The sequence below is a fragment of the Lissotriton helveticus genome, chromosome 7, assembly GCF_964261635.1.
Source record: "Lissotriton helveticus chromosome 7, aLisHel1.1, whole genome shotgun sequence".
NCBI classification, from domain to species: Eukaryota; Metazoa; Chordata; class Amphibia; order Caudata; family Salamandridae; genus Lissotriton; species Lissotriton helveticus.
Window position 1 is genome coordinate 104835590 of NC_136068.1, and position 1003922 is coordinate 105839511.

General features: G+C 44.4%; 1 protein-coding gene across 1 annotated transcript; it reads right to left on the minus strand.

Moving 5' to 3' along the window:
* Positions 1–57689: 57689 nt before the first annotated feature.
* Positions 57690–972013, minus strand: NTSR1 (neurotensin receptor 1). Its single transcript, XM_078650426.1, has 4 exons — positions 970004–972013; positions 274861–275062; positions 99748–99838; positions 57690–58045 (listed from the first exon to the last, which is right to left on the minus strand). The coding sequence occupies exons 1-4, from the start codon at positions 970691–970693 to the stop codon at positions 57793–57795; spliced, it is 1236 nt and encodes a 411-aa protein (XP_078506552.1). The 5' UTR covers positions 970694–972013; the 3' UTR covers positions 57690–57792.
* Positions 972014–1003922: the final 31909 nt, after the last annotated feature.

A 1003922-nucleotide genomic window follows, 5' to 3' on the forward strand; every position in this document is an offset into this window, starting at 1 on the left:
GTCAGGTCTGAATGTTCCATTACTCCACCAGGCGCATTCCGCAAACTACTGTCATGTAACTATGGAAAAGGCTGCTTTAATGAAACAGGAGCACATCAGACGAGCTATGTTTTGGCAAATGCTATACATCTTAAAATTCAAAGCCTCGATAACACCTATGGGCTTATTTACAAGGCTCCTTGGGGCTCATTTATGAGAAGTGATGCATCTCTGCGCTGCCGCCGGGATGCATCAAAATTGGTTACGAAGCGATGCGTAATTTAATTTCCGACATGGATGCGACAAATTCATGGTTGACGACCCATGTCGCAAGCGGCGAGTAAGGTTTCAGAAAAATGACGTTGACGCCGTCATTCTGATGCACAAAAGAGTAACACTAGTGCTGCAAAAGTGTCGTAAGTCAGAATCGCGTCACCCCACGCAAGCCAAAAAACCGTTGCACCATTTTCCTTTGTTTCAGTATGCTCCAAAATCAACGCAAATCAATAAAAAAACTAATTTGAAGCTATAGAAGACATCAATGGAGCAGGGAGAAGACACCTGCAGTCGGGAGAACAACCCCAACACCAGCCAGGATGTCCAGGCAGAAACCCAGAGGAAGAGGAAGAGGAACTTAAACTTCAGAGCAAAAGAGAATGAGATCCTAATTAATGAGTTGACAGACGACCAACACCAGCTGTTGGTCACCTCTAAGTTGTCATTAGCAAAAAAAGATGCCATTTTGCTGTCCATACTGGCAAATGTCAACTGTGTGGCTCAAGCAAAGAGGACAGTGCCTGATTTGCAAAAAAATGCTGGCATGACATTAAGCGCAGGACAAAGGAGAAAATGGCCAGCAATGCAAACCAGAGGAGGTAGTCCAGCACACCAGGAAGAGCTGGATGCTCTGGAGGAGCAGGTGTCAGCTGTCATCCCACAGGAGTTGGTGGCAGGACTTTCAGAACAGGACAGTGCTGAACATGAGGAACTGCAAGACCCACAGGGTAAGTCGCAAGAAGGGGCGATGTGGGTAAAAAGCCTATGTTGTGCAGTGACTATAGCTATGCACCAGTGCTCTGTAGTGCCATGGTAAGGTGTAAAGGATGTGTGATAAAGAGAAATACCTACATGTCTCCATTTTCTCCATGTAACGTGTGATGCATTCTGCAACACACATTGAAATATACAAACACCTCTTGGGAATCTATGTTGGGCATGACTATGTCCTTCCTGCATCAAAAACAATACCACATACAACACAAACACCCTTACTCTATGGTTCAAGGGTGCCTGCTTTGGCACTTGGAACTGGAGGACCATAGTGTGCCAGTGTAGGGGGAATGGACAGCAATGGGATCCATCACATACATAAGGCGCATTCATGATCTCTCCTCTTGACACAGGGCAGCACAGCAGGATCTCCTGGGGTGCAGCCCAGTGTCAAAGCTGTTCACATTAAGTGCTGTGCACTTTACGTGCAGGCTGAGCACATCCAACTACCAGTGTGTGTGGAAGTGGAGACATTGCATAGAAAGGATGTGAGAAGGCATATGTGTGCAACAAGGTAGCCACACACATATTCACTGTTGTGTCCAACGGCGTCACCCTTACATTGTACATGGTAAGCCATGACAGATGGGAGTCTATTGGGGCACATATGTTATGTGGGGCAAGTTGCAAATGGTGCATGTGGTAGGAGGGAGTCTGTAGGCTAATGGTTTCACCATGCCACATGTCAAAGTTGAATGTAGTGAAACAGGGTTCAGCAAGGTATAGGGAGAAATAATGAGCCATCACTAAGCCGTCGAGGAAGGGAGCATAGGAGGCTCAGTTAAACATCCCAAGTTGTGTGCTTAACTTGGCTAACTACATATCACAATATCAACACCCACACCATTGGGGTCCCACTTAACCCACATCCAACAAATATGGGCTGCCATATAAGTCCCTTGACTATGTGTATGCATATTATCGTAGTGCTAGGCACACGCCAATCAATGTAGGATCGGGCTGACATCATTGTACGCCAGTAAGTTGTGTCTCTGGTCATAACTGATAAGTGGCAGTGGAGACATGTACATGGCCAACTGGACCACAGTCAAACTATGGGGCTTATTTACAAGCCCCTTGTGCCGCCGGGGCATCACCTTTAACATGGAAAAAGTGACGTACATGCGGCGCAAGGGTCTTGAAAATAAAGCCCTATGTGTGAAACTATTAAGAAAAACTACTCCTCCAATGATGAAATCTGGTGTATGTTTGTGCTACCAAATGTCATTTGTTTGCTATTCCCATTCCCTCAGTGTCTACACTATGAACACTGCCCACCAACATGAAGTCTAATGTGTGCACTTAAATCACATCAGTATCCACCACTCAGAACACCACCCTAAGGACATGCCCTCGCACATTTTTCCAGTGTATCAGCATGTGAAGCAGAGTAGATGACATGTGAGGACCACAGACCCTCCTGGCTACATGAATGCTTAGTGTGCATGCAAGACACAAGAACAGTCCAAAGTGTTCTTGGGTGCTGTGACATAGGCAGACTGCAAGTACAAAACTAAAGAAATGAACAAGCCACATAATTTTCACAGTTGCAAGGGGCTGAGTAGTGTTCACAGGTAAAGCTGCCTCCCCGTGGATAATGGACCAATGTGCACAGTTGTGCTTTAAATCCCTCCAAATTGATTGTTGCCCAATCAAAATGCCAGTGCACCAATGGAGCTTCACACATGAAGATGCAGCATTTGTGCAATGGCATAATATATCTACAAGTCCACGTTAAATACACCCTTGGTGGCCTTCTAGACATGGATTGAGGCAACATTGTGCAAGTTGTTGTGTGCTCCCAGGTCACAGCCATGCCATTTCAGAAATTCCCAGATTCACAACAAGCTGTTTTGTTAGAAATGTGGCAATGTATGACGCATCCCAAGGGGAGGTGTAGGGGAGGTGTGACAAGGAGCTATCAGCTCGTAACTCTACAAATTGGCTACTACCTATCTATGCTGCATTCATCTGCACCAACAGAAAGCCCAAATACCCTCCATATCTTATTTATGGCCAGGAATGTAAAAATTCCTGCACCAAAACATCCTTCCCAACAACATATGCACTCTAGCACCATGGTGCAAGTGGGCCTGCTTTGGGCCAGGGCAGCTGTCTGTGGACCTGCGCCGTGGAAGAGAAGAGAAATGCACAATTTCTCATAAATATGGTGCAGTCATGCCCTTTATGCTTGATATAATGCTGTGTACCAGGATACTTGCTTTGCTGACCTACTCCATAAACTTGTAAAGGATGCCATTACCCTCAACCATGTTGTGAACACCGGTCAAACATGGACATCAACCTACATTGTTTCATATCTCAGAGGATGAAACACTTTCTCTTGAGCAGCTACCTGTCCTGGCTGTGGATCCTGCAGGGGATGACAGTGTGCCAAGCCTGGATCAAGACATCCTCCTGGAAATCTTTGAAACCATCTGAACCCCTTCTCCAGTCACAAGAAGGGCCAGCTGCATTGCAGAGTCTCAACATGATCTGTCTCACACACATAAACACCACCTCCCAGATTTCCACTAACACCGGACTCAGAGGACCAGCAAAGTGCAGCATCTGCTGGTAGATGAGGTGCAGACAGGGATGAAGACAATGGCAGCCAACCTAGAGGGAGTTTGTAGGTGCCTCAGCCCCAATAGGGGCAGTTCAGAGGCACCAACTCTCTGCTCCATGAACTACCAATTGTATGGACACATGTAGCTGTTGCCCAGGTAGCTGATACAAAATGCATATTAGACTGGAAACCTATGTGATGTTACAGGATCTTGGAGCTTGGGATAGTGTGTAAGTGGATGCCATCAATGTGCCACCAAACACATCCTAGATTTGTCACAATGTGTTAACAACATCACCAATATGGAACTTGCTGCAACACCTAAACACACACTGCAACATTACCATTATACTGCCTTGGGATGTGTGTCGATTCACAGCAAAAGTTTCCACTAACATCAACTTTAGACATTTGACTGTTTTTTAAGTAACTACATAGCAAACACAAACATTCTGGTCATCACTTAACAAGAGACAGACGCATAGCTGGGCAGCAGGCCTTCCTTCTGCAATGCCGTGCATCAAACTAAAAGAGCAGGAATGTTTGCATTATCTACCAGATACGGCACATTCTTCTCCTTCTCCCAATGCGCCGGTGCACAAACAGCTAGTGTGTGCTAACACAGACATCCTAGCACCATTGGGCAAGGGTGCCTGTGTTGCAGGGGGGATTTGTTTGTGCAGGAAAGGATACCTTCCTGCACAAAAAATATAATGATGGTGTTATTCACATACTATGGGGTCCATTATGATATGGGGCGGATTGCCTCTGCCGGGCTGGCGGTAGCCACCGCCAGCCTGGCGGAGGCAATCCGCCCCATATCATCACCAGATTTCCCCCCCGCCATATTAGGATGGCGGGAGGGACCACGGCGGATGGAAAGACCGTCTGCCGCTTTTCCGCCCCGGTCGCCTTGCGGCCGGGGCGGAAAAGGAATAATATGGTGGCGGTGTCTAACAGACACCGCCAGCCATATTATGATGTCTGGTTTGTAGTGCCTTTCCGCGGCCGCGATGCCGCCACGGAAAGGCATGCGGTCTTCACTCTGGGGGCCCGCAGGTGGGGGGTGCACATGGGGGGTGCCTGTGGTACCCCCCTTCATTGTCATTTACAAAGCGGCAGGCACCGCGCGGTGCCTGCTGCTTTGTAAATGACAATGTGAAAGTGCATTTACAGCATTGTGGCGGGCGGTGCAGAGAGCACCGCCCGCCACAATGCTGAAAATACAGGATGTGCCCGCCACTGTGGCGGGCACATCCTAATAGCACCCCCGGGACCCCCGCCCTTATGGCGGGCGGTCCCGATTTACGATGGGATGAGGGGCGGGCAAAGTCCGCCCGTCATCCTAATGAGGCCCTATGTGTGCTGTAGAATGCAGCACACATAGAAAAAAATAAATTGTGACTAAAAATAGGTATTTCACCTCTTTGGACCTCCCATACTCCTCCCCTGGGGAGGTGTGGGAATTTGACACATTCCCAAGTTTAAGGCACTTTGTAAATCTGAAAATGTGTCAGGTTCCATGGATGTAGTGTGGAAACAACCACAGCAACACCCACTTTCATACAGAGAAATGCATAAAAGGGGCCCACATTTACATGGCCATGCAAATGTATGCAAGGTGCTTTTACGTGGCCTTGTCAATATGGGCAGCCATACATTGTCTCCAGTGCATCAGAAAATGTTTCCCACTGCTGGCACCGCGGGGCTTGTAAATGAGGTCCTCTTACTCCTTGGATGCTCCACCTACTGACACACATATGAAAAAAATATGAGCTTGAACACAGCATGTGATTAACAAAGCCTAGGAGGATGTCACATTGTGCAAGGTTTCTAAAGTAAACAGTTGTCAAAATGTAAAACTTGTTTATTTATAAAAAGCATTTTTAAAGAAAAGCCAATCAAATTAAACCTACACTATTACAACCTATCTTAACAATGCTTTCACGTTCCTAAACTAACTGAGCTACACTATCCGAACTTATACCTAAACTATTCTACCTAACCTTACCTTAACCTACTCTACACATGTATCACAACAAACAGCATAATCATCAACCGACCCTCCCTTATGACACAATTAAACATGAGACTCACATCAACTAGAGCTAAACACAAAGGGCCCGATTCACAGAATGAACTTAAGACTCAATCCTAAATTTACTCTTATTTTGGTATTCACAGAATGCACTTACTACTTTTGGCATTCACAGAGTGAATTTACTACTTTTGGTATTCACAGAAGTTAGGATTTTGTCTTAAGTTTGTCTTAAGACAAACTTAAGACAGACTTAAGACAGATCCGCCCTAACCTTAGTACTGAGACGGCATTGCTGGAGGTGTCTGAAGCCATCAAGGAGACACTGGACTCGGGCGGTAAAGTCATGCTGGTTATGCTTGACTTGTCGGCGGCCTTTGACACCGTCCCCCACGAGGGTTTGCTCGCCAGACTTCTTGAGATCGGTCTGAGGGGGACGGTGCTCAGCTGGTTTAGATCGTTTTTGGCTGGCCAACGGTCTGGGCCTCATCCAGTTCGGCTGAGATGCCGCCTTTGGGAGTCGGAGTCCCGCAGGGCTCGGTGCTGAGCCCGACTCTTTTTAACATCTTTATGACCCCTCTGGCGGCATTGGCTGAGTCTTTCGGGGCCCAGATCGTATCCTACGTCGATGATACCCAGCTCCTTTTTACTTGCCGGAAAGGAGAGGTTTTGGATGGAGAGAGTATCCGTGAGTGCCTTGGGGCTGTCTTTAATTGGTTCCAGCTGAACAGCCTCAGGTGCAACTCAGATAAATCTGAGGTACTTTTCTTCGGTTGCCAATCCGATCCAGACTGGCAGGGATGGTGGCCCGCCGATATGTCGCCTCCAGCTCGATCGTCTCAGTCAGCTAGGAATCTGGGGATTAAGGTAGACAGCGGCCTGACTTTTAGACCTCAGATCCTTGCGCTTACTGGCACCTGTTTCGCCCTCCTGAGGATGCTTCGGAAGTTTCTTCCTTTGCTCTTCGAGGATCATAGGAGGACCACGGTGCAGGCCTTAATTGGTTCACGATTGGATTACTCCAACGTCCTGTACCTTGGCCTGCCGGAGTATCTCTTGCAACGGCTGCAGGTTGTCCAGAATACGGCCGCCCGAGCCATTTTCGGCCTTCATAGGCGAGCCAGAGTCTCCGGCCTTTTACAGACTCTCCATTGGCTCCCTATCCGGAAGCGGATAGTGTTTAAGGCCTTGACTCTGACTCATAAGGCTCTTCACACCTCAGGGGCTAAATATCTGCAAAGGAGGCTTGCCTTTTACCAACCGGCACGAGCGCTAAGATCAGAATCGATGTTCCTTGCCACGGTCCCTCGCGTGAAGAAGGCCCGCATTGGAGGTCGTTCCTTTAGGCTGCGGGCCCCACAGCAGTGGAACACCTTGCCTTTGGCATTGCGTAGTACCTCGAACCTGCTGGCCCTCAGGAAGGGCCTTAAAACTTGGTTGTTTGCCCTGTAGTTCCCCCCTTTTCTTAGCTGACTCCGCTCTTGTTTTATCTATGTGTTGTGTTTGTCTTTCTCAGGATGTCAATAAAGCGCCGGGACACTCTTTTGAGTAGCCGTGCGCTATAAAAGACATAATTAACATAACATAACATTTAAGACAAAATCCTAACTTCTGTGAATACCAAAAGTAGTAAGTTCATTCTGTGAATGCCAAAAGTAGTAAGTTTAGGATGGAGTCTTAAGTTCATTCTGTGAATCGGGCCCAGTCTACCTAAACATATATATATATATATTTGTGTTTTTAAATGTATCAACAAATCCTTAAAAACATCAACCTCCCACCCACTTAAAATATACCTATGTAACTTATGACTATACGAAGAACTAACCTAACCTAACCTTTTACACTAAACTATGATACAAGCATCAAAACAATTGGGGATGCCAGGGATGACCAAGGCAGGGACTACCTGTGTTGTTCAATGCTGGCCACAGTCTGCTGTAAGCTGGCCACCATTTGCAGCAGGGTTGTCAGCTGCAATTGAACACCTGATACCTTCAGGCTCAATTCTTGCTGGCCTTTTTGCAATTTCTCCACCATGTCCACCAGTTGGGGCAGTTGGATTGCAGAGGGCGTGGTAGATGAGGGTACAAGCAGTAGGGCAGTGGAAGGTCCAGAGGGTGTTGAAGATGAAGGTCCAGGTTGTGGGTAGTGGAGGGTCCAGGGGGCGGTGCAGAGGAGGGTCAAGGTTGAGTTGAAGAGGAGGGTTCAGCTTGCGGAGAAGGGACATTACCAGATCCACCTCCCGAAGGATGCCTTCCTCTTGCCGTTCTTTGTGCTAGTTGTGGTCGAGGCTGGGACATCCAGCTCCCTGCTGCCTTGGCTTTCTCATATTGCTTGTCCTTTTTACGAAATGCCATTGCCTAATGGCGATTGTGGTGGTATCTTTCCAGCTGGATCCTGTACATACGTTCCTCAGCTGGGGTCATGTTGGCTGTCATAGAGGAATGACAAATTAATCCGACAATGCTTATTTGTCACACTTGAACACATTAACATGCATCCATGAGTATTATCAGCACAAGAGGCATGGGATTCTCAACACCCTTACATCTATCTAACATTCAATTAACAAACATCATGAGAATAGGTCTTCCACAAAGATTACAAAGGTAAATCACTAAGGATGTGGCCGTGTGGGTACACGGACAGACAGTGACATGCCTTATAACCATGTATCCATGTGCATATGAGGCTCATAGTAGGGATATGCAGTAATGTACACATGGAATATTACACAGAGTTAATCTATTTACACTCTAGTGTATTAAATGACACATGGCAGAGGGTACAATCTATGTGCTGCTAACAGCCAATTGAAATGAGTGATAGGTAGCACATACATGTATTGTGAACAAGCAATGTATAATTTTCATGGCATACACACAGGCTATACACCATCGTTGAACTCAGTAGCAGGTACTTAGGGCCTCATGAATGAGAATTTGGTGCAGGGCAGTGTCACAAGGAATCTTACTGTGCTGCCCTGCGTCAATACAATAGAGAAGGAATGCACTGTATCTTAGAGATGCGATGCATTCCTGTCCTTCTCCCTTGCACCGGCACACATACAGCAGCCATGCGCCAATGCAGGCATCCTTGCCCAATGGTGCAAGGGTGGCTGTGTAGCAGGACTGATTGATATTGTGCAGGAAGGGACACCTTCATGCACCTTATCAATCAATTTAGGCAACTTCCTTCTTCTATGTGTGCTGCAGAATGCTGCACATATAGAAAAAAGGTAAATATAAAGGAGAAATGAAAAGATTTATCCTCATTGCACCTCCCTAACGCCACACCTGGGGTGGCGTTAGAATCTGACAGATTCCCTGGTTAACAATTCCTTGTAAATCTGGGAATGCTTCAGATTCCATGGGTGTTGGGTGGGAACACTCACAGCAACACCCATGGAACGCCCCTTTCACGCGGTGTTCTGTGAAAGAGGCACATATTTACAAGGCCAAGAAAAGCTACATAAAGTGGCTTTACGCGGCCTTGTAAATATACCAAGGCGCATTGCACCACCGGAAGCATTAAAAATATTGACGCTGCGACAGCGCAAAAGAGCTGCAATGTGTGGCATAAATGAGGCCCTTAATACATGCCCATATTGTGGCAATCTATCTCACATTCAATAAAACTGTTGTGAATTTTTCGTGTAGATTGACACATGGCCATACTACTACCACAAACACATAGGTTACCTACAGGATAATGGGCAGCAGGATGTGATCCATGGCATAGCAATGATTATGTTCCAAACTTCCTGTCCAGATTTGTACCAATAAGCACATCAACTCATACTAAGTCCATGTACCAAGTGTGTACATGCGTGCTGTTTTGTGGATATTGTTCATTGTCTAAAGCTGTATATGTCAGGTATCTGTCAACACTTGTGTGAATTACTGGGTGTCCAGTATTTGAAATGTGTATACCTATTGCAATTAGAGTCACATGTAAGGACCTGAATGCTGACAACACAGTGCATAAATGCCCATGGCACTTTACACATTGGACTTATGTCTCACCAAACACTACAAACTGATTGTGTCTAGTGAATTACAGGGCATTTAATTTGAGGTGCAGGAGTCAGTCATGTTACAGCCTTTCCATGTGTCTAAAGTTTATGCATCACACATACACTTATACCTATTAAGGGCCACTGGTAATTCAAGATATTGCAGTGCTACACTGCATGGCTTCATGCTGCGATGCACAACACCATAAAAATGTACACAGGTTGAGACCTGGCTGCAGCTTTTGCCACATAGCTCACTATATTTCCACAAGGCCATGAAAAGCCAAGCATGGTGCCTTCATGTGGCCTTGATATTATGACTCAGCAATGTGCATTATTGACACATCAATAAAAGTGATGTTCCAGCATTGCACAGATGCTTGCTCACGAGGCCCAAACTCTGCCCTGGTGTTGGGAGAATCACAGCCTTCTTCGACCTGTCACACCTGAGTATTACATTGATGAGTATGTGTACATGTTCAGTAGCAATGTGCCATAGCCAAGCAGAAACCTTTTCTTCCAAACATTGAATGTTTACTTTGAAGCACATCACTAGATCCTTAGTTGCACCACGCCATATTGCCTATCTCTCCTCTGTCATAACATCACAGACGTCAATGTTGTACAGTACTCTGAGTGATGCACTGGTAACTATTTTGCAGGATGACAGCTGTGACATCTTATGAGCAATGTAGTCTAAGGGGTGAACCCAACTGACTCAATGACAATGGACATAGGGTCTCAATGAAGCAAATGGGGGTGTGCGACTAGACCACTGTTAATGTCATCTGAAATACCACATGACTCCTATGCCACATAACTAATTCATATGGCACATTACACTAGGATGGAATTAAGTATTGTGACCTTGAACCTGCACACATGCTTAGTCAAGTCCATCGCAGTCCACACTTGAATATGTGCTGTACTACAGGTAAATGTCAGTAATGGCATGCAATATGCTTGTAAGTGGCATGGTTGTCTGACATGCTGCCAATCAGTTAAACTGTAGCAAATGGTATTAGATTAAAGTTACTGTAAGTCATGTGGTTGGTATGAAATGTATACACATTATAACAACACTTACATTTGCTGCATGGCCATTTAGTGCCTGTCAACATCTGATCTGCTTTAGTATGTTTGTATTTTGCTACGGGGTATGTGTGATACACCTAAATTGACATGTGTCCAGACAAACCAATGACTTGGGCCCGCATACTGTGTCAGGGAGGCAACAGCCTAGACCATCCAAGAAATGTCTTCCAAAGTTCATGTGACATGTTGGCAATGGTTGGCCAAAGTATGTGTGACAGACACTTTGTACATTTTGCCAACATTGTTAGCACAGCATCTCAAGAGTTATACATCATGTGTTCCTGCACACATTGCTAATCATTACGTATAGCAAAATTATGTGGATTTGGTCCTCCATGTACATGTGAGGTACAGCTGGACTTCCCATTCTGCTGATGCATCTTGCTCATCTCACAACAAAACGTTTCTGTTCAAACTTACAATCAGAACAGATAACAGTTACAATGAGGTGACACTCACTGGTGGCATTTGGATCTCTGAATGATTCCACCTCTCCCCGTGGTTGATGTCCACCTACAAGACAAAATAATGGTACACAGCTGTGAATGTAGAACATTTACACTGTTTACATATGAAACACAAGACACAGTGTTCACAAATGCGATGATAGTTTGTGTACGTAGTACTCATAGCACAATGTACAGTTGTAATGCAAACATAAGGGACAAATGAATGCCATCTTGCATTGAAATGAATGAGTTGAATCCATGCACATCAGATATGAGATGCACTGAGTGCAAAAAAGGTACTAGTTCAGCCAATATTGTAACATGGTGGTAGTCTGCATGACTTTGATGGCAATGTGAAAGGTACAATATAGGACCTCATATACAATATTAGCAAGCACGGCAGCACACCAAGCTGCTGTGGTACATCTACATAGAAGGGCAGGAATGTCCCATATTGCGAGATTTGCCTCAGTCCTGTACTTCACCCCTGAACCAGGGCACTAACAGCAGGCGTGCCCCATCAGACATCATTGTGCCATGGTACAAGGATGTCTGTGTTGCACAGGTGAATGTTTCTGTGCATGAAGGGGCACTTTCCTGCAGTCATTGATGGCATTTTCATCTTTCAATATGTGCTGTAGAATGCAGCACACATTGAGAGAGGAATATACAAGGTGATTAATATATATATCTCTTTGTTGGTCGACTCTTATTCCCTCCTGGGGAGGTGTAGAAATCAGACGCATGTTCCTGGTTTACAACACTTTGTAAAACTGGGACTGGTTCTGATTCCAAGGATGTTGCATAGGAACACCCACACCAACACCCATTGAAAGCCCCTGTCACGCAAAATAATGCACGAAGGTAGACCCATATCTGCAAGGCCATGATAAGTCAGGCAGGGTAACTTTACGTGGCCATATCAATATGTGCAAGCCCATTGCGATGCCGGAGCACCTACAGAATAATAGGGGTGGGCAGAATTTGCATGGTCGTGCTACGCAAAGCACCGCGAAACAGTAAAAAATCTCAGTGGGCACGCATAAGTTCAGCAAACACACGGAATTGCTTGTTCCGCCCTTTCGCGATGCTTTTTTCCAGTTCGCAAATGCTGCTTGCGTGCTCAAGGAGAAATATCTTGCCAACGTGCAATTTGAGCGCATGAACAAGCAAAAAATTCCACAAAGCCGCAGATCGCGAAGTTTTTGGCAATTCCGCGTTCTCTGCGGAACGCGAAATTACCCAAATTCCGCAAGTTCCACGAGCGGAACGGAATTTACCGCCCAGGCCTACAGAATAGACGCACTTGTGATGCAATGGCTTTATACATGAGACCCTTGATGATCACACTGCAGAGAATGACAGTTCCGGAGACTTCTTAGGTGCATACGTAGATTTTGCCACAGAAAACACTTCAGTCTATACCAATGCTTGTTTGTCTCCTTCACTTAGCTCCATACATGTGACTATTGCACTGTAAATTTAAAGTATGAAATCTTGATACATACAGGCTCGTTAATGTATGAGGATATAGTTATGTACCAGAGACATGTTTATGACAATTGGGGGGCACATACTTCCTGTGCAACCTCTGGCATGCGGATATGTAAGTGGGCTCCCCTGCATCAATTTGGGGAGGGAGGGGGGTTAGACAATTCATTTCAGGGTCACTTATGATATAGCAGGTAGTAAAACAGGACTCCCTGTATAGTGCCGGATGTGTCTGACCTCTTATATGTGGCCCTCGCCAGCACTGCATGGTTTGGATTTGATACATTATGATTCCCTTGGGGCAATGGCACCGGTGTCATGATCTGTGGTGAGTAGTGATTTATGATGCCATACTCAGCTATGTCCCTATCTGGCACCAAAAATGTTAAATATAACAACAGAATTTGCCAACAGGAACCAGTAAAAAGGTCATGTATATGCCAACTTACCAACATTTCCAGACCTTTCAAGGCCCAGATGGTCCAGGAGATCCTGCTGACAGTAGATGATGTCAGCCCACCGATGTTTGTACTGCCGGCACTTACTGTCCACACTGTATAAGCTGTTCATTTTGTACCACACCTTCTCCCACCGGTACAGCTTCTCCTGTGTTGGGTACTCCCGTAGTACCCTGCCTCCACTCCCAATCATGTTGGGCAGGTAGTGGACTATGAGCCACATGAGGTTCTTAAACTCCTTATATATATGAAATACTATCCCTTGCCCATAAAACTATTACAAAATGCCCCTATATAGACAAACACCCCTTAATAAACGACACACAAATTCACAAAATACAAAAACACATAAGAGTGATGTTGGACTTGGCCCATTTTCCAGAAATGTTTCGCTTTTCACCCCCCCCATTTTAGGATATCTCCCCCATTGTAGAGGAATGTGTAGGCCATGTGTGGTGTGAGATGCAGTGACACATGCTGTGCAAAGGCGTGCGCAGATTTATTTGAGCTGCTGTGGAGAAATGTCACTTTTAAAATGGATGCCATTGCTGTGTGCTGTGTGCCGCCTGCCTGCAGTGGGTTGGCGGTCTAGTGTTCTTTCACCATTGTAGAAATGCACCTTTGTAAAATGTCACTTTTAAAATGGACGCCATTTCTGTCTGCTTGTGCCGCCTGACTGAGGTGGGTTAGCGGTCTAGTGTTTGAAGTGACAAGGTTCTCTATACTCCCCACAGTGACAGTTGAGGCTGGAGCTGCCAGGGACCTTCTAGAAGCTTCCAGCCTTTCGGGTATTTGTAGAGCAGTAGCGATGGCTTGTGCTCAGTCAGAGCATGGGCTTGAGAGTGAGGGGACCTGCTGCCAGGGGGTGCCACCGCATGGGCCTTTTTTGCTGGCCCCTGAGCCCATCTGTACCCCTCCACAGTCCACAGGGCCAGTGAGAGCCCGATGCTGGAGTTCAGGCTGCTGTACCAAGAGGAGTGCCTTGTTACAGGGGATGATGGTTCCGAGGTGCTGCTGTCCTGTACTGATGAGTACCCACTGACCGCTGACCTGGCCTAGCACTGCCTGCCTGCTCTCCTGCCCTAGCGCCTCGTGAGCGTTATACTTGGGCCCTGATTGCTCCCTAGCGCCTGGAAAAGGAGAGCGCTTTGACTGACTGCCAAGGAGCACCTTTGACTGCGCCTAGAAGGAGGTGAGGAGCGCGACCTGTTGTCCCTGAGTCTGCTGGTGGGACCTAGCGCCTCGTGAGCCATCCATGTGGACTGCCTGTACTCTCTCCCTGCCTGCACTCCAGCACTGTACTGCTCAAGAGCTATATGCAGATGGCCAGAGAGGAGAGAGGAGCATGGGCCCCATGTCCTTAGGTGGAACCCTTAATCTGTGGCAGCTACCTAGTGCCTCGTGAGCGCTATATTCGCATTGCTGGTGAGGAGCGCTACCTGTTGTCCCTGAAGCCCCTGGTGGGACTGAGCACATCGTAAGCACTATATTCAGGGTGCCAAAGGAAGAGGAACTGAGGCCTGCAGCGCTGTGCTGTCAAAGCACTATATTTCAATTCGCCTGCATGTGTGCTGCATTGTGGTGCTGCCAGAGTGCCTTATTCGTATTGACTGTACTCTGCTTGGTACCAAGACGCTACAACTGTGCCCGAGGAGCAGACGTCTGCAGCGCCGGGATTCTAAAGCGCTACGAGGGGATACCGGCGTGTGGGATTCTCCCGTGCCTGCTTGGTTGACAGTGGGCAGCTTCAACATTGTGGGGCACTTTTAATTGCAGAGTCCAGAAGAGGGACTCCATTTTCCCAGGCGCAGTGGCTCCAGAGGTTACTCTGCAACTTTGGGGCCTTCGTGAGGTTAGAGACCCCTTTACGACTGCGTAGTGCGCCAAAAATTAATCTGCCGCATATGGTATTGAGGCCAGCTGACTGCAAGGATGTCTATGCTAATGGCTTATGCCCCCCCTACCAATGTGATTTAAGCTAACGCAGGATGCCCCCATGTTGAATGCGTTCAGGCTAATGAAAGTTTTAGGCATAGAGTTCTCCAGCTGCAGAGGTTGCGGATGTTACGCATGATAATACCTGATGCCTGTGCTAATGTGGTTAATAATGTATTCCATTTAGGCTTGTGTATATTGTGTTCATGGGCTGGCCTGACATCTTACGCGAGGCTCATGGTTAATGCCCTATACCCCGAGAAGTTATATGCCTAGGAGAGGCCAAATACCATACCTAATGTTCTTTTTGCAGGGGATGCTGATGCAATTCAAAATGTGATTTTACGCCTAATGTTCCTATCCTGAGGATAATGTCCCCGACTGGCGTATGCCCCATCTGGTCCTGCCTGATTCCAGACCTATGGTGAATGTCCTGCTAAGAGGTTTTATTGCAGATGTTACTGCCTAATGTTTGATGCCAAATGATAATGCTTTGTTTCTTTATTACAGCCTTGACACGGATGGACTTACCTTTCTCATTTATTCTTTATCCTTGCGTAATGGTTCTGGCAGTGGATCGGTTGGCCCTGCCCTGTAAATAATCCCCTTTGTATATATTGCCCTGGCGCCAGTTGGCGCAGTCTAGAGACTACTGTGGTTACCTACGTGGTTACTCTTGTATGTTTTATACAATACAAAAGTTATTCTTTTCATCTAATCTGGTGTGGTCTCTTTTTGTGGTGTGCCTTGTGTGTCGCCTGTGTGTACTGCGTGACTGATTTACACCTGTCCTCTGAAGTATGGCCCGCCCGCTCTGCACCATGCTACCCCATTTCTAACAAGTGACAATTTAGGGACAGGACACACAAAGCAAGGCCACCAAAGTAACTTTCAAACACCACCACAATCAGCAGCCACCAACCTTAACCTCCAACACCAAGCACAGACAAACAGACAGTAAAAGAGAAAATGAAAAGAACTTGCAACCTCCTGGTTTGGTGCATGGCAGGTCCATGACATCATCTTCTGTGTGGATGCGACACATTTTTGGCACATGCATCATTTGAATGACAATTTGTTGATGCATCGCTTTACTAAAGTTAAAAACGCATCTTACACATTGGGCATAGCATTGTTTTTCATGCAGGACCTCAGATGCGTGTTTTTCAGCGGCTACTATTTTGACTCAAGTGCCACATTTGGTCTGAAAGCACCATTTTCTTTGCAAAACTTTCACAATCAACATATTCTGAATGAATTCATTGTCACTGAGTCATTTTTAGTACACCAATGTCCCTGTTGCTAATGATGCATGACTTTTCATGGCATAATGTTGATGTTTTATGCACAAACGTCAACTTTCATTCCATTGAGTTGTTTTAAGTTCACCAATGCCCCTGTTGCTAATGATGCATGACTTTTCATGGCATAATTTTGACATTTCATACAAAAGCTCCAACTTTCATTCCATTGAGTTGTTTTAAGTTTACCACTGTTCTTGGTGCTAATGATGCATGACTTTTCATGTCATAATTTTGATGTTTCATGCACATCTATTTTAATTCCATTGGGTTGTTTAAGTTCATCAATTTCTCTGTTGCTAATGATGCATGACTTTTCATGCAAAAAGAACAATTGATGGACAGAATGCTGCACAATGTCAAACATTCACCCCAGTACAGAGAGCTGGCCCTAAATTCTCTGTTTTGTTGCTCCCCATGCCATTCCAGTTCAGACCCAGCCATAGGCAAATCAGTCTATACCCTTTGCCTCATGTGGAACAGTCCAGCCTGACCTGCCAGGCCAGGCCCTCCGTGCACAGGAATCAAGCATCCTGGGACCGGTTACCGAGCATCACCCCTCATCAGTCAGGCTAGCTTGACTCCAGTGACATGGAGAGCATGGAACCCACTTTGCATTCAAATAATTGATGTTTCTACTGTTTAGTCACCTTTTATACAATTCTGTCGCGTTTCAAACAATAGTGTGACTTTTCCTACTATGATGTCACCATCACATTTGTCCCATGTTTGTTTCATATTTATGTCATTTGTAAAGGCATAAGTGATTACAACACTTGACAATGCACTGTGCATAGTTTTCAGATGTTGGTGGCTTATGCCTGGCATCCTACATGAGTGTACATTTCTGAGGGCTACTCCTAGTTGACAGAATGTATGCAATTTAATATTTCCTGGTAAGATGAAATGGGCACAAAGGCAAGTAATGGTCTCTCCATTCATGTGGTATGATACACATTCATAAACATGTTTCAAAACAAAACAAATTGTACAATGTGTGCACGTCGGCGACTGCTTGCAGCTGTGTTTTGATTGTGTTGAGCTTGGGCATCCTCCTCATCCTCTTCAATCCGTTAAGGTAGTGGCATCTCACCATCCCAGGGGACCATTTGTTTTCACACATATGTTGTGCTGTATTGCACATACCAATATCATTTTGCAAACTATTTGGGGAGTACAGCAATCTTCCCCCTGAAATGTCAAGGCACCTGTACCTTGCCTTCAGCAGGCCAAAGGTCCATTCCACAACATTGTGTGTCCTGCACAGAGCCTGGTTATAGGACAGTTCCTCAGGTTGCACTGACAACAAACTAAAGACAGAACATTTTAAAATCTACTTTATTCGATTTCATCAGAAATCATAAAATCATACATTTTCTAAAAAAACAACATTAAACAGACTTTATGTGACTCTTAGTCATATAGGCCTCCACCCCACCTTCTTCACCAGCTCAAAAACTACATCCGAAGTATACAACACTCAGCGCTTAAATCATTCATGGAGTTAGGCGAAACTCACCCTGGTCTTTCTTGGGAACCGCCCCAATGGGCAATATAATCAAATTCTGCAAAGGTTGGCTTTAAAATGGTCATTCAATCATCCTTTCACTTACCTCTTTCATGAGCTTGGCCCATATGGCCGCTGCCATCACTTATTCTGACCACAGGTTCTCTGTTCACCTCCCTGTTTGCAGCCTCAGTAACCACGCCAATCAATGCGTGAAACCTTCCTCCAAAATAACTGAATCCCCTCTGTTTCCATGCCTCTGTATGCAAATATGCAAATGCTCTAGTTTAATTGGAGTATGCTTCTCTTCCCATTGGCCTGGGTGTATACATGGAGGTCCTCACAGCCCCTGCTCTCTGTGTGTAGGTGTGTCCTTGACCTCAGGTAACCCCTGTTGCACCACTGCTAGCATCCCAAAGTCTGTAAGTGGGGTTTTCCACTGCACTTTGAACATTAGTGCCTGAAGTGGCAATCCACCCTGCTGCAGTAACGCCTGTTGTATTCCTAACACACCCCGGGCACTTCCGCCTGACTGATTCAACCTGAACGCACACCTACCTTGGTCAACACCCCTAAAAGGGACGGTATACCACTGGAAACTGTACACTGTGAAAGTTATAGAATTTGGGTTTCTGGGTGACATAGTAACCTACCCATGCCAACACCCAAAAGCGATGCACCTCTCTGGGTACTTTTCACAATATACACTAGCGTAAATCAAAAATGCAGCTGCCCACTTCACTATTCATTTATTTTATTTATTTATTTGCAAAGTTTTATATAGCGTATTGTAGCCAGCACTTTCGGCTTTCAAACCAGGTCATATTACTCCTCTCTTGACCCTCATATTCCTCCTCTCTTGCCCTTACCTTCCTGTGCAGTAGTTTAAAACCCTCTATATATATTCTCATTTCTATATCCTTTCTCTCGTTGTGTAAAGCTCCAGGGGCTTTATTATTCTTATTTGTGGTAACCCTTGTGTTTTACCTCTTTACTTACTTTTTTCTCAACCTTTTCCAAGTATGTAACTTTATAGTTTCCTGTGCTTTTCCCATTTTTGTTGTCTTTGCTTATACTCACCTGCTTATCAGGTCCAACACCCTGTCCTTTCCATATTTTCCTTTGTCAAGTGTACTACCCTGCTGCAACCTGCCTCACCCCCACTCCCACTGAGGAAACCCTTTCTGTTGTTTCCCACAGCCTGTGCTCTGATCTGGCTGTTGGATCGGGGCTCACGCCGAATCCATCCGCCCAGCCATGGCACATCTCCCGTCGGTCTTAAGTTTAACTTAAGACCAAAACTTAAGTTTAACTGAGACAAAATCCTAACTTTAGAACTCCTAAATGGCTTCTGTGAATACCGAAAGTCTTACAGTTAGGATTTTGTCTCAGATCACTTTTGTGAATCGGGTCCTAGCTCTTTGGAATTAAAACTCAGAAATGATTGTAGCTTGAGACGTCTGGCTTTCCCCAGTTGCCTAAGTTTGTACCTACATCCTACAAACAAGAAGGGTAAAGTCAGAGACTGTGGATGTTTAGTCATGGGTTCTTGCTCCAAAAATGTATTGAGGGCTCTGATGTTCTCATTTATGTCGTATTTCCATTATGCAGTATTTGTGCAGTGGCTGAAAGCTATTGGCCAGATTCACAAAGGTTTACATTTGTGGTAGTACATTTGGTACTGTTTTGGTATTTACAAACTGTGAATATTATTTTACTACTAGTAATTTTACACTTTTGAGTATGTTTATATTTACTGTAGTAACTGTACTACTGTTTTGGTATTCACAAACTAGTAAAATTAGTAGCAAAATTACACTTGCAGTTTGTGAATACAAAAACAGTAGAAAGGTACTAGAGCAAGTGTAAACTTCCACAAAAGTGTACCATTAATGATACTAAAATTACACTTGTAGTTTGTGAATACCAAAGCAGTAGTAAAGTTACTACAGCAACTGTATAGTGTAAATTTACCTTTGTGAATCAGGCCCTATATTTCTTTAAGAAGTAAAAATCTGGCCTGTGAAAGTTATTTGTTTTGTACGGCAAACCTCTGTTTTGATGCGCCACACAAATGACATACATATAAAGACGAGATGCATGGAATTAAAACAGAAGTATCTATTATTTGTTATTGAGCCTTATCAAACATTTTTATTTCTATATACACAGGTTTAACCGTATACCCACTTTTAACTGTGCCCAATTTGGTGACTTAACACAAATATGTATTTTACAAAGTACAAACCACCGACAGACCAACTTACAATTTTCCACCCCACTGTACTTGTAATAATGCTTAGGGTAGAGAAAGTAAAAACATATAAAATATATTTTAAATATTAGCTAAATGATAAAAGGGGGCAGCTATCTCCATCTGCTCAGGACTATCTTGTAAATGCATGAACCCCGGGCCACTTAAAAAAAAAAAAACATTTTCGTATGAAAGGAGCATTAAATAAAAGAAAACATGCCTGTAGTAGGCAGTATTTTCTGTACCTTTGGTATTTAAAAATATACCCAATCAACCAAAGCCCATAAAATATGCACACTCATACATATATGTAGACAAGATGGATTATGTCAGATTCAAAGAAATCCAATGACAATGTTCAGCAAGTAATTTATAAAATGCTGTCTACAACCAAGCCTTTACTACCAAACAGGAAAAAAAGGATGGAATTAGGTTTAAAATAGAACAAAAAACAGAGGTCTTTCAATACATCCCATAGAGGTGTCAGAAAAAGTGACCAGCATAGCTCGGGAGTTAAATAAGCAGACACCATGAACAAATCAATGTTGACTTGCTTCCAAATCACAGAGAGGCAGGTAAGAGGATAGAATTTCAAAGGGAATTGTGATATGCCTCTATAAAGCGCCTTTCAGAAATAAATGCTGAAAAGCCATCACAGCTGTTGTACCTTAGAATGCCGATTAATCTCATATCGTAAAATAAGATGTCAGAATAGATGAGCTGAGAAGGAACAAAAATGATTTTCTACCAATAAGCAGAGAAAAAGCCTAATAAAAGGCCATATAATCGTAAAGCTTAAGACGATAGACTATCAGATGTAATATGCAGCTCCTGTCCACAAAAGCCTGTGTGGCCCTGGGAAAGCTGAATGTATTTGAACTGGAATCACCTTAGTTTTGAGGTATTGAGATTGGAGTTTCTGGATCTGAGGTCAGGTTCATATGTCCCATTTCTGGGTTACTTGCAATGTTTGGTTTGCTTTGCCGGCTTGGAGAGGGAATGATACTTGGGTTACTGATGTGTGTTCAAGGCTGAATGTCAGGGAACTGATAAAGCTGGCTGTTCATAAAGGCTATGTATCAACTAGTTATGTTGGTGACTTGGGGCCGGATTTTGCTGGGAAAGAAATGAAAATGTGTTCAGACCTGGTTCTGTAGTGTATGGGAACACCAACCAGAACAAGCATTGGCAATGCTCGAGCTATTAATTGGTTTTGTCAATGGGTATGTTTTTAGCCATGTTGTCTAGCAGCACATCTGCTGTTCAGCATGGCTGAAAGTTACTGAAAGCCCAGAATCACAGGATGTTGAGTAGACACGGAGTCTCTTTGCCCCCCCATGTTGAGTTTATTGTCCTGACTCTCCTAACTCTAAAAAACGATATGACGTGGCCTGTCCTGGCCGCACAAAAGCACTTTTTTCAGTGACTTTTAGCTGGACAGCAGATGTGCTGCTAGACAACCTGGCTATAAGACATTCACATTGTCAGGGCCAATAGCTTGGGAATTGCTGAGATCTATTGGCTTTGCCAATGCTTTTTCAATGTTGATGGGGTCTTGCTGAACAAATGTGGAAGTAATAGCGAGTAACAGTTGAGGAGCTTTGAAGTGAAGTGAGGATTTGGCATAATGGCCAGAGCTGGAACTGAGGAACCAGGGTGGAATCTCGAGGTCAGCTGAGCAATTTGTGATTCTGGGCAAATCACTTACGCTTCCCCTGCGTACAACAATGAATGTGTAATTGTGTAATGCAACTGGTAGGCACTGAAAGCTCTCCAATACCATTGGCTGGTGTTAGCACTATGGCAAGATGGAGGACGGAACAAGTGCTTCAATACCATCGGATTGTGAAAAAAAGCAGCTGTGGAGGCAGGCAGGCATTGGGTGGACGGGTCAAGCAGGGAAGCAGGAGGGGATGGAGAGTTGGGCAAGCAACAATGAAAAAAAATCCCTAATTGAAGAAGGATCAGTGATAAAATGAATGTATCATTGTGTAATGTAACTGGTGAGCACTTAATGCGCACCAGTACCATCAGCTTGTGTTCGCGCTATGGCAAAACATACGTCAGAGTGAGCACTTCAATACCATCGGATCGTGCAACAAAAAACAAAAAAACAAATGCTGTTCAGGTTTTACCAACTTTTTAAGAAATGTATTAGTTTATGTAAACGCACATGCATTTTAAGTGGTATGTGTGCAAGGGAGATGGCATGAAAACACATGTACTCCTATGTAGTGCTTGAAAGCAAAGAAATAAACTGCTCTGTAAACTGGAGCAGTGTAAGGAGACATGTACTTGGAACATGCACTGTGGAAGTGCCAAACACAAGAAGAGGGTATGACACCTATATGCCATGAAGAATGGCTTCAAAGAAAATGAGAGTGAAGCTGAAGTTTACCAATGGTAGGAGATAGGTGGCCTGTAAGCCCACAGATAGAACAGAACACATCTCTTCAAGACAGCTCATTCCCTGTCTATCCGAGACCTAAAAATGCTAGTTTACTTGTGGAAAGGCTTTGCAGCATGTATGTTTAGTGTCAATCGTCCTGACCTGTAAATGTTTTAAGTTAATAGCAAATCAGAAATTCCAAGACTGTGTTATTATCAGGCTGCACAATTTAAGTTTCTGTGCTGGTGTGGAGTTTAAAAGACTCTTAAACTTCCCATGATAGAAGTGAGCAGCCACTCCAGTCCTGTTTTCTCTGGATTCTAGGATTTGTAGTGAGGTATTTGTAATTGAGAAACATATTTTCTAGCAAAAAATGCAAAGAGTAATAATTGAATTTGGAACGGTGCCCATGCATGTGTGGTGTGCCCAGCATCACGTTGCATGGTTGCAGTTTCAAACACATAATTTAAATTGGATCAGTGAAAGAACAAGCCATAAATCAGCAGTGGTGTTGCTTAGAAAGGTAGGAGTCATTAAATTATCACATATGACATGAGCAAGACTTTTATGTGGTTAGTAATTTATGCTAGCACAAAAAGATGATAGAGGGCATGCAGAACATTGTCAAACATTCACCCCAAGTACTGAGATTTGGGCTTAAATCCATTATTTGTTCACCATGCCATTCCAGTTTGTATCCAGCCATATGCAAATCAGTCTTGACCCTGCTCCTGGTGTGAAAAGTCTAGCCCGAGGTGCCTGGTCAGGTCCTCCCAGGACTGCAAACAAGCATGCTGGGACCAGTTTTGGGGTATCAGCCTGGCTAACTTTAATCCAATGGCAACTAAATGTGTTGTTTTTCCTCCTTGTATGTCTTAACAATGATATTTATGTTTCATTTACAGTTCCTCTGAGGAAGGGATAAGGATATCCCGAAAGGCATTGGGAATCATTCACAAAAAATGTTTGTGTTGTTTTTTGTACAAAGATTGTATATTAGACATGTGTTAATATTTCATGTTATGTTTTGCACAAAATAACAGTATTATGATGGCGGCACAGAGATCCGCAATAAACAAGTCCTGATAATGTGAAAAAGAAATTGTTTGATAAGTCATGTATAAATGCCAGTACAATATTCTAAAGTAGTCCAATACATTTAGCAAAGTTTCTTTGCACTCCAGCAGTGCGAGTAGGGGCAAGTGATCGTTACACTTGCACTAGTAATAATAGTGAGCACGGGACCGCGTCTGGGCATACACTTCCCAGTTAGGGTGAATATAGCAACACAAAAAGATGATGGACGGAATGCAGAACATTGTCAAACATTCACCCCCAGTACAGCAATCCAGGCTTAAATGCATAATTTTTTTGCTCACCATGCCATTCCAGTTTTGACGCAGCCATATGCAAACCAGTCTTGACCCTGCTCCTCATGGGAGCAGTCCAGTCCGAACTGTCAGGCCAGGTCCTCCCTTGACCGGAAACAAGTATCCTGGGACCAGTTTTGAGGTATCATTCCTCATCAGCCAGGCTAGCTTGAATCCAATGGCATATTGAGCACAGGACCCACGTCTGGGCATGCACTTCCCACTTAGGGTGACTATAGCAACACAAAAAGATGATGGACAGAATGCTGAACATTTTCATACATTAACCCCCAGTAGAGATATCTGGTCCTCAACATGCCATTCCAGTTTTGCCCAGTGTAGACGTGAGCCCCATCCTCTTTATGGCACTGGATACAACCTGGCCTGTCTGAGAGGAGTGATACCTCAAAACTAGTCCCAGTATGCTTGTTTTCTGGTCCAGGGAGGACCTGGCCTGGCAATTTGGGCTGGACTGTTACCATGGGAACCATGGGGAGCAGGGTCAATACTGATTTGCCAATGGCGGGGTCAAACTCGGTTGGCATGGTGAGAAAAAAAATGATGGATTTAACCCAGATCTGTGACAGGGGATGCATGTTTGACAATGTTCAGCATTTCTTCCATCATCTTTTTGTGTTGTGTTAGTAATTTATGGCATGTTATGAGCACGTATATTCAATAACTTGCAGATGTAATCTGGAACTATCGTTTTGTAACTATTGGACTCGCAGTCACCTATTTATTTGAAGCACCTTCCTTCTTAGTTCAAACAATTAAATTATCAACTTAACTTTGAATCTTTGAATCTATTAACTTTAAAATGTGACTTCGCACTTAAATGATATAGCATATTGTTATAACTCCTCTGTATATTCTTGCGAAATGGTTTTGACGGCCACATACGGAGCATGTCAAGCCCCGCACAGTGCAGTCTATTACAGAACACATTTCTTATCCACAGTGGCCACACTGGTATGAACGTCTACTATTGTTTTTACCTCTGGCTTGGATTGTCTTGAGTGCTGGTCTGGTGTGGATTGTATCCACCATTTCTGTTTTGATTGGTCGCATTGGCTCCTGAACTTCCTCTAGCTCCATTTTTGTCATGGCTTTTTCCATGGTGACGGCTCGGGGATCAGCGAAGTCAAGTGACCTTCTCATGGTGAGGATTTCATTGAGGCTTCTGCACACTTTGTGAAGAATCCATCATCGCACGACTGCTGAGCGTCACCCTTGAATTATATGTGCTCAGACTTCCTTGTCGCCATCATCACTACACATGTACTTGCTAATTTTCCAAGGTGAGTGTAAAAACTGTTAATCCATTCTCCCATCTTTGGTTTTGCCTGCCTGAGGATGAAACGCTCATAGTCTGGGTTAAGTTGAGGGTTAAAGTGTTCTTCTAGCGCTCCCACTGCTGATTCATTGTTGTCCTCATCAACAGCGTTACTAAGTTGAGAAGGAGTTGATATATCTCATCCATGTCCTAGTGGGGTATGGGTAACCTTTTTTTCTATGGGTCCATGTCCCTCTTTGCAGTAAAGTAGTTTTGTAATCTGCCTGTCCATATAGCCCGCTTAGCAAAGGCTGTGGCTGGGACTGCCAGTTCTCTAAAGATGGAATATATTGCACATACATTCCCCCTGTGGATGGTCACCTGGGTGTGGCTCCTGCCTGTGGTGCAGCCTTTGCTGGGAATGTGGCAGAATTTCTGGTCCCTCTTCCATGAGTGGTCAGTGAATCATTATGCCACCACTGCTTGTGTTATGGCTGTTAAAGAGATAGACTTTCTTCTTCTCATATCTTCTTTTGATTGGATTTTGCTGTGCCTTACCCCTGTGCATTGCTCTGTTGATGTTTTTTTTCAATTGAATTGCAGTGCATGGCCATGCTAGAGCCTCTAGGGGGCACTACAGAGATATTGAGGTGTTTTATTTTTCTCTCTCTCTCACCCTTCTCCAATGCAGATTGAGTGACGAGCGACACTCTGCTCTCTGCATAGGCAGTCGGTGTGCTGCCGACCCCGCGGATCCACCTGTCCTCTTCAGGGGGGTGCTCACCTCCACAAGGTCAGAAGTCTGTCTTTCATTTGCTAGTGCTGTTCCCCACTCCAGGTAGAGTTGCAGCAGGCGTGCAACACCCATTGGACTCAAAGGGCTTCAGCCCCCGCGTTGTGTGTGGCAGCCCGGTATGAAACAGCTTCCCGGGCGCACACACAGCCGCACCGAGCACTTCACAGGTCTTTAAAGGACCATTTGCATGTTAATGAGGCCTTGCTGTTGTTTGACCCCTTCTAAGAGCCCCTGCAGTTCTACTCTGCATGTTGCCTAAAGATTCAGCCCCCCCAGAAAAAAATGTCTTAGCCCCCACGAAATGTGGCTCTAGTTACGCCTCTGAGGTGCAGTGTGCGAGTTTGCACATATAATCATGTGCAGAGCACAATGTATGATGAAGCAGGTGGTGTAGGTGTGCTTCTGCCTCAGAACCAGTATGCTGTGACTGGGTAGTCGTGCAAATAAAGGGACCATACACGGATACCACCATATGAGCACTGGCGCTCTTACGCACGAACCCCTTTTATTTACTCAGCGATGTTCTTCTTCGTCACTGTGTGCGTCTTTCATTCATGTTATGCTGCGTGGCATCCCACTGTTATAGCATTTTCGGAAATATGGAAAATGTGCCAATTATTATTTCCCATAATTTGGTTTTTTACAATACAAAGAGTTGTAACTGATGAACTAATGATATTGCACCTGAAATGAGTTACTTACATCATTTCAAAGGGTAGATAATGAGACAAATAGTTATGCCACATTTTTGAGCAAGACTCAATTATTGCTCAAATGGATGTAGTTTCTGATACATTTGTAAACCTGCCCCTGCTCATTCCCCCCTTTCCAATCATTATCCTGCTACAAAGCCATCTCTTCCATTGTCTGCACAGAGCACCAAGTGAATGACGTAAATGTAATAGGGATGTACAACATTATTAGAAAGTCTGTATCGTGAATGAAGCTTTCCCCATGTACCTGAAGTACAATTTTCAAGGACTTCCGCTGGGAATGTTGGTGTGAACGTGCTGATCCTGTGAGCCATTGTTAGAGGGATGCTTCACTTTGTGTTAATCATTTACAGAGGGTGGCTGCTGAGAGAGAAGATGGAAGATTCCTCTTACAGTTAGAAGTGGGTTAGTGTTAAAGCTTATTTAAAAATATGTGCATGTTTCTGATTTGTCAGTGTGACCCTAATCATGATCATGCTCTGTTGAATTTGCAGAATCTATTTTAGAAGGTGCGATTTGTGTATAAAAGTTCTTGGGCTTCAGCTTCAAGTTTAGTCTTGGCTTAGTCTGTGTTTGAGGTTTGGGGCTCTGTTGGATTCTACAGCTGTCATTAAGACCGGGGTTATTAGAGACTTTATTTTTGTATGTCCATTTGACTTGTATTCTTTATGGGATGTGTCTATACTCCTTATGAATTTGACACTTAATTATTTATTTGAATTCTGTTAACTAGGGATTAATGCGTTCTGTTATTTTGCATTTAATTTTCAATTCTGTATTTTTAGCCTTTATGGCATTTCATGTATATTTTCTCTGCACCCTATTTACATTTTTCTGTATTAAAATTCCACTTTTTGCTTTATTTGTGGACTAGAACTCAATTCTTTACGATCCCAATATGTATTTCTGTCTATCTCTGCTGAATTGTGTTATTCTGATGAGGAGTGCAGTCTTTAACAGCTAGATCAACTGGAGACAATGGAGACAAATTACTTAGGTAAAATCTCAGGGTGATCAAAAGTTGGGGTTCAGATGAGTATTGGAGTTCTGCTCCCACACCACAGAACTAAACACAGAATTAACGTATTAATTGGACTATTTAGCGAACACCTCTTGCTGTTAACTGGGTGTAAGGCTGATCAGCCTGTCCCAAGTGTCCTCTGGAGAGTCTCATTGTCCAATCTGGCTGATGGCCAAACTGTTTGTTCTCTGTACACAGATGCCACTTTTTTAAGATCTTAAAATACTAGTTTGTGGCCAGCAGTCGATTCTTCCTTGTGGTCTGATTCCATTTTATGGTTGATTTAAAGTTTACTCGCTCAGAATGGACCCAATTAAAGAGAACACAGACATCTCACATAAAGTAGACACTCAGCAGAGCTGCTTTTAGCTCCTTGGGCCAGATGAAGAGAATGCAGCCGGCCGCCGGCCAGCTACCGCGGCAACACCCATGAGATATCGGCCAGCGATGATGACAACAGAGAGTTACCGGCTTATTATGATGATAGCAACTATGTGGTACTGGCCAAGTACACTGACAACACCTATTAGGTATTGACCAGGTACATGGACAACACCTATGAGGTACTGGCCCGGCCCGGTACAGGTTAGCCATGACTAGGAGGACACTTATGAGGGATGAGCTAGGTACAATAGGGAGAGCACCTATGAAGTACAGATCAGCTACAATGAGAAGGGCCCCTTTGAGGTAGGAGCCTGCCAACTCAAATTAAATAGCCACCATGTTAGGAAGGACAGGCCGCAAAGGGGGCAAAGCCTTGTGCCGAGAAATACTTATAAGGCACTTTTGCCCCAGCTGCACCCCAAACCCAAACCTCTAAAAACAAAAATTCAAAACCTTGCTGGGGGTGGTGCCTCTGTCCTGGGGTGTTTTCACACCTCTTAATGGACGTTGGCAGTTCAAAGCCTATGAAAATGAGCTGAAAATTCACTGTTTACAGATGTTTTTAGTCCTTTTCCCTGTCACTGTGTGATATCAGCTCCTCAATGTGTGACCTTGTGAAGGGAGCCGATGTCATGTGTCACACTGTGGCTACATGGGAGTTGGCAGGACTGGGAAGGCACCTGTGAGGTATGTATCTGCTACAACAGAGTAGGACACCTATCAGGTACAGGCCAGCTATGATGGAAATGACACCTGAACGACATGGCCAGCTACAATGAGGACGGTACCTGTGAAGAATGGGCCATTTACGACAAGGAGGGCACCAATGTAAGGTGGGACAGCTATGATGGGGAGGCCACTGATGACAGTTCAACTGGCTACTTCGAGGATGGCACCTATGAGGCATAGTCCAGATACAATGTGGAGGGCTCCTATGAGGTACAGGCCAGCTATAATGAAAAAGGCTTCTATGTGGTCCGGCAACCTATGATCAGATGGGCAGCTAGGAGTTACAGGCCAGCTACAATGAAGATGGCACTTATGGGGTATAGCAAGCTATAAATAGAAGGGCACATATGAGGTGCAGGCCACTACAAGGAGGAGTGCACCTGTGAGGTACGGGCCAGTTACGATGAGGAGGGCATCAATGGGGTGCGGGTACAGTGGAGAAGAATGACCGCCTAGTGCAAGGAGGGCACTTATGCAGTGTGCTCAGTTACAACAAGGAGGGCATCTATGAGGCACAGACCAGCTATCATGAGGGAGGCATCAATGTGATCCAGCCACCTATTACAAGTTAGCAACCTATGAGGAATAGGAAAACTACAAAGACAAAACATATAAGGTACCAGCCAGCTATGATGAGAAGGACACCTGTGTGGTACTGACCTGTTGCTGTGATGAAGACACCTATAAGGAAGCTGCCAGCAACAATGAGGAAGACACTGATGAGATACCTGCCAGTCATGTTGAGGACAGCTGTGAGGTACTGACCAAATACCTTTAGGCGGACACTTGTCTTTTACTGGTCAGCTGCATTGAGGACATCTGTGAGGTACTGGCTAACTACAAAGAGGACAACATCTTTGAGGTCCTGATCAGCTAGCATGAGCAGGTCTCCTTTGAAGTACCAGCTTGCTGCAATAAGGAGAACACATATGAGATGTTGACCAGCCTTAATGATATGTCAAGAGTTCCGCCATTACAGGAGCTCGGTGCTCGACTACCTTGGTTTGTTCCTGTGGTGGCTGAACCCTAAGTGTCTGCATCCAGTGATGATCTGAAGACGTGCACCAGTTGTCCAGGTCACATTGTTCAGCCATTTTGGGCTTAGCATTTGTTCTGGAAACTGATTCTGCTCAGACTAATACATTTCTCCCTGCTTCATTCAACAATATTTCATGTTGTGATGATGACCTACTAACCATAAAGGGTCAACTATGAAGAGGCAGTGTAATTAATTAGCAAATAACTATTGTTCCATTGCCAACTGTAGCATACACACAGTATTATGTTTTGTGTGATCTAATGACCATCAATTACTTTATGAAGCTGTAAATATTCTTGCACTTCCCAAGTCTTTCATTTTTCTTCTGTATTGATTTATGTTTGACATATCAAAAGCATTGACTGTTGTTTACATTGACCTCTGTTCTATATGGATCTGTTGGCCCCTGGTTTCAGGTGGTCTTTGTTAAGGGCAGGTCTGTTTAACAGGCTGCAATGAGCACATCTATGAGGTACTGATCAGCCTCAATGACCTCTCCTTTGAGGTACTGACAAGTTATGATGTAAAACACGTGTGTGGTGCCATCAAGAAAACAACTATGCAGAATAGAAAGTGTAGGGGGCCTGGCGAGAGTACAGGGGATATGGTTGAAAGAGGGACAAGGAGACAGCCTCCATGAGGGGGAAAGGGAAGGCGATCAGGTAGAACACATGTGTATTTCAAATGATGCTGGGCAGTAAAAGCGGCACATTGGTATTGATGGAAAAGTTTAATCTGATATGTACCGAACCAAAGACTTGTGGAAGTATAACAAATGTCAACTCACTCTTTAATTTATAATGTGTGGAGCCTATGTTTTTCAATAAAAAGAGGTTTTTTTAAAAAATGAGGAAAAAAAACATTTGTAAAAAATTACGAAAACAACTATGAGGTAATGGTCAGCTCTAATGAGGAGGAATACCTTGCCCCAGCCTGCATTGATCATGCAGTGTCCATGCCCTTTGAAGATTGGAGGGAACCAGCCAAACTTAAAGGAGCAGCCCCTTGGACTAGTCAAGGCTGACTATTAATACTGGATCGCTTGGCCAATACTTAGCTCTAAAATATTTCCTCACTCAGTGAAGGAACTGAACACTAGTGTAGCTGAGAAGCACTGTGAACCAGAGATAAGTGCATGCACTTTGATGTATCCTTTAAATGCTAGGCCTAATTTGGGGCTAAGATCCTGCTGGTACCGTCCAATGAGAAGAGGGTCCTGCCCGCCTGGGGGCAAGATGCTGGACTGCCAAGAAAAAACAGAGCCCACTAGAGAGGACCTGCAGGACCCATCACTGGTGTACCCTGGCTCCATGGCATGTGGTAACTCTCAGCAAACTTTTTAGGGGTCCTTTGTCATCGTCTTTTGCAACTGCACATCACCTTTGGGTTCCAGGACAACACTTGTCATGTCACTTGTCTCAATTATTAAGATGGACCTGCTTAGCTGGAGGAAGTCTCCCATAGTCTGAAAACATTCATGCATCATTCTTCGCCAAGTGGTTCTGGAGATATTTATACTTAAACTTCAGGTCCCTACTCAAGTGTACATTATCGAAAGGTTTGGACCGTTGCATGATCATGGAATGGCCAATATACGAAGCCAGTGGCTACCCGCAAAAACATTCCAAAATATGGGAAGTTCGGAGTAACTACCGAGGGATTGACCTTGATCCAATGAATCCATGAACAACAGATCTGGACAACGGTTTGGGGTTATGGAGTACGGCCACCCAAGAGGAAGGGAGGAGGAGGCTATCCGTTATACTCACAATGAGATTGTTGAGCAGTCTGAAATAAGGTGGTGTCAGGGGGTGGATGGGCAGTTGAGCAGAAATGGGGCATGTTATGTTACTATACTAATTGTCTTGCTATACCGTGTTCATGTAGGAGCCAAAATCTCTAAGATGTGTTAGAAAAAATAGGGGCATTATCTTCAGCTTTGCTCTTGCTGTACTTCGTGGTTCAGTGGTTAATGCTGGTACCCCTGTACCTGTGGGCACAATCATCTTTTGCAAAATGTTAGTCTTTCATACCATCTAAAGTGAGTATTCTGGTGTAAGATCAGCAGAGCCAATCAGACTCTCAATGGACTAGTCTAGTAGCTAGTAGAACTCCAATGAACTGCCTCCCCCTCTCATAGCCACTGGACAGGTCTTGGGACTGGAATGTCTCCTGCATGGTGTAATTGAGATCCTCCACCATGGTATCTTGATTTGTTATTTTTGTCCCAAGCGACAGACTAATCTAGAGTGTCCACAGAAGTAAGACTTGTTCCTTGACTTGGGTATGGTCCTTGACTTATTGGGGTGCTCCAAGCATGCCCTCATTGACATACAGTGAACTACTGTCCCTGTTGTGGGTTTAGTACATAGAGCGATGGGTCAGCGTACTGTATTTTGTGCATCCATAGGTGAGACCGATGTACGTCGTTACATTACGACGCAACTTTTACAACGCAAGTCGTTACAACGACTTGCGTTGGGGGGCGCTGGATAGGGAATAGTTTAATTTACTATTCCAACTCCAGTCCCCGTGGATAGTAGGGAAGGTGTTGGATAGTAAATTAAAACTATTCCCTATCCTGGAGCGCCCCCTAGCGCAAGTCGTTGTAATGACTTGCGTTGTAATGGTTGCATCGTAAAGGTACTTCGTTGTAAAAGTTGCGTTGTAAACGCTGTTCCCGTGAGACCAGGCCTTCATTTATGTCAATGGACAGTAAGCCTTCTGTCCCACTACCCGATTCAGTGTTAACATCCTAAGTGTATGTTGTGTGTGTTTGTGTGTGTAGCTGCATGGAACATGTGTGATGTGAGTGTGTGAGCCAGACTAATAGAGGCTAGTGGCATTTATTTTGTTGGACAGTGGAAGAGTATTGCTGACATTTATGAAGCTGGAGAACAATAAATTAAGGGAAATGGGAATCCAACATGGCAACTTTAGAAATACAATTAGACCTGTTTTTTGGTAAGGAGCTTTCGATTTTGATTAGTCTACCTGCACACTGCCATTTGATAGATTGTTGGGGATAAAAGGAGGAACTTCAGTCTCTTGTGCAAGATGAGGAAGACCTTTATGTAAGGCTCAGCCTGTGATCTTTACCTAATTACACTCTTCGTTGGCTGATGGAAACCAAGTGACGAAACCTCACATCTCTTTGTGCCCTGGTTGCGGGTGCTCCAGGATGGACCCTGTCCTGCTGTGAGAAACAGCACTTAACAAAAAGTCTGTGTCTTGAGAGCAGCCTTGAAAGGAAACTTGAAAGGAGAACCACTCCAAAACAATCTCTGAAGGTGCATCTCTCTTCTGATTTTGCTGTATAAAAGTGGGTACTCACTGCTCTACTTGTTCCTGTTCCATGTCCTCCACGGCCAATAAAGGGAGTGCTCAGCACAGTACTTATAGGACCTCTGTGTAACCAGAGCGGGTGTCTACCAGACAGCCAGCTGCTCAAAGATGAGGGGACATCACTTGAGTCTGTCCTCTTGCTGGAAAAGGAACACACCTGTCCTGAAGCACCCTGAAACTCTCCTGCCTAATGAGAGAGGGAAGGAGCCTGCTAATCATGTGGGAGGATTGATTGTCCAGGTCCATATGTGGATCAGTGTGTAATTTCACCACTCACATAATAAGACATAGAATTACTGTGCCAAAGAGCACCACTGTGCTCCGTCTGGCCCGCAGTGTCACGTGGCAAGAAAAGGTGCGTTTGCTGTGTAGAGAAATCTACTTTTTAATAGTTTGCTTTATACGTTCACAGAGCAGGCTACTTGGTATATTAAAGTGGGGCATGCTATATTTAAGATAAAGTATATCTACACCATAAACAGTTACAAAAGCGTGATGCCATATTGTAGGTAAAATTATATTTGCACCGGCAGGCATGATATAAGCACATTCATTGTGTCTTGGCTTGGGAAACTTTCAAAGTCGACAATCACAGTTATTTTTTACTTTACCAGTAAATGTTGTTTATTGGAATCTTTTAGCAGAAAACGTTATACAAACTGTTATTTGTGCAGTTTAGAACTCGTTTGCCTCCTAGCCCCCTGCCCTGGAGACTGCCTACCTATTTCTAGCTGGCTGGTAATTATCCTCCTCATGGAAGAAAATGACTGCGCCTCTGGTGTCAGGAGGGCACCATTGCTGTTTACTGTGGATGGTTAGCGGGGGTTAGCTAGGAGCGGGAGACAAACAGCTGGCAACACAAAAGGCAACTTTCACAGCTCTTCCTTTGACCTGGAGATCACAAATTAGCTACAAGTCAGGCATTAAAACCATTTATCAGTACCACAGCAATAGGACCCTTGTTTGTTGGGGGAAGCAGGTGCAGAGAAGCTTGTCCCTCCTTTAACCCATTGCTTGCAGCAGTCTGACGTCACAGAGGGCGTGTGTGGAGGATGGTCGGGGATCGTCCGAACCACGCTCACTTCATAAATCACCCGCACCGAGACAGAATTCGCGCTGCGGTCAACGGGTTAATCTAAGACTGGAATTCTCAAAGGGAAGACTGAAATCATTGGAGTATCCCCATTTGGTATGTTACTGATTCCGCCCTTGGCATCAATGAGCAGGACAGTTTCCTGGTAACTTTTCCAATTTTTGTTTTGATTGAGTGGCCTCTGATGTCGATTTTTAGGTCGAACCTGGGCGGTACATGTGCTGCTCTGTGAGGCATGCTGTATTGGAGTATGGACTTGAGGCTCCGCCCACTCTCCGTCCATGTATGTCATTGACTTGTGGCTTTGTCCTTCATAAATGCTGCCTTCTGATTCGTTAATTAGCTTGTTAGTCCCTCCTTAATACCGCCTTGCCTTCATTTGTAACCTCCCATGAGGACTGGCCCTTTTACTTACATGGTACTCTTATTTAGTCTGTAAGCACTATTGTCTTTAATGAGTTTCTCCTAATGTAGGCATGACATGATTTCCTGTAACATTCAACGCACCACGTGTGCTTTCTGAGGGCGCTTTTACAAAAAAAAGCATTTGAAAACAAATGCTTTTTTTCGTAAAAACGCCCCATACCGTGCTTTCAATTTAATAGCGGCTGCTGACTTTTCTTTAGACACGGCTCGTCTAAAGAAAGGGGCATGGCCTCTATTAACTTGAATGTGCAGCATGGAGTGCTTGTAAACAACAAACATTTGCACGGCAATAGGTCTCACATTTTAGAAACTTTGACCTATTGGTTTTGTAAATGACAAAGCCTTTTATTATTGCAGGTTTTTTAAACACATAAATAAAAGGCATTGCAATTTACAATACCAATAGCTCAAAAACTCGAAGTTGCGAGACCTATTGCATTACAATGCTTCTTGGATAATGCACACAGACTAAAAGTGGCCTTTTGATTCTCAATTTTTCCATTGGCATTTTGTTTACCAGTTTATCCTAAAACTTTAAAATTCAATGTCTCCTCATCCCTTTTTTAGTTTTAACAGTTTTTGTGCCTTTTTGCTTATTCATTTACTAGCAGTTTTATTGTGTCGTATGGGTGAGTTGAAAAATATTTTGTTCTGCCTGAACCCAACACACATTCTTTGGGGAAATTGCCTGCTGTTTATAGTATTCTGCTACAGCAGATAGAGCAGAAATTCCCATAGAAATGTGGTGTGATTTAAACAGATTGTGTTTATTAAATTGGTACAGGTAACCTCCTGCCAAAATTTTAAAAAAAACTATTTCTGACACATTTCAGCACTCTCAATTGAAATACCAAGTGCTGCTGGGAAAAGAGAAAGATAAATTATACCATTTGAACAGGAGGGCAAGCAACTTAAAAAATTGGAGGGGTATGGTGCACCTTAAATCTCACCAAAATGTTGCCTTTCTCGTCTCCAGACGATGATGAGCAGGAAAGGCAAATCCAACCGATCCTGGAGCTGCTGTCATGCTGTTTTCAGCATGACAAATGCAAAAATAAGAGTTGATGGACATAATGTAGAACAATGTCATACATTCACCCCAGTACAGAGATCTGGGCCTAAATCCATAGTTTTTTTGCTCACCATGCCATTCCAATTTGAACCCAGCCATATGCAAATCAGTCTTGACCCTGTGCCCCAAGGTACCAGTCCAGCCCGAACTGCCAGGCCAGGTCCTCCCTGAACTGGAAACAAACATCCTAGGACCGGTTTCGGGCTTTTAACCCTCATCAGCCAAGATAGCTTGATTCCAGTGGCATGGAGAGGACGGGACTCACGTCTGAGCATACCTGTCCTACTCGGGGTGACAAATGCAAAAACAAGAGTTGATGGACAGAATGCCGAACAATGTCATACATTCACCCCAGTACAGAGATCTGGGCCTAAATTCATCGTTTATTTGCTCACCATGCCATTCCAGTTTGAACCCAGCCACATGCAAATCAGTCTTCACCCTGTGCCCCATGGGAACAGTCCAGCCCGAACTGCCAAGCCAGGAATGGCATGGTGAGCAAAAAAACTATGGATTTAGGCCCAGATCTCTGTACTGGGGTGAATGTATGACATTCTTCTGCATTCTGTCCATCAACTGTTGTTTTTGCAGCTTTCAGCATGACAGCAGCTCCAGGATTGGTTGGAGCAGGCTAATCCGGCGCTCATTTTGAGGCTGGAGGCCTGTGCCTGCAATCCCTCTGCTGTTTTTCAGCACTGGGATTGAGGGCTCTGAAGTGTGCATGACAGATTGGCTGGCTGTGTACAGCCGACCAATCTGACATGCGCACTGAGCACTTGAAGCAGTCATCCTGCAATATGCACAAATCTGTCTGCCTCCACCATTGTGGCTGCACACAGAATAATAACATGGTAATGACCATTTCATTATTCTGTTTCTACCTGCTGCTCTCGCAGCAGGTGGGCCGACGCTCCGCCGCCTTAACAGAGGAGCCGCTGCTGCCTTTGACGAGTAGCAATGTGAACTTGTCTTCTTTAAAATGTTGCTGCTATGAGTTGCTGTTTGTAGTTATGTGATCCTTTAGGTAGGATTTTTTTCAGAACTCCGAAGGTTCCAAAGACCCAAGTGATTTAGCTTAAAATCCATTTTTCATTGTAGGGGTGCATTATAATCACATGCGTATACTGCATCCGCATACAACCTTTTTTCCTGTTGACCTAAGTGTTAGGATATTGTAATGTAATACCATGAATATGAAATGCGTAGGCCAAAATATAGAAAACAAGAAGAATTCCGTAGAAAATGAAATGTAACAAGCAGAAAACACTAACAGGAAACACCTGTGTTGTGCAACTAACAATCATTTCAATTGAATGTGCTTATTAACCCCTTCGATGCTCATGACGGAACCGTTCCGTCATGAGCCCATAGGCTCATTAGAACCTTCTTGTTTTACCAAAAAGGGGTAACCCTGTGTCCCTCAGAACCTGGGTAAGTATGATTAAAGACAAAAATGGTTCTGTCGGGTGAAGGAATAAATTGCTTTTGAGTGAAGGCTAAGTTAGCTCATAACACAATATAACCAATAAAATTGATTAAACCTCTCTGACAACAGATATAGTTAAAATTTTTTATATAAGAAACAAAGTCACATTTAAAACACCGGAATTACTTAATTCCATTTCAATTTCAAACACATGTGAAAAGTGACTATTGGTGAGCAAAGTGAATGGTGCAACAAATTCAGTGACACTTATTTACAAATATATACAGTATTGTACACGGGAAAAAAGGAAGGGGAAAGATTTTTGGCGGTCAGAGTTCTAATTTAATGCTCCAAGGAGACAGATGGTTACTGTGCCCGTTCCCGGAGGTTTCTTGACCAATATTGTGCGTCGACGTTTCGATCCTAGTGTGCCCCGATTGGTGGTCACGGCGGATCTTTATCAAGACAGGGGGTGGGGGCAGGGGGGTCTGGATTCACAGGAGGCAAATGTCACACACTGTGGGGAGGCCAGTAAGTCGATCCCAAGTTGAAGGAATGCTTTCTCCAAATGAGCCGAGCACCGACTGTCATAGATTGCAGTTGCTCGAGCAACTCGGTGCTCGGCTCATTTGGAGAAAGCATTCCTTCAACTTGGGATCGACTTACTGGCCTCCCCACAGTGTGTGACATTTGCCTCCTGTGAATCCAGACCCCCCTGCCCCCACCCCCTGTCTTGATAAAGATCCGCCGTGACCACCAATCGGGGCACACTAGGATCGAAACGTCGACGCACAATATTGGTCAAGAAACCTCCGGGAACGGGCACAGTAACCATCTGTCTCCTTGGAGCATTAAATTAGAACTCTGACCATCAAAAATCTTTCCCCATCCTTTTTTCCCGTGTACAATACTGTATATATTTGTAAATAAGTGTCACTGAATTTGTTGCACCATTCACTTTGCTCACCAATAGTCACTTTTCACATGTGTTTGAAATTGAAATGGAATGAAGTAATTCCGGTGTTTTAAATGTGACTTTGTTTCTTATATAAAAATGTTGAACTATATCTGTTGTCAGAGAGGTTTAATCAATTTTATTGGTTATATTGTGTTATGAGCTAACTTAGCCTTCACCCAAAAGCAATTTATTCCTTCACCCGACAGAACCATTTTTGTCTTTAATCATTAGAACCTTTCAGCACAGCGCGAAAATTCGCGCCGCGCTGAATGGGTTAATCGTGTAATTTTATATGCAAATTAAAATATTAACTGTATATGTCTTCATTTCTATATAACTTTGCAAAGTCCATGTTCTTTTCTCTTATGTTAGCTGAATTTTGTAGACCTGAAATGCATTCTACCTGGAAGTTCTTGGATTAGAGATTAATAGCTGAAATCCATATGTATGTTATATTCTGTTCTTCTTATGTTCCAGGTGGGAGAAGCACCCTTGTTAGTTAGAATAATGTCTTTGTTTTAGGAGCTAGGCAAGGAGATAAGAGGATACATTCGGAGCTAATGCCAATAAGGAGAACTGTTATATTTTCTCACTGGAGAAGTTTAGAAGTAATCATCGCCCCATGGAAAATCATCTATGAGGTGTGGTCTGACTGGATGGCGTGACCTGAAAGGAATCATGGGAACACACCTGAGATATTTTGAGTATTATAAGTAGGGAAAGTGTGCCACTTCTTCACTGCCCTTTGGAGAGATCATCTTAGAACAAGCTCTGTCTCAGTAGCTTCATGCTGCTTGACCCAACTGAAGTGGAGAGACTTCTGAGGAAGACTCCACAAGCTGACACCTTAACTGATCCCGCCCTGCAGAATGCTTAATCAGAGATGTCATGTTAGTGCTAGTGTAGGGACAGATTAATGCTTTATTTCCATACACCTTCAATGCAGGGGGATCTGGACTCGTTCTTGAATCTTTTGCATCTTGATTCTTGAATTAATCATCTTGTGTATGCCTCAACCTCATTCGTAGATTTGGCTTTTGTATTAGTCCCAATGTATTTCTACACCTTCATCTTGAGATATCTGGATATCCAGCTGTTTTTGGCTTTGTAATACATTAGCTAACCTTATTTAGTAGTCTGTGATTCTTAATGACCCTAAAGAACTGCAACTGAATTGGCCGCCATTTTGGTCGGCACTCTAGCTGTAGCGGGACGCGCCTGACGCTTTGACGCTATGTAAAGCTGTCAATGTTAATGCGCAGCCCTTGCGCGCAGCGTGCGCGCCATAGGCGCGCCAGAGGCGAGCCCATCTGCGCCCATCCGCGACCAGCCGGGGCCTGGGGCCAGAACCCCTGGTCCCCGCCGGCCGTATACCAGAAGTGAGATGTTAGATGTAAATCAGGGTTGTTTGTATCTCAGCCAGACATGTATAGACATACTTAGTCAGGAGGGTCTATTGAAACGTCATGGCATCAATTCTGGTTCTAAATCAGACTGCTCTGCACAAGGTTTATGCTACGGTCTCTTAAACACGCGTTCTTTACAGAAGCACAATCTGGAAGTGTTCTCCCTACTACAGGACGGAGAGTTTGACTTCCTGGGTATCACGGAAACGTGGCTAGAGGACTCCTCAGTGCCAGATTTGATTGCCTCTATGCCGAGCAATTTTTCATCATTTTGCCTCAACAGAGCAGGCACTATGAGAGGGGGGGGGAGTGGCCACTTTATATAATACACGCCTGAGGGGCGAAAGACTTTTTGCTGAAAACTTGGGAGGGGCCGAGGTCTTGGGCATTAAGCTCGGGCTAGGGATGGACTGCTGGACTATTCTGCTAGTCTACCGACCCACCTGGGCGTTGCCGGTTTTCCCGAATCTGTTCCTGGAATTGGTCCAGGAAGTCCGATCTCGATATAACAACGTAATCATCATGGGCGACTTAAATTTCCATTGGGAAAAGTCCCCAAGGGAAGGCCAAGCTAATCAGATAGATGTGGCGCTCAGGTCCTTTGGTCTGGCTCAGAGGGTAATGGGCCCTACGCATGAGAAGGGCCATACTCTGGATCTTGTTTGGATTACAATCCCAGAACATGGCCGGGATCATGGCCTAGCAGAGGCACAGCCTTGCGCATGGTCAGACCATTACTTGGTGAAAGGTAGGATATTGGCTGGCGATCAGAGGGGGAAGCCCGGAGTAGGATGGAAGGTTGTGAGGAAATGGAAGCATATAGATGGGGATGACATGGTAGCTCACCTCCTAGCTCGTCCTCTGATCAATAAGACGGATCAGAACCCTGACATCATGTATAAAGATCTAACAGATAAACTAAATGGGGTAGTGGATCTTGTGGCTCCAGCTCGACGTATGAAGCTGATAGATAGAGGGGCAGGGGCCCCGTGGTATAATGAATCCCTTAGGGAGAAAAAGAGGGCACTACGAAAAGCTGAGAGAGCATGGCGGAAGGGCTATAGCCTGAATGCACGGAGTTTGTACGTGCAGGAGCTCGCCTCCTACAAACAGGCGATCTTGATAAGGAAAGCTGAGTTTTATGAGGACAGGATCTCTAGAGCCCCGGATCCACAGAAAGAAATTTTTAAGGTCCTTACCGAACTCAGAAAAAATAAGGAGCAGAGTCCTGAGTTTAAGCAAGAAGACTGCCAAAGATTCCAGGACTATTTCTCCAAAAAGATTGAAGATCTCTTATCGGAAATTGCTACCACTCCAATTTTGGACTGTCCTTTGCAGACGCTCCCGGTCATCCATTCTGTTGATGACCCCTTGATTACGAAGGACAGATTGACAAATCTTGTGGGGCGGGTTAAATCTGGCTCCCGGGCTGACCCCTGTCCCCCGGAGGTCTTCAAATTGGCCATGCCAGGAATCGAGGAAGATGTCCTAACTCTCCTTAACAGTTCCCTACAATCAGGTCAGGTCCCCCCCTCCTTCAAGGAGGCACGGTTGATCCCCCTGCTGAAAAAGCTGGGGGCAGACGTAAAGTACTTAAAGAACTTTAGGCCGATTTCCCAGCTTCCATTCTTGTCCAAAGTTTTGGAGCCGCATGTTCTTACGTTTCTCGCTGACCATCTGGAGAAAAATGGCCTACTAGAGCAAAACCAGGCTGGGTTTCGTGCACATCACAGCACGGAGCTAGTGATGTTATCCACCTTAGATGAGTTACGGAACAGAGCTGACAAGAAACTTCCTGGGGCCCTAGTGCTATTAGACCTCTCTGCGGCTTTTGACACCGTGTGCCATAGTCAATTGAAGCTGCGGTTGAGGGACTTTGGTATCCAGGGTACAGCACTTGTCTGGCTATCCTCTTTCCTCCAAGGGAGAACTCAGAGAGTTCAATTGGCAGATTTATCTTCCACCACAGTGCCAATTACTTGTGGCGTTCCACAGGGCTCTGCCCTTTCCCCTCTTTTATTTAATGTTTATTTGCAACCCCTGATTTCGGCCCTTAACCAGATGGACTGTCAAGTCTATAACTATGCTGACGATACCCAAATCATCATACAAATGGAGGACTGTCCGGATGCACACGTAAGAATGCAGAACATCCTAAGATACACTACTAATTGGATGTCTCTGAATTCATTGAAAATCAATCCGGATAAGACAGAGGTGTTGCCAATTACAATCGCAGGCAACCCCTGGAATGATCGGTTCTGGCCAGAAGATCTTGGAACACCTCCAGAACCCGCAGTAGTAGTAAAAAGCTTGGGTATCTCCTTGGATGGTAGCTTGTCGATGCAAAAGCAAGTCTCTGGGGTGGTAGGCACTTGTGTAGATTTGCTTCGACAACTTAGAAACATTTCCTCACTCTTGTCCTTCACCACCCTAAGACGAGCCGTCTCTGCCATGATCCTAGGGAGGATGGATTATGGAAATTCGCTATATGCAGGGCTCCCTCAAAAACAGCTGAACCGCCTGCAGATTGTTATGAATGATGCGGCCAGGTTAATTTTTAAGAAACCTCAGAGATCGCATGCCTCCCCTCTACTGCGTGAACTCCACTGGCTACCGGTCAAACAAAGGGTCCTATTCAAAGGGCTTTGTATCACGCATAAAGCCCTGTATGGAAAAGCGCCAAGCTACATTAAAGCCCGTCTGGCCTCGTACAAACCTGGAAGACGGCTGCGCTCTACAGATGCTTCCCTGCTAGTCCAACCGTGCTACAAACTATCCACACTTGGTGGTCGCGCTTTTTCTAACATCTTCCCAGCTGTGTGGAATAACTTACCCACTGAATTGCGCAAAGAATCCAACTTGCTGCCGTTTCAAAAGAAATTAAAAACAGTGCTTTTTCAGCAAGCGTGGGGTGCGCTGTAAATTTTGATTATCAGCTATAGAACTTGGTTGGCATCTTACCTGGAAAAGCGCTTAGAGACCCCGGGGTGATTACGCGCTATATAAATTAAATAAATAAATTAAATAAATAAATAAAATTGATCAACATTGCTAACAATTTTTTTCTCCTCTATGCCATCATGCTGAGAAAAAGTACCATCAACTCGAGGTTCTAGAGCAGATCTAGAACATGTTTTCCAGTTCCTTCATAAGCATACCACCGAATTCAGACCAATGGTACATCATTGAGAAAACTCTCCCAAAGTGAAGTCATTTTATACTACTTATCATAAAAGCACTATGATAGTTTTTGGAGTCATAGCTCTGCAGAGGAAAGAGTTAGATACTTTTTTGTTGATGATTATTTTATGTACAATTTAATAATTGTGATGCATTAATGTACTTTTATTTTATAAAGTAAAACACTGTCTTGGCAATGAGTTATTAGGAGGTATTAAAGTGCCCTACTGCCTTGTGAGCATCTACTCTACTTCACTTTCTTCAATAGAGCCGTGGGTTGCTATGCCTCATTGGCAGTGGCAGAATAAAGGGCTAAAAGGGCGTAATTTGTTTGCCATTCCGTGAGGTCCAAAAGCACTGTGGCTCCAGAATACCAGTGGTAAATGTTGTCATTTTTTTGCAATTGGAGATGAATATTCTCTGACTGCCCCGGGTCCGCAGAATCAAGGTCTCACACTCCCAACTTTCTACAGTTTTCCTTTGCTTTGCATTTATAATCACAGTTTAAAAAACATACAAAGACCCTGTTACTATCAGCTCACATGATCTGATGCTAAGACACTTCTTTATTGCTATTTGATATTTCACCACGAGCTCCTTAATCTCATATAAATTCCAATTGCCAACTGCATCTTGCACACTTTGTCAAAATCGTTCTTGTTTACTACACAATGAAGCATTGCAACGCCAAAAACCATTTTGCTGCCCCAAGCTGCATCATTTTAAAAGCACAGGGGTGAGTCGTATTAACAACAATTGGTGTGCCTTCCACTGCACTGGCGCATAATTAGCTGCCATGAACCATTGTAGGCAACCTTGCATCATGTTGCAAGGGTACCTGCATTGTGGGGATGATTATTTTTATGAAGGAAGGGACACCTTCCTGTACAAAAACAGTAATTGATGGCATTTTCCTCATTATATGCCTGTTCCACTATACAGCACGCATAGAAAAAGAAAAAAACAGGAAAAATAAAACCATTCCTCCACGTTGCGCACTCCTACACCACCCCTGGGGATGCATTTCCAGGTTTACAACATTTTATAAATCTGGGAATGTTTTAGGCTCCATGGATGTTACATGGGAACACCCACACAACAGCCCTGTAACGCCCCTTTCATGCAGATTATTGTGTGAATGGGGCCATGAAAAGTCACGCAGGGTAACTTTAAATGGCCTTGTAAATATAGGCAGGGACACTGCACCATCGGTGCGTCCAAAAAAGTGATGCACCGGCAGAACAATGGGCTTGTAAATGAGACCTTTAATGTTTTGACACTCACTGTTTGTGTGGGTTGTGTTCCTAGTGCCTCTTTCCTGTGGAGCTTAACTGACAATTCATTGTAAGAACATCCTACATTTCCATGTTTTCTCTGTGAGGCATGGAACTTCAGCTTCTTGGTAAAGTTGTACTTCATATATAATGCGAAATACAGAAACAAAGAGAAATGCGTTTTAACCTTTGAAAAACAATCTTCAAGCAATTTTCTCATTTTGTTGCAGCTCCCCTCAGTGTTGAATTTATAATGTTGTTATTGTTTTTCATTTGTTTTAATACAATTTTATTGGGTTTAGTTTAGCAACGAAAAATCAAAAACACATTCTGGACATTCAAAAAGAGGTTAACAACTCAACCAAAGCCGCCATTGTCCAAATACATGAGCCCAAATGTTTTCTTGTAAACAACACACGTTTTTATAACCTGCATCAAAATCATCCGATATCATGCACAAGACCGCCAAAAGGCCAGAGCATTTCACTTATCTTCGCATAGACATCCCATTGAGCCTGATGGCCAATCATAGCAGTCATGGCACTCCATTTGTTGATGGTTGGGCAAAATATCGTCCCTAAAATATTGCTGACCAAAATATTTGTGAAGGTAAGTTTCTATGTGTAAGCAAGGTTTTCCTGCACGTATCTCCACATATATGCACCTTGACAAAATATATATCTTCAAGGTACATTGATGTAGAGTTAAGAATAGGAAATCTATACTTACCTATTTGCACTTACCCTCTTGATATTTTGCCCACACAACATTTTTTATATTGATATTCTATCAGTGAAACCCATTCGCCTGCTTCCAGTTCCCACATATTTTTCCAAATGTGTCTGCAGCCCAATGATTATTCAGAAAACACCAACCAATAACAACCATCATCAGTACAAAGCATAAAAAGTTGTTATTTGGAAAATCTGTGCTGAATGTGTGCCTTTTCCTCTTTCTTCAGTCCTTGCTCGTCCCTAACCTGAACACAGAGTCCTTCCTTCTTCAAACGAAAAGGCACCAGCAGTGCTTAATCAATCAATCAATCAATCATAACACTTGTATAGCGCGCTACTCACCCGGAAGGGTCTCAAGGCGCTTGGAGGAAGGGGGCCGCTACTGCTCGAACAGCCAGGTCTTGAGTTGTCTTCTGAAGGCGAGGTGGTCCTGGGTCCGCCGAAGGTGGATGGGGAGGGAGTTCCATGTCTTGGCCGTCAGGTAGGAGAAGGATCTGCCTCCAGCGGTGGCTCTTCGGATGCGTGGTACGGCGGCGAGGGGGAGGCTAGCGGATCGTAGCTGGCGGGTGGGCGTGTGGAAGGTCAGGCAGTCGTTGAGGTACTTGGGGCCCAGGTTGTGGAGAGACTTGTGTGCGTGGGTGAGGAGCCTGAACGTGATCCTCTTGTTGACGGGGAGCCAGTGCAGGTTCCTCAGGTGGCCGGAGATGTGGCTGCGTCGAGGGATGTCTAGGATGAGTCGGGCGGAGGCGTTCTGGATGCGTTGTAGTCTTTTCTGTAGCTTGGCTGTGGTTCCGGCGTAGAGGGTGTTTCCGTAGTCCAGCCGGCTGGTGACGAGGGCCTGGGTGACCGTCTTCCTGGTTTCGATCGGGATCCATCGGAAGATCTTGCGGAGCATGCGGAGGGTGTGAAAGCATGAAGAGGAGACGGCGTTGACTTGTCTGGTCATGGAGAGGGAGGAGTCCAGGATGAAGCCCAGGTTGCGTGCATGGTCTGTCGGCTTGGGGGCGGTGCCCAGGGCCGGGGGCCACCAGGAGTCGTTCCAGGCGGAGGGTGATGGTCCAAGGGTGAGGACTTCCGTTTTGTCTGAGTTCAGTTTCAAGCGGCTGTTCTTCATCCACTCGGCGACGTCTTTCATCCCTTCGTGGAGGCTGGTTCTGGCGGTGTCGGGGTCTCTGGTGAGGGAGAGGATCAGCTGGGTGTCGTCGGCGTAGTAGATGATATTGAGGTTGTGTCGGCGTGCGATGGCTGCGAGGGGTCTCATGTAGACGTTGAAGAGGGTGGGGCTGAGTGATGATCCTTGCGGGACGCCGCAGATGACCTCGGTGGCCTCGGAATGAAACGGGGAGAGGCGGACTCTCTGTGTTCTTCCAGCTAGGAATGAGATGATCCACTTCAGTGCCTTCTCTTGGATGCCGGTATTGCTGAGGCGCTGGACTAGGGTGCGGTGGCAAACAGTGTCGAACGCGGCGGAGAGGTCCAGGAGGATGAGTGCCGTTGTTTCCCCGTTGTCGAGAAGGGCACGGATGTCGTCGGTGGCTGCGATGAGGGCGGTCTCGGTGCTGTGGTTGGCTCTGAAACCGGACTGCGAGGGGTCGAGGGATCCATTTGTCTCGAGGAAGGCGGCCAGCTGTCTGTTGACGGTCTTCTCGATGACTTTGGCAGGAAAAGGGAGGAGCGAGATGGGGCGGAAGTTCTTGTGGTCGGTGGGGTCCGCTGTTGGTTTCTTCAGTAGGGCGCTGAGCTCGGCATGCTTCCAGCTCTCCGGGAAGGTGGCGGTATCGAAGGAGGTGTTGATGACGTCTCGGAGTTGGGGTGCGATGGTGGAGTCGGCCTTGTTGAAGATGTGGTGGGGGCAGGGGTCAGTCGGAGATCCGGAGTGGATGGTGTTCATCGGGCTGTGTCTTCGGTGGCCACTGCGGTCCAGGTGCGGAGGGTGGCAGTGGGGTGCATTGGTTCGACGGTTGGGTGCGAGGATGGTGTGCCGAAGCTGTTGTGGATGTCGGTAATCTTGCGGTGGAAGAACGAGGCGAGGGAGTCGCAGAGATCTTGTAAAGGGGTGATGTCGTTGTTGCCGGTTCTGGGGTTGGAAAACTCCTTGACGATGCTGAAGAGTTCCTTGCTGTCGTGGGCGTTGTTGTCCAGTCGATCCTTCAGTGATTTCTTCTTGGTGGTGCGGATGAGCTGGTGGTGCTTGCGGGTCGCGTGTTTGAGGGCGGTCATGTTGTCAGTGGTCCGGTCGAGGAGCCAGGCTTTCTCGAGGGTGCGGCAGGTCTTCTTGGAGTCCTTGAGTTCGTCGGTGAACCAGGGGGCCTTCTTGCTTCTGGGTTTGCTGTTGCTTAGTTGTAAAAGAATGAATGCCAGTACCTATAGCTCTGCTCAGAAGACAGCAACTGGCTTAATTAAATATTGGTACGTCGATTGCTGAGCCCAGCAGGCCACCATCCCTGGGAGGGCCTGTCATTCCCAATGGGCTCGCAAATTGCGAGAGGCTCATTAATATTCATGAGCCTCGCAATTTGCAACCCCATTGGGTATCGCAAACAGTGTTAAACACACTGTTGTACATGCAAAATAGCGCCTCACAAATTGCGAGTCGCAAAAGTGACACAATTTGCAAGTCACTATTTGGCAGGTCATACATCTGGCCCCAAGTGTAGTGGGTACTGATGTAACCTAGGAAAATGCTTCACTATCATTTGGCTTGATAGCAAAAAACTGTCATAATTGGGGTACAGTCGGTCTTTGCACACCTGAGATCCGGTGCCACTGCATCTTTTGTAGTAATGACTCAGGTGGAAGACTGATGTGTGCAAGCAAGCAATTAGGGTGTGAGAGTTTATTCCCACGAAGGGGCTAAGTAAGGAAGCGGAGACGATTTTGATGGTTACACCTTTCTAAGTTTGACATTGTCTGTCCGTGTTTCTCAGAGAGACATTAGAATCGATAATACAGTATATGCTTGGAATTACTCAAGTTTTTCCAATTACCCCAATGCTCATCTTCGGCTGCCATACTTCTGTCCATAATGGGACCCACATACTGCACTGCCAATGTTTCCCTAAAGTGATCCACCCTTAACAATACTGGAATCAACACAACCTTAACATGGGTTTTAATACGGGGTGTGCAATTCTTTCTTTCACAATATACGTAAAGCTCAATGGAAAACTTAAAAACTTCATACATATTGGGACAATTTTTGTTGAAAAAGATAAATAAAAGTGGAAAGTGTGGTAAGTAAACTGGAAGCTTGTTGAGGTATGAAAGGTTAGTTTATTATAGACAAATCATCCGAGTGGAAATGTGTGGCTCTTCCTCTGGCTGGTCAGCTGTCAACTGCCAGAGAGTAGAACAGTCAGCTAACAGGGAATGTAGAACGCACTAGGCACAGTGCTCTACAATCCATAGCTGACTTATTAGATTACAACATATCCTCTCTCTTTAATAAAACAAAGGCACAAAATTAATATACTAAGATAATGTTCAAGCAATGTAGAAGATACAAAAACACATACAATGAGATGAGTGAGAATTATAAAAGTCCATTCTAATATGAAAGAATAAAAGTAAATATTCAATAACTTATCAATGAACATGAGGTTGACTATAAATAAACATGTTCAGTTATTTACATATATAATCTCTTAAGTAACCAGGAGGATAACGATTCCTTTAAAGTCTTACCTCTTGGGTAGGTTGACTCACAACAATGGAATCTACAGAAGCAGAAGCAGGAGCATCACCTCCTCCCTGTATCACTCTTTGAGGAGGACAATACTCCCAGGAATTGTAAACAAGGCCACTATCAGACATAGACAAAAATGTATTGTCACCACCATTGTCACCACTCTTGTTCTCAATTAATACCTTAGAACTTATTAAACCTTCTGCATGTACATTACCCTTCTGGTATAAGGCCACCCGCCTGTAATTCCATCTTTCCCCACTTTCCAAAACTACACAATACGGTAAAGTGAGTTTAACTTTAAAAGGACCCAATTTTTTTTTCAACGAAACACCTGGTCTCCCAGAGCGTATTTTTATCCAATCTCCAGGACAAATTATTCTGTCTAAGTTCCCTTTGCAATTCAACTTGCCACATGTAGCAACTTGGGTCGGATTAGCAGAAAACATATCTTTACTTACAATCTCTTTTAACCATGTGGGAACCAATTTTGTATTGGGAAGCCTCCCACGCATCATCTCAAAGGGTGTTTTATTGGTTACACTGTGCACACTGGAGCGATAAGCCCAAACCATGTCTGACACCATAGAATCTACATCTTTACTACTAGAAATGACCATCTGGCTAACACCCTTAATAAGACGATTAGCTCTCTCAACAATTCCGTTCCCCTGTGAATTGTATAGGGAAGTATGGCTGTGCTTGATACCACAAGAGGACAAGAATGTTTTCATTTCTAAAGATGTTAATTGCGTACCGTTGTCCGTTATAAGTACAGAAGGTAATCCTTCATCTCTCCAAATCCCCTTTAAGACATTGATGGTAGTTGAAGTTGTAATGTCTTTAGAAAACTTTACCACCAACCATTTCGTGTGAACATCCATTACCACAATACCAAAACGTAAGTTTTCCTTCAGACTATTCATCGGACCAATGAAATCCATACACACAGTGTGCCAGGGTAAGCCTGGATCAGAAATATGACCTGAAGATGTCTGTAGACCAACTTTTAAGCATTTATCACTCTCCTTGCAAATTTGACAATTTGTAACATAAAGATTCACATCAGAATCCATGCCTGGCCACCACCAATTTGTCCTTAACCTCTGTTTCGTCCGAGTTTGTCCCAAGTGTCCTTCATGGGCCAATGTGATCAAATTCTGTCTAACAGAAGCTGGAGGAATGAATGTGTCTCCTCTCATGATCACCATATCTTCCCAAATTGACAATTCATCTAGAATTTTAACAAAGGGTCTATTGGTGATTAAACAGTACTCTCCCTTTTGCACCCTTTCTTTATCAAATTCTTAAGTTCTAGCATGGCATTGTCAGCAAGCATAGCATTGACCCACCCATCTCTATTTAAAGCCTGAGGTTCGCACAAGTTCAAAGCATCTTGAATAAAAGCGACTGCCCCTTCATTCTCTTTTTCCAAAACAGCAACTTTATCAACCAATTCCCAATCTAGTGACAATCTAGAAAGGCAATCGGCTTGTATATTTCTCCAACCCTGAATATGCTCAATATTATAGCAAAATTCCTGGACACGGGAGGCCAACTTAGCTAACCTAGCTGAGCACTTTGTATCTCCCCCTGGCAGTAGTACTCTTATAAGGGGTTTATGGTCCGTTTTGAGTATAAATTTGGTTCCCCATAGATAATTCCTAAAATATTCACAAGCCCAGGCAGCAGCTAGAGTTTCACGTTCTATGACTGAATAATTACTCTCTGAAGGAGTTAATGTTCTCGATGCAAATGCTACAGTTCTTTCTTTACCATTGTGAATCTGGGCTAACACCGCTCCTAGACCGGTAGCACTTGCATCTACAGTAAGAATAGAATGTAGTTTCGTATTAAAAGGCGTAAGAACCTCTGCACAACAGATATCTTTTTTAATGTTCTCAAAACAAGCCTGCTGAATCTTATCCCAAGAAAAGCTAACCCCCTTCTTCAAAAGAGATCTTAAGTCAGCTGTTTTAGTGGAAAAATCCTTAATGAACATGGAGTAATATTCGATTAACCCCAAAAAGGATCGCAATTTATCTTTGTCTGATGGAACGGGAGCCAATCGAATAGCATCCAAAAGATTCTGTTTGGGCTTAACTCCTTGTTCTGAGATTTCATATCCTAGATAATCCACTTTGTCTACCAGAAACTTAAACTTTTCCTGTCTAAGTGTCAGACCTGATTCCCTGATCTTAAACAATGCTTCACGAAGAGTATGATTGTGCTGATCTACTGTATCTCCAAATATCAAGATATCATCTTGGAAGAAAATGATATTCTTGATCCCCTTAAACAAAACATTCATCATTCTCTGGAATATGCTAGCAGCAGAGCACAACCCAAAAGGCATCCTAACACATTGGTAAATGCCCTCCGTGGTAATAAACGCTGTCAACGGTTTGGAGTCGTCATGCAATCTTATCTGGTGGTAGGCGTTTTTAAGATCCAATTTTGAAAAAAACTTTCCACCACTCAATGCCAAAATTAATTCGTTGATATTAGGAAGGGGAAATGTATCCACTATGATATTTTGATTGAGAGACCTGAGGACAATACAAAACCTAAATTTGCCATCGGATTTCTCAGTGATAACTACTGGCGAAACCCATGAAGAACTCTCAACTAGCTCAATTACACCTGAATCAAGCATATCTTGAAGAATTTTTTTCACTGCTTCCCTAGCTATCAAAGGTGTTCTGCGCGCTTTATGCTGCACTGGAATGGCATTAGGTTTTAAAATTATTTTATGTACATACCCCTTGAAGCAACCTAACTCTTCTCTGAATACATCTTTAGCTTCTTTCAAAATATCCTCTAATGAAGGATCCTCTATAACTAATACTTGAGTTGGGGCTCTGGGATCTATGATGATATATAAGTCAAATTGATGCATCCATCCTAAAATGGGTGGTCCATCTCTTCCCACATAGACTTTACCATCGGTTGTTCTACCCTTAAATTCAATAGTTGACTTCATGAAACCAATGAGATCAATAGTTTCCCCTTGGTACCCTCCAGGATTGATGTCCTTTGGATGTAATTCCTGGTTAGGCCAAAGTTTATCAAATATACATTTCGGAATTATAGTGTACATCGAACCACAGTCAACCATCAAATCTACATTTACTCCATTGACTCTAAATTCTGCTTTAGGTCGATTTTTCCTACCAATTTGATCATTAGGATCATCAACACACAAAATCTTATCTACTGGTACAGACGCATCATCAATATCAACAAGTGTAGTGTCACTATTACTATCAATAGTTGCAACCCTTTGTTTAAAGGATTTCCTGCACATGTTGGAAAAATGACCTTTTCGTCCGCACTTCAAACAATTTTTATCGATGGCTGGACATTTATAGTAGTCAGGATTATGAGCACCTCCACATCTATAACATGACCTAAACTGCTGTCTTCCTCTTTGAAAATTTGTTCTTTGAAAGTACTTTCCAGGTTTAGATATAGCTGCAACTTCTGATTCTCCACTTTGTACTGAAGAAGTATTGCCGTTAAAAACTTCCTCTTTTTTGCTCATCTCACGCATGCAGAATTGTGAGTGTTCAAGAACTTTTGCTATTTCAATGGCATCTTTCAAAGTTGGTTTTTTTGCCGCCCAAAGTCTTTCTTGTGTTTTCCTGCACTTGCACTGTACGATAAGTTGGTCACGTACCATTTCATCTGTCATGGCACCGAACTTACATTTTAGGGATAATTCTCTCAGTTTAGACACAAACTCATCTATTGATTGATTTTCTCCTTGCTTATGAGTGTAGAACTGATGACGATTCATCACTATGTTAATCTCTCTTGCAAATCTTATTTCCAAGCGTTTTTTTGTTTCATCAAACACATTCTCAATAGCATTGCCATTAGGCAAAGTTGCAAAAGGCAGATATTTAAAAATGCGTTGTCCTTCTTTTCCAAGATTATTCAATAATAAAGCTTTTTTCCTTTCAGCACTAAATTTCGATCCATCTATTGCATCAATGTAGTTCTCAAACATAGGCAACCAATCCTCCCACTCTATTGCAAGTGGTCCAGGAGAAGCTAAAAATATAGGTGGAGTAACAATAGTGCTTTGACTAGCCATGCTAAATGAATAAATGAATGAATTTGATTTCAAAAGAGAAAAAGAAAGAACAAAAAAAAAAAAGATGAACTGTCAGATTTAGACAATTTCTTGCAAGTAAAAGTCTCTAACTAGCAACAGTTAGATGGTTGCTATGGAAACGAAATTAGAATCGACAACAACAAGATGACTTTAAATCTTCTGAAATTCCAAGAACTGCTGGTACAGTATAGTTGAATAATGAATAAAAATTAAATGGTACCTCACAAAATTCGCTTAGCGTAAAGTTCCTCAATTAAAATTCTGATCTTTATTCAGATCGATAAATGTTCTTTCATCGGAGCCGACTTTCATAAACAAAATGGCCGTCCCGTAGTTTGTACGTGTTTTCTGAGGGAAATCGACCTTGTTGCTGTTGCGTATCGAGCGTGGTTTGCGTGCTGTCTTCACAGGAAACCGGGCGTAGATGGTACACCAGTGCGCAAGCTCGAGATTTCTCCTACGTCACTGTGACTTGCTCGAGCTTCACCTCAAACTCAACTGTCAGATTCCCCAATTATAGAAAATTGCTGATTTTGGTCAAAACAGCAGTACTCACAGTACGTGACTACGGCCCACAAAGCTCCTTCTCAGTTCCGAACAACGTTTAAATATTCTTCGTGTTCGCGCCGGAATTCAAATTCTGAACAGCGATGAATCAGTCTTCTTGTTCACGCTGGATTCTAGCCACTTCCACTGCGGAGACAACAGCCAGATTGTCCCAAATGTGGTAAGTAAACTGGAAGCTTCTTGAGGTATGAAAGCTTAGTTGATTATAGACAAATCATCCGAGTGGAAATGTGTGGCTCTCCCTCTGGCTGGTCAGCTGTCAACTGCCAGAGAGTAGAACAGTCAGCTAACAGGGAATGTAGAACGCACTAGGCACAGTGCTCTACAATCCACAGCTGACTTATTAGATTACAACAGAAAGGTTTTCCATTGTGCCTAGAAATAGCCTGAAGGAGCAAACTTGCAGACAAAAAAATATGCAAACAGGATTAGAGTGACAATTATCTCACAGTGTCATCAAAATTATCTCACAATGTGCAGAAAATCTTTGCACAGATGAAGGCAAATCTACTCCAAGGAACTTTTGAATCTGAGCAAACAGAAAAAAAAGCAGAAAGTTCACAAAACCTCATTAAAAACATTAAACAATAAATTTTAAAAACTTTTAAAAAACTGGCACACCCCTAATTGCAATCACGGCTTTCAGCAACGAACACCACCTGGTCTCTCAGTACTGTCTGAGAACCCTAGAGAACTTGAAAATTAGCAGAGACCAGTCCTTTCCAGTTTTAATGTTGTTTTTATATTTTATTTTAGACTTGAGTATTTCTGACGGACAACAGGTAAGACACAAAACAAGGTCCATGATTAACACTTGGGTTGACCCACATGATATCTGACCCCAGTGTGATGTGCAGACACAATGAAGGGACACGCCCAGAGCACAGTACGTGAGCCACTTCCACAGGCATTGGGTGGGAACTTTAGTGCCTCTTTGTGTGAGTGCCTGTGTCAAGAAGGCTGTTTCAGAATCACTTCACGGTGAATGACGTCATGTACATTTCCATGAAAACAAAGACTGCAAAAATATTTATAAAAACTAGACTCAAAAATAAAGACTGGCACCATCGTGAAAAAAATCCTGAACTACCATAAATATTTTCCCACAAAACAATTATGTTCTAACACAACTTCCACATATGGTAGGATTGGGTTAATTATTAGCTGTGTGCGAAATTTGCGAACTTTGCTGTCGGGCAGTTATGTGAAATTTACAGAAAATTATGTGACTTGAGATGTAATTAAAAGATTGCAAGTCCGTTGTTTGGTGTGCTAATTTACAGTGAAATATGGCTTTGCAAAAATATTGACACAAGGATGCATTTCGAAATAAAAAAAATTGCATGAGGAACACAAGTGGTGCGAGGTACTACAGTCAGGGCCGGACTGGCCGTAGCGGGCACCGAGCATTTCCCGGATGGGCCGGAGGGTGGGGCCTGTTTTGTAGACACCCCCCCACCCCCTCTCCAGGGCCAGTCGAACAGCAATCTGCCAGGGCTGGTTGCTGTTCCCAGTCCAGCACTGGCCACAGTGGTCTAGCCGTTCACGGTGCCCTCAAGCAACCGAAGTAAAAGTTTGCTGAGAACGGTGTTTAATGATATGACTTGGCACAATTTGGTAGTTTCGCCTTATAAGAGTTATACAAAATTCCGGAAACTACACCAATTACGCCGGTGTAACTATACATGCCTACCAGACCTATTAATCAGCTATTCCAATATCAGTCCTAGTGTATTTTGGGCCAAGCACTTAAATTCAGGTCAGAATTTATGTAGGTAGGCATTGATGTACGGTCGACATTTTGAAAGACTGTATTTCCTAGTGTATTTGGGATCACTTAGAGATTGGCTGGCCTGCTACAAAAGGCCAGGGAGGCAGATGCATTACTTTCAGCCACCCAGCCACAGCCCGCCTTCCATATTTAGACTTGTCTCCCACTTAAGTGAGAATGTTTGCTAAAACTGCTTTGCCAGCGAAAAGGGAGAACTGTAATCAAGGGGGTGTATGCCAGCCTGATCCTCGCATTGTTGGGTGTTTTTTCTATAGCTAAGAATCTCTGTGTATGTGTGCTACACAAATAAAAATATAATAACCATGTCATGGTGATCTGTTGGCCAAGCTGACACTTTTGTCCAGAAACAAATCCCTAATACAAGCACCGTCACTGTCTCCCTGTGAGTTGTGAGTTTCCTCCCGGCATATGGGGTTCACAATTGCTTTTTCTTATGCAGGACCACTGTGTTGTGAATGCTGGACTCTGGTCTCATCCTACATTGGGTGGCCCTTTGGATGCAATTGAATAGTCCCCCCACTTCTATTTGAACAAAGGAATCAAGAGTTGGTCATCTGCCAAATTTTGAAGATTACCCCTTGAAGCCCACCACTAACACACAACCTCTATGTTTTTACAAAAAATATTTTTGCAGTCTTTTTTCCCTTACTACCATCCTGTAACCTCCAATGAACTCTTCTCACGGAATGAAAGCAGCAGCACGATGAAGACTGGGGGATGTACAGGTGGGGCAGGGCACTGGTACGCTGGCATGCTGTGGTTGTACCCTTCATACATTGGGAGTTCAACACATCTTGGGAGTGGCCAAGAGCAGGAAGGGTATTTTCAACACTCTGGCATCAGAACTGGTTTCACAGTTTAAGGTGTCTAGGTGAGCAGAGGAAAAGCATTAAACACACAGTGGCAAACAACAGTTCTACTTCCAAACACTCAATGTACACAGGTTGCCTTAGACATGCTGGGGATGGACAGCAATGTGCAGGGACTGGGGATGCAACAGGCTTGTTTATGTTCTGACTCAAGATATTGCTGGGATGCCCTCCTGTCGCCCCTTTGTGCGAATGGCAATAGATAAAGAACTTCTTCCATCATTGCTGCTTGCAGGTGCTACCAAGACTACCTGCCAACCAATTTCTTCCCAATGTATACATTGACTGTGCTGTCCTCTCTTTGCTCTGTACCAGCTCCTTCATTGATGAAAGTTCCATTCTTTTAGGTTGTGGTGTTGCACAGAGGTTGACTATCCTACAGGGAAATGCTGGTGGCATTAGGGGATTTCCCTAATGCCACCAGCCCTACCAGTCCTGAGTGGAACCACAAAGCGGAGTTCTTAAAAGTTCTCTTCTCCACTTCTCTATGGTTTATGATGCGCCTAATTCTTGTTTCTTGAGACTCTGCCTTAAGACGTACTCATCAAGATGAGATGTAGCCACAATGACGTAAGTCGAGAGCTGTGGCTGGAAGTGTCCAATTTCTCTACCTCGTCTAGTATTGAATTAATGATTGATATAGCACAGTCAAGCCTTGTGAGGCATTATCAATGCTTAGCTTTCCCATGGCTAAGACATGCATGATGTCTGAATATGTGGTCTCTCTTGGTCCTAACTAAAGCCTTCAAGATAAAGATGGGTAAACATCTTTTGCTGAAGTAGTCACTGTGTAATTTGTGGAGATGAAGGTTTTCCTTGTGTGGGCTGGTTGGTCTACAACCTTTCAAGGACAACCATACAAATATTGAGCAGGACGAGGAAGATGCAGTTGACCTGTGATGAGATGGGACCTAAGTATTGTGAAGGTAGAAATTACTAAACTGAAATATGTTATCAAATAGTATGTCACTGCTCCACGTATCCAGGGTGATCACAAGGTTTGCTACCATGAGTGCTACCAAATGCTGCCTGAGCATTGTTTTAGTGGTCTTGTTACCACCTAAAAGACCTAAGAGCCTGAATCAAAGTAATATGAATGTGTGTCTTCAGAATTCACCCTCAAACATACCCAATCCCTGACCTGTTAAGTCTTTTCTTACACGCATAACCCTTTTGTGGAATCTTGACTTTAAATAAAACTATTTTAACCTTAGTACTAGATATTAGCTTATTACTTTTTGTATTTCACATTACTGTTCTTCAGATGATGAGATATGCCTACATGTCTGGGTGCAAGTAAATCAGAACAGGAATAGTTCTCTGCCTCTAATGTGGTAGAGGCGGGATGCAGGGTGCACGTGTCTGGGGCAGCCAGAGGTCTTTATTGTAAGGGTATGCCATACGCCCGCATTAAGGAAAAAACAGATCACATGTCCTACTACATGGGTAGCTGCTCATGTCCTTTCAATGAAGGGGTGCTTCATCAGTCATATAGGCTGTCCCCTCGGGTGCTCAAATACCTTGAGATGGCCTTGACTGGCTAATTTAGAAGAGGAGCTGATGTCTGAGCCAGAAAAACCACAGGCTTGAATAGAAGTACTGCTGAAAGAATCATATGGCTCGTGCAGAGTATAACAATAGTATGGTACCCCATATTTCTGTTTTCAAATATCTTGGTCAACGATTTAGGTCATTTGTTGATGCCAATCTCTTCATCAGAGGAGAGTGACCTCCTGTAGTCCAAAGAGACATAATTTATAGTCCCATGTATCATAAAGCATGCTCCTTTGCAAAGTCACATATATATACACAAGGCAGAGTCAATCTTCTAAAATGTCCCCCTCAATCCAGGCAAGGGAGCTGTTTTGGTGGGAGTTTTGGCTCTGCTGTCTCTCCAGTGGAAAGTCATGTAAAGGTGTGGCTGAGAAGAGTAGCAGACCACCGTCACGTTCACCCCAACCTGGGCGGCACAGCTTATTTCTCAGTATGGGGTCTCGCGAGTTATCTGACTGGAGAAGGTGTGATTGTAGCTGGATATGCTGTTGGACTTGCGGGTGAAGGTTGGGCGCTTCTTCTTCTTTCTCCAGGGCAGGCATAAAAAACTAAGCGTTGAGACAAAGATCTGCCGGAAGTTGGCCGAGACCAAGTTGTACAGGATGGGGTTGATGGTGGAGCTGACGTAGAACAGCACATTGGTCAACATGTAGAAGTAGTGGTAGAAGTCGTACAGGAAACTAGGGAAAAAGATAACAGACAGGAAGTATTAGTGCAGTGGACAGAATATCATAGGTCAAAGAGAGAACAACTTGGAACAGCAAGCATGTGGGCTGGACAATGGCTATCATTTTATTAGCACAAGCACATTTCAAACTCACTCCTTGGTGTAAGGAAGACTTGGCTGCAGAATTCCAAATACAGTTTTTGGGACTCCTGATTTGGAAGAAGTCATTAGAATTGACACAAACCAAGGGGGATTCCTACCCTGAAACCACTCAACACAGCTTGATATGGTACCGTGGACCATGCATACCCTTAGTAATGACATTTTAATAGTCTGACACAGACATTTCAATGGCTGGAAGCCCTTAAAGCCAATAGGAACCCCACCCCCTCTTTGCACAACCCTTAAACTCTATTTATTCCACTTATTTATCCAGCCCAGTCCAGTCATGTTCCCAGTGTCCACCCTGAAAACTCCACAAGCTCTATATCCAAGCACAGGATCTTCCCTATCTCAGTGTTTAGGGCTTTATTCATGCATCCCCAATATCTAGACCTAACTGTATCAATACCTCTGTATATAGGTCTGGCACCATTGTCCCCTCCATATCAAGAACTTAGATCCTCACTTCCACTTTACTGAGTCAGATCACATCACTTTCTTTATATAGTAAATCCAGCATAGATTCACCTTCTAAGACTGGGAAAATGGGGGTCTCCTCGATATGAGAAATGCATGTCCTTTTATAGGACACTAGACAAAAGATTTTAAACACTAGTACACAAATACACAGTTCTCAGGATATGCACCAATGAGTAACATTCAATAAGAAACTTTTTGCTACAGAATACATTCAAGGATTCTCTCCTAATACTAATACATTGAATTCAAAGTCTCCCAGAGTCGATTCAGGTGACAAGAATTATAACACTGTATACAGAGCAGTCTGCGACAGCGAGGTTGTCCTTGGTTTGGCACATCTTATTCTCAAAGGCTGGGAAAGCCAACAATTCATTATTAGAACAAAAGCAATAACAGCAGCAATGGTCTAATGGAGTAGCGAGGTGTCATATGAAAATGGAAATGGTAGACAGTACATTTTTTGGTATTGTTGGTGCAAGCACGCTTGTAAACACACTGGAAGCTTAGGAAAGATAAATCAATGTTCACAACCCCCTGATGGTTTCTAAATTATCCCAGCTACATTTTTATTATAACACAGAGTTGATCAGCTCGGAGCTCTCATTTTTAGATTCTCCCAAATCTGCCAAATTGTTGTATAGTTTCAAATCAAATTAAAGAACTTTATTCGGTTATACTACACGAAATAACCATCAAAGTACAATAATAAAATACAATGATCATTGCATTAATTGCATTAAATTGTTAGATAAAAACTATTGTATATATATATAATAAATTCATATCATAATTGATTTACAAGATTTAAAAATATTTCTTTTAAAAGCAATGACAGAGGCGATAGTAAATACATTATCTAAACTCTGTATTGCCAAAAAAGCAGGACGACACTGTCTTCAATGCAATCTTTTTAGCACGGGGACAATCCATCTTTTTCTGGGTATGGAATACAATTTACAAAAGAACATGATGTGTATGGACGACTGAGCTGAAATAACATCACATGGGCAGTTACAAAGTGTTATTGGCCAGTCATTTACCTCAGGAAAGCTTAAAATTCTGTGCAAGATGTTAAGAGGCGAGTTAACATAAATCTATCAAAATCCTTAGTAGATAACAAAATGTAAGGCTGTATGTTAACAGTAATCAAGGTAGGCCGATGTGCCGCCACCAATGGTTTGGTCATTTCACTTGTAATTCTAGACTCACTCAAATATGTCATATATATATTTTTAAGGTCCTTTCTTGATAGCCGACACATGGAAGATGGGTCATTAAAATATTTCTTGTGGCCTATTTGGGTAAGAAACTTCTCAACATAGTTTAGCCATCTTTTCTTTTTTGCCCCATCAATACTTAAAACATCCTTTAAAATGTGCTGGTTAAATACAAGCTCTTCAGTGGACCAAACCCTGTGCCACAATAGTACAGGCTGTATCTTGATCACATCTTCAGGATAAGGCAAACCCAGTTCAGTGTGGCAAATTAGTGTAAAAGTGCTTTCCGGTACTCCCAGGAGGGAGGTACCTGAGGAAAATGTTTTCAGCTATTTGAAGTGAATTAACATTGGCAAACCCCCAGATATCTGCCCCATAAGTGGCAATTGCTACACATTTTGCCCTGTAAATACTCCACAATTCCCCTGGTTGACGTCTACCCATTTTCCAGCTAAAATTAGTTAATGCCATTAGTGACTTACAAAATAGGAGTCTTCTCGCCTTAATTGCACTACACCAGGAGCCTGTCTGTTCAAATAAAATTCCTCAGTATGAGAATACGTTAGTATTGTCAATTGGCTTAGAACTAATAAGAATGGGTATTTTCTTCTTATTTGACCCTAACCCGCATCTCATAGAAAATGTTTTGGAGCAGTTAATAGTTAAACCCAGGTTTGTCATAAATTGTGTAAAGGAGGTTATGACCCTTTGCAAGGCAATGGGAGTACGGGCCATAAGGACTGCATCGTCTGAAGGAGTGCAGGGATAGGACGTGTGGCTGCTGTTGGCAAATCCCTGCACTCCTTGATTAAGGTACTTTCAAGTTCATTGATTTATAGCGTAAATAGGAATGGGGCGAGGACACCGCCCTGCCGCACACCTTTCATCACTGAAAAATTTCTAGTACAGTCCCCATCCTGTCCAAAACGGACCCTAGCTCTAGCCCCCGAATAAAGCTGCCTTAGAAATAAAACTATAGAGTCATCCACCCCCAGCCCTTCCAAAATCGCCCAGAGCTTTTCATGTAGAACACAATCGAATGCTGAAGTTAAATCAACACATGTTAAAAACAGCCTCTCCCTTTTTGCCGTTGTGTATTTTTCCAGAAGAATGTAAAGGTTTAGGCCCTGATCAATGGTACCTAGGCCCTTGCGCAAACCATATTGTACATCACTTATAATGGAATGCTCCTCCGCCCATATTTGAAGTTTATCTAAAATCACACACCCTATAATTTGTGCTGTAGAATCCAATAATGAGATAGGGCGATAACAGGCTGGATTTGCCCTATCGCCCTTCTTAAAAATGGGTACAATAAGGGATTCATACCAGGACGTTACAAAACCCCCTGGAGCAACAGGCGTTAAATAACTGTGTTAAGAGTGGTCCCCATAAAGCCTCATTGTTTTTATACAGGTCGACCGGGACACCACCTGGGCCCGGTGCCTTTCCACCCAAGCTAGATTGTATGGCCCTAGTCACCTCATTCAGAGTAAAATCCATACTAAATGTACACAGGGCGGGGGGAAACTCTGGATCAACCTCGATCCCCTCCCTTGTTTGCTCATCTACAGTTTGAGTGTTATAGAGTTTTGAATAATGTAATACCCACTCATCCTCAGTAATAGCAATTTCTATAGTTGCTTTGGATTTATCCGTAAAGAAAGGCGCATTAACCGCCTTCCAAAAAGCAGCAGGGTCACGATTTAATGATGCCTCGTGCAAGGCGTCCCAGGCTTCCTCTTTTAGCGCATTCTTCCTTACTGCTTGTGCCCTCTTATAGCCCCTTCTGGCATCCCTAATACGATCATAATCCTTAACTTTAGCTTTTAAAGCATGTTGCAGTCTATTATGGGCTTTAGTACAAGTGGAGTCAAACCCCCCCTCGCTATGTTTATTGCGTTTTTTGTTTTAATCCAGAGGGTTTCTTTAATGAAAGCTAAAATAACTTTAAAATGTTCTGCTATTAATGTGTGGAAGGAATTTTTGTCAAGATATACATGAAAACTCTGTTTGCACTTCTTTATTAATGTTGTGAGAAAATCCTCTGGATTCACCTTAATCCACTGCATTGCATACCCATTTTGCCTACTCAGCTCGATGTTATTTACAAGCTCCCCAGATTTACCTTTACTATTAAAATCTTGATTGGACACCAAAATATCGATGCTTAACGGAAAGTGGTCACTCAGAGAAATATCATGTGTGGTGAAATTCTTAACTCGAGAATGATGTCCACATGATATCAGGATATCATCAATTGTTGATAAAACCCCTCGACCATTAAAAGTTGCGGGAAACTAGTATCTTTACCATGGTTAATCCCACAAACCCCTTTATCCCCCTTGTGACATAAAAGACAATTGAAGTCACCACCCCACGTGATTAAAACATCCTTGGTGTTCGAGCTTTGCAATCTATTCATATCCCTACCTAAGTTTCCATGCAAATCCTCCATCATTCCAGAGGACACATTGTTATAGAAATTCACTATAATGACACATAAATTCTGGTCCACATGCATACTAACAATATGATAGTAGCTAATCCTAACCACAAACTCAATTTTCCTAGTTTTTAAGTAATTATAGATATAGGTACAAAGTCCCCCTTTTGCTCTGCCATGGGTCGATCTAATTGCTGGGGTATGAAACTTTTTATAGCCACACAAGTGAACTGCTTCCTCAACCCAGGTTTCCTGCACACAGAATATCTCATAATTGTTCGCAAAATCCACCCATAGTTTCTTGGTCACTTTTGTTTTCAATACTGCCTCATTCCAGAACATTATCTCACATTTATTATTATTCACATCACTACCTAGTATTCCACCAGTACCCTCATCAGTCCGGGAAGTGGAAATAAGTTCATTATTAGATGTGGGAATGTGGACAATGACCTCCGACTCATCCACAGATTTATAATCCATGCAAACTAATGTCTCATGGTCAGATTGTACTACCACGTTACAACCAGAACTAGATGGTGAAAAGCCCTTAAAACTAGGGTCATCCAATGAACCAGTTGTAACGGCTTGCATGTGGACCGCAGAACGTAGTCAGTCCCTTTGTTAAGGAGAGTTAGACTGTCAAACCGGTTTCGAAGGGGAATGTTAAACTGTCTCCTATTAAGTGGAGTAGGATTTTCCCAGTTTAACCTAAGCAGGTTCCCGCTTGAAGGCTGATAAAAATATCCTAAGTGAACTACGCTAATATATGAGTTTCCTAGGAAGCTGTCTCCCACTCTACTCAAGTACCTTTATAATGGACATAAGAGCTGTGGCCCAGCCCTGACCAGGCAAATAAACCTTTTGCCTGGCCCAGACCCTCCTATTTAATACATATAAGTTACCCCTACAGTAGGTCCTAAACAGCCCACAGTGCAGGATGCAATGCATTTAAGAAGTAGGGCATACAATTTTAAGTTTTACATGTCATGGTAGTGAAACACTCTTAAATTAATTTTTTAGGACTGCAAGGCAACATCTCCCATAGGATAGCATTGGAGAACCTTATCACATTTAATAAGCTGTAACTTCCAAATGAGAACAGGTAAACAGTTCATGTATTGTGTCTTTGGAACTGTAATAAGAAAATACTCCTTTTTGGTGAATTCAGATTTTTGATTACTGTTTAGAAAATGCCACTTTTCAAAAGTTGGCATTTTCCTGCCTTTGCCATTTAGGGCCTGCAGTCTGTCTCTGGATCAGTTTAAAACTGCACACACACGCTGCATTGACAGACCTGAGGCATGTTTAAAGGGCTACTTAAGTGGGTGGCACAAGAAGTACTGAAGGCTCACCAGCAGCATTTAATTTACAGGCCGGGGTACATGTAGTACACTTTATAAGTTACTTATAAGTATATCAAATATGCCAGTTGGGGATAACCCATTGTTATTAGGTTTTAAGGAGAGAGCTGTTGCACTTTAATACTGATTAGCAGTGGAAAAGTGCACAGAATCCTAAGGCTAGCAAAAATGAAATCAGCAAAAATGAGATGAGCAAAAATGAGAAGGAGGAAGGCAAAACGTTTGAGGGGAAGTCAACCCTAAGGATGAGAGGTCTAAGAAAATTATTTTGCAGACTTTTGTGAATAAGAGCACACATGCAGGATCATGACTCTCATAGCAATCGATTCCTTATTAATGACGATTAGGGCACCTTCTGTGTTAGTAATTAGTCTATCTATGAAAGTTGACAGCTTTCTAATCTGAACATTATTTAATGCCACCCCTACTGAGGGTTTTGATGCTCCAAAGATGTCGCTAAGTATCTGCTTGAAGCTGCACCCGCTACGCATTATATTAATTGTTCAAGCTGTGAGTCTATCACCTCAGTGTGATAAATTCTAGGGAAAACTAAAGTGCCATAGCAGCCATGCACCCAATTATGTAGCAGCTGAAAATAAGCTATTTCGCCACAGACATTATACATACCCTAAATGATTACCTATAATTCAGCAAAGATTCTCCCTTAAACTAAGTAATTATGCCCACACTCGCTCCATCCCAATACCACCACAGTTTTGTTCCCTTTGTGTCTCCTTATTATATATCAGGTTACTTTCTTGACAACATCAATGCTTAATCTCGGTGGAGGAATTTATAAATTCCCCTTTCTCGTTCCTTTGTCAGTTTCTAGTTTAAATTCCTTACTTTCCCTCTCTTTATCTTGCCTTACTCTTTCATTTAACCCACCTACAAAACTTATCCCATCCATACTGATCTTGCTGGTTAAATCATGCATCCTCTGGCTAGTAATGCCAAAGTTAGTTATAGAGGTAAATAATTACATTATATACTTACATTGGCCCCTTGTTTAAACTCCTTAGAGTAATGATAAGCATGTTCAGTAGACCACAAATAAATATTTTCATGTGTCACAATTAACATATTTTCCAACGGTTTTCCATAATCAGTATAAAACAGTTTAATAGAAAGCTGGTGATAGAATAGAATCAGAACGACGCTGCCGGAAAAAGAGTAGGACAGAGGTAAGTGAAAATATGCTCAACCCTCGGCTGAGGAAGCCGGAAGATAGGAACACACAAAGCAATTCTCTACCTGCAATAACCTGATATTTTCATGTAACATCTGAGAGTACACATTATAGCTATAGACACTTTTGGACTGGGCGGCATGGGAAAGTCTACAGTCATATGTGTGATTGCGAATTTGCTAAATGGAATGTATGAAGCAAAACTGGTGCAAAATAAGGAATCGCAAAATGTGCGATTCCTTATTTTGCAATTGTATTTAAGGAATTGCAAATTTTGCGATTCCTTAAATACTATGTATGTAGCAAAATTTTTTAGCAAAATGCCCTTAAGGAATTGCAAATTACCACCAACTTCTAGTTGGTGGTAAGTTGCGAATTCCTTGAAAAATGCACATTTTTGCATTTTTCAAAGTGCCATGTGACGCACATACATGCCCAGAGGGCATTGTGTGCGCCACATGTGCACCCATGCATATTTCAGGGGTGCAACAGGGTGTCCTTTGGACACCCCTGCACCCTTGAAATTATTCTCAATTTGCGATTAGCAAATTGCGAATCGCAAATTGAGAATAACTTTCCATTCATTCCTATAGGCCTCCTGGCCCATAGAAATGAATGGGAAAGTATTCCTTAATTGCGATTCGCAATTTGCTAATCGCAATTAAGGAATTCTAAGGAATCGCAAAAGAAATGCGATTTTGTACATACATACCCATTTGCGATTCTTAAATAGCAATTTCTTAAAAATCGCTATTTGATAATCGCAAATGGGTATCTTGATACATATGGCCCAAAGAAATGGCAACTGACAAATCTAAAAGCATAACTTTGCAGTGTTGCTGTGCCATGTTATCTTAAATCAGACCAAGCAAACTAGTGCTATTCCAGAAAAAGCTACTACTTCTTCTATCCCTACCTTACTGTCACTACCCTATCTTGAAAGCTACAGGGATTTTTATTCTGCATCAAATGGAGGCCTAAGGCTGTGCAAGTCCTCTAACCATCACATGAGCTCTCTATTTGTCCTTTTTGACTTTTGTCAGTGGTCTCTATGAGGTAAGTCCCTTTTGTTGTCAGATTCGAGCTCATAAAGGTTCATCAACATTGGTCAGCCAGTCATCGGATTCAATGCCAGTTCTGGCATCATTTGTCTAATCAGGACCTCTGTACTTGCTATTCCTTTCCTTTTTAGGTTGTATATATTCGGTAAGTTCTGAACTCTGGGGCATATTACCAAGGGTGGCGATAGGCAATTATCGCCGGTTTAGCGGTCGTTTTTGGCCGCTAAGCGGCGATAATTCTATCGCTCTATTAGTAAGCTGTCACTAACTGATGTTAGCGACAGCTTTTAGGCGATAGCGAGCAGTTTGGGGCCCACTTTGCATGTCAGCGATATTTATCGCTAATGACATGCAAAGTGGGCGTATCCAACCTGTTAGCGACTGAAAGCAGTCGCTAACGTCGCTATCGCCTATTAGCAAGGCAGGCGTAGCGATTGAAATATTCCCGCTATCGCCAAAAACTAACGCCTGCTCAGACCAGTTGTTAGCCATGTTATCCAATGGGAGGTGGATAACATGGCTAAGAGCATTTCATCGCTAATGCGTGAATATCGCTGTATTCTCAGTGATATTCACACATTTCGCCGCTATCGCTGGATACTTTAGCACAATGGAGAAAAACGTTGCTAATAGCATGTTTTGTCCGCTAACATATCCAGCGATAGACAGCGATAACAAAATCGTCGCTAAGCCTATTTAGCGATAATTATCGCTACTTGTTGGTAATATGCCCCTCTATCCCTGAAGGTCCTATTACTTTGGAAGTTCATTCTCCTCCAACTCACTAACCTCTCTTATGGATTCTGGTCATTTGGTCACTGTTAACAGGATCTTAAGGTTAGTCTTTGGCCATCCTTCTTTTGTTGATGCACAACCCTTGGAGATGCTTGTGATCTTTGGTTCGGATGAAGCTGATTTGCCTTCAGAGGTGGCTCTTTTTTGGCCAATTTTGTTTTCCTGATTTCTGTTAACCTGGTTTAGGCTGACTTGAATCAGCTCTCCCAGAGTTCTCACTGTCTCTGTGAAGGCCAGTCAGTCAAAATCAACTTTATTTGGCTGATTAGAGCCATAAAAGTGCAGCATAAGACAGCAAATCAGTATAAAACATCATATAAAGTGAATAGCAATTCATGTCTTAATGTGCTTAAAGCCCATTAAAATATTATACAACAAAAAAGGATAAAACCACATTTATGACTGTAATGTTACATTGAGTGGTAATAGACATACTACCAACTTATTCAGAGGGGTTAACTCTGCGTCATCCTATTCCTTTGTCTGATCGCCCCAATTAGGAAGTTTGCTACCCCGACACAGATTATAGGTGAGCCTAACATTTGTAAATAAACCAGGGCTGGCCTTACTTGCACAAAATGTTGGCCCCTTAAGGGAAGAATGTACTTTCTGCGCAGGGGGTCATAGTGAGTGCAAAAGAACAAAATATGTAAAGTGTCTTGCTCTGAGAAGTGTTGTCACATGTGCACAAATTTGCTGAGTCCGGTTTAAAATAGCCTTTAGGAAAGGCCAGTAACCAGGGAACCATGTTCAATCGAAATCTTGTTAAAACAAAAAGATGGTAAGCTTTGTTTATATATGTTAAATATGGTTGCATCTGCAGGCCCAGGCTCAATATGACATACTTTCTCACCGAGGGCTAAATTAGTTCTCTTTCCTCCCTTAAACATTGACATCTATCTAAAAACTTCAATTTAACTGCTCTAACGGCAGACTTAGTCAGGGGAGTAGGGAACAAAAACAAGTCGGGGTATCCAAAATTCTCAGTCTGGGTTTTAATGTATTTGAGCCATGAGATATTTAATGCCTTCTCCGAGGCAAAGCAATCCTGAATGATCAGTTGGTTTAAGTTTGGAGTTGGTTGAGCCTAAATTCTCAAACAGCGGAGAATTGGAGCAACCACGATCATGCCTGAAATATAGCCCGCTCCCAACTCCTCGTGTAAATTAAAAATTGGGGTGGATGCCGGGACGGAAAGAAGTTTGCGCATACATTTTTTTTTTGTTCCTTTTATTTCTTTCACATCCTTATAGCCCAGATATCGCTGCCATAAGTGGTCATGGGGATGCACTTAGCGTTATACACCTTTAAAATCGCAGGGAACGGTTTAGAGCCTATTCTTTTAGCGAAATCTAGGGTTGCCCCAGCTGCTCTAGCTAAGACATTCTTTTTAAGTGTGCGTTGTGCACACCACGAGTGCTGATCATCAAAGCGCACCCCTATGTATGGAAAGGTAGACACTTTGATTAGCTCAGCCCCCTTACAGTAGAATTGTGCATTTGCTGCCCTCCTAGAACCTATTGTCATAGCGTGTGATTTTTAATTGTTTTTAATTAAATCCAGGGAATCCATAAAATCTATAAAACAATTTAAAAGCAGTTGCAGCCCCCTGGCGGTTCTGGACACTAGAACTGCGTCGTCCGCAAACAGGAGTGCTGGAATCATTTTGGTATCGGCTCTTGGTATGTCTTTGCAGCAAGTTGTTAAGGAATCACCTAATTTATTAATATAGACGGTGAATAGCAGAGGGGCCTATATGCATTCCTGTCGCACCCCTCTTTTTACTGCCCAAGAGTCAGTCAGGCTGCCGTCTTTGTTGAAGCGTACTGCGGCTGTGGTGTTATCAGTGGCAGTAGCCAGGAAGGAGATCAGATCCGCATCCAGTACCATTTCCTGAAGAACCAGCCACAGCTGGGACCTGTTAACAAGATCAAAAGCTGAGAAGAGGTCAATGAAGGCCAAGTGGAGATCCCCCCCTGGCGATAGTATACTTGCTTATCACCTGGTGATGGTTAAGGCACATTTGCCCATGATAAGGGAAAACCAAACATACAGGCTGGGGGAACGGCCTTTACAACAAAACTTTTACAACGCACTACCATTACGACGCAACCATTACAACGCAAACCATTACAACGCATTGCGCTGGGGGGTGCTCTAGGATAGGGAATAGATTTAATTTACTATCCAACACCTTCCCTAGTGTCCACGGGGACTGGAGATGGAATAGTAAATTAAACTATTCACTATCCAGCACCCCAAAGCACTATGCGTTGTAATGGTATGAGTCGTAAAAACTGCGTTGTAACGGCATGCATGGTAAAAGCATGCATTGTAACGTCATACATCCTACAGGCTGCATTAAAAACATGTGTTAAAATAATGGCCCAAATTTTTGAATCTGCCTTATATAAGTCAGCCGGTACTCCATCGGGGCCGGGCGCTTCTACTCCTGAAGTTGTGATGATAGCTTTGAGAACCTCTTCTGTGTTAAAAACAAGCGGGGAACCTACTACTCCAGGAACGGTTTGTCCAGCGGAATTCCCAAGGTTATCATCACTGTAGATTTTGCCAAAGTGCTGCACCCATATCTCTGCGGGAACTAAACACTTTGTGCAGGAGTTGAGTGAATCATCAAAGAGGGGGCTATTAACAACAGACCAAAATTTGGAAGTGTTTGCCAGCACGCTGACTTGGCTGAGCTCCTCCCAGGCTATCTCCCTCAGTTGTTTTTTTCTAGTCAGTACTGCGAGTTTGTAAGCCTTTCTGCTTTTTTGGATTAAAGAGATCACCCTCGGTTTTTGCTTAAGAGCCTGCATGAGCTCCTTATGGGTAGTCATACAGGTGTCATTAAACCATCTTTTCAGCTTTGGACGCCGTGCTCTAGTCGTGGTAGATAAATTAGAGGCAACCCGTTTAGTGATTAACTCAAAGGCGTCCAAAATAGAACTGGCATGAGATTCCTGATCTAAACACACTTTAAACTCTGGGGCACAGGTATTATACAGATTATCCATAAAACGTTCGGGAGGGATCATGTCCCACCTTACTCTACGTGCTTTGTCTTTAGGTTTGATGTTAATATTGGTGAGTTGACTAGCAATCCTACCCTTAAAAGCGTCTCATAGATAGAGATCTAGTTGCAAGGGGTTATGATCACTAAATGGATTCTGGGTAACACTTAAGTTTCCTACAGCAGATATTAACGGGGAGGAGACTAGTATATGGTAAATTGCACTTTAACAGCCATGGCCAATATAGGTACCTACGGGTACAAGCCTGCATGATTGCTGTAGGCAGGTCAGGTTATGAACTGAAAGAATGCTTTTTAAGAAGGTGCTGAACAGGGAATATTCAAAATGGTTTTGCCCCTGCAAACCGACCTCCTCCTCCAACAATGCCAAACAATTAAGAGAGCAAGTAGGGGTGTTGAAATCTCCCAGAATTAATGTATTGTGGTAGGCTTCGGTGCTTTCCCCTGAAGCCACTAAAAAGCCCTCTAATGCCATTAGGTGCTCAGTCACATTGGTCCTGGTAAAGGAGTTGTAGAAATTGACCACAAGGAGTGTGGGTAAGTACTTCCCTGTCAGTTCTACAGCTAACACGTGGGGTGAGCAGACGTCGATCAGATTGGTGTTGTAGGAGAGTTTAAGACTAAGCAACAAAAGAAGACCCCTCTGGCTCTGCCCATGTTTGACTTTATAGCGGATTTCCAAAATGATATATAGCCATCCCAAAAAAAGTGGTCAGTGGGCTCCCATGTTTCTTGTAATGTTATGATATGGTGAGTGGTCACAAAACTTAGCCAAGCAGTATCAACCTTTTTTGATCTTAGCCCAGCTATGTTCCATGAAAGAACTCTCAACCTGACTTGATCAGTTATAGGGTCAATGGGACCGGGATTTTCTCGGTTAGCCCATATCGACTGTATTGGAGGGAAAAATGTAGTGGAATGACCAGTTTCAGTGCCGAGTATTTCCACTTCCGTTAAATGCGTATTCTTAACCTGATGGTTGGTGTCATAGTCGCCACCGGAATGACAGCACAGTTGCCTTGCACTTGTTTTTGATGATGGTTCGCATTGGGAGACTATGAGCTCTCGGACTGGTTGTACCCTTCTTCAGAATACACAGAAACTTCAAACCTGGGCAGACTCAAGGAATTAGTGTATGTTGGCTTCACTTCTTTCTCTTTTCATTTCACCCTCTTGGTGTGTGATGCATTGATCCAGTTTGGCGACCATCATACTTCACAGCAGTGTTGGTGACCAATATCACCTGGAATAGGCCTTTTTCCAAAGCTCTTCCTGGAATAATTTGTGGGCTTTCTTCTTCACATGAACCCAGTCTCCAGGTTTCAAGTCATGGCCATGGAGACTCTCACGGAGCTGGAGTAGCAGCATCAACCTGATGAAACATAGAATGCGCCACATCAGCCAATCCCTTGCAGTATTTGAGAACCAGATCATCTGTGATATCCACAAGAGTAGTTGCTGGAACAGAAGGAATTCACATGGCTCTAACCTTCAACGTCTCATGAGGAGACAATCCTGTCCGCCTTCAGGGAGTGTTTCAAATGCTCAATAATACAATTGGAAAGGCATTGGGTAATTTATGAGATGTACACGCACAGGCTTTGGCCAGTTTGGAGTTGAAAGTCCTGTTCAATCTTTCAATGATGCCTGAAGCTTCGGGTCTCTAACTGCAATGGAATCTCTGATCTATCCCTAAAGTTCTGCATAGCAACTGCATCCTCTCTTCCGTGAAGTAACTTGCTTGGTCTGAATCAAGTTGAACTGGCATCCCCAAATGCAGGTTTAATTCTCGCAATAGCAGTTTGGCAACTCTCAGACTGTCCCATCTCCTGTTGGGATATGCCTCTACCCAGTGGGAAAGTAAGGTTACAATCACAAAGATGTACTTTGCTGCTTACATCTGGGCATCTTCACAAAATCGATCTGGAGACAGTTGAAGGGACCATCAGATTTCCTATATGACTCATGGTCACTACAACCTTTTTGCCCACATTTTGTTTTTGACAGATTATACAGTGCTGGTATAAACTCTCAACCTTGGATCGAAGTGACTTTCATGTCAAAATTGCTTAAAGTTCACATCATTCTGTCCCTACCCGCGTGTTGGTCCATGCATGTGTCTTACCATAGTAGGTAACATAGAATCGGGGAGAACCGGCGTTCCATCACTAGACACCCAAATGTCACCAGTATCTTTTACTCATCATATCCTTTCCCACCTCACCTTTTCGATTTCTGGGGCAGCATTTTGTACCTCCCTTAGCTCATTGAAAGTCTGTATAGAGTTTCTCAATTTATTGGCCATAGTTTCCCTCTCAGCATTGAATGCCTCATCCATGTGAAAGGTACTGGACTCAAGAGCACAATGTCAGACAATCTCATCTGCATAGGGGTTGCTTCTGATGATAAATTGTTTTAGGTCCTTAGGTAAAGGAATTCACACGTTACTACCCTTATATATGATTCTCAGGATATGAACCAATGAGGAACAGGCAATAAGAAACATTTAACTAAGGAATACATTAGAAGATTCTCTCATATTACTATTGCCCCGAATTCAGAGGCTCCCAGAGTCTATTGAGCTGACAAGAGTTATAGCATTGCATACTGGGACAGCGAGGTTGCCCTTGGTTAGTTACATCTTATTTACAAAGGCTGGGAAAGCTCACAATTCCCTAACAGAGCAAATGAAATAACAGCAACAATTGTTACATGGTGTAGTGCGCCATCATTTCAAAACGGAAGACAGTGAATTTTTCAGTTATGTTAGTGCAAGCACCATTTTAACACGTTAGCTGCTTCGAACGTTCCGCACGAGTGCGGAAAGTTTGAAGAAACGGGCGGGGCTGCGACAACCAACGGTCGTTCGCAGCTCCAGCCAGGTAGTGCTCACGGCCGACGGGAGCACGGAACGGGTTAAACACACTGGAAACTTAAAGAGATAAAACAATGTTCACACATCCACTGTATTTTGGTATGATCGATTCACTTGCTCTGTATCTGGACCTGATCAAACCTCACTATATTTAAAAAGCTCTGGGACCCTGACTTCCTCTTTAAATAGGTTTGAGTCCTTTAGTTTCTCTGTATCTAGTCTATGCAAGCGCCATTCTATATAACTTGGCCTGGAGTGATGCCCCCACTCCTTACCTAGCCAATGATCTCTCCCTGCCTCCTCATATGTGGAAGCAGACCCCATTCATCGAGTATTGTTCGAAATAATAAAATAATAGGTTATCCTCATTGCAAAAACTCCACTACACAAAAGGGTATAACCTTGTAATGAGATTTCCGATAATTGATCAAATAAGAGTTATCGTTTATACTGTCACTGCATGTTGCATTGTACGTCTTAGCAAAGCATGAAGGTGTGTCGATAGCCGGCATGAGTTTGTATGCCGGAGCTTAATGGCCATTGCGTATTATGATGGTTTGCAACTTGTTTGTCTTTCTGTATTGAATTCACTGTAGTATCGTCATTTGGTTGTCATTGCATTTTGTATTACCAGTGTTTATAAAGCTGGAAGATGAGTGGGGATCTTGTTTGCTGTGGTCTTTCCTCCATATCCATGCCTGCTTAATGGGTGTGCATGAGTACAAAGAGTATGTTTCTATGAGTAGAAGTAGCCAGTGTTCCACAGCCTGGCTGTAGAGACTGAAAAAGCTGTGCCTCCCCAAATGACTTTCTTGGATAGTAAGGATTTGGAGAAGTGCAAAGCTAGAAGATACATCAAATTCTCTTGAGGACAGGCAATCCTTGTGGACAGGACAGTGTAGGCGAGAAAGTTTTTTTTTCTTCCTATCGAGAGTCTGGAAGCAGAATAGTGGGCAGATGTAAACGGTGAAGTACGTTCTACACCTAGAGTCAATCATAGATGCAAAGCTGGTGATCGTTCCCAGAGCTAAAAAGGCAAATTGGGGCGGAAGGAGCTTTGTCCAAAGAGCCACCAGTGCTTGGAACGACCTTCCTTTACATCTAAGGACTGCTACAGAGCTCCTATCGTTCAGGAAAAGTCTGAAGACTTGGTTGTTTGGTCTTAGTCTGTGCTCAGGGGGTGCGTTCTAATTAGACAGTGCTCAGCACCAGGACACCCTTGGGTAACAGCGCACTTTACAAGCCTATATAACATAACATAACATAACATAACATAGATTCTGCTAAAAATGTACCTGCGGCAACATGAGATAGGGGGTAAAGAAATGGAAGGACTGGGAGAAGGACTCATAAAAGGTGGAAGCAGGAACCAGTGACCAAGGCAGCTTTTGTTATAATCGACAACAAATGCCCCAGGTTTGGGTTGTATGGAGCACTGTGTTACCGGAACAATATTGTTCTTACTGCTTCACCTCTTACTTCAGTGGATGGAGAAGCAGCTACAGACCTCTCAGTGGCCATTACTTGCAGCAGGTCTGGCGGAGGTTGCGGGCGGTGGAACATAGCTGCAGCACCTGTGCGTTCCTGATCCGTGACTGACTGCTGCCCCTCTACTGACTACTGCCTCTTTTGCCTGTTTCACAACTCAGACTGACTCGGCCACAGGCTTAGAAGAATTTCGGAGGGCAGCACCCGTCTGACCAGAGATCTCCCGTTTTTGCTAAAAACTGTTTTGATCCATGGAGATCCTGTCTTATGCTTCCCTGTGGAAGACCCAACTAGTTTTCTTGTAAAAGACCTTCTTGCCTTCCTGTTCCTTGTAGAAATTATACGCTTTCCCACATGGTCCACTGTTGAATCCCCCAATTAGTTCCCTATGTAAGAACATTTGTGGACCCCATAGACATCCCATTGGTTCCCCCATAAAAGCTACTTATGGTGTCCCGGTGGAATTTTCCTTTGGGTATACGATAGAAACCCCCTTTGCTGCACGTCTCTATGAAAGTCTCCTTTGGTTCCCCTGTCGCAGCCTACTTTGGTTTGCCTGTGGAAGTCTCCTTCAGTGCCTTCTGACTTTTCCTGTCAAGTGCACATGTGATATCCCCTTGGAAGCCTCCTTTGGTTCACCTGTAGAAACCTCTTTTGCTGCCTTTCCCTGCTAAAGCATCTTTTGGTTCCTTTATGGAACTTTATTTGGTGCCTACGTGCATGCCCCATTTGGTGTTCCTGTAGAGCCTCTCCTTGGTTTCCCTGTAGAAGTCACCTTTGGTCCGCCTGAGGAATTCTCTTTTGGACCTCCGGTAGAAGCCCATTTGACTGCCTGTCCCTATGGAAGCCTCCTTAGCCTTCCCTGTGGAATCCCAGGTTGGTATCCCTGTAGAAGCCCCCTTTGGTGTCCCTGTAGAGCCTCCACTTGGAACCCCCTGTAGAAGACATGTTTGATCTCCATGTGTAATTTTCTATTGGTTCCCTGTAGAAGCTCCCCTGAAACCTGTAGCAGTTGAAGCCTCCTTTGGTTTCCCTGTATAGAATCACTTCAGTTTCCTTTTCACTCTCTGCCCCTTCCACTGTGGACCCCAGGCACCTTGAAGCGCTGGGAGGAAACCTAGGGGCATATTATCGAGGGCAATATTGCCACTTTTGTGGCACTTTTTGCCGAAAAAGTGGTGATATTTTAACCGCCCTATTAACAAGCCTGCGCTAACAGGCTTGTTAGCGCAGGATTACAGGTGTTAGCTGTTGTTTTTCTTCCACTTTGCATTACAGCGATATATATCGCTAATGCATGCAAAGTAGGCATTCCTGACTAACACGTCATGGAAACACTAGCAGACACAACTTTGCGAAGCGATAAAAAAAGCCCAGCTAACCGCGGTTATCGTCAGTAATTAACGTCAACAAAAATCTTGACTTGCCTATCTGTATCATGGGAGGTGGATTGTACGGCTAAGTCCACATCTCCCTATCATTAAGGATTCCCCTATCGCTGCAGGTTTATCGCTGGGAATAATCCCGCATTTCACCGCTATTGCCGGATTTTTAGTCACTATGGCGATATGCATTGATAATAACGTGATATCTTGGCGATTAAATCCAGCGATAGCCGGCGTTGGCCAAAATCGCGCAAAGTGAGAAATGCGATATTTATTGCGTTTCCTTGATAATATGCCGCTTACTGTCTCATGTCTTCCGTCCCATTTTGAGAGTCTGCTTCTTCTCCTTGGATCTGTTTACTTGGGGCTAGAAGGCCAGACCCAGAGGCGGAAACAGACTGCCTTAGGCGAGGCTGTTCTTCATTGGTGCAGACAGGTCTCCAGCCCGACAAGCCCTGCTCGGCTCTCGCATGTGTTGTGGGGCTCGAACGGCCCCGTCTGTCTCTTGAACACACATTTCATCCTACGGGATGCAGCAGTCCCTCTGTGTGCGTCAGAGAAAGAAAGATGGCGGCGGGAGCACAGCAGCCCATTTGCACCGTGGCTGCCTGCCAACAAGAAACCATTACTAGGACAGGGAAGTCAGGGACACTCATAAATAGATCAGTGATATAAACAATAAAAGTCTAAGTGATAAAGAGGCTGGGTGTTCAGAAGCACGGTGCACGAACAGGCCAGGTCCACGTGCAGTACAACTGAGCAGGGAGTAGAAGAAGGCATGTGCCATGGGTAGTGACAACAAAAGTGGGGGAGGGAATGGAAAGACCCTCACATACCCCCACAAGAATGCTGCCTTGTTGATCAGAGCACAGGTTTTTCTGCTCGTGAATTTGAGGGCACTTAATTGTTAGCCCGGGCCTGTGACAGTCTGCCACAAGGTGGTGCTGACTGGGTAATTTAGAGATGACCATAACAACAGTTAATTATTAACTCAATATACATAAAAAAAATATTACCTGCCACCCAAGCCATTCTTATAGCTTTGGGAGCTTGAAATAGTCTGAGCTGTCACAGTTGTAGGAGTGTGAATGTTAGTACTTGTGTTGTTACTATCATTGGAGGCGCTGGCAGGGGCAATGTGTGGTACCAGGTTTAGTAGCATCCCGATTAGAGCCCTGGTCCTTATTTTATTTTTGCAAACAAAGCATAGGGACTTAGGCATTATTGGACATAATTTCTGGCTTCCTCAGAGAATCTCCACCACTCCTGAGGATGCTTTGTGGAGAGAGGAGCTTATAGCGAACCAGGGCGAGGGTCCAAGATCGCTCTTGGTACAATTTGAGGGTTCCATCCAGAAGGGGAACTATGGGGCCCATTAGCATGGCAGGCAGATCGCCACTGCCCTACCGGCGGTGGCGATCTGCCCGCCAAAACACCCCGTCGGATGGCCTTTTACCCCCCCGGCCCCATTAGCGTGGTGGGGGTACCGCGGCAGACGGAAAGACCGCCCGCTGCTTTTCCGCTGATAGGCAATCATCACGATTTCCTACCGGGCGGAGAAGGCCTAAATATAGTGGCGGTGCATAGCAGGCACTGCCCCCCATAATATGATGTTGGTGGTTTAATGTCTTTCGATGGCGGAGACTCTGCCATGGAAAGGCATGCGGTGTTCAATTTGGGGGCCTGTTGTGGGCCCCCGCGGGTGTAAGGAGGTGGGGGATGCAATTGGGGGGCACCCGTGGTACCCCCCAACATTGGCACACACAGGTGGCAGGCACCCCATGGTTCCTGTCATGTTGTGCATACCATTGCACAACATGCATATATTGCATTGTGGCGGGTGCTGCTTACAGCACCGCCCGCCGCAATGCAATATAGGCGGGATGCCACCGCCACCGTGGCGGTGGCATCCTAATTGCCATAGCGGGACCGCCACACCTCCGCAGTCGGTCCCATGTACTGTTACTGTGGCGGGCGGACTTTGTCCATCGTAATAGACCCCTATGTGTCAGGAGAGAGGGAAAGAGGGAACAAGGAAGCAAGACAAGAGCAGAGGGAAGAAGGCAACACAATATGTCATGATGTCGTGTGTTACTTTATGTCACGTGTTATGCTAGTTGGAGATGGTTACTTGCTGGAAAACATTAACAGCTGGATTGTGTGTAATTAGCAAGAGGAAACCCTGAGGGCAGTGGGTCAGGGTGGAATGAGGGGGGCTGTTAAGGAATAAATCAATAAAGAAAGTACATTAAGAAAAAAACTGGATTTTGGTTAAAGAAGAGGAGGGCTCTGTTTAAACGACCAAAGTGAACCAAACAAAGTCAAAGTTAAGAAGCTTGGATTTCTGTGGTAACAGAAACACAAAGTACAGACATACATGCTCACTCACAGGACACATACACACACAGAGTAAACCAAGGGTGTAATACTGGCCCCTGCAGCACAGGGGGCCCCAACCTTAGGGGCGGCTCCCCCCGCTAAGGTGGAGGAGCATCGCCCCACTACTCTCAGAGCAGTAAAAAAAGAAAAAAATTAAAATTGTTAATAAGTTCGTTATTATCATTTTATTTTTTGGGCTACTGGGCTAGGTTAGGGCGGGGCTGGGATCACAGGGGGAGAAGAGGTGGTCACACTATAAGTGTGCATAACTGTTTGGCCAGCCGTCTTGGGCCAGCCAAACTGTCATGCACACTTTGCAAGTTCCCCACCAGCCTGTAATGCACAGCTTGGTGGGGAACATACACAGGCTCCCAGTCCCCGTCTGAGCACCAAACCATGGCGGTCTGACCAATCCCAACGATTCATTGCCCCTGTTCCCTGCCAGCCGCCACTGCTCAACCCTACTTGGGCTCCTAAACCCTTTAGAGGGGGCTCATGTTGCCCAAGGCCATCTGTGAGATACGAGAGACACATTTTGCAGGGGGTCACCATGAATTTACGTTATGACACTGGAGTAAAATCCCAATATCAATCCAGGAACACACAGATAAACACAAGAGTAGGGAGCCATGCACATAAGCCAACAGACATACAAACACACGTGCACATGCAGGGACCCATATGCACAAAGATAGCATGCAATGGCGTACAAATAAAGGCATATATGCAGTCACAGAAAGGACACTCACGCCCAAACATGCACACAACGGTGGAACGATTGATGAATGATTGTGGTCCAATAGGTGGATGGGATGGGTAGCTAGACAGATGATGGGAGATGGATTGATGCATTCATCCATGTGAATGGATGAATGTCAGGGTTGATGGATTTATAAGGAAATGCATTGATGTGGTGTAAGGACAGATGCATGCTCTAGGAGAGGAGTATATTTTTGTGACCATGTTCAGGATATTTACCCCTAGATTAAATTTTTTCAGAGCTTCGCATAGATATACCCAGTTAACTCTATCGAACGCTTTGGCGGCGTCGATGGTGATTATTGATAGAGGGATTTTCTCTATGGTGGCGAGATCTATAACTGCGAATAGTTCTTGCGTTAGATCTTGTAATTGTCTTCCGGGTATAAAGCCCTTCTGGTTGTTGTTTATTAGAAGTCCCGCTATTTTTCCGAGTCTCTTTGCCATAATCTGTGTGTAGATCTTGTAGTCACAATTCAAGATCGAGATTGGACGGTAGGATTCGCATTTTTTGGGGCTTTTCCCCTGTTTTAGAAGGATGGTAATTGTCGCTTCATTCCATGAGTCTGGAAGATCCTCTTTTCCTATAAATATTTTGTTCAATAGTGTGGTTAGGGGTAAAAGTAATGCTTCTTTTAGTTTTGTATAAAATTCGTTAGGTAGAGCATCTGGACCTGCCGCTTTGCCTTTCTTAAGGTTTTTTAATATCTCTTCTACTTCCTGGGACGAGATTTCTGCGTTTAGTTCTTCTCTCAACTCTATTGATAAGGTTGGAAGAATTAGGGGATCCAAAAAATGTTTTATTTCTTCCAATTTGGGATTACAGTCCTCGTTGTAAAGATCTGAGAAAAAAGTGTGGAATTCTTGTTTTATTACGGCTTCTTCAGACCCATTCTCCGCTGGGTTTTTGGGGTCGATACAAACAACCTTATTCTTAGCTTGCTCTGTCTTAGTTTTCCAGGCGAGCATCTTGCCACAACCTTCACCATATTCATAGTGGGCGAATTTGCTGGCTTCCCATTTCTCTCGCACTTTGTTTTCTAATATTTCTGTTAAACTATCTTTTTGACTCATCCGGTCCACCTCTAGTTGTTCTTTGTGGGAGGGAGAAGTTGCTGCGGCTATTTGTATATCTAGGATTTTGATTTTTTCTTCCAACGTTAATATTGACTGTTTCATGCTCTTTGATTTATGGGCTGCTAGGCTTAGGATGTGTCCCCTGATCACCGCTTTATAAGCGTCCCAGGTAGTCTGTATCGAAGTACCTTCTTTATTATCCTCAAAGAAAGACTCGGTCCTTACTTTTAGCTGGTCAATGATCTGGGGGTCTAGGAGGATTGTACGGTCCAAAGTCCATCTTGTACTTTCCTTAATAGAGTCTAGTTTCAAGGTGATCAAGACTGCAGAGTGATCCGAAAGGTGGGCAGAGATATGTTCTACTTTAACTGTTTTTTCAACTAGACCACGCTCCAGCAAAAAGAAGTCGATTCTTGATTGGGTTCCGAGTCTTTTGTTTTTGAAAGTGAAATTGTTCTGTTTTTCCCCCTTTAGTTTCCATATATCCACTAGGCCCAGATCTCTTTTGTATACCCCCAACCAATCTCTCATTTTTGGCAAAGTAATTTGTTTTCTAATGGGGAGGCGGTCTGTTTTTGGGTCGAGTATTATGTTGAAGTCTCCACCTAAAATTATTGGGGAAGAAGCCGAGAGTAAATGAGAGTACAAGGTCTGCAGCGGAACCGGGTCGTCCATGTTTGGACCATAGTAACCTACCACGGTTAACGGATTGTTCCGTATCCTTACTCTAGCCAGGGCCCATCTCCCCTTTGGGTCAATTTCTGAAAATTCCACTTTTACCCTCAGAGATTTTTTAAAGAGAATGGCAATGCCTTTAACAACGCACTCTTGATTAGTGCAGATATATGAGTCTACCCAATGCAATTTTTTCATGATGTCATCCCACTCTTTTTTTTGTAAGTGAGTTTCTTGGAGGATTATGATCTCGCTATCTATTGTTTTTAAATATTCTAATATTCTCCTTCTTCTACTCTTAATTCTTAAACCATTCACGTTCCAGGATATTATTTTGACATGAGTTGTAATTTTATTCATTTTTGAGATTAGTTCGTTCTGTTTTTACGGGGCTCCAAGTACTCCTTCTATTTCTGATTGTTGCTGAGGACGTTTTTTCCTTTTTTTTCCCTATTTTGCTCCCATTTCCCGTGTGTAATTTTTGTTTCATTTTATCTTTTCTATAGTGCAAAAATAAAGTAATACGTTAAAAAATTCCCCCCTTCCCTGGAGAAACCTCCCTTTTACCTTGGGCTTGTTATGGCCCTCTTTTGAGCTCTGTGCTTTATTAACATTTGGGCAAGGCATGTAAAGGTGCAATCTACTTTTTCGTCTGATCACGTAATTGTTCCAGAAAATTTTCGGCTTCTTTGGGGTCTTTTATATTGTGCATTTTATTTCTCCACATTATCCGGAGAGAAGCCGGAAACTTCATCTGAACAGTAGCGCCCAGCGCTTTCAATTCCGGCATCATCTGGCCCAACTCCCACTGCCTGTCTTGCGTAGCTTTTGAGATGTCTGAACGGATCCTGAATGACCAATCATCTTTATTGTATGATCCCGTTTTTATTGCTTCGCTTAGTAGTCTCTCTTTGATTGAGTATGTGCGAAAATTCACCAGGATCTCTAATATACAGATAAAGAGAGGAACGAGGCAGGGATGCCCCCTCTCCCCCCTGCTCTTCAACTTTTATATTGAGCCTATGGCGGAACATCTCAGAATTGATCCCTCTATATCTCCTTTTTCCTTCCAAAACTGGACTAAGAAGATTGCCCTATATGCAGACGACTTGATGATTTTCACAAGCAACCTCAGTGGATCAATAACAACAGTCGAAGAGGCCTTAACCAGCTTTGGAAGTATTTCTGGTTATCAAATCAACCAAGATAAAACGGAAACTTTGAGTTGGAATGATAGTTCAATTAGCCCTTATAATAAGGTTAAAATCAGATATCTTGGTATAGATTTAGTAAAAGACTTAGACAGGGTGACCCTCATTAACATACAAAGAATAGAAAAGGAAGTGAAAAAGTTACTGAAGGTATGGGAGGGACTCCCCTTGACCCTACTAGGTAAATCGAACTTAATAAAGATGTCAATTCTACCAAAATTTACTTTTGCTTTTGGTGCCATCCCGCTGGAATTCAAAAAAGAAGTAATAAAAAGAATCCAGAGCGAAATCGCAAGTTTTATTTGGTCTTCAAAAACCCCCAGAATTGCCTGGAGCAAACTAAGAAGGAAAAAAGTGCAGGGGGGGATCGCAAGCCCGGATCTCTTTGAGTACTGCAGAGCTTTTCAATTTAAGTCAACCAGAAAGCTCCTCAATACATTTGAAACTTATCCGTCGTACCTCCAAACAATGACTAACAAAACCAGCCACTTCCTATATAAATTTGGACATCCCAAATTTTTCAAAAAAATTAAACTTAAGACGCTGAAGTTTGCGGCCAAATCTTGGTTCGGTATAAGATGCACATTGAACATTCCTTACCACAGTGACTTGGCCCCCATATGGGACTCCCCTGGCACCCCAGAGTGTCTTAAAGACAAACTAGCACTCCCGATAAAATCAGCAGGAATAACCAAGTGGGGTCATCTAATGTCTGAAAACATCCTTCTGGACTGGAACACCTTGTATTCAAAAACTAATGGCCTATTAGCAAAATTTAAGTTTTATCAACTATCTAGCTGGGCTAAATCTCTTAAAGAAGTTAGAGCGGGCAATCTAACCTTGGAAAAAGAAATGCAGAAAAATGAGACTATAAAAAAAGAAATTTTGCTTTGGTACTGGGCCTTGATTCTGGCAGGGGAAGAAGAATTTCGGATTCCGGAGAGAGTATGGGGGAAAGATCTGCCGACGCTGGAGTTAAACAACCAATGGCAAGTATCTATGAATAAATGCTGGACAATTGTAACATCAGCTGCATTAAAGAGAAACCATCTGTTCACTTCTCATAGAGCCTACTGGACCCCGAAAAAACTGTCGAAATTTGCTGGGACAGTAGTGAAAGTCTGCCCAAAATGTGGATTGGAAAGGGCCAACGACTTACATATGTTTCGGCAGTGCCCCCTTCTCGACGGATTCTGGAGTGATGTGGGTAAGACACTTGAGGGGGTCCTAGGAAGACATCTAAATGTAAGTATTGACTTAATTATATTTGGGGTAAGGAACCCAAATGTCTTAGAAAAACTCTCTATAGCACAGGAAAATTTACTTTTCATGTTAATACTGCTGGCAAGGAGAGAAATCTGTGTGAATTGGGTAAACACAGTCCCTCCATCCCATAGTGATTGGTTAACATCGATTTTAAGAATATATAAATTTGATAAAAGAAAAGCCCCAAGTAAAAAGCTTAAATTTTGGGACATCTGGGAAAATTACCAGATAAGCCTAAGCTAATTTGTTTGATTAACTGTTCTTGTATTTGTTTTGATATTGCTTCTAAGGCTGATACGGCGCATAGAGACCAATACAAAAGTCCAATGATTATGTGTAAGCAATAGAAAATCAGGAAGAAGGCCTGTTTGAGTAGCCAAAATGGCTAGCTCTCCCCCCTACACTAAATCCTTCTACAAAGTAATGGAAATAAGGGAATCCTCCTCTCTTTCAAACGCTCCAGGGGAACTGTCTAGATACATACACTCGGATATATGACGGTGAAGGCTAAAATCAAAGAGAGTTTGGGGCCCCGACAACTCCTTACTAATAAAATTGCACTAATGAGGACTAAAAAAAAAAAAAAAAAAGGACAGATGCATGCATGAAAGCTGAGTGAATGAATGGATGCACAAGAATGAGCGCATTGATGGTGCCTCAATAGATGAATAATTGGGTGAGCTAGATGTTGTAGACATGAGACTGGGAGTGTCTGTCTATGCATTACCTGTGGGTAGAAAATCTATTTTGATTCAAAAAAACGATTTCTGACAAGGCTACCAAGCCTTATGAAGAGTGATTGCGTTCCAGACAAGAAACCATGGTGGCAAAAAAGTATTTTGCAGAGAAAACTTTTTTTTAAAAAAACTGCCTGCCTTGTATTTGCAAAATCATCCCACAAAAATGTTCTGAGGTAAATTCTTATGCACAAATATTTTTGCTAAAGTGTTCCTCTTTACACAAAATGTACAAAATCTTTGCAAGGTATGTGATCTCTAAACTTCACAAAACGTAGCTGTCTTCCTCTAAGGAGGACACAGGAACTGATCATGTCCCAGTGCATGCACCAAAGCCCTCCTACTATTGTTAGTAGCACTGAATTCCATTTTTCGGAAACAAAGCCCTAATGCGGGGGTTGTTTCTGATTAACAAAGTGACTTCTTATTAGGCCTGTGAGTAATTTTATTTACGCCGGTCTAATTGGAGTAATTTCGGTAATTCTATGTTACTCTTTGGCATGGAATTACAGCTAATAAAACGTTTACATTTACTCAGGTAATTAAGCGTAATTTAGGGGAAGAAATCCTACTACAAGAGCACATTTAGTAAGTGTGAGCCGCGTTGCTGTTTGTGTTCTGTTGCATCTAGATCTTTTTTCTTAGGGCAAAAGGCACCCTTCTGTCCATTTTGGGTGTGGGATGGCATTTTTGATAGTGCTGAGTACATAATTACTTGTCTCGCGTAATTCTGCATAATCTTGCAGAATGTTGAGCTAATTCTGCATGATTACACTACACGGAGTTATGAGAGTTACATACACCCCTAGCTTTTACCCTTCACTTGGGGTTCATTATGTGTTTTCCCTGCCAGGGTCCACCATGATTGAGAAAATTAAAATGGAACAGCTGTTTGTGAGTAGGACGGACCACCCAATGCATGAAAGACAGCCATCTTGTAGAGGTATGCCACTGCTTTTGTGTGACAACTGGCATCGGCTGTACCAGGGTGAATAAGCATTTCCCCCACCTTTAAATGTGGCAGGAGAACCACAGAATTATGGCTGTTCCCCTTCAGTCCATGCCCAAAATGACCCCAAGTTCTGAAAAAACATTTATAGTAAGGAGTCTATAAAATGCCTCAGCCAGCTCGGAATAAATAGAAAAAAAAATGCCAGCTGTTGAACTTCCAGAGTACCTCTTTTCCAGTTCCATACTCGCAGCAACCTGCTTGGTCTCTTTTCAAGGCATGGGCAAAGTGGGCTATTGCCCGGCGCCCCCCTGGAAAAAAGTAAAGTTGCTCTCTTCCTCACGTCTGTCTCTTTCTGTGACTCAACCCAGGGGCGGCTCTAGGCTCACGGCGGCCCTGGGCAGGGAGCGTAGGTAGGGGGGCTTCGGAAGAGGGGGTCCGGGTGGGGCGGAGCACGGGGGCCAGTGAAGAGGGGTGGTCAGGGTGTTTGGAAGTGGAAAAGAGCTGGAGGCCGCCAAATTCCTGCCAGCGAACGCCACACAAATATGTATCCATCCTCCGAGGATTATTATATTAAGGATATATATTGGTGTGGTGGCCCCTGGGGTTTGGTGGCCCTGTGCAGGTGCACAGCTTGCACATGCCTAAGGCGGCCCCTGCTCAACCTCTCTCCCACTCTACCTACCACTACCTCACTCGATGTATATATCTTTTCTTGCTTAGCAGTCTTTACCTTTCTTTCTACTACTCTTTGTCTCTTTATCTGTCTCTGTCTCTGTCCTATGTTTCCCTACTTGACCTAAGCCCTCTTTGCCGCTCTACTGTTCTCTCTAGTTTCTTCTACCTTACTCTTCATTTTATCTATCTATATACGATGCCACTGTCTCTACTTCTCACTCTTTTGAACTCCCCTCTCTCTTTCGCTAATTCTCTGCAGCATTGTACCTCAGCTCTCTCTACCCCATCATTCCCTAAAATCCCCTCTTCACTTTATCTCACTGCCCTATCTATCTACCCCACTCTCTGATAGCTTCCATGCCACCTGTCTCTATCACCCTCTACTTTTCTGTCCCTGTTTCACCTTTCTTCTCACCTGTATCTCATTTTACTTCACCTCGCATCTTCTGTCACATCTCTCTCTTGCTGAAAATCTCTACATCCCTATTTGTGTACTCTGTCTCACCTCTCAATATCTCCACTCTGTCTACCTCATCTTACTCTCTCAAATGCACCTCTTTCTATCCCACCTCTCTCTGCTTGCCTCCACATCTCCACCTCTCTGTCTCGTCGTCTACCTCACCTCTATATATGTGCATCACAGCTCACTTTCCATCTCACCTCCCTCCATCAGCTTCACCTTTCTCTCCGCCTCATCTGTTTATTCACTTCACCTCACCCCTCTATCTTCTTCCAGATCTCTGTACTTCACCTCCCTCTACCTTTTCCTCTCTCTCTATCCCACCTCTTGCTCTTTCGCTGTCCTCTTAATTTACTCTACCAGTCATTCCCTACCTCACCTCTCCACCTCCCATCATTTTCCACCTCTGTTCCCTCTACCACACATCTCTAACATACTCCTTTCTTGCTACCTTTCTTAGTCTAACTCAGGGGTCTCCAACCTTTCCTGTACTGGGAACTACTTACATTCAATGAAACACATAGAGAGCTACTAATATTAAAAGTTTTTTATAATTTCAATTTTTTATATGTATAATAATTCAACCAAGCAAAAGCTTTCTAATGTATTAAGCTGGCTACACACAGCTGAGCTACTCAGAAGTAGCTGGAGAGCTACAGTAACTCTCGAGCTAAGTATAACTCTACTGGTTTTTTCAGTTTCTCATTACCTCCTTACTCTCTCACTTCCTTCACACTTTGTCTCCTCAATGTCAACTCATCCTCTCTATCTCACGTATTTCTTTATACATCAATCAACCACACCTCTGTCTTTACCTTCCCACTCTTTTTTACTACACGCCCATTCAACCTCACCTTCCTTTCTCCACTTCACCCTTGTCTTTCTAATTCACCACCTACCTCCCTACAAATAACATCTCATTCTACCAGTGCTTAATTTGTAAAATAAGGAGTGCAAATGCCCAAAATGCTGCCCAGGGGTATCTAAATGTCAGCACATGGGATACCAGGGCTGCATAGTGCAGAATCCACCTTTGGCCTCTTTAATCCCCTACCAGACACCCCCTGCCCTTTAACGCACCTTTCCCAGTCCTTGCTTTTTCCCTTAGTGATATTTTTTTCTGTCTTTTTCTTCCTTCTTCTTTCCTCTTTGTGCCTTTTTATCTCTCTTGTGCTCAGGAAATGTCTAATGAGGAAAAATAAGTGCTGGTCCCCAAAAATGAGTGCCAGCAGCCACCGGCTCAAATTAAGCACTGCTTTCTACCCCATACCCCTCTTGCGTCTCTACTCTCTTTCCCTGATATGTCGTTCGACATCTCACTTCACAGTTTGCCCCTCTCTCAACCTCAAAACTTTCTCTCTAACTTGCACATCTTTATACTTTTCCTATTACCTCACCTCTCTACCAGTCTACAACCACTTCTCGCTGCATCTAGCATCTAAAGCACATCTCTTTCTACCGTAACACCATCTCTATCTTATCCACTCTGTAGTCCCCATACTCTCTTTCTCTCTACATTGCATCCTCCCATATGTCTAGCTCTGCCTTCCAACCTCACACTAAAAGCTTCCCTATCTCGATACCGCTCTTACCTACCACTTCCTTATGCTACCTCTCTGTATCTTTATTTCTTATTGTCTTCTTTCTCTCTGTTGTTTTCTTTACCTCACTATCCTTTTCCTGTACCGCGCCTCCTACTGTTTCTCATACTCAGCAAAGGTAGATTTCACAATGTAGCCTGAAATGCATTTACATAGAAAGAGGTAAGGATGAACAAGGTAAAGGGAGAGAATTAATGAGATAATGATCAGTTTTCACTTGATTGAGTGGTGAAAATCCTTCAGGCAGTGCTTTGATTTTCACTGTTGCATTTGAGAATGGCTACTGTCAAGGGGAATTTATTTGTGATTGCAAATATCTGACAACTAGAAGAGCTATGTGAGCTTATTGTAATTTAATATCATGCACTAGTCCATCAAACATCCCCCAAGTCATCCTTACCCTTACCATTTCTTTTCTTCAGTGGAAAGAACAGGCAGGTGGTACCTTGAATTCCACATAATATATTATTGTTGTAAGAAAATACGTTCAGATCCAACAGCAGAAGGAAATGGCTTTATCCATACTTGTTCAAGTTTTCTTTCCTACTGTTAGCTGTAAGGGCAGCTTGGGCTTGTGGCAGTTTTTGTGTACCACCATTTCTGAAAGTTTAACATAAAATTGAATATTTGTTTTAGCATCATGAAGTTTTGAATGAGCTAAAATTGGTAATAAATTAAAAGTTGTTCCCAAGAGGGTGCTCCAAAATATGTCTTGTCCAGAGCTCCAAAAAGCCTTAAGACGGTGAGGCTGCTCTAACTTCATCAGTCATACTGTGGAAAGTGGCTCATCCAAGCAGGTTTAGCAGTGAGAGCTTATCCAAGCAAAGTTAGGCACCTTCATGGAGAGCATTACCATGAGAAGAGTTTGCCATTTGTTGGGTCTGTCCCTCGTGGAACAGAGAAGGATTTCACCTTTCTCCAGGCCATACAGCTTTCTGTGCTATCTAAATTGCACTATGCGGTGCAAATCAGCCAAAAGGCAAGTCACAAAGGCAGCAGTGGACAGCAAGAAAGATCAGCTCAGTGCAAGATTCTGTGTCAATTTTGTTACACACCATAACTTAGCGGCAAAGCCTCAGGGACTGGAGACCTGCATGGAGGATGGGGCAGCTGCCGGGCTGGAAGCTGACCCTGCGACTAAAGAGGGAGAGGAGGCTAATACACTTACCAAGTGGTTCTTAACAATTTTGATATTTGTGCATCCCCACTGAATCACAAATCATAGCCGGTGACCCCTGTCCAAGAATACATCAAACTAATGCACTAATTATAAAATGTTTCTTTAATTCACAAACAAAAATATATAGAAAATCAAAATTGTAATAGGATGTATGGAGCTTTTCAGAATTTGATATGGAAGACTAGCATATCTAGCATATCATTTGGTCTTTTTGCTCCTATTGCAGGCTCGCCATGCTCATGACGGAACCACTCCATCACGAGCCACGGGCGTTCTGTGCTTGTGACAGAGTGGTTCCGTCACGGCCCCGCCCGCTCAAAAGAACGCTCAGCGCAGGTGCGGAATTGATGCTGCACAGGCGCGGCGGCAGGGCCATGATGGAACCACTTCGTCATTAGCACAGTGCGTCCGTGGCTGGTGACGGAGTGGTTCCGTCACCAGCTTGCAAAGGGTTAAACCTCGATGTTTTCATTATTTTCTTTGATGCTTCTCGTGGGAGAAGTCCCAAGGCCCCTCCGAAATTGTATTGTGATCTTATTCCTTTCCATGGAGGTCACTGAGCTAAAGCACTATTTTCCAAGAATTCCTATAGGAACCCCAAAAAACAAACCCACTGTAAAGATGCATTCAATCCACACTATTGTTACTGCTGGTCCTGAGTCCTCCATGACGTCACGCAGCAAGGCCTGTCTGTCTGTAATTCAGTAAAGATGGAAGCTTGCGTTGACCCTTAATAAAAGGTATTTCTTTCCCTTGTTTTATTCCTCTGTTACCTCTAAAAATGAGCAGGGTAGAAGGCTATGATCCAGCACCAGACATAAGAACCCCTCCCCCCAGGCACCTGCTACACAGAGCAGCAAAAGCAGGAACAGCTGATAGAAAACAGACTCAAAGGAAAATAAACCTCAGTGTGAATCTATCTGTAATGGTGATACAAAAATACGATGCAACACTTGACTGATGACAGAAGTACCTGCAGACTAATCTGCAGGATTACAGCGGGAGCCAAGGACATGTCAACAAGGACTGCACTGAAAAAACGACTGAATGAAGCGAAGAACAGACAGAAATGTACTAGAGTGAGTCACAGCAAGGAAACAGAGAGCAAGCGGGAACTCAGCAGAGGTGGGCTGGGTCGTGTGGGAAACTGAAAAGACCGTTGCAGGTTGGTGCCTCTGAGACTGGCCTTGCTTTTCTGGCTTCCAATTGGCCAGTTGCTCGTTATTTTTATTATCAGTCATTATGTTTGTGACCCGGAGGCATCAGAGCGCTTTAACCCCTTGCATGCTGGTGATGAAACCCAGCCGTCATGCTCCGCGGTGCTCGTGTGCGGATGACGGCTGGGGTTCGTCACGGCCCCGCCCTGTTCGTTTGTTTACCGCATAGCGGCGGAAACGGGCCAGCATCGAAGGGGTTAAAGGAGTACAGTTACCAAACAATGACAACAGGAATACAACAGACATACAATCTAGGAAGAATTAAGAACAGAGGGCCCGATTCACAGAATAAACTTAAGACTCAATCCTAAACTTACTACTATTTTGGTATTCACAGAATGCACTTACTACTTTTCGCATTCACAGAATGAACTTACTACTTTTGGTATTCACAGAAGTTAGGATTTTGTCTTAATTTTGTCTTAATACAAACTTAAGACAGACTTAAGACAGTCTTAAGACAAACTTAAGACAGACTTAAAACAGACTTAAGACCAAATCCTAACTTAAATCTGTCCTAAGTGTGTCTTAAGGACAAACTTAAGACAAAATCCTAACTTCTGTGAATACCAAAAGTAGTAAGTTCATTCTGTGAATATCAAAAGTAGTAAGTGCATTCTGTGAATACCAAAATAGTAGTAAGTTTAGGATTGAGTCTTAAATTCATTCTGTGAATCGAGCCCTCATAGTCGAGAAAAAGTGTGAGATAAACCATACATGAGTACAGTCCCCCCAACAATCAATGTAGGAGTATGTTTAAAATACAACATAAGAAAAATGTAAAGCAGACACTCGAGAGTGAGTGGGAGAAAAATTATGTACCCCAGGTGTCTTTCAAGGAGAAGAGTTTTGAGATCTTTTTTTAGGGTAGCATGGAGTGTGGTCATAGGGAGGGCCAGAGGGAGTGAGTTCTAAATACTTGTTGTGCTTCCTGAGAATGACTGATTAATTAATCGCTCTAGATGGAATGCGAGGTGGTCCAGGAGAAGAGAGTGAGTGTTTCTTGATTCACATCTTGTCCCTGAAATATTCAATTTTTCAGTTTGGTAGGTGGGTGATGGGGAGTGCAGTGCCTTATATGTGGTGTAGGTAGTTTCAAATTGGGCTCGCTCCTCACTTGAACAAATCCATGGTAAACAGGCCCAACTGAGTGCAAAAACCAGGTCCAATGCTCAGTACAAACAGTAGCACCGACATGGGGAATCTTGCACATAATTTGGTTAAATGCAACACAGGTGCATCAATATGGCAACCTTCCTAACATTACTAGGGGTGGGCGAAGAGTTCCGCTCCTCTGGCGGAGTTTGCAGAGTTTTGCCCACTCTGCGAGGAGTTCCGAAAAACTCAGTGAAGTGACGCGGAGCAGAGTTTTTTCTCTCAGGCAGCTTGCCAACGTTAAGTTGGCGAGCACTCATGAGAAAAAACCGTGCGCTAGACCTCCTCCCATCGAGATTTTTCAATGCAGGCTGAAGCAGGTTGCGACCGCTTGCATTGGGAAATCTGCAGCTTGTATTGAGGAAGGTGCATCTCGAGTAGATTTTCTACTTAAGTTAAGCGGCAGAAAGCAGCAGTGTCCTTTGGCGCGATGCGCAGTGCCGTTCACTCTGATTTTACAGCATGGGACAAACTCTCGGCGCTAACAAGCAGTGTGAGCGGCACAACTTAAACTTAAGAGAGTACTTTTTTTTTTACTTTTCAGATAGTGCAAACTTCGTTGAATAATTGCACCTAAACTAGACCAATCCGGTCCCAGGCAGTAGATCCCCGTACAGTACCTCCCATTAAGGGACACAATGGAAAGAAAAAGATGATCTACATTCATGTCAAATTCATCACACACATCTGACTCATTGTTTTACATTCTCTATACATTTGCCCTCATGATTCCGAGCATATTTGGCCGCAATCCATATTGTTTCGCTGTCACCCAAAACACATAGGGGTCTATTATGATGTCGGGCGGATCGCCACCGCCCGCATGGTGGTGGTGATCTGCCCAACATCATCCCCCGCCTGCCTCCCATTTCCCCCCGCCATATTACGATGGCGGGGGGTACCGCGGTGGACGGGCAGACCATCCGCCGCTTTTCCGCCCAGTCGACGAGCCGACCGGGCGGAAAAGGGTTTAATATGGTGGTGGTGTCTGCTAGACACCTCCATCCATATTACAATTGCAGCGGGATGCAGCCTTTCGCCGCCACGGAAAGGCATGCGGTTCCACAGTTGGGGGCCCGTATGCATTGGGACAGCTGCACACATAGCGGGCAGTCCCATTTCCTGGGGCGATGGCGGGCAGACAAAGTCCACCCGCCATCGTAATAGACCCCAAAGTGTTTACAAGTTTGACATTTTGGAATGGGGGGTAGACCTTCTGATACAGACCTCAGTAATGCATGGAACAGACCCTCCCACCTTGTAGGTAATTTGATATGTTCTTTTGGTCTGGACCAATATTTTTCTTTCCCCAGATTCTCTTTTAAGGATATCTGGTTGTTCCTCTTCTTATACTCACAGGCCCCTCATATATTCTTGAATACTCAGCCATCCGCTGTAGATTTAGCCCATCATTTTTTCACGTTCTTCATTCTCTCACCCCCATTTCGTCCCCTTCCATCCGCCTACATCCATTTTCATCTCTTCCTACTGGTATTGTTTTCATCATGGTCAGTTGGCAGAGTCTTCATCCACATTGTGGATGAAGACTGTGCCAACTAGACGGTAGAAAGCTATTCACAGCAGCCCCTGGACAGTGTGTGTCAGCCAGTGTGGTAACCAGGCCCATTTCTAGAGCTGGGGGGCAGGTGGGTCAGGCCCACCCAAGTGAGCCCAGTGGCCCTCCCAAGACCCAGTCAGAAGCCATGTGTGTTTCTTTTTAATGTTTGTCGTGGGCCTGCAGCCTGTGCTCTTTGACTGACGTCTCACTCACATTCAAGGCTTTCTTTTGTTGATCACAAGGCACTCTCAATGTCAGTGAGGGGCAGCTTTTCCCTGTCAAGACTAATTTGTAAACTGGCAATTGAAAGGATTGCTTCTTTTTTATGAGAAAAGTGAAGGCAATTTCTTCCCTTAAGGAGATTCTGGAAGGACCCTAAGCTGGTAAGCACATAATGTGTAAAATTATCCGCTTTCATTTTCAACCAAGCAATTCTTCCTTGTTTGGTTTAAAGATTACCTAGGAATAGTATAGCTTACTGTACAGAACATTGGAAGTGTTTTGCTCATATGTGTGCTGTTTTAATATTGTCATGAAATAGAAAAATACAGGCTTTTTTCATTTTCCCATTTGCTTTCCCAGCCTAGACATGAAAGTGCATCCTAGGCTGGTAAAATGCTAGCAAGGTGGCAAACTACCCATTGATGGTTAACCCCTCCCATGCTGGTGGCGGAACTGCTCCGTCACCTCGGTCGCGCTGTGCTGGTGATGGAGCGGTTCCGTCACGGCCCGCTCGGCGCGCGGCGCGGCGCTGATTTCGCGCCTGCGTGGCGCATTCTATTAAACGGGCTGGGGCCGTGACGGAACCGCTCCGTCACAAGCACAGCGCGCCCGAGGCTCGTGGCGGAGCGGTTCCGTCACGAGCATGGGAGTGCCGCGCCCTCCCCCCCTCCCCCTAGCGCTGCAGCGGAATTGCCGATGCAGCGAAGGGGTTAATGGTGAAACAGTTGTGTCTCTGAAAGGTTCATAGGGCTGATTCAGAGTCAATCACAGCCCAGAAAACTACTTAATCACATTGTTAGCTGATTTAGATCTTGGCGGACGGGTTACTCCCTCACAACGGTGACGGATATTTAGTCCGCTGAAATATAAACCCCATAGGAAATAATGGGATTTATATTTGGCGGACGGGAGAAACCCGTCAATCAAGATCTAAATGAGTCCTTTAGTCTGTCCCAGCCTTTGACCCCTTATAAAGACAGCAAACTGTTATCAACCCCACTTTTTCTAAGTGCATTTTCAAATCATTCTCTTTTGTGCTTTTTTACAAAACCCTACCATTCTCTGATCACTGCTATTGCTGCAAGTGCTTTACATGCACCACACCTTTTTTGTAAGTAATTATTCTAGAGAAACTGCAAGCTTTATTTGAAATTATGTTTGTTCCTATTGTTTAAAGCTGTGCTCCCGGTTTAGTATGCATTACAATGCAACATTCACTACTTTTCCCCAATAGATCTTAAGGATACCCTATCTCCCTCTTAACCATATACCATCTTGTGCTCTTGTCAATGTTATTTGCTCACATTGTTTTTAAAAACTTGGTAATTAGGCTTTGCCTGATACCACAAAAGCTGAGAAATTGATACATTTGATGAACAGATTTATGAATTCTAATATCAATTAAAATGATCAGATTCCTCTGAAAACTGATTCATCTCCCCACACAGTTCGAATCCTGGTCCTGGGGCTAGACTCCACAATGTGTGATTCTGGGCAAATCACATAATCTCACTGTGCCCAAGTGTGTGTAAAAAGTATTTTCATAATCACCACTTGATGTACACGTCTTTGTAAAAATTAGATTATTGTCTGGGGTGGGTCATTACCCATCTCAAGGAACAATCATATCAGCTCTTATCAGGGTGGACCCCCAATGTCACTAAATTAACCTGAGTTCGACCCCCTGGTCGTTATGGCTCTGAGCAGAGAGGCCTAGCATAGGGCTAAGTGTATAGTATTTATTCAGAACAAAAGCAGCAATAAAGTCAAAACAGGAAGCAATAAAAATCCCAAACCAAATTATACAAATAGAGTACATTTTAATAAATAAAATGACACCAAAAAAACATAAAGCACATAGGGGGAACTGGAGATATGAATTTTCAAACATTTAAGGCGAAATAGCATCATAAAGTGCATAGAGCCAATGGTAGTCAACAGTTGTGGTAGACCAGGACCTACACGCGATTTCAGGCTGACCACGATGGAGCCGGGGTCATATACACCAACCAGGTTCACTTGGTCTGAATTATTACGTTGGTACCTAGTCTTAAAAACAGAAGCCAAAATCCTTCAGCGCAGTAAGCTAGCTACATATATCCAGAGAAGTCATCATGAAGTCAGATAGGTGTTAGTTGATATCCTGATAAAGCCATTGGTTTTGGCGGAAAAAGCTCATAGGCAGAAAATTCTAAATTTATGCCCATAAAAGTCCTCTCACCGACTTGATACTTATGACACCTTTGCTCAGTCAGGATTTCTATCTTCAAACTTAGCTGCCTAATTACAAGCCCTGTGCGTCACTTTTTTGATGTTCTGGTGGGACAGAGTGCAGAGCTATATCTACGAGGCCACAAAAATCCACCCTGCGTGGCTTTTCATGGCTTCATAAATATGGTGTAAGGCAACCCAGCACAAGTTGCTGCATTGTCTTGCATTGCTTCGGGGAGGCGTACCATGGAGACATTGCGGTGGGTGTTCCCATTGATTGCCCATGGTATCTGACACATTCCCAGATTAACAACACAGCGTAAATATGGGAATACATCAAAACCGTGCGCCTCCCTAGGCGACATGTAACAATTGTTTTTGGGGAGGAGGGAAAAAACAATTGTGCCAACAACACAGATACTCTTGCAACATGGTGCACGGGTGCCTGCTTTGGTGCTAGGGACCAATTTGTGTGCAGGCAGAAAGACTTGCACCTCTACCCTACTCCAAATCTTTGTAAATAAGGCCCTTAGTCTCTTTTTTGGATTTCGGAATCCTCAAGCGGGGCAAGGTAGGACCCTGTATCTAACAGTGGACTCCATGAGACTGTATACCTTCTCACCAAGGGCCTGCTGGATTGGATTTGCTCCTGATGAGAGAAACTCTGAGTGGGAGAAACTTGACTTCTCAGCCTAGCAAGATTGCACCTTGGGTGGATAGGCTGGGGTGGTTAATCCTGGTTGCACAGACATCTTAAAGTCTAACATTGTTTTAAGTTCCAAATTTCAAGGGGTGGTAGGAGATGTCCAGGTAGCCACCCTTCTCCCTTTGTGCAGAGCCTGTGTTCCCCCAGAGGTGGGGCCAGGGTAATAAGTAGCCCTCTCCTTTATGGCCACTCTTAACCAGTTCTGGGGGCAAATCACACCCCACTGGGTTTTGTGCTTGCCTGACTGGGTTAACAAAGGCTGGGGCCTTTCTGACTGTCACCTAACATTTGCTTGTGATAGGGAGGCCCTTTGGAAGTACATTAAGTTTCTGTGCCCACATCAACCTGTCTTCCTGTCAGAGGAACAAAAACACCTCCCCACACCCAAGCCTTTATCTTCGCTCTGGGAGCAGTTTTCACAATTCATCAGGGCTAATCACTCAATGGGTTACTGCTGGGAAGCTAATTAAAATTAGTCTCCAGAAGAATCAAGCGCAGAAAAGGTAACTTTCAAAAAGTTACTTTTACTGAATATTAATTAAAATTCCAAATATATAATTGAATTGGGCATTTAATAACTAATAACAATGGTTGATGTTTCTAGCTAGTCTCTAACTGGAGATAGCAAAATTAATATATAATGCCACTTCCCAGTGTTTCCCTATGGGCCAGCCAGCCTTCCACCAGTGAAAATATATTTGGGTGCTAGTCACTGTTAGCACATGTTCTCTTTAAATCTCATGTTCTACTTTTATAAACCATGTACCCAGCCTTGTGAGCTAGAAGTCCTACAAAGGAGTGGCTTATTAATCTTTACAAGGACGGATTTCGCCTCTCAAAAAGTTTTATTTTGACAGGTCGCACTGCGGATTTTGCACTGCAGCAATCAATGTACATCGAGTAGGCCTGAATCCATGTTTGCACTGCAACTGTAGGGGATGATCAATAGATGGTGCAGTCCACGAGTAGCCTTTAACATCCAGGCCCTGGGCACACCTTGTATACCATATACTAGGGGCTTATAGACAAGTTAAATGTTCCAGTTAGGAATAAGCCAATGTAGCCATGTTTACAGGGGGAGGACAGGCACTTTACTAGTAATTAGCAGCAGTAGAGAGCATAGAGTTCTAAAGTCAGCAAATAAGATAGGTCAAATATCTGGGTGGACATCACACAAAATATGGTCATTTCCTACAATTACGTAGATCATCTCCCGACCCCTAATGTAATGTACTGTGCTCTGTTGCTTCCTGGCTAGGTTTGTGCTATTTACATATACATACATACATACATACATACATACATACATACATACATACATACATACAAACAAACATACATATGGTGCTGGTGGAACCGCAGCTAAGAAAAGTACGACAGTTGTGGAAAGTGGTTCTTGTAATGTTTCATCACAATAAGAAACCTTTTATTTACTTGGTTCCCCAGGAGACACAAGAAGAAAGGCGGGACCTAGAAGCCTGAGATGAAGGAGTTTGCTCAACTAGGCAGAGAAGCAGCACTGTTATGCCCAATAATAAAAGACAGAAATGGTAAACAGTAACTTTATAAATCAGACTTACAGATTAAATGGTTTAGATTAATTCAATTAAATATATATATATATATATATATATATCGCAATCTCCGCCTGATGAGACCGCCGCCTCACCACTACCAATTTCTTTATCAGCAGCTCAAAAAGGACGAAAAGAACAAACCCATTCGTATCGTGAACTCAGTGGTTTATTTTAAATAATAGACCCAGCAAGTCCGCATGACGCGTTTCGCCTCCAACACGAGGCTTGGTCACATGATAGCGTCGCGGAAATTACAGAGGATATTTAACCATTTCCGTTGAAGGGAAGAGGAGGAGTCAAATGACCTCCGCCCTGTACTTTTTTTAACCCTTAGAACTCCAAGGTTGTGCAGACAGGCAAATTGCAATCTCAATGTAATATATTATACATATATATATTATGTCCAAAAGGTTGCCCATGTAGGAATGCCACACAAGAGGGGGTTACCGCACTCGTGCCACCGGTAGCAGCCCCTCAGTCTGTCACACTTCTCTCCTGTGATGCCAGACGCGTTTCGCCTTTACAGCTTGTTCACTGACTTTCACGAACGAGAAACAAACGGCTTTAATTATATGCACATGCTTTTATTCAATTACTTGAGTCCTGCCCATGTGGGCGTGCGGCAAGGCATTATGGTCTTTGTAGTTGATCTTGCCCAACTCCATAGTGCAAAACCTCCGTGGGTGCCCTTGTTGCTGCGTTCAAATGTTCTCCCCAGTGGGTGGAAAAAAGGGTTTACAGCGCTGATGTTCTGCCGATACCTGCCAGTGGCTCAGGCCCCCCTCCTTCTTAACACCGCTCGAGTTTCATGAACGGTGAAGAGCCGCCAGAGGCAGCGGTGGGGCATTCCCGTGACTGAGGCCAGCCACATTAAATTATGTCCAAAAGGTTGCCCATGTAGGAATGCCACACAAGAGGGGGTTACCGCACTCGTGCCACCGGTAGCAGCCCCTCAGTCTGTCACACTTCTCTCCTGTGATGCCAGACGCGTGTCGCCTTTACAGCTTGTTCACTGACTTTCACAAACGAGAAACAAACGGCTTTAATTATATGCACATGCTTTTATTCAATTACTTGAGTCCTGCCCATGTGGGCATGCGGCAAGGCATTATGGTCTTTGTAGTTGATCTTGCCCAACTGCATAGTGCAAAACCTCCGTGGGTGCCCTTGTTGCTGCGTTCAAATGTTCTCCCCAGTGGGTGGAAAAAAGGGTTTACAGCGCTGATGTTCTGCCGATACCTGCCAGTGGCTCAGGCCCCCCTCCTTCTTAACACCGCTCGAGTTTCATGAACGGTGAAGAGCCGCCAGAGGCAGCGGCGGGGCATTCCCGTGACTGAGGCCAGCCACATTAAATTATGTCCAAAAGGTTGCCCATGTAGGAATGCCACACAAGAGGGGGTTACCGCACTCGTGCCACCGGTAGCAGCCCCTCAGTCTGTCACACTTCTCTCCTGTGATGCCAGACGCGTTTCGCCTTTACAGCTTGTTCACTGACTTTCACGAACGAGAAACAAACAGCTTTAATTATATGCACGTGCTTTTATTCAATTACTTGAGTCCTGCCCACATACACACACACATATATATATATATATATATATATATATATATATATATATATATATGTATTAAATATCTATGTTCTAAGAAGTAAATATTCACAGCTACAGTTTACAATTTTGGCAGTACCCAGCCTTACTAAAGCAGCTAAAATCAACCTCTGCAGTACATATCAAAAAGCAATATTCTTCAACTCAATGGTCTTCCATTTTCATCCTGACTGTAAATATGGCATCAGTACATTTCACAAAACCCCTTGTTAGTTGAGGGTCTTGCCCACCTAAGCAAGGCATTACTGTGTAAGCACAGTGTTGTATGCTCAATCAAGTGAAGTGACAGTGCTAAAAAAAATTCAGATGATGTACCATTCAAGGACGCCTGTTTAAACAATCGCAAATAATTTTGAAGTGAAAACCAGTGGAGTAGCAAGGGAAGTGTGGGAGGCGTTCAGCGGTTCCCCGCTCTTACGGCCGAGGGTTGGCTGCCGCATACATACGGCGTACATACGGCTGCAGGGTGGTCGCCACAGGGACTGCCACGGGTGGCAACTAGTCTAGCTACGGCACTGGTGAAACCCACGTTTCTGGTTTGTGCATTAACCTCAACATCAAATAATGACATTCGTCAGTAGTTTGATGGGTCTATGCGGGAGGCTGACCCCAGCCCATGTACCAGGTAAACCTTTATTGATTTTTGCCTTCTTTCCCTGTGCATTTGAGTGATGCCTCACCCATGTGTGTTCATGGTCCCACAGGTTGAGAATCCTGGTGCCAGGCCTAGTGGTAACTACTAGTGATGAACCCTGTTGTGCACACTTGTGTGGCTGGTACAGCAAGGAGGGCACCAGCCAGTACTGCATGCCTGGGATGTCACAGTGGAGTCTTGTAGTACTAAACAGTACCCAGAAATCCTATAATGTCAAGTGAATGTTAAGGTCTTGGTTGTATCATCATACGTGTGGGGTTCTTCGGACTTACACACACAGCATGCCTACCACCCACATCCTTTACGAGAAACACTGGAAATGAGAGCTCTACTCACTCGGTCCACTGGTCTTCAGGAACATAGCAGTACATAAGCCTTCGAATGTGGTACGGGAGCCAACAGACGACGAACGCGATGACCACAGCGCCTGGAATACAAAAAGTCAACACTTCAAGCACTGTATGACGGGTTCCCTGATACTCTCTTCTCAAATTTCTACGCAATGTTACTCCTATTCAGGCAAAACTGGTAGAAGCAGATGGATTAGGACAGAAAATAGGCCCAGGCACCAAATTATAGGTGGTCCCCATTAGGAAATAATATAGTTAAACAAGCATTGGCAAAGCCAATAGGTCTCGTCTGTGAAAGAGCTATTGGCTTTACCAATATGTTTTAGCCATGTGGCACATCAGCGTGGCTGTTATTCAGCATGGCTAAAATGTATTGGGGTAAAGGAGAGTGGAATACTGTGGAGTGTCATAAAGGGGAGTGTTATGGAGTGGCGTGGAGTAGTGTAGAGTGGTGTACAATAGAGTTAAGTGGCATGTAGTGGAGTGAGTGTCATGGAGAGTCATGGAGAGTTGTGGAGGGAGTAGAGTATCGTGGAGTCGAAGGGCATAGAGTAGAGTAGAGCTGAATAGCGTAGAGTGTCAGAGTGGAGTAGAGTGGTGCTGAGTGGCATAGAGTGTCATGGAGTGGTGTAGAGCAGACTGGAATGGTGTAGAGGTTGTTGCGTAGAGTGGAGTGTTGTAGAGTTGAGTAGTGTAGAGCAGAGAAGATTGCCGTAGAGTCGAGTGGCTTACAGTGGAGTAGTGTAGGAGAGTGGCATGGCATAGAGTGGAGTAGAGCCAAGTGTCGTAGAGTAGAGTGGAGTGGCATACAGTGAAGTATTGTGTCATAGATAAGAGTGGAGTGAAGTGGCATGGAGTGACATAAAGGGAGTTCTATAGAGCATCATAGAGTTGAGTAGTGTTGTAGAGTGGCATAGATTGGAGTAGAGTAGAGTAGAGTGGAGTAGATTTTAATGGAGTAGAGCATCTTAGAGAGGAGTATCGTAGAATGAAGTGTTGTAGCGTATAGTGTTGTAGGGTCAAGTTGAGTGGTCTAGACTAAAGTGGTGAGTTGTGGAGGTAGTAGAGTATCGTAGAGTGGAAGGGCATAGAGTGGAGTAGAGCTGAATGGCGTAGAGTGTCAGAGTGGAGTTGAGTGTTGCTGAGTGGCATAGAGTGTCAAGGAGTGGTGTAGAGCAGAGTGGAATAGTGTAGAGGGTGTTGGGCGGAGTGGAGTAGAGTGTTGTAGAGTTGAGTAATATAGAGTAGAGAAGATTACCATAGAGTCGAGCGGCTTAGAGTAGAGTAGTATAGGGGAGTGACATGTCACAAAGTGGAGTAGAGTGTTGTAGAGTCAAGTGTCGTAGAGTAGAGTGGAGTAGTATACAGTGGGGTGGCATACAGTGAAGTAGTGTGTCATAGAACAGAGTGGAGTGAAGTGGCATGGAGTGACATAGACGGAGTTGTATAGAGCATCACAGAGTTGAGTAGTGTTATAGAGTGGAGTAGAGTGTCATAGAGTGGAGTAGATTTTAATAAAATAGAGCATCATAGAGTGGAGTATTGTAGAGAATAGTGTTGTAGCGTATAGTGTTGTAGAGTGGAGTGTTGTAGAGTGGAGTTGAGTGGCCTAGAGCGAAGTGACGTTAAGTACAGTGGTGCAGAATAGATTGGCTTAGAGAGGATTTGTTTTGAGTAAATTGGTGTAGAGTGCATTGATATAGAGTGCAGTGGTGTAGAGTGGAGTGGTGTGGAGTGCAGTGGCACAGAGAGGATGGTGCAGAGTAGAATGTAGTGGCATAGAGTGCAGTGGCGTAGAGTACATTGTTTTAGAGTAGAATGAAGTGGCATAAAGTGGAGTGTTTCAGGGTGGAGTAGAGTGGTGCAGTGTAAAGTACAGATGTGTAGAGTAGAGAGGCATTGAGTGCAATGGTGTAGAGCTGCATGGTGGAACGATGCATAGTGTAGTAGAGTTGAGTGGTGCAAACTTGAGTGTAGTGGCATAGAGAGCAGTGCATAGAGTAGAGTGGTGCAGAAAGTTGTATAGAGTAGAATGAAGTGGAGAGTGCAGAGTGAGTGGTGTTGAGTTGAGAGGCAAAGAGGGCAGTCTTGCAGAGTAGAGTGGCACAGTGTACAGTGCGTAGGGAAAGGTGGCGCAGAGAGCAGTGGCATAGAGTACAGTGATGCAGAGTAGAAAATAGTGACTTAAGAGTTCAGTGACATAGAGCACAATGGTGTTGAGTAGTGTAGCTTGCAGTTGCAAAGCGTGTAGTGGCTCACAGTGGTGCAGTGTAGGCTGGTATTGAGGTCAGTGACCAAGGGGGCAGTCTTGCATAGTAGAGTGTCATAGAGCTCCGTGGTGTGGAGTAGAATGGTGTAGAGTGGCATAGAGTACAGTGGCATAGAGCAGAGTAGAGTGAAGCAGAGTGACATGGTACAGAGTAGAGTGGCACAGACTACAGTGGTTCAGAGTAGAATAGAGTGGCATAGTGTGGAGTGGTGTAGAGTGTCGCAGAGTAGAGTATAGTGGTGTAGACTGCTGTGGTGCAGTGAAGTTGGCGTAGAGTGCCTTAGTTTTGAATAAAGTGTGTTGAGTGCATTGGCGTAGAGTGTAGTGGTTTACAGAAGAGTGGCATATAGGGCAGTTGATTAGAGTGGAGTGATGCCGAGTAGAGTGGTGCAGCGTAGACTGGAGAGGCATAGAGTGCAGTGGTGTAGAGTGGTGAAGAGTGAAGTAGTGTGGCATAGAGTACAGTGGCATAGAGTGTAGTGGCGTAGACTAGATTGTTTCAGATTAGAGTGAAGCGGCATAAAGTGGAATGGTGCAGGGTAAAGTGGAGTAGTGCAGGATAGAATGCAATAGCATACAGTAGTGGCATACAGCACAGTGGTGTAGGGTTGTGTAGAGTAGAGTAGAGCGGCATAGAGTGCAGTGGCGCACAGTGGAGTTGAAAAAGGATTTGAGAGGGAGCCCACATACTGAGGGGACAGGGTACCACTCCACATTGGGTTCACATAATTCCCCCCAGGATCAAAATATGAAATACAAACAACACTCAACATTTACCAAACATGCATACGTCATTCAAAAACAATTATCATATGCTTGTTTTTGGTAGAAATAATAATTGTTTTTGAATGAAGTGTGCATATTTGGTAAAGGTTGAGTGTTGTATGTGTTTCATTTTCTGGTCCTGATTGGAATTGTGTGAATCCATTGTAGAGTAGGGTGGTCCAGAGGGGAGTAAAGTGGCATAGAGTGCAGTGGCTCAGAGTAGATTTTTCCAGAGTAGAGTGGAGTGGCATAGAGTTGAGTGGTGCAGTAGAGTGGAGTGGTGCAGGATAGATTGCAGTGGTATAGAGTAGTGGTGGAGAGTGCATTGGCATAGATGGCAGTGGGATAGAAGTCAGTGTTGTACGGTAGAGTGATATGGAGTGGAGTCGCACAGATTGGAGTGGTGGAGAGTAGAGTAGAGTGACCTAGAAAGAATGGTGTGGAGCGCAGTGGCGAAGAGTGCAGTGGTGCATAGTAGAGTGAGACAGAGTGCACAGGCATAGGGTAGAGTGGGGCAGAGTAGAGTAGGGAGTCATAGAATGAAGTGGCGTAGAGTTTCGCAGTGTCTCGTCTTGCAAACCACATGTGAAGTTTGTCGATTGATTGCTTCCACCACGACTGAGAGATGAAAGCGGGGGAAGCCGGTCATCGGATTAAAAAGCCACGATAAGACTATACCCCGTGGACTAAAAGGAGATATATACAGGTGCACGGTGAGAAAAACACAGCTTTAATCAGAAGAAATCCTCTAAGAAGCTTTACAGCAAATAGTTGGAAAATCCACAATTGCCGTGATTAACGTCAAGGGCATATTTTAAATATTGCTTATTTTTGCCACCAAGAGGAGACCAGTGAAGGGTATTTAAAGACGGCCTGAATTCCAAATTTGGGACGACATACCCCTCAATAGATTGGGAGTATTCTCACAGATGTGCGGTTGCACAGGTGAGACAAAAACCATTGTAAGGAGAAACAAATTACTTTAGTCCTGATTAAGGTGGTTTTATTGACAATATACCACTGAAACGCATCAACGCTCTACTTTTCTGTTAAATTTGGAAGGTTGAACAGTGTTTTGGTGACAGGGAATTAAGATCCATGCCCTCTGTTGTCTAAATAGGATCCAAATTAACACTTACAAGACAAAGTTTGTTGTCTATGTCTTTTCTCCTGGAGCACTGTTGTAGCCAGATGATATGATCTTCTTTTATTTATGTGTTGGTTTTCGAAATCATAATGAAATATTGTGTTATGATATTTGTTTTTAACTGGTAATAAATACAGTTTTTGTATAAAAAAATGTCTGTGTAAAAATTCTCTTCTTTATAAGTGCTTTAATAAGCTCGGAATGGTTTGAGAGGTGTGTTGGATGTGGATTGACTTCTGATGCACTATTGGCCTTCATATAGACTCAGACTAAACGAAAAACGTTTTCTTTTACTTCATGGTACCTGGGTGCTCCATTCCTTTGGTATAAAGAGCTCCCTCTCCTTGTTTCAATGCAGTTTTTAGGCTGCCCTTTCAACTTGCCAAAGTAAAAAAAATTCCAGGCCTAAATCTTCATTTTTAATACATATGTCACTGTAGGGTAGGCACTAAACAGCCAATAGGGCAGGGTGCAATGTATTTAAACAGTTAGGGCATGTAGGTTTAAGTTTTACATTTCCTCTTTGTGAAAAACTCTTACATTTGTTTTTTGCTACTGCAAGGCCTGCCTCTTTCACAGGATAATATTGGAGTTACTTTATTACATTTAATAAACTATACATCCAAAATGGGAGCAGTTAATCAGTTCATGTCTGATGTCTTTGGAATTGTAATGAAAATTCCTCTTTTATTGTAATGTCGGATTTTAAATTACAATTTTGAAAATGGCACTTTTAGAAAGAGCCATTTTTCTTGCTTAGCTATTTTAGTGCATGTAGCCTGTCCCTGGGTCAGATGACTTGGTGTAGCTGACAGTTGGGCTTTGAATATACCTCCTGAACAGTCAAACATAATAGAGAGCTTAAGTGTTCCTGGAGGTGCCCTTCCTGGCAGGATGTGAGGGTCGAGCAGGGCACAGCCATACTTACACTTGAATAGGCCGTGTCCTGCATCCATACAAAGGGCTGTATACCCCCTCTAGTTAGTCTGTGGCCACGATAGGTAAGGCAGGATGCCTGGCGACTTCAAAGGGAAACCTCTAGAAGCTTTTCTCCTTCCTTCTAAGGGAAGGATACCAGGTATAAATATTGGACCTCAGACACCAACTCTTTACTACACTTCTGGACCTGTGGATACTCTGCCAGTAAGAAGTACTACTGTGCTGCTGAAAGGACTGCCACTCTCTTGAACTGCTGATCTGAAAGAACTACTGCCCTGCTGTGCTGACCTGCTGCCCTCTTGGCTGGGTGAGAAGGACTGGCCATGCATCTGTCGAACCCAGGACCCCAAAGTGAATCCAAGGAAAGGTTTGCTGGCCTTCTGACTAGAGCTTCAGGTACAGAAGGCTACAACATCCTTGAACCGACCACCTAGATTCTGCCATCTGTTAGTCCTACTCTGCCATGTGGTACCACCCCACTCCTGGGCCCTTGGAAGTGGGCCTGAATGTGCTATGCAAGCCCATCTCTGGACTCAGCAGAACAAACACATCTTTTCTGGTTTGCGGCGCAAACCCGAGTTGAACTGATGCATCACCTGTGCTGCAAGGGTTCTCTTGAAGCAAAGTACCCAACCCCACAGCTGCATCGGAACCACTTCCTGTGACCGGCCTTCCCAACACAGGCCATGGCATCCTCATCAATGATGCCTCAATGACCACACAGGCTCTTGAATTGCAGCCTCAGAGCTCCTTGGAACCAACACAATACCTCAACTTCACAACGCATCCCCGACACTGGTCTTTACATCGCGAGCCCTCATCGACGGGATCCTCGATGATGAAGCAGGACCTCGCATCGCAGATTCACAGGAGTTTGGAACTGATTCATCACCTCAGCTACACGACACATCCTCACCATGTAACCTTGCAGCGCTCCACAACCAGGTACTTTATTCAGCAGGCCTAAATGGGTCCTGTAGCCAGCCTGCACTTCTTAGTGTTTGGCTTGAACATGTGACTTTGTTTCAGTCCAGCACAACCAGATAGCCACAGTTGGCGCTTTGTGCTTTTGGGAGCTATTTTCACGGAAATCTTTACTCCTGCAAATATCCAGTTTACTGATTGGAATTTTGTTGTATTGGTCTTGTTTTATTTATAAAAATCTACTCCATTTGTCTAAATAGGAGTGGGATCCTTTTGTGGTGTGTTTTCACTGTGTTTCTATTTAAAGTGTTGCACAAATACTTTACACATTGCCTATGAGTTAAGCCTGACTGCTCTGTGACAACGCTACCCAAGGGCTGAACACAGGTTAATTTAGGGTTTGCTTTGTGGCTGCACACTGACAAGGATTGTGATTTCTACTTGAATGGGTTTTCACCCCCTCAACCAGTAACCCAGTTTCTTATACTGTATTAAAAAAGTAGCTGATATAAAAGAACTGTAAAGCAAACATTCTGTGCAGTTTTGTGAAACATCTATTACCGCACATATTGAAATTAAACATTTTGCATTTTTTTTATTGCAACTGGTATCTGCTGTATGTGATAAAAATGCCATCCTTGCACAAAGTCCATCAGGTCAAACCTGCCAATATTTATTGAGGGAAAAATTCCCAGTAAATACAGAAGCATGCATATTTTAATGCGATAAGACCCCATCTTGTTGAAATTCACATGGCTCACCTTGCCAGTCTGTGCCATCTTCAGAACCAGCTGCATCATTTACAAAGCCATAATAACTTACACCCTGTCCATCTAACTGATAACCTCACCATCCCTAGTGACTCTCAGCATCAGACTGATGACTTAGAAGTATGAAAAAAAGAAAAGGCATGATAATCTGCCTTCTCTATCTGCTTATTGATCAGGACCTTCTCCACCAAATCCCGCTGCAGTTTAGGAAAGAGTTGAAGATGTACCTCTTCACACAGCACTATGTCATGATGCAGTAACAGTCACAGCTTAATTTGTAAATAAATAAGTGCCAGGGCTCTCGTCGGGAGACCACTGCAACTTGCACCACACATCGCCCCGGTCATGCTGACAGTGAGGGTAACAAAACAACTGCTAACCATCACACTCCTACAAGTGTAACAATTCAGACTATTCCAGGCCCCCAAAGCTATGAGAATAGCTTGGATGGCAGGTAATAATCATTTTTTATGTATATTGAATTAATAATTGACTGTTGTTGTGATCATTTGAGACAGCGTCACCTTGTGGCAGACTATCACAAGTTGACAATTAAGTGCTGGTGCCGAGCACCGGAAACCACCGGCTCAAATTAAGCACTGCTAACAGTCCACAAAAGAGGTACCTCTTAAATGACTTGTCCACTGTACAGTTGCCTTTGACCTTCTGTAGTGTTTTTTTGCTTTTGGCTAGGTTTAACTTATACAAACATCAAATACTTTTATTTTAATATATACATACATACAGACATGTTATGCCTCACTGTAGGGGCAAAACTCATAACAGGAGATAAGTACCTGCCATAATAAGTTCCGATACCTCGGTGTCGGGTTTTACCGTGTTCAGTAATTATCACACATAGTCATTTTTTATCATGTTCAATGATTATCGCACATAAACTTGGATCACTCATATTGAATGCATAAGCATCTTCCTCACACTCAGGTGTCTGGAAAGTAGTTAACGAAAAAACGAAGCAGTACATGTTCATCCCTTAGAAAGGTTAATTAAGGCTCAAGTTATATTTGTAATCAGTGTAAATGTGGCTGTCCTCCACATTAAAAAAATAATACAAAAACATATTTAAAACGTTTTAAATTAACAAAATTATAGTTTCAATCAGGGCTTCAAAAGGCATGCCAATAGTCTGGAAACTAACAGCTGTGAGTCTTTTGCAGGCTCATATATTTTAACGATTACCCCTTGAAACCACTAGAACCAGATATGGTTATTTACTTGCATACTCCATTAATCTGCCCTATATTAGGACACCAACAGATGCTTAACTGACTTCACTGCAACAGGAAGCTAATGGCCACAAAGGAATTCCCTAAACTTTGGAATATTTGTTAACTCAATATTCTTATACCGTTTCCCCGTACAGTCCCTGGGAGTTTTGGGCCAGATGTATCAAAGGGTTTTACCCATTCTGTGTCTATGGGAAAATGTGTTCGTACATATGGCCCTTGGTATGATACTTTGCTGGAGTTGGGATACAATTTAAGACGCGAGTAAGTGGGTCTAATGCATCCTTATCGCAGAGGCCCCCCCCAACGGGGGCTAGAGGGCCGGCGCCATAACCGACGCCGAGCCCCGGAATAAACTGGTTTTGGTGCGCGGAGGCGCCCAGAAGCGGTAGAAGCGCCCGTGCCCCCTGCGACAGCCGCTAGGAAGGCGCTGACCCCCCCGGCCAATGGGGAAGACAAGCAGGGTACAAACCCTCCAATGGGGGAATCTGCCAGCTAGGCGGGAAAGACGCGGGGGGATATACGCGCCGCTCCCCCAGGTAGGTCCTATCTTCGTGGAGCGGGGAAGCAAGAATGCATGCACACTGAGGGAGGACACCACGTGCTATGATGTCAGAGCCCTGAGACCTTATTACATTAAAGTTGCCAAGAGACTATCCAGTAATGCAGCCTGGGTGTCATAGGTCCTCATGCAAGCAAATGAAATAGGCGTTGCCCCCCAGGTCTATATTTAAATACAGACCTAATTGGGGTGGAATGAGCCCTTCATATATTAGGATCCTCACTCTACCTGTCTTTCCTTTACTCCTTCCAATCTCCACCTCTCTCTCCACTCACCTCCTACCTCTACCTCCTTTTCACTTTCCCCTCTCTGACTCACTTTACCCCTCTTCTGCCTCTCACTCTTCTTTATCTTCTTCCTCTCTTCTCGCCCTTACACAATTCTTTCTGTCCCCCTTTCTCTTCTTCCTCTTCCCCTCTTACTCATTTTTATCCACTTCTTCTTTTTCCATATCCCCTTCTCCTATTTTGTCATATTTACCCCTCCTCCTTTCTGTTTTATACTCTTTCCCTTTTTCTCTTTTCTCCTTTCCATTTTTCCCCTCCAACCTCACACTCCCCCGAAGGTTAAACACAGATCTGGCAAAGCAATTGTCGAGCGGCCTCTAAAATATCTCCTACCAGTGCAGGGCACAGTCCCCCTCCTTCATACCCCAGGGCCCTGGTGCCACTGCACCGGCTGCGCCATTCATATCTGTGTCCCGGAGACTATTCGTCCCTCAGCTCCAGCTACGAATCTTTCAGGGTCACCGACTTCTCAAGAAATCCCTGCAGTGGTTAATTTCTGAAAAAAATAAGTGTCTGGGCTATCGTCAGGAGGCAGCTTGCATTAACTAAAACAGAACCAACTGCTAACCATGAACGTGGGGAGAGAGAGAATGTGGCGCAATGGCCAGAACTGCTGACTTTGGAGCTGGGGAACCAGGTTCGAGTTTCCGCATTGGGTCAACATCCTGTGATTCTGGGCAAATCATTTAATCCCCCTCTGCCTACCATAAATGTCCTTAACTGGTGCTCATGAAAAGTGGCGGTTCTGAGCACCGGAAACCACAGCCTCAAAATAAGCACTGAATCCCTGACACTGCACCCACCTCATGTGGAACTACCTCGAAATCTATAACTTGGATAAAAGCTGGACTTGCTGGTGAAGGGCAGAATTTCGGCTCATGGTGAATGTAGTTAGGTGAAACTGTTTAGTAGTACATCTGAGTGCCCAACTAACATCTGGTTTGATCCTGGGCATACGCTTATCACCGTGGCAGGTTTCCGTCTGAAAGGGAATGGTGCTGCTGAGCCCCTTACTATATATGGGTGTTACTTGCTGTGCCAACAATTCATTGGTCGATATCCAAGTTGTGCCAATGGATGTCATTTAGGCGCCACCAGGGGTTGGAGCTGCAACACCTATCTTGCCCTTGAGACCACTGGCACTACCTCTGCGACGACTAGCTCCAGAGGTGACAAAATCAGTGCCAGGAACACAGGGCCAGCTTGTCCTTACGGACATAGGCTGGAGCTTCACCTTCATTGTTTTTGTCAAATTTTATTATTACATTAATAGTGAATATGGTTATATTAATTACTATTAATGTAATAAAAAATGCAGTACAAATAACAGATATATGACCCTCCCTGGCATCTTAGGTGAGTAAAACCTGCTTTTAAATGCATGTTGTGTGTGTTCATGGGTGACAGTGTGTTTATCTGAGAGAGAGTGTGTAGGTGTGAATTTGAGTGTTTGTGTATGAATGTTAAAATCAGAGCAAAGGTCAAATGACGGGTGTTGGGTTTCTGGTTGGCAGAGGTATGCACCCTGTCCAAGCAGGAACCACAATCCTAGTCAGAGAAAGTCAGACACATACCATACATTAACCTGTGCTCAACCTCTGGTAGCTTGGCACAGAGCAGGTAGGCTTAACTTATGAGGCAATGTGTAAAGTAAATGTGCAACACATCAAACAGTAACTCAGTGAAAACACCACAAACAGACTCCACATCAGTTTAGAAAAATAGATGATATTTTTATAAAGACAACAGGACCAAACCGACAAAATCCAATAAGTAGAAGTCAAGATATGAATTTTTAAAGATCAAAAGTTAAAAAAAAGAGCTTAGAAGAATTAAGCTCCTATGGGGTTATCTGGTCACGCTGGACTAGGACAAAGTCAAGAGTTCAGGCTGACTGTGATGGAGCTCAGGGTGGATACAGGAGCCATGCAAGTCTCTTGCACCAAAGTACCTTGATGCTAGTCGCTACAGCAAGATGCGGGTGCACCTGAGCAATGCGTCGGTGTTGATTCCGCAGTTCAGGTGATGCGTCTATTTTCTCCATGCTTCAATGCTGATGTGCATTCAAGAGCTATGCATTGGTTCTGAAGCCGATGCCCCTGGTTTCTCCACGCAGTCAAGGGGATGCATCGATTGTCTCTGGAGTGGCAGCGATGCAGTGGTCCTGATGCGTCGGTTCTGATGGGGATGCGTCGGTTCTAAATACGATCCACTGAATCTGTTCCCACAACAGCGGCTATGTATTGATTCTACTTACAAGCAGAGGATGCGTTTGTTTCACTGGAGCAAGAACCTGGATCCACTTCTAATGGACCAGGCACAAGAGCAGGGTGTTAGACTTTGATATCCCTGAGTCTAAAAACAGGCGATCACTCTGGGTTCAAGTAAGATTGTCCAGTCATTCATCAGTAGGGTAGAGGGTAGCATGTAGCAGGGCAGTACAGCAGAAAAGTGGTTCTTCGAGAACAGCAGTCCAGCAGAGTGGCAGTCCTTGTAGCAGCACAAGAGTCCTTCCTCCTGGCAGAGTTCTTCACAGGTCAAGTAGTGTATTGAAGTGGTAGGGTAAGAAGTCCAATTCTTATACCCAGTTGTGCTTTTGAAGTGGGAGCAACTTAAAAGAAGGGTATGTGAAGTGCACAGAGGTCCTTTCTTCTTGCCCCGGCTCCAGACTTACTACAGGGGTTATGCAGCTCTTTGTGTGAGGACAGGGGACAACAAATTCTGGTGTTAGTGTCAGTTCCTTCCTCCCATCCTGCTCAGGATGACCCATCAGGATGTGGATGGCCCGTCAGTTACGCTTAAGCTCCCTTTGTGTGTGGCTGTGTAGAGGGAATGCACAAAGTACAGCTGTCACCCACCCTAGCCGTGTATTCGAGACAGGCTACAGCCACAAGGGGCTAAGAGTAGAAAAATGCCACCTTTCAATTCACACATACCTTTTTCTAAAAGTGACATTTTTAAATGGATAATGGTAAATACTACTTTACAAGTAAAGAGGATTTATCATTACCATTCCAGTGATAAGAAACAGGACAGGTCCACTCCTTTTCCTGTAATCCACAATTACAGCTTATAAAGTGTAATATGGATTCCCATTGTTAACTTATGAGAGGGGTAGGCCTCTCAGTAGTGAAAAACAAATTTGGGTGTTTATCAAAACCAGGATGTGCAAAACCTGAAAGTAAATGTCCTACCTTTTGATTACACAGCACCCTCCCCTTCGGGTTATCTCAGGCCTAACTTAGGGGTGACTTGTATGTAATAAAAGGGAAGTTTAAGGCTTGACAAGAGATTTTAAATACCAAGACAACGTGGTAGTGTAAACTGCACATTTAGGCTCTGCAGTGGCAGACCTGAGTTCTGTTCAAAGGGCTACTTGAGTGGGTTGCACAGTCAGCATTACATTTACAGGCCCCAGTCACATATAGTGCACTCTAGTAGGGACATAAAGGTAAATCAAATATGCCAATTGTGGATAAGTAAATCAAGCCATGTTTAGGTGGAGAGCATGTGCATTTGAGCACAGGTTGGCAGTGGTAAAGTGCACCGAATCCTAAAAGCCAACAAACATAATTCTGCACAAAGGGGAAGAGGAAGGCAAAATGTTTGGGGGTGACGCTGCAGAAAGAATTATTTCCAACTGCAGGTGATGTCACTTACACTTCCCTAGGCATTCTGGTTAATTGATGTTCACGCTCTTGCCATCACCACGTCGGAAGTGTCTGTGCATGTGATGTTTTAGGGTTGTTTATCGCTGGGATAGGCTTGAAATGACACTGTGCAAAGAAGAGATGTTGCCTCTGTGATCATCTAAGGTGATCACTTATGGGGAACAGTCTGGCAGTGCAATCAGTGAGATTTAGAATTACTTTTATCTTCAGCTTTCTTTATTTCAAGGCAGAAACAGACGTGCCACCACATTTCCTGCACATGTTCACAGATTGACGGTGGGTGCTTCCAAGGACAGACTGTTACATACAGCTTTTTTAGACACCGTGCCAAGGTAACTTAAATCTTGGCTATGAATGGCATGCAGCCTGGTTGTGTGGAAAAGTCAGCCCATAACGCTCCTGATGCCCAGGCTGCTGGCGCAAGACGCCTCTTAGTTCCCATCTTGAATAATTACCAAATAAAGAGACGGGCGCTGGAAGTAGGAAAACAAGAATAGAGTTTTATTTCTCATGAGGAGAGCATGTCATTTGGGACACTCGCATAGTGTCTTCGGGAGGTGCTCTAACTAGCCTCTCTGAGGCCTGGTCTTTTATACACTGGTTTAAGACATGTGAACGCTCTTTATTACAATAAAGACATTGTGAAGTATGAAGATGACATCCCCGGCACCCCCCCAGTTCCGGCTCATTCCAACACGTGGCTACAGTAGAGGCCCTTACCCTCCATACAATAGGAGGGGGCTGTCACGCAGCTGAGTGTTCTGCTGATTCCTTTGGAATGTGTGCGCCTGATCGAATCCCAGGGGGTGGGAAGGTCATGATCAATAGTAGCTCCTTTGATGAGGGGCGAGTGCATACAGTAGTGGGCAATAAACTGTATCCTCGGGCTAAGGGATGACCAGCGGTCCGTGCAAACAATCGGGCTCAGAGGAAGGGGTCATCAAAGGAGAGATATTCATGAAAGGAAGGATCGGTGTGGACAATCGAGCGTAGAGGAAGGGTTTATCAAAAGAGGGGTATTCATGGAAGGAAAGGAGGTGTTGGTCAGGCGCGGGGTGTGATTCCCAGTGACAGCGTCATGCAGAAGGAGAAGGGTTCATGACTTGTGCATGTGAGAGTGGGGGCGGTCGGGGTGCATGGGGGAAGCTTGCAGAGTCAGGGAAGGGCGCTGATGATCGATCGCAAACAGAGAGACCATGGTACCTAAAATGGCTGTTGTATATATGTGTGCATGGGTCTATGCTGGCGGGATAACACAGTCAGTGTTTTGCAATACCCATTCTGTTTACGACAAGAGGTACAGTGAACACAAATGAACGCCGCTTATGTGTATATACATTGCCAATTTCAACAGTTGAAGTTTCTTTAATTCTGTCAGCATACTCTTCGTATCCCTCTGACTCATTCATAAGACATCCTAGCCTTCTTTTTAACTGTCCTGCACAAAATGGCACCCCTGTCTAAGAAGAAAGTCTTCCAATAATGCGTCACAAGTGGCCTTCTTCTGTGAGAGTTTCTCTGCACCCACCAGCCCCCAGTAGGGCACAGCCTTAGATAGTCCTGTGACTAATTTCCAATCTGAGCAGTGACAAAGCTGAGATGCTCTCACTGTCATCTTAAGGATTTTGGAGGCACTGGGCAAGATATATTTTGGCGGCCACAGTACAGAACAAATTAGAATTTTATTACCCATTTCCTGCTAATTCAAGTCCACAGGAAGCCAAACTAATACTAAATGAATTGTCAAACTTTTGCAGGATAACCCAAAATCAGCTGATATGTCTTGCACGGAATCCCAACCATCCTTCAGATGGTACTTGCCAGAGTGACCAATTAAGAGGTAGAGAGAGCCAGAGAGAACGCGAGGTTTAGCTGCAGATCAGAATACACAGAGGTGAAACAGACAGAAAGTTCTCTTTCCCAGGAGGCACTGTGATAGGTGGAGGGCCTGGACAATTGCTCACTTTGTCTGGGTGCTCTGGTTTTGAAAGAATGCCACAAAATCTTCAAACCCTGTTGGCTAAATCACACAGGATTAGAAAGAGTTCATATAATGATAACAGTAATAGCAATAATTGTATTACAAATACTGCACTTCTGCAACTTCTAAGCTGTGCAGGCTAAACACTACTATCCAGCAATAAGGTTGTGGGGCGTCTGTCTTCTGTGCTTATTAGTGGTCAACTAATTCAAGAAGGTCTTGCAGTGAAACATGTCAAAACAACCACCATATAAGCTACATTCACACAAGTACAGAGACATGCAGGAGACTGATTAATAGACTTAGTTGTGGATTTTGGCTGAAATGGAACTCGGTTCTCCTTTGAAGGTGTCTGGCTATTGTCCAATGACAGATGAACATGTTTTCATTGAAATAGACAGCACAGTTCTGCTGCACTGAGAAGTTGAAGAATATGTGTAGTAGTTTGATGCTGAAGGTTCCACATTTATCGTCAATGTGTAGTTATAGTTCAGTCAGAGTTTCCATAGGAATAGTGTTTTGCTAATAACTTTAGCGTTGTTTGATGAATCTTCCCAAAACATTCCAGAAAAAGTGAACCCCCCTCTGCACCTTCCTGGAAAGTTTCAGGGTAATCTGCCAAGCGGGCAGTCGAGAAAAGGGGGGATCCAAAATGCATTTTCCTCATGAAATTTCCCATAGGAATTTTAGACATTAAAAACACAACTGCTGAACAGAACAAAACCAAATTTAGCACAAAGCTAGATCTTTACTCAGAAAGAATGCTTTTTGTGATATGGTGATAATCCGTTCAGTGTTTTGGGAGAAATTAATAAAAAAAAAATGGGCATTCCCATTGACCAAGAAGGCCTTTTCTCATTTCAGCTGCTTTGGTCCTTTGGGATGGACTCTGTCCCGGCCGACTAAGTGATTTGATTGGCTGGCTGCAACATCAACAGTAACTTTGCAGCTGCAATTAGAGGACACCTGGTCCCTGTGTCCCGAAATTAATAAATTAAATAAGGTAAAAACATGTGGCCGTGCCCCAGAGATACACCATCATTGCCAAAATAAAATAAAAAAATGTATTGCACTCCCACAGTCTCAGAGAAACATTCCATAAGGGACCGCTGGACTCTTGCAGGACCCAGTGAGAACCACTTGTGGGTTCCCACTGAACTAAAGTGGGACCACCATTTTTTTTAAATAGGACAGAAATGGATAATAAGAATTCTGGTTACTTGGAGAGAGTTGGTCGACGGGGGTGTATGAAGCCAAGTCCATGCTGTGCATGGCCAATGGACAAAGACTGTGAGTGGTTGGTGAATGGCTGACTGTGGGGTGTTGAACCAGGTCCTGCTTCCAACCCCCTCCGGCACATGGTCATAAGGTATGCTTAGCGAGAGAGTTAGGTAAATATGATCCAAAAACCCCAGCAATTCACTGAAAAAACAATAGTTAAAGTGACGTTATAATTAGGTGAAGTTATAAGATCTTACTTTAAAAAACAAAATAATAAGTCACTGAAAAAAACAACGATTAAAGTGACATAATTAGGCTAAGTAATAATATCATACTTTGCATTAAAAATAACTCAGAAATTAACTAAAAAACCTAAAGTTAAAATGAAGTTATAGTTTGGTAAGTTACTAATATTTTAGCTTGCATTACAAAACCCTAGAAATTCCTGAAAAATAAACACAGGTTAAAGTGACATTATAGGTAAGCTTTATAACAATATAAAAACTATTGTTTTAAAACAAAAGAAAAACTGAAATCCACCTGTTACAGTTTACTGAGCTAACTATACCTTGCGCCCCTGCCATGCACTGCTTATGGCCTCACATATCTGATGATTCAGAAAAGGTGACATGGTCAATGACATCATTGATGACATCACTACACAAGTGGCTCAGTCATTCCTGGTTTCAGGCTTCCATGGGGCTGTTTTTCAAGCATGTGCGCTGGAGCAAAATCACAAAAAGTTATGCAAACTGAAGCAAAGTCTTGATAAACTATTTCCATTCCAGCAGAAAACATTCATTTATTTGTGCAGGAATATTGTCCAAAATGAAACTCAAACAGTGCTTTGCCCTGCTTGGTGTTCCTTTCATCAAAGGATGTCCCATGGGTGGTACACAAATGCTCTGATGATGTGACCAATGGTTTTTGATGCAAAGCACTGTCTCCTAAGAAAGGGCTTTGCACCAACAAATAATGCCTCCTTAAGGCAGGCGCTTACAAAGAGAACATTATTGATTCTCGTAACTTTTTTCACATTGTGTGTGTGCTGCACGGTGCAGCACATATGCAATGTGGAAAACATTTTAAAGTATGTTAAGCATGGTAATTTATATGAGAAGGGTATCCTTCAAGGACAAAACCTGGGCTGGACATCACACACATACTTTTGCACAATGATGCAAATGTGTGTGTGATGTGCTAGGCAGGATGAAAGAACACTAGCGCTAGGGAAAGAGCAAAAGCCTCGTGTCTTAGAAGATATGGCCTGCCCTTCCCTCTCCCTCTAGTGCAACGCAGTGTAGCTGGTACAAAATAGTACATCTCCACCTGTATCTGCTATAATTTTATTTAAATCATACTCCCATGTGACTCAGGAAGCAGATTAACCAACACCTTGCCTAGGTGCAAAGTCACAAAAAGTGATGCAAACCATTGCAAAGGGTTGATAAACTATTTACTTTTGAGCACAAAACTTTTCACACTTGAAAGTAGCCAGGAAAGCTGCAAAGTACTGCTTTGCATTACTTTGAATTACTTTGCGACAAGTGGGCATCCCATGGGTGCTTCACGGGCATTCCCATGCTCCCAGCCATGTTGTTTTACAAGATGCCCTATCTAATAATAGTGCACAGGCTTTGAGCCAAAACATAACATCACCTTGTGGAAGTAGCTAACAAGGGGAATGTTTTAATTTCTTCTAACTTTTCTAACATTGCATGTGTTCTGCACATGCCGAAAAAGTTTAAGCATACTATTTTGTACTAGAAGGGTCGCCATCCAGCACAAAACCTATGCCAGACATCACCCACATATATTTTGCACCAATGCAAAGTTGTTTGCATGGTGCAAGTTGGCTTGTTTGAATGCCAGAGCAAGGGGAGGTTCAAAAATACGCCACATATTTGTAGCTGCGGCTCTTTGCTGTGCTTTCCCCCTTGTGTAAAACAGCGCAGGCAGTGCAGGTGGTTATTGGTTATTTTAAAATCCCTCAGGATTAGCACAAGATGGCAGTGTGTCGCGCAAATGATCGCAAAGCTCTTAGTAAATAACTCCACTGAATCAGTTACATTTGGAGAGGAATGTGCTGAATCTGCTCACTATTTACAAAGCCACTGAAATTATGTGATTGTGTACCCACTGCGTTTTTTTTGCATTATTATTGAATTGCTGCATTTGCCACATAATCCACCATCTGCCTCACAATCTACAGATTTGTGCGTAAACAATGTTTTCTTTCTACCTCAAACGGTTCAAAAGTTACTAAAAACACAACGACATGTTTTGCCGTGCAGTGGAAGATCCTTTGCAAAGAATTTACTGGTCAGCATTCTGTTGCTTATTGCTAAATTTAAGTGTTAAACTGGGACCAATGAGGTGCAACCTATGCCAATATAGTTTTAAAATGCGTAAACGGGAAACAGCCACTACAACGCGGCCGTTTCCATGAAAACCTTTACCACGCATGCATTACAACGAATGCGTGGTAACAACGAGAGGATTTACCACGCATACCTTTACTACGAAATACGTCGTAAAGGTATGTGTGGTAAATGAAAAAAAAGGGGGTTTGGGGTCTCCCCCCCAAAACTAAAAAAGCGTGGGATTAAAAAAGGGGGGTTGGTGGGGCTCCCCCCTCCAAAAAAAACTAATCTGAAATGCCGAAGATCAAGCAATCAGCGTCGTTAAAGAGGCAAATGAATTAACCTTCCGCTTCCTCTATGACGTATGGCCGACGTAACCAAGAAGATCGAGAGGAGGCGAGTTAAAAAGGTAACGGGAAAAAATAAGGGTTAAGGGCAGGAGTATTTATAAGGAGTAGAGGCTGGGGACATGTAAGGGGAGAGGTGTAACCTTTAACAAGAATATGCCATCACCATGCATAAATTAACAACGAAAAACGTTGTTAATCTATGCGTGGTAAAGGAATATTAGTGGTAAAGGTTATGCGTAGAAAACGAATTCCGTTGTAATGCATGCATGGTAAAGGCATGCGTTGCAACGGAATTCATTGTCCATAAATCCGAGGTGCGCTCGCTCAGACACGGGGTGCCGCAGGGCTCAATTTTGAGCCCGACTTTGTTCAATCTTTATATGGCACCCCTGGCCAAGCTGGTTGTGACGTACGGGGTGGAGATAGTGTCATATGCTGATGACACCCAGCTAGTAGTGACACTGTGTCAACCCCCGGAAGAGGCCTCAGCCAATTTCTCGGCATGTCTGAGCGGAGTAGCCGGATGGATGAACGCCAATTGCCTACGCCTCAACGCGAATAAAACTGAGCTTTTGGTGTTGGGGAAATCTCCATCCATCTGGTCATCGGCATGGTGGCCTAAAGAACTTGGCACCATCCCGAAACCATTAGATCAGGTTAAAAATTTAGGGGTCAGATTGGACGAGACTCTATCCTTCAAACACCACACTAGAGGGATAGCAGGGAAATGCTATGGGATCCTCAAGGTCCTACGCAAGACCCTTGACTCGCTCCCTGCAAACAGCAGGAAAACGCTAATCCACACATTGGTGACGCCTCACCTTGACTATAGTAACGCCTTGTATTTAGGCTTGAGTAGGAAAGGTTTGCATAGGCTACAGTGTGTCCAAAACGCGGCAGCGAGACTAGCTCTCAACCTCTCAAGAAGATCTTCAGGGAAACAAGCTCTAGCCCAACTCCATTGGCTCCCTATACGGGAACGTATTATCTTCAAGAGCATGTGTATGACCCACCGCATCGCCTATGAGAGAGGGCCCGCTTATCTGAAAAAGCTACTTACCAAATATCAGCCCAATCGTCCTCTACGATCTCAGGGCCGTATGCTCTTTCAGGTACCCAGAATTCAACGGGCACGGATGGGGGGGTCGGTCTTTCAGATATTTGGCTAGCAAACAATGGAATGACCTCCCCATTGAGCTCCGGATGGAGCCATCAGAAGCTAGCTTTAGGCGTAGTCTGAAAACTCACCTCTTTCCCAAATCTTAATACTCTCCTGACCTCTCCCTAAGGGTTTTTTTTTTGTTTATGGGGTTTATTGCTGGTGAACAATTTCAAAGCGCGGGGACACACTGTTCCTAGTGTAACCAGGCGCTATACTAAAGGTGTTATTATTATTGTTATTATTGAACGACATATAACTGCGTAAACATGACAAAATAATACTATCACAAAATGTGATGCATTATGCCACATAATTTGGCTTTTCTTGCTACATAATTTAACTAACCTCCTGCATCGTTTGGCCCTCCTCTGCCGCATAACTCCCAAAAAGTGCACTAGGTCGTTGTAGTTTGGGGCAGATTTACATATAGACAATGTAGTGCTGTAACCAAGGTTGTGTGCTGTGTAGCTCTTGGGAAGATAGCAGCACAGGCACACACCCTGGAACTGTTTGTAAAGGTGTGTGTGTACTGTCTAGCAGTAGGATTTGCAGTAGAAGACTATCCTTCCAGTACAAAATCGCTTTGCTTACATTTTTTTGTAGTATTTCATTCATTGACTCTGTGCTGTACAGTGCAGCGCCAATGCAATGTGATATTTGGTGTAATTAAAACATTTCTTCAACATTACCCAAGCCTCAAGGGGGCGTAATTTTTGGTCACAAAGCCCGGTGCGGCAATGCTTGTAAATCTGGTTTTGCATGATTTGTGTTCAAACACCCAAGAAGCTGTCGGGCACATACATCAAAGGAAATTGCATTCGCAAGCGGTGCGAATCGCAAAATTCGGCCGTTTGCGAATGCAATTTCCATTTTTGGGATGCATTATCATTTTTGGTATTATCGCAATTTAAGAAATCGCAAAATTCCGATTTCTTAAATTGCGATTGCATTTAAGGAATCTCAATTTGAGATTCCTTAAATGCAATGCATCAAATTTTAAAAATCTGCGAATTCGCAAATAAGGGGTGCAAATTACCATGAAGTTGACCTTCATGGTAATTTGCGAAAACTTTGAAAAATGCAAAAAAGTGCATTTTTCAAAGTTTCATTTTACACACACACATGCCCTTGGGGCATGTGTGTGTTCAAAATGTACTTATGGGCAGATTTCAGGGGTGCAACATAATGTCCTTTGGACACCCCTGCACCCTTGAAATTGCATTCTTAATTTGCGAATTTCTAATGGTGAATCGCAAATTAAGAATGTCATTCCCATTCATTCCTATGGGCCTCTAGGCCCATAGGAATGAATGGGGTGGTATTCCTTAATTGCGATTCTCAATTAGAGAATCGCAATTAAGGAATTTTAGGGAATCGCTATTTTTTTGCGATTTTTTGATGCATTGCATTTTGCAATTCTTTAATTGTGATTCCTTATTTTTCGCAATTAAGGAATCGCAAAATGCAATATTGCTGCATGAGGCTGTGTATCTCCTGCAGGTAGAGCGGTGGGGCCGAGGTGAGGAGGGGCGGGGGGGGGGGTAGGGGAGGGTATTTATTTCAGCAGATGACAACGAGGTGAAATTAATTATTTATTTAATTTCCCCTTGTCATTTGAAGCAAAGTCGCCCAAGGAGCTATTGAGCTACAAAAAAAACACAGCTTTCCAGCATGAAACAAAAAAATAGAACAATTATGCTCTCCAAGATAAATTCGATATTAAAACTTTGCCCCGCTTTGTGTGACTTGGTGGCAGTGCAAACTGTCGATACATCTGATCCTTTTTATGCTGCAAAAAAAAGCATAATTGTGTTGCCTACATAATTGTAAACAGTTGTGTACAGAGTTTTAAAGATTTTAGCTGCAGTTTGCTCTTGTCTTCCAGGGCGCAGCGGCGGATATTTTCCAGGCGTGCACTTTGCTTGCCAGGGTGGTACTTAGAAGCCACAATTATTCACCTATTACCCACTCGCAATTGAGAGAGCGCAAACTGATTTAAATGTATGAGTACATCACACTTACCTGTAGTAAGCACAAATCATGAAGAGAAATGCCATGAGTGCTAATAGTATCTGTAAATATATCCTAAATGTATAGCTAATGTAGAGATTTAAGTAGAAGTGGAACTAATACAGAAATGTGTGACATTATATGACTTTATTAGACGTGATTATTTTTGAATTGCATGTCGTGAAGATGTTAAAATGTAAGATGGCAGGTGGTTAAACGCAGAACGTGGTAGGCCTCAGAGCCAGAGCTGGAGGGAAAGGGAAGGTGGTTCTTTTCACGACACAGATTGCATTAAGGTTTTTGGTCATTGCATTAAATAGGCCATGATTTATAGAAATGTTTACTTAATAATAGAATAAGAGTATTAACATGCTTTAATTAAATGAAGAAGTTGAATGCTATAATCATAATGAGAAATATTGTAGGCCTGAAATGTTTTAGCATTTATTTACACGTACATGTCTGGGCTGAGAAATGTTGCAGGCCTTTTTCTTTTTAGAAGTATATGAGAGTTGGGTTCTTGGCTACAGATATCTGTCTGCAACAGGAAAGGGGGGATCCAATTATAAATGAATGAATAGAGGTCTGTTCAGTGGACGGCCCAGACATGGAGGAGGGTTTTGGAATGTTTAAGGGGTATCAGCGGGCCGGAGAAGAGTCTGAGAAGCAAGGTCAACTCTAACTCATGAGGCCCAAGACAAAGCATCATGGAAAAAGCCAGAAGTTGCACCACGTGAGGGGCGTTCCGCAAGGGGCGTCTCAAATGTTGTTGACTGTTTTGTATTAGGGACAGCACCCCTGGGTGGAGTTAGAGCAGATACCTGAGGACCCTTTAGAGAGCGGATGGGTAGGCAGTGAGGGGTCATGACTGGAGAACTATAGGTTTTCACCAAGAGACTTAGAGTGAGTGACTTCCCTTGGGGGTCATTCACTGCTGACACCTTTGTTAGGTTGGGATTTGGTTAAGTAGGGATACCATCTAGAACAGGGTAGGGACGCCTAACCTGTGTTTGTTTTCCTCCAACCTAAATGAAGGAGAGATATGCGTCTATGCTGATAGCTTTATTATTCTTAGAACTTGTGTTAGTGATTTCTGTTGCTCGTCTGAGGGCTTTCCGAGAGCACATGTATGTAATTGGACCTGTGTATCTCGTGAATCTCATTCTGAGATGCCTGTATTTGCAGCTCATTATATCTTTACAATAAACTTTTGAAAACTAGAAGTTGTCCGTGATCTTTGGGAGCAGAGTCCTTTATTGGGTGAACTAGCTTGCAGATGGGTGTACTGTTTTCCTCCAAGACAGGCAACAAAGGTTCAGTCGACCAGATCGAGGTTTAGATCAATAGATATAAGGTATCGATCAAAATCTCGCCCTTTCAGTTGGTAGCAGAGGATGGTTGCCTTCTTGAGGACGGTGACCTAGGCCAGGTTAGCTTACCCCAAGGCCCCTAGAGATCGATGATCGGAAGAACAGCCCGCTGGAGAAGATCCGGATGACGTGAGACAGAAAAAGCAGCAGTATCGGTTGAGAGTGAGTATAAAGGGTTATGCGTGTTAGATTGCGGTGTTTTGTATTGTATCTATGTTGTAATGTCTGGCGGAGTTGAATGTCTGTAGAGTGACTGTGGAACAGGTTGTGAGCGCGCGCAACCGGTGGAAATCTTAAGTTCAAGGAGAGCTTAAGTGGTTCGGGTGTATCGGACACCCAGAGTAATTGTCAACTAGAGTGAAGGGGGTCATGAGGTACCATTGATCACCCGAGAGACCGAGATAGGGGGAACGTAAGAGTGAGTGCGTGAGTAACGGACGCTGGTCGGAAGTTACTGTGTGTGTAAGCAACCTATCAGAGAGACGATAGACATCTCGTCAGTTGTGTTGACAATTACAGATAGACTGTGGACGTACAGTCGAGAGAAGTGACCGCTTGGTCGGAAGTAGTCATTTTTCGGTGTATGAATGGGACGCATGCATAACCGGGAGACGAGTTGAGAAAGGAGGGGTGCTGCTGCGAAGCGGAGAAAAGAGACGTCAGGTGGTGTCGCGCAGTGATTGGCTGACCGGAGAAAGACCGCGCTGTGATAGGCCAGCTAGCGAACACGTCAGACAGGGTCGCGACGTGATTGGCCGACAGGAGAAAGACCGCGCTGTGATAGGCCAAGCTAGCAAAGCCGCGACAGGATTGGTGGATTGTCATCAGGAAGTAAACAGAGTAGCGAGGCTGGATTTTGTGCGCATAATTATGAAGTGTTTTAAGTGGCTGAAAGCGGTGTTTAAGAAAGAGAAGCGGGGATCGTATGAAGGGGAAGAAGCCCCGCCGGAGGGTACGCCAGCTCGTTATATGGCAGTAAATGTTGGGTTGCATACGATCCTTTGGATATCAGAGTGGAGTAAGATTACTGAAGGAAATGAGGAACTGACGTTCCCGAAGTACGGGACGTTCAGATTAGAGGTGTTACATCGATTAAAATCAGTCATGACCTCAATGAGACCCTTGCCTAGACCAACCCAGTTTGAAGCTCTTGATGCATGGCTTAGGGCAGCGCATGAAAAGAATATGAACAGACGACAAGAAAGGGTGAAACGATCGGTAAGGGCAGTGCAGGATGCCAGGTGGGATGCGGATGCTAAAAGATGGAGAGTGCATAACATGGAAGTAAATAAACTGTACCCAGTGTTAGAGGCGCCAGTTAATAAAAGCCCCCTAGAAGAAGATGAGGAGAGCGAAACAGAGGATAGCCTGATAAACAGATTATTGACAGACAGGCCACCCCCGTATAATAGAGCAGGGGGAGAGGTCGAGAATACTGAAGGAGAAAAGGGGGGCAATGCAGGAGAGCATAGACCGCTTCCCAGTTCAGAGTGGGATCCTGAGCCAAAGAAAGAGCTGTCCCAGCCTAGTCAGGTGCAACAGGTAGTCGGGAGGTTTGTGGTACAAAGAGCGCCGGAAACGGAAAGCGCCACATCCTACCCATTACCAGATGCACTACAGGTACCTGTTACCATAGGTCCTATAATATCGATATATGACCAAGAGAGAGCAAGAGGGGAAGAACGGGTACGGAAAGACAGAGAAAGAGCAGAGAAGGCAAGGAGGAACGATACGATTAATTCCCCAAGTCAGATGCCGATACCCAGAGAGTGGAGTACACCGATGCACACAGCAGGGGACCCAGGAGGAGATCCTGGGGGCCCTAGATGGCCAATGGATCTGAGGGGATCTGGACGAAAATCCTTTCAAGAGCTAAATGAGTACATGAAGCAGTGGGATGAGGCAGTGAAGGCTCAAAAGAGCATCAATGCTGCAGAAGCAGAAAGGGAAAGTCAGGACAGCAGAGCACGGACTCACTGCGGGGCTGGGGAGAGTAGCCCGGAGTGGGACTGTAGAGGGAGTAGGGGAGTCACCCATTGGGCCCGGAATGGAGGTAGAACAGACCTGGAAAACGGGGGCCCCGGGAGTGAAGGGGTGGCGCGCCCAATACTCAGTGAAGGGGAGAGGAGAGCACAAGAGTACAGAAACAGCTTTAAATGTCCACACTGTGTGCCCGGCACCAGAGAACTGAATGGGAGTTGTGAGAGGTCGCACCATAGACCCTGTGATGATGGAAATGAGCGCAGCCCAGGGAATATGGGGAACCAGGAAGGATCGTATCGGATACTGAGCGATACGAGGCAAAGGGAGTGTAGCGACCAGAGGGAAGATAACAGAGAGATGTGCGGTGAGAGGAGAGAAGAAGATGAGAGTGGGCAGAGCAAGAGTAGGGGTAACAGGCCCGTGTTCCATCACCTTCCAAGATCAGATGGCCGAGCATGGGACCTGGAGAGATGGGAGCAAGGGAGGCCACCCATTAACTCTCCCGAGCCCAAACGTAGAGCTCGGAGTTGGGATGGGAGGGAGACCAGTGAGCCCCCTTCGAAAGACATATTGCGAGCTGAGATAAAAGCCAAGAGACTCGATGTCTCCAGTTTAAGGTCAGACCTGGATGACATGGTAGATGGTACCCTGCCTTTAGAAAGAATGGAAATGTATGAGCAGGATGAAATACTGTATATGGCAAAGGACATCACTCGAAAGGCGAGAGCAGTCCATGAGAAGTTAGTCGAACTAGCAGGCAAATATATGGTGGATCTGTCAAGAACCAAAGCATTACAGGGTAACCACAGGCTGCATTACACAGATCGAGACCTAGATGAGAGGAGAACGATTGGGCTGAAAACGCACATAAGGGAACTGATCGCTGGAATAAGGACATGGAGGGCACTAGATAAGTGGGAAGAGAGGTGGTCCAAGAAAGGGACCGGCAGGAGAAGCATGATTGGTATGACACCAGGACAGCAGGGAATAGAAGCTTACCCTTTGCGTGAAGTTGCAAATGGGAACTATGTACATGTCCCTTGGAGTAGGGGAGATTTAGCTGCTTTTACCACCTCTTTCCCCAAATTACGAGAGAACCCAGTGGAGTGGTACAAGCAAGTGGAGAGATTTGTAAAAATCTCAAAGGTCCTTTGGATAGATCTGAACACGCTGTTTGACATTGTAGTACCAGGCGATCTGTGGACAGCATGCAAGGTTAGCGCTGAGTGGCCCACAACGGAGCCAGAGAGAGATGCCAAGACTAATGGGCCGTCCGAGATTGTGATGGCAAAATTCGAGAGAGTGATGACTTGGCTGAAAGAGAAGGTGCCAATGCAAGACATAGATTGGGTCAGAATAGACCGAACGAGACAGGAACCCAAAGAGACAGTTCACGAATATTACGAGAGATTGCTGAAGGCGTTTAAACAGTATAGCGGCTTGGATGTAATGGATCCAAAAGACATAGGGCAATTCGTGTCCAAGTTCGTCCTGGGACTGAGACCGGATATTAGTTTAATGATTCAGCAACACTCGATTTGTTGGCAAACTAAACCCCTAGATGAAATACTGAGATATGCCAGGTACTGCTGTGATGAGATAGATTCCAAGGCTAAGAAACTAAAAGAAAAGTTGATGGTGGTACAGATGCAGGCAGCAGGGAAGGGGGGACAACAGCAACAGCAGCAAGGAACAGGTACAGGAGGAAAGAAGCAGTACAGTCAGAACAAGGGCAATGAGGAGAGTTCCACCTTTAGACCCAGAATAGATATAGCTGCCTTGAAGAAAACGACTAGGTGCCACCAGTGCAACGAGGTGGGGCATTGGAAACGCGAGTGCCCCTACAATGTAGAGATTGGAGAGCAAGAGATAGAGGAGGAGGAGGTCCAGAGCGCACCTACAAGAGGGGTAACGCCATACCAAGGAAAGGTGCTCAAAGGGGGGGGGGCTCCTCCCCGAGCCCAGTTCCCGCAACCTCCTCGAGTAGGGAGTATGGGTAAGACCTATAGACAAATGCCCCTGTTTGTGGAAGGGGAAGAGTGCTATTATGTGGACCCATTAACCGGACAGAGAGTGGAAAGAGAAGACTGCACCCTCGGGGCAGCCTTGGAGGTAGATCAGAGGGGACCCTATGTGGAAGCAGAAGTAGCAGGGTGCCCTACGACATTTCTGGTGGACACAGGAGCCACTAGATCCACGATCAGATCAGCTGCAGTTCCAGACCTGCCCATGTCTGGAGAGACCATACAGGTGGTAGGGGTCGCAAACAGGAGAATAACCAGCCAATTGACAGAACCGGTGCAGGTGAAAATAGGGAAGTACAGTGATGAGCACCAGTTTGTGGTTTGCGATTCAAGTCCTGTGTGTCTGCTAGGAAGAGACCTGTTGTGTAAATTGAATTGTACTATATACTGTACACCTCAGGGAGTGGAGGTATTGACCAATGATGATGATGCAGACTTTAAAGTTGCAAACTCAAGAATATGCGTGGAGCTGTACCCTACTTTGACAGTAGATGAGCTCCCCTGGGACTTGAGAGAGACAGTGGCACCAGAAGTATGGGATTTCACTGGGGAAGAGATTGGATTGGTCAAAGGGGTGGACCCAGTGAAAATTGTAGTGAAACCGCATGCTGAGTTCCCAAGAACACCCCAATATAAATTGACTCCAGAAACGATTGCAGGCATAAAACCCGTGATCGAGTCCATGATTAAACAGGGAATACTGAAAGAAATCGTGGGTAGTCCATGTAACTCCCCGATTATGGGTCTGCAGAAACCAAATGGGAAATTTCGGATAGTGCAGGACCTTCGAAAGATTAATAACATAGTCGTTTCATGTTGTCCAGTGGTACCGAATCCATCAGTGATACTGTTTCAGATTCCATTCCAAGCTGAGTGGTTCACTGTGATCGATCTTTGTCAGGCTTTCTTTTCGATCCCTCTGGACGAAGATAGCCATTTTCTTTTCGCATTTAAGCTGGAAAATCGCGTCCTAACATGGTGTCGTATCCCTCAAGGGTATACAGAGAGTCCATCGATCTTTAACCAGCTTTTGAAGAAAAATCTTGAAAGTCTAGTGCTGCCCCAGAAGTCAGTTCTGGTCCAGTACATAGACGACCTCCTTGTGGCGTCAGAAACAGAAGAAGCTTGCAGGGAAGACTCCATTGCTTTGTTAAATCACCTAGCTGCCAATGGGCACAAGGTGTCCCCGGGAAAATTGCAGTACTGCCTGACAGAAGTGCAGTACCTAGGACACAGAATTGAGAAAGGCAAACGAAAGGTGTCACCAGACAGGATAGAGGCGATCATGAAAATGAATGCGCCTAAGACACAGAGAGAGGTCAGGATGTTTCTAGGGATGGTGGGTTATTGCCGACAGTGGATCGTGAACTTTTCACTGAAAGCAAAGCCCTTGCAAAAACTGACGCACAAAGAGGTGAGTGATCCGGTACCATGGGACAAAGACTGTTTGATGGCGTTCCTACAGCTGAGAGAGGACCTGTGTCGTGCTCCGGCATTGGGAATGCCTGATTACAATAAACAATTTTTTCTTTACTGTTGTGAGAGAGAAGGTTGCGCGTTGTCTGTGTTGGTCCAAATCCATGGGAATGCCCGTAGACCAGTTGCTTATTTCTCGGCTACTTTAGACCCAGTAGCCGCAGCGTTGCCCGGATGTCTCAAATCCGTTGCTGCAACGGGTGTCAGCATTGAAAGATGTGAAAATATCGTTATGGGGCACCCGTTAGAGGTGTGCGTGCCACATTCTGTTGAACTGTTGATGACCAGGACCAAAACACAGCATCTGACCAACAGCAGGCTCACGCGCTATGAGCAAGTTATTCTTGCTGCAGAGAACGTGACCCTCAAGAGATGCTCTGTTTTGAACCCTGCTACATTGATGCCACTTCCAAATGATATTGAGGAAGATGATGAATATACAGACCATGACTGTCTCGATGTGACTGAACTATGCACCAAACCCAGACCCGACATCGTAGATGAGCCACTGACCGACCCAGACGAAGTTTTCTTTGTCGATGGCTCATGTGTAAGAGACGAAGTTGGGCAGTTGAGAGCAGCTTATGCTGTTTGTACAATTGAAGGAGTTGTGGAAGCTGGGTGCCTGGAAGGAGTACACTCCGCTCAGGTAGCCGAGATTATTGCCCTGACACGTGCTTGCTTGGCAGGCAATCAAATTCGAGTTACCATATACACCGACAGCCAATATGGGTATGGGGTAGTTCATGATTACGGGCAGTTATGGTCTCAAAGAGGGTTCATGACCTCTTCAGGCTCTCCCATTCGCAATGGAGAGTTTGTGCGCCTGTTGTTAGAGGCATTGCAATGCCCAGCAAGTATCGCAGTTGTAAAGTGCACCGCACATACCAGAAATGAGGACTTTGTTTCGAAAGGCAATAGATATGCTGATGAAGTTGCGCGGTATTGCGCGGAACAAGGGTACTCTTTCACCGAGGTGGAAGTGGGTGGAATAAATGTAAGAACTGAATTAGCCATGATTCTGGAAACTGTTGATACTTGGGATGAACTGTCAACCATGCAAGAAAATGCTCCTGATTCTGAAAAAGAAACATGGGAAAAGGCAGGATGTGTAATGGGTGAGACCCATTTTTGGGTCTCAGCAGACGGCAGAGCAGTGTTGCCCAATGAGATGGTGAGTCCAATGGCTAGGCTCATACATGGTCCCGTACACTTAGGGAGAGATGCTATGCTGAGAGTGTTTAGACAGACTTGGTACAATCCTAAGTTTAGAATAGCAGCAGAAGCAGTGTGCCAGCGTTGTGTGACCTGCCAGCAGCTGAACGTAGGGAAAAGAACACCAGTTGCACTAAGTCACATAGGAAGGTCTGGAGGTCCATTCAATCGAATGCAGATAGATTTCATTGAAATGCCAAGGTGCAACCGCCTCCGCTATGTCCTGGTGGTTGTTTGTGTGTTCTCCAGATGGGTTGAGGCATACCCTACACGTAGGTGCGACACCCTCACAGTGGCCAAGTTACTGCTTAGAGAACTCATTCCTCGCTTCGGGGTGCCGGCCTTTTTGGAATCAGATAGGGGAACACATTTTAACAGCGAGCTTGTGAAGATGATCTGTGTAGCACTAAATATTGACCAAAAGCTGCATTGCAGTTACCGACCAGAAGCCTCAGGAATTGTGGAGCAGATCAATGGCACGATCAAGTCCAGAATAGCTAAAGTTTGTTCCTCAACGACCCTGAGTTGGCCTGATGCCCTGCCATTGGTCCTCATGAGCCTTCGTAGTACCCCAGACAGAAGAACAGGGTTGTCACCACATGAGGTGTTAATGGGGAGAGCAATGAGGCTGCCATCTATTCCAGCTACTGCACTGTTAAAGATCACAGATGATATGATCCTGGACTATTGTAAGGGGCTGTCTGACGCCATGCGTTCTGTGTCTCTTCAGGTACAGGCTGCCGAGGTTCCAGCGTGCCAGGGCCCTTGCCATGACCTGTATCCTGGGGACTGGGTCCTGGTGAAGAAACATGTGAGAAGAAGCTGCTTGGATATTCGTTGGCGTGGGCCCTTCCAGGTCATCCTGATCACAAACACAGCTGTAAAGGTGGGAGGCCTGCCCAATTGGATCCACGCGTCACATACGCGAAGGGTTCCAGCACCTCTGGAAACAGCTCCTCTCTCGGATAGACGTCCAGCAGAGGACCGAGAAGCCATAGAGGGGGCTAGCCAAGCTGTAGAGGTGCCAGCGGAAGCAGGGAACGAGTCTGACCAGGCTGAGGACGGTCAGTACAACAGCGAAACAGACGACGCTACAGAAGGAGAAAGCAGCTGGGAGTACGAGTCTGACCCTGACAGGTCTGAAAGAGAGCGAGAACAGACCAGAAGGAGAAGGAGTAGAAGGGCACGTGGAGAAGCTAATTGGCCGCAAAGACGGAGCTCTAGCCTGAGGTCAACTCCAGAAGCAACCCTTCCTCCGATATCAGAAGACTCAGACCCAGAAGAAGGTGCTCAGGGCGCTGAAGCACCGGACCGAAGAAGGTCAAGAAGAGTGCGTGTGCCTAACAGAAGATACTCCACACCTGAGTGGACATATCTGGCGACAAATGTCTGTGAAACCGGAGACAGGGAGGATCCGAGCGGTGGTGGTGTCCAGTTCTGAGCCCATTATCACCGTGGAAATACGACTGTTGGTACCCGGTGTCGAACAAGAAGGGTCACTAACATTCATGCTCCCCAGACCTCCCCGCCTCAGCAAGTTAAAACACATGTTTCTTACAGAATTGCAATTCCCCGACTTTGGTACAACGATAACAGCACATGAAGAGCACAATCTTCGTTTGGAAATACTGAACTATGCTATTGAAGCTGCAACCACAAATCTGATAGTAGACTGTTAAAGGACTTTGTAAATAAAGCAAGCAGAAAAAAGAAGATTACCTAGCGCCCAGGAAGCAGTGAATTTTAGGGAACTTCCCTTGAGTTGATGGAGAAGGGCTAGGGTTGTCTTTTTGAACTGTTAAAGGACTTTTGCGAAGAAGGTTGTCAGCCTCCAGTTGTGTGGATTCTAAAGACAAAAGGATTAAAAGAGACTGTAAAGGAACGAGAGGAAAAGAACTTTTTGCTAAGATAAGAGAGAGCCAGATTGTCTGACGAAATGGAGGCCGGCACCCCGAACCGCAGAGCTAAATGTATAATAGGTACACTAATAGTAGGAGTGATAATATTAATAGCTTTAGTGGTAACAATTTCTTATGTAAAGGGACATGAGGAAGAGGTAAAGGTAACTGATGTGAGTTCTGTAGTAACACTTACACCCACTGTTGCTGGTGAGAAAAGGGAAAACACTCAAGAGAAAGCGTTATTGGCTGCAGAAGCCCGCAGGTTACATATAGACGAGTCCCAAGGAGACTTTAGGTCGAATGCTTATGCTAAACTCTTGTATGAATACGTGGATGCCATGGAGGTTAAGGATTGTTATGTCTGCATGCAGTTGCCGGCATCTGTAGACGAGGGTATTAGATACCATCACCTCCCTCTGACATATGGCATTACATGTAGCTTATTGCTTAGTATATTTTATGAGAGAGATAGTTTTGAATACTATTTCTCTAATTATGATTCAGTGTTGCCAGAAGTCCCAAATTATAAGCAGATGAACAAATGGGACTACTGGAAGAGTGAAGACAGATTGGCCAAGTTCTTCATTCCTTGGATTACCTTAGATACTTCACATGCCCGTAGAAATAACCTGACATGCAAGGTGTCAGAAGTCGAGAAGAAGTTCATAGGGCAAGTGGATGATCGTTACAGGAGACAAAAGATTTTGAAAAAATCAGGACAAGGGAAAATAGATTGGACCGAGGAAGAGAAGTCACATAAGAGAAAGGGTAGTAGTGGTCCAATAGCTTTAGATAAAGCGCAGAGAGGAAAGTTATGTCTTCACCGAGCCAAAACGTATTATGAAAATGTATACGTGGGTGAAGTTGACTGTGAGCATGCTTTTAATTTAGAGTACTACACTAAGGATTTCCTAAAGGGAATGCAAGTGATTCCAAATGTGTATTTTGTATGTGGAAGAAATGCTTACGTGAGACTACCTGATAACTGGTATGGATCATGTTACTTGGCAATTGTCTTCCCCAAAATATATCATGCACGAGACTTAGTGATCATTGAGGGTCAGACATCATCGAGAGGAAGGAGAGATGTAGGTGATGCCGAAATGGTTGGAGATGTCTTTGGAGCTATGTTCCCTCTTTTGGGAATAATCCTTAATGATGTTAAAATTAGACGACTGGCAACAGTTGTCGACAGGTTGTCTGCCAGCACTGCTCAGTCCTTAATGCTGGTAGAAGGAGAGATGCAATCGATAAGGGCTATGGTTCTTCAAAATCGTCTTGCATTAGATGTCCTACTAGCAAAAGAGGGCGGAGTCTGTAAGGCTTTGAAGGTCCAGGAATGTTGCACTTACATTCCAGACAATTCGAAGCCCCTTGAGAAAGTTATTAAGAACATAACTAGTGTTCACAAGGAGATCGAAGACTTGAGTAGAGAAAATGTCTGGGAAAAGGTGGGCCACGGAATGAGTACAGTTGGAGGGTGGTTTTCCACCTTAGGCAAAAGCTTTGTATGGTATATTCTAAAGCCTATCATCATAATATTGATCTGTGGGATAATATTGTGGGGATTGGTGAGGGTATTCAAATGGTACAGAGCAAGAAGGTCAGAAAGGGTCCAAAGAGAGCAGCTGCAGAGATTGGCTGCCATACAAGATAATCAGTACAGGAGCCTGAGAGCTCTGGAAGCGCAGAGAATGCTACCCATAACTTCAGTTTAAATGTTAGTGATGACCCCGAGAGGTCATCAAAGGGGGGAACTGAGAGAGCGCAAACTGATTTAAATGTATGAGTACATCACACTTACCTGTAGTAAGCACAAATCATGAAGAGAAATGCCATGAGTGCTAATAGTATCTGTAAATATATCCTAAATGTATAGCTAATGTAGAGATTTAAGTAGAAGTGGAACTAATACAGAAATGTGTGACATTATATGACTTTATTAGACGTGATTATTTTTGAATTGCATGTCGTGAAGATGTTAAAATGTAAGATGGCAGGTGGTTAAACGCAGAACGTGGTAGGCCTCAGAGCCAGAGCTGGAGGGAAAGGGAAGGTGGTTCTTTTCACGACACAGATTGCATTAAGGTTTTTGGTCATTGCATTAAATAGGCCATGATTTATAGAAATGTTTACTTAATAATAGAATAAGAGTATTAACATGCTTTAATTAAATGAAGAAGTTGAATGCTATAATCATAATGAGAAATATTGTAGGCCTGAAATGTTTTAGCATTTATTTACACGTACATGTCTGGGCTGAGAAATGTTGCAGGCCTTTTTCTTTTTAGAAGTATATGAGAGTTGGGTTCTTGGCTACAGATATCTGTCTGCAACAGGAAAGGGGGGATCCAATTATAAATGAATGAATAGAGGTCTGTTCAGTGGACGGCCCAGACATGGAGGAGGGTTTTGGAATGTTTAAGGGGTATCAGCGGGCCGGAGAAGAGTCTGAGAAGCAAGGTCAACTCTAACTCATGAGGCCCAAGACAAAGCATCATGGAAAAAGCCAGAAGTTGCACCACGTGAGGGGCGTTCCGCAAGGGGCGTCTCAAATGTTGTTGACTGTTTTGTATTAGGGACAGCACCCCTGGGTGGAGTTAGAGCAGATACCTGAGGACCCTTTAGAGAGCGGATGGGTAGGCAGTGAGGGGTCATGACTGGAGAACTATAGGTTTTCACCAAGAGACTTAGAGTGAGTGACTTCCCTTGGGGGTCATTCACTGCTGACACCTTTGTTAGGTTGGGATTTGGTTAAGTAGGGATACCATCTAGAACAGGGTAGGGACGCCTAACCTGTGTTTGTTTTCCTCCAACCTAAATGAAGGAGAGATATGCGTCTATGCTGATAGCTTTATTATTCTTAGAACTTGTGTTAGTGATTTCTGTTGCTCGTCTGAGGGCTTTCCGAGAGCACATGTATGTAATTGGACCTGTGTATCTCGTGAATCTCATTCTGAGATGCCTGTATTTGCAGCTCATTATATCTTTACAATAAACTTTTGAAAACTAGAAGTTGTCCGTGATCTTTGGGAGCAGAGTCCTTTATTGGGTGAACTAGCTTGCAGATGGGTGTACTGTTTTCCTCCAAGACAGGCAACAAAGGTTCAGTCGACCAGATCGAGGTTTAGATCAATAGATATAAGGTATCGATCAAAATCTCGCCCTTTCACAATCAAGCCCCCCCGCGCGCGCACACTTGAGGAGTTTCTCTTCTGGCGCATTTTCTCAGCACGTCCTCAGTGGTTCTGTGTTTTGATTTTTCTACATGCTGTTTTCCAAGTTATTGTTCAAAAATGCTGGGTGCAAGTAAACAAATTCATTATCAGAATGAAAAGATCCCAGCATCCCTCACATTATTCCCGGAAGAGGAGTGAGGGAGGCGTGCCATTGGCTGACGTCGCTCCTTGGACCAGAGGTACATTTGCGCAGGATGGATTTTTTGGCTCGAATGAGTGCCAGCCTCGTGCCACCCGACGCGGGCCCAGAGCGCCAGGCTGATCCAAAGTTTATACCATCAGCCAAGGCTGACTTTGCAAGAAGCTGTCAGGCACGTGCTGCAGCCCCGGGACAGCCGGATTCAAGTGAGCGCGCGAGGGCATGGCCGCTCTCAATAATATCACGACATCGAAATGTAATGTTGTGATATTAGTCCTTCGCGGACTCACTTTGAGTGTCAAAATATAGCAATATTTTGCTTTTGGGTGATGTGAGAAACACCAGAGTCGGACTGACAGGTATTTTATTTTATCTTATTTAATGCGATTTTATATAGCGCGAACATTACCCGAAGGTGTCTGAGCGCTTTACAAAAGAACCAGTTGTGATACATAAGGATTTAGGATTACATGAGTTACATGAAAGATACAAACAGAAAAAAATTGCAAACGTACAAGTTGTAAAGTCACACAAGGAAGAGATGCAAATGGATAAACTCTAAGAATCACATAGGAATGGCAGTGAGTACAAGGGTCTACTACATATACTAGTGGTTAGAGTTATCTCTATATACATATATATATATTACCTACTGGCGGTCGCCAGTAGGTATATATAGTTAGGATTTTTTCTCTATGGGTTTTTTGAAAATTCTATGTCTAATAACTTTGGCGTTTGTGGACGGAATTGGCTGAAATTTTCAGGAAAATGGCACATTTTGTTTCTGGGATAATCAGAGGAGGGACGAGGAAAACGTGTCCATTTATTTCCCCAAACAATTTCAGAGTTAATCAAGTGAAAAAATGGACACTTGTAACAAGTCCAGACCATTGGTTGGAAAAACTATGGTACCCTCAAAAGACCCAATGTGAATAGGTATAGCGGTATATATCGTTCCTCCGCCCCTACATTGTGGTACGTTGGCAGTTATCATTGGGTACCATAGATAGTGTGGGTGCCTGCCTCAACCAGAGGCTCCTCTGGTCTGGTTTGCAGTGGCCAGAGAAAAAAGTTTTTTGTGCAAAAAAAGGTCAAAAAAAGGCTGTTAAAAATGAGATCAACACCTAGGGAAATTTTTAATGAAATGGTGAAGATCTTATAATAAAACCAATGGGTACTTGTCCTAGATCGGATTATGGGATCCAGAAGTATTCAATTACAAGGGTGTCGACATGTTTCAGCCCCCTCTGGCTCAAAGGAGTCTACGGGGCTTTCGTCAGGACGGAAAAGGACAGACAAACATAAATGTTCTACTCACACTTATTATGTGGAGTTCAATGGAAACAGCGAGGGTCAGTGTTTAAACCACTCGAGTTTTAAGAGCCTGCAAAAGAAATTACATACAGACATATTGTGCAAGGTAATGAAACATTTATACCATATTGCATGAATGAGAAAGGCACAGTAGTAAGCATTAGTCTTAACCACTACCACAGAGCCTAATTTAAGCTAAACACATTATATTTCATTTCTAAACAGTAGGAGCATTCCCTGGTAGAGTAGAGGAAAGAGGGATGAGTTGAGAGCGGTTGAGAAAGCTGTAAAGATGTTGATACAGCGCCATTAAATGCGTGCGTTATGCCAAAGTGTCCGTGATGGAATGTAGCCCATCATGCGTGCTGATTGTTAGAGAGTCTATCACCCCTATAAACTCGAGGGAGACAAATACAACGAGGATGTTTGCGTTGCTGGTGAAGGGTACGCCCTGCTTATGAGGAACGCGGAGTGCCTGACTATAATGCGGTAAAATAGTGAAGGCGCGCTCGAACAGACGTTCTAGATGTGGCACTTACCCCCTAATGCGGAGATAGTTGCTTTCATCGGGGAGGTTCAGAGCTGTAGGGAACAAGTATAAGTAGTTCAAAAATCTCTTACCTACTCCGAGAAGAATTTGAAATTACCGAGAGAGATGCGCGTTTCGCCATTACCCGCGTGTCTGCGATCCTACGCTGCTTGTGCTGACTCTGCCCCCGGACGTCCGGATAGCGTCTGGGGGAGGGTTTAAGACTACGTTTCTTTGAAGAAACTTTATTGAGTCGTTACACAGAAACCTAGATGTTAGGATCAGCAAATATGTGTATAACTCCTCAGAAAGAGTGTAATATTAGATTATAGTATTACATTATAATGCAGTAGAAAATGTGGTCTGTGTTGCGAGTGGGTTACATGACCGCAAATGGATGAGGGTAAATGCAGCGACCCCTCGGGGGAAGTTGTAAGGTTCCACACTAGACAGATTCAGTACTGAACTTGAGATTTCTTTAGATTTTTAAAAGATTTTTAAAACGGTGTACAGACCTCTAGTTGAAAAGATGTAAAGTGACTTCAAATTTCAGGGTGTCTTTAGTGAACCGCAAATTGGTGCCAGGGGACGTTATCATTCATCCCAGTGATATTGGTCTTCAAACGGTCCACCCACCGTTGCTCTTTTTCGTGCAGAATTCTTTCTGCATTATGGGTTTTATCGGTCAACATCTCTATGACTGTCCATCTTATGTCATCACAGGAATGTCCTTTCTCTAGAAAGTGGGCACACAATTTAGTAGTGTTTTTCTTCAGGCGAATGTTGCTGCGGTGTTCCCCTATTCTGATTTTGATTTTGCGGCACGTCATACCTATGTAGAGTTTTTTACATGGACAAATGACCAAGTAGATGACACAGGAAGAATTACAGTTCGTGTGCTGTTTTTGGGTCCAGTTTAGAGTCTCAGATAGTTGAAGTTGTTTTGAGTGGGTGGTGAATTGACAGGCTGTGCAGTTACCGCAGGGATAGTGGCCGCTGACCGGGGACATTGAGACGCTCCTGATGGTTTCTTGACTGTGTGTTTTACGTGGCCGGGTGTGGACCAATGTGTCTCGTAAGTTTTTGGATCTTCTATTTGCGAAACGTGGTTTTGGCCAGTCGAATTTCCCAGTGTTGAGGATTTTCCAATTCTTGTTGACCAGTTTTTGGACCTCATAGGTAGACGGGCAGAAAGTAGTTACACATGTCGTGAGATCTGGAATGGGGTCTTTAGGGTAAGTTTGTAGAAGACATTCCCTCGGTTGATGGTTGGCACGTTTCATGCATTTCTGAATGGTCCTCTGCGTGTAATCTCTCTGTTTTAATTTTATACACAGATCTTTCGCTTGGGCTTTATAGTCATTGTTCTTTGTACAGTTTCTTTTCAGTCGTAAAAATTGACTATAAGGTAAATTGTCCCTCAGTGGTTTGGGGTGATGGCTCTTATAGGATAGTAGACTGTTTTTAGCAGTAGGTTTGGTGAATGTTTTTGTTTTGAGTTGGTTGTCTTCTGCGAAAATAGTGAGGTCGAGGAAGTCGATGGATACATTGTTGGCCATGTGTGTGAATTTCAGCCAAGGGTCTTTTTCATTTAACCATCTCAGGAAAGGATCCAGGTCAAGTTTGATGTCCCAAATAAGGAAGATGTCGTCAATATATCTCTTCCAGTATAAAATACTGGAAGAGTATGGGTTTACCTCATTGAGCACGAATTGCTGTTCAAAGTTGCTGACGTACAATGGTCTGGACATTTTGTTTCTGAGCAGCCCTTGAAAATTTGGGGGGGGTTCGTCAAGGGGGGGCCGAGAAAAAAGGGGGGTCCCAAAACGTGTTTTTAACATTGAGTTTTCCATAGGGCGGTTGGCCTCACTTTTAGCCCGAACGGCTGAATGGATTTGCACGAAACTTGGCAAAATTGTAGGGACTGGTAGCCCGATGTGCCTTTTGTAGGTCTCAATATATGTGCTCCAGTGGATTTTGAGAAATTAACGTTTAAAAAAAGATATATATCTGTAACAGCGGACCGGGCAGCGCTCCAGGACGCGTACTTTTCGCGCAACGGAGCTTTGTGAAGCGAAGCTGATTGGTTCTCCGGCGTCTGTCAACATTCCAAACAGTCCGTAGCGGCCGCCATCTTGTCTCTCGGTAGGATCGAGAGACAAGAGGAGGCCAAAGCGAAGGGGCAAATGACCATAAGGGGGAATAGTAGATCCTCGCTGACCCCCTACGTTTGATGTGGAGGTTTTAAAAGGGCTCCGCGGGGCAAAAAAAAAAAAAAATAATAATAATCAAACGGCTGAATGGATTTGCACGAAACTTGGCAAAATATTAGGGACTGGTAGCCCGATGTGCCTTTGCTAGGTCTCAATATATGTGCTCCAGTGGATTTTGAGAAATTAACGTTCCAAAAAAGATATATATCTGTAACAGCGCTCCGCTTCGCGTACTTTTCGCGTTACGGAGCTTTGCGAAGCTGATTGGTTCTCCGGCGTCTGTCAACATTCCAAACAGTCCGTAGCGGCCGCCATCTTGTCTCTCGGTAGGATTGAGAGACAAGAGGAGGCCAAAGCGAAGGGGGAAATGACCATAAGGGGGCATAGTAGATCCTTCCTGACCTCTTAGGTTTGATGTACCATTTTGTCAAGTTTGGTGTAATTCCGTTCAGCCATTCAGGCTGTAGACGTATGTAAATGTCCTATGGAAAATTGCATGGGGAAAACACATTTGAAAGTGTTGAAATTTAGAACCAATTAAAATGTTACTTTGGTTTTGTATTTGTGTGTGATGAAAGTTAATTGGTTATGTATATATGTCAAATGAGAGGAAACCACAGCCATTTTGTGATACTACTGTCTGAGGTACATTTGTGAGGAATTTTTGGTGGTGAATTTCTGGTGTTTGATTTACACAGTACTAACACTTCTGCTACTTTTAAAAAGGTGAGTTGTTAATTTGTAAGGGGAACTATGTTGTACACTTGAAGATAATTTGAAAAATGTTTTCTGTTATTTATTTGCAGTCCTTCTGTTATACTAAATACTTGATAAAGTTAGTTTTATATTATGTATTACTAAAAACGATAAATGAAAGTGGTTATTTTTTTCTGCAATTTACAGCAAGCAATTTCAAAATAAAATGGCTCACAATGAAGAGACCGTGGCAATTTCTTTTGAATTGTCCACTACATTGATTGAAATTGAGAGCACCAATAATGAAATATTGTCACAAGGAGGACATGACTTGTATGATTCCATTAGATTGATTGAAATGGACAGCACCAAGAATGAAATATTGTCACAAGGAGATGACTTGAATGATTCCACTACATTGATTGAAATTGAGAGCACCAATAATGAAATATTGTCACAAGGAGGAGATGACTTGTATGATTCCATTAGATTGATTGAAATGGACAGCACCAATAATGAAATATTGTCACAAGGAGGAGATGACTTGAATGATTCCACTACATTGATTGAAATTGAGAGCACCAATAATGAAATATTGTCACGAGGAGATGACTTGAATGATTCCACTACATTGATTGAAATTGACAGCACCAATAATGAAATATTGTCACAAGGAGGAGATGACTTGAATGATTTTTTTGATCAATCTCTTGATGGCGAATTTATCGAGTGTTTGGAGACCATAGAGTTACAAGAATCATCATTGGAGACTTTTAATGAGGACATTGCTGATGAGGACATGTTACTAGTTCTTTCAAATTTAGAAAATTCTGAAGAATAAATTTATATTTAGAAATCAAAAATTGTTTGAGACATTATTCATTTTTATTTTTAATTTATGAGGTTGTAGCGAAGTGATTGTAGTATAAAATGAGACTTATAGTATAGAGTGCAACATTTTTATGTTACATGGTAAGTTTACTCATATTTACTTCCCTTCTGCCACTATATTATCTCCAATGTGTATTTGACATCTCTTCTTCATCTCCGGCCTCCTTTCTCTCACTGTGTGTCTCCGATGCATCTTATCGCTGCTATTTTGTGTAATTACAGAAGAGAGTAAAATAAAATAGTTCGGAACGTGAAAAGGGGGCAAAGTAGAGTACTCCTCACCCCCTAGGCCTTTTTAGGCGGTCCCAAAAGGATCAGTTTCTGCTTTCCTGAGAGATTATGGTATGAGTTCCATATACCACAATAACTTGCATTACAACATGCAAGATATCTATCTCCTATTACCAACTTTTGGAGATATTCGCGCTAAGCGCGAATATCTCCAAAAAGTAACACCTGCCCTGAGCAGTTCTTAGCCATGTTATCCAATGGGAGGTGGATAACATGGCTAAGAGCATTAGCTCGGTAATGCATGAATATCGCTGAGTTTTTAGCGATATTCATGCATTGCGGCCGTTTATTATCGCATTTGCGATAAACCTTGATAATAGCAAGGTTTATCTTCGATAATTTCTGACGATGCTTAGTGGTAAAAAATTGGTTGGTAAGCATCGTTAGCGATAAATATCGCTTAACTTTGGTAATATGCCCCAACGTCTGTTAACGTTCGATTCGAAGGAAATGAGGAAGTGTTGAAAAACATTGTCTGCGCCATCTTGCCTTTTTTGAAATGCCACACTTTTGTCGTGCACGGCAGCCATTTTAGATGTCTTGACCAGACCCACTCTCTGCACGCTGTCGATTCGTAGCATGGCTCCTCACCCACGCAAGCATCTTCCCTAGGCACTGGTCACCACCGCTCTCTGTCTTATGCATGGGCAATAAACCTCCCCCCATCTGCGCTGCTCTTCCCTGAGAATCACACTCTGTGCCCGCCCGACACCTCCCTTTCGCCCTATTCACTACCGCACCCTCTGACACTCCTCTTTCTCTGTGTCCGATTGTCCAGGCTATCAGCTAGCCCTGCAGATGTAGTTTATGGCCCCAGCTGTAAAGAATCACCCCTCTTCAAAGGAGTTATAGTAGATCAAGGCCCACACCCGATGAGATCCGTCACACCACACGTGTTCCTACTATCTGAAAACCATCCTGTATTGTGATTGGGGAGGGGACCAAGCCTGAAGCGGAAGATTCCAGGAATGACTCTTTGTACATCAAAGTTTTTACAATTATGTGTCACATTAAAAATATATAGCACTCCAACAAAGTAGTAGGAATATAAAACTTTAATAACATATAAATATATACAAGAAAACAAAAACAGTAAAAACATTTAAACAACGAAGAGACCGTGGCAATTTCTTTTGAATTATCCAATAGATTTATTGAAATTGACAGCACCAATAATGAAATATTCTTGTCAGTAGCGGTCTGTTGTGCGAATAGTTCCAAGGCAGCAGAACGCGCTGAAATCTAGATGGCACGAAAGTGATGTCTAGTAAGTTGCCGCCCAGCAAAAAACGGCGTGGGGCGCCGCGGGGGTGAGTGAGTCCAGTAGGCACCACAGCTATTCTTACCGGCATTGCAGAATTACTGCTGGGGACAATGCCTGTGCTGTAGCAGGGTCACAGCAGAAACAAAAAGGATTCTGTTGAAGATGTTGTTGGTTTTCAATTTGAAAACAGTTCTGGTGTCAACTGCTATGCTAATGTAGTGGTTAATGTTTTGTTTTCTCTAGAAAATGTAAAAGAGGGGGAGGCAGTCCAAAGTTCCGTTAAAAGGGCAAAGGAAAGGATCGGTGGTTTGAACTATCAGTCAAAAAGGGGAGGGGGTGCAATAATTTTTCCTACCGGGTCACACTGTGCTTTCACCGGAAGTGAGGTCTGCAGGATTCTAGTAATTCAAAGTGAGGCTGGCGCCAGCATGGGAGCGCCGACGTCCCGCGGATACAGTTTCGTCACTCCACGGGCGATCATGGCAGTCATTCCCCATCGGGGGTCGGAGACTCCCGCGGCTCCTCTAGAATCTTTAAGGTCGTGGAGGACTACGGTGGTGGAGTCAACCAGTGACCGGGCCATTTCTTTATGCTGGGCCCGCTCTTGCCAGGTCGACCGCCATTTTGAGAGTTCGGCAGCTACCGGCGATCGCGGGGTCACATGAGCGGACGGGCTCCACCCTGCCGGGCGAGACGTTGCAGCATGGCCACAGTGGAAGAACCCTTTTCCGGGCGCCTGGAGCGCTGAGGGTGCAGCTGGGAAGCCTCCACCTGGGGAGGCGGGAGAGGCCTGTTCGCACCGTCTCTCCCTCCCAGTGCACCCCACGGCGTCTCGCTTGAGATTTGTTATGGCCGGACCAGGCGATGAGGACGAGGGGGGGGGGGGGTCGGAGGCATGTGCAAGACATCCCCCCCCAGTGTTGTCGCAGCCATTATAAAAGAAAGAAGTGTCCCGTCCGTCTTCGGGCCGGGCTTCCGGTGGATGTCGGCCGGACGCCCCTGGCTCTGGCCCCATGAACGAGTTTCTTGGTTTATCGGCTGCAGCCGGATCCCGTCGGCCTCGGCCCCCCGACCGTTGGTGGCCGGACCGGAAGAGCATGTGGCGGGACTACCTGCAACTCTCAAGGGCCACCGCGGCCGGACTGGGAGAGAGAGGGGAGGGTTGAGGAGACATTCCCCCCCCCTGCAACTGTTCAGCGTTGTAAAGGCAATCCCCTGGTCGGGTCCCGCTGGCCTCGGCCTCTCCTCCGGCTACACCCTACGTTAGGATCTCCTGGCCGAGGCGTGGCAGCAGGACCTGCCTTATATGGGCTGCTCCCGGCTGGGCGTAGCCGGAACCCTGCCCCACCTTGGAAGATTCCAGAGTGGGGGCGGATGTTCTACTGACTTGCATTTTCCCTAGTCTATCGATTTTTTTGGCGTGGCAGGCGGTGGGACAGCGAGGGGTGATTTGGTTTCTCTTACTGTTTTTCTGGTCTCTCACCACTGGCATATTTTAAAGTTTTCTTGTTTCTAGGACATTAATAGGTTTTATCATTACGTTATGTTATCGTTTCTTTGTTCGTTGTTTAATAAAAGTTCATGTTCATCAGTGGCCTACTGATTTTCGTTTTCCTATTTTTTTCTTTCCAGGTTGTTTCATGGTAAAGTTTCTGTTAACAGGATACAGTGATCACTTCGTTATTATTGCATATGTCCTTTTCACTAGGGGTGCTCTCTGGTCGGGCCAGATGACGTATCTCTAGTAAATGGTCCGGGTGAAAAAGGTGCATCAATCAGTGGGGAGTAGATAGGCATGACAGATTACAACGGGGGAGAAAGGTCCGCATTACGTACCCTTTCACTACTTGCAAAGATTTTCCTACGTTTATTTGCAAACAGGGAATACCTCCAAAAAGAACTAATTCCCAAACAGTCAATGTTCGGACAATCAATCAATCAATGAGGAATGAAATAGGTACGACGTGTTAAAGGCTTGCGTTACCTACCCTTCACTATCTGCAAAGGGAGAGAGAATATTCCTATTCTTCCTCGTTTGCAGGTAGAGAAGATCCTTAAGAGAATTAACTTCGAACAATTCAATGCTCGATTGAAACAATCAACAAGGGGTACTGTGAACACAAATGAACGCCGCTTATGTACATACGCATTGCTATTTTCAACAGGTTGTTCCTAATGTTTCTATTTTAGCGAGGTCAAAAAGAGATCCCATTAGTGGCCTACTGATTTTGCTCGATTCCTTTTGTTTTTTTACACGATTTTTCGCTATCTGCAAAGACTAAACAGAGTATTGCGACTCTGTGCTTGTTTGTAAATAGAGAATGAACCAAAGAGAACAATCAATCAAATGGAGAGAGAAGCAGGCACGACGGATTACAAAGGGGGCAAAGGGCTGCGTTAACTACCCTTCACTATCTGCAAAGAGAGAGTACTCCTAATAGAAATGAGGGGTGGGGGGCAGCATTCAAAGCAGATCAGTGTGCATAAACACGAAAATGTTTTTACTTACCACGTACTTGACATTCGACAGCTTATGATATTTGCTATTAAAAAACCATTGAAATTCACTGAAAAAACCATAGGTTATAGACCATATATAGTTAGGAATTAGCATTTACAAAACCTTGAAAATTCACTGAAAAAACCATAGGTTATACACCATATATAGTTAGGAATTAGCATTTAAAAAACCTTATTTTACTCACACAAAACCATTGAAATTCCATATATAGTTAGTTGCACTAACTATATATCGGGCACCCGCAATCCACTGCTGATCATGTCACATATTACATCATTCATGACATGGTCAGTGACATCACTGATGACATCACTGATGACATCTCAAATGACATCACTGATGAGATCACTGATGACATCATCCAGTGACTGTGTGTTTCTGTAAAGTTTAAATATGTTTTACATATTGAAGAATGAGTAGATGTATAAGTGTCTGGACGAAGGATTTAGTAGGTGCATGACTGAATGTATGAGTGAGTGATTAAATGTGTCTCACTGAGTGCATGGGTTAGTGACTAAACTGTCTTAATTTGTGCATCATTATGTCTGTTGTTCTGTAAACTGCTGCATGTGTTGATCAGTAGCTATATGATTAACTATATGGGTTATTGATTGATTGTCCAAGTATTTGTATAGGAGACTGAGTGTGTGTGTGGCTGGCTGGGAGGTGTGTGACTCTGTGCAGATCAATGTGTACTTGTATCAATGATTGTATAAGAAAGTAAGTATGTGTTAGTATATGTTTGAAAATGTAAGGTGCTCTATGTTTAACTGTATAGACAAGAAAATGGAAGTGTGATTGATTCTTTACAGGACTGACTAGGTGTGTGAGTAACTCCATGGATGAGTGGCAGAGTGTAAGTGTCTGTATAGGTGTATGAGTGCATATGATAGTGTTGTAAAGATGAGTGATTGTATGTATGAATGATTGTATGGGTGAATGAGTGAATGTGTGTGTAGACGTAGGAATCAGTGAGTACGTATGTAGTAACTAGTATTGGTGTGTCAATGGTTTCAAAAATTATACTCTGTATTTAACACTGGGTGAAACAGAGGTTATATTAAAACGTGAGGAGATGCATTGTATTGTCACATGAATGATATCATCAGTGATGTGGTCATTGATGTCAAATGAGATGTCATCAGTGATGTCATCAGTGATGTCACTGACCATGTCATGAATGATGTAATATGTGACATGATCAGCAGTGGATTGCGGGTGCGCGATATATAGTTAGTGCAACTAACTATATATGGAATTTCAATGGTTTTGTGTGAGTAAAATAAGGTTTTTTAAATGCTAATTCCTAACTATATATGGTGTATAACCTATGGTTTTTTCAGTGAATTTTCAAGGTTTTGTAAATGCTAATTCCTAACTATATATGGTCTATAACCTATGGTTTTTTCAGTGAATATATATATATACAAATAGTAGATTTGCTCAGGATTACATTTTACTAGCGATTAGGCTGGACAAGTATATATCACATATTTACAGAGTTAACGGGGAAATGAAAAAAAAAATCAAAATCAAAAGGTGTAGAGAGCGGTACGTGGGAGAGAAGAGTCGCAGGCTGAGATTGGTGATAGGAGAGAGGGGGACCTGAGAGGGAGAAAGAGATAAGGCAGTCCAGCGTAAGTGAAATGTCTGAAGGTCAGTAGAATGGAATGCAAGGGACCAAAGGAAAGGACAAGAATCAACAAAATGGCGAACCCGGGTTGTGGGCATAGATGGAAACCATCTCAACATGGCAAGATGCTGGAGAAATGTGCCCTTAAGGTGGTATGGTTGGTGGAATTCCTGTCAGTGACAGGGTTCAAGAAGACCCTTCGTCAGTGATGTGGGCTACACTCAGGTCTCCTTCTGTGCCACCGCCAGCTGCTTCTCCAGTACGCTGCCGCTCAGGTCCCCACTGTCTCCTTCTGCACATGTGTGTAAATGTAAATGTATAGGCATTTATATAGCGCACTACTTACCCGTAGGGTCCCAAGGCGCTTCGACCGCTGCGAAACCCTTCCTGGCTTCCCTGAGAGATGGTCCCTTAATGGGTATCTCCAGGGTGAGACCAGGCATCCCCGGCGGTCTGGTGGGGCCAGTAGTGAAGATGAGGCAAGCTAATGCCCAGAGTTGCCGAGTGTGAACGCTGATCAGAGTGGGCACTGAGGCGAGAGAATTATCGAGTCCGCTGACCCTGGTCCAGAAACCTGCCGCGCCGGGAATCGAACCCTGGTCCCGGGCCGTCCTCTGCTCTCGGGTCTGCCGCCTCTAACCAGTGAGCCACACTACTTCACATGCGCACTGAGTTGACTTTACATGGCCCCTCCAGCCCACTGCAGCCTTTTCACCATCTGGCTGCATCTGTGGGTCCCGGCTCAGTGCCCTGCCTGGGGAATCGGTGTAGCTTCTGGCTGTCTCCCCTGATATCTCGCTTTCGGTTCATGTCTCCAGTGCTACAGAGTGTCTTGAGCTGTTCCTCATGTGCCTGATGCTTTTGCCTTGGCAACTCCCATATGGTCCCAAGACCTCGAACCGAATGTCTACTTTCTCCATTCCTTAGAGCTCCCCTGCTCTGCACATATTTCTGTAGCCTGGGCTTACACCTAAAAAGCACAACCATTGTACCCCAAGTCATCTCTGTCATGATCCCAGTGTCGTGAGGAAGGACACTTGTCCTGCTTGGATAAAAAACATCTTAAAACCATGATGATTACTTAGGAGATGACAGTAAACAGACAAACAAGCATTGGCAATGGCAATAGGTCAGGCTTATCAATGAAATTGACTAGTGTCCTTGGTGGATTTATTCACTCAGTGTGCCATCACTCTATCACTCGTCTTTGAACTCATGCATTCTTTCATCCATCCACTGGCTCATTCTTTAATTCAGTCTCTGACACAGCCACAATCAAACCCACATTAGCGCAACAACATATGCATGATAAATTAAACAATACAGGAGGAAAAAAAAGAAAAGTTTCCATCTAAAGACAATGGGCATATGTTTGCAGTAACAAAGCTAAATATGGCTGTGGGTGTCATTCTTGAAAAGGTATTCTAAATAGTCTATAGCTGTGTTTTAAAGTTCAGGGGTTCTGCCACATTAAGAATCAAAGTGTTGGCCATCTTGAAATGGCAAAAGACGATACACCCTGGACAACAGCATTCCAAAATGGTCTCCTGGTTTACAGGAAGTGGCTATGTGGGAAGAGGTGCACTGCACATGAAATGAGTGGTAAGCAAGCTACCCAGTAGCACCGCCTGGAGAGATTTAGTATCCTTTTAAGACAAATTAAAATAAAAAGAGGTGAAGCAAATAAATGAAACAGGAATTATACAGGGCTAAAATGAAAACTAAACGATTGGTCAACCAGCCCCGACACTGAAGCATACTAATTTTCTGGTGAATGTGCACATGTGATCATTCACAGGACAAGAGAGCCAATGATCGATGTGGACTCAACCACTACCTCCTTATCTGTCTTCCTCATCACAGTCCTTACTAATGAGGCTTCTGCCTCCAACGTAGACCATCCAAAGTGCAAAAAGAAACACATTAATCCCCCAACGGGGATAGACCTTCCCCTTTAATGGACTTGTAATAAAAGAAGGACTAACCCTTTCCCATATTCTGAAATTCAAGGCCAAAATTCAAGGAGGACCGCATAAGTAAAAACTGAGGAAGGGACCATAGGAGTGTGACGAGAAGACTACAACTCTGAGTAATGAAGATTACCGGTAAATAATCCAGGCATTAACCCATGAAGTACACTCTCACCAATGTAAGCAGAGTGTAAATGACAGACAGACCAATGACAGAAGATGGCTGACCCAAAGACCCTTTATGCATCTATATTGATATATATGTATATATGCAAGTATGTATTACTTATCAATTTTTTATTACACTCTCCTGGCAGACAGCTAAGCCAGTCAGGCCTTCTGAAGAGAATCTTGCAAGAATTATTATTTAGAACTATTCTGTTGAAGAATCTTTGCTTTGTGATCATTTCAAAGACATCTAGTTTGGCCCTGACACAGTGCTACAGATTAATCTTTTGGGGCTTAACAAAACACGTCAGTCCAAGCTTTTTTAAACATTTTGCAGAACAGTGCAGCTAAGACAGAAATGCAGGTAACGGAAGACTTTTACATCGAAGGAGTCCACACAAAACTTGGCAAGTGCCATCTTCTGTCCAAGAGGCAGCCAGAACCACCTCCGACCAAGAGGTGGTTGTGACTGCCCTTTAGTTTACATATTTGCAATAATGTCTTTAGTACAACTTTCAGTGGCAATATGGCCAAAGTGACCGCATAAGTCAGGGAAGAATTGCTATGGTGTCTTCAAAAATGGGCACATAGGATGGCAATTTTCTATTGGTGTTCAAGAAGTGATTATAGAATAAGATCCCACTTGGCAGAGGCAGAGATCTACAAATGCATGCCAATAGGAAGCATTTACTTGGATTTAGTCACACTAAAAACAGAACACATACAGAGAATAAAGGATATGACTGCACATTTGATTACAAGGTACATTAGATTCCATCTTTGCTTTTGACAGACCACTGAACTGTTGTTTGCTGCTAATTTATCATACCCGGCCTTGTCTGTCCTCCTCTCTCTGTGTCTTTGAAATGTAGCAATGATTTTCAAATGTGGAATAGGGTGGTTAATAATACCCCATAGCATTAAAGAATATAGAACCCAAGTATAGAATTACACAATAATATATATAATCTCCCTTCTTGTTCCATTGCACAAAATTGAGGCACTTAGATCTCAAATAGCTGTAAATCTAGTAGGGACCTGGGCTGCAAGGCATGGGATCAATTCAGAGCTACGATTAGAGAGATAGTCTGCGGATGTTGGTAGTGGCCACTTACTCTCAGCGGTCACCCTAGAGTGTCATCTGCAACGTCATCTGACAGACACTCACACTCATCGGTGGTACTTAGGTGGTCCTTCACCAGACATGCACAAATCCAGCGGTGAGACATTATAATCAGGGATTTGTTCTGACTAGACGTTTCTGAAAGACGCTGTGTAATTGCAGACCACCTCTCACTCTGTAAAGGTGTGATGGGAGCTGCTCAAAATAAGGCCATCTTGTGTCAAAGCTATTTTGAATGCTAAAAGCAAAAGCAAAAAAAACCCACCAGGCTTTCAGGTTCCTTTGAAAATGACTCAGGTTTTTTAGATTTCGCTACCGCCCGTGGTTCCCGCGCGTGTATTGAAGGGCTCGGAGAAAACATCTGAGCTTTTTCAAGGTACGATCAATTCACAGGAAGTCAAAAATGTCATTTCTGAATAATTACCCTTGAATGAAGTCTTTAGAGAAAAACTGTCTCCTCTGGATCAAAAACCTACGGGGGACTAAAAGGAGTGAATGAACGGCTAATGCCTGATAGGAAGCTTACGCGTACAACCCAGACAGTCTCCGCGGGATGTCTCGGCCTGGCGGGAAAAGTATCCAATCCGGAGTTTGACGCCAAATATCAATGAAATGGATAGAGTGCATTAACAGAACTCACCAAAATACAGACACATTTATGAGTTAGAGAAAACACAATATAAATGCATCTTATAAAGGTACTAATGTTGGTAGGTAAACAGCACAACCCCACCTAGGAGCAGAATTGTGCTATGCATAACACTGGGTGCTAGGGTCATGTACATCAGTGAAGTTTCTTGTTATTGTGGATGGAGGAAGTTACATTTAAGTGGTGGGGGAAGTGCTTCTTGAAGAGGCGGGTTTTGAACTCTCGTATGAAATGATGGAGTGTTGTTGGTAAAAAGAAGGGGCATAGCTGGAGAATCCATGCTTCATATTTTTCTTATTTGCACTGATTTGAGATTGGTTATGTCCTGGTACTAGTGTTGTATTGGACTCTTGGGATGATTAGTTCCTTTTATATTAAGCAGGGTGGTACCTGAGTAAAGGCTATGTTCCATGACCTTGATAGTAACCACAGTGGAGAGGTGTGGTGCAGCGGCCAGGGCAGCTGACTTCGGACCACAGGGTTCTGGGTTCGAACTCCGGCGGCAGCTCAGCTCAGCACCATGTGACTCTGGGCAATAGCGCCCTTAATTTCCAGGACAGCCCCCAGCGTCTTGAGACCCATAAGGGTGAGTAGTTCATGCTTTACAAATACAGATTTATATTTATTTACATTTTGCCACTGGTTGCTGCAATGCCTGTGCCTCATCCCTGGTGGTCCAGTAGGAGAGCACTCAGCCCTTCTGCTGTTCCACCTCTCGTGGCTCTTTTCTGTGTGTTTCTTTTTCTCTTTTTGCTCTCTCTGCTCTCTTTTTCCCTTTTTGCTCTTTTTGATGTGCCCTCTACTCTCTCTTTACTCCCTCGCCCTCCCTGCACCCGCAGCCTCCGCAGCCACTCCTCCTTCCAGCGTGTCCTTTTCCGCTCCAACCTCCCAGCTGACCGCCCTCCCCCGACCCCTACTTTTTGGCAGGCATGACAAGTAGAGCAAGACCACTGACCTGGTCAGTGTGACTGCTCTCCCCCGCACAGCTCCACCAGTAAGTGCTGCCCTCTGAGCCCCATGAGCTCTCCGTTTGCTGGTTGTTCAAGACCCTCCTCCACCTGCAGGCTCCTGCTTGCGCCTCATTCCTGGTGGTGTAGAAGGAGAGCACTCAGCTCTTCTGCTGTTCTGACTCTCTTGGCTCTTTTCTGTGGCCTCTTTTCCCTTTTTGCTCTCTCTGCTCACTATTCTCTCTTGCTCTCTTTTTCCCTTTTCACTCTTTTCTTTGTGCCCTTGTCTCTCTCTTTACTCCCTCGCGCTCACATCCGCTGCTGCTGCGGGCCTTCCTCCCTCAAGTGTGTCCTTTCCCACCACCGCCTCCCAGCTGACTGCCCTCTCCCCGACCCCTACTTAATGGCGGCCCTGCGTGCCGAAGGTGCACCACAGGCAAGCCCATCTGCACCTTTGCGGGACCCGACTGTGACCAGCGCCGGGGACCCTAGTTCACTGACCCACCTCCTCTATGACTCCAGCACCCTCCACGCTCTCAACCTCAGATGCTGCAACAACTGACAGCTTTCAATGCCAAGCAACACCCCACGGCCCGATCTCCTGTTGACTCTGCCGCTGCAACTCACCCACCGCTGGACCCCAGCAGCAGCCCCAGCCTACCAGACATTCCTGCTCACAAACCACACAACTGCATCCTCTTCAATATGCGCTCCCTACAAAAGCACGCCATGTAAATCTGGGACCTCCTCAACACCTACTCACATGACATCGCCTTCCTCGCAGAAACCTGGACCAGTACCAACTCCGCGCCTGAGAACGCCACCGCCATCCCAGGTGGGTCCAAGAACATGCAGAAGGATCGCCCCACCCACCCAGAAGGAGGCCTCACCATCATCCACAAAAGCACTCTTTGCATGATAACCACTGGTACGGACGACCCTATATCCCCCATGGAGCACCTCTACTTCTAGATCCTGACCAACCCTAACATGACTCTCGGCGGAACCCTCAACTACAAGCTGCCCAGCCCGCACCCCTTTCACTGATACCATCACTGATCTCATTTTACCCCACGGCCTCGCCTCTACAGACAACATCCTACTCGGAGACATAAAATTCCATCTGGACAATAAGGATGACCCCTACAGAGAGCAACAGGACGACACATCAAGAAAACAAGCTGGTTAACTCTTGCACTCCAAGAATACAAGCGCTCTTGCTGAAGTCTCAAAAAGACATTGAGGAACATCAAAACCCCTGAAACACGCACCGCCTACAGAGCAGCCACCACGACACACCACCGACACATCAAATCCACAAAGAAGAATTTCCTCCAAGAGAGAGTCGACACCAATGCCCACAACTCAAAAGAACTCCTCTCCAGCATCAAGGAATTTACCAAACCCAGCAGCGAAACAACAGAAATCCCACCCTTCCAAAACCTCTGCAACAGACCCAGCACCTTCTCTCACCTCAAGATTAAAATGATCTATGACAACTTCGACAACTAAGACCGCAGCCCCACCTCAGGTCCCCCCCCCCCAGCAACGTCACCCAACAGACCCCGCTCACTTGAACCCCACTCACGACCGAAGACACAATAAAGACCATGAAGAGCATCCACACAGGAGCATCCTCTGACCCCTCCCCACATCACATCTTCCACAGAGCTGCCACGACAATCGTCCTTGTACTACATTGGACAATCAACTGCTCCCTCGAAACCGCCATATTCCCTGACGACTGGATACACGCTAAACTCAACCCCCTTCTGAAGAAACCCGCTGTAGACCCGACGGACCTCAAGAACTTCAGGCCTGCTTCTTTTCGCAACCAAGGTCATAGAAAAGGCATCAACACCCAGCTAGCAAACTTCCTCAAAGCTAACAACATCGTGGACATCACCCAATCCAGATCCCGCAGCAGCCATAGCACAGAGACCGCCCTCCTCGTCGCCACCGATGACATCTGGTACCTCCTAGATCAGGGCCAAACGGCAGCCCTAATCCTCCTGGACCTCTCAGTTGCCTTCGACACCGTCTCCCACTGCACACTAGCCACCAGACTCCATGACGACATCCTCCATGGAAAGGCACTCAGCTGGATATGCTCATTCCTCACAGGCAGAACTCAGGTAGTCAGACTCCCGCCCTACCACCCGGAACCAACAGAGACCAGATGCTAAGTGCCTCATGGATCCATCCTGAGCCCCACCCTCTTCAACATCTACATGCCCCCCCTTGCAACCATCGTCAGAAACCACAGGCTCAACATCCTCTCCTACACTGATGACACCTAGCTCATCCTGTCCCTCACCAAAGAACCCAATATCACCAGGCACAACTTCCAAGTAGGGAAGGAAAGCTGTTGCCGCCTGGATGAAGAAGAGCTGCCTGAATCTCAACCCAGAGAAATCAGAAGTCCTCATCCTCAGCTCCACCCCTCCGCATGGGCCGACATCTGGTGATCCCCGCCAAAAGAAATCCCCACACCCCCACAGACTGTGCACAAAACCTCAGCATCATACTAGACTCTTCACTCACAATGAACCGCCAGATAAAAGCTGTGTCCTCGACCTGCTCCAACACCCTCCGCATACCCTGAAAGACCATCAGATGGATTCCATCTGAATCCAGAAAAATGGTCATGTACACCCTCATCAGTAGCAGACTTAACTACAGCAATGCTCTCTATTCCGGAATCAACAAGAAACTACTTCGGAAACTCCAGACATTCCAAAACGCTGCAGCCAGACTGATCCTGGACATCCCCCATCACAACTACATCACCCAACACCTCAGTGATCTCTACTGGCTCCCCATCGAAAGAAGAATAACCTTCAAGCTCCTCACTCACACATACAAGGCTCTCCACAACATTGGACTAGCATACCTAAACAAGCGCCTCTCCTTCCACACACGCAATAGACACTTCCGATCAGCTGACCTCTCTCTGGCCAACATCCCACACATCTACAAAACCAGAACATTCATGCATCTGGAGTCATACGGTGCTGTTTCAAATGAGGAAGAAATCAGCATTTGTAGGGTTCATTTTGAGGTAGGACCTTGACACAGTGAGTTGGATGGTGGCAACACAGTTTAGCTAATGTATGTCCGTAATAGAGGTGATGGATGCTCTGGGCTAGATTACGTGGCTGGTGGCCCGGTATCTCTGAGTAGGATAGAACTCGTTCCTATCACAAGAGGTCTGCTATTTTCACTTCAAGGCCTCTTGTGCCCGGTGCAACAACAACTAAAGAGTGACTGGTCAGTGCTGTGGTCAGAAATAGAAAACCAAGCCACCAGAAGAAGAGACTCACACCATCAGTAATGAGACGTTAACAAGAGTGAAACACATACAATAATGGAAGAGAGAAAAATAACTTATTTTTAAGAAGAACCCTCACTCACCCTAGTGGTGACATGCTTCATCATAGGGTTCCCACTAGAGGAACCGAATGTCCCTCCAGTGTGCTTCAACGCCTGAATTACAGCGGAGCTGGTTGTTGTGAAAAAAGTTATTTTCAGTTTGTGTTGTGTGAAAGTGACAGTGAGGTTAAAAAATACCAGCTGTACCAAAATCAACTTTATTCAGTGGTCAGCTAATATCATTATAAGCAGTGTGTTGGATATCTTAGAGGTAATATTATTAGCCCCTTTGTATCCTATCAAATTTAGGTCGACATGTTTCAGCTGTCCAGAGTTATTAATGCAGCTTTCTTCAGGACCAAAAAAAGTGAATATCCCCGGTGGTCCACGCTCGCTAAGGCGCGTCCATCCCAGGTGGATATAATGTGTGAAAAAAAATATTAAAAAATATTAAGAGCTACCGGAATTTTCCGTATCGGCACTCCTAGTATTTCCAGGGGCCAAAATAGCAAGTTCCTATGGTGCTATTGTCATGGGCCAAGCGGTGGGGGCATACTTCACGCTATGATTTTTCTCAAATAGCGACTCCCCGCCATGAACCTACTTCATTCACTGCCGCTTGTGCCCGGTACCTTCTTCTCACAGTAGGTTTTAAATGAGAGCTGATTTTTTACTGGAATTCTAAATCGATGTGGATTTGGGCTGCGTGATTCCATATTCATGTGTTATTAATTAATCCACGGATGAGAACTCAGAATAGGTGGATTTAGGCGTGTGGATACCAATAGTTGTTCCTGGCCACATGGGATCCGCACCTAAATTTGGTCCTCAGGTAATAGGGCCATAGAGTTGTAAATCATTGCTATGAAGCCACGGCCTGTGGAGGGAGTTCCGGTGGAGCAGAAAGGCGGGGCGGGGGAGGGGCAGGGCGGGGGGTGCTAAAAACCGGAATACATATAATTGGAGGTAAGTAAACAATTTAATCAATAAAACGAATTTGGTAGTGTGCCCTGCATCGCAAAATGCGATGCAGCTTGCGCTACGAAATTCGGGAAATTAATTAGGAAATAATTAGTTAACAATTAATTATTAATTGGTAATTATTTAATTTCTTTTAAACATGTAAGGTATGGAAAAGTAATTTTTATGTTATATTTTAAGTGCAGGATACTAGGTTTGTAAGGGTACAAGTGGCAAGTTGATTAATTAATAACTGAATAACAGTTATTTATTAACTCATGATTCATATTTTTATTGAATAGTGATTATATAAAGTCATTAATTGCTTTTAGTTTTAGTTTTATATAAAAGTGTAACATCTAAACCATCTATAACCTATAGACGTTGCCAATCCCTGAGCGATCACTTGACCAACAGACACTTCGAGGAAACCGCTAGGGCACTGAAATCTAAACCCAGCAGCGGTTTCTTTCCGTGTATGCAATGTAAAGAATGCAAATACAGCAAAAAGCGGACAAAATATGAGGGGAGAGAAAACGATTCACGACCCATGAAAGAGATTACAAAATTCCTGAATTGCAACTCGGAATTTGTGATCTATTGTCTGGTATGCCCGTGCTCCAAAAGATATGTCGGCAGCACAATCAATCCGGCCAAGAAACGTATTTTGGAGCACATGCGTGCCATCTCAAATAGAGATAAAAACTATCCGGTGGCATGCCACTTTGAGACCCACCACAAAAGTAATAGGGATCTATTATCTTTTTACCTGATTGACCAACTAGGTAAAAAAGATCGTGGAGGGGACAGAGTAAGATCATTAAGGGCGCTAGAATCCAGATATATAATTGATCTTCAAAGTATGCAGCCAAAGGGGCTGAATAATGACGAGGAACTCTGGGTCCATCTAGAGTAATTCAGCTCACCCCTCAAAGTGATATCAGGTACTAGAACAGAGTCCAGCAATGAGATTTTCTAGAACTCTTTCTTGTCAAAAGAACTGATCTGGGATTACTAATTCATGGTATATAGAATAGGCCCATACAGGGCGTTATATCTGATCTAACAGGGGACATAACATTAGCAAGCCAAGCCCATACAGGGCGAGACATAAGCATAGTATAGGAGTGCACAGAGATATACAATCTTTTAAAATTACTGCTATATCAACATATGATGCCTGTACGCCAAAAAAACACTCTATCGTAATGTTGGAGAGACCTTGTTTAAGAAATGAACCTTGTTATTTCATGTTTTTAATAATGCACAAGCACTTTATTGTCACCATTTTTCCCCATGAAAATTTTGCCTTATTGTGCATAGATGAAATTTACAAACTGCACACTAGAAGATGGCCGCCGATAAGACCTTGGCGAGCGTTTAGTCCTTTCTTGATGTTTGAGGAGGGAGGAGAATATAATGGTGTAATGTACGAAAAAATGGCTGACACTGACGAAGCCTAACGGGTGAAACGCGTATGTCAAAGGGGGAAGGGGGGTCTGGCAAATAAATCATTTTTGATTAAGATACTGACTTGGAGTGCCATCTATTCTTTACACCCGACGAATCTGGAGTGAGTGGCGACACCGGCGGCAGGTTAGCCCAGCACCATGTGACTCTGGGCAATAGCTTGCTTAATCTTCCCGATGGCCCCCAGCGCCTAGAGACCCTTACGGGTGATTGTGCGCTTTACAAATGTGGATTATTATTATTATTACATATATATATATATATATATATATATATATATATATATATATATATATATATATATATATATATATATATATATATATATATATATATATATATATATATAATGTTGATAAATCTTTTTGTATTAGGAGTTCAATATTTTTATACATTCATGGGGTTACTCATATATGTGATGTTTTTGAATTCAAGTATTTTCCATACTCTTGCTTAGCCTGCACTAGAAATAGTTAGATTAACCTCTTTGCAGTTCAACACTTTCCCAACTCTTGCGCGGTTCGGAGTGGGAAAAGTACATTTCACCCCTCCTAAATCCAACACTTTCCCTACTGTTGCATAGACTGGAGTGGGAATAGTAAATGTTACTCCTCCAACCTCCAAGACTATCCCTATTGCTGCGCTAACTGGAGTGGGGATAGTACATTTAACTCCCATCCAAAACCCAACACTTTCCCAACTATTACACAGACCGGGGAGGGGGAATAGCAAATTTTACCCCTCCAAAGTCTGACACTTTCCCTACTGTTGCGATGTTTGGAGTTGGACTAGTACATTTTACCTCTAAAATGCAATGCTTTCCCTTCTTTTTCCCTGATGGGAGTGAGAATAGTACATTCCACTCCCCCTCCCCCCCCCACAAATCCAACACTTTCTCTACTGTTACACTGACTGGAGTAGGACTGGTAAATGTTACCCCTTGGAAATACAATACTTTCCCTACTGTTGCCCTCTTTGGAGTGAGAATAGTAAATTTAACTTGTCTGAATTTCAACACTTTCCCTACTGTTGCACTGTTTGGAGTGGGAATAGTACATTTTACCCCTTCCTAATCCAGCGCTTTCCTTACTGTCCCATTGTTTGGAGAGGAAATAGTAAGTTTAAATCTTCCAAAGTCTAACACTTTCCCTACTGTTGTACAGACTTGAGTGGAAATAGTGAACTTCACCCCTCTGACGTCCAATGCTTTCCCTACTGTTGCACTGACTGGAGTAGGAATAGTAAATTTAACTCCTCCAAAGCTCAACACTTTCCCTATTATTGTGGTGACTAAAGCAGGAATTGTCCAAAGCTTACTAGATGTAACATAATGAGACATCAATAACCTATGCCGGTATATCACTACATCAGTACAAAATGCCCACCCTTAAAACATCTGACATTGATGTATTACAAACCCAATCATTTGTTTCCAGGCCGTGACACTGCTGTCCAATTGTATTGTATTGTGTATTCTAATGGGAAAATGATGTGAGAATGCTGACATTGACAAAGACCAGGGGGCTGAAACACGTCTATCAGTTTTTGCTTTTCTTTGTAGCACAGTCGGCGGACCGGACACTGCGAGTACAATGCAACCGCTTGGTGCGGTCACATACTTCCATGTTTTTTCCATGGGAGCTTGTGCTACAGCTGTAGCACAAACTCTCATTGACAAATCAGAGAAACTGTTCATCCCTGCATCGCATGGAAGACTCCTTAAGGTGCCTGCCACACTGTGCAAGGATTAACAGGGGGCATCATAGGTGCCCCCTCGGCCCCCAACCGGAGGCTGCAGGATGAAGAGGGCCCTGCTAGGGGCCACCAATGTTGCTTTCTGGTAGGCTTTCCATGTCGGAAAGCTCGACCTGGAAAGCCTGTCGGAAACCAACATCATAATCCCTACAGCGGAAACACCGTCCATAGGGATCTCATGCCCGTCTCCATCTCCTTGAGCCCATCCGAATCCAGCTGGGAATGACTGTCCGGTTTCAGTTTTGATCGCCTGCATTGTAATGCGGCAGTCAAAACTGAAACCGCCATGAAGCCCGGAAAGCCTCAGACCACAGGTCAGAGGCTTTCTGACCCTCATTGTATAGAGGGCCATAGTGTGACATAATTATTTATATTCATTTTATATTAATTACATTTTATTACTATTTTAAAACTGTTCATGTATTACTAGAATATATTTTCATATTTATGAATATAACATGTTAAAAAGAATTGTGTAATGTAAAATAAATATTGTATTTTATATATATATATATATATATATATATATATATATATATATATATATATATATATATATATATATATATATATATATGCATATTCATAATAATACATTATACATATTTAATAATAATCTAATGTAAAATAGTTTTTGTTAATTATGTCAAACTATATATATATATTCATAAATATATATTTACACACACTTGTATAATACAAGCATATATATATGATTGTGTGTTGTATAAGTATATATTTATATATAGTATTGAATATGAGTGTACCATCTTTCATTCATATCATATTAAATGTATACATTAAAGTATTTAACATATACTCTACTTTAAACTCTTTTTTTCTTTTTTTTAAATTCCATTTTAGTCTATATTAGTGCCAACTATATTGTTTTTACAATATTTTTGTACTTACCTTATAAGTATAGGAGCACAATAATGCGGTAAACAATATTTTTGACACAATATTTTGTCAGTGATCTCTCCGGTGTCGTTGATGTGTAATATTGCTGTGCGCATGTATAAGGGCCTACCACTTTCAGGGTTCATTTCAGGTCTTCCCAGATGTATGCCCAATGTTGCTTAAGTTTTTGGGATTCCCAGAGTTGGTGTACTATGTCACTGTCAGGCTGATTGCACCTGTCTGGTTGATTGCACTAAAGGATGAGCTCAGCCCAGCCATGTATAACTTTAATGAGAACCAGGGTCAGCGATTAAATATTTTATGTTTAAACATTTTAACTATTTTATTTCAGCTACACATACGATCATTTACATCCTCAAGGAGGGACAAGGATTACGCTTGTGATAAATGCAAAGAACCAATATGAGTGCATAGCCCGCCCCACATTTCCCTCTCCCGCTGGGCAACGTTTCCTCAAAAGTCCCATGTGTTCCTCATTTGTGCAATTAAGGGCCTCATTGCGATGTCGGTCAGAAAGCATTCTATCTGACTCTGTGTTGGAATCGGTTCCGACCGACTCTGGTTCGGCAAGTTCGACCGACCGATTACGATGTTTTCGAACACCGTCCATTCAGACTCCCATTGACTTCAATAGGAGCCGGTGTTCCTACCGCCAACACAGGCTCCCATTGAAAAATGGGGTGGTTACAGAAAACCTTGCACCCTGTCGCAGTCACCACATGGTGCCTGCCACACGGTGCATGGTTGTAAAGAGGGGTCCCATGGGTACCCCCACGGGCCCTAACGGGAGGAGCCCGGGGGAAGGGGGTTCTGCTACAGGCCCCCAAATTCAGTTTCTGACAGCCGTTTCGTGTCAGACAGACTGATACGGAAAGGCTGTCCGAATACTACATAGTAGTACGTCATTTGGAAACACGGTCCATAGACCTGTAAGATACGGTCCAATCAACTCAGAGTCTCCAAATGCTGGTTGGAACGAAGTCGGAAAGACCAAACGTTTACCTTCTATTGTAATCGGTCAGTCGGAAATGTTTCTGAGTCGGTCGGAAACACGGCTTCCGACACGGGTTAGGAAAATCCGAATGCTGTTCGGAGCTTTTCCGACCGATATTGTAATGAGGCCCTACGTGTCCGACAAGTCAACAAAAGTGTTGTATTCTGTTTCTTGGGGTATATTTGGAGTTCATTTTCCCAGTACGTAGAGCATAACGTTGAGATATTGCCGGCAAGTCAGTTCTCTGTATTTGTGGTATTTCTGTTTCGTACTTATCGAGTCTATCCAATATTTTAAAATATTCTAGTTTCAGTTTGATTTTATGCAATTCTTTGCTGTGGTTGAATAAAAGGTCGTTAACAGTCTTTATCTGTGTCTTCTGCTTGCAGTGGACGTGACCACCAAATGGTTCGGGGCTATTGGCTGTGGAACATTATAGCCTATGAGAGCAGGACACAAATCCTAAAAAAAGGAAATTGTTAGGCAGTATGCAAGTGACATCATGGCATGTGACATCACAGGCGGAATTACAGTGAGTGACATCCCAACCCATGACCTCATAGGAAGGTACTTCACAAGAAGTGACATCAGATCAGAAGAACTCACACATATGTTTAGTAGGTCCATCAAAAGTACATCTGTGTACATCAGAATATTTAACAAATGAGATTTTGCATTGGAGTTGTGCCAAAAAGGGATGCAACCCAGACGCAAAATCTGGGCCTCAACCTATATATTTATGTTTTTAAAATATGCCACAAAGAAATTAACAACAAGGAGGAATGTGGCAGTAAATCTGTTCTGCTTAATTGTTTGTCCGAATTTTAAAAAATCTATGGGATTAAGGCACTTGCTTTAATGATCCTTGTGTGTTCAGGACATTTTAGGAATAATAATAAAAGTAAGATAACTCTGGAGGATAATGCACTTGCTGGAGAGATCTGTGTTTTGTCTAGTCCCAGTTTTGAGTCAAAGTAGCATAGTGTGTTAACATGTCTTCAGCAAAGCACATCAAGCGACACGCAGACAACAGGTTTTTATTTTATGTAAATTGGTAAGTGGGTTACTGTTTTCAATACAGAGATCTTTTGTTACTTGTAGTTTATAAATTGTAATCCTTCTAATATAGCACAGAGAGCTATAAAGGACATGTGAATTCGGCACCTTGCAACCCTCACTGTCTTATGGAACACATCATGTTCATTGATTTACACACATATGATGTATAATTTGTAAATGTGATGTAAAGCACCCCAAGAACCTGGAATGGGATGAGTAGTGCTATAAAAGACATAAAACAAAATGGTGGCATTTAAATGTTATGTGTGTAAATACTGGGACAGACCAGAACGTCTGTCATTCTTACAGTGCTGCATATCTCTTATATACAGGGACGGAATAAAGTCAAAAAGATGCCTCTCTTAAGTACCTGTGAGTGAGAGACTATGTGCCTTTGTTTCCCCTCCATTGCACTTTCAGCTAGGTGTGAGGTTGCAGATAGCTCTCAGCCAGGATACTTGATCAAAAGAAGGCCTGATGCTGATGGCCCCTTAACGTTTGCCTTTGCTTTAGGCCCAGCTGCAAATTAAAATACGAATGCCCTCTCATCTGTGTGTTGCTGCCTGTAATGAAAGCAGACAGTGTGCAGACGCTACTGAATGTGTCTATGGGCCATATGTATCATACAAATTTGCATTCGCTGCGAATGCTAATTTGCTAAATGGGATATATGAATGAAAATCCGGTGCAAAATAAGGAATTGCAAAATTTGTGATTCCTTATTTTGCAATTGCATTTAAGGAATCGCAAATTTTGCGATTCCCTAAATGCAATGTATGAAGCTAAAAAAAATGGCCAATTGTCCCTAAGGAATCGCAAATTACCACCAACTTCAAGTTGGTGGTAATTTGCGAATTTCTTGAAAAATGCCCATTTTTGCATTTTTCAAAGTGCCATGTGACGCACATATATGCCCTTAGGGCATGTATGTGCACCACATGTGCACCGATGCTTATTTCAGGGGTGCAACAGGGTGTCCTTTGGACACCCCTGCACCCTTGAAATTATTCTCAATTTGCGATTAGCAAATTGCGAATCGCTAATTGAGAATACATTCCCATTTCTTCCTACGGGCCTCCCGGCCCATAGAAATGAATGGGAAAGTATTCCTTAATTGCGAATTCAAAATTTGCGAGTTCGCAATTAAGGAATATCAAGAAATCGCTAAAAAATTGCAATTTTCTTGATACATACCAATTAGCGATTCTGAAATAGCGATTTCTTAAAAATCGCTATTACAGAATCGCTAATTGGTACCTTGATACATATGGCCCTAAGTGTCTGAAAATTACACCAGAACAATCTCAGTATATTTCTGTGGGGGGCAACTACTTGGCAGGGTGGGCAGCATCCACACTGTGTAAAGAGAGTAGACACCATCTACCCGCATGTACCTTCCACTTGTGCCCTGGATAAGGGTCCCACAAAGTCTCAATGCCACCCCCCTTTCTGAACCTGTGTGTGTAAGTGCTTGAGAATGGGCGATTGAACTAGCTCTATGGGCTATGGGTTTAGCACGTTCTTTAAACAGTAAGTTGGTGGTGTTTCCATAATAGGGGAGCTGGGAATTAGGTCTGGGGTTAAATGTTCTATATGTTGTATGCATCTGTACTCCCAGGCCATCCACCTTACTTCGTAGTTGTCAATACAAATGCCACCATTGTGCCATATTGGTGCCCCCTCATGAATTCTGCTGCAAGTCAAAATGAATGATGGGGTTTGATCGTTCAGTTACTTTTGAGTCTTAAGTAGTTAAGAACTTGTTGCAACCAGCTGTGTGCAATTTAGCATTTTCTATGTGTACCTGGTTTGGCGTTTTGTGTGTGCAAGCAGCATATACTTAATTTGGGCTTTTTGATGTGCCAACCAGAACAGTTCCATGTACAGGAGACTCAGTACCCCATTTTCTGTAGATGCATATAGTCTTGAAGTCTTTCATCACAGTCTTGGGTCCCCCATTAAAATGACTTGTTTTGTTGCTTTAGTCTTGACCTTCAAGGTGAGTCTTCTTTCTAATTTTCTAATATCTTCAAAAAGGATAATAAGCAGGGCCACTGGAATTATGCGATTGTGCAGCGTTTTTTGCATGATTATCGATTTGCTGCATTTGCCACATAATCCATCATCTGGTGCATGATCTGCAGATTTTAACAACAAAAAATTGTTTCTAGCAGTTGCGGTTCAAACATTACTAATAACAAAGCAAGCAACACGTGTTGCCACACTGTGGAAAGCCCTTTGGAAAGGTTGACTGGTCAACTTTCTGTTGCTTATTGCTGTGTTTGAGTGTTAAACTGATAATAGTGAGGTGCAACCAATGCTCAGGCAGTGTTAACAAGTGTAGAAATGTCAAAATAACAAAGTAATACTATTACAAAATGTCCAGCATTATGCTTCATAATTTGCCTTTTCTTGCCGCATAAGTTACTCAACCATGCCACATAATTTGGCCTTCCCCTGCCACATGACTCCGGTAACCCTGCTAATAGGTAAATAATGAGAATATATTTCCCAGGGTCATGATGTGATTTAAGCAGAAGTGTCAAGATCTGTTCTATTTTGAGTTGCTAAGGAACATGCCTTGAGGTAGAGATGCCTTTATTAAATTGAGGAGAGATATTAGTGCTTTCCATAGGTTTATTACATGTAACTAACTAGAGTACCTTATTATGTGATGTTCAACATAATTGTATCTGTCCATTCTAAAAATTATGCATTTTCTTGTTCGTTCCTACAGCTCTTTACACAATGACTCAAACAGCAGGGCTAGTACTGTCCTGAACAACAGATCTATTGCAGTGGTTTATGTATTGGCCTCCATAAATACTCTAAAGAAGCAATTATTTTCATAACAAAACTGGCAAAGGTTCTGAAACAAAATGTATGAAAGTGTTAGGGCACTGTGTCTGCGTCTCCACATTTTGACTCAATCTCACTACTTAGCATCTGGCCTAAAATTGGACATATTTCTTCTACTGCAGAAGTCAGTACACAGTAAACATAGCAGCGATGCACACTGGAGTGTTCACAAAGGGAGGTGGCGTATGCATTTAGTTTTAGTACCCCTCATGCAGTCTGCCTTAATCCAAATCGCAGCCCCTTCTGATCCCAATTTGCCGATTCTAAATCAAGTGTGTGCCGTGTTCTTAGATGACAAATTCCTTTTATAACAGCTTGCAGCTCCCAATCTAAGATGGCGGGTTGCTGTCATCCACCAGGAATTCGCCTTGCAATACATGAGGTGCTACAGCTGCAGGCTTTTGGTGCTAGATTCCTGATAATTCTTTTGCACTTCCATGTGGTACAATAACGTGCAGAGTCTTTAATTTTATTTTTCACTATCCTCTGTTGAATTACAATCACTGATTCCCAAGATTTAACAATTTGACAGATAATGGTGACATATCTGGGAGATGCATTTATTAGCAGCTCCAGGTTACCAGTAACAAGTGGGGAAAGGTACATGGCAATGTAACTTGTATTCCTACCCCGATCCCCTGCCCTCTCAGCACTTGTCTCCATTGGTCTTGTCTGTCGCATCCCAGTAGTGCCTTGGTTCAGGCATTGGGAACCCAACTCTGAGCAAGAGCCGCATTTCCCAGAGAAGATAGTTTGTGCCTTTAGAGTTACTTGCCACTGCATGTGGTGGGGGTTTTGTCACACCTGGGGGTGCTCCTGAGCCTTAAAGTAAAAGCTTATTTGATTGCTGACTCAGTTTATACCGACCATGAGTCGAGTAGTCCTACACAGGCTAGCAGTCGAATAGTCTTACACCAGCTATCAGTCAAATAACCGTACAAAGGCTATCAGTTGACTAACCTAACACTGTCAACCAGTTGAATAACCTTACACCATCGACTAGTCGAATAACCATGCACTGGCTACCAGTCGAATAGTCTTATACCAGATACCAGTCAAATAACAGTACAAAAAGCTAACAGTTGACTAACCTAACACTGTCTACCAGTAGAATAACTTTATATCATCTACCAATGGAAAAGCCTTACAACGGCTACTAGTTGAATAACCTAACACCGTCTACCAGTAGAATAACCTCACACAGTCTATCAGCTGAATAACCTTACACTTGCTACCAGTTGAATAACCTTATACCGACTACCTGCTGAATAACCTGACACCGCCTACCATTTGAATACCTTACACCGGATACCAGATGGATAATCTTATACTGTCTACCAACTGAATAACCTAACACTGTCTACCCCTAGAATAACCTTACACCATCTAACATTTGAGTAACCTTACACTGATTTCCAGATGAATAACCGTACACTGTCTACCACCTGAATAACCTGACACAGTCGGTTAACCTTACACCTGATACCAGTTGTATTACCTTACCCCGACTACTAACTGAATAACCGAACACCGTCTACCATTTGAATAACCTTACACCGGCTACCAGCTAAGTAATGTTACACTGGACACCAGGTGATTAATCTTGCACAGTCTACCAGCTGAATAACCTAACACAACCTACCCCTTGAATAACCTTACTCCGTCTACCAGTTAAATAGCCTTACACCAGTTACCAGTCGAATAACAAATAACATTTGTAAAGGTTTGATGCACTGTTGTCTTGGCCTTTGCTGGGTAGCACCTGTAGCCCCCTTTCAAGGCAGGGAGGTGTACAAATGGCATTGCAGGCGGACCACTTAAATCACACCTGTTTCACAGGTAAATCCAACATTTAATTCTGCTCACATATATTGTGAGGTTTTTACGTTTCATACTTAATGCATCATGCATTAAAACAAGTGTTGGCAATGCTGATCGTTTTGTATTTTGTGTAGTGGAAAGAATTATACCAAGCTTCAAAACACAGCAACGGTAGAATATGGACATCAATATTACAATCTTCCCCAACACAAAGCAAAAAAGACAGGTAACAGCAGCAGGAGGAACAACACATGATTTTCTCACACATGCAGGTCAGGTGCAGTAGAAGTAACTATCATACAAAATAGGTGGTGAGAGAAGTTAGGGGCTGTTAAATGCTCTCTGTAAACAGACACACACATATACATGAAGTGGAATTCTACTGAAAGAAATAGCCAAACACCTTGTCATGTTAGGAGATAGATGTACTCACATAGGAGATGATCACCCCCGCCGGGCCGGCAATAGCCACCGCCGGCCCGGCAGGGGCGATCCGCCCGCCATCCTTGCTGCAAAGACCCCCTGCCATATTACCATGGCTGGGGGGTCCGCGGCGGACGGAAAGACCGTCCGCCGCTTTTCCGCCCGGTCGACAAGTCGACCGGGCGGAAAAGGGATCAATATGGTGGCGGTGTCCAGCCATATTAAGATGTGGGCGGGAACATGCCTTTCTGTGGCGGCATTGCCGCCATGGAAAGGCATGCAGGGATTTCTTGCGAGGGCCCGTTGCGGACCCCCAGGTACTCGGGGGGGGGGGTTTGGGGGGGTGCACATGAGGGGTACCTATGGTACCCACCTGCATTTCAATGTACAACATGGCAGGCACCGCACGGTGCCTGTCATGTTGTGCATTGAAAAGCACAACATGCATTTTTGGCATTGCGACGGGCGGTGCTATCAGCACCGCCCGCCGCAATGTTAAAAATGCGGGAAGCGCCCGCAAGTGTGGAGGGCGCATCCTAATGGGAAGTGCGGGACCGCCACACCCTTAGCGGGTGGTCCCATTTCCCACTGGTATGGCGGGCGGACTTTGTCCGCCCACCATACTAATGTGTCCCCTAGTGTGGAAAAATGGGTTCCACATCTAGCTCTAGGAAGCATCCAACTGTACTATTGATTACTAGTTGCAGTGTCTCCTAGTTATGTGTTCCCTAGTTTGGTGAGATGATGTCCCTTAAGTCACCATTTATTTTCTCCTTTTGTTAAACTGCCAGACCTATATAAAAATTGTGTGTGGGTGGGCTAAATTGGCTTTTACTGGTGTCTCCCCACTGCAAGAATAAAAACGACAATAGAGCAACAGACCATGCTTATCTTTTCCTCTGATATGTTTCAGCACTCGAATATTGCACCCAAGGAATCAGGAACATTCTTCAGAACTACAGGCCTCCACATTTCACATAAAATATTATGAAACAGACAATGGATTGTAGGACATTTTGTGTTAGTGCAATCAGTACTCCTTAAGCCTTTTCAATGAAAACACCACTTCTCCACACAACATGTATAACTTTGGCAGAAATAATATAAGATCCCTTCTTCAGGGGAAAATAAAGCTACAGCAGTAGCAATATAAGCTATTCCCATTGCAGGACACATACAAATCAGGCAACAGCAGTGAAGCTTTGCTTCCTCACATAATAGGTACAGCATTGCACTATCATTGCAAGATTCCCTTTCACACAGAAGGCAGCAAGCGTAATCTTCCATTCCCAGCACAACAGATCCAGCAGGGCAGACTAATACAAGCTTTCATTGCTCACATAACATGCTCAGTTAAGGCATGAATGACATGTAGGTTACAGGTAGATCTGCGGGGAAGCTGCTTATCCCACTGAGAGTAACGTATTGGTAAATGAGTGAGTGAATATGCAACTTCTGACACCATTCCACATCAGAATCCTGACGGTCTTGCTGCACTTTCCACATCGACATCCTGATAGTGTTTCTGCTGCCACACCAAGACATGCTGTTTGTTTTGATTCTTAGGTTTTCCACATATTGAGAAATAGCCATTGCCTAATACATCTTTAGTCTTTGGAGCAGTCTAGTCCCGTTCTAAGTAACTATCAGCCAGATTAATCAACGGAAAATCGGCTCGCAAAGGGCCAGATTCTCAGAATCTGTCCCTTTGCGAGCGCAATTTTTGCATTTGGGATTCATCATCCCAAATGCAAAAATCGCAAATTGCAAAATCGCTAAATTGCGAGGAATTGCATTTAAGGAATCTCTATTTGAGATTCCTCAAATGCAATTCATGAACCATTTTAGAATTGCAAAATCGCAATTTTTGGCCGCTATTTACCGCGAAGTCTGACTTCGTGGTAAATAGCGAAAACTTAGAAAAATGCACTTTAGTGCATTTTTCTAAGTTGTATGTTACGCACACACATGTCCAACATCAGTCTGCATTTTCATTTCAGGGGTGCTACAGGGTGTCCTTTGGACACCCCTGGCACCCTTGAAATTGCATCCTTATTTGCGATTAGCAAATTGCTAATCGCAAATAAGGAATGACTCCCCATTCATTCCTATGGGCCTGTAGGCCCATAGGAATGAATGGGGAGTCATTCCTTATTTGCGATTAGCAATTTGCTAATCACAAATAAGGAAGCTGTAGAAATCGCAAATAATATTGCGATTTCTACATGAATCCTTTTTTGCGAGTCTTTAATAGCGATTCCTTAATAATCGCTATTAAGGACTCGCAAAACAGGACAATGATGAATCTGGCTGTATGCTATAGACAGTCGCACAGGTACCAGCCACTTTAAAAAGAATACGCAAATGTGAGCACGAGGTGCTGTACAATCCCAGCTTTAGTGCTGCACCTGTTCAAAATGTAGAGGGTCACCAGTGCCCTGACACACAAAACCTCCTGTGGGTAAAGGTTCCTCTGAATGTGATATAGCCCCTGTCAATTGCACCCTGAATCGTGAAAATTATGTAACATCACATCTACTAAACCTCAGAACAGTAAAAGTCAAAGGCTAACAGTGTTGGACACCATTCCACCTTCTACACAAGCACAGACAAAGGATGAAAAATCTGTTATTCCAAGAATCCCTCGACTACATGGGTAATGAGTTAGAAAATGTCCGTGTGATAACCTGTTGAGTTTACCACGTGATGTTTATTCTTGCAATAGCGTCAAGTGTATTACACCCCCAAGTGTTCCCAAGCAGCATGTGTTGTAGTTTTAACATAAATTTACAATATCGAGGGCTACAGAGTCAGGCATCCTTGTATGAATTAATATTTTAACTAAGAGTGGTGTAAGGAAGGACAGACAGGGGGTCTGAAACTGCTGAGTTCACATGCACTTGGTTGGTGAAGAGCCATTGGATGGATGCCCTCTGGTATCCAGAAATAATTCCAACTGAATGATCACTAAAAAAGCTCCCAGGCACGGGGACATGACAGCATGTCCCTCCCCAAAAAAACTCCAATTTACTTCATTGAGGAATTCTCCCCTTCAAAAACTTCAGGTAAGTTTGAGCAATGCAGAACAACCACAAAGACACTTTTTAGAGGACAGATGAAATTCATTTGAGAAACTTAAGAAAGACTTTCGAACATCTGAGAATGACAGGCAGCAAAATGACCAAATAGGACACACGTATCCTTCATCAGGAACTGCCTGGCAATTCCACATCAGTATTTCTGGACCCCAAATTACCCATACCATGGCCATTGATCATTTACAAAAACACAGGATTCCAACTTTGCCAAAGAAGGCTCCCTGAGATAGAGGCAATTACAGTGGAAATCAGTAATACTGAATCAAATTCTCATGGTTATTTTTTGTTTTTTCGGCCCATTTGTTTGCCATTATTTTACAGGTTTTCAGCAGGCTTTTCTACCGCCCTGACGGACTTCCAAAGGAACCTCGAGACATGGCTCTTCCAGACGAAACAGGCATGATATCCTCCTCTTGCTCAGGCCTGCCCTACTCTGAGCCTGGATACCCTCACGGGTGATTAGCCGCGCTCTACAAATTCACATAAAATAAATGTGTACAAAGGAGACTCCTGGGACTGCTTTACTCCTACATTCCTTGCTATTCTCAACCGGGAGGAACAAGCAACAAGTGATTGGGACTAAACAATGCACTAAATAAACGGACAGCCAGCTACCAGAACCTTACATTAAAGTCACATCAGCTCCAAGAAGTTAGATCGAAGAATGTGTATCGATGGTTTGTTAGGTTATTGAATGTTGCAGTGTTTTAATAAAGCACAATGTCTGTTGTTTTCATAACCTCTTGGAATTGACTGCTGTTTTTGCCTCATTTGCAGAGTGGTAGCCTTGCCGGGGTGTCACCAGAGAACGAGTTGGGTCTTGCTTCCTTCATCAACACCTGCAGCAATCCAGTTGTGTCTATGACCTATGGTCAGCCAGCCTAGGTCTTTCTTTTCGAGCATCTTATGTTCCAGTTAGCAGAGTCTCCTTTCTCATTCAATAGTGGTTGTCCAGTAAGGATAAAGTTCTTGTCAACCAACGTTCGCACTCCATTCAATTTGGGTGTTGTTTTTTTTGTGCTTGGGACCCTTGACTCTGACAGCTCCTCTGTTTCTGGGCAGTGGTGCAACACAAAAAATAATGCCCCACCCGCAGAATGGGGGGCTCTCGAGTCTCCCATATCTCACAGATAGTCAATGGCCGTGGGCTGGATGAGGCCCCTCTTGAAGGGTTGTGGGCCCCCAGTTGGGTTTGGAGCTTCCTGTACAGCAGGGGCCTATTTTACACTCCTGTTTCTGGGCTTCTTTAAACCCTTTTGTGACTGGCTCTCGGTTTCAGCCCTGTTATGCTTTCCCTTTGACTCTCTGTTCTCCTGCTATCACCTCACCGGGCGTCATGCTCAAAACCCCAATGACCCAGTGGAGATCCCTTACACATTCGTCGCAGTCGTTATCCTTCCACCTTGAGGCAGTATTTTATGTTTTTAACATACTGAGTTGAATTTTGGGGATTGGTTTGGCCATTGTTTGCAATATTATGGAGGCCCGGTATCCGGATCAATTTCTTGATTGTTGGGGTAATGTGTGTCCATCAGGTAACACAATCATCTTACCAAAAAATTTATTTATTTTTATTTAAGAAGTTTTCTATAGCGCTGTCCAGACCCAAGGGTATCGGAGCGATTTACAGTAGGAGCATAGCAAATAATCATCAGATACATGACATAGGAGCGATGTGACCCTACAATTCGGACATACTCCTAAAGAGTAAAAGAAAGCCATACAAGTGAAATAATACAAGTGAAATAATTCTCAGTAGGATGGGTGAAAGGGAGAGAGAGTGAAATCTGAAAGTAAGGAGATAAAAAATTAGAACCAAAACATAGCAGAAGAGAAAAAGAGGTGCAGTGTAAGGAGAAAGGGGGATTTGGAGTTGGGAAAAGCGAAGGAAAGGTAAGAGAAGAATGCAAGTTCTGGCTGAAGTATTTTTTATTACAGTGCGCTGAAGGAAATTCTGACAAAATACTGTGAAATTTGCTTCCACCTTCCATGGAAGGGAAATAAAGACATGCAGGCTGATCACGGATGGCTGTCTATTCACCAAAAATCCAGAAGTATCAGAAAGACTACAGGTGTGAAAACTTGTCCTACTGTCAGCCCCTTTAAAAGTATGCTATTTGTTGCTAAGGAACCAAGCAGGTGGCAAAGGCACCTGGGAGTAACCAGGGGTTATAGAGTCCTGTTTACTTTCGGTTCTTGTTACTGCCTTCATATATCCTGATAAGTGTGTTATGAAGGCAATCCCATTGTACCAATGGACAAGTCAGGGATGGCAGCTGCTATGAATGGTGTTTCCAGTTTGATGTCCATTTTCACAAGTTTAAAGTGGTGAGCGGCACCAGCTGTGACGCGGCAGTAATAATGTAACATATATTGGCCATAATGTAACATATATTTGTCCTGTTAGGACCTCGGGAGTGAATAACAGGAGTTTCTTGTTTCTCAGCTCAATGGTACACGACGCTTAGGGCCTCATTTATGAAAAGTGACGCATCGCTGCGTGAAAACAGCGATGCGTCAATTTTCACTGCGCCCTCCTTGCGACACCAATGATGCGTCATATTTACAGTATGACGCATCATGGCGCACGGAGCCACAGATACGTCAGTATTTCTGACGTATCTGTATGGCGCAAAAGTGACGCATTGCTGGACTGTGTCACAAAAGTGACGCAACTACAGCAATGTGTCCTTTCACATGGGGCACGCCCCATGTTAAAGGGCCTGCGTCAGTCTTACGCCTGCTGTGAGGCAGGCGTAAGAAATTGACGCATTTGTGTCCTAGAAGTGGCGCAGTGAAATCTTATAGATTTCACTGCGTCACTTCTATGACCCTTTCTTGCGTCAGAACGCCCCCCTGCATACATTATACCTGGCGTAGGTATAATGTAGCGCAGGGGTTTACAAAGTGACACATCTACCTTGATGCGTCACTTTGTAAATATGGTGCAACAAGGCACATTTTTTACGCTGCTGGTGCGTCACGAAAAGTGACGCACCGGCGGCGTAAAAGTGACGCACGGCCTCATAAATGAGGCCCTTAGAATTTTAAATCCGCATCTCAGAGGACGGCCTGCTTGCAGGAAAACAGACAGTAAATAAGGAGGCGTGCAGAAAAGCACAAACTTCTGAGGGCAAATAAAGCTTATGACATATAAAAACGAGGACAGCGTGGATGTTTGTCGTTTATTAAAAAAAATCACACTTTTACAGAGTCCTCGAGAGGAGCATTTTCCTCAGCAGGTTACCGAGACCTCGAGTTAGGAAGAAAGCATGGAGGCTTGAAGAGATTCCAGCAGCCCAGGCGGCGGGCGCGCGTGCGCAACCATCTCGTGCACAAGACAGGCGAACGAAAGCGCGAGGCGTCTTCGAGAAGGCAGCAGAGTTCGCAATAGATTGCACTGACACTGGAAGGTAAAAGCAGCTCTGGAAAGTTTGTTTATTGCAAGTCAAACAAAAACACGAGTGCATCAGCCCAACTCAATTCAGAGAGTGCAGTGACCTACAGGGCCGGACTGGGAACGAAAACCAGCCCTGGCAAAGTGCTCGGCCGCCCCCTGGGGGGTGTGGCCGGGGTGGGGGGGTCGGTAGGGGGGAGAGTCCGTTGGGGGTGTGCCCGAGCTCTTTGCCGGGGCCGGTTTTCGGCCGATTTTGTTACAGGGCCGATTTAAAAACGGCCCTGTAACAAAAACGGTCCCCATGGGCCCAAAACCGGCCCCCATCCATGCGGCGCACCGGGAGATTGCCCGGTGCCCGCAACGGCCAGTCCGGCCCTGGTGACCTAGAAGTTAGTTAAAGGTCCTTCTAGTAGAAGCAGCATCGTCTTAAGGATTTTGAGACCCGTGGGCAAGAAATATTTGGGGGCGCCCGGGTTTAGAGCAACATTGAATTTTATTACCCATTTTTTCTACTACAAGCCCTATAATTATCAAAATATATATTAAAGGTAACGGTTAAGATACAAAAATACACAGAAGTGCATTAGAGAGAAAGTTTACTTTTCCAGAGGGGCCTTTGGAGAGTGGAGGACCTTGGCAATTGCCCACTTTGCCCATACCCTTAAATGCATCTGAGGAGAAGGTTGCCTACTTCCAAGAGCCAAATGTATGAAGCATGTTACTGGTCGCAAAGGGCCCATCAGACCGTTTACGACTAGCAAAATGCATTTTGCCATGTACAAAAGTCAAAATGTGACTCGGTAACTTGTTACTGAATCGCATTTTTCTTTTGCGAACGCTATTAGGAAGGGTCATGTTTAGGGGGTACCTTCCTAATACCGAATAGCACTGGTAGGTTTGAATCTTTTGCGACCGGGAATGTGGTCGGAAAACATTCGCAGTTACCACCAACTTCAAGTTGGTGGTAACCCATTTGCCAACAGGAAGGGGTCCCCAGGCGACCACTTCCCCTTTGTGAATGTGGGCGTCAACTTTTTTTAAGAGCAGGCGGTGGTCCCACGGACCACTGCCTACTCTTAAAAAAATCAAGCTAGCTTTTAATAAAAAATAAAAAAATACATCTTATTTTCCTTTAAGGAAAATGAGCTGCATTACAATAAAAATATTGCTTTATTTAAAAAGCAATCAAAGACATGGTGGTCTGCAGACCCCAGGAGGCCACCATCCCTTTGATTGTAGCCATTCTCAATGGGTCCCAAATTGCGACCTGCCTCATGAATATTGATGAGGCAGGTGCATTTGCGACCCACTACTAATCGCTAACAGTGTCAAGCACACTGTTGTACATCGCTGTTTGCGATTTCCTTATAGCAAATCACTCAAATTCGGTATTTGAAAATCGCAAACGCAATTTCGTACATCTGGCCCATGGTGAGGAAAGACATGTAGGGTGACCACAAAAACCGGGCTGCATTCAGATGTTGAAGTAGAATAACCTGCAACATCCACAATGGGCACAGAATGCCTACAACACAGCACTCATCAACACAGACGAAAGTCCACACTGCCACATCTGACAAACCTATAACAAGCATTCTATAAAAAGCATCTGTTTGACAAACAAATGCTTTTTTTTGTGAAAGCTCCCATGCCGCAGTTTGACTTTAGTAGCTTCCGTGCACCTTATGTTAGACACAGCTTTTTTAAAGAAAGGGGTGCAGCCTTCATGCATGTCAAAAAATATTTTCAATGCAATACGTCTCGCATTTGAGAGATTTAAACTATTGGCATTTACTATGCCAATAGGTCAAACTCTCCTGAATGCAAGACCTATTGCATTGAAAAGAAGCGGCCACAATTGTCCTGGTTGCTTCGAAAGTGAAATTGCGCATGGCGAGCTGAATGAAAGGAAGGCACGTCATGCCTGCAGTAGGGCAAAACCCATTAAAGAAAATAGTGCTTACAGACGAAATAAAACATACCGTGTAGCAACAGAAGTAAAAGGGCCAGACTTCATGGGAGGTTTCAAATGAAGACAAGCCGGTACTAAAGAGGGACTAACAAGGGGATTAAAAAATCAGAAGCCAGCATCTACAAAGGATAATGACACAAGCCAATGAAAAATATGGGCGGAGATTTGGTGAGAGCTTCAAATCCCTAACTGAATACAGCATGCCTCGCAGAGCAGCGCAGGCTCGACCTAAAAAGAAATATATATAAAACAAGCATTTGCAGTGCAATAGGTCTCGTATTTGCGAGGGTTTGTGCTATTGGCATTGTAAATGACAATGTCTTTGATTTATATGTTTTCAAAACCTGCAAGCAGTGCATAAACACATACTTTGTACTTACAGTAGTTGCTTATGAGAAGCAAGGCTGGCGGTAACTGCACCTCTTTTACTGCCATCCTTGCTTCTCATAAGCAAGGACTATAAGTACAAAGTGCATGTTTATGCACAATTGCAGGTATTCAAAACACATAAATAAAAGGCATTGTAATTTACAATGTCAATAGCTCAAACTCTCGCAAATGCGAGACCTATTTAATTGCAAATGCTTGTTGAGCCATAGGAAGGCAGGGCCCGTGACACCAGGCCCTGCATTTCAAAATCTGGAGGAAGGAAGAGGCAGCTGCTGCCAAAACAGACCTCAGTCTATGAATGTACAGCAAATGTGGTAAGATCAGAGCAAGATGTACAGCCCTGTTTACAACAGAACTCTGTAAACCACGAGCACTGGTCTCGATTGCTCCACCTTAAAGAAAGAAATAGTGCTCTCAAGCTCTGAGTAACAACACATGTAACACAGTCTGTCCTTGAAAATGGGCGAACTCTTAAAGCCCATATCTTGAATACAGCACATCTCACAGAGACCGCGCAAGCGCTGCCTAGGCAAGACCTAAAAAAAACAGCATTTCAAATTAAGAATGGACAGCTCAAGAAAGAGCAACGATTTCAAGTTGTCTAATATCACAAATGAAAAGCACAACCCACTTTGATTTGCATGCTGGAACTTGTGATCCTGTTTTGATAACGGTACAAGACTACAAGTACCAGAAGGACAAAAAAAAAGAAGAATTAAACAAAAGAAATGAATAAGATTTAATGTTTTTTCACTGGGGATAAAAAAAATTCTACATTTTTCTGAGCAAACCTCTGAAACCTAGATGAAAATGCTGCGTCTCTCATGCTGTGATGAGACCTGGGCATGCCTGGGCCTGGCTGATTGGCTCCTGTGAAACTAATGCGCCCCCTCTGTAAAAACCTGCTGTGCTGTGAGGAAGTACAGCAGGCACCTCTTTAAAGAATTCAGCTCATGCCCCTGGTGTTAGAAGAGGGCGAGTGAAAATGTGTGTATCCGCTAATTAAAGTGTGCTCTCATCCGACCTTTCTCGGAAACTGGGAAAAGTATTTTTTAAAACTAAAAGTGTCAAGACACTAGGACAGGCCCAGAAAAAAAGAAACTGTAGGGCAAATCTGGGGCATCTAGTCAACCCCAATTGCAGGGCTACAGTTTAGGGAGAGTCTGAGTTGCCCAAGCAGGTCCATACAGAGAAGGCTGACCTGAAAATCGGAGGCCTCATTTTGAGGTGCCCAGATTTTGCTGCAGTAACTCTGCCCTATATGCCCCGGGAGCACTGGTGTAACAAAACCTGAGGGCAACCCATGCAAGGTACGTGGAGAAGCCCCCTCTGGACTCAATCTTGAGCTCTCCGGCCAGAGTACTGTGCTGTGGGTACCCCCTGGGGCTTGGGGGCTCCCCCGCATTGGGGGGCTGTAGGGGCCTGTGTAACGCCACTGCCTGGGAGTTACCAAGAACAGGTTATCAGAAGCTTCAGGGGGGGCAGAGTTATCAGGGGATTATGAGGTGGACCTTGAGTTTCCCCTCAGAAATGACTTATAACTGGAAAAATTGGAAATTTGGCTTGTGGTTCCACATGTTATTTGCCACATGCCTTGGAGGTACACCCGAAGGCTGTGGATGCTTTCTGTATCTGCTGTCTCAGAGTGAAAAACAACCGATGCGCTGAGTTACCACTATTGTAATTCTGATAAAGCTGCTAGGCAGGTAATACTTGTTTATGGCCTTTTGGAATTACCAGGGACCTAGAAATGAAGCTGTTGGTCTCGGTCAAGAGAGGCTTGGAGATTTTCCTTTAGGAGAATATCAGAGTGCAACCTAGTGCCAGTTGAATCTCCAGAGGTGTGGGCAAATACCACCAGAAGGTGGGCATGTCACCAGGATCTTGGACCAGAGAGTGAAAAGCTAGACCTGCTCTAGCTCTCAACATTCATGTCATGGCAGAGACTTTTCACCAGTCTGGGTTTTTACTAACAGAATTTAGCATGCTATAACTTGATGGTCGATATGCATAAAGAGGGAATTTTAAACTACGATTGTATGACAGAGGTATGCATGGCTAAACCACACATTCCTATGCTACGCTGTCTAAACCATGAATGCACCTAAACAACGTATTCCTGTACCACACATGCCTTTACCACGCATGCCTTTACCACACATGCCTTTACCACGCATGCCTTTACCACGCATGTCTTTACCACACATGCCTTTACCACACATGCCTTTACCACGCATGCCTTTACCACGCATGCCTTTACCACGCATGCCTTTACCACGCATGCCTTTACCACACATGCCTTTACCACGCATGCCTTTACCACGCATGCCTTTACCACGCATGCCTTTACCACGCATGCCTTTACCACGCATGCCTTTACCACACATGCCTTTACCACGCATGCCTTTACCACGCATGCCTTTACCACGCATGCCTTTACCACGCATGCCTTTACCACACATGCCTTTACCACAAACGTTTGTGGTAAAGTTATGACTGGTATAGGGATGTGTGGTAAAGATCACACCCTATGGCACCTGCCCTTAGCCGTAGCAACTACCCGTCCCCCAAGCCCTACAAATGACCCCAATGCCACTCTGAGCACTTAAAACGAACTGGAACGCCCACCCCAGGAGCCCTAAAAAATTCTTCGATTTTCCCTGGTCCCTAACTTCCCCAGAGCCCTAAAAACTACCCGACCCCCCAAGCCCTAACAACTACTGCGACCCCTGAGCCCTAAAAAGTACCCCGACCCTACCCTCAGCCTTGAAAAGTACCTGAAACCCCGCGTTCTAAAAGCTGCCCTGACCCCCCAAACCCAAAAATGAACCTGACCCCCCCAAGCCCTAAAAACTACCCCGACCCCCCCATGAGCCCTAAAAGCATCCCTGACCCCCAAGCCCTAGAAACAACTCCACCCTCCAGCCCTAACCCTGAGCCCTAAAAACTACCCCAACCCTTAAAAACTACCCCCACCCCTCAAAACCTGGCCCCAGCCTCATTTGCCGCACCGCATCCTCTCCCGGACCTTCCTGCTCTCAGCATCTAGACTGCGCATTGCCTTAACCATGTATGTGTGCGGTTAAGGAATATGCGTGGTTAAGGCAAGAGTAGCTGCACTTGCATTGGAATGGCACGTGTGGCTCTGCCAGCGTTGTTCAGGCTGTTTCCCTTAAACTACATATCCCAGCATGCTTTTTGTTGAATGGTTAAAATCAGTACTTGCTGAGGTTTGCAATCATTTTACAGGGGCTGTTGACAGTTTCGGAATCCAGAAGGCTAGACTGACGTTTTCTACTTTCCCAGGACAGACTGAGAAAGTTTGTATTGCAGCTGATATGTTCAGTGGACACAAGAATTGTCTTTGAGTCTGGATGACTCCTCCTTGAGTAATAAACACCTGCTAAAGTTCACACAACAATGCCCCCTCGTTAGTCAGTCACAAAGATGATATCTGCAACTTGCCATCTTTTAAGTATTTGTTCTGTTTTGTCCCCCCTTTTAAAATAAATTCTGCTCAATGCATTTATGTGAAAATTCAAAGGTCCAAGATGGCGGATTGACACCGCCGGAGTGGAGGACGCTGAGTAGGTCCAGGCGGACAATGCTAATGGTTTGACACAGCTACGCCACACAATACAACACAGGAGCGGTGACGCTGAAAAACCCACACTGTTTCTCGAGTCATCTACCCCGTAAGGAAAGAACTGTGCAAAAGACTTACTTGGGCCACGAGGATAGAAGATCAAATTCTGAATGTGGCAGATACGGCTGATTGGGAGCCGTATCCGGAGTCTGCTACGCTCTGCTAGCACAAAGAAACCTGCAACTACATCACGTCATACTCAGAAACCCCTGAATTGCTTGCTGAGCTGGGTGAGACTGACGAGCTGGGCAAAAGCGGAATCGAGATCAACGGCAGTCAACTGGTTTGGTCTGCGTTCCCCCGTGACATCGGCAACAACACTGTCGGAGAAGACGAGCGGCAGCGGGATGGCACCGAAACCTCCTGCGCGGACAACCCGCACAACAACTGCTAGCGGGAGAGCAACGATCACACCGGCGTCTCTGTTGGCGTCAAATGAACAAACAACGGGCAAAAAATCTTTAAATGTTAACAACGCGATGGATGCTGCTATGGACACGGAACAACTGCATTCAGGTAAACTCGAGGGGAAAAATCTAACCCGTGTGAGAGGCAACGCGGCAGATAGCGCAGCTGGCAACACAACAAAAAATCCTCTGTTAGACGATGGGGCTAATTTGAGAATAGAGGAACCAGTGAATGTACTTCAGGGCGATACTGTAATAACAGAGAACGATGATCAAGATGATACTTTAAATGATGGAATTTTGGTATCTACATTAGATACTACGGAGCTTGCTGGTATAGAGGAAGGGGTTAATAATCTGTCAACAATTTCAGCCAAGGGAGATATTGAATCCTCAGAACTTTTGAATAAAGTGACCAATACTAATCCTAATACTGACACTAATGTGAGCGCCCCTCGCAGTGAAATAATTAATATGACTAGCATGCCTTCAGACAAAGGGATCGCCGAGGGCGCTGAAGATGGCGAGGGAGCTGAAAATACTGACAATACAGATATTGCAGAAACAGATGAAGAATATGTGGATCTTAATGATCAAGGAAATAACACGCCATGTAAGGTGCTCAAAGATAAAAATAAAGCCCCCATCACTAAGAAATCAAAGGGCAAAAACAAGAATAAGGCTATTAAAATTATAGGCAAGTCTAAACCAAATGTTTTGAAAGCTATTGCTGAGAACAGCCCAATCAGACAATGGGTACAGGCTAAAGGTGGTGTAAAATCAATGGCGATGAGACTGTCTGGTAACAGTCCCAATGAACAAGACACTGTTCCTAAAGATTCAAACCAGATTACTGCGCCAGTCAGCTCTACTCAGTCTATTACTTGTAATGGGGCGAAGGCAAAGGCAAAGGCGAAGACCGATACCCTTGGCAAATCTGGCCTGAATAAGGAACCTGTAAAGTCACCGGGGGAGAGCCTATTGGATCAACCAAATCTTTCTGCGCCCATTACGATTCTTACGGAAGATAATTCTGCTTCCCTGTCAACTAGCCGCAGTAACATCACTAATAACAGTAGCGGCAGCATAACTCAAGATTTGCCTAATACTTCAATAGTGTCTATAGGCGAGGCAGTAATTACCCCGAGAGAAGACATTATACAAGGGATGCAACCGGAGAATGTTGCTTCCTCTCTATCTTGCGTGCCAACAGAATGGATTCCACAAGGGGAGGTGTCTGCTTCTTTTCAGACAATCCTACATCTCTTAAATGAACAAAAACAAGAAGCTAAAAGTCACTACCAGCAAATGAGGGAAGACAATAGCAGAACTCAAACCTCTTTGCAAGAGATGTCACGCAAACTGGGGGCAGTGTCCCAAGATATAGAGGAACTGCAGCAAAGAGTGGTGGTGACAGAGGAGAGATCGCAGTGCTCTGAAATAGCAGTGAATAAACATGCCTCTCAATTACTCCAGATGCAAGCTAAACTGGAAGACATGGAAAATAGACAAAGGAGACAGAATCTCCGCGTTTTTGGCATTGCTGAAGGGGCGGAGGGGGCGGACCCGAGAGCATATATCACTCAACTATTCCAGAAGGCCTTCCCAGAGCTCTCAGACTGGGACTGGGACTCTCAGATCCAGCGGGCTCATCGGTTACCTCTAGTTCAAAAAGATAAGAGTGGTAAATTGCCACGACCAATCTTGATTTATATAGGTAATTACTTGCTTCGACAAGCTATTTCTTCAAAAGCACGGCCCAACACTCCAGTCACTATTGACTCAGTTATTTTTTTTGTGAGATCGGATCTAAGCAAACTTTCGCTAGAAAGACGATGGAAATTGAAGCAATTCATTGATCCGATTAAAGAACTTGGATATCAAGTTTACTTGCAGGAACCAGCAAAGCTTAAAGTGATTAAAAACGGCCGATCTTATTTCTTTTCGGAAGTAAATGAGGTCGAAAGTGCTATTGCTTCCTGGCGACTGGGGAAATTATTAAGTTAATGATTAATGATTAAGGTAGTGACCAATGTTCAGCGTACACGGCTTTGTGGATCCTTTAGCTCCCTTTCTTCTTTTTTTTTCTTTTTTTCCCCTCAGGTATAGTTTGCTAGCTTTAAGAAGTTTTCGGGGTATTCAAGCGACTGCTCCTAAGAACGAGCATTGGGTAGCATGGGTCTTTTTTTTCCTATTATGTTGCTATGATTGGTATTGAATGCTTGGATCCTACCGGCGCTCTATCCGCTCGCCGACTGCCAAGGGAACGGCAGTCAACCGAATGGGGGGACCAGAAGGTAGTTACTGGGTGGGAAATGGGGGAGGGGAAAATCTAAAAAAAAAAAAATGCATCATGAGTATAAATATATCTGTGTTTTACTGGCTAAGAAAAGCTTATATGGTTTGCAAAATGCTTTGTTTTGTTCTTTGGGTCGAAGTCATCTCAGACTACTCATTAATGTCAATTAAATGTTTCAATTAAAACTTTTAGTTTGGAATGTGGCTGGCTTAAACAGTCGGACTAAGAGGAGACTAGTATATGAAGAACTTAGGATGTATAATCCTCAGATAGCAGTTATAACTGAGACTCATATTGCATACAAGGACAGACGTCTATTGACCCAGTTAGGCTATGATCTTCTGGTTAGCACGGAGTTTAATGCTTCAATCCGTGGAGTGGCCATATTGAAGCATAAACAACTAAAAATAGTAGCTAACAGAAAAATGACGGATAAAGCGGGCAGGTGGGCCATGGTACAAGTGACTGCGGAAGGTCTCCAATACACAATCTGTGGGGTTTATGCTTCAAACCAGGACGAACCGAGAATAATTGATCAGGTCAATATGGAGTTACTTACGTGGGAAGGGGAGCGAATAGTGTTGGGGGATTTTAATTGTGTTATGGATTATAGTTTGGACACAACTAGAAAGGGTGCGCTTCAGAGGATGCGTAGGACGAGGGCTGCCATTATAGATCTAGCCAATATACACGCAATCAAAGATGCTTGGAGGTATTTATATCCTCAATCAGCAGGCTATACTTATTACTCAACTGCCCATAAACTCTGCTCACGCATTGATATGGTCTTTGCTTCTAACTCTATATTGTCAACCAGTACAATGTCAATATGCCCTAGAGTAAATTCGGACCATAACCCGCTATCATTCGTAATAGAAATTGATACAGACAGGCACCCACCTAGGCCCTTCTCCTTTCCTAGATATTTACTATCTGATACTGAGTTTGTAAGTTTGTTGAAAGGACATATAAAAGATTTTATCGACATCAATGGGTCTTCAACATCTTCCTTGATGGTGTGGGATGCATGTAAGGCCAGCATTCGGGGGTTCACACAACAGTTTGTCTGGCAGCAAAATAAAACCGGTAGGATTCAAAATAAAAAATTATTAGATGGTATATCTAATATCGAAGAGAGGCTATCTAAGATGTTAGATACTACTACTACTACTAATACTACTAATACTACAAGGAAAAAAGAAATCGAAGATTTAAACTTAAAACTGATGGAATCAAGATTAGCATTGAAAAATATCTTTAGGGAGAAAAGCATTTCTAAATTAGCTAAGTACAGGCTGAATCAATATGAAAGTGGGGAGAGGATAGGAAAAATTTTAGCATATAAAGTGGCAGAAGACCGAGCCCAAATGCTGATTAAGGAAATAAAAGATGACAACGGACAAGTACATCAAGATTCTAAAGCAATATTACTCCAGTTTGCCACATATTATCAAAAATTATACACGCCTGAAACAACCCCAACAGGAGATAACATAAAAGCTTATTTGACAGAAAATGCTGTACAGAATATAGAGGAGGAGCAAGCTGATTACCTAGAAGAAGATATAACAGCAGGAGAAATTCAGGCAGCTATTAACTCCCTAGCACTGGGAAAAGCTGCAGGCGAAGATTCAATTCCTCTAGAACTTTATAAAAAATGCATGGAAGAATTAATTCCTCTCCTGATAATGGTTATCAAAGCTATTGGCAAAGGAGAACAAGCTCCAAAATCCTGGAATCGCACTCAGATTATATTTTTTCTTAAAAAAGGGAAACCCCCACTAGAGAGAGGGTCTTATAGACCAATTTCACTAATTAATGCCGATGCAAAGATATTTGCAAAAATACTAGCAACAAGGCTTGCGATATTAATGCCACAGATGGTTTCACCATTTCAACATGGGTTTATCCCTAAAAGGGATACCACGGCTCATATTAATACCGCTACAGCTGCATTCGATGTTGCAAAGACGTGTCCCACCCCACTCGGTATGATCCTTTTAGATGCGGAAAAGGCATTTGACCGCGTGGGGTGGGACTTCCTCTGGGCAGCTCTGGCTGCATTCGGCATCAAAGGTCAATACTTGAAATGGGTTAAATCCCTATACGATCAACCAAGGGGTAAAGTATGCTACTTAGGACTATGCTCACCTTTCTTTCCAATTGAACGCGGTACACGACAAGGGTGCCCTCTCTCTCCTTTGTTATTTGCTTTAGCAATAGAACCCTTTTTGATTGCTTTGCATAAGCAAGAGATGATTGCACCGTTTAAAAATAACCTCAAAACACTAAAAATAACTGCCTACGCAGACGATGTAGCGGTTTTCTCCACAAATGTCCCTGATGCGATATCTGGTATAGGTATCGAAGCAGATAAATATGGTATGGTATCAGGGTATAGGTTAAATACCAGCAAAACGCAAATAATTATAAACTTCACTTTACTTACACCAATGGATGGAGTATGCAGTGTGGCAACATATCTCGTGGTAAAATTTTCTTCTAATCTTGATTCAATAATTACACTTAACTACGAACCCTTGTTAAAAGAAACTTCTCTTCTTCTTAAGAAATGGCATAAACTTCCAATGGGGATCCTGGGGCGAATCAACCTAATTAAAATGAAGATTTTGCCTAGATTTCTATATCTTTTCCGGTCTATACCCTTAAGAGTGTGTAATACTTATTTTAGCAGATTGGAGGGTATAATCAGCAGTTTCATATGGGGGTATAAGAAAGCACGGCGGGCGATATCTTTGCTTAAACTCCCCTATGACCAAGGCGGACTTGGGCTACCAGACTTTAAATTATACTATTGGGCTGCTTTTTTAACCCGTTTTCGCAGCCTACTTATCCCTGACAAATGTCTTTATTTTCATAAATTGATACTAGGGGGGGAGGCTATTATGTTCCTGTATAGACTCAATGACCCCAACTACTTTAAACGAGTTCGGTTCAAGACAATTCGAGACACGGTAAATATCTGGCGATCTATCCTTAATAGGAACAATATCTCTTTATTTCATGCTAAAACACCAATCTGGTATAATCCAGGGTTACCAGGTGTTTTTCACGACTCAGCTAGTATTATGTTTTCGGATAATGATATAAACTATTTTGGAGACCTATATGATCATACTGGATTTTCTACTTTTGAAAAGCTAAAGATGAGGCATAATCTACCAGAAAGGGCGTGGTTTAAATACAATCAGATCAAGGATCACATTACCCGTAGAACAGGCCTTGATGGGATATCTGAATCCGAAATCTGGAACTGTTTGTATAGGGATTCTGACAAGGCATTGATCAGCTGTGGTTATAAGACTTTTTCTATCTTACACAAGGACGATATCAGTAAAGTGGCAGAAAAGTGGAGTACAAAGATAGATGTGAATGTAACACCAGATATGATAACCTCCTCACTAAACAGCCTAAACAATGCAGTTCAATCATCAAGTCTGAAACTACAGCTGTTTAGAACTCTGTTCCAACTGTACTACTCTCCTGACAGGATTCTAAGATGGGCTTGTAATAACGAATCGAATGTATCGAATGATCGTACAAAATGCCCTAAATGTGCACTCAAGGGGGCAAATATTGTTCATATGTTTTTTTTATGCCCAGGGTTATCCATTTTCTGGAAGGATGTAGCTGGTGTTATCTCGACTAAAATAGCTAGGCCAATTGTACCTACACAACTGGATATTATGATTGGGGTTGCTGGGGTAAATAATAGACTTCGGGACTTGATGAACATACTTTTTACATGTGCCAGATTAACTATTGCCAGGGCTTGGATTCAAAGCCATCCCCCCACGGTCATGGAATGGTGGCTTTTGGTTAAAGACATCTATAATATGGAAAACTCTCTGGCGATAACTAAGGGACAGAGGCAAAAACAGAAGGTACAAGATATCTGGGGAGTAATTATGTCGTAATGTCCACACAGCAATATTGATTTATAGTACTGTTTTTTTTTTCTGTGATTGATGCCTCATCTTATATGACTTGTCTGATACTGTGTATATATGTATTTGATGTTACTCATGATGCTTGTAAAAAAAAAAAAAAAAAAAAAAAAAAAAAGAGTCTGGATGACTCCTCCTTGAGTAATAAACACCTTCTAAAGTTCACACAACAATGCCCCCTCGTTAGTCAGTCACAAAGGTGATATCTGCAACTTGCCATCTTTCAAGTATTTGTTCTGTTTTGTCCCCCCTTTTAAAATAAATTCTGCTCAATGCATTTATGTGAAAATTCTAAGTTTCTCTTCTTTCTAACTCAGATTATTATGTCTGACTTGACAGTGCAGCTGTCTTCAAGAAGTATTGTTATCATTTCTTTAAAATATACATAGAATGGGCTTTGGCTGCACCCAGAGGAGTATGACTGTCACCTCATCCTATTGGCTATTTGATGTATCGTTCCGCTTTTCAGAAAGTGCTTCCACTGGAAAGCAAGAGGGGTTATTTAACATCTGAAAAGTACTCTGAATCATCCTGCTGTGCATCAAATTAATTTTGTTAATCTTATATTCTTTTCATACACAGAACAATCCTTTTTGCTACTTTTTTTCCTAGAATTGGCAAAGCATATAGGGCCATGTGTTCTTCGCAGGAACTGGAGCGTGTCCTTGCATTTTAAAAATACTCTTTTAATAAACTGTTCTTGTTTTTTTTAGTCGAGCTAGAAACAATTGCAACCCAACAAGCACACAACTGACTGGTGTTTTGCTCGTATACACGTTTTTCCCTGCACCATCTTGGCCGTGCCAAGGCCCTGGCCTAAGGGAACACACCCTCTGTGAGCTATGTTGACACTGGTGCCAATGCTTTATGTTAATTTATAAAAGAAGTAGACAGGAGATGCTCCCTCTGTCCCAGGAAAAGTGGTGACAAGGCACCAGGCATGTCCAACGTAGGTCCAAGAGGACTTGATCCAAGTCAGATAGTACAGTTGCCTAGGGTCTATGTAAATTTACTACATGCACGCACATTTATTTCGTACAGCTCTCCTGCAAATCTGGCACACAGCTCCGTCCCCACAGAACCTATGTTGCCACTCTTATTTTACGGAGTTTTATATAGCGTGAACTTGACCCGAATCGGGTATCAGAGCGCTTTACATAGCACCAGTTGCGTTCCATGGGGACACATTCATTAAAAAAAAAATGTAGGCACGGGGAGATTACGTGATTTGCCCAGAATCACAGGATGTTCAGCGTCATTGCCGAGACTCGAACCCAGGTCCCCAGTTTCCTCTAGCTGTTAGCCCACTTGTACCACTGGGATGCTATAAGGTGTTTACACCCAAAATAACCCTCACTGATGGATTTCACCGGAGTATTAAAGCTCGTGGCTACATTTCGGGGTGAAATCCCTCGATCGATTTCTGCAGGGGTGACCAGTGGTGTTCACGCGGTTACAATAAATGCGCCTTTTTTAATGCAATGAATGTTTCTTCCTCCATTTTCCTTCCTCCCCCATTTCACCGATGTTTTTTTTTCAGCGATACAAATCAGAGGAGCCCCCATTCAACATCCAGCCTCCCCCAGGGGCCCTCGCGCGCCTCTGATCCAATCACGCTCCCTTGGCCTTTGGCACTGACCTTTCCCGCGCGCCGGCAGGCCGAGCAATATGTGCCATAAGCCGGGGAAACATTACAGAATTAAAGAGACACGTGTGGCCAGAGGTCAGACAAGCCTGGAGATGCCCGCAGTGGAAGTGTGCGCTCTGTGCACATCCGCGGCGCCTATGGAGGGAAGGCAGCTCTGTGTACTCTGAATGCACAACGAACGCCAGCACGAATAGGCTGAAGGATAGCTAAATCCGACAGTAACTAGTACTCTCAATTCTTATAAACTATTCACAATCACTAACGCCCAGTTTCATCATGCTCATGTTTTGCGAGTCCTTAATAGCGATTTTTAAGGAATCGCTATTAAAGACTCGCAAAACGGCATTCATGTAGAAATTACAATCAGCCTGATTCATCAAGCCGAAATCGGCTCGCAAAGGGCCAGATTCTGAGAATCTGGCCCTTTGCGAGCGCTATTTTTGCATTTGGGATTCATCATCCCAAATGCAAAAATCGGTAATAGCGATTTCGCTATTTTGTGAGGAATTACATTTAAGGAATCTCTATTTGAGATTCCTTAAATGCAATTCATCATCCATTTAAAAATTGCGAATTCGCAATTTCGGCCCGCTATTTACCGCGAGGTCAAACCTCGTGGTAAATAGCGAAAACTTAGAAAAATGCTTTTAAAAGCATTTTTCTAAGTTGCATGTTGCAACATGTGTGTGCGCAACACCTGTTTCAATTTGCATTTAAGGGGTGCTACGACACCCCTTGCACCCTTTAAATCGCTATCTTATTTGCGAGTAGCTAATTGCTAATCGCAAATAAGGAATACTCCCCATTCATTCCTATGGGCCTTTTGGCCCATAGGAATGAATGGGGAGTTATTCCTTATTTGCGATTAGCAATTTGCTACTCGCAAATAAGGAACATGTAGGAATCGCAATATTTATTGCAATTCCTACATGAATCCCGTTTTGCAAGTCCTTAATAGCGATTCGTTATGAATCGCTATTAGGGGCTCGCAAAACGGGAGGATGATGAATCAGGCTGAATATTTTTTGCGATTTATACTGCTTCCTTATTTGCGATTCGCTAATTGCGAATCGCAAATAAGGAATGGCTTTCTCATTCATTCCTATGGGCCTAAAGGCATATAGGAATGAATGGGGAATCATTCCTTATTTGCGATTCGCAATTAGCGAATCGCAAATAAGGAAGCGATTTCAAGGGTGCCAGGGTGTCCAAAGGACACCCTGTAGCACCCCTGAAATGCTAATGTATACTGGTGTTGCGCACACACATGTCCAAAGGACATGTGTGTGTGTAACATACAACTTAGAAAAATGCACTAAAGTGCATTTTTCTAAGTTTTCGCTATTTACAACGTAGTTAGACTTCGTGGTAAATAGCGGCCCCAGATTGCGAATTCGCAATTTAAAAATGGTTCATGAATTGCATTTAAGGAATCTTAAATTGAGATTCCTTAAATGCAATTATTCGCAATTTGGCTATTTCTAATAGTGCGATTTTTGCATTTGGGATGATGAATCGCAAATGCAAAAATAGCGCTCGAAAAGGGCTAGATTCTCAGAATCTGGCCCTTTGCGAGACGATTTTTCTTTCATGAATCTGGCTGTAAATGTTAATCTTCTAATGCTGTATACAAACCCACTGAGCCCAGTTAAACAGCTGTAAACTGTTTCTGGTGGATAAGGTAGTGACATATACATGTATGGACCCTGGGTTTTATTAAACCGGAAGAAAAAAAAATGCAGATGCCTTAGCCTCATCGGTTCCAAGAAATGGAAGCATTGAATTTTCCTTCGGAAGTTCAGCTTCAAGTTGCTATTCATAAACATTTCGCCCAGAAATGCAGATATTAAGCAGAGTTATTTTCTGTTTAGCTACATGATTCCAAACTGGAGGCTGGAGTTTGCCAAATGCTGATCCAGACGAAAGTAAATTTGTTGCAGAAATGAGCATTTCACTAAATGTGTGCTTTGCAGAAATGTGTTATTATGGAGTTTTACTTCTTTGAAGACAAGCTGTGCTGATGTAAGTAATATGAAAACACATCGGAATCATCTAAAACGTGTTTGTATTGCTTCTTTGAAGTGTGTATCTAGGGTTTGGATTTTAGTTAGGGAAAAAAACTGGTCCACTGTGTATTTGGTTGAAAACATATGGTATTTACCCGCATACTATGAAATTGTACTCATCCCCCTCTGCCATACAATATCTGACACAACATATGTGTCTATTATCACATTCTGAGTTAGACCAGGTGGGCGGGTGGGTCATGTGTGCTATGTAGGGTGAAACCTACTACTAGGCATTGTTTGGGCTTTATCTGATGAATGCAACTAACCAGCTGTTCTGGCATCGTGTCCTGGGGCCAGGCCATCTGCTGTGTATTTATTTGTGTTTATGAGTGTGTGCATCTGACTTGTTTCTTTAGGTATTACATCCTGGGGCCATATGTTATTTACTGCTGCAATCTTCCAGGTGTGTTTGAGGCTTGTTCCAGCTTTGGTGTTTCCATCACAGAAAGCACTAGGGGTGAACAGAGGACAGCTGTGTTATGTTGATCTGATAAAGGGTCACTCTGAAACCCTAACAAGTGTTTTATGGTGAATTTGGGAAGGGCAGGCAACAGTTGTTCTGTGTGGACTCCTAACAGCAGGACCTTTATATAAATTGATCTGATGCTAACATCATAAATGATAGAAAGACTGCTTTCTGTCTTAGAATCTGTCACACAGCGTGAAGCCTCAGAGAAGGAAATATCACCCTTCACTCTGCACACCCTCTCAGTGTCATTCTGAAATACTTTGGCTGAGAAAACAGATTAAAGTGTGCTGCTAAGGGGAGGGGTGACCATCTGGGGACCCTAGCATGCTGCCAGCACACATCATCATTCAGATTTTACCAGAAGGTGTTAGACATAAGAGTGAGGCAGCAACCCAACTTGACTGAGAGACCTATTAGCAGAAAAATCAACCTTTCCATGTGTTGTATCATCTACGGGAGAGTAAAGCGGCACAGAAGGTTATTAAAATATTTTTGTTCAAAATTTCAATCTAAGGGCACCCTTACGGGTTAGGCGAGTGGTGTCTACAGTCAGCACCTAAGCATGAGAGCCTTAAAATGCTATAATGTACTCAGCACTAATGAATGACAAGTGATTAGCAGTGCTGGGCTAAATATTTCACCAATGAGCAAAACTAGTACAATCCTCCGAATTTTTAAATCACAACAAATCAAAATCCATTTTGAAAAACTTTCACAATTCAGCCTGCAGACAGACTTGATAAAAGGGTAGATTTCAGACTTGCTGTGTTTAGGCTGCAAAACGTGTCTTGGGAGGCAGTGGCTACCCACAGAGATTCTGATTAGTGGTTAGTAGCCAATGAGAGCAGTACTAACAAAGGTGTCTATTCTGATTGATTAGAAGGGTGGCTGATCAGAGTGCTATTTTTTCAACAACCTAACTGCCCATTCTTTCAGCCAGTCGGAATAGGGCCCTACACAGCGGCGGCTTGCTCAGGTAAACATGGTGGGCGGGCAGGGTGGGAAGGGCGGAAGTCGACAGATGATGGAATAGGTATAATTAAATAAATAAATAATACCTATTCCGTCAAACGTCGGCTTATCCCCCTGCTGCACCCTGCCCCAGTGCGCCTACCTGAGCCGGCCGCCGCTGGCCCTACATTAGGTCCATTCAGATTGGTTGTTAAACACAATGACCCTTGAATGAAGCGCTGTGACTTGATGCAGGCCAGTAATCACTATACGGTCTAATAACCACTGAGGCATTACGGTGACCTGACATCTTGGATTTCTGGGGGTGCTTTAGGTTTTTCAGCATCTGAACCAGGGTCCGGACAGTTTTGATTAAAATAAATACATGTCCTGGTTTTTGACAAAAGAATCGGGTGTGTCCATAAGTAAATATTTCCATGAATGCTAATGATTACAGTGGTCTTTTTTGTACATCACACTTTGCACAAATAGTAATTGCTTTAAATACTCAACTGCTGTGATCAAGAAGCACAGAAGGATTTGGGGTGAATCAGAATTATAAAGGCTCACGTGGGCATGATCCATTTTTACAAAAATTCCTCTGAACTTTATTACTGTCTTGGAAGGGACAATATGAGAGGTTATTTAATAAAATATTATTTTGAAGTATCTTCCTAAGACCATTTTAACAGAAATGTAAATATTAATACTTTATAATGTTTTAAAAATATGCTCTGAGTATTTTGTTCTTTGTTCTATGTGTAGTGGATGCAAATAATGTATTTTGTGACTCCCACTCCCCAGTCAGTGTCAATTAAAAGTCCTAATTCCGTGTCTATGACCTGTCCCAGTTTTTTCATTTTGTGTATCTGGCCGCCCTATGTGGGATGCTGCTTATATGTATTCTGTTTATGTTTTTTAGCCCATGGTAGGCAGAAGGGTATCCCTGAGAAGGTGGATTTGCCTCGAGATTCTCTTCTGTTTTCTGCAGCCTAAAAAACCAGATAATTCACTTACCCTTGTTTTAAGTCCCGCCGCGGCCATCTTGTAATCGATGAAAGCTCTGATACATCAGTCTAATGAGCACTGGCATTTTTCAATAGTTGAATCCACCACACTAATTCAGCAGGATAGGTGGCAGAGAGTACTTTGCTGCATCCGCCCTCATAGACACAAGGGAGTAAGTAATGACTTATTTCAGTAATACTGAGGCTAAAGCTCATGGAATTAAAGTTTTCTATTAATCTGATGATGGGCGTATAAAACAAATGCTGTCATACATGACATCAATAAAGCCATTTCTAAAATCATGAGTGGCGGCTTGTCCTTGTGGGCTTTAGGGCTACTTCCACCTTATTTTCTGGTCTAATTTCATTAGACCAACAGTGAATAATAATGTATTATTCTAGGTTAGAATAAGAAAATGCCATTCCTGGGGTTCAGCACACTTTCTGACGGCTGGCACAGGAGCATGGCACATGCACCAGCAGTCAGAGAGATCTTCCAGTGTTGTTAAATCCCTAGCCCTGGAGTCAGGGGGATGGGGATGTATGACGATACAACGAGGGCCATTTCAATGGGGTCAGTTAGATCGCGGTTTTCACAACGCAAGTCGTTACATCGACTTGCGCTGCAGGGGTGCTGGATTTAAGAATATTGTAATTACTATTCCAACTCCAGTCTACATACAGCAGGGAAGGTGTTGGACACAGTAATTTACACTATTACTTAGTCTACAGCGCCCTCCAGTGCAAGTCGATGTAACGACTTGCGTAGTGAAAACCATTATGTAATAGTACCACGTTGAAATGATGCGTGGTAAACGATGTCTCCCTGAGGGATGGCATGCCTCAGTTCCTCCTCATCTGTGACATGCTGATGTGTCACAGTTAAAGGTAGCCCCAGGTGCTGCAGGTTTAAACCCTGTGGTGCCAATCAGCCAGTCACATCTCATCACAGAGTTGGGAAAGGGTAGGGTGGAAAAGAGGAGACTGTGTTACTGCGCCGGTTTGAGGATTCGGTTTCATGCTGCAGTGCTGGTTGAAGTGGGAGCAACACTTTGCGGCTGCCTGAGGGTAAATGAAGCAACATGAGCCCTAGCGGGACCTACACAGGCATTAGGGCAGATAAACAAAATGCTTTTAAATGTCGTGTGCATGTGGGTGAGAGTATGAGTGTGAGAGAGATAGCGTGTGTATGTGCGTGGGTGACTATGCAGGTGAGAGTGAAAGCGAGAGTGTGAATAGGTGATACGGTAATAGCGAGTGCAAGTGATTGAGAGGGAGTGAGAATGAATGGGGATAAGTAAGATTGAGTACATCTCAGAGTGAGTGAGAATGAGTAAGTGAGGTTAAGAGTGAGTGCAATGAGTGACAGCAAGAATGAATGAGTAAGTGTGAAATAAAGTGCCTGCAAGTGAAAGGGAGTAAGTAAGAGTCTGTAGGAGTGAGTGCAAGTGAGTAAGAATTAGTAAGAGTAAGTACAAATGAATAAGAGAGTGTGGAGAATGGGTGAGTGTGAGTTAAAATGAATGTAAGTGAATGACAGTGAGTGTAACTGTGCGTGAGAATAAGTGAGCAATAGAGAGTGTGAATAGGTGAGATTGAGTGGGCCAGAGATAGAATAGGTGAGATTGAGTGAGAATGAGTGTGTAAGAGAGAGGGTGTATGAGTAAGAATGTAGGACTGAGATTAAAGGTGAACATAAGTGTGAATGAGAGTAAGTGCATGTGAGTGAAGGAGTCTGTGAATGAGTGAGTGAGAGTAAACTGAGTACAAGTGAGTGCGAATGTGAGTGAGAGCGAGTGAGTGTGAGTGTAATAGAGTGAGTGAGAGTAAGAGTGAGTGCAAGATATTGTTTAAATATGAGTGAATGGGAGTAAGTCAGTGTAAGTAAGTGAGGGTGAATGAGTGAGAGGTATAAAAGTGAATGAGAATGAGTGATGATGTGTGTGAATTAGGGAACATAAGTGATTTTGAGTGAGTGTGAGTGAGTGAATGTTAGTGTGAATGGATGAGTGAGAACATGGTGTAGTGCCTTAAAGTCTAAGTTTTCCCCTCACATATTGAAGTGACTGACTTATAGAGAACCTCATTGATAAAGGCTGGCGCTGGCATAGTTGAAGAAATTATTGGCATAAGAGTACATGTGAAAACTACTGCATACAAGAGGTAATAGTTTGCACTGGTATGCTAGATGTAATTCTTGGTATTGGCACATAGCAGGTAATACTTGGTTCTGGTGTACTAGATGTGATGCCTGGCATAGGGGACACCAATGGCAACATACTGACACTGGCACACAGAAGGTGACTCTTGGCATAGCAAGCACCTGTGGGAAAACACTGACACTGGCATAGTAGGGGTAGTTATCGACATACTGAGCACCCATAAAAAATGTTGGCATTGTCATACTGGAGACAATTCCTGGTATATAGGACAGCAGTGGCATCATACTGGTGTTGTCACATTTTAGGTAGTTCTTGGCATATGGGAGGGCAAGCATTACATTTGGAAGGAAACAATACAAAGTACTGACTCTGCCACACCAGGGATACTCTTTGACATAAGTGTTGTCCATGGTGTATGGATGCAAAACATGACAACATTTTGGCACTGAAATATTATACACAATTTTTGGCATAAGTGGACACCTCTGGGATGTGCGTGCACCCTCGGCTAAATGCTGTCCCTGGCACAATGGAGGATATTTCTGACATATTTGCCCATAGTATGCCTTGGTTTGGCACACCATGAACGTACTTTGATATTTAATGACTGTTTTTTCAAAGATTATGACATTGAGCAATTTTGTGAGACAATTGTGCTTTAAAATGCACGATTTGAACCCATTATGTACATACTTTTGTCCTGGGGCGAACCCCCGCCCCCTAACCCTCAAAGAAGAAATCACACATTCTCAATTGAACTCCAAGTATTAGCTGTAGCACTTTCACATGTCACATGTTAACTTCACGAGCTACCACTAGTTATCACATGTGAAGGTGTGAGGAATGGATTAGCCTTTTATTGCCACGAGCCTTTTATTTGCTTTAATGCCTGTGTAACTATTGGATTCCCTGTCACTGAACACCAACATCTGTCTGGGTATCTGTCACTGACTTTAAAAACAAGGTTCTCCCATTCAACATCAGGGCTAGGGGGAAGAGGTACAATTATGAGGCAATCCTGTGATAGATACAAATAATTTCATAATAACTTGTAAATCATAGTAGCGTATGACACATCTGTAATGGCTCCAGGAAGCTCAGATTCATATAAAGAATAAAGCCTTGGATGCAGCTGGCCGCGGTCCATGCTCTAGACTTTGTTTTAAGCATAAATCAGGGCCCTTGTTAAACACGGGGAGAGCTGTTCTACTTCTCACTTGCTCACAAGGAGATAGTAAATCCAGCATATTTACGGAAAGGACAGCACGGCCGTCCGCTGTGCCGTTTTAGAAAACTGGAAGCAATCACACAGTGGACATATAACCCCACTCCCACAGTCACATCTGGCCCTAGCAGCCCTTCTGTGCTCAGATACGAGGTACTGTACGTTTCATCCATTCTTATTTTCTCAGGGTCTTCTTCACCTCACCGATGGCTGGAAGTATCAATTAAGGGGAGGCAAGGACTGGATCATTGATGAGTCAGTGAGTGGTCAGCCCTCCTGTGTGAAAAAAACATCGGTGCGTCACTTTTTCTGACGCACCAGCAGCGTTAATAATGTGCCTTGTTTCACCATATTTACAAAGTGACGCATCTAGGTAGATGCGTCACTTTGTAAACCCCTGCGCCACATTATACCTACGCAAGGTATAATGTATGCAAGGGGGGCGTATTGACGCAAGGAAGGGTCGCAGAAGTGACGCAGTGAAATGTATGAGATTTCACTGCGTCACTTTTATGATGCTGTTGCGTCAATATCTTGCGCGTGCCTAACAGCAGACGAAAGACTGATGCAGGCCCTTTCACACTGGGCTTGCCCCATGTGAAAGGGAGCATTGCTGGAGTTGCGTCACTTTTGTGACTCACTCCAGCAATGCGTCACTTTTGCGCTTACAGATACGTCAGAAATTCGGACGTATCTGTAACTCCTTGTGACATGATGCGTCATACATTAAATATGACGCATCATTGGTGTTGCAAGGAGTGCGCAGTGAAAAGTGAAGCATCGCTGTTTTCACGCAGCGATGCGTCACTTTTCATAAATGAGGCCCCAGGTGCAGCTGGGATGCCTGACTGGAAGGTATGCCTTAATAGTGGGTCTGTACAAAATTGTAAACTTTATTTTTGCACTTTTTTGTGAAAATTCCATCCAATAACATGTCCTTTTTTAAAAACAAAATGTTACTGTCTGAGAGTGAACATTTTACTTAAAGGTACATATGTATACCTCGTAACGGACTCCAGTGGAGCCAAAGTGCATAAAATTTTGCAGCTGAAGAATTTGCAGAAATGCGGATTTTGCGAGCCGTACAAACATTCCGCAGAAGAATTCTTAATGATGCCTTAAGTTTGAAGACATACAATGATTAGAAAAAAGAAGCGGTGTCCCATCCAGACCTCAACTCTCCATTAGAATTCTTAGTAATGAGAGGCATGCCATGCTTCTCTCACGGCCTCTCCAGAATCCTGAAGATCTAGGTTACCAAAGCCTCTGATTCGCGTCCGGCTTGTACACCGCTCTACTGAAATGGATCAGGGAGCACTCTGGTAAATCTGCCCAGTGGAATAGACCTCTTCTCTCACCATTTTCCCCTTAGAAGGCTCTCGACTCCCAAAACATATGCACTTCGCTCAATCAATCAATCAATCTATCAATATGCATTTATAAAGCGCACAGCTACCTCAGCCGGGGTGTCCTGGCACTAAAGCAAACTGACAAAAAAAGATCGGCCCAGAAGACTACACCTGAGAAAAGAGCCATACTTTTGAGGCCTTCCTAAACTCCTGTTCGGTCTTGATCAGGTGCAGGTGAGCAGGCAGAGAGTTCCAGAGTTTAGCTGTCCTTACCGAAAAGGACCTTCCTCCTTGTCGTGCTTTGAAATATCACGGAACACAAAGAAGTCGCAAGTGATTGGATCTCAGGGTTCATTCCTGATTATGAAGGCTGAGCCTCTGCTTAGGGTAGCATGGACCAAAGGGTCTTGTGGCTCTAAAGGCCAAAGTCAGAGCCTTAAATTCTATCATCTGGCCACCAGGAGCCAGTGTAACTGCCTCAAGTGAGGGGAAATGTTGTTGCCGAAACGGTACCCTGAGGATCAACCTCGCCGCCGCATTCTGTATTATCTGTAATCAGTTAATCAAGCAGGCTGGAAGCCCTAGGTAGAGGTTGTTAGCATGATCCAACTCACACAGGTACGTGCCTCCATGCAGGTAAGCACGCAGAAACCTACATCAGCCCATGCTTATTGCCGGCATTCTAGTGCCCCAGATGATCTACTGGGCCATCAAATGACTACAGCAACACACAAATAACAGCACTTTCAAATAATTTTCACTTTCAGTTACATGTATTTTTCTTAAAATATTACTAAAGGAATCAAATTCCTTCCATTGATTATAAAGCTGCGCCACCTTGCTCAGGGGCCTATTACGATGTCGGTCCACCACCGAAACGGAATGCCTGACCGTCCGCAAGGGGTTACCTGACATTATGATGCCACCTCGGAGGTGGCAAACCCTATTCCCAACATTGTGGCGGACCTGGCACCTTTTGCATGCAAATGCAGGGGGGTACCATGGTACCCCCATGTGCACCCCACCCCCAACCTACTGGGGTCCTGCTACAGGCCCCCCCAGGCAAATACCACATCTCCAGAGGCATTGTAATATGGATGGCAGTGTCTTGCAGACACCACCACCATATTATCCTTGTTTTTTATTATCCGGAAAAGCAGCGGATGGTCTTTCCGTCTGCCGCGGACCCCCCCAGCCATCATAATATGGCGGGGCTCTTTGTTGTGTTGATTGCAGGCAGATCGCCCCCGCAGGGCCGGCTGTCACTACTGCCAGCTCCTGCGGGGGCGATCCTCCCACCATATTAATGGGCCCCTTATTTTTAATTTTTTTTGTCCAACCATATCTTCTTCCACCAGTGGGAAAAATCGGGGTCCAATAGAGGTGGCTATATAATTTTGCAGATATTCCCTTAACGCCCGCCCCAGAGGTCATCCAAACAATAAGAAAGTGGCTACTGGGCTATCACACCAGGACTGGCGATGGGTGGCAGATTCTTTCCTGTCTATGCGAGGAAGGAGTGTTCTCACCCTCTCCTGTAACATCTGTGCCGACCCCATAACTAAACTCTTTAGTTTCTCCTCGCAGTGTGAGTGCAATGTGCTCTGTGTGTGAAATGTCACATGTATGTTAAATATGTGTAAAATGTTATGTGTATTCAGTATATCTAACATCTTACGTGTACGTTGAATACAAATAACATGTTACAGGTATGAATATCTGAAACTTGTTACATGTATGTTGTCAGCCATGGAAAGCAAGCGCATTGTGTTCCTGTAGTTGCCCAAAAACAAATAATCGTTTCCTTCGGGTTGTCGTTGTTTACCTTTTGGGTGTGACAGCAATGATGTCACACCCAAAAGGTAAACAACGACAACCCGAAGGAAACATGACGTTCTCCCTAGCACGGGAGCGTGCTAAATGATCACGGCACACACGGAGCTTGTAACCAACGTCTTTATTCGTCTGTGTACAACATTCAAACTGAAACTTCTCATTATCTCATAATCGTTAATGACCACACCTTAACACCTCAAAAATGGTTACATAATTCTTTCATTAAGTCCACCCAGAACCAAGGTGTCCCAGCACTCATAGTCTTAAAATACTACAACATCAACCAACATGTCAGAACAGCCAACCTGTAAACATCTGCAATGTCCCAACTCTCTGAACACCAAGGAAAAGAATCGAAAGTCGACCATAAATCATACTCTTCAAAGAAAGAGGTACTGGCTCATCAAACTAATCTTGTCTTCTGCTCTTGAAACTAACCATGTGCAGACTACAATTAATGCACAATGTTACAGACTATGAATTGCCTGCTCTCTCAGACACACTTCACATTGATTAAAAATAGGCTTCATGTAATCCAGACCGATGATGTTTCTGCTTTCACTCACAGCCCTGGCTTAACAGCTAGAGCGGCCGACTTTGAAGCTGAGGAACCAGTTTAGAATTTGGTGGGAGACTCAAGCATTCTTTGATGCTGATCAAATCACTTAATCTCCCTGTGACTAAAAATTAATGTGTCCATCTGTAATTCAACTGGTGCCCATGTAGAGCACTAAGATACCCTCAAGTCGAGTTTGTGCTACATAAATCTGCAACAAAAAAAAAGTGAGCCTGTCACGACACCGCTTTATACAAAATGCCTGACCTTTTAATGGAGTTAATGTAGCCAAGTACCGCTAACCCAAACGCCTTTCTGCTCACAAGTGCCTAGAAGCAATTGAGTTTTGCTGTGAGTGCCTTGGAAACTAAAGAACGTGCGTCATGCCTGGGTCCTAACCTAGGGATTCAGTATATGCCTGGTGGGTATGAGGAAAATATATCCACAGTCTTCCAGCCAGAACCTCTTCAATTCAACAGTACCCAACCAAAGCTTCTTAGGACCCTGACTGATGGGCTGAAAGTTGTCTAGCAACCATGATACCTTGACTGAGAGTCTCTGGATTTGGTTAGGTCCACACAATATTACCAGCTTTCCTCTGCTGTTGTGCCTAGCTACACACCATCAGAGCGGTGCATAGGAGAGAACTCTCCAACACAAGCAAGCAGCTTGGGGACGGAGCCCACCTGAAGGACAGGCAAGGAGGAAGGAAGGCACAAGGCTGTGCAAAGAGGAGGGGTGTTGTTGATAGGATTTGGGGTGGGGTTTTGAGGTGAGGCATGGCTGTTTAGGGTGACAAGGCATGAGAGCCCAGAACATAGGAAAAGTGGGGTGCAATTTATGGAGTTTCAGAGCATGCAAATTTATATTGTCATAGAATGTTGCTTGAAAGAACATGTGATGCCTTCCCGCTGTATTTCTCCCCGCAGGGAATCACAACCCGGTCGTTACAACGACCGCGTTGTGATTCCGCATACCATTACTCTGCAAGTCGGAACAATGACTTGCGGAGGGGGGCGCTGGATGTTGGAATAGTATAATTTACTATTCCAACTCCAGTCAGTGCGGACAATAGGGAAGGTGTTGGATTTTAAATCCAAAACCTCCCCCCCCTTCCGCAAGTCGTTGTTCCGACTTGCGGAGTAATGGTATGCGGAATCACAACGTGGTCGTTGTAACGACCGCGTTGTGATTCCCTGTGGGGAGAAAGATTCGTGGTAAACGTAGTTTACCTGCTTGCTTAAAAAGATGAGTTTCCAACTCTTTCCAGGATGGAATGGCCTTACAGATAAGAAATAGGCAGACGTTCCATTCCCTGCTTGGATGTATACCTTGAGAAGCCTTGGCGTCTCACATTTCTGTTTTGTATTTCCTTATTTCTAGTCCAGTAATGTTACTCCTGTGTTTTGGGTATGTTTCTCTAGAAGTCTTGGTCATGGATATGGTGGGGTGTTGGGGATGATTACGACAAGTATTAATTGTGATCCATGCGAGTAAGCGGAAGCCCGTGGAGTATTTGCACCGACTGATGCATGTAGCACAGTCCACGATAGAGTTGATTGTGTTTGTGGGACACCGGACAGAAGGACATTTTCACTACTAAGATAAACCCGGTGTTCTTGATGGTCGTTCTCATCTGAAATTCGGTGAGGATAAGCTTATCTGGTGAAGAAGGGACGGAAGTTTCCAGTCTGTCTCTTTTTCTGTGTGAATTCAATCTTGAAAATGAGGTTGGTGTCACCTTGGAAACCCAGTAATGTTATGCTGTTGGTGAGTCGCACATTGAAACATCCAGATTCCTCTTTGAAAGACATTCTTGCACCTCTATGATTGATAGCAAATTGCTACTTAACAATCTAAAAGCTAAATGTCAATTTTCAAAATCTAATTGTCAGATTGGCTAAGGCAGAAGGCTTGTGCAAAAACCTGAAGTAATTACTAGCAGCAATGTTGAAGGCCCTACAAATTCATAATTAATCTCCTGTTTACACAGGATGTATATTTAAATCCTTAGCTATATCCATTGTGATCATTTGTTCTCCAGAAATATCATATGTCGACCTTTATCCTTCATCTTATTAGTTTTGTTTGTGTCCGCTTTACAATAAGCCTTATAGCCAGTCGTAGCAGGCTCCACCGACCAGAGAGCGGGCCTTTGATGTCCAGTAGAGCCCGCTACAGGAGACTCTAATGCTATTAGAACATTCCGCCCCTAGAGGGCAGACTGTTCTAATTTGTAAAACAAAGGCCTCACAAAGCCCAAGTGGACTGAAATCCCATTGTGCTCAGTGAGGCCTTTGTACACAGAAAGAGATCTAAACAATCATTGGATTGTTGATGCCCCAGGCATCTACTGGACATTAGAAGCCCAGAGCACTGCATTGTCTTCAATGGAGCGCTAAACATTCCAATTGTCTAATACAAAGTGGAGCACTCACAGGCCCTGAGAATTATTTCAAAACTGAAAGTAAAAGAGATTTTTCAGAAACTCCTTCTTGATCTAAAGTCTTATCCCTGAAGGAAAAACTCCCATTGGGTCTCATTTAGAGTAGAGTGATATTTGAAAATCGATCTGATTTCAAATGGAAGTGATTGATCGGGAGGAATATCCACTGATGGAAAGTCCTCCACTATACGGATACGAGGTGTAAGGGATGCCACCAGTATTTTGTTTTTGGATTGAGCTCTTCCTCCAGAAATTAAGGATCTTCAGATACCTCCTGATTTTCTATTAAATACTGAAAACCAGGGCCCATAATATTTCCATTATCAATGTAAAGAATGATGCAGTTGACTCTTGATCAGAGTGCATTTACTTGCTTTTGACCAAGCAGAACATAAAGAGATTCTCTTCTCTTTTTTATATGAGCGAAAAATCAATCCACAAAGGAGAAGAAAATTGTGTGCATGACCCTGTGTCAGGCAAGAAATGAGAAATGCTTTGATAGTTTATTGCATTGACTATTTATATGGCTCATGGTACACAGCAGACCTATTCCAAACGGCTGCTCATAACGTTTATCTTACTTACTTTGAATGAAAGACCTTATGCAGTAAAGGGGTATGACAAAGGCCAAAACAGAGATGATGTGATCAGTTCAAGCACCAAATGAATAATGCTGAACTGCAAACCATAGACAAGATCAGGCAGCTATGAAATAGAATGGGTAGCAATACTTTTTGTGCTGAAGCACAAATGTAATGAAATTTGGGAGGTAATAACTCTACAGGGTCATAAACTGAACCCACATTTTAATTGTTTTAATTGATGGATGCTTTATTAACCGCATGCGCACTAGCGGTTTTCCCGCTGCGCGCTGCGTTTTTAAAAAAAACGCGTTACATGACGAGCTCAGCTCGTCATGAGCGTACGAGCGTCGTCACTCATGACGTGCTGAGCTCGTCATGAGCGCGGAAGGGGTTAAAGAAGGGTTCATTTAAAATGTGTTAAGTTGCTATGTGTTATTTTAAAAGTTTCTTTTTTATCTACGTAGCTCAGTATTTTTACGATAAAATTAAAACTATTTATGGGTCTTTCAATAAGTTGTCAGACAGTAATCAGATGTCTGTCCACAGCATTCGTCCTAAATCATCCTAGACAAACTCTATACTGACTGGATTTCTTGTAAAAGAGATAAAGTAGGTAGCCAGGGAGGAAATATCTGGTTCTCCATTAGATCCCTTTCATAGGGGTTATATATATCATCTGGGAAAGATAAAATAGCCCCTGTGATAACAGAAATATTCAATATGTCTGTTAGTGCTGTGGTCCTGGGAAGACTGGTAAAAGGCAATTATTATGCCCTTACTGAACAAAACAGATCCTGGCTACAGACTACTCAAGAAAATAATATAGGGGTGGCTCTCTTCTTCCTGGATCGATTCTCAGTCATTGACACCATATCACATTTTTTTATACTAATTTCCTAGTTAAATGAGATAGACATACCAAATACAGCTTTGAGAAGGTTCTTTTCCTTTGTTAGAAATGGGGTTTCTAGTTTACACCCTGTCCAAGTAGGGACCTGCACTCTAGTCAGGGTAAGAGTAGTACACGCTAAGGGACATTTACAAGGAGCTTGCACCGCCGCTGCATAATTGTTTTTGAGCTGCTGCACTGTCATTGCTCCATATTTACAAGGCTGATGTGTCACTTTTCGTCAGCCTGCACAGTTTTTCTTTCTGCGGAATCTGCTGCGTCATGTTAGGTTTAGTATATGCAAGGTAGGGGTTCCGACCTAAAATCCCACGTAAAACGAACACAGTGGTATTTATGACTTTTGCCCTAAGTGACACATCTTCAGGAGGTAGGCCACTGAGTTGAAGTTGAAGTTGAAGTTTGGGGGATTTATAAAGCGCACGTTTACCAAAAAGGTTTCATGGCGCTAAACGGTTCAGCACAGAAAAGACATCAGTTAGATCTCAAACGCTCTGGTGATGAGTCAAAATTCCCCCGCCTCTAAATTCCAGGCTTAGGAATGACGCGACCAGCTGAATAAACTTGAAACAGTGTAATCTGCAATTAAGTCACATCTCGTCAACAGGTAAGTGCACACAAAGGTAGGTAACACAGTAAATCACACATTACACACCATTAATAACTCATGTCACATATACGTAGGCATAGTGGTACACATAAGTACACAATGCCCACTTGTATGCGTGACATCCAAGACCAATGTAATAGAGTGCAAGGTGAGTTCTTAACCTTTTGTCACTGCATTACATTGGTCCCCATACAGAAAGCTACTTGTGTCAGTCAAAACTGATGTATCACCTCTGTTTTATGATGCTTTGCTGTAGTTGAGTACGTTTTTTAGGACCAACTACACCAATGTGCCACATGTGGGCCAAATATCTTGCGGCATCCTTCCCACGGATACGTCAAAATTCCTGACGCATCCTTGGGACCTGCGCCATGGAGCCCCATCTTGTAAATACGGCATCCTTGTCATCATTAGGATTTTTCAAGTAGGCATAATAAATTTTGACCCATCGCTGCCTTGGCACAACAATGCTTCATTTCCCCAAAGTTTACCTGTGCTCATCCTTGGGTAGCTTGGCACAGAGCAGGCAGGCTAAACCAAAGAGGCAATGTGTAAAGTATTTGTGCACACAGTAACACAGTGAAAACACCACAAAAGTACTGCACACACGTTTAAAAAAATAGCTAATATTTATCTGAGTAAAACAAGACCAGGATGATAAAAGTCCAACATACACAAGTCACTGTATTAATCCTTCAATATTAAATGCAGTTATAGCGTTTACAAAGCAATAGCTCCAACTGAGGCTATTTGTTCGCACTTGACTGAGACAAATCCTCAAGTTCAGTCTGACCGTGATGGAGCACGGACCAGCTACCGTATTTGTACGTGCCGCAGGACGTACCTTGTACGCATCATAAAGTCAAAGACGGTGCGCTTCGCAGAGGAGAGGAGACGTTGCAAAGGCAGGTGGTGCATTGGTTCCTTACTGCTCTGCAGGTCGTTGGTATGTTGGTGCTCGAGGAAGATGCGTTGCGCAAAGGAGGTGAGGTGTCACTGTAGCAAAGTGATGCTTCGGTTACTGGAGGCGGTGCTGGGTTGTTAAGCCCCTAACACCCAAGAACGATGTGGGGCACAAGGGAGGTGAGGTGTTGGTTACAGGTATGAGGCATCGGGTCCTGAAGGCAATGCCGTGTCGAAGATGCGTCGATGTCAAAGCGCAGTGCATTGATTCCACAGCATCAATTCAAACCACCTGGCCACAGGCGCTGTGTTAGAGTCAGAGCGGTGTGTCACGGACTTCAGTGAAGCTGTGCTCGAGAGTCACCCAGTGACAGTACTTTGGAGGCAGTGCAGCACTGTCAGGGCGTGCGTTGATGTTGTAGTCATTGCGCTCTCAGCTAGTGGGGACCACGGGGTCCGTGCAAGCAGCGGTGATGTGTCGATTTCACATGAATGGGCTAGTTCTGAAGTGACACATGGAGTCGATGCACTGATTTCATGGCTGCAGCACCAGAATCAAATCCATGGGTCCAGAACTGGGTTTGGCATCTATTGGCAGGTCAGGACTCACATCAGAGGAGCATGGGTGCTGGTAGCCAGTTGCAGGTGAAGTCTTTGATAGCCCTGAGACTTCCAACAAGAGGCAAGCTCTTCTCAAGCCCTTGGGGAAAGTTTAGAAAGCAGGATGCAGAGAGCAAAGAACAGTCCTCTTAGTCCCAGGCAAAAAGAAGAAGCCAGCAGCCCCTCTTGGAAGACCAACAGCTCTTCTTGCCAGAATGTCCTCGGTCCAAAAGTGTTTAAACTGTTATTGGGTTAGAGGTCCAGTACGTATACCTATTTTGGCCTTGGAAGTGGGGAGACTTCAAAGAAAGGTCTTTATATGCACGATCTTGCCCTTTCTGGTCCTGGTTGCAGGCACACTATAGGGGGTATTCATTTATTATTATTATTTTTATTATTATTATTATTATATTTAATTTTATACAGCGCACAGCTACCCGGAGGTTTCCCGGCGCTAAACGAAAAGAGAGAGAACGGGGTAGTGCAAAGGACGGGCTTTAAAGAACAAAGGGTCTATAGATTAAATAACCAGGTCTTGAGGTCTCTGCGGAACCTTAGATAGCAGGATTCAGTGCGTAAGGAAAGAGGTAGGGTATTCCACAAGGAAGGAGCCAGATAAGCGAATGAGCGGCCGCCCATTCTGGCTCTCCTAATACGAGGCACCTGATATCTATGTTGGGTAGACGAACGAAGAGTGCGGGGGGGACAATAGTGTTGAACAAGAGTGCTTAAATAAAGAGGGGCATTACCTGACTTGATACGGTGCATGACGCAGAGGTCCTTAAATTTAGAGCGGTTTTCGATTCGGAGCCAGTGTAGGCTACGCAAAGAAGCAGAAGTGCAAGAGGTTCTGGGGAGATTGCAGAGTAATCGAACAGCCATATTTTGAACCGTCTGAAGTTTGCGAGTCACCTCCTTGCATGCACCCAGAAAAAGAACATTCCCATAGTCCAGCCGAGATGTAATTAACGATTGGACTACGGTTCTCTGGGTGTCATGGGGAAGCATCCATATGATCTTTCTCAGCCACTTGATGATGGTAATACAGGTGGCCGAGACCTTGATCACATGTTGCCTCATCGACAGCTGATCATCAAATATGATGCCCAGGTTGCGAGCTGTTTTAGAGGGAACAGGTAGGGGACCCATTTGCTGTGGCCAATGGTGGGGACCCCAAAGCGTGGTATTGTGGCCAAACAAGAGAAGCTCGGTCTTATCCCCATTTAATTTTAACTTATTGTTGTGCATCCAACTGGCTATGTTATTGAGACCAGAGAGAAGGGATGATGTAGTAGAATTTTGACCTGTGGAAAGTGAATAGATGATCTGGGTATCATCGGCGTAAGAATAGATGATAAGTCCGGCTTGTTCCGCAATGGTAGCAAGGGATCTAACATATAAGTTGAAGAATAGTGGACTCAGAATAGAGCCCTGAGGGACGCCATGAGTGGAATGATAGATTTTTGAAGCTGAGGAAGGGGAGAAAACTTGGAACGTGCGGTCAGAAAGATAGCTGGCTACCCAACCGAGAGCTGAGCCACTGATGCGATGGACTTAATGGCAGTGAGAAGGATGGAATGGGAAACAGTGTCGAAAGCGGCACTCAAATCCAGTAGGATGAGTGCCACAGTTTCCCCTCTGTCTACCTGGCATCGAATGGTCTCAGAGACCCCAAGAAGAGTAGACTCGGTAGAGAAGCCAGCCCTAAAACCAGACTGAGACTGATGGAGAAAGTTGCCTGCTTCAATGTAGATGGTAAGCTGTTTGTTAATGTGCTTTTCCAGGATTTTGGAGCAGACCGGAAGGAGTGAGATGGGACGAAATTCAGCTGGATTGTTGGGATCAGCATTGGCTTTCTTTAGTAGGGGCACAATCATCGCGTGCTTCCACGTACTCGGGACCTTGGCTTCTCTGAGTGAGGCATTAAGGAGTTCTAAAATTAAAGTGAGTACATGAGAATCAAGAGTTAAAAGGATTTGTGGGGGCATGGGATCCAAAGGGGAACCAGATTTAATGCAACCCAGAATATTCTGCAGAGAAGTGATAGTAGGAGGGTCCCATGCAGTCAGCTGAAGTGAGGAGGGCGGACACATTTGCGTATTTGTTTTTAATTCATGCAGGGGTGCAGACATGACCGGCTCAGGAGAGGAAGCAATGTGAGTAGGAACTTCAAAGTTAGTATAGATGGTTTCGATTTTGGCAGTGAAGAATTCTGCCAAGGAGTTACATTGCGTTTGATCCAGGCAGGGAGTTTTGGGCAGGCAGGACATGCCCGAAAGTTCCTGCACAGCTTTAAATAAGGCTTTAGGTCGGCTCTGAGCATTTAGAATAGTTTGATTAACATGTTCCGCCTTGGCTATGTTACAAAGGGAATAGTATTTGGTAAGAGCATCTCTGTAAGTTTGTTTGGCCCCGGGATCGTAATACGCGCGCCATTTCCGTTCCAACTTTTTACATATAGATTTCTCATTTTTTAATTGCTCAGTGAACCAAGGAGCAGGGGGATGATGCAGGTTGTGTTTATATTTGCGTAGGGGAACACATGTATTGACCGTGGAGGTAAGCAAATTTTGTAAAGCAGCCTCCTCCTCAATAGTGGCCATGTTAATGGAAGGTCTAGTATTCTTACGACAGGAATTCAGTTTTTTGGAATCTAGATTCTTCCAATTTCTACCAGCTCTAGGAAGCGTGGAATTTCCAGGGATATTCGGTGCACAGTCAATTTTTATAGAGAAGCTAATTATGTAGTGATCTGACCAAGGAATGGGCCTGGGGGTTTACATTTTATGGTGTCTAAATTAGAAAAGATGGGATCCTTTAGATTTCCTGCCTTGTGAGTGGGGCCAGAGTTATGCAGAGAAATATTAAGTGCTGCTAAATCTTGTATACGGTGTGAACTGGTGGGGCAAGATACGTCGTTAAAATGTAAGTTAAGGTCTCCGAGGACCAGGACATTAGTTGAGTGCAAGAGTAATGGAGCAATATAATCAGGAAATGAGGAGGCCCAGATACTGGCTGTGCCAGGTGGACGGTAGATGAGAGTGCCCGAAAGAGTGTAGTTAGGGGAGAGCAGAAGTTTAAACAGGCCAGCTTCACAATTAGGAATAGCTAAGTCTTCCCACTTACAAGAATAAATTCTTTTAAAAATTATTGCTATACCGCCTCCCTCCTTTCCCACTCTATTTTTACCTATACAAGTGTAGTCATCGGGGAGGGCAGAGGCTATGTCAGGGCCAGAGCTGTTATTCAGCCAGGTCTCCGTGAGAAACATAGCAGCTGGTTGAGTGGAAGTGATAAGGTCGAAGATATCGTTCCTGTGCTTCGGTAAGGACCTACAATTTAGGCTGATAAAAGTGAGGTCAGCAGGGGAGTTAAGGGGTTTGTGCCGTGATGAAGTTTGCAAAAAATCAGAAGAGGTCATATCACGCAAAGAGGGAAGGGTTGATAAGGATAAATTGCACTCCGGGCAGCTTAAAGGGGCAAGGTGACAGGACAGAGGGGAGTGACGCGAGTATTGTAAAGGCTTGAAACTCATCAGGGTCTCACTGGAGTACGAAAATGTAGCTTTTGGAGAGGCAAGGGGAGTGGGCCCTGGTCCCGTCTGGTCGCGGACGGGCGCAGACGGGCAAGACTCTGGCACGACTCCGGCGTGCCACCGTCGCGCCCGCTGCGCGCGTCCGCTGCGCGTCGGCCTGCACATCAGTTATGTAGGGAGGAGGTGGCAGGAAGACTAGACCGCTCCCCCCGCTTCCGCCGGAAGTGAGTGCGAAAGAGAAAGCAAGACCTCCCTCCACACCACGAGCTCGGCTCGGGGAGGAACGGGGAGTGGGAATACACAAAAAATACAGTGACAGTGGCACAAAATTTAAGAACGCATAAGGATTTTAAAATATAAACGCAGTGCAGGCGCCTGGTCAAGTGCCCCCCTGCCCTCTCACAGCATCGTGCACCCCAGGAGCTAGCAATGCTCAGGAAACAGTTTAAAAATCAATAGGTCGCAGTGCGAGCACCACAATCGTGCCCCCTGCCTGAAAAGCGACAAGATTTAAAAACGAATATAGCGCAGAGTGACACCTAAATCGTGCCCCTGCAAATGAATGATTGGGATTTTCGAATCTGGTAGAGTGCAGCAACACACGTACCCTCTCTCAGTAGGTCTGGTGCCAGACTCTCTCCTGCGTTATGTAGGGAGGAGGCGGCAGGAAGACTAGACCGCTCCCCCCGCTTCCGCCGGAAGTGAGTGCAAAAGAGAAAGCAAGACCTCCCTCCACACCACGAGCTCGGCTCGGGGAGGAACGGGGAGTGGGAATACACAAAAAATACAGTGACAGTGGCACAAAATTTAAGAACACATAAGGATTTTAAAATATACACGCAGTGCAGGCGCCTGGTGAAGTGCCCCCCTGCCCTATCACAGCAGCGTGCACCACAGGAGCTAGCAATGCTCAGGAAACAGTAAAAATCAATAGGTCGCAGTGCGAGCACCACAATCGTGCCCCCTGCCTGAAAAGCAACAAGATTTAAAAATGAATATAGCGCAGAGTGACACCTAAATCGTGCCCCTGCAAATTAATAATTGGGATTTTCGAATCTGGTAGAGTGCAGCAACACACGTACCCTCTCTCTCTCTTATTTGTGTGGGAACAGGCACAGCCCTACTTAGGTGCAAGTGTCAACTCCTCCCACCACTCTAACTCAAGAAGACCAATCAGCCTGGTGATGGGCCATCGGGATATGTAGGGAACACCTCAACTCCCTTTGTGTGTGACTGTTTAGAGTTAATTTACAAAGCAGAACTGTCATCCAACCCAGACGTGTACTGTAGGGAGAGGCCTTGAATGGTAAAGTAAGAACATGCCAACTTCCTAAAAGTAACATTTTCAGACCTGCAATTTAAAACTCAATTTCACTAAAAGATGTGTTTTTAAATTGCGAGTCCAGATTGCAATACCAGCTCCCCATTGGAAGATGCCTGTGCAAAATGCTACAGGCCACTCCAAGGCTAACCTAGGGGAGAGGCAGGCCTTGCTGTGATGAAAAGGGAATTTTCACTACCAGGACATCTAAAACTCAAAATCACATGTCCTGTCTTTTAGATACACAGCACGCTGTTCCTGAGGCTACATAGGGCCTACCTTAGGGGTGCATTACATGTAGTAAAAGGGATCGTTAAGGCCTAACAAGTAGGTGTACCTGCCAGGCCGACATGGCAGTTAAAAAATGTGCACACAGGGTCTGCAGTCACAGGCCTGAAACACCTTTGGATAGGCTACTTATGTAGGTGGCACAATCAGTGCTACAGGCCCACTAGTCGCATTTGGTTTACAAGCCCTGGGCACATGCAGTGCACTGTACAAGGGACCTAGTAGTCAATCAAATATTCCCATCATGAGAAACCAAATGCCATTACATGTTAGGTACAGAGCACATGCACTTTAGCACTGGTCAGCAGTCATAAAGTGCTCAGAGTCCAAATACCAGCAAATAAGAAATACAGGAGGCCAGAAGCAAATTGACGGGGAAAAAGATGTCATGTCTAACATCCTTCCTAAAGAATCATCATCAGTCAGCTATGCTAATATCCTATGCTAATATTCTCATTAGAAATCACATTCTCGGTACCAGTCATTGTTTCCATTGTCTGGTTCTCATCCCCTTTGTGATTTCTAATGAGAATATTTCACTAATAAACTAGTGGAATACGAGCCCTGAAGAAGTTGACTGCTTTATTTAGCAAGACGAAACACGTGTTGGCTGTTATTCATGCGTTGGATTTTGGAACTGAATCATCAAATAAATGAAGACGGATTAAGTGGACACTTGTTTAAAGACTTTTTGGTGTGCTCGGAGGGATTCTTATGTTTCAATTTCCACCAAGTGGATTTATGTGGCTGTGATAACCGGCCACGATTATCCTCCTGGAGCACCATATTGTACTGTTACGTCCAAATTTACATTACCAAGACTAGCAGAGTGCCCTTATCCTTTACTGGTTACCATTGTATGATCTAAAGTTAAAGGTGTTCCCTTTGCCGTCCCTTCCTGGAAAGGAATGTAGTTCTACATTAGGCATGAATAAATCATCTGACTCATTCAGCACGCGAAGGGTTCAAAGGTAAATTTGTAACACCCCCGTGCCGCACGGCCCTCCAGCTGTGTGTCTGTGCCCCTGGCCCCCGCCGACGCCAGACCACACGACGGACCTACGACGCCGCCACCCTCAACGCACTCAACGCCGTCCGGAACCCCGCCTGCTACCAAGCCACACCGAAACGCACCCACGGACCCTTCGCCTGCCAAGCCTGCCGATTCACCTGCCTCCGGACCTGCACCGCACCCGCCAAGCCGATCACCAGCAGCAACAACCTCAAGTGCATCCTGCTCAACACCCTCTCCATCCACAGACACGCCGTGGAACTCTGGAACCTGCTCGACACAACATCACCAGACGTCGCCTTCCTCACGGAAACCTGGATGAACGCCTCCTCAGCGCCAGACATTGTCATAGCCATCCCGGACGGATACAAGATCATCCGGAAGGACCGCGTCAACCAGGCTGGAGGAGGCATCGCCATCGTACACAAGAATACCATCCGCATCACGACCATCTCCGACGACACCCTCACCGCCGCCGAACACCTCCACTTCCAGATACACACCGACCCCAAGACGACCCTCAGAGGCACCCTGATCTACAGACCCGCGGGACCACGCACACAATTCAGCGAAGACATCGCAGACTTCATCAGCCCGCACGCCCTCCCCTCCGCTGACTACATCCTCCTTGGAGACCTCAACTTCCACCTGGAGAACAACAATGACAGCAACACCACCTCCCTGCTGGACAACCTCACCAACCTCGGACTCAAGCAACTGGTGAACACCCCCACCCACTATGCCGGCCACACGCTTGACCCAGTCTTCTCCTCCAGCAAATACATCTCCTTCAGCCACTCCACCGGACTTCATTGGACTGACCACAGCTGCGTCCACTTCAGCTTCAGAAGGACCACGGCCCACCACCACCCGCAACAGGTTCCTCGCAGGAGCTGGAACAAGATCACCGCCGACCAGCTCACCACCTCCCTCAGCCAGAACCCCCCCGCCAGCACGACGGACCCCAATGAAGCAGCCAGCAACCTCACACAGTGGATCACCAACTGCGCAGACGACCTCGCACCACTGAAGACCCCTCCCAGCAGACCCGGCAGCAAGAAAACCTCTTGGTTCACCGACGAACTTAAGAACTCCAGGAAGAACTGCTGCACCCTCGAGAAAGCCTGGCGCAACGGCCAGACCACAGACAACATGACTGCCCTCAAGCACACCACCCGCAAACACCACCAGCTGATCTGCACCACCAAGAAGACAGCATTCAAAGAACGACTGGACAACAACGCCCAGAACAGCAAGGAACTCTTTAGCATCGTCAAAGAGCTCTCCAACCCCAGCGCCGGAAACAACGACATCACTCCCTCGATGACCTCTACGACTCACTCGCCTCATTCTTCCACAGCAAGATCGCCGACATACCCAACAGCTTCGGCGCACAGTTCACGCACCCAACCTCCAGACCAACGCCCCCCACCACCACCCTCCGCGCCTGGACCCCGGTCAGCACCGAAGACACCACCCGCACTATGAACACCATCCACTCCGGATCACCAACCAACCCCTGCCCCCACCACGTCTTCAACAAAGCCGATTCCATCATCGCACCCCAACTCCGGGACATCATCAACACCTCCTTCAACACCGCCACCTTCCCAGAGAGCTGGAAGCACGCCGAGCTCAGCGCCCTCCTGAAGAAACCAACAGCGGACCCCACCGACCTCAAGAACTTCCACCCCATCTCGCTCCTCCCTTTTCCCGCCAAAGTCATCGAGAAGACCGTCAACAGACAGCTTGCCGCCTTCCATCGAGACGAACGGATCCCTCGACCACTCGCAGTCCGGTTTCCGAGCCAACCACAGCACCGAGACCGCCCTCATCGCAGCCACAGACGACATCAGATCCCTGCTCGACAACGGGGAAACAGCGGCCCTCATTCTCCTGGACCTCTCCGCAGCGTTCGACACTGTCTGTCACCGCACCCTAACGCAGCGCCTCAGCAACATCGGAATCCAAGTCAGGGCACTGGAGTGGATCATCTCGTTCCTCACCGGAAGAACCCGGAGAGTCCGCCTCCCCCCATTCAGATCCGAGGCCACCGAAGTCATCTGCGACATACCACAAGGATCATCACTCAGCCCCACCCTCTTCAACATCTACATGAGCCCCCTCGCAGCCATCGCACGCCAACACAACCTCAACATCATCTCCTACTCCGACGACACCCAGCTGATCCTCTCCCTCACCAACGACCCCGCCACCGCCAGAACCAGCCTACACGACGGGATGAAAGACGCCGCCGAGTGGATGAAGAACAGCCGTCTGAAACTGAACTCAGACAAGACGGAAGTCCTCATCCTGGGATCATCGCCCTCCGCCTGGGACGACTCCTGGTGGCCCCCTGCCCTGGGCACCACTTCCAAACCAACGGACCACACACGCAACCTGGGCTTCATCCTGGACTCCTCGCTCTCGATGACCAGACAAGTCAACGCCGTCTCATCATCATGCTTCAAAACCCTGCGCATGCTCCGAAAGATCTTCCGGTGGATCCCCACCGAAACCAAGAAGACAGTCACCCAGGCACTCGTCACCAGCCGACTGGACTACGGAAACACCCTCTACGCCGGAACCACAGCCAAACTTCAGAAAAGACTCCAACGCATCCAGAACGCCTCCGCACGTCTCATCCGGGACATCCCCCGTCACAGCCACATCTCCGGCCACCTGAGAGACCTGCACTGGCTCCCCGTCAGCAAGAGGATCACGTTCAGACTCCTCACCCAAGCACACAAGGCCCTCCACGACCTGGGCCCCAAGTACCTCAACAACCGCCTGACCTTCTACACTCCCACACGCCAGCTACGATCAACCAGCCTCGCCCTCGCCGCCGTTCCACGCATCCGCAGAGCCACCACCGGAGGAAGATCCTTCTCCTACCTGGCAGCCAAAACATGGAACTCCCTCCCCATCCCCCTCCGGCTAACCCAGGACCATCTCTCCTTCACGAAGCAACTCAAGACCTGGCTTTTCGAGCAGTAACGTTCCCCTCTCCCCCAGCGCCTTGAGACCCCTCCGGGTGAGTAGCGCGCTATACAAATGTTATGATTGATTGATTGATTGAATGTTCACAAATGCATACATTTGTGTCCTGCATGAACTCACAGGGCTTTCAAACCCTGCTGCAGGACCTACTCTCTGCTCACTTCCTGCTCCTGCTAGTAAGTTTAAGCACACAACCAAGATATTGTTTAATTCCATTTAGGAGTGTGAAGCCAAGCTTTTGAATTAAAAGCATGTATTTTGCACTCGTTAGTAAGGATACTTGTACTTTTAAGTTCAAATAGCTTTGACAACCAGAGTCACTGGCACCTATTCACAAAGGTATATTTATATGTGAAAATGCACTCATGTGTAAATCTACTCCTGCACCTGGGTGTAAATCTACACTTTGGTGCTATTTTACAGTGTGGATTTATACCCAAGTATAGACTTACATGTTTCCACCTCTGACATTGGCTTGGAGAGTGGAACATCTATGACCGAATGTTCTATTACAATCTTTACACTCATGGGTGAGAGATCTCCTTCAGTGGGGTGGAGTTCTCCCTACAGAAAAGAAAAATTTAGTGTATCAATTAAAAAAATACACATATTTTAATGTTAAATTGTAAATGTAAAATTATTACAAATAATTATTTCTAACCTAGAGTTATTACAAATGTTAAAGCACACTAAAATGAATGTTTATTAAATTAATTAAATGTTTTATATATATATATATATATATATATATATATATATATATATATATATATATATATATATATATAAAATGTACATTATTATTGTGAAATTTAGGGTTGTTGTAACTTTTGAAGTGTAGTTTGTAAATAGCAATTGTCTTACGTGTGTGTTTGATTGCATTCGAATTTCCCTCTCTGAACCTCTCTTGATATTTCCCTAAACCCTTCTCATTTTTGAATAATTTTCCTACCACTCTGCCTGTCCTTCCCACTTTTACACATAGAATGTATACTTACCAGGCCCGGGTTAATTTTTTGTACCCCTTCATAATCTTGTGTAACTTCCAACATTTTAATAAATGCATGTTTTTCAAAATTACACCATTATTCCTGTCTCATAATGAAAGACCATTTGGGTAAAAATTATATGGTAGGCGCATGGGAACAAGCCATACATCCAGAACGTTAGCACCTGTTGTTCGCAGCACTTCCTGACCTCACATTCAAAATGTGTCTGTATTTTTGCGATAGCATTTTGTAGTACTTCATGTACCCAAAATTGCAGTTTGTAAATATGCTCCATAAAGTTTGGGCTATCATACATACTATAATAAACTTTATTTACTTTGCATGACATCCTGTAGGCCACCGTAAAATCAAAAGATTCAGAGAAGAGTAAAGGGCAAAACACCACACATCTTCCTCGCCAACAAAAACAAAACAAGCATTAGAAATGCAATGGGTGTCGCATTTATTTTGAGTTAGAGCTATTGGCAGAGCTCAACAGCTACCGGACAGAAATTGCCACTTTGCAGGTGCTGAACTGAGCATTGCTCAGAGAAACGGTCTGCAAGCCTAAAACAGTGTTGAAAGCCTACAAAATAACATGGCAGATCAGGATGACCAGGAGGAACCATGGACTTATTGGGATGGCCAACGCAAACAAACAATGAGTGAAATCACCTGGGTGTGACCCTAGCACGCAAAGATCGGAGAATCAGACACAATGCACCATTAAAAACCCCGTATTTCTAAATGACACAACAATGAACAAATGGCAATTCATCGGCATGCCTAAAGCCAATAGAGGAGATAACAAAAGGTCTTGCAGGCAGTGCGTGTGCGCTGCGTAGGCTTGACCTAAAAATGTTAATTCTTTCAACATGCTCACTTAGTAATTAGTATAAGAAATACAAGATAAGAATCAAAAAGCAATTGAAACAGCAATTAGACATATTTTTTCAATAAAGAGATTCTTGCACACACCAGGCACTGATTTATTATGAACTCTAAGGACCTGATTATGAGTTTGGCGGTTGGAATATTCCATCACAAACGTGATGGCTATTCCATCTGCCAAATTACAAGTTTTATAGGACATAATGGAATTGTAAATTAGCCGACTGTGATAGAGTAACCCTGTCCGCCAAACTGGTAATCAGGCCCTAAGTTAAGTGTACATTTGTCAAATGTGTCTAGGTTTTATGTCACAAAATGCCACCTGTCTGAAGTTAATTTTCTTTTCAATTAAATTCTCAGACTATAAAAACAATTTATAAGGAGGGATATGTGTTGTTGTTAATTGGGTAAAATTACATAAGCCATTTGCTTGCATCATTCTTGCACTTGCTTTTACAGCTCAAGTTGATTTAGAAGTATAGAAATAGTGTGCCATTTTTTAGGACTCGGCTACAAGCAGCTTTAGCTTTTTATTGGCTAGATCTAATGATTCCAATATACATAGGGCTAGCTCCTTGCTCTTGAATGTATTGTATAAGTCACCTTTCTGCTCCTCATTCAATGTTTTTCTTCTCTATTCTTGTGATTGTCCATCCTAAGAGCATTTCTGTCTCACAGTGTTCCTATTTGTTGACTTGTATCCTTCCACTGCTGCTGCTGCGGTCCAATGATGAATTCATTCCAGATCTGTGACTGGGGGGTGAGTGTCTGAAAAGTTTTCAGCGCTCCGTCCATCATCTCCTTGTGTTTGCTTTGTTTGCCCTAAGTTGGCAGGGTATGCCCAGACGTGGGTCCCTTGCTCACTTAGCCACTGGATTCAAGCTAGCCTGGCTGATGAAGGGTGTTACCCAGAAACAGGTCCCACGATGCTTGTTTCCTTTCAGGAAAGACCTGGCCTGGCAGTTCTGTCTGGACTGTTCCCATGAGGCACAGAGTCAAGAATGATTTGCATATAGCTGGGTCTGAACTGAGGTGGCAAACTAAGCTAAAGAATGATGATGGATTCATCCCAGATCTGTGAATGGGGGTGATGTCTGAAAAGTTTCAGCGCTCCGTTCATCATCTCCTTGTGTTTGGTAAGAGTGTTGGGGCCAGGTGTGGGGGAACAATTAATTTCCCCCCAGCTCCCTATCTTGAAATCCCCCTAACCACCTCACCTCTCTTACCTGCACGGGCCGCGGCTGCACTGCTGACACTGCTTACGTTTAGGGAACTACTTTTTACTTTGACTTCAAGCACTCTATGGGACGATATACATTTGTTTTCTCTCTCCATCATGTACAGCTTTCTACTTCACCTACCCCCATGTACCTCTATACTACTCTCTTCGGTTGTTTCCTGTGTCCCTCCTGCTCGGTAGGGGGTGAGCTTCCCTTCCTTCTCAGTGACTGGCTGTCATTCATCTTTGCTGTTACAGTGCAAAAGAATACTCCCAGCCTCATTATCTCAAACTCTATTTGCAGCTAGATGCACTGATCTTTTAACATTGCTTTACTCCCACATCTTTCTCTCTTGTCATATTCCTTATTACAGTTTTTTGTATCAGTATTTCTCAGTAAGGCTCTAAAATAATGTCCCACCCCCTCACATTTCTGTTTTGCTTGTTTCGTTCTCTGATCTGAGCTATTGATTACTCGCAGTGGCCTAAACCTGTTGTTAGCCTTCAGTGATTATTGCAGCTTCCAGGGGTTCTGTGAAGAGAATGGCTGCAGGAAGGCAAGTGATGGACAATCCTGAAGCATGGTAAGGGAGTCTTACCACTGAGCAGCATTGAACCAGCACTTGGACAATGGGGCAAGAGTGAAACAAGACTCCTAGGGACCTAACATGAAGGTATGTGCATGCACATGAGGGAAGCTGGGCAGTCTCTAGCTGCTTGTGATGCTGCTGCTCCTTTTTAGGTATTGCCATCAGACAGCTTTACCTGTCTAGTGAAAGCTCATGTCTTCACACAACATGCAACATATAACACACAAACTAGGCTTGCACAAACATGCAAATACATAAAAGGGCTTTGAACAGTCTCTTTAAGCTACTGGGTAGCTTTGCCATTGCTAGTTTAGTATAGAGCATAACACATTACAGCTAGTTATTAGTTAAAACATGTGTGTTCCCACAATAATGCTGTTAGAGTTTTCTCATGAAATGCTTCAGAAAATGATCAGAACACCCGGTGTTGCCTGCTAAAGCTCAATATTATATATATCAACAAACCAAATCTGTAATCTCAGAGATAAATGGCATTGTATTAAGCAGGAAAACTGCAAAAAATAAAAAATAAAAACAATAAAAATAAATTATAGTTATTCAAACAGTGATTTAAGAATGAAAATTAACCAGTGAAGAATAACATATTTCGAGACTTGAAACATTCATGTGACTCAGTAGTTGTAGAAGAACGCAGTCACACCAACACCTGCCTTTGGCCATGTACAGGAACAAACGTCTTAAAAATAGATTTAAACAAAGCCACCATGGCTGCCTCAGTCTATCCTGTGGGATCTCTCTGCCCTGATTTGCTGGACTGGTGCTTCTTCATCTTGGAATGCTGCACCAATAGGATTGCAGCAAAGCAGCCTGGGAAGAGGATGGATGACCTCAGTGCTAACTCTGATGGACACCAAACCTTCATCCCAGTTCTTGATGCTTCTGCTGCAGTTGATCCTTGAAGGACATTTATTCCATTGAGTCAAAGCATTTCAGTTGGCTACATTTCCCTCATGGTGTGAAGATTGTGGTAATATTCATACAGAACTAACTCGGGCACACAATGTTGGTGAGGGGCAGTGACAGAAATTGGTTTGTAGTGAGCACAATGTGAAACAGTTAATGGTTGTGTGAAAATAAGAGTTCTTCATCCCTTCCTTTCTGTCCAACTTCACTAAACATACAGAAATGCAATCAGCCATGATATCCTTGTACCTGAAAAGAGCTTCTGTAACACGACAAGTTCCAATACAGAGATAATAATTTGCCTTACATCTCAAATGTACTTGAAAGTTAATACCCAGTTAACTTACTTCTTGGAAAGTAACAATTTATTGGACGCGACACAAACAGGCTTTAGAATCAGAAAGAGTAAGGAGTCCACCTTGTTGGCAGTGCTGGATAGCATTAGATCTGAAGCTGAGCAGGGGAAGGCTGTGGTTTTGATCCTGTTGGATTTGTCTGCAGCCCTCAACTCGGTTTCTCACAGTCTGCTATTAAAGAGATTATCTGAGCCTGGTCTGTACGCAAAAGCGTTGCAATGCATTGGGTCTATTTTAATGAAATGGCCACTTTTATATCCACTCCTTATGCTTCTAAATGTGGGGTTTCGCTGGGATCCTCTCTCAGTCCCATGCTATTTAATGTATATGTCTCCTCTTTGGCTGGTATCGTTAAAGCTTGGGGTTTGCGATCTGCTCCTATGCTGATGATACTCAGCTCATTATTTAAATAGAGGAGAGACATAGGGAGACTCGGAAGAACATCACTGGTTGTCTGTCAGAAGTAGCTACCAGGATGCAAGTGCATTGTTTGAAGCTTAATGTGGGAAAGAAGGAGATCTTACTTTTTGGCGGAGCTCGTAGCGTATGGGACGATTCATGGTGGGCGATGTGCCTGGGCACTGTACGAGAACCAAAGAGAGCAGCAAACAATCTAGGTTTCTTGATAGATGATTCCCTCTCCATGCCACCTGTGGCAAATGCTTTGGCCTGCTCAGACTTTTGTGTATGGTCTTCCACTGGATTCCGGGAGAATGATGAAGGACAGTAGTCCAGGCACTGAAAATGAGCAGGCTGGATTACGGTAATGCCCTATATTTGGGAATGGCTGATTTTTTATTTAATCGTCTTCAGTACATTCAAAATGCCGCAGCCAGTCTCATTCGTAACTGTGCCCGAAATAGTTCAGGTTCTCGCTGTTTAAATTCACGTCATTGGTTGCCAGTTCATAAGAGAGCTAAATTCAAGCTATTATGCCAAGTCTACAATGCACCATATGACACTGGACCAGCTATTCTGTGCAGCTGAATGGCTTTTAATAAGCCTTTACGAACACTTCACTTGGCTAACTTAGCGTTGGTTAACCCTAAACATATGGAAAAAGAACTGAATTGCCAGCTGATCCTTCTCCCATTTGGCAGAGCCATGCCATGTTCTGGAAGAGTTTGAAGTCTTGGCTATTTCCTCTATAATTGAGCGTGGGGTAGGTGGCAAGGTAGCAGCCATTCTAGTGCCTTGATATCCCATTGGGAAGAATGTTTCGCTCAATAATTAATTTTATAAATACATTTAATAAAATAGTGCAGAGAGAGATAAAAACACTGCATGTCAATTGACCTTCTGATCTTGAGACAAACCCACATACTTCACAGAAAGTGAAGAATGTGATATTTACCCTTAAAATTTCAATCGACCATTAAATCAAGGCTGTGGGTAAGGATGGATGTGGGTGTTAGCACACAGCTCTTGTTTCTCAAGAAAAATCTTGAAACATATTGCCTGCTCACCGCACAAAACACCTGTGACATCATGAACTCCATCCACTCAGAAGCACCCGCAGAACCCTGTTCTCACCACCTGTTCAACGTAGGAAGCAAGTTGATCAGCAAGCAACTCACCACCATCTTCATAGCGTCCATCACCACGGCCACCTTCCCGAAGCATGGAAACATGCAGAAGTCAAACTCTTTCTCAAGAAACCATCTGCAAAACCTAGCGGACTTAAGAACTACCGTCCCATCTCTTTGCTCCCCTTTCCCACCAGAGGCTTCGAAAAAGTCATCAACTGCCATCTCACAGAAAACCTGAAGAACAACAACCTTCTGGACTACCCCCAGTCAGAATTCTGTACCAGCCATAGGACCAAAACCACCCTAAACGCTGCCACCGATGACAGAGCCCTCCTTGACCGAGGAAAAATGGGCGCCCTGTTCCTCCTCGATCTCTCAGGAGCCTTTGACACTGTATTCCACCACAACCTTATCAAGAGGCTTCACCACATTTGTATTCAAGGAAACACCCTAAAATGGAGCACCTCCTTCCTCACTGAAGAACCCAGAGAATCTGCCTTAACCCTTCACCTCCGAACAAAAGAGCATCATCTGTGGTGTTCCTCAAGGCTCATCCCTCAGCCCCACTCTATTTAACACCTATATGACCCCCCTGGTCAACCTAATCAGAGACCATGAACTAAACATGATATCCTACGCCAATGCCATCCAGCTCATCCCTTCACTATCAGAAAACCCCTCCACTATAGGGGCCAACTTTCGCATGTGCATGACGAGTGTCCTTGACTGGATGAAAGACAACAGTCTGAAACTCAGCACAGACAAAACTTGAAGTTTTGATCTTCAGGAACAACACATCCTTGTGGAACAACTGCTGGAGGCCTTCTAAACTAGGACCCCCACCACACCCTCAACCTCAGCAGCATCCTTGACACCAAACTCACCATGAAAATCCAGATCAAAGCAGTCTCCTCTTTCTGCTTCCTCACTCTTGGAATGCTCCACAAGATCCTCAAATGGCTCCCCATCAGCACCAGACGATCCATCACCCAAGCCCTAGTCACCAGCTGCCTGGACTACGGCAACGCACTCTACGCAGGAATCACCTCTCACCACCTGAATAGACTACAGGCAGAACAGAATTCAGCATCCAGCCTCATTCTTGATCTCCCCAAGCAGACCCACATCACCCTCAATCTCCAAAATTTTCACTGGCTCCTCATTCAGAAGAGATTTCACTTCAAGATGCCGATCCACACCTACAAAGCCCTGCACAGCCAAGGACCAGCGTAGATCAACTAAGCTGACATACACCTATGCTCCACCTCCCTTTCCCTCGCCCATACCCCTCGTATTCGTAGAAGCAACAGCAGAGAACGTTCCTTCTCCTACCCCATGGCCAAGTCCTGGAACAACCTCCCACTTCAACTTGGAACCTCCTCCTCTCTGCTGGAATTGAGGAAAGGACTCAAGACCTGGCTGTTCAGCTGAGCCCTACTTCTGCAGCAGGACTCCCAGTGCCTGGATAATCACGGGTGAATAGCCGCTCTATGCAAGTCTTCATTGATTGATTGATGGATAGTAACTGTGAAGTGAACCAAGCAGCCTTCTCCTGCCCAGGGCGGTTGAAATACACCCTCCTGGGGACAACTTTGAGCAAATGAAGACAAAGCAGTGCATTTTTCAGCCCTATTTCCATAAAAATTGGCTTATGCATTAGAAATATTACAGGTAGTTAAACAAAAACTTTTACAAATGCCTACCATTTTTCAAAATGTAAATTAAAATTCACTGTTGTGCACGTCCGAAAGCCTTTGTTTTTATTGATTGCCTGGGGCCCACCATTAAAACAGTCTTTGGGACACCCAGGACAGTATTTTAAACCTCACTCAGAGCCCACTCACAGCACCCTCACGAACCAAAAAACCTGCTCCGCAGTAATCTGGCGTCGAAGCACACCTGAGGTACATTCGGTACCTCGGGTGGGGCCCGATGATGAAGCATGCCACCAACTAGGTTGGTGGGTAAGGGACTTCATAAAACCTAATGGTTTTCCTCCACCCGCAGACATACACACAATTTAAACCAGAGCTAGTTCTCATTGATAGCTAACATATAAACTGGGGACACGGACTAGCCTCTCTAGTTCTCCTCTCTCTTTTTGATTACAACACAATTAAAATTCACTTACATTTTCCATCATGCTACATACAAGTCGATTCTTAGCCACCAGCCAGAAACTCTCATTGAAATATCACAGCAACAATGGCTCAAGGAGCACTTTGAAGACTGTCATGTGTATTAGGCCCTATGTGAAAAAAAGGTGGGTGGGCCACTGAAAGTTCTAGCCAGAAGCCAGGCTCTGACTTAGCGCGAGATCCTCTTGGAACCTCGATGCTAAAACGAGCTGACCTTTGATGGGAGGCAATTTGGCCTTGTGGCTACCACTGCCAGCCATGCGACATGTACTTTCGCCCCACCAGCTGCCGCTGGTAGCCTCACATACATGTAGGGCACCAGGATACCTTAATGGATGAAAATCCCAACAAATTTCTGTGTGCTAAAAAAGAAGGTCTAGAGTAATGTAATGTAATGTAATGTAATGTAAGTGTGCACTTATATAGCGCGGCTGTCACTCCAGGGAGCATCTTGGCGCTTGTAGCCCGTAGCCTAGATGGAAGGCCGGAAAAGTCAGCTCGCACATCCATCTCGTCAATACTGAACACACTATATCTAAACCAAAGTCATACAGACCGTATCTGAGAGGTTGATAATCCAAGTTTTCAGAGCCTTGCGGAAGTTTTTCTCAACGGAGATCAGGCGCAGATTGGGTGGGAGTTTGTTCCAGGCTTTTGCGCCCAATGTTGCGAGAGATTTACCTCCTCTTGTTGAAAGTCTGAATTTGGGGATCTGTAACAGATTCTTGTTGGCTGATCTGAGGGAGCGTGTAGGTGCGTACAGTTTAAACCAAGGGAGAAAGTATTTGGGTCCTTGTTGGTGATATGCTCTAAAGGTAATCACTAGGATTTTGAACAATATGCGTTTGTGGATGGGTAGCCAGTGTAGGGCCTTCAGAGCAGCCGAGGCAGATGACCTCCTCGGCCATTTTAAGACCAGACGGGCCGCGGCGTTTTGGACAACTTGCAGCCTATGCAGGACAGATCGATTTAATCCTGCATATAAGCTGTTGCAGTAGTCCAAACGCGATGTTACAAGTGCCACTGTCACCGTCTTCCTGGCTGTCAGAGGTAGAAAGTCAAAGAACTTTCTAAGTCCTCTGATGATGTTAAAACAGGACCCTGCCACTGCCCCAGCCTGCTGTTTGAAAGATAGGGCACTGTCGAACCTGATCCCTAGGTTCCGGGCCGTAGCAATGGTATCTGGAGGAGACTCCACATCCAATGGCCACCATAGACTGGGGGAAAAGGGGTTTAGGGGGCCGAAGGGAATAATTTTGGTCTTCCCGGTGTTACATTTTAGATGGTTCTCACGCATCCAAATAAAGGTTGCGGTGAGGCAGTCTTTTAGATTTTCCTCTGCCTTCCCATTTTCCCTGTCTAGTACCAGAATGAGCTGAGTGTCGTCAGCGTATGATATGGTACTGATGTTAAAAGACGAAATCAGCTCAATCAAGGGGGTCATATATAGGTTGAACAGTACCGGGCTCAGAGTGGAGCCCTGAGGTACCCCTGTTAGTGTGATTTTTTCCTCGGAGCAGTATTCTCCCAGCACCGTGACCTGTCTACGATGGTCAAGGAAGTTCTTCAACCAATCCAACACGGTGCCCGCTATCCCCGCTGCTACCAGACGACTGATCAGTATTGAGTGGGACACCGTATCGAAGGCCGCCGATAGATCAAGTGAGATAAGGACGGCCTTCTTCCCTTGATCCATGGCGGTCTTCAATGTCTCCACAGTGTACAAAAGGGCAGACTCGGTGGAGTGTGAGGCTCGAAACCCAGATTGATTAGGGTGCAGGATGTCCTCATCCTCCAGGAATTTGGTCAGCTGTTTGTTCACCACAGATTCAGTCATTTTAAAAAGCAGCGGCAGCAAAGAAATTGGGCGGAGGTTGGAGAGTGTTGAGGGGTCTGGCAAAGATTTTTTTTGCAGTGGTTTTACTGCCGCCAGTTTCCATTCTGATGGAATCATGGCAGAGGACAGAGATGCATTTATAATGCTATTTATGGTCGGGTTAACTGTGTCTACCAAGGCATGTATCAGCATGGGGGGGCAGGGATCAAAGGGTGAGCCAGATTTAGTAGACAGAATCAATTGACGTGAGTCTTCTGAACTAATGGGTAGGAAATCACAGAATTGTGCTGCTCCAGGGGGAGTTTCTAGGTCCTCTACTGCCTTGGCAGTAGGTAGTTCAGAAAAGTCTTTGGTGAGGTTTAATATTTTCTGTTCAAAAAAATCTGCTATCGAGTTGCATAAAATGAGGGAGGGAGGGATCTCCGATAGAAGGAACCTTGGTTTCATAAAATCATTGACTATTTTAAAAATCTCTTTGTTTGTTATTCGAGGAAACAATTGCTTTTAAATAATATTCCTTTTTGGCCGTTTTAATCTGTGCATGGTATTGCCTCCTAGATTCTTTATAGTGGCCGAGATCTTCTTCCTTGTATAAACGGCGCCATTTTCTCTCCAGTCTCCTAACCTCTACATGTTTCTCTTTCAAGGAAAGTGAGAACCAGGGTGCCGATTTTTTGTTGTAATGAGGTTTATTGGAGTTTATGGCCTTGGGGGGACCACAGATTTCCTTAATCCAATGATTAAAGTTTTTATTATCCACCTCCGTGACACCCGTAGGAATAGGTTTAAGTGCCATAGCTCTTTGTTGCAGGTCTGGGTCATTGCTCATTTTTTTCCAATCATGTTTCATACTGGCGTCAGCCATAGGGACACCCTTTCTGAACCCCTTCCCCTCTACTGAGAGGTCAAATGGGATGAACATGTGATCGGTCCAAGTTAGAGGGCAGGGCGATTTTACCGTTAAGGATGCTAGATTTGTACATACGCAATCCAATATATGTCCTGCCTTATGAGTGGGATCCCGTGTCAGAAGGGTCAGCCCCAATACGTCTATTAGCTCTTTGAAACAAGCCGCATTGGAATCTGAGTCTGAATCCAGGTGAAGATTTAAATCGCCTAAGACTGTAAAATTAGCGAATTTGAGGGCGAGGTTGCTGATCACCTCAGCTAGACTATCTAAGAAGTTTTTCTGTTGACCCGGTGGCCGGTATATCAATACTCCAGACAGAGTAAAAGTGGTGGTCTTGTGCATATGGAGATTGAAACCCAGGCTTTCCACCCCCCTGATGTCTGGGAGTTCAAACGAGGTGCATTTGATCGAATCGCGGTGGATAATAGCGAGCCCCCCCCGCGTTGTTCCGGCCTATCCAATCGCTGGATGTGATACCCTTGCGGCAAAGCGAAAACAACATCAGGGGTACACCAGGCTTTAAGCCACGTCTCTGTAACGAACAGACAATCCAGGTCGTTATCCGCAATTAGATCATGTACATGCGCTCCATTTTTACACATTGACCTGACATTGATTAGACCCCCTCGGAAAATAGTAAGGCCATATGGCGTTATGGTTTGAATCTCCGGGATTAGCTCAACCTTGCAGTTTTTACAGCATGTTGGTCCCCGCCAGGTGTCAGCTTGCAGTGTGTTATAGCAGCAACTATCCTGGGTCTGCAACGAATATATCATCTCTCTAGGGATATGTATATCGTGGCTAGGATGGGTAAGGGGGGTGGCCCTAGGCCCAGCCGCGGCACGGACGGGCACAGACAGGCTTACCTCTGGCGCACCTCCGGCGCGCCATTGGTGCGCCCGCTGCGCGCGTCCGCTGCGCGTCAGCCCCATGTGAGCTTTAAATAGGAGGCTCCTGATGGTCCTAGTGCAACCACTAGACCGTCACCTCTCTAAGATGGCCCCCGGAAATGAGGGTGATGTACTCCCTCTGTACCGAGCTAGTCCACTCCCTCCACAACAAACAGCACAAGCTGCGGTGGAACGGGGAGATAAGCGGTGTCCTACACACAGAGGTACAATTTTACTAAGTGCCAAACAAATTAAAATTTATACTGTGCAAATCGTACTCATTTACAAACAGTACATACGACGATTTTAAAAACTGTGTTTGTGCAGCTAAGATCGCTAGCGTGCTCAGGTAGTTCAGCAGCGCGTCAGCGTGTCAAGGTTTCAAAATGCGAGTGAGTGCTTTTAGCGCGGCCAAGATTGCTCGCCCTAAATAGGAGGCTCCTGATGGTCCTAGTGCAACCACTAGACCGTCACCTCTCTAAGATGGCCCCCGGAAATGAGGGTGATGTACTCCCTCTGTACCGCGCTAGTCCACTCCCTCCACAACAAACAGCACAAGCTGCGGTGGAACGGGGAGATAAGCGGTGTCCCACACACAGAGGTACAATTTTACTAAGTGCCAAACAAATTAAAATTTATACTGTGCAAATCGTACTCATTTACAAACAGTACATACGACGATTTTAAAAACTGTGTTTGTGCAGCTAAGATCGCTAGCGTGCTCAGGTAGTTCAGCAGCGCATCAGCGTGTCAAGGTTTCAAAATGCGAGTGCGGGGAGATAAGCGGTGTCCTACACACAGAGGTACAATTTTACTAAGTGCCAAACAAATTAAAATTTATACTGTGCAAATCGTACTCATTTACAAACAGTACATACGACGATTTTAAAAACTGTGTTTGTGCAGCTAAGATCTCTAGCGTGCTCAGGTAGTTCAGCAGCGCGTCAGCGTGTCAAGGTTTCAAAATGCGAGTGAGTAGGGTATCCCTGTTAGGGAGTGCATTTATGCCCTTCATAGGCAAAGTTGACGATGTATAAAAGTACCAGAAATAACGTGTGGATTCTTTCTGTTACATAAGCTCCAAACTCATCTTCCAAGAATTAAGGAAAAAACACTCATCTTTGATGTCGGAAAGATACTCATCTAGTGGCTGAATTGCACAGTGTAAACCTGGAAAACCTGGAATGAATCCCAGCTTCAGCGCATGACCAAATTGTGTACTCTTAGACAACTACTTGATTTCACAGAGCCTCCTTTTTGTTCATTACCACATATGAGAGGCACCTTCAAGGATGTGGCCTAATGGCTAGAGCGGTCGACCTCGAAGCTGGGGATCCGAGTTCGAGTCTCAGCAAGGACGCTTAACATCCTGTGATTCTGGGCAAATCACTTAATATCCCCATGCCCAACAAAATGAATGTGTCCGTCTGTAATGCAACTGGTGCTCATGTAAAGGACTCTGATACCTTTTGGTCAAGTTCACACTATATAAAACTCTGAAAAAAGAATATGCAAGTTCAAGATGTGTACTGTACAAAAACTTCAAGTGTTTGACTTACTAACTTATAATGCTGCTCCAGCTATATAAGAATCTAGGGTACATAGGTGCACATGGAAACTGACTTTACTCTTAGTTCACAAAGAGCATTGTCATCAGGGCGACATGTGGTTAAAAACTCTCACTTATATTATATACGTCTCAATTTAGAGACATAATCTGATGTACTGTGGTCAAATGCTTCTACATGTTACAGAAATACATATTTTTAAACTTTGAAGGCACCTTTTTACACTCTAGCATTATTTTTGTAGTATGATTTATGTGCTGTCAGAGCCAGAATTGTCATTGGGGTAGGCTCTCACTGTTAATTTATTTAAGAGTGTTTTATTTGTAAAGTGCATAATTAATGAAAACAATTACACAGATAATAAAATGAGAAACATTAATTGACAATAAAATACAGCACTTTCTAAACAGTTAAGAAGCCTTTAGGTACTAGTAAAATGCTCATAAATTGGTACATTTTACTGTGCAATTGTGAAAATCCGCCATGTTCCACTTTTTTTCAAAACAGTCTTGCCATTATGTTAATTTATTGGTTGGTCCACCTCTAATGTAAAAGTAGCACTACATTATGAAGTTTGGGAGGTATTTTGCAAGGCCCTATTGCCACCGAAGTGTACCTTTTTGTGATACTTCGGGGCATAGCGACATTTCCCATATTTACAAGGTGGTGCTAAGAAACTTGACGTGGCTTAACGCCACCTTGTAACTATGCCCCTTTCCACAGAAGTCCTCAGTGGCAAAGGGGTGTGCAATGGGTGTTGCAGTGGGTGTTCCACTGCAACATCCATTGCTTTTTGACGCTGCCCCAGAATTACAAGGCTGGGGCAGCGCCAAAAACTAACACCAGGGAATATCTGGTTTTAGGATGGCGATACGAGGAGAAAATATTAATTTCTCCTAGATTTTTGCTCTTTCCATGTGTGCTGCATTCTCCAACACACATAGGAAGAGCAAATCGCCATTATTGATTGTTTATGTTTATTGTTTATTGTTATTGTTGTTTATAGCTATATAACTCTTTCCGTGCTGATGACGGAACCGCTCCGTCATCAGCCGCGGTGGTGCTGTGCTGATGACGGAGCGGTTCCGTCATGGCCCGCCCGACGCGCCTGCGCGGCGCTGATTTCGCGCCAGCGCGGCGCGTTCTATTAAGATGGCGGGGCCATGACGGAACCGCTCCGTCATGAGCACAGCTCAACCGCGGCTGGTGACGGAGCGGTTCCGTCACCAGCATGGGCCCGCCGCACGGCCCCCCTGCCCCCCTAGCACTGCGGCGGAATAGCCGCCGCAGCGATGTGGTTAAACAATAAATCCTGCAACATGCCGGCAGGGTACCTGAACTGGCATTAGGCGGCTTTTTTGCGCCAGCCCTAGGGGACACATTCTTGTGAATACGGCGCATTCCTGCATTTTAAAAATGTCAGAGCGCAGTATCCCCAAATTTGGAGTAGCACCACGCTCCGACATTTTTTTGTCAATACGTCCCTGGATTTTGTCCGTATTGCAGGCTTCTCTTCCCCGTTTGTCCAACTGTTTTGGGCAAAGTTCTCCGGCCTTCTGCGTGCAGAAGGCGTTAACTGCTGATCACAGCTTTAATTGGAATGAAGGTTGGAAAGGCAAATAAAGGCACAGGAAAGAATCATTCAAAAGCACAAAAATTAAATCGCCTGAAACACAAGTATATTTCCCTTGCTAATGTGTTGCTATTCCTTCAAGGGTATGGTGACTGTCTGGGGTGTCGTTTCCAGTTAGTAAAACACTCTTTGCAGTATTAGCGCAGCTCATGGATGACCCCTTGAACTGTTGAATCTCTTTGCACCAGCAGTGCAGCCCAGGGTGTCTTTTCAGGTTCGTAAAACACTCTTACACTGGCAGTACAGCCCGGAGATAACTTTTTGAGTAGTTGAAACTCATTAACACAACAATGCAGCACTTATGAACTGTTGCAACTCTTTGGACACAAAATGTCGCCCTAGGGTTAACTTTTCGAGTCGGTACGGCACTCTTTACAGTAGCAGTACAGCTTGGGAATGCCTGTTTGGGTTGTCGAAGCTTTTTGCACTGGCAGTGTAGCCTTGGAGTGTTTATTCTAGCTGGCAAATACTCTTTACACATGCACTGCCGCCCGGGAAGTCCATTCAATTTAGTTAAAACCCTTTGCACCTACAGTCTAGCACTATGGTATCTTCTTGGGTTGGATTTTTTCTTTTGATTGGCTAAAGCACTCTTTGTACGAGCAGTTCATCACTGGGTTAACTTTGCGAGTTGGTAAAACACTCTTTGCATGAGTAGTGCATGACTGGGTTAACTTGGCGAGTTAGTAAAACACTCCTGGCACGAACAGTGCATTACTGGGTTAACTTTGCGAGTTGGTGAAACACTTCTTGCACGAGCAGTGCATGACAGGGTTAACTGTGCGAGTTGGTGAAACACTCCTGGCATGAGCAGTGCATGACTGGGTTCACTTTGCGAGTTGGTGAAACACTCCTGGCACGAGCAGTGCATGACTGGGTTAACTTTGCGAGTTGGTGAAACACTCCTGGCATGAGCTGTGCATGACTGGGTTCACTTTGCGAGTTGGTGAAACTCTCCTGGCATGAGCAGTGCATGACTGGGTTAACTGTGCGAGTTGGTGAAACACTCCTGGCATGAGCAGTGCATGACTGGGTTCACTTTGCGAGTTGGTGAAACACTCCTGGCATGAGCAGTGCATGACTGGGTTAACTTTGTGAGTTGGTGAAACACTCCTGGCATGAGCTGTGCATGACTGGGTTCACTTTGCGAGTTGGTGAAACACTCCTGGCACGAGCAGTGCATGACTGGGTTAACTTTGCGAGTTGGTGAAACACTTCTTGCACGAGCAGTGCATGACAGGGTTAACTGTGTGAGTTGGTGAAACACTCCTGGCATGAGCAGTGCATGACTGGGTTCACTTTGCGAGTTGGTGAAACACTCCTGGCACGAGCAGTGCATGACTGGGTTAACTTTGCGAGTTGGTGAAACACTCCTGGCATCAGCAGTGCATGACTGGGTTAACTTTGCGAGTTGGTGAAACACTCCTGGCATGAGCAGTGCATGACTGGGTTACCTTTGCGAGTTGGTGAAACACTTCTTGCACGAGCAGTGCATGACTGGGTTAACTTTGCGAGTTGGTGAAACACTTCTTGCACGAGCAGTGCATGACTGGGTTAACTTTGCGAGTTGGTGAAACACTTCTTGCACGAGCAGTGCATGACTGGGTTAACTTTGCGAGTTTGTGAAACACTCCTTGCACGAGCAGTGCTGACTGGGTTAACTTTGCGAGTTGGTAAAACACTCTTTGCAAGAGCTGTGCATCACTGGGTTAACTTTCCGAGTTGGTAAAACACTCTCTGCAAGAGCTGTGCATCACTGGGTTAACTTTCCTAGTTGGTAAAACACTCTTTGCAAGAGCTGTGCATCATTGGGTTAACTTTTTGCGAGTTGGTAAAACACTCCTTGCACGAGCAGTGCATCACTAGGTTAACTTTGTGAGTTGGTAAAACAGTCTTTGCACGAGCAGTGCATGACTGGGTTAACTTTGCGAGTTTGTAAAGCACTCTTTGCACGAGCAGTGCATCACTAGGTTAACTTTGTGAGTTTGTAAAGCACTCTTTGCACGAGCTGTGCATCACTGGGTTAACTTTCCAAGTTGGTAAAACACTCTCTGCAAGAGCTGTGCATCACTGGGTTAAGTTTCCTAGTTGGTAAAACACTCTTTGCAAGAGCTGTCCATCATTGGGTTAACTTTGCGAGTTGGTAAAACACTCCTTGCACGAGCTGTGCATCACTAGGTTAGCTTTGTGAGTTGGTAAAACAGTCTTTGCAGAGCAGTGCATGACTGGGTTAACTTTGCGAGTTTGTAAAGCACTCTTTGCACTAGGAGAGCATCACTGGGTTAACTTTGGAAGCTGGTAAAACACTCTGCACGAGCTGTGCATCACTGGGTTAACTTTTCGAGTTGGTAAAACACTCTGCACTAGGATAGCAGTTAACTTTGCGAGTTCGTAAAACAAGCTTTGCAGTAGCAGTGCTCCCTTGACTCCGTTGAGTTGTTAAAGCTCTCTGCCTCAGCAGTGTAACCCTTCAGTGGCTTTTAGAACAGCTAAAGCAAATGCAAATTGTATGAGGGCATTTCAATTGTGAAAGGATGTTTTTAAAAGGCTTCACGTGAAATTACTTTTTTAATGTTAGGTGGATATTATATTTCTTTAGTGTAAAAGTCATGTCTAGTAGCTTCGTGGACTATTGCACCTGCTCAACGAATCTGTGAATCCTGCCTTATCCACTCAGCCTCTCATCTTTCAAGGGTCGATTATCCTTGAAGAAGGTAACAAAAAAAATGTTCATGTCGCTCACAAATAATATAATCTGTGGATGTATCAGCACTGACAAATAGAGAGAAATGTTTCGATCTTCTTGCTGAAAGAAAGGGGAGAAGGGTCAGTGCCGAGGTGGTAGGAGGAAGATAAGTCTGCTTGGAAAGGACACACATTTTCGGAATTTGTGAGAATCTTTATTTAACAAACAAGCCCAAAATCGAAAAGAAATGTGGGCCCGGTAAATACGGGCCCCATTTTATTCTTCTTTCTGGCTGGAAACACTCATAATAGCATGGAGCACTGAGGGAATTACTGAGTACGTAATTAGTGATTTACACCAGAATATTATCGAATAATAACCCCCCTGCAATATGCTACTCACAAGCGAGGCCTTAGTTGGGAAAATCCCCCTCTTTTTACAAAACCCCATTTTTTTTTTTTTTTATTTGTTACAATTTTTATACTTTCCTAGCATCGACGTCTCGCGCCACCAACCCGGGTCCTCGGATAGCCCTGTCCTCGAGGCGCACCGCCATTATAAAAGGAGAGACGGGCGTGCGAGGAGCAGCGAGGCCAGCAATAACAGAAGCGAAGGCGAGATGCGGAGCTCTATTACCGCACCCTAGACTCTCTCCCGGGGGTCCCCTCCACTGCCTGGAGGCGGGGGCCGCGAGGTCAGGTCACGCGCGGGTGCGCGTTATCACCTAATGAAGACATCCCGGCTCTGCGCGCACGAGGCTGGCAGCTCAGCGCCTCGCGCGCTCGGCGTCCCGAAGCCGCGCTGCCTCACATCACCGACGCCGCCGTCACGTGACAGATAAGGCCTTGTGTAGCTCTCCTAGGAGAAGGTCCGTTTGATTCGAAGATCACAGCTCTTGTGTAGGGAATAACCACCAGGAGCAACAAAGGTATGATAAAAAAAAGTGCATAGGAATTAAATTAAATTATGCCCGGTATGGTGGCGCAGTGGACTAATGCATCCACTGTAGGTATGGTGGCGCAGTGGACTAATGCATCCACTGTAGGGGCCTGTGTTCGACCTCATGGTCACAGGTTCTGATCCCGGTGGGTCCACTCAGCCTTTCATCCATCTAAGGTCGATAAAATGAGTACCACAGCGCCTTGCGTGATACGTGAAGAATGAGTTCCAGAATGCCCAGCAACCAACATCCTCACAATCAGGGCTTTAAGTGGGCCAGGTCTTGCCGGTGCTCAGCATTGGCAGTTCTAATAAGCATGTGCAGGGATGGGTCCCTATAAGACTCTCTGTTTTTGGCCTGGGATGAATAAAAATCTTAACTCTGCAGCAGTGCCGCCCTTCACTGCCTTTGATGTAATTTCAAAGAGAATCGTTATAGTTCTTTCACAGTCCCATCATTTCAGAATGGAAGCATTTTCAATATTATATACAACAAAGCCATAGTTGTTGCTTATTTATCGTTTGCAACTAACAACCATTGGAAAGCCAATAGCCCTGACTTGTTATACGTGTTGTTACTTGTTCTATTATATATCTGGTTGCAATGACAAAAAGTAAAATACTAGTCGAGCGGCACATTATGCTAACCATAGATTTTAAGCTTGCGTATTTTTAAGCCACGCCCTCAATTACATCGGCAACGCCCCTTGAGAGCCCCTAGTTTTTTCCTTCCACTTAAAGCCCTGTTCATAATGACATAATACATGCTAAAGAGCACGTAACATCCTCTCTAACCCCGCCCCCACTGGCTGTGTGTCGCCATCCTCTGCTGTGCTAAGACAAGTAAGGGGTCCCTCGAAAGCAGCAGTTCTTAACATGTGGTCCTGGGACCCCTGGGGGTCGACGACACCGACTGAGGGGGTCTAATAACTGCTTAGAAAGCTGAACAATTCCAACAGATCGATACAGTGTATATCGGGCACACAACAGCCATTGGACTCAAAGGGCTTCAGCTCCCCCCCCCCCATCGTGTGTGTCAGCCCGGGTAGAGACAGCTTCCCGGGCTGGCGACCATCTTATTGCAGCCGCACCCGAGTACTTCACGGGTCTAAAAAAGATAATTTACATGTTAACGATGCTTTGTTGTGTTTTCACCCCTTCTTAGAGCCACTGCATCACCACTCTGCCTATTGCTGGACGAATTAGCCTCTCCCCCACCACCACCCCGAAATTTAGCTCTAGTTGCGCCTCTAGTGTATATTGATAAAGAAGCGAAATGTTAAACTACTGCATTTTATGAAGTGTTTTTTTAAATGTGACTGTATTTAAGGGATCGCTCAAGAGAACTTAGTTGCTCTGTGAACCTACTGTCTCTCTCCCTATGAAACAAACATTTCTGCCCCTTTCACTCCTTTGGCATTTGGAATAATTTTTTTTCCTGACTGTTGGACTACAGTATTGCTCATTAATATTTTTATTTATGTTTTTTTCCCTCCATTTTTTCTTTTCAATCTTCACAAAGGTCTGTGGGGAATGACACAGTTCGGTGAACTTTATTAAATGTTTTGCTTCACCACATTTGTGTGAAAATTGTGACTTGAGCTACCATTTACCTACTTTGACTAAAGCTGTTTGGTCACCCCCATCTAACTCGGGATTACCACACAGAAAAATTGCCTTAGAGTAAATCTATCACTATTTGTTGCCACACCTAGTGAATTGCCCCAGGGGCAATTATACCATTTCAGAGCTCTTAGGTTTGTAGGTTGAGGGAGAGTAGGGCTTAATAGGTCCTTTTCTGCATTACACACAATGCAAGGTGGGCACCCCGTTATAGCCACAGAAACAGTATGTGCACATGTTTATTGGTCCACCCAGCCTTCTGTCTATCTCCTGATCAGTCGCATAACGAAATTTGGAAGGGGTCCCCCTGCAAGATGCATGGAGGGGCTCCAGCTCCGAATTTTATCAGGAACTCTCAGGCGAAAGTACTGTGCTGATGGGGCCCCCTGCAGGTCGTGCCCCCCCCGCACCGCGGGGGATGCGGGAGCCTGTGTTATGCCTCTGCTCATGATGAAATGGCACAATGTTATGATATCTTTTATGCCTTCCTCTGGTTTGGGAACATGCTAACCACAGCAAAGACATGATCTAAAGTGAGATATCTTTTAGGTATTGGGGTTGAGTGTCATTTAGGCCTGGGTTGAATTTTAATTATGCTGGCGATTTGTACAACATTTCAAAATTTTGTATTCTGCAAAATTTGTGAAATTTCTCAAAATTTTAGCCGAATATTTTGCACACAGGAGACTGGTTTACTTAGAAATTATTTCAGTGAGAAAAATGTTATGCTCAAGTCCATCTCTTGGTACTGTTTGATGAGACATTTTTACCCATAGTGCACGCTCAGGTGAAAATTGTCACTCAAGGTACCCGGAAACTACATTATTCTCCAAAAACTTAAATTCTCGAAATTTTAATGAAGTGATTTAGAACCTAGGTCATGGACGCCCCACTATCACTTAATCTCATTAATTTTTTTTCAGTTTCAAGGAGAACAAAACGTACTCAAATAATGCAGGTTGGGTGAGTGATTTGTCATTGGCATGAAGAGTCTAAGCATTTTGATCAGGAACTGTTGTCTTAAAGTTACCTCTGTATCTCTGTCCTTTTAACAGCAATCATCTCTAGTCTTCATTCCACCCCATACCTCTTTCTTCCACCACCATACACTTCCTGGCTGTAAGAAATTGGGTTGTTTGCTGGTGTGTGAGCCCTGGTCAAGCAGCAACCACAATCGTTGTCCAGGTGAGGCACGAGCCAAACCCAAATTAACCTGTGCTCCACCCTCTGTTGGCATGGCACAGAGCAGTCAAACTTAACTTCAACCAATAATAAAGTGAGAATACCTCACAGCAAGGATCGCACACCAAGTGTGAAAAATAGAACGTTATTTAATAAATAAAACAAGTAAAAATGACCAAACCCAATCAGTAGACTGGAGATATGCAACTTTAAAAGATTGTAGTGAAAATATTGCCAAATAGCACAAAGTGCCAACTGTGGATATCTTGTCGCACGCTCAGGCTGACCACAATAGAGCATGGGTTGGCTACAGGAACCCAGTTAGGCTTGCTGAGAAAACTACCCTAAATACTAGTTTGCCGAGCGTTGCAACGATCAATGTCAAAGATGCGTTGTGCAGCTGAAGCAATGCATCTGTTCTAAGATGCGTTGAGGCTGTGGTGCAAGGTCCTGTGTCGTCGTCAAGAATACTGTCGACGGGACTTGCGATGTGAAGTCCAGCATCAGGGTGTGGGGCGCAGTCTAGGCGATGCATCGGTTCAGAGGAGCTGAAAGGCTGTGTTGAGGAGTCCGGCATCACTATTGAGGCTCCCGTCGACAGATGATGTGAGGGCCTGCACCGAGGATGCATCACACAGAGGCATTTCCAATGTGCTGCAATTAGATGCATGTCTTAGCGATGGAACCAATCGATGCAACAGTGGCGAAATATCAATTCTGCTCGGGTTTGCGCCATGCAGCAAAGGAGATGCATCAGTTGTGCTGGATCCACAGAGGCTGACAGAGAATCAAAAGCCCAATTCCAAGGGTCAAGGACTGGGGTAACGTCACATGGCAGGGTAGACTTACAGATGATGAATCCAGCTGAGTGAGCTGGTAAATAAGGTTTCTCATGGGGCAATGAAGTGACTCCCCTGATTGTTACCCTGATAAGTAACAAACTACTTAGTCATGCATCATTCTGGTTTACCAGCACACTCAGCTGGAATCATGATGTGATACTTAACTGAAAGACTACACCCTTTTGCAAGAGATTAAGCCCTGATGAAGTTCCATTTGTATTTGGAATGAAACGCCTTGGCTAAACCATGTATGTGAAACAAGAAAAGATGATGGAATAATACAGAATTTGCTACAATATACATAAATGGACTTCTGTATCTGGTGCACCTCCACATGCTTTGATGATCAAGAATCTGGTTTATAGTGGCACTAAACAATGGCAGGTGCTGGAGGTTTTTTGCACAGGACTTCTGGTTTTTCTAAACTAAGAGTGAGGTGCAGGCTTGAAAAGTCCACCATTGGGTTCTTTCTTTTGTGACATAGACTTATAGACTTACAGATGGCAGAGTCCAGGTGCAAGGTTTGTGAAGCCTGTTGTGTCCCTGAGGCTTCTGATCAGGTGGCCAGCCAGCTAACCCTTAGAGTCACTTTGGGATCCAGTCCTTTCACACCCAGATAAGAGGGTAGCAGGCAGAAGGTCAGCACAGCAGGGCAGCAGTCCTTTAGAGCTGCAGTGCAGCAGAGGGGCAGTCCTTTCAGCAGCGCAGTAGTCCGTCTTCCTGGTAGAGCATCCACAGGTCCAGAAGTAGACTGAATAGTTGGTGTCTGAGGTCCAGTATTTATACCCAGAAGGCATGCAGCACTTTGTGTGGCGGCAGGACACAGCCTATTCAAGTGTAAGTGAAGCTCCTTCCTTCCATCCTGCCAGTGATATCCCACCGAGGTACACCTAAACTCCCTCTTGTGTGTGGCTGTCTAGGAGGAATACACAAAACCCAATTGTTAGGTACACCCAGTCATGCGACCCAGAGACAGGCTACAGGCACTAAATGGCTAAGGTAGGAAAATCCCAACTTTCTAAAAGTGGCTTTTTCAAAATTGTAATTTATAATCTGACTTGACCATAAATTAGGATTTTTCATTACAATTCCAGAGACACCAAAGATGAGCTGGTTAATTGTTCCCATTATGGAAATTACACCAATTAAATGTAATAAGGTAACCTCAATGTTGTAGGGAGATGTAGAGTTTTTCACTACCAGAGCATGTAAAACTTAATAGTACATGTTCTGCTTTTTAAATAAATTGCACCCTGCTCTCTGGGCACCCTATGGAGTGACTTATATATATATATAACAAGCATTGGAAAATGCATTAGGTTTCCCCTATGTGATTAATAATACGCGTTTTTTTGTTTTGCTGAGTAGTTGTACAATATAAGTTACAGAAAGTCTGTTAAAGTGTTATGACTTGTTGGGGCGTGGCTTGGCGCGCAAACGGAATGGCCGCTTGAGTGAGCGGCTCCCGTCTCCTACGCTACTGATCCTGTAGGAATCCTCGCTGTCTGGCGGACTCTCTGGCCCCGCAATAGCGGAAACGGTAACCACCAGCCTCATCCACACTCGGTCCGACTTTGGGCCCGCTGTGAGTCACCCTCGCTGATATATCCTTTCCGGAACTTTCACCGGTGCATTCCCGGATCCCGCCGGGGTGCGGGCATCGGCCTCCGACGCTCACGCGAGGCCGGGGCGGACCACGAGGTACAGGGCCCCAGGCAAGTGCCTGACCGCTGGAACCCGCTGCGCCCTGGTTAACAGTACTGGGCTATGCTGCACGGCCCCCGACTGCGGCGGACATCCTCGTAGAGCTGCTCACACCCTTCTGCTTGCGGACTGGCAGAGGGTGCTGGCTGCCATACCAGCGGCACCGCGACTGGCGGAGGAGAGCGACCACTTGCTAATGGCGGCGGCCGTGCGTGGGGCGTGGAGGAGACCTGCGCCGGCGGAGCTGCCCACATACTATTGGCGTCCGGACCCACGCAGTGAGTAACGGACCGCATCCTGGGCATCCTGGGCAGTGCTCAGCTGCGGCTGCTAGTATCTGGTGTGCTTGATTGCTGAATGTAGACGCCTCTTCAGTGGACGGCTTGACCTACCTCTGTTGCGGTTCGGCGGAGGCCGGCCGACGCTGCGGCCTAGTCTGCCCCTTCATCCTGCTCAGTTTGGCCGGCTGACTTTCTGCACTGCGTGTACACTCAACGAGGGGCCCTGGAGGTATATAGGCTGACCCGCGATTCTCCAGCCCGTGAGGGTCGTGTGGGCGCTGCGTGACTTGTGGTTCCCCTTCACCCCAACCATACCACACTGCCTGCTGCGGGGGCCACCGGGGACGACCCTCACTGCTCTCTCTGCCCAAGGGGTGGCCGGTGCTTGCCCTGTCGGACCCCACGCCGGTGGCTCACGAGCGGCGCAAGGGCACGATGGTGCGCCAGGAGCACCGACAAGCGAAGCTCAGCTTTGAGAGCGCCAAGAAGAACTCAAAGGCGACTGGAGGGGACCCTGGGCCTAGCGGCGCGGGCTCTGCCGCTGCGTCCTCTCCCACGAACGCGTCTGATCTCCAAGGCCTGTTCCAGGAAATGCGCCAAGGATTTGCCACTGTGGTGGAGAAGGTGGACGGTATCTCATCTAGGCTGGACGCACTAGTTCACAAGGTTGACCAGCATGAGGAGAGAATAGCTGCAACGGAGCAACGTATATCGGACACCGATGACCTCACTGCCGCTCACACCTCCCAACTTGCTCGAATGGATAGCCTGCTTAGGGTCATAGCGGCCAAGAATGAGGATTTGGAAGCCCGTAGCAGACGCAACAACATCCGCGTCACGGGCATTCCGGAATCCACGGCTACTGGAAGAATGGAACTTTACATCGAGTCCCTCCTCCGGGCGTCCATAGGGGAAGATGCCTTCTCCTCTCAGTTCATTGTGGAGAGGGCGCACAGATCCCTGGCTCCTGTGCCGCAGCCTGGACTCCCGCCCAGGCCTATCATAGCCCGACTGCTGAACTACCGTGACTCTCTCTCTATCCTGACTTTACCCCTATTGTGCAGGAGGAAAGACGGAAATTTTTGGCAGTCAAGAAAAAATTGAGAGAGGCTCAGATAGACTATGCTTTGCTATATCCGGCCAGGCTAAGGGTGACACACCAGGGTAAACAACGCTTCTTCACGGATCCACATAAGGCTGAAGACTTCCTGAAGCACCATCTCAGAACACAGAGGGAACGGCGAGAGGATCGTGAGGTACCCGAGGAGGACATGCCTCCGGCAGTTAATGAAGATTGACGGACTCCGCCATCCCCATAAGTATCTGTCTTCTACCTGCCTTTCTGTCATTGACTACTAACTGTTGCAGACTTTGGTGCAGATATAGGTCCAGAGGGCTGGAAGTGACCGAGACCCCAGACGGTTACAGATTTGTAGGAACTGCCCCCACAGTCCCAGCCTCTTCCATGGATGGTTTCGATTGTGAGGCGTTTGGGAATGGGGGCGGCTGTGTGCCTTTGCTGATGTTCCCCCTACGGGAGTACCCCGCTGTTCTATTCAAGTTGTGGGAATTTCTGGGGAGTGGGCGGTGGGAGGGCATGGATTGGAATGGCTACTGGCATGATTGGGATGCAGTGGTGGGTGGTGGGGTGGGGGCTGGTTCGGGGATGGTTGGTTTGTTGAGGGCGACATATGGGCGGCGGTTACCGGTGTTCTGTGCTCTTGTACATAGGATGTTGCAATTTGGGAGTCTGAGATGGCGCAGTGTTTTAGTTAGGCCCTGTCTGAATAATGGCTAACTCTGGGACTACTATACCTTTGCACTGCTTGTCATGGATCGTCCATGGGCTCAATGATGCTAAAAAATGTAGAAATGTAATTGCATATTTAGATCGCCAACAGGTACAGATTGCTATGTTACAGGAAACGCACTTAGCTCCACAGGGACGATCTACCTTTGGTTGTAAATGGGCTGCTGCTCGATCATTCTCGTCCTACTCCTCATATGCTAGAGGGGTTGTCATCCTGGTTAAACGTAATGTCCCCTTTCAGGTGTGTGGGGAATTGGCGGACAAGGAAGGCCGCTATGTAATACTCTGGGGGCGAATGGGCCGCGACACAGTCACGTTGGTTAACTGCTATGCCCCAAATGTTGATGAGCCTTGTTTCTTCACAATACTGTGGGGTAAGATCTTAGATGTTGGATCCCGCCACATCATGTGGGGAGGAGATTTCAATATAGCGCTGGCGCCACACTTAGATAGGGCTGATGGTGCGACAATTTACAAACCCAGATCACGAGAGGCATTGGAGGGGGTGCTCTCGGAGGGCAGTCTACTAGATGCCTGGCGACAGCTACACCCTGGCCGTAGGGAGGGCACACACTTCACATCACAGACTGGTACCTGGGCACGCCTTGATTACTTTTTTCTGACCTGTGTGACAATGCCTGGGGTGAACGCGGTGACCCACCTCCCACGCACTTATTCAGATCACAGCCCTGTGCTGCTGTCTGTTTTACTGCCGGGATGGGATTACCCTCGGATGCGTTGGCGACTGCAACCTACGGCCCTGCTGGATGAAGTTTTTCGAGTTGAACTGGGGGATGAGATCGCTGCCTTCTTCCCTCGAAACAAGGGCTCTGTTGCCTCCATCGAGACTATCTGGGAGGCGTTCAAGGTCACAATTAGGGGCCACTGCATGTCTAAGAGCTTTGGGGTGTTGCGTGACATACAGCGCACGATTCGGAAGCTTGAGGATGAGTTGAGGGCGTTGGAGGCGAGAATGGTGGAGGGCGATCACACTGCTGCACACGCTGAGTTCAGGGACAAGCTCACACACTATGAAGAAGAGGCGACCAGGGAGACCAGGTTCCGAAATAAACATTGGCAGGCGAGGAAATATTGTGAGGGCGATAGGCCCGGCAAGGCATTGGCTATGTTGACGGGCCCGTCGCGAGTAGGCAATACTGTCGTTGAAGTGGTCAATGGCCAAGGGCATACTGTCAGAGACTCGGACGACTTGCTAGATGCCTTTGTATCCCACTATCGCACCCTATATACCACAGTCACCACTCCTGAAGTCCAGTACGACGATTTTTTCCATGACATAGCCTTATGCTGGTTAAGCGACGTCGACAGGCAATTCCTTGCTGCCCCTTTTGAATTGGAGGAAATAAGGGATGCCATCATGTCACTGCGTAATGGGAAGGCACCTGGCCTGAACGGTCTTCCCGCAGAATTCTACAAAACTTATGTGGATATCATGGCTCCGGTCCTCCGAGAGGTTTTCACGGAGTCCTTTGAGGACGGTGTCCTCCCTGGGTCCATGCGCGAGGTTGTCATCACCTCGTTGTTGAAACCTGGTAAAGCTCCCACATCCTGTGACTCGTATCGCCCCTTGTCGCTTTTGAATTGCGACGTTAAAATCCTGGCAAAAGTCCTAGCCACTAGGTTATCTCTCCTTATGACTCGGATAATACTACCCGACCAGTCTGGCTTTGTCCCTGGCCGCTCCACTTCGCATAATCTTCGCACCCTTTTTTCCCTACTACATACGATTCATCCTGACCTCCCTGTCGCAGCGATTTTTTTGGACGCTTCAAAAGCGTTCGACTCCGTTGAGTGGCCTTATTTGTTTGCTGTTCTGACCCGCATGGGATTCCCCCCCATCTTTATCTCCTGGGTACGTTTATTATATACCCGGCCTACTGCCAGGGTGCTGATCAATGGTCATCTCTCCACGTCGCTCGATATCTCCAGGGGCACGCGGCAAGGATGCCCTTTATCCCCCTTATTATTTGCAATCGCTGTCGAACCCCTGGCTTGCCGGATCGGCCAGCTCCATGGTGAGGGAGCGTTTCGCTGCCTCCAACGCCAAATTGATGTCTCCTTGTATGCGGACGACATGACCTTGTTCGTTAAAGACCCAGTGCATAATCTGAACCCTCTACTCAGGGAATTCGTGGTTTTTGGACGTTTGTCGGGGGTTCAGATCAACTGGACGAAATCCCAATTTTTTCCGCTCACGGCTGCTGTACCAGACTTTCCCCTGGATTACCCCCTGGAGCGATGCAGTTCTGATATTAAATATCTGGGCGTACAGATATCGCGAGACAAGGATGAGATTCTTCGCTCTAATTATGGGGTGGCTGTGACAAAACTCACTACCCTGGTTGACCGCTGGATCACCCTACCCATCTCCATGGCAGGCAGAGCTTCCCTGATCAAAATGGTGGTGCTCCCACGCTTCCTCTATTTTTTTCTTAATATACCCTTTTACCCGGGAGCCTATTTTTTCAAGACACTACGATCGGAGCTGTGTCGCCTCTTCTGGGGTGGCAAGGGCCCGCGACTTAAATGGTCACTGTTGATCCTGCCGTACGATAAAGGGGGGTTTGACCTCCCTGACTTCGAGGCCTATTATCTTTGTGCACAGGCACATTATGCGTACCACTGGCTTCGCCCTACTCCCTTTCTGCCTCAGCTGGCGGTTGAGGACTGGATTGCCGCTCCCCTGCCATTGCAGGGTCTACTGCACTGTCAGCCCTCCGCCATTACGACGCCTCACACGTCGGTCACATGCACTGTTGATGCATGGCGACGACTGGCTAAGAGACTGCGTTGTGAACTTTTATACTCTCCCTTGCTGCCACTAACATATCATCCCGAACTCGCACTCCTGCAGGAGAAAGGCTTTCAGCGCCTTTGTGTGGCCCTGAAGGTCGTGTGCTGGGGGGACATGTTTACTGGGGGCCAATTTAAATCCGCTGATGCATTCTTCAAGCAACATGCACGCACCCCTCTTGAGGTGTTTTATTATTTGCGACTCCGCCAAGGCATGCGGGCAATACTCCCTGATTATCCTGCGGAGCCTGTTGTCTCGCCTCCACTTCATTTCCTGCTAACCTCGAGCGATGGTTCGCACTTGGTCTCGGGAATGTACCGCCATATCCGCGCGGATAGCCAGCAGCCTATGGCATCTGCGAGAACGCGATGGGCTGCAGAACTAGCAATCGACATTACTGAGGACCAATGGGTATACTGTTGTACCCTTACGGCTCGTATATCGGCGAGCAGTAGGCTCAAATTAATTCATTACAAATACTTACAGCGCTTGTACTATACCCCTGTAAAAAAATTTAAGTTTCACTTAGCTGACACGGATCGCTGTGACCGCTGCCACGCAGAACATGCAGACTTCTTGCACCTAGCTTGGGACTGCCCCCCCTTACAGACCTACTGGCAGCAAGTACATGCTGCTCTTGAATCCATGATTGGGTCATCCATACAACCTGACCCCCTGCTCATGCTGTTGGGGCACACACCACATATTCCCTCAATACACAGAAAATTTGCGGACACTGCGCTCCTTCTGGCGAAGAGGCGCGTAGCATGCAGATGGGGGCGTGGCAGGGCTCCCAAGTTCAAAGAATGGATTGCTGATATGACATACAGTCAGGAGCAGCACACGACATTTACTGACCTACTTCCAGTACCCAGTAGGCCGAGAGACATATGGCAGCCCCTGGTAACCTATCTTCTAGCCCGGAATGCTTGTGATGAAACACTACCGGGAGATCCCACTGGTGATGGTGCTGATAGCCTAGCGTAAGGTACCTCAGTCACTCGATCTTATGCCTTGCCTCAGCTATTGTGCCTACTGCATTGTCCATCGAATCTGTATGCTGTGATGCACTCCTACCACCTACATGCTGTAATGTTGCTATAACTATTATGTTTCTCCTAATGTTTTTTTTTTACCCCCTGACGTATTGTGTATAACCCCAGCGATTGTTCCCTGTGCTTGATTGCCACTGATCTACTCCTGTTTCTGATGTATAACCTGCATATTACTGCATTGTTGTTGCCCAAGCCGTTTAGGGGTAACTCACTGTGCTGAGGTTCCTGACCCCATTTTGATGTTGATTTGTAAACCACAGACTCCGGCCGCTGTAATGTCGCTCTGTATGTACTGTCTTGTTCTTACCTGTTTAAAAAACCTCCAATAAACAGAGTTTCAAAAAAAAAAAAAAAAAAAGTGTTATGACTTGTTTATGTACAAAAAGGCAATATATGTGCTGTTACTAGTGGTATAGTGCGGGTAAGTAATAGCAACATTTTGGAAAATTAAGTGAAAGAGGGAAATAATAGAATTAATTGATGTAAAGCCATATTATGTGTTCAGAGGAGTTCTAACAACTTTTCGGCACCTGTTGCACCATTCATTCATATCATGACCATATTGCCTATAAGGTAACTGCACCTATGACTTCCTGTTTAGTAGTAAAATATTGCAACATTTTGTGTAAAGGTGTTCATAGAGCTTTGGGCCCTGGTGTCACTGCACCTGCTGCACCATTGACATCACGACCCTAGTGCCTAGTGCCTACAAGGTAACTGCACTTGTGACTGCGTATTTAGTTGTTACATTTAGCAATATTTGGTATTTAGAGTAGTTCTGACAATTTTGGCCCTGGTGCCACTGCACCTGCAGTGCCATTGAAATCATGGCCCTAGTGCCTGCTAGATAACTGCACTTGTGACTGCCTGTTAGTAGTAAATCGTATCAATATTCTGAGTTTAGTGGGGTCCTTAGAGCTTTTCGCCATTGGTGCACTGCACCTTTTACAAAATTCAAATCAAGCTCCTTTTAACTGCAAGAGAACTTCAACTGTGTCTACCTATATAGTAGTAAAATATAGCAATATTAGGTGTTTCGAAGAGTTTGTAACAAGTTTTGGGCCCGGTGTCACTGCACCTGCTGTACCATTCAAATCATGACCTTGCTGTCTGCAAGGTAACTGCACTAGTGACTGCCTGTTTAGTAGTAAAATATTGCAATATCAGGTGTCTAGTGGGGAATCTAGAGCTGTTGGTCCTGGTACTAAGTGCACCTGCTGCACCATTCAAATCATGACCATATTGCCTGCTAGATAAATGCACTTGTGATGGTCTTGCTTAGCAGTAAAATGTATCAATAAACTGGGTTTAGTGGGGCCCCAGTGCCACTGCACCTGCTGCACCAATCAAATAAAGTCCCTTTTAAATGCAAGGTAACTACAATTGTGAGAGTCTGTTTAGTAGTCAAATATAGCAATAATATGTGTTTAGAGAAGTTCTGACAACTTTTGGGCCCGGTGCTATTTCACCTTCTTCACTATCCAAATCATGATCCTGTTGTCTGCAAGGTAACTGAACTTGTGGTTGGCTGTGTAGGAATAAAAGATAGCAATATTAGGTGTTTAGTAGGGTGCATGTAGCTTTTGGTCCCGTTGTCACTGCACCTGCTGCGTGATTGAAATCATGTCCCTGTGCTTGCTAGATAACTGCACTTATGACTGCCTCTTTAGTTGTAAAATATAGCAATATTAGTTGTTTAAAGAAGTTCAGACAACCTTTGGCCCCAGTTCCACTGCACCTGCTGCACTAGTCAAATAATGACCCCGTTGCCTGCAAGATAACTGCACTTGTGATTGCCTGTTAGGAGTAAAATAGAGCAATATTTTGTGTTTAGTGGAGTTATGACAACTTTTGGCCCCAGTGCCTCTGCACCTACTGCACCATTTATATCAAGCCCCTTTCAACTGCAAGGTAACTGCAATTTTGACTGCCTGTTTAGTTTTAAATTAATTTGATCAATAATCTGGGTTTAGTGGGGTCCCTAGAGCTTTTGGTCCTGGTGCCACTGGCCCTGTTGCACCATTCAAATCAAGTCCCTTTTAACTGCAAGGTAACTTCAATTGCGACTGGCTGTTTAGTAGTCAAATAGAGCAATATTTTGTGTTTAGAAGAGTTCTGACAACTTTTGGGCCTGGTGTTACTGCACCTGCTGCATCATTCAAATCGTGACCCTGTTGTCTGCAAGTTAATTGCACATGTGGCTGCCTGTTTAGTAGTAAAATGTAGCATTGCTCTTGTGTATTAACTTTATTTTTAATGTGCAATGTTTATTACAACATTTAGAATTTGATTATAATGACCAAATAGATTAGGTTGAAAAAAATCAGTCTGATAATGCCTACCAAGTCCAAAGAAACGTACTGAGACATGAATAGGAAATGCCACAAACGTTCTAAGGCTAAAGCATCTATTTTACACAACTAAGTAATAAAAAGCAAGCATTCCAGCATACTGATAGAAGCTAATTTCTGTAGGAAGAGATCTTATATTAAAGAGGTCTTATCTTGACAGTGAGTGGGGCTTAAACAGTATGAACAGCTTTAGTAGAAGTATCATAAATGCGTGCAGCCAGAGGAAGTTAACAAAAAAAAGTTCCATAGAAAAGCGAATGAGCACAGTAATTTGGTTGATGGGAATTGATAAGAGCCCCCTTTAAGATACAGAAAATACAATAGATTTTACAACCACAGCGTAAGCGCTGTAAAAGCAAAACCTAAAAAGGAGAATTTGGTCCTGAAAAAAGTTTTATTTTGCCATGGCAAAATAGCAGTTCAAGACTGCACACACAGGCTACAATGCCAGGCACGAGACATGTTTAAAGTGCTACTTAAGTGGGTGGCGCAACCAGTAGTCCAGACCCACTAGTAGCTATTCATTTACAGGCCGTGGGCAAAGGTAGTGCCACATTGGTAGGGGCTTACAAGTACATAAAAAATATGCCAATAAGTGGGAATAATTGGGAATAAGCCAATTTTACCATGTGTTAAGGAGCGAACACAAGCACGTTACCACTGGTTAGCAGTGGTAATCTGTGCAGAGTCCTAAAAGCCAACAAAAATGGGTTCAGAAAACAGGAGGGTGAATGCAAAAGTTTGGATATAACCCTGCAGAAAGGCCCAAGTCCAACACTGCCCATTTAGGTCACTTCTGCATATTCATTTCATTCTTGCTTTCTCCGACTGTCACTGTTTGCACATCTTTCTCACCATCCTTCTTTCCCCCTTTCCTGCATTTCTCTCTCTTACTCTGGGTCAAAGCCATTTGGTGAAAAAATAAGTTTGGATCAAGAAAAATGAGTGCTGGTGGGCCCCACCTGCAGCCACCAGATGAAATTAAATGGTGGTTAGGTAATCCTCTAAACACTCAGCCCCTCTTAAAGTTTTGTAATTAATGGGCAGAGCATTATTTATATTTTTTCAGCCTGTAAGTGTTTCACCCTTGATCCCAAGGCTGGTGACATGTTTCGTAAGTAATTTGTTGCAGCTGGCTCTCTGCTTCTCCTCCACTTGTATCCTCTCACAGCTGCTAACTCCGGAGAAGAAACACTTCAATATGAATGTTTAATATTCCTGCTATGTGTGCCGGATCCAAAACCAGCTTATGTACCATGGGCGATTTGTGCTGGGAGTTTGCATCCAGCGGTTAATGCACATCAGCAACATTGTAATGTGCTCAAGGCACAAAAGTGAGCTGTGCTCTCCGAATCACTTCCCTTCCCATGAGAAAATCAGATAGTACTGCATGACTGCGACCCCCCCCCCTAAAAAAAAACCAATTGGGTGGATTCTGCAAGAATGTGGAGCTGATTATATTTTATGATTACATTCAGGATTCCTTTAGATAACTGCAAGAATACAACCAATGCATCAGAACCACCAAAAGGACCTTCATCCAGGACAAAATCCTTGTCAACTCCAGCAACTCGAAGGAACTCTTCAGCATCATTCAGGAATTTACCCCCCCATTCCCCCAGCGAAGCCTCGGACGTCACACCTCCCAGGACCACTGCATCAAACTCGGGCCCGATTCACTGACTTAAGACAGACTTAAGACAGACTTAAGACAAACTTAAGACAGACTTAAGACAGACTTAAGACAGACTTAAGTTAGGATTTTGTGTCTTAAGTCTGTCTTAAGTCTTAAGACAAACTTAAGACAAAATCCTAACTTCTGTGAATACCAAAAGTAGTAAGTTTAGGATTTTGTCTTAAGTTAGTTCTGTGAATCGGCCACTCGGATCCTACTGTCATCTCAAGGTCAAGTCCCTCTATGACAACTTCAATGAACAGACACCAGACTCCGAAACCACACCCACCCCAAGCAAAACCAGCCAGCCTACCATCTCCGCCTGGATCCCAGCCACCACTGAAGACACCGCCATGACCATGAAGAGCATTCACTCAGGAACCCCCACAGACCCCTGCCCGCCACACATCTTCTACAGAGCCACCACTGCCATAGCCCCGAGTTACAATGCACCATCAACGCCACCTTCAAATCAGGCACATTACCATACGACTGGAAACACGCAGAACTCAAGGCCCTCCTCAAGAAGCCCTCTGCAGACCCTACTGACCTCAAATACTACAGACCAGTCTCTCTCCTCCCCTATGCAGCTAAAGTCACAGAGAAGATTGTCAACATTCAGCTCACGAACTTCATTGAAGCAAACTCCATCCTCGACTCTTCCCAATCCAGATTCCACAGCACCCACAGCACTGAGACCGCCCTCCTCGCTACCACAACCAACATCTGCACTGTCCTTGACCAGGGCCACAAGGTGGCCCTCATCTTACTAGACTTCTCTGCAGCCTTCGACACCATCTCCCACTGTACTCTCACTGCCAGACTCTACAACGCCGGCATACAGGAAACTGCCCTCAACTGGATCTGCTCTTTCCTCACCGGCCGAACGCAAAGAGTCAGACTTCCACCTTTCCTCTCCGAACCCACAGAGCTCAACTGCAGAGTACCCCATGGATCGTCACTCAGCCTCACGCTTTTCAACATCTACATGGCCCCCCTCACTGCCATCGTCAGGCACCATGGACTCAGCATAGTATCTCACGCCGACAATACCCAGCTCATCCTCTTCCCCACGTGGCAAGCAGACACCACCAGACTCAGCTTCCAGGAAGGAATGAAAGATGTCACACCCTGGATGAGCAGCAGCTGTCTGAAGCTCAACTCGGAGAAGACAGACGTCCTCGTCCTCGGACCCACCCCCTCAGACTGGGACAACACCTGGTGGCCCACTGCCCTCGGTAAACCCCCCAACCCCACGGACCACGCCCAGAACCTCTGCATCATACTCAACTCCTTCCTCACCATAACCTGACAGATCAACGCCGTCTCCTCCATGTGCTTCAACACCCTCCGCATTCTTAGCAAGACCTTCAAGTGGATCCCCCGAATCCAGAAAGAACGTCACCCATGCACTCAAACAAGCAGACTGGACTATGGAAACGCCCTCTATGCCGGAATCCACAAATCTCTGCTCCGGAAACTCCAGACTATCAAGAACACCGCTGCCAGGCTCATCCTTGGCATCCCACTACATGAACACATCACCCAGCACCTACGAGACCTCCACTGGCTTCCCGTCGAGAAGAAAGTAACCATCAAGCTATTCACACACACCTACAAATCCCTCCACAACACCGGACCCCAATAATTCAACGAAAAGTATCCTTCCATGCACCCAAGAGAAAACTCTGCTCCGCTGACCTCGCCCTCGCCGAAACCCCCACGCATCCGCAGAGCCAGAACGGGTGGAAGAGCCTACTCCTACATTGAGGCAAAAACCTGGAACGTACTCCCCCTGAACATCAGATGTTCCCTCACTCTACACACCTTCAGCAGGAGCCTCAAGACCTGGCTCTTTGGCTGATTCAGAGCTGCACACCCTCCCCCCGCCCCCGGTGCCTCGAGACCCTCACGGGTGAGTAGGTCACTTCACAAATCCCTGATTGATTGATAGATAGAAAAAGTCCAGTGGGAGCACTGAAATACGGTCCTTGGTGGAACCTTTAAGGCCAAGAGTGTGGAAGATACTCCCTTCCCACACAGTATTATGAAAATTAACTTTAATACAATCACTTGAAAACATCTTCTGAGAGAGGCCAATTCTGCGTGCCATGATGATTTCATTCAACAGAAACTGGGATAAAGGCTCAGGCGAATTAGCCCTGGACACCAACCAGCGGACTATTTTGTTCTTGAGTTATCCATAGTTTTCCTGAGTCTCCTTTCTTAAGGGGGTATCCACCATAATAAGAACATAAGGGGTCACAGGTAGAGGCAGCTGGATTACATCAGAACAAGAATACACTTCAGAAGCGGCCTTATGTGGCAAGAGCTGAGCTGCTGCCATGGGGTCATTCATAACACTGTGATTAAGCAGATGGGCAGAATGGAAAGACCACTGGTGAACTGGTTCATTTGAGTGTATAGGTGGTGCCATTGATCGTATAGAACACACAACCTCATTTGCAGGCGCTGGACCATTATTAGCTACCTGGAACATAGGAGACTCTGTGCAATGTAAAGGGCTCTTAATAAGGCCTTTTGCGGTATCAGCAACCGTGTGGGTACTAAACATAGGCCAAGAAGAACAGGGCAATTTTTCAAAATATGTTTGTATGGTGTTCACTGAGCCTTGTAGCCTTCCAACTGATGACTGCAGAGCCATAAGCTGAGTCCCAAAAGCATCAAGGCAGATAGAACCTTAAGTTCCAAATCATGAATCAGCTCTTAGAAATTGCTCTCCACCTTGTCAGTCCCAGGAGCGGTATGGTTGTCAATGTTATTGTCAATGTTATTATCAGTTGGGGGCTTTGAGTGATCCTTCTTTGAGTGGTTATCAGGCTTCCTGCTAGATTTTTTGGTGAGTGGCTGCCCTGGATTTTTGGTTCCGCGTCTAGCTCCTACCCTCTGAATGTCGTCAGATTCCTTATTAACACGGGGTTCCTGGATCTTAGGATGAGCCACTATAGATGTAGAGTTTGTGGGCGGATGTTGGCAAAGGTGGGACAAAGTGGGGTAGCTTGAGCGAGAGGTCAAAGGAGGCAGTACTAGAGGTGGCTTCCCCCTCATCTTGAGCATCTCTAGAAAGAATAATGGCTTGGTGGCTCTACCATTGCATGGTTGAGAAAGAACAATATAGATCTTCCGGCTCTGGGTCTTTTATCAGTCCCATTAATGGATTCCGCTTTTCTCTTCCCCATACTATAGACAGCTCATTTGCTACCAGATTTAAAATGATCAAAGGCCTAATATAAGGCAATCAAAGTCTACATAAGAGATCAGCAAAAGAGCCACAAAATGGGTGTATACAACACTCACCAGCCTTGGAGAAATTCGCTATAGAAGATGTTCGGAAGTGGCCTAGCTCAGCCTCTTCCGGGTGCCGGCCGGAACGGGATGGTCCCGCCCTGACGCGGCCCACAAGCTCCCCACACGGCGGGACCCCGACAATCATTTATGTGCCTCCAGGCACTGGGATAATGCGGCAGGCGTCAGCAAAGCAGCCTGGGGGCTGTAGTGCTCGCCCCACCTTCTACAGCCCTCTGCTGCGTTTGGCTTCCAGCGCTGAGGGGCCCCGGCAATAATTTATGTTCCTCCGGCTGCAGGAATGATGCAGCAGGTGGCAGTAAAGCCGCCTGGGGGTTGGAATCCCCGTCACTCCTTCCGCAGCCCTTTGCAGCATTTGAACCCATTTATTTTTTGATGGGCACAGGGAGATTAAGTGATTAGCCAAGAATCACAGAATATTGATTTGATGCCAAGACTCGAACCTGGTTCCCCAGCTCTGAAGTTGGCAGCTCTGGCCCCATGCCGCCACACCCCCTCCCCACTTGTAGGGTTTGTTGATTCTGTTATAGGCAGAGCTAACAGGGGAAATGGGCTGGTCAAAGCTGCCTCCTGATGAGAGCTGCAACACTTCTCTTTTTTACAATTTAAGCACTTGCTTCCCTCAGAAAGGGAAGCAAGATATTGGGCATTCTGAGGTCACCATGGTAACCAGGAGCAAATTGCTCAGCTATTTATTTGCACACCCTGCGCAATCAAAAATTTGAAAGGTGCTGCAATTTGCACCCTATTTTTGTAGCCCTACTTTGAGCGGACCTTAAAAGTGTATCTATTTGTCAACAAGAAGATCAAAAACGGTTTTAGATGTAACCCTAAAATCAGTGGTCACCAAATAAGCTTGAAGAAATGTCCTCGATAAAGGAGGCTCACAACCAAGAAAACACCCTGATCCATCTTTGGAATCTTTGGTAGGTGAGTTTTAAGCTATATTTAATTTAATGTTTATGATGATGGTTTTCGTTCTCAAATAACATCCATTATCACCTCCACTGCGGCGGCTATTCCGCCGCAGCGCTAAGGGGGCGGGGGGGCCGCGCGGCGCTCACACGCTGGTGACGGAACCACTGCAAAGTTATGAGGTTTGGAACAGAAGAATCATGGCCTTGTGTGGCGAGTTGAGTCGGTCCATAAGGCTTGCCAAATGCCATAAGTTTTGATTCTTAGACCTGATGGGCCCCAATATTCATACACATTGTTAAAAAAGCTCACTGGATTCTGCTGAGACAGGGAGCAGGTGTTCTTTCAGAACTAATTGGTCGAGATGACATGGTGAATTTAACCTCTGACCTTGGGATAAAGAGGATGTATCTTGCAGGTGCATGCAGCGAGTTAATGGAAATTTAACAGAAATAAGAATTGATCTCTGTGAAACATCAGCCGAAGGTGAATTAAAGGAACAGCGCTTATTCCAGGTCAGAATTATGTCTGCTAGAATGAGGGTGATAAAGTCAACCTTAAATCAGAGTAAATGGATGTGCTTGCTTTTTTTTGAGTGTTGGAATGTGTGGGTGCCCTTTTTGCTCCAGGCATTGGCCTCTTGGCCAGGCCTTCTTCTGTGGCTGGGTGCTGAATTGTAACTGGCCTTTCTGCTTGTGGTGAGGGGTGGCTGAAGGGTTGAATGAGTTAGGAAAGCCATCAGGTTGTTTGGGCGTGGGGCGTGGTCAGGTCCCCCTGTGCTGCGACACTCTCAGACCCATGTCGCTGCCTACTGCTTAAAACTGTCGCTCCTTGGAAGATTGGGGGTGGTGCAGGACCTGCAGAAGCAGCATGAAGTGTGAGGGAAACAGGAACAGCGGCACTATTGTGCTGCACTGAGCTCCTGCCCTCAGGGGCCCAGCGTAGTTTGCCATTGAAATGTCCAAATGTCCAGTATTTGTAAAGCGCAAACAATTACCCGAAGGTGTCAAGGCGCTTGGGGCCCTCGGGAAGTTTAAGCAAGCTAGTGCCCAGAGTCACATGGTGCTGGGCTGATCTGCCGCTGGCTCCGGGGATCGAACCGTGAGCCTGCGAGTTCCGGCGTCACTTGCCCTGGCCGCTGTGCCACACCTCTTCCAGTTGGGATCACGATTCCTGTTTCTTACCTCTGGGCCTGAGATGATGCTCTTGGAGGTATAGTGGCAGGCCGGACATCTTCTCTGCTCACAAGGGCAATACGTAGTGTCACACCGCACACTTTCAGGACAGGAGTCAGTCCAGGAGGCAGGACGGAGCCACCAATGATAGGATGGGAGAACCAAATGCAAGGTGGGGACCTACAGGGAGCAGCAAATGGGGAACGTGGCTCTTTTGGGCCCCTCCAGCACCTCCTGGAGGGGAAACCAGGAAATTAGCGGGCTGAGGTCCGTCAAGATGCTTTCAGGGAGGCCACAGGGAATGTCCTTCTCAGTGAGGCGAGTAGACACTGTCACAAGGCCTCGGACTGGCCTCTCTTCACTTTCAGAGTGTCGCTGCTGACTCATATTCTGGCCTCTTGACCCAGGTAGACCAGTGCCGGGTTACCAAGTAGGCAAAGTAGGCACCGGCCTATGGGCCCCACTCCTTATGGGGGCCCTGCTACAACGTATCAAAATAATATTGGTTTGATCTTGAATGAAAATTACAATCAAGCTTTCTTAAATTGTTTCCAAAAGACAGAAAAAAATTAACTAACTCAAAGAAATGAAAACTTTATGTTAAAGACTCTATAGAGAAAATGGTGTATTAATGTAATGTAGGGCCATATGTAGGTGGCCAAATACCGGTCGGTAACGGCCGATTTCGGCCGTTACCGACCGGTATTTTGATTTTCAGATGTAGGTGGCCAAAATATTACCGATTCTGTATATTTACCGAATCGGTAAATTTACCGAATCTGTAAATTACCGATTCGGTAAATGTACAGAATCGGTAATATGGGATGTAGGTGGCACTGGAAACAGTGCCACAGGCCCTTAGGAATTCGTTATTTACCATGAAATATGATGGCATGGTAAATAACGAATTCCTGTGTACATGCACATCTGTGCATGTACACCTGTGCCATGTGGCACACAGACATGCCCTTAGGGCATGTCTGTGTGTCACATGGCATACAAGCCAGAAACAGGGGTGCAACAGGGTGTCAAAGTGACACCCTGTCCCCCTTGTTAAATCGGTAATTTTACCGATTCGGTAATTACCGAATCGGTATTTGCTATTGAATCCTATGGGCTTCAAGGCCCATAGGAATCAATGGCAAATACCGATTCTGTAATAACCGAATCGGTAATTACCGATTCTTACCGATTCGGTAATTGTTACAGAATAATTACCTACATGGCATTTACCGATTTGTAAATACCGAATCGGTAAAATTCGGTATTTACGATTCGGTAAATGCCATTTACCTACATATGGCCCGTAGTGGTTTACTGAAATTGTTGGCTGGTAAAATTAAAAACGTATTAGAAGATAATTTGTGAGGGGGTGCACGAAATTTTGAGTTCCTCGGGGCCTCCACAGGGTTTAGAGACAGACTGAGCTATTTTTGAGGGATGAGGACCAGTAGGCTTACAGTAGGCTGGAGCAGGAAGTTATCCAGCCACACGGGCCAAGTAAGGAGCATCTCCTGGTTGGGCTCGGTGGCGATGCACAGTGAAAACAGTAGGCAGACATGTAAAGGTGGTAGCTGCCAGGGCAAAGAAACACCAGCTAATCTAACTGTGAAAGGAGATGGCTCTATGGCATGGCCACCCTCTGGAAGGTCGAACAAAAATGTAATCTAGGTCTGTGTCTTCAATTAAAGCATCAATCCCCAACGTGCATTAATCACAGCGAAATTAATGCATCTCATCCTTTAGTCAGTGGCCAAGCAATGTGGGTAGCAGAAAAACAAATTATTATATGGAAGGTCAATTTTTTAGAGGTGAGTTAGTGGACCTGAAAACAAAAGCCCCAGTGAAGTGGCAATCACTGATTCGCTGGCACCTGACATGTTCAAAATATAACTCACAAGCAATTCAAGCCCAGTTCTGACCTGCGTAAAATTCCTCAGTTGGTCTAGCTTGAGTCCTGTAGCACTGAGAGAATGAAAATGGCGACTGTAGTGCGGCCAGAGCGGCTGACCTTGGAGCTGGAGAACCAGTTTTGAGACTTGGCGGAAGGTTCAAGCATCCTGTGATTCTGGGCAAATCACTTACAGGCACATGTATCACTGTTGGCTTTTGCGATTTCTTAATTGCGATTTTTAAGGAATCGCAATTAAGAAATCGCAAAAGCCTATGCATTAAGAAATCGCTGAAAATGTTGCGATTTCTAAACATTCCTTAATTGCGACTCGCAAATTGCAAGTCGCAATTAAGGAATACCTCCCAATTCATTCCTATGGGCCTAGAGGCCCATAGGAATGAATGGGAAGACATTCTCAATTTGCGATTTTTAAAACTTTCATGCACTGCAATTTGAAAATTTGCAAATATTTGCGAATTCTCAAATTGCGAGGGCCTTCATCCCTTGATGCATCCCAAAAGCTGATTTTGCGATCGCAAACGGCCGATTTTTGCGATTCGCATCATTTGCGATCGCAAAAAGCTTTGATGCATGTGCCTGTTAACCTCCCCATGTCCTAAAAATGAATGTGTCTGTCTGTAATGCAACTGGTGCTCGTGTAAAGCACTCTAAATCCTTGGGGTCGAGTTTGCGCTGTATAAAACTGCAACAAAAAAAGACAAATCTGTGGCCTTCGCTTACCTCGGCCAGCACAGAGGTGTGATGCTCTGAAGTGCCTGACTGTGCATGCATTCAGAAGCAGCACAGGCTGCAGTGTGTACGGAATGCTGGCCAATTGGGGAGAGGCTTTGCATCTCGCTGAATGTGCTACCCATGACGCATTAGTTCAGTTAATGAAACTGCAGGTCCTATGAAGCCACCGGACCCTAATGGGCAGCCACGGCCGGCAGTGGGAGTACCTGCAGGGCGGTGATGTGGGGAGAGGGAGGGGCATGGTGGGAGGTAGTAATGTATGGATTACGGAGTTTTACAGGTAAGTAAACATTCAAATAAATAAAATGAATTTCGTTGCGCGCACTGCATCGCATTTGGGGATGCAGTGCACACAACGAAATTAGTTTTATTCATTTAAATGTTTACTTACCTGTTAAACTCTGTAATCCATACATTACTACCCCCCACCCTGCTCCTCCCCACGTCACCGCCCGGCCGGTACTCCCACTACCATCCGCGGCTGCTAATGGGATGTGCAAGCAGTGTCCGCCATTTTGAACTAACTGAGTAAACGTTCCTTGCGGTCCATAGCGCCCTTGCTAAGCAATTAATGTTCATAGCAGCTGCAGTCTGGACCTTGTTGCCAGAGTTAAGAGAAACCTGTAAGAATGTTGTCTGCTTTTGAAATCGACAAAAGTCTGCATTGAATACAGAAAAGTATTCTAAGAATCCATTCGCAGTCGAGGATTTAAAGTGCTTTTATAAGTGCTGTTTCAAGAGATATCCTTTGAGGATTAGGACCTTGCATTTGTACACATTATTATAATGTGTGGGAGAAGATGCATCTCCACCTCTTCACAGGCTTTGTTTGCATTTCTGACACTTGTACTGCATTAAGTTATCAATGTATTTTGGGAAAGAGATTGCTTGTTGTCAGGGGAACTGTATAATCCTAATGTGTTTATTATATTGCTGTTTATGAACCTGTCACTTTGAACATAATGCATTCGATTGTATGTCGGAGCAACGCATTGTGTTACTTCGCCTTCTTTACAACGAAATCGTCTTTACTACACATTTATTTACCACATAGATCATTACAACTACATCCCTTAAGGAAAGAGCTGGACTTTGGAGGGGCATAATTTATTATTCCAACTCCAGTCTGCACAACAGTAGCCTTGGACCTTAACCCCTCCGCTGCGCCGAACGTTCTGCGCTAGTGCGGAACGTTCTATTGCGCGAGCGGGGCCGGAACGTTCAGCGGACGTGCGCAGCACTACCGAGGTAGTGCACGCGACGTCCGCTGAACGTGCGCCGCACTTAAGGCGTTAAAGTCTAATATTATAGTGTATAATAGTTTAATAGTCTGTGGAGATGCAGGCTCAAACTAGGGTGACTACCGGAGTTCATGTCAACACGGATACTCATTCACTCATTCCAGTCCTGAGCTTTTCACCTACAAATCATTCTTATCCAATGAGTTCATGGAAGCAAAACAAGGCTGCAACACTCTGAATGCATTATCCTGGCACACAAAATCCAAAGACCAGAAATTGTGTTTGTGATAATGTGGAGTGAGGTGGTCACCCTAGCCCAGATAGATTAAGGCTAGATAAATGCTACATAAGTAAAATAAATAGAGGGGCAAGAGGCAGCAGAAAGAGAGGGAGTGCATGTCTCCGGCCACAATAGGAAACAATGCGTGCCATTACCTTGAATGTTTTACTCCGCAAAATCTTTTACAACGCAGGCCTTTACAATGCAATCCATTAATACCCATTGTCCATTACAACACAATATACTATTCTAACTCCACCGCGGTGTTGTAATGGGGAATGCATTGTAATGGTTTGCAGTGGAAAAAATATGGGGTAATGGATGTATGACGGTACAACGCGTGCTTTTACAACGCGTACTGTTACCACGCAGGTTTTACAACGCAAGTCGTTACAACAACTTGCGTTGGGGGGTGCTGGATAGTGAATAGTTTAATTTACTATTCCAACTCCAGTCCCCGTGGATAGTAGGGAAGGTGTTGGATAGTAAATTAAACTATTCCCTATCCTACAGCGCCCTCCAGCGCAAGTCGTTGTAACAACTTGTGTTGTAAAACCTGCGTGGTAATGGTACCGCGTTGTAAAAGTTTTGTCGTAAAGGATGTTTCCCCGGGGTAATGGCATGCGTTGCAACGCAGTCGTTGTAAAGGATGTTTACCCTATGGCCAGCACGTGAGAAGGTGTAAACGACAGCAACCTAACAGGGGTTGCGACAAAGGTTTGGTGCGGGGAAGTTATATAAGTTGTCCGTTTTTCTTTCAATAAATTAAAAAGGGACTTTTCCTAAGAAGAAGTAAATAGACAGAACGCAGAGCAATCTAACTATTGGTAATGTCGGGTGTGAAACATGTAGATGGAATAATAGATAGATTGACAGACATAGCTGGAAAACAGCAGATCAATAAACGCTGGAACTGGCTGACCATGCAGGGAACAGTCTCCAAGTACTCAATTGGTAAGTTGTGCCTGTCTGGAAAGCTTTGAGACATTCCTCTTGTGATTGTGATGCTGGTGGTTTTTAGCAGGAAATGGGTCTTTTGTAAACAGAACACCCCTGAAGAGTCTGAGGGAATTTCTCTAGAAACCAGGGGTTGAGACCAGCTGCCCAACTCCAATTTGTATTTTGTTGCATAATTTGTTAAGTGCCTTATATTCCTGTCGAGGCCTCAAATTATTTCTCATTGGACACGTAGAACTCTAAGCCATTATGTGTGAGTCTTTGGTGGAGTGTGGTACATGTGGGCACAGTTTTGATGTTGTCTGTGAGACCTGGAGGGGTGTGCACAGGTCATGTTGTGGCAATGTGCTTAAGCACTGAGTGAAGTGAAGCAAGCCACACTGTTGTGTTTGCTGATACAAACAGACCATCTTTGAGGGAGTGACTGATTCTTTCTGGGAGAGCCAGGGTCTGCAACTGGCTCAGCAGTTGATTAGGTAAAGGAGTTTTGTTAACCTTTCATACAACAGGAGAATGGAAGACCCCCGGTAAAGAGGGCGGCTTTCTCCAGTTACTCCAGGAGACAATGTGCCAGGTAAAGTCATCCATTTTGTTGCTCACTATGCACACCTCATTGAATCTTGTGGGACATATTGGGTGAAATTCCTGTGGCGAATGGAAGTGCCCGTAATATAAGAGCAGATACGTTGGGGCTAGAGGTAGCCGACACAACTCACAAGGGCCCGTGGGTAAAACCAGGACTGCCTGCTAGATCATGGCGTATCTAGACCTTTTGCCGCCTGCGGCGGTCCGTGCGTTTGCTGCCCTGCGGCGGGCCCATGTAAGGGGTAGGGTGTACTGGCGATTCCTGCGTTTTCCACCCAGCGATGGCTGTGGCGGTTGGGAGGCTGCCGCCCCCAAAACTCGTTCCACCCAGTTCAGGCATCCCCCCCTTGCTACGCCACTGCTGTTAGATCTACCAAACCTCAAAGCATAGGGAGAATACTATCCACGCACTTGTGCATTCCACAGGACGCAAGAAGAGGAAATGGGGACAAAAGGCCTGCGGGGCGATTGGGGGTGTATTACTGTATCAAACTAACTCCGTCCTATGAAGATAAATCTAAAACCCACTTGACCTAGTAAAAGAATAAAGCTGCTAAATTTGCTCTGCGGCAGTTTCTGGAAGGCACGCAAGCAAAGCGGGGCTCTGAAGAGAGCTTAAAAACGTCAGCACGCTATTGTTTGCACTCAATGGAACCAAGATGATGCAAAGTGCTTTCTGTGTCTCCAGAGGCTGAAGATGCGGCTTCTTTAATTAATGCGCTGAATGCTCATGCCGCCTTGTGGGGCTTAAATTAATACCCAAGAGAAAACTATACCCATTGTGCAAAGCCAAGCCTCAAAGCTCCTCTATTGAAATGAACATTGGTGCAGCTGATAACATTCAATTCAACTTTATTAGACTATGCCCTAGGCATTGTGACCTTATTCTCAAATCCCACATTCGCCTTTAGAAGCGTTAGAACAGAGAACATTGAACATCTGGTCCACTGAGGTGGCGTGTTTCTTGTTTATTTAGGGTGGTGCTGTAGCGTGTCCAGTCCAGGGGCCTCACTCTACCAGCATAAGTCAACTTAATCTTAGGTGGCTGTGAATTCAAAGGTTTCTCCAGGTACTCCCTGGAAGCAGGGGCGGCTCCTCCTAAAGAGCGGAGGAGCGTCGCCCCACCCGCTGCGAGTGCATCAGGCAAACACAAATAAAGAAACTGGCATGTCAATGTCATTTTATTTTACCACCAGTTGCACAGTGTACAGCGCGAGGGTGGGGGCGGGGCTGAATCCGGCAAATGCAGGATGACTTCACTGGTCTACAGTGCGCATGTCGGTTTTGCTGGCTGTCTACAGCTGTCCTATCCGAAATGCGCACTGTAGACCCAGCCATCCAAGTGCTGCAAACCAACCTGGGGATTGCTGGCACAGGCCCACAACCTCAAAATGAGCTCAGGGTTAGCCTTCTCAAACCAATCTTGGAGCCGCTCTCATGCTAAAAACAGCATGAGATCAGCTCCAGGATTGGTTGGATCCACATTCCACGAGCAGGAAGGAAGTTCTTCCCTTTTTCTGTACGTGGACGCCAGGATCCAACCTAGGGCAGAAATATGGAATGGGATGGAGGCCTGCAAGTGCAACATATATGGTGAGTTTTTGGGCATCATATTTTAATGTTGCAAGCCGCGATTGCGTGGAAGTTGAGAAAATGTGCCCTTTCAAAGTTTCATATCTCTCCCATACTACTACCTCTAGATTGGAGTCCCACGAGGCCTCCGGCTGCAGACTACTGTCACTCATTGCTGTTAGCTATTAGGTTTCCTCAGTCTCAATCAGGGCTAATAGCCCTGATTGAAAGTGAGGAAACACAATAGCCGCTAACTGGTGAGCCGCGTACTTTCTGTTTCCCGCTGCTGATACTCCTGCCCTGGGACTTCCATCTCCAGTATATATATGCAAGGTAAGCTGTGGCTAGTGAGCGAAAAACATGTCACCCTGAGCGGTAGCTAGACGCATTGCCATTGCGGCACAAGGTCTCTTTTTTGCCGAGGTGTTTTAACTTTGCAAGTTTTACAGTTCATGGAGCATGCATAGCTTAAAACGCTATAAAGTTGAGAAGCATGGAGCTTCACAAATTCGCAACCTCTACAAATACCAAAGTTATACAGAAAACCATGAAGGATGGCATGCAGTTCTTCCAATCTCAAAGAGCATAAGGCATCTTACTCAACTGTATAGATAACCCAAATAGCTCAGATGCATTGCACTGAGATTACTGGGGGCTGAATGCTCCAAGCAGTAAGCTGGAGTGTCACCAAAAGGGGAAACATCCAGCATGGTAGGGGCGATATTGTTCACCATCAATAACTATTACATTGTGAAGTTTTTTTTTTGAATCTTAGAATTTCATAAAGTTTACCAAATGTAAGAATAAGCGAGTGCAAACCACCGGGGCCAGAGAGGCTCGCGGGTGGCAGGCCGGGCGCCTGGGGCGGCGAGGGGGCGAGGGCTGCAATCTAAAAAACAAAATACACTTACTTTGCCGCTGGGTCCCACATCTCTGCTCCTGCTCTCCTGCGTCCGACTTCATGAACAAGAAGCGGGCAGGCAGACTCCCTCTCCTAAGCCAATCACAATGCTACAATGCAGCGGTGTGATTGGTCTGAGTGCTGTGTCCCAGCGCTCCGTCAGGGGCTGGAGGGGTGGGCATGTTCTCCATGCAGGATGTAATGCAGCCTGAATGGAGAACAGGGAAGTGCGCATGATTGTTTTGGGCAGCCTGAGAGGGCAGCCAAACAGTCATTAAGCACTTAGGAGTGAGCAGACTCCTCCTCCCCTGCTCTGCAGCACCGCCCGCCCCCTCATGCAAAGCTGCTGCAGCAGGAGAACAAAATTAAATGATTATAACATTACGTTATTTTCATTGTATTTTTTACTTTCTTAACTGCTGAAGAGTAGTGGGGTGATAAATCTATGAAACTCTGTATTTATTTTGTTTTGGTGTGAAAATAAAACAAAATGGATTTTCAGCAAGGTAATTTTACCTTAATTGAAGGTTATTGTCAGAAAGTTTTTCAACTGAATATTTTTTTGTTGGGGAATTATTCAGCAAAAAAACGTTTTCAGTGGCAGAACTTGGCCTTCAAGCAAAGTGCTAAAAATGTTACACTTTTTGTGAAATGCAGAAGTAGTGATTGCCATACATCGTTGGAGAAATGACCATTCTTCACATTTACAAGTACACATCCTCAGATTTTTCAACTGGTCTTTTGGCTACAGAAAGAAACAGGGGGGTCCTTGAGAGGAAGCTCACGTTTCTCATGATACAAGGCCTTGCTGATCCACCAGTAACTACTTTTAGGAGAATACTCTGACTGGATATTGATGGTGCAATAAATTCCACTGAACACTTACACACTAGCAACAAAGGGGTCTGTACGCATACGCAAACAGACCATGGTGCCAACCTTGCAACTCCTGCTGCACCGTGCATTCGATTCCAGAAGCCAATACAAGACCACACAGACTGTATAAATGCACTATTTAAGTGAAGGTAATAAACAATCACATAACACCAATAATGCTACAGCTTCTGATTGATGCTGTTTCTGCCACCAGACCTGAGTTGCATGGGCAGCAGACTCTACTGGAATTTGTGGCAAAGACAAAGAGAATATAGCACTACCTCAGTAATAGTGAGGAAAAAGAGATACATGGCACTGAGTGTCAGTGTTCAACACTTTTCAGTTTCCAATCAAATATGTTTTCCCCAAAATTTTCAAGATATGCCTACTCAAGATAATTAACACCTAGGCCATGTTCACAAACTGATTTTGTGTAGTAAAAAGTGTGGCTCAAATGGTTAGAGCGGCAGACCCTGATGCAGAGGTCTCGTCTGGGACCAGGTTTCAATACCCGCCTCGGTAGGTCTTGGGCTCAATTTCCTCGGACCTGCTAATTCTCGCCTCGGTGCCTATTCTAATCATGGGTCCCACTCTGCAACTCTGGGCAATAGCTTGCTTAATCGCCACAACGGCCCCAACAGCGCTGGGATGCCTGGATTCACCTTGGGGGTGCCCCAGAGTGGACATTTCACAGGGAAAAGCCAGGAAGCGTTCCTAAGCGGTATACGGACAGCGCCGGGACACTTCTGTTGAAGGTAGCTGTGCACTCTACAAATGCTGGCATTTACATTTTTAGTATGTAGAGAAGTAATACAATAGTACTACTCACATACTCCAAAATACTATTCACAAACGTAAGTATGGAAGGCTGCATGTCCACCTATCCTATCTTTCCTGTGCAAACAGCTAGGCCCGATTGCGGAGATCTCTGCATACATATGCCTACGTTTTTGTAGCAAATATGGGAGGGACAGGGGGAGTGGATGGAAAATGGACATACTTGGGAAATACTTATTACAACATTAGAGCTGCATCAGTCGTAAATTTACTCCAGACCAAACCTGGAGTGAATCAAGCATCGTACATGATACATGGCCAGTCACTGGTACTGTTTACTGCAACAGCCTATGATAGAAAATAATAGAGGCAGGAACTTGAAATAAGACCCCAATATAACATAATGTTAAAATAAATGCACTTTTTTTTTTTACTTTTTAGCTATATATATATATATATATATATATATATATATATATATATATATATATATATATAGTTCCACAATTGCCAAAGCTTTTAGGCTGCACTCTCCATCGGCAATATCAGGCAACAGCGCAGACTGCAACTCCCTGGTTAATTAACTTGCCTTACGCGTTTCAAACAGAAGTTGTTCTTGATCACAGGCAGAGCGACATCAAGATAAAAAGCAGAAACTGCTACTTTACATATCCCTTTATTGCCTTCAGGTGTGGCCTCGTGATCTCGCAGAGATATCTCACAGAAATGCATTATGGGAACAGCAGTTTTGCATCATCCTCGTAGTTCATAATAAATCACAAAGTGTCCACTCTAAATATATTTTCAAAATTAAGCCATTAGTGGGCTCAACAGGGAAAGCAGAAAAACGCTGTTCAAATGTTAAGGGTTTCTTCAGCAATGGCACAAAGAAAAGAATCATCAAACGTTTTTCACTTATTAAGCACAGCATGCCTAGCACATTTCAACAAATGGGCATTATGTTTATGCAGGTTCCTACCCCTAATCTGAGGGTCTGAAGCCTATTTTGTGCGGTAGTGTTACACTCAGAAATTATAAATAGACAAAAGTTGCAAAGGAACTGCAAATGACAAGAGTACATTTATGGGTGTAGATTGGCTCATTTGTAAATTTACCTTTGTGAATAGACCCCTCAGATACTTGAGATACATGCTAAACCTTTCCCTGCACAATTGTCATACTTGGCAGATTACGGTTGTAACTGAAGAAACTATGCCTAATTTCCCTGAATATTACTCTGGCCCTGCACAGAATATGATTCTAACTGCAGTCTTTTCAGAAAATTTACCCATACTATTCCTGCAATGGGCTGATCAATATTAAGCTGCAGTCCAAGATTACTTGTGCAAATGAGATTTTCATAGGTTGAATGCTTATTAGATGAGAAGTCTGACCTCTGCACCGCGCAAATCAAAACACCTGAATAGAGCCACTAGAGCGTTGATAATGATTCAGGCTTCTTGATGTGGGTGAGACCTGAGGAAACAAAGGCCAGCACACAAACCATGATTTAATAGGAAGAAATCAATCAGAGAGTAGGGTCTGCTTCACCAAACCTATTCAACCAATACAATCTAAAGAATATGTGTCAGAATGTAAGATTTGCAAATAATTCATTAACAGTGTCTCTCATCTTCTTGCTCTGACTGTAGCGGTCTCAGAAGTGCCGCTACACACTAGTGTCTCAATGGGAAGGTTCTTACAGCCAGATTCATGAAGCAAAAATCGGCTCGCAAAGGGCCAGATTCTGCGAATCTGGCCCTTTGCGAGCGCTTTTTTTGCATTTGGGATTCATCATCCCAAATGCAAAAATCGCAAAATTTGAAATCGCTAAATTGCGAGGAATTGCATTTAAGGAATCTCTATTTGAGATTCCTTAAATGCAATTCATGAACCATTTGAGAATTGCGAATTCGCAATTTTTGGCCGCTATTTACCGCGAAGTCTGACTTCGTGGTAAATAGCGAAAACTTTAAAAAAATGCACTTAACAAGTTGGATGTTACACACACACATGTCCTTTGGACATGTGTGTGCGCAACACCAGTGAAAATCACCATTTCAGGGGTGCTACAAGGTGTCCTTTGGACACCCTGGCACCCTTGAAATCGCTTCCTTATTTGCGATTCGCTATTTGCTAATCGCAAATAAGGATTGACTCCCCATTCATTCCTATGGGCCTTTGGCCCATAGGAATGAATGGGGAGTCATTCCTTATTTGCGATTAGCAATTAGCGAATTGCAAATAAGGAAGATGTAGAAATCGCTATAAATTTTGCAATTTCTACATGCATCCCGTTTTGCGAGTCCTTAATAGCGATTCCTTAATAATCGCTATTAAGGAGGAGCATGATGAATCTGGGGGTTGGCTCCTCCTTCTACAGCTATTTATTACTAGGAGGTGGTGTTTACATTCTCTGCCTGTCTAGTAGCATTATACCCCTAGGTGTGTTAGTGACCACAGATTTATAGGAATTACTCTAACAGCAGAAAAGAAAAAACAAAACCAGCAGAGTTATTTGCAAATGAGCAAGCAAAACATGCAGGAAAAAAGTACACAGACACTGTATTTAAAATAGGATGGGTCTGGATCAACAATCTAGTATGTAGAGGGTTTAGGTCACAGACTGAAAGTCAGTATCAGGACGGTGAATGTACTGCATGTGTATATTCCCATTAGCCCCTCCAGATGGCAGTGAGGTGGGATAGGCACACATTTCTCTAGTGATAGCCGGGTAACATGATGACTGCATGGGTGGGGCCTTGTTGCCCTGGTGACCAAAGCGGGTGCCTGACTGGCCAGGCAAATGAATGGGCGTGCCTGAAGTTAGCTTGGATCACAATATTCAGGAAAAGCTGAGATGAAAGAGAGTTGGAAAAAACTGCAAATAGGGACAAGCTTCTGAGGGGACTGTGCTACACACCCCACAAGAGTAGGCCAAAGTTTCACCTTATTCTTAGTTTCAAATCAGCTTTACAGAATTTGTAAATATATATCAATATCAAGAACTATCAGTTCCAACAATTGAGATATTTATTTTCCCATACCAAGTGGTCACATTTTTGCAAATCATTGAATTATCTACATGAATGCGACATAGTACACAATTAAAACAAAGATATCTATAGGCATTTAATAAGAGTCTCTTTCCTTCACCTCGCCTTGAAGCAGGCAGAGTCCACTTCCACACCAGGGCAGTTACCATTGTTATCAGGGCTGGTGCTAGGCATGGGCAGCGTGGGCAGCTGCCCAGGGCCCCGCGCCTGCTCGCAGCCGTGGGGCCTCACACCTTTACAGACTTTTGAGGCCCAGGGGGGCCCCTAAGAGTTTATATTTTTTCTTTGTTTGAACAATCTCCCCTGCAGGCCTGTCTCTGTGGGCCTAATGGCTGCATCTGCACATTGATGACAGCAATTAGACAGTTTATTGAAGAGTCCTTTTCTGTGAAGGTTGCCCTGCCCCTGTATCAATGAAAAGCAGAATATCCTGCTGGGCGCAGAACAAAAGATAGAACAGGCATCACAATGGAAACTGCTCACCTATGACAAGTTGAAAGAGAGCAGAGAGGGGGATTAAAGGGTTAAGACACACTGAATAGGGTGCAGGGGGCAGGTAGGTGTGCGTATGGCAGTGAGACAAGAGGTGCACGCAGAGGATCAGAATCAGCATGTAAAAGTGGATGCAGCAGGGTTTAAAGTCTGCTGGGTCACTCAAGTCTCAGACCCGGTAGTGAATTTAAATGGACATTCAAAAGGGGCCCTATATTCATGTCCTGAACTTTGTAGGCAAAAACATTGACCCAGTATCTGCACAATGAATGTAAGTTCTGAAAAGCAGGCGATGAGACGGTCCCGCTATCCATGTTTACCCTCACCCTCAGAGTGAAAAAACAAATCTCAACTCTGCAGCAGTGGCACCCTTCGCTACCTTCAATGAAACTTCAAAGAGACTTGTTATAGTGCTTTCACAGTCTGATCATGTCAGAAGTGCAGCATTTCCAATATTATATACAAGGAAGCCGTAGACATTGCCTATTCATCTTATGCAACGAATAACCACTAACAAAGGCAATAGTCCTGGCTTGTTGTAGGTGTAATTTTACTTGTTGCAATATTTATCTGGAGGCAATGACAGAGACATCAAAATACCAGTCGGGTGGCACACTATGCTAAGCACAGATTTATATAGCATATATGTTTTAAGCCACACCCTTAGTTACATCTGCAATGCCTCTTTGAAAGACACCCCCAGTTTTCATCCCACTTAAAGCCCTTATGTCAAGTGTATGTAGGCCGTTTTTTGGGCTAGTTGTTGACCTGCTTCATGGTCAGGTGAGCCATTTTTTTACTATTGATTTTTATGATATTAAAGCAAACAATGCCTGCACCAAACTCAAATCAGTGCAGTCTTTCCTACCTTACAAAAAACGTACGCAAACATGGGACACTTTTCTAGCTAACTAACTCACTAATGTGGCCCCCTTTTATTTTGGTACTGGGCCTATTTTCTGTCCCAGTCTGATGCTGCATGTTTGGCAGGGCAACTGGAATTATGTGATTGTGCTGCAGCGGCAACGTCTGCAGAATTATGCATTTGACGCATCTGCCACATAATCGATCATCTGCTGCATAATCTACAGATTTTAACAACAAAATGCTTTCTATCTCAAATGCTTCAAAAGTTACTAAAAATGCAGTGACAAATCTTGCTGCATGTGGGAAGGCCCTTTGAAAAGCTGGAATAGTGTTACATTGGTACTAACGGGGTGCAGCCAGTGCCCAATAGGGTGTTACCAAGTTTAAAAATGGCAAAAAAATTAAGTAATACTATTTCAAAATGTGCCCGATTATGCAGCATAATTTGCCTTTTCTTGCCACATAATTTACTCACCCTGCCACATAATTTTGCCCTCTCCTGCCGCATAATTCCAGTGGTCCTGACGTTAGGGTAATCCATTGCAGTGATTTTGTTCCTGTTTATATTTCACATGCTTTACTTAATCTTGCATTCCCCAAGAGTGCTAGCTATTTCCAGCATGTGTGTTTCTGTATTTCATTTCATAGCATATTACTCTTGGATGATGCACCCTTTGTACTGAGTCGCCTCCATGTGTTTATAACAGGCTACAAATGAGCACTTTGGAGTTGAGGATTCAGGCAGTACAACTTTCACACTGTGCATGTCTGTGGGTCAAAAAGGTGTTCAGATGATATTATCATGCAAAATATGTCCTCTCTGCAGAGCACAAAGAGCAATGGACCTGCATTACAGTTGTGATTCTATGCAAATGTGTGTGAAGGAGCTACTTATTGGTCAAAACAACAAGGTGAAAGGAAAATCATTTATTGTTGTTACACATTTAGCTTACACAGCTAATACCCATTGACAAAACCCAGTCGCGGCCAGCATGAGTCGCGGGTGTGGGGGTCGCGGGGATTGGTTTAATTTTAATTATAAAAAATAGAAAAAACTTCCTTCACAGGCCCTATCCGATCCCAAGTCGTCTCAGCCTAGGGGCCTCACATGTTCCTATTCTGCCCGGGCCCCACATATCCTAGGACCTCCCTTGACTGTTTTAGTTTTTTGTCCGGAAGCACAGAACTGCTCTGCACATTTTCCAAAACAATTTGTTATTTCCCGCCATTTTATATGTTGTCCATATCATACATAAACCATACTTAAGAACGTCCATAGTTTTCACAGTCACAATTGATATCAATGGGATTCTTCAGTACCCAATGAGATATAGAATTGGGTATTTGGCATCCAGGAATCAGAAGGATACCTTATTACAGATTTTTATTTCTGCTGGAAACTTAAAATGATAATAAGCTGAAAGGGCATTGCTGTCCCAGAACAACCTTTGGAATGAACATCAAGACAGCTTTGGCTAAGCTTGCACAAAAGACATAATCCACAAGTGGTCAGAAGCCAGTCTATCAGGCAACAATTAAGATTTTCTCCCAGGCGGCTGCCATTCAGTCCAAAGAACAAAGCCACCTCTTTTCACTTAGATCCTTTTTAGTCGCAAGTGAGGCTTACAATATAGTTCATCAAGATCAGGAAACACTGTTCATTAAATGAAGAAATGTAAGTTAAATTCTCCATTTCTTCACTTATTATCAAAGCGTCCTTTGAAGTTACAAGCCTTACGTTTTATGAAGAATATTTAGGTGAATTCTTTTTGGTATTTTATTTTGCTTGTGCAGTGAAGTAGTAACATTATTATAAAAAAGTGACTTCAATGTCTAACGAAAACCTCCTAAATGTTTCTATTATTACAGGCAGCCTGTGACATTAGATCTTTTTTGTGACACACAAATTAAAACTATTTTTCAACAGAGTCTTAGGCTAGTATTCACAATATTTCATGATATATCTCCTGGGAGGTTGCCAGTGGAGTCATTTGTAGAATTATAGATCCAGTTGCCCATCGCACAAAAACAAGACTTAATGGATAAAAAAGTGTATGTTGGGTTAGGGGAGGGTCAGGGATGTTTGAAGGGAACCAGGATCCACATTGCATAAATCAGGGTTCTCCAAAGTCGGCCCTGGAGGGCCGAATCCATGCAAGATTATTAAGATAACGACATTTATCTAAATGTGATAGGCTACAAATCTGTCATAAATGGCGAACGTCTGCAGTTTGCACATGGCAACAGCCTTGTGAGTCTGTGGATGCAGCCATCTTACTATGAAAAAAGACTAGACCGCTAACATAAATAATCATTCTGCTCATCCATGCATAATCCACAAGGAACCCAGAGAGCATTTTGTGGGCTATCCTTGGTTATGAGGATAGCTCCTCCATTACAATAATATATTGTGCTATTTGGATCTGATCCAACCTTGTTTATGTTGTGGTAAAACAGTCTTACGCAAAATGCAAACATGAACCTGCTCTTCTAACATCGTGTGAAATGTTCTTGTGGAAACTACTCTTTTGTAGTTGGCAGCTGTTCTTATCCGAAACGTGAGGAATTGTTTTATGTACGTTGCTGTGTGTGCTTACAGAAAGCAACTCTTTTTTTTATGGAAAGCTCTGTGATAGACAGCTTGTCTTGTTCATGCTACACAAAACCAGAAACATAAGTCAGTGCAGCTCACAATAACCATGACAGCTGTGATGAACGAAGTTAAATCAAGTTTCAGACCTGCTATGGGCTTAAACTATTATTAAGCAGCAGGGAGACCTGTAAGCAAATATGATCTAGTAGTTTTTAGTTTATTTCATCAGATTCTTAGCTCAGTTTCAGTGTTTTTGTGCTTCTCCTTGACCTTGTCATCACCAGTTTCCAAACGCAGAATAAACTTAGAGTTAGTACTCTGGACTTGTTTAGTTTATTTCTATAAGTGGAAGGCACCCATATGGTCCCAGTGCTGGTAGAAACATGGATATATTCATCTGAGGAACAAGGTAGAGTCAGTCCCCTTGTACTCAGAGCTGCCTTCAGCTTAACCTCTCGCTGATGTATATAAAGCAACCTTCACTTAGGTGCTAACATTAGAGATTTGGTCAGTGTTAAGGGTAGCACATTTTAAGAAGGACTTTGTAGCTCTTGAGCTAATTCTTCTGCGGCATGCCCAACAAATTGTTGTGTGGTTGTTCCAGCTGAGAACCAAGCCCTAGCCCGCAGACATGTATAGGAACCAATGCTTTTCTAATTGTTTTATTCGTATTGTGCTCTCAGTGTAAATCTCTCGGATACCCTTCGTGTTATAGAAAACTCTAAAAATAAAATAAAAATAAATAAAACAAGGCACCCTGGACTTCCTGTTTGGAAAAGCACTCTTGGGCCTTTGAGCCCTATCTTTGAGCACACTGTCATATATACTCCGGGATGATTGGGTTATGTTCAACTAGAAGTCAAGGTGGGAGCATGGAACAAGCAACCACCGGATGAATGTCTTGTCATGTGTGGGGACAGGTTGATGTGGAAAACATGACATATTCTTCTGTGTTATGACTTTGTCTGGTTTTGGAAGTCCTGGCTGTACTAGTTCTAAAAGCTAAAGGAGTGAGTTCAGTCAAAGCAGTTATGATTAGGCATTAGATTATAAGAACTCACGTGGAACCTGGCACTTTAGAACCAATTAACATGTGTACTATATAAATGCATTATCAGCTATCAAATCACAAAAGAAACAGCAACATCTTTGTTTTCTAAGACCTATAAACTCCTCCTGTAGTCCCTTGATCCATGGCATGTTATAGTATTTATTGTAACTTTTATTGCTAATATTTTGACAAATAGTAAGACAGAGTCACTTTCTTGACCTGTGTGCTCTTTTCATACGGTTAAGGGTTTTCATCGATGAATTGTGAAGGTTGTTTGATTGAGTTTGGTCAGTTGATATTTTTTAAATGGGTTGTATGCCAGAATATTAGGAGAACTACATTGTCGTACAAAAATATCACAGCCTAAGTACAACTACAAAAGCATTGTGAAGGTAATATGGTAAGTACATATTTGCTACTCCTAGTTCCACATCTAAGTCCTTTCTTTCAAAGGTAAGTATATCATCAAGGTGCATATACATGGAGGCAAGTATAGCAAGTTGCTACTCATCTGTACATTCTTACCTTCACAACATTTTTGTAGTTGATATTCAGGCCACAATGTTTTTGTCTAATGATAGTCTCTCTGTGGTTTAAATGTCTGGTTATATAAAGGTTTTAGTAGGCTAATGTGAAACTATAGTGAGCCTGATATAGGAAGTAAAGATATTTTTGAGTGGTATGTGCCATATTTTACTTGCGGGCGGTAGGTTGATCGGCATTGGGTAGCCTTTTTTGATTGTTCATCAGTTTTCATTATCCAGGTGAGTATCCCCCTGTCAATGAAGATTTGGGTGGGGAGGGCTGTGCAGTTCTTTATAGTGACCCACTATCTTTTTATTATAGCCATATATCTATTATGGGATACAAATTATACATTCAGGTCCATACTTTGCAATGAGGCACTTGCCTTACAAGAAGCCAAATGTGTCCCTCATTCCAAGTTAAGGGCTAAATTCCGGTCCATGTACAAAACAAGAGAGTGCATGGGGATCAAAATTATGAGTTGTGTGATAATGGTATTTACGAAGCCCAGCTTGTAATGAGAACCTTTTAGTACAATGATTTTTCATGAACTAATATGCAAATATAAATGGTATGGGTATGAAATATTTGTTAACCCAGTTCTGAGAAAATATAAACAAACCAAACAATAAGTTATAGTGCCATATTTGAGTGCTATGCTTTACTGTTACATATTTGAGTGCTATGCTTTATTGTTTTGCAAGCTTTACTGTTTGGTCTGAATTTACATTTTATAAATTGCATTTGTTAATTGATTGCAAGCATAATTTTAATGTTGTGTGTTTCAAATCACCGCAATAAACTAAACTCAATCAAATGAGGTCCATCATTTCTTAAATTTCCATTCGGGATTGTGACATAGATCTTTGGAACAATGGCCAAACACCAGAAAATTGCACAGCGTTAAAGTGAGATGGAAAGAGGCGTATACATCTACACCGATTGTGACGCAGCTCTCTGGCGAGCATGGTGCTTCAAAAAATATTGGGTTGGATATTAGCATTAAATAAAGCTGTATCAAACTTTTGTAATAGTGTGTGATGTAAGGTTACCAATCACAGACTGTTGGCAGGATACCAGTGAATACAAAAATAAAATACAAAAGTAGTGTTACTGGCATGTCTTCAGAGCACTCAGCCAAGTGACATGGATTAAAAAAAAAGTTATATGTATTGGGAAGATGTAAGAAGCATTTGTGTTACATGCGAATATTTCAGTGCACCAGTTCATGGACATTACATAACATGGGCCTCATTTATGAGAAATGACGCATCGCTGCGTGAAAGCAGCGATGCGTCACTTCTCAGTGCGCACTCCTTGGGACATGATTGATGCGTCATATTTACAGTATGATGCATCATGTCGCAAGGAGTTACAGATACGTCAGTATTTCTGACGTATCTGTAAGCGCAAAAGTCACGCATTGTTGGAGTGTGTCACAAAAGTGACGCAACTCCAGCAATGCATCCTTTAACATGGGGAAAGCCCCATGTGAAAGGGCTTGCGTCAGTCTTAAGCATGCTGTGAGGCAGGTGCAAGATTTTGACGCAACAGCGTCCTAAAAGTGATGCAGTGAAATCTCATAGATTTCACTGCGTCACTATTACGAGGCTTTTTGCGGGGGAACGCCCCCTCTGCATACATTATACCTGACGCAGCTATAATGTAGTGCAGGGGTTTACAAAGTGACGCATCTGCTTAGATGCGTCACTTTGTAACTGGTGCGCAACAGGAGGCATGTTTTACGCCGCTGATGCGTCACAAAAAGTGACGCATCGGAAGCGCAAAACTGACGCAAGGCCTCATAAATGAGGCCCCATGATCCGGGTTAGAGCCATAGAAATGTAAGATACAGAGGGCTCGAAAACATGGCGGCCTCAGATTTGTGGCACAGCGTGAATGAGTGCCACCTGCCCTCTCCACCTTGCTTATGAAGCAGTGCTTAAATTGTTCGGTTGGTTTCCGGTGCTCTGCACCGGCACTTAATTGTCAGCACCGGGTCTAGTGTCAGTCCATCAGCATGGTGGCGCTGTCTGATTAATTTTGAGATGAGCACAACAAACATGTTTATTAAGTCCATATACATTGGAAATTAATAATACCAGCCTCTCATGCCATTAATATAGCTTTGTGTGGCCTTAGATAGTCTGAATTGTCACACTTGCAGGAGTGTGATGATTTTGTGTTATGTTGGTACTGCCGCTGGAAGGGTATGCGTGGTTCGGGCTACAGTGGCCTTGCGAAGAGGGCCATGACACTTAATTTTTTACAAATTAAACAATGTTATAAAGTATAAGAAAGTGCACACATACGTAGGACGTGGACGCCATGCTTGAGGGACTGCACACGGCTGGGCTCCACGGACATGCTGAGAACGGTCTGCTGACCACCAATGGTGCACACCTGGCTCTCCTGATGCGCCTGCTTGAACATGACGATTAGCTGGTTTGCGATGATGGTGTTCAGGACGGAAATGACGACCATGGGGAACACAAAGGAGAGGAAGGCGTTTATCTGTGGAGAAGGAAAGGCCGGGTCAGTTGTGACGCTTGATAAGAATGAATGATGTTACAACACATACATTTACAATGCATGCCTCTACAATGCAGTTTTTACATCGCAACATCCTTAACAACGCATTCTTTTACATAGCATGCCATTACATCGCATTTTCAGAAATTACCTTTACAACGCATCCCACTACATTGCATTATACCTTTACAACGCATACCATTACAATGCATACCATTACATTGCATTTAAGGTAAGTGTTGGATATTATAGGGGTAGTAATTACTATTCTAGCTCCAGTGAGTGCAACAGTAGGGTTAGTGTTGGATAGTGTAGGGGTAAAAATTAATATTCTAACTCCAGTGAGTGCAACAGTAGGGTAAGTGTTGGATAGTGTAGGGGTAAAAATTTATATTCTAACTCCAGTGAGTGCAACAGTAGGGTTAGTGTCGGATAGTGTAAGGGAACTATACGTTGTAATGGTATGCGTTGTAATGACTTGCAATGTAACGCCTGCCTTGTAGTGACATGCATTGTAATGACATGCATTGTAGTGACATGCAATGTAATGGCTGCATTGTAATGGCATGCGATGTAAAGGATGCTGCGATGTAATGACTGCGTTGTAAAGGTTGTTTCCCGTTTTTATAATAATGTCTGTGCACAGCAATGGTCCCTAAGAGTTTAGCGACTGTTCGAGCTCAACTGCTGAGCATGAATAATTAAATCAAAACCACACCAGAAAAGTATCTTATTTGGAAAACTCAATATTTCTACACAGATAATAAAACTAGGGTGCATACGAAGCAACATCTGGTACTGAAGGTGCAGTTAATCACAGCTCTATTTTGAAGGTGTTCAAAATTATTGTCACAGTTGTTTCACACAAACAGTGTTAACAATGGAACAAACTAAGTTGTAAAGAACATATTCCCAGTATAATTGTATGATATTGGAAGCAAGGCCCACATTTCTTTTAGCTAATAGAGACAAAGTCAAGACGTCCAGTCTGTTGGGGTCTTATCGATGTTTTGACCCTGCAGCGTCTGTCCGATGGTCATCATCAGGGTTGTGGAAGTATAGAATAGCACTGCAACATGATTCACTTTTTATTTCCAGGCTAACTTGAGTATGGTGAAAATTGCAGAAAAAAATCTGTGAAAACCAGCAAAAATGGCAGTGGTACTCTGAAGGCAGCAAGCCACAGTCTTTGCATGGGAAGATGGGGAATTGTGGAAATATGTCTTGTAGAAACCAGATAAGAGTCAGTGTCATTGCATTAATAAGGCAACCAGGGCCGGCTTCAGAGCGGGTGGAGCCGGTGCGACAATAATTTTTGGCACCCCTTCACCCTTAGACCACCTCCTCAGATTCTCTCACTACCATCGGGAAAAGTGCCCCTCATCTCTTCAATCGTAAGTTATTGCTAAATGCAGCGTCCCCCCTTGAGGTCAGCGCCTCCTCCACAGGTTTGCGCCTAGTGCTACCACACCATTCACACTGCCCTAAAGCCGGCCCTGAAGGCAACCCACTCTATCGCATCACCCAAATAAATATTAAAAATAGTGGCAGTGGATTCACACATCCTTTGAACTCCCATTGCATCAGATCATTTATTCCTTGTCTCACACATTGCCGATCAGTAGCCCCTTATCTGCTTCTGAAAGGCTATGGAGAAGTGAGAACTATCAAAAGTTAAAATGCCTCTTAGTGTCCAGTTTCTCTCACTGCGTTAATGGCCCCTAAGACCTGGTATAGCAAGGGCTGTGCCAGGGGCACTGAATGTAAACCAGAAGCAGCAGCTGCTACATCTGGCTGTTCCTGGCCCCTGTTCTCTTATTCTACATTGCCAAAGGTGGGCCATCTTTTCCTGAACCTGTCAGGGGCATAGCTTGGTCAGTAAAATTGGGGGTAGGAGCTTCAGATTTCCCAACAATCATGCTGGCATATCTTGTTAACATACATTATCTGAGGAGCAGTACATCAGAGGATATTTAAGGGGCAGTGGAAAGGCAGATCAGTGAGGATTGTTAGCGGTACTTAATACAAAATATTTTGGGGAAAATCCCACCATTTTTTAAGAACTTCAAAACAGAGAGGAGAGAGAGTGTATGTGTGTGGGTTTGTGTGTTAGTCTGTGTGTGCATATAAAATCCTAAGTGAATCACACGGACACCTCACCATACCCGACTGAAAGCACCTGTTCCTAACTACTTACCACTGAATACATTTGTTAGGGGGGTGTAACGCCCTATACACCTCCCCTGAAACTATGCTCCTGGAACCTGTAGATCGCATCCCCATCTGCCCCTATGGGTGGATTATACAAACCTTTTCTCCATCAACCACAAAGTGATGGTGGCAGTCAGCCAGTACCTACTTTACTGATGAAGTAATGCTAATTATATACTTTCTTGAGAAAGGATGGGACCCACCTCTTGAAACCAAGGGGCAACAGAGGGAGTTATTTTACCAGGCTGACAGGGGCGGGTCCCCTGCCAGGGCCGGCCTAAGGCATGTGCAAGCTGTGCACCTGCACAGGGCCGCCAAACCCCAGGGGCTGCCACACCAATATATTATCCTTAGATACATATTTGCGTGGCGGCCCCTATCAGGGATTTGGCGGCCTTGGGCCCCCTACCTACACTCCCTGCTCAGGGCCTCCGTGAGCCTAGAGCCGGCCCTGCCCCTGCTATGGCGGAGGAGCGTCTCCCCTCTACCAGCACTTTTAAAAGTGTAAATAATTAAACGATAATAAAATGGGTTTATAACCCCGTTTTATTATCATTTTATTTTTCCTTGTGCCGAGGCTTGGGGGTTAGGCCAGGATGGTGACAGGCTGGGTGGCGAGTGCTGGGCACTGCCTTCACTGCGCATGTGGGTTTTGCCGGCTGTCTCAAGCCGGCCAAACCCACATGTGCAGTGACGCTTTCTCCATCCCCAGCTATATTGCTGGGGTTGGAGAGAGCAGGTACAGACTCCCAGCCTGTTATGGAGCACCAATTATCAGTGCTCAGGCCAGTCCTGAAGCATCTCTCATGATGAGAGCAGCTTCAGGATTGGCCACAGGGCAGGCAGGGAGCCTATGCCTGCCGGGCAGTGGAATGGAGAGGTCAGCAGAAGAGTGCAAGGTAATCATGGAGGGCCAAGTAAGTTCTTCTTTTCTTTTTTTTCCATTTGTCTCAATGGTCACCCATTGCCCCAGAGCTGCGCTCCCGCCCGCCTCTTTTTCTGACACGAGCCACTCCTGCAGCTGAATCTTTGGAAGGTCAAATGCAAGAGAAGCACACTATTAATCCACAATTTTCCTTTGCATTTTCACTTTTAAGGTTATAAAATAAATCTGTAGAAATGATCAGACAAACCTCAGCACCAACACCAGAAACAGCAGAGCAAGCTTTCGTCATTCACAGACAGAGCAACAACACAATCAAGACCAATTCATCCTCCCCAAAGAATAATCATGTACAAATTCATGTGTGGCATGCAGTGCTTAGCCAGTATAAACAGCCTTTGGTTTTTCAACACTTGTTTTGTCATTGCATTGGTGAACTTTATTTTTGAGAAGCTTCCAACCTTCAACAATATTAAAAATAAACCTCAGCTAACAGTAAAAATAGTTTTGTCCTCACCAAGCACATTTTGCAACAGTAGTCTCTGGAACTGAAGGGAATTACTTTGTGTGGGTGTGCTTTTTTGTGAACAAGCAGAATGCCACCATTCACAGTGAAGTTAACCAATGGCTGAGGTGGGCTGGCGCATTGCTCCATGGTGTGTACTCTAATGGGTGAAATGAAGGTGTGAATAACATAGCAAAAGATCATTGGTTGAGGAAGGCTAGCTGAAAGAACAACAAGTACATTATCTGTATAATTTTAATAACATCAAAAGGTCTTGGTTAACGTCAGTCCCAAAAATTAAGGGGCAGATTTACAAGCCCCTTGCGCTGCTTTTACGCCGCAGTTGCGTCACTTTTGTGACGCAGCAGCGTTGCAAAAGATTCGCCATGGTGCGGTTTATTTACAACATGACGCATCTCCCAGATGCGTCACATTGTAAAGCCCTGCGCCATCGCAGGGGGAGGCGTTCCGGCGCAGGAACGCCTCCCAACAGTGGCTGAGTGAAATCTACAAGATTTCACTCAGTCACTTTTGGGCCCAAGCTGCGTCAAAACCCTGCGCCTGCTTGAGGCAAGCGTAAGGATTGATGCAGCATTGTGCACATAGGTCCCCCCTGATCATTGCTGAAGCTGCGTCGCGCTTGTGACACAACACCAGCAAAGCGCCGCTTTTACGGCATAGATGCGTGACGCATCTGTGCTGTTTTTGCCCCATGGTGCGCCGCATATGCAGGGATGCGCCAGTAATTGTAAATCTGGCCCAAAGTGCATGGGCCCAAAGTTTATCCCTGGAGCGTGATGCCAGCATTGCCAAATACTGGGGTTGATCAATACCAAGGCTGCCAGATCTTGATTCCACATAATGCCACTTTCTTCCACCACCTACACTTCCTGTGTCTTTATGTCACTCTAGTAGGTTTTTTTCACCCCTCTGACTCAATTTCTCACAGCATTCCTAATTTCCTTCCTTTTTTCCCCCCTTTTTAGGTTGAAACCTACCAAACAGCGCAGCTATCTGGTTTGGTAAAAACGTTTTGGGGACAGTCGGAAAGCTTCTCTGGGTACGCGCTCCTCCCTTTGCTTACCTTTGGCTTTGTGTTTTGTAATTCATAGTTACTTGCTTTCTATTTTCTGGCTTTATTTGTTTGAGGCTGTCCAGCTTGAGTAAATCCCTTCGTGGAGCATAGCCTATTTATTTTATTCGCCCACATTTCTGGCCTTCTGTAAACAAGCCTCTAACTCTTGTTCTTAATCTTGTCACGTTTGCTCTGCATTCAAAGATTCAAAGCCAGAGGTCAAATACTGTTTCCCAAGGGAGCTTGGTGTTTACTTTTCTTTCTCTGACTTCATAGAGGGTTTTTTTGTGACAATCTTGCTGTGAAAGGAAATGCATTTGTCTTGAACAAAACAAAATGTAAATATTCCACTCCACTCTATGCCACTCCATTCTATACCCACACCAAACCACTCCACACCTCTCTCCTCTACGTCACTAACTTTTAGCCATGCTGAAGAGCCGCCATGCTGGTGTAGAACAAGGCTGAAACACAGTGGCAAAGCCAATTACTGTTGCATAGGTGAGAACTATTGGCTTTGTCAATGCTTGTTCCCGTTTCTGCCTTTCTCTTGCTTGCTCTTGGTCAAAAACTGATGATGAATAATAAGTCCTAAGCCACCAAAATAAGTGCCAGCAAGGACTGGCACAAATTAAGCCATGTATTGATGGCTGGTAACATTTCTGAAAGCTCTGGGCCTGCATTTTGTCTGGTTTGGTCACCTGTCTACAGAGTTAGAAACTGACTTAAGAGTTTCTGAAATACAATAAACTGTCTGAAGAAAGGGGACATTTCAGAAGTTGTCTAAATGTATCCATAAATTACGACTAGGAAATTATGTTTTCTGTTAGTGCATTCGACCGTTCCCAGCCTCGAGCAGATATCTCTTTTTGCATGAATGCACTGCCTTATCCTCTAAGTTTCGACAAGAAAATTGAACAGCCCTTTGGGAGTTTCAGCACATGTATCTGTAATTCTCAAGAAAAGAACAATTTAATACATCCTGGAATAATCTTATGCGCAGTTCGCCGCTTTTCGATTAGTTTGTCGTTTTGCTTTATTAGCTAAGAAAAGATGGAGCCATCTGTTTTTTCTTTCCTTTTTGCCTGCTGTGCGTCATCAGTTTACTTTGTCTGGCTACTTTTGTGCCAATCAGGCTTTTTTTTATTCTGGTGTCTATTGAATGGTCAGAGCGAGGGGCGGGGCTTCGACACGTTTTTACACTGGAGGGGATGGTTCTTATAAAATAATATGTCTGCAAGCTTTGGGATATATTAGTTATTTAGGGGCCAGATGTAGGTAATTCCGATTTACCTACTCTTAAATACCGAATCATACCCATTCGTTATTTAAGGGTAGGTAAATTGGAAGTAGGCAGATGTAGGTAATTTTTCTTTTACAATTACCGATTCTGTAAGATTCGGTATTTACCGATTCGGTAAATACCGAATCGATTTTTCCCATTGATTCCTATGGGCCTTGAAGCCCTTAGGAATCAATGGGAAATACCGAATCGGTAAATACCAAATCCTGGCAGGGGGAACGGGGTGTCACTTTGATACCCTGTAGCACCCCAATTGCAGGCTTGTGTGCCATGTGGCACATATACATGCCCTAAGGGCATGTCTGTGTGTCACATGGCATAGGTGTACATGCACAGATGTGCATGTACACTGGAATTCGATATTTTACCACTCAATAGGATTGGGTAGTAAATACCGACTCCTAAAGGGCCTGTGGCACTCTTTGAAGTGCCACCTACATATTGATTTGCAGAATCGGTATATTTACAGATTCGGTATTTTACCGATTCTGTAAATTTACCAAATCTGTAAATATACCGATTCTGTACATAAAATGCCCCCTACATCTCCATTTGCAAATACCTGTCGGTAACGGCTGAAATCGGCCATTACCGACCGGTATTTGCTGACCTACATCTGGCCCTTAGTGTCTGGGTAAGTACTGTACAGTAAGTACCTGGTTATCACTTTCACCAGACATCAGAGGGAGTGACGAACCAAGGGTGTCATGGACCAGCATGCAAGCAAAGAAAATGTCACCCCACCAGTCATAGTTTGTCAGCAGAAGATAGACATATCTGGGTTCCACTGGGTCCCTGACAACCGTGGACCCCAGTGGCACTGCACCAGCTGTCCTACTATTAGCCACAATCAGTGCTTAATTTGTAAAAAAAAGTAAGTTCCAGGGCCCTCGCCAGGAGACCACTGCAACTGCGCTACCCATTGCCCCTGCCCGCACTGCCAATGACAGTACAAATACATCACTTCTACAAATGTGAAAATTCTGACTATGCTGCGCCCCCAAAGTTATAAGAATGGCTTGGGGGGGATGATATGTCATTTTTAATGTACGTTGAAGTTTTAAAGATCTGTTGTTGTGTTCACCTCTAAATTTGATACACAGTGACACCATGTGGCAGACTTTCATAAGTGCCAGTGTTGACAATTAAGTGCTGGTGCTGAGCACCGGAAACCACTGGCTCAAATTAAGCACTGATCAGAAGCTTTTACATACTGTTCAGCTTTTGGAATTCTAATGAAGTTAGGACTAGGAAGATGTGGTTCAGTTATTATCTTCAGGGTATGAGAATAGCAGAGTGAAAATCACTTTTATTGGAAGTAGTCAGGTCTCAGGGAGGCTGGTGAATAGGGCATTTCTATGTTCAGCTCTCAATGTTCAGTTGACTTGAACTGAGCTCATCAGATCATATCTGGACAGAAATTGCATATGTTTCTGAGATGATAATGTTTCCTCTTCTTGGTATGTAAAGTATGCAGGGCAACAGAATGGAGAGCAGCTTTGAGGGTGGCAAAGCATGTTTTGGGAAGACCGGCGACCAGAGCACCGCCAGTGTCAATTTTAAAAATAACCAAAACCATGACAAACAATTTTAGGTCAACTTTGAGAAGAAAATGTCTATTCATCAAATCAATTTAAGTTGATACCATGCACTCTTGGCCATGGCTTTGATATGAGAATCTATGTGAAGTCTGTAATAAGGGGTAATACGTAGGGATTTAGGAGTGGTGACAATATTAGTGTCAGATTCTAGAGATCAGAATTCTTAAAGAGAGACAGAAAGAGTCTTGCTGCTGTGTTCAGGGGCGAGAAAGAGATATCTTTTTTTGTGTATTCCTTTTTTTGTGGATTGAGCTTTAGTTTCTCCTGTGCCTTTCCTTATTTGCATCCTAGCTTCATAGGTGTACAGGGGTAAAACATGTTTCTGCAGTTGATCCGCAGGTGTCACATCAGATTGACTGGTGGAGCACTTACATCCAGTGTTAAGGTACAACTCTGGCCAAGGTGAGTGAGTGTGACATGGAGGGGGTAGGACAGAGGAGGGGAGCTTATAGCTGGTGAAAGTTTAGTCAAATCACTTTATTTGTTTAATTAAAATCATAAAAGTACACATATAAATCACATTCAATAAATACAATATAAAACAGTGAGATAAACATAGAGAGTCCTTATATGATTGTTTAACAAATTTCATGTATATACAAGTGCGGAAACGTACAATAAAATTCATGGTTCGCTTACGCTCAGGCCACTTAGTTTCTTAAATCTTATGGCTGCTACAAGATAACTAGCAATATTAAAAATATTCCATGTATTGTTTAACAATTGCAAAAACATTAAAGCAGGTTTAACCTGATGGAACCTGGTGAAAGTTAACAGTGTTCAGGTATGAGGCAAGAGAAAGAAGGAAGCAGAAACTGAGTGGTCACATGCAAAAATGGGAAAACGACCTTTACAACGCGGGCAAAACGCTGCAATACATTTACATCGCTGTTTTTAAAAAGTAAGTTGTTACAACGACTTGAACTGGAGGGTGCTCTAGACTAAGGAATAGTGTAATTTACTATTCCAACACCTTCCCTACTATTCGTAGACTGGAGTTGGAATAGTAAATCACATTATTCCTAAGTCCAACGCCATCCAGCGCAAGTCATTGTAAACGACTTGCGTTGTAAAAACAGTGATGTAATGTACCGCGATCTAAATGATCGCGTTGTATCATCATACATCCGCAAAAATGGGGTGGAGAAGGAGGATGGCATGAGCGCTGATGTTCATAGGGACATTCGGGGTAGCAGCTCCTACATCTAGCTTGCCCTTTGGTATCCCTGACATTGCCCTTAGTGTGCCATATCTCGATGGTGATGAGGGCACTGCTGGATGGAAGAGAAAGAAGACAGGTCTCTTAGAGTCCTGCTACTTTGTGTAGATTGCACATATGGTTTTCCCTTGCCACTCAGATGCAAATAGAATGCAGTGGAAGATAGGAAGCATGGGTGGTGGTAGTGGTGGTTTATAAAGGTGCAAAAAGAGAGGGTTAGGAAGAGGGACAACAGGTGGATGAAAGAAAGTCAATAGGCGTCTACTTATGTCATGTGCAATCTTGACATTAAGGTCAGAGGTGTCCTTTTCAGAAGTGTTGGGACCATGCAGCCACAGAGCTCATTGTAAGTCATCTCCCATCCAACCTACTTAGATCCGTGGTGATGTGGTCGTGAGGCAGGGACCCTTCAGTTACAGGATGTGTCTAGACTTCTAGGGCCCTTTTATGGGTTCTTAGGCTAGAAGCAGATGTTAGGTGACGAGTGGGGGTACTCTGGTGCACATTTAACAGGAAAGACAAGATCTGACTCACTAGTTAGCAAATGGTGGTTTCTTAATCCTGCAGAAGTTTACCAAGCAGAGGTGAAGCGGGAGTTGCTGTGCGTGGTGAGTGAGATGTTGCTAGCAACAGAATGTGGTTCTAAGGGACCTGTTATACACTGTGTGCCCCCGGACTTGATCTTATAGGGTAAGCAGATCTTGTAAGTTAGCACTTCTTCTGTGTGTGTGGAGGCTGGGGAGAAGGCTTCTGCCATAGTCCTGCGGTCCAGGTCTAGAACCTTCATTGAGCATTTAGGAGAAATCAGCTGCAGTTCAAGTCTATAGAAGTAAGGTGCCTTAGAGCCAGAGAGATGGCAAGATAGTGATACAAAGCAATAATTCAGGTCAAAGTTTACCTGAAATAACCTCTATGCACTGCGAGTGTGTTCAATATACACAATTTGTATTAACTCGTCAAAAAAATACTGACAATAAACATCGCAGTTTGTTTTAAATGACAATACTTTTTTTTTCTTAGGTTGTCACATCACCTTCAGATATCTTTTATATTCAAAAACAGACATACTTCACATATAACCTCTTCAATGCGTCGGACGGCCCCAGGCGTCACAGTGGGCGTGTGCAAACCGCACACACGTCATTTTCTTCAGCACAGCTGCGACGAAAAGGCTGCCACACCTTGCATGGTTGGAAAGAGGGGACCCATGGGTACCCTGATGGGCCCCAATTGGGCTACAGGCCCCCAAAGTGAGTTTCTGACAGCCGATCCACGTCGGAGAAACCGAGTTGGAAAGGCTTTCCGAATCCAACATTGTTCTGAGTCTGTCAGAAATGCGGTCCTTAGATCTGTACGAGTCATCTCTGACCGACCTGGTTTCTCCGAATGTCGATCAGAACCAAGTAGGAAAGACAGAATGGTTACCTAACATCGTATTCGGTTGTTCGGAAATATTTCTGAATCGGTTGGAAACATGGGTTCTGATATCGATTCGGACAAACTGAATGCCGTTTAGAGCCTTTCTGACCAACATCTCAATGAGGCCCTAGGTGGACGTTACAGATGAAAAATAAGTAAGGAAAATACAAAAAGATGATGTTATGTCATATCACAATGTGATGTTTTGTTGATATGTGAAGTTTGTCTGTTTTTGAATACAAAAATATCTGAAGGTGATGTGACAATCTAAGAAATGTATTACTGCGGTTTAAAACAAACTGTGATGTCTATTGTCAGTATTTGTTTTTGGATAAATGAATACAAATTGTGTATGTTAAACACACTGGCAGTGCATACAGGTAATTTCAGGTAATCACACATCAGGGAGACAGGCAGTTCCCTGGCCCTGCATAGCATGCCATAACTAGAGAAAAGCAAGAATTGTTAGGTTTAAAAACTTAGATTACACAACAGTGTGTGCTGCTCACTGCATTTTTTGTAGAAAGAAAGTGATATACGCCACTCTGGCTTTTCTGCTAATTATTTATTCATGCATTCATTTGAGTATTTTAATGCACCAACATTATGCCTTGCGGCCTCTTTGGAGCACATGCATAATGAGATGGATGCATATTACTTATGAGGGTAGTAGCCTTTACTATTGAAATTGACGTATGTTTGCCTAATCTTCAGGATATGGTGTTCAGTGTTGGGTTGTTGAGGGGGGACAGGTGTCAATTGTAGAAGCAGTTTTTGTTTGTCATATGCAGCATAATTCTGGATATTTGGTTATACTTTGGGTTTGTAGTTGCAAGAGGTGTGCAAAGTTATGAAATTTAGCCCTACCCACACTTGCATTTTCTTTACCTTTATTAACTTCTCATTTTGTGAAGCTGTAACGTTTAAATAACAAGCATTGGCAAAGCCAACACATCTGTTTTGCACTGTGTGACCGGCTCTACAGAGAATTAAATGGGGTTAGGTGCCCTCAGCAGGAACAGCTGGGTGAGTACAGTTAATGGGGTTGAATTCCTATAGTGTGATGCCGTGTCAGGACTGGAGCAGCTACACTGCCTTAATGTGCAGTAATAAACTACTCTGCCACATCATCAAAGCCATAATGTAAAGTCAATAGCAAAGAGAAAACATTCTGCCAAAATGCCATGTCCTGTTTTGATCACAAGTGTTCTCTACAGATAACTAGGGGTTGTCTGTAGCCAGTTACAACAAGCATTGGCAAAGCTAAAAGGTCTCGCTCATGCAAGAGCTATTGTTTTTGCCTATGCATTTTTAGCCATTTTGTACACCAACGTGGCTACTGTTCAGTATGCCTAAAAGTTAGTGGCGTAGAGAAGAGTGGCATGGAGTGGAGCGATGTAGAGTATTGTGGAGTGGGGTGGAGTGACTTGGCGTGGAGTGGTGTAGAGCGGAGTGTCATAGAGTGGAGTGTCGTGTAATGTTGTAGATCGGATTGTCGCAGAGTGCAGAGAAGAGGAGTGTCGTTGAGTGGAATGTTGTGGAATGCTATAGAGTGTGTAGAGTGGAGTGGTGTAGAATGAAGTGAGATATAGTCGCATAGATTGGAGAGGCATAGAGTGCAGCGGCGTAGAGTGGCGAGACGTGGAGTAGATTGTTGTAGAGTGTTGTGGGTTAGAGTGGTATTGAATGTTGAAGAGTGGAGTGGAATGTTGTAGTGGAGGGGGAATAGAGTAGAGGGGCATCGAGTGGAGAAGAAGGTTGTACAGTGGAGTTGTGCATAGTGGAGTAGAGTGGAGCGGTGTAGATTGGTGTAGAGTGGTGTAGAGTTGTGTATAGTTGAGTAGAGTGAAGTGTCATAGAGTGTCATAGAGCGGAATGCCACAGTGTGGCATGGTATAGAGTGGAATACCGTTAAGGGTTGTAAAGTACAGTGTCATAGAGTGGGGAGTAGTTGAGTAGTGTAGAGTGGAGTTGAGTAGAGTGAAGTGGAATAGAGTTGAATGTTGTAGAGTGGAGTGAAGTAGAGTGTTGTACCATAGAGTGCCGTGTCGTAGATTAAACTGTCATAAAGTGGAGTACAGTATTTTAGAGTGTCCTAGAGTGTCATAGTGTGGAGTAGAGTGAAGCAGCGTAGAGTGGAGTGGCATAGAGTAGAGTAGAGTAGCGTATTGTGGAGTAGAATAGCGTAGAGTGGAGTGGTGTAGAGTGTAACATAGTGGAGTGGCATAGAGTGGCATGGAGTGGCATAGAGTGGAGTTATGTAGCGTAGCGGGGAGAAGAGTGTTGTAAAATGTCGTGGAGTAGAGGGTGTGATAGTGCACTGCCATTGCAAACAACTTATTTTCAATTGAAAGGACCACTGCATTTACACAGACATGCAGTTTTACTAATAAAACTATACAGCATGCACCCGATAATGTGTGGAAATGGCATGTATTGATTTGTTTTGACCGTACTTAATATTTGTTTACAGGACCGTTCAGAATTACAAAGAAATGTGCTTTATTAGTGCTTTCCAAATTCTGATATATTCTGAAATGCATACACAGTTTATTTAGAGATCTTTAAACGCTGCTGTTTGCTAGAAAAAAGATAACGTTGCACTGCCTTCCTCTAGCACACCCCCAGTACCCAGCATGATTTTCAAATAAATCTTCTCACTTTAAAGTCAGAGAAAGAAAAGTAAACACCATGCTACCTCAGAAGACAGAGCCCAACATTTGACCACAGCAAATGTGACAAGATAAGAACAAAATTTAAAGGCCTGTTTACAGAAAGCTAGCACTCGTAAAAGAATACAGCAAACAGGCTATGCTCCATAGGAGTGACAAAGACATACTGGACAGACTAAAATAAATAAAGCCAGTACATACAAAGCAAGCAACTGAGTTACAAAACGCGAAGTCAATGGAAAGCAATGGGCGGAATGCACTCCCAGGGAATGTCCCTAAGAAATCTTGGCAAACCAGGGGCCTGCATGACTGTGAAGTTCCTGCTGTCTCTCTGAGCCTCTGTATGCTTCTTGGCACAATGTCTGTTTGTTCACGAACTGGGTTTGTCACATTCAATCTTGCTTAAAGTTGCAGGGGGAAAGGGGATATTTCCTGACTTCCCTCAATTTTGCCTAGTTATAAATGTGCATACCACTGTAGCAGGTGGGTTTTCAGTGCTTCCTGAAAGTAAGATAATCTTATTCCTTCCTCATGTCTGTAGATAGAGCATTTGGTCTTGCTGGGCTTTTTTCCTTCCAGCTCAGACTTTGTACTTCATGTTAAGGTTTCTATTTCCTTTCTCCGTCCCTGAAGCTCGCTTTGTCAAGCTTCAGAGTCAGCCGGGCGGCTATCACAGGCCCCTACCCGCCTTACCTCGGAACACAAAGTAGCACTCCCAAAGACGGGAAACAGTCGGAACAATGCGGGCTCAGACATGCGTGTTTTGCCAACGCCAGCACTATCACGCTTGCCTTAAGCACACATATGTCTTAAGCACGCATATGGGTGGTTAAGGCAGTTCACGGTCTAGCTGCTGCAGGACGGAAGCAGGAAGGATCTGGAAGCCAGCGGACATAGCGAGGTAAGGGAGCTGGGGCTGAGGGTATACAACGTTTACAACGCAATTTTTAGAACGCACTACCATTACAACGAAACTTTTACAACGCAAAATCTATTACAACGCATGCATTTACAACGCAGTCATTACAACGCATGACACTACAACGCACACCACTACAACGCATACCATTACAACGCAGTCATTACAACGCACACCATTACACCGCATAACTTACCATCCAACACTTACTCTACTGTTGCACCCCCTGGAGTTAGAATAGTAATTGTAACCCCTACACTATCCAACACTTACCCTACTGTTGCACCCCCTGGAGTTAGAATAGTAATTTTAACCCCTACACTATCCAACACTTACCTTATATGCAATGTAGTGTAATGCGTTGTAATGGTATGCGTTGTAAATGTACTATGCGTTGTAGTGGAATGCGTTGTAAAGGTAGTTTTAAAGTATTCGTTGTAATGGTATGCGTTGTAATGGTGTGCGTTGTAATGGATGTTGCGTTGTACAAAATGCGTTGTAAAGGTAGGCGTTGTAAAAGTATGCGTTGTAACGTCATACATCCAGGGTTAGTTTTCAGGGCTGGGGGGTCAGGGTAGTTTTCAGGGCTGGGGGGTCGGGTAGTTTTCACAGCTGGTGGGGTTGGAGTAGTTTTCAGGGCTGGGAGGCTCCCGGTAGTTTTCAGAGCTGTCGGGGTAATTTACAGTACTGGGGTGAAATCTGGATGTTTTTAGGGCTCAGGGGGGTCGGGGTAGCTTTTAGGGCTTAGGGGAGGGCGGGGTAGTATTTAGGACTTATGGGGCAGGGACGTTTTATGGGCTGGAGTGGAGGAGGTTGGTTTTTAGGAGGGAGGGGTAGTTTTAGGTGTCAGTGCGGGGGCTTGGAGGGCCATTTTAGGTCTCAGGGCGGGGGCAGGGATCAGGTAGTTTTTAGGACTATGGGGAGGGCGGAGTAGTTTTTAGGACAGGCAGGGACGCTTTTAGGGCTCGGAGGAGAGGGGGTTGGTTTTCAGGAGGAAGGGGGTAGTTTTAGGACTCAGGGCGGGTGCAGGGGTTGGTGAGGGTAAGACTTACCTGGCCAGTCTAAACCAGGGATATGTCTTTGCCACACATGCCTTAACATCGCTTATTTCGTTGTAAAGGCATGCATGGTAAAGGCATACGTGTGGTTAAGACTTACCTGGTCGAGACCGCGTGGGACCGGCATGCGTGTAAGCGCATGCGTGGTTCCATCACACAACCCCTAAAGTCAAGCATAAACCACAGATTAACCGCTCAATAAAAAAGAAGCGGAGGTCACAGTTTGAACATTAAGTCCTTTTTGAGATCTGTTTAAAATAAAATTCATTTGTAAGGTATTCATTTTTTTTTTTAATTTGAATATTTGGCAACATTCGTGACGTGTGTGCGGCAGATATGATACAACCCTCTGAGAAGAAAGAATGGGGATTTTGGGGCGCCTTCCTGGATACTTTTAAGACCGAACAGAGGTGCGCCCAATGGTCTTCGTAGGAAAGATAGAAAGCGAGCACGCGCCAATGAATGGGAGGCTGAAAGGTAGCGGAATACAGGATGAGAGAAACCAGTACTAATTTTCTGGAGAAAAAAACAAACTGAAAAAACTACATAGCAATATACTGGGAACAATCCCAGGAAGCATGATGCAGATTACTATTCATCAAGACAAACGTAAACAAGAAAAGACGTATTAATATCCATCAGGTGATTTGCATAATTCGTGGGGAGAGTTGCTACATTCAGCTCTTTGCAAAGGTGCACTCTTATCTCCTCTCGACAACTAAGAAGGGTGATTTTTGTAGCGAACGTAGCCAGCCAGGTTCCTTTTCAGATGCACTGCACTATCATATTGTTCAGAGTACATAGATACACCCTGGGTTGGATTGGTAACGCGGGCACTCGGGAAATGGCCGAAGGGCCTGTAGCCGAGTTCTAGCTGTGGGCTGCTTTTTTGGGAAGTCTGGGGGCTGTATGTGCTGTTAGGATGCCGCCAGCGGCCCAGTGAGTGCCTGAGTGGCCTTTCTAGAGGCAGATGTGCGGGGGTCTCACTCCCTCTCTCTCGCTGGGCCGGCCCATTAATGTATGCTGATTGAGCGGGGGGCAGGGTAGTAACACAGGTCCCCTCAGTCCCCGGGAAGCCCCCAAGTTCCAGGGGGTCCTATCAGCACAGCACTTCAGCCGGAGAGCTCCTGCTAGAGGCAGGAGGGGGGCCCTCCACGTACCTTACAGGGGGGCCCCCCTCAATTTTCATTACACCACGGGCAGGGGGCGTGAGCAGAATTAGTCTCACTTGCATTCATGTGTGGCTCAGCAGTGTGACCTAATGTGCACATTTAAAAAAAAATCTAAGTGAAGTTAATAAAACATGCCCCCCACCCCCTTTATTTTCATAAAACCTTGCTGAAACAGTGTTTTGCTGAAAGGCAATACGCAAATGTGACACAAAAAAACAAAAGTTCCCTTCTCCTGTTGATGTAATTAGGAAGAGATTATCTCCTCCTGGGCCTCTCTTTTCTCAATGTGAGAAAAAGGGACTAAGTGTGCCATAGAGTCTTATCCAGGTTACCAAATTTACAATAAAGTAATTCAATGCTTTGTGATTACACAGTCAAACAAACCAACTAAACAGATGCAAAGGAATAAGATGTTTAACTATTTTATTAACCAGTACATTCTTCATTATTCATCCATATCAGTTAAAAAGACTTTTCTGTGGTATTTATTAAAATAACATATACAAAACATAATAAAAAAACAAAGATATTTTGAAAAAAGACTCTCGAAGCGGCGTTTCGGTGTTCTAAAATATCGTCACCTTCTTCAGGACTACAATTTCCAATTTTAAAAACATCTGAATTTGGTACTGTTTTGAAGCCTCAATTAATCAGCAATGGGTATTATTACAATCCTTCAGTGCTTTCAGATAAAAGATAGAATGGTGCTTTTAGTTGCCTCTTATTCATAAGTTTCTCTGTATCCTCACTCTGTATTTTCACCATGTATGGCTATCTTCTAATATTAATGGATTCTGTGTAGCTCGTTGCGTAGAGTGCGTTTTGTATATCGCTATCTCAATTTACTTCAAGCTTCTTGTTTCTGACATCATTCAAGGATGTTTGTTATCTTATTTATTTCTGAGGGATATATGCAGAACGGACTCTACTGGGTTAGGTTCCTCTCTTTTGCTCTTCCTGAGGAAGGTTTTTGCCTTTTCCTCTTTGCCACCCTTTTTTCCTTAAAATTGGGGTGTCTCATCCTGAGTCTTGTCAGATCATAAGTTGAGAAAGGGAACAGGATTTCCTGTAGAAGTATACGCAAATGTGAGCCACTTTTTTTTGGTGTGCCCGGGCCAATTTTTTTTATCCCAATCCAACCCCGCACTCTCTTAGCCGTAAGATAAGATGTGAATTTGTAAAGAACATGTTCACCACTCGGAACAGCTTGGTACTGAAGAACAGATGTTTATTTTGACCGAAATCAACGATACTCATATTATCGGCCTCGGAAGGATGAAAGGCTGAATGGCCCTACCGAAGCACGCAACAGTGCCAATAATGTCAAACACAGGGCCCTCAGGTGGAAGCGTTGTGCAAACAGGCTCTTCTCAATGGAGATCACCAGTTTCCTCTGATGTGTGTGAGGTCACGAGCTATTCCTTGCACCCATCATTAGACAAAGGCAATAAAACACAAACCTTTTCAGTGAGAGTTGTTAATCCCTGTATTACACTTCATAATCAACATTACTAACACAGAGCCATTAGATTGTAGAGAAGCAGTGTTTGAAAGCCCCCAGGGAGAACTGTGCTAATCCTTCTATAATTATAATCTTTGGCCACACATAGCCTGCTGCATATAAAAGGGGATGACTAGTTCACAATTAGCATTTCACCTTCCATTTGTTCAGTCTGTTATGCAGCACACATTGGCGGCTGTGGAAAGGGTGAAATCCCTGAAGTGAAACCTCCTGCTGCAGTATGGTGCCCTCAATTACTTCTTTCCCAGTAGCCTGATACTAATTCGATTTCTCTCCTCAGTTCCCATGCAGGTGCTTCACTTGAATAGTACAAAAATTAAAATACCCAGTTCAGTTTATAACTTTATTCGAATGTTTAAAAAACATCATAAAAGTATACAGTTAAAAAACATTACATATACATGATTCATAAAAAAATATACAGGGAAAACCTTGTCACAAGGTGTGCGGGTTGCTGCACATAAATTTACACGAAAACCATACTAAGTCTAGCTCTAATAGATTTCAAAATAAAAGTGGCAGTAAAAAAACATATATCAGGGCTTGAGAGTGAGAAGAGAAGCCTCATGGCGTTACCTGTAGTATACATGGAATATTTAAGAAACATAGGCTTGAGGTAGCAAATGCGCTGCGCTTTATACAAAGGACATTGTAGTAAAAAGTGCGATGTGCTTTGTTTGGTAAAACCGTCACATGGACAAGGAGTAACTGGATGAGATTTCATTGTCGGGAAGGCAACCAGATTATGAACTATACCTAGTCTCAATCTTGAGAGGACAAACTGGTGAGACTGTCTGTGAATAACATTGAGGTACATAGGAATACCACAACTATCATCTTTCAATGAGAAATGAAAAATATGTGTGGAATATTCTCTGGTAGCATACCTTCGCACATCCGATTTCGCCCTAAGATAGACATTTTTTAGTTCCTGTTTACTAACTGAGTTCAGACAGGTGGGGTCATTACATAAGTCCATGTCAAACAAGTCCTTGACAGTCGCAACTACATATTTTAACCATGGTATACTTAAAACTTTATCCAAGAGTAAGCAGTCCTTGATGATGTCTTTGGTAAAGGCAGTTTCCGTCTTGGTAAAAATGGATTTCCATACCAGCAATGGCCTTAGTCCGGTAAGATCCGACAGGTAATCCAAATCTAGTTCCAAATGAGTTAAAACAGTAGATGCCGAGGAGGGAAGACAAAGCAACCGTTTGATGAACTTGTTTTCTTCAGTTTGCAGGGCCCTGGCATTGCAGTGTCCCCACACCCCCGAACCATACAATGCTATCGAGGTACATCTGTGGTTAAATATAGTCAGCATATCAGCAATACGGCGGCTTCCTACTTTAGAGGCAAAGCGGAAGACGCCTAAGGAGGCTTTCCCCATTCTGGCTTTGACATTAATCTCCTCTGGGGCCCACGATCCTCTGTCATTAAAAGTAACACCCAAATAACAAAAATTGGTAACAATTTCAATATGGTTTTCCTTAAAACAGAAGGGTTTAAAAAGTTTCAGCTTTTTCCCACACACCATGACAAACGTTTTGGAAATATTGATTTTAAGTTTCCTTCTCTGTATAAAATCATAGAACCCGTCCATCAGTTTTTGGAGGCCTATAGGTGTCCTGGACAATAGAACCGTATCGTCGGCATAGAGTAGTACCGGTATAGGGGTGCCTCCTGCTTGTGGGGCATCGGCATGGATTTGCTTTAATTCTTGCTCAACCGAGTTAATGAAGAGCGAAAAAAGCAACGGGGCCAATACACATCCCTGCCGGATGCCAGATCTTACACTAATCTTTCGGGTGCACTCCCCCTCTGGACCATAGCGGATTTGGGCAGATAAGTTTGAGTAAAGTGTTGCTAAAAAATGAATAATATCAGGGGGGGCTCCCATACCCAATAAAGTTGTCCATAACAGGGCATGATCGACCAGATCGAAGGCGCTTGAAAGATCTGCGAAACACAAAAATAGTGATCCCGGCTTGGCCTTGGTATACTTCCCAATTAAAAGGTTCAAGTTGATACATTGTTCAATCGTACCAAGGCCCTTTCTGAAGCCATATTGGGATGGGGCAAGAATATGGTTGTCTAAGGCCCAATCTTCCAAACGTGCTAACAGGACCCTACTCAAGATTTTTAGTGAGGAATCCAGAAGGGAGATAGGGCGGTAGTTTTTGGCCTCTCCTCTATCCCCCTTCTTATAGATTGGGATAATAATGGATTCACCCCAAGTAGAGGGAGTCCTGTTATCCATAGCAGCATTAAAAGCTATGGTCAATAATGGGCTCCAGAGAGCTGGATCAAATTTGTATAGGTCGATTGGTACCCCATCTGGGCCTGGAGCCTTTCCCCCTTTACTATTCATTATTGCCATATCCACCTCATGGATCGTAATTCTCGGAGTTTGAACTGGGGTAATACAGATAGAATAAAAAATGTCATTGGGCTCTCCAGTAGGATCAAAGATCCCTGAGAAGTGGGACACCCAACCATCTTCGCTAACTTGGGCAGTGAGGACAGGGAATTCCTCTTTTTGCAGGAAGGGGCTGTTGATGGTACTCCAGAATAGTTTGCTGTCCCGGAGAGCTGCAGCTTTGCTCAGGTCTTCCCAGGCTATTTCTCTTAGTTCTTGTTTCCTGATTTTGAGCTCATTTTTATAATTAGCCCTCAGAGTTGTAACCGCTTCCCTGTCTCTCGGAGTTGTGGAGAGGGCAAGTTTAAGGGCTTTTAGTGCCCTTGTACATGCTTGGTTAAACCAACCCTGTGTATCCCGTCTAGTTTTAGCCTTCCTTGTAGTGAGGGTTTGCTTAATTATGGCACCCAACTTCTCAAAGTTATTTACAGATTGGTCTGGGGAGGCTTCCGTATCAAGGCAGCCAAGTATCGTATTTAGACCAGCTTTCACCACCCTACAATGTAGATTCTCTGCTTTTTCCCCACACCACTTGATGCGGGTCCCATTTGGTCTGCAAGGGATAATGTCGTCAACAACCCTGCCGGAAAATACATCCCTATGGTGCTCACAGTATAAGATCATAGTGAGAGCATTATGGTCACTCAGACCGAGGTCTAAGATCTGTGGGACCGAACAATGGGGAGCTACCCGGTTGGAGATGATCAAAAAATCAATAATAGAGGTTGTGTTTCTCCCCGTGAAGGTTGGCGGCAGGTTACCCTCATTGTCAGAGGCATGTTGGTGGATGATTACATCAAGTTTTAACATCAGGTTGTTAAGGGAGGTGCCATATGGAGAGTGTAAAAAGTGTAGTAAATTCTCCCCATTTTCACCATCGTAACCACATGTAGTTGAATATGAGAGGGGGCAAGTTCTGATGTTAAAATCTCCCCCCCAAACAATGTCATACGATACCGCCGAATTGCAGAGAATAGGGTCCAGAACAGATTCGAGTTCGTCTACTACAGTGGTACTAGAAGGGTCAAAGGTGTTATTGTAATGATTAATCAGCAATAGATTTCTGTCCCTGCCTACTAATAATTCCAGAATTTGCGAATGGGACCCCACTATGTGACTTTTCCTTACATGTATGGGGAGGTGTACAGACAATAAAATCAGTAATCCCCCTTTGGCCCTCCCCATTGCAGATTCTACCGCATTACAGTTGTATGAAACAAAACCATCATAAACAATATCTTCCACTGACCACGTTTCTTGCAGACATAAAATGTCAAAATCCACAATATGTTCCCTCCAACCCAAGGCTGAAACTTTTTGCCGCCACCCAGCAATGTTCCAGCTCGCCAATAAAAATCCCTTTAGCCTTTGGTCCTGTACTGTATTAAAGTGGGTAGTTGGGATAAAAGGTGTAGTATGAGTCGTATCTGGTGGGATCAGGTCCGGTTCAGTGGGGGTAACTGGGGTAGGAGTGGTGGGAATGGTTACCGAGCATTGTATAGTAGGGATTGTAACAGGTGGAATCTGGGCCAGTTTGGTGGGGATAGCTGGGATAGGGGTTGGTAAATGAACCGTATGTAAGACATCAAAATTAACTAGGACAATTAAAATACCCAAAAATTGCCTTTATATGAGAAGAGGGTGTGAAATGATCATTGTCTTCTGCCAGGAATCTCTGTGGAAAAATGTGATTTCAATAGAAGGATTTTTTATGACATTTAGGTTTATTTTTATACAGGCCTTCCTCATCCTGGCAATTTATAATTTAACATTTTACACGAATTCCTCCGTCACAGCATGCATCATTAGTTCAGTTCTTACTAATGAGCCTTTTGCCTAAGGTGTAAACCGTGTTAACTCCCTAAAAACTTAGGGCCTCATTTATGGAAAGTGACGCATCGCTGCGTGAAAACAGCGATGCGTCACTTTTCACTGCGCTCTCCCTGCGACATGATTGATGCGTCATATTTATAATATGATGCATCATGTCGCAAGGAGTTACAGATACGTCAGTATTTCTGACGTATCTGTAAGCGCAAAAGTCACGCATTGCTAGAATGTGTCACAAAAGTGACGCAACTCCAGCAATGCGTCCTTTCACATGGGGAAAGCCCCATGTGAAAGGTCTTGCATCAGTCTTACGCCTGCTGTGAGGCAGGCGCAAGATTTTGACGCAACAGCGTCCTAAAAGTGACGCAGTGAAATCTCATAGATTTCACTGCGTCACTATTACAAGGCTTTTTGCGGGGGAACGCCCCCTCTGCATACATTATACCTGACGCAGGCATAATGTAGCGCAGAGGTTTACAAAGTGACGTGTCTGCTTAGATGCGTCACTTTGTAAATAGTGCGCAACAGGAGGCATGTTTTACGCCGCCGATGCTTCACAAAAAGTGACGCATCAGAAGCGCAAAACTGACGCAAGGCCTCATAAATGAGGCCCCTAAAGAATAGTGCCTCGTTCACAAAGGTAAATTTCACTTTTGTGTAAGTTTACTTTTGTTTTGGTATTTACAACCACATAGTTACTAGTAAGTTAATGACTGCGGACACTCCGCCGTTGGGGCGGAGAACTTCGCAAATAAAAAGTAGGCTATGCATATCTATTCGCATTCGAAAACATACTATTAACGTACTATTAACTAACTAAGTTTACCTTTGAGAATTATTCCCATAGACTTTAGTTCTACAGTACCCAGCCCCCCCAGCACATTGATACGAATGAGGGAATAACCCTCCGCTAACTCTTGTTTTCTTTTGTCTCCAAGGAGATCTGTGATCTCGAGTGGTACGTTTATATCCATATCTATAACTTATATTCACTGAAAAAAACACAAAGGTTAAAGTAACATTATAATTAGGTGAATAAGTCAGCAACAACATTAATGTTTTGAACTCCAACAACCACCGAAATTCACCAGTCATAGTTAGCAGAGCTAACCATAACCTGCGACCCACCTTACACTGCTTATTATCTCACATATTACATCACTCATGGCATTTTTATAACATCATTTATGACATCATTGATAACATCTTAAATGACATCATTGATGTGATTTGAGATGTCATCTATGGGTGGGAGCAATATCTTGACCTGTTTCCCTGTCCTCATCGGCGCACTCATGTCAAGTCTGCTCCCTGCATACGGGGACATTTGTAAAGCTCCCTCCCACTGCGAGCAGACTTTGTGTTTGCTCCTGTTTGGTGGGAGTTTAGAAAATGGTCCTGCCAGATGGGAGCAAACATATGTTTCCCTGCCCATGCCAATGCAGGCAGGGAAACTACTGCGTCCTGGGGACTGGGGGTGGGCTCCCAGTCGCACAGTATGAGGCCAACCCTAGAGGATGCGGTATACAGGGCCTTTTATAGTCTAGGGGCGGTTGAGGGGCCCCTATCCCATTACCAATACTGTGGGGCCGAGGAATGTGGGCCCCAATGCTGAATATGGGCCGAATGCGGCTCGGGAAAGGTGCCAAAATGCCCCTTCCCCATATTAATGAAGATGGCCCTGGGGGATGGAGTCTCTGGGCCGAATAGAGCTTGGGGATGGTAGCTGCATGCCCCCACTCCATATTTATGAAATTTGGGCACCAGTGGATGGGGTCCCTGGGGCTGAATTCGGCTCCGGAGAAGGGTGGCATGCCTCCCTCCGCATATTAATGAATCGGGCCCCGGGGATGGGATCTCTAGGGCCGAAAGTGGTGCTGAGAGTGGGGTGGCGCATTCACTGCTCTTAATTTAACAATGCAGTCCCGGGCTGCCATTTTCTTTTATTACAATCAGCTGTAATCCCGCATGATTGCGGCAAAAATACCGCAAATTTTTAAAAAATGTTGGTCCAAGGAGAGTTTTTGTTATTTACAAGTTCAAGACAGGGGGCTAAGTCCCCGAGTCCTGTACTGGATGCCAGAAGTATTTTTCTCATGTTGCTGGCAGCCAGTCAGAGCGCTTGCTCCTGCTGCAATCCGACTCCCAGGGCAGCGAGATGGCCCAAGTGAAAAAAAAGCTCCCTGAACCAATCAGAACCCTCTATTTTTTTTGGGGTCCATTGTACTCTTGCAAGAGTCCCCCTAAACTAACCATCCTGATATACAATTATTTTTCAACCATAATTTCTCAAAAACTACTGAAAGGATTTACACCAAATCACTAAAGGCATAATCTGTTCACCAAGATCTAGCTTCCTGCCAAACTTGGTGTAATTCTGTACAGCAGCATTTGCTGTAGCCCTGCCTAGAGAAATCTATGGAAATTGCATGGGGCTTTTGCGTTTTGAGAACTCCTTTTTTCTCGGCCAATGCTTGAGGGATCACCGCAAAACTTTCCAATATTGCGAAGCAACTGGCTGATAGTTTGATAGCCTATATTTCCATGAAAATGGATTTATCCAGCCAAACCCCCAGACCTTTTAGTGCCATTTTGGGGGCAGGAGGGGGAGACATGCAGGCCAACCCAAATCCTGTTGCAAACAGGGATTGTTCCAGAGTATCATAAGCTCGGTCTTATCTCAGTGTATAATACCCCAACAAAACTACAGGTTTACCATGATTTGAGGAAACATGGTAACTTTATTTAGTCTTTTGGAAGGCATAGCACAGCACAAATCATAAATAAGGGAAGACTGTCAAGGCCTAGCAAACAACAGTAGATTATCATGAGGCTATTAGCAGCATGGTGGAAAACAGACAGTGGTAGGGCATCTGGAATCAGCTGTATCTGGTGGGCAAGTAGAAAATATGAATCATTGGTGCACCAATCCTTTGTTCCAGATAAGAGTGGTTTTGGGGTTGATATGAATGGCAGAAAGGAGTTGAGACCTCTGGCTGTTGGGATGGAGTAAATGGGTTGGAAAAATAGCAGCAATAAAGATGCTATGCAAGGAGAACAGGAAGCTGAATGGGTGAATGTTCCACGGGGACAAGGAGGAACTAAAAGCAATGAAGGTAAATGAGGCACAATCTGAGGCCTTGGGGGAGGGGGCCAGATATTGTCGGGCTGCCTATCCAGGGAATCAACGTAGAGTAAGGAAGAGGTGGTGAGGACAGAGATACTCAGTCACCAGGGTGAGAACAAAGGTAGGAGGAAATAGACTGGAGTATTAGAAAGGGTGGAAGCATGAGATGATGAAAAGGAGTAGGAGGCATTCATGGAGATAAAAGGAGAAAGAAGAGATGAGATGCATAAATGTGGGACAAGGTAAAAACATGGAATAAAAAGTGGTTTGGTGAATAGCACAGACGATGATGATGATGCTTATGTGAAAGCAATGTTGGTGCTACGAAGGACACAGAGAAAAAGAACAGAGAACCAGGAAATGTTCAGGGAACATTTCCTGGTTACAAGGAGCTGGAGTAGCAGCTCAGATTTCAGCAGTGAGTGGGAAGGCAATAGAAAGAAATTTTCAAGGAGAGAGACACAAAGGATAGTGTTAGAGGATGTACGTTGTTACAACGCATGCTTTTACTACACATGCCTTTACAACGCAGGTTTTTCAACGCAAGTCGTAACAACGACTTGCGTTGGGGGGTGCTGGATAGTGAATAGTTTAATTTACTATTCCAACTCCTGTCCCTGTGGATAGTAGGGAAGGTTTTGGATAGTAAATTAAACTATTACCTATCCTAGAGCGCCTCCCAGCGCAATTCTTTGTAATGACTTGCGTTGAAAAACCTGCGTTGTAAAGGCACTGCGTGGTAAAAGTTGCGTCGGAAAGGATGTTTCCCGTGTTAGACAAACAATTCAATGGTACAAGTATAGTTAGCTAGGAAAAATGACAGAAAGGGAAGGGTTATCTAACAAGTCAACTGATGCACTTGGATAATGAACAAACAGAACAGGTCAAAGTCAATCTAGAATGTAAGAAAAAAGGTGCAGGTGGTATCTCAGAACCTGGGAGAGGTGCAGTGTGGGATTTGAATCCTCCACATAGATAAACATGGAGGCCACAATTGCTGCAGCCGAATTAAGATGACATGTATATTTCAGATAATATTTCAGAAAAACTAAGAGGAAAAGGACTCACACTGTGATACTTCAACATGTCCATGTTGTTGCCCAGTGAAGGGAGAGAGAAGTGCACATCACATTTTGGGGATATCTGGTTGGGCTAAGAGCCAAAGACATTGACAATGTGTTTACGGAGATATTACAAACCTGACAACACTTCTTTTCTGTTTTTGCCAAATATAAACTCCCAAAATAGGCGTCTGTCCACAGGAAGAAAAAAAACAGTTGTCCACCACACACTTGTATTTTTCTTTCAGTTGGGGGGGTATGTGTGTGCTTTCCCCACCTTTACTACCATGATCTACATGGCAGTTGAGGACATGTAAATAAAAAAACGCCGGTCGACAGAGCATCATAGGATTTGTCTTATATAGAGTGGCCCATTCCTCACCATTCTAGCCAATCGCAAGGGCTGTGCTGTTGTGAAATCCACCATAGATTCACTATAAATGAGGTGCAAAAGAGGTGGAAAGGGCGAGTGCCATTTTTGGAAGGCTGGCCCATTACTGACCATCTCTAATTGAGCTCGCATTTACCTACCAAAAAATAATAAGATAACTTCTGCTACTTAAAGAACATTAGTTGTTGAAACAAATACACACCGCTAGACAACAAGAAAAAAAATTCTCAGGAGCCACTGGAATCAACTGATTGTTTTCCCCCTTGTAGACCAAGAAATGTCCAAAAACCTACATGGCAGCAACTGGAACCAGGACAAAACTATTTCTAGCTTGTCAACTAGAATTTTGTTCTCCAGTGCTGTCTTGTGATTTTAGGAGGAACTATGGGAGTCAATTCACCAAAATGCCAGGGGTAGAACTGACTCCACATGCCCTTTGACCTTCACTTTCACTCACACGTACACATGCACACGTATTCACACATGCACACACACTCACACATACACACGCATCCGAAGAGTGACCACCGGCGGCAGATCGTTCTCCCACCTCGCCACTAAGACCTGGAACTACCTCCCCATACTCCTATGGCAGACCCAGGACCTACTAACCTTCAGGTGGCTCCTCCAGACCTGGCTATTTGAGCAGTAGCAGCACCCCCACCACCCCCCCCAGCACCATGAGACCCTCACAGGTGAGTAGTACGCTCTACAAATGTCTTGATTTATTGATTGATTGATTACTCTCTCTTACATGAACACACTCAAAACTGCAGGCACGCAAACAACATACGTACATTTAAAAGCATTATTTTTACTTACCTCAGCTGCAAGGGAAATTCATGGATCTGCTATTTGTACTCAATTTTTAATAAACTAATAGTGAATAATGTAATTTATTCACTATTGGTATTATAACAAATGGACAAAAAACAAGGAAAGTGAAGCCCCAACCAACGTCCATAAGGACGAGCTGCTTCTGTTCCTAGCACTGATTTTGCCACAGTTGACTCTAGGGGTCGTGAAGACAGTGCCTGGGTGTCACAAGGGGCATGTCATGGGGCTCAACAGCAACCCCTGGTGACCCCTAAATGACATACATGGAAGGAGCCATTGCAAACAGTGGCTGAATGTGGTGTGCACCTCTCGAAAATGTTAGTAGCTACTTTCACGGGCGGCGCCTCAACTAGGGAGGAGGAGTACTGCCCCGCAGTGCGAGAAGCAGAAACATAAAATGGTAATAACTACTAAGAAAGCAGAACAAAAGGGTTTGGTTGCGGGCAGGCGGGTGGGCGGGGCTGCTCGCTGAGCGGGGGAGGAATGGTGTGCCCACTTCTGAGGATACTTTCAAAATCTGTAGAATTTAGGGTAATGTAAAAAGTCTTCTATCCAAGGGATACTAATCTGTTTCTAAAATTCAAGTGCTTTTAAGGTTTTTATACTAGCAAAATGTGCAGCATTTTAATTTACTGCGCAAAATATCAGTAACACTATCGGTTCTCTTGGTATATATATATATATATATATATATAAATAAATTCAAGTCATGAATTTTAAGGCACACTCCAGTTTGCCCATATTTGTGCCTGTGGACTATTTGTTGGAAATGTCTATTTGTACATTCAATGTTTTTTCTTTTCATTCCATGTATCGAAAATGTGTGTCCAGATCAAGAAAACATTATCCTCCCCCCACAGAGGAGATGGAGAGGCGGAAATGACACCGTAGCTCCTGAAGCCCCCTATCGGCGCCCCTGTAAGGCTATATGTAAAGTGACACCTCCTGGGCTACACTTCCGCAGAAACATGCTGAGATTATCATGTATTTTTAATTTCACTTACAAAATCTGGTAGCTTACCCTCCATGACACGCAAAACCTTTCAGATGACAAGGCTAGCAAATGAGACATGTTTTATGCATGAGCCAGTCAGAGGCCCAGAGGGCCAGAGAGGATGTTTAAAGTGAGACACGTCGCCAGAAATATACATGATTTTAATCTGAATTAACAGCTCCTCAGGCTTGAGTATATAGAATGGGATTCAGAGCACAAGATAGCAAGGCAAGGCCAAAAGGTGCCTGCTTAGCTGAAATTGGTTTTCTGTCCTTGAATTGACATTTTCAGAAAAACTTGAGCAAACTTTTAAATTTAGCCATCCCTTTTCTTGATACCAGAGCATAAAACTTCCCTACTTGATGGAGTATTTTAAGAGTTTGAACCTGCAATCTGATGGTAACTTGCACGTGAGCCCTTGCAGCGATGATTCAGTTCTTCAGCCTTCCAGGGCCGATAAATTCAGAACCATTTAAAAAAAAAAAAAACAAGATAAAAGTAACACTTATTATTGACAGCACGGCAAAATTGCAGGAGCAAGTGCTTTTAAGCATGACAGATGAATAAATCATAAATTTTAGAGCGTGTAAAGGTTTTTATACTAGCAAAATGTGCAGCATTTTAATTTACTGCGCAAAATATCAGTAACACTATCGGTTCTCTTGGTATCACATTTCTCATGATTACATGCATATTGATTTGACCCCACCTTCTTACGTAGGTCTTGACTCACAAAAATATGAAATCCACATATGATAAGATTACCTAATCCATTTGTGTAGAGTCACAAAAAAATCCTCATGATTATTTCTGTAAATAAATTCAAGTCATGAATTTTAAGGCACACTCCAGTTTGCCCATATTTGTGCCTGTGGACTATTTGTTGGAAATGTCTATTTGTACATTCAATGTTTTTTCTTTTCATTCCATGTATCGAAAATGTGTGTCCAGATCAAGAAAACATTATCCTCCCCCCACTGAAAAATATGGGCCGAACTCACAAACGTAAATTACACTTTTGAGTAACTTTACTACTTTTGGCTATTTACAAAATAAGTTACAACTAAAAGAACAAGCATTTACAATGCAACGGTTTCGCCTTTGCAAAAGTTAGAGCTATTGGCATTGTAAATGACAACATTTTTATTTATGTGTTGGTTTTGAAAACAGATAAATAAATGGCATTGTCATTTACAATGTCAATAGCTTAATCTCTCGCAAATGCCACACACACACCCACAGAGAGCTCCCCCACACAGAGCCCCCCCACACACACAGAGCCCCCCCCACACACACCCACACAGAGCCCCCCCACACACCCACAGAACCCCCCACACACCCACACAGAGCCCCCCACACATCCACACAGAGCCCCCCCACACACCCACACAGAGCCCCCCCACACACTGCGAGCCCCCCCACACACCCACACAGAGCCCCCCCCACACACTGCGAGCCCTCCCACACACTGCGAGCCCCCCCACACACTGCGAGCCCCCCCCACACACTGCGAGTACCCTACCTTTTTTAGTCTCCTGTTTATTTTTTGAAACGTTCTATTGAGTAACACGTTTCTCATGTAAAGTAACTGCTCCTATAGTACAGCGCTCTGACACCTTTGGGTAATGTCTGCGCTATATAAAAATGCACTAAATAAAAAAACTCTGTGCTTAGTTTCTTCCGGAGTCAGCACCTCCCTGTTCAGGTGTGTATATATATATAGTGTGCTCTGGTGTATGGTCCGGATTATGGATTCTAGCGTTTACTCCATGGTCTGGATTCCAGCGTATCCCCTGTGTCCTCCTGGTGTGTAACCTTCCATGCCGGTGTGTTCTGGAGTTTATTGCACTTAACAGCCTCTGTCCCTCTGTGGCCCTACGCCTCAGCGTCTGTCCCACACTTTACTGGTGTCTGCTGGTGTTCTCGTGTCCCGAAACAAAAACAGGGGTTATGCCCACATTACCTCCCATACCTGGACAAGGAGCATCAAAAGATGAAAAAGTAGAACAAACTAGTATTGAGGGATAAATTCAATTTATAATTTTGGAACATGAAAAGATTAGTTCTCGTGTCCGTCAGTCCGTCCGCTCTGTGAGTTTCAGTCAGGAGCGGTGCACTGGTGTCGGTCTCCTGAGCTCTGTCCTCTCCTTTCTGCCCCCTCACTTACCGTCAGTTGTAGGCTGCGGAGCTCCGGAGCTCCCTGCCACGGACCCCAGTCCCCAGAGCAGGAGGGTGCGGATCCCGGGAGACGCCACCATCCTGGCAGCTGGAAAGCACCGCATCTGTCCCCGCGCTGGGTCACTTCCTCGTGGATCACGAGTGACGCCTCCTCTGCTCCTCTCTGCATCCGCCCTCTGCCGTCCACTCCTCCCATCCTCTGCTTTCACTTCCAGATCCCTCTTCCCTCCTCCCTCTCTTTCTCAGCGGTCGAAGTGTGAAACCAGATCCATTGGCAAAGCCAGCAGTAGTTTGGGACTTTCCTTGAGAATGCAGAAATGTACCTCTCAGTTGGCGCGAGGAAACAGGATGTGGAGTAGTGTAAAGGCGATTCAACATAGTGAAAGGTAACTCTGAGCAGGACGTGCTTCTTGAATTTGGTAATTTATGAACCAGTAACGGTTTTTATAGTAGAGCACGCGGTTGAAAATAGAAAACTGCCGTTTTGGTGGTAAAACGTGTGCTTCCATGCTTGCACATGTGGCGCAGTGGCCTGCGGGGGACACGTGGCTTTGGGCGAGGTTGGAATTGAGAACGAGTGGGGTTTGGCACTGGGTATTGTGTTATGTTTGATCAATTAAAGTGGAGCAAATACAACACAATATGTAGGGTCAGGTGTATACAAATAATATAACGATAGGCATGTGTGTGTTCACAGCGCGCCCTGTAGGGATTCGGGGGCGTGTTTTTCGTGCTCTCCCCTTCCCATTGGCTGGAAGGTAAAATTCCAGCCAATGGGAAAAGGAGAGGGCGGGACTTAAAAAAAGACACGGTAACGCCCCCGAATCGCGTTGTGACGGGGGAAAGAGTGATTGACAACCATCTCTTCCAATGGCTAGCCTCCATTTATGGAGCTAGCCAATGGAAGAGAAGGCGGGACAAAGCTCCACACTGTAGGATCATAAAATTTCGACCTGCGCGAATGCTGCTGCGCAGCAGATCGCCAGGCGAAACCTAAAAACGGTAGTAAGTTCAGCACCACATATGGATGACCACTGTTACTGTAATGCCTGCCTATAGAAATTACAGATGCCGGAATAAAATACAACCTAATAGGAAACAAAAGTTACATTATTTAAAATATTAAAAAATATAAATAAATATAAATTAATGTTAAAATATATAAAATAGTGTATTTATTATTTAAACCTAAAGCATGTTAATTACCTATTTTGAATTTGAAAATTAATGTAAAATATGTTTTTATTAAAACTGATGAAATTCATTTTTATTCATTTTATACATCACTTCTGATAATTGTTATTTTGTACTCAGCAAAATATTGTTTTGCTTTATTTGGGTTTGCTTTTTTAAATCAAGCTTTAGAAAATTAATTTGAACTAATTTTATAATATTTCCATTTATTAAATATTTAGGGCCTCGTTAAGGTGTCGGTGGGACCGACACCGATGGCACGTCGGTGTCGGTCTCACCAACATCTGAAGCCTATGAGACATCTGAAGAATATGAGCAACCACCTTTTCTTTCTTGGAATGCTTGTGAATGCCGAATTCCTAATGCTGCCCTTTTTCCGCTCTCTTGGACAGCAGCCCTGTCCCTAACCCTACATATACAAATGCAGAAAATCAACCTTACAGTCAGGAGTTCGGCAGTAGTAAGCAAACTTTGCAATTTCAGACAACCCTGACTCTGTGATTCAGAATTTGGGAATTCCAGGGGCAAATGTAACTTTTTTTTGCTGTCATGCAACCTCAAAATGTTTTCTGGATTTGGCCTTTAGTAAAAATAGAAATGTTAATTCTTGTATTTTATGTGCTGTACAATACCTGGTTCGAAGAGTTCGGAGTATTCTTAGTATGTGTTGAATGATTGTGTATGATATGCAATTCTAAGGGACTGATTACGAGTTTGGCGGTCTAACCCGTGGCGGTGGTCCACAAATCGCCAGACTGGTGGTCCTCCCGCGGTATTCTGAGTTTGCTGGTTGGACCCACTGAACTGATGCGGCAGCCGGGGATCCTGAATCCTGCGGCAGTGGCGCTGTAGTCAGGCTAAGTAATATGCTAGTGGTGCCGCTGCAACACCGCCGAGCATATTATGAGTTGCCTCACCGTCAGTCTTCCCACAGCAGTGAGCCCGCCATGGAAAGGCTGGCGCTGAGGCAACGAAGGGCTCCCTTGTGCCTCTGGGCCTGGGAGTGCATGCAGGCATGTGCCCCCCTGTAGATCTTCACCCCAGTTCCTGCAATCAAGCAGCATGTACCACATTGTGCATGCTGCACCATGCAGGAACATGCTGCAGCTGTGTCACACGGTGCCTGTCTGAGGCTCACCTATGGGGCTTCAGACAGACACTGCTGTGACACCACCTCTGCACCGCCCGCCCGCCAAAGATTACAATCTCAATCCGGCGGGTGGTGGCAGTACGGCTTTGGCGCTGGTGAGTCAGCCTGCGAGAGGACTGCCAAAGTTGTAATCAGGCCCTAAGAGTATTCATATCTTTTTCATAGATTTATGAGCATTTTGTAGAGCAGAATGTGATTTTTGAGTGGTTTCGGTGCAGTGCTTCATCATGGCCCATGTAGGCAGCTGCCTTACGATGGCACCAGAAATGGCCACCAGAGGGTGCCCTATTGCAACAAATGGCCTCCAAAAATGCTCTGTTGCTACCTGACAGGAAAAAGCGGTCCTCAGACTCTAAAAATCTACATGCTGCTGCACAAAGGAACCTGGAAGCTGCTGTTAGGCTCAAATATAAATAAAAAATACAGTGGGATATGGCGCATTTTGGAATTTATTTCAGGGATATAGAAAATTGTGCCCATGGTGATGACAGCATACACAATTACCAAATATATTTATTTGATAATTGTAGGATGTCTTTGATGCAAATCTCCGAATTGCTGGACTTGATTCAAAGTATGGTGAAACTTGAGCTGTACATTCAGTGTTTTTGAGTTTACATAAATGACCTGAAAGACAAGAGAGAGGAATAAAATTTGGGATGCCAGTTACAAAAAAGAAGAATAGAAAAAACAATAAATACAAGAAGGTGGTGAGTCCCAAAATGTTGGCCCTCCACAGAAATTATAAGAGGCAACAGGTGTGGTGTGAAGTAAGAGGGGAGAGACCATAAGGTGTCCATCACAACCGGTGAAGATGCAGTAGGTGGGAGGAAAAAGGATATAGGCGAACAAAGAAATATGGAATAGGCACTGACCATGGGAGTGACCAGAAGAAATCTAGCAGAGCTACAGCGAGCGAGAGAGGGTAAGCGGGCATGCAGAGAAATCCATTAATAGGCACAGGTTGAGAGAGAACGTGAGGGTCTGCCAAAGATTCCTATAAGAGCAACGGGGTGCGAGAGATGGCATGAGGGTGACTAGAAGAAACCTAAAAGAGGCACAGGTTAAGAGAGGGCATGAGGACATGTGGAAGAATATAGAATAGGCACAGGGGAAAGCATGAGGGAAAGCAGAGAAATCCTACAAGGGGCATGAAGTGGACGACAGGCCATAGGGTATCTAGAGGAACATTGAAAGAGGTGAAAGGTGTGAGAGAGTGTATGTAGTGAATCCTGTAAAAGACACATGAAAGGGAAGGGAGCTTGAGGTTATATATAGGAATCCTAGGTGAGGCACATGGTATGTGGAAGGGCATTAGAGTGTCCAGAGGGATTGTATAAGAAGCACAAGTTGGGTGAGAGGCCATTAGGATTTTTATTTGGTAGGATGCCCAGGAAATCTAAGAGCTAATGGATGTGTGAGTGAGCAAGAGGGTATCCATAGGAATTCGATAACGGGCGCAGAGGACCATGGAGGTATGATGGTGTCCTATAAGAGGCACCAGAATGGGTATCAGGGTGCCTAGAGTAATTCTGCAAGAGGCATATGCTGTGAGAGAGGGCATGGGGGTGACCAAAGGAATTCATTTGGAGGCACAGGTCATGGGGGGAGATGTAAGAACGCCTGGAAGTAACCAGGAGAGGTTTAATGTGTCACAGGGGTTATGAGAGTGTCAAGAGAAATCCTTTGAGGCACATGATTTGTGAGAGGACATGTGGGTATCTATAGGAATCCTCTAAGAGGTGCATGGTGGGGAAGGGGCACATGAGGGTCCTAGAGAAAGTCCTTAAGAAGACTACAGGGTGGGAGGGGTCATGGGGATGTTCTGTAAGAGGTACAGGGTGGACTATAGTGCAGGAGGATGTCTAGAAGAAACTGGGAAGTGCTCCAATGTGTGTGAGTGGTTATGGTGGTATCCAGAGGAATCCCATAAGAAGCACAAAGTGGGTGAGAGGGTATGAGGGTGTCTAGAAGTAACGGGGAAGCAGTTCAGGCTGTGGAAGAGGGTATGATGGTATCCAGAGAAATATTATAAGAAGCACAGGATAGGGTGTCTAGAGGAATCTCCTAAGATGCAATGGTATGAGGGAGAGGGCTTTTGAGAAATTTTGTGAGAGACTGAAGGTGTGGGAGAAGCCATTAGGGTCTCCAGAAGAAATCCAGGAGAGGTATTACAAGAAGAAGATGTAAGAGGAAAGCAAGAGGACTCATTTTCATCATCGATTTACACAGAAAGTGGCACCATTGAATTTTTCATCATCCATTTGCACAGAAAGTGACATCAATCAATCAATCAAGCATTTGTAGAGGGCACTACTCACCCACAAGGGTCTCAATGAGATAAGGGCAGGGGGGAGTGGGGGAACTGCTACTGTTCGACCAGCCAGGTCTTGAGAAGTCTCCTGAAGGTCGGCAGGTCCTGGGTCTGTTGCAGGTGGATGGGGAGGGTGTCCCATGTCTTGGCGGCGAGGTGAGAGAAAAATCTGCAGCCGGAGGTTGTTCGGTGGATGCGTGGAACAGTGGCGAGGTCAGAGGAGCTAAGCCGGCGGTTGGAGCGTAGCAGGTGAGTCATTTGTTGAGGTATGTTGGTCCGGCATCGTGGAGTGCTTTGTGAGCGTGGGTGAGGAGCTTGAAGGTGATCCTCTTGTTGACGGGGAGCCAGTGCAGGTCTCTCAAGTGGGCAGTGATGTGGCTGTGGCGGGGGATGTCGAGGATGAGGCGTTCATAGGTGTTCTGTATGCGTTGGAGTATTTTCTGGAGTTTGGCCGTGGTTTCCGTGTAGAGGGTGTTGCCATAGTCCATCCTGCTGGTGATGAGGGCCTGGGTGACCGTCCTTCTGGTTCCGGTGGGGATCCATCTGTAGATCTTGCTCATCTCACTGGATTTCCTATCATCCATCTGCCCAGGAAGTGACATCACCCCTCCCCCTCCCATGACCTACTTAATAGTAGCCAAAGTGAAAATGCACTTCAGCGCATCAAAGGCATGTTCATCTGTTCCTGTTCAAAAATTGACCACACACAGCATCAGGAACCCTGGTCCTCCCCCATCTGCTGCTACCCCACAAACTCCATGCCCTCAACCCAGATGCCTCTACACGTTGTTGCTTTGCCCCATCACACCACATCAAGGAAGTGTTCTCCTGAGCTTCCTGCAAGTTTTCATGCACTTACCCCAACCCAAATGCCTCCTCACTTGCACCAACAACATGCAATGCCCCACACACTCACAGAGTCCTGCAACCAACCACATAACACTCCGCTCTCACATGCATGCTCCTGAACATCCGCAATACCCGCTAACTCACCAAACACGCCGCAGAAATCTGGGACAGGCTGCAGACAACGCCCCATAATTCCTTTTTCTCACAGAAATCTGACTGAACCCCCCATCAACATCTTACATCACCAAAGTCATCAAGATCGCCAGGCAAGACAGACTTCACAAGCCCTGAGGCAGAATCACCATTATCTACAAGAAAGTCATCAGCTGCACCACCTCTACGGACACATCATCTTCTAACATGAAACACTTGTCATTCGTGCTCAATGTCACAACATTACTAAGTGGCACCCTCATCTACAAACCACTGGGACCACGCATCAAATTCACAGACACCATCATGGACTTTGTCTCATTACTCGCTACGATGTTAGTGATAATATCTTACTTGGAGAACTGAACTTCCACCTAAAAGACCACATCGAACCCAAATCAAAAACATTCACTGAAGACGTTTGAAGCTTTGGCCTCACCCAATGAATAAAGGGACCTACCCCCATCAATGGACTCCTCCTTGACCCTAATTTTTCCACCTTTGACAACATCCGGGTAGAAGAGCCCACATCAGTTTCCTTGACAGACCACACCCTTGCAGCTATGTCCTGGAACAACACACATGCTCCACCACCAGACACACCACCACCAGACCGGCCAGACGACACTGGAACAGCATCACTGACAAGGAAGGTAACACTGCTTTTAACACTCCCTGGCACAAACACACCAACAGCCTCCCCACAGTCATCAAGAAATTCAACAATTGGATCTCCTCCTGCGTCGACTCTTGGCCCCACTCAAACACAGCAAAGCAGCAAGATATAGGCCCCAGCCCAGTTGGTACACAGAGGAACTGAGACTGATAAAATTCCCCTGCAAACAACTGGAGCCCAAATGGAGCATGAACCAGGACAATGTAGAGAGGAGCGTGTTCAGATCCTCTCTGAGACCCTACTGCCAAATGTTTCGGATAATTAAATGTGCCGCTCTGGTGGACCTCATCAATGCCAGCACCTACAAAACAAAGACATCTTCACCATTGTGAAAGATTTCACCTAACTAGCGGTCACCTCCAACGCAGGACCTCTACAACAGTTTCTCTTAATTCTTCAGCAACCAAATCAGCAACACTTCCAGCAACTTTAACTAGAAACTGGACCTCATCAAATGTCTCTTGATCTCATCCAAGAACCAAAGCAAACTACATGGCTCATCCTCACGCCTTAAGAAATTGCCACCACCACGAAGTTTATCCACTCAGGAACGTCATCAGACCACTGTCCCCTCCATGTCTATGCCAGAGGACTGTCACCCTCAGCACCATGCCCACATACATTCTGAACACCTCCACTTCTTCTGTGACCATCCCAGATGCTTGAAAACAGGCAGCTGTCCTTCCATTGATGAAGAAACCATCAATAGATCCCTTACAATCTCGTTAACTACAGACTGATCTCCCTGGAAAAATTCCCGGCTGAGGTCTTAGGGAAATCATCAACCATTAACTTCTCAATCCCCCTCGGTTTGAGGCCCATCCACAGCACAGAAACTGTCCTCACCATCGCCATGGATGACATTTGCATGACTCTGGGTAGAGGAGACATGACGGCCCACATCCTTCTAGATTTATTCATAGAGTTTGACATGGTCTCTCACCCTGTCCTCATCCAGCACTTACAAGACATCAGGATCCAAGGAAACGCACTCCGATTGACATGCTCCTTCTTGAATGGTAGGACCCAGTCAGACAGCGGACACTTGTGACTTTATCTTCAGAGCTCAGCAAGAATCTTTCCTGAACCTGACCTTCTTCAATGCATACATAATAGCCCTAGCCAGCATCATCTGTTCTCACAACCTCACTGTCCACTGCTAAGCTAATGACACAACACATTATCTCCCTCATGGACAAGATGCCCAGTACCCGGATCAGGTTCAATGCCTGCATGGCTGAAATTGCCCACTTGATGAAGACCAGCTGCCTGAAGCTGAACACGAACAAGACCAAAATTGGGATTTTCAGGATAAGCACTTTACAGTGGAACTCTACCTTGTTGCCAAGAAAGCTAGGACCGACGCCCACCCCCACCATCCACTCCAAGAACCTCTGGACCATCAGTGACAGCAAACTCAACATGACCACCTTAGTCAATGTCATCACCACCTCATGCTTCCATTCCCTGAAGATGCTGAGGAATATTTTCAAATGGCTCCCGCAAAAAAGTCGGGCACGCCCTCATCACAAGCATGCAGGACTACGAGAACACCCTCTATGCTGGGATAAGATGAAAACTCACCAGAAGACAGCCGATCATTCAGAACATGGTGGCCAGAAATGTTATCAACCTTCCACACTGCAATCACACCACACCACACCTGAAGGAGCTCTTCTGGCTCCCCATGCACAAAAGAGCACAATTCAACCTTCTTACCCATACTTTCAAGGCACTACATAACACTGGCCCTGCATACCCCAAAAATCACATCCGCTTTCACAAACCTTCAAGACATCTCTGCTCATCCAGACTCCTACATGCACACAACCTTCTCATATGGAAAACCAGAGCCAGTGGTTGAGCCTTCTCCTAAATTGCTCCTAAAGTGTGGACCTAAGAGACTCCTCCTCCCTTCTTGAATTCCATAAGAAGCTGGATACCTGGGTTTTTGAATTGCGCCATTTAGGCCCTACGTTTGCTAGACTCACACCTGTTCAGTGGCAGGATACCCTACCGGGTGATAGCGCACTCTACAAATCTGCACAACATAACATAACATTGGCAGGAGAGAAGGCAATTGCCAACCTACTGTCATTTTGGCCACAGAGACCCCACATGGAGCTTACACCATTGTCTAATGGCCACATTCCAAGTGACAGTATACTCCTCAGAGTTTGGAGCTCACCCTCATCTAAATATGTTCCTAGTCGCATGAAGTTCACCCATACATAGATCATGGATATTTATTACTCTTCCTGGAGGTTCAGGGATCATGTAGAGACACCAGCGAGAGAGAGAAAATCATGAGCTGATGCAGGATGCTTACTCTTCTCAAAGTGACTATCGGAATGACACATTGTTTTGACATTTCTGGGAACTTCGAGTGTCTCAGGGTGCTCTGAAGCATCTGTAAAGCCACATGCTGGAGCTATATACAACTCGTAAATTATCTGTATATATTCCCGTGAAATCTTACAAAAAATAAAAGAGTAAAAAAGGTAATCAGATAAATAAATAACAGTCAGCTCCAAGATGCCCAAAGCAAGAACAGCACGCAAACACCAGCGTGAGGCTGTAAGCCTTCATTCAGGTGCGCAGAGTGTCCCGTCTGCCAAATACTATTGACAGTGATTCCGTCATGTTTGACCTGACACATTTCAAAGGGTAATCCCTCCTTCCTCAGAGGCTGTAGATGGAAAGGTTTGCGTGCTTGCTGCCGGTTTCCATTCTACCTTAATTATGTTTTATTCCACCCCCCTTGATTGGACTCCTTATTAAAGCCTTGGGGCATTATGGGGAATGTAGTCCCGAAAACCACTTTTGCCACATATCGCTGCACTCATTTTTCTGCCGGATCCAAAGATTTTCAAGCCCTGGATGGGCCTCAGCACACAGGCCTAGCCTTAATTCTATGCTGGTACTCCACAATGTTGCTCGGTTGGATACCGGGCTTTATGGCCCCCATTAGGTCCACGGGGGTGGTGCTCGTTCGATGGCTGGACTACCACCTATAAATGTCAGCTCCGAAAATGCCCAAAGCAAGAACAGCACTCAAACACCAGCATGAGGCTGTCAACCTTTATTCAGGAACGCAGTGTTCCGTCTGCCAAATCCTATTGTCCCAATATTTATGCTAGCAAATCCTTTGTCCTCTGAAGGCAGAGGGTCCTGTACCCAGTTCAAACCAGTTCTGTGCAGTCCTGGAGCACTTTGTTGACAGTGTGGGCCAGGGACATCAGACGCACCACAGGAGGTGGAGCCAGCATTGTAGAAGGAAGGCACAGCCCTACCTAGGTCGTAGTGCACTCCTCCCACCCATGTACATGCAGATAGCTCTATTCAGACCTGTGCTGACTCACCCTGTCTCCTGGAATCCCCCAGCCCCTATCACTCAAACTCCAGACAAGGAATACACAACCTAGCAGAGGCAGGCTTGGACAATTAGGCAAAAAAAATACCTACTTTCTAAAAGTGATATTTTTAAACACAGAATGTTAAAACCAACTTTACTAAAATATGTATTTTTTCATTCTGAGTTCAAGCATACTAAACTCGAAGTTCGACCTAGTTCCCTGAGTGAGTTAGTTTTATAAGATGTAATAATCAAACTGTCCATGCTGGCCTATGGGGAACCGGTAGCCTTGCAATAGTGAAAAACAAAAATGGCTAAAATTCACTATTAGGACATGCCACACACACCAGGGCATGTCCTACCATTAAACCTACAATGCACCCGGCACTTGAACCTCCATAGAGGTGACTAATATGCAGAAAAGGGAAGGTTTAGGGACTGGCAAGTGGGTGCCCATGTACCGTCAACATGGCTGTACCAGACTGCCCCCAGGCTCTGCAACGGCAGACCTGAGACACACTTTTACAGGCTGCTTCTCTGGGTTGCACAAACAAGGCTGAAACCCATCAGCACCATTTGGTTTACAAGCCCTGGGCACACTCAGTGCACTGTACTGGGTTTTGACAAGTAAACCAAACCAGGCAGAGCATATGTACTTTAGCACTGATCAGTAGTGATAAAGTGCCCAGAGTCATAAAACAGCCAACAGCAGGTCAGAAAAAATACAGGAAGAAGGCAAAAAGTTCAGGGATGACCCTGCAAAAAAGGCCAAGTCCTACATGTTCCATTTTGTAAAAAATATAGGAAGACTAGACTAGAAGTCATCCAGAGCCAGGATAACATATAGAATTATAGATAGGTAACAGTGAATGACAGGGATGTTTTTCTCCTAGGGTTTTGATGTGACATCATATAGACAACAGGAGTAAAACTCAAGTTAGCTAAGGTGCCACTCCGAACCTCGACAAATGTCCTCTGTATCATAGTAGTGAACAGCCAGATTTAGAATATGGCGCACCCATTAGTGAGACACATACCTAGCATTGTTTAAATTTCCAAATGATAAGAAATAGTCTTTTCATTTCTTAAGCACAGGACATAATGATGAAAGAATGGGCACGTTAATTTGGGATCCTAAATTGTGTAATTAATATAAGATGACCAGTCTGAAACTCCACTACAGCGGGAATGAAATTGTTTTAATTTTCTAATCATAGAAAATATTTATAAAACATTGATAAAATAAAGTGTTATGTTGTATTGTTTGTTATTTGTAACGCACCATCACGAAACAAGGGGTAAGCTTTTAGTTTTAAAGTCAATATGTCTTATATTTTGTAATTTGTATAGGATGACTAAACTAGAACATTCTCACAATGACAACGTTTTAATGTCCTAATCACAGGAAACACTGATGACGGATGGATGAGATAAAATGGCATTTATAGAGTGTAACCGAAGGCTTAAAAGCAGGCCTATGGCTTGGAGCCTATTTATACTGCAATTAAGAGATTTTTATAGTACTCAAAGACAGTAGTTGTCAAGATTTGTAAAATGATTTACACAGGTGTTGGAGCCACAAATGAAAAAGATCAACCACTTACATGCAGGAGGAAATTCATTCCTACCACTGCTCGACTGCAGACACCAAAGCACAATCCAAGCATTTGAGCAGTGAGAACCCCAACAGAGAAGAAATACTCCTGCTCTCCCCAGTGTGATCAACATCCCTCATGCTGTGGACCTTGTTGCATTTAGATGACTACTTACCCAGATCTCAGCAAAAGAAGCAAAAACAACTTATAGAATAGGATGAAAAGAGTTCCCGCAGCTGCAGGAAGGTCTAGGCCATTGCCAATCTCCCAGAGAGGCCACCCTGATGTAATTTACTCGAGAAATCAGCAGGTGTGGGGGAGGGGTTACCACCATGGAACGCCATGCTGACTCATCATATTTGTAACTTCCCACTTGTGTTATTAGGTCGGCTACTTCATCTTCTCAATTTCTATCTACAGATCATCTGTACTTCTATGTGGGCTTCCTTTAACCACATGCGCGCGGTGGGTTTTCCCGCTGCGCGCTGAAGTTTTTAAAACCCCGCGGTTCATGACGAGCTCAGCTCGTCATGAGCGCACGACAGGTCAACCTCATGACGAGCTGAGCTCGTCATCGGCGCAGAAGGGGTTAATGAGTGATCGTATCCCAGAACACCCCTTTGATAACATTGATCAAGTGGGAATTTATTGTCTTTCTTTCTTGACTGAGAATTTGATTTGATATTGAAACTATTACGGTACTAGTAGCCCAGGAGAGCCCAGGGCAGGTTTGACTGTCTTGCGCCAAGCTGATGCTGTCTCCAATCACCCACTTTTACCCCAAGTTCTCTCCTTACTGATGGACCCACTTCCTGTGTTCCTGATGTGGCCAGCAGGCTGAAGACTCTACAGCCAGGGTCACACTCTTAACTTCAGTCCATTCGGCGACTGGCGGCAAACACCAGGATGCGTATAACAGTACTCTCAGATGTGCAGCCTGCAAATATTTTGCACACATTTGTGCACACGTGTTCATATGTAACTTGCCCAGGGCCTCTTAGCCTATGGCCTTATCTTAAAATGCTGACACTGGTTTATAGTCAATGCATTAATTTTATAATTGTTTCCTTTTCCTCCCCTATTATTTTTTCAATGAATATATGCAATTTCGTTACCTTTTGTAATTCATTTGATGTTTTTATATCTCTGAATTGTGATTAGGTATTTTCACTCAATAATATTTCTTCTGTATAGGTTTTTGTTTTTTGTTCAATATGAAAACTCAATAAAATATTTTGAACTAAAAAAAACAACAACAAATGCAGACACTGGTGGTAAACATGCTCAGTCAAATTGAATGAATTTACTGTGAGTGACATTCTAGTTGTGAGACTAACCCACAGTAAAGGCACAAACACCAGATAGTCTAAAGCAAAAAATCCTGGTGAACTAAATGGGTGGAACTCATTTGATACTTTCGCTAGTCACCGATGGACAGTGGCGGCTGGTACAGATCAGAGGTAGGGGGGCAGCGGTGGGAGGGGGAAGACGCAGAAGGTAGGGGGATGGGGGCAAGGGCAGGAATGGGGGAGGACATGGGGGAAGCGGGAATAAAATATTATATAAAACAACGTACCTTCTCGCCGCTTCCTCACCTCTGTAGTCCTCCCTCGCTCGGCCTTACCGGAAGCAAACCCAGGTGATCAGTCAGCCAATCACAACGCTACCTTAGCAGCGCTGTGATTGTTATGAGCGCCATGTTTCGGCACTCAGAAGCTGACTGGGGCTCAGGGCATGTTCTTCAAGTTGTTTGTAATGCAGCCTGCACCGAGAACATGCGAAGTGCGCAAGACTATTCTGGGCGGCTTGGGAAGCCCGGCTGAGCAGTCACTGTGCACTTTAGGAGGGTGTTATTACTCCTCCCCTGCCCCCTAACGCAAAGTGGGTGGAAGTAGGAGAAAATAAAATGATAATAACACAAATTATTCTCATTTTATTTTCCCTTTGTGTCACGGCAAAAAAAACGTGGGGGGATGCTCCTCTGCCTTAGTGGAGGAGCCGCCACTGCTGACGGCCCCACTTTCCGTGTCCCTGATGTGACCATCCTGCTTAAGGCGGTACAGCCACGGTATCACTATTATTTCTGGGATGTTCCCCTCTCCTCGGTTATGGTCTACGTCCCACTTCGCTCATTTTCTGCCACACCCTTTTTTTGCTTTTGCTGTCAATACCATGTGGTGTTAGTCATTTGTTTTAGTTTTTCTGCCCACATCCCCTTCCTCCCCTCATCTGCCCTAGTGCACCCTACATTTTCTACATTATCTTTACCTATTTCTTCTTGCAACTGGGGTGGGTCAATGTTCACACGTAGTGCCTGTGTTCATAGGTTGGGTTTTTTCTGTGCCCATTATTCTCCTTCCTTTCGACATCTGCCCCGCAACACCCTTTCCTTGCCTGTCCTTGCACACTTCTGCTACTTAGTTGCGTCAGCAGCCATATTGTGCGTTTTCATGGTGCACCTTGTTTCCCATTTATCTTCCTATGACCTCCAGGGTTGAGACTTTTGTTGTAAGCAAAATCTTTTAGTGTGTAAGCCCCGCCCACATAAAAGTGACTAAAGCCCTTTACAACATCCACTTTTTTTTTTTAACAAAATGCATGTGCACACACTATTACAAAGCATTGCGTATTTGTGTTCAATATTTTAAATATTTGTTTGATTTTGACAGTTTGGAATATACAGAACTTTAACTATTCAGACATCATTGTGTGGCCAAGGCTATATCTATACTAATATAATAAAGAGAGAGCCCAAACCTTTGAGGCAGGTAATCTCAGGAACCACAGCACCAATCACAACACCCAATACAGCGTTGGAAAGGGCAGTTGCAGCAGAAGGACATAGGCTATGCAGACGCCCACCATATACATATAAAAGGTAAAAGAACCGTGCCAGCAAAGTAGTCCCTTGTGGGCGTGTCTGCGTTGTGCTGTGGGGGTGTGATGGGGGCGTGACAAACGCTGGGGGTGTGTGGTACATTCCGCCCTTCATGCCATGTCTCATATCGTGTGCTGTGGGCGTGTGCTGGGGGCGTGGGCGTGTGCGGGGTGCGGGATTACGGGGAAAAAAGCGAGCGTTGTGCCCAATATTTCATTGTCTTTTCTTCCCAGGTTCTGTACATTCCAACTCCGGGTGTCCACCCTGCTCCCTTTAAATACCCCTGCACCCCATAATCATAACCCACCCGTACTCCTTAAAATACCCCAACACCCTTAAACACTAACCCATCTTAACCCTATAAATATACCCTGTACCCAAAACCCAAACCTATCCCTAAACCCATGTACCTCAAAACCCAAACCTACCCCTGAACCCTAAATATACCCCTGTACCCCAAAACCCAAACCTAGCCCTGAACCCTAAAAATATCCCTGTACCCAAAAACCCAAACCTACCCCTGAACCCCAAAATACCCCTGTACCCCAAAACCCAAACCTAGCCCTGAATCCTTAAAATACCCCTGTACCCCAAAACCCAAACCTACCCCTGAACCCTAAAAATACCCTTGTACCCCAAAACCCAAACCTAGCCCTGAACCATAAAAATAACCCTGTACCCCAAAACCCAAACCTACCCCTGAACCCTAAATTAACCCTGTACCCCAAACCCCAAACCTAGCCCTGAACCCTAAAATACCCCTGTACCCCAAAACCCAAACCTAGCCCTAAACCCTTAAAATATCCCTGTACCCCAAAACCCAAACCTACCCCTGAACCCTAAAAATACCCCTATACCCCAAAACCCAAACCGAGCCCTGAACCCTAAAAATACCCCTGTACCCCAAAACCCATACCTATCCCTAAACCCTAAAACTACCCCTGTACCCCATAACCCAAAATTATATCTGAACCCTTAAAATACCCAAACACCCCAAAACATATACCTCAACACCCCAAAACATATACCTCAGTGCCCCAAAACATATATACCTATACCCATACTTACCTTATCCAAACATTTAAAAAAAACATGATTTTACCATTCATGCATTTACAACGAATTTCGTTGTAAATGTATGCGTGGTAAAAGCATATAAAATCTAATGCCATGCGTTATAATGGCATTGCGGAGTCATGGTACTTTCGTAATGAAAATATGCAGAGTGATGGTATGCAGAAAGAAAGTTGCGGAATAATGGGTGTTTACCCTCCCCCGGTAAGTACATTGGTGGCACGGCGGCCCACATCTCCAGCAACATACTCATATTTTTCATCACTGATTTGAAAAATGCACAGGTCTCTCTCATTGATGGCCAGCACCGACATACACTTTTAGACACACCTCCTGCCACAAGTTCTAGAATTGCGAACTTTAGAGCTGGGGAGCTACGTTCGAATCTCGGCATCAGCTCAACATCCTGTGATTCCAGGCAAATCGCTTTGTCTCCCTGTGCCTACCACAAATGAATGTGTTCTTCTGTAATGTAAATCGTGCTCATGCCATGTTGTCGAGTTCGCGTTATATAATATTGCAAGGAAAAATAAAGTAGGGAAACTCGAGTTCACACACTACTGAACGCGCACTCTTAAGTGCATCAGCAGTGCACTGTGAATCGGAGCGTTTCACAGGCCTGTCACAGATAAGAAATGCTATCAAAACGAAATCCTACAAAACAATATACTACTGGCCGGCAGCAATTCATACCCGGACAACGTCGGGACGGGCTGCTAGTCTTCTTTAAAGTATTTATTCCAATGAAGAACATTGAACTGGGTGAAACAAATGCAGGTCAGCACTGGTCTTCGAAGTGGTCACCATCGCTGTACTGGTAAAACAATCCAACAAATCCACTCATTCGTACAGATATGCCTCTCAGTCCTGTTGAGGGGAGCACCACCCTCTGGCCATCTCAGCTGACATCACCTGTCTGTACCTGGGTAGCTATCAGTGCATCCTGACCCTCTAAGGCTTTCCCAGTCTAGGTTTAACAGCCTGTGGCGTTTAGTTCTGCATATGGTAAAGGCGTGTAGTGCCTGCATGGGCTACTGCATCCTTTCTCAGGTATAAGTCCTGGCAGTTACTGCTCTGGGGCAGGGCCGGACAGGCCTTTTATTCCACTGGTTATTACCCCAGTGGGTTGAAGCCCTTGGAGGCTTCTCTTGGTGCCTCTGTCACTTTCCTATGAACCCCTCAGCAGGCACAGGGAGTAGCCAAGAAAGAGAAAATAGAGGGAGGCAAGGGGAGGTAGAGAGAAAGCGATCAGAAAGGGAGAAGAGAGAGAGAGGAGAGAAGAGAAGGAGAGAAAAAGAATGGATGGATGGATGGATGGAAAGAGAGAGATTGCGCTAGGCAGCAAAGGGAGATTGACTGGTTTGATCATTTTTGCCAGGCTGTTTTTGGTCCCCCACTCCGGCCCTGATAAGGGGGGCTCTCTGCACTGTTCTCTGCTAGAGCAAACAAAATATTATGTCCCAGAGAGCTGCTATTGAGCTCCATGTCTGGTGTCTGCATAGTGCAAAAATAACTGTGCTCGCAGCTTCTGCTTTCCCCAGAAATACCTGCTTTCATATGTAAACCTATGAGGCATGTTGGGACTTCCAGGGCAATGTTCCCGATCACATGCACCTTTTACGATACGCTGTCCCTGCCTTTTTTTGCACATCACAGGTGGCATCCTCAATTACAAAACAAAAGAGGAGCGAGCAAACTACAGTGCGCCATCGGAGTGCCACATCTTTAGACAATCCAGTGGCGCAGGCCTCTAATTATATCTATGAGGTGACGCAAAGCCACCCTGCATGGTTGTGCATGGCCTGTTAGATATACAGCCTTATTCATCAACGGGCCGTTTTGCGAGCCCCTAATAGCGATTCATAGCGAACCGCTATTAAGGACTCGCAAAACTGTATTCATGTAGGAATTGCTAAAAAAATAGCGATTCCTACACATTCCTTATTTGCGAGTAGCAAATTGCTAATCGCAAATAAGGAATAACTCCCCATTCATTCCTATGGGCCAAAAGGCCCATAGGAATGAATGGGGAGTATTCCTTATTTGCGATTAGCAATTTGCTACTCGCAAATAAGATAGCGATTGAAAGGGTGCCAGGGGTGTCCAAAGGACACCCTGTAGCACTCCTGAAATACAAATTGAAACAGGTGTTGCGCACACACATGTCCAAGGGACATGTGTGTGTGCAACATACAACTTAGAAAAATGCTTTTAAAAGCATTTTTCTAAGTTTTTGCTATTTACCGAGAGGTCTGACCTCTCGGTAAATAGCGGACCAAAATGGCATTTTCGCAATTTTTAAATGCTTCATGAATTGCATTTAAGGAATCTCAAATAGAGATTCCTTAAATGTAATTCCTCGCAATTTAGCGAATTAGCAATTACCGATTTTTGCATTTGGGATGATGAATCCCAAATGCAAAAATTGCGCTCGCAAAGGGCAAGATTCTGAGAATCTGGCCCTTTGCGAGCGCTATTACGCTTGATGAATCAGGCTGATAGAGTCAAGGAGGCGTTCCATGCGCATTGTGATGGGTGTACCCAAGCGCAACACCCATGGATTTTGATGCTTCTCCAGATTTCCAAAATCTCGTAAACGTGGGGCAGGGCCAACACCTTATGCCGTCACCAGAGGAGGCGTAACAGGAGAAATGTTTTCATTTCGCCTCGTTTCTTTCTCTTTCCGTGTGTGCTGCATTCTGCAGCACATATAGAATGAGGAAAATAGTTCTCTGGATTGTTTTTGTGCAAAACAGTGCCCTTTCCTGCATAAAAACAATCCTGCCAGCAACGCAGACACCCTTGCAGCATGGCAGAAGGGTGTCTGCGTCGGCGCTAGGCACCAAATTTGGCACCGGCGCCGGTTGAAAGAACATGAATGCACCATATATCTATACTAATATAATAAAGAGAGAGCCCAAACCTTTGAGGTGGGTAATCTCAGGAACCACAGCACCAATCACAACACCCAATACAGCGTTGGAAAGAGCAGTTGCAGCAGAAGAACATAGGCGATGCAGACGCCCACCATATACATTTAAAAGGTAAAAGAACCGTGCCAGCAAAGTAGTCCCTTGTGGGCGTGTCTGCGTTGTGCTGTGGGCGTGACAAACGCTGGGGGCGTGGGAGTGTGCGGGGCGTGGGATTACGGAAAAAAAAGCGAGCGTTGTGCCCAATATTTCATTGTTTTTTCTTCCCAGGTTCTGTACATTCCAGCTCCGGGTGTCCACCCTGCTCCCTTTAATACCCCTGCACCCCATAATCATAACCCACCCTTACTCCTTAAAATACCCCAACACCCTTAAACCCTAACCCATCTTAACCCTATAAATATACCCTGTACCCCAAAACCCAAACCTATCCCTAAGCCCTAAAAATACCCCTGTACCCCAAAACCCAAACCTAGCCCTGAACCCTATAAATACCACTGTACCTCAAAACCCAAACCTACCCCTGAACCCTAAAAATACCCCTGTACCCCAAAACCCAAACCTTACCCTGAACCTCAAAATACCCCTGTACCCCAAAACCCAAACCTAGCCCTGAACCCTTAAAATACCCCTGTACCCCAAAACCCAAACCTACCCCTGAACCCTAAAAATACCCCTGTACCCCAAAACCCAAACCTACCCCTGAACCCTAAAAATACCCCTGTACCCTAAAACCCAAACCTAGCCCTGAACCCTTAAAATACCCCTGTACCCCAAAACCCAAACCTACCCCTGGACCCTTAAAATACCCCTGTACCCCAAAACCCAAACCTTACCCTGAACCTCAAAATACCCCTGTACCCCAAAACCCAAACCTAGCCCTGAACCTTTAAAATACCCCTGTACCCCAAAACCCAAACCTACCCCTGAACCCTAAAAATACCCCTGTACCCTAAAACCCAAACCTAGCCCTGAACCCTTAAAATACCCCTGTACCCCAAAACCCAAACCTACCCCTGAACCCTAAAATACCCCTGTACCCCAAAACCCAAACCTACCCCTGAACACTAAAAATACCCCTATACCCCAAAACCCAAACCTAGCCCTGAACCCTAAAAATACCCCTGTACCCCAAAACCCATACCTATCCCTAAACCCTAAACCTACCCCTGTACCCCATAACCCAAAACTATATCTGAACCCTTAAAATACCCAAACACGCCAAAACATATACCTCAGTACCCCAAAACATATACCCCTATACCCATATTTACCTCATCCAAACATTAAAAATAAAACATGCTTTTACCATTCATGCAATTACAACGAATTTCGTTGTAAATGTTTGCGTGGTAAAAGCATATAAAATGTAATGCCATGCGTTATAATGGCATTGGGGAGTCATGGTACTTTCGTAATGAAAGTATGCGGAGTGATGGTATGCGGAAAGAAAGTTGCGGAATAATGAGTGTTTACCCTCCCCCTGTAAGTAAATTGGTGGCACGGCGGCCCACATCTCCAGCAACATACTCATATTTTTTCACCACCGATTTGAAAAATGCACAGGTCTCTCTCATTGATAGCCAGCACCGGCATACACTTTTAGATGCACCTCAAGTTCTAGAATTGCGAACTTTAGAGCTGGGGAGCTACGTTCGAATCTTGGCATCAGATCAACATCCCGTGATTCCAGGCCAATCGCTTTGTCTCCCCGTGCCTACCACAAATGAATGTGTTCTTCTGTAATGTAAATTGTGCTCATGCCATGCTGTCGACTTCACGCTATATAATATTGCAAGGAAAAATAAAGTAGGGAAACTCGAGTTCACACACTACTGAACGCGCACTCTTAAGTGCATCAGCAGTGCACTGTGAATCGGAGCGTTTCACAGGCCTGTCACAGATAAGAAATGCTATCAAAACGAAATCCTACAAAACAACATACTACTGGCCGGCAGCAATTCATACCCAGACAACGTCGGGATGGGCTGCTTGTCATGAATATAGTGCACTCCTGCTCTTTCAAATGTGTGCCCCAAGTTCCTAAAAGATGTCCCAAACACAATGTGGAAAACAACACCTTTAGTGTGTGGGTTATCTCTAAGGAACTTGATCGCTTGGTCGCTCCTCTTTTGTTTTGTGATATTGATGTGGGTAGGTGAGCGAGCTCTCACCTCTCACTCTACTCTTCCTCCCTCCCTTTCACCCTTTCTGGCATCCTCAGTCAGCCACTGCAGGTATTGTTTTCTTTGGTGGATTGTTCTAATTTTTCACCTCATTTCCCAAGTCTCAGCATCCATAACTGCCTTATCTGCTGTCCTCTGGCTGCCTTTGTGCTGTCTGTCTGCCTGCCTTGCTGCTGACTTCTTATGGGTCTTTAAGCTGGTAACTGACAGACTAATGGGCTCCTTCACTCTGGCAGATTCCCACAGGCGTCTGGATGCAGTGACATGAGGAGGGTGATTCTTCTCCTCTTTTCCACCCTATCTCTTCCTCCTCCTACATTCAACAAATCATAGATTTCCCCACTATACTCCTTGCAGTTCCTTTTTAATCTATCCCTTGTGTACACCTGGTGTCTCTTTTTATTCATTCCACTCTTTGTATCTGTACACAGGGGTCATCACCACAGAAGCAGGGCAGCAGCAGAAGATGTGGTTCTGGGCATTTTCTCATCAATCAGGTTTCTTATATAGCGCAGCTACTCACCTGTAAGGGTCTCAATGCTCTGGGGGGAGGGGGGGTCTGCAGTTCAGTCAAAGAGTCAGGTCTTGAGTTATCTCCTGAATTGAGGCAATGACAGTGATCATAAGAAACCTTACTTTTTCCATTGATGACTTGTTGCAGAAGAATTTTTTGGTAATCCTTCCCTTGGCCCCTCAGCTGCTTGGTACTTTCCACTGTACAGGTGCACTCAGGGTCCCCCCCCCCTCATAGCCTGGAGGGAATCTATATTTTAGGAATGAGACATACACAGTAAGTGAGCTGGTACTGTGAGGTTTGGAATCCCATCCAAAAGAGTGGCACTCTGCCCAAAATGACTTAGTCTATGGACTAGGGCATATGATTCACGCCCAATGAGTGAGACTCCAATATATAAGATGTATGCTCAGCTAATGAGATTTTGCTCCAAAACCTGAAGCTCACTCCACTAAGGGGACATTCCTGCAAAGCTTGACATTCGTACCTAAATGAGAAAGGCCATGCAACAAACGATGAGACTTATTCACACTAACAGAGACTGTACACTAAGGTGTAGGAAACAAATCTTTGATCCAATGAAAGAAAGTGCTCCAAGAAGTGATACTTACGAGCCACAACATAGATTCTACTCCAAGACATGAGTCTCGCACCAAGTGCAAGAAGCTTTCTAACTATGGGACTTGCACTCAACGAGAAAGGTTGTGCACCAAAGTGAAAGATCTTGGCCGAAGTAGGGAAGCTGTACTCCAAGATGTAAGACCCACAACAAATAAGTGAGACTGTGTTTCAAGGCTCAAGGCTCACACTCAAATTAGAGAGACTGTCATTGGGTGCCTCTGCTGACCATGTCCAGCTTTAGCACTGGTGTCGCCCAGTACGACAGACACTTTTGGCAGCCCCCATGTCCCATGACTACCTCCTCATATTCTCTCTCTACCACCTGCAAAAGTGCCCCTCATCTCTCCTATCATAAGATATTGCTAAACACAGTGCCCCCGGAGGTCAAAGCGCCCCCCTTCACAGGTCAGCGCCCAGTGCAATCGCACCAGTAGCACTGCCCTAAAGCCGACCCTGCTGCTGACTCTCAATTCCTTGTGACCTCCTGCTCTCTATTACATATTCTCATTTTGTTCAAGCTTTTTAGGTCCTGCCTAGAGATTAACCCTGGGCAAAGCACTACGCTACGCTCGCGTAGTTTGCGAAGTTTGCGCTACTTCGCACTACGCGAACTGCACGTAGCACAGTTCAAACACACGTAGCATACCGTAGTGCAGTGGTCATTTTTTGCTTGCTCACTGTCCTTAACGTCAAGTTGGCGACTGCGAGCAAGAAAAATGACATCCTGGCGAGATTTTTTCCTCGTTCATGATCAGCAACATCAAGTTGCCGATCGCGAGTGTGGAAAATAAACCTCCCGGTGAGATTCTCAACGCGGGGAGGTCAGGTTTCTCATTGCGAGTGGTCGCGTATGCTCGAGACCGCTCGCAGCGAGAAACTATCAGTCCACATTGAGAAAGCTGCCGCTCGAGTAAACATCTACTCGAGCGGCAGAAGACTACAACTCACTCTGTGCAAAATGCCGTTTTCAATGATTGCACAGTGCCGGATGCTTGTCCGCACTGTGCAATCATTGAAAACGGCATCTTGCACAGTGCAAGCAGGGAACTACGCAGTTCACGTAGTGCTACGCTTAGCTCGCGTAGTGCGAAGTGCACTTTGCGTAGATTCGCGTAGCGCGACTTCGCAAACTACGCCCAGCCCTAGTAGAGATAGCTTTTGCTGTTTAGCTAGTCCTGTGTAATTAAAACATGCATAAATACCCCCAAAAAACATAGTCACATATACAAATAGGTGCTTTTTATCAGCCCTTTTAATCTATTAGTCTTTTACACTTTGTTATTCACAATTTTCTTCCACTGAGCACATCATGCAGCATGTTTCAAAGGGTTACTCCATTTCAACAATTTCCTCATTTGTACTATGAATTATGGCATTTTCCTGATCACATCAGCACACAAGCCTAAAAAGAATAGTACTTCAGTACTGAGCTGGTAGCCAAATACTTTTCTTTGTCAATGTCTTTTTCATTCCATTTTTAATCCTTTGCTTTTTTGTCAGCCTTGTTCTCAATTTAAAGCCTTTTCTTTGCACCAGAATGAATTATATTTTCCTTTGATGTTCACTAAAACTAAAAATAGTTTCTTTAACCATTCTTAGACCACCTGCCTGCTAGGCACTGTTCCAGTGCATTGGGCCTACTCTCTTACAATTTGTCCTCCAAAGGACTGTTTCTTTTCCAACTGAGAGGTGATGGCAGTTAACATTACATCAATTACATTTCAATGAACAGCGCAATCCATTGGGCTACACAATATGGACCAGGAATCAGTGACTGTATCTAAGTAGGTTTATTACAAGTTAGAAGTCAAGTTAAGTACACAAATCTCAGCACCATGCGGTAAATGTACAGGACAACAACAGGGAAGCCCATCCTCCAGAAGACAAAATTGAGCCAGACTAGTACTAATCAAACAAGCAATTCAGTCACAGCAATACAAAATATCAGTAGTAAGAACTGGTGCTCAGAGAAAGGTTTCTGGGTCTCTCTTCTATACATGAGTAAAGTCTAACATTGTCTAAGTTAAAGTCCAAACTAAATGGATGGCTGTATTCTAAAAGAATCTGAAAAACTAGGGAAATTCAATAAAGGGGAAAAATAGAACGGGTCAGAAAAAATAAAATAAAAAATAGGAAGAAAGGGAAGGTGTCAGCATTTCAGAAATTTCGTCAAGAATCTTCTTGGGTCAGGGAAAAGTGTTTGCCGAATCCACATTCAGTAGAGAATCAAGGGCAAACATAGGGGTCTAAACCTCTCAGATCCTTGGGATAGTGGCCGTAACATCAGACAGTGTATACTCCAGTTATTTACACCAGACTGTCCCAGGTAACACCCCTCTGTCCATTGTCCTTCTCCATTCTTATGTTGTAAACTGAAACATTTTTTATATATCCCACACTGAACATGGGAATGATGTCGTCCTTGCTCACTCAAGCCATGTAAAAAAAGATGCTGAATAGAGTCTTCAGTTAGAATTCTGGTTCCATGTTCTTCTGCCGAGGTCTTCTTCCCAGGCTCTCTCTCTATCACTAATACAGTATTGTATCTATTCTCAAGCTAACAATCCTTTGGAAATCACCAGCAAGGAAAAGCCATGTAAGCAGAAAATGAAAACAAGTATTTCAGGTAGCATGGAAATGTACTCCTACAAATGTCTACTTAAAGTATTAAATCAATGGTACACATTTAATATGTGTGTGCACTTTCTAAAACAAATAAATGTAAAATGTCAGTACATTAGATTCACATTACATGTGGCGTACAGTAAAATCCTAAATGAGAGTGTGTGAATATGGCTATGAACTACATTTAAATTAAATATATTAAACAACAGTTCCCACAATCAGTGAGGATGGTTTATTCATCAAGTCGCCAAAGAATATATAATTTAATATGGTTAAGACACACAGTAAATGTAATTTTCCTACTTTTACAGTGACTGCACTTTTAATACTGGTTTCAAGTGCCACACTTACATTAATGTCATTAGATCACACAAGAAACCTGTGCGAAGTGTATGTTTACATCATGTATTTATGACGTGTTCTGGTAGGACTAAACTGTACGCTGCACCAATCATTCTGTTCTTTTACAACTATATGTGATGATTAAGTTATTTTTATCTAAAATGTTAAAAGCATATGGTAGCTGCATGTTTTCTTTTTTTCTTCTTTTTTGTATTTTTGTAGATATGCTTGCAACAAAAAATACAAAATATTAACCGTCACAGTTGCTTACCAAGGCCGGACCTATTAGCTTTCACAAGGAGATGATGGACGGGGCGCTGAAACTTGTTGGACACTCACTCCCAGTCACAGATCTGGGTTAAATCCATCATTGTTCTTTAGCTCACTCTGCCACCCCAGTTAAAACCCTGCCCTGTGCAAATCAGTCTTGACCCTGTTCCTCATGTGAACAGTCCAGGATGAACTGCCAAGCCAGGTCTTCCCTGGAACAGAAACAAGCATCTTGGGACCATTTTCGGGGTAACACCCCTCATCAGCCAGGCTTGCTTATCCAGTGGCAAAATAAAGCAAGGAACCCACATCTGGGCATACCCTGCCAATACATATTTACTGTGTGTTCACTGGTATTCATGCTCTACTTCATTAAATCCTATTCCGCTAATGCTGCTTTTATTAAAATAAAAACAAATCTGTAACTGTATTATTTACAGAAATGGTAAAACTACATTTTTATTTAAGGAGAAAAGATTTTGCCAGAATAAATAATTGTACTGAAGAACATTAATGATCTGCAAGCATACTTCTTGAAAAGTGCGCTTCATTTTCAAAAGCTTCTGAAGGATGAAAAGCATTTTAATCTCTGAGACAGTAAGGGGATTACTTCTTCAACTACAGCTCTTTCATTTTGAAAATCATATTTTCAATAGAGGATACAACTGTATATTCTCAGGACATAAGTAGACTTTTTGCGTTCTTTTTCCTAGCAGAATCTTATGTAAATAAGTAATTTTTTTGCATACAAATTATTTTTATGTTTTAGAAGGTGGCTGTAAACAATTAGAGAGAGGACTGGCTAATGGTTTTTGTGCTTTGGTCATACCCCTGCGAAGGTTTAACCCCTGTAAAAGTTCTTTTTTATGTGTAAAGTTTTGGGTGACAAATTATGTGTCTAAGGGGCATATTAGCAAGAGCCTCGTTAAAATTATCGCCATTTTGCGATAATGGGCTTGCTAATATGCGTTATAGAATTCCAATAGAAGCCCAGGTTATATGTCCTGCACATCTAACCTGGGCTTCTATTGGAATTCTATAACGCATATTAGCAAGTCCATTATCACCATTTTAGGGGCAGTTTCCTGCCGCTAAAATCGCGATAATTTTAACGAGGTTCTTGCTAATATGCACCCAAATTCTTAACTTCATGTTGTATGTAGCCGTAAAAGGTGAACTGATGATATTGCACTTTTAACGACAAAGACATTTCATCAAGAACTATATTAACCCCTCCCATGCTCGTGACGGAACCGTTCCGTCACGAGCCTCGGGTGGGCTGTGCTGGTGACGGAACATTTCCGTCACGGCCCGCTCGCCACGCCTGCGCGGCGCGAATTCCGCGCCTGCGCTGACGTTCTAATGGGCGGGCGGGTCCGTGACGGAACCGTTCCGTCACAAGCACAGCTCACCTTAGGGCCGTGACGGAGCGGTTCCGTCACGAGCACGGGACCGCCGCGCTGCCCCGCCTCCCCCTTAGCGCTGCGGCGCAATAGCTACCGCAGCGAAGGGGTTAAACTGTAATTTAGTTGTCATATTTTCGAGTGAGTCACCATTTTATTAGAAATGGAGGATATTGCTTTCAGATTTTTCTGTTCACCCTGCTCATTCCCCCTCCCAATCAGAGGCCCTCTGCAAACCTTCTCTCCTCACAGTTTCCACAGACGATAGGGAGTGTGACATAAATGATGCACGGTTAGAAAAAGTCTATTGTGAATTAAGCTTTCTTTGTGTTTTGTATGAATCATTTTGAAGGGCTTACGATGGAAGTTCCAATGTGGGCCTGATAAAGGAGTGATTTGTAACGAGTTTGCCTTGAAAATGTTTCAAATTGTACTACTGCATCTCCGGACAACCGTTGCTGAGGGAGTGAAGGGAGATTTACCTTACCTTAGGAAGTGGTTTAGTATTATATGAATGTTGCTATGCTGTTTATTCTGATTTGCCCAAAGTGATATAACTCTGATCATACCATGCTGAATCTGCAGTTTTGCTAATCGGTATGCATAATTTTATAAATATAACACCCTTACAAGGTGAAAGGCAATTTCCTTTCCATGTTTATAAAAAGAATTGCCTCCCTAAAGAAAAACATAAATATCTGTGTATTGAAAAGCTAAGTTTTAATAGACCACTACACTGCTACTGCTAAAATTGAAGAAATGACAACCCCTTCCTCAGGACGTGTTCTAAAATATTTGGCCTTCTGACACGTAACTAATTAAGGTTAGCAACACGGTTCCTTTGCTTTTGTGCTTCTGTGTTCTAATTTTGCATTTACATTAAAGGCAGTTTTCTGGTACACTGGGTATGCTTGCATCGATTTGCATACATAGTCTTAGGGCCTGATTTACAAACTGCACTTTGTTATATGTTCTGTAATATTACAGTAGTATTACAAAACGTACTACAAAGTGTTATTCACAAACTGCACTTTTCATGTGACTTACACTTTTGAGAAAGTGTATTACTTTTCAGTATTCACAAACAGCACGTTTGTAGAAATGTACACTTTTGTAATTAAACTTTAGTAGTAAGTTCCTACCCTCATTATTTCCTATGAGAAGTTCCTATGAGACTTACCACATACATATAGGGGCAGATCTACAAGGAACTAATGTAGTGTGGTGCTGCAAGTCATTTTGCTGTGCTGCCCTGCGTTAGTTTCGAAGCACAGGAATGCGACATATTTACAACAGTATGTAGCATCTCTGTGCTTCCCCCTGCGCTGACGCACAAACTGCTGCCATGTACCGGCACAGGAACCCTTTCATCATGGTGCAAGGATGCCTGCGTCGTGGGAGGAGTGTTTTTGTGCAGGAAGGGGCACCTTCCTATACAAAAACAATCAATTGAGGTGATTTCCTCTTCCAAAGTGTCCTATAGAATGCAGCATGCATTGAAAGAGGAAACAAATGAGGAGAAATGTAAACATTTCTCCTCGTTGCACCTCGCTACACCACCCCTAGGGTGGCATAGCATTCTGACGCATTTCCAGAGTGATGATTTTTCGTCAATCTGAAAATGCATCAGCGGACATGGGTGTTGCATGGGAACACCCACCACAACACCCATGGTACGCCCCTAACACCCAAAGTCTTGCATGAACAGAGGCGATATCTACAAGCACAGGTTAAGTCACGCAGTGTGACTTTACCTGTTCTTGTAAATGTCACTTAGCAGGCTGCACCACCGGTGCCTCTCGCAATGAGATGTAGCGGCTGTGCAAGGGGCTTGTAAATCTGCCCCACAATTTACTACAAAAGTGCAGTTTGTGAATACCAAAAAGTAGAAAACTTACTAAAAAGTGTAAGTGACCTTTGTGAATCAGACCTAGGGGCCGATTATGATGGCGGACGGACCTGAGTCCGTCCCCCACCATAGAGTAGGAGGGAACCTCCGCATTGCCTGCGGAGTTCCCTCCTGTGCAATTAGGATGTGACCGCCACCCTGGCGGTCACATCCTCAATCTTTAACATTGCAGCGGGTGCAGCTTCAAGCTGCACCTGCCGCAATGTTAAAAATGCATGCACGGCATTTGCGTGCACAAAGCAGCAGGCACCACGCGGTGCCTGTCGCTTTGTCCACGCAAATGCAGGGGGGTACCATAGGTACCCCCCATGTGCACCCCCCACCCCCTCTTCACCCAGGAGGCCCGCAACGGGCCCCCGAAGTGAAGCTCCGTATGATTTTCCACGGCGGAAAAGCTGCCGTGGAAAAGCATGCTTTGTACTCCATCCTAATATGGATGGCGGTGTCTGATAGGCACCGCCAGCCATGTTAATGCTTTTCTGCTGCGGTCGGAAGGCGACCGCGGCGGAAAAGCGGAGGACAGATTGTAAGACCCACCGGCCATCCTAATTTGGCGGTGGGTCTTTCAAGGCTCCGCGGCGGATTTCCCGCACCTCCGGGCCGGCGGTGGCTTCCGCCGGCCCGGAGGATGCGGGAAATCCGCCATCGCAATAGGCCCCCTAGTGTCCAAGTTATACCAATGTGCCCCACGGCTGATGCGCAACAATGGAATTAGCCTTTTTGAAAAGCTAGGCAAAGTAAATATTCTTGTAACTTCCTGCCATATGACTCCATTTTATAATGCTGTGTTAGTAATTTCCTCCTAGTGTACAAAACCGCTGCAGCCCAAAAACTAATAACAAGCATTTCAAAGCCAATAGGTCTCAGCAAAGTCAGAGCTATTGTCCTTGTCAATGTGAATGTCTTTTAGCCATGTTGTCTAGCAGCATATCTGCTGTTCAGCATGACTGATAGTTACTGAAAACCCAGAATCACAGGATGTTGAGACAATGCTGAGTCTCTTCGCCCCCCCATGTTGAGTTGATTGTCCGGCCTCTCCTAGCACAAAAAAGGGCAATGACGTGACCCGTGCTGGCCATATCATTGCACTTTTGTCAGTGACTTTCAGCCATGCTGAACAGCAGATGTGCTGCTAGACAACATGACTAAAAGACATTTACATTGACAAAGCCAATAGCTCTGGCATTGCCGAGATATATTTATTTTACCAATGCTTGTTCGGTGTTGACTGGTTCTTGCTGAACAAATATGGAAGTGAGAGTGAGAAACAGTTGAGGAGCTTTGAAGTGAAGTGAAGATTTGGCACACTGGCCAGCGCTGCCGACAGGAGAACTAAGGAACCAGGTTCAAATCTCTGGGTCAGATGAAGAATTCGTGATTCTGGACAAATAACTTTCGGGCCCCCTGCTACGATAATGAATGTGTCATTATGTAATGTAACTGGTGAGCATTGAAAGCACTACAATACCATCAACTGGTGCTAGCACTATGGAAAGGTGGAAGATGGAAAAAGCTCTCCAATACCATCGGATCGTGCACAAAAAAGAGGCAGCGATGAGGGAGGCACTGGGGGGACAGTCAAACAGGAAAGCATGAGGAAAAGGGGGGATGGGCAAGCAATGACGGGAAATAAGTTATTTGAAGCAGGATCAACACAAAAATAAATGTGCCATTGTGTAATGTAACTGGTGAGCACTTAAAGCGCTCCAATACCATTGGCTTGTGTTCGCGCTATGGCAAGACGGACGACAGAGTGAGCGCTCCCATACAATCAGATCGTGCAAAGAAATAATCAAGTGATCTTCGTGTTTTTACAACTTATTAAGAAATGCATTAATTTATGTACATACACACGCATTTTAGTGGTATGTGTACAAGGGAGATGGCCTGAAAATACAAGAACTCCTATGGAGTACTTGAAAACAAAGAAAAGAATAGCTCCTCAAATCTGCAACAGTGTAAGGAGACATGTACTTGATCCATGTGCTATAGGAGGGCCAAAAACACAGAGAGGGCATGATGCCTGCATGTCATGACGAATGGCATCAAAGAAAGTGAGAATAACTCTGAAGTTTACCAATGGTAGGAGATGGGTGGCCTGTAAGCCCACAGATATAGAACACAATACGTCTCTTCGAGAGAGCGTATGTGCTGTCTAGCCGAGACCTCAAAACGAGTGGCATTCTGTGCGTCGTTGAACGGTGTTAAGCATGGATGTTGCCACTGCGCTATCTTCACAACAGGATCAACAGATGTACTACAATATTTTAACTATCAGGCAACGAGGAAAATAACATTTTGCCTCATGCTGTTTTCTGCATGTTCAATGTCTGCAGGGCCTACTGTGGCTAATCTGTACTGTGTCATAGCATTCCTGGAGTGCTGCAGAAGTTTAATGGCTTTCTGTGTGGGTAGAATGTGCTAGTGTTTTGAAACTTACAGTGGAAAATATCTATCCCTCAAGCAGAGAGCTATCATCTGGTGTACAACAGAGTAATTGTAGAATACAATCGCTAATGTATACTGTGCAAATGACTGCAACTGCAGATTCGTTGCATTTATAAACAACCTGGGACTGTCGACCTATAAAACAAAATCCTTCTCTATGGTATGTGGTTGACCTTTAATCAGCTCCCTTCATTCCGGCAGCACCAAATTACACTGTGTCTCTACCTTACATAACTGGGGACCCCGTTGGATAATATGAGTTAATGAAAACATCTGTTGAGGCTGAGATCTGCACAACTTGAAGAGACAATTGCATCTTTGTTCAAGTTTACCTCCAAACTGGGGTCCTTACCACTGGAAGCTGTAATTAAAATCTATGGGCCCGATTCACAAAAGTAATCTGAGACAAAATCTGAGCTTTGTGACTTTCGGTATTCACAAAGGGCATTTAGGAGTAGTAAAGCTAGGAACCCTAACTTTACTACTCCTAAATCTCCTTTGTGAATACCGAAAGTCATATAGTTAGGATTTTATCTCAGTTAAGCTTAAATTTTGGTTAACTTAAGACCAAAATTTAAGTTTAAGTGAGACAAAATCCCAACTTTACGACTTTCGGTGTTTACAGAAGGCATTTCGGAGTAGTAAAGTTAGGATTACTAACTTTACTACTCCTAACTGCCGTTTGTGAATACCGAAAGCCATAAAGTTAGGATTTTGTCTCAGATTACTTTTGTGAATCGGGCCCTACAAGGCTAGATGTATTTCAATTGCCTCCTACTGTGCAGTTATCTGGGAGTATAGTGACTGCACAGATGCAGATTAGTGAAAATAACTTTTTGCGCAGACTGCTCTAATTACCAAAAAGTGTCCCGACTCTAATATGTCGGGAAGAACTGGGTCTACACTATCTAGTAGACCTCCTAAAGACAACACCACCTTTTCTTTTTTTGTGATTTATATAAAGACTTGAGGAAGGACATATTAATGGCTCTATTAAGGAGTCTTAACATCAGGGTGTGAAAAGCAGCCCCGTATTATCTTCAGCTGCTGCAATCTGACTTGGTTTGCTATACAGTCAACAAATTCATTGCAGCCGCAGTTAAGTGGCGTAGATTGGTTGGCGGGCAAAGATAATTTGGAGCTTGTACTGTATATAGGAAGTTCCAAACGTGCAGAGGGGTGTAGACATGTTTCTAGAAATATTTGCTCTGGATATGCTTCTAGAACTATTTGTTTCTCCTTAAATTTTATATATGGTATTATTGATGAATTATGTTATTATTGCAAATTAATGCGCTTAGTCACCTCTGGTTTAGCGATGTTCAGAAGTCAATGAAAGGGCTTGCACCTGATTTTAAGTATGATAACTCTATTCTTGTGATTTTAACATATGACTTTAAATGCAATTTATATGTATTCTTTTATGGTTTTTCTTAACCGAATAAAGATTTATTTGACTTGTCTTGAATGCAACTGGGAAGAAATCAAGAGTTGAGTATCCTTGTAGTAACATAATAGCATTAAAATTCCAATTAGTTAATTTCTCAGTTTTATATAGAATAAAAAAAATATGCAAACCATAGAGCCGAAAATGTAAAACAAAAAAAAGACAAGAAGCTGTTCAAACCAGCGTAATAGTAGATGAGACTGTTTCGAATGCCGGTGCATAGAAGACAAAAAAAACCTGCAATTCAAATATTTGCACAGATTTCAAAACAGAAGCCTAGCATCAATGCTTGCAAGTCACAGGGGAACAATATATTTTAAAGTAAACACAAAATTTGAATTCCTAAAAAAAGCTATTTTGCAGATCCTCTTTACCATCTTCCCCGAGGCTATGCTTGAGAAAGTAATGTTCAAATGTCTTGAACACGTGATCATCCGTGCCAGCACTTCAGCTACATTTTATTAGTTTTTGAATATTTTTAAAGCTGGGAAAGCAAAAACGAGCCAGAAAGAAAATTACTTCTGTGGCAATCTCTGAAGGTATTTGACTTTGTGACTCATTTTTGGTTTTACATATTCTATCTTTGAAATCCCAAATAGGGTATGACTGAGAAAAAACAAATCAATGAAGGGTGGAAAACATGAATTAATCTCACTCATTAGCAGGATTACTGGAATTATACAGCAGGGGAGGGCCAAATTATGTGGCAGGGTTGAGTAAATTAGGCGGCAAGAAAAAAAACGAATTATGCTTCATAATGTGCACATTTTGTAATACTATTTTTTAATTTTTACACTTGTTAATCACTGCCTGGGCATTGGTTGCACCTCATTAGTACCAATTTAATATTCAAATGCAGCAATAAGCAACAGAAAGGTAACCAGTGAACTTTTGCAAAGGGCCTTCTGCTGCAGTTGTCACCGTGATTTACATAACTTTTTAACTATTTGAGCTAGAAACAATTTTTTTGCTAAAATCGGAAGATTATGCAGCAGATGACAGATTATGTGGCAAATACGGCAAAGCTATATAATGTGAACATCACTGTGGCCACACAACTCCAGTGGCCCTGCTCATAAGTAATTACTCTACCACACATTACAGTCTATCGTTTAGCTCGTCTGTGCCCCTAGAGACAGCAATCAACCACATGCAAATCAGCCTTGTTGCAGCATCAATAGGAACAGACTAGGGGGCATATTACCGACAAGTAGCGATATTTATCGCTAAATAGGCTTAGCGACGATTTTTTTATCGCTGCCTATCGCTGGATATGTTAGCGGAGAAAACATGCTATTAGCAACGTTTTTCTCCATTGTGCTAAAATATCCAGCGATAGCGGCGAAATGCTATTCACGCATTAGCGATGAAATGCTCTTAGCCATGTTATCCACCTCCCATTGGATAACATGGATAAGAACTGGTCCGAGCAGGCGTTGGTTTTTTGGCGATAGTGGGAATATTTCCATCGCTACGCCTGCCTTGCTAATAGGCGATAGAGACGTTAGCGACTGCTTTCAGTCGCTTACAGGTTGGGTACGTCCACTTTGCATGTCATTAGCGATAAATATCGCTGACATGCAAAGCGGGCCCCAAACCGCTCGCTATCGCCTAAAAGCTGTTGCTAACATCAGTTAGCGACAGCTTGATAATAGATCGATAGAATTATCGCCGCTTAGCAGCCGAAAACACCCGCTAAACCGGTGATAATTGCCTATCACCACCCTTGGTAATATGCCCCTAGCTTTTTTTGGGATGCGTTACAATCTAAAGTTTATTTCCTGTGCCACTATTTTACGGCTGTTCTTGAGACGTTGGGCCTCATTGTGAGTTGCCCAATAAATTCTGATAAGTTTAGTAACCCCTGCTACCACTTGTATAGGAATGTTGAGTATTCTGCAACAAATCACATTCCCCAGGTTACATTTATCGAGGAAAAAATGTACTATAAATACCGAGGCATGTGAATTTTGGTACTGTAGGCAGCAGAATCGTCCTGTTATTTCCCCTTTTTTTGCAGTTTTATATAGAGCAAACTCGACTTGACGGTATTGGAGCACTTTATATGAGCACCAGCTGCATGAAAGAAATACACATTCATTTTTTTTATTTTCATCACACAGGAAAATTACGCGATTTACTCAGAATCACAGGATGTCGAGCCAATGCCAAGATTTGAACCTGGGTCCCCACTTCCACAGTCTGCAGCTCTGGTCGTTACACCACATTCTCAGTGAAAAACTCATAATTAGGAAGTAATTGTCGCTACTGAAAAATTAAAACCCAGCAGATTCAGATTTTATTGGGTGCAATATATGCCAAATTACTTATCGGCCAACTCATAATAATAACGAGGGCCGTAGAGCTTTCCATAATGATGGCCCTTTTTTTCCTGCGAGTACATTTTTGGTACTCGGGGTCCGCCTCTCCTATCTGCCAAACAGAAAGCATTTAGAAATGCTATTGTTTAGACAAGCTAGCTAGCATAGAAGATGGACCCTTTCACATACAAACCACTGCTCTTAGGACCTTTGTTATGCAAAGGCCACACAGGCATGGTTACTGACCAGAGAGCCTCCCCACTGAAAATGGCTAATGCTATATAGACTCTTCGGTTCACTTACCTCTAATTTCAAGCATCTTCCATAAGATTCTGGTCTTACTGTACCAATATGTCCCCATAAGGCTAAAGGTAGAACTTTATTTTTTTTTACAGCATATTATTACAAGATATAATGTATCTAATAAAGCATAACATACTATGTGCAAAGAATGGTTGAACGCCATATTAATCCAGACAAAAAAACACCAAACTTGATTTTGTGACCGCCTCTTGTGGTATTCAAAAATAGCTTTTCGGCTCTAGAAGATATCATGGGTGCATACCAATTCGTATCCATGTAACAAATGTGTATTGGTCATCACCCTTGGACTTTGATGTGCATCTTATTTTGTATTTTGTATTTGATTTATATTTCTTTCACTCATTATTCATTATTTATTGTGTATTTATTACTTATCTGCATTGTGTCTATTTTTTGTACCAATGTATGTATGCCTTTTCTTCCTTAGTGCCTTATTTGTTTTCTCAATAAAAATGATTTGAAATAAAAAAAAAAATAGTTTTTCAATATCTGGCTTAGATGAATTGAAAATATTTTTTACTCAAGCAGAAACAGTGTTGGCATTTATTCCCATAAAACCTACGATATATGGAATTAACATGTCTGTGCCAGACATGCATCACCTCAGAGGCTGTCTGGTTTAAAACTCATGAATTCTCATCACAGCCTAGAAGGTAAAACTGGGTATAAATTGGTCTTGGGGGCAAGAGAAAGAAGGCATTGCAATTCCCCTGCAGGGCCGGCCCTAGGCATGTGCAAACTGTGCACCTGCACAGGGCCGCCAAACCCCAGGGGCCGCCACGACGACCGACGGACGAGCCGAGGATCGGATCGGAACTTGGATCACTGGCGGCCCCCTGGCAGGATTTGGCGGCCTCCGGGCAATGGGAGGGACGCGTGTGAGCGTTGTTGATGTTTAAATTGGTTTCACTTGCCCAGGCAGCCAGCCAGCATACAGTTGGGTCCCAGGGCCGTCAATCTTAGCCCTACGACGACGTGACGGCCCTGGGACAGCCCCCGCGCGCGGTGCGCAATTTAGCCGCTCAGCAGTGACGCGTCACGGTGCTGTGGACACGGTGCATCAGTGAGCGGTGCGTCACTCATCGTCGTTTTTGAGACTGAGAATCAAAGAACAAATAACGTCGTCCTGTCGCCGGCCACCCGATCATCGACGATAGACCGAGAACACCTGTCCACTAGTCCGGCACTACTATCTCGACTCTTTCCCGAGTCCGACTCCGACCCCAAATAACGCCGGTGAGAGTCTGACTCTGTCTCTGAGACGAGACTGCTCTGTGCTCACAAATATATTTATTTATAATGTAATAATTATAATCGCCTGCCTGTCTTTTTCAGTTGAGCTGCAGTAATGAATATGACGAGTGAGTGTTAATAACAACACATGTGTCTCAAGGAGCTTTGATTCACTCAGAATCCTTCAGCACAGGGAGCGCGGGAACCCTCTGGTAAGCAGACCTGCAGAGGGTGCATGCTTTCGGGGGCCTCGGGGGCTCCAGCCAGGCTCCGGATTCTACTCCCTGTATAACCCCCTTCCCCATAAAGTACAGGCCCAGTCACATTGGAAAAAGCCTGCTCCGGAATTAATGCATGCACGTCCTGCCGCCAGCGCACAGTGTGATTGTAGGAAGGTGGCTACCTGACTATGGTTACCCCGGATTTTTTGCCTGTGTTTAGCTGGTTTTTTGACTTAGTTGACCTGGTTCCCTGCTAATCAGGGCCCCAGGCCATCTGCTCTCTCTGTAAAATGGATTCCATGTACCCTAGGTACATACCACAATTGGAAATGGACTCCTTGTCAGCCCCTGTATAATGCACTATAGATGCCCAGGGCATAGGGGCCACCAAGGCCTACCAGGGGCTGCAGCATATCTTTTGCCACCCCTGGCTGGTTCTTAAATTGACACAACTGGCTGATCACTCAGCTGGGGTAAGGTGGTGTAAACACCCCTTGCTTAGATATAGTATACCTATATCTAAACCTATATCTGGACACATGTAAACCTGTGAGCCACTCCTATGGAAGGCCTCATCAATCCTGGAGGCAGAGTGCGTGGTTTTATGTGAGATGGAGCTCTAGCATGAGCTGAGCCTGTCTGCAGCTGTCGGGAACAACTCCCTAAGCTGTTTCAGGATAATGCCATACCATATACTCTTAAGTGCCTTATAATCCTCGCGGTTAAATAGCAACTTTGGTTTGGCTTTATCAAAACATGTCGTGTAAGGTGTCATACGATTTGGAATACTATCCCCTCGCCAGTTCTGGCGACGGGGATAGCATTCCACCCCTCTAGAGGGGTAGGACATGTTGCTTTACTTAAATGCGGTTAATTTCTCCAAAGACCTTAGATCCACAAAATGGATGCCTCTGCCACAGACAAATGTCTGGACCCCTGCAGCTGACCGAAACTCGGCCAAATGGGTCCTGGACAAAGGGTTTCCTGTCACAGGAGGGTGTCACCGCCCTCCAGACAGGAGATAGTGGATTGTAGCAGGGAGGTTTGAAAGAAACCAGACACTGCTTGGGGCGCACAAGGCTGCCCCTTGCATAATCCGGCCAAACCGGTTCTGGGGCACTCCAGCCCTCGTGCCAGGGCGGCCTGGATCAAAGGAAGGGGGTGTATCCACCCACTTCCTGGGTCCCACCCATAGGGGGGGACCTAGCAGGTAATCACGCCCCCCAGATTCGAATAAGAGTGGGAGCAGTGCCAATGCACATCAGATTTCCTGGAAGAAACATTAGAAACGAAACTCTGGACCCTTGGACCTCCATCTCAACGTGGAAGCCCGAAGAATCTCCCTTGTGGTCAAGGAGTGACCACCCTGCAGAAGCAGGCACCATCCAGCCCTCGACGTCTACTTAGTTGCAGTTCCCGCCGGAACTCGAGCGACTGAGATCAACGAGATCAAGCTTGCCTGCCTTCCAACAGCCCGATCCACAGTCCCTGCAGAGCTGAGACCCGTGGAGGCGACCGGAAGCGTGGGGCACGCCATCTTGAATTGACCACGAGACGCTGACCGTGCAGCCCACGAGTGACCCTCGAAGCTGTGCACCGGGGTTTGAGAAGCCCCCATCCTGAGCTACTCTTGAGCCGAAGTTCAGCCCTCCACACTCGACGAGTGCTGCGTGGGGCCCTTCTGCTCCATTTGGCTCAACGCGTTGGCCCGGTCACTTGCCAGCCGGCTAGTGGTCCCTGTGCCGACGAAACTACAAAGAAGACTCGTGAATCTGGTTGCTCCAGATCCACACCAGCTCCCCTGAAAAGGAGCCCCCACTCTGACCTTCCTGGTTCGAGTGAGAAGCAATCTCCCGGTTCCGCGTGGATTGCTCTTGCCAAGTGTTGTTTGCTCCAAACTTGAAGCCGACAGCGCCGACGGTGAGAGCCTGCGTGGGACAGATCGTGACCTGCTCCTGGACGTCGCAGATGCCCCAGAGCCCACGTGACAGCGGAGAGAAGCTCCTCGACGACCACCTGATTGCGCCCGACATTGTCTGGTTCCGTCCTGGTTCCACCCTGGTCACTGCTGAGTGACCCAGACTCTGTCCCCTCTGCTTTCAGGTACCCTTCGACTTGAGTCCACCCTTGGACTCCACCGGACACTTCATCTTTAACCCGCCTGCAGCCCTTTCAGCTTCAAGCACCAAGAGCCTGCGTGTCAAAACCCGACGCCTCTTCGACCCTGTGCACCCACTTCCTGTGGGTGAGGTAGCTTTGCTCCGCCGGTGTTCCCACACTGGTGCACATCTCTAGGGTCTGTGTGTTAAGTTTTGTTCCTCTAGGTTCAGCGGAAGTGTCCTTAAACTTTAACTTTACAACTTTTACGCGCCATTGGTTAACATTGGTGCATGCGTGCGCTTTCCGCACATCTCCCGAATCCCGAGGGCCATTCCCGACTTCAGCATTGCTTGTCCTGACTGCTCCCAGCGATTCCCTAGGCCCTAGGCCTAACCACTGCTCGAGTGGCATCTCTTATACCACTTGTTTAGTATATGGTTTGAGTGGCCCCCTGCCCTCATCCATAATTGTGCAACTTTGTATGTTTAAACAGTGCTTTTGATTTAACGCTTGTGCCCCTTTATTCATAAAGAATACTGGGGATTGTTTTTAGTAATAAATACATATATTTTTATAATATATACTTGTGTGGTGTCCTTTCATTTGGTACTACAGGATTGTATGTGGTAAAACAGCTCGCTTAACACGACCTCTTAAGTTAAGCCTTTAGGCTGCTGAGTCCATGCTACCCCTAGGATAGCTTGTCTAATAAGGTTGACTTACAACCAGACACCATAAGGGATTGTTTGGTCTGATAACAGGTGGTTCCAGAATTGGAAACATCACCTATCAGGCCAACTTCTCACATTGGTGAGCAGCGGTGCGGATTTGAGCTTGCTGTTGTTTTACCATTGCAATCTTTGTATCAAATTGAAAGATCACATCAAGTACCTCTAGGTACATATAAATCAAAAGCTTAGCATATTAAGTTCTACTGAACTTAGTAGTTGTAGATTAAAGAGATTAGCACACCCTGACTACAACTCACTAGCAAGGTACAGTAGGAAAACACTTAGTGTAGGTAAGTGCACCACTTACACCTCACTAGCAGTCATGTCTGACACAGGAAAAGCCTCAGGGTCTACTCCTGTGACAGTTGACCTTACCCAGGCAACTTTCAGCTATGACAAACTAACCCGAAAGGACTTGGTTGCCTTGTGCAAATCAAGAGGGTTAAAAAGGGGCAGAAGTCCCACCTGCCAAATCCTGGTAGGCATCCTAGAGCAGGATGACTTAGAAAGGGCGAAGGAAGCTTCCCTAGAGACAGGAAATGGAGGGAACCCCCCTGTAACTGATCCCCCTCAGGAGGAGGACGAGGAAGAAGAAGAGGAGGAGGAGGACTCAGAAGTTGAGGACCCAGAAGATCAGGATCAGAGGGGTAGCCAGGTCCCAGTTGCCAGGCTTAGCCAGGCCAACTTAGACCTACTGGGGAATGGAGAGGGCCAGCACCTCCCCAGATCCCACCATGTTATTCTCCCAGGCAGCAGAAGAGTGAGATCTCCCTCAGGGGACTCTCATATTTCTAGTGCCTCCAGAGAATCACAGAGAGGCATGACTGCTTCTCAAAAGCTAGAGCATAGGGCCAGAATGAGGGCTGTCAAACTCCAGATAGAGAGGGAGGAGGTAGCCTTGGCTCAAGCTAGACTTGCCTTGGCAAGAGAGCAAAAATTGTGTGGCTTAGATGCCACTGGTGGCAGCAATATTCCTAAAGAGAAACCCAGGTCCTATGATAGTAGAAACCTGACAAAGATTGTGCCCCCCTACAAGGAAGGGGATGACATCCACAAATGGATAACTGCTCTTGAGAGAGCCTGCATGGTACAGCAGGTTCCTGAGCAACAGTGGGCAGCAATCTTATGGTACTCCTTTTCAGAGAAAGGGAGAGATAAGCTCCTCACTGTTAGACATGAGGATGCAAACAATTACAAAGTCCTGAAGAGTGTTCTGATAGATGGGTTTGGCTTAACCACTGAACAGTACAGGTTGAAGTTCAGAGACACCCAGAAGACACAGACTCAGGACTGGACTGATTTTGTTGATTGTGCAACTAAGGCTCTGGAGGGTTGGCTACATGGCAGCAAAGTACATGACTTTACAGGATTGTATAATTTGATTATGAGGGAGCAGATCCTAAGTAATTGTCAGAACCAGCTCTTACACCAGCACCTGGTGGACTCTGATCTGACCTCTCCCCAAGAATTGGCAAAGAAGGCAGACAAATGGGTCAGAACCAGGATTAGGCCTAAGAATCAGGACAGTAACCAGAAGAAGGAGTCTACCAAGCCTCAAGATAAGGGTGGGGATAAAAATAAAGAAAAGACTTCCCCAGGGCCCCAAAACTCCAAGGATGGGGGTGGGTCCCAAGACACTTCTTCAACTGAGAAAAAGCCTTATTGTTATGCCTGTAAACAGGTTGGGCATTACAAAACAGACAACTGTTGTCCCAAGAATAACAATAAAGAAAATATACCTCCAAAGCCAGCCCCAACACCTCCTGTTACTGTCAGCAGTAATCCCCCAGGAAGTGGGAGCACACCCAGGAATCTGGGTGGGTTTACTTTTGGAGCCCAGGAGGACCCTGGCCTATCCAGGTCCCCCTCCCCAAATGATCTTGTTTATGAGACTGGCAGGGGGTTTGCCAACTTCTCTGATTGCCCAAATACTTTGAGCAAGTATAGACAAGAACCCATCATCAATGGTTTGAAAGTTGAAGCTTTTAGAGACACAGGGGCTAGCATCACCATGGTGGCTGACTGTATAGTCCCCTCTAAACAACTTTTACCTGGTGCCACATACCAGGTGACAAACATTGATGGCATCAAAACAAATCATCCCATGGCAGTAGTAAGTCTCAGCTGGGGAGGTGTCATTGGCCCAAAGAGAGTGGCAGTGTCATCAAACTTGCCTGTAGACTGCCTACTTGGTAATGATTTGGAAATCTCAGCCTGGGCTGAGGTTGAACAGGAAATCCATTCTAGAATGGTAAATTCCAATGGAAAGGTTAGTGGGGCTGTAATGGCTACAGCCCCAATCCAAGATGTCCTTCCTGAAAAGGTTGGTAGGGCTGAGAAACTCTCTGCCCCATCTTTAGCAAAAGCTCTTCCTGAACAGAATAGCCAAGCTGTTATGATAACAGCAGAAACCCAAACTGAGTCTCCTCCTGAAAAGGTTGGTGGGGCTGTGATGGCCACAGCCCAAACTCAAACTGATATGTGTGTTGTGAAGCCTGAAATGATGGATAACTCCACACAAACTGAGAGTATGGAGGAGGAAGAGAAATCTCCCCCTCACCAGACTTTAGGACAGGATCAGCCTCCTCAGGGAACTGATCTTACCCCTGATGACGGAGCTGCCCCAGAGGTGGTTGGGCCTAGCCTGACAGAACCTCTGATGTCAGTGGACCCTTCTCAGGTGGGACCCAGTCTGGAGCAGGTAACCTGCCCCTCTCTACCTTGCCTTAGCCAGCCCAGGGCTGCAGAGGACAAGAAGGACAGTGAGACCCAGAGGGCCCCCTGTCAAATAAAGCACCCCCATCAACAGATTAGGGGCACCAAAACTAGTAGCCCTAGTGAGGTGAAAACTTTAAAAACTCCTGAGGGAGCCCCCTTAAAAACAGTTAGGGACCTCCCACAGATGGATTCTGTTGGGCACAGCCAAACCTGGGACCAAAAGGGCCCAAACCTGAACTGTCCCTCCAGCAAGCCAAACAGAGGGACCCAGCCTCCAGCTTTAGGTAGCCAGAGGTTGACCCTGAGAGCACAGTGCAACTCAGTTAAAGAAAGAAAGGCACACATGGTGGAAGATAATTGGAGGAAGCTAAGCCCTAAATTAGTAGAGCCTCACTTCAATACTCCATATCCAAACCAGCCTTTAACTTTGCATAAACACACCCAAGGTAGTGATTCCCTATGGTGGAGACCCTCTAATACCCCAAGGGTGAGGGACTGCTTAGTGGACCATGAGACAGGGGGTACCCATGCTAGTGCAGGTACTTCCTTATATGGCCACTCAGGCAATATAGGCTTACCTGGCCAAGGATAGCCTTATCTCCTTTCGTTTGGGGGGGGGGTTATGTAGGAAGGTGGCTACCTGACTATGGTTACCCCGGATTTTTTGCCTGTGTTTAGCTGGTTTTTTGACTTAGTTGACCTGGTTCCCTGCTAATCAGGGCCCCAGGCCATCTGCTCTCTCTGTAAAATGGATTCCATGTACCCTAGGTACATACCACAATTGGAAATGGACTCCTTGTCAGCCCCTGTATAATGCACTATAGGTGCCCAGGGCATAGGGGCCACCAAGGCCTACCAGGGGCTGCAGCATATCTTTTGCCACCCCTGGCTGGTTCTTAAATTGACACAACTGGCTGATCACTCAGCTGGGGTAAGGTGGTGTAAACACCCCTTGCTTAGATATAGTATACCTATATCTAAACCTATATCTGGACACATGTAAACCTGTGAGCCACTCCTATGGAAGGCCTCATCAATCCTGGAGGCAGAGTGCGTGGTTTTATGTGAGATGGAGCTCTAGCATGAGCTGAGCCTGTCTGCAGCTGTCGGGAACAACTCCCTAAGCTGTTTCAGGATAATGCCATACCATATACTCTTAAGTGCCTTATAATCCTCGCGGTTAAATAGCAACTTTGGTTTGGCTTTATCAAAACATGTCGTGTAAGGTGTCATACGATTTGGAATACTATCCCCTCGCCAGTTCTGGCGACGGGGATAGCATTCCACCCCTCTAGAGGGGTAGGACATGTTGCTTTACTTAAATGCGGTTAATTTCTCCAAAGACCTTAGATCCACAAAATGGATGCCTCTGCCACAGACAAATGTCTGGACCCCTGCAGCTGACCGAAACTCGGCCAAATGGGTCCTGGACAAAGGGTTTCCTGTCACAGGAGGGTGTCACCGCCCTCCAGACAGGAGATAGTGGATTGTAGCAGGGAGGTTTGAAAGAAACCAGACACTGCTTGGGGCGCACAAGGCTGCCCCTTGCATAATCCGGCCAAACCGGTTCTGGGGCACTCCAGCCCTCGTGCCAGGGCGGCCTGGATCAAAGGAAGGGGGTGTATCCACCCACTTCCTGGGTCCCACCCATAGGGGGGGACCTAGCAGGTAATCACGCCCCCCAGATTCGAATAAGAGTGGGAGCAGTGCCAATGCACATCAGATTTCCTGGAAGAAACATTAGAAACGAAACTCTGGACCCTTGGACCTCCATCTCAACGTGGAAGCCCGAAGAATCACCCTTGTGGTCAAGGAGTGACCACCCTGCAGCAGCAGGCACCATCCAGCCCTCGACGTCTACTTAGTTGCAGTTCCCGCCGGAACTCGAGCGACTGAGATCGACGAGATCAAGCTTGCCTGCCTTCCAACAGCCCGATCCACAGTCCCTGCAGAGCTGAGACCCGTGGAGGCGACCGGAAGCGTGGGGCACGCCATCTTGAATTGACCACGAGACGCTGACCGTGCAGCCCACGAGTGACCCTCGAAGCTGTGCACCGAGGTTTGAGAAGCCCCCATCCTGAGCTACTCTTGAGCCGAAGTTCAGCCCTCCACACTCGACGAGTGCTGCGTGGGGCCCTTCTGCTCCATTTGGCTCAACGCGTTGGCCCGGTCACTTGCCAGCCGGCTAGTGGTCCCTGTGCCGACTAAACTACAAAGAAGACTCGTGAATCTGGTTGCTCCAGATCCACACCAGCTCCCCTGAAAAGGAGCCCCCACTCTGACCTTCCTGGTTCGAGTGAGAAGCAATCTCCCGGTTCCGCGTGGATTGCTCTTGCCAAGTGTTGTTTGCTCCAAACTTGAAGCCGACAGCGCCGACGGTGAGAGCCTGCGTGGGACAGATCGTGACCTGCTCCTGGACGTCGCAGATGCCCCAGAGCCCACGTGACAGCGGAGAGAAGCTCCTCGACGACCACCTGATTGCGCCCGACATTGTCTGGTTCCGTCCTGGTTCCACCCTGGTCACTGCTGAGTGACCCAGACTCTGTCCCCTCTGCTTTCAGGTACCCTTCGACTTGAGTCCACCCTTGGACTCCACCGGACACTTCATCTTTAACCCGCCTGCAGCCCTTTCAGCTTCAAGCACCAAGAGCCTGCGTGTCAAAACCCGACGCCTCTTCGACCCTGTGCACCCACTTCCTGTGGGTGAGGTAACTTTGCTCCGCCGGTGTTCCCACACTGGTGCACATCTCTAGGGTCTGTGTGTTAAGTTTTGTTCCTCTAGGTTCAGCGGAAGTGTCCTTAAACTTTAACTTTACAACTTTTACGCACCATTGGTTAACATTGGTGCATGCGTGCGCTTTCCGCACATCTCCCGAATCCCGAGGGCCATTCCCGACTTCAGCATTGCTTGTCCTGACTGCTCCCAGCGATTCCCTAGGCCCTAGGCCTAACCACTGCTCGAGTGGCATCTCTTATACCACTTGTTTAGTATATGGTTTGAGTGGCCCCCTGCCCTCATCCATAATTGTGCAACTTTGTATGTTTAAACAGTGCTTTTGATTTAACGCTTGTGCCCCTTTATTCATAAAGAATACTGGGGATTGTTTTTAGTAATAAATACATATATTTTTATAATATATACTTGTGTGGTGTCCTTTCATTTGGTACTACAGGATTGTATGTGGTAAAACAGCTCGCTTAACACGACCTCTTAAGTTAAGCCTTTAGGCTGCTGAGTCCATGCTACCCCTAGGATAGCTTGTCTAATAAGGTTGACTTACAACCAGACACCATAAGGGATTGTTTGGTCTGATAACAGGTGGTTCCAGAATTGGAAACATCACCTATCAGGCCAACTTCTCACATTGGTGAGCAGCGGTGCGGATTTGAGCTTGCTGTTGTTTTACCATTGCAATCTTTGTATCAAATTGAAAGATCACATCAAGTACCTCTAGGTACATATAAATCAAAAGCTCAGCATATTAAGTTCTACTGAACTTAGTAGTTGTAGATTAAAGAGATTAGCACACCCTGACTACAACTCACTAGCAAGGTACAGTAGGAAAACACTTAGTGTAGGTAAGTGCACCACTTACACCTCACTAGCAGTCATGTCTGACACAGGAAAAGCCTCAGGGTCTACTCCTGTGACAGTTGACCTTACCCAGGCAACTTTCAGCTATGACAAACTAACCCGAAAGGACTTGGTTGCCTTGTGCAAATCAAGAGGGTTAAAAAGGGGCAGAAGTCCCACCTGCCAAATCCTGGTAGGCATCCTAGAGCAGGATGACTTAGAAAGGGCGAAGGAAGCTTCCCTAGAGACAGGAAATGGAGGGAACCCCCCTGTAACTGATCCCCCTCAGGAGGAGGACGAGGAAGAAGAAGAGGAGGAGGAGGACTCAGAAGTTGAGGACCCAGAAGATCAGGATCAGAGGGGTAGCCAGGTCCCAGTTGCCAGGCTTAGCCAGGCCAACTTAGACCTACTGGGGAATGGAGAGGGCCAGCACCTCCCCAGATCCCACCATGTTATTCTCCCAGGCAGCAGAAGAGTGAGATCTCCCTCAGGGGACTCTCATATTTCTAGTGCCTCCAGAGAATCACAGAGAGGCATGACTGCTTCTCAAAAGCTAGAGCATAGGGCCAGAATGAGGGCTGTCAAACTCCAGATAGAGAGGGAGGAGGTAGCCTTGGCTCAAGCTAGACTTGCCTTGGCAAGAGAGCAAAAATTGTGTGGCTTAGATGCCACTGGTGGCAGCAATATTCCTAAAGAGAAACCCAGGTCCTATGATAGTAGAAACCTGACAAAGATTGTGCCCCCCTACAAGGAAGGGGATGACATCCACAAATGGATAACTGCTCTTGAGAGAGCCTGCATGGTACAGCAGGTTCCTGAGCAACAGTGGGCAGCAATCTTATGGTACTCCTTTTCAGAGAAAGGGAGAGATAAGCTCCTCACTGTTAGACATGAGGATGCAAACAATTACAAAGTCCTGAAGAGTGTTCTGATAGATGGGTTTGGCTTAACCACTGAACAGTACAGGTTGAAGTTCAGAGACACCCAGAAGACACAGACTCAGGACTGGACTGATTTTGTTGATTGTGCAACTAAGGCTCTGGAGGGTTGGCTACATGGCAGCAAAGTACATGACTTTACAGGATTGTATAATTTGATTATGAGGGAGCAGATCCTAAGTAATTGTCAGAACCATCTCTTACACCAGCACCTGGTGGACTCTGATCTGACCTCTCCCCAAGAATTGGCAAAGAAGGCAGACAAATGGGTCAGAACCAGGATTAGGCCTAAGAATCAGGACAGTAACCAGAAGAAGGAGTCTACCAAGCCTCAAGATAAGGGTGGGGATAAAAATAAAGAAAAGACTTCCCCAGGGACCCAAAACTCCAAGGATGGGGGTGGGTCCCAAGACACTTCTTCAACTGAGAAAAAGCCTTATTGTTATGCCTGTAAACAGGTTGGGCATTACAAAACAGACAACTGTTGTCCCAAGAATAACAATAAAGAAAATATACCTCCAAAGCCAGCCCCAACACCTCCTGTTACTGTCAGCAGTAATCCCCCAGGAAGTGGGAGCACACCCAGGAATCTGGGTGGGTTTACTTTTGGAGCCCAGGAGGACCCTGGCCTATCCAGGTCCCCCTCCCCAAATGATCTTGTTTATGAGACTGGCAGGGGGTTTGCCAACTTCTCTGATTGCCCAAATACTTTGAGCAAGTATAGACAAGAACCCATCATCAATGGTTTGAAAGTTGAAGCTTTTAGAGACACAGGGGCTAGCATCACCATGGTGGCTGACTGTATAGTCTCCTCTAAACAACTTTTACCTGGTGCCACATACCAGGTGACAAACATTGATGGCATCAAAACAAATCATCCCATGGCAGTAGTAAGTCTCAGCTGGGGAGGTGTCATTGGCCCAAAGAGAGTGGCAGTGTCATCAAACTTGCCTGTAGACTGCCTACTTGGTAATGATTTGGAAATCTCAGCCTGGGCTGAGGTTGAACAGGAAATCCATTCTAGAATGGTAAATTCCAATGGAAAGGTTAGTGGGGCTGTAATGGCTACAGCCCCAATCCAAGATGTCCTTCCTGAAAAGGTTGGTAGGGCTGAGAAACTCTCTGCCCCATCTTTAGCAAAAGCTCTTCCTGAACAGAATAGCCAAGCTGTTATGATAACAGCAGAAACCCAAACTGAGTCTCCTCCTGAAAAGGTTGGTGGGGCTGTGATGGCCACAGCCCAAACTCAAACTGATATGTGTGTTGTGAAGCCTGAAATGATGGATAACTCCACACAAACTGAGAGCATGGAGGAGGAAGAGAAATCTCCCCCTCACCAGACTTTAGGACAGGATCAGCCTCCTCAGGGAACTGATCTTACCCCTGATGAAGGAGCTGCCCCAGAGGTGGTTGGGCCTAGCCTGACAGAACCTCTGATGTCAGTGGACCCTTCTCAGGTGGGACCCAGTCTGGAGCAGGTAACCTGCCCCTCTCTACCTTGCCTTAGCCAGCCCAGGGCTGCAGAGGACAAGAAGGACAGTGAGACCCAGAGGGCCCCCTGTCAAATAAAGCACCCCCATCAACAGATTAGGGGCACCAAAACTAGTAGCCCTAGTGAGGTGAAAACTTTAAAAACTCCTGAGGGAGCCCCCTTAAAAACAGTTAGGGACCTCCCACAGATGGATTCTGTTGGGCACAGCCAAACCTGGGACCAAAAGGGCCCAAACCTGAACTGTCCCTCCAGCAAGCCAAACAGAGGGACCCAGCCTCCAGCTTTAGGTAGCCAGAGGTTGACCCTGAGAGCACAGTGCAACTCAGTTAAAGAAAGAAAGGCACACATGGTGGAAGATAATTGGAGGAAGCTAAGCCCTAAATTAGTAGAGCCTCACTTCAATACTCCATATCCAAACCAGCCTTTAACTTTGCATAAACACACCCAAGGTAGTGATTCCCTATGGTGGAGACCCTCTAATACCCCAAGGGTGAGGACTGCTTAGTGGACCATGAGACAGGGGGTACCCATGCTAGTGCAGGTACTTCCTTATATGGCCACTCAGGCAATATAGGCTTACCTGGCCAAGGATAGCCTTATCTCCTTTCGTTTGGGGGGGGGTTATGTAGGAAGGTGGCTACCTGACTATGGTTACCCCGGATTTTTTGCCTGTGTTTAGCTGTTTTTTTGACTTAGTTGACCTGGTTCCCTGCTAATCAGGGCCCCAGGCCATCTGCTCTCTCTGTAAAATGGATTCCATGTACCCTAGGTACATACCACAATTGGAAATGGACTCCTTGTCAGCCCCTGTATAATGCACTATAGGTGCCCAGGGCATAGGGGCCACCAAGGCCTACCAGGGGCTGCAGCATATCTTTTGCCACCCCTGGCTGGTTCTTAAATTGACACAACTGGCTGATCACTCAGCTGGGGTAAGGTGGTGTAAACACCCCTTGCTTAGATATAGTATACCTATATCTAAACCTATATCTGGACACATGTAAACCTGTGAGCCACTCCTATGGAAGGCCTCATCAATCCTGGAGGCAGAGTGCGTGGTTTTATGTGAGATGGAGCTCTAGCATGAGCTGAGCCTGTCTGCAGCTGTCGGGAACAACTCCCTAAGCTGTTTCAGGATAATGCCATACCATATACTCTTAAGTGCCTTATAATCCTCGCGGTTAAATAGCAACTTTGGTTTGGCTTTATCAAAACATGTCGTGTAAGGTGTCATACGATTTGGAATACTATCCCCTCGCCAGTTCTGGCGACGGGGATAGCATTCCACCCCTCTAGAGGGGTAGGACATGTTGCTTTACTTAAATGCGGTTAATTTCTCCAAAGACCTTAGATCCACAAAATGGATGCCTCTGCCACAGACAAATGTCTGGACCCCTGCAGCTGACCGAAACTCGGCCAAATGGGTCCTGGACAAAGGGTTTCCTGTCACAGGAGGGTGTCACCGCCCTCCAGACAGGAGATAGTGGATTGTAGCAGGGAGGTTTGAAAGAAACCAGACACTGCTTGGGGCGCACAAGGCTGCCCCTTGCATAATCCGGCCAAACCGGTTCTGGGGCACTCCAGCCCTCGTGCCAGGGCGGCCTGGATCAAAGGAAGGGGGTGTATCCACCCACTTCCTGGGTCCCACCCATAGGGGGGGACCTAGCAGGTAATCACGCCCCCCAGATTCGAATAAGAGTGGGAGCAGTGCCAATGCACATCAGATTTCCTGGAAGAAACATTAGAAACGAAACTCTGGACCCTTGGACCTCCATCTCAACGTGGAAGCCCGAAGAATCTCCCTTGTGGTCAAGGAGTGACCACCCTGCAGCAGCAGGCACCATCCAGCCCTCGACGTCTACTTAGTTGCAGTTCCCGCCGGAACTCGAGCGACTGAGATCGACGAGATCAAGCTTGCCTGCCTTCCAACAGCCCGATCCACAGTCCCTGCAGAGCTGAGACCCGTGGAGGCGACCGGAAGCGTGGGGCACGCCATCTTGAATTGACCACGAGACGCTGACCGTGCAGCCCACGAGTGACCCTCGAAGCTGTGCACCGAGGTTTGAGAAGCCCCCATCCTGAGCTACTCTTGAGCCGAAGTTCAGCCCTCCACACTCGACGAGTGCTGCGTGGGGCCCTTCTGCTCCATTTGGCTCAACGCATTGGCCCGGTCACTTGCCAGCCGGCTAGTGGTCCCTGTGCCGACGAAACTACAAAGAAGACTCGTGAATCTGGTTGCTCCAGATCCACACCAGCTCCCCTGAAAAGGAGCCCCCACTCTGACCTTCCTGGTTTGAGTGAGAAGCAATCTCCCGGTTCCGCGTGGATTGCTCTTGCCAAGTGTTGTTTGCTCCAAACTTGAAGCCGACAGCGCCGACGGTGAGAGCCTGCGTGGGACAGATCGTGACCTGCTCCTGGACGTCGCAGATGCCCCAGAGCCCACGTGACAGCGGAGAGAAGCTCCTCGACGACCACCTGATTGCGCCCGACATTGTCTGGTTCCGTCCTGGTTCCACCCTGGTCACTGCTGAGTGACCCAGACTCTGTCCCCTCTGCTTTCAGGTACCCTTCGACTTGAGTCCACCCTTGGACTCCACCGGACACTTCATCTTTAACCCGCCTGCAGCCCTTTCAGCTTCAAGCACCAAGAGCCTGCGTGTCAAAACCCGACGCCTCTTCGACCCTGTGCACCCACTTCCTGTGGGTGAGGTAACTTTGCTCCGCCGGTGTTCCCACACTGGTGCACATCTCTAGGGTCTGTGTGTTAAGTTTTGTTCCTCTAGGTTCAGCGGAAGTGTCCTTAAACTTTAACTTTACAACTTTTACGCACCATTGGTTAACATTGGTGCATGCGTGCGCTTTCCGCACATCTCCCGAATCCCGAGGGCCATTCCCGACTTCAGCATTGCTTGTCCTGACTGCTCCCAGCGATTCCCTAGGCCCTAGGCCTAACCACTGCTCGAGTGGCATCTCTTATACCACTTGTTTAGTATATGGTTTGAGTGGCCCCCTGCCCTCATCCATAATTGTGCAACTTTGTATGTTTAAACAGTGCTTTTGATTTAACGCTTGTGCCCCTTTATTCATAAAGAATACTGGGGATTGTTTTTAGTAATAAATACATATATTTTTATAATATATACTTGTGTGGTGTCCTTTCATTTGGTACTACAGGATTGTATGTGGTAAAACAGCTCGCTTAACACGACCTCTTAAGTTAAGCCTTTAGGCTGCTGAGTCCATGCTACCCCTAGGATAGCTTGTCTAATAAGGTTGACTTACAACCAGACACCATAAGGGATTGTTTGGTCTGATAACAGGTGGTTCCAGAATTGGAAACATCACCTATCAGGCCAACTTCTCACATTGGTGAGCAGCGGTGCGGATTTGAGCTTGCTGTTGTTTTACCATTGCAATCTTTGTATCAAATTGAAAGATCACATCAAGTACCTCTAGGTACATATAAATCAAAAGCTCAGCATATTAAGTTCTACTGAACTTAGTAGTTGTAGATTAAAGAGATTAGCACACCCTGACTACAACTCACTAGCAAGGTACAGTAGGAAAACACTTAGTGTAGGTAAGTGCACCACTTACACCTCACTAGCAGTCATGTCTGACACAGGAAAAGCCTCAGGGTCTACTCCTGTGACAGTTGACCTTACCCAGGCAACTTTCAGCTATGACAAACTAACCCGAAAGGACTTGGTTGCCTTGTGCAAATCAAGAGGGTTAAAAAGGGGCAGAAGTCCCACCTGCCAAATCCTGGTAGGCATCCTAGAGCAGGATGACTTAGAAAGGGCGAAGGAAGCTTCCCTAGAGACAGGAAATGGAGGGAACCCCCCTGTAACTGATCCCCCTCAGGAGGAGGACGAGGAAGAAGAAGAGGAGGAGGAGGACTCAGAAGTTGAGGACCCAGAAGATCAGGATCAGAGGGGTAGCCAGGTCCCAGTTGCCAGGCTTAGCCAGGCCAACTTAGACCTACTGGGGAATGGAGAGGGCCAGCACCTCCCCAGATCCCACCATGTTATTCTCCCAGGCAGCAGAAGAGTGAGATCTCCCTCAGGGGACTCTCATATTTCTAGTGCCTCCAGAGAATCACAGAGAGGCATGACTGCTTCTCAAAAGCTAGAGCATAGGGCCAGAATGAGGGCTGTCAAACTCCAGATAGAGAGGGAGGAGGTAGCCTTGGCTCAAGCTAGACTTGCCTTGGCAAGAGAGCAAAAATTGTGTGGCTTAGATGCCACTGGTGGCAGCAATATTCCTAAAGAGAAACCCAGGTCCTATGATAGTAGAAACCTGACAAAGATTGTGCCCCCCTACAAGGAAGGGGATGACATCCACAAATGGATAACTGCTCTTGAGAGAGCCTGCATGGTACAGCAGGTTCCTGAGCAACAGTGGGCAGCAATCTTATGGTACTCCTTTTCAGAGAAAGGGAGAGATAAGCTCCTCACTGTTAGACATGAGGATGCAAACAATTACAAAGTCCTGAAGAGTTTTCTGATAGATGGGTTTGGCTTAACCACTGAACAGTACAGGTTGAAGTTCAGAGACACCCAGAAGACACAGACTCAGGACTGGACTGATTTTGTTGATTGTGCAACTAAGGCTCTGGAGGGTTGGCTACATGGCAGCAAAGTACATGACTTTACAGGATTGTATAATTTGATTATGAGGGAGCAGATCCTAAGTAATTGTCAGAACCAGCTCTTACACCAGCACCTGGTGGACTCTGATCTGACCTCTCCCTAAGAATTGGCAAAGAAGGCAGACAAATGGGTCAGAACCAGGATTAGGCCTAAGAATCAGGACAGTAACCAGAAGAAGGAGTCTACCAAGCCTCAAGATAAGGGTGGGGATAAAAATAAAGAAAAGACTTCCCAGGGCCCCAAAACTCCAAGGATGGGGGTGGGTCCCAAGACACTTCTTCAACTGAGAAAAAGCCTTATTGTTATGCCTGTAAACAGGTTGGGCATTACAAAACAGACAACTGTTGTCCCAAGAATAACAATAAAGAAAATATACCTCCAAAGCCAGCCCCAACACCTCCTGTTACTGTCAGCAGTAATCCCCCAGGAAGTGGGAGCACACCCAGGAATCTGGGTGGGTTTACTTTTGGAGCCCAGGAGGACCCTGGCCTATCCAGGTCCCCCTCCCCAAATGATCTTGTTTATGAGACTGGCAGGGGGTTTGCCAACTTCTCTGATTGCCCAAATACTTTGAGCAAGTATAGACAAGAACCCATCATCAATGGTTTGAAAGTTGAAGCTTTTAGAGACACAGGGGCTAGCATCACCATGGTGGCTGACTGTATAGTCCCCTCTAAACAACTTTTACCTGGTGCCACATACCAGGTGACAAACATTGATGGCATCAAAACAAATCATCCCATGGCAGTAGTAAGTCTCAGCTGGGGAGGTGTCATTGGCCCAAAGAGAGTGGCAGTGTCATCAAACTTGCCTGTAGACTGCCTACTTGGTAATGATTTGGAAATCTCAGCCTGGGCTGAGGTTGAACAGGAAATCCATTCTAGAATGGTAAATTCCAATGGAAAGGTTAGTGGGGCTGTAATGGCTACAGCCCCAATCCAAGATGTCCTTCCTGAAAAGGTTGGTAGGGCTGAGAAACTCTCTGCCCCATCTTTAGCAAAAGCTCTTCCTGAACAGAATAGCCAAGCTGTTATGATAACAGCAGAAACCCAAACTGAGTCTCCTCCTGAAAAGGTTGGTGGGGCTGTGATGGCCACAGCCCAAACTCAAACTGATATGTGTGTTGTGAAGCCTGAAATGATGGATAACTCCACACAAACTGAGAGCATGGAGGAGGAAGAGAAATCTCCCCCTCACCAGACTTTAGGACAGGATCAGCCTCCTCAGGGAACTGATCTTACCCCTGATGAAGGAGCTGCCCCAGAGGTGGTTGGGCCTAGCCTGACAGAACCTCTGATGTCAGTGGACCCTTCTCAGGTGGGACCCAGTCTGGAGCAGGTAACCTGCCCCTCTCTACCTTGCCTTAGCCAGCCCAGGGCTGCAGAGGACAAGAAGGACAGTGAGACCCAGAGGGCCCCCTGTCAAATAAAGCACCCCCATCAACAGATTAGGGGCACCAAAACTAGTAGCCCTAGTGAGGTGAAAACTTTAAAAACTCCTGAGGGAGCCCCCTTAAAAACAGTTAGGGACCTCCCACAGATGGATTCTGTTGGGCACAGCTAAACCTGGGACCAAAAGGGCCCAAACCTGAACTGTCCCTCCAGCAAGCCAAACAGAGGGACCCAGCCTCCAGCTTTAGGTAGCCAGAGGTTGACCCTGAGAGCACAGTGCAACTCAGTTAAAGAAAGAAAGGCACACATGGTGGAAGATAATTGGAGGAAGCTAAGCCCTAAATTAGTAGAGCCTCACTTCAATACTCCATATCCAAACCAGCCTTTAACTTTGCATAAACACACCCAAGGTAGTGATTCCCTATGGTGGAGACCCTCTAATACCCCAAGGGTGAGGGACTGCTTAGTGGACCATGAGACAGGGGGTACCCATGCTAGTGCAGGTACTTCCTTATATGGCCACTCAGGCAATATAGGCTTACCTGGCCAAGGATAGCCTTATCTCCTTTCGTTTGGGGGGGGGGGTTATGTAGGAAGGTGGCTACCTGACTATGGTTACCCCGGATTTTTTGCCTGTGTTTAGCTGGTTTTTTGACTTAGTTGACCTGGTTCCCTGCTAATCAGGGCCCCAGGCCATCTGCTCTCTCTGTAAAATGGATTCCATGTACCCTAGGTACATACCACAATTGGAAATGGACTCCTTGTCAGCCCCTGTATAATGCACTATAGGTGCCCAGGGCATAGGGGCCACCAAGGCCTACCAGGGGCTGCAGCATATCTTTTGCCACCCCTGGCTGGTTCTTAAATTGACACAACTGGCTGATCACTCAGCTGGGGTAAGGTGGTGTAAACACCCCTTGCTTAGATATAGTATACCTATATCTAAACCTATATCTGGACACATGTAAACCTGTGAGCCACTCCTATGGAAGGCCTCATCAATCCTGGAGGCAGAGTGCGTGGTTTTATGTGAGATGGAGCTCTAGCATGAGCTGAGCCTGTCTGCAGCTGTCGGGAACAACTCCCTAAGCTGTTTCAGGATAATGCCATACCATATACTCTTAAGTGCCTTATAATCCTCGCGGTTAAATAGCAACTTTGGTTTGGCTTTATCAAAACATGTCGTGTAAGGTGTCATACGATTTGGAATACTATCCCCTCGCCAGTTCTGGCGACGGGGATAGCATTCCACCCCTCTAGAGGGGTAGGACATGTTGCTTTACTTAAATGCGGTTAATTTCTCCAAAGACCTTAGATCCACAAAATGGATGCCTCTGCCACAGACAAATGTCTGGACCCCTGCAGCTGACCGAAACTCGGCCAAATGGGTCCTGGACAAAGGGTTTCCTGTCACAGGAGGGTGTCACCGCCCTCCAGACAGGAGATAGTGGATTGTAGCAGGGAGGTTTGAAAGAAACCAGACACTGCTTGGGGCGCACAAGGCTGCCCCTTGCATAATCCAGCCAAACCGGTTCTGGGGCACTCCAGCCCTCGTGCCAGGGCGGCCTGGATCAAAGGAAGGGGGTGTATCCACCCACTTCCTGGGTCCCACCCATAGGGGGGGACCTAGCAGGTAATCACGCCCCCCAGATTCGAATAAGAGTGGGAGCAGTGCCAATGCACATCAGATTTCCTGGAAGAAACATTAGAAACGAAACTCTGGACCCTTGGACCTCCATCTCAACGTGGAAGCCCGAAGAATCTCCCTTGTGGTCAAGGAGTGACCACCCTGCAGCAGCAGGCACCATCCAGCCCTCGACGTCTACTTAGTTGCAGTTCCCGCCGGAACTCGAGCGACTGAGATCGACGAGATCAAGCTTGCCTGCCTTCCAACAGCCCGATCCACAGTCCCTGCAGAGCTGAGACCCGTGGAGGCGACCGGAAGCGTGGGGCACGCCATCTTGAATTGACCACGAGACGCTGACCGTGCAGCCCACGAGTGACCCTCGAAGCTGTGCACTGAGGTTTGAGAAGCCCCCATCCTGAGCTACTCTTGAGCCGAAGTTCAGCCCTCCACACTCGACGAGTGCTGCGTGGGGCCCTTCTGCTCCATTTGGCTCAACGCGTTGGCCCGGTCACTTGCCAGCCGGCTAGTGGTCCCTGTGCCGACGAAACTACAAAGAAGACTCGTGAATCTGGTTGCTCCAGATCCACACCAGCTCCCCTGAAAAGGAGCCCCCACTCTGACCTTCCTGGTTTGAGTGAGAAGCAATCTCCCGGTTCCGCGTGGATTGCTCTTGCCAAGTGTTGTTTGCTCCAAACTTGAAGCCGACAGCGCCGACGGTGAGAGCCTGCGTGGGACAGATCGTGACCTGCTCCTGGACGTCGCAGATGCCCCAGAGCCCACGTGACAGCGGAGAGAAGCTCCTCGACGACCACCTGATTGCGCCCGACATTGTCTGGTTCCGTCCTGGTTCCACCCTGGTCACTGCTGAGTGACCCAGACTCTGTCCCCTCTGCTTTCAGGTACCCTTCGACTTGAGTCCACCCTTGGACTCCACCGGACACTTCATCTTTAACCCGCCTGCAGCCCTTTCAGCTTCAAGCACCAAGAGCCTGCGTGTCAAAACCCGACGCCTCTTCGACCCTGTGCACCCACTTCCTGTGGGTGAGGTAACTTTGCTCCGCCGGTGTTCCCACACTGGTGCACATCTCTAGGGTCTGTGTGTTAAGTTTTGTTCCTCTAGGTTCAGCGGAAGTGTCCTTAAACTTTAACTTTACAACTTTTACGCACCATTGGTTAACATTGGTGCATGCGTGCGCTTTCCGCACATCTCCCGAATCCCGAGGGCCATTCCCGACTTCAGCATTGCTTGTCCTGACTGCTCCCAGCGATTCCCTAGGCCCTAGGCCTAACCACTGCTCGAGTGGCATCTCTTATACCACTTGTTTAGTATATGGTTTGAGTGGCCCCCTGCCCTCATCCATAATTGTGCAACTTTGTATGTTTAAACAGTGCTTTTGATTTAACGCTTGTGCCCCTTTATTCATAAAGAATACTGGGGATTGTTTTTAGTAATAAATACATATATTTTTATAATATATACTTGTGTGGTGTCCTTTCATTTGGTACTACAGGATTGTATGTGGTAAAACAGCTCGCTTAACACGACCTCTTAAGTTAAGCCTTTAGGCTGCTGAGTCCATGCTACCCCTAGGATAGCTTGTCTAATAAGGTTGACTTACAACCAGACACCATAAGGGATTGTTTGGTCTGATAACAGGTGGTTCCAGAATTGGAAACATCACCTATCAGGCCAACTTCTCACATTGGTGAGCAGCGGTGCGGATTTGAGCTTGCTGTTGTTTTACCATTGCAATCTTTGTATCAAATTGAAAGATCACATCAAGTACCTCTAGGTACATATAAATCAAAAGCTCAGCATATTAAGTTCTACTGAACTTAGTAGTTGTAGATTAAAGAGATTAGCACACCCTGACTACAACTCACTAGCAAGGTACAGTAGGAAAACACTTAGTGTAGGTAAGTGCACCACTTACACCTCACTAGCAGTCATGTCTGACACAGGAAAAGCCTCAGGGTCTACTCCTGTGACAGTTGACCTTACCCAGGCAACTTTCAGCTATGACAAACTAACCCGAAAGGACTTGGTTGCCTTGTGCAAATCAAGAGGGTTAAAAAGGGGCAGAAGTCCCACCTGCCAAATCCTGGTAGGCATCCTAGAGCAGGATGACTTAGAAAGGGCGAAGGAAGCTTCCCTAGAGACAGGAAATGGAGGGAACCCCCCTGTAACTGATCCCCCTCAGGAGGAGGACGAGGAAGAAGAAGAGGAGGAGGAGGACTCAGAAGTTGAGGACCCAGAAGATCAGGATCAGAGGGGTAGCCAGGTCCCAGTTGCCAGGCTTAGCCAGGCCAACTTAGACCTACTGGGGAATGGAGAGGGCCAGCACCTCCCCAGATCCCACCATGTTATTCTCCCAGGCAGCAGAAGAGTGAGATCTCCCTCAGGGGACTCTCATATTTCTAGTGCCTCCAGAGAATCACAGAGAGGCATGACTGCTTCTCAAAAGCTAGAGCATAGGGCCAGAATGAGGGCTGTCAAACTCCAGATAGAGAGGGAGGAGGTAGCCTTGGCTCAAGCTAGACTTGCCTTGGCAAGAGAGCAAAAATTGTGTGGCTTAGATGCCACTGGTGGCAGCAATATTCCTAAAGAGAAACCCAGGTCCTATGATAGTAGAAACCTGACAAAGATTGTGCCCCCCTACAAGGAAGGGGATGACATCCACAAATGGATAACTGCTCTTGAGAGAGCCTGCATGGTACAGCAGGTTCCTGAGCAACAGTGGGCAGCAATCTTATGGTACTCCTTTTCAGAGAAAGGGAGAGATAAGCTCCTCACTGTTAGACATGAGGATGCAAACAATTACAAAGTCCTGAAGAGTTTTCTGATAGATGGGTTTGGCTTAACCACTGAACAGTACAGGTTGAAGTTCAGAGACACCCAGAAGACACAGACTCAGGACTGGACTGATTTTGTTGATTGTGCAACTAAGGCTCTGGAGGGTTGGCTACATGGCAGCAAAGTACATGACTTTACAGGATTGTATAATTTGATTATGAGGGAGCAGATCCTAAGTAATTGTCAGAACCAGCTCTTACACCAGCACCTGGTGGACTCTGATCTGACCTCTCCCCAAGAATTGGCAAAGAAGGCAGACAAATGGGTCAGAACCAGGATTAGGCCTAAGAATCAGGACAGTAACCAGAAGAAGGAGTCTACCAAGCCTCAAGATAAGGGTGGGGATAAAAATAAAGAAAAGACTTCCCCAGGGCCCCAAAACTCCAAGGATGGGGGTGGGTCCCAAGACACTTCTTCAACTGAGAAAAAGCCTTATTGTTATGCCTGTAAACAGGTTGGGCATTACAAAACAGACAACTGTTGTCCCAAGAATAACAATAAAGAAAATATACCTCCAAAGCCAGCCCCAACACCTCCTGTTACTGTCAGCAGTAATCCCCCAGGAAGTGGGAGCACACCCAGGAATCTGGGTGGGTTTACTTTTGGAGCCCAGGAGGACCCTGGCCTATCCAGGTCCCCCTCCCCAAATGATCTTGTTTATGAGACTGGCAGGGGGTTTGCCAACTTCTCTGATTGCCCAAATACTTTGAGCAAGTATAGACAAGAACCCATCATCAATGGTTTGAAAGTTGAAGCTTTTAGAGACACAGGGGCTAGCATCACCATGGTGGCTGACTGTATAGTCCCCTCTAAACAACTTTTACCTGGTGCCACATACCAGGTGACAAACATTGATGGCATCAAAACAAATCATCCCATGGCAGTAGTAAGTCTCAGCTGGGGAGGTGTCATTGGCCCAAAGAGAGTGGCAGTGTCATCAAACTTGCCTGTAGACTGCCTACTTGGTAATGATTTGGAAATCTCAGCCTGGGCTGAGGTTGAACAGGAAATCCATTCTAGAATGGTAAATTCCAATGGAAAGGTTAGTGGGGCTGTAATGGCTACAGCCCCAATCCAAGATGTCCTTCCTGAAAAGGTTGGTAGGGCTGAGAAACTCTCTGCCCCATCTTTAGCAAAAGCTCTTCCTGAACAGAATAGCCAAGCTGTTATGATAACAGCAGAAACCCAAACTGAGTCTCCTCCTGAAAAGGTTGGTGGGGCTGTGATGGCCACAGCCCAAACTCAAACTGATATGTGTGTTGTGAAGCCTGAAATGATGGATAACTCCACACAAACTGAGAGCATGGAGGAGGAAGAGAAATCTCCCCCTCACCAGACTTTAGGACAGGATCAGCCTCCTCAGGGAACTGATCTTACCCCTGATGAAGGAGCTGCCCCAGAGGTGGTTGGGCCTAGCCTGACAGAACCTCTGATGTCAGTGGACCCTTCTCAGGTGGGACCCAGTCTGGAGCAGGTAACCTGCCCCTCTCTACCTTGCCTTAGCCAGCCCAGGGCTGCAGAGGACAAGAAGGACAGTGAGACCCAGAGGGCCCCCTGTCAAATAAAGCACCCCCATCAACAGATTAGGGGCACCAAAACTAGTAGCCCTAGTGAGGTGAAAACTTTAAAAACTCCTGAGGGAGCCCCCTTAAAAACAGTTAGGGACCTCCCACAGATGGATTCTGTTGGGCACAGCTAAACCTGGGACCAAAAGGGCCCAAACCTGAACTGTCCCTCCAGCAAGCCAAACAGAGGGACCCAGCCTCCAGCTTTAGGTAGCCAGAGGTTGACCCTGAGAGCACAGTGCAACTCAGTTAAAGAAAGAAAGGCACACATGGTGGAAGATAATTGGAGGAAGCTAAGCCCTAAATTAGTAGAGCCTCACTTCAATACTCCATATCCAAACCAGCCTTTAACTTTGCATAAACACACCCAAGGTAGTGATTCCCTATGGTGGAGACCCTCTAATACCCCAAGGGTGAGGGACTGCTTAGTGGACCATGAGACAGGGGGTACCCATGCTAGTGCAGGTACTTCCTTATATGGCCACTCAGGCAATATAGGCTTACCTGGCCAAGGATAGCCTTATCTCCTTTCGTTTGGGGGGGGGGTTATGTAGGAAGGTGGCTACCTGACTATGGTTACCCCGGATTTTTTGCCTGTGTTTAGCTGGTTTTTTGACTTAGTTGACCTGGTTCCCTGCTAATCAGGGCCCCAGGCCATCTGCTCTCTCTGTAAAATGGATTCCATGTACCCTAGGTACATACCACAATTGGAAATGGACTCCTTGTCAGCCCCTGTATAATGCACTATAGGTGCCCAGGGCATAGGGGCCACCAAGGCCTACCAGGGGCTGCAGCATATCTTTTGCCACCCCTGGCTGGTTCTTAAATTGACACAACTGGCTGATCACTCAGCTGGGGTAAGGTGGTGTAAACACCCCTTGCTTAGATATAGTATACCTATATCTAAACCTATATCTGGACACATGTAAACCTGTGAGCCACTCCTATGGAAGGCCTCATCAATCCTGGAGGCAGAGTGCGTGGTTTTATGTGAGATGGAGCTCTAGCATGAGCTGAGCCTGTCTGCAGCTGTCGGGAACAACTCCCTAAGCTGTTTCAGGATAATGCCATACCATATACTCTTAAGTGCCTTATAATCCTCGCGGTTAAATAGCAACTTTGGTTTGGCTTTATCAAAACATGTCGTGTAAGGTGTCATACGATTTGGAATACTATCCCCTCGCCAGTTCTGGCGACGGGGATAGCATTCCACCCCTCTAGAGGGGTAGGACATGTTGCTTTACTTAAATGCGGTTAATTTCTCCAAAGACCTTAGATCCACAAAATGGATGCCTCTGCCACAGACAAATGTCTGGACCCCTGCAGCTGACCGAAACTCGGCCAAATGGGTCCTGGACAAAGGGTTTCCTGTCACAGGAGGGTGTCACCGCCCTCCAGACAGGAGATAGTGGATTGTAGCAGGGAGGTTTGAAAGAAACCAGACACTGCTTGGGGCGCACAAGGCTGCCCCTTGCATAATCCGGCCAAACCGGTTCTGGGGCACTCCAGCCCTCGTGCCAGGGCGGCCTGGATCAAAGGAAGGGGGTGTATCCACCCACTTCCTGGGTCCCACCCATAGGGGGGACCTAGCAGGTAATCACGCCCCCCAGATTCGAATAAGAGTGGGAGCAGTGCCAATGCACATCAGATTTCCTGGAAGAAACATTACAAACGAAACTCTGGACCCTTGGACCTCCATCTCAACGTGGAAGCCCGAAGAATCTCCCTTGTGGTCAAGGAGTGACCACCCTGCAGCAGCAGGCACCATCCAGCCCTCGACGTCTACTTAGTTGCAGTTCCCGCCGGAACTCGAGCGACTGAGATCAACGAGATCAAGCTTGCCTGCCTTCCAACAGCCCGATCCACAGTCCCTGCAGAGCTGAGACCCGTGGAGGCGACCGGAAGCGTGGGGCACGCCATCTTGAATTGACCACGAGACGCTGACCGTGCAGCCCACGAGTGACCCTCGAAGCTGTGCACTGAGGTTTGAGAAGCCCCCATCCTGAGCTACTCTTGAGCCGAAGTTCAGCCCTCCACACTCGACGAGTGCTGCGTGGGGCCCTTCTGCTCCATTTGGCTCAACGCGTTGGCCCGGTCACTTGCCAGCCGGCTAGTGGTCCCTGTGCCGACGAAACTACAAAGAAGACTCGTGAATCTGGTTGCTCCAGATCCACACCAGCTCCCCTGAAAAGGAGCCCCCACTCTGACCTTCCTGGTTTGAGTGAGAAGCAATCTCCCGGTTCCGCGTGGATTGCTCTTGCCAAGTGTTGTTTGCTCCAAACTTGAAGCCGACAGCGCCGACGGTGAGAGCCTGCGTGGGACAGATCGTGACCTGCTCCTGGACGTCGCAGATGCCCCAGAGCCCACGTGACAGCGGAGAGAAGCTCCTCGACGACCACCTGATTGCGCCCGACATTGTCTGGTTCCGTCCTGGTTCCACCCTGGTCACTGCTGAGTGACCCAGACTCTGTCCCCTCTGCTTTCAGGTACCCTTCGACTTGAGTCCACCCTTGGACTCCACAGGACACTTCATCTTTAACCCGCCTGCAGCCCTTTCAGCTTCAAGCACCAAGAGCCTGCGTGTCAAAACCCGACGCCTCTTCGACCCTGTGCACCCACTTCCTGTGGGTGAGGTAACTTTGCTCCGCCGGTGTTCCCACACTGGTGCACATCTCTAGGGTCTGTGTGTTAAGTTTTGTTCCTCTAGGTTCAGCGGAAGTGTCCTTAAACTTTAACTTTACAACTTTTACGCACCATTGGTTAACATTGGTGCATGCGTGCGCTTTCCGCACATCTCCCGAATCCCGAGGGCCATTCCCGACTTCAGCATTGCTTGTCCTGACTGCTCCCAGCGATTCCCTAGGCCCTAGGCCTAACCACTGCTCGAGTGGCATCTCTTATACCACTTGTTTAGTATATGGTTTGAGTGGCCCCCTGCCCTCATCCATAATTGTGCAACTTTGTATGTTTAAACAGTGCTTTTGATTTAACGCTTGTGCCCCTTTATTCATAAAGAATACTGGGGATTGTTTTTAGTAATAAATACATATATTTTTATAATATATACTTGTGTGGTGTCCTTTCATTTGGTACTACAGGATTGTATGTGGTAAAACAGCTCGCTTAACACGACCTCTTAAGTTAAGCCTTTAGGCTGCTGAGTCCATGCTACCCCTAGGATAGCTTGTCTAATAAGGTTGACTTACAACCAGACACCATAAGGGATTGTTTGGTCTGATAACAGGTGGTTCCAGAATTGGAAACATCACCTATCAGGCCAACTTCTCACATTGGTGAGCAGCGGTGCGGATTTGAGCTTGCTGTTGTTTTACCATTGCAATCTTTGTATCAAATTGAAAGATCACATCAAGTACCTCTAGGTACATATAAATCAAAAGCTCAGCATATTAAGTTCTACTGAACTTAGTAGTTGTAGATTAAAGAGATTAGCACACCCTGACTACAACTCACTAGCAAGGTACAGTAGGAAAACACTTAGTGTAGGTAAGTGCACCACTTACACCTCACTAGCAGTCATGTCTGACACAGGAAAAGCCTCAGGGTCTACTCCTGTGACAGTTGACCTTACCCAGGCAACTTTCAGCTATGACAAACTAACCCGAAAGGACTTGGTTGCCTTGTGCAAATCAAGAGGGTTAAAAAGGGGCAGAAGTCCCACCTGCCAAATCCTGGTAGGCATCCTAGAGCAGGATGACTTAGAAAGGGCGAAGGAAGCTTCCCTAGAGACAGGAAATGGAGGGAACCCCCCTGTAACTGATCCCCCTCAGGAGGAGGACGAGGAAGAAGAAGAGGAGGAGGAGGACTCAGAAGTTGAGGACCCAGAAGATCAGGATCAGAGGGGTAGCCAGGTCCCAGTTGCCAGGCTTAGCCAGGCCAACTTAGACCTACTGGGGAATGGAGAGGGCCAGCACCTCCCCAGATCCCACCATGTTATTCTCCCAGGCAGCAGAAGAGTGAGATCTCCCTCAGGGGACTCTCATATTTCTAGTGCCTCCAGAGAATCACAGAGAGGCATGACTGCTTCTCAAAAGCTAGAGCATAGGGCCAGAATGAGGGCTGTCAAACTCCAGATAGAGAGGGAGGAGGTAGCCTTGGCTCAAGCTAGACTTGCCTTGGCAAGAGAGCAAAAATTGTGTGGCTTAGATGCCACTGGTGGCAGCAATATTCCTAAAGAGAAACCCAGGTCCTATGATAGTAGAAACCTGACAAAGATTGTGCCCCCCTACAAGGAAGGGGATGACATCCACAAATGGATAACTGCTCTTGAGAGAGCCTGCATGGTACAGCAGGTTCCTGAGCAACAGTGGGCAGCAATCTTATGGTACTCCTTTTCAGAGAAAGGGAGAGATAAGCTCCTCACTGTTAGACATGAGGATGCAAACAATTACAAAGTCCTGAAGAGTTTTCTGATAGATGGGTTTGGCTTAACCACTGAACAGTACAGGTTGAAGTTCAGAGACACCCAGAAGACACAGACTCAGGACTGGACTGATTTTGTTGATTGTGCAACTAAGGCTCTGGAGGGTTGGCTACATGGCAGCAAAGTACATGACTTTACAGGATTGTATAATTTGATTATGAGGGAGCAGATCCTAAGTAATTGTCAGAACCAGCTCTTACACCAGCACCTGGTGGACTCTGATCTGACCTCTCCCCAAGAATTGGCAAAGAAGGCAGACAAATGGGTCAGAACCAGGATTAGGCCTAAGAATCAGGACAGTAACCAGAAGAAGGAGTCTACCAAGCCTCAAGATAAGGGTGGGGATAAAAATAAAGAAAAGACTTCCCCAGGGCCCCAAAACTCCAAGGATGGGGGTGGGTCCCAAGACACTTCTTCAACTGAGAAAAAGCCTTATTGTTATGCCTGTAAACAGGTTGGGCATTACAAAACAGACAACTGTTGTCCCAAGAATAACAATAAAGAAAATATACCTCCAAAGCCAGCCCCAACACCTCCTGTTACTGTCAGCAGTAATCCCCCAGGAAGTGGGAGCACACCCAGGAATCTGGGTGGGTTTACTTTTGGAGCCCAGGAGGACCCTGGCCTATCCAGGTCCCCCTCCCCAAATGATCTTGTTTATGAGACTGGCAGGGGGTTTGCCAACTTCTCTGATTGCCCAAATACTTTGAGCAAGTATAGACAAGAACCCATCATCAATGGTTTGAAAGTTGAAGCTTTTAGAGACACAGGGGCTAGCATCACCATGGTGGCTGACTGTATAGTCCCCTCTAAACAACTTTTACCTGGTGCCACATACCAGGTGACAAACATTGATGGCATCAAAACAAATCATCCCATGGCAGTAGTAAGTCTCAGCTGGGGAGGTGTCATTGGCCCAAAGAGAGTGGCAGTGTCATCAAACTTGCCTGTAGACTGCCTACTTGGTAATGATTTGGAAATCTCAGCCTGGGCTGAGGTTGAACAGGAAATCCATTCTAGAATGGTAAATTCCAATGGAAAGGTTAGTGGGGCTGTAATGGCTACAGCCCCAATCCAAGATGTCCTTCCTGAAAAGGTTGGTAGGGCTGAGAAACTCTCTGCCCCATCTTTAGCAAAAGCTCTTCCTGAACAGAATAGCCAAGCTGTTATGATAACAGCAGAAACCCAAACTGAGTCTCCTCCTGAAAAGGTTGGTGGGGCTGTGATGGCCACAGCCCAAACTCAAACTGATATGTGTGTTGTGAAGCCTGAAATGATGGATAACTCCACACAAACTGAGAGCATGGAGGAGGAAGAGAAATCTCCCCCTCACCAGACTTTAGGACAGGATCAGCCTCCTCAGGGAACTGATCTTACCCCTGATGAAGGAGCTGCCCCAGAGGTGGTTGGGCCTAGCCTGACAGAACCTCTGATGTCAGTGGACCCTTCTCAGGTGGGACCCAGTCTGGAGCAGGTAACCTGCCCCTCTCTACCTTGCCTTAGCCAGCCCAGGGCTGCAGAGGACAAGAAGGACAGTGAGACCCAGAGGGCCCCCTGTCAAATAAAGCACCCCCATCAACAGATTAGGGGCACCAAAACTAGTAGCCCTAGTGAGGTGAAAACTTTAAAAACTCCTGAGGGAGCCCCCTTAAAAACAGTTAGGGACCTCCCACAGATGGATTCTGTTGGGCACAGCTAAACCTGGGACCAAAAGGGCCCAAACCTGAACTGTCCCTCCAGCAAGCCAAACAGAGGGACCCAGCCTCCAGCTTTAGGTAGCCAGAGGTTGACCCTGAGAGCACAGTGCAACTCAGTTAAAGAAAGAAAGGCACACATGGTGGAAGATAATTGGAGGAAGCTAAGCCCTAAATTAGTAGAGCCTCACTTCAATACTCCATATCCAAACCAGCCTTTAACTTTGCATAAACACACCCAAGGTAGTGATTCCCTATGGTGGAGACCCTCTAATACCCCAAGGGTGAGGGACTGCTTAGTGGACCATGAGACAGGGGGTACCCATGCTAGTGCAGGTACTTCCTTATATGGCCACTCAGGCAATATAGGCTTACCTGGCCAAGGATAGCCTTATCTCCTTTCGTTTGGGGGGGGGGTTATGTAGGAAGGTGGCTACCTGACTATGGTTACCCCGGATTTTTTGCCTGTGTTTAGCTGGTTTTTTGACTTAGTTGACCTGGTTCCCTGCTAATCAGGGCCCCAGGCCATCTGCTCTCTCTGTAAAATGGATTCCATGTACCCTAGGTACATACCACAATTGGAAATGGACTCCTTGTCAGCCCCTGTATAATGCACTATAGGTGCCCAGGGCATAGGGGCCACCAAGGCCTACCAGGGGCTGCAGCATATCTTTTGCCACCCCTGGCTGGTTCTTAAATTGACACAACTGGCTGATCACTCAGCTGGGGTAAGGTGGTGTAAACACCCCTTGCTTAGATATAGTATACCTATATCTAAACCTATATCTGGACACATGTAAACCTGTGAGCCACTCCTATGGAAGGCCTCATCAATCCTGGAGGCAGAGTGCGTGGTTTTATGTGAGATGGAGCTCTAGCATGAGCTGAGCCTGTCTGCAGCTGTCGGGAACAACTCCCTAAGCTGTTTCAGGATAATGCCATACCATATACTCTTAAGTGCCTTATAATCCTCGCGGTTAAATAGCAACTTTGGTTTGGCTTTATCAAAACATGTCGTGTAAGGTGTCATACGATTTGGAATACTATCCCCTCGCCAGTTCTGGCGACGGGGATAGCATTCCACCCCTCTAGAGGGGTAGGACATGTTGCTTTACTTAAATGCGGTTAATTTCTCCAAAGACCTTAGATCCACAAAATGGATGCCTCTGCCACAGACAAATGTCTGGACCCCTGCAGCTGACCGAAACTCGGCCAAATGGGTCCTGGACAAAGGGTTTCCTGTCACAGGAGGGTGTCACCGCCCTCCAGACAGGAGATAGTGGATTGTAGCAGGGAGGTTTGAAAGAAACCAGACACTGCTTGGGGCGCACAAGGCTGCCCCTTGCATAATCCGGCCAAACCGGTTCTGGGGCACTCCAGCCCTCGTGCCAGGGCGGCCTGGATCAAAGGAAGGGGGTGTATCCACCCACTTCCTGGGTCCCACCCATAGGGGGGACCTAGCAGGTAATCACGCCCCCCAGATTCGAATAAGAGTGGGAGCAGTGCCAATGCACATCAGATTTCCTGGAAGAAACATTACAAACGAAACTCTGGACCCTTGGACCTCCATCTCAACGTGGAAGCCCGAAGAATCTCCCTTGTGGTCAAGGAGTGACCACCCTGCAGCAGCAGGCACCATCCAGCCCTCGACGTCTACTTAGTTGCAGTTCCCGCCGGAACTCGAGCGACTGAGATCAACGAGATCAAGCTTGCCTGCCTTCCAACAGCCCGATCCACAGTCCCTGCAGAGCTGAGACCCGTGGAGGCGACCGGAAGCGTGGGGCACGCCATCTTGAATTGACCACGAGACGCTGACCGTGCAGCCCACGAGTGACCCTTGAAGCTGTGCACCGGGGTTTGAGAAGCCCCCACCCTGAGCTACTCTTGAGCCGAAGTTCAGCCCTCCACACTCGACGAGTGCTGCGTGGGGCCCTTCTGCTCCATTTGGCTCAATGCGTTGGCCCGGTCACTTGCCAGCCGGCTAGTGGTCCCTGTGCCGACGAAACTACAAAGAAGACTCGTGAATCTGGTTGCTCCAGATCCACACCAGCTCCCCTGAAAAGGAGCCCCCACTCTGACCTTCCTGGTTCGAGTGAGAAGCAATCTCCCGGTTCCGCGTGGATTGCTCTTGCCAAGTGTTGTTTGCTCCAAACTTGAAGCCGACAGCGCCAACGGTGAGAACTTGCGTGGGACAGATCATGACCTGCTCCTGGACGTCGCAGATGCCCCAGAGCCCACGTGACAGCGGAGAGAAGCTCCTCGACGACCACCTGATTGCGCCCGACATTGCCTGGTTCCGTCCTGGTTCCACCCTGGTCACTGCTGAGTGACCCAGACTCTGTCCCCTCTGCTTTCAGGTACCCTTCGACTTGAGTCCACCCTTGGACTCCACCGGACACTTCATCTTTAACCCGCCTGCAGCCCTTTCAGCTTCAAGCACCAAGAGCCTGCGCGTCAAAACCCGACGCCTCTTCGACCCTGTGCACCCACTTCCTGTGGATGAGGTAACTTTGCTCCGCCGGTGTTCCCACACTGGTGCACATCTCTAGGGTCTGTGTGTTAAGTTTTGTTCCTCTAGGTTCAGCGGAAGTGTCCTTAAACTTTAACTTTACAACTTTTACGCACCATTGGTTAACATTGGTGCATGCATGCGCTTTCCGCACATCTCCCGAATCCCGAGGGCCATTCCCGACTTCAGCATTGCTTGTCCTGACTGCTCCCAGCGATTCCCTAGGCCCTAGGCCTAACCACTGCTCGAGTGGCATCTCTTATACCACTTGTTTAGTATATGGTTTGAGTGGCCCCCTGCCCTCATCCATAATTGTGCAACTTTGTATGTTTAAACAGTGCTTTTGATTTAACGCTTGTGCCCCTTTATTCATAAAGAATACTGGGGATTGTTTTTAGTAATAAATACATATATTTTTATAATATATACTTGTGTGGTGTCCTTTCATTTGGTACTACAGGATTGTATGTGGTAAAACAGCTCGCTTAACACGACCTCTTAAGTTAAGCCTTTAGGCTGCTTAGTCCATGCTACCCCTAGGATAGCTTGTCTAATAAGGTTGACTTACAACCAGACACCATAAGGGATTGTTTGGTCTGATAACAGGTGGTTCCAGAATTGGAAACATCACCTATCAGGCCAACTTCTCACAGTGATCTTATGAATGTCACTGTGTTACCCCATCCACGGCAACTGCTTTTCAAACTGTGGTTAAAAGTAGTAAACACCACAGAAAGGAAACGACGACTCTCTTCCGTGGTTAGTTACAAAAATTTTGCAATCGAAAGTCAGGCTGAAAGAAGGCGGACACATTAGGCAAAAACATAATGGGTGTGCAAAGTTACAAAGTTTGTTTTGTTATTTTTGGCAACCGTTCTGAAGTTATGCTTCAAAGTTTTTCATAGCGCCACTTACTAGCGTCGAAGCCGTAACCTTTGCAATAATGTAATTGCCGCACGTATTCTGTTAAAAAAAAAACTGTCCAAGAGGTAAACTTGCAAATACATATTCTGCATAGACTTTCTTTCTAGGGTGACTAGTTTGATTAGATGAGAGAGAAAGATGTCTTGCAGTCTGGTGAAACTTTTCTCATAATGTGGAAATGGGGGGTGTTGGGCGGTGCCGGAAATGGAAAACATTTACTCCGGGTCTGGGAAGCCATAAATTGGGGTTCAAGGTCTGGCGGTGGAAAGGGAGCGGGGTCACGAGAACAGAGTCTGACAGTCAATTTATAATTTAAAAAAAATAACTCTACAGCAAAGAAATAGTTGACAATAAGTACAAATGTGACTGCACACCTGTTCTCTGTGAATAACAAAGAGGCCATGTTTAGAAAAATACTTTATGGGTTGGGGCACCTGAGCCTGCAGAGATCTTGTGTGCCCAGCGATTTTCCAGGGCTAATAACGGTAAAATAACTCTGGTGGTTAATGCACTTGCTGAAGAGATATGTGATGTGTCTCGTGCAGTTCTGAGTCATAGTAGCTTATACGTTTAACATGCCTACTGCAAATTAGGTTGTGAAGCCTGCAGATCATGTACTTGTATTTTATATTTCTAGGGAAGTGTGTAACTACTTTTGACACTGAGATGCTTTTGTACTTGGAGTTCATAAATTCCAATCCTTTGAATATTGCAGTGATCTATGAAGCTCCATCAAGGAGTTGCATGTAACCTGCAAGACAAGGGTTTAGAACCTTAATGTGTTTTTTCTCAATCTGTCATTACTCTAAGGTTGCTAAAAGGGTTCCTTTGGGTAGCAATAACGTCTTATTAGCATAGATACCCCCAACCACTCTGGTGCGTTCTAAATCCTGGAGGGGTGTATGCAGATGAATAGCAGGTTTCACCATAAGCTAGCATGGAGGGATTATGTGTCTGCTCCCCAGCACAGTGTATAACACGCAGGTGATAGATTTGAATGTTTTTGACCACCGTGTTGCTGCTGTTGTTGCAATAGGTCCTTCAGTTACCTGTTGGTCACAAAAATGAGGGTTCCTGCCATATAATGGTGAGATTAGTGAGTTATGTGCCAGCACCATAGAGCAGCATGTAAACTGCCAGGCATACGCTGGGAAACTCCATCTCAATATGCATGTTCACGTGTGTATGTGTGAGGTGCCTGAATTGCTTTTGAGAAGAGAGTAAGACTGTTCCTTGTGTCACCCCAACTAATGGTTCTGTATTAAGATAGACATTAAAAAGGCCAAACTGCAAACTGGAGGAAAATAAAAATGTGTTTTTATTAAAAGGTTTTAGACAAGAAAAATAGACATCATTCTTGTCCAGACTTCACCAGCTTGAAGAAACAGAAGTACCACTAAGGTCACTGCAGTCTAGCAATCACATCAAACTATATTTAATAGCAGCCCGTCCCAACGTTGTCCGGGTATGAGTTGCTGCCGGCCAGTAGTATATTGTTTTGTAAGATTTCGTTTTGATAGCATTTCTTATCTGTGACAGGCCTGTGAAACGCTCCGATTCCCAGTGCACTGCTGATGCACTTAAGAGTGCGCGTCCAGTAGTGTGTGAACTCGAGTTTCCCTACTTTATTTTTCCTTGCAAATATGAGAGTCGCATGTCTCCATTTTTTGTAATAACACAAGCGAACAGTGAGGGTCCAATCTGTGGCCTATTGGAGTGTACAGGACTTTAGAGCAGCTCTTTCTTCGGTTCAGAAATTTCCTTCCATAAACATTTTTTGTGCGCCCAGTCCCTCAGGTCGTGTGTCACAATGCCCTCCTCCTCCTAAATTGTATCGTTCTGAGACGAATTCGGAAGGGTAGGAGCAGCCGCACAGGTACTGGTCAATCATCTAACGACTTTTCTGGACGTATTATTAGTAAAACACCTTCCTGAGCTCTGCCCCGTCCGGACCCCCTCTTCCGGGGCCCCCACCTACGCTCCCTGCACAGGGCCACCATGAGCCTAGAGCCGGCCCTGTCCCCTGCAAGCTAATTACACAGGCTATTTTATTTTACACATAGCCAGGAGTCGGTCCATTGTGGTGTCTAAATGAGACTCTTTCAGAGATTCATAAACAGACGGCTGCAGTAGTTGAAAGTCTGTAAACTGCAAAATATATACTGGGAACAAGCAGATAATGATGTGCTTTTATTTTTAATGTATTTCTTTTGACAAAAATGTATATGATTTATATGCCAGCTCCTGATTAAATCAAAGATGTGCGCTGTTCCCAAATAGAACATTTTTGCATTTTATTGTGATTATATAAAAGGGAAAAGAAAAACAAGCATTGGAAATGCAATAGGTCTCGTATTTTTTTTTTTTAAGTTAGAGCTATTGGCATTGTAAATGGCAATGTATTTTACCTACTAAGGGAGGAGAGAGGGAGAAGTGGGGGTGGATTGCCGAAATGGTCTCTTAGACAGTGATTGGCCAAAAGTTAACCAAAGAAGCAGAGAGTATTTGCAAAATAAATAAGTCAGTATTCGTTGGGGGTTTATCTATTAATTGTAATGTGACTGCGAAAGGGCATATTGATAGGATCGGTCCTGTGCTGTTCCTGGGCACTATTACAATATGTTACACATGGGACCATGTATGCTGGATGAAGGGACTGATGGAGGCAGAGCGCTAATAAAGGAGGGCACAACATCGGTGCCTCTGCAACACTGTGGCCTGCGATGCCTAGAAACCTCGGACTGAACTACGGCAGCCCCAAACCACCAATTCCATATGCAGCACCTTCACAGTGATGCTTGTATCCGTTAACGTAGGGCAGAGTAGGAGATTGTCTTGATGACACCACTGGCGTAACGAAAAGTGAGGGGGCCTCCCTGCACTGTACTTAGGGGGGTCCCCTCCGGGCTCAATCAGGAGCTCTCCCGGCCAGAGTTCAGTGCCGAGGGAGCCCCTTGGAGCTAGGGGCCCCCCGCACCGCGTGGGCCTGTGTTACGCCCCTGGTTGACACAGGCAGGGGAGGGCCAAAAAATGCGGCAGGGTTGAGGAAATTAGGCGGCAAGAAAAAAAATCAAGCTTTATAATGTGGCACATTTTGTAATAGTATTTTGTCATTTTTACATGTATTAATCACTGCCTGGGCATTGGTTGCACCTCATTAGTATTTAGTACCAATTTAAATAGCAGATTATCTTGTTGACAAAGGCCATACATTAATCAAACAGACATCCAGGTAAACACACACACAGACACATGTGAACAGAAACAGAGAAGCATGCAGATGCATAAAAAGACATAAACACAAGCCTACAGACTGTCAACCGGATGCAGGACATCTTGCAGCAGCCTAATTAAGACTGCAGAGGAGGCCATAATGGAACGGGAACTGACTAATATACATGCATATAGTGAAAAAAGATAATGTTTATGAAAAACAGGCATGCGGTCTCACTTCAGTGAACTATAGCTACTTCCGGGTATACCTTGAAAGAGGACGTTCATGCAGGCACTCAAGTGGTGTTGCTGCAGAAACAGATCTTGAACGTGAACTTCACTCATGCTGACCAGTGACGTAATGAAACTTGAGTGGGCCCCCTGCAAAGTGCATCGAGGGGCCCCATTCTGGATATACTCAGAAGCTATCTGGCCAGTGTACTGCGCTGAGGAGGACCCCTGGAGCTCGAGACAGTTGCGTAAGAAGGTGGAGCGGTGGGTGGGGTCGCCCCGGGTGTCATCACTGAGGGGGTGACAAAATGACATCTAAATGTTTTTTAAACACATATTTTTGCCATTTTGTCAAGCCGGGGGTAACAAGAAAAGTTCTGCACCGGGTACCACCTGACCTTGCTACGCCACTGGCTCACGGCCCCCGCACTGCGGGTCTGCTGGGGCTTTTGTTACTCCACTTGTACGGGCAGAATATGTGAAAACAAGAGGTATCGAGTAATGATGCCGTGTGACAAAAGACACGGCTGAGTTATTGAACTTCGGTTACAGTGCTCTGGAGGTTTGGGATGTTTAGCCACTGAAGTGATAGCATTAAAGGACATAAGATTACAGCGAACTCCTCCCCTCCGCTGCTCACGTCTCCAAGTGTTCACACAATACTCCAAAAGAGGCAACATTCAAAATTGACTTTTTTTGGCAGTTGTATACAGCACTAACTCGCCCTGAAGGTATTTGAGTGCTTTACATGATCACTATTTACATTACACAAAGAGACACAAGGAAAGCTGGAAAATTTAAAATATTACAAAAGATTTTAACAAGTACAAGTGTGTTGCTACCAAGGATATTAACTCACCTTTACTATTTCAGAGCTGCAGTGCCTGGCCCTGCTCTGCTCCACTGGGTACACCACAGAGATCTGCGCAAACGTGAATGATAACAGCCCACCTCGATCTAGGCAGCCTCTGCTACTTCTTCCCATGCTTAGGAGAAGTAGAGGGGAGACATTTTAGAACAGGGCAACCCCAGGCAGTGAGAGTTAGCGGGAATCAGAAGACATGGCAGCCAACATATACCGCGTCGGAGGTATGTGGGGGACGATGAAAGAGAGCAGAAAGCGACTGTCACGCCCCACTGACAGCAGCAGTGATAGGAGCAGACGTGCAGCAGGAGGCTGCCATTTTGAAAAGTGGGCAAAATGAAGCCAAAACACAATGCAAATCATAAACTTTGTGTGGAGAGCCACACTGTGCAAAACAAGAAAATGGTGCAGTCTCCATACTTCAAGATAAAGCGCGGCATGCCACGCTGGAAGTGCATCTTGTCAGACTAAAATAAAGCGCACCATGACATGTTAGAAGTGCTCCATGTCAAAGTAAGGGAGTGAGCTCTCGAGCAAACAAACAAGAAAATAGTGCAAACAAACAAGAAAATAGTGCCACGAATGAACATAAATAAAAAAAATGAAGAACACATGTAACAGGGGTAGTCTGCTGGGAGGGTCCGAAACAGCAAAAAAGCGGGAGAAATTAACCATATTCACCAATCATACACAGCCATTTACAAAGGGCATTGAGAGAGCGCAAACTGACCTAAATGTATGAGTGCATCACACTTACCTGTAGTAAGCACAAATCATGAGGAGAAATGCCATGAGTGCTAGTAGTATCTGCAATTATATTCTGAATGTATAGCTAATGTAGAGATTTAAGTAGAAGTGGAACTAATACAGAAATGTGTGACACTATATGATTTTATTAGATGTGATTATTCCTGAATCCATGTCGTGTAGCTGCTAAAATGTAAGATGGCATGTGGTTAAACGCAGAATGTAGTAGGCCTCAGGGCCAGAGCTAGAAGGTGTTTCTTTTCACGACATAGATTGAACTAATGTTTTGGTCATTGCATTAATGGGCCATGATTTATAGATGTGTTTACTGAATAATAGAATAAGAGTATTAACATGCTTTAATTAATGAAGAAGTTGAATGCTATAATCATTATGAGAAATGTTGTAGGCCTGAAATGTTTTAACATTGATTTACACGTACATGTCTGGGCCGAGAAATGTTGCGAACCTTTTTGGAAGTCTATGAGAGTTGGGTTCTTGGCTGCAGATGTCTGTCTGCAAGAGAAAGGGAGGATCCGATTATAAATAATATGAATAGAGGTCTGTTCAGTAGACGGCCCAGACATGGAGGAGGGTTCTGGAATGTTTTAAGGGGTATCAGCGGGCCGGAGAAGAGTCTGAGAAGCAAGGTCAACTCCAACGTATGAGGCCCAATACAAGCAGCATGGAAAAAGCCAGAAGCTACACCACGTGAGGGGCGTCTCATGAGGGGCGTCTCAAATGTTGTTGACTGTTTTGTATTAGGGACAGCACCCCTGGGTGGAGTTAGAGCAGATGCCTGAGGACCCTTTAGAGAGCGGATGGGTAGGCAGAGAGGGGTCATGACTGGAGAACTATAGGTTTTCACCAAGAGACTAAGAGTGAGTGACTTCCCTTGGGGGTCATTCACTGCTGATACCTTTGTTAGGTTGAGACTTGGTTAAGTAGGGATACCATCTAGAGCAGGGTAGGGACAGCCTAACCTGTGTGTTTTCCTCTAACTTAAATGAAGGAGAGATATGCGTCAATGCTGATAGCTTTATTATTCTTAGAACTTGTGCTGGTAATTTCCGTTGCTCGTCTGAGGGCTTTCAGAGAGCACATGTATGTAGTTGGACCTGTGTATCTCGTGAATCTCATTCTGAGATGCCTGTATTTGCAGCTTATCCTATCCTTACAATAAACTTTTGAAAGCTAGAAGTTGTTTGTGATCTTTTGGAGCGGGGTCCTTTATTGGGTGAACTAACTTGGTAGCAGAGGCACTTTCTTCCTTCAATGACAGGCAACAAAGGTTCAGTCGACCAGATCGGGGTTTAGATCAATAGTGATAAGGTATCGATCAAAATCTCGCCCTTCCAGTTGGTAGCTATAGAGGATGGTTGCCTTCTTGAGGACGGTGACCTAGGCCAGGTTAGCTTACCCCAAGGCCCCTAGAAATCGATGATCGGAAGAACCGCCCGCTGAAGAAGATCCGGATGACGTGAGACAGAAAAAGCAGCAGTATCGGTCGAGAGTGAGTATAAAGGGTCATGCGTGTTAGATTGCGGTGTTTTTGTATTGTATCTATGTTGTAATGTCTGGCGGAGTTGAATGTCTGTAGAGTGACTGTGGAACAGGTTGTGAGCGCGCGCAACCGGTGGAAATCTTAAGTTCAAGGAGAGCTTAAGTGGTTCGGGTGTATCGGACACCCAGAGTAATTGTCAAATAGTGTGAAGGGGGTCATGAGGTACCATTGATCACCCGAAAGACCGAGATAGGGGGAACGTAAGAGTGAGTGCGTGAGTAACGGACGCTGGTCGGAGGTTACTGTGTGTGTAAGCAACCTATCAGAGAGACGATAGACATTTCGTCAGTTGTGTTGACAATTACATATAGACTGTGGACGTACAGTCGAGGGAAGTGACCGCTTGGTCGGAAGTAGTCATTTTTCGGTGTATGAATGGGACGCATGCATGACCGGGAGACGAGTTGAGAAAGGAGGGGTGCTGCTGCGAAGCGGAGAAAAGTGACGTCAGGAAGTGTCGCGCAGTGATTGGCTGACCGGAGAAAGACCGCGCTGTGATAGGCCAGCTAGCAAAAACGTCAGAAAGTGTCGCTCTGTGATTGGCCGACCGGAGAAAGACCGCGCTGCGATAGGCCAAGTTAGCAAAGCCGCGACAGGATTGGTGGATTGTCATCAGGAAGTAAACAGAGTAGCGAGGCTGGATATTGTGCGCATAATTATGAAGTGTTTTAAATGGTTGAGAGCGGCGTTTAAAAAAGAGAAGCGGGGATCGGATGAAGGGGAAGAAGCCCCGCCGGAGGGTACGCCGGCTCGTTACATGGCAGTGAATGTTGGGCTGCATACGATCCTTTGGATATCAGAGTGGAGTAAGATTACGGAAGGAAATGAGGAACTGACGTTCCCGAAGTACGGGACGTTCAGATTAGAGGTGTTACATCGATTAAAATCAGTCATGACCTCAATGAGACCCTTGCCTAGACCGACCCAGTTTGAAGCCCTTGATGCATGGATTAGGGCAGCGCATGAAAAAAATATGAACAGACGACAAGAAAGGGTGAAACGATCGGTAAGGGCAGTGCAGGATGCCAGGTGGGATGCGGATGCTAAAAGATGGAGAGTGCATAACATGGAAGTAAATAAACTGTACCCAGTGTTAGAGGTGCCCGGAAATAAAAGCCCCCTAGAAGAAGATGATGAGAGCGAAACAGAGGACAGCCTGATAAACAGATTATTGACAGACAGGCCACCCCCGTATAATAGAGCAGGGGGAGAGGTCGAGCATAGTGAAAGAGAAAAGGGGGGCAATGCAGGAGAGCATGGACCGCTTCCCAGTTCAGAGTGGGATCCTGAGGCAAAGAAAGAGCTGTCCCAGCCTAGTCAGGTGCAACAGGTAGTCGGGAGGTTTGTGGTACAAAGAGCGCCGGAAACGGAGTGCGCCACATCCTACGGATTACCAGCTGCACTACAGGTACCTGTTACCATAGGTCCTATAGTATCGATATATGACCCAGAGAGAGCAAGAGGGGAAGAACGGGTACGGAAGGACGGAGAAAGAGCAGAGACGGCAAGGAGGAACGATACGATCAATTCCCCAAGTCAGATGCCGATACCCAGAGAGTGGAGCACCCCGATGCACACAGCAGGGGATCCAGGAGGGGACCCTGGGGGCCCTAGATGGCCAGTGGATCTGAGGGGATCTGGACGAAAATCCTTTCAAGAGCTAAATGAGTACATGAAGAAGTGGGATGAGGCAGTGGAGGCTCACAAGAGCATCATAGCTGCAGAAGCTGAAAGGGAAAGTCAGGACAGCAGAGCTCGGACTCACTGCGGGGCTGGGGAGAGCAGCCCGGAGTGGGACTGGAGAGAGAGAGATAGTAGGGGAGTCACCCATTGGGCCCGGAGTGGGGATAGAACAGACCTGGAAAACGGGGGCCCCGGGAGTGGAGGGGTGGCGTGCCCAATACTCAGTGAAGGGGAGAGGAGAGCGCAAGAGTACAGAAACAGCTTTAAGTGTCCACACTGTGTGCCCGGCACCAGAGAACAGAATGGGAGTTGTGAGAGGTCGCACCATAGTCCCTGTGATGACGGAAATGAGCGCAGCCCAGGGAATATGGGGAACCAGGAAGGATCGTATCGGATACTGAGCGATACTAGGCAAAGGGAGAGTAGCGACCAGAGGGAAAATAACAGAGAGGCGTACGGCGAAAGGAGGGAAGCAGGAGAGAGTGGGCAGAGCAAGAGTGGGGGTAACAGGCCCGTGTTCCATCACCTTCCAAGATCGGATGGCCGAGCATGGGACCTGGAGAGATGGGAGCAAGGGAGAGCACTCATTAACTCTCCCGAGCCCAAACGTAGAGCTCGGAGTTGGGATGGTAGGGAGACCAGTGAGCCCCCTTCGAAAGACATATTGCGAGCTGAGATAAAAGCTAAGAGACTCGATGTCGCCAGCTTAAGGTCAGACCTGGATGACATGGTAGATGGTACCCTGCCTTTAGAAAGAATGGAGATGTATGAGCAGGATGAAATACTGTATATGGCAAAGGACATCACCCGAAAAGCGAGAGCAATCCATGAGAAGTTAGTCGAACTAGCAGGCAAATATATGGTGGACCTGTCAAGAACCAAAGCATTACAGGGTAACCACAGGCTACATTATACAGATCGAGACCTAGATGAGAGGAGAACGATCGGGCTGAAAACGCACATAAGGGAACTGATCACTGGAATAAGGACATGGAGGGCACTAGATAAGTGGGAAGAGAGGTGGTCCAAGAAAGGGACCGTCAGGAGAAGCACGCTTGGTACGACACCAGGAGGGCTGCAGGGAATAGAAGCATACCCTTTGCGTGAAGTCGCAAATGGGAATTATGTACATGTCCCTTGGAGTAGGGGAGATTTAGCTGCTTTTACCACCTCCTTCCCCAAATTGCGGGAAAGCCCAGTGGAGTGGTACAAGCAAGTTGAGAGATTTGTAAAAATCTCAAAGGTCCTATGGATAGATCTGAACACGCTGTTTGACATTGTAGTACCAGGAGATCTGTGGACAGCATGCAAGGTTAGCGCTGAGTGGCCCACAACGGAGCCAGAGAGAGATGCTAAGACTAATGGGCCGTCCGAGATTGTGATGGCAAAATTCGAGAGAGTGATGACTTGGCTGAAAGAGAAAGTGCCAATGCAAGACATAGATTGGGTCAAAATAGACCGAACCAGACAGGAACCCAAAGAGACAGTCCACGAATATTATGAGAGATTGCTGAAGGCGTTTAAACAGTATAGCGGCTTGGATGTAATGGATCCAAAAGACATAGGGCAATTTGTGTCCAAGTTCGTCCTGGGACTGAGACCGGATATTAGTTTAATGATTCAGCAACACTTGATTTGTTGGCAAAATAGACCCCTAGACGAAATACTGAGATATGCCAGGTACTGCTGTGATGAGATAGACTCCAAGGCTAAGAAACTAAAAGAAAAATTGATGGTGGTACAGATGCAGGCAGCAGGGAAGGGGGGACAGCAGCAACAGCAGCAAGGAACAGGTACAGGAGGAAAGAAGCAGTACAGTCAGAACAGGGGCAATGAGGAGAGTTCCACCTTTAGACCCAGAATAGATATAGCTGCCTTGAAGAAAACGACTAGGTGCCACCAGTGTAACGAGGTGGGGCATTGGAAACGCGAGTGTCCCTACAATGTAGAGATAGGAGAACAAGAGGAAGAGGAGGAAGAGGTCCAGAGAGCGCCTACGAGAGGGGTGACGCCATACCAGGGAAAGGTGCTCAAAGGGGGGGGGGCCCCTCCCCGAGCCCAGTTCCCGCAACCTCCCCGAGTAGGGAATATGGGTAAGACCTATAGACAGATGCCCCTGTTTGTAGAAGGAGAAGAGTGCTATTATGTGGACCCATTAACCGGACAGAGAGTGGAAAGAGAAGACTGCACCCTCGGGGCAGCCTTGGAGGTGGACCAGAGGGGACCCTATGTCGAAGCAGAAGTAGCAGGGTGCCCCACGACATTTCTGGTGGACACAGGAGCCACTAGATCCACGATCAGATCAGCTGCAGTTCCAGACCTGCCCATGTCTGGAGAGACCATACAAGTGGTGGGGGTCGCAAACAGGAGAATAACCAGCCAATTGACAGAACCGGTACAGGTGAAAATAGGGAAGTACAGCGATGAGCACCAGTTTGTGGTTTGCGATTCAAGTCCTGTGTGTCTGCTAGGCAGAGACCTGTTGTGTAAATTGAATTGTACAATATACTGTACACCTCAGGGAGTGGAGGTATTGACCAATGATGATGACGCAGACTTCAAAGTTGCAAACTCAAGAATATGCGTGGAGCTGTACCCTACTTTGACAGTAGATGAGCTCCCCTGGGACTTGAGAGAGACAGTGGCACCAGAAGTATGGGACTTCACTGGGGAAGAGATTGGATTGGTCAAAGGGGTGGACCCAGTGAAAATTGTAGTGAAACCGCATGCTGAGTTCCCAAGAACACCCCAATATAAATTGACTCCAGAAACGATTGCAGGCATAAAGCCCGTGATCGAGTCCATGATTAAACAGGGAATACTGAAAGAAATCGTGGGTAGTCCATGCAACTCCCCGATTATGGGTCTGCAGAAACCAAATGGGAAATTTCGGATAGTGCAGGACCTTCGAAAGATTAATAACATAGTCGTTTCGTGTTGTCCAGTGGTACCGAATCCATCAGTGATACTGTTTCAGATTCCATTCCAAGCTGAGTGGTTCACTGTGATTGATCTTTGTCAGGCTTTCTTTTCGATCCCTCTGGACGAAGAAAGCCATTTTCTTTTCGCATTTAAGCTGGAAGGTCGCGTCCTAACATGGTGTCGTATTCCTCAGGGGTATACAGAGAGCCCATCGATCTTTAACCAGCTTTTGAAGAAAAATCTTGAAAGTCTAGTGCTGCCCCAGAAGTCAGTTCTGGTCCAGTACATAGACGACCTCCTCGTGGCGTCAGAAACAGAAGAAGCTTGCAGGGAGGACTCCATTGCTTTGTTAAATCACCTAGCTGCCAATGGGCACAAGGTGTCCCCGGGAAAGTTGCAGTACTGCCTGACAGAAGTGCAGTACTTGGGACACAGAATAGAGAAAGGCAAACGAAAGGTGTCACCAGACAGGATAGAGGCGATCATGAAAATGAATGCGCCTAAGACACAGAGAGAGGTCAGGATGTTCCTAGGGATGGTGGGTTATTGCCGACAGTGGATCGCGAACTTTTCACTGAAAGCAAAGCCCTTGCAAAAACTGACGCATAAGGAGGTGAGCGATCCGGTACCATGGGACAAAGACTGTTTGATGGCATTCCTACAGCTGCGAGAGGACCTGTGTCGTGCTCCGGCATTGGGAATGCCTGATTACAATAAACCATTTTTGCTTTACTGTTGTGAGAGAGAAGGTTGCGCGTTGTCTGTGTTAGTCCAAATCCATGGGAATGCCCGTAGACCAGTTGCTTATTTCTCGGCTACTTTAGACCCAGTAGCCGCAGCGTTGCCCGGATGTCTCAAATCCGTTGCTGCAACGGGTGTCAGCATTGAGAGATGTGAAAATATCGTCATGGGGCACCCGTTAGAGGTGTGCGTGCCCCATTCTGTTGAACTGTTGATGACCAGGACCAAAACACAGCATCTGACCAACAGCAGGCTCACGCGCTATGAGCAAGTTATTCTTGCTGCAGAGAATGTGACCCTCAAGAGATGCTCTGTTTTGAACCCTGCCACCTTGATGCCACTCCCAAATGATATCGAGGATGATGATGAATGTACAGACCATGACTGCCTCGATGTGACTGAACTATGCACCAAACCCAGACCCGACATCGTAGATGAGCCACTGACCGACCCAGACGAAATTTTCTTTGTCGATGGCTCATGTGTAAGAGACGAAGTTGGGCAGTTGAGAGCAGCTTACGCTGTTTGTACAATTACTGGAGTTGTAGAAGCTGGGTGCCTGGAAGGAGTACACTCCGCTCAGGTAGCCGAGATTATTGCCTTGACACGTGCTTGCTTGGCAAGCAATCAAATTCGAGTCACCATATACACCGACAGCCAATATGGTTATGGGGTGGTTCATGATTACGGGCAGTTATGGTCTCAAAGAGGGTTCATGACCTCTTCAGGCTCTCCCATTCGCAATGGAGAGTTTGTGCGCCTGTTGTTAGAGGCGTTGCAATGTCCAGCAGGTATCGCAGTTGTAAAGTGCACCGCACATACCAGAAATGAGGACTTCGTCTCGAAAGGCAATAGATATGCCGACGAAGTCGCGCGGTATTGCGCAGAACAAGGGTACTCTTTCACAGAGGTGGAAGTGGGTGGAATAAATGTAAGGACTGAATTAGCCATGATATTGGAAACTGTTGATACTTGGGACGAACTGGCAAACATGCAAGAAAATGCTCCTGATTTTGAAAAAGAAACATGGGAAAAGGCAGGATGTGTAGTGGGTGAGTCCCATTTTTGGGTCTCAGCAGATGGCAGAGCAGTGTTGCCCAATGAGATGGTGAGCCCAATGGCCAGACACATACATGGTCCCGTACACCTAGGGAGAGACGCTATGCTGAGAGTGTTTAGACAGACTTGGTACAATCCTAAGTTTAGAATAGCAGCAGAAGCAGTGTGCCAGCGTTGTGTGACCTGTCAGCAGCTGAACGTAGGGAAAAGAACACCAGTTGCACTGAGTCACATAGGAAGGTCTGGAGGTCCATTCAATCGAATGCAGATAGATTTCATTGAAATGCCGAGGTGCAACCGCCTCCGCTATGTCCTGGTGGTTGTTTGTGTATTCTCCAGATGGGTTGAGGCATACCCTACACGTAGGTGCGACACCCTCACAGTGGCTAAGTTACTGCTTAGGGAACTCATTCCGCGCTTCGGGGTGCCGGCCTCTTTGGAATCAGATAGGGGAACGCATTTCAACAGCGAGCTTGTGAAGATGATTTGTGCGGCTCTGAACATAGATCAGAAATTGCATTGCAGTTACCGACCAGAAGCCTCAGGAATTGTGGAGCAGATCAATGGCACGATCAAAGCCCGAATTGCAAAAGTGTGCTCCTCAACGACCCTGAGTTGGCCTGACGCCCTGCCATTGGTCCTCATGAGCCTTCGTAGTACCCCAGACAGAAGAACGGGGTTGTCACCACATGAGGTGTTAATGGGGAGAGCAATGAGGCTGCCATCTGTCCCAACGACTGCACTGTTAAATATCACAGATGATATGATCCTGGACTATTGTAAGGGGCTGTCTGACGCCATTCATTCTGTGTCCCTTCAGGTGCAGGCTGCCGAGGTTCCATCGTGCCAGGGCCCGTGCCATGACCTGTATCCTGGGGACTGGGTCCTGGTGAAGAAACATGTGAGAAGAAGCTGCTTGGATGTTCGTTGGCGTGGGCCCTTCCAGATCATCCTGATCGCGAATACGGCTGTGAAGGTGGGAGGCCTGCCCAATTGGATCCACGCATCACATACGCGAAGGGTTCCAGCACCTCGGGAAGAAACAGCTCCTCTCTCGGATAGACGTCCAGCAGAGGACCAAGAAGCCATAGAGGGGGCTAGCCAAGCTGAAGAGGTGCCAGCGGAAGCAGGGAACGAGTCTGACCAAGCTGAGGACGGTCAGTACAACAGCGAAACAGACGACGCTACAGAAGGAGAAAGTAGCTGGGAGTACGAGTCAGACACTGACAGGTCTGACAGAGAGCGAGAACAGACAAGAAGGAGAAGGAGTAGAAGGGCACGTGGAGAAGCTAATTGGCCGCAAAGAAGGAGCTCTAGCCTGAGGTCAACTCCAGAGATAACCCTTCCTCCGATATCAGAAGACTCAGACCCGGAAGAAGGTGCTCAGGGCGCGGAAGCACCGGACCGAAGAAGGTCAAGAAGAGTGCGTGTGCCTAGCAGAAGATACTCCACCCCTGAGTGGACATATCTGGCGACAAATGTCTTTGAAACAGGAGACAGGGAGGATTCGAGCGGTGGTGGTGTCCAGTTCTGAGCCCATCGTCACCGTGGAAATACGACTGTTGGTACCCGGAGTCGAACAAGAAGGGTCACTAACATTCATGCTCCCCAGACCTCCCCGCCTCAGCAAGTTAAAACACATGTTTCTTTCAGAATTGCAATTCCCCGACTTTGGTACAACGATAACAGCCCATGAAGAGCACAATCTTCGTTTGGAAATACTGAACTTTGCTATCGAAGCTGCAGGTACAAACCTGATAGTAGATGCTTAAAGGACTTTGTAAATAAAGCGAGCAGAAACAAAGAAGATTCCCTAGCGCCCAGGAAGCAGAGAATATTAGGGAACTTCCCTTGAGTTGATGGAGAAGGGCTAGGGTTGTCTTTATTGAACTGTTAAAGGACTTTTGCGAAAAAGGTTGTCAGCTTCCAGTTGTGTGATTCTAAAAGACAAAAGGAGTAAAAAGAGACTGTAAAGGAACGAGAAGAAAGGAACTTTGTGCCAAGATAAGAGAGAGCCATATTGTCTGACGAAATGGAAGCCGGCACCCAGAACCGCAGAGCTAAATGTATAATAGGTACACTAATAGTAGGAGTGATAATATTAATAGCTTTAGTGGTAACAATTTCTTATGTACAGGGACATGAGGAAGAGGCGAAGGTAACTGATGTGAAATCTGTAGAAACGCTTACACCCACTGTTGCTGGTGAGAAAAGGGAAAACACTCCAGAGAAAGCGTTATTAGCTGCAGAAGCCCGCAGATTACACGTAGATGAGTCCCAAGGAGACTTTAGGTCAAATGCTTATGCTAAACTCTTATATGAATACGTGGATGCCATGGAGGTTAAGGACTGTTACGTCTGCATGCAGTTGCCGGCGTCTGTAGATGAAGGCATTAGATATCATCACCTCCCGCTGACATATGGCATTACATGTAGCTTATTGCTTAGTATATTTTATGAGAGAGATAGTTTTGAATACTATTTCTCCAACTATGATTCAGTGTTGCCAGAAGTCCCAAATTATAAGCAGATGAACAAATGGGACTACTGGAAGAGTGAAGACAGATTGGCTAAGTTCTTCATTCCTTGGATTACCTTAGATACTTCACATGCCCGTAGAAATAACCTGACATGCAAAGTGTCAGAAGTCGAGAAGAAGTTCATAGGGCAGGTGGATGATCGTTACAGGAGACAAAAGATTTTGAAAAAATCAGGACAATGGAAAACAGATTGGACCGAGGAAGAGAAGGCACACAAGAGAAAGGGTAGTAGTGGTCCAATAGCTTTAGATAAGACGCAGAAAGGAAAGCTATGTCTTCACCGAGCCAAAACGTATTATGAAAATGTATACGTGGGAGAAGTCAGTTGTGAACATGCTTTCAATATAGAGTACTATACTAAGGATTTCCTGAAGGGAATGCAAGTGATTCCAAATGTGTATTTTGTATGTGGAAGAAATGCCTACGTGAGACTACCTGACAATTGGTATGGATCATGTTACCTAGCAATTGTCTTCCCCAAAATATATCATGCACAAGACTTAGTGATCATCGAGGGCAAGACATCATCGAGGGGAAGGAGAGATATAGGAGATGCAGAAATGGTTGGAGATGTCTTTGGAGCTATGTTCCCTCTTTTGGGACTAATCCTTAATGATGTTAAAATTAGACGACTGGCAACAGTCGTCGACAGGTTGTCTGCCAGCACTGCTCAGTCCTTAATGCTGGTAGAAGGAGAGATGCAATCGATAAGGGCTATGGTTCTTCAGAACCGTCTTGCGTTAGATGTCCTACTAGCAAAAGAGGGCGGAGTCTGTAAGGCTTTGAAGGTCCAGGAATGTTGTACTTACATTCCAGACAATTCGAAGCCCCTTGAGAAAGTTATTAGGAACATAACTAATATTCACAAGGAGATCGAAGACTTGAGTAGAGAAAATGTCTGGGAAAAGGTGGGCCACGGAATGAGTGAAGTTGGAGGGTGGATTTCCACCTTAGGCAAAAGCTTTGTGTGGTATATACTAAAACCTATCATCATAATATTGATCTGTGGGATTATATTGTGGGGATTGGTGAGGGTATTCAAATGGTACAGAGCAAGAAGGTCAGAAAGGGCCCAAAGAGAGCAGCTGCAGAGATTGGCTGCCATACAAGATAATCAGTACAGGAGTCTGAGGGCTCTGGAAGCGCAGAGACAAGTTATGCTAGCAATAACTGCAGTTTAAATGTTAGTGATGACCCCGAGAGGTCATCAAAGGGGGGAACTGAGAGAGCGCAAACTGACCTAAATGTATGAGTGCATCACACTTACCTGTAGTAAGCACAAATCATGAGGAGAAATGCCATGAGTGCTAGTAGTATCTGCAATTATATTCTGAATGTATAGCTAATGTAGAGATTTAAGTAGAAGTGGAACTAATACAGAAATGTGTGACACTATATGATTTTATTAGATGTGATTATTCCTGAATCCATGTCGTGTAGCTGCTAAAATGTAAGATGGCATGTGGTTAAACGCAGAATGTAGTAGGCCTCAGGGCCAGAGCTAGAAGGTGTTTCTTTTCACGACATAGATTGAACTAATGTTTTGGTCATTGCATTAATGGGCCATGATTTATAGATGTGTTTACTGAATAATAGAATAAGAGTATTAACATGCTTTAATTAATGAAGAAGTTGAATGCTATAATCATTATGAGAAATGTTGTAGGCCTGAAATGTTTTAACATTGATTTACACGTACATGTCTGGGCCGAGAAATGTTGCGAACCTTTTTGGAAGTCTATGAGAGTTGGGTTCTTGGCTGCAGATGTCTGTCTGCAAGAGAAAGGGAGGATCCGATTATAAATAATATGAATAGAGGTCTGTTCAGTAGACGGCCCAGACATGGAGGAGGGTTCTGGAATGTTTTAAGGGGTATCAGCGGGCCGGAGAAGAGTCTGAGAAGCAAGGTCAACTCCAACGTATGAGGCCCAATACAAGCAGCATGGAAAAAGCCAGAAGCTACACCACGTGAGGGGCGTCTCATGAGGGGCGTCTCAAATGTTGTTGACTGTTTTGTATTAGGGACAGCACCCCTGGGTGGAGTTAGAGCAGATGCCTGAGGACCCTTTAGAGAGCGGATGGGTAGGCAGAGAGGGGTCATGACTGGAGAACTATAGGTTTTCACCAAGAGACTAAGAGTGAGTGACTTCCCTTGGGGGTCATTCACTGCTGATACCTTTGTTAGGTTGAGACTTGGTTAAGTAGGGATACCATCTAGAGCAGGGTAGGGACAGCCTAACCTGTGTGTTTTCCTCTAACTTAAATGAAGGAGAGATATGCGTCAATGCTGATAGCTTTATTATTCTTAGAACTTGTGCTGGTAATTTCCGTTGCTCGTCTGAGGGCTTTCAGAGAGCACATGTATGTAGTTGGACCTGTGTATCTCGTGAATCTCATTCTGAGATGCCTGTATTTGCAGCTTATCCTATCCTTACAATAAACTTTTGAAAGCTAGAAGTTGTTTGTGATCTTTTGGAGCGGGGTCCTTTATTGGGTGAACTAACTTGGTAGCAGAGGCACTTTCTTCCTTCAATGACAGGCAACAAAGGTTCCGTCGACCAGATCGGGGTTTAGATCAATAGTGATAAGGTATCGATCAAAATCTCGCCCTTCCAGCATTAACAGGAGCCAATAGAAAACAAGGGAGATACTTCAAGCCAATGTTCTAGATAAAGCATTTCTCGCAGAGACAGCGCAGGTGTGCCTAGGCAAGACCTAATTACTATAAAAGCTGACGGGTAATGCTGCACAGGGGAATATCTTTTAACAGATGGGCTTCTTTTCATCACTATAACCTTAGACAACCCCCTTTCCAGTTGTTATTTCTAGACTTGGTTGGGCACTAAGTAGTCGTGAGTTTGTATCTAATGTGTCTAGCATTTTGGAGCTGTCAAAATGTTTATTTGTACCAAGGACCTGACATCATCAGTACCAGACAATAAATATGACTTGCCCATGGACAATGCCACCGCAATTGAGCACGTTTGTGGCTGTGGTGTTGTCTGCATTATTATGTATTTGCCACATTTGCCACATAATCCATCCTCTGCTTATTAATTTGCAGATTTTAATTAAAAAAATTGTTTCTAGCTCATACGGATCAAAAGTTACTAAAGACATGGTGGCATGTGTTGCAGCGCAGTGGAAGGCCATTTTCAAAGATTTACTCTTCGCCTTTCAGTTGCTTATTGTTGTATTTGGGGGTTAAATTGGTACTAATGGGATGAAATTGTTTCCCAGGCAGTGTTAACCTCAGTAAAAATGATAAAATAAGGGTGCAACACTATCAAAAAATGTCCTCCATCACACAGTATAATTTGTCTTTTCTTACTCTGTAATTTAGTAAACCTTGCCGCATAATTCGGCCCTCACCTGCCTCATAATTCCAGTGGCCCTACTCATGGACTAAAACATTACGGGGCATATTTACGTCTTCTGGCGCATCCCTGCAAATCAGCAGGGATGCGCCAGAACAGATGCGTCACGTAATCCCGCCCCTTGCGCCACCACAGATGCGTCACATTTACAATGCAGCGCACCATGGTGCAAGGAGGGGCAGATGCGTGACGCATCTTGAGGCGCACGGGCGGCGCATTGATGGAGTCGCGTTGCAAGAGCGACGCAACTCCTGCAATGCACAGGGGCTGCCCATACTCAACATGGTGCATCAATCCTTTGATGCAGCAGCGTCGTAAAACTGACTCAGTGAAATCTTGTAGATTTCACTGAGTCAGTTTTTTGGGGCTTTCCTGCAAGGGAATGCCCACCCTGTGACAGAACGCCCACATGAAACCTGAGGCAGGTTTCATGTGGCGTAGGGCTTTACAATGTGACGGATCTGCCTAGATGCGTCACGTTGTAAATAAGTCACAATGTGGCGCATGGTTTACGCTGCCGCTGTGTCACAAAAGTGACGCAACGGCGGCGTAAAAGTGTCGCAAGGGGCTTGTAAATCTGCCCCACCTGCTGATGAAAGGTACATGGTCCATGGTCATCACGGTACATCATAGGTCTAAGCACTGGTATCCGGCTTGTGTACTCCACCTTATATTCTGAAATTGGAGTCCTCTACAGGGTGTGTAGGTTACAATAGCTTACAGTGATCTTTTTTGTGCAGTGGAGTGAATCTGCAGTTAGTGGGTGTCTGGGAGCCATCTGGGTTTTCTGTGGCAATGCCAGTGGTGATGTGGCCAGACCCTGCATTAACATTTTTACATGGTGGGAGTCGGGACAGTAAAGTTACATTCCTGTTTTTTTTTTTGCTTGACGTCACTGATGTGGTTGTCAATCAAAACACTGCTAGGTTCACATTTCCCTGTTGTTTCTTAAGCCCGTATTGACAAGCACTTGCGTTTTCAAGTCCTATAGCCTTTGGCAAAGAGGTAGCCTATTGGTGTTTCTATTTTGTATCAGGTGATGTGGCCCTTATGTTTTATTTTTTTTTGTCATGTAATTTCTGGCGTTTCTCACAACTTACCGTCCTTACCCTGAATGAGGTGTACAACATGTGTTTATTTGCATTTGTAAGTCCTCGTATGTCTACTCTTCCATTTTGCGGAATTGCTACAGAGTAATCTGGGCTGCACATTACATAACACTACACAACACAACACAGTACAACAGAACACAACACAGCACAACACAGCCCAGCACGACACAACCCAACACAACACAGAATAACACAACACCACACTACAAACAGCACAACACAGCCCAGCACGACACAACCCAACACAACACAGAATAACACAACACCACACTACAAACAGCACAACACAGCCCAGCACGACACAACCCAACACAACACAGAATAACACAACACCACACTACAAACAGCACAACACAGCCCAGCACGACACAACCCAACACAACACAGAATAACACAACACCACACTACAAACAGCACAACACAGCCCAGCACGACACAACCCAACACAACACAGAATAACACAACACCACACTACAAACAGCACAACACAGCACAGCACTAGATAACATTTTATAAAGTAGTATTATATAACATAGGGTAACATATTATAATGTCATATTAGGTAATGAAGCAAAACCCAATATATTTCATTCCAAAACATTCATTTTATCAAGGGAATACCTCTGCCCAGCACCTTGGACATAGCAGGCTTGTGTTTTGAAGCACCTGTTCTGCTGCTGTGACAGCCTTCATGCTAGAAGTCCTGTTTCAAAAGGAGTAGCCAGGGAAAATAAATCCTCGCATAGGATCTCTCTGCTCCAGTGATTAATGGAGTGAAAATATCACTTAATTAATGCAGAAAGAAACAGCAATTTAAAGACCATCTGTGGAGCCTCGGATTAGCACGCAGCTCTCCACTTAAAATGGCTGCGCAAGGGAAGGACCCATTAGGAATTCAGCTTTTTTTCTATTAATGTAGACAGAGAGAGTCTTACTTCTTAATGCCGCAAATGTACAAAAAAGACCTTTTTACTACCCTTAATATATCAAATGCTGTTTTCCTATTCAAAAAGATTAAAAAGGAGCTGGAATTGCATCATTCATTTCCTGCTCCCCAAAACTAGGGGGAGAAGTCTCCACACCCACTCTATACATATGTAAATGTCACCAAACCATAAATGTGTACATGGAACTTGATGGCTACAGATACCTGATCCTGCCTAGTAACTGCCCGGGACACTGTTATTGTGGTTTGTGACCTCACGATTCTCAGCCATTGAAGGACCAATCCACAGTCATTTGATGGCGTAATTTTTATTTCCACCAGCAGATAGCATTTTGGGCCAGATGTACGACAAGCAAAATAGTGCATCGCAAATTGAGAGTCATTTGCGACTCGCAATTTGCGAGATGCTATTTTGCATGTACAACAGTGTGTTTCACACTGTTTGCGATTCCCAATAGGGTCGCAAATTGCGAGGCTCATGAATATTAATGAGCCTCTCGCAATTTGGTAGCCCATTGGGAATGCCACGGAATTTCCAGGGATGGTGGCCTGCTGGGCTCAGCAGACCACCATGTCTGGAACTGCTGTTTTAATAAAGCAGTTTTTTTTTTAATGTAGCCTGTTTTCCTTAAAGGAAAACGGGATGCATTTAAAAAATAAAAATGAATCTTTTCAGTTTAATTTTTTTAAGGGCAGACGGTGGTCTCTGGGACCACTGCCTGCTCCTAAAAAATATTTCCCAACATACTCAAATAGAGGAATGGGTCCCCTGGGGCCCTCTTCCTCTTTGCGAGTGGTTTACGACCTACTTGAAGTAGGTGGTTAACTGCGAGTGTTTCGTGGCTGAAAATGCGATCGCAAAACATTAGTACTAAGGGCCACATGCATCACTGTAGGATTTTGCATTTCCTAAATTGCGAAAATTAAGGAATCACAATTTAGGAATTGCAAAATCCTATGCATCAAGAAATCCTAAAAGTTTTTAGGATTTCTTAATTTTGGTATTTGGGATTCCTTAATTGCGAATCGCAATTAAGGAATGGCATTACATTGATTCCTATGGGCCTCTAGGCTTTGCACTTTTTTATTTTGAGAATTCCATTTGTTTGATGCATTGCAAGGGTGCAGGGGGGGGCCCAAAGGACCCCCCCTGCACCCCTGAAATGTATTTTAAAGTGCATGTTTCACACACACATGTCCTAAGGACATGTGTGTCTGTAACATGAAAGTTTAAAAAATGCATTTTTGAGCATTTTCATAACGTTTCGCAAATTATCACGAGGTTCAACCTCGTGGTAATTTGCACCCCCTAATTGCTAATTCGCAATTTGTAAAACAATCACGCATTGCTTTTAAGGAATCGCAAATTTGCGATTCCTTAAAAGCATTCGCATTTTTGGAAATCACTAAAAATAGCGAATTTCCCAAAAATGTATGATGCTTCCCAAAAACTTATTTAGGAATCGCAAACGGGCGAATTTACCGATTCGCACCGTTTGCACTTCCTAAATAGGTTGATGCATGTGGCCCATAGCATGTTGACTCGCTATTAGGAAGGGATGCCACTTCCTAATAGCAAAAGTCGAAAATGCTATTTTGCGAGTCAGTGACTCGCAAAATAGCATTTGTACAAGCTATTACCCTTTTTTGCGCCTGTAAACGGGAGTTTCTCCCATTTGCGGCCGCAAAAAAGGGCTGTGCATCTGGCCCTTAGTTCTCAGTGCCCTGTTATTTATTTGATATACATAATTTGGATTTACACTAGTAATAATATTTACTTCCACATATTATTTTGGTGTAGGTATTTTTTACCCCGGGGCAGAGAATAAGTCATGCAGAGTGGGAATGACCTGGAAAAATTGTGAAAACCTGCAAATTTACACTTTTCTGGGTTTTCACAAGCTTTTCCATCGCCCATTCGCTTTCTGGAAATGAGTGGAGATTTACTCCTGTCTATATAGCAGGAGTAAATTCATTTTCAGGGTAGAGATGTGGAATGAACACCCCAGGAACTGACTAGTGCGTGGGATTATTGGTTTTCCACAGCGAGAAAAAATAACCAATGTTTCATTGTCCAATCTCACTCATGTGAAGACATTTCTACTTATATAAACGTACACCAAGGGTATTTCTGGATGTAAAAATTCTCCATTGACATAAAGACCATTTTGGTAACGTTTTCCTGGTGAACTCCAACAAGCCTGCAAATGGTGCAGCAATCCAGGAGGAAGCCTGGAAAACTTTGTGAATGCACAAATAAATCTAAAATTAGACCATATATAAGCAAAAAACCTGCAGACGTAATTTTTTTAATTTCAATAGGGTCCAGAACATGTTACATTTCACCGAAACATATTTGCTATCTATAGCTTTGCAGATATAAAATGAAATTAACAATGAAATCCCAAAAAAGTAAGACCAGTGGAATTGGGTTTATCAGTGGCTCTCAGCCAGCATCTAAAGATCAATGCACAAGGTTAAAAAGCTGGAGAATCTCTTCCAAATTATTCATTGACAAAGGGGACAGATTTGATCTTGGGATTTAGCAATAACATCTCTGAGGCTCCATTCTAAGTGATAAGATAATCCTACAGCATGAATCTCGCATCGCAAATTAGCAAAAAACCTTGTGTAATGGAAATTGTAGGGTGCAAGCATCTCACCCTGATTGCTCTGTCAGAAATAGAATTGCTGCATCAGTCAGTCTTCCCATACCCAGTTTCTTGTGTGAGGCACCATTGGCGCGTTGTGTCCCACTTCGAGTTTTGATAAGTTTTACTTTCATTAAATGTCTGGGAGGATAAACCAGGTATGCGAAGTTTTGATCCGGTTCCTCATTAATGGTTGGATCAGGACTATCTCTTCGTTCAGAATGATACTCAGTATGCCGAACACAATAGTTCCTTGCAACAGATCCACCCATGTGGCGCCACTACACCCACATGAACTGACTGAATAGATGCATAGACCTAGTCCCTCAACTTATATTCATCCAGAAGAGGTGCTTAAGGAGGACAGGCTTACCTAGCTGAAAGTGGTGCTCCGTGTAGAGACAGCATCTACAATCTGTGTGCAGGGCCATTCCTCTGTGTACAAAAAGATGCTAAGAGCAGTGGCTCGCTCAGGTTTACATCACTTCTTTATATTAATTCAGTACAAGATTAGTTCATAAATACCGAATTTTACCGATTCGGTATTTATGAATCGGTAAATAAGATGTAGGTAAAAATTCGGTAATCTTTACCGAATCGGTAGGATTCGGTATTTACCGATTCGGTAATTACCGAATCGGTATTTGCCATTGATTCCTATTGACCTTTTAGCCCATAGGAATCAATAGCAAATACCGACTCTGTAATTACCGAATCGGTAAAAATACCGAATTGCCAAGGGGGACAGGGTGTCACTTTGACACCCTGTTACACCCCTGTTTCTGGCTTGTGTGCCATGTGACACACATACATGCCCTAAGGGCATGTATGTGTGTCACATGGCACAGGTGTGCATGCACAGATGTGCATGTACACAGGAATTCGTTATTTACCACCCAATGGTATTAGGTGGTAAATAACGAATTCTAAAGGCCCTGTAGCACTGTTTAAAGTTCTACCTACATAAGAAATTACAGATTCGGTAATTTTACCGATCGGTAATTTTACAGAATCTGTAAAATTACCGATTCGGTAAAATTACCGAATCTGTATGATTTTGCAACCCCTACATGCCAATGTCCAAATACCGGTCGAAAACGGCCGAAAATCGGTATTTTCGTCCGTTTCTGACCGATATTTGGACACCTACATCTGGCCCTAGGAGTTTTAAAGTGCACTGCCGTGACAAAAGAAAAACATCAATGACTTACCCTTGGTTCTCTCTCTACTATGCAGGAACTTTTCACCATGCTATTTGCCCTCTGAAAATTACGGTCCAACCCTCTACAATACTATGGGCCTGATTCACAACATGAATCAGGCCATAGGTTTAAACCTGACATCTAGCTTTAGACCTGAAGTCTGAATTTAGATGCCATGTCTATATTTAGACTTTAGGTCAAACCTAAGTCTTCAGGTCTAAAGTTAGATTTTAGGTCTAAACTTAGACTTCAGGTGTAAAGTTAGACTTTCAGTCTAAAGTAAGACTTCAGGTGTAAAGTTAAACTTTAGGTGTAAAGTTAGACTTTAGGTCTAGAGTTACACATCAGTTGTAAAGTTAGACTTCAGATGTAAAGTTAGACTTTAGGTCTAAACTTAGACTTAAGCTTTAAACTTATACTTCAGGTCTAAATCACCTTCGTGGATCAGGCCCATTATCTGATACTCTCACATCACCACATTATGGAAGCTTGATGTCCATCCCTTCTTATATAGTTCTCTAGGAAGAGGCTTCTGCATAATTAGATGGTATAGTTAGCTTTCATTTCATGGCCTGCCAACTCCATGCATTTTGAGGACCAAAAATGCGTGATGATTAACTTAGTAGGCATCTCTGATAGCTCAGTCCCAAACCTTTATGGCAGTGCCAGCAGGTGAACTTTTAAAGTAATTGGGCATAAAGGCCTTCTTCAAATTTGAAAAAACAAGCAAGCACAGCGGTGAGACTGACTTGATTATGTTGGAAATAAGAGACCAAATGGTGCATTATGCCTTTCATAAGTGAGGTAGGAATCAAATGATCCAGAAACAGCACTAATAAATGATTTTAGTAACTTTGTGGAATGCCAGGCCAGCCTTGCCTTCCCCAGGGGTGTAGGGGCTCAATGTCCCAAGAAAATATTCAAAAAGGTCGCAAAAAATAGATTTTCCAATATGAAGTATCTTTAAAGTTTGCTAAAGCTGTATTACAAGTAGGTAAGGAAATTTAATTATTCTGTGTCATGTGGCCATTGTCTTTAAAAATGTTTTTAGCAAATTTTTACACTTCATTTTTCCATCCATTACCTTCTAGTAGATTCCATTTCTATTGCATAAAGAACTCTGTATGAAAGGGCAGGATGAAAACATTTAAACACACAATTTTCACAATCAACTCTGAATAGAAATCTTACAAACTCATGCTACTAGACTTCTGCTCTATTACAACAAGATGACAGGATTAGACAGCAGTCAGATTACATCACTCTTACGTGCTCAGGCCTCAGACAAAAGTAATGACAATATCACACATCCTTATCAATATTTGGAAGGGAAAGCACAAGCACTTTTCCATTGATGAGAAGGAGTAAAGTGAGCAGAGTTCTAATGCCAACAAAAACCAAAATATGGTCATTTTCAACAATCATCTCCATTAGTTTGGGATTTTTCCTGTGTCATGTTTTCATTTGTGTACTGTTTGAGTACTGCATAAATACTTTCCATATTGCCTCTAAGTTAAGACTGACTGCTTTTGTGCCCAGCTACGAGAGGGTTAAGCACGTTATTTAGTGACTTTTGTGGTTCACCATGACAAGGATTGTGTTTATTACTTAAGTGGAGATTTCACCCTTTTCAGCTAATAACCCAATGTCTTACTATGATGAATGCCTCCATGCAAGTCATCAAATAGAGACCATAAAAGATATTGCAGTATACAGCCAAGGAAGCAAAAATAGCTCTCAAACTAACCTGAATTTGATTTATTATTGCACTAATGTTAGCTAGAAACATATTTAACAAATGCTGTCATTTGTCTAAGACATCATCTTGCCAATGTATTACAAAAACCAGACATGTCATCATAAAACTGAAAGAAATCTGGATTAAAAAAAAAATCACATAAGAGAAGCTAGCCATTTTCCAAACTAACTCTGTCATTTTATCCAGAAATATATTTTACATTTCAATAAAATATACATTTGCCTCCAAACATCAGCTTTTTATATTCACAAAACACTCACATATATCATTTTCACACATTGACCGTTTCTGCCTTTCATGTTACCTTAAATTCATCAGCTACCTCGGATACATGCCACATGGCAATTATTTTAACCTCCATTATGTCAGGATAGTCAGAATTATGGAAATTATAGCAATTATTTTAGCAATAGCTAGAAATTTGCCGATCCCATACAATGCGTTATGGATGGGCCACTGTCAAGTAGAGATAGCAGCAAGTCAACAAGAATGCCCCATTTATGTCACTGATTGGGCACCAACATGTTAGGTGTTATCAGTGTGCCATCTGGAATTCTCACAAGTTTGTCACTGATGGCCCAATGAGAATGGAAGAGCCTTTCTATACCCATTCAACATGGTGCAACACACATACACACCTACTGACCTGGGCAGTTGGGTGATAGCAGAGTTTCTGCAAAGTTCTCCAGTGTCTACAGAAGATCTGCTAGATGTCATATGGAGTGTAGATCATCACATACAAGAGCCCCACTGAGCTTCTGAATCAAATGTCTCCAGGTCAAATATGTGTCAGAAGGCTATCTGCTTAGTCATTATAGGAGCTCAGTGCTATCGCTGCAGTGAATGCGCTAGGCTTCTGTAGGCACTCAATTGAGTATTGGCAGGATCTCAATGGAGCGTGCTTGAGGGAACTCAATGGGTTCCTACATGAGCTCTCTGGTGCGCCTACACACGCTCAGTGGAGTCCTTGCAGGTGCTCCACTTAGTGTGTCTATGAGCACTGCTGAGCGCCTGCTTGAACGCAGATAGATGCCTGCATGGGCTCAGCTGGGTGACTTCATGGACACAGCTGGGTGTCTGCATGGACACAGCTGGGTGCCTGCATGGAATCAGCTGGGTGACTTCATGGACACAGCTGGGTGTATGCATGGACACAGCTGGATGACTTCATGTGCACACTTGGGTGTCTGCATAGACACAGCTGGGTCACTTCATGGACAGAGCTGGTGGACTGCTGGGACACAGCTGGCTGCCTGAATGAACACAGCTGAGGCCCTGCATTAACACAGCTGGGTGACTTCATAGACACAGAAGGGTGCCTGCATGGACACAGCTGTGTGCCTGCATGGAAACAGCTCGGTGCCTGCATGGACACAGCTGGGCGCCAGCATGGACACAGCTGGGTCACTTCATGGACAGAGCTGGTGGCCTGCTGGGACACAGCTGGCTGCCTGAATGAACACAGCTGAGGCCCTGCATGGACACAGCTGGGTGACTTCATAGACACAGAAGGGTGCCTGCATGGACACAGCTGTGTGCCTGCATGGAAACAGCTCGGTGCCTGCATGGACACAGCTGGTCACTTCATGGACAGAGCTGGTGGCCTGCTGGGACACAGCTGGCTGCCTGAATGAACACAGCTGAGGCCCTGCATTAACACAGCTGGGTGACTTCATAGACACAGAAGGGTGCCTGCATGGACACAGCTGTGTGCCTGCATGGAAACAGCTCGGTGCCTGCATGGACACAGCTGGGCGCCAGCATGGACACAGCTGGGTCACTTCATGGACAGAGCTGGTGGCCTGCTGGGACACAGCTGGCTGCCTGAATGAAGACAGCTGAGGCCCTGCATGGACACAGCTGGGTGACTTCATAGACACAGATGGGTGCCTGCATGGACACAGCTGTGTGCCTGCATGGAAACAGCTCGGTGTCTGCATGGACACAGCTGGGCTCCAGCATGGACACAGCTGGGTCACTTCATGGACAGAGCTGGTGGCCTGCTGGGACACAGCTGGCTGCCTGAATGAACACAGCTGAGGCCCTGCATGGACACAGCTGGGTGACTTCATAGACACAGAAGGGTGCCTGCATGGACACAGCTGTGTGCCTGCATGGAAACAGCTCGGTGCCTGCATGGACACAGCTGGTCACTTCATGGACAGAGCTGGTGGCCTGCTGGGACACAGCTGGCTGCCTGAATGAACACAGCTGAGGCCCTGCATGGACACAGCTGGGTGACTTCATAGACACAGAAGGGTGCCTGCATTGACACAGCTGTGTACCTGCAGCTTTATGACATAAAAGAAAACAAATCATTACACCAGCACTGCTTATTGTACACAGTGTCTGAGAAAACTGTTAGAAAGAGAAATGGTAGTTTTTTTTAATAATGGAAACCAAACTGTAACTGTCACAAATGTCACTGGTCCATTTTCCTTTGGTTCCAATTGTTCACTAGGGACACTAAGCACTAATGTTTGTGTATATCTGAAATTTGTTTGAATATTTGTTATAAACCATAAATACGCAATCACATTGTACTTGGCTTCCTTTTTGTCTGAAATCTATATGACCCACTGTCCTTGCCATTATGCATTATAAATATCATTATAGTCTACTATTGCCACCACAAGAACCTTTGTTTCTTGATATACAGTACTTACTCTGGTTCTTTCTGAGTAGGGTTTCCCTTGTGTTTGTTCAATTCTCATAGATATGGAGCATTCCGGCCATTTTCTTTTGCCGTAGTGAATTACAGCTGGAAGGCGTGCGGCGCTGCCCTACACCAAAACATTGTAAATGAGGCACTGCATTTTTAGGTAAACCAGTCATGTCTCAGTTGCTGATGGCAAACACTGTAGTGCGCTAGTCTCAAAGTCCTGCTACACCAACTCTTACATTTCTGTACCATGAAAACCATGTGGATTATGTATACGGATTTAGAACACTTTCAACACAAACCCCTACCACTGTCCACATTAACCTGAAAAGTTTTCAATGCAGAAAGAGTTGTCTTACCTTCAAGAGCCCTTTTCCCAATTACTTATAATCAACCGCTATACACAGCCATTCTTCCATCTACTTTAATTCGAATGACGCATCGGTGTTGCTGGGTTACAAATGAAAGACTGCAGATTTATCCTGCAGTGTTATGGTAAGTGGGATAAGTTCAGAGCCCTTGATGCCTGGGGCTATCATGTGCATCTTGAATGCAGTTCACTGGTTCGGACCTTAGTAAGGCTATCTTGGCCTTTCGCCTGTCTTTGAACCATCCCCTACGTATCTTTATGATGAGATTCAGACCTGCCAACTTGCAAAAAATGAATGTGTTGTTATGCCGCACTCTTTTTGTCCACAGGTAATCACAGCGTGGTCGTTACAACAACCGCGTTGTGATTCCGCATACCATTACTCCGCAACTCGTAACAACGACTTGTGGAGGGGGGGGCGCTGGATGTTGGAATAGTATAATTTACTACTCCAACTCCAGTCTGTGCGGACAGTAGGGAAGGTGTTGGATTTTAAATCCAACACCCTCGTCCCCTCCGCAAGTCGTTGTTCCGACTTGCGGAGTAATGGTATGTGATTTCCTGGGGGCAAAAAGTTCAGTGGTAAAAGTTGTTTACCGCAAAATAATGTGCGCGGTGTGAGTAGTAGGTGGGACCTAGTATGGGCGGGGCATTGAGATGTGCACAACCTAAGGCAGTTTCACATAATGCCTCTCCTGCTCTCACCCGTCATTTGCTGTTGTGCAATTACACAAAATTACATGAGATTCTGTTTAACTACAAGTGTGAAGTGGAATTACGCACAAATCGTAACCTGCCATTTAGCGCCATCCTCTTAAGCAAAATGCACTGTTGCATGCAAAATGGACCAGAGAATGCATTTTGCACCAAGACAGTAGCGCTAAATGCAGCAGAACACAATCAACAACAGAGAGCAGCGTCTGGTGCTCACTAAGTTTGTAGCTCTAATGCTCTAGTTGTAGGAATGTTGTGCCAATTTGCTCATAATTACGTGAATAGGTGTAATCGCATAACTTTTGGTAATTTTGTGTCAAAAGAGTAACATGTAAAATGCTCAGATCACTCCGGCAAAATAAAAATTTTGCCCAGGCCTATTTCATCCCAGCTGTGCAGAGCCTCCAACAAATTAACTCAGTGGATTTCCAGTTGGTTGTGTGCACAGGTTTTGATACTATGTGAAGAGAGCTGATATCGTGTGCAAGGTGGCACCATGTGAAATTAAAGGCCTGTGAATATACAAGAGATCTCAATCAGGGACATACATGCACTCTATAAATAGTTATTTATTAATATTATCACCTGAAGGAGAAGATGAGAAGTGTATAATTTTGGCTGGCTGAAAACTCTTCCTAGGGTCATCAAAGAGAGATAAGTTAAATATAAGATGAAGAATAGTTGAAGAAGTTAACCCCTTCGCAGCGGGGGTAATTCCCCCGCTGTGCTGGGGGGTGCGCACAGCGCCCCCGTGCTCATGACGAGCTGAGTTTGTCACGGCCACACCTGTTTCCATGGAACGCTCAGCACAGCAGGGTAATTATCCCCGCGTGTGAGCGTTCCACGGCTCATGACAAGCTCAGCTCGTCATGAGCACACGAGCACCGTGCCTCATGACGAGCTCAGCTCGTCATGAGCACGGAACGAGTTAAATAAAGTCAAAGTTGAATAAAGAAAAGTAAATAGCTTAGTTCTTTCGAAGGGGCAAGTGAGATCCAAGGCTGGGCTGGACATTTATTCCATCAGGCATTTTACTGTAAGAATTGTTCTGCTGTGTCAGCTGCTGTTGAACCTCTGTCAACAGGGAGCTTCAACAATGAGGGTCATGCAGGCCAGTGCTGTGTATGCAAGCTGTGTGACCTCATCTGTGTGGCTTCAGTGCTGTTGTGTACTTTTGTTGCTGTATTGTGTGAACTTGATGCAGAACTCTCCTGCCCTGAGTCACAAAGTAATTTGGGCTTGTAAGTTTGGTTAACGCAGACCAGCAGCCATGCTTGAAATGGACAGACATTTTTAATAGGACGGCACCGGTACTCTCCCAGCAGAAAGATCCTTTTCATGTTATATTTACTCACAGCACGGTTTTCTTACCAGTGATTGGGAAGTGGCTGTTGAAGCAGTGCTTAATTTGAGCTGGTGGTTTCCGGTGCTCAGCACTCACACGTAACACCTTGGGAGCTTGTAAATAGACCTCCCCAGTGCTGCGCTGTCCATTATCCAGTGCTGAACTGGACGTCCAGCGGTCGCACGCAGCACTGGGGAGGTAGTGCCCGTGACGACCGTTGGCCGACGGCAGCACTTAAAGGGTTAATCATCAACACTGTCACTTGTCATGTGCACCAGTTAAGAACACATTCATTTACAGGGAGAGTAAGTGATTTGCCCAGAATCACAGGATGTTGAGCCGATGTCAAGAATTGAACCTGGTTCCGCAGTTCAGAAGTCGGCAGCTCTGACCATTACGCCACATCCTCTCCCCACTTATATGGATAGTAGTTGGTTCTGTTGTAGGCGGCGCTAACAGGAGGTGCAAGCTGCTTCCTGATGAGAGCCGCAGCACTTATTTATTTTTTTACAAATTAACCACTGTGTTAAAGGTTGGGAATGCTCTGCGAGTTTGTGGGCACCCACAAATTCACTCATATGTAGGCATTCACAAGCTTGTCTTCAGCACACTTCCACCCTGGGAAAAAGACGGAGATTTACTCCTTTCTGGAAGAAGAGTAAATCTATTTCCTGGATGGAGGATGGAATAAACCCCACAATTAGTGGGTGGCAGAGGAGGAGGTTCTCCAAGGGGAAAGTCCAGTCGGTTAGCAAGTGCATTTGCCGATTTTCCCATGCAAAGATTTTCCAGGAGTATGCTTGTGACTGTTGTAGGTTTCCATGCTTACTTTTAGAAACTTTAGTGAACTTCAGCGAGCCGCATATCTGCACCCCGGAGTATTTGTAACCCTGCGGGTGCATATTTACAGCTTTCTTTCAGAATTGACCTCAGAAGCTTTAGGGCCAGATGTAGGAAGGCCATTACCGGTCGGTAACGGCCGAAATCGGCCGTTACCGACCGGTAATAGGCTTTTCCTATGTAGATGGCAAATTTACCGATTCGGTAAATACCAAATCGGTATTTACCGATTCAGTATTTGCCGAATCAACATTTACCGATTCGGTATTTACCGAATCGGTAAATGAAATGCAGGAAGTACTTTGAAGAGTGCTTCTGTGCTTGCAGGATTTGTTATTTACCACCAACTATTAGTTAGTGGTAAATAACGAATACTTGTGTAAATGCACATCTGTGCATTTACACCTGTGCCATGTGACAGATATACATGCCCTTAGGGCATGTATGTGTGCCACATGTGCACACAAGCACTATTCAGGGGTGCAACAGGGTGTCAAATTGCCACCCTGCCACCCTTGACTCTTTCATTATTTTACCGAATCGGTAATTACCAATTCGGTAATTGACATTCATTCCTATGGGTCTCCAGGCCCATAGGAATGAATGGCAATTACCGAATCAGTAATTACCGATTTGGTAATTACCGAATCTTAACGATTCGGTAATTTTTACCGATTTTTTATCTACATAGCATTTACCGATTCGAAAATACGAAATCGGTAAAATTCGATATTTTAGAATCTGTAAATTTAAATTACCTACATCTAGCCCTTAGTGCTTTAATCTCTGTTTTGCATTGGATTGTGTATGCCTTTGTACTTTTACTACTTGTGCTTAGTTCTGCACTGTATGTGAGTACAGCTTGGTGTGATAGATACAGTGTGTGTTGATTTGTCTAATGTTTTTTCTGGAAGATGTGTGTTCTGCACGGATTCATTATTGATTCTTTTAGAGCTGTGTTCTGTGTGCCTTGTTCTACATAGTGCCTGCTTGACTTTGTGCTGCGTGCTTTCTATTGCTGCTTTGATGGTGTGTTGTATGGCATGCTTTGTGAAGTACTGTGTATTTCTCATTGCAATCTATCCTCTGTGCTGTACTGTGTGTTTAGACATGCCCCATTGCCTTTAGCAAGGGCTGTTAGCCCAAATCCTGTGTTAGGGGTTTAGGGCCATATGTATCATCAAACTATTTTGCATTTCCTAAATAGCGAATTTTAAGGAATCGCTATTTAGGAAATGCAAAACGGTATGTATGTACAAAATCGCTTTTCAATAGCGATTCCTTAGCATTCCTAATTTGCGATTAGCAAATTGCTAATCGCAAATTACCCATTCATTTCCATGGGCCAGGAGGCCCATAGGAATGAGAGTGCAATTTGCGATTAGCAATTTGCTAATCGCAAATTAGGAATTTTTTCAAGGGTGCAGGGGTGTCTCAAGAACACCCTGCTGCACCCCTGAAAAAGACATTTGGGGGCATATGGCACACATACATACCCTAAGGGCATGTATGGGCGTCATATGGCACCTGTGTTTTTTTGTAAAAAAGCTTTTTGAAAAGAATTCGCAACTTACCACCAACTAGAAGTTGGTGGTAATTTGTGAATCCTTAATGGCATTTTTTGAATATTTTTTGTTTGATACATTGCATTTAAGGAATCGCAAAATTTGCGATTCCTTAAGTGCAATCACAAAATAAGGAATTGCAAATTTTGCTATTCCTTATTTTGCATCAAACATGGTTGATACATACCATTTGTCAAATTAGCATTCCCAAAGGCCGAAATTCGCCTTTGCGAATGCTAATTAGCTTGATACATATGGCCCTTAGTGATGTGCTGCCTGTATTCTCTGTGATTCTCAGTGTATGCTGGGAGGTATGTAGTTGTGCGTCCTGCTGTATTCTGTGTTTGATGCTATACTGTAATTTTGGTACTCTATGATTAGGGCTTCCGGTATTATGGTATCTATATTTTTTGTTGTTTCCGTCTGTATTTATCCATATTTATTTTTTGCTAATTTTACATGTATTTATCCATATTTATTTTAGGTTTTGTGAAAAAATTAAGCTGAAATCTGTTTATTTCTACATTTATTTAACCTTTTAATGTGCACAGGTTTCAATGATATATAAACAGTCAGATGGTAAAATATGCACTTGTAAGAAAATATGTACCTTTAAAGTATCAAGGTTTTGCAAATCTACTGCTATTTAAGACTCTTTACTAAAGTCCCTATTTGTTTTGATCCCCTTGCTTGTCAATCCGCGCTGCTATTGGCCTGGCAGTCATGATTGCAGCATTTAGAATCACTAAAAAAAAACATATTTCCGTTTTTTATCCACATTTAAAAATAAATACAGGCAGGAAAATAAATGGTTTTCTGTCTGTATTTATCTGTAAAAATCAGTAAAAACGGAAAACAGGGAGCCTTATCCATGATGTATTTGTTTGGTGCCACACTGTGTATGAGTTTCGGCATTTAGTACAGTACTGTGTGTATAAGTGTGGTAACATGTGCATTTAAGGGTGTGTACAAATGTGGTCAAGTGTTGTGAGAGCTACATGGTGTGTGCTTGTTGCCCTATTGTGTTATAGTGGTTTTCTATATTTTCTGCTGTATTGTGTGCATTGTGTTCTTTGTTAGTGTTGTGTAACCTGTGAATGTTGTACTGTGTAATTAGTGGTATGCTGTATATTTAGGCCTTGATTATGACCTGAAGAGTAAACCCTGATCCCAAGCCAACATTTAAGGCCAGGGATAAAGCAAAATATGTTGAGTTCGGCTCAGTTAAACACTGAATATCAGCTATTTACAGCACCTGTGAAACACCTCTTCACAGGGCCAGGGTATTGAGCAGGTGCAGTGAGTTAATCCACCTTGTAATCAGGACCTTAGTTTTGTAATGTGGCACTGGGGCATTGTTCAGTTATGCACTATGTGTTTGCTGATTGTCAGGGGGCATGACTTACCGCTTGGGCTTGGCAAGCTGGGAGCTCAATTCTGCTAATTTGCACACGTGGAGTCGATTGCAGAGTGAGGAAAGCTGGCTCATTCACTTAGCATCAGCTCTGCTGCGTGTGAAGAATGCACTGTGCGACTACACTCTGATGAGAAACTGAGGGCCAGATTTACTAACATATTGCGCCATGGTTGCGCCACTTTGGTGGCACATCCATGATGCATAATGCTAGTGTATATTTTCAAAGCCACGCAAGGGGGATTTGCACGTCCTTGCTGGGCTTTGTAAACAAAATTGTGACGCAATGTAGCATAAGCCGTTGCATTGTATTACATTTCATTCTGGGAGGCCTTCTATGGGTGGAACATGGGTGTTCCCATGCATTTACACATGTATTTCATGCAATCCCAGATTTACACAGTTTTGTAAACCTGAGTTTGCTTGAAATCCCTAAGCCTCGCAGAGGATGGCATAACGAGGAGAAAAATAATTGTTTTGATCCTCATTATTTCAACTTTCTATGTGTGCTGCAACCTGCAGCACACATAGAAAGAGGAAAATGTCCTTGAGAAATTGTTTTTGTGCAGGAAGGGACACCTTCCTGCACAAAAACAATTCTCCTTGTAACACAGGCACACTTGCACCATGGTTCAAGGGTGCCTGCATTGGTGCTAGATGTCTTGAAATGCAAACAGCGCAAGGAAAGGACAAGAATGTGCTGTATGATGCTAATTATGGCGCATTCCTGCCCTTTCACGCAGTGCATCGAGGTGGCTTGCTGTGTTGCACTGAGTTGCACTGAGTAAAAGTATGTTAAATATGCCCCATAACGTTATCAACAGTCCTTGAACTCTTGTGCTGTTTGGATACGCTGGCAGCCATCTTGGATAATTTTTGTATAACTTTCTTTGAGTTACATGGTGTCTTCCTAAGCAATCATGCTACAGCGTTGCTGCAGCTGACACCTTGTTGCTTTGGATCCTTGTGATTTTGGGCTTAATTTCACAAGGAAAGGCATCTTTCTTGAGAGTTTGTTGGAGGATATTGTGAATGCAGAGAAGTATTTTGAAAATTTTATCATTTTGAGAAACAAACTTTGAACTATTTTGAACATTTGACTTTGAACATTGGTAAAGCCTTAGAAATTGTTGCATTTAAACTGGCCAGGATCACTGGTGAGGTGCACATTCTAAAGTTTTATGAATATATAGTGCCTCACCATCAGACCAGCAGCACTGACATTTATATTCAAGGTTAGTTGAAAGACATTATTGTCAGCGAGTATCCTGGAAAAGATGACGATGGTTGGCTGCACAGATGTGGGAAGGGTAACCTGAGACAAAAGGGGGATATTTCCACCAGAGTTTTGAAAAAACATGGAAGGATTTTTGCCATACAAATGCTCAATCTGTCATGTGGTCCATGTGCTACGTGAAAAAACAAGGACCCCCTGATATGGATCAAGCTCCTGGGTCAGGGTAAACAATATATGTAAAATAACACACCCAGGCACACAAGCTAACTACTGGCACAATTCAGAAGGCAAAACAAACCATGATTAATAATGGTATACAACTGCTTTAGAGTATAAAGTACATTTTAATTCCATACAATCAAAACATCATTTGATAAAATCATTGGCTCATTAATAAGATTTGACAAAACATCATTGCATTATTGCATATGTATACATAGATAAAAAAAAGGAGGGGATATAATATAAATAATGGATGGTTTCCTGTCATGTGGTCCATGTGGCCATTGTCGTTTTTCCTATGTTCGCATGATCCTGAGGCAGACTGTCTTCTGCTTTGCACTTGTTATTATACCAGCATATTGCACTGCAACTTTCACACAGAACATGCTGTTGTTTTTGCATTTTGTTCTTTCCTGGGGTTTAGTCTGAACACTGCAGACAAGGTCTAATAACAATGCCCCTTATTATTCAGGTCTGGTCAGCCTTAGCACCTAGACAAAACATGCAGATTCAGCTGTTGTTTGGGAAATTGTACTTTGGTCATATAGGTATACATGGGTGGGTAAAACACATTTTGGAGAGGGATTTTTCCAGAGAAGGGAGCTTGACAGTACCTTTGATGTAGATTTTTCATAAATAGACTGAGGTGCAGGGTCTGCTGCTAAACTCCCAGAGATGATCTAATATATAATCATCTTGCTTCTGTAGAAGGGGAGGGGGATTTAAGCCCCACTATTGTATACAATGACAGCACCTTTTATGATTCATGGACTACTTGCTATGCTAACCGTATTTGTGTTAGGCATTTTTCTACTTGTTGTGGGACGTATACTCCATAATAATAATTTTAAACTTTTCTAGTATCTCTGTCAAATCTTATTGTGGACTGGTAGGAGAGTGAGAGCAAAAGGGTGTGTCCTGCAATGGCAATTCCTGAGAGGGTCGGGAGTGTTGTGTTCTGGGGTGTCTCTTCACTTATTCCTCTGTGAGTGATTAGGAGGGCAAGTGAAACACTATAGCTAGTCGGTCCCCGGGCTCATGGGTAATCAGGTGGTAGGATCACTTAGTCCCTGCCACCTAAGGTTCCATGATCTCAAGCATAGTTTAGTGACACCGCAGAATCCCTGCAACAAATCTTTGTAGAACAGACAATTCTTTGCCTACAGTTATTTGCTGACCTTTTGTGGGGAGCCGAGCTTTAGTGGGGTGCAAGTGTGGGTCAGGCCTTGGCAAATTAGTGTAATTGCTAAATTAAAAAAGAAAAAGATATTGCAGGCTTATTCCACAAAAAGAAAAAAAAAAGAAATATACTGCCGCCTAAAGGTAGTGGCATATATATGATTGCAAGAACAATTGTTAATTAAAAAAATAATGATTGTATCTTTTATCCGAATTGATTCACTTCACAAGAGAATAAGAGTCTTCTTGATGTTCAGAAAAATTACTATAGACTTTGAATTCCTGCAATCTTGAGACATAGTTTTAAGACTCAATGATGACTACAAAAATATAAAAAAGCATAAAGAATGGAAAGAAACAATTCAAAGTTTAAGAAATGGCCTTCCATTCCAAGCACTGAAGAGCACTTCTTTTTTGGTGGATGTACCCATGTGATCTGGAAAATAAAATACTGTCAATCACATTGCAAAGGAACCAATGGTTTATGTGGGCTGACCCATTGACCCATGCTGTATGATAGGGCAGGCTTTAGCACAGGTGGTGCCCCCTGCAACAATGTTTGCTAGTTCCCCCCTATCCATTGTGGAGGTGGTGAACTCCACCAGCACAGATTCCCTCACAACCACCTTTTAAAAGTGCCCCTCAAGTCTTTATAACCACTTTCTTTCTGATGCATTTAAATATTTATATAGCAACACTCATACCAGTTTAGGGTGTCAAAGCACTTTGTATCACACACACATTACACTGAGACAATAAATCATATGTGTGTAAGTCAGTGTACAGGAAATGTTACCTAAGCCAAAGGACTACAAGGTATAGGAGTGGCATGTCATCCATACTTGTAGGCAGTATAGTTTGAGTCCTTGGTCTGGAGAAGCACAAACTCAAAAATTGAAAACTTAACACCATAGTTGGGGGATCTCTTCAATAATAAGAATGGATTTCTACTCAAATGAACACTTTTTACAGCATTAATCTATGTGTTCTATGCAGTTCTTTGATGACAGTTAATGATTAACTGTTCTATATTAAGATTGTAACTTATAAATTGCAAGTAACAAAATGATGTCTCTTAAAAAACCAGTAACCCACTGACCTAATTACATTATATTCACTTTGTGATATGCATGGTACATGTTATTTGCTGCAGGCCTATTAATCCTCTGGTCTATGATAAGTTAAAATCTCAACTAGGCAGAACTTAGATCTGTCTCCAGGGAGAATATTAATTACCAGAGGTATCTTGACATTTTTATTATAGCCTGGAAATGGCTGAGGCAAGGAACGTTGCAGCAGGTGCTTTTAAAACCATAATAAACGTGCAAACACGGCACTATGGCAGCTGTTGCATCGCCCTAGAACCAGCCCTGCTGTATGATATGTTAGGCAGAAGCAAAATGTGAATGACAGGTGAACGGACAAATAGATGGAGAGGGCTGAAACAAACATTCCCCCTCTCAACTCCTCTCCCCCTTATCTTTTTTTAGTGCATGAAGCTGTTATAAGACTAAAGGGGCCACTTGGCTGGAACTAAAGAGTGGGCTTCTGTATAAATACCTATAGATTAGATATTCTGATTAGGTGTGCTTGGTTAAGATTCATGAAAGGTAGTCTGAGGGAAAAAAAACAACAATATAAATGCAAATGTTTTCTGGGTAAAGCTGTCAATGTTGCAGATGACTCATTAACATATAATAATGAAACAAAGTTGCATGCTCAACCAAAGTGTAGGAGATTTCAACTTTAAACTTTCTGCTGGTTTGGACCTGACATTTGCTAAATGTGTAATAAATGTGGGTTTGGAGTCTTTATTTTTCCTCCTAGGAGTCTTGACTAGGGACAGACCTCACTGTTTTATGTCTGTAACATTTGCTTTTACAACTAGGGTTGCCACGTTTACCAGAGAAAAATGCAGACCATCTGTTCACGTTTTAAGATTCTTAAAAGGCCAGACCTGATTCCTAAGAAGAACATTGTATGATATTATCTGTATTGATTTTTAATATGCCCTTTTGTCTTGTTCACTTTAATAATCAGTCAGGGGTCATTAGGGTATCTCTTGAATATATTTTAAAGTGTTTTATCCTAACATTTACTGTTTAATGTATTTACTAAAAATGGGTAAGAATTGGCTTTAGATGGTTATTCTAATTCTATACCAGTAGGGACATTAAACAACCACCATTCTGTTCAGGTGGCAATGTGGCCAGGGGCATAGCTTTGGAGGTGGGGTGTATGGGGAGGGGCACTGTCCTACTATTTACCTAGTCGCTCTCGGCCTGACTGCAAACACAACAATGATGGACAGAATGTGGATCAATGTCACACATTCACCCCAGTCCAAAGATCTGGGCCCAAATCCATCGTTTTTCCACTCCACACCACCCTGGGTTAGACAATGGCGATATGCAAATCAGCGCTGACCCTGTGCCCCATGGGAACAGTCCAGTCCGAACTACAAAAGCCATGTCCTTCCCAGAACGGAAACAAGCATCCGAGGACCGGCCCGGTTTCGAGGTAACACCTCTCTTCAGCCCGGCTAGCTTGATTCCAGTGGTGTGGAGTGCCTGGGACTCACGTCTGAGCATCCCCAGTACACTTAGAGCGGTAACTGGGGCACAGGGTCAGCGCTGATTTGCATATCGCCATTGTCTAACCCAGGGTGGTGTGGAGTGGAAAAACGATGGATTTGGGCCCAGATCTTTGGACTGGGGTGAATGTGTGACATTGATCCACATTCTGTCCATCATTGTTGTGTTTGCAGTTACCGCTCTAAGTGTACTGGGGATGCTCAGACGTGAGTCCCAGGCACTCCACACCACTGGAATCAAGCTAGCCGGGCTGAAGAGAGGTGTTACCTCGAAACCGGGCCGGTCCTCGGATGCTTGTTTCCGTTCTGGGAAGGACATGGCTTTTGTAGTTCGGACTGGACTGTTCCCATGGGGCACAGGGTCAGCGCTGATTTGCATATCGCCATTGTCTAACCCAGGGTGGTGTGGAGTGGAAAAACGATGGATTTGGGCCCAGATCTTTGGACTGGGGTGAATGTGTGACATTGATCCACATTCTGTCCATCATTGTTGTGTTTGCAGTTACCGCTCTCGGCCTGACAGCATCAGTCAGATGGACTATCCATAGCAACATTGAAATTAAGTCATTTTCTGCTGCAGACTGAGGTAGAGGTGGGTGGGGCAACAAACTAAGTGGGGATGCTGAGCCAGAACTGAGCAATGGATAGGACCTGGCAATAAAAACCTATTCAACGATGCATGAAAATCCTTGTCATGTAAATTATGCAGCAAATATCATGTAAAAATATTATTATGTTGCATTAATAAAGTGTATTTCTTTACATGAGGATGAATTCAACTCAGTGCTTCAGGTTATATCAGGGCATTAAAAGACAATTAAAATCAATAGTTTTAAAACATAAACTTAGAAATACCCATGCCTCCCACCACCCTGACAACAATGCCACTACAGAAATCAGAGGCAAGTCAGGTGTCATGTGTACCATATGTGACCTAGGGATCACTGACAGAATATCGAAATCAAAAAAATCGACATACAAAAATATCGAGTCAAAAATATCGAAGTACAAAATATCGACAGCCTATCTTCAAACAGGTAAGTACCAAAATATCGACTTACAAAAATATAGACTGTAAAAATATCGATTTTTTTAAATGTCTTAAAATTAAGTTAAAAATAATATATATAAATATATTTAATATAAACTTAGAAATAATTATTAAATAAATGTAATATTAATAAACAATTAATATAAATAAAAAATTATATCACCAAAAATAATACATATATATATATATATATATATATATATAAAACATATTATTAAATAAACATATTAATATAATATAATTTAATTTAATTTAATTTCATTAAATTAATTTAATTTAATTTAAATTTAATTTTACTTTATTTTTACACTGTACCCCTGTACGCCAAAAACCCAAAACTGACCCTGAACCCTAAAAATGCCCCTTTACCCAAAAACAAAAAACTGACCCTGAACCCTAAAAATACCCCTTTATCCAAAAACTAAAAACTGACCCTGAACCCTAAAAATACCCCTTTACCCAAAAACTAAAAACTGACCCTGAACGCTAAAAATACCCCTTTACCCAAAAACTAAAAACTGACCCTGAACCCTAAAAATACCCCTTTACCCAAAAACTAAAAACTGACCCTGAACCCTAAAAATACCCCTTTACCCAAAAACTAAAAACTGACCCTGAACTCTAAAAATACCCCTTTACCCAAAAACCAAAAACTGACCCTGAACCCTAAAAATACCCCTTTACCCAAAAACTAAAAACTGACCCTGAACTCTAAAAATACCCCTTTACCCAAAAACTAAAAACTGACCCTGAACCCTAAAAATACCCCTTTACCCAAAAACCCAAAACTGACCCTGAACCCTAAAAATACCCCTTTACCCAAAAACCCAAAACTGACCCTGAACCCTAAAAATACCCCTTTACCCAAAAACCCAAAACTTAAATTTAATTTCCAAAACCAATTACTTTTATTTACGAAGTAAATTTTATTTAATGGTCAATTATTAATTAATTAACAAATTTAATTAATTAACATATTTAATTAGTTATTATTAAATTACTCCCCACCCTATCCCCCTATAAACTCACAACCCACTGCAGAAATTAATTTACGAATTATTATTTATTTATTCTTTAAATATTTATAATTACCAATTATATTTTAATTATTTACCAAATAATAATTAATTATCAATTATTATTAATTTACATATTTAATTAATTAAATTTAAATTACTTCCCACCCTATTCCCCTATAAACCCACAACCCGCTAAAAAAAAATATATAGTAAAAAGTTATGATTTATCAATTATTCAATTATTGTTAATTACCAATTATAATTTAATTAATTAACAATTATTAATTAATTAACAATTACTATTATATTACATATTTATATAATTATATTTAAATTACTTCCCACCCTATTCCCCTATAAACCCACAACCCGCTACAGATTTATATTACACAATTATTATAAATTATAAAACACCTAATTTGACATATTTTTGTTGTCTATATTCTATCTACTCGATATTATGTCTAGTCTATATTTTTGATTCAATATTTTTGCTATTAATATCGATAGTAATCGATATTTTTGTAGTCGATATTATGTCTGGTCGATATTTTGTCTAGTCTATATTTTTGACTCGATATTTGTGTATGTCGATATTTTTGGAGTCGAAATTATGTCTGTGTACCGTGACCTAGATCCCTATAATAGATGGAGCAGCATTATAGTATGTTGAACATAAGAGGTTTTTAAGGCCCTTTTCCTGATCTTATAGTTAATACTTGGCAACTTAGGTTAGAACGTGGAGTAGGCAGCTGCCACATTATTTCAGCTGGTTTTGGGCAGGACGACCCCCAAAGGACTCTGAGATGAGCAAGAGCTAGGTGTCTTGCTTGAGATTTCAGTAGCTCACCCACCTCTAAGACTGGGCTCGGGATTGCATACTGACCTACAAAGATGGCCTTCCTAAATTCTAGATAGCCTCAACAGCTATCTAGAATTTAGGAAGGCCATTAAAACCCACCTTTTTCCTGCACCATTGTCACTTCTTCTGGCCCATCCGTCATGTCAGTTGCTTTGCTGTCAGCGCCAGGACGCCCTTTGCTGGGGTAGCTGTTTACAAGTAATGTTAACATAAGATAACATAACATATTATGTGAGTGATGTGCTGGCAGGGCTCAGGACATAGATCTGATTGGCCCCTGCCTCACTCAACATCAGTGTTCGCCAGCACAGCATTGAGTGGGTCGGGTACTGTGAGGACGCAGATAAAGAAGTAAACCCAAACCTCAAATGGGTTCTTCTAAGGTCCTAAGTTCATGCCTCTTTGAGGCAAAAACAATTCTCAAATTCCAAACAACAGTGCCGTTGAGCGGAGGGCGGGTCAGGCAGAGCCAGGCCACTTCCTGCATCGAGCGGTCAGCGCTCTAGTTGATGCGCGCTGAGGAGTACTTAGGCAGCGAGGAGCAGGCGGGAATCGCGGTAAGGAGGACGGTGGCAGTGTCTCCCAAGCCGCTGACGCCTAAGCTGCGAGCAAATGTCTGATGCATATGAATTGTAAAACTTTATTGGATTTAATCTGGTAATTGACTGATTTTAAAAGCGCCGGATTTTAACATTTTAACATTGTTTCCTGCTCAGTGTTATTTGCTGTGTGTTATAGCGCTGCTATAGCGCCGCTAATAGAGACAACATCCCTCAGGGCAAAACTCTAAAGCAACCTAGCCTGGGCTCGATCACCTGTCCTGCCCGCCCCGGTCCGACTCGGCAACCAGTGCCGTTGAGCGGAGGGCGGGTCAGGCAGAGCCAGGCCACTTCCTGCATCGAGCGGTCAGCGCTCTAGTTGATGCGCGCTGAGGAGTACTTAGCCCCCTCGTCACAGAAAGCACGCAGCGGTCGCGCGCAGCGAAGCGCCTGAGACGCGCCAGAGAGAAGCCCGTCTGCGCCCGTCCGCGACAGGACGGGACCAGGGGCCATGGCAGACCTTGCTAGTACACATAAGGTAAATAGATTAAGTTATACCTCACGGGCTTTAACAACTGTGCGTGATAACCTATGTGTCTCGATCTGTCCTAATCTCCATCGCTGTAGTCCTGAAGGACCTTTTACATGTAGACATTGCCACCATCAGTTTACGCTATACATAGATACTTCCTCCATACAACATATCACTAAACACCATCCTGTTGTACTCCAAGGAGGAAATAACTTATTATGTAATGTACGGTCTTTGGCCAAGCACTACATTGAAGTCTGGGATCTTATCTCTACTTATAGGCCAGACATGTGTTTTTTAACGGAGACATGGCTCAAACCCCACTCTACTCCGGCTATTACGCTTGGTATACCGGATGGCTATAAAATAGCAAGATTAGATAGACCCTTAAAAACCGGTGGGGGTATAGCAATTGTATTTAAGGACAGTATTTTAGTATCTGTTCTTGATGAAATTTGTAATATAGATTTTGAAATGCTGATTTTTAGGTTCGGCTCATTGGCCAAACACTGTAGGAAAGGTGCTCTGGTCTATCGCCCTCCTGGCCCCATGAAGAACATATCTAAACAGTTAATGGAAGCACTAGCTCCCCATGTATGTTCAGATAAAGATTTTCTGCTGGTTGGAGACTTAAATATTCATAGCGAAGATACCGACAACAGTGAGGTACAATCCTTTTTGGCCGATTTATCCATAATGGGATTAAAACAGTGTAATTCTGGACCGACTCACCAAGCAGGACACACTTTAGACATGATTATATCTAACTTTTCTGGAATCGAATGTCAGCCTCCCTTGCCATGCCTATGGACAGACCATTATTTGCTCGAATTCTTTATGCCTGTGAGGGCTATTTGTTCCATTCCCACGGTGCAGATTCCATCTAAACGGAGGCAATGGCATAACATTTCTAATACCAATTTTCAAAGGGAATATTGCCCCCCTGTTATTCAGCCCACAGATGATATAGATTCTGCTCTCACACAGTGGAACTCAGCCATTAAAACCACAGTACACCTAATAGCCCCGTTAAAAACCTTTAAACAACGTTTAGCGAGGAAACAAGAGGTCTGGTTCTCGGAAGAACTACGTAACCTCAAACAGAGGGCTCGAAAGATAGAAAAAACATGGAGGAAGTCCCATCTGGACATTGATAAAATTAATTATCAACAGGCTCTGAGGGCATATCACAAAGCTATAAGATCTGCACGCAAGAATCATGTGACCACCCAGTTAGAGGCAGCTGGTAACGACCCCAAAGTTTTATATCAGATTGTTAATACTTTCTTAAAACCTTCAGCATGTGAGAGCACAGATATGGCGTCCCAACATCTTTGTGACAGTATATCACACTTTTTCACTGAAAAAATTGACGCCATTTATGATAAAATAAAGGCACACACTCTCGTTAGGACTGATCCAGGAAATACAGCCTCGGTGCCTATTACGCCTACCAGATTGCATTCATTTATGGATTTCCCTGAAATTACTCTACAAGAGGTCCTGAAACTCTCCACGGACATCAAAAGTGGGAGTCCGGTAGATCTTCTTCCAGCTAGGCTCATGGGCTTCTGGGGACAACCCTCGGTTCTGATATCCAGAAACTTGTAAATCTCTCACTTAACACTGCTTAAGTCCCCCAGGAATGGAAAATGGCCTTGGTTAGACCGATCCGGAAAAATACATCACTTCCTTGGACCAATATGTCCAATCTGAGACCAATTTCCTTGTTACCTTTTTTGGGGAAAATTATTGAGAAACATACAAACAAACATCTCTCAACTTATTTGGAACATTCCAACAGCCTCGATCCATCACAGTCAGGTTTCAGGCCAAAATACAGCACTGAAACGGCCTTGCTGTCGATAACGGACGATCTACGTATGTACCAGGACAATGGTTTTTCAGTTGTCCTGGTGCTACTTGATTTATCGGCAGCGTTCGATACTATATCTCATAACATCTTGATCGAACGCCTGTCTGAGACTGGAATTGGTGGTAAGGCACTGGACTGGATCAAAAGCTTCCTCTTGAACCGCACCCAACGTGTCACCATGGGTGATTTTAGATCTGAGGAGGTTAAAATCACCAAGGGGGTTCCACAAGGATCATGCCTAAGTCCGACCCTAATCAACACCTACGTGGCCCCCTTGGCAGAAATAACTAGAGCTTTTGGTTTCAGTCCAGTGTCATATGCTGATGATACGCAGCTACTTTTCCCTTTTAAACATCTTACCCCTGAGATCATACACTCTTTCTCAGATGGAATGAAGGCAGTAGCACGTTGGATGTCCTGTAATTTTCTACAATGTAATGTTGGGAAAACAGAGGTGATGCTCTTTGGGAAAGCCAAAATCCTATGGTCACCTGATTGGTGGCCTCTGGACCTAGGCCCAGTCCCTGAACCCAAATCTATAATTAAGAATTTGGGAGTACGGCTGGAACCTGAGCTGACTATGAAACAGAATGTTAATGTAACAGTGGGATCATGTTTCCACATGATAGGTCTCCTCCGTAGGATATTTCCTTTTCTGCCTGATTCTTATAGAAGAACCTTAGTCCAGGCTCTGGTGATCAGTCGTCTAGATTACTGCAACGGTCTTTTAGCAGGAGCTAATGAAGAGTTTCTTGACCGTTTGCAGGTAATACAGAATACTGCAGCCAGATTGGTGCTTAAAGCACCCCCAAGATCCCCATCTAAGCCTTTATTATGCAAACTCCATTGGCTGCCCATACGTCTGCGAGTCAAGTTTAAGACTTGTTGTATCATTCATAAAAGTCTCCATGATTTAGGACCTGAATATCTGTCTACCAAATTTGCTCCATATAACCCCATTCGCACCCTCAGATCCAGCCAACAGCTGTTGCTAAAAGTACCTAAAATCAACAAGACCAGACTGGGCGGCAGGGCTATGTCGGTAGTGGGTCCTACATACTGGAACATGCTCCCACTATCATTAAGGCAATGTTCTGACCATCTGAATTTCAGAAAAAATCTGAAAACTTTCCTGTTTAGTTTAATTAGCTAATTTAGCTTATTGTTCTCTAGATCCACAGTTTTAATTCTACTGCTATTGCTATTGCTCCATCAGATTTGACGTCAGAAGCGCGGAGATACTCCTCCGGGAGTCGATTCATAGCGCTATACAAACCTGCAATAAATAAAATAAAACTGTTGACAGTCTTAAGGTAAATCTTAACAGCAATACAGTCACAGTATACATTACAGTTTAACTTAATTTTGCATTCTCTAAGTGTATTTGTTTTTTCCATATGTTGTGTTTCTGTGGTTTTTTTCCTGCAACATTTCACTATTGTACGTGAACGAGTTACTTCCAGGTGCCTGGGTGAGTTCTGGTTGTAGGCGAGTCCTCATGGCAGGGCGTTAGTGAGAGCTCTGGAGAAGAGTCTAATGGTAGAGAGCATTTCTCACACTGCCTGTAAGTGTGTCTTTAACCCCTTTGACGCTCAGAAGTACACCTCTTGTACACTCATGACGAGCTGAGCTCGTCATGAACCGCGTTTTTTTTTTAATTTACCAGCGCACAGCGGGAAAATGCACCGCATCGATGGTGTTAAGGTTTTCAGACTTCATGCATATGGAATGTGGGCTACTAAAATAAGGTCGGCACTCGCTGCACATTCTACGTTTAGTTTGCTGGGCCTCTCTTTCTAGGACGTATGCTAACCTGCTCTCCTTGGCCTTTCTGCCCTACAACTGGACAAGAGTGGAGATCACAGTCTGACTGTCCTACAGGCGCTGTTCACTGGCTAGCCTCACTATTCCAAGTAACTACAAACTAATGCCCTAACTCTGTCGATTACCACCAACCAGTGGTGCCAGCCCACCCAATCCTTTCTTAGTTGGGTACACCTCTTTGCTTGTTGGGAAACCTCAGTTTCATACACACCTAATATAATTGCCTGAGCAAAACCCCTGCCAGTGCAGAATGAAGCTCTAATACAGTTTAAGCCACGTGCTCTGAGAAGGCAGCCATTTTCACATGCCGGCTGCCGCCGTCTGGAACACCGTGCTTGGGCTGACATTTACAAGTCTTCGTTGATGGGTTCGCGACAGGTGACTTCGACCAGCCTCCATTATCTGGATTCCTTCCTCTGACATTTTCAGAGAGCGTACCTGTCTCTTTTTCTCATTTTCCGTCAACGGGCTCTGAAAGCCTTTTCAAAGCTCTGGCCTACGTTCTTCGACTCCGCAGCTCAGGCACGGCTTCAAATTTCCATTTTCCCGGGGATCAGGGAGAAGGCAAGTAATTGAGCACAGTTGGCAATCTCTTTCAAGGAGAGGATAAGATCATGGGCAGCTCACACCTACTGGATTTCCTTGCCTCTGACGGGCATGATAAGGCTTCTCGCAAAAACCGCGAAAGCTGATTTCCTTTTCAAATAGACCCGGGTCTTTGCTAGCGGATCTGCACCCCATCTCTGAGGCAAATTCCATTTGCGTCAGAATCCTAGTGCGTGAACAGTTTACAGAAACAAGCTTCATTGTAATGAAGCCAGTGATGAGGGGTGTCTCAGAGGGCAACATCCAAAGAGACCCTGCAGCTAGGATCCATTTATCCTTCCCAAAGGATCTCATTAGAGCTTCTAGGGGTGACAGGGTCGTTAACATTTAAAGAGAACCTGCAAAGTTTTGCAACTTTTCAAGTTCTGCACTTCATGACGTTTGCAAAGTTTTGTGGACTCTGCAAAACTTCACTTCAAAGTGATAATTCTCATGAAAATTACTTTGTTTGCAAATTCATTTATTTAGAAAACATTTTCTTGCAAGACAACAACTGCATGATTGGAGAATCCTTCAGGATAAGTTTTCAACTTAACATGATTAAATCGTGAATGTCGCTTTTAGTTTGTACAGACGAGCAATGTGCACTTCATTCTGTATGTTATTCTCACCACAAATGCATATTTCATGAACCAAAAATTGATCACTTATAAAAAAACATAGCGATCATACACAATAACATTTGGGAACAGGTCAGGGAGATTTTAAAAACATCAATGAGAAATGTGTACTTAATGTTATAAGCATTTTTTAGTTTCGTAAACAACCCAATATATAGTTTGCAACTTCAAAAAATGTTTTTTTCTAAATATATGATTATCATTTTTGGAGACTTTAAACGTTTACAGTCTCTTTAAATGGGATTACATCCCCAAACCGATTTCGTATTTGGAAGGAGTCTGTTGTAGGTGTCCCAGTCAAATACCAAGTCGACATGACATGTATCTTTGTTGTACAATTTAAATCTGGGTGCAAAACATTGAGAATTGACTGACTCCCAAGGTGGGGTGGCAAGCCATTCACTGAAGGGAAAGGGTCCCATGTGAAACGCCTGCCAACACCCAAACAAACGCAAAAAAAATTAAAAATCCTTTTTTAAAACTCAGTATGGGTCACGTTTCAAGAAAAAGCAGGCTGCATTTGAAAAAAAAGTACTTTTTTTAAAGAGGACCACACACATTAGCAAGCCATCATCCCTGTGTTGGTCACCAATTGGAATTTTGTGAACCAACTTATTAGTGCTTAGTCTCGGGTCGTAAAGTTCTATACTGGTCAGAAATTGGGATTAATATTTAGTACATCTGGTTTAAAATGTCCCCATTGGCTATAAGAGTATAAGAAGATGACAGTGTCAACTCAGCTCCCTTTCCCTTGCACGTTTACAGATCACTTTTCACTATATCATGTCCATCGTCCTTTAACTGGGGGGATACTTTCCCTAATATCCAATACTCGATCATCAATACATGATCTTTTCATCTTCATTAAGCAGCTGATAGGGAAGTGAAAAGCTGAAAGATTCTTCCTCTTCAAATCTCAATAAGTAAACTTTATAGGGGTTTTGTAAGAAATGGTATGATTATTTGGGGTGGGTGACTAACTGCCCCAGATAATAATCACATCCCTTGTCTGGGTAATCTCTCAGAACCACTAAATTAACATGACCCCAACCTCCTGTTAGCTATGGCTCAGAGCAGGTTTAGGGCAATGTGTAAAAATATGTATGAAGTACCAAAACAGTAATAAAGTCAGAATGTCATAAAAGAAAAATCCCAAACTGATTTAGAAAAATAGAGTAACATGTAATAAACAAATAACACCAAACAGAAAGAACATCCAATTACGGGAATCAGAGATATGAGTTTTTAAAATGTTACAGCAAAATATAGCCAAAAAGCAAAAAGCTGCAATGATAGTCTATGGTCACAGTAGACTAGGATCTAGAAGAAATTTAAGACTGCTTGTGATAGACAGTGGATTGGATACACCAACCAGGTTTGTCCTGGTCAAAGATTTTTACCTTCTCAATTAGTATTTCAAGTTCCAATCAATTACAGTAGCACTCTTATAAAGTCCTCAGAACCTCAGGGAAACACTTAGAGACTCACAGTGTGTTAGGCAGAGGCCAGCAGCAGGCTCCATTCCAAGTCCACTTGCCACTGGTCAGCTGGGTTCTTCCAGGAACAGGTCTCTTGCTGCTTGTCTCCCTATGGCCACACAGGTGGTCCGACAACTGATCCTTGGGGTCCATCATGGCTAAACTGGCTACCATGGATTCAATGGACTGGAAGGGTGAAGGCTGGTTTCACTGATGTGGGGCCTATGTGGGGCCTGTTATGTTGCTGAGGACTTGCTGGACACAGTCCTACTTGCAGCGCTTCTAAATAAACAATGCAAAACAAATATTTTTAAAGAGCGTTTAAAGCCTACTTTAAAATCATTAGTTTTAGAACTGTTTATTTAGAAGTGCTGCAAGTAGGAACATGGCAGTCAGGTCCCGGCCACAAAACTGGCGCAGTGAAACTGGCCTCTACCCTGCCAGTCCATGGAAATGCCCATTAGCCAGTCCAACCCAGGCATTCACTTCATTATCCTGGGTACAAGAGGGATCAGGTCCAGTCCTTCAGGGCTCCTCTCATGTCACACACAGCAGGTCCAGCCCTCTTCTGATCATCTGCAGGTGTAGAAAGTGTTCTAAAGAGGGTGTCTGGAGGTGCCATATTTATGCCAACTGGAAATAGCTAGTGGGTGGGGTGGTTCCTGGCCCCTCCCTAACCAATGAAGCAAATGTTTCCAGGCCGTGAACTATCAACCTTTGCAATTAGTTCCTGTTTGCCTCATTGCAAACAGGCCCAAAATGCAAGGGGTCAGGGTATTTCCAAAATGGCACAAGTTTTGGCCACACTAAATTTGATCTCTGAGGGTTATGTATGTATGTGGCGAGTCTACTATGATAATCCTAATGTCCTTCCACATCTAACACTAAAATCCAGTTTGAGACTGGCACTGTACCCACAACAAACCCAGAGACAATTCTGAAAACAAAAGGAGGATCCTTGTCTATGTGAGGTCCAAGACCTGTCCTGTGACCTGGAGGGAAGCACCAAGCATGCCCGCATAGTGGACAGAGGACTAGTGCCCCTGTACAGGGCTTAGCACATTGAAACAGTGGTGTTATCACAGGTTTTGTGAATACTTATTATGACCAAACCTTTATTTCTGTTAGTGACAGTGTAGCTTACTGACTTCTCTCATGTAAATTTCCACTGTTATGTAAAACCCAGAACCTTACCTGTGTGTTAGTCAAATATGTGTGTGTGTGTGTGTGTTAGTATGCATGTAGTACATGCATCATAGGACTGTGTGATGTTTAAGTCAGTCAGCCTGTAGGATCCATTTTGGAAGTCCCTTGTTTAGCATGCAACAAGATGGAAGATGAACACAGATTCTCTAGACAGTGAAAGTCCATTGCCAGGATTCCTGTGGTTGGAAGGTAGAGAACCAGAAAATGGAGAGTGGGCTACTATTATAAATTCCATGAAGACTTTGTTAGGCAGCTGATTAGTTCTTCCTGAGCATGGCCATTTGGTTGATGGTAAGACTGAAGGATGGGGCTGCAGTTTCTGTTGTTCAATTTGATGAAATCTTTTAGTCAGGCCTGTCTTTTTATCTGTCCCTAATGACTTATAAAGAGAGGCTGATGGCAGCCAGGTGCTGAAACCTCACACTCAACTGTACCCATGTTGTGGGTGCTCACGTTAGGAGACAAACCCAGTGCTACCTACCTCTATCTAGTAAATGTGAATAAAAGCTAACCCCAAACAATCCCACCTGGTTCCAATTCCAAGTTCTTCATGACTATATAAAGGAGTGCTCCGCAGAATACTTGAAAGATGTTTGAGTGACCAAGACGGGTGTCTGTTTGGCAGCCAGTCTCCCATAGGTACGGGGATATCACTTGAAGTCTGCAAGTTCACTTGAATGAGCTGAGGGTCTTCCTAGTGCCCAGAATCCTGCCTATCTGCTGATAGAGGAAAATGTCTGCCTTGATGACAAGGAGGAGAGAGTGTCACAGGGGGAGGCCCAACATGTTCCTGGCCTGAGGAAAACCCAGAGAAAGAGAATTCTTGGAAGAGTGAAGTCAGGAGTGAACATTGCTGAATAGTGTCTTCCGGTCTTTCTCTGCAGTTCCTGGCGTGAACCGCAAAAGACTATGGGGCTTATTTATGGGCCCTTGCATCCCTTTTGTGCCACAGGTGCGTCACTTTTTGTGACGCACCAGCGGCGTATAAAATGTGCCATGTTGTGCCATATTTACAATGTGACGCATCTAGGTAGATGCGTCACTTTGTAAACCCCTGCGCCACATTAAACTTGCGCCATGTGTAATGTATGCAGGGGGGGCGTAAGAAAGAGTCATAGAAGTGATGCAGTGAAAGCTATAAGATTTCACTGCGCCACATCTAGGACGCAAATGCCCAATATCTTATGCCTGCCTGGCGCAGGCACATTTAACATGGGACTCGCCCATGTGTTATGATCCATTTCTGGAGTTGCGTCACTTTTGTGACACACTCCAGCAATGCGTTATTTTTGCGCCTACAGATACGTCAGAAATATTGATGTATCTGGAACTCGTTGCGACATGATGCGCCATACTCTAAATATATTTACAACAAGGGGTGGTGATGGACAGAGTCTCTGAATTAAGCAGAATACTCTCACCCAGTCAAGAGATCAGGGCTAGATCCAACACCGTTTTTTAGCTCATTGCACCATCCCAGTTTCAGAACCTGGCTGTATGCAAATTAGTCTGTCCCTGGCCCAGTGCATCATGGGAACAGGGCAGACCAGACTACAAAAGCCAATTCTTTCAGCCGTCTTCGGCCCGGCTTGCTTGTTTCCTGATTGTGCAATGAGCAAGGGACTCACATCTGAGTATACCCTTCCACGCTTAGGGTGGACAAAAATATTTACAACAAGGGGTGGTGATGGACAGAGTCTCTCGGCCCTGTTCCCATGATGCACTGGGCCAGGGACAGACTAATTTGCATATAGCCAGGTTCTGAACTGGGATGGTGCAGTGAGCTAAAAAACCGGTGATGGATCAAGCCCTGATCTGCTGACTGGGTAGGAGTGTCCTGATTAACTCAGATACTCTGTCCATCACCACCCCCTTTTTGAAATTATTTTGGCCACCATAAGTGTGGAAGGGTATGCTCAGACATGAGTCCCTTGCTCACTGCACCATCAGGATTCAAGCAAGCCGGGCCGAAGACGGCTGTAATGCCAGAAACCGGTCCCCGGAAGCTTGTTTCCTTTCCAGTGAAGAATTGGCTTGGTAGTTTGGTCTGCCCTGTTCCCATGATGCACTGGGCCAGGGACAGACTAATTTGCATATAGCCAGGTTCTGAACTGGGATGGTGCAGTGAGCTAAAAAAACGGTGATGGATCAAGCCCTGATCTGCTGACTGGGTAGGAGTGTCCTGATTAACTCAGATACTCTGTCCATCACCACCCCCTTTTTGAAATTATTTTGGCCAACATAAGTGTGGAAGGGTATGCTCAGACATGAGTCCCTTGCTCACTGCACCATCAGGATTCAAGCAAGCCGGGCCGAAGACGACTGTAATGCCAGAAACCGGTCCCCGGAAGCTTGTTTCCTTTCCAGGGAAGAATTGGCTTGGTAGTTTGGTCTGCCCTGTTCCCATTATGCACTGGGCCAGGGACAGACTAATTTGCATATAGCCAGGTTCTGAACTGGGATGGTGCAGTGAGCTAAAAAACCGGTGATGGATCAAGCCCTGATCTGCTGACTGGGTAGGAGTGTCCTGATTAACTCAGATACTCTGTCCATCACCACCCCCTTTTTGAAATTATTTTGGCCACCATAAGTGTGGAAGGGTATGCTCAGACATGAGTCCCTTGCTCACTGCACCATCAGGATTCAAGCAAGCCGGGCCGAAGACGGCTGTAATGCCAGAAACCGGTCCCCGGAAGCTTGTTTCCTTTCCAGTGAAGAATTGGCTTGGTAGTTTGGTCTGCCCTGTTCCCATGATGCACTGGGCCAGGGACAGACTAATTTGCATATAGCCAGGTTCTGAACTGGGATGGTGCAGTGAGCTAAAAAACCGGTGATGGATCAAGCCCTGATCTGCTGACTGGGTAGGAGTGTCCTGATTTACTCAGATACTCTGTCCATCACCACCCCCTTTTTGAAATTATACTCTAAATATGACGCATCATTGGTGTCGCAAGGAGGGCGCAATAAAAAGTGATGCATCGCTGATTTCTCGCAGCGATTCTTCACTTTTCATAAATGAGACCCTATGTACATCATGATATCAGCTTGAGGTTGGCAGTATCTACCTTGCTCTGTGTTTCATATAAATTGGCTACAACTGCCATATGGTGCCGATCGACTTGGTATGGACTGCAGCTACCTTGCGGGGAATCTAGGTCGGCCCATAGGTGGATTTCGACTGCTAAGGGCATTTACACAGCTGTACCAAAGACCATCAAGAAGCATCTAACAGGTCAGGGTGAAGAGGATAGCTCCACCTGACCTTTCCTCAGGCCGGTCGTTAGGACACGTAGCTACCATGGGCCCCAATCTGCAGTCATACTGAGGACTAATGACTCCATTACTTACCGGTAACCTTCATTCCCCCGAATATGGTCCCCCTAATCCCTGTCAGAGCCCCTCCCTCCCTCCCTGTTGAGGGGTTCTGCCCCTCCTTTCTCTGGTGTCATGTTACTAACAGAACGGCATTGGGGGAGGAGCCTTAAGTCTATGTAGATCATGGACATTAAGGGGCTCATTATGATCGCGGACGGACTTGAGTCCGTCCGCGACCATAGAGGAGGAGGGAACCTCCGCATGGCCTGCGGAGTTCCCTCCTGTCCAATTAGGATGTGACCGCCACCCTGGCGGTCACATCCTCTATTTTTAACATTGCGGCGGGTGCAGCTTCAAGCTGCACCCGCCGCAATGTTAAAAATGCATACATTGCATTTGTATGCAGAAAGCGGCAGGCACCGTGCGGTGCCCGCCGATTACTGCATACAAATGCAGGGGGGTACCATAGGTACCCCCCATGTGCACCCCCCACCCCCCCTTCACCTAGGGGGCCCGCAACGGGCCCCCGCAGTGAAGATGCACATGCTTTTCCACAGCGGAAAAGCCGCCATGGAAAAGCATCTCTTTTACGCCATCCTAATATGGCTGGCGGTGTCTGATAGACACCACCAGCCATGTTACAGCTTTTCCGCCGCGGTTGTAAGTCAACCGCGGCGGAAAAGCGGCGGACCGAAAGCAAGACCCACCAGCCATCCTAATGTGGCGGTGGGTCTTTGGTGGGTCCGCAGAGGATTTTCCGCATCCTCCGCGCCGGCGGTGGCTTCCGCCGGCCCGGAGGATGCGGAAAATCCTCCATCATAATGAGCCGGAATTTGTTTTTGAAGCCTGGTAAAGGTCCTATGGTGGGCGGGGCTGCCTCACGTTGACACGACTGGGACTAGGGGGATCAATGGGGGGGTAATGCCAATTTTTTTGCCCACTACAACAATGGGGGTATGAACAAGAGTGAACAGTAAACTGATTGTGCATATGACTTATGAGAAAGTATAATCACAACCTGGGCCTTATTCATGCTTCTATCAAAGCTTGGAGACAATCTAAGATAGAGTCATCTGGATGTTTGAAAACAATGACAGGAGGAAGGGGGTGTAGTGCTTAGAAGGGAATTGTGATCTGGGGTAGCACCTATATGTACCATGGAATTGTGTAGTATTGAGTACTACAGTGTAATTAAAATAGTTTCTTTTTCAAAAAGACAAGTTATTGTGTCTGTTGGTTGATATTGAGTTCTGAAATCCTGGTCCCTCACACTATCTCCCTGAGAAGCCTTTGACTGCTCACCTTCCCTACCCTGAAAATCAAGTGGAAAAAAGGTTAGTACTATTCTCAATTTGCAGACTCATAGTCGCCTGGACCTGAGGACATCAATGCAAATGGCATCAGTCACCATGGTCGGTGCTCAGAAGCCTCTGTCTGTCCTGAAGGCGGTCTGACATTTCTTGGTTCTCCTTTCTCAATCATATATTTTAATACAGTGAGTTTTCATTCACATAAGGTTTCTTTTGTGCTTGTGCTAGTAGGTTCATGACTAAATGCTCTTTTCACCGATAATGTGGCTCTTTTGCTGTGCTCATTTCATTCCTTTTGAATTTACATAAAACTTTCCTCGCTGACACATGTTTCGCTGTATACAAGTTCTCAAGGCTGAAAACAAATCCATATGTTTCTTTATAATTAAAATCGCGCCCGCTGAAGGGCATACAGCATCCGAGTAAAGAATAAACCAGCCTATTATCTGGATTGTGATGCATTTCATCATTCGCATAACAGGCTGGGTACAGTAGGAGTTTGTGTTCAGCCTTGAGAAAACTTCCATTAGGCAAATCACATTTTAGCTGGGTAAGATTTATTTAACTTCAAAAGAAGTGGAATAAACATAATGGAATCGGACACATAGTGAGAGAAATACATTTATTCATGAAAGCAGATAGTAGAAATTCAAAGGAAAGCTTATCTGAAGCAAAACACACATTGTTAAAATATTTGTTTGTCTTCTGTTAAGGACAGGGATAAACGCATTAACACATTTTCTGGGTTGATCTGGTGAGTGAAGGCCCCCCCCCCCAAAAAAAGTTGAGTGGAGCATAAAGGAAAGTTCTTCTCCATGCAGGAAAGAAGAACAGCTTGCAATTGTGTTATATTCTTAACTGCATGAATAATTCTGCAAGATTTTACCGCTTGAAATGTGCAACAGAGAATCCAGGATTATTTCCGGAAGGTTTTGTGAAATACACTGGAAGCGCGAGTGTATGGTCACAGGGTAAATTTCCGTCTTTTTTTCCAGGAACATTTGTGAACCTGGCCTAAAGTACCATTTTACTTGGAATTTAGCATGGCCGGAACATAGTTTCATTGCTGAATCCAGTCGCCCAGATTTTGCCTCTTTGGTCAAGCTTCAGTTTGTCATTTCACCACTAAAAAGTTCAGGGCCTCATTTATGAAAAGTGACGCATCGCTGCGTGAAAATAGCGATGCGTCACTTTTCATTGTGCCCTCCTTGCGACACCAATGATGCGTCATATTTACAGTATGACATCAATGCGCAAGGAGTTACAGATACGTCAGTATTTTTGATGTATCTGTATGGCGCAAAAGTGATGCATTGCTGGGGTGTGTCACAAAATTGACGCAATTCCAGAAATGTGTCCTTTCACATGGGGCAAGCCTCATGTGAAACGGCCTGCGTCAGTCTTAAGCCTGCTGTGAGGCAGGCGTAAGAAATTGATGCATTTGCATCCTAGAAGTGGAGCAGTGAAATCTTATAGATTTCACTGCCTCACTTCTATGACCTTTTCTTGCATCAATAAGCCCCACTTGCATACATTATACCTGCCGCAGGTATAATGTGGCGCAGGGGTTTACAAAGTGACACATCTACCTAGATGCATCACTTTGTAAATATGGTCCAACAAGGCGCATTTTTTACCCTGCTGGTGCGTCACAAAAAGTGACGCACCAGCGGTGTAAAAGTGACGCACGTACTCATAAATGAGGCCCCCAGTGATTAGTGCTGATAAAAGAAATCAGGGCTGCAGCCCAGTCCAACTTGAAGGAAAATCGGGAATACATTCTGTGATGTGTTGGCCACAGAAATAGTTACCCGCACCATTAAATGTCTTCACACCTACTCAACAGGCTGTCAGAGGGGATTCCAAGAAACAAAAATTGGCTAGGAGCTGGACCAATAAGAAAGGATGCTTATGTGTTTTTTTACTGTCTTAAAAAGCTGATTTAAAAAAAAAAATGTATGTGATGAATCCAGAAGGAGAAGAGACAGGTGCCATTAACTGCTGCAAGCTTTGTAGTATCTTATTTTGAATCTAGGCATGCAAGGTAACTTTCACATTCAATGTATCTAATATGTTATGTTCTGCACTATATGTCTGCGCATCTCATAATGAATTATACCGATCACGGCCATTCGTATAGCGCAACATGCATTCAGAATTGTTTTTGCTGGATAATCATAGGTGTAAATTTAACCTAACTGAACGGTGCTAATGTGATTGACCTTGGAAGAATGTTTTTTTACTACTGACCTGCAGGTTTCACAAAAAGTTTCCTTAACCCCTTCCATGCTGCCGTCGGCCATTGGCCGACGGCAACGCTACCTCGCTGGTGCTGCCGTCGGCCAATGGCTGTTTTGTGGAAGTGCCACACTTCTGCAAAATCGCGGGCGCAGTAGAGGGGTTAAAAACACTGGAACCAAGCACTACGATTCACAGATGTGAGCTTCGAGCGGCAGGTTATATGCACTGCCCTTCGGTGGACAAGTTATACCTCCAAGAAATGCTATTAAAATTAACAACTATGACCAACTGATTTCACACACACATATCTCTGCAGCAAGAGCATTAACCACATCAGCTACAGCCTTATATCATGAGACTTTCTGAATATACATATGCAATGGAGCAAATGATTTCAACCTTCTAACACATTTTTATAGCAGATAGATTACATTAGCAAATGTAGTTGATACATTACCTCAGTGCAAATATACCTAGTATACTAACCTGAGGGCAACATAAGTCACAGGTTCATATCTTGTTGTGACCGGCTCAGCCGTTCATTGGTGTAAGCTGAATTAAATAGGCTCACCTTGGTTCAGAAATGATAACAACCATTACACCTTATAACCGAAATTTGGATAGAATTCTTATAGTCAGTAATGCTTGTATTTTACTTTGACTATGCCTTGGATCCTATGCTCACCTACTCATTGGGAAGTATGTTAATTGTGTTTCTCACTCAGGGCCTCATTTATGAGGTTTTGCCATGAGGCAGTGCCGCAGGCATTCCCGATTCATTTCCCTATGGCAAAAGAAAAGGGCCGGAATTTGCCATATCTATGAGATACGGTGCATTCCTGTACTTTTCCTCTGTGCCTGCGCATATTAGGCTGCCGTGTGCCAAAACAGGCACCTCTGCACCATGGTGCAAGGATGTGTGCGTTGAAGGGATGATTGTTTTGTGCAGGAAGGGAAACCTTTTTGCACAAAAACAAACACAATGAGGCTTTTTCCTCTAGAAAGAGGAAAAACAAGGATAAATAAAGATATTTCTCCTCATTGTGCCTCCCTTACGCCTCCCCTCAGGAGGCGTACCTTTTTTGTGCTGCCTCAGATTTACGACTTCTCGTAAATCTGGGGTACTGTTATAATGCCCTGGATGTCGCTGGGAATGCCCCCAGCAACACCCATTGCACGCCCCTTTAATGCAGAAAACTGCATTAAAGGGGACGATATTTACGGGGCAGCATTAGTCCAAAAAAAGTGGCTTAGCGCTGCCTCGTAGATATGGAGCAGGCTCCTGCGCCACAGAATGTTACAAAAAGTGATGTTCCTGCTGCGCAAGGGGCCTCATACATTAGGCCCTAAACGTTTACTGCTCTCACATACAAATAACAGTTATCCATCACCCTCTTGTACCCTTCCCAATACATTACAACTCTGGAGAAGGTGATAGAGCCTGTACAAGTTCCTAATGATGTCTTACAAGTCACCAGACCTTAGAGAAGGTGGGACACGTAGTGATCTGTCCAAGGAGTATGTGTGCAACTAAAATAATACAACGGGAGTGAAATCAGGGAATTTGTTTCCTTGGTCCTGAAGAAAAGCCTTGGGGTACAGCGTGAAACATGTTCACTGTTTGAAAGGCAGGCACTTTATGACCTACACTTTATTGTTCCCCTTGTTTTTAATCATACCGACTAGAGGCCTGAATAAATAGGTAATTACCTACTAGGCAGGTATTTTTATTCTCACTTTCCACACAAGACCCGTCCCCACTCCCATTTTTCTAATCATTTTATATCATTTAATAATCAACTAAAAAGTGCTCCCACCTAACACATAGGTGGTAGCACGCCCTGTTCAGCGGCGGTACCGGATGGACCCGAGGATGAAGCATGCCACCATGGGGCAACACTGGTGGGCAAGAGTTATATAAGAAAACCTAGCATTTTCTTTTTCTTTTGGAGAGTTAGTCCATACAAACAGTAGGGCTCTCTTTGGTTCTGATACAATTGATAGGTAGACGAGCCCCTCTGATTCGGTCTCCTCTTTCTCCCCTTTGTTTTATGTTATATTTTTGGTGACTCCCATTCCTGAAAACTTAAGTATAATTCAATATTGTTGCTATCTTGCAGGCTTGTATCAGAAAAAATGGAGAAGTAAAGTCCAAAGTTGTTCAGAACTGGGTTCCTTAAAATATGTCTTGCTGGGGGCAAAAAATCCTACCAGCCAACTTCAATGTAATCAGAGGGAAATCAGGACGCTAGCAGGTTATGGCAGTGTGCCACACGCATGGCTCTTACATGTATCTATAATTTAGTGATATAAACATGCCAAAGTAAAACATAGAATTTTTATCCAACAGAAGAAAATGTTCTCTTTTTGTTGACTTCAATATTTTTTACAGTGAGGTACCAAAAGCATTCAGTGCTCAAACGTGCACCTTTTTATGCCAGACACATATTTACTTTTCATTGATTGGGGCAGCCCACATTTTAAATACAATATGTTTAATCGATGAACCTATTCATTTGCAGTCCCTTTCAGAATCATAAATATTGACTTGGGACTCTGCATTACGAGCTGAAAAAACACTTTTGAATTGTTTGCATTATCTATGTGCTAAAGCGTAGGCCTTTGATTTATTAGCAGCAGTAAAATCTTAACATGCAATATGTTCACCAGCAATGTTATAGAATTAAAAAATAAAGGGTATATCGATAATACTCGTGTAATATTGGGGTATAATATGTTTTAGAAACATCGATTCTAGTCATACTGTTGCTTGAAAGGTGCTGAGTAACACGTTAAGAAATCTGCTTAGCCCCAACAAAACAATGTATTTTTACGTTTTTTGGGTGGAAAAAAGACCAACAAAATACTTTGGGGCATATCATCAACACCCGCGATAATTATCGCTAAGCGCACTTAGCGCTAGGATAATTATTGCCGGCTACCGCTGGTTTCTATCGCGGAGATAGCGGATTCTATCGCGGAGATAGCAGAGATAGCGATAATCGCACAGGGAACGGCGATATCTTGATGATAGGGCATGCCATACTTAGCCATAATATCCACCTTCCATTGGATAGTATGGCTAAGTCAACCTGAGAGCAGGCGTAAGGAAAGTAGTGATAACCAAGGGTAGTGCTACTTTTCTTATCGCTATGCTCTTTAGCGTGCAGCTTGTAAATAGGAGAAATGTCGCTTAGCGACATTTCTCACTGTATTTTGGGACGGAACGCCCACTTTGCATCTCATTAGAGATGCAATGCTGGGCGTTCAGGGACAGGGCGCTAAGGCAAGGATTCACACGATAGCGCGACCTTGCTAATAGGGCGATACAATTATCGCCGCTTTCCGGCTGAAAACGACCGCTTTAACGGCCCCTTTAACTTTTCCCTGAAACAATGAAATTTGTGCTCCATGCTATCCGCGCATCTAATGATTTATATACTCACTACATTGTAATGCTTATGAGATGTGTGCCTGATTCAGTACTTAATTTGTGGTGATCGTTGAAGGCAGAGGGCTCCCACACTCACCTTTGGGGAACAGCAAGGACTTATTTTTCATCGTCAGACATTGACAATGCAAAAGAACAAGGCGGAAAAGTGAGATACAAGGAGGAAGAGAACAAATGGAAAACAAAAACCAAAAGAGAAAGCAGGGTTGAGAAGTAACCTAGATGAGTGAGATAAAGAGGCAGGAAGAGCAGGGAGGTGCAAGAAAGAGCCATGAGATGGGATCAAGACTAGGCAGCCATCATATCTGGCAAACCCAGTGATGAAGGGCACAGTTGGCGACCTCCTAGGAACAACTTTGGGCCCGTGTCTACAGGACATCTAGGGGGAAGGAAGGAGCACAAGTCTCTCCAATCCCCTTGCCCGAAAACTAGGAAGCAGTGAAGAAGACAGAGGCCGAGCTATGAGGAAGCTTATGGTCTGAGCTGTCAACCGTACACATTTCCGAGGCAATACAAAACAGTTTAGTACTCTGTTGTGCATCTCAAAAGACACTATGGCATGGAGATTAGAGAACCTTCTTTGGGAGAAAAAAATTTTACTTGTCAAGATTACCCGAGTATGAAAAGATCTTTACTACTTAGCCTTGAGATATAAGTCTTGTCCGCCTTTAGTTTATGAAAAGAGTATCTTGGGGGTTATTGCAAGCCCCTTGCGCCACTTTTGCGTCATTTTTAACATGGGAAAAGTGACATACGGTGGTGCAAGGAGCTTGCAAATAAGCCCCCTTGTGTTTTGTAACCATCCATCCGAGGGTTGTGTTGACGGGTAGGGCAGAGCCCCGAGATCAGTAGCATGACCATGCACAATGTGTTTCGAGGCACCATGACACTGGTTTTGGAGCACTGGAGTCAATTCAGACGGAATTACGGAACAGAGCATCGGCTGCCTCAAGGGGAAGGAGTGGATCATTTCACTTACACCGTGGGGGGATTTATGGGAACTCTGGGGCATAGTAACAACAGAATGGAGAAGAATGGTATTAAGCAAACTTTGCTAACGCCACGCTTCTCCATTCTTCAAACAGGGATGTGCCGTATTCACAAGAATGAGGGGCACCCCGGCGTTTCCCCCTGCGCTGGGACTGAGAATAGCTGCCTAGTGCCAACGAAAGCACACTTGCAACATTGTGAAAGGGTGTCTGCATTGGGGGGAAGATTGTTTATGTGCAGGAAGGTTCCGCCTTCCTCCACATAAACAGTCTTTAAATGTTTTCTTTTTCAATTATTTGTTGTGTGCAGGGAGGGGGACCTTCCTTCACATAAACAATCATAGGCAATTTGCTATTTCTATGTGTGCTGCACAAGGCAGCACACATTGAAACAGCAAAAACGAGGAGAAATAAAGCATTCCTCCTCCTTTCGCATGTTTAAGACTAGATTTTCCCTGGTCTTAATTTTGGCGCTGTCTCCTATTTACGCTGCCCTTGCAAATAGGGGGCAGCGTCAAAATCAATGGGTGTTGTGGTGGATCGCCCACCACACAGGGGGGTAACACAGGCTCTCACAGCCCCTGCGGTGCAGGGGCCCCCTCAGCAAAGCACTCTGGCCGGAGAGCACCTGATTGAGCCTGGAGGGGGCTCCTCCATGTACCCTGCAGGAAGGCCCCCTCGAGGTTCGTTATGCCAGTGCCACCACAACGGGGAACATCCTTTACAACGCAACTGTTACAACAAAGTACCTTTACGACGCAACCATTACAACGCAACTTTTACAACGACTTGCGCTGGGGGGCGCTCTAGGATAGGGAATAGTTTCCAACACCTTCCCTACTATCCACGGGGACTAGAGTTGGAATAGTAAATTAAAACAATTCACTATCCAGCGACTTCCAACGCAAGTCGTTGTAACGACTTGCGTTGTAAAACTTGCATCGTAAAGGCATGTGTTGTAACGTCATACATCCCACCACAACACCCATTGCCCTCCTCTTTCACACTAAATGCAGTGTAAAACAGTGCCTTATTTACAAGGCAGCATTAAGCCATGTTAAGTGGCTTATGCTGCCTTGAGAATATGGCGAGGCCCCTATCGCCACTAAAAGTGACGTTGTGATGGCGAAAGGGTGCTTGCAAATATGCCCCTTTGTCTCTTGCCCTCAGCCTGGTGACCTCCCATCTCCCTCTGGTACTCTTGGTATAAGTGCCTTAGGGGAGAGAACACACAGTAGCTGCAGGGTTTGGATCAATTAAGCGGCTGGGTGTGAACAATTAAGACTTAATTGTAACATTTCAGCTATTAAAAAGTGTAAGGGGGTTCCAGTAATTGGATAATTAATTTGCTCATTTTATGCATGTAAAGGGACTTTTTAAGGCCCACATCAACGCAGATATGGCAGAGTATGGTGTGAATCTGAAACAGCTGAGCAAGGCCTGGAAAGCGTCGAGTCATACCATATTTACAGCAGTTCCTACATTCTTGTAATGTGAATTTACAGCATTAAAAAAATGCGGCATATGTGTTTTTTCCAGGATGCCTTCCCTAATAACATTATCACCACCATCCCCTGGCTTTGAAAGGCTGGGATTGCAGGCATGCAAAGTAGTTTTCCAAAAACCAGGACCACTTTGGAAGTGTTAACACGTCATCAGTGGGAGTGAAACCATGTTTGCTAGCAATGCCCTCCTATCCTTCACCACCTGAGTTGTTTTCAAAGCTTACTACTGACTTCTGGAATTAACAGGCATTGCTGTAGGCTTCAGTAAGGGGTGGGCATCTTTAGATATGCAGATAAAATGAAGTGAACAAGGCTTCTTTGCTGAAACGCGTTGTGTATTAAACTGCTTTCCTGATATTTGGGATCCCCTGTTGCCTTTTTGCCTGAGAGCGCAAGACATTCATTTTGTGGATTCTTTGGATATATATATATACATGTATGCATATGTATATATATATAATTCACTGGTGAAAACAAAGGTTACAGTGATATTACAGTTAGCAAATGTGCAATTATAATAATATCTAACTTTACATTTAAAAAACCTTGGAAATTCACTGGAAAAAAATTAATTTAAATGGATGTTATCATTCGGTGGAAGTGCCATGTGCAACATACCATTTGAAACTAACAAAACCACTGAAATTCACCAATTATAGTTATTTCAAGTAACTATAACTCTTATCGTAAAGTAACTAGAACTCTCGCCCTCGCGTTGCAGAGCAGTACCAACAATGGTGCCATTTCAGATGTGATTAGTGATGTTATAAATGCAGTCAATGAATATGTCATGAGAGATTTAATATTGTAGGGTTAAAGCAGTTCATGGAGAAGGCGCAAGTCATAGTTACTTTAGGGTACGAATATACCGTTTGAGAATCATGTTTTCAACTTCAGGAGGAGTAGACAGGGGGCCACTGCCAGCTCACACTGAAGTCTTCCAAAAAGGAAAACTTTTTTTTAAGCAGTGCCATTTCCTTTAAGATACTTCTATTGTGAAAAACAAAATCCAGTTTGAAATACTGCTATCTCTTGTAGGCCACCACCCCTGTTACAGTAGCCAATTGGAGGGAGTCACAATTTGTGAGCTGCCTAATGAATATTAATATGTTGGTCGGTTCGCCAAATAAATTACTGGCCGCAAAATGTTGGTACACAATTGCACAACAGATCATCTGGCCCTAATTTTAGTGAGCATCATGCTCTAGTGAGGGCCATAACGTACCTTGTGCCGTAGAATCTTTTCATGATACTAGCCCCACCAAGACTTCTTGAGTTTGACTTGGAAGCACACCTGGTTGCAAGACCTATTGTAACCGATCTAAAATATACATAGAATGGGCTTTGTCTTTCCCTAGAGGTGTGTTTTTTTCTCTCCCGTCATACTATTGGCTGTTTGGTGTATCATTCCTGATACTTTAGAGTGCTTGCATTGAAATACGTATGTGACTAGTTTACATTTCAAAAGTACACTAAATCATCACACATTAAATCATTTATTTCATAGATGACTGAAAGTAATTATTCTTAATTATCTTTTTTTCACTGCAGCAGTCTTTTTTTATTTAATTATCTTTTTAAAATGCAAGCTTGGCCTATTGTATCTATCAGTGCCAGTTTTTAATTCTCATCATGATCACCTCTTAAAGAGCACTACATCAAAATGTATAACCATCCATAACTCATCTTCCTCTCCTATTACTCACTGACTTTAAGGTTGCCTTAGACCATGTACAGTGCTCTGCTGTCTAATGGCTAGGTTCACGCTTTAGAAATACCATATACATATATACATGTGCTTCTGATTCCTTAGCTGCTCGCTGACAGATCTTATATCCTTGAACTGGCTCGCATATGAAGCTCGTATACACCTAAAAATCGCAGCATGGCACCTAAAGCCATTCACTTCAATATCCTTATGTACCTCGCTCAAAAACTGGAGCTCTCAGGTGGATCAAGAGCCTCTAGAAGTGCCAGTACTCTACTGCTCAAACCACAAAAATTCAAGAAAAGTAAGGATTTGGTCTGACTGAATCCTTCTACTGTCATTTTCAAAAAGGAAGTCAAAGTGTTATTGATGAAGACATTTCTGCCTTAGTATGGGTGCTTCCAAGGAGACTGGGGATGCCATTGCAAGTTTGAGTCTCAGCTGCCAAAGCTCCCGTTGGCACCCAGCTCTAAAAGACTGTTAACTTGGTTCTTTGTGCGTTCTGTTTTCTACCTCTTGTATCCTTCCTAATGTATTTAACTGTAAAGCGCTCTAATACCCTCGGTGGTCATGTTTGCGCTATAGGAAACTTTCTAAATAAATAAAATAAAAATACATACTTAGAGAGCTAAGAAGGCCTTTCGGCCTCACTACTTTAAAAAAGCAGGTTTTGGTCACACCACAAGGTGGTGACAAGTATCCATAAGCAGGAATTTGGGGAGAGAGAGGGGTCGGGCAAGTAGAAATTTTTCCCTATCCATCTCCTTTTACACACCCTGAGTATAAGACCTACTTTTAATGAGGCTACTCTTTAAACACATTCTGGGGCATATTTACTTACAATTCACGCAACACAAAAAGACTTGCTGCACTGCACTGCATGACAGGGAGAGAGTAGGAATGGGCCATACCTACTGAGATACGACACATTTCTAATCTCTCTCCCTGTGCTGGCGCACTGAGTGCAGCCTAAAGCTAATGCAAGCAACCTTATGGCATGGTGCATTTTGCTGTTCACCCTATGTGGGAAGGGTATGCCCAGACGTGGGTCCCTTGCTCACTAAGCCACTGGAGTCAAGCTATCCTGGCTGAAGACGGCTGATAGCCAGAAACCGTCCTAGGATGCTTGATTCCGGTCCAGGGAAGACATGGCTTGGCAGTTCGGTCTGGACTGTTCCCATGAGACACAGCGTCAAGGCTGATTTGCATATGGCCATGTCTGAACTGGGGTGGCGTGGTGAGCAAAATAACGATGGATTAAACCCAGATCTGTGACTGGGGGTGAATGTTTAGCCATTGTGCACCATTCCGTCCATCATCTTGTGTGTTTTGCAAGGGTGCCTGCGCCACAGACAGGATTGTTTTTGTGCAGGAAGGGACATCTTCCTGCACAAAAACAATCCTCTGTGGCGTTTTCGTCTTTCTACACATTTCTGCACATGTAGAAAGATGAAAGACAAGGAGAAATAAAGATATTTCTCCTTGTTACTACTCACTTGGGAAGGCATGGCATTTTGATGCATTCCTAAGTTTACTGTTGCTAGTAAATCTGGGAATGTGCCAAACACCATGGGTGGGTGTGTGGGAACACACACACACTCCACCGTTGAGACGCCTTACCTGGGGAAAGTAATGCAAGGCAGCATCACTCCAGATTTACCAAGCCACACAGAGCCATGCAAGGGCCAGGCAGAGCCATGCAAGGGCCAGGCAGAGTCATGCAAGGGCCACGCAGAGCCATGCAAGGGCCATGCAGAGCCATGCATGGGCCAGGCATAGCCATGCACAGCCGCCTTACACGACACAATGGCAACTCTAGAGCTTTGTAAATTTGTGCCTCAATATCCCTGTACGGTGCCACATAGAAGGGCCGGAGATGCTTCCCGCCGAGGTCCACAAATGACCCCACCTTCTCTCCAGTATATCTTTTGCCACGTTTGACTGTTAGAAAAAAAGAGGACAGGAAAACTGCATTGAAAAGAAGTGACGCTAAATCAGAGCGACATCCAATCTCAGTTGCCAATGTCTGCCTGGCCATTGTCCTGACAGCTTCCGCCTTCCTGAACTCTTCCCCTGCCCCACTTTGAATTTCAATGGCATTGTGAGCCGCTTCACCTGCCGCAAGGTCATTCGCTGTAAGTGACATTGGCGCAAGCCTTGCCCTCCCTCTGCCGATGGCCAACTCTCTAAAGTCTTAGTGGCAGCCCGTCTCCTCCAATCACACATCCATAGGGCCGGAACATCCTGATCGTGGTCTCGCTTTCGCATCGACTCGACACCACCTTAGTCATCGCTCTCATTCCGCCGAAGCCCGCTTTGTGTCAAACACCCCTCAAAGCCAACAAATGCTGTCGACAAGTTTAAAGATACTGTCACCAAGTTAAGTAACTGACTGACAATGTTGTGTCCTTAAGGAAAGACGTATAAAGGAACTGAGAATAGCTCTCTTTCAAAGGCATTTAATATCAGAGCAAGCACCTGCTGACATTTGAAATTAGAGAGTGAGGTTTTCCAATAAGGGCCAGTTTCCAAATGCATCAGGAATCCAGGATAAAAGACAAAGAAAATGTATTGCCACACTTAAGATCACTAGCAGTGCACAAATGTCTCCCTTTTTCCTGCACCAATTTTGACAGGTTAAACCTAGTGACATTTGTGCTAAGAAAGACTGAACATTCAGATTTTTGCTTCTCAGAATGGGGAAATTGTGCAGCAATACAGCATTATCCTTGCATTTCCACCTGCAGGTCTGGTACTGGAACTATAATCCCACATTGGACAAATACTGCACCATGCTGTTTGACGGCACTCCGTCACCCAAATACCAGGACACAGGGATCAAGGCCATGATCTCACGTTGCTCCTAGCCCCCATATCCCACTCCCCGGTGAAACCAGAAGCCTAAAGTCAATTTACTGTCTTCTGGCTTCCATGGATGACGCCACCCGGACATCAACCTATGCTCAGCCGCGGTCGGTAGGGGGATGACCTGCAGGGCGGTGACGTGGGGAGGGGGAGGGGCAGGGTGGGGGGTAATAATGTATGGATTACGGAGTTTTACAGGTAAGTAAACACATAAACAAATAAAACAAATTTCGTTGCGTGCACTGCATCACCAAATGCGATGCAGTGCACGCAACGAAATTTGTTTTATTTATTTATATGTTTACTTACCTGTTAAAATCCGTAATCCATACATTATTACCCCCCACCCTGCCCCTCCCCACGTCACCACCCGGCTGCTACTCCCATCATCGACCGCGGCTGCCTATGCTCTTTTTAGTTACAATTTTTTAAGTTCAAAACTGATCGAGTAAGAAAAAAATGGGACCTGGGAGATGGGGTCCCTGAGGCCTTGAAAAGGGTCTAGGAGGGGGTTGTATGCCACCACCTTATTAATCAAAAAGAGCCCCCCCCTAAGGGATGCGGTCCCAGGGACCTTGAACATTCTTGCGGAGGGGGGTGGCCCATCTCACCCCTAAAATATATGCACTTTCCCAAATGTTTGTGAGGCTGGAGTGCGATTAGAAAATGCCACCCCTTCTATTTATCCACTTTCCCCATTTTTAGTTGGATTGGAGTTAGACTACTCATGTTCACTTCCTTGATTTATGTCGCTAGATTGTAATTAGAATAGTAAATATCTTCCCTCTGATTTATGCTGGTGCTCTGCTTTCGAATTTAGGCCAACCTTACAAGGAAAATACTGTACATTCATCAGGTAAACAACATGCACATCAGAAGTGCACCATGAAAACATTAGGCGTGCAAATACACACCGCTGTTTTAGACTATTGCCTACCAAGAACAATTCATTGTGTTACCATGGCAACACTGATCCAATTAAGGGTGCGCAAATCAATAATAATGCTCAGATGTGAAGACGGAATTCCTAAAGAGTTCAGATCGTTGAAAAATACTGGGTGACCAGCAGAGCCGGACAGGCCTTTTATTGCACCGGGCATTTCCCCAGTGGGCTGGAACTATGGGAGGCCAGATTGAAAGCTTAGGGCAACTACTGGTACTTTTATTACTTTCCCCAGCTCTTAAAAGATTAATTGCAGCAGGCATGGGGAGGCTTCAAGAGTGAACTGAATGGAGGAAGAAAGTAGAGAGAAAGTGATCAGGGAGGGAGAAGAAGGAAGTAGGGAATGGATGGATGGAAAGCGAGAAATTGCGTGAGAAAATGGCCGGATCAGGCTGGTTTGAACGTTTTTGGCTGGGCTGGTTGTGGTTCCCCCCTCTAGTCCTGGTGAGCACCTGTCCAAAATGTGCTGAAGTCGTCGATGAATGCAAGGAAAGGATACTTTGGTAGGATTCAACCCAATTATCACAGTGTTGGCAGGATAATCCTCTCATTAGGAGATCTTTTTGCTGTGAGACACTTCTAGCCTCTTTGTTTTGGTACATTTTCTCAGCTTTTCTGAGCTGGTAATCTTTTGCATTGTCGGATATCACTTTTGCAATTATGTACACCTACATTTAAATTAGCGTAATTATTGCTTTTCAAATACATGCTCAAAAAGGTTTTACAAAGCACTAACACAATTAAATCAACTTCACCAAGCTGCGGATGACTCGTGTAGGGCCAGACTCACAAGTCTTAATGTATCTTTGCAGACATTTGGGGCCAGATGTATCAAAGGGTTTTACCCATTCTGTGTCTATGGGAAAATGTGTTCACACATATGGTCCAAAATCTTACATTTTAGAGCTCGTCTTATTCTCATGTTGGACAGGTGTTTATTCCAGCTCTTGACATGAATAAATCTCTAACATTTCCTGTTGGGAATGGGCATGGACATCATTTAGGGGTCACCAGGGGTCCTTGGTGCGACCTCTGACTTGCCCCTTGTGACCCCTGGTGCTGCCTTTGAGACCCCTAAAAACACACAAGGGTCTTGGCTCTTGGCTGAGCCAAACTAAACTAGAAAACAGCACAAGCGCCTATGCTGAGAACAATTATTAACAGACATGAATGAATCTGACCGGTGTTTAGAATAAAGCATAAACTACCTGCATGTTCATTTAGCAGCTGAGAATTTATTCCTCAATTCAACAATTATTTCAATTCAACAATTACACAATATTTATAGTGCATGGAACGAGCAACAATTTTGTAAATCTGTATGTACCGTGAATAATATTTACATGTGAACGAATTATTTACACACTCTCAACATTCGTGGCCTTCCAATCATACATGCCCTGCAGCCTTGATTCACTCTGCAGCTAGACTCTGAGGACAAAGGACTCGCTGTTTCACCCGTGAAACTGAGACGGAAACCAAACCCGCTCCGCGCAGCATGGATCAAACGCGCCCAAACAGCTTCTGAAGGCAGTGCAGCCCCTGAATGCGCACCTTGGTGAAAACCTTTGAATTTCCGACTTTTCATTGCAAACTTGGTTCAATTGCTAAAGAACCAATAAAGGTCCTGAGGAGAACCCCACTATTCATACGGGTTCGAAACGCGTCGACCACCTTCCCACGTATCTGGTCTACATTTCTTGCGTTACGAATCAGCAGTTGCATCAACTTCTTTAAAAAGAATATTTCCACTCAGAAATTCAGTTAAAAAGCCCTTTAAAAATTCACTATAAAAGCTCTAGGGATTCATCCTATTAATTCATGACTAATACGTGGTTTCATGTATTTTTTGCATTTGTGTTTTGAATTGTCTTTTGTTTTGTATTGTTCCACTGACTTCTGTGTTTGCAAGTATTTTGTATGATTGGAAGGCCACGAATGTTGAGAGTGTGTAAATAATTCGTTCACATGTAAATATTATTCACGGTACATACAGATTTACAAAATTGTTGCTCGTTCCATGCACTATAAATATTGTGTAATTGTTGAATTGAAATAATTGTTGAATTGAGGAATAAATTCTCAGCTGCTAAATGAACATGCAGGTAGTTTATGCTTTATTCTAAACACCGGTCAGATTCATTCATGTCTGTTAATAATTGTTCTCAGCATAGGCGCTTGTGCTGTTTTCTAGCCTTTGAGACCCCTAGCAGCAGCAGTGGCAAAGTCAGTGCCAGGAACAGAAGCAGCTCATCCTTATGGACATCGGTGGGGGCATCGCTCACCTCGTTTTTTCAATTTTATATTACACTAATAGTGAATAATATTACATTATTTGTTATGAGTTTAATAAAAAATGGAGTATGACTTTCCCTGGCAGCTGTGGTAAGTTTAAAAAATGTTTTTAAATGTATGTATTTTGTGTGCGTGCTTGCAGTTTTGAATGTGTTTATGTAAAATTGATTGTGTGTATGTGTGAGTGTATGCATATGTAGGCAGCGTGTCTATGGGTACGTGTGAATGTGTGAATGTGAGTGCATGTCTAGGCAGAGTGTGCGTATGGGTGAGTGTGTGTGAATGCATGTGTACATATAGGCATATGTATGTGTGAGTGAAAGGGAAGGTCAAAGGGCATATGAAGTCACTTCCACTACCCCTGGCATTTTGGTGAATTGATATCCATAGGAGTGGGTCGAGAATAAATATAACTAGCAATAAACAAGCACATTTGTGGGTATTCACAAACCATGAGACATTCGTAACTCTTAATAGCTAAGAATAAACAGGTACGTTTGTAGGTATTCACAAATTATGGGACATTGCATCTTTTGACTCGCATTTTGTAAATAGCACAACTGACTTTACACGCGTAAAAAAGTTTATTTGCACACGTAACCAGAACTTCAAAGCAATGAAAAATGCTTTATAATTGGCCCCATTCTAGGCATTGCTGTGGTGCATAAGTGCTTATGTGACACTTACAAGGGTGCAATGTATGTCACGTGATCACATATATGCACAGGTATAGTTTGACTAAGGTAAGGGAACTTGGCATACTTAAGGAAGTGTTAGAAGAGTTGCTGGAGAAATAAATCGCAAATTGGGTTACAAATCAAAAAGTAGTAAGTTTTGGGGATTCCCATAGCTCAAGGAGTGAACCTGACAACATGTACACATTCATGAATCAGGCATTCATTAATCAAACAATCGAGAAAGCGTGGAAACACATCATCCAGCCCAGTGCTCCCACTTTTTGTGCAGGGTTGGGTGCCAGCCCTTTCATAAAAGAATTTTAATTTCAGGGAGATTATTTTCCTAACCAGAAATTCTACGGGCTATAGAATTTGTACATTTTTGAGATGTAGGTTTATGGAAGTATGAGTGCATGTGACTATCACACTGGTACACAATTCCCTTACATCATGCACGCTTGATGTATGCAGCTATAGGCATATCTTTATTAATTTACTAGCAGCCCGTCCCGACGTTGTCCGGGTATGAATTGCTGCCGGCCAGTAGTATATTGTTTTGTAGGATTTCGTTTTGATAGCATTTCTTATCTGTGACAGGCCTGTGAAACGCTCCGATTCACAGTGCACTGCTGATGCACTTAGGAGTGCGCGTTCAGTAGTGTGTGAACTCGAGTTTCCCTACTTTATTTTTCCTTGCAATATTATATAGCGCAAACTCGACAACATGGCATGAGCACAATTTACATTACAGAAGAACACATCCATTTGTGGTAGGCACGGGGATACAAAGCGATTTGCCTGGAATCACAGGATGTTGAGCTGATGCCGAGATTCGAACGTAGCTCTAAAGTTCACAATTCTGGAACTTGTGGCAGGAGGTGTGTCTAAAAGTGTATGTCGTGCTAGCCATCAAGGAGAGAGACCTGTGCATTTTTCAAATCGGTGGTGGAAAAATATGAGTATGTTGCTGGAGATGTGGGCCGCCGTGCCACCAATGTACTTACCGGGGGAGGGTAAACACCCATTATTCCGCAACTTTCTTTCCGCATACCCTCACTCCACATACTTTCATTACGAAAGTACCATGACTCCGCAATGCCATTATAACGCATGGCATTACATTTTATATGCTTTTACCACGCATACATTTACAACGAAATTCGTTGTAAATGCATGAATGGTAAAAGCATGATTTTAAAAAAATGTTTGGATAAGGTAAGTATGGGTACAGGGGTATATGTTTTGGGGTACTGAGGTATATGTTTTGGAGTGTTTGGGTATTTTAAGGGTTCAGATATAGTTTTGGGTTATGGGGTACAGGGGTAGTTTTAGGGTTTAGGGATAGGTATGGGTTTTGGGGTACAGCGGTATTTTTAGACTTCAGGGCTAGGTTTGGGTATAGGGGTATTTTTAGGGTTCAGGGCTAGGTTTGGGGTTTGGGTTTCAGGGGTATTTTAGGGTTCAGGGGTGGGTTTGGGTTTTGGGGTACAGGGCTATTTTTATGGTTCAGGGCTAGGTTTGGGTTTTGGGGTACAGGGGTATTTTTATGGTTCAGGGGTAGGTTTGGGTTTTGGGGTACAGGGGTATTTTAAGGGTTCAGGGCTAGGTTTGGGTTTTGGGGTACAGGGGTATTTTAGGGTTTAGGGATATGTTTGGGTTTTGGGGTACAGGGGTATTTTTAGGGTTCAGGGGTAGGTGTGGGTTTTGAGGTACAGGGGTATTTATAGGGTTCAGGGCTAGGTTTGAGTTTTGGGGTACAGGGGTATTTTTAGGGTTTAGGGATAGGTTTGGGTTTTGGGGTACAGGGTATATTTATAGGGTTAAGATGGGTTAGTGTTTAAGGGTGTTGGGGTATTTTAAGGAGTAAGGGTGGGTTATGATTATGGGGTGCAGGGGTATTTAAAGGGAGCAGGGTGGACACCGGAGGTGGAATGTACAGAACCTGGGAAGAAAAAAGAATGAAATATTGGGCACAACGCTCGCTTTTTTTTCCCGTAATCCCGCGCCCCGCACACGCCCACGTCCCCAGCACACGCCCACAGCACACGATATGAGACATGGCATGAAGGGCGGAACGTACCACATGCCCCCAGCGTTTGTCACGCCCCCAGCACACGCCCACAGCACAACGCAGACACGCCAACAAGGGACTACTTTGCGGCACGGTTCTTTTACCTTTTAAATGTATATGGTGAGCGTCTGCATAGCCTATGTCCTTCTGCTGCAACTGCCCTTTCCAACGCTGTATTGGGTGTTGTGATTGGTGCTGTGGTTCCTGAGATTACCCACCTCAAAGGTTTGGGCTCTCTCTTTATTATATTAGTCTGGACAGGAAATAATAAAATATGCCCTTGTTTCTTTATCTGGCAACAGACTAGACACTCCTGAGTAAGCTCCTCGGGTTAAAGCCCCTGGAAGCCTCTCTGATGGACGCTGGCATGCACCATGAACCTTTCTTCAGTTGATCCAAATCGACATGCTGCTGACAGAGCACTTATGCAGGTTGGACGCCTCCTGCAGCACTTCATTGATTAACAATCACCACGCGGTACAACTCTCAACCATCCATCCCCTCTCTCAGCTATTCTGTTGGCACCCAGCACTCCACACGGATCTGAGAATGCCTGCTCCACCACCCGGGGCTCAGCTGATAGTAAATGACTTTGTACTTCCCCTGGAAGAAGGAAAGTAAAGGCTGTGTCTGCTCTTGACTCTTTCTAAAACTGCAATCCCCCAGTCTCTGCCTTGCTCAAGTGCAGCTGCAGGTCGGTTTAACCCCTTGTGCGCTCGTGACGGAACCATTCCGTCACAAGCCACGGTGGGGCTGTGCTGGTAACGGAATGGTTCCGTCACGGCCCGGCCGCCGCGCCTGCGCGGCGCTGATTTCGCACCTGCGTGGTGCGTTCTATTAAGCGGGCGGGCCGTGATGGAACCATTGCGTCACAAGCACTGCGCCACCGTGGCTCTTGACGTAGTGGTTCCGTCACGAGCATGGTGGCGCCGCGCGGTCCCCCCCTAGAGCCGCGGTGGAATTAACGCCGCGACCAAGGGGTTAAAGAAGCTGACCTCATCCTTCCATGAGTGACTACTAACAATAACCTGTGTAAATGTAAATAACATATGTTATCATTACTCAATTTATTGATAATCAGCTGAGGGACTCATTTAACCGTAGCGCAGCGCAGCAGGCCTTGCTGCTGCGCTGCCCTTTGGCAAAAGAAAAGGGCAGGAATGCGCTGTATCTATCAGATACGGCGCATTCCAGTCCATTTCCCCTGTGCCAGCACACAATGGGCTGCCGTGCACCAACGCAGGCAGCTTTGCACCATGGTGCAAGGGAGCCTGCATTGCGGAAATTATTATTTTTGTGCACGAAGGGCACCCTTACTGCACAAAACATCACAAGAGGCTTTTTCCTCTTTCTATGCGTACTGCAGAATGGCCTACGTTTTTGGCGCGGCTTCAGAGTTGTGATTTTTCGTAAATCTTGGGCAGTGTCAAAAGTCATGAATGTTGCTGAGAACACCCCCAACCATACCCATGGAATGCCTCTTTCATGGAGTTTTCAGCATGAAAGGGGCACATATTTATCAGGCCAAGAAAAGCCACCTAACGTGGCTTTACGTGGTCTTATGAGTATGTCTGTGGCACATTGCGCCACCCGACGTAAAATAAGTGATGTTCCAATGAAACAATACTGCCAGTAGGAGGCCCTTAGTACCAGAGAGGATAGAAGGTTAAGTTGGCCATGCCAGGGGTCAAACTTGTGGAACACAGGGTTCTTCATTTCTCAGCAGGGAGCATTGAACTCATTGAGCAATCCTGAGGGCAATCCGTAGATTCCTGCGTCATGATCTTGTATGTTTTCTCTACAATCTTCAGAGTGCCAGTTCTATTCCATGCTGCACACTTTCCCAAGGTTGTGTTTCCGATTGCTCTAATATTTGTATTACTATCATGAGATTTTTGTTTTTTATATTGTTTGAGAACCAATGCATATTTTGCAAAGAGGTTTACTTATGGCTTCTTCTGCCAAGCTAATGGTACAATAAAATCCTGTGCATATGCTTTATGTGGCAATCTATGAAACTATCCTGGTGCAAGGTTCAGTGCATTCCTTGTCAGTGAAAAGGCAATTTTGCATCCTATTTCGCAAATTCCCAGGATATTATTATTTAGCTATTATACGAAGTATGGTTAGATTTTCATACAATACTTGGTGTACACACTGAATATTGAAGATGGAATATTGAGGTATAAGACTGTTGAATCCAAAATATTGAAAGATAAGTATAGATTTGCGATACCAAACCCCATATACATACTTTGATAATATATATGTGATCAAGGCAGGGATCTGCCGAAACGCATTGTGATGACGGCTGGTGGTGTTTCTAAATAAATTAAACTGGCACTGAATCTGGGTCTACGCTCGTTTATTCACTGATCGAGGAATTGTGCGAGGAGCGAGCTTCACCGCATATATACATATATATATATATTGCGATTCTTTGGGCTAGACCATGTTCCATGCAACTCACGGGGAGGTGACAGACTTAGGAGGCTACGACGCCTTGAATCAAGGTACATCATCGATCTGTCCACCAAGTACCCGAAGGGTATGAATAGTGGGGAGGAAATGGCAGTACACCTTGGAAAATAATGAATAACATCTACAATAATCTTCGTGTACTGTATTGGGCACTTTGGCTATATCATCTTGCCCAACTTTGCCTATTTGTCCGAGGGAGTCTATCATGAAAATAACCGTATACATTTTTGCTCCCGACTATACTGTGACTATTGCTTTGCAATAATTCTTGTTATGTTATGTTATGTTAAAAATTTTATACCGCGCACGTACACCGAAACGGTTTCTTGGCGCTCATAACAGACATAGCAAGCCGGGGCAAGGGTATCATACTGAAGCCGCTTTGAAAAGAAAAGTTTTCAGGGTTTTTCTAAAGGACTCATAGGTAGGGCAGTGACGAAAAGAAGAGGGGAGGGAATTCCAAAAGAAGGGGCCAAGAGAAGAAAAACGCAGGCCGCCATGTTTTTTTCGGCGGTTGGATGGGATGCAGAGAAGATTATCAGCAGACGATCTAAGATTGCGGGTGGGAAGGTATCTTTTTAGTTTGGAGGAAACAAATTCAGGGGCGCGATTGTGGAGAGATTTGAACACAGTGCATTGGCGTTCAACCACATTCTATCTAATCAGCAGTCTATGAGGGGCTGTTTATGCTACAGGCCCCCCGGAAATAAGACCCCGTTTTTATCTGCGTTAGGCAATATTCTAGAGGAGGCAGTCTGCGCCAAGTCCTTTACGTTCTTAGGGGATTTTAATTTTCACCTAGAGAATAGGCTTGATCCGGATACCCTTGAACTCCTCGAGATGATGGAGGGGATCGATTTGAAACAACTGGTGGTAGGACCTACGTATAAAGCGGGGCACACTCTGGATGGTATTTTTTCTAACCATCCGGGCCTAGTAATCTCCTCAATTTGTCCAGTGACCTGGTCGGACCACGCCGCAGTCTGCTTCAATGTCCCCATCTTTAAATCACTTTCACGCAGGCTGGTCAGTACACATCCTAAGACCACGGTACACGCAAATTGCACCAGCACTCTCAGGAACGTAGGTTGCCCAGATTTTTATTGGGATTACATGATGCACAACTAAACGCGTTTCGGCTGCCGCCTTTGCTAATATAATACATGTATTTATTTATATATATTTTTATATATATATACACACACACACATATATAAGTTTTTAAGGTATGTAGACGTGGGGTTAGGTATAATAGGACCAGGATGCCTGGAGGGGATCGATTTGAAACAGCCGGTGGTAGGACCTACGCATAAAGCGGGGCACACTCTGGATGGTATTTTTTCTAACCATCCGGGCCTAGTAATCTCCTCAATTTGTCCAGTGACCTGGTCGGACCACGCCGCAGTCTGCTTCAATGTCCCCATCTTGAAATCACTTTCACGCAGGCTGGTCAGTACACATCCTAAGACCACCAGGGCGTGGAATAAGCTAGATGCAGTGTGCTTTGAAGACCTTTTGGTCTCTTCTAGGGCGTCAATGCCCTCAGATGTGAATCAAGCGGCAGCCACCTATTCCAACTGGGTGGACAACGCCTGCAAGATTCTAGCACCACTTAAGCACCACCATTCCACTCGGTCAACCCCCTCGGCCCCATGGTTCTCAGAGGAGATCAGAGAACAGAAGTGCATCTGCAAGAAAATGGAAAGGGTATGGTGCAAAAATTACCTTGAGGTAGACAAAGGAAGACTTAAAGCGGGACTGGTGCTATACAAAAATCTGATAGGGAAAGCCAAAACGGCCTATTTCTCGGATCGCATCAATGGCGCCAAGAACTCCCCGAAGGAGCTCTTTCGGGTGGTCACGAGCCTGTCAGCCCCCAAGCCAGAATCCGCACCACCGAGCCAGGAATTGTGTGATGGCCTTGCCAAGTTCTTCCTAAATAAGGTAGAGAGGATTTTTAACACCTTAGATGAGCAAGCAATGGCCAATTGGCCAGGGGATGGAATTGAGATGTCACCGGCCAATGGACAAGAAGGAAGGCTCACTAGTTTCTCCCTGATAAGCAAGGATGAGGTAACGAAACAGCTGTTGAGTACCAAATCTGGCTCCCCCAGAGACCCCTGCCCAGCGACTGCAGCAAAATTAGCGGCGGCACCTATTGCCACCTTTCTAGCTGAGCTATTCAACAACATGCTGGAAGCGGGCGAATTTCCCTTTTGTTGGAAACAGGCCTCAATCTTGCCGTTGTTAAAAAAAATCTAACTTGGATATTTCAGATCTTAACAACTACCGTCCCATCGCTAGGCTTCCGCTTCCGGCCTAACTATTTGAGGGAATCTTGAACAGTCAACTTAGTACATTCCTGAGGGCCACACAAGCTCTGGACCCATCTCAACATGGATTCAGAGCCTGTCATAGCACAGAAACGGCCTTAATCAAATCCTCTGAGGTGGAGAAGCGTGGCTCAGTGGTTAGAGGCGGCAGACCTGGAAGCTGAGATCGGCCGTGGACCAGGGTTCGATTCCCCGCCTCGGCGGGTCTCGGGCTCAAAAATTCCACGGACTCGACAATTCTCGCTCCGGTGCCTACTTGACTCACGGGGTCACACTCTGCGACTCTGGGCAATAGCTTGCTTAATCTCCACTACGGCCCCTCGCGGCGGGATGCCTGGCTTTCACCTTGTGGATACCCTGCCGGGGTATCTCACAGGGGAATACCAGGACGGGTTCCCTAAGCAAGCGCCTTGATGCCTTCGGGTGATACGTGCGCTATATAAGTCGCAATACGCAATACATATCAGGAAAGTACTAGACGTGGTGGCAAGACAGCCTTGATCCTGCTGGATTTATCTGCGGCCTTTGATACGGTCCACCATACGATCTTGGTGGACCGTCTGAGGGCCTGCGGAATCCAGGGGAAAGCGCATAAGATCCTTTAAGCCTTCCTTACCAACAGGAGCCAGGTAGTGGCCTTGGGTGAGTTCGAATCAAGACCTTTCGAGCTACCCTGTGGAGTTCCCCAGGGTTCTTCCCTGAGCCCTACCCCATTTAATATTTATGTATCCACTCTGGCCCCAGTTATTCGATCGTATGGATTCGATTTAACATCTTTTACGCAGATGATACGCAGATCGTGGTATCTCTGCAGCCGGGAAGGGAGGTGGGCACAGCCTTGAGGTTCAAAGACTGCATGCTGGCAGTCAGTAAATGGATGGCTAGGAATTGTTTAAAATTAAATTCAACCAAGACCGAAGTTTTACTCTTTGGCGCCAGAGAGAACTTCTGGACCCTGGCATGGTGGCCCGAGGAGTTAGATGACCCACCGTCCCCAGTCACTAAGGTCAAGAACTTAGGGGTGCTGATGGATGACAAACTTACCTTCAGGCCCCAAGTCAATGCATTGTCATCAGCTGTTCATTACACGCTGAGGACAATATGCAAGATCTTGCCCTTTCTTCCAGAGGAGTACAGAAAAACAGTGGTGACAGCCCTGGTCCTGTCCCGCCTTGATTACTGTAACGGATTACTGCTTAACGCCCAAGAGGGGCTTCCCAACAAATTGCAAGCCTTGCAAAATGCTGCAGCCCGTCTGATCACTGGCACAACGAAGTTCGCCTCCGTGTCTCAAGACCTGGTGAAGTTGCACTGGCTCCCAGTACGAAAGTGAATCGCTTTCAAGGCATTATGCACAGTGTTTAAGGCTCTGAGGGGGCTGGGCCCGCCCTGCCTTGCTCACTATTTCCAGCTATACAAACCGGGCAGGCAGCTGAGATCAGCGGATCAGGGGCTGGTTGTAATCCCACAAATCAGGAAAGCCCGATGGGGCGGCAGAAACTTCTCTGCGGGGGCAGCGAGGGCCTGGAATGCCCTCCCTTTTTCACTGAGACAGGCTACAGAGATATTGCCATTTAGAAAACTTCTGAAAACTTGGCTGTTCATTCACTAGCTTTAGGCCTGGCCCAGGGAGCGTTCATTCAGCGCCAGGACACCATCTGGTAACAGTGCACTTTATAAATGTCACAAATAAATGTCACAAATAAATAATAAATCTATACTTTCTCTATGTGCACTTACCTTTCGATATTTTGGTCTCTTGAATTCTAAATATTTAAAGGTAAGTATAGATTTTCGATATCAAACCCATATACATACTTAGATTTTATATATATGCTCAGGACATTATTATTTAGTTATTATACGAAATATGGTTAGATTTCCATACAATGCTTGGTGTACACCCTGAATATTGAATATTGAAGATGGAATATTGAGGTATAAGACTATTGAATACAAAATATTGAAAGGTAAGTATAGATTTACGATACCAAACCCCCTATACATATTTTGATTATATTTGTATATGTATATTTTATATATATACATATACACACACACACATATATATATATATATATATTTTTAAGGCATGTAGACGTGGGGTTAGGAATAATAAATCTATACTTTCTCTATATGCACTTACCTTCGATATTTTGGTCTTTGGTTTTTCAGTTTTAATATTCTTGTACCACGAGATTCACATCCTCAATTTTCAAGAGCACAATCACAAAAAATGTATCCTGACAGTGGCGGATCCGCTGCTAAGGTGGAGGAGTGCCGCCCAACTGCTATCAGAGCAGTGCAACAAAGAAAAATAAAATGATAATAACACAATGTTATTATCATTTTATTTTTCCATACTGGCTTAAATGCAGGAATGGGGTGGGCTGGGCTTTTTCAGAGCAGCCAGGGCGAGGAGTGATGGGTACTCTCTAAGAGCACATGATGGTTTGGCCGGCCATCTTGGGCTGGCCAAACAGTTTTGCGTACTTAGGGCATGATTACGATGTCAGTCTGGAAGTCAGTAGCCGACAGTCGGCGTCTCCCAGACTTTGTGAGGACCCATCTGCCTGGCTCAGTCGGAAACATTTCCGACCAACCGATTACAATGGTCGCTGTCGGAAGGGGAATCGTTTGGTCATTCCGACTCCGTTCGGACCGACATTCGGAGAATCTGATTCGGTCAGAGCCGATTGGTACAGCTAAACAGACAGCGTTTCCGACCGACCGATTACGATGTCAGATTCCAACAGCCTTTCTGACTCGGTCGTTCTGACATGAGAAGTCAGAAGTATTTGAAGTAATTAGCCTCATAGCAGCATCAGTAGTGAAAGTGCAATATTTTAAAAATAATGGTTTTAAAAAAGCTAAACGAAAATTCTTGTACAAATCACAGATCAGGAGAAAGTGCAAGGTGCTTTGTTTGGTGCGGCCGTCACACGGACAGGGGGAGGCTCGATAATCTTTTATCCGTGGGAAAGCTACCAAATGATGAGCAAGCCCGAATCTCAGCCTAGTAAGAACATATCTGTGGGAGGTTCTGGTTACCTGGCTCAAATAAGTTTGGAAACCATCCGTATCTGAATAACGGAAGTAGAATTGGCAGGTTGATAAATGTTCAATGGTGTTATTCTTCTTTCTATTTCTATAGGACAAGAACAAGTTCTTAATTTCTAGTTTCGTCAATTCTAATGTAACAGTGGGGTCATCCAAAATATTTAAGTTGAATATGTCAGTAAAACTTTGTACAATATATTTCAGCCAGGGAATCTTAGACCAGTTATCCAGTCGGAGACAGTCTTGAATAACTAATCTGTTAAAAGCTGTCTCCCCCTTACACCACATTAATCTCCAGGTCAATAATGGCCTACGTGCTATTAGATCTGCCAAGTAGCTAATGCCAACTTTCCTGTGGATACGTTCTGTTGATGCCGAGGGCGGTAAACTAAGTAATTTTTTTTAAAACATGTTTTCCACGGTTTGCAGTTTATTATTACAACAGTGACCCCAGACCCCCGCACCGTATAGTGCAATGGAGGTACTTCTGGATAAATAAATGTGTAACATATCCCTAATTCGTCGGTCACCCAGTTTTGCTGCAAATCTAAAAACACCATGGGCACTTTTGCCCATTTTTGCCTGGACATTCAACGTTTCTTGTGTCCATGTACCGTTCCCAGCGAATGTTATACCTAAATAACAGAATTTATCCACAGTCTCGATTTTCTGTCCTTCTATAAAAAAAGTTTAGATTTTTTCCTATTTTGGCCACATACCATAGCATAGGTCTTACTCTTATTAATCACCATTTTCCTCCCTGCCATAAAATCAACAAATGCATCAAGAAGACGCTGGAGGCGGAGTGGGGTTCTAGATAAAATCACGGCATCATCCGCATATAGCAGCACCAGCACATCTATGCCATCCGCCTGTGGTGCATCCGATTTAACTCGCTTAAGAACTGTGTCGACCTTGTTTATAAAAAGTGTAAATAATAATGGGGCCAGGACACATCCCTGTTGGATGCCGCATCTTACTTTGAATTTGGGGGTACATACTCCTCCTTGACCAAACCGACCAGATGTTAACAGTCTTTCGTAGAGCCTTGCCAGAAAGAAAATTATGGGCTCTGGTGCACCAAGACCTAGTAAGGTTGGCCATAGGATGGAATGATCCACCAAATCAAAGGTGCTACTGAGGTCAGCAGAGCACGGATAAAGTAACCCCCGCTTGGCCCAAGTATATTTTCCGATTAATAGGTCTAAATTAATGCATTGTTTGAGGGTACCTCGCCCTTTTCTGAAACCGTATTGCGATTCTGCTAAAATCCGATTGTCCTCTGCCCATTCTTCTAATCTTAACAGCAAAATCCTACTCATTATTTTAATGGAGTAATCTAATAACGAAATCGGACGATAATTTTTCGGGTCCGATTTCGCCCCCTTTTTATAGATTGGGATGATGGTTAATTCACCCCATGTAGCGGGTGTTCCTTCCATAACAGCAGTGTTAAATACAATATTCAGGAGAGGGACCCATAGTGCAGGTAATGCTTTGTATACGTCAATAGGGACCCCATCCGGGCCCGGGGCCTTTCCTCCCTTGCTGCTTTTGATACCTTGTTCCACTTCCTCCACAGTTATATTTAGAGGTATAATTGGCCAGGTATCTAAATCGTTTGGATTATTGCCAGTTTCTGTTTTAAAGATACTCACTATTCACATTTGATGACAGTTCAGGCATTGCTTCATTTTTTAAATGGGGGAGTTCACTGTGGCCCAGAATAATTGGCAGTCGGAAGTATCCGCGGCCTGGTCAAGTTTATTCCAGGCCTCCTCTTGCAGTTCTCTCTTCCTCTGTTTAAGGAAATCTTTGTAATCTAATCTTAACTTCCTTACAAGCATCGTGTCTCTGGGCTTACTTGCCAATGCTTGTTTTAACAGGGTAAGTGAGTATGTACAGGCATGATTGAACCAACCCTTGCTCGATATAAATTCCTAATTCGATGCTATGGTCAGAATAGAGTTAATATTATTGTTAATTTTACAGAAATTCGTTATAATCAATGCAGGAGAGCTATTAACATCCAGATTCTCCATTATCTCTGCGTAGCTGTCACTAATTATATGTTTCATTGTTCTATCCGGGTTAACTCCTTTCCATTTGATTCTTACCCCATTGGGCCAACATGGTGCCATATGGTCAGCAATTACTGATGTTTTAACAGGCGTGAATTCCCAGATGTCTACTTTCATTATAATACAGTTATGATCGCTAAGCAGGATTCTTCTATCCAGGGAGTGGTACACTTGGGAATAATGCTGGCCGATACCAAAACATGATCAATAGTGGTATTAGCATTTCTTCCCGTAAAAGTGGGGACCGTGTTCACCAATCCATCCCTCGCACACTGTATAATATGTAAATCATGGTTAGCCATGAAAGTGTTAAGGGATTCCCTATATGTATTATGGGGGAAGTGAGTGCCATCATCTCCTGAATCATTTCTAACCCCACATATCCTAGTATTAGAAAGCGAGCAGGTGGCAATGTTAAAATCCCCCACCCAAATTATATCAAACATAGCATCCTTGCCCACACTAAGCTTGGCAATTACATTTTCCAGTTAGAGGACAGCTTTGGACCGAGAGTTATCAAACAGATTGTTGTAAAAATTGATTAGGAGAACGTCACGTACATGTTTTTGATGCAACCAGAGTACCTGGGAGTGACAACCAATATTAATATGCCTTTTTACTGCCATTCTCAAGTTAATTGACATTAAAATTAAAAGCCCCCCCTTGGCTCTTCCGGCCAATGACCTAAGAGCCGGAAATTCATAAGAAACAAATCCCTCAAAGCTAACAGATCCTATACACCAAGTCTCCTGTAAACAAATGATATCATGGTAGTTAAGAAAATCGGACCATCCTAACATTTCCCTCTTTTTGGACAGTCCAGCAATATTCCAGGTGGCTATTAAAACTCTTCTTTCTGGGTGGACTACTCCTATATCTACGCATTGGTTAACACGATCATCACTGGTCAGATTTTGTTCTTGACCCGCCTGACTTACATCTGCTATATACGCATTCCCATTAGAACTTATATGTCCCACGGTATCCAGCTCCGCAGGATAGTTCTTTCCAGGATTCTCTCTACCCCCACTATCCAGTCTGTACATATTATGGCTATCCGGGTTCAGTCAATCATTCTCCTCCAAATTACTGAGAGATTGAAAACGATTAAAAACAGGTAAATTAAAATTACAATGCGGCTGGGAGGATATTGTTCTATTAGTTCTTTGTGATTCCTGATTTGGCCCTCTAGGCAGTCCTTCCTTGCCTAAGATGGTTATAAAAGAAGGCAAGTGGTAATAAGGAAATACCATGATCATTGACTGGCACCGAAATCACTCTATCCACAGAGATTCTTGCAAAGTGCAGATTTTTAAAATTAATGATAACACAGTCTCCCTTTATAGACTTTTTTAAGGGGCCTATCCACTTAACTCTTCTCGTAGTGAGAATCTGATCTGCGTATTTCGTTGGGAAACCGCAATTTTGGTTAAGCCAATCTATTGTTTTATTCTTGAGTGAGGCATGTGACTCTGTATGTGTCAGGCTAAGTTGGGGGACGTTCGCTAATACTACTACATAGGGGGCACAATCGGGGGGCAAATTAACAGCATAAAAGCACCCACTCACTGTTAACCCTTTCTCAGCCCCGGTAGTGTCCTCAGGTATGTGTTCCGTACTTCCGCGATCACGGTTGACGGGATCCTGGGTCTGGTTACCCCCAACTAGGTGCTTGGTAGTAACACAGGATACAGCTACGTCTCCCGTGGTCGTAACCTTAGTCGTAGAGTCAGTAGGAAGTCCCATGGGTTTAGCTGTTCCTGGTTCACTTCCAGAGCGAGGGCATTCACTACGTTTATTAGTGGTGACTTTGGTTGTTTTAAGTAACTCCTTCTGGGTAGTCAAATCTCCCCTCATCCTAGTCACTTCTTCATAGATTGTATCTATTTTGTCATATAGGGGATTGAGATATGCTTCAATCTTTCTTGTCAGCACATTAATAATCTGGGTTACCAAGGTATCGTTTGTAGTCCCCATGCTAGCTGTTTGTTCACCCAAGGGAACAGTGGGGGTAGTTTTCCTAGCTTTTCTTATCGCCCCCTGATTAGACAGTGGTTTCCTACATCCCCATATTTTTCTTGGTGAAGGCACATCAGTAGTAGCCATCGAGTTCTGGGAGTCTTTGGGCTCTGGATTCTTGGTTTCTGGTTCGATGTCGACACGTTCTACAGTGTCAGTATTATCTATGCTAATAACGTCGCTGGACTCTACGGGGGGTCCAGAGAGACTAGCTGGGCTGGGCAAACTACTAGTGCCTAAGGAGATTCGTCGCTCCACCCTATCAATTTCGACATTGATGGCGCTAACCGCCTTCACCAGGATCGATTCTATGGTTGAGCCCACAGGAACAGGGTTATTTTTAGTACCTTTACGCCTTGACATAATTAAAGTAGCGTATGAGATACTTAAGTCAGTGGCAATTTGGCAAACTCAGATTGCAAGATATTTCATTAACATTAAAATATGAGCCTACGCTGCGGATCCTATAAACTCATATACTCTCCCATTTATTAGGTATATATAAAAGGCAGGAAATTAGCATTTCACATTAAAAAGAACCTATATATCTGACACTCATGACCAACGATCAAAAACTTATTGAGAAATCGAGCCTGCTAAATTACTGCAGTATTATTAAGAAAAGAGTAAAAAATTAAAACCAACAGCAGTCACAAACAGTTGCGACTAGCAAACATAATCACATCAGTCCATGGGCGAAGTCCATTTACTCACTAAGTTTACAGGATGTCCAGTGTTAATAACTTTGAGGTACAACTACCAAATAGGGTGGCCCAGCACAGCCTCGGTCTGCCTCGGACGGCCTCAGACGGCCCGCCCTTTGCCCGGGCTTAGCCCGGCACCACCCGCGCGCGTCCCGCGATGCGGGAGCTCTCAGGATCTTTTATTCGTCCCCGGGCGCGGAATGGGCGTGTGCGGCGTCCGGCCGCGAAGGCTCCTGGGCAATGTAGTCCCCTCCTCTCGGCGGCCGCGCAGTGATGTCAGAAGGCTGCGGCAGCGGGGGGAGACCGGCACCAGATACAGGGGGCCTGTGGCGGCAGCAAGAGTCCCGGTGAGTTTGTTCCCCAAATGCTGGAGAGAGCCCCACTCTGCCGGGGCTCTCAGGGTCTTTTATTCGTCCCCGGGCGCGGAATGGGCGTGTGCGGCGTCCGGCCCCGAAGGCTCCTGGGCAATGTAGGCCCCCCCTCTCGGCGGCCGCGCAGTGATGTCAGAAGGCAGCAGGGGGGAGACCGGCACCTGTGGCGGCAGTAAGAGTCCCGGTGAGTTTTTTCCCCAAATGCTGGGGAGAGTCACATATCATCTTTCTTAGCTCACTGTGCTATTATTCTCGCAATGCGCTCAAACGTACACATGATAGACCTGCTAAACATATTTGTGAGGGCTTTAGGTCTGATGTCACTTCTTGTGATGCCACTTGCTGTAAAGTCGTGATTTGTGATGCCACTTTCTATGATGTAAATTTCTGTGATGCCATGTGTGATGTTGTGCGCCGTGATGTCATGCCCCGTGATGTCCTGTGCTGTGATGTTGCACGCCGTGATGTCGTGCGCTGTGATGGCACTTGCATACGGCCAAACTAGGTCAGTCCTGCACTTCTTTTTTTAGGACTTGTCCCATGTATATATACAGCGTTGCACTTGACAGAACACAAACCTGCACGAGCACACTTTTTATGATAAAATATAAGTCTCTCTTATTCTCTACCTTCCAGCTAAGATTTAACACCTTTCTAAAATTAGAGTTTGAGGTTTGCATTTTCTAGAAGGGAAAACTGTATTGAAGAAGGGTGTTGTAATTTGCATATTTATTTTGTAACTGTCTCATGAAGTGGTACTTTAATATTCAAGACACCAGGCCTTAGAAAGACAGGAGAAGTGCTTGAATGATTTTAAATTCTAAGTGACCTCTTGAAATAATTGCTCCCTTGAAAACTGTTGTGATGTTAAACTAAATAGGCATCAGCTATTGGGCTAAACATTTTACTGCAAGGAATGAATAGATCCTTCTCCCTTGTTTGAATCTCATTTAAATATGTAGGTTTTCTTTCTCGCTTTAGAAAAACTACCACACACCAGTCTCCCAAAACCACCAGGTAATTAGGTGCATTTGGAATATTAACTCCTTCTGAGTGTAGAATGTTCAGATCATTAATGATTAAACTCAGATATTGAAAGATGGTATGTGACCAACTCCTGAAGTACTCTGAAACCTTTGATCTATCGTAGCTAGAAACATTTTTTCAAACATTGGGTTTATGCAGCAGATGATGGATTATGAGGAAGATGCGGCAAACTAACAGCTAATAGGAATTTACCACAGTTGTGGAATCTCAGAGTAGAAGTGGCTGTGATGAATGGTTACTCATACCTGGTTTATTCCTGTTTGGCTGACTAATGCATGCAGCTGGAATGGGTGTTAACCACCTTTCTGTTGCAGAACAACATAACAGCATAACCTGCAGCTGGCATCACAACTGGTGTGTGCTGCCGTGTGCAAACTGGAAAATCCCAATGCTGCTGCACTAGAAGAAGCATGACACACAGTACTCCTATAGTTGATGATGTTACTAATAATGGAATCTCTTTAAGCTTGTTTTTTTTAAACCTTACTTAATTGTTGTTAGACCTTCTTAGCTTAAACAATTAACACCGAGTCGTCTGATGACCTTTCAATTATTTTCATTCTGTGGGACTGTTGCCACCTTCTAGAAATTCTTAGAAATCAATTACAAATTGCTGTAAATTAGAACCGTCAGAAGTTTGATTAAGTACTGCAAAATATATTCACGCAAGCTTGATTATCGTATTGCAGAACATAATGATATCAACTCAATGAGCGCCATGTTAATTAGTGTATTCAATTTCGATTGACATGCATATGTAACTCATGGAGAGGAATATCAAGAATACAAAAGACATTTCTTCGTAAACCCATACCATACCATACCATACCATATCATACCTTACCATACCATACAATACCATACCATACCATACCATACCATACCACACCATACCATACCACACCACACTTTATCATATCGTACCATACCAAACCACAACACACCATACCATACCACACCATACCATACCATACCATACTGTACCATACCGTACCACACCATATCATACTGTACCACACCACACCACACCATACCATACCATACCATACCACCTCATACCATACCATACAATACCATACTATACGATACCATACCACACCATACCACACCACACCATATCATATCGTACCGTACCGTACCATACCATACCATACCATATCACACCATACCATACCACACCACACTTTATCATATCGTACCATACCAAACCATAACACACCATACCATACCACACCATACCATACCATACTGTACCATACCGTACTATACCGTACTATACCATATCATACTGTACCATACCATACCATACCATACCACCTCATACCATACCATACTATACCATACCATGCCACACCATACCACACCACACCATAACATATCGTACCGTACCATACCATACCATACCATACCATACCATACCACACCATACCATTCCGTTTCATACCGTACCTTTCCGTTTCATACCGTACAATACCGTACAATACCACACCATACCATACCACCCCATACCATACCGTACCATATGATATCATACCGTACCATACCACACCATACCGTACTGCACCATACTATACCACACGATACCGTACCATACCATACTACACCATACCATACCATACCATTCCATACCATACCACACTCCTCATCATACCATACCATACCATAATATTGCGAACCATATCATACCATACTACAGCACACATAACACCACTTCATACCATACTATACTATGTCATACCATACCATAACATACCCTACCATACCAGCAACTGGGAAACAAATAGCATGCATCTTTTGTTAATTGTATAGAAACAGGATTACATGGACTGTCTTCTACTGATTATTAACTGGGGATATCTGAGGTAATACATTTTTATTAAGGAGCAAGCATAAAACGTTAAATATCTAGAGGTCAATTATTAGCCTCAAAGCTAACAAGCAGCTTAATGAAATCAAAAGGTGTAAGATGCAAAAGTATTCATTTTATAGGACATACTAGCTGTCAGCTTACTGTAAGTTATCATATCGTTTTTAATCAATTTTTTTGTTTTCTCTCAGAACACATTTTAAGTTATCAATTGTTTCTTTCATTCAGTCTCTTTTGTTTTTGTCCATGTGTAATTTATTCCACATAACATTCTTCAGATTCTACCATCTCTTACTCCTCCCTTGTCTCCTCTCCACTTTAGTACACACACACACTTTCTCTAAGTTCAGATTTCTCATCTTTTGGGTTACTCCTGTTCTATCTTTCTTTGACACACGTTCTTTAAATATCTTTTTTTGCCATTTCTTCACCCCTCTCTTATGACTCTTTGTTTCAAATCCTTGTTTCTCATCTCCTTGCATAAAGCAGTGACTTTAATTCTCCTGAACATCAGGGATCTTTAAAGTGGCGCTCCTCGACATGCAGGCTGATCACACGTCTCACTTTTGACTCCTTTACACCCTCCTATTTCCAGCTGGAAGACTAAAGTACCTACTTTCTGATCCTTCTGCTGCCATCATCGCCTTGAAACCGGGAGTAGGCAAGGCAGTGCCTTCTAAAGAGTGGCATACCAGCAGCTGCCACATCTTACTGTTCCAATTTGACATCCACTGCTTCAGATATCTCTATATCGGTTGTATGACGTCACCCAGCATGCATTTACCCCGCGTGCCTTTACAACGCAGTCACTACCCGACTGCGACATTACCACTCGTTACTTTACCACGCAAATCAGGATAAAGGATGTTTCCCATGAATATCATATCTCAAAGATCCTCTTCAGTGTTCACTCTGTATGTTGGTGGTTCACATGCACCTACTTTGGCTATTCTTTCTGTTTCTGAGTTTTGGTGCCAAGAAGCCTTTCGATAATGACCACCTGTAAGCAAAATAACAACACTTTCTTCTGTCCATTGGTTGAATTTTGAGGCACACCTTTTTTCCAATTCATGCTGTGCTTAATGCTGTTGTTTGCCACATATCCATCTGCGTTGATATTTTGAGTATGGATTTGTAGTCAGTAGCAGCTCAGTATTAGATCCTCTACCAGCACATCACACAGTGAACCCCTTTTTCCTCCGTTTCAGTCACATTGAATGTTACGTTATATTATGTTAAACTACTAATATTTATATACTGCTTTTTCACAAACTTTTTCTTGTTTATTGATGTTGGAAATATTACTTTTGTCAAGGGTTTCTTTAGTGTGATTGAGTTTATTTATAGGACCATGAACTTCATCTGATTTTCTATGACAGTTGTCACTGTAAGATACATGGTCCAAGTCGTCCTCTTATCCTTTTAATATCCCGGTTGAGTTTTTTTTCACAGCTCTGCTCATTGGTCTGAGTTCTAGATAAGGACCAATCATTTAGGTTTGTTCCTTGTGCTGAAGCCAGTTTATCCTGTTAGACTGAAACTACCTGGCAGCGCAACCTGTATGGTTGCAAAAGATCTATTGTCACCTTACAAGGATCTTACAGTGGGCTTAAAGCCAACCCATTGTTTATGATTGGCTGTCTTTATTGACACTCTCGCTTGCTTCTTATTCAGTGACTTTCCTTGTCCATCTTGTGTTTGTCTCTCCCTTGGAGCATAGACTGCTTACTTTTGCCCTTCCACTGCTCACATTTAGTGCATATGTTTTTCAACCGTCTCACTCCATTTTACTTGTGCATCTGCTTTAATCCCTCATGCACTGCTCTCTCTCACTTCCTTTTGCTTAAGCACTCCTCAAATTTCGTGTCTTTCCACCTATTTCTCCTATGTGCCCCCACCCACTCTGTGTTGCTCTATCTTGTCCATTTGCTTCTCCCACCGAGCTACTCTCTTGACCATGTTCTTCCCCCACCCTGTGTTCCGCATTGTTCTTTCTGGCCCCTGTGCTTCTGTGGAATTCTCTCCCTCTTGAGGACTCCTTCACCCTTCCTTACTCCCACCCGCTCGTCAGTTATCGACACACACCCAAAGTCCATGGTCCTTTTTTTATTTGAGGTTCATGTAAAAAAACAAATATATATATATATTTATATGATATATGATAATATATATATATAATTTTGACTGGGAAACTGATCATGACCTGCTAATCAGTATGGATATGGAGGTAAGCAAAATATCCAGGAATGATTTCAAACCCAGATCTAAATTCAACCCGATTCCAAGAGACAGTGTTACATGATTTATTGGATCTATGGAAAAAAGACGGCAGCAACTTTGCAAGGAATGTAACCTCAGCACAAAGGAAAGGTTTGCAGTCTTTGAAACAGGCCACAAACTTCGTGATCAAACCCTCTGACAAAGGGGGAAATGTGGTCCTTTGGGATATAAATAAGTACAGAATGGAGGCCAAGCGACAACTTGAATTCTCAGGGTGAGATCAAGCCTGGGGAGGTACAATAAAACAGTACAGGAATATCATAAAATGCTGCATGACTGGCTAGAGAATGATATGCTCAGTCAAAACGAGTTCCTGTTTCTTTTGGTGCGCAAACCTGTCACCCCGGTCTTTTAAATGTTACCGAAGGTGCACAAACATCCCACAGACCCTCCAGTCAGGCCGATCATCTCAGCCAATCAAAGCCTCCTTGAAAACACTTCCGTCGATCTAGACTATTTTCTTTGTCCCTACGTCATCAACCTACCGTCCTATTGCAGAGACACCATGAACTTCCTGTCAAAGGTAAAGGAGATTCCATGGAAAGACACCTACATACTGGCAACAATAGATGTTGTTGTCCTATACACCTGTATTGAGCATGATCTGGACCTAGAGGCTTGTAAATATTACTTAAGAGACAGACCAATCACCATGTATGACCACACTATGCTTTGATACGCATGATACACTTCTGCCCACACAATAACTGTTTTTTGTTTGAGGATGACTGGTATGAACAGTACACTGGTACTGACATGGGAAGATGCTTCGCTCCTAGCTACGCCTGTTTGTTTATGGGGTGGTGGTAGGTGGAGCACCTGTGGCATGACGATAATATCTTTTACATGAACAATGTTGTCCTGTGGATCTGCTACATCAACAAACATTTTTCTGATTTGGGATGGCCCACAGCACACCTTGGATGGTTTTATTCAAAGATTCTCGGTGAATAATTTAAATCTTAAATTCACCAGTAAAACTGACCGTCACAGCATCGAGTTCCTAGACAACTTAGTGGAGGTTAAACTAGGGACACTACATACCAGCTTGTATAGGAAGCCAACATCAAGCAACAGTATTTTACATGCACATAGTCATCAACCGGCAGTCTGAAGAATAGCATTCCATATGGGGAGCTATTACGAGCGAAACAAAACTGTAGCTCAACTATTTCCTATGAGAAAGAAGCCAAGAACATGAGGGGTCACTTTAGAAGCAGGGGCTATTCAGCCAAAACCATCAGAGTAGCCACTGAAAAAGCAGACAGCAGAAACAGAAACAGTTTACTTGTCCCAAAGGAGAGTGAAGGTGGCAAACATGAAGTGAGCCTCATTACCACTTTTAACCATGCCTCACAAGAAATCCATTGCATAATACGCAAACATTGGCACATAGTCAGAAATGATGTAATCATTGGGAAACTGGTCATCCCATCACCACATGTAACATACAGAAAATGTCAGTCCTTAAAGGACATGCTGGTACATAGTCCCCTTTCCGTGAAAACTAAGACACGAGGGACCTGGTTGAGGGAACTCCCAGGATTCCACAAGTGTGGGCGGTGCAAAGCACGCAACAATAGCTTTCAACCTTCCAAATGGGAAAACAGGGAGGATTATTGATTTTATAAACTGCAATACTGATTTTGTTGTTTATGTTTTGATGTGCACTTGTGGTCTTCGCTATGTGGGGAGCATCATCTTCCCGGTGCAAAAACGTGTTCTAGACCATTTGCGCGCAATCAAAAACAGCGACATATCCTACGCCATTGCTAAGCATTGTGATTTGGTACACTCGGATGTCAAAGATATCAGCTCTAAAATCTCGTATTTTGGCATTGACAGGGTTCCTGCATCAGCAAGAGGGGGAGATCGGGACCGTCGTCTGTGACGCCTGGAATCTGAATATAAAGTGAAGCTGCAAAGTAAGACCCCGGGAGGCTTCAACCATGAAGAGGACCTCCATGTCCACCTAGGCTGAACTGAGAATAACTAGCGCCTCCTATTACTCCACAGTAATATGGTGGAGCCCCCACCTATCTCTCCCCTATCCTTGTCCCATCAGGGGGTTCTCCCCCTTCTCTGTACCAAGAATCATTCACAATGTGTCTAGCGGCATCACCCATCCTTGTCTCTCTCTCCCCTATTTGCTCCCCTGCCACTGGGCCACGCTTGTCTCTCTTGAACGGCCACCCAGCAGACTGTCTTGGTCTGCCTCGCCCAAAATCCCCCCCCCAAATTTTGTTAAAAACCTTCCCATTTCAATTAACCTCCATTGAAACTGATGCTAACCTTTGGTTTTTAGTGGTACCAGGAGTGGACTCAACCCAGTGTCTCATCCACTTGCACCTACTGTGGCATCAACAGGACATGTAATCACAGGCACTCCCTAATCACTGTACCAATTTTTCATTTATTAATTTATTAAGTGCCCCCAATATAAACCTTAAGTTACTGAATTGAAATGGGGCATGCAATATAACTGAGCACAGAAGGATAGAAGTGTTCACCACCACTTGGCGTTTTCAATTTCAGAACTTTTTGCTTTGCGCTTGGTCACCTATTGCCACAATGAATTTATTTCAAAACTGTCTCCTTGCATATATTATGAATTAACAGTTTTAATTTAAATATTTAAAATTATTTTCAAACTTTGTTCAAATCAGAGTAAGGCGAACAATATATGCAATGTATTTTCTTTGTTTATTAACTTGTAACAGGAAATGCCTTAAAAGACACTGCCACTTCCTGGTCTTTGTATGACTTATTGACGTAGACCGTGCTGTTGAAACGCGTTGAGTCATTAAATACACACTCCTGAGAAAACGAAAACCTGTGTGCGACTTTTTCTTGCGTCCTAACTGCGCGAGAAACACTTAAAAAAAAAAAATATATATATATAATTTTTCTCTCCAAATTATGTCTGCCATGTTAGATAATTAAATAAAAAATAATTAAAGCAAGTAGCATGCATTGTGCTGACTTGACCACCATCATGCCTTTTTAAATTTTTTCTAATTGATGCTTCATAGCGTTACAGTACTGCACAACACCACCAAAACGAAAGTGAGACCAATTCGCTTTACCATAGCTTTTTATGTTTAAACAGTTTTCATTGTCCTGCGTTTCACTGTGTTAATTGGCTAGAAAAGGAGGCATTTCCACATCCTTTTGCTTCTATTTTAGTACTATGGGGCATATTAGCAAGCGGCAGCGATAATTATCGCTGACCGCTGCTAGCGTGAGGAAATCTATCGCCCGCTATCGCTGGCGATAATCTCCATGGTAGCGTTGTATTAACAACGCTTAACGCCATGGAGATAAAAATCCCAGCGATAGCGGGGATTATCGCCGTTTTCAATGGAATATCGCTGGTTTTCCAGCGATATTCCATTGAAAATGGCGATAACCTTGCTGATAGGGCAGGACAATCTTAGCCATGTAATCCACCTCCCATTGGATTACATGGCTAAGAACAGGTCACAAGCAGGCGTTAGGAAAGTAGCGTTAACTGTGGTTAGCGCTACTTTTCCTAACGCTCTGCTTATTAGCGAGCAGCTTGTTAATAGGAGAAATGTCGCTTAGCGACATTTCTCCTATTACTTTGCCCTGGAACGCCCACTTTGCATCTCATTAGAGATGCAAAGCTGGGCGTTATTGACAAGAGCGCAAAATCAGCAAAACACGCGATAGCGTGTCTTTGCTGATAGGGCGAAGAATTTATCGCCGCTTTTCGGCCAAAAACAGCCGCAAAAACGGCGATAATTTCAAATCGCCTGCCTTGTTAATATGCCCCTATGTGTTTCTCATCGAGGAGACGTATGTCCCTTTAGTTGTGCCTATGGATATGGAAATAGCCGGACACTCAAGCTGTCAGCTCTGCTACAGCTCTCGACCCTCAGTAATGATTTATTAATTTACATCTCTATTTCTATAGCTCGCGTCCCATCGTTCAGTAGAGTCATGTGGCACATATATTATGCATATGTAAATAACAAATGTTATCATTAAGCAGTATAATGATAATCAATTTAGGGACTCATTTAACCGTAGATCAGCGCAGCAGGCCTTGCTGCTGAGCTGCCCTACAGCAAAAGAAAAGGATAGGAATGCACTGTATCTATTAGTTACGGCACATTACTGTCCTTTTCCCATGCGCCGGTGCACAATGGGCTACCATGCGCCAACGCGGGAACCTTTGCACCATGGTGCAAGAGTGCCTGCATTGCAAAGATGATTATTTTTGTGCAACAAGGGAAACCTTACTGCACAAAAACAATCACAAGGGGCCTTTTCCTCTTTCTATGTATGCTACAGAATGGCATCAGTTTTTGACGCTGCCTCAGAGTTACGATTTATCATAAATCTGGTGCAGTGTCAATAAGCTAAGGATGTTACTGAGAATGCCCCCAGCAACACCCATGGAATGCCTCTTTCATGCAGTTTTCTGGGTGAAAGGGGCACATATTTGTATGGCCATGTAAAGCCACATAACATGGCTTTACACAGCCTTATAAATATGCCTGTGGCACATTGCGCCACCCGAACATAAAAAAAGTGAAGTTACGTTAGCGCAATTGTGCCGGTAATACCTGAGAGGATGGAAGGTTGAGTTGGTCATGCCAGGGATTACCCATGTGGAACACAAGTCACATCATTTATCAGCAGGGAGCATTGAGCTCACTGGGCGATCCTGTGGGCAATCTGTAGATCAGTGTTTCATGATCTTGTATGTTTTCTATACAGTCTCCAGATTGCCAGGTCGATTCCATGCTGCACACTTTCCCAACGTTGTGTTTCCGATTTCTCTAATATTGGAATTAGTATCATGAGATTTGGTTTTAAAAAATGTTCGAGAACCAATGCATATTTTGCAAAGAGGTTTGCTTGTGGCTTCTTTCTGCCAAGCTAATGGTACAATAAAATCCTTTACAATTGCTTTATGTGGCGATCTATGAAAATATCATGTTGCAAGGTTCACTGCATTCCTTGTCAGTGAAAAGACAATTATGCATCATATTTTGCAAATGCTCAGGAAATTATTATTTAGCTATTATACGAAATATGGTTAGATTTTCATACAATGCTTGGTGTACACCCTGAATATTGAATATTGAAGATGGAATATTGAGGTATAAGACTATTGAATGCTAAATATTGAAAGGTAAGTATAGATTTTCGATACCAAACCCCTATACATACTTTGATTAAATTTACATATGTATATTTTATATATATACATATACACACACATATTTACTTATATATATTTAAGGCATGTAGACGTGGGGTTAGGAATAATAAATCTATACTTTCTCTATATGCACTTACCTTCGATATTTTGGTCTTTGGTGTTTCAGTTTCAATATTCTTGTGCCACGAGATTCACATCCTCAATATTCAAGAGCACAATCACAAAAAATTGATCCTGACAGTGGCGGATTCTCTGCTAAGGTGGAGGAGTGCCGCCCAACTGCTCTCAGAGCAGTGCAACAAGGAAAAATAAAATGATAATAACACAATGTTATTATCATTTTATTTTTCCATACTGGCTTAAGTGCAGGACGGGTGTGGGCTGGGCTTTTCAGCGCAGCCAGGGCGAGGAGTGATGGGAACTCTCTAAGTGCACATGATGATTTGGCTGGCCATCTCGGGCTGGCCAAACAGTCATGCGTACTTAGGGCCTGACTACGATGTCAGTCGGAAAGCCACTGGCCGACAGTCGGAGCCTCCCAGAACGTGTCAGAACCCATCCGCCCGGCTCAGTCGGAAACATTTCCGACCAACTGATTACAATGGTCGCTGTCGGAAGGGGTATCATTCGGTCATTCCGACTCGGTCCTGACCGGCATTAGGAGAATCTGATTCAGTCGGAGCCGATTGGTACAGCTAAACAGACATCGTTTCCAACCGACAGATTACGATGTCAGATTCCAACAGCCTTTCTGACTCGGTCTGTCTGACATGAGAAGGCTGTCGGAAACTGACTATGGGAGCCCGTAGCAGGCCCCACTTCATCCTGAGTCTTCAGTTTGGGGTCAAAGGGGTACCCAAGGGACCCCCCTGTAAAACCATGCACATGTGTGGCAGGTACCATGGGGTGCCCGCGATAGGGAGCAAGGTTTTCTGCAGACTCCCATTTTCCCCATAGGCGCCTGTGTTGTCAATGGTGTTCTGAAGCATCATAATCAGTCAGGCAGAACCCCCGACCGCGAGTTGGTCGGACCCGTGTCCGACAAGGAGTTGGGCGGTTTAGTTTCCGACCAAAATCAGGCCCCAAGCATATCCTTCACTGGCTGTAGTGTACAGCCTGGGTGGAGAATATGCACAGGCTCCCAAACCCTGACTGAGCACCGAACCATGGTGCTCAGACCAATCACAACGCTGCTGTCATACTGGTGACAGTAGCATTGTGATTGGCTAGGGGAGCACGGGAGTCTGTGTGCTTCCTGCTTTGTCTATCGGAAGATGAAGCACGGAGGAGCAGCAGCAGAATCCAGGTAACTGAACTTTGTTTTTCATTCCACCCCTAGTCCCGCCAGCCCCCGTTCGACAGCAGCCACCACAGGATCCTAATCTTTTAAAATATGTGCTCTCACCATGAATGCAAACAGTTGATATTTAGCAGATGCCACCAAAATATAACTCATCTGCAATTAATGATTTTGTCTTGTCTGGCAGTACAGTTAGACCATTATACACTACTCGCAAATTCCAAGAATTTTGGCCCCACTGAATAATGTGCTGAACTCGTCCCGGTGCAATTTCCAAACACCGGGACACTTTCAGCAGTGCCAGATTGTTGTCTGCTTTCCATCTGCAACGAGCAACAACGTGCAGGCTGGGACGGAGCTTTCTTATTTAAGACTCCTGCTGGGCCCATAACAAAGGGGCAATCTGAGGGGTCAGTAGGCCTCCTTTTGTTGAAGTCTCTTGTTTGGGAGCAGTCAGGAGACTCACACCTGATGCAAACGAAGCACATGAGAAACAAAGGCTCACACCTTGTCAGGACTTCACACATACTTAAGAGAGGCTGCTTTTCACTTTGGTCAGTCCCTGTTTAGGAGATATGCATGCACTGCAAGAATATCAGATGTGTTGGTCGTTCCCAGTATTTACACAAAGCAAATTGCATTTATACAGAGCTTACTTCCCCTGAGGAGGAGTTGAAATAATTTAAGTAGCACTATTTTTTCTTGTATAGCCCTACTCATTCCAATGCAGGGTGTCAGAGCGCTTTACATCAACACGTGCATATTGCATGTACAATAAATTATATAAGTTTGTAAATGAATGTACAGGATGTGTTACATAAAACGGGGATTGCAAGGTGTAGAAGTCACATATCATCTTTCTTAGCTCACTGTGCTATTATTCTCGCAAGGCGTTCAAACGTACACATGATAGACCTGCTAAACATATATGTGAGGATTTTAGTTCTGATGTCACCTCTTGTGATGCCACTTCCTGTAAAGTCGTGGCTTGTGATGCCACTTTCTATGATGTAAATTCCTGTGATGCTATGTGTGATGTTGTGCCTTGTGATGTCATGTGTCATGATGTTGCACGCGGTGATGTCGGGCGCCATGATGGCACTTGCATACTGCCAAACTAGGTCAGTCCCCGCACTTCTTTTTTTAGAATTGGTGCCTTGTATACATACAGCATTGCCATTGACAGAACACAAACCTGCTCGAGCACACTTTTTATGATTAAGTATAAGCCTCTCTTATTCTGTATCGTCCAGCCAAGATTTAACACCTTTCTAAACTTAGAGTTTGAGATTTTAATTTTCTAGAAGGGAGAACTGTATCGCAGAAGGGTGTTGTAATTTGCATATTTATTTTGTAACTGTCTCATGAAGTGGTACTTTAATATTCAAGACACCAGGCCTTAGAAAGACAGGAAAAGTGCTTGAATGCTTTTAAATTCTGAGTGCCCTCTTGAAATAATTGCTCCCTTGAAAACTGTTGTGATGTTAAACTAAATAGGCATCAGCTATTGGGCTAAACATTTTACTGCAAGGAATGAATAGATCCTTCTCCCTTGTTTGAATCTCACTTAAATATGTAGGTTTTCTTTCCCGCTTTAGAAAAAATACCACAGACCAGTCTCCCCAAAGCCACCAGGAGATGAAGTGCATTTGGAATATTAACTCCTTCTGAGTGTAGAATGTTCAGATCGTTAATGGTTAAACACAGTTACTGAAAGATGGTATGTGACCAACTCCCGGAGTACTCTGAAACGTTCGATCTATCGTAGCTAGAACCAGTTTTTAAACATTGGGTTTATGCAGCAGATGATGGATTATGAGGAAGGAATTTACCACAGGTGTGGAATCCCAGAGTTGCAGTGGCAGTGATGAATGGTTACTCATACCTGGTTGATTCCTGTTTGGCTGACTAATGCATGCAGCTGGAATGGGTGTTAACCACCTTTCTGTTGCAGAGCAGCATAACCTGCAGCTGCCATCACAACTGGTGTGTACTGCTGGGTGCAAACTGGAAAATCCCAATGCTGCTGCACTACAAGCAGCTGATACACAGTGCTCCTATAGTTGATGACGTTACAAATAATGTCATCTCTCTATGATTGTTTTTTTAAACCTTACTTAATTGTTGTTAGACACTCTTAGCATAAACAATTAACACCCAGTCGTCTGATGACCTTTCAATTATGTTCATTCTGTGGGACTGTTGCCACCTTCTAGAAATTCTTAGAAATCAATTACAAATTGCTGTAAATTGCAGCAGTCAGCAGTTAGATTAAATACTGCAAAATATATTCATGCAAGCTTGATTATCACATTGCAGAACATAATGATATCAACTCAATGAGCGCCATGTTAATTAGTGTATTCAATTTGGATTGAAATGCATATGTGACTCATGGAGAGGAATTCCAAGAGTACAAAAGACATATTATTCGTAGCACCATACCACAGCATACCATACCATACCACAGCATACCGTACCATACCACACCATACCATACTATACCACACAATACCATCCCATCCCATCCCATACTATACCACACCACACCATACCACTCCATACCATACCACACCACACCGTACCACACCATACCATACCACACCATACCATACCACACCATACCACACCATACCATACCATACCATACCATACCATACCATACCATACAACAACATACCATACCACACCATACCATACTGTACCATACCACACCATACCATACCACACCACACCACATCATACATTACCACATCATAATATACCACCATAGCATACCATACCATACAATACCATACCATATCATACCATACCACATCATACCACACCATACCACACAATACCATACCATCCCATACTATACTACACCACACTATACCACACCATACCATACCACACCACACCGTACCACACCTTACCATACCACACCATACCATACTACACCATACCATACCATTCTATACCATACCACACCATACCATACCACACCACACCATACCATACCATACCACACCATACCACACCACACCATACCACACCATACATTACCACACCATACCATAACATACCACACTCCACATCATACCATACCATACTATTCCGAACCATATCATACCATACTACACCACACACCACACCACATCATACCATACTATACCATTCGTACCATACCATAACATACCATACCAGCAACTGTGCAACAAATAGCATGCAGCTTTTGGTAATTGTATAGAAACATGATTACATGGACTGTCGTCTACTAATTATTAACTGTGGATATCTGAGGTAATACATCTTTATTAAGGAGCAAGCAGAAAACGTAAAATATTTAGAGGTCAATTATTAGCCTCAAAGCTAACATGCAGCTTCATGAAATCAAAAGGTGTCAAATGTCAAGTAGTCATTTTATGAGACATACTAGCTGTCAGCTCACTGTAAATTATCATATAGTTTTTAATCCATTTTTTTGTTTTCTCTCAGAAAAATGAATTTTCAAGTTATCAATTGTTTCTTTCATTCAGTCTCTTTTGTTTTTGTCCATGTGTAATTTATTCCACAAACCATTCTTCAGATTCTACCACCTCTCACCCCTTCCTTCTCTCCTCTCCACTTTAGTACACACACACTTTCTCTAGGTTCAGATTTCTCATCTTTTGAGTTACTCTTGTTCTCTCTTTCTTTCACATACGTTCTTTAAAGTTCTTTATTTCCCATTTCCTCTCCCCTCTCCTTTGACTCTTTGTTTCAAATCCTTGTTGTCTTCCCAATTTCTCATCTCCTTGCATAAAGCAGTGACTTTAATTCTCCTGAACATCAGGGATCTTTAAAGTGGCGCTCTTCAACATGGGATGCCATCATCAGGCTGATCACAAGTCTCACTTTTGACTCCTTTACACCCTCCTATTTCCAGCTGGAAGAGTAAAGTACCTACTTTCTGATCCTTCTGCTGCCATCATCGCCTTGAAACCGGGAGTAGGCAAGGCAGTGCCTTCTAAAGAGGGGCATACCAGCAGCTGCTACATCTTACTGTTCCAATTTGACATCCACTGCTTCAGATATCTCTATATCGGTTGTATGACGTCACCCAGCATGCATTTACCCCGCGTGCCTTTACAACGCAGTCACTACCCGACTGCGACATTACCCCGCGTTACTTTACCAAGCAAGTAAGGGTAAAGGATGTTTCCCCTCCACATCATATCTCAAAGATCCTCTTCAGTGTTCACTCTGTATGTTGGTGGTTCACATGCACCTACTTTGGCTATTCTTTCTGTTTCTGAGTTTTAGTGCCAAGAAGCCTTTCGATAATGACCACCTGTAAACAAAATAACAACACTTTCTTCTGTCCATTGGTTGAATTTTGAGGCACACCTTTTCTTCCAATTCATGCTGTGATTAGTGCTGTTGTTTGCCACATATCCATCTGCTTTGATATTTTGAGTATGGTTTTGTAGTCAGTAGCAGCTCAGTATTAGATCCTCTACCAGCACATCACACATTCAAACCCTTTTTCCTCCATTTCAGTCACTATGAATGTTACGTTATGTTATGTTAAACTACTAATATTTATATAGTGCTTTTTCACAATCTTTTTGTTGTTTGTTGGTGTTGGTAATATTACTTTAGTCAAGGGGTTCTTCATTGTGATTGAGTTTATTTATTGGTTCATGAACTTCGCCTGATTTTCTATGACAGCTGTGAGATACATGGTCCAAGTGGTCCTCCTATCCTTTTAATATCCCGGTAGAGTTTCTTTTTTACAGCTCTTCTCATTGGTCTGAGTTCTAGATAAGGACCAATCATTTAGGTCTGTTCCCTGTGCTGAAGCATGTTTATCCTTTTAGACTGAACCTACCTGGGAGCACAACCTGTATGGTTGCAAAAGATCTATTGTCACCTTACAAGGATCTTACAGTGGGCTTAAATCCAACCCATTGTTTATGATTGGTTGTCTTTATTGTCACTCTCATTTGCTTGCTTCTTATTCAGTGACTCTCCTTGTCCATCCTGTGTTTGTCCCTCTCTTAGAGCATAGACTGTTTACGTGCGCCCTTCCACTGCTCACATTTAGTGCATGTGTTTTTCAACTGTCTCACTCCATTTTGCTTTTTCTTGTGCATCTGCTTTAATCCCTCCTAAACTGCTCTCTCTCGTTTCCTTTTGCTTAAGCACTCCTCAAATGCGTGTCTTTTCACCTGTCTCTCCTTTGTGTCCCCACTCACTCTGTGTTGCTCTCTCTTGTCCATGTGCTTACCCCCCACAGTGAGCTCCGCATTGCTCTTTCTTGCCCATGTGCTTCTCTGGAATTCTCTCCCTCTTGGCTTCTCCCCCACCCTTGCTGTTCTGCCTCTCCCTTTCCTCCCACCCGCTCATCAGTTATCCACACACCTACAAAACTCATGGCCCTTTTTTTTATTTGAGTTTTGCGTAAAAAAAGAGAAATATATATCTATGTGTAGCAAATAAATCATCTTTTGAAAGTGAGCCCGAGCGTCCTGAAGCTTGTTCCAAATACTGGCAGGCGTATTAAGGATATATATATATATGTGTGTGTGTGTATATATATATATATATATATATATATATATATATATATATATATATATATATATATATATATATATATATACATATATATTTTCCTATCCAAGTTATGTCTGCCATTTTAGATTGGTGAATAAAAAATAATTAAAGCAAGTAGCATGCATTCTGGTGACTTGACCCCCATCATGCCTTTTTTACTTTTTTTATTGATGTTTCACAGCATCACAGAACTGCACAACACCACCAAAACGAAATTGAGACCTATTGGCTTTACCATTGCTTTTTATGTTTACGCAGTTTTCATTCTCCTACATTTCACTGTTTTAATTGGCTAGAAAAGGAGGCATTTCACATTGTTTTGCTTCTATTTTAGTATGATGTGTCTCTCATCGAGGAGACCTATGTCCCTTCAGTTGTGCCTATGGATATAGAAACAGCCTGAAACTCAAGCTGTCAGCTCTGCCACAGCTCTCAACCCGCAGTAATGATTTATTAATTTACATCTCTATTCCTATAGCTCGCTTCCCATCATTCAGTAGATCCATGATTCATGTGGCACATATAGTATGCATACACAATGTCTCTCGCTGCAGTGAGCTGGCGGAAGTTCAATGAATTCAGAGGGAACCCATGGCCAGTAATTTCCTGAGGGTAAAGGACTTAGATGGAACATTGGAAAGAAGTCAATTAGATATGTATTGCAGCAGGAGAGATGTATATCATGCCATTCTTGTACATCCATGAAGACCACCTAGGTTATTTTGTTGTAGATTTCATCAGAAGAGTCTTCCAATTGGTCTGTCTTGTTTCTACTGAGAATCAAAGGAATGGCATGATATACATCTTTCCTTCTAGGGTAGCATATCTAGGTTAAGTCTCTCCTTTTTAGGTCGAGCCTAAGCAGTTCTTGTGCTGTTAGGTGATCTGTTGTCTATACTTTGTGGGATCTGACTCCTCCAACGCTTTGGATTGGCTTTTGTGTGTGTCCTTTAAAAATTGTAGCCTGCAAATGGCTAATGGTGGGTGAATGTCCAACCATTTCTTGCAAGTTCACTCCCATGGACTAATGCTGCAGGAGCGAGCAGGGACACGCACACTGCTTGCGTGCCTTTATCTTCTTGTTTACTTTGTTAACCAAGTGCAGCTGTCAGTTTGTTAGCGTGACAATTAAATAGATCACTGCAACGCTAGGTAGCTGTGCCTAATGCACCGAACATAATACTTCATGTCCATAGCTCTTCAGTTACAGTACAGTTGAAATGCTGTCCTTATTTAACGTCTCCTCTGTAGTCCCGCCCAGCCAAGGAGCCCGGCGCTCTACCTAAGCACGAATGAACAAAAACAGCAGCACGGCAAGCTGAGGTACGATGATCTTTAGGAAGAAGCATTTGACGTTTTTTCCTTTTTGGATTCCAAGCCAGGGCATCCAGCTGACAACATGTTCCGAAAGCATTAAGCCAGCTGTTCATAAATATTCTGGAATTATGTGGTTCAGCAGCATTTTCCTAGTAATTATGGATTTTACTTTGATTGTGATGTCAACAGTAATTTGTTACACATGAGAAGCTATATAATTTCTTTTTTTGCTATTATAAATCATTTGTAACATACATTTTATCAACCAACTCAGATCGATAAATTCTCAAAAATAAAAGAAATCATTAAAAATGAAAGAAATCTCTCAACGCTGTCATCAGCCCCACAAAAAATGCAACTAAATTGAGATTGTAGCATTGGAAGGTGTATTCAAAATTTAGGAAAGTAGTTATTGATACAACATGACTACTTATAATAATGCTAATTATTTTTGCCTGTTCCTTGCTTATCGGATGCAAAGGGGAACTCTGGTCTGGCGCTAGTTGGTTGGCACTATAAAAAAGTGAAAAAAAATGTCTGCGCTCGAAATACGTGCACCCTGTGGAAGAGGGTGTGGCTTTATGGCCAGAGCTGCTGACTTTGGACCTGTGGAACTAGGTTCGAGCTTAGGCATTGGCTCAGCTTGATGTGATTCTGGACAAATCACTGAGGGACAGATGTAGGTGGCCAAATCGGAAGCGCTAATGCTGAAATTTGCTGAATTTCAGCACCTGTGATCGCTATTTGGCAGCGAGCAATGTAATTAAGTTGAAACCTACTAGCGAAATAAGGAATCGCAAAATTGCGATATCTTATTTTGCTCTTGCATTTAAAGAATCGCAAATTGCGATTCCTTAAATGCAATGTAAGTAGCACAAAAGAACGTGCACTTTAGCCTTAAGGAATCGCTAATTACCACCAACTTCAAGTTGGTGGTAATTAGCGATTTCCTTTAAAAAAAACACTTCTTTGTTTTTTTTTAAGTGCCATGTGGCACACACTTAAGTCCTTAGGGCATGTATGTGCGCCACATGTGCACACATACACATTTCAGGGGTGCAACAGGGTGTACTTTTGGAACCCTGGCACCTTTGAAATTGCTCCCGAAATTTGCGAGTGCCTCTTGGTGACTCACAAATTGCAGGAGCAATTCCTATTCATTACTATGGGCTAAGAGGCCTTAATTGCGTATCACAATTTGCGAAATCGCAAAAAATAATGCAATTCCTACCTACATGGCATTTTGCGATTCCTTAATAGCGATTCCCTAAAAATCGCTATTAAGGAATCAAAAAATTAAAATGTCCTTGTGTAACATAACTGGTGCTCATGTAAAGCGCTCCAATACCTTTGGGTCGAGTTCGAGCTATATAAATCTGTAAAAAATCAAATGAATAAACTGTGTGCCCAGGACAGCAAAAGCAGCAATCGCGTCCTTGTTCCAGCTGCTGCTTCAACTTAACATTTTGTACAATATGCCTGTGAATGCTCCTCTATGTAAAGGTGGACCTGAAGCCTTGGTTGCTATTATGGCATATACGAAAAACATGGGCTACTCTTCGCAACTTAGGGTGGCATCCAAAGATGTGTATGTATTAATAGCTGTCAAGTGGCCCCATGTCCCATGTAACCCCTTTGCCCTGCTGTGTATTTCCCCTCTCCACCGGCACTTTTCATCCTGGAGTTTTTAAGTTGTTACTATATGGAAAATATGATTACAACCCCAAGAATGAAATTGAGTTTTGCTAAAAAAATACATATCAATCAGGAGGAGAGGAGTTGACCTAAAGGCGGTCGACCTCGAATCTGGGGAATTGGGTTTGAGTCTTGGCAATGACGCTGAACATCCTGTGATTTTGGGCAAATCACTTAATCTCCCCGTGCCTAACAAAAAAATGAATGTGTCCTCATGTAATGCAACTGGCGCTATGTAAGGCGCTCTGATACCCGATTCGGATCAAGTTCGCGCTATATAAAACTCTGTAAAAAAAAAGGAGGAGCTGTACGTAGTGTGTGTGCATAGTTGTATGTCCATCCTGGGTCGCATGGGGACAAGTAGGCCATGGTTACCTCTAGCATCAGGGTAACAAACTAGCAGTTTTATCAATACAGTAAAATAATAAAATCGATTTGCACAGCTTTTCTTTGGAGGGCAGGTATGAGTTTGAGAACACCAACATCAACTCCACTCCCCTGCTGAATCCCGCTTCCACTCACAGTAAAGGTACATACGTGTGCTGTGTGTGCACTAGTACAGTGGGTATGCATCTCTCCATCAGTGGCTCACAATAATGCTTATTTAGTGGGGATTCAATGCATCTTAAGTGTCTTGGGGGGGGGCTGAATCAAGCAGACATGTAGCTTCACACCGACCCATCCATCGAGGGCACATAACTGGGCGATTGGCACAAACCTGTACAGGAGAAGATGCCAAATTTGCCTGAGACTGGATTTGTGTGTGAAGGGGCATATTGGTACTGTGTAAAATAACCAACCATTTAAATATATAAATATATGTAGTCTCCAGATGTTTTCAAATTTCAAGAGCTATCTTAAGATATTAAATATTACTCTCACTCCGCTGGCTTTGTGCTACACCTGAGTAACTTATAGATATCAGTAAGCCACAAAAGTCTCAGTGAGAGCACGAGCCATGCCCAGGGGCTGATAAACCCCAAAGATTGAGCCAGGTCATCTAAAATCCCATTATTTACTCCTCAGAATAGATTAAGGTGTGACAAGAATTGCTTGAAATAAAATAAAAACAAGTTATGTTTAGTTAAGGTTGATTTTATTTTGATTTTCTTTATTTACATACAACTTTTTCTGGTCCTTTTTTTGGTGTGGAGGGCTGGTGGTTCTGTGCTCCCACAGTTTGCAGTTAAGGATAATGGAAGAAAGTGATGTGAGGTTTGCCCAGATTGACACTATTTGATCTAGGGTAGAAGCCATAATTTTATCCCAGGTTTTTCGAGTCTGCAATTGAGTCACAGGCATTACGTCCACATGTCTCTATATTTACGGGAAAGTAAATACTTTGGGGATAGTTATTTTTTTAGAGCTAAATCAGTACACAGTACTCAACATTTCCAAAAAAGTTGACTGGCAAAGTCTACAACTCACATAGTAAACCCACTCGTCACTAAATAATCTTTCCAGAAACAAATTAATACAAAAGAAAGATTTAATCACAGGGTCATTTATGTGTAAGATGGGTGTAGATAGCTCTTTGGTGAGTGTTAACTTTGGGCTACACACTATTATTATGGTCAGAGTAAATATGAAACAAAAAGCAACTGGAAGTGAACCAACAAGGTGCCGCGCAAACAACTGCTACCTCCCAAACTAAGGGTCTGTTAGAGCAAATAATTTAAGTATGACCATGTGTGCACACAATGCAAACACCCTCTGCCCCAAAAGGTGCCAAACTAGATTCGGTAAAAGCAAAAACAAAGCAAGCCAAGGTGCACCACTTTGGCATGTGCAAATATGTATTTCAATATAGCCACAGTAATCCAGTGATAATTGAAAATCTTCTCTTTCTTGTTGCATATATTAAAAAGGAACAGCCAACGCATTTCGTCCACATACATGTGGTCTTCTTCAGGGGACAATATAGAAAACGAGTTCTAAAGTCCTCACAAAGAAGAGAAATTATTCAAGTCAATTCGTTGGAAATATAAAAGATCCTCTGGATGGAGTCCATCCATTAAGCTATGAGGCTTAAGACGAGAATAAAAATGTATTCGGAGTGCATAGTTAATGTAGAAAAATGAGCAAAGCACAATATAGCTGCGCTTCTCCTTCATGAATTCCGAAGGGGGAGTGGAAGGAATCTGAACCACGTCCAACACTGCGATGGGTGCAGAAAAAGTACTGATGTGATGGCCTCAATCAAGTTGCAAAATTGGCCTTATTACTGCCAGGGTCTGATATGGGCTGCTAGGTGAGTGCAGTGCTCCTTTCCTGGTTGAACAAATAGTTGGTCAATATTGTGTAATGACATCAGTGCTTTTTAGGTTCGCCTGCACAGCCCTTGCAAAATATCTTGTAAATAAAAATACATCTTAAAAAGAGTTAGAGCACACCCCTTACTTGCCACAGTTTACATTGGTTGGCTCTGATATCACTCTTATTTTCTTGCTTCTTATTGGTAAGAGCCTCCTCTCCTTCATTTCCTCCTGGAGTTTTGTGTGTGTCCCTGCCATGGAGCATTGACCATGTACCGCTTTGTGTGTCCAGTGTACTTCCACTGGCCGCAGACTCCTCCAGGTGGTCTTTTTTTTAAAATTAACCATTTACATACACTCTTGAAGCGCATGTCTCTGCTACCCCTTTTCTTGACCCTACTTCCTCCTCACATTGTTGCTGCTTCCTTTGTGTTTCTTTTCTCTGGTCCCTTGCTCACTTTGCCACTGGATTCAAGCTAGCCTGGCTGATGAGGGCTGTTAGCCCGAAACTGGTCCCAGGATGCTTGTTTCCGGTCCAGGGGAGACATGGCTTGGCAGTTCAGGCTGGACTGTTCCCATGAGGCACAGGGACAAGACTGATTTGCATAAAGGTGTGTCTGAACTGGGGTGGCACTGTGAGCTAAAGAACGATGATTGATTCAAGCGAGATCTGTGACTGGGAGTGAGTGTCTGAAAGGTTTCAGCGCTACGTCCATCATCTCCTTGTGTTTGCTTTGTCCATGTGCTTTCCAGCACACTGCAATTCACATATGTAATGTTTGGGAAGCTACCTAATTACTGTTTTTCACAAAGTACTCAATGTTAAAGGAAGCATCTAGAATAAAGAGATGCATTTATGTTTACTTTTTTATTGTAGCAAAGTGCTTTGTACACCAGTTGTGACTGGATGTAAGTTATTTTTTCAGCTTGCCTTTAACCACTTTGCATTCTGCAAGCGCTGCCAGCAGAGGCAATTCAGCCTGGTCCTAAATTCCTGCTGTGACTCCAAAAGGGCCGAAGATACTGAGGTGCTCGCTTTTTCTATCCAACAGCACTGCTATAAAAAAAAGTGCATTTGAATTGAATTCTAAAAGTATGGGAATACAAACATTTTGGACTTTGAAATCAAAGAAAATTTTTAAAACACACTGGGTGCTGGCCTTCAGTGTTGGTATTATTTATGTATTTTATTTATTTTTATTTGCAGAGTTTTATATGGCGCTGGCTAGACCCGGAGGTATCAGAGCGCTTTCCATGAGGATTAGCGAGTTACAAAATTACGTCAGTTACAGGCGCCTAGTAAAACATAGAGAAAAAACAGTGTTACATAGTAACAAGAGTTACTCGAGCATAGCTTAACATATAACCACATCCTATGGGGTATAGAAGGAAGAGGGGAAGAATAAAATGGGGGTTGGAATGAAGATCAGGACAGGAAAGACTGGCAAGGGGGAAAGTAATTCAGGAGAACCAAAAAGACAAGGTGAAAATCAAACAAGCTGCATGATTCGTCAGAAGGTGGGGGAGGAAGGAGACACGGAGAGAGAGACGAGGAGAGACGAAGGTAAGTCTGGCCAATGTCCGGCTGGGTAGGTGACGGACGAGTTGGTGATCCACAGCCAATCTCCTCAATAGCTACCTAGGTAGCTCCACCGGGCATCGGCCAAATTGCTAGGTCCCCGCGGTCTGTATGTAGGTTTGTATGTGGCAATCAGAAATATGCCCAGGTTGAGAAGATGGAAAATAATGGCCATTAAATAGAATGATGTGCTTGCATAAGATGTATCCTTCACCCCCATTCATACTTCCATTGTATAAAACATGCTCAGATCTTTCTATTCAGCAGCAAAGCAGAATGCCTACTGTAGCACTAGCACACATGCATGGTTTTTATAATTACAACGCTAATACTGGAAACTTACAGATGGGAATCCTTTGTATGTTTGTTAAATTCCCCTGAAAAAAAATATGTGCCTAGAAAAAAACCTGCCACTCTCTCCGAAATTTTAAATATGTATACATTTTTTACCTGCAGTAAAATCTAATAAGAAAAAACAAAAGCCAAATATACAAAATGTATATATTTTTACTGTTATAGTTAACCAATCTAACCACCCCATTTTTCCTACTATAATTTTTGAAAAAATAAGGACAATTTCGAATATTACACAGCATGAAACATGCTTTTCTACTCAAATCATACTTTATTTTGGATAATCCATCATATAGCCATAAACAACACATTCAATTTTTACATCATGCACCAAATCCTTTAAAACATGTAAAGTGAATGGCAGAGCCAATCGGTGTCATATATGCAACATCTATTGACTTTGTCAATGTTTCACAGCAACACGGGGTGGTGTGCAACATGGCTTAAATCTTTTTTTAAAGTGTTATGATGTGGCCAGTGTTGACTGCGCCATAATGGTTTTTCTTTCAGCCATGTTGTACAGTAGGTAGCATATCTAAAAAATGAATAAATTGACGAAGCCAATAGATGTTCCATATGCGAAATCTATTGGCTTTGTCAATGTTTATTTGGCTTGTATTTACTTTGGATGTCTGTCAAAAATGTGATCACCATTGTATGCACAGACCTCTGCATCGATCAGGGCCATTGATTTGACAAGGTCTATTACCTTGACCTGTGATGGCTGAGCTGCTTGTGATTGTTTTTGTTCTTTGTCAATTGGATACTCTGGGAAGATTTAGAGGCATATTTAAAAGAGCTTATTGCCACCAGAATGTCACTTAACATGGCTTAACGCCGCCTTGTGAATAAAACCTCCTTTCACGCAGCATTCAGCATGAAAGAGCAGGGTTATTGGTGTTGTGGTGGCCGTTCCTCCACAATATTGCTTTTTTACACTGCCCCAGATTAACAGGGGTGGTCTAAATATGGGGCAATGGCAAAAATAGGATCAGAGAAAACCTGGTCTTAACCTGGTGGAACTAGAGAAATGATTAATTTCTCCTTGTTTTTGCTATTTCTATGTGTACTGTATTTTACAGCAACATAGAAACAGCAAAATGCCATGAATGATTGTTTATGTGCAGGAAGGTGTCGCTTCCTGCACATGAACATTCATTAAAAAAATGACAATTTGCAACTTCTATGTGTGCTGCACAAGACATAGAAGTTACAAATCGCCATAGCTGATTGTTTATGTGCAGGAAAGAACACATTCCTGCACATGAACAATCATTCCCTGCAAAGCAGGCACCCTTACACTATGGTGCAAGGGTCCCAAAATTGGTGGTAGGCAGGTAAATTTAGTGCAAGCACTAGGTGAAATGCGCTGCATTCTTCTAAATGACGAAATAACGGTGCATCCCTGCGTTTGGAAACTGTCTGTTAGCAATCTTGCTTTAGCACCGTGCTCCAACAGCTTCCTTGTAAAAATGCCCTTTACTGTTCAATTTCCAGTTCTAGCAGTTTGGCCATGGAGTGATGTTGACATAATTACTATGGTTGACGTTATTGTTTGCCTCAGTAATGGGCAGTTAAAGTAACAGCAATCAAAGTAAGAGGGTACCCCATACTTAGGGTTCTATGTAAATTGATGGTAAATAAGTACCATCATGCTGATCTTGTGGCATGATGCTGCTGCAGCCAGACACACTTCAAAAAGTCTTCAGCTCTATCTTTGATTTTATTGTATTGATACACCTACTTGTGTATTTTATTTCTGTGTGAAACTTTTACTTTTTTGTCTAAATGTTCCTAGTGTCAATCTCATCATCCCCCCTTCCCTTACCCACCCTCTCTCCTTCCTTCCCTCCCTCTGGTTATCATCCACACATCATTCATCTCACATGGGCAATTGAGTCTGTACACATCATGATTGTTTTCACACACTGCAGAGATTCTAGACCTTGTTTGTAGACCTCAATGTTTATCACATTTCCCTCTCTTATTGGATTCCATTGAATCTATTATAGATTACAAGCGGTCCATTTCTGTTGGGTTTACATTCACTTCTGGGTCTCAGAAACCTCAATACTACCCACCCCAGCAGGCTGACCACTAAGGCTTGTGTCCATTTTACCTGAAGTAAAAGTCATGTGTAGGAGGAAGAAGAGGACCCCGCTGGGCACTGCAACCCTTAAACAAAAGTCCCCACAGACCTTCTCTTATGTTTATGGTGGGATGCGGGCATGGGCAACACACAGATATATAGTAAGAAATAAAGACTGTAGCTGCGAGAACATAGTTATCAGCCATCCTCGCCCTATTAGTGCCTTATACTAATCGAAGATTATTATGTCTGTGATGAGACTCCTGCTAGGCTTATAATATGTGTCTATAATTCCTACAGTGAAGAAACAAGGGGCCTCATTTATGAAAAGTGACGTATCGCTGCGTGAAAACAGCGATGCGTCACTTTTCACTGCGCACTCCTTGCGACACCAATGATACGTCATATTTAATGTATGACGCATCATGTCGCAAGGAGTTACAGACACGTCAGTATTTCTGACGTATCTATAAGGGCAAAAGTGACACATTGCTGGAGTGTGTCACAAAAGGGACGCATTGCTGGAGTGTGTCACAAAAGGGACGCAACTCCAGCAATATGCCCTTTCACATGAGGCAAGCCCCATGTGAAAGGGCCTGCGTCAGTCTTAGGCCTGCTGTGAGGCAGGCGCAAGATTTTGACGCAATGGCGTCCTAAAAGTGACGCAGTGAAATCTCATAGATTTCACTGCGTCACTTCTACGACCCTTCCTTGCGTTAATACGCCCCCCTTGCATACATTATACCTGGCGCAGGTATAATGTGGCGCAGGGGTTTACAAAGTGACGCATCTACCTAGATGCGTCACTTTGTAAATATGGTGCAACAAGGCACATTATTCACGCTGCTGGTGCGTCACAAAAAGTGACGCACCAGCGGCGTAAAAGTGACGCACGGCCTCATAAATGAGGCCCCAGGCACTTATAATAGCTGTCTTTTATCTTGTTCATCCCTATGCATAGATATAATAGGCAGAGTAAAATTTCTGTGAAGGTTATGGTATAGCGCTTCAGTGCCTTTTAGTAGCCTACCCTCTTCCACAGGGCAATAAACATTTTTTAACTCTCAGCAAACTTGATCTTTTGAAATTTGGAAATGTTTGACAAGTTTCCCTATCCCAAATCCTCAACATAGCATGACAACATAGCATGACATGTAACACTATCTCAATATTTTCTAGGGAAAACGAAAGCAGAGAGTAAAGAAAGCCTGAAGGTGTGTATTAAAATCTAACATAAAACCTTGAGACATCAAACAAACATTGCACGGTGTAATTAGGTAAAATGATGCAAATGAGCCAACATTGCCTTTGAAAAACAGGAAATCAGAGAAAATTAAATCATGTTTATTAAAATCTATTCAGTTGAAGCGCTCAAAGAATGCAAATATGGTTAGAGGAAATTAAACCAGACGAAAATGCAGTAAACATGAATTTGTTATGAGAATCTAAAATCCAAACAGCACATTTCTCAGACAGGGTTGCCATTTCAATATGCCTTCAATGCAAATGTCAGATTCTGCATTATGTCAAAAACTACCAAAGGATGTTGTATTTCGTTTTGTGGAATATTGTTGAGACATTTTGTGGAACCTTAGAAATCACAAGAGGATTTTAACTCTTGCTTCCTTTTAACAGCTCCACCTTTGAAAATCAAGTACAAAAAATGCAGGTTACTTTACATTTGCTCTTAGTATTAAGGTGGAGGTAAGTGAGTGAGGAAATTGGGATTTCCTGCAGCTTTTTCCTACAAACGTTTTTCTACTGGAACTGCGCGAAGCATATTATGCATAGCGGCGTAAAACAGTTCCACCTTTGATTCTAGAGACAGGTGTGCACAATATGGGGGATATTTAAAAAGATCTTGGGGCCACCAAAGCGTGAATTATTTGATGCTCTGGTGGCGCTCTATGAAAGCCCATATTTACAAGGCGGCACCAACCCACATTGCGTGGCTTAACATAGCCTTGTAAATATGGCCCCTGCAATGCAGTTTTCTGCGGCAAAGGGGCAAGCAGTGTATGTTGCTGTGGGCGTTCCAAGCAACACCTATGCCTTTTTGACACTGCTCCAGAATTACAAGGATCTGTAAATATGAGGCAGCACCAACAGCTAACGCCTTTCAAATGGAGGTGCTTATGTGGCGCATCAAGGAGAAATACTTTTATTTCTCCTTGTTTTTTGCTCTGTCTACGTGTTCATCCTTGGCTAAAACTCAGCATTATAATCAAAACAATAAGAGAGAAAGGGCAATCGTTCATAAGCCCCCAAGGTTAACTGTATCCCAAACAACTAAAGAAGATCCACTAACCCGAACTTCCACCTTCAAACCCACAATCAAACCCACAATCAAACTATCGAAAGTAGGAAAACAAGGGGAAGAGCAATAGTTAAAGAAATAAAAAAGATTGAAAAAATATAGCAAGAGAAGGAAGAATGAGTTCAAGATGGAAAAAATGAACCCTCATACACCAAACAAGTAGGTGTTGAATCTCATCATTGGGTTCTTTTTTTGTATATAGAAAAGGGAGTCAACCTATTAGGCCCAACAACCTGTAGTGCAGTTAAAAGGAATTATAACAATTCCCTGTACCAAATTTTATTGAAGGGATAGTTATATTCCATTAAAAACAAAGTGAAAAAAGCGTGCACCATAGGTAAGTGTCAATGCAAAACCAGGTGTGCTTAAAAAACTAATGCGGTCGACATGTTTCTGCTGTAACAAGTAACATTCCCTCAGCATTCATCAGGACCTATAAAAATTCACCACACTGGAGGACACATCCTAAAGTGTGTCCAACTAGTGGTGGATTAAGTACTTGGTTATTCCCCAACTCACGGAACTCCTGTGCTGTGTCTCCTTAGTGTAGTACCAAGGGGCTTGAATTTCTAGTTATGAGAATTCATGTGTCCTGGGTTCATGGCAGGGGCAACCTTCACACCAGACACAAAGGTAAAAGCGGGCGACTCCCCGCTGGTTACCTAGGTGGAAACACTTCCATGACCAGGAAAAAAACTCAGCATTCCCTGAGAGAGGGATCCCTGTGGAAATCAGAAGAACCCCCAGACTCCCCTGAACTAGTGACACTAGTCCCCTTCAAACTGCTGGTAAAAACACTTGCTGGATCTGAAGAATTACTGGCCATTGGGCCCTATGTGGGATCGCCCAAATCCAGGTGGTCCAGTGAACTGTGGTAGTTGTAGTCTCACCTGCCACGAAGTTCCAGCCTGCTACCACACTCCCTGGGACCCCGTGAAGTGGCAGTATCTTTTCTGTGTGCTTAACGCTGCAAAGTCCTGTTGGTCATCAATCCAGCAACTAACCTCCACACTCAATGCTGCATCTACAGGAAACACCATGCACCCTTCATCCGACATCAGCAGCTGTGTATCTGTTGTGTTTTTGCATTCTGTTTCTTGCAGGACTGTGTAAACGGTAAAATCAACCTCCGCACGGCTCCCTTTCAGCACAAGGGACAGCCGGGACAACTCTGCACCCGGACCCCATGGCTACGGAAATAGATCAGACTGTTGTGAATTGATCCAGGGTTCTGCATGACCTTTACCCTGTAAGAGTTCCACGTACATCGACCTTTAAGTGAACGATTGTCACTAGAGGATTTTGCCATTGACCGCAATGTTATATTTTCGAGGTATTATTTTGCACTGATTTAATATTGCTTCTAAAATCAATATCTCTAGTCATATGTATGCTATTCCATTCATTTTGGTGTCGAAATAAGAATTAAAATACACTTTAGTTTTATAAATTGGTGTCAGGTTTCTCTCAAGTTGTGTCATTTACTTATTGTCCATGTTGGTACTCTGAAATACTTAACAGCCTGACTGCTCTTTGCCCCACTACCAGGATTGAGCTAAAGAATTATTCATGTGAATCCAAGGACCATCTTTGGGGTATTATGATAGTATTACATGGTGAGGCCTAACCCCCACCACACATAATACTCCGCTTTCACACAGACCTTGCCCACCCAAGACCACAAGGAGGGTCCTTTCTCTCATTTGTTCCCTTGGTATATGGCTTGGAAGGCTGTGTTCTTGAGGACTAGTCCTTATTCCCATGGTCCTGGCAGTAATCAAGTTCCTATATCTTCCATTGCTACTCTGTGTTGGAGAAAATTGATACGACTATGTAGCGCCTAACTGGACCAGTGTGAAAGCCACTCTAGCTCCTGGCACCTAGAGAGCTGTCCTAATGTATTGTGAGTGTCTCTGGATGGTCACAAGTCTGAGATGCAATTATTACGGTGAACAGCCTTTACAACGAAACTTTTACAACGCACTACCTTTACAACGCAACTTTTACAACGCAAACCTGAAAGGCTCCTTCTCCAAGCTCGCTGTACTCCTAGAGAGGCCTGAATCATTTTCCATCAATGATACATGCAACATCCCACCACTTGAGAGAGGAACTTCAATTTCAGGGGATCCGAGACTACTTCACAGTTCTAATAATTTCCTCCTCATTACTAAACAATGTCACAAGATCTCAAAATTATTTTACTCATTCTTATATCAAACAACATCCCAATAATAATAAGATGAGATCCGTAGATATCCCACAAAACCCGAGTAAAAATGACTTACTCTTGACCCAGCTCTACCAACCTCTCTAACTGTATTCTGAAAGAAGTATGGCGATTTACGTCCACTCAGGCATTATAGTCCATTGCTGAACGCTTATACTGGATTGATATAGACCCTCTCCATGAGTTAAAGGCCAGAGCCACAGGGGAAAGCCAGTGCCAACAGAAAGGGCCTTCAATGACCAGGGTAGCCTAAGGGAGAAGGACTACAATGCAATTAGAACATTTCACTCACTGGGAGTAGAATGTACTGAATATAGAGAAACTAAGACAAGCATTGAAATGTTGGTACATGGGGTCTATGCCAGCAGTAATGGCCCTCTGCCGCATAATTGTCTTAAATGAAGCTCTAAACATTTTAATATCCCAACTAAGCAAACTTTTTCAAGATGAAGGGACTCCCAAGCAGATATTGACCAAGGGGAAGTCAGAGGGCCTGAAATATAGGCAAAGGACCTACTCCATCCAGGTCAATAACTACATTGGGATAACATTGCTTAGTATGCATAATATTTCTATTGTAAATCAGACCCTTAAATTTTAATTTGAAAATTACAAAATTGCTTGATAAATGATGTGATTTTCTAGGCACTTTCTATGAGGAAAGTTATCAAAATCAGACTTGTTGAATAATTTTTAGTGATAAGAATCTGGCATGTTTTTTCTATTGAAATGCACTTTAGTGAATGCCGAATTCTGAAGGTCTCAAAATGGAGCATATCAGTGAGACCTACGGTGATTTCACTTTTGAAAAGTGCTGATCCTCCACTAGGATTTCAGAAACCACCTTTTTAAGAAAACTGTTTTCGATCATGATTTTTTAATAACAGTTATTGTCCAAGAAGGTAGAATGAGGACACCCTTTCTAAGAATTCACAAAGTGACTCTTACATGATGAACAAAACAGACTGAAATCAAGTGTAGCTTGTCAGTTGATTCCCTGGTGTACTGCTGCAGCTTCAGGTCAGAGTTCTAATGAACAACTTGAGCCTAACATTATATGTGCATGCGGAATGCAATATGTCGCTGGACTAGGAGCAGGAGAAGGGAAAGCATTGGAAACATATGCGGGCACTGTGGTGTACGAATAAAAAGAGGGATATAATTTTGTGAGGAAAATTATGGTTAGTGATCCACAATTCAAAAATGAAGACACTTTTTAAATAAATTCTCAAATTTTCCCTATACATTCAAGAAGAAATATTTGGCATGCTGAGTGAAACATATTTACAAATGCAGCAGCAGTCTGTCAGCTGACTCCCAGCTGGTCTATTGTAATGTTGCTGCAAATTTCTAATGAACAACTGGAGCACTGACATTCTATATTCATGACAAATGTTAGGTACACCTTATCTCCATATTTCTAGAACAGGATCTTTTGGATGTTGAGCTTTCCTATGTTACAGACAGAAGTGAATGAGCATTGATGCTTTCATGCAGATATTAAACCAGTTGTTTCAAAACATGTGAGGGTATTTAAACGGTTGTTTTATGGCATAATATTTAATTTTAATAGCTAAAATATCTAGTGAGAGAGAGCTCTACCTAAGTCTAGAAACCCATTTCTACAAACGTTTGTTTCCTCTTCTCTGTTGCTCAATGCCATAAACAGTAAATCATTTTAAACTAACAACATTTTGTTAGACATAAAAGCTGTTTTTTCAATCTTCCATTTAAATGCATGAGGTTTGTAAGGGATCAGGATGCTCTTTATACCAGATCTTATCTTTAGAATGAATACATTTGTGGCCCTAAAGGTACTGATGGCATCAGAATGTGCTGCTGTTTGGGCATTTCATTTTTCTTTTTTCTTTATCTTCTTCCTAAGGCCAGTGTTTGCTTGAAAGGGCAATTTCACGTGTCCATTATAACAGTATTTTATGCTCTCCCAGTCCAGGACCAGCCCTGGATGGAGCAGGCGCGAACGTCTTATGCCTTCGGACAACTGAGTGCTCCAAGACATGTCTTTCAGCCCATAGTCACCTTTGAAGCTGCAAATTGGAGTACGTCAGGTGTTATTTGCTGACGAAAAGTGTCTCACACCTTCCTGTTGCAGATAGAATTTCGTTTCTCAGCAAAGCAGTAAATATATTAACCATGCATCAGCATGCAGAAAAAGGGTTAATAAATCATTGGAATATTTGTTTTTTAGTTTTTTTTTAACATGAACCAAACTAAGGGGCCCATTATGATGGCAGACGGACACCGTAACGGTAAACGGGACCGACCGCCAGAGGTGCAGTGGCCCCGCTATGCTAATCAGAATGTGCCCGCCACCCTGGCGTTCGTATACTGCATATAATACATTGTGGCGGGCGGTGCTTGCAGCACCCGCCGCAATGCACAATATGCATGTTGTCCGCAACGGACTCCCAAAGAGATCACTGCATGCCTTGCCATGGAAAGGCCTCTAAATATGCACATCCTAATATGGATGGCGGTGCCTGCAAGGCACCGCCACCATATTGGTGGCCTTTTCTGACCGGCCGGGAATCCGACCGGCAGAAAAGTGGCGGACAGTCTTTCCTTCTGCCTCGGTGGCCCTCGCCATTCTAATTTGGCGGAGGTGAAATGGGAGCATTTGGCAGGCGGATCGCCACCACGTTCCAGTGGTGGCGATCCACCCGATATGCTAATAGGCCCCTTAATATTAATGTCAGTTTAAGTTTCTCGCTGGCTTTCTGGAGGAGATTTAAATCCCGCCCCCCCAAAAAAACAGAAAGTTACAACTCACATGTGTAGTGATCGAAGAAAGTAGTGGGGCCAGTAGTTCCTGGGTTTGAGAGTCTTGGCTCTCGTGTGACACAAGTAACATTTAGAAAGATTTAACTCTGAACAGTATATATGATGTATGTTTGTATATGTATTTTAATAGCGCCAATCCAGCAGAAAGGCCCCAGAGCGCTGTACACGATCGAAGTCAGCCATACAATAAGAGAGTGATCTCGGTTGTGGTACTAGGTCCTGGGAGGGGGTGAAGTATTTAATGCGTCACGTACAGTGTTCTTTAGGAAGGTGTTTCTTTCCTGAAAGTAAAGATGCTTCGAAGTGGTCCTGATGATGCAGACATGTCCCAGATCCTGGATGCATGGAGGAGACTGGATATGCAGTAAGTGAGGGGGTGCAGTACCATTGTAATTGAGATGATTTACTGCACAGTCCTCTCAACCACACTGGGGCACTTTACCTTACAACCAAGTTCAGGTTCTATGCTCCTTCTAGAAGTCTGAGGTCTGCTAATAAATTATTAGCAGTGACTCCCATAATTCGACGAGCTAGAGCATGAGGAGAATGTCTCACCTACCTAGGCTCAGGAGCATGGAATCAATTACCCCTGGAGTTGCGCGCTGCGAGTAATGTTGCGATGCTAAAAAAAGCTCTAAACCTGGCGGACTAATGACAAAAGGTGTCACCTTTTCTCGATCAATGCAATGTGCTGGGGCACTCCTTGGATTAGCTGTGCACGATACACATTGCTTTCATCATCATCTTGTTTAGAAGTGGTCCTGATGATGTGAACATGTTCTCGGTCCTGGATGCATAGATGAGACTACTTATGCAGTAAGTTAGGGATGGAGAACCATTGTAATTTAAGATGTTTAGAAGTGGTCTTAATGAGGTGGACATGTTCCAGATCCTGGATGCACGGATGTGACTGGTTATGCAGTAAGTAACAGATGCAGTACCATCAGAATTGAAGATGTTTAGAAGTGGTCCTGATGATGTGGATATGTTCTAGATCGTGGATGCATGGATGAGACTACTTATGCAGTAAGTAAGGGATGGAGAACCATTGTAATTTAAGATGTTTAGAAGTGGTCTTAATGAGGTGGACATGTTCCAGATCCTGGATGCATGGATGTGACTGGTAATGCAGTAAGTAACAGATGCAGTACCATCAGAATTGAAGATGTTTAGAAGTGGTCCTGATGATCTGGACATGTCCCAGATCCTGGATGCTTAGATGAGACCAGTTATGCAGTACATAATGGGTGCAGAACCATTGTAATTGAAGATGTTTATAAGTTGTCCTGATGATGTGGATATTTTCCAGATCATGGATGCATAGATGAGACTACTTATGCAGTAAGTAAGGGATGGAGAACCATTGTAATTTAAGATGTTTAAAAGTGGTCTTGATGAGGTGGGCATGATCCAGATCCTGGATGCATGGATGTCACTGGTTATCCAGTAAGTAAGTTTTGCAGACCATTTGAAGGCTCACTTGTCAGTCCGAGGAACTGGAAGCGTGTGTCACTGACTTCTGTATGCGAGGAGGCACCATAGAGATACAGCCCTGTGAATGGCAGGCAGCAAAGGTATTAATCAGTGCATTTGCAGTGGGCTTAAGTAGTCCAACCCACGAGCTTGGTTTAGGTGTGCTGCGGGCAAGAGCACTCAGACCTCTTTCAGTGAATACACCTTTGTGCTGCGACTCTCAGATCAGTGAGCGCCGTACCCCATTGCCTCCCACGCAACTATGGTCCTATATCAAATTCCGGGGTCATGCATGCATGTGCGAGTGAGTTTAGGGTCCCCAAACCTTGTCTATTCTGCACAAATCATACTGGAGATGTGTGATGATTCTCCAAACACTGCAGGCCCTTACTCGCCACCCACACATTCATGAGCCTGGAGGAGGTTGGGTTTATACTAAGCACTGCGGTACCTCTGCAGGAACGTAACAATACACCATGGAAAACACATGAAAAGGACCAATGACCGGATAAAATATAATGTAATAAAGTTTGGGGTTAGATTATTAGGGCTAAAGGTGGATGAGAAGTGGAGTGAAGGGTATGAAAGATGTGGGCAGTTCACAGTATTACCATATGAAAGAGGTTTGAGAACTAACTCATTGAAGCCTAAATACTGTCCATTATTTGGTTAGTGATCTGTGCAACAATTTATTTTAGTTGGGCTTGTTTCTTACTAGCTCATGCACTGGGTATACAAGTTAGGGAAAGACACCCCATACCAAGATGTGGTGGAACAAAGAGAAGAGAGCCAACCTCAGTGATGCTCATGTTACGGAGGGGAAGACAAGGCACTCTCAGTGAGAGACTCAAAGCAGACCTCAGCGGAACACATCTGAGATGCAGTAACTGAAGGTAGTGGGCATGAGTCACTTATAAGACCACTAGTCAGGCTGGAATAAAAGGGTCAAGCTTAGTAAAGGTTATAGCACACAAAATGTATTTTTATCATGTTTCTAGTGGTCGTTTGGCATGGGACAATTGCTCCAGCAAGACCTGTTAGGAAGGTTAAAAAATAAGTTTAAAAAAAAGAATGTGCTGCTCCTTGTGATCAATTTCATCAAGTCTACTATGGCTAGGATGTACATCTAAGAACATTCAGTATAAAAACAAAACAGCCATAAAGACCACCTTGATACCCAGAATGACATAGTGCCAGAATGTCTAATGAAGCTTCATTGCCAGTGGTTGGAATGGCTTTGGTCTCCGAGTTTAACTAAATGCATCTTCCAACCAGCAAAGAATGTATACCTGAAACCAGAGGTGCACACTCAAGGCTGGATGTATGATGTTACAACGCTTTTTTTACAACGCAACATCTTTTACAATGCATTCCATTACAACGTATGCCATTACAACAAATTTTCTGAAAACTACCTTTACAACGCATTTCATTACAACGCATACTACCTTTACAACGCATCCCATTACAAACCATACCATTACATTGCATGTATGGTAAGTATTGGATAGTGTAGGGGTAAAAATTACTATTCTAACTCCAGGGGGTGCAACCTTAGGGTAAGTGTTGGATAGTGTAGGGGTAGAAATTACTATTCTAACTCCAGGGGGTGCAACAGTAGGGTAAGTGTTGGATAGTGTAAGGGTACTATGCGTTGTAATGGTATGCGTTGTAATGACTGTGTTGTAATGACATGAGTTGTAATTGTATGCGTTGTAGTGTCATGTGTGGTAATGGTTGCGTTGTAATGGCATGGGGTCATTTTGCTGTACTTTGTTCCTGTTGCCGCTGGGAGGTCATTTTTACTACTTGCGGAACCCGCTTCGCGGGTCCTGCTGCGCTGTTGCCGCCACCGGAGCCCAGGAGTCACAGGAGCCAGCTGGGCGTGAGAGCGAGAGACAGGGCTGCGAGCGAAGGAACCGGGACTCGCTTTCCCAGGAGTCCCGGCAATCCTCCGGCCTGTCACCTGGCCCGCTCTCCCTGACCGCCCCGCCCAGCTCACCTATTTAGAAATCTCCGCCCTCCATTGACATTGGGGTCGTTTTGCTGTACTTTGTTCCTGTTGCCGCTGGGAGGTCATTTTTACTACTTGCGGAACCCGCTTCGCGGGTCCCGCTGCGCTGTTGGCGCCACCGGAGCCCAGGAGTCACAGGAGCCAGCTGGGCGTGAGAGCGAGAGACAGGGCTGCGAGCGAAGGAACCGGGACTCGCTTTCCCAGGAGTCCCGGCAATCCTCCGGCCTGTCACCTGGCCCGCTCTCCCTGACCGCCCCGCCCAGCTTATTCCAGTCTTGGGCCCATATAATCCATCGAATCACGCTGCGCGGGAGCGCGCGGGGCGAAGCCCGGGCAAAGGGCGGGCCCTCTGAGGCCCTCAGAGGCTGAAGAAGGCTGTGCTGGGCCTATTCTCTAAAATTTACTTCGTGGGCTCGTGTTACAGGTTAGTTAATGGCTACCCTACCTGATGGGGGGTCACCTGGGAAGAAGGGCAAACTTCGCAATGGGTCACTAGACAATTACTTCCCCAAGGTACTGTCCGATGGGGAGAAGGAATTGATCATGGCCGAACGCAGGGCTGAGCGGCGGCGTTCAATCGAAAGTTTGAAAAACAGATCTTTTATTGACTCTGCGCCTGCTTCTTTGTTCGCTGAGGGGGACCTAATTGACCTTGGGAGGGAAACCGTTAGTCAAGAAGGTTTCCCACTTTTACTGCGTGACTGCACCTCTTCCCCTGGTATGCCCCTTGATTCTATCGTGATTGACCCCCCTTCCCAGATTCCATGCCACACTGCTGCTCCCCCGAAGCTTAAATCTATGAAATCTAAGCAACTAGTGGTTGCACAGATACATGGTCCACCACCAAATAAAAAAAGGAGGAAATCAAGGGTGGGACAAGGCAAAGTTAAAATTTCCCATCTAGACTTTGGCAAAGGCCCTAAATTATCCTCACCACATGTAAGGGCTACCATGGTAGTTGCAACTACAGTAACACCTGAGGCATCACCATTGGTGGCTACTCCACTCGTCGAGGTCCCCAATATAGCAGTATTAGATAACAGTCAGGGGCCCTTATCTACAAACACATCGACCCCTTCTCCATCTGTAGGGGATTTCGAACTTTTACTGAGGTCTCTGTTGCTACCCGTGATTGAGAGTCTTAGGAAAGTTGAAAATAGATTGACCTTAGTAGAGGCTGCCATAAATAGTATGGCCACGGTGACCAAGGCCCAGGGGAGTGGGGGAATACAACCAACACCTTGTACCGGGGTTTCGTCTAACCAGATTGTAAAATCCCCAGTAGCTACCCCCTCTGCTCCGCTCCAGATGTCTAAACAGTCGTCTCAGCATCAGGGAAATGTGGTGCCTGCTATTCATAAAGAAAACCCCACAAAGAACCCGAATATGTCTGTATCTGGGACAGAAGGTGGCCCTCATAGGCCAACGACAAAGGCTCCCCCAGTTAACAGAAGTGAGAGACAGGGGAAAGGGGGACGCACCAGAGGTCCCTTAACTAGGGTACCACAAGTGGAAATTCCACCTCAGGCGGTGCCCTATGTAGTAGTCATGACCGGGGTTCCCCCATTAGCAGACAACAAGAAGGAAGGTTACGTCCAATTGAAAAATAAAATAATTCATTGGTTGAGGACATTCAGGCCCATAGCCCCAAATGTGGATGGAGATATAGTACATGTCAGACGGATCCCTTGGTTGGGTAACACAAGGAAAGATATTGAAGGGGATCTAGTGGTGGTCAATTTTAGAGATCCTCGGGCAGTAGACTATATTTTAAATTGGCCATATGCAGGAGGAAGAAACTCTATTACACCTAGGCCCTTAACCTATTTTTATTTTACCCGAGGCCGGTTCCTTACCCCCCCAAATATTGGGAAGAGTCTTATGCCCCATGGCCCAAGCAGTTTGGCTACAATAGTACTTATCAGGTAATTGGCCAGCATCAGTTTCAGCCTAATGGTCAGTCTGGTTGGTCCACGATTCCACAGAGACATCACCTAAGTCACAATAGTGCAATGGAGCATCTTAGACCCTTCACCCCCTTAGATACCTTCAATAGGTTTTCGCAGCTTACTGGTATGGAGGACTGCGATTGATGTTTACAGCCTAAGGAGGAGGGATGCGGTCGACAAGGAGTGGATCCCCAGCAAGGAGGAATTATTTGTGACAATTCCCAGGAGGTAACCACAGATGTCTCTAATGTCATCCACCCGAATATGCCTCTTTTTGCTGCTCCGGGTATGTCTATTGCTGTTGATTGTTCTGAACCTGACAGGCAATCTTGTTGTGTGAGTAATAGCCACCAATTTAGATGTGTGGGATTGGAGCTAGGGGGGGTGACCACGGATGGGTCCTCCTTAGTGCACAAGGGTCCTAGGGTAATAAACCTGATTTCCTGGAATGTAGCTGGGCTAAAAAGGAAGTTAGACATTCCTGAATGGCATGCATTCATCGAGAAGTTCGATGTCTGCCTGTTTCAGGAAACTTGGTGCCTGTTACCAATTGATAAATCTGGCTATACTACCTTCTTTTCCCCAGCGATAAGTAAAGGGAAGGGTAGACCAGCAGGAGGTCTTTTAGTCTGGTTAAGAATTGACCTAGATTGGGACATGGTTTCCAATGACACTCAGTGTAATGACTTAATGCACCTTTCTTCTAGGGGTCACATCGAGGGGATTAGGCTTGAACTTTTTAATGTGTACGCTAGAGGGGCTGCGGGGGATAATACTTCAGCAACCATATCGAGCCTTGATTCTGCTCTAGCTAATTGCCCTCCCTCAGCCAGAATTATGGCGGGTGGCGATTTTAATTGTACGTTCGAACCCCTTCTTGGTGATGATCCACTAGGTACTGAGGAGGACGACTCCAGGTGGTCTATCCCCCCCTTGACGGTACCCCCCATTCGGAAATGGTCTGCTAGGGCAATCCAACTGAATGCCCTTACTAGGGAGCACAAATTAAGAGCCCTTAATGGCAGGACCCGGTCTGATATATCAGGCGCAATGACTTTTAACAGGTTAGCGGCCCCGTCCAGAATTGACTACATTTTAATGAGCGTTAGTATGTGGCTTGACCTCATTGATATGGAGGTGGTACCCACCCAGGATAGCGACCATAATCCGCTTTGTTGCAAGTTTAAATGGGGCAAAATTAAAGTGAAAGGGATGAGTGCGCCGTTGAAATTAACCAAAGAGGTCATCCCTTACGAAAACAATCGTAGATTGAAGTGGGATAAGGCTCAGTTAAATATAGACCAACTAGGGACCATTAAATCTACCATCGAAGACCTGTATAGGGACTTGGAGGCAATGGACCGGGTGGTTGCTAGCTCTCCGTGCCTTTCCTCAAAACTCGATTCTGCATACAAAGGCACGATAGACCAAGTGAGTCTTTATTTCACCTCTAAAGGGAAAACCCCTAGACTAAATAGGACCCCCCCCATTTCCAGCAATCCATGGTATTCAGCGGACTGCAAGGGGAAGAGGAAAAGTTTGTCAGTTGCCTTGCTCGCAAGGAATCCTACTCTGGTTAGAGCGGCCAGGAGGGAGTACTTGAGAGCAATTGCACTGGCAAAGCGCGATTGGGAGGAGGAGCACTGGAGGGAAATAACAGACGCCGTCAGCAGGAGGGATTCGACGTTATTTTGGGATTTAATCAATAGAGCTAGACAGGGTAAAACCCGGCCTTTAGCATCCCATATAACCAGCCTGCAATGGTTCAATCACTTCTCATCCCTGTATGGCGGTAGTGAAGATACAACTGGCCCCTTGGTTGCTTGTGGGGAGGGAAGGGATCCTGGCGGGGAGACTGAGTGCTTATTTACGGCCTCTGAAGTAGTGGCAGCAATTAAACATTTGACCCCTAAGAAGGCAGCTGGGCCGGATGGGATCCCTGGGGACCTCTTGATCGCTGAACCCCTTGCCTGGGCAAATCTAATAGCCACCATAATGAATTTGTTAGTAAAGGGACACCCCGTGCCAGATTCATGGAAGGGTGCCGAGGTGGTCACAGTGTACAAGAAGGGGGCAAGAGATGACCCTGCCAACTACAGACCGATCAGTCTGATAGACATAATCCAGAAAGTGGTTGGCAGGGTCATTATCGCCAGGGTGGGCGACTGGATGGAAGAGGAATGTATTCTCTCTCATCTGCAGGCCGGATTTCGCCAGAGGGTAGGCACGATGGACCAGGTCTTTCGGCTGTTTGGGATCTATTGGAAGGCAGTTACCATCAAGAAGGGCAGCCTATATATGGCCTTCATAGATCTCAAGACGGCCTTTGACCTGGTCCCCCGTACTAAACTGTGGGAGATTCTGAAAAGTATGGGCTTTCCTGGCTCACTCTTGAGATTAATTGTAAGACTCCATGAGGGGACATATGCTAGGATCAGATGGGGTACACAGGGCCAACTGACAGACAGGGTACCTGTGAGGAGTGGAGTCCGTCAAGGGTGTGTCATGGCTCCGTCTCTCTTCTCCTTGTTTGTGAATGGAGTGGTGGACCATCTGAGAGGAGAAGAGACGGATGCCCCAACCCTGGCGGGGGAAAAGATTCAGACTCTGCTCTTTGCGGACGATACCTTACTGATAGCTAAATCCCCGATAGGCCTGCAAAAACTTCTGCAGCGATTCACCTCCTTTTGTACAGAGAGAGGCCTAACCATCAATACCACCAAAACCAAACTGATGGCCTTTTCGCCCGCCAAAAATTTTAAAAATAATTTTCTGCTTAATGGGACTCCCCTGGAGTTGGTCGAGGCATTCGACTATTTAGGGGTCCGGATAAATAGCCGAATGACCTGGAAGGATCACTTGGCCAAAATGCTATTGGGCCACAAAAGAGTGTCGGGGGTGACCTTACGAGAGTACCGGGCATCAATTAGTAAACCAGTGTCCCCGGTAATGGCCATCTACGATGGCCAGATACTCCCGGCTGCATTGTACGGCTCCGAATTATGGGGGTTCGACAATGTTAATGAGCTAACCATAGCAGAAAATAAGTTTTTTAGAGATGTGGTGGCCCTCCCTGTTTCCACCCCGCTGATCCCCCTGCGGTTAGACCTTGGTAGACGTGCCTTAAAGGATATAGTGAGGCTGCGCCCACTGCTCTTTTGGGTCCGCCTGAGAAGGACTAAGGAGCTGGCCAAATACGCCGAAGGTCTGGACGAGCTAATTTTATTAGATTCTGGGTTCAAAATTGGCTGGCTGAAAAATCTGAGGCTATTAGTCTCCCAATTGGGTTTGAGAGATGTATGGGAGTCCCAAGCGCCCCCGCCCAAAATGGTGATCAAGAAACTATATTGGGATTGGGTTCAGGCCGAAGCATTACGCAGTATTTCAGGGGGTTCACTTACAGAGTATTTTCTTGAGTGTAAGTGGGTAAGGAAACTTGAACCCTTTCTTGACTTGATAACCAAGCCGCTAGACAGGGCCCTTTATTTAAAATTAAGGTACGGCACTCTCCCGGTACATGAATTTACTTCAAAATGGTCCAATCAGGATGGCCCCTCACGATCTTGCCCCGGCTGTGCGGCCCCTAAAGAGTCTGTGGCCCATCTTCTTTTTGCCTGCCCTGCGTATAAAGTGGCTCGGAAAAACTGGCTGAAACCAGTTTGTAAAGGACTGGGGATGAGGTGCCATCGCTCGGCCCTACGAGTGATTACAACGGATCTATCATCTACCTCATTGATATGCGGGGTGGCAAAGTTTTTAAGTAGTGCCTGGATTATTAGATCAAGATCCTTGGGAATGATTGCAAGGCCACTATCCACCCTCAGTGGAGCTATTTGAAGCCGCCTACTTTGAGTGCCTGGAGTATTTTTGCCCGTGGTCTTATTAATTGTGATAGTGTTCAGTCGTATTTTAATTATGGTCAACCTTTGTTGTTGCTAGTACATCTTGATGAAATGTATTTTAAAATGTATATGTTGTCTTTTATGGTGATCAATTTTACCGAATAAAGATTTAAAAAAAAAAAAAAAGGCATGCATTGTAAGGGATGTTGCGTTGTAATGACTGCGTTGTAATGGTAGTGCGTTGTAAAAGTTGCGTTGTAAAGGTTGTTTCCCTCAAGGCCAATAGTTAGTAGTGAGAGTGGTGAGCTCTGCAATTTGAGGAATGTGCTGACAAGATGAGGAGGTTGGCCATCCCTACCAGACCAAAACCTTCATCTTCAAACAGGTATTCACCAGTGCTTACTATGTAAAAAGAACATAAGTGTTAGGACCCTTGTCAGGAGGCCATCACAGCTTGCACCACCCATTGCCCCTGTCAGCACTACCAGTGACAGTACCAAATCTACTACTAACCATTACACTCCTACAAGGGTGACAATTCTGATGTTTAATATCCATTAGCTATTCTTATAGCTCTGGATGGCAGTGGAGAAGTGTGGCTCAATGGTTAGAGCGGCAGACTCTGATGCAGAGGTCTGGCCCAGACCAGGGTTCAATTCCCGCCTCGGCGGGGCTTGGGCTCAATTTCTCTGGACCTGATAATTCTCGCCTCAGTGCCTATTCTAAGCATGGGTGCAACTCTGGGCAATAATCTCCACAACGGCCCCAACAGCGCTAGGATGCCTGGCTTCACCTTGGGGGTGCCCAGGAGTGGGCACTTCACAGGGGAAGGCCAGGAAGGGTTCCACAGCGGTATGTGTACAGCACCTTGAGACCCCTTCGGGGGATGATACGTGCGCTATATAAGCACTACATTAATCATTTTTAATGTATTTTGAATTAATAAGGAACTATTGTGCTTGTCACAAAATTAGACAAACCAAATCACCATGCCATACGTCCTAAATGCCAAACACCGGAAATTACAGGCTCAAATTAAGTACTGGTCTTCACACAATTAAGTACAACTCTTCATCCATGACACAAACGGAGCCACACTCAGCTTGCTGTACTATACTAGAGGTACAAAACTGTTTAGCAATTGGGTCATTGATAGGCCCAGACAGAATAATTGTATCTTGAATAAAAAGTTCAAGAGGGACATCTGTGTCAGGGTATCAAGATCCACTAAGTAGCAATGAGCAACAGAGGAGGAAGAAAAGAACCAGGGTGGAGGCCTGCGGTAAATTGCTTTAAAGGCTCCAAGACCCAAATGCCGAATAAAGAGGAAAGTTGTGATCCCTGTTCAAAAACTTTTATGCACATAATGGTATTTGGGGTTGTGCTACAATTGTTGCACCCCACTTTTTTCCCATGAAAGATTTCGTCTGGTCAATCTTGCAAAAATGTGTCAGGGAAACATGCTTTAAAAAGAGGTAAAACATTCGGAATTCAGAGCATTTAATACCAATTACAAGTCATGCATTATTTCCAAGCACTCTGCAGTAGTCCTGACGTCAGTTGTAGGCAGGGCACAGGTCGTAAAAAAAGAAGTAAGCGGACGCTGGCGTCTCAACAGGAAGTGACGTCACTAAAGGTGGCTTGCACCATCAGACTCATTGCCTCCCCTCGCTCACCCCTTAGATGCGATTGCATCAGAGAAGCCAGCCCTTGAGCAGCGTTCTGAATGAGCTTTGATCTCGCCCCAGAGAGGCCAAAGAGTGAATGTGTGGCTCCATTTGCTCCAGTTATCGAGCTCCCGGTAAAATAAGTGGGGGGACGCCGCTCACCCGCATTGTACCCCGACTCGAGCCCTGGTTGTAGGTGCAGGAGTTTCTGCATCTTAGTCTAAAGCAGCAGATGAAAATTCTCAATGGCACGCTCTGCTCGCCATGCACTATCCAGCAGAGTGCTGGCGGCTGAGGTGGTCCATTACAGATTTGAGGGTGACTCAAGCCACACTACTCATAGCTTCTCCCAGGCTCCCACCCTGGTCCCACATTAAGTGTAACTGACAGTACCAGGCGAAAAAACTACTGCAAATTGTATGGCTCTTAACCACTTACTGAAGGGCCCTTTTTGCCCCACATGTGTGAGTAAATGTGCATTCATTGAGTGATTGTGTGTTTCTCTGTGCATGTTTGTGTATTATGTGAGTGAGTGTGTGCTAGACTCTGGTAAGATGTCTCCCATCCAAAAGCAAATCACCTGATGGAACCCTGCTAAGATACAGGGGCACCTCTTTAACGATGAGACCCACTGCTGTCATAAAGGTGGTCCTGGCATAATGGTACCCATCCTTGCCTTATAGTGGATATATATTCTTGTCATAAGTGTGGCTATCTCTATCATAAATATCATCCTGCCTTTGTGGTACCTAATCCTGCCTTGGTGTGGGAAATCATGACATAATTGTGGACATCAGTAGCATAATGATAGCCTTTTGTAAAAGTATTGTAGGCGTACTAGACTGACTGTGACTTTCTCTGGTATGACAGTGCCCTTGCATAATGGGGTCCCACACTGACACATTGAAGCAACGTTGACTTTTATTGTGGCCATCCATAATGTTGACCCTTGCATATTGAGCTCAATGTTTACATTTTGGTTGCACTTTTGACTTAATTGTGATTTTCCTGGAATGATGGGGGAGGATATTATGACTAAGCAAAGATTTCAGCTGCACCTATGAAGCCAGAAGTAGTTGGAAACCTCCGCTCTGTTGAAGATAGACATTATTTTCATAGAATGACCAACTTCGCTCAAAGTGTATGTAGAGTAACTCGTCCAAAAAGGCTGCCCTGGATCAGGGAAATGCTGAAATAGGAAATGCATCAGAAAGAGAAGGGAGCTACTGCAACCCTAACCATAAAGGTAGGAGCCATGAGGAGTGGTACCAGAATGCATGGGGACCCCAGACAGGGGCGTCCGGGTGGTGTTTGTGGGTGTGAGAGAATGGAGCTGCCAGGGTGTTGGTCCAACATATGACTAGGAACCCACGTGAGGTGGGTGAGAGAACACAGTACGGGGAAGTGGCATTAGTCTACTGTGCCTCCAGCATGGTCTTTTAGTGACCACTGAAGCTGCTCCCTATTTTCACCGACAACATAGTGAGCTTCACACCTTCGGAAGCTCGCAGAGTTTTTTTAAATTTTAAATGTGTGAGTTGTGAGTCACAAGACTTCACAGCTTTGCAGACCATGCCCTGCTAAAGGATGGTGGGCATCCCTGGTACTCAATGATGGGGGTATATTCGCACATAGGACTCTGGATGATGAAAAAGCAAACTAATGCTTGGGAACAAAAAATAATTGACTGAAAATGAAAGGCTAGCACCTTGGACAGATGCTTTTTTCATTAAAATGGCAAGTTTTGTTTGTGGAAAAGTGATCTTACTTGTCCAAGCTTTAGTGCCTGATTTACCAAGGTAACACACTTTTGAGTACTAAGGTGTTGAGAAATGGTGCATTTATATGGAGAACAGCCATATCAACGCGGGGATTACCCCGGACTGCCATTACAACGCGGGGATTACAACGAAAGTCGTTACAACGACTTTCGCTGGAGGGCGCTGTTGGATAGGGAATAGTTTAATTTTCTATCCAACACCTTCCCTACTGTCAACGTGGGCTGGAGTTGGAATAGAAAATTAAACTATTCCACTATCCAGCGCCCTCCAGCGAAAGTCGTTGTAACGACTTTCGTTGTAATCCCCGCGTTGTAATGGCATGCGGGGTAAAAGCCTGCGTTGTATTGGCATACAACCATTTATATGCACACTATCCCCAATGTATTTGTTATAGGTATTATTGGCAGTTCATAAAATCTAGGCATGTAATTTTACATGAACTTTATTTTTTTGATAATGTAGATGTAGCATCTTATTTGATTTTTATTCCATTTCCACCCATTTTCCCATCCTGCTCATCGAAACAATCAACAGTTACACAATTGCACACAATAAACAGCAGAGGCAGACACACCTTAAAGGCTCGTATATCAGTGGCATCTCTCAAATTGCATAGACTGAAAACAGGTTTATGGCATCTTATGTGTTCTAGCCAGAGACAACATTTGTGATAATATCATTGAAAAGATTTGCATATATATGGATAATGAAATGCCGCCACATGAGTCATAAAATAACATTCATAGCAGTGTACTTTGATAAAAAGTAATCACAAGAAAGCTTTGAAATATTTGAAAATACTACGTTTTTGCCCTCAACTTTCTTATATCTGAAAGTAAGAATCATTTTTATCTCAAATGCTAACATCTAGGGACTGATTCACAAATGTATCTTACCCTTTTGAGTAATTTAAGCTTTGGAATAAGTTTACTACGTTTTGTTTATTCACAAAATCAGAGCGTAAGTCACTACTAAGAAAACAAGCATTTGCAATGCAATAGGTTTCGCATTTGCGAGAGTTAAAGCTATTTGCATTGTAAATTACACTACCTTTTATTTATGTTTTAAAAGCCAACACCTAAATAAAAGGCATTGTCATTTAACAATGCCAATAGCTCAGAGTTTCGCATATGCGAGACCTATTGCATTGCAAATGCTTCTTGCGCTGAGAAGGAAAAACAATTAATTAACTAAATACAAGCGCAGGATCGGGTGGCCAAACGATGCAAAAGTCGGGAAAGTGAAAGCGCGCATGGCGCACTGAATGCAAACATCGTGAAAGTGCGCACTATATGTAAGGAAAGCACGTCTTGCTGCAGTAGGGTAAAACCCATTCAAGTAGATAGTACATACAGACTAAACAAGATGTACTGTGTAATATCAGAAGTAAAAGGCCGAGTCACCATGGGAGGTTTCAAATGAAGACAAGGCGGTACTAAGGAGGGAGTAACAAGGCGATGAAGGAATCACAAGCCAGCATTTAAGAAGTACAACGATACAAGCCAATTCAAAATATGGGCAGAGTGTGGGCGGAGCTTTACATCCCTAACTCGACACTACATGCCTCGCAGAGCAGCCAATGCGCACTGCTCAGGCCCGACCTAAAAATAGTAGTAGGCCCACGCTGCACATGGCCAACCACTGCTACTACAACAACGTCCCATAAAAAATAATAGATATAGGGAATTAAAATAAAACCCCATATGAAATAATATTAAATGATATAAAACATTTGAATATAATTCAGTTTTTCCATAATTGAAATTTTGGAATGTTGCTCTTCTAAAGCCTTTTCCAAATTGAAATAGGACTTTTGTTAATGAAAAAATGTCATTTTGCGATTGCAAACCCTGTGGTTTTGTAATCACAAAAATGTTTTACCACATCTAGCAGACATTTGTTTTTTGCACTTCTACCTAAACTGCTTTCACAAACACCTCTCCCCCCCTTAACTAGCCTTCCTTGGGCTACCCTGCCTGTGCCATATCATTATCAGAGGCCATCTCGCCCACCCATGTCATCTGTGCTCATTTCAAACAGACACAAAAGAAGAAAAGTAAGCGTAATTTCGTGTCAGTAAATAATTCAACAAGAAAGAGAAGATAAAAGGCAAAATTTGACAAAGGTGGAAAAGGTTGAGCTGATGGAGGCAGCCAGGCTTGGTTCTGCCATCTGCAGCGGCTAATGAGGCTCTGATAGTGGAAATGTCAGTTTCCATCAAGATGGTAGAGAAGGCCCGGCGGCGACAGCTGGACAGGCGCCACATTCATAGATGGGGGCTCCTCGACGCTCTGATGTGGTATTTAACAACCTTTCTTAATTACTCATGCATTTAGGTGCAAGTAACATAAAAAAGTTCTTTTTTTGTTTCCATGTTTCAGAACTTTTTTAAGAGGCCTAAGACTGACACCGTTTTTTTATGTTATCACTGTCAGGTGATTATATTGCTCCTTAATCAGTAAGTCTAGACCTTTATTATGTCACCAAAACAACAACGTGCCAATACTGATAGTCATTCACATCCTCAGTCAAACTAAATGATAACACCTCTCAATTGTTAAGATCATTACATTTTTCTTTGTTTACAGAGATTATTTTTTTTATTTTGAATTTGTTCTCTGATTAAGTTTTTTTCAAACATTTGTCTTTTTTCATACTTGTTTTTTAAAAAAAAATCAATATTTACAACAATTTACATAACACAGAGAAATAACACATATGAGTTACTACACATAAGACACTACCTCCAGACTCTATACATTACCTAAAACATAGGAAAAACGTCAAAATTCAAAACAGATCACAGCTCCTGGTTCTGCACACTTTAAACAGTTTGAAATTAAACCATGAATAGCCCTTTCTGTGAACAATTTTCTAATATGTACTTCTATTCTACAAGGGCAGTGACCAAACAGTGACCCTACTAGGCTCATCTGAAAATCCTTTTCAAATTAACAATTCCTTTTATAATGAGCCACAGTGGAAAAACATAGCAGATCACTAGTTTAGTAAATCATAGCAGTCAACGAGTTTCAAACCCTTCTCAACTAATTTGGGGGTTCTCCTCAGGACTTAGAACTCAAGGAGAGCTCTCTTCCTCTGAATGGCCTCTTTTTTCTCCTCTATCCAGCCTATTTCACACCAAATATTTTGTTGCAGGTATTCAATAAATAGCGGTGACCACAGTCTTCCTCTTGAAAACACAAGCAAGTCCAGTGCCAGAGACATGGTAGAAAGTGGCCAAAGTAGGAAAAATTGTGCAGATCGTTATTTATTGAAAACCTGCAACAAAAAAGGTGAAATGCTCAAAGTCCAATACTTTCCCCAATATGGCTATGTTTGGAGTGGGAATAGTAAACTTGACCCACTCAAAGCCTGCGACATTTCCCAATGTGATTAAGTGTGAATAGTAAATCGAAATGTCCCAAAGTCCAAAACCTTCCAGAATGTTGTTAAGTGTGGAGTGGGAATAGTACATCGAAGCCCCTCACCCCCGAAGTCAAACACTTTTCCCAATGTGGTTAAGTGTGGAATGAGAATAATAAATCCAACACCCTAATGTTCAATACTTTCCCAATGTGATAAGGTTTGTAGTGGGAATAATAAATCTGAAAATCCCCAAAGTCCAATAATTTCCCCAAAGTGGTTAAGAGTGTACTGGGAGTAAAAAAGTAGAATTCTACCATCCCAAATTATAACACTTTTTCTGAAGTGGATAAGGTTTATTGGGCATAGTAAATGTGATATCAATAAATTGCTAGCATCTGTATGTTTAATTTTGTACAATAAAAAGCTATACTTATGTATCATCTACATTTTTTATTTTCTTTTTAATGTAGTTTTTATCAAGTAATATCATTAACATTTTAATGATGTAAATATTTTTTAAAAATCTATTTCAATTTGTGCCATTGTTTTCCAAAAATTATTGTTCATGAATTACAACACATTGTTGGGACTTTTTATTTTAAAGAAAAAAACATTTTTTAAACTTTGAATATTTGTTTATACACATATGATACATTTTTAGTGTATATTCCCTTTTTCTATTTATAGTTATACAATTTTCTAATATATGTTGCACTGTAAGGTTTAATAAATATGTGCCTCTTGACATTGCTAACATTGGTGAAACATTACAATATACTAAAAAAATCAATGGAAACAATTGCTAGTATATTTTATCAGTATTTGTAATGTATATTTATAAATAAAAAAATGAGAGATTTTAATTTTTTTTGTATTGTTTATAAATCTATAGATGTTAATAAATAAAAATGTTAGCATTGATTTCTATTGTATGTAAGATTTTTTTTTAGTTTTCATTTCCGAAATTATTTCAGTTTGTTTAATTTTGCAGTCTTTGTCCATCATTTTGGGTTTCTCCTAGAGTTGCGGTTTCCTGTTGCTGGTCTCCTGTTCAGGTAAGACTATGTTTAACTTATTTTCTAAGAATTTGGTGTGAGGGGGAAGAGTTTAGACCTAGTTAGTCTAGTCTTTGTAAATGGATGCTCTTTTGGTGCATTTTTGTATTAGCGTAGCATGTGTTAGTTAGCTTATGGTATTTCGATTGGCCTTCTTGTAAAATGCAATGTTTGTTTGTTTTTTATAAGTGTGTTCTTTTTGTTTAACATTGATTTTAATGCTTTTTTTTTACTGTGCTTTGCTTTATACTAGGGTTGTAAGTGTTTTTGGAAGGCTTCATATGCTATTTTTATTTAGAGATGTTGATGTCTTTTTGTAACCTGGAGGCATTTTTTTGTTCTTTAAGGAGAAAGACTTAGCTATTTTTCAACCAAAATTAGTTTTTACTCTCTCCTTAGTTTCTAGGTTTACCTGGAACCTTCATTTTTTATTTTTTCATGAAAATATGTAATTTTTCTTCTGTTGTTGTTCTGTTCGCCTGGGATTTTTTTGCATTTTTAAGGCATTTTTTCAATCAATTTTGCTTTGGTATTTAATTTTTTGGATCTTCATTTCACGGACCATGATTTCAAGAACAAAATCATGAGTGTTAACTTATTTTTTAGTATCTATGTTATCGGTGCGCAATGGTATTTTTTTATCTTACGTTTATATAGTTATTGTGTGTATATATGATAGTTGATAGTGATAGAATAATTTTCTAGGTCATAAAAAAGTATTTCGTTAAAATAATGTTGTTTATTTTGCATTGTATTTTTATATATTTATAAATATTTATTATAGTAAATGTTAGTTATCAGTCTGAATGTATTTCTTTTGAATTTGTATCTTTAATATTTTTGATATTAGGATTGGCATTTTATATTTGTTTTTATAATATTTCACAATAAATATTAGCAAAATACTAGTGTTTGTGCTTAGAGCTGTTAAATGGTGTTATTTGTATTGTGTTTTTAAAGGAGGGTCCTTGCTACTGAGCCTGAATAGCACAAGATAAGGTAGGATAGGATAGGAAAGTATTGGTTAGGATAGGACTGGATAGGGCAGGCCTGGGTTGCTAATAAAGAGCCTTGCATTAAATACTAGTAGATCATAATTTGGTTTAGTTTGTTTGGAGATTTTTGGTTTGAGTTGAATTGTTCCATTCTTAACTCATAATAGCTTTTTCTTTTGGAAATATTTCTGGAATTGGTAAGGTGTATGGTGACTTCATCTAAATGTTCCTTGGAAGGAAATATGCTGCCGATGCACTGCATTACTTGACTATGCTTCTTGGGACATGGTGCTGTCAAATGTGAATGTGATACGTGGGTTAAAATCTGTGGCCCGATTGGCGCAGACGACCAACCCAAGTATCATCAAAATAATTCATTAGTGGACCAAGTTTTGTTCTATGTTGTTGGGGAAATGTAATTAACATATTGTAATGTTTAGTGACTTTTGTTACAGTGATGTGCAGGGAAGCTGTTAATATTTGTATTTCATATGCAGATTCTAGTTTCATTGCTCAGGGTGGAATTTTGTAAGTGTCTCCATACTCTCTAGTTAAAGTAGCATGCTTTGACTGATTTTAAGTATGGTTGAAATCATGGTCCATTAGTTGTTAGTTTGTTGTTTTATATGTGTTACTATTTAATTGTAAGTTTCACTTTGTTTGTTAGGTAACAATGCACATACTAATGAGATGTTTGTACTTTGATATTGATCAAGGGCCTAATTCTGAGTTTGGCAGTGTGGGAGTGGGGCAGCACACCATCGCCCCTGTTCCACATTACCAAACTCCACCGCCCACCAGATTATATTGTAATCCGGACGGGCGGTTCTGCAGTGGCGGGCCCACGGCACTGCCTTTCAAAGGCTCATCGGAGGGCCTTAGAAAGGCCGCTCCGTGGGACAGCTACAGCGCGTTCCAGAGCACATGGACTATAAAATCCATGCAGTGCTGTAACAGGGGAAGCATGCACACAGGGGGCACAACATGTCCCCCTCTGCATGCATCCCCAGGCCGTGAGGAAACATGGGGCCTTGTAGGACCCCATGAGATTCCTCACCGTCACAGTTTTCATGGTGGGCTCTCCGCCATCTTAACTGTGGCTGTGAGGGGATTCAGAACATGCTTGGTGGTGCCGCAGCAGCACCACCAGCATATTGCCGGGCCAGACTGTCACGCAACCACCATGGTATTGCGGATTCTGGCGGTCTCTTGGCGGTGGGACTGCCACATTCGTAATACGTGGGTCGGATCGCCACATTTGAAATGTGGGGGTGGGACATCCGTGCGGCGGGTCCTGCCACACCAGCTCGAGTATGGCGGTTCTATGGGATGCCATACTCGTAATCAGGCCTCAAGTGTATATTTTTGGCTGAATGGGGGTGAGCATGACTTAAAAGTGCTGTCTATAATACGTATGTGTTACATGGAGTTAAGGTTAGGAAATTCTTATTGGTTGCATAAATATTTATTTTTTACTGTTATTGAGGTTGTCACATAGTTAAAATGTGTCTTTTGTATGCAAGATTAGTAAATATTGGGGTATGTCTATAGCTTCATCTTTCTTAGGTGCTGCAGTTGTTTCCCTTGGCTATTCTATGTGCTCTGGCAATTAATCTTTTTTAGGGTTGGTATACCATAGAGTGAAACTGTTGCTTGTTAAGAAACATCTGGTATAATTTCTACTTACCCTTCCTGTTGGCTCTTCTTAGCTCATACTGGCCTCTTTTCGGTCCTGTAGAATATTTCAGACTTCTATTTCAGTAATAGTAGGATGATAGTTCTATTCCCGAATGCTTTAAACTATTTCATTTTTAGTGCTAGCACTGCCATGGCATATGTTTGAATTGTATTTAGTGTATTTCCAGTGTGTTTTATCACTGGTGTTGTTCTCCTTACTATAATCATATACTCTATATTTTAATACCAACTTCCTTTTTGTGAATTGATGTATTTTGCTGCTTTTGACATTTTATTCGTGGGTTTTAGCAGGTAAAAAATACACATTCATTAAAAAAACAATTTGTCATGTTAAATCTATTTCAACCTTTTTACATTGTAGGTGCATATTTTAATTTACATTTTAGATGTTGTTTTTACTTTATTTTAGTTGCAGCAATGTTGCTTTGGAAAGCTATTTGTACTATTCCCACATCCCACTCAGTAGCGTATTAGATAGCAACTGCCTATTCGGCTCCAAATATGGTAGACTTAAATGATTGATGGACGCCTTGAATGAGGGCGTCTTCAGTCTCTCGGATCCTCCCCCACAGATCATCACTGGATACACAGCCCATTAGCAGAGACCAAAGTCCTTTCCCACGCCTAGGGTTCCTCTTGGAACTCAGCGGTGCCAGTGGAAGGCATTTCTATTGAAAATGAGGTGTGATTGATCTACAAGTTCACACGTAGCTTATTAGGACACGCGTTGTAAAGATTCTCTTTGTTGCTTGGTCTTCATTAGCTCCTTTCGACAAAGTCTGACGGATTCTATGGGAGGTGTCCCAGAAGCCACAGCCTTTGATTTGCTATCTTGACCACAAGCGGCCATTGATCTGCTGTCGTCTCTTGAAAGACCAGCAGGACTCCATGGGCAAAAAGGCCAACAACTATGCACCGGCCTTTAAACCAGAGCAGGCCTGTGACTGTAACTTGGCCTAATTACCCCATCCAGTCAGCTGGAGATGGACTCAGTGCAGCTGAACAAGTGTGGACCCACAGTGATGAGCTACACAATTGGTATATTTAATAATTCAGATGCAGGGTCTTCCTTGTGAAAAATATTCAGATTTTCCAATTACAGATATGGAGTTTAAAGAACATGGAGTTTAAAGAACATGTTAGGGCTTCAGAAACGACGATCAGTTAGCAATTTAGAGGACATCAATGCAAACTTTACATTGGGGCATAAAACATAATTGTGTGCATTAATGTTGCACCATTCTATCTCCTAACAAATAAGCAATTGAACATTATGCTTTGATGGTAAGCAGCGTTGCCTAAAGCTATTGCACAAAACAAAAATAAGTCAACCTAATCAAAACAGTCTTGCTACAAATATCCATTTAATTTTGCAGAGACAATAGTACAAAAGGAGTTTGCTGTGCATTCATTTACAAAAGAGGAACACATTTTGGAACATGGCATGGACTAAGATTGTTGAAAAATGTGTTTGGTCCATTTCTTATTACACAATCTGCAAAAATGAAGTTGGTTCGTGCTTCACCCTAGTACAATCTGTATATAGTGTGTCCTATTAAATATCTTTTTTTCCATGGAATGATGAAAGAATCAATCATCCTGTTAGATTTTAATGTATGATGTGTAGTGCATAGAGACAATTAACTAATTAACTTGTGGAGAAGCGTGGCTCAGTGGTTAGAGGCGGCAGACCCGGAAGCTGAGATCGGCCGTGGACCAGGGTTCGATTCCCTGCTTCGGCGAGTCTCGGGCTCAAAAATTCCACGGACTCAATAATTCTCGTTCTGGTTCCTACTCGACTCATGAGGTCACACTCTGCGACTCTGGGCAATAGCTTGCTTAATCTCCACTACAGCCCCTCGCGGTGGGATGCCTGGCTTTCACCTTGTGGACACCATGCCGGGGTATCTCACAGAGGAATACCAGGACGGGTTCCCTAAGCAAGCACTTAGATACCGTGTTGGTGATTTGCGCTATATAAATACATGTACATATGTGGACTTTACTTTACTTTACATTTAACTAGCGACTATACACTATATAAAAGTTAAATATATTAATTGATTCACACATCTAGAAAAACAATCAAATTGGACTGAGGTATTAGCTATCGCATGAGACAATATGGGGAAGGTAAAAAAATGTAATGAGAAAATGAAAGGAACAATACGAAATGTCGGAACACAGTGGGAGAGGTGCACCCCAGGAATTTGGGTTAGGTTAGTCTATCCACATCACCGGTGAGGTCCTTTCTGGAGTGTAGTGTATCCAGTTCTGAAGACCTCATCAGGAGTATTATGCACATATATGGATATCTCAGTCAAAGTTTTGTGCTCATTTTAGGATTCCTCATTTCGAGAATTTTTGCCCATACTAAAAGCCTCATCCAAAGTATTGTGTCCGGAACTAGAGGCCTCATTTGGATTACTGTGCCTTGTTCAGGAGACCTCTTTTGGTATAGCGGGCCCAGTTTTAAATGTCTTATCAGAAGTATTGAGTCCACTTCTATAAGCCTTATCTGAATAATTCTGTCTTGTTGGGTGTTGTATTGTATTGTTGTCTTGTTGTTGTTCGGGAGGCCCACTTTTTTCTAGAGGACACCATGATGAGTGCAGATGGAAACTTTGGGAATTATTTTGAGAATTGTGTAGCTCTGGTGGACTCAGTATAAGCATTGTGCCAAGTACTTGAGGTCTCATTTAGATTATCATGTCCAGTTCTGGAGTGAGGTATTATGCCCAGTATTGGCTATCTAACCTAAAATGTTGTGTCTGGTTCTTGAGGCTTAATATAGAAACTAGATCTGAATATCTCATCTGCAATATTGTGGTCAAGGCTGGATGCCTCATTTGGAGTATTAGTTCTTGAACACCTATTATTCTGTCTAGTTTTGGAGGGCCCTCAATTATATTTTGTCTAAATTGGGAAGCCTCATTTGCATTATTGTGTCTAGTTCTGAAGACCATATTTCAAATATTGTGCCGGGTTCCAATAGCCTCATTTGGTTTGTTATATCTCTTTTCAAAGGCATCATCTAGAGTGTGGTCCCAGGCCAAAGAGGAATTTATAGCTCTCTGTTTAGTGGAAATCCATAACCTCTTCTTCTTCTCTTTCCCAAGAGCACACTGAACCACACAAAAGCAGAGCGTAAAAAGCCTTCGCCCATCAAAAGGACAATGTACATGCAGTGCTAGAAAATGCATTTGTCAGTAAGGAAGGGTGAATCTGACCTGACAGCGTCACATTAATCAAGAATGTTATTTCTTAGGATGCTGTTTATCAGTATAACATACAACCACACTTGATGTGCAGTTACAAACTGATTTGAGTTGAGCAGGGCCTGCCCGGTCTCAGACCCAGCAGCAATTGATGATTTTGAACTAAGGGGCAGATGTATCAACATCCAGATTTGCGAATCTCAAATTGCGATTTTTTAGAAATCGCTATTTGAGATTTGCAAATTGGTATGTATGTAGAAAATCACATTTTTTTTTTAATTTCTTAAAATTCCTTAATTGCGATTAGAAAATTGCTAATCGCAATTAAGGAATAATTTCCTATTCATTTCTATGGGCCAGGAGGCCCATAGGAATGAATGTGAAGTTATTCTCAATTTGCGATTCGCTATTTGAGAATCGCAAATTGAGAATAATTTCAAGGGTGCAAGGGTGTCATAAGGACACCCTGATGCACCCCTGAAATTCACATGTGTGCACATATGGCGCACATTCATGCCCTAAGGGCATGTATGTGCACCACATGGCACCTTCATAAATGCAAAAAAGTGCTTTTGTGAAAGAAATCGCAAATTAACACCAACTTCAAGTTGGTGGTAATTTGCGATTTCTTAATGAGAAATCGCTCGACTTGGGTGCTTCATACATTGCATTTAAGGAATCGCAAAATTTGTGTTTCCTTAAATGCAATCGCAAAATAAGGAATCGCAAATTTGCGATTCCTTATTTTGCACTCAAAATTGCTACATACATACCAGTTAGCGAAAATGAGTTTGCAAACGCCGAAATTCGCAGAATTGTGGCAATTGCAAACCCATTTGAGCTTCATACATATGGCCCTAAGTCCCTACCAGACCCTTCATCATGTCCTTCACATCACCGGCAAAAGCACTTTTCGATTTCTCAGCAATGACTATAAAATCCCTTAAGGTAATCCTTGTCATCAATGCAGAAAAAGTTGCCATTTCTGCAAGGTTCCCCCAAGAACTTTATGCACTTTACCTCTGCTAACTAGCAGTAAAGTGTCTTTGCTGCCCCTTTAACTTTGGTTAAATTAGAATATTCCTGATTGGCACATTCAACGTGCCTGTAAATCCATAGTGCATGGTGTAAAAAGTGCACCCAAGGCGTGGAAGGTAAATGTCACTAGTGGACTGCTGTACCAATTGTACCATCCACCATAGTGGCAGGGCAGATATGACTTCAGAGATAACCTTTGTAGCCAGATTGAAGCTGTGTAATCCTGCTGCGCGACCTATTAAAAGAACCATTTTTAAGATATAAAAACCTGTTTTTTTAACATTAGTCTGTCACACCTGTGCAGCCCTTGTAGATCAGAAGGCAGGGTGCATGATATTTAAAAGTGGGGCCATATAGAAAAGGAAAGTTACCATGTCCGACAGTGACAAGGTAATAAAAACTACATTTACTGTGGCAGCCTGGCTGTAATACTAATGCTGTGAAACTGAGAAAGGGAATAGCTAGAAAAATAATTAAGCAACTATTTTAAAAATATTAAAAATTAAGTGTTAGGAAGTTACTCTTTATCTGCCTGAACTGTCAGGAGTCATATTAATTACCTTAGCCTATGCTCAGCCTTGAGTAAATGTGAAAATGATGTGAAATGCCCCCCAGGAGCAAATAATAGACTGATATGAATGGGGAGAGATCACTCCTCTAAACTACCCAGAATATTCAGGGTGCGGACATAATTTTTGACCCTTCAGTTTGAAAACATGCATGAAAGGTCTGTGGGGCCACATGTAACACTTGGGGCGTATATGAAAGGGAGAGAACAGGATGCCAGTACAATTGTTGTGCATCCCCTGTCTAGTTGCTGGAGGACCCTGTTTTTGCCCTATCAGACATTTGTGTCTGGGTTTGTTGTGCGTACACGGCCTGCCTCAAACTGGATTTTAGTTTGAGATGTGAGAGTGCGCTTGGATTAACATACTACAATACACACACACACACACAAGTTCTTAGAGCTGAAGTTTAGTATGGCTTGACCATCTTGAAAATGTCCACATTGCATTTTGGATCCCACACAGGGTTTTGGGTAACAGGTAATTGGCGCTCAGGCAGGTAACCTAACAGGGAACTAGCTGAAATGGAGAACAAAAGCTTATGGTGCCGCCAGGACAGGGGAAGACCCGGAACCCCTGAGTGAGGGAGCTAAAAGCCCATCGCACATCAAATATGAACACAACCTGGGCACACGTATTACATGAAATAGTTGATACAATATTTCAATTATGATACAGTCGACACCGGTGGTTTTGCTAGGGATTGTTTATGTGAAGATGTTCATGGGAAAAACAACCCCAGCCGACACGTGTTTCGTCAACAGGTGAGTGCCTGTGACTCTTCAGGGCTCAGTTTGTGTTGAAGCTATCAAAGGTCCGGTGATAATTCCAACCCGGATTGCGGGTATCGGGTCAGCCGTGGTGTGACCGTCGAGTTTATTAGTAGAAAACGGGCGGGTATGTCCGTCACAAATGCAGAGCCTGGGAGTACAGGAACCAGCCGTTGCTCGTCTCGCCGAAGGAGTAAATCCCATGAATATCTTGGGCCTGTTTGCTGTAAGGCAAACAAGAACAACGGAAAAAGTGGGTTGCTGAGCCCCAGGAACTTTTTAACCCATTGGTTACAGCCTGCCAAAAAGTCATCCCACTACTCCTAGCTGTTTTTAGGCAGAATGTAGTACTTACAAGCACCCACTTCAGAACATTTTGTGGACCTACAGAAGATCAGGAAAGGATTGGACCACCTGTCTGTGATCTGCGAGAAGCTCTGAAGGACTAGACCTGCTCCCTCTTGTACTCAGGACACAGAAGTAGATGCCATGTTTCAGTTCACTGACCTCCTGTGTAGATACAGGGTGACACAAAGGTGCAAGAGGCCTTTTCCTGGAAGTACCCAGCTGACTAGTGGCAACTAGACCTGGATTAGACATAGATATTGGCCTCTAACTGACACTCTGTGGGCCTCTTAGTGCCTCTCCTGAGGTCCTGGGGACTTTAGAAGTGTATTAAAATTTGTTTTATTGGGACTTAGTAAGTCAGAAAATTAAATATTTGACAGGGACAAATCTGGCTGGTGTATCTGACCCGCATGCTATCACGTCAGTCTTTCAATTGCACCTAGATCCCAGCCTACCTCGACCATCATTGCAACTTTGTGCTTGTTGGTGGTATTTTCACTAAAACCTTTAAATACTCATATTTCCAGTTCCACTGATTGGATTTTTATCACTTTGATGTCATTTTGGTTATTCAAGTTTACTCTATTTTTCTAATTTGATTTGTGATTTTTATTGTTTGGCATTTTAAATGTAATACTATTTTGGTACTACATAAATACTTTGTGCATTGCCCTAAGTTAAGCCTGTCTGCTCTGTTCCATAGGTAACAGGGAGTTGACCTCAGGTTAGTATAGTTACTTGCAGGGCTCCCCCTGACATAGGTTGTGATAATTATTTGAGGTGGGCAGAGACCCATCCCAAATAATCCAATTTCTTACAGAGGGCCTCTATATATTTCACAAATTTCTATTCATCTTGCATTCTCTAAAAGTATTTGCTTTTTCCAGGCGTTGTGTTTCTTTGGTTTCTTTTTTATGCAGTGTATGACTCTTGCTTAAAGCATGCACAATCCAAGTTGCCTCCAGGTGTATGGGTGAGTTCAGGTTGTCAGTGAGTGATCATGACATGACACCATTTAAAGGAATGTACCTTGCTTTCCCGCAGTCTTTTTACCCGCAGGGAATCACAACGTGGTTGTTACGACGACCGCGTTGTGATTCCGCATACCATTACTCCGCAAGTCGGAATAACGACTTGCGGAGGGGGGGCGCTGGATGCTGGAATAGTATAATTTACTATTCCAACTCCAGTCTGTGTGGACAGTAGGGAAGGTGTTGGATTTTAAATCCAACACCTCCCCCCCACTGCAAGTCGTTGTTCCGACTTGCGGAGTAATGGTGTGCGGAATCACAACGCGGTCGTTGTAACAACCGTATTGTGATTCCCTGCGGGGAAAAAGATTTGTGGTAAACGTTGTTTACCGATTTAGAGCCCGCGAGCTCAGACTGAAGGCAGTGTGAGTTTTTTGCAGTGCCTACCATTGGGTTATAAAGGTGTTCACAATACATGAACAAGAAAATCAGGAGTGAGTGGGGTTAGGTGTTACAAAGTTCTTTTTATATATAGGTGGCTTACTCATACTCCTTTATATGTTCTGGCAAAGAAATTACATCGGCACTTTTAGAGGACAAACAGCTTTAAGTCCATTTGATTCGGTTTTAGCTTAATGCGTTGGCACAAATTTGGGAAACTGTAAAGATTTCAAAGTAATTCTGCACTTTTAGAAGAAAGCATCTTTAAGCCATTCGATTCTGCTTTAGCTTAAATGTGTTGGCACAAATTTGTGAAACAGTAAATATTTCAAAGTAATTCTGCAATGATTGAAGCTGGTGCTAAGGACATACTAAAGTATAATATGCACAAACTCGTATGGGGTAATTTTATTCATTCTAGCTTACTGTTTTTGTAAGATTTTGGGAAATTGAAATGATTTTAAGTAATCATGTGATAAATAATTTCAATAAAAAAAAAAATCAATGAACGTTCAGTCCTTGGTCTGTCTGCAGAAGGTGCAGAGCAATGACCACATATGTACAAAATGTTATTATATAGGTACAAACTGTTGCAATATTGATAGTGCCAAAGGAAATGAAAATGTAGTGCTTCCAGGTACACGGATGGGTTGTTTGTGGGTGGTGGGGGAGAGGGGTTGAAGTAGAGGAGGTAAAAGGAAGTAAGTGCAGAAAGGAGTGGAAAGGCGATGCTGTATGGACAGGAAAGAGATGATACAGAAGGAGTTCAGAAATCTTTAGGTAGACTAAGGGAGTACTCTCTAAGAGAGTGAAACACTGTAGAGGAACATGATAGGAAGTAGAGAACCAGCGCGGCTGGTGCAGGTAAGCGTGGTGGGCCGTGCGGGGAGTAGGGGAAGTCGACAGATGACATAATAGGTTTTATTTATTTACTTATTTTTACCTATTCCATCGTCTGTCGACTTTCCCCCGTGTCCGCCGCCGAAGAGAGTGGAAGTGAATAAGGCCCCCCAAAGACCAATCCCCCTTTCACAGAGCTTAGTAGTTCACAGTTTCATATTTTTATAATTAAAACTTTTCAATTGTAATTATTCAGAACAAAATCATTGCTGTTACTCCTTTATTTGATACTGCTAACATACATCGCCAATAGGCAAGAGTTCTCTTGGGTATGTTAAATATCTGGATTCCAAGAAAGCTTACAGAGAAGTGCTTAACCCCTGCGTGATCATGACGCCTCCACGCTGTCATGAGCCACGGGCGGCGTGTGCTCATTACGGCGTGGAGCCGTCATGCCGCCGCCGCTCCTCCCACGCGGCACTAATTCCCCACCCGTGTGGGCGTGGTTATGACGGAACCACGCCGTCATGAGCACACGCCGCCTGTGACCCATGACGGCTCACCCCCTGGCCAGCCCGCACCACGGCTGAATTCGCGGCGCAGGGAAGGGGTTAAATACCCTTCAGGTGGCAGCTGTGTGAAACAGAGGATTTTAGTTCATTTTAGTTCAAACCACACCCTCATCGTGTAGGCCACACTTCCTGGCAAAGACTCATAATTAAATTTCTATGACCATGCTCATTTTAGAGACCCCCCACACACACACGCTCTGTCCACTTTAAGCACGGGTTCCAAACATGGCATAGTTCTTCATATTTCTGGACAGTGGCGGCTCCTCCACCATGGCGGAGGAACATCACCCCACTGCTTTTGAGCAGTGTAAAAGAAAGGAAATATAAAATGATAAATAACTTTGAGTTATTATCATTTTATGTTTCCTATGCAGACGGGCAGTTGGTCAGGTTTGCTTTGCTCACGGAACAGTCAGGGGAGGAGTGGATTGCTCACTCCTGACTGTTTGGTCGGCCCTCTCGGGCCGCCCAAACCAGTCATGCGCACTTTCCCCTTTCTCCATGCAGGCTGCATTACAGCCTGCGTGGAGAACAACCCCAGGTTGAGCATCGAACTAGGACGTTCAAAGCTCCCCTCGCGCCCGCCACCGGCGAGTCATGCCAGCCGCCACTGTTTCTGGAATTACTTTTTATACATTTTCTAATCTCAGCTTTGGCAGAACTTTAACGCACATTTCCAGAAGCTGTGAATCTGTGCAAACCTTCGGTTGAAGAGTTCAGCCTGAATTGCTTGTCCGAGTCCTTGACTGTAGAATCTTCGAGACTGCCCCCTGGTGATGTCTGACCAGAAAGCAGCGAGGGTTTAATGCAAAATGCCAACGTCGCCCTGGGCATGAGAAGAACCCAGACAGTTTCTCCAACTTTCACACAGTTCTTATGCCTCGTCTGGCTGAGAAAACCTTTCACAGCTTGCAGAGAAACTCAGAGAAATTCAGTTAGCACTATTAAAAGTGTCATTTTTCTCAGGGCTTTCAACTCGTGAGTCAGCCTGTAAAAATAGACCGCTTCCAAAAATGGGTCTCAAAGACTCGAATTCGTAATGCCAGCAAATCCGGAATGAGGTGTTCCAGCTGCCTCTGTCTTTGGCACTTACTGTGAAGTGTATTATCAACAATAACTTTTTATATATATAATTTTACTGCAGGTTTTCCGGTGTACAGCGCTGCAAATAACAAGAGTTACCAGGGCAACAGGTAACCACAGGAGCTAACTTTATTTCAGAACAGAAATACAGGGAGCGTCGGCTAGACAGGAGTTATTCTCACATGCCCAGCTCGGGTCAGTAGCAAAAACACCACAATGCCACAAGGGGGCGCACTACTTTTGTTGCTACCTTGGAACTGTGCAGCAAAATACATTTCTTGTTTATGTGCAAATCTAGGTGGGATTAAAGTAGGCTTCACATTACAAAGCAAAGTTTTACAAGAAAACGATAGTTTCATTGACTAGGATAGCATTGACACAGTTAAAATCATATATATTGCTCTGGATTTGCTACTAACTCAATACTAAACATTTTCTCAGTATCCATGGAATATAAGGTCATAGGACGACCTGGAATAGGAGCCAATGGCCTCGAAGTGATCACGGAATCCGTGCAAGGGGCGCATTAACACACTTGAAATGAAATGAGGGCATTTGTAAAGCGCACAGCTACCTCACTCGAGGTGTCCCGGCGATGTCCGTATACCGCTTAGGAACCCTTCCTGGCTTTATCCTGGTGAAATGTCTACTCCTGGGCATCCCCAAGGTGAAGCCAGGCATCCCAGCGCTGTTGGGGCCATTGTGGAGATTAAGCAAGCTATTGCCCAGAGTTGCAGAGTGAGACCCTTGATTAGAATAGGCACCGAGGCGAGAATTATCAGGTCTGAGGAAATTGAGCCCGGGACCCGCCCAGGCGGGTATTGAACCCTGGTCCCGGGCCAGATCTCTGCATCAGGGTCTGCCACTCTAACCATTGAGCCACACTTCTCCACTTGAGTTTGTCCAAACCTGTGTGTACACTTCAGACAGGGCAGGCGGCATCTATCTGTCAATTTTTACCAGCCTACTCCACAGTATCCTGCAAAAAGAGTGGGCTGCATATCATTGGTCCACAATGTGCGTGCCTACAGCCGTGACGTCAGCGGTAATAAGTGGGCACTCTTTCATGGATTCATTGCAAGTCAGGAGGTGGAAGTCAGAGGATGGTAATCTCTGAAGGAATCAAGGGGCATATTATCAAGGGCCCTATCACTGCTCTAGTGGCACTTTGTCCCGCTAAAGCGGTGATAATTTCATCCCCCTATTAGCAAGCTGTTGCTAACAGTAGTTAGCGACAGTTTGTAGGCAATAGCGAGCGGTTTGGAGCCCGCTTTGCATGTCAGCGATATTTATCGCTATTGACATGCAAAGTGGGCATACCCAACCTATTAGCGACTGAAAGCAGTCGCTAACATCGCCATCGCCTATTATCAACGCAGGCACAGCGATAAAAAAAAAATTGCGCTAAGCGCGAATATCGCCAAAAACGAACGCCTGCTCAGACCACTTCTTGACCTGTATATCCAATGGGAGTTGGATGTTCAGGTTAAGACCCTATTGGCGTTAATGCCTGAATATCGCTGGATTTCCAGCGATATTCAAGCATTGAGCCGCTATCGCCGGATATTTTATTGCATTTGAGATAAACGTTGCTAATAGCACGTTATCTCTGCAATAAAATCTGGCGATGCGCGGCGATAAAAAAAATATCGCTAAGCTCATTTAGCGATAAATATAGCTAGTTGTTGATAATATGCCCACAAGAGATTTAAATGTAGGCCTGTGAGTCTACAAGGCTGGTAGGGCCGGGACAGTGTCAGTCACATGTCATGCGTCAGATAGGCCTTTGTAGCTGGGATGAGCTGATGCAGGCCATGCCCAAGCACTTCATATGCCCACCTGCATCAACAGTTCTACGTTGCCCATGGACCAGCTGTCCTTTGGATGAAGAGTACATAAAAGGAGGTAGAAGGACACAGAGAGGATGGAATAGAGCTGGTTCCGAAGTGTAAGCAGGGTGACGCGTTTGCAAACAGGTGCGCCCAAAGAGGTAAGAAACTTGCCCTATGTGCCTGTCGTCTGCAGTAGTCTTTGATCGACATAGGAAAACAAGCAGCTTTGTATCTACTTGCCAACCGCACACGGGTGACATTTGCACAAAGATGATATGTTCATTGACTTGGGCAATGGTTTCACCAGACCTGGGACTATGATCATCCTTGTGGCATATGCTTCTTCACCTCCCAGCTGTTGCCTGGCACACAAGATGTGCCAGGCTTGAGCCAACCCAAATGACAAGTCTGTCTTCCATATGCCGCGTTAGTCCAGGCCTTGCTCGATGGCACTGAGCCCAGGCGCATCCTGTTTGCTTATGGATTTCCAGATTCCGGTGCAAATTTTCAGGGACGCTGACCAGTAGCTTCTGTGCTGGTCTAGAGAGGGGGCCATCTTGAAAGGAGCAGATCTAGTGAAAGCTTATTGTAAATGGGTATCCATGGAAAACCATTCACAACTGCCTTTGGTGCTTAAATGTATTATCCAAATCGTTTGTGTGAGCATATTTTCGAACTGCCTATAATTGTGACCCTCTGGGTATTTTTGCACAAACATTTCATATGCCTTCCATTTCCATCTGATCCCATACTTTCTTCCAAGTCAGGCAGAGCCCATAATGAGTTCCAAATCAGGCATAAATGTTTATTGTGCTAGATTTTATACTCGCAGAGTTTCATTCCGTGGATTTCCATGGAGTTACAGAAAATCTCCTTGAGCTTCTTCGGAATTCCACCAACGGGCGGAAAATATGCAGCATGTGCTCCAATTTAGCACTGGTAGCTCGGGTAGCGCTGAAAAGTAGAGTAAATGGCACCATGTGTTGCGCAAAAGTGCTCTGTATTCGAGTTGATGTTTCTTGCTGCCATTCGAGTAGAAAATTTGCTCGAATGGCAGCACATTCACTCGAATGGCAGCCCTGTGACCGCAACTGCTTGCGATTGGCCGCATTCAAAAATCACGCTAGGGGATGCCAAATCTCGCTTGCTCTCTCCAGCTCGCGTATTCTGGAGCCTCACCGAAGTAAAATTCCTCCATGTGGCGATTGGCAGAATTCGGCCAGAACTCTGTGTTATAAAGAGTAACACAGAGTGGGCAAAATTCTGCCAATTCCGTGGGTGGAATTCCAACCCTAGTTTAAATCTGTTAAAATTGTTCCAGGTACATGTTCCTCCCTATTCTGACTTGTGAAACTCAAAATCTGGATATAAAACCTCCACCATGAAAAAATGAGTTGTTATAGCATATTGCCACAGAGCGGTTTACATCCTGATGATTCCACCAAGTCAAATGAGTGTTACAGTGATCACAGCCAACACTGATGGTTGATGCTAAGTTAATTGAAGATCTGCCATGCGGCGGAAAATGTACATCTCGGTGGGAAAATGTCAGTGGATAATATTTTCACACTGAAATGTCAATAGGATTTTAATCAAAACAGCGGAAGGAAGAGTGACATTATGTCTTCTAGGTGTTCTTGATAATGGATGCTCTTTTCAGAAATCTTAAATTGCACTTTTCATAATGGTGACATCACTAGAGGTACTGGATGTATGGGGAACAGAATGAATGCATCCTATTTTAAACTCTATAATGAACAAAAACTTCTTTCTATAGATACAGCATCTATTTTAGTACATTCTTGTTCCTCACTCCTCATACCAACAATAAATTGCATCAGCACACACCTTAAGAAATAGAGGGCCAGATTCACAAAGGGATATATATCTCGTAAAGTTACGAGTGTGGATTCTTCGCACTCGTGTGGCGTCTCTACACTTGTGGTGGAAACTCCACACTCTTGGGGGAATTTCGGCACTCGTGGCAGAAACACCGTATGGCGCACTGCAGAGAGTGTACCATTTGGAGAGTCTTCCATGAGCATAGAGACTCCACCCCGAGTGCTCAGACTCCGCCCCGGCCCCCGAGTGTGGAAACTCCGCATTCAGCACTTTATGAGTTATACGTCCAGGGCTCAAGTCGGGGTACCACGCGGTTGGACGGCGTCCCCCCACTTATTTTAACGGAAGCTCGATAACTGGAGCAAATGGAGCCACACGTTCACTCTTTGGCCTCTCTGGGGCGAGATCAGAGCTGATTCAAAACGCTGCTCACGCGCTGACTCCTCTGATACAATCGCATATAAGGGGTGGGCGAGGGGAGGCAATGAGTCTGATGGTGCAAGCCACCTTTCGTGATGTCACTTCCTGTCGCGACGTCAGCGCCCCCCACTTCTTTTTTTAGGACTTGCGCCCTGCATACGTCCCTTCATGATTTGGGCCAGCCCCACGAGAGAGGCTCATTGTGCAGGTATTATAAACAATGAACTGTAGGACCTGTCTGGTTTTGTAACATTACCTGTGCTTTTCTCCAGCAATCGCTGGTGGTTTCTCGACCTTCTCTTGTTTTTCTCAGTCTATCACTGACCCATCCATGGAATTCTAACTACTTTCTCTGTCTCTCGTTATAGATTTTCATGGCCTTCTCACTATTTTATCTGCCTCTTCTGGTATTTTCAGTGTCTTCTCATATTTTCCTCTGTCTGAAATTGCTCATTTGTTGGTTTTCTCATAATTGTTCTCCAACCTATTTAAACTTTTGCCTAAGACATCTAAAACCCCTATGCATTCCTAATGCTAATAGCACCTCTATGCATTGAATATGCTATCAGAGTGTCATGCAATTGTGAACATATTCTAATTTAAAATGTGGACATTCCTCAAAGACATAGATCGTTTCCCCGCATCCACCATTATGTACAGTACTCTGCTCATGTGCACTCCAACCAAGTGTGCAAATACTAGATACATCCAATAATATATTTCTTACAGGCAAGAATACTTGTTAACTATTCATGAAAACACAATTATATTCCATGAATTAATTTTTAAGTCAGTTTACTTTTACATTTTCTCTAATGCATTTAATATGGGGATTTTAATTTAACTTTCAGTCAATTCATGCTTCAAATATATAGCTCTAAGAAAAGGAGTGTATTAGGACATGATATTTGCAAATACACAAAATATTGTTATCTCGCAATTTCACACAAACATTTTAACTTTTGTTCTTCGGTATCTCAAACAGTTTTTTTTAGAAACACATGGCCTGATTACAAGTATGGTGGTCCATAAGACTGCCGTACTTGTGGAGGCGGACCAACCACCGCCAAAGTACAGGTATGCCCACAGTATTCAGAGTGTGGTGGTTGAACTGCCACGAGATCGCCGGCATGAATATGCTAGCAGGCCGCAGCCACCACTGCCGTGCATATTGCGAGTTTGCTCTTTCATCTCCCTTTTCATGGCTGTGAGCCCACCATGAAAAGGGTGGTGGAGAGGCAACTAAGACCGGATCTGGGCCTGGGAGTGCATGCGGGGTGGGGAGGGGCACATGTTCTGCCCCCCCCTGTAATTGGATTGAACTCTGAATCGGGCGGGCAGGCTCCCCATGGCTATGGTGGTCCTCCTGTGTTCGGAGCAATGGCAGTGCTGCAGAATGACCACCAAAGTCGTAACCAGGCCCACAATGTTTTAGCACCGGCATCTCATAATGGCCAGCACATATCCAATAAGGGCCAAGAGTAAACATGAGCCAATATTTTAGTTTGGCTGAGATTGACATATATTTTTCCTTTTTAGGTCTCGCCTAGGCAGCGCTTGCGCTGTCTCTTCGAGACATGCTGTATTGATGATTTGGGATTTAATTTCTGCCCATGTTTTTAACTGTCTCCTTTGACTGTCTTTTGTAAATGCTTTTTTTAAATGGTTAATTTCTTTTGTAGTCCCTCCTTTTCTACAATTGTAACCTCTCATAAGAACTAGCCCTTTTACATATGACCTTACTCAGGACGTTTTATTTACTGTTTCACAGCTACTATACTTCTCCAACCCCAAGAACCCAACATATTGTTCTTCTAATGGTTCTTGTAATTTTGGGTGCGCTTTGTTATGATTTCGGTTGTATTAGCATGCCCTGCTCAGTAAAAGTGCATGCAGGGCAACATTATATCTATTATTTTGCTGCGCGGCACACCACACTGGATGTCAAACAATGGCAGCCGCATGTCTCGTTGTGTGCGGGTCACACAACTCAGCGATTTTTTTCTTTACCAGTGCAGCACACCGTGCTACATCCTTACAAATTGGCGGTCGCGCTTCTTTTATTTTCGTGCTTGCGATTCACGCAACGAAACACTTGTGGGTTATTGCTAAACTTTTGAAGCGCCCTTTGTTGCCAGCCTTTTGTGTCCAGCACAGTAAACATGACTGCATATCTCCTGGCAAACCTGCCACCAATATTTAATTAAACTTGAGCATTACATATCCGGCGCAGACACACTGTTGCCGGTTGCTGTTCCATGACCAAAATACAAATCTGGCCCAACAAGAAGCAGGTATGAGGCAGCCAATAGCAGGGGCAGCGCCATTTGCACTATGCAGCCAGGTGATTTAATGCTCAGCATGTTAATCCCCATACTAGGTCTGATATGTAATCACACAATAGGAGAAGAAATTGTGCTGCAGGCACCAGTACTTCTGGAACCCCTGCATCATGCAACTTGTAACCATGGCCTAAAAAGGCTCTCTAATTTTTTTTGCCTATTCGTTAAAAATAAGAAGTTTTTTACCTCAGTGCATTATGTGTGTATAACTTCATCAAAGAGATTAAGTTCACCTTCACGGTGAACACATATGTATCCTGTTCCAGATCATACCATTCCACTCAACTTTACAATTATATTGTTGTCTTTGGGAGACTGCAAAACGCCTCCAAAGACCGTTCAAGATCCTTTTGAAAAGCAAGCATTTGCAATGCAATAGGTCTCACATTAATTAAAGTTTGAGCTACTGGCATTACAAATAACAATGCAACACCACTAGCTCATTTTTTCAGTAATGTAAGACCTATTGCATTGCAAATGCTTGTTTCCTTAAGTCTGCCACTCATTTATTTCATACCTACTTCCACCTTTGCCATTATGATTACATCATTCAGTTATAACAACATTGGCTTGTGTTTCCCGCCTTGCAGAGGCATCTTGTTGCAGTGAGATTTAATAGCAGGTGGATAACAGGACTTCCCACTACTGGTCTCAGTGGGAGCAATGGACCCAGCAATGAGGTCTGACTTGAGTCAGACAAGATTTTGCAGGGATACCAGCCCTCACGTTGGAGCTCTGTGGGCGTGATTTGTCCTCGCCTCAGAGCTCAAACTTTCTGTGGGGGCATTAGATGGTATGTAGACCTGTCAGCATGCTTAGAACTAGGGCTTCATTGTTCAAAGCCATTCTGCAGCACCAACCCCAGGAATTCATAAAATCACAGAGTTTGAAAGTTAAAAATTGCCTTTTGCTGTCTAGTAAACCCAATTTACAATTCAGGAAAGCTTCTTCCCCACAGTGCCCGGTGTGGAAACAGGTAGAAGGTGACACCGTGACGGGGATACCCCAAGTTCAGGAGGGGGGCTCAAGCCTTTGACAGCAGCAATCAGGCAAGAATATAACTAGCAAATGTGGATGTGGTTGGAAAGAGAAAGAAGGAAAACACCTCAGGAGAAGTAGTCTGCTGATGCTATAATGTAAAAAGTGTCCCATTTTGTTGAGACCTTGAGTACTTAAACTAAGGCTGACTCCAGGCTGAAACTTAGGCTAAACCCTGACCTGAGTGGAAGCCCTCAGATGAATGGTGCCCTGCCCCCACCCATCCCCCCCTCCACTAGGTCTGCTGAGATTTAGGTGTGCCCTTAATGACAAGAGGGGCAGAGAATCATGCAAAAAAAAAAAGAGATTGGAAAGATGGTGAAATATCACTGGATGGAAGACATTGGTGCCAAGACCGAATGTCTTCCAGTAAATGCCCAATATTATTATTTTTATTATTAATGTTGTTGTTGTGTTTATTATTTGTATTATTATTAATAGTATCATCAAATACAATGAACATTCCTACATGTGCAGAGGTTGCGAAATTGCAGCTTCCAATTTCCAGTCAACAAGATGGCTCAGCTCTCCTCCTTCTAACTGCTGGATACTGATTATTAATCCTATTTTTGGGTTCGGGTGATTATCGCGGATTGACAGGCAGTGGTACAATTATTTCTTTATATAGGATGTGCAAGATAACCGTCTAATTACCCTGCTATTTCGGCAATTACCTTTTCTGTTTGAATTCATAATTAAACCCCCTTTGGGAAAGGTCATAGGCGTCCAGTGATATTATTTTGTGTTTTTTGACAGCATTGTCATATTTTCCCTCCGTTTGAAGCAGATTAATGTTTTTCACCCTGTGCAGAATGACATTAATGACGGTAATTACAGTGAAATGCTTGCTCCATTTAGAACACTCACTCTGATTGTCATAATATTGTTGGAGAATCACAAACCCGTGGCACAAATGGGGGGCTAGGGGGGTAACTGGAGTGCACAGACACTGTTAGAGAATCAAGTTGTTAAGTTACCAACAGTCAAATATCACATCATTTTCAGCAGCCTCCTCTTCCTCTAACATTCAGAGGTGGACAACTAGGAATAATTTGCAGGAAACGGATGTGAAATGACAGACGATCAGAAGCATCAGTAACAAAATGGCAAACTTTGACCCCCCATGAAATGTCACTTATAGTTGTTCTATGATTAAACATAGGTGGCATTAGAGCCTACTTATATGAACCTGAGTTTCCCCTTACAACCTGTAAGCAAAACACAGTAAGACAAACAGATGCACATAAAAATGAGATAACATTAAAACAGCCATAAAAATATTAAACTGTGAACAAATATATTAAGATTCATCAGTCTTCTTCTTGTACATCCTTAATTTTTTGGCCTCTTGACTAATTCTCTACACATTAATTTCTTTCAACATCTGCGGCAGAAGGGGCCATCACTCTGAATATAAAAAAATGGTTCACACCAAAAGGGGGCACCACTCAAACCATGAACGTTCTCATACCTTACCTATCAAAGATGTATTTTTTTCCTTTGGTTGGAATGTCCTTCTCTACCATATTAGTCCCTCCACACTCATGGACAGATGTTTTTATTATACCTTGTCCTTCCTACCTCTTTGGCCTTTTTTCACCTATACCACATCTCTCAATGCAATTTCACTCCTTTACGCTCAATACTTATTATCGCAATCGGGCCTCCAACCTTCCCTTATCAGTCCGAATTCAGCTCTGCAAAAAATCCAAAATTGCAATCACTTTCCTTCATGAAATTATAATCACTTTTCAAATTCATGTAGCCCATGCACAAACTTTACACATCTCTTGACCACTAAAATCTAAAAATGTTCTAACGCCTGTGACATAAAGTGCTAAGTTCTATGAAAAATGCCTTACAGCGCCTATTCTAAAAGCACCATTTATGCTTTCTGCTAACCTATTAGTCTTTGGATGATATGTGGCATTTAGAGAATGGTTATCTTTCTAATCAGGCAAAAATTGTGACCTTTCAATTAATGTAAATTGATAACCAATGCCACTCAACAGACCATAATGCATTGAATAAGAATTTTACATATACGATAATGTCATAGTTTACAAGGTCTTGAATTTTGTGTTGATATATGCTTGACAAAGCATCTTGCTTTAAAACATTAGACAGCACAGTACAGTGGCGGGCGGTAAGTTTTGGGGGGAGGGGGGCGGACGGAACACACACTCACATACCCATAACACTCACAACCAGGCGCACACACACACACCCCCCCACATAAACACATTCATTCACAACACTCTTTCCCAAACATTCATACATGCACGCACGCACACACCAAACAATGTAAAAATAAAATTAATCACACTTACCTTCAGCCAGCTCTGCTCTGTCTCGGACGTTCCAGGAGGCTTCGGACTGCTGCCTTCCCTCATTGGCCGACCATCACAGAGTGGGATGGGGTCAGGGAGTCTACTGACCCTACCCCATTCTGTGATGAAGCGTCACTGATTGACACTCGACCCTGGGCGCTTCAGGGCTTAAATCTGAAGCGCCCAGGTGCTAGGCAATCAGTGACGCCATCCCTCGTCACTGAGGAGAGGGCCTCAGCAACCTTTGCTGAGCTGAGAAAGTCACGCCCAACGGAGCTGTGACTTTCTCAGCCCAGCAAAGTTCAGTTCAGGCAGCCAGGAGCCAGCGCTAAATGCGCATGTGTGTCTCCTGGCTGCTTAAACTGAAAGTGAGTAGTGTCTGTCAGGCTGACTTGTTCAGCCTGACAGACACTGTTCCTACGGGGAAAAAGGGGGCAGAGCGGGGCCCTTCCGCCCAAATGGACTAACCGCGCCTGGTACAGTATCCCCTAGAATAACAATTTGAATACAATTATCTGATAACAGCCTCAGTTTGAAGTATTTAACAAAAAGTACTTCAGCCCTCTTTGGGGAAAATTTGACCAACATATAGTGTATATATATGTATATATTATATATAATATATATTATATAACATATCATATATTCATGTTCAGGGCATGAACTAATATTGGAACTCAAGATGATTGCCTGGTTGATCCGGCTTGAAATAGAAACCCTCCAATAATTGGGATTGCTATGAATACAAATTGTCAACTTTTCTCTTGCTTTCAAAGTTGCGTGACTGTTGGAAATTACGTTTATGTTTTTTATATATGATTTTGCTTTGAAATGTCCATCACTAATTTTTTTGCAATTTGGAAACGCTGTTGAACTTTGCTCTTTAATTGCAATTATTCACTGCAGTGATGTCGAAACAGTGAGTAAGCAAATTGGTTGCCTACTGTTGTGATGTCACAAGAAAAGTGTGTGCTTACCTTTTGTTCTGCCACCATGGTCTCTAGAAATCCTAGTGCAGTGGAAGATCATGATTGACAGGCTCACCTGCCTTCTTCTGGATTCCTCGGGTCTCCACAGACCAGATGGAGGTGGGAGAAGGCGGGCACCACAGTGCCTGCAGTAACTGCATTATGCCCTGTCAGTGGAGGTCTCTGCAGTACTCTGATAACTGGTGCCAAAATGACCGGCGGTGACAAGCAGCTCTCACAGATCAACTATAAACTCAATGCCCGCTCTCTTCTTTCAATGTGAAAGTGAAAAGTATTTTTTTGGCAGGCAGTGAGCAGGATAGCACAAAGGGTGGTGAGGGTGCATGGCCTGATGTTTTAATTATATCTTGGGCTTTGGGCAGGGATGGGTAACTTTCAGAGGGTGGTGGGTGTGGGCTGCAAGAGGCCAGGTATTTATTTTTAAATTGTAGTGGAAGGGAGTATATACATCGAGGGTGGTAGGTGTTTTTGGAAGGTGGCCAGGTTTTTTTGTCATGTGTGATACCCCCATTACTCCTCAACTTTTGAGTATATGATGGAATTAGGGGCAGATTCTTAGGGGGGGGTCATATATAACTTTAAATTACACATGGCTAAAATGTGAATAACCAGTAGTTTTTTTTAATTTGATATCACTTGGAAATCCCTGTTATTCACAGTTATCCTTTGATATTATATTTTATTTTACCAGGTGATAATTAGATCAGAGAAAGTTAACAAATAATTAGCCTTTCTTGCTTTCTAAACACTGCATTGGATGCCTGAGGCTTGAGCCGGGCAGACACTTTTATTGCACTCTTAGCCTGTTATTTTAAATTACGTTTTCTGTGTTGCACTGCCCTTTGTGTCCTCTCCCCCCTGCACTAAGCGCGCTGATTTTCGCGACGCTGGCGTCTTTGCCGATTTTCGGGTAAAGACCCAATTTTTAATAACACTTCCTGACTGGTGTGCTCACCCCTTCTAGCGCTACCTCCCCTTGAGGGCCCGGCCGATTTTGGGGCTGTTTAGACCGGGGGCTCGGGCAGAGCTAGTGCGGCCGCCATCTTGCGCAGGGTTTCCTCCCTTGAAGCGAGAGGAGAAAAGTATAAAAATAGCAGAAGGACCACTTTCGTGAGAACACTGCATTGGATGCCTGAGGCTTGAGTCGGGCAGACACTTTTATTGCACTCTTAGCCTGTTATTTTAAATTACGTTTTCTGTGTTGCACTGCCCTTTGTGTCCTCTCCCCCCTGCACTAAGCGCGCTGATTTTCGCGACGCTGGCGTCTTTGCCGATTTTCGGGTAAAGACCCAATTTTTAATAACACTTCCTGACTGGTGTGCTCACCCCTTCTAGCGCTACCTCCCCTTGAGGGCCCGGCCGATTTTGGGGCTGTTTAGACCGGGGGCTCGGGCAGAGCTAGTGCGGCCGCCATCTTGGGCAGGGTTTCCTACCTTGAAGCGAGAGGAGAAAAGTATAAAAATAGCAGAAGGACCACTTTCGTGAGAACACTGCATTGGATGCCTGAGGCTTGAGCCGGGCAGACACTTTTATTGCACTCTTAGCCTGTTATTTTAAATTACGTTTTCTGTGTTGCACTGCCCTTTGTGTCCTCTCCCCCCTGCACTAAGCGCGCTGATTTTCGCGACGCTGGCGTCTTTGCCGATTTTCGGGTAAAGACCCAATTTTTAATAACACTTCCTGACTGGTGTGCTCACCCCTTCTAGCGCTACCTCCCCTTGAGGGCCCGGACGATTTTGGGGCTGTTTAGACCGGGGGCTCGGGCAGAGCTAGTGCGGCCGCCATCTTGGGCAGGGTTTCCTCCCTTGAAGCGAGAGGAGAAAAGTATTAAAATAAACAGCTATGACTCCGCGCCGGAGTCAAGCCAGAGTCCAGCCCGTCTGCGCCCGTCCGTGACAGACCGGGGCGCGGGGCGACTCCTCTAAGTCCTCTGATTCCACTTGATGTCCCGGAACCGGTAAGGCACCTTGCTCAATACACGAAACAGGAGCTTCTCGTGATACGGTCCAAATCTGCCACTGGCTGTGATCATAACTACCCAGCCAATAGTCTCCCTATCAAATGTGACTTTTGTAACCACACTTTTTCATCACCTAAAAGCGAGGGGGTTCCCTTAGCAAAATCCAACATGCTATTACTCAACTGTAGGTCGATGAAAAAACATAAATTAGAAATTTACGATCTAGTTACTAGCAGTAAGCCCGAAGTGCTATTTCTAACTGAGACGTGGTTGGATGAGGAGTCTGCCCCAGAAGTATTGGAAGCTATCCCCCCTGGCTACAGTCTACTACGTCTAGACAGACACAAACAAAGAGGGGGAGGGATCGCCCTCATTCATAAAACAGAGTTAGAATGCACTCTAATAAAAGCCGATATTTTACATAGCGAAAGCGGCTTATTTTCCATCAAATTTGGACCGAGAAATAATATTTTCGGCCTGTTGATATATCGTCCTCCTGGAGTAGCTGGACAATTCGAAAGTCATCTTCTTGATTACATCACGCAACCAGCCCTCCGTTATAAAAAGTTTATAATTTTAGGTGACTTAAACCTCCATTTTGAGGATAGGGAGTGCAAAGAGGCACAGGAGGTAGCCACGGCATTGGCGTCGCTGGGACTGAATCTTCAATCTACTGCCCCATCACACCAACATGGCCATCTCTTGGACCCCATCTTTGCCAACTGGGAAGGCATTACTACCTTCCCTTCGGTAAAAATAATCTGGTCTGACCACTTTATCATTCCGTTCCTGGTAGTTAATACACTCACAGAAAATATAATTCTTAAGCCCTCATCCCATAAACGTAGAAATTGGAAGAAGTTCGATCAAGTAGCTTTTAGACTTGCTCTCAAAAAAAATCCTCCGTTGCATTGTAACTCTCTTCAAGAAACTTACGAAAGTGGCTCTCTAATGCCCTGGATGATATAGCCCCATGGACATCTAAGCCCCCCGCTAGGCAGTCTAAAACCGCTCCATGGTTTTCTGAAAAATTAAAACTAGCCAAAGCCAGATGTAAAACTCTAGAGCGTAACTGGAGAAAACATTACAATCTCGAGGATAAAATGCTATATAAGACTGAACTCCATAAATATCATAAATTAGTGAGATCGGAAAAAAGATTCCATCTCAAAAATAGAATAGACTCAGCTGATAATCCTACCAAAGAACTGTTTTCAATCTATAGGGAACTCACCATTCCTACTAGATTAGAAGCCCAGGACACATATTCGAAAGAACTATGTGACTCCATTGCTGACTTTTTTGTTAATAAAATTGACAAAATCCATGACACCTTCACAAAAGATGAGTCCAGTTCTAACGAATCGGCTGAAGCCAATAACAGCAACACGGGGACCCCTGATCTCACGTGTTTCATCACTCCTGAGAAACAAGAGCTTCTCAGCATTGTAAACAGCATACAATCCGGCTCTCCGAGTGATGTATGCCCACCGACTCGCTGCAGAGGAGTCATGGAATCCACTGTTATTGACTACATCAGTCGTATCGTATCACTGTCCTTCGAGGAATGTAAGGTACTAGATGCCTGGAAAACAGCCCAAGTAATCCCCCTTAAAAAAAAGGCTAACATCCACATCTCCCAATTCCAGAATCTTCGCCCCATATCCCTCCTCCCTTTTTGTGCCAAGATTGTGGAAAAAGTAGTGAATAAGCAGCTCATGAGTCATCTAAAAGATCATTCACTCCTACACCCCACTCAATCAGGGTTTAGAGCTGGATACTCTACTGAGTCAGCCCTACTTTTTTCCACTGAGAGTCTTAGGCGCATAGTGGATGGAGGAGAGACAGCAGCGTTGGTACTATTAGATCTCAGTGCAGCCTTTGACACCGTGCTGCACTCAACGCTGCTGTCTCGGCTATCTGGAATGGGAGTCAAGGGGTCGGCCCTTGCGTGGCTGGAGTCTTTCTTGGCCAACAGAAACTTTCAGTTGCACTGCCCCCCCTTTAAGTCTTCTCCCAGAAAAGCAAGCCATGGGGTTCCTCAGGGCTCCAGTCTGAGCCCCACCTTGTTTAATATCTATATGGAACCCCTGGCTCGCATAGTGGAGACTTATGGGGTGGGCATTGTCAGCTACGCTGACGACACCCAATTGGTGTTCAAACTTACGCCCGACCACAGAGAAGACGCCACCAATTTCTCCAACTGCCTCTCCTCCGTGGCATCTTGGATGAATAACAACTGTCTTCGCCTTAATGGCGACAAAACTGAGTTATTGGTGGTAGGCAAATCTTCTTCCGCTTGGTCCCACATGTGGTGGCCTACGGAATTGGGCAGCCTGCCCTGCCCTGTGGCATCGGTGCGGAACCTGGGCATTACATTGGATTCTAAGTTGTCTTATAATCTTCATGTGAACAAGGTTGCAGCAAGATGCTTCAGCATATTGAGAGTCCTTCGAAAGGTACTAGACCTTCTCCCCTTGGACTCAAGAAAGACCATAGTCCATGCCCTAGTCACTCCCCATCTGGACTATGGGAACGCCTTGCTACTGGGGTTGAGTAAAAAGGGCACTTACCAACTCCAGTCCGCTCAAAATGCTGCAGCGCGCCTTGTGCTTAAGCTCCCTCGAAGAGCCTCAGGGAGACTGGCCTTGTCCAGACTCCATTGGCTCCCCATCAAGGAGCGAATTAAATTCAAGGCCCTATGCTTTGCCCATCGCATAGCCCACGGCACCGGCCCAGGATATCTGCAAGGTTTACTCACCATACATCGCCCTACCAGGAACCTTAGATCTGCTGGTACGATGGTGTTTAACATCCCTAAGATAACTAGAGCGAAGATGGGTGGCTCCTCTTTCAGATACTTTGCTGCCAAGGGCTGGAATGAACTCCCTCTTGAGATGCGGATGGAACCCTCTGAAATGGGATTTCGAGGAAAATTAAAAACCCTCCTCTTTCCTCGCATCTGATTTTTCCATTTCCCCTTCCTTTTCCGTTTCTTCTGTGTTCATTCCTCTTAGCTTCTTTGCGGTTTTCAGCGCGGGGACACTGTTCCTGAGTAACCAGGCGCTTTATAAATGGCTTCTATTCTATTCTATTCTATAAACATCTCCTATTTTGCAGCCCATTTTTAAATAGATGGAAGAATTTTATAATTGAGGTACTGATTTGTGCATATATTCCTAAATAAGACATGAGTATTGAGTGGATTTTTTTTTTTAAATAATAGACCTTAAAGATATATTTCCTTTCCTATGACATTCAACCCTGGTGCGTGATATGGCCTTTTTATGAACCATTTATGTTGTTTATTTATTGTACTGTAATATTTTCCTTTTTATTGCACTTTTATGGTCTATTTTTATAGATCGAATAAAGTTTACCTTGATGATGATGACTTTCAACTCTGAACAGACCCTCATCATTACTTAACACTTCTCTCCACTCTTCCTCTGATACTCAAGTATCACCACGCATAAAGTATGTATGCAGAAATAAATTCAGCCTTGCCTTCATGTTTTGTAATCAAATGGTAGACCGTTCTTGAGAAATATTTGAACAAAGTCACAAAACGCATTATTAACTTTGAATAATATCAACATTTACCCAACAATCAATTTGTCTCTATCTTTCATGACTTGGAAAGCCCTAATAAAAGACACTAAGATGAGTTTTAGAATCATGCTCTCTTCTGAAATAATATGGTCCAAGTACTCCGCCTAACAACTTAGGTATCAACACCTGTCCTGTCACAGAAGGATTCTTGAATAAAATCTTCCAAATACTGTGCAGCACAACAGAGTGATCAGTCTCACCTTCCCACCACCGAGAATTTGAAACAATGTCTACAACAACCAAGAAAAAACTGTAGAGCCAGAAAGGAGACAAACAACATGTCCAAGAAAGTAGAAGATGCCAGAGGAGGTTTGAATTATGCTATGGATTTCAAATCCTCTTGACATTCAGTTTCATGTATTTCACGTGTTGTTTAAAATCAAAGGTTGACACCCACCACCATGAAAATGGCTGCCATTTTGTGGATCCGTGGAGGGGTAATGGCAATATAAACTTATGTTGACATTTAGAATATCTAAATCAATGCATAACGTGATCTCCTCATTGTATTTCAGTGCTGCCATGACGAGAGATCTACCTTTAGCATGCTACAGATTCTGACATATAGTAGCAAGACTATTCACCAACATCTCCCCCAGTGGAATGTGAACTCTCAAAGATACTGAACCATGCTTCAAGTTAATGTAATATTGGATTCTGTTCATCTTTCCAATACCTGGGCTTCCTAAACTAACCTGTTTTTAAGAAAATCCTCAAAATCGTTCCCTGCAGAAAGAGGCATAGCTTGGGGGCAAACACAAAGATGAAGCATCATCCGTGGTGCCCTTTTATGCGTCTATTCATTACATGTTTTCTGCCTACTCCACATACCCTTCCATAGGATAGCCTACCATAGACTGCCATGCTCCTCCAGAAATGCCCTTCAATTATGTTTCTGTTGTTCTGTGGATATCAGTAACTTGCAATACAATTTTCCACTATGTAGCATATGATGGATGCAGTGGTTATCTACAGCCACGGCCGGCAGTGGAAGTACCTGCAGGGCGGTGACGTGGGGAGGGGGAGCGGGAGGGGCAGGGTGGGGGGTAGTAATGTATTGATTACGGAGTTTTACAGGTAAGTAAACATTTAAATACATAAATAAATAAAACGAATTTCGTTGAGCGCACTGCATCGCATTTGGGGATGCAGTGAACATTTGGGGATGCAGTGCACTCAACGAAATTTGTTTTATTTATTTAAATATTTACTTACCTGGGAAGCTTCGTAATCCATACATTACTACCACCCACCCTGCCCCTCCCCCTCCCCACGCCACCGCCCTGCAGGTACTCCCATTGCCGGCCGCGGCTGGATCCTAATTGAGTGATCATCACAGTGTTCTATTCAAAATTATAATGTTACACATTGGGGTTATTCACCCCTCAATTTCCACCGCCAACATTAGATTCTTCTCCAATTCCCATCTCCCCTCTACCACCCCAGTCTTATGTTTTAGACCCTACCTGCAGACTTTAGTAAAATGCTCAAATTTCCACAAACTAGCATTTTTGTTAACAGCTGGGCAGAATGTTTCACACACGCATTGTGATTAATAAAGTCAACACCCTAGTATGCTTTGCGCGCACATGTTACACTGGTATTTTTGTTTTCTTACCTTTTTTGTTCTTGTGGAATGATTGTTATTTCATGCATGTTGCATTTACTGTGCTTTCGCTAACATCTAACTAGTCAATACCCCTGCTGATTTAAAGAGTTCTCCATTCTCTCCACCATTTCAGTTTTCTGATATAGACAGGAAACCTGGCCCAACATTAATGGCTGAAACTGTGATATCATGGATGTACCTCCTGAATATGGAAACACAATATCGAAGGACACAATATCGAGGACAGAATATCGAAAATAAAATATCGACAGGTAAGTAAGTCTAGATGTTCTATTCCTAAGCCCACATATATGTATCTTTGTGGTCATATATATTCAAGTTACACAGACGTAGTGATATAAATAGTGAATCTATACTTTCTTGCACTTGCCTTTCAATATTTTGTCCTTCAATATTCTGTTCTTAATATTCTTGTACCACTGTATTGTTAGTGCCGATAGTCAGTAGTACAATCATATCAAGACTTCTCTTCAGGGGGGATTGCCAGTAATGGAACTTTTGAATAAAATACAATAATTTAGATTTTAATTAACATGTAGAAATTAACGTGAGCATAAACAGAAGAAAATGCTTAAGGAGAAAATGCACACAGCTGTCACACTTACACTTGCTAAGCCTCAAGCTGTTTTATTGAAATGTTAAAAGTCTTTCATTTAGAAACTTAAAGAAACAAATATTCTTTTGTGAAAAATGCATTAATGAAGATATAATAAAGATGGATACTTCTGACCCACCCTAAAATATGCTTTTTTATTAAAAGATTAACATTTTATAACATGATTCACATATTTTTTAGAAATGTTGCTGTGTTGTTAAAAGCTCATTGGTGGAATTTATTAGGATATAGCTTTAAAAACGAAACAGTGCAATCTTATATGAAGAATCAGCAGAAAATCCTGCACGCTGACCCCTTAAACTAACTCATTTTACTTTTCAGGTTATTTCATTGCAAAATGTTTATAGTTTTCCTAGAAGATGTTTAAATTTCTACATAACTTACTTTAGTTTGAAGGATAGTCTAAAAGAAGTATTTGTGGGAAAACTCAGCCAAAAGGGGAGCTGAACCACGTTCAATATTAGTTACAATAATTTTAGTTAATACAATTGTTAGTTAACTATTTCTTGAAGATATGAAGAGGAGAACTCCTGTTCCCAGGAAAACCTCAGATGGTGATTGGATAGAAGAAGACAGAAGGTGCAACAGTTGCTGATACTAACAAAATGTGTTGTTTATATAAGTGCGTGTTCCTAGATTAGTCTGAAGCTCTTCACTTCTCCTTACCTCCCTGTCCAACCTCATGCTGGCACACATATTGCAGACTTTAGCCCGAATCGTTTTGATAGAGACCCTTTCCTATTGCGTTGGATCCTGTGCTTTATTGCCTTGAGATTCTCCTGAGTTTCTTGAATTGCTCTTTATGGGCCGTTCTATTTTGCTCATCATAGTGAACTGAATTTATTGAAGCTTTATGCTTGATTTCACCCTCTCAATTTACAGCACTTTAAGGGCTCTAGCTGACTTTTTTCATTTATTCATTGAATAAGGATTCTCTCCTTTATGGAACATGCTTATTATTGATTTATGCATTGTATTGATACTAACCTGATTTGAATTATCAATCGATGAATAAACCTGATTTCATAAAAGTGTGCTACTAAAGATTTGAAATAATAAAACCTTTAACCATTTCTTTACACTCTCTTCATTGACTCACACCCAATATTGATTATTGATGATATTGGTAAACTGATTAGTGATTAGATAGTTCTTCTTGATTCCATGGCCAAGGTATATTGACGTGTCCAAGTGAGGGTTAGCCTGAATGATTTTTTGTAAGCCATTATACTTAATTTAACCTGACTCTTGCTCCAACACCATTTGCAACTAAGAATGTGTGGGCATGTATTTCTTTTTATTGATTCATGTGCATTAATTAAACCTTGCCAGGGACTGCAGCTGCTACCCTCAGTTTGCCATTTAGTGCCTCTAGCACTGCCCTTGCTTCCCCCGGTCTTAGCTATTGAGAAGGCAGTAGAAGCAACATAAGGCAAAAGAGGTTCTGAGAGCCCTCTTTCCTTTCTGTGTTTTCTAGTCTTTGTTTTTGCCCAAATCCCTTCTTATCTAGTAGGGTTGGAAGGCAGGACAAAGGGTTCATAATTGTGATGTCAATGATGGTTAAACCGGGCATGATATATTTCAGCTACTCCTTGAATTTTGCAGACTCCATCTCCATGCCGGTGGGTGATATTTAATTTGACTTTAGAATGGGTATTCTTTTGAATCAGAGCACTGATTGTTTTGCTTTGCTGGTTACATTTGTACTGAGGTTTGTCTGTGTGAACGCTATGTGTGCATTCACAAGGGGAACCATCTAGTGCCACTGCCAGCCAAAGATGCAGAGAATATATCATGTTGTTGTAGAATGTTAAGTCCGATGCTGACATCTGCATACACTGCAGTTTAATCACTTCTAAACAATCGTCATTTAATTGTGTCCTAGCTCAGAGTTATGTTTCTAGAAGTTTGAACATGGGATGGGGCTCTGGCTGCTGAATTATTGATCCAAACTGGAGCTTTAAGGTGAGAGTTTGACCTTTTATCACAGAACTCATGTGAACCATCAGGATCCCAATTTAAGTGACTTTAATAAAGCATTATAGGCAATTCCCGGGGGCTATTACAGTTGTTAATGGTCTTGACTCTGAGTTAGAGGTACGAGTCACAGGGGGAGGGCCTATTACGGTGATGAGTGCCTTTAACAACTGGTATATTATGTGGTAGAAGGGCTAAAATGCTATTTTAATACTCCACACACTGAGAGTTGACTGTTGAAAGTGAATGATAATCTTCAGAATGTTGGTGCAGAAGGTTTTTACCAGTGATTCTTGGCACTAGATCACTCCATTGTCTGCAATGGAGCTCTCCACATTCAATTGTTCTAATATAGCCTTCATGCCCACTGCCTAAAGTTAAACGGGTTGTTAAAAGCCCTGAACCTGAGTTATAGGCCCAAGCCACATGCAGGGCTTACAACTGGGGAGACAACCTTTAACAACTGGTACAGCCCAAGGCAGAAGGGTTATCAGTCTATTAGAACATTCCACCCACTGAGGGTAGTATGTTCTAAATTAAAAAAGGGAGAAACAGAAAGAGAAACATTGAAATGCTGGAGCAGAAGGGTTATAAGCCTGGAGCTACTCCGTTGTCTTCAATGGAGCTTTCAACATCCCAAAGTTCTAACAGAGGTTATTGTCCCACAATACTTATTAGCCAGCAGGTAAGACTAAATGTATGAGAGAATGAATTAATGGTGAATTTGTGACCCTCTAGAATGTTACCACCTAGTACAACAGAGTAGGAATACAATAAGTCTTAACCTGGTACAGGGAATGCAATACTGAAGGAAAAGCAAGTTGCATGAGTGTTGGGGGCATTCTACAAGGAGTAACTGTCTCCTATGTGCATTTTTGGAGAGTGACAAAGCAGTTCAGCTTATAGAATATTTATAGGATACAACATTCTGAAAAATAGTTGTTGTTAATGGAAGAAAGTAAGTAATGAATTGATTAATATTCTGGGAAAACCCCCAGACCAGATGCCTTACTGAAAAAATATTTGTAGAATGAGGAGGATGTATGAGTCAATATAAACTTATAAAGTAAGTATGTTCATGGTGCTGCTTACTTGTTTAACTCGGGCTTATGAATCTTATTATGTTGCTCCACATTATCTTAATTTCTAACAGTGAAAATATGATTACAAAAGGCTTGCGGCTTAGAAGTGACACAGTTCCCTGGAGCACCTGAGATCCCCATCTTCAGTTAACCTGGCATATCTGAACTATTATTTGCATCTCATTTTAAAAAGGTTATTTCCTCAGAGCAGAACAGTCAATATACACCTGTCAGTAATAGTTTGATATTAGCATGTATTCAGAGGAAATCCCTGATGGGGATGACAGTCGTTGATGTGTAAGTTCATACTCAACAGAAGATAAGGGTCCAGATTTATCGAGAAGTCATGTGATGCAGGACAGCAAGTAAGTTGCTGCATTGCCTGAGAAGAAGAGAGCTGGACAGCCCTATATCTACTAAGACGGGGTGCTGGTGTACTTAAGACAGCCACGCCCTAAGGCAGATTTCCATGTGCCAATGTTCAAGGGTGTCTGCATTGTCTGAAGCATAGGTTTTATACTGTAAGGGGTCTCTTCCAGTACAAACCTGTGGGTGTTCAATGCAGAACACATGCAAAGTAGGACAAACAAGAAGAAATGAAAACATTACTCCTCATTGCACCTGCCCAAAGGAGGCATAATATCTTGGCATAAATCCCTGTTTACTATTCTTTCTAGATAGGTATTTTCATCAGAGCCCATGGTTGGCTGCGTAGGATTGCCCATGCACCACCCATGGAAAGCACCGTTGATGAAAAGTAGTGCAAGCCAAGGAACTGAGCAGCTATGCGTGATTTGGCAACAACACTTCTCTGCTAGGTCAGCTTAAGCATCTCTCTCTAAACAACTGCATCTAAATGTACTGTTATTTTGCACAGGTACTCAAACAGTGTAAAGAAGCACAAAGAGCAGCATCGATAACATTTTGCATGCAGAATCTTTCTAATGCCAGCAGGGTGACTCAAGCACACCACAAAATGTCTTCGTGTTGCAAATTGCCAAACCACCGGGAATATGTACAATGAGGTGGGACAAGCATAAGCACTCCCAGCACTCCCTCAAACTTAGATCTACTAATTTAGCCTGACTGGGCTTTGCAGGAAATCCTAGTGCAAACTGAAAGCAGATGCCTACAATGTGCAAAAGGGAACTTGTGTGTTTCTACTGAGCGCAACATGTGTAATCACTGCAAAATTAAACATATTACATGATTCACACATGTGCAGTTGTCTGCATATAGACATTTTTTTGAAGGGTGTCCATAGATTTCAAATGTTATGCAAAACACTGGTCTATTGTGCAGTAGTTCCACAGCAAAATGCTTGGCTTTGCATAACACCAAGTTTTTGCACCAGTGCAACCAATGACATCATTGTCTTACAACTCTTTGTACATGTAGCACTAACAAAGTTCTACTCTCTGCTCAATGTAATTATCTAAGCAAGGGGTTTGCATGTACAGGTGGTCGCTGCCTCAAAAGTTAGCTGTATTGTTTTCCACCAGGTGAAGGGTAAAGTCTTACCAGCAATGATGAGGACTTTGTAGGTTAACCCCTTCGCTGCAGGGGTTATTCCCCCGCTGTGCTGGGGGGGAAGGGGGCACGCACAGCGCCCGCATGCTCATGACGAGTTCAGCTCGTCATGAGCTACTGCGCTCCGGTGCTCATGACGAGCTGAGCTCGTCACAGGTGCATTGGCTCCCGTGGAACGCTCAGCACAGCGGGGGAATTCTCCCCGCACCTGAGCGTTCCACGGCTCATGACGAGCTGAGCTCGTCATGAGCACCGGAGCGCCGTGGCTCATGACGAGCTCAGATCGTCATGAGCACCGAAGGTGTTAACATCTGGGGCCCACAGCAGAACCTCCTGTCAGCACTCAATCTCACAGCAGTTATCACTCTTAGAACTCACTCAGTGCTTCTTCCGAGATGTTCTATGTTGGAAAACAAATGACACCACCTCCACAGACGCAACACAAAACCTCCAAAAGGCTAGTGGGGCTAGCTCTGACATGTGTCTGACTGTACTACCCCAGATGCTTTTTAGAGGCATTGGTGCCAAGTCTGGAAATCTGGATTTACCATTAAACCCTCCACCTTATTTGTTCTCATTCATATTCAATAATCAGATTGTCTTCCAATGGCTGTGTATGTCACTTGTTCATATCTCTACCAAAGCCACTCACTGGTAGCATTTATTTTAAATGTAAAGTCATTATCCTGCCTTTCTCTGCCAATCTTTGCTTCTACTGATGCAGCCACTGACTGCAAACCCCGGTGCTGTCATACTCTGATAGATTTCCGCACCTACTATGAGTCCTGCTGGGAAGGTGGAAACTCCTACAACCATCATATCGTATGGCACTGCTCAGGGCCGGACAGGGAACCAACCCCAGCCTTGGCAAGAATGTACAAACCAGCCCACATCCTTCCTCCTCGCTCTCACCAGCAGCGGCTCCTCCGCAATGGTGGAGGAGCGTCGCCCTACTGGTTCAGAGCCAGTAGCTGAAAAATAAAACAATATTTTCTAAGTGCACATATCAGATTGAACACCCGTCTTAGGCCAGCTAAACTGACATGCGCACTTAGGTTTCTCCAACCCAGCTCTACTGCACAGCCGGGTTGAAGAAACAGCACAGGCTCCCTATGCCTGAACGCGTATTAATCTAGCCTGCCCTGGCCAATTCCCACGCTGCTCTTAAGGTTGAGAGGAGCACTGGGATAGGATGGGGAGTCTGTAATGCTGTTGCAGGGACTGTTGTGACCAGGAACTGGAAGCAGAGGAGCACGAGGCAGCTGGCATCACCAGGTAGGTCTTTTAATGTTTCTTTTTATTATTAAACACCCTGCCGCGCTCTCCTCCCCTCCGTGCACCCCACCCACCTCATCACTCTTTGGGCCAGATGTATCAAGACTTTTACGGGCCGCAAACGGGCCGATTAGCAGAATTGGCCTGTTTGCGAAAGGTAAAAAGTATTTTGGGATGTATCGTCCCAAAAGACATTTGCAAAATAGGTAATCGCAATTTTTGGGATTACCTATTTTGCAAATGCAGTTAGGGAATCACAAATTGCGATTCCCTAAATGCAATGCAAATTGCGAATGCCTTCCCTTTCATTCTTACGGGCATCTAGGCCCATAGGAATGAATGGGAAGGCTTTCCTTAATATCGAATCACAATTTGCGATTCACTATTAAGGAATATGTAGGAATCGCTATTTCTTCTGCAAAACATACTATTATTGCATTTTGCGATTCTATATTAGCGAATCGGTAAAACTCGCTATTATAGAATCGCAAAATGCAAGTCTCATGTCTTAATTTTCTACCTCTGTCCTCTCTTTCATTTCTGAAGCCCGCCCTGTGTATTCCATAATTACCCAGGGAAGGTGGAGAAAATGACAGAGGTGCCAGCAGCAGCCCAACCCCTAAAAACCAACCTGAAAAAGGTCCCAGGCCATGGTATTTTGAATAGCTGGAATCTTAGGTAAGTGTTATTTGAAGATGCCCAATGGACTCCTACGTAACGAAGGCTTTCACGTGGTTACGGAAAATTTACGGAGAATTTAATGAAATTACATCTAATTTTGTTTAATAGAAATCTGTTATTCATCACTATATCTTAGCACAGAATGCATACTCATGCCGGTTTTTGACATAAGGACACATTTTGTGCTAAAAATAGAACACATTTGCATTGAACAACAGCTGCTCGTGTTCTGGTTGTTTGAATTATTCCTGTGCTATAATTTTGCAGCAATCTGCAGCGTAAATATGTGGCTTGTTGCTGATTTTGGCAATTTCGCGTAACGGGTTAACACGAAATTTCCAAAATTATGCAAAACACACTGTCATAATTTACATTTTTCTGGGACCTGGGACCTACACACAAGTACACTAAACCTTGTTGCAACTTTTCACATTGTTAAGAGCCTCTTCTGAGCAGCGCAATGGGACTCAACATACCATAATGCACTTTAACGCCCACGAAGGAGGAGCGCTATGTATAAAGTGTTTTTCCTCTGTGTTCAGTGCTTTAAATGGGCAGGTATTGTCTGGTACTGAGTACCTGCACTTCTTTAATTTGAAAGGGAGAGTACCTGCACATCTAAGTACTGCTGTGCTACATTTAATGGGTGAGTACTTGCACTTCTCAGGAGCAAACTGGTACTTTAAATAAAGAGTGCCTGCACTTCTCAGCACTGCCGCAATGCTTTAATCGAAGAGTACTGGCACTTCTCAGTAGGAAACAGGTACTTTAAATAAAGAGTGCCTGCACTTCTCAGCACCGCCGCAATGCTTTAATGGAAAAGTACTGGCACTTCTCAGAAGCAAACAGGTACTTTAAATAAAGAGTGCCTGCACTTCTCAGCACCGCCGCAATGCTTTAATGGCCAAGTACTGGCACTTCTCAGGAGCAAACAGGTACTTTAAAGAGTGCCTGCACTGTCCATTACTGCTGCAATGATTTAATGGAAGAGTACTGGCACTTCTCAGGCGCAAACAGGTACTTTAAGTAAAGAGTACCTGCACTTCTATATTTGAATGTAATGCAATGTCTGCGTTCCAACACCTGAGGCCGATTTAGAGAATTGGACACTTGTTTATTTTGTGCATTTCTCCCGGATGAAGAGCATTTATCCTCTTCTGTGGTGGCTACATAATGAATGACTATAATTATAGAATATGTGTCCTCTTCCGTGGCTTCAGAATACATTACTCTGACACACCGGAAGGCAGCAGACGGCTCTTCATTCATAATGTGCTTTCCATGATAAGAATAAAGCCTGAGCTAGCTGGCAGGCTCCACCACCGGCTGCCTTCAGCTCCTCAATCACTGTAATCGCTGTGCCAGCATCTCCTGCCAAAGAGAAGCAGCCTTATGTACCAACCAGCCAAGGAACCAAGCTCTCAGAAGCAAATGCAGCCGCCGTGGGGGGTGAAGGCAGAACGTGGATGTGGCCTAACGGCCAGAGCAGTCGACCTCGAAGCTGGGGGAACCAGGGGGCATATTACCAAGCAATATTGGTTAGAGACAAAATTTTACCGCTGAGCTGCGGGGATTTTTATCGCAGATAAACCTTGGTATTACCAAGGTTTATCGCAAATGCGATAAAAAACGGCCACAATGCATGAATATCGCTGAAAAGTTTGCGATATTCATGCATTACCGAGCTAATGCTCTTAGCCATGTTATCCACCTCCCATTGGATAACATGGCTAAGAACTGCTCAGGGGCAGGTGTTAGCTTTTGGAGATATTCGCGCTTAGCGCGAATATCTCCAAAAGTTGGTAATAGGAGATAGCGATGTAAGCGACTGTTTCCAGTCCCTAACATCTTGGCACGCCCACTTTGCATATCATTAGTGATAAATATCACTGACATGCAAAGTGGGGCCCAAGATGGTCGCAATCTCCTACTAGCTGTCGCTAACTGGTGTTAGCGACAGCTAGGTAATGGGGAGATAATTTTATCTCCGCTCTCTTGGCTTTAAAGCCAAAAAAGCGGAGATAAACCCCCTTAATAATATGCCCCCAGGTTCGAGCCTCAGCAGGGACACTCACCATCCTGTGATTCTGGGCAAATCACTTCATCTCTCCGTGCCTAACAAAATTAATGTGTCCATGTGTAATGTAACTGGTGCTCATGTAAAGCGCTCTGATACCCTCGGGTCAAGTTCACGCTATATAAAACTAAAAAAAATATATAGGGGGCCGTTGGGTAGAGGTGAGTTGTAATTCGGGGGGAAGAGGGTTTAATTACCGGTCTGGGCAGGTTGAGGCCATTTTGTGGTAACAAATAAAACTGGCTTGATTCGACCACTTGAATGGGATGATGTATGCATGGCACAACCTGCAATGCAGTAGGCTGTGTGTGCCAGCACAGCCCATTCCCAACCTGCTCACCACCCTCTCTGAGTAGTGACATCCATTAGAAAGGTAAGTTGCTTTTGATGCTACAGTGGCAGCCATTAGAAAGGTAAGTTGCTTTTGATGCTGCAGTGGAAACCATTAGTGTTTTTGTAGTTTCTAGTTCAATAAAATTGTAAATAAAAAGACGAGTTTCAAGACAAAATCATTTTCTTTTTTCGCTTTCACACACAGTAATAATTTGTTTATAGTTGCAGGAAGAAAGACATTCCATCACGCTTGCTTTAAATGAATAAGATTTCATCATAAAGGCAAGGAAAGTTGGTCGGGATAATTCAAACTCTCCTGGGCATAGGTTATATCGGCTCAACCCTTCCTGCCAGAAATCTGACTCAATTTCCCCACCTCTGGCTATAAATACTGGACATTGCATAAATAATGGCCATTGTCATCCTCCAGTGGCAAGTGGTAAACACAGATATTTGGCCGGCAAACCAAAAGCTTGCGAGTATTTGTCAAAAGCAATAATTTCCTGTCTTTGTAAAGAAGTAAACAGGCTTCTATGTTTCACGATTAAGGTGTCGTTTTGATGGATTAGCGTGAATGCTACTGGGCTTCTACTGAGCGTTGGTTAAGTGCACTATGGTTCATGAGACGTGCAGAGGAAGTGTATTGTATTGTACGCATGAACATTTGTAGGGATTGTGCATCCTGAGATTGTGACGTCAACAGGCTGCGGTTCTTCACGTGCTGAAGCTAGGTCTGAGCTGCTCGCATTCCAGAACATTCTGAAAGGTGGGTGTATCCAATGCTAGGGCACGTGATCCTTAAGTATTCTATTGGTGGAGGAAGGAACTGTGCATACTGAGATTCAGTAGCAGCCGGTGGTGGGAGTGTTGCCAGGCACTGACGTGGGGAGGGGGAGGGGCAGGATGGAGGGTAGTAAATTTTGGATTACGGCCGATTAGAAGCAAGTAAACATATACATTTATAAAATGAATTTTGTTCAGCGCGCTGCATTGCCAAATGCGATGCAGCGCATTTGTCGATGCAGCAACCGCGAGGAAATTCGTTTTATGAATGTATACGTTTACTTGCCTCTAATTGACCATAATCCATAGTTTACTATCCCACACCATGCCCCTCCCCCTCCCCACTTCAGCGCCCCGCAGCACTCCCACCACGGGCCGCTACTGCGGAGATTGCGACGTAATCAGACAGCGGTTCTTCGCTTGCTGAAGCTAGGGAGGTCTGAGCTGCTCGCATGCCAGAACAGTTTGTAAGGTGGGCGTATCCAGCGTTAGGACACATCATCCTTGAGTAATCTATTGGTGGAGGAAATCTAGGCCCAGATTTATCAAGCCTTTGAATTGTCCGTGTGTTGCGCAAGGTGATGCAATGACAATGCAAAGGCTTCAGTAATATTTACAAAGCCAGGCAAGAGGTGATTTGCGCTGCATTGCACGGCTTTGTAAAGAAACTTCCTCTTGCTTTGGGTGCTGCATTCTCCATCACGCATGGAAAGAGGAAAATGTTTCTAAGTATTGTTTTTCTGCAGGACAGTATCCCTTCTTGCATAAGTGCCAATGCAAGGGAAGTTTCTGCTCTATATCTTCTATATCTTTGTGAATGTGAAGCATTTCTGCTCTCTTCCTTTCACGTAGCACTGCACAGCAACCTTGTTTTGCTGCCCTGTGTTGCAAGAAAGATTATTAAATATGCCCCCAATGTGTAGAACACAACTATGACCCAGGTAGTGATTTGTAACTCCCCTTAGATAGCAGGTTAGTAGGGACAATCATCATTTAGTGGGTCAGTCATCGTCCAGGAGGGGTGGACACGAGACTGGGACATGACTGAAACCACGGTCACTGATAGACGTGTGCATTGGAGACAGGAAGGAGTTGCGGGCTGGCAGGAGACTGAGCCACAGTCTTGAGGATTGGAAACTTGAGGTTCCGCTTATAGAAAAGATGGTCAGGATTGGACAGGAGAGGGGGATTTAGTGTTCGACTGGTTTTGTGTATTGTTTGACTGGGTCTTTGCATCAATCATTCCCCTACCCAGTGGCGGCTCTTCCGCAAAGGTGAAGGAACGTCACCCCACTGCTTTTTAGCAATGTAAATAAAGGAAAAATAAAATTATAATAACTCGACGTTACCATTCTTTTTGTTCCTGCTGCAGCAGCTTTGCTGGTGGTGTGGGGTTGCTCTGGTGACAGAGGAGCATGGAGAGGAGTGGTGGGCACTCTGAAAGTGTGCATGAATGTTTGTCCGGCTGTCTTAGGTCGGCCAAACATTCATGCTCACTTTGCATGTTCTCCCCCCAGGATGCATTACAGCCTGGGTGGAGAACATGCCCAGGCTCCCTTTCCCTGGCTGAGCACCGAACCACTGTGCTCAGACCAATCACAATGCTGCTTTGCAGCATTGTGATTGGCTCAGGGGAGCCTGGGTGCTTCCTGCTTCTGGAGCGGAGGGACAACGAGAAGAGACGCGTCAATCAGGTATGTTTATTTTTTTATTTTAATCCCCTTATCCCCCTACCCCCCCCCGATCTACGCCAGCCGCCACTGAGATCAAGGGTGCCAAAAGGAGGGGTTAGAGACCCAGAGACTGCTGTAATTAAGGTCACTTGTAAAACATTTGGGGCTCTGGAATTGTCTGTTTGGGGAAGTTTCTTTTATTATATCACACATAACAACTACTGTATAATGTGCTCTGCTATTTCGGAAATGCACTTGGGATATGCTCACTGCACACAGATCATATTGGCAAGGAGGGTAACCAGCTGAGCTGTTCTTAATGAGCTACGTCCCGAGGGTTAAAGGCACATGCCAGTCACAGGAACGCTGACCCGTTGAGCTGGTTTCCTGTGGCGAGAGGCATTAATTTGAGGACTACACACACACGCACACGCACTCGCATATACACACACACACACACACGCCTCAGCAGTTGGCACTCCAGCCCCTTGTGCTACCTTCCTGTGATTGGGATGGCATCCAAAACCATAACACCACTAAATTTTGTATTTGGAAGCAGTAGCGGTCGGTGATGGGAGTAGCAGCCGGGTGGTGACGTGGGGAGGGGCAGGGTGGGGGGTAGTAATCTATGGATTACGGAGGATTACAGGTAAGTAAACATATAAATATATAAAAAGAATTTTGTTGCATGCACTGCATCGCATTTGGGGATGCAGTGTGTGTGTAACAAAATTAGTTTTATTTATTTATATGTTTACTTACCTGTAATCCTCCGTAATCCATAGATTACTACCCCCTACCCTGCCCCTCCACACGTCACCACCCGGCAGCTACTCCCATCACTGACCGCTACTGCTTCCAAATACAAAACTTAGGGGCGTTATGGTTTTGGATCCCATCCCAATCACAGGAAGGTAGCACAAGGGGCTGGAGTGCCAACTGCTGAGGCGTGTGTGTGTGTGTCCCCACGTCATCGCCCGGCAGCTACTCCCACCACCGACCGCTACTGTTTGGAAGGTCGAAAACTCATTTTACTCGGTTGTACCCGGCCCATATAAGACAACTTTTTGGTCCTCCCATCAGGAACCTGGAGCCCAAAAGCTCTAACATGGACACAGCGAGGCACAGGGGATAACAAGTGGTCTCATGGTAAAGTTACCCGCTTTGGAACTGCTGTAATAACTGGTCGGCATGTGGGTTTAAATGGTATGATTGTGGCGAATCCCTTCATCTGCCCAACATGTCTAAATCACTAGTGTGATGGCACTTCAAATATCAGATCTGATTGTCTAATTCAAATCGGCAAGTCCTCGGTTTGATGAACATGGCCTTGCATATCCCCCACCCAGGGAACAGTGCTCTTTTTATATTAATAATACAGGTGCTCACACATATGTTTAGGGCTCCCGGTTTTATGGTATTTCTTTTTTTAACATTTCTGTCTGTATTTATCCATATTTCTTTTTGATCCATCTTATTGGTGTTTATCCATATTTATTTTGCATTTTCGCAATAAATGAAATCATAAAATCGCATATATACGCATTTATTCAACTATTTCATGTGCACTCATACGTGAATGCCTGTCGCATTTTAGGAAATTAAGCTGCCACATAAGACTATACAACGAAACACTATGCCCATAGGTGCATATTTGCATTATACTACAAATATATGTTAACTTGTGCCTGTATTTATGGAAATCAGCTTCTATTTTGTAACTCTCCATGCTATTTATCTGCTCTGCTTTTGCCTGGAATTCATGAAAGACAGCATGGAGAGTCTTACGCAAAAAGAACAAGTTTCAGTATTTTTCAGCTTTTAAGAATAAATACAGTCAGGAAACAAATTGTTTTCTTTTCTGGCTGTATTTAACTGTAAAAATCAGTAAAAACGGAAAGCCGGGAGACTTAAAACCTCGGCTGTGCCACCGATTTTGCGGAAGTGCGGCACTTCCGCAAAACGGGCGGGGCCGCGCCGGCCATTGGCCGACGGCAGCACCAGCGAGGTAGTGCTGCCGTCGGCCAATGGCTGACGGCAGCATGGAAGGGGTTAATTATGTTACATGCAGACAACAAGCCTGGATTTCTATTCGTGGATTTCCACACTTGACTAAAACGTGTGATCCAGGGAAAAGTACTTTATCTGTATGTGGCCAGTTCCATCTTCTCACACAGGTGCGAGGCCGGACACCAGTACTGAGTGCCAAGTACAAGTTCATGGGGCCTAATCTAGAATATCAATCAATCTAGAGAGCTGGTGACTTCTCTTCCGGTGACTCTCTGGCCTCGGTGCTGCACTGACTGGGTCCTCAGTGCACTGTATTGAAGGGTAGCACTTAAGTGGGGCGTCACTCCGTGTTATGGGGCCAACAACCAGTTTCCTGTATTTCATTCCTGGGGGTGTCAGCAGCACGCAGATTCGAGCGAGGGCGACAGGGGGTAGGGGGCTTTTATCCCTCCGCTATCCTTCTCACTCCAAATAATCTGACTAAATATGCACCACTGAAATGACTTCATATTTCACCATATTAATTCACCACTTATCCTTTATGGCCCTGCTGAATAGCGTGCGTCAACAAGCGCTATTTAAATACAAACCTTTTTCCTCCTCTATTCTTCTGCTATCACTCCAAATCCAAATAACTGACTAATCTATCCAACACTTAAAATGTACTTGCATGTTTTACTATACTAATTCAACACTAATCCTCAATGGGTCCTGGAGTAGCGTGCTACTCGCCGAAAAAGCGCTTCAACGCCTCGTCAGGTGTAGTAAGTGCTATATAAATGCAATTACAATACAATACAATACCCGCGCAACACGTGTGACCCTGGATAACCGGGACTCGCAGCATCTGCATCGAGATGCAGCCAGTCACACGGGGATACTGCGCCAAGCCCCACTGTGCACGAGCCAGCTCATCAAAGTGTTTGGCATATAATTCTTGCAACAGACATCTATGTTAAATATAATAAGGTACCTTCAAAATGCTAAAAAAAATTATTTCTATAAAATGGGAAGCGGTTTACCAGCCTACTTTAGACTGCATTACCGCATTACAGGCATTTATTAAATGGAAGTTTTTAAACATGAAGTTAAAAACATTAATACCCCACACATTTTAATGACAATGCCATTAGTGAACTTAGAGGTAGATGCATCAAGCATCTTTCCGAGCACAAACGGTGCGAATCGCAAAATTTGGCCGTTGCGCCCGCAAAAATTGCATTTGAGATGCATCAAGGGTTCATGCACTCGCAATTTAAGAATTCGCAAATAATTGCGAGTTCTCAAATTGCGATTGCATTTAAGGAATTGCCATTTGCGATTCCTTACATGCAATGCATGAACCATTCCAAGATTGCCAATTCGCAATCTGGGGTCGCTATTTACCGCGAATTCAAACATCGTGGTAAATAGCGAAAACTTAGAAATATGCACTTTAGTGCATTTTTCTAAGTTTTATATTACACACACACATGTCCTTGGGACATGTGTGTGCGCAACACCAGTGAGCATTACCATTTCAGGGGTGCAACAGGGTGTCCTTTGGACACCCTTGAAATTGCGGCACATTTGCGATTCGCTAATTGCTAATCGCAAATAAGGAATGAATGGGAAAGCCATTCCTTATTTGCGATTCGCAATTAGCGAATCGCAAATAAAGAATCAGTAGGAATCACAAATAACATTGCGATTCCTACATGCATCCCGTTTTGCGAGTCTTTAATAGCGATTCCTTAAAATTCGCTATTAAGGACTCGCAAAACATAACTTTGATGCATCTGGGGGTTAGAGGTGAGTCAGTTGTCAGGTGCCACATATAGATAGCCAAACACATTAGAGCTTTTTGCACAGTGACAATTCTGAACGTAAGTAAAACAAATTAATTTGTTTACACTGTATCAATACATAGAGGTGCACTTGATCAGAGCAGGCTACTGGAGACAGGCAGGCAGTTCATTCTTCAATGTCACTAATGGTCTAGGGACTCCACATGCAGAAAATAAATATTCTTCCCGGGTGTGACATTTTAGGCATTGTGATTGATGCGGTCACAGACAAAGGAAGGGATTTCAGATACTGCACCACTAATTTAGGATTTTCTCGTGTTATCAGTGCAAGCAACCAAGCCCATTCAACCAGAGATGAATATTTTAATTTCTCATGGGCCATTTGCATTTCGTCTAGTTGATTCGAAACATTAAGAATGAGCCAGCGCTTGGAATGGGATAGATTGGGAAAAAGTCAAGGTCAGGGAGAGCAAAAAACAACATGAGATATTCTTTCATTCTTACATGTTTTGAACTATTTCAAAAGTACACTTTCATAATTTCTTTATAATCTTTGTTTAATTCTCACAAACTTCTTTATAAAAAAAGACCTTCAAAACATGCAATTTGCTTTGCCTTTTTAAAAGTGCTTCTCTGGATGGGGGACATCCCCACCTATAAAACCTCCTCCCTTGAATCCCCTTATGCCTGGCGGGTTGGCTCACTTAGGCCCTCGTTCCCAGCTTTTACACCCTACCACTTTGAAATGTCACCAGCTGCCACAGCCTCTACAGAAGTAGAAAGGCTGGGAAGGTAAAGTATGGGATTGTCAACATTACATTGTAGCAGTGTAATCTGCTGACGGGGAATGAATGACCACTTTAGTCCAGAGAGAGGGAAGTGAGCACAAACAGGCCCCTGGATCTTGATGCATATGGAACTGGGTAATATCGGGGGACTTGAGACCCTGGATATAGGGAAACAACGTTTACAACGCAACTTTTACAACGCACTACCATTACAACAAAACTTTTACAACGCAACATCCATTACATAGCATGCCATTACAACGCAACCATTACAACGCATGAAACTACAACGCATACCATTACAACGCATGTCATTACAACGCAGTCATTACAGCGCATACCATTACAACGCATACCATTACCATCCAACACTTACCCTGCTGTTGCACCCCCTGGAGTTAGAATAGTAATTTTTACCCCTACACTATCCACCACTTACCCTACTGTTGCACCCCCTGGAGTTAGAATAGTAATATTTACCCCTACACTATCCAACACTTACCCTACTGTTGCACCCCCTGGAGTTAGAATAGTTATTTTTACCCCTACACTATCCAATACTTACCATACATGCAAAGTAATGTTATGCGTTGTAATGGTATGCGTTGTAAAGGTAGTATGCGTTGTAATGGAATGCGTTGTAAAGGTAGTTTTTAAAAATTCGTTGTAATGGCATGCTTTGTAATGGAATGCGTTGTAATGGATGTTGCGTTGTAAAAAATGAGTTGTAATGGTGTGCGTTGTAAAAGTATGCGTTGTAACATCATACAACCCTGGATAATAAGCATGATTGAGAGTGGGTTCTAGTGGATAGGTTGAGTTCCTGGTTCAGTGTGCAGTAGGGAATGGGTGGTGTTTGCGGGGATGAGTGCATTGGGTTAGGCACATTTATAAATGATTGGTCTTAGACGAGTTGTGTTTTCACCTCTGTTTGCTTTAGAGAATGGGTGGTACTGAATGGGCTGTGTTCCTAGCTCTGTATGCATAATGGAACGAGTGGTGCTAGAGGGGTTGAGTGCCTGGATCCAAACATGTTAGGGTCTAGGTATTTTGGAAGGATCCGTTTGGTTGAGATCCCAGATCCCAGGCCCATCTAGTTGCACCATCAGAGAACAGTGGCAAATCGCAAAGTTGACAAGGTTGAGCCATTCTTGCCCCTAAGGTGACTGTGGATGAGTCAGTTAACATATAAGAGAACACCCACATCACATCTGTCCTGTCTGCCTAACACCTTGCACCTTATCACAATTGGAAGATAAGACCAACAGAACACTGATCAGGACAACTGATTTGATTCAGGTGTTTATATAGCACAAGCGCATACCCGGACGCGTCTTGGCGCTAAAGTAATAAGGTAGAGAGAAAAGAGGGGGGTAATTAATTCCTAAAAAGCCATGTTTTTAGTGACTGCCAAAAACTCAAAAGGGAGGGAGAAGTGTTTATTTCCAGGGGAAGCATGTTCCAGTTCTGAGTAGGACAGACCACAAAGCTCCCGCCTCCCCAAGAAGAAAGTTTATAAGGAGGCAGCACCATATTTGTGGCTAAACTAGAATGAAGAGTTCTCTCTATATCATACCCTCTGAGTTTCTCTCTTAAACAGGGTGGGCCTGATCCCTGAAGCGCTTTGTAAGTGATACAGAGGAGCTTAAACACTATTCTCTTTTGAACTGGGAGCCAGTGTAAGCTCACCAGTTGTATATGTTGTATATAATGTATATATTTAGTGTATTATATATGAATGTGATTGAAATGAGATGTATAGTGATTTTTATGTTCTGTACATTTGAAGTGTATATACACAACTGTGTATTGTTTATTTGTGCCCTGCCCCGTCATTTGACAAGTATATGAGTTCGACCTTTGGAGATATAGTATATGCAAATAATAATTGGAAACATCAGGGTAATTAGTTGTACCTTGATTGAGAATAAATGTTGAATTGATCCCTCTGTACTCCTTTTTCTTGATTTACATCGTTGATGTTTTTTGCTCAGGTATAGGAGGGTAATTTGCGCATAACCCCTTAATGATTTGTACCAGAGGATGTATGACGTTTCAACGCATGCTTTTACAACGCATGCCATTACGACGCATGTTTTACAACGCAAGTCGTTACAACGACTTGCGTTGGGGGGCGCTGACTAGTGAATAGTTTAATTTACTATTCCAACTCCAGTCCCCGTGGATAGTAGGGAAGGTGTTGGATAGTAATTAAACTATTCCCTATCCTAGAGCGCCCCCCAGCGCAATGCGTTGTAATAACTTGCGTTGTAAAAGTTGCATCGTAATGGTAGTGCGTTGTAAAAGTTGCGTTGTAAAGGATGTTCCCCGTACCGGAGCTTGAGAGGCAGAATGAAATCTGTGGACATGCTTCTGTTTGCCAAAGGCCTGGCAGGCAGGTATAGCTCATCACTAGATGGTGACAGAGTTTGCACTTTTCAGTTCTGACACTGTGGTGGATATGCAGCCGACATATCAAAATGCTCTTATAGGTCCGACAAATCAGACAGGCAAAAGGGCAAGGGTGGTCTGAGAGAGGGACGCAAAGGTGGTACAACCTGGCGGCCCTGGCAGGAAAAGTGAAACACACAAGGCCAAGAATGGTCAAAAGCAAATCATGGAATAGGTGGGCAAAGCTAGAGAAAAACAGTGTCACAGGTGAACAGTGAGCAAAAATGAAAACATAACTTCACAAATGTGAGAAAGGGGATTGGGTGCGGTCAACTCCACAACCAACATTTAACCCCTTCGCTGTGGCGGCTATTCCGCTGCAGCGCTAAGGGGGAGGAGGGGCCACGCGGCGCTCCCGTACTCGTGACGGAACCGCTCCGTCACGGCCCTCAAGTGAGCTGTGCTTGTGACGGAACGGTTCCGTCACGGCCCCGCCTGCTCTTTAGAACGTCAGCGCAGGCGCGGCGAGCAGGCCGTGACGGAACGGTTCCGTCACCAGCACAGCCCACCCGAGGCTCGTGGCGGAAAGGTTCCATCACGAGCATGGGAGGGGTTAAAAATATTGGAAAACAACAGGGAGGCAGGAAGAAAAAGGTCTCCTCCTGGAAGCAACAAGACCCGAAGCGTGAAGGACCTGATGCTTCAAACAGGAGGGCCCTGCAGTGCACCCCTGGCTTCAATGAGTATGGTGTAAGTGCCTGACTAGCAGACACGCTGAGGGAATCTTTCAGTTTTATTGGTCTTCAATTAGCACACAGGGTGTACTTTTCACAAAGGTGTTTTCAATGTAAACATATGTTTATGGCTGAAAATACCTCCATATACCCTGTTTGGAATTCAGAAAACAATTCATGGTGGATGTAAATAAAGTTACAACAGTGGATTTGGCCTCCATTGGTGGGGAGAAATCTCTAGTTGTAAATCCACTTAAGGGGTCAGTCAGTAAGGGGTGCTCCAAAGCTTGGGAATGCCCACAGACATGTATGTTTTGGTACTTCTTAAACTTCGATCTGACTCTTTTTCTCCTTGGTAATTGTCGAAGATTTATTGTAGGGGTTTTCTAAATCCACGTAATTTGCTTTTCTGTAACTATCCAAACATTTTGCAAGATTGTGTGAAATACAAAACTGGCGTTTGGCTCTGTATTTAAGTATGAAATTTGTTCTTGCATCCACTTTGGACATGAGGATTCATTTTGTGTAAAAAAAAGTGCAAAAATAAAGGACAACGTCTGTTCACTTTCTTTCATTTGCTTTGTTCCCGTACGTTCCCACTATTTTTTTACACAGTAATTTGTTTTGCCATGAATGGCACGGTATTATGCAGTAAGGCTTGATAAAATTTCATGTAAAAAGACTAATGCAAAATTACTAAAATTATGCTAATTACACCATCATGGTACACAGACATAATATCGACTCCAAAATATCGTTTGGACATAATATCGACTCCAAAATATCGTTTGGAGAAAATATCGACAGGACAGAATATCGACAGCCAAAATATCGTTTTTGAGGTAAGTGAAGTAATATCGTTTTTAAAGTAAGTGAAGTAATATCGTTTTTATTTTTAGGGTTCAGGGTCAGTTTTGGGTTTTTGGGTAAAGGGGTATTTTTAGGGTTCAGGGTCAGTTTTGGGTTTTTGGGTAAAGGGGTATTTTTAGGGTTCAGGGTCAGTTTTGGGTTTTTGGGTAAAGGGGTATTTTTAGGGTTCAGGGTCAGTTTTCAGTTTTTGGGTAAAGGGGTAGTTTTAGGGTTCAGGGTAAGTTTTCAGTTTTTGGGTAAAGGGGTATTTTTAGGGTTCAGGGTCAGTTTTCAGTTTTTGGGTAAAGGGGTATTTTTAGGGTTCAGGGTTAGTTTTCAGTTTTTGGGTATTATTTTATTATATTTTATTACTATATATATATGTTTAATAAATATGAAATAAAAAAATATTTATTTAACTTTCATTAATTATTTAATTATTATAAGTTAATTTAAGTAATTTTAAGTATATTTTAGTAATTAATTATTAATATTAATTTAATTTAACACTGTTTTTAGTAAATACGATATTTTTTACAACTATATTTTTGCAAACGATATTTTGTACTCGATATTTTTGTACTTACCTGTTTGTACATACAAACTCGATATTTTTGCTGTAGATATTTTTTCCTCGATATTTTGGGTAGTCGATATTTTGGTAGTCGATATTCTTTCAGTGATCCCACCATCATCAATCAAATTTCACCCAGGGTCTAATTTATCCAGCAAAGAGCTGGAGAAACTCCCTCTCTAGGATGGTGAAGGGAATGGACCTCTTCCCACCAACCCCCTGCACATGTGGTGTGGATGCAGAAGAAAAGCTTTCTCCATGGAGATAAAATGTTTTGCCTACAGAGGAAAACATTGTCCATATACACCCTGCGCTCCATTCTCTGCTGTGCACAATTACGCACCGGTGGAACAAGACCCACATGAGAGTTGTCAACATGCCATTCCCAGGTGTAAGCAAGAAGGCAAAAACATTCAAAAACATACAACCGAGGCAACAGGCTGCCTGCACCACAGATTATGGTCTACTTAAGGAGAGCTAAAATGAAATGCACCTCTGAAAAAACCTGATTGCTGTATAGTTTTTTGAATGACACTTTAAAACTTTTGACAATTTTTGCCCAAGGCTTGTGATACCCTAAAAGGAATGGAAGGATTGCTCATCTGCACCTTATGCCTCAGTACTCTTTCAGATCTGGTGCCTTGAATTTTTCGACTCTTTCACATAGGCACTTTTTATTATCTTTATGAATTTTGAACCAGAAGTTACAATCGGCCATGAGCTTCCATTTGACAGCCCAATCATTATGCGCGAATCATCATTACCACCCTCTGATTGATTTGAAATCTTTGATTGGCTTGCGCTTGATTGGAGATATCAAGAAAACTGATGGGCAAACTACCTCCCAGTTGAAACGAGTAACAGGCGGAGGTGCTGGAAGCATTCTAGGCAGTGCTTAATTTGCAAACAAATATTGTGCCACAGCTCTCGTCAGGACGCAGCTTGCACCAGCCCATTTCTCCTGGTAGCGCCGCCTAATACAGAACCAACTAGTAACCATTAAAGTGGGGAAAGATGTGGCATAATTACCAGAGCTGCCAACTTCAGAGCTGGGTCAACAGGTTCAAGTCTCGGCTTCGGCTCAACATCCTGTGATTCTGGGCAAATCACTTAATCTCCCCGTAAATTAATGTGTCATTAACTGGTGCTCATGAAAAGTCCCTGTGCTGATGATTATATGCCAGTGTCGAGCACCGGAAAGCACAGGCTCAAATTAAGCACTGATTCTAGGGGGTTACTTCACTGAAGGCCAGATGTACGACCCTAAATTGCGGTTGCAAACAGGCAATTGGCCTGTTTGCGACCACAATTTAGGGCGTGGCCATGTACAAACCTCAGTTTGTGAATCAGTAAATTTTACTGATTCGCAAAATGAGGATTGCGACTCGCTATTAGGAAAGGGCGTGCCAAGGGCGTCCCTTCCTAATACAGACCCACATTTGTATGTATGAATATTCTGCAACCGCAATTGCAGTCGCAAAACACTCACAATTTACCACCTACTTCTAGTAGGTGGTAAACAATTCACAAACTGGAATGGGTCCCTAGGGGACCCCTTCCCCTTTGTGAATGGGTAAAAAAAATATTCTTCAAGGGCAGGCAGTGGTCCCAGGGACCACTGCCTGCCCGTACAAAATGAAACTGAACAGTTTAATTTTTCTTTTTTTTAAACACATCGCGTTTTCCTAAAAGTAAAACGGGCTGCATTTAAAAAAACATCTGCTTTATTTAAAAGCACTCACCTTCCCTGTGAGTGCCTGTCATACTCAATGGGGTCACAAATTGCGCCTGCCTCATTAATATAAATGAGGCATGCAATTTGTGACCCCATTAGGAATCGTAAACAGTGTCTGAGACACTGTTATACATCCCAATTTGCCATTCACAAACGTGATGCAATTTGCGAGTCGCAAATTGGTAGGTAATACAGTTAGTGGGAAACTCAGAGAAATTCCGTAGAAGTCTGCAGCATGGCAGAGTTACATCCGCATGCCCCCCACCCACCCTGCACCCCGTGCCACCAGCTCTCCCGCGTAGTAAGCCTGATCTTACCTATTGTGGACCTCCTCCTGTCCTTGATGGGTGGGTATTGCGGCACTAGTTTCCTTCCTGGTCTCTTCCTTTCTTCTCCCCTGCTACTGGCTGCACTCGTCTTCCACTGCTCCAGCTGGCTCTGAATTCAATTAACAGGAAGAACGCTATAATAGGATCAAGCATGCTTTCACGCATGCGCACTGCAGTTCTTCCTGTTAATTGAATTCTAGGAGCCAGCAGCAGGAGTAGGTAAGTCCTAAACTCCTGTCCTCCTGGCACCGGTAAACTCCGCTCAGCTGCTAGTGCGGAGTTGTAAAACTTTGCAAACTCTGCTGGCGGAGGGGAGTTAACCGTTCAGGCTTACTTAAAATCTCCAACTCTCTGAAAGTAAAATAGAAAACAGGGCACATTGCTTTCTATTTATACTGAATTTATATCTGTATTCCCTCATAATTCCCATTTTAGGTGTTCTGTGGCAAATTCACAAAGGCAGGAAGATCATATAAAATTACAACAAGAGGACAGGAAAATGCCTTCACATACTCCAAATTTCCTCTGTGAATAGGCCCCAATCTAACCCCAAGTGACATATTACTAAGGGCCTCATTACAAGTGGCTTCTTAATTCTGATGGGACCGGTGACAGTAGTTACTTGCCCCATCAGACTTATGATGGGAGCACCAGGCTAGATAGTTTGTGACCTGAACAAGTCGAGTTGATCATTTTCTTACAGTGATAGGACCTTGCCAAGGGACAAACTCTGTAATTAAAATTTTATAGGTGAACTGTGAAGATTCCTTCAGGTAGACCTGAAAACTGGAAGTATGTTGTTGACTGATTTTGTTCAAGAGCTTTGAAAGATAGGGAGTGCCTTCAAAGGTGTGAAGGCTTCTGCAGTCCCTTGGACCCTTGAGTAAAAGCTGAAACTCCTCTAGGAAGGGAAATTTCTCACAGTTTCGAAGTTGACCCTAGGATCAATATATTTGATTTTTTTTAAATAAGGTAATTAGAATGATCATCAATAGACAAAAGTATTTCTATTATTATTATTATTAATATTATTATTATTAGTATTTCTATATTTAGTCAAATGTATTTCTCTGAATACATGCGATTAGTGTCAGAACCCCTGCATCAGAAACTAGGTGGAGCTATCAGATTCTCCATGAACATTCCATGGTCTCAGTTTTGGGTTCACGGATTTTCAGAGCCTAGAAACGTGGCTGCCTCCATGTTTCAGTCTTTCGAAGGTGTGTGGGTTTATTGCGTGGATAGTTACTACCAATATGATGATACTAACTTACACATAATGGAATGTGCACTTTCTGATCTTTGCGGACACAGAAAGTGAATATGGACAAAAGCGTTTGGCGCCTTTAAAGTTCAGTCTGAGCTTGTTGACCACATTAATTCGACAAAATGTATAAAAAGCTAGGGCTCAGCTTAATAAATCAGAAAATATCAAATTCTAGATACCTTTACAGGTTATCGAAAAGTAATAGGCATGAAGAAAATACACGTATTGTGAATTTCTGTGGAGACTGAATATTTATTGGTCATTTGGAAGATATTGCTGTATTTTCCAGCAAGACAAAAAAACATATAAGAAGGCACTTCAAATGTAATTAATCAAAACACGTTGCATGCATATTTATCAACCTGTTTATTTGCATTTATTACATTATGTATTCAGTGTGAGAATGCAATAAGTCTACATTGCATCCTATATTATTTTATTATTAAAGGAACATTCTATAGTGTGACTGCTACCTTGCAATAACATTTTGCAAGCTATGAGTTACATTCTAACCAACATAGTCAATTCCTCTCTTTAATAGAGCCTATTTCCAGACGACAAAAAGTGGGTCAAGTCTCTCTTCTCATGTAAAAACAATCTCACGACCCAGGGAGAACATGAACAACTACCACCCAGTCTCCACACTTCCATTTTTAGGCAAAGTCATTGAAAGTTGTGTTGTTTCCCAGCTCACTTCACACATTTCTACAAATAACCTTGAAGTCTCTCTCAAATCAGGTTTCCTCCAGGACCACAGTACAAAATTGCGATCCTACAAAAAGTGAACGACTCCCTTAGAATCCTCGACTACGGGAACTCCTGCCTCCTGGTCCTCCTGGACTTGTCTGCTGCATTCTACGCTGTCAACCATCTGGGCCTTCTTCACACTCTTTAACAGCACATGGGCTGTGGAGGCACAGTCCTCAATTGGTTCTCCTCTTACCTAACCAACCGCTCCAAAATTGTGAAAATGGGCAGCTCATACTTGAGACTAGTCAATGTTCATCAAGGGATCCATCAAGGCTTGATCCTCTCCCCAACCCCCTTTAATTTGTACCTAGAACCACAATCTGTGATTCTCAGGAAAAAATGGGATTCTCATCCACCTCTACGCTGATGACACTCAAATATAGATGAAAATCTCTTCCACTGAAGACCTTGCCCTCCTTTCAATCATACTCCTAAAGATTCAAAACTGGATGTCTAACCATCATCAAAAACACAACCCAACTAAAATAGAATTTCTTTTGATCTGACCTCCGAAAGCAAAAACCCCAGTACAGGAATGGATGGCCAACTTTCCTGCCCTGGATGGCTGCCCTCCCATGGTTGCTTGCAATCACTCTTGACATTCATCAATACCTCCACTGCCACAATAACAGCCATGGACAAAAGCGCATGACACCAACTCAGGCAGCTGTGGGGCATCAGACAATTGATCCCAAAACAAGACCTCAAAACAGTGGTGTAGACTCTCGTCCTCTCCAGAATACATTACCGAATTGCCCTTCTCTCAGGCATTCCCAAAGTTCACTCAGGCCCATTGAGAGCAACACTACCGGCAGCAGCGTGTTTTGTGTTAGGTTTCTAGAAATATGACCACATTGCCCCGGCCCTGCTAACCCTCCAATGGCTTCTTTTTGAAGTACGGGCCCAAATCAAAACCGCCGGCATTACCCACAGAGCGCTCCACTCTTCACCATCTTATCAAAGTGGGAAACTGAAAATCTCTGGAGCAAATAGGGATTCCAGAAATGCCAAATCCCTGCTCCTGGAACCCCTCACCTTCAGTCGAGAATGGTACATGAGCCAGTCATTCTCTAGTAGTGCCACAAGAATCTGGGACTCCTTTGCCTAACAACCTGCATAACCACCTTCCAAAAGGTCCTAAAAAATGACACGTTAACAGTACTAGGTCCGTTATTTAGGGGCATTCAATGGAGAGTGACAGAAGGGATCAATGAAATAAAAATCTTCCCCACCCTTCCTTCTTGTTTTGTTGCTTCTTTAACCCCTTGGTAGCGGCGGTAATTCCGCTGTGGCGCTAGGGGGGACGCGCGGCGCCGCCATGCTCGTGACGGAACCACTCCGTCACGAGCCGCGGTGGCGCTGTGCTTGTGACGGAATGGTTCCGTTACGGTCCAGCCCGCGTAATAGAACGCTCAGCGCAGGCGCGAAATCAGCGCCGCACATGCGCGGTGGCCGGGCCATGACGGAACCATTCCGTCACCAGTACAGCACCACCGTGGCTCGTGACGGAACATGCAAGGGGTTAACCACCACCTGGCACTGAAGGGGTTAATGCAGACTTTCCTACATCACGAATAATGTAGCAATTACATGCACAGACTGAAGCTACAATCGTACAGTTCCTGTAATACACAGGCAGATAAGGATGCCCTACATTTATAGTACATTCAGTTTCCTGGAAAAGGAAGGTAGAGTAGTACGTGAAAGTTCACGCTATGGGAGATCTGCCTCTACCCCTCACTCCCCCTCCCCACCACACTTTGCTTGTCACAGGCCCCGCTGCCAGTCGCTTCATTCCAGCAGAGACAGCGTGCTCTTTTCTGCTCATCTCGCTGACAGGTTGGTTAGCATCCAGCCACCCCAGGGTGTGCTGCCCTTTCCCTGCAATTTCATTCCTCCTGTCCCGAGGCGGTGCTTGCCTTTTCACCAGTCTCTGCTCATTTTGTGTTAATTTCTATGCTTGGAGTTCTGCCATCACTACACCTGGGGTCTTATGCACTTACTGCACCAAGCTTGATGCCCACTGGCAGTGTCTACTTTGTTTTTTTATATAGTTGTTAATTTTTTTCCAGATCAACATGAACATCAAAACCCATTAAAAATTACAAACAGGTTAAAAAAGTTTAATAAAATGCTAAATGCCATCTTTACTTGCAGGTGCTTCAAGCGTAATTAATTTAAACAACCTACCATGCCTACGCCAAAACCTTACGCATCAAACGCCATAGCACAGCACTGAATAACATGATGATTACTTTCTTATAGTGCTTCACGAATCACTTCTGTCACTTCCAAGCACTCTAAATAAAAATAACGCTTGTCATTGCCTCACGAGTTCATGAGACTCAATTCACCAACCTTAGAAGGATGGAAAACTGGTCTGGTTGAGACTGAAACTCGCGCCTTCCAAATAACAGTTGTTTGACATAAACGGTTAACTCACTGAGCCATCTTTTCATGCTTATTCTGGTTAGCTTGAAACAAGTGGGTGCATTTCATAGCACTCTTCCACTTGAATCTTAGGGACAAACCTTTTAAGTGAACCTGAACCTAATCTAGACGCTGGATCACTGATTTCTGGAGAATTGTGAGTTTTACTTGAATTCAACAACGCTGCTCACACATTGGAACAGTTTTTCGCTACACTTCATTTCCCAAGCAACAGATTTATCAAATCATGCAGTCTTAGGGCCTATTAGGATGGCGGGTGGACTTTTGGCCACCAGCCAACCTTGCGGTGCTGGGACCGGCCGCCAGTGGTGCGGCAGTCCCGTACCAGCAATTAGGATGCCACCGCTACGGTGACGATGGCATCCCCCATCCACAACATTGTGGTGGGAGGTGCACACAGCACCGCCCGCCACAATGCTGTGGCTGCACTGTGTGCATTTGCAGGCACAACGTGGCAGGCACCGCGCGGTGCCTGCAACGTTGTGCATGCAAATGCTGTGGGTACCATAGGTACCCCCATGTGCACCCTCCACCCCCCAATACCCTGGGGGCACGCTACGGGTCCCCGCATGCAGAAAATCGCATGCCTTATCATGGTGACAAGGCCGCAATGGAAAGGCACATCACCGCATGTATAGTAATATGGACGGTGGTGTCTTGCAGACACCGCCACCATATACAGGCCCTTTTCCGCCCGGTTGACTGTCCGCCGGGGCCCCCACCATACTAATGTGGTGGGGGGAAAATGGAATGCGGGTGGATCGCCACCGCCTTGCGGGCGGTGGCGATCTGCCCGACGTTCCAATCGACCCCTTAGTTTGAACTCCCAGGAATTCTCTGCACCTCCAAAATGGGTATGTTTTCCCATACCTCCGAATGAATGAATCCTGCTGATTTTGCAAAGATTCAGCACATTTTGTTTTCATTTCAATTTTCCAAATGAGGGAGGTATCCTGAGTGGGAGCTCCAATGAACTGTTCTATGCCATTTTCGAATCCTTAGATGTACATTTTTTCTGCCAACATATAGGGCATTTTGGACTCCAGAAAGGCTGTATAAACATGGTCTCTTTTCTTTAGTTCCTTGTTGGCATTGCCAACACCCCTCAGGTGATTTAGAATATCTGTTATTCTACTGCAAACACATTACTTCTTTCTGGCAATCTATTTAAGTGACACTTGTAACATACAAACTTCACTATCACATACCATATTCTCCCTGGGTATACATGCAGCATCAGTCTCGTATACACTAAATTCTTTGTCATTTTGGGGCTCTTTCAATGGGTATCAAAATGATCCTTGCAAACTGGATAAATTATAACGACACATACCACACGTGATAGGCATGGGTATAATTTGTTGTTGAGTGCTGATAATTATATACACAACCGACTATTTAATAAAAGTCTTCTTGTCTCTTATGGTCCAAACTCAACCTATATTTGCAAAAGATTAACCCGCCCCAAAGTATTTCGAGAGACTTCTTGTACAAGTTTTATACAATCGCGATTGACAACACTCAGACCCCAGGCTCTTCTTTTCTTTCTTTATCCCCCCCTGCTCTTTTCCCCTCCTCTTGCACATGTACCATGTTATATGAGACATTCAGGATATACATATAGCCATACTCCTACAATCAATATAATGTTATAAATCTGACTGTTTTATTCTATTGTATGTTAACATCTTAGTACCTAGGATCTCATGTTGGATTTTGATCTTTGGAAAACAAAACGCAATAAAAAAGAATTGTAAATAAAAAAAAAGAAACTATTTCTACCAATTTAATGAAACATTTCCAGTAAGACAGGAATAGGGAATCTTAGCACATCTTTAGAGCAAATTGACACATAAAGGTGCAATCATTAGATAATTCCCACAAACATACTGAACATGAAGATGATTTTGCTGTATTCTGTATTGTGGGAGCCCACCATATTGTGTTAATAAAATCTCAGAGGAGGCAGACTTCAGCTTTTTACGTCCCCTATAATTCTTTAAAAAACACTCAGATTCCTGTCAGAAACAAGTATCTGCACAGAAAACATTGATTTTGAATTTATGAGCTGTGTAAAAATTATATTTGAAAAGTCTGAAATTCACCTAATTAAGGGGCGTATTAGGATGACGGGCGGACTTTGTCCGCCCGCCATCCTGTCGGACAACGGGACCACCCGCCATCAGGGCGGGGGTCCCGTCCTTGGAATTAGGATGCACCCGCCACAGTGGCGGGTGCATCCCGCATTTTTAACATGACGGAGGGCGGTGCTGAAAGCACCGCCTGCCGCAATGCTAAAAAAGCATGGTGTACGTTTCAAAGCACAACATGACAGGCACCGCACGGTGCCTGCCATGTTGTACTTTGAAATGCGGGGGGGGTACCATAGGTACCCTCCATGTGCACCCCCACCCCCCGGAGTCCCAGGGGGCCCGCAACGGGCCCCCGCAGGGAGTCTCTGCATGCCTTTCCGTGGCGGCATTGCCACCACGGAAAGGCATTCCCCAAAGCCCATCCTAATATGGGTGGCGGTGTCTGATAGACACCGCCACCATATTAGACCTTTTCAACCTCAGTCGTAAGGCGACCGAGGCGGAAAAGCGCCGGACGGTCATTCCGTCCGCCGCGGACCCCCCAGCCATCCTAATGTGGCGGGGGGTCATTTCTGTGCGGATGACGGGCGGATTTCCCCCGCCAGGCCAGCGGTGGCTACTGCCACCCTGGCAGGGGCAATCCGCCCGCCATCCTAATGGGCCCCTTAGATCCAATGATTGCCGGTTCTTTGGCCCAAAACATTTACACAATTGAAATGTCCAAGATTTACGAGGACATATCAGACTAAGGTTATCATTTTTAAGATATCATGATGATGTCAACATAGTTATATCTATTGAGCTTCTAAAGTAGCACAAGTTTCACATAAGAAAGGTGAATCCAATTAGTTTGTTTTCTAAAGTTAATCAGACATAGCTTGTGGCATCTTCCATATTATAATTTATCTTTACACAAAGAAGAATGTTATCTGACCCCCCTTTTGTCGAGCCCTTCAAAATGAGCTTTTCTAAGACCTGTTTAGGAATTCTACAGATACCTTTGTACCTATGCGTAAGAGCTTTAGAGGTGTAGAAATAGAATGGTAGAAAGGAATCAGAACTGCAAATAAATTAAGAAATGTCTCTCTTTCGGTCACTCATGGCTCTTTGAAGAGATTACATGTTATGATGCTGCTAATGAGAATATCCATTTTTCCTCTAACCCATTGGAGATCCTCCTTGCAGGGCTTTCTTTCTCAGTGGGGTGTGAATGTATGTTAGAACAGTGTATTTCGACTCGTCTTTGCTGCAATCATGGGAGGAGAGAGCAGGGTGATTGTGAGATCAAGCCCTGCAGAGTTCAAATCAAGTTGTGTGGTGGTTGGGATTCATCATAAAATTTTCAAAGGGCACTCCAAACCTCACTGTGGCTAAATTTATGAATGAACAGCCCAGTGAAAAGGTCCAAGTAGGGGCTGTGTATATTTAAAGCACAATTGGGTTGTAGATCGCTCATTCCATTGAAAACAAACAGCTTGTCTTGCCCGAGCAAAGTGTTATTCATGAATGTGGAATTATAGTAACTAAAAAGATAGGATCCATTCTTTGGAAGACTTTATGGGCCAGATGTATCAAACAGTTTTCCCCATTCTGTGTCTATGGGAAAATGTGTTCATACATCTGGCCCTATATCTCTGCGCGCCCCAGGTAGGGGACAACATATGTAAGGCTACAAAAATAGTTCCTATTTCCAGTGGGTCACTTTTTGTTTTCAAGTTAAAGTTTATTCTCCTCTCTCTCGTCTTTAATTCCCTTACCATGGGTAAAGACCCACATCTTCCCACAACGACTCCTCTTGTGCTTGGACATTAAGGGCCATATGTATCAAGCAAATTCGCATTTATTTCGGCCTTTGCGAATGCGAATTTGATAAACGGAATGTTTAAAGCAAAATCTGGTGCAAAACAAGGAATCGCAAAATTTGCGATTCCTTATTTTGCGATTGCATTTAAGGAATCGCAAGTTTTGCGATTCCTTAAATGCAATGTATTAAGCAAAAAAAAAAAATTCAAAATGCCCTCAAGGAATCGCACATTACCACCAACTTCTAGTTGGTGGTAAGTTGCGATTTCCTTGAAAAATGCACATTTCAGCATTTTTTAAAGTGCCATGTGATGCACATACATGCCCTTAGGGCATGTATGTGCGCCACAGGTGCACCCATGCTTATTTCAGGGGTGCAACAGGGTGTCCTTTGGACACCCCTGCACCCTTGAAATTATTCTCAATTTGCGATTAGCAAATTGCGAATCACAAATTGAGAATAATTTCACATTCATTCCTATGGGCCTCCTGGCCCATAGAAATGAATGGGAAATTATTCCTTAATTGCGATTAGCAATTTGCTAATCGCAATTAAGGAATTTTAAGGAATCGCTAAAAATTTGCGATTTTTTACATACATACCATTTTGCAATTTCTAAATAGCGATTCCTCAAAAATCGCTATTAAGAAATCGCTAAAGGGTATGTTGATACATATGGCCCTAAGACACTAAAATGCCAGGGTTAGCGAAAGTGACATCCCAAGCCCATTGAACATTGAAGACATCATAAATTACACTCATTGTCCAACCCAACAACTTCCTGTTTGCTGCTGCTATCATCTCTCTGAGGACTGTTTTCTTTCTGTTTCTGTTGGTGCTTTTATTACCCCGGAGTTAGCAGGTAGCAGTAAGGAAAGTGGCAGGGAAAGCAAAGGTAAAACCACAGGTAGCAGGTGCTGGTCATGGCTACCACTAATTGATGTCAATGCTGTCATGACTGGGCGGGCGGTCAATGAGGGAAGTAAACAATTAACCTTCCCAGGTATGAAATGTTAATCCAGAATTTATAAGTAGGCAACTGCTCACTTCTTTCATGAAAGGGCCAACACAGACTCATGTATTGTGACGTCGGATGCACAGAGCCTGATGTGTGCGTTCACTGCGCGTGTCTAATTTGCGGGTCATGAAATGGCGGCTCTTATTGCTTGGTCACCATGACATGTTGTCTAATCTCATTATAGAGGTCCGCAAATGTCACTGTTAATTATAGCGTAAGTGACTAATACATTGGTAGATTGCTTTTAATTAGATGTAATTGACACATTGTTGCATGTTAGGCTCAGGGAACGACTGTACGAAACTAGCAAATATCACAGTGGGTTGGGGGGTATTTCCAAATGCCTCTCCCCTGCCATTTTCTCACTGTCTCCTCTGATCTCATCAAGATTCATTAACCTCGACTTGGATCTTGCCCAAATCTCAAATATGAAGGATGACATTTAAATCACATTTGCAAGCCCAATACTCTGCTACATATTCATACAACGGTGTTCCTCTCTCACACATTACCCCTCATCTGGATTTGCTTCCCAAACAACAATTTGCTGGAGGGTGAGCAGCTGTTTGCTTTAATTCTCACAGTGCAGCTACTGCAACGTCTCCCACGCAACTCAAAAGTATGTCTGTGGATGTTGACGTGACAAATTCAGAAAGATGCAGAGAGCCTTCTACTGCAAACATCTTTGGCGAAGATGACGCGACCAGGGGAGCAGGTGGATTAGAAGAAGTTGGGTGTGAGGTGGATAGGCAATGACAGGGCACAATAGGCGGTGGTAAATTAAGAAACTATGGCCCACGCGCATCAAAGCAAAAACCAGTCGCAAGCGGGCAGATTCTCAGGATCTGCCCTTTTGCTACCGGTATTTTTGCATTTGGGATGCATCATCCCAAATGCAAAAATCGCAATTTAAGTAATCTCTAAATTGCGATTACTTAAATTGCCTTTGCATTTAAGGAATCACAAATTGAGATTCCTTAACTGCAATGCATTAAAGTAAAAATACTAGCGATTTCGCTAATAGGGGGAGCAAATTATCGTGAAGTTGAACTTCATGGTAATTTGCAAAATCTTTGAAAAATGCACTAAAGTGCTTTTTTCAAAGTTCCATTTAACACACACACACATGACCTTGGGATGTGTGTGTGCAAGATGTACTCATATGCAGATTTCAGGGGTGCAGCAGGGTGTCCTTTTGACACCCTGGCACCCTTGATATTGCATTCTCCATTTGCGATTCTCTCATTGAGAATCGCAAATTGAGAATGTCTTCCCATTCATTCCTATGGGCCTCTAGGCCCATAGAAATGAATGAGGAGGTATTAATTAATTGCGGCTCGCAATTTGCGAGTCGCAATTAAGGAATGTTTAGAAATCGCTATTTTTTAAGCGATTTCTACATGCATAGCCTTTTGCTATTACTTATTACTGAATCCTTATTTTTCGCTAATAAAGAGGATGAAGTAAAAGGACCACATCGAAAAATGAAATAAAGCAGTGAAACAAGTCACACATGAAAAAATATGCAGCTATAGAAAAAAAATAAAAGAAGAACAGGGACATAATAATACAGGAGTACATTAAACCACAAAGTAAAAAAGTGGACTTCAAAACAAACTCAAAAACATAAGGGGCTATTCACTCTTTTATTTCGTACTTTGGTACGTATTACTACATGAGTATGGTTTAACATACTCTTAAATGGCTCTGTGAATTAAGACAAAGACTCAAACTAACTATTCATAAATGAGCAAGAGGACACGTAGGGCCCTATTACGAGTCTGGTGGTCCGAGGACCACCATACTAGTGGTGGCGTATCCAGCCACTGCCCAATTACGACTCGGGCAGTCGGACCACCCTGAACGACTAGCTCCACCAGGGAACAGCGGCATAGGAGCAGAGGTCAGAGGCTGCAATATGCTTTGCAGGACCGCCTGGGTCCCGCCAAGAATATTACGAGTTTACTCTCAGCCAGGTTTTTCATGGTGCTTCCACTGCTATGAAAACCCTGGCAGAGAGGAAACAAAGGGAGCCCTAAAGGGCCTTAGATGATGATAAGATGCAGTGGTGGTTTCAGTTGATATTTATTGGAGAGGACAAAGGAGGACTCAACATAATTGATATTTATTAGAGGACTCAAACATATGTGGATGTGTGCGTGAAAATAGGTTCCTGCATGGCATGGATTGCGGTGCCTTTTTTCATGCCGTGGGACCGCCGTGCCGCCCACCTGCAAGACTACGTAAAAGTCATAATCTGGCAGGCGGCATGAACTTTGGCGGAGCCGTGGCTTGGCAGTTTGCACCGCCACGCCACCGCCACTTCACCAAAAAACCATAATCAGGGCCATAGTGTTTGAATATTCCCATTTTAGATAGTCCCACATGCCTTTTTGCATGAGACGCCATGACTCAATAACATTGCCTGGCAAAATGCCTACCATACACAAATATCTCAATTAAAAAAACATCAACATGCACCCACATCTACTATAAAGCAGTGGATCTCAAATGCGCTAATACTGAAATAAACATTCTGTAGTAGTTGTGAAATGAGTTTGTCTGTGAATATTTGGAGTGAGACACTCAATAAGGGTGACTCTGCAGTAAGAAATTAGACTCACTCCCAATCCATTGAAGCATTGTGATTGGTTTAGGGGAGGGTAAGGAGGATGACTCCTTCCTGTTCTCCGGAAACAATGCGGTACCCGGCCAACAGCGGAGGTGACGCAGGACCCAGTGAGGTATGTTTTTTATTTCATTTTAAATTCCCCCCCTCCGCTCGAACACCCACGCGAATCTCCCACCCGCGATTCATGCGAGCCGCGACTGATCCTGATGCAATGGGTGTGATGTAGAATATGTAGACACTGTTCCTACAAAGAGTTTAGATTACCACCAATCCTCTTACCTAACAAACCTCAGACTGGAAGGAATATTGAAAATATCGGAGCAAGAGCCCTCACCTACCCCTAGGGTTGGCATGCGTCATCATTGGACTAGCTTCGCATTGGGCCAGCCCTAAAAAGGTGCTCTTTGCTGGAGATCTTTTCTTGATTATGCCATCTGAAAATTGTCTCAAAAGCCCAATCTTTACTAGATGTGTAGCTTGGTCAACTCAAAAGTATTAACATTAATTAGAGTGTCCCTTAGAAAGACTATACTGAAATGACCCCTGTTAAAGGTTAAAAATAAATGAAGCTGGAATATGATGTCCTCATATATTTCCCTATGAGGTCAACATGTTCCTTGCTTTATGTGGTTAGCAGGTCAATGACAATTCTTCAGGACCAAATCACTAAATTGACCCCACTTGTTAAGTCACCTCCATTAGTGACCAAAAAGGCATAACATTATCCCTCCTGTATACTTTGGGTCTTACTAAACCTGACCCTATCCTTACATGAATCAGGTCCCTTGGGACTCGCCGGATTTTTGACCATCCATAGATATATATCTACTGCATATGGCCTCACCTCCGGGATCTTGGAGCCCAGATAGGTCACAGATATTGTGAGCACCTATAATATACAAGAGGTATAATTTTATGCCTTTTTGTTCACTAATGAAGGCGACTTAATGAGGTCCAAATTGCCTGAGCTGCAGGTATAGGGACCCAGTTCTCAATCCATATAGTGGCCCCACCTATTAAGTCACCTTCATTAGTGAATAAAAAGGCATAAAATTATACCTCTTGTATATTGTAGGTCCTCCTAAACCTGACCTATCCTTCCTCGAATTGGGTCCCTTGGTACTCGCAGGATCTTCGGCCACCTGTAGCTATTTGTCTACTGCAGGTGGTCGATATCCTCCGGGATTCTGGAGACAGGGTAGGCCACGGATATTGTGAGGACTTACAATATACAAGAGGTATAATTTAATGCCTTTTTGTTCACTTATGAAGGTGAATTAATATGTGGGGACACTATATGGATTAAGAACGGGGTCCCTCTCACTGTAGATTTGGGGATTTGGTTCTGAAGAATTGCCATTGATCTGCTAAGACACATTAGGCAAAAAACATGTGGCCCTTTTAGGGGAATAAAGAAGGACGTTGTCTCCTACCATAGTTCTGCTTAATTTATTGTTGACCTTTAACAGGCATCTTTCCAGCATTTTTGAGGGATATTCTAGTTCATTTTAACACTTTTGAGTTGACCAATCTACACATAAAGTCAACATTGGGCTTCCGAGATGGCATAAAGAAGAAAAGATCTTTTGCAAAGAGTCCCATTTTAGGGGTCCATTGGGCATTACAGCACCAGAGAAACAAGGAGCTAGCCACATGATGAGACATGCCACCCTTATGAGTGGGGGAGGGCTCATGCTTTGATGTTTTCAATATCCCTTTCAGCCAGAGATTTTTAGATAACACAACTGGTGTTAACCTTAGCTCTTTGTAGGAACAGCACATTGTTTTGTTGGATGTTATTTATGTGGGAGTGTATGTGCTGGACCTTGATTACTCCCAGTCCCTCTTATTCTACTGTTGAAAAATGTAGATGCACCTTGTGCATACTCTGCACAGAAAGTTTCACATAACAGATTTGAGATGTACAAAAGATGTTTTTGTTCTCAAGAATTCAATGAAAAATATGTGATTCATTGGGCTATGTTGTTGAATGTTACAAATACCTTCTATTCACATGCATTTACACTACAGCGCAAGCAGAAGGTTTGTTAACCTCAGTCAAATGTTTAGAAACATGTTTTATCATCATTTTAATGGTACCAGAAAGTATGACCCGCTTCTCAATTCTAACATGTATTTACAAGTCTCCCAGTTGTCTGGAACTGCACAAAAGACCAAGACAAAAGGAAGCAGGACATGGAGACCAGCACCATTAGCGGTGTCACGAGGAGGAATAGGACTAAAGAGAACAGGAGGAGCAAGAGGAGTAGAACCATGGTCAGAAAAACCTTGAACAGAACTAGAACCATGATCATGAGTATCAAGACCACTGGGACCAGGAACTAGGATCAAGAAAACATACAGAACCAACACCAGGGGGATCAACAACTGAAGGATCTGGGCTAGGACCACAAGGACCTGGCCTTGAGGACCAACACCACAAATATCAAAAAGAACCAAGACCAGGAGGATAAGCATCAGTGCCTGAAGGACCAAGACATGGAATAGAAAGACCTGAAGACCGAATGCAACAGTGCTTGACACAGACCATGATGATAGGGGGCAAGGGGGACTAAGATGTTTATTATCATGGCTATGATCAGGGGACCAGGTGCAGGATCATAAGAACCAGGTCCAGGATTTGGAGAAGAACTAAGATCAGAAAGACCAGGACCAGGAAGATCAGGAGGACCAGAACCAAGAAGACAAGAAGGACTAGGACCTGGAGGGTCAGAAGAAACAAAATAAAGGACCAGGAGTACCAGTGCAGAACCAAAAGGAGGGCATGGACCCTGAGAAAAAGTATTAGATAGTGAAAGAAAAACAGGAGAATTAGGAGTTCAAGGCAGATCTGGGCCAGAAAGACCAAAACCAGAAAGTTGGAAAGGGTGAGGATGAAAAGGGACAGGCAACAGCACCAGGACAGAAAAGACAAGGAGAAGGTCAATCAGGACTAGAAGAATAACAGGACATTATGGACCAGGATCGTGGAGCCAAGGCACCAGAATTAGGAGTAGCCCCAGAGTAGGAGGAGGACAATGCTTAGGGGGGCTGGGACCAGGGGCACTGGTACTGGGTCAAAAAGATGAAGAGGACTATCACCAAAAGTATCAGAACCAGGATGGAAAGTAAGGCCAAGACTAAAAGTAGCAAGAGGACTTGAACTGAGATCAACATGACCACAACCAGAAATACCAAAGGGACCAAGGTAAGGAAGATAAGGAGCAGTGAACCAGAACAAGAAGGACCAAGGCCAAGAGGGGGACGACAGGAGTAGGAGAAGGGGAAGGAAGCCAGGACCAAAAGGAGGAGAAGTTCCAAGACAAGGAGGAACAAGGGGATGATGAGAATGAGAAGGACTGGGAGGAGGAGAAGGACCAGGAGAAGGGAAAGAACCAGTAGAGGATGATCAGGAGAAGGACCACACAGAGAAAGAGGAGGAGGAAATGAGGAGGAGGGGCGAACATGTGTCTGGTCCACATTTATAAGGATATGCCCTTAGTTACAGAAGTCACACCTCTCGTACAAATTTCTGTGTTCTTCCTGAGCCATAGCTTGTTTACAGACCCATGACTTTTTCAACCCAATTAATGCACTGCTCCACGGCTCCACAGCTATCTTAAAATGCACTGTTTGTCCTCAATTACAAGCCACAAAATGTTGCTAATATATTTTTTCTATTTGCCAATTTCTTTGGGGACAGAGTTTGTCACATATGCTATCATTGGCTCCACCCCTCATGACATCGTCCCTCCTGATACGGCCCGCATGCCTTCTCCCTATTTCTGCTGTACCCAATTTATGGGATCCAAAAGTAAAATGTTTCCATTTCGAACACTAGGTGTATGTTTATTTAAGCTGTGTTATTTATTTATTTAGACAGTTTTGACTCTTCCCTTCACTTCCACTTGCTGGCTCCCTTGTCTTTCAACTTCTTATTGGCCTTTAGCCCTTCCTTGAATGTTTAAAACACCATCCTCTCCTACATCTGGCTAATGCTCTTCATGCTTACATTATGATTTGTTTTATTCTGTTATTTAATGTAATGTTGTGTTATGTTACATAACACCATCCCATACTATGCTATTCTGTGCCATTCCACGTCATGTCATGCCTTGGTCAATGCCATCTTGTCATGTTGCTTGACTTTGAGTTATGCTCTGTTACATTATCTTATTCTGTTTAGTTTTGTGCGGTGTTGCCCTTTGGAGCTTTATATGTGCTCTGATACCTGTGGTATCTCATTATTCTGGAGAAAGAGTCTAACTAACCTAATTTTGTTCAAAGAAGTGTCTTGAACTTTATTTAGACATGGCAGAAGGTTGTATTTTGAGTAGAGCTTAAAGAAGTGCATTTCAGAATTAGGGATCCAGGACTGAAAAGGGCTAGTCTTTTGCCCTGGCCTTTCTAAAATGAGAGACTTTGAGGGAGACAGTGTGCATGGATGTAGGAGTATGAATTCAGTAACCCTGGAGACATAACAGAGATGGTCGGTGAACCAGGCAAAGAACGTTGAAAGCAGTAATGTGCAAATGTTTGGGGAAATTACATTAAATAATTTGAAAACGCTTAAGTTTGATTTGCTGGTATTTAAATATGATTTTTTTCACTCAAGGCATACTTAACATTTAAAGCCCTTCGGGATAATGGCAGGAGATTGGTTAGAGCAGAAAACGAGAACACCAGTCTCCAGGATGCACAAAATTGCACAAAATTACCCATTGAACCATTTTTCAAATTTGTTTTACATGAAATTAGAAAATGTCACATATTTTGTAAGTATAAATTAAATTTCACCTCGGTACACTTAAAAGACATTGAGGCATATTAGCAAGGAATTGCGATAATTATCGCAAAACGCGCTTAGCGTGTTTTTTTATCTTTGCCTATCGCTGGATATGTTAGCGGAGAAAACATGCTATTAGCAACGTTTTTCTCCATTGTGCTAAAATATTTAGTTATGGCGGCGAAATGCGTGAATATCGCTGGAAATGCAGCGATATTCACGCATTAACGCGAATGGGGCTTAACCTGAAAATCCACCTCCCATTGAATATACAAGTAAGTCATCCTATTAGCAGGCATTAGATTCTAGCGATAATCACGCTTAGCAAGACTTTTTTTATCGCTAAGCCTGCATTGCTAATAGGCGATAACTGTGTTAGCGACTGCTTTCAGTTGCTAACAGTTTGGGTATGCCCACTTTGCATGTCATTAGCGCTAAATATCGCTGACATGCAAAGCGGGCCCCAAACCGGTCGCTATCGCCTAAAAGCTGTCGCTATTGCTGATAGGGCGAAAAAAATATTGCCGCTTTAGCGGGAAAAAGTCCCACTAAAGCAACGATTTTGCCCTTGCTAATATGCCTCATTATTACTTCCTTTACTCTTTTTTCGAATCTGTAAACCCATCAGTTTCCATTTGGTTCAGTCCTGTTTAATAACGATGAATTGAAGAAGTAGTTTTTTTTGTTTTTGAGTTTTTCTGTTGTACGGCTTGCAGCCTCATGGTTACTTCATTCCCCTCACTGCGTATTTTTGCTGTGGCATAGAACCTTGATGGCGAGTATGCTCAGCTTCTTTTTCTGTATTGCGAGGGGGTCTGAAGAAAATGGTCATATAGCTGTGTCACAAGTCACCAAAAGGTGCAGCTACTAGTGTCTTGTGAAATGACGTGGGCGAGCCAACAAATGAACTGAGAGAGCCAAGACAGAGCCCAGCCAATGGTCTGGCTCGGATCTTCATCGAGCCCTTATAATATGTGATCTAAATCATACAACAAACAACATAAAATATGACAAAGTCTTTTCAAAGTTCAAACAAGTGTATTTCTTTAAAATGTGGTAGTTTTGACATTGATAATGCAAATTATAGCCCTGCACTGAGAAGTACATATTAAAAGGGATAATTAATTTTGTACAACCTGTAGTCTAAACTCACATATTCGAAAGTGCGTTAATACGCAATAATGAAGAAAAAAGAGTTTTAGTGAAATAAAATATTTGCCTAAGAGCACACAATTTAAGCAGGGATGCTGCAATATACCCAGGTTTTCTGGTTTCGCTCTGCACAAATCAGCCAGTAAATGGGTATCTATATGTCTTTCCTTAGGCTAAGATTTGTTCTTATCTCTTGGTGCATTCTTCTATAGATTTTAAAATATAGCACAAACTCAACGCAAAGGTAATGGATCTCTTTACATGAGCATCAGTCACATTACTCAAGGTCACATGCATTGTTTACAGGCATGGGGAGATTAAGTGATTTGCCTAGAATCACATGATGCTACCGGCGCCGAGACTCAAACCTGTTTCCCAAGTTCCAAAGTCGGCACCTCTGGCCGTTAAACCACATCCTGGGTAGAGTGGGGAAGGCAGAAGCCATGTGAAAGCTGCTTGTTATGGGTTTAAGGCTCCAATAGGATCTCAAACTGAAACAAAGGCAGGCTTTAGACTTGAGCCTGGCTTGAGCTTTCAGTGGCTCGCCCACCTCTATTTGTGTAGGCTACTGGGAGACCATTTCCTCTGCACATAATGTGTACAATGTAAAGTGCCTTGAATTTCGTATTTTGCTCCACCGGTGACGAATTTGCTCCAGTGGGAACCAAATAAATACTTCCTCAACAGGACTATGTGCTCATAGATTTTAAGGTTTAACACACATCCATGTTGCTAAGGGCCAGATGTATGAGGCTCAAATGGGTTTGCAAATGCCGAAATTCGCAGAATTTCAGCTTTTGGCAACTCATTTGAGCAAAATGGTATGTATGTAGCAAATTGCAGTGCAAAATAAGGAATCACAAATTTGCGACTCCTTATTTTGCGATTGCATTTAAGGAATCGTAAAATTTGCGATTCCTTAAATGCAATGTATGATGCAAAAAAAAATTGCTAATTGTCCCTAAGTAATCACAAATTACCACCAACTTCAAGTTGGTGGTAATTTGCGAATTTCTTGAAAAATGCCCATTTTTGCATTTTTCAAAGTGCCATGTGATGCACATACATGCCCTTAGGGCATGTATGTGCACCACATGTGCACCCATGCTTATTTCAGGGATGCAACAGGGTGTCCTTTGGACACCTCTGCACCCTTGTAATTATTCTCAATTTGCGATTCGCAAATTGCGAATTGCAAATTGAGAATAATTTCACATTCATTCCTATGGGCCTCCTGGCCCATAGAAATGAATGGGAAATTATTACTTAATTGCGATTAGCAATTTGCTAATCGCAATTAAGGAATTTTAAGAAATCGCTAAAAAATAGCGAATTTCTACATACATACCATTTTGCAATTCTCAAATAGCGATTCCTTAAAAATCACTATTTGAGAATCGCAAAAGTGTATCTTGATACATCTGGCCCATAGTTCATTAGCCTTCCAGTTTCTGGATTTGAATTTTGGGTTAGGTCTGTGCACACAGTTTTGTAATAGGCTAATCTTCAGGGGATAAGTGGTTTTGCTTGCGCCACTCCTAAACCATGTTGTATAGTGAGATTAGCTTTCTCAACATGTTGATTTAATGGTTTATGCTCTTGGTGATCACACTTCAATGTAAAGAGTAGATAATTGGACACAATGCTTATATTTTCAGTCTTTTTCACCAAGGAAGGGTCCTCTCTCAATCAACCAATCAATCAATCAATCAATCAGGATTTGTAAAGTGCGGCTAAATCCCGACAGGGTAGCTAGGTGCTTGAAGGTCCCAGAGGCTCATTCGAACGGCCAGGCCTTGAGTGGCCTTAATTCTGGAAGTTAGGTGATGGTCTGGAGTTGTGTGGGGGAGTGCTCAAAAAACGAGGGGAAAAAGCAAGGAGAAAGCAGAGACGACGAGGGAAAAGCAAAGAGAAAGGACACAACAAACTGCAGAAAAAGCAAGGCGAAACCAGAGAAACCGAGTGAAAAGCAAGAAGGCACACAATAACGATGAAAAAAGCAAGGAATAAGCATATAAAATAAGGGAAAACAAAGGAGAAGGCACGCAAAAAAGGGGAAAAAGCATGGAGAAAACAGTGAAAATGAGGGACAAGCAAGAAGAAGGCACACGCCAATTGAAAAGCAAGGAGATAGCAGTGAGAATGTGAGAAAAGCAAGGAGAAGGGACTAAAAAACAGGGGGGAAAGCAAGAAGACAGGAGCAAGAGCCACACAGCAGCCCAGGGAGACCTAGGCCTGGGACCGCTCACACCATCTTCAGACAAAGGGAAGGGGTGGATGTTGATGTGGCTACTGCTCACCTCATTGCCGCAGCCATAAGGTGGTGGGAGAGGCATATGAGGGCCAGTCCAGCCCATAGAAATCTTTTCCCCCACCCCACAAACTGTGTAGGTACCTGGCACAATAGAGACATGTAGGAATTCAGAAGGCAAAAGAGCAACACACAAAATGCACTTAAATTTTATCTTGTTACATTTTCTGTGTTTTCCAAGGCAGGTTAACTGTCAGGCTATGTTTTCTGAAAAATTGCTGTTCATTCTTTAAATGTGGCGATGTTGTTTACTTTTCTTTCTTTGACTGCAAAGTGAGAGGATTTTGTAACGTGAACTATGTGAAAATCTCTCTGTGTGTCAGACAAGGCCACTGAAATTAGGCAGGAGGGAATGCTGACTAAATTATGTGGCAAGAAAATACAAATTATGCAGCATAATGCAGCTCATTTTTTAATAGAACTTGATTATTTTGTCATTTTTACTCACTCACTCATTCATTCAATATTATTTATTTTGGCAGATTACCATAAAAGCACATAAGATATGATGCATAAAAACAGTACAACCATTAAAATCATCACATAAAACAGTTAAATAAATCCAGGAGAAAGTGCAAGGAATAGCAGCACAAAGGAAGCAGTAATTCATGGTACTAAAAAAGGTAATTAATAAAATACATAAAGCTCTTGCGTTGCACTAATAGTCCAAATCATGGGAAAAAAACAGCTTCTTGATGGCAGCAAAGGGCTTCTCTGGCCCCAACAGACTCGCCAGACACTTGGGGACTCTATCCATCACATCTTGCGCCAAGAGGTGCACCTGCACCCTATTATCTGAGGGGGCGTGGCCAGCCTCAACGGCACTAAAACACACTTTGCAGTTGCGCAGCAGGCCCATCTGCGCCCATCCATGGCCGGACAAGGCTAGGCGGTGCCACCCCTCTAAGTAGGAATTATGGGAAAAAAGAAATGCACTGCCGGGCCTTTGCCTCCAAACCCAAGCCTACATCTTTCGATCAAACGTTGCAAAGGGCAATTGGGGTTGTAGATACAGAAATTGATCTGGCAGGATTGAGGCTATCACTGAGCGCAGGAGTGCCCTATATGATGGTTTGATGTCAAGGAACTTGGAAAGGATTAATTCTAAACTTTCTGATCCTGATTGGCTCACGTTTATTGGAAAAAATTACATATGTGTTTTCCAGGAGACATGGGCAGTGGGTAAAATGTATGTTAATGGTTATTCTAGATATAGCGTTGAAGCCCGCCCTCCAGAAAAAGCTGGGAGAGCGATCAGGGGTTATATGATCTTGGTAAAAGATGAGATTGCCTATGCCCATAAGCAGCTAAAAGTTAATTCCCCTGATATAATGGGGCTCAAATTCAAGTTTCCCTCTGGGTTACATCTGATTGTACTCAATGTTTATGCAAGATCGGTCTCTTCAGGCGGTTACTCATTAGTTTTGGCTATGTTAGATGATCTAGCAGGCCTTTATCAGCAGCAGGCTAAGATTGTAGTCACAGGGAATTTCAATATTTCTTTTGAGAAATCTCCTCTAATTAACACCTTGATAAAGGAGGAAGATGAGCTCTGGCACATGCCCCATTTTTCTGGCAAAGCTCAACATGTTTTCTCTAATACCGCCCTTCAGCTTGGTTTCCTAGTGGTAGGCAGGAACTTAGGAACTTAACTCCTTCCATGCTCATGACGAGCCCAGCTCGTCATGAGTCACAGTGGAGCTGTGCCCATGACGAGCTGGGCTCGTCATAACGGCTGCGGCCCGCCCACGCGCGATTGATTACCTGCCTGTGCGGGAGAATTAATCAGTGACCGGGGTTGTGACGAGCCCAGCTCGTCATGAGCACAGCTCCACTGTGACTCATGACAAGCTGGGCTTGCCACGAGCACCGCGGCGCCACGGCCCCCTCTCCCCCGCACTGTGGGGAATTACCCCCACAGCAAAGGGGTTAAGGGCCTGCAACATTCAAACGCGTCCCGATCCAGATAGACATCCTACTTTTAAAGGGAGAAGTAGTAGCATTATTATTGATCACATCCAGCTTGATGTAAGACTTTGGCCATTACTCAGTGGCATGGGAGTTGTTTTTCGATCAGATAGCGATCACAATCTATTGCTTTTATCGCTCACTGGTAATTGACTCAAGAGAGGTCTGTCTCCTTGCCACACTGTAGCTCAAGAGCCCATCCTAACAAACAATTTAAGAAGAATCACATGCCATCGAGTTTTAGCAGATTCTCACTCTAGGATTTACCTGTTGTGTTTGCAGTTTTTTAGTAGGTATGAAAATGGCACTTTTCCCTTATTTTATTACTGGCTATCCACAGTGATTTCTTTAAAATGCTGAACCAAGTAGTTTATAAGGTGCCAACCCAAAAGACTCCAGCTCCCCAAAATGGGCATAGATGGTATAATGCGGGGTGTAAGTTGGCAAGGAAGGATTTCAACAGGACTACCAGAGATTGTAGCCGTCCAAACATCTCTACCGCTCAGATATAAAGTTACACTTGCCAAAGTGAAAAACAAATGGGCTTAGAAAAATTGACAGGACTTGCTGGAAACTGCTAGGGTCAAAGATGACCGCTCCTTCTGGCACTTTGTTTCCCATGGAAGTTTAGATAGTATTAGCACTCCTAGCTATCACATTCAGTCGGAGGAGTGGCTTGATTATGGCTTGTGTAAGTCAGAGCCCCTAATCTGGGCACTGTACATTAATTAATATCAGTAGCGGTCGGTGGTGGGAGTGCTGCTGGGTGGTGTCGTGGGGCAGGGGAGGGGCAGGGTGGGGGGTAGTAAACTATGGAATATGGCCAAATACAGGTAAGTGAACATATAAATAAATAAAACAAATTTCATTGCACGCACTGCATCGCCAAATTCGATGCAGTGCACGCAACTAAATTCGTTTTATTCATTTATACGTTCACTTACCTGTATTTGGCAGTATTCCATAGTTTACTACCCCCCACCCTGCTCCTCCCCGCCCCACATCACCGTCCGGGTGTTGATCTTGTGCCTCGAGAAAGCCTATGGAATGTACTGTAAAGCATGGGAGCCCCTACTAACCTGGTAACTTTGATAGCCAGGATGCATGATGGCAATTACGCGCAGGTCCATTGGGGGAAGCAAGGAGAGATAATTGAAAGAATACCGATACAGCGTAGAGTACGCAAGGGGTGTGTTTTGGCACCAATGTTATTTACCCTGTATAAAAGCAGGGTGGTAAACGATCTTGCTGATTGTAGAAATGATTTGCCTTGTCTGAATGGGATGAAAATACCAATTTTATAGTATGCTGTTGATTCCTTACTGATATCTAAGATTCCTTCAGACCTACAGATACTGCTAGATAAATTCTTGAATTTTTGTTCATGCAGGGGCCTCGAACTCAACACAGCAAAGACAGAATATATCGTGTTTGGTAAGTGTCGATTCAGACACTCTAAAGTCAAGGTTGATGAGAAGCCCCTAGTGCAGTTTTACAGTTTTGACTATTTGGGGGTTAGGATGTGGATAAGTTAAGTTCAGAGCCACAACTCAGCAAAAGCTTATGATACTGAAATCAAACGCTGCCCTCCGCATTTTCAAGCAGACCCACCTGCACCCAATAAATCCAGCGCTGGAGGGTTTTCGTGCTAAAGCCCAAGGTGCTACGGGGCATATTAGCAACAAATAGCGATATTTATCGCTAAATGCTCTTAGCGCATTTTTTTTATCGCTGCCTATCGCCGGATATTAGCGCAGAGATAACATGCTATTAGCAACGTTTATCTCCAATGCGATAAAATATCTGGCGATAGCGGCTCAATGCATGAATATCGCTGGAAATCCAGCGATATTCAGGCATTAACGCTAATGGGGACTTAACCTGAATATATGCAGGTTAAGTCATGGTCTGAGCAGGCGTTAGGTTCTGGCGATGATCGCGCTTAGCGCGATTTGTTTATCGCTTCGCCTGCCTTACTAATAGGCGATAGCTGTGTTAGCGACTGCTTTCAGTCACTAACAGGTGGGGTACGCCCAGTTTGCATGTCATAAGTGATAAATATCGCTTACATGCAAAGCGGGCCCCAAACCTGTAGCTATCGCCTAATAGCTGTCGCTAACTGCTGTTAGCAACAGCTTGCTAACAGGGCGACAAAAATATCGCAGCTTTAGCTGGAAAAAGTCCAGCTAAAGCGGCGATATCGCCCTTGCTAATATGCTCCTACATTGTTTGCTGCTGAGATATGGGATTATGCTGACACTAATAAATCGATAGTAGGGTAGAACAATTTTGGAAGGTTTCTTCTCTCTGTTCCCAAGAGTACCCCACTTGTAGCCCTGTTTTTCGAAGTAGGCATTAAAAGAATCACAGATATTTCCTCACTGAAGCCTTTGTCACAGTGGGCGTGTGCGGAGGACGGTCGGGAGGCGTCCGAACCCCACCCACTCATTACTTCCCCAGCACCATGGTGAAATTTGCACCGTGGGCAAGGAGTTAAATATATTGGTTATGATTATAGCCCATGCCTGAGGTACTCCATTATCTAGAGGCTCTGAAGGAGTTGTTGAGGATGAATAGTGGCAAAAAATATTCCCTGGTTGAAACATGTTGTATTATGAGATCACCCTGAGGGGATAAGCAAGGCAGTGATACCTACTGTGAAAACGAAATACTGGGAATATGTGCATGACCAATATACCTTGGATACAAAGTCAGGACGCTTGACTAGTCAATTTCTGAGCTTCAAGTATAGTTCCAAATATGAATTATTTTTAGATGTGATTTCACCGCCACGAGCAAAGAGCTTGTATTTGAGATTCCGTCTTGGCTGCTTGCCACTAAGGACCTTTGGTGATTGGAATGGAGAGAAAGCTTCAGATAAGTGCTCAGCATGTGGCCTAGTTCCTGAAACAGAAGAGCATGTCCTTTCTCCCTGCACTGTGTATTATGACTCTTGTAAGTGCTGGTTACACTAAATGTGTTTCAAGTTTAACATTATACACTATTTGATTGCACATAGAATTCTAAAAACAGACATGTCTGGCCCAATTGTCTTTGCAGTAAGTCATATTCAGCGGAATGTTTAGTTTAAACGCTCAAAGATTGTGTCTTAACCCGTTCAGCGCAGCGCGAATTTTCGCGCTGTGCTGAACGTTCCTAAAAACGGGTGTGGTCATGACGGAACGGTTCCGTCATGAGCACAGCTCAACCGGCGCTCATGACGGAACCGCTCCGCCATGAGCACCGAAGGGGTTAAAAGCACAGTGACATGTATGTCTCTGCAATCTTAATATAGGACTGTGACTGAGTCATATTAGTAGTAGAGAAGTGTGGCTCAATGGTTAGAGCGGCAGACCCTGATGCAGTAATCTGGCCGGGACCAGGGTTCAATTCCCGCCTCGGCGGGTCTCAGGCTCAATTTCCTCGGACCTGATAATTCTCGCTTCGGTGCCTATTCTAATCATGAGTCCCACTCTGCACCTCTGGGCAATAGCTTGCTTTAATCTCTACAACGGCCACAACAACGCTGAGAATGCCTGACTTCACCTTGGGGGTGCCCAGGAGTGGGCTCCTCACAGGGAAAGGCCAGGAAGGGTTCCTCAGTGGTATTCGTACAAGCGCCGAGATGCCTACGGGTAGTCGTGCGCTATACAAGTGTCTAATCATTCATTCATATTGTTTTTTATAGATTCATCTGCTGGATTTTTGTTTTTTTATGACATGTAATATGAACTCATATGCAATCTTATTCTTGTATTTTAAATACTGATATCTATAACATAGGGAGTTTTTAGATATTTATAAATTATTCAGTGATTACAGTTTTGTGGAGTTTTAATCTAGTAAATTCTAATTAGATTTGTTTATCTTTCTTTGTTAGATTTTATCTATCGCTACCTAGTCATATCTTTAAACTGGCGTGTAGCAAAATCAATATAAACTTGTATGCTTTGAATGTTTTTTGAAACTGAACAAAGTTTCTATTAATGATGAAAAACAGCTTAAAATTCATCAAATCCTAAATAACCAATTGAATAGTACAGGCGTGGACTGCATGCCTAATCAAGTGACAACGGAGCGACCCTTTTCTTTCTACATCTCCACATGTGCAATAGGAAGCTCAGTCTCAGTGCAGAATGGGCAGTTTAGGTCTAGTTTGGGAGAGCAACAATGCCAATTTGAGTAATTGTTTGCGAAAACAGTGTCCCGAGCCGAAATTTTATAGCATCCAGGGGCTCATTTGCATCCATGTAGTTTTCAAGAGAGAAGACATTTTTAAACTCCAGAAATGTTGCGGTCATAGAGTCACTTTTACACATGTTACCACAGCCTGGGGAAAGGTTTCACTTCACTAGTACCAGCTCCACATCCAAATACAGCTTCTCTGAGGACCATCATCATTTGCGAAGGACCTTCCATTGCAATACGGCAAGTATTGCAGCATTATTTAGCCATTTTTTGATCTGTTTGCTCTGGAAACAAAATTTGTTTTTCGTTAAAATCTGCAGATGATGGATTATGGAGCAAATGTGGTAAATTCATAACTATGCGAAAAACACCATGGCCACAGAATCCCATAATTCTGTGGCAGCAGAATCACATAAGACCTCAATTTGATTCTAATTCAGAAACATTTTAAATACCGGTAAATTAACTGTACAAATATTTTAATATATACCAGCAGTTGTGACAGCACAAATGAAGCATATTTTGTTTTATAATTCTAAAGTGTAATGGAAAAAGAGATTGTAATAGGATCAAAATAACTCTTGGTGAGGCACAAGTAATAAATACTGTATTGGATTGTATTGCTCATTTGTATAGCATTCACCATCCCTATTTGTGGCAATCAATCTCTTACCTACATGGGCAGAAGGCTGCATCATATAGGGTGGGGTGTGGTTGGAAAAGTGTTGTCTTTGTTGTGTGATACAATGTGAGAAGTGCTTCCATGTCATGCTTGATGACCAAAGAGGTGCGTTTATCGTGTTGTGAGACACAGCACATAGTTGTGTGATGGTTGATGAGTTGTGAGAGAGGAAGATGCACAGCTCATGGTCTTTCAGTAAGCTCAGAGATTTGAACAGCTCTGTTGGTGCCATCAATGGTTTTTCTTATAATTATAGTCTGCTTAGGTGGCTACTGCATTGGGTTGTCTAATCAAAAGTTTGGGGCAGATTTACTAACATTTCACACCATGAAACACAGCAGGGCAACTTACTGTATTGCACTGCAAAAAAGGCAGACAACAGAAATGCACCATATTTACACATTTCTGCTGGCGCACTGTGTGCTTTCTAGCACTCACGCAGTCACCCTTGTGCCAAGGTGCAGGAGTGCCTGCATTACAGGCAGGACTGTTTTTGTGTAGGAAGGGGCAACTCCCTTCACCAAAACAACAATACTTAGAGGCATTTTCCAATTTCACTGTGTGCTGCGCATCCAGCACACACAGAATAGGCAAGTAACAAGGAGAAATATAGACATTTCTCCTTGTTATGCCTCAATTGGGAAGTCGTAGCATTATGATGCATTCTGAGGTTTACTAGATTTAGTAAATCTGAGAAGGCACCAAAATCCATGGGTGGATGTGTGGTAACGCATGGTTTACACATGGAACACCTTCCCAATGAAAGGTAATGCAAGGCAGCCATATACGCACCTTGCGTTACTTTGTATTTACTAAACTAAGCAAAGCCAAAGAAGGTGGCTTTTTCATGACATAGTAAAGGCCAAATATAATTCTGCATCAGGCTTCGTCTCAAAAGTGATGCAAGCCTGTTTCAAAATCTTAGTAAAGCTGCTCCCCATTGTGTAGCTTTGGGCTAGAGATGGCATTGTTGGACGGAGAGAGAAGTGGAGAGATCTGCTGGGATATGCATTGTTACTATCATCTCATATCTGAAAGTCAGTGTTTTTTTGTCCTCATATCACGAATGTTTGCAAAGCCTCGCCTTAGAATATGACCTGTGCCACCCTCAGGCCACTTGCAATTTAACAACTTGCCCTGCTGGTCCAGTCCTACCAGTTTCCTGGCTATTGGTTTCATGTAGGTGTAATCATTGGACATCAGCTTAGGCCCTTATTGTTCCATGCCAGCTCAAATATTCTTCCCAGATCGCACTGCAAGAACCCCCTTCGAGTCCTGTATCCATTTTAGATATAGTGTTAAGAGTCTGAAGCTAATTACAGCCCTGAGGAGGTTGGGGATTTAACAATCTCTTACAGCTCTCTCTCCTAGCCAAAAGCATCATATAGAAGAGAAGGTCTCTCCTATTTGCCGAAAGAGGCTGACTGGGAATGTTCTCCAACCCCATCAGTACCAGTATTGGGCTCTTTGTTATATTTGACTGAAAGATGTAACTAACAGCATTGTCAACTGCATTCCAATAATCCTGTAATTTGGGGCATTCAAAAAACATGTGTAGATCATCAGGGCTTAGCAAACTACATCTTCGACACCTTAGGGTTGGTACTTACACAAACTTGGCAAGTTTCTGGGGAGACCAATAAAGCCTCTCTGTTGTGAAGAAATTATTTCATTTCAGATTTGCGGCTCCGTCATCTGAATGGCATCTGTCCAAATCTCATATGGAGCTTTTTAGCTTCTTATCCTCCATTTCCAACACAGTCCAATACCGGTCAGCTATTTCCTTTTTTCTGGGGGCCTCATACTGTAGTTTTGATTAAAATTCCCACATGCCACCAATCTCTTGCCCGTTGGTCACCACCCAGGATGATAGATGGTGATACTTGAATCTTGTTAGGGAATACCCTGTTTTTGCGTGCCTGTACTGAAGGGGATGACCTGATCATCCTGTCTCACTTTCTGGGTAAATGGCTCAATGTAGATGTCAAATAGCAATGATGCAATAGGGCAGCCCTGCTGTGTACTTCTAGATATCGGAAAACTACTTGTAAGGAAACCATTAAGGAGAATCCTAGTTGTTGATTGTTCATATTAGGCCATCAACGTTGTTATAAAATAGGGGCCAAACCCTATAGCTGGCAAAACTTCCCATAGATATGCCCAACAGACACGATCAAAAGCCTTGGCGACATCCAGAGTAACTGTGGCCAAGGGGATCGAACGTGTTGTGGCCAGATCTATGCAACCAATATCCATGCAACCAATTACTTGCTGGCTCAGTTCATAGATCTGCCTCCAATAAACCCTTTCTGGTCAAGATGAATAAGCTGGGGAGCCACTTTAGCCAATCTCCCTGCTAGAATGCAGACAAAGATCTTATAGTCTGCATTAAGCAGGGATATCAGGCGGTATGATTCTGCCTTTCCTGGGTCTTTAGAGGGTTTAAGAATCTGGACCATAGTGGCCTCTTTCCATGATTCCGGAACCCCCGCCTTCCCTGAATATACCAAATTAAACAACGCTCAAAGATTGTGTCTTAACCCGTTCAGCGCGCCGCGAATTTTCGCGCTGTGCTGAACGTTCCTAAAAACGGGTGTGGTCATGACGGAACGGTTCCGTCATGAGCACAGCTCAACCGGCGCTCATGACGGAACCGCTCCGCCATGAGCACCGAAGGGGTTAAAAGCACAGTGACATGTATGTCTCTGCAATCTTAATATAGGACTGTGACTGAGTCATATTAGTAGTAGAGAAGTGTGGCTCAATGGTTAGAGCGGCAGACCCTGATGCAGTAATCTGGCCGGGACCAGGGTTCAATTCCCGCCTCGGCGGGTCTCAGGCTCAATTTCCTCGGACCTGATAATTCTCGCTTCGGTGCCTATTCTAATCATGAGTCCCACTCTGCACCTCTGGGCAATAGCTTGCTTTAATCTCTATAACGGCCACAACAACGCTGAGAATGCCTGACTTCACCTTGGGGGTGCCCAGGAGTGGGCTCCTCACAGGGAAAGGCCAGGAAGGGTTCCTCAGTGGTATTCGTACAAGCGCCGAGATGCCTACGGGTAGTCGTGCGCTATACAAGTGTCTAATCATTCATTCATATTGTTTTTTATAGATTCATCTGCTGGATTTTTGTTTTTTTATGACATGTAATATGAACTCATATGCAATCTTATTCTTGTATTTTAAATACTGATATCTATAACATAGGGAGTTTTTAGATATTTATAAATTATTCAGTGATTACAGTTTTGTGGAGTTTTAATCTAGTAAATTCTAATTAGATTTGTTTATCTTTCTTTGTTAGATTTTATCTATCGCTACCTAGTCATATCTTTAAACTGGCGTGTAGCAAAATCAATATAAACTTGTATGCTTTGAATGTTTTTTGAAACTGAACAAAGTTTCTATTGATGATGAAAAACAGCTTAAAATTCATCAAATCCTAAATAACCAATTGAATAGTACAGGCGTGGACTGCATGCCTAATCAAGTGACAACGGAGCGACCCTTTTCTTTCTACATCTCCACATGTGCAATAGGAAGCTCAGTCTCAGTGCAGAATGGGCAGTTTAGGTCTAGTTTGGGAGAGCAACAATGCCAATTTGAGTAATTGTTTGCGAAAACAGTGTCCCGAGCCGAAATTTTATAGCATCCAGGGGCTCATTTGCATCCATGTAGTTTTCAAGAGAGAAGACATTTTTAAACTCCAGAAATGTTGCGGTCATAGAGTCACTTTTACACATGTTACCACAGCCTGGGGAAAGGTTTCACTTCACTAGTACCAGCTCCACATCCAAATACAGCTTCTCTGAGGACCATCATCATTTGCGAAGGACCTTCCATTGCAATACGGCAAGTATTGCAGCATTATTTAGCAATTTTTGATCTGTTTGCTCTGGAAACAAAATTTGTTTTTCGTTAAAATCTGCAGATGATGGATTATGGAGCAAATGTGGTAAATTCATAACTATGCGAAAAACACCATGGCCACAGAATCCCATAATTCTGTGGCAGCAGAATCACATAAGACCTCAATTTGATTCTAATTCAGAAACATTTTAAATACCGGTAAATTAACTGTACAAATATTTTAATATATACCAGCAGTTGTGACAGCACAAATGAAGCATATTTTGTTTTATAATTCTAAAGTGTAATGGAAAAAGAGATTTTAATAGGATCAAAATAACTCTTGGTGAGGCACAAGTAATAAATACTGTATTGGATTGTATTGCTCATTTGTATAGCATTCACCATCCCTATTTGTGGCAATCAATCTCTTACCTACATGGGCAGAAGGCTGCATCATATAGGGTGGGGTGTGGTTGGAAAAGTGTTGTCTTTGTTGTGTGATACAATGTGAGAAGTGCTTCCATGTCATGCTTGATGACCAAAGAGGTGCGTTTATCGTGTTGTGAGACACAGCGCATAGTTGTGTGATGGTTGATGAGTTGTGAGAGAGGAAGATGCACAGCTCATGGTCTTTCAGTAAGCTCAGAGATTTGAACAGCTCTGTGGGTGCCATCAATGGTTTTTCTTATAATTATAGTCTGCTTAGGTGGCTACTGCATTGGGTTGTCTAATCAAAAGTTTGGGGCAGATTTACTAACATTTCACACCATGAAACACAGCAGGGCAACTTACTGTATTGCACTGCAAAAAAGGCAGACAACAGAAATGCACCATATTTACACATTTCTGCTGGCGCACTGTGTGCTTTCTAGCACTCACGCAGTCACCCTTGTGCCAAGGTGCAGGAGTGCCTGCATTACAGGCAGGACTGTTTTTGTGTAGGAAGGGGCAACTCCCTTCACCAAAACAACAATACTTAGAGGCATTTTCCAATTTCACTGTGTGCTGCGCATCCAGCACACACAGAATAGGCAAGTAACAAGGAGAAATATAGACATTTCTCCTTGTTATGCCTCAATTGGGAAGTCGTAGCATTATGATGCATTCTGAGGTTTACTAGATTTAGTAAATCTGAGAAGGCACCAAAATCCATGGGTGGATGTGTGGTAACGCATGGTTTACACATGGAACACCTTCCCAATGAAAGGTAATGCAAGGCAGCCATATACGCACCTTGCGTTACTTTGTATTTACTAAACTAAGCAAAGCCAAAGAAGGTGGCTTTTTCATGACATAGTAAAGGCCAAATATAATTCTGCATCAGGCTTCGTCTCAAAAGTGATGCAAGCCTGTTTCAAAATCTTAGTAAAGCTGCTCCCCATTGTGTAGCTTTGGGCTAGAGATGGCATTGTTGGACGGAGAGAGAAGTGGAGAGATCTGCTGGGATATGCATTGTTACTATCATCTCATATCTGAAAGTCAGTGTTTTTTTGTCCTCATATCACGAATGTTTGCAAAGCCTCGCCTTAGAATATGACCTGTGCCACCCTCAGGCCACTTGCAATTTAACAACTTGCCCTGCTGGTCCAGTCCTACCAGTTTCCTGGCTATTGGTTTCATGTAGGTGTAATCATTGGACATCAGCTTAGGCCCTTATTGTTCCATGCCAGCTCAAATATTCTTCCCAGATCGCACTGCAAGAACCCCCTTCGAGTCCTGTATCCATTTTAGATATAGTGTTAAGAGTCTGAAGCTAATTACAGCCCTGAGGAGGTTGGGGATTTAACAATCTCTTACAGCTCTCTCTCCTAGCCAAAAGCATCATATAGAAGAGAAGGTCTCTCCTATTTGCCGAAAGAGGCTGACTGGGAATGTTCTCCAACCCCATCAGTACCAGTATTGGGCTCTTTGTTATATTTGACTGAAAGATGTAACTAACAGCATTGTCAACTGCATTCCAATAATCCTGTAATTTGGGGCATTCAAAAAACATGTGTAGATCATCAGGGCTTAGCAAACTACATCTTCGACACCTTAGGGTTGGTACTTACACAAACTTGGCAAGTTTCTGGGGAGACCAATAAAGCCTCTCTGTTGTGAAGAAATTATTTCATTTCAGATTTGCGGCTCCGTCATCTGAATGGCATCTGTCCAAATCTCATATGGAGCTTTTTAGCTTCTTATCCTCCATTTCCAACACAGTCCAATACCGGTCAGCTATTTCCTTTTTTCTGGGGGCCTCATTCTGTAGTTTTGATTAAAATTCCCACATGCCACCAATCTCTTGCCCGTTGGTCACCACCCAGGATGATAGATGGTGATACTTGAATCTTGTTAGGGAATACCCTGTTTTTGTGTGCATGTACTGAAGGGGATGACCTGATCATCCTGTCTCACTTTCTGGGTAAATGGCTCAATGTAGATGTCAAATAGCAATGATGCAATAGGGCAGCCCTGCTGTGTACTTCTAGATATCGGAAAACTACTTGTAAGGAAACCATTAAGGAGAATCCTAGTTGTTGATTGTTCATATTAGGCCATCAACGTTGTTATAAAATAGGGGCCAAACCCTATAGCTGGCAAAACTTCCCATAGATATGCCCAACAGACACGATCAAAAGCCTTGGCGACATCCAGAGTAACTGTGGCCAAGGGGATCGAACGTGTTGTGGCCAGATCTATGCAACCAATATCCATGCAACCAATTACTTGCTGGCTCAGTTCATATATCTGCCTCCAATAAACCCTTTCTGGTCAAGATGAATAAGCTGGGGAGCCACTTTAGCCAATCTCCCTGCTAGAATGCAGACAAAGATCTTATAGTCTGCATTAAGCAGGGATATCAGGCGGTATGATTCTGCCTTTCCTGGGTCTTTAGAGGGTTTAAGAATCTGGACCATAGTGGCCTCTTTCCATGATTCCGGAACCCCCGCCTTCCCTGAATATACCAAATTAAACAAGTTCTCCCAAACTGGGAGGACTTCCTCAATAAGTAGTTTATAAACCTCCGAAGGGATGGCGTCGAAGCCAGCAGCCTTCCCATTCTTAGCTCTAATCATGGCCCCCCTAATCTCTTCCTGAGTTATCTGTGCTTCCATACTCTCCTTCCCTTCAGTAATCAACATTGGGACATCGATTGCCCCCAACCAATCTTTATGCCGATGGGGTTTAGGAAAAGTATCCTCCTTATAGAGCAGGGAGAAGAGGGAGACCATGTGATTCTGCATTCCTTCCCAATAATCTATCACATCTTCCAATGGGCCCTTCAGTTCTTTGATCACATTCCTAGTTCTTTCTATCCAGGCCTTCCAGGTCAGTAATGCCACAGCTTTTTCCCCATATTCAAACTGCCTCATATTTCCTGTCTGCCACCTAGCCTTAATTTATTTTATAGTTTAAGTTGTGCCTCTTCTAGTCTTCTTACCGACCTCTCCCTATCTTCCCCCTCACCTGAAGTTTGTATAGAGGCGTCCAAATTACCCACTTTTCTTTCCAAACCTGCGAGTTCGGCCCTCTCTTTTCTTCCCTTTACGCAACCAAGACTTTTCAATACCACGTGTATACACGCTTCAAAAGCATCCCACTCTACTCCAGGGGTTCAAGTACCTTTGTTGATCATACAATATTCTACTTTAAAGCAAGAGCCACCTTCCCATCTAAAAGAAGAGGGCGTTTAAGTGTCCACCTAATGTTGGGTTTCTTTCCTGGTACCTGTAGTGTCATAGATACAGCTGAGTGATCAGAAATGTGAGCTGGGTGGTGTAAGACCTTTTTAATGTTTACCACAAAGCCTCTTTCAATCAAAAAGTAATCCAATCTGGAAGGGTGGTGATATTTTTTACTTTGAAAAATATATCCTCTCAGCTGACCTCTCAGAAGGCTCCATATGCCCACTAGCCCTAGATCCTGCCTCAGATTTTTCATAGCCCATCTTGCTTTAAGTACTGGAGCACCATCCGTTTGTGTGGAGAGATCCAAAACAGGATCCAACAGGATATTAAAATTGCCACCCAAAATTAGTGGAACCAAAGCCTCAACTAGCCTTAACTCAAGATCAATTATATGCTGTGGGGTGTCCTCATTGGGGCCGTAAAAACCAACACAAATAAATTCATGATCCACCCATTTCATTGCAGCTGAAACCCATCTGCGAGAGCTATCCGTACTTGAAGATTTAAGCTCGATAACAACAGCCTTCCTTATTAAAATTTCTACCCCCTTACAGCATTGTACTTGGTCAGAGACTAAAAAATTCTGAACCCATTCAACCCTACAAAAAAGTTCCTTGCACTCGCTTGCCACCAGACGCGTCTCCTGAAGGATTATGATACGTGCCTGACTTTCTTCCACCCTCTGCCTAGAATGTGACCCATGGCCATTCACATTCCATGTAAAAATAACTAAATTAGCCATCCCGTCCACCCTGCTCTATTACTGGCTCACAGGGCCATTTTCAAACTAAATGATATTGAGGACTTTTTATTTTTATTCTACTGCTCCCTACATGTGCACCTTCACCTCCCCTACCTCACCCCTCCCCTCTAATCCTGCTGAAGCTCTTGTGCTGCCTTTCTCGATCGCAACTCCGAGGGCCCAGCAACCTTCGCATCTGCCACACCCATGCTCGGGAATCTCCACTCTACAAACATTCCAACCCTCCGGTAAGTCCTGGTCAGATTTAGGAGTCCTTAAAGTGCATGGCTTAGGGTGCGCTGCATCGTTCGCCCCCAATGGCACCAACGACCGACTAACACACAGCCGCAATGTTCGCCTGCCCTCTGATTGTAACCTATCTGAAAGTCATTGTGAGATGTAAAGTAGTGGCCGCAGTGTATAAATATTTTGGACCTGCAGTCATGGACTAGATAAATTTCCTCCGATTGACCTGTAGTGTGTGAGAGATCACTTCTGGTATTTCATGCCTGTGTATTTAGTGATGGCCTGTTTACTGGCTGCACAGTACTGGTGACGAACAACCCGTGTAGCATATGTGTCTTAATTGAATGTAAGAGGTGTAAGTTACAGTGGGCTGCTGACTGCTAAGTGTTATGGTATTAGTATTAGTGTGGACAAGAAATGTTATGAATGAATTTAAATTACTCTATAATACCCCGGCTGGTTGGGTTGTTTCCAGTCTGTGGATTGTAAGCTTAAGATTGAGCTTTAGGGTGCGACTGTCTTTCTTGGTTCTGCTGCTGGTATATGTGGTGGTTTAGTTGTCTTGGAAATAGCCATGCTTTCAACTGTCGTACGGATTTCTTATGGTGAGGTGATATAAGTGGTGTAAGCCTGGAGCTCCACATCAGTGTCCTGATTTGTATTTAACTTGTAGGTATAGTGGTCATTTTCCTTGGAGGCTCTTTGAACCATCAATGTACCTTGAACATTGCCCTTCTTGCTATAGGTAGCCAGTGGAGTGATTGCCAAAATGGAGTCATGTGTTCTCTTGGGTGAAGGCAGAGACAAAAACTGGCAGCATTGTTTTGTATTAGCTGTATTTTACATATTATGAATGCAGGTGTTCCAAGATATAGCCTATTGGAATAATCAAGCTTGAAGAATATGAGTGTGAAGATGGCTTGCAGTGTCTGTTGGCATTCAGGGTATGGAAGGAAGCAACATAGATGTGTATTTACAAGCCCCTTGCACCATCGGTGTGTCACTTTTCCCCATATGAAAAGAGATGCACTGGCGGTGCAAGGGGCTTGTAAATAAGCCCCACAGTGTTTTCATTGTGTAGAAGGCGCTCGGTGTTACATGGTTAACATGTGGTATAAAATATAGGTCTGAATACATGGTTAGTCCTAGGCTTCTGAGTTCTCTTAATATTGTTGGAGGGGCCTTATGTTCCTTAGACCATATAATCGTAGGCTCGTATTTTTGTAATTGTCTGCAGGCCATAAGCTCAGTCTTTGCAGTATTTAGCTTAAATGGTTATGCCTCATCCATGTGTTTATGGCCTGAAGGCAGTCATCACGTTTTAAATTGTAAAGGCATTTTAGGCCATCTGTTGTTAAAATGATTTGTCGGTCATTTACGCAATTGCATTAGGTGAGGTTGAATGATTTAATCAAGTATGGTAAGAAGGTTAGGTAAATTTTGAATACTAAAGGAGTTTACGATGGACCCTTGTGGGATGCCACGTTGTTGTGTGTGAGGGGCTGATATGAAAGGTGGTTTCAACACTAATTTGATGTCACAGCTGAGATGCCAAAAATTCAATGACCTTAGCTGAACTCCCTTCTCACCTTTCAGTAATGGTATATCAAACAAGAATTTGCTGTGTGAAGAGATTGCACAACTGGACAGGACATTGAGCCAACAACTTTCGTGACATTTCCAATTCCTAATACAGAAGCTAGTGCCACTAACCAAGCCTACCAGTCATTCAGAAACAATGTACAGTCAGGAAACTCCAGATTCCAGTATTATATGGTGCTTTAATTAGCCTATTGTGTAGGGGCAGAGTTATCACAAGTTGGGTAAAACTTACATTTGGCTGACATTGCTCCAGCCTACACTGACCTGTTGTGCATTATAGCCTGGTGAGGTCATGTATCTGCAATACAAATCATTATTTTGTTTGCAGGATCCACATAGTTTGTGAGGCTAATGTGCCTGTTGCAGAGGACTGTACATACCCTAACTGGTAGTAGTTTGAATCTGAAATGACCAAATATACCCTGCCATGTCAGAAAGGGCTGCTGTAACAGACAATCTCTCAAAAATGGTTTAATATCCAGGTACCCTGCCAGGGTCATCACACTGGGGATTCATCTCCTTGAACCCAATATTGTGGAAACCATAATCAGGGCATCTGCAGCTGAAAGCATTTGTATTATAATTGACCTCTCTGAACATGTCCACAGAATATCACCTAACATTTTCAGACTTGTGTATATTGTTATTTAAGAATTGTGCACTATGATTCTACTTTTTGAAATTAATTGACTCCTTTGAAATTCTTTATTTTTGTCTAATTTGTTGTCATAGCAAATTAACTGCTATTAGGAAGTCTTATGTAATAAATGTACCAAATCCATAATATTGGTGGACATTTGGGCTAGTGTTTTTATTGCGAGAAGTGTGGGAACTCAGGGTGGTATGAATTTTATGGAGCCTCACAGATTCAGGATTTTCCCTTCATAGAAATACAAGGAAAATTGGTGATTTAGTCAAAGTTTGTTGTCTGCAGTGCATTCTGTGTATGAAAAAGTGTTGCGATCCATGCAAACTACACTACCCCAAATGTTCCTACGTACCTTGTTTTCAGAAATGTCAGTGTCTGGATCGATTCCCTGGGTGCCCACAAGTCCTGGTCTAAATATCACATCTACCACACTGCCAGAATTGGTCAATATGCATGTCTTATGGGCCTTAGGGAGCCTGTCCATTCATGGTGATAGGTCAGTCACACAAGTGGGGTACTATCTTTATCGGGAAATGAGTATGGACAGTGTGTGGTGGGACACTTGACAATTCTTGCAGATTCCAATACCGTGATCTGCTTTTACTGTTGTTTTGCTGTATTGTGTCAGTTTGTATAGCGTACTGCACAATACAACAACAACAACAAAAACTTGGTACTTGTTGGCAGCATTTCCCATGCATGCTGACTTTGATAATGGAAAAGGAAAAATTTCTGGTGTCTTTACCAGAAACATTTTCTGTTCCAGTTCTGTAGATGACCCGTTAAAGCCCACTGCAGCAATACACAACTAGTGTGGTGGACGTCAACAGGTTATTGTCTGCCCTAAAGCAGATAAAACCCACCAAATACATGCAACCTGATATGCTGTCCAACAAGAATTGACAACAAGCTCCAGGGATATGATGGCCACATTGCATTAACTTTTTAATTCCATGATCGTAGGGGACTTTCCCAGTTCCAGGAAGTCCTCAGGATGGTGGCTTCTTTGACTGGGGAACAGTGAAAAGCACAGTAGTCAAAGAAAGGTGGGAGGTGGTGCTAATTGCCACGCACAGCCAAGAGAAAGTGTCAGAGTGAAAGAGGGCAGAGAGAGAATATATACTTTTGAGATGTGCAAAGAAGAGAATATAGAGAGAGCGGTTGTAGAAAAGAAGAAAAGATTAAGAGAAGGAAAGAAGAATGAATAGAAAAAAAAGAGAGCAGTAGAGACAGGAATGGGAAGATAGAGGCAGCAGCAAGCAGAACGGGATAGAGGGGAAAAGGTTGAGTTAGGCAACAGGGCAGAGGTTAGGAGAACAGGAGAGAATAGACAAAGAGAGAGGGTAGAGGAGTAAATTGAGAGCAAGGAAAATGTAGAGAAAAGGTGATTGGAGATGTTAGGTTAAATTTATAGCTTATACCGTTTTGGCCAATACACCTGGCCCAATGTGATGATTTCGAAACACAAATTTGCAGTTTATTTTTTAAAATATATCTTAGTGTACGATTCAAATATTCACTAGCATAGAGATATTTAAAACCCTAATAAGGTCTACCCATTGTTATTTTATCCACATTGCTTTTTTTATAAATTGCTTTATAAAGTACCCCGTTATTTGTTACTATATGTGTTTGGTGGAAAGTGCTGATACCTTCTATTTTGATGCATATGAGTCATGTCTCTGTTTGGTAGTCGCTGAAAAGTACAGCCTCTTTGCTCAGGAGTCCAAGTTCTATTAAGGAGGTGTTTTGGCCTTTTAGTGCCTTTTAAACATGGCAGTTTCTTAACTGTTTCATAACATGAAGCTTGACTTTTCTGCACCTGTGATAATGCTGAACAATCCCCCTGCAAATAAATATTTTCCATTGCTCGTACACATGGCAGGCTTCCATGCTTTCTACATTCGCAACAGAGAAAAGTGCATGCTCCTCCAAGCTATGTTACCCACATATCCTATGCAAGGAATATTCTGTATTAGAAAAGGTAGAGATTGTCCATATTTCCAGAAATGGAGGTCTCCGTAGCATCCAAATGGGAGATGCCACTCAAGCACAATCAAAAGGAGAGGTTATTACAGAGCAGAACCCTAAATGCAAACTGTGAAACTACTGCTCTGAGCAATAAAGGCAGTGCTGCTGCTAGTGTCCTTAGCTAGGCCACAGACCTCAAATTCACCCATTCAAGGCTCACACAGTCAACTATACTTCACTGTGCTACCAGCCTTACTGGGCGATGTCTAACAAAGCTCTCCTTTTGTACAACAGCTTTCACACACCCTGCCTTTAACTATGAGGGGTGTATGCCGAAGGCGGAGCCTGTTTCAAGTTCGTGCAGTTTTGATTGGCACTTTGGAGGATATGCAATTGAACTATCCATCTTTTGTCACAACCTTACTGTGAAATTCATCCAGGACCTTCCTAACTTCCCCTGTACAGTGGCATTTAAATTCTGTTTAGGTTTCACCATTGTTGCATCCCCAAAAAATGTAAAACCCATTGTTCACCAATAATTTCCCGAAATGTTCTTCATTGATATGCTCCAAGCTCTCTGTAAAGTTATTTTAAATTAGTGGTGAGTTAAATTAAAACTTCACTTACAAAATTGGTCAGAATTCGGAAACTTCACACTTCATGAAGCAGATGAATTTCCTAACTTTTCTTCAGGTAAGCTTTATCCTTTTGGGCCTTCCCTGTGTGGTGATTTCCTGATGCAGACTGACAAATATAGGACATTACACAGTAAACAACTTTGAGTGTGGAGGCTGCACATCCACTCCTCAGCTAAGAGATGTTTAGAGGGAGAGCTCTGAGCTGAAGCCAGCTTATTTAAAGAAAAATAAGAACTTGATAAGCTTTGCATTCCCAAAGCATGAACAGTTTAGAAAAGATACTCAAAGCTGCAAATCAGCCTGCTTTACAATGTTACCTCTTTCTACTTCAAATCCAATCTAATTGATAGGATTTAAACATGGACTGTGGAAAGTTGATTGATCGTGCTTTAATATGTACCTTAAAAACTACATGTTCTTTCACATAGAATAACACTGTGTGCACTGGAAAATCGAAACCAGTGGAGCAATGGCAAATAATATCAAGGACAAATATTGAATGCAAAATATTGACAGGAAAGTAAGTATAGTTTTTATATACCATACTATATATGTACACACACACACACACACACACACACACACATATATATACACACACACACACATATATACACATATATATATAAATGTTTTAGAAACGTTAAATCAATACTCTCCGATATGCATTTACCTTTCAATATTCTATCATCGACATTCTTGTACCACGAGATTCCAGGGGTTGTCATTTAGTAGTACAACCAATATCTGTGAAAGAATGTACCTATAGAAAACAGTTTTACTGTTTGGCCATACCGAAGGAACATGCCCCCCCACCCCCTCCCTAAAAATATACTTCTGGCTATGCGCCTGGCTCACCTTTACCTCCCCATTACACACATCTCTCTCAAATGCTCTGGTCAACTTCCTGATATTTGTATACAATGCCCTTGTTCCAGATCAATTCCACAAGTTGATGTGGATCTGGGTGTCATCAGCAGCCATCTTGAATTTTAAGTTGTCTGACTTCATGAGACTGGCTAATATAGACACTCTGAATAACTGTTGTGAACGACAGCCATGGCACCCATCAATGTACAATAAGCCAATCTCAACCTCAGCTTAACGTCAAGGCTTCTGTTAATATGGGTGCTGTTTCTTTCGCTCTTTCCAGGTTTGCATGTTTTGAAGAAGTATCTGGAGGTACACTCACCTGTACACAGTAATCATAATGATGGTTTCCATCCCAAGTGCATGACTGATGCTTGATTGACATGTACAGAGAATTGCATTGCATTCCAAATATTGAGGAAAAGTCAACCATGGTGCCATTTGCTGAATCAGTGCTGTGAATTATACTGTTTGTTCTATTACAGTCAAGCAGTGGCAAGGTATGTGGAGTTCCTGGATGGGAGATTTCCAGAATGCTACTATTGCTTTATGTTCCCCTCTTCATTCTGAATGTGAAAAGAGTCAAAAGGTCTTGCTAGTGTTGCTCTGACACCATGCAAATGTTCATCACGATTCCAAGGTTTGCTGTTACGCTTGCATTCCTGAATGTACTAAATCTGTATTTGTAAAGCGCAAACTACTCACCCTTACAGGTCTCAAGGCACTGGGGGCTTTGTAGAAATTAAGTGAGCTATTGCCCGGAGTCACATGGTGCTGAGCTGAGTTGCTCCCGGAGCTGGGGATGGAACCATGAACCATGTGCTTCAAAGTCAGCTGCCCTGGCCACCACACCACACCTCTCCACTGGTACTGGTCTTAGATTTAAGAGATTCCAGGATTCCTTTGACACAGTTTACTTTGTTGGCCTGCAGAAGCTTCTGTTGCCTCCATCTTGGATTTGTGCCACCCCATTGAAGGATAAACTCACCAGAATATGCTGCGCTCATTGACCAGATGTGGTGTGTGGACAGATTAAAGGCGTTTATACCTGATGATCTAATATGTCCAATCAAACTTAATAAGTGTACTCTACTAATATGTCAACCATATGGAGTCCATCACAGAAAAATCAGTTATAAGACATCACTTCTTTAACACACCTATAAATATTTTATTGATTTATTCTTTGATTTCTGGATCAATAAAAAAGCAAACCTGGTTCAGATGATAAGAAATTATTTAAGAATCAATGATATTTGCTTAGCTGAACAATTTATTAAATCACACAATAATGCTATGTAGAACAAAAAGATCTTTAAAAAGTAAGAATACATAATTGATAATATTACTAGACACATATTTCATGTTGTCATTTCTAGACACTATGGGGTAGATATACTAACTTTTCACGCAACGGAGTGCAGCAACCTAAGTTGCTACTCAGCGCTGTATTGCGTGAAAGAAAGGGAGCAGAGTAGCGCTATTTTCCTCACGCCTGCCCTGGCTTACTTAAGGCCCCCATTCTCCAATTACACCCCATTACACCTTAGTACATGAGCATGTGTTTTCTCCCAAATCATAGATTTTGCACTGGAGGAGGACAATTCCAGTACAAAGTCTATCCTTTAATTCATTTCTCATTTCGTATGTGCTTTGCACAGTGCAGCACTCATGCAAAGTTGGAAAAATGTTGAACAATGCTCCACTTTTACGCCTGCCTCAAGGAGGTATAATTGTTTGGCACAAAACCCTATCTACAATGTTATTAGTCAGGGATTTGCACCAAAACCCATGAGCGGTCGCATGGGAACACCAATGTACTTTGCATGGAATGCGGTCTTGATGCAAAACATAGTAGAGCAAAGTAGTGCATAGCAATATTTTGCATTACTTTACCAACTTTCCACCACATTTTACTTCTGTGACACAACCCTGTGCAAAGTGTTAAAAAAAGCAGAATTCCACTCAGATTTCCATTTGTGATGTCCAAAAAGAGGATGCTTGTTGAGTAGAATAATTTCCAGCTGCAATTTACAACCGGTGTGCCCAACCAAATGGTTTGAGGGTTGTGCCACTGCACACGTTTGCATTATTGGGGCCAATTAGTCTTATATTCTTGGACTACACCCTAAAACGATGTCCTACATTTAATTTCTTCAATGTCTAGGATTTCTAATCTTTTAGCTTTACCTCTGTACATAATGGTGGTTGAGAACATTAGGTTCGACACCTTAAAAGACAGAAGACGACCATATTGATATGTCACCTCTGGCCTAGAAGGGACCTCTGCCCATTCACAGAAATGAGTGCCATGACGACTCCCATGAAGGCACTGAAAGTTTGGGCATGGTCACCTTCTTTTAGGCAGCTGCACACCAATTCCTTTTGTTTTTCACAAAGAAACTCCCAACTCATGACTTTGTTTATAAAAAACAAAAAAGCCAATGCCCCCCACACCCTGGGAGATTTCACCCAGGGTGTGATGATAATGTTTGTGACCCTCAGAAGAGAAGGACATCAGACCGTTTATTCTAAATAGGGTGGTATGATGCCACCATACAATAGCCCCTACTCTGTCAGGCCATCAGAAAAAAAAATTCTGGCAGCTGAGCCGGTGAGCAGGGGGGCTGTCACCAGAAAACTGTCAACCCACCTGAATCATAATTGAGCTTGCTGACCTAAGCAGTGCCGAAAAAGATTAAAATACACAAAGGTTTGAGAAGTCGCAATATTTCAGCCTCTCGAAAAGTTCTAATTTCACTCAAGAGGTTTTGCAAAGGAGGCAAACGTTATAAGTTTAAAAAGGATGCAAAGTTTGCCACCTCAGAAAATCTTTGTGTGTGGATAAAATGTCCCACAAATAAACATTGTTGTATTACACGTATATCTTTCAAACACTTTATGAGACATATTTTGTAAAAAATATTGGGTTTCTTCTTTTCACACAAAGCTTACTTTTTGCAGATCTTCTCACCAATTAATTATTCTTTAAAAATACTGATTTTACAAAATAGGTAATATTAGCAAAGTTTTTCTAAAAATTCTCAAATTTGGTAAATGGTGGCTTTGCAAATTTCACAGAGTCATGATTGCTTCTACATGACTCTCACACAAAAAAGAGTGAACATTCTGCTGCCAAAGGAGCACCAACTCAGCTCCCAGCAGCTGGGCACACAGCTGGGCATACAGTTTTAATCTTTTCTTGGTAATAAGGGTATTGTGTTGCACAAAACAGGTGCAGCTCTGGTGCAGGCCAAAGATTGCTGTAAGGGCAGAGCCCATTACAAATTGAACAACAACAACAAACAACTGAAACAACAATTTTCTTTTACCATAATAGGACTGCTAAATCTTCACTTTTCATGCTGCCTTTAGAGATCATAAATTTAAATGCCAGCAGAGCAAACTAGGGGGCATATTTATAAGCCCCTAACACCACCCGAGTGTAACTTTTTCTAATGCTCCGGTGGCGTTGCTCTCAAACTGATATTTACAAGGTGGCGTCAAGCCACTTAACATAGCTTAACGCCATCTTCTAAATATGCACCTTACTGCAGCAGTCCGCTGCAGCAAAGGGGCGGGCAAAGGGTGTTGCAGTGGCTGTTCCGCTGCTACATCCATTGCCCTTTGATGCTGCTCCATATGTACAAGAATGGGGCAGTGCCAAAAACTAACACCAGGAAATACCTGGTCTTAGGATGGCGATGCGAGGAGAAATCATTAATTTCTCCTCGTATTTTGCTCTTTCTAGGTGTGCTGCATTCTGCAGCACTCCTATAAAGAGCATATCGACTTTAAATATTGTTTATGTGCCTTTCCTGCTCATAAGCAATCGCCCCTGCAGCACAGGCACCCTTACAATATAGCGCAAGGGTGTCTGCGCTCGCGCTAGAAAGCTTTTTTAATGCAAGCACTAGGGAAAACAAAGTTGCGAGCTGTATTTTTGTAAATATGGTGCATCCCTGTGCTTAACCACATCGCTGCGGCGGCTATTCCGCCGCAGCGCTAAGGGGGCAGGGGGCCGCGCGGCGGGCCCATGCTGGTGACGGAACCGCTCCGTCACCAGCCACGGTTGAGCTGTGCTCATGACGGAGCGGTTCCGTCATGGCCCCACCCGCTTAATAGAACGCATCGCGCAGGCGCGTCGGGCAGGCCATGACGGAACCGCTCCGTCATCAGCACAGCGTCACCGCGGCTGATGACGGAGCGGTTCCGTCATCAGCACGGAAAAGGTTAAAAAATGTCAGAGGGTGGCTTTACCAATTTTGGAGAAACGCCGTTCTACGGCATTTTGTTGTAAATATCCCCCTCAGACTTTCAAGGTGAGTAAATTGAGTACCATTAAATTGGGTAATAGTAACATATGTTATTTACTTAGCTGGAAAGGGGCAATAGGGTGGTAGGAAGCACTGAAGAACAAAGCAAATTGTTATTGTGTTATTCAGCTGTGTGTTAACTATATAATGCGACATTGAAAAAAATACTTCCCGGTGTTTTTGCTAATAATGTGCCACCCATGGAGCCCACTAAAGAAACCTCTTGCCATTTAAGAGGTAACAGATGGAAAGCTGTGTTATTTGTAAACTGGAACAAAACATGTATTCGAATTCCTGCTAATCTCACCCACGCATGTTCTGATTATCTGTGTTGAAAAAATAATGCAGAATGCAGAATTATTAATTTAATGTTGTGCCGATCCTATGATAATCCAGATTCAATTTGGTACAACAGTGAAGCCAAGCCACTAATGTGTTTTTTACATTATGTATAATGGCTTGACACTCCTGCTTTTACAAAACAATAATCTTTTTCCTGCTTGTGAAATCACCTACTGGTCAAAAACCTTATCAATCAGAGTACATTGGTCGTAAATGTGTACAATGGCACTATCTGTCTAAATGGATGTTTAATCCGATTATCAAATATGTTTCCCATCCTTTCTTTGCACATGAGCACTGCTTATCTGCCCTGCAGGGCTTTTGATAGTACAGGCCCTTTGATGCCTGGTTCTTCGATTAATAAAAGGGACATTACAGTGTAGCATTTTATCAGCACATCATGATTAATTGTAAAGCTACATTGCGCTTTTCGCAACAGGGGTTAATTTGTAAAAGAGTAGGTGCCGGGGCTCTCGCCAGGAGGGAGCTTGCCCCACGCTATTTCTCCTGTTAGCACCACCTAAAACAGAACAACTACTAACCATGAAAGTGGATGTGGTGAAATAGCCAGAGCTGCCGACTTCAGAGCTGGGGACCCAGGTTCGAGTCTTGACAGTTGGCTCAACATTCTGTGATTCTGGGCAGAACACTTAATCTCCTCGTACCTACCGTTAAGGAATGTGTCCTTAACTGGTGCTCATGAAAAGTACTAGTGTTGATGATTAAGTGCAGGAGCTGAGCACTGGAAAACACCAGCTCAAATTAAGCACTGGGTATGCGCTTCTCTCCTAATCTGCCTGATTTGAATTTCTGATTTGAATTTGAATTTCTGAGTTTTAAAAAGGGTAAAATATGTTTTGTCACTGAGGGTCGCTGCATTTTTTTTCCAATCCTTGCAAACTCAAATCACACATTTCTCTTTTTTCATTTGACCCTGTATTGTATTGATGCAATATAATTTGACGACATGATATTGCATCAATACATTATTTGTCCTGAGTAATACCCCAGTGGCAATCTTCTCTAAAAGGTTGTAACACATCAATGGTTCAGTACATTTGCGGATTGTCCATGGAAACTTATTTTGGCAAAGATGTTGTAGATCATGTTTTACAACAAATGATGATACTCTCAGCTGTGGTACACCTGACCTTTTGTATGTCAAAAAATAATTTTAAAAAACTTTGTATTGCACAAACTGAGAATCAAAGACTCTTGTTTCAGTTGTGTCGTGGAAATAGTTTATTAACAACACTAGTGTCTTTTCTAAGATGTTTTCAATATGACAATAGTAATACAAGGAAGGTAATAGTCTCATTACATTTGAGGTTACCTATGAGATACTATGCTTATTCGTAATCTTATAAGGAAATAGATGCTGTGGGTCAGTGATTTATTTACGAAAAACAAATTGTAATTTGTACTAGCGCAATGCTTTCATGTTCTCAAATCCTATCATGACCTGTGTAGAGATTAGTTTATAGATGAACATGCTTGCTTCATTTAGAAGTAGTATTCTTTGTTCAATTCCTTTTTACAATCTTTGTAGGATACTTAATCACAATATAGGCTTTCTTTTGATGTTACAAATTAATAGATCCATGTCTATAAGTGGCCATGCACCACAGGAATCATTGAATAACATTTATGAAATGTTTGCAATTGAAGAACTCAGTGCTGTCTGTTAATGCCCTGCTAATTACCGGTAATCTTCATTACTTCTGGACCTGTTGTCCTCATCCCATTCATTACTAAGTCAGATATAACTATCTTGCAGACAGAAAAAGGCAAAAGGAATACTGGAACCCATATCCCACCTCCTCCCACCCGGAGTACTTAAGTCTTACTTACCCAGTGTTCCTTCTGAACTCCCAAGCCACACATATGAACACGAGCCGAGCATAATGAATGGGAAGAGGACAACAGGACCAGGACTAAAGATTATCGGTAAGTAATAGGGCATTATCCCCAGGTCACTCCTGTTCTTGTCCCATTCATTACTAAGTGAGAATACCCAAGCCAAAAACCTGGCATTCATACAAAAAGAACCCAAAAAAGGATACAACACGATACAGCAGCATCCAAAAGTGATTTATTAACACAGGCAAAAAAACAATTCAGTAGCTCGCAGCATGCAACTCCCCCAAATCAAAATTGGTATCATCACACAACACATTCTGTGGACAATAATACTGTACAAAGATATTTGAGGAGGCCCATGTAGCAGCGCTGCGCATTTCCAAAAGGGACACCCCTCTCAATTGCACTCAATAGGCTGCCACCCCCAAGTAGAGCACCTCGAAACCGCCGCCGGAGGGGGAGACACATACAGAGAATAAGCCAGCTCAATCAGCTGCTTGATCCGCCTACTGCTGGACAATGAAGGAGCCCTCTCACCCCAGGAGACACTGCAAAAGAACAAATAAAGAGTCTTCTTGAAGGAACTCGTGTGACCAAAAGAAACCAGAAAGGCCTGCTTTACGTCCAACAAGGACCACGGAATTTCCTCACCTGACCCTAAATCTGCAACCAAAGCAGGCAGAATCACTTCCTGAGACTTATAACATTGAGATGCCACCTTGGGCACAAAGGAAGAATCTAAACACAACACTACCCCATTGTCAGAAAAAGACAAAAGGGTCTCCTAGCCATCAGAGCACCCAATTGATCAAGGTGCCTGGCCGAATTGATGGTCACTCATCCCATTCTGTCGGCAGACAGAAAAAAGAACAGAAGGAATGCTGCATAAGTACGACTTAAGTACTTCCGGTGGGAGGGGGTGGGGTATGGATTCCAATATTCCTTTTGTTCTTTTCCTGTCTGCGAGACAGTTATATCTCACTTACTAATGAATGGGACAAGGACAGGAGGGACCTGGGAGGTAATGGTCTTTAATTAGGATATTGTTCAGGGTGCTTTTAACCCCTTGGGCGCGGCCACAATTCTGCGCCTGTGCGGCACATTCCGATCGCGGGTGAGGTCATGACGGCCGGGAGCCGTCATCAGCACACGAGCACTGTGTGCCATGGTGGCTCCCGGACGTCATCAGCATGGAAGGGGTTAATTTTTTTTATGTTCACAGACAAATTAAACTTTGCAGTTGTACATGAACTTGGCCTGGGGGCATAGGAATGTTTTACGTGAAAGCGAGACATTCTTTTTTTTTCAAGCAAGGTGGGAGTGGGGTTTGATACGTGATTTGCACAGAATCACAGGATGCTGAGCTGAGGCTGGGATTTGAACGTGGATCTCAATATCCCAAATATGAAGCTCTGGACATTAAGCCACATCTCCTTCTACATGACCTATTCGTCACCCTTTAACTCAGTTTTGCACTTCACATTTGACAGGCGCAGTGATTTGATATTTAAGTTCTCCTACAGGACTGAAAAACTCTACACCAACTGCTTTTCTGCTATTTTCAACCAGAATTTGGCAGGCAGCTGCGTAAATTTTTCAGTTTTTGATATTACAGCTTGATGTTCCGCAGCCATGGTTTACATTGGAATAAAAAGGATCAGTGCATTTTATCTGGCAGCATTGCCATGTTTATAAATTACAAATCATTGTCACGTTTGGTGTTGTTTAAACATTGCAAGCTGGCACGAGGATTGTCCTTCTGATTATTAGCTTAGCAATCGCCATACCACATTTTATTGGATTGAGTGGTGATGAAAGAGACAGAGGCAGCAGAGGTTCATCAAACAATCCCCAAGCTTACTAAAAATAGGTAGCTTGCCTACAGTGCTGCATTATAAAAATGGGAGAAAATTGTACAGTACTAGGGGGCATATTACCAAGGGCCTTATCGCCGCTTTAGCGGGAATTTTTCCCGCAAAGCGGCGATAATCTTATTGCCCTATTACCTAGCTGTCGCTAACACCAGTTAGCGACAGCTAGTAGGAGATAGCGATCATCTTGGGGCCCACTTTGCATGTCAGTGATATTTATCACTAATGACATGCAAAGTGGGCGTGTCAAGATGTTAGCGACTGGAAACAGTCGCTAACATCGATATCTCCTATTACCTACTTTTGGAAATATTCACGCTAATCACGAATATCTCCAAAAGCTAATGCCTGACCAGAGCAGTTCTTAGCCATGTTATCCAATGGTAGATGGATAACATGGCTAAGAGCATTAGCTCGGTAATGCATGAATATCGCGGACTTTTCAGCGATATTCATGCATTTCGGCCGATTTTTATCGCTTAGGAGATAAACCTTGATGATAGCAAGGCTTCTAAGCGATATAAATAGGCGAAGCACGGCGATATAATTATAGCCGCTAACCAAGCTTAGCGATAATTATCGCTTATTCTTGGTAATATGCCCCCAGATTCAGTATGAGTTGTGCACCCTGCTTACTAAAAAATGTGCAAACCCGAGCGAGTGGTGTCTTGCTTGAGATGTGTACGTGTAGAATCCTATGCCCAGTCAGGTTGTACTACTTTAATAGATCTGTTTTTTTTGTGGAATCAAAGTGGGGTGTTTGCACTGGTCCCACCCAGTTTCATTCTTTGGTCAATACCGATGCCAGTCAGACTGCATTGGTCATAAATGTCAATGACACAACTTTGGTGTTGCCCTTGCATCAACCTGTGGTGTAAATCAGCTCGGGCACATGAAAGTTGATTGGCATTGCCGTTTATCATTGCATAGGCCCCAATGCAAAGCCATAGTAAATATGGCCCAAAATGTATTTGTAAGCGCAGAACAGATCAAAACCAATTACTATAGGTATTGAGTTTATTGTGTGAATCTTTGTGGTGATATAATGCAAGCTGTCCTAATGCACTGCCTTTTTAGGTCTGACGTTAGCCATCACATTTTGATTTTACTACAATTATATGTATAATATATTTATGGTAGCTTTCAGCCAGCCGTCTTCAACCACTGGTCTTTTATTATGTCATTCCCAGTTTCTTCCTCCCGCCACCGCATACATCCTGGTGCAGGGAGTCATGCATTGGCTAACCTCACTGTGAGTAATGTCATACTGCCCTTTCACAAGAAGCACATCCACCCACAAAGAAGTTCCCTTAGGTGTCTGGTGGCAATGTGCGCTTTTTGAGACCAAAACATATTTTTGCTCTACATCAGTGGTTTTTAGAATGATAAGGGCCCGGCAGCTTGCCCAACAATACAGTTTTTCAAAAACCGTGAAAATCCAAAACAACGATTAAAGAGCCAAAGGGCTAAGAGCCAATACCAAGCATGATAATAATAATAATCCACATTTGTAAAAGTGCAAACTTATCACCACTTAATGTTTCAAGGCACTGGGGGCCGTTGGAGAGATTAGGTGTGCTACTGCACATTGATCTCTGCGCCACACATTTCCTAATGCGTTGACAGTGCTTGCTTGCCTTATTTTGTTTTGAGGTTTAACCTCATTCTGGTGAAACCAACACTGATCTTACTGCTGGTTAACGGTTCCTTGCTGTAGCCTTCAACAACACACTCTGTGGTAAAGAGGCTCAAATATAGGGGCCTCTTCTCAGCAGGCTGAAACTGAATTCAGACAAGACGGAGGTCCTCATCCTCGGCCCCACCCCATCAGCCTGGGATGACTCCTAGTGGCCTACATCGCTAGGAACCGTCCCGGAACCCACCGACCACGCACGCAACCCAGGGGTCATCCTCGACTCCGCCCTCTCCATGACCAAGCAAGTCAACGCCATCTCCGCTATCAACACCCTCCAAATGCTCCGCAGGATCTTCAAATGGATCCCTTCCGACACAAGTAAAACCGTCAACCAGGCCCTCGTCACCAGCAGACTGGACTACGGGAACGCCCTCTACGCAGGAACAACAAGCAAGCTCCTGAGACGGCTCCTGAGATGGCTGCAATGCATCCAGAACGCCTCGGCACGACTGATCCTCGACATCCCCCGACGCAGCCACATCGCACCCCATCTAAAAGGCCTACACTGGCTCCCGGTCAACAAGAGGATCACCTTCAAACTCCTCACCCACGCACACAAAGCCATACACAACGCCGGACCAGCATACCTCAACGACCGACTCGGCTGCTATACCCTCACCCGCAGTCTCCGCTCTGCCAACCTCGCCCTCGCCACAGTGCCACGCATCCGGAAAACCACCGCCGCCGGCAGATCCTTCTCCTACCTCACCGCAAAAACCTGGAACACTCTCCCCACCGACCTACGGCAGACCCAGGACTTGCTGGCCTTCAGAAGACGCCTCAGGACCTGGCTCTTCGATCAGTAGCAGCCCCCCCCGCCCTCAGCACCTTGAGACCCTCACGGGTATGTAGTGCACTTTACAAATGTAAGATTGATTTATTGATTGATTAAACGAATGACAGCACCTCCGAGGTCATTTGCATTGAGTGTATTAGCTTTTAGGATACACGATAACTACGATTGGTGCTTTGTGCTTCTAGGAGCTATACTCACCTTAAATCTTTGAAAATTCACATCTGTTATGATGTGTTAATGTGACTTTGTAGAGCGCGGCTAATCACCCATGAGGGGAATCCAGGCACTGAATAGGGCATGCCTGAAGGGGGAGGAGGCGATCCTGCCTGTTTGATCTGGAAGACCCATGTCTTGAGGTTCCTTTGGAAGGCCATGAGGAAGAGGGAGAGTCTGAGGTGTTTTGAGAGGTTGTTCCACGTCTTGGCTGCAAGGTATGAGAGGTATGGTCCTCTGCTTCTTGTCTTCTTGATGCAAGGGTGGTGTGCCCCCTCCTGGGATGCAGATCAAAGGTGTCTGGAGGCTTGCCAAAAGTTGAAGCAGTTGTTGAGGTAAGCTGGATCGGTGTTACGGAGAGCTTTATGGGCAAAGGGGAGTAGCTTGAACTTGCATCATTCCTAGATTGGGAGCCAGTGGAGATTGTTGAGGTGTGGAGAGATCTGGTTATTTTGCGGGATTATAAGGATGAGTCTGGCGGTGGTGTTCTGGGTGGTTTGTAGGACATGGGCTGGGATTATGATGTAGAGAGCATTTCCATAAGCAAGTCTACTTGCGATAAGAGCCTGGGTGACCATTCGTCCGGTGTACAGTGGGAACCACTTGAAAATCTTGCACAGCATCCGCAGCATGTGGAAGCACGATGAGGAGACAGTGTTAATCTGTCTGCTCATGGTAGAGGTTGGCGTCCAGGATGATCTTGAGATTCTTGGAACGGTCTGCAATGGTGGGGGCGGGGGGGGCAAGTTCATAGGGCCACCGTGAGGCGTCCCAGGGGAAGTGGTTGTTGCTGAAGGTTGAGGCTTTGGTTTTGTCTGTACTGAGCTCCAGCTATACTGAGTCTCGTCGTTTTGGTGTCAAGTAATTTATTAAATTTTACTCTTCTTTTCTAAATTGGTGAGGGATTTTCCTTGTGTTGTGTTTTTACTGTATTACTGTTTGACTGCTGCATAAATACTTTACAAATTGATTCCAAGTTAAGCCTGACAGTTTTTGCACCAAGCTACCACAGGGTTAAGCATAGGTTAATTTACTGACTTTTGTGTTTCACCCTGATAAGGATTGTGGCTGCTGCTTGAGTAGGGCTCTAAGCTCCTTCAACAAACAACCCAGTTCCTCACACAAGACCTATAATAGAGTGTATATTTCTGGGTAGAAGATTCTATTTGCAGTCTGTTTGCAGTGGCTTTTGCCCATTGGGAATGGACTACTCACTGGGAAATAGAAAGCATATTTTCAAATAATTATTGAAGATTTTCATTTGCTAAATGTTGGCATTAATACAACATACTCTTACGCAAACAACTGAAAACGTACCTGTTCACAGCATAAGATATTCTCGATTCTCCCTTGGATACATGCCTAGCGCTGGGACGCTCTTTCAGTAGCCGAGCACTTTACAAATCCCTTCATTCATTAATGCAACAAAATCATGGAGCATAGTGACTTTCGATGGAAAGTTTAATTTATTTATCATACATATAGGCCCGGTTCCAAAAGCATGGTTTAATGCACTCCAAAGAGGTTGTGTGAGGGAAAGAATGTGAAAAATAGAGTGCCTTGGAAAGGGTAGCCAGGAAACTGGGATTGCAACACAATGTGGGGGTGGGGGTGAAAAATGTGGGGCATATGTAGTGTGTGACTTAATGTGAGGTGTCAGGGAGGAGATGAAGTAGTAGTAAATGACAACAGGAGTATAACCCATAGACCAGGTTGAGATCTGGGTAAGTGTGAGAAAGCTAGCAACAATGTCTCAACCGGATTCAATGAAAAGGCAAATACACATGAATGTACACAACATTACATAAAGGGAAAGAAAGGAAGACTCCTAGTAGTTTGTTCAAATGTGCTCATGGCATCGTATATTTGAAAACACAGTTTATACGAGACAGTTATAGCAGCTTTGTGAGCATAAAATGCAGAGACAACCCTAAGAAACTTTGTGCACGTTGTGCTTGTGACATGCCAGGTCTTGAGTTCCTTACTGAACTGGAGCAGTGTAGGCACTTGCTGGAGGTAGAGGTCATTGCAGGCCTTGGCTGCGAGGTAGGAGAAGGACTTTCCTCCTGTTCTGGTGTTGTAGATGTGTGGGGTGGTGGCCAGAGAGAAGTCAGCTGATCGGAGGTGTCTCGTGGGTGCGTGGAGAGAAAGGCGGTCATTTAGGTATGCTGGACGATGTTGTGGAGAACCTTGTAAGTGTGACTAAGGAGCTTGAAGGTTATTTTTCTTTTGATGGTGGTGGATCGCAGAGGTGTTGGGTGATGTGGTGGTGGTGGGGACAATGATACATATATAGAGAGGATTGTCTGGCAGCCTCCCTCCACAAGAGTCAGGGGCAAGCGCATTTCAGGCAAGTGTTCAGATAATTGATTTATAGTGCTGCATGCTGCAACTACACATGCACACAGGAGACGACCTTTACTATGCGGGAGTTTCACCGCGGTAGGTTTACAACGCGGGTTTTACAACGCAAGTCTTTTCAACGACCTGCGCTGGAGGGCACTGTAAGCGAAGGAATAGTACGATTTACTATCCAACACCTTCCCTACGTACTTAAGTCCAGCGCCCTCCAACCCAAGTCGTTAAAACGACTTGCGTTGTATAACCCGCGTTGTAAGATACCGCGATCAACATGATCGCGTAGTATCATCATACATTCCATGTACACACATGTATTTATGTAAACACACACACACTGCACTTAGAAAGATAAATGGAGTCTTTGTAAGAACATCAGATAATTAATATGGCTCTCTTGTGAATCACAGGCTACTATACAAAGTGTAGATCTAAACAATGGCTACCAGTGCTGATGCTATTAGCACTGTTTGGAACCTACGAGTTTGGAACAGTGCTACTGACCTCAGGTGCTCTTAAAAGGTTTCGAATTGTAAAGAACCCAGTCACTCTTTATAGCACAGTGTTGGGATTAATGAAACAGCCAAAGCAACAGAAAATGAGATAAAGAGGAACCAAAAGAGAGAAGGAGGGAGAGACATTGAAAGACAGAGAGCAAGACGGAGAAAGAGCAGAAATAGAACATAAATTTAAAAGAAATACAGGATTAGAGAGATTATGCACAAAGTTTTAGCATGCATGCAAATTGCAAGAAATTGATTTGCTACCTAACTGGCAGAAATGTAAATACTTAAATTATCCCGAGTCAGTTCCTGGTGACGACCATACGTTGGCATCCATCAGAGACACTTGCCCAATGTCTCCAGATAACATTTGGTACACACAACACTATCTCTCATTATTAACAAGTGTGGCAGGCTAGTACCCCTTTAGTTCTTGTTCAAGAAAAGGTAACCCCAAAATTGATTCTACATCAGTGTCAAACTCAGCGGCCGCTGCTGCCAATCCAACTTGGGTGGGCAGGGCGGCATAAAAAAGAATTAAAAAAAAAAACACCTTTTGCTGGCTGGCCGCCCGATCTGCCCCTTCACCGCGCCTCGCTGCACCTCTGCTCCGTGTCACTACGATCCCCAGGAGCACAGGCTCCAAGACTCCCTACACAATCCAAGCGCTTCTCTCATGGAATTTCTCCTAGTATGAGAGAAGTGCAGGGATTGGGCGGGGCAGGCCAATTTAGTGCTCCAGCAGGGTCTGCAAGCCTGTGCCCCTGACCACTGATGACATCTCCCAGGAAGAACCTGGAAATATCAAAGTGCGCATGTGCACTTTAAGTGCCTATACCCACTCCTTCCTCCCCCTGCTGCTGTAGCCGAGACATGGCCCGCCTCAGACTCGCGTACTGTAAGTGAAAAATAAAATGACAATAAAATCTTTTTATTGGTATTTTATTTTTCTTCTGTCTGCGGCATTTCAACAGTGGGCGGAGGAGCCGGCCCTGGTCAAAGTGGATATCCTTTGAATGAAACTTGAGGCCAAAACCCCTGTGAAATGAGGATACAAGTCTCTGAAAATTCCTAAATCTTTCTGATAGACCAAGAATTTAGACTTATCAGGGGAGGTTGGTCGAGTTCCCTGCAGGGGCAAATTAATGTTGAAAGTTTAATGGAAATAAACTAAAAGCATCTGTGCATCTCATTGCTTACTAAATCTCCCGCCTTCTTTCCCGCACCACAATCACTGTACCCTCAGGATGCAATGAAATCAACAGCAGAACATTCTCAATTTTGACAGATGTTCAATCCCATGCAGCGAGAAAACAAGTGAGTGCCAAACTGCAAATCTACATTTCTTCAATGCAATCCTTTTCACACTAATTTTTAAATCCCACTCATCCTATTTGATCCACTCTGACAACTTTCACATTGGTAAAAAAAGCTTATAAAGTTATAAGCATTTTATTTCATTTATTAAATTGCTTTATTCATGGCTTTTCTGTTTAACCCCTCCACTGTGCCGCCGATTTTGTGGAAGTGCGGCACTTCCACAAAACGGGCGGGGCCGCATCGGCCATTGGCCGACGGCAGCACCAGTGAGGTAGCATTGCCGTCGGCCAATGGCCGACGGCAGCATGGAAGGGGTTAAGAGGCACCATAATCTCTTTGCTGTTTGAACAAATGATCCTTCAAATGAAGTTACAAATGGCTTCTACTCCTCCAATCTATCTGAAAGCCAAATTTGTTAATCACACCCTATGAGTGCCCAGTGGCATGTTGCTGTTCCAAATGATGGGTTTTTAATCCACATGCACTCATAAATCTGCCAATATATTCTTAATTATCGGACTACTGGAGTTTCAAAAGAGAGGCAGCTTAAATGGAGAAAAGTGATACAAAGGGAATTAAGGTAGACTAGCGATTAAAATCAAGCTAGGGGCCAGATTTACCAAGGCTTTTCGTCACCTTTGGAGGCACGGTTTATCAAGGCTTTTTGTCAGCCTTGCGGCTCACAAGGGTGCATGAGGGCGACGCAACACTAAATTCAGATTTAACAAGCCTTGCAAGGTGGCCTTGTGTGATCCTGCATGGCTTGATATCTTTGGAATAATGCAAGGCCGTGCAAATTGTGGTCTTGCGTTACTCTGCCCGAGGGAGGTGATGCATGGGTGGAGCGCGGGCGTCTACGAGCATCCATCCATGGATTTTGGTGCAACCACAGATTCACCATTAGTGGTAGACCTGGGAATTTGTAAAAATGGTAAAACTCCTCAGGGAAGGCGCAACATGGAGATATATCTTTATTTCCCAGTGTGTTACCCTTTTTCTACGAGTGCTGCAGGAGCACACATAGAAAGAAAAAAATACCTCTGAGGGCTGTTTTTGTGCAGAAAGTTGTCCCTGAACAAGAGGTGTTTGTGAATACCCACAAATGTGCAGGTTTAGGGATGCTCATGAACTTCCAAATATAACCACACCTTGGAGTTCATTTGAGAGCTCATTTTCCACAGTCTGTGTGTGGGATTTATGGGTGCAATGTATTCCAAAGGGGCTCAAAACATAGAATTGTTGAATAATGCAAGATTAGAAACAAATATGTGGCCTGGAGAAAAAACACAGCCCTACCTATTCATTTCGATGCTTGGGGAAGAGAGAAGGCTTTTTGCTCAAGCAAGAAGCAACTGCAGAGAAAATGGAGTTACAAAAGTTCTGCACTCTACTCAGCAAAAACTGCCAGTATGGTGTTCAAAAGTCTGGGGTCGCGGCAGGGCATTCAACTCTGAAGTCGCCTGTTTGTGGTACTCGCTTCCCATCAAACTAGGGTGCTATCACCCACTTCAAGCTTCCAAGAAGCCTTTGAAAACATATTGATGTTGTTTGTTATCAACATAATTGGTTCACACTTTTGTCAGGAGGTGGTCCATGTGTTATGAATGTAGTTGGTTCAGTTCAGATCAGAGTCCTTCAACTTACTCAGGGATATCTTGATGAGTTTAAAGACCTTTGTAATGACAAGACATATTGTAGTCTGTCTGTTTAGAACAGTTTCCAATGTATTACCCATTGTCAGCTCACTCAAGACCTTATATTGCCAAACAATATTGAATTATACCTTACACAGAAGCAGTGGCGTCCAAAAAACTGCCAATCAAATCATACCAAAAGAATTGAGCATTATTTAATAAAATCATTGATTCTTGCATTTTTTTCTAAATTTGTTTTGTCCTGCAACAACAACCTATTATGAAGACTTTAATGTCAAGCCAGCTTGTACTTGGATCATAGAAAAGGTAAAGGTGACTAAATGGATGTTTAGTGGGCGCGACTTATCAGTGCGGTAGAATGAGCAGAGATAGAGAGATGGGGTGAATACATAAGGATGTAAAACTAGGTAGAGGTGAAAACAGAAAGGAGATAGCTATGGGATAGATAAGGTGCAGTGAATGAAGGAGAGAGGCATGAAAGAGAAAGATATGCCAGCCAGAGAAAGAGAGAGTGGTTGATGGAGGTAGTTAGAGGGAGGGGTTAATAGAGAATTGTGGTATGGAGAAGGGTGGGCATTTACTGATGGGTGAGGCAGAGAGAGATGAGATACAACAGAATGGCAAGATGAAATATTAGTTTTTACACTGAGTCTGAAACCAGAACACTGTTTCCATGGAATCCACAGTGCCTACACATATAGCTCGGGTGAATGACTAAGGTGGATACTGACATTTGCTCTCAACACTATTACAAGACTTGCAGATGCCTTGTAAATTGTATTCGATCTCTGGTTTGGATGTAATCTCTTAATCCCTTCAGGATGTCTAATTTCTGATTTAGAGGTCTGATTCCCGCGACTGATTTGTCAAACCTTGAATTTCCCAAAGACAATACCAGGACCCTTGAAAAATGATTTACAAAAAGTTCCTAAAAATGTTTCCCACCAGTGAGCTATGCTCCAGGAACATTTTCATGTTTTTTTTTAACTTTGAAAAGTTACACCGTTTCTGATCTTTATCCAGATCCGCCTTGGGGAGCAGTTTCTCACATTTCGATGCAGGATCCTGAAAGATATGGATTTACAGTTTTTTCTCCTGCAAAAGTAATTTTGTGGATTTTAACAAAGAAACTTAACAACCTTTACAAAGAGTATGGAAGCAGAGACCGACACATTTGCACATATCTCCTCATTCTCAGGCTTTTGTTGGGATCCTTTTAAAAACTACTTTAAGTTTCTAGCAAGTGCATAAGAGGAAAGACTAAGAGTATGATCATTTTACGTATGATGCACTAGTCAATATCGGGATCTATGATGATGCACAACGAGGTATGTGCTTTTAAGTAGGCCTGGGCAAAATTTTTATTTTGCCGGAAGAATTGGAGTAATTTCGCACTACTCTTGTGATGTGAAATTACTGAAACTACGCAATTACACCAGCTTGAGTGTTTAAGAGTAGTTTGAGGTGAAAATCCTACCGCAGGAGAACAGGAACACAGAACTAAGATAGAGCTAGTGGCTGCTGGTGACGGCTGTTTGTGTCCTGTAGCGTTTAGTGCTTTTTTATTAGCGTCAAAAAAATCCCTGGGCCCATTTTGGATGCGAGGGGGCATTTTGCACTAAGAAAATAGAGCTAAATGCTGGATTACACTTCTCATGTAATTACACATGATTATAAGTAATTCTGTGGTGGCTTCATGTAATTACGCAAGAGAGAATTACGCCAGTTACGCCCAACACTACTTTTAACTGTTCTAAATAAGAACACGCTTGATGAAGAATCAGTAATATGTAGGGCATTTCTTATATTCTAAGTCATAGGAGTGGGTTAACAATCTTAAGCAATTTTCATTTGGAACAAGTATCAAACTGAAAGTATACCTTAAAGAGACAGATCAGGGCAAACCAGAAGCCAAGATGTAACTCATCAAAAGTACCATCTGAGATGGTGGGCATGGACACTGGAATTAAGTGGCAAAGAAGCACCAAATTATGCAGCAGCTTTGACTAAATTATACAGCAAAGACGAGCCAGTGATGGGGGAATAAATGGCACATTCTGTGGGTAAATTATCTATTTTGACATGCTAACATATTAATACCTCACCAACAATTAATGATATTGTCCTGCATGGGAAATGGAGAACGCCGTTTTGTTAACACTGGGGCATATTACCAAGCAATAGCGATAATTATCGCTATTGCTTGGTTAGAGAGAAAAATTTACCGCAGAGCTGCGGCGATTTTTATCGCAGATAAACCTTGGTATTACCAAGGTTTATCGCAAATGCGATAAAAAACGGCCGCAATGCATGAATATCGCTGAAAAGTCAGTGATATTCATGCATTATCGAGCTAATGCTCTTAGCCATGTTATCCACCTCCCATTGGATAACATGGCTAGAACTGCTCAGGGCAGGTGTTAGCTTTTGGAGATATTCGCGCTTAGCGCGAATATCTCCAAAAGTTGGTAATAGGAGATAGCGATGTTAGCGACTGTTTCCAGTCGCTAACATCTTGGCACGCCCACTTTGCATGTCATTAGTGATAAATATCACTGACACGCAAAGTGGGGCTCAAGAAGGTCGCTATCTCCTACTAGCTGTCGCTAACTGGTGTTAGCGACAGCTAGGTAATAGGGAGATAATTTTATCTCCGCTTTCTTGGCTTTTAAAGCCTAAAAAGCGGAGATAAACCCCCTTCATAATATGCCCCACTGTCCCTTCGGTCTGCAAGAATAAAATTGTTTGTTCAAACCAAGCTTATATGTACACACATCTTGCAATTAAATGCATACTTATTTTATTCGGTGTATCCCAGTTACATTTAAGAGCTCTTAATCGGTATTGGGTTTACTCTGAGTCCACACTGTGGGCATTTAGAAGATTATTTTCCATTAGGAAAGAGCTTTACTGGAGCTGGAAACCTTGTTTAAAATATTTACATTTAAATATCTAAGAGTTAGTTTCAAACTGTGGATAAATGCCCAGCCTAGTCAATCAACTGGGGATATTAATACTCTCTGAGTAAATGCCCGAGTTTTAGACCTAAATACAGCAACCTACATTGGAAATGTGACCAGTTGACCTTTTCAGTTTTCCTCTGTGCTGCATCACGTGTCAGGTTTCTTCTACCACCTTTTGACCCATTTAAACAAGAAACATTTCCATGCTAAAGTCTGCAAATTATGCTGTTGACGGTGAACTATTTGACAACTATGTTAAATCCTTAATCAAGTGGAAAGTGTTACAGGTTCATATTTGCTTATATCCAGTGTCCCCTGGTGCATTATTCTGCCAGTGTTTGTTGCAAGAAGCAATATTACAGCTGGGCTACTAGTTGTGGCAGAAACATGTCAAAAAGAGACAAATAAGCTTGCGTGCTGCTGATTCCAGGCTTTGGCTCCCAATGAAGTTGCTAAAAAAAAGTTTAAAAAAAAATACATTGGTAAAACAACATAAGAAATAAGCCTGGCATAGAGCCCAATGCATCATTCTTTTGGGATATTGTGGCATAAAAACCATAGGCCATATGTACTAAAATAGGATTTGCAAAAAGGGGTCTGAATTTGCTGACTTCCTTTTTGCTAATCGCATTCTATTTTGCAAACTGGACTATGTATTAATAGGTCGGTTCACAAAGTACTGAATCGAACTGGGTTGCAAACCGACCTATGTCATGAATATTAATGAGATAGGTCTCATATTGTGACCCAAAACGATTCGCCACTATCACAGGAATGGTGGCCTGCTTGGGTAAGCAGATCACTATATAAATGATTGCTTTTTAATAAAGGAATATTTTTTAAATGAAGCCAGTTTTCCCTAAAAGAAAACAGAATTCGGTTAAAAAACAAACAAATGTTTAGCAAAATGTCAGCAATCACATTCGTTTGCAAATGGATTACCATTTCTTTTGGGTTGTCTGTAACATAATAATCTTTTACGACCAGATTTCACTCGTAAAACATTAATACACCACATCGCGAATCACTATTTGGAGGTGCCTTTAACACACCCCAGCCAAATAGCAGTGTGGTAAACAATTAGTGCAATTTGGTAACATATTAACAAATTTCAATTTGAGTTTAGTACATATCAAAAGCTATTTTGAGTTCACAAAGGGCCATATGTATCAATGTTAGGTGTTGTGATTCTTCAATAGCAAATTTTTGAGAATTGCTATTTGAGAATCGCAAAACGCTATGTATGTTGGACTTGCAATAAATTTTGCGAATCCTACATATTCCTTAATTGCGAATCGCAAATTGCAATTCGCAATCAAGGAATACCTCCCAATTAATTCCTATAGGCCTAGAGGCCCATAGAAATGAATAGGAAGACATTCTCAATTTGTGATTCTCAATTAGAGAATCGCTAATTGAGAATGCAATTTCAAGTGTGCCAGGGTGTCAAAAGGACACCCTGTTGCACCCCTGAAATGAGCATGGGTGCACATGTGGCGCACATACATGCCCTAAGGGCATGTTGTGCGCCACATGCCACTTTGAAAAATGCAACAATTTGCATTTTTGAAAGAAATCGCAAATTACCACCAACCTGTAGTTGGTGATAATTTGCGATTCCGTATGCCATATTCGCACAACTTGGGTGCCTCATATATTCCATTTAAGGAATTGCAAATTGCAATTCCTTAAATGCATTCGCAAAATAAGGAATCACAAATTTTGTGATTCCTTATTTTGCGAGGCCGTTTTTCTTTTATACATACCATTGAGCCTAATTGCGATCACAATTTTGAATGATACATAGGCTCAAATCTCTGATTTAGCTAATTGGTGCCTCTGAGATCACAAAATAGCTTACTATATCTGGTCTATTAGCTTTCCATACATGACAAACTCAAAAGTGAAGGTATCAGTCAGTGATATAGGGTATCCAACGTAGGCCCAGGAGGGCCAATCTATGCTTGATTTTCATGATGGTCTCAAAAAATATATTTAACCTGAATTCATTTAACTGGAGCTCTTTTACATAGTCACTGAAAATGTTGCTTCGATGCAGCTCTCTTGGGCAAACGATGGGCATTTCTTGTTTTGTGAGATGCTAAATTAGATCACCTCCAAATGTTTTCAGCAAAATTTGAGCATTCTGATTGTTAAAATTAAAAAGCAAATAAATAATCTTGAAACTAGGTACCGCTTGGACTTTAACCAGGCCTCTAAATTCTCCATTCCCGATCAGGATATTGTGCTACCTTATCCAATTGAAATGCAGTATTTGGGGTTTGAATTTTCTAGTTTGGTTGGGAGGAAGGCCCCTACATCCTGGTATTGATTTTCAGGGGTGAAAGAAAGATGTCTTGTAGGCCCTGCACTGCAGGGCCCTTACAGGCACGTTTAATAGCCCCCATCAGGCCTCGGAACAAATCTATAAAGCAAGGAAAGCCTCTTGAACATCTCGGTCTTGGCGGGAAAATTAGCTTTGCTGTAAAATACATTCCCATTTATTCGCTCAGATTTATAAATATTTCATTTTTTTCTTTACGGCCTTCTTTGGGGACTGAATCAATATCTGATGTCTCTGCAGAATGAAATGGCAGTCCCTGCGTGACCTGGGCACAGAGTGACCATAGCTGGAATGGCGACCCCTGCATGACCTGGGCACAATGTGACCATAGCTGGAATGGCGACCCCTGCATGACCTGGGCACAGAGCTATCATAGCTGGAATGGCGACCCCTGCATGACCTGGCCACAGAGCTATCATAGCTGAATGGCGACCCCTGCATGACCTGGGCACAGAGGGACCATATCTGGAATGGCCACCCCTGCATGACCTGGGCACAGAGCTATCATAGCTGGAATGGCGACCCCTGCATGACCTGGCCACAGAGCTATCATAGCTGGAATGGCCACCCCTGCATGACCTGGGCACAGAGTGACCATATCTGGAATGGCCACCCCTGCATGACCTGGGCACAGAGCTATCATAGCTGGAATGGCAACCCCTGCATGACCTGGGCACAGAGCTATCATGCCTAGAATGGCGACCCCTGCATGACCTGGGCACAGAGCTATCATAGCTGCGACCCCTGCATGACCTGGGCACAGATCGATCATATCTGGAATGGCGACCCCCGCCTGACCTGGGCACAGAGTGACCATAGCTGGAATGGCGACCCCTGGCTGACCTGGGCACAGAGTGACCATAGCTGGAATGGCGACCCCTGCCTGACCTGGGCACAGAGTGACCATAGCTGGAATGGCGACCCCTGTATAACCTCGGCCCAGAGCTACCATAGCTGGGATGGCGACCCCTGCCTGACCTGGGCACAGAGTGACCATAGCTGGGATGGCGACCCCTGCATGACCTGGGCACAGAGCTATCATAGCTGCGACCCCTGCATGACCTGGGCACAGATCGATCATATCTGGAATGGCGACCCCCGCCTGACCTGGGCACAGAGTGACCATAGCTGGAATGGCGACCCCTGGCTGACCTGGGCACAGAGTGACCATAGCTGGAATGGCGACCCCTGCCTGACCTGGGCACAGAGTGACCATAGCTGGAATGGCGACCCCTGTATAACCTCGGCCCAGAGCTACCATAGCTGGGATGGCGACCCCTGCCTGACCTGGGCACACAGTGACCATAGCTGGGATGGCGACACCTGCCTGACCTGGGCACAGAGTGACCATAGCTGGAATGGCGACCCCTGTATAACCTCGGCCCAGAGCTACCATAGCTGGAATGGTGACCCCTGCATGACCTGGGCACAGAGTGACCATAGCTGGAATGGCGACCCCTGCATGACCTGGGCACAGAGTGACCATAGCTGGAATGGCGACCCCCGCATGACCTGGGCACAGAGCGTTCATAGCTAGAAGGGCGACCCCCGCCTGACCTGGGCACTGAGTGACCATAGCTGGAATGGCGACCCCTGCATGACCTGGGCACAGAGCGACCATAGCTGGAATGGTGACCCCTGCCTTACCTGGGCACAGAGCGACCATAGCTGGAATGGCGACCCCTGCCTGACCTGGCACAGAGTGACCATAGCTGGAATGGCGACCCCTGCATGACCTGGGCACAGAGTGACCATAGCTGGAATGGCGACCCCCGCATGACCTGGGCACAGAGCGTTCATAGCTAGAAGGGCGACCCCCGCCTGACCTGGGCACTGAGTGACCATAGCTGGAATGGCGACCCCTGCATGACCTGGGCACAGAGCGACCATAGCTGGAATGGTGACCCCTGCATTACCTGGGCACAGAGCGACCATAGCTGGAATGGCGACCCCTGCCTGACCTGGCACAGAGTGACCATAGCTGGAATGGCGACCCCTGTATGACCTCGGTCCAGAGCTACCATAGCTGGGCGCTTTCCTGTTAAATAATCGCTCAGCGATTAAGAAACTTGACACAAAAAGGAGAGTGTTAGTCTTAGGCCCGGTGAAGGGTGCAGTGTGTGCCCTCTGTAGCTAGCCGTGCATCCTAGGGCTGAGGGGAGGGCTTGAAAAGGTGGGGGGGGGTCTCAAAAGGGGCATGGTCATGAAACAACTAGGACTCCTGATAAGGGGTGTGGCCCCTGTAATGAAGGGCATGGCCTAATAGAAGGGACTAGAATCCTATGTGGCACACATTCATAAACAGTTATTTTAGAAAATCATAAGCAATAATATATCTAAATGTATGCAGACATTTATTTCTGTGCCATTAGGAATAGTAGGTTTGAAAAAAGATTTTTTTTTGAGGGGGGGGATATTGGTTTTTTAAGCAACAGACACATTTTCTGAGCTAGTTATTGAAAGGAGTTTACATTCAATTAGCTACTGTGGTTTGTGTATTGTTTATGTTTAACTGAGGAACTGTCTCCAGGGTTCACTATGAACAAATGAAGAATGTTTCGACTCTCTGGCTGAAAGAAGACGCTGTGCTGCACTAATAAAGAGCTGTCAACTTTATCCTGGATTTTATTACTTTTCAACAATTGGCGATGAGTTATAGAGGTGTATCTGTCATCGCAGCTTCAGTGGAATTATACCATCTCTATTTATGAACCCATCTTTGAATTCAATGTGGATTATGGTTGCCTGTGTATACTTTCAAGGAACCTTGTGGTGATAACAGTAGACTTACTACTACTACTAGTACTGGAGACTGGCATACCTTTCTTTTCCACCTTTGGCCATTATGCATTTTGTGGTCACTCGAGAGCACAGAGTTACCGGCTAAAGCGGACTGTTTTAATTGGCAAAAGAAGCATTTTAAGTGCATCACCTGGAGCATGCTTTTGATCAGGGACCGGCTCAAGCCTACCACATCCTGTGTGGACCGCGTAGAGGTGCATTTTCATTGGCTCAATCAATTAAAGGCATTTATGTAGCGCTGCTTGTCACCCGTGAAGGTGTCCAGGTGCTGGGGTTTCTGCAACTGGGTGTAGTCACTCGAACAGCCAGGTTTTAAGATCCTTTCTGAATACCTGCAGGGAGGGGGAGGTATGGAGGTGGAGGGGGAGGCCGTTCCAGGTCTTGGGGGTCAGGTAGGAAAAGGATTGGCTTCTTTGGTGGATGCGGGGAGTCTGGGTGAGGCAGAGGAAGGCAGGGCGCAGTTGTCTGGGGGGGCTGGTGGAAGTTCACCCGGTGGTTAATGTACGATGGACGCTGATTGTGAAGGGCCTTGTAGGTGTGGGTTAGCATTTTGAACTGGAACTTCTTTGGGACAGGGAGTCCGTGCAGCTTTCTGAGGTGGGGGTGATGTGGGCCATCTTGGAAGTTCAAGGACGGGTCTGGTGGCTGAGTTCTGAATGATCTGTAGTCTGTTGTGCAGGTGTGAGGTGATTCCTACCTAGAGGGTGTTGCCGTAGTCTAGACCGCTGGTGATGAGGGCCTGGGTGAGGGTGCGTCTGGTGCTGGCAAGGAGCCACATGAATATTTTTCGGAGCATGCGCAGAGTGAGGAAGTAGGCTGAGGATATTGAACTGACCTTGTTCTTCATGGTGAGTTTGCTGTCCAGTAAGATGCCCAGGTTTCTAGTGTGTTCTGTTGGTGTGGGTGAAGGTCTCTGTTCAGATGGTCCCCAGGAGTCGTCCCACAGGTATGTGTTGCTCCTGTAGATGAGTACCTCTGTTTTGCTGGTGTCGATTTTGAGGTAGTTGTATTGCATCCAGTGGGCAATGGTAATCATGCATAAGTGGAAGTTGGCCTTGGTGGTGGCCGGTTCAGCGGATAGAGAGTGGACGAGCTGAGTGTCATCTGCAAACAATATGATGTTAATTCCTTAGGTCCTGACAAGGGTGGCCAGTGGGGCCACCTAGGGCTTGTAACAAGGTAGGGCTGAGTGAGGCCTCTTGGGGATGCCACAGATTATGTCCTTGGGGCCCGAGGAGTAAGGTGTGAGGCTGATGCTCTGGGATCCTCCTGTAAGCAAGGATGTGATCCATTTGAGGGCATCCCCTTGAATCCCCATCTGGTGGAGCCTTTCTCAGAGGGTGTAGAGGGACACAGTGTTTAAAGCTGCTGAGAGTTCGAGGAGGATCAGGGGCGTAGTTTCTCTTTGCTCTAGGATGGTCCTGATGTCATCGGTGACTGTGATTAGGGTGGTTTCTGTGATTATGATTTGAGCGGAACACAGATTGGGATCGGTCCAAAGGTTGCTGTTCTCTAGGTAGTTGGTCAGTTGGTGCTTGATGGCTTTTTCCAGTCCTTTGGCGTGGAACAGGGAGATGGGCCAGTAATTCTTGAGGTCTTTGGGGTCTGTGGATGGTTTTTTGGAGAGTGGTTTGACTTCTGCATGTTTCCATTACTCTGGGAAGTTGGCAGAGGGGATGGAGGTGTTGAAGATGATGGTGAGTTGGTAGCTGATGGTGTTGTTCCCTAGGTTGAATATGTGGTGGGGGCAGGGGTCCATGGGCGCTTCTGATTGGATTAAACTCATGATGGCAGAGGAGGTCTGTGTGGTGAGTTCGTTCCATGTTGTAATACAGAGGTTGGGTGGGAGTCGGTGGAGTTGAGGAAGTTGTGGATGCTGGCAGCAGGCGGTTGGGAGTCAAAGTGTTCATAAATGGTGGAGATTTTATTGTGGGAGAAGTCTGCAAGGGTGTTACAGAGATCTTAGGATGGAGCAACAATGTTTTCAGTTGTTGACGGGTTAGAGAACTCTTTGATGATGAGGAAGAGTTCCTTGCTGTGGTTCGAGCTGGCCTTGAGGCAGGAGTGTTTTTGGTGTTTTTCAGGCACAGGTGGTAGCCAGCTTGGAGAAAGCTTGGTCATTTGGCTCCTTGCTAGCACGTCAGATCTTTTCCAATCGTTTGGAGTTGCTTTCGGTGGTTTTAGTTCCAGGATGTAACAGCTTGGCGAGTTTGCCTAGTTTTGCAGATTTGATGGGGGTAACCAAGTTGGCGCAGTTGGTGATCCAGGAGTTGAATTTATTGACAGCCACTTCGAGTCTCCAGGAGGTGTCTGGAGAGGAGGTGTTGAGAGTGTTGGTCCATGGGGTTCAGGAAACTTGGCCAGTTCCTGTGGGAGGTGCTGGGCTGGTTGGTGGGGGGGTTTGGGGGCTGTAGTGATGGGGAAGTGGACTTGATGATTGTACGAGAGCACGGAAGGACTGGCTAGAATGAATCGTACACTCTGATTTGTGGAAACTATAATCTATTCTATTGGATGTTGGGTGGCATAGGAATAAATTGCAATTCTATTGAAAGAGTGATCTTTCAATAGAATGTGCCCTGCATCGCAAAATGCGATGCAGCCCACGCTACGAAATTCGTTTTATTAAGAAAATTGTTTACTGAGCTCCAATTATCCATACTCCAGTTTTTAGCATCCCCCGCCCGCCCGCTATTCGCCCCACCGCAACTACCTCCACGGGCCGCGGCTGTCAGAAGGAGAGGGGTGTGGCAATCAATGTGCCCATCTGCTACGTCACGCCTTGTCATTCTATCTTTCTATTGATTTAACGTGGTTAATTTGTGTGCAATATGGTAAAATCACACATTGAAGGGGCCTTGATATAATAATAAACTTGAAGTGGATCTTATCACTGTCCTACAAATATGTGAAGGCATGTTTATTAGAGCAGTTGATCCTAATAATGTAATATTGACAATATTTATTTTCACTGCCATGACATAAATAGATTAATCAAATTGTCCTGTGTATCAATAATGAAGCCTATTGTTTTATTTACTTTCACCATAGTTGAGTGATACATATTTTTTATGAAAGTGTACTTATTTTCCCCAAATCTGCTAATTTCAAGATGCTTTTTGGAGATACACTACTTATTCATCAAACAAAACAGGGTTGTCTACTTTGAGTACAACTGATAAATAATTTGGAACTTGCGCACTCTAATTGTAATAGTTGTGAATGAAAATTTCACATTTATATCACGTGCATTACTGACTGAGTTAATGGACTCACTTCCCTGTCCTTCAAATTCATCTCAAACCCTGGATTAAGGTTCCTTCTGAGAAGGACTGTGAGAGCTAAACCATACTGTTTTATGTTTTAACTAATATCAGCTATAAAATATATTATCCTTAACCAACAATTCATTCTTCTCACAAACAGTACAGCATATAGTCTTATTAAGTAGATTTTCAGTTAATTTTGTACCACTGACAAATGGTGTATTGTTTAGGTACATTGGCCCGCCAATGGCTGCATTAACCCATAATGTATTCATTTTTCTTATAAAGCTTGGCATTTTTACCAAACTCAATGTTACTCATTTTATCAACTTGGAAAAGTTGAAAAACGGAGTTGATCATACCAGGGTTCAAACCTGTAACTGGCAGAGGGTGCTCAGCCCCAGTTAGCAACTTTGTAAAGTCAAACAGACCAATTTTGAGAAAATTAGACTTTAATTCGAGTCTTATTACTTGCTCTAATTGACCAAATTACCATCTCTTATCTACTTTACTTTCTGACATAATTGACTCACATTGTGAATCACATGGATAAAGGGAATGCAGATGGAGATATCTGGGACACGGCACAAGGAATTATATGGTTGGATACTGAGGTACATAAAATGTTCTTTTGGCAAAATATCGTATTAAAAATATTAAGACACAAATAGCATGTCAGAAATATTCTGATGTCAACAATATAGTATGACATAATATAGATCGCAAGAACATATTTGTTATCTTGTTTATGTATAATTTTTAAATGTAGTTGTACATTAAATCGTTAGTCTTCTGTTAAAAGCTGTAATTATTTAGATGTTAAGTATGCTTAATTATGATTTTACTGTTGTCTTTTTAATTTGGTATTTCATCTTAAGGTTTTTTATTTTACGTTAACTTTTTGACAGGTTATCAGGTTGGTAGATGGATAGGGTAGGAAGTAGTTTAAAAATGTACTTATTTGATTATACATGTTTTATAAGTTTTAATTACTGAATTATATAAATAATTGTGTATTTTTTAGTTATTTAATATATAATTGAACAATATGGTAATACATTGTGTTATGTGTTATTTGGATGATTGTGTTCTTTACTCATTCGTTTTGATAATTTGGTTACTAATTAATTATATTATGTTCAAGTTGTTGTTTAATAACAATTTATAACTTCATTATATTTTGATAACAACTTACAGTGTCATTTATTCGGTTATTAATTTATTTAGTTTTTGTGTTTTTGGATTATTAGTGTAATAGGGTGGAAAGGATTTTGAATCTATTTTTTAATTTATTATTGATTTCATTTTAAAATATTATTTTATGTATAATTGTATTTCCTCATTTTGTGTTGTTAGTTTTAGATCATTTATATAAATTATATAATGCTAATTTTCCTTTTTAGATTTGTCTACGGAAATGTTTTATATTTTAAATAGCAATTCTCATCCTTGCAAGACTCAACACTTGCCCTTTTGTTGCATATGTCGGAGTGAGAATAGTGTTGCTGGCACCCTGTCCCTCATCGCTGACTCCATTTCCTAGAAAGCAGTACCAGACGGCACCAGAAGCAATCACCGGCAGCCTGTCAAAGAGGCCTGTCCCGGGAAGTGCTTTTGAAGCAACTGAGTAGACATCCTGTATTGAGTCAGAGGAGCCAAGGGAGCTCAACCTCCTGCAAACCAGCTCATCCTTTTTGCCTTTTTAATCTGCCTAATTTTTGCACTATTGCCACTACTGAATTCTTTGTCCTCCTCTTTCCATAAGTAAACTACTGAACAGAGCACATTCTGCCTTGAAAGCCCTGAGAGCACACCCGGATCATGAACGCTATTGGCACCCACGTTTTCAATGATTTACCAAATATGCCCGCTTTTGGCCACGTGGAAAAGAGTCTTGCCAGGAATCAGACAGACACCGCAAGTGTTTTTGACTCCTATTTTCTCATTTGCTATTACTTTGCCTCTGTAGTCCGTTTCTACTGGGTGTACTGCCCCAGCTCTTTCCCTTCTTGCACACTTTACATGCCCCCGTACTTTGTCAGTTTGTGTGATCTGTGGGAAATTGAACCATGCTAATGCAACATGGAGGAGACTGAACACTCTCGGAGACCGGAGAAGGAGTTCTGTGACTTCATGGTGCTGCATGCCCTGGCACTGCGCACCACAGGGATCCCCTGGGTACACTGGGATAGCCTGCACAAAAAGTTGATTAACAAGGTAGGTTGGGGTCACTTCATTTTGAGGAGGTATTACTAGGGGACCAGTGGCACCAATCCTTTGTATATCACCGGCAGCCTCTGCTAGGTACACAGACAACCCCCTGGGAAAGTCAAAGGGTTGCCTGCCCCTGGTTTGTGTTCATCAGGTAGAGAACCCTGCTTGCTGGGTTATCACAAGGGTGGGCATAACTCTGCAGAATCTCGTGCCATTTGTATGTAACTCCGCAGAAAAAGAATCTGTGAGTTCCACCCACCCTTGCAGATTAAGGGTCCTTCTTGCAGAGCAGCACAGCAGTTCTTCTGAGTCTTACACAGGTCCAGAGGTATATTGAAGATTTGGGTCTGAGGGTCCAATAATTATATTGGGTGCCCACTTTGAAGTAGAAGCTTCTAGAGAATTCCTTTTGAAGTCCTTGACGTTTCCTGTCTCCCAGTCCTGTCTGCAAGCTGACTGCATGAACAATGTGGTGGTGACAAATCCTTTGTGTGAAGGAAGGGCACAGCCTATTCAGTTGCAAGTGGGGTTGAGCCCAGCTTCACCCACCTCCTGCCAGTTGAAGGCCCATCAAGGTACACCTAATCTCTATATTGTATGGCTGTTTGGGAGGAATAAACGAAGTCCACCTGCCAGCTACACACAGTCATGTGACCCAGGAATATTCTACAGACACTAAATGGTTAGGAAAAGAAAATGCCAACTTTCAAAAATTGGCGGTTTCAAAATTGTAACTTGAAATCTGACTTCACCATTGAATAGGATTTTAAATTTGAATTTCTTAGACACCAAACATAACATTCTTATTTGCTCCCAATTGAAAGTTACCACTCATGAAATGTAATAAGGCAACCCAATGTTATCCTATGGGAGGGGTAGGCCTCACAGTAGTGAAAAATTAATGCAGGGGTTTTCACTACCAGGACATATAAAACTTAAATGTACATGTCAAACGTTTTAAATACACTACACCCTGCCCTCTGGGTTGTATAGGGCCTACCGTTATATACTTATGTGTATCAAAAAGGCAGCTTCGGGCCTGGCAAGAGGTTTATCGAAATGGTAGTTTAAAACTGCATGCACAGACTGCAATGGCAGGTATGAGACGTGTTTTACAGGGCTACTTAACTGGGTCACACAATCAGTGCTGTAGGCCCACTAGTAGCATTTAATTAACAGGCCCAGGGTGCATGGGGTACCACTTTTTTAGCAAATTAATTGTGCCAGTTGGGTATATAATCCAATTCTTCCATGTTTAGGAAAGAGAGCACAAGCACTTGAGCACTGGTTAGCAGTGGTGAAGAGCACTATGAGTCCTAAGGCAAACAAAAATGAGATCAGCAAAATATAGGAGGGATGCAGGCAAAAAGGTTTGGGGTGGCCCTGCAAAAAGGGCAAAGTCCAGTGGGCCTGCAGATGTCTTATGGTGAACTGAGGTTAAAATGTTGGCCTCATTCCTCTCCAGAGAAATTTAAGGGTCATTCTAAGAAGATTCATTTGTATTCATCTACCCTACATGGGACGGTTGCTTCTAATTGGAAAAACCCACACCATTGAAAAACACAGTACCGGGATAATCAAGAATGCAAGAGAGGAGAAATGAGTTAGTGAAAAGAAAATAAGAAAGAGAAAGCAGGGCCGATAGATTTAATGACTAAGAAGCAAGGTTTAAGGCAGAGAAGTGTTTTACCGCAAAATCAACATTTTTGCAAGCATCCACTTTTATTGACCATGCAACATCAACTATCACCATATCAAGGCAAGTAGATGTGGGATTAAGAACAGAAAATCTACACTTCACCTGATATGTATGCTTATCTCATAATTCATTGCCACAAAAATATTGTGGAGTGGATACACACACAGGTCGATATTCCTGACCTCCATCGCATCCCTTCCTTGTAGCAAGTCTCAGGGGGAAGTAAAATTACTTTGTGACCAGAATGCGGTCGCAAAACAATTGAAGTTTCAAGTAGGTTATAAGCCAGTCGCAAACGAGAAGGGGTCCCCAGAAGACCACTTTCCCTTTCTGATTGGTAGTGAAAATGATTTCTAAGAGCAGGCAGTGGTCCCACTGACTACTGTCTACTCTAAAAAATGAAATTTTAAAAGCAAACAGACATGTGGTCGGCTGTCCAAAGCAGGCCACCATCCCTGTCTTTCTGCCCATTCCCAATGGGTCGCAAATTTTGACATTCCTCATGAGTATTGATGAGGTAGGTCCTTTGTGACCCATGTGGGAATTTTACTTTTTATTTTGTGAACCTCTAATTCCGAGGTGCAAAAAATTGCAATTAGGGACTCACAAAATTAAATGTTAGTACATCTGGCTGTTTGTGCTTACTAAGGAAGGAAAAATACTGCACAACGTTTGACCCCCCTACCATTTTTTTGCTTCAGAAATCCTTGTTGCAATACCAATGACATAATAATAATAATATCACCATTGCACACATAATCACAATCCAGGAAGGCTCTCATTGTTCATGCCTCGTGCCCCTAAACTTTTTGTTCCAACCCAAAATTGTGTTAAGATAGTTTATCCGAGTTTTGTGTACATTGCAAGTCAGCATACTGACAGCTAGTCAATCTTTTGGACTAAACATTTACAGATAAAGAAAAACTAGCAATGTTATTAAGTTGAAAATGTTCCATTAACAGTTTTTAACAAAAATTTACATTTTATTGAGTAATTATTCTAGCAGTTAACATTTAAACAAAAGCTTTTAAACTTCAAAGTATTCGTTTCTACACCCTGAAACAACCTTGAGAAATTATGTGACAGCTTTAAAACGATTTCTAATACAGAGTTCAAAATTAGTTGCACAAGTTAAACATCAGGAAACCTTTGCATAAATGTTTAACAGTTAAGAAAGAACGAGATATGGTAGAATGGACTTATACCAAATTGGCATATTTAATCTCCTTATAAGTCCTTCGTAAAGTGGCACTACATGTGCCCAGGGCCTGTAAACTAAATGCTACTGGTGGGCAGGCCACACTGATTGCGTCAACCACTAAAGTAGTCCTTTAAACATGTCTCAGGCCTGGCTTGCAGAGCCTATGTGTGAAGTTCACCTACCATTTCGACCAGGCAAATAAACATTTTGCAAGGCTCAAACCTACCATTTTAATACATATAAGTCACCCCTAGGAAATGTCCTGGCTAGCCGAGGGCAGGGTGCAATGTATTTACAAAGTAGGTCATGTACCTTTAAGTTTTACATGTATTGGTAGTGTAAAACTCCTAAATTCGTTTGTCATTACTGCAAGGCCTATATCTCTATAGGATGGCATTTGGATTACCTTACTACATTTTATATGTGTAATTTCCAAATGGGAAGATAGAACTGGTTTAAGTACGGTGTCTCTGGAATCCTAATTTAAAATCCTAATTTATGGTGAAGCCGGATTTTAAATTACAATTTTGAAAATGCTGCTTTCAGAAAGTTAACATTGATAGGGCACATCTCTCGTGCACCCATCCGTCGCACGGCAGTCGAGGAAAACATCCCTCTCTTTTAATTCATTTACTCTTGATCATCCAGTTTCATCACTTGATGCCAATGTTAATGCTACTCCTTAATCCATACTTTTCCAAACGTACTGAAGGACTGAAGAGACAGCGTAGTTCCACCTTATTGCTTTATTTAACATTTTCTTATGTCTTCTTCGTGCCAAACCAGGGTTTTTCACAGTGACACGGAAAGGTGAAATGTACATCAAAGTAGGTTCATTACAATATGCCCAATGCATTTCGAGCGAACAGGCTCTTCATCAGGGACAATTAAAAGAGGCAGCTCAACTGACTACCTATTGGTTACGTTCACAATACAACATGATCTTGTACCACCCATTATTACCATGTTCATTATCACACCACTCTCCCCTAGAGAAACCCATAGTCACCCAAAAGAACAAAAAACATATACCTTTCCCTCCAACTTCGTACCGGATGACGGGGATGGAGCACAAAGTGAGTCCAGACACCGTGGACGCAGTGAAAGTAACATAAGCAGTTACAAGTGGGATTGCGACTGTTTGGAGCGGAATCCCTGATGGTGGTGTGTAGGTACGAAGGACTACAGCAGTCACTTGGTCTGAGTGACCAACAAGCCAGGTGATGCATGGTCCCATACTAGTCCTGATGAAGTTGCCGGAATAATAGCAGGCAACGAAACATGTTGGCCTATTTATATGTAAATGGCCAAATAGATGCCGTTTTTATGTAAGTGTAAACAACTAATGGGAAAGCCAATAAACCCTTGTAGGTATGGGCAATGAATTGTATCTTGTAAGGGTATCTACAAGGGATTTTATTTGCAATATCTTTTGATGCTATTCTTAGTAGTGATTTAATGGAGAGTCAGTCATTCGATCAAACTCATATGTGTCTTTAGAGCAACAACAATCAATGATTAAGTTTATACAAAAAAATCAATCAAAGAGCACACGAGAGAACCTGATAGTATTGCATAGATATGTATTTCAAAGTTTCATATCTTTAAAACATGATTTACATGGGAATATGTATACTGGATTGTGTTTTTTCAGGAACAGTACTGTGGAGTCGAGGAACATGGCGGCGGCAGGCTAGCGGCTGCTGCGAGGCTCTGCTCCAACATGCCCTAAAAGACGAGTCTAAGTCGGTCTATCGGATCATGGCAGCAAATTGAACGGTGAGATGAAAGGTATTACCTATTAAAAGGTTATTTTTGTCTTCTGAGTACTCTTTTCTTCGCTTTTATCCCGCTTTTCACCCTGAGTTCTGCAGCAACACGGACGCAGACGCGGATCAAACTCAGAGGCACTAGGACCCCCGCGTTGCACAGGGCGGGATCTGGAGATGCGAGAGTGCGTCCGGAGGTATACGGAGGAGCGGCTCACCGGGCAGCTGCATCGGATCTCGAGTGAGGAAACCGGCCGGTCTGCGAGGCCGGTCGAGAGAGGCTTCGTTGCAGGCTCTCATCAAGCGGTAGAAGAGACAGAAGCCTCCTGGTTGCGGGTAAGCTGCCATAGTATATGGCTTCGTTCAAGGGCTGCTTTCTGGTACCGAGCGGGTGTTCTTTCAAGGCAGGCTCACCCTGGGCTAAACTCCATTAACCAGGACCTTGTAGGTTGTATGGAGCCAGAAAAAGCTGTCACTTTGGTGCAAAAGACTACCTTGTTATCAGACAGCTCGCCCAACACAGGGGGATCAGATAGGAGTCCTGTACTGGACGGTGTTTTGACTCCAGGGGGGCTTACTGTTGGCTTAACTGACTCTAAGATAGGAGGTCTAGCAAAGAACCGCTATCAGCTACGTTCCAGGCAGGAACTAAAGAAGAAAGGGGTTCTTAACCCTTTGGATTTAGTGGAAGGTGTAAGGAGCGGACCAATCCCTATTTCACCACTAAAGTTAAACAAGAGGGGGGCTACAAAAAGGGGGAGACCCAAGCAACCATTGGTGCCTAGAGGGACTCGAGGGACTCCATCCTTAACAAGCTATTTTAAGATCATGGAGCAAGCAGTAGCCACTAAAACAATTAATATCAGTGATGAAATAAACAACGGGGGAGCGGATAAAGGGCTACATGGAGCGGAGAAGCCCTCAAGAGAAACAGTTAACAAGTTAACAGTTAACAAGTCAAACGCTATAGTTGATTCCCCTCTTCTTGCCACTTTCCCCCTGAGTAATAAGTATGCAACTTTGGGGGCAGCTAACCCGCAGGATACTCTAGGGGAGGCAGTAAGGCATCTTCCTGATCAAATCCTTGAACAAAGTGGGATAATTTCATCAGACAGCATGCAGGATAATCAGACGGCCGTATCCGCATCCAAGAATTTTCCAATATCCCCACTATTTGGTCTGGAAAGCGGCACCTTTTCCACACAATTGAGTGGGGCAGCGGGAGTGGGAGACACTGGCGAGAATGGTTTAACAGATGATAGACTGGGCTCCTTGCTGCATTCACTCAGGACTGACTTACTAGCTGGATTTGATATCTCCGAAAAAAATCAGAGGGGCCTGCACGACAGATTCGACTTGTTGGAGGCTAAAATTGAAGGTATCAGTGCTAGGACTAGTAATTTGGAAGTGAAAGTAACATCTCTCACAGAGTCTTCAAAAGAGAATTCTAAAGGTATAGATGCCCTGAAAGCCCAGAACCGAACTCTAGCCATGGACTTAGAAAGGTTGGAAACACAGTGTCGGCGCAATAACTTGAGGATTCTTAAAATTCCGGAAGGCGCAGAAATAGAAGATATAAAAGGATTTGTCTGCAGACTCCTCCGAGAGGATATCCTGAAGGATCGCCCAGACATTAATTTGGAAGCTGAGATTCAGCGGGTCCATAGGGACCCGTTCAGGCTGCACCCAGAACGGAAGGCACCTAGGAAAATCCTTGTTTATTTTCAAACTTACAGTGTTAAGGAGCTTATTCTCACTAGATGTCTCTCACGTACTTCTCTGCATTTTCAAGCTAATCCCTATCAAGTAAGATCAGATATAGGTGGTAAGACAGCCCAAAGACAGTGGGAGCTTGGCTCCAGAATGCCAGAATTGCGTTCAATGGGGGCGCAAGTACAAATGAAATTTCCAGCCATCCTCAAAATAATGTGGAACAATAAAATGTTTACTTGTCATTTTCCGGAGGAAGTGGATGAGGTGTTAACTAAGATGAAGGAGAGGAAGGAGTAGATAATGTAACTGATCTGAGATCGAACTGTCATCCTAGTTCAATTTAGTATAGAATAGTATAGGACATTATGGGGTGGTGTTGGTAAAGGGAGAGTGTGTTTGTGTTTATTCTAGGGAGGTAAAAAAAAAAAAAAAAAAAATTAACAAATAAATAAGGATGGATCAAAAAAAAAAAAAAAAATCGCTTTGGTTCGGGGGGGAAAAAAAAAAAAAAAAAAATATATAATATAAGAAAAACAAAAAAAAAAAAATATATACATATATATATAAATCTATAGCTTATAAAGGGAAACTTGAGACTGACTTTTTTTGTATATGTCTCATATATAGAGGTAGGGCAGAGGAGGTCCAGGGCCTTATAGGGCGTAATTTCGCCAATCAGCAGGGAGGGGTTCCTCACAGGGAGGGGGGTAAGGGTTCAGGGGGATGGGGGAGAAAATCAGAAAAAAAAGTCCTCATTTGTCACAAATCTTTATTTATTTCAAAAATTAAACGTTATAGCAGGCTACTATTTTTTTTTAGTTAACAACAGTAGGACAGTAAGATTATATGATGGCCCAATCAAGATCTACTAAAATTCTTTCATGGAACCTGAACGGGCTAGGGAGTCGCAAGAAGCAATTAAACATTTCTCATTATTTAAAAAATACTGGAGCATCCATTATCCTATTACAAGAAACACACTTGGAAGCGGATGAATGTAGGAAGATATTCATTAAACTTAACTGGGTACAGGAGATTCTCTGTTCAAAACAGACGGGCACAACGAGAGGGGTTGCAATAATACTTTGCGTCAATAAGGGTATTATACTGCATGACTGGGCCACAGACCAGTCAGGGAGGTGGTTGGCTGCGGTGATCTCAATAAGTTCAGTTAAATTCTTATGTGGGGTTTATTACGGTCCGAATGATGATAATCCTGTTTTTCTTCAGAGATTAGAAAAATATATGATCCAGTATACAATCCCAATTGTGTTAGGGGGGGATTTTAATTTGTTATTAGACCCAACATTAGATCGTACCTCTAAGTCTAGATACAATTGTCCAAAAAAATCTTTTTTGATCCTGAGGAACATTATGAAAGACTATACATTGTCAGACGCCTGGAGAGCTAAATATGGCACAAAAAAACAATATTCTTTTTACAGCAAAAAATACCACCAGTTCTCCAGAATAGATTTTTTTCTATTAGATCAATCGCTCTTAGCAACCACGGATTCTATCTTTTATATTCCGAACGGCCTGTCTGACCATTCAGTGGTTGAATTAAATATTAATATTTTGAAAAACTGCCCTGAATATAGGTGGACACTGGATAGGACTATCCTTTTAAATGAAGTATTTAATATCAAAGTCAAAGAAAAGTCCACAGAGTTCTTTCAATTTAATGATGAAACCGCTCCTGAGAATATTGTTTGGGATGCATTTAAGTCTTATCTAAGAGGAATATACAGTTCCCAGATGATCATAAATAGGAAGCTTAACAAGGAAATGGATATTAAAGAGTTAGGGTTAATTAAAATAAAAGAAGAACAGCTTCTCTCCGCTACTCTAGGCGACAGTACTGATGTACCAAAATTGGAAAAAGAATTAGTTGACTTACAATTGAATTTTAGATCGAGAACTGAAAAATTACTCAAGGATAAATGGGAAGTCAGTAAATTACGTAATTTTGAATATGGAGAGAAGTGTGGGTCCCTGCTTGCGTGGAAAGCTAGGTCGGACAGATCTAGAAACAACATCAAATCTCTGATACAACGTGGGTCTGGAGTTGTTTTGTCTGAAGATGACGAAATTAGGCAAGAAGCTAGAACATTCTACCAAGAGCTATATACGGAAAAAATTAACTGCTCAATGGACGAGCTGGATACTCTGCTACTCTGGGATGATTTACCACAATTAAAAGACTCAGATATAGCTCTTTTGGCAAAAAACATATCAGAAGGGGAGATTAGACTCCAACTAAAGAAGATGGCAAGGAATAAAGCTGCAGGTCCCGATGGCCTCCCAATAGAGACTTATAAAGTAAATATCGAAGAAATTCTAGTTCCAATTCAGAAACTATTCAATAGAATTTTCATTCAGGGAGAACAAATACCATCTTCATGGTTGGACGCTACAATTTCATTAATAGCCAAACCGAATAAAGATCCGGAAAAGATAGAATCTTATCGCCCCATCTCACTCTTGAACTCTGATCTAAAAATTTATTCTGGAATTTTAGCGACCAGACTGGCCAATGTCATAAAATCTATTATCCATCCTGATCAGAGGGGATTCATTCCTGGCCGTCAATTAAACGAGCTCACATTCCAAGTAATTGCTGCCATAGACTACGCCACAGAGAAAAAGAAGCCTCTTGCTATCGTCGCAATAGACGCTGCTAAAGCATTTGACCAGGTGAATTGGCTCTTTCTTTGGAAAGCGATGAGGAAGTTTGGTTTTCCAGAAGTCTTCATCAATGGAATTAGAACTTTATATGGGGGCCCGAGAGCCAGGATTCTGGTGAATGGTGGACTGTCAGACTGGTTAAATATTTACAGAGGGACGAGGCAAGGATGTCCTTTATCTCCGTTATTATTTGATGTATATATTGAGCCCTTTGTTTGTCTTTTAAGACAGGATCCTATAATTCACCCTTTTAAAATCGGAGATTTAACAGTTAAGACAGCTCTATACGCAGATGATCTCCTTTTATACACTTCGAATCCACTAGATGCAATTCCAAGGTTATTCCAACTTGCTGAGGAGTTTGGTATTGCTTCTGGGTATGGTATTAATAAGGAAAAGACCGATATCATGTGTTGGAATATCGCAGTACCTATCACAGAAGCTAAAACCAAGATGAGATATCTGGGCATACAGCTCAATCATAAACTGGTAGAAACTCCTAAAACTAGCTGGGATGTGGTGATAAAGGAGGTTAGGAAACTTTTGACCAGATGGAACTCCTTGCCTTTAAATATCTACGGTAGAGTAAATTTGGTGAAGATGATCATCTTGCCAAAGGTGACCTTCCTTTTCAATTCCATTCCTCTAACATTCAATAAGAAAGATATTCTTAACTTACAGGGTAGGATAGGTTCCTTTATTTGGGCGACAAAATCTCCCAGGATAGCCTGGAGGAAGTTGAGGAGAGGACTAAAAATAGGTGGCCTTGCTCTTCCGGACTTACTTTTATACTGTTATGCTTTTCAATTTAAAAATTTTAGACTTCTAGCGAACAAATTAGATTCCACCTCTAATGGCATACTCTTCCGAGCCATGTTGTCTGATCTTCCATACGGGGTTGACTTCTTTACGTTTAAATTTGGAGACCAAAAATTCTTTAAAAAAGTACGACTGAAGCTCTTGAAGGCTGTTTTACATAACTGGCTACAAATAAGAGGGATGTTAGGCATACATTATTATCATACATATGCCCCGATATGGGATTCCCCTGGTACTCCGGAATGCTTGACAGATCAGTTAGCACTTCCGTTAAAGAGGGCGGGTCTCCTCAAATGGGGCGACCTTCTTGATACATCAAGAGCACTAAAATGGGAAACGCTGGTAGGTTTAACCGGGGGAACTCTCACGAGATTTAAGTTCTATCAATTATCGGCTTGGTGGGGAAGTCAAGCTTGGAATTCTGGTGATGAGAGCCTCCTTCTAGACCTAATTAGTAATAACACGATAAGAAAGGGGGAGACTGCCCAATGGTATAAAATCTTCATAAGTAATAAGGACAATCAAGAGGTGGAGATTATTAAGTTATGGGACCCCGCTATCTTTCAGGTTTCGGATAATCCTGTTAAACTATGGGCAGATTCTTTCTCTATGTCTCAAAAAATAATTAAACCTTCTAACTTGAGAAGAAATCATCTATATACTTTGTACAGGGTTTACTGGTCTCCTGCGAAACTTTCTAAGATCTCCGCACTTCAATATTCTTGTCCCAGATGTAAGTCACAAGAGGCAGATGACATACATATGTTTTTTGAATGTCCAAGCATTAACAACTTCTGGGGACAAGTCTGTGGGTTTTTGGAGGAGGTACTTTCATTTTTACCTATATATACTTTAAGTTTGGTTTTTTTTGGTCTCCAACCCGATTATGATATTAATAGCAACATATCACAGTTTATTTTTTATGCAATAGTGATTGCCCGAAGAGAGATCTGTAAAGAGTGGAAGTCTGCGCTTTCCCCGACATTCGCCAATTTCCTTAAAAACATCATGGCGGTGAGTAAATTGGATATTTTATGTGGTGGAGATGAGTCTGCTAAACTATGGTCAGCCTTGAATGCCTGGTGCGAGAAATAGTCCAATGATTATGCCAGAGGTTTTGTGGACTTGTCCTTTCTCAGTAGCAAGTATCAACACGAGAGGAAGTTGGACGAGTAATAACCTTACCTCTGGGCAATCTTCATCGGCTATCCACAAACAAGAGGGCTGGTAACGGGAGTTTGTGTTAGTGGCCTGAAGAGCGCCTATTTAGAGCAATTATCTACTGGTGGCATATATGAGGACACAAAAAAATTTAAAAAAAAAAATAAAAAAAAAAGAAAAAAAAAAAAAAAAAAAAAAAGGGAATATGTATACAGGGAATCAATCACTTGCAAAAAATCATGAAAAGATGTATGATTAATAGACCACTAAAACAATTCATGACATTCATCAGCTCCTTTAAACATAAGAGTAACTGAAACAAACAGTATGCAAACGTTACTCAAAAGCAGATAAATGCTTAATTGGAGATGATGTAGAAGTCGACGTTTAGGTCTTGGCAGCTTAAGTCTATAAAGCCATCATCAGGACAATGGTTATTGTAGAATATGAGCCCCTTAGATGTAGAAGGTACGTTATCACTCTTAAAGTGATCACTTGTTTCCAGACCGCAAAGGAGTCTTAACAACCAAATTCGTTGAGGAAATGGTTCAATATTAGTTCTTGTAGCATCCGTTTATTCAAATTTTGGATTGTCGCAGCGTGGAATCTGACCCAATCAGGAAACCGCATGTATGCGGTTTCCTGATTGGGTCAGATTCCACGCTGTTTTGCAATCCATTTCGTCTTGAAAATTACCTTTGATACTGCGACAATCCAAAATGTGAATAAACGGATGCTACAAGAACTAATATTGAACCATCCAACAGGCAAGTAACAATTGTACTGTCCTGTATGGGGAGTATGTACCCCCGGTCCTGTAAATTATAATACACGGTTCCTAGTATGTCAGGTCTTTTTTTAGATATATTATTGTTGAGTGGGGGGCGACCTGACTACCTACCCCCTGGTGCTCCTTGTTGTGATTGATGTGTTTAAACATGGCAAGAGATAGGCGTGTGATTAAAGGAATGTGTGATAGTTGTTCAGGGTTGTTCACAAAATCCTAATGGATTCCAGAAAGTATTGCTTCAAAAACGTGATGGGGTCTGTGCAATATTGTTCAGTTGGTGGATAGAGTTTTTTCATTGCCTATAGATTTGCTGTTTCTCTTTGATCAACAACTTATCACAGAGTTCCCATATGGATGCTGGATCTCACCCGTAGAGCTCGTACTATCAACTCTTTAAGCTCCAATCTCTCTCCCATACACTACTCTACCACTTGCTTAACCCCTTCCCTGCGGGGCATATTCCCCAGCTGTGTTGGGGGCGCGCACAGCACCCCCATGCTCATGACGAGGTCAGCTCGTCATGAGACACAGTGCTCGTGTGCTCATGACGAGCTGAGCTGGTCATGATCATACCCGTTTGTGTGGAACGCTCGCACAGCAGGGGAATTAGCCCAGCATGCGAGCATTCCAACGGTCATGACAGGCTCAGCTCGTCATGAGCACATGAGCACCGTTTGTGTGGAACACTCGCACAGCAGGGGAATTAGCCCAGCATGCGAGCGTTCCTACGGTCTTGACGAGCTCAGCTCGTCATGAGCACATGAGCACCATGGCTCATGACGAGCTGACCTCGTCATGAGCATGCAAGGTGCTAACATGTCACCCTCCCTCTAAATCGACCCCAACTCCCTTCCCCTCTTCCCACTCCCCACCCTCACCTCTGCTTATCGGCGTTCTAATTATACTACCACTGTAAACCACTGTTGTGTATGTTCCTCTATGGCTCTGTAACTAGGGTTGGGCATTATAAGTAACATACATACATAAATACATACACACAACTATACATACGATAGTTCCCTCAGTCAATTATTTGCTTCATTGATTCATTTTACATATTGGCCACTTTTGACGTATTTATTTCTCTGAAATAAACTCTGTTATAATTTTTTCACAAGTTTTTTCTGCACCACTGTGCCAACCACGCTTCAACTCTGATCAATCCTATGTCTTGGTTCACCTAATCTAATCACATCCCAGGCAACACACATTAACCAATCACAGATCGTTTCACCCTAGACTGTGCATCCAATCAGCATTCACAGTCCATTTTTTACACCGCAGCGAATCACATTTTGCACTCTCACCAATCATTTCCTTCTGCCTGGTCAACTGGGAAAGAGCATATTCCCTCCTCTAGGGACCACTCAGCCTTTCCATCAGGATCTTGAAGCTCCCTGCAGTCTGACTGCACACCTCTCTCCCCCTCCTCCAAGACCACTATGTGCTGTTAAAGTGCCACATTTATGGTGAGAGGCCAAGTTCTGCTTCTAACTTTGGTTCTGTCAATGGGCAGAAATAAATTCCACAAACCACTGAAATGTATTTCAGCACACACCTAAATCTAGAGATTCTGATTAAAAGAAATATTAAATGACACAGGAAGTTATTGGTAGGCACTTACACTGATTTCATCGCATACTTATTTTATACCCCCCATCCACTCCCCCCCCCTTCAACCACTTATTGGCTGCCCTTGATTTATTTGCTAAGTGGTGAACTCCCTGACTCTGAAAGAAGTGCTGTTCTAACAGGAATTAACCAGCAGCTTGCGATAAAAATAGCTCGCTGACATTTCACCCTAAAACTTGCTTGACTCAGTTTAAATCCCCCTTATTACATCCAAATGCTGAAGTGAAGGGCTTAATTGCATTCGGAAAGTATCTGTAAAAAACCGATCGAACCATTAAAACTTCATAGCCATAATTCTTAACTCCAAATGGAAAACGCTTTAAAAGTATTCATATCTGAAGTATTTTTCTACAACAGTGGAAAGTTGTGCTCATTTTGTTGATCAAAGAATACTGGTTAATAGATTGGATACCGACTCTAGAAAGGTTAGGACTTACAGGCACATGCATCAAAGGATTTTGCGATCGCAAAAGGTGCGAATCGCAAAAATTGGCCGTTTGCGATCGCAAAATCTGCTTTTGTAATGCAGGATGGGTGAAGGCCCTCGCAATTTGAGAATTCGCAAATTTTTGCGAATTCTCAAATTGCGATTGCATTTAAGGAATCGCATTTTGCGATTCCTTAAATGCAATGCATGAAACTTTAAAAAATTGCGATTTCGCAATTAGGGGGAGCAAATTACCATGAGGTTGAACCTCATGGTAATTTGCGAAAACTTTGAAAAATGCACTTTTGTGCATTTTTCAAAGATTCATGTTGTGCTCACACATGCCCTTAGGGCATGTGTGTGCACAAGATATCTGCACAGATTGATTTCAGGGGTGCAACAGGGTGTCCTTTGGACACCCCTGCACCCTTGAAATCGCATTCTCAATTTGCGATTCGCTATTTGCTAATTGCAAATTGAGAATGTCTTCCCATTCATTCCTACTAGGCCCATAGGAATGAATGGGGAGGTATTCCTTAATTGCGACTTGCAATTTGCGAGTCGCAATTAAGGAATATTAAGAAATCACATTTCTTTTGCGATTTCTTGATGCATTGCGTTTTGCGATTCCTTAATTGCGATTCCTTATTTTTCGCAATTAAGGAATCGCAAAAAGCAATATTGATGCATTTGCCTGTTAATCCAGAATGGCTTGGCATATGTATTACAATGTACTTTTCTATTTTAAATCCTCATCTGAGTAATGCAGATTTCTTCGTAAATCATACAGAAGGGGATGATTCAGTAATAGATATGCCCGGGCAAGTTTAAAATTACGCTGGCGGAATTTGCGTGATTTGGGGATTTTTGTGCTATGCTTGTAACCCGAAATTCTTGACATTCCGCCATTAAGTCACATTGCATAATTGCGTGCTGTTTGGGGCAAAACCTTAGAATGAGCACGCAGGAATAATGCAATTGGCCAGACCTCAAGTGGAGTTGCCCGCACTACTTGTGTTTGTTGTGGTATTTTCTACAGCCCTTGTGTCAAAAATTGAAATGAAGATCCTTTTCACACTTCAATATATATAGCTAAATGAAGGGTTTGTATTTTGTATAATTACACATATTACTGTGGTTTTTTGACATAATTACATGAAAAATAATTACGCGAGTTTCACACAGGCTAGTAATAGGTCGAAGATGGGAAGTTACACGTGCATACTTTTGAGAAGTTTACAATTGTTGTCTTTCATGTAATTTACTTCTTTAATTTCATTTGTGCCCAAGTGCAGTTTCCCTCAGATTTGAAGCAATAGCTCTGATATAAAAACTGTTCCAAATAACAAAAAAACTTTGGGGCATATCATCTATGGACGGCGATAAATAACGCAAAGCGCGCTTGGAGCTTTTTTATTTATCACCTTCCATCTCTGGAATTTATCGCCCTGGTAGCGCGTTATTAACAACGCGTTTCTCCTGGGCGATAAAAATCCCAGCGATAGCGGGGAAATCGTCATTTTGCAGGGAACATTGCTGGTTTTCCAGAGATGTTCCCTGCAAAACGGCGATAACCTTGCTGATACGACCCTGTGGTCGTATCAGCATTATCCACCCCAATGTTAGGGATAGGTAAGTCTGCATTCAGCAGTTTTCTCCCAAAACTAACGTCTGCTAAAATGCTGGGGCAGCCTTGTAAATATCGCAATGTGCATATCGGCGATATTTGCAAGGTTGTACTGTCCAGTGAAGCCCACTTTGCATTTCATTAGAGATACAAAGCGAGATTTCGGTAACAAGGCTGCTAACATGCTCTAATGCATGTTAGCACTGCCTTGTTAATAGGGCAAAAACATTATCTCTGCTTTTTTGGCTTTTAAAGCCAAAAAAGCGCAGATAAGGCCCTTGATAATATGCCCCTTTCTTTTCATTCTGTCTCCCCTCTCCTGGTCTCAGAATGTGTACATAGAAGCTCAAAGATCAGTGGTGTGTATTGAATATCTTGGATGGCTTTTCCTTATAAGATACTAAACATTTGCAAAGAAATAGTTACACCAAATTACAGACTTGTGCAAAACATTGAACATTAGGGGTAACCAGTACTGAAAACTTTGGGGCAGATGCATCAAGATAGCCATTTGCGATTTCTAAATAGCGATTTTTAAGGAATCGCTATTTAGAAATCGCAAAATGGCATGTATGAAAAAAATCGCTTTTTTTTAGCGACTTCTTAATCATCCTTATTTGCCAATTCGCAATTTGCGAATTCGCAATTAAGGAATAATTTCCCATTCATTCCTATGGGCCAGGAGGCCCATAGGAATGATTGTGAAGTAATTCTCAAATTGCGAATTCGCAATTTGCTAATTGCAATTTGAGAATTATTTCAAGGGTGCAGGGGTGTCTCAAAGACACCCTGCTGCACCCCTGAAATGTACATGTGTGTGCATATGGCGCACATACATGCCCTATGGGCATGTGTGTGCGTCACATGCCACCTTAAAAAATGACAAATTGTGCTTTTTTAAAAGAATTCACAAATTACCATCAACAACAAGTTGGTGGTAATTTGCGATTTCTTAACCAAAATTTGCAAATTGAAATTGCTACATACATAGCATTTAAGGAATTGCAAAAATTGCGATTCCTTAAATGCTATGGCAAAATAAGGAATCACAATTTTTTGCGATTCCTTGAATTGCGATTTTTTAATGCATTCCAAATCATGAAAAAAGGCCGTTTGCGATTCGCAAAGGCCGAAATTCTGCCAATTTTGGCCTTTGCGAGTCACAAAAGGCTTGATACATCAGCCCCATAGTGATTTGGATTTTTAATTGTATATGTGGGATTTTTTTCTCAACTATTGTATCTCTTATCAAATGTCTTCTTTTTAATTGTTTGCTTTATGGCTTTTAGTGGCCGAATAAAGTACCTTTTTTAGTTTGTTTTTTACTTGAGATACATTTTCGCTGACCCTAGTATAAATGGTTCGGAGCTCCAATGTAATACAGGATGCATCATCTGCTCACTGATGGAGACAGAAGTGGGATCTCCAGACTCACCTCAGGTACTGAAACCCATTATAAACGTTGTACTTTAAATTTCACCTTTAAATGTGAAGAGGTTTGATAGTTTACAGCTTGGCACGTCTGAAAAGAGCAGCCCGCAAAAGGTGTGATTTGATGAATTCTGCCTTGTAATTCACAATGTGAAATAAATGAAGGCACTGTGCCCAGGCTCTGACACTTTCCATGACCTGCTAGTTCAACTGAGAAGAGACATATCATTTGGAGTTCTTGAAATGTCAGATTTTTATTCTTCAGAGAAAAAAGTCTTCAGGTTAAACTGCAAAAACAGGTAAACATATAATTTCCTCCAGCAATTTAAATTGACTTGTTTAGCATTACAACTCTTTGGTATTTGTGATATCAACTCACTTTTCATCTTTAATACTCATTGTGAAAAACACCTGAAAAACTGTACGCTAACAACAAGTATTGGCAATACCAGTAGGTCTCGCCTACAAATGATCTATTGGCTTTGTCAATGTTTTTGTTTTTCAGCCATGTTGTACAACAGAGGGGCTGGTGCGCGGCATAGCTGAATGTAAAAAAAGAGAACTATGATGTGGTCAATAATGGCAGTGTCATAGCACTTTTTAAAAGAAAATTCCAACCATGTTGCACAGTAGTCGCGATGCTGTACAACCAGGATAAAAAACAGATTGGTAAAGCCAAATCAATCTCGCGTAGAGAGAACTAGAGGAGAATGTTAAACAGATACATAGTGACCAATAAAAAGCCAGCAAATAAGAGTGACAATGAAGCCAACGAATGGTAAGCAATGGGTGGGCTCCACACCCTCTCTAAGCAAAGATACGTCTCACAAGCGATAGCGCAGGCGCTGACTCAGGAGAGACCTAAAATGCATGCTATTTGGCTTACATTTTAAAGAAGATTCACATATTCCTATATAAGCTATACAAACTAAAATATTTAAGAAATATGTGTCTTTCAGTCTTCGATAGTGACATGCCAAGCGGCATCCTCTCTGAATCCTGACTATTGAAAATTGTGAATAATCCTGGAAAGAGCTTTGAAACTGGTCTGATGTTAAGAGGTTTTGGAATAAGATTTCTCGTGTACTGTACCGTGAAGAGCTGATGAAGTGCCTGTCACTTTGAATCAGGGTTTTGTCTTGACACAGTGGCACTTCTAAAGGGAGACATTGCACAGCCTTTCTGGTAATGGAGCGCTGTGTTTATCAAGTTAAAGGACCCCTAGACCTGCCTGTGAAGAGGCATCACCCACAGGGCGCCTTCCACATTCAGAGTCGCCTGGGTACCTTCATTCATGACCTGCAGTAAATATTTGTATTGAGGATCCATAGGGTATTACCGTACCAGCCGCAAATCTGATGTAATCACCTCTAAGTGGAAGAAAGAGCTGGAAAAATATGAATCACAGGTGTCAGGAGAGTTTAGTGTGACTGATCAAGTACACAACTGAAAAATCAACTGGATTGTGAATAAACTGGATGACACTAACTTGAATGTACGGAAGGGGGAACTGCTGCAACATGTTGACAGGGGCAGCTCCTCTATTTTGGCGTAGGAGCGTCGCCCCACTGCTTTCTCGCAGTGCTAGAAGCAGAAACATAAAATGGCATTATAAATACCATTGTATGTTTCTGCTTCTCACACTGCGAGAAAGCAGAAGAAGGGTTTGGTTGGGGGCGGCCGCGTGGGCGATCCTGCTCTAGGGGAAGGGAGGAGTGGCTAGCCCAATGTTGCGGGCTCTGACTGTTTGGTCGGCTCTCTAGGGCCAACCAAACCAGTCATGTGCACTCTCTATTTTCTCCATGTAGGCTGCATGTAGCCTACATGGAGAAAATGGCCTCCCCATAGACGCCTGTGTGGTCAGCGTTCCAGCCAGTCACAACTCTGCCATTGCAGCGTTGTGATTGTCTTAGGGGAGGGGAGGGAGGCGGCCTGTTTCTTGTTCCTGCGGAGGCAAGAAAGCCGGGGCAGACCCAGGAAAGGTACGTTCTTAAAAAATTATTATTATTTAACCCCACTGCTTACTCGCAGTGTGAGAAGCAGAAGCAGAAACATGTTATTGTAAATACCATTTTATGTTTCTGCTTCTCACACTGCGAGAAAGCAGAAGAAGGGTTTGGGTGAGGGCGGGCGCTTGGGCAGTCTTGCTCAAGGACAGGGGAGGAGTGGCTAGCCCAATGTTGTGGGCTCTGACTGTTTGGTCAGCCGTCTGGGGCCAACCAAACCAGTCATGCGCACTCTCCATTTTCTCAATGTAGGCTGCATGCAGCCAACATGGAGAAAATGGCCTCCCTAAAGACGCCTGTGCGGTCAGGGTCCCAGCCAATCACAATGCTGCCATTGCAGCGTTGTGATTGGCTTAGGGGAGGGGAGGGAGGTGGCCTGTTTCAGGAGAGCTGAGGTAGACCCAGGAAAGGTACGTTTTTTTATTTTTAATTAATATTTAACCCCCCCTCCCCGTGCAACCCCACTTCCCTCGCGACCACTTCCCCGTACCCCCACCCTCCGAGAGCCCGTGCCCGCCCTCCACCCGTGCGCCATAACGGCCGCAACTGCATGTTGAGTGTGAACAACAGTCTGTAGATGTTTGAAAGTGCTCTTTTGGGTGACAAGGAAGTCCTACATTGGTTCCCTGAGCCAACGGAATGCAGCATGTAGCACACCTTGAAAGCTGCAGTTGGGAGTTTACCACTAAAACAGATATGCAGCAGGTAAGCACCCCCAAATGAAAGAAATATGCCCCTCTGAGGAATGGCAAAATATATGATACCCATTGGCCACGAGTTTTTTGGTACGACTGAGCAAATATTTGACTGCAAATATAACCGAAAACTTCGTAAACTGAACAAACAAAATCTACCATAATGCGTTGGAGGAGAATATGTAAGAGTGCAAACTACACCTGTGAGATGCACCCTAGTCTGATGCCCAAGAGGGAGGGAGTTCCTGCAGGTATCCATGACGTGGCAGTAGACCCCACAAATATGTTGCTTATGTCCAACAACTACATTTGAAATGCACAGAATATCTAATCCCAATAACTTCTATACAGTTTTACATTTATTTTCTCTTTAACTATCTAATCCAAATACCTTCTGTAAAGTTTTACATTTATTTTCTCTTTAACTTTTAAGAACATGTGATGCGAGTGAGATAGAATGTCTTTCAGCTAGCCTCTGACCTTTTATGTATGTGTAGGGTGCAGCCACAAATCTAATTAGCGTCTACTGTACTTGAAGACAGTTGTGTCAATAGCTCATACAATGTCAAAAATAGAAAAAAAGCAATAAAAGAAAATTGGAAATGGAATCTGCAGGAAATATAGGAAGAGATTATGCAAGACTATTTTGACCGCTTCCTTAAACTTAAGAGCGTGGTGTTGTATTTAATTTCCTTAGGCAGAGAGATCCATATATTTAGTCATTATTGAGCAAACCTCCGACCCCCTTTGCATCTGCCTGCCTGATCTCAACAAGTGAACAAGTCTGTGTGACAGGGGTCTCTCCGGTAAATAAACTCAGCAACACAGTTTCTGCATGAACAAGACTTCAGCACACAAAATAATTATATGAATTTCACTAGTGTAATAAAAATGTTGCTAGGTGCTCTATTGACTCCCCCTGAGGATTATTGCAGAATCTTTGACCTTTGAAGAAATGACATTGGCTCTGGATGGCAGTGCATTGAAAGAAAAATACAAGATGGCATCTGCTCGTGCTCCAGTGACAAAGTACTATATTTCCATCTGTGCCTCTGGGCCATTTTCAGATGAGTGAATAATATTAAAAGAGAGTAACAGCCTCATCAGGAAATAATTAACCTCAAAACTGAATGGCTGCGAGGAACCCTTTGGCCATGCCACTAGCAACAAATGGCAATCTCAAGGTACAGAGCACTCTATAGAAATGTATGGAAGCAGCTGCTAGATAATATATGGTGGTTTGTGATTGGTTCCCAAGGGAAGCCTAGCCTATGTGTTACAAAATGAATAATCTCATGGGTTAGGACAATTGACCTGAAAACAAGAGGATATTTTGACATGATTGGCACTGGCGGGAGCACAAGTACAGCAAACGGTATATAGTATGGATGACTGGCGGCCTCAACCAGAGCGGCACTGACAAAAAGAGAGCATGCATTAAGGGCAAAAGATGCTATACTAGAGTATACCATTTCTGTTTGAGAAATAAAACTATATTTTGAAATGCTTCATTTTTTCCGGGAAAACCAAAATTTGGCAGTAGTGGTCGGTGGTGGGAGTAGCTGCCGGGCGGTGACGTGGGGAGGGGGAGGGTGAGTGGTAGTGATCTATGGATTACGGAGGATTACATGTAAGTAAACATATAAATAAATAAAACACATTTCGTTGCCCACACTGTATCCCCAAATGCGATGGAGTGCACGCAACAAAACTAGTTTTCTTTATTTATATGTTTACTGTTAGACCTGTCAGCCTTAGGGTGGTCTCCCCTACATTTTTGCCCTTTTTGCCTCCCATTTTTACCTTACATTTTGTTGGACTTAGGACTCTGGGCGCCTCACCACTGCTAAACAGTGCTGAGGTGCAGGTGCTCTCCCCTAAAACATTGTGAGGCTGGCATATCTGCCACAAGCCCCTGCTACTGCAGTAAGGCTAATCCTCCATAGGATAATATTGGGAACCTCTCCTTATGGGATAACTTCTGACAGGGACCTAATAGGTCTGTCATGTTTGGTCTTGTTGGACTCGGGGCGGGGAACCCTTTCCAATGATATATAGGGTTTGGACATTACTACGCTAGAGATTCCACTTTTATAAAGGGGACCTTTTCCTGCCTACACTTAGATTAGGCTCTGCAGACTCCCCCCTCCCCTCTGCATACTGATAGCCTGCCTGGGTTGGGAGGTGGGAGTGGTGATTCACACCTTCTTCCCTGGGATGAGCTGTGATGGGCTGCCCACTGTAGCCTTAACGGCCTGTCTCTCGTCACTGTGACAGCTAGGTCAGGGAAGGCAGGGAACATACCAGAACTCCCTGGACTCTTCCAGAAGCACCTGCCCCCAGAGCCTTCCAGAGACTTCCACCACTTTCTAGCCCCTAGACTAAAAAGATATATAAGGGAGGGTCCTGGCCTCACATTCTTGTTACACTGCTGGACCTGGAAGAATCCCTGCTGGAGTGAGGACTGCTGCACAAGAGGATTGCCACTGGGAAGGAGGCTGACTGCTCCAAGGAACTGCTGCCCCACAACCTGCTGAGCTGCCCTACTGTCTGCTGATCCTGCCCTGCATGGGAGACTGCAACATCACCAACAGAGTGTCTCCACAACATCCAAAAGGAACTACTTTTCTTTGAACAACATTTTAAAGAGTCTTCAACCTTTTAAAGATTGCCTTTTTGGGACTGCGCCCTTTTTAAGCTAAAGGAAACTACCTGTCCTTGGACCACAGCGTTTTAAAGACTGCCCTTTGGAACAGCAACAACACTCTCAAGATTTGCCCTGCAACGCTGTGCCTGCCCTCAGCACTGCTTGCCCCGTGATCCTCCCGAGGCCTCTGTGATTGCCTCTGCTTCTGGCACAAGCCGAATTAAACTAGCCCTGAGGTCACCGCCACTGGGACCGGAGCGCGCTGTGTAGCGCTGAGAAGCGAAGCGCTGTGTGGCAGGAGGCTCCGTCGTTGCCCCGGACTTGGAGGCACTGTTAAGCGCTGTGCTAAAGGAGCGCTGTGTGGCCGTGACCCCCACCCGTGCAGCGCCTGCTGAGCCCGAGGCCCCAGGGGGAGAGGAGCCTCGCACCCGCGCCGCAACCACCACCCCAGGTAACGCCTCAGTGCAACCAGGCTGCTGCGACGGGGCGGGGTGCGGGTTGGCCGGGTACCTGGAGTGTGAGCTTTGTGCTTGGCTGGGAACCGTCCTTCACTGTCCGGCCTACGGGGGCATAATTACTTGGTAATTGACACTGGGGCATTTTTTAGCATTACCAGCAGCGCCTGGGCAGCCGCACTTCCTACACTGGGAGCATCATTTCTATGAGAGGCACACTTATTACGCTACACGGGAACTTTGGCCTAAGAACCTTCCCCCAGTGAATTTTGACCATAAGAACCTACCTCAAGTGAACTTTTGCCATCCAAGGACACTGTGAGAAAGACATTACCAGCAGGAGCCCTTGGCACACCTGAGCTTTTGGTGATTTGATCAGGCCTGGGAACTGGATTCATTCTTATTGATTATTGATCTTGCTTGGAAACTGGAATCCTTTTTATTATTGATCTTGCCTGGAGCTGGATTTACCTGTTTTTGGTTCTCGCATATCTATTAGATAAAGAAATTCTTATTCTTATACAAAACTGGTGTGGTGTTCCTTTTGTGAGTGTTTTTACTGTGTCACCGCCGTTGTGTGTTGCACAAATACTTTACACATTGCCTCTGAAGTTACGCCTTTGCTGCTCTGCGCCAAGCTACCAGGTCGGAAGCGGTGGTCCCTACTTGGACTAGGGTGCATACCCCTGCCAACTAGAGACCCCGGTTCTAACATTGGTGATCGAGCGGTGGGATAGGACTTGTGCTTGTGTAACACCACGCAGTGACGCAGTGTACACTGCAACCCTACACCTGACTCTACTGAATTTTTGTCTACCCTCTCCAATTGGCATTTTTGAATTTTTTTTAAATTTTAAATTCTCCCTGACTGGCTGCTCTTTTTAAAAGTCCTTGTGCCTAAGTCCTATTTGGTTTTCTCTACAAATGTCTGAGGCCCTACCTAGCAAGATGGAATTCGAGCTGGCCAATCTGGAAGTTTACACAGTGGCACAACTCAAGGAATTCTGCGAGGAGAAAAGGGTGCCCTTTAAGCGAGGCGCTAAGAAGACAGAGCTTCAGAAAGCCTTGAGGGCATAGGTAACGGCCCACCCAGAAGGAGATGGAGAAGGGGACGGGCAGGGAGCGGAGCAAGGGGCCACAGGAGAACTTGACCTACTGCCCTTGGTGGAAAATGGCAACTTGTTACCAGGTACAAGGGTACCTTCCAGGGCAGGCAGTAGTGTGTCAGTAAGGACCCTGTCCTCAGAGGAATTGGAGGACAGGAGAGAGGAGAGACAGTTTAAATTGGAACTCGCCAAATTGGAAAGGGAGCGTGAGAAAGAAAGGTGGGCCATGGAGGAGAGGAAACTTACCCATGAGCTCAACCTGAAGGAACTGGAAATTCGAGCCCTACAAGCAGGGACGAACAGCATCAAGAGTGGTGGCAGCATACCTACGGAAGCTTCACGTGAGTCCAGGGTCTTTATGCCTAAAGATGTGATGGCCAGTTTTAAGGTGGGGGATAATATTGATAAGTGGTTAGCTGCCTATGAGGTGTCACTAAGAGCCCATGGGGTCCCAGAGATTCACGGGGGGGTGGTCTGTACAAGTACATACCTCCGGAAGTTAGGGACACACTCCTTAGCCTAGAAAAGGAAGACCAGACCAACTATTCTGTTATGAAAGAAGCATTGCTTAAGAGGTTCGGTCTTACCCCTGAGAGGTATAGGCAGAGGTTTAGGAATAGCCACAAACTTCCCACACAGAACTGGGTAGATTTCCTGGACTACGCTAGTAAAGCTTTAGAGGGCTGGGTGCGGGGCAGCAATGTGCATGACTATGAAGGATTGTATAACTTGTTTTTAAGAGAGCACCTTCTAGAGAAATGTTTTCCAGAGCTGCGCCAACACCTGGTTGACCGCAAGTTGACCAATCCTAGGAAGCTTGCGGAGGAGGCGGACACCTGGGTCAGTACCAGGGTGTCCAACAAGGGTTCTGGGGGGGACTCCCAAAGGGGTGGTCAGGGTTCCCACCAGAAGAAAGAGGGGGGAGATAAAAAGAAAGATTTCTCCAAAGGCCCCCAAATTAATTCACAAGGGAAAGGGTCTGGGTCCCAGCCCCAATCTGGCCACCAGAAGCCCACTTATCCTGACAAAAGTCAGCAGCCCAGAATTGTCCGGTGCTATGAGTGTGGTGAACTTGGACACTACAAGGGGGATCCCAAGTGTCGCAAGAGAGCACCACAGGCCTCTGGAGGTAAAACCCCCGGGGTGGCTAGTGTAGCGCTTGGGGAGGAGCTGTCCCTAGATGATGGGAGTGAGGGGGCCGGGCTTGTCCTAGTGTCTCTGGGAGACAGTGAGATGGTTCCCAAGGTCCATGTGCCCTCAAATACTACCAAGTATAGGCAGTGGGTCACCCTCAATGGTCGGGGGGTGGAGGCCCTGAGGGACACAGGTGCCAGCATGACTATGGTAAGGAGTCAACTGGTGTCCCCAGAGCAAATAATTCCCGATGCAGTCCATCCAGTTGTGATGGCTGACAACAGGGGGGGTCACTATCCCATAGCACAGGTTCCATTTGAGTGGGGAGGGGTTTCAGGCCTTTTAAGAGTTGCTGTGAGCCCTGCCATGCCAGTGGACTGTCTGTTAGGGAATGACCTAGAGCATACTGCCTGGAAGGAGGTAGAGCTCAAAGCGCATGTGGAGATGCTGGGGTTACCAGAGTGGATTTGTGCTACCACACGGTCTATGGCTGCCCGGAAAGGGAGTCAACCAGGGCTGGAGCCTGGAAAAATGGCCCAGCCAGCTGCTAAGAAAGGAGGAGCCCGAGGGCGTGGGAAGCCCGCCCCGGGGCAGTCACCCCGTGAGATGGATGGGGCACCTGAGGAGGTCGCACCGGAGTCCACGGAGGGGGACATTGTTCCCTTGGGGGACCTACACACCCCTGCAGGGTGGCAGGTGGAAGGAGGGCCCACCAGGGAGGAGTTTTGCCGGGCACAGAAGGAGTGTCCTACCCTTGAGGGCATGAGGCGACAGGCCGTAGCCCAAGCAGCAGGCAATGCCTCCGCGAAGTATCATATTTACTGGGAGGATGGGCTCCTTTACAGTGAGCCCAAGGCTCCTGTGTATGGGTCATCAAGGGCCTTAGTGGTCCCCCAGTGCTACAGGGCCTTTCTTTTGGAACTGGCCCATGAGATCCCTTTGGCAGGACACTTGGGCCAAGACAAGACCTTTGCTAGGCTTGTCCCACATTTTTATTGGCCGCAGATGAGGGTCTCCTCAGATACATTCTGCAGGACCTGTCTGACCTGCCAAGCTAGTGGGAAAACAGGGACTAAGCTGAAGGCTCCCCTGGAACCGCTGCCTGTCGTTAGCACCCCCTTTGAGAGGGTGGGCATCGACATTGTTGGGCCTATGGATCCACCGACTTCTTCTGGTCACAGGTTTATCCTGGTTCTGGTGGACCACGCCACCCGGTACCCAGAGGCTATTCCTCTGAGAACCATCACTGCACCTGCAGTGGCACGGGCCCTGATGGGGATTTTTACCAGAGTGGGTTTTCCCAAAGAGGTGGTGTCCGACAGGGGTACCAACTTTATGTCTGCCTACATGCCAGCCATGTGGGAAGAGTGTGGGGTTACTTATAAGTTCTCCACCCCTTACCACCCACAGACCAATGGTCTCGTGGAAAGATTTAACCAGACCCTAAAGGGCATGATCAGGAGTCTGCCTGAGGGCCTGAGGAAAAAGTGGGACATCCTCTTGCCCTGTTTGTTGTTTTCCTACAGGGAGGTACCGCAGAAGGGAGTGGGCTTCAGACCCTTTGAGCTTTTGTACGGTCACCCTGTTAGAGGACCTCTCAGTTTAGTGAAGGATGGGTGGGAGAAGACTCCAAGGAGGCTTCCCCAAGATGTAGTGAGCTACATGCTGGCCTTCCGCAGCCAAATGGCTAAGTTGTGGAAGCAAGCTTCTGAAACTTAGAGGCCAGCCAGGCGGTGATGAAGGAATGGTACGACCAGAATTCTCACCCTGTGGAGCTAGAACCTGGACAGAAGGTGTGGGTCATGGAGCCTGGAGAGCTTAGTGCCCTCCAGGATCGCTGGACTGGCCCTTATGAGATATTGGAAAAGAAGGGTAATACCACTTACCTAGTGGACCTTAAGACCCCCAGGCAGCCCCACAGGGTGCTACACGCCAACCGCCTCAAACCCCACCATGAGAGGTCTGAGCTCACCTTACTGATGGTGACTGATGGGGCCGAGGAAGAGGAGAGTGAACCTCTCCCGGACCTCTTTGCTTCCAAAGAGAAGGATGGATCGGTGGAGGGAGTGGTCCTCTCCCCATCCTTGACTCCTGAGCAACAGAGGGACTGCCGCCAGGTCCTGGGGCAGTTCGCCTCAGTGTTTTCCCTTATCCCCGGGGTTACCCACCTGTGTATCCATGATGTGGACACAGGAGACAGCCCCCCTGTCAAGTCCAAGTCGTACAGGTTGTCAGATAAGGTGAAGGCCAGCATCCAGAGTGAGGTCACTAAGATGCTGGAGATGGGGGTGATAGAGCCCTCCAACAGCCCTTGGTCCAGTCCGGTGGTTCTGGTACCAAAAGCTGCCCCAATGGGCACCACACCAGAACTTAGGTTCTGTGTGGATTACAGGGGACTGAACTCTGTGACCAAGACCGATGCTCATCCTATCCGTAGGGCGGATGAGCTCATTGACCGACTAGGGGCTGCCCGATACCTGAGTACCTTTGACCTCACGTCAGGGTACTGGCAGATCGCCCTAACAGATGGAGCTAAAGAGAGGTCCGCCTTTTCCACCCCAGAGGGCCACTACCAGTTTAGGGTGATGCCCTTTGGACTGAAAAATGCTCCTGCCACCTTCCAGCGGCTGGTGAACCGGGTCCTCTCCGGTTTAGAGGCCTTATCTGCTGCCTACCTGGACGACATAGCTGTCTTCAGTAGCAGCTGGGAGGACCATTTGGGTCACCTCCAGGAAGTGCTTCAGGCTCTGCAGCAGGCAGGCCTGACTATCAAAGCTAGCAAATGCCAAATAGGGCAGGGGTCGGTCGTCTACTTAGGACACTTGGTAGGCGGGGGCAAGGTGCAGCCCCTACAGGCCAAGATAGAAACAATCCTGGCCTGGGAGCCTCCCAAAACACAGACTGAGGTCAGGGCATTCCTGGGCCTCACAGGTTACTACCGCAGATTTGTCAAGGGCTATGCCACCATTGTGGCCCCCTTGACTGAGCTAACCTCTAAGAAATACCCTAGGAAAGTGATCTGGACAGAGGCTTGCCAAAAAGCCTTTGACTCTCTAAAGCAGGCCATGTGCACCGCTCCTGTGCTCAGGGCCCCTGACTTCTCCAAAGAGTTCATTGTCCAAACGGACGCCTCAGAGCATGGCATAGGGGCGGTACTTTCGCAACTCAATGAGGAGGGAAGGGACCAACCAGTAGCCTTCATCTCCAGGAGGCTGCTCCCCCGAGAACAGCGGTGGAGTGCGATAGAGAGAGAAGCCTTCGCGGTGGTCTGGGCTGTGAAGAAGCTGAGGCCATACTTGTTTTGCTCCCACTTCCTGATTCAGACTGACCACCGGCCCCTCAGGTGGCTCATGCAAATGAGGGGCGAGAATCCCAAATTGTTGAGGTGGTCCATTTCTCTACAGGGGATGGACTTCAGGGTGGAACACAGACCCGGAGTAGACCACGCCAATGCTGACGGTCTCTCTCGGTTTTTCCGCCTTAGTGATGAGAACTCCCTGGAGGTTGGGTAGTTCTCCCCACTTTCAGCTGGGGGGGACACGTGTTAGACCTGTCAGCCTTAGGGTGGTCTCCCCTACATTTTTGCCCTTTTTGCCTCCCATTTTTACCTTACATTTTGTTGGACTTAGGACTCTGGGCGCCTCACCACTGCTAAACAGTGCTGAGGTGCAGGTGCTCTCCCCTAAAACATTGTGAGGCTGGCATATCTGCCACAAGCCCCTGCTACTACAGTAAGGCTAATCCTCCATAGGATAATATTGGGAACCTCTCCTTATGGGATAACTTCTGACAGGGACCTAATAGGTCTGTCATGTTTGGTCTTGTTGGACTCGGGGCGGGGAACCCTTTCCAATGATATATAGGGTTTGGACATTACTACGCTAGAGATCCTTAACGGCCTGTCTCTCGTCACTGTGACAGCTAGGTCAGGGAAGGCAGGGAACATACCAGAACTCCCTGGACTCTTCCAGAAGCCCCTGCCCCCAGAGCCTTCCAGAGACTTCCACCACTTTCTAGCCCCTAGACTAAAAAGATATATAAGGGAGAGTCCTGGCCTCACATTCTTGTTACACTGCTGGACCTGGAAGAATCCCTGCTGGAGTGAGGACTGCTGCACAAGAGGATTGCCACTGGGAAGGAGGCTGACTGCTCCAAGGAACTGCTGCCCCACAACCTGCTGAGCTGCCCTACTGTCTGCTGATCCTGCCCTGCATGGGAGACTGCAACATCACCAACAGAGTGTCTCCACAACATCCGAAAGGAACTACTTTTCTTTGAACAACATTTTAAAGAGTCTTCAACCTTTTAAAGATTGCCTTTTTGGGACTGCACCTTTTTTAAGCTAAAGGAAACTACCTGTCCTTGGACCACAGCGTTTTAAAGACTGCCATTTGGAACAGCAACAACACTCTCAAGATTTGCCCTGCAACGCTGTGCCTGCCCTCAGCACTGCTTGCCCCGTGATCCTCCCGAGGGCTCTGTGATTGCCTCTGCTTCTGGCACAAGCCGAATTAAACTAGCCCTGAGGTCACCGCCACTGGGACCGGAGCGCGCTGTGTAGCGCTGAGAAGCGAAGCGCTGTGTGGCAGGAGGCTCCGTCGTTGCCCCGGACTTGGAGGGGACTGTTAAGCGCTGTGCTAAAGGAGCGCTGTGTGGCCGTGACCCCCACCCGGGCAGCGCCTGCTGAGCCCGAGGCCCCAGGGGGAGAGGAGCCTCGCACCCGCGCCGCAACCACCACCCCAGGTAACGCCTTAGTGCAACCAGGCTGCTGCGACGGGGCGGGGTGCGGGTTGGCCGGGTACCTGGAGTGTGAGCTTAGTGCTTGGCTGGGAACCGTCCTTCACTGTCCGGCCTACGGGGGCATAATTACTTGGTAATTGACACTGGGGCATTTTTTAGCATTACCAGCAGCGCCTGGGCAGCCGCACTTCCTACACTGGGAGCATCATTTCTATGAGAGGCACACTTATTACGCTAAACGGGAACTTTGGCCTAAGAACCTTCCCCCAGTGAATTTTGACCATAAGAACCTACCTCAAGTGAACTTTTGCCATCCAAGGACACTGTGAGAAAGACATTACCAGCAGGAGCCCTTGGCACACCTGAGCTTTTGGTGATTTGATCAGGCCTGGGAACTGGATTCATTCTTATTGATTATTGATCTTGCTTGGAAACTGGAATCCTTTTTATTATTGATCTTGTCTGGAGCTGGATTTACCTGCTTTTGGTTCTCGCATATCTTTTAGATAAAGAAATTCTTATTCTTATACAAAACTGGTGTGGTGTTCCTTTTGTGAGTGTTTTTACTGTGTCACCGCCGTTGTGTGTTGCACAAATACTTTACACATTGCCTCTGAAGTTACGCCTTTGCTGCTCTGCGCCATGCTACCAGGTCGGAAGCGGTGGTCCCTACTTGGACTAGGGTGCATACCCCTGCCAACTAGAGACCCCAGTTCTAACATTTACTTACCAGTAATCCTCCGTAATCCATTGATTACTACCCCGCTCCCCACGTCACCGCCCGGCCGCTACTCCCACCACCAACCACTACTGTTTTTTGCTTATTTTATTTGTGAATTAAATACTCCCTAATTTGTGTATTGGATTTGATTTGGAGGTGTGTAAAGTGCTCATATGCCCCAAGGCATCTTGGCGCTATTTGTTTGCTGTATACTTTTGTTCTGTAAATTTGTGTGTTGTTTTGAGGTTCAATGATAGAAATTGCTTAGCCAGTGGTCACAGACTTTCAATAGTGATTTAGGGAGTGATTTAGCGAGTCCTGCATCGCAAAATGCGATGCAGGGCGCACTACGAAATTTGTTTTATTAATTAAATTGTTTACCTACCTTCAATTATCCGTATTCCGGATTTTAGCACCCTGCACCCTGCCCCTCCCCCGCCCAGCCTTTGTGCCGCACCGCAAATCCCTCTATGGGCCGCGGCTGCCTGTAGTACACAGTCTCGGTCAGCATGAGCATGTGTCTAGAAGACCACAGCTGTCTGTGAGATAACTAAACGTTTATGGTAACAGTCACTGCAAAAGATCTGCTTCATTAGCCTCATACCAGGACTCTTCAGAGGAGCATAAGGATAGCCCCAGGTTGTACACAGCCGGTTATTGTCTCATGGGTGGCAAATGTCAGCCAAGGAGAAGAATGGCATCATTATCTTCTAGGTAGGAAGCATAATCATGTCTGCATCACACATAGATCTGCTTGCAAGGGAGATGAAAAATGACCTATCTAAAGAGGAGTGTGATTGGAAAAAAGCTTTCTTGAAGAGGCTCAGCGTCAGAGACCTTTCGAAGCAGGATACTACCTGAATCGAGGCAAAAATATTGATGTGCAAACATACTGCGACTTAAACATCAACATACTTAGTTCTTTGTGTAGGAACCTTGATGATACATGTGCCTTCCAAGTTTGTTGATGGGAGTTATGTATTAATCCCTTCCCTGCGGGGCTAATTCCCCCGCTGTGCTGGGGGGCGGGGGGCGCACACAGCGCTCCGGTCCTCGTGACAAGCTCAGGTCGTCATGCAGCACGGTGGTGCTGTGCTCATGACGAGCTGAGCTCGTCACGGCCACACCCGTTTCTTTAGAACGCTCAGCACAGCGGGGGAATTAGCCCCGCGTGCGAGCATGCAGCTGTTATGACGAGCACACGGCCACCGTGGCTCATGACGAGCTGAGCTCGTCATGAGCATGGGAGGGGTTAAATCTACACTTACCTGTATACACCTACCTTGGCACTATTTTGGTTGTCAATATTAGGCTCTGGCACTTTTGTACTTAGACAATTTTTCTGTTCCTATTCTAACACACAAACTTTGATGTTTAGGAAGTTGAGCAAGTCTCCTCTTCATTAGGAACATATTATTAAATGAGGTCCTTGGCTCAAGCAAGATGCCTTGATGATCGCATGAATTACGTTGGTTTGAATCACGACTGCCACCTGTAGACATATTAATTATATAAGAAGTTACATTTATCTTTCGGATCTGCTCGTTCGACTGCCAAACTGACGAATCAACAATAACAACAACAAAATACCACATAGGCTGGCATGGACTTCAGTCCTGACCATGCTTAATTTGCAAAAAATATAACTGCCAGTGCCTTCGTCAGGAATGCATTTTCAGCTGGCACTACCTTTTGCCCCTCCCAAACTGCTGATTTTGGTAATGTGGCGGACATTGCAGCATCGCTCCAAAACAAGCCCCCAATAACAAAAAATCATCTTCCACTGCTGCAAAACCGGCCCCCACCCTTCCAGTCTCCTGTGGGAAATGCCCGATGCCCTCTATGGCCAGTTCGGCCCTATCCACAAGGTATGGTTTCAGAATGTCAAGGAGAGAATATCAAGGTCATACAATATTGTGACAAGAATATCAAAAAACAAAATATTAAAAGGTAATTATGTATATATTTTCAATACCCAACTCCACAAATACATACCTTGACGAAATGTACATTTCTACAAGATACCTAAATGTGGATCTAAGAATAGCAAATCTATACCTCCCTCTGTGCAATTACCTTCTCAATATTTTTGTCCTCGATAATCAGATCATGATATTGTGTGTCCTGGATAATCCCTCCTCGATATTTTGTACAAGAAATCTCTGAAGTAAGTGAGCACTGTAAAGAAAGTGAGGTCCCAAGAGGAGTATACAAATGAAGCATCTCTGAAGAGATGCAGACAGGACAATGGAGTTTAGCATCTGGGACTCTGATTCATCGGGGTCCGCATCCAGATGGCCACATGTGGATGTGGTCCGGCTTGAAAAGGAGGATCTTCAGATGCTGCCAGAAAAGCCAGATTGAGGGAGCTTAACAGGGATTGATAGGGTAAAAACGGTTCCAGATTCTAGGTGGGTACAGTGCTTGTTTTGAGACAGTGGTTTACAGTGCTCACCACCGGCTTTTAATCATCAACACCAGCTCTTTTCAAGAGCACCAGTTAAGGACACATTTATCAATGGTAGGTATTAAGTGATTTGCCCAGAATCACAGGATTTTGAGCCCATGCCGAGACTTGAACCTGGTTCATCAGCTCCGAAATAAGCAGTTCTAGCCATTACGCCACATCCTCGCCCCACTTTCATGGTTAGTGGTTGGTTCTGTTATAGGAGGCGCTAGCAGGAGAAATAGGCTGGTGCAAGCTGCCTCCTGAGAGAGCCCCAGCACTTATGGTTTTTCACAAATTAACCACTGGTTGAGTAGGAAGGGAAAGATTGGAATCTTGTTTCCTACTTCTTGCATTTGGCATGTCTTAAGCCTGATGAGGTTGCTGCCCTGAGTACATACAACACACCAGGGATCTTGCATGCCTTGCCAAGGCCCTAGGATCTGGATGTCCCTCAACACTAACAAGGCTTCTATCTCTGAGGCGCAAAGGGTTTCTAACTCCTCTCCTTGCTTCATCTCCCCTCTTGAGCCCAACTCCAACCACTCATACAACCTGCCTCCTACATCATATTAGGAGCCTAGAGGATGACATGTATACATTTGACGTGCATGGGTTTGCTTCAGGTGTATGGTTTTATATATAGAGATTGCAACTTCCATTCATGACATTTCTTATGAAAGATCTATTTCTTGGAAAACTAAAGTCTCCTATGACCAAGGCTTTGAGGATTGTAGGCTGTGTGCTTTGTAGATCTGGTCTTAGCAAAGATCTTTTGTTGTTCAAACAAATCCTTAAAACATATATAAATGTGCATGCAGAGACAGAGTGGCCTTCAGTCATCCCTCTTCATTCATTGGTCGGTTGGAGTATCATGCACATTTTCCTTTTGCCCACCATAGTCTACAGCATGGTGCAAAGGGGCCAGCACATTGCAGCCAACTATTCGTTTCTATGTGAGCTATGGTATTCTCTGAAAACACTACATCATCATCCATGCACACATGAAACCACTTCAGCATCAGGGATCAGGGCTCTTAGGGCAATGATTGCTTTACTATATTTTTAAATGTATTTGTATTTCTCTTTGCAAGGGCTCGGAAGCCGCAGTACAAACACAAGTGGACCAATCACTTGTTTTGGTACCCTCGCATAGGCGTCATATTAAAATGCCCCCATTGCTCCACTTTACTAAAATGCACCCATTGGTTCACTTTACTTAAATGCACCCATTGGTCCACTTACTAAAATGCCCTCATTGGTCCACTTTACTAAAATGCCCCCAATGGCCACTGACAATCACATATGTTAGTGAACATGGGAGACCATTTTGAATTGCTTGGTTGGTTTAAAAAAAAAAAAGTAAGATAAGTACCTATGCTGGTGCATGCATGAGTATTTCTTTGCATGAGCATATTTGAATTTTCTTTGTAAAGTACAACAAAAACCATTCCAAGTTAGCCTTCCCATATTGGCATATGAATGCGCTGATGTTCATATGCGGTACAAAAGGGGGTGGTGATGGACGGAGCATCTGAACCAATCAAACACTCACACCCAGTCAAAAGATCTGGGTTTGATCCATCACCGTTCTTTAGTCCACTCTGCCACCCCAGTTCAGACATGGCTATATGCAAATCAGTCTGACCCTGTGCCTCATGGGAACAGTCCAACCCGAACTGCCAAGCCATGCCTTCCCTGGACCAGAAACAAGCTTCCGAGGCAGCCAAAAGAGGTACAAAAGGGGGTGGTGATGGACTTTGCCACTGGATTCAAGCAAGCCGGGCTGAAGACGGCTGTAATGCCAGAAACCGGTCCTCGGAAGCTTGTTATTTTAATAGCGATTCCTACATGCATAGGCTTTTGCTATTCCTAAATAGCGATTCCTTAAAAATAGCTATTAAGGAATAGCAAAAGGATACGTTGATGCATCTGCCAGTTAATCAAGACACAGAGGGGCATATTTACAAGAAACTGGCAGAGCGCGGTGTTACGTCAAAATTGGTAACGCCGCACTCCGACAGTAACAAAACGCAAGGATGTGCCGAATTCACAAGAATATGGCGCATCCATGTGTTACCCTAGCGCAGACACTAAAAAAGCTGCCTAGCTTCAACGCAGGCACCATAGAGCCATTTTGCTAGGGTGCCTGGGCTGCAGGGGTAATTGTTTATGTGCAGGAAGGGAATCTTTACAGGCGATTTACTTTATCAATGTGTGCTGCAGAATGCAGCACATGTATAAAGATCAAAACACGAGGGCAAGTAAAACATTTCTTTTTGTATCGCCTGGCAGTATTTTTGGAGCTGCCCCATACCTTTTAAATATGGGGCAGCATTAAAAAGCAATGGGTGTTGCAGCGGAATGCCAGCAGCAACCGCCATTGCATGCCCCTTTCATGCTAAGTGCTGCGTGAATAGAGGCATTGTTTACAAGCAGGGGCGTAACACAGGCCCACGCATCCCCCTGCAGTGCGGGGGGGCCCTCAAGCTCAAGGGGGCCCCCTCAGCAATGCACTTCGGCCTGAGAGCTCCTAATAGAGTCCGGAGGGGGGCCCTCCACGTACCTGGCAGGGAGGCCCCCTCAATTATCGTTACGCCACTGTTTACAAGGCAGCATTAAGCCACCATACGTGGCTTAACTTTGCCTTGTAAATCAGGCAAAGGAGTAAACACCACCAGAACGCCTGAAAAAAGGGACACTATCCCCTTGTAAATATGACCCAGAATGTAAGCCAGGCATTTTGACTTTACATCTGCTTAACCGCATGCGCGCTAGCAGTTTTCCCGAGGCGCGCTGCGTTTTTTAAAAAGCTGCGTTACATGACGAGCTCAGCTCGTCATCAGCGTGCGAGCGGTGTAACTCATGACGAGCTCAGCTCGTCATGAGCGCCGAAGTGGTTAAGACCATTTGTAATGTGGACACCATTCATATTTTGGGCAAATAAGCCTATTCCCTATTGAAGATCTGACGTGACCTACCTGGGAACAGCTTGTTCTGAGCTCCCTGTAGCCCCCCCACCCCACCTTTTTCTTCGCCGTAAGCCCAAATGGCTGTAAATTATGCATAACTGCAATACCAGTAAAGGTTCTACCCCTGTCGTTTGTGCCACAGGCAAAAGCCAGTCCCCGCCAAACGACAGCAGTGGCTGTGCCGAACTTCGAACAGCAAATTTCATTAAAATGTGACGTGGACCTTGTATCAATCACGCTGCCAGTCTTCCACCTGCCTCAATTTAAATCATTGTCTGCATGGGAACAAGTTCGATTACTTGTCCCTTTCAGGGCCAATGCTCACTTCACTGTGCGATTTTCTAAATTAAATATACTAGTGACCTGTAATAAAATGTAAATGTTTTCTAATGATTTATTCATTCATTGAACCATTTTACATGAGGTGGGATTTGTTCATTAAGGGGCTTATTTAAAAGCCCTTTGATCCGGCGGTGCGTCACTTTTTCCCATATTAAAAGTGATGCACCGTCAGCACAAAGAGCTTGTAAATAAGCCCCTACATATTTAGGGGCATGTTAATGACTTTTATGGTGCAGGGTAGCACAGCAAGTTACCTTGCTGCGTGGCACTGTGTCATGGGTAGTGGGCAGAATCTCACAGTATTTATCCAATACGGCGCATTCCTGTCCTTTTCCATTGCAATGCCACCGTTTAGGGAGCCTCACGCCAATGCAAGCATAACTTGCACATGGTGCAAGGGTGCCTGTGTTGTAGGCATGATTATTTTTTTGCAGGAAGTGCCCCCTTCGTGCACAAAAAACAATCCTCAGAGACATTTTCCCCTTTCTAAGAGTGGTGCAGAATGCAGCACACATAGAAAGAGGAAACAACGAGGAGAAATAAAGATATTTTTCCTTGTTACTCCTCACCTTAGGAAGCATATCTTTTTGGTGCATTGCCAGGTTTACAAGGTCTTTTAAATCTGGGCATACGTCAAAAACCATGGGAGTCACGTGGAAACACCCAGGCAGCACACATGTACCACCTACCCAGGGCAGAGGGATGCAAACATTAAAGCATTGAGTGAGACATAGATGAGTGAGGAGGTGCAGGCAGGCGAGTGATTGGTGTCCAAGTCATGCATTAGGTACACCTGGGATTTGGCAAAGTGAAACAGAAACAAGTAAAAGTCAGAAAAGGCAGCAGTTTGTATTGAATGCGACTGCTGGTAGGATGTATCTTCTAGAGGGCGCTGCCAGTGCCACAGGAACCCAGTACGACGAGGTTCTTGCAGGCATTGCCTTGACTTTGCTCAAGGATTCCCGAACTGTGCACTTCCCGTGCAGTGCCTGCCAATGCTGTAGGATTCCAGTACTGCAAGCTGCCTTCTGTGGTGACATAGGATTCCACTACTGGTGGCTTCCACCAATAGTATCCTGCTAGTACCGTATGGTTCCTTTACTCAGACCTTCCATCTATAGTACCCTGCCAGTGCCGCAGGACTGATATAGTCAGGCCTTTTATCAATAGTATCCTGCTAGTGCCGTAGGATTGCTATTACTCAGGCCTTCCACCTATAGTGTCCTGCCAGTTCCATAGGATACCAGTGCTGCATGCTGCCTTCTGCTGAGCCTCGTCAGAGCCTTAGGATTCCATTATCTGGGGCTTGCGCCCGTAAGACCTGCAGTGCCTGGCCAATGCATAGGATTCCACTTCTCAGGGCTTCAACATAGAGTACCATGACAATGCCGTCAGATTCCATTACTGCACACTATCGTCTGTGGTGCCTGGTCAATCCCTCAGCATTCCTATACTCAGGCCTTCCACCTATAGTATCTTGCCAGTCCTGTAGGATTCGAGTACTGCGTAATGTCTTCTGTGGTGCCTGGTCAATGCCGTAGGATTCCACTACTCAGGCCTTCCACCTATAGTACCCTGCTGGTGCTGTAGGATTGCAGTACTGCATACTGTCTTCTGTGGTGCCTTGTCATTGCACTAGAATTCCTATACTCAGACCTTGCACCTCTAGTACCCTGACAGTACCGTAGGAGTGCAGTACTGCACAATATTGTCTGCAGTGCCTGATCAGTTCCTTAGGATTCCACTATACATGCCTTCCACATATAGTTCTCTTCCAGTGCCGAAGGATTGTAGTACTGCGATCTATCTTTTGCGGCGCCTGGTCGGTGCCTTAGGATTTCACTACTTGTGGCTTCCACCTATAGTATCCTGCCAGTTCTGTGGAATTCAAGTTATGCAGTGCTTGGTCAGTCGCTTCCATTTATAGTACCCTGCCAGTTCCATAGTACTACATACTATCTCCTTTGGTGCCTGGTCAGTGCCTTAGTATTCCCACTACTCAGGCCTTCCACTTATAGTTCTCTGCCGCCACCGTAGGATTGCAGTACTGTTTACTATCTTCTGTGGTGTCTGGTCAGCGCCTTTTGATTCCTATATTCAGGCCACCTACAGTACTCTGCCAGTTCTGTAGGATTCAAGTACTGTGCACCATACTCTGCGGTGCCTTATCAGTGCCTTAGGATTACACTACTCGTGGCTTTCAACTATCGTTCCCTGACAGTTCTGCCGGATTCAAGTACTGTGTACTATCAGATCCTGCTGTGGGAAAGGAAGCGACTTGCAAGTTGTAACCAGGGAAAAAAAGTCTAGAGTAGCACTTAAGCTGCTGTGGCTCATGCAGGATGGTTGCCCGGCTTCTGTTGGTAGCCACACTGTGGACCAGAGTAGTATCTGTGGAGGACACAAGGTAAGTGGAGGCTGATGAGGCTAGCATCAATTTGTTCTATTCGAGCAAAGTTGGCCTTGGTTTCTATCTTACATTGTCATATTAGCCACCATGACGTAATGTTCCGTCAGCTTCTGATGGAGCACAACAATGTGCTCCTTGCTAGGCGATCAAGTTGAGCGCTCAATCCCTTTGGTCTCTGTGGGTCAAAACTGGAAGATATCTAAAGTACATCTTCATCTCATGGTACACCTCTGTAATCCATGCTGGAATAGAGTGGGAACCAGCGGATTCCTGCTTTGGTAGCTCTTTGAGATGGTGCCAAGATATGGTCCATCAACAGTGAATCAATCTTCTGGACTTGTGGCCTGATGATGGACCGTGAGACCAAGACACGTTCATGGGGCTTCGATGTGCATCACTGCACGTGCAGAGTGGCCAAGGCTTTGGTTAATTTGTCCTAGATGAGGACCTGATGGGATCAGCTGGAGGACAAGCGGAGCACAGTTGGAACTTCAACTTCACATTCAACAACTAACATTAGCTCACACGACGTCACAACACAAGTTTTCAAGTGATGATGTGACATTTGAGAGTGCTTTTGGCTTGAGCTCTATCTAGGCTGCTATGTAGATATAAATGGTAGGTCTATCTGGCAATAATTAAACGAATATTTATTTGTATAGTTCATAATGCAATTTATTAGTGCTCAATTAGACCCATTTTATCAACGTTAAATAAAGACTGTTAAACTAGCACAGACTCAAAATTCTGATATGTAGATCTTTTCAATGGGTACATACCTCACTCAACTGTTTTCCTTGAAAGTAATTTGTGATCTGCATGTCCCACTGTTACATAATGATGAATGCAATAGGAACATTAACCCACTGATCTAGCTGACAAAGTAAAAACCTCTGACCCACATGTTACTTTTAACTCACTGTAGCAGGCACATTGCCTTTCTGAGCTAGATAATAATTCAAGTCTATCATTAGAGACTCCTCATGGATCCCCCCAACAGGTGTACTGACCACCAGAGGGATTTTACAAGTATCATAACCTGCAATATAGATCTTGACAGCAGGTGCTTCAACTGCCTACGGTATCTTAAAATGCACTTTTGCGACCATATAAGTAAGGCAGAATAGCTTTACTTTCACTATTGTCCACGTTGCAAATTTACTTTGGCTTGGAGTTGGTAAAAGATTAAGGGCTCGATTCACAAAGGTGAAGTTAGACCAAAAGTCTAACCTTACTACTTTTTAGTATTCACAAATGTTCGTTAACCCCATCGCCGCGGGGCTAATTCCCCCACGACGCGGGGAAGGGGGACGGCACGCGGCGCGGCGGTGCTGATGACGAGCTCGGCTCATCATGCAGGACAGTGGCGCTGTGCTGATGACGATCTGAGCTCGTCATGGCCACGCCTGATCAATCGAACGCCCAGCACTGCGGGGTAATTATCCTCGCGTAGGCGTTCCGCGGAGGTCATGACGAGTGCAGAGGGCCACGGTGCTGCATGACGAGCTGAGCTCGTCATCAGCACGCAAGAGGTTAAGAGTAGTATCTTTACGACTGTGGAGTTTTAGCGAGATCTGCCCCAAGTGCAGAAACACCGCAGTCGTAAAGACCTTAGTGAATCGGCCCTGAATGCATAGACATCTGAACATCTCTTTGTGGCTTTGCCCCACGCAGATTCACCCCTTTCTGTTGCCATCACATTCTCCCACCTTTTAGGTTTCTGGAGGCATTTTTTCCTGACCATCTCTGTGAATAATAGCTGTAGATATTAGATGGATTCTCCTAAAACGCAAAACATTGCAAATCAATCTGCACATAAAAAAGATGAAATTGCTCTAAAATTAGTCTTGGAGAGTTAGATAAAAGCAGCGAAAGATTCATTTTCTTTTTCAGGTAACAAGATTCAGAGTTTCGGTAATAGCTAACGACGTGGAAGCGAGTGGAAGGATTTAGTCGCTTTCATGCTAATCAATTCTCATCGAGGCAGCGTTCCATCACTGCCGCTGTGCTTTAATAATCTTTTATTTCCCTCTGTGAGATTCCAATTTCTTCGGTGATTTATAGGCGTCCTGGAGGCTTCACCTGCAGCCACAATATGGGTGTTTGCAGATAAAGCTCTCAGCTCTGGCTAACCCTAGTCAGGATGGGGGCTCTGAGGAACACGATGAACATCATAGACCAAATCTGCCCCTTATCAGCCAGCTACGTGCATTCGAAAAATACAAGTCTGCGGCAAGGAACCTTGGGCCTCATTTATGAAAAGTGACGCATCGCTGCGTTAAAACAGCGATGTGTCACTTTTCACTGCGCCCTCCTTGCGAGACCAATGATGCGTCATATTTACAGTATGACGCATCATGGCGCAAGGAGTTACAGATATGTCAGTATATCTGACGTATCTGTATGGCGCAAAAGTGACACATTGTAGGAGTGTGTCACAAAAGTGACGCAACTCCAGCAATGTGTCCTTTCACATGGGGCAAGCCCCATGTGAAAGGACCTGCGTCAGTCTTACGCCTGCCGTGAGGCAGGCGTTAGAAATCGACGCATTTGTGTCCTAGAAGTGGCGCAGTGAAATCTTATAGATTTCACTGCGTTACTTCTATGACCCTCTCTTGCGTCAGAACGCCCCCTGCATACATTATCCCGGCGTACGTATAATGTAGCGCAGGGGTTTACAAAGTGACGCATCTACCTAGATGCGTCACTTTGTAAATATGGTGCAACAAGGCACATTTTTTACGCTGCTGGTGCGTCACAAAAAGTGACGCACCGGCGGCGTAAAAGTGACGCACGGCCTCATAAATTAGGCCCCTTTTGTTTAGTGGAACTGTGGCAAGGAAGTTTTAGTGCCGAAATGTTCAGATGCCACTGGCATTTGTGTAAAGCACTGTCTCAGAGGCTGGTAAATGCACACAGACATGCAGCAGACTTTAAACCTGTAAACACCATGAGGCATGTTTCTGAGAGCTTTGAGGCATGCTTGCACCACGCAACAACATGTGTGACGCAAACCTCAGACTTATGAAGCCACTTGCGGCCATATGTATGGAGGTACCCATTTGCGAATCTCAAATAGCGATTTTTAAGAGATTCGCAAATTGGTATGTATGTAGAAAATCGCATTTTTTTTGCGATTTCTTAAAAATCCTTAATTGCGATTTGCAAATTGCGAATCGCAATTAAGGAAAACTTTCCCATTCATTTCTATGGCCAGGAGGCCCATAGGAATGAATGGGAAGTTATTCTCAATTTGTGATTCGCAATTTGAGAATCGCAAATTGAGAATAATTTCAAGGGTGCAGGGGTGTCCAAAGGACACCCTGTTGCACCCCTGAAATTTGCATGGGTGCACATGTGGTGCATATACATGCCCTAAGGGCATGTATGTACTTCACAGTGCACTTTGAAAAATGCATAAATGTGCATTTTTCAAAGAAATCGCAAATTACCCCCAACCTGAAGTTGGTGGTAATTTGCGATTCCTTAAGGCAAAATTGCACTTTTTTTGTGCTTCTTACATTGCATTTAAGGAATTGCAAAATTTGTGATTCCTTAAATGCAATCGCAAATAAGGAGTCGCAATTTTTGCGATTCCTTATTTTGCATGCAGTTTGTGTGATACATACCATTTTGCAAAATGCGTTCGCAAACACCAAAATTCGGCGAATTTCGGCGTTTGCAAACGTATTTGGGCTTGATACATATGGCCCTTAGTGTAGATTTGAATGCCTTCAAAATTCTGGATTACCGCAACGCAGCATAAATCTCTGGGTTGCCTTACTCTGCGCAAGGGAGGCATTCCATGGCGTTGCAGTGGGTCTTCCCACGCAACTCCCATGTTTTTTTTTACACATTATTACAAGGATTTGCAAATCTGGGACTGCACCAAAAAGATACACCTCCCCAGGAGAGGCATAATGAGGAAATGTATCTTTATTTCTCCCAGTTTTTACCTCTTTCTAAGTGTGTTGCATTCTGGAAGGAAAAGCCTCTCATGATTGTTTTTGTGCAGGAAGGTGCACAGGCATTTTTGCACCATGGTGCAAGGGTGCTTGTATTGGTACTAGGGTGTGAAAACGGCACCATCGCAGGTGGAAAATAATGTGCTGTATTGAATAAATTCTGCTCATTCCTGCCTTTTTTCTATGAAGCACGGCAGTGCATCTAGGTGACTTGCTGCATTGCCCTGCACCACAAAACTCATAAATAGTAGGTTTTGCATTGCCCTTGTGATATGCAACGGGGCGCCAGGGTAACACAAAACCTACGCTGGATTTAGCAAGCTGCGCATGGCAACCTCGCGTGGCCCTGCATGGCTTGATAAATCAAGAGTAACTCTGCCCCAGGGCGGCGTTCCATGGGTGGAGTTAGGGTGTTCCCACGCACCGACCCATGGATTTTGGCACATTCCCAGATTTACCATTAGTGTTAGACCTGGGAATGTGTCAAAATTCAACCCCTTCCCAGGGAAGGCGTAACAAGGAGAAATATCTTTATTTCTCCTAGTTTTTTTCCACTTTCTATGTGTGCTGCATTCTGCTGCACACATAAAAAGAGGAAAATGCCTCAGGCAATTGTTTTTATAAGGAAAGTGTCCCTTCCTGCACAAAAACATCCTGCATGCCAGTACTGGGAAATTATAGGAATGTCTTATATATTGTCATGTAGGGCGGGAACAGCCACAACAACGCGGGGATTACCCCGCACTGCCATTACAACGCGGGGATTACAATGAAAGTCGTTACAACGACTTACGCTGGAGGGCTCTGTTGGGTAGGGAATAGTTTAATTTTCTATCCAACACCTTCCCTATTGTCAATGTGGGCTGGAGTTGGAATAGAAAATTAAACTATTCCACTATCCAGCGCCCTCCAGTGAAAGTCGTTGTAACGACTTTCGTTGTAAACCCCGCGTTGTAATGGCATGCGGGGTAAAAGCCCGCTTTGTATTGACATACAACCTGTAGGGAAGCAAGGTGACTTGCGGTGCTGTGTGTTAATTTCATAGATAAGCCCCTTAGACATCAGCATTGTGTTCATAGGGATGCACCGCACCCTGTGAAAACACAGAGTTATGGACCAATGAACTTTATGTAATGAAACATAAACAATGTGCAGATACATACATGCCCTGAGAACAGAAACGTACATAATGTTACAAAGTCTCTCTGGGCATAAAGGTGTGAGGTCAGACCGTGACTGTGTAAATTTGCTAAAACATGAGCCGTGTACAAATAAATCACACAATCCTGTGTACAGATATATAATTTACCAGTGGAGGCTCCTCCGCTGTGGCTGAGGAGTGTCGCCTCACTGCGTTGAGCAGTGTAAAGGAAAGGAAACATAAAATGATAATAACTTTGAGTTATTATCATTTTATGTTTCCTTCCTTTGTCGGCGGGCGGGTGGGCGGGGCTGCTATGCTCGCGGAGCAGGGGAGAAGTGGTTGGCGCGCTCCTAATTGTGCCATGACTGTTTGGTCGGCACCCTCTGGCCTCCAAATCCATTCATGCGCTCTTTCCTCTTTCTCCATGCAGGTTGCATTACAGCCTGCATGGAGAACAAGCCCAGGCCCCCATTTCCTGGTTGAGCGTCGAACCAGGATGCTCAAACCAATCACAATGCTGCATTGCAGCTTTGTGAGTGATCAGGGGAGCCTGGGTGCTTACCAATAACAATGTTACATTACAGTGCTGTGATTAGTCAGTGGAGCCTGGCTTCCTGTCCCATGAGGAGAGCAGGAGCAAGGAGCAGAGACACGGCGGCGGGATGTGCGGCAAGGTAAGTGTTGTAAGATTTTTTTTGTTTTTTGTTTTGCTACCTTGCGCCCGCGCCCCCTCTGCTCGGCTCCACCCCGCCACACGCGATTCGTGCCAGCCACCACTGTAATTTACGGATACATAGGCCCGACTACGATTGGGCTGGTGTAGTCCGACCCCCACTTATAACCCTGTTTTTGCAGGGGTTCAGAATTAGAAGTTGTGTAGTATTGGCCTCATCCAGTCAGTAATTACCAGTTGTAATAAGTATCTCACCCTTTGTTAAATGTTGTCAGGTCAAGCCTGCAGAATATAACGGAGGAAAAGGGTACGATACTTACCATACCATGCTAATTTTAGTGCAGTAACCACCAAAATCTGCATGTTATTATCCAGAAATTACCATTAGATGATACTTATGGCACCAGATAAATAACGTACCTCAGGGTATCACTATTTAACTGGTGGATTAATCCGGTCCGTGCTAGTGATGGAACCACTCCGTCACGAGCCACGGGCGCGCTGTGCTCATGATGGAGTGGTTCCGTCACGCAGCTGCCGCTCCGCCCACGCGGCATCAAATCCCCGCCTCCTGCGCGAGTGAATTAATGAGCGGGCGGTTCTGTGACGGAACCACTCCGACATGAGCACAGCGCGCCCGTGGCTCGTGATGGAGTGGTTCCGTCACAAGCATGGCGGCGCCGCGCAACTCCCCTTCCTCCCCAGCGCCGCGGCGGAATTACCACCGCGGCCAAGGGGTTAAAGAGCCCCTGGATTCCCACAAACTTGAAATCATGGCCACAGTCTTTTTGAGAGCAGAGAGCTGCGAAAGTAACATGCATATATGGATAAAAACTGGTGCTTTTGTCTATAGACACAAAAAAGGCCTGTAAACGTGGCAGTTCATAGGACCTCTGTAATATATCATGCTGGTGCTCACATGATGTATTGCAATGCAGTACATAGCGCCAATTTACTTACCATGTTTAAAGGCTTGGGCGCACGGTAGCCCGAGCATGAACGCATAAGTAAATGAGGATCCTGGTTTCCCTAAGGTCAGAGAGACAGATAGTAGCCCTTTGGGAATACAGGTTACTTGTATCTCTAATTACAGAGATATCTAATCACACTACGTGCATAGATATATAATAGTTACCCTGTTCACCCATAGCATACATAGTATACAGGTGTAATTAGAAATGCCGTGCAGACTGAGTGTAAAGAGATAGATATTAGCAATATGTATATGTCTGTGTGTTGCAGGTATACTTCGTGGCCTGCGTACATAGAGGTAGGTAATCTATATGAACACGTGGAGATAGCTGTGCTCCCAGGGTATCACTTGTCAGAATATTATCTGACAGATAAAAATATTGGCTACAAAAATATATCACCCCATTGGAGCTTATTACAGGAAATGTGCATCCAATGAGACAATATTTTTAAACTATATTTAGGACAAGATGTTTATGTCAGACAACATTTCTGTATATGGATACAAAGCAGTGTGATTGTGAACAATGATCACTATAGCTGCATGCACTAGTAAACAGTTTACATATAGATGTTTACATAAACGAGGAGACATAACTCCCTGTGACATTAGTGATGCATAGCAGCCATTAATACAGATGAAGGGATGTATGTCATGACAACGCGGGCATTACCCCGCGCTGCCATTACGACGCATCCTTTACAACGCAAGTCATTACAACGACTTGCGCTGTAGGCGCTGGATTGTGGAATAGTTTAATTTTCTATTCCAACTCCATCCCACGTTACAGTAGGGAAGATGTTGGAATAGAAAATTAAACTATTCCTTTACCAACTGCGCCCTCCAGCGCAAGTCGTTCTAACGACTTGCGTTGTAATAGCAGCGTTGTAATGGCAGCGCGGGGTAAAGCCCGCGTTGTCATGGCTGCTTACCCAGATGGACAGCTGCCATCCACACACAGAGATGCAATGTGCGCCAGAGGCCTAGGATTAACTTGGCTTCCTTTAGATTTGTCTCACTAGCAGGCTTCTATAGGCTGTTTTGAAGTTCACTCAGATCTGAGGGAGATCAGAGTTCACTAATACTTCCAGGTAAGCACTTGGCTCAGTGAGTTCAAAGCTCACCAGTGACATCAACTATGATGTGAAGGTTACAAGTCCTGTCAAAGGCTGGCCACACCTTTTATATTTTTACTAAACATGAGTGTAATTAAATTGGGAAATAGAAGCAGCTGAATTTATTACATTAAAACATGCATTTTTACTGCAAAAAGAACTCATTACTGGCGGGCATGTGGGCTGACCACGTTGGCTAATGTGGGATTCAAGTTAGGGCCATTTGTGCTTGTTATGATGTTTAGCCTCTCAAAATGAAAAACTGCCCATCGTGAGCCCGTCATGAGGAGTATATCGCGATTTCTGGTAACCAAAACCAGAATGAGTAGAACGTGTTGAATTTTGGGTAAGCAGAGTCCAAAAGAGGCGGTGACAAATCTTCCAGAGGTTGAGCAGGTGCTAATGGTTAAAGGTGGCAAACAAGGTGATAAGAAAAGATGCTGTACTTCATTGGTAAAGATGTATATTGCATACTTTTAGGGTTTCTATTTTTCAATTAACCCCTTCCCTGCTGCCGTCGGCCGTTGGCCGTCGCAAGCACTACCTCGCTGGTGCTGCGAACTTCAACATGGCCGATGCGGGTCCCGCCTGTTTTGCGGAAGTGCCGCACTGCCGCGAAATCGCAGCCGCGGCAAAGGGGTTAAACCATGTATACCCCTCTCAAGGACATATTTTTATTTGTGTAGAAACCAGATAAAACTTGATTTTGCTGCACCCATACTGCTTAGGCACTTCCTGGTGTCAAGCAGCATAAGTACAACCCCTATCTATCTTTCATCTCTTTATTCAGGGCTGGACAGATCATTTGTTCTACTGAGCCTTTCCTTGATGGACGGGAGGCCTCGGAGGCCAGTTTTGAAAGCCCAAGTCATTGCTTGGTGCCTCTGTCACTTTCCCTATTTCCCCTAGGGTATTTGAAACAGGCACGGGGAGGCTTCAGGAGAAAGAAAGGGTGGGAGAGGGAAGGTAGAGAAAAAGAAATCAGTTATGGACAAGAGAGGCGACAAGGGGAGAGAGAGAGAAGAAAGAGAGAGAGAGAGAATGAATGGATGAAAAAAGAGAGCTTGCATGAGGAGGCAAAGGGTGCAGCAATAGTTTGGGCATTTTTGCCAGGACTGCTTTTGATTCCCAGGCCAGCCCTGTCGTTATTGTAATGGAGTTACCCCACTGTGACCAACTTGAGCAATGATACGCCACTTACTATGCCCTTTTTTACCATCCTCAAGGTCTCTACTTCACTCCTGTTTTGGGAGCCTGGCTCATTTCACATAGCATGAGTTCAATGTTCACTGCATGTTGCTATGCAGTGGCCAGCACATTTGCAGCTGAACCTTAAGCAGGGTGTCTGTGCAGGAAAGCATCACCTCCATGAGTCCATCCTCCTTCATTGAGAGCAGGACAGAGCTTTGCTTTCTAAAAGCTGTAGTATCAGGAGTGTGCCAACAAATATCACTCAGCATATGGATGCCTCCAGAATCAATGTCCTCCCATAAAACACCACACCTAACACTCTTCATCCTATGTTTACTTCATGATGGCCTGAAAAGCATGTCTACATGGGCCACATCCTATCATACAGAACCAAAAAGTATGCCCCGCAGCCTGCTTAATCCTGAGGCGCCCAAGAAGGTCGTCTGCGAGGGCAGCTCGGGCGGCGCTACACTGGCTCCCGATAAAGGAGTCATATTCAAGGCACACTGGGGCTGATTCACAGAACTAACTTAAGACAAAATCCTAAACTTACTACTTTTGGTATTCACAGAAGTTAGGATTTTGTCTTAAGACAGACTTAAGACAGACTTAAGACAGAATCCTAACTTAAGTCTGTTTTAAGTCTGTCTTAAGTCTGTCTTAAGTCTGACTTAAGACAAAATCCTAACTTCTGTGAATACCAAAAGTAGTAAGTTTAGGATTTTGTCTTAAGTTAGTTCTGTGAATTGGGCCCTCTGTGTCTATCACCGGATCCTGCAGGGGAGTGCTCCATCATACCTGTCTGATCTATTGACCCCCTATGACCCCACACGTCAGCTGAGATCGGGTGGAGTGGGTCTGGTGTGTGTACCCGTTGTCAAGAGAGCTAGGATGGGTGGACGGTCCTTCCGCTTACTGGCTGCTAAGCAATGAAATGCGCTCCCGGTGGGTCTACGGATGGGGTCCAGGAGAACTGCTTCAGGAAAAACTTTAAAACGTACCTCTTCCCCCGAGATATGTAGGGTGGCGGTGGAGGGTAGCAGAATCTCGGCAACATTACCACAGCGCGGGGACACACTGTTTTTAGTGTAACCATTGCGCTTTATAAATGTGCCTATTATTATAGAACGGCCAGGGGCCATATTGTGAATATCTTCAAAGTCAATCGCTCCTGTATTGGTTTTTCTGAAACGGTGCACATGGATTAATTCAAAATATGTGTGAGTTAGTGTTTGAGATGTCAGCAGTACAGCTCAGAAACATGAAGAACCAATCACTGCTCTGCACTTCCTGGTATTTTCTGCAGGCAGCCCAATTTGAGAAAAAACAGGTGCATAGGCTCAGTTTGAGTCTATGTCCTAAAGTAGGAAACGTTCATGAAATTGCCCCTGGATCCACAAACTCAACTTTTCATTCCTACTTCCTACCTGTCAAAAGGAAGCTTGGAACGTATGGTGCTGAAATAAGGCTTGACGCTTAGTAACATCACTTGTACAAACCCCTGTGACTGCACATAATTGCAATCTATTGATCTGTGCTTGTTCTTTCCCCCAAGATGGAAAATGTGCCAGAATACTGCACGCTGCACAGAGCCCAATGGTGAAGCGTGTTGTGTCATTCTCACACATGCCTGGCATGAACACAGTCCCACACTGCTTTCAAATAAACAAAGGCACACAAGACTGGTTAAAATCAATGCCAAGATGGCCTAGTGCTGGCTTTCAAATAAACATCAAATAAACACAAAATGGTATAGACACGTCCTAATGTAAAATAAACTTCATTCACTGTGTGATCTGAACAGTTAAATGACCCAAGGCCTCCTGTAGGTTATTAAATGCCTTTATTGCCTTTTAATTGGAAAGGTGTGGTGCAGCGGCCAGGACAGCTGACTTCAAAGCACAGGGTTCACAGTTCGATCCCCGGCTCCGGTGGCAGCTCAGCTCAGCTCAGCACTATCTGATTCTGGGCAGTAGCTCACTTAATTTCTACGACGGCCCCCAGCGCCTTGAGACCTGTAAGGGTGGGATGTATGTCACTACAACGCATGCTTTTACAACGACTTGCGTTGGGGGGCGCTGGATAGTGAATAGTTTAATTTACTATTCCAACTCCAGTCCCCGTGGATAGTAGGGAAGGTGTTGGATAGTAATTAAACTATTCCCTATCCTAGAGCGCCCTCCAGTGCAATTCGTTGTAATGACTTGCGTTGTAAAAGTTGCGTCGTAATGGTAGTGCGTTGTAAAAGTTGCGTTGTAAAGGATGTTTCCCGTAAGGGTGAGTAGTCGCGCTTTACAAATATGGATTTACATTTACATTTTACACAGCAGCAAAATTTGCTGTCACCAAAGTCCCTATGGCTAACTGTGTGCATATTAATTTCTGAGCAGGTGCAGGACCACACAGAGCAGGAATGGGCCCATATCCTACAGTAATAAGGCCAGTTTTATCATGGTATCTCGAGACAAAGAACAGGGAAGTGTGATACTGGTCTGCAACATCAGAGCACCAGCACCCCACAAAGTGTATCTATTGCTCAAAGTTAAAAATATGAATTCCTCCAATCTTTGCTATTTGTCTGGAGAACAGAAATACACCAGTGTGTGTTAAATACCATACATTTATATTTTGCAATCAAATCTTAATGAGGTGCAAACATATCACCATCCGTGCACATGCTTGACGTGGTGGAATTCGATTGTTAAAAAGAGGGATTGAAATACTGAGAAACTAGACAGTGAGGCAAAATAAAGAAAAGTTCATTAAAATATCATATTCAGGGGCGTGGCTTGGACGCCGGCCAAGATGGCGGCATAAACCGAGCGCTCCAGCGCCGACCGACTCCCGTCTCCACAAAACGGGCACTTTACCGGCGACTCCGCATAATGAACGCCGTCCCACGAATCGGAACGTGAGCAGAGCCCGGAGCCCTCACTGTTTCCGATTTCGCGGGTTCGCGCAGGAGTTGCCGAGGAGTTTTGTTTTTCGCGGCTGCTGCCGCCATTTTGTGCGCCGGCCGCGGATTCCAGCGGCGGCCGGCTCTTCCACACTTCTCCCTCTGCAGGCACTCCTCTGCTCAACTGAAGACCTCATCAACGCTGCGCTCCTCGGTAAGCCTCTCAGACTTTCAACTGGCTTTATGGATGCGCCCTTCTTCTCAAGCTTCACTTATGTTACTCCATGAGGCTTTTTCAGTCCAATACGACCATGTAATTTACTGCGGCAGCGCTTCACAACATTTATAACTGCACCTATATTGTGCTGTTTCTTTTAATGCCTCCTCAGGAAGTCTTTCCAATCCCGTACAAGATACGTTAGGGTATCTTTCTTACAGCTTCAGTCACCAATTTCTACGCAACCTGTGTGAAGTTTCATTTCCACGCACCAGCCGCCATTTTGTGCATTAGTAGTGCTTTTTCAATCACGGTTGGCCATTATGTGTGCCCTTTTCCTCTCATGCTCACCTGTACTCCTCTGCAGCGTTGACCCCTGGTGGTGACTATTGTTGTTACTTTTTTCTGGTTTTTCTGAGGCGCCTTCTTTCTCACGCTGACCTATTTTGGACCTACTGCGCCACTTTTAAATCTCAACGAACGTTGCTTCCATATATTTTGTTCTGTGCTACATCCTCGCAGGGTTTTTCTCTCACTACTTTGTGCTCCTGTTATCCCATGAATTGAGACACGTTGTCAGGACACTTTACTTCAACTACTGCCTTCAATTTTACGTTCCTGACTGTTCTTGTCTCTGTGGATTATTTTCTCCTGAATAGTTGTGGCTGCTTTTCATCACCAGATTGTTGCTGCGGATTTCTCCTATTTTACATTGGCTTCTTATTTTTCCTCCTTGGTCTTGGTTGCCTCTTATGGGGAAACTTCGTACCTTGAAGCTCACTCCTCTGCCGAAGTTGCCGCCTGGATCTGATTCGGATTCTCCTACCCAAGAAATGGAGGAGGGCAAACCCTCGAAGTCGGATTCAGCTCATGGGGCTATTCCTAAAGCACAAACTGGAGGAAAGGCACAATCTTCCCTAACTTCATCCAAGCGCCTGAAGAAAGATCCGCCATCTCCTGGGAGTAACTCTTCCTCTTCTTCCATGGATCTCATTCTAGAAGAACTCCGTGCCTTCAAGCCCTTTATGGAAGCCACCACAAAAAATATGCAGGCCATGCAGGAAAAGTGGACATCTTTAGACTCACGTGTCACGACTTTGGAAAAATCCTCAGGTTCACTACAGTCTTCTTGCTCCCGCATTCCTTCAATAGAGGCTGAAATTCTTCTTCTCAGGCGTCAAACTGAGGATTTGGAAAATAGAAATCGCAGAAACAACCTTCGCTTATACGGCCTTCCGGAACTTTCAGAAGGGTCCAATCCTACCATCTTTTTCCAATCTTTCCTTGCGAAAATACTAGACAATCCGGCCTTATCCTCCATCAACATTCAGCGAGCACATCGTCTTGGCCCCAGGGCTACTAACAAGCCTAGAGGTGTCATCATGCTGTTCTTACAGTATACTGATCTTCTACAGGTCCTCCCAGCCGCCAAGCTCAAGAAACAAATCATGTGGGAAGGTCACCGTCTTTACCTTCCGCAAGATGTCTCCAAGGCCACTGCAGATCGAAGGAAAAGGTTTTTAGACTTGAGACCTCAGCTAAGAGCTATTAATGCTAGATATGGGCTTCTACACCCTTGCCTCTTCAAGGTCACATATAAAGACAAAACTACCACATATGAAGACCCTGCGGCTCTGCAAGCCTTTCTTTGACAGCAGCACCCGGATATCATGGATACCTCCAATCCTGGCTGAATAGCCTTGTTGTCCATTGTCTGATATTTCTTCCTAGTCTCGTCTGATTATGATTCTGCTTTTCTTCCTTGGTGTTGTTTATGTTATAATTGTCGTTTCTTGTTATTATGGTTGTTTTATTAACTCATCTTATTGTTTTATATATTATTGTCTTTAGTCACGTCGTGTTTTCGCTGTGGTTTCCTGCATTATTCCCTAATGTATCTCTCCTTCTTTTAGATACTTCCCTCATCAACCCATATTGATGCGTCCTAATGTTTTTTGTCGTGCCCACTGGATTCCTACATAACAATGGTTGGTTGCTCGCTCTGGTTGTTGGGCGTCGTCGTCTCCCGCAACCATCACCCCCATTCCTGTTTGGGTTTTTCCGTTTTTGTAAGTATGTATTCCAGTCGTTCGTTTCGAACTTGTTCATTTCTATCCCTATCCTCTTTCTCTCTTTCTTCCTTCTGCATTCTTCTTTACTTCTTCCTTGGATTCTTCTTCTCTTTTCTTTTCTTTTTTCTGATATCCATTACTTTTTCTATCACATATACTACTCTTCTTTTTTTCATTTCTTCTCAATTGTATTTTTATGCATTATTAAGCATGTTGCTTATAGTTGTTTTCTAAATTGTTGCATTCCGTGTAACGACATGGAACGGTAAGGGTTTAAATAACCCCATCAAACGGCAGAGGGTTCTATCGCATTTAGCAAGACTCAAAAGTGATGTTGCCCTCCTTCAAGAGACTCATTTAACTGAAACGGAGGCTTTGAAACTTAAACGTTGTTGGGTGGGTCATGTTCTTTGTTCCCCTACGACTTCTAGGAAGAATGGAGTTGCACTCTTGGTACATAAAAAGTTAAATGTTTCCTCCATTACTCATGAATGTGATGTTGATGGCCGTTGGCTCATTGTTAATTTACTCGTAGATAACATCCCACTTACCCTTTTTAGTGTGTACGCCCCTACTGCAATTGATAAGTCTTTCTGGCCTGCTATTTCTACCAAATTGTCTTCCCTTACTGGTGAATACATACTCCTTGCTGGAGATTGCAATCAGATTGTGGATCCCTTCCTTGATCGACACTCAAAAGTCAAATTTACCCCCTCTAGAATGCACACACAATTTCTCAATTCCTTTAAAAATATTGCCCTTGTAGACATTTGGAGATTATGCAATCCTGAACTTCGTGAATATAGTTTCTTCTCCCCTCCTCATCAATCCCAATCCCGTATCGATCATATATTTCTCAGTAAACCTTTATCCTAACACGCTACTCGCTCAGAGATTGGCTTCATTTTACTCTCAGACCATGCCTCAGTTATTGTAGACCTTGACTTACTCCCATTCTCCCCACATTCTGGCAGATGGCGATTTAATAATGCTTTACTTTTAGACCCCACTTTTGGTGCTGAATTTACTGTTTTTGCCAAGGAATTTTTTCTTTTAAATCAAACCCCTGACTCTCCCTTTGTTATGGTTTGGGATTCATTCAAAGCAGCCTCTAGGGGTTTTATTATTAATTTTGTGTCACAGCGGAAAAAACTACATGCGGCCAAATCGGAGAAAATTTTGGCGGACATCAAGGCTTTAGAACACGCTTACTTCACCTCAAAATCTGATTAATCCCTTTAAGCTCTTATCGATGCAAAAATCTCTTTTAACAAATTCACAACAGATGCCGCTTCTAACACCCTACTCAAGTGTAATTCTAGATATTATGGTGGTAAGAATAAAATGGGGAAGCTCTTGGCCAACTATTTGAAAATTCGTAAAGAACGTACAAAAATCCATTCTATTAAAACCTCTTCTGGTGATTCCACATTTAAAGATAAAGAAATTCTTGCAGAATTTGCTCAATTTTATGATACGCTTTATACCCCAGAACAGACTCCTACTCCTGATGCTCTTTTTGCTTATTTTCAATCTCTTCCTTCTCCTCCCATGTTGATTTTAACACTCTGGAACGTGATATTTCTCTTTCTGAAATCTCCAAAGCTGTTTCTAAACTCCATCATGGTAAATCTCCAGGCCCTGATGGTTTTACAATTGAATTTTACAGTCACTTTGCTTCTCTTCTCCTTCCCAAACTCCTACTTTTATTTCAATCCTTTTCCGACGCTGGCGCTTCTAGCGGTTCCTTCCAACAAGCCTTAATTTGTTTAATCCCAAAGGATGATAAAGATCATTCCTTATGCAAAAACTATAGACCAATATCTTTGGTTAACACTGATTATAAAATTCTAGCGAAAATATTAGCCTTACGTATGGACCCTCTTCTACCGGACATCATCGGACCAGAACAATCTGGTTTTGTCAAGGGACGCCTCTCCTCAGATAATTCCCGAGTTTTTCCTAACATACTTGGTAAATCTTCTTCACTCACTCTTCCTTTTGCAGCTATTTCCCTAGATGCGGAGAAGGCTTTCGATCGCATTGGGTGGGACTTCATGTTTCAGGCTTTACGTTGGATTGGTATTCCATCTAAATTCATTTCTGTTATCTCTTTACTTTATTCTAATCCCCAAGCTTCTATTTTTGTTAATGGGATGTCCTCGGATTACTTCTCTCTACACAGAGGAGTTAGACAGGGATGCCCATTATCTCCCTTACTTTTTATTTTAGCTTTAGCACCCTTCCTTACTAAAATTCGTTTAGATGACAGTATTTCTGGTTTTCCTTTTGGTTCCCAACAAGTCAAACTCTCGGTTTATGCCGATGATATTCTTTTCTACTGTTACGATCCTGCTACTTCCATTCCCTCTTTTCTTCAACAGGTCTCTTCTTTTTCGGCAGTCTCCGGATATCGTTTGAACGCCGATAAGTGTGAGATTCTACCTTTGAATCCTCTTTGTCAGAAACATCTTTTTTCTTCTACATGTTTTGCATGGCAACCATCCAAAATTAAATACCTGGGAGTTTGGTTTGCTCCTATGATATCCAATACTCTCACTCTAAATTTTGATTATGTATATAAGAAAATGGATACGGCTATCACTCGTTGGCACCTGCTCTTTCTATCCTGGTGGGGTCGACTCAATTCTATAAAGATGATGCTGTCTCCCCTACTTCTTTACACTATTTCCATGCTTCCTCTACACATTCCCCTCTCTTTCTTTAAGAAAATTGATTCTCTATTACTGAAATTCCTTTGGAATGGTAAACGGTCTCGAATAGCGCTAGTTTCCTTACGTAAAGACAAAGCTCAATCCGGAGTGCGCTTTCCCGATTTCAAACAATATCATCGCGCTTTTTCCCTGAAACAATCGACTCTTTGGTTATCATCTAATTTGCCACATCATCCTCCTGTTTGGTTACACATGGAATCTTCCTTCATTTCCCCTTTCCCCTTCCGGGAATTCTTATCTTTTACGTCTTCCTTAGCTCGTTTTCGCTCACCTATTCTTTCACACTCTCGTAACCTCCTCTCCCCCTACCTCTCTTCCTCTTACTCATCTCTTCTCTCTCTTCACGATCAGCCGATTTGGAATAACGCTCTTCTCAAAATCCGCAACCGTACTATATACTGGAGAACTTGGCATTCTCGTGGTCTTTCATGGATACCTCAATTATTGTCTCAAGGTACACCTCTCTCATTCCAGTATCTTCAATCTCTTTTCTCTTTACCCGTTTCTGCCCGAACACAATATAACACCCTTTATCCAGTCTTGCTTTCATACCTTCAAACTCTCCCATCCTCTAACGCAATTCCGGAAGATCGCAGACCCACTTCCCTTATATTGGACACGTCTCCTTCATCACGATAAAATATTACCCTTGTTAATACTATTTAAACATACTTTGAAAAAGTAGCCATATTTTTTGTATACATGCACACCTAGTGTGTGAAGAGCACAGTCAGAGCATTGTGTAACTCCATGGCGTGTGCCTAGTAGAGTTATGCGTGATTTTGCTCTGTGGTTGTGATGTCTTGGGGACCGTAACCAAATATGCTCTGCAGTACCAAAGTCCAGATTACAGAAGAGGCACCCGCCAGATTCAGAATTCAATTACTCCCACGTCCCAAGAGGGCTGAAGTAAGGCAAGACAATAGATTGTTCTTCACACACAAGTACCTTAAACTGGGTACAGCTGCTCTTTAAATTATCAATAAAGGCACACCTTCTGGTGGTTGGTCTTCAAATAATTCACCTAAGAATATATGCTTTCCATCAATAGCTCATCTGAATCAAGTTACCATTTCAAAACTGTTTTGAGTAGTTGCATGAAGCTGTTGTTGTTTACATATACAAGTAGCCATTTTAAAGAAAACTTGATTAGAGCTTTTGGGATGGAAAGCTTACATGCAAGTGAGAGCAGCCTTTCTGGGATATGGTGCAGAACCCCATCTGTGAGAAACTGGATTTTTGGTCGCGGGGTGAGCCCTACTCAAGCACAGTCACAATTCTAGTCACGGTGACTACAAAAAGCCACTAAATTAACCTTTGCTTAACTCTCTGTGGTAGATTGTCACAAAAGCAGTCAGGCGTAACTTAGAAACAATGTATAATGTGTTTATGCAGCACTTAAACAATAAGTAAAAACACAACACAAGAAAAATCCCACACAAATGTAGAACAAGAGTAGAATTCCCAAATTATTTGACACCAAAACAGCAAAAATCAAATCAGTAGACCCGTAGATATGCAATTTAAAAGATTTAAGTATAGTGCCTAAAAGAACAAAGTGCCAATCGTGGCTATCTGACTGTGCTAGACTAGGGACAAGTCAAAGATTCAAGCTGACTGCAATGGAGCATGGGCCAGGAGACATCGTTTGCATCAAATGCGCTACAACGCATTCCATTACAATGCGGTGGTTACAATGACCGCGTTGTTACAATGCAAACCATAACATCGCAAGTTGTTTCAATGATTTGCTGTAGGCACCGCTTGGGGATCACAAACTCACTCCAGCAGAGTCCAGTCTCAGAGAGCAGGGTAGGTCTCACACAGCAGGGCAGTCCTCTGGAAGCAGGGTAGTCCATCTTCTGTAGTAGTTCAAGTCCAGGAGTTTACTGAAAAGTCTATCTGAGAGTCCTATATATACCTAGTGTAAGTTTTGAAGTGGAAGAAACTTCTGAGGTCCCCCTTCCCCAAATGGTTCTGGAATGTCCTTCCTCACTCTCTATTCCCAGGATGTCTGGGGTGACAAAAGGCTAGTGTTCAAAGCAAAGTTAGTGTGTTTTGTGAAAAAATGGCACTTGAAGAAAATCAATTCACATGACAACAAATGAAAAGTTGTCATTTGAGCGCAAAATTAGTGCACTTGGAAAACCACAAGCTGATATTTTGGAAATTGACAGTGTCCCCAAATATGTTCAAAGCTGATATGAAATTGATCACGTGTATAGTTGGAGACATTTGTTGCAGTTGTTATCATATCATTTGCTTGGTGCCAGAGCGTGCTTAAATGCTGCTGTGGGCTTAAATGCTGCTGTGGTAGCCATTTCAAGACTCAAGGGAAGGCATTTCATTATGTCTATTCATAACTTTTTTATAGCTTTTTTATCATTATGCATCTCTGTGACAGCCAGATCAGTAGAAACTAAAGAATGTGTCTGAAGCTTGATAGCCCCTTAAAACTGAGTGATCGCTCTGCTGTCTGAGTTTATTAGATCTGTCTCGCTTGAGCGATAGCTCTTCATCTAAGCCTTTAAGTCTTGTCGTATTGGAAGTAATGACAGCATTGCTAACAAAGGTCTGATACAATAGTGAGCCCAGAGCACTACAAAATTATTTTTTGTTGGTCTGCCAGTGAAGCAGATCCAATTTTTATTACTGATAGATACAAAAGTCCAGCTGTGACTGTATTATTTAACTCGTTGTGTGCTCATGACGAGCTCAGCTCGCCCTGAGGCACGGTTGAGCTGCACTCATGACGAGCTGAGCTCGCCATGACCGTTGGTACGTTCACATGCGGGGATAATTTCCCCGCTGTGCTGAACGTTTCAAAATGGTGTGGTCATGACGAGCTTCACTCGTCATGAGTGCAGCACCACTGTGCCTCATGACGAGCCGAGCTCGTCACAAGCACAGCGGCGCCGCTCGCTGCCCCCCTTCCCCCCGCATAGCAGGTGAAAACGCCCTGCAGAGAAGGGGTTAAACATAAGCCGATATGTGTTTTGTCACAGACGACGTTTTCAAGGCTGTAAGTTCAAATATACAAACATCAGTACATTATTTGAAATTAGACTTAGTGCATAGAGTGATGCCCCCAAATTAGTGTGTCCCAGATCAAATCACCAGTGAAGATTGGTGTCGCCAAAGAAGAAGAAACCATGGCTATCATTGACAGATCATAGTATGATCCAAGATGAAGTGCAGTAATCAACAAAAATTTGTGCAAGAATAACAGAAGAGTTTTATAAAATCATAAACATATTCAATATATTCAGGTCACAGTGAGCTTTAAGGAAATAATTGTGTAAAAGAAACCAAAAGGGAGTTCAAATAAGAGAAAAGGGAAAGGAAATAGTTAAAGCACCACACGTGCAGAACAGAATGTCTCCCAGTGTGTGTCCTATCATACAGCATGACCAAACCAAAGTAAATCTACCTGATTTGTCAGAACAACCCAGTCGAGCCGCACAAACCCAAGGAATGGGCTTTGATCCCTGGTGAAAAATATATAAACCGATCTTAATAGTCATCCAGAATCCTATGTCAACATGGAAATCATAATTTGCATGTGAAGCTACATACCTAGTTCCACAGGAATAGCTGAGAAATTATCCTGGCACAATGTGCTGAAAGGTTCAGGAATCTAAGCCTTGAGGTGCTAAACATCATAGGAAAGTAAAAAACAATCATGAGTCGGAGAAGAAAGATAATCATATTAATAATAAAAATGTCCACCCATATTCACCAGTTGAAATATAACATTAAAAAGGTGCACCAATAAGGTCAATCTCATTCGAGTAAGCCTGCTGGTATAGAGAACGACAACAAATCTGCCGATAGAGTCTCAATTTAGCGTTGAAAAAATTACCAGAGAATACTCTAGTAAGGTGCATATATTAAAAGAAGACAACAATATACTTCACCAAAGTTAGGTGATTGCTATATTTTGGAAGGCCCAATATGCCTGCAGTTAACTATTATCGTCTCATTTAACAGACGTTACCTCAGTGTAAAGGCAAAAACCCGTTACAACAAGCTACATACCTGAGCAAAACTTAGTTAACTAATGTGGAATCCTTTAACAGCCATTACATCAGTATAAGAACGAAAAACCGTTACATCAAATCACATACCTGAGCAAAAAAGTATTCGGGAAAGAGACAAAGGCTGGGAAAGGCAAAGCAAGACCTAGTGGGGGCCCATGGAATAGGCCACCCAGAGGCGGGAGTACCTGGGGAGAAAGTCTACGAAAAGGGGGCATACTGGGATTAGACACCATCTTTGAAATCAGTAAGTCACTCAATAACAGAGAAGGGTGCTGAGTAGGGCAAAGTGGTTAAAAGGGGGCACGGGTCCCCCTTTTGAGCTCACAAGCAGACCATCTCCTTGGAACCCACCCACCAACGCTGAAAGGAAGTGGTCGTCGCAACTGCATGGTCGATGGGAAAAGGGAGGGCGGAGGCAGCCAGAGAGATACCCAAAGGGTTGAGTAAGATAGGTAGAAGAGCTGCTCACACACTGTCCTTGGGATATCTCTTGGCAGGGACAGAGGGTGAGCAAGTGACAGCACACAACCACAGCCAGAGTAGAAGGGCTGCTCAGACAGTGTCCTTGGGAAGCCACACAGCAGGGGCACTGGGGAGCAGGCGAGTGGCCAGCAAAGGTCCAGGGCAAGCGGAACGGCATTTGCAGCCAGGACTGGACCTGACGGCCGTCCATAGATTCGGTAGCAGGGGAAGCCTAGACACCAGCAGAACACTGAGACACCTGCAAAAGGGGGCCCTCGAGCAGGGTAATGCTGTCAGCCAGGAACGGAGACAAACCACTCGGGAGGTCAATGTGCTATATGAATATAATGCAAAATGAGCATGGGTTGAAAATGACCAACCAGTAAGTTGCAAGATGTATAATCCATGTTTTGAAAATAAACTGCGGTCTTTTGATACACCATAATCAGTTGTCCCTGGAATATTCATGCTGGGAAGGGATGCTGAATGAGAAGGCCAACAAGGAGGGGGTGAACTGGCCCCTTGGGAGGGGTTGTCACAGTACACCAAATGCATGCAGTTGTGATAGGGCCATAGTAAGTCTGTACTTATAGTAACTATGATACTAGAAGAAGAAAAATAGACGAGGTCAGAAATAATAAGGTTACGTCCGACAGTAATATTGTCTTGCAATTTAATATATAAAAAGTAAACTTACTGGCGTGTTCGCTGGTGTAGCTGACCCCATGTGTATGCGTTCAGTTTGGAATCGGCGTCCATTTGAGTACGGGAGTTATAGAGATCAAAGAGGGCCCGATTCCCCGGAAGTTCAACCTAACCGTGAGCACCATATTGAAAGCGTCTTCACGAATATTTTGTCTATTGTTGTTTATCATATGGACTTGTGTACTTATCAAGGAAGAGAGAGACATAAGGCAATCATCATCCAAATGTCTTTAAAACAAACACAACTTAAATTTGATAATTTATCAAAGTTGTTTAATTTTTGAATGCAGAAATCATAAAAACGACATCTGCTTATGTTCGAATAATACAGTCACGGCTGGACTTTTAAACCTATCAGCAATAAAAATTGGACCTGCTTCACTGGCAGACCAACAAAAAGTGTATCTGAATTATATGGAGAAGTTCCTCTCTTTTTAGGTTTTGCCTGGCGTAGCACTGCGCAGCAGTGTTCGCGCAGGCGAAATCTTATGTTAGAACAGTACGGGGCTTTGTCCCGCCTCTCTCTTCCATTGGCTAGCTCCATAAACGGAGGCTAGCCATTGGAAGAGATCTCTGTCAGTCATTGCCCGAGCAGATTCGTGGGTGTTGTCTTGTTTTTTTTTCCCCAGGATGTTTGCGGCCGCCATTTGTTAATAGGAGCTGAGGCAGGTGGGTGTGTTCACGTATTGGCTTGTCTATTTTATGTTTCACGGGGTTAAAGCTGTTTTTTTTCTTTTTCTTTACCTTCCCTCCCCAAAAATTTCCTTTGGAATGAGTTTCACGGCGGTGTCGAAAAAAGGAGCTTTTCACTCCGCTAAATTCCCCGGTATATTAATCTCATTATTCTCTGAACCGTTTAACGGCAATGCCAAATGCAATTTGTATTCTGCAGCCAAGCAAATGCGCTAAACTGATTATCCCAATCCGGACCGTGGCAAGCCTGGATATTGTCGGGTCTGAAAAGGCCGTCGAAGCAGCGCCCAGTGTTCCCATATGCCTTGTGAGCTTCATGACACAATGTTGCGTCTGCTCTGCAAGGAATAAATTAAGCGTGTGAAAGTCTTAGCAAAGCCCTCATTTTCCAGTTAATCAAATCTCCCCTAATCAAATTAGCACGCATAATTCCTCTGGATGCCAGGCACAAAAAAGTGCATTATCCTGCTCCCCGCCCCTCGTTCCGCGGTGTTGAAAGGTTGCGAGCAGCGGGGAGGCCTTTTCCGTCCGCCTGAGTGGGTCCAAAGAGAGGCTTCTTCTGAAAGCCGGAGCGAGGTAAACTTTTTGGCAAGGCTTGTTCTCTTGGTATCCTCTGTGTTTTTTGCTTGGACTCTTCTCTGTTAGAGTTACTGACCTTGCGGGGGTGGCGGAGATATGACTCCCGAGAGGAGTTTGAGCTCCTCTGTTTTTATTCATACTCACCCCGAGTTCAACGATAACCTGAATTTCTTTGTTCCCCGAGCCCTCTGAAGGAAGCAGGGGTGCTCGGACGATTTTTGTACCGGGAGTTGGGGGAAATGATCTACATGGTTGTGGGGGGTGGGGTAACATAGATGAAATATCTCTGGTCAAAATCAAGAGACGCTGGATCCGAGCAGCTCCCCAGGGGCTCCTGTTATCTGGGCAGCAGCGCTGTATCGAAGAGGTGGGAGGGGCCACGGCTGTCCAATCCATGCAGGTAATTGTTACCCAATGGATACTGCTGCTGCACGAAACAGATCTGTGTAATCTTGCTCTCTCAGGCCCGCAAGATCTATGTAACCTAGCGAGGCAGCTCTGCTTTCAATGGCATGCATAGTGTGGCACTAGGGACAGCTCACCCCTGGTATACCTATACGTTAATTGTACTTACCTGGTTCTGTTGTCTAATGTAGTACCCGAAGGCAGTGTTACTCCTCAGTAGGTAAGATATTTGCAATCTACTAAATGTTTGCTTTACGAGACTGTCATATATCCCCAGATTGGGCACATTTGTTCTTTTATTCATCGTAGTTCTGTGTTACCTGCTGCCTAGTTCTGCCTTTGTAGGCTCTATGGTGCCTGTTTAGCACGTGGCATAGCCCTGCTGTCATATGCTTCTACGATTCACGTTTCCTTGGTCATGACCCTGGTTAATGGATGGATTTATAGGATCTCTGTAAATAAGACGCAACCCTACTTCTATAGGCCTGAAAGATGAGTGTCGCTGCGGATGTGTTTGGGCGTCACCCCCATAATTTGCGGGTGCAGGAGGAGAGCTGTTCTCCCTGCGGACGGCCCTCCAGCTAACAAAGACCAGTGTGTATAGTGATATGCATGTGTAGAGTATTTGTATAGTGCAATCCTGGCCAAAAAGCCTGTGGGGCGCTGTGCAGTTTCAATGCAAGCAAACTGTCAGGGAATGATAGGCGGTGTAGGTGTTTTTTTATGTTCCAGCATTTTGCAGTAGTGTTCGTTAAAGATGTGTCTCTTGAACTCTTTCCTTTATTGGAACAGCATGGATAGAGCGATTCTTTTCCAGATCCTGGGTCCATAGACAGAAAAAGGTTTGCTGTCTTTTTTTTACTTTTCAAACATCTTTGTCTCCAATTTTAAGGTGAAGTTACACTGAGGAGAAGAACCCGGAGGAGTGTGCAGGTACGAGCATGAGTGCAGCTGTGACGGTTGGACGAAGTAAACAGAGCAGAGAAATAGCCTTCTCTGGGGGGTGGGGGCAAGAAGTAAAACGTGTAAGCTGGGCTTTAAGTGGGATGAAAAAAACTGGGGGTCTCTCAAAAGGGCGTGGCCAATATAATTAAGGGCGTGGCTTAAAAACATGTAAACTAAAAGTCTGTATTTTGCTGTTTCTGTCATTACATCCAGATATATGATAAAAGTAACATATCTACAACAAGTCAAGACTATTGACTTTGTCAATAGTCGTTAGTTGCATAAGATAAATAAGCAGCAACTATATGTCGCATATAATATTGGAAAAGCTTCGACTTAAAGCCCTGGTGACACCAAGACAATGAACAAGACAATGTTGCTGCTCCTTAGATTCAAAAAGAGAAGGGAAATCCAGAGAGAAAATGACTCACTTTAAAGGATTCCCCTTCCCCTACAACGCTCACCTGGCATGAACTCATGCCGTAACTTCTTCTTCTTCCACTTCTCCACTATGAGCAGTGTGAGCACGCGCACATCAATGCTCAGCTATTGCCATTGTAAATGACAATGCCATTTATTTATCTGTTTTCAAAACCAACACATAAATAAAAAATGTGTCATTTACAATGCCAATAGCTCTAACTTTTGCAAAGGCGAGACTGTTGCATTGTAAATGCTTCTTCATGTATCTTCTACACTAGTTAGGTGGCATAGTGTTTCTGGCCCATATGAGCACACACTTTGTACGGTACCGACATAGCTGGCAATTTTGGGTGTGCAAAAGATCCGTATACCACTGTCACCGTCTTTTGTTTGCACATAACAAAGGTCTGAGTTTGTGAGAGTTGCGAAACTTTTATCTTCCCATCCTGATGTTTCCAAATAGATTCCTAATCACAATATAAATACATGCGAATCTGCAATCCCCGTAGAAAAACCTATCTCTCATTGCTTTACAATAGTCGACTTGTGGTGCTGCAAGTCGCCTATTATACAGAAATGACTTCAGTAATCAAATGTAATAACTTATTACAGTTGAGTTCTGAGGGTAGATATGAAAGAAGGTGTGCTTTTTTAAAATAAAATACACAACTGCACGACCAGATGTATTAATCCTCATCAAAGCATATGGCATTTTACCCAGTTTCTTTGGGGAATTACTTTGTAAAAAGCGCAGTTTGGCCCCACTGCTTCCGTAATGTTCTTGAGGGATGAAACCTCCTGCTCCGAACATCTCGGAGGGAGGGAACTCCCTCATGCTTACAGATTAATTGGTTGAATATTTCATAAATCCTCTTTCAGACCTGCCTACCAATCATTTGGATGAAAAATGCACCATTTGGTCCCATTGTAGAATGCTCCATCACATTTACCCCTTGCAAAGTGGTGGCCACTTTTGTAACTTCACCAGCCACCACTTCAAACTACAGACCATCCACACTGCCCTTGATGTCTATGGCATGTGTTTATGAGAAAGGGCACTGCTGGCTAGATATAGCAGATGCTGCCCCTGACGTATGTTTACATTCCACTGTAAGTTCCTTTGCTACCCTGTCTCAGGGGCAACGAATGAAGTGTCAGAGACAGAAGGAAACTGGGATTTAAGAGCCTATTTATGTTTCATAGTATCCACTTAGTATACCTTCAACAAATAGGAAGCTGCTGGGAAGCTGAGGTGGGGACATTGGGTCAACCCAGTTATTTTATTAAGGCTTAAGATGGACATTTATTTATTTATCTATTTATTTATTTATAAAGTTTTATATAGCGCGGAGATGTACTTTCGTAAACCCTTGCATTTTGCTGAATCGATGCCCATGTAGCTGAGGGTGAGATGTATCATTTTAAATATGGAGGGTATTGCCGACTAGGCACTTTGACCCGGTTAATAACTCATGCATTATTCAATATTGTAATCATTGCCCTATGTATACATTACTTATCATTACCCTTCCTCCCACAAGTATATGCAAGTTTGCTGTTCATTCAAAATGGCTGCTTGGTCGTACTGTGAATGCCACAGCTGCATATTTGAGGGAAGAGCAGCTCTGGAGTGTCATGGAGGGACTGGCTTCTGTCACCATTCACTCATTTAATTTGTCCCTCTATAACTGAGGCCCGCCTCCCCCATTCGCTGTACTGACTCACCTGGGATAATTGAGTCATCCTGCAATAACCCCAAAAAGCTGTACATTTTGGACAATCCCGAAGATATTTGCCAACTTGTCATGAGCTCCCCCTCAACGCAAAACTCGGATAAAACAAGCATTGGCAAAGCCAAAAGGTCTTGCCTATGTGAGAGCTATTTGCCAACGTCTTTTAGCCATCTTGTAGAGCAGCATGGCTAAAATGCAAACAAAAAATGTGCTATGTTTTTTTTTTTTACCTTCTCTGTTCTATGTTCATTCTAATAACTGTGTGTGTGTCTGAGATTCCTCTGATAAGTACAATATGTCAGTTTCTCATGTATACAACAACCCTAATGCGAGATGCCTAATGTCTGCGACGTTTGATGACACAAGAACCGAGTTGACCCTCCCACCTTCTTTCCTGTGTGCTGTTTGGATGGATCTGTGCAGTGCTTAATTTGAGCCGGTGGTTTCCGGTGCTAGGCGCCGGCACTTAATTGTCAACACTTAAGTCAGCTGCCACATGGTGGTGCTGTTTGTGCAATATAGAGATGAGCACAGCAAGAGTTTTTGTATTAATCAAATAGACATCAAAACTACTAATACCTGTCACCCAAGCCATTCTCATAGCTTTGGGGGACCTCAACCTGGTGGTTAGTAGTTGTGTATATACTGTCATTGGCAGCACTGGCAGTGGCAATGGGTGGTGCAAGCCAGGGTGGCCTCCTGATGAGGGCCCTGGGACATATATATATATATTTTTAATTAAGCACTGTGTCAAAAGCAGATGCTTAAGGCATGAAAAATTTAGGTACAGAAAACACCTTTTAGAGATAATAACCACTTGTGGGCTGTTATTGTGTATCAAGAACACAAGAGTTGCACCCGTTTTAATGTAAACAACAAAGTAAGGAAATGTAATACACTGTACCACTGCTATACAGTCAGCTTTATGAATTATCCAGTTTACGGTTAGGTTTATTACAAGATATTTTTACAACATGGAGAGTGGTGAGCAACAAAGCAAGACTTTAAAATAAAACAGAGTACAGAGGTGGTAAAAGGCGTTTAATGTCTTACTTTCTAAACAGCACAACTACACTGTTTAAATGGAACCAGATTCCGAAAATAATTCTGTGTAGTGATGAAGTTCCATGCGTAGAGGTGAAGTAGTAGACATAGCCGCGTAGTGACTTTGTAAGTTATTTATTAAGTTCTTAACATCAGTGGCAGCAGCCCTACCAGGAGCAGTCTAACTGGTGCTCAGCCCGTCTTCAACTGTCAACACTTACACCAGGCACCCAAGCATTCCACTCATGTCCATCACACCAACATTCCACACAGAACACTCAAACTGGCTGAGCAGCTTGGAACCAGGTAACAGGGAACATTGTAAACACAACAGGAAGATACTATCTTCTGTCTTAGCGAAATGAGCATCATTGTGCCGCCCCCAAGTTTTCACAAATGTTGCAGAACAATAAAATAAATCAAGCATGCACAAACGCAGGGTGAGGCTTCCAAGCTGCCTTGGGGCTGGCCAGTTGCAAATCCCTTTCGAAGCAAATAAATTTTAAGTGAGGGAAGATGAAGGCAAGAGATTTTGGCCGACAGGTTAGCTCAGCGAGTAAACGCTTGCCGCTGAGAATCCAGCTAATGGGGAGAGGATCTAGTGTTATGGCCAGAGCTGGCGACCATGTCACTGGAAAACCAGGTTGATAACGTGCATGAATTATTTTAAAATATGGATGTCTCTTTGAAAACGAAGGTCACAAACCAGTCCCTGCACAAGGACTCGTCACTCACAAGGCCTATGGTATGTTATGACAAAAGTTGCCATCTTTGTAACAGGAGAACCACGTTCGAATCTCGGCGTCGATTCAATATCCTGTGATTTTGGGCAAATCACTTTATCTCTTTGTGTTTAAAAAATGAATGCAATGTGACTTTGTGTAATATAGCTGGTGCTCATGTAAACTGCTCTAATAACTTTGGGTTGAGTTCACCCAATATAAACTAGTTGGTGAACGTTACGTTTAAAATACGTCCTTGCATCAGGCATACTCGAAACAACAAACCAATTAAAACATTTTTCTCAAAAAGCATTGACACCAGGGCTTTAAGTGAGCTGGGTCTTGCCGGTGCTGAGCACTGACAGTTCTGAAAAGCAGGTGCTTAGATGGGTCCCTATTGTGCTCTCCATTGTTGCCATCACCCTCAGGATGAAAACAAGAATATTAACTCTGCAGCAGTACCACTCTTCACTGACTGTGATGTAACTTCAAAGAGACTCGCTATAGTTCTTTCACAGTCCCATCATTTCAGAACTTAAGCATTTTCAATATGCTATACAACAAAGCCATAGTTGTTGCTTATTCATCCTAACAACCATTGACAAAGCCAATAGTACTAGATTGTTGTAAGTGTAATGTTACTTGCTGTATTATATATATGGATGTAATGACAGAAATAGCAAAATAGCAGTCGGGCAGCACAGTAAGCTAAGCATAGATTTTCAGCTTACGTGCTTTTAAGCCACACTGTTAATTACATTGTTCACGCCCATTTGAGAGACTCTCCCCATTTTTACATCCCACTTAAAGCCATGATTGAAACGTAACCAAAGCATTAGAACACACAACCTATATTGTACGGTTTGGGGAAAAAAGAGAGGGAGCCAGGTGTGAGTAGTTAAAGAGATAATACCTAATTCGGAGCGCGAACGGTGGTTGGACACGAATTAAGAGCATTTAGTCCTTGTGCCATGGAAAGAAAAGGCAGCAATGCGGGAAGTGACGTCTGGGATGCACTGCTGAATTAGAAGGCAGCAAAGAAGAATGATAATGATGCAGAAGAATGGTAAGTACTGGACAGACTGAAAGCCCCTTTATAGAGTTTCTTTTTTTTAATAAACCATAGCTCAGCCATTGCGACAGCACATGCGCGCTGCCTGCAGGCGAGACCTAAAACGATGAAGGAATCAAGAGGAAGACCTATAGCAAGGAATGCACAAGATGACATTTTACATTAAGGCTGAATTGCTGCTCTTTAATCATTTGTGAGAGATTATTGATTTATTTTTGACAGAGTAACTCATCTATTTGGACTAGTCTGCTATCCTTTTCCTGACACCGCCCGCCCTGTACCATTCATGCTTTTCACTGCAAGGCGTAACATGCTGTCCACCGCCAAAGCGCAGGCATTCAATAAACCAATAATGAAGTCCAGGGAGAACATTATTAGACCTGATGGCCTTTTGTTCTCAGAAGATCAGCAGAGTGTGTCTCCTTAAAGGAAAATGTCACTCATTCTAGAGACACCACCATTACGCCCTCTTCTACGGAACATCACATCACCCAGAGAGGCGGCTCACTGGCTTAAACTGCAAACTGTATCGCATCACCAGGAAGTAAGTAACTCAAGTGTTTCTATTTTGTGTGAATCTTTTTAGGTCGAGCCTGGGCAATGCATACACCGCACTGCTAGGCATGCTGTATTGGAGTGAGGAATAGAAGCCCCGCCCACTCTACGCCCATATTTGTCATTGGCTTTTGCCATTGTCCTTCGTAAATTCTGGCTTTTGATTAGTTAATAGGCTTGTTAGTCCCTCCTTAGTACCGCCTTGTCTTCATTTGTAACCTCCCATGAGAACTGGCCCTTTAACTTCGGTTGTTACACGGTATGTCTTTTTCAGTCTCTAAGCACTATTTTCTTTAAGGAATTTCTCCAACGGCAGGCACAACATGCTTTCCTGCAACAGATTCAGTGCGCGATGCGTGCTTTCACTTTTTGAGCAGCCGTGACAATGACAGCCGCTTCTTTGAATAGGTCTGGCATTTACAAGAGTTTGAGCTATTGGCATTGTAAATGACAATGCCTTTAATTCATGTGTTAATTAGCAAAACAGATAAATAAATAAAAACTCTCGCAAATGCGAGACTCATTGCATTGCAAATGCTTGTTCATTTCGGAAGGGAACCCTCAACCCACGAATGCCTCTCACCGACTGACTGCATACCACATCTATGCATTCTGAATGAATGAATGAATGAATTTATCATTTATATCGCGCTCGAACGCCCGAGGGCGTCTAGGCGCTACTGCAGAGAGAGAACTACCAAGCAAAGATTCAGTGCAAGAAAAGCCAAGTTTTTATTGCCTTTCTGAAAGAGGAAAGAGTTGTGCTGCTCTTTATGGATAACGGTAGTCTATTCCAAAGTTTGACAGTGTGGAAAAAGAAGCTACTTCCTCCCCATCGTACCCTTCTGATTTTTGATACCTGAAACCTGTTTTCTTATTTATGGGGTAGAGATTTTCAAATATTTCCAGATGTTTGCATTCTTATTTATGGGGTAGTGATTTTTACCAATTGAATTACCTCATTTCAGGTGAAGAGTAATGTTTGGCCATCCCACGCTGTCTTCTGAGAGAGTTATATGTTGTTTTGATCATATTAAAGTCTCTTTTGGCCTCTACTGCTATGTTTGACATATATGCCCAGACTGGGGTCCTATGCTTGTATTGGGCTATAGTATCCAAGCTGCCCCCACTGATGAGGCCTAACAAGAATGAAATTGAGCTAGAGATGCTATTGTTTGGCTGGGCGTTCCTATTGGAGCAAGCTCAACACTGATTTGATAATGGTTGGTCCCTATTATGAGTGAACGATAAAATGGTGGACAGGAATGTGGCCCCAAGCGATTGCCAGTGGCTGAGACTTTAGTAAGCATTCCCCCATTTTTTTAACGTGACCCGCTTCTCTTGCTTTCACCAGCTAATGGGAAAAGTTGTTATAGTGCCAGCCATTCTCTGCTGGCAGACTCTCAACTGAGCAATTAATTAGTTATTCTTAAAAAGTGAAAGGTTACAGATATATCACACAAAGAAAAAACTTCTTGCTAAATCTCGAGGGACAAGAGCGCAAAATAGAACAAACAGAGCTTTCTGCTACCAGTCGGTGCCAGATAATGCTGCCCTTTGTGATGCAGCGCGCGCCGTTGAATAAGATGCCAGCCAGGTCCTCCATCATCTGCCAACACCCTGATTAGCAAGCAGAAACAAAAGCAAACCTCTAAGAAGCAGATTTCTGGTCTTGGAAACTGATTTCTCAGCCTTGACTCTATTGTGATTGTCAAATTGGCAGCTGGGAGAGGACCTAGGTTTTTCTCATCCGCGTGTAACCACCGGGGAGATATCGCCGGTGGTTAATTTGTAAAAATAAGAAATAAGTGCCAGGGCTCTTGTAAGGAAGCCGCTTGCACCAGTAAATTTCTGTGTAAATTGTATGTGCGTTTTAGAATGCTTAAAATTGCACTTTAAACAACTCCTACCTCGTTTTCGCCACTCCCGACCCCTACTCTCTGCACAGCCGATTTAGGGCTGCTGCGAGAGAGGGGTGGACGCCATCTTGGGGGGTATGGACGGGCAGCGCTCTAGCTGTTGGCCGCCTCCAGCCCTGACAGGCTATTTAAAACGCGCTGAAGCATAGCTTACAAAACTTGTGACTTGTGAGTGTTTCACCCCTGAGGCGGAAGCCGGGGGCTGATAAACAGAAGGAGACACCTTTCTCTGTGCAAATTTTTTTAAATTGCGGCGCTCTATGTTTTTTTTAACCAAATTTTAAACATTTGCTGTGTAAATTGTATGTGCGTTTTAGAATGCTTAAAATTGCACTTTAAACAACTCCTACCTCGTTTTCACCACTCCCGACCCCTACTCTCTGCACAGCCGATTTAGGGCTGCTGCGAGAGAGGGGTGGACGCCATCTTGGGGGGTATGGACGGGCAGCGCTCTAGCTGTTGGCCGCCTCCAGCCCTGACAGGCTATTTAAAACGCGCTGAAGCATAGCTTACAAAACTTGTGACTTGTGAGTGTTTCACCCCTGAGGCGGAAGCCGGGGGCTGATAAACAGAAGGAGACACCTTTCTCTGTGCAAATTTTTTTAAATTGCGGCGCTCTATGTTTTTTTTAACCAAATTTTAAACATTTGCTGTGTAAATTATATGTGCGTTTTAGAATGCTTAAAATTGCACTTTAAACAACTCCTACCTCGTTTTCACCACTCCCGACCCCTACTCTCTGCACAGCCGATTTAGGGCTGCTGCGAGAGAGGGGTGGACTCCATCTTGGGGGGTACGGACGGGCAGTGCTCTAGCTGTTGGCTGCCTCCTACCTTTCCCTTTTTCTCCAGCTATAAATGATCATTACCTACCGACGGCGCAGCGGGCGGGCGCAGCGGGTGCGCCGAAGGCAAGCCCGTCTGCGCCCGTCCGGTACGGGCCGGGACCAGGGGCCACAACCCCTGGCCAAAAGCAAATCCTCACTTATAGCTCGGAATCCCTACGACAGCTGCGAGGCACCGTCCCCACCCTATGTCTTGCCTCTTGGAACCTTACTACAAAACATTTCCAATGCAAACACTGCGCATATCGGACTTTACCTCAGACTTCAGTACCGAGGTACCATATGTTCATTGTAAATTGCAGATCCCTCCCCAAGCACTCTCCATAAATTTCCCTATTGTTGTCCGACGAGAAACCAGATGCGCTGTTCCTTACGGAAACATGGCTACATAGGGAGTCGGATCCCGATATTATCCGTGCACTCCCTTCAGGATACCAGATACTCCGAGTTGACCGTCCAATTGGGAAAGGTGGCGGTATAGCCACTATATATAAAAGTTGCTATAACTGTCGTAGTTCTTCCAATCATTTGTCTAGCTGCGAAAATCTCTCCTTCTCATTAGACATGTCCCCCACATGCACTTTTTCGGGGACTCCTATTTATCGACCTCCCGGCACCCCAGGTAATTTTATTAACAGCCTACCATCTTCCATAGCCAGTGGAGTCTGTAGTTTACCAAACTACACTCTGCTGGCTGATTTAAATGTACATTTGGACGACCCCCTGGATCCAGCTGCCACTGAACTATTAAACAGCCTCGAGGCACTAGAGCTCTCCCAGCGAGTTCTGGAACCCACTCACTCCAGGGGACACCTCCTGGACCCCATCTTCAGTAATTGCACCCATCTTACAGCCGATCCACCCATTCCCCTTCCCTGGACCGATCACTTTTTGATCCCATTTACCTGGTCACCGTCAATCTCACATCCCGCTCCACCTCCGAAACCCCACAGGAACCGTAAGTGGTCAAAACCTAACCACATACAGTGGATTACCGCACTAGATGCCTCCACTCCAGAATGTAACTCTGATCCCACAGTTAATAATGATATTTTTAATAAATGGATCACTCAATCTTTGGATAGTATCCTTCCAATTAGAGACCTTGTACCTAAACACAGCCCAAGAAATGCACCTTGGTATTCCAAAGATCTACGCAACATGAAGAAGGAATGTAAAACACTTGAGAGGAAATGGCGTATTGATTATTCTCCAACTGGAAAAAAAGCATATCGAACCGCGATAAAACTTTACAAAAATACCCTAAACAGTGCTCAATCTGCCTTTTATGAAAATAAAATAAACGCAGCGGTGTCAAAACCCAAGGAGATTTACCGAATTGCAAAAATACTCCTAAAACTACCGGACAAATCACCAGATCCTCATAGCGCTCTGGCCCGCTGCAAAGAGCAGGCGGAATACTTCTACAGTAAAATAGCCACAATCTACTCCTCTTTTTCACATATCCCCACTCCCCAAGTAGGCCCAACGGAGATAGACCCACTCCCCTTGGTCTCCCTGGAGAGTTTTCCAATACTGGAGCCCATAACTCTTGAAGCCATTATGCTCCAGGTGAAGTCTGGATCCCCTAATGATCCAGCTCCAGCTCAGTTCCTACGTTCAATCATTCCCTCCATTCTGCCTACTATCCTGAACCTGATTAACACCTCTTTAACCTTAGGCACTGTACCACTAAGCTGGAAACAGGCAACAGTAAGAGCCCTTCTAAAAAAAAGCCAATCTAGACCAAAAGAACCTAGGAAACTATCGTCTGATCTCCTTACTGCCTTGGATAAGTAAAATCGCGGAGAAACATGTAAATAAAATCCTTACAGACTTCTTAGAAGCCAATAACCTACTGGACATATCTCAGTCTGGGTTTCATCCCATGCATGGGACAGAAACCGCGCTCTTGGCTGTGACAGAAGGAGCTAGAATGATTGCGGACTAAGGCGGCACTGCGGCCATTATTTTATTAGACCTCAGTGCCGCCTTCGACACCGTAAACCATGACATCCTTATACAGAGGATCTCAGGGCTAGGAACTAGTTCCAGGGCAAAAGCTTGGATTCAATCTTTTCTGTCAGACCGATCCTTCCGAGTCTGTGAGGGTGACGTTACATCATCCAGTAAACCACTCAGATGTGGGGTTCCTCAGGGCTTCTCCCTGAGCCCCACGCTGTTTAATATTTACATGCGCCCTCTTGCTGAGATCATCCGCCCGTTTGGTGTTCAAACCATCTCATACGCTGATGACACTCAGCTGGTGGTAACACTGAATCACCCTTCAACCCAGCCAAGTGATTTAAGTGGTTGTATGGAAGCAGTCCATGCTTGGATGTCCCAGTCATATTTAAAATTAAATGGAGACAAGACGGAGCTAATGATACTAGGTAATTCTCTGTCAAAATCCATCGACTCCATCTGGCCATCTTCTCTGGGCTCTGCCCCTGAACCTAAAGACACCATTAAAAGCCTAGGAATTTGGATAGATAAATCACTCACTTTTAACCATCAGGCAGTAAAACTATCCGCTACCTGCCTGGGTGTCCTTAGGCTCATCCGTAAAATCCTCCCACTCCTCCCTCTAAAAGCAAAACAGATTATGATCCAGGGCCTAATTCTCTCTCGGCTGGATTTTGGGAACGCCCTCTACCTGGGTGCACCTCAATCAACCCTCAAAAAACTCCAGGTGATTCAAAACTGTGCCGCTCGTGTCCTCCTGGACATCCCTCGCCGCCAATCTGTGAAAACTGAATTACAAAATCTTCACTGGCTACCTATTAAAGAAAGAATTGAGTTTAAAAGCCTGTGTATCTGTCTTAAATCACACTCTGATCCATCCATACAACCCCACCAGACAACTTAGGTTGTCGCACGCCTTTCGAGCAAGCAACCCTAGGTTTCAAAGAGCAAGATGTGGAGGCCGAACCTTCGCCGTGAATTCGGCCAGACTCTGGAACTCCCTCCCCCTCTTCCTCCGCTCCCAGCCCAATCTTCTCCCTTTCCAGAAAAAACTGAAAACTTTCCTATTCAGCAGATAAACATAATCTCCTTCTCACACCCACTTGTTAATCATTAGCGCTAGGACGCCTGCAGGTAGCTATCGCGCTTTATAAAAAAGAAATCTAATCTAATCTAATCTCCTGCAATGCTGCCTAAAACAGCCAACTACTAAGCAGGAAGTGGAGGGGGGATGTGGGTTAATGGCCAGAGATGCAGATTCAGAGATGGGGAATCAGGTTTGAGTCTCAGCATTGGCTCAACGTCCTGTAATTCAGGGCAAATCACTTAGGGGCATATTACCAACAAGTAGCGATAATTATCGCTAAATAGGCTTAGCGACGATTTTTTTATCGCGGCCTATCGCTGGATATGTTAGCGGAGAAAACATGCTATTAGCAATGTTTTTCTCCATTGTGCTAAAATATCCAGCGATAGCGGCAAAATGCGTGAATATCGCTGAGAATACAGCGATATTCACGCATTAGCGACAAAATGCTCTTAGCCATGTTATCCACCTCCCATTGGATAACATGGCTAAGAACTGGTCTGAGCAGGCGTTGGTTTTTGGCGATAGCGGGAATATTCCCATCGCTACGCCTGCCTTGCTAATAGGCGTTAGCGACGTTAGCCACTGCTTTCAGTCGATAACAGGTTGGGTACGCCCACTTTGCATGTCATTAGCGATAAATATCGCTAACATGCAAAGCGGGCCCCAAACCGCTCGCTATCACCTAAAAGCTGTCGCTAACATCAGTTAGCGACAGCTTGCTAATAGAGCGATAGAATTATCGCCGCTTAGCGGCCAAAAACGACCTCTAAACCGGCGATAATTGCCTATCGCCACCCTTGGTAATATGCCCCTCAATCTTTGTGCCTACCAAAAACGAGCGTGAAATTATAGCGCTGGTGTTGATGACTAAGTGCCTGTGCTGAGGTCTGTAAACAACCCGCACAAATTAAGCCCTAGATATCGCTGGGCCAGGGTTATACACATCCTATGAAGGAGGAAAAGTAATGGCGTTAGTGGACAAAAATAGCCAGGCGAGTAAAAATCAGATAACTGCACTCTTATCCACGATGATAAGACAGGGCAGGCACTTTGCCCCTCCCTTTGCCCCTAAACATCCTATGAATCGCTGCAGAAGAGTTAGGGAAGAAGGGCAAGCTTTGGACACTACAGAAAGTAACAGGGCTCCTGAGGCAAGGTTTACTTTCTGTTTCATCCAGTCATGGCCGAGTAGTGGTGCTCATTGCACCATCAGGATTCAAGCAAGCCGGGCCGAAGACGGCTGAAATGCCAGAAACCGTTCCCCGGAAGCTTGTTTCCTTTCCAGTGTAAGAATTGGCTTTTGTAGTCTGGTCTGCCCTGTTCCCATGATGCACTGGGCCAGGGACAGACTAATTTGCATACAGCCAGGTTCTGAAACTGGGATGGTGCAATGAGCTAAAAAACGGTGTTGGATCTAGCCCTGATCTCTTGACTGGGTGAGAGTACTCTGCTTAATTTAGAGACTCTGTCCATCGCCACCCCTTGTTGTAAATAATTTTGTCCACCCTAAGCGTGGAAGGGTATACTCAGATGTGAGTCCCTTGCTCATTGCACCATCAGGATTCAAGCAAGCCGGGCCGAAGACGGCTGAAATGCCAGAAACCGGTCCCCGGAAGCTTGTTTCCTTCCCAGTGTAAGAATTGGCTTTTGTAGTCTGGTCTGCCCTGTTCCCATGATGCACTGGGCCAGGGACAGACTAATTTGCATACAGCCAGGTTCTGAAACTGGGATGGTGCAATGAGCTAAAAAACGGTGTTGGATCTAGCCCTGATCTCTTGACTGGGTGAGAGTACTCTGCTTAATTCAGAGACTCTGTCCATCGCCACCCCTTGTTGTAAATAATTTTGTCCACCCTAAGCGTGGAAGGGTATACTCAGATGTGAGTCCCTTGCTCATTGCACCATCAGGATTCAAGCAAGCCGGGCCGAAGACGGCTGAAATGCCAGAAACCGGTCCCCGGAAGCTTGTTTCCTTTCCAGTGTAAGAATTGGCTTTTGTAGTCTGGTCTGCCCTGTTCCCATGATGCACTGGGCCAGGGACAGACTAATTTGCATACAGCCAGGTTCTGAAACTGGGATGGTGCAATGAGCTAAAAAACGGTGTTGAATCTAGCCCTGATCTCTTGACTGGGTGAGAGTACTCTGCTTAATTCAGAGACTCTGTCCATCGCCACCCCTTGTTGTAAATAATTTTGTCCACCCTAAGCGTGGAAGGGTATACTCAGATGTGAGTCCCTTGCTCATTGCACCATCAGGATTCAAGCAAGCCGGGCCGAAGACGGCTGAAATGCCAGAAACCGGTCCCCGGAAGCTTGTTTCCTTCCCAGTGTAAGAATTGGCTTTTGTAGTCTGGTCTGCCCTGTTCCCATGATGCACTGGGCCAGGGACAGACTAATTTGCATACAGCCAGGTTCTGAAACTGGGATGGTGCAATGAGCTAAAAAACGGGGTTGGATCTAGCCCTGATCTCTTGACTGGGTGAGAGTACTCTGCTTAATTCAGAGACTCTGTCCATCGCCACCCCTTGTTGTAAATAATTTTGTCCACCCTAAGCGTGGAAGGGTATACTCAGATGTGAGTCCCTTCCTCATTGCACCATCAGGATTCAAGCAAGCCGGGCTGAAGACGGCTGAAATGCCAGAAACCGGTCCCCGGAAGCTTGTTTCCTTCCCAGTGTAAGAATTGGCTTTTGTAGTCTGGTCTGCTCTGTTCCCATGATGCACTGGGCCAGGGACAGACTAATTTGCATACAGCCAGGTTCTGACACTGGGATGGTGCAATGAGCTAAAAAACGGTGTTGGATCTAGCCCTGATCTCTTGACTGGGTGAGAGTACTCTGCTTAATTCAGAGACTCTGTCCATCGCCACCCCTTGTTGTAAATAATTTTGTCCACCCTAAGCGTGGAAGGGTATACTCAGATGTGAGTCCCTTCCTCATTGCACCATCAGGATTCAAGCAAGCCGGGCTGAAGACGGCTGAAATGCCAGAAACCGGTCCCCGGAAGCTTGTTTCCTTCCCAGTGTAAGAATTGGCTTTTGTAGTCTGGTCTGCTCTGTTCCCATGATGCACTGGGCCAGGGACAGACTAATTTGCATACAGCCAGGTTCTGACACTGGGATGGTGCAATGAGCTAAAAAACGGTGTTGGATCTAGCCCTGATCTCTTGACTGGGTGAGAGTACTCTGCTTAATTCAGAGACTCTGTCCATCGCCACCCCTTGTTGTAAATAATTTTGTCCACCCTAAGCGTGGAAGGGTATACTCAGATGTGAGTCCCTTGCTCATTGCACCATCAGGATTCAAGCAAGCCGGGCCGAAGACGGCTGAAATGCCAGAAACCGGTCCCCGGAAGCTTGTTTCCTTCCCAGTGTAAGAATTGGCTTTTGTAGTCTTGTCTGCCCTGTTCCCATGATGCACTGGGCCAGGGACAGACTAATTTGCATACAGCCAGGTTCTGAAACTGGGATGGTGAAATGAGCTAAAAAACGGTGTTGGATCTAGCCCTGATCTCTTGACTGGGTGAGAGTACTCTGCTTAATTCAGAGACTCTGTCCATCGCCACCCCTTGTTGTGAGAAAACTCTGAGCACATCAAGGGGCATATTACTAAGGGCCCTTATCGCCGCTTTAGCGGGACTTTTTCCCGTACAGCGGCGATAATTTGATCGCCCTATTACCAAGCTGTCGCTAACACCAGTTAGCGACAGCTAATGGGTGATAGCGGGCATTTAGGGGCCCACTTTGCATGTCAGCGATAATTATCGCTAATGGCATGCAAAGTGGGCGTGCCAAGATGTTAGCGACTGAAAACAGTCACTAACATCGCTATCTCCTATTACCTACAAAGGCGTCGTTTTGGAAATATTCATGCTAAGCGCGAATATCTCCAAAAGCTAACACCTGCCGAGAGCAGTTCTTAGCCATGTTAACCAATGGGAGGTGGATAACATGGCTAAGAGCATTGTCACGATAATATGTCAATATCGCTGTATTTCCAGCGATATTCACGCATTTCGAATGATTTTTATCGATTCTGAGATAAACCTTGTGGATAGCAAGGTATCTCAGTGATAAAAATCGTCGTAGCGCGGCGATAAAATTATTCCCGCTACCCCTGCTTAGCGATAAATATCGCTATTGCTAGGTAATATGCCCCCAAGTTCTTTTTCTGAAAAAAGTCCCTGCCATCCTCCATTCCCTAATGGCATACCGCACCTGTCATCACTGATTTTTTTCTCTGAAGAAGCTCCCACTTTGGAAAGGGGAGTCACCCTGTAGGGGAAACACAGTTTAAGATGGGGGAAGATATTTTAATTTTGGTATGCGGCCCATAGCTGGGTCAGACTAGTCTACTCCTTCACTGCCCAATCTTACCGTGGTCCGCCTGCCAAAGCCTAAATACCCTGGATAATATTTTTCAAAAATATATTTCTGCTCTAGGATTGGGTTGATTGAATGCCATTATCTGTCTCACACAGCATCTGACTTCAAAATTCGTCAACACTTCATAGAGTAAACCGTAATAATCGACTTCTTACTCTTGGAGAGTCAAGTCAACAAAATTCGCAAATTGTTAATCAGTTCCACAGGCCATGAAGCAACAATGGTACACAACTGCACCCACATTGAGTACTATGCAGTAACCACCGACTGCCAGTGCCCAAGGCACAGAGAAAAGAAAGGCACAACAGCATATTCCACAATTTATCATCAACAATAACTAATATTTCGGATATGACAATCCATAAAACACAGGGGCATATTACCAACCAATAGAGATAATTTTTGTCTCTAACTTGTTTAGAGACAAACATTATCGCCGCAAATCTGCGTTTTTTATCGCAGATAAACCTTGCTATTAACAAGGTTTATCGCAAATGCGATAAAAAACGGCCGCAATGCAAGAATATCGCTGAAAAGTCAGCGATATTCATGCATTATCGAGCAAATGCTCTTAGCCATGTTATCCACCTCCCATTGGTTAACATGGCTAAGAACTGCTCAGGGCAGGTGTTAGCTTTTGGAGATATTCGCGCTTAGCGCGAATATCTCCAAAAGTTGGTAATAGGAGATAGCGATGTTAGCGACTGTTTCCAGTCGCTAACATCTTGGCACGCCCACTTTGCATGTCATTAGTGATAAATATCACTGACATGCAAAGCGGGGCCCAAGATGGTCGCTATCTCCTATTAGCTGTCGCTAACTGGTGTTAGCGACAGCTTGGTAATAGGGAGATAATTTTATCTCCGCTTTCTTGGCTTTTAAAGCCAAAAAAGAGGAGTTAAACCCCCTTTATAATATGCCCCACAGTGCATCAAAGTTATGGAAATTTAAGAGTTAGAAAACGTCATAGATATGGCAAATTAAAAATGGTGAATACCGACAGTGGCATACAAAGGGCCAGTTCCACAATCATAAGAGTAGCACATGATTCATAAAGCACAGCGATGCAGAATGATAAAATTGCCTATAAGCAGGCGCAGCCGGTACTGGTAAGTGTGGACGGGCGACGGGGCGGGGGATGTCGACAGACGACAGGATAGGGAAAATAAAATAAATAAAACCACTTACTTTGGCTCGCCGCATCACAGACTCGGCAATGCAGCGAGAGAAAGGTAAGTGGTTTTATTTATTTATTTATTTTCCCCTATCCCCTCATCTGGAAATTTCCCCCACGCCCCGCCCTATAGCCTTACCACTCTTACCTGTACTGGCCGCACCTGACTATAAATAATATTAAGCATATCATAAAGAATAGCTGCTGGAGGGATTCTAACAGCCTTAGGTGTAGTAAAAAGGAAAACCCTGATGATGTTATGACGGCGTTCAGCTTAAAACAAGGTACAGGTGCAGGAAAACTATAATAAAAAGCTCGCATCAGATAGAGAATTGCTATTTGTACATATCGACACTTCAAAGTTTTAACACTGCATTTGCAAATGAGCCAAGCAGCATGCAAAGACTTTGTCATTGCAAAAACAATCACCTCTCTGGTGGCAAATCGTAAAATATTCCCCAATGTGATGAGTTTGATTTATAATTTAAGGAATTATGAGTGGAGATTCCTGCTTGTAAAAATAATTCCCACTGCCTGGAATCTGGCCGCAGAATTCCTCCACAGTCATTATAGGAGCCTAAGTCATTGCCTGGTACATGAAGGACTGCTTTGATCTAATATTAAGTTCCTCCTTCAAATAAAAAAAATCAACATATTCCCCAGCACGGTCCACACACAGACGCACACCTCCAAATACCTTTCTTTGTGTGGTTTTCAACAAGGTCTGCTCATCCCAGAACATGCTTCCAACCACCTGACACAGATTCCCTACAAAGTTGTGCAAACTATCCACCTTGTTAGACTTCCATAATCACTGGTAACCTCAGGACCATGTGGAAAGTCATATGACTGACGAAAGCTCTATTATGCTATACTACTGGCAGAAAGGGTGCTATTTGAATGCTAATAAATTAACACAAGTAAAGTTAGGACTCATCTTTCATCCACAAGCCCAGTTTCTAAATAGAGGTTGATAGTCACCATTCACAAACTGCCTCTGAGAGTATGAATGCTCAAAGGATGGTACGGCATATAAATGATGTGTTATTGTCAATAGAGCATAACAATTCACACTACATAATACCAAAAACTAAAGAAAATAACCTTACAAAATGACATAGTAGGTGGGGGGATTGTGGCCTTTTCTAGGATACCCCTGCTGGGGGTTTAAGAGGGGGAACCAACTATAAGATATCACAAGTATATGGGTGCCTTATGGAGGAGTTCCCAAACAATCTGGAAAAACACAATATCAAATGGCAGGCGAGATCAAATATGGCCAATTCTTGCTTTCTGGATTTTTTAGAGTTGGAAGGCATCCATTTTAGGTTCATCTAATTTATAAACCCAACACTGTAAAACGATTTTCGATTTATATATAAAGTTCAGATGTTTGTTTGTGTTTGAGTCCAGAAATTGCACTACTTCTAGGGGAGATCCTTAACCCCTTGACTTCGGTGGTAATTCCGCCGCAGCGCTAGGGGCGAGGGGGGCCCGCGGCGCTCTCATGTTCGTGACGGAACCACTCCATCAGGAACCTCGGGCGCACTGTGCTTGTGAGGGAGTGGTTCCGTCATGGCCCCTCCCGCTCAATAGAACGCGCCATGCAGGTGAAAAATCAGCGCCGCGCAGGCGCGGCGGCCAGGCCTTGACGGAACCACTTTGTCACCAGCACAGCGCGTACGATGCTGGTGACGGAGTGGTTCCGTCACCAGCATGGAAGGTGTTAAGGAGAATATCTCCCCATCACCGCAGCTTATGCTGTTGGGTCTAGATGAATCAATCTCATGGATGGGGTTGAGCTAATTTCTGTCGCAATGGCAGACTTTAGGCTTTTTGTAGCCTCTGCTTGGTTAGATCCCCTACCTCCCTCATTCCAGCAATGTAAGGGGCACTTTCTATATATCCGTATCCTGGAAAATTCACTTTATGAGAAAAAGGGGAAGAAAGCAAAATTTAAAGGGACGGGGATATGGGGGCTCTCTCGGACTGGGTGTTATCCTATCATTAGTAACTCGTTCATTTGAAGTAAGCTGAAGGGAATTAGGATAGGTTGTTCAGGCGACCCAGGTGTTTTAATCTTATATACTGTATTGTATGGCTGGGATTTTCTGCATTGCTTATTTTGTTGAAAATTGATCTGAGATGAATATTCATGTAAACCCAATTGCTGGATTTATTAATATGTATTGTATTTATGTATACTTGCAGCTGAAGACTTGTAAAATTATTGGGTGGGGGAAAATGGTTAAAAAGCTTAATAAAAATTTAATAAAAAAACTAAATTACATAGTATAACACACAGTGTAGAAAAATGCATCATTGCAACACAACAGACAATAACATAACTCAATCTAGTATAACAAAAGAGAACATAGCATAAAATAGCATGCTTTCACAAGACTTCATGCCTTCAGATCAGTTAAAAGGACTTGAATAGACCCTCTAATTTTGGGGCCAATTCCAAATTTACTCTTTGCTGTGAAATCATCCATTTTGATACATAATGCCTTGGTGCCTGCACAAGATTTGACATTCAATTCCTTATACGAAGCAAACTCACAGATATTTTTCCCCTGAGAATTGAAACCCAGAACTGCAAAAGACTGTAAACATCTGACAAAGGCAGGTATTGAATATTTGATGTGGTCTGTATAAATACTTCATCAAGTCTCTGAAAAGGAAGAGGGTGGCTGCAGACATATTGTAAGCAAAGAAATATGTTCTTCCTTACAGGCAGACAGATTGTGCAGGTCAACGGACAGCATTGTCTTTACATGGTTGACACTCTGCATACTTTTATTGACATATACTTCATCTTGGTTTTTCAGAATGCATGTGAATGGGCCAACAAATTAAGAAAAGGCTCAAAAGTGCAGACTACAAAAAAACACCATTCAAAAATGATCTATTAACAATAGCATTTAGAAAAGAGCACAAATCCAGCCATGTTTACTTCACGCAAGTTGTAGGACTTGGTAATATCGCTTTCCTAATTCAGGTCATAACATACTTAATGGTGGTTGACAATGGTTGACTGTGGGATTAAATTTATGTCAATATTTTATTGGCATAGCCTTTTACCTATACCGTCTCTCTTTCTGAGTCTTTATATATGGGGGTTCTATGATTTTATAGTTTATATTTGCACTATACCCAGGTAATACCTCTGTTACGCTAGCGTAATCTTAGGAATTTTGCATTATGCTTGTTATTTGAAATTCCCAAAATTACACCATTATACCTGCCCACGTAATTTAAGTGCAACAATAGTACAGTGAGAGCAATTCCCATTGGAGGGTGACAAGGTGAGTTGCTGCTTGTTCTACATGAGCTGTTTTGCTCACATCACTGCTGCCTGGAAATCTGGGCTCTCTGGCACTTTAGTAATGGGAATTCTGGGGTCCAGTATTTGACCATGACGTCTCAGTCGACAGGAGTAGGTACACACAACATGATAAAACAATACTTTCAGTGGTTATGTCACACGAAATGAACCAAGACCTCAGACAAGTGTGTTTAAAAGGGATACCACCCTGTGGTCAAAGCTAGACTCTGTAACTGGTGGAAAGGTTTAAGCCCAGCCGCGGTCCATGCATGTAACAGTGGTGGGGCGGTGGGGCCGCGTGGAGGGGATTTTGAGGGACAATGCTGAAGGAAAATTAAATAACGAATTAATGTTCTCTCTGCGTCGTCCCTTGAAATCCCCCTCCACTCGGCCCTACCGCTGTTACCTGCATGGGCCACGGCTGTATAGGCCACTATTCATCTTCCAGAATCTACCTCATAAAATGTACATATTGAATCTAGACTTACGTCAAGACTCAGGGGTAGATTTTCAAACATTTTGCGCTGGGTTAGCCTGCACAAAATGTTTTGGGGGGAATTTACTTTCCAGCGCAAAATTTTGCACTGGAAAGTACTAAAAGTAGCAGACTGCTTTGAGTTAAATTAACGCCAAGGGGGCGTTACGCGTGTGGTACATGGGTTTTCTTATGCAACCACCCATGTCTTTTGATGCAAAACTCTTTATACAAAGAATTATAGACAGGGTTTAGCGCCAAAAGTTAACGTCACTTTAAAGGAGGCACTAACAGGAGAAGTGTTTTTATTTCTCCTTTCTTTTTTAACTTTGCATGCGTGCTGCACTGTGCAGCAAATATACAAAGTGGGAAAAGCTTTCAAACTTGCTAAGGCATGGTATTTTGTACAGTAAGGTTACCCTTCCTGCACAAAACCTATGCTAGACTCATGCACATACCCTAGTGCTATGTCGCTAAGGTGTGTGCGTGGCTCTCGGCAGCCGAAATCAGTGCCGGCGCTAGGGAGAGGGGAGGAGAGAACTATACCTCTGAAGATAATGAGCTCTCCTGCTCCCTCCCTGTCACGCAACGCAGCACAATCTCTTTGGGGGCTGCACAGCGTTGCCTGACCTTTTTTGAAAATCTGGCCCTCAATGTTTTAAACTAACATTTCTTGAATTTAAGTAAAAAATTGAGGCAAGCCTTTACAGGATAAATTGGATGCATAACTGCCAAAGATTTAACCTACTTGGTTTTAGACCCCTGCTGTCTCACTCAACTGTGATTTTTTTATCCTGAGCACCTTGCTTATTGTCCGATGGCTCTTGCAGACTATTAATGTAAACATACCATGATTCAACTACATGGAACCTCTTAAATTTTTTAGATCAAAGACCTTAGTTCATCAATGTTTAATTATTTACTTTTCTTTTGCGCTCTAAATCATGTTGCCAACATCATTCCTAATGATTAATTTATTCCTACATGTTTGTTATTCTTGGAAATTCTTAGCTCTCTTTCCAAATAAAAATAATGGATGAGATTCTATATTGTATTGATTTGCTTTATATCTCCTTAGATTATGAAGAGCTATGAACTGTATGGCGAGGCTCCCCCCTCACTAGGTTATCCCTGGTTTTGTGTAGGTTGCAAAAAGAGATACTGAAATATTTTTATTTTTAATAGTATCCTCTTTTTCTATTTTTGCAGTAAGTTTTTGAATGATGTTTTCACCTACCATGCCATCATTATATAATTCATAGTATGCTTATTTATGGTGAATTTAAAGTTAATATTTTCCTCTCCTTTTTCAAATGTAACTTACAGGTACACATTTGAAATGGAAATGAGATGATATTCCGTATCCACTACTTTTTAAACTTTTCCTTGGAATACGATAGGAGAGTATGGGCCTTAGAGTAGAAATGTTGGAGTGCAGCTGTGGGGATCAACAAATAGGGCGATGCTCTGTGAAAATAGAGTTGCTCAATTGTGTATTATTTTGGACCTATGACAGATGCAGGTAAATCCTCCTAAAAAATATCTATATTTTTTTCTATCTTTGGTTTTTTAAATTCGAAGGTGTTGACATCTGAAATTGCAAGTGCTTGTTGTTAAAGGATCTGTTTTTAAGGATCTTTGTACTATGATAAGATTGAAATTTCAATCCAGACAATTTATTTTTGAGCCACACAGGCTGGTGTTGATGGCTCTGCATGCCATGCGGTAGTGACACAACCAAACACTGGAACAGCCTAGTAGGTGCCACTAGAAGATGAAATTGGGTATGCCAAGGTAAATAAAATGCATTAAAGTCATACTTTGTTTAACTTGCTCAATTCTGTAGGCATCTGAGAAGATCATAATTATGTCAATTTATGGATACTTTTTGTCCACAGCAAGATTAACTCTGAGGGCCCGAATCACAGAACTAACTTAAAACAAAATCCTAAACTTACTACTTTTGGTATTCACAGAACGTACTTACTACTTTTGGTATTCACAGAATGTATTTACGACTGCACTCGGGATGGAGATTCTGGCCCGGTGGCGGAGATTCCGGCCCAGAGGTGAAGATTCTGGCCCGGAGATGGAGATTCCGGCAAGGAGGTGGAGATTCTGGCTGGTGGCGGACACTTAGCCATGGCTGAAATCTCCACAACCAGGCTAGAATCTCCGTCACCGGGCCGGAATCGGCGGCCCGAGTGCGGATGTAAAGTTAGTAGTCGTAAATCCATTCCATAAATTCCAAAAGTAGTACGTGCATTCTGTGAATACCAAAAGTAGTAAGTACGTTCTATGAATACCAAAAGTAGTACGTTTAGGATTTTGTCTTAGGTTAGTTCTGTGAATCGGGCCCTGAGTCTGTATCAAAAAGACTAATCAGGCAAATAAGAGTTGCAATTGAGTTATTGGAATAAAGCATTAGTTGTAGTGATATCTCCCCTTAATTTCTTTGCTGAGGAAGCAGAGTCAGTTCCTTCAAAGATATGCTTCCATGTCTTCAACACAGCTTAGTGAAAAAAAAGACTGCCTTCATTAAAAGATATAGGCCTGATTCCAAGGAGAGAACAAATCCTGTTCTTGATTGAATCTTATGCGCAGGCCTAGCTAAGGAGATCATTAGCCAAAAGGTCAAAAGAATGACTATAATGAGGTATTGCGTGGATGAGCGTAAGCAATGCCTACACCATCGCACTGTCAGATGTACACTTAAAAGGCTGCATACCAAGCCTAATTGAAACCGTTTCTATGTGAGCAATACTCAAATCCTCGCTATGGAGACCGCCTTGACCAGCTCGTTAAATGTAATTGCGCGGGGGTACCATCAACCACCCGTGAAGCCAGAGCTTGATTTCAAGTTTTGCAATGGGATGTTGAAAAAAATTGATCTCTGGAGATGAGCAGAGGGCTCTCTGATGTGAACACAAGATGAGTTGTCTTCGATCGATCAGGGAAGATCTGATCACCACATCAGGTAGAGTGCCAGAAGACATCCATCTGTCCAAAGACTCTGAGTACATTAGAGCTTAACGGAGATAAAGGCCCGGAATAATTATATCTGGCTCTAAGATGTCTAGGTGCCAAGATACTGTCTGAAAATGTAAAATTCGACAGTCATTATTCCTGCACCGAAGAACTTCCGACTGATAATCAGTTCCTAGGTGTAGCCCGAGCAGTGCCATATGTAGCCGTGGTTGATTTTTTTGGTCTTTGATTTGCAGGTGCAAATCACTGCACAGAATTTCCATTTTCAAATGACCTACTACCGCCTAAATAAGCTTAAAAAGAGGATCAACTGCAGGTTGTTTTGTAGCATACCTGAGAATGCTGCAAAGCGGTATGAGTGACAGTAGTTAGAGTGGTTTGTGCATGGGCTGTTTTGATTGGCTTTTAAAAGCTAATCAGCTATAAATCTGATTGCTTAAAAAGGAGTCCACGCTTCCAAGAATTCAGAACTGGTCACAGTGGCATAGCAAGGAAGATAAGGGGGGGGGGGATCCGCCCCGGATAGCATGAGTTTTGGGGCGGCAGCCTCCCCCTGGCTCTCACCAACGGAGGTTGCGCTGCAGGAATCACCAACACTCCCCGCAGGGACAGTCACCGGTGGGCATCACACGCTTTTTTATGTTTACAGGTTATACCCCTGATGAAGGGCGTTCCACCCGAAACGTAAAGGGATTTGGTGATACTGTGAAGATGTTTTGATGATGGCATAACAATCATCCTGAAGGATTATTTTTCTTACTTTGATACCTGAAGAGAATGAATAAATTCCTCTTTAACAATTTCAACCTTTGAATATTGGAACATTCAGTTTTTTTGGTTTACATGAATAACACAACACGTTGTGTACATACACATTGTGCCCAGAGTCTCTGAAACCAGTGCCGCCGTTTCTTGCTGTTACTCGGACACCCCAGTCAGGGGGTGATACCCCAGGAGCATGCCCCAACTTTTCTAGAGCAGTCATAAACATTTGGTGTGCGTACCCAACCTTTTTTCAAACGTTTAGCTATGCCACTAACTGGTCATTGCGTTAGTATCATTCTAACTGCCTGCTAGCAGCCAAACAGAATCCCTGTGGCCAGCTAGGTCATTTCTGGACAGTGTTTTGCCATCTGACCAGATGCACCCAGGGAGGGGCAATAAGCCCTACAGAGGTGTTTTTTTGTGTTCAGGCAATAAATCCGTCCATTTTTCTTGTGTGTTTAGACAGTGGGTTTAGTGATGTTTGTTTCCAAATATCCCTCGTCGGGCACTTTCAAAACATGATGGATTTAGTCGCATTCGTTTTCAGAAAAATGTCTTCACATGACCCCAGCAAGAGTTGCAAAAGGGCAAATCCCATTATTGGTGCTCATTTGAGCCAAAATAACTCATTTTGCATAATAATTCAAGCACTCAGCAGCCAACGGTAGGTCCAGAACTGTGCACCTGAGTCCAGATGTTTCTGATCATTCTATTGTTCCTGTTCTCCCTCCCCTTGGACTTTCTAGTCCTCCTAAACCCCTTGTCACCCTGGACCGCTACTTTATCCTCCTAGTTCTCCTCTCACAATCCACCACTTCCGCACATCATATTCTTTGCTCTTCCATTTCATCCAGGTGCCACTCACCCCTGTACTGAATTGAGTTCAGAAATGAACTTCAATCTGGATGATACTGGTAGCCTGCTGTGTAATCTGTGTAAAGAAATTGACAGAACCAGTTTGACACCCAGTGACTTTTCATTCATATAGCTCCCATAAAACCCATCTGCCACTTTCCACTTTCTTGAAACAAAAATTTCCTATAATGCTCACTTGACACACAATGTTCTGGTCTCTTGGGACTGGGGATGATAGATCTAAAATATACACATGTCCCGTAATTTGCCATGGCGATGGAAACATTGAAACAGTTTAGGAAAAACACGAGTAGCAGCGTTGTGGATGGCGTAAACCAGGGGTCTTCAACTGGGGGGGAGGCAGTGGCGGCTCCTCCGTTAAGGAGGAGGAGCGTCGCCCCACTGCTTTTTGCAGTGTAAAAAAAGGGAAAATAAATTGATAATAAATTGAGGATATTATCATTTTAGTTGTCCTCGTTATGGCATCTTTGTGGGAGCATTATAGCCTGTGTGAGAACATGCCCACCCCTCCAGCCCCTGGCTGAGCGCAGTGTCACGGCACTCAGACCAATCACAATACTGCATTGCAGCATTGTGATTGGCTGCTGGGAGCCCTGGTGCTTCCTGTCTCCCCCAAGAAGCCAGGAAGAAGACGTAGGAGAGGCGGCGGCCGGCCAGCCAGCCGGACAGCTTCCAGGTAGCAGCTGCCAGTGGGGGCGGGCCGCTAGGGGGGCCTCAAGTGATGTCGGGGGGGGGAGGTGGGGGGGGTGCAAGGCTCTGGCGAAAAGAAGCATTGTGCTGATAACAGTGCTTTGTTTTAAGATGGACAAGTTGAGCGACAGTAAGAAGCTCTGTAATGGGCCATTACTAACATCTTTTGTCAGGCACATCCTAGCTGATAATATGTGTCAATCGGGAAGGGACTCCAAATATTCTTCAAAACTTCCACGCCCACCCACATTTCTAACAATCACACTGTGGATACTTGTACATGTAAGTAAGGCATATCTGACTAGAATAGTATGTTTGGCACTCAAGTATTTGATTGCATTTTTGAAAGGGGTAACAAAAATTCACTGCCATTTAAAAAAAAGTTTAGGCATATTTGAACATTGCCAATTTAATAAACTAAATGGTAAAAATTCAGAGGGGGGTGATTTTTATTTTTTTCACTGGGGCACAGCATTAAAACGTTTGAAGACTACTGGCATAAACAGTACTGTGATGTACACTACAAAATCATTCATTTCGACTGCATTGAAATTATCGAACAGGCACTGTAAAATATTTCCAGACGCAAAATCTTTCTAAGTATATTATTACAGTAGATTGTGATGTCTGAGTGTTCTTTTGTTTTAGTATCGGCAGTGCGGTACATGTTCCAAATGTGAGACCTATTGACTTTTCCAATGCTTATTTTTCAGTTTTGGTTCAACTTTGTTTTATTTGGAGGGATAGCCATAAAAGAGGGTCTAATAGGGACCAGTCTCAACAATTGGATTTTAAACTGCCAGTGCTCAGACCCAGCAAGGCCTGGCCCTAGGGCCGCTCCTTTCCACAAAGGAAAACACCAGGGGCCTCATTTATGAAAAGTGACGCATCTGTGTGTGAAAACAGCGATGCGTCACTTTTCATTGCGCCCTCCTTGCAACACCAATGATGCGTTATATTTACAGTATGACGCATCATTGCACAAGGAGTTACAGATACGTCAGTATTTCTGACGTATCTGTATGGCGCAAAAGTGATGCATTGCTGGAGTGTGTCACAAAAGTGACGCAACTCCAGCAATGTTTCCTTTCACATGGGGCAAACCCCATGTGAAAGGGCCTGCGTCAGTCTTACGCCTGCTGCTAGGCAGGCGTAAGAAATTGACGCATTTGCGTCCTAGAAGTGGCGGAGTGAAATCTTATAGATTTCACTGCGTCACTTTTATGACCCTTTCTTGCGTCAGTACACCCCCCCTGCATACATTATACCTGGCGCAGGTATAATGTTGCGCAGGGGTTTACAAAGTGACGCATCTACCTAGATGCGTCACTTTGTAAATATGGTGCAACAAGGCACATTTTTTACGCTGCTGGTGGGTTACAAAAAGTGACGCACCGGCGGCGTAAAAGTGATTCACGGCCTCATAAACGAGGCCCCAGGTCTTTGTTCACAGTTCAACTTTCTGCAGAGGCCCAGACATGACTCTTTAGTAGAACTTTACATAAAATCGTCCATATTAATTTTTTACATTGCTCTTTTGTTTTTGTTTACTTTATCAGTCAGGGGTCATGAGGCAGCTGTAGAGCATGTTTTAAAGTATTTTCTGCTTACATTTACTGTTTAAATTATGCACTGGTAAGTGTAAAAAATACAGGACTATGGTGATATTTTTCCCTAATATACACGATGTTCTATTCTAGTCCTGTTTGAAGTAATCCTGTAAAATCCAACCTGTGAATCTTCTGAAAACACACACCACTTAGCGCTACTTTACAGACACAATAAATGTCATCTCGCTTTACCTTTAACAGCTTCACTCCAACAAAGATTCGTTTTTTATCTGGTCTGCTGTCCCATGAATATATAATGCATGTGAACCCATCACGCACAATGCTCACGCGGTGCCAGTCAGTGGCGCCTGCAGGCCCTGTAGGGGAACCAGCAGATTGTCTGAAGGGCTGTTTGGTGCCTGTCAAAGGTCTGGGGACTGTAGAAACAGGGCCGGACTGGGAACCAAAACCGGCCCTGGCAAACTGCTCGGCCGGACCCCCTGTGGTGGAGGAGGGGTTCGGCTGAGCTCCTTGCAACAGCCGGTTTCAGCCGATTTTGTTGCAGGGGGCCGATATTTCCGGCCCTCAGTAACAAAACCGGCCCCCACCCTACCGTCACAATGGGGAAATGCCCTGTGCCCGCAACGGCCAGTGCGGCCCTGTGCAGAAAGCCAGTTGTTGCTAGGGTCTGTCATGGGGCTTCCTCTGCGACTTTGCTGGCTGAACCTAAAAAGACAAATTCTGCGGCTCTGAATCTGCATTCTTGGAGGTGACCACGGTTTGTTTGTCGTTATTGTTACAGTTCGTGTCCCTCAACAAGTGATTTGTCACACCTTTTCTGAAATGTTTGCATATTTGGAAAATGCGTTGCACCTTACTATTTAGTGGTCCACACATATTTCACCTTAACTTTGCAAGATGGTAGATACAAAATGGTAAACATCGTTTACAACGCAGTGTTTACACTGCAGTGCCTTTACAACGATGCCATTACAACGCAAGTCGTTACTACGACTTGCGCTGGATGGCGCTGTTGGGCAAGGAATGTTGTTATTTTATATTCCAACACCTTCCCTACTGTTACGTGGACTGGTGTTGGAATATAAAATTTAAACATCCCAAAATCTGCGCCCTCCAACGCAAGTCATTGTAACGACTTGCGTTGTAATGCCCGCATCATCAAGTACCGCGATCTTTCAGATCGCGTTGTACTGACATACATCCATACAAAATTGATGAAATTTGGTGCCCGTCGAAATGATGTGATTTTTTCAGGAAAATGGAAAAATATGGCAGATTATTCAGCCGCTCACCTGCAAACTTGAAGAACAATCTCACAGCGTGAGGAGGGGGTGGGGCCTTGATGGCGGAGGGGGCTCGTGCCGAAAAGTACATAGGAGGAAGTTTTGAACCACACCCGGCCCCCAAACCCCCTCATCCCCAAGAATAAAAAGCTTGCAGCGAGTGGTGCCGATGTCCTGAGGTGTTTTCAGACCCCTTAATGGATGTCGGCAGTTCAAAGCCACTCGAAAATGAGCTGGAAAACCTCTATTTACAGTGGTTGTCAGCTTGTTTTCCCTGACACAGTGTGATGTCGGCTCCTCACCGGGAGATCTGTGATGGGAGCTGATATCGTGTGTCACACGGTGGCACTGTGTGAGTTGGCAGGTATGCAGCTGCATAATAGCGGATTCGGAGCAGAGCCGCGAAGGTGTTACATTTTGTGGAAGAAACGCAAATATCTACCAAGCAGGGGACAAGAGGATATTGTTAAGAGATGGATTATTCAGAGTCACTAACAGGGAGCTCTCAGGGCAGTCCTCTGACATCTGCTGACACTGAAATGTTCAAAACAGCAAATTTTGGGGTCAGGGAATTTTCAGAATGTGAATTTCCACTAATCAGGAAAAAACAGACAGGGCTGAACTGGAAACCAAAATCAACCCTGGCAAAAATGTCAAAACCAGCACCTCATTACAGGAGGCCATGACTAGAATGTGTACATGGGGAAGTACCTTGTTACAACGCATGCTTTTACCACGCATGCTTTTACAACGCAGGTTTTTCAACGCAAGTCGTTACAACGACTTGCGTTGGGGGGTGCTGGATAGTGAATAGTTTAATTTACTATTCCAACGCCAGTCCCCGTGGATAGTAGGGAAGGTGTTGGATAGTAAATTAAACTATTACCTATCCTAGAGCCCCCCAAAGCGCAATTCGTTGTAATGACTTGCGTTGAAAAACCTGTGTTGTAAAGGCACTGCGTGGTAAAAGTTGCGTCGTAAAGGATGTTTCCCGTACATGGTGACATGGCTAAGTCACTGAAGCACTGTCTGCTTTGAAAACAGCCACCAGCCTGCACCCTACTGGGAAATGCCAGAGTTGTAGGATTGCCTGTCCTGCTCGTACGCAAGTTAGGAGTCCCAGGCATCACCCAGCATGCTCATTTCCAGCAGAAAAGGGTGGCATGGTTTTCCAGCATGCATTTAAGGGCCCCTACGGCCAACCTAGTTGGCACAATTGCCCTCAAGTAAACCCCAAGATTTATCCAGTTTGGGAGACAGCCTTTAGCACACAACCTTTAGCCACACAGGACCTTTACCACACAGGGCCTGATTCACAAAGAGTCTCCGCAGTCATGGCGGAGTCACCGCACTCGTCTCGGAATCCCGCACTGCATTTTCTCATTGCCGAGATTCTGTCACAAGTGAGGAGCGTCTGCTACAACTGCGGAGGCTCTTTGTGAATCGGACTCACATTCTTTACCATGTAGGCAAGTGCCACCCAGGTAAGGATTTATACCTTTAACACACAGGCCCTGATTCACAAAGAGTCTCCGCACTCGTCTCGGAATCCCCGCACTGCTGTTTCTCATTGCGGAGATTCTGTCACCAGTGTGTAGCCTCTGCTATACCTGTGGAGGCTCTTTGTGAATCGGACTCACAGCCTTTACCATGTAGGCAAGTGCCACCCAGGTAAGGATTAATACCTTTACCACACAGTACTTTACCACAGAGGTATGTTATTTGGAAAAGAAATCCATAGTTTTTAGGCTATTTAAAAAAAAAGTGATTTTACAGTTTAGGGTAAAGATAGAGGTATGGGTGATTTTAAAGGCAATGGAATGGTAAAGTGAGATAAGGGTGATTTTAGGGTCAGGTGTGGGTAGAGGAAAAGTGGGGTATGGGTAATTTTAGCACTAACACACACATATTTAGAAGAAATATGTCCCCAGGTCCAGGACGCAAAATCTCGCACGTCAGGATTGCACTTTTCAGACAATAAAGATTTACTCTCTGGCAATACTAGATCAGTTCTGCGAGGGTGAACTTGCGCATACTTGAAAACCACGTCCAAAGGACCACATGGAGCACTCATGGGATCACCATTTCATCTTTTATTGGAAAATGGAGATGCGTTTCGGCGTTACCCTTTATCAATCCTTGCCAAACAGTGCAAATGATAATATGCTGCACACAGCGTTTAAATGTCACCATATTGCATCCCCATTGGAGGACTTAGGTCTGTTAACAGACTATTAAAGTGAAATATAGAAATTGTACCATTTGGATTTATTGACATCAAATCATACCAAATGGCTGCCAAATAGATGAGTCATTGGATACAAGGAAGGCACTCCCCTTTCTATCACAGCCTAGTGTGTGGCTCACTGGTTAGAGGCGGCAGACCCGGGAGCAGAAGTCAGCCTGGGACCAGGGTTCAATTCCCGACGCGGCAGGGTTGTGAACTTTGGTCAGCGGACTTGATAATTCTCGCGTTGGTGCTTACTCTAATCAGGGGTTCCACTCGGCAACTCTGAGCATTAGCTTGCCTAATCTCCACAACGGCCCCATCAATTCTGGGGATGCCTGGCTCCACCTTGGGGACTCCCAGCAGGGACCATCCCACAGGGAAAGCCAGGACGGGTTCCCCAGAGTTATACAGCGCCAGGAAACCTACGGACGGGTAGCAGTGCGCTTTACAAGCTCAAATACATTTACATTTAAGTCCTCCAATGGGGATGCAATATGGCAGAAATTTAAACGCTGTGTGCAGCATATTATCATTTGCACTGTTTGGCAAGGATTGATGAAGGCTAACGCCGAAACGTGTCTCCATTTGCCAATAAAAGATGAAATGGTGATCCTGTGAGTGCTACGTGTGGTCCTTTGGATGTGGTTTTTATATATGTTACAGTGTTTAGTCCTCAAAATACTTCATGCAGCGGCGCAATCCAAGTTTTCTTTTTCATTCCTTTTTATCTTTTCATGTGCAAGCTTAAAACTTGTTCTACAACGGCACACAGTCATTTAAAAACATTTTCTCTGACCGACGAGTTTTGCCTCACACCTTCCACTGGGTCTAATATTTGTTAAAAAGTGCTACAGTAAAAACATGAAACACATAAAACAGTCTCTGCTAAATTGGAGAAGCAAGCCTTCCACAGGAGTAGGGGTGGGCGGAACCCGCAGAATTTCACTCTATTGAATTTCACGGAGTCACATAAAAAATCAGCATTGTTCCATGGACTCTCGACAGCAGGCGGAAAAAATTGCGATGTAGCACCTGTAGTGCGCGAAGCGCTGAAAAATCAGAATGAATGGCAACACGTGGTACCCAGTATCTTGTGGCAATTCAAGTTGATTTTGCTGCTGCTGTAGTAGAAAGTCTACTTGGCGGAGGTGTGGCGCCACGGCCAGGGCGACTGACGCTGGAATCTGGGGTTCACGGTTCGATCCGCGGGGCCGGCGGCAGATTAGTCCAGCACCATGTGACTCTGGGCAATAGCTTGCTTAATCTTCCTGACGGCCCCTAGCGCCTGGAGACCCTTATGGGTGATTGTTCGCGCTTTACAAAAGTGGATTATTATTACTTGAGAAGCAGCTCTCTGAATGCTTCCGCAACCGCTCGCATTAGAAAATCATGCCAGAAGGCTTGCTAGCGACTGGAAATAGTGTTAGAGGATGCCAAATCTTGCTCCTGCTCACAAGCTTGCTTGCTGGAGCTCAGCAACTCACTTGCGGTGTTGTTCTCATTGTCATCGCATTGCTTGAATGGGAATAAAATGGCACCACATGCCGATTGACGGAATTTGGCCGGAACTCCGTGTTGAAGAGTAACGCAGAGTTGCCAAATTCTTCCATCTCTGTGAGCGGAATTAAAAAAATCCACCTAGACAGAGGTTGAAATACACCCAATAGCATGAAATGTGAAGGAAATACTCTTCTGGGTGGAACCACAGCCCACTTTATGTAAGGTTTAAAGAAATAGTGGCAGTGGGTCTTATAAAAAGCTGCACGTTCAAGTTGGACAAAGCAGTAGAGCAATAAGTTTACTTGGTAACACAAATTCACACCAATTTGTAAGTTGGTAATAATGGTGATGGAACCACTCCGTCATCAGCTGCGGTCGCGCTGTGCTGATGACGGAGTGGTTCCGTCACGGTCCGCTAGACACGCCTGCGCGGTGCGGATTCCGCACCTGCGCTGAGCGTTCCATTGAGCGGGCAGGGCCGTGACGGAACCACTCCGTCATGAGCACAGCGCAACCGCGACTGGTGACGGAGCGGTTCCGTCACCAGCATGCGGCCGCCGTGCAGCCCCCCCGCCCCCTTAGCACTGCGGCGGAATAGCCACTGCAGTGAAGGGGTTAAAGAATCCCATTTTCACCACTTGTGTAGTTTGAGAAGTTTGCTTGCTTAGTCTTACCCTAGCACATGCAGTGTTTTTCTGTATTTTGCACAGGGACGTTTTCAGCATGGGCAAAGTGGGCAATTTCTCTAGGGCCCCCAACTTCCAAAGGGACAATGGAAATGTGAACTTTGTCTCTGTTTCACTTTCTGTCTGTTTCTGTTTGTAAACCTTTCCCCTCTTTGCCTGCCTCTAACTCTGTCTGTCTTTGCCTATGATCATCTTTTTGGCGTCCTGGACAAGCCATATTTCTTTTTGTTTACATAAACATTATGTATTGGTTTTAACTTATTATCAACAGGAATAGAACACATTTTCATCCTTATACAGGCTAGGAATATTTCAACTTTTTTTGAATGTCCCTATTTTTGAAAATTTGTAATAAAATCCAAAGTTGTTACTAACAGGGGCCCCCAAAATCTGCCTTGCATGGGCCCCAGAAATTCTTACGATAACTCTGGGTTTGCAGCATAATGTCACCATATTGCGAATCAAATCTAGACAAATTTTAAAATGGTATGTGTCAGACCACATTTGAGGTCCGGGGGGGAGTGGTGGGGGGTGTCACCGGGTAGACAGGGGTCTACACAGGATGTGGAATTAGAGCAGTCTATTAGGGGCAATTCTGAATGAGAACTCCAGACGTATCCCCCTTCATCAGGCAGATAAGCTTCTAGGCACTAGACATGCACTCAGCTCCTCCAGTAGCAAGTACAGCCTTCAGGAAACACCCCTAGATGTCTGGGAGAGATTCCGATTCCTGCTACCACTCATGTACTACACACTATACACGTACATGCAATTGACACACACACAGGATGTCAGCGCAAGATTCTTGTTGAGACATACTAGTGGAACTTCACGCAAGCACTTGATTAGAGCGGCACTACAGCCAATATAAAATTAAGGATACCAGTTTCACATCCAGTTTGACACTGAAGGCAGGAGGACAATGCACCCGTATTCCAATCAAGGGTCATTCTTATCCCACTATGGCGCATGCTTTTATTCTGCAAATTTGCCTTTACCAGAGCTTTTCTATGCACAATGGAAACTGTATGCATCAATTTCTCTGAAAGTGTATCTTCTCCATTATACATTTTTGCAAAAGTCACAATTTACATTCAAATATGGCAAAAAGTATAAATGTCTGGAACTTTGAGAAGCTCCAAAACTTTCCCACAATTTCCATAGAGCATCACAAAGGGTGCAAAAAACGTTGGAAATGTGCATACTCTTGTCCTGATTGACTTTTATAAAATACTTCAATCCTCAATCCGGGACACAGTTGTTGCTAGTATTCAAATTCATGCCTCTCGTTTTTTTATCCTTCAGCATTCGAAAATGTGACCAACAAGTTATACACAAAGGCCTCTGCAGCACTTGCATTAGCCCACTAAGCTAGCTCACAGAGCCTCAAACATTGGCTTACTGCTAATCACCTACTGCAGGCTCTCTGTGTGTGAGAAGCATGTTGACGACTTTCAAAATGATTTCTGAGCTCACTCTTGTACCTGAAGCGGAACCATTAACCCCATGGCCGCGGGGCTAATTCCCCAGCGGCGCGGGGGGAGGGTGGCCACGCGTGGCACGGTGGTGCTGTTGACGAGCTTGGCTCGTCATGCAGCACGGTGGTGCTGTGCTGATGACGAGCTGAGCTCGTCATGGCCACGCCCGCTCAATGGAACGCCCAGCACAGCGGGGTAATTATACCCGCGTGGGCGTTCCGCGGAGGTCATGACGAGCTCAGCTCGTCATCAGCACAGCGCCACCATGCTGCATGACGAGCTCAGCTGGTCATCCGCACGCAAGAGGTTAATCAGCTTTATATTCTTTCCCTCTATAATTAAAAGCTTGGACAGCAATTCCCTTGGTATTTGCAGCACTTCAAAAATACCTTCAAATTAAATAAATGCCAGCAATGATTTAAGAGCATAGGGGCATAGTTAAGAGCCGTGTGCCACCCAAACGTGACTTTTTGTGACGTTCTGGAGGCACAAAAGGCTTACCTGTATCTACAAGGTCACGTAAAGTCGTTGCCTTGCCTTACTTTGCGTGAAAGAGGCATTCCATAGGTGTTGCTGTGGGTGTTCCTATTCAACACTCATGGAATGTGATGCTGCCCTGGATTTACAACATGAGGTAAACCTGGGGCAGAACCAAAACCTTGCACCTCCCTAGAGCAGGCGTAACAAGGAGAAGTGTTTACATTTCTCCATGTTTTTTCCTATTTCCACAAAAGCTGCATTTTGCAGCACACATTAAAAGAGGAAAATGCGTCTTGTGTTTGTTAAAAATGATCATACCAACAACACAGACACCATGGTGCAAGGGTGCCTGCATTGGCGCAGAGCTGAAAAATGTGCGCCAGTGCCGGCTGAAAGGTCAGTAATGCACTGTATTTTGTAAATACAGTGCATTTGTGTCCTTTTGAATTGGCATAGGACAGCACAGCAAAATGATTTGCGTCGCTGTCATTTTCCAATTCCTTGTAAATATGCCCCATAGTTCAGTAAAAAAAAGATCTGCATCCATTATATTCTGACATTCTGCTTTGAATTCACTGGGTACAGCAATAAATCCACAGACGAAGGAATAAATAAGAGAGTAAGGGGTTGGCTGAAGGTGAGTGATGTTGAGCACGGGAGTGAGGCAGAACAGGGAGTACTGGAGGATGGGGTTGAAGGAAGGGTGATGATGAGAGAGAGGGTGAGGGCCTAATAAAAAAGGTGTGAGTGCAATGCTTAATTTGCACACAAAAAAAATAAGTAACTACAGCAGGCATATGTTTCCTATAGGAGCTTGCCACTGACGCTGCTGAATGCCTGGGATGCTGGAGCCCTGGGCTGCTGAATGCATGGACTGCTTATTCTTTATTTTACCAAAAGTCTTTTCCTTCCACCTCCCAACACTTCCTGTCTCTGTATCCCACTCTTGTATTTTTGTATCTTGGCTTTTTCCTTTTGCCACTGTTGCCCTATCTTCTGTTCCTTCTTCTTTCCCCTTTCACTCTGCTGGTCTGAGTCAAGGTCTGATTATGAAAAATAAGTCCTGGTATCCAAAAAAGAGTATAAGCACCCACCACATGCAACCACCAGCACAAATTAAGCACTGAGAGTGAGCATGTGCAGTTCAATAGGGCAACCTGGATTATGAGGCCAAGTGTGTTATGGAAACAACTTTACATCATGTACATTCTGCTATGGGTGTGTCCTCATTGTGTCATGGGATCCATAACTTCTCACCGTGATTACATAGAATGCAGTTTGATTCGGGTCATACTTTACATCGTCAGTTATATGTTTGTGCTTCTGTTGTTTGTGATAGATGTGCTTTGAAAATAGATTTATGGGTTATGGATTTTAGTGGTTGTGGCCAGAGGTTAACCTGTTGCAATGTGAGTTAGAATTAGTGTTGAGAATTATCAATCCACTGGCCTCCCTGAGTTGTGATTGCTTGGTGTTCTGTTTAACATGCTCTGTTATTGGTTTGTAGTTCGGATGGGAGTTGTGGGTTTTGTGAACCTTTGCAACACTTATGCAAGTCTGTTGGACTTACCTCTTTACCTGATTTCTTGAGCTGAGAAATGGGTTGTGAAGTTAGGGAGGCACCCAAAATGACTTATTTTTTGTGAGAGTGCCTACTGCCCTCTTTACCAAAATCTTCCGGCAATAGGAGTTGTTGCATTATATTTTATTGGTGGGCAGTTTACCTAGTTCCTCTCCATGTGAAGTTCTTCCAAGTCTTCCATAATGGGGGAACTTTGTCCTCGTGCCTGGTACATACACGCAGAGTGTCTATGTTGAAAGTTGAGTGTGTGATATTTACTTGTGGTGGTAGGACTGGTGAGTGCAGGAGCCCATTGGACTCCACATGTGTTCAGAACAAGATGGTGTTGTGTGACGCATGTGTAATCTCCATTTCAGATTCATCTCCTGAGGTTGCCATCTCTTTCTCGTGGTGCCCTTTCCCCCACTTTCTGCTAATGCGTGAATGTGCTGTATGTGCATCTCTGATAGGCACTGACGCCCTGTAGTCTGTGTAGTTAGCTCCAGGGTTGTACATAGAGAACATAATGCCTTTGTTTTCCTTTCTTCCTGTGCTTGTTAGAAGACACTTCATTTTAACTAGACAAAATCAAATGAGCTGCTCTGTGCCTCTGCCACAGTTGATAAGAACAGTACTTTATTATATAAAAACCTTCCGTGCTAAAGCTCTTAGATAGGTGCATTTTATGCTCTGATTATCATGGAACTGCTGCAAAAGGCAACTAAGATGCAGCCCTGCTGACTTCTACCTCTGTCCTGCTAAGGAAGATCACCTGTGCACTGTAACTGGTTTTCTGACACATAAAACCAAGGTTGGAGGGTTAGGCTATCCCAACTGATCTAGCAGAAGGTATTTCAGCTAATCTCTATTTAGTATAGTATTAGATACAGATAGGAGTGAGTAGGAAAACATTAGAAACAATCACACACAAAAAAAACCAGCATGGTTGATTTTTTCATATTGTTTGCCATTTTAATAATGCTGATTACAGCAACATGTCTCATCTTTCTAAGAATTGCATCTCATGCTTGCTTTCCAAAAATAAGATCATTTCAATAAATGTTTGAAAATGCATGGTTTTATTTTTCTTGTGTTCACCTTGGGCATGCAAGAGTGACCAAACTTAAGGGTTAGATCTGTTTCCACAGATTCCTAGAGAATCAAATTGTCATGCTTGAGGTTGTCAACAACATCTGTTACCCTGGTCATGGGTTAGATGTGGTACTGTGAACTTGTCCGAAACCCACCAACACTTACTGATGGTATATGTAAACTAAGCCCTATACCATGAAGTTTGTGTTGGACTAGTACACAGTCCTGTCATAGTTGTAGGAACCATATAACAATGGTGATTTCCATTGTTCAGGGTGGTGTTGTCTTTATGATTAAGCTGGCACAAATGTACAATTCTCCTATTCCCCTTCCTGAAACTGGGGAGTGGAAGCGACAGTCAACTGATTCCCCTTTCAATTGACTTGGTATCTTCTAAAGTGGAACACTCCTCACGATTTTCTGCTGATGACCGACGTGTACGTGCGAAATGGCCCTCTAGATATGGGCAGACCACATTCATTCAAGCTGGTTTCAGGAAGCACGTCAAACAGGAGAACCCATATTTCGGCTTTAAGAGCAGGAGGACTGTTCACTCAGGTTTGGAGGAGAACGTGGACATGCAAAAGGAACAGCCTCATTGGTTGTCCAGCTGAGGCAATGAGAAGATGATACATACTGACCGGCTCAGCTAGTACCTTGAACTTACTCTGGCTCAAAACATGAGCATCATAGGGGTATCCATTCGCTATAGAACGAGTCTTCTTCAGGAGCCCCAAGGTGTCAAGAAACATTGTATCATGATGTTCATTCTCTGGGTGTTTCCCCAGCATTTGAAATACACATCTTATCCGGAAGACATTTATTATTCAGGGCCTCCTAAAGCCATATTCTCAAGATGAGTATCTAGGTATTGATTACTCTACTCTACTCTACTTCAGGCCTTTCGTTTGGTATCTATCTATCTATCTATCTATCTATCTATCTATCTATCTATCTATCTATCTATCTATCTATCTATCTATCTATCTATCTATCTAATCTATCTATCTATCCCAAGATAATACTGTTAGAGTGTTCTCCCCGCAAACGCTTTGCCTTACTCCTCCTTTTGGACTGATCTTGTATTTGTTGGCCTTCGGACTCTGTGCACTTTACCACTGCTAGCCAGTGCTAAAGTCTGAGTACTCTCTCCTTTAAAAATAGTGTAATTGGCTTACACCCATTTGGCACATTAAATTGACATTTAAACCCCTAGTAAAGTGACACTACATGCGCCCAGGTCCTGTAAATTAAATGCCACTAGAGGGCCTGTAGCACTGATTGTGCCACCGAATTACCCCTTCAAACTTGTCTCAAGCCTGCCATTGCAGCCTGTGTGCACAGTTTAAACTGTAATTTTGCCCTGCCAAAAGAACCCTTTTGCCAGGCCTAAGCCTTCTTTTTGAATACATATAAGTTACCCCTAGGGTAAGTCTAAACAGCCCATAGGGTTTGGTGCAGTGTATTTAAAAAGTTGAAGATGCACTTTGCACTTTTAACTTTTACATGTTCTGGTAGTGAAAAAAACTGTTATATTAGTTTTAAACTACACTAAGACCTATCTCTCCCATAGGATAACATTGGGTTACCTTATTCACTTTAATAAGTGCTAACTTAACAATTTGACGCAAAAAGGAATTGTGAGTTTGCTGTCTAAAGAATTGTAATTTAAAACCTTCATTATTGGTAAAGTCGGATTTTAAGTCACACTTCTGAAAATGCCACGTTTCGAAAGTTCAATAACTAACAAGATATTGGGCTTTTTTAATGTCAGCAAGCCTCGGCCACTGCAACAAAAAGAAGAAACATACACCAGCGCTGGCTCTATTTAGACGACACAATGATTTTAAATGTGATCACACAACTTAATTATTGTGATCGCCCTTTAATTCCTCATTGTACATGACAAATTATTAAATGATTTTATAAAAAAACTGTAAATGGCATGTTTGAAAGTGACATTTTCTTATTATAACCATTTTGTGCCTGCAACTTGTGAAGGGGGAGTAGCTGTGACCCACCACACTTGCCCATCACAATGCCTCTGCATGAGCGCACTCATAAAGGGTTTGACACTAGTCTTTTGCAACCCCAGACAAGCTAGGGCGAGGGCAGGGAGGCAGGAAATTCTAAACACCTCTAGAGTGGAAACCTCCAGAACCTATTCCTACTTCAAAGTGGGCACCGGGTATAAATGTTGGACCCTCTGGCTCAACTCTTCAGTCCACCCCTGGAAGTATGGAAGACTCGGAAGAACTGCTGTGCTGCTCTGCAAGAAGGTCTGCTACGCTATTGCCTTGCTGTTCTGCTGTGAAAGGACTGGCCCTGCATCTTGATCTACCAGAGTGACTCTAAGGGCTAGTTGGTTGGCCTCCTGATCTGAGCCTCAGGGACCAAAAGGCCCCAACCACACTGAACCCAGCACCTGAACTCTGTCTGCTGTGAGTCCTACCTCCCAAGTGGTGCCACCTCAGTACTGGACCTGGACCTGGAAGTGGACCTGAAGGTGCCATGCCAGCCTAGCTGAAGTCTTGTGGGCAGAGCCAACGCAGCGCGATGCATCTCCTCGCAGTTCTGCTTCGAAACCTCCACAGCACGATGCATCCCCGACACTGGACCTCACAATGCAGTCCGCAGTCTTCTTGGAGCTGCCACTCTGCGATGTGTCCTTGAAGCCGGCCTTTGCATCGCAAGCCTCTCATCTATGGCATTTTCGCCGACAGACTGCGTATCGCAGCCCTGTGGATTTTTTGGAACAGCCGGTGCGCAACACATGTTCGATGCCATACTTTGTATCGCAAAAACCTCGCTGACGGCACCCTCAATGATGGCGCAGGACTTCGCATGATAGCCTTGCAGCTCCTTGGAATCACCGGTGTGTGACTCATTTTCAACACAGGCTCTCTCATAGCTCCGCAACCAGGATTTAGGGTTTTTTATTCAGCTGGCCTATCTCAGTCCCTTTATCCTGCCCATGCTTCATCTCTGTCGGTCTGAACTTGTGACTTTGTCCTAGTCCGGCACAACAAATATCCACAGTTGGTGCTCTGCGAGTCTAAGCACTATTTTAACTTGAACGTTTACAATAGCACAGGTTAATTTGGGGTATGCTTGTGGTTCACCATGAAATAGATTGTTGTTGCTGCTTGAGCAAGGCTTTCACCCTCCTTAGCCAATAACTCAATTTCCTACAAATACCCTTTCAGGTTTAGAGTGCGGAATAATTTATGCAACACAGGAAGCAAGCGCTTCTAGGTAGTGCCGGAGTGGTAAAAGACTTTTGTCATTTTTTTCCTCCACGTGGATGTCACTGTGCTAATGCTATGCTTAAAGACTCTTGTTGTAAAAATGGCAAAAGGCTTTATCCCTTTTTAGCTTGGCATGGCTGGAATGGTGCTAATCCTATCAATATCCAACAGTGATAGCAGAACCCTCAAGGGAACCACACCTAATCTGTATATCCCCAATTATTATAAAACGGGGAAGTATTCCCGAAGTTGTGCACACATATCCAGACCCGCTGTCAAGGTGTAGCCCCTAAGACAAATGGACTTTCATAAACAAATATATACAGTTTGGTGCACCAAATGTCAGTCGTGTTTCATGATCAACATTCCAAATACAATCAAATTTTCCAATTCCTGTTAGAATCTTCCTTTTTTATGAATTTGTGTTCAATTTGGAACAGTCCATTGTACATGCAACATTCAAGCAGATAACGCGTTACATCCAAGAAAGGACTTCTTCAGGGCCATATATGACTAGAAATGATGTCACAACCAGTGATGTGACCTCATTAATTGACCCCTCACAGACAAATCTCCAAAGTATTACATAGTAAGCAAAGGTTCTTGGGCCATTACTCTGGTCCATTGATTCAGGCCATGCGGAGCCATACTCCATCCAGAACTTCCCTTCAATTAAGAACGTTGAGGAACCAAATACGTCGAAACGGGGTAACACTCAAACCCCAAATGAAGAACCGAAGTAAGAAATGAACCCGATCAGAAGGATGCGGAGGTGCTAATCTTATGCTTTAAATTCTGCTAGAAAAATAGATGTTGGAGGTGAGCAGACTCAGAGTGTTGCTGGTGTTGTAGGGTGCTCCATATAAAAAAATCTGTTCTCGATATATATGTATAATCTATGTATATACATATACATACATATATATATACACACACACATATATCTGTATATATATATATATATATATATATATATATATATATTAAGTTTCACAAGTTGCCTTTCTTGGAATGCACTCTCCAGCCGGACTTTTCAAAGCGCAGGGACACTCTTAGACGAAAGACAAATAAAATCATCCTGCATGCCTCGCCTGACGCGTTTCAGAGATAGACTCTTTCATCAGAGGCCACATGCTCTGCAGTGTTTGTTTCAAACTGCTCCAACTGATTATCCCCTCTTTAAGTCACATGCCCATCCGGGCTTCTGTAGTGTTGCATCACGGGAGTTGGAGTTCTCTTTAAACCCATGTGGGTCAGAAACACAAAAACACTTTTAATTTGTAAGCAGCATACCTTCTTTTGTTCAGCAAAATGTTCAGTCATCATGGAATGTCCCCAAATAAAGCATATCCTGCTGTTCCAACGTAGCGCTAAACTTTCTCAGGCCACAGGAATTGCAATGAATCAAGCAAAGGTGCACTCCCCGACCTGGCCTGGCCGGTTTAAATTAAGTTTCACAAGTTGCCTTTCTTGGAATGCACTCTCCAGCCGGACTTTTCAAAGCGCAGGGACACTCTTAGACGAAAGACAAATAAAATCATCCTGCATGCCTCGCCTGACGCGTTTCAGAGATAGACTCTTTCATCAGAGGCCACATGCTCTGCAGTGTTTGTTTCAAACTGCTCCAACTGATTATCCCCTCTTTAAGTCACATGCCCATCCGGGCTTCTGTAGTGTTGCATCACGGGAGTTGGAGTTCTACAGAAGCCCGGATGGGCATGTGACTTAAAGAGGGGATAATCAGTTGGAGCAGTTTGAAACAAACACTGCAGAGCATGTGGCCTCTGATGAAAGAGTCTATCTCTGAAACGCGTCAGGCGAGGCATGCAGGATGATTTTATTTGTCTTTCGTCTAAGAGTGTCCCTGCGCTTTGAAAAGTCTGGCCTGAGAAAGTTTAGCGCTACGTTGGAACAGCAGGATATGCTTTATTTGGGGACATTCCATGATGACTGAACATTTTGCTGAACAAAAGAAGGTATGCTGCTTACAAATTAAAAGTGTTTTTGTGTTTCTGACCCACATGGGTTTAAAGAGAACTCCAACTCCCGTGATGCAACACTACAGAAGGGATGGGCATGTGACTTAAAGAGGGGATAATCAGTTGGAGCAGTTTGAAACAAACACTGCAGAGCATGTGGCCTCTGATGAAAGAGTCTATCTCTGAAACGCGTCAGGCGAGGCATGCAGGATGATTTTATTTGTCTTTCGTCTAAGAGTGTCCCTGCGCTTTGAAAAGTCCGGCTGGAGAGTGCATTCCAAGAAAGGCAACTTGTGAAACTTAATTTAAACCGGCCAGGCCAGGTCGGGGAGTGCACCTTTGCTTGATTCATTGCAATTCCTGTGGCCTGAGAAAGTTTAGCGCTACGTTGGAACAGCAGGATATGCTTTATTTGGGGACATTCCATGATGACTGAACATTTTGCTGAACAAAAGAAGGTATGCTGCTTACAAATTAAAAGTGTTTTTGTGTTTCTGACCCACATGGGTTTAAAGAGAACTCCAACTCCCGTGATGCAACACTACAGAAGGGATGGGCATGTGACTTAAAGAGGGGATAATCAGTTGGAGCAGTTTGAAACAAACACTGCAGAGCATGTGGCCTCTGATGAAAGAGTCTATCTCTGAAACGCGTCAGGCGAGGCATGCAGGATGATTTTATTTGTCTTTCGTCTAAGAGTGTCCCTGCGCTTTGAAAAGTCCGGCTGGAGAGTGCATTCCAAGAAAGGCAACTTGTGAAACTTAATTTAAACCGGCCAGGCCAGGTCGGGGAGTGCACCTTTGCTTGATTCATTGCAATTCCTGTGGCCTGAGAAAGTTTAGCGCTACGTTGGAACAGCAGGATATGCTTTATTTGGGGACATTCCATGATGACTGAACATTTTGCTGAACAAAAGAAGGTATGCTGCTTACAAATTAAAAGTGTTTTTGTGTTTCTGACCCACATGGGTTTAAAGAGAACTCCAACTCCCGTGATGCAACACTACAGAAGCCCGGATGGGCATGTGACTTAAAGAGGGGATAATCAGTTGGAGCAGTTTGAAACAAACACTGCAGAGCATGTGGCCTCTGATGCGTCAGGCGAGGCATGCAGGATGATTTTATTTGTCTTTCGTCTAAGAGTGTCCCTGCGCTTTGAAAAGTCCGGCTGGAGAGTGCATTCCAAGAAAGGCAACTTGTGAAACTTAATTTAAACCGGCCAGGCCAGGTCGGGGTGTGCACCTTTGCTTGATTCATTGCAATTCCTGTGGCCTGAGAAAGTTTAGCGCTACGTTGGAACAGCAGGATATGCTTTATTTGGGGACATTCCATGATGACTGAACATTTTGCTGAACAAAAGAAGGTATGCTGCTTACAAATTAAAAGTGTTTTTGTGTTTCTGACCCACATGGGTTTAAAGAGAACTCCAACTCCCGTGATGCAAGAAACGCGTCAGGCGAGGCATGCAGGATGATTTTATTTGTCTTTCGTCTAAGAGTGTCCCTGCGCTTTGAAAAGTCCGGCTGGAGAGTGCATTCCAAGAAAGGCAACTTGTGAAACTTAATTTAAACCGGCCAGGCCAGGTCGGGGAGTGCACCTTTGCTTGATTCATTGCAATTCCTGTGGCCTGAGAAAGTTTAGCGCTACGTTGGAACAGCAGGATATGCTTTATTTGGGGACATTCCATGATGACTGAACATTTTGCTGAACAAAAGAAGGTATGCTGCTTACAAATTAAAAGTGTTTTTGTGTTTCTGACCCACATGGGTTTAAAGAGAACTCCAACTCCCGTGATGCAACACTACAGAAGCCCGGATGGGCATGTGACTTAAAGAGGGGATAATCAGTTGGAGCAGTTTGAAACAAACACTGCAGAGCATGTGGCCTCTGATGAAAGAGTCTATCTCTGAAACGCGTCAGGCGAGGCATGCAGGATGATTTTATTTGTCTTTCGTCTAAGAGTGTCCCTGCGCTTTGAAAAGTCCGGCTGGAGAGTGCATTCCAAGAAAGGCAACTTGTGAAACTTAATATATATATATATATATATATATATATATCCTGATTCCACTCTCAACGCCGGCTTCCCAGTGGCGTTCACAAAAGACGAGAGAGACAGACTCTTTTTCAATTCAGCAGCCGCTGAGGATCTTTATTTTTTTCAGTTAATTGTAGTGCATTGCCGTGCCAAACCATATATATATATACATATACTCGCTCCAAAATTCCGCAGTATGCCACCGCAAAAAAGACAAGCACTCAGGGTGGCGAGCTCTAAAGTTTTATTTGTGAGCTCACGGTGTCCAGACGCGTTTCGGCATTCGCCTTCGTCGATGGTACATGCCGAAACGCATCTGGACACCGTGAGCTCACAAATAAAACTTTAGAGCTCGCCACCCTGAGTGCTTGTCTTTTTTGCGGTGGCATACCGCGGACGTTTGGAGCAAGTATATTTGCGGAGGGCACCATCCGCTGGAAAGCTCCAGCCCGTGAGTGCAAGGACTTGGTGCAATCTTGGAGCGAATATATATATATATATATATATATATATATATATATATATATATATATATATATATATATATATATATATATATATATATGTTCGCTCCAAGATTGCATATATATATATGTATATCTATGCTCTCCTTAAGACTTCTTTCTATTTGTACTCTGCACTTGCACTATGTGTATAACATTTATTCTGTAATGCCAAACACTGCATAACTGTGCTTCTACATCTGTGCTACTATATTGATCTTTCCATTAAACTCTGTATTATTCTGTTTCTAAATTCGCATTACTCTGCTGACCTTCATGAATGGCACCTGTTCCATTCTAAATAAAAATACGAAAATCAAATAAATACATTTGTCCAGTCTCACAGCCTTTACACCCATAGTTTATTACTTACAGTCTCCAAAGACTGGGATAATTGGTCCAGTTTCTCTTCTTTAATCTTGGATTTATTTGTGCTCAATGCAATTATCCTTCAGCGGCCAAATTATCATTCCAGCTTTATGTTCTGTAACAGCTATATAATAAATAGCTCTCCAGGTGGAGTATGAAGTTGAAATATAATTAAATATGCCCTCGGCAGTCCAGCCTGGTTCATTGGTATCTGTCAGAAGAAAAATAGCCTGGGATAGACTCCATAAGCATCAGAAATAAGGAGGAAGTGAAAAGGATTTTCTTGCATTAAGTCCCAAAAGGCTTTCCAGCATTTGGAACTGAATGAAAGTTGGATGGAACCAGGAATTGGTTAGAAATTTTTGACCCAGTTTGATTAGAGGTCTTTGACAGACTAGAATAGAATTGATATTCAGAATTCATGTGGGTATATCTCCTCTACAGCAAATTCTTCATAATATTAAAGATACCTATGATATTAATAACCCCTTTGTAAAATGTGAGTAATTCCTTTGTGGAAGTGACACAAAATGCCCTAAAAATTAAACAGGTGTACTTGAAAGTACGCATAATGCCAGACCAGAACTGTGCCCTATTTTTCAGTGCAAAATGAGTCCTTGCGTCCTTTTAGCCCACAAGGACACAAGGATGCATACTGCACTAAAAAACAAGGGAAATGGCACATGTTGCTAAAACAACAGCTTGCGCCTTGTTTGTTTGCATTGTCCCAATGCTAACGCAATAGAAATTTTTACCTGAATGATATTGCATTTACGGGAAACATCCTTTACGACGCAACTTTTACCACGCAGTGCCTTTACAACGCAGGTTTTTCAACGCAAGTCATTACAACGAATTGCGCTGGGGGGGCGCTCTAGGATAGGTAATAGTTTAATTTACTATCCAACACCTTCCCTACTATCCACGGGGACTTGAGTTGGAATAGTAACTTAAACTATTCACTATCCAGCACCCCCCAACGCAAGGCGTTGTGACGACTTGCGTTGAAAAACCTGCATTGTAAAAGCATGTGTGGTAAAAGCATGCATTGTAACAACGTACATCCTGCATTTACACCACGTAGCATAATTACTCTGGCGCTTCCCATAACAAATGCAATGCAAAATGCCAGAAATTACGCCAAGCCCTAATCTTAATTCAGCCATTAACAGTGACATTGATCACCGCTCTGAGGGTGTAGGAGTCATACCTAAGTTTTATAATAGAAGATTGGATTTTAGAATTGCTAACTTTAAAAAAAATCAGATGAAGTAATGTATTGTAGATTCAGTCTTTCAGACATCACTGTATATGGCCACAGAATTTTTGGGGATCCTGAATCAAACTGTAAAGGCTCCTTGAAGGAATGTATGTGGCTATCATGCATTTAAAGTATTCAGGTCGCAGGTGGTGGGGGCATTTATATAAAAGGGAAGTCACTTTGAATTGAAAACATTTGGATAAGTAAGTGCATGGATCTACTTGCGGTAAAGATATTGCCATGTCTTCCTAACCTAACTGTGGCCCTCCATTTCACATTTGTGCCCTTTGGAGTACAAACATGTTGATAAAGAGACAGGAAAAAGGTCCCTGCAGCAGTTCAGATAGAAGTTTATGGTGCTACCAACCACAAAGGTGCAATTAACATTTGATAAGAGGGAGAGAATAAATCTTAACTTTAATAGATGAAAAATACATCACTTACAGGCACATGCATCAAAGCATTTTGCGATCGCAAACAGTGCGAATCGCAAAAATCGGCCATTTGCGATCGCAAAATCAGCTTGTGGGATGCATCAAGGGTGAAGGCCCTCGCAATTTAAGAATTCGCAAATATTTGCGAATTCTCAAATTGCGATTGCATTTAAGGAATCGTATTTTGCGATTCTTTAAATGCAATGCATGAACGTTTTAAAAATTGCGATTTCGCAATTAGAGGGAGCAAATTACCATGAGGTTGAACCTCATGGTAATTTGCGAAAACTTTGAAAGATGCACTTTTGTGCATTTTTCAAAGTTTCATGTTGTGCACACACATGCCCTTAGGGCATGTGTGTGCACAACATATGTGCACAGATTGATTTCAGGGGTGCAACAGGGTGTCCTTTGGACACCCCTGCACCCTTGAATCGCATTCTCAATTTGCGATTTGCTAATTGCTAATCGCAAATTGAGAATGTCTTCCCATTCATTCCTATGGGCCTGCAGGCCCATAGGAATGAATGGGGAGGTATTCCTTAATTGCGACTCGCAATTTGGGAGTCGCAATTAAGGAATGTTTAGAAATCGCAAAATTTTCAGCGATTTCTTAATGCAAAGGCTTTTGCGATTTCTTAATTGCGATTTGCTAAAAATTGCAATTAAGAAATCGCAAAAGCCTACAATGAAGTATGTGCCTGTTAGTTAGCCAAAACCTAAACTGGGAAGACAAGAAACAACGTGGCCTCAGTCAAAGAGCAACACTCCGATTTTCACTGTCTTGGCTCTGCCTAACTGTAAGCCAAAATGTTTTGAAGCCTAAGGAAGAGAATATCTGATCCCAGTCTTGGTACCCAAAATGATGTTCTCAGTCTTTGAGTCATTAAGTTGCTGAGGGTTGTCCGTCAATATCAGAATTTGATGCAGAGGAATTTGCAAAACTTCACCGGGTGGATTGTCTGCTGAGACTCCAATAATATGTATCTTCAGTATATGATTGGACAGACGCTGTGTACCGTTGAACACGTCAAAGATGGGTGTATTGGAACTGACCCAACAATATGGTATGGGCTGCAGACGCTCGCCAGAAAATGCAATCTAGAATCCCCTTTCAACCAAATCTCTGCAGAAGGAAAGAGATTAGATGAATGGAGTGATGGGGACGCAAGAATAATTTCAGGAGGTTGGTTTGGATCATCGCAGGACTGCTGTTCTGCCCTGAGGGTGCTCCTGGGCAGGAACGTTAGAGTGGAGAACAAGCCGTCACATCTGTCACATCTGCAGAGCGACCTTTCCAAAGAGCGGCCTTGGTTTGACGGAGGCTGTCGCATGGACATCAGATTTGACATGAGCAAACGCAAAGGCAGTATGTTTGGCTTTCAAGAAAGATTCCTCATCTGCTTCGCCCATGAATGTAGGCAGGCGCGGGCATGGTCATGGCCATATAAGACCTGAATGGTTTCTGCTGGTGGTGGACTGTGCTGCATACAGTCCAGGATATCGAGTTGAAAGTCTGAAGGATAGAGCAGATTGGTCCATAGGATCAGAGAGACCACATCGATCAAAGGCAGGATGTCAGGCATTTGATCTGTCTTCTTGAACCTGCATAAAAAGACAGTACCATATTGTGACAGTGGGTGTGTTAGATCCGTATTCATTCCTTATCCAAATGGGTCCTCTTCCTGGTGTGTGCAGACTGAGATTCCCTGTCCAAGATGGTGTTCAACCTCTTTTTCTTCCTAACTCATTTACTGGTCTACCTAAATACGAGAGAGCTTGGTTCTGAGAATGACATGTAACAATGTTATATGTTTCTCAATTTTTCAATGAGTTATCATCACTTTAGCTGTACCCTTTGGTATTGATTTTTGCTCCTTTCTTCTAAAGCTGTTTTTCCTGTTGGATTCATCAACCTAGAAGATTGTTTCAGAGTCTTTCTCTGTTCAGGGTTGTTTTAGTGTCTTGCTTCCTCACTCTTCAAAATCTTTTCATCTACAACAAGAACTATCCATATTGCCAAGGAAGTCTATCAGCCACTTGTGGTGCTACGCTGCACATAGCATACATGTGAAATGTGTATGTTATGTGCAGCGTGGCAACATTGGTACTGTGAGGAGTCACCATTTCTTCAGAAAGACAGAACTTTAAATGGACAGACATTTCTGACATTTCTAACCAGTTCTTTGCCATTAGAAACTTCTTTTCATTTTCATCACTAAAGCAAATAAAGGACATAAAGGAAATATTAGAGGAGGTAGGATAAGTGAAGCACAGGCAATGGCTAGTGTGAGGCATAGAAGTGATGTGGTGCAAACAAATCATGACATTCAGGGGACAAATGGCAAGCCAGAGACTCATCTTCTGATGGTGCAGTGTGAGAGGCAGAGAATTTATCTACCCTATTGAGGGCTCAGCATTGAGCTCAGCTCAGGAAGCTGAGAGTAGACTCCTAGTCTGCAACAGGTAGAAACCATCACCTACAGTGCACGAACCTCTCCAAACCCAGAACAGCTTAGCCTTTGCACACCACCAGAACCACAGTGAGCTATTAATTGTCACCAAAGAGCTGAATGCAAACTGCAAGGTATGGATTAGAGAGTTATGATTATGAGGTACAAACTGCAAGTAACAAAAGGATCTCTCAGATCAAAGCAGCAATGCACTGACCTATTTACATTATATGCATGTTGTGATCTGAATGGTACACTTTCTTTGCAGCAGGCACATTAACCCTCTGTACTACCTACCATGAGTCAAAACTTCCACTAGACAAACCCTCCAGGAAGAACATTAATCACCGGAGTAATCTTGACATTTATATTGTTGCCTGAAAATGTCTGGTGGCCAAAAACTTGCCAGCAGGTGTTTTATAAACCATAAAATACTTGCACACACAACGCCCCACCTGAAGACAGCGCCCGGTGCGGTCGCACCCATCGCACCACCCTAGAGCCAGCCCTCATGGTAAGAGCAGCAAAAGTAGTGCAACTGAAGAAGGTAACTTTGAGTGATTTTGTAGGTAGTAGAAGGAGATATGTTATATTCTGTTATGTGTATTTGTATGGCATGCATGTCACCCGGTAGGGTATCCTGAAGCCTTGAGAAGGGGGTTATGTTTGTGAGTAGGGCCTATTGGAAATGCCAGGTTTCCAGTTTTTTGTGGAATTATTACAGACATTGGACACAGTGGCACCTTGCCAGAACAGATATGGCCAAGGAGAAGCCCCCACATAGCTATTGTAAAACAAATGGAAAAAGTGCATTAGATATGTGCACAGAACTTAACATAGCATAGCATAACATCACGCAGTATAGAGGCCGATTGTTGGGAGTTTCGAATTCAACACTATTGAATGCCCTCAACCCATTCTTGTGAGCTGAAGTGAACCGCAGGAAACTTGTGAAAACTCATCTATTCAGACTTTCTCGCAATAGACCTTCAAGACTATCAGGGACCACAAATAAAATAACAAGATATATGGGCACCCACTCTATCTGTTTGGGCACGTTCCTCACAATCCATCCCTTGGTTCTTCAGATTTACACTTTTATTCATCTTTTAGTGCTCTAAAGTAACTGGAATGCTGCACACAATATCCTAAAACTCCCAAATAAATAAATAAATAAATAAATAACGAAACCACTTAACATGACATGTTACAATGCATAAAACAGTATACAAGGCACTTTACTCCACACAAACCAATATTGCATGATTAAAACAAGTCAATCTATACTTTCTGAACTCTGTGCTTGTGACCACACATATTAACTGTAAGACCCACAGTTTTACGGCTGGCTGGGGTGCATCAAAGCCAGTCACAATCCACTGTTCTAGATATGATGAGTACAATGCATGTGGCCAATAACCTGTGCTCACCCTTGTGTAGTTCGGCATTGAGCAGTAAAGCTTATCCTCAGGTCCCAAGTGTTAGGCTTGGGCACAGCACCACCTCTGCAACACACTGTATGCACCACAAAAAGATCGACACTGTATGTATAGAATATTGCTCTTTATATTATACACACATTAAAATCAACATGAGATACACCTCGTATATACACTTTACAGTTATATGCAATTGTTGAACTTTCCCATTGAAATCAAAATGAGACACACATATCACATACACTTTGCAGTTATATGCAATTATTGAACTTTCCCATTTGCAGCAGAACGGCATGAACATATATGCCCTAGTCAGAGGTATTCCTCTGACACAACATTCCCCAATATCGTGTATCACCAATTGTTGCAATGGTCAAGCAATCACAGGTCTCTGTCTATGCCTCATGACCAAACTCCTCAGTCACTCAACTACACAGACAACAATACACATTGCCCATACCGATGCCAAGTTGATTAGATTGATGGAATTACCTAAAATGGAAAGAAACAGTTACTGAGTTTCGTCCATCTAGATTAGACCTCCAGGTGCCCGGGGGCATCTGCATGAGTGCGGGATCGCTATCGCTCCCATTGACAAAAAGTTGTGACCCAGGAGCCTGGTGCTTTTCCAAGTCTGGAGAAATGTTTCCCCACAGGCAGAGGTGCGAGCTGCCATAGCTCCCTACAGCCAGCTGTAGGTGCCCACAAGGCACAACGAAGCCCCTTGGGCCCATCGTGATGTTCTTCACAACAAAGTACCTTGTGGCCTGGGTCCAGTGAGAGGGAGCCAGCGGCCTGAGACAGAGGTGCGATGTCAGGCACTGTCGTCCTCCTGATATGGAGGTTGGAGACAGTCTCAGCTAAGTCCCCCAACACCCCTCAGACACCACAAGCTCCGGAGTGCAAACTAGCACGTGTTTGCAAGCACAGGTCCCATGGATTCTGCAAGCTTTTCCCTGCACTGATTGAACTTCTCGGTGTCCCGGCACCTCAGGTTGGCTGCTGATCTTTAGAATCACACTACTCTGCACAGCGTGATGATAGTGTACGTCAGGATGGTCCTTGTCCCAACTGATGGTCACTTCTACCCGCTTCCACCGCACCCTGCGCAGTCCTTATGATCTTGCAGAAATGGGGAGTTCCTTTGTGTCCCTCGGATCTCCTGGACAGAATGTTAGCTAACCAAACTTTGGTGAGTATTTAGGTATCTGGGCCATGACAGTTGGCACTTAGCTGAAGGCCAGCAATGTCCAGGCAAAATCTGATAGTCCCCTTCCTGGAGAACGACAAGCTCCAGGCCACCACAAGTCTGCAGATAATCCAGTTGCAGCCCCTCCTCCTCTAATGATTCCTCATGTCGATGTCCCAGCATCTAACCAGCATAGTATGGTTCCTAACCCAAAAGCATCCCTACTTTTGGAGGCCAAAGCTCCAATAACAATACCCACAATGGCCTTTGAAGATGTAATTAGTTCAAAAGGCCACCCTTGAAATGTGCAGGCCCTCCCTAAATGTTATCCTGTCTGACATCCTACCTCAGGAAGTTTGATCACTATCTTTAGTGGGGCCAAGACCCTGCCCCTTGGAATGCGAGTGCCAATTCCACTCCCACGTAACCATCCCAGGGAGCCTCCTCAGAATCTGAGGTCTGTAGTTTCCCCTGATCCCCTAGTTTATAGCTTCCTATCAGGAATGCAAAGATGTAGTTACCGCCCCCCCAGCACCCAGATGTGGATTGGAGACAGGCTGACAGGCACACAGAGCCATGAGCACCAAAATACCTACTTTTCCACAGTGACATTTCCACACACGTAATGCCAGATCCACTCACACTACTGGAAAGGACTCACCATCACGAACTCATCAATATCAAACACTATACTACTACTATACTGCACATAAGAAATACTGCTCAATAGCCGTCCCTACCTTTCCCCATGTTAATGCAATGTGAGAATCAGGCCCCATCATACCAAACACACCATCTGGTGCCACTCATGACCCTTGCATGTAATGACACATGCCCTACCTCTTCCCAACACCACACCCTGTCAACAGGGAGAACTCTGATAAAGCTAGAGACATGCAGAACCTTGGCACATAGCTTTTCGAATGCCAAGCCGAGTAACAGTAACCTGTGCACATAGGCCCCATCAAGGCAAACCTGTGGCACGATTGATGTGCCCCTTCCGTGGATGCCACAACCAGTGCTACAGACTCACGGAGGAACATTCGAGGTACATGCTTTGGGCAAATGTCTCACATCTAGACAGGGGACTTACAGCTTGCTCAAATCAGCTGATTATGCATACACCATTCGCCGGTATGTATATGACAAGCACAGTGCTTTGGCCCTGAATGGAAGTGTCAAACTGGCTCAAAGTCCTAAGTAAACAAAACAAGGTCCAAACATGAGGTCAGCAGCCAATAAGGTCAGATGAGACCATGCCAAAAGATACCAGGTCCAACATTAGCAAATAGTATGCAATTAGAGAGCAACATTATACCTCTTGATCACTGTAAAAAAGTTCATAAATGTGCATTTCTGAAATTATGAAAGCATGTGTTTGTCCTGTATACATCTAGCAAAAGTCTCCCTTAAGATATCAAAATAATTTTCTAGGAGGAAGCAAGTGTAGTTTATCAAACTATCTAAAAATGTACTAAGCATGGTTATTATCTTCGAGGGGAAAAACAGTAAAACTACAATTTGTAGTTGCTTCCTGAAAAACTTATATTTGTTCATATTTGCTTCCAATATTGTTTTTAAAAAACAAAACTTTTTAAAATTCTTGAAAGTTTATCCAATAATTAAATGAACTTTACAGAGGGAAAGACCCTCAATTTCACATATTAGCCATGCTCTAGTGATATCTTATTTTTCTCCTACAAATAAGAACACAGGGGCATATTATCAAGGGCCTTAATTCATGTGTTAGCGACCTTTTCCGGTTGCTAACGCATGAATTAATTATCGCCCTATTATCAATGCGTCGCTAACTCCAGTTAGCGAAGCATTTCATGCGTTATTCATCGTCCCCACGCTGGGGGCGATGAATAACGCTAATGAGATGCAGGGTGGGCGTTCCCACATCCAACCACATGTAAAATGTGGTTGGAGGTGGGATTGCCTTATTCACAAGGCAGGCCTTGGGAGAAGGAGACCTGTGATAAACACGTCTATTGCAGGTCTCCCAACGCCTGCTTTTAGTACGTGTTAGGCATTGCTAACATGAGGGGGTGGATCATAAAGCTGAATCTTCCCCCCCATATTATCAAGGCACACATTAGCGCGCGAAAACAGCGCTTGTTTTCACGCGCTAATGCGACCTATCGACGATTTCACATCACCTGTTGGCTTTAGCGTTGAGAATACGCTGCTAACAGGCGATGTGAAATCAGCGATAGATTTTTCCACGTTAACAACGCTGTGCGATATTTTTTGCACAGCGTTGATAATATGCCCCACAGATTGTATCTGATATTAGCTTTGAAGAGCACACAGGCACTTCATCAAATGCAGCACATAGCCTTGGTGATCTTTAAAGCTAATGAGATATTTTGTAATTACGCTAACTTTGTCAATCAGGTAAATGTTATCACTGATTGCTTATGAAATGTAAAAAGAAATCCTGGGGTGGAAAAGAAGAGCTTTTCTGAGACTTAGATCTATGTAGGATAGGTACAAATGCTGATCAAGACCGTTTTTTCTGTCTCTTTGGAGTGAATAATTCATGGAAACTAAGCAGCAACCCTCTGGTGCAATTGACTTGCTAAAATCAATTTCACAAACGTGCTTGTCTCTTAAATAGTGTGCTGCAGGGTGTCAGGGGACCTCTTATTACAAGTATTGATCTTTCCTGAAAATGGAGGAATAGATATGAATGGACAAGCTCCCTTTGCTCCATTCATAATTTGGTTAACCAAATAGTTTGATCCATCATGCAGACTGTAGGGGGTTTCATATTTTCGGGGTATGTTGAAGTGGTATACACCTGTTACAACGCATTTTTTACTGCGCACTACCATTACAACGCGACTTTTACTCCGCATACCATTACAACGCATTGCGCTGGGGGGCGCTGTAGGATAGGGAATAAGTTTAATTTTCTATCCAACACCTTCCCTAGTGTCCACGGGGACTGGTGTTGGAATAGAAAATTATACTTACCACTATCCAGCGCCCCAAGGCGCTATGCGTTGTAACGGTATGCGGAGTAAAAGTCGCGTTGTAATGGTATGCGGAGTAATAGTATGCGTTATAACGTCATACATCCGTTGAAGTTGAAGGATGTGGAATGCTGTCCTGGTACAAATCACATAAATCAGAGTACAGGGCTTAATTTGTAAAAGAATAAGTGCTGGGGCCCACTTTGGCTCAGTAATCCGTGGCCGGCTCTATCAAAGGTCGGGGTGCCGAAAATCAAGGCTGCGTAGTCTTGATTCCACCTGCTGCATCTGTAACACACCACCAGACACTCCCTGCCCCTTTCTGTCACTGTTGCAAGATGTTTTACATTTCTGTTTTTTCCCTTTATCACTTTTTTCCTTCTTTCTCTTGCTTCTTCTTTCCCACTTTTGTGTTTTCCTCTCTCTTGCTCTGGTTCAAAGTCTGATGAGGAAAAATAAGTGCCTGTCCCCAAAAACTAGTATTGGGGCCTGCACCTGCTACCCCTGGCTCAAATTAAGCACTGGCCTCTTTCCCTTCAATAAGCTGCTTTCATCACCTAAACCTGACTATCCAAAGGGGATGCTGAATGCCTCTCTCTTTTCGATTTCTAAATCATGCTGATAACATATCTTTCACCTGTGATTCGAATCACTGTTCTGTGCTGTAAAGTGCTCTGTCACCCCGTGCAAGGGTCTTGAAGCACTGTAAGAGGAACTCAAATAAATACATACATTCATTCATACATACATATGCATTGTCCATATCAAGCTGCAAGACTTATTTTCCATCTCAAACCCCAGTAGTTAGCAGACTTTTATCCTAATATGCAGGATTCAAGTATACTGCAACATCCCTTTAGGAATCTACCTGTCAATAACTTCCCAAAAGGGTCCATGGGGTGGGAGGAATTTGCGTAGTCGCGCTACGCAAAGCTCCGCAAAATGGTAAAAAATCTCCGCGAGTGTGCAGATTTCTGTGAACACGCAGAATTGCTTGTTTTGCCCGTTCGCGATGCGTTTTTTCTGTTTGCGTACGCTGTTTACGTGCTCTGGGGAAAATATCTCACAAACTTACCAATGCGGTCGGCCATCTTGTTCCACTTGTCCCGCCCGCTCGTGATGCGTGTTTACTGTTTGCGAACGCGGGTGCGTCCGAATGACGTGTTTGCGTTCGCACACTCTCGTGGGATCGCGCAGCCGGCTACCAAAATCTTGTAGCGTACGTGAAAGGATAGGAAAACTCATTGGCGAACGCAAGGATCCCGGTCAGTCGCTCCTGCACGCGCGAACACGCATTTTGAGAGTGCGAACAAGGAAAAAATTCTGCAACATCACCGATCGCAGAATTTTTGGCAATTCAGAACGCGGAATTGCCCAAATTCCAAAAATTCCGCGAGCGGAACGGAATTTACCGCCCAGGCATGGTGATTACCCATGCAGACTGACAACCCTTATACGTGGGCCCAACATCAGCATTTTGCTTAGCATGCATTTCCCTGAGGAGCCAAAAAACACAGGGGCTTATTTACAAGCTCCGTGCGCCGGCGGTACGTCACTTTTTCCCATATTAAAAGTGAAGCACGGGCGGTGCGGACCACAGTGATATCCTGCATCATTGTGACAGAACCCCCACTTTCAGCCACACCTAGCTCAAAAAAGAAAAATGTTATGCAATGTAGACAGTGTCTGAAAAAAGTTGCTAACGAATTGTAGTGCATACTTTTTGTCAGGCCCAGTCAGATCATCTGTTACTTATCCTCCTGATTGGTCAATCAATCAATCAATCAAACAATTTATAGAGCCCGCTACATACCCGCGAGGGTCCCAAGGCGCTGGGGGGAGGGGGCTACAGCTGGTGGTCGAAGAGGCAGGTCTTGAGTAATCTCCTGAAAGTCTGAGGGTCTTCTGTCTGCCGTAGGTGGAGAGGGAGGGAGTTCCATGTCTTGGCGGCGCAGTAGGAGAAGGACCTGCCTCCGGAGGTGGTTCTGTGGTATTCGTGGGACGGCGGCCAGGGAGAGGTCAGCGAAGCGGAGTCTCCTGTTGGGTGTGTAGAATGAAAGTCGGTTGTTGAGGTATGCCAGGCCGGTGTTGTGGAGTGCCTTGTGTGCGTGGGTAAGGAGCTTGAAGGTGATTCTTCTGTCGATGGGGAGCCAGTGCAGGTTTCTCAGGTGGGGGGTGATGTGGTCTCGGCGGGGGACGTCGAGGATCAGGCGTGCAGAGGCGTTCTGGATTCTTTGAAGTCTGCTGAGGAGTTTGGCTGGGGCTCCGGCATAGAGGGCGTTGCCGTAGTCGAGACTGCTGATGATGAGGGCGTGTGTGACAGTCTTTCGTGCGTCGGTAGGGATCCATCTGTAGATCTTGCGGAGCATGCGGAGGGTGTAGAAGCAGGTTGAGGAGACTGCGTTAATCTGGTTGGTCATGGTGAGTTTCGAGTCGAGGATGACTCCCAGGTTGCGTGCGTGGTTGGTTGGTGTAGGGGCGGTGCCCAGGGAAGTGGGCCACCAGGAGTGGTCAATGGAATCAATGTAAAATCCAAGCCGGGGCAATGCCGAGGATGGCGGTGAAGTTTTATAATGTTTATGGCGCTAAAAACACCTTTAGGGGCCTCATTTTCTGAGTAGCCCGTGATTTATTTGTAGAAACATGGCCTGTGGAAATCGCAAGGCTCCAGGGTGCATTTTTCCTTGGTGTGGTATGAACTCCACATTACGAGTTCTGCAGTCTGAAATGGGGGTTATACCTTACGTTTTCTCTCCGTTTCAAGTAAGAAAAACAGAATCTGGTAGATTTTGTCCTCTCAAGATATTGCCAGGTATTATCTGGCAGATGTGTGAATGGGAAAACTACAGGGTCACTGCTAAATTTGCTCGACTTATAATGCCTGGTCAGGTGCAAATTCCCTGTTTTCTCTGACTTAGTATCATCAGCAATACAGTACAAAGGCCTTGCATTTCCTGATCATATCCAATCATGCAAATAGAATTTAAATTGCTAAAGAGATCATTGACGTAGAAGGACCGTTTCACTCAAGTCTACCCTTCCTGTGGTTGGCCTGTTGTTTCTACAGGTTATATTTGTGCATGTGATGTTCTGATCACCTGACTTACTCCTTGATCGGAGCAGGACCTGAGGCTCCAGGGTCCTAATTTCATGCTGCTGTGCCTCCATCCTTTCATCTTGCTGCGCTAAGGTCAAAAGCTCGAAGGCGCGCTGGGATGACCGTCCAGTCGGGTAGTCCTGCCTGTCTCCCAGGTTGGATGGATTTACTGGACTGTGGCGAAACCTGTGAGGCAGAAATTAGCAAGTGCTCTAGGGGCAACTATAAAGAAACACTAATTGCTGTGGTGCTGATGGGAAGCAAAGAAACTTTCCACCCACACTGCTGAAAAGAAATCAAAACAGGCCGCAAACTTACCATGAAGGTATGAAGCAGGGGCGGCTGGCACAGGTAAGAGCGGTGAGCCGGGGCAGGGTGGAGGTGTCTAGTCGACAGACAACGGGATAGGTAAAATTAAATTTTAAAAAATAAAACCACCTACCTTCAGGTAAGTGGTTTCATTTATTTATTTATTCAATTGCACCTATACCATCGTCTTTTGACTTTCCCCCATCCGCCCTACCCAATTGCCCCATCGCCCCACCATTCTTACCTGTGCTGACCGCACCTGGTATGAAGATAGCCCCTCCAACTGAGTTTGGCCAATCAATCAGACTAAGTGTCATTTTAAGAGTTTTTGACGCCCTGGGTCAGACAGATTATGGGGCCCCTTGTTCGGAACAAATTTGCATTTTATTGCCTATCTTCTGCTAATTCAAGCCTGCATTATTAAATATTAATAAAATCTATCTATCTATCTGTCCATCCATCCATCAGTCCATCCATCCATCCATCTATCTATCCATTTATCTATCTGTCCATCTATCTATCTGTCCATCTGTCCATCTATCCATCTATCTGTCCATCTGTCTGTCTGTCTATCTATCTATCTATCTATCTATCTATCTATCTATCTATCTATCTATCTATCTATCTATCTATCTATCTATCTATCTATCTATCTATCTATCTATTCTATCTATCTATCTATCACCGTTAAAAGACAGAGAAGGGTTAGAAGTAGAGGTAGAGGTTCTATTAGAAAAATCGCCAAAGGGTAACATAGAGTGAGAGAAAGATTACATTGCTCGTGGGGCCCCTTGAAGGTGGGGGCCCTGGGCATTTGCCCACTTTGCCCATGCCTTAAAACGCCTCTGATCACACTTGTCAATTTACGAATATTGTTCACTGTGTGAGGAGGTGCGGAGTTTTGAACAGGGCGGGGCTTAGTGCCAAGCACAGCTCAATTCACTTTAAATTCACCACTCCACCATAAACACCAAAAAATCAAAGGTTCTGAGTCGGTCACCGATGTCCGGGGGAGGTTTCACGCCCCATAATGGGTGCCCAACCGCCACACAATTAGCTGGAAACCTGCTCTCTGCAGGGGTTTTCACCTAATAGTGTGCACAGCGTGTGGTATCTCTCCTTACCGGAGGACCGTGTGATGGGAGCCGATACTGTGTGACACATGGTGGCACCGTGTGAGTGGGCAGGTTATCAAGACAGACCCTCACTGATCATAATTTATCACTTCAGAACCCTCTCCCCCACATGAGTGTTAATCATAGGAAGTCAAGGTATGCATCCCCTCCCATAATGAGACCAGAACATAATGAGCAGGGTGCTTCTGTGGGGCTCAGCATGTGCAAATTAAAACACCAGCAAACTGGTCAAATATATTACAATGCTTCGGGGGAGGGGTTGAAACGTGCTGCACAATTCCTCGGCTCTAGAATAAAGCCTTGGCACCAGGCCCGCTGTCTGACTACAGGTGAGTGTGCCGATCTTGGTCACTCATTCTGTACGGTCAGGGTGACCATTTCAAGCCAGGTCATTATGGACACTGCCTTCAGTACTGACCTTTTCAAATGCAAATCACCATTTTCAGGTGTGTTAGTCTAATTAGTTCAATGGAAGCAATAGAAGGCTACAACATCGAGAACGCATTAGGATCACACAAAAGTTCAGGACGGGCAACAGTGTCTGTAATGACCTGAAAAGAGGTGGTCATGTAGGACAGAGCTGCTCCTCAAAGATGTGTACACGCAGATGATGCAAGGCAGATATTGTGCCCTCCTGTGCCTGTGTAACTGAACACACCTGTTGTAGCACAGCTGCAAATCATTCAAAGTTAGTGTTTTCAAGTTGGGTTTTCCCTGAGCATACACACAATGGTGACAATGATATCATCCTTAAGACAATGTGTGCTACCTTAATGCTATGCACAGTGGGTAGCAGGACATTAAAGCCTTTCATCCTCCCTATGTCTAGTAGGGAATGCTCAGTTTTATGTCTTTCTAGCTCTGGCATCAGCCAAGACCTCTTGATTTTCCTAAAAATATATATTTGTAATATACTTATTTATAGGGACTTTCAGCCACTGATCTGTTATTGTGAATTTTATTGTCATTCATGTTTTTCTTCCACCCACTACAGTATGCTGCATGGGACAAATTGTCAGCTCATTTCAGCCATTGGCTAACTTAACTGTGAGTGACAGCATTCTGCTCTTTCATAAGCAGCTTATCTGCACTCAAAGTAAAGCTCTTGATGCCAGAGTCTACTATGGCAATGTCTGTATTTTGAGACAAAATCTCCTGGGAGGGGATATGGTCTAACGGCTAGGGCGGTCTACCTCAATTCTGGGGAACTGGGTTCTAGTCTCAGCAACCACACTCAACATCCTGTAAAGCAACTGGTGCTTATGTAAAGTGCTCTTCTACCTTCGGGTCAAGCTTGCTCTGTATAAAACTCCCAACAAAAATATATATATATATATTTTTGCTTTTGGGACGCTGACAGACAACACCATACCCATTGGCTTTGACACTGCCTGTTTTCACTTTAATCTCTAGCTTCCATCACAGGACCATCAACAGTGACAATGGACTAGCAAAATGGCACAGGTATGTAGCTGATTCACCTAAATGTATAACAGAAGATATAAAGAGCTAGGGTTAGATGAAGAAAGCAGGGGTTTTGGATGCAACCCATCCAATTAGGAGTTTGCACACAAAAATTGCTTTTAGCAAAGTACTGAAACCATGTTAGGAGTCTGTAACAGATCACCAACTCCTAAAATGGTTTTAGATACGACTAAGAAATCGCTATTTAGAAGGGAGATGTTGTAGGTGCCACTTCCAAATAGTGATTCCTAAGCATACGTATCAATGGTTTAGGTCAGAAATAGTTGTTGTAAACCATTGAAATGGCACCGACCCCCCCAAGTTGGGGTGGTAACCTGTTCACAAAAGAGAAGGGGACTCCTGAGGAGCTTGTCCCTTTCGTGAATTTTTTTAATAGTTTGTAGGTAAACGGGTGCATTTAAAGAAAAATATTTTTCATCCGTCATCAGCCAGGATAGCTTGACTCCAGTGGTGTGGAGAGCACGGGACTCACGTCTGAGCATGTTCCCATGAGGCACAGGGTCAAGGCTGATTTGCATATGGCCATGTCTGACCTGGGGTGGTGTGGAGTGCAAAAAAACGATGGATATAGGCCCAGATCTCTGTACTGGGGTGAATGTATGACATTGTTCTGCATTCTGTCCATCAACTGTTATTTTTATATTTATCCAATCATACTGAGTCACAATTTGAGACGTACCTCAGTAATATTCATGAGGAAGGTTGGATTCCGACTCAAAGTGATTCAGATCTTTAAGAGCTGATGTATTACTACATAAGTCAGTTCTTAGAATTCTTTACTAGTCGTGGTTTGCAACTAGTACTATGAAACCAGATATTTGTACATCTGACCCAAAGCATTGTAGAAGGGGAGCTCTCTTTCATTCCAATCTTTCCTTCATGCAACAAAAACAACTCACTTCACTGACAGACCTACCCCAGAAACAGCAACCCCTAAAATGGATTATCAAGAAAGTATTCACAGAATCTGCAAGGCCACAGAATTTGGTGCCAAGACTGTTTTTATTTAACATGACCACATATGCACATATCATTCCCATCTCAAAGTCTGTACTTGGAAGGCCATCACAGTATTTATTCACTAGAATACTGCTTTCGCCGTTCACAAAGAGTACTGAGAAAAGGAACAGGATGGTGTCAAACTGTTGCCAATACAAGCTAGCCCAGAATCCAGTTCACTGCATGTGGTAGTAATTGGTCAAGTATTTTTTAAAGAGATCCAACTCATTGCCAATAATCTATTTTTCCTTAGATCATTTGTGTAACACAATGATATAGTAATTACAACACCACAGTCAGTAATCATGATAGAACAGAGAATTTACCATTATGGGCAATATGTAGGTGGTCAAATACCGGTCGGTAACGGCCGATTTCGGCCGTTACCGACCGGTATTTGTAGTTTCAGATGTAGGGGACCAGATAATTACCGATTCTGTAAATTTACAGAATCTGTAAATTACCGAATCGGTAAATGTACAGAATCGGTAATATGGGATGTAGGTGGCACTGGAAACAGTGCCACAGGCCCTTAGGAATTCGTTATTTACCATGAAATACTATTGCATGGTAAATAACGAATTCCTGTGTACATGCACATCTGTGCATGTACACCTGTGGACATGTATGTGTGTCACGCCCTAAGGGCATGTATGTGTGTCACATGGCACACAAGCCAGACTCAGGGGTGCAACAGGGTGTCAAAGTGACACCCTGTCCCCCTTGACAAATCGGTAATTTTACCGAATCGGTATTTACCGATTCGGTAATTGCCATTGATTCCTATGGGCCTCAAGACCCATAGGAATCAATGGCAATTACCGAATCAGTAAATACCGATTCGGTAATTACCGAATCTTAACGATTCGGTAATTGTTACCAAATAATTACCTACATGGCATTTACCGATTTGTAAATACCGAATCGGTAAAATTTGGTATTTACGATTCAGTAAATGCCATTTACCTACATATGGCCCAAAGTGAGGAATTGAATGCGGAGATTGAATTTTCATATGTTCTTCTGCTTTTTACAGATGTTAAGACAGAAACAATTTTTTTTCTGTGCTGAGCATCACAGTCTAGTGGTGCTAGTGGTGTGGAAAGTTGCAAATATTTTTTGCAACCAAATCATAGGTTTATAGAGAACTTGCAAAGTTGCAAAAGTTTTCACTGTTGCTCATCTGTGTGAAAATTGGGAATTTTCCACATATGTAAGCAGCATACAGTCTTGTTTAACACAAACAAAATGGTTCTTTAAAATCCATACTTAGCAGGAATAGTCATCCTATCATTAAAAGTAGGTATTCCCACGGCCACCCTGTAGATCAAAGTCAACCCTAGCATGAAAGTTCAGCCCGTACCTCTGTTGCAGGAGGTGGTGGTTAGAATAAAGCCATAGGGTTATGGTTGAGTCATGGTAGCACATCCTGCTTTAAAGTAGCCTCAGTCCACCAGGAAAATGCCAGAGTGGCACAATGACCAGTCAAGGCCTTGTTATTTACACTCAGGAAAATGCTGATACCATGACTATGAGTAATTGCTCTGTCTGCCTTTCCTTCTCTTGATTTACCTTCAGTGCTTAAAACCACTTCTGTACTACTACATAACACTCCTCTCTGCTGTTTTCTTTGTAGTCCTTCCGTAGGCTTTTTGCAATCACACTTTCTTCCTCGTATTCTCCTCACATGCATCACTCTGCCCACCAGCCCCAATGGAGAAAAGGAAAGATAGTCAGAGAGATGCACGTAGGCTTCATTCCCGAATAAATCTTCAACCCATCTGTAGAGGAAATCAAATTTGAGGGGAAGAAATGTATGGGATGTCAACATCCACTCAACTTTTGACTTCCTTTAGAAGGGGATCCGTTCTATTGCTCATGGACCACTTAATTTTCCATGCCCCTCCAACCCATCCTCTCTGGGATGACCCCTGAAACTCAAAATAATCAATGATGAAATAGATGACACATTAGAAAATTGAACATGCTAAGCTCAGTCCATAAAGCACACGGCTCACACCCCCGTCTCTTAACAGACCACAAAACCAGCAATTTTATAAAGTGCACCTCACTCCATTAGTCTGATATCTCCAAAAGGATTTGAAACAAGTGAGTGCTGTGGGCACTACTTTATTGAATTAGAAATTGTAGTTTCCTTAGCAGAAATTAGAAGCTTCATTACAGAAGCACCATGTTTTTTAAGCAAATTAAACAACCCCCTCATACCAAACTTTGAATTAACATAGATCTTTACTCCACATACAGCTTTTTGGGTTTGGTGTAAATCTGCACAGTAGGTTTTGAGATATTTGTGCTACAAAAGGTTGTCTGGTGCTGTGAAAAAGTTAAACAAGTGTGTATCCTTTTATAAATGAGCTTTAAGCCTTCTTTGCCAAGGCCCCGAGGGTCTCCCCCACAAACATTAGGCCCAATCTGTCAGTCATTCTCTTTGTTGGTGACGACTTCACCTTGTCTCAGTGTATTTTGATTGTCTCATTATTCTAATTACTGATTAAATTTCCCTCTAAGTCCCCTGCAGGCCACTGCAGTCTTCTCCCAGTTAGCTAGAGCTCAACTAAGGCATAATGGCCAATCAATCAATCAATCAGTCAATCAATCAATGATTCAGGATTTGTCGAGCTCAGCTCCATCACCAATGAGGTTCTTGAGGCACTGTGGGATCATGCTGCTTGTACCTATTGGTTGATCATCCAGGTGTTGAGATCCTTCTTGGGCTGCTGGAGCGATGATAAGGATCTGCAGTGCAGGGGGAGGTTGTTCCAGGTCTTAGCCACCAGGTGGGAGAAGGAGCGACCTCTGCTGTTTAGTGGTAGTGAGTCTAGGCTGCATTCTCAAGGCGAGAGTAGTAGACTAGAACACCGCACCAATCTCTGTCTTGCCATATAGATGACTCTGTTGGACTTATTTTTGCTTTGGGGTCTCTCTGTCACTCAGCAGCTTCAGACCTCCAGGTCCTGGGCTCAGGTATCTGGCCTTTCCTTGGCACCCTTGTCTGCTGGCAATTAAGTCTGTCCTGTAGGGGAATCACGAAGGGTTTACTTTTATCATCCTATGAACCAGCAGTGGCAGGTGCAGGTAAGCGCGGTGGGGCGGGACGCTGCGGGGGGGGGGGGTGGCGACAGATATAGAAGTTATTTATTTATTTTGCCCTATTCTGTCGTCTGTCGACATCCGCCATGACCCCTTCTGCCCCTCCACCCCACCGTGCTTACCTGCACCGGCCTCTGCTGCTATAAACATCCTCGTTTTTACGACCGCTGCCGGTAAGGTGCCTAAGTTTCAATGCTAAAGAAAGATGATTGGGAGTGTAGCATCTTGCTCAACAATCTAAGCAGTTCCAGAGAGATACAGGATATTTTATTAGCGAGTGATGCTCTCACATGGGTCTCGCAAGAGCTTAGGTAAAGGGTTGCCTCTCAGCTCCGTTCTTGGGCACCATCTTGGAAAGCCATTTTTTTTCCAAAGCAATTGTATAAGTTGACCATTTGTTTGCATATTATTCGTAGACCCAGATCATCAAATCCTTTGAGGATAATGCATTTATTAAATAATGTGCTTTTCCTCAGAGAATCAGATGATGCTGGTAACCTCACTGGTTGGCACAAATGGAATATTTTTGTTGCAGCATCAGTTACCTGGTGTCTGGGACTGAAATCTGCATCTTGAAAAAAAGTATCAGGGGGAATAAAGGAACAGCGAAGCATCTGATGACTCCAGCAAGGCTATGGGGAAGATCAAGATCCTTCTGTCCCTTTAAATAAAATAAATATGTTTATCATGATGGTTTGCAAGTTCAAAGCCAAGGATTTGAAGTTCCCTCAAACAGTCATTTTTGTTTGATAAGTGAATCCAGAGCCACTCTTTAAAAAATTAAGTAATTATTTGAATATTTGTTTTCTGGCTTCAGATTTTCAAAGCACTGTTTGGGGTCAGGATCCTGCTGTAGGTGCAGCACAGAGGCCAGAATATGTTGTGCATGCCTACGGCCATACCCGTACACCCAGAGCTTGCTGCAAACGGGCAAAAAAGGCGTGCAGCTGGACCGGATGTGAAATTGGCTCTTGCCGAACTTGCCAACATCAAGTCCCAATGCATCTTGCTGAAGAACTTGTGCAGCAAGGTTTGGGTGCCTTTTAGATGGGCATAGCTCCTGGCTGTAGGCTTTCAAAACACAAACACTGTATTGTGGTTCATCCCTCTCTTAACCTAGTCTGGTCTTAATTCATCCCTCTCTTAAACCTGCTCTGGTCTTAATTCATTCCTCTCTTAAACCTGCTCTGGCCGTCTAGATCTGGTTGACCACTCTCATAAGCCTTGTGTGCAGTTGGGTTTATTGCTTTGGTCTAATTTTTTTACTACTGCAGACAACTCCCACAACCTCCTTGTGCCCTCCCACATGTTAAGGTTTTCCAAAGCCCCTTAAACCCACTCGTTACCTCTTCCACTAATACCCCAGCTGCTCACTGCTACATGTTTGGGTCCTAAGGTTGACCAGATCTGGGTGTCCATAGGCTCACCGAGAACCTAGAGCTCTGCCGAAGCTTGGGGTAACCATTGCACCGAATGCTATGGGACACCAGCACCAATACTTGAATCATCTGCCCTTTCCTACAATGAAAGAGCAGATAGTGTGATAACTTACTTATACAACTTGATATATTTTCTCTGCCAAGAGATCTCTGTATCTATGATTGCAAGGCGTGTGTTGTTTGCAATGTGTGTTTTTATCCCACACCACAACCCAAAACATAATACCAACATACTAACCTGAACCACTCCGAATGTGTTATGTAGATCATATCTACACATGCAAAGAAGTGTCTTGAAGCTATACGGCTATTGGCACCGCCCAAAATAACAATCACCTCTGTAACGGCCACAACCTAGCAAATTTCAATGGAAAAGTCCTTGAACACCAGCATTCACTACAAAGAGAGCCACAAGATTTAAAGCACCTTAATTCTCTCATGAACAATCACTACACTCCTCAATGGAGAGGCTGATTTTCAGTAACTAAACACTGTGACTCCAGGGCAGCTTGACATTGATTAATAGGATCTGTAGATTCATTACAGAGCATATAGAAGTCAGAGCCCATTGTCCTATAATAGACTGACCACCCGACAGCTTCTCTGACCTGAGACGGCCTCTCTGGGTTCCGTGGCTCCCATCTGTGTGTGATGCCGCAATGTTACTTCAGTCTCTCACATCATACCTGTGCCTTATGCATTGACTGATTGTTGAGCAACTCTTACAACTCAACTACAAAGCCCTGAAAAAGCCCAGGTCTGCGAGCCAAAGAAGGGGCGAAACACGTACTGGCTTTGTCTCAATATCACCTAGAATTATTAAATGCTAGAGTGTGAAGAACACTGAAAAGGAAAGAAAAGAACTGAAAAAAAGATGAGTAAAGAAGATTCAAAATTTTCTGTTTTATTTTATTTACCATTTGCTTTTGTCACAATATTGAGTCTGTGATTTAACTTGTGATATACTTTGGTATTATCATTCGTTGTATTCTTACATTCGTAATGAGGGGCCAAGTAGCATGATTACTACATCACACCATCGTCCAGTCACTCTGCACAAGGAAAGACAAACACAGCTGACTCAGCACCACACAACACAAAAGAGAAGAAACAATTGGTACAACTGCACCCCTCATTACTCAAATGGTTTGTCAGTATGTCCCAAGATGTGTTCCCATATGGAAATCCATGATGATTACTCACAGCAGACATTGGCAGCAAGTGTGACAGGGAGACAACGCAGAGTGAGAGCAACAACACACCAACGGGAATGAAACCTTGGCAAGACTTAAAAGAAGAAACACGAAATCAACAAACATCAAGAAAAGGCACCTTTAATTAATGTGAGAGTACACAGATGCGAGTTGAGACTGACTCCTCTGTGACCCGATCCGCGATGGAAGCAATCCTCATTTCCGGCCTGTCGACAGGCTAATAACAACAATACAGCCTTTGCTTTCTCCCTGGCATTTTCATTTCCTTTACTGTGTGCTGTCTGCCTCTTTTCCTTCACTGTTTCATTCAGTATGGCGTGTGTTTTTGCAGATGTCCATGGTACTGCAAATGGCTGGTGTGCAATGTTTGGCTTTGTGCACAGGCGAGATGTTATTGTCATCCAGGAAGTAACTGTGTTGTGTATCAGATGGCTAGATGGACCAATGCATCCAATTTAGAAATTTGCCATCAGCCACGTGGTCACTCTTTATAATTCCAGCAACTTTCATCCTTCCATGGTCGATAAAATAATCTTCTGTTCAGCACAAAGAAACACAGGGCTAACATGCCCCTTCTAAATACATGTTATCGGTGCTCTCCTTTACCTCCCTGGGCACAACAGCCCTTACTACACCCAGTACCTGCAGGATGTACTTGGTAAAAGATGATGTAATATTTCAAACCCAAGTGTGATAGCTGTGAGCACGTGGGCATGCTAGGCTTCAGGTGATTGCTGTGGGGGCTTTGCTATTGGTAGAGCTGTCACAGCTGGTACAGGCCTCTCATCAGGACCACTGTAGCAGATGTGTCATGTGGAGCAGCTGTAATGTGTGTTCATCAATTAATACTTCTGGGTGGGCTGGCAGCATGCAATGCAGGGATGTATATATACATATTGCCCTCACCACTTACTGTCTGTCGGATGGCTGTTTATTCACTTCCTGCCCCCTTGTGCGGTGGTATAATGTACCTTCCTGAACCAACGGGTGGAAGTTAGACATATGTGTGTATAATGTGGCCTGTGCACTACTAAATCGATTCACTTGTCACAGGCCAATTCTTCAGTCACTGATCACACGTCTCCTTTTATATTGTATTTTAACATATGCACAGCCCTTTATACCACTGGTGTTGCCCCACACCTCTGGTGTGGAAGTAGAGCAGGATGCTATCCTGGTAGTTATGGATGAATGGCCGAGCTTGTGGACTTTATTTAGAATTTGGTGGATGTGGGACATCCACCTGAAATTGAGGGATGCCCATTCAGCCCTATTTAGAATAACTCAATGAAATCTAAACAGGGTGAATGGGGCATCTGTCTCGAAATAAGTCTCTATGGGGCATATTATCAAGGGATTTATCTCCGCTTTTTTGGCTTTAAAAGCCAAGAAAGCGGAGAATTTTTTTTATCTCCCTATCAGCAGCAGGGTGCTAACACGAAAATTCGCATGTTAGCACCCTTTTTCTCTACGCTTCCCCTTGCATCTCTAATGAGATGCAAAGGGGGCGTTCCAGAGAAAAATAATAGGAGAAATGTTGTTAAGCGACATTTCTCCTATTATCAAGGATTTCGCTAACCCTGTTAGTGATAAAAAAAGCAGCGCTAACCGCTGTTAGCACTGCTTTTTTTACACCTGGTATTTTCCTGACTTAGCCATGATATCCTATGGAAGGTGGATATCATGGCTAAGTTTGTGAGCCCCTATCATCAAGCTAACGCCAAACTTCGAGAGATTATCATTGGTTTTCCAGCGATATTCCCTCATTTGGCAGTTAGCGTGAGGATTTTTATCACTTCTGAGATAAACCTTGCTAATAGCAAGTTATCTCTGCAATAATTTCCGGCGATGCTTTGCGTTAAAACATTTGTTGCTAAGCCTCGTTAGCGATAAATATCGCTAATCGTTGGCAATATGCCCCTATGTTTTTTGCGTGACTTGCGGAAAGCATTGGGTGTTGTACATGATGACCAGACATATGCACAATCGTGTTTCTACAGACATGACATCACACTTACATACACCTATATGTTAATAATGTGCCAAATGGTATAAAGGGTAAGGCCTTGAGTGTGGATGTGACATGCTCACACACTCACTTCCTTTCTCATTTGTCCTTGCATCTGTCTCCACTCCTTAGAGTCCATGGCAGACTTCATCTTCTCCTGTGGATGCAGCAAGAGCTCTGGAGAGCAGCCAGACCTGGTTGCGGGGCGCCCCTTTTGCTGTTTGCGTGTAGGTGCCTTCCAGGCTTTCCAGGTGCACCCATCCACCTTTTCTTGCAGCCATCTCCTGCCACAAGTCTGCAGTTTCTAAGTGTTGTAACTATTCCCAAATGTAATGGTACTCACTTTACTGACCATGCATGATCAGCCTCACAGGATTGGAACTATTGACATGCTGATCGCCACATGTTCAAATCAGATGAGCTTCTGCCAGCTTTACTCAAAAAGCCGCAAATGGCCCACAAAAAGTTTGCATTGAGGCTGTGGGTGAAGAGGGCAACTAGCATCTCACCAAAAGGCCCCTAGAGGGCAGAATGTTCTAATTTGTAAAACAAAGGCCTCATAGAGCCCAAGGGGGTTTGAAATACCCGTGGGCTCCATAAGGCCTTTGTTAAACATTGGAATGTTGATGCTCTGGGCTTCTACCAGCCATTAGAAGCCCGAAGCACTCCATTGTTTTCAAGGGAGCGCTCAACATTCCAATGTTCTAATTAGAAATAGAGATTTAATAGGACAGCATGTGTTATGCATAAGATTTGTTTAGCAAAGTCCCAAGCTTTCCTGCCATAAAGTTCAATGAATAGTCTCCAGGGCGCAGTCTTAGACTGAGCTCGATGCTGGTGTTTTCATTCCTAAATGGATTTAGAGCATTCATTGTTCAAGGAGCCATGGCCTGGAAGGATATTCCCATGGAAACCAGGATAAAACCTTGTTCTTTGTGAACTAACTGAGCCAGCATCTCCTCTAGGACTTTGTCAAGGTTACTAGACAGTGCCAACAGACTACTGTATGAGTGAATTTTGTGCTGCTTTTAAAATATCGTAATAATGCTACTAATAACAATAGTCTATGAACTAGAAAACAAGACAAATACTACTGAAATCCTTGACCAGAGTCCTTAGAAGAAAGAAAACATTTTTGTGAAAAATGCAAAAACACACATCCATTTACATGCAGGCAATGACTTCCAAAGGCTGCCTTTCAGATGTCTCTCAAACCTCTGCTAACACACCGGCAACACTGCACAATCAGAAAGAAACTTCGGAATCATTTGTGACTTAGACCTGTCCTCCTCCACAAATCAATGCAATAATTAAATGAATGAACCTACAATTACTTCAGAAAATGCTCCCACTGCTGCAAGTAAACTGTGAGTGGGGTATACCTTGTCCTCTGGTTTGGGCCAGGAGGCCTATTACAATATTATCTGTACGAGCCCCCGCCCCCAGTTTTACAGCTTACAAAGGGTACTGATCCAGGCAGCGAAATTGTGCCTCATGTTGCCGAAACATGTCAACAACAACTGAGCCCTAAAGCACTTCACTGACTCAAGGGTTAGGCCAGCAAGACCATTCAAGATACTGGGTGCTATTCATGTGGCACAGTGTCACAGATGTTCCAGTTATCTTCTTTAATCTGATCACCCATCACACCCTCCTCAGGAAATAACAGTCAACCAACTTGGATCTGATCCAACAAAACACTTCTACCAGAAAGAAGGAGGCAAATCTTTGGGAGTTCAGGGTTTGGAACTCTAACTCTTTGAATCTCACCCTGAAAATAACTGCATCGCCTTTGTTTCACATCACAAAATGTGTGGTAGTGAGTGAAAATGCTCTGATAGAGGAGATTCAACCCTATTGTAGACTCCAGAAGATTGTGCTACCAGGATATTGTGGACGAAATATTGCAGACCAAAATATCTATAACCCAAATTTATATAGGTAATTAAAGGTTTACTTTACCCAACTCCACACCTATGAGATGTCACACACACACACACATATATATATATATATATATATATATATATATATATATATATATATATATATATATATATATATATATATATATATATATATATATTCAAAGTACATAGATGTGGGGTTCAGAAAGGTAAATCTTTACTCATCTATATACACCCTCAATATCTTTGGCGTCAATATTTTGGCCACAATGGGCCAGATGTAGGTAAATTCAATTTAGCGAGTCCTTAATAGCCATTTTTACCGAATCGCCATTAAGGACTCGCTAAATTGAATGTAGGTAGGAATCGCTAAAATAGTAGCGATTCCTTAAAATTCCTTAATAACGAATCGCAAATTGAGATTCGTTAATAAGGAATACCTACTCATTCATTCCTATAGGCTTGGAGGCCCATAGGAATGAATGGAAGATATTCACTATTTGCGATTCGGTATTAAAGAATAGCAAATAGCGGGAGCTATTTCAAGGGTGCCAGGGTGTCAAAAGGACACCCTGTTGCACCCCTGAAATGTGCATGTGTGCACATGTGGCGCACATAAATGCCCTAAGGGCATGAATGTGTGCCAGATGGCACTTTAAAAAAAGCAAAAAAGTGCTTTTTTACAGGAAATGGCTAATTACCACCAACTTGAAGTTGGTGGTAATTAGCGATCCCTTAAGCCTAAAGTGCACTTTCTTTTGTGCTTCTTACATTGCATTTAAGGAATCGCAATTAGCGATTCCTTAAATGCAAGAGCAAAATAAGGAATTGCAAATTTAGCGATTCCTTATTTTGCTAGTAGTTTTAAACTCACCTACATTGCTTTCAGCCAAATACCGATCGGTAATGCAGAAATACTGTGAATTTCTGCGTTACCCCTCGGTATTTAGCCACCTACATCTGGCCCAATATTTTGTAGCACAATGTTTCTGTAGTCAATATTTCAACATATAAGCCAGTAAGAGGCTATGCCCTTTTTTCCGATGGACTCTAATTGCTGCTCAAAATCTAGAACTAATACAGTGTATTAATAACTGTATAGCGCTAAGAAGTGACCATAAGGTGAAATGTGACTTTTTCTAAAAAATCCTGCCTAAATACTCAATACTGATTAGGTGGTAAACTTTAATGTAATGTAAGTTAGGCTTGCCACCTCTTGATCTAACACACGCGTCATGCCATTTAACATATATAAGTGGTGACCGAGTTACATTAATGTGCTAAGGGTGTTTCCGATTGGAATCATTGCAGACAGTAGGAGCACACAGGTCTAAAAAGACGTCTTCATTCCAAAACCAAAGGGATCGAACTCAGAATGAAAACTTGTCACATGCACAAGGCATAGTAAGACAAGGCCTCATTACCTTATCAGAAACTAGCTGACGCCACACCTTAAATGGAAACCATATATCAGAAGCAACCTTACTTACCTTTTTCCCCTAGATTAGATCTTAGAGCTATTTATGTTAGGGCCCGCCGTGTTGTATAGTGGCAATCGCTCTCCTTGTTGTTTTAGCAAGCGCCGGGACGCCCCTGAGGTGGGGAAGCTGAGCGCTATATAAAAATCAGTAACATAACACAACATACATAACCCTATACCCGGCAACACTTGCATATAATAAACCTTTGTTCGGTGTAGGACAGCCCTACAAGGGTCCTTAACACAACTGGGCCGAAGTACATCCTGACCAAGAAACTGTAGTAAAACCAGGTGATGACTCTCTGATGCTCTAAACACAGAGCATACACGTGGGTGTCCAAAGGGGGCCCAGGAGAGCTGGATGCAAGACAAGAAATCAACGTAAGATAAATAAATGTAAAGTCATTGAGTAAATTTAAATTACTTCCATAGTTAACAGTCCTCCTACAAGTCTGGCATGGTTGCGGCTCTCCTGAACCACGATGAACACGACTGGCATAGATAGGTGTGATGTTCTATGCATAAAGCGCTGCAGGCAAGGGCCCTTTTGGAAACCGCGGGCCTCATTTATGAAAAGGGACGCATCGCTGCGAGAAAACAGCGATGCGTCACTTTTCATTGCGCCCTCCTTGCGACCCCAATGATGCGTCATATTTACAATATGACGCATCATTGCGCAAGGACTTACAGATACGTCAGATACGTATCTCTAAGCGCAAAAGTGACGCATTGCTGGAGTGTGTCACAAAAGTGACGCAACTCCAGCAATGCGTCCTTTCACATGGGGAAAGCTCCATGTGAAAGGAGTTGCGTCAGTCTTATGCCTGCTGTGAGGCCGGCGCAAGATTTTGACGCAACAGCGTCCTAAAAGTGACGCAGTGAAATCTCATAGATTTCACTGCGTCACTATTACGAGGCTTTTTGCGGGGGAACGCAGGTATAATGTAGCGCAGGGGTTTACAAAGTGACGCATCTGCTTAGATGCGTCACTTTGTAAATAGTGCGCAACAGGAGGCATGTTTTACGCCGCCGATGCGTCACAAAAAGTGACGTATTGGAAGCGCAAAACTGACGCAAGGCCTCATAAATGAGGTCCCGCGTGCGTAAAAAGTGGGCAGGACCTAAAGGTGCCGAGACTAGTCCTCAAAGCTAAAGTTGTTGTAAGAAACGCTTTAAGTTAAGGGTCGCACACTCTGGAAGGAACTAGAACAAAATCTGAATGGCCAAACGCACAACTTCCTGTTGTAGGAAATCCTCATTCCTTCACTGTACCATATAGTAACTGAGAGAGCACAAGTTTGAAAAAATGTATAAGTACGCCATATTTACAAGCACGTAGTTAGTTAACATGTACTTTGCACCAGAGTGTTTATATTTAGAAGTGAAATACACCGAGTGTCTTATGTTCAGTGGTGAAATGCATAGAATGTTTAAGTAGAGTAACAATAATCATAACTGTGTGAGACTAATGTAGAAATGTTTGGGATGAATATGAAAACCTCACGTTCTCATGTTAAAGGAATAATGTAAGAGTTGAATGTAACTCTAAAACCCAGTATATTGTGTAGGCCTCATGGCAATTCACAAGCAAATCTAAACGTGCTGCTAAAATAATGTGAGACAAGGTTGACATGGTTCTTTCAAAATGTACTATTGAACTTAGGGTTAAAAGTATATGCTTTATAGATGTGTTATTTTAGAAACGTATGCTAGTTAAGAATGTTTGCTGTTTAAATCAAGTTAACGTTTTAAGAGTGCAGGAACCTGCTGCATGTAAATCAAGTAGGCCAGAACAGATAATGTCATGTAGTTTAAATCGTCATGTGCTCGTTAGAGGAGAGGTCGTGAGGTGTCCAGTATGGAGCTCTGAGAGTGTTTTATGGCCTAAGATATGGTGAAGTCTGGAATTTGAGGCCCACTGCAGGACGAGCTGTATGCAGGTGCGAGGGTCCTAATCAGCTCGAATGAAAGGGACTTTGTTCAGTGGCGCCTTGCGCAGGCCTGTAGGAGTTTCCAGGAATTTCAGGGGGTATCAGCGCACTGAAGAAGAAGCCTGGGAACCAAGGTCAACTTTAACGAGGGTCTTCAAGAGTACCATCATGGAGTTTGCCGCGGAAAGATGTACCACGTGAGGGGCGTCCCAAGGGGCGTTTCTATTGGAAATGTGATTTGGTATTAGGGAAAGTGACCCGGGAGGAGAGCAGAGCAGATGATTTTGGGAGCCTAAGGAAGCGGATGGGTAGGCAGATAGGCTGATCAGGAGAGACCCATTATCAGAGAAGAGACAAAGAGAAGTGCGTGATCTTCTTAGGAAATCATCACGGCTGACACCTAGAGGGTTAAGATCTTGCTAAGTAGGGATGTCATTTAGTGTAGTGTAAGGACAGACTAACCTTAATTTTTCTTTCTGTAATGACTTTGAGGTTGCAACTTGTATTCATTTTGGCAACACTGATGTTATTAGAGCTTGTACTTATTATTTTGTTCTTCAGACTCAGACTATTCAAGAAATTCATGTTCATAGTGATACCGATATACCTTTTGAATCTCATTTTGAGAAGTTTGTATCTTCAGTTATCTTTGACTTTATATTAAATCTTTAAAACTTAATTTTGGTCAGTGGTCATTTAGAGTGGTGTAAGTTCTTAAATTGATTGTTTACTTCGAGATTACCTTTTACTCAAGACAGGTACCAACGATTCAGTCGACAGGAAATGGGATTTGGTAAGATAATTAGTAACCAGTAATCCCGCGTTAGCAGTTGGTAGCAGAGGATGGTTATCTTCTTGAGGAAGGTAATCTAGAGAGGTTAGTTTACCCCAAGGCCCGAGACGTCGAGAGACGAGCAGCGGAAGAATCGTGTGCCGAAAGGTGCAGACGGTGCGAGAAAAGCAGCAGTATCGGAGAGTGAGTATAAAAAGGGTCATGCGTGAACAGATTGCGGTGTTTTGTGTTGTATTTGTACTGTAATGTCTTGCGGAGTTGAATGCCTGTAGTGTGAAAGAGAGAAGGTTGTGAGCGCGCGCAACCTGGTAAACTGGTAACCTGGTAAACGGGTGAACTGGTGAAATCTTAAGTTCAGGCCAGAGCTTAAGTGGTTTTGGGTGTATCGAACATCCAGGGTAGTTGTCGACCATAGTACGGAGGTCACGAGGTACCATTGACCGCCGTGGATCCAAGATAGGGGGAGTGTAAGAGTGAGTGTATGAGTAACGGACGCTGGTCGAAAGTTACTGTGTGTGAGTAACCTATCGGAGAAGGCGATTGTCTGGAAGTAATCGGAAAGACATTTCGCCAAGTTAAGGTGACAACTACAGAAAGACTGTGGGCGTACAGTCAAAGAAAGGTGATCGCTTGGACGGAAGTAATCATTTTTCAGAGTATGAATGGGATGCGTGCATGACCGAGGAGACGAGCTGAGAAAGGAGGGGAACTGCTGCGAAGGGGGACGGGTGACGTCGGCTAGAGCCGCGCTGTGATTGAGCGGTTGGTGTGACGTTAGCTAGAGCCGCGCTCTGGTTGGGCGGCTAGAGTGACGTCGGAGGAAAGTCGCGTACGGATAGGCCAGTTAGTGAGAACGGCGCTGAGATTGGTGGAATATCATCAGGAAGTAAACAAACGCGGAGAAAAGAGAAATCATGAAGTGTTTTAAGTGTTTGAAAGGGATTTTTAAACGTAAACGAAGTGAACATTATTACGGGGAAGAGGCTCCCCCAGAGGGTACGCCAGCTCATTATATGGCAACGAATGTGGGGCTGCATACGATATTGTGGATTGGGGCTTGGAATAAGCTTACGGAAGGAAATGAGGAAATGCAGTTCCCGAAGTATGGAACGTTTAAGTTAGAGGTGTTACATCGGCTAAAAGCAACCATGTCCTCATTGAAACCTTCACCTAGACCAACACAGTTTGAGGCTCTTAATGCATGGATTAAGGCTGCACACGACCGAAATTTGAACAGGCGTCAACAAAGGCTGACGCGATCGGTAAGGGCAGTGCGAGATTCCAAATGGGATGAGGAGGAAAAGCGTTGGAGGGTACAGACTGTTGAGGTGGAGAAAATGTATCCGATGAGGGAGGTGTCAGGAGGAGGAAACCTCATGGAAGAAGACGAGGAAAGCGAGTCGGAGGACAATCTGATAAACAGATTGTTAATGGATAGACCACCTCCGAGAGTGGGATTGATAGAAGATAGAGGGCTCGCAAGGGAAGATGGGAATGAGATAGAGGGATATACACCACTCCCTATATCGGAATGGACACCTAGCAAAGGCGGAGAAACACCTCCAAACAACACTGTACAGAGTGTAGTGGGAAGGTTTGTGGTGCAGAAAACGCCAACCACAGAAAGGGTTGAGTCTGTGGGATTGCCAGACGCTCTTCAAGTGCCTGTTACCATAGGACCCATAGTTTCGATCTATAATTCTGAGAGAGATAGAGGGGAACAACAAAGGCAATTGGATAGGGAAAGGATTGAGATGGAAAGGAGGAATAATGTGACGAATGCATGGAAACAATTACCAGGTTCGGTAACGTGGAACACCCCATTAGACACAACTGTCGGTCCCAATTCAGAACAGGGAGGTCCGAGAGGACCAATGGATCTAAGGGGACCGCGGCCAAGATCTTTTTCAGAGTTAAGAGCTGATTTGAGGGAATGGGACGGGTCCATAGTATCTCCGAGTAACAGGACAAGAACGGAACCAGAGTGGGAAAGCAGGGGCAATGGGACAGTATCTCATTGTGGGGCCAGCGAGAGTAGTCAGAGCCGGGAAGGCCAAAGTCAAGAGAATAGAGGGGATGCATGTCCTACAAATCAGAGAGAACAGCCGGAACAAAATACTAGGATTGTAGAATGTGAGGAAATGACCCGTCTCTGGGGGAACGGAGGAGATGAGGCGGTACGGGCTTTCCAGAATAGGTTTAGGTGCCTTCATCATACCCTTGGGGAAGACGTTCAACATTGGAGAAAGGAGAACAGCGATAGGTCCCGCCACGCCTCGAATAATCAGGAATCACAGGGAAGTAGGGAAGAAAGAGGGAGTAAGGGAACACCTTACCCTGCATCCCGTGAAACTAGCCCAGAAGGGGAGAGAAGGGCTATGAGGCATGAAGGAGTGTTTCACCACCCACCCCGAGAAGACGGAAAGGCATGGGACTTAGAGAGATGGGAACAGGGGAGGACTCCCTATAATTCACCAATACCTAAACGTAGATCTCGGAGCTGGGATGGGAGAGATGCGGATGGAGGAGCTAAATTGAGTGTCTTGAAAGCTGAAATAAAGGCAAAAAGGCTTGATGTTACCAGTTTAAAATCAGATGTTGATGAGATAATAGATGGAACATTGCCTTTGGAAAGGATAGAATTGTATGAACAGGATGAGTTATTGTTCATGGCAAAGGATATTACTAGGAAAGCTAGAGCGTTTCATGAAAAACTGACTGATTTGGCAGACAAGTATGCCGTGGATTTGTCTAGGACAAGGGCATTGCAGAGCAACCACAGATTACAGTACGCAGACCAAGATCTAGATGAGAAGAGAACTACTGGATTAAAAACACACATAAGAGAGTTGGTAACAGGGATAAGAGTGTGGAGAGAACTGGATAAATGGGAAGAAAGGTGGTCGAAAAAGGGCACAGTTAGACGAAGTACAAATGTGATGACCCCTGAGGGAAGGGTAATGCAGATGGAGGCATTCCCTTTGCGAGAAATATCAAATGGAAATTATGTACATGTGCCCTGGAGTAGAGGAGACTTAGCCGCATTTACCAACTCATTTCCGAAGTTGCGGGACAACCCAGTCGAGTGGTATAAGCAGGTAGAGAGGTTTGTTAAAATCTCGAAAGTATTGTGGATAGATTTGAACACGTTGTTTGACATCGTGGTCCCATCTGATTTGTGGACCCCGTGCAAGACTAGTGTCGAATGGCCAAATGCTGAACCATTGAGGGATGTTCGAACAAATGGACCATCTGAGATTGTCATGCGAAAGTATGAAAGGGTAATAGCATGGCTGAAAGATAAGGTACCACCACAGGATATAGATTGGGTAAAAATAGACCGAACAAGGCAGGAACCCAAGGAGACAGTTCACGAGTTTTATGAAAGATTGTTGAAAACATTCAAGCAATACAGTGGACTAGATGTAATGGATCCCAAAGACATAGGGCAGTTCGTGTCAAAGTTTGTCTTGGGGTTGAGACCTGATATTTGTTTGATGATACAGCAACATTTAATCTGTTGGCAGAACAAACCACTAGATGAGATTTTACGATATGCGAGGTACTGCAGTGACGAGATAGATTCTAAAGCCAAGAATCTAAAGGAGAAATTGATGGTGGTGCAAATGCAGTCCGCTGGGAAGGGTGGCCAGCAGAAGCAGGGGATGGGACGAAAACCAAATGGTCAGAACAAAGATAATGAAGAAGGGCAGAGACCTAGGATAGACTTTGCCACTTTAAAGAAAACGACAAAGTGTCATCTGTGTCACCAGGTGGGGCATTGGCGACGCGAGTGTCCCTTTAACCCTGAAAACGGAGAGCTAGAAGTAGAAGAGCAGGTCCAAGAAGACCCAGTGCAAAAAGTGACAGTCCCAAGCAGTAAGGTGGCCAAAGGGGGGACTTCGGCTCCACGGGCCCAATTCCCACAGCCACCAAAGATAACAGCTGGAGGAAAGGTCTTTAAACAAATGCCTCTGTTTATTGAGGAAGAAAAATGTTATTACATTGATCCATTGACAGGACAACGGGTGAGCAGTGAAGAGGACTGTACCCTCGGGGCAGTTCTAGAAGTGGATCAGAGAGGGCCATTTGTTGAGGCAGAAGTGGCAGGGTGTCCCACTACGTTCTTAGTGGACACTGGGGCTACTCGTTCGACTCTGAGATCAGCGGTAGTTCCAGACTTGCCAATGTCAGGGGAAACAATTCAGGTGGTAGGAGTCGCAAATAAGAGAATGACTAGTCCGTTGACAGAACCAGTATCTGTGAAAATAGGAAATCATATGAACGAACATCAGTTTGTGGTTTGTGACTCGAGTCCGGTATGTCTGTTAGGTAGGGATTTGTTATGCAAATTGAATTGCACCATATACTGCACCCCACAAGGAGTGGAGGTACAGACTACCGACGATGATGCTACCTTTAAGGTGGCCAATTCAAAATTCTGTGTAGAACTATATCCTACTCTGACTGTAGAAGATCTTCCACAAGACTTAAGAGATGCAGTGGCGTCAGAGGTGTGGGATTTCACAGGAGAAGATATAGGATTGATTAAAGGGGTAGAACCGGTAAAAATTCTGGTAAAACCAAATGTTGAGTTTCCAAGAACGCCTCAATACAAATTGTCCCAGGAAACGATTGCAGGAATAAAGCCTGTGATCGAGTCAATGATACAGCAGGGAATACTGAAGGAAATCGTGGGCAGTCCTTGTAACTCCCCGATTATGGGTTTGCAGAAACCTAGCGGGAAGTTTAGGATAGTTCAGGATTTACGAAAAATTAACAACATAGTCGTTTCATGTTGTCCCGTGGTACCGAATCCATCAGTAATATTGTTTCAAATACCATGTCAAGCAGAATGGTTCACAGTGATAGATCTTTGTCAGGCTTTCTTTTCAATCCCATTGGATGAAGAGAGCAGGTACCTTTTTGCGTTTAAAATGGAAGATCGCGTTTTAACATGGTGTCGAATTCCACAAGGATTCACAGACAGTCCATCCATCTTTAATCAGTTGTTGAAGAAGAATCTTGAGAATCTAGTACTGCCACAGAACTCGGTTCTGGTACAGTACATAGATGACCTACTTGTTGCGTCAGAAACAGAGGAAGCTTGTAAAGTAGATTCAATTGCCTTACTGAATCATTTAGCTGAAAATGGACATAAGGTATCTCCGAGCAAGTTACAGTATTGTCTGACAGAAGTACAGTATCTAGGGCACAGGTTAGAAAAAGGGAAACGTAAGGTGTCCCCAGAGAGGATTGAGGCGATAATGAAAATGAATGCGCCTACAACACAGAGAGAAGTTAGAATGTTCTTAGGAATGGTGGGTTACTGCCGACAGTGGATAGTTAACTTTTCACTGAAAGCAAAGCCCTTACAGAAACTGACGCACAAGGAGGTGAGTGATCCGGTACCATGGGATGAAGAATGTCTGGTGGCGTTTTTACAGCTGAGAGACGATTTATGTCGTGCTCCGGCTCTGGGAATGCCAGATTATGAAAAGTCGTTTTCACTCTATTGCTGTGAGAGAGAGGGATGTGCTTTGTCAGTCTTGGCACAGACCCACGGTAATGCCCGTAGACCAGTTGCATATTTTTCGGCTACATTAGATCCAGTAGCCGCAGCGTTGCCCGGATGTCTCAAATCCGTTGCTGCAACGGGTGTCAGCATTGAAAGGAGTGAGAGTATTGTGATGGGACATCCAGTAGTGGTGTATGTACCGCATTCAGTTGAATTGTTAATGACCAGGACGAAGACGCAGCATCTGACCAATAGTAGGCTCACGCGTTATGAGCAAGTTATACTTGCCGCAGAAAACGTGACTCTCAGGAGATGCTCTGTCTTGAATCCTGCTACTTTGATGCCATTACCTACTGTAATAGAAGGCGAAGGATGTGAAGACCACGATTGCCTTGATGTGACTGAACTATGCACGAAACCCAGACCAGATATAGTGGATGAGCCATTGTCTGACCCCGATGAAATTTATTTTGTTGATGGCTCATGTTTAAGAGACGATACTGGTCGGTTAAGAGCAGCTTATGCTGTTTGTACCATTACTGGAGTTGTGGAAGCCGCTTGCCTGGAAGGAGTACATTCCGCACAGGTAGCAGAGATTATTGCCCTAACTCGTGCCTGCATAGCAGGAAATGGAAAGAGAGTCACCATCTACACGGACAGCCAATATGGTTTCGGTGTGGTTCATGATTTCGGGCAGTTGTGGTCTCAGAGGGGTTACATGACCTCCTCTGGTTCGCCCATTCGAAATGGAGAATTTGTGCGATTGCTGATAGAAGCATTACAAGGTCCTGTTGATATTGCAGTAGTGAAGTGTGTAGCTCATACTAAGAATACAGATTTTGTGTCACAAGGTAATAGATATGCTGATGAAGTCGCACGCTATTGTGCGGAACAAAGTTATTCTTTCTCGAAGGTGGAAATAGAAGGTGCAGAAGAAAAGACTGAATTAAGTATGATGTTAGAAACAGTAGACACTTGGGAGGATTTAAGGATAATGCAGGAGAACGCACCTGAAACAGAGAAAAAGGCATGGGAAATAGCAGGCTGTGTGCGAAGTGAAATGGATTTTTGGGTTTCAGCAGATGGGAGAGCTGTGTTACCTGAAGAATTAGCTAATCCCATGGCGAGAGAAATACATGGTCCAGTACATCTAGGAAGGGATGCTATGATGAGAGTTTTTAGGCAGACTTGGTATTGCCCGAAATTCAGAATAGCAGCAGAATCAGTATGTAAGCGATGTGTTACCTGCCAACAACTGAACGTAGGCAAACGAACACCAGTCACACTGAGTCACATTGGGAGGTCGGGGGGGCCTTTCAATAGAATGCAACTAGATTTCATCGAAATGCCAAGAGTCAATCGCCTTCGGTATGTGTTGGTGATTGTATGCGTATTTTCCAGATGGGTTGAAGCGTACCCTACACGTAGGTGCGATACACTCACAGTGGCTAAATTGTTGCTCAGGGAGTTGATACCGCGCTTCGGGGTGCCTGCCTCTTTGGAATCGGACAGAGGAAAACATTTTAACAGCGAAATAGTGAAGATGTTGTGCTCCACACTGAATATCGATCAAAAGCTGCATTGTAGTTATCGACCAGAAGCTTCAGGAATTGTGGAACAAGTGAATGGCACTTTGAAGAATAGATTGGCTAAAGTAGTGGCATCCACATCTTTGAGTTGGCCAGATGCTCTTCCATTGGTGCTCATGAGCATGCGCAGCACACCTGATAGGAGGACAGGTCTCTCTCCCCACGAGATCCTGATGGGGAGGGCCATGAGACTTCCTACAGTTCCAACTACTGCTCTATTGAATATTACAGATGATCTGATCTTGGATTATTGTAAAGGACTGTCTGACGCCATCCATTCTGTGTCCCTTCAGGTGCATGCGGCTGAAGTTCCAGCAGCGAGGAACCTGTGTCATGACCTGAACCCAGGGGACTGGGTCCTGGTTAAAAAACACGTCCGGAAGAACTGCCTAGATGTTCGCTGGCGTGGGCCCTTTCAGGTAATCCTGATCACGAACACCGCGGTGAAGTGCGGGGGGCTGCCAAATTGGATCCATGCATCCCATACTAGAAGAGTTCCAGCACCTCTAGAAGGAACAGCTCCCATCCCAGACGAAAGCCCGGAAGTGGAAGAAGAGTCGCAAGAAGGGATTGAGGCAGCTGAGGGGGTGTCGGAAGAAGTTGGGAACGCATCGGATTCAGAAGAAGAGCGAAGGCAGGACGGCAGTGAGACAGAAGACGCAACTGAAGGAGAGAGCAGAAGTGAATACGACTCAGAGTGCCTAGCAGAAGATACTCTACTCCCGATTGGACCTACCTCGTTGCAGATGTCTGGGAGACACAGAACAGGGAGGATCAGGGAAGTGGAACTGATCAGAACTGACCCGATCATCACAGTGCAAATAAAGTTTCTACTGCCAGGAGCGGAGACCGAAAGGTTGCTGACACTCAACATCGTTCATCCTGCTCTCCTGAGTGGAATAAGAAAATTGCTTTTAGAGACAGTTGAGTTTCCAGTTTGCTGTTCACGATATCCAATATTGGAGGGAACTCTTCTTCGTTTGGAAATGCTTGAACGAGTAGTAGAATTGCTAGGAGTGCTTATTGTTGTGGATTAAAACCATACTACGAATGTCTTCAAAGGGGTGCAGATCTGGAAAAGTGAAGAAAGTGATCTTGATTAGAACGGACCCCTTTGTAATTGTGGATATAGAACTGATAGTACCAGGATTGGAAATTGAAAAAACGCTAACTCTCAATTTCGTCCGTCCACTTGTCTTGAGCGAAATAAGGAGAATAATCCTAGAAAAGGTTGACTTTCCATGGTGTGGTACGAACTGTCCAGAACCTGAGGGAATGATACTTCGGATGGACGTTTATGAAGAAGTAGTGTCACTCCTTGAGTCATACATAACTTCAGACGAAAATAAGACTTTTGAAAAGAAATTGTAAACTTGTTGCAAGATAACCTAGCGCCGAGTGGAAGAAGAAAAGTGATAGGGGTTTCATTTTAGTGGATGGAGAAGGGCTAGGGTTGTCTATTTTCTACTGAACTTTGAACTGTTTTGCGGAAACAAATTGTCAAGCTTCCAAGTGTTCCAAGAAAGACATTGCAAGAGAGAAAGACTTTGTTTGAAAAGAAGAGGAAGTGAATGCTGGAAGATAGTCGAAAACTACACTGTTTGAGAACATGGAGGCTGGCAACCCGAACCGCAGGGCAAAATGTATAGCTGTTACATTTTTAGGAGTAGTGGTTTCTCTTATAATTTTAGTGGTAACTGTTTCATTCCTAGCGGGACACGAAGGGGATGGAACCACAGTTAAGGAGGATAAGGGAGTGTCAACACCGAGAACTACCATTATTAAGGAGAAGGGAAACATCAATGAGAAAGACAAAGCGTTGTTAGATGCAGAAGTAAAAAGGTTACACATGGATGAGTCACAGGGGAATTACAAGTCAAATGCTTATGCTAAGTTGCTTTATGAATATGTTGATGCCATGGAAGTAAAGGACTGTTATGTCTGTATGCAATTACCAATTTCGGTGGAGGAGGGTATCAAATACCATCATCTCCCGTTGACATATGGAATAACGTGCAGTTTATTGTTAAGTATGTTTTATGGACGAGACGGATTTGAGTATTACTTCTCGAATTTCGACTCGACATTGCCAGAGGTTCCGAATTTCAAGCATTTGAACAAATGGGACTACTACAAAAGCGAAGACAGATTACACAAATGGTTTATTCCATGGAGAACGTTAGATACCTCACATGCTCGAAACAACAATCTGACTTGTCAAATATCAGAAGTTGAGAAAAAGTTTATAGCTCAGGTAGATACTAGATACAGAAAGCAGAAGGCATTGAAGGCATCAGGACAAGGGGAAACAGATTGGACCAAGGAGGAAAGGGCACAACAACGAAAAGGAAGTATTGGTCCAATTGCTTTGGATAAGGAGAAACGGGGGAAACTGTGCATTCACAGGAGTTACTCCTACTATGAAAACGTTTATGTAGGACAAGTCAATTGCGAACATGCTTTTCAATTGGAGTACTACTCTAAGAACTTCATGAAAGGGATGCAAGCAATACCAAATGTATATTTTGTATGTGGAAGATATGCCTATGTGAAGTTACCAGATAATTGGTACGGATCATGCTATCTGGCTGTTGTCTTCCCTAAAATATACCATGTTGAGAATTTAGACACGCCTAAGAAAGAAATATCAACTAGATGGAAGCGAGGGCTGGGTGCAGCAGAAGTAGTTGGAGATGTAATAGGTGCTGCATTCCCTTTCTTAGGATTGATAATGAATGACATTAAGATCAGGAGGTTAGCTACAGTCGTAGATAGACTGTCTGCCAGTACTGCAAGATCCTTGATGCTGATAGAGGGGGAGATGCAATCGATTAGGGCAATGGTTCTTCAGAACCGACTTGCTTTAGATGTTCTGTTAGCAAAAGAGGGAGGAGTCTGTAGGGCCTTGAAGGTCCAGGAATGTTGTACTTACATTCCAGACAATTCAAAGCCTCTAGAGAAGTATATACAAAACATCACTGCCATACACTACGAAATTGAGGACCTGGCAAAGGTAAATGTGTGGGAAAAAGTGGGTCATGGAATGGGTAAAGTTGGAAGTTGGTTTGCCAACTTAGGAAAGGGTATCGTTTGGTACATATTGAAACCCATCATCATAGTAGTGATTTGTGTAATCACTTTGTGGGGATTGGTGCGTTTGTATCAATGGTATAGAGCAAATAGGTTACAGAGAGCTATGAAGAAACAGGAAGAAGAGTTGACAGCGATGCAGGACACTCAATATAAGAGTCTGAAAGCATTAGAGAGTATGAAAAGAAGTGGTACTGCCCTGTCTTCACTTTAAAGGTTCTACATTTTTGTGTCATGGTAATGATGACCCCTGAAGGTCATCAAAGGGGGGACTGAGAGAGCACAAGTTTGAAAAAATGTATAAGTACGCCATATTTACAAGCACGTAGTTAGTTAACATGTACTTTGCACCAGAGTGTTTATATTTAGACGTGAAATACACCGAGTGTCTTATGTTCAGTGGTGAAATGCATAGAATGTTTAAGTAGAGTAACAATAATCATAACTGTGTGAGACTAATGTAGAAATGTTTGGGATGAATATGAAAACCTCACGTTCTCATGTTAAAGGAATAATGTAAGAGTTGAATGTAACTCTAAAACCCAGTATATTGTGTAGGCCTCATGGCAATTCACAAGCAAATCTAAACGTGCTGCTAAAATAATGTGAGACAAGGTTGACATGGTTCTTTCAAAATGTACTATTGAACTTAGGGTTAAAAGTATATGCTTTATAGATGTGTTATTTTAGAAACGTATGCTAGTTAAGAATGTTTGCTGTTTAAATCAAGTTAACGTTTTAAGAGTGCAGGAACCTGCTGCATGTAAATCAAGTAGGCCAGAACAGATAATGTCATGTAGTTTAAATCGTCATGTGCTCGTTAGAGGAGAGGTCGTGAGGTGTCCAGTATGGAGCTCTGAGAGTGTTTTATGGCCTAAGATATGGTGAAGTCTGGAATTTGAGGCCCACTGCAGGACGAGCTGTATGCAGGTGCGAGGGTCCTAATCAGCTCGAATGAAAGGGACTTTGTTCAGTGGCGCCTTGCGCAGGCCTGTAGGAGTTTCCAGGAATTTCAGGGGGTATCAGCGCACTGAAGAAGAAGCCTGGGAACCAAGGTCAACTTTAACGAGGGTCTTCAAGAGTACCATCATGGAGTTTGCCGCGGAAAGATGTACCACGTGAGGGGCGTCCCAAGGGGCGTTTCTATTGGAAATGTGATTTGGTATTAGGGAAAGTGACCCGGGAGGAGAGCAGAGCAGATGATTTTGGGAGCCTAAGGAAGCGGATGGGTAGGCAGATAGGCTGATCAGGAGAGACCCATTATCAGAGAAGAGACAAAGAGAAGTGCGTGATCTTCTTAGGAAATCATCACGGCTGACACCTAGAGGGTTAAGATCTTGCTAAGTAGGGATGTCATTTAGTGTAGTGTAAGGACAGACTAACCTTAATTTTTCTTTCTGTAATGACTTTGAGGTTGCAACTTGTATTCATTTTGGCAACACTGATGTTATTAGAGCTTGTACTTATTATTTTGTTCTTCAGACTCAGACTATTCAAGAAATTCATGTTCATAGTGATACCGATATACCTTTTGAATCTCATTTTGAGAAGTTTGTATCTTCAGTTATCTTTGACTTTATATTAAATCTTTAAAACTTAATTTTGGTCAGTGGTCATTTAGAGTGGTGTAAGTTCTTAAATTGATTGTTTACTTCGAGATTACCTTTTACTCAAGACAGGTACCAACGATTCAGTCGACAGGAAATGGGATTTGGTAAGATAATTAGTAACCAGTAATCCCGCGTTAGCATAATCGAAAGCCCCAGGAACACTGGTGGCCACGCTGAAGAAGATGAGTGGGCCAATGTCCCTTCAACTACATGCTCGTCGTGCACCTCAACCTATGGCCCTGGGGCAGGTGTAACTACTCTACCCGTGTGTAGTGTGCAAAAGCTGGAGGTCGGCAAGTGTGAGTAGGGTATTAAAATGATGCCTTTGGGTGTCCCTCGCCGAGGCGCTGCCTGACAGACACCCGACGCAGACTAAACCTATTTAAAGTGCATATAAACACAGCTCAGCCCGATGCCGGGAAGCCAGATCCGATAAAGAACACCGCGGAGGGCTGGAAACGGCCCGTAAAACAACAGCAGTCCATAAATGTCCTATTAAAGCAGAAAATGCCCAGGAGTGAAGTGTATCGCCCGCAGAGCTCTGGCGCGGTCCACAGAAGCACCTTTTACCGTTCACTGCTCAGCGTAAATACTGCTGTTTTTAAAGAGTGTGATGCGCTTGGAGAGTTCACCTCTGTCATTTACTGCGCTTTCTGCCTATAAGAGCACAGACGTGGAAGAGGCCTGTTAAGGAAACAGTCACACGATTGTGGTGGGAAATAGCGAATCCCGAATATCGACGGGACAGAATTTGGGGGTATATGTATCAAGATACCCTTTGGCGATTCTCAAATAGCGATTTTTAAGGAATCGCTATTTGAGAATTGCAAAATGGTATGTATGTAGCAATTCGCAATTTTTTTGCGATTTCTTAAAATTCCTTAATTGCGATTAGCAAATTGCTAATCGCAATTAAGGAATAATTTCCCATTCATTTCTTTGGGCCAGGAGGCCCATAGGAATGAATGTTAAATTATTCTCAATTTGCGATTCGCAATTTGCTAATAGCAAATTGAGAATAATTTCAAGGGTGCAGGGGTGTCTCAAGGACACCCTGCTGCACCCCTGAAATTGACATGTGTGCGCATATGGCGCACATACATGCCCTAAGGGCATGTATGAGCATCACATGGCACCTTTACAAATTGCAAAAAGTGCATTTGTAAAAGAATTCGCAAATTACCACCAACTACAAGTTGGTGGTAATTTGCGATTTCTTAGCCTAAATTCGCAAAACTGAAATGCTTAATACATAACATTTAAGAAATCGCAGTTTGCGATTTCTTAAATGCTTACGCAATATTAAGGAATCGCAAAATTTGTGATTCCTTAATATTGCGAGGCTCTTTGCATGATACATGCCAATTCACGATGTTTTTGTCGCAAACGCTACTATTTTGCGATTCGCAGCGTTTGCGACAAAAAAAACCTTGATACATCTGGCCCCTAGTTACAATTACGAGAGATAATATATGTATATCACCAAGGTGTGTGTGTGTGTGTGTGTGTGTGTGTGTATATATATATATATATATATACACACACACATATATATATTACCTACTGGCAGTCGCCAGTAGGTATATATAGTTAGGATTTTTTCTCTATGGGATTTTTGAAAATTCTATGTCTAATAACTTTGGCGTTTGTGGACGGAATTGGCTGAAAATTTCAGGAAAATGGCACATTTTGTTTCTGAGTAGCCCTTGAAAATTTGGGGGGGGGGTTCGTCAAGGGGGGGCCGAGAAAAAAGGGGGGTCCCAAAACGTGTTTTTAACATTGAGTTTTCCATAGGGCGGTTGGCCTCACTTTTAGCCCGAACGGCTGAATGGATTTGCACGAAACTTGGCAAAATTGTAGGGACTGGTAGCCCGATGTGCCTTTTGTAGGTCTCAATATATGTGCTCCAGTGGATTTTGAGAAATTAACGTTTAAAAAAAGATATATATCTGTAACAGCGCTCTGCTTCACGTACTTTTCGCGTTACGGAGCTTTGCGAAGCTGATTGGTTCTCCGGCGTCTGTCAACATTCCAAACAGTCCGTAGCGGCCGCCATCTTGTCTCTCGGTAGGATTGAGAGACAAGAGGAGGCCAAAGCGAAGGGGGAAATGACCATAAGGGGGCATAGTAGATCCTTCCTGACCTCTTAGGTTTGATGTACCATTTTGCCAAGTTTGGTGTAATTCCGTTCAGCCATTCAGGCTGTAGACGTATGTAAATGTCCTATGGAAAATTGCATGGGGAAAACACATTTGAAAGTGTTGAAATTTAGAACCAATTAAAATGTTACTTTGGTTTTGTATTTGTGTGTGATGAAAGTTAATTGGTTATGTATATATGTCAAATGAGAGGAAACCACAGCCATTTTGTGATACTACTGTCTGAGGTACATTTGTGAGGAATTTTTGGTGGTGAATTTCTGGTGTTTGATTTACACAGTACTAACATTTCTGCTACTTTTAAAAAGGTGAGTTGTTAATTTGTAAGGGGAACTATGTTGTACACTTGAAGATAATTTCTGTTATTTATTTGCAGTCCTTCTGTTATACTAAATACTTGATAAAGTTAGTTTTATATTATGTATTACTAAAAACGATAAATGAAAGTGATTATTTTTTTTCTGCAATTTACAGCAAGCAATTTCAAAATAAAATGGCTCACAATGAAGAGACCGTGGCAATTTCTTTTGAATTGTCCACTACATTGATTGAAATTGAGAGCACCAATAATGAAATATTGTCACAAGGAGGACATGACTTGTATGATTCCATTAGATTGATGGAAATGGACAGCACCAAGAATGAAATATTGTCACAAGGAGATGACTTGAATGATTCCACTACATTGATTGAAATTGAGAGCACCAATAATGAAATATTGTCACAAGGAGGAGATGACTTGTATGATTCCATTAGATTGATTGAAATGGACAGCACCAATAATGAAATATTGTCACAAGGAGGAGATGACTTGAATGATTCCACTACATTGATTGAAATTGAGAGCACCAATAATGAAATATTGTCACGAGGAGATGACTTGAATGATTCCACTACATTGATTGAAATTGACAGCACCAATAATGAAATATTGTCACAAGGAGGAGATGACTTGAATGATTTTTTTGATCAATCTCTTGATGGCGAATTTATCGAGTGTTTGGAGACCATAGAGTTACAAGAATCATCATTGGAGACTTTTAATGAGGACATTGCTGATGAGGACATGTTACTAGTTCTTTCAAATTTAGAAAATTCTGAAGAATAAATTTATATTTAGAAATCAAAAATTGTTTGAGACATTATTCATTTTTATTTTTAATTTATGAGGTTGTAGCGAAGTGATTGTAGTATAAAATGAGACTTATAGTATAGAGTGCAACATTTTTATGTTACATGGTAAGTTTACTCATATTTACTTCCCTTCTGCCACTATATTATCTCCAATGTGTATTTGACATCTCTTCTTCATCTCCGGCCTCCTTTCTCTCACTGTGTGTCTCCGATGCATCTTATCGCTGCTGTTTTGTGTAATTACAGAAGAGAGTAAAATAAAATAGTTCGGAACGTGAAAAGGGGGCAAAGTAGAGTACTCCTCACCCCCTAGGCCTTTTTAGGCGGTCCCAAAAGGATCAGTTTCTGCTTTCCTGAGAGATTATGGTATGAGTTCCATATACCACAATAACTTGCATTACAACATGCAAGATATCTATCTCCTATTACCAACTTTTGGAGATATTCGCGCTAAGCGCGAATATCTCCAAAAAGTAACACCTGCCCTGAGCAGTTCTTAGCCATGTTATCCAATGGGAGGTGGATAACATGGCTAAGAGCATTAGCTCGGTAATGCATGAATATCGCTGAGTTTTTAGCGATATTCATGCATTGCGGCCGTTTATTATCGCATTTGCGATAAACCTTGATAATAGCAAGGTTTATCTTCGATAATTTCTGACGATGCTTAGTGGTAAAAAATTGGTTGGTAAGCATCGTTAGCGATAAATATCGCTTAACTTTGGTAATATGCCCCAACGTCTGTTAACGTTCGATTAGAAGGAAATGAGGAAGTGTTGAAAAACATTGTCTGCGCCATCTTGCCTTTTTTGAAATGCACACTTTTGTCGTGCACGGCAGCCATTTTAGATGTCTTGACCAGACCCACTCTCTGCACGCTGTCGATTCGTAGCATGGCTCCTCACCCACGCAAGCATCTTCCCTAGGCACTGGTCACCACCGCTCTCTGTCTTATGCATGGGCAATAAACCTCCCCCCATCTGCGCTGCTCTTCCCTGAGAATCACACTCTGTGCCCGCCCGACACCTCCCTTTCGCCCTATTCACTACCGCACCCTCTGACACTCCTCTTTCTCTGTGTCCGATTGTCCAGGCTATCAGCTAGCCCTGCAGATGTAGTTTATGGCCCCAGCTGTAAAGAATCACCCCTCTTCAAAGGAGTTATAGTAGATCAGGGCCCACACCCGATGAGATCCGTCACACCACACGTGTTCCTACTATCTGAAAACCATCCTGTATTGTGATTGGGGAGGGGACCGAGCCTGAAGCGGAAGATTCCAGGAATGACTCTTTGTACATCAAAGTTTTTACAATTATGTGTCACATTAAAATTATATAGCACTCCAACAAAGTAGTAGGAATATAAAACTTTAATAACATATAAATATATACAAGAAAACAAAAACAGTAAAAACATTTAAACAACGAAGAGACCGTGGCAATTTCTTTTGAATTATCCAATAGATTTATTGAAATTGACAGCACCAATAATGAAATATTCTTGTCAGTAGCGGTCTGTTGTGCGAATAGTTCCAAGGCAGCAGAACGCGCTGAAATCTAGATGGCACGAAAGTGATGTCTAGTAAGTTGCCGCCCAGCAAAAAACGGCGTGGGGCGCCGCGGGGGTGAGTGAGTCCAGTAGGCACCACAGCTATTCTTACCGGCATTGCAGAATTACTGCTGGGGACAATGCCTGTGCTGTAGCAGGGTCACAGCAGAAACAAAAAGGATTCTGTTGAAGATGTTGTTGGTTTTCAATTTGAAAACAGTTCTGGTGTCAACTGCTATGCTAATGTAGTGGTTAATGTTTTGTTTTCTCTAGAAAATGTAAAAGAGGGGGAGGCAGTCCAAAGTTCCGTTAAAAGGGCATAGGAAAGGATCGGTGGTTTGAACTATCAGTCAAAAAGGGGAGGGGGTGCAATAATTTTTCCTACCGGGTCACACTGTGCTTTCACCGGAAGTGAGGTCTGCAGGATTCTAGTAATTCAAAGTGAGGCTGGCGCCAGCATGGGAGCGCCGACGTCCCGCGGATACAGTTTCGTCACTCCACGGGCGATCATGGCAGTCATTCCCCATCGGGGGTCGGAGACTCCCGTGGCTCCTCTAGAATCTTCAAGGTCGTGGAGGACTACGGTGGTGGAGTCAACCAGTGACCGGGCCATTTCTTTATGCTGGGCCCGCTCTTGCCAGGTCGACCGCCATTTTGAGAGTTCGGCAGCTACCGGCGATCGCGGGGTCACATGAGCGGACGGGCTCCACCCTGCCGGGCGAGACGTTGCAGCATGGCCACAGTGGAAGAACCCTTTTCCGGGCGCCTGGAGCGCTGAGGGTGCAGCTGGGAAGCCTCCACCTGGGGAGGCGGGAGAGGCCTGTTCGCACCGTCTCTCCCTCCCAGTGCACCCCACGGCGTCTCGCTTGAGATTTGTTATGGCCGGACCAGGCGATGAGGACGAGGGGGGGGGGGGTCGGAGGCATGTGCAAGACATCCCCCCCCAGTGTTGTCGCAGCCATTATAAAAGAAAGAAGTGTCCCGTCCGTCTTCGGGCCGGGCTTCCGGTAGATGTCGGCCGGACGCCCCTGGCTCTGGCCCCATGAACGGGTTTCTTGGTTTATCGGCTGCAGCCGGATCCCGTCGGCCTCGGCCCCCCGACCGTTGGTGGTCGGACCGGAAGAGCATGTGGCGGGACTACCTGCAACTCTCAAGGGCCACCGCGGCCGGACTGGGAGAGAGAGGGGAGGGTCGAGGAGACATCCCCCCCCCCTGCAACTGTTCAGTGTTGTAAAGGCAATCCCCTGGCCGGGTCCCGCTGGCCTCGGCCTCTCCTCCGGCTACACCCTACGTTAGGGTCTCCTGGCCGAGGCGTGGCAGCAGGACCTGCCTTATATGGGCTGCTCCCGGCTGGGCGTAGCCGGAACCCTGCCCCACCTTGGAAGTTTCCAGAGTGGGGGGTGGATGTTCTACTGACTTGCATTTTCCCTAGTCTATCGATTTTTTTGGCGTGGCAGGCGGTGGGACAGCGAGGGGTGATTTGGTTTCTCTTATTGTTTTTCTGGTCTCTCACCACTGGCATATTTTAACGTTTTCTTGTTTCTAGGACATTAATAGGTTTTATCATTACGTTATGTTATCGTTTCTTTGTTCGTTGTTTAATAAAAGTTCATGTTCATCAGTGGCCTACTGATTTTCGTTTTCCTATTTTTTTCTTTCCAGGTTGTTTCATGGTAAAGTTTCTGTTAACAGGATACAGTGATCACTTCGTTATTATTGCATATGTCCTTTTCACTAGGGGTGCTCTCTGGTCGGGCCAGATGACGTATCTCTAGTAAATGGTCCGGGTGAAAAAGGTGCATCAATCAGTGGGGAGTAGATAGGCATGACAGATTACAACGGGGGAGAACGGTCCGCATTACGTACCCTTTCACTACTTGCAAAGATTTTCCTACGTTTATTTGCAAACAGGGAATACCTCCAAAAAGAACTAATTCCCAAACAGTCAATGTTCGGACAATCAATCAATCAATGAGGAATGAAATAGGTACGACGTGTTAAAGGCTTGCGTTACCTACCCTTCACTATCTGCAAAGGGAGAGAGAATATTCCTATTCTTCCTCGTTTGCAGGTAGAGAAGATCCTTAAGAGAATTAACTTCGAACAATTCAATGCTCGATTGAAACAATCAACAAGGGGTACTGTGAACACAAATGAACGCCGCTTATATACATACGCATTGCTATTTTCAACAGGTTGTTCCTAATGTTTCTATTTTAGCGAGGTCAAAAAGAGATCCCATTAGTGGCCTACTGATTTTGCTCGATTCCTTTTGTTTTTTTACACGATTTTTCGCTATCTGCAAAGACTAAACAGAGTATTGCGACTCTGTGCTTGTTTGTAAATAGAGAATGAACCAAAGAGAACAATCAATCAAATGGAGAGAGAAGCAGGCACGACGGATTACAAAGGGGGCAAAGGGCTGCGTTAACTACCCTTCACTATCTGCAAAGAGAGAGTACTCCTAATAGAAATGAGGGGTGGGGGGCAGCATTCAAAGCAGATCAGTGTGCATAAACACGAAAATGTTTTTACTTACCACGTACTTGACATTCGACAGCTTATGATATTTGCTATTAAAAAAACATTGAAATTCACTGAAAAAACCATAGGTTATAGACCATATATAGTTAGGAATTAGCATTTACAAAACCTTGAAAATTCACTGAAAAAACCATAGGTTATACACCATATATAGTTAGGAATTAGCATTTAAAAAACCTTATTTTACTCACACAAAACCATTGAAATTCCATATATAGTTAGTTGCACTAACTATATATCGCGCACCCGCAATCCACTGCTGATCATGTCACATATTACATCATTCATGACATGGTCAGTGACATCACTGATGACATCACTGATGACATCTCAAATGACATCACTGATGAGATCACTGATGACATCTCATTTGACATCAATGACCACATCACTGATGATATCATTCATGTGACAATACAATGCATCTCCTCACGTTTTAATATAACCTCTGTTTCACCCAGTGTTAAATACAGAGTATAATTTTTGAAACCATTGACACACCAATACTAGTTACTACATACGTACTCACTGATTCCTACGTCTACACACACATTCACTCATTCACCCATACAATCATTCATACATACAATCACTCATCTTTACAACACTATCATATGCACTCATACACCTATACAGACACTTACACTCTGCCACTCATCCATGGAGTTACTCACACACCTAGTCAGTCCTGTAAAGAATCAATCACACTTCCATTTTCTTGTCTATACAGTTAAACATAGAGCACCTTACATTTTCAAACATATACTAACACATACTTACTTTCTTATACAATCATTGATACAAGTACACATTGATCTGCACAGAGTCACACACCTCCCAGCCAGCCACACACACACTCAGTCTCCTATACAAATACTTGGACAATCAATCAATAACCCATATAGTTAATCATATAGCTACTGATCAACACATGCAGCAGTTTACAGAACAACAGACATAATGATGCACAAATTAAGACAGTTTAGTCACTAACCCATGCACTCAGTGAGACACATTTAATCACTCACTCATACATTCAGTCATGCACCTACTAAATCCTTCGTCCAGACACTTATACATCTACTCATTCTTCAATATGTAAAACATATTTAAACTTTACAGAAACACACAGTCACTGGATGATGTCATCAGTGATCTCATCAGTGATGTCATTTGAGATGTCATCAGTGATGTCATCAGTGATGTCACTGACCATGTCATTAATGATGTAATATGTGACATGATCAGCAGTGGATTGCGGGTGCGCGATATATAGTTAGTGCAACTAACTATATATGGAATTTCAATGGTTTTGTGTGAGTAAAATAAGGTTTTTTAAATGCTAATTCCTAACTATATATGGTGTATAACCTATGGTTTTTTCAGTGAATTTTCAAGGTTTTGTAAATGCTAATTCCTAACTATATATGGTCTATAACCTATGGTTTTTTCAGTGAATATATATAACATACATATATATATCTCACCAAGATACATAGATGTGGAGTTAAGTACAGAATGTATAGAAACGTACCTTTTATTTTGCCCCTTAATATTGTAGCAATATTCTGTCCAGCTTATAAATGGGACTTGATATTCCCAGCTTGCATTTGCATCACACCTGTCCATGCTTGAAATGTATTGGGAGTGGTCATAGCATCCCATGGCTGTTCACATATCACATGGTAATAATTCACATGAACCCAATACGTATCCAACAACAATCCATGTCATCTTCCCACAGTCCCCATCATCCGATGACATTCCACAGGTCTTATGACAACCCACACTATTTCACAATCCATCAGTCACACATCATCAATCTATGCTTTCCGACAGTTTACATTAACCAACAGTAGCTCACGCACGTCATTATTATATGATCATTCAATCGTCATTCTAAGTTAATTTAATAATTATTCAACAAACATTCTTCCAATTTATGAGAATCCACTCCATCCATGATCGAACAACAGAGCACAGTCATCGGATCATGCATGCCCTTTAACAATCTGTAGATCATTCAATGACAATCAACATCCTCCAGTTCTTCTCCCATGACAGTTCATACAGCCTGATTCATGAAGGTAAATGCGCTCGCAAAAGGGCCAGATTCTCAGAATCTGGCCCTTTGCGAGCGCAATTTTTGCATTTGGGATTCATCATCCCAAATGCAAAAATCGCTAATAAAGAATTAGCAAATATGCGAGGATTAGCATTTAAGGAATCTCTATTAGAGATTCCTTAAATGCTATTCATGACACATTTAAAAATTGCGAATTAGCAATTTTGGGCCGCTATTTACCGAGAGGTCAGACCTCTCGGTAAATAGCAAAAACTTAGAAAAATGCTTTTAAAAGCATTTTTCTAAGTTGCATGTTGCACACACACATGTCCCTTGGACATGTGTGTGCGCAACACCTGTTTCAATTAGCATTTCAGGGGTGCTACAGGGTGTCCTTTGGACACCCCTGGCACCCTTAAAATCGCTATCTTATTTGCGAGTAGCAAATTGCTACTCGCAAATAAGGGATACTCCCCATTCATTCCTATGGGCATTCATTCCTACTCGCAAATAGAGAATATGTAGGAATCGCTATTTATTTAGCAATTCCTACATGAATACCGTTTTGCGAGTCCTCAATAGCGATTCGCTATGAATCGCTATTAGAGACTCGCAAAACGGTACCTTGATGAATCAGGCTGAAAGTTCCTTTACTAACAGTACAAATATCCTCTGTCAGAAGACCCTTTCCACTTCCTCAACAATCCACCTGCCTTCCATCAGCCTTTTTCTTTTTCAGTTCCAAATCTCTTGACATGAAACTCCTAGCATCTTCCTTCTAAAACCTTGTCTCCCAATGACATCAATCTTACTTCTCCAACAGTCAATACATTCGCCCATCACAGTCTACTCCCGGTATAGTCCATGCCTCATACATGAGAGTTCAGACGTCCTTTCTTGTCAAGGGATGATGTGTGGATTGTCCTGGGAGACACGTGTAGAATGTTGTGGAAGGACACGTTGACTGCTGTAGTGTGGTGTGTCGAGTGTTGTTGAAGGGGTGACTCGACTCTCATGGAAAGATGGATTGGCTGTCAGATGGAATTAGAATGGGATGGCAAGTTAGTGACCATATGACGTCAGTGGGAGTGTTGTGGCAGGACAAATAAACTACTACTTGGCACTTCACAATCCTTTTTTTGGACTTGATAGTAGTAAATAACTTGTTCTTTGTGTAAATGTTCCTTTTTGTGTTAGGGGACATAACTGACAAACATGCTCCATTTGCTGCACCTTCTAAGTTTTTTGTCTCTATTATCATGTATATGGATACACTTTTTGCTTTTGAATCTAAAATTAAGTATATATGTGTCCCTTGTTGAAATGGGCATATATGCAATTTGATTCAATTGAAATCGCAAAAAGCATCATTCATAACTGAATTGACTGCAGATCCTAATGATGTTACGTCTTCAATGTTTTTTCAGCCTCAGTCTGCAGCTCATAGGGAGAGAGCATAGCTCTATTATATGATAACATCCCCTACTCTCATTTGTTTCATTTACTGCTGTTCTAATCTGTAAAAAAAGATTTATCTATATATATTCTAGCCTTTTCTGTGCTTCCACAATGTCTGCATACTATTGTTGCTTACAGATAAGCCCAGCATAAACAAATAACCCAGCGGGGAAGAACCGGTACTTAGGAGTTAAATTTAACATTATTGAGCTACATTTTATAATGTAAACAGACATAATATTCTACAAAAAGAAAATCTGTATGTCCCTACATATCAAATAACTTTATAATATGCAAAGATTTTGCTGTTTAAATTCATACATCATTAAGACATTAATTGGAAAACATATTGGAGACAATTGTATCACTGGAACTTATGGAATTCACGTCTATGTCTCCATGTATTGAGTCAGTCATAACATCCTGGATTCTTTCAAAAGATTGGCAACCAATGAATTGAAAAACTGATTTTTGATTAAACAAAACAAATTTGACGAATAAATAGAAAGTCACACTTGACAAATTCATCTGACACAACTGTTACTGTGAAAATGAAAGGTCAGCGGGCTGTCTCATAATTTCTCTGTAAACACTTTAGAGTAACATGTCACTCAAGAGAATACCTTTAAATGGTATATGGAAAATTCAGTGAAGTCTAGAGAGTACTTTTGCGAAATGGTGTTGACATGGATTATATCCCTAGTAACACCTGGCAAATCCAATTCAACAAAATTGATGATGTGCTCAAATCTACGTGTTCCCAAAAATCCTCATTATTCCCGTTATGGTAATCATAGCTAGTATTGATTCTATACATCAACCTATTGAAAACCTATTGAAAAATATATTTGTATAAGATATAGTGAAAAAGAGATATTATTATGCAAAGGAACATACTGATCCAGAAGCTGACAACATTCTACACTGATAGGTAGGACATTATTTTTTCACTGTAGATGTAAACACACTCTACAAGCCAATCACACATAGTGATATAATCAGGGTAATGGAAGGGATCCTTTTGAGAAAAAAACTCTACAAGTTGACAAAGCAATAATTTACAATTATTACACTTTCATTTCTTTTACCATTATTTCAACGGACAAAATCAGTAGTATCTCCAACATAAAGAAACCTCAAAGCGCTCATGAGCGCCTTTACCTCAATACCCAACGAAGAATGAAAATAAAAGAAATAATGTCAAAACCCACGATGAAGACTCAGAAAAACAGTACATTCTTCACAAAAACAACAAGGAAACTTTTCTATGCCCAAATTGAATCCACTGCAAGTCCATCATAAATAGAAGAGATGTTACACTTCCACACAGTGGTAGAAATATTAAATTCAATGATTAAGGACCAAGTGTACAAAGTAATTTTGCTATTGCAAATCCAGCAATAAAAAAAAAAAAAACGAGTTTGTGACGGCAAATTGGAAAAGCCTTCACGACTTCCATAATGGAAACATGGACGTTTCCTGTTTGGGAATGCAAACACAGGGATGTTGGGGCAAGCAGGCCACCATCCCTGTGTTTGTAGCAATCACCGATGCTCGCAAATAGTGACCTGCCTAAATAATAATTATTAGGAAGGCCATTCTGCAACTACCTCAACTGGAGATTTTGTAATGTGATTAGTACAAAGGTCACATTGTAAAATCAAAGACAGGTTGCAAGCAGTTGCTGTGGAATTTGTGACCTATTTTTGTGACCTGTCTTTTAATATGTTGGGCCACATGCGATACGTGCAATTATGTATGAATTTTAATGCCATGACGGCTCACATATGTTGGGAACACGCCAAGAAAAATTACAGCTTGAATAAATATGAACCAAAGCAACACTCAAAATGAAAATCTAAAGTCTCTCATAGCAGCAGTTCAGTGAGACACATATCAATCAACTGAAATGCTAAATACTTCAAGTGATAAAAAATCAACCAAACAGATGCAAAAAGTAAGCTCCTTAATAAACAGGAAGATAAAATGACTGCACAGATTATACTCAAAAGATTTAAATTACAAATTAGAATTTCGTTTTTTACTCTGAAGAACTATAAATAAAACTGTCAACTGATTGTTAGGTTGTCAAAAAAACTACTGAAGAACCATAAAACAGACCACCAAAATTGACTCACGTCACACCCACTGGGCGCCTAGACACCTTTGAGTTGCAGTGCACGGTACAAATGTACATTTCTTTTAATTTCACAGACCCCAGTGGTCCCATGGCATACAGAAATGGATAACAGGTAAGACTGTTTGCACAGCACTAGGAGAGGTAAGACCTTGGCATGTCCAATTTCGGCACCAGAACAAAATTGCAGAAAAGACTAGTTGGGGAAATATTTAAGACAACGAAATGTAGTTATGGGTACAAAAAGATAATGGGGATTTTCTTGTGTTTTTTTAAATTATAGTTTAAATAAAGAAACTTCATTTAATAAGGCACTGCAACTCCAAAATAGTACACAAATATAAAAATACAAATATTGCACAAATCTATAAAAGTTCTAATATTGCACAAATATTTGCTAAAATAGAAAGAAGATCTTAGCAGGTACAATAGGTTCAGCACTAAAGGAATGTAAGAGTTGTGAGCAGGGCAGAGAATGCTTTAAAGCAGGGTAGAGGTCAGCTGGTCCTATCCTTAACCAGACTACGAAATAGAAAAATCACATTTCCACAAATATCCTCTTATTAAATATTATCAACTGAACATAACACCAAGAAAGGATCTGTACCTCAAATGTTGTAAAATGTAAATGTAAATTGATACTTGTATAGCGCACTACTCACCCGCAAGGGTCTCAAGGCGCTTGTACGAATACCGCTGTGGAACCCATCCTGGCTTTCCCTGTGAGGTGTCAACTCCTGGGCACCCCCAAGGTGGAGGCCAGACATCCTTAGTGTTGTGGGGGCCGTGGTGGAGATTAAGCAAGTTATTGCCCAGAGTGGGACTCCATGATTGAAATAGGCACCGAGGCAAGAATTATCAGGTCTGTGGAATTTTTGAGCCCAAGACGCGCTGAGGCTGGGAATTGAACCCTGGTCCCGGGCTAGACCTCTGCATCAGGGTCTGCTGCTCTAACCATTGAGCCACACTTCTCCACCGCAACAAGTCTTACTTTTTCCCATGAGCATCAGAATCACTCCTTTCCTCTGGCAATATCTATCAGACGTTGAGAATCCATTACCTTATAGAGTAGGAGGCAGAACATTCTCCAAATTTTGCACCTTCGTTTTGGAATTCTCCCTCCTTCTCATTGCATTCTGAAATTAACCACTTAAATGTTCATAAGCATCCCAAAACCTGGCTCTTACATCAGATTACTTCCAATTAAGTATTTTTCTGTCTGCTTCTTCCTCTAGTAACGGAATACATTTTTGTATAAATTCTAGTGCTTTATAAATGTTCACTTATTCTTCTGCTAACAAAATGCAACAAAAGTTTACATTATAAAATAAGTAACAAACCTGCTTGAAAAGCATCCAACAGAGTGAGTTACGCATAAGGTAAGTCCAAACAGGGTTAGCGAGTACCGCATCTCTGCTGCAGAACACAAAAGAACATTAGGACAAAGCTATTCTATATCAGGACCATACCCCTTGATAATGCATTATTTATGCTCCAAAATTAACTGGAGGACTGCTGGGACCACTGAATCAACATTTGAGGCAGTTATTTGTGCCTCAGCACATCAACATACATTGCAAGGGCTGGATTGGATATTTATTCCTATCAGGCTTTCCAGAGGACTGGAGACTCATGACGCATAGCTCCCAGGTTTCCCTGCTCCACGCGAGACGAGCTACTCTGGACCAGATCTTTTCCTTTTAATACTGGGACTTGTTGTTCCTGTTTTATAATGGAATGCACAAGACTAGAACTCCCAAAATCCAAAGCAATAACCTGGACTGGAGTATTTAATCCTTCCTGGACATAGGAAACTTGGCCAGGCTGTCGTGAGTCCTCTGCCTCTATTAGTCTTTTTGCCGCCCCCAGGGTTTATGGCAGTAGGCACAGTGAGGCGAGGGAAGGAGAAAAGGAGAGAGAGGGAGAGAGAATAAAAAGCAAAAGGTGGGCTGGTTTGAGCATTTTTGCCACTGTTGCTTTTGGTTCCCTTTCTGGCCCTGCACATTGATAGACTCCATTTTAATGTGCCTGTATGTAAAAGTGGCACCAGTGATGTGCGCGTGTGCAAAGATTGCATAAAAAAATTACCAATTTTACACCTAGGCTGGGGTGTGCCAGGTAAAGGAATGATTTACACATTAGCGGCTTCTTACAGCCCCCTTGTGATGTTGAGCATCCAGCTGTCTATTTAGACAATAATCTTATTAACTGTCCTGCAGGGGATAGACAGGCACAGAGCAGACAATAAACAAGAACAAATGTTGCTGAACGAAGGGAGTGCAGCAGGGCAAAGCAAAGCACTTAACCTTCAAAATGCTGAACAATGTTCCTGTGACATTGAAATGCTGACTCTGCTTTAATACTTCATTGTATGAATGTGCAATAGTATTGTCCTATGGATTGTACCGTTCCGGTAAAACTGTGCATTTGTTGTACAACATAAACGTCAGGATTGTGCCAGACTGATTCCGTGTACACCCTCAGGATATGTTGGCCTATAGGCTGCACCCCTAACCTTACGGGGTAACAAATGTGTGTGCACCATTAGAGCATGACAACCCTTTTCCCCAAAGCAAATCATAGTAACATATCTGGAATCCTTTTGATTGGAATTTCATGCATACTCAAATAAATACACAAGAAATACTCAGCAAGGCATTTCAATATTTACTGAAACATTGTGATTCTTGGATAAATATGTGTGCTGCGATAATCAGTAGAATGAAATAGAGCAGCATAATCAGCATTATGAAACTTGTGTCACCATTGTGACAAAACACTGAATATAAGCTGGCATATAAATATTGTTTATAGCATACTTCTACCTAGCGCTCCCTATCCTAGTTTTGACTAGGATGGGTGATCTGACAAATTCCTGCCAGGTAGTCAAAACCCCCATTGCCTGCAGGTTAGTGTCATCAGTGTTCATCTTGGTGTAGAGCTGTACATCCCTCGTGTTGGTAAACAGGAATCAGCTGCGATGGAATTCCAGCATGCAGTGACCTAGCAGTGTCAGCTGGTTGCTCCTCTGACTTAAACAAGAAAGTGGTCTGTATACATAATATACAGGAGTCCACTATTAACTCATGTGTTAGGTGCGGTTTGTACTACAGGGTTCCTGAGTACTTGGTCAGAATCACTTATTGTCCCTATTTTTAAAAAGGGCAACCACTCCTCAATAGCCTGCTACCACCCAGTAAATTTGTTAGATTCCTTAGTGAAAGTGGTAGGGCATGTTATCTTGGGTAGATTGGAGGAGTCGGCCGCAAGTAAGGATATATAATCAAGTCTGCAATACGGCTTCAGTAGTAGTCCCAGAACCGTGGAATAGGGACTTAATTTGAATTTGATAGTCAGAAAATACACTTTAATAAAGTGAAGCGACTGTATTTAGCTTTTGCTGACTTATCTTGCACTTTTGATTGCGTAATACACTAAAAACTGTGGATTATTGTGTCGAGACATGGAGCAGATCCTCCCATAATTCAGTTTCTGAGGGAGCTATACTTGGGAAGCAGGGCCAGGGTCCGCTATAGACTGAGGGGGAATTTACTAGCTTTTTTAGTGTAGAACGGGGAGTCAGACAGGGGTACATTTTAGCCCCCCTTCTGTTCAATTTATATATAAATAAGTTAGGTAGTGTCTTAACAGAAAACTGTGCTGACCTCCCTCAAGGTGGCCAGTGGCTAATTCCGGCTCTCCCAGATGCAGACATTGCCGTTCTTATGACTTGCACCCCTTTGGCTCTGCAACGGCTTCTCTCCTGCTTTGTAGACTGTGTGAACAATCTGGGACTGCTAGTTAACATTGGCAAGACCTTTGCAATGCATTGTGGGAGGATAACAATGAGCTGCTGTGATCTTATGACTGGAGGTACTAATATTTATTTGAGCACCTCTTTTTTCTACTTGGGCATCATGTTTAATAGCCAGGGATCCTGGAAATAGGCAATTACTACTAGAAAACTTCATTTTATGAGGGCCATCAATGCACTCCAGAAGTTTGTAACTAGATTAGGTAAGAAACTACCATGTTATGATGCTTTTTGCCAATGTTTTAATTATTGACTGTTCACACAGCAAAATAATTGTTTCTTTGTGATAATATTCATTGAGAGAAATATAGATTAAGGGGCATATTCGTCTAAGTATTGTGTTGCCGTTGCACCATGCAGGGGGGTGAAAGGGTGACGCAAATCCTAAGTAGGATCTATCAAGAGAGGCAAGGCCACCTTGCGTTGCTCAGAGTGGCTTGATAAATTCTGAATAATGCAATGCAGCACAAATCACTGTGTTGTGTTACTCTGCACCAGGGAGGCGTTCCATGGGTGGAGCATGGGTGTTTCCATGCATCCTTCCATGGATTTTGACACAATTCCGGATTTGCCATTACTAGTAGACCTGGGAATGTGTAAAAAGGCTACGCCTGCCCAGGTGAAGCGTAACAAGGTGAAATATCCCTATTTCTCCTCGTTACCTCCTCTTTCAATGTGAGATGCATTTTGCAGCACACTTAGAAAGAGGAAAATGCCTGATTTTTTATAGCTTCCTACCCAACAAAAAATCCTGCTTACAGAGCAGGCATCCCTGCACCATGCTGTAAAGATGCCTGCGTTGGCGTTAGGAAGCACATTGTGTGCCAGTGCTGAAAAAAGCTGGATTGCACCATATATTGTTAAGTACGACGTGTTCCTGCTCTTTCCCTCTCAAGCAGTATGGCCCAGCACAAGAAGGTGACTTGCTGTGCTGCGTGATAATTTCATAAATATGCCCCAAAGTCAGCTGCGGTCCATGCAGGTAAGAGCGCTGGGGACCGGTGAGCCCCGTATGGTGGGGTGGGGGGAGGGGGGGATTTCGACATACGACCATAATGGAAAATGTATTATTTATTTATTTTCCCCTCGCCATCGTATGTTGAAATACCCCCCAACCCAGCCCCACTGCCCCACCGCTCTTAGCTGCATGGGCCGCTGCTGCCCAAAGTTTATGATTCTGGTGCTTATCGATATGACGCAGTTCGCAGTAACTTCCATGTCAACCAGCAGTGCATTAAATTACTTAATGAAAATCACAAGTCGAAATACGGGGACAAAAAGTGTGACTTTACTAAAATCTGACATGTGACAAAAAATGATTGTGTTTTAAAAAAATAAAAAGAAAAGATGATGATTGGACACAAAAAATATCTGTTTCTGAAAGTAAAACTTTGCCATTTCGAGGCCACAAAAGCATATATTTTATTTAGAAAAGCTTTTATTCGAGAAAGAGTTGCCTACATGCCAAATACTAAACAACAGTTATTCGATGGAAACGTGGGTACACTTTCAGAAATGTGCCAAGCTGATGTCTGTGGACACAGAGCGCATTTATAAATATATGTAAGGGATATAGTGCCCACACCGCCATGCGCTCCCCCCGCTTGCAATACACACTTACATTTTACATTTCCCAACAGAAACTCAGGAGACATATTTATGGGAAAGAACTGTCGCAGGTTTATTTCATACAACACAAGTATGGTATGACGTTCGTTATGGTGGGTCATCTTACAGGCGATCCAAAGCAGGCAGCCCCTCGCTGTCCCGCTTGCCTAATGAGCCCTCTTGCACGGCGAGATGATGCTCTGACGGTGCCTTTATTCCACTTTGTTACGCTCCCGCCCCTCCCCCCCTGTCAGCGCATTTATAAATATATGTAAGGGATATTTTATCTGCAATTCACCTTGAGTTGGGGACCTTTCTTGGTGAAAGAACACCATTTCTAAGGTGTCAGATGGCACTTAGTTGCTGCCAGAGAAGTTATTACACGGACCCTGTGAGGCTATATTGTGATCTACACCGAAAGTGTAAAATAATAAAAGATAAAAGTCCTGACTGACATTTCAGTCTGTAAAATCAGTGTATTAAAATAAATATGTGTGCTATCTGTACTTAAAACGTCACCATGCCCTCAATAGTTTCTCAGCCGTATTTTTAAGACCTATGCAGTTCATTCAATTCACATGCAGTTGATTCTAGTAGGAAGAAAGAGGGGGAAGAGTAGGAAGATGCATGATTATTTTTGAAAAATTAACAAGAGGTAATGTAATATTTTATTTATCGGATTATTTGAAATGTCTCAATCTATCGTGTTTTGCCCAGTTTCTTAGAGAAAGTGTACTGTGAAATTACCCTTTAAATCAAGGTTACCGCAGGGGTGACCACTACCTAACCCTGAACATTATCTAACCCTTAAGGAAGAGGCTGGAAAGCTCACTTGATTTAAAAAAAAAAATCTTTTAATTAGTAACTTAGAAAAAGTGGTGGTCAACACAAGCAGAGAATACAATAATCACATTTGTACCGTAGGAAACCACAGTGCATACTGAACATGTTCACTTTTGGAATATTCAAAGCAGTATCCCCCAGATTCATCATGCTCCTCTTTTGCGAGTCCTTAATAGCGAATAATAAGGAATCGCTATTAAAGACTCGCAAAACGGGATGCATGTAGAAATCGCAAAATTTATAGCGATTTCTACTGCTTCCTTATTTGCGATTCGCTAATTGCTAATCGCAAATAAGGAATGACTCCCCATTCATTCCTATGGGCCAAAAGCCCATAGGAATGAATGGGGATTCAATCCTTATTTGCGATTTGCAATTACCGAATCGCAAATAAGGAAGCGATTTCAAGGGTGCCAGGGTGTCCAAAGGACACCCTGTAGCACCCCTGAAATGGTGATTTACACTGGTGTTGCGCACACACATGTCCAAAGGACATGTGTGTGTGTAACATCCAACTAAAAAAAATGCACAAAAACAATCCTGCATACAAAGCAGTCACTCTTGCACCATGGTACAGGGGTGCCTGCGTTGGCGTTAGGCAGGTCATTGTGTGCCAGTGCTGAAAAAAAGCCGTAATGCACCGTATATTGCTAAGTATGACGTATTCCTGCACTTTCCCTCTCATGCAGTATGGCGCAGCACAAGAAGGGGAATTGCTGGGCTGCGTGATAATTTCAAAATATGCCCCAAAGTCAGCTGCGGTCTGTGCAGGTAAGAGCGATGGGGCCCGGTGAGGCCCGTATGGTGGGGAGGGGGGGTTTTCGACATACGACCATAATGGAAAATGTATTATTTATTTATTTTTCCCTCGCCATCGTATGTTGAAATCCCCCCCAACCCAGCCCCCCTGCCCCACCGCTCTTAGCTGCACGGGCCGCTGCTGCCCAAAGTTTATGATTCTGGTGCTTATCGATATGAAGCAGTTCGCAGTAACTTCCATGTCAACCAGCAGTGAATTAAATTACTTAACGAAAATCACTAGTCGAAATACGGGGACAAAAAGTGTGACTTTACTAAAATATGACATGTGCCGAAAAATGATTGTGTTTTTTAAAAACAACAACGAAAAGATGACGATTGCACACAAAAAACATCTGTTTCTGAAACCGAAACATTGCCATTTCGAGGCCACAAAAACATAGATGTGAGATGTGATGTCTCTGCAGGCAGCAAACGCATTAGTCAGGAATAACAATGAATAGTTGTGGTTTGCATGCATGTCAGAAAAAAAAAATATTTGTTAGACTGTGTTGCCTTCTTTTAATCCCCACGGATTACATGTTTACTCCTTAAAGAGGAGTGGTTTTCCTTCTGATAAATATATCTTAAAGTTACATGCCTCATCGAGCAGAGCTGTCCCTTCAGTTACACATAGAACAGAGGCCAGGGCTCCAGAGAGCTGACTTATACCCAGGGCGTATCCAACAGATATTACAGGTTCAGACTTTAGACAACAGTGCTATCTATCAAGTTTCATACCTAGCAGCTGAGCCTAAAGGCAAACGTGCCCATAAAACATCAGAACAGAGGACTGGGCTTCTGACAGGTCAGTAGGGCAGAAACAGAGCTGGTCCCAGGCCAGCTTCCATAGGTCTGCAGGCATTTCTCATACAGCCGCATGCCAAGCTCTATATGCAAGCACTTGCTTGATGCATATAGACAGATGGTCATATGTTGCCTGTGAGACATATGTCAGAATTCTGACAGCTGATCACTCCAATCTACCATTGCATATTATTTCTAGTTAAATAGCTTGAGAGGACTCTCTTTCAAAATGTGTCTGTGCAGAAATAGTTTAAAGTTCTCCCTCCCCTGAAATCTGCACGTGAAGGCATATAGGAGAGTTGCAAACTTTGTACCACCTATTAATAAGTGTGCTAAAATCCCTCAGGACTGCTCTATTTATGGGCTAGAAAGCATTGACTATGGGCTGTACAGGGCAGGCTGCATCCATTTCTGGCTCCTAATGGCTGCCTGCAGAGACATCACATCTCACTCCCACCACAGAGGTCTGCTAACACAGAGCCGCAAAGAATAATTTAATTGTGGGGGTTTTAACTAAATGACAGAGCAGCCATGCGACCTTGGCCACAGCAGCTAAAAGGAAAATGAAATGCAAAGAATACAATTACGAATATTGTTTGCTCAGGGGACTTCATTCAGAGGAAAAGACCATATTAAAATTCGTAATACTCTGTCGAGGGAGGGTTGTCTCAGCTCTAATGCTTTGTAGATAAATTAAAATACAGTCAAAGCTCTTGCATGATCAATATATTTTATATATATATATATATATCCACCACTCCACTTCCACGAGCTGACGGCTTGCGATTTTCTTTCCAGAAAAAAAAAACGTGGAGCACAGACCCAGGTTAGTGCCAAGAGTTCCTATTTATTCAGCTGTTACTTTCTGTCGGCCATTACGCGTTTCGGTCCCTGAAGTACCTTGATCACATGACACGGAAGGTTGTCACCTGACTCAATATATGCCAACAGTTCTCACTTTTTTCTTTTTTTGTGATACAATTAAAGTGACAGTGCTCTAATTCAAGTGCAAAAAAGCTAAATTTCTGACACTTTCATTTCTATATCGGTATAATACCCAATTGTAGTTGATCTTTTTTACAATCTTAAAACTCCTACGTTAACCTATTCAAATTGTGCAATAATACATTATGTGCAAATTACGCAATACAGTACTTCATTTTTGTGCAAAACACTTTGTTTTTACGTGCAAAGGTCGCAGTTGTTATCTCGGTTTAAATACCTTTTTGTGCAAATCTCGCTTTTATGTGCAAAATGGGCAAGTTGATATAGTTATACTACAAACTCAAACCTTTATATATCAGTAAAAGCCTCAATAAAAATCATCATTGCCCTCTATATACATATAAAACCATTACATCATGCACCACATATATACATGTACTTAGTAGTGTTTTATTTCATATTTTCCCATTGTAGTGTTTCTATTTGTATAGGTTTGGTTTTAGATGTGGTGGTTATCTTTTGTTAGTATAAACAAGTGTCTGGGGTTAAAACGTGTAGAATTTCCTGTCAATGTAGCTTTCTATGTCTCTACACTCAGAAGCCTCTGGTGAGAGTATATTCGTATTCGCGAACTGTTACAAAAGTGAAATCGCGTGAACATTTGTGCTAGAGTCTACTTGGTGAAAGTGAAAAACTAAATCATTGAGTAAACAATTTTCGTTTCCATTTTTTTATAATATTTTTATTTAAAATTACTGTTCTTCTGTTTCGTGAGGCATTTCGATTTGTGGACTTTTTATAGGGGGACGCTAGTTCTTTATATGGTCGACCCACCAATCTTGAAAGTTTCTTGTATAGGGATTGGCTTATATATTCTCTTCATATATCTGTGAGTTGTTACTTTTTATATACAGGTATATAGGTCTTCCGTTATATTCAGGCCATATGGATGTTTAGAGTCTAATTCCAAGATGTACCTGGTTTCCAATTTCCGTAATTTTTCATCCCTATCCCGACCTCTTTTGCTTTGGGGTATAGTGTCTATCAGGAAATATTTTAGAAGTCTAACATCCCTTTGGTGTTTCTCATTAAAATGTCGGGCAACAGGATATGTCGGATCTCGATTTTTGATTGCACGTATGTGTTGTAATATTCTCTTATGCCCCTGCAGCTTCGTACTTCCCACATACTTCAGCTTGCAGGGGCATTCCAGAACATAGATCACATACTCTGTTTTGCAAGTAAGCAGTTGTTTTATACGATGCTCGCCTTTACCAAATGCCAATGCAAAACTCTTCGTATTCACGCCATTGATGCATGCCTTGCAGGTTTGACATTTATAGAAACCCTGTCTCTGATTAAACCAATTCTTTTTCGGGATTTCTATTGGGTTATTGACCACCAGACGGTCTCTCATATTTGGGGCTCTCCTATTTGTAACGGTGGGTTTTTTGGGAAGATGAGGTCCCAATATTGGATCGTTTTTCACCAGGGGCCAGTTCTTCTGTATTATGAGTCTGATTTCTTTGTGGTGCTTATTGTACCCTACAATCATCCTAAATTCTTTTTCTGGTTGTAAGGATGTGTCTGGTACATTTGTTGTTATTGTCTTTTTAGCAAGGGATGATTGTAGGAGTAATGTTCTCTCTACTTCATTACTTTTTCTTATGGCGGTGTCAATACATGTTGTCGAGTATCCTCGTTCAAGGAACCTTGTTTTGGTTATTTCTTGGGCTCTGTTTAGTTCTAGTGTTGTACTACATATGCGCTTCAGTCTGAGCATTTTCCCATAGGGGATGCTCTGTATTAGGTGTCTGGGGTGGAGACTATTTGCATGCAAGATGGAATTTACCGCTGTGGGTTTTCTGTGTAGTCTGGTCTCTATTTTTCCACCCTCTACATATACTTCCACATCCAAAAATGTGGCGCTGGTAGTACTTATCTCTGATGTGAAATGCAAGTTGATGTCATTTTGATTTAAATCATGGATAAACTTTTCTGCCTCGCTTTTTGCGCCCCTCCAAACAATAAACAAATCGTCAATATATTGCCACCAACACTTTACATGTTCCTTCAATGTGTCTCCAAATTTCCTATGGAGGACCAGTTCTTCCCACCATCCCATATGGAGACATGCGTAACTTGGGGAAAAACTGGCCCCCATAGCTACGCCGCGTAACTGCTGATAGAGAACATGCTGGAAAAGGAAGATGTTATTATGCAGACAAAAGTCTATCATAAAGTAAAGTCCACATTTGTAAAGCGCACAATCACCCGTAAGGGTCTCTAGGCGCTGGGGGGCCGTCGGGAAGATTAAGCGAGCTATTGCCCAGAGTCACATGGTGCTGGGCTAACCTGCCGCCGGAGCCGGGGATCGAACCGTGGTCCCCAGATTCCAGCGTCAGTCGCCCTGGCCGCGGCGCCACACCTCTATATCAAGAATCATTTTACTATGATGTTTGTGAATCTCTTGTCGTTGTCTCAGATAATGTTCTATTGCTCTTATATCGTCTTTATGGCTTATACTCGTATATAACGAGGTGATGTCCATTGTAATCAGTAAATAATCGGATTGCCATTGTAGATTACTGATTTTTGCCAAAAAGTCTCCTGTATCTCTTAGGTATGAGGGTAAATTCTGGACATAGTCTTGTAAAAAATGATTGATATATTGGGACATGTGTTCTGTTAAGCTGTTTATCGCTGATATGATCGGTCGCCCTGGTGGTTTTTGGGGATTTTTACGGAGTTTTGGTATGAAATATAGTACCGGTGTTGTTGGTCTATCGTTTTTCAAAAATAAAAACTCCTCTTTGTTTATAAGAACCAAGCTCTTCCAGGCTATCAGTTTCATATATAGTTTTTCATATGTAGTTTTCAGTGCGCTCTGATCAAATCTGCAATAACAGTCTTTGTCCATCAATTGGTTTTAGGCTTCTAGTAAGTAATCTGCCTTTTTCCAAATCACCAGGTTGCCCCCTTTGTCTGCATTTCTTATTACAATCTGTCTATTTTTGGACAACTTGCTCATCAGTTGATGGTAACTCTTTTCCAATTTTCTTTTCTTTCTATTTTTGTTTTTATTTGTGGCAACATTTAACTCTTTGAGTTCCTTTGTAATTTGTTCGTGGTAAATTTCTATTCCATCTCTTGGCATGTTGGGAAACATTTTTGAGCGGGGTTTGAATTTGGTAGTGCATGTTTCGATGTATTGTGATCCTGTTGTTACATCGCTTTCACCTTGTGTTATATTGTTTTGTGATTGAGTGGATGCCATATTTGCTAGATCTTCAATTAGGATTCTTTCCTGAGTATTAAACATTGGTTCTATTTGTTGCTCATTGTCTAATACTGATTCCTCCAGGGTATTGCGCTCAGTTTCTCTTTTGAGTAGATGATACTTTTTTAGTTTTAGCTTTCTAATTCCTTTATACACATCCATCCGTGTGGATGCGTAGTCAAAAGTACTTTCAGGTGCAAAGGAAAGACCCAGGGATAGTAACTGTAGCTCCGCTGTGTTCAATGTTACATCAGATAGGTTAGTTACAGTTATGTTTTTAGACCTCTTATCCCTGGTTTCATTTTCTTCAATTATTTGCGGTTCCATCTGCGTGTTTGGTACTGCCTGGTCGTTTCTCCTTTTCCTTGCCCGTCTCTTTTCTCTCCGTTTGCGGGTGTGGTTCTTAATTTTGCCGGGGCTTTTGTCGTTTGTCGTTTTGGCCTGAGGGTTTGTTTTTGTTCCTCCACCAAAAAATCAAGCTCCTCAACTAACGATATGGTAGTTGGTACTCTTCCCGCTCTTGTATCCTCTGACTCACTTTCTATTGCTGAGCTGAGACTTGATGTCGATGACTGCCCTTGCTTATTGTGTCGATTGCCTAAGTTTGTACTTTTGCTTAGGCCACTGAATTTTGAAATTTTCATGCTTTCATATTTTTTAGCAAAGGTGAATATTCTACCACTTTCATAATCAATTCTGTCCCGGTGATATTTGTATGTCTTCCGTTCTCTGATTTTTTCTTCCTCTTTTTCAAGACGGCTTGTCATCTCTTTTCTTAATTTAATTTCCTCGTCATTTTGTCCCATCGTTTTTATTTCCTCATTTGTATGTATGTATGTATGTATAACACACTTGTAAAGCGCTTGCTGTCACCCAACGGGCATCCTGGCGCTGAGATCTAACAGGTCCTGAAGCACAATCAAGAGAAGGATCAGAAAGGAATTATCCTAACCTGGGGAATAAATGAGTTTTTAAAAGTTTTTTAAAAGAAAGGAGGTCTCCCACACATCTAAGCGATAGTGGCAAGTCGTTCCACAATTTGGATGCCGTGAACCCAAAAGAGCGGCCACCCATTCGCTTCCTCTGGAATTTGGGAACAACCACCAAGTAGGCGGAGGCAGACCGGAGAGCTCTAGCGGGGATGTACCATGTGAACATCTCCCGCAGGGGCAACGGTCCAGAATCATGTAGGGCCCGGAAAACCAAACAGAGCGCCTTAAATTCAATCCGTTGAAGGATAGGAAGCCAGTGTAAATCTCTGAGAGCTGCGGAGGAGGAATCAAAACGGCGTCGGGAGAGTGCTAACTTAGCCGCAAAGTTCTGTACTCTTTGCAACTTACCTATCGCCGTGACAGGTGCCCCCAGAAGTAGTGCATTGCAGTAATCCAGTCTGCTAAGGATAATGCTGCGCACTACTTCTGGTCTGGCATTAACAGGGAGCAAAGGAAGAATCTTCCTGAGAGAGCGCAAAAGGCCCATGCAGGTGGATACTGTTTTATCAATGAAACCGTCCAGTTGAAGACTTGGTTCCATTGTCACACCTAGATTCCGAACCGAGGTTGCTACTGCCGCCGTGCCCTGAAAGGAGGAAGGCCAAAAGTCCTGTGGCAAAGATCGAGGGACCCGGTCCACTGAGCAGTGTAACACCTCTGTCTTAGTGCTGTTAAATTGCAGCGAGTTGTTGCTCAGCCATGTTGCCGTGGTGACCATGCAATGGTGGAAGGTCTCCAAAGACACCGCATTCTCCCCTTCAAAGGAGAAAATGAGCTGGGTGTCATCAGCGTAGTTGGTGACTGAGATGCCAAATGTTTTTATTAACTTGATCAGGGGGCGGAGGTATAGATTAAAGAGGATGGGGCTGATGGCCGAGCCCTGGGGTACTCCCTGACCAATCCTCTTAACGATGGATTTATAGGGGGGGAGGGCAACCACCTGGTGTCTATTGGCCAGGTATGAAACCAGCCAATCCCGGGCGGTGCCCGTCACCCCCACCTCCTCCAATCTCCTGATCAGGATGGCGTGGCTGACCGTATCGAACGCTGCCGACATGTCGAGCAGCACTAAAAAGGCTGCTCGTCCATGGTCGGCACGCGAACGAAGGTCGCTCAAGACAGTCACCAATGCTGTTTCGGTTCCATGCGCTGGTCTGAAACCAAACTGCGCCGCGTCCAGACACTGGTTACCTTCCAAAAAACTGGACAGGTGTCTTGTGACCAGTTTTTCCAAGATCTTGATCGGAAAGGGAAGTAACGATATAGGTCTGTAATTGGCGGGACAGAGGGGATCCAGTGAATCTTTCTTCAATAAAGGGGAAACCACTGCTAGTTTCCAGCTTTCCGGGACCTGGGCCGAGCTCAGAGATTGGCAACAAATTGCGTGGAGAGGAGAGTATAGCTCTTCTCGAAAAGCTTTCCAGATTTTGTGTGGGATTACATCCAGAGGGGACCCAGAGGAAACACTATCCGCTAAGGCACCAAACTCCGCAAAGGATGGGAGCGGGAAGCTTTCCAGCCTGGCTTTCCCAGCCTCCAACTCCAATGAAGGAGTAGGAGCAGCCTCAGGTGTCATAGGATTTAGGTTGCTCAAGATGGTCGTGATCTTATCCTCAAAGGCCTTAGCCAAGGAGTCACATAATAGCTGAGAGGCTGGGATAACGGTAGTAGCACAGGCTGGTCGTGACAGCTCGTTGACAATTTTAAACAAAGTTTGTGCTTTGTTTGAGGCTGACAATAAAGTTTCCTCCAAATACCTCGCTTTAGCAAGCTTAATCTGCGCTTTATATGTTGCTAGTTCCTGTTTGAAGAGTGTTTTATCCGATGACAGATAATATCTCCTCCATCTCCGCTCCGCCTGTTTGCACTGTTGTTTAAGATGAAAAAGTTCCTTCGAGAACCATGGCATGGCGGTTTTAGTTCTGTCACGCGTTTTTCTTAGCGGAGCTAGACTATCCAAGGTGGACTTAATTTGCTGGGTAAGCGCACTCAGACTTTCATCCACATCACCTGCCAGCTGAAATCCCTCACCAAGCAGTTTTGGAAGGGTAGTGCCTCTCAGAAGTCTAGACCATTGCCTCCCTATCCTAGTCGTTCCCGTACTAGTTTTGGAGCAGCCCGTCGGAAGAGCCACCGAAAAAAGGACAAGGGCATGGTCCGTCCAGCACTGCGGGAGAATACTGCCAACCTTCACCTGCCCGGCATCGGCGAATACCAAATCCAAAACATGACCCATCCGATGAGTCTTAGATAGGACCAGCTGTTCTAGGTTGATACTACTACAAGCCTGTGTAAGATAGGTAAAGGCTGAGTCTGTAGGACCGTCTGACCACATGTTGAAATCCCCCAATACCATTAATCGGGCATGAGAGCATGAAAGATCATAGATTAGATCAGTAAGATCTGACACAGCCGCTATGCCGCCAGCCGGCGGTCTATAGCACAGGAGACCAGTTAGCAGTACCCCACTCTGTCCCTTCATAGAAAAACCCATAAGTTCATAGTCCTTAATTTGCTGGATCTCTAGCAGGGAGAAGTCCAGTGAGTCTCTATAAATCAATCCTACCCCTCCTCCTCTGGCCCCAACCCGAGGGTTATGTCTGATCTTATACCCTGGGGGGCAGGCTTGTCCCAATTCTATGCTACTATCTGTCCTCGTCCATGTTTCGGTCATAAATAGGACGTCTAACTCATGTTGTTCGATGAGTAGTGATATCTCTGTATGATGCCTGCATAGCGATCTCACATTCAGCAGTCCACAATTCAAGGAATTGAGAGAACCGGTAGTAACAGACAGAGGAGTGTCTCCTGAGGTGACAAGGGGGGGGGGAGGAGTAAGGTATTCCCTGGTAAGAGTTACAGGCATAAGAGGGGCAGAGGCAGCATGTCCAGCCGCCAGCGCGTCCTGTGCGCGAACGGGCGCAAACGGGCTTACCTCTGGCGCACCTCCGGCGCGCCTACGGTGCGCCCGCTGCGCGCCAACGCTGCGCGCTGGGTCCTCCATGGAAATTTATCACCGTAAAGCGCGGGAGACCGCCTATGCGATCGTCTAGCCCGCCTACCAAGATGGTGCCTAGTTACCGGCCCACTGTCCCTGCCCACTCACCCAAGATGGCGGCTAGCGCCGCGATGTGTGCCTCCCAAGCCTCCGAGTAGCCCCACTGACTAAATCCCACAAATGTGGGTGGGTTTTCCACAATTTAAATGCGAGTAAGCCTCTCTAATTTTTCCCCTTCGAACACAGGCGCGTCTGCGCAAATTACCGCACTAGCGCGAAGCGTGACCACAAGCCAGGTAATAACGATTTAAAATTAAGATCAATGAAGTTTTAAAAAATTAGCCAAAGCGGCAGCGTGCATGCAGGTTCTGAACGATCTGCCTGTTGAAGTGAAGGCTCACCTTAAGTCAGGATGCGGAGCAAAAACGCGGGAGACCGCCTATGCGATCGTCTAGCCCGCCTACCAAGATGGTGCCTAGTTACCGGCCCACTGTCCCAGCCCACTCACCCAAGATGGCGGCTAGCGCCGCGATGTGTGCCTCCCAAGCCTCCGAGTAGCCCCACTGACTAAATCCCACAAATGTGGGTGGGTTTTCCACAATTTAAATGCGAGTAAGCCTCTCTAATTTTTCCCCTTCGAACACAGGCGCGTCTGCGCAAATTACCGCACTAGCGCGAAGCGTGACCACAAGCCAGGTAATAACGATTTAAAATTAAGATCAATGAAGTTTTAAAAAATTAGCCAAAGCGGCAGCGTGCATGCAGGTTCTGAACGATCATTTAAATCATCTATGTGTGGCGCCGCGGCCAGGGCGACTGACGCTGGAATCTGGGGATCAGGGTTCGATCCCCGGTGGCAGGTTAGCCCAGCACCATGTGACTCTGGGCAATAGCTCGCTTAATCTTCCCGACGGCCCCCAGCGCCTAGAGACCCTTACGGGTGATTGTGCGCTTTACAAATGTGGATTATTATTATTATTATTATTGTAGTTTTTCGCGGTCTGTTTCCGCGTATTTTACTAAAATGATCATCAACTTGCGTGAGTATTCCATGTTTGTTTCCGCCCATTCTTTAAGCATGTTGGGGTCGGGGGTCTCGTAGCTCGGTGCTAGGAGACTTCGTAATCCTCTTGGTACACGGTTCACATCAATATAACGTTGAAGTGACCTTCCCTCCCACCATGTGCTTTGTTCCTGTTTGCATAGTTTTTCTAATGTCCGAAATTTATCTTTTATGGTCTCACAATTCGCTACAGATGATCCAGATGCTTTCTGGGATCTGTTTTTTATCGGCGGTGTTGCTGTGTCATCAAACATTTCCACCGCTTTTGCCTCCCGATTCCTTAGCGTGTCTGCCGACATCGTAACCAGCTGCTAGTTTTAGAGTTAATTATGCTTGCGGTTCTTCACTACCGAGACCCTGCTGTATCTTCAATCGTCTTACAATGCCGCTCGCGTGATACCGCTATTGCACACTCGTCACCCAACTTTATTAACGCTGTGCGCTTGGTCCTACCTTCAGCTTCACGATGGCTTGTCCCGCGTCCTCCGACACCCGACACCGTTGTTCAGCCTACTCCGCAGGAACCTCTGCACTTTTAACACCGTTGGGGGGCTGCTCACACTTTACAATCCTCCAGGATCACTGGTTGGTTTACTGTCCATTGCCAGACTGCTTCCTTTTGCTGCGAGCTCAGCCCTCTGCTGCAGACGAGGGGTCCGTGTACTATCGGAGAAAGAAGCTCACCGATGAACAATATCTCCATCACTCCACTTCCACGAGCTGACGGCTTGCGATTTTCTTTCCAGAAAAAAAACCCATGGAGCACAGACCCAGGTTAGTGCCAAGAGTTCTTATTTATTCAGCTGTTACTTTCTGTCGGCCATTACGCGTTTCGGTACCTGAAGTACCTTGATCACATGACACGGAAGGTTGTCACCTGACTCAATATATGCCAACAGTTCTCACTTTTTTTCTTTTTTTGTGATACAATTAAAGTGACAGTGCTCTAATTCAAGTGCAAAAAAGCTACATTTCTGACACTTTCATTTCTATATCGGTATAATACCCAATTATAGTTAATCTTTTTTACAATCTTAAAACTCCTACTTTAACCTATTCAAATTGTGCAATAATACATTATGTGCAAATTACGCAATACAGTACTTCATTTTTGTGCAAAACACTTTGTTTTTACGTGCAAAGGTCACAGCTCAGTTGTCTGGACCAATGGCGTCTCTGTTTCTGGTGCGAAATTCGTCGGCAGAGCCTTGCCGAACAAAATTATCAACAACTTCCTCAGATGAGAAAAAATGAAAACGCACTCGCAGGGACTAGCGTATTCCCAATTCTTTTCTTTATTCCATCAAAAAGCAACTGCTCCCAGGTCACAAAAACCGACGCGTTTCGTTATCCCCTGATAACTTGCTCACGGTTACAACAAACAGGTTTGAATTCACCCATAAGAATGTTTACAACGCACCATGTGACTCGTGATGTCAGTCTCACGTTAATACAGCAGTGTATTCTGGTATCTGTAGGCAAAGGCAGTGTATGTGTGATTTTTATTTAGTTCCTGACTTGAATTAAAATTGACTGGTGTCATTTAATTTTAATTTTAATTTATTTTCTATGTTTGTGGTGACTGCTTTTTATCTCCAAAAATGTTTGGCTTTAATTAGAACTGAGGTTTATTTTGTGCCCTCGTACCTAGTTGTTTACAAGAAATTGCCCTGCTCGATGAAGAGCGGGAATGTCTTGTCATTGGATCCAATGTTTGTTTAAACACGCATATTAATCGTGTATCTGCACTTCGGCAGTTGCTCAATACAAAATACTAGTTATGTCGTCCACTAATCCCACCCTCCAGTGGGCTGAGTCAATCCATTAGGATTTTGTTTCAAATTTATAGAAGTTTTTTTTTAGAGTTTTTACAGATGTCCTTTATAGAAATTACTTCATTTTAGACCTCCAGTGGGCAATAAAACTATCTTCTATTTTAATCAAATCTGTATTATCACTCACAAACCCCTTATATGTAGTGTGTTTATGAATGTATTTTGTCATTTACTTTTAATAAAGAATTTGTTTAAAATCTTCCGGACCCTGTGTTCTTATATATGTAACTTCTCTATTGAAGACTGTCCCATCTGCTGCTGATATTGACCCACAACCTTTCCACTGCTGGTCTAATGCCGATGACACATCGGGATTTCTCCAACGTCAAACGTCCCCTATGCCTAAAGTTTAAACTTTACACATACAACACATACATATACACTTATACAAGAAATCACAAGTTTGGTCTTAGAAGTATCTAGTATGGCCCCTTTTCCATAGGATGGAGCATGGGTGAATGTAATGAAAAGTGATCATTGCACTGCAGTGCTGTTCAATGCTCATTACATAGAAAACATTGAGATTAAGTCAAATTGCACAAAAGTGTGTTAGGTCCTGTTACAATAAAAGTAGGGATAAGGCTTTCAGAATATCATTCTTCCTAGCACACTAGCAACGGTTGTAAGGACCCGGGCGCATATTGTGTGGTCTTGGGGAAGATAATCACAGAGACAAATTAATGTGCCAAAAAACCTATTATCCAGCTTATTCCGGGAGTATTATTGAATTTGTATTATAATAACCCAATCGTGTATAATGTGAATCCATGTGAACATTTTTCCAAATATAATTGAAATGCAAAATTTGGTGTGATCATTAAAAATATGTTTTGGGAAATTAAAAGTCTCAATTAATTTGATAAGAAATGGAAATTTAGAATGACTTCAAATACATCTGAGTGTCCATTGGTGGGCAAGCAAGTTGCTGGGGACTCCGACTTGTGAATTAGCATTCCAGTTTTGTCCCTTAAATTCGAATTAGAAAGATTTCCAAGATGATATTTTGGATATGCAGAACGTCCGCAATGCGTCCTTGAGGAAAAGAAATGTAACAAAGGAATGTGAGGAAATAATATTTACCAATTGTGTTTTGTAAGCATCTATCATCAAATGTATTACATTTCTCTAAAAAGAGGAGCTTTTTCTCAGTTGGAAACAATAGCTTGGGATGGGATGGGATGAAGATTTACAAAGCACACTAATACCTGTAGGTGCCAAGGCGCGGGCGGTAGAGAAGAATTGAGGAGAGTGCAGAGCTGCTGATTAAACCAAAAAAACGCCAAGTCTTCGGCAGCTTTTTGAACACCGGAAGCGATTCTACCTGGGAAATCGAGGAAGGTAGGGAATTCTGAAGTTTTGCGGCTGCCACCGAGATGAACGGCCGCCCCATCTGGCTTTGCGGACTCTAGGAGTGATCAATTTTCTCTGGAAGATCTCAAAGCCCTCCAAGGCATATACCATTTAACCCCTTGGCTGCGGCGGTAATTCCGCCGCAGGGCTAGGGGGGAGGGGGGACGCGCGGCGCTCCCATGCTCGTGACGGCATGTTGGTTAACATTGACAATCTACAGCATTGAAACGCATGTTCTGATCGCAGCAGCTGTAAACCATGTTTAACCCGTTCCATGCTGGTGACGGAACCACTCCGTCACGAGCCTCGGGCGCGCTGTGCTTGTGATGGAGCGGTTCCGTCACGGCCCCGCCTGTTCAATAGAACACGCCGCGCAGGCACGGCGGCGGGCCGTGAAGGAACCGCTCCGTCACCAGCACAGCGCGTCCGAGGCTGGTGACGGAGTGGTTCCGTCACCAGCATGGAACGGGTTAAACATGGTTTACAGCTGCTGCGATCAGAACATGCGTTTCAATGCTGTAGATTGTCAATGTTAACCAACTACAACAGAGTCAATTGAAGCAGACCTGAGATGGCAAATACATGTATGTTTTCAAAGTTCTTTTTAACTTGATAGCGTGGTGTGCAATGTTGCTTCATGTACCACGGTGATCAATACGTGATATGGCTGCAGGATTTTGAGGTGCGGTCTGAGTTCTAGAAAGAGGAGTCGAGAAGACATGCCCCAGGAGCCTTAAAATTTGACACTGCCTCCTTGACATCTTAGGGAAAACACTTCAACAGTGTCAGAGCAGCTGTTCTTCCCACAATAAAGATGAGAAATTGACACCTCACATTTCTAAATCCCAGATCACTTTTGTTCCAAAGAAGGGGATAGAGAAGGTTTCATGGACTTACATTAGAGACTGAAGGTAAGTTGCCGTTTTCAGATATCCTCAGTACTCTAGAGACTTGTTAAAATTAAATTAAAACCTGCTTTGGTCTGAAGGTCTTAGACCTGCCCGTGTAGTGTAAATCTGTTCAGAGCATCTTTGAACCATCTAAACATTGCTAACAAAAGTTGACAGGCATACGCACCCTTGAAGAATTTTCTATGCTTATATTGCTAGAGGGGACATAACTGATCTCAAACTACCCATTAAAAAATGTTTTTTTCTCCTTCCCTCAATGAAGTCTGTATTATTTTTCTATATCTATGTATTGTAAAAGTAATCTTTACCTTCAGTATTAGCAGATAAAAAAAGATCAATAAATATACACTTCATTGAAACCAATCAAATATTGAAATTTATGTCAATTAACAGCAAAATAATCCCATTTTATTTTGGGCATGTGAGCGTTATTGAAAAAGTGAAAATCGGAATGATGATTGGATTTTGAGATTAGTATCCTTAATGTCCCTTTCATAAAATATAGCATTGCTCGCTATAAAGTAATCATAATTTTAAAAACGATATTGGTAGACCGGGGCATAAATCCCACATTAGAAGAATTATTTATGATGTTTTCATTCTTTTTTTTTTTTGCTGAGAGCCAATATGTTTTTTTTTTAGTTCTGATCGTTTTGTAAAAAATAGGAATAGGAAGTAAAGTGGTACCTCAGTCACAAGGGTGGCAAATGGTGAAACCTAAATGTTTAGTAGGGCTTGCATGTAATCTGCTGAGTGAGCTTCGATTTGATAAGAAATTGGTTGATTGACTATTGTAATGTGTTCTAAGGCACATGTGTTTCATTGTTGTTTTAGTCTGGGCTCTTTCCTATCAATCAATCAATCAATCAGGGGAATTATAAGCACACTACTCGCCCGTGAGGGTCTCAAGGCGCTGAGGGGGTGGGGGGGTCAGCAGTTCCGTATTAGTTTAAGAGCCAGGTCTTCAGTGCCTTCCTGAAGGTGTTCAGGGAGGGGGCACGTCTGATGTCGGTGGGAGCTCGTTCCAGGTCTTGGCCGCGATATAGGAGAAGGATCTTCCTCCTGCTCTGGGGAAGCGGATGCGCTGGGTTTCGGCGAGGAGGAGGTTGGTGGGCGGAGGTTTCGTTTGGGCACGTGGAGGGTGATTCTGTTGTTGAGTATTGGGGTCCGGTGTTGTGTAGACATTTGTAGGTGTAGGTGAGTATCGTGAAGGTGACTCTTTTCTCGACGGGGAGCTAGTGGAGCTTGCGTAGGTGTTGGCTGATGTGTTCGCATCGAGGGACCCCGAGAACGAGTCAGGCGGCGGTGTTCTGTATTGTCTGGAGCTTGCAGAGTACTGACTTGTTGATGTCAGCGTAGAGGGCGTTTCCGTAGTCCAGCCTGCTGGTGATGAGTGCATGGGAAGACATGGCTTGGCAGTTCGGGCTGGACTGTTCCCATGAGGCACAGGGTCAAGACTGATTTGTATATGGCCATGTCTGAACTGGGGTGGCTTGGTGAGCAAAAGAGCGATGGATTAAACCCAGATCTGTGACTGGGGGTGAACGTTTTGCCATTGTGCAACATTTCGTCCATCATCTTGTTTGCTTTGCTGTTCACCCTATGTGGGAAGGGTATGCCCAGACGTGTGTCCCGTGCTCACTATGCCACTGGAGTCAAGCTATCCTGGCTGAAGACGGCTGATATCCAGAAAGCGGTCCTAGGATGTTTGATTCCGGTCCAGGGAAGACATGGCTTGGCAGTTCGGGCTGGACTATTGCCATGAGGCACAGGGTCAAGACTGATTTGCATATGGCCATGTCTGAACTGGGGTGGCTTGGTGAGCAAAAAAACGATGTATTAAACCCAGATCTGTGACTGGGGGTGAATGTTTTGCCATTGTGCAATATTCCGTCCATCATCTTGTTTGCTTGACTGTCTTCCTTGCCTCATGGGGGATCCATTTGAAGGTCTTACGGAGGATGCGGAGGGTGTTGAAGCAGCTGGAGGTCACAGCGGTGACCTGTCGATTCATGGAGAGGGAGGAGTCTAGTACGAGGACGAGGTACTTGGCGTGGTCTGTGGGGGTTGGGGGCAGCCGAGGGCAGTGAGCCACCAGGTTTTGTTCCTCGCCAAATTGGTAGTTCCGAGGACGAGGACTTTTGCCTTCTCTGTGTTCAGTTTTAAGCAGCTGTTGTTCATCCAGGCTGCGACGTCCTGCATTCCTTCCTGGTAGTTAAGTCTGGTGGTTGGGGGGTCCTTGGTGAGGGAGAGGGTGATCTGGGTGTCGTTGGCGTAGGAGACTATGCTGAGGCCGTGCCGTCGGATGATGGCGGTGAGGGGGGCCATGTAGACATTGAAGAAGGTTGGGCTGAGTGATGATCCCTGTGGGACTCCGTAGTTGATTTCAGTGGGTTGGGAGAGGAAGGGTGGCAGTCTGATCCTTTGGCTTATGCCGGTGAGGAACAATCGGATCTAGTCGAGGGCGGTGCCTTGTATGCTGGCGTTGTGTAGTCTGTCTGTGAGTGTGAGGTGGGAGGTGGTGTCGAAGGCTGCCGACAGGACGAGTAGAATCAGGGCCGCAGTGTGGCCTTTCTCGAGGAGGGTGTGAATGTCATCAGTAGCGGAGAGTAGGGCAGTCTTGGTGCTGTGGTTGCTTCGGAATCTAAATTGGGAAGGGTGGCGTTGTCTTCTATGAACCTTGACAGTTCTGCGTTGACGGTCTTCTCAGCGACTTTAGCTGCAAAAGGGACGTGCGAGATGGGCCAGTAGTTCTTGAGGTCTGTCGGGTCTTCTGAGGGCTTCTTGAGCAGGGGCCTGACTTCTGCACGTTTCCAGTAGTCGGGGAAGGAGCCGGTCTTAAAAGTGGTTTTGATGCCGCGTTGTAATACGGGTGCAATGGTGGTGGCAGCTTTGTGGTATATGTGGGGTGGGCAGGGGTCTGTGGGGGCCCCGGAGTGCATGACTTTCATGGTCGCAGCGGTCTCCTCGGTGGTGAGCGGTGTCGAGGCGGAGAGGGTGGTCTGGCTGGTGTTGTCGCCGGGTGGGCTGACTGCGGGGTCGGGCGTGTGGTTGTTGAAGTTGTTGTAGAGGCTCTTTATCTTCAGGTGGAAGCAGGAGCTGAGTTTGTCACAGAGGTCCTGAGAGGGAGTGATGTCAGTGGCTTCGCTGGGGGGCTTGGTGAATTCCTTGATGATGCTGAAAAGTTCCTTGGAGTTGCCAGAGTTGGCGAGGATTCTGTTGTGGATGAAGGTCCTTTTGGTGGTTCTGATGCGTTGATGGTATTCTGTCATAGCGTCCTTGTAGGTGGTGTGGTTGTCGGGTGTCTTACTGTTTCTCCAGTTCTTGTCCAGGCGTCTGCAGGTGCGTCTGGCTTCCTGGATATTGGTGGTGAACCAGGTGGCTTTTCTTGGGCGTTGCTTGTCGGGGTTGCACAGGGGGCTAGCTTGTCTGCGCAGTTGGTGATCCAAGTGTGGAATTCCATGGCTGTGAGGTTAGCACCGGTTGCAGCAGGGGGGGTGATGCCATTGAAGGTGGAGTTGAGTTGTTCTTCGGTGACTCTGCTCCAGTTCCTTTGTGGGAGGCACAGAGCCTGTTCGGGTGGCTTGGGTTTGTTGACTATTAAGTTTACGCAATGGTGGTCGGTTCATGGGGGCTGCAAGGTATGGCTGAAGTGAACGCTGCTATCTCCAGCAAAGATGGGGTCAAGAGTGTGTCCTGCCTTGTGGGTTGGTGTGGTGATGAGTTGTTTAAGTCCGATGGTGGTGAAGTTGTCCCGGAGGGCGGTGGAGTTGGGTTCACTGAGGTTGTCGAGGTGGAAGTTCAGGTCTCTGATGAGTCTGTGGCGGTGATGGCATTGGGTGTGATGAAGTTGTGATGGTGTCAGAGAAGGGTGCTCGGTAGCCGGGGGGTCTGTAGGCGAGGGTGCTGCTTAGTGTAGAGTTAGGGCTGGTCTGGACCAGGAAGTGCAGGTGTTCGGCGGCGGGGAATTTTTCGCTGGAGGTGGTGAGGCGGAGGAAGCTTTTGTGCACATTAGCGATGGCGATGCCTTCTCCCGAGATCCCAGGCTCAGCAGTTTGTTCACTTCTGGTTGCAATCTGAGGGGAGTTCCCTAATATTTTTTGAGATGGGCCCACTTGATGGATTAATCATCTTTTTTTCCAGAAGATTGAAGTTCAGCAAGAAAAGAAATGTCTGCCTTCAGTAGGAGAAGCATTTTTGAGCCGAATGCATGGAAGGATCCCTGCATCTGCAAAGACCCAAGATTTACCTAATATTTTGGTGCTGCCAGGTGACGTCAGCAAAACTGAAACAAATCACAGGTCAGACATATAGGCACTGCAAACTCTGGGCAGTCTCACAAGTCTAATGCGGCTTGGGTTCAGCAGGTACATAATAAATCTCATTTCATGAGCCCCTTTTGATATCTTTGTATCTGACCATGGTGCAATGTGTGAACCTCTGTCAAGTACTGCTGCTCTTGCAGTTTTGATAATTCACCTGCATCCTAACTCATTCTAACTTCCAAATGCCATTGTTTCCTAGACAACCACATTTCCTGCCCCAAGTCAAATTACATTAAAGGTCATGTGGAATCTGATATTCCTTTAACACTATCTGGTCCATCTTCTTGCCTGGCCACTACTCACTATTCATGAGCCCTGGACCTAAAGTGCTTGCTCGCTGAAACATCTGTGCAGTTGCTTTAGGGGCAATGTTCTAAAATATTTGTAGCAGATTGGCACGTCTTCTCTTCTCCATTGTTACACTGTGTTTTCTAGAAAAACCTGGGGGCTCCTTGGACTGATAGTGAGGCAATGTGGTTTGGAGAGAAGTGGGAGTGAGGTCGTGAAGTTGGATGACCTTCTACATGAAAGTAAGGATAACTGTGAACATGAGCTCTACAGTAAAACAAGGCGACCTTTGCTTTTACTACATTGCTCTAATGAACAGTTTTAATGCAATTATTTCAGATGGCTTTGGAGGGTTTTGTGATGTCTGTTTTGGGTCAGTGGTTGTTACCCTTGTTGCTTCAGTGTCCCCCAGCACCTTGAGTGCCCCAGCGCCTTGAGACCCTTTCGGGTGAGTAGCTGCTCTTTACAATTCACAGATAGATTGATTGAGTGTAACTGAAAGAAATCTCTTGTGTAAGAATTATATTTGTGCTGGTTTACTTGCTCTCACTCCTGGGTTTTTCTGTTGTTTTCCCTTTGGGCTCATTCATTTTGTATGCAATGCCAATTAAAAAAGTAGAAAAGTGTATGGTCCCCACTGAGGTTTCGATTTCTAGGTCATTATAAACAAATGGGGTAACTGATGGTGAGACAGAGGACCTGGGTAATGTACGGTACAAGCAACAATGTGCTCCACTGGCAATTTATTTACAAGGAAAAATAAAATATTAAGTAACGTATAGGTGACCGCTCAGCCCTCCACAGGGCTTGGTCGCCCCACTCACTGCTGCTGCTCCTGCCTGTCTTTACCGCCTCCTGCCTGCAGATTCCTTCGCTCGCTGCCCGCTGCTCCTGGGAATTTCCCGCTGCTCCTGGGAATTTCCCGCTGCTCCTGGGAATTTCCCGCTGCCCGCTGCTTCTTGGAATTTCCCGCCGCTGCCTCCCTGCGGCCCCGCCCCCCTGTGATTCCATTCGCCGACCCGCTCCCGCCACCCAGCTGCTGCTCCCTCACGGCTCCTTACTTATGACGCCCCCAGAGCGACCGTGCAGCGGACGCGCGCAGCGGGAGCGCCGATTGAGCGCCGAAGGTGCGCCAAAGGTAAGCCCGTGTGCGCCTGGCCCGCGCCCAGCGCCAGGACCCCTGGCCCTCCCCGCCGAGGCAAGACGACCCGACTGACCTACGACGCCCCCACTCTCAACGCACTCAATGCCGGCCGGACCCACGCCTGCTGCCGAGCCACCCCGAGACGCACCCACGGACCCTTCACCTGCTGCACCTGCAAGTTCACCTGCCTCCGGACCTGCCCCGCACCCGCCAAGACAAACACCAGCAGCAACCACCTCAAGTGCATCCTGATCAACACCCGCTCCGTCCACAGACACGCCGTGGAACTCTGGAACCTCCTCGACGCTACATCACCGGACATCGCCTTCCTCACGGAAACCTGGATGAACGCCTCCTCTGCACCCGACATCGCCATCCCGGACGGGTACAAGATCATCAGGAGGGACCGCATCAACCAGACCGGAGGTGGCATCGCCATCGTCCACAGGAACACCATCCGCATCACGACCGACGCCAACGACTCCTTCGCTGCAGCCGAACATCTCCACTTCCAGATTCACACCGACCCTAAGATGACCCTCAGAGGCACCCTCGTCTACAGACCCCCGGGACCACGCACACAATTCAGCCTCCCTCAGCCAGAGCCCACCCGCCAACACAACGGACCCCAACGAAGCAGCCCGCAACTTCACACAGTGGCTGACCGCCTGCGCCGACGACCTCGCGCCACTAAAGAACCCTCCCAGCAGACCCAGAAGCAGGAAGGCATCCTGGTTCACCGATGACCTCAAGGACTCCAAGAAGACCTGCCGCACCCTCGAGAAAGCCTGGCTCCTCGACCGGACCACCGACAACATGACCGCCCTCAAACACGCTACCCGCAAGCACCACCAGCTCATCCGCACCACCAAGAAGAAATCCCTGAAGGAACGACTGGACAACAACGCCCACGACAGCAAAGTGCTCTTCACTATCATCAAGGAGTTCTCCAACCCCAGCACCGGCACCAACGACATCACTCCGTCACAAGACCTCTGTGACTCCCTCGCCTCGTTCTTCCACCGCAAGATCGCCGACATCCACAACAGCTTCGGCGCCCCACCCACGCACCCAACCATCGAACCAACGCCCCCCTCCGCCACCCTTCACACCTGGACCACGGTAACCACTGAAGACACAGCCCGCACGATGAACACCATCCACTCCGGATCACCGACCGACCCCTGCCCACACCACGTCTTCAACAAGGCCGACTCCACCATCGCACCCCAACTCCGGAACATCATCAACGCCTCCTTCAACACCGCCACCTTCCCGGAGAGCTGGAAGCACGCCGAGATCAGCGCCCTCCTGAAGAAACCTACAGCGGACCCCACCGATCTCAAAAACTTCCGCCCCATCTCGCTCCTCCCTTTTCCTGCTAAAGTCATCGAGAAGATCGCCAACAGACAGCTGACCGCCTTCCTCGAGACGAACGGATCCCTCGACCCCTCGCAGTCCGGCTTCAGAGCCAACCACAGCACCGAGACCGCCCTCATCGCAGCCACCGACGACATCCGGACCCTGCTCGACAAAGGGGAAACAGTGGCCCTCATCCTCCTGGACCTCTCCACTGCGTTCGACACGGTCTGCCACCGCACCCTAGTCCAGCGCCTCAGCAACATCGGTATCCAAGAGAAGGCACTGGAGTGGATCATCTCATTCCTCGCCGGAAGAACTCAAAGAGTCCGCCTCCCCCCGTTTCGCTCCGAGGCTACCGAAGTCATCTGCGGCGTCCCGCAAGGATCTTCACTCAGCCCCACCCTCTTCAACATCTACATGAAACCTCTCGCAGCCATCGCACGCCAGCACAACCTCAACATCATCTCTTACGCCGACGACACCCAGCTGATCCTCTCCCTCACCAGAGACCCCGACACCGCCAGAACCTGCCTACACGAAGGGATGAAAGACGTCGCCGAGTGGATGAAGGACAGACGCCTGAAACTGAACTCGGACAAGACGGAAGTCCTCATCCTGGGATCTTCGCCCTCCGCCTGGGACAACTCCTGGTGGCCCCCAGCCCTGGGCACCGCACCCAAGCCAACTGACCACGCACGCAACCTGGGCTTCATCCTGGACCCCCCCCTCTCGATGACCAGACAAGTCAACGCCGTCTCCTCATCGTGCTTCAACACCCTGCGTATGCTCCGAAAGATCTTCCGATGGATCCCGACCGAGACCAGGAAGACTGTCACCCAGGCACTCGTCACCAGCCGACTGGACTACGGAAACGCCCTCTACGCCGGAACCACAGCCAAGCTACAGAAAAGACTCCAGCGCATCCAGAACGCCTCCGCCCGACTCATCCTGGATGTCCCCCGACGCAGCCACATCTCCAGCCACCTGAGGAATCTGCACTGGCTCCCCGTCGACAAGAGGATCACGTTTCGGCTCCTCACCCACGCACACAAGTCTCTCCACGACCTGGGCCCCAAGTACCTCAACGACCTCCTGACCTTCTACACGCCCACCCGCCAGCTACGGTCCACCAGCCTTGCCCTCGCAGCCGTACCACGCATCCGAAGAGCCACCGCCGGAGGAAGATCCTTCTCTTACCTGGCTGCCAAGACTTGGAACTCCCTCCCCATCCACCTTCGGCTGACCCAGGACCATCTCGCCTTCAGGAAACAACTCAAGACCTGGCTGTTCGAGCAGTAGCATACCCCTCCCCCCAAGCGCCTTGAGACCCTCCCGGGTGAGTAGTGCGCTATACAAATGGCATGATTGATTGATTGATTGATAGTAATCATGGCGAGAAAGAGAAGAAAGAGATAGGAACACATATGGGATTTTTAAAATCAATTCAATGTATATTTCTCAAAGTTTTTGAGTAAAACATACATAAGTTAAGAAGTTTATATCACAGTTGCTCCAAAAGGTGCATAGAAAAGTGTTCATAGAAGTGCTCTTGAGGAGGGTGAAACAGAAAATAAGAATGATGATTGTCACAAAGTTCTATTATACAATTTTCAACAATGGCTAACGTGCCTCAACTTAGCCAATATGCTTGTTTGATAAACAATTATCAACTCAAACCTAATGATCCATAGCTAAGAGCCAGCAATCACTGAATTCTAACACACTGTCCATAAGAACATAGGTATTCAATCCAGGCTTGAAAAAAGATGTCAATGTTTTGACCTGACTGTTGTATAAGGTTAATTAAAACCTTACATATGGGTCTTCATCAGGACAGTAGTGAAGAAAAAATAGGGCAATCTATAGTAGTGCATACGTAAGGTGGGCAACGGGCTCCAGATTGGAAATACCCCTAAGAGGGCCTAAGTCTCCTAATCCAAAAATTCAACGTGCTCCAAAGGATCTTTCAATAATCAGCCAGGGCGTGTGCGTCAACTGGGGCAACAAGGGATACATGCATGATATGCAAGGATGTTTGAGCCAGTTTAATTAGATCTCATTGTTCATGAACAAATCAATTGAGCATGTGTCCAGAAAAAAGAACGTATCTCAAGGGACTTTAGATTATCCGACAGCAACTCTAGGAGAGTTGCGGTCAGATGACATAGGAGAGTTGTGGTCGGATGACCTAAAGTCCCTTACGATTCATTTGTTTTTCTGGACACACGCTTAATTGACTTGGCCATGAATAATGAGGTCTAGTTTAACTGGCTCAAACATGGTTGCAGAATGGTTTTATTATCATTTTATTTTTCAAGTTCTGTCAGGTGCCTGGCACTCAGCAGTGGGGGGAGACACTCCTCTGCCTTAACAAAGGAGCCGCCGCTGAAAGGGACATCTTTGATAATATTAAAAAAACCCTTATTAAATGTTTATCTAAGCTCTCCTATCGCACCTTCAGTTGAGCAATCGGATGCTTTTTTAAAATCCCTTGCATGCTGCGGATGGCCCGCGGCCGTCACGCGTCACGCTGGGCGTGTGCTAACGACGGCCGGGGGCTGCCCGAACCCCGCCCACTCTCTATTTCGCCCGCACAGCCCGAAAATTCGGCCAGCGCGCAAGGGGTTAAACATAGAAATTCACTTAATGAAACGAAATATTTTTCACCTTAAAGCCTCTCATCAGAGCAGTCAGTAACAATGTGTCTCCTCATGGCACAGAGCAGTTGATTTTGCTGCTCTGGACAGATTAGAGCAGTGCAGGTGTTGATTTGGGTAAAATATATATAATTCACTCCATATTTTTGGCTGTTATGTTTCTTGCTAATTACAATGGGTAAAACATGCCAATACACTGCTTCTTGTGGACTGCTTGGGCAGGAGACAGATTTTTTGTCACTTGGAACCAAGAGCGAAACTTTGAGCGACTCCATGTGGGGTAGGTTGGGATTGTAAGACAAACGGACGGGTGGACCTAGATTGGAACCTCTCTGTCAAGTAGGAGGTGAGCCAAGGCAGTGTTTACCCTGCTCTCCCACTGAAAAGAGCCTGTCAACAGAAGTTTGATGTGATCCTGTGTCTAAAGTGGCTTACATGTCTAAAAAATTCAGAGCCTTACTGCTTTCTTGGTCAACTCTAAGTCTCAAATCGTCTAAGACAGCAATCAGTACTGATTCTGTGCAGCCAGCGGACGCCTGATTAATAAGGATCTAATCGATTGGAAGATTATATGAAATTAGTGATGTGAGTATTGATTTCCCTTTTTTTAAATTGTGATGGGAAATGGAAGAAAAGAATCAGGATGTTCATCAATTAAAATTACTGGATAAGCCTTGGGAGGACAACATGAGCATGTATCTGATTGGAGGCACAAAAGCACTAGAAATCAATGGTTACACAGCTCTTGAAACATCTGATCGATGTAACAAATGTACCACACCGGATTGCGAACCGGAACCAGCCTTGGCAATTCCGCTCGACAGGCGCGCGCGGGGGGAGTCAATGAGTGGTGGTACTGAGTAGCACTGGCTGGGGGGTGGTTGGTGGTGCAAGTGTCAAGCAATGCTGCAGGGCTGCCGCTTTTGTTACACAGAGGCTATATTGCAGTATCCCCAGTAATAAAAGCGACCCCGTAGGTAAACCCCCCCCCCCCCCCCACTCTTCCAGTCCACTGAGAAAATGGCTGGTGCCTGCTACGGCCAATAAAACATACACTGGACAAGGATCTAGTGAAGAACCAGATTTAATAGCTACAATACATTTCACAGTAGAGCCCAAAGGTAGCAACTAAAAGAAAAACATCAGTTTTGACATGTTTAGCCAGCCTTGTCTTTTTAGTTAACTTCACATTGCATATCAACAATGACAAATGAAAAGTACAAGTGACAGAATGCAGTGTGATCTGGATAAAAAGTAAGGAAAGTTAAAAGTAATACCCTTTGACATGTAGTTACTTTGCAACTACATACATACACATATTGGCAGGCACATACATACTGTAGTAGCGCCACTGGGATGTATGCATTAATGCAGAATTGCAGCAAAACACATGCAGAATTAATATGGTTGCATGTTTGAAGAAAAGGAGTTTAACTAATATTGTGCAGCTGATAAGTTTATATAGGTCCTTTCTTGTGGGCAATGGTAAACATTCCAACATATTTTACAAAGTTTAAGAGGGATGAGGTAAGCAGCCTCCAGCTGTGTGCAAGCAAAGTTTTCTTAAGCAACCTCTGACCCCAACAAAATCATGTGTCATCAATATCTCAGGATGCCAGTTCGAACCCCAAGAGAGTGCGTGTGAAAGACAATGAAAATATTAGATTATGTCAGAGATCGTGTGAGAAAGTGACAGAGATTGACTGAGTGAGTTACATTCTTGAAAAATTCTTAAGGACAGGCTAAACAAAGTCCATTGCACACACTGTCAATGTAACCTGTAATACTCTCCTTAACACAGTAAACGATGAATCTAATTTGTGGTGTAGGCGATAAATGGTCCTGTGCTATGATGCTTAAAAAGATTGCACATTATCCTCAGAAAAAGGGCAATTTAGGGAGGTCCACATTTTAAACAGTATAATAATTATCAATTCTGTCCATATTCTGGTAACCAACTACTTTCCATAGCCAATAAACAAAGTTTAGGAAACATCTACATCCAAATTCTTCTGCTGTCTCCAATCTAAAATGTATATAAATACAGCTTCTCTTTAGAAATCTCTCATAGTCTCTTCCCTTTTAGGTATAAAATATACAAATTATAATCTCCAAATATATGAACGGAATGTTTGAATAAAGAAAAAAAGCCCAACAATATTCCCTTTTTAAGTTTAGCTATGAAATACCAATCTTGAAAATTAACAATTTGAAATTAAAAGTATCAAAAGATCCCAGTGAACCAGTTAATATTAATTATCAGATTTCAGAATATGTAATTCAGTGCGGTAACTTATAATGACTATACATTTGTTAAATGTCACAACATAGTATTGGGTTCATTGATCTCTGGTTTCGTTTTCTCAAAATTAAAATATGATGGGAGTGCCTTCTTATGCGAAAAAAATAGTTAATTTGGATTTATTTAAAATATAAATGAACAACTATATTTTTATATTTCTCTATGTTATCCGAAATGTTTATAACATTTCACTAATATAATGATGATCAATACAATAATGTTATATGCATAGCTTTATTAGATACAGCTAATCTTTGGCAGAAGGCCATTGATCACCGATAGTGGGTAAGAACCTTGGGGCATATTACCAAGCAATAGCGATAATTATCGCTATGCATGGTTAGCGGCTAAAATAATATCGCCGCACTCCGATGATTTTTACCGCTGAGATACCTTGATATTATCAAGGTTTATCTCAAAAGCGGTAAAAATCGGCCGAAATGCATGAATATCGCTGTAAAGTCAGCGATATTCATGCATTACCGAGCAAATGCTCTTATCCATGTTATCCACCTACCATTGGATAACATGGCTAAGAACTGCTCTGGGCAGGCATTAGCTTTTGGAGATAATCGCTGTTAGATCTGGGGGTCTCTAGTTGGCAGAGGTAGGTACCACTGTCTAGTCAGGGTAAGGAGATAACCCTCTGAGATAACCCCTGCTCACCCTCTAGGTAGCTTGGCACGAGCAGTCTAGGCTAACCAGAGGCAATGCGTAAAGTATTTGTACCAACACTCACAGTAATACAGTGAAAACACCACAAACTGACTCCACAACAGTTTAGAAAAAATAAAGGTATTTTTAATCTAAACTACACAAGACCAAAACGACAAAAATCCAACATACACAGTTCAAGAATATGGTTTCAAAAAGAGTTCTTAAGATTGCGTTAGAATTCTCTACGTTGCGATAGAATTCTCTACTGATGCGTGAAAAGTTCACAGTTGCGTCACGTTTACTCACAGTACCTTTTAGTTGCAACAAAGTTCCAAAAGCAGAAGCTGGTGCGGTGGAAAACAAGCGATGCGTTGCTCCTGAGCCCTGGGGAGGCGATGCGACAGCCCCGCTGCAGCAGCGGGCGTGTTGCGACGAATCCGGTCTGTATGGGGAGGAAGGCCACTTGTATGGATTCCGGTGCGTAGGTTCCGTAGGAAGTCTGTTCTCGCAAAGGCACGATGCGACGATCTCGTAGGGGCTGCGACGATCTCCGGGGCGACGATGCGCGGTCCAGCGGGGATCCTCTCTCTCGCAGCTCCTCGATGCGTTGATTCTGCGACGACACTCGCAGCGACGTGATGCGACCCGCAAGCAAGCGGTGCGGCGTTCTCACCCAGCGACGACAGGCTCTGCGACGATACTCGCAGCGATGTTCGATTCTCCCGCACCGGTCTGGTGCGTCCCGCAAACGAAGGATGCGACGTCTCTGGCAGCGGCGTCAGGCGCTGCGACGATCTCGACCTCCGTAGCGGCGGGAAACTTCTCGCACTGTCGGGGATGCGCTCCGCAAGCGAGCGATGCGACACTTTTCAGTTTCAAAAGTCACTCAAGCTTAGTTTCAAGCTTCCCAGCTCAGGTCCAACCTCCAGAGGCCCCACAACTGGATCAAGCACTCTAGGAGGGACAGAACTCTCTCAGCAGAGTTCAGGGAAGCTGGGGGTGAAGTCCTTTTGTTCCTGGGACTTCAAAAACAGGGAGCCAGCTCTTCTCAGGCCCTTGGAGATCCCTTTCAAGACAGGGAACACAGCTCAGCAGCAAAGTCCTTCCCCTCTCCTTGGCAGCAAAGCAACAGGTCAGTCCAGCAGAGCAACAGCAGGACAATCTTCCTTCTTCAGTTTCAGCTTTCTCCTTGGCAGAGGTTCCTTCTTGATTTCCGGGATGATCTAATTTTCTTTTGCCAGGGGTCCTGTACTTATACCCCTAAAGTCTTTGTTCTCTCTGTGCATGTGGGCCCTGAGCCCGGTCTGAACCAGTTCTGGGGTTTCCTGAGTACTTTGTTTTGCTGGCTGCTTCTTTCCTTTCAGAGTGAGGGGCAGGGTCCTCAGCCGCCCAGCAGGGGGGTGGAGCCAGCATTGTGGAAGGCAGGCACAGCCCTATTCAGCCCAGGTGCTAACTCCTCCCACCACTCCAGTTGCAAATGCAGTCATTCAGCTTAGTGCTGACTCATCCAGCCTCCTGGGGAATTCCCCAGCCCCTGTCACTCTCAAACCAGACAGTCAATACACAAACAGGCCCAGGCACACAGAAGGGTCAGACAAGAGAACAGCAACTTTCTAAAAGTGCTGTTCTCAAACACAGGATTTAAAAACAACCTTTCCTAAAAGATGTGTTATTAAATTCTGAGTTCAGGGATACTAGATACTTATGTCCTATCTTGTTCCTATGGGAAGAAATGCTGTTAACCACTGTAGCCAGCATCCCCCATGTTAACCTATGGAGCAAGATAGCCTTACAATAGTGAAAAACGAAAATGGCTGTCATTCACTACCAGAGCATGTTACCTGCACAAGTACATGCTCTACCTTTTACATACACTGCACCCTGCCCATGGGGGTACCTTGGGCCTTCCATAGGGGTGACTGATGCGCACAAAAAGGGAAGGGTTAGGCCTGGTCAGTGGGGACACTGACCAGGAGGACATGGCAGTTCTAAACTGCACACAGGCACTGCAGTGTCAGGCCTAAGACATCATTTTAGGGCTACTCCTGTGGGTGGCACAATCAGTGCTGCAGGCCCACTAGTAGCATTTGTCATCACCAGCCCTGGCACACCCAGTGCACTTTACTAGGGACTTCATGGTGATACAAATATGCCAAACATGTATATCCAATCAGAATAACACTTTACATAGAGAGCATATGCACTTTAGCACTGATCAGCAGTGGTAAAGTGCGCAGAGTCCTATTGCCAACAGCCACGGGTCAGGAAAAATAAGGGAGAAAGAAGCAAAAAGTTTGAGGATGACCCTGCAAGAAGGGCCAGTTCCAACACAACCCCCTTCCAGCCTAAAGCCAAGGTAGACCAAACGATACCTCGATGGGATTCCCTGCTTAAGGCGATAGAACACGGAAACTGGCCCACACAGCAGGGCAGTCCTGTTCTACGCCGTCCTCAACCCAGTTGGATCACTCTATCCATACTCTCAGGGTCCACCATGCCAATCCATGTGGAACCCTTCTCCTCACCTGTGGACACCACCTGTGCAGTACCTAAACTTAACTTGCTCACAGGTGTGTCCCAACAGACCGACAGCAAGCCACAGTGACCACCAACAGTGATCAGGGATGAGACCCAGGCCTCATGCCTCTCATGGCTCTCAAACCCCTGTGGCATCAGAGGATGGGGGGCAGTAGCCCCAGGTGCTTGGCACCCTTTGTCCATTCTCCCACCTGTCAGGTCAGGTCTAACATCCTGGCACTGACCCACCAGTCCCGGACCTGTATCCGGCGGCTGGACAGGAGGCTGAGGTGGGCTTCCCCACACCCGGTCCTCCTCTTCCTTGGGGCTCTGTACCCTCCAACCTGGAGCGGTACCCCCTTCTAGAATAGTCAGGGCACCTGTGGCAGGTGTCCTGCACCATTCACCCACCAGTTCAGGAGTTCTATCCTGCAACTGGTATTCCAGGTCATGGGGGACACCCCGGACCTGGCCCTCAAAGCTAGGCTCCAAAGCCTTAAGGTCAGACAACACTTGAACCTGACATCCCCACCCAGGGACCAACCCCTGCGGTGGAAACCTTGCCTGGCGCACCAGGACTTCACTCAGGGGTGTGCCCACACTAGTAGACAGTACCCACCTGGCCAACACAAGGGTGTGGCCTAGTCCACCCCCAGGGTGAGACTCCTGCCCTCCTTCCAGGGGTAACCCTGTCCACCAAGACAACCATGAACACAACTTTCCTGCCTGTTCAGGACCTCCCTCCAGCAACTGGTCTTCCAACCTAGGGTTTAACCCCTCAGGTGGTACCGGGGTCAGAGGCGAGGACTCCCTCCCTCTGCACCCCCTTCCAGAGCGCTGAACCCTCCCTACTGGAGGGGTACCCCTGGGAACCATATTGGTCAGGGCCCTGGTTACAGATGCCCTTCCTTCCAGGTCAGGCAGATCCTGAAACTTGTCTCCCAACCCAGGGACCAAAACCTGCGGTTGTGCACTTGCCTGACATGCCAGGACTTCTGGGGACTCCTTCCCCCTCTCACCCCTCAGTCTGGACTTCTGTACCCTCCCAAACGGAGCGGCACTGCCAGACACCAGAACTGATGGAGGCCTGGTTACAGGCACTCCCCGTTCAACAGACACTAGGAGATCCTCCTCAAATGGCCTACAAGTACAGTCTAGGTCCCCAACCTGGTGTTCTCTTAATGAACCCTCCAGGCCCTGAGACTGGGTTTCGGGCACCGTGAGACACACCGTCTCACACTCATTCCTTCTCCATTGAGACCGGACATGAGCCCCTACACCCGTCCCACTACACTGGGACCTAACTGGGCTACACTGAACCTCTTCCACCTCGCAGGTCTGGAAGATATCTAAGCCACTCCTTTTGGGATCACTCCCCAATGCCTCCTCAGACTCTCTGGAATCCACCAAGAGGTCTGCCTCCAACGTAAGCTCTCTGGGATCAGAGAACTCACACTCCACCGGGTGTTGGCATAGCTCTGGAAAACAGGGACTTAAAATATGCTCTCCAACAAATGAATCACACAGCCCCCCACAGTTGTTAACCACGCTACCCTTTGCCTCACCCTCCAGTGCCTCACATAAGTACCCCACACCACTCTCCTGAGACTGGCAAGACAGTATCTGACTGCCTCTGTCACACAACCCACACTCTTCTGGCTGGTCTTCACACACACACACCAAGGTTTCTACCATGGGGGAACCCCTCTCCCTGTACCTCTCATCTAGAGTCAGTAGAGTGTCCCTCCCACCACTAGGAATATGGTCCCCTGTGCCAGTCCCCCAATCTACTTCAGGGACACTGCAATCCACTGGAACTATATCATAAACCTGAACCCCCTGGTGTATGTCGACCCCCTCCCTCAAGTCAGGCGCCACATCTCTGGGTGTTTGTACCTTTCTCTCAGCACTAGATATCATAAACATGCTGCCACCATCTGAGCTGGACTCCACCTCCAACTCAGCAAAGCTCACCTCTTGAGCTACCCATGTTTCTTCTTCAGCTGAGACCCTCATGGCCTCACGCCTTTTGAGCTCCAACTCAAGCTTCCTCATTCTTAATTCATGGGCCAAGGTCAATTTCAATTCTTCCAGGGCACGGGCATTTTTGCTCTCCTCCGCCGCCCTTTCTCTTTCTTGATCCATTTCCAATTGCTTCAGCTCCATTTCAAGCCTCAACATTTCTAACTTATGATCTCTAACCCTTTGGTTTTCCTCCAACTCCTCTGGGGAAAAACTTCCAGCTGAATGGTTGCTGCCAGCCCTTGAGGCTGCTCTGGACACAGGCAGATCCTGTGGCCTGAAACCATCCCTTTGTGCATCCTCATCCACTTCTGCATCATCTGTCTCCCCAGCCTCTTTGGTCTCCCACCAGGCCCTTAAGGCCTCCTGTAGCTCCTCCTTCTTGGAGCTGCGCTTCATGGGACATCCAAAGCTCCTGCAGAACTGCCTGAGTTGACCTACTTTGTAATCACTTAACATTTCAATATTAAACTCCAGTTCTGCAACATCACTTGCTGGTTTACCATTCAGAGACATGATGCTTGGATTCCTTCAGGGTTATGATTAAAAATAGAACCAAAAAAATAAAAAATGTAGTATGCGGTGGCGTAGTGGTCTGCACTCACTAGTGATGTACACCAATTACTGTGGGTCAAGTACCAATACAAGTTCAAATCCCACCGCCTGACCACCAATGTTTGATCTGGGGGTCTCTAGTTGGCAGAGGTAGGTACCACTGTCCAAATAGGGACCCTTGCTTCTAGTCAGGGTAAGGAGATAACCCTCTGAGATAACCCCTGCTCACCCTCTAGGTAGCTTGGCACGAGCAGTCTAGGCTAACCAGAGGCAATGCGTAAAGTATTTGTACCAACACTCACAGTAATACAGTGAAAACACCACAAACTGACTCCACAACAGTTTAGAAAAATAAAGGTATTTTTAATCTAAACTACACAAGACCAAAACGACAAAAATCCAACATACACAGTTCAAGAATATGGTTTCAAAAAGAGTTCTTAAGGTTGCGTTAGAATTCTCTACGTTGCGATAGAATTCTCTACTGATGCGTGAAAAGTTCACAGTTGCGTCACGTTTACTCACAGTACCTTTTAGTTACAACAAAGTTCCAAAAGCAGAAGCTGGTGCGGTGGAAAACAAGCGATGCGTTGCTCCTGAGACCCTGGGGAGGCGATGCGACAGCCCCGCTGCAGCAGCGGGCGTGTTGAGACGAATCCGGTCTGTATGGGGAGGAAGGCCACTTGTATGGATTCCGGTGCGTAGGTTCCGTAGGAAGTCTGTTCTCGCAAAGGCAGGATGCGACGATCTCGTAGGGGCTGCGACGATCTCCGGGGCGACGATGCGCGGTCCAGCGGGGATCCTCTCTCTCGCAGCTCCTCGATGCGTTGATTCTGCGACGACACTCGCAGCGACGTGATGCGACCCGCAAGCAAGCGGTGCGGCGATCTCACCCAGCGACGACAGGCTCTGCGACGATACTCGCAGCGATGTTCGATTCTCCCGCACCGGTCTGGTGCGTCCCGCAAATGAAGGATGCGACGTCTCTGGCAGCGGCGTCAGGCGCTGCGATGATCTCGACCTCCGTAGCGGCGGGAAACTTCTCGCACTGTCGGGGATGCGCTCCGCAAGCGAGCGATGCGACACTTTTCAGTTTCAAAAGTCACTCAAGCTTAGTTTCAAGCTTCCCAGCTCAGGTCCAACCTCCAGAGGCCCCACAACTGGATCAAGCACTCTAGGAGGGATATAACTCTCTCAGCAGAGTTCAGGGAAGCTGGGGGTGAAGTCCTTTTGTTCCTGGGACTTCAAAAACAGGGAGCCAGCTCTTCTCAGGCCCTTGGAGATCCCTTTCAAGACAGGGAACACAGCTCAGCAGCAAAGTCCTTCCCCTCTCCTTGGCAGCAAAGCAACAGGTCAGTCCAGCAGAGCAACAGCAGGACAATCTTCCTTCTTCAGTTTCAGCTTTCTCCTTGGCAGAGGTTCCTTCTTGATTTCCAGGATGATCTAATTTTCTGTTGTCAGGGGTCCTGTACTTATACCCCTAAAGTCTTTGTTCTCTCTGTGCATGTGGGCCCTGAGCCCGGTCTGAACCAGTTCTGGGGTTTCCTGAGTACTTTGTTTTGCTGGCTGCTTCTTTCCTTTCAGAGTGAGGGGCAGGGTCCTCAGCCGCCCAGCAGGGGGGTGGAGCCAGCATTGTGGAAGGCAGGCACAGCCCTATTCAGCCCAGGTGCTAACTCCTCCCACCACTCCAGTTGCAAATGCAGTCATTCAGCTTAGTGCTGACTCATCCAGCCTCCTGGGGAATTCCCCAGCCCCTGTCACTCTCAAACCAGACAGTCAATACACAAACAGGCCCAGGCACACAGAAGGGTCAGACAAGAGAACAGCAACTTTCTAAAAGTGCTGTTCTCAAACACAGGATTTAAAAACAACCTTTCCTAAAAGATGTGTTATTTAATTCTGAGTTCAGGGATACTAGATACTTATGTCCTATCTTGTTCCTATGGGAAGAAATGCTGTTAACCACTGTAGCCAGCATCCCCTATGTTAACCTATGGAGCAAGATAGCCTTACAATAGTGAAAAACGAAAATGGCTGTCATTCACTACCAGAGCATGTTACCTGCACAAGTACATGCTCTACCTTTTACATACACTGCACCCTGCCCAGGGGGGTACCTTGGGCCTTCCATAGGGGTGACTGATGCGCACAAAAAGGGACGGGTTAGGCCTGGTCAGTGGGGACACTGACCAGGAGGACATGGCAGTTCTAAACTGCACACAGGCACTGCAGTGTCAGGCCTGAGACATCATTTTAGGGCTACTCCTGTGGGTGGCACAATCAGTGCTGCAGGCCCACTAGTAGCATTTGTCATCACCAGCCCTGGCACACCCAGTGCACTTTACTAGGGACTTCATGGTGATACAAATATGCCAAACATGTATATCCAATCAGAATAACACTTTACATAGAGAGCATATGCACTTTAGCACTGATCAGCAGTGGTAAAGTGCGCAGAGTCCTATTGCCAACAGCCACGGGTCAGGAAAAATAAGGGAGAAAGAAGCAAAAAGTTTGAGGATGACCCTGCAAAAAGGGCCAGTTCCAACAATCGCGCTTAGCGCGATTATTTCCAAAAGTAGGTAATAGGAGATAGCGATGTTAGCAACTGTTTCCTTGGCACGCCCACTTTGCATGTCATTAGTGATAAATATCGCTGACATGCAAAGTGGGACCCAAGATGATCGCTATCTCCTACTAGCTGTCGCTAACTGGTGTTAGCGACAGCTAGGTAATAGGGCGATAACATTTTCGCCGCTGTAGCGGGAAAAATTTCCACTAAAGCGGCGATAAGGCCCTTGGTAATATGCCCCCTTATGTAATGTTATGGTTAAGAGTAATTCCCTTTCACATAGCCACACAAAAGAATTTCCAACTTCAGTGCTTGTGCCCCCAACATGTTTCTATGAATGATGGAATTGTATTTGCTGTCCATTAATTTCAGACAGGTTTGACTCCTTTAGCAATTATGATAAAACAAAATAGTACATAATGCATTCGTTTATGAATTGCAATCTGACATTTTGCATTTATGTAATTGTATGCATCTGTGGCCAGCGATGCGTAGGCTTCACTAAATGAGAAATTAAAGTCAGAGGGAAGGAATTTTTAAGAGCTATTAAAATTAATGGCATACATCAATCTTTGCTGTATCATTTCAATAACCATCATCCAACACTAAATATCGACCAAATGTATATGTTTGGCATCCTCCACCTTACTATGGACAGGAGAGGAGCAAACAGACAGTTTGTCCTGATGGAAAAGGAGGCTGTGGATGTACCCACCAGTGTCTCAGTCCGCATTGAGAGATACAATATTTTTATATTAGAAGTTCAATGGCCGTCTTTCATCTCAGTATTTCTGTGGGAGTCATAATTTTGAGTAACTTGATTATCACTTTTTTTGTGATCGTATTAGACAAATTAAACATACAGATTTGCTCTATTAATTCTGTTCATAAAGCTATTTGAAGTCATCCCACCTTCATAACATTTGTTTTGCTAGTTTTAGAAGTGGAAATCAATTGTTCTTTAAGATGGGAAACGGCCACTACAACGCGGCCGTTTCCACGAAAACCTTTACCTCGCATGCATTACAACGCATGCGTGGTTACAATGACAGCATTTACCACGCATACCTTTACTATGAGATACGTAGTAAAGGCATGTGTGGTAAATGCTAAAAAAAGAAAAAGGGGGGCTTGGGGTGTCACCCCCCAAGATGAAAGAAAAAGTGTGGGATTAAAAAGGGGGTTTGGGGGGTATCACCCCAAAAACAAAACGCACCTGATGTTCCCAAACTGAGGCAATCAGCGTTGTTTAAGAGGAAACGGAAAGAAACTTCCTCTTCCTCTTTCTCTTTACGACGTACGACGTCAGTTACGTCACCAAGGAAGAAAGAGAGGAGGCGACATGAAAAGGTAAGAGGGAATTATAGTTAAAAAAAAACAATAAGGGTTAAGGGCAGGGGTAATTATAAGGAGTGGGGGCTGAGGGGTCATGTAAAGGTACAAGGGAGGGGTATAACCTTTACCAAGAGTATGCCCTTACCATGCATAAATTTACAACAAAAATTGTTGTAAATCTATACGTGGTAAAGGAATATTCGTGGTAAAGGTTAAGAGTGGAAAAAGCATTCCGTTGTAACGCATGCGTGGTAAAGGCATGCATTGCAATGGAATGCATTGTAACGACATACAACCCTTTATGATTATACTAGGTGTATGAGACATTAGAACAGCTTCATTAGAGGTTGATACAGACAATTTGCATCTCTCCTTTTGGACAGCAAATATGGTGTGTATTCCTATTATTCCATATTATTATATGGGCAAACTTTCCCCGTTTGCACCACAGCATACCTTCAAACAGGTGCGCCATGGGCAAGCAGGGAAAGTGTGCTGTTATATTGAATACACTGCCCGTAAAGGAGCCACAAACACGTGCTACCATCATGCAGCACAGGGCAGCGGCTCTGTGTTTCACAGTCCAGGTAGAGACCCGCCAGCACTTTCAAATGTGATTAGAGACCCCTTTGCAGGCGGGTGCAGTCACTGACTGCACCCGCCGGCAAGGGGATGTCTGGGGGCCCATGGGGTCCTCTTTCATCCCTCAAGAAGGCCGCCATCAGGGGGCACACTAACATTGCTCCGAATGTCTGTGATGCACTTTCAGTGCGGCTCCTGACAGCTTCTTTGCATCCGCATCCTTAATACGGCGCGGGCGTAGAGGTAAAGAGATTCCTACATCTGCATGGAGCTACACCGCCATGCGAGTGAGGAAATGTCCTCTTGAGATAGCGTGGGTGCTGCATGTGTGCCAGCACTATCTGAATTACATAGGGGTCCCCTCAAGCGTCTGCTACCCCTTCTGTAATACTAAAGAGTCCCGGGAGCACAATGTGGGTGTGCATGCTTGTTGAAAAACTAGGGCACTTTCTGTAATACGGCCCCAGAAGTTTAGCTTTAGTGTGCAGTAATATGGCCATACAGGCTCATAAACACTATTTTGAGAAAGGTTCAGGTTTGGTTTTGCATGGTACACACTCCAGAGGTAAGGACAAAGGTGTGTATCTTTTTATTTACTGAACTTTCTGTCCCTCTTTCTTTGATGTTTTACAAGAATAACAATGTGGTTGTGCTATTTGGTCTGGGCCAAACAGTTATGCTGGTCCTTAAACTGGATGTACACATCTTTCATCTAATTAAGCCATATAAATAACAGGCAGACAACTACAGAATGGTCTGCAGCAGGGCAAACTTTGACTAAACCAAATACAAAGCCAACTACACAGGCAGCAGCAAGCAAGCTTCCTTCACATAGCACATCTCTTTTGCAGCACAGGGTGAGGCAGCACAAGGTTCCCTCACCTGCAGAACAAGAACAGCACAGGCAGCAGTGCAAGCTTTCCTCACGCACCCAGCAGGTGCTGTACACTGGACACTTCCCATGCACCTCCTTTCCTTAGAAAGTCTCTGTCTGGAGAGTGATCTCCAGCTTTCTGTACATGGTGGTGACCCAGTGGCCCAGTCATCAATCATTGGTAATCTGACTTCAGGTTCCAAGAGCTTTAGGCACAAGCAATAAAACATAGAGGCTGTTTGCAGAGATAATACACTTGCGGTGAAGTGCTGGTTATGCACAGCAGGGAATGATGACAGTCAGCATTATCATCAAGTGACAGGAGCAGAAATGAATTTGTATTGGTTTTTTGGGTTCAGATTAAGCATTAGGTATTTGGATTCTTAGAGCTGGCGTTCAAGGAATAAAAATAATCAATTTTGCTGAGACAATTGTTCCTTCCATTGGAGCCTAGATTCGTGTTGTCAGATGACACCATGTCTCCACGGACACAGCGTGCCAAGCTTCATCTTGCAGAGATATGTTCCCTGTGAGATGGCTGGAAAGACCTGTGAATGGGAACTGCACCTTCAGCAGAGGAGAGCATCAAATGCCCCTGCCATTTATATCAATCTGTTTTTTCCCACACAGTGGCCATATTTTGATGGGTTGTGGGTGTTGAGACACCAGGTCTGCCTGGCCCTCTATTTCCCGTTGGGCCCTTCCTTAGGAGGAAAGACGCCAAACCATTCAGAAAGAGCTTGGGCAGTCTGCAGTTGACAGAAACTCGTTCAGCCATGCTGGTGGATGCAACCTGGTTGCACCTGGTGCAAACGAGTGACCAGCAGTTTGCTACCCTCCAGTAGCCAGGTAGACCCATGAGATGATTCCCAATTACCAAAGCACCTGCGGCTCCACCAGTCAAAGATTGTATGTCATGGGTAATGCAATATTCCACCTTTTGACTTCTGGATAGACCACGAAAAGGTGGTGGGATACATCTGCTTGAGTGTTTGGACACTCACTGGTCTCTGTGTTTACCTGTCGGCCATGTCTTTTCCCTCCTCTGACTAAGACATGATCATGGCTTCCTATCCAATATGTCCTAATATCATAGCGCCTATCGCCTGTTCAGAATATACAGAAGAAAATCACCAGATTTCATGGTTGCGCTTTAGCTTGGCACCCCCACTAATTTGAGCCTAGATCTGCCCTCGGCCTAAATCATGGTAAGCCTCATTCTTTGCTGCAAGAAAAGAAAAATGAAACAGAGTATTGGACCCTGCTTTTTTCCAGTTGCCATATAACCAGTTTGACATCACAATCACACTTCACTGGAATGTAGGTGCACCTTTTAGGGAGCTCAAAGCCCATTGGACCGGCTTGCCTTTCATGCAAAGGTCAGAGTGTGGGGTTTACATATTCACCAGAAAGGCGACAGTCCTCACTTAGAGACCCCCTTCCTCCAGACAGATCTTTAGGGGGTGTGACATTTTGGAGGGTTGCTCCATCAGGTGTTTGATGCTTTCCTCCTTTACCCTTGCACATTTCAACCCCACAGGCTGAGCATACACTGTGGGGCATTACTTAATTACCACCCAAAGCACACTACCATCTCTGGCCCCTCACTACCCCTTCGCGGACAACTTCTGCGGATGGCGGCTCAGGGTGCATTCCCATTTACCAGCAAGAAGTTGCAGGGAGAGGACAAACACAATTGGACCTTGTGTGGCTTTATTTAAGAAAATTGTGGTCAGAAATACCGTGGTACAAAAACAGCTGGCCTAAATAGCAGGAACCTGCAAGTGTAAGGGGATCTCTGTTACTTAAGCACTAACCCACCGAGCTAGCTACAAAAAATACAAACCTGTGATCTGCATGTTACACGATGTGCTATTACCCTCTATGCTACTTTATGTGAAGTCAAAACCATGGCTAGCAAAATCTAGATCTCACCAGCAAGTACATTAACCACCAGAGTAATCTTGCCCTTATTGCTATCCCTTGAAAAATTCTGGTCATACATGTGCATCTGCAGGCCCCTCTTGTCTCACCTGTCATGCCTGAGCTGTGTGCAGTGTTCTCCCATTCCAGACTTAGGGGCACATTACGATCGCGGACGGACTTGCGTCCGTCCGCGAGCCCCGAGTAGGAGGGAACGTCTGCATGTGCTGCGGCGTTCCCTCATGTGCAATTAGGATGTGACCACCACCCTGGCGGTCGCATCCTCTATATTTAACATTTTGGCGGGTGCGGCTTCAAGCTGCACCCGCCGCAATGTTAAAAACGCATGCATTGCATTTACATGCACAAAGCGGCAGGCACCGCGCCTACTGCTTTCTGCATGTAAATGCAGGGGGGTACCATAGGTACCCCCCATGTGCACCCCCCATCCCCCCTTCACCCAGGGGGCCCGCAACGGGCCCCCGAAGTGCAAGTCCGTATGCTTTTCCACAGTGGAAAAGCCGCCGTGGAAAAGCATCTCTTTTACACCATCCTAATATGGCTGGCGGTGTCTGATAGACACCGCCAGCCATGTTACAACTTTTCCGCCGCGGTCGGAAGGCGACCGCGGCGGAAAAGCTGCGGACGGAATGCCAGACCCACCAGCCATCCTAATGTGGCGGTGGGTCTTTCGAGGCTCCGCAGCGGTTTTTCCGCATCCTCCGGGCCGGCGGTGGCTTCTGCCGGCCCGGAGGGTGCGGGAAAACCGCGATCATAATCGGCCCCTTAGAATTGGGCTCCCAAGCTTTGCTCCCAGTGCAGCAGTACCAGTCGCACAGCCCTAAATCCAGCACTGATTAAATCATGAGAGTTTTTGGCTAGGTTCCAACCTGCTTTAGCCACATTGCTTAGATGTTCAGGGGTTTTACAGTAAACGACGCACTTGTAACAGCTTTTGGTGCTAAAATCTTTATGTGCTCTGACAAAAAGTCATGCTTTTGCTGTTGCAGTGATTAATTACCCTTCTGTAAGAGAGACCTTTAACATGGACCGATTCAATTTAATCATAGTGAAGTGGCAGTGACAGTTCCTAGAAGAATTTATTTAACACCTTAAGTGCAGCTGTCTGTGTGGATTTCTAGTTTGATGCCAGAGTTTGTTTTAACAAGGCTTTGAGAGTGAGGCTGAGCTAAAGTGACTGCACACAAATGGGGAACAACATTCACGTTAGAAAGAAGCGACCTTTATTGCTGTCACACTTATACAACTTAATGCAGTACATTTCCTGATGAGGTTTTATTCTAAATGTAGACATTGCATACAGTAATTGAACCTACCTCGAAAGAGCAACTGAACATTATGCAGAGAGTTTGAGGTCTGCAATTAGTCAAGACCTCTTTATTTTCCCTAAAATAAATATAACAATGTATACTTACTTATGGCTTTTAGCCAGCTTTCATCCTACATTTGTCTGTTAGTGTGTTGTCCACTTTTTTTCTCTTACCCACTACTGTATGGGGCAGTGGTTCCACCCACTTCAGTCATTGGCTAATGTCACTGTGAGTGATTACATTCTGCCCTTTCACAAGGTGCACATCCCCACACAAAGAAGTCCCCTTCAGTGTTAGAAACCACTATGGCAATGTGTTTTTTGTTGCCAAATAAAAAATATTTTGCTTTTTGTTGCTGTACTTTTTTTCTTCTTTGATGAGAAGGCCTGGCAGCTTCTCCAAAAATAAACTTTTACCAAAAAAGGCAAAAACCAAAATAAAGCATTTTACTTTTTGATATCTAGAGACACAGGTAGATTTGCCACAGTCACAAAATACTATTATGAAGTCATGTTAGTGTGTTCCAAGGGTTCTATCAAGCCACTGGACCGCATTCCTACCACGGCGGTGGCCTGATTATCAAGAGGAGCTTCAAGTGGTATCTGTATTAGATGGGGTTAGAGAATGTTGCTGGGGTAGAAGGTTGGTCAACATTCAAGGCTGGTGAAGATCTGTGGGGATTGTTCCACTCTTGACAGTTGAGTCTGAACCATGAGTATCTTGGATGTGTTTGGGACGCTCCTAACAAATAACCTTTCTATTTATTCCTGTCTACGGAGCAATCTTTACAGTGGCGATGATCGGACAGGAGCATCTCAACATCGTGGTGTCTACAGACTCTGAAGACCAATGCAAAGGATGCTTGAATGGATTTCTGCTGTTGCATTGGATAATCTGGTACTGCTTCATTTGCTCCTTCATATGCTGCATAGAGGATTTTTTGCAATGTTTTTGCTGTCAGACACTGGGCTACTCTTGCTTAAGCATAATCCAAGCTCTCATACAGAGATCGTTAAGGCGCTGCCCAAGATTCTGCGTGCGTGCTCTGTATTTTCTCTCATGGACATTTCAGCACGTGGACTCTCTTGGTATTGAGTGTGTGACTCACTGCAAGCACCGCGAGCACTCGCGTGTGCAATTCTACAGAGGCGGTCATTGCTTACATTTCTGACCTTTGTAGTTTTCTGCTGCACTGTGTGCTATCTTCTCCCCTTAAGAATCTACTTGTCCCCGCACTCATCTCTAAAGAAATCTGACATACCTCTGGGGAGCTACCATATTGCATGAAGTTCTGGATGACTCCATCTGCAACTGAGTGGAAACTTTCTGGGAAGACTCTGTCCCTTCACATCACGTCGCATTATTATCACGTGATCGGATGATCTTTACCACGTGCACTTTGGAACACTGATCCACATTAACTAAACATCTGACCTCTTCAGGATTGGTGAACTCCTTTATCTTTCAAGTATTCCAGACAAGAGGAGTACAAATACAGTAACAATTTTCATTTCTTTTTAATATGCAATTCTAGTTTTTTTTTCTCCACTGTGTTTCTTTATTATTTTCTGTTGTGTGTTTGTACTTAGCATTTTTATTTGCAGGGCACCAGAATGCAGAATGTTGTACCTCCTCCATTTTTCTCACTTCACCTGGAGCTACTCCTATTAAGTGGTCTACATGGAAGAAGAGATTTGCACATTATGCCAAATTGTGTAGATCTTATCCAATGCAGGATAGCAAAATGTCTCGTCTGATCAAGTGTTTGGGATGTGAAGGTCAAGAGATATTTGAGCGTTTACCTAATTTGGAGGAGGATGATGAAGAAGAAGACATGAATGAATTAACCACATGTATAAAGAAGTTAGATCTACCACATCTGCCTAAGATTAGCACTGTGTTAGAAAGATACCATTTTGATATTTATTTATTTATTTTTATTTATTTTTAGAGTTTTATATATCGCGAACCAGACCCACGCTAGGGTATCAGAGCGCTTTACATAGGGCGTACTGAGAAACAATGAAAATGGGAACATTACAAAAAGTAGCAAGAAGTAACAACAATGAGAAAGCTTATTCTGAAAACATTAAAAAAATCATTCAAGTTCGTGTGGGTTATAAGTTCTTGTGGCAGCAATGATTAGAGTGTTCAACCAACAAAACAAAAAAAAGCTTTAAGGTAGGAATTTGCTCATCAGGAATGATTTTGTTTCCTTTTTGTAAAGTGAGGGATAGAGGAGATTTTTCTGATGTGTGGTGGAAGGGAGTTCCAGATTCTTGGGGCTGCCTCCGAGAATTCTCAGTTGGAGGTTTTAGACTTTTTGAATCGTGAGAGTTTCAGAAGTAGATTATTACCACTCCTAGAATGTCTGTTTCCTCCAGATAGGCTGAGTTTTTGGGCTAGGTACTGAGGGGTGTTGTGGTGCAGCGCCTTGTGTGTGATGCAAGCCATTTTTAGGTGAATTCGAGCTTCGTAGGGCAGCCAGTTGAGTGCTTTCAGGTGTAGCGATATGTGGTCAAATTTCTTGGATCCTGTTAGGAGTCTTGCTGCAGCGTTAAGACAGGCTTTTAGAGGAGCGGTTGAAAGTTTGGGAAGCCCCGCGAGGGTGGAACAACCGTACTCAAGTCTGGAGATAACTACGGTTGGACAGCGGCTTTGAGGTCCGCGTTAATTTTTCGGAGATAGCTGAGATGGAAGCGGGCATTTTTAGCCAGTAAGTTGACATGGTTGTGCATATTCAGGTTCTTGTCTAGAGTGATTCCTAGTGATATGGAGGAGTCCACTACTGTTGGCGTACAGTTCAACGCCGTGATAGTTTTGATCCATTCCTTTGTCTCAGTGGCGTTCTTAGGGGGGGAGATTAGGAGAAACTCCGTGTTTTGCGAGTTTAGCTTGAGGAAGTTGGTCGATAACCAATGGACTGTCTTTTCAAGAGCTGTATTCATTGACCTTATATCTTCAATAGAGGAGATCTTGATATACAATTGGGTGTCATCCGCGTACATGTGGAAGGATATGTTCTCCTGTTGAAGTAGCTCGGTGAGTGGTTCTACGTATAGGTTGAATAGCATGGGCGATAGTGTGGAGCCTTGAGGAACTCCCAGTAGGTTAAGGGAGGAAGCTGAGAGCTTGTTGTTGATCAAGTAGGATTGCGTTCTGTTTTCCAAGAAGGATTTGAACCACTGAAGGACTTTACCCGAGAAACCCATCTTGTGTTCTAGTCTTCTTAGTAGTTTGTCGTGGTTGACCGTATCGAAGGCTGAGGAGAGGTCGAGTAAAACTAGCAGGCAGGTTTTGTTGCGGTCCAGGGCTTGCAAGGCGTCATCCACTATATGTAAAGTGGCTTTTTCTGTGCTATGCCCGGGCCTGAACCCCGATTGGTGAGTATTCAGTAGATTGAAGTTCGAAATGTGTTGGTTTAGTTGCTGCTGATCACATTTTTCCAGGACCTTGGCTAGCATGGGAATATTGGTTATTGGTCGGAAGTTGTTGGGGTCGGAGTTATCTGCAGTTGGTTTTTTAAGGATGGGGTGACTTGTCCTGTTTTTAAGTAATCTGGGATGTGACCTTGTGTTAGTGAGGCATTGATGATATTGGTCCAAAGAGGAGAGATGATATGGAAGAGGTGGGTAAACAGTTCGAGGGGACAGGGTTGTTGAAGTGGTTGTTAAGTTTAGTCATTGCAATAATATTGGCGATTTCATTGAGATCGTAGAGTTTAAACGTGGCCCAGAGAGAGTTATTTTTGGGCCGTGGAACCTCGAGCATAGCAGGCATATTGACTTGATTGCTCTTAGGGGTGAATTGAGCACTAAGTTCGAGTTGCAAAGAGTTCGTTTTGACAGAGAAAAATGTGGAAAATTCTACACTGCTCAACTGCGATTTTGATGTTAGGAGCGAGGATTTAGCTAATTTGTTAGATTGTTGTTTTAGAATTTCAAAGAGTTTCTTAGGTCTATTTTTGGCCATGTCAAGATGTGGTGAGAGTGTAGAAGCTGTGAATGACTAGTCTAAGGGAATGAGCTTCATCTTGCAAGTTTGGGTCTACTTTGGAGGAACATATATGGAATAGGTTTATGCTCCGATGTCATTCTGACAAAGTGAAACAAGAGCTGTGGTTGAAGGATGATCCTACTTTAAATGAAGTTTTAGCAATTGCCTAAAAAGTTGAACTTTCTTTTACTTCTGTAAAGGAATGGGATAAAAACAGAAAGGTTTAGGTCACTAAAGTTAGTTTGAATCAGGACAGGAGCAAAGGCAAAGTGTCTCATATTTATTGAACCAAGTTTATGGGTATGTGTTATAGGTGTGTTAGCCTGGGACATGTTGCCTCTTTTAAGAAATGTTCTGCTCTTAATGTGCTATGCAAAATTTGCAGAAAGAGGGGACACTTTGCTAAATGCTGTCATTCACTCGAAAGCACTGATAAGGTTAAGGAAAAATTTACTGACCCTACCTGAGCCATGGAAGATTGTATTTTGTTTGTCTCTACTGATGGAGGAAAGAAAACACATCCCAGAGATATTATCTATAAAAATGGTTTATCAGTAAATGCTCTTGTAGATTCAGGGGCATGGCCTTCCTTGATTTTTGGTATTTGACAAAGAGTTTTGTGATAAGATAAATTTGCAAGATCCTACTTTTATACCAGGTGGATTTGGGGGTCAAACATTTAACATCAGAGGTTTCTTTGAGGCTGTAATCAAATTCAAGAGCAGCAGGATGTATGGGCATACATTCCCGTCAAAGAGCATGGTGTCTTGACTTGGCCTCATCAAACGGATCTTGGCATTATACTGGATCCTAATGCCACTCCACTGGTTAGATTAAGGGAAGATTAAATTAGGGAAATCAAAATGAATAACGTGCATAGTTTGGATTTTGCCAAATCTGATCACAAAAAAGCAAGGTTCACTGTTGAATTTCTAGAGGTGTTTGATGAGAGACGAGGGCGTTTGAAAGGGTGTGTGCATCAAATAAAATTGAAAGAGAGTTCAAGTCCAGTGGCGGCAAAGTCAGACCAATAGCTATAGCTATGGGGGAATCTGTGAAAAGGAAGTTCAAGTGATTGTGCAATGAGGGAATTGTAGAACCTGTTGAAAGCTCAGAATGGGCTGTGCCCATAGTTGTAACATGCAAGCAGTCTGGAGACATTAGGTTGTTAATGGATTTGAGAGGTTTGAATAAACATGAGGTTATTGATCATTTCCCTTTACCGAACAATACAGAAATGGTATCCATGTTGCATGGGCAAAGTTTTTCTCCACCTATGATCTCTTAGCAGTGTACAATCAAATGAGGCTGCATCCTGATTCGAAAGACTTTAACACCTTCATTACTCCTTTTGGCACATATCGCTTTGTTCACATGCTGTTTGGACCAGTTTCAGTGGCAGCTGTGTTCCGGAGGGTGATATATAAGTTATTTGGGAGCATGCAAGGAGTGGAGTGCTACCAAGATGATGTTCTGGTGCTTGGGAGACCTTGAAGGTGCATGATTTAAGGGTGAGGAAAATTTTGGATGTGCTTAGGAAGCATAGACTGACTCTTAAATTTAGCAAGTGCAAATTTGGGAGTGGAAAGACTGAGTATTTAGGACATTGTATTAATTATGATGCTATCTGTACCAAAAAGGAGTTGGTTTCTAATATTTTGAGTGTACATTGTCCAGACAAGAAAAAAGAATTGATATCTTTACTTGGAGTGGTGGAATTTAAGGACAAATTCATCCCTAAATTTGCTTCTATGACAACTAATAAGAGGCCTTTGCTCAAAAAAGTAAAAGAGTTTGCATGGAACGAGGAGTGCGAGCGGGAATTTGTAGAAGTGAAGAAAAATCTTGAAGGTGCAAATAATTGTCAGTGTTTTGAGCCCTCTAAGCATTGTTTTGTGATGACAGGAACCAGCACAGATGGACTGGGTGCTGTTTTACTACAAAAAGGCATTGTGGAGGCGATTTCAATGCAAAATACTTTACTATTGAAAGAGAAGCTTTGGGTGTGTTCTGGGCCATTAAGAAATCGAGGAACTTTATGTGGATACGGACTTTTGCCATAACAACTGACCATAAACTATTGGCTAAATGCAGTGTCCATGCACGTTAGTAGATGGATTGTTGGACTGCAAGAACATTGTTTTGCAGTATGCTATGTGCCTGATGCTTACAATTGGGTAGCAGATTGTCTCTCCAGACCCAGTCTGGTTGTGGAAGAGGAGGATGAAGATGATGAGGACAAACATCGCAGGGTTTGGTGTGTGACCGAGGGAGCAATTTTGCAGGAGGAATGATTGGAGGCTGTTGTGAATGACTCTGTGTTACAGAAAGTGATGGTGGCAGTGTGTGATGTTTGGAATTCTGAATGTGTAAGAATTCTGAATTGAATGGGTACTGGAGAGAAAGACATGAGTTATCTTGTGAGAAATATGTTGAGATGCGTGGAATGAGATTGGTTATGCCAAGAGTTCTCAGTGAAAGAATTATGATGCTTGGGCATGAAAGTCATCAGAGCATGAGCAAAACAAAGGTGAGGGTGAGATTGACATATTTGGGGGCCTGGTGTGGACATACAGATTGAGAGGCTAATAGCGGAGTATGTGGATTGTGTGAGGAGGAGTGATAAAGTGTACAAGGTAAGATGTCCACCCATGGAATGTAGGGATATGCCTAGTAAACCTTAGGAAATTATTGCAGTTAATATTGTAGGAACATTACATATTAGAGGGGCAAGTAAGTATCTCCTGGTTCTTGTGGACCAGTTTTTTTCTTGCTGGGCTGAGATTGGAATGGTAGTCAGTATTGAGACAAAGAGAGTTACAGATTTCCTAAGTGAGATCTTTAGTAGACAATGTCTGCCTGATGTGAATCTCACAGACAATGGGCCACAATTTTGTTTCTAAAGAGATTGAAGACTTTCTGATTTGTAAAAAGATCAAACATAGAAGGTGCAAGTTGTATCATTCTGAGGGGAACGGAAAAGTGGAGAGGTTCAGTGAACCAATGAACAAGTATGTACATTTGGAAAGGAGAGCTGGTAGGAACTGGAAGGAAGATTTGAAGACATTTTTGTATGCCACAGATTTTCTCCTCATTCTACGATGGGGAAAGCTCCATTTGAAGTGTTCAGGGGAAGAAGAGCAAACACGGAAATGTCACTAGGTTGGATGACTTGGGGGAAAGACAGTAGCATTTGATGGGAATCGAATAATGTCTTAACCAAGTTATCAAGATCTGTAGCTAAACATAAGTTGAATTATAATTGGGAGAAAGCTGTAACACATCATCATTTTGGTGGGGGTAACATAGATTTGATAAAGAGTCCTTTGAGGTCTGGAAGTGTTTCCAAATGATCTGTTCTGCGAAGAATTGCGAAAGTGTTTCGCAATGCTGTTAAATTGGAAGATGGAAGAATTTGGAACCTCAATAAAGTGGTAGCATTCAAGGGTTGTGTTTCTTAATTACTCATTTAATTTTTACTTCAATTCCTGAATTTAGACATTTTTTCTATTAATCTTGACTGCTTTTCTTCTATCTTAATATTTGCCATCTCTTTTAGGAAACGTTTTGTTTCTTATTGTAGCATTATATTTGCTTGTATTATATCATGTTTATCTTGTGCTTGTTCCTCTTTTTGTGTTTGCATTTATTATATTTATTGAGATGGGAGGTGTGGTATCTGTATTAGATGGGTTAGCGAATGTTGCTGGGGATAAATGTTGGTATTCCTGTATACAGAGTAATCTTTACAGTTCACAATATCTATTAACACCATGGAGGTCCTATGATTCTGGCTTTCAAGCCAGACAGACAGAGTGAGAGAGACACTCCTGAAGCTGGCCTCTTTAGGGTTATAAAGAAAAGATCCCAAACAGATTACTTGTGGTTGCAAAAATAACAGGGTCACGCTACTAGGTTTTCCCTTCTCCTTTCTAATGCTCCTATGAGCTCTGGTCACATTTGCCAATAGGGTCTAAAGATAGGTGATCTAACCTTCAGGGAAACCACATTCTCCCAGCAGACCTCAACCTCTGAAGGTTTATAGGACAGGGGAACATGTAGTTGCATTTTTGGGTGTATGTAAAAATACAGCAAGGAAATGGTCCAGCAGGTGGGGATGAGGAAAGGCCCTGAAGGAGGTGCGGTCCCGGATAATCCCTGAGGCTTTGGTGCACCAAAACTGCCTGAAAAGCTGAGCAACCAGAGCTACTGAAAATAACCTCATCTGCAGATGTGACTGAATCCATCTACCATTTTTGGGAAAGTGGCAAATCTACCAATGGATGACAACAGTGCAGATGCTAAAAACAGATTTGGAAACCAACTCTGTGTAATGATTGGCAGCTCCCATTAGTGCTCATTGTGTGATAAAGTATGTTCCCCAGGTACCCATGTGGGGGTTCTGTAACTGTACGACACATGCGGGCACTGTGTGAGTTGGCTGGTCTGATAGATGTATGTGTGAAACCTGGGTCAATTACAATGAAGCTTTCTAAAAGATATAAATGCAATCATGTCTTCATTCTATCCCTGTGAAGACACCATATGCTTAGCCCTGGCTTCTCAGCTGGTACTGGGGAACCCCAGCGGAAAAGCCTTCAAGAAAAGCAATTACCCGATGAATCCAGATGATCCAAGTAGATGCCTGGAAGCCAAAGCGACTCCGCTTCCCCTGCTTAAGCGATCATTACCCCAGCTTCTCATCTTTGGCTGTTTACGGTGCACTGCAGACATGCTAATAAGCAGATCTGTATTCTGCACATTTGCACTCCCTAGCCCCCACCTTCTCCCTCCAGGCAACAATTCACAAAAAGAGAAAAGAGAATTGTAAGAAGAAACATGTCACCTTAGAACTTTGCAAATCCCAAGTGATCAAAGAGCTTGCGAAGCGAAGCATATCTTGGATGTGCTGCCATGCACAGCTTCACTGTTCACACTTAGCATAGCTGAGGAAGAGTGTATGCATGCTGAGCAATAGCGTATGGCTCAACTGGTCATCTCCTCAATGGTGCTTCAGAGAGAGCTGTGTGCTTGCTACTCTGTGGAGGAGAAGAGCCACCATCCTCAAAGTGACATTGGTTTTTGTTTTTGCTTACTCTGCTATACTGTGATGATGTAAATATAACCGACTTAGGGCAGAATTTACTATGCTCTGGTCACAAAGTACTGGTTGAAATTTGTGGTGCGGTAGTTTGCAAACTGATCTATGTAAATAGATAAGTTCACAAAATAATAAATAGTAGTGGGTTGCAATTCGATGTACCTCATCAGTATTAATGAGGGAAGTCGCAAATTGCGACCCAATATGATTTGCGGCCATCAATGGGATGGTGGCCTGCTGGAATCAGGAGACAGCCATGTCTGGGAGTGCTTTTAATAGAGCAATATCTATTTTTTAAATGGAGCCTGTTTCCTTTAAAGGGAAATGGGACAAGTTTAAAAACATTAAAAGTTTTACAAACTCCATGGTAACATTTTAATTTCACCCGGGCCTAATTTGTATTTGTCTCTTGCCTTTTGATGCACCCTCTTAACTACCGAAAGAGGTGTGGCGTAGCAGTCAGGACGGCTGATTCCTGCACATGGGAGCTCACGGTTCAATCCCCAGCACCATGTGACTTTGGGCAATAGCTCGCTTGATCTTCCTTACGGCCCCCAGCGCCTTGACACCCTTAGGGGTGTTTGTTTGTGCATTGCATTACTATTCTTTTTCTTTCCCTTTCAGTGTCACAGAACAACATACGAAGAGTCAGAGGCATTATTCCAGCTAAATTTAGCTCCATTCAGAGATATGCCTCTATAGCTGAGATTGATAATGGGGGAGAGCGGGGAATTAAATAACTTACATGAATCGCACAGGGAGCAGCCAATAGTATGATGCATAACAGGCTAGTAATTGTAAAATATGCTTAAACATTGCCATTGAGGGGTCTGGTGACATCATAATCCAAGAGAACGAAGGCACAGTTGATTGTAAATGTCACCAGAATGCTGTTATGGCAATATAGGACTATATCGTACATGTGACTCTTGCAATTTTAATATTATGTATGTATTTTTGAATAGTTACCTTGAAAAGGATCTTTTTTTACACACAGGGAAATGTTTTTGGAAAATAGTAAGTGAAATACTGGCTATATCGGGTGGTTGTCTTCAGTTATGAGGAAAGAGCAATATTTAATTATATTATTAAGAATGTTGAATTTTAGACAAAAATGTAGTATGCTTTAATAAAAACTTTCAGTAGTAGGAAGGTATTGTTGAAGCTGTTCTATTCAAGTTGGAATTAGAATGTGTAGGTGTTCTTTATCTTTCATGAATACATTGTTGATAAAACAACCGAGAATGGGTAGTACAAGTGGAATTTATGTGATTGTATGGCTGACACTTTTACTATGTAATTATGAATCTATTAGGCTAGGCTATATTTTGCATGTTCCTACCTCATAACGTGGTCCTCCTAAGCCTCATAATCCTAGCAGGGCTGAAAATGGTACAGCTCTGCAGAGAAGTGTTAGAAAGGGGATTACTTGTTGGCTGGGGTATGCACCCAGGCCAGACAGGAACCACCACTCTAGTCAGGGCAAGTGAGATGCACACTAAGATAACCTGTGCTCATCTCTGGTGGCTTGGTAATGAGCAGTCAGACTTATCTAAAGAGGCAATGTGTAAAGTTTTTGTGCACCACACACAGTAAGACAATGAATATACCACAAAAAGACTCCACACAGGTTTAGAAAAAAAGAAAATATTGAACAGAGAAAAATAAGAATAACACAAAAAATATCAAATCAGTAGAAGTCGAGGTATGAATTTTTAAATGCAAAAATAGTTCTTAGGAGTCACTAGCGGTCAAAAGGTTTATTTAAGGTCTTGATGGAATGGTGCAAATCCAAAGTTCAGGCTGACCACGATCAATGGCAGGCCGCCTGAAACAATTTCTTAGATGGAGCTTTTGTCAACATTGAAAGTCTGCTGCATCATCGTTGAGCCACTCAAAGGGAGTACTGCATCATCGTTGAGCTCCGTTGAAATTAATGCAATGTGTCGTCATCGACCTGCGCAGAGCATCATCGCCAAGCTGTGCAGGCTATGGAATGGCTGTCATATGTGAAGCCTCTGCATCAGCGTTGAAGGTAGATGCAGTGGAATTTCGATGCAATTAGTACATTTTTGATTAAAACAGATGCAGAACCCACTTCTGAGGCCCAGAGATTGGAGGGGGAATCTCAGGCAATGGTAGGACTCACAGAAGGCAGAGTTCAACAGCACCAGCAGAACTGCAGGAACTCTTTTGTGTCCCTGAGACTTCAGAAAACAGGATGCAAGCCTGCAAGCCCGAGAAGATCACTTGAAGGGAAGGCAGAGTCCAACTCTACTTTCTACAGGATCAGCAGGCAACATGGCAACAAGCAGAAAAGCAGTTCCTCACCTCAAGAAAAGTTGTCCAACTGAGTCCTTTAAGCAGAACAGCCGTCCTTCTGACAAGAGGTTCAGTTCAAGATCCAGAAGGGTCTGATTTTAGGGGGTTAGAGACCCAGTATTTATACCGAACAATGCCTTTGATGTAGGGGGTGACTTCAAAAGATCTCTCTGAAGTGCACATGGATCCCTTTTAACCCAGCCATGTCTGCCAGGCTACCTGTGGGGGGTAGATCAGTGTTTTGTGTGTGGACAGGATACTACCTACTGAAGTGTAAGTGTCAGTCCCTCTGATTCCTCCCTGCCTAGGATGGCCCATCAGAATGCAGATGAACGCGAGTGCTCAGAATGTAGATAAGCCTCACCTTCCTGTGTTTGCGCCTATCTAGAGGGATTGCGCAACGTAGCTGGCACCCAACATAGATGTGTATTGGAGACAGCCAGTAAGTACAGAGAAGGTTTCACTTTGTAAAAGTAACACTTCTAAAATAGTAATATTAAACCCAACACCACCAGTAAGGATGCTTTATTTCTCATTACCATTCCAAACATATCAAACATGAAAACGCTACTCCTCTCTGATCAGGGATTACAGGTCAGAAGTGTATAATGCTGACATGTGAGAGGGGTAGGTCTCACAGTAGTGAAAACAAAATAGGCTATTTGTCTCTACCAGAACATGCAAAGCATAAAGGTACATATTCTACCTTTTACTTACAAGGCACCCCACCCTTAGGGTTACTTAGGGTCTACCTTAGGGGTGACGTACATGTAATAAAAGGGAAGTTTAAGGTGTGACAAGTAGTTTTAGATGCCAAGTCGAAGTGGTAGTAAACTACACACGCAGGCACTGTAGTGGCAGTCCTCAGACAAGTTTGAAAGGCTACTTCTGTCGGTGGTACAGTCAGTGCTGCAGCCCACTAGTAGCATTTGAAGTACAGACCCTGGGTATATTGTATACCACTTTACAAAGACTTACCAGTATAACATGTATACCAACTAGGTATACACACACCAGTGTCATCATTTTTAGGAGAGAAGCACATACACTTTAGCAATAGTTAGCAGTGGTAAAGTGCTCAAAGTCCTAAGAAATACAAAAAGAATCAGCAAAAAGCAGAAGCAAAAGGCAAAATGTCCCTACCCTTAAAGTTGACAGGTCTAATAAGTAGTATGTTGGAATATCATTAGAGTGATGAGACCCACATTACACAGGAAGACGTATTTTGCGTATTACAGAGTTTATTTATTTTATATCAGTTAATTTTGCGCAACAAAAGCACCCAAACAAGTATTGACAAGGAATTTCAGTAAAAAAAACAAAAGCCCAATAGTACAGGTTATTTAGAGTAAATGTAAAGATAAATGCTGATTCACACTTTATTACTACAGCACAAAGAACAAAGTACAGTTTATGAACAGAGTACTGAGAAATGTATATGATAAAACGTTTACTGCCTCACCAGCTGCATGCTACAATAACTATATACGGGTAAATCACTTCCTAAAAAGTCATAGGCCTTTTCAGTGTGATCTTTCCATTATACACAGATTTAAAACCTTGATTTTGGTTGTGGTTGAATACATTTTGTTTCACAGAATGTTATGCTAATTCACTTGACGAGACTCATATTACATTGCTTCCGTATATTTACAGCACACAAACACATAGACCAAGTGTTAACTGTGCATGGGTCTAATACTTGTCAGAGAAGAGGTGTCAGAAGCAATTGAACAACTCATCATTATCTTTTTAAGCCGGCACATGTCAGCTGGATGAAGGCTGAAGCACATACACTTTATGGCACCTACCCCAGATCATGGGAAGAAGAGACATGCCTAATATTTTTACTGTATGCCTCATAATTGTCTGGTTGTGTAGCTTAATCTCAATAGAGTAGGCGCAGAGTTGGCTATGGTGACAAGCCAATGACAACAGCAATAGGCTTCACAAGGAAATTTGATGCCAGAGACCTGGTCTGTTTATCAGGAAAAGCTATTACAAGGACAGAAGGTCTGGCTTTTTTGTGAAAAGCATTTGTTGAAGCCAATAGGAACTTAACAATGAATTGTACTGCAATGTTACAGGCTGTAGATAGAGTTTTTGCTTTATGTAGCCCTGCAGATTGCAATAGTAGGCAGGGGTTTTGGTGTTGGTCAACCACTCCACAAACCCTGGGAGGAGAAGAAATTTACTGTGATGATTCTTCTTAGGCCTTACTGAGGGGTTGCATATTGTTTTGCCAACTGTAATTCTGTACATACTTGTAATTTTATAACCATGGTTGCCAGCGTATGTGCACTTCAGTAGGCCTGTGTTGGACACAGTACAAAACCAATGATGAAGGGTCCAGTCCTTAAAAGTTCACTGGGAAAACTTACATCAGATTCCATAGGTGTGATCTGTTTATAATGAAACATTTTGGAAAAGCAAATGTGGCCGACTGGCTAATTGTGAAAATCATGTGTTAAAGGCTGCAGGCTTTTAAGAGTGGATTGCTACTGCACTGTGCTAAAGCCTGTAGGTCTGTACTTTGTTAAAGGGAATCTTGTAGATTACAGCAGCAGGGAACAGATCTGGTGTTGTAATCTAATCTACAAGAACAAAAAATGGAGATCGAAGATTATCATTATGTTATTCCTTAATATACTTTATTGGCTGGGATTTTATTTCATTTCAACATCTGTAATTGTGTTCATATTTGTTATTTTAATATGGTGTACCCGATGGTTGTCTTATGGAAAGACTTAAGCCTAAAGCAGCTATTTTGAGTTGATCTTGGTGACAAGCCAATGACGAAGGACAAAAGCCTGATTATTTATAATTAAAAGTTACAATAAATGCCTGAAATATTGATTGTGAAAAACATATATTAAACTCAATAAGGATTGAAGATCAGATTGCTATTATTCTATTTTAATGCCTACAGATAGGTTTTTTATTGCAAGGGATCTGAAAGGCTAGCTTACTAGTCAATGGTTTTGGTGCTGGTTATTCCCTCTCAGAACTGTAGGTATGGAAGGTTTGCACTGTGAGAATCGTTCTTAGGACCTTTTAAAATAAATAATATTTTGCTATCCCTACTGTAATTGTGTATATTTTGTAATTTTAATGCAGCATGTCTGATTATTGCCTTGTGTGAAAACGTTCACTCAATACAAGAGGCCTTTGTTGGTTAAGGTAGCAAGCCATTGGTAACAGCTATAGACTAGGCAGGTTCACTGGGAGAAGATATTTCAAATACTGTAGGTCTGATTTGTTTATTATGAAATGTATGACAAAGGAAATAGGTCTGACATTGATTGTGAATAACATGTTAAAATCAAATCTCATTTAAGGGTGGATTGTTTTTTTCACTGTATTAAAGCCTACAGATCGGCATTTTGCTGCATGAAATCCCACAGATTGCCTTTGTATTGAAGGATTTTGGTGTTGTTAATGTCTCTGACAAAACCTAGAGGTAGAAGATTTACACTCTAATAATTCTTTCTAGACTCTCTTCGGCAGGCGTGACAGGTTAAGCTATCTGAAAGGATCTTGTAATAAAAAAATCATTAAATAATGCATACATCTATTTGAATTAATATATATCCATAGAGGACCATTGGGTCAGCTCTCCTCTGCCATTGGTCTGTCTGTTATTTACAATTTTCTTCTATTCATAACAGTGTACTGCATTGAGTACTGGTTCAGTCCACATTAATCATTGGCTCTGTGAATCTGCAGTGTGCCTCATTGCACGTGGCCACAGGCTCTAAACCAGAAGATCATTATGGAATGATGTTGCCCATAGTGTATCATTTCTTTACCATTCATTTCAAGATAGGTGGCCAACATGGTTGTAAATGTGGCAGTCATGCTGGAACTTTAAAACAACAATAGATTATGTACAATCTCTTTTCAGGATGGACCCACTGCCATGTTTAGTTTTGTTTTTGCAAGCGTATACCAGCCGTGTTTAGATGGCAGCATATTTTCTTTTTCTACTTGCATCCTTATAATTTATCTTACATATGTTGTTGAGTTTGTGTATATTTTATTGTGGTTGTGTCAGTGGGTGTATGTGAGAATGAGTAAGTGGATGGGTGAATGGATGTATGAAGGCAAAGATGAGTGAGAGAGTGCATGTATGTTGACTCATTGAGTGGTTAAACGCGTCAGTGACACAAAAGGCATTTTATATCAGACAAGGCTAGCCTTGTTGTAATTGACAATACCTGTTCCGGATGTATGACGGTACAACGCGTGCTTTCACAACGTGTACCGTTACCACGCAGGTTTTACAACGCAAGTCGTTACAACGACTTGCGTTGGGGGGCGCTGGATAGTGAATAGTTTAATTTACTATTCCAACTGCAGTCCCCGTGGATAGCAGGGAAGGTGTTGGATAGTAAATTAAACTATTCCCTATCCTACAGCGCCCTCCAGCGCAAGTCGTTGTAACGACTTGCGTTGTAAAACCTGCGTGGTAATGGTACCGCGTTGTGAAAGTTTCGTTGTAAAGGATGTTTCCCCCTGTTCCTTAACACTATAGGAGCGTCAAACGTTCAGCGCCCAGTGCTGAACGTTCAAAGAACGAATGCTGGCCCGTCGGCCAACGGTCGTGTGCAGCACTGGGGAGGTAGTGCTCGTGACGACCGTTGGCCGACGGCAGCACTTAAGGGGTTAAGGCAATAAGGATGGAAACGAGGTGTGAGTCTTCCTGATTCTTCAATAAGTGTCACACAGGGGTGGCTGGGTCAGATAGGCCCTTCGTTGGCAGTTAGATCATGGTGCATCCCTAGTTCACCTATCCTCGCCAAAGCATGATGCTATGAGTTAGAACAAGTCTGGTGCCACCTTAGACGAACCCTGAGTGCAAGGTTCAGTACTGTTGAATACCCTCAGCTACTCCTTGAAATAAAACCCAATCCCCTGCTTCTAGTTAAACTCTTGAAAGCCAAAGTCCTCAGAAACTCTAGTTTGCTGAACGGTCATATTAGTAATGGCTTTTGATCATAGACAATCAGCTGAGGGACCCTACTTTACCAAACTAAGCACTGTCTTTCCCTTGTTTACATTTTTTACAGGTCATATTCAACTGCATGCCTCCTCCTACACTCTGAAGCACCTGAGAGGTTTCAGCAGCAAAGCATCAAACTACAAAATAAGCAGATACATTCCTTCATTGAAATAATCAGCTTTCACAAAGGTCTTAGCCGTAAGTGATCAATTTAATTGTGTGGGTTAATTTAAAGCTCATTTGAACAAACCTGGGTGTAGGTTTCAAAGTGAGATGTGTGTCTTGTCTAATTTCTTACAGTAGTAATGAAGCATGGGTTGCCACCTCTATGCATTAACTGGATGTATGACATTACAACGCATACTTTTACCACGCATGCCTTTACAACGCAGTTTTTACAACGCATGCTGTTACAACGCATAGCGATTAGGGGTGCTGGATAGTGAATAGTTTAATTTACTATTCCAACTCCAGTCCCCGTGGATAGTAGGGAAGGTGTTGGATAGTAAATTAAATCTATTCCCTATCCTAGAGCGCCCCCCAGCGCAATGCGTTGTAATGACATGCGTTGTAATAGTTGCGTCGTAAAGGCACTGCATGGTAAAAGTTGCGTTGTAAAGGATGTTTCCCCATTAACTTTACCACAGACGAAACAATTTGGAAAGACAGAATTCTGACAATAGGAATAACTATGAAACACCTTTGTTTTTGGATTGAGCTCCTGGGATGTGTCCCAGAAAAGAGGTGTCCAGCTTCTTTACTTCATGCAAAAGCAGAACCTAGGCCATGCGTCCCTCATTCTGCAGGGATTGGTCAGTGAAGCTAGATGAGGATGCCTTATCTGAATCAGGTGTGTAAGCTGGGTCTAACTGTCACTCAAGGTCATTTACCAGGCCCTGAAGATGGAGAGGATGGAAAGTAACCTCTGAAAAATCCTACACCATGGAACATAGTGAAACACATATCATATTTTAGATCTATCCTACCAGACAGATCTGTGCTGTTTGCAGGCCAAAGCTTGCTGACCCTGGGCTCAAACACTGCGTACCATTGGCTGGCTATATTGCCGCTGCCATTTGCTTGCTTCTTATTTAATGGTTGTTACTCTTCTCTTTGTGTTTGTCGCTTTACTTGGGCATAGGCTCTTTATCATCCTTTTGACTGGTGTTTTTGTGTCCTTCCACTGCTCCCACTTAGACAAGTTCTTTTTTTATTTTTATTTCAGCACTCTATCAGAGTGCAAATATTTTCGAACTCTCTGCTTCCCGTGCTGCTCCCCTATCCACACTCAATGTTGCTCCCTCATCCCTCTATCTATGCTCGATCAATTGCTTTGCAGTTTTTTAGCATGGGGGCAGGAGTGGCCTCCCCCTTACCTGCAGCCGTTGCAGGTCAGCAAACGCAGGAATCCTCAATACCCCTGTGCTCTTAACCTGTGTCCATTAAAGGTCTAGCTACGCCACTGTTGCTTTCTACACACTTCCCTAGCTTTTAATATTTTGTGAGACCTCCTCAGCCCCGCCTCCAATGCTTCCTTTGCTTCCTGTCCACTTCCTGTTACTTTCTTCTCCACCTGGTCCATTGTTTGTTACTCCCTGAACCTCTTGCTATGCACAATGTTTTAAATGTTTTTCTTTCTTTATTTGAGGGCCTGACAGTTGCCATATGTTCCTGGCTGCTCCACTGTGCTAAAAGCACTTTTGCACCTCTACCATCTAATGTGTTTTCCTTGTACCCTTGTCCTGATGAGGCCCAGATGAAAGGGCCGAAACGCGTCTGCTGCATGAATAAGAGGAGTACAATGAATAAAAAAAAATTAAGAAATTTGATATACGCACTGTGGATTGACTTAGAGGTGTAAGTATTTACCTCTTTTGTGTATAGGATTATCTCGTAGCTGGATTGCTCATAGTTATGTAGCAAGCACAAAAATCTAAGTTTGGGGTAGGAAGGAATATATGAATATGTGTATTATTATGTGCAATTGTATGCATGTAATTGTCTTTTGTTTATGTTCAGTGTTGTGAGCTGTTGCATTAATATATTGTATTTGATCTGTTGAATTGATATACTTTATATATTTTATGTGTCGATAAAAACAAGAGACCAATTAAAAGAATGTACTAATTGTTCCTATTGGAAGAATCAAAGTTGTTATAAGCCTTAATGTGTCTAAGTGCAAATATAAAGGGACTGTGTACCATAGTATGGGATTGAATTTGTTGTGTCCTATCGATAGTTTCATCATATTAATTCCTCCATATCACTGCCCATGTATAGTTTAACAGCTGCCACTCCAGCATGCATTTTTTTCCTTTTTTTTATCAGATGCTTCATAGCAACTGCCAAAAAAATTGGCAAAGTTGATAAGTTCATAAATCGAGAAATACGGCTTTGCCAACACTTATGCTTTCACGGCCCTTGAAAACAGACCAAACTGTGCCTGGGCAGAGGCTTTCAATCGTCAATGAAAGTGACAACAGCTTCAAACTTGAGTTCTGCTTCCATGCTTTATGAGGCCCCCAGGAACCGTTGGCAGGCTTTGTCGTCTGATTATGCAGAGTGGGGCATCAATCACTCCTCAAGCAGTTCCTATTTTATCTCACCCTTTTTAAAGAACGATCGCCTCTCCATAGTCTTAGACAACGTCCTACGTGCAGTGGAAAGCTGGCTCTCTGCCCCCCACTGATGACGTCACTCCGGAAATTCAAGGTCGCTCGGCAATGACGTCATTACCAAGGCCTTCCCTTGTGCCCTTCAGATTTTTAATTGCCATAGTAGCAAAAAATCGAACTTCAGGAAATGAGGAGATTGGTCAGACTGCAGCAAGTAGACACGTTTTGGTCATGAATCTTTAATAAAGAATAAAAGGCAAATTTATAAGACAGTAATTCTTCAAATATCGGGTGCTAAACAAAAATTATAAAATATACTTTTTAATGAATCTGTATTGAAGAGGGCCTTAGTTTGAAAATAACTAAGGGCCTGCTTTATAGGTAGATGCTAATGGAAAAACATCGATATGTGGATGAGTGATATATCTAGAGAATCCAGTGGTAGAATCATGTCCACTGTGCTAGCCCTGTTTATTTATTGATCGAGTTACCTCTAGTGCTGTATGTAGACTTATAGATACTTCAGAGCGCTGCTAGTGAATATTGTAGTGGCTGAGATGACACAGACAGACTCCTCTCTAGATTTAGCACTTCTCTCATAGTTTGTAGGGTTTCAATAATTAGTCAACTGTAAATCAGAAAATAATGTTAAAAGAGGAATGCCTGAATTATATGACAGAGTGAATGAATTCCTGGCGGTGCTCACATGTTGAAGTGCATGGCTGGCTGGTGATCCTCACATGATGGAGTGTGTGAATGGAGGCGGTCACATGATATGGTGCATGGCTGGTGATGCTCATGTGAGTGAGTTAATGGCTGGTGGTGCTCACATGACTGAGTGCATCACTGGTGGTGCTCACTTGACTGAGTCCATCGCTGGTGGTGCTCACATGAGTGAGTGCATGGGTAGTGGTGCTCCTATGAGGGAGTTCATGGCTGGTGGTGCTCATATGAGTGAGTCCATCACTGGTGGTGCTCACATGACTGAGTGCATGGGTGGTGGTGCTCACATGACTGAGTGCATGGCTGGTGGTGCTCACACGATGGAGTGTATGGCTGGTGGTGCTCACATGACTAAGTGCATCTCTGGTGGTGCTCCTATGACTGGGTGCAGGGATGGTGGTGCTCCTCAAGGCACACAGAAGGATGTCAATCTGAGTGTCCTGGTATATTAGGGAGGAAACACCACTTGAAGGAATACTCATACTGCACTATCTGGGGATCTTTACCGCCCCAATCCAGGCTCCGCTGATCGAAGTGGCGAATGACATGGGTATTCGGACTTACCACAACCTACTTTTGCTCATTCTCCCTTATCTCACTTTCTTCCTGGTTGCAGGTAAAGCACATGATGGAATGAATGTAAGCGAGGTTGCATAGTTCTTTCTTACAGAGCTGAATGTCAACCTTTGATTCGCCATGGCCCTCAGGTTTAGGTTTGGAGTGGTGTCCAGGAACATCATGGTGGACTAGCAGAGGCGAGCTGGGCAGGTTGTGTGCTGCTAATATGGGGTGGAGAAGTGAGTGGTAGAGGAGGAGGACAGCTTCTGAGCCCAGGCAGCATCAGGTGACGATTACATAAAGCAGCTGCCATTTTGAAGCCAATGGCTACCACGTAACACCACCTCATTAACACATTGAAGCGCAATACATTTCATTGAAAAAAGATGGGTGCATTGGGATCCCCCTACATTTGATAGGGCGTTACAAATGTAATGTCAGAGTTAGAAGCATAAATGTTACCACAATAGCTCACGTTTTTCTGCACCCGCAAGTATATATTGTTAGATTATAGAAGAGAGATCCATTCTAAGAGCGTTATTCCGCATTTTGCAGCTCTACATTTTAAGAAACGTTTTTATTGGAGTTAAATTGAACCGGTGTGGTCAGAGCTGGCACTTGCTATGGCAGGTTGTCACCTCCAGCAAATAAAATTATAATGTCTGGCAGTCCAAATTTGTGGACAATTAAACCAAAAACCACAGATTTTTTTTAAAAATTGCTTTGGGGAAAGGATGTAAAATTCTACAGGGGGATAACTCTTTGGTACACAATTTTTTGCAAAGTTTACCTGTTTGTAGATGGATCCTATATGAAAGAATAACCATTGCCTGGGTTGTACGAGGCTCACATGCAAATAAATCTAAAATTCCCTCCATCAGCCTCATCACATTAATTTTTAATACATCTCCATAATGTATGTTGCATATCTTTACCTTCAGAGAGTGCTCTAAAGAAGGCTGCTTTAGAGCTTCAACGAAAAAATTTAAAACATACATGAAATTAGAATATCTTTAGTAACCCACTCAGATCATACTTTTTGCTTTTCACCTTGTCTCAGCCACTCCTCATTGAGAACATCTTCTATGGATCCACCAACATTTTACTTTGGAATGCCCTCCACCACAGTGAAAGGATGAGCACAAACTTTTAAATTCTCCTAATCAAAGAATTGATTCTGGCTGCAAAGTGAAGTTTAAGCCAATGTCTGCTTTGGAGCCTGGGAGCGGCAGCCTGACCAGGGACCAACAATCGCATATTACTTACAGGGTGGACACTGGATTTACAAGTACACTATATATAACTTTCTCCACCACATTTAGAGAACACATCTGCCGCAGTGCCTCCCAGTATCAGAATGGCGCACTGATCCCTATTTCTATACAGATTGTGTTTGGGTCCTTGCAGTTGCCTGAAGTGAGAGGACAGCTTACAAGAAGGCATGGGAGAGTTTTTGTTGAAGTCTGGTTTGCAGGCACCTTTTCTAACCATATGCCTCTACATATCCTATTTCCTAGACCAAATATAATAATATTTAAAGATAAGATGCTACCCTTTTAGATTTCTTGCTTTGCCAATAAAAGTGTTCCACCTGTCATGGACTAGCACCTGTATGTAGTCCCAAGAATGAGGACATTGTCTGCTTACTTTGCACTTGTCCTCTTCTCCCCTTGGACCTTAATGTCTTTTTATCCCAAGTTTGAGGGCTATGGGCATTCGAAGAACTACTGAAGGTGCATCTAGATCCTTTGCTGCTGCTGGTCTTAAGCTTTGTGCCAAGGTCACAGCGGCAGCTCCTCCATTAGGGCGGAGGAGTGTTGCCCCACTGCTGAGAGCCAGCAGATTTAAACATGAAAAGTAAAATGACAGGAAAACAATGTTATTACCATTTTATTTTTCATCACTGGGCCAAGTCTCAGGGTGAGGTGGGGCCATCCTGATGGACAGCAGCTGCAGCAGGGAGAAGAAGTGGTGGACACTGCAAGGTCCCTTGTCGGTTTGGCCAGCTGTCTTAGGACAGCCAGACCAACATGCGCACTTAGATCTCTCCACTAGTCAACCCGACTAGGCCTGGTGGAGTTTGCAGAGTTTAGCTATGTGGAACTCCATGAAGTGACCAAAAAACTCTGCAGCGCTATGCGGAGTCTAGCAAGAGGCAGAGTGCATTAGGTCACACCATTCGTGCTGATTTTTAGCACCGGGTGTTTGTCCCACGCTGGAAAATCAGCACAAACTGCACCATGCACAGCCCAAGAGGGTGCTGCTTCTTTCTGCTGATCAGGTAGATTTTCTAACCGACTGATTGCTTCCTCAACATGAACTGATGGATTCTCAGCAAGAGTGGTCGATACCAGCTTCACTGGGAGGTGGTCTAGTGTTGGATTTTCCCCGCTCGCCAACTTATTTTTGGCGAGCACGAGCGAGTAAAAAACACAGCTCCACGATTTCAGAACTCCTCCTGCTCCAAGGAGTGCACAGTGCAGAAAACTAAGCAAACTCTCCGCACAGAGCGGAGTTCATCGCCCAGGCCTAAACCTGACGTTCTCGTTCTATGTTTGCTTTTTTGGCTTGAATGTCCTCTTATTATTACTGTAAAGGGTTATTTTATTAATTTAGCAATTATCTTGATTCATTTATATGGTTGGGGGATGCTGCACATCATCATACCTGCAAGCATTGTAGCTTGACAGATAGGCATACTACAAACTTCAGGATTGCACACATCGGAATACTTCAAATATAATAATTTCACAACTCATCATGTTGTAAACCTCAGAATTTCACACATTGGCATACTGTAAACATTGGTATTTCACACATTAGATGTTCACACCACCACACTGTACATGTAAGGGTTTCACACATCAGCATATTTTAAACATCAGGATTTCACACATTGCCCTACTGTAAATACTAGGATTAAATGAATGAGACCACTGCAAAAATCGAAAAATACCCCGTCATCATACTGTACACTTCAGATTTCACCCAAAGATGTGATGCAAATGTTGGAATTTCACCTTTAAGATGACTGTAAAAATCTTAATTTTAATCTTCAACAAAGTGTAATCATTTGTATTTCACTTATTGATATACCATAAATATTGGGATTTCACAGAACGTCATGCAGTAAACATTAGGAATTCATACATAAGGATTTCACTAGGGGTGAGCAAAAGCCATCTAATTCAGTGTAGCATAATCACACGGAATTACCTAAAAATTCTGCAAAATTTCTCCTAATTATGGGGAAGAATAAATTTGCAATTAGTGCTATTTCTTGGTGCACAACAGCTCCCTTGCATCCAAAACAGACAATAATATGCATTTTTGACTAAGAAATAGCATTCAATGCAGCAGAACACAAAATGTTAGCGCAAGTGAAATGTGCTTTTGTGGTTACAAAAGTTTTCCCTCAAATTACCCTTAATTATTATCAGTGATTCTGCATCAAAGAGTAACACGGAATTACCAAACTAAACTTCAGAATGCCACACTCTGGCACACAGTAAATGGGAGGAATCTACAAAATGGCAGGTTGTAAACATTGAGATTTCGCTCATCAGTATACTATGTTCATGATACTGAGTCCGAAGATAAATGTGAATGAAATTTTATGTTTCTATGTCTCTGTGTAAAAAAATAAATCAGAACACACTGGAAAAGCTGCACATAATTTTGCATTATGTTTATGACCTAAGAAGCAAGCATTTGCAATGCAATCGGTCTCGCCTTTGGGACCTTATATGTATTTAGCTATTTAGCACATTAGCCTGGGTGCTGAAACATCTACTGTTCTTTAACATGGAGGGAAAGTAAGCACAAACTGCGTGACACGCCAGGTATACGAACACATGGAGATAAGTATTGCCTTTCAGCAGGAAATGGTATAGTCCAAAGTTCTGTTTTTAATATAAAATCATGGCCTTCGGTGGTCATATCACAGAAAAAACAAGATTTGAAAAAAATATTATTGTCACCGAGTGCTCATGGAAGACAACGGCTACGGACTGGAATCTAGAGAATGCTAAAGTGATTCTGGTATTTCATTGACCTTTGCTGGTCGTTGTCTAGTAAGAAAGTTAAATAGAGTCCCTCAGCAGAAAGCAATTCTGGTATTTTACTGACCTCTACTGGTTGTTTTCTATCAAGACAGTTAAATAGAGGCAGTTGAACAGAAAAAAAAGTCCCTACGCGGAAGCAGACAAGCCTTAGGGCTGATCTCCAGAGCCCACAAATTACATACACATATAAGTATATACTAAAGTGTATAAGTATATACTAAAGTATTCACAAGAGGTCTTAAATGTTCAACCTAAAAAAGGCAAAACTACTGAGCCTCACATGTTAGGAGGTAAAGTAGGTTAACTCCGAGCCAGGACTGGACTGGCTGAAGCAGGCACCAGGCATTTCTTCGGTGGGCCAGAGGGGTGGGGGTCGGTTTAGTGCCTGTGGGGGCCGGTTTTGTGCCAGTGGGGGCTGGTTTTGCAGCAGTGCTGCAATATCGCCCACTTGTAACAAAAGCGGGAGCGGTGCTTGCTAGCACCCCCCTCTCCCAGGGTCGGTCGAACAGCAATCTGCCAGGGCTGGTTGCTGTTCCCAGTCTGGCCCTGCTCCGAGCGCTTGCCCTTTCGTGGTAAAATGTCACATGAGCAGGAGTGTTCAGTGTCCTTCAAAGGATATTCTAAAGAACAAACAGATGAGACAGTGTTAGTGCAAGAGCAGGCCATCTTTGAAATGTACCTTTCCATTCATTAACTATTCATGGACGTCAAACAGCAGGAACAACATTGCATTGACTTTGTAACTAGGCATCAGTTGTGATAGTGTTCTGCTGACACACCTCTAGAGGCAAAGTGCTCTAAGAATAGAAATTGAAGCCAGATTTACTAACATTTGTGCAACACAATGCTTAAAACAGCATCGTCGCATTGTGCAAAATGCAAAACATGGGCAGCTTTGTATTTATCTCATGTCCTGTGCTGATGTCATCAGACACAGCTTGTGCTAAAAATGCCTTGTTTGCATGAATCTAAACAAGATTGAGAGTTAAGTTGTAAAAGTATGTTCTGAAGTGAGTTTTTACTTAAGGCACACCCTCCAGTATAACTCTCAATAGCAAGGCAACTACCCTAGGGTATATCATGTGAATGTATAATTTAATGGAAATAATATCTGTTAGACCCTACTATTTCCAGCTGGCAGGGTTGCATCGAAGCCAGTCAGAATTCACCGTTCTAGATAGGATGAGTATGATACGTGTGTCCGATAACCTGTGCTCACTTTTGGATAGCTGGGCATAGAGAAGTCAGGCTTATCCTCAGGGCCCAAATGTAAAGTACTGGCAAAGCACCACCCTCACACCACACTCTGTACACCACAAAAAACTCCACACCGTTAATATAAAACACTGGTCTTTGCATTACACACTCATTAAAATCAAAATGAGATGCACATTGTATATACACTTTACAGCTATAATAAATTGTTGAACCTTTCCATTAGCAACAGAACAGCATAAACACACGTGCCCTAATCAGAGGTATTCATCCAAAATGACCTTCCCCAACATCGCACACCTCAACAGTGACATTGTTCCCTTGCTTCTTCAAACTTTTAAAAAATAATTGCTTCCTGGTTTTTTCTTAGGGGGTAACACTTTTACCTTCTTTTTTCTTGTCCTTTTCTATTTCTTTTTTTTCTTTATAATCATGCACATGTGTCCCCATTGAGTTGGTGTTGCCTTTTTTCTTTTCCCCTCTTCCTTTTTTTCTCATGGCTGTTGCTGTTAGTGCCACCTTTCTTTCCCATCTGATGCTTCCTTTCTCTTTTTTTGTTTTCATTATGCCTTCCAACCCTAGAATTCCCAATGTTTGCATTTTTCTTTTGTGGAATACGAGAACATTTATTTTTTGAAGAACTACTTAAAAACGTATAAATTGAGAAGTAAAAAGTAAAAAGACTTTTGAGGTATTGCCCTGTCACCAAATTTGAACATCCTGCATAATGTGGTCAGTAAAGTTTCAATTTCACCTAAGCCCTACTTATATCAAATTCTAACAATTCATAACAGTAAAAGAATTAGTTCGGCCCATCAACGAAGAGTGAAAGAATGTACATGTGATTATAGAAAAGTACAAAATTTATTGAAATTTAAAAATATATAAAGCTCAGATTTGTTGTCGGTGCAGCAAAAACATTAAGAAAACATATAGAAAACCAGACAAGTGGCAAACACACAGAGGTTACATAAACAAAAGAGTTCTAAAAAACCATATAAGAACTCCTGCACACAGAACAATGTGTCCTCCTTAATTAGTGGCCACAGTAGCGTCGACGGCGTTTTGACCGTTGTCATGAATACATGGTCATCCTCAGGACAAAATGTTAACTGAGCTTTTAGAAAATCCAATTGCAGCGTTTGTAAAATTGCTGTGAGTCAGAGACACAAAGTGCAAGCAGCATACAGTTTAAAAATAGCCAAGAGCTATAATCAATATTCCAAAATTCAGTCGTTTGGCCGAGTAAATAACAGGAACTAATCTTAACTCGGTCCGAAAATGGTGTCCGACTCGGACATTGCTGATTTCACTTGTCGAGCCTGAACGCTAACTTAAACCGTTTGGGTGCCACTACATTGACTGAATTGTGGCCACCATTTTCGGACCGAGTTAAGATTAGTTCCTGATATTTACTCGGCCAAACGACTGAATTTTGGAATATTGATTATAGCTCTTGGCTATTTTTAAACTGTATGCTGCTTGCACTTTGTGTCTCTGACTCACAGCAATTTTACAAACGCTGCAATTGGATTTTCTAAAAGCTCAGTTAACATTTTGTCCTGAGGATGACCATGTATTCATGACAACGGTCGAAACGCCGTCGACGCTACTGTGGCCACTAATTAAGGAGGACACATTGTTCTGTGTACAGGAGTTCTTATATGGTTTTTTAGAACTCTTTTGTTTATGTAACCTCTGTGTGTTTGCCACTTGTCTGGTTTTCTATATGTTTTCTTAATGTTTTTGCTGCACCGACAATAAATCTGAGCTTTATATATTTTTAAATTTCAATAAATTTTGTACTTTTCTATAATCACATGTACATTCTTTCACTCTTCGTTCATGGGCCGAACTAATTCTTTTACTGTTATGAATTGTTAATGTTTGTTGTATACATTTGAACCTTTGTTTGCAGAAATCAATATAGCCCCTGGTTCAGGTGGTTAGGGCTGCCCCTGTGGTGGTAACTACTTATATCAAAGTCAGATGTTTCTAGATGGTAAGTAGGATGGATGGCCTACATTCCAGAAGAACTTGGCCCAATCTTGCACCAAATCAAGCAGAGTAAATCCAGCTCTAAGTAGCATGAATAAACGTGTAAAGATATCCTGTCTCTCTGTTTGCTATCGAATTAGGGAAGTAGTTAAAGAAAACCTTAATTGTGGTGTTTGGAAACCCCCTTATGCCTACAATAACTTTGTATACTTAAGCATGTATTTTAGTTGAATAGCCAGTGATGCATCATGGGTATTTGGTCGACAAGGCTATATATGGATGCTCAATCAGAAAAGTTCCAGGGGTTGCAAATGTGTCACCAAGCACCCTATCACACCTAATGGCGTAAGCCCATTGAACTTTGCTTCTCCTTTAGCCCCTCATTAGTTGCCTATTTGCTCCTGAAGAGCTGTTTAGTTTAAGATAAAGTTACTTCCAAGGCCAGGGTTTGCAAGAGTAAAGCTGTGGATACCAAAGAGCACCTCTAATTGACACCCTTGTGGACAGGAAATATTTGGGGAGTCGGGGAGACAGTGTTTCAGTTTTGCTCATCAGCTCATAAAAAACAAATGATAGGAAAATGTATGATTCGGTTATGATATGCATATCAATTTCTTATAATATGTCTGCTTTAAACTTAAATTATTTTAGTTATGGTTAACATCCTTTATGCTACAGAAGAAAAAACGTATTGCTAAGAGTATGTCTTGGCCATATCAGCATGAAGGGGACCTGTCTGATTTCTAAACTCGCAATGTTCACTCTGTATTCAAGTTAAAGAAAAGTCTATAACAATTGTGCTCCTATTTGACACTCACCTTTCATGCATTTGTTCTTCAAAATGAAAAAGGTTTTCAAATCGACTTACAAAAATATAAATTATCACTGTCTCATCAATATAAGTATTTATAGGTAAGTATGGATTTACTCTTCTTAACTGGACGTCTACATAACTTGAGAAGTAATGTAATGTTTGTAGAGATATGTTAAAAATACACTTTTGTCTTGTCTTAATTGGACATCTTAGAAGAAATGCCAGCCACATGGAAAACATCCACTTCACAAACATTTGCTACAAATGTTGCTTTCCTCCAGTGCATTAGCACTGAGGTCACCTCTTCGAGCTATAAGCCACAGTTCAAACCTGGAGTAGTAGTAATAAAGTTTATTGATGATTACTAAAAATCTTTACAAAGGGTGCAGCAAGTAATTTCAGCTATGCATTCTTAGATAAAATATCAACAATTGTTACACATTTTTTAAACAAGTGTTTTATAATAAGAGCATATGTTCACATAATACCAACATCCTACTCCCACAAGAGTTCTCTGTATGAAATCCTGTTCTCCAGAAAAAAATTCACCGTCCTTGTGAAGGCCAGAGCAAGTAAACCCAATCCACTTTATGCTATTTTGTGATTTTCACTCCAACTTTAGATGCTACTATTTAAAACCCCTCTTGTTAGCACAAAACATCAGATCACCCATTGTTGCCCTGAAATTTATGGGGAGTTAAACGATAGCGGGGTCTGTTTTAATGTTGCACTTTTTACTCTAAAAGCAATCAATGTACTTACAAATATTTCCTTTGAAACAATGCTACCATGAAGTGTCTGTTGTGTAACTAATAACTGTTTTTATGGAACATGGTGGAAAGCTTTTAGGCAATTTGAAGCACTCACTCTTTGTACTGCTATTTTAGATTATAATTGTGTGCAATTGTTTTATTGCTGCTATCGCTTTTATGGTTGTTTACACATACCGAATAAAGTATTTTGAACTGAACTGAGTTCATTGCTTACAAAATGCTCAAAACAGTTCCCACGTGTTTGATCACCCACACCCCTCCCCATCCCGACCCCCATCATGATCAGAGGTAACAAATGTGTATGTTAAAATGGATTTACATTTAGTTATGTGTAATTCACCCGTCTGGGAAAATACTGATAATGCAGTTTCTCTGGTGAGGTTTTAGCTACTCATTGCAATATTTCCTGCAGATTATTGACAGACATTTCAATCTTCCAACCTGTTTTCCTGTTGCAAATGTTATTGTTTTTTTCCTTGTGAAATCTGCAAAGGGAAGGAAAAACTAACTCTGAGGTGCGGTAATTCCACACTACCCGGAAATAAGGGAATGGACAATAAACTTGTTTGCACCCAAACCTGGTATTGCCAAGTGGCTCAGAATAAGGCCATAGCATTTTTATGAATGTTTTTAAAGTAAATATTTCACCAATTCATCTTGTTGGTGTAAGCAGGGCCAGCTGTAGTGCAGTGCGACCGGTGCGGCCGCACTGGGTGCTGACCTGTGGAGGGGGGCGCTGACCTCAGGGGGTGCACTGTGTTTAGCAACAACAGTCGATTGGAGTGACAAGGAGCACTTTTGCCTGATAGTAGTGAGACAATCTGAACAGGCGGTCATGGGATGTGGCGGCACCAATAATGATTGTCGTACCAGGTGCCACCAGCCTTAAAACTGGCCCTGAGTGTAATCATTTCAAAATACCATAACTATATATAATTATTTTTATCTCACAGGCAAGATGACCATATGAGCAGAATCTTTTACCTTATTGACATACTGCTGAGATTTTAAGGCAAATATCCTAGGAGCAGTGTTGCTTTTCAATTATATTTATGTGGTTGGCCAGAATTGGTGGAGCCTACAAATATGTACCTTATTTATGAAATGTCTGCAGTCAGTTTCCACAGTTCTTCTTCTGCACCTCTGATATTCTAGAACAGACTTCATTTGGTGCAGCTTCTGTTGATACTATTTTAGGTTCCGCGTTATTACATATTAGATAGTAATACATTCTCAGCCTAATTTCTCACTGCTCATCAGTGGGACATGATCATCTGAATGTTACTGTCTGCGAAACTGGAACGTCCTCTGGAGGACACCTACTGCTGCATGACTGTAAGACTTCTTGATAGGAAAAATTGAGCTCAAGAATTATGCTGTCATTAGGTAGGCCTGGGGAAGGTTTTTGTGACACTAGTGTATCTTGCATAATGGCCAAATTTTGCATTACGTGAAATGTGACATTTTCACTGTTTTGGTTAAAATGCATTTTCACATGATTTTTGTCCAAGAGATGCAAGTTTTAGTTGAAAAGGTTTTGTAGAGAGACATTTTCACTAAAGAGGCATTTCCTCGTCCTACCAGTTTCATGCCATTATAAGGGGGGACTTTTGGTGTGAGTTATATCCTCATTGAGAAAAGTTACTTGGCGTACTAGTGAAATGCATTTGGCTTAATAGGCATCATTTCTTGAAAATTCTAGCCTAGATTTACTAGGCCTTTTGAAACTTTGTAAAGAAATGTAATGCAACGCAGGGGCTTGTGCATCAAAATATTATGTTATCCCAACTATGGAGTAAGAAGGAGAAACATGTTTATTTCTCCCTTTTATTCCTTCTTTCTATGTGGTATGCATTCTGCACACACATAGAAAGAGGAAGTTGCCTCTTAAGATTGTTTTTGTGCAGGAAGGTATGCCTCTCTGCAGAAAAACAATCCAGCCTGTAAAGCAGGGACCTTTGTACCATGGTGTAAGGGTGCCTACTTTGGCGCTAGGCAGCCTCGAGTGTGGCAGTGCAGTTAGCAAGCTGAAGAGCACCATATCCTATCAGATATAGTGCTGTTCTGCTCTTTTCCATTCATACAACTTTGCTTGCTGCCCTGTGTTGCATAAACTTTTAATAAATATGCCCCAATGTGCATTTGTTTAGGAAAAAATCACAAATGTCACCCTCATACTATGTTGAATGATGCTGGTGGGCTCTTCTAAAGGCGTGTATTCTCCCTCAAACAGAATCTTGAAAACCATCTCCCAGATGCAATGATCAGGCCCCATAGCACTGTAGTGTGGCCAGAATCCTTAGCTCCAAAGTTACTAATACTTTTCTTTTTTTTTTAGCAGATTTTATAGCGCGAACTGGACTCAAAGGTATTGGAACTCGTCAAATGAGCACCAGTTACGTTACACAAGGACACATTCATTTTTTGGTAGGCACGGGGAGATTAAGTGATTTGCCCAGAATCACAGGATACTGAGACTCCGCTGAGGCTCGCACCTGGTTCTCCAGCTCCAAAATCAGCAGTCCCGGCAGTAAGGCCACACACTCTCCCAGGCTTCAGATGGACATACTCAACAGACATGCACAAAGGTTATATCGTCCTTGAAAATTGAAAAGCTATGACACTTGTGTCGTAGCCAGTGCGTCACTTGCTCAACAAGGAGCAGCCGCGGTCAGTAGTGGGAGTACATGCCGGGTGGTGACGTGGGGAGGGGAGGGGCAAGTAACCATATAAATAAATAAAAATGAATTTCGTTGCGTGCACCGCAATGCATTTGGGGATGCAGTGCACGCAACGAAATTTGTTTTTATTTATGTATATGTTTACTTACCTGTAAAGCTCCATAATCCATAGATTACTACACCCCACCCTGCCCCTCCCCCTCCCCACGTCACCGCCCGGCAGGTACTCCCACTACCGACCGCGGCTGACAAGGAGTCGTCAGTGTCAGGTACTAGTGATGAAAGGACATCCATTAGACATTTGAGATGCTCTTTTTTCTGTGTTCCACTAATTGCACAGGTTCTTCTGCCGGTGTCCTTCTATTTATAGTAGGGGGTTATCTTTGGTCTCTTTTCAATTACTTCTGACAGTTGTTTGCCTGTTCTAGAAGAGCACTCCTATTCCATACAATTTCTATAGAAAGCAATTTCCTCTATTCCTTCTAAATAGATTGCAGCCTGTTCCTCTTTTAGAAAAGTAATTTCCATCTGCACCATGTGTGCAGCATTTCTAAAGACACAATGTGGTGTTTCAGTTCTGCTGTGCCCTTCATTGCTTTACTGATGTTCAATGTTGATACTGCGAGGTTTATCCTTTCAGGAATGGTGGTGAGGGCATATATTTGGGATTGGTGGACCACAAAGAATGATCTAAAAAAGATCTACTGCTTTTCGGTAATCTGTGATCTGCTGAATGGTAGTGAGACACATGGTTGTAATTGCAATCATGATTAGAGGCAAGGCAGTGGCATTTTGGATGAGCTGAATCTGTTAAGCTGATAGGCAGGCATTCCAAAAAAATTATCTAGCCAAGGTTAATTCATAAACCAACTATCATCCGCAACAGATCTGCAGTGCCGGCCCTTGTAGGGCGTGCCACCAGACGGTGACGTGGGGTGGGGGAGGGTGTAAAATACGGGAAATGGACGATTACAGGAAAGTAACGTAAAAAAAACAACTAATTTTGTTGCACGCGCTGCAACGCCAAATGCGATGCAGCGCGCGCAACAAAAATTGTTTTATTTATTTTTTACGTTACTTACCTGTAATCGTCCATTTCCCGTATTTTACAGGAGGCTTGCATTATGCATTATGCTTTCATTCACCACTTCTGATCAGTGGATAACCAGTGGCTGTAGCCAAGCACTGAATAGTCCCACCACTGGCACCTGGCAGCTCTGCGGCCAATGAGTGACCCAGTCAAAACATCTCCGACAGCAGAACCAGCTGAGGCTGTGCTGTCAGTAAACCGGAGATTCACCCAACTCTAAATGAGGTGAAGCTGCAAGACTGGCAGGGCTGAAGCTCTGTCAAAGCCTAAATGTGATCATAAATGAGATAGGCCACCATCCTGATGCTGGAGATAGATGGTAGAGAGGGTGGAGCCCCTGGGGCATAACACAATCCCTTGCTGTTGACTGGGGGAGGGGCGGTGGGGGGTAAAACATCAGGGGTCCACATTCTGTTTTGCTGAAAAGGTAAAGGGGTGGCAAAGAGGGTTTCCTGCTAGAATATTGTTTTGTAAATATTTCCATACATATATGTCATAGAAAGAATATCACCTTCAACAATATTGTGAAGATAAGTATGCACAGTGGGCAAATATAGATTCACTATACTTAACTCATTATATATGCCCTTTGACTAATGTGGAAAGGGTAGGTAGATGTGGAGTTAAGGATAGTATATCTATACTTACCTATGTAAATATGTACATTTTCGCAATACTGTGGTAGGTGATATTCTGGACATGACTTTTTTGTAAATTGAGTGATGCTAACTTAGATAATAGTTACACTATTTGCAGCACTTAGCATTTGCAAAATTATAGTTCATGGGGAAAAGGCACAGAAGCCACAGAAGTAACATTGGTTAGAGGACAACCCACATTTTGTTTTGGCTACAAAAAGCCATGAATTTGAGCCATTGTTTTCATCTCACCCACCGTACAACACAGCACAACACACAACAGCAAGTACATTGTGTTACTGCATGCAGCAGCAAACACATTGTGTTAACACACCACAGCAAGTAAAGTGAGTTACCACACTCCTCAGCAAGTCCATTGTGTACAATACACCGCATCAAATACATTGTGTTACAACATACATCAGGAAGTACATTGTGTTACATATCCTGCAGGAAGTATATTGTGTTACCATACACTGTAGAAAGTACATTGTGTAACAGCATACAACAGCGAGTACATTTTGTTACAACATACAGAAGCGAATACATTCTGGTACTGTGCACCACAGCAAGTGCATTGTGCTACAGCATACAGCGGCAAGTACATTGTGTTACCACACAGCGGAGCAAGTTCATTGTGTTACAGCATGTAACAGCAAGTACATTGTGTAATAATCAACACCGCCAGGGATAAAGCGAATGAAAGCAGCTGACGTACTCAGCGAAGGACAATGTATCAATTTTTTCACAATTCAAGTATGACTCACCGCCTGATATTGGTGTCATGTTGAGAACTGCAGCTGAAGATAACTGACAACAGCAAAGTGTTACTGAAGAAGCAACTGTGCCTATGTACAGTAGAAAGAGGGAACAGGGAGCATTTATCAAGGGCTGTGCAAAGCTCTTCCATGGTGGCTAAGGATTCCATACATTGAGAGTATCTTCCAGCCAGCAGCGGCCTGTGCAGGTAAGAGCGGTGGGGCAGTGTTTTCGACTGACGAGGACCGAAGAGGAGGAGGGAAAATTAATTATTTAATTTCCCCTTGTTGTCGTCTGTCGAAATCCCCCCAACCGGGCCCCACCGCTCTTATCTGCACGGGACGCGGCTGGTTCCAACCACTTTCCAATCTGTAGGTATTGCCTTTGACCATGGAATGACCCTACATCCTGTAGGCATGAAATGATTTACGTTTAAAGATTTTTGCCATATGGCACTCTACCAGCTCCACCACCCTAAGCTTTTGGCCTGGAACCATCTTCATTTACAGTCTTTTGGCATGAAGTGATCCCCAGCTGCAGCCTTTTGCTTGGAGCAATGTTTATTTACACTATTTACCAACGAGCTACCTTACAGTTACATGCTTTTTCGAGCCTTAGATAAGAAGGACCCCTGTGCAGAGGTCTGCAAATGTTTTTAGGTAGAGCTTTCCTGACATGGGAAGCTTTCTGGTTGCAAAAGACCTATTGTGGGCTTACTAAGAACTTAGATGGCCTTAGAGCCCACCCATTGCTTACGATTGTTTGGCTTTATTGTCACAGTCATTTGATTGCTTCCTATTTGATGGTTTTCCTTTTTCATCTTGTGTTTCTCCCTCCCTTGGAGTAAAGCCTCTTTACCATCCTCTTCACTGGCTGATATGTGTCCTTCCACTTCTCACGTTTAGAGGATGTAGTCTAATGGTTAGAGCGGTCGAACTGGGTACGAGTCTTGACGAGGACGCTCAACATCCTGTGATTCTGGGAAAATCCCTTAATCTCCCTGTGCCTAACAAAAATAAATGTGTCTGTCTGTAAGGTAACTGGTGTTCATGTAAAGTGCTCTGATACCTTTGCGCTATAAAAACTAAACAAAAAAACCAACTCTCTCTCTCTCTCTCTCTCTCTCTCCCCTCCCCCCTCACCCCCACCTCCCCAGTGGTCCATGTTCTTGTCTCCCCATGTGAGAGCAACCTTTGGGTGCATTTGTGATTTTTTTTTCAACCTAAAAATATTTTTTGCCCTTGGTGAATGCCCTTCAGCCTACACCACCATGAGCAATGTTTGTGGTGTTCCTTGCTTATTGACGTCCAGGATAGGACCATTTTCTAAGTGGTAATGGGTCCAGAAAACATTTGTGAATACCCATAAATGTGTAAACCTTTCCAAAGTTTAAGGGCACTCCATCCCAGCAGTTACCGCTCATAGTCCTTGGGAGTAGATTTACTTATCCAAAAATCTATGTTTGAATAAACCTTTTTATAAGTATAAAATCAAGTTTTTAAATGTTAAAATTGATTTTGGCATTGGAACCAAGGGCCCTGCCTTTGCTACACCTTGTTTCAGGTGTCAAAAAACAGAAATGTTTACTTTCTGAAATTTTAGTTCTCCATGTGTAACCCCAAGCCTATCCGCTTTGACAGGGTATCTGAGAGACAAAAGTGGGGCAAAGAGTCAACCTTTGATGTCATCAGAGTCAAAGGGATCATTATATCAGTTCCACGTCCCTTTGCATTTCAGTCAGTCTTCATCCATGCCTTGTTACGCATCATGGGGCATATTACCAACGATTAGCGATATTTTTTGCTAACGATGCTTAGCAACACATTTTTTAACGCTAAGCATCGCCGGAAATTATCGCAGAGATAACTTGCTATTAGCAAGGTTTATCTCAGAAGTGATAAAAATCCTCGCGCTAACTGCCAAATGAGAGATTATCGCTGGAAAACCAACGATAATCTCTCGAAGTTTGGCGTTAGCTTGATGATAGGGGCTCACAAACTTAACAACATTTCTCCTATTATTTTTCTCTGGATCCCCCCCCCATTGCATCTCATTAGAGATGCAAGGGGAAGCGTAGAGAAAAAGGGTGCTAACATGCAAATTTGCGTGTTAGCACCCTGTTGCTGATAGGGAGATATTTTTATCTCCTCTTTCTTGGCTTTTAAAGCCAAAAAAGCGGAGATAAATCCCTTGATAATATGCCCCATGTTATTTGCTTTACATCAGTCCATCATCGACTGCTGCTGATAGCACCATCTCGGTCTCCAGGCCATTTCGCCTGCTAGCCAATAATCCTATCAGCCGCTTGTTGAAATGGTCTCTTAGACCCAGGGCCATCTCTCCTGTCAGCTGTTTGTTGTCAATGGCCCAATGGACTACAGAGCATTTCTCCCGTGAGGTGCTTGCTGGCAAGTACTGTGAGACTGAAGCTGTTTCTCCTGCCAGCCGCTCCCTGACAGGGTTTGTTAAAATACAATTCATTTTTCCTCTCCTTTGATTGTTCAAGAGACTGTTAGACTGCAGAAGATTTCTCTTCTCAGATGCTTGCTCACAGGTTGTTCTAGAGTGTAGCCCATTTCTCCTGTTAGCAGATTGTGGACAGGGCCAGTTTGACTGCAACCCCTTTCACCTGTCAGATGCTTGCTGGTAGTGGCCTGTCAACCCTCAGCCATCCTGTCAGTAGCTAGCTAACAGGGCCATTTTTACTCCAGAACATTTCCCTTGCCAACTGATTGCTGACAGGCCTGTTAGAATGCAGCCCATTTCTCTTGTTATTTGCTTGCTGACAGGTCCCTTAGACTCCAAGACATTGCCCTTGGCAGTTGCTTGCTAAAACTACCTGAATTGGATGTCAATTGAACAAAATCCCAGGGATAGCAGAAATGACATCACTTGTCCTTTGAACCTGTCATGACAGGCCTGGTTGCCTTCCAGGAAGGGAAGTCACTGGATCTATGCACTCAGTGACATAACTGTCTTGGAAAAAGAGCACGTCCTGGAGAAGTCCAGGAACTTGATCTGGGTCCCTGTGGTGCACTGAGATTTGTGAAGCAGATGAGAAGCCCACAATGTTTATGGAAAACATTCTACATATATTCTTGAAGGTTTTATTCATGTAGTTAACTTCTCAAAGCTGACCTGTAGTGCAAAAAATACCATGGGGAAATAAAAAAAATGGTTAATTTAACCTTGTTACTCTCACAACAAGTGATGATTCTAAAAATAAAATGCCACTGCCAATGTTCCCTCTAATTTAATTCCTCTGTATGCAGCAGTATAAAGTCTCTGTGCACTGCAACCAAGGCTATGGGCAGCAAGAACCCGACTGCACGTGTGGGTGCAGCGACAAATATCAGTGTTCTAGCAAAAACCAGAATGTGTTGCAGGGATCAACTATTTAAGACAGATGGCTTGTGCTGCTCATACAAAATACACTTCACTTCTATGCCTACTTCGAAGCTCTCTCAGTTCTAATCATTGTAAGATGGCTGAATGGAGAAACGCAGGTTACAACTCTACCGTGAAATAGCAAAGAGGGACTGCCAAGGCACATGTAGTCCCAAGGGCATATTTTATGGTACTAAGTAATTGTGATTTGTATATAAAGCATCATGCCTTGTAACAGAGACATTTTAAGGCTTGGGCAAAGTGGGCTCTGGCCCAGGGCACCAGCCATTCAGGGGGCCCCCTGAAAGAGCCAGCTATGTTCTGCAGAGTCTTGCCCTGATGACCTTGAATAATTTTTAAACAGATTGTTGTAAATAGCATTTTTCTATCATTTATTTTTAAAACTTCTGCTGACATGTTAGAGTTCATGCATGTCTCTTGTCAGCTGCTTGCTGTCAGTGGCCTGTTAGAGTTCATGCATGTCTCTTGTAAGCTGCTTGCGGTCAGTTGCCTGTTAGAGTTCAAGCATGTCTCTTGTCAGAGAGCCCGTCTGCCATTCGGAAAGCGGGCAGTAATTACATGGGCAGCTCTTTCCGCCCTTGGGATTACGATGTCGGGTGGAGACAGCCTTTCTGTGCCGGCCTTTCCGACACAGAAAGGCTGACAGAACTTGACTTTGGGGCCCCACCAGCAGGGCTCACTTTGTTGCGGGGCCTCCGGTTTGAGGTTGTGCTGATCCCTGAACCTTGTGGCAGACACCTTGAGGTGCCTGCCATGGGGTGCAGGAATGAACTGCACCTTGCATTTTTACAATGGGAGCATGCGTTCCAGTAGTAATGCATGCTCCAATTGTAAAGGATATTAGTCGGTCGGGACCACAGACCGGGTGTCGATCGGTCCCTTGACCGAGACGATGTTGGGCGGAGAAAACTCCGCTCGACATTGTAATGAGGGTTAAGTGATCTGCCTCCTGGTATTTCCACGGTGGGCTGCGAGGCTGGGGGCCGATTTTGGGCCCCTCTGGAGTGTTTTTGTTACCGGGCCGGCAATATCAGCTCCCCGGCACTAGCAAACAGTTCGGCCGCAGCCCCCTCCACCCACGGGAGCCAGCTGAGCAGTTTGCCAGGGCCGGTTTCGGTTCCCAGTCTGGCCCTGCCTGTCAGCAGCTTCCTTACTGACCCCTTGTACTGCGCAACAATATGTCCTCGCCAGAGCTCTGTCTTGGTTTCCTGTGCCCAAGGGTGGCCAGTCCAAGTCAGTGTACATGTTCCATAAATCGCTGCCATGGCACGGGGCCCAAGTTATTCCAGGCCTCGCTGCCATCCTGTTTATTAATTACAAAGCTGCTAGTTCCTGGTAAGGAACACAGGCTCTCTTGCTACACACCAGGTCCCTACGATTCAGCAAACAGCGCCAGCATATCTGAAGCCAACCACAAAATCTGCAGAGTGTTTCAGGAAATGCAAAACAAAAACAATGTGTTTGCTTCATAGCAGCGTATTGACGCGGTGATAACACCTGAGCAGACTGCAAACCTGATCTTATGAGGACTTCCCTTCAAGCAGAGAAACACTAAAGCAATGCCTTTAACTAGGTGCTGTGGCGTGTGATAGGTATAAACTGTGGGGCTTATGTATGAGCTGTTGCATCACTTTTGCACCGACGGTGCACCAGCGGCGTAAAAAATGAGCCTTGTTGCACCATATTTACAAAGTGACGTATCTAGGTAGATGTGTCACTTTGTGAACCCTGCGCCACATTATACCTTTGCCAGGTATAATGTATGCAGGGGGGGCGTTCCAACGCAAGAACGGGTCGTAGAAGTGATGCAGTGAAATCTATAAGAGATTACTGATCCACTTCCAGGACGCAAATGCGTCAATTTCTCATGCCTGCCTCATGGCAGGCGAAAGACTGACGCAGGCACATTTCACATGGGAGTTGCCAATGTGTAATGACCCATTGCTGGAGTTGCATCACTTTTGTAACACACTCCAGCAATGCGTCATTTTTGCACTTACAGATACGTCAGAAATACTGACGTATCTGTAACTCCTTGCGGCATGATGCGGCATACTGTAAATATGAAGCATCCAGCATGTCGCAAGGAGGGCGCAATGAAAAGTGACACATCGCTGTTTTCTTGCAGCGATGCGTCACTTTTCATAAATGAGGCCCTGTATGTTTGTGATTAACTATAAAGTGCTCAGACATAATGCACGCTCTGAAGTGCTGCTCTCCCTACAAGTAAAAGGAATAAACTAACGTAAAATGAGCTATCAGTCAAAAGGATGCTTGTTGGCACCTATGCAAGTGGCTTTACAATCAAAAGGGAACTGCGTCTATTTCACCCTAAAAGGCAATGAAAGGGAGTCCCTGTGATTGTCATTCATAAGCAGCATTGACCACTAAAGTCTATAACAGAGCCACTTGTTCGCCAAGGTCGGGGAAGCTTGATGAAATTACATAGCTCAAGGATGGGCTTGTAGGATACCATTTGAAGCTGTTTGTTGCAGCTGGCCTCTGCCTCGATTTTCGCTTTTGTCATGAAGTTTTCAAGCAGTATTGATTTCTGGCTGTGATCCCGTGGAGTTACGCGAACCCCAAGTCCGGTGCTCTTGATTGAAACCCTTGGTATCTGCTGGAGCAGGGTGTCCCCCAAAATGGATTCTCCAACATTTTTTCGTTGTTTCTAGAGAGCTACCTCGTTTTACCCTTGTATTGTTGGCGGGATGATGGCTGATATTGCCTTCCTTGTTTTTAAGGGATGCTTCATGGTTGCAACCCAAGGCTGAGGCCTAAAGTCCCCCCCAAATACAGCCAGTAACCTTTAGAGCCAACCATGTGTGTGTGTGTGTGAGAGAGAGAGAGATAGATAGATAGATAGATAGATAGATAGATAGATAGATAGATAGATAGATAGATAGATAGATAGATAGATAGATAGATAGATAGATAGATAGATAGATAGATAGATAGATAGATAGATAGATAGATGGATGGATGGATGGATGGATGGATGGATGGATGGATGGATGGATGGATGGATGGATGGATGGTGGATGGATGGATGGATAGATAATTGTAGGATGCATGCCTACCCACAAAAGAAGAGTCCAAACCTATTCCCCACCCCGTCTTCTGTAGATAATCTGTCTGGGATGCAAACATTTCCTGCCACAAGAACTTTCCGGGAATGTCACTGATCAGGTGGACAATAATGCTTGATGAGACCAGGACAAACAAAGCAGCACCATCAACAAACTACACCGCCATACTGTCTGGGAGGTCGCCTGGAACACCCCCCTGCGCATCCTCTTAGATGGAGCAAGCCAGCCACAATCTGATTGGCTGGCACCCAAACGTGGAACACTGCTTTGGATTTGAATGTGGGAGGGCTGCCCATCCAACTTCCAAAGTCTGAGTAGTGAAGCTTGAGCTCTGCCTTACCAAATGAGGGAACCTTACCAAGAACGCACTGGCATGGCACTGTCCTGGTCCCGTCATGGATGTAGATATCAAGTCCTCCTAGGCTGGAGCTAAGCATGAAGCACATCCCGGGGCTCGGCTGCTTTGTGTACCAGCTGCATGGAGCTCTGAGTGCATGGAGAGCTCTCCGCCAACCCAGTAGGACTAGGAAGGAGTCACCGACTCATAACAGGATGAAGCTCTCCAGACACCATGGATCACTAATAGTTGAGTGACAACAGCACCACAGACCTGAGAGTGTTAGGGCAATAATGACACTGCAGGCTAGAGATAGCTTAGATTGACCAGGACACCATGGACCACCGAGTGTCAGTGACCATAGAGTGGCAGTGACCATAGAGTGGCAGAGAACATAGAGTGTCAGTTACCAGTGGCGTTGTGAAGCCCCAACTTTAGCAGCTGAAGCTTGGGTGGAGTTGACAGTAGAAATGCTGTTTATTTATAGGCCTCTTTTGTCTGCAGCTCAACTGACAAAAGTGCTTGAAAATGCAAAGTTTTGAAAACCTGTAACAGAGGAGAGGGATGCACGGTGAATTGGAGTAAAGGAGGCCCAGTTGGATAAATTAAGAGAAAAACAAAGAGAAAGCAGAAGGGAAGGGAGAAAGGGAATAAAAGAAAGGAGAAACTGTTACAAGAAAGATTGGTCAAAAGGATGAAAGGATAGGTAAAAGAGTTAAAGGACTAACGGATGAAAGGGGAAAAAGAAGATCTGCATGCCTGAGCCAAAGAAAGAATGAGAGAGTTGATGAACGGTGGGATGAATTTATGGGTGGATAGAAACTTACACTAAATGGTGACAGGATGGGTGGGTGGATTGATAAAAGGATTGTGAAATAATGGATGAAAAGAATGTATATATGGGTAAAAGGGTGGATGAATTTTTGGAAGGATGTTTGGAAGGAGGGATAGACATTTTAATGATAAGAGTGGATGAATAGAGTGGTAAAGGAAGGCTGGGTGGAGAGAAGTGTGAAAATGGGATGGATGAATGGATTGATGGATGGACGACTTAAAGGATGGGAAGACAGATGGATGAATAAGGGATGACGGAACTTCTTTTATGATGGGTAGGTCTTATTCACTTCGCTCACCGAATGACATTCGAGGTATGGATCGAAGTGGGAGGGATATTTTTATTTTCTTGCTAATCCCTTGCAATTGACAATGACACCAGTAGCCAGAGATATTGTAGAGTGACAATATCAACATAGGCCAAAGATTGTGCAGCACGGCAAATGACCCCACATGGCCAGATACAGTGTGGAGTGAGAATTACATCGCATTTCGAGAGATGGTGTAGCACATCAATGACAGCACGTGCCACTGACATTGTAGAATGATGGCACCACCATGGATCACAGAGGGTGTTGAGCAACAATGACACCACAGACCAGAGATAGTGTTGAACAAAAAAGACATCAAGGGCCAGAGATAAAGTAGCGCGACAAAGACCATGGGCCAGAGACAGTGGAGAGTGGGAATGACACCATGGACCAAAGAGAGTGTGGCCCGATAAACAAAACTGGCCAATGCTAATGTCGTGTGACAATAACACTACAGGTAGTGAAAAATAACAACGAGGCTATGAACCAGAGATAGTGTAGAGTGACAACATCACTCCAGAACAGAGTTTGCTTGTTTCTTTGTTACTAAATTGAGCTCTATAACGCATCCTGGTGCGCATTCAATCAATCAATCAGTTCATTTGTAGAGCGCACTACTTACCCGTGAGGGTCTCAAGGCGCTGGGGGGGGTGCTGCTACTGCTCGAATAGCCAGGTCTTAAGGAGTCTCCTGAAGGCCAGCAGGTCCTGGGTCTGACGTAGGCGGATGGGGAGGTTGTTCCATTAGCCTCTGTCCCTTGTGGTATATAACTAACCTCAGTCGAGTATTCGTCAGATTTCCCCAGCCACCGGTGAGATTCCCTTTACCTTGCTGTGCCATGCCGGGGTCCCTCATTGAGCGGGCCCTGTGTCCCTTAAACTAGAGCTTGTGGAGGTTCTATGGAGTGGATTTTGATGAACATATCTGTTTTTACTCTCATAAGTCCCAAGACACCACCTGAACTCCTGACTCCGAGAACCATTGTAGAAAAAAAACTGTAACCATATTGAGTTCCATAAATACTCGTCCTGATTCCCCGATGTGGAAGGCACGCTCCATTGAGAGGACTGCAATACTGTAGACACAGCTCTTCTCTTGCATTGTCAGATCCCTGATAGATAACTGGTAAATCTGCACAAGGTGTTCCAATGAATGCTGCTCTTTCCTATGGGATGCCCTCAAGGCCAACACTTAAGGTCTTTCTTCAGCACAATTGCAGCAGAACAACCATCATCAAATCAATGAGCAACTCTGCGACAGCGGAAAGCACAGACATTGTGTGGACTTCCAGCTCCCTTTCAGTGACAATGTCCGCAGCCCAGTTTCCTTGGCAGCGGCATTGTGGGATTATCATTTCTTCGCATTCTCACCTGCAGCGATGTCGAAGAGCCTTTAGAAGCGTTGACGTTGCTTTCTGATCGGACTGATAATATAACGTGCTCTTTACTTTTGCGGACAAAGAAATCCTAATTGGATCTGAAACAATAATTACATGGGCTTGATAAAGCAGAATTCGTGGGGGGGTTGAAAAGGAATTCGGTGCCAACGAACACTGCCTTGTGAGCACCTTCACAGTTATTAGCAACCATTATTCTATCTCTAAAAGAAGCAAAGGGAAATGTTCGAAATTCTTGGAACTTGTTATTAAAATAATTAGGTTAAATTCCACACAAAAATTATGCAAAATGAAGCAACAGGCAAAAATGGGCATTTAACGTTATGCTGAAGGGCAAAATTCATGTTTAAATCCATTTTGGATGCAATGACTTATTTTGTGCTAAAAATTAGCACCAAAACACATGTGCTGCGAACAACGGTCACTCGTTGTGTGGTCATTCACTCTTTTCCTGTGCTTCTACGCCATGTGGCGTAATGGCACAATTTTGTTAATTTTGCTTAATATACATAACACAATAAATCAGGATTTGTAAAGCGTGGCTGTTTCACCTGTAAGGGGCTCGAGGCACTGTGGGGTTCATGCAGCTGGATCATGCTGCCTGTGCCTATTGGTTGAGCATCCAGGTCTTGAGGGCCTTCCTGAACTGCTGGAGCGAGGGTGAGGGTCTGAGGTGCAGGGCGAGGGTGTTCCAGGTCTTTGCCGCCAGGAGGGAGAAGGAGCAGCCTCCACTGTTTGATTGGTGGATGCATTGGGTGGCTGCTAGGGAGAGGGATCTGGAACAGAGTTTCCTGGTAGGTTGGTGGAAGTTTATTTGTTTGTTGAGGTATGCCGGTTCTTCGCTGTCTAGTGCCTTGTAGGTGTGGGTGAGCAGCTTGAACTGGCATCTCTTTGCGACCGGTATCCAAGTGAGTTTCCTGATGTAGAGGGGTAATGTGCATCTGTATGGGAAGGTCAACGATGAGTCTGCATGCTGTGTTCTGGATGGTTTCAAGGTTCCTCATGAGTTGGGTGGTGATAGAAGGAGTTGCCGTAGTCGAGTCTGCTGGTGATGAGAGTTTGTGTGACAGTTCGCCTAGTGTTAGGTGGGAGCCATCTGAAGACTTTCCTGAACATTTGGAGGGTAAGGAAGCAAGCGGCGGAGATGGTGCTGACCTGCTTCTTCAGGGATAGCTGACTATTGAGGATAATGGCGAGGTTGGAGGAGTTTTCGGTGGGTTTGGGGGGTAGGGCTCAGCTCAGGTGGCCACTATTCATTGTTCCATAGTGTCCTTGCCTTTCCCGAAGATGAGTACTTCTGTCTTGTCTGTGTTGAGTTTGAGACGGTTGTTCATCCAGATGGCCATGTCCTACATGCATCTTTGGAACTTGTCTTTGATGTTTGTTGGGTCGTTTTACAGGGAGAAGATGAGTTGGGTTTCATCGGCATAGGAGATGATGCTCACTCCGTGGCTCCTGGTGATGTTGGTCAGTGGTGGCATGTATACTTTGAAGAGGGTTGGGCTGAGGAATGAGCCTTGAAGTACACCGCAGCTGATGTTCTTAGGGAGCGAGGAGTTAGGAGGGAGGATGATCTTCCGCATTCTTCCTGCGAGGTTTGATGCTATCCACTCGAGAGCCGCTCCTTTGACTCCGATCTGGTGGAGTCTGTTAATCAGTGTGTGGTGGGATACGGTGTTGATGGCTGCTGAGAGGATAAGCGCTGCTGTTTCTCTGATGTCATCTGTGGCTGCGACTAGAGCTGTCTTGGTGCTGTAGTTTGCTTTGGAGTTGGCTTGGAAGGGTCCAGAAGGTTGTGGTTCTCCAGGTGTCAGGTCAGCTGGATGTTGATAGCTTTTATGATGAGCTTGGCTAGGAAGGGGACCAAGGAAATGAGTCAGTAGTTCTTGGGATCTCCTGGGTTGGCAGAAACTTCTTGGAATTACATGAGATTATGCCGGCATAATAACATTTTGCAGGGCCTATTCAGATTTTTTTTTGCCTAAACAGGGCTTTCTGATAAAAGAAATAAATGTAGCTGACTAGTTCCAACACCTGCAAATGAGATCCCTGCAAAAAGGAAAGGTCACAGAATTGGACCTTGTAAGGTCCAACTCATCCTTTCCTCCTTGTGTTGTCAAAGGTTTACCAATGGATTGGGTTGTCTGTAGGGTGACCACACATCTGTGATTTTCTAACAAGTTTCTAAAAATCAACTACAGATCCTGGTTTTGAAAGATGATTGAGTAAGCAAATCACCTACAGTTATAAAAAAAAAACTTCCATCAACCTCTTCACATGACCAACATGGGTCGAGAGGAGGGTCTCTTAGAAAGCAGCTGGCTTGCCTGGGTCCAGCTGTGCCTTGTGGCTTCTAGGTGCAGAGGAGGTGGTCTGTGAGCCTAAGCTTGCCTCTACATTTATTTGGCGTAGGGGAACATAGGGTTACGTATGAATTTGAACTTGGAGGAACATAACTAACTCAGCATTTGTCTCTAGCGCTATCTGTTGTCTGTTTGTTTGAGCTTTTCACCCGTAGAGTTACTTTGTCTAGATGGGCATTCTCCGCCTATGTGGGGAATTTTATGTCACAGGGGTCTTCAGTGTTACCCCCTTGCACACTTGTTCTTTCTCATACTGTTGTCAGTGCCAATTTACACAGTGGCAGCTGTCACCTATCCTTAGGTAAGCAGTATTGAATGTTTCTTTTGCCTCTGCGGTCCTTAGTATGGTGTGTAATATGTTTGTTTGGTGTTTGGACTCACTGTGTGTGTACTTCTACGAATCTGTGGTGTTTGGCTCATTGATTGCTTATTATGTGATTCTCGTCTTTGTTGTTGTTTTAATGGTATATGTTGTATGGTTGACTTGATTAACTAGGTATAGATTTTCACACTTTTGTTTTCTGTTTTCATTGTATTGATGTAGTGGAAAACAACCAAGGGAATGCTGTGGCCTTTGTGTTTACAGTAAATGCGGTTCATGTCAATGTATCTCTAACTTTTACGCCCTACCACTTTCAAATGTCACCAGCCACCACTGCTCATGGATACAGTGTATTGTAGTCATACGTTCAGGTCTACTACATATACTTTTTGTTGTTTTTAAAATCTGGTCAGTCTATTTCATTGAACACAGTAACACTGAGGGATTTTGAAATCGTATAACTTTTTTCCCTCAATTTTTGTGAAATGTCTGGAAAATTATGTGAAAATATACACGCTGTGCTTTGGATACTTCAAGTGAAAGTTGAGGGCAGGCCTCACATTTATAAGCCAATCAGGATACTGGTAAGGGGACTGGAGTGAGGAAAAAATACTGCTCTCAACAGATTTTCTACTTAAACCTGTCTTTCACAAGACATCTTCTGCTCGAAACAGTCGTTAGTACCAAAACAATTGCAAAATTTCACTCTGACATAACTTCTGATATTGCGCCTAATGAAAATTGTGCAAATTATAAAAAATAGATGAACATAATGGAAAATTTTGCAAGTGTCTGCTTTGGGGAGAATATGCTTTATATATAGTAACCCTTTAAACATGCCGGAGGCCTGCAGCGGCAGCCTGTGTGTGCAGTTTTAAACAACCATTTGGACCTAGCAAAATAACATTTTTGCCAGGCCTAAATCTTCCTTTTCAATACGAATATGTTACCCCTAAGATAGGTACTAAACAACCCTTAGGGCAGGGTGCAGTGTATTTTAAAAGTTGGACATATACTTTTAACTTTTACAAGTCATGCTAGTAAAAAAACTCTTAAATTCGTTTTTCATGATTGCAAAGCCTACTTCTCCCATAGGACAAAATTGAGTTACCTTATTACATTTAATAAGTGATAACTTTCAATTGGGAGGCGAAAATAATGTCGAGTTTGGTGTCTAACAAATTTTAATTCAAAACTCTCTTTAATGGTGAAGTTGGATTATAAGTTACAATTCTGAAAAGGACACTTTTATAGGTTGGCATTTAAAAATGTTTGTTGCCTGTATCCTGGATCACATGACTAGGTGTAGCCGGCAGTTGGCCATTGTGTATTACTCCAAGACAGTGAGACAAAGGGGGAATAGGTTTAGGTGTTGGCAGAATGGGCCATCTCTGACTTGATAAGCACGGAGGTTGTCACCTACCACACTTGAACATGATAAAGACTCTGCCTTAGCACCCTCACAAAGGGTTTCATACCAGTTTTTTGCACCCCCTTACAAGCTGTGGCCAGGGCAGGGAGGGAGGAAGTTCCAGACAGCTCAGGGGATGGAAGCCACTAGAAACTTCTACTCTTCAGTAGACATCTGGACCTCTAGAGGACTCAGAAGGACTACTCTGCTACTCTCCTGCAAGAAGGACTTCTCTGCTGCCCCTGCTATCTGCTGCCCTGCTGCCTGAGTGAGAAGGACTGGACTTGCATCTTGAGCCCTCAAACTCTTCACATGGGCCCTGCCTGCTGTGATTCTTGCCCCCCAAGTTGTGCCAACTCAGTCCAGGATGGACCCTATGAAGTGGGCCTGAAGGAGATCTGCCCGCCAAGCTGTGCTCAGTTGGGCAGAACAAATGAAGCACGCCAAATCTCCTTGCAGCTCGGCATTGATATCCCTGATGTCACAGCACATCCCCACGCAGGACCCTGACACTCTTTGAAACCACCTTCTGTGTGACTCCAACTCAAAGCAGGATCTCTCCCCGGAACCCTGCAGCTCTTTTAAACCACAAAAGTGCAACGCATCCTCTAAGCAGGACATCACAGGCCAGCTGCTCATCAGAACCGCCACCTCATGAGGGATCTCGCAACGCTCCTCAACCAGGATTTAAGATACTTTGTTCAGTGGGCTTCACTTGGCCTCTGTATCGGACCCGCGCTATATCACAGTCAGCCTACACATATGACTTTGTTCCAGTCTGGCACGACCAGATACCCACAGCTGGCGCTTTGTGCTTTTAGTCACTATTTTTACCCAGACCTTTAAAATTGCATATCTCTGGTTTTACTACTTGGATTTTTGTCATTTTGGTCTCAAATAATTAATCATTTGTCACCAGCCAGCTTGACACATCCATGACTGAAACGCAGCACAGTGCAAAGCCCCGCAAGCCTAAGTGGCTTCTTCTATGACAACACAGCTCAACGCAAGCATCAGCCCAGCCCAATGCATCTTCTTCACAGCGCTGACGCAGCCCAGAGAAAGTCCCTCCAAGCTCCCATCGATGACTTCCTCCACAATGGTGCAAGGTCTCGCATCACAAGCTTACGTCATCAGCTTATTTGACTTTGCTGCTGCACGATGCATCTCAACACAGGACCTCACATCGCAACTCCTGATTGACAACTCCTCGATGCTGGACCATGCAGCTCTAAGCAAGGACTCTGCATCTCAACAGCCATGCCACAAGGTGCTTTGTCAGCAGACTGAACTCATCCCTTTATCAAGCCATGCTCCATCACGGTCAGCCTGAACTTGTGACTTGGACCCGGTCCACTGCGACCAGATAACAGCTGTCGGTGATTTTTGCTTCTTAAGCACTTGATTTCTCCTAATCCTTTAGAATTTCATAACTCCGATTCTACTGATTGGATTTTTGCCATTTCGGTGCTAAATGATTTATTAGAATTTACTTTATTTTTCTAAATTGGTGTGCAATTTTTCTTGTGTTGTATTTTCACTTTATTACTATTTGAAGTGATGTATAAATACTTTAAACATTGCCTGTAAGATAAGCAAGACTGCTTTGTGCCCGGCTACCAGTGGTGTCACCCAGGCTAATTTGGGGCTTACGCCATATTTACGAGGCAATGAATAGCCAGACAGGGTGACTTTACCTGGCCTCATAGATATGACTGTGCAGTGTGCACCGCAGGAGCTTCATTAAAAGTGAGGTTCCAGCGTTGCACAGGGCTTGTAAATGAGCCCCTAGATGTCTTTATACATTTTTATATAGTGCTCACTAGAACCCTTCCACAATAGCAGCATGCTTCACAATGGGATAAACACTATAAAGTAAACCAGAGTATGCATCAGGATAAAAAAACAAGAAGGCTAAAGAGCAAGTGGACAAACAGTGAATGTAAATCTTTAAAACAGTAACCTGTAAAAGGATCATCAATGAACATGGCAGAGTGTGCTTCAAAACAAATTCTAAAGAAGGAAAGACTCTATGCAGCACCTTCCCCTAAGGTCCTCCTGGCAGGCAGGTACCACACTTAAGTAACTATTTGTAGCACATTAATTGGGTCTGACCACCATGGCCGGACTGGGAACCCAATGCAGCCCTGGCAATTTTCACGGACCAACCCCTGTTGAAGCTTTGGCTGGCCCCAGGAGGCTGGAAAAGCTTGCTTGCTGCTTTTGTTACAGGGGGCCGATATTGCAGCACCACTGCAAAACCAGCTGTAGTAATAAAACTGGCCTCCACAACTGCAAAGCCGGTTCTGACCCTTCAAGCCTCCCGGGGAAACACCCAATGCCCGGTCTGGCCAGTCCGGCCCTGCTGGCCACTGTTTATTATTTTAACTAATTTACACTTAAGTCTTTTATAATGACAGACCCCTAATAGTGTTGGATGTTACAGAAAAATGTGTGTGTGTGACATGCACGCTGACATTTCATCTGTTTTTGCATGCGTTATTGTACCTGTATATATACAAGTGCTCACACACGCACACACACCATAAACCAGCCCTTATATGACATTCGTATGCCATGTGGGCCATTTTCCTATTACAATATAATCATGACCTCACTACTCATTTGAACTGTGAATATGACATCAGTTCTGCAATTATTTGGTAATGTTCAGATGAGATGTCTCAATGCCTGATGCTAGAGCCAAGAGACAGGGTGAAAAGTACTCCCTGAGCAGAACCTGCTGTGACATTTAAACTTTCACCTGCGCAGACTTCTGTCTTCCTATAAAGTGTCTCTCTGTGATAATACTGCTATGGATATATCTATGCCCATGCATGTAATTAGTGTACTAATTAATTAACTTTAAAGAAGTGAATTACATATAACTGCTTAACACATTTATTAGCAACAGTTCACTAGCTGCATGTTGGCTGGTTCATTTCAAAATACATTCTATTTTTCCAAATATTTGAAACTCAAACATTTGTATTAAGGGAGCAACATATCATGAAGCCATTGGGAATGGGTGCCATATACCAGGAGGAACTTATTTCTTCCTCTCATAAGTTTAGAAGCTTATTGTAAGTTTCCTATTCTAGCTCTTCATGGTAATGGGATTTCCCAGTTATTTCAGTAGCCTTTTAACCTACAGTGAGGGGAGTTTATCCCATAGATATAAAGAGGGCCATTGGATTCATATGACACTGTGGCTGCTGGATTTCCCACATAGTAATGGATTCTCCGTATTGGCCTTTTAATCCATCATCTGCTGCACAATTTGCAAATTTTGACAAAAATAAATTGTCTCTAGCTCAAACCGATCAAAGGTTACTAAAATCCAGCAACATGCTGCAAAACAGTGGAAGACACTTTGTAAAGGTTGGCTGGGACACCTTTCAGTTGCTTTTTACTGGGAAACATCCTTTACAACGCAACTTTTACCACGCAGTGCCTTTACGATGCAACTTTTACAAGCAAACCATTACAACGCATTGCGCTGGGGGGCGCTCTAGGATAGGGAATAGGTTTAATTTACTATCCAACACCTTCCCTACTATCCACGGGGACTGGAGTTGGAATAGTAAATTAAACTATTCACTATCCAGCGCCCCAAAGCGCTATGCATTGTAAAGGCATGCGTTGTAAAACCATGCATTGTAATGTCATACATCCCTTTTTACTAGTGCTGCATTTGGGTGCGAACTGGTACTAATGATGGGAAACCTTTGCCAAGACAGTGTTAATGTGTAAAATGAAAAATAATGAAGAGATACCATCACAAAAACTGCAGCATTATACCACATAATTTTCCTTTTCCTGCTGTATAATTTTGTGGACCCTGCTGCATAAATTGGTCATCCCCTGTCGTGTAATTACAGTGGCCCTGCATGTATGTTGAAGAACCCTCTCATAATCTTTAGAAAAATAAATACTTGCGACCATAGGTGAAAAGATGTAGATGGTTTTTAATTTCCAATTCTAGATGTCCATAGAAATTCCCATTTATTTGCATTATCGTTGTAATGCATCATAGAGATGGTTTATTCCTCAAATTAGGATGATATAACAGCATTCTTTATATAAGGACTCATTATTTTGTTAAAACAATAGTGCAAGTCTCAATGTTTTTACATGACCGTAGGCAAGAACAAGGCCAAAAATCTGAATTCCTTCATAAGGACACATAATTACAAGATGACTTGGGGGCATCTGCAGTACGATTTGTAGACTTTAATTATAAAATGTTTTGTCTAGTTCAAATTGATCAGACTTTACTAATAGAACTACCAAATTCTTGACACTTTACCAACGTTGACTAGTCAACTTTCAGATGTTGATTGAAGGACAAAGGTATTCAAGCAAAATAGACCAATATAGTTTGCTTAAATCCTTCTTCGAAAATATAACCAACTAGAAGTTTTCATTTTTTCTGACAATGAACTCTGCCAAAATGGAATTTCTACTCCTCTTTTGCAATGACCCCCTGTTCAGTCCAGAAATGGCACGGTACTCTATATGCTCTGGATACTTATGCACATAGGACGAAAACTTCAAGTCCCTCAGCTTCACCATCAAGTAGTACCTACGCGTAAATGATCATACCAAAAAGCTGACTAAATTTGTCTCATACCAACTTTGCTTAGCAACCTTAAGCATAATAATGACCTTACTGAACAAGGACTTTATATAGGCGGTACAGACACTTGTACTCACACTACTTGACAGAAGGAATGCTATACTGATCAGACTTCTCTTGTACCTCTGACAGCTGCCCTTATGCTGCCAACCAAGTAGATACCAAAGCAAAAAACCACTTCCATCTTATGACATCTCCATCGGCTCCTTGAAGCTAGAAATGAATTCAAGATAGCCTGTATAACACACAAAGAAATACACAATGGCACTAACCACCTGAAAAACAGAAACTCCACCTTACAGATGGTCAAAGACAAACCAGAAATAGAAACCACACAATTCTGGAAAACCCAAAAGCCAGAAAACCCAAAACCTCAAAGCAAGCCTTCTCGTGTTTACCTTCAAGGTGGTGGAATTCCATTCCTAACAAGATCAAACGGAGTCCTCCTAATCTACTTCAATTCTGAAAAGATTTGAAAACACTCAGGGACTATTTTTATGGGCACTTGGTCACTTTTACGCTGCTGGTGCATCACTTTTTGTGACACACCAGCGGTGTACAAAATGCACCTTGTTGTGCCCTATTTATAAAGTGACGCATCTAGCCAGATGCATCACTTGGTAAACCCCTCCACCACATTATACCTGCGCCAGGTATAATGTATGCAGGTTGGGCGTTCACCCGCAAAACGCCTCTTAGAAGTGGCACATCAAAATCTATGAGATTTCAGTGCTAATATAATGCATCCATCATGTTGCAAGGAGGCCGCACGAGAAGTGACTAATCGCTGTTTTCACGCAGCGATGCGTCACTTCTCATAAATGGAGCCCTGAGACTTTACTTTCTATACTAATCAAATCTCTGTCCACCTTCTCGATTCTTGCAATAGTTCTATGTAACAATGTTATCCGTGAAACACTCTGTCGCCCTCATGGCTAATTACAGACTACAGAACTAGTTCAAACAAATACACTAAACAAATTAAAGTATCTGCTCTGATGTTGTAAATGTTCCCGCTGATGCATCTCGGGAAGGGCTTTTGTCTGAAGCAGGAAACACAACCCGTAGTGTTTACATTTCACACCTCCAGGACGGAAGTAATGATTATTTTTTGCCAAAAATATATTTTGTTTCAGGACTCAGGCAATTAAGGCCATGTTTAGGCCGAGGTGCTCTCAAAGCAGCAGTGTCACGTGTGTACTCACAGCTTAGACAGGGGCCGCATTAGGCATGTGCAAGCTGTGCACCTGCACAGGGCCACCAAACCCCAAGGGCCGCCACTCCAATATATATCCTTAATATAATAATCCTCTGAGGCTGGATAGATATTTGCGTGGCGGCCCCTGGCAGGGATTTGGCGGCCTCCGGCTCTGTTCCACTTCCAAACACCCTGACCCCGCCCCTCTTCACTGGCCTCTGCGCTCCGCCCCGCCAGGACCCCCTCCTCCGGGGCCCGCTACCTATGCTCCTGCCCAGGGCCACCATGAGCCTAGAGCCGCCCCTGGCTTAGAAGTATATCAAACACTAAGCATACTTTTCTAGGTGTTTTGAGAAGTTCAAGCTTTTTTGTCCTTCACAAGTTTGCGGTTTTCCTTTCACACATGCAGAGTTTTTCCCGCATCGTAGCCAGATCATTTACCCCGTTATTTTCACCGTAATGGAGCCCAGCAGGCATACACGACTGAATGTTATGCAAGCTGGGCGCACATGCGCGTCACAATTTCATTCTGGAAATCTTCCTGCATCATTTCCTTTTACACGTTTACATTGTGCAGAGGTTTTCTGTGCACCCTTGCATTGCAAAAGGAGACGAATACAGCTTTCTGCAAAGTGCACACACTCCCGTCCCATTCCTCAACGTTAAACAAGGACATACACAATATACAGGGTGGCAAAGTTCAGGATTTGATGTCCTGAAGAAAAACACTTCACCAACTATACAAATTTGCAAAGATTCCCATAAACATTAGGGAAGGTTTTGACCAAACTCTGGCTCAGGGATTTTAACCGAAACTTGCATTATAAATATGTAATCTACATACTGTCCGGAAGGGCTCGTTCTAGTTCGAAGGAAGTGCTTCCAGAAGCCCCGTGTTGTGAGCAAAGAGAGTGAGCCCAAAACAAAACCAAATTATAAAACATATACGCCTAAAAAAAGAGAATATCTTATTATCTCTGACTGGATGGCAGCAAATTGTTTACAGCTGAATGCTGCCAAGTCAGAAATCCTAGTTCTTGGGAGAGATAGCTCCCTTTGGTCAGAACAGTGGTTGCCGGACAAACTGAAACCCGCACCCCAGCCTAAGAAGGCAGTAAAAAATGTGGGCTTTTGGATTGACAGCGAACTTTCATTTGATGTGCAATCCAAAGCCCTGGCAGGTTCTTGTTTCGGTCTCCTACGAGGGTTAAGGCCCCTACGTGGTTATTTTGCACCATAAATCCGCCAAACTATCCTTCAGGCTACAATTTTGTCAAGGCTGGACTATGGGAATTCCTTGTACTTAGGCGCCAACAAGTCCTGTATTGTCCGCCTGCAAAGAATCCAGAACGCAGCAGCTCGCGACCCACTAGCTTTGCCTAAATCGTGTTCGGTCTCGCACCTTCTGCCTAAGTTGCACTGGCTACCGATAGCAAAAAGGATTCAGTTTAAGTCTTTGTGTGTGGCCCACAAAATATTGACCTGCCAAGGACCGCAGATTTTGGCGGATCTGCTGGCTCAATATGTACCGAACCGCTCCTTGCGTTCAGTAAATGCGGTCTTGGTTTGTACTCCCCGTTTTCTCAGAGCAAGAGCTGGCCGTCGATCATTTAAAGTCCAGGCGGCGCGCCTCTGGGACTCTCTTCCAACCCCCATTAGAGGACTCCAGAACCATCTGGCTTTTTGTAAGGCGTTAAAGACCTGGCTCTTTCCAGCTTAGGCCTCCTTTTCCTTTGGAAGTGTTTCAGCCCCGGCTTAGTTAGCGCTGGGACGCCCTGTCACTGGGGCAGCTATGCGCTTTATAAAACTTTAAATAAAATAAAATAAATAAATGACACACAATTTGTAAAAGTGAGTGCTTTTTCTGTGAAGTGTAATGTGTAAAATCAAGCGAGAAAAGACATTTTCTCCTCCATCCAGTCTCCTTCTGGAATTTCGCTTGACGTTGGAATGCAAGTTATCCCCTTGTATTCAGTTTTCAAAGAAGGCACAGATAATTGCATTTTGAAAAAAAAATGCATAATTTTACAAAATGCCTAGAAACTTTTGCAAAAAAAATAAATGTTTATGTCATAGACCTTTATGTATTAAAATGTGACTGTAATGACTGCTCAAAGATGGAGACCTTCATATCTCTTTCGAAGAGGAGGGGGCACAGAGCAGACATGGGCTACTAGACCCCATTCTGGGGACCATTCTGCTATTGGCTTCACTTTCTATGGTAGTCATCTTTCTCATTCAGGGCCGGACTGGGAACCAAAACCGGCCCTGGCAAAGTGCTCGGCTGCCCCCCTCACCCCCGGGGAGTTGTGGGTGCCGCTGAGCTCTTTGCCTGGACCGGTATTCGGCCAATTTTGTTACAGGGCCGATATTGCCCCAAACCGGCCCCCCACCTGTGCGGCGCACCGGGGTATTTCCTGGTGCCCGCTACGGCCAGTCTGGCGCTGTTCTCATTGTTGGTCGCCATGCTGGGAATACATTAGGCTTCTCGCCCTGGACAGTCCCCTCCTCCTGCAGGGCCAGGCACACCCCTTCGCTCTTTTATCAGGCAGGCATGCGTCTGGGCACTTAAGGCAGATCTTCAGCTCCTCCAGCAGAAAATGCAGACCAGAGGTGATGTCCTTTCACCTCTGGGGCACTGGCTGTAAGGCAGAGACTGGCCCTGGTCACACAGCGGCGCTTTGAGTACTCCTCTGAGCAGTCGATTATTTGGTCAAAAGAACTTGGAACTAGAACTTGCAGCTCCAAGATTACAGAACAGGTTCTGGACCACACATTATTAGGGACAGTTTAGGACTGCAGACACACCCTAGATTAGTGTGATGCTAAGGCCAAACAAAAAGTTGCTGTACCAGTTTGTTGCAAAGTCATCCTGTATGCCCTGTGCACCCCCATTGGTTTGCTAATTGCTACAGGTGGAACTGGCTCTGACTGTCCCTAGGCTCTGTCTAACCAGCCCCAGGGCCAGTGCTAGGTTGAAAAGATATGAAAACACACCCATGTCTTAGGGTACACTATATATTAGGGTACACTTACAATTGGTATAACCTACCCTATAACTTCCTAGTAGATAACAGGGCAGGGAGTATTAGAACTACCTAAAAGTCCCTAATATATAATAGGGCATGGTAGTTTGGAGGCCACAGCCCATTGTGCACTTGCATGTGCTCACTGCTGAGTGCCTGAGGCCATTTTAAATGCAGCCCTATTTAGCAGCACTGCTTTTTAAAGTAAATTCGCTGCAAACCAGACTTTGGTGATAGGGGTACTTCAAAAGTGAAAATCTACAATATCTTTACACAATTTGAACCCCCAAGGTCTCTCCTAGGTGTTCCAGAGGTGGAGGAGGGTGGTCATGTAATTAGGCATCCTAGGGGTGGAGGAGTCATGTATTTATAAGGAGGGCCCTTATAAAAGATGTTTTATAGGCCCCTGGGATAGAGAAATTGCACATTTCACTTCATTGTAGTAAAGTGCCTCTCACAATTGACTTTGGTGCATTGAAGTGTAGATCTACAGTAATTTTGCATATTCAGAACCTCCAAGGGCTGCCTTAGGTGTCCTAGGGGTGAGGACCCAGAAACTATAAGCAGGGCCCTTATCCTTATAAAAAATGTTTTACGTGCCCTGATGATGGAGATATGGAACATTGCAGTTTCCCCATTGTAGATGCCTAGCCCCATAGGATAACATTGCGATCATTTATGAATGCATACGTTTCACTAGGAATCAAATAATTATCATTCATGGACTTAGGAGAATGGTATTGATAAATCTAACAGTATGCAATTGTTGAATGTATCCTAAAAATATACAGAAAAGAAGTTATAAGACTTTTTTTGCCTGTCTGTAAGCCAAAATGCAGCCTTCCTGTGGTCTTCCCTGATTTGGCACAATTAACGGGATTAGCCAGGTTGCTTTGATGAAGTGATAAGTGGCTCACCCAGGGACAGGCTATCTGGTGGAGAGAACCATGGTACACAGGAATTCCAGGTCCCTTTCCCTCTGACCGAACCAGATGGCAGGCTTAAGAAAGGAATCAGCAGATGTTAGAGGGAGGAGAGCTATGTAAATGAGACATACTCGAGGTTGGTGTAAATAGTTCTTACTCCTCTGCTGAAATATCAGCCATTTTGAATTTTTAAGGAATAGTGCTTTCTAGGAGAAGGTTATGCTTCACTTGGTGGGGAGTGGTCATGCTCTGGGGTGTTGCCTTGCACCTCATTGGACAGGAGTGTTCTCCTGTTTGACCTCAGAGAAAACTGAATAAATATGTTAGAGGGGCAGAGCCTTTCAGATCTGCTGCTTGAAACTAAGAGACGATGTAGGTTTTCCAAGCTGGAAACTTGATCTGCACCATCAGGCTCTGCATTCAGATTGTCTGTGTCTGCTGCATTAAAAGGAACCACAGCCCTGTGGATGTACCTTGCTTCTGAAGGATTAAAGTGTGGACTTCCTGCAAGCCACAGGTTAACAGAGCTCACCTGGACCATCACCAACAACAATCCCTTGCCTGGAGTGTGTCCAGTGGATTTGTAAGGGCTTTGTCCGGGTGTATTGTGAGAATTGTGATCTCAAGCTTTCAAGGACCATCTTGGAGCTTCCAGACCCTTGAATTGTATTTTGGACACTTTGGACCCTCAAGATGGAACTTCAGGAAGAAGTGTCAGAAGTTTGGAGAAGCTTGGAGCAAATTTAGAAAAAAAGCTCCTTAAGCTGACCGACTCAACAGCGAGAGCCAAGCCGGGCACCTTCAACAGTGACCCGGCCATGATTCCAGGTTCGTCCTGAGGAAGAGCTCCGGAGGTCCGACATTCAGAGTTTGACCGGGAGCTTCCTGAAAGGGACGCCGGCAAACCCTCACCAAATTTGTACTGGCGAAGAGCGTCAAGGAACCCCGACAGTACAAAGGTAAAAATTTTGACTGGGACCTCCCGCTCAGTATCACCATTCAGGGCTCCATTGCAGTTGGCCTGAATGTACCAGAGGGGCTTTATAGGTTTCTACTTGCTAGAAAGTGTTTACTTTTTTTGAATTCATATCTCTGGTTCCGTACATTGGATTTTTGCCATTGTATGTAATTTTAAAGATAAAAACATTTTCTATTTTTATAAATTGGTGTTGATTTTTCATTGTGTGTTGTGCCTTAATTATTTATTGTATTGGTATTTTTAAATGCTTTGCCTACCCGTTGCCTAAGTTAAGCCTGCCTGCTCGCAGCCAAACTACCCAAGGTTGATCACGGGAATAATTTACTGAGACCTGTAATCAGCCCTAGCCTGTATTAGTGGCTTTGTTGCCAGTGGTTATGCATATTTACCACTACTAATAGCCCACTTTCCAACACAGTTTCACATGCATTCTGGCACGGAAAGCAGGTATACCAACAGGCAACAGAGACTAAGTAGATTCTGAGGTAACAACAGGCAGGAAATTGCCAAATTTGATGAGACTATTGTTCGCCTCTAATTTCTATTTCTCAATAACTCAAACTATATGCTATATTCATAGTGTGAGAGGCAAGTGTGGTCAACTATTAGTCAACAAACTTGCAGCACAAGTGGGGGTGATGTGTAAGTGGCTGGGAAGGGGGTGTAAATGCAGTTTGTGGTTTGGGGCATATCACATGTATGAACTGGACATTTCAGCAACATTATCATGCATGTGTGCTTGCTTATGCATTTATTTACATGGTCGTTTTTATAAAGTGCTGCACGTTGCTTTTAGGAACCATTAGCACATCTTTGTGTTCTGGGTTGTATTTGGGTGGAGTCAGGGTCTGTTGCAGGTGTAACATGTCTGGTTTTCTGCACCCCACCCAATTGCATGACTGTCAGCTGGTCCCCGCCCCATGATGGTTACTTTCAAGTAGTCCTGTTTTTTCAGCCCCAGCACCAAGCATGCAGAGTTTGGAAGCCTTTACTTTTATTGGGAAGTTGAAAGTAAAAATCCTATCAGATAACAAACACCACTGGCAGAAGTTCACCCTGTCACATGAGACTGCTTGACCCCAACGTTTAGCACCTTTAAGTGGCAAGCTAAATGAAAGGATGACTATGCTATCTATGGACAGTTTTTTGGGGGGTTAACATCAAGGAGTATACATTATTTCTGTAATGGACGAGATGTTCTGATCACTGTTAGATGCTCCAACCAAAAAAGCATTTTATTGTCTGAAATCCTCCTTATACACAGAAATAAAGGTAATTTTCAGGCATATGAAGTAGTTTTGGGCCATCATTAAGGGCGCCCTAAGGCTGCTGCCTTATCAGACATTATGGAGGCACTGCCCTTGATCACTGCACCTTTAGAACAGGTTTTGCTGCTTCCAGGTCCCTGTTTCCTCTTTCATTGTTTAACATTTCTCAGCGTGGGCGCCTGCCTCTCTCTGCTGCCTTTCTGATTGGAATTGCAACCCTTCAGTGCATGCATAGGGACATTCCTACTACTCAAATCTCCCAGATTGTAGTGTTCGGATCTTGGCAGGTAGCTATTAATGCAGCCAGCCCTCCCTTCAACCTCCCATTTAGGATTTATGTAATTATTGCATCACTAAATTGCAATATCCAAGTGGCAGCTCCCTGCTCCTGCAGACAGCCGCGACAGCAGCACGCTGGAAGTGACAGTGTATATATATATATATATATATATATATATATATATATATATATATATTTCAAGCTGGGAACTTTCCTTGCAGTTGAAAACAGTCTTTTTTTAGCCAAAAGTATAAATTCTAGCAGGCACTGAATTTACAGCCAAAAATTGGTCTTTTAAGTTTCTCCAACACCAGCCACCGAGGGACCTCCCAGAAAGGAGCACTCGATTTATCACTTAGGACAGATCTTAAACCCTTTAATCCACACATTAGACTGAAAGAAAAACAAAGGCAGTATGTATTACTCATGTCTTCCAAACGAGTCAAGGACCCAGAAAAACCTTTCTATTTTTAAGGCATGGCTTACCTAATGTGAGCTTTTTTATAATGGATTCATCTGCCCTTCTCTGACACCTCACATTTCTTTTGCATGTCTGGATTTTTTTCTATCTCAAGTGTGCCATGGTTATTTTTAGGCCTGGGCGGTAAATTCTGTCCCGCTCGCGGAATTTGCGGAATTTGGGTAATTTTGCGTTCCGCGAAGAACGCAAAATTGCCCAAAATTCTGTGTTTTGCGACTTCGCAAAATTTTTTGCTTGTTTGCGTTCTCAAAATGTGTGATCGCGGAATATTTCCCCCGAACACTCAAACAGCGATTGCGAAGAGTAAAAAGCATCGTGAACAAGCAATTCCGCATGTTCGTGGAATTTCTGCGTGTTCGCGGAAATTTTTACCATTTTGCGAAGATTTGCGTAACGCAATTACGCACATTCCGCCCACCCCTGGTTATCTGGCCCAAGTCGCACTTGTTTCTCTTGTTAGGGTATCACCTAACCACAGTGAGGGCGCACTGGTAATATAATGAAATCGTTTAAAGCGGCAAGCCTACCATGAGCTTGTTGTACATGTAATCTTATGTTTTTTAATCCAAAATGAAAAAGTGGTGTGCCTGGATACAACAGGTCGCTTGGTGCTCTACAGAGTACCAGTGTCATTATACAGATATAGTTTTCTGGTGTCACAGTTTGGGTGACCATCTCACTCCAGGTCATAAAAACACTGGGCCTGATTCACAGAACTAACTTAAGACAAAATCCTAAACTTGCTACTTTTGGTATTCACAGAATGCACTTACTACTTTTGGTATTCACAGAAAGCACTTACTACTTTTGGTATTCACAGAATGGATTTACGACTAGTAACTTTACGTCCGCACTCGGGCCGGAGATTCCGGCCGGAGGCGGAGATTCCAGCCCGTAGGTGGGACTTCCGGCCCGGAGGTTGGACTTCCGGCCCGGAGGTGGAGATTTCGGCCATGGCTAAATCCCCGCCGCCAGCCGGAATCCCCACCTCCAGGCCGGAAGTCGCACCTACGGCCGGAGTCTCTGAGTACGCGCCAAATCTTCGGCCCGAGTACAGACATAAAGTCAGTAGTCGTAAATCCATTCTGTGAACACCAAAAGTAGTAAGTGCATTCTGTGAATACCAAAAGTAGTAAGTTTAGGATTTTGTCTTAAGTTAATTCTGTGAATCGGGCCCACTGTCTCCAGTCCTGAACTTTCACCTCAAAATCGCAGATTTGGGGTGTGTTAGTCTAATTAGTTCACAAACGTTCAACAAGTCTTCAACACCCAGAATGCATTAAGCCATCACAATAAAGCCCAGGGCTGGAAACAGAATCTAAAAAGACCTGAACGAAGGTGGACACCCTACTTATAATATGTCTGCGTGTCATGAGGGTCAGCGTGAATCCACCATTGGAGTCTCCTGCTTTGCCAGAATTCAAATTCTTTCACCACACATAAATTTAAATTTATTAAGTTCTTGGGATTAGCATTGATTCAAGATTTTTGGACATACGGATAGCTGTAGGGGCGTAACATAGGCCCAGAAAAGCCCCTGCAGCACCGGGGAGGGCCTAACTCTTCCGGGGGCCTAAACCCTTTGAAGGGGTCCCATTTTGATCAAGATCAGTGAATATCTATTAGATATAGGAGACTCGGGCATCTCCTCACATTTCGCATGCCCCCCCCCATCATTTGATGTTGTGCCATTTAACAGTGATTGTTAAAATTTACATTCTTTAGTTGTGATTTTTTTTATTACTAAAATTGGTTTTGATATTGATGAGAATATGAAACTTTCTGCTAGGTGTATTTAGATCGCCATCTGAAAAAACAATCTAAATGGAGATGTGAACTTTAGCATCTTCCCTGGAGCTTCTTGGTGTGGTAGAGGTCGACTTATTTACTTCTTAGTGCACAGAATTAGAATAGATGTCGTGCTGTGCCACAGTATCATTGTTCGAATTTCATGTGGCATAAAAATCCTTCTTTAAATGTTGTTTTGTATAAATATCACCCCACTGGAGTTAATGATAGAAAATCTACACCCAACGGGACACTATTTTAGTAATTAATATTTAGGACAATATGCTTATGTCCGACAATATTTCTGTATACAATATTCTAACACAAGGTCGAACTGAGACAGAAAACTGGTCAGGGTACGAAAATAAAAGTGGCCCCATTAATGAATTAGATAGAAAAAAGTGTCCACGTTTGCAAATAGGGGCCTTTGTGAACTTGTATAAAAATGTTATGTAAGTGTTTTGCAAGGTGTGGAAGCCTGCATGGATTTGTGTTGGCTGCAGGCAATGTTTTTTCTTAATATCAGAAAAATCAACAGTAAAAACTGGCCCAGCAGACCATAAAGCCGGCTAACAAACAAACAAAAAATAAGCCTACACACCTTCTGGTCAGAGCAGCCCATCGGGCACTGTGTGATTATACTATAGGCCAGTCCGACCATGTTCTAAAAATATAACCATGTTAGTGCTGTGTCAGGTGCTGTGCCAAGATTCTGTCATTTGAGAGCAGAGTCCATAACATGTTAAGTGTTCAGGCCTTCAGCAGTAAGTGTCAGAACTGCACTGGGAACACTCCACAAATGACTCAATGTCATTTTCGCAAAAACTGACTGGGAGAGACTTTCTGAGATGCTCACTGTACCTGACATGCTGCTCCAACTCAACATATTTTTACAAAGACTTTTCATAAGCAGCTCCTTTCTACTGGACCCGAGGCGGTGGAACCATTCAGAGACTGCCTACTACCAGGAGAATTATTCGCCCCCAGACATCTGCAGCTTGAGAAGCAACCGAGAGGAATCCATCACGTGGATCTGATGGATCAGCCTCAAAGGGCAGGCATTCCTATCTGCAGCTTTTTACGTCTCTCCTGAGACACTGCATGTGAGTGTGGTCACTGCGACATCTCTTGTAAAAAAAAAAACCTTAAAGAGGATTTAGAGCCCGCCCATTACTTACCATTGGTTGGCTTTGATGTCACTGTCATTTCCTTGCTTCTTATTGTCTCTCAGTTTAGCTTTATCATCTTCTGATTGGCTGATCCGTGGATCATGTACCAATATTTCATTACAATATGAATGCCCTTCCACTGCTTGCTCATGCTTTTTTTTGTTTTGGTTGATTCCCTGTCTTCAGCGCTTGTCCCCCCATCCATCCTCCCCCACCTCCTTATTGTCACTTGCCCATAGAAGTTGCTTGCCTTGAGAATATGTGGGGCAGCGGTCAAACCTGCTACTTGGGAGCTGTGGATCCCAGTTCGAGTCTCAACATCGGCGCAACATCCTGTGATTCTGGGTAAATCACATTGGGCCAGATGTAGGTGGCTCATTACCGGTCGGTAACGGCCGAAATTAACGAATTTCGGCCATTACCGATCGGTAATGGGCTTTTCTTATGTAGGGGGCCGAAATTAAGGATCGGTAATTTACCGAATCGGTAATTTAAGGAATCGGTAAATTACCGATTTCCTAAATACCGATTCGGTAAATTACCGAATTCCTAATGTAGGGAGCACTTAAATGAGTGCTTATCCCATGTTAGGATTCGTTATTTACCACCAACTACAAGTTGGTGGTAAATAACGGGAAAAAAAAAGAGTAATTTAATGCAAATTGCTTCAGTGCCATGGTGCAGACATACATGCCCTTAGGGCATGTATGTCTGCAACATATGCACCCATAAACAATTGAGGGGTGCAACAGGGTGTCAAAGTGACACCCTGCCACCCTTGAATGTTTTGCCCCTTTAACCGAATCGGCCCATAGGAATGAATGGCAATTACCGAATCGGTAAATACCGATTCGGTAAATACCGAATCTTAACGATTCTGTAATTTTTACCGATTTTTAAGCTACATAGTATTTACCGATGCGTAAATACCGAATCGGTAAAATTCAGTATTTACGAATCGGTAAATACTGTTTACCTACATGAGGCCCTTAATCCTCCCCATGTCAATGGACATCGCTGGATACCCTTGTGGGCGATAAGCTACGCTATATAAATCTACAAATGTTAACTTGCCCCGCCCAACATCCCCTCGTTGCTTTCCTGCTGTTACTGCCCTGTCCTCAACTCTCAGGCTTCACTCCTTATAACGCAGTTGGGAGGGTGCCTGCACCCACTGCACACATCTGTGTGCAACATGCCACTCTCAGGCTTCACTCCCCATTAGACAGCTTACAGGCTTACTGTATTCATTGAAAAGTTCGGTGTAAAATATGCAAATTGAAGGCTCCACTTCCCATGAGACAGTGTACATATTACTGTACCCCCTCAGGGATCTGAGTGCAATATGCAGGTGTTGGATAGTGTAGGGGTAAAAATTACTATTCTAACTCCAGGGGGTGCAACAGTAGGGTAAGTGTTGGATAGTGTAGGGGTACTATGCGTTGTAATGGTATGCGTTGTAATGGTATGCGTTGTAGTGTCATGCGTTGTAATGGTTGCATTGTAATTACATGCGTTGTAATGGATGTTGCGTTGTAAAAGTTTCATTGTAATGGAAGTGCGTTGTAAAAGTTGCGTTGTAAACATTGTTCCCCACATATGACAGCTTATGGGGTTGCGGTACCCACTGCAGACATCTCAGTGCAAGATGCAGACCAGAGGTGTCACACCGTGTTGTAGTACAGCTTATTGGGTACTAAACATGCTACAGGGATGCGTGTACAACCCGTCTTCCCTCCCAGCACAGCATATCAGGGTTTGCCATACCCGTGACCAAAATCTGTGCGACAGGAAGATTATATGCTTCATTCCCTGTGAGGCAACTTAGGGGGTTACTTTGGACATTGTAGAGCGGTGTGTGCAGCCAACAGGCAGTCGTCTATAGCCATAACCAGGCCAATCCAGGGGTTAATGTACCGTTTGCAGAGATCTATGGGCAACATGCAGATCACATGTTTGAATGCAAATAAAATTAGCTCTTGGAGATGTGCATGCAATCTGCAGACCACAGGCTCAATGTGCAAATGCACCTATCAAAGAGATATGTGCATGGGCAACTGGTGCTTAAGGGTGTGATGGGCATTGCCCTGCCACTCATGGGGGAGGAGGAGAAGGACATTCAAGCACACTGAGCTAGCAGATGCTCCTAAGTTTCACCCTAGATTGTTTTATTGTTCCTGAGTGATTAAGAAAAGAGAGCTGTGCGCGCATATCTCGGTCGAGGAAGCCCTCGCCCTGGAGGAACAAGCCACTTGAGTGACATCACGGAGATGGGCGGGGCTAGGTTGAGCAGTGATGAATAGGTTTCCGTTTGGGCGTTTACTGATGTCGCCCTGGACGGGGCCAATAGAATTACTTTCATGTAAATGGCCGGGTTGGAGCAGACCGATGAGTTGAAGGAAGGAGTGAGTGGTGACCAGCTTAGTGAGGGCTCCACCTCCTCTACCAGTCGCCCCTGTTCATTTACTTCTCAAAGCTAAGGTCCTAGCTGCAGAAAGAGACCAGCATTCTGACTTTTGGTTTCTATCGAGTCAGAAGTGTTAAAGAGCAAGCACGTTGTCTGTTAGGCTCAGCCTTACTCTAGTGAGTGGCTTTATTACAATATTATTTACTTTTAAAACTGTCTCCACTGAACAGGGTTTGCCTTTGTTATGGACAGCTAGTTCAATAAAAGCATACCACCTGTCACTTCAGCAACAACCAACACCAGTTGATTGATGTTTTGTTATTGCTGCAGTCCCGTACTCTAAATGAAAAACATGCACACAGGTCTCTCAGTCATTCTGTTTTTGATTTTCAGCTGTGCTGGAGCTCACATTTATGATTGAAAATTGGGTGAAACTGTTTTTACCAAGTTTACTTTATTCACCAAGTTAGGCAGGAAAGGAAATGTGAAACCGAAAGTGCAGCTGCACTACTGTTTTTCAGTCCTTAATCGGAAATCCGAGCACAGATGAAAATAGGACCATTAAATATATGCTGTTTTCCATTTAAGAACATTTCGAAGTTCTCGCCTCACCCCTTTCAGATTTCAGCAGCCGCCACTGGTTCTATGTGCAACCTGCAGATCACATTTCAGTAAGCCAACTCAGCTGATAAAAAGTTGCTGTTTCAGAGGCACCAGCCCAACCCCAAAATTTGCTGCCCTTGCCCTTATTCAGGTTTCGTCTGCACAGCGCTTGTGAAATCTATTGTATTTGTTATATCTTAAAAGGGACTTATATCCCGCCTTCACTTGTTATTTGTCCATGGGCTTGTCACTTTCGTTTTCCTTTGTATCTATTGGTTGCGTGTTGTATTTCCCTTTTTCAATGTTTTTTTTTCATGTGCTTCTCTTACCAGTTTCCCAAAGCATGATTAGTCATTCATATCCACCTCTCATCGGCTTTGATGACTGGAGCTACTTTTGCTGATGCAGCTGAAAAATTATTTTTGGGGCAGGTTGCCTGCCTACATTTCTCCTGCAGTATCATTATTTAGCTAACTTTTCCTGGCTGCACACTAAACTTTCCCTAGCTTTGACGCCCCGGGACTCCTTTCCTCTTTTTTCACAGTGCATTTACCAATGCTTTTTTTCTTTAATTTATTATTACACGAGGCATGGAATGAATCATGCACAAGACTCGCTTTCAGCCCTGAGCCCGCTTCAAAGTCATTTGCTATCCCTCCCTGCTTGTGTTTCAGTCAATAGTCGCCTTGCATCTTACCGAAGCCTATAATAATCGACAGCTTGTAAACTGATCAGTACTGTTCCTGTCATCTGTACAGTTATTAGCAGTATTTCAGGATCCAGCTGTTAAATAGTGTTTAGTGAGTGCAAACCTGAGGTGGGTGTTTGAAGGCAATCTGCTGCACCATTTGTTAATCATTAACCTGTAATGTAATCCGATAAAGTAGACAACATCTGGAGATGTGAAGCAGAATTTGCATCACTACCAAAGAAGCTTTTGCAGACTGAAGGGCCCAGCCCCTGCCATCCTTTTCCTCATGTTTGGAGGTAGGAAGAGGTGGTCAGGGGATAAGGGGATGTGGGCGAGTGAATTTCCTAGGGGTGGGCGGAATTTGCGTAGTCGGGCAACGCAAAGCTCTACGAAACGGTAAAAAATCCCCGCGAGCACGCAAAAGTTCCTCGAACACGTGGAATTGCCTGTTCTGCGTGTTCGCAATGCTTTTTTCCTGTTCGTGAACGCTGTTTGTGTGGTTGGGGAGAAATATCTTGCAAACAGGCATTTTGAAAGCGCGAACAAGCAAACAATTCTGCGAAGCCGCGGATCGCGGAATTTTTGGCAATTCCGCATTCTCCACGGAACGCAAAATTACCCAAATTCCGCAAATTCAGCGAGCAGATTTACCGCCCAGGCCTAATTTCTATACAGTATACCGGAATAAATAAAGGTTTAACTTGTCCGTGTGGAACAGTGTGTAAGCAGTCACACATTACTGATTACTGAACCTAGCAATCGCTTTTCGCCCCATTTGTAATGCAGCATAGTTTGAATGCATCCCATAAATGTAACAACCTGATAAAATGTACATATTTATACATGTATAGAAAATTAAGTCAAACCCTTACCCTGTAATCTGTTGTCCGGAAATTAGCTTTCACTATAATTAATAGGAGCAGGTCTATTTTTCATCAGTGTGTAACCACAAGTTATTTTATCACTTAAAAGCAAAAATCATGCGCGTGCTTGTAAGATTCAAAATTGCAAAGTGCAGTCATGTACAATAGGAAGCCTTCTAAGCGCACCGAAAAAGGTGCGTCCACCCGGACGCTTCCAGCAATGGTCATTGTGTGGGTAAATGGCAGAACAAGCACAGCTATTTCAAATGAATATTTGAATTCACGAGTGGCAACTTCTAACTCACACTTCCCTTGTTCCCGTGCACCTTGGTGGGGGCTCACAAGAGACTCTGGGCCCTATTGAGAGTTGCATGGTAACAGAAAATATGCAGATTAGTGGAAAAAGTGCTAAATTCTAACTCAAGGAATCACCTGCCATGCTGCACCTATTGCACAAGCTAATTAGGGTGCAGAAGGTGTATTTGACACCGGGTGGAAATCCTCCATTTACTGTACACACAAGAGAGAGGAGGAAGGGTCCAAGGGAAGTTTATAGACCTGCAAGGGTTAGTTCCCCAAAGAATTATTCTTTTCAGTGCTCATGACGGCTCCCGGCCGTCATGAGTCACGGTAGGCGTGTGCTCATGACGGCCGGGAGCCGTCAGAACATTGCCGCTCCGCCCACGTGCTGTTAATTCCCCACCTGTGCGGGAGAATTAATCAGTGGGCGGAGTTCTGACGGCTCCCGGCCATCATGAGCACACGCCCACTGTGAGTTATGTTGGTCGGGAGCCGTCATGAGTACCCCAGCGCCACGCCAAACCCCACCCCCTCCTGGCACCGCGGCGGAATTCGCTCCGCGGCGAAGGGGTTAATGATATACACAGAAAACCCTTGGGTCTGAATTACCAAACAAACCACAAAAAAAACGCAAAAAAATGAGATTATCTCATGATGCTTGTGGGGAAATCCCTTTGTTAGGACAACATCCCTCACCCACCATAGGTGGCATGCTTCATCATTAGGATTCTCCTCGTGATGGGAAAACCTAGTCTGGCCTCACTGGGAGGGAGGAGCTCAGGGATGTTTTATTCCTAATTTTTTAGGATATACTAAATTCTACAATGAGACGAAAGATATCAGGTTGAGTAGAGGCCTCAGCCCCTAAAAATATATATAAACAGTGAGGGTAGTGATAGTGAAACTAGCTACCGGATAGGAAAAAAACTTTATTGGCTTGTTCCGGGGCCAGGATTAAAAACGGAACACCGGCAGTGGTACTTTATGACTGTAGATAATATAATAGACAAAGACAGGTCTCATGTTTCAGCCTAAAGACCTGGGGCCTCATTTATAGAAAGTGACGCATCGCTGCGTGAAAGCAGCGATGCGTCACTTCTCAGTGCGCACTCCTTGCGACATACCTGATGCGTCATATTTACAGTATGACGCATCATGTCGCAAGGAGTTACAGATACGTCAGTATTTCTGACGTATCTGTAAGCGCAAAAGTGACGCATTGCTGGAGTGTATCCCAAAAGTGACGCAACTCCAGCAATGCTTGTGTCAGTCTTATGCCTGCTGTGAGGCAGGCGCAAGATTTTGACGCAACGGCGTCCTAGAAGTGACGCAGTAAAATCTCATAGATTTCTCTGCGTCACTTCTACGAGGCTTTTTGCGGGTGAACGCCCCCCCCCTGCATACATTATACCTGGCGCAGGTATAATGTGGCGCAGGGGTTTACAAAGTGACGCATCTACCTAGATGCGTCACTTTGTAAATATGGTGCAACAAGGCACATTATTTACGCTGCTGGTGCGTCACAAAAAGTGACACACCGGTGGCGTAAAAATGAGGCCCCTAGAGAGGTATGGCGGCTTTCATCAGCACCTAGTTTTGCTACTGCTTAACAAACTGTGAAGTGTTGAAAATGATAATGAAACAAAAAAAAAATACATATTAATACAAACCCATTGATCCTGCTGATTGCATGTATGATTCACTGGTCATACCCTTGTTTTACGGATAAGAGGCCAGGATAGGGGCACCGCTCTATCCGTCGGTACCCCGGGCGGCGATGTGCTGCAGCCTATGGTGGGTTAGGAATTTTGTCCTAACAAAGGGATTTCCCCACAAGCATCATGAGATAATCTCAGTTTTTTTGCTGATTGTTTGGTAATTCAGACCCAAGGGTTTTCTGTGAATATTAATCCTCCATTTACTTCATAAAATGTGAGCATTGCCCAGCAGCTGTTATTAATAGTAGATATTTTATACCACAAAGTGTACTTTCTAATAAAACATATCTTTTCAAAACGACATCACGCTTCATCAGTGTATATGTTGTAAACAAAGAACTGTACTTTTCCGCATGCACCATCATTTGATGGGCCACTCATTCCGTGTTTAATATAAATGATTATATTTAAAAGTGTAAATAATAAATACTCTGACAGGAGTTGGGTTTTGAGTGGATTGTGGTTTGAAAAATATTAGCCTGGTGTTAATGATGTAAGTAATTCTAACTGACATGACTATCACCTATTAATTCACACTTGATTGTATCCAGTTTTCTCAGTGATCAAACAGATGGGGTAACACATTTTAGGTTAATAACTTTGACAGGTATCAGAATCTAATGCGGGACACGGTTGGTCTGTGAGAAACTGGGATTACATGGTTAGTGGGCAGCTGGGACTGTTTTTAGGGCTCACTGAACTGTCTGTCTAGCCCAGAAAGCTGGCCATGTAACCATGACTAGATTGATTTATTCAACTGGAGCCACGCTTTAGAAGCAGGGTTGCTCTAGGCAGGTTACTGGAGGCATCGACAGAAGCACAGACGAACTGCAATCTGTTGCTTGACTTCGAACATGTTATAGAAAGGTATACCCAAAATCACTAGGACCTGGGTGTAGAACAGTATAGAGGGTGGTGGTCCCAGCACTATTACATCAAAACAGTGTAAAGTTGTATTAACCCCTTCACTGCGGTGGCTATTCCGCCGCAGTGCTAAGGGGGCGGGGCGGCATCACGGCGGGCGCATGCTGGTGACGGAACCACTCCGTCACCAGCCGCGGTTGCGCTGTGCTCATGATGGAGCGGTTCCGTCATGGCCCCGCCCGCTCAATGGAACGCTCAGCGCAGGTGCGGAATCCGCACCGCGCAGGCGTGCCAAGCGGGCCGTGACGGAACCGCTCCGTCATCAGCACAGCGCGACCGCAGCTGATGACGGAGTGGTTCCGTCACCAGCAGGGGAGGGGTTAAAGAAAATAAATCAAATTGAAAAGCTAAATGGTGCTCGAGTATTATTTAATCACACCAAGCACATGATAACTGTGTCCTTATTAATGAGTATCATGTGCTTGGTGCGATTAAATAACACTCTAGCACCATTTAGCTTTTCAATGTTATTTTTTTACTTTAATACAACATTACACTGTTTTGATGTAATAGTGCTGGGACCACCACCCTCTATACTGACGTGAAACCCAGCATGGGGTGTTGGGGAGGGGCTCAATGAGTCTAAAACTGTTGTGATGCATGGAGGAGAGGCTTGCACTTGTGTTTCTGCATGTTTATATTAAGTATGTGGATTAAGAGCTATAGTATTGAGAATGTGCTGCTTCTGCAATGTTCAGCACAAAAAACAAGGAGTACACATCTGTTTGGTGGAGCAGAATCAGACAGCGATATGAACTACACCGTAAATGACTGAGTACATGCTAAACACATGGTCAAGCCCTCAGATGTGGTCTGGAATTTAAGATTTAGCGGGTAAACTTGATGGTCGGTGGACTATATTTCACTTTGACCTCCCCACTTTACCTACTATCCCTGCTTTATAATACCACCAATAACAGTACAATATATTGCTTTTCTCAATAAACAACTTGAAACACTAACAGAGTTTCAGTAACTTACATTGCGCAACTACTCACAAAACTACAAATTACAACAAAAATAATTATTATTAATCACATAGGTGAAACCCAATGCATTTATCATTGCTTGTTCTTCAAGGCACAAGAAGGAATTTATATCCGTTTTCCTATCTATTTATTATGACTGTGCGTAGGACGTAGCCAGAGACCGTAATAGGCACTAAAATAAGCATTGACTAAGCCTATGCCATATTTTTTGGCTTTGTCAATGTTTTTGCAGCTGTTTTGCTGTATCATAGTACAGCTGCTGTGCAGCATGGTTGAAAGTACATAACAAAATAAAAGTGCTATGACGCGGTCACTGTTGACCATATCATAGTGCTTCTTCTTTTTTCAGCCATGCTTTAAAGCATTACTTTATTTATTTTTTTATATTTTATTTTGTAAGCAGAATTACAACTTTACAATGAGCAATGTTGACAATACAAGCCGTTATTATTCCTTTATACAATTAATATTCAACAAATCATCTTAAGTTATAGCTAGAATCCATTTCCCTCCTTCTTCATCGCCTACAAATATATATCATACATCTATCGAAAAGATGCAATCTGCAAATATTGAATAATAAAGTGCTGTGCAAAACCATTTTACCATAATCAAGTTGCATTCACAAAAACAGAGCAGGAGGTTGCTTATCAAAATGTGAATATGTTGGATCTCTCTGTGGCATTTGACACGGTCCATCATGTTTTATTGATGGACGGCTGCATGAGATTGGTGTCAAAGGTAGGACCTGGAAACTGATTCATGTCCAATAGGGTGCAGACAGTTACTCTTGGTAATTTTGCTGCTAAATCATTCTCCCTCCCTTGTGGAGTCCCGCAGGGGTCATCTATGCGTCCTACTCTTTTTAATGTTTATGTCTCGCAACTGGCTCCTTTCATTGAATCCTTCGGGTTCAAACTGACTTCATACGCAGATGATACACAGATTTTTGTCACTCTGCTTCCAGATGAAATTCAGGAGCTAGCACCCCGCTTTCACAATTGCATGACAGCGGTGGGTGGCTGGATGGCCCTAAACTGCTTGAAGCTTAATTCCAACAAAACAGAGGTGGTACTGTTTGGGAATAACACTCAGTTTTGGACCCCTGCATGGTGGCCAGATTCTCTTGGCCCCCTTCCAACACCTGTCAGGAAGGTGAAAAACTTAGGGCCTCATTATTGAAAAGTGACGCTTTGCTGCGTGAAAACAGCGATGCGTCACTTTTCATTGCGCACTCCTTGCGACACCAATGATGCGTCATATTTACAGTATGACGCATCATTGCACAAGGAGTTACAGATACGTCAGTATTTCTGACGTATCTGTATGGCGCAAAAGTGACGCATTGCTGGAGTGTGTCACAAAAGTGACGCAACTCCAGCAATTTGTCCTTTCACAAGAGGCAAGTTCCATGTGAAAGGGCCTGCGTCAGTCTTACGCCTGCTGTGAGGCAGGCGTAAGATATTGACGCATTTGCATCCTAGAAGTGGCGCAGTGAAATCTTATAGATTTCACTGCGTCACTTCTATGACCCTTTCTTGCGTCAATACCCCCCCCTTGCATACATTATACCTGACGCAGGTATAATGTGTCACAGGGGTTTACAAAGTGACGCATCTACCTAGATGCGTCACTTTGTAAATATGGGAGCAACAAGGCGCATTTTTTACACCACTGGTGCGTCACAAAAAGTGACGCACTGGCCGCAGAAAAGTGATGCACAGCCTCATAAATGAGGCCCTTAGGGTTCATAATTGATAAAAGACTTTCCTATAAAGAACAAGTCAATTCAGTTGTTTTGGCCACTTCGTACCTTCTGAAATCATGCAAAAAACCTCTCTTATCTCCCTAAACAAAGTCAAAAAACAGTCATCACGGCTTTGGCTATGTCCAAATTGGACTATTGCAATAGCCTGTATGTAAACGTTCAGGAAGGCCTAATAAAAAAACTCCAACTCGTACAGAATGCAGCGGCCAGACTGCTTTCAGGTACCCCAAAACATGAATCCATTTCGGCAGAAATTAAAAAGTTACACTGGTTATCTGTTAGGAAGCGAGTTCTGTTCAAGGCCCTATGTGTGGTCCATAAATCACTCCATGGCATTGAACCAAATCATCTGATCCAACATTTCAATTGGTATGTTCCAAGAAGATCTCTGCGCTCATCAGAAGCCAAAAGTGTCTGTGTACCATTGACAAAAAAGTCAATTGGGGTGGCAGGAGCTTTTTGGTGGGCGCCGCCAAAGCATGGAATTCAATTCCACTTCCTCTCAGAGGCATAACAAAATTAATTTATTTTAGGAAGGCTTTAAAAACCTGGTTGTTCAATGCCTAAGGCCCAAGCTTGACCCCTCCGTGACCAGGTTTTTAGGTGGACATCTTACATAGCGCCAGGACACCCTTGGGTAGCAGCACGCTTTATAAATGTCAATAACATTAACATTAACATACTCCAACTTTCTAAGGGGGGATACTAGTCCCTCATCTGTTCTAGATATGTAGAATAAAGTGCATTGCATAGCAGATTTTCATAATAAAACATAAATAAACCTCTAACAAATGTTACTCATCCCACTTCGATCTAAAATACTGAGCATTTTACTTTTTATCTTGTCCATAAATATCCAAATTGCCAAATACTTCCTAGTAGCCCCTACCCTTTTTAGGTCTCGGCTAGAAGCGAGCAAAGCTCGCTCTCGCCAAAGACCTATAGTTAGCGTGTCAGCTTCCCAGGAGGACAGCACTGGCGATTTGTTAAGGTCACGCGCACGAGAACGCGCTCGCGGCCAGGTGCTGTCCTCCTCGAAAGCTGCCTCCCTTCCCCGTGCAGGGCGGGCCGCCGCGCTGCCTGCGGCGACCCGGAAGCATTGCCGGCCAAACCGGAAGTAGGTGCTGTCCTGCAGAGCACCGCTTTTCAACTCTCTGCTCCTCATTGCCGGAGACGGCTTTTTTTTTAAATGTCTCAGCTTCTCCTTTGCAGTCCAGAGAGGAGAAAGCTGGGGTTAGCGGAGTCCGAAGGGTCAGGTGCAGAGCTGAAGCTGCGGAGTAGCTCCCCTGGTTAGAACTGTGTTTACGAAAACAAGCGAGGGGGGGGGGGGTTGATGCATGGGCGCCAATGTGGAAACGAAGGCTGATTATATATATGTTGTTGTATAATATTAATTAGTAAGTGGCGCTAACATCAGGAGGTTACAATGCTGTTGGTTTCAACAGCACTGTAGCTTTAAGAGGCTGGGCGGGGTTGTGTGAATGCATGTTCCGATACTTCATCTTTCAGAGTAAGGCATAAATACATCTTCTGGTTATTTAACTCAGTCCTGTTAGCCTGCGTTTCTGCACAGCTAGCATTATATTATATGATATCAAACTGCACCTCTGCCTTTTTTGGTTTCTTTACTAAGAGAAAATAATGGTCTGTGACATTTTGATAATCCTGCATCACCCTTGTCAGTCGCAAACTCCGATTATGTGATGTCACATTGAAAGCGTGGTTCCTTTTCCTGTCCACGATCATCAGAATGTTTGCTTGTATAATGTCATAATGCACCATCCCTGTCATGACTGCATCTTCCAGAATGTTTGGTGATGTCACAATGTGCCACAGTCCCTCGAGGCATCTTTGTTCTAGTGTCTGTGAATGTATGATGTCATAGTGCATAGTAGTGAGTGCAGAGTAGTGAGTAGTGAGTGCAGAGTAGTGAGTAGTGAGTGCAGAGTAGTGAGTAGTGAGTGCAGAGTAGTGAGTGCAGAGTAGTGAGTGCAGAGTAGTGAGTGCAGAGTAGTGAGTGCAGAGTAGTGAGTAGTGAGTGCATAGTAGTGAGTGCAGAGTAGTGAGTGCAGAGTAGTGAGTGCAGTGAGTGCAGACTAGTGAGTAGTGAGTGCAGAGTAGTGAGTGCAGAGTAGTGAGTAGTGAGTGCAGAGTAGTGAGTAGTGAGTGCAGAGTAGTGAGTGAAGAGTAGTGAGTAGTGAGTGCAGAGTAGTGAGTAGTGAGTGCAGAGTAGTGAGTGCAGAGTAGTGAGTAGTGAGTGCAGAGTAGTGAGTGCAGAGTGAGTGTGCAGAGTGAGTGTGCAGAGTGAGTGTGCAGAGTGCAGAGTGCGAGTGCAAAGTGCAGAGTGTGAAGTGTGTGTGTGTAGGATGAGCAGTGTGTGAGCGTGCAGGGTTTACAGTCTGTGAGCGTGTAGGGTGAGCAGTCTGTGAGCGTGTAGGGTGAGCAGTGTGTGAGCGTGCAGGGTGAACAATGTCTGAGCGTGCAGGGTGAACAGTTTGTGAGTGTGCAAGGTGAACAGTTTGTGAGTGTGCAGGGTGAACAGTTTGTGAGTGTGCAGGCTGAACAATTCCAATCCAAACCACATTACACACCACATGCATACACTCCATAATACATGGCTAAAAGACATTGCCATTTACAATGCCATTAGCTCTAACTCAAATAAATCCGAGACCTATTGCATTTCCAATGCTTGTTGCATATGCTTCCTGGAACGTTTTAGTGCATTGCATTCTTCTTTACCAATCTTGGTGGTTTGGGATGTTCGCTGTTCTGCAGTTCTGAACCATCAAGGAGTGAGTCACCAATGCAGAAATCGCTGGTATACTTTCTCTCCTTTGGAGATTGGAGTATTCAAACTTTGCCTTATAAACCCAAACAATGCGATTTCTGGTTCTGGTTTTAGTTTTCTCCTTAGACCTTCATTGAAAGCAGAGAACACTTCCTCCCAAAACTGGGTTAAAAACGGACATGTAAAGAAATATGTATCCAGCCCCCCAACCCCATTTGTTGAAAATGAAAGCACTTATGTAAGGTTCTTGGTTTATATTAAGACATCCAATGGGATAAAAATGCCATTCTTTTAAAATTAACAGCTCTTAATGTTTTATTACCATTCAATGAAATCTCCTGCCACTCTAATTCTGAAAAATTACATTGAGTTTTTGGGGGGATTTTATCTAGAAACCTTGTTAATACAGGGCTTTCCCTTTGATCTCGTAATAATCTATACCAATTTCCGACACCCCTTAATTTAACTCTAAAAAGGGCTGGTAATAGGGAGGCCGAAGCAATACTCAACAGAAAGCAGAATTTCTTCACAAATTGCGTAATCTGGAGAAAACCAAACAAATACGAATTGTAACTGGTTCCACATCTAGCCTGAATCTCCTGGCATTTTATCCATCTCCCACCCAACCACAAAATGGACTAATTCCTTAAAGTCTTTACTTTCCCAAAAACGTATCTGATTGTTTCTAATATAAAGGCCCAGTGTATTACACTCCGTGAGTTTCAAACACTCATATCCCCCTGTATTCGCCTTTGTATGATAAAATGAATGTATTCTTTCCCCAAACCCCTGTAGTGTCTTGTAACGAGTCTTTTTGGGAAGTTTGGGCATTTTAATTAAAACTGGAGCCTACGATTCTGCTTCCTGCACCATTTTATCCACAAAAAACTATCCAACGAGTCCTTACCATCTAAAATTCTAGCCATTAAATCCATGAAAGTTGCTTCATAGTAAGTTCGTATCTCTGGAAGTGCCAACCTCCCTTGTCTGATATTGAGTTGAAGTCTCACTCGTGATGCTTTTTTTTTCAAATACATTTCGGAACATAACTTCCAACTTTTTAAAATATGCAATATTAAATTTTATGCGACCAATCGAGAATAGAAATGTTAATAATGGCAGGATGGACATTTTTATAAGAGCTATCCTACTGATTATTGTACGTGGAAGAAGAGTCCATGTATCTAAGACATTTCTAATCTTGGTGACCATTGCTGGATAATTACATTTAAAAAGTTCCTCATAACTATTTGTAACATAAATCCCTAAATAACTGATAGGAACTGGAGAGTGGGCTTGATGTTGCAGAAACTCATGCAGAATTTGACTAAATAATAAGATTTCCGGTTTATTATGGTCCAATAGCTTCGAACTGCATAAATTCAGTCAAAGCTGTCCTGATAGTCTGTTCCTCTGGTCTAAGGTAGAGAATAATGTCATCTGCAAACAGTTTCCAAGAGTGCTTGTATCTGCATATTAGCCCAACTTTTTGCAGCAAGAGGTTCTATAAAAAATGTGAATAAAGCAGGGGATTGGGGACATCCCTGATGGTTCCTCACCTTATATCCACTCTTCCTGCTAACTGAGCTTTTAGAATAACTTGGGCCTGGGCCCCTTGATGTAGATTTGCCAACATTTGTGTTATTTGCATTGGTAATCCAACCTTTGTAAGGACAGCAAAAAGAGCTTCTCAATGAACTAGGTCAAATGCTTTTCCGGCACCAACCGTCATTTTAAGGACTGGTAGTTTGTTTGAAATGAAAAAACAAGCGCTTGGACTAGAACCCAGTATTTGATGACATATATCTGCCCGAGAAAAACCCCGTCTGATCTTTATGGATAACCTTTTGAGCTATTGGGGAGAACCGATTTGCCCAGATTTTCAAAAAAATGTTATAATCAACATTCAACAAACTGATTGGCCTGTACAAGTAGACGTTTTTAGGGCACTTATATTTTTTAACAAAACTTACTATTGTTGACTCCTAAAAAATAGAGGGAACTTCCCCTACAACTCTTACAAAATTGAATAGCTCCAACAAAAAAGGTGCTAATTCTTCTGAAAATGCCTTATAAAACTCTGTGGGTAGGCTATCATTTCCTGAGGCCTTGCCACCCGGCATTGAAGCAAGGGCCTCCTTGATTTTGCTTGGGGTGATTTCGGCACATATTTCATCTCCCTGATCAATTGTCATAAGCGAAAGATTAATGTATCCCAAATATTGGGTTATCGCCTGTTTGATACCATAAACTTAGTTGCATAAAGCTTGCGATAATGGTTCAAAAATATTTGTGCAATTTTTTCCTTATCCAAAATCAGTACCCCTGACACTGGTTCTATCAGTTCTGAAATTATCATAGACTCCTGCTTCGCTTTGCTTGGCCAGGCCAGGAGTTTTCCCACTAATTGACAAACCTCGTACACACGCTGCTGGTACGTCTGGGAGCTGGTTATTTCTTCGAGAGTAAAAACATCCCTTAACTCCTGTTGATTTCTGATGAGTTGTTGCTCCAATTCAAAATGCTCCCCCCGCTACTATCCCTCTGCAGTAAAGCTAGATCCACAGCTTGTTGTAATTTACTTATTTGCTGCCTCCGCCTCTTAGATTGAAATGCCAAAGAGGCCAGCATTTGGCCCCTTACTGTAGACTTGAAGGCCCCCCATATCGAAAAAGGAGTTGCTGTACCCTTACTTTCCTGAAAGAATGTCTTAATCCATTCTTTCATATCTTCTAGTCATTTAGGGTTTGAAGGGAGGAGCCGATCCATCTTCCACCTGGATCTCTCCCACCCCCCGCCTCTATTCTCATTTCAATATTACCAAAGAGTGATCTGAAAAGGGGTTTTCTCTAATTTCAGCTTTAACACAATTAATATAATGAAGGATTTAAAAAAATCAATACGAGAAGCTGTCTTAAACCGCTGGGAGTAACAAGTGAACTGTATATCACCTGAATTCAGCTTACGCCATGGATCTATAAAAAGATAATCCTATTTCATGGAGCATATTATCCTTTTTGTCCTTGGCTTTAACAGTTTTTCCCTTTATTGTAGGTATCCTTTTTCAGATCTTGAATGAAATTAAAATCTCCTCCTATCACTTACGGGCCCTCCTTACCTCTAACCAGCTCATTGATCTTTATAAGGGCTGTAAGGGCTTTTGGATCATCATTAATTGGTGCGTAATAATTTACTAAATTAAACAGTCCCCTATTTATTCTAGCATTGATCCAGATCCACCTCCCTTGAGGGTCTCTTGTTACTTGATGTATCTCGCAGTTAGTTCCTTGACCAAAATAAATAGCTACCCCCCTGACGGCTAGCCCTGACAAGGCAAAGAAGGGTCTAGAATAGTATTTAGGTATAAAAAGTTTGGGTATATTTGTTTTCAGATGGGTCTCCTGAAGATACACATTCTGAGGAGAAAAAGAAGTAAGCCATCTAATCAGCCCTCCATATTTTTTCTTATTAGATATTCCATTAACATTTATTGATACTATCCTTAAATTAGAATCCATATTGCATTGAAAAAACTAAAGCCATACCATTTGTAGCCCTTTGTTTCTCCCCTACACATTGCTCTACTCCCGGAGTTACACTAATAACTAAGGTTTCTTCTCTAATTCTGCTCTCTTTTTTACAAATACCTCCCAACACCCCTACCCTGTGCCCTACCTCCCCCAACCCTCACCACCTTCCAGTGACCCTTCCTACCCCTGGCAGACGGGGAATAGCCCACCTTACCCCATGCCTCTCCTCTTTGGGAAACCCCCTAAGTCGGGTGCCATGTTGTTGCACCCTAGTGTGACCCACCACCTACCCCACCCCATTAATAAAAGACAAAAACTGCCAAAAAACTATTTCCTTTGTGCCGCACAGTTCAAGCTCTTTACTTTTCTGTGGTGATTTTCTGCAATAGTTCTTGGGCTTCATCGAGACTTGCAAACATATGAAACTTGCCTTGAACCAAAACTTGCAATTTCTATTGTTGAGCAATGGCCGCTTGAGCTCCCTGTGAATGTAAATGTAAATGTAGTATACTTGTAAAGCGCACAGCTGCCCCAGCAACGGGGCGTCCCGGCGCTGTATAACTCTGGGGAACCCGTCCTGGCTTTCCCTGTGGGATGGTCCCTTGCTGGGAGTCCCCAAGGTGGAGCCAGGCATCCCCGGAATTGATGGGGCCGTTGTGGAGATGAGGCAAGCTAATGCCCAGAGTTGCCGAGTGGAACCCCTGATTAGAGTAAGCACCGAAGCGAGAATTATCGAGTCCGCTGACCAAGGTCCACAACCCTGCCGCGTCGGGAATTGAACCCTGGTCCCAGGCTGACTTCTGCTCTGAGGCCTGCCGCCTCTAACCAGTGAGCCACACTACTCCACTGTGCTTTAAACAAGTAGAGATGCTTAACAAACTCTTTCAGATGACGTGCCGCTGCTGCATTCATATTCAAGAAGATACTGCAACTTGGAACATCCTGAATGGAGAATTGCTTCTTCTGAAATGCTCTGGTCAAAATCTGCTCCTTCAGTCGATAGCCCGCAAAGTTGACTAACATTGTCCTGGGCAGTTTTGAGTTGGGGAATGGCTGTGCTGGGACTCTGTGTGCATGTGTAATCATGAAGTCCCCAGAAAACTCTGGGAGCACATTCTCTTTGATGAAGGATTCGACCCACTGGAGTGTTTGTGACCCTTCACAGCCTTCAGGGACCCCAACTAACCGCAGATTTGACCAATGAGAATGGTTCTCCAACTCTTCTAGTTAAGTTTCCAGTAAGTTTTTCTGTTTTTTATCTATTGCGGCCTGCTGCTGCAGCGAAAACATCTGATCTTCCAGGAGAGAGATCTTTGATTCAGCCTCTTGGAGTCTTGCCGGATGAGATCCGACTACTTCTTCAATTTTTGATAGGAATGCATGAAGTGCTGCTATCTCGGTTGCTTGTGTAGCTTTCATCTCCCTTATCTCGTCAAAGATAAGATTCAACATAGATTTTATATCACACTGAAAGCTTGTCCCGGTCTCCAGAAGCTGAACACCAAATGGATCCTCTGATCCTAGCCGTGGTTGTTGACTTGTTGCTAAGTTTCTATCTGCCCCAACAGTTGATGATGATGAAGGACTTGCCAAAGGTCTAAAAAGCAAAGGGAGTTCCTGAGCAGCCAGCACAAGACATAGTTGAGCCTGTTCATCATGTTCTGCATTTTGATGTAATAGAGGGAGTGGAGGCTCAGGACGGAGTGGGGGCACCTTTGATTTCAGAAATAACAAATATTCCTTAACTTTACTCTGAGGTGCACTGGAGGGGTTTTCCTGAGTGCTTTCCTGGTTCGCCGTTGCATCCTGATTCAACGCTGGTGAGATATTATTCAGACTTTCTCCCTACGTGGGTGAGCCAGATGATGCACTATCTCGTTCATCAGCCCCTGGACTTAAATTTGTTCCTCTCTGGCTGAAACTTTCAGCCCTCTCCTGATTAGTGGCCCCTTGACTCCCTGCACTATGCTCCAAGACATCCTCTTCAGAACTGATGAGGCTAGCAATTGGGACTGACCCCAGATGAGCTTTCTGCATGAGCTCAGCTCTTGCTGTCGCAGAGGCAATCTTCATCTGTGTTGTTTGAATTTTAGACTTAAGCACCCTATTGAATCTGGGTGAGCCAGTGCATTAGTGATTTTTAGATGTTTCCCCATTCTGGTACAAAAATTGATTCTATAACTTATTGATTCACAGCTTAATCCCACCTCAAACAAGGGTGGGGGTCTTTTTTCCCTTTTCCAGCCTTTCTTTCCCTCCTTTCTTCCCTACTCTTCAGCTTTCAGCTACTTATGATATGAACAAATAGCCTCTCAGAAAAAGCCCCAGCAAGTTCAGTCACATCCAGAAAGGGGGGAATAATTCAATTCCCTCGAGTTTGTACTGGTTACTTCTTTGTTAGAGGTGCAGCTGTATCTAATTTCCAGCTTACAGCCTTCATTATCTCCACGCTTACCGGCTGTAACTGATGCGGCCTCGCGCTCCCACAACCTGCCTGATCATCTGTTGAACCCCCCAACCCGGCCCTACTGCTTTTACCTGCACGGCCGCAGCTGTTTACCTCTGGAATCCGCTTCAGTCATGCTGCAACCAGCCTCTTATTAGGTGAGCTGACCTCTAAGAATTTAAATCTGATGGCAGCTTTTTCAACAGAGAAAAACTTCCAAGTGTAAGAACACTGAATCAACAGGGTCTGGTGTGCTCTTCGGTTGTGGTCCCACAAAAAATTCCATTAAAACATCTCAAACGTTTTTCTGGCTACTTAATAAACTTGTACTCTGTTATATTGGCCACACTGAAAACTATTACAAAGAAGGACCTCATCATTTTTTATCCCTTTTTTTATTTTTTCATTTTTTACCCCTTTATCACTCCGGCCATCTCTTTATAGAGCAACGCTTCTCCCTTTTTTTAATCTTTTTTTTTAAATGTATTTTTATTGCAGAATTAGAAACAAGACCTCAGAATAGGCCAACCAGTACTCCCTTTTTTTAATCTTATTGGAGATCAATAGCCAGATAAGTTTCACTTATCACTAAGGGCATTGATTTGATCTATATCTTGAGGTTTGTCTATTATTCTTTAACCTACACCCTCCTTTCGTTTCGCCTTTAGAACAATTTCGGATCCATGGTGGTACTGCATGCTTTTGCTTCCACACACTATTCCATAGGACCTTTTTTGCAATAGAGCCATCAATCTTTTCTGACTTCTTGTCCCCTTTTGTGTTCGCAGCTTCTCCATACTGTTTCTCTATATTGCCCAGACCTGATGATGACCCCGAAAAAGGATGGGATCGAAACGTTGCAGACCACACCATAAAAGCCTACAAACTCATTGTTTGTATTTCTTTTTTTGCCATATAGAAAATCACCAAGGGGCAGATTTTCAAGGACTGGCGCATCCCTGCATATCAGCAGGGATGCGCCAGGTAAAATGCGTCATGCAAGTTTACCCTTGCGCCACCACAGATGCGGCGCATCGTGGCGCAAGGATAAACAGATGCGTGGCGCAACTGATGGCGTAAGGGAGGCGCATTGCTTGAGCTGTGTCGCAAGTGCAACGCAACTCCAGCAATGCTCAGGGGCTGCCCATACCTAACATGCTGCGTCACGCCTTGCGCCTGCTTCAAGCAAGTGCAGGGCTTAGACGCAGCGGCGTCGGAAAAGTGACTCCGTGAAATCTTGTAGATTTCACTGCGTCACTTTCCGAGGCTTTTTCCGACAGAACGCCCACCCTGCATACATTAAACCTCACGCAGGTTTAATGTGGGTCAGGGCTTTACAACATGACGCATCTCCCTAGATGCGTCACGTTGTAAATACGGTGCAACATGGCGCATGGTTTACGCCGCGGGTGGGTCACAGAAGTGACGCAGCGGCAGCGTACATGTGTCGCAAAGGGCTTGTAAATCTGCCCCCAAGTGTTTTGCTTTGGAATGTGTTTTTATCATAGTGTGTCACACGTGTGAGCACCAAGCACTTTTCTTTCACTCACTTTGGTCAAGAAGAATCTGTGTTTGCAATAGCGACACTCCCTTAGCTCCACAGAATACAAAGGATTTCACAAGTTGGAAAAAGTATGGCCCTTTTATTTACATTATAAAGTCAAAAGAATTAATAAAAGGTGCCTTTGCAGCTGTTATTTATTCAGATAAGCGTGTTGCTAAAATAATATCACAATTGTAAATGTGATAGTGAGTGATAGTGTAATTTATACCCTATTAGGGAGTTGTTTGGGTCACAGACAACCTTGCACTACAGCCCAGACTCACCTCTCCCCACAGCTGAGAACCAATGCCATACTTTGAAATAATCTGGGTGTTTGATGAGGTGCAGAAGTTCTGAGGCAGAGTACTCTTAGACCTGTCCTGAGTATGGACGTGCCCATGACATCACAGGCTACAATATTGAGCATTTATGGGGACTTGGGCATACCCAAACACAGACTAACAAGGTATTCTTGGGATTTGTGATGACGTTGACAGATGCTGCTCTGGTGACGATAGACGCAAAAAAACTCAATTGAGGTTAGCACTGAGACATGGATTGAGACATGCTCTCAGAGAAAGTAGTTTATGAGGAAGGTGGATGCCGAAGAAGTTTTTTAAAACATGGGAACTCAGCCAAAAATGTTTGGTGGTTCTGTTAAGACTGCACTTGACTTCGTACTTTCTATATGTGGTCTTTATTTTTTAACCTGTGGTCCGAGGGCCTCTGGGGGTATGAAAGGCCTACTCAGGGTGTCCTTAACTGTTTTACAAAATTAAATATTATTAAAGGTATTAAAATAAAATTTTAAAAACATGCACAAATAATGTAGCAACATTCAAAATTTAAACATTTTGTATATTTTTGTGTGAAATAATCAACACATTTCAATATTTGACCATTTATTTGATATATACTTGTTTTTATATTTTTGTGTTTGACTTTGGTTTCGAAGGTCAAATCATACGAATTGCAAGGTCCAGGGGTCCCCGGCTTCTAATAATGATTTACATGGGGTCCCCGGATTTCAGTAGTGATTCAGTGGTGGTCTACAAAAGTGGACTGATGTCTTAAGGCCGTGGTTCCCAAACTTTTTTGGCCCGCGGCTCCCTTGACCTAATTGGCAGTTGGCCGTGGCTCCCCACCATTTTTTACCGGTGCGCAGGGTGTAAGCCCGACCTCGGGAGTTCTTCCTGTGGTCTTCCTTAAATTCCTCACACGGGCTGTCCATGTGCCCCAAACTCCTCACGCTGCCTGTGTGCCCCAAGCTCCTCATGCTAACTGTCCATGTGCCCAAACTCCTCAAAGTGCCTGTGCGCCCCAAGCTCCTCACGCTGACTGTCGATGTGCCCAAACTCCTCACAGTGCTTGTGTGCCCCCCAAAAAGGAACAACGCTACTGAAACGCTCCGAGCTGCGTAGACAGAGTAATGCGAAGACTATGCATCGAAACGCACGTAGACGCGTGCGAACATACGCACGTAGGGCAGTGCACTCTTGGGCCAAACCATTTGGCCAAACCCTTTTTAAGTGCCATTTCAAACCCCCCCCCCCCCGCAAGTTTCTGCAGCTCCAATTTCCCACAAGGTGCGCGGCGGCACAGCGCCCCGGGCTTCTCCTCACGGCGCACTGGGGTGCCGCAGCGGACAGTTTGGGAAGCACTGTCTTAAGGAATGACTTCAATGTGGACCTTTTTGACTGATGCCATCATTCCCAACAACCCAACATTCTGTATATTTGTTCCATGTGTTATCATATCCTTATTAAGACAAAAAAAATCCATAAAATGTAGGAGCACCAGTAAATGGCAGAATGTTAAAGAGTTTAAAGAGTTTAATGCAGACCAGAAACACAAAATGCAGGTACATAGTGTTTAATGTCTGAAAATTAATATCAATGGTAATTGAAGTTATGAAGTCGAGGGACTCGCACTATCTCTTTTTTTAGGTCTCGGCAACGAGAACTATTGTCGCCGAGTAAGCTCGCAAGGGAGTACAGAGCGGTGCACGAGCCGACCAGGGTCTGTGGACGCGCACACACAAAGGCAGGCAGGCAGGCACACACCAGACACACACAGACAGACACACGCAGGCACACAGACAGACACACACACGCACGCACACACACACACACCCTCCCTCTCTGCCCACTCCCTCTCTGCCGCCCCTACCCCCACTCACCGGGCTCTTTCCCTCTGCAGAGGGTCAGTCACGGCAGCAGGCAGGCTCCGTGTCTTCTCCGGCGATCTTCAGCTGATGTGCACGCTCACGCTGCGTCTCCTGCGCGCCCACCCCGCTGTTTCGTGCCCGTTGATCCTCAGCTTGTGATTACTACTCCTTCTAACCCGGATTCTAAATTACTATTTCTTGGTTCTCTAACTCCACTCTGTTGATTCGTAACAAACTGATATTCAGCACATTACACAGTCTCGCTTTTGCTTCTCATAAATACAATAAGATTATTTTAAGCAATGTCTACCCTTCTTTTGGTTCTGTGCCTATTATGCTTCGGACTATAGAGTTTTAGAAAGTGTGGTGGAAGATTCCATGATATCAGTGGTGTGCACAGTGCAGAGTGAGTGTGCAGAGTGCAGAGTAGTGAGTGCAGAGTAGTGAGTGCAGAGTAGTGAGTGCAGAGTAGTGAGTGCAGAGTAGTGAGTGCAGAGTAGTGAGTGAGTGCAGAGGAGTGAGTGAGTGCAGAGGAGTGAGTGCAGAGGAGTGAGTGCAGAGGAGTGTGTGCAGAGGAGTGAGTGCAGAGGAGTGAGTGCAGAGGAGTGAGTGCAGAGGAGTGAGTGCAGAGGAGTGAGTAGTGAGTGCAGAGTAGTGAGTGCAGAGTGCAGAGTAGTGAGTGCAGAATGCAGAGTAGTGAGTGCAGAGTAGTGAGTGCAGAGTAGTGAGTGCAGAGTAGTGAGTAGTGAGTGCAGAGTAGTGAGTGCAGAGTAGTGAGTGCAGAGTAGTGAGTGCAGAGTAGTGAGTGCAGAGTAGTGAGTGCAGAGTAGTGAGTGCAGAATGCAGAGTAGTGAGTGCAGAGTAGTGAGTGCAGAATGCAGAGTAGTGAGTGCAGAGTAGTGAGTGCAGAATGCAGAGTAGTGAGTGCAGAGTAGTGAGTGCAGAGTAGTGAGTAGTGAGTGCTGAGTAGTGAGTGCAGAGTAGTGAGTAGTGAGTGCAGAGTGTGAGTGCAGAGTAGTGAGTGCAGAGTAGTGAGTGCAGAGTAGTGAGTGCAGAGTAGTGAGTGCAGAGTAGTGAGTGCAGAGTAGTGAGTGCAGAGTAGTGAGTAGTGAGTGCAGAATAGTGAGTAGTGAGTGCAGAGTAGTGAGTAGTGAGTGCAGAGTAGTGAGTGCAGAGTAGTGAGTGCAGAGTAGTGAGTGCAGAGTAGTGAGTGCAGAGTAGTGAGTGCAGAGTAGTGAGTAGTGAGTGCAGAGTAGTGAGTAGTGAGTGCAGAGTAGTGAGTGCAGAGGAGTGAGTGCAGAGGAGTGAGTGCAGAGGAGTGAGTGCAGAGGAGTGAGTGCAGAGGAGTGCAGGCGAGTGCAGTGCAGGCGAGTGCAGTGCAGGCGAGTGCAGTGCAGGCGAGTGCAGTGCAGGCGAGTGCAGTGCAGGCCAGTGCAGTGCAGGCGAGTGCAGTGCAGGCCAGTGCAGTGCAGGTCAGTGCAGTGCAGGTCAGTGCAGGTGAGTGCAGGTGAGTGCAGTGCAGGTGAGTGCAGTGCAGGTGAGTGCAGTGCAGGTGAGTGCAGTGCAGGTGAGTGCAGTGCAGTGCAGGTGAGTGCAGTGCAGTGCAGTGCAGGGGAGTGCAGTGCAGTGCAGGTGAGTACAGTGCAGTGCAGGTGAGTGCAGTGCAGTGCAGTGCAGTGCAGGTGAGTGCAGTGCAGGGCAGTGCAGTGCAGGTGAGTGCAGTGCAGGTGAGTGCAGTGCAGGTGAGTGCAGTGCAGGGCAGTGCAGGTGAGTGCAGTGCAGGTGAGTGCAGTGCAGTGCAGGTGAGTGCAGTGCAGTGCAGGTGAGTGCAGTGCAGGTGAGTGCAGTGCAGTGCAGGTGAGTGCAGTGCAGGTGAGTGCAGTGCAGGTGAGTGCAGTGCAGGTGAGTGCAGTGCAGGTGAGTGCAGTGCAGTGCAGTGCAGGGGAGTGTAGTGCAGTGCAGTGCAGGGGAGTGTAGTGCAGTGCAGGTGAGTGCAGTGCAGTGCAGGTGAGTGCAGTGCAGTGCAGTGCAGGTGAGTGCAGTGCAGGGCAGTGCAGTGCAGGGCAGTGCAGTGCAGGTGAGTGCAGTGCAGGTGAGTGCAGTGCAGGTGAGTGCAATGCAGGGCAGTGCAGGTGAGTGCAGTGCAGGTGAGTGCAGTGCAGTGCAGGTGAGTGCAGTGCAGGTGAGTGCAGTGCAGGTGAGTGCAGTGCAGTGCAGGTGAGTGCAGTGCAGGTGAGTGCAGTGCAGGTGAGTGCAGCGCAGGTGAGTGCAGTGCAGGTGAGTGCTGTGCAGTGCAGGTGAGTGCAGTGCAGGTGAGTGCAGTGCAGTGTATAGGCATTTTTTATATAGCGCACTACTTACCCGTAGGGTCCCAAGGCGCTTCGACCGCTGCGAAACCCTTCCTGGCTTCCCTGAGAGATGGTCCCCTTAATGGGTATCTCCAGGGTGAGACCAGGCATCCCCGGCGGTCTGGTGGGGCCGTTAGTGAAGACGAGGCAAGCTAATGCCCAGAGTTGCCGAGTGTGAACGCTGATCAGAGTGGGCACCGAGGCGAGAGAATTATCGAGTCCGCTGACCCTGGTCCAGAAACCTGCCGCGCCGGGAATCGAACCCTGGTCCCGGGCCGTCCTCTGCTCTCGGGTCTGCCGCCTCTAACCAGTGAGCCACACTACTTCACCTGCAGGTGAGTGCAGTGCAGTGCAGGTGAGTGTAGTGCAGTGCAGGCGAGTGTAGTGCAGTGCAGTGCAGACGAGTGTAGTGCAGTGCAGGGGAGTGCAGTGCAGTGCAGTGCAGGTGAGTGCAGTGCAGGTGAGTGCAGTGCAGTGCAGGTGAGTGCAGTGCAGTGCAGGTGAGTGCAGTGCAGTGCAGGTGAGTGCAGTGCAGTGCAGTGCAGTGCAGGTGAGTGCAGTGCAGGTGAGTGCAGTGCAGGTGAGTGCAGTGCAGGTGAGTGCAGTGCAGGGCAGTGCAGGTGAGTGCAGTGCAGTGCAGTGCAGTGCAGTGCAGGGTAGTGCAGTGCAGTGCAGGTGAGTGCAGTGCAGGTGAGTGCAGTGCAGTGCAGGTGAGTGCAGTGCAGTGCAGGTGAGTGCAGTGCAGGTGAGTGCAGTGCAGGTGTGTGCAGTGCAGGTGAGTGCAGTGCAATGCAGGTGAGTGCAGTGCAGGTGAGTGCAGTGCAGTGCAGGTGAGTGTAGTGAAGTGCAGGTGAGTGCAGTGCAGGTGAGTGCAGTGCAGTGCAGGTGAGTGTAGTGCAGTGCAGGTGAGTGCAGTGCAGGTGAGTGCAGTGCAGGTGAGTGCAGTGCAGGTGAGTGCAGTGCAGTGCAGGTGAGTGCAGTGCAGGTGAGTGCAGTGCAGGTGAGTGCAGTGAAGGTGAGTGCAGGTGAGTGCAGTGCAGGTGAGTGCAGTGCAGGCGAGTGCAGTGCAGGCGAGTGCAGTGCAGGTCAGTGCAGGTCAGTGCAGGTGAGTGCAGTGCAGTGCAGGTGAGTGCAGTGCAGGTGAGTGCAGTGCAGGCGAGTGCAGTGCAGGTCAGTGCAGGTGAGTGCAGGTGAGTGCAGGTGAGTGCAGTGCAGTGCAGGTGAGTGCAGTGCAGGTGAGTGCAGTGCAGTGCAGGTGAGTGCAGTGCAGGTGAGTGCAGTGCAGGTGAGTGCAGTGCAGGTGAGTGCAGTGCAGTGCAGGTGAGTGCAGTGCAGTGCAGGTGAGTGCAGTGCAGGTGAATGCAGTGCAGTGCAGGTGAGTGTAGTGCAGTGCAGGTGAGTGCAGTGCAGGTGAGTGCAGTGCAGGTGAGTGCAGTGCAGGTGAGTGCAGTGCAGGTGAGTGCAGTGCAGGTGAGTGCAGTGCAGTGCAGGTGAGTGCAGTGCAGGTGAGTGCAGTGCAGTGCAGGTGAGTGCAGTGCAGGTGAGTGCAGTGCAGGTGAGTGCAATGCAGGTGAGTGCAGTGCAGGTGAGTGCAGTGCAGGTGAGTGCAGTGCAGGTGAGTGCAGGTGAGTGCAGTGCAGTGCAGGTGAGTGCAGTGCAGGTGAGTGCAGTGCAGTGCAGGTGAGTGCAGTGCAGGTGAGTGCAGTGCAGGTGAGTGCAGTGCAGTGCAGTGAAGGTGAGTGCAGGTGAGTGCAGTGTAGGTGAGTGCAGTGCAGTGCAGTGAAGGTGAGTGCAGGTGAGTGCAGTGCAGGTGAGTGCAGTGCAGGCGAGTGCAGTGCAGTGCAGGTGAGTGCAGTGCAGGTGAGTGCAGTGCAGGTCAGTGCAGGTGAGTGCAGTGCAGGTGAGTGCAGTGCAGGTGAGTGCAGTGCAGGTGAGAGCAGGTGAGTGCAGTGCAGGTGAGTGTAGTGCAGGTGAGTGCAGTGCAGTGCAGGTGAGTGCAGTGCAGGTGAGTGCAGTGCAGTGCAGGTGAGTGCAGTGCAGTGCAGGTGAGTGCAGTGCAGTGCAGGTGAGTGCAGTGCAGGCGAGTGCAGTGCAGGTGAGTGCAGTGCAGGTGAGTGCAGTGCAGGTGAGTGCAGTGCAGTGCAAGTGAGTGCAGTGCAGGTGAGTGCAGTGCAGGTGAGTGCAGTGCAGTGCAGGTGAGTGCAGTGCAGGTGAGTGCAGGTGAGTGCAGTGCAGGTGAGTGCAGTGCAGGTGAGTGCAGTGCAGGTGAGTGCAGTGCAGGTGAGTGCAGTGCAGTGCAGGTGAGTGCAGTGCAGTGCAGGTGAGTGCAGTGCAGGTGAGTGCAGTTGAGTGCAGTGCAGTTGAGTGCAGTGCAGTGCAGGTGAGTGCGGTTGAGTGCAGTGCAGGTGAGTGCAGTGCAGTGCAGGTGAGTGCGGTTGAGTGCAGTGCAGGTGAGTGCAGTTGAGTGCAGAGTGGTGTGTATTGACAATGTAAATGACAATGCCATTTATTTATGATTTAAAGAAAAAAAAAATGTCATGAGCAATGCCAATAGCTCTACCTTTAATGATGCCGAGACCATTGCATTGTAAATGCTTGTTTTTTTACAGTTTGTGAGGTTCCCAATGTGAGAAGCAGGTGAAACATTAAAATATAGAGGCAGCTTTTTGTATCGAAATTTTTGCACGAGAAAAAGCTTTGGCTAAAATCAGAGGCTTTAAGGTACTACGAAAATGTAATACTATCTGGCATGGTATGATTCAGGATTAAGTTGTTAACTAATTTCTTTTCTTTTCCTGCTTTGTTTTTTATTGCCTATTACTTAGTTAGCCTTTCTTCCTGCTTTTTTGATCTATTAATATTACCCCCCTAGGGAAAATGAAATGAATACGAAAAATTATGTGATAGTTGATTTTCTGTTTGTATATCTTGTGTTTGAAACCTTTGCCAAAATAATAAAAATAATTTAAAAAAATAGAGGCAACTTCAGTAACACTTCTTGGCAGTGGGAAACCATTTCTGATGCTACACTGCCACAAGTGGATGTACACTGCTTGGACTAAAGCATGCAAAAAAGTTGTATATGTCTGGCTCTAATCTGAGGCAGGCATCATGGGCAAAAAACGATGGACTGCAATGCTATCTGTGCGAATAACAGTTGGTTCGACTCATTACAAGCATTCCCCGATCACCATTTGTGTGTCTGATGTATAGGTTGCCACGGGCATGCCCAGATGTGGGTCCTTTACTCACTGTGCCACTGGAACCAAGCTACACTTGACTGAAGAACCCCAAACATGATGAAACCAGTCTTGGGGTGCTTTGTGTTATGGTTCACATTGGGCCTGGCTTGTCAGTTTGTGCTAAACTCTTCCCATTGAAGCAGGGTCAAAAATGATTTGCGTATGGTTGTACCTTAATCTGAGGTGGCATGGTGGGCAAAATAACAATGGATTGGAATGCCACACCAAGCGATTGCCAGTGGTTAGACTTATTGCAAGCATCCTCCCATCACCCGTTATGTGTTTTTCAGTACACTTCTTGGAAGCCCCCCCCCCCCGCCCAAACACATCCAATGCCTTGTATCATTCCCTGCCAAATCCGCCTCCTTCCTTCTAGGGAAACTCACTTTTCCATTTACCATTTGTAGGACTCCCGACACCCGAAAGATCTAGGCCCCATCAGCTATTATATCATACCGTGAGGCCCTTTCCCAGCTACGGGATACTCCACCCTTCCTGTGGCTTGATAACATTGCAGTTCTTCTACACCTCATCAAGGGTAGTAAGCACTATATATAAATATAAATTACAACTACAGTTGTGCAGTCCTTGGGCGGAGAAGCCATGCTTTGATAAATGATTACAATTTGCACATCTTTGCAGGTAAAGGTCTTACTTTCAGGCACCCCAAAAGAAACAATTTTCCAAATTTAATTTTCAGCAGATTGTGTCTCTTTTTGGCAAAGGACTTTGATCCAATTTTGATGACTGCTATAAAATGTGTTACTTGCTAATGTTACACTGTTTAAGGTTAATTTGAAATATACTACTTCTCATTATAAACCCCTTTCCTCCTTGAGATCTTATCTCCAGATTAAAACGTCTATTGTGTTATTTAATGAATACATTATCTGCCCACTTCTAAACTGCATGATAGTAATCTTTATGTCTGATGTGTGACAAAGGTAGTGCATAGTGCTAGCTGGCAAGCCTCCCACAGCTCATCATGAATCTCTTCTTATAATATCTGTGACTTTTGTCTTAGGTTTATAATGAATGGTGGTAGTTAGTGTACTATATGTAGTGTATGTTTAAAATAGATGCGAGAAAAGGTTGCAGTGCGTTTGCAAAAGTTCTAGTTTATGCTCAAATAGAGCGCTACATTTTGCACAATTTTTACAAAAAATCTTCCTGAAGGAAGTAGGGGAACAGCCCCTGAATCCTTGCCTGAAGCATTAGTACGTGGACTTGCATTTGCTCTGGCTTGTTGTTATGCTAATGTGGCAATCGTAGACAAACAAGGCCTTATTCACAAAGGGCCTCCGCACTCGTGGTGGAAGCGCCACAGTCCTAGGGGAGTCTCTGCACTCGTGGTGGAGGCGCCACAGTCATGGAGAACCTCTGCACTCTTGGTGGAGGTGCCACAGTCCTGGGGGAGTCTCTACACTGGTGGTGGAGGCGCCACAGTCTTGGGGGAGTCTTGGCACCCATGGCAGAGGCCCCACAGTCATGAGGGAGTCTCTGCACTCGTGGTGTAGTTGCCACAGTCCTGGGGGAGTCTCGACACTCGTGGTGGAGGCGCTACAGTCCAGGAGGAGTGTCTGCACTCATGGTGGAGGCCCCCACAGTCCTGGGGGAGTTTCTACACTCAAGGTGGAGGGCCCGCCATCATGGGGGAGTCTCTGCACTCATGGCAGAATCTCCACAGTCCTGGGCGAGTCTCTGCACTGGTGGCGGAGGCGCAACAGTCCTGGGGGTGTCTCTGCACTGGTGGTGGAGGTGCCACAGTCCTGGGGGAGTCTCTGCACTCGTGGCAGAGGCCCCACAGTCATGAGGGAGTCTCTGCACTCGTGGTGGAGGTGCCACAGTCCTGGGGGAGTCTCTGCACTTGTGGAGGCGCCACAGTCCTGGTGAAGTCTCTGCACTCGTGGTGGAAGCGCTACAGTTCTGGGGGAATCTCTGCACTCATGGTGGAGGCCCCCACAGTGCCACCGTCCGGTAGAGTCTCTGCACTTGTGGCAGAGGCCCCTTAGTCATGGGGGAGTCTCTGCACTCATGGTGGAGGCGCCACAGTCCTGGGGGAGTCTTGGCACTCAGGGCAGAGGCCCCATGCTTGTGGGGAAGTCTCTGAACTCGTGGTGGAGGCTCTACAGTCCTGGGGGAGTCTCTGCACTGGTGGTGGAGGTGCCACAGTCCTGAGGGAGCCTCAGCACTTGTGGCAAAGGCCCCACAGTTGCGGGGAAGTCTCTGCACTTGTGGTGGAGGCCCCACAGTCCAGGGGGTGTCTCTGCAATCGTGGTGGAGGCGTCATAGTCCTGGGAGGTCTCTGCACTTGTGGTAGAGGCCCCACAGTCGTGGGGGAGTCTGCGCACTTGGGCAGAATAACCGCAATGAGAGCATTACAGAGATTCTGTCACAAGTGTGGAGACTCCCCCATGTCTGGGGAGCCTCCAACACGAGTGTGTACGCCCTTTGTGAATCAGGCCCACAGTGTTCAAAAACAGCACGAGAGAAGGGGACACATGGAAAAATTGCTTCTAATTATGCTGCACTGCTGTTTCTTGGTTCCTTTCCGCTTTATTGTTCAGTGCTTGACATGTTTATGTTTGTCCATGCAGAATCCCACACACTGATTCTTCACTCCTTGTCGAGTTTTGAAAACATCTAACACTTCTGAAATGGTGTTTCTGTTGCCATGGAGAATAAATACGAATCTTAAGCAGGTCAGGAATGCTTTTGCTGAAGTGGAGGTCTCTGTTCTCTCAGGTTTAGGAAAAACAGAAATCTCAGGCAGAATGTGGCACCTTTGTGTTCCTATCACTGCTTCCCACATGCAGCTGTTTTTGTTTTAAAAGTCAGAAAATTTAGGAGGAAATAAAACGTTCCCCCATATTTGCCCCTGCTTCAAGAAAGTATATGTTTTATGCAAATCCCTGTCTACCAATGTTAGTAGACAAAGATATGCTTCAAAACTTATGGGAATGCCCATGTGCCACCCATGGAACATTAAATTGATGGAAAGTATCAGAAAGTAGAGCTTGGTGCAACTTTGTGTTACTTTAGGGCAGTGCTTAGTTTGAGCCGGTGGTTTTTGGTGGTGGCACCAGCACTTGATTGTCAAAACTGGCAATTTTGGCAGTCTGCCACATGGTGGCGCTGTTTGTTTTATTTAGAGATGAGCACAACAATAGTTATTTATTCATTCAATATACATTAAAAATGGCTAATATCTGCCACCCAACCCATTCTTTTAGCTTTGGGGCCGTAGAATAGTGTGTAGTGTCATGTTCGTATGTGTGTTTGTACAGTCATCGGCAGCGCTGGCCAAGGCAATGGGTGGTGTAAGCAGCAAAGTGCGCCTAACGACAGCCTTGGTTCTTATTTCTTTTTTTTCTTTACAAATTAAGCACTGTTTTAGAGCTGCTTTCCAGTAAGAGACAAGCTCTAAAGGTTATCATGAGAACCACAATCCTGTGTTCTCCCATGAGAACAATGTGTCCTAAATCACCCTGACTATATTTTCATAAAATACTGTGTATGTTTAACAGCCTAACTAATCCTGTCTGAGTTTGGTATGGAAATGTATTTGTGAAGAAGAAACAAAATAACATTTAAAGATCATGTAGAATCAACAAAGCTTTGTATTCTTTCCTTTATGTTATAAACATTGACATGTTGTATGTTCAAGTTTTGCACACCCGCCAACTCCTTACAAACCCTTTGGCATGCGCATGCCCTGTGAGCGAGGTCCTGCACCATCTTGGAATTTGTGTTGCATCTTTTCAAATTGATGAGAACCGTCGAAGGTGCTCACAAAATCTGAAACACAGCCTAGAGCTGCGCTAGACACTTTTAAAACAATTATATGTGCACTTCTTTTATATATATATATAGGAAACTAGCGTTGTGAGGTTGTGTGCAAAAGAAAGGGAGAACAAATAACCTTTGTGTGTGTATATATACAAACATCAAATAGATCCTCTTTGAATAAAGTTAAAAAGAAGAAAAGAGGTTACTAAATACAAATCCCACAATACACTGAATCAATTCTTGGTCAAAGCACGAGTCACATGTCACACTAAAACTGTTTTATTGGTTGCTTTGAATGAACAAACCTGTGATCAGGGCCGGACTGGGAACCACAACCGGCCCTGGCAAAGTCCTCAGCCGCCCCCCTCCCCCCACTCCGGGGGGTTGGGGGTGCCGCCGAGCTCTTTGCCAGGGCCGGTTTTCGGCCGATTTTGGTATGCGGCAAAAACGGCCCTGTAACAAAAACGGCCCTCAGGGGCTTAAAACCGGCCCCCACCCGTGCGGCTCACCGGGGGATTGCCGGGTGCCTGCTATGGCCAATCCGGCCCTGTCTGTGATGACGAAACGGGTCGGTTGTTCCTTCTAACCTGGGTTCTTTTGAAATAAACGAAGATCGGGAATTTAAAATCCTACGAGTGCGTTTTCATTTCCGAAAGGATTTGTGGAGAATATTCTGGCCACTTCTCCCGTCAATGACTGCCGCTCTTGTCACGGTGGGTGCACCAGCTCACGAGGACGGACTCGTGTAATATGTGTTCCCAAATACGCTGGGCACTCCTGGCTCTTAATTTCCAATACGTTTATTTGAATTCATACGTAAAACCGCCTGCTGACAAACACGTTTCGGCACCGGGCCTTTGTTAAAGGTGAGGGGGCTGGCCTGAATGTTACATCACTGAAGTCATAGGGATTGTGAAAAATCCACAAGTTGCACCAAGGAAAAATTGAGCAATTGAGCCATGCCCATTCAGCAGGAGAGCAGTAAGGGTGCGTTGTGTATCCTACGGCGCATTTTGGAGTACACTGCCGCAAATATATTACGAAAGCATGTACAGAAGTGCATTGCCAATTACAGACAGCTCATTTTCATTTAAATGGCCACAAGATTCGCACTGGCATGCAATTTCACTGATAAAACTGTATACAGCACAAACAATAATGCGTGGAAATTGTGTTTCATAAAATATTTATCATTTGCACATCACCAAGTTAAGAGTCTTAATTTATTTTCATCATATTAAAATATTTGCATTCCACTCCAAAATTACAAAAAACATGTGCTTCATTTGTGCTTCCTTCTTTTTATATATTTTTTTATTTTAACAGTAAGACAAGAGCAGGCAATACAGATATCAGGTGTTTCGCAGTAAAATACAGAACAGGGCCAGGCGGGGGAAATATACAAACAATAATCACTGTAAGAAGTAAAAGGCCCATCACGGGTACACATAACGGAAATAGGAAATAAGCAATCTATTAAGCAATCCAAGCAATCCCACCCGCGTGACCTCGTCCACAATGTTACAGGATAATTAAGCCAGCGAAGACACCCGGACAATAAAGGATTCGCGAAAAATAAACAGCCCATCTCTCGTAGAAGGAAAAAGAAAAGACAAAAGGGGCCATAGAACAAAAGAAGGCAACATAAAAAACCCCACCCCTAACCCCCCACCCTACACCCCTGCAATGGCTACGGCCTAACCCCACTAGCAGCGTGCCTGTCGCCCAAGAACTACCCTAAAGGAGGGAAAAGAGAAAGCGGAGGAGGAGAAAGCAAACACACTCCTGGTCTCCCGTACCCCCCCCCGCCAACAGCGACAACCCCGAGACATGGTAAAATCAATATTTAGCAATTATACAAACCAGTCAGGGGAGGATAAACAACAACCACCCAATTCTCGTCACAATATAGGCACAACCCCGGCATCGCTAAAAGCTATTTTATCGAAACCCAGCGATAAAGTTCAGCCCTGGCCAGTACGGTCCGTCATAAGAGTCTGTGCCACTCGAGCCGCCATTTTGAAGGAAAAGGCAAAGCGTCAGCAAAAGTTCTTGTCAGAACAGGAGGATCGAATACAGGATAAAAGTTCACGGCTCGAACGAGGAAAGGTGTCCAAAAACAGCGAGTATCCCAAACCATCACCAAGGAACTCGTAGCCACATGGAAGACCGTCTATAGATGCGTTAGGCGGCAGCAGGATCAGGCAAGAGACGCTAGCGAGAAGCACGGGCTGGCTTGTCGGTAATAGGGGACCGTCAAGGTTCATGAACTCCGGGTTATGCACGGGGACCTCGACCTCTGATGTGCAATGCACCGCTGGTACCATCTCTAGCTGGAAACCAATCGAGGTGTCGTCCTCAGGTTTCAGGATACCGTCCACTTTCACCATCAGTGTCCGGAACACAGCGACTGTGTGCGGATGGAGCGCCCCAATGGCGGCCACAATGGCCTGCAGCGATGGCGCGCCTTCCGTCCGCTCCATCCCCTCTCAATTGGCGACAGAGCCGGACTTGAACCCCGGAGACCGGCTGCTCCGGAGTCGCAGGCCACGCAAATCTGATATCAAGTAATGGGCGCTCCTCGTCTTACAGAACACACCTTCGCCGTCAGAGAGGGCCCCAGCCCGTCGACCCCGGGAGGGCAGCAAGGTCTCCGGGCACCGGACCCCCACCACAGCAGCCGGCGTGGCACGCTGGTGTGTCCTCGGTGTAGATCGTTCAAAGGATCATCACAAAAAGTCAACAATTCAGGCACTCTTCGGGAGACCGGGCTCAGTCCAGGTCTCACGGCCGATGTTGTTAAACTCTGACCCGGATAGTCTAGAAATCGAGGCCCCGGCTTCCACTCGTTGTTAGGCCGAGAATGGAAACACGGCGTATCTTCGTCAGCCGATGAGGTAGAAATCTCGGGATTGCACCTTTAGAAGCAGTAGACCTTCATAAACAAGAAAATCAGGTGTACGGTCAGGATCGAGCTGCTGGCGGAGGTCAGCAGAGCCGGGAGCTAACGCGGCCATCTTGATTCGTAGCATAGCTCCTCCCCCTTCCATTTGTGCTTTCTTAACTGCTGATATATTTTGGAAAATTTGTACATTTAATTTACAGGTATTTAAATGTTGTTGTATGTCAGAACAAAATGAGAGTCTACATCGTATCCTTTCACACTCCGTATACCTTAGCAAGATTGTCAGACCTTACAAAATGCTCTACCTTAGAAGTCAGAGAAATAAAAGTAAAATCCAATGCCCATGTTAAAATAATACATGACAATCTGGTAGAAACATAACCTGACATTTGACTTATGTCTTTGAAGGCACAGAAAATGTGAAAAGATGAAAACAAAGTATAAAGGGATCTTTATTGATTATGCCACCGTTGAACTCCAGCGCGATTATTTCGGGGGTGCTACATCAGCCATCAGTAGGAGTTCCTGCAGGGCGGTGACGTGGGGAGGGGGAGGGGCCGGGCGGGGGTAGTAATGTATGGATCACGGAGTTTAACAGGTAAGTAAACATATAAATAAATAAAACGACTTTCGTTGCGCGCACTGCATTGCATTTGGTGATGCAGTGCGTGCAACAAAATTCGTTTTATTTATTTATATGTTTATTTACCTGTTAAACTCCGTAATCCATACATTACTACCCTGCCCCTCCCCCTCCCCACGTCACCGCCCTGCAGGAACTCCTACTGCCGACCGCGGCTGTGCTACATACTTCCAGTTCCTATGTGGGACAGTACCCTACTGAGTTGAGGGGACACATTTTGGGGAGCACCTGTCGTAGTCTGGACCAAGGAGCTGTGCAATCTGCAAACACGGCCAGGAAACAGGAGCATTGCTACCATTGGTGCAGCAGGTGCAGTGGCGCCAGCGCCCATTAAACCATGATACTTGCTGTATTTTACTACCCCAGCAGTTAAAAGGGCCAATTTTCTTGATTGGACGAGGGCCAATGGCATCCTTGCTGTGCTACTGCATAGAAACAGCGTCATTATCCCCAAAGCAAGGAAAGAAAATGTGTCCCCACTCCCAATCTCCCAGTCAGTCATAACTGGGGAGCAGAAAAGCCCTTAGACCCCCGAACCCCCTATGTAACAGCGGCTGCTGCACTGTCAGTAGAAAGGCGCCCCCTAGAGGAAGCAGCACAAGTGGGAGAGGGGGAGGGGTAAAACATACTCTATTTAATCCAGATTTTTTTATGAAACGCAAGGTTCCATTCATAAAAGGGAGGGTGCCCCAAAAGAAAACTCGGCGATGCAGCGAGCGCAAGGTAAATAGTTTTATTTATTGATTTACTTACTTTACTCGTGGACGTTGCATGTCCGACTTCACTACCCCCCACCCTGCCCCGGCCCCGCCCCTCAGCACTCCCACTGCGAGCCGCCACTGAGGCCACCTGCCGTTTCTAATCAAAAATGAGGAAACTTCAAAGAGCAATGAACAAGGTGAGCGTCTTTTGTGCTTTGCCAAATGAATGGCACTCCAGTGGGCTGAGAATTACCTTTTACTCGCTTCATGGCAGTGAGGTAGTGCATAATGAATGATTGAATAGTTACATGAATGAATGAATGGTTAATCATGCAGTGCATGCTGTGAACCGCGGCTTGAGAATACTCACTGGGTCAGAGAATTTGATGTACACTTATCTGCATGCTTATGTGCTGTGTGGAGACTACAGGGATGAGCCTGCTATGCAGCGGACCTAGGCGGGAAGTGTGAGCACCTTTTCACTTTTTGCACATGTGCGGTGCATACATGAACTCTAGTGCAGGGTGCGTCCCTGTGTGCAGTATGAGGTGTGTGTAAAAATGGCACCAATGGTGTGAAGCGTGAGAGCCTGGGACGATGTATAGTGTCAGGAGTGTGCACTGGTGAGCAGTGTGACGATCGGGGAGTGGGACTGGTGTGAAGGGTGAGAGCCTGGCACTGATGTATAGTGTCAGGAGCGTGCACTGGTGAGCAGTGTGACGATCGGGGAGTGGGACTGGTGTGAAGGGTGAGAGCCTGGCACTGATGTATAGTGTCATGAGCGTGCACTGGTGAGCAGTGTGACGATCGAGGAGTGGGATTGGTGCGAAGCATGAGAAGCTGGCACGGATGTATAGTGTCAGGAGTATGCACTGGTGAGCAGTGTGACAATCAGGGAGTGGGACTGGTATGATGCGCAAGAAGCTGGCACTGATGTATAGTGTCAGGAGCGTGCACTGGTGAGCAGTGTGACAATCATGGAGTGGGACTGGTATGAAGCATGAGAAGCTAGCACTGATGTATAGTGTCAGGAGCGTTCACTAGTAAGCAGTGTGACGACAGGAGAGTGGGACTGGTGTGAAGGGTGAGAGCCTGGTATGGATTTATAGTGTCAGGAGCGTGCACTGGTGAGCAGTGTGACAATCAGGGAGTGGGACTGGTGTGAAGGGTGAGAGCCTGGCACTGATGTATAGTGTCAGGAGCATGCACTGGTGAGCAGTGTGACAATCAGGGAGTGGGACTGGTGTGAAGGGTGAGAGCCTGGCATTGATGTATAGTGTCAGGAGCATGCACTGGTGAGCAGTGTGATGATCGGAGAGAGGGACTGGTGTGAAGCATGAGAAGCTGGCACTGATGTATAGTGTCAGGAGTATGCAATGGTGAGCAGTGTGACAATGAGGGAGTGGGACTGGTGTGAAGGGTGAGAGTCTGGCATGGATGTATAGTGTCAGGTCCATGCACTGGTGAGCAGTGTGGCGACAGGAGAGTGGGACTGGTGTGAAGGGTGAGAGCCTGGTATGGATTTATAGCGTGAGGAGCGTGCACTGATGAGCAGTGTGACAATCAGGGAGTGGGACTGGTGTGAAGGGTGAGAGCCTGGCACCGATGTATAGCGTGAGGAGCGTGCACTGATGAGCAGTGTGATGATCAGGGAGTGGGACTGGTGTGAAGGGTGAGAGCCTGGCACAGCTGTACAGTGTGAGGAGCGTGCACTGGTGAGCAGTGTGACAATCAGGGAGTGGGACTGGTGTGAAGGGTAAGAGCCTGGCACGGATGTATAGTGTCAGGAGCGAGCACTGGTGAGCAGTGTGACGATCGGGCAGTGGGACTGGTGTGAAGCATGAGAAGCTGGCATTGATGTATAGTGTCAGGAGCGTGCACTGGTGAGCAGTGTGGCAATCAGGGAGTGGGACTGGTGTGAAGGGTGAGAGCCTGGCACTGATGTATAGTGTCAGGAGCGTGCACTGGTGAGCAGTGTGACGATCGGGGAGTGGGACTGGTGTGAAGGGTGAGAGCCTGGCACTGATGTATAGTGTCATGAGCGTGCACTGGTGAGCAGTGTGACGATCGAGGAGTGGGATTGGTGCGAAGCATGAGAAGCTGGCACGGATGTATAGTGTCAGGAGTATGCACTGGTGAGCAGTGTGACAATCAGGGAGTGGGACTGGTATGATGCGCAAGAAGCTGGCACTGATGTATAGTGTCAGGAGCGTGCACTGGTGAGCAGTGTGACAATCACGGAGTGGGACTGGTGTGAAGCATGAGAAGCTAGCACTGATGTATAGTGTCAGGAGCGTTCACTAGTAAGCAGTGTGACGACAGGAGAGTGGGACTGGTGTGAAGGGTGACAGTCTGGCATGGATGTATAGTGTCAGGTCCATGCACTGCTGAGCAGTGTGACGACAGGAGAGTGGGACTGGTGTGAAGGGTGAGAGCCTGGTATGGATTTATAGTGTCAGGTCCATGCACTGCTGAGCAGTGTGACGACAGGAGAGTGGGACTGGTGTGAAGGGTGAGAGCCTGGTATGGATTTATAGTGTCAGGAGCGTGCACTGGTGAGCAGTGTGACAATCAGGGAGTGGGACTGGTGTGAAGGGTGAGAGCCTGGCACTGATGTATAGTGTCAGGAGTATGCAATGGTGAGCAGTGTGACAATCAGGGAGTGGGACTGGTGTGAAGGGTGAGAGTCTGGCATGGATGTATAGTGTCAGGTCCATGCACTGCTGAGCAGTGTGACGACAGGAGAGTGGGACTGGTGTGAAGGGTGAGAGCCTGGTATGGATTTATAGTGTCAGGAGCGTGCACTGGTGAGCAGTGTGACAATCAGGGAGTGGGACTGGTGTGAAGGGTGAGAGCCTGGCACTGATGTATAGTGTCAGGAGCGTGCACTGGTGAGCAGTGTGACAATCAGGGAGTGGGACTGGTGTGAAGGGTGAGAGCCTGGCACTGATGTATAGTGTCAGGAGCATGCACTGGTGAGCAGTGTGATGATCGGAGAGAGGGACTGGTGTGAAGCATGAGAAGCTGGCACTGATGTATAGTGTCAGGAGTATGCAATGGTGAGCAGTGTGACAATCAGGGAGTGGGACTGGTGTGAAGGGTGAGAGTCTGGCATGGATGTATAGTGTCAGGTCCATGCACTGCTGAGCAGTGTGACGACAGGAGAGTGGGACTGGTGTGAAGGGTGAGAGCCTGGTATGGATTTATAGCGTGAGGAGCGTGCACTGATGAGCAGTGTGACAATCAGGGAGTGGGACTGGTGTGAAGCGTGAGAGCCTGGCACCGATGTATAGCGTGAGGAGCGTGCACTGATGAGCAGTGTGATGATCAGGGAGTGGGACTGGTGTGAAGGGTGAGAGCCTGGCACAGCTGTACAGTGTGAGGAGCGTGCACTGGTGAGCAGTGTGATGATCGGAGAGAGGGACTGGTGTGAAGCATGAGAAGCTGGCACTGATGTATAGTGTCAGGAGTATGCAATGGTGAGCAGTGTGACAATGAGGGAGTGGGACTGGTGTGAAGGGTGAGAGTCTGGCATGGATGTATAGTGTCAGGTCCATGCACTGGTGAGCAGTGTGGCGACAGGAGAGTGGGACTGGTGTGAAGGGTGAGAGCCTGGTATGGATTTATAGCGTGAGGAGCGTGCACTGATGAGCAGTGTGACAATCAGGGAGTGGGACTGGTGTGAAGGGTGAGAGCCTGGCACCGATGTATAGCGTGAGGAGCGTGCACTGATGAGCAGTGTGATGATCAGGGAGTGGGACTGGTGTGAAGGGTGAGAGCCTGGCACAGCTGTACAGTGTGAGGAGCGTGCACTGGTGAGCAGTGTGACAATCAGGGAGTGGGACTGGTGTGAAGGGTAAGAGCCTGGCACGGATGTATAGTGTCAGGAGCGAGCACTGGTGAGCAGTGTGACGATCGGGCAGTGGGACTGGTGTGAAGCATGAGAAGCTGGCATTGATGTATAGTGTCAGGAGCGTGCACTGGTGAGCAGTGTGGCAATCAGGGAGTGGGACTGGTGTGAAGGGTGAGAGCCTGGCACTGATGTATAGTGTCAGGAGCGTGCACTGGTGAGCAGTGTGACGATCGGGGAGTGGGACTGGTGTGAAGGGTGAGAGCCTGGCACTGATGTATAGTGTCATGAGCGTGCACTGGTGAGCAGTGTGACGATCGAGGAGTGGGATTGGTGCGAAGCATGAGAAGCTGGCACGGATGTATAGTGTCAGGAGTATGCACTGGTGAGCAGTGTGACAATCAGGGAGTGGGACTGGTATGATGCGCAAGAAGCTGGCACTGATGTATAGTGTCAGGAGCGTGCACTGGTGAGCAGTGTGACAATCACGGAGTGGGACTGGTGTGAAGCATGAGAAGCTAGCACTGATGTATAGTGTCAGGAGCGTTCACTAGTAAGCAGTGTGACGACAGGAGAGTGGGACTGGTGTGAAGGGTGAGAGCCTGGTATGGATTTATAGTGTCAGGAGCGTGCACTGGTGAGCAGTGTGACAATCAGGGAGTGGGACTGGTGTGAAGGGTGAGAGCCTGGCACTGATGTATAGTGTCAGGAGCGTGCACTGGTGAGCAGTGTGACAATCAGGGAGTGGGACTGGTGTGAAGGGTGAGAGCCTGGCACTGATGTATAGTGTCAGGAGCATGCACTGGTGAGCAGTGTGATGATCGGAGAGAGGGACTGGTGTGAAGCATGAGAAGCTGGCACTGATGTATAGTGTCAGGAGTATGCAATGGTGAGCAGTGTGACAATCAGGGAGTGGGACTGGTGTGAAGGGTGAGAGTCTGGCATGGATGTATAGTGTCAGGTCCATGCACTGCTGAGCAGTGTGACGACAGGAGAGTGGGACTGGTGTGAAGGGTGAGAGCCTGGTATGGATTTATAGCGTGAGGAGCGTGCACTGATGAGCAGTGTGACAATCAGGGAGTGGGACTGGTGTGAAGCGTGAGAGCCTGGCACCGATGTATAGCGTGAGGAGCGTGCACTGATGAGCAGTGTGATGATCAGGGAGTGGGACTGGTGTGAAGGGTGAGAGCCTGGCACAGCTGTACAGTGTGAGGAGCGTGCACTGGTGAGCAGTGTGACAATCAGGGAGTGGGACTGGTGTGAAGGGTAAGAGCCTGGCACGGATGTATAGTGTCAGGAGCGAGCACTGGTGAGCAGTGTGACGATCGGGGAGTGGGACTGGTGTGAAGCATGAGAAGCTGGCATTGATGTATAGTGTCAGGAGCGTGCACTGGTGAGCAGTGTTACAATCAGGGAGTGGGACTGGTGTGAAGGGTGAGAGCCTGGCACTGATGTATAGTGTCAGGAGCATGCACTGGTGAGCAGTGTGATGATCGGGGAGTGGGACTGGTGTGAAGGGTGAGAGCCTGGCACTGATGTATAGTGTCAGGAGCATGCACTGGTGAGCAGTGTGACAATCAGGGAGTGGGACTGGTGTGAAGGGTGAGAGGCTGGCACTGATGTATAGTGTCAGGAGCATGCACTGGTGAGCAGTGTGACAATCAGCGAGTGGGACTGGTGTGAAGGGTGAGAGCCTGGCACTGATGTATAGTGTCAGGAGCATGCACTGGTGAGCAGTGTGATGATCGGGGAGTGGGACTGGTGTGAAGCATGAGAAGCTGGCACTGATGTATAGTGTCAGGAGTGTGCACTGGTGAGCAGTGTGACAATCAGGGAGTGGGACAGGTGTGAAGGGTGAGAGTCTGACACTGATGTATAGTGTCAGGAGCATGCACTGGTGAGCAGTGTGACAATCAGGGAGTGGGACTGGTGTGAAGGGTGAGAGCCTGGCACCGATGTATAGCGTGAGGAGCGTGCACTGATGAGCAGTGTGACGATCAGGGAGTGGGACTGGTGTGAAGGGTGAGAGCCGTGCACTGGTGAGCAGTGTGACAATCAGGGAGTGGGACTGGTGTGAAGGGTGAGAGCCTGGCACTGATGTATAGTGTCAGGAGCATGCACTGGTGAGCAGTGTGACAATCATGGAGTGGGACTGGTGTGAAGGGTGAGAGCCTGGCACTGATGTATAGTGTCAGGAGCATTCACTGGTGAGCAGTGTGATGATCGGGGAGTGGGACTGGTGTGAAGCATGAGAAGCTGGCACTGATGTATAGTGTCAGGAGCGTGCACTGGTGAGCAGTGTGACGATCAGGGAGTGGGACTGGTGTGAAGGGTGAGAGCCTGGCACTGATGTATAGTGTCAGGAGTATGCACTGGTGAGCAGTGTGACAATCAGGGAGTGGGACTGGAGTGAAGGGTGAGAGCCTGGCACCGATGTATAGTGTCAGGAGCGTGCACTGGAGAGCAGTGTGACGATCAGGGAGTGGGACTGGTGTGAAGGATGCGAGCCTGGCACTGATGTATAGTGTCAGGAGCATGCACTGGTGAGCAGTGTGATGATCGGGGAGTGGGACTGGTGTGAAGGGTGAAAGCCTGGCACTTATGTATAGTGTCAGGAGCATGCACTGGTGAGCAGTGTGACAATCAGGGAGTGGGACTGGTGTGAAGGGTGAGAGCCTGGCACTGATGTATAGTGTCAGGAGCATGCACTGGTGAGCAGTGTAATGATCGGGGAGTGGGACTGGTGTGAAGCATGAGAAGCTGGCACTGATGTATAGTGTCAGGAGCGTTCACTAGTAAGCAGTGTGACGACCGGAGAGTGGGACTGGTGTGAAGGGTGACAGTCTGGCATGGATGTATAGTGTCAGGTGCATGCACTGGTGAGCAGTGTGACAATCAGGTAGTGGGACTGGTGTGAAGGGTGAGAGCCTGGCACTGATGTATAGGGTCAGGAGCGTGCACTGGTGAGCAGTGTGATGATCAGGGAGCGGAACTGGTGTGAAGGGTGAGACCCTGGCACTGATGTATAGTGTCAGGAGGGTGCACTGGTGAGCAGTGTGACGATCGGGGAGTGGGACTGGTGTGAAGCATGAGAAGCTGGCACGGATGTATAGTGTCAGGAGCATGCACTGGTGAGCAGTGTGACGATTGGGGAGTGGGACTGGTGTGAAGGGTGAGAGCCTGGCACTGATGTATAGTGTCAGCAGCGTGCACTGGTGAGCAGTGTGACGATTGGGGAGTAAGACTGGTGTGAAGGGTGAGAGCCTGGTACTGATGTATAGTGTCAGGAGCGTGCACTGGTGAGCAGTTTGACGATCGGGGAGTGGGACTGGTGCGAAGCATGAGAAGCTGGCACGGATGTATAGTGTCAGGAGCGTGCACTCGTGAGCAGTGTGACAATCAGGGAGTGAGATTGGTAAGAAGCACGAGAAGCTGGCACTGATGTATAGTGTCAGGAGCGCGCACTTGTGAGCAGCGTGACGACCGGGGAGTGCGACTGGTGTGAAGGGTGAGAGCATGGCACTGATGTATAGTGTCAGGAGGGTGCACTGGTGAGCAGTGCGACGATCAGGGAGTGGGACTGGCGTGAAGGGTGAGAGCTTGGCACTGATGGGAGCGTGCACTGATGAGCAGTGTGACGATCAGGAAGTTGGACTGATGTGAAGCGTGAGAAGCTGGCACTGATGTATAGTGTCAGGAGCGTGTACTGGTGAGCAGTGTGAAGATCAGGAAGTGGGGCTGGTGTAAAGCACAAGAAGTTGGCACTGATGTATAGTGTCAGGAGCATGCACTGGTGAGCATTGTGACGATCAGGAAGTGGGACTGATGTGAAGCGTGAGAAGCTGGCACTGATGCGTAGTGTCAGGAGCGTGCACTGGTGAGCAGTGTGACGATCAGGAAGTGGGGCTGGTGTAAAGCACAAGAAGTTGGCACTGGCGTATAGTGTCAGGAGCATGTACTGGTGAGCAGTGTGACAATCGGGGAGTGGGACTGGTGTGAAGAGTGAGAGCCTGGCACGGATGTATAGTGTCCGGAGCGTGCACTGGTGAGCAGTGTGACGATCGGGGAGTGGGACTGGTGTGAAGCGCAAGAGCCTGGCATTGATGTATAGTGTCAGGAGCGTGCACTGGTGGGTAGTGCTACGATATGCTGTTTGTTGCCCAGAAAATCTGAAATTGAACTTTAAAACTTTACTTGCGCCCTGATGAAGGAATCCTCTATGGTGGCACTTGTTCCGAAACGCGCGTCGGCGCTTTCCTCTGTCTGTTGGTTTAAAATGTGTTTGTAGTTCCCCTTTTTTTGATGTGTGTGGTGACGGCTGGATGTGTGTATGCCTGAGGGTATGAATGATTATTGTATATAATGTTTTAACTGCTCTTTGTTGTTCTGGGCTAACACTACATGAATTTTGTATGTCAACAGAATTTTTGAAGAAATGAAGTCTTTCGTATAAAACATATATAAGAATAAAATGATTTGATAATAAGCAGCGTCTCTGTGGGCAATTGTGTATTCTGGAATTTCTTGGTCCTTTAGAATAATGGGAACTTCCCACTCATGTTATTATTATTTGTGAACTCCCTGGAGGGTTGTTCCCCCGTATCCTTTTATTAGGTTCAGGGTTCCCTTTGTGTTATATATACGATCGGGGAGTGGGACTGGTGTGAAGAGCGAGAGCCTGGCACTGATGTATAGTGTCAGGAGCGTGCACTGGTGAGCCTGGCACTGATGTATAGTGTCAGGAGCGTGCACTGGTGAGACTGGCACTGATGTATAGTGTCAGGAGCGTGCACTAGTGAGCAGTGTGACGATCAGGGAGTGGGACTGTTGTGAAGCGCGAGAATCTGGCACCGATGTATAGTGTAAGGAGAGCGCACTGGTGAGCAGTGTGACAGGAGTTGGACCGGTGTGAAGCGTGATAGCCTGGCATGGGTGTATCGTGTCCGGAGCGTGCACTGGTGAGCTGTGGGACTGGTGTGAAGCGCCAGAGCCTGGCACAAAATGAGGCAGTGGAAGGGGGTGGGGGGTGGATTGTGTGTGTGTGCGTGCGTGGGTGTGTGCGCGCGTGTGTCTGTGTGTGTGTGTGCGTGCGCTCTGTCCCTGGCAGACTAAATACAGCAGGGACTTTGCTCTAAACACAAACACCTTTGCTCCCCTGCCCCCCTCCCCAATTTACCTTAATCACCCATAGATTAGCTCCACAATGATGATCCCAACTTGATTGTTGAGGGGGGCTGTTACTGTGTGATGGCGAGGGGTGAGAGGGAAGTGGGAAGTGGCACCGTCGGGAGTTTATGAAGTGTTAAAGCACAGCGTGCAGCATGTTTAAAAGGATTAGAACTGTTTTACACTAAATCCCCGAGGCCACGCGAGAGGGGCGCCCCTGTTTGCCTGACATTAATGCACACAGTTCTGTGCGCCCCTCTGAAGACTGCCGCCCTGGGCTTCGGCCCAGCTCGCCCAGGCCAAAAGCCGGCCCTTGGCATGTGTACATTCTGAGAAGCTTTGTCGGGTGTTCAGCTCATCAAGGTGACACTGAGGTGTGGAGAGTTGGCATGTGTGGGTGTGCAGTGTAAAGACCTGGAACTGGTGTACAGTGTGTGAAGCGGGCACTAGTGACCAATGTGAGAAACAGCCACTAGTGAGCACTAGTGGCCACTAGTGAGTTGTGCGAGACGACGGCAGGCAGGGCATACATGTATGAGAAGCTTGCACTGGCGACTTATGTGGAAAGATAGCACCGGTGGCAGTCGAGGGAAGCTGTCGCGAGGGCGCAGCGTGAGGCATGACTGGGGCGGAATTAATTTAAAGACAGAAATTGAAAAATACGGACAGGGGTCAAAACAAACCTTGCCCCTGCGAGGATTCTAATTGCAGCACTTGATCGTCGCATATCCAGCACTTTGAGGCACATTAGAGCGCGATGAAGTAGCCATGAGGCAACGCGCGGCGCTTTATCACACTCCATGCCACATAAATATAACCGCTGACACGGGAGGGCAAAGTCAGGGGTTGGCAACGAGAGGCCGCGGGAAGCGCAGGTGTGTGAAGTCTTTCTTCACAAATGGAGTCACTACAGACACAGACACTCAGAAGCAGAGAGGGGCGTGTACCAAAGAACCACTGCAACCATCACCCACTGCAGTCACAGGGATGCAGGAGAAGAGAAGTGCGTGCACTGCAACCATCACCCACTGCAGTCACAGGGATGCAGGAGAAGAGAAGTGCGTGCACTGCAAACATCCCCCACTGCAGACAGGAATCCAGGAACAGAGGTACATGCACTCAAGGAGCACTGCAAACATTACTACTCACTGCAGACATGAGGATCCAGGAGAAGAGAGGTGCGTGCACTCAAGGGGCAGTGCAACCATCACCCACTGCAGACACAGGGACGCAGGAGCAGAGAGCTACGTGCACTCAAGGGGCAGTGCAACCATCACCCACTGCAGACACAGGGATGCAGGAGAAGAGAAGTGCGTGCACTCAAGGGGCCCTGCAACCATCACCCACTGCAGACACAGGGATGCAGGAGAAGAGAAGTGCGTGCACTCAAGGAGCACTGCAAACACCACCCACTGCAGACACAGGGACGCAGGAGCAGAGAGGTACGTGCACTCAAGGAGCACTGCAAACACCACCCACTGCAGACACAGGGACGAAGGAGCAGAGAGGTGCGTGCACTCAAGGAGCAGTGCAACCATCACACACTGCAGACACAGGGACGCAGGAGCAGAGAGGTACGTGCACTCAAGGGGCAGTGCAACCATCACCCACTGCAGACACAGGGACGCAGGAGCAGAGAGGTGCGTGCACTCAAGGAGCACTGCAAACACCACCCACTGCAGACACAGGGACGCAGGAGAAGAGAAGTGCGTGCACTCAAGGAGCACTGCAAACACCACCCACTGCAGACACAGGGACGCAGGAGCAGAGAGGTACGTGCACTCAAGGAGCAGTGCAACCATCACACACTGCAGACACAGGGACGCAGGAGCAGAGAGGTACGTGCACTCAAGGGGCAGTGCAACCATCACCCACTGCAGACACAGGGACGCAGGAGCAGAGAGGTGCGTGCACTCAAGGAGCACTGCAAACACCACCCACTGCAGACACAGGGACGCAGGAGAAGAGAAGTGCGTGCACTCAAGGAGCAGTGCAACCATCACACACTGCAGACACAGGGACGCAGGAGCAGAGAGGTACGTGCACTCAAGGAGCAGTGCAACCATCACACACTGCAGACACAGGGACGCAGGAGCAGAGAGGTACGTGCACTCAAGGGGCAGTGCAAACACCACCCACTGCAGACACAGGGACGCAGGAGCAGAGAGGTACGTGCACTCAAGGGGCACTGCAACCATCACCCACTGCAGACACAGGGATGCAGGAGAAGAGAAGTGCGTGCACTCAAGGAGCACTGCAAACACCACCCACTGCAGACACAGGGACGCAGGAGAAGAGAAGTGCGTGCACTCAAGGAGCACTGCAAACACCACCCACTGCAGACACAGGGACGCAGGAGCAGAGAGGTACGTGCACTCAAGGAGCAGTGCAACCATCACACACTGCAGACACAGGGACGCAGGAGCAGAGAGGTACGTGCACTCAAGGGGCAGTGCAAACACCACCCACTGCAGACACAGGGACGCAGGAGCAGAGAGGTACGTGCACTCAAGGGGCACTGCAACCATCACCCACTGCAGACACAGGGACGCAGGAGCAGAGAGGTGCGTGCACTCAAGGGGCAGTGCAACCATCACACACTGCAGACACAGGGACGCAGGAGCAGAGAGGTGCGTGCACTCAAGGAGCACTGCAAACACCACCCACTGCAGACACAGGGACGCAGGAGCAGAGAGGTGCGTGCACTCAAGGGGCCCTGCAACCATCACCCACTGCAGACACAGGGATGCAGGAGAAGAGAAGTGCGTGCACTAAAGGAGCACTGCAAACACCACCCACTGCAGACACAGGGACGCAGGAGAAGAGAAGTGCGTGCACTCAAGGAGCACTGCAAACACCACCCACTGCAGACACAGGGACGCAGGAGAAGAGAAGTGCGTGCACTCAAGGAGCACTGCAAACACCACCCACTGCAGACACAGGGACGCAGGAGAAGAGAAGTGCGTGCACTCAAGGAGCACTGCAAACACCACCCACTGCAGACACAGGGACGCAGGAGAAGAGAAGTGCGTGCACTCAAGGAGCACTGCAAACACCACCCACTGCAGACACAGGGACGCAGGAGCAGAGAGGTACGTGCACTCAAGGGGCAGTGCAACCATCACCCACTGCAGACACAGGGATGCAGGAGAAGAGAAGTGCGTGCACTCAAGGGGCAGTGCAACCATCACCCACTGCAGACACAGGGACGCAGGAGCAGAGAGGTACGTGCACTCAAGGAGCACTGCAACCATCACCCACTGCAGACACAGGGACGCAGGAGCAGAGAGGTACGTGCACTCAAGGGGCAGTGCAACCATCACACACTGCAGACACAGGGATGCAGGAGCAGAGAGGTACGTGCACTCAAGGAGCACTGCAACCATCACACACTGCAGACACAGGGACGCAGGAGCAGAGAGGTACGTGCACTCAAGGAGCACTGCAACCATCACCCACTGCAGACACAGGGACGCAGGAGCAGAGAGGTACGTGCACTCAAGGGGCAGTGCAACCATCACACACTGCAGACACAGGGACGCAGGAGCAGAGAGGTACGTGCACTCAAGGAGCACTGCAACCATCACCCACTGCAGACACAGGGACGCAGGAGCAGAGAGGTACGTGCACTCAAGGGGCAGTGCAACCATCACACACTGCAGACACAGGGATGCAGGAGCAGAGAGGTGCGTGCACTCAAGGGGCAGTGCAACCATCACCCACTGCAGACACAGGGACGCAGGAGCAGAGAGGTACGTGCACTCAAGGGGCAGTGCAACCATCACCCACTGCAGACACAGGGATGCAGGAGAAGAGAAGTGCGTGCACTCAAGGAGCACTGCAACCATCACACACTGCAGACACAGGGACGCAGGAGCAGAGAGGTACGTGCACTCAAGGAGCACTGCAACCATCACCCACTGCAGACACAGGGACGCAGGAGCAGAGAGGTACGTGCACTCAAGGGGCAGTGCAACCATCACCCACTGCAGACACAGGGATGCAGGAGAAGAGAAGTGCGTGCACTCAAGGAGCACTGCAAACACCACCCACTGCAGACACAGGGACGCAGGAGCAGAGAGGTACGTGCACTCAAGGGGCAGTGCAACCATCACCCACTGCAGACGCAGGGATGCAGGAGAAGAGAAGTGCGTGCACTCAAGGGGCAGTGCAAACATCACCCACTGCAGACACAGACATCTAGGAGAAGACACGGGGATGCAGGAGCAGAGGCGAGTGTGCACTCAAGGGGCACTGCAAACATCACCCACTGCAGACACAGGGACGCAGATGCAGTGAGGTGCGTGCACTGAAGGGGCACTGCAAACACCAGGCACTGCTGCCATGCAGACGCAGGAGCAGAACAGAGTGTGTCTGTCAGGAAGCGCTGCAAACATCTCCCACACGAGGAATGGGGGACGCGGAGCAGAGAGGCGTGTGCAGTGCACCCGGGGAGCACTGCACACTTTATTCGCGTGCAGGAGCAGGAAGGTGCGTGCCATCGCTGAGTCTGGCAAACCGTAGCCACTTCTGCAACACGAATGCACCCCGGGTTCACCTGCAGAGCTCTGCACACATCTCCCAATGGGGAAACGGGGGCCTGCCGCTCCGTGCACCGCCTGCAGCTCATGCACGAACTAGCGGGCTTCCTAAATGTGGGTACACTTTCTCAGAAGTGCAGTGCGCCCTATATTATCACGATAGCGCTCCCTGCAGCGCTTCCACTGTACGCAGACCACGAGTCAGGACTGGGCGGATGGAAGCCTTGCGTGCATAGCTCAGCTTTTCCATCGGATCCACCTCATGGCGCTATATAGCGATGCATAGAGCAGAGCATGTCATTGAATGCGAGATGCTTGACATCATTACAGCTGGCCCTAATGGGACGCTCCGCAGGCGCGTCTTGCGCAGCAGGGCGACCCCTCGCCGCCCCTCCCCCAACCTCCTGCAGCGTGCAGGGGGTCTGGTGCAGTCTCTGGCTGAGCACGGGGGCTTCTATAGACCTATAGACGTCTGTGCTCTGAGACACGTCTCTTTGACTGAGCGCGAACGTCCCCATGTGTCTGCTCTGGAAGGGAACGCGTCTCTTTGGCTGAGCACGGGTGTCCCCAGGTGTCTCTGCTCTTAAACACGTCTCTTTGGCTGACTACTGACAGACTTTTCCACGTGTGTCTGGAACGCGTCTCTTTGGCTGAGCACGGCCGTTCCCACGTGTCTCTGCCCTGGAACGCGTCTCTCTGGCTGAGCGCGGAAGTTTCCAGGTGCCCCTGCTTCGGGGTCTTCCTGAGGCTGGCTGGATGCGGTGTCAGATGGGCTCCGTGTTAACACACCCACTCTCCCCTCTTGCGTCCCAGCTCCGAGCCCTGCGGGTGGAAGACATCCTGGCATCCGCCGCTCACAGGGCGGAAGGAGCAGGCAGCAGATGGGACATAATTGCACAGCCTTCCGTAAATCTTGCCGGCGTGGGCTCATTAGTGATGCCAGAGTCCCCGCAGCCCCCAACACGCAGACTCCACGCTACACATTTCTCCACGGAGGCTGAAGGCACGCGAAGTGTTTTTCCCCGCTAATGGCCGACTCTTAGCACTTGAAACCAACCTGCGCGCCCCTTGACGGGTCACCGAACCCGGGGGGAGAGTGTGTGCTCGTGATTTGGTTTCCACTGACTGATTACACGAAGGAAAGCTTGCACGCCAAAGATCACACATGTTGCTGGCGAAATTAGACATCCTACAAATTAAGCCACGTGACCATTATAATAGTAACTAGGTTATCAAAACAGGTGGATGAATGAACTATTGAATAACTCATAAATAATACTATGAGTGAAATTGCAATTACATTTGAATTCACGAAATTCAGACGAAAAAAAACAATTGACTATGCATATAGGCCACTTCTGTGAAACAATAGTTATGTTATGTTATGTTAAAAATAAGTTTATATAGCGCACGGCTACTCTAAAAGAGTGTCCCGGCGCTTTCCACAGGCAGCTCAATGTAGAATAACATAACAGGGAAAAACAGATACAAGAAACAGAAAAGACCCACCAAAAAGAAACTAGAGATTAAAAAGCCAAGTCTTCAGGCTCTTCCTAAACTGCAGCAGATTGGGGGTGCTGCGTAGCGCCAGTGGAAGAGAATTCCACAACTGGGGTGCCTTGCAGCTGAAGGAGCGGCCCCCAGTACGGGCCTTCCTGACACGCGGAACCACGGCAGTAAAAAGAGATTCGGACCGCAGTGAGCGGACTGGGCGATAGAAGGCCAACCTGCGCCGTAGGTACCCGGCCCCTGAGCCAAACAATGCTTTGTGCATCAGCGTCAGGGATTTAAACATAATCCGCTTCCGGATAGGCAACCAGTGGAGCGTTTGCAGCAGCCCAGAAGCTCGTGCTCGCCTATGCAGGCCAAAGATGGCACGGGCAGCAGAGTTTTGTGCCACCTGCAGGCGCTGGACTAGGTAGTCAGGGAGGCCAAGAAAGAGGGCGTTGGCGTAATCCAACCTGGATCCAATAAGCGCCTGCACGGTAATCCGCCTATGCTCCGCAGAAAGCAGTGGAAGGAACTTGCGGAGCATCTTCAAAATGCCGAAACAGGTGCCGGCCAGACCAAGGACATGAGCTCTCAATGAAAGCTTATTGTCCAGTTTAACACCAAGATTTTTGGCGACCAATGATAACTGTGCAGGAGGACACATTTCAGACGGCCACCATTGCCGCCACTCAGGGTCGGTGGCACAGCCGAAGAATAGGACCTCCGACTTACTGGAGTTGGCCTTCAGGCTGTTCCGCTGGAACCAGTCGAAGACCATGCCCAGACAGCCCCGAATACTCTCTCCATCGAATGCCTGATCTTTACCGCATGTGAAGAGGATTTGCGTGTCATCGGCGTAGGACACGATCTGGGCCCCATTAGCCTCCACCGCCGCCGCCAGAGGGGACATGAAGATGTTAAACAACGACGGGCTCAACACAGAACCCTGTGGAACCCCGACTCCCAATGGCGGCATCTCGGCAGAGCTCTGGGAAACCCAGATCGTCCGGCGGCGGCCTTCAAGAAAAGATGTAAACCATTTGAACACCGTCCCCCAATGCCGATGTCATGCATCGTCAAATAGATCAGCGGAAACACAAACACAAGTAAACATTTCAGGAGGTTCAAGTTGGAATTAACCTTTACAATGCCTCGAAATATAGCTGTACGCCGGAAGCTCATAATCACGGAAATACAGCGCTATAAAACGTAACATGCCATAGAATAACGCATCTATGGACTGCCTTATCACGTAGGGTGAACAACTGGCATGGGTGCAAATTCAAGACAGTAAGTGTAGGTGCTTCTGTGACTTAAAATGTTGTTGCCCCCGTGACTACACGTCAAAACTTCCTTCCCTGTGTCTTTCTTTCTGTTCGTCGCTGCCAGGCCGAGAATGGCATGCGTGTTAACACATTTTAATAAAACGCGCATTCACCTTGAACACCCCAGAGAAGTGTGCGCACGTGCTGCGGGTGCGATTTCCCCAGAGCAGACTTTCCACATCCAAAACCTTGTGTGGCCCGGACCATACTTTACGCCCCCACGTCTGGCATTCAGTGCACTGCATTGACCCCAGGTTGTGGCGTATCAGATTCTACACCGACCGGACCCTCCATCCTGGCATTTCATAATCTACATTGCCCCCTCATCCTGGGACATTCCAGACGCTATACTGGCCGCCCCCACCCAAACATTGGCATTCCAGTCACTGACATGTCCACAGACCCCTACCCTGTGTTCCAGACCTCACAGTGGCGCTCCTATCTGACATCACAGCCCATGGCCTGATACCCTCACCCTGGCATTCCCAGGTCTTCCCCTCTGACCCCGACTGCCTGATTCTTTTGAGCCCAAACCAGGGTTGGCGATTAGTCCAGCAGGCCTGGCCCCACTCTGCCCTCTGGGTGGGGCTGATCTTCGCCTTGACCCCGTGACCCCAATCCCCAGCAGCTAGACCTGACCTTTTCCCAGCATGCCTGGCCACCTCTGCCCCCAGTCCTCTGGGTGGCGCCTTGACTGGCGGGTATCCCCGTGACCCCAGCTAGACCTGACTTTGACCCAACATAGCGCCTCTCCTCTGCCGTCACATCCTACGCGGTGACGTCACGCGCTCTCACCTGGAGGACGATCTTGAAGGTGGAGACCTCCACGATCCGGGTGCAGATGAGGCTGTCCGGGTCCCGGTCCTCGGAGTGGTAGACCTGCCCCATGGCGAAGACCATGGGCAGCGCCAGCAGCAGCGATGCCAGCCAGATGACGGTGATCAGCTTCTTGGTGCGGCTGCGCGACATGATGCTCTTGGCCTTGAAGGGGTGGCAGATGGCCATGTAGCGCTCCACGCTGAGGCTGGCGATGTTCAGCGCCGTGGCGTAGGTGCAGGCGTCCCGCAGGAAGTAGTAGCCCTTGCACACGGCGTTGCCGAAGGCCCAGGGGTGGTGCACCCAGATGAAGTTGTAGAGCTCGATGGGCATGCCCAGGATGAGGATGAGCAGGTCGGAGAGGGCCAGGCTGCCCAGGTGGTAGTGCACCGTGCTCTGGAGGTTCTGCAGCGAGCGCTTCCGGGCCAGGGTGTAGGCGGTGATGGAGTTACCCGTGGTGCCCACAATGAAGAGCCCCAGGTAGACGACGGTCACCAGCACCTTGGAGTAAATGTCCGTGTTGACGTCCAGGTCGTCCTCCGCGTGGCTGGCCTTGGTCAGGGGGTCCCCGCTCTGGTTGGACGAGTTGAGGGCGAAGTCCTCGTCCTGGAGGGCGCCCCATGCCAGCCCGGTGGGCTTCTCCGAGGTGGCATTCAGTATAAAATCCATGGCGTGGGCACGGACCGGTGGCTGCTTCCAGCCCTCAGGAGTCCAAGCAGTAGGTGGCCCCCGGTGCCAGGAAGTGCCCCTCACTGGTTCGAAGGAGTGCCACTTTCTTGTGGCAGCAAGTTCTGAACAGTTATCTACTGTGCCATCCGATTCTCACATTGGTGGCAAGACATGCTGCGCTTCCTGGTGACAGCTGGTATCCTCCTCCTATTGCCAAGATTCGTAGGCATTGCCACTCTTCAGAGCCCGATAATGCCCCCCGACAGAGCCCCAGCCAATCTGCCAGGATAGGTACAATCACAGTACTGTCCTGTTCCACTCAGGGTGCGGGGTGCGCCCTCATGCCGCTGGGCACTGCGCACCTTGTGCGTGTGGTGTATTTCGTAGTGATTTCACCAGCGATCCCAGCCGATGATCTATTTCCAGGGCCACCCAAGCCTTCTGGTGCCAGGCAGTGCCCATTCTCCATGCCAGGGTTTGTCTTCTCAAAGTGCGATGGGTTTTTGCCCATGGTGCAAAGTCATGACTCTCACGACTATTCACGACGCCAGAGAAAGACCACTCACGAAGGCACGAAATGTGCACCGACAGTGCCACTTCAGTCCATATATTGGCAGTGCCAGGGTGTGTTCACCCACGGTGCAGAGCATCCACGCATGATGCCAGGAACTGCTTGCTTTTAGTACCAGCCACTGTAGACCCAGGATGGCAGAGAAGGACCACTCACAGGAATTGTCCGCTCGTGATGCCCGGCAGCCAACACTGCCCGGATGAATTCACTCACGATGCCAGGTTACGTCCACTCACAGTGCCATGCAGTTCACACTGTCTGTGCCAGGGGTAGTCCATTCACGGTGCCAGGCAGGGTTACATCACTGCTCCAGGCTGACTTGTGCATGCCAGGTGGCACCCCTCAGACACAGGCAGTGCTCCTGGTGAATTGTTAATGCCCCCTGGCAACTTGCCAGGACAGATGTTGGCAGTGATAATGAACACGCTGCAAAGAAATGCAGCGTTCCTGGAGTAGCAGGTGGTCCCGCCCCTTTGCCGAGTGGCAGTGCCAGGCAGTGACCCTCAACAATGCCGAGTCCTTTAGTTCCAACAGTCCATAAAGTGCCTGGCAGTGCCCGCCTCCTCCGATGTCCAGTTTCCGAGCCTCTCAGAGCTGGAAGGCGCTGCGCGTGAAACTTGCCTGTCTTTAATATATCGTAGGAAAGGAGGGGGGCGAGGGGGCTGTCCTTGTCGCGTGGTGGAAATCTCTTTCAAGAAGCCGCTCCGACAAGTCCCCGAATCCCACCCAGAGCATCCATTTCTCCTCCCATCCACTGTTCTAGCGCCACTCTCTCGTTGATTCAACGAGACAGCGCCCCGCCCCCCCCCCCCCCCCCACACACACACATAAGAGCAGAGCAGCACAGACCTCGCATCTCCACACACCCGCTCAGCAGTCTGCGCTGGAACCACACACACACAAACACACACAGCACCATCCACTCAACAATGAACCGGCTGGGGCTGCCAGCGCTTCGATGCTGCAGCAGGCCAGTAGCCGCTAGAAGAGGGTGTGCGGCGGGCTCGGTGTGGATGCTGTGTGGTGCTTGGAACGGGCGTGAGAGGTTGGCGTGGTACGGCACAGGAGTTTAACGGTGTGCGGCGTCTTTGGCAGTACCAGTAACGCTATAAAGCAAAGAACATATATAGCGCTTCACACAACACGTCTAGATTTCTAAGCGCTCTAAATAAAATACTTTACGTTCCTAATTACATTGAACACGTACGAGTGAGCAGGTATGCAGGAGGCATGGGGTCGTAGGGATCGCCGGAGTTAATGAGGTGTTGTGGTGTCAAATTGGTGGGGTCGGTGTAGGACTTACTGACTGGTGTAGAGATTCTGCAGAAGAGTGGAGAGGGTGAAAGTGTTAATGGGTGTTGGACGAGGGTTTCGTGTTCATGTGAAGGGTATGAGTGGACGTGACGGGGTAGTTTCTTGGGTATATGTGTTGGGTTCTGCTCTAAGTGTGTGGCATGTGTATGTGTTTGTGTGATGTACCCTTTGGACATTTCATGTGGGTGTGTGGTGTCGAAGATGACTCGGTGGAGCCTATAGGTGTGATGTGGGTGGGTGATATACATCAAGGTGTAGTTGTGGTTATAGATGGTGTGTGTGTGAAGCTTGATTGCTTGGAGTGCGCGCAATGGGTGGGGGAATCTTGTAGGGTTTGTGAATGTAAGCGGTAGGTTCTTGGGGTGAAACCTATGAGTCTCACACCAAGGGCTGGTCATAAAAGTGGGTGGGTGATGTTAGATTTTAGAGAGAGGCTGAAGGGAGATATATATATATATATATATATCAGGCTATGGGACGAGTTTTGAATGCTAATGTAGAGTTTAGGATTTTTTTATTTGTGTGAAAAGTAGGTTTATTAATTGAATGCAGGAGGATTATAGCAGTGCGGTCCAACGTGTGGTCGTTTGGAAGTGGGTTTCTCTCGTAGTGTAGAAGATTTGGGGTGAGTGTAGGGTGGTCAAAGGGGTTTATGGTGCATGGAGGAGTTGGGACAGTATGCAGGATATGGGTTAGCATAGTATAGAAGGTTAGGGTAAAAGTATTGAGTTTAAATACAATGAAGCCACAGGTTGGTGAATGTGTGTTGAGATGGTTATAGAAGAATTAACGTGGGTGTTTTGTGTGTGGTCAGTGTGGGTACATATGTTCTTTTTGTGGAGGGTGGGAGGTAGGTAGATGGTATTGAAGGGTGTAAATATTTTCAGTGTAGAGTGTGGGTGGCTAAAAGTATCCTGGGTGAGTTTGCTTTATGCCTGTTTTTTTTAGCTACTGAGCAGTGTTTTGGCAGTTTGTCCTGGTGAGAATAAAGGTTGGGAGTGTGTGTAGAATGGGTGTGAGTACGTGTAGGTGGTGATGTTGGGTGGGGGTGTTATGCATGGATATTTGTTTGCAGATGTTGTAGGGTGAGTGAGTGGAAAGTATGGGTGCAGGTAGGTGTAGATCAGAAAGAGTGAGTGCAGAAGGGTAGCAGTCATTAAAGAGGATGTAGGTGTATGGGGAGGGTTTTGCTGGACGTACAGGATTTGAGTGGGTTTTTAGATGGTTTAGAGCACGTAGTGAGCATGGTGAGGTGGTCAAAGTGGTATACATTGCTAGTAAAAAGCTCTGCTCCCGCTTTTTTATAGGGGGCCAATATTGCAGCTTTGATGCAAAACCGCCCCCCCCCCCCCCAGAGAACACCGGCCCCCACGGCCAGAAAATTGCAAAAAACATAGTGGATGGACAGAATGTAGAACAATGTCATACATTCACCCCAGTACAAGGATCTGGGCCTAAATCCATCGTTTTTTTGCACTCCACACCACCCTGGGTTAGACACTGGCTATATGCAAATCAGCTCTGACCCTGTGCCTCATGGGAACAGTCCAGTCCGAACTACCAAGCCATGTCTTTCCCAGACCAGAATCAAGCATCCAAGGACCGGTTTCTGGCTATCAGCCTTCATCAGCCTGGATAGCTTGACTCCAGTGGTGTGGAGAGCCTGGGACTCACGTCTGAGCATACCCAGCCCACTCGGGGTGAAAATTGCAAAAAACATAGTGGATGGACAGAATGTAGAACAATGTCATACATTCACCCCAGTACAAGGATCTGGGCCTAAATCCATCGTTTTTTTGCACTCCACACCACCCTGGGTTAGACACTGGCTATATGCAAATCAGCTCTGACCCTGTGCCTCATGGGAACAGTCCAGTCCGAACTACCAAGCCATGTCTTTCCCAGACCAGAATCAAGCATCTGAAAGGGCGAGATTTTGATCGATATCTTATATCTATTGATCCAAACCTCGATCTGGTCGACTGAACCTTTATTGCCTGTCTTGGAGGAAAACAGTATACTCATCTGCAAGTTAGTTCACCCAAGAAAGGACTCTACTCTCAAAGATCACGGACAACTTCTAGGTTTCAAAAGTTTATTGTAAAGATATAATGAGCTGCAAATACAGGCATCTCAGAATGAGATTCACGAGATACACAGGTCCAATTACATACATGTGCTCTCGAAAAGCCCTCAGACGAGCAACAGAAATCACTAACACAAGTTCTAAGAACAATAAAGCTATCAGCATAGACGCATATCGCTCCTTCATTTAGGTTGGAGGAAACAAACACAGGTTAGGCGTCCCTACCCTGTTCTAGATGGTATCCCTACTTAACCAAATCCCAACCTAACAAAGGTGTCAGCAATGAATGACCCCCAAGGGAAGTCACCCACTCTAAGTCTCTTGGTGAAAACCTATAGTTCTCCAGTCATGACCCCTCACTGCCTACCCATCCGCTCTCTAAAAGGGTCCTCAGGTCTCTGCTCTAACTCCACCCAGGGGTGCTGTCCCTAATACAAAACAGTCAACAACATTTGAGACGCCCCTTGCGAAACGCCTCTCACGTGGTGCAACTTCAGGCTTTTTCCATGATGCTTTGTATTGGGCCTCAGACGTTAGAGTTGACCTTGCTTCTCAGATTCTTCTCCGGCCCGCTGATACCCCTTAAACATTCCAGAACCCTCCTCCATGTCTGGGCCGTCTACTTGAACAGACCTCTATTCATTCATTTATAATTGGATCCCCCCTTTCCTGTTGCAGACAGATATCTGCCGCCAAGAACCCAACTCTCATAGACTTCTTAAAAGGCTTGCAACATTTCTCAACCCAGACATGCACGTATAAATCAATGCTAAAACATTTCAGGCCTACAATAATTCCCATAACGATTATAATATTCAACTTCTTCATTTAATTAAAGCATGTTAATACTCTTATTCTATTTATAAGTAAACATTTCTATAAATCATGGCCTATTAATGCAAGGACCAAAAACGTTAAAACAATCTTTGTCGTGAAAAGAACCACCTTCCCTTTTAGCTCCAGCTCTGGCCCTGAGGCCTACCACTTTCTGCGTTTAACCACAGTCCATCTTACACGTTAACAGCTACACGACATAGAATAAGAATAATCACGTCTACTAAAATCATATAATGTCACACATTTCGGTATTAGTTCCACTTCTACTTAAATCCCTACATTAGCCATACATTTAGGATATATTCGCAAATACTATTAGCACTCATGGCATTTCTCTTCATGAATTATGCTCTCTACAGGTAAGTGTGATGTACTCATACATGTAAATCAGTTTGCGCTCTCTCAGTTCCCCCCTTTGATGACCTCTCGGGGTCATCACTAACATTTAAACTGAAGTTATGGGTAGCATTCTCTGCGCTTCCAGAGCTCTCAGGCTCCTGTACTGATTATCCTGTATGGCAGCCAATCTCTGCAGCTGCTCTCTTTGGGCCCTTTCTGACCTTCTTGCTCTGTACCATTTGAATACCCTCACCAATCCCCACAATACTATCCCACAGATCAATATTATGATGATAGGCTTTAGGATATACCAAATAAAGCTTTTTCCTAAGGTGGAAAACCACCCTCCAACTGTACTCATTCCGTGGCCCACCTTTTCCCAGACATTTTCTCTACTCAAGTCTTCGATCTCTTTGTGTATATTAGTTATGTTCTTAATAACCTTCTCAAGGGGCTTCGAAAGGTCTGGAATGTAAGTGCAACATTCCTGGACCTTCAAAGCTTTACAGACTCCGCCCTCTTTTGCTAATAAGACATCTAATGCAAGCCGATTTTGAAGAACCATAGCCCTTATCGATTGCATCTCTCCTTCTACCAGCATTAAGGACTGAGCAGTGCTGGCAGACAACCTGTCGACAACTGTTGCCAGTCGTCTAATTTTAACATCATTAAGGATTATTCCCAAAAGAGGGAACATAGCTCCAAAGACATCTCCAACCATTTCGGCATCACCTACATCTCTCCTTCCCCTCGATGATGTCTGACCCTCAATGATCACTAAGTCTTGTGCATGATATATTTTGGGGAAGACAATTGCCAAGTAACATGATCCATACCAGTTGTCAGGTAGTCTCACGTAAGCATTTCTTCCACATACAAAATACACATTTGGAATCACTTGCATTCCCTTCAGGAAATCCTTAGTGTAGTACTCTAAATTAAAAGCATGTTCACAGTCAACTTCACCCACGTATACATTTTCATAATACGTTTTGGCTCGGTGAAGACATAACTTTCCTCTCTGCGCTTTATCTAAAGCTATTGGACCACTACTACCCTTTCTCTTATGTGACTTCTCTTCCTCGGTCCAATCTAATTTCCCTTGTCCTGATTTCTTCAAAATCTTTTGTCTCCTGTATCGATCATCCACCTGCCCTATGAACTTTTTCTCGACTTCTGACACCTTGCATGTCAGGTTATTTCTACGGGCATGTGAAGTATCTAAGGTAATCCAAGGAATGAAGAATTTGGCCAATCTGTCTTCACTCTTCCAGTAATCCCATTTATTCATCTGCTTATAATTCGGGACTTCTGGCAACACAGAATCATAATTAGAGAAATAGTATTCAAAACTATCTCTCTCATAAAATATACTAAGCAATAAGCTACATGTAATGCCATATGTCAGAGGGAGGTGATGATAGCGAATTCCTTCATCTACAGACGCAGGCAACTGCATGCAGACGTAGCAATCCTTAACCTCCATGGCATCCACGTATTCATACAAAAGTTTAGCATAAGCATTTGACCTAAAGTCTCCTTGGGACTCGTCTACATGTAACCTGCGGGCTTCTGCAGCCAATAACGCTTTCTCTTGAGTGTTTTCCCTTTTCTCACCAGCAACAGTGGGTGTAAGCGTTACTACAGAATTCACATCAGTTACCTTCACCTCTTCCTCATGTCCCTTTACATAAGAAATTGTTACCACTAAAGCTATTAGTATTATCACTCCTACTATTAGTGTACCTATTATACATTTAGCTCTGCGGTTCGGGGTGCCGGCCTCCATTTCGTCAGACAAAATAGTTCCCTCTTTTTCTTTGCAAAAAGTTCTTTTCCTCTCGTTCCTTTGCAGTCTCTTTTCAATCCTTTTTGTCTTTAGAATCCACACAACTGGAGGCTGACAGCCTTCTTCGCAAAAGTCCTTTAACAGTTCAAAAAGACAACCCTAGCCCTTCTCCATCCACTCAAGGGGTTCCCTAAAATTCTCTGCTTCCTGGGCGCTAGGTAATCTTCTTTTCTTCTGCTTGCTTTATTTACAAAGTCCTTTAACAGTCAACTATCAGATTTGTGGTTGCAGCTTCAATAGCATAGTTCAATATTTCCAAACGAAGAGTGTGCTCTTCATGTGCTGTTATCGTTGTACCAAAGTCGGGGAATTGCAATTCTGTAAGAAACATGTGTTTTAACTTGCTGAGGCGGGGAGGTCTGGGGAGCACGAATGTTAGTGACCCTTCTTGTTCGACACCGGGTACCAACAGTCGTATTTCCACGGTGATAACGGGCTCAGAACTGGACACCACCACCGCTCGGATCCTCCCTGTCTCCGGTTTCACAGACATTTGTCGCCAGATATGTCCACTCAGGTGTGGAGTATCTTCTGTTAGGCACACGCACTCTTCTTGACCTTCTTCGGTCGGGTGCTTCAGCGCCCTGAGCACCTTCTTCTGGGTCTGAGTCTTCTGATATCGGAGGAAGGGTTGCTTCTGGAGTTGACCTCAGGCTAGAACTTCTTCTTTGCGGCCAATTTGCTTCTCCACGTGCCCTTCTACTCCTTCTCCTTCTGGTCTGTTCTCGCTCTCTTTCAGACCTGTCAGGGTCAGACTCGTACTCCCAGCTACTTTCTCCTTCTGTAGCGTCTTCAGTTTCACTGTTGTACTGACCGTCCTCAGCTTGGTCAGACTCGTTCCCTGCTTCCGCGGGCACCTCTACAGCTTGACTAGCCCCCTCTATGGCTTCTTGGTCCTCAGCTGGACGTCCATCTGAGAGAGGAGCTGTTTCCAGAGGTGCTGGAACCCTTTTCGTATGTGACGCGTGGATCCAGTTGGGCAGGCCTCCCACCTTTACAGCTGTACTTGTGATCAGGATGACCTGGTAGGGCCCACGCCAACGAATATCCAAGCAGCTTCTTCTCACATGTTTCTTCACCAGGACCCAGTCCCCAGGATACAGGTCATGGCACGGGCCCTGGCACGCTGGAACCTCTGCAGCCTGCACCTGAAGGGACACAGAACGCATGGCGTCAGATAGCCCCTTACAATAGTCCAGGATCATATCATCTGTGATATTTAACAGTGCAGTAGCTGGAATAGATGGCAGCCTCATTGCTCTCCCCATTAACACCTCATGTGGTGACAACCCTGTTCTTCTGTCTGGGGTACTACGAAGGCTCATGAGAACTAATGGCAGGGCATCAGGCCAACTCAGGGTCGTTGAGGAGCAAACTTTAGCTATTCTGGACTTGATCGTGCCATTAATTTGTTCCACAATTCCTGAGGCTTCTGGTCGGTAACTGCAATGGAGCTTCTGGTCAATATTTAGCGCAACACAAATCATCTTCACAAGCTCGCTGTTAAAATGTGTTCCCCTATCTGATTCCAAAAAGGCCGGCACCCCGAAACGAGGGATAAGTTCTCTAAGCAGTAACTTAGCCACTGTGAGGGTGTCGCACCTACGTGTAGGGTATGCCTCAACCCATCTGGAGAACACACAAACAACCACCAGGACATAGCGGAGGCGGTTGCATCTTGGCATTTCAATGAAATCTATCTGCATTCTGTTGAATGGACCTCCAGACCTTCCTATGTGACTTAGTGCAACTGGTGTTCTTTTTCCTACGTTCAGCTGCTGGCAGGTCACACAACGCTGGCACACTGCTTCTGCTGCTATTCTAAACTTAGGATTGTACCAAGTCTGTCTAAACACTCTCAGCATAGCATCTCTCCCTAAGTGTACGGGACCATGTATGAGTCTAGCCATTGGACTCACCATCTCATTGGGCAACACTGCTCTGCCGTCTGCTGAGACCCAAAAATGAGTCTCACCCATTACACATCCTGCCTTTTCCCATGTTTCTTTTTCAGAATCTGGAGCATTTTCTTGCATGGTTGACAGTTCATCCCAAGTATCAACAGTTTCCAGTATCATAGCTAATTCAGTTCTTACATTTATTCCACCCACATCCACCTCTGTGAAAGAGTAACCTTGTTCCGCGCAATACCGCGCAACTTCATCAGCATATCTATTGCCTTTCGAAACAAAGTCTTCATTTCTGGTATGTGCGATGCACTTTACAACTGCGATACTTGCTGGACATTTCAATGCTTCTAACAACAAGCGCACAAACTCTCCATTGCGAATGGGAGAGCCTGAAGAAGTCATGAACCCTCTTTGAGACCATAACTGCCCGTAATCATGAACTACCCCGTACCCATACTGGCTGTCGGTGTATATGGTAACTCGAATTTGATTGCCTGCTAAGCAAGCACGTGTCAGGGCAATGATCTCGGCTACCTGAGCGGAGTGTACTCCTTCCAGGCACCCAGCTTCCACAACTCCTTCAATTGTACAAACAGCATAAGCTGCTCTCAACTGCCCAACTGCGTCTCTTACACATGAGCCATCGACAAAGAAAACTTCATCTGGGTCCGTCAGTGGCTCATCTACGATGTCGGGTCTGGGTTTGGTGCATAGTTCAGTCACATCGAGACAGTCATGGTCTGTATATTCATCATCATCATCAATATCTTTTGGAAGTGGCATTAAGGTAGCAGGGTTCAAAACAGAGCATCTCTTGAGGGTCACGTTCTCTGCAGCAAGAATAACCTGCTCATAGCGCGTGAGCCTGCTATTGGTCAGATGCTGTGTTTTGGTCCTGGTCATTAACAGTTCAACAGAATGTGGCACGCACACCTCTAACGGGTGCCCCATAACGATATTTTCACATCTTTCAATGCTGACACCCGTTGCGGCAACGGATTTGAGACATCCGGGCAACGCTGCGGCTACTGGATCTAAGGTAGCCGAAAAATAAGCAACTGGTCTACGGGCATTCCCATGGATTTGGACCAACACAGACAACGCACAACCTTCTCTCTCACAACAGTAAAGAAAGAATTGTTTATTGTAATCAGGCATTCCCAATGCCGGAGCACGACACAGGTCCTCTCTCAGCTGTAAGAATGCCATCAAACAGTCTTTGTCCCATGGTACCGGATCACTCACCTCTTTGTGCGTCAGTTTTTGCAAGGGCTTTGCTTTCAGTGAAAAGTTCACGATCCACTGTCGGCAATAACCCACCATCCCTAGGAACATCCTGACCTCTCTCTGTGTCTGAGGCGCATTCATTTTCATGATCGCCTCTATCCTGTCTGGTGACACTTTTCGTTTGCCTTTCTCAATTCTGTGTCCCAAGTACTGTACTTCTGTCAGGCAGTACTGCAATTTTCCCGGGGACACCTTGTGCCCATTGGCAGCTAGGTGATTTAACAACGCAATGGAGTCTTCCCTGCAAGCTTCTTCTGTTTCTGACGCCACAAGGAGGTCGTCTATGTACTGGACCAGAACTGACTTCTGGGGCAGCACTAGACTTTCAAGATTTTTCTTCAAAAGCTGGTTAAAGATCGAGGGACTCTCTGTATACCCCTGAGGGATACGACACCATGTTAGGACGCGATTTTCCAGCTTAAATGCGAAAAGAAAATGGCTATCTTCGTCCAAAGGGATCGAAAAGAAAGCCTGACAAAGATCGATCACTGTGAACCACTCTGCTTGGAAGGGAATCTGAAACAGTATCACTGATGGATTCGGTACCACTGGACAACATGAAACGACTATGTTATTAATCTTTCGAAGGTCCTGCACTATCCGAAATTTCCCATTTGGTTTCTGCAGACCCATAATCGGGGAGTTGCATGGACTACCCACGATTTCTTTCAGTATTCCCTGTTTAATCATGGACTCGATCACGGGTTTTATGCCCGCAATCGTTTCTGGAGTCAATTTATATTGGGGTGTTCTTGGGAACTCAGCATGCGGCTTCACTACAATTTTCACTGGGTCCACCCCTTTGACCAATCCAATCTCTTCCCCAGTGAAATCCCATACTTCTGATGCCACTGTCTCTCTCAAATCCCAGGGAAGCTCGTCTACTGTCAAAGTAGGGTACAGCTCCACGCATATTCTTGAGTTTGCAACTTTAAAGTCTGCATCATCATCGTTGGTCAATACCTCCACTCCCTGAGGTGTACAGTATATAGTACAATTCAATTTGCACAACAGGTCTCTTCCTAGCAGACACACAGGGCTTGAATCGCAAACCACAAACTGGTGCTCATCGCTGTACTTTCCTATTTTCACCTGTACCGGTTCTGTCAATTGGCTGGTTATTCTCCTGTTTGCGACCCCTACCACCTGTATGGTCTCTCCAGACATGGGCAGGTCTGGAACTGCAGCTGATCTGATCGTGGATCTAGTGGCTCCTGTGTCCACCAGAAATGTCGTAGGGCACCCTGCTACTTCTGCTTCAACATAGGGTCCCCTCTGATCTACCTCTAAGGCTGCCCCGAGGGTGCAGTCTTCTCTTTCCACTCTCTGTCCGGTTAATGGGTCCACATAATAGCACTCTTCCCCTTCTACAAACAGGGGCATTTGTCTATAGGTCTTACCCATACTCCCTACTCGAGGAGGTTGCGGGAACTGGGCTCGGGGAGGAGCCCCCCCCCCTTTGAGCACCTTTCCTTGGTATTGCGTCGCCCCTCTCATAGGTGCGCTCTGGACCTCTTCCTCCTCTATCTCTTGCTCTCCTATCTCTACATTGTAAGGGCACTCGCGTTTCCAATGCCCCAGCTCGTTGCACTGGTGGCACCTAGTCGTTTTCTTCAAGGTAGCTATGTCTACTCTGGGTCTAAAGGTAGTACTCTCCTCATTACCCTTGTTCTGACTGTACTGCTTCTTACCTCCTGTACCTGTCCCTTGCTGCTGTTGTTGCGGTCCCCCCTTTCCTGCTGTCTGCAATTGTACCACCATCAGCTTTTCTTTTAGTTTCTTAGCCTTGGAGTCTACCTCATCACAGCAGTACCTGGCATATCTCAGTATTTCATCTAGGGGTTTACTTTGCCAACAAATCGAGTGTTGCTGAATCATTAAACTAATATCCGGTCTCAGTCCCAGGACGAACTTGGACACGAATTGCCCTATGTCTTTTGGATCCATTACATCCAAGCCGCTATACTGTTTAAATGCCTTCAGCAATCTCTCGTAATATTCATGAACTGTCTCTTTGGGTTCCTGTCTTGTTCGATCTATTCTGACCCAATCTATGTCTTGCATTGGCACCTTCTCTTTCAGCCAAGTCATCACTCTCTCGAATTTTGCCATCACAATCTCAGACGGCCCATTAGTCTTGGCATCTCTCTCTGGCTCCGTTGTGGGCCACTCAGCGCTAACCTTACATGCTGTCCACAGGTCTCCAGGTACTACAATGTCGAACAGCGTGTTCAGATCTATCCAAAGGACCTTGGAGATTTTTACAAATCTCTCCACTTGCTTGTACCACTCCACAGGGTTCTCTCGTAACTTGGGGAAAGAGGTGGTAAAAGCAGCTAAATCTCCCCTACTCCAAGGGACATGTACATAGTTCCCATTTGCAACTTCACGCAAAGGGTAAGCTTCTATTCCCTGCTGTCCTGGTGTCATACCAATCATGCTTCTTCTGCCGGTCCCTTTCTTGGACCACCTCTCTTCCCACTTATCTAGTGCCCTCCATGTCCTTATTCCAGTAATCAGTTCCCTTATGTGTGTTTTCAGCCCAATCGTTCTCCTCTCATCTAGATCTCGATCTGAGTAATGTAGCCTGTGGTTACCCTGTAATGCTTTGGTTCTTGACAAGTCCACCATATATTTGCCTGCTAGTTCGACTAACTTCTCATGGACTGCTCTCGCTTTTCGTGTGATGTCCTTTGCCATATACAGTATTTCATCCTGCTCATACATTTCCATTCTTTCTAAAGGCAGGGTACCATCTACCATGTCATCCAGATCTGACCTTAAGCTGGAGACATCAAGTCTCTTGGCTTTTATCTCAGCTCGCAATATATCTTTTGAAGGGGGCTCACTGGTCTCCCTCCCATCCCAACTTCGAGCTCTACGTTTGGGCTCAGGAGAGTTAATGGGTGGCCTCCCTCGCTCCCATCTCTCCAGGTCCCATGCTCGGCCATCCGATCTTGGAAGGTGATGGAACACGGGCCTGTTATCCCTGCTCTCTCTCTGCCCACTCTCTTCTCCTTCTCTCCTCTCACCGCACACCTCTCTGTTATTTTCCCTCTGGTCGCTACACTCCCTTTGCCTCGTATCACTCAGTATCCGATACGATCCTTCCTGGTTCCCCATATTCCCTGGGCTGCGCTCATTTCTGTCATCACAGGGACTATGGTGCGACCTCTCACAACTCCCATTCTGTTCTCTGGTGCCTGGCACACAGTGTGGACATTTAAAGCTGTTTCTATACTCTTGCGCTCTCCTCTCCCCTTCACTGAGTATTGGGCGCGCCACCCCTTCATTCCCAGGGCCCCCGTTTTCCAGGTCTGTTCTACCTCCACTCCGGGCCCAATGGGTGACTCCCCTACTCCCTCTACAGTCCCACTCCGGGCTACTCTCTCCAGCCCCGCAGTGAGTCCGAGCTCGGCTGTCCTGACTTTCCCTTTCTGCTTCTGCAGCATTGATGCACTTTTGAGCCTTCACTGCCTCATCCCACTGCTTCATGTACTCATTTAGCTCTTGAAAGGATTTTCGTCCAGATCCCCTCAGATCCATTGGCCATCTGGGGCCCCCAGGATCTCCCCCTGGGTCCCCTGCTGTGTGCTTCGGGGTGCTCCACTCTCTGGGTATAGGCATCTGACTTGGGGAATTTGTGGTATCGTTCCTCCTTGCCTCTTCTGCTCTTTCTCTATCTTTCCGTTTCCGTTCTTCCCCTCTTGCTCTCTCTTGGTCATATATCGATATTATAGGACCTATGGTAACAGGTACCTGTAGTGCATCTGGTAATGGGTAGGATGTGGCGCTTTCCGTTTCCGGCGCTCTTTGTACCACAAACCTACCGACTACCTGTTGCACCTGACTAGGCTGGAGCAACTCTTTCTTTGGCTCAGGATCCCACTCTGAACTGGGAAGCGGTCTATGCTCTCCTGCATTGCCCCCCTTTGCTCCTTCAGTATTCTCGACCTCTCCCCCTGCTCTATTATACGGGGGTGGCCTGTCTGTCAGTAATCTGTTTATCAAGCTATCCTCTGTTTCGCTCTCATCATCTTCTTCTAGGGGACTTTTATTTACTGGCGCCTCTAACACTGGGTACAGTTTATTTATTTCCAAATTATGCACTCTCCATCTTTTAGCATCCGCATCCCACCTGGCATCCTGCACTGCCCTTACCGATCGTTTCACCCTTTCTTGTCGTCTGTTCATATTCCTTTCATGCGCTGCCCTAAGCCATGCATCAAGAGCTTCAAACTGGGTTGGTCTAGGCAAGGGTCTCTTTGAGGTCATGACTGATTTCAATCGATGTAACACCTCTAATCTGAACGTCCCGTACTTCGGGAACGTCAGTTCCTCATTTCCTTCAGTAATCTTACTCCACTCTGATATCCAAAGGATCGTATGCAACCCAACATTTACTGCCATATAACGAGCTGGCGTACCCTCCGGCGGGGCTTCTTCCCCTTCATACGATCCTCGCTTCTCTTTCTTAAACAGCGCTTTCAACCATTTAAAACACTTCATAATTATGCGCACAAAATCCAGCCTCGCTACTCTGTTTACTTCCTGATGACAATCCACCAATCCTGTCGCGGCTTTTCTAGCTTGGCCTATCACAGCGCGGTTTTTCTCCTGTCGGCCAATCACGTCGCGACCCTGTGTGACGTGTTCGCTAGCTGGCCTATCACAGCGCGGTCTTTCTCCGGTCAGCCAATCACTGCGCGACACCACCTGACGTCTCTTTTCTCCGCTTCGCAGCAGCACCCCTCCTTTCTCAATTCGTCTCCCGGTTATGCATGCGTCCCATTCATACACCGAAAAATGACTACTTCCGACCAAGCGGTCACTTCTCTCGACTGTACGTCCACAGTCTATCTGTAATTGTCAACACAACTGACGAGATGTCTATCGTCTCTCTGATAGGTTGCTTACACACACAGTAACTTCCGACCAGCGTCCGTTACTCACGCACTCACTCTTACGTTCCCCCTATCTCGGTCTCTCGGGTGGTCAATGGTACCTCATGACCCCCTTCACACTAGTTGACAATTACTCTGGGTGTCCGATACACCCGAACCACTTAAGCTCTCCTTGAACTTAAGATTTCCACCGGTTGCGCGCGCTCACAACCTGTTCCACAGTCACTCTACAGACATTCAACTCCGCCAGACATTACAACATAGATACAATACAAAAACACCGCAATCTAACACGCATAACCCTTTATACTCACTCTCGACCGATACTGCTGCTTTTTCTGTCTCACGTCATCCGGATCTTCATCTGCGGGCTGTTCTTCCGATCATCGATTTCTAGGGGCCTTGGGGTAAGCTAACCTGGCCTAGGTCACCGTCCTCAAGAAGGCAACCATCCTCTGCTACCAACTGAAAGGGCGAGATTTTGATCGATATCTTATATCTATTGATCCAAACCTCGATCTGGTCGACTGAACCTTTATTGCCTGTCTTGGAGGAAAACAGTATACTCATCTGCAAGTTAGTTCACCCAAGAAAGGACTCTACTCTCAAAGATCACGGACAACTTCTAGGTTTCAAAAGTTTATTGTAAAGATATAATGAGCTGCAAATACAGGCATCTCAGAATGAGATTCACGAGATACACAGGTCCAATTACATACATGTGCTCTCGAAAAGCCCTCAGACGAGCAACAGAAATCACTAACACAAGTTCTAAGAACAATAAAGCTATCAGCATAGACGCATATCGCTCCTTCATTTAGGTTGGAGGAAACAAACACAGGTTAGGCGTCCCTACCCTGTTCTAGATGGTATCCCTACTTAACCAAATCCCAACCTAACAAAGGTGTCAGCAATGAATGACCCCCAAGGGAAGTCACCCACTCTAAGTCTCTTGGTGAAAACCTATAGTTCTCCAGTCATGACCCCTCACTGCCTACCCATCCGCTCTCTAAAAGGGTCCTCAGGTCTCTGCTCTAACTCCACCCAGGGGTGCTGTCCCTAATACAAAACAGTCAACAACATTTGAGACGCCCCTTGCGAAACGCCTCTCACGTGGTGCAACTTCAGGCTTTTTCCATGATGCTTTGTATTGGGCCTCAGACGTTAGAGTTGACCTTGCTTCTCAGATTCTTCTCCGGCCCGCTGATACCCCTTAAACATTCCAGAACCCTCCTCCATGCCTGGGCCGTCTACTTGAACAGACCTCTATTCATTCATTTATAATTGGATCCCCCCTTTCCTGTTGCAGACAGATATCTGCCGCCAAGAACCCAACTCTCATAGACTTCTTAAAAGGCTTGCAACATTTCTCAACCCAGACATGCACGTATAAATCAATGCTAAAACATTTCAGGCCTACAATAATTCCCATAACGATTATAATATTCAACTTCTTCATTTAATTAAAGCATGTTAATACTCTTATTCTATTTATAAGTAAACATTTCTATAAATCATGGCCTATTAATGCAAGGACCAAAAACGTTAAAACAATCTTTGTCGTGAAAAGAACCACCTTCCCTTTTAGCTCCAGCTCTGGCCCTGAGGCCTACCACTTTCTGCGTTTAACCACAGTCCATCTTACACGTTAACAGCTACACGACATAGAATAAGAATAATCACGTCTACTAAAATCATATAATGTCACACATTTCGGTATTAGTTCCACTTCTACTTAAATCCCTACATTAGCCATACATTTAGGATATATTCGCAAATACTATTAGCACTCATGGCATTTCTCTTCATGAATTATGCTCTCTACAGGTAAGTGTGATGTACTCATACATGTAAATCAGTTTGCGCTCTCTCACATCCAAGGACCGGTTTCTGGCTATCAGCCTTCATCAGCCTGGATAGCTTGAGTCCAGTGGTGTGGAGAGCCTGGGACTCACGTCTGAGCATACCCAGCCCACTCGGGGTGAAAATTGCAAAAAACATAGTGGATGGACAGAATGTAGAACAATGTCATACATTCACCCCAGTACAAGGATCTGGGCCTAAATCCATCGTTTTTTTGCACTCCACACCACCCTGGGTTAGACACTGGCTATATGCAAATCAGCTCTGACCACGGCCAGAAAACCAGCCCCATACCCTCCGGCCAACTGGGGAAATGCCCAGTGCCTGTTATGGCCAGTCCGGCCCTGCCCACGTCTATTTCAGATACCAGAGTGCATTTTACATTAAGAAAATAAAATATCCTCAAATGCTGGGAGTAAATTGGGGAAAATCCTACCCCAAGAGCACATGCAACGAGCACAAGTGGCTGCTCACTCTTGCTATTCATGTTATGTTGCATTTAGCGCTGTTTCTTAGTGCAAAATACATCCTAGTGCCCATTTTGCACGCAAGGGGGTATTTTTCTGGTAGGAAATAATGCTAAATGCAGAATTACTCTTCTTTCGCATTTCACATAATCTCACATAATCTCACATAATTCTGCATGATTATGCATGACAGAAGTATGTGATACACCCACTCCTAGTAAAGAGTTGCTGAGTAAATTTAAGTGAGTGTAAGCAAGTGGGGTTGTGAAGAGGCTGTTGGGATTTAGAGGAATTAGTCAGTGATAAGGGTGTGGGTGACTTTTTAAATATGGTATAGGTGGATACAGAAAGGGTGTCATGTGTGTATATGGTTGATAAGGTATAGAATCAGTGAGTTGCTTAGAAGGTATAAGTACAGAGGGCATCAGCAGGTGTTAAGGTTGAAAGTGGGTGAAAAATGTATGAGTGGATGTAGAGATTATGTGTGAGCTAAGCAGGTATTTGTGGAGTGTCTGGGAGGGTGAATAGGATGTGCATGGATATAGATAATATGAGTGAGTGTAAAGGAACTATGGTATGGGTAGGTGCAGGAGGTGGGGTGGGAGTGGGAAGGTGTAGAGAGGGTATGAGTGGGTGTGAGGGCATCGGTGGGTGTTTAGACTGTGGGTAGGTTAAATATATATTGATGGCTATAGAAAGTGCTGTTGGTGTAGGCAGGGAGAAAGGGAGTAGATGGGGATATTGGTGTGTGTAAGAGGTGTGGCTGATTGTATAGGCAGTAGGTGGGCAGGTGTGGTGTGTCATGCACTAATCCATCCACTTCAGTGATCACTAAATTACTTTACCTTCTGCTCACATTTTCCAAAACACTCATCCTTTCTTAGTGCTTAATTTGTAAAAAAATGAAGTGCCAGGGCCCTCCTCAAGAGGCCAAAGCAGAATGCATTGCCCATTTCCCACTGCCAGCGCAGCCAATGACTGTACCCACACAACAACTAGCCATCTCACTCCAAAGATGTGACAGTGCAGACTATTACAGGCCAATAAAAGCTGTAGGAATGCCTCAGGCATCAGGTATTTGTCCTTTTAAATGCATATTAAATAACTACTGTTGTGCTAATTTCAAAAGTAGCAAACAGCGCCCCAGGGGGCACACTGCCATAAGAGCCTATCTTGACTATTAAGTGCCGGTGCTCAGCAGCAGGAACCACCGGCACAAATTAAGCAATGCCTTTCATCCATCTCAGGTCAATAATTTTTATATTTTTGTAATGTGCTCTATCACCTTACTAGAATATCATGGCACTAGTCTAAAACGAAAGATTTCTGACAGATATACAGAATAACTAGAACTACAGAAAGCTACTAGGTACGGGGAAATACTAGTATTTTCAATAGCTTTCTGATCTGCAGTAATTTGGGTTCAGAACGAAGATATAAGGGCAACATATTCCAGTTAGCTGCAGCTGTGATCAAAAATTCTGCGGCACCCAAAGATGTTAGATGGGGCTTCTAGGTCATAAGAAAGCAAAGATTTGCAAATCTTATTAGAAGGGATGATTGATACCACGTAAAATATTGGGATAGTTGAGACCTGTTGGGAGAGAGGAAGGCTTTATGGACCTGATGGAGGGATTTAAAGAGAATGCTCCCCCTCACCTGTAGCCAGTCTTGGGAACTAAGGACAACGGAAATATGTTCCCTCCAGTTGGTGCCTTCACCCAGTCTAGCTGTATAATTTTGGATCAACTGCAGTTTACTAAATAGACAGGAGGTCAAGCCCTAATAAGTGGCACTGCAATAATTAAGCAACAGGACAGAAAGGATGCAAAGGCATTCAGATTTTGGATCTTAACAGCCAGACAGAAAAAATAAAGCATACACCCAAGGGGGTGGAGTTGGGAAGGACAAGATTTTACCACCTCGGATACAGGAGCAGCCAATGTTGGCACGGAGCCCATTTTTATTCCTAGATTTTCCACCACTTTCATTGGGGCAGGTGTTGGGCCCGCTGAGAAGGACCAGAATGAAAACTTTTAAATTTCCGGTGGTTTGGGTGAACATAAAATCTCAGCCTTATTCCCATTCCATTCCATCCACCGCTGAACATGCAAGAGGCATTCATGCAATTTGGCTGTCGCAGTCAGAGGGTCATCTTCCGATTTAATGATTAGCCTATCGTTTGCTAATAGGAAGCACTCTAAACCAAAAGGGTCAATAAGGAGGGCCAATAGATAACATATAGAAAAAAAGAATTGAGAAGAAGATGGAACCTTTCAGAGGAACCAAAAGATGCTTGGGCCTTCCCGAAGGATCTCAGGGATAAATAGCTTTCCAGACATCCTAAGGCTTGGGTGGTGATGTGCAATTCTAAAAGCGGCTTCAGAAGTACGCTGTGGTTGACAGTGTCAAAGGCTTCTGTGAGATCTAAAAAGAACAAGGCAGTAGGAATGCCAGCATCTGCAGCCTGTAGCAGATCATTGTTATGTTAAAGTTATGTTATGTTATGTTAAAGGAATTTGTTACCGCGCACGGACACCAATTGGTTTCATGGCGCTCACAGACAAAGCAGAGATACAAGGCAGTAGGGTATAGATGGTGGGATTTACTCATAAGCTAACTGAAAGAGATGGGTTTTGAGACGTTTACGGAAGGTGATGTAGTCGGGGCAGAGTCGGATGGGAGAGGGAAGGGAATTCCAGGTTGAAGGAGCAAGGAAAGAAAAACAGGAGCCACCATGTTTTTTGCGTTTAAACCTGGGGATGATTAGAAGGTTGAGAGCAGAAGAATGGAGATTCCTCAGAGGAATGTGACGTTTGAGGCTAAGGGAGGTGAAAGCAGGAACGAGAGCAAGAAGAGACTTAAAAACAGTACAGCCCATTTTGAAAATGCAGCGGGAAGCGACCGGGAGCCAATGCAATCTCCTCAACAGGGGCGAGACATGTTGGTGCTTTGGCTGTTGGAAAACCAATCTGGCCGCCTGGTTTTGTACCAGCTGGAGCCGATGGAGATGGTAAGCAGGGATCGTGGTGAAGAGCAGGAAGTGGCGCTTGTTTAGACGACCCTCCGCGCAAACGGCACAATGCCGGGGCGGAACGGGGTCAAGAGCGTGAGGAATCAGCTAAGCAAGTTGCCGTGCCCAGTACTTGAATGACACAAACACTTTGCGCAGATATTATCAAATAACAATTTTAAAAGTGCAGCTAGTAGTCAGCTGAGTGAAATAATTAAAAACATCAATAGCTCTATCACACACCCGCAGCCTAACTCGCCACGTTTTGCATTGAGCACTGAAACTATGGACCAGGGCAATGGCAGGTGATGGCTGGCCTCAAGACAGGTCCAACCTGCATCGAACTGGCTGAAGGCAACGGCCAGCGGTGGCTACCGTGTTTTGAGTTTCCATGTTTGGCTGGTAGGGGTGTTATGGGGTCACCTAAGGGGGTGCCAGGAACAGCCGGGCTGATTAAAAATGGGGGTAGAGCCCCACTCAGTGGTACCTGTTTTTTGCCTGGCTGCCCCTGGCGACCACCTACGTGCCTGCACCTTGGATCTTCCTTCCTGTGGACCCAGCAAGGATTTCACTCTTTTCCCATCCGCCCATCCCTGTAGATAGCCTCTTTCGGTGGGGCTATTCTGACATGGAAGGAGTCGTGTTTGGACACAAAGCCGGTCGACAATCTTGGCATCAGGAACAGAAGTGCAGGCAAATTCAAGATGAAATTGGAAAAATTTCAATCAAACCTTGGGTTGGCGTACTGCGGTATATATAGAGAAGGGCTCGGGACGCCTGCTATAGCGATTGTCCATAGCCTCCCACTGTACTCCATTACATGGCTCTGGGAATGTCGGGGGATGGTGACTGCGCAGGAGACTTAGGTATGGCCCGGCGTTGTCCAAACCCATCTCCCATTGGGTGCCAGGGGGCATCCCTTCTTTGGGTAGGTTCTGGCTTAGTCGGTTTTTGGGGTCCAGATTTCATGCTGGCCAATGCTGCGTCCATCTTGAAGGGGCTGGTGAGTTCACCTTGTGATGTGCAACTTGTTGTTGGGAGGATCACAACCCCTGAGTCAATTGGAATAGTCGATGCCATAGGAGCCTGGAGATGGCCAATCTTGACCCCTTCAAGAGCTATTGTTAGTAGATTCCATGTATTAGTTATCCCCAAATGAAGTGATATACATTTATTAAATAAGATTCAAGAAAGCTATGAAATATTTAAATATCCTGTTTATGAATTGTGATAAATACGGCCTGAGAATTGTTATATACTCTAATGCAAGAATGTCCTTAGCTTGTCTCAGTCATCCTAGGAGGAAGCTTCCAACCTTGCATGGGGGGGGGGGAAGCTTTGGTGGATAGATTTGTATAGTTAACGGTATGGTCCCTCACCTGTGGTATGATCAGTGCTGTTACCTGCTCAGAAGTCCTATTGAAAGGAAGTAGCAGTCCTTTCCTGATCACAAAATTAGAAAGTTGTTGATAGACTGCCCGTTTTTATTAGCTTACTGAGCAATGTCAGCTGTGAAATAGGTCTATTTAGTAGTAGAGTGGTGTGGCTCACTGGTTAGAGGCGGCAGACCCGGAAGCAGAGAACGGCCCGTGACCAGGGTTCAATTCCCGAAGCGGCAGGGTCGTGGACCAGGGTCAGCGGACTCGACAATTCTTGCCTCGGTGCCTACTCTAACCAGGGATCACACTCGGCAACTCTGGGCATTAAGCTTGCCTCATCTCTACAACAGCCCCCCGGGGATGCCTGGTTTCCCCTTGGAGATATCCAGAAGGGACCATCTCACACGGATAGCCAGGACGGGTTCCCCAGCGGTCTTCAGCGCCGGGACGCTTACGGGCAGCTGTGCGCTTTACAAGTCCCACACACACACACACACATTTAGTTTGATAAGTCTTCAGGATGCAAAGAGGGTTTCTTCAGAAAGGGAGATACCTACACATTTTAAATATATCTGAGACACACCCTTCCCTGAAAGAAGAGTTAATAATGGGTTTAGCTCAGTTGGTGTAATGCATAAGGTGATCTTGGTGCAGGGCCACTGGGGCAGTGCCCAATGAGACCCTGAAGTTCTACTTTCTGCAACCAGCGAGCTAAAATCATTGTCAGCCAGGGGGAGCAAAAATTCAAGAAGGAGGGACCAGAAATAACTGTCTGTGAGTAGTTAAGGAGAGACATCAAGGGACAGCTGGATATCATCAAATTTATCTATGAAGAAATTTGCAATCAAATTGCATTTTGAGTTTGAATTTATAGTCTGCTCCCGAGGCGATGGCTCCCGGGGGGCTTCTATTGATAGAGAAAATAGCTTTATCAGGGTTAGTAAAATCAGAGATTTTCTTGGAATAAAATGCAGACTGAGCCTTCCGAATAGCTTGTTTGTAAATGGGATTACAATTTCTTTCCATCTTGTCTTGGTGTTAGGGCTATAAATCTGCTGCTAGTGGCATTCAGTCACACTCTGCAACAATTTAAGAGCTGTCAGCTCGGATGTGTACCAGCTGTTATCAGCAAACTTTTTGGCGGGGGCTGGACTATCTGCTGAAGTCTGCAGTACAGGATAGTACTGGTCCACCTGGGCCAAGGTGGAACAAGCAACAATCAATTTAGGTGAGTCAAATGAAGGTAAGGTATTACATAATCCCTCACCTGACACTATTGTCTAATTCCTCCCACCAACTGAGAAGAGGAAGGTTTTAGAATTACCTTAAAATCTGGCAAAATTAAGGGGAAAGAAGGTATAACTATTTAATCAGCATAAGGAAACGGGTGGGGCAGGTATGCCTGCCAGCTTGGAGAGTCTAAACAAATAAAATGAAGGGAAATACCCAAATCATGGGTGGAAAAGAAGGGATAAGATCAAAAAAGTGCTAACAAATCCAAAAGATTTGTTGCCAGGGAAAAGGAGTTTTGATCAAAGTGAATATTTAAATCCCCCATGAGAACCAAATGTGAGTTGCGGGTTGTTGCTTGCGCTAGGTCTGATGCCAAAGAATCATATGCAGATGCTGAGGCAGACAGCAAGCGATTGGCTAAAGTACCAAAGGACCAAAAGATACCTAAGGGATTTTAAACTTCATTGTGAGTGCTTCCAGTGTTGGGTCGCAAACATATATTTTTTGCACTGTTCTAGGAGTTTTGGATTATAAAGATAAGACCTCTGCCTCTTTCTCCTGACGGGTGTGCCTCATGAATTGAGAAATCCTCATGTGATTTTTTTTGTACAGATGTCTAGTGTCAAATCACAAACTAGCCAAACAATCGAGGCTAAAGTCAACAATTAAATCTTTGAAATATTTTGCATTTAGCAGTGTTGAATAAGCATGGATTGACAAGAAGGTGTGTCTAAAGGGAATGGGTGGGTTAAGTGGGCACCAGTGGGTGAATAGTGTAGGAATGGGTGCCAAGGCAGAGGGATACATTACGAAGCTGTGAGGCAGTCTATGATGGTGTTAGTTTGTGTTCAATTGAGATATTGGTGTGTGCTTATCATGAAGGGGGATGCAGGTGGTGAGTATGGGAATAGAGGGTTGGCTGGGCATACAGGCAGTGGATGGGTGCATATTCAGGGGTTGATTGTATATGGTATCAAGGTTTGTATCCCAAGTGCGTGAGTGTAGAAGCTGCGGCTAGCAGTTTGCAAGTGTATAGTCTGTGCGTTAGTGTATAGGGCAGTGGTTCCCAAACTTTTTTGACCCGTGGCTCCCTTGACCTAATTGGCAGTTGGCCGTGGCTCCCCACCATTTTTTTACCGGTGGGCGGGAGTTGGGGTGTAAGCACGACCTCGGGAGTACTTCCTGTCAGCTTCCTAAAGTAATTGGGATGCAATGAAGGTATTATAATCATATTTGTAACAAAATAAAAAGATAACAGTGGCAGGCTTGTGGCAGGTTTCTTCTTCTAGCTCAGGACCAAGAAAGCATCTTTGGAATGTGTGAGCATCCTTTGGTAAAATGGCCTGTATCTCAGAGTAGGGGGAATGTTAATGTGATAGATCCCTGGCTCCGAGTGACCACTGACTGTGACACCGGTTCTACTGCAATTAAGATGTTTTTTTCTCTTTTTCACCTTGTGTCACCCCTAATTAACAAGCCATAAATGTAACGCTCTGGACCACCAGAGCGTTCACGTACACTCCCCAGCCTGCAGCCATGTCCTTGAAGTAAGGGCCCGACGATGGGACATTGTTTACATCTTTCAGAACTCTTATATATGATTAGTTTCATTTTCAGTGTGTAAATTCAGTAAAGTTTCCTTTTTACCAGTCATGATACTAGCCTTTGTATCCACACCCCCTTTCTTCAGGTGCAGTCATTTTCAGAGATTGAGGCGCCTATAAGCTCGTCTGGTCCTACCTGAGTAAAATGAGTTAGCGGGGTGTGTATGAGGCAGCTCTGCTGACAGTTTGCACGTGGAGCTGAATCCGAAGGGGCCACTCGCCTTTCATTATTTATTTATTTATTTAAAACCTACAGACTCCTATTGCACCCAGGCCTAAAAGTTGAGGTTTTGAAGCCTCACAACTTCCCCCAGTTAAAGATGTAAAACAACACCCATAACAAACTCCTCAGGACACTTGATGATAGAGGTAGAGGTGAGCTGTCAGATTTTGGTTGTCAAACAGAATTCAAAGGCTCAAACAACGCAACCATGACATGAAACAACGTGAAGGGACCGACAGTCTCAGATGCAACATATTGAGAGTATGGAAAGAATTTATTAGCATAGAAATAGAAGAGAGACATGTCTTTCAAGTTGAATTTACATTCACCATCAAGAAATTCCGGACTATGTAAAAGGATAATAAAAGCACCATGATGCCATGGAGGTCATTTAGGGGTCCCCAGGAGCCACAGCTGCAAGCCCTGTCTTGCCCTTTGCATACCCTGCCACTGCCTTTGCGACCCCTGGCCCCTAGCAAATTCAGTGCCTGAAATACAGAAGCAGCTCACCCTAATGGACGTGGTTTGGAGCTCAATTTTCATGGTTTTCTGTCAAACCGTTTATTACACAAATAGTTAATAATATCATTCATTATCAGTATTATAAAAAATGGAGTATAATTAGCTGGAATATGACCCCATCTGACAGATAAGGTAAGAACTAATGCTTTTAAATGTATGTTGTATGCATGTTTTTAGGTGAGTTTGTTTATCTGAGAATGTGTAAATGTGTGTCTATGTTTAGGCATGTGCGTGTGTGTCCCATCCACTCCAAGTAATTAAAAGCCTGCCATGGTAATTTCAACACCAACGTACTTTGAAGCAGAGGGACAAATAACGTAACGTTTAAACACTTTCCGCAAATGCCAGCATAGATTTCTTAAAGGAAATCCGGTTACTTCCCCAGCAACTTGTGGATGTGACCTCCAAATAATCCACTTCTTCATTCAGGCACACGTGGGTTTGGACTGGGTTAGGGAGTTTAACTTGTCACCACAGCGTTGTAGTTTATGATAAGGCACATCACACTTACACAGGATCCGAACCAATTGAAGTTTATTGAACAGCTGCCCAGTGCAGCCCTCAGTAGCATCCTCGGCGCAACAACTGCCAGCAGTGCAAATCCCAACATTAAATGAGCCCATATGTCCAGCGAGCACGAGTTAAACTTTAACACTCACTCCGTGGAGCCCGTCTTTTTAGAGTACAATTATTAATCAAATGTCATGCCGGTCCTCGCACAACCTCCGTTTTACACCCTTATCACCAACATTATTTTTACTTACAGTAACAATAATGATCGTGATACGAGTATAAAACGGAGGTTGTGCGAGGACCGGCATGACATTTGATTAATAATTGTACTCTAAAAAGACGGGCTCCACGGAGTGAGTGTTAAAGTTTAACTCGTGCTCGCTGGACATATGGGCTCATTTAATGTTGGGATTTGCACTGCTGGCAGTTGTTGCGCCGAGGATGCTACTGAGGGCTGCACAGGGCAGCTGTTCAATAAACTTCACTTTCCTACAACGTGAGCGCGGCGCCCCTGGCACCTCATAATGGCGCACCGGGGCGCCGCGGCGCACAGTTTGGGAACCACGGGTATAGGGTATCAGTGCTGGTAGAGCATGTGGATGTGTGCAGAGGGTGTGTCTGGTGTATAAGCAGTTGGTGGCTGTGCAGTCAGTATATTAGTGTATAGGGCATTGATGTTTGTAAAGTGTGAATGTGTCCAGAGGGTGTGTCTGGTATATAAGCAACAGGTGGCTGTGCAGTTATTGTATTAGTGTATAGGGCATTGATGTTTGTAAAGCGTGTGAGTGCGTGCAGAGGGTGTGTCTGGTGTATAAGCAAAAGGTGGCTGTGCGGTCATTATATGAGTGTATAGGGTATTGGTGTTTGTAAAGTGTGTGAGTGTGTAGAGAGTGTGGCTGGTGTATAAGCAGTGGGTGGCTGTGCAGTCATTGTATGAGTGTAAAGGGTATTAAAGTTGTAAAGCGTGAATCAATCAATCAATCATAGTATTTGTATAGCGCGCTACTCACCCGGAGGGGTCTCAAGGCGCTGGAATGTGTTCAGAGGGTGTGTCTGGTGTATAAGCAACAGGTGGCTGTGCAGTTATTGTATGAGTGTATAGGGTATTGGTGTTTGTAAAGTGGGTGCGTGGTGTATAAGCAGTGGGGGGCTGTGCTGTCATTGTATGAGTGTATAGGGTATTGATGTTTGTAAAGGGTGTGAGTGTGTAGAGAGTGTGGCTGGTGTTTAAGCAGTGGGTGGCTGTGCAGTCATTGTTCGAGTGTATAGGGTATTGGTGTTTGTAAAGTGTGTGCAGAGGGTGTGTCAGGTGTCTAACCAACGGGTGTCTTTGCAGTCATTGTATGAGTGTATATGGGATTGGTGTTTGTAAAGTGTGTGTATGGTGTATAAGCAGTGGGTGGCTGTGCTGTCATTGTACGAGTGTGTAGTGTATTGGTGTTTGTCTAGTGTGTGAGTGTGTGTAGAGGAAGTGGCTGGGTGTATAGGCAGTGGACAGGTGTATATGCAGTGTCTGAGTTTATAGGGTATTGGTGTTTGTAGAGAGTGTGAGTGTGTATGAGAGTGTGGCTCCATTGTATAGGCAGATGGCTGGTGTACAGTCAGTGTCTAAGTTAATACGGTATCAGTGTTTATAGAGCGTGTGGGTATTTGTAGCGGGTGTCAAGGCAGTGAATGCTTATATAGTCAGTGGGTGAGTGTATGAGGTATTGGTGTTTGTGGAGAGTATTGGGTGTGTGTAGAGGGTGTGTTTGGAGCATAAGCAGTGAGTGGAAGTACAGTCATTGTATAAGTGTATAGCGTATCATGTTTGTAGAGTGTGTGTGTGGAGGATGTGGCTGGCTGGCTAGGCAGGGTGCGGGTGTATAGCTAGCGTCTGAATGTATATGGTATAAGTATTTGTAGAGCATGTTGCATGTGTGTAGAGGGTGTGGCTAGGTATATAAGCCACGGGCAGTTGTATAGCCAGCACCTGCGTGCCAATGCTAGGAGGTATTTGGAGAGTTTGAGGGAATCCAGGCATTGGGAGGGTGTACGGTCAGTGTGGAGTGTTTAGGACATTGCTGTTTGTAGAGTGTGTGAGTGTGTGTAGAGAATATGGTTGGCTGTCTTGGCATTAGGAGGGTATACAGTCAGTGCTGAGTGTATAGGGTATTTGTTTGTAGAGCATCTGAGAGTGTGTGTAGAGGGTGTGGCTGGTGTATAATCAATGGGTGGCTGTGCAGTCATTGCATGAGTGTATAGGGTATTAGTGTTTGCAAAGTGTGTGCAGATGGTGTGGCTGGTGTATAAGCAATGGGTGGCTGTGCAGTCATTGTATGAGTGTGTGAGGTATTCGTGGTTGTAAAGTGTGTGAGTGTGTGTAGAGGGTGTGGCTGGATGTATAGGCAGTGGGCAGGTATATATGCAGTGTCTGAGTTTATAGGGTATTGGTGTTTGTAGAGAGTGTGAGTGCTTATGAGCGTGAGGCTTCAATGTATAGGCAGATGGCTGGTGTACAGTCAGTGTCTAAGTGCATAAGGTATTGGTGTTTATAGAGCGTGTGGGTATTTGTAGTGGGTGTCCAGGCAGTGAGTGCCTATATAGTAAGCCTGGGCAGTAAATTCCGTTCCACTTGCGGAATTTGGGTAATTTGCGGAATTTGGGTAATTTGGCGTTCCGTGGAGAATGCGGAATTGCCAAAAATTCCGTGATCCGCAGATTTATTTGCTTGCTCACGTTTTCAAAATGCGTGTTCGCAAGATATTTCCCCCGAGCACGCATACAGTGTTCGTGAACAGGAAAAAAAGCATTGCGAACGGGCAGAACAAGCAATTCCGCGTGTTCGCGGAACTCTGCATGCTTGAAGAGATTTTTTACCATTTCGCTGAGCTTTGCGTAGCGCCACTACACAAATTCTACCCACCCCTATTATATAGTCAGTGGGTGAGTGTAAGGGGTATTGGTGTTTGTAGAGCATATTGGGAGTGTGTAGAGGGTGTGTTTTGAACCTAAAGCAGTGAGCTTGAGTACTGTCACTGTATAAGTGTATTGGTTAGTGGTGTTTGTAGAGTGTGTGAGTGTGTGTAGAGTATGTGGCTGACTGTCTAGGCAGTGTGTGGGTGCATAGCCATCGTCTGAGTGTTTAGGGTATGAGGGGTTTGCAGAGCGTGTGAGTGAATCTAGGCAGTGGGAATGTTTACAGTCAGTGTCTGAGTGTATAGGATATCTGTTTGTAGAGCATCTGAGTGTGTGTAGAGAGTGCATCTGGGTGTGGAGGTAGGGAGGGGGTGTATTGCCAGCACCTGAGTGTATAGAGCAGAGGTCTTCAAACTTTTTGATGCCGAGACCCCCTTGTAAAACCTTTTTAGGCGTAAGGACCCCCTTCCGACAAAAGTTTCTAGAAACTGGTACTCCTCATCATCAACAACTATTGACAACCATAAATGCGCCTGTTAGACCTAATCACATCACATCCATCCATCCATCCATCATTCATCCACCCACACTTTCACACTTCCATCCATCCTTCATCCATCCACCCTTTCATCCTTCATCTATCCACCCTTTCATCCTTTCATCCATACATCCATCCATTACCCATCCACCCACCCATCCACCCATCATTCATCCACCCACCTTTTCACACATCCATCATTCATCCATACAACCTTTTATCCATCCATACATACATCCATCCTTCATCCATCCACCCTTTCATCCTTCTATCCATACATCCCTACTTCATCCATCCACCCTTTCATCCATACATCAATCCTTCATCCACCCACCCTTTCATCCATCCATCCAGCCATCATTCATCCACCCACCTTTTCACACATCCATCCATGCATCATTCATCCATGCAACCTTTTATACATCCATACATCCATCCTTCATCCATCCAACCTTTCATCCTTCCATCCATACATACATCCTTCATCCATCCACCCTTTCATCCATCCATCCATCCTTCATCCGTCCACCCTTTCATCCATCCATCCATCCTTCATCCATCCAACCTTTCATCCTTCCATCCATACATCCTTCATCCATCCACCCTTTCATCCATCCATTCACCCATCATTCATCCACCCACCTTTTCACACATCCATCCATCCATCCATCCATCATTCATCCATGCAACCTTTTATCCATCCATACATCCATCCTTCATCCATATCTCCTTTCATCCTTCCATCCATCCATACATCCTTCATCCATCCACCCTTTCATCCATCCATCCATCCTTCATCCATCCACCCTTTTATCCATCCACTCATCATTCATCCACCCACCTTTTCACACGTCCATCCATCCTTCATCTGTCCACCCTTTCATCCATACATCCATCAACCCTTTCATCCTTCCATCTATACATTCATCCTTCATCCATCCACCCTTTCATACATCCATCATTCATCCACCCACCTTTTCTGTGCCTTTCTCATGGGGGGGTCAGTATCTCTCTGCATCTTCTTCCTTTCTCATGGGAGGGCATCTCTGTGCCTCCCTGCTGGGGGCGGATGGGGGGGGGCAGACAGGCTGAAACAACATCTCACCATGAAGAACATCTCTCAGGCACATTTCTCCTGCACAGGCGCCAGGTATAAGGGCTCCTGGGACTTGAACCAATGATTTATGGGACGTGTCGGAGGGGGGGTGGTGGTGAGAGGACCTTTCACGTTCTTTACTGGCGGGACCCACAGCTCCAGGCGCGCAATGCCCATTGAACTCAAAGGGCTTCAGCCTCCTCCCCAGCCACCCTCCCCTGCCCCCCAGCGCCTCCCTCCCTTGTGTATGTGAGCCCGGCTGAAACAGCTTCAGGGACACACACAAAGCCACACCAGAGTACTTCACAGGTTTTAAAAGACCTTTTACTTGTTAATGAGGCCTTGATGTTTTTCACCCCTCGGTGTGAATTAGGCCTCCGCCCGCGAGCACCCTCAATCAGCCCGATGCCACTAAGGCAAATGCTCTGACAGAATCTGCGACCCCCTTCCCAGGACTCCACGACCCCCCTGGGGGTCGCGACCCACAGATTGAAGACCTCTGGTGTAGAGCATGAGGTGCATGCAGAGCATGTGTGGGGGTCTGGAGGGTGTCCATGGGTGCGGTAGGTGAGGCATAAGGGCTGGTGGAGTCGGAATGGGAGGCCGGCAGGTATTGCCACTGCAGGGAGTCTGCTTTATTAGACCAAGGAGCCTGTGTAACCCATTCACGAAAAACACACTCCGAGCACGTCACATCGCGCGCTTTTTCCCCGTTCTACTGATGTCATTCATGAAGAATGGCAGAGAGCGCGCGGCAGGATACATCTTTGGCTCATGCTGAAGAGCAGGTCTTTGCTCGTAATAAAACTGTTAGAGTGCTTCAGAACCAACGACTGCATTTTGCGCACATTTATTTGGATTGCAGCGCACGCGCCGCTGAATGTATCATGCCTGGGCCTGCTAGGTGTCACGCGCCACTGCCTGACAAGAACTATCACAGGAGGACACTTTAAGCAGCGTTTACTGAACACTACCTTAAAACAATGAAGAGGATTTAAATTCTAACTGAATAATAACAAGCATTTGCAATGCAATAGGTCTCGCATTAGGAAAGTTTGAGCTATTGGTATTGTAAATCACAAATTTTTTATTTATGGGTTGGTTTTGAAAATAGCGAAATTAATAGCTTTGTCATTTACAATGCCAATAGTTTTAACTTTCGCAAATGTGACACCTATAGCATTTGTAATGCAATATGTGTTGTATTTTAGTGACTTAGATGTATTGATATTACAATTAACAATGGTTTTGAATTTTTTTTAATCACTAATACTTAAATAAAAGTTATTATAATTTATAATGGCAATAGCTTAAACTTTTGTAATTAACTTTTGTGAAGATTATGTTCAGTGTATTTTATTGTGACGAAAATCCAAGAACAGAAGTGAAATATTAACATCTTTTTGTGACATTTGTAATAAAGCTTGAAACATTGAGAGAACATATTTGAACCAGTTTTTGTTGAATGGTTGCACAGATTGATGCTGTGGTGGCGACGAGTGATGTTATGGTGGCAACGAGTGATGCTGTGGCGTTCAGTGATGCTGTGGTAGTGCATAGTGATGTTGTCGTGCCCCTGAGTGATGGTGTGGTGGTGCTGAGTGATGCTGTGGTGATGTGATAGATAGAGTGAGTGCGATAAGTAGATACAGTGAGGGCGGTAGATAGATAGAGTGAGGGCGAAAGATAGAGTGCGGGCGATAGATAGAGTGAGGGCAATAGATAGATAGATAGATAGATAGATAGATGGATAGAGTGAAGGTTATAGATAGATAGCTAGATAGATAGATAGAGTGAGGGCGATAGATAGATAGATAGATAGATAGATAGATAGATAGAAAGATAGATAGATAGATAGATAGAGTGAGGGCGATTGATAGAGTGAGGGCGATAGATAGAGTGAGGGCGATAGATAGATAGAGTGAGGGCGATAGATAGATAGATAGATAGAGTGAGGGCGACAGATAGATAGAGTGAGGGTGATAGATAGATAGAGGGCGATAGATAGATAGATAGATAGATAGATAGATAGAGTGAGGGAGATAGATAGATAGATAGATAGATAGATAGATAGATAGATAGATAGATAGATAGATAGATAGATAGAAAGATAGATCAAGTGAGGGCGATAGATAGATAGATAGATAGATAGATAGATAGATAGAGTGAGGGCGATAGATAGATAGAGTGAGGGCAATAGATGGAGTGAGGGCGGTAGATAGTTAGAGGGCGATAGATAGATAGAGGGCGATAGATAGATAGAGTGAGGGCGATAGATAGATAGAGTGAGGGCGATAGATAGATAGAGTGAGGGAGAAAGCTAGAGTGAGGGCGATAGATAGAGTGAGGGCGATAGACAGATAGAGTGAGGACGATAGATAGAGTGAGGGCGATAGATAGATAGATAGCCAGATAGAGTGAGGGCAACAGTTAGATAGAGTGAGGGCAATATATAGATAGAGTGAGGGTGATAGATAGATAGAGTGAGGGCTATAAATAGATAGAAAGAGTGAGGGCGATAGATAGATAGATAGAGTGAGGGTGATAGATAGATAGATAGATAGAGTGAAGGCGTTAGATAGATAGATAGAAAGATAGAGTGAGGGCGATAGATAGATAGATAGATAAATGGATAGATAGAGAGATAGATAGATAGAGAGATAGATAGATAGATAGATAGATAGATAGATAGATAGATAGATAGATAGATAGATAGATAGATAGATAGAGTGAGGGCAATAGATAGATAGATAGATAGAGTGAGGGCGATAGATAGATAGATA

What these genes read in the sequence shown, in the direction of transcription:
- NTSR1 (XM_078650426.1), bottom strand. Translation starts at nt 970,693, where the DNA reads ATGGATTTTATACTGAATGCCACCTCGGAGAAGCCCACCGGGCTGGCA. An exon ending in CCTTCAAGATCGTCCTCCAG is followed by an intron (nt 275,063 to 970,003) that starts GTGAGAGCGCGT and finishes CCTTCTCCACAG; the next exon opens with ATAAACGCCTTCCTCTCCTT. An exon ending in GCATGGCGTCCACGTCCTAC is followed by an intron (nt 99,839 to 274,860) that starts GTATGTGTGCAC and finishes TTTGTATTCCAG; the next exon opens with GCGCTGTGGTCATCGCGTTC.